The sequence below is a fragment of the Melozone crissalis genome, unplaced genomic scaffold, assembly GCF_028551555.1.
Source record: "Melozone crissalis strain CALT ecotype California unplaced genomic scaffold, PUWL_Pcris_2 ptg000018l_1, whole genome shotgun sequence".
In the NCBI taxonomy this organism is placed as follows: domain Eukaryota; kingdom Metazoa; phylum Chordata; class Aves; order Passeriformes; family Passerellidae; genus Melozone; species Melozone crissalis.
This window is the reverse complement of record NW_026535796.1, coordinates 14,691,300-15,844,732: the sequence shown is the minus strand read 5'-3', so window position 1 is coordinate 15,844,732 and position 1,153,433 is coordinate 14,691,300. Positions and strand designations below refer to the sequence as shown.

Below are 1,153,433 nucleotides of genomic sequence, written 5' to 3'. Positions count from 1 at the left end.
GGCCAGTTTTGGTATGATGCTCTTAGATGTCCTATTTTAACACTTTGGTTTTAGATTAAAATTCCTACAATAAAATTCTGCTTTAGAGCCAGGTAGTGAGTCCTGTAAGCATAGACCAGGGGGTGGTGTTCTGATGACCTAGTTCTAAGACCTGCTGAGAAGTGCTGGGAGGTACACTCTGTCTAGCATTCCATCAGCCATTGACAAGGACTAGAGGTGGTGGGAAAACTTATAGGGGAAAGCTGCAAAGATTGGAGCAGATCATAGGTTGATACTGTTCACCTGTTTTCCATGTTGATTTCCCCTTCTGTCTCATTATCTCTCATTTATCTACCACACAAATTAATTTTAAAAATCTATAAGTGCCATTAAATTTCTGCCACAAAAATATGCAATATTGGAAAAATGAAATGAAATGAAATTTAAATATGCAAAAGTGGAAACTCTCAGTCTGCTGGAACAGAACAGAAATTTATACTGATATTTGCAGCCCTACTGCTCCCAAGGATAATTTCAAGAAGCTGGGGAGATTTGCTGTACCAGTGAGCATTCAGAGGGGCCTGTCTGTGCCTCTGAGACTCTTTCAATGCCCTGGGCTGTTCCCATGCTTTGATATCATAACACCTTCTGTAAGACATGCTGCAGGTACCTGGGAATGCAGGGTTGCTCCTCTGGATGAGAGCGAGAAATGCGCAGGGAGATAAAGAGCAAACTCATTTCCTATGCATAGAAAGATGAAATTTCTCTACATGCACATAGCTTATTGTCCCTGCAGTGGCTCTCTCTCTCTCTTTGCTTCTGTCACCCTGGTGATGGTTATCTCCCAACACTGGTAGTCAAGGTAATCTCTCCAGCTTGACATAGACTTTGATTCAGTAAGCCTATCTGTGTAACAGCTGTTGTGACAGAGCACAGAGTCTCAGGATTTTCTTACTTGAAAGCCAGACATATTGTCTATTTTCTTTATCTTCTTTTCTCTTTCAGCTTTAGAAGGACTACATTAACAAAACAAATTATATAAACAGTCTGGAATGTCTTCTCTCCTTTCTCCCTTCTCCTCTCAGTATTGATTATTTGAAAGTAATGCGAAGACAATTTCCATGCATAATATTGTTATGCATATCTTTCCTTTTCCCCAGTTAAAGAGTATTAAATTAAATGTGTCAAGCTGTAGGACATTGTAATCAAACATTGTGAGCACAACAGGTTTTGTCTTCTTGTTTGAAAAATATTTTTCTCATTGTTTTTCAGCTTGGATCCCTGGAAAACTGTAGAATCAGTTTCATTCTTTGTGTTCTCTTTTTGAAGTTTTATTTAACATCCTTCTAAATAAAAAATCCAGTGACCACAGTTGAGCCATCAACACCAAACTTTTCAACTAGCAAACTATCAGTGTGAAGCTCTGATTTAATAAGCAAAATGAATGCATTAAATCACAAAATGTATCTAATTCTGTATCTGACAAGCAACTATACCTCTTACTGATCTGTAAACCTATGTCTGAATAGCAACAAGCCCAGAGGAAGCTGACCCAGATTTATATCTTTTATTAGTACAGCAGAAATTCTATGGTAATAATGATATTATCAATGCACTCTCTTTCTCAGCAGTTCTGAGTATCCCAGATACACGATTGCATGCAAATGCCTAAAAGCAGCATTCCAATAACAAACTATTTTATGTTCTACACCATTCCTGATTATCTCTACTGCTATTTTTTTCTATGTATGCATCCTATTTGTTAATAACAGTGGGAATGAATTTATGAGCTGTTCACAAACTTCATTATCTTCTGGGAAGTAATCAAGGCATATCATTGCAACCTAAGCTTTTTCTTAACTGTGGTCCATGGTTGTGAGAATCACATGCATCAGATTAAAAACAATGGTTAGTGATGGTTTGATGTCAATATAGGTGTTACACAAAATAACCAATGCCCAATTTTTTGTGACTGTGAGATTTTCTACATGAGATTTGGTGGCAATCACAAATGTGATTCAGTTTAATAAACTGAACTATTTTTAGAAAACGAAAGACTATCTCAGTATGCTCAGCTACAATGGCTGCATAACTTCATCTACGTAGCTAAAGTGGCAATGCTGTTCATTTACTGCTAACAACCCAAGTGATCCAGTAAATACAGAAAATGAAATAGCCCCTATTTGCATGTTAGTATAATCCCATTTTGTCCCGTTCTATAATTCCGTGTCTCTCAGAATCTCTTTTTGTCTCCTCCAATAAAAGGCATGAAACAAGAAGTGCTGAAAATAATAACTGGGAGCTATAAAGCCAGCTGATCTCTCAAAGAATGCTGCCATTACTTCTTTGTTTGGGTCAGTACTGGACAGTCTTGACTGTTAAACACCAGCTCATTTATCCTTCACAGGACTAAAATAATATTTCACACCATTCTTACTAAATTCCATAGAAAACTGCTGCTCCTTTATGATCTAGATGCTTTTTTTTTAAACTATGAAGCTGCAATATTGGTATGAACAATGTGTAATGCTGGTGCGAACAGCACTGTCCTTTCAGACATTAACTAAAAGTGGTTTAGATATCCATCACTCATACAATTCTCACTTTATTGCTGAGCAAAGTGCACCATAACAAATGGTGGTGAGCAGACCAAAACCACAAAAAGGAATAAATGTTCAAACTGAAGCTAGATTGGAAGAGAGAGACCTATCCTTACAATCTTGTGCTTATTTTTAAATATAACATATTGCCTCAGGCCTGGGACATGTATAGGAATGCACAGATCTCTGTGACTAAGGGCTGCAATGTCATGTGCACTACATGCAGAGTAATATCTTCATTTCTGTGTCAAAGGAAAAGGTAAGTTTTCAAATGTTTAGCAAAAAAATTGTCTGGACACAGTAAGAAATATCCCTCTAGCAGTCATTTAACTTTAGTGAAATGCTCCTATTATTTCCAAAATTAATCAGGTATGAAAGGTCTTCTTTGTTCTTTTGAAGATAATGTCTTTATGGCAATTCATCACAACAGCCATGAAATCTTAATGACAAATCCATAAACCCTGAAAAACATTGTAGGGAAAGTAATCTCCTAATTTAAACAGGAGCTAGTCTTGTTCTTATTACAACAAACAAATGAGAAGTAATTTTCTGAGTAACATGCACAGATATTTAGTGTGTGACTTGGAGTGTACACATCTATAAAAACTCCAAACCCTCAGCAGTTTAATTCCTTTGTGTAGCTGGCCCAGCCCTGTCTCTCTGCTACTCCTGTGCCAACTCACCCACTGGTCTGTCGAGTCCTGCACGTGCTACTGAGCTTAGTAGCAGCAACATTTGTCATGTCCTGATCTCATCATGATATAAAACTAAGGGTTCGCCTTGCAAGAGTACAATATGCATCTTCCAGTTTTTTTCTTATAGTCCTACCGCCTGCTGTTCTAGCATATCTGAGCTTTATTATTTTATTTTTTTGCTAGCTAACAGAATCAGTATTTAATCAAATCAATATTTTATTTTCCATCTGAAAATATTTTGCTTTTCAATAGCAATTCCTGTTTCTAGAAATTTCAGTTTTAGATGTCCTGATTTCAAACGGTCACATAACCTTCTGGTATGGTGATTGTTTTATTATAGTTTCTTTTTACATGGCGAAGTTAGGCACAAATGTTTGAAACTAGTTTGTCAGTATAAAAAGTTACACTATTAATAAACCAAGGCTAGAAGTCAGAAGACTTCAGATTTTTTATTGAGTTATTTCAGCCTATGATCTGGTAAAACACATCAATAAAAACATCACAAATAATTTCTGGAATGCCCCTCTACTGCTATCTTACACAGTGTTAGGCTTTAGAAACTCCAGTTACGTAAACCAGACTTTCATGCAGCTCCAATAATGTCTCCCAGATGAGGTCCAGTATTTATAAAATTGAATTAACACTATATTAACAATATATTATTTCTGTGAAATCTAATGAATGTCACCAACATTTAAAAACTAGAATTATTTTTTTCAAGGTTAATTCCATCTATTACTGGATATTTTAACTGCCCCAGGAGCCCAAGAAGAGGCCAGCACTCATAAATTTGTGACTGGTATACAAACCTTTACCTTTTGGTAAGGTCTGATTAAGGTTTTTTAAAAAAAATAAAAACAAAACAAAACAAATCCACAATATATCTAGCATCAAGTTCATCCTCATCTTTTTTACCCTCTCATAATGTCCATTCTTCAGTGCCTGTGCTAATTAGTTAGACTGGCCAGGTAATGTTTGCAGCCATCCTGCACCTCCTGCAGCAGAAAAACTGGGTACCCTCAGCCCCACAGCTCCTCTGCCAGGCAGCTGGGGGGAACAGTTGCATCAGCCAAACAAAAACCTTTCCAGACAAAACAGTCCACAAATGATGACAGATCCGAATTTGTCAGAAGCCTTTCTAATGCCCTAGCCAGCTTGAGCAGAGAGCAGCATTTTTCTTCTAAAATAACCAGTATCACAACTATCTTCTGTCCAGTTCTATGTCCCTGCTGAGTAACACCCTTATGACTTATAGGAAGTTGCATACATATAAATTAGTATTTGTAAAACTCCTTTCCACGGTATCCTTTTGTCAATTCTCTCTTATTTATCATTGTAACCTATATCTGTGCACAAGAGAACAAGCAAGGACATGACTGATACATACTACATTCACAGAAACTTGAAGTAACTGCAAAAATCTAGCAGTTTTCTGAAACTGAAACATTCAAAAGAAGTGATTTGGTATTTACAGAGTTGTGATGTGACCAGGCTACTGTCAGATCTTCAGCCTGGTGCCTTGGGACCTGAACACCTCAGCATCCCATCTGCTGGGCTGATCAGAGTTGGGAGTCCAAGCAGCCTGGCATCCAACCCTCAGCTGCTTGTCAACTTCTGGAACAGCCAAACCCACAGAGCACTTCCACAGGTTGCACACCCCAGGGAATCTGTGCTGTAAAGACCATGGGAGTCAGATCTCTGGGGCATTTACCAGAGAATTAAAACAAGCTGGATTTTTGTCCTGAATCAACCCCAAACCAGATTTCAAAGTACTGTCTGTGAAGTGGAATCCTACATCTCTGCAAATCTCATGAATTGTGTTATTAACAGCAAAGAAACACGGTACATGCAATTTTTAGTAGACCATCATGAAACACCCTCCTCCCCCCCCCCCGCCAATGCCAGCTATTTCAAAGCTTCTATTTCACATTATAGTAAAAGATATATATAAAATACTTTCTCAACATAAATGGATCGAAGAAAATCAATACTTTACAAATACAAAGACCTTCCATCTCACTATTATAGGCACTCTTGAATTTAGCCTACATACCTTAAGGTACTTGACAAATTTAACTTGGCTGTAGCAATGAGCTATATAGAACTAGAATTGATTTATCCAATATGACACAGGAAATCTTGAAAAGAGCCAAGCCAAGAATCCAGATCTTCAGAATTCTCATCCTATGACTTATCCATGCATTTGCTGTCACTCTGTATTTCTTTACATGGGTTGCAAGGCTTGAAATTTATGCAAAGTGAGTGGAGATATGCTAGGTTGTGTTCCCTTTACTGTCAGAGAAGACAGTGTTGGAAATACTTTGGTAGGCCATATAAGGAGTAATGGATTGCTCTTTGCTAATCAAGATGTCAGCTGACAGGGCACCTTTTCATCCACTGCAGTTCCAACATTAATTTACAAAGCAATAGTTTATACTAGGAATTGTCAAAAATCATTTAAAAGAGAGTTTTCATAACCTGACACATGATACAGGCACTTTCAGTAGAAAGTGATGTCTGAAGTCAGTAATGAACACTGGTATATTTTATGTGTTCCCTGTTACTTTAGCTGAGTCAAACAGATATTTGAAGTGCATGCTATGATCTCCTGAGATGAAGGAATTACATAATTTCCAAAGATGAAAAAGGGGTGTATTCTATAAGACCTGAATGTGTTTGCAGCGCTAGCAATTCAACAAGAAAAAAACAGAATATAAGTTTGGTGTTCTGGTACAAGGCTGAAGAAGTTTCTCTTGAGTACATTGCTATTCACCACACAATAAAGACAAGGTCATACTATCAGTGGTTTTTGGCTTTTGAATTCAAAAGGATCTTTATCAGGAAGCAAAAGGAACCAGACTGGCAGTTCTGAACCCTGAGCACCTTTGTAAAAAAGCTTCATCCACACACTCCTGCCAATGTGTGCCTTCAACACCAGGCAGTGAATGGCCAGAGAGCCCAGAGTATCTCTCTGCCTGGAGGTGTTCCCTCTGCATCAGAGATGAGGAAGGTCTACAGAGAGAAATGTGTGTGGTAGTGCCACTGCTCAGACTTCTCTGAACATAAACAATGGACATCAGTCTTCAGGGCTGTCAGCCTACCATTCAAGCTGGCATTAAACTCACTTTTTAAAAGAACATACTGACTGATAGAAGAGTTTAACAAGGACAAAACCAGGACTCTGGATAACCTAAATGTGTGAAAAGAACAGAGGACACGTTCTTTTTCAAGACTTTACTTCAGAGTCTAAAAGACTAATAGCAAATGGATGAAAGCAGGGAATACACCAAAGGATATTTTCAATGTTTTTAGTGCCACGGAGTTTCAGTAATAAGTGAGATGGCTAAGCTTGCATGAAAACAACAAAAGGGAAAACTTTAAAAACTGTAAGGAGAGATGCTCGTGTAAAGTTAGAGTATCCTAAAGTTAATTGTATCCTTTCCCAAAGTCTACAGCTCTTTCCCCTAGGAAAAGTTATGGCTAGTCTAAGTACTTCAGATTTCTGTGGTATAAGAAAGAGGATATCAGGATCAAGTTTTCTATAAAATAATAATCTATAAGGCAATCTGTGACTTGATTCAGTAAAGCATGTTTTTATTGCACAGTCAAAAGAAAATTCTTGCATTGTGGTCATAGACAACTTGCTAAAGCCTTACAAATGGAAAAGATGGATTTCTAAATTTCCAAGATGTTGAAGAGTGATGGAAAAGAAGGAGTGATGGTGAAGTTATCTGAAAAATGGCTGGTAAACTTTAAAGTATCAGGAGCTACAAAAGTAGAAGCCACTGCAGCACAGAGGAGTAATGGGAAGGGTGAAGAATGAGGGTTTTTAAAAAAAACCCAGCAGCTGCCTTTACTTTGTGGTTAATCTGGAGATGAGAAAAATGATCAGGTCTTAGAGATCTATGCTTCTAATAAAGAAGCTATGAGACTGGTTAACATCACTGGTGAAATCTTGTTCTACTTAGATAAAATTTAAAATGAAAAGGCCAAATCAAACTAAAATATCAGTTCCTATTAAACCAGGCTAAACATGACTCCTATGACTCCTAAGGTCTCTCCTTGTTAAGATCATGAAATTCATTACTACATTTCCTCATACTGTCTGAAAGTTCTGGTAATCATAAATGAGAAGACTAAGAACAGGACCAGAGTTGATATCAGATTAAAACTACAAAGCCTCTCCATAAGATTGTCAAGGATAGTCCTTTTTAAGTACATGACGTTTCTCTATTTTTTTTTTCTTCTTATGACTGTTTGTATCATAATAGCACTTACTGGATAGAGTGAAGGGTGAGCTGGATGCTTCTAGCTGTGTTTACAAATAGAAAGAGAGAGCTGGTATCCTAGAGAGCTTATCCATTAAGTAGGTAAAAGTATGAGAAAGAAAATCTCAAAGGATTAAAGCCTGGGATGGTTAATCTTCCCTTTTTGCCCAACATATGACTCCAGAATAGTTCATGCATACTGGGAAGATTCTGAGATCCAGAGTTGTAAATGGCTGGGAGTATGTACCTTGTTTCTAATTAATTGAAAAATTCAGTTCAAATATTGTAATTTCCTTTTGAAATGTATGAAATGTATTAAAACCTCAGTAAGAAAATCACTTCAATAAAACAGATTATGCTATTCATGCACAACTCTAATTTTGTGGTTAAAGCAGTCTCCCTAGCTGCCTCCATGTAATCTCCCCAATCTGTCCCCATGGGACATTTCTAAGTGTTCTGAGCCTGCATTTCAGTAAGCAGATAATATCAAAAGAAGAGACTCAAGAATGGGATCAACAAAGTTTACTTTTGCGCACCGTCAGCTATTGCCTGTAGCAACACTAAGTTAGGTTTAACAGGAGAAGTAATGTTTTTGAGCAAAAGCTAATTTCTGGAGGTCAAAACAGACAGGAGAGCTCCACTTTTTTCCCTGTTAAGAAAATGAAACCCTTTAGTGGTTTGTGAGTCAGTGGAGGACGACAGATACAAATCTTTAAATGGCATCACTTTTTGTTCTGAAGGAGGCAGCAGAGACACAAATATACTGGTATTTCCTTGTTATATGGAGGCAACAACAATACCCTTGCATCAAAGATTCTCTCTCATTGCTGCAAAGGGATTTTTTGCTAAAGTCAAAGCAAGTACATCTGGTTTAAATTTCCATGATACTGAAAAATAACAGATCATTCTAATTCAAATATGTGTAAAATTAAGCTTATTGATACTAATGTAGCAAAAAAATCAGTCCACCCTGTCAAATCTATGTCTTGAGCTTTTAACGTATTTAAATACTCTTTTTAATTTTTGGTTTGTTGCCCTTTCTTTTCACTTGAACTAGTTTGTTGGATGTTTCAAGTTTCATGGGTGATGTGCTCATTCTTTAAGTCCCTAGGTATGCGCAGGCATGCAGAGGTTACTAAACAACTTCAGCACTGTCAAGCTGTTGCAGAGAAAAGACTGCTTGGTTACAGAACTGTGAGTTATAGATTATGGAGACATCTTCATCTGTGGGACAACAGGCTTCAGTGCTTGATGCAAAGCTGGAGATATGAAATAGAGGGATAAAGGAGAAATGGAATGAAAAAAAGAAATAGTGGCAAGATAAAAGACCCTTTCTTCTCTTAGAATACAAATAAATGTTTGCCTTTGGCTTCTAAGGGTTAATGAAATAAAGCAATTTGAAACCATGAATTCTTTGCTGCATTAACGCCTGTCTGACAGGTCCTGGCATTAGTGGAATTTACTGATATCCAGAAATATGTAAAGAAGATTTAACTACAGGAAAAAACTACTGTAAAATAAATTTTTGTCCCAGCTGAAGTAGAGACCTGCTTTGTGATCTGGCGATATTGTGCTAAAGTGGCCAACTAATAATGTTTTGTACAGGTGCCTACTGAATGTAACCTGCAGCTTTAATGCAACCTGAACAGATCAGATCTGGCAGTACATGGATGTACAGAGCTGATAGTACACAAAGAAATTTGTCTCTTTGTTGCACATGAATGTCTGGAAAAGACAAACCTTAACAACCTTTCCAGCAGTTTAAAGCAATAGATATTCACTTTTCAATACCAAGATCCTCAACTGAAGTCTCAGCGTACCCAGGAATTTCAACATGTCCATTATCTCTCCGCCTCCTGTGGGAACCACCTTACATTTTGCAGGACCTCCCTGCAAAGACCTTTAACAGTCTTTTCACTGTGTCCTGGGGCACACCTGGAGGAGTTCAGGGGCTCAAAAAGGGTCTTTAAGGGGTGATAGGGACAGTGCTTGACCTGCAGCACCGAAACACTCCTTATGCTTCTCAAGTGTCAATGTATATTTGCTGACATTTAAAAATGAGCCTTTTTATAATGGAGGATTCTTTTTAAACTACAATGAAATAAAGATTCTTTAGAAACAGGAGATACTGTAAGAAACCTGCATTATCAATGACAGAACTTACTACAGTTATTCTGATGCAAATTAGTCTCCTGTGCCACAAATTCAGAGACAATAAATCTGCATTCTCTACATTAGATTGTTTCACTGCTTTTTACAGAGATATTCTTCTACAGTATAAATCCAGTATAATGCGCTAAGATTAGCAAAGTTACTTAACAGATTGTTCTAGTGGCACACTTATTAGTACTAGATATAATGAAGATTTAACTGTGTAGTAACTGTAGTATCTTTATATTTAGCATAAGGAAAAAGGACTCTCCACCCTAACAAAACACACACGAACAAGTGAAGTTTAGAGTGTAGGCCCATTGCCTTGAAGAATGAATATTATATCCAAATAGTCTTTAAACATATACTAGAAGTTTATAAACCAGTTAACAGTGCTCTAATTCACAGAATGAAAAAACCCACATCTATTATTTGTTTCAGATGCAAGAAAATAATAAAAAGAATCATAAACATCTGCTTGCAACCTAGCAGGGAGGCTGAAGAATTCCTGTACTGATGCTAGGCAACCCTGGAGTAAGAAAGCACTGACTTGGAACACAGTCCTTTCAAAAATGGTGTTACAGCAGAATCCCAACAGTACTTTCAAATCTGTCACAGCTTTCTAAAGCCACGGTGTGACTTGTCTATGACAGCACAAAAATAAGCAGTGAGAGATAGGAACTCTTCATTTAAGAGCACCAGGATATAATGATATTCTGAATGATAGCAAAGATGCAGCCAGTATGCAGAGGTTACCATACCTTTGCTTCTGCGGCTGTTACGTGGGAATGCAATAGAAATTCTTTATTGGATGAATCAGAAGAGTTATTTGGCACATCCTGTCAGGGAGAAATAAGGCTCACCCACAGAGACTTTTTCAGATTTAGGAGATGATAAATTTTAGGGCAGATATGAAAATCTTCAGCTTGCTTTAGCATTTTAAAGGCAAGTTTTCACAGACATCTTAGAAGTGAATAACACCCAGCTTTTGATGGTTTGTTACTGCCATCACTTTGCTAGATGAAAGGAGACCTGAATTCTCCAAACTGAAGTGAGAGATGTTGAAATACTTGGTTATGGAAAACTGTGGGTTGGGCCTTCTCTGGGGCTGAGACAATTGCTTGCCTAAAGGGGAAAATGCTCACAGAGCATCCTTCACAGACTTTACAATCACCCAGGATGTACTATATCCTCTCAGTTCTGGTTTCTGTCCTGTTGGAATAGTCCTTTGTTCTGAGGTGAAGAGTATATTTTCATGCACAGAACTTACTGTTTATACCAACAGTCTACCTCATTAACTGTTAATTTACAGGTTTCCATAAAATATCTGCCACTAACAAACAGATTATACATTCAGAAACATAGTATTATCCAGTTCACTCCAATATTTATGCTAACAATATACTAGTTGGGTAAGAAAGATCAAAGGAAGATTTCCGTCCCTAGCACTAATGAAAATAACTCACAGTTTTCAAATTTTTAGTTGTTCAATGCTTAAATACTCAAGAAGAAAAAGCAAAAAACAAAACAAAAAAAAAACCCAAAAAAACCAAAAAAACAAAACAAACCCCAAACCATGGTTTGTGACTCATCTGGAGTGTTTACAGGTCCAGAAAAGCTATATGGCCACACATGTTGGTTGTTAGATGTAGTATCCTTATGATAGTCATTACTATTAAGGGGCTCTTCAGAGCCTCCATACACTGATGAAGACAATGCAGTAGTTTTAATAAACATTTTCCTTAGAGACTGATTCTACCTAATCTTCTGATAAGCTTCTACTCCCTTTCTCTGTTTTTCACAGTCATTGTCATGGTATCTGACTACTCTGCATTTCACTTAACCTAGTTTTTAACTCTTTTTGTTTCATATAATATAAAAAAATCACTAACCTCTTCTTTAATGTTGTGTGATATTCTAAATGGGTTGTAGAATGCATCACATTTTAACCAAGAGAGGCAGGCAGCTTTCTGTCATCTGACTCTGTCTTGAAAAATTAATTCTAATATCTTTTTTTTAAAAGCTCCTACACTGATAGGTCACAGCTGGGAATGGAAATGCTTCATAAAATCAATGAGTCACTTCTGATCTGTTGCCTACTCCTCTGCTAAGGTCACCCCTGCCCGACTGCTGATCATCTGATGGAGATAACACAATGTCAATGGGTATCTCCAAGGGGAAAACAAAAACCCCATAACAGCTCACCTTTTTACCTGCTTGCTGTCTGTAAAAGATATGATTTTTTCCCTAGAATCTTGTCCTTAGTAAAACAGGTACAATCTTGGAGGTCATTAAACTGAATTTAGGTAAACAGCTTCAGGGACTGTGAGCTCCTTGTCACTGTTCTTTCTGATAAAACTTTCTGCTATGAAAATTCCTACCAACCCTTTAATGACATTGCAGAGGATGTACACATTTGGCTACTAAGAGCTGATCCTAGACTGTTAATCCTGCATGTTCCTGACAATTTTGCCCTTTGACGGTCTCACTGTAAACAACATAGATCAGATCCTTTCTGATCAGAGGAAACAGCAAACTCTTCCCATACTGGCCCTTTCCCAAAGCTGTTTTTCAAAGTGGTCATTCACTCTTTATTGACACATCCAAGCCCACACAGTTTAAACAAGTTCCAAAAAGACAGAAGCTACTTTTAAAACCTTTTGATCTTGAGCTAATTTTAAACCTACTCCAGCTGAAATATTTACTGCATGCCTTCCTCATAAATTATGTCATATTCAAAAAGTGAAAATCCTATTTCAGCATCATCATCTCAAGTGGAAAAACTGCAAAACCTCCAACAGAAAATTAGAGAACATTTGTTCTGTCTGTAACAGCTCAAGTGTGCAGCAATTTTTTTCCCTGGCACAGATGTGTTTAGGCTTGCTAGCTGAGGAAACTATTGTAGCTATTCTGCTGCGTCCCTGAAGCCAGGCATCCTATGGCTACAAATGACTGTATTATTTAATCATGAAAAGACAAGACTTTGAATAAAAGAAAGCATTTCTGAAAGAAAAGTTACCAAGAACTCTGGGATCTGACTGCATAATTCAATCTCATTCCATTTTTTGAATGAAAATGGAATGCTGCTGAAATGATGTATTTGTGCCTTGGGAATACACTCAATGAACATTGAAGTGCAACGATGTACTTTTTTCAGCCTTGGATAAAAATCAGATTTGTCTATTAGAGTACAGGAAAATATGCTCTCTGAGCATTTCACAAACATTAATCACTTCATCCCTCCATTGGAAAGATATGCACATTGTCCTTCATTTGCAAAGTACTTAGCACTGCTTCCAGCCTTAGGGTGCATCTGAAATTCTTTGAAGGGCTTTCAGTTTTAGTAAGCATTTGGTATTTTCTTCTGCAAAATGTGTTTGGTAAAATACCTCCGTGGAAACACTCAGTTTTGAAATGTAAAAGACATCAAATCATCAGGCATGTATGCACTTTTATATTGAGTGCTACCATTTTGCTCATGTAAATGCGACACAGCTTTTGTAATTTACCAAGAAGTGACTCAAAAATAAAAGACCTGGTGAAATTCTGATGAAGCCTAAGCAACAAATGCATATTGCAACTAAATACTAGCTGGCTCTTTGAGTGTACTTCATTTCTTCTTGCCCTTTACATTTCCTTTCATCCATATCTGATTTTTTTTAGCTTCAGTTTTAGCAAGTCATGTTTTTACCTGTTCAGTTGCTGAGACTAAAACCAGCTAAAAGTAAATACACTTTATAGCAGTCTGAAAAAAGCAACAGATTTAGGAAAGGTGGCAAGCCCAGGAAAGTAATTTAAAAGTATAGCAGCAACGCAAATATGGGAACTTTATCAGAAATGAGGTAAAAATAAAGCTTACACCCCTAAAAACTAGAAAATGCTAATTTTTTTGCTGTCCCTGAGAGACAAAAATATTCCTTTAAATTGGAGCAAGTAAAGAAAAGTCACTTTTAGATTAATTTTTGAGATGTGAACAGATGTGGTTCTGCTGCGTTCTTAACCTTGTATGCCTACTTAAGTTCATACAAATGACTGAGTCCTGGCTATGGGAGATTAAAAGAACCTAAGGTTAGTGCTTAATCACACTTCACTACACCTTTCAATTAACATCTCTCCATGGTTTTCCCCTCCTGTTGACAGTGGCTGTCATGGCTCGTTCATAGCTCATCATTGACAAAGAGATTAAATATTGTCCAAGGATATAGAAAATGGCAACATGTACACTAGGGCTGAGACAGATCACATTCAGTTTGACATCTGACTGCAGGAACTGATTGCAGAACAAGCTCTGCTTTGGTCTCTGCAGGTGTCACCAGTGCTGTAGAAGAAAACATGCAGTGCAGCTATGGGAACATTCCCTCCAGGAGCAATACACTCAGTATTGAATGGAGCACTTTACAATGGAGAGTTAAAATATTCTGGCCCTCACCTTTTACAACATTCTATATATTAAATAGCATGAATTTTCACATTAAGTGTTAATTTTGTCTTTGTTTTTTAAGACCAAAGCCTCAACTATATCTGTGAATGGAAAAGATACAACATGCCTATAGTGCTATATTGTCACATTTTAAATGCTATCACATGGATTTATATATGATCACAGAGAATTATAGATCCAGTTAGACCTGTGGCAAACAGGCTGTATAGTGAACAATATCATACAGTTTCATTTACCAATTCTTGAAAAAAATTAGAAGTCAGCTGCTTTGAAGTTGTACTTTGATCTCACTACGACCTATAGCCCGACTTGTAGCCAAAGAAAGGGAGATGCCATGAATGAAAAATTGAGCACCAGAATTTTAGAGTAGTGTCAAGAACACAGACAGAGGGAAGCTGAGACTGCTAGTAAGTCAAATTTCATTTTACAATCACTAAACATTTGGTGGTACCACACAAGACAGATGAAGAAATTTCTGTGGTGCTGAATCCCATGTTATGCTTTGAACCTGCTATTAAGATTACCCAGTAATTCGAAATAGCTTCCTGAGGTCACACCATTCACTGCACATTTAAGGTCTAAAAGAAAAAACATGCAGGTGAACAGACTACTTAGGCATGCACTCAGACAAGCTTCATTGTTAAACTGTGATTGGATGTGAAACAGGAACATTTTCATCCCTGTCTTCAATCACACTCTTCAATGATGTTTGAAAAAATTACCCTGAGTTCACAACTGCAATTATCACTCTGATTTCCTTAATGAGGTCTCAGATTTTTAGCTCCTCATCTGAGGTCATCGAGTGGTCCAAGGGTGGGGGTGATGCACTGCCACACATTCCCTCCCTCTTTGAAGCCTCTAAGATGTTTTGCCCAACTACTTCAAAAGAAGATCAATAGGTCCTCATGCATGTATGCTTGCAGTTTCACAATTTTGCTGACACAAAATCCTTATCTTGTAACAGAAGGAAAATATTATCATTTTTCACGCTGTATACACACTATATGAAAAAACTTTATGTACTTCTACAAAGTTACCTATTCTTTATCCTAAATTGAAGTCCCTATGATAACACACTCCTTTTTGTTTCTTTATAGGCTAGAAGATCTTCAGACAGAGCCTTCTTTTGCCCTTCCTTTGTTCCTCCCTCCTTTCCCTTCATTCCTCCCTCCCTCCCTCTTGGCATAATTTATCGACATGGGCTGTCTGACATTTCATTGTGATGATTACCTCTGGGAAGGAGACTTGATTATTAACAGGTCAGCTGGACTCTTTATGCTTAAAGAACAAAGTTTCCCTCTCTTCCAAATGCACCCTGAGTTTAAGGATACCTAATTTAATACTTTGACTCTTTGCAAAGAGATCACAGAACATTCTGAGCTGAAAGGGATCCATCAGGATCAAGTCCATCTCTTAAGTGAATAGTCTATGCAGGGATCAAATCCATGACCTTGGTGTTCTTAGCAACATGCTCTGACCAACTGAGCTCACTGATGTGCTGAAGAGAGGCTTACTAGCAACTACATCAGGTATTAATGACAGATAAATTGATATCAAATATTAAATGTTCTGGAATCACTTTGTTTCTTGAGTTAAACACCCAAGGCTAATTCAGAATAGCATACCTGTACTTTTGTTTCCATGTGTAAAACAGAACTGTACCTCTCTTCACACAGCTGATATAAATATTAATATCTTTGCTAAGAACTATGACACAGCATCATGAAGACAATAGATTGGCCTTTAATTCCCTATTCAGTGAAAGTATTAGATGGCATTTAGTAAATAAAGCATGAGAGTCTCTGCAATAAAGGCTGAAGATGAAAGGCACTATTGAACAGCTACCATTCAGTAAGTACTACCCAATTGGTGCACTAAATGAGGCAAGGGACCCATGGGAAACATTTGATCTTGTAATTAAAGACTATCAGAAAGGCATATGCAGAGGGGATCTGAATGAAGGTTGCACTGGAAACATTAATTCTGGAATTTCATAACTTCAGAGTGTTCTATTTTTCAAACTTGATTTATTTTAATGTCATTTTAAGGAAATATGTAATATATATGATATTTGCAGTCCTTTATACTAAACTGTGCTTCACTCATAGCTTCTGAGGGGAGGAATTTTATTGTCAAGGGCATCAGTGAATGGTAAAATATCTTTGAAATCACAAAGGAGAGTGACATACCCTAAGCAGACATACTGAACATTGTCAGAATAACAATAAGATGTAAGAGTGCTGAGGCCCATTCTATAAGTGCAGCTGTTAAAAGAAAAGTTTTTTTCTGGTGAAAAGCCCCATTAATCAACAAATTTTAGGAGTAGGCACTGGAAAATATATGAATGACAATGACCTTGTTTTGACAGGGAAGGAGAAAAAGCCTCATGGAATCTGAAAGAGCTCTTCCTAGATTACATCTCAGCACTGTTTCAATCCACTTCTGCCCTGGGGTAGCTCACTGTTACACATGTTGCTGATCTCTCTGCTATGGGGTTGGACTTTATATTAAGTAAATGTGGAAAAGTTTGCAGCCAAGAGCTCTGATTACTAACTAGGGAAGATTTTGCTTAGAATCACTGACATGGCTCCTCTCAGAGGTTCTTTGATGGTGATGGTGTCACAGTCTGAAGGAAATGTGTAGCTGGTTCAATTTTACCCAGAGGTTCAGCTCAGCTGCTGAGCTGACTAAATTTTTCTGCTATGCAGAACCTGGAAGTAGATTCCTAACGTGAATAATCATATCAGTATTATTACTGAACCATGGCATAAAAGCGTCATTTAGGATTGTATCCTACTGGTTTGACAGCTATACTTTTCCATGTCCAGAAGTCAGGCCTTGCCAGCAGGAACTCATCTCAAAAGCTCAGTCAGACTGATGAAGCTATCTGCAGATAAAGCTATACAATGCCATAGATTTTGGACTTGCCTACAAAGGGTGCAGTGCAACATACATCAGGTATCTTCTCCTGGAACATTCAGCTACTGTCAAGGAAAGTCATAGAATCAAATATCACCATCCAAACATTCTAGAGAGAGCCCTGGATTGTGGTAGGCTTGTTTTGCTTCAGTGTTGGTATCACATTATTTATATAAAGAAAAGAGAAGCAGCTTCAATGTAGTACTGTAGCAATCTACTAATAGTACAGCACAGTTAGTATCTTTTCTTAGGAGTGTGTTGCACTATGTGAACACGTCAGTATATTTAGTATAAACGTTCCCATTCAGCAAAATGGTTCCCTGCTTCATGCAAGCAGCTCAGACTGCTTTTGTCTGCAGTCAGAAGCACCTTCAATCACAAAAAGTCACTTAGCCAGTTGAAAATAGGCCTTTAAGTAGTTGTGATTAATTTTAAAAAATTGTTTATGGGGCACAAGTCTCTCAGATGTTACTGCTCAATTCCAGTTCAAATTCTACATATCTGTATATTATGATGTGCAAAATCTAAGTGTTCATCTTCAAGGTACAACTGGCACATATTGCAGAGTTGATCATTATGTAAATGAACAAATTTTTAGGTCAGCAAATCAACAGAAACTACAGTTCTAGTCTCATTGTGAATAATATTATTTATAATATTATTTATTTCTTCAAACTTCTACTGTAAGAAAGGAAAAGAAATACCTTAACACTACAAATTCACAAATATTTTAAAAACTTTTTAAACAGCATTTCTGTTCGATGCACAGCATAGTTTGTTACTTTATCAGTTTGTTTTCCTTAAAGCCAACTAAATGGCAAGAAATCTTGTCTGATCTTTCTAGTAAACACAACTTCAGACACAGAGACAGTTTTATAGTGTAAATAACAGTCAGGTTAAATTGCCACTATAAAAACTTTCTATTCATGATCAGTGGTTTCTACTTTTCTAGAATGTATTTGCATTTTGACTTTGCAAAAGCAGAATATTTTTTTTTTGTTCCTGTTGCTCTTGAATATATAAAGAACCCAGCCCAGCAGCTAAATCAAGATAAAAGACATCAGTATTCTCTTTTCCCTGGGATGTATCAACCATCATTAGGAATGCAGACAGTAAAAAGGCAATTTGGGACTCTGAGAGCAGGTTGCAAAAATAATTTACAGTTGTGTTCACTGTTGGCATAATACTAAATCACATCAAGACTCTTCATTTGTTCAGCCTACATTCAGTATCATATTAAAACAAGTCTTTCCATTGGTATTTTTATTGTTTTTTGCAAATAGGATATTTTCTTCTAGAGGTCTAATGTGCCAATAGAGACATCTCTGCACAGATACCAATTAGTTACTTACGTTGTAATGATAGACATTACAAATCAGGCACAGTGTGGAATGAAAGGAACTTATTATAGCATTTGTCAGGCAAAGTTGTTTCTCCTTCCTTTTCAATTTTATGCAGGAGCAGTTCAATCAATGCTCATATATTAAATTTACTGCCAGTTTTAATTACTGAAAATCTAGGACAAACACACTGAAGTCTTACATATTTACATATTTTACAAATTTTTTCTTTCTGGAACATTTTTCTATTGAGTGCCATCTCAAAGTGCTTCATAAACTGTGAGTGAATCAAGAGAGCCACATGTAGCAGTTAATAATGTTGCCCCTTTCTGTAAGCAGTCTGTACTTAAATAAATAATTTTTCTAGCATCTCAGACTGAACAGTGGAAAAATCAGAAAACCTTCTCTGATTCTCATAATGACTCAGTTTGGTGTGTACCAAGTAAAGCTATCTCTGTCCCCTTCAACTATGATCTGACACAGAAATACTTGTTGGGATATAACTTCAAAATATGATTACCTTTGGTTATGTTGTGATTCTCCTCTGTTTAGAAAAAACACTTTCCCTCTTTGCTGGATTCCCTAGTTTCTTCTTCCATGAGCCAGAGACTGCTGTCACTGAGATGTGTTTTCACTGCTGCTGCACTGCTATGCAAACTCTCCTATCACTCAAAAACCAAAGGTCTGTCTGAGTCCTTGTCCTGTCCTTGGCACAAATCTGATCTTTCTACTGTAAAATATATGTAATAACCTTCTTTTCTACACTGCTTATTTTCAAGCTTTGTAACTCTGAACTGTTATTATCAAGATCTGTAGCTCTGTAACTCTGGGTTCCAGACAGGGAAGAAACACCAAACCAGTGCAGGCATGAGCCATTTCCCCAAGATTTCAAGCTTGTCTTTTAAGACTACTAAGTAGTTTAGATCGGTAAATACCTGTCCCGCTGAAAAGGTTTAAGAAAAGTTTTCTTGATTAGTAAATTTTAATATTCTTCTTCCTTATGCCTTTGGAAGGTTAATATTCTTAAAGAAAAAAAAACCCAAAACCAAAAACATTTAGCAAAAAGAGAAGTGTTTTAATCTGGACTCCAGGGTATCTCTAATCCTCTGAATTTTCAGGTGCTTCTCTGAAGTGCCCGCAGACGCTGTCTGGGTCACAGGCTGCCCTCTTGGCTTTCAGACCCCAGTTCTTTAGCGTTACAGCTCACAGATTATTTCCACATTATTCACTACCTTCGTGACATCCTTTTGTCCTTCAAAGCAAGGTTTTACAGTGTAGTAACAGTGCTAGGAACTCATTTCCTCTGAACGGCAAATCTGAAAAGAGGTTACGATGGCTTGTGGCACCCTGTCAAATACTGTAAAGTGTTCTCACAGCACCGTATTTCAAAGCCGATGGCAGTGTAAACTTATGGGTGGGTACGGTTGGAAGGTAACACCCACAGTGAGATTGTGGGGTATCAAATCTGCTCTCTGTCAAGGAGGTCAGAACAAATTGGCTCACTTCAAGAAACAGAATATTTTTTCTGTCAGGTCTTCAGAACCAGGCTAGATTCCAAATCCTATGTGTGTTAATTCCATCTTGTGTAGTGCTGACTGATGATTTGTGAAAATGGAAGGAACATGAAAGAAGAAACATTTGCTCTCCTATATTTGTATTGCCTTGACAGAGAAAGAAAAAGGCAGTTTTTGTCTCTATTAAATCTTATTGATGACGCTGGCACCAAATCCGTGCCATTCTTTTTGAGAACTATTTCTGAAGTTCTGTGGATTTTATTGCAAAAACCCCCAGTAGTGCTTCAAGACAGATGGAATATAACTATTAAAAAACTCTTTGTTTTAAAAAAAAATTGAAAATATTTTATATTTAACGATGAAGTTATGAAAACCTATATGATGACTTAATTTATCACTGTACTAAAAGCATAATATGAAATACTAGTAGAAAATGTAGTATGCTTGCTATCATAGTGTTAATGTCTGTCAAATTACCAAGAATGGTAGAAGTAAGTTGTCAAATTCCAAACATTCACTACATCGACTTGAAAACTCAATCAAACTGGCTGCAACCTCTTCCTCTGGTACAGAAAAGAAGCCATTATTAAAAAAAATATTTTAATTATAGATTCCATGTAAGGGAAGAAATTTGGACAGACTTGATAAAAAGGTAAAAAATTTTGTTTCCTCTTCTAGCCCAGGAATAAAATCTAGGTATAAAAAGAAGATGAACAAGTTTTAGAAAGATAAAGGATTGCGTGATAAGAAAAAGTCTCTGATGCATTAATAATTAGCATTTTTTCTTTTTCTTAGAGACCTTTCTCAGTGGTTTGGAAAGATTTGCATGAGGTGAGGCCTAAAGTAACTTTGCTTAGATTTAGAAGAAAATGAAAATTAAACCAAAGATTTTAGTTGTTTTCCATTTTTTTTCCGCTTGCCATAATTTTCAAGACAATCATTACATAATTAATAAAAATGTAGAATAATTTTAAAAAATTGATGTCATAATTAAGGACTTTAATGACTATAGAGTCAGCTTTCTAAATTATGTACATTATGCTTACCATGTCCTCCTTCATCAGTAAAGACAAATGCCATATACAAGAAATGTCCTATAGAAAATTATATATATATATATATATATATATATATATATATATATATATATATAAAACTGGAATGCGCCAGTGGAAATAGAATTTAAGAAGTGTGAAGCAAATTATCTACTCACTGATTTGAATAATGATCAAAATCCTGTAATTTCAATCTCTTTGAGTTAATTCAGTCTGCATAAAAAGCACAATAAACCAAAGAAAAGCATTGTTGCACAGATCACCTCAAGGACTTGCAACAGCTTATAGCACGTTAGCTTTGTAAGAAGCTTAGCAAGTGAATTTTGGGGAAGCCTTGAGTATCCAAGGGATTATTGGCCTGAGGCGATGAACCAATTGTAAGAGCACAAGGGATAGCAGCATGTTTTTCTTCTCTGGCTATATGGATCCCAAAAGATGGCTTATGATAATTTTCCATTGTGCCTTTTCCTCTTTCCCTTTCCATAAAATGCAGGCCTAGTAGTAAGTGTGAAAAGTTTTTTTTTGGCAGCAAACATAGCAAAATGAAACATGCCTAGCAGACACAAAAGATTGGGAGCATGAGAAAATTAAAATTGTCAGTGTGTCCCATTGCCCACCAGTCTCACAATATAATTATTAATTTTCTAAGGTAAGTGCAGAGAACATTTCAATGAATTAAGGAGAAAGACCTGAACCTGAACGATGTTTTGAGTCCAACTTAATCAATAGCATCAGGGAATACTGTGCTTAAATTATGAATATATGAATTTTTACTGAAGCTAAGGATTGTGAAAGATAACCTGGATGACAAGCTAAAAAATTAATTTCTATCATTCTATTTGATCTCCAGCCTGTCAGTTATAGAGAGGATATAGGCAATTTCATTTAGCTACGCAGTACAACTCAAGTGTGTCCTATTACACTCTGAATACAGTCAGCATTATTTATAAAACCAGCCTATGCCCTTATTTAATGATTTGGCAGTCGTGCTAAACCATTGAACCTTTTAGTGAATGGTGTTAGCTGAATGTCAATACGCACATATGATTGCCTTTCATCTGCACAGAGAAATGGTAATTAGGATTTCCATTGAATTTCTGACAGAGGCGAAGCTGAATTAAAGCCTATTTATAAATATTTTAATATCATAAAACAGCCTTAGAGCATTCAATTTGAGCAGCACTGTAAATATGCCCTTCATTATGTAAAGGTTGGCTGTTTAATAACAATATGCAAATACCTTTGCAAGAGAACTTGCTTTTGTTTTTTCCCTTTGTTTTTTAGGCACAGTGTTTCTCCCACTGGGGAAAGTGTACAGACAACCCTACTATCAATTTCATTGTTTATTTGTATGTATAGAACTTATTTATAGTTTTCAGCTGAATCAAAAACTTATAATCCTGGCAGCTTTTTTCATTAAAGTTTCTATTAAAACTTGCGTAATGTCATGGGAATATTCATTATTTACAAGTCAAAGTCTAGTTGCAGAAGCAGAAATTCAGACACTTTTTAGCATGTATGAACTGTTGCATTCCACTGACTGCAGATAGGGATCTGTGCCATAAATCCAAATTCTTTCTCGCACTAGAATTTCATTCATTTTGTCTGTTTCTAGATAAAGCTGATCATCTTGCTCCAAGGGTGACTTTTTGCAGCCGTAAGTAAGTGACTTTATTTTAGAATTGGATTTTCTGCCCCAGAAAAGTCTGGAAACACCTAGCTTATTAGTGTATTCCTTTTTTTTAACAGGAATTCCAATTATGTTAGGATGACACAGAGACAGCAAAAATGAAATCAGAATTTGAATGAATTTTGACAGATGCAGGTGAGATTTCTAGTAAACCAAAAAGGTGCAAGATGTAAAACTGCCATGACAAGCAGAGGAGGCAGACCCCAACAAAATAATATTCCTGCTCACCTGTAGAACCCCAGCAAGGTTAAAGCCTATGATCTGAAAGAAATCAAGAACATTCTGACAATTTTACTGCTAGTAAGCTATAGACCTTCAGGGTTTTGTGTGGAACTGTCTTTCTATTCAGAGCAATATTATGTATTCTGTGTCTTTTGTCTCTTTCTTTTACAAGGTAGTTACTTCATCATCAACTTGTGGTAGATTTAAAAAATTAAATTCCTGTTTTAGCCTTTATACATAGAATCCCTTCAACCTATCTTTCTGAATTTATACAACAGTGACACAAATTTGCTATCTTTCTACTTGTTCTGAAGCTTTTTGCATTAGCTGAAATAATGTACAACAATTTATAGATCATTAAGCAATTTGTTTACAATGCCAGGGATCATTTTTGACCTAATTTTTATGCGGGGGGTCAAAATAAAAAAGCACAAAAACTTATATGTATGCTCTGAAAAATAAGCACAGACAAGTGACTTTGCAAAAGTTTTTGTGCAAGAGTCGCCTCAAGGAATCATAGCGGAGAGATGGAAATGACCAAAGTGATGGAGATGTTCCCTTCATCTCAATTGGATTTCCTGGCATGTCCATCGCTGAAGACAATTACAACTACAGAATGGTGGCTCAAAAATATTAGGAACAGTTGAACTAGAAGAACACCACAAGGTACCACTTCAGCATTTAGTGTACCAGCAAAACAATTTTACACCTCAGTTTTTACTTACTGATCATGTAGTACCATTCTGGGTCACAGAGGAAAATCCCAAGTAGTTCAGTTCCTCTGTGGCAAGCATGTAGCTGCTTGCCAAGGAAAAGTGAGACTTTCATTTTTCCAGGGAGACATTGCAAACCTAGCACTTGGTAGAGTATCCTGTAGGATAGCCATCATCTCAAATATCAGTGCTGCATGGATGGAGTGTAATTTCTTGACTAGGTTACTCCTATTTCAACTAGGCAGCTCTCTAGAATAGCTTGCCTGCTTTAGTAAAAACTTGGAGGTCACTAAAAGCTTTGAAAATGGGCCTCAGCTGACATGTTTCAGAAAAGAAAACAAAATATTAAGCACTACTTATATCAGCAGTTTTGTGCTTGTGAACACAAAACATCTTGTTTATATAAGTCATGCTTTGAAGTAGGTCTCTGTATTTTTCTACAAATGCTGATCTTTATTATGAAGTTAATTTTAATAGGCTGTCAAGAGCTGGTCAGATATTCAAGGAAAAATGAAAAATAATATCGGGTGAAACACTTTAAGATTCCACTTACAGCTTCTAAGTGTTTACTTACTGTCACACTTCAATGGTATTTTCCTTGGAATAAGTATCTCCTTTTTATTAAATCTGAAGGAAGGACACTGCTTACTGAATGGAAAAGTTGTCTTCTAAGACTGCTTTGGCCTGTCTGTGCTTACTTTATGAGAATTGACAACATATTTGACTTCCAATAAGGACAGATACTTGGAGAAAATGCCATTTATCCATGTCCAATTCAAAAGCCAAAAAGAGGGAGAACATGATGAATTAAGCAGTTGTCATGCTATTAGAAGGACAAAACTCTATTTTTTTCTAGGAAATTAATATACTTGTAAAAAGTACAAGCTGTGACAGTGTTAACTGAGAAACCAGGGGAGTTTCAAAGCTATTTCTTTAGTTCCAGTCAGGATAAGGCTTTGGTTTATATCTCCTGGGTGTGCCCACTTACTGCATTTTTATTTCTAGCTCATTAAATGGCTTCTTGTCAGACTGAGGTAAACCAGACAATGTGCTCTAGTAGATTATCTACTGGGCTTCAGCTACTAATGGGTCCTCAGGCTACCAGAAAAGAGTAGATACAACTAGTCTGAAATGGAATTGCTGGTTAGGGAATAGAATTCCAATAGTGTTTATTGTCATTGTATTGCTAATGTTTACTCTTTTTTACTGTTCTAGTATCTACTCCTATTGTACCATGCCATTCACTAACAGCTGTATCTAATTCTCTAACTGGCAGCTTCCTCAAGTGCTTGCTTCATGTTGATCAAATATACACAAGACACATTGAAAAAGAGTTTATGGTCTTGTCCACAGGAGCAGTCTTTTTGGGAAGTATATTGAGAAACATGAAGGTCTAGAAAAATCTTTAAAACTATTATCATTATTTTGGTGAGTTATTTTTTTCTTTTAGTTCTCACAAGCAGAGGCAACAAAGAGGAGAAAAAAATTCCAGTCATGTATCACTTTTTTTCCATGACCAGGTAGGAAGAAGATTTCTGAGCACTCTCATAATGGTAAATATTCATTTGATGCTTCTCTGTAATCATTATACCATTTGTCATGAAAGCACATGTATAAAAGCTAGGTTTTAACTATAGGTAGAATTTTCAAAGAACAGTGGCTGTGCTCTGGGAAGACAGAAAGTATCTATCTTCTACTAAAATTATATAAAAAAATTTTCATGTCAAGGCTAACAAGGGTCAAAAGGCAAGATGTTAATCCTCTCTTACCATGATCATAGACAGCAGTGAGAAATGAGCACATTAGATCATTCCTATGTGGATTTTTTGTTTTCTCTGGCTGCAGCTGACAAGTACACACATGATATTATTAGATGTGGGTCATTAAAGAGAGCTAATTAGCAAAGGCTACCTGTGGGAAAGGCTAGGGATGGGATACCACACCTCAGCATCAGGCTAAGTGCAATGTAAAGCTTGTCTACCTGCTCCAGGCTCAGAAGGTACATAATTACTAATGCACCATCACAGATATTAAAGTTTGTTCCAAAAAAGCCTAATTGTCTTTTTGAGCCTACATAAGACAATTTCTGCAACCTTAGCCAAGTACTGTAAAGGTATTGTTAAGCAACCTATGATCTCAGAATTTATGACCAAGTAATAATCCATATACACTATCAGCTTTTAATTCTGAAATCTGAGGTTTTGTTGTGCTCTTTCAAATTAAACCAGGAGTTAGCTTTCTTTAATTGTACTATTATAAGTCCTTTCCCTTCACAAGATAAATTTGTAATTTAAAGTTGGAATCCTCATACCGTTTAATAAGACCCAGAGGAGAGAACACCATATTACAAAAATTATTCTCTATTGATTGCATTAAAATTCTGTCAATGACAGAATTTTTAAAATACCCTAGGTATTGTATAGACCAGGATCCCTGATAATTACCTTCATCTAGTAATAAAGATGTGAGAAACTAGCAAAATATACAAAACAAGCAGGATAGACGAGTGTGTTGACAGAGATTTGAGTAGGTATGGTTAAGAACAAATAGGAAGCATAGAATCCTTAAACATTCAGCTGTAGCAGTAGCAACAGCTTTTCCATGAGTTCCAGAAGACTTGTCAGCAGAGGAGCTTCAATTTCCTGAACTGGCATAAGATGCCAACCCAAATTGTCCCATGAGAAGTGTTTTACACATTGCAATAGCATAGTATAGAGAAAGTAAGGGATTATATGATCTGAGAACTGTTTACTATTTCTGAACTTTAGAAAATATCTGGTCTCCCTGTGAACTCATGGAGAATTTAAATTCCAAAAATAGAAGTTAAAAATTACAAGTAGATGAGAGTCTTAATTGGTGGCTGACTTAAAAAGTATAAAAGGTGTAGATGAAACAGTGATTCAGACAAGAGAAGTCCTTAATATGATTGGTCTGGAGTGACACAATTCCTGAAGTAATAAATAAATAATAATAAAAAAAAATTACCCGGGACCAATCTATCTTGCCTGCCTTTTTAGTGATAAACAGGGTGAAAAAACAGTGCAACCACAAGTTTGGTTATCTCTGAAAAAGATCTGACCACTTCCTGTTTTCTTTTCCTGAGTGCTGGATTTGCATCAGAGAGCTTAAGTATTGTCTGTACAAGCCTGTGAAACCCAGAAGTGCCCTCCAAGATATGTACGACCTGTAATTATTGGTTTGTGCTTGTGACAAAGAAAAAGGGAGAGGGATAGTGGTATATTTATTTTTATTGTAATCAAAATATATAATAGTTTATGACAAGGTCTATTATCCCCTGGAAGGAAAAGGAAACAAGGAAATTCCTTTATGCTGCAACAAAGGCTAAATCACTTCAACTGTCAGCCTTCATTAAGACACACTGAGCAGGGACAGTGATTGCAAAGCCAATTTGTCCATCAGTTTTTGAAAAGTGCTAGCAAATATAAATAAACAAATAGAGATGAATATGTTTCTATAGGCATTATTATGGTTGATTTCCATAGATACAAGCCACCCCTGCTGATAATTTTCATGTCATTTTAGAGATCAGTGCTAGGAGCAAAATGCAGCTCTGCTCCAGGATGCTGAGAAACAAAAAGTAGTATTTGTTTTTATGCTAATAAGATTTGAAGAATGTCCCTTCATCCCTGGGGGTTTATCTTTCAAAGGACATCAGTCACTTTCCTGAACCAGTGTTTAGGTTTAATTTATGCATTGTCTATCATCTCTAAATTAGGCAACGTGCATTAATAGAATTTCAAATCTTGGTTATCATACTGTATCCCAGAAGTTCTCCATGCAATCCAAAGTCTCTTTCCATATGTATTGAAGCAGTCTGCCCTTGGAAGAAGGTGAAGCCTGCTAGAGACAGAATGACTTGGGCTGATGATTTGCCAGCAGGTTCTCAGCAAGCCCATCCCATTGAGAAATGCAGCCAGTAGAATATATCCAATGTCCATGCTTCACAGATTGGGTGCTAGTCAGGCTGAGAATTCATAAGGCTGTAAGGCAGAGTGTGCTGGGTTTGGCTGGGGCAGAGTTAATCTTCGCAGGGACTGATGTGGGGCTGTGTTTTGGACTTGAGCTGAACATAGGGTTGGTAATTCAGAGATGTGTTTATGAATACCTGAGCAGAGCTCACATAGACCCAAGGCCTTTTCTGCTCAGTTGTGGCTGGGGTTGAACCATGACACACAGAAAAAGAATCTGTTCAAAAAAGAGAGAATAATTTTTCTTGTCCAAGATGAAAATGAGTGGTTTTTTAAAGTAGTAGATGGGAATTTGTGGATTTGCATCTTGCATTCACTCCCACATCTAGTCTGAGCTTCAGTTAGGGCAGGTAGCATAGTTTGTTTGCCTGAGGTAGCTACAGATCATAGTATCTACCTAGTCACCTTTTTTTTTATTACCTACTTCATCAATGTGGGTCAAAGTACTTGCTTGAAACTGTCAAGATAATTTACTCTGAATTCTTCTCTTGGAAATGCAGAGATACAAAGAGATGAAGAAAAAGAGAAGAAAATATGAAAAGAATGTTCTTCCAAGGCTTGAAAAGAGTGGTAGATGAGTATAAGGGCTTGGCCATGACAAGAGAAAACTTTAGGCAGGGTCAATGACACATTAACTTTCTGAGTTCTAGGGATGACAGCTAGGCCTGTTTTCTGTACAGGATAGCTCATTATACAAGTATCAGAAAGTCCTAGCACTCCTCAAAGAGCTGCCTGATAAGCATCAGCTAGGCCTCCAAATATCTTTCTTTTACTGTCATCTGTATGATGAGGATAGTAACAAGTATGATAAAGTCATGTTTAAACTCCTTAGGAGTCTAACTTCTTATGTTAGTCACATTTTAATTATTCTTTAATCAGAAATCTTATATTACCTCTTTTTAGATCTGTTTTTGTTTCTGGTTTCACTAAAGGGATTTTTTTTCTTCAAATTTTTAGAAATTGAATGTTAACAAGCAATAATAGCAGGAAAAAGAACTCATAGATATAGGACACATCTTTCAGTAATATCAATTAGCAGCACTAGGTTCACTGAAATCAATGTGAACTGAGTCATTGACTTCAAGAGCTCTAAATGCCACCAAAGATGTTTTAGATGGAGATATGAAAGGAAACCTGGAGAGATTTTCAGGCAAAGGTTTTCTTCTGTTTGTAGCAATCTTACTGGTTTCCATAGGGATTTCTAATGAGAAGAAATAAAAAAGGAACTGCTCAGCTAGAGTCACCTAGAGGAGAAGAGCATATAATCCATTTAAAACAAATTAAACATCAGATATCATCTATAACTGTTCTTTTTCTTTTTGATATGTAAAGAGAATTTGGAGCCCTAAGAAAACTCAAAATACTGTTAAAATTTACAGACATTAGTTCTTAGCATTGTAATAGCATTCATTAACTTCTGGAAGTGCTTCAAAATCTGAAATGTGCTCTGTATTGCTATTCAGTTTGTCTTTCTAGTTTCAGGGACTCATCTTCTGACTTTTGAACAAGTATGTTTTCAGCTGGTTTTAAATCTCTGTACCTCCACAGAGCCACCATGACTGACAGCTATGTAACTCTCAATAGTAAGAAACCAGGCTGATATCTGTATAATCATTTGAGAGAGCAAAAAATTCCTGATAATATCATGTTCTACCAACTCAGACCTGCATGTACATAAGTTTTGCTGCACAGGGAATTTAATGAAAAAAAGATCCTAGCACAAGCTTCCCTTCCTGGAAATTGATGTTTTGAACCTGCTTTATCAAGAGCCTAAATTGTGACTCACTGGCATTGCTAAGGTGAGCTGTTACATATAATGGCAACTGGCCTCTGCAAGAAAGTCTTCAGATGCAGACCTGTACATCTTCCTTCTTCAACCAAACTTAACAAAACAGTGATTATAAACACGGCATGGATTGGCCTATAACTATAGAGGTTTAGCTCTCTGCCTGATATAATTAGGCTCAGGAATGCCTAGGGAGTGTCTTCCAAAGCAGCAAGTGTTATGGTGTTGCATGAGAGCCTTCATTGTGGTTAAGAACACCCTGGGGCTTGGTGTTCTCAATCTCTATAGACTGGTCCATTTCAGCTTTTCACTGCAAGGGTTTTGGACCTAATGTCCTTCATTTTGCTGTTTGTATGTAATCATCCAAGGTGCAATCTCATTAGATCACAGTGTGGATTCCTGTGACACCTGTACTATTTATGACTACTATTTCCCATGAGGGAGTGGCACCACAGAAGGCCCCTGAGGTAATTGGAATTCTCAAAGCCCCAAATTATACTGAGAGGGTTTTTGTCTCTCTATACTTCCATAAACACCCAAAGACTCTGGCATGTATAAGGGAAGTCTTTTTTTCAGTTTTCTGCTCAATAAAAAGTCAGGAAAACACAGATGATGCTTTCAGCTATAGAAATATTTTTGTTATCCCTTTCCCCAACATATTTCTTACTTGAAAGTGTATTCATTTCCATTCTTATATCACATTTCTCCTAGGAATGTTATATTTGGAACTTACTGCCCATAATTTTAAATTGGCCCACATATGCCTTTAGTTTTGACAAAATGATTGAAGAATGCCTAAAAGAAACCTTTAAAATACCTAGTTATTCCAAGTTAACTGCCAAGATTTAACATGAAATAAAAATTTCTGGTGAAGATCAGTCCCAGAGTTTATAAAACGTTAGTAAAAAAAGAATTATGTAGAAAGCTCAGGGGTTTAGGATTTGCAAGAGCCATTCTCAGCCCAAGCTTTGGCAGCAGATTTATCTTCTGCACATCCACAAGGTGTGGAGAACCTCTCTCTTGATTGCTGTGACAGAACAGCATCTTGCAAACAGCATTTGACCCCTGAGAGGCTCAGGAACTAGTCCTCCTCCTGGTATCTTTGGAGAATGAACCATCAGCTTTCACTTTCTTCCAGAGCATGATCTGGACAGCTGAGAGGAGCTCACAGCATTCTGCATGGGTCTGTCAAATTCTGAGTTGTCAGATTCTCTATGGAAAGTGAGAAGAAGGAGGATACCTCTGATATACTGAAGACATTTGTGGAATAGACCTACTAAGAATCCTTGGGTACTGCTGTTACTACAGCCACACGTGGAAAATGGAGAAAAGCTACATTTAAAGTACAAATAATTATACAATAACACCCCATAGAAGAGCCTACAAGCTCCATTAACATAAGGGAGAAGAAAAACCTTTTTCTTGAGAGTTGATAGAGTGCTTGACTTGCATAATCACCTTGTTCACATTTTTTTCTGCAACCAAACTAACAAGAAGATTTTGTAGATATAAAAATTACATGTACAGACATGAAATTCCATGCCTAACTTTATAAGATAAATACACAGGTGGATTTAGAAAATGACTGTAGACAAAAAACCAACAGATATATAGAGATATTCTATAAATGGTTGAATAGAATGGAAGGTAAAAATTATTACATAAATGTTTGGACATCTTAAAACAACAAAGAGCTCAATATGATTTATTTAGTCAGGGTAGACTAAAATTCACTAGTATAAGAACAGAACCATTTGTCTTAGCAAGTATCTTGTTATTGGTGATCAATAATGTAGCTGAGATGACTGATGGCTTTGTTTTCCTGCGGTGCCTCAGCCAGACTAAATTATTTATTTGACATGCTGCCTCTTGGCAAATGCTAGGAAACAGTGATAAGAAATTTGCATACCTCTGTATATACCTCTGAATGACTATGAGATGTTCCTCAAACTTTTGGTGAATGACATATGGCTATAGTTTGAGGGACAGTTTTGCTGACCAGACATGCTTTTGTCTCCTGGCATGAATAGCAATGTAGACATCAGAATGAAAACCAAGAGGCTATTTTGTTTTGGTTGTTGTTGCACATGACAGAGGAGAAAATGATGGCATTTTGAGAAATATACAGAATTTGAATGTCTCTGAATACTCAAGAACTTGCCTCAGTTTGCCAGGATATTTAAGTTTTTAGAGATAATTTTAATTACCTTGAGACAGGTAAAAATGTAAAAATAATAAAAGAGCATAAAAACTTATTAGCAGGACAGAGAAAAAGTCTCCTAAGCTCACTAAGCTCATTATTAGTGCCCCGGACAGTGGCCAGTGGAGGAAGATGAGTTGAAGAATGAATGTAAGAGTATAGCCGGTTCAGAACAGTATTTGCCCTTTTGTATTTTGCCATTTTGTGTCATCTGTTCTCCACACTGAAGTGTTCTTTTTTTAAATATATACAGTCCTTTCAATAACTCCAGGCATTCTTGCTCTTCTCTGTGCTGCTGTGTTACAGTTTATTAAGATATGATGATTGAAACTGCACTCAAGGTATGTGTGGAAAAGGACTTACACATGGTTAAACAATATTAATTTTTCCTATGTTTTCTTAATGAATAAGTCATAATACAATGGTTTTTTTTCCTTTTTATATTTAATCCTATTTTATAGCTAATTTTAAACTCTTGCTGGGCATGAAGCTGATACTTTCAAACATCTATCCACAATAATTCCAGTGTCTTTGGACAAGAAAAACATTTTTGTCTATGAAAAATGATAGTTTAGAGACAGTCATGATGCACTGTTTTCTCCTTACACATTACTTTGGTTTTTTTCCATTTAATTTGACTTGCTGTATTATAAACCAGTTGCTTAGTATCACAAGACCCTTCTACATGACCTAATTGTCTGGCCTAGTGTGCTAGTGCCAGCCTAGAAAACGTGCTCCTGGTACTATGGTGCTTAAGTCCTCCAGCAGCCACAGCTGTGGCAGGGCTTGGCATTCGTTTGGCTGTGCCAGGACACCTATGGCTCAGTGCTGGAGGATGGAAGAGGGGTTTTGTTCTTTTGTAATTCACAACTGGGGATCACTACATTGACTTCCACTGCAATTTTTCCAGTATTAGGAACTAATTTTGGTGCTCATGTCTGCCCAGTTTTGTGACACATGGCTTCCAATATCTTTGATCTTGAGATCTGTAGTGCAGCAAGATGAATCTCCTGAGTGCTGGAAAAAACTGTGCTGTGTCTTGCTGTGAATCCTACATAGCAGCTAACAGCACTCCAAAACTTTTGTTAATTGTCCCTATTCAGAGAAAATTAGTGTCCTTTGAAGAGGTAAGGCACAATGGATGATTACATATGCTATTAGTTCTCATTTGCTTAACATCATTTCCTAATTCACAGCTCTAAAACTTTTCACAGGACCTTTAAAATACAATCAGTTTTCCTTGCCTATTTCCTAATAATTCAAACTGAGTGCAGAACCTGACATGCAATCAGGCTAATACAGGTCGATATCCATTTTCTTTCAGTTAAAGAGGAATTTTAACAGTGATACCAGCTGTGTAATCACAAACAGCTACTGTATATCTATCTGTCTGTTTGCTGAACAGGAAGGGTGGGGACAGACTCAGCTGCCTTTAGTCATGCTGAATGAAGCCCACCACTGTAACTCACTAGGTAACACAAAGCATATCACTGCTGATTGAGACAAAACTTTTTTGAGAATCCTTCAGCCTCATCCATATCTTTTTCATTTACATTTCATTCACAAATATAAAAGACTTAAACACTTTACAATTTGCTGTGATCTCATTTGGGAAAGTGGAGAGGAGAAGATATTCTTCTCTAACTGGAAGAGTTAAAAATACAGCTTGTGAGATCAAAACCAAGCCCTACATAAAATACACACAAAAAATCCTGAAAAAAAATAACCCACTTGCGTGCAGAGGGATCTTCCACTCTGTTTTTAACAATACACAGTAATGGAAGTTGATGGGTAGAATCTGCAAATCAATTCTGCACCCAGCTGAAATTGCCACAAAAGCTCAGGATGCCATGAGGGAAGGAACTGTCACAAGCTTGCCTACAGACCACGGCTGGATATTTGTGAATAGAACTCTGAGATGTCCAGGACTTAATTTTACATGTCATCCAAAAAATGCCACAGTCCCCCCAGATGATATAGCAAATTATTCATGCATAAACTTAATTACCCATATGACATTTATCACAAACATCTATCTGCATTTGCTGGCTATGATAGCCTGAATTCTGAGTTTTTAATGTTGCTATGATGCAGTCATTAAAGCAAATTACGGATAGAAAAAATAAAAATTGCTTCATTTTTTAAAAAACTAATATAGTTTTTGCTTTGGTAACTGTTTTCAAGGCTGAGTGACTGATATTTTGCTGTTGCATCACTCCATAGAGGTGAATAGTCTACCTGAAAGTGACTGACTTAATTCTGCTGGATCATGGTTTACAGAACATGGCTAAAATGAATAAATTCAATTTGTTTCTAGGTTTCAAGGTATCATTTGCTTGTGTTTGGAAAGAAGATGAGTGCTAGAGACCAAAAAGGAGGAAAAGACCCATGGCAGACAAAATGATTGAGATGAATGGTGGACTACATATAAAACTCTTACAAACAGTTGCACAGACAACAAAAAATCCAGAAAAGTGAAACTAGGGGAGGATTTCCATCAGGTCAGGATGTGGTTTATTGTCATACTCACCTGGCTCCTTTTCATTCTATTTCACTGCAGGTGGGTGAAGGAGCTATGACAAACTTGCATATAAAGAAATAATTGACTGTGAACATGTGGACAGCTTTAGGCTCTAGGGATATTAACCAAACACCTATGAAAATCCTGTAAGATTGCTCAACACATAGTTGACTAGAAGAGAGTGATGTCTAATCTAGGAGCTATGAACCGCAGTATAACTAATTCTTGTGACCCCTTAGTTGCCAAGATTTCCAAGGCATGCATGTGAGGGACACATAATTTATTGTGTAAGAATACTAGGACTTGACCTTTAAACATATACACTATATAGTCATACTGTATTATTCTACTAAGCTAGATTCTGCATTTTTGCATAATTTTATTTATGTTCATTTATTATTTGAAAACAAGCAAGGTCTTACTCAGAGGAGTTGTCCCTCCTCCTTTCTCTCTCCCTTCCATGCTGTTGCAATCCAAACCCTTTTTTGTGCCAGTCTCTCTATTAAACTGAACTCTTGTATTAGGTTCAATGCAATTTGCACAGAAAATGACACTAACTGTCTCCTATGGTTTGGGTCATCTGAAGAATAACATCTATTGGAAAAATTGTGTGAATTTTACCTATGGAAATAGTGAGGGGGGAAGTTTAAAAGAGTTTAATTAATTTGCATCCCTAAAGGTGAAGAGTTAGGCACTGTTGAGAATTAGAGAGTTAATGTGACTGTGAAAGCTACATGGGATGATTTGGTGTGTCATATTGAATTATGACAGCCTATATCCATGTCAAACAATGTATCTCAAAGGAGAAGATGTGGAAAGTCAAGGACAGTTTCTAAAGGTACCACCATTATCCCTGAAGTCCCCACTTCAGAACTAAATGTTCCGAGCAGAAATGCAGCCAAGAAGGAACAGTTTGGAACCAAAACATAGAAAGGCCCTGAAACCACAGAAAACTTCTGCAGATTGTTAGGGGAGAGATAGTCGAGACACCTCCACCACATGTTTTTAACGGTTTAAAATCTTTTGCAATGACATCCTTGTTTCATTTGCATTGCACATAAGATGGAAGATCAATGCATCGGCATCAGTGACTGTGACAAATCTTTACACACAGGCACAGCTTCTTGCAAAGAATTTTGAGCTATTGAAAATTCTGAAAATTATATATAGAGCAGGAATACTTGCCCTCCCAGAGATTACTGTGGAGCCACAGGCTGCTTTATGCAGACAATTTTCTGAGGATAGGAACAACTGAAGATCTCATGTCAGTTGAACAATGAATTTTTAAAAACCTATCTACATGAAATTCCGTATGCAGAAAAAAGCAACAGGTTATTCTTAATGCAGTGATGTGCATCTAAAGGATTGCTAAGGATCTAATAACTGTCCTATCTATCCTGATAAATATCTAACCAGAACTCCTCCTCCCTGACCTCTGAAAACAGCCCATTTTTTGTGATAATGCCATCTTCAGAAAGACCCATTATTCACCTGCTTGAATACTGTATAGGCTGGCAAGGTTGAACAGTTCATTAATACTTCCAGTCTTGCATTTACATTGGGCATAGATAACCTGAGAATCCAGTGCAAGAGATCGGTAGACAATCTGGACTGGGCTGCCATGTGCTAAAGGATGTGTTCTAATTGCAACAGGAGAAAAATAATCATCCTGTCCATCAACAACACAGGTAATAGTGCAAATGCAAAGCTGAGGAAAGGAACACTCCTTGATTTTAGCAAGTCCATACTGTAGATACAAATATTTGACAGGACCCATTGGTAGACATGCAAGATGCATCATATTACTTTGGCATGAAAGAGTAACTCAAGCAATGAATTATTTGGTGATAAGGGTGCTAAAAAGGTGCTCACATCTTATCTTAATCTTTTTTTCAACTGTTTAACAGCTAGCTTTTTAATGGCAGCTGTCTTGCAACCTCTGCTATGATCTATTTTGCTCCAGAAGTACAGACAATGGAAGGACTACCATCCCTATGCTGTGCTCTGAGCTCAGCATCTTAAATTCATTGAATCTGCAGTAATATTCAGAAGAGAAAGCTTTAGTATTTGTCATAATACCATATCTAATCAAATGTAAGAGGTAACTGTATAATTTGTTATATAATTTGTTATATATTATATTATTCTTTTTAAATACTACACAGCTGGACTAATATTCATTGCCTGCAACTTCTCCTTGTGTTCTGAGTTAAAAAAACCTTCTTTGCTACCTCTTTAAAAATTGTCTTCTGAATTTTCAAGAGGTTTATCTTTATTTTAATTTTTTTTTGTGAATCTGTAATAAAAATAACTAGAAGCACAGAATTACCTCCCTTTGCACAGCTCATTGCATCAGAATTTTCTCTTAATCTTTGCCTTGCCACTACAATTTTGTTTGTCATCTCATGCATGAAATGGGCACTTTGCATGAAACATATACTTGCAGTATCTGTTATTTTATTTTTGTCCTTTCTGTTTTTTTAGTGCTCGCTGTGTCTTTAGCCTGTTTACACAGATGGAAAAATCCCCAGTGTCTGTATTTTAATAATTTTATTAAAGTATCTGATATGGTTAACCTGTCTAAGTTTGGACTAGGGATATCCTGAAGTCTGTGATGTATGTCTGGAAATAGATTATTCAGACACTTAGTTCAGATACTGGATTGTCTGTATCTGTACAGCTCCATTTGGTTTCAAGGGGTAGCACTGGGGACACCTGAGCTCTTAAAGTAGTCCAAGGCCTGCACACTATGCAGCCTTGGAGGTGGAAAATAAAATAGCAGAACCTGGATGTGAGCAAAGTAAATTTATCAGAATTATAGTTCTTCTTTAGTTTTCATTTTTAATAGAATGTCTGTGACAATTAGACTGTTTACAAAAGTGAAAGTTTGTTAAAATCTGGTTAAGGGAAAGGATTGGGAGAATCACCATCTCCCTGATACTTCAGCAACTGTACTCCAGCCCTGAACTGGGAGAACTAGCAGCTCTACTGCTCCAGTATTGTTGGGTCTGTGACATCAGCCAATGCATTTCATTTTTTGCCAGAGAACTCAGTCTTCGTCATTTCACTCTGATACACTGAGAGCCTACATTTGTGCGATATTGTGCTGCAGTTTTAAAAGAGGAGCTGCTAGGTTAAGTGGTTAAAAGTGATCTCAAAAAGAGGATTCATTTGGGTCATTACACTGGGACAGGCATTGTGGGTCAAACCAGTGTCATCAAAGGTGAAAAACAAATGCATTAGTCTAGTGCCCTTTGCATCCATAACCATCATACCAGATGTCAACAGCTCTACATTTAAGCTGAAGCATCTTGGATACAGTTTCTTCCAGTTCCTGGAATGACATACAGTGTCTCTCTAGCAGATTTTAACAAAACCTCTTGGGACTCAGAGCATATTTTTTTTTCTTTTCAGTCGATTTCCTTATAAAGCAGGGAACATTCCTCTCGCATCTTTCAAATCAATACCAAGGCAGCAGGGTGATCTGCATACAAATCGACTTGCAAATTTACACCCTGTCTGACTCAGCCAACAGGATTAAAAATCGTTCATGAAACAACGGCTCCCTGTAATCACATCCTGAAATCACAGACAGATTTCAATAATAACTCAGGCATATAAAAGCCTCTTGGTTTCATATGTATTAAAAAGAGTTTCTTCTCATTTTCTACTTTTTCCTTGAATAGTAACTTCCTATTTTCTTGAAAGCTTTCTGCTCTGTGCTTTATCATCCATTCTCCAAAACCCCCATCTACTTAATGACTGGAAAGAGTTTTCCTATTAACCAAAAATAAAAGGCAATTGTTTATACCCCAATCTTATAGCAGACAGGATTTGGAAAAAAACCTGAGTCCTCATCACTTCACCACGTATCGCAGCCACTGTCACCAAATTGTCACTACATTTTGATGTACAATGAGCCTAGTAGTTATAATTCTACTCTCCATGGACTGTTGTCTACTTCAGAAACGCCATCGGTATCCTATTTAACATCTTATGAACAATATTCAATCTTTAGTAGGCAAAGCAGTTAGGCTTCCTCACTGGGCTGCTTTGATTTCTGCTTCAGATTATGATGTGACTATGTAATTAAATGTAGTGCCTGCTGTCTATTATTACACTGCATTTTTTTTCTGGTTCACAGATTCATCTTGGTACAGTGTCATTTGCAGTTATTGTGGAAATAGAGCAAACAAAAGGGGCTTCTCTGTAAATTGAAACAATACATAAATGCAAAAACTGTACTACATCCTGTAGTTCCTTTTGTCCAGGAGAGCTGAAACAGAAGTCAGGAGCTGTGAACAATTTTTGTCTTTCAGTGACAGGGCTGTGAAAGACCGATTCCAGTCGGAGTTCTTGATCGCCTCATGGGGACGATCTGTCATCATCTGTCAGGGGTGATTCCTGCGTTCACAGCTTTAGAAAGAGTAGTTACTGACTGCAGGTATAATAGGATGCAGGAGTTTAGAGGGCAAAGCAAGGTTTTTGGCAAACATACTTAATAATCACTGCAGAATGAATTCAGTCTGAAGTTCCTGAAATCTATGAGTATCTTTTTAGTTACTTAACCATTTCAGCACTCAGACCACAGATCTGAAACTCAGCCAAAACTGCCCCCAAAATGAAATTATATAAAAAGCTGCAGTGTATTAATTTTTCTCCCATTACTTTCTTTTACACAAACATAGTTATTAATTAAGCAACCTGGAAAAGCATTACTTGTTATACTTTTTCTTTTACTCTTATTAGGGGGGCAACAAATTGGCAATCCCAGAAGAAAATATGTGAGAAGATACAAATAGACTGAGCTGCTGAGAATGGATGAGACTTTGGCTCAAACCAGTCACCTTCAATGGAGCACTGGGGATCAGCACAATGGTTTGGTTTCCCTTGTGCACGTAGTAAAACTGGCCTCAGCATTCATCATAGATCATGTGCAACAGGCACAATGCCTGTGCTTCTTGAGAGTTTTATGAAGAATATATCTTGCAAACATCCAAATTCGAAGCAGCTTGAAACAGTGAAATGGGTATGAAAGCAACTACCAAGTGGTTTCTTTTCCATTACATATATTGCTGCCTGCTGGCAAAGAGGAAGAGTTTCTCAGCCATGCCAGTACTTCCATTGTCATTACTTAATAATGCCATTATTTGTTTTTGCTGCTTCCACAGTGAGCAGCTGGGATGAGGCAGGCATGGGAAGCGGAGAGTGGGCTGTGTAAGTTGAGAGCCGTGGTGAGTGAATTGCTCTTAGAGCTGCTGGAGCGATGGTCTGTAGAGAGGGGGTACAGTAATTACTGGTGCTGCTGGGAAGGAATATTCCATGCAACATCACTACCTCTAAATGTCATCCAATCCTATTGCTAGCATCAGGAACCAATTCTGAGGCTGAAAAAAGGCATTGCAAAGGAAACAGCTGGAATTTGACTATTTGCTGCTCTCAATAATCTGCTGTCCTCACCCACAGCCTGCTTTGCTCATGTCTTTGGCCTGGGGCTCACAGGACCCCATATGATGAACCCACCCCTTCTCAGTGAATTAGCAGCAGCAAGGAACAACATCTGATTGACTTGATAAGCAGTACATTGCTCCAGTGAATTAAAACCATGAAGAATGCTTTAATGCTAAAATGAATCTGGCTTGAGAAGCTATGTCACAAATAGGACCCTTGGCTTGCAGGTCTTAGAGGCACCAGGATCTGGGGTGCAGAAGTCAAAGAAGAGTTTCAGTGTAGTTTGGCAGCAACATGGAAGGGAAAAATCAGACAGTACTAACTGAAGTGCTTACTAACTTAAGTACTTACAAAAGTGTATTTGATGGAAAAATAAAAATATTTTTATGCTAATATGTTCTGCAACACCCTTAATTCTTTTGCTTTATAAAATTACCTATTAAATAATACCTATGCTGTGAGAATCAAAGAGAAAGCAAGTGAGTCTGCTTAATGCACAGACCTAGAACTTGCCTGTTTAGAAAAGGCCCTCAACAGAGGCAATCAAAAACATCCCAAATGAGGTTGTAGTACCTCATTTTGATTTTCTGACTCTAGCTATCAATTCAAATGGACTCCTTATGTACTGAGGTCACTTAAAATAAAGATTGAAAAGTCTCTCCAAGGAAATTTATTTTTTGCACCTAAGTAACTACTTTTCATGTTTTCAACACATGCTCTTCACATACTTGCATGTTCAAAATACACAAACCAGACTGACTCTCATGACTAAGCTATATTTGCCTGATACAATTTTTTCTCATAGAAAAGGGCTGTGGCTATGAGTTCATTATGGCAAACTGAAACTCAATGCTGTTAGTGCTTTCACATGCGCACTAAGAACACCTATCCATTATCTGGGGTAGGACAAACAACACCCAGCAACTTCCTGTTGCTGCACTGATACTTTTTGGAGATGCTGAAGAAGAGAGGTAATACAGAAATGCAAAGTGCTTTCTGCTGTGCAGATCTGTGGATTTACATGGCTACATCATCCTGGCCTTTAACTGAGATGTCCTTTCACTGGTAGAGCTGGAGGCAGAACTTTTGGGATGGTGAACATGATCTATGAAACCATGAAACTATGAACACTATCATGAAACCACGAAATGTTGTGAGCTCTTTCTGAAAACTGTCTCTGCTAATAAATCTTGGTAAATTCCAAGGGCATTGAAGCTTGATTGCTAGAGTGGCACCTGGCATTTGGCCCATGCCAAATAGCAGCTTCCCAAATTATTCCTGAGCTTTGCTTATTCCAATAAGCAGTTTGCATGCAGCACCCTGTTTCAGAAGCTCACAAAATAAACCAGCATAGGCATGGGACATCCTTTGCCAGTTGGCATCAGTATCTGGGAATGTTCCTGCTCACATTACATTTACTACCATAAGATGTAGCTAGAATGCCTGATGTAGAGGGTGTGTTAATGAGGGACTGCAGCCTTCCTGGTCCCTTGGCTGTTCTGCACCTGTTTAAAGCAGGCACTGTGCATCGTAAAAGAGAAATCGTAAAGAAAAACAAGGCATGGAAATGAAATGATTTCTAAACTATTTGGCTTGCACCGCTTAATAAACTCAGTTTTGGAATATCTGCTTTGGTGCTCATTTTCTGGCCAGGGAGATGTAAACATACAATCCAGCCTCTTTGGGAACACATGTCATAAGACATTAAGGAGGCAACTGGGCAAATGCCAAGAAATATCTATAGGACTTTGACAGATATGCCAAATAGCAACCATCACACTTGCTAGTCATATTCCCTTGAGTCATCCTGTAATTGGGCTGTGAAATTGTGTGCCAGTGCTAAAGGCTGTACCCACCTCCTTAGCTACAGCCAGGCAGTGAAAGGAGGGAAATGTTGCTTACGTCCTCCCCATACTGGACTACTGCTAAGCTCTAAAATATCGTCTGCTGACAAGGTGGGCCAAGCCTGACAGACACAGGGACTGGTGCTTGACATTGGAAACTCAGTCTCAATTCAGAGTGATACAGAAATGGTGGCTATCACAGGAGAAAATATTAATGTCAGACACAAAGCTTTTCTCTCCTTCCTCTGAGGAAAAGACAAGATTCTGGATGGAGTGTGCCAAGGTGAGATTTGGCCTGCAGGCCACCAGCCTGGCTGCACCTGTTTAGAACTTCCTGAGGGCTACTCCAAACTGGATTCCCAAAAAGCCAATACTGTCATATGTTGTTTAGGCCTAAATGCTATCAGCGTTGTGGCACAAAGATCCCAATTCCCCACCAATTTATCAGACCATGGTCAAGACCATTTTATTGAATATGACAATGAGGCATAACTTTGGTCACACTAAAACTTCATCCCATCCCCTATTACATTGGAAACTCTGAGACAGGAACCTGGGAATGAAATGAATTACTGACACAACAAGCAAATGAAGTAAATGGGATAGAATGTCTCTATTTCAGAGTTGCAGTTACTTATGATACCTGCAGTGCATCAATGAACTGTAGAGAATGCTTTACAAAAGTTATTAAGACTTGGTAATATGGGAACACATGATGATAACCACTGGGAGAGATGTGCTTAGACCTGGGGTGAGTCTATAATATCATTCCGAGGGAATAAAAAGCACTGATGCCATAGACTTAAGCATTAGAATCTACATGGTTCTATTAACTCCCAAGAGAGAAAAAATTGATAAAATGTTGTCATTAGGATGCTTTTCCTTAAGTAATTTGCAAGACCATAATTTACATGTGCCAGTAAAATGAAAAAAACATTGATTTATACAGAGGTTTTATCACTTTGAGCTACAACCATAGTGTACAAACCACCACAGTTCTCCTATAAAATATCACAAGCTAATTGTATCCCTCGTGTAAAAGCTTAGTGCCATGTAAGAAACCAGGATTAATTTAGATTTCTGATTAAAACTGCAGTTAGCATTAGGTATACAGGGAAATTTGTAAAGAATTTTTCCGATGGAGTGTTGGAAGTACTAATTTGTATGAAGACTATTATGAACTTATATGACGATCATGCATAGTTCATATTCCTCTTTCTTTTTTGTGAGGCTAACACAAAACTAATTGCTGGAGCTGTGCTTTCAGAAGAGTAAGGCAATGGCCTAGATAAGGAATCCCTCAAACATCACCTGGTCAGGTGTATTCTAGCCTTGACTGTTATGAACAAGCGGTTGAGATCGCTTTAGGAATCACCAGCAAGTTATAGTAAAAACCACATTTAATACCAAGCAACAGTATGACAGAGTTCATTGGCAAGGTTCACTCTACTGCTTACTAGGTGGTTAAGGCACACCAAGGAAAAAAAAGAGCTACAAACAAAATTCAGTCAATGAATCTAAACCGAAATTAACCAAGAACTCTGAGTGTGTGTGTGTGTGTGTGTGTGTGTGTGTTTGTGTGACAAAAGGATAGCAGTAGCAAGAATAAGAAGAAATATGGCCTAAAGACTTAACAGCACTCCAGCTTAACAAAACTTAAGTTATAACTTAAAAATTTAGCAAAGGAACAAGATTTTACCAGTGTTTAACTTAGCTGATAAGTTCTTTTCAGGCCTAACTCACTTAGATATCCAAAGTACTCAAACCTCTAAGAGAGCAGCATTTCTCCCATGTCTGCCATAGCATTTGCATCCTTGTATGCATACAGACATAAAGAGTCAGTGCAAGGTACCTGTGAAAACTCCCTGTAAGGCAGTGAAATGCTCACCTTGGATGCCTTTGTGTCTCCTGAAGGCCTGAAGGGCTGGGCCTCGAGGAATGGGGGTTTCAGCCCGGGATCCATCCTTGTTCAGCAGCCTCTGAGCGCAGCAAACAGGAGCTCCCTGGCTCTAGGAGCTGTCCCTCAGGGGGAGGTGGCTCATCACCCTCACTGCAGTCCAGGAGAGCTCCAAAGGCCTCATTTTGGATCTCTGTGCACAGGCCGCAGGCCGCAAGTGAGGGCCTCAGTCATAACAATGTTTCACCCTGGCCACCGTTTGGGCAACTTTCTTTGAAAGTTTAAGAGCAAAGGTGTTATGCCATTCAGGCAAGAAAAACACTTTCCAAGGTTGTTCATAATAAAAAGGGCAGGAGCTCGTTAGGCAGCAGCAGTTTCTGGGAGCAGACGATGTTCCTGAGGCGCTCAGGAGACGCTGAGCCGGGGTGCTGCTCGTCAAGGCTGAGGCCTAACGAGCGATTCTGGGATCCTGCTGCGGCCTGGAAAGGGTTGGGGGAATGCTCCTCCACATTAACAAATGGGCTCTTTAGCCTCTGATTACTTTTTCATACCACTGAAAATCTGAGATCGGATACTGTGCCATGTCTGTGTTACAGGGTGCTGGAGAAATGTGTCTTCCTCACAGATCAGACTGAGTAGTAGAGGCAGAAGAAAGAGCTGGTCAGGCTGGTACAGGCATGTCACAGCTGAAGTATCACGTTTCAACCCCTTGGATGTGGGTAACACAGCACATATACCTGTCTTCCTGTTAGTTTGAAATATATGCCTTTAAGTCCTGCGTTGCATTTAGGCAACATCAATTTGCCTTGTGACTCTGTCAGTAAATGCTCCTATCTGCAGGATTGTGAGAGAGAAATCCACTGGGTACAGTGCTCATTGACACTTCTGAAAAAGCCCCACTGGTTTTGAACCCTACCCACTGTAGGGTTTAAATCGGTGCAGTCTGGCCAGACATCTGCAGATGACAGACAGGCCAGACTATTTCAGTACTGTCACAGATCCATAACACTATTCTGGATACCCACTGTGCTCTCCTAAGTGCAAAGTCACTCGATCTTATGCAAGACAGCAGTCAGAGTGAGTGGAATAAAGGATACCTGAATTATGACTTTCTCTGATGCTACATTACATAGGGGGAAATGGAGTAGTTATTTAATCTTATAAATGTCAACTTTCCCTTCTGTGACTGTGCAGTATTTTCCTTTGCAAAACACTAGAAATCTTTAAATAAAAAGGTCTACCTAGTGTAATTTCCCCCATATATATGCATATTCATGTCCAAGATAACAAGAGATTAGTAAGTTTCTTGGCCTTTTCTCTGTACATTGAATGAATCAGGTAGGCTTATATGAGTGTTTGGTTATACACAGAAGATATGATAAGATATGTATTTAGTCGTCATGCTATCAGAGTCAGGATGGAAGGCAAATTGAAATGTCCAGCACTTTTGTATATGAGAAACACAGACATTGCCACATGCTGAGCACAGTTATGTTTCTGTTACAGGAATACTGGATCTGGGAAGAAGTGATGTCATAACATCTGCACCTATAAAAGCTGGATTTAAAACTCTAATTTATTCCAAAATTTACTTGTTTAACTTAGTCCATAACACAACTGGTAGTGCCTGTGTTAGGAGAATTGTATCTCCAAGATCTCTCTATAAAGAATAGGGTGATATATAAAGGATGATATATAAAGGTGATATGGGTTGGATAGGGTGAAATATAAAGTAATTTAGGCTACTTTTACTTTTTCACTAATCATAGAAGAAATCTCTGGCTATAAAGGGTTTTACCAGGCTTTAATTCCATGATGATTTAAATAGAGATAAGTTCAAATCCCTGGAAAATTATTTCCTCCTCCTCCCATGTTCCAGCTATGATGCTCATCTGCTCCTCTGGTGAATGTGTTCAATGAGTGAAACCAGGAAAAAACTATTTTTAGAGAAAACAAACAAACAAACAAAAAACCCAAAACCAACCCAAGAAGTGGCTTTCCATAAGTTTCATTTCCTGTATTGGGTAATTTTGCAATATGAACTGAGGACTTGGGCTGGCCCCAGAGATTAGTCAAGTGTGATTGTCTGGAGACAAGAACACAGATCTGGGACTAAGAGCAGGATCATGGCAATGCTAACTTCTGCTTTTCATCAGAAATATGTGGATTTAAATAGAAAACAGAGATTCTGCACTGGAATTGAAAATAAAAGATTCCAGGGAAATTCAGAAGCTGTAGATACCTGCAGAATTTTAGGCCTAATTTTTGGTTTGGCTGTAGTTATGTTTATGAGCAAAGACAAGCTTTACTCTGTATCCAGATTTGTGCAAAACAAGTGCAGAGTGAGTTCAAAACATTGTCATATCAGAATGGAAGCTGTGTCTAATTAATTCCCTTGGTACTATAGGATAATTTTCCATTGCATGCTCAACAGTATTATGCTCAATTGTGAATTTTAAGTAATCTATAATTTTGGGTATGTGGTTTTTGTAAGAAAAGTATTCCAGAGCTCCAAACCACTGCTGATGGAAATCCTTTGAATGATCCTTTATTTTCCTTAATTTACTCTTAATTTTTCTATTTACTACTTTATCAAAAGTGGCAGGCATATTGATGGGAGATAATGAAATTTTAGCAAGCTTTTATCTTATCTAGAGGGAATGATAGCATGCAAATCTAGCTAATTAATAAATCAAAGCAAACTACAGCTCCAGGTTTGCCAGCACAGCATTCCTTGCTAACCAGTTCTCAAGAGCAAACAAGCTCTGCAGCTGGAAAGGTGTTGGAAGTGTAAACTTCTCATAGCACAGCTGCACTCTCTTAGGAATGGGAGCTGTGTCTCAAGTCCAGACTCCCCAGGGCTTCAAAGCCAGCTCATGTCTCGAGGAAGTCATATGGCTGGCAGGCTGTAGATGAGGCAAAGACTGAACTCCAACCTGGAGGCTTGAACTCCAACACAGGCAAGCAAGTTGAGTCACCTGGCACAGTGAACTGAAGACACAATCAGTCAGACATAAAAATGAAGTTCTACAAATGGCTTCTGGGTGAGAGGAAGAGGCTGAAAATGTGTTACTTGCAACCTGTCCTCAAGGTTAAGGAGAGCTAATGGACACTCGTAAGCTGCAGTTGTGTCAATAAAATATTTCCCGAGGTAGCTCATCAACTGACTCAGCAGATAAGAATTTAAAATTTCATTTATTTGCAAGAATAAGAAGCAGTACAGCCATTATCTCACTAAATTATGTTTTTACTCGATCTCTTTCAATTAAGCACATTTCCAACAAGTCCATTCCATTTTGCACAATAATGCTCCTTAGTGTATATGTTATGGAATATGTGAGAAGAAAGACAACCAGCAATTTCAAACCTCACCTCATCAAAGCTTTCAGTAATATCTGGTAATGGCTTACTCTGCTACAGTGCCTCTCATCACAAGGGACATTGAAGCCACTTAAGAAAACAGGGAGAGAAAATGACATCACCTTTCACCAAAATGCTGCCACTTCTGAGGACAAACACTCAAGTGGCAAACAGAAGAATGATGGCAAATGAAGAATGCTTTCTGCCATGAAAAGAAGAAAAAATGGAAACTACATACAGCATCCCATCATGAAGACCATTTAAAACGCCACCCTTCCCTCTATCAATGGGGAAATTTCCATTAGTATTTAATAACCACAGAATATCAGGGGGTTTCTTGATTTTACTTTCAAATTAAAAAATGACTCCTGGCAGCACAATGCCTCCTAAAAAATACCAGAGACCTTTTTATTATTAACTTGGAGTGGAAATTTTTATAATTTAATACTGCAGAACTACATCCTGCAAACCCCTTAAATTTCACTGGAAGTTTCTAACTACTGACCCATGTTGTGACATCTCAAAAAATCGTAGACTGAGGCAACAAAATAATAATGCTACTTGGCACTTTACATCTTTAAATAACTATGGAAATGTTAATTAATTTTCACAACAGCCTAGGGAGTAAATATTTTCATACTGATTTTACAGATTAAGGGGATGAAACATAATGTGTGGACATGACTTCTCTAAGGCAATCTATCAAATAAGTGTCAGATGTGGGACTAGAATTCAAAGATTCATCAGGCTTTTAAACAATGGTGCCTGGGGCAGCCATTTATTTATTTATTTATTAAAAGTAGCTTAAACCATTTACAGATTCTCTTTAATATCCTATTGTACTGCGTAGTGGTTATTTAAAATAAAAGCTGATTATCAGGACTTATTTTGTTCTATTTTTACAAATAATTTTTTTATATTTCAGCCTAAATTTCAATATTTTTTTCCATAAAATTAAGTGCAGAAATCAGGTATGTTAAAATATGTTCAGAAGAGATCAGGATAGTGTATTGGAGTGGAATTCCTGTGTCAGAATAGGTGTGTTAAATTTGTCTTTCTTTCTACTGTTTGGTTGGTTCTTTTCTTAATGATATTTAACTTTTATAAAAGCAGATCATATCTTTTAGGCCTGTTGATTTGTTTTTTATTTTATTTTTGCTTTGTAACAGTAGAGAGAAAAATTTCAGATGCATCTTTTTAAAAATTATTATTATCCTAAATCTCCTGTACCCAAGAGCTCCAGCGTCTTTTGGAAAGCTTTTTAGTACACCAAAACAAAAGGCTCAGAAATATAGCAACTTGTCCAACAGATCAACTCAATGGCCAAAATGCAAAGTATTTGAGCAGATAATAAACCTAATTCACTAAGCCAATACATCTCAAAATTCATATTAAATACAAGGACAAGAAAACAGATAAGACAGATGTACTACCTTACTGCATAATGATGAAAATTTTTTGCTTGAGATAGTCCAAGAGCAAATCCCAAAGCTGAGGGGACCTCTTCTTCCTCTGCTTGATCTTCTCCCTTCATAAGTATCTGAGGTCTAGTCTAACACAACTAACAGATAATGTTTTGCTCATGCTACCCTACAGCACATCTAGGAAAACACACTTTGTAATACAAAAAGCAAATGATCCACTTCCAAAATAAGCACTACTCTTTCCAGTCAGTGTCCCAGTTTTGTCAGTCTTAAGTCCCTGAATAAACTTGAGCGCCAAGACTGCAGAATTCTCCTGACAGCCCATACAAAATCAATCTGTTTCATTTTCTCTTGTTTAGAAAAGAAGCTCTTCAGCTTCATCCTGCAGAGCATTCACTCATCTATGCCTAAACAGTGCATTTCACTTCCAGCTCACAAGAATTCATTTCATTCACTATTTGAAGACAGCCAGCTGAATTGAAAGCTCTGTATTTTCCTATGAAAGAGAAAAAATGAATTCCTATAAAGTCCTTTGGAAGGAATTCTGATAGGAATCTGATTAGGAGTCCCACTCCAGATTTTCTATAACTCTGTGTACATTTTAATTCTGCTACAGCTACCAACATACAGTAGTGTGTTCTTTACACTTGCTTATGGCAAATATCAGTACCATTTCGTTTGGTTTGATGGCATGGTGTTTTCCTTCCCTGGTAGCAAGGACTACCAAGGCACATTAAAATATGGGATTCCTTCTCTCCTCTGACAAGCAGAGTGTCCCAAAGTCCATAACAGAAGCCTTCTGGAAGAAGGCATCCCTTGTCTTATTCAGTTATGGCTCCTCTGTTAATCCACACACAGCTGAGGATGCTCTGACATCCTCTAGAAATACTTTCTTGAAAAGACCTTTTCCTTGCAGTATCTGTTTCCTTGCAATACTCTGTTTCCTATGCTTTTCTATGGTGTGGTTATGTGCTCTTTGCTGTAATAAAAAGCCATAAAATTTTTCAGTTTTTTGGTTGCTACTCTTCATGTCAACATCATGCAATATGATGGGAATCCACAGTATGACAGAATCCACGGAATGTGCAAATGTACATCAGTCTCAGTACAGGGAACTGTCTCAAGAAGCAATGAACTTTGAATGCTTTAGGTTTTATACTTAATTAAATAAATTCTTCAGAGCTGGAAACAGGTCTTTTTTTAAAATCATTGTTTGTTTTGGTTTGTGATTTTCCAAAGGTTTGTTTCAAAGAAAGTTAGGTCAGAGCATTAGTCACTGCTGTCAGCTTCTGTCATCTTTGTTCCCCTGCGACAGGATCTGAAGGCCTGTGTGCAGTCGTACCTATCTCTGTCCTAAACATGCATCAGTGGTTACCTGAAAGGCTGTGGATGAGAAACTGCCATCTCCCCTTGAATAATTGTAACAAGGAAGGAGGACACTGTGTGCACAGGTTTGACAAAAGATTAACCTGTTTCCTCTACTGTAAAGTTGTAATGGGCTCATTCATTACTCACAGACCTTCATGACATGTCACATGTTAGGGAATGATGCCTCTGGTTCATTCCGGGAGGTTAGAACAGAAGGGATGGGAGACAGAAAGGAGTGCTGGAGGAGGAGAGCTAAGTTAGACAATGATAATTAATGCTGATATAAACTGGAATAACAACTGATTTTAAGCAGTCTTTTAGTACTATGAAAACATTAATTAACCTTAACAATTACCATTGTTGGGTAAATATCCACCAGTACACTAAATATCCACACAGATCATGTGCCAAAGAAATCCACATGATCTGAGACAGCAAGAAAGAAAGAAAGAAAGTAAAAATCGCTGGTTATGGTATGCACATATATTTGAAAAATAAAGCTGTGCAAAAGTCATTCAACCCTATGGTTTATGTCTTCACCATGCTGTAAATGGCTGTGGTTTTGGGGGCTGTCAGTTGCACAGAATGGAGCCCTGGAGCAGTGGTGAGGTGATGTTGGCTGGGATAGTCAGCCCCCCCCCAGTGCCTTGTCTCCACTCTAGCACAGGCAGGCAGCACGTGTGATTGCCCACACTCCACTCTGGCAGCCTCCCCACGTCAGGAGCCTGGCCCATTTCCCTACGCTTAAAATTTAATCAGAGATTTTACTGCTCATCAACAGCTTAACTGGAGCAGTTAGAACTCTAAAACTTTGCATATTTTGGCTTAATTACCACTAACAGACAGATGCCACTTTCAAGCACTCTCCTTTCCGAGCCCTTGCTCCCTGCAGCTGCTCAAACCTGGAACATAAATTCATTGGTTAAATAACTGATAAGAGGCAAAATGATTAGGGATTAATGGGAAAGACAGAAATCTCCTTATTTCTCTTTGATGTTTTAATTTTGGTTATCTCTGCTAAATTGCAGTCTGTATCTCCCAATTGGCAAGATAACAACTCCTCTTATCCCTCCTTTAAAGCAACAAGTGAATGGAGACAACACAGAATGGAAAAGATCTTGAAGTGTCGGGGCTTACTGCTATCATGTGTGATTCGTGTGTATAAGCAAGTAGAATTCAAACACAATAGGGGAACAGCTCCTGATGCCCCTTCTCTAGATAGACTGTTTCCATTTGTTCCTTTTTTGGGTGCTGGGTTTCTCCTTTGATAGGGAAGTAGAGCAGCAAATAAGCAAATAAGCAAATTGTTGTTTTAAATACAGGAGAAAATGTCACAGTGAACCAGGAACAAGAATTAAAGTGCTCATGAATGATGATGGCTGTTCCTGGGACAAAGGAGATTTATGTATGTGGGACAGGCATTAATCTCCTACTTCGTGATTTCCCATTACTTCCAGAAAACCACATTTTAATTGCACTTGTGTTGACTGAAGCAATAAGGAAACTGGTGCATTGAAAGAGGAGCCCAATGTTCCACTTTTTAAGTTCTCCTGGAGGAGTGAATTCTGTCTGCACTTTTTGTTTTATGGAACTATCCCTTGAAATGGAGGAAGAAGAAATGCTCTTCCTGCGGATCTGAATATTCTCACTAAGGATTAAAGGTTTTGGAAGGCAGAGCCTAGGATGCTGTTTGTTGTCACTTATTAAAAAAATAACTTATGAGGTTAAACTAGATCTTAGATTGAATGTCTGCACTGATATCTGCTTTTCTCAAAACAACAGTTAGTTTTGGATAGAGAAAATTGTATTGAGCTCATAAGAAAAATACTAAGTGAAAAGCCATTTCTACATTAGCACATGGGTGGATGCATGAGCAAGCACAGATTCAAGATTTGTCAGTGTCAATTGAAAATTTGTCATTTCCTCCTAGAAAATAGGGTTCATACTTTTAATGATTTTTTAAAGAAATAATACCACTCAGACGAACAGATTCTCTTATGTCCATAAACTACCTTGGGGAGAAAGGAAAGAAAAAAGACAAAAATACAAAGAAACACTCAGCCATGAAACCCAGCAGAACTTTCAACAAAATCACAGTCAAAACCTGGTTCCCAATCAATGTGGGCCTACAATCTTGCAAAAAATATTTTCTTGCAACAGTTCTTTTACCTTGGCAGAAACCTGAGAGAATAGAAAATGAAGTTTGCTCTGTCTGTTCTGCCTGACATGTTGCATATGTGGAAGAAAATAGACAACAGAAGTTCAGGATTAACAACCCATGAAGAGCTCATTAGTACATTGTGGGACAGATCCTGGATTCCACCATGCTGCATTTGTTTCACCTCACTAACTCAAGAGAGGAGATACTGCTTGCATCTTGCCAGTGCAGCAAAAGTGGTTTTCTGCACTTGTTCACCTGCCTGATTTGAGGGATACCTTGAGGGAAGGGAAGGGCAAAGTCTCAAACAGAAATAGCCCTGATGCTGTCCTGTGTTGACGTGTAAGCAGCAATTAGTCAGCAAATAGAGGTCCAGTAGATGGTGCTCAAGACTGCAGCAGAATCCTAGGTTTTGTAAGGGTGCACTTCAAATATTTTTTTACTATACAGCTCTTTCAATCCACTTCTTATTCAGTCACCTCCCATTTACACAAGGTTTTCAAAAAGGCTTCTCAGAGCTCCCAGACATTGGAGGCACCCCAAGACTGGTCTTAACTTTGACAGAGTCAGCATAAATCTGACTTAAATTAAAAAACCAAACTGTTTTTCAGATGCTGTAGTTCCAGTAAAGATTGTATGTAAAAGAGGATCTTAGTATTTTTAACTTCTAATAGTTCAAGAATTCAGAGAAGGGTCTAGGGTTTGCACAGTAATATTTAACAGCCATTTTGTCTATTTTTTCTACTTTTCTGGATTTATCCCTATCCATTACAAACATATTTTTAGAAGCAGTAAGACAATCTTTGTTCCTTACTCACCATGGCAACTGGTGGCTACACCAGCTTTACAGCTCTCTTTTCAAAACTTGGTAAGGCTGACTAAAGGTATAGTAGAAGTCTGTATTTCAGAGCATAATGATCTTTGTGTTGCATAATTTTGGCTTTAGACTTGGCAAAGTATGTAATTTGTCTCATTGTACAGAGAAAAGTTTGGTTTTGTTCTTTGAGTGAGCAAGAGATCTGGGTTCATTTGATATGGCCACAGACTTACTGTGTGACCTTGACTAAGCTATTCAATCTATGACTCCTTCATTCCTGTTTGTCATGGGAGACACTTCCCTACCTTTCAAGTTGCTGGAAAACTGGAGTTATTAATGCATGTGAAGATTTCTACAACTACAATGATAGAAGCACTTAAAATGTCACAATACATTTGTATATCTATCCAACTGACATCAGGTAAAGTCATCCTTTGATAGAAAGGACATAGGAAAGTTTAAGCATTTCAACATACCTGTGATATCACAAACAGTTATTAATTTCCATATGATTCCATATATTTAATCTCCAGAATATTCTCCCTTCAATGAACAATAGAGCCTGTGAATTCTGCAGCAATTACTTGTTCTTCTGCAAACCATTCTTGGGAGTTTTATTTTTAGATATGGGAATTAAATGACTCAATTTGCCCTCTTGTTGTCTCCTATCTCAGCAAGCAATAAAATGTCAGCACTGTGGTAGGTAATGGGAGGGAAAAACACTTCTATTGACTGAATAGAGTTATAGCTGAATATTTTCATGAACATTCTACTCGTGCCTTAAGCGCAATAAACACTGCAGGTAAAAGATATCAGAGATAAAAAAAAAATGAACTGAATACAAATGAAATCATTCATCGGGTGGCAAAATACCACAATTCATACAGGAGAGCATTTTAAGCTTCAGCCAGTTACTGCACTTTATTTTTTCAAACTATTTTTGGCAGGTTCAGATAGAAGATTAATACAATATCCAACAAAAAATAAGGTATGTTGCAGTAATCTACCCCAGTCACTGAAGTTAAATAATGAAGGATAGTGATTGAAAGATTGTTGTACGATAGGTTTCTCAATTTAGGTAAGGAATATAATTAGAATTAAAGAGGTGGATTGCAGCTCATGTTTTGAGTGTTGAGCTTGGAATACAGGAGGTATCATCAGAATATTTATCACTGCTTTAAATAAAGCTGGAGTTTCCATAACCCAGGGCTATGGTTTAAACCTAGCCAGCAACTCAGCTGCTCACTCCCTCCTGGTGGGATGCAGGAAAGAACAGGAAGAGTAAAAGTAGGAAAACTCATGGTTTGAGATTAAGATAGTTCAATAGGTAAAGCAAAAGCCACACACACAAGTGAAACAAAACAAGGTATTAATTCACTACTTCCCATGGGCAGACAGATGTTCAGCAATCCCCAGGACAGCATGGCTCCACCACTTCTAATAGTTACTTGGGGAAACAAATGCCATATCCCTGAAAGTCCCCTCCTTTTTGTTCTTCCCTCAGCTTTATATGCTGAGCATGACACAATATTGTCTGTAATATCTGTTTGGTCACTTGGGCTCAGCTGTTTTGGTTGTGTCCCCTCCCAGCTCCTTGTGCAACCCAAGCCTCCTTACTGGTGGGATGAGGTGAGAGCAGAAAAGACCTTGACTGTGTGGAAGAGCTGCTCAGCACTCAGCAGTAACAAAAACAGGCCTGTATTATTAGCTCTGTTTCCAGCACAAGACCAAGACACAGTCTCTTATACCAGCTATACTTGAGGAAAATTAACTCTGTCCCAGCTGAATCAGAACACCAAGCCAGACTGAGACTCCAAGTAGTGTGGCCAGGCTGAAGAAGTAGGTTCACTTAAGGCTTCTGATCATATATCAAGAATGTTGAACTTTTATATACATAAAATTATCTTCATACCCTGCTTTTCTTAAGTCTAGCCTCTCCTTAATACCTTCTCATCTACTTTTTCATGCTCCTTTCCATCTGACTGTGGAGTCAGCAGCAAAGAAAGCAGCAAAATTCCCTCAAGCCTTTTCTCCAAGAGTGATGTAGGACATGTGCTTTCTCTGTCTAGTTCTCGGCTCTCAAACTGCTTCCAAGAATTCAGAGCATCTTGCAGGAAGTCCCAGCCAGTCACCTATATCTTTTATCATATCTCCAAACCTTTTGGTTTGACCATACAGATCCCAGATCTAGCCTCCCTTTAAATGTTACCGAGATGGAAATCAGACCCTGTCCTTAGAGTCTGAGAGTCAATGAGGTATGTCAAGAGCTGTGAAATTTCTTGTCTAAAAGCCTCACCAAACCTCTTCTCTTTCTTTCATGAACTTCAATTTAGAGATCAGAACAGAGCTTTCTGTATGTCTCATGGTGTATATATTACACATATACTTAATGTATTACCTAAGTTACATATATTAGATATTACATATCTATATGTGTATATCTATATCTGTATGTTCATCAGGCCCTCTGATGAAGTTGAGAAACAATTTATCCAGACAATATAAAATGCAAGAATTTCATATGGGGCACATCTAATGGCCCTAGTAACTCTTTTCCCCAAAGGCTGCATGCAGTCAGGCTGCTGGGATGGCTTCATTGAACTCAGCCAGGCTCTATGTTCATGATCAAGAGTAAGAAAAAATAGCTAGGAGGAATCACCAAAGATTGCCTGGTGAGTTAATAAGGATCCTGATCACACAGCAGGGATGATAGGGGGTAGGGGGGCTGTGCAAGTCTGCACAGCTTCTGCCTTCCAACTGAGTTGTACTCATGGAGTGTGTAATTAATTGTTACTGTTCATTTATTTGTACAAATCAATGAATTTTCAAGTGAGTGCCACCCAGTGACAATCTAACAATTGGCATGAGACAGCTAAGGCAAAGTTTCCTTCTGAATAGCAAAAGGAAATCCATCTCATTTTTTATTCTTTCAAGTCTGCCCAGACTTGCTTGCTCCAGTCTTCCTAGGCTACAGAGGAGCCTTCTTGCCCAGAGATGTTGTTAATGTCCCATTACTGGAAATGTTCAAGGCCAGGTTGGATGAGGCTTTGAGTAGTCTGACCAAGTAGAAGGTGTCCCTGTCCAGGTAATTAAATCTGAATCCAAGGACAAAGTTGTGTTTCTGAGATGTGATATCAATGAAAAATACTGTGTAAATAAAAGCACATATTGTGGATTGCCCCAATTTGAGACGAGTTAGGAGGATTTATCAAAGTTGTCTTTTCTGATTTGGACCTCAGGCTCTTTATGCTTTACAAACTTTTCCTTTTCCTTATGTTACTATCCTATCTTAATGAGGCATAGCCTTGACTTTGCATAGACAGAGACTTTTGGTAGATTCTGCTTCTACTTCTATGGGATTTTTTTTTTTCAAATGACTTTGAATGAACTTCAAGATTAAATGAGCCAGAATTCTCTTCTCCATCCCTAACATTTTAGTTATTAATCATCCTATTTACAGCTGTTTTAAACATAGGCTATGATCTAACTTGGAGTTTATTGTATAGATGAGAAGGGGTGTTGTGTGTGTGTGGGTAAGCACACAGGCATACATTTAGGAAGCTGTGAAATCTCCATGACCTTCAGTGCAACTTTCTCATGCTGAAGCAGCAGTTGTCTGCAAAAAACCTGCCAAGTTTAAAGCATTTTAGTCTTCCTTAACTTAGGTTTAGAATATTCATTTGTCCTTCTGTATTAGTTGCTGATGAGGCCTGAGGTATTTCATTTATCTGAGCCTCTGCTCCCTGTCTGTAAAAGGCAAGAAAAAAGAGCCTTGCCTTTCTGCATCTGGCGCTTGAATGTTTGTGTGCTGAATCAATCATCCAGAAGCTGAGAGCTGTAACTGAGATAAAATGGGCAACTGAGTAAGAGGGAGGATTATTTCATGAGGCTGCTGGAAATCAAGATCAAGATTTCTTTCCAAAGATGCACAATTAGACACAGCAATTTCTATGAAGAGAGAAACTGTTAAGGGAAGCACCTTTGACATACGCACACAGAATGTCACTTCCTACAATATTGTATGACTCATGAGTCAATGTTCAAGAAGCTTTTCCCTCCTGCAGAGCCAAGAGTTTGTTATCAGCTTGCACACCTCCTAAAATATATTATACTGTGTAAAATTAATACATGCTGCCTTTTTTATTACAGCTCACTATTGATTCTGGCTTATTTATAGCATATGAAAATAAAATGCTGTGGACTGTGTCCTATATGTAATTACTTCCAAAGCCTTTTATCAGTGCAGAGAACCTAGCTGTTAGAGAAGCTGTGGGTACATTTCCTTCAGGGAAAATATAATCACTTTTTATTCCATTCTAAACCTAATTCTTGCTCTATATCCTCACTGTAAATTGAGATGACAGACAGGAGCTGAAAGACTGTCAAAGCAGCTGCCATAATTTGCTGACTTCCAGCAATAAATGTTCACCTGAAACACAGTCCATAGACTTAAACTGAAAGGGCCACATGAAGGAAAAAAGGGAGGAATTCTGTAGTGATGGTAGAGAGCAGCAATAAATCTCACATGACACAGAAGCAGAAAAATAATGACTTTTTCCATAGCGTTCAGTCTTTACTTTTTGTATTGATTATTAGGTCTCAAACTCTTATGTAAGTTCCTATAGTTTTAATATCCTTAATGTGCTCCCCATGCATTCACTAAATTGCTTTTCTGATTCACTTTCACCTCACACCACCTGTAGGTAAGCAATAGCTAAACATTTGCAGAGCTAACCCTGCTGTCGTGTTACTGGATTGCCGCTAATCTGCATTTCTTTGCTGTATTGCATTGGGTCCTGATTAATGTCCATACTCCAATAAGGTCATATAGAGATTAGACCCATAGGACGTCGGGTTCTCCATGGACATTGTTTGGATTTAATCTTGGGAATGGGACTACTGCTCTGAAGTGACAGGAAGATTGTGGGGGGATACAATTTGGATAAATCAAAGCCTTTTTTCCTTCCCTTTTCTTGGAAGAGATGGAAAAATATTTGTGTTTCTAATTAAAAGATTTAGAGCAAATTTTGCACAACAAGGGAGCTATTTATTTCAATTTGAACATCTGCCGATATTTTGCTGGCCAGTCCTGATAAAGAAAAACCAGCCCTGATCCAGGAGTCAAAATTACTAAAAGCTAATTGAGTTTTGTTGTCAGCATTGTTTATCAGCAGCAGATAAGCACAATCCTTCTCCTGTGGATTTCCCACCGAAGTAAGGACTACCGTCCTAAACATGCTGGAAATATGCGTTTTAGTGTCTTCTCACAGCAGGTCATAGTTTTGATATGATACCTGTTTAAGGTTAAAACTACAAATTCACAACTGAGAATAAGCAGCAATGAATGATCTATGCTGAATCAAGCAGCATTTTCCAGTGAATAATTTCCAAAATATTATGAATTAAGTTTTCCAGACAATCTGGAAAAATGATGTGACATCAGTTTATACTTTTGGTGCTGTCTAGAGAAACACAAGAAAATGTTTGGAAGGCCCTTTAACAAGTGAAGTTAGAGAAAGATATTCCAGTAAACATAGTCACCACTGCTTTCAAAGTTAGATACTACATAAGGAAAGCCAAAATACTCTTCTGTCCCCCATGACTACTGTCTAGAGGCTCTAATAAATTAAACTAGTTTTCTTTCCTTATCTACAGCAAAAAAACTTATGCTCTATATTGTTCCAGATCAGGTTCTCCTAAAGACTGTTTGAAGCATCTTTGCTACTTTCATTTGTCCTCTAATCTTTTTCTTGGCTGAGTAAGTCAGTGAAATAGGCATCTCCCTTTTTTTTCTGGTTTGTTTCTTTGCTTGTATTTCTCTTGTTTTGTTTTATTAAAATGAATTCAAGAAATTTAAAGTGCACAGTGAGGGCACTTTTGCCCTCTCCCCCCCTTACTACAGTTGTATTGCTTTTGTATGTGTAACTCCACTCACGATTTCTATCAGTTGCACCTTTTAGACAATGGCATTAATGACATGTAGGCCAGAAGTCTAGTGAATCGAAGTATATTCTTTTCTGTATTATCAAAGATCTACAGAAATCTGTTTTATAAATAGACATCTTGTGTATCTTGTTTTACAGACAAGAAACCAGTACAGATGTATGTACACGTCAAAGACTACTAACTTTTCTCAAAAAGGCTGTCCCACTAACTCATGCTTTGAACTATACTAAGACTCCCCAACTCAATTCATTTGTCAGCTAATAGTAATCTGTTTCTTCAAAGGTAAGATTTTTTTGATACTACTAAGCAGCTTATAAAGCACTTTGAACGTTTCAAGCTATTTCAAGAAGTTTGTATTTTATATTGCTGGCTTTTTTAGAATTTCTTTTAAAAAGTTTTTGTAGGCAGTATTTTGTTATGTTTCCTGCTCTAGCTTTCTCTGACTTTTTCTTACTAGTGTTGTTAGGAAATGGATTCTTATTTATTACAGACTTATACCAAGAGGGAAAAGAGCCCAGTTAATGCCACAAAATAGATCATCATGTGATGCTACTGTACCCTTCCTTTTCTATAAGGCTCTTTGAAGATGCAAATAAATCCATCTAAATTCTACCTTTAAAAATTGTCAAGTTGTTTCTTTGATGGCTGAAGAATCTCTAGAGTAGTCATTGTTCCATTTTTACAGAGAAAGAACAGCCCCAAATCTAAATCCTTGAGGAGGTATATGATTAGAGTGAAGAAAAAAACCCATTTGTTTTCATTGTGCTGGAAAAATACATCAGATGAGTGCAGCTTTCTTTATAAAGAAAATCCAGAAGAAATGAGGTTTTGCATTTAACAAAGTTTATGCATCTTTCACTGGCATGAATAGAATTTTTTTCTATCACATATCTCAGTTCTAGTTGATGTTAAGGAATCAGAATAATTGCCTCAATTGTCTAATATGAAGGCTGCTTCCTGATTTCCTTACATAACAGCTTTGATATACCATTATCCTACTCCTCTTCAAATGGACAGTAAATCAGACCTGGTAAACAGCAGTCCTTTGAGAAACAAAGGATTGTGCATTCAGATAAAGAAGAGCCAACTAAGATTAAAACAGTAAGAGCTCAAATTCATTTCATACATTGCATACATATATATACATATAAAAAAATACAAAATGAAAAAAAAAGCCAACCCATAAAATATCTCCTTACCTTACCTCTTTCCAGTAAAGGGGTATCTACATTTAGAAAGGGATTATGCTTCAAAAGATCTACATTCTATTGTCAGAACACCCAGCTTTGCCTTCCATAGTCGATCTCCTGTTTGCTGGCATAGTTATGAAATTAGGATATTGAAATCAATGTAGTATTTTGTACATTTCAGCCTGTTTGTCTAAGTCAACTCCATTTCAATATTTATTCACTCATTTAAATACTTATGCCATCATCACAATTTACTGTCAAAATATGCTGGTATAGTGTTTCATTAGTACTCAACAGCTGTAACCTAGAGTGAAGTCAGATCCTGGTGTAAATCATCCTTTTTTTCTCAGAATATAAATAGACTTAAATAGGCGTCTTCCCTATAGGATGTTTTAAATCTAAATTCCATTACATATAGAGAAAAATCTGAAATATTTATACTGAAATCTGGATTAAAAAAAGAAAAAAAATCATTGTTCAAATCAAAGGGACTCTAAAGTTATATGGGAAAAGGTTTGTGATAGATGCCAAGAAATGACCTTGACAGATATTTAAAGTCTCTGTTTCGGGAGACAGAGAAAGAGGAATACAGTTGCTGATAACAGATCATAAAGTAGCAGGAGAAATTATGACTCAAAGATGTCTTCAAAAGGTGTTAAGAACAAAGAAGAATGTATATTCTTAAGATATGATCAATGTTACCACTTCCTTTAGGAAGGGGATATTTGACAGAATAATTGGCAACCTGCAATATTAATGCAAAGATAATGACTGATTAATAAGGATTACATAAAAAAAATGAAGAATTTCACCTTGTGCATCAAGGATGCTTACTTGAGACGATAAAAGTCTTTAGGAGTCAAAAAAAAAAAAAAAAGACTGGCAACAGTGGGGTACCATAGATCAGTAAACCAAGATAGTATTATAGATGAGGCCTTTTGTGGCTACTTAACATATCTATAGCAAACGATTGCACAATAACAAGAGATTTCAAATACACACATATAGCCTGGGAAAGAAAAATGGCAGGATAGAGGATGGGGGTAGGCTATTTACCTAAATGTAATAAAAGATTTCCTTGGGGCTATCCAGAAACCAACCGCAGTTTGGGATATTATTGCTTTGTCCAGCAATCCATGTACAAGTGATTCAACAAGTTCTTAGGCTGTTCCAATAATTTTTTGACTATAAAGGAAGGGATATGTGAAGGTAGGATTAAGCTCAAATGAAAAAGATAAAGTGCTTGTATTTTCCAGCCACAAGGAATGGATGGAAAGCAAAATGCAAACTTAAAGAAAATCTGTGTGGGTCTGTATCACTTCAGGGTGAAAGCTAAATGAAAGATAAAATATAGGCAATAGATTTTTATGTTTGGTGTTTTTCGGCTTTCTCTTCAGAAGTTGACTCATGCTGTTGAATTTTACAATATAACCTGAGGCTGAAACAGTCTCAAATTTTTAACTGTTATCTGTTAACTCATGCAAGACAGATAAGGCATCAGAAGCCTAGAAAGGACACATCTTTAAGCAAGAAAAAGGAAAGATCAGTGACATAGCCAGCAGCTTACTCTCAAGTTCATAAAATACTTGAACGAATAATCAAAAAATAGTATTTATGAACATTGGAAATTTTGTCAGGAAGTGAATGACAGCAAGTAATGAATACACTAAATCACACACACAATGTCTAAAAAGATAGTAGGATTTAAGAGTAAGAAGAAAGTACCAGAATTTACACAATACACTTCAAGATTACGGTGGCAGTGTGTGGCTGTATTCTGTCGTATTCTGTCTGGTCTAGTATGTTGTACCTAAGTGAGTGACTAGAAAAAAACCTTACTTCAATTTATACTTAGTACTGTATCATGACAACAATCAGGTGAGGCTTCAAAACTTTCCTGACAAACAGAATGCAGTTTAACAAAGCGAAATGCAAATTGCCACATTAATCTAAACCAACAATCTTAAACACTTGGTAAGGTCAATGAAGAAATCAAGTGCATCTTCTAGGAAGGTTACCTCCTTCAAATTAGTTCATATAATGGCTATTTAATATACCCATGTCCACAAAATCCTATGCTCAGATTCCTCTCCTGGCTTTTAGAGAAATGTTTTTTTAAAAATTGGATAATTTACAATCAGGGAGTAAATAGAAAAGTCTAGGTTTGTAATCTAGTGGCTGGTGACTTGCAAGTACCAGAAGTACAGAGTCCTTAATTCTAGTCTGCCATAACTTCTTTTTTTCTGTTGGCTGAAATATTCCTCCAAACAAAATCACTGAGGACAACACTGCTCTCTCTTTCCCTCTACTTCCCCATTAGTACTGTGCTTAGAAGGAGTGCAAACATTTAATTCCATTGCACTGGTCTTTTACCTGCCACTGCTCTATATTTTTCATAGTGCAAAATTTTCCATAGTGCTTGCATATCCCAGGCACAGGCATATCTAGGTGGTATTTTTCTGTGCCAGTGTTCTGGCTGTGTGAAATAGCAGGAGCCAGTAGCAGGCATTCTTTATACATGGGACAGCCTTGCATGAATTGCATGCTGAATATTAGCAGTTGCGGACATAAGTTGCTGTGTTAGTTACATGGAAAATGCACATTTTTAGTTTTGATACTACTCCTGTTTTTAGGATATGCCAAGACATGATGATACAAGGACAACACAGGACTGGTTATTATAAACTATTAGTGGAAGAAGGTTTCTTATATCCTGTAAAGAACAGCTAGTACCCTGTATGCTCTCAGTTTAATTTGTGTTATCCAGGCTGGTTTAACTATTTTTAGTATACTGGAAATTTTCTCTCTGTTTTTCTTAAAAAAACCCAAACATACCCTGTAAACAAATCCTGTCTGATCTTACAACGCCTCTATAGTCATGAACCAGCGAGCAGCATTTTGATTTTTTTGCAGAGACAAATCTGAAAATTCCTAAGGTTCAATTTCAGACACCCCTATACATAGGAAATTAATCACAACTGTGTCATTTCATTTGCAATGTTTTGCTCTGAGGATATATAAAAATACATTAAAAAAAAAAAAGCTCAGAGAATGAATTTTAGGGATTCTTATGGTAAAAACAAACCTTTGGTGGCATGAAAAGTGACATATCTTGCATTGCAGCAATTTAATACATGCCCAGACTACTTTTCAGAAAAAGCATGAAACAGATTATGAGCCAAGTAAAGTTCTGGTAAAAAACTGCTACACTATTTAAAACTAAATTACATTTATTTCTATTTTTGCTATTATACTGTGCAATAAATAGTGTTCTTTCTAGATCCATGCCTTCAGTGTCAGTGAGCACAGTTGGAGAACACAGCAAGGCTAAATGTCACACCATCTGGAACTTGAAAGTGATTTTGGCTACAAATTCAGATTTTCATATCCTGTGTTCAAAATCAAAATCTGAGCAATGAATGCTTTGGAATCTTTTTGTCCTCCTATTATTTTGATTTTATCAATTCCCCAAAGGCAATCCAATTTAGGCACTAAAACATGCAAACTAAGTGAAAATTGAAATGTCCACTTTGCATAAATATATCATATATAGATAAATCGTACTATAAGCAGCATTTGATTTGATAGTATGGGGGGCAACCAGTGACTTTTTTCCTGCTGCTGTAAATGAATTCAATTGAATGACTGTCATTATTGTCATTGACAATCAATGCTGATTTATAGCAATTTATTGACCTGGGCATTTTATGCTAACACTGACAGGCTTCCAATACAAATCAAAGAAAGTCAGTTATGCATTTCATTATAAACTTATTAATTACTTCACACTACTCTGAAGTCTACTAATATATTAAAATATTGGGGAAAGATTCTGATGAAAAGATTTTCTAGAAATGGAAAGCTGTTTTATCATGCTCAAGACCTTAGGGTCTTTGGTTTGTAATTTACCCAAAAAGAACAGAGTGCCCAAATGAAGGGCTAGACTTTACCTACAGGTTTTTTCTTTGTTTATTTCTTCCAGGACAAAATAACTGTTGAAATACTATGCTATGACTGGTGCACATTTCACCGTCCTACTGAAAAAAACCCAAAAACCTCATGAAAAATGAGATCATTAGCTCATTTTATTTCTTTCCAAGATGGCTTGGTGCTATATAAAAAGTATATTATAGTAAATAAAGAAGTGCATTCAGTAAGTCTCAAAAATATCATTATAAAGCCAGCACAAGTAAAACTTGCACTTGCAGCTCTCCTTATAACTGTACTTACTTATCTGAATGAGACCTAAGAGAGGTTTCTGTTTCAAACCAAACAGAAAGATTTACACAATTGCTCATAAAACTTGCCTCACTTGTTGTTCACCTCCAACATATTCACTTTTCTGCAGCTATTCCCATGGTCCCTCAGAGACTTCAGGAGGGGTCTTCTATCCAGCATTAGCCAGTGCTAATGTAGCTGGATACCTCCAAGGCCAAATTCCTGTTCTGCCATCAACTCCCTTAAGGCTTCTGGGGGAATCCCTTGGGGTGTGCCTGCAACATGGAGTCAAGTACTGCATGGAGATTGGAAACAGGAGCATTCACACAGCACTGCTCAGTGAGGAGGAGAAACATGAGATCTGAAAGCATTCTGAACACATTTGACATTGCTATGCCAGATTCATAAGTTCAGTCTTTCATCACAGCAGTGTATTTTGTTCAGAGGCTGTGCTGAAACTGTACTGCTTCCGATTTGGAAGCAGCCTTGAGCACTGCTGTCTCAAGGAGGTATGCTTCACACTCCACTGCATTGTGCAGACGTGCCAGCAGCCTGCCTGAACCGTGAAACCTACCTGTAAGAGAGGGACAATGGTTTGACCTATAAAACATATAGATACAGTAAGTAATACATTTTGACAGTAAAGTTTCCCTAGAGCTCAGTGTACTGATGAGGGCCAGATGAATAATGCAGATGTTTGAGCACTCATGCAAAACTGCACAATCCTTTCATTTGTTTCCTCGGAGTTAGCGGATATTTTTAAAAGTATCACTGATTTTTCCCTTGTTCTAAGATAAAGGTTAGTGAAGGTGTCACATCCCTGAGGACACTCAAAAGACTAACATTTATGAACAGTGTCAGCTGGGATCTCTATCCACCCTCCTCCTTTGCTGCTGTCAGGACCAGGGTCTCTGCTTCAAGTCAGGACTTCCCTTCCTTAGGTTGTGCTGTGGAGACGCTTGTTTCCAGTTCTGCCTGTATCCCTAAGCCTCACAGCACAGCTCTCTCCTGCAGATTTGCCAGCACTGCCCAGAGGAAGCAAAGTCTTGCTGCGCCTGGGGCTGTTGCAGGGCCTTATCTATGCATGACTCAACCCCCGCAGGCCAGTACCAGCTGGTGAGCACACAGTCTGTGCAGGGCTCGCCTTGGCTCCTGCCCTGACCCCCTAATCACAGACAGCTAGCCCTTGCTGCCCGCTGGCAAGTACTAGACTGGCGAGAGTGTGGCCCTCCTGCTGTTCTTTTGGGAGCAGGACAGGACATATGCTCCTCTGGTGCCAAGCACAGCTCTGCTGTGTTGTTCACAATTGGCTGCTTCTGCCCAGTTTTGACCAGCAGCCTTGTGCTGCCACTCTGGAACCCTGAATGGCTGAGAAAGGGGTTAACATGAATAACAATGAGAGGTTGGATCCCAGTGATTCTTACTCTCAGACCTTGATGTCACTGAATTAGAAGTTAATGCCCTTATTAATATTTTCAGTTTTCTGAAAAGCCAGGATAATTCCTTTATTTAGTCAGAAATGTAGGACATTTGAGAGACTGATGATGTGGTGAGGAAGACAGCAATAGCCTCTTGACTTTGGAGACAAGTAGAGATTTTACCAAAAGTTGTAGACATTGAATTATGAGGCTACTGGAGGACAGGGTCATTGGCCTGCTCAGACTGTATGGAGATAAGGTACTCGCCATCCTCTTTCAGCAGCTGACTTTCAACGATACTGTTAAATGCTTAACTGGGCTGATTTTGCTGTGTGCTAAATACTTAGCACTTGTACTGAGTTTTACACTTCAAGGTGCTTTTTGGACACAAATTAACTGCTATCATTTTGATAGCAAGAAAGATGAAGAGAGAAGGATTAGAAAGATCAGAATTATATCAGCAGCAGTGTATGACTGTACCACGTATTTTCCTGATTTAGACTCAAAGACCAGGTAAAACATAGCACTGATAAGAAAAGTCTGTCAGTTTTTCAGGTTAGTTCTTGCTGATAGGATCTGAAGAAATAAAGGTGAGAAGGAAATATAATAGAATTTCTACCATGCTCTTATAGAATACTTTTGAAAAAGATGCCAAAAGACTTAGGATATTTATAAAAGTGATGGGAATTTTGTTCTTGGTGACTGAAGACCCCAAATTACCCACAGAAGAATATGGTATAAAATCACATTGTACATTATTAGCAATTAGTTTCCCTTTGTGTATTTTTCTTAGAAGTCACATATATTCCTTATTAATTTTCTGTTTCTATGAAACTACCAATGAGAGAGGCTTGGGATTAGACTGAGACTGTCTAAATACTGTGCATAGTTCATCAAGGAAACATCTGCTTCATCTGCTCTGAATCCCAAATCAATAATCAGGAAGTAAAATTTTGTGTCCATTTATTCCTGCTGTCCTGTATCATTACAGGTGGGAGAAGACAAGTGTTAGTAGGGAAGATTTGCTTGCTAGTTGTGTATGACTTCTTTTAGTGACTATCCCTTCTATTTTAAGACAATTACCTGTATTTTTATGCACCCATAAACTTTTCAATAAGATAAATTTGATGTCAAAAGCAGAGATTTACACCTCTGGATGAAGAAACTCTTTCTTAACAGGCTCTTCTATTATCTTGTAGGTCAATTAAATCCATGCTAATTACACCAGTGATTTTTAGTGGAGCACGTGCTGGTGGGGCAAACACTGTCACAATCTGATGTAGAATTATTGCCAGAAACTCCTAGGGTTCCTACTGTCATATCTTTCTCTGCCTTGACTTTCATCTGCTATATCACTAAAACCATAAAATTAGTGCATACAGCTACTGCAATGTTAACTCTTCCGAGTTAGACAGCAGTTCAGTTTCCCCATCTCATATTTTATGTCAATTAACAAGCTAGAACATGAATTAAAGGCATAGAAATAATAATTATATCTTATTTTCCCTCTCCCTGGAACAGCTCAATTAATTTGTAATGAAAGTACATACACTTTAAAAGTGCTTTGATCATGTTAGGTATGTGATCCTTCTAGCATCTCTACAAGGAACTGATTTCACTTTGTTTACTCATTTTGTACATCAAGAGACCAACAAAATTGGATGCCTTTCCCATGGCCTCACACAAGAAAAGGGCATGTACTGGGGGCCGTGCTAAAATGAATTACTTACATTTCCAGAGCCAGTGACATTACAAAGTAAGTCTGACTCAAAAAGAAGTAATTTTTTCCCTATCAAGAAAGTTTTGCACTGTTTCTCTGTAAAGCTGCTTACGGGCTATATAGTTTCTCCTTTTCTAGTCTTTGGCTATCCTTGCATTTCTTCTGTTAAAACTCCTGGATTTCTTTGAAATGGAAACATTCAAATTGTGGTGAATTCAGCAATATTCTCTCTGATCTTCTCTGTTGTAACACTCACTTTGTTTAAACTGCATCTCATTCAAGGGCAGAAATCTCATCCACTAAATTTGGAGGACACTTTTCTGAAGGTCTGTAGGGTGCATGTACTTTGAATGAAGATAGAAATGAGTTATTTGGAAGATAGTCCAGGAGGACAGGATGTGTACTCACTGTTTCAGAGGAGAACCTCAAACTTTGTTTCTCTTCTTCCTTTAAATGATCCATGCTAGCATTCCAACTCCAGAAACCAAAACAACTTCCCCTCTTTCCTTTAAGAAGCTGTGCTTAGGGAACTGAAACGTGGGCAGTGATTCACCATAAGAAAGAGCTCCTTTCAACCTTCTCTGTAATGATCCAGTCCTTGTCATTGTCTGGCTTCTCTGTCAGAGAGATTTAGTGCAACAAACTTACAGTTCTTTGACAAAAGACTAGGCATAAACCTTCTAGTTTGTTGCATGAAAGAATTACTCTGTTGTAAATGAGCTATGAATAAATGTGCCAAAGGAAAGCATCACTTTTTGTAGGTTCATATAGTATACAATAAAAACACATAGTTCCTCAGTTATAAAATCTATTGAAGTTTTTCAACAGTCCCATATTTTTAACATGCCTTCACAACTGTGAGCAGCTGCCTCTACATATGTTCCTTGATTTTTATGCCCACATTACAATGGCACTGGAGCCCTCCTGGCTGTGCAGGCACATTTTTTATCCACCTCCAGCCTTCTGTTGCTGGGAAGGTAAATGAATTTGATAGAAGAGGAATGGGGGCATGAGGATAATATAGAATATGTGGTACAAAGTCTCTGATGGAGGTAAGGAGGATTAAAACCTGGATGTTTCCTAGATGAATTATGGCATGTATGAAGCATTCACTCAAATGTATTCACTCTGTCAGGCCTGCTATACAAGCAGGCTCCTTTATACTTCATGATAGGGTCACAATTTTATATAGAGGCTTTGATCTGGAATTCTCAAAATAACTAAATAGATTTTCTATAAAATAATGCTGTTTCTGTCATGGCTGAAGCATAGCGAGAAAAGAACTCTGCTCTGTAGTGGAGTATGTAGGGATACAAGGGAATCCTCCTTTCAACAGTGAGGAATCTCGGGGCACCAATGGTGCACTTCAAAGGGAACTCCTCACCATAAATGCCATTAGAGTGAAAATAGTACTTTTCAGGTCTCATACACACATCTTTTTAGTAAATTGACTTGGTATTGACTGGAGTGGTTTTTTCAGATTGTTGTGTAAAGAACAAAAGTTGCAGCAGTTTAGGACTGGAAGTGAAGGCATACAGTCAGCTGCAGGAGCAAATGGGCAAAATGTAATTAGTTAATGAAATTTTGATGTGTGGAGTTTTGTAACAGTCTTTTTCTTTTTAAAGGAGAAGTATTGAGTAGCCTGCATAGTTTCACAGGCAATGTTGACATAATATGAAAATGTGTCTCTAAATATTGTCTTTCAGTCTTCCTAATGTTTTCAAGTTTCCTATTAACTGGTCCTACTTAATTTGTAAACTTTGATCTTTTAAGAGAATGGAATCAGCATGCCATGCTGTTTCTGAGAGTAATACCTGAAAAAAGGCTTCATTTAAGAAAATAATCAGTGTAATTATTTATGGTATTGTACAAAACCTGGCTACAATTCCAATCCAATTTCAGTTACTTCTTAATGTTTTTCTAGGCTCTGCAAAAATAAAAAAAAAAAAGCTGATTAATACTTCTGAACCTCAATAAACACCAAATACACTTGGTCCCTCATCACCTAACAGTGCCAGTAAGAGCTACAGAACTTTTCCTGGTGCTGTCTTCCATGAAGGCAAATTTAGGGCTTTGTCTAGTCTATTCTTAAACAACTGTTTAAGAAAAAGAGGTTTCACACATTTCTTCTTTAAGACAATCAGAACTTAATAAATATCTCTGATAGGGAGTACCTCTTAGTCCAGCCTCAAACTATATAGCTACCATCTGCTTAGACAAAGAGAGAAAAATAGGAGTGGGGTGCTTTTATCTGTCTCTCTGAGAATCAGATAAGTAGATGCTTTCTTGCACTCTTAAAGTTATCACAATGTCTTGCCGTGTGTGAGGAGAAAGCAGCATTTGCTCTACCAGCAGAATAGGCTCTCAACAGTTCTTATGGGTGAGCATACCACCATTCTCTTTCAGTAAACAGACAACTTTGGTAAGCTTATTCAGAGGCAGGGAAAAGTTTATTTGGCCACATCATATCTGTCACTGGATTCCATATGATACAGGGAGTAAGAACTCTTGGTGAATTTATATTCCCAAATCCCAGAACAGCACGTTTTCTGACACTTTTTATTGCTCCATGGGGCTCCCATGTGAATTCTCCATTAACAACATATTGAGCTAAGAGTGAGGAACCTCAGCATTTCTCTCCTGTGCTGCTTTCCTTTGCTTAACCTTGTCTACATGTGAAACTTCAAAAGCTCATCTTAATTTCAGGTTGACGACATCTACTAGACTGAAATTACATCTTGTCATTGAGTATGGATGGATAGAGACACAGCGGGTGGTACAAAGCATATTCAGCAGTAGGAGCTGCTATTAGTCTAAGAAATTTTCTGCTTGAGTTCTGTGGCTGAGTGCCTGCCTCCTTATGCTTGTGAAATAATAGAAAACGGCCGTAGACCAGCACAGACCCATTATGCAGTCTCTTGTGGGAGTAGACATTTTTGTCTAGTAACAGAGTTCATTCCTGCTTAGAGGAGCCTTGTGCAAGGTTTTAATCATGAAAACACATCCAGATGTCTTTCCCAATCTTTGCTGTGTGTTTATCTTAAAAGGAGTTAAGAATAAAATGAATTAAGGGAAGGAAAAAAATTGATAGTACAAGAATTCCATTTAAGTTACTGCTATTGAATCTCATCTAAGCTAAATAGTGCAGTAATTAAAGCAGTATTTACAACGCTATAAAGACAGAGCTAATTACTGGGAAATATGAGATGGATGAGGCTTTTTCTTAGGGAAACTAGTGAAGAATCAGGCCAGAGCAATAAATCCTTCAACAACCTCATCTGTTAATCATGTTCATAATTCTCTTGCTTGTAATGATCATCTGATTTATTACCACGAAACAGGAAAATAATGTAAGGTGAAACAACTGAGGCAGTCAAGTGAGCCAAGTTTGTAAGACTGACTAACTCTTCGTGCTGTGTGCAGGAACCAGGGCTGTGGAACTGTGGTTTTGGATATTGACTTGTGCCAAGACAGTTGAGACTGAAGCAGAAACTGTCAGAAGGCAGAGGTTTCATCTTAGATAAAGCTGTGTGTTGCTGCTACAGAGCAGATATTCATAGGGATCTTCTCAGAAGACCTTCCTATCACAATTTAAAACCATGGGTTTCCTAGCTATTCTAAGTTTAAGACTTTCAGAGAGGACACATAAAACAGATTATTCTATCAAGCAAACTGCAAGAAACTATTTTAAGTACATAACTAGCCCTTAATTAAATATGGTACATTGTTTTTCAAAAAACACACCAAATGAAGTCAGAGCTTACACACTGGTTTCCATTCTCTGAAGGAGTCACTTGGCTGTGGGTGTGAAAGAATAATTTGGGAAACTGATTTTCTGGTATACCTGTTTTTACAAAGTGAACAAGTTCCTTTTTTCATGGGTTCTTAACCAGGTAGGTAGAAGCAAAGGTCACCATGGAGTTAATTAACTAGTTAAAATATAAGAAAAGTGGGAAGGAATGGTCAGTGTTGGTAGTAGAATGAGGTCGCGCAATAGAGTCTTTCTATGTCTTGTACCCTTTGGCAATTAAAACACAAGGGAAAAGGCAGATTTTCCCTCAGAGAGCTTGAAAGTCTGATGTTGAGCCTTTATTGTCCAAGACAGAGTTTCCTGACCTGACTGTTAAGTGAATTGAAGTACAAGTGGAGACTATTACAATCCCATACAGATGTTATCTTAAATCCTAGAAGCAACTTTGCTGCATCAGTGTGGCTTTGCATGTAGACCATTGTCTACACTGTCCTGCTCATTGGCTGAAATTCATTTATGAAAGTGCAATGCCATGATGGCATGGTTATATAGCATTTGATGGTGATCTGTGACAGCACAGGACCCCTGTACCAATTCCCACTATGCTTAAATCAGACAGATCTTGAGAGACAGAAGGCAGAGATGCCCATGTCTGGGAACCAGTGTGACCACCTGAGAACCACTGGTGTATATTTAAATCTCAGTAAAAATCTAAAATGTAAAAGGAAACACAGGGCAAACTAGGAGAAAAGCTATGAAGAAAACAAAAAATGTCTCCAGAAAGATGGAGTCATGCTTTTGAAGCTCTTGAACAAAACACGGATTTGGTTTGTCATCAGTCACTGTCCCTGAGCCCCAAGTTCCCCAGGTACACGTTATAGCTCTCAGACACATTACAGCCAGTGAGAATTGCCTGCAAATGTGAGGCTGAGTAGCACCTGCTGGTCACAGAGAGCATCTGGCACAGTGCTAGGAGAACAGGTAAGGGTTGGAAAAAATAGAATAAGAATTAAAATAATTTTCACAGGTCTGAAAGCTGAATGACTGAATCTTTCCCTGAGCTGTGCAGACACACCAGGGCAATAAAATATATTTTCTAGACATGACATGCCAGCAGTGAATCACTGATGGTGACGGCTGTTTTATTCTTTCTGCTTTCTAAGCCCCACAACATTATTACCCTTTTGCACTGTCAGATATTAAAATAATATTAACGATCAGGAACTGTATTAAAGTGTCTGAAAATGAAATAATATGGTAGCACATTTGAAGGTTAGAGAGAGCCCTTGGGTGTAATTCACTAAACTGTAATCTACCTGCCTGCTACTCTGCAGATGAAGCAGGAAGCATTGTTTGTGGGAAACTAATTACCGCCAAGATATACACTCCCCTACCCCCAGACATGCACACAAACACTACTCTGTGCATCTCAAGCTGCTGTTGAAGCTGGGCACCTGGGAAAGGATAGCCATGTGTGCACAAACCAGTGTAACAGACAACTTCTTCATTGCACCATCACAGTTTTCTGTAACAGGGCCACGAGGAGAAATGTGTTGCTCCAGTTACATGCAAAGGTATGTGGGAGAGGGAAGAAAACCCATTGTCTAATGATCAGAGAAAGAATTAGAGAATTAGAGATACAGTCCATTGCCACAGCAAAATAGACAGTTACCAGGAGTAGTTTAGGAGTTCTTTGAGAGGTTACTGAAATTCCCTAGAAGAAAATAGTTTAGTGAAGATAACAAGACTCTCAGCCAATTCTGACTATTGGTATTTGTAAAAAGAGATGTCTGCGCCTCTGCCCTTACATTAATGAAGCAAATTTAATTACTGTTTAAACTTACTCTTCTCTATAACTCAGGTGACCCATTAATCCAGATTCCAAAGTAAATATAAATCAATCAGTCCCTTATGAAAGGGTTGTACTGCCATAGACCTGCCATAAATCATGCAGAAAGGCGATGCCCAAACCCTTTCTGAATGTCTATAACCTCGTTTTATCCTCTCCAAAATGAAGAATGCTTTATCTGGCAGACAATAAAATGGAGACAACTTTATTAATTATGTTTATGACACAACTGAAATGAAAGTGTTTCTCTAGAATTTGAGTTTGTTCTAAAAGGGTAAAATATTTTTTTTATTTGATTTTGAGGACACAGTAGAGGGAAAATGCAAGGAAAGGAGAAAACCATTGGAATATTTCCCCCATATCTCGAGGGATTTTTTTAGCTCCTGCTTCTTCATGGTTCTGTAAAACTGAGTGACAAAATCTGTAATAATGAAAGATTTTGTAAATAGGAGTGTTTTACAAAAAGCTTGGTGCTATCCACAGACTCTTATTTGGTCTCATTGCTGAACAGGGTCACAAGTCCTACAGATGCTATGCATCAGTGAACTTGCTACTGCCTTACTCATGTGGAAGCAACTACACGGTGCTTTCTCAATGACAGTTAAAATTACAGGAATATTCATTATCATCATATTTTTCTAATGTGGAAATATGAAGGTTGGAAATGCTTTTCTCTGCAATGAAATCAACTACACAGAAAGGGCAGGACATCTGAAGTTTATTGTAGAATTCACAGGTGAAAGAGGCAAACTTGTTGAGGGAGTAGTGAGAGGGACCCTCCCTATACTGCACATATATAAACTTTGACAGGAATGATTTCTATGTGTTATTTGACGTAAATAATATAGACAAAGAACATCATCAACTGTCAGAATTACTTCCAGTTGTAGAGTCAATGTAAGTGAACATTTTTGATCAAAACTCAGAGCACAGTACTTCAGTAAAATGATTTGCTAGTTAATTGTGACAATTCTTTATGTGTCAGAACAGCATTTTAATTTCACTTCACCCTGTCCATCTGAGTGCCAGCCAGACATGATGTTCTTCTACTAATGCACTCAGGTACTCATGGATAAATGCTACACTAGACAATGATGCACAGGTCTCTGCACTTGCATTAGTCTGTTTGATACCTCTTGGTACTACTTACTGGTAGTACCAAGTAAAAGATTGGTATCTCTTTGGTACTACTTATTGAGAAAATATGTATTTTTCTGAGTTAAAGATATTGAGAGAGAGCTTTTTCAGGCTGAGCTGCTACCACCTTGTATTGTTTAATATGCCTGTCAAATCTATCAATTTCTCAATGCTCATATCTTCTTTATTTCTCCACTACAACTGGCTCACAATGGCAAGCAAAAAAATGCAGAAAATTCTAGCAGCACTCTCTGTTAATCACAAAAGTTCTTGATTATTGTTTAGCTGCTATGGTGGATGCCACCACCCACTCATCTAGTCTTCTTTCTTTCCTAGAAAAAAAAAGCATTTATCTACTATTTCCACCTCTTGAACCATGGGCAGCTTCTGCAAGTCTGGAGGTATTAAATGACAGTTACATTTTCCCTGCTAATAGAAGATTGTGGTATTATGGTCATCCTAAACAGAGGTTGAGTGAAATGTCTTAAAAAATTGAAGTGTATCACTTTTTAATGAGGAAGCACAAGTCATTATATTCTGCAAGTGAGAGTCACCTGCAGCTAATAAAATGCATAGTTTATGTGCACTGAGACAAGGATATACATTGTTCTGTTCTCTCTACAGAAAGTTTTATTTTGTGAAATCTTTCTGAGATGGCATACACTGCTTAGTGGATGTCATATACTTTTGTTTTCAGTAATCTCAAAATATATTCAAACACTTAAAAAAAAGTTCTCCTGAGAGGTAAAATTTGTATTTCCTAGTTGAAAATGATAATTTTAAGTCCAGGTTCATGTAAATACAATGAGAAAAGAATTATGGTGCTTTTCTGTTTCATGCAGATCATTGAACTAAATACTGAAGTACTATTTCAGATATTGTTTGGGTGTTAATTAGGCTAAGCTTTGGCTGAAGTCTCTGGGAGATTAAAACCCCAGTTCTCAAAATATAATCTAATTGCAAGTATACAGCAAATGGATCATCTCAAAAGTATTTGTAAGATAGGTGCCAGAGAATCAGTTTATGTGTTTGATTTCTGCTTCATTTCCTGCTGTTCAATGTCATGCTCCAGTTAACTGTGGAAAGATTATTAATATATGAAAACAGTTCCTAGTTAGAGTGATATTGATAAGTCATTCCAATTCATGAAGGATCATTTGTGATACAACAGCATTTGCATATTAGGTTCACTGACCTAAAATGCCTCATATATCTCCAGGACTGAGGCAAATAAACTCACATTTTGGCAAACCCCTGACATTTGGTATATGCTTTCCAGTCAGAATTAGGGTCCTAGGAGAGACTTGGTTACACCATGTGAGAGCATCTCTGGCCAGCGGGGTCCTAGGCAGCAATGAAAAGGTCTCAGGGACATTTAGTTTCCCACTTTGCCACAGAAGACCAACAGTAAGGAGGCTTGTGGAATAAAACTGCGATGCATGTAGAGAAAAACCCCATCATTTATTAGATCAAAGACCCATTCTAACTAATAGCAGCCTGGCATCCTTTTGAATGAGACATATCTCTTCTGCCTTTGAAATCATAATGTGATGCTGTTTTCTGCAATCACCAGAGTAATCACAGTATTTGACATAAACTCTCCCAATATTTCTGCTGTATTCAGGATTCTGTTTTTTCCCCTTTTCAGAATGGTTGATTGGCAGACACAGCTCAATAGCTGCTGCATTGTACCCTGTAGTAGCTGCTTTTCAACAGTGTCTGTTCAGTAGTTACTTCAGACATATATACATCATTTACTTTATTGTGAGCAATTGGTATCTTTTGGAATGATGGTGACATGATAAATCTGAGTTTTACTACAGGGATATTTGAATGGAAGCTGTCCTGGCTTTTGAGCATTTCATTTTATGCTGCTTCTCTTATAATTATCAGCCAGTACTTTTCTAATTGCATTTTGCTTTTAACAAAAATGACTATAAAATAGATAGAAATTATCCATGCCAAATGACTGTTTTTCCTGCATGCTAAACCTCTTCATAATTGCCTCCTCTGTGGGAACATAACTTGGAGGATTTTTATGTTGCTTTGAAATTCTAAGTCTTTCTGTTTTGAAATTAAAAAATGGAGAGCTCCCCTTCCTGTTTAGCTCAATTTCAGGACAGGCTCAAGGCTCTGTTGAGCTATTCAGCATTCAGCCTCAGTATTCAGAAGGTTGAGGCTTTGGTGTAAAAGCTCCTCCAAACATAAATGTCACTCCACCTCCCTGAAATCATACTTGTAATCCATGAGTTATGTCAAATACCTAATACTATGTCTCCCTTGTGAGTCAGTGTTAATAGACCATGGTTCCAAAAAAAAGAAATCATTTTTCTGTCAGATGCTTAGGAAAAAAAGAAAAACTGCATAGAGAGAGGCCTAAATAGAGTCCTGTTTCCCTGCTGTCCTGAATCTGTTGTGTTTACCAGCTGCCAATGAAACTATAATGAAAAATAGTTACTGACTGTTCCTCCGAGTCAGTAAGTTTATAGTTCATCCCAGCAGGAGATTGAACCTCACGGGTTTTGCAGGTAATATCTGCAAATGAAACCAGACATGCTGCAAACTCCCCTTTACCCCTGTGTTTGAAAGAGATTCTGGAAGGCATTCACAGCCCAGTTGGCCATTCTGTACCAGCACTGTCATGCTGGTGCCACGTGACCTGTAACATGTGTTCCTTCACCAATTAGACCACTTCTAAAGGATAAATTAAAAACAATTCTAATTGAACACTATAATGGAACTATAAATCTGTGTTACTGAGTCAGAACAAGGATGTAATTAGTTATTGATACAAAAGGATTTGTTTAAACTGGTTTGATTGGCTGTCAACCACCATAGGCTTTTAGCAAGCTTATACAGAACCTGAAAATAGCCACTAATGTGTCTTTATTTTAATTGAAAGATACACACGGGAGCAGATTTTTGTAAACTGCTCAGTCAGTCATTCCATGTTCCTCACTACTTTAGGCAAGAGATTTGCACATTTACTTAAATACTATCTCTTTTGACTGGCAATGCACTGCTTCCACTATTCAGATGATCTATTTAACATATATTGTATTCAGACTATAAGCAGTCTTTTTTTAAAATATCCAAAAACATGGAGAAGAATTCTTTACCATTGCTACCTCTGTTACCAGACAAAATGGTGTTTTAAATTCAGACAAAATCATGCACAGTCAGATTTAAGAGGAGAATGTGGAGAAAACATGATGACTGTATATGAAATGCAAGAGGATGTGGGAAGTTTTATCTGAATGGGAAATTAATGTGAATGTCTCTTCTTTGTATCACAGAAATTTGGTGTGGCTTTTTTGTTGGGGGGCGAACTGTGATGAATGTACAAAGTGCACAAGATTGCATTGATCAAATTCAGATGTTTTACTAAAAAGAAATATGGAAATAGCTGGAAGTGAGATGGCTTTAGTAAACCAATGTTGCATTTTATTCCATCTTCTTTTAATAGTTTTAATTAATTTTCCTTCACTATTTGCTCTATAGCTGTCCATGATCCTATGGTAAGAGTAGTCCCTATGGTTAACCACATCATGTTGTTTGGACTCTGTCTTAAACAGAATGAATTGTGCCTATTCCTGAGGTATTGTACCAATTCTGTTATCGTAGATATTTATAAAGCTGCCACATATCCACCATTTTAAAATGTGTACCTTCTTCATACATCTACAGCTCTCACAAAGGCTGGACTGTTCATCAAGGAAAGAAGCAGAGAAATTCTTCCAGGAGTCTCCTGGAAATAGTTTGTAATCTCTGCTGCAATTTGCATCTCCTCATCCACTTCTGCTTCCCAGGCAACAGAAGCAAGTTTTAATGGAACAAAGATGTAGATATTACAGTAGAGTAGCAACTTCATCTGAGTTCTCCTAAACTGTGAACACTACATTTTCCCCAAATTTTATTAGAGGATTAATTAAAAGGATAGTGTAATCTGATAGTGGTTTGTTTCTCAGTAAATATAAAAATATAGTAAAAAAATACTTTAAAAAGTATAATAGCTTTGTGTTTTGGTGTAGATTTTATTCAACCTTCAATTTGCCAGGTTGTCCATAAGAAGCCTAATAAAATTTTGAACATTTAGAAAATAAAAATATAAAATTATTTTTGAATAGCTGGGGGAAATTGTTTGTAAAATGGAGGCAGATGGTGTTATTTTGTCCCAATATAAGTACACCTCTACTGAGATGAGCAGTGTACTCAGTCACGTCTTTAACAGAAAGCAAAGCCAGCACCAGGTCTCTGCTGCATAGAATTTTTCAGCTGCTACCAGAAAACAATTAACTCTTTGTACAACAGGGAGGCTTATTAAAAACCACTCTTCCATCAACCTGGTTTTATTCTATTAAATCATGACCAAACTATTTTCCTAAAACTTAGCCCTGTCAATCTGAAGGAGAATTGCAACGAATATAAGAGAGCATTTCATTCCAATCATAATTTAGGCACAGAGTCTTAGTTATAATCCACATATAAGAAGTCAGTGAATGACAGATACATCATACTAAATTTGTGGCATGGTCATATCACCAGCCTGTTTGCTGGTGTTCAGCTACAAAGCTGTCAGATTGCGACCACTCTGGCTACAGACAGCTTAGGCCTGATTTAAAAGACAAAAAAAAAATCTACTGAGTAAAAGCTGTTGTTAATTTTAAAGGTAAATTCAACTGCTCAATATATTGGTTAACCCACAAGTGTTCTATTCTGTGGGAACACTAGCAATTGCTAACACATTAAAAGAGCAGCATGTCTCTGTTGCATGGCTAAAAAAACCCCTACTCTGCTGTATTTTTCATTTTGTTTTGCACTCCTTTCAGTGAGGCCTAACTCAATCTTTGTAGAAAAAATGATGTAAAAACCATCTGTATATGGTTTAGATCAAAACAAAGATTTATGTCCTTATCACTTTTTATAATCTACTTCCCTGAAATTCATTCTTGCTTCTTTTGGCCTCCCTTTTTAGAGAGTAAAAGGAAAATATGGCAATTTTACTCTACCAGACTTAAGGCTATGATGAGAAGTACTAAAGAATAACCAACCAGCTAATGCATCTGAGATCTCATTTGTTTTATTCATACTAATGCATTTGTGCAGTAAAAACAGTGCTTCTCCGTGCCTATTAGAGAACAGTTGGTAGAGCACAATAGTCTCTCAAATTAACTGTGAAAACGGAATTTAAGGCCCATTCTTTTTATTCAGTTTCTGGGTATAATCTGCTAAAATATTACTTTCAAATTTATAATTGCACTTGAAGACAAGAAAATAAGGAATCATGTCACAAATTACTACAGAGGGAGGTGCTTGATGGGAGTAACATTTGTGCCATTTGCATTGCATTTTAAGGCCCAGAATTTCCAACCACCAGTTCTAGTGAGTAGCAAGCTAAGCACTGCTTTACATGAGTGTAGACCAATTTTTAAGCTTTGGGAGAACAGGACACCACATGCATGACACCACATTTGTCACAACATACAAGAAAACCAGGCCAAAACATATCAGTAGAAGCAAGTTAGACATGTAAATCTGGTAGGCATAGCTCTATGGCTAATTAGCAGTGTCTCCATAGTGCCTAGGAAGATAAGATTAATCATTGTCCAAAATAAATGTGAGTTAACTCAGCTGCTCTCTATTGGCATAGACTATATCTTAAACCCATCACTATTCAAATTGCATTTCACTAGCAAAAATTTTCATTCATCCAGAAAGTATTAGGATTCTATAAGCAATTTCTCCGAGGTGTTGTGCCATTGCATACCATTCATCATGACCTTCACCAAAATCTATGTAAAGTGAATATTCAGAAAGTAAATGTTTCTGAGCAGATGTGCAATTCACAGGGGCGAGTATTATAGTGAATGTTTGGTTATTGTGAAAGCAGTAACAGAAATTTTTATTAAATTATAAATAGAATTTCCCTCACCACCAAGAAAAAACATTTTGATTCAATAGCTGATTTGTCACAAAATAAAATTAGACCAATTCAATTATTAGACCAGAAAAACCATTTACAGTGATGTTTCTAACTTCAAATACAAACAAATTAGAGAAGGGCTCATTTTCTATAAAGTAAATATTCCTTTGTGTTGATGGATGGTGGCCTTTGAAAGAAAAAAAAATCCTATCTATTCTGGGTACTGGACCCAAATACAGAGTTTCTATGTTTATAAACATTGAGGATATACAGCTCAAGGTAAACAGTTCTCCTTCGTTAGAATAGAAAATAAGTTTCAAATTCTGTTCCTCTACTAACTTGGAGAACTGTAGATTGTAGCAGATGGAATACACCATGGGACCAACTGGGGACTTCGGTAGTGTTCACAACCAGCTTCCATTATCACATTCCCTTCTAGTTTTGCCACTGCTGCAGACTAAATCAAGAAAGGTTAATATTTCAGAAAAGTGTTATTGCTGGATGTCCCGGGCCTTTTGTAAATGAAAACAGTTTTCCTTGGATAAATAATGGTTTATTGTTGCTTTTTTTTTTTAATTTCGGTGGGGGGGGGGGTGGTACTGGAGCGTCTCCATCAACTTCTATGTGACTGACAGATAATTTCAGAGTATGATCTATGAAATGCCCCAGTGACTTTCACAAGCTGTAGAAAATGGCCATGGGGGCCTGGTAGACTGTACTGTGAATAAGGGTGTATAGCAGTCCCATGAGTTGTGCTTGTGCAACTATTATTTACTGCAAATCAATAACATGGTTGGAACATTAAAGGACATAGATGAAGTGTTACAATAAGGTTAGAGCTGAAAAGCCAACTGATCATGTTGCAGAACCACAGTATAAGGATAACTAGAAGAGAAACTTAGTGCAGATTGATACCATTCATTTTCTTGAGATAGTGTCACATTAGTAATTAGCTGGCTAGATTAGCTAGATAGGTAGAACTTAATTATTTGGCTGTTAAGAGGACTATACATAGTAGAATTTTAAATAGGAGTTCAAATTCTGAATTAAAGGCACATCTTTTAACAATTATTTAACAATTAATAAACTATTAATAGATACCAAAACCAAGTTATAGACAGGAATATCGTGGGTCTAGATTTCCAGTTGAAAACAAACCAAATTACTGTAAGCCATAGTTCCAAGCAGCGAGCTCACCGCCTGCTTCGGATCAACTGAATAAATTGCTAACAAACTGGAGTTTTGTTTTGTTAACTTTCTATATACTTTGTAATGACTTACAAGGGAAAGATAATACAGTTCAGTCAATAAACCTAAGTGAAAAGTGGTGGAAGTGAAGTGGTGATTTGGACTGTTCAGAGACTTTTTTATTAAGGGTCATTTTCCAAGAACTGTGAGTGTAGCCTCTATACTATTCTCTCCCTTGGAAAGAACACCCAAAGATGCAAACACGTGAGCAAAGCTTGGCTGCAAAGCTACCAAGAGTAATGCATGCTGAGTTATGATTCCCCTATGATATTCCTCTGTCATGCTTTCTTGTAGTATAAATGGGAATTTATGTCATAAATCCATGGCAATTTGACATTCAATGTTCATTCATGGTTCAGAAGTCTATTCTGGGAAGGTGATTTGCAGTCGTAAGGCAAAGTGTGCAGTGCAGTTACGTATAACCTACTCCTACCTACTTAAAGCATTTTCTAAGCCTCAGTGAAGTGATTGGATATATTTACACTATATTAAAAAATAAATTGGATGAGGTCCTCCTGTTCCTGTAAATTTCAGTATATGAACAGACTGATAGGAGTGGATTTAATTTCTCCTTAATTGGTGAAGTTCTTTTGTTAACACATCTATCTCTTCCTTGACAGAACAATGAGGAAGGCATGGATTCTGTACTTTGAGCTCTCTGTGAAGGATCAGGCCTCTTAGACTGGAAATGACCAGGAAGATCATGTTTCCAAGTACTTTGGTGTTTCATTAACATTTTGGCTTATAGTCAGGAGATTTTCAAGAGCATCAGCCTGCTTCTATTATGTGGTGCCTTTGGTATATAATGATATGTGACTAAAATGGAATTTATGTAAAATATAGTGTATAATTTCATGAGGAGGAAGTTGCTTTACATTTTTTTTTTATTTTTCTTACAATTCTGAAAGAGAATGTGTCCTGATTTGGGCTGGAGCTGCAATTTTCAGCCTGTAAACTGGACACAGTTGGCTGGGAGGTACCAATCACTGTTTGGGGTTGGGTTGGGCATTGGTCAGTTGTTGGTGAGGAGTTGTCTTGTGCTTCACTCATCTTATTTGGGTTTTATTCCTCTTTCTCTTTTTTCTTTTCATTATTGGTATGATTAGATTTTAATTTATTTCAGTTCTTGGACTGTTCTTATCTCAGCCCACAGATTTAACCTTTTTCTGGTTCTCTTTGCCATCCCACTGGGCATGGGGGAGTGAAAGAAGCTGTGTGGTACTTAGTTGCCAACTGAGGTTAAACCATGGCAGAATGTTATAACTTTACTGCTATTTATTGTCAGAGTGTCTTAAATGCTTCACCTCAGATCTAGACCCCATTGTTTTATGCAGTGTAAAAGGGCCGAGTACTATTTTGCACTCCTTGTCTTGACATCTGGTACTGTGTTCACCATTTAATTTCTTCCATACTTGAAATGGCTGTTTCCTGACACTTTTTAAAGTGACTTCTCAATGTATAATTTGAAAGTGCTTTGGAAACCTGCATGAATATTGTATAAATGCACTCTATAAATGGCAAAGGGTAAAGGCCATATAATTTATTTATTTTTGAGATGCTTTCCAGATTATTTACAAAATAAAGGTGCAAACTGGGTTTAATTGCAACCTTGGGTTCTAGCTGGTGTCCCTACCCATTTGCAGTATGGAAGTAAGTTAATTTTAATTTAGTAGACAGCTTTAAAAACAAAACAAAACAAAACAAAAACAGAAAGCATATCACATTGAAGCACATAACAATTTTTCCAAGAGAGAAAAACAAATCTCTGCTTCTTTCAGTCTGGTTACTTCTGACTGTCTCTGCAGTAATTACAGATCAGATCAGCTAGCTGAAGAAGATACAGCACTACATTTCCTTTAATTCTTATTTTAAAAGGAAATCTTCTGCAAAAAATATTGCTTACCCTCAAAAGCATGGCAAGTAAAAGGCTGAATTTCCTTTTGAAATTGCTTCTCTTTCTTTGCCATCACATTTCTGATATGTAAAATATATCCCTGCAGGGCATAGAACAGAAGAGCCAGCAAAGTACTCTGTAGGAGATTCTGTGCCAAGGGTTTGGGGGTTTTTGTGCAGACTGTGATAAAATCTGGGCAGATAAATCTAAGTTGGAGCTATGGGACATAACTGAGTTAGCAAACATATGGATTTGGCAAATAAAAATGGGTTACTTAATTATATGGGAGAGAGGGTTTATTGCAAAGGGTTAGCATAAAGGTTCTCACAAAAAAAATGGCTTTGGTCAAAGATTTATTGCTTTAATTATTTAACTGGTTTTGATGAACATGTGATAGATCACTGGAAATGAACTGGGTATCTCCTCAAATTTCTGAATGGCCTAATTCTCATCTCAGCTAGATGAGGAACCTTTGTTGCTACCTGGGTGTTCCCAAAACAAAGGCCCTATTATCCCTTATTTATTAAAACTCTTTAACTTAGAAGAAAAGAAGAAATATATCCAATATAAATAGTTCAGTGTAAGCATTTCTGTATCATCTGGAAATTAGAGGAAAAGCTAATTATTTTCTATGTGAAACTTCCAAGCAGAGCACTCTATCTCATTTCTTTTTAATTATATTAATACCTAAATCCCCCACAAACCAAGAATATAAATCTAAGCAATAATATGGTATATTAAAATTGATATTGATTATTGGGAGTAAAAGTGCTTTATGAGAAATAATAACAACCCTTTAAGATCCCTAAGGAAAAAAACATTGTAATAAAACTAAAATAAATTACTACAATCTAATCACCTTTTAAATAACTAAAACTCTTCAGTGGAATTTATGTTGTCAGAAGAGCTGTTGCTTTTAAACACAGAGCAAACAGCTGCTGCTGCTGCTGCATGCAGTTAAAGCATGCAGGAGCTGTGTCGACAATCTGCCCTCCTGATTAACTGTTCATTGACTCATTATTTCTCTCTCTGAACCTGTGGTTTTTTCACACTTTTGCTTTATCTTGTGTCTTCTACCTCTGTCTGTTCAATCCAAGATTGCCTCTAAGGGCCTGAGAAGAGTGGGGAAGTTCACGTGTATCTGGTGCCCTAAAAGTGGCCTTTGATCTCACTTCTGCTAATAAATTAGGATTAGACGATACATTGCCCTTTGCAAAATGTGTCTTGTAGTCTTGCCCTTCTTCTGCAGAAGGAAGCCCAGAATGTCTTATTTTAAATGGTGCATGACTTTTCTTCAATATCTGTTAGAGAAGATAAATACTTTAGAAAAGACAAATCAAAGAATTAAACCTTGCATTTTGGCTCAGAAAAATGAGATTTGTGATGGCCATTTTGTGCCAGGAGAGTTCAATGACAACTTTACACTAATTTCCAAGGCAATTTCACCTGCACACATGAACTTTCATATCACTGAGAAGATTCAAGGTCCAAACTGTCATTCCTGCTCAAACTTCAGATATGCCAGGTCCAGACAATTGCATGGTTCTAGGGGAAGTTGTGACTTTGAACTCAATTCAGTATTTTATAGTAAGAAATTTTAGTGAACAGAGGACAAACTTGATGTGCTTTCAGTTGCCTGTGTTGCTAGGGAGTCGTGTTATAATGTAATGTTAGGAATCCAAGTGCACAAAGGCATTGTGCTTTGGTCATCCCGTCATCAATTAAGACATGAGAAAGGTATGAACACGAAAATCCCATTTCTCACGAGCCCTTTTGTTCCAGAGACCTCTGAGTAGTTGCTAATTAAAAGTTGTACCAAAAGAACTTTTTCAAAATCAAGTATGAGTTATTTTGTTCCTTCTAGTACTTAGATGAGAGATAAGAGCTGGCTACTGTACAATGTTATGGCAGAGGAAGAGGCTGTCCCTGAATAAGTTCATCTGAAATGAAAGCTGGCAGTAAAACACTTGTGTTACTTAATGCCACCTCGCCCATCTTCACTGTAACCACTGAGGCCTAAAGAAAAAGCTGTGGAGAGTGTCAATGTGATGTATGAAATACTGATATTGCAGGGCATTTTGCTTTACATACTTCTGACAGTCTTGCTGAAGTGATGAAATTCTGAAAGAGTAATCTGTATTATTTATAGCAAGAGAGATCTTTGTTATTTTTACTGACATGTTATGGGACAAATTGAATATTCAGTAGAACTGGTGTTTACCTTCAGTTACATTCTCTGCTGACAGGACCAAATACTTATCTGTGGCTGCAAAAATGATGCATTTCTAGTTCATTTCCTGGCTATACTCTTTGAAAATATGCATGCTTAGGTACACCAGTGAAAAGTGGGAGAACTGAAGAGGTCGGCCCTGTTGCACATTAATATTGGGAACTACTGACTGGCTCTGGAAGCCTCATCTGGCCATATCCCAGTCTACTTAAGCGCCATAAGGGAATGTGTCCACAGCATGCAGACAACACTGGGCCATCATCTGGTCAGCAGGCTAAAGACTCATTAGTTAGCACTGGGACTTTGCTCAGCCTGGTGTTGTACATCTACAGTTTATCTTATGACAGTCATAGCTCAACAAAAAAAACATCTTAAGCAATAGCAGAAAATTTCCTGATTTTGAAGAGTCTTGCTTTTTCAGAAATATGATTGCGTCCAATTACATAAGAACAGATTAAAAACCACACCAGCTTGAGGAGAATTTGACAGGAAAAATTCCTGTGTAGGTAATATTTATGCTCTGCATATACTTCCCTCAGGTTTACTTTGTCCCTCAACAAAGTGAATCCAAACAGGCTGCATCACAGCATCCCAATATGCAATTCCCAGGTAATTCCCAGGTAATAATCCAGCCTTGAATGGAACAGGAAACATTCTTTACCACTGGCTTAAATTCATCCATTTACTTGAGCAGGGGGTCACAGACACCTCTCAGATGCTGTAACACAGATTCACTGATGCAGTGAAGTTTGAAGATAGATCCACAAATAAACCCCTGATATTGCTATATGTAGACTGTTTATGTTTCAAGCTGCAGACAAAGTGATACCACTAAATGGCCTTGCCAAAATTGGAGCCATGACCAATGGATACTTTGAGCAAATTAGTGACATCTTGAATTGGTTCAGATGTCATTGTTTTGCATTAAATACATATGATTTCATGCTTACATATTTTTGATATTACTGCTTTAATGAACCAACAATTTCAATCATAGGTATTAATCCACACTGGTTCTGAAAGAGACTTGTGTGCGTGCGTGTATTATTTAGACAAATAATTAAATATGTCATATTAAATATATCAGTCCATTTGAAAATGTGGAGATTAGGTTCATCTCTGTGCCTGATATAATAAGCTTCTTCTCATGGATTTTTCCACCTTCCCTGAGAGTATGGGATACATGGTCATTGTTCCTGAAGGTCTGCATGCATTCATTCATTCATTCATCAAAATGCCATGCATTTCTGAACTATATATTTACTTTGATTTATATGATACACTCAGGCTCTCCTATGTTTTATGAAAAGCAGAGGCTAAAAAGAATTTTTAAAAAAACCCTACAAGATGCGTCAATGCATTGTAATTTTTAAAATTCCAAATTATATTTCCTTTTCTCTAGAGGAAAAAAAAAGATTTTTGAAGAACTCTTACTGGAATATTTTACCCATTACAAGAGTGTCACCACTGTCTGGTTGCATAGAACAAAATTCAAATCAAGGTATTTGACTTGGACAAAGTGTTGTTTGATGTAAACGAGATTACATGAACATCATGTTCCATAGTTCTATAAAAATTCTATTTCTGGGCAATCAATTTGCTCTTTGAAGATCCCAGGTCTATTTTTGAGCAAGAATTGAGTCTCATTTTGCTAACTTTTCTTCTTCTTTTGAGAAAGATAGCAAAAGGGAAAATTAGTACCTTGAAGATACAATGACCTTCACACTAAAGATTACTCAGAATTTAAATTGTTGATGACTTTCATAATTGTCTTTTTGATTTTATATAATTTTGAATTCATCTACTATAAAACATTATTCCCTTCCTCACCTTAGATGCTTCCTTACACATAATATTGCACATTAATTCTCAAATACTACATTATTTCTGTGTGGTTTTGGTCCTCAGTTTGGGTTCACTGAGTTTGTAATTGGGAATCTCCTGTATTTTTTCAACAGTTGAAGACAGCATATCATATACTGGAAGACTACTGAGGCTATTATTTTTCATTTGATTTCTCTGTAACTATGAAGTATTTAACTTAGGTCAGTACTCTTAGCAGCAGAATTACCCCCTTACCACTCTTTTTTTCTATTATTATCTTTGCTAATTGAAAGATAATTTCCATCTGAAAATTGTTCCATATCATGTCTAACAAGAATCGAAAATTCAGTCTGTGAAGTGTGCGCTAGTTTATTACAGCAGTATTTACAGCATCACTTTATGATTTCAACATGACAAATCCATCTCCAAATACTTGGAAGAGCAGAGTGAGAATTTATAATATGTTCTGCTTTTTGTAAAAGAAAATTTCACTGACCAGTCTTTGCTATGACTTCTTTATTATGCCCTTATGCTATCTACCTCTCAGAACTGATGCTTGATTTTGCAGCCTGGATTTTCAAGTTAAATTACATTGATCCTTTCTTTGACTCCTGTGTTAAAAATTATCCTGAGTGGTTTTAGCATAGTGACCCAGGAAGGTTTAAATTTAAAATGAATGGCCAAGGGTTCAGCTTTAGTCCCTGTCATATTAGGAATTATACTGAAAAATCTTCAGTAGTGTCCCTGTGTGCTGGAAAAGTCTTTTGGATGATACCTTGTCAAAATCTTCACTTTATTCTTGCTAGTTTTATGTTAAGTTGCTGTCTGCTGGAAACACGTTTAATCACAGCTGGAGTTCAGGCCAAGGTATATTTCAGAACCCACAAGCAACACTTCAGAGCTGTCACACTTACAGAAATGAGTGTTTTTCTGTCTCTGCCCCTCCTGGGCAGGGGACAAGCTGCAGGTCCTGCTGATGACGGGTGCTACAGTACAGCCTGCGTCAGCCTGCATGGGCTGCTGCTATCAAAGCCATAGCTTGGCTTAGTGACAGTAGCGTGTGACTGACAGTCACACCAGCCAGCCTGCAGAGGTCATGGCTTGCCTGGGTGAGCTCAGAATGCCCTTCTGGAGGGCACACACCAACAGCCTGAGCCAGGAGCAGTGCTGAGGTCAGGGAGACCCAGTCTGTAATTTACCCTGGCCACTCAGAAGACATTGGGGATGCAGGAGATGTAAGGGCTGAAAAATGGATGACTCTTAATCAATTCTTCTTTTAATGTTGGTAGTCAGGGGTTTCCTTCTGTGGTGAAGTCTAACCATGTTCTCTCTTAGTCAAAACTTAATAGATCAGGTTGCTCAGAGCCCCATCCATCCTGACCTTAAATGTTCCCAGGGATGGGGCATCTACCACCTCTCTGAGCCTCTCTGGGCAACCTGTCTCAGTGCTCAATCACCTTCACCATAAAAAATTCCTCCTTTTATCAAGAAAGATCCTTCCTGATATCTAGTTTCTAGGATTACAAACTCATCAGTTCTATGAATGATAAACCAGGTTTCATAATTTCTACTCTCAACGTACCTAATGGAATCTGAAAGTCTCTCCTTTTTTTCTGCTTATTTTATCCCCAGTCCATTGTGCAAAACTTAATTGAAAACTTTCTTTACTGCATGTGCTTCTAAAGGTCTTCCAGTATCAACTTCCCAGAGAAGGAAAAAAAATTATCTAGAATAAGTACCAAGTCTTGTAGTTGACACAAAAATATCTTTCCCTGCTTTGCTTCTGGAGGCATTTTTCTCATGTGAGGTCAATGTATCTTTTCTGCTGCATTTTTGACATTTGTAATACGCCAAGCCTGTGTCTGTAGTATTATTATTCTTCCTTAAGTTTTTACCATTTTGGTTTAGTTTTTTATTCCCTTAACAAGATCCATTTTCATTAGTTTGCTCCAGTAAGTGGTGTAGCATGATAAAAGTAATGTATCATATAAGGATGGAACTTTGATTTCAGAAATGGCCAACCAATCCGAGCTAACAGTTTACATTATCTCCTGAAGGTTTTCAACCTCACCTGTTGTTTTTGAGTCACAGTTCAAACTGGCATCTTTCCAACCAATCTGAGCTAACAGTTTACATTATCTCCTGAAGGTTTTCAACCTCACCTGTTGTTTTTGAGTCACAGTTCAAACTGGCATCTTTCCACGTGGCTATTTTCAGTTAAGTATGAATTTCTCACCTCTGTTTCTTTTTTTTGTTGTTTGTGAAGATAGTATTGATGATGACCTCAGAATTATTAGGATTTGTCTGTGTAGCTCTCTGCATTAACTCCAGGGTATACTGTTCCCTACACTTTTCTCTGGTTTAGAGTTGTTTGGGTTTTTTTAATCTTTAACCCAACACCTCTTCCTCTCCCTTAAGACATGCCAGGATCCTCTAGATGCTGGCTTTCTCCCAGACAAAAATATCACTAAATCTTATTAATCTCAAAACCAAAAATATTTTATATTCTACAGAAAAAGCTCACATTCCAAAGCAAATCAAAATAACACTAAGCTCCTAAAGGAGTATTAACTATCAGAACATGTACGCTGATGGTATAAGGGTAGAGGCTTACGTGTCTTTTTAGGTAGCTGTTTGGCATCAGCCATATGGCCTGAATTTTATTCCTTGGTTAGTTATTGAAATGTATTTTTTTAACATCTTTTCTCAGTAGTTTTGGGTCTCTGTACAATCAAAGCATTCTGTTAGTTTCTTTCTTTGCATTAATAATTTCTTTGCTTGTTTGTGTATTTCAGAGTCAAGAAACCTCTTTAGTTTCTCTCAGCCCTCAACTTTCAGGCAAAGAAAACTCAGGACAGAAATAGTACATTGGGTGTGCTTTTCTGGCTTTACTCTGTTATTTCATTAAGAGCATCCCTGTTCTCTGGAAGCTGACCTTCAGCTCATCTGCAATTGTATGCAGCTAAACACTACACTATGCTTATTGAATAACAGGGGTAAGTTGGCCCCTGGATGGCCTAAATTTTTACTTTTATTTTCCTACTACTGAGTTCTTTCAGCACTGTCTTGTTTCTGGCCACATTCTGCATGTCTTTAGGATCAAAACCTCCTAAAGACTTAATTGTGTGACATTTCTCCCAGTGATAGGATGTGCATAAATGGTTCAAAGATAGACCACAGTTGGTATAGGTATTAGCAAACATTTTTTTTTTTTACTGAGAGGGTGGTCAAAGACTAGAACATGTTTCCCAGAGAGATGAGCAGTGCCCCGAGACTTTTAGTGTTTGAAAAATCTCTTTAAGAATATTCTTTAACATTTGGCCAGGCAGTTGTACTAAATAATCTTTGTAGGTTCCTTCCAACTGAATCTATTCTATTCTATTCTATTCTATTCTATTCTATATAAAGAAGTAAATAAATACTTGCTTTTATAATGAAATAAATACTTCTTAAATACTCATCATCATAAGAAGACCTTCTTCTGTGGGGCAGTAAGAAAAAATTTCACACACTAAGTGAACTTGTTAGTGACAGAAATCACACAATCCATTAAAGGTCTTCTACAAACCCATTGCTTGTTGATTCAGGTTCAAGGCTCTTGTCACTATATTTCAGACAATTTCAGCTCTAAAAGTTCCAATAGCTCTGTGTTTCTACTCAGTATAATTCTCTTTACAATTTATTTTCTTCAGACAGAATGCAGTATTTAGGATAAACTAGCCCCTAAAAAACAAATTTAATTGTTTTTACATAGCAGTACTTGGGTTCTATTCTCCAAATATTGTTATTTGGGGCTATAATTTATGTGCATTATTCACAATATTATACAAATTATGCTATTGTGTTGGGAGGGAGAAGTGCAGACAGGATGGTCTTCTACAGAAAAATAAAGTATTAGAGACTTCGATGATGCAGAGTCATCATGCTCCTCAAAGCTCTCAAAATTAAATTAGAATTTAGAAGAAAAATATGAAAAGCTGTTTCCCAGTGTTCACGTATTTCAAGATGTTCTTTTCCTTTCACCTTTTGCATTCTTCATCTTCTGCTATGGTTGCTAAATGACTTCCTGATCTCTAATTTTGACCCTACTCTGAAATGCCTGCTCCTAATTCTGTACTATTATACCTGGATGATTAACTGGCTTGTCAAATAAATCACTATGAGCGCTCAGCTACCATTATTAATCTATTAATCACTTTAGCAAAGAAGAAGTAAATGCTATTCTGTCACCTTTAGACAATTCTAGAACTGAAACAGGTTGTGGACTTGAGCTTGTATTCCAATGTGACTCTGCACATGCACACCAGCAGCAATATAAAACAAAGATTATTGATAATTCAACATTTTTGTAGAAAGATAGACTGGTATCAGGCCAGCAATAGTACATGGCATGAAGATCTATTTTACAAAAAAGGCACTATCGCATGCTTGTCTGCCTGGAGTTGACCAATGATGTCATCATCAGAATGCATGGTGAGAAGTGGCCACCAGGATGAGCAAAGTCTAAGAGCAATGGCCATTGTATCACTCCCATGATATCATTACATCAGAGGGATGGCTCTGAAAGGGGCCTGTTTTACCTTTCTGAGATAGGTAATTTTGTCTTGTATCTTTCAGCTCTGGGTGCCTCAGGATGCCTACCCAAGGCTTCTTTCTGTTCTTTGTTTTCCTCAAGTTTTTTCCTTGTTCTAATCTGTGTTCAAGTCTTGCTTTTGCCCTGATGCCTTATTTAAGATCTCCATCAACCCGTGGCTTTGTTACTCTTTATATTCCCAATCCATCCCCATTAAAACTTATTCACAATTAGAATGTTACAAATATTTATTTGTATTGAAGTACTTTACCTTAAAACTAACCAAAATGGTCAGAAATAGATTCACCTCCTCTTCCCCAAAAGAATTTAGGCATTATTGTTATATTAAATGTATTCGGAGATAAGAAAGGGAAATTACATGTTACACTATATTCACAGGAAAGCCATTGACTTAAATGGCTCCAAGAGGGATTTACATTACATGGATTTACATCTCCATACAAGAGAGATGGAGAATTTTAAACTACAGACTTTTGTTCATTCAATATCTTCTCTCAATTCCACTATCTGAGTTTGAGGGTTTTGAATGAAAAAATGGCTACTCAGATTTAGATAGGTTTAATTGGCATCAGGTTTTGGATCATTGTTTCTTTTGTGTATCTACCAAATTGCACTTTTATGAGGAAGACTGCACTTTTGGTCTGTTTGCTGTAGGAGCAACAGACATATTGCTTTGATTCATTTTTATTACCCTTCCTAAGAGCAATGCATTCTTCTTTATTTATACTTAGGCTGGCTTTTTACAAACCTCAAGAAAGTGTGAGACGTTCCAGAAGAGAGATGTTGAGAAAGACATTTCTGAATGACTGCATCTTTTCCCATTGAGCAGCATTAACTTTGTTATTGCATAAGAAAAAGTAGTTCTATTGATTCTCAGTAACTTTTTCACCCTCTGTGAATAGAAACATAACTAACTAAAACAAAAGCCATATTTTATTACTAGTGATGAATGGGTCTTTTTACTTTTTACTTGGCTCCACTCTTTAGTGATGAGTACCAGGACTGACAAATTTGAATTGAATTAATAATATGAACACATTATGTTTGGATTCTTCAGTCCCCGGTTTGGGTCTCCTAAGGTAGAAATAAGACAAGTCCAAGGGATTGAATAGAGCATTCCTTTTGTTTAAAAGCTGAGACACTCAACTTATCTAATAATTAAGGCTGGGATAAAATATGTTGCATTTGCAGTTTCAGGCCTTGCCTTTTCTGTGTATTTGTTTCTACCAAAAACTTGTGCCCAACCCAAAGCACCTGCAGCATTATAAATGCATAGGATTTGCTGAGGCAATGTTATTAGCAAGCATTGAAAGAACAGAATTGCTGGGTGTCAGCAGAAGGCCTCAGAAGGTCCTCTCTAGGAGCTCTTCTAACCACTTCTTGGGTCATGGCAGAGAGTTTCCTCTGCCTGCAGAGCACACAATATGTTAGGAGTCCCTCAGCTTTTGAGATTAAGAACTTGGTTCACTGAGCTCCCTCATGTATGGCAGACCAAGTGCAAGTAACTTTCTGACAATTCAGAAACAGTAATCACAAAAATATAAAATGTCTCCTTCAAATCAAATAAACCATAAATAAGCTCCGAGGACAAAGGTCTATTTTGAAGACTGATAGCAGAATCCTATTGGCATACTATTGGGAGGAGGACGCTAAGAGTTGTACATATTTTTTTTTCTAGAGACATCTTCTGAACCATTTGTTTAGGCTAATAATATGAAGCAAAGCAATGCTTGATGGCAAACTAGTACTTCATTTGCTTGGAGACAGGTAACTTCAACTTTCCTTTGTCTTATGCATTTTATCAGAAGCTTTGATATATGTTTTTTTCTATGTAGGAACTTTGGCTCATTCAATATCCAGAATGAGTGCAGAACTTTATAGATTCAGCATTGCACATGCTTCTGAGGTTTTCTTCCATAAAAATTCTTGATTCATTTACTTGAAAAAAATGTTCCTCATATAATTTTTCTGCATTTCTTATAAGGTATACAAGATACCTATCCAGTTACTGGAGTGTCTACTGGAGCATCTCCCACACTCCAAGGCTTTCAGCCATGTGCTCTGGCCTCAGGCTGCGGGGCAGGAAGCAATATCTTGAATCCTCTAGACCCTAATTTTCTCTCTTAAATAGCCAGCAAATTTCTGAGGATTTCTTGTATCAAGGGCACATATTATACATGCTGAGGACTGCATGCATTCTGTGCTAAGAGCTGAGAGTCCAAACAGAACAATCACCTCAAAAGTCATCACCAAAGTATTTAGTGACCGGGGTTTTTTCAGTTGCTAACAAGGTAAGCTTATTTTCATATAAGAAAACTGCCACCTTAAGTGTCAGCTGCACCACGGTCAAACAGAACTTGTAAAAGCCACAACTGAATAACTTTTTTAAAAAATGAAGATTCTAGAAATAAAGTCATAATAGTATAATAACAAAGTAAGAAGATTAGCTGAGAATAGAAACAGTGAAAAGGAAAACAAGCCTGTCCATTAGGAATGATAAAATATCCTGAGTATAGATCCCTTAGAATATATACAGAGGGGAATTTGTGGGAAAACTCCAGCATTTTTTAAGTGAATCTATTCCTTTTTCCTACTGAAGTTGATTTTTAAAAAAGATTTTTATTAGCAATATTGGTAAGAATGCATTACAAACAATGATTGCTGGTAGATTAGATGAAACAATTTTGCACTTATCATTGTTAACCCAACATGTTAAAAATGGTAAATCAGGCTACATAAATCATTACTATGGAAAATGGGGCTAGAGATGAACTCACTACATGACCTCACCACTATTCCACATCTTAAAGCAGAACCAATGAGAGCTTAAACATTCCTGGGTATCAACCTGTCCAGTCTGCTTTTAAAAACCTTCACTGGTGGAAAATCATAAGCTCCCTAGAAAACTTGTCCTACTACTTAACTATCCGTACAGCAGAAGGGTTCCTTAATGTTTAACCTCAATCTCCCCAGCTGCAATTTTAATCTCATAAAACTAGTTTAAAAATCATGAGATTTAAAAAGTAATATCCCTTGGGATCTTTATATTATTTGCCTTCTAGTGTTTGATCCTTTCAGATTAACCTTTCCAAATGTCTCCTAGCAGCCATGAGAACTTGAAGCTTATTTTCTGAAAAGAAAAATGAAAGTTGGATTTCTTGTAAAATAATATAACTGTAAACTGGGATTTTAAGGGGAAATATCCCACCCAAAATTGCAGGACTTGTAATAAATGTACAAGAGCAAAAAATTGTCTGTGAGAAATACACAATGAGTGGTGTGCCATATTCTGTTAGTCTACATCATAACTAGGTATGCATTTATACAAATTAATACAAATTTAAGGCCTGTTTCAGAACTACCTTAGACTGGTAAAAATAAGGAGAAACATTGTTAGAGTCAGTGAAATGTAAACTGATGTAAAGTAAAAGTAGATCTCATCCTTAAGAATGCAAAGTTGTGAGGCTTCTTTTGTCAAAGAATACCTTTTTGAAATTATTTCTATGAACTGTTTTCACTGAAAGAAATGCTGGACAGAAATAAGCATGCTGTGCACATTTAAGTATTATAGACCACATCAGCTGGAACAAGCGAATTTGAAGCTAGATTAATTTTTGAAAGCATTTCTAATGTTAACTAATGTGTGTTCCTGAAACCTATTTATTAGACAGCATTAATGCAAAGAGGTAATATAGCTTTGGCTACATTTCTGGGAAGTCAGATATTTTAGTTCAGTCTCAGTGCAACTAATTGTAACTTTAATTTTCTATAAGTAAGAGAGAAAAAAAAAAACTGGCTTAGCACTTGTAATATGTAATTTTTACCTAATTAGAGGGCAGCATCTCTCAATCCTGCATTCTTAATATTGTTAGGGAAAAAATGTAGTAGTTGTAGTGGTGCATTTCTTTGCTTATAGCAATCCTTCAGATCATCAGTGTAGAGCTCTGTATTTTCTTTGTCTGACGTAGGACTGAAGATGAAAGGCTGTAAGACTTTTAGATGTGCTTATACCTTCCTACGCCAAAATTACTTCCTTTTGTATTTGCAGATGGGAGTACACTGCTGCTACTACCCATGCCTGACTTGGGAATTGGATTACTGCAATATGCTGTGCATGGAAATAAAGTATAAATCTTATTAGAAGGAGAGCTGATGCAGGAGGCAGTGAGCTGAAACATGGGTGCTGTTTGTCAAATGCAATACAAATGATTGGCTCTGACCTATAGAGACTCTTGTGACTTCAAATCTGAAGACCAGCAGGACTTTGCAATAATGTCACGGGTGCCATCAGTTACCATGTCAAAGTACCCTGGTTTTAAAGGATCTTCCATCAATGAGTCCTCAGGGATTCATCCTGACTATCAGCTACCAATCCACCGATCTTCAGGATAAACTGTAAGCCACCTTTTTTGCCATACAATAGATGTCACTAGGGTATAGCAAATGGAGAAGCTAAAATGAAGTAATAGACTAGAAAGTGGAAATGTTTGTCTAGTTCTGCCACTGACATATTTGGAGAAGCCACTTTCCTTCCTTGTGCCTCTATTTTCCTTCTATAATTTATCTGTGCAGCTAAAACAAAACATGTGAACATCTACAGCTATTTATTTTACTTTTAGATTGGCTACAACAAAAAGAGCTAGAGGAAAACATATATACACAATCCTTAGGGTCATCATTCATTGAAGGAAACTTGCTGCTCTTTTGCCCCAGTATCTTTTCCTTAAAATACATCCTCCAAGTATAAAGCTAATACAGCAAGAAGGAAACTGGGTTACAGACTGATTTTATAAACTTTAATATCCATGTTGGACTATTCCAAGGAACAACTGGTCTGACGCAATTTCCGTTATTTATCTTCCCAGCTTTTGACAGTCAATAATCAAAATAATCATAGAATGGCTTGGGTTGGAAGGTGGAAGGGACCTTAAAGATCATGCAGTTCCAAACTCCCTGCCATGGGCAGAGATGACACCCACTAGACCAGGTTGCTCAAAGCTTCATTGAACCTGGCAGTAACACTTTCAGGGATGGAGCACCAAGTTTTCCAGACAATCTGTTCCAGTGCCTTACCACCCTCACAGTGAAGAATTTATTTCAAATATATAATTTAAACTTTTCCTCTTTCAATTTAAAGCCATTCCCCCTTGTTCTATACCATAAAATGCCCCTCTTTGACTTTGACTTTCTTGTAGGATTTTTTCAGATACTAGAAGGCTGCTCTGTGGTCTCCCTAGAGCCTTTTCTTCTCCAGGCTGAACCTGAACTCTCTTAGCCTGTCTTGACAGGGGAGGTGTCCCAGCCCTCTGGTCATTGCTTTGGCTCTCTTCTGGTCTTACTCCACAGGTCTACAACCTTGTGCCAGCAGTCCAAAAGGTAGACTCGGTGTTCAGAGGAGGTGGAGTGGAGGGGGAGAATCTTCTCCCAGAGACTCCAAATGCCAGAGTCTGTACCTAAATGGTTCTGTGTTTGCTGCTCTTTAACTTACCCTCAACAGAGTTCTGTGATCCCTTTCTGGAAGCATTCCAGCTTTTGGCTTCACTTATGCTCTCAGAAAGAAAAGCACAATAGATACTGGTATCCATTGTGCTCCTTGTGGTTGGGGAAGAATTATTTTTTTTTCAGTGCCTGGGAAGGGGCTGTATTTTGGACTTCTTCAGGTCTCACTTTATGTTATAATAATCACTCATTTTTCATGAAGACCCATACCTCTGCCAAAGGTCCAACACAGAGAGTATGTAAAGTGAACATCTGTGTTCTTTATCAGATGCCTACCACAGGAATATGCTGGAAAGCAAATTTGATGGCTACTTTGGTGCTCTGTCTTTCACATCTACTCAGTAGCTTGTTTGAGAGTAATGGCTTAAAGGAATAAAGACAGTACCTGTCTCCCTGTGTGTCTGACCCTTCCTTAGCTGTGAATCAAAGAAAGGAATCAAACCATGAAAACATAACCCAAACAAAAGTACATGCTCAAAGAGGAAGATTTTGATGGATTTAAATGAAAAGTTCTAAATGTTTCTCTTCTGTTGTACCATGCCTCTGACCTATAGCACACAATAAAAAGAAGAAAAAACTTGGGAATCACATGCCACTAAACCAGAAGTTTTGTTATGTTGAATTTCTTAATTGACCAAGCTACATTAATTATCACTTATCTGGAGATATCCATTTAAAATCAGACATTAATATATTGCAGAACTGTATAATATTATTATATTATATTATGTTATATTATAGTATAGTATAGTATAGTATAGTATAGTATAGTATAGTATAGTGTAGTATACTATATTATAATGGTAAAAAGGAACTATCAGGCCAGAATGTCTCCCAGGAATTGTGATCTGATTGTGTATTAAAATAAGTAAACCCAGATATTCTTACAATAATATTTCTTGTTTACCTTGTAAAGCAATGCAAAAATGACCAGGACTTACATTTTGCCTTTCATAAAAATATGGCAGAGCCCAATTTCTGTGACACTAAAAAACCAGAAAAACATTAGTCTGGAAAGACTCCCAACAGAGAAGTGTAACCTATTCTCTGCTGAAGCTATTAAAATAGTGAGGCAAAACCTGATGTAGACCAATTTCCTTCTGTACAGGCAGACTCCATTTGAAATGAGAAATAGCCCAATTATGCCCCATTTCAGCATGCAGAAAAATTATTCTACCAGGTAACCACAGATAATAAATCCAACATGAATGAATGGTCCCAGTGCCATTGGTTGCTAGATCGAAGGAATTCAGCCCAAAAGAAAACTAATGGTTTCAGCACTTAGTGAGGAGAGATCCAAGACATTGGTGTAGCATGATTATGTCCCAGTTCAAACCCAATTACTGAGAGGAACAAAAGAAAAGAATTTCATTTCTTGGTAAATATGTAACACAAACAGAAAAGCTCCTATGTAGCATAGGTAGACAGGAGGCAACGCCTTAATCTATTTGTTGACAAATCCTTCAGAACTCAAAATCAGAGCTGGGCAATGGAGTCAAAGTAAGGCCCCCTGAAAGGGCTTCCAGTTCTCACTTTTCCTAAGTACCTGCATGTGACTAGTAGAAAGATACGCTGGTAATCTGAGGTAATAAAGCACTTCATATCCTAACATGCACACGGCAGTTGCTTTTCTGTAAGTAGAAGCTACACTTTCAGTTCTAGATCTCAAAAATCATCCAGCTCCCTTCCACCAGCTAGGAGCTGAAGTGTGAGCTGGCCTCCCTTCAAGGATAAAAACTTCCTAAAATGAATGGCAAAATGAAGGCTGCCAGAGTTTTTATTATATGATGGAAGAAAGGCTATTCAGTATGTTTCTCGCTTTCTTATACAGTTTGTCAGTCACTGGTGTGAGGGATTCTCTTACTGTTTTGAAGATGGTTCCCTCCTAAAGATTCTTTTCTGAAAAGGAACATAATATGAAGTTTGAATCCGAAAATGCTTCATAGTCATATACCTTGTGATTTAAGAATGCCTCCACTTAATGGAGAAGAAAGGAAAAGCCTGAAGAAATAATAAATGTTGTAGTGTGGAGCAGTATTGAATTAGATCCTGTAATTCCCAGTCCTGCAGCAAACCATGCTCAGCAGAGGCACATTGGAGACAGCAGAACAAATGCAGAAGAGATTAGAGTTTTGTTAAAGGAGCAGAGGCATAACTCTTTATCAAGCTCAAGAATTTACATAAAGAACTGTGACCAAGTGATAGATTCTGGAAAACACAGGACAAGTAAGAAAACTCTCAAGGCTTCTCCTGTCTGATATGGGTCTTGCTGCTGAGTGACAGGAGATGACCTAATGTATTGATGGTTGTGGACCTTTTGCCGTATAGCTGAGAAAGACAAATAGAACGAGACAGAAAAAAAGCCCGTCTGCTGCATGTTGATCGGATAGACAGAGCAGATCTGATGTTTCTCTTTAAGCCTAGTATTTCTGAAGGGACACATTTCAGATCTGCTATGACCCTCTGGAGGCACATTGGCATTTCTGGTTACATGCTCATCATTACGCTTTTTAGTTTCTGGCTCAGCATAGCAAATACTGTAGTACACCAAATGTTATGCAGAACTTTATCAGTTTTTGAAAACGTAGAAACATGTAAAACCATGTATGTCAGTAGTGCCAGCAGTGGACATGCAGATACATGGGGAGCTGGAATGTCATAGAACCAGGTGTGCTGGAGTCATTTATCTGGACATAGTTTTGTCCCTGAGCATTTAGTAAGAAATTCTAGTTCTCTTTTGCTGTAAAGTGAAACAAACTGCAATCCAGGTTATTGTACAGACTTTTGAAATGTGCTATATATAATAGAAAAGCTGCATTGCTGATGGCCTCTCTCTGCAGCATTTCCACTGAAGGCAGGACAAAGTGCAGTTCCCTTTTCTTTCAGTTTTATTTAAAACTGACACTAGAGATTTTATTTTTGTAAACTGCAATGAAAGTGCCTCTTGATTATTCCATTATGATTCTGGTCTCATGGATGCAGTAGAAAATAACAACTTCTAAATGACTAAGTGTCTTAGCTCATAAAATTTCACTGTCTAAATAGACTTTATTCCATGCTACTCCTGTTGGGAGCTATATAGATTATTCTGATAAACTAGGTGGATGCCCTTCTATATACCATTATAACATATTGCATCACTGTCACCATGACTGCTGTTCTTTACCTATTTGGACTTCCAGCTTCCTAAAAAGAATCACAGCTAGGTTTCCCTTCCTTCTCTTCATTCATTAGCCAAAGGAAAGCCAGCAACAGTTAAGAGGGTGCAGGCCATATTTCAGGTGAAGATCCCCGTAAGGACTATTTGTCTGATAAAAAAAAGGAATGTTTTTCAAGCACATGAGTATACTTGCAGAATACCTGATAAACAGCTTTCTTTCACCTTTGACATTTCACATTCAGGGATCCACTCCTTTGTCATTTATTTTTGCTGTGCTGCTGCTTTGGCCCTTATCACACTAGTTATAGCACACATTTGACAATTTATGTGGAGCTATTAAATGAGAAAACCAAACATAACACAGAATGTGATGAATTCTCTAAGATTATCTACATAATGTTGTGCTGTTTTGCTATTCTACATACTGAAAAATTTTGGTAATGAGAAATATACTTAAGGTTTCCAGAAATATTATAATTTCAAACAGATTTTTAAAAATTATATACTAAAAAGAGATATGTTGTTCTGCAGATATTTATCCTCTGGGTTCAGATCTTTTCTCACTACTTGCTTTGGATGAACTTTGAAGTTCTTATCTTTGCAAAATGCACTTTTCTATTTCACAGAAAATGTATTTTTACTGGAATAAAGCTATATTCCGCACATATTTTTAAAATACCCAGACCAAAAAATCTTTTCCATTGGAATCTACCACAAAAAAGACTACAGTTTTTCTATTGACTGACAGCTAGAGTATTTGGAAAGAATCAAAAGCAGGCTGAGTACCTTTAAAATTAAATAGATTGTGTTTTCAAGTCATATGTTGTGATTTTTAGGAGACTTTCCAATACCACCCTGATGCCACTGTGTATGTCTCTCTCAGTGGCACAGTTTGACTCAATTATCTTTACTCTAAAATCTTTTGATATGAGCTGTGATAATTGGAGTTGTTTATGCTGCATTAATCTAGGAGGCTACAGATCAAAACTGCCGGAGTGTGAGATTGAGCTGACTTGGAAGAAATGAATTCTCCAAGACCAGCTGCCAAAATTGCTGCAGAAACATTAGGAATAGAGGCTATGAATATGCCCCGTCTGATTTTTTTCTCATGAGGCAGAAACGCATGTCACAGAGTTAGTCATGTTGATTCATGTCTAAACACTTCAGTATTCTTTTTTCTCATTGTGCTTTGTTTACAAACTGACTGAGATGCTTATGGTGCAGACTAGGACTAGAGGCTCTGAAAGGCTCTGCTGTGGGCTTTGACAGAACCTGGTTCTTGGTGAGGTAAAAAGCCTCTGACATCCCCCCTAGAGTTGAGGTAACAGTTGGAGCTAAGGGACATAATTGTCACCTGGGCTGCAAAGCTCAGTTTTCCCTCTCCATGCAACCAATAGTGTCTGGCATCACAGTACCAGAGGGAAGGAGTATCCATCTTGATCCCAGCACTTATTGCTCCTATTGATAAGAGATTGCCCAACATGTGAGTGGCTTTTGGACAGCTTCTGCACTTGTGATTTTGTGGCTGCAGTTAACTAGATTCCAGGGTTCCTACAGAAGTACATTAAGTGTTGTAAACAGCTGAATCTCTGTAACTAAATTACTCCCTTTGATTTTTAAAAAATAGGAAATTATACCTTTGGTCAACATATTAAGCACATTTACCTGATTTTCATGGAAAACTGAAATATTTGAGTATATTTTGGCTTGAGCTTCCAAAAAATTAGGAAAGAAAACACAGATCTTTTGGATAGTGGAAGAAAAGAGGAAGGGAATTGTCATCTTAGATAACAGAAATCAGCATTTGGATAAGTGTCCCCTTCACAAAATCAACAACCACTAAAAGCCTCTGGAACATCCTTTTTCACCCATATGGATTAACATGTAAGCATTCTACCCCTAAAAATTGCTACAAGAGGTCTTTCTTCATGCTTTGCATTGCCTAAAATTTTTGGTCCTTTTTCATTTTCCTTTCCTCACTTTCAGGTAGTATGAAGTTGTTGAATTGAAAATCTGGAAAAAGCAAGACACATGCAGGCAAAACTGAAAAGACATTTCTGACAAGGCAAGTCAATGAGTAACTTTATGGTTGGAATGTTTACATATGAACATCTATATCTGGGAAAATACTGATGGGCTTAGACTGTCAAGTCATACTTTAATTGAATGCACTCTTATTTTTCACAACAACGTTAGACATGACATAGTACATGAAGGGCAGTTAGTGGAAGCTCTGTTAAAATAATTCCTTTGGGGAAGTCATCTGGGAGAGAAGTGATGTCTGAAAAGAGGCAACTCATTTGTAGTCAGCTGTGTCTTACCAGCTCAACATCAGCTGGGGCTGTAAGAGTTCTGGATGAATACTTAAGATCAAATGTTAATAAATCCAAACCAGGGCATAGTATCTTTGATGAAGTAAATCCCCATATATAATAGCATACAGAAGTTTCACTCATGAATACACATAAAAAGTAGATAAATCCTTAGTGTGCTACTATAGGAATAGAGCCCAGAGAGAATAATTTTGTTAATATCCTGGGCTGGAAAAAGTTTGAACTCACATAAAGTTTTATTGGCCTAGCATACAAAAGAGTCTATGAGTCCTAAGAATTTCAGTTGTTTTAACATTTCATCAATTTATCCTTAATTTTTTAAAAAATATTTAGTATCACTACCAAGTGTCTATGCTTATTTTCACTTTTTCCTTGTTTTTCCCCCTTTCATTGGTCTTCTACGTTCCTCCTCAGTTAAAAAAAATAATAAAATCAAAACAATTGTAGGTAAACAAAAGAAATTCGGGAAAGCCCTCATAGCAGAATTAAAATTAAGGAATTTTTTTTTTTTTTTTGTGAGGAAGATGGATCGTAAAAGAATTTTTATGTAGAAAATATAGAGGAAAAATTAAAGTACAAAACAGAATGACTGAGGGGCAGGTGAGCAGAGGGAGCCTACAGGAGATGTGGAGCTGGCTGCCTCTGTGAAGAGCTCCTTCACCATAAAAATATTTGGATGACAATTTTTGCAAATTATCCTAGTAGAGATCCTTCAGTGTATCTCTAGAATTCCCAGAGAGAATAAATATGATTTCATTTGGCCTAGAATATCCTGTCTATCAGTTATCTCTCACACTAGAGCCTTTTCCCCAAAGTTAATGTGCTTTCTCATAGGACTGAGCTTATGTAGATAACTGGTGCAGGTCAGAAAAGAGATTTAAACAAGCCCCATTTCAAAAGGCAAAACCTTATAAAGTGGTTAAATCTAATGTAGGGCTTTTAATAACATTGATAGGACAGCACTGCCTGAAGTCTGAGAAAGGAAAAAACGGGTACATTTCAGTTGAATTTTTTACATATTTGGGAACTGGCCTTCCTGTGCATAAAAGATTTAGTATTGTTAATAGTACACCTTTTTGTGTTCTGGTCCATTCCCTGACAATACAAAAGTCTAATTCTCTTTTCTCTCTCCTCATATGGGCCTAATTAAATCTGTTTCCCCAGGAGAGTGAAGCACACAATTTATTCTTTTTTTCAAAAGTGAAACTTGAAGGATTCATCAAACTGTATCTGGGTCTGTGTTTCTTGACCAGCCCCAAAATATTTTTTGTCGGTCTGGAAGCAAAACTGTTTTATTTCTGCATATCTATGTTTATCTAGCTGTGTAATGGCGTGCAAGAATGAATTCAGAAATGTGCATTCCAGCCGGAACAAAAAGCAGTGAATGAACTTTGCAAACAGCCTTTTGAAAAGAGGCGAAAGCACTTGCCTGCATTTACACTCAGCTAAAGTATTGCTTTAGTGTGATTTAACATTCTATTAACCAGACAGCAATTTGTACAAGAAGTCCTTTTCATCCTTTGACCTTTGGATTATTTGGTATTGCTCTGACAAGGCAACCATTTGAAGTGGGCTCCTCTGGGTCTTTCATTGTACATCTTCTGGATAAATCTTCAGTTCAGCATGGTAATCAAAAGGTTAATGCAGGATGATTCAGAAGGGTTTAGTTGGAACAGAACACTTAAAGCACCTCTCCTTTTTTTCTATTGCCTTGTCTGCAAATGTTCAGCCTGCTCAGCTCCTCTTCCATTACACAGCCTTGACTTGGCAACATGTCATGACAGTAAACTTGGGCTGAAAGGGCAAAGGATGTGTCTGGGTTGTAACTTCTGCAGTGTTTGGCTAGTGGGGCGCCGCATATGTGTTCAGATCTGAGACCATCTCACAAGACAGACTGCTTTGTAACATCCAGCTTCCTTTAAATCTGGAATTTAAGGCAATAGATGGCAGTGTTGGACTAAAAACTTTGGCTGGAAGGGAAGGTGACTTCAGGGTCCTGCTGATGGCACCCTCTATCTCTGCTGCAAGAAAAGTGAACCTCTCCTGTGTTGTGCGCACACCCTTCTGCAGTTCCCCTCTGCCAGGGCTGGGAGGCTGCTCTGCACCCCTCCTGGGGTTCAGCACCCACCTCAGAGCTGCACCAATGGAGAAATAGGCTCGTCACTTCTCCTCTCTCCTTTTGATCTTTTATTTGTAATCTGATGATTAATAGCTCCAGGTGAGTAATAACAAAAGAGAAAGGTTAGTTGTATGTGCTGCTGTTATTGAATAGCAGACAGATTAAGTGCTGCATGATGCTGAGTTTTTTAAATGAGAGTATTCACTCGAGTTTGCTTCCCTCTCTTGTCTGTGTATTTTTTTTTATGCTGGTAGAGAGACTTCATTAATCAATAGATTTTACAAGGGGCTATGTATTTTAGCAGCAAATTGTCAGTTACAATTCTTTGCTGCTTAGTTTGTCCTCCAGCACTGTTTACTTCATTGTTCCCTATTAATCAAAGCAGCAGAGGTGAGGACAGCTAGGAAAACTTGTGCTGGATGTTTCTGTTCATTCATTTATTCTGTGATTTGTTATTCTGCCCATCTCTCAGAATCTTCCTGTGCTTACTCAAGTGGATCTATGTCATCATCCCCAGGGTTACAAGAAGAAAGCGCTGATTTTTAATTTCTACTGACCTGAAGTCTCAATTTTTTAAGCTACAACAATGAAAGCCTCTATTTTGCAGTTTTGAGTGGTTCTGGACCACGATGTTAAAAATTGAATCCCACAGCCCCCTCAAAGGCAGGTCAGCCTTGCCTAATTTGGCAGCTGAAGCAGTAAGTCATGGATTTTAAATGTGTTGTCCAAGGTCACGATGCTGCTCAGTAGCAGAACAGGGACTAGGACACAGAATCATCACGTCTCAATTTTGTTTCTTCTCCTCTTTACCCAGATTTAACCACCAGACTGCACTAGAAAAACTGATTTTCTAGTACAATTAAATCTTAAAAGCTGCAGGCAGAATTCTGTTTCAAATCCCACTGACAAAAACACTCATTGAGCAATGCTGATCAACTACATTTCCCAGATGGAAAAACTCTATTTCCCTCATCAAAATTTCACCCTGTGCAAGGAAGTCTATGTGTAGACCTCCGTGATTTCTTTGTATTCTTACTGCCTTTCCAGATATTTTGTTTCACTTTCAAATGTTTCTTTCACTTCCTAATAACAATGCTGTAGAGGAAGAAGCTTTGTTAATGTAATATGGAGGCAGTTCAGATTCTTGAAACAGAACAGTCGTACCAAAATTTTCAAGGCTTTAGACTCTTAGTATTTCGGAAACCTGGCAAAATGTAAGAGTTTTTATCAAGAAGAAATTGGTCAAATATCTTTCAGTTTATCAGGAATGCAATAATTGTACAGTCGCGATGTTGCTGCCATTGTTATTTCTTTCTTGACTTTTTGCAATGGTCTCACTCCTGGAGAAAAGAGGAAATATAACAGCATGTTGTAACAGTCCATTTGGAAATTGCTTTGATATGTGGCCTGTGAAAAATGTTGTCTGAGCTCCTGCAATGTTATTGCTCTCCAAATCAACTAGAAATAGATTGAAGAGGGAGAACTGGTAGAAAGATTCTAATGCATGACTGTGGAGACAGACTTATGGTATTGCAAGAAAGTGTTGTGATGAAACCTACCATAGGCTAAAGTTCCAATTGAGGTGAGTGTGGAAGGATTAGAGTGACTTATATATATATATATATTTTTATATATATACACACCTATATATATATATATATATATACATGTGAATTTATCGAGATTTGCAAATTAATATTTTCACTCATACTTTAGTCCACTTTTTCTGCATCTGAGACCTCCATTTTTGCCACATAAAATCATATGAAACAATCACTACTCCATGATGTTTTTCAATTTCTCACAAAACTGGCACCATAAACATTTGTGATCAAGCAGAGATTAAAATTTAAATTAAAATTAAAAAATTTAAATTATATCAGAAAGTTCTACTATTTAACAAATTCAGATTAAGACCTTATGATCTTCTGGCAGGCAATCCCTGTCAAGGGGAAAAAAAATCTCTGTTTGAGTGCATTAGTTATTGAAAATTAAGAACTAGTAAAGGAGCTAGTAATGTTTGGGAAAGGGGAAAAAAAGGTAAAGGAGGGCATAGTGGATTCAGTCAACTTATTGGGAAAAGCAGATCAAAGGATAATTACTAGAATATTCTCTCTCTGTGTAGAAGTTAGTGCTTTTTGGCAAGTGTGTTAGGAAAGAAAAGAAGAAGATGAATAAAAATGAAAAATATTCCCAAAAAATGATCAAATTAGTAAGATGTGTCTAATGTGTCTGATCTACTGAGTTGCCTTTAGAAATTATATTTAATGATGCACCAAAGAAAATGAAAGACAAAAATCACAATCTGAAATTAAATGTTTGAGAATTCTTTAGGAAAACTAGGAAATATTTCTTTTCCCATTTCCCTAAAACAGCTGTCCATCTAAGTCCTGCAGCGAAGTGGGTCTTTCTGAAAAAACTTTTGTGTTTCTTCATGGTCAGAGTGGTCATTTCTATTTGGACAGTAAAACCTACTCAAAATATCCCTTACCATTGAAGCCAGCAGGAGCATAGGAGCTGCAATACTTGTTTCAATGTCACATTCTGTTTTCCTGTCTCCTTTTCAGCAATGGCAAGTAATGGATGCATCAGAAACACAGGATCATAGAAAGGTTTAGATTGGAAGGGACCTTAAAAATCATCTTGTTCCAATTCCACTGCAATGGGCAGGGGCACCTGGTTGCTCATAGCCCCATCCATCCTGGCCTTAAACACTTCCAGGGATGGGACATCCACAATTTCTCTGGACTACCTGTTCTAGTTCCTCAACATCCTCATAGTGAAAGATACTTGTTCAGGCACTGCACACTATAGCATATGTATATAGTGCAAAATTCTGCTTTATTCTGGGTCTAGATAAAAATAGGATTATGTCCCAAAGTGTGCAGCTTGAAATGTATAAAATTAATTGAAGCACTAAATATTAATCCATTTTTACCTCAATTTTTTGAAATGTAATGTTAAATATGCCCTGATTCTCTATACGTGCTGTGGGGCTATTTATTAAAAAATAATCAAATCAGTGTGTTTGTAGGCCAGGCCTGAGTTCTTTGAGGGTTCAGAGCTTTGTAAAGCTTTCTGCCATAACTGAATTAGAGGATAAGAATAGTGAAATGGATATAAAGTTGTGGAGTGGCAGAGGAACCAAGAAGAAAAATGGGGTCTTGCACATTCTAGGTTCTGGCAGGACCAGGCAGCCTGAGCATGACTGTGACAGGATATTAAGTTTCATAGTAACTTCAGGAATATTGTTTTCTGTCTTGTAGCAGGAACTCTCTCAGTTTCCCCAAGACTGAAATGTTGTTCAATTAGTGAATTGCTTTTTGTGAAGAGTTCTGGTAAATGGGAAGTGCTTCATATTGGCAGTCAAGGCGACAGAATAATCATCTAGGCGATTTTGTGAAGGTCACATTGATTTAGTCATTTGCAGCCAAATTGGACAAAGCACAGGAGATTGTTTTGTCAGCAACAGTCCTGCACTAGGATGAAACTCAGAGGATCAGAACAAAACTTAAGTAATCAAATCTTGTTTGGAGATGCTAAAGGGAATCTAAGTGAGGCACAAGGATTGTGTGGAACTTTTAGGATATTCACAAATATTATAGGGGAACATAGCCAACATCTAAACCGGAACTACTGACCATTTTCTTTCTATAGCTGTTTTAATTATGGTAATATTAGAGAGTACAGTTATTGGATAACAGTAACTGCAGGAAGATAAAAGAAACCTGAAATCACTATTGAGCAGGAAAGAAACTTTTGGGCTCAATCTTACAACATAATCTGTTGATGTGTCCACTGAAAAAAAAATCTGGTTTTGTTGTGTGTTCTATATTGTGTTCCAGTGTCTAGTCTTACATTCCTCTGTCTGTCTCTTTATGGACAGGTGTTGTGAGGTGAAAGGTAAGAGCAGATCTACTAGTGGAAAAATTATTCAGGTTTACAAGTGTAATTTCTGGCTTGATCCAAATCTTTGTGGGTAAATTATATGATTTGTGCTTCTACCTTACACCCACTGAATGAGAAGTGCTTTTTCCAAAGTTTATTTCCTTCTAGTCCGTACTTAGATGTACTAGAGCAGACTTTGTCACTGGTCTGTACATATGCTAGTAGCTTGAAGTCCCAGTGTGAGTGCTGAGTGGTTCAGTTCATAAAGCAGTAGAAAAGCCCTAACTTTTCTACTGCTTTATGAAAACTTTTCTACTACTTTTCTGGGAAAGTAGTAACTTTCTGGGGGGAAAAGTAGTAACGTTGTTGAGGGGCAATTTTTGGCCTGACATAAGTCATCATGAGAAGTGCATCAGAAATTATTGCATATTACCCATGATAATGTATTTTCCCAGTAAAGAGAATGAGGACACTGCCTCTTAAAGAGTGAAGCTGATTCTGTGGGAGATTCAGCATTTTCTCCAAGAATAAAGAATAAGACAGAAGTTGAAATGATCAGAAATCTTAGTAAAGAAGAAATAATCTATGAAATGAACAGTTTAAAAATAATGATACTTTTTTTCCTTTTTTGAAAAGAATCGCTTTGAAAACATTAACAGTCAGTGAACTCCTATTTGACTAAGTACGATTATTTCTGCTTTTACAAACAAAGAAAAAAACCTTGAGTTTCACTGAAATCACAGGACAATGCTACTTTTTATGCGAAGAAGAGCCCATCACTCTGCTGCTTGACTGTGAAAAAATTCTCAGGGGCACAGAGATCCCTATGTGAGAAAAGAAAACTGTGGAATTTATATTTCATGAAATTACCCTAACTATAACTTCTGACTTTGGGGTCAATCAGCTGCCAGCAATATTTCATAATTCCACTGCCTCTTTGGTTGTGGAGTTCACCTTTGACAGCATTTTTGCCAACTGAAATCCCAAGAGAGACTAAAACTGGGCCTGAAGCACCTCAGAAGCGTCTGCTTTCTTAGTGAATTTAGAGGATTCTGTGTCATAAGCTGAGCCAGTGAGGTTTTGAAGATTGAGTAATCCTTCTTAGCCTTGTATCCTGCAGGGAAAGGGGCTTGGAACAACATCTAACAGCTCACACAAATGAAAGGACTCACTCAAAGGCAAAGATGTTCACTCAAGTAGTTTTTTTCTTAAGTTCTACACTGGCTCTTAGGACTTTACTGTTAGAAGAACAGAAATGGTTGTATTAGGGTATCTAAATCACATTCCCCATGCTGCTCCTCTTTAAATTGTGTAGAAACTCTTGAAAGGGGAATGCATCCTAATGAAATATATAGTATTATAATGCACTGTAATACAAAAAAATAAAAGTAATAGGTGACAAATGTGACTGGAGAAGAACACAAAATGAAAATTTGAGCTAGTATTTTTTTTTATTTTACAGCTCAGATTCAAAATCTGCAGATTTCTGCAGATGAGGTGAGCAATCCTGATGTGCTCTTGAGATGCATTGGGTTTGCACATGCTTATGTTTCTCTCTTCCTCTCCATGATTTCTTAAATACATACAGGGCTTTCCTTTTTGACGTATGTAAGGATAGAAAAAGTTCTGTCTCAGGAGCTCCTAGTTTTTATTGGTGTAGCACTTCAGATTCGGGGATGGTTCTGAGAAGAAGTAAGAACAGTCATGAAATCCCTGATTGAAGACAATGTTCAGAGTTTCAGAGGTAAGACAAAAATTTAGGTTCTTTCCATTTTCACAAAATTTCCCTTAAAGGTGTGGGGAATTCTTCTTCAGGAGGTATATTATTGGTTGTTAGTGCTGTGGTATAACAATTAGACACAATGAAGGAAATTTGCCTTCAGGCCTTGCATTTTTGAAAGAACATATTCATATTTTGCTCTCAAAAGTACAATTTATCAACAGAGTGCTCATTAAAGTTACACAGGGTTCAAGACTTTCTGGTAAAACTTTTACTTTAAAAACTGTGACTTTGAATTATATGTACCTCAGATTTTCATTTTAAAAAAGTTAAAAAATCCAAACCTAAACATCCAACTCCAGAACATTCTGTTTTAACATCTAAACTGCTTTTATTTTACAACAATTTTGAACTGAATGTTAGTCTGACAATTGTGTTTCGCTGCCAAAAAGCTAGCAAAAAAAATTCAGAATACATGAAAGGAAATAGTTTCCCATTATCTCCTCATAAAGAAGAGGAAATTGCACCATATCAGTGTTCCTTATAAAGAGCTGTTCAGCCATCTAAAAGATTTAAAATTATTATCAATATTAGTAGTCATAAGTCAGACTTTTATTAATTTTAAAATGTGGAGAATTTTAAATTTTTGAGAATTTCTGAAAGCAGCTAAACAAACAACCTACCTTAGCCTAGCAAAACAAACGTGACTGTGGTAAATATAGAGGTATCTGAAAATGTATCTATATGCCAGAATTGCAAGAGAAAACACCAATAATGAGAAAGAAGTAGAAGCCTAACAGTTTGAAAAATATCCAGTGTGTGTTTCTTAATATTAAGAGATTTAAGAGCAATCCTTTTTTTATCTTTGTGTTGTAGTTGTGTGTTTAGGACTTTTCATCATATTAGAAATTTCCCTACTTTGCATCACAAAAATGCTTAACTGTCTAACGGGGTAGCATTCTGATGAGTTTTTGTGATTGTGTAAGGAAACTTTTGAGAAAACTACTCCACTGTGTGTTTCTGAGGTAAATGTCATTGCTTCTGACACAGTTTTCTTAGCACCTTCTTCACAGTTTGATGTCTGTAAGTAATTGCTTGTAGAGACTGACAATCACTGACAATCAGGCAGTGCAATACCATTGGCTGATTTTTTTTCCCACATTGAAAGTCCATCAATATTTTAATTAAATATACTGGGAAAAGAATTGTCAGGTAAATGTTTGCAAATATGTTCTTGTTTTGTACTTTCTGTTCTAGTAAATAAATGGCATGAAACCCTGCCTGCTAATCCTCAATCCTTCTCCTTATAATCACAAGGTCACATTTCTTCCTGAATTTTAGGCCTTCTGAAGCCTCATAAAAGTGCCCATCTCAAACTTGCAGGCTGTACTTGCAAGTGTAAGACCAAGCTTCCACCAAATCTTGTAGAAAATGTTGATAAAAATACTGCACCTGTAATAGTAAAACTGGCAATTGCTAGCAGCTAAGTTTCTTTGCCAAAAATTAACTGCAATATAGCTTTAAAAAGTGGCGTATATTCACAACAATATATTGTAATTTGAAATACATGCTCAGGAAGGAATATCTAGATTATGTTGAAAATCTCCACATTTCTGCACAGCCATTGTAATTGTCATGCTCCTGTTACCCTAAATGTACCTGACTGCTGCATTTCCATTAAATCAGGCATTTAAAAAAATCTCATTTAATAGCAGAAACATGTCTTGAAATTTAAATAGAATATCTTGATGCTCATTTACAAGTAAACTTTGTTAGATAATTTGTTAGCAACTACACATAAGGTCTGTATATAAAAATAACCTAACTCTATTTTCTTGACCATTCTAAAAGGACATGGATATTCATATTTAAATTTAAAAATTAATTAGAAATCAGATATAGTACATGACATCTTCTTCAAGTGTAGAAGTTTGCAACAGTCCATAAGGGCATTTATATGGTATTTATATACATAATTTTATAGAATGAGCAAACAAGGCCAAAAGAATGCTTCTATAAACATAACTTCTGTTGAACTCTGGGTTCTCACATCAATTTCTTCTCTTTTTGTGCTTGACCTCAGTGACAATATTTTGATTGGCAAGATGAGTTTTTTGAATGAAATCTCAAGTTACAACTAGTATGTGTGAAGCAGGGGTTGAAGTTCAGTCCTCCTAATGGTTCATTCCAAGGAAAAAGTTAGGATCCTGTCATTCAGCATAGAAAGTGTAAAATCTCTGTGTTTTCCTATAATAAAGAATTTACAGTGTTAACTAAGCATTAGAAAGTAATTTATGAACATCTGATGAAGAAAAGACATTCTGACCCTTATTAGGATCCCCAGAAACACACTACTGTGCCCAAGGGAAGTACAAAAAATGTATGCCTCGCTTAATAAAGCTCCTGATTAAGTACTGTGAATAAAATTAAGTATGCATACAGTTTCTCTTTCTGCTTTTGAAAATCTATGAGATTTCTATCAATTGCCAGAGGAAGTTTACACTGTGTATGTTTTACATAAAGAAGCTCTGATTTAAGATGCATATATAGCATTGTTTGTGTCTTTGTTTTAAAAAGAAGTGTATTTGGAAAGAAGGCTGAATCATGGCACAAAGATGAATAATGACTCTTGGTTTTACACTGCCTCTTACAAGTGACATCATCCTCTTCCACTGAACCTGCAGAAAGCATAATTCTCCTTCCACTGTGAAAATGAAAGTGGTGTCTCCGACACCAGAGAAACCTGTTCTAAATATGTCTTGTCAGAACAGTGCATATCAGTTTTAGTTGTGGGTGCATGTGTTTCTTTTTCTCTTAACCTTCTTTGTAGTTTCTCTACAAGCATGATGCAGAAACTCCTACTAAGTATTCATGGCACTTTATTATATGGCAATATTTTTTGACTGGGATCTTTCTACACCTAATTAATTAATGATTAAGAAAAGAAACATTCCACAGGCCAACAAGTAAGAAGCAGCTTGGATAGGCTTACAAGTAAAAGCTAAGTAGGTATAGCTGGTATAAGTATATTTGATGTGCATTTGTAGCAGAGCAGTCACTGAGATCCATTTGATCTTGTGAAATTTTGAAACCAATATTTACTAAGATGAACTTAGCAAAGCAAATGTGTCAGTCTCAATGTTCTCTGCAAGAAAAGCTTAATGATTTGACCAAGTTAACCTAAGAGCTCCCTAGCAGCAAACTTTGATTTTTCCACGTCAAGTGTGGCTTCTTGAAGCACAAGAGAGTGCTCCATCTGTAAGTAGCAAAAGTGTAAATTTTACTCAGAAATTAACAATTCAGAATTATCTGTTCTCCTAATAAACACTTGGTGATGGTGGTGGTGGTGGTAAGAAGGAGGAAGAAGAGATGGGGAGTAAGACAGGGAATCAAACAGTTAATTAGATTAACATTTTTGCAGATAGCTAGAAACTGGATGCAAACATCAGCTTTAAGTGTGACTACTTTGAAATAATTTACTTCTCTTTAGTGTATTTGTTAAAGGTTGCAGAAATCTCCAGGGCACAGCTCTTTTTTTTTCTTTTTCTTTTTTTTTAAAGATGAGCTCAGTTTAGGGAATTAGCTAATTTGGGAGGACTCGATCAATTTGTCTTTTTATTAACTGAGTACCATTGCATTCTGTGAGCAATGTCAGTGAAGCATAATGCTTGAATTAAATGTCATTTTGGCTGAGGCCATATGTCTCAGATTAGACATTTAGAGATATAATTCTCCCATTGGCTTTTACAGTAAAAAAAGAAGCTATCTACATAGACGTAAATGACAGATTAATATTAAAATGTGAGTGCTGATTATCCTGGTCATTATTGTCAAATTTGTAACTTGTATGGTGAGAGGAAAGATGTTGGGCTCAATTCCAAACTTTTATACCAGGCAAGTCTATTTGTGAAACTTCAGCTGTCTGAATTTAGTGAAAGAACTATCTCTGTGTACACTTTAGTTATTTAGTATTTACTTCTATCAAGCCTATGTTCTCAAACTCATCACTAATTTCATGTCGATTTCCAATCAGATTAAAGGTTTTCTCTTCACTTGAGTACTCAATGGGAGGAAGAGGTTTTGTTCCTTCCTGAGAAAGAGTGTCCTGCATGTTTGAAGGCACAGACCCCTAGGAGATATACCCCTTGGATTTAGTGGCATATCTTCCTTTTGGCAGGAGAAGGTTCAAACAGCTCATTTAGCTCTGCAGTATTTTCTTACTCAAGTTTCTTTCCCAGCAGTCTGTGAGTCATTGGGGAAAGAAGAGGTGGAAATCTCTGAAGCCTGAGGAGAAAATGCACAAACTTCCCACTCAGCAGGAATGCCATCTATAGTAGACCTGGCTCTGCAGCCCAGGTTTGCATGACCTTTCAGTTGTGACTTCTGTGGCTGAGGATGTGAAAGCAACTTTAAATCATCCTGGAATTCAGGTTATGTTTACAGAGTTGAACAGACCCCAAAGAAGGCCTTTGAAAACTCCTTACACCATACTTTTTTATCCCTTTTTAACTGAGTGAAATGAGAAAATATTAATTTATCCTTGATTTGTAGCCCTTGGATAATCCTCTGGCAAATAATACAATTTTAAAGTTGTATTGATGACTACACCCACAAACACAAGGCACGGTACCAGCATAAGAATTAAAGCTTTTAACACCTTCTCACTGAAAATGAAAGCAACTTTGAATAAAATACTAGGGGTTATTTGCCCCAGTTTTTTCAGTCTACCACTAAACTTACATAAAACACATTCCCTGAAAATCCATTTATTCACTGGACTGCCTACTTTTAGCTTTCTTATCTACTTAATATTTTGGAGAGAGAGAGAATGATTTCCTCATGATACACTGGCACAGCCCGTCTGAGTAAATACAGGGCCTTTACCTGAGCCTGCACAAATGTGTTCAGCTGCGGTTCCTGTCACCCTGCAGCACTGTGGGAAAGTGTATACAAGCATTTAGTGACCACTGTGACCACTAATCATTCCACTGATTTGTGGAGATGTTTAGAGTCAGAAGGTAGTATCTTAGTCTGATGACAAATGATAGCCTAGTGAGAAAAGGTGGAGACATTTCTGCCTAAGCACAAGGCCTGACATACTATCCATAAATCCTGTTGTGTTTTGTTCCCGATGACACCTGCCTACCACCATCAATATTAACCCAGTTCTCATTTTACATTATCTTTAATATATCTCAGGGATTATAGGGGTGCTCAGGTACAGCTGTACAGTTTGAGACATATAATGAAATGCTATCTTTTTTATTTTTGAGTAATTTAAGACAAAGAGAACAGCATAGTTTTGGTGGCTTTGATCAAATGACCACAGGAGAGGTTAGAAAGGAAAGGTGATCCCTGATTATAAAAAGTTTTGGAAAACTTTAAATCATTTTCCTCTGATTGATCTAATCATTATTGTAAAAAGGGACTACAGAGTTACTGTTTGTATAACCATGTTATGTCAGTATGAGTCACAAAGAGTAAGAGTTGGAGGAAGAAAGTTCTGAGTATGCAACAGTTGCAGCCTTGTTTTGAACAGCATGAATGGCATATATAAATCCATCCATACAAATAAGTTAAGACACTATAACACTCACAGCTTTTAATTCCAGAATTAAACAATCCAAAATACATGGGAGGTTCTCACAACAAATGCTTCTTTTCTATTTTTCCTAATTCTTATCTTCCTTCGCTATTCAGGGATGAAGACAACAGGACATGAGAATAGGAAAGAACAGTAGACTCTATTTATGTATTGCAGAAAATTTTCATATATAAAAATAAACAACAAAATTAATAGATCCATCAAAGCTTTGTGAAAAAGCACAAATCAGGAAAAAACAATATGCTCTGGCACTACTCTTTTAAACCTGTGTGAAATTCTCTCTGAAACCATGAGAATTTTCAATTTCTCATCATAATGATACTTCAGCGCTTGGGACTTGCAATGAGGACTTTGTGTCCACTACTGGCTATTGATAACATACAGTCTGTGCCCAAAATCACTGGTGGAAATTAATGGCTAATGTAAAACCCTGTTACTATTCTTTGAAAGAAAAGAATTATGTTTTCTGTCATCAGTCATCCACCTTGCAACAAAAACTGAATGCAAGTCTTAATACTGTGATTCATTTTTCCAGTCAGATCAAGAATGAAATAAACCTGCAAATAAAAGTGTGAAAATACTGAATTGTGTACCTTGGAGTAACAAGACTTCTTCTGTGGGAACTGCTAGAAGAAAAAATTTCAATGTTACATCAAGGTGTGGCTGAATAAAAACGGTTGTTTTCTGTTTAAATATCAGGATCTTTCTGTGAGTGATTGAATATATGTATGGAAATGAAAATACATGGGCAAGTGTTTGAGAAATTTTTGAACTCTACTTTTAAATTTATTTCTTTGGGACAGAATTTAGTGCTCAAAGTTTCTTAACCATTTGGAAGTTGATTCAGAAGCATTTTATTCTTTTCTCATTTGTTTATGTTAGCAGTACCGTTGCTGTCGATTGGTACTAGGTATGTGGTGTAAGGTGCATTTCCAGCTCTGTTCAGCATGCTACAAAGGTTATTGTTAAAAATGCAACATTGATCCACTGTAATTGAATCTCAGATAATATAGCCACTGGATCAGTGGCTGACATTTTAGTGACAGCCATAAAATTCTAGCACGGAGAAATATGTTGCAAAGACCTGTTCTCTAAATGTATCTCATACACTACAGTACTTTAGATAACAAAGAATTTATTTCTTTCAATTATATACAGACCTTTAGAAGTATTAATGCTACATGCAAGAGTGACACATTTTTACCGCTGCTCAGAACATCTATGGTCCACCAAACTATGTTACTCAGAAATATTTTTTGGAAAGAAAATAATGTCATCGTTTTAAGGGTGTTAATGAATGTTGATTGACAACTGGCTAAACATGAGCCAAGGTGGCCAAGAAGGCCAATGGCATCCTGGCATGTACAAGCAATAGTATGGCCAGCAGGAGCAGGGCAGGCACTGTCCCCCTGTACCAGGCACTGGTGGGGCCACACCTGGAGTGCTGTGCCCAGTTTCGGGTCCCTCACAATGAGAAGACACTGACGTGCTGGAGCATGTCCAGAGAAGGGAAATGGAGCTGGTGAAGGGTCTGGAGTGCAAGTGTTGTGAGGAGCAGCTGAGAGACTGAAGTTGGAGAAAAGGAGGCTCAGGGGAGACTTCTTTCTACAACTACCTGCTTGAAATCCTTAAATTCTTCTACTCTGGTTATATTTTGAAGGGTACTCACTGATTTCACAGACATTAATAATTCTGTCGTTTATAACCAGAACACCTAAAACAGTTGATAAAATATCAAGTATCAGTGTATATTTACAGGTGAAGTGTGGCTATTGAAGAAAAATGACCTTTCATTAGACCATAAGATAGAAACTATTGCCAGTGGCAATGAAAGAAACCTAATATTTGATAGTTCAGCGACAGGATAACAGACAAGAACTTTTATATTCCAAGTGTTTATTAAAGAACTTAGTTCTAAGAAAATGTCAGTCTCAGTCAATGTTATGTTCTAGTGACTGGGAAAATGAAGAAGCAAATCAAGAGATTTAGTTATCCATTCAGTTCTACCTGCATAACGTTTCATTTCATTTGTACTATCCCTTTTTCACAATGAGCAAAGAAAAAAATGAGGAAAAAAAAGCCAAAAAGGACCATCAAATAATATATAATGGAGGTAATAACCTGTAAGTATGTGATGTTTATGATTGTGCTACTCCTTCCAGTTAAACCACCTGTCTTAAAGTACTGAAGCACTGCAGAGTAGAGAAATTCTGGTGCTAAAGAGTTCCAGTGACTATTTTCGTATTTCCTGTGTATGAATTTTAAGTTCTGGTAATTGAAATGATAGTGTTGTTATCATCCCCCAGTTAACAGATCTCACAAGACATGGAAGTTTTTATGGTCATCTGTCTTGTTTTGTCAGAATGGATTGCAAAATATTCTTCAAGGCTTGCAGGGTAGAAAGCAGAATGCAAAACATTTGCATCTTCTTAGATATCACTTAGATAACACTTGCACCCACTGAGGGGCAGAACTAAAATAAAACTAAAATAAAGACTTAATCTGAAATTACACCATCTGATGAGATATGACACTAATGTCCGCTAATATTGACTGAGGAGCAATTTCCAGTAACAGTAATAGATTCATCTTGAAAACATGTTGTTCAATGCCAAAAACATGCCCTTGACTCTGTCTGGAGGGATCTTTCTGCTGTTTTGGGGAAACAGCACCAGAGAGAGAGAGATTCAGGGTTAAAGTGAGTGTAAATGTGTTTAGCAGGCTGATCTGGATGTTCTACCTTGTTAATTCTCCCATTGCTTCAACAGACTGGAAAAGTTAGTCTGATGTGGAAAATCCCTGTGTACGCACCCATTAAATATAGAGAAAAACTGAATATAGTAATACAAGTGTGTTCCCACATGTGCTGAATAGAAGGGAATAATCCTTCCCCGCTTGGTATATGGCTGGCCTTCTTTGTCTAAGTCACTCCTAACTCAAACTCAGCCTGTTCCTCATGAGCAACCCTCTGCCACTTCTGCACATCTGTGTTATAGCAACTTGCCTGTTGCTTGTTGCCTGTTGCTTACACCTCATGTACAGGATTCTGCATTTGCTTTTTATGGACTTTATGTGGCTCCTGTCAGCCCATGACTCCAGTCTGTTGAGGTTGTCGAGTAGCTGCTGTACACTCCAGTGCATTAACAGTTGCCCACAATTCATGGACATGCTGATGGTACATCCATCTCATCACCAAGATGGGTAAAAAAGATGATAAACACTCTCAGTTCCAGTACTGACCCATGAGGAATGCCAATAGTAATGAGCTACCAGCTGGTAGGGGAAGTAGCTGGCACAGCAAGCAGAGAATCAATCCATAATTCCTTGTAAAACAGGGATTGTGCCAATAGAAATCTTGAAGTTCAAGAAGGGAAAGTGGAAAATTATGTGTTCAGGGTAACCCTCTGCAGCACTGTGGGCTGAGAACCAGCTGGCTGAATATCAGCCCTGCTGTAAAAGAATGCAGAGCTGTGGTTGGATATAGGGTTAAATATCAATCAACACAGCAGTCTTATCTGAGTAAAAGAAATCACACACTAGACTATGAAGGACTTTATGTGATATGCGGATGTTAGGGGATTGTATAGAACTGCTATGGACTATATGCCTGTAATACAAAGGGACAGCATAATAAGCAGACCGGAGGATAATATCAGCTTTTTCCACTCAGCATTGATGATGCCATACCTGAAATACTGTGGCTACTTTTGGCTCTCCACCTCAGGAGGGATGTGGAGATACAGAGGGGTTAGTTCCAAAGACAATGAAGCCCTACTCTTCTCACTAAAGACAGTATAAAGAGATGCAAAAGCCACTTATCATTTATGTATGATTAGAATAGATGCTGGGGCAAAAGGGGTAATCAGGAAGCTGGATTGCAAGGGGAGAAATTACCCAGAGAGGATGCATAATTTCCATCCTTGAGATTTTCAAGGCCCTGCAGAACAAGGTCACTGTTAACCTGATCTAGAGCTTTACACAAGTATTCAGTATCTAAAACCTCTCGGAGGTCACTTTGAAACAGAATTTCTGCAAGTATTTAATTTTCCTATTTAAGAAATTATGAAAATATACTTTCCCTCTTAGTGTTCATTACCATAAACTCAGCAAATCCTAGGTTTCTAATGGGACTTGCTCGATCTCATACTAGCCTTGCAATTTTGTAGGCCATTGTGGTTTAATTTCAGATGGCAGCTAAGTGGCTAAGACACAGCCACTCTCACTGATAGACCCACATGCCCTGGTGGGAAGGGGAAGATGATCAGAAAAAAGGCAAAACCTGTGGGGTTTGATGAGAACTGTTTCATAATAGAAATAAAATTATAATGAAATCTGCCTGGGTCATAAAACATAATGAATCCACCTGGATGATGGCTGAAATCTTTTTGAGTTGTACTCACTCAGGGATAGAGATCAAGTGGCTACCTCTTGTTCTGCCTCATCCTCCTTTTCTACTGGTGGTTCTGCTTCATCCACATCTACTAAACAGGCTGGCTTTCATTGTTATTTTTTTCTTTTGTATCAGGGCAATTATACTGGCATGGGTTGGTTCTCTCGTTCAGTGCAGTGCCTGTTGCCAGGGCTGGAGTAACCACAGTGTCAGCCACAGGACATGCAGTAGCTGCAGTGTCTGTCACTGTGTTTTCAGATGCAGAGATCTCCTTTTCCCCTTGAGAGTATTGAATGGTATTGAAGAAGGCTTGGTGGGCATAGGTCAGGTCCCAGCACCTTGCAGTGATTTGTGTCTCTCTGGAATTGCCAGAGTGACAGCATATTTTTTCCAAACATTTCACTAGTTTTTGAGATTCTGGACTTGTTCAGGGGTAGAGTTCCAAAATATTGAAGGTATCCAGCCCTAGGCACATGCCTGTTCTATCCCTTGTACACTACCGCTCATAGTTACCCAACCTAGGGCAGATTGCTAGATGATATTCTTAAACATTGTTAAACTTTAGAAAAGCTCTGGAACTCCTTCAGCAAAGCATCTTAGTTCCTAGCAATAGGTTCATGTTGGTTTCAATAACTCAATGATATTAAGAAATTTCCAAGTTCTCAGATGGTGTTTCCCCATTCCCTCTAAACTTGTGGGAATGTCTCCTCCATAGGCTGAGCCTCTGAGGAGAAAAGTTTAAAAGTGCAAGTATTAGTAGTTGCAGCTTGATGTCTCCCAAAGTATGGAGATCCCAGCAATGCTGGGTACAAATACCAGACTGGTTTCATTACAGACAGCTCTGTCATATCATAAGCCAGTGTTACAAAGTACAGCAACATGATAACCTTAGCCCTGTTCCCACAGGTGGTAAATTCCAACAGGGAGCATACACTGCAAATAAGAAATAAGAAAACTAATAAGAAAATTAACTCTATCCCAGCCTAAACTAGGACATGACTGCACCAGCCTTCAGGGAATCCTCAAAATGGTCGAGGCAATATCACTTCTTAGGAACATAAGAAAAAAAAGCAGATTTCTTTGCTCATTTCATCTCATCCTTGTTATCATAGGCAACCATGTAATGACTATATTTGACAGATTTGCTGCCTTTATGAACTGAAGGTACTACACTGACATTCTCATAGGTGCAATATTGAGGTCTTCAGGATCACTGAGACAGGAGCACAGTTCACAGAAAATAATATTCTGTTCTTAAGATTCTGCCTGCCTCTTAAATTGGATGGATTTGCTTTTTGTTCCTACTCAGATAGAGCGCATTCTAATTAAAGACTTATGGGAGAGTTTTATTTGGTTAATTCATTGTGAGTTTGGTTTCAAACAAAGGTTTCCTCAGGAAGACAGATTTCTTTTGCAATTATACAGTGGCTACTTGTTCCTCTGCTTTCCAAAGAGATGCTTCAGTATCTTGCAAAGCCATTAATTCTTTGAACATCTTCAGGCATCTATAAAAGCAAAGTCTCATGAGTGAATGCCTTCTGCTAGAGCTGAATATGAGCAATATACCCAGATTCAAAAAAATCTCAGAATTTAGAATACAAATGTTAGTCAGTCCTGATTTGAACTTCACAACTGACTTTTTCATTTTAGTATTGAACAGCAACAAAGTCCTTGTGCTGAATACCATGTACTTGGAGACCATTTAAGTAGTACCTGAGGTTCAGTGTCTTGATATCTCATTTTACATGACAATCTAATGACTTAGTTAAGTTACTTAGTACTACAGAGTTCATTTAAAAAAGTTCATCTGTACACAAATGTAACAAAGTTTTTACTGCAGGAATCAAATTGTAAATGCTATTGACCACGCAACAAATCAACAATTCCAGTTCCTTATTTATATGAAAACAGAAATATAACATAAAGTTTGAGTTTTGTATGACACGTTTTCCAGCGACAGATAAAATGGGAAAACAGAAAGACAAAAAAGATTCTTCTCCTAATAATTCCACAGCAAGTTTTGCCATAGGAATACCAGGTTTGCATATTTGGTTTAAGCTCAAAACAAAACAGGAATAGAGGGAAACATTTTTGCAAAATAAAATAAAAATCACATGCAGTTTTCTCTCTGATCTCTTGATGTTCACTCACTCCCCCAAACTGTGTGGAAAAAAAAATCTATCAAAATACAGGTAAAGAATCTCAAGAGAGTGACTAGTCACCTCTGCTATGCCCTTCAGATACCTGCTATAGATAGGAGATTAGTAAGTAGAATGGAAGGCTAATAAAACCTGTGCTATTTATTCTGCAGTGCAGTTCTTTCTGGGCATGTTTTCTTAGAAGATTGATTAGTCTATTTATTGTGCAAACTTGAAAAATTCAAAATGATTAGACACAGTAATTTTTTAAATCCTGCTCTTTACATCAACAGTGCCTTGGTCCTTCTGGTATTGCCTATGCTGGTGTGAAAGTTCAAGTTCAGCCACCAGCATGGAAAAATATCTTGAAGGGCAATTTGACTGCATTATAATGAGGGCTGAGAAAAAAAAAAAAATAAAGCTTTCTGCCTTCACAGTGAGCCACTAAGTTTACAAGGAAAGTTTTACATGAGAGGAAAAGACTGCTCTTAATGCACAGAATATTGCTATGCAGATCAACTACAATGTCCTTTGCTACCCAGCCTGCTCAAACTGAAGAGAGCGACAAACCTCTCTGTATTTGTAAACTCTATCTGAGAATGAAATTCCTCTGAAGTAATTACTTAAAATAGTGGGGACTGCCTTAAATTTTGCCCATTTTGATTTTCACAGGTGCAGGAGTACTTATGTTGACGTAATCTGGAGTTCTGTTTTCCTTTCACACCTCAGGGAAGGGAAAACTGTGTTTTGGCTCCCAAAAGCTTTTTTTTTTTTTTAAAGTAGGACTCCTGTATGACCATGCTTGTGGCAGCAGCTAGCAAAGATCTGATTACAGCTATTCTGTGTCCAGACTAATGAATCAAACAAATGCACTCCTATCTGGAAACTACAACATCAATTGCCTTAGAAATCCTACTAATCTTGGCGATTCAGGATCAGCAGTTTGTCAACAGAGACATTAATAAAGTGCTCTTCATCCCTTTTGTTTCTTTTTTTGGCTACTTGGGAAATGAATTCTTAAAAATGCCATAAGGATAATCTGCTTTCCAGATTTGTCACCCTTCTCAAGACAGAAATTTCAGTATTAACAATACCTCCAAAGCAGAGTCGAGAAGAAAACCATAGAGAAAATGTACTACTTGTACTTTCACTGGTATGTTTTCTACCTAAAACCTAAATATGGAGCAAATAAGAAATTAATTCTCTGCTCATTCTTGGAAGACAGAGAAATTGTGATCTGAAATGTGCCTTAAAAATTATTACAATTGTTATGTCTAAGCACCCAAGATTTAGTGAAATGATTTAATGAAAGAAAAATACAGGGCCCACCAACACCCAGCTTTTCAGAGGACTTGTATGTGTCTATATCAGGAATGAAAGGGCAGAGTCTAGAAGACTCCTTGCACAGATTTCTCAAAAAAGGGCTGTTGAAAGGTGTACAAGCTTATTAGATGTATTCTGCTCCATCATCTCCCAGGACAGAGAGGTGAATCACACATATTTGTAGAAATAAGTGTAGCAGAGTCGACTAGATCTTGGAGTATTAATTTTGATCTAAAGGCATAAAGATGTTTTACAGTAAGCAATAGCATAGTCTGGCACTCTTCAGCATCTCTTTCCAGCTCCATTTAGTTTAATGGGCCCTTCTGATCAAATTATTTCCATAATGATAGAGAGAGAGAAAGATGAGGAAATGCCATGACATGACTGAATCTGACCCACATGAAGACAGACCAGTGGGTAAGCACACAAATGGAGCTTTAGTAATTTCTGATGGCTCAAGGCTGGGAGTGGACCTCACTTAACAATGGTGAAGATAACAAGACCAAAGTTCTGTGTGCTGTCCCATTCATTTATACAGCACCAGAATAGAAATCCATTGGTATTACAATGCAACACCTGTTGAGGGGACCCAAGCATTTGACATCTAATTCTGTGAGAATTTTTTAGGGCAGGAGCACGCACTAGTACTTAATGCACAAGTAGGATAACGAGCTCCATGGTGGTTTCAGCTGTGCCAGTCCCTTTTTGCATTCTCTGACCTTAGACAAATCATTTTAGCTTTCTCTGTTGATACTCAGCTTTTCACAGGTGCAGTAAGAACCTTGTGAGAGTACAGCTACAGTCAAGGGTACAGCATTTTACTCATGAAGAAAAGATTCAAATCTTCCTTTCAGAGATGGATAATAAAGTAAATTTCTGACAGTAAATCAAGCAAAATCCCTTGAAAATACAGTTTGATAGGAATTTACATCTTGCTTGATGATTCATTTGAGAGATGAAAGCTTTTTTTATTATAGGAAAAAATGAACTTAAAAACAAAACGACTGAAAAATAAACTCTAAAAGCCTCAGTTCACGCTTTCCTCTTCTTGAGCTCTAGAAAATAAATATTCTGAACACTCGTTTTATCAGGGCCTCTTAAATGGAATAATTTAAGGGAAAAACAAACAGCAATTGTATGATTGTAAAAAGAAATTAGCATTTTGCTCAAAAGGAATAGCAATTAGCAATGATGACATTGTGATTTATACTAATTGAGATTAAGTCAGACAAAATGGCAACATTAGTAATCATTTGAAGTACTGTATTACTCATTATACTGTGCTTTGTAAACATCTCTCTTGAAATTAAAAAGTAATTAGTAGCATTTTAGTAATTTAATTCACTGTAATTAGGATTTAAGGGAATCTACAGCACTGCTTCTAGAAGCCCTTAAGGTTTTGAATTGAAGGAATGGTGGGGTTTCTTCAATCAGCTTTTGTGGTGGCTCATTTTCTGTGGTCCACTGAGGGAAATTTTATTATTTGAAGTAGCATGAAGGTATTCATCAGAGATGGCTCGGAATGAACATATTTACCAATCTTAATCCAGTGCTGTGAACTCGCTGGCTTGGAGAGGTATTAGTAGGGTTACAGGTCCACATCAAGATCTTGATTCAAAGTCAGTCTTGACAATGGTAATGTTACCTTCAAGGGAGCCTAAATATGTCCAGTGCAAAACAAGTTGTCATCTTGTGACATGACACATGACATGAAATTTTCCTCCTTATATAGGATCCAGTAAAAGGAACCACTTGGGCCATATATCTACCTACTGCTTTAAACAACAAGCATTCATCTCTGAAGGTAAGGTGTGTCTGCAGAATTATCCTTCTAAATGATTAAAGGACACTTTTGTAGAAAATGCAGCTTATTTGACACCTTCTAGTGTGGGTAATCAGCTGGCTCAAGGAAGGTGTGAAGTCCTTACCCTTACCTAAGGTATCCTGTGAACCTTTATAAGACTTCCCGTAGGAATTGCTTACAGACAGTATATTAAGGGGCTGAGAAAATAAATTGTGTAATTCTAACACACAAAACCAGCCTCATCTGTACACAAAGAAAGTGGGATAACACAGAAAGACTGGTTACCAACAATGGCTGCAACACTATAGGAATGCTGCTTGAGGAATCCAAAGCAGGAGCTTGAAACTCCAGAGCTGCACATCCAGTTCAGACCTTTTGGTTTAAGGAGACAAATGTTTTGTTTTTCTCACTCTCTCCTGATGGGGCTATTTCAGTGGTGCTAAATAATTTAGCACTTACTGGGATACAAAACTGACTCATTCCTCTGAGTCATACACAAGAGGGAATGCAAGTTCAGGAATTGAAAACAGATTTTAACAGGTCTCATTATTGTGACTGAATACCTGAACAACCAAGAAGTTGTTTAACAGGATTGGCCTTCTTTCTGCCCCACTAAATATTATATAAGAAGCTCTAAATCAGTTTTTCTTAAAATAACCAAATATGTAATCTAAGCCAAAACTGTAACCAAATATACTAAAAGCATACTGTCATCTCAATGCATATTAAATTGTACTATGAAAATTAAAACTGCTTATGGGATTGTGAAAAGACAAAAGTACTGAAAATCTAGTTCTGACTCTCCTCACAGGAGTGTTCAAAATGGCTCAAAAATTAAGATTCGGTTTCTCTGTATTTATTATAAAATAATCACAATAAGGAAACTGCAGTGGTTACTGTTTTCTGGTTTTAAATTAAAAAATGAAAATATTCCCTGAGACACTAGTCTAAAGTATACTTACTATGCTTATAGTTATACCTATATTTACTTAATGAAGCACTGTAATTTCTTATAAATATACCAAAAAAAGCCCATAATAGTAAATGTCTCTGACACATGTAAAAGACAAATTATCCCCCCCAAAAATGGATTTATTTTTCTCACAGATGGGTTGCAGTAAAAGAACAGCAAAACAGCACAGGACAGAGTGGAGGAAGAAGGTGAGTGCCTGTCAAGCTGAACACGTTTATTTTAACGTGACTTCTAAATGTAAAAAGTGGATTTTATCAGAAGACTCTTACATTTGAAGCTGTACAACCAAAGTATAGGCAAACCCAGAAAACAATTTATTCTAAGAACTCATATTCACTTTTTCTTTACCAACTAGGTTGTTTTAATTTTCAAAAAGTCATCTGCAAGAGTTACTACTAGTGATCTACTTTTCACTACCCTCTTATAGGCTTTAGTTCATGTCCTTTCATCAAATCTTTCTGGATTTGTTCCATCTCTCAGACTCCACATCCCCTTTATGCAATCCTTGCCTCATTTCCCTTCTGAGACATTTCTTCAATGTATCTTTAGGCAGGGGACAGAATGGAAGGAAAAGGGTCTAATCTGTGGAGCTCCCACTGCCATTACAACCTTGTGCTGATCTCATTTTAGATGTGAGTCCTTTTGGCATTTATTATCTCTTTACTGTTTATTTGCAGCATTTTATTTTTTTAAATCTACTTAATCCTGTAGTTTGATTCCACAGTTTGAAATCTGCTCTTGGATGTCTTGTCATCCATTTAACACATCATTTTGTCAGAATCAGGTTCTTAAATAATAGTTGGTCCAACATTTTAGTTATACCACAAGGAAAGTGAAGGAAGAATCAGTGACAAGTGAAGGAAGAAACTCTGATATCTATTTTTCTGCCTGAATTGTGTCTGATCCCTGCAGAATCCATATGACCTGGCACATGTTAACAACAATAGGTTTCCCTGCCATCTTCTGAGATTATTTTGCTTATTTTGGCTTTAAGGCATGAGAGAATGTCCCTCCATCAAGGGATGTTCTTCCATTTATTGCAGATGCCTACCTGATCTTCCTGCTGCCACTGGAAGAGGGCTGGGAAGTTGATCTAGAGTGTTTTATACATGCCTGCAGGATTCTGTAGGAAGCAGGAAGACTGCATTGCAGCTCAGGGTACTGTAAATGAGCATATTTAAACAAGTTTCTGAACTAAATTACTGTTAGAGGCTCCTTATATCACTGCATTCTCCTGGAAAAAAGGACTATTAGGAATTTTTTAATCCCCACAGACAAGATAGAGCTTGAGTGGGCTGACTGTATATCAAACTAACAGTTTTGTCCTGATTTTAATAGTGTTGTATTACACCTAAAAATGGAGACTGATTTATGCACACCATCCACTCTATTTATTATTTTGACTTTTCTGTGCTATCAAATTAATTTTTGACCTACCTTGGATGCTTAATTTTTATCTTTTAGTTTTCTCTACTGTGTTCAGTTCCCATCCATCACCTAAACCTACTAAATGGAACACAAACCTTACAATTTGAAATCATGCTACCCCATCCACCATGTTTGTGTACTTTCAGAATCAGATAAAATTAATCAATCTGTTTTCTCAGTGTAAAAGAACTGTTGATATTCCTGATTCTCCTGGAAGATTGTTGTTTCCAAAGAGTTACAAAATCTGTAGACTTTGCTCTTATGAACAGTAAACAACAATCCCGCACCACACAGTTGCAACCAGCTTTGGAAAGGCAATTCACTCAGTGACAGCTGAAATCTCTCTCTTTGTTAGTGTGAGCCTTGCCCGTCTGGGAGAATGTGCGGATCTGTAGCTGGAGGGTTTTGTATAGAAACATAATGCCAGGAAGACAAAAGCTTTATGCTCCATCAGGGTCATTCCACAGGATAAAGAATTTGGTAGTTAGCATATTGATAGTGCATTGGAATTAATGAAGGCTGCCATGCCACTTGAATTGACATCATTTGTTCCTGTAATCACTAGTGATTCTACTGTCCAGATTGCTCTACTACTTCCTTGAGCTCCATTAACAAACTTCCTTTCTTCTGTACAGGTGGTTTCTTTTCTCTTTTTCCTTCCTCTGCTAAAGACAATAATCATTGCCAACTTACCATCTAAATAATGACTATAGAGGAGGATGGGCCCCAGCTTTAACTGTCTTTAAATCAACTATCTGTTTCCTCCACAAGAACAGCACTTTTATAATTGTCACAATGCCAATTAACCGAGGGTTCAACTCTCCTCTGGTGCTTATGCGTAAAAGTGCCAAACCCATTTCACAGCTGCCAAATATGCACAAACACACAGAGAACTAATAAATACTCCAGTCAATGATATTGGAATACTGGGAATTCACTTAAGAAGATGCAGATCAATGGCATAATATGAGGGTCTGGCAGTTTGGGAATCTCTCTTTAACAAGATGATGTTTCTGTTATTTTTAAAAAGAAATTAATAGCTGACAGATGTTGGTGGTTTTGTGAGGGATATTAATGTCCCCATTGCATTCCACTACTTTTATACATATTTCCTCTTCCTTAGGGAAGATCTTTATAGTAAATGTCTCCTTTTAAGTAAGAGGAGCTGGATGCATCTCCTAAGTCAGGAACATTTCTAGGTCAGCTTTGCTTTACTTCTGTCAAGGAAAGAATTTTGCCATCTGTATTTAATTCTGTACTCTTGTCTCGTTTGGTTTGATGTGAACAAGGCTCCCCTGACAACTATTACTAGAAAGAGACTGGGTGGGATTATTCCCATGTCACTTTCCAAGAGACATCCCCAAAAAAGTCGACCCTATCTTGAAAAAGGAGCTTCTCTAAATGAGAAGAATATATGTGTGACAGGTCTTTAAGCAAAAATAAGAGAGTGGGCTGGATTTGAGAAATACTGCATCCCAAGACCTAAACTACTATTCTAAGATTGCAGTTATTTCTTTAGAACAGATAACTTTACTTCCGTTATACTAAACTTTTTTTGTTGTTACTTTAAAATTTATTATTAGTCTACTGAACACAGCATAATTAATCTGCAATTACAGTGATAAAAATTGTAAACCAGGCAATTAACCTTATGACTACAGAAGTGTATTTTCAGTACAAGGAGCAAAACATGTTAGTTCAGAAAAATGACACTGCCATGTACTGAGTATGACACTCATGAGATGATGATGAATTCACTTCTGTAGTCAACCTCCCTGTTACATGAATTAGCTGCAATTACCAATATAAAATCATCCATTATATAATTGCATCGTAGTCCAAGAAAAAGAATATCTCATATCAGGGACACACTCTTGCGAAGTGAGAAGTGAAGCCAAATAATCTCATTCTATAGGCAACAGAAAAATAATCCCCTTTATGGGAAAATTTTTAAGACCTTGCCACAGTTTTGAAGATTACATGTCTATGTTTATGTCTTAAAATTTCCATACAGACAAATAAGTGGACAATGTGGACTATTTCAATAGTAAGACTATCAGCCCATATCTCAGTGTGAAGGACAGGTAGCTTAGTCAAAGCTCTGCCTTGGTTGTTTAGCTGCCTGACATGGAAACATCTCAGAAAAAGGAAAGAATTTTCTCTTCCATTCACAAAAATTCAAAGCAGAAAGAATGCATGTGTTTTGAAATTCCAGATGGATATTAGTACAAAAAGAGTCAGCTACTGAACCCTGGCTAAACTATGTGCTTCAGGAGATAACAATTTTATTATTTATGTATTAATTTCCTCTATTATTTTATGCCAAAAAACAACATGGAAAAGCTGAAAGAATTTCTCCTGTGTCACAGAAATTAGATTTTGAATCTTACTGTTGGATATGAGCCCTCTTGTACAGTGCAAAGTTGAAGAAGTAACAGTACAAAATTGTCAAGATGTTCTGCAAGAAATCTGGCTTACTGTTGTTGAGTAATGTTCTGTTATTGCCTGTAAAATTTATGTGATTTTTAGCTTTAAAAAACCTTTCTCCACTGCTTATATAGAACTACCAATACTAATACACCACAACTGCAGCTGTTGACATTTCTCCCCCTGCTCCCAAATCAAAATCTCATGTATTACAGAGCTAAGTTTGATTTGTTAGTCATAATGAGAAAAACAAACTGAAAACATTTAATTCTATTTTATCTCTCTAAGATCCCTCAGTAGTTTTATTTTCTCAATTCCTAGATTGAAGTATTCATGAAGTTACTACACGCTTTTGCACAGTTTCATCCTTCAAAATTAGCAGCTCTTTTTTAATCATGATTAAACCCTATTTTATTCTTTTAAAATAAACACAACACCAAGTAATCTTAGCTGGTAGAACAAAAACTATTTTCCAAAATAACTGTCCTGTTTTTCTCTTGAGGAAACAGAGACACAGACTTGTGAAACAAATTTCCAAGATTTTCAGGAATGTCAGTTATATCAAGGAAGAGAAGTTCTATCTCTTGAGCTGAAGGGAAATGCTAGTTTTAGTGTTCTTTTTAAATGTATAATATAAAATACACTGTTCAAAAGCAGGAACACGTGTATACAATTTAGTCAAGTTAAAATATTTAAGAAAAATAGAACCTTGCCAAGTTCTGAATCCTCACTCTCTAGCCCATGGTCAATGATTGTAGCAACATGCAAAGACAGTACTCCATGCTTTTGACAGTGAAATTTATTTCAAAGAGGTTCGATCCCTTAATAATCTAAGAACCTGAAGGAAATGAATGATTAATGTAGTTTCTTTTATTCACAGTTAAGATCAGAGCGGGAAGAATCTCTTGTTTCTCACAGACAACTCCTCAATCCTGTAATTAAACTTTTTCTACTAATCTCCACAATCTCAACGCAGGTCACTGAAAGAAACCTTTAACTGAGGTATTTAGTCTCTTCATGTTATAGGTATCCACTAGGTCTTTTAAAAAAATGTAAATAAAAATATATTTTACAATAAATAACTGGTAATGGCAGAAAGCCAATGAGGATTAAGCACAGATAGTGGTACAAGCATAAGAAGAGGTAAATTTGAAAATATAAGTGTTGTCATGAGGAATACGTAGTTCCTGCAGATTCAAGTTAATAGGAAAAAAAGGAGGAATTTTAGATGGGGAATTATGAAACACATGGTAAAAGGGAAAAGTAGGTCACAAACTTTTAAGCTGCATAGGTGATTAAAATAATACTGTGGGAATTATGTCAGAGGGAGCACAGCCCCAGAAACAAACTGCTAAGAAGGAGTAAGAAACTACTGCATTGGAGGACAAAGATTTAAAAGAATAAATGCAAAGAGGAAACCTTGCCAGGAGGGAATCTGTGGATTTCAGTTGAATGCAGTCAGAAAATTACTTTTTTAATCTATTTACCTCTTCTCCTGATTTCCCAGGAATTAAAAAGCACTTCAGACAGTCCTCTGATGGACAACTCCTTAGAAGTCCAGTAGGAGGCAGAGAAAAAGATAAGAAGTCATTTTCATAAAGTGCCATGATAAAAAGATGTAGATTCTGAATAAAAGTTCTTCAAAGAATTAATTGAAACACTATCAAACAAGTAAATCAGAGGGAAAAAATTTCAAACTACTAATAAAGAAACTATTTTCTTGAGAAAATATGATAACTGGAAAGCACAGATCTTTTTTGCAATCTTCTCTTTAACGCTGGATAACTTTCTTAAGTCCAAAATGTAGTTGTTTGCAAGATGTTTTTTTCCAGCCAGCTAGAAGAGAGTCCCTTACCCCTCTCCCTGGAGTCCCACTTGTTCACTTTTACTTTGTCACCTTTGATTTATCACCTGCTGAAATGGAGGAAGAATGGAATGCAACTCTTGAGGCTGGAATCAATACATGCTTCATGCTGAGAGGCAATAGAGGAAAACTTTGGGGAACAAATGTAATTTCTGTTGGAATTGTTTGCATATTGCAAAACATCATTTGCATTGTGAAATGATGTTTTCTACATGCATTTAAAACTGTAGTAAAATTTGTAAAACACAGCAAAACAGTTCTTAAAATCAAGGAGATTTTATGGAATCTACAACATAGAAGGAAGGTACTATGCAGGTATTTTTAGAAAACATTTTCTAGTGCTTTATTTGTATCTGTAGCTAACCTATGAGAACCATTGATGTATTTTTCGATGAAAGCTTTATAGGACTTACTGTGGTAAAAGAACAACAAAAGTACAAAGCTCAAAATCTCTCTTCACTGATTTTCCTCCCATCACTTGCAATGCTATGCCTTTCTTACTCCAATATCTCCATGGACTCTCCATTAGTAACAACATCAAGATACAGTGTCCCTACCTCTACTATGCACTCTGCTCCAATTAAGTCTTCTCCCATATTTATACTTCAAAAAGTAGAAGACAATATATCTTTAATCTTTTTTCTTCAATCACAGTTCCTTCATGTAATTCCATCTACAGAGTTGCCATGTATCCCTAGGCTTTCCCTCACCTTTTACACTTTGAAAATACTTTCTGAAATCTATCACCTTCAATCATGTTGCAATCAGACCAGGGAATGGTTTCTGTTTGTCTGTCAGCTACATGGACTGTTTTTTAGTTAATTTTCTTTTCCAACCGATTCTTTACCTACAAAATGAAATAAAGCCATTCAAGTTGTGTCCTCTTTCTTCTCTTTTTCTGGTGGTTACCTCCTGTGCAATTATTTCCAGATCAAAGAATTTCAGAAGAGTGGTCTCTATATCTTTGCCAGTAGTTCTGGGCATACTAGAAGTGCTTATAAATTAATAAAAAGGAAATAGAACTCCAATCTTCTTATGAAACTGAGAATATATATATGTTTTAATCCCTTCTCCAGAGAGATAGGAAGAAGCTAGGATTGAACTAAGCATCATTAAAGTCTCAGGGGATTTATTTGCCAGAATGTATCCATGTTTGGGTGCATATATACACATATGGATGACTCCCATACTTTCCTACACAGATATGGCTTTTGAAGCAGAATAGAAATCCATGTGGTAGTGGCTAAAGCACAAGAGAGTTCACAGACAAATTGCTATCCAAATTCCTGATGGAGGGGAAGTACTATGATGTACATGCATAGAAGAACTCAAGAGGAGCTACAGTAACAGTTTGTATTAGCTTTTCTGTGTGATATCCTATGGCATTTGACAGGAACAGAAAGATCAAGACATTCCAAGGTTAGAGGACTAATTGAAGCAGGGAACAAAATCAAGTTGCAAAGTACCTTTTTAGCCCTTAAAATTTATTTCTAATTTTGAATAGAAAAGCTTCTTAGTGGGCTGAATATTGTCTCGGTCAGAAAATCTGTGATACTTGCACTCTCATCCATTGCATGGATGAAAAAAATGAAAGAAAAAAGGAAAGTCTTTACATACAAGCAGCATAAAGCATAAGCATTTTAAATTCTAGAATAGAACTTACAAAGAATTTTAACAAAAGAAGCTATAAAAGGTACTATCTCTATTATTCAAGAGCTCTATACTAAGAAAGTTCCTTAGCATTGACTTTTAAAAAGAAAGACTTTTCTTTTGAAGTGCTCAGATGGCCATCCTAAAGCTCAAGATGTTACAGGAGATATTTTCATCTGCTAATATATTTCAAAGGCCATGCCACAAAATTAGTTCTCAATCAACTGAATGTACTGTCTGCTGCTGACCAGAGGACCATTTTAAAGCCTACAATAAACTAACAGCAGAAATCTTATCTTAAATCATAACCTGCTTTGAGTGGTTAATGGGCAACTGATCCTTTAAGATTCTTGAAATTAAAATCATGTTTTTCAGTAGTATTTACTTTTCAATCCAAGCCCCAAGAATGCGTTCAAATTTCAGTTCTATATGTTCAGATATGAAAAAAAACCTGTCACTCCTTTCAAGAAATAATGTTAAAAATGTACTTTACCTAATGAATTTACCTGTTTGAGATTTAACATATATGAAAAACATATATGAAAAGACTCAAAACCATAGAACCATAGAATGGCTTTGGTTAGAAGGGATCTTCAATATCATCCAGTTATAACTGCCCTGGCAGGGACACCTTTCACTGGACCAGGTTTCTCAGAGCTGTGTTCAGCCTGGCCTTGAACACTCACAGTGGTGGGGTGTCCACAACTCTGGCCAGCCTGTCCCAGTGCCTCACCTTACTCACAGTAAGGGATTTCTCACTAATATCTAATTTAAACCTACCCTCTTTCAGTTTGAAACCATTCCCCCTGGTCCTGCACTCCTTGTAGATTGTATCTCTCCATCTTTCTTGTAGGCTCCCTTCAGGTGCTGGAAGGCCACAGTTTTGATAGTTTCAACCAGTTCTCATCTTCCATATACACATAATAGACAAATCTTTATGCATTACTTTTATTCTGTGACTTAATTCATTAAAATCTACCAGGATCTCCAAAACTCCTTATACTGAAATTTTATCATTCTGAGCTTGATTCATTGTGTTGAAAGTACCTAGTCTTCCCAGTCCTGAAGTCAAAATATCTTAAATTAATTGATTTATTCTTGCTTCATTCATATGTTTCTGGCTAAACAAAGTATGTCTCCAGCTAAGGTGAGATATTGCTGACAACACTTAGTAATATGTGACCAGGTTGATTTATATATCCTCTTATCTTTCAAGATATAAGAAAAAAATCTAATTCCTTTGACACTGCTAATAATACATAAATACTGAGCATTTTTTCTAACTTGGACATAAAGTCTGTATTGAGTAATAATCTGATGTGCACTTAGAAATCTTAATTTCCTTACTAATCCAAAGGCCCCAAAGAATACTAGAATAAAAATATTCTTCATTGTCAGATAAATCTATACAGATTATTTATCCAGAATGACAAAACTGGTCTGCTGAACCAATTCTGGGTGACTTTTTCCTCATTTGTTTCTCTTAATTCTGATGCTTTACTTCAGTGACTGGATTTTGAAAAATTATTTATAGAGATTTCATTGTATCTGACACACAGGATTTGAAGTTTAAATTAGGTTAAATATCTTTCCAACAGTGGCTTTCAAATGGCAGTTCCAGTATACACCCATATATTTGTCCTCTTCCTCAAAATGGAAAAAAACATGCTATCTTTTTAATTTTCAGGATAATATCTGTAATTTTAATATTCTACAAAAAGCAGGAAAACTGAAAGAAATAATATCTTTATAATTTTCTGGGGAAAAAATAGAGTTTTGAGTCACACTCTTGAAAATTAAAAATCTTTTTTTGTCCCACAGCCTTTTGAATTTTATGTTTTCATTGTGAATTTTTTTTTTTACAAAAGCAGGTAATTTTCAACCAGTTGAAAAAACAGATTCCACTATTGAAACAAATCCTTTCACAGAAATTTTTCAGTGTAAATAAAATCAGGATATTCTCCAGGTCTTTTACCCCACACTTGACAGGTGCACTGAGTTTATAAAAATAATTTCAGGGAAAATAGAACAATGGCATTAATATTCAATATCTTTCTTTTTTAACTACAGTTATAGACCCAGGAGCTGCTGCATCAATCTCTAAACTCAGGCAATTAAATTTTTTCAGTAAAAAACCTCTTCAGTGATAGTCTGCCTCTCTTGAGGATTTTTCCACAGGACCAAAAAGGCCTGAACACACCTAAACAAACACAAATAATTGCAACCTATATTTTAAAAATGTAAAAAAACCCCTTCAGAGCTCCTTTCATTAAATTTGAGCTTGTCACTTATGACTGCTCTAATGATACATTCTAAAGAGAATAATCTCAAGATATTGTTATTGATCAGGAAAAACCTCCAATTCTGCCTTTCCTTTCCCTTCACTTCTTGGCATTTACGTTCTCTTTAGTGCCTTTACCAAATATTGACAAGAGAATTGAATGTGTTAATTCATCTCAGTGAATAAAATCATTGTTTATACAGGTCATGTTTTTTGCTTCTCCGTGTGGTATTTAGGGACAAGAAATATAGTCCTCAAATAAAATTGATTTATTTCTGAAAATCATAGTATATAATCCAAAATTAATTTTAATTTTAATCTGGATTAAATATATCACTGAAATTCAATGTGAGGTTATTAAAAGTTTTGATCATCATTTTGACAACTACTGGGGAAGAAGACATTCAAGTCAGGCTGATGTTTTTAACATTGACTCTAATATATTTTTAACTTAATTGAAGAAAGGGATGAAAAATGCTTAGATACACTCTGGAATTGAATCATAATATGCTCTTCCAAAAAATCGAAGACACTTTTAGAAAACTGTCTAAAAATATTTTAGAAGATGTAACACAAATGAAGGAATAATAAGTCTCAGCTAGGCCACAGCTAAATGAACCAGGTTTGCATCCTTTAGTCTACATCTATTATTGTTCTTGTGACCTGCTTCAGGGAATAATTGCTGAATTCTTGGTCTTGTTAACCAGGAGCAGTGTGCATCCTCCCCACTCATGTCTAGCCCTTTCTAAAACCAATTTGCTATATCTACACTGCATAGCACTTGGAGCATCGCCTGCTGGGAACATATTCCACAATCTCTGTGCCTACTTAATGCAAGTACCCTTCAGCACGGCACACTGACCATCTGTCTGCCCTCATGTGCCACATTTCTGCACCAGGAAAATTTGGAAACAGCCATAAGAAGCCAAACTCTTTTCAGAGCTCCTGGAGAAAACAGGCTGCATCTGCAGCTGCCACTGCTGCATTCCCAGTGTGATGCATTCTCAGTTACCATCCTGTCAAGTCTGCCACTGCAGACGCTTGTGGACCCACAACCAAGGTCAGTCTTGGGATAAGATATCAATGATCAAAAAAATACCTTTGAGGAAGAAATGAAGAATGGACTTCTTGGTTACGTGTGGAGACTCACAAAGTTGCACTGTGGCTCAAGGGGCCCAAACCTGGAACAGGCCTGGTCTTCTCAATTGTGGAGTAAAGGACCTCTTCTCTGGACTTGGTTTTCTTTTCTGCCAGGGTGCACTGCTGGCTCACATAGAGTTTGCTGCCTGCTTGGACACTTGTGTCCTTCAGAGCTGTCTTGAACAGACAGTTCCCAAATGCTCAGGTGTGCAGGGTTGTTTTTCACTGAGTGTTGCACTGCCCGCCTCCCTCACACACCTGTTGCGCCCAGACACCGCTCCCACACAGTGCCAGTGGCGGGCAGCAGCAGCAGCAGCTCTCCTTCTGGGCCCACCGCCTCCCCACACAGCCCCTTCCTGAGGGGCTGCAGCCCGTGGGCAGCGTGGAGGAGCCTCACGAGGGACCCTCCAGCAGTACTGAGGGGCGCTGACTCCAGTTATGGACATGTGAATCCCTTGGGAGCCAGTCTCATACCAGGTGGAGACTGAGGTGAGAGAGGGCTGGGGAAGTCAGGGGGCTGTGAGGGGCAGCTGGCCGCGGCTTCCGGCCCTCACGGGCCAGCGGATCCGAGCTGCCTGTGGGCTGCCCATCTGGGACTGCTCCCAGCCACCCTGAGAGCCACCCAGGAGCCCCTGACCTGCTGAGGAAACCGTGCAAGAGCAGCAGCACCACTCTTCATGGTGCATTGAGAATCCTGAGACAGAGCAGGGGTGAGTGTTTGTCACTCCTTGCAATGATATTTTGACAAATCATTTATTTGCTTCACTTGTAGCTGCCATTAGAAATTATAATTATTCTGTTGTTGGATCTGACCTGTTTGAATTTTATACATCCAGTCCAGCAAAGAATTTAATTTTTCAATAGAAATGTCTATGCACTCACTGGTCTTTCTTGGGTATGTTTATTGTTAAGTGGCCTACACAGACAGGGACAGCAGCTATTTTAATTTGGTTGGGTTTCTGTAGGTTGGTTTGGGTTTTTTTGGACACTGCATACTTTAATTTTGCTGGCAGAATTCCAATCCCAATTAGGTTCTCACCCCTGGTGATGCTTGCTTGAATGTTCAATCATTACCACCTCAAGAACAAAGTGAAAAGAGTGTTGAAGTGACCTTAATCTGAGGATTTGTCAGCAACTGAAAGGGACACATGTTCTCTCAGGTCTTGGTCACTAACAGTATTGAAGGCTAAAAATCTTTATGAGATAACTATCTGGTTTTAATATACAGATAGTTTTGGATACAGCTTTGTCATTTAACCTTTCAAATTATGTTCTGCATTTTATTCTCTCACAGAATTTTCAAGGTAGTTTCTGTGACACTAATGATCAAACACTATAAGTGACAGCCTATCACAAGCTTTAATATATTCAGGGCATGTGGTATAGACAGTCACTTACTATGACATCATTCCCTTATTTTGAAGAACCTCATGTGGCCTTCATTTCAGAAGTAGATTTCTTCTATATTAGTAAATACAATTGGTTAGTTTATAAAATCTTTCCAGTGAGTAGGCTGGGGGCACAAGAATCTGGGTGGAGATACAGCCAGCATAGTTAACCACAGCTGACCAAAGGTTTATTCCTTATCCTATGATTCATGTCCAGCAATAAATCCAGGGAAAAGGAGGAAGTAAGAGACTTTTGGAGTTACTGCTTTTGTCTTCACCAGTAACCATTGCATTTGGATGTAGCCCTGCTTTCTTTGGAAATGGTTAAACACCTGCTTGCTGATGAGATGCAGTGAATGAATCCCTTATTTTGTTTTGATTTTTTTGGTATCTTTTGCTTTGTCTATTACACTGTCTTACCTCCTGGGCTTAACCCACAACAGAAGTTGTTTTAAAAGGAGTACAGCAGTTTAACATCTCAGTAAACAGTGGAATCAATACAGGATTGGACCTGAGCATATTGAAGCAAGTTCTTCCTAAAAATGATCAGTAGGGAAATACTCAATATTAACATATAAATGGTCATTTTTATGTTTCAAAGTTAACAAGCAATAAAATGAATGTAACAGTTTAGCTGCCTTGCAGAAAATGCAGTAGGTTAGCAGCAGAATTCAAATTTTTTAGAAAATCTGTGTATTAAAATAATACATCTACTATGCATTATGCTCTCCTTGAAAACAGATCAACATACTTGATATGTTCTGAACAATTATTCTTACTGTGAATCATGAATACTGTGATTAGATTTCTCACCAATAACTCAAAAATGTGTGGGTTATTTTAATCTTAAAAATTGAGATCTTCATGTCAGTGCCTCTTCATCAGTTTAGTTAATCAATAAGATTGGACTTCATGGATATGCAGTTTGCCTGTCTTTACAGTATTAACTAAGAATTTTGTTCCATTTTTTACAATGTCTCTGGCTAAAGACCCAGGTTATCTTCATTGGAATTCCTGCCAGGATTTCTTCATAAAATACTCCATAACAAGAAAATTTCAAAATTAAGTGTTCTTTGGAGACCTCATAGTCTCCAAGCCCTCGTTAAATTGCCATTTATACAATATGCTTCCTAACCACCAGGGTCACTTTGCTGTGAAGGTACATCACAAAGGGAAAGTAGTAAATCTCAGTGAATATTTCACAACCCTCTCTGGCAATTAAAGTTTTAAATGGCATCTTCTCTGCATAGCCAATAAAATGAGAATCAGAAGGCAACTGCAGGATAGCCCAGATAAAATGAGCCCACTGCTGTCTCATAATATTTCACATTGAGAGAAAGAACACACACTAAACTGAAAGACAATATACCTTGTTATGGCACCTCACTGTGCTGCAACAAAAACTTCTGTGGAGTTCTACTGACTCATAGGGCAAAATACTTACAGGAGATAATTTCAAATACACTGAATATCTTCATCATCTAAGCATTTAGAGAATGAAAATCCATTTTCTTTCTCTGTTTGAGAAATTCAATCAGTTGCCAAGGATCTGCTCTTTAGCTGTGAAAGGCCTTCATTGAATTCAGTCTGGACAATTTCTTCAGTGCTTCCCTTTTCCATTAAACTGGGAACAGGATTATATGGTATTTCCAGCCAATTTTAGAAGTTTTCAATCCACTGATCATGCTAACACTTTTTGCAGGAATATCATAAGTGAGTGGGGCTAGACTTGCAGAAGCTGGAGGGTTGAATGTATTTTGGAAAAGTACTTTTTCTGCTTGTATTTTAGATACTTAAAAATGCTGCAGAGAGCTGTGTCAATGCACTTCTCTGTTTTAGTGCAAAAACAAGGAAGTCCAAAAATATACCCAAGAATTTTATATCTAGATACTTCTCAAGTACTAGATAATTCTCCTATTGTCTGTGAAACCTAGAGATATTTTAAATTACATTTTGAAAAATGGGAAAACTAGGGAGGAAATTCTGGAAATTATTCAGTGAGGGTTAAAACCAAGACACTGTCATATATATGTGGATGAATATATGAAAGATGCACATATATGAACTTTATTACACAAAAAACTTTACTAGTAAAGTCACAGATGAACTCTAAGCTGTTAGTGATGACCCTCCATTTGTTACTTATTCCAGGTATAATATTTAAAATTTTTGATATAGTGTTATTTATTAACTCCTGTCACTGAATGTTATCTTGCTACAACTGTAGTCCATATGAATTAGTAAAAGCCAGTTATTTGCCAGGAGAGAACTTGAAGAAGTCAAGAAGTTCAAAATTTGCTTTTTATAGTAAAAAGTAAGAAAAAATAAGTAAATAAGTAAGGCTGTCTCAGAATTACCTGCATGTGTCTTGACAGTCTTAATGGAACTTAAAAACAAAGATCACTGAACTATAAACATAAAAGATGTTAAGAATTATTAAATATTCTGATGGGATGTTTTCTTAGGTAGCTCACTTACAAATTTTGCATCTCCCAAAGTAAACTTGTATGCTTAAACAAACCCATTAAATCATCAAAGCATGTTAATTTTAAAATGCTTGATTAAAATTTGGGTTTCATCAATTATTCTTTATAGCAATCTTGTGTTCCAGAGATTCTCAGCCTTCTTTAAAATTTCACTTAATTGTGTAATAAGGGGTCACTTTTTGGCATGGAGAAAAAATCCCCAACACAATCAAGGTTAAGAAATAATGAATAAAGCTCCATAATTTTTAAATACAGATAATATTAAAGAATCTTGAGTCTTCCCATCTGTTACTGTTTGTAGGAAGCTCCATTATGGATGTGAAGAAGAGGAATAAGATGCTGTATTGTGTTGCTGAGCAGACAGAAGTTTCTCAAGACTTGAATGCTGGAACAGTAAGTCCTATAGAAACTTACAGTTGGCAGAAACTTGTTGTGAGGTAGAAATGAAACACAACTTTCTCATATGACTTTAAAATAAATTGCATTCCAGTATTGCATGATTTTTGACATATAGGGGTTGTGGATGCCCCATCCCTAGACGTGTTTAAGGCCAGGCTGGATGAAGCTCTGAGTAACCTGGTCTTGGGAAAGGTGTCCATGGAAGGGGGCTGGACCTAGGTGATCTTTAAAGTCCTTTCCAACCCAGGTCATTCTATGATTCAGTGTTTCTATGATAAGTGCTCCTAGCAGTGATGATTTTGCCATATTTTTGAAAAGCAATCAAGCACTTACATTAAAAATCAAGAAACAATGTAATGAAGTTATGTTTTTCATTCAATCTTTACAATCTTAGGAACCTGTGTTTTTAAATCCTATGAGAAGCCATTTAAGATTCAGCATACTCTAGGCAGAAGGAAAGGAAGAACAAATTCAGATAAAAGATATTCTAGTTTTTACAGTTGTGTCTCAAAGGATTAATGACACTTATTTATAAGTGTAATACAAATCTAGCTATCTTTGAAAACCAGAGATAACACAACAGACCCACTTGAACTTACTGTGTGTTTCAAACTGCAGTGCAAAGACAGGCTGCAGAGAATAGATGTGTGCTGTGTGGACAGGAGTGATAGAGGTGATAGAGTGATAGAGGCTTAAGTGTAATGAAAAATGATATTTCTCTGTAATCTTTTTCTTCATACAGCAAATCTTGCAGAGACTGCCAGAAAACACTGTTGCAAAGATCTTGAAATTAAGAAAAAATAGAAGTGCTCAAACTGGCAGGATATTTCACAGTAGAGATAATGAAGGTTTTCTTTTAAAATTATGCTTAATACAGTGAAGTTTCACTCATCTGCATACCAAGTCCTGCAGACTCTGAACTGTCAACACTTGGTGAACTAACACACACAAGGAACACAGGAGATGAATATCAATGCAGTAGTCAAATCAAAGTAGTTCTTTACTTGCAAAATTATTTCAAATGCTTTGACCCTTCATTATTGAACAACTTATTATGCTTCTAGTTGAAAAAAAAGAATAAAAAGAAGAAAATTGGTAAAAATCAGAAAATTTAATTTTTCTTCATTTTAACCCCAAAAGAGTAGGGTTCAAAGGAATATGCAAACTAAGTGGCAGGCTGACATACATGCAGGGGCTACTCCTCAGCTGTGCTCCTTTGTGCTTTTCCTTTATGCCCTCTCTCTGACTGCATGGATGCTCTGCAACAAAGTAGAAGTTAATTAAAGGCTAATCAAATGTTTCTAGGGCAGCCCTTTCTCTTCCTCTTTCCAGCAGCCTGCTAGTGTGATGTATGAGAGGATAATAAATCTGCTAGAGAACAGCACTACTTGGAAAGAATGCAACTGAGTTTGTTCTGGTGATGTTGCATTGACCTGTTATTGACACTTAGAGATTAACTTTCATATAAATAACCCAGGTTTATTCTTGTGCACTGGACTTTTACAATAACCTCTTCATGTGCTTTAATTCAGCAGGCTAAGTTCTTGGAGCTTAGGGAAAGACGTCAGAAAAGAGTTCCAGGAAATACTTTATTTCTTCTTTAGCTTTGTATAGAATATGGCAAAAACTTTCTGGCAAAACTGACCTTCTCTTCAAAGGTGAAAACTCACAAACATTTATTGTGACACTATAGGGTCTTGTGGCTTTTGCAATATCCCAAGACTTACTAATTGATTTTAACAATTACACCAGGAAATAATTTTCAATTTTTTCTTCTTTTTCCTCTTCTTTTTTCACCTCTTCACCTTTTAAAAGCAAGACTAGAAATTGCTCTACCTCTCCATTCCCCAGTGGCAGCTCCGACAATAAATTCACTTATCTAAATTTCATACCATCACGGTTATGACTGTGTTAAACAGTGTCCAGTCTCACAGCCTGACACTTGGGAATCATAAATGTACCATCTCCAAGGAGAAAGCAAAGGCTATCATTGTCATTTAGCGTGACATTAAGTTGCTCCTGTGTGAAAATGTTATCTTTTGGGAATACCCAGGAACAGTTGGAGAGAGAGGAAAGAATTTCTTTGCAAAATGGTTAATCATTACTGCTTATGCTTGCCTTTGAGAATTTGAACACATAATTTGGTAATTAGCAGATTTAATTGCTTTCTGACACCGAGGATTAAGTAGCCTGCCCTGCTCTCCACTCCCAGAGCCATTAGTGTTCCTGTTGCCAAGGTCAATTGAGTTCACTTTCGAACTATTTCTCATCTATTTCCCTCCTATGAAGTGGGGACTCCAGGATGCCTAAGAACAGAGCATGTATCAAGGCCCCATTTTCTCTCTAGTCTCTACAGCAATTTCAAGATAATCATACCCACTTGCTTTACTCTGTAAGCTATCATTTATATTAAGATATCAACCAACAAAGTTTACAAAATTTTTAGTGCTCAATACCTTTTTTCTGAAAGAGTGGCAATAATAATAATTACAGAAAGCATGAGAGCATCACTTGATTATAGAATCAGGAAGAAGAATTCAGCTGCAGTGTTAAGTCCTATGACTTCATGTGGATTGTTGAACTTTTCTTTAGTTTCGCAAGTCAGGTGCAATTATTTTAGCTTCTATTTACTCTATTATTTATAGCCATTTGCATGTTGCTTTCATCAGTCCTGGAGATGCTAGGAGCTGAAGGGAAAATGGGCCTTTGTATGCTTTTTGTGAATTTCTCTGGTTGACTTATTGAAACTAAATTCTTTATTGCAGTGATTATACTCACATGTATGCCCATGTGCCATTTCACATTACCTGACAGGCATACTGGAGCTTTATACTCACTAAATTCCTTAAAATAAATGAATGTCAATACAATGTCAAATGATACTATTATAAGGACCATTATCCATACCATGAAACATATGGAGATACTATCAAAACACAAAGCATTGAAATAAATGTTTTCCACTGGAACAAGGCAGCACAGATTTTTTAATTTAACTCCCCAGAAACCCAGTTTGAATTTGCACTAAGGAAAACTGGAAATGGTTTGTTATATCAGTGAATCATCTGAAGTGGCATGGCCAAAAGAAAAACCAAGGAAAATATTCTTTGATCACTGACAAAAAGGTAAAATTTGATCAATTAATTTTTTAAAAAAATTCTTTTTTTCAAATATGAAGAAGTGATTGCACTCTAGGATTTTTAAGGAAGTTTGTGGATGATGAAAATTTAGATGGATTTGGAACACAAACAAATTAATAGAAGAAATATTCATCTTGAAGTTCTAAATACAAAATCTTTATCTCCAGCTGCTAAAGTCCTCAAATGATACACCCATGGTTTAAACTGTAGATAAAAACCTAGAGTTATATCCCAAGGAAGCACTTGGTAGTTAATAGTGGAAGCTTTTACCTTTCATTTTAGACACTGTCAGACATATGGTCTGATTCAAGATATTCTTGTCTGTGAAATATGAAGACACATTCCTTCTCTACCCCAACCACCCACATACAATTTTCTCTAACTGGGAAGAATAAGAACACTGGAAGAAAAATCTCATTCAGAGCATTAGGAGACTCAGCTGATGCTAGAAGAAAAAAGTTTGTTTGGTTCCAACACTTATTTAGTACACTAACATGTTTAAGGATGTTGATTTTGTCAAGAAATGGATTATTTGATGCGATGCCTTTGATGTTAACAACCATTTTTGTTTTGATCTCGAAGATCATAGCCCAAGAACTCAAACATCATTTCAATTTCTTACGTGCAATTTGGTTTATAATTCCTTCATTATTATTTGGATTACTGCTCTCATCCTATTGGCTTCTCTACCTTGAGCTAAAGTGACATTGCAGTACTATGGGAAATCAATGTGGAAAAAAATTCTCATGCTACCACAACAAAATTGATTCTATCAGATAATAGAATGGATAAACAGATTAAAAGTAAGAAAACATGTGTGTTTTTGGATGTCTAATAAGTTTGTAAAAATAAGTGTAGTCTGTTGGGTAGAAAAAGGCTTGCTTGTAAAGTGCATGAAACCTGAATAAAGCTTTCTTCAGGCATAATTAGCAGTCACTGTGCATATGAACGTGGCTGCACACTTCAGCCTTGACCAAGATAACCAAAGGGATATTCCAGACCAAACGACATCATGCTCAGTATATAAAATTTGGAGAAAATGGAAAAAAGGAAGGACTGAGTATGGTGATTTTCTTGTCAAACGTACTGTGATTTCAATGAGGATTATTTGGGCAAGCTTTGGTGCATTTCCCTGCACTTCTTGTCATCCCATTTGCTTCTAGGGTTTTCTCTTAGTTTTTAAATTCTCCCTTTTATTTTTGGTAGCATTTAATTTCTTCTAAGTCTTCTCCTCACCCTTTATTTACATTTCTTTCCTGATTCCAGCATTTGAATCGGAGTAATTTTGGAAAGTTTTAGTCCTTTTCACTGTACCACATTTCATCTCAGTCCATTTCCAAATTTCCCAGGTTTTTTCAATATATCCTTGGTTTTGATCATACCTGCTTTTCAGAGTGTTTGACTTTGTTCTCTGATATCAAGATTTCATTCCCTTTCCCGAAAGCAAGAGTTCCATCATTTATTTTAGGGTTTTGAGGGACACAGACTGAAAGAAGACAGATATAAATGGTGGCTTAATAGTATCTTTGAAGAGATGGCCTAAATTCTGGAAGGGTACCTGGTTAGTTGTACATCTAACTGGATCATGCCTTTCATTCTTTTACCCTGTGTTTCTTGTCTTCCTTTATGCTTGTGGCTTTTCTGCAAAGGGTTTACAGCTTCATCTATGTGTGAATATTTGAGAGAGGCAATCTGAGCAAAGATGGAACACCTAGAGAATGTGCCTGAAATTAAGTTGATTTTCTGAAATTGAACAGCTTCCTAAATGAAAAAAATTAATATCCGGTTTCTCTTACCAGCAGCCACAAATGAAATTTTCTCCATTTTGCCATGTAAAATTATTTGTCTTGATCAGAAATTATATTTGTCCAAACCTGATTTGAAGTTTTCATAATTCCTTTTTTATTTTGTTGAATGTAAGTTTATATCAATATTATTTCTGAAATATTATGTTGTAGATGTCTACAGTGAACTGGAAAACTCCCTTTCCTATTGCTCTACACCATTTTGCCAACATTTCTAAGCTTCAACTGATTTTTGCACAGTAATACAAGACATTTTCTTAATAGCATTATATATAAATAATATATATTTATAATGTATTATTATATGTATAGTATCATTACATATATTTCTATAGTGATGTTGGATAAGATAGAATTCCATGCTAATATAAACTATACTAGATGTATAATAAACCTTCACTAATTTAAATTTGAACAGTTAGATTTAACTAGTAGTTAATTTCTATAGGTCTGCAGATAGCACGAGTAGCAGAAGTTTATATTGTTTTGACTGATTAATGTGATATAAGTATATGAGGTAACATATTCCCTTCTCATGCACAAAGCAAAATGAGTGTTTCCTTCCTGAAGTACAACTTTCTGACAAATTCATTTTAAGAATATTATTTAGAAAAGACATCAGACTTTTAAAATATGGCTGCCATATTTGTTATTATTCATTGGTTTGGTGAATTGCCATTCCCTTCTACTCTCATCTCTCACCCTTATTTAGAAGGCTATTTATTTATTTTTCCTGTTGGAATGTAGAGAGAATAAATTTATATGGTTCATCTTTAAGTGAAATAGTAGTCATCCTCATGACTAGAAACAAGCTTTTGTCAGCAGGCTTTGACTTTTAAAATTAACTTGAGATAAAGTTTGAACAGTAATAAAAGTTCTTGGAGAGTTCTGATTTTAAAAAAGTAGAAAAAGGTGCATCCAATATATAGGATGTTTTGGATTTCTCTTTTTGGCAACTAATGACACCCTTAGTCTCACCCTTATGAAAAGTGATTATCACAGCAGGCAGACAAAAGAATTAAAATAATGCAAGGAAGTAGTGGGGGAAAACAAACCACTCCTAATAAATTGTAAGTTTCTTTGAACAAAATAGGCAGGGAAATTCAAGGATGCCATTTGTTCTGCTTTCTTCAAATGAGAGAGAGAGGTAAGAAGAATTACAGTAAGACAAGAATCTCTACCAGCTTTGATTTAGAAAAAATATTTATTCATGTGTTTTGGATTGATCTTTACTGTCTGCAAATAAGTACTGGCTATGTAGTGCAAAATTTTTTTTCAAACGTGATGAGTGTACTCTATTTGGATAGATATCCTCATTAATTTCAATCTCTTGTGCTGAAAAAAAGGAAAAGACATGGATGAAAGGTAAGGAATAAAATCTGGTTGATGGGTTGTTAACTTCCCAGTAAACCTATGGTAATATAATATTGCAATTTTTTTTCTTTTTTTGCTTCCTTTTTAATATCTATTTTTATTATGTGGGTAATTTCCTAATTAGTATAACACTCTTCTCTAAATATTATAAACCATTTGCAAATACACCACAAAAAAAGTGTCTCCCAAGGTGCACTTCATCCCACTTCAGATAAAAGGCTTGATTTTCAGCATTTAGTTTAAATAAATAACCTTAGCATGTTCTCAACAGTTAAGCCATCAAAAATGGTTTTCTTTTATCATCTTAGTAGCATATGGTGCCTTTAGATCACCAGAAAATGAAGAGTCAAACAAAGGTATGAGAGATTGACTTCATGTGGGCAACACATGACAGTAAAAGTAGGCCCATTCATGAAAAAAACCTCCAAACACAAATGGTGCTTCATGTGAGGAAAACCATAAATACTAACTACTGCCAGATTTTACATTCTTTGAATAGATCTTTTACAGCATTAAAATTGCTGTGGTGTACAATAGCAACTCTTAAACAAACAAGAGAGGTGCCTCAAACAAGCAAAAAGAAATACGTATTACAGTAGAGCTATGTAACACAAGGTAGTTAATAAGTGACAAAGTTAAGAGGGTTTCTTTTTAGTTTAGAGAGGGAGAAGTGTAGGAAATAGTAAAGTTAAGAAGATTTCCAGAAAGCTGTAAAAGCAGGCCTTAGAAACACAAAAAACAGAAAACTCAGAACTGGCTGCAGCTGCAAAGTCTAAAAGTAGAAAAGTTACAATAGTACAGCAAGCAAGGACATGAAACAATAGCTTGAGCTTTAGGCTTGGCTAAGATAGACCTTAAGACTGCAGAAAAATATGCTTAGCAAGATAGTAGAAGGTTTTAAGCTTAATAATGAAGTATTGTGTATTGTTAATAGAAAAGCAGACAAGCAAGCATTGTGTGAAGCAGGTGTACATGTACTTTTAGTAACTGGCCAGAATAATTTTCTGTAAGCTTTAGCAATGGGCTATTGGCTAGAAAGTTATTTAAATGATCTGTTACAAAGAAATCTTTGGCTGCTGCTGGTTGTACATGAGCCTTTGCCATCTTTCTACTGTCTCAACCATGTAATGAGGCTCATGCTGCAATAAAAGCTCAAGGAATGTATCCCAGCAGTCCCATCCCGTTCGTGAAAAAACCTCTAATCACACACTACAGGAGAATTCAAGTACCCCAGAGTGAGGCCTGCTTAGAGCCAAGACTGAGACTGGGTTCAGAAATGACAGAGGTGGGGAGGGAACATTTCCATAATATGTGCTCTGTCCAAGTCCTACCTTCTAGATAGCCTCTGAATGACCATACATCTGCAACAAAATTGCAATAAACCTTTGATCTATTCTAATGCACAGAAATGGCTCCTGCAGGTCTAAGCCTGCAAGAATTTGAGCTATACAAATATAATACGATGTAGTCATCATTTTGTTACTGTGAATGTGACAACAGTGAATGTTCCTTACTGACATTGAGCATTTTCTTTTTGCCATGAATATTTGGAGAGGACAAATTCCTTCTTTGGCATTCCTGTATTTTGATACTTGGGCTTGCCACATCTTAAATAATCTCTCAGGTGTTTTGAGAACAGTGTGCATGCCTTTTCACAAATCACAGGGAGCATTAAAACTTTTAAGCTGTCATCTTAGAAACTCACCAATGGGTTTTTAATCAGGCTAATTGCCAGCACACAGAACCCATCAGAAGAACTATGCACCAAAGGGCACTAAAGTAGAGAGTGGAAAACTGTCAGTCAGGAACTTGGTTGCAAAGACCTCTTAACCAATGCACTTGTTTAGATAGGCAGGACTTGATCCACCAAAAGAAAAGTTACACCAAATTTAATCATTAAATATTTCCCCTTGGAAAAAAAACCCCAAAAACCAACCCAAAGAGTATGTGACAGCCACTCTGAGTAGGGTTGCATCTGAGCTACATGCATCTTTAGTCCCATTAAAAGGCTAAAGGATTAGTTGTAATATTTCCCCTCTTATATGATAAACTGGGAAATGGAAAATCAAGAGATAACTGATATTTTTTCTCCTGCTAATCCACTTGTCTGACCTTCCTACCACAGAAGCAGCAGCTTTTTCCCCCAGCAGCCCAGGTTCAAAAGTGGATTAGAGACAAAGCAGCAGAGTTAAGAACTTAAAGCATCAAAACAGAGCATTTATCAACTAAACATCCCTGTGACCTTGCTCCTCACAGAATGCAAATCTGTTTGTTATAGACCTCAGATATGAACACAGAATGTATACTTTACTCAAAATCAACAGTGGGACCTGTGAAAAACATTTTCTGCTATCAGGGACCAAAAGGCAGAAGGTTTTAAAATATTTTCTAGTGAAATTTTAAGCTAAAATTGACATGTCAGGATTAACATGGAGTGTGAACCTCTGTCAGCAGCCGCCAAATCTCTACAAAAGTTTTCTCTGATAAGTAGCTGTCTCAAGAGATGAACAAAGCTGGAACAACAGAGCACCTGCAGATGCATTTCTATCAGATATTTAACACACAACTAGAAATCAGGATAAAGGGATAATATTAATATCATAAACAATTTAATTTCCTCATTGAATACCTACACTGCTGATGGAGCATGAAAAAGATAGCTTTTCTGAAGAAATCAAACCTTTCCAATTATTTAAAGTATTCCTGCTACTTATTTGAGTATATCTTCCTTAGCAGGTAACTACTTGCTTTAAGAACTATGTCTGTTGTACAGAATAACTGCTTTTTTTTGCCTCTGACAGTGCTGATCTCTTAGCTTTCCATTAATTGCCAAATCCAAAGGCAATGGAATGTAAGAACTATGTGTTTCCAATGAATGTTACTTTGTAAAGAGCAGAGAGCATTTAACACCTGGGTTAGGAGAGTTGCCAAATAATTTTACTACATCTCTGAATGTAAGTACTTCTTTCTCTAAGATGGAATCTTAGTTTACTGAGACTAGGGTAATCAGGGAGAGAAATTGATGCATGAAAGTAAAGGAAGGGTCTCCCTGCTCAGGATTCCATGCAGCAGGAGATGACAATTTTGTTATGATACCTAGTATCATACATAAGTTGTAAGCTGTGTAAAGCACATAATTTTTCAGTGTTTGTGCAGCATTAATGAAAATTAATCAATAAAAAATAACAAGTGTGGAAGAGCTAAGAGCTTCAAAATGAATAGAGAATTGCCTGAACTAAAGCTCATGTATAGCCCTTATTTTCAGAAAGTTCCCTTAATAACATTTCATTTGAGAAGATATCAGTGTGTGAACTTGATCTTATTAGCTTCATATAGTATGATCCCGTATGTCAGCACAGAATCCTCTGGCATGGATCAACATTTCTTTATATTCTAAAATGCTTGAGGACACACACAAAGACCTCACACAACTGCCTGATGTAAATGCTACTGCTAATGTCGTGGTACTTGCATAGTGGCGGCAGAGTTTGACAGTAATAGACTGGATGATAAACATTAATGTTTTCACTCTGATTTGTGCTGCTGAAGGTGTTGAGATCATCTGGGATCTGTATTATATCATAAGAGTCTATAATGTCTGTGTAAGAGGCATACACAAAATCTGGTGTCATAAGATGATTCTGGCTTTAGCAACTTGCCAGTAATACCTGTGTGAACAGGAATCCAAAACAGATGAGTGGAGGGTAGCAGAGCAAAAGCACTGGCCTTCACACTCTGCCTGAGGGAGCTGTTCAAATGATGCAATTGAACCCTTGGGTATACCCAGAAGAATTAGAGAAATCCATTCCCTGTCTCCATTATACTCACAAGTTATGCAGTCATTTTCAGGTAACTTTTCTCTGTAATCATTTATGAGATGACATCAATGAACAAGATGGGTCAAAAGCATTTACACCACCAGTAAAATAGAAAAGCCTCCCTGTTCACCTACATTAGGGCACAGGGTACCTATATCAAATTTGCCCAATTTCCAATGCTTGAGCTAAATAGTGCAATGTAAAGGTGAGATTGCTGCAGTGAAATATGGGATTTTTGAACTAGAAATTGCCGTAACCAAAGGGTAATGAAATAAATTCTTCAGAACTATCCAAGCTAAGATAGCACCCTTGTCACAGATATTATCCAAAAATGTAAGCAAATTGATAGAGGCAAGTATTGTTTCCTAACTCTTTGTAGTTAGAACAGGTTCATGGCTTAAGTAAGAGGGGAAGTATCTGTGAAGGTATGAAGTAGCATTTTCAGTATGATTAGCCTTGCTTGATAAGCAGGCAAAAAGCAAGCTTCTTTTCACTATATGCCTCCCATCAAATGCCTTTTAGTATTCTCAGCTTAGAGAAGAATTGCTTTTTTGGCAGTCTTGCTCCATTTTCTTGTCTGTTCCAGCTGGCTCTAGTACCCATGTGGATTGGGCAGTATGAACAGACAGTACTTCCACAACTTCCTTCTCTAGATCTTCTGTCCCTGAAAAGTCACCAGGGTGATTTTATTCTGCTAGAAGTCCAACATATACTGCAGAAGAACCTAGGAGAAAACCAGCTGCATGGTAATTGAGCTGCATAACTCAAGCTCTGAACGCCTGTTCAAGAAATCTATGGATCTGGGTCTGAGTTACACAGTCTAAAGAGTGATGACTCAGCACTCTGTAACTGGCAACTCTTCAGCCACCTCTATAGGAGGCTAATGGCAAAACAATGATCCTGCTCCTACCATAAAGGGATGATCATTGATGATCATTGCAGGCATAAAGAAGTTTCTGTCCCATTGCATGGATCAGTCTGATTATTATAGTTTTTTATTAGCTGTTTTTAATAAGAAGATTGATAGAGAGATACAAAATTGCTTTCCCCATGATTATTTATATCTTAGGCAATAAACATTCAGTAGTTTCCTTGTCTAGGAATGCATTTGCCCTTCCCTTTTTCCTCTCTTTGCAATACAAAATCTCTCCCTATAAAGCATTGGACTATTCCAATGGTAAAAAATTGTGGGAATTTACCAGCCTCCTGGCAATTTAGCAATTAAATTATTGATTCAAGGACACTTAAAGCTTGTTGAACAAAACTTTAAAATTTGCCAATTTATTGTCTTTGTGTGGTTAAAATTTTAAGTCCACATAATCAAAGTCTCCCAACAATCTCAGCACATGCAAGACTCACAATGCATCCTGTAAAAGTCAATATACTCTATAATTTGCCCAGAGCATCTCAAATAAATACACAGTTGTTGCAGCTGGTAGTAGCTGGGCTCTAAAAGTGAAAACTTCCTCCTTCACAGGTGGAAAATCATGGATATCTCAGCATATGCCCAACCTATTCACTGAGCTTTATCACTCAGCACCTTGTGGTTGTGAGGAGGCTGATGCTGTATGATAACATCTGAATAAGAACTATATATACATGTACATAAAAGGAAAGACTATTTGGAGAGCCAAACCCTTTATTTTAGGTATGCTTGGCTGATAGTTCTAACCAAAGTCCTCACAGTATCAGACCCCTTGACTATATTTCACTGAATGTGACAACCACATATCTCCACCTTCTTGCCAAGATTTTCCTGTAGTATGGAATGCAAGAAGATAAACAAGAACCTCTTAAATAAAAATGGCAATGTCTTTAATATGCAGGCTTGGAAAACACCATGTCTCACTTTGTGTCCATGGGGCTCTGTAAATATAGGATATTTCACATAGACTAAAGAAATGGTAGTGTTTAGTACTCCATAGCTAACCTGCTTGATATTAAGGTAAATCTCTTTGTCATTATTGTTCTGCATAGTGTTTAGTTCCTGAAGATTTTCCCAACTAGGAATAGATTGGAAATATAGAGCAGGAACCAGAGCCAAGGAAAGAAACTAAAGAACAATTTCATTTTCTACAGTGTGCTCAAACAGGAAGATCCTTATTGTGGTCTCTTGAAACTATCAGCTTTTCTCTTTCTTTTTTCTACTTCACCTTTCAGTTCTCCTCTCACATTTTTATCCCTCATGAGAGGAAAAACCCACAGTTGTTTCTCCAAAATGATTGCAATCACTGTATCATCTCAGAGAAGTTACTAGCAGCAGGCAGAAAAAAGAAGTGTTATAAAATGACTTGCCCACGTTTTGTAAAATAAAATTTGTCAGGGAAGGATGTACTTAGAGTCTACTCTGGGGATTTTTTCCCACCTGTTCTGTTTCCACTCACTCTGTCACACTTGTAGAAAACAAGTACTTACCAAAGGTGCTTCCAGGACTCCTATTCTTGTCTCCCAAAGTGTTAGAAGGAAGAGAGAATGTTCCTGGGCAAGAACTCTGGTCTTCTCTTTGTGGTCCCCCTCTGTCCCACTAACTGCTGGAGATAAAAATAGATCAAAACAAAAAGTCTGACTAAATGCTCCTCCCTGGCTCAGTTATATGAGGAATTTTCTCAGTATCTCCAGTAATAGCAAAATCAACTCTTTGTTAGAGCATTTTAGAGACTCCACCTTCTTCCTCATCACTTTATGAATTTTGGCTTACTGAGCAAATGAAATTAAATACTTTAAAGATAGCCAGGGTATCTTTGTCTATGCTCTAACAGCTCAAAAACTGTCAATTAAATCTTATAGTCCGATTTCATTCAGAACTTCTAAGTGAAGAAGATAAAATGAGTTGAGTAGACTGAACATTGCCTTCTCCCATTAAAAATAAGTGTTTACAAGCATCAAAGATTGCTATCCTTACTTTAGCAACACACAGACATGACAGATGAGAAGATAGAATAATTTGACTGAGCACTGGTTAAGTAAGACAAAGCCAGGATTAGCTATCAAGAACCTCAGTGTTTCCTCTAGTTTAGATACATAAGAAAGAAAAAGGAAAAAGAAATGTTAACTTTATAAGAAGCTTCCTAGAAACTTTGAGATATTTATTGGGAATCTGGGAAGTTAGTATTTTGTACACCTGCTTTGGTTTTAGTAATCTATTATTTTAGATATTTAATTTTCTTCTTACTTCTCAGCCATCACAACTTTCATGTAGAGTTTCACCCCAGTTGTGGTTTCTTGTTCTTTTCTTTTTTCAGACAAACAGTAGTAAATCTGAAATATAAATTGAGATAATATCAAGTTGAGACAGCCACGATACACAGAGTATCACCATACAATACCAGACACCTATGCAGAGCAACACCACATCAGAAGGCTTCAAGCATCTGCCTTTCTTGTTCTTTAGCCCAGCCTTTTATACCCCTGATGTTCATGCACTGCACCTGTGTGCCCTCTGTTCCCTTTGGTGATGGGTGAGTGTCCCTGGGCACTCCATGGCTCATTTCTGTCAATGCTGCTCACCTGCTTTTCATAGCTGCAGCCCCACTCCCAATTACCAGAAACTGTGTCCCTACAAGAGAATAGCCTCCTTCAGTAGGTCGTATCAATTATTGAGATTTATATTCTATAAGCAAGCATAATTGTATTTTTTTGTACTGCATCTTACATCCCCATGTCTTCTGATTTTAGTAGTTGTACCTTTAAGAGCTTTGTATGCTTGGAAGCATGGCAGTTCTTTCCCAGTGTACACAATAACATTCCTGAGGTATTCAAAGCATCTGTTTGACAGAAATAAGGGAAGAAACATAGAAGAGGAAGATTTCTATTCCTCTTGTTGGAGCGGTTGGCAATTTTTTTGTTTTTTTTTTCAAAAAACCCCACACCATTGTTTTACTGAAAGATTCTTAAGCATAGTTGTATTGTCTTAACATCTTAAAATATTATATAATCATACAGTCTGCATTAGATCTCCTGTACCATTACCTGTGTTCTCTTTTACAAATAGTGATCAGACTGTTGAAATAAAACAATGAGTGAGAATGAGAATAGCTGCTGTTTGATTACAGGCAGAGGGAGGCTCACATGAAAGCTATCCAAGACAGAGGCTTGGGTATGAGCTTTCATAGAAATAGTACTGAAAGTTCTGAAATCTTTTTTCTTGATATCACCTTGGAGACAGTTTGTGCCTAAAGAAAATGTATTGTAGGCCTTAATGTAGTAATCACTGTGAGACAGTTGCATTTTTAGTCCTTTAAAGATGTCATTTAAATATTATCTATCCTCTATGAATATTTGATGCTCATTAAATATTCCCTGGAAAAGTAAAAATAACACTAACATTTGTTAAAAGATTTTGGCAGCAGTAATATAACCAGAATGGTTTTCCCTTCTAGAATTAGTAATACATCCTCTTTCATCTCACTCTTAAATATTAGAAAGATAAATTCCCAAAGATGGAGGACAAACAATCTGGAAAAGGTCAGATGGAGCAGAATCAGAAGTAAAGCTACAAGGGAGGAATCGTGGGATATATTTCTCTCTGATTTCTTCTATGAGAGAAATATGTTGAGCTCTTTGGAAAATATATTCCAAAGAGCTATGATGCCTAGATAAAACAATCCCTCTCTCCAGATTGCAGAATATTGAAAAGAGGAGATAAAAGAACATAACAGAGTGGTCAAAATCAAGAGTATACAAATAATTCTATTCTCTTCCCTTTCCCTCATCCTACTATACATATGCGTGTGTAGGTCTGTACATGCTTGCACATGCACACTTAGGCACTTAGCCTGGCTAGTTTAGTTTAGTTACACAAAGTGGAGCTTTCCTGGCAAAATACTCCGTTTAACAATTGTGGTGTAAATCTGATTAGTACATATTTTTAGGCTTATGAACCTTATGTCTCAGCAATTTTTGTAGTCTGAAACTTCACAGGATAATTTTCATCCGAGAAGGATTTTTATTTTGTCATTAAAAAATATATGTATCCTTGTATTCTGATACAATGTCAAAAGGGTTCCCCTTTTAATTTATCTAAAACTGTTTATTATTTTGTGTAAGGCTGATGTGACCTCTGTTCATCCCTCTCTAAAAATAACAAAAAGCAGTAGTTTTAATGTTGTCTGTTCAATGACTGACATATTTTTTACTGAATTATTCATCTGTCCCCTATTTTAAAATTGCTTTCTCATGATAGATTTTCATTCCAAACAGAGTAGCAGCGTTAAGAATTTCTTAGGTGATCTATCAGTTAAAGATGTTCCCTGTTTACAGTCTTGAAGAAGCTGTAACAAGCTTTAATACTCACAGTCATTACTGTGTGTCCTGAGTATGCAAATGCAGCAAAGATATTATTCCTCTCAACATTTCCTTCAGGGTCTGTACTGTAAGTTAACACTTGGTTATATTTGTGAGGCCAGGGAAATTATATGTTTACCTCTGCAGCTCAGGAAATATATGGTTAACTGTCAGTTATTAGCTTGGCCATAAACCTCCTTTGCAACATCAAAAAATGGCATTTATCATATTAGGAGAAGGCTAATTAAGCTAGAGGACTTTGTTTAAATTCCCAAATAGCTTGCAGTGCATGAAGGTCCCTTGTGCATAATCCATTCTGATTCAAAATGCTACAGGAAAACAAGAGCAAGACAGAGACAGAGCTGGAGGAGCAAAGGGGCCATGGATTGAAGGCACATACATTATTCAAACATTTCTCTGGCTGCAGTGGAGAATTGAATTAAATGCTTTTGAGCTTTCATTATTGGGATATGAAACTAAGTTCTTCCTTCCTCGACAGGCAAGAGTGTCTTATCAGAATGTTTAGCCAGCCATTATGAGCTAGGTATGTAAGTGCTGGAATTGAGTGAATATTGACATGAGCTTGTTCTCCTTATGACTTGATACATAAACAAACTGCGACCACAAAAAGCTTTTTCTTTTTATTCTCCTTTTCTGAAGGAACCTTTTCATTCAGTTTTCTGAAAACCATGTCCCTATTCTATAGGTATGTATCTATATGAGTAGTTATGGTGCATAACTTTCACCAGTGAGTGCAGCCATTCTGATGTGATGCCAGAATTGCAGCTGCAATGAGCTGTACAAAGGCTTACTTGTGGATCTGGAAAAGGAAGTGTAAATCTCAGAGAGAACACAGGAGCCCCATAGCAGTAAGAGGAATCAGAACCCTTTCTGGGCCTGGTACCCAGAAAGGAAAGTGTTACCACAGATTTTACAGCAAGTAATTGCATATAGAGAGATAATTGGACATTATAAATGCTGTTGATAACTCTATACATTATAATAGCTTTATAACTCTATGTGTTATAATAGCTTTACTAAAAAGGCAAGCTAATTTTTACATGAAGCAGACCACCAGATTTTTAAAGGAGTTATGGAAATAACTCAGTTTCTGACAAGACGTGGGAAAAAATTGAGCTAGCACCTGTTTGAAGGGTTTTGTAACAATTATATATACAATCAAGAGTTGAGAAAAAGCAGATTTCTTTATAATAGCAAGAAGCAAATAATTCATGCGATCCTGTTCTGAAAGCCAAATAATTGCTTCAATTGGGAAGGGTATGTGTGCATACAGATGTGTACATATACATGCATGTATATGATATATGTGTTGAATACTTGCCTGCTTCAGATTTTTTTCCAGCTTGTGAGCTATTTTATTCATTAATAGGTTATGCCCTAAAGCCAAAGTGGTTTTCCTGCCTTGCAGCTGAGTTGGTCAGCTCTGTATAAGTGTTATTCTATGGGGTTTTTGACCTTTTATCAGTTTATCTGTTGAAGAGAATCACAACTTTGCATCTGCTCATGTCTTTGTCCCTTATCCATGGAGTTACATGTACTTTCATCCTTGTTTACACAAAATTTAATTAGTTTCTTCTCACACAGTAATGTCTATTGATTTATTTCCTTATGTTTTGATTGTGCTGAGACAAATATCTTCTCAGCTTGACTGTTACTTGCATGTAAACTTAACTACCAATTCCTTCTCATATATTCCCTTCCTTTGTTTTTAACAGTGATTGAGAACAAAATCTGTCTTTAAAATTGTATAACTATTTAGTTTGCTTTAGTTAGGAGTCATGTTGGTGAAAGTGCAATAATTCTTTGTTTAAAAAATAATTGTGTTGTCTTTAAAGGAATTCAAGACATCCTTGCTTGTGTTACAGTCTTATTATGGTAAATGAGCCCATTGAAATAGTGGCTCAGATAATTTTCAGTGCTTACAAGAAAAGAAGCTGAATAAAATTAATGCACATACAGAAGTGTGCAGTCTTTTAGACTAGGTTAGGAGCAGAAGTTGCATTGTTGATGCTTCAAGGCAACATGTAAATATTTCTGTTAACACAGTGATTCAACTGTAACGACTACTCTGTAAGGGCACACTCAGGGCAAGGGGGAAAAGGAAAAACAGGCAGAAATTTCCTTCTCTTTGAGAAAACAAGACATGTTATCTCTTATCTGGAGATAAGAGAAATTAGAGGAAAAAAAGCAAAGGAAAAGGATAGATATTAATCCTAAAGTTCAGTAAGGCAGTGGAATTTCCCATGTGTTGAGATAACTTACAAATGCTTTCAAATACAAGTCTAGGTTGGGAATCCTTTCATTGCTGTTCCCTTCACCCTCCCATTAGAGTTATCCTTCTTCGTTGTGAGAAAGATAAAGTTCCTTAAGAGAAGTTGCAACTGTGGTTGAAAATGAGTGCTTTTCTGTTACCTTTTGAGAGGACAGCAGCACTTCACTTTGTTATGAGTTGTAAAAAAGTAACTTCTGTTAGTGAGAACTACAGTAGCTAGAAATTTAGTGTGGTGGAAATAAGTCAGTAGACAAAAAAAGGTATTGAGGCCCCTTCAACATTACAGGCAGTTTGGGATTCTTTCTTGTGACTAGATCTTTTCTCTGGATCAGTTATCCTCACTATGCAAAATGGTTACAACTATCCAAAACACAAGTCTTTGGTTACACCTCTTCTGTCCTGGAGAAGGGCTGGAAAATACGGTGCACACTCATACCAAAGAATCTTGTTTAGCTCCCTCCCAAAAGAATCTACTTAGCATGTCTTAGAATTTCTCTGCAGAGATCAGCACAAGACAAACTGGGTTAAGTGAGAGTTTATTTCAAAAACACATTACCACTACACTAAGACACTTTCTGTTCTGCCTCTGAATATCAAAGTTATGACTTTTTGTTGGAGGAATGAATGAAAAAAAGGGGCTGATAATGGCGAGTCTTACACAAATGTTTTCTCATTTTGACAGTGTTTTTCCAGTTTTTGCACAGCTGCTGACATAGGAGAAAATTAATTGCAAGGTGCTTAAAGAAATCTTCTACATAACCTTCTGTGAATAACATGTTAAAAAAATCCACTCCAAGTTTTAGTCCTCTGGAGAAAACTAAGATCATTACTAGGTTCTGTTTGGATTCCCATACCACACAGGCAGGATCAATAATGGGGATAATTCTTTTAATACTGCGCCATAAAATATTAACTCAAAGAGCAATTTTGCTGGGATAAATTTCCAAATCCTTTCACTGCTGTCTCCGCTGAAGAATTATATTCTATTTTAGGTCACCTGCAATTTAACACATAAGTGCTATAAGTAAATGAGCTGTAACATGCCTTCTTTCCCATTATGTGTGTCCAGAGATATTACTGTTATCAAAAAGTTTCTCTCTACTGGTTATTACCCCTACCATAATGGAGAAGAAGTGAATTTTGTTTGGTCACAGTAGCTTCTTCCGAGAAAAGTGGTTTTTGTTGTTTGTTTGGGTGGGGTTTTTTTTTTTTTTCATTTGGATTGGAAATAAAGCATGTGTCTTCAATTATTCGCAGGCGTCCATATACATACAGCACCAAAGACACAGTAATGCTCTTCCAAAATGAACAGGTCTTTATCTCAAATTGCTTCTCACAGCTTTTGGGAGAAAATATGTAGCCAGTTGGAGCTGCATATTAAGGCATTTCTATTTGTCCTTCAACTACTTCATGTTGGTAATACTTAAGATTCTCTGAGTGAATAAAAAAAATTCCATTAGCAAATTGAGCTATTGGCTTGTTATGAGCTCATGCTGGTCTATCATGGTTTTAGTGTAGACGAGGGAATCAAATGGGTATTAAGTTTATTAATCAGAATGCTACAGATTTCCTAAAAACCTCTGAAAGGTACTTTTAAAAAGTTCATTTCACTTCTTGCAAAGCTTAAAACTTCTCTACTGAAAAAAAAAGCTTACTTCAAAATGACACATAAGAAAGTGGATGAATACAAAGTGAGATGGTGCAAATGGTGCAGGATGGCACCACTGCACTCCCTGGTGATATCACACTGCTGGTATTCTCTACTCTCACCACAGGACAAAGGAGGGGAAGGCACAACTGTATTATCTTAGCTGTTGTGATATATTAAGCCTGACATGTTGCCAAACCCCTTGTGTATTAATAAGTTTCTCCCACTGATCCCCGATGGCACTCAGATGGGTTCATTGGTAGATTGTGGCAGACATTTAAATGTTTGAGCTGGGCAATTTGAGATGAACTGTCATGATTCATTATCCCTATTGAGGGAACAGTGCCAGGAAGTATCTGGCTGATGACTTGAGAGACACCTAGTAAGCAGAATAAAACCCCAACTCACTCAGTAAATCCTGCAGCACTGCTGAGGGGTCTAAACCCAATGACCAATACAACACACTGCCACTTGTAATAAGCCAAGAATTAAAAGCTGTTGTTATTAGGGACTTAACTCAAAGGTTGGCAAACAATATGCTCCCAAATCACAGTCTACCACCAACTGACAGCTACTGCCTGCCCCTTGCCCGCTGGGTGTATCTGGGCGTGTAAATGCAGATTAGAAGACAATGAATTACTGGTTACAGGAATAAACAGCTCCTGATTTCTTTTAAAATGTAGTTTTTCAAATATCTCTGCCTCCTTTTAAGGAGCTGATTGTTGAGAGCAGTGCAGAACTGCGCCATTTTGCAGCAGTAAGTAAAAAATTTTGACTTAAAGGGTCAAGGTGATGAAGGGAAGACTGATTGCTTTTGAATCCAGCCTATATTCTGTCTTAGGTATTCTAAACAGAGTTCAATTGTTTTGCCTTCTATTCTTTCTCAGGTAATGCATAGAATCTTCAGTGTAGTAATAATAAATCCTTATACAAACCTCTAGAGGTTTTCCTGTCCAGAAGGCTATCATAGAATGTTGCAGCTCAAGATTTAAAAAAACCTGAACAAGCACCAAGAAGTTATTTGACAGAATAAGAATGCTAAAATTCTGGGGGACAGGACTCATATTTGACTTATAATCTAATATAAAGAGAAACAGATATACACATCTGCCCTACTGAAATATGATTTTTCTTTATAAAGGAATGACTTTAAAGAGATACTTTTTGTTCCATCACTGCTGGATAATTAAAGGTCTCAGGTTTGTTCACCTGCCATTGTAATTGCAAATATGTTTACGTATTTTTGTGAAGAAATGGATGAACCATTTTTACTGAAGTTCTTTTAAAAATCTGTAATTAACTATGTTTTGGTACCAGGACAGAATCTACTAGTAAAAGGTTAAGCTCTATAGCTTTACATTTCCAGTCATATTTGCAGCACCACTTTGGTCTCTTTACACTGCTGCTTAGGCTTGCAAGCCATTGAGGATTGCTGTCAGACACTTTTCAAAGACTATAAAATAAATTGTGTTTCTTCAAAAAGTATTTTCCTAAATCTCTTATGTGCCATTTGTCCCCTCACCTGTATGCATTTATTAAAAATGTGTCAGTATGAATGGTTAAGAGATGTGATTATTTAGCCTTTTTGGAGGAAGAAAAAACAGCTAAAAATACCAGAGGAGCAAATCAAATGCAGCACTCTTTCATATTTGGATGAATACCTCCATCATCAGAGAAAATGAATTTTGTGACCTTTCCTAGTACTCTCCTTTGTTGCACAGCATTCAGTATGAGTGGTGGATTTTGCTTTGAAGGCCCATTCAGTAAGTCAGCATTAGGGTACCCAGCAGCCTGGGAGCCATGGTGCAGAAAAACAGAGGCCAATGACAGTCAGGAATGAAATGCCTTTGCAAAGCTACTATGGACAAAGGTACAATTATGTTGTATTATGATTCTTTCATGCATTTCCTAGTCTGTAAGTGCAAATGCACCTATTTGTCTTGTCCAGATAATGCTTTGGTTTGAAAAAGCTCTTCAGGAATCCTCTTGTCTCTCATTTCTTGTTGTGCCACAATGATTTGATGTGTTTATAGACAGTATAATTTGGCTTAATTGAAATCTATAGCCAAAATAAAGGTCATTTGGACTTGAATTTGTATTTAATATCTTTCAGTGCAGCAAAAATAAGAAAGAGGGTTTAATAAGGCTCAATGATGATGTGTGCTGTAAAAAAGTGCAGTATAGAACAATTTCAAATTTTTATATTGTAAAAAATATATGATGTCATGTAATGCAAACTGGGTAAATAAATATCTGAATAAATATTTAAATTTATTTAAATTTTCAAATGTGGCTTTTAAAAAGAAACTGATAGGTTAAAATTTTATCTTTTATCATCATATTCTTTGTTTCTGGTTTTTCTTGCAAGAAATGAGACACGTATTAGGACCCATTTTCTAGGGACTATTTTTTAATATTGATTCTTTGAATATCAGCATGGCCTAAAAAACAGATGATTACTTTTTATCTGGGAAAAAAACCCAAAGAAAAAAATGTGTACCAAAGGTAGCATGTTTCAAGGTAAAACTCCTCAAAGTAGAAAAAGCTTGACTCTGAGATGTGTTGCTTTTTGATGTAATTAATACAACAGCAGATGAGATGAAAAGTGTTGCATAAAAATTTGTGTTTGATAAAACTGGTTGTCTACTTTTTAGTATCCCCTCTGTGGGTACTGAACCTTACATAAGTTATCAGTTAGGGATAGAAATAGTAGGAAAATAAAGAAGACTGAAATGCTTTCCTTTAACTTACTCTATAGAATCATGGGAAATTTTATCTTCAATCTGCAGATGTTTAGGTTCCTCCATACCTGTGATTAGATGCAACATTTCCCACATGTATGAGAAAATTTTACATCCTCCAGAAATAAAAAGATTGGTAAAATAAGATTAATCTTGTTCCTTTTTATCTTCAGTCAGGAATGTGAAGTAGATTTCAGCTCGATCATCAATTTAAATCAGCTCAGATCAGAAAGAATCAGAAAGATGCCCCTGGATGATTGCTTTAGGGCAGGATATGATAGTTTTGAAACCAGTTTCTAAGAAAAATATGTTTGATTTTCAGACCACACAAGGGAAACTAAAATTGGTTGTTACACATTTTAGCATTGTCAGATAAAGGACTGAGGAACGAAATAGCTTATAAAAATCAAATAATCCAATACATAACCTGCAGAGATCTTTCTTTTAGACTGCAGTACTTCCTAAGTAGCTACTTAGGAAAAAGCTTGTAGTGATTCTGATTGTGTACAGAGAATCCATTGTTTAGGGCTGTCAATTCACAAGCACAAGAAATCATGTTAAGAATTTACAATTTTAGTTGTAGGCAGAAGTGGAAATGCTCCCTTTTGGGACAGCTACACTCTTAGTAAAAAATTTAAACAAAAAAATTAGAATCTGCTCCTCATCTGTAAGCAGGGGTTAGTGAATGTGATTGGAGTCTGGTTTTAGATACATTATGACTGGGTCAAATTTTGCCATGTGCATTGTGCCAAAAAAAAAAAGAGTACTGTTCAGGATCAGGCTGGATAGGATTGCTCAAGAAAAACAAATGAATGGTTTTTATTGTTCCCTAAATTAACGTAGTACAAATTGGAAAATAGTTCTGTCAAGATGAAGGATTTCCTGTTTTATTCTCTTCCACCTACGCGTATGAAAGATGAATTCATGCACATCCACAAAGAGACTAGGTGTGGGGGTTTTTGTCAAACGAACTTAGAGCATCCATCCATCCATCCATCCATCCATCCAAAATCTGCAACTTCCTCTATATTTCTGTAATAAGTTTTGAGTATTCATGGCTGTTTCACACACACAGTCATTCAGACTGGGCACCATTCCTCCCCCAGTCAGAGTGTCTTGTTAAGTTAGACAGAAATAGCTGGTCCAGAAAATGCATTGTAGCTTATTAAAGACAGGAATTTAAATCAACAAACACAACAATGTGTTTGTTGCTTTGCAAGCAAGTAAAATATGTCTTGCGTCCTCTTCTCACTTTCTGATCACCATTTTTGTGAGTAGAGAAGAAAGTTATCTCTAAACAGCAAACAAATTCAGTTTTGATTTGCATGTAAACTTTTCTGATTTAATTTAAATCAATAGTTGCTTACCAGAGGGCTGATTAAGCATTAAAAAATTGATTTGCAAAACAAAATTATGTTTGACATAATTTGAAGGCTTCTGACTGTCAGTTACTTTGTGAGGTGTCCTTCCTAGCCACAAAAATGTTTAATCAAGATTCTCTACCATGGTTGATTCCTTCTGTCAGAGGATTTAATATGACTATGTAATAGTAAAGCTTTAGGCTGAAATATGTAAATATGTTTAATAAAATCAATTCAAATCCTTTTTTTAGGCCTCAGGATTACTAAAAGCAAGACAAATCCTCCTCTTAAATGACATCTTAAGATCTCAAGCTCTCTGCTACAATATTATGATTAGTACATAAAATTCCATTTCATTCAATAATAAGTCTAGCTAATGTAGGTTCTAGCCATGATTAGAACTTACATTAGCTAGAATCATCATTGAGCTACTCAGATCTGTCATTGTTTTCTTGCTCCTTTGCTTGTAACATTAGCAGTATTGTTTCTTGATATGCAGTAACAATAATTTGTGTTTTTAGAGCACAAGTATCTGGTTCTTGTTGCTATTAATGAAACTCCAGGTGACCACAAAGTGCTGCAGAGTGACAGCTGTAAAACCCTTGGTGGCCACAGGTTTTTTAGAATGCAAAATAGTCAGAAATAGGACACTTTGAGAAAACAGCCTTTTTTGTCTTAAAAGATACTAGATCTAGACACAACTCTTTCATCTACATTGTCAAGAAATAAAAAGATGGGGCATTTAAAAACAGATTACTGTAATTTTAGACCCACCAACAGCTATTTCAGTTATGTTTCAAAACAAATATTTTTCTTTTAAATCAAGTGTTAAACAGAATTAAAAATATAACTACCTTAGGTGTCATTTGTGTAAAAAGTGCTCAAGTTTTACACTGGTGTGAAATAAATATATCAAATTGATTATCCTTTGGCAACATTTAGTTATCAATGTAATGGTTAAGGTAGTAAATCAAGAGGTGTTGTGTAAGTATGTATTTAGCCCATACAGCAAATTTACATATTAATAAAAATTTAGGAATGTATTAATGATTTTTCTCACTCAAGAGCCATATTCATAAAGAAAGTCCCCTCCAATTTTCTCTGTCATATTGCACAAATTTATAAAAGAATCTCTGTAACCCTGTTTTCCAAGAGGTTATACAGAAAGAGTTACCAAAACACTTACTAAGTTTGAATAGAAACAGCCACGAAGTCTTTGGTAAAGACTGAAGAAGGTGTTTTCAAAGCCAGAAGATACCCTCTCCACTTGCCAGACTGTGCCTTTTGCTCTTTTGTTAACATTATGCCCAATCACTTGTAGCAAAAGAATTGAATGGCCAGTTGGATTATGAAATACAGCTAATGGTGTTTCTATGCTTACAGTATAAACAGTGATACCATTACTCATGCCTAATAGTATCTATGTCAAGAGCTGCACTGTGAAACTGAAGCAGCAATACAAAGTCCTGTCTTGTACCACCTTGCAGCTTCCAGATAATCCTAAACTCTCATTCAATCTTGTTCATTAACCCAATGAAGAATACCAGAGACTTTATGCTCAAAAATTAATCCGCCTCCTTCTCAGGGGCTACCATCTCTGAAAGAAACTCTGTAGTTCTCAAGGTTTGACAATTTCTACAAATGTCAAATCAGAGAGTGCAGCATGGTAATCTTTTTGTTCTTATATTTGTGTTCCTATTTCCAATCACACTGAGTGAAATTCTCTCTCTCTTTTCCAACATCTATATACTGTAAATTATGTTTAAATACCAAAGTGTTATTTACAGTAGCCAGAGGGGGAAAAAAAAAAAAAGATTCTGGCCCTGAGTTCAGGGATATTCTTTGAGCTGTGCCACAAGACTCACACAGACATGACTAGTTTTTATAATCCCCTTAGGCAGTGCTGAAACTACAAACATGATGGGAATGAAATCTCACCATGTGTATCTAATGGCCCCAAAGAGACTAACTAGAATTGGTGCTGACACAGCATTTGGCTTGTGTTAAAGGTTTAGCATACTACACAAATCCCTGTGGCTTTTGGATCATTAGAAGAGGCTGTAGTGAGAGACTGTCCCAAAATACATGCTAGTGAAATGTCTACTGGTGCCATAAAACAGCTTGCAAACTGAGGTGCTTTGCTCTGTTTGGACAGGGTAAATAACCCTAGGAAAACACAGGTGTACACATATGCCTAACTCATGTTCAGGCAGTAAAGGCAGAGCATGGAGCAGTGAAATGTATTTTAAAGCAATATTAAAAAGTGTATAAAAAATAGAACATTAATTGTTAACTGTATTATTCTTTAGTTAAAAGTAAATATTAAAATGATTATTAATTTAATATTAAAGTATTGTAATAATATATAAAAGTATATAAATGCATGCAATGTGAGGTAGTGATTGCTAGATATGTGTGTGTATATATATCTATATGTGTGCAAATATTGCTTAAATTTTAGGAGACCCATTTATATTGACACACAGTGTGAATCCCATACAGAACTATACTTTCCTCCCTGCTAACAGATGTAGGAGTGGAAAAATGCCACTGAAATGAATAGTTACTGAGGGATTCAACCAAATGAAAATCAGATTGTGAACAATAGATGTAGTCATATATCAGAACATCTCTCTCTTATTCTTTATATTTCAACGTTCTAGTGTAAGAAACACTTTGTTACAAGTGAAAGGAATTCTGTGAATGGAATTGTTTTCAGAAAATATAGATTCAAAGTATTAAACTTATGAAAATTCTTTTCAGAGAGATCACTTCTCCTTGGAAATATTTCCAATGAACAACTTCAACTGGATTTTCTTTCTTGTTCAGATGTACCCTGCTGTTATTATAGTGCAAGAGTTCTATCATCATTACATGGCAAGAGTTCCATATTGCCAGAGTTTCATACCTCCTTGAGCACCTCACCAGCAGCTCCTCTAAGCACCAATTCCACCCTATCCTGACAGCAACCAGCCAATCCACTCTTTTATAACACTCTTCTGATTGGCTACAGGTGTGGCTTGTTAACATAGGCCTGCCCCTAATCCTCAATAATTGGCTCAGCTGCAACTCTTTGGAGGGGGAGGTAAGATTACTTTCTATACTACCTTTATTTACTTGTGGTCTATCCCCCTACATACGCTACATGAGGAATTGCATTTTTACTTAGTTAAGTTTTGTCTATCTGCTAGGAAATCCAATTCATTTGTGAAATGCTCAGTAAAATTTGTCACTCGAATATTGTAATTACAAGGAAAGCAATTTATACACTAACAGACATAGACTTCAAAAAGTTTGCTGGATTTAATACTAGCATTTCTTATTTTTCTTCTTTCCTATATGAAGATTTCTTTATTTCAGTCTTTCCTGTGAAAAATGTCTCCTATTTTTGACATTTCTCATTGCTTTCAGTTTCTTTGTTTACTTTCTATTTTATCTTTGCTATGAAATTTTGTTACTTGGCTTGCTTGAGCATTCAAGTAATAAGCCTCCAATTGCTTTTTTTTTTTTAATGACTTCTACAATTCATGGGTTTAGACTCCATCAACCGTGTCTCAGTTAACTATAAAAGTGAGTTCTAACTGGTCCCTGCTCCATTTGTTTAATAATAAAAGTCTAAATTCAATGCAACCCTAAATCATGAGTCCAGGTTTTGTCCCTAAAGTCAATCAGTTTCCTTGCTACCCACACCAGAAAATTCCTGTCAGATTGAATTGTCAGTAGGTTGAGGGTCAGCTTGGGTTATTACTTTATATTTATATAGCATGTGTGCTGCTTAGTGTTACTTAGTCTCCAGCAGTTCCTCAGGCTTCAATTCATCCCACTTGACTCAATTTGTATGTTTCTTGATAGCCATGAAACGTTCTTAAAGATTAATAATTAAAGTTTGTTTCTATATTTCTGATAATACTCCATATAAATGAAATACATGATAATTCAGAGAATGAGTGTACAATTATGCGCCTCGTTTAACTCTTCTAAAATATAGCTAAGAAAAATTCAATAGAAGTGTTTATGAAAATTACCCAACACATATGTAATTTTCTATTGTACATGCAAAATGACCCCATTCACATGTAGAGCTGTACCTACTTTTCAAGGAAGGTATGCAGCATTATTAGTGTTTGTGACCCTACCAAAAATGCCTGAAAACAGTGCTTGTGGAGATCTGAGGCACCTTCCCACTTTCCCTACTGAGATCCTATATGTGATCAGTGTCTGTGGAGGTAACAAGTGTCTAAAAGATAGATGGCTGACTGTGAATTTCCTGAAAATGAAGGAAATGTGAAGTTTCTGCTGCTTCCAGTACAGCACGTACCAGCTCATATTGTAGTTGTCATGAACTGGAATGTAAAGGCTACAATTTGTGTACAGGCAAGGATGACAATTTCAGAGAACAAATTCTTGTGTCACAGTATTGAAAGTATTTAAAGTATCCTAACTTTCAGCTGAGACAGGCCATCTCTCAGAATCAGCCTCCTCTCTAAGAGATGCAGGTATTCATTATGCATCTTGTCCATTCTGAGGATTGAATAGGGCCTGTTTAAAGTCTTATTTCTGTGTAATTGCTGTCAATATATATTAAACCTCACTGCAAAAACAGAGCAGAGCAGGGAAATCAGCTTCACTGCTGACAGCCTGAATTAAATAGAAAGAGGTAGAAGCCAGCTTTATGCTATATTTCTCATTGAAGACTAGGTATTAATTAAATTCTGCTGAGCAATTTGGATGATCTATAAAACAATGGCAACATAGCTGCTGAAAATTGAAATATGTCCCACAATTTCATATTTTTTTATTATATTATCCTAATTTGAACCTCATCACTCAGCTTCTAGCCCTTCCCTCTGAGTGCTTGTGGAATCATACCATACTGATAAAACCACAAAATGGCCATTTAAGAGAAAAATGAGATTTTTTTCTGGAAAACATTTCTGCAGTCATTTTCTACTGCAGCCACAGGCTTATGCTTTTGGGAAGCAGTGCTCTGCCTCTAGAGCTCTTATCTCAGGAGAACCACAAGGACTAAAATTGATCTATGTGACTTCTCTATTTGCATCTGCACACTAGCACTGAGGGCTTCTATCATTTCTTCCTCCTTTCTAAGACTATTCCCTTGAGCAAGAGTTATCTTAGATGATGATTCTTTAAAAATGCTCTGGTGTACCATTAATGAAACAGCTGTTATTTCCTTAAGTTCTCTCAGCTCATGCTGCTTCATACCACCTCAATTGATTCACAATGACATATGACAAAGAAGACTACAGCTGTAGTCTTTTTAAAAATTCCTTCTTTAGAATCCAGTACTGACTATAGTTTCAACTGTTTCAACTGTCACTTTTTTCACAAGAGTTGTTCAAAATTTCACTGTGTTCCTATACTTTCAAATTTCCAGTGGTATTCAAATATTTCCACTTGAATTTTTTCAACAATTTTGGTCATTTTGCTCTAAAATTCTATATGTATCATAGTAGCTCCTCTTTTGGAAAGCCCTTGAGTTCCTTAAACTTTTCAAATGTCATTAATTGATAAACTTTTGCTAGAAATCTAATAACAACAAATTGTCTGTGACAGCAAATATACTGTTGAAAAAGTCCTGTTCTATCTCTCAACAGTATTCTCTATTATGTCTGTGAAATAGTAAATGTCATTTGTGTTTTCCGGGGAAACTGAGCTGAGAAACCTTAAGAGACTTTATCAAGGACACAAAATTAGTCTGTCCTAATTTTAGGACTAGAAATAAACATGCATATCTTAGTTTTCTGAATTAAACCTTAGTTTAAACCTTAAGTTTTCTGAATTAAATCTTAGTTCAAATGTTCTGAGAAGAGGGCCTTAGGAAACCAAGTCAGTGAAAACTTTTGAACTCAAATGGTAAATAGATGATCATCAAGTCACAGCTAAAATCCAAATCCAGAAGTTTTACTGAAAATTTTGATGCATAGGAAAAAAGGAAAATGCATGAATTTTGGAGCATAGGGGAAGTTTATAAATCTGGAAGCTAGAGAAGAACAGGTTTGATTTTCATGTATTTTGGATGCACACTGTAATCACAAAGAGAGGACTGAAGTTGAATTGGATTTGGTGAATGCAGAAAGCTATTTATTTAATTATTTATTTATTAGAGATAAATGGTGCAAAGGTAGGGTTGAAATGAACTTCAGGATGCCATTGAGTTCACCCATCTTGAACAATGTAAAACAGATAAAACTGCCCTCCATAATGAACAGGCAAGTTTATTGTTAAAGGTAGTTAGCAAAGGAGCTTTCACATCCTTTCTAGTCTGTCTTGCAAGGTTTTCACTCTACTGCTTCATTGCAATCAAAAATGAGGAAGTAAATGGATTTTGAGAATAGAGGAGAGGGATTCTTTCCACATCTCTATGCCAGGTAAATTTCATGCATAATCACTAAGGAAAGCTATCCTTCTTGTGCCTTAATTAAATAAGCCTTAAGGATGAAGTACCATGAGGGACAAGGTCATGGTGAAAACTGTAATTATTTCCTAGAGCTAATGATTTTAAATGATGCATTTAACTTGCATCTAATAATCTTACCTTGAGTAGCAGGTGCTATTTTGGGCTGTGTCACTTGGGAGAGGGCTTGTTTGGACACATTTCTTCCCATGTGTCTACGTTGCTTAGTGCAAAGTTTGGTGTGTGGGAAAGGCAGCTCAATATCATGTCAAAGGAAAAGGTTTTACTTTTTTTGTTAGGGCAACTAAGATTGGAGAGGATGGAGAGAAGAGAAACTAAAAGAAGTGAAAAGAGAGAGATAATGTGTAAAACAAGCCAGAGCAGGATATCTCTGCCTATCCACTGAGTATGAATAGATTTTGAAATCAAGATTCCGGAGGATGAAACAATTTCTTCCAGTTAGAAAATTCCCAAGACAAGAGTTCATCCCTGAGTTATAATATATCATGATTCATTTCTTCTTTGTGTATATTTTAAAGGCCAGGCCATGGAAAAATATATTTATCAAAATATTACTGTACATTTTATCTTTATCTTCAGAACTTAAAAACTATCAACTGTGCATACATTCTCAAAAAATTGTGCATTTCACAGACTTTAAGGTTCATGAAGAAGGCAAGAAATCTGTGTGTTGTGAATACCTTGATTTTGTGTCCCTCAGTCTTTCCAGTTGTCCACAATTTAGATGAGCACTGTGCTGATGTTATAAATTATTTTACACTCTTATTGTTTATCAGGAAAAACTATACCTCTGGGCACTCTGCTTTAGAGAAGCAACTTTTTTCCCCAAAAGGGATCCAAGAGATTCTCTGGAAGTGTTCATGTTATTATAGTTTGTGTACATCACAGATCACATCTAAATTTTCATATAATCTAAATTTTCATACTAAACTGCTTTTGTTATGTCATCTTTAAATGTGCCCAGGTAAAATCCACTTATGTGGAATTTTCTATATGGAATAAAAACCCCAACAACAAAAGAAACCCATAAAACAAAGAGATCTTAATTTCATGTTTACCAGCCTTCACCAAAACATTACAGGATGAGCAGTCTACCAATATTCAATCATTTACTGGCTGTCCTGACTAACTGAGGAGGTTCCAGGTGTCGGAAAATCTGACACTCATCTATAAGCAGGGCTGGAAGGAGGATCCAGGGAACTCCAGGCCTGTCAGCCTCACATTGGTGCCCAGGAAGTTTAAGGAACAGATTATCTTTAGAGTCATCACTTGGCACAGGCAGAACAACCAGGAGATCAGGCCTAGCCAGCATGAATTAATGAAAGGGAGGTCCTGCTTAACCAACCTGATCTCCTCCTATGACAAGGATCCAGAAAACAAAGGTTATTACCATGTTTACAGTAGATACTCTGCCTTGCTTAGCAGTGGGTGAAAGAATTAGCTAGACAAGTTGCGTGGAACTTTCTCACTTTCTGAGAGATTTGACTTGGCTGCAACACAGATGGAACAGTCTGGCAAGCAGTAGCAAGGACAAATTTTGTTCAGTTATGGCTCATGTTGTGCCTATTGGAAGGACTAATATAGATTTTGGTCACTGTATCTGTCAATCTCACACTTCCCACTGATTCACAAGCCAAAACAAATGAAGTAAGTAAAAGAAGAAGGTAAAAAGAAAAAAAAAATTGGAAAATAAAGAAAGCACTTGAAATAGTGAGAGTAGTTCCAATACACTGATTACTTACCTGACAAGGTTTTAACAACAAGATGGTCTTCACATACAGATGTTACAGCTCAAAATATTTTTAGTATCATTTGGACTTGACTTGTTTTTTCTTTCCTACACTGCCCACATTTCTGTGTGTCTCTCTTTAATCACATAGCACTTAGTGTCTCCTCTGCCATTCTCACTAATCATCACCTCTGATTACTAATGGCACCAGGTCTCCCTATGGTTTGCCCTTTGTGGCTAGCTACTTTTAATTTGGTCTGCAGCAACAGCAAAAATGTTAGAGGCCAATTACAGAGCAGAATGATGCTTGGCAATGGGCCTAGAGGTGTATATTTTTGGTGATTTTAGAAATAATTTTACTATTATTATTTGCTAAAACTATGGGCCACACTTAGATTTTGAGTTTGGGAAATAACTTAGAGATACTACCACTCCACTCTGATTTAATCTACTATTAGAATGAAAAAAATATCCAAACCCAAATGATTTGATATTAAACTTTTAAAACTGATGATTGGAAATCCAGCTGGCTGAATTGCAATTCTAGACATGTATCAGACACCTTTTATGATAATTTATTTACATGAGTAATACTGCTGCAGTGTTTATGTGAATAAGTGTTAATCAAGGAGCAAAAAGTGTTTTGAAAGAAATTGTTCATAAACAATCATGAGGTTTTCATTACTAGATTAGATTTCTACTAATCTTTGTTGTATATCGTCTGATAAAACCCAAGAAGATAATCTTAGGAAACAGCATGATATGAATAACACATCAGTTCTTATGGAAGTTTAGCAATTTCTAGTATATAACAGTTATTTACTATCTTAAATAGAATGGTAATGATGCATTGTAATTTCAGACAAGGACAGAAACTGCAGAGAAATTTACTTCAGTTCTACTCCTGATTTTTCTGAATGTCCTGCATTAGTAAATACACATGTAGTAAAATTCATGTAGTGAAGGAAAGGGTAGATCACCTTTACTGAGATTGAGTGGATAGGTAGGTCAGTGATTTTTTATTCACTGTAAACTTGCATCCCAAGTAGAACTGCATCAACCACGTAAGGATTAATTTAGCATTGAAAGAAGGAGATAAGGATTAATTTCATATTGAGAGGATATAATTCTAAATGATAGATCTTTCTTCACTCATGCCTCCAACAGCTTTGCTTAGAAGCAAACAGCACTACTTTTCTTTTGCTTTAAAAGTGTTGGACTTCCTTTTTGCTTCACAACTGCAATTCTTAACAGTCTACTCCCTTGTATACACAAACACACATAGTCTTCTTTTTATGCTGAAAGAAGGTACTGAAATGAAAATGCTGCAATATTGTCTGTTCATTGTTTCATAGATATTTCAGTAGAATGGTATTTTCTAAGGCCAAGCCTGGAGGTCTTATAACCACTGCAGCTACAACTACTGAGTGAAATGCTGCCATTTCTTTCCTTTCTTTCACTGAATATTATCTTTGATTCATCCTTTATAATTCTTGTTATCTGGTACCACTTCTAGTCAAGGGAATGACTGGCCTTCTCTCAGAAACATCATTCATATGTAAAGGCATAATAACAACTGATTCTAAAGAGCAATAGTCAGCTGTGGACAGAATGCAGACCCAGCAATGATAGCTAAAGTTGCAGGATGAAGCCAACATGCAGTGAGAGGATTTTGTACTGTGTTTTCTGGGAGCTGGTTTTAATAGCCCCAGTGATAATTCACTGCTAGTGTGCTCAAGAAAAAAATGTGTCATCTTTGCCTACACAACCCATACCTGAAGCTGTAAATATAAGTAAAATTCTAAATAAATTCTTAGTAATTCTAAGTGAAATAAGCAATCTCTTAGAAGACAAGTCAATAATATTGTGTGTCACTTGTGTTAAATTTTTATCAGTATTTGCAAAAAACACTGTAAATGAGATCACATAATGCTCTGATAATCTGATTTCCTCTTACCAAGGAAAAAAAGTGTCTTCCAGATAGGAAATAAGAGTAAATCTATGGCTATTACTATCTAAAGATGACACTTTGAGTAAGAGGATATTAACATTCATCAGCTGATGGTAGCAGATCATGTATGTTCTTGGGCACTCGATGAACCTCAAAAACACTGAGAAGCCATGAAATAGCCTTGTGTACATGATAGAATATATTGGTCTCTTTATCTGAAATATTACAAGAAAAAAATTTAATACATGTTATATAAAGATTTTTAAAGTTTGAAGGGTACTGAGAACATTTTCCATACCTACAGGACATTATAATTGTATCTTCTTATGTATATAGGATGACGTTTTTCAATTCTGTCCTAATGGTGCCAAACTGATGACCTTGAAAACTCTGAGCTCTAAGCACTCCTTTGCTGAACACAACAGAACAGACAGAATTCCTGAAGGCTTCATTTGAACTGCAGCACCATTTGTCTGAACTTTCAGCCTCCAGGGATCTGCTCTAAGTAGCAGTGGTGCACATTCATAAGGATGTCACTTTTGGTAGCAATTTTTATGAGAATGCCTGAGGAACTAGTTCATTTCATGTAAACTACTAAAAAGATCTCTGACAGATCTTTTCAAAAGATCTCTGACTACTTTTATGGATTTGAATATATTAGCAGAGGCAGAGTCATATTACCTAAAAGGACATCACATAGCACAGAATATAGATTATTCCTCTCTAAAAATTACCAATAAATTCTTGTAATATATAAGCCATTGACTAATTTTTGAGTATTCAAGACAGGACACTGATTTAACTGAAGAATTCTCAGTGCACTAAAGTACATGAATCTTTAAAACAATTCTGTCAAGAAATGTAACCACCAAAATTCTGACTCATGTTAAAAAATAAATGAAGATGTGGGCCATTGCTCACAAAATCCATTATAAATTGAAATGCTTCCCACTTTGCTTGGACCATGAATAAAAGTAGGGAGATTTTTAACTTCCTGCTTCACTTTGAATCAAATTTTAGTAGTCTTACAAACTTGTCTGAAAGTGAAACAGAATATACATAGTGTATTTGGCCAGGTTCATCTCACTGAACATCTAATTTATTCATTCTGGAGTGATATAAATAATAAAATATGAATAACCTTTTTTAGGCTATTTTTATGTCAGGACATATTTTTATCAGTGCTTTTTTAACACATCAGATCTTCTATTTTTAAAATAAGTCTAATTTAAATTTAAAAAATGAATTTGAAGCTTCTGCTTTACCTAAAATAATTGGTTTGCATATTTTTCACAGATTTTTCAGTAGAATTGATACAAATATTGAGTTCTCCAGCTGAGATTCAAAAGACCAATTGAGTGTAACAGAGAAGAGATAATTTAAGCTTTTCTTCTAATTAAATTTTGAAGAAGATAAAATGCAGATTTTGTTTTTAAAAGTAAAATCACAATGCACATATTGGGGATACTCCAGCATTAACTTTCTACACTGTCGATAGCACTAGAAAAGGTTTGCTAATATAATTTAGAAACACCACAACTTAAACACACAGATTATGGTTTGATCAAATTGAAGAGATTAAGTGTATTTAGGGAGTAACCTGATGTAGAACACTTCTTTACTCCATTCAGTTAAGTATGATTTCCCCTTCATATACCCATGCTGACTGCATAAAAATGAAATTGACTAAATTTAATTTTTGATCCAGCTGGCCTACTGACCATATTTCCAGTGGGAATTGCCAGGAGAAACATCCAATACTTTCATGACTCACAAAAAAATACGCAGCTGGAGAACTTTTTAAAAAGGTGTTCATTTTTTAATTTCTTCATTTTTTTCCTAATCAGTAGGTCTCTAACATTTACCCACTACCAATGCATCCACATTTTTCTGCCTGCTAATCTTGAGCTGTAAAGTCTCTGCAAAGTAGTAAAATTTTGAGCTATGCAGCTTCGCAGAAAGTCCAGGTTTGATTTATTTCCTTATTTGGGTTTCTTTCTTCATTATTCCAGCAGTTTTGTTTATTAATGTGGTAGCTGACAGAACATTAATATCTCACACTAGTAGATTTGTCGATAATGAAAGGATCAATGGGCTGAGGTGCAGACTGGTTGAGGTGTCAAACCTTTTTAGCACTGCTGATATTTTTCTGAAAATCCAAACTATAAAGTCAAAAGTACAGAGAGTTACATCAAAGAATTTTAATTGCAGTTTGATTGGTAATAGAATTGCCCTCTCCTGGGTATTCTTAGAAGATGAATACATGTTTTTTCAAAGCCAGCAGCTGCACTTCAGTTGTTTCACCAAATCAATTAGGAGGTTCAGCAGAGCATGGCTTAACATCTATCAGAAGAGCACTAGTATACCAGCACTTTTCTGGCATAAGAAGCCACTTTGGCTGAAGAAATGGTAACATATTTAAGCACTGAATCATCTAAACATGAGAATGAAAAATGGAGCATTAGTGCAGATGTGTAGAGACTAAAGAAGTCTAATTCTCATTAAAAGTGGCTTGTTAACATAACACTTATTGATTTTACATGAGGCAGAACTTGAAGCAGAACCAGATCAGCTCTTCTTCAAGAGTTAGTTTGCATGTACATACATGAGAAAGAAAGATATCTAGTGTGCATTGGGAACAAAATAGGCAGTGCTGAGATGACTCAGTATATTTAGAATACAGAGGACACTGATGTAGTAAATAAGTTAATAACTGAATGCATTAATAAATTAAGAGCTCATTCTATGAAAACTAGATAAATCATAGGAAAGAAATTTTAATTGCTTTGGAGAACATTGTGTCTCCTCACATTGGAGAACATTGTGTCAGAAGGCAGGGCCTGTATCACTCCTGAGACACGTTCCTCTATGTGTTATTTGAAGCCTCTTATGATCTGCAAGCAGACTACACTAGTGCTCACTATTCTTACCATTGGAATATCTATCACCAACATAGTCATATTACCTCTTGTTATACAAGCGAGTCATCTCAAACTCATTCCATTTCTCTCATCATAGATTCAGCTATGTTACTCATTATTATTTCAATGACCATTGTTTTCTCCCCATATCTTCTTTCTTAAAATCTGTTATTCATAATTAGTCAAGATTCTTGGAAAGGACAGGTTACAAGGATAGAGAGGGTTCAAATCATTGCTTCATATGTGTAACATATTATCTCTGTTTAAACTTCTTAGTGGGATTATTGGACTTTGCAGTATCATGATATTGTTGGCCCATAGTTCATATCTGAACCACTATAATCCATTCATTGTTACTATAGAATTACTGCCCACCTGTCTCTCTGCAATAGCATTAGTTGAAACACTCTATACTGTGTGTTACACACTTCTGTTTTCAGAACGCATTGTCAGACTGCAAAAAACCTTAATTGCTTGCCCTTTGGTGAGTACCCTGTTTATGGGAGGAGCAAATATCAAATAGGTCTCCTAATGATAACTATTCAAGACTTAATGCTTAAATCCTTGTTGCAGATCCATTTCAAAGGATTAATTTGGCTTTCAAAAATATTTAGCTTTGGGAATCAACTAGTTGCTTCAAATTTTACTTTGATCAGGATTTTTGTACAGAAATGGTGAGGGTATAAAGAAAAACTTCTGCATTGTTTGTACAGAAGCACTGTAAAACTGAGAGAAGCATGGAAATAATAAGGCTGTACTTAAAAAAGTTTGACACAGAGGCATTGAATTTTCAAGTTGCCAGATCAAGAACTGAAATGAGGGGTATTGTATACACAAATCACAGGAGGGACTCCGACTCTTTTGATGAACTATCCTGATCACTTCCTACTTATATTTAGTGTTCTTCTTGGAAGAAAAAGATATAATTGGAGAATGGACTTTTTTCAGTGTTGCATGCCTGGTGTAAGAGGTTGGCTTTCTTACATGCTGTTTCCCAGTTAGGAGTTTGGGACTCTCCCTGTGCTGACTTGATTCCTTGATTGTAAATCACTTATAGGCAATAACCTGTGGTAACACAGTCAATAGACATGGTTGTGGTTGCAGTTACCTGCCAAAGGCTGGGATACTAAATAAATGTGACAGGAAGGAATGTAAGTACTCAGAACAGATTAACTGAAACATAAATTAAGGAGGTAGTACAAATGAAAATACTATATTGAGGAAAGAGCCAGGAGCTCATTTAACAGTAGCTGATTTTAAGGAAGCTTTGTGTAGAACACAGAAATAAAGAAATAAGAAAGAGGAAGGTTTTTCGGTGACCAGATGGGACATGAGGCATAGCAGGGGAAAAACACTATCAAGTTAAATTTGTGCCAAGAAAGCAGCATTCCATTTGTGTTAGAACCTCACAGACAACACTGTTGCTGGACTTTTTTCCTTAAAATATTTGAGCTAGGTGTCATTGACTGCATCCAGCTTACTACTTACTTTTTTCCTATAAACAATGACCTTCAAGTTATATGTCGATTTGAATTTCACTCATTGTCTTGTCACATTAAATAGCTAATTTTTTCACCATTTCCTTATCCCAGATCTAGTCCTGTCTATAACAATATGAAGAAATTACAATACCAATTTGAAAATATATTATTTTGAAAAATAAATCACATTTTCTTTTTCTTTTTTTGAGCTAGATCATTGCTCTAGATAATAAAAAGAAAACTAGGATGCTTCTTTGATCACTTCATTGTGAAGTCTGCCTTAAAAACTTCTGATAGAAATGTGAAATTTGTCAACACTTGTGTTCGTCTTTGCAGCAGCTTATTATTGTTGCTGCTCATCTTAGCATTTTTAATGTTGTCATGTTCCAAACATTCCAGAGCTTAAAAGTAAAGGTGATTTTCTAAATACAGAGGTTTAGTAATTCCTTCCTTGATTTTCTGCAGCCTAATGAGAATGACAAGTCATTGACAGAGATTCTTGCAAGCAGAAACTTTTCCTCCTGTTAAATCTTTCTCATGGCTCAGTCTAGACACAATATTTTAGATCTTTTTCATGAGCAGTGTGGATAAAATGGAGATTGAGTCAAAGGGAACAGCAGTGCAAAGGCCGTGCACTTTTGCAATGACAAGTATTTATTTGGCTGTCAATGTAAAGTGCTGCTTTAATGGTTGTTCTCTGTCTTTGAGGCTGCAGCAGAAGAGGTATGGGATAGATGGAGTCAGTTCATAGTCTATTTATACTAAGTAAATGCAAACTGTGGGAGGCAGATGAGGGATGTATTAGCCTAAATAAAAATTATAGTAGGACTATTTTTTATGACATCAAACTCTACTCTATGCAAAGTTAATTTTTTTTTCTTTGTAGTGGGTTTACCTTGGTTGAATGCCAGACACCCCCCACAAGCTACTCTCTCATTCCCTCTCAACAGGAGGGGGAAGAAAATGAGAAAAAATTCATTGTTCATGAAACAGACTTGACTTGGAGAAAATCAGTTCAATTTATTGGCATTTAAAGATATAGTATAGTAGTATAGTGAGGAAATAAAAAGACAAACTGAACCCAATCTTTTCCCTTCTCCCTCAGCTCAACTTCACTCCTTTATACCTAACTCTTTTATTTCCTGAAGCCCCAAGTGGCACAGTGGTATGGGGAAAAGGGGCTAGAGTTAGTTCATAACACCGTTTTCTATTCTTTCTTCCACATGCTTTTCCTCCCTGCTTCATCGTGGAGTCCCTCCCACAGGATGCAGTCCTTCACAAACTGCTCCAGTGTCGATCTTTCTTCAAGAGCTGTGCTACCATGGGTCCTTTCCATGAAGTACTGCTTATCAGCAATGCCCTGTTCCAGCATGGATGCTCTCTGGGCCAGAGAGCTCTGTGGGCTCCTCTTCATAGGCTGCAGTTGATTTCAGAAACTAGTTTTGATGTGGGCTTCAGCATGATTCAGTCCTGACCATGATCTTCTTCACAGGCTGCAGGGGAATCACTGCTCAAGCACCTGAAGCACATCTTCTTCTTCACTGACTTGGTGTCTGCAGGGCTGCTTCTCATATTTTTCTCACTCTTTTCTCCCACAATTGCTGGGCAGCATTTTTCACCCTTAAATATGTTATTGCTGAGGTGCTACCAGCATCGCTGAGAGGCTCAGCTTTGGGGACCTAAATGGAGGAACTGACCCCAATTGACACACAGAAAGCATTGAAGCCCCATGGCAGCCCCACTGTACCCTTCCTACCAAAGTCTTGACACATAAATAAAAAGTATCTTGAAAAAGTTCTTATATTTTGAAGGTGTTTATGAAACTAGGAAGAACATGTCCACATACTAGTCAAGAAGAAACAAGTTGCTTTTACAAAGACACAGGGACTAAAAGGGAACAGGACTTATTTTCCTGGTGACTGTGGATAAGTTGTTACGGCAATTAAATATTTTTATTTAAAACACCTCTCAAATTGTATTGCTATCTATACTCTGTTTATAAGAAACATTTTGAGTAAAAAAATTGCAAAAATCAGTTGCTGCAGGCAAAATTTCAACTAATTTAAAATTTTTCCCATTGAGATATGGACAACACAAGCAATAAATGCAGGCTTTTCAATTAATTTTATTGCTTAGGGTTTTTTGCTTTTCTAAAAGTATATAATTGAACCTTTTTTGATCCGTTTTTCCTTTAATTTACTTCAAAAGCATAAAAAATTTGCAAATCAAATGCTGCTAAGTTCTTCATTTCTTCTGCCTGAATGATATAATCACTGTGTGCCACCCCAAGGTTTAAGGAAGCAGATGCAGCAGTTTCCATACATGCTAGTACAGCTCTGAACCAGGAGGCAACAAACAGTGTTGACAGGACAGGTCAAGTTTATGAAACATGTAAGACTTACCCTCGAGCTTTGCAGCCAAATATAGAAAGAACTTATGTATTTGACAGTTATTTTTAGATTCCTGTAATGTGAGTCTTGTTACCTTTGAAAGAAGATAAAAAGCACAGGCAGACAGATGCATGAACAAAAAAAACAACAAATCTTTTTCCTCCACTGGACTTCTAAAATTGACACTATGTTTTGCAGAACATCAATGGAACAGCTGTGTGAATAATATTCATACAGAAAATGTCTGCCAAGGTTGTTAAAGAAGGGTATGTCAGAGTTAAGAGATGAATCATTCCAGTTCTCTAAGACAAGTGATTCTAAAGAAATTCACCTTGTTCCACATTGCATGCATTCCATGAATTTTACTCAAGATTACTGTCAGTGGAGCCTGAATGTGCAGGTCAATAACACCATTTGTTTCCTATGCAGATTGAGGACAACACATGCCAGCGGTGCATGCCAAAGTAAGGACTCAGGCAGAGATGGAGTTTTGCAGACTTTACCCAGGGTTCACTGAGCATGACTGTTGGGCTGCCCTGACACAGCAGCTCCCTGTTGTCATTCCATAGGACATGATTTTGTGGTCTTATTTATCATGCTAAGCATGTGTTTTCATTTGCTTAATATCTAAAGCTGTTTGTGCATTAATGTTGTGTGGTTTTCTAACCATACTGGGAAAACTCAGGCTTCTGAAAATTCTGGGCACTGTTTTTTGCACAGGTTTGCAAGCCTCTCCCAGGCACTCACTGCATTTGTGTGCATCTGTTCCTTTCCTAAGTGAATTACTGAAAACCTTCAAGACTGAGAGAATTAAACATTCTTAAAATGCCAGTATAAACACAATGAAGGAAATGCTTGAGAAGAATTGTAAGCTGTAATTTTTTTTTCTGAGGTTCCTCCTGTAGTAAGAATTTTAGAAAATAAACAGAGACACGGCTCTTGCCCCAAGGAACACTGTATGTTTTACAGCCTTTACAAGACATGAGGAAAGAATATAATCAGGACATCCAAATCACATTTTGCCTTCAACCCTACTGTTCATTTAGTTAATTAAGTCAGCTTTATTTGAAGAAAATAAAACCATTATACCAGGGTTTTGGTTTTTTCTATCCTTAGCTTAGCTGTAAACTTGTAAGTATTTTAGGAACATGTATATGACAATAGCCTCCAGATATGAAGGCTGTTAACAAGTTGACAGAGAACACTTCTGCTTCTACATAATACCAGTGGAAGCACTGCACTGGGACTGCAAGAATATGGACACATTTGGGAAAAATATGTTACAGAAGATGTAAGTATGACCAAGAAAAAGGCACTACAATGACAGTTAAGCCAACTGAGACAACCTCTGAATTAATTAAGGATTTTATTGTGGTGAAGCTAGAAACCCTACATAATGCTATCCTACTTGAAGTATCACATGAAAAAGAACGTGTTTAAAAAAGTCAGCATGTACACTAAATTTGTAAGATGATCATGCTGCATTAATCTCAAATACAGACATATTGTAAAAGAGTATTTTTAAATGCCCTTCTGATTAGAGAATTGAGTATGTGAAAATGCCTTTCTCCAGCAAACCATGTCTATTCCCCATATTTAATTTGACCTATTTTCTTTTCCATCAGAAGTATATTTTCAATAATATTTACACAGGTTAACAACTAGAGATTTGTTTATAAATTCTATGTTATTTTCATCTAAGAAAAAAACCAATACAACTGTAGATTGAAATATACCTGGAATCATTAATGTTCTATTTATATGACTATTAGAAGAAAAAATAAATGTATTAACTTACTGTTTGAAAAACATGAAAAGATGATGAAATTGCTTAATTCCCAAGTACTCTGTGTGGAGAAAATCTGAACTACAACAAAGAAACCAGCTTTACATGACAAAATGAGCAATCATCTTACTTCATATGCCATGGAACCAGAGAAGTGCCATATTGATTAGGCTGGCTCTTAATCTATGGGAATACTTTGAAAGGTGCATTAGATCAGGACCTATGCAGAAACTCTGTATATCTGAACAGTTTCCAGGGATTAATTTTTATAGAGTTATTATGAGATGTTTCAGCAGAAGCAGAATCTGCACTATGCTTAAGAACTGATGAGAGAACCATCCTCAGTAAATTTCCCTAATCCCATCTTCAAGTCACATAGGTTTCTGGAACCTAGGAACCTGGGGTGGTGAGTTCCACAGATTATTATCACACCAGAAAGTACTTTTCTGCCTTTTCACTAGAGCAGTTTCCTGACAATTTCCCAGATAGCCCTCTAGTTCCTGTGCTGCTGTTTTATTTTCTGCTTTCCTTTTATGATTTGTAGATGTCTAGGACACAGCCTATTCCAGCTGTCTCTTCTCCAAATTGAAAAGCTTTATTTAGTCATTCCTTGTATGGTAGCTCTTTCCTATCAGAGTTATTATCCTCACCTCTGTCATCTTAGATTTTACGATAGTTTTTAAGATGACATACCATAACTGAATGAATACTCAGCATATGGAAAAATAATGTAAAAACATATCTAGTCCAATGTTCTGATTTGTTAGAGCTTTCTTCCTAAAAATACTATGACTTGAAAAATCAGAGCACGGCATTTTTTCTGAATAAAAGCTACGTATAAAGTGATGTTACATTTGGTCACTTATTTTAAAAGCTATGCTAGCCACATGGGAATTTAAAAAGTAAGGGCTTGCCACTGCAAAAATTTATCTTTTCTTTTATTTAATTGTCCTCCTGAATTTGTGCAAATAGTTTATGGACTTTGTAAATGGCTGCTTATGACTTCGTGGATGGCTTCTCTGTTATAATTGAGATGCTAAGTGTGAAGCCTAATACCAATGTAAATAAAATTGTTATACTATTCAAAATATGTCATTTCAGTAGAAAAACTGACATGCTTTGGAAATATGAAAGAAGATCGTACACGAATCAATACTTTCCATTCCCCAAGTTCCATTGAAAGCATAAGATTTTAAAAGGCTCTTTTCCAGTGTTTTATATTCAATTTAAAATGTCTGTTTAAGAAATTGCGTGATTTATTTTTGATAGGTTACACTGGTGCCCTGCTATAGCTAATCTTTTGATGTTTGTTAGCATTTTGTTTGCTGTTTCTTTGAGTGCACATTTTTAGTATTTGTTTAGAAACCTCTACTTTTCATAAATATTGCAAAGGAAACTATTAATTACTGAAGTCTTTCTGATAAAACAAAATATAAAACCAAGATCAGTGGCATTACTTCGCACATGCCACGGACATTAAGGATACAACAGTAATATGCAAGGTCTTGGATAACAATACCTTCTGTTACCCAGTAGCTAAGTTATTAATGCATGCTATTAAAGTATCTTCACATTGCTCTGATTTTCCTCTTCTTCATTTTGTAATCCCAACATCTAACTTCAAGCATCTGTGGCATAGCAGTTGTTTGTGCCAGGAAGGACTAGAAGAGAAAGCAGCTATCAGTACCACAACACTGAGCATTGAGAATTCTGTCTCTGATGAGAACATACTGAAAGGCCATTTCACAGAGACACTGCCAATGGATTTTTTATGCCACCGTTGCTGCCAAAGTACACTGCAACCCATCAACTTATCTCATATTGAGTTGTCTGTAGGGTATGCCAGTGTGGTATGCCAGATATGATTCAGCTGACTACATTCACATAATATTAAATATATGTGTTTCATCAGAATGAAATAAAATGCCAAGCTAATATTTCAAACAAACTTTTGTCTTTTCAGTGGAAACCATCTTACAAATTAATTTCAGGTATTAGGCTGCTGCAAAATTTCTTTTCAGCTGCAATTTACTCATAATTATTGATCATGAACATTAAGTATTCGATGTGTGTGTTGTAGCAAATAAAATGAACAGCATCTGAGACAATTTTGCAGGACAGCTATGTATGTGTATTGAAATGTAATCAACTGGCCCACAGAAAAAAACCCAATCCTTGATTATATGTGTTACCTTTGATATAAGAAGATCCTACAACTTGTAGTTTCCTTCTATTTGTTAAGATCAAAGGTGAACTGTACAGTTATCTTAGGTTTTATCAATAATGCCACAGTGGTGACTCACTTCAGTAAATGAAGATGGGCACTGACAGAAGACTCAAGCTTGGACAGAAAAGATTTCTTAAGCTGCATTAGATCATCTTCATCTGTCATTCCAGACTTAGGCCATCCTTGTCTCTAATGTCAGTCTAGGCCAACATGTTTGTCTGACATCAGCAGATTGCCTGCTGTCTCACTAGGAAAGGATTCCTAAAACTGAGCCTTTCCTCCTCTTTTATTTCTCATATGTTGTAGGGTCCAGGAGTAATCCTTCACCTCATGTGTTTTTCCTCTATAATTTTCTTATCCTACTCTGCATAACATAATTTCTGTGCATTTTTAATATGCCCTTATAATGAAATCCAGTGAAATTCATTTATGAAGTGGTCTTTAGCTAATCTTAGACCAAGAGAGTTATCATGGGATGCTCTTGACCTTTCCATTTCAGAGAATAATGCACAGCTGGGTGCTTGGATTCAAGTTCTATTTAGCAGAAGAAGAATGAAAAAGTTCAGAGGGCTTACAGCATCAAAATGTCAGTCAGCATTTTGTCCCAAATCCATTTGCAGGGTTTAGGGTTTTTATTATATTTTTGGGTTGTTTATTTATTTGTCATTTTGGAAAATGTTGTTGCTGTTGTTGGTTTTGTTTGCTTGCTTTATTTTAGTTTGGGGTTGTTATTTTTATTGTTTGCTTGGTTGTCTTCATTTGGTTGGTTTTTATGTTGGTTTGAGGGTTATTTTGTGGGGGTTTTTCTGATGATTGGGTTTTCTATCTCCCCTACAAAGTCATATGCATAGTTCAGGCCGCGTTGAAATATTCTTTGTTTCTACGTGCTCCTTTTCTCATCCAGATAAAATGTCTCAGTCACGTTCACCTTTTGTCAAGTGTTTAAGTCAAGTCTTCTGTCTAGATTTTTGTATCCTTAAGTATGTTTGCATAAGGATAGAAGCAGAGTGTTTCTATTTCAGTAAGGAAATATCTAAATTTAACAGTCTCTGCAAAATTTAAGCTCCTTCATTAACTAAGGGGTAATTAGAATCCTGAACAGAACAACTGAAGTAAGGCACCAGGCTAATTCTGAAGAATCTCTCAAACCCACAGGAACTGCATTAACACAAGCTTAAATCACCAGCTATCTGTCTGCTAAGAGAATTCCAGACCCCAATTGTACAGAATTCTTTGCAGAACTACAGAGTGTGTGTTGTACATCTCACAGTTAAGAAAGTGATGATTTAGATCAAATAAACTAATAACCTGCTGTGAACACATAATTTTGTAGAAGCAGAATCAAAATCTTATTTCTTTCAATAAAATTTGAAGAAACCCTAGTTCAAATACTCCAGTTATGCAGTTTCGTGCTGCAACAATGAAATTACAGTTCACAGAGCTCCTCTTTCTCAGTTTCTGTGGGTAGGATTCCTTTTATTTCAAGATTTTCATATTCAGAAACCAAGCTGTGGCATGCATAACTGTTTACGCAGAGCTTTCAGGGAGGTGAGAAGCAAAAACTTTGTTTTCTTGCAACAGTATCCACCCCAAATTAGAAGTAAACTTTTTTTCACAGTTACATATTATGGTGTAATGTTAAAAAAGTAATTGCAAAGTGCATGCAGAGGTAAAAGAAGATCTAAGTGCCCCATGTAGCACCATTTTCTGTATGAGCCAATATTTATACATAGTCCTGTAGAATGGCAAGGTTTGCTACCAATGCAATTGTATGTATGGGATAAATTCAAATTCCAATCCTCAAATTGGTGGAACACAGGTGACAAATAAATTGGCAGGAATTTCTCTTCAACTTAGTTGATGGGGGGCTGATAAACTGTGACTTTCTTTTCATTATCTCAGGGAAATGTCCAAGACATCTCTAATTGTAGTAGATAATTACACGTAGACATTTACTCTCCTTCATGCTATGACCATCAAACCATGTCCTAATTTGACAAATTTTACATACTAACATAATTTTACAAAAGGTTTTAGGCCATAGCAGTCAAAAATGATCCCTCTACAAAAAGAGTCCAGAAAAATTTTCCTTTTTTCTTTGTTGCAGATGCTTGAAGTATATAGCTGTAAAATTATTTGTGAAAAAACCTATAAAAAAGAAGTACTACTCTAACATTAGGAGATACAGGGGTTAAATAATAAGTGAAATGGCTCAGATAAAAGATTAAGTGTTATTTTTTATCCTTAATATTAAATATATAAAATATAATTAGGCATCATGCTATTTGAATTAAGAAACTCTCTTTTAGGAAAGATAAGAAATTATTTTGAATGCTATAAATAGTCTCTATACCATGTCTACTAGGGCCCTAGCAAACATTAGCATCTGAGCAAAATAGAATCTGAAAACCTCATCATCTAGGCGTAATTAAATAACACTTATTCAGCAAATATGGGGGTTTGATCAAATTGATTTTTAGAAAGGATTTGAAGGAAGGTGAAGGTTATTGTCAAACCTGCTAAGGAACAGATTCTGGGGGATTTTTTGTCACACAATTCTATGTCCCTGTGTACATTTTGTGTTGGTCAACCAATTGTGTTGGTTTTCTACTCTCTTGTTCAGCTCTCTTATCTCCCAATCTTCATTTTCTAGACCACTTACCATTTAGTAGTATTTTTTAGTCCAATTAGAGCCTCTAAATATTATCTTTGTCTGAAAGAAAATAATACTACATGTAAAGTGCAAGACCTAAAATAGTCTAGAAGAAAAAAAGAGAGTGGAGATATTGTGGTCAGGCAATGTTGTAGGAGAAAGGACAATCTGCCCTTAAACTGTGGTCCATTTTTCAAGGTAAAACATTTTCTTTTTCTAACTCTGGGGACAGCAACACATGCAAGAAACAGTCTGGGGAGATCATAGAGTCTTCCTTGAGTGATACTATTAGGAACAGATTAGAAAAGCACTGGGGAAGAATAATATAAGCACACTGATTTTTCAACTAGTGAAAGAATTGGAGGACCTGTGAACATTGCTCTCTGCTTTGAATTTTATTATCAGATGTTAAGAGGAGCAATAGGTCTCACTTTTGCTGATACTTGTGCAACCTTCCCTGTTTTGCTTGGTAAAAACTGTAGCATGCTGCAAAGTGCTGGGAAAATGGAGGCAGAGTTCAAACAGTATTGGCCAGAGAATCTGGACAGGTTGGAGGGATGAATATCAACCTTTGCAAACAAATACCTAACCGTAGAATGATGCCAACAAGCATTAATACTGTGCTATGAATCATGTCCTCTCCTAGCAGTGCCATTCACTAATGCTCAGACTTCAGAATGATACCTTACCATGCATTGGCTTTGGCAGCCAGTCTTTGTCACCCAACTAGTGCCCAAAATCTTTACAGTTTTTTTCCTCTTAAATTTGATGTATTTACAAAATACTTTTAAAGCAAAACAGAAAAAGGTTTCTGACTGCTTAGCAATTCATTCCTCTAAGAAAAGAGAGCAGGTTTAATGCTTATTATTTGCACTGATATGGCGCCATGAAATAGGAAACAGAAACAGCTCAATGATTGTTAGAAAGAGAACTGTAAATGGAAAACTTCCTTCTGTTATTGTCACCCCTACCAGAAAATGCCCATGAAATGGGTGTCAGGTAGGCATCACACGGGATCAATATCAGTCATGATATTGATTACATTTTGTTTATAAAGACAACAAAATAGAAAGGTTTCATCTATTGAACCATTCATGCTGAGAATGAGTCAGGTAAGACTTAAAGCACTCTAGACTTGTTAATAGTGAGCCTCCAGCCTTTCTTTTCTACAGTCAAATACTGTTTAATTCTGAACAGATCTGTTTTGAATTTGGACCAAGTTTTATTTATATCTAAAATAAATATTGTAGGAGTTAGTATTATTTTAAGAATTCAGCAGGGACAAAGAAAAGAACAAGAGGATAAATAAAGATCCTGGTAGAGTTTCTATTATCTCCCAAAATAATTCTAACTACATTTGGAGATTTGTGCATTTCAAATTGCACTGGCTGCTGCACTATAAGTGAGCTAATTTTCAAAGAGTGTAAGCTTTGACCAACCATCAGACAGTCTGATTAGCATTTTACATGAGACTATTTGACTATATTCTAATTAGAAAAAGTATAGACCTAATGAATGTAGTGTAGTTAGCAGCTATAGTGTATAGTAGTCAACTATTCTGTAGTCAGCAGAATATCTTGTAGTCAACAAGATAGAAAAATCCAGGGGATTTACCTTATTCTGGTAAATACAGTGATCTGCTTTCCCAGTGAGCATTAAGCAGATCAAGAACATGCAGTCAGTAACAAAACCATCGGATGAACAGCCAGAGGCTTGACCCCTGTGATCATAAAATTACTTTGGCTGCATTTTCATGAAGCGTACAGACCAGTGTCTTGGGAAAATAAAAAATTAATTCTAAGTAGTATTTCTTCTCTTTCATTTCATTTGAAACTACTTTTGACATTATATTTGACTCTAAATTTCAATATATGTTGTGATGCAATAAATAGCTGAATAAAAGATGTGTTGCAATTGACGTATGGAGGAATTTATTTTCTTACCTGATAGAAGAGCTTTACATCCATTAGGCAACCTCATGTTACATCAGCCTCAAGTGAAACTTCATCAAAGTGCCCAGTAGGGTGTTGCTATAAGTTATTTGCAAATCTTGGGTAATCATAAAGGATTTATTTTTCAACGTATTATTCCTGTTAGTCTATAACTAATATTCACTGAAGACTTTTACAAATATTGATTTAATATTATGTAGGAAACATTATCTGAGTTATTGCTGAAGTTCTGGGTACTGTGCTTAGTAAATTACATTTCTGTAAGACTAATTTTAGAGTTTTTTATTTCCTTTTTCTTATTCTGACTTTTAATATATTGTATGCAATTTAAATTATTTAGAATTATAGACACTTGTACATACTCATCTAATGTCTTACATTTTTCCTTCTTCTAGGAGGTGACAACTTTAAAGTACTTGTTATATTTCCTAGGGACTGACTGTAATTTGACTTGAGTGTAATTTATTTGTATATCATTGGCTTGTATTCAATCTAAAGTTACTCTCAGCTACTCTTTCCTTGCCATAAATGTTTCCTAACTAGAGTAACATTACAAAGCAGAGATTTGAATCAAGAAAGAGATCCCAAAGCATTTAATCAGAAATTAATATCTTATATGAAATGGAAGAGGAGCGGGGTAATGAAGGATGGAAAAAGGCCTAAAGAAAAAAATAATGCATTTTTCTTCCCAGGCTCTGAAATTTTAATAATATATGTAACTTCTGAAGTAGATTAAATATGTGAGAGAGTTTTAGGAGAGACTCCATTTCAGTACCTTTGGCCATCTAAGACTTAATAAAGTCTATTAAGAAGCCAATGAAAACTTTAAAATCACAGTGAAATTATTGCTGAATAAAAATAATTTTATGCCTTTTCAAGCATCCCTCATTGAAGGCATCTTATGTCATATTTTTACTTTGAGTTAAGAAATTTTCCTTATTCTCGTAACTTTTCCTTTTTCCTAAACATGCTCTTTAAAAAATGCAATTTCCTTATTGTTCCTTATTGCATATCTCTTCCTATCAATGTTCACTATTCCTCAAAGAGGACAGGACTGACTTGCACACCAAAGGATAGATTCATTGATACTTGCAAAACCTATATTCTGTCTGTTTTATCTGTGACCACTCATAATGAAGGATTTAGGTAATGAAAAAGTTGTAACTACAGAAAAGCAATGTTATCTTTTAGTTAATAACACTGGAAACAAAAAGGAAAAAATAGGAATCTCCAAATGCTAGAAGTATTTATTTTCCCTTGGTCTCTTTCCAACTGTTGAATTTCAACATTTTTTGAGACTTGTGTCAATGGAAGATGCCACATTCTTCTGCAGGGGGGTTTGCCTTCTGAGAATATCTTCTGTATGTGCCAGTATTGTTACAGATCTCTTGGAGTGTGCCTATGCCTGTGTGCTACTCATTGGAGATCAGAGGAAGGATAAATGTTTTAATAGATACTTTGCACCTGATATGAAGGTGAAGATTCATAAGTGATTTGAGCTAGTTCTTTCCTAATTTGGGATCTTTCGTTGCATTGTGGTGGTGATAGTTGCTTACTGTCGGCAAGGAAGAGCATTTCTTATCAGAAAATGTCTTTTCAGTGGCATGGATATGATTAATAATTTTGACCAGTGCTCAGGCTTACCTTTTCTGTTTGGCAGGTTTTTGGTTTTTTAAAGTTTTTAGCTGATTAACAATTTTGAAATTCCATGTAGCATTTCATCTACATGTTACACGTCTTGCTGTGTGACAGTTTCAATTGCACCTTGCCTTGGTGACTGTGCAGAATGATCACATATTGGTCTTGAAGCAGGTGCAATCACACTTACAAAATCATACTGGTTTAGAGGTCAGGGACTCTTCCCATTGGTTTTAAGCAATGATTACTGTGGTGCAAATTCAGAATTACTGTAGTGTGGGTAATACTAGGTTTAGACTATTTCTCTGTTTTGAGATTTTTAGTATAGTTATCTCTGGTCCATAATATCATTTGTGGATTCAACACCATTATTTTCCTTAGTCTTCCTACTGTCTTATCAGGCTTTGTGATAGATATCTCTGGCACAGAGGGAGACATAACAGTCAGTAATTGCCAGTTGGAGATCTATGTGGTTCATAGTTCTGTGTAAATCAATGCTTGTCAAATATGAGTTTTAAGTACCTCAGAGGCTGCCACTTGTGATGGTGCATGATCCTAGGGGCATGTTACACCTGATCCTGTGTAATGCTGGTTAATCTCAGTTTTCTAGGAGGGCTAAGATTCTTCTCTTAGACTCATGAGATAATGGTGTGTCTGTAAATGTGCTTTTCACCTGTATACAGCTGTAGCACCTTAGGTGCACTGCGTGCTGCATCCAATGTTGATACGCTGAATGAGTGATGGAGTGATCTCATAAGAGGTTGGGCATAATTGATGAAAGCTGTATATTTTGTTCTCCCATATAAAGCAGATATAACAGATATTAACAGATATACATCAACATACTTCTACCTTTTCCTCACTAGTGATAAGTGGTCAATGTCATGAGGATGGAACAGTATGTTGTGTATGCTCTCAGCAGAATACTATTCTATCACTTCAGAACCTTAGAATCAGGGTCTGTAAATATTTATATTTAGACCATAAAAAGACCATAAAGGCCAGAGCTAAAACAGATTATTCTTTAATATTTAAAAATTAAATAAATAAGTAAACAAACAAATAAATATTTATTTTGTTTCACTCTCTATGAAACTAAACAGTCCTCACACATCCCAAATATTTAGAGATGAGCCTACACCTGCTCCTACACCTACTCAATTTATTTCTGCTGAGAACTTTCAAAACAGAAAAATATTAAATTTGAGCAGGAAACCAAAAAATTGGTGCCTCACATAGGCAAATCATTGTCTTGAGATGTATTTTGATACTGTTTGAAAGTTCATCAAGCAAATGTTTAAAACAAAGTATAATGCAGTTTTATTCCTAATTTCTTCTAGCTGGAAGGGTGTTATGGTACAATAAATAATAGCAATTTTTTTTTACTGTCTTATTTATCAGAATGTGCTTTGCAAATGCATTGCTTTTAGTTATAGCAACAGAGGCAATGTTATTGCTTCAACCACATGATTTGTGATATAGAATCAATATTGGAAAAAATAATGTCCTAATGGGTTCTGATACAGCAAAATCCTGTTTATGAGAGAATATGAGTTGTCTTAACTTTCAGTTACTTAAAATGTTTTCCTATGATTTTTATAATACTTCCTATTAGTAAACACATTTATTGGATGAAAAAAAAAATTAATCTACTTATTAGCCATTCTCATTAGGAATTTAGCTGTTGCAGAGAAGAACACATATGGATTTAGGAATGGTGGTGAAAATTAGGAACTCTTATTATTTGTACTGAATGGAAATTAGCCCATCAGCTGTGACTTGGCACAAGATTTGTTTGGACACTTTAGGTCTGCTTTTAGCCTATGCTTCATTCTGGTTTTAGTCTATGCTTGAGTCTGTATTTCAGGACTTCAAATGTCAGCTTTATTGTAGATGTTAATTGTATCCTGGCTTTGTCTTTAATTAAGTCACTTTCCATTTTGTAAAACAGGACAATAATTGTGAACGATGATAAGTTTAAACAAGGTCTCTGTCTCTAGTCTAAAATCTTTTTAGACTTTTTTAAACACCCAACTTTATTTTAAGACAAAATGCTTTTTGTTCAGTTAATATAAACTGCTTGTTAGAGAATTAATATATGAAATACTTGCTATCTTGTAATCAGTGCTTGTATAGGTCTATTTAACATGTAAGTCAGGATAGGTGAACCTCTGCTTCAGAACCTCCTGGGTGCTGCAGTAACTAAGCTACTCAAGCCCTATATATATTAATATCTTAAACAACGAGAGTTCTCACTGCCCTTTTAAGTCAAAAAACAGTGTATATAAACTGCTTTTGATGAAATATTGTATTTTAATAAAAATCAGTTTGTTGAAAGGGCTAGTAAAGTAGAATGGAAGACAGAATGGATAGCAAGAGTCTTCTGGCAGCTTTCTCTACTGTCTTAAAAGTGCTGAAGTTCCATGATTCTTGGAAAAACAAAAGGAAACAGAATACATACATAAATTTCATCTAATTAAAAGTTAAATTGTGCTGCTTGGTAGCAAAATCTATTCACCACATTATTTTTGTTTTACAGCCAAATTTTGTAGTAGAAAATAGATTTTTTGAGGGCATAGGCCTTCTTTTGAGCTAATAATATATTGTGAAATAATAATTGAGAACTCATAATGTTAAATCTAAGAAAAAATTCTAAAATTCAACTTCTATGACAAAAAGAGTTGTAACTTCATGTTAATGTGAGCATTTGCATCACAAGTCTGCTAGGCTTGTTTACACAGGTGGTGGATGAATAAAATCTGGCCTTTTTTGAATCGATGTGGATGTAACAAGTGATAAAGAAATTGAATCTATACAATAAATTCTACTTCTGCAATGTATTATACTAAGAAAATTGGTGCTTAACATGTGGTTTTGATTGGCTCTTTACAAATAAGAACATCAACTGCTGCTGTACCTAAATGAAACTCTCATGGTTCTTTTCCAAAAGCAAAAATATATATATTATTTGTTTGTTATGGGAAGCCCAGCACTGGAAATAACATGAGGTAGTACAGAGCAACCTCTGTGTCCTGGCCATTCTCTCTCTGGGCTACTGCAAAAATTAAGACTTGCCTGGCCAGAACCAGGACATGCTAGGAGCACATGGTTAATATAAAGTGGCAAGAGCCACTTTTATTTTTAAGGGATGTGTTGGGATGCATGGGGAGGCTCTAACTGCTGTCTGACTGCAAGATAAGCCAAAAAAAAGAAATCAAATTAAAATCATGGGAGCTCTGGTGGTTACTATAACTGGGGAAAGGAATCATCAGCTTGTCTACTTGCCACAGACCTAAGCCTTCTGATTCCTTTTATATGCACATTAATTTACATCTGAAATGATAAATTGGAGAGTTTGATGTTTTCTGCCTAGACAGTATATAGTTTTACTTCCTGACTACCCTGAAATATCAGTTTCTTGCATGTTGCCCTCACTTTGAGCCTTCCCTGGAACACTTATAACTTTACAGCTTGAACAGTTTGGCCAGCCCCTGGAATCCTAATTCTTGATGATGGAACATGACAACAGTTTGTTCCCTAAATAATCATGTCATACCAAAGGAAAGTTCTTGGCAGTGGCTAATCTCTAAGTAATCCCTTCACAGGGAAATTCTTGGCAGTCACTCCTTGAAAAAAAACAAAAAAAAAAAAACTAGGGAAACTTAGTTTAAAATATTAAACCAAATAAATAACATGATCACATTAAAAAATAAAACAAGACAGGATTAAGTCAAGAGAGGGGGAAAACCAGATCTGATTGGATTTTTTCCATTGCAAATTAAAGTACAGCTGCTTGGGGCAGAGACATGATGCTAGGTTCTTCTTGCAGTAATTAGAAAGCCAGTGATGCCAAAAACTGTTTTCCCATCTGCCACTCAGCTTGCAGGGTGTTCCTAAAGCCCCTCTCAGAAGGCTGGTGTTCACTAATCCCAGTCAGCCATGAAAATGGAACTGCAGCAACACCAACAAAACAACTCCAGAAGAAGAAACTGGGAGAGTCCTTCCCTCTACGGTCATGTTGAAAATCTCAAGAAGGCCAAGCCTTGATCCTGAAAAGGACAAAACCACTGTTGGTGTTAGTGGTTCCTATGCACATGGAGGAATGGTGGGCCTTTCTAACAATGTTTAAAGTGTTATGTTTGTATCAGTTTTGAGTTGCTTTAGAAATAGTCTTAGGATGTTTTGAAATCAGACAGATTTTGTTTTATTTTCAAAATATCAAAATTTGCAACTACGAAGAAAAGTACTTAGTAATTTTCAGTTTTTGTGGTGAGGAAACAATTGTGAATTTACTGAGTTTACTTGAAAAGGACTAATAAGATCTCTCCTATTGGAACATAAGATCTTAGGCCTCTTTTCCACAAGTGCAGTGTCTTATTCTATAATAAGCTATTATTTAAGCTATTCTGATTTTGTACTTGTTTGAAGATGAAGTTTCTATTGGATAACCCAGTTGCCAGGCTGATATCTATATTTCCCACATGGATTAGAACTACTTCACTAATATTCAGTAGATAGAAGTTAAACTGATTACTTTTAACATTAATATGCTATAAAAAGGCAAGGGAATATATGCTCAACATCAGGCCTAAAACATGCTTCCATATGTTTTCTGTTGCATGTGAGATGAAGGTTTCTTAAATATAAGATGTTGGTTTTTTGAGAGACTAATACAGAGGGCTATTACTTTTTAAATCTCTTATAAGCAGAGATATTTCAGGTATTTCACACTCATTAAGAAAAATGTCATGCAGATCCTTAATAAAACTAATACTGAATTTAAATCTATAACACTAAATATTATAAGGCCTTATAACTTGAGAGATAGATTTTTTTTGATAGATTTTAATCCTTATGTAGTTGGTATGAGTTTTATGGCATTACTTAAACACATTTTCACTTTGCCATGATTGCAGATTCTCACATACAAGATTGCAACAAAATGTTTAACTCTGTTTTGTTGCATGGACAAGTGAACCTGTGCTGTATTCATGCCAAGGTGTTCTCTCAGTGTGCATGAGTATTCTGAATTTGCAGTGTGTGACAGTCAGACTCTTCAGAGAATTTAAGGAGAAAGATATTCTCACAGTCAGCTCCAAATGTCTCAGCACTATGCAAGTAAATAGCTAGCAGCATGAAATCCTTCAACTGAATAGCTGATGGGACTCTTTAGCTCTGGCAAGACAGACATTGGTTGCCAATACCTGAAATGGCAGAGAATTGCAGACCAGCCCCCAACAGGAGACAACCATTGATCCTGAACCACCCGCTGGGTGAGCTGGCAGAGCCTCCTGTGACAGACAGAGCTCTTAGCATGGAGGTAGAGGTCATTGCACAGCATGCTCATAGGCATGGCTTGCTAGCAATTTTTTGGAAATATTTCCAACATCTCTACTGCCCAGCAGCATTTTTTTACCTGTCTCTCAGCCGTTTTGGATTAACTGACAGTCCAGAAACTCAAGTGAGGAAGCAGTCCTGTGACCTTTGCTGCATCAAGCAAACACCACTGTACACACAGCTAGTGCTCAGCAGCATTAATACAGGGAGAGAATAAACTTCTTTCAAGCAGTGGCTGAAATCAGCTACAAGTAATGGCACAAGAAAATGTATCTCTTTGGCCTTTCTTGCTTCCTTTTTGTTCATACCAATGCTACAGTACAAATCACATGCCTACACAGAAGTCAGCTGTTTCTGTACTTTCTAGAAAATCACCCTCCACAGGCAAATACTAAGAAATTTTGGTCACTGAGCAAGTGGTTGAAATTATTGCACAAAAGAAATACTTGTAAAATTAAAAACACTTAATCATAATTAATTAGAATATTTTAGTATGACATGCTTAAATGCATTGTATACAGATGAAGTTTCTTGGATGAATGTTAATAGCAAGAGTACCATTGTAACAGGTTAAGCAGCTATGATCAGAAGAAACAGTGTGTATCTGGGAGGATTTCTCAGTTATTTTAACAGATTTACTACTAGCTCACTACAGGATTCTTGGCACGTCACCCAGTGTTTTAGAATCATAGAATGGTAAGGGCTGGAATGGTCCATGAAGTTCATCCAGTCCCAATCATGGGGCAGGAACACCTCCCAGTAGACCAGGTCACTCAAGACCATATCCAGCCTGGTTTTGAGCACTACCAGGACTGGCACCCACGACTTCCCTGGGCCACCTGGTCTCAGCAGCCACGCAGTTCCAGTGTCTCAGCACTCTCACAGTAAGGAATTTCTTCCAAGCATCTAACTTAAATTTTCCATCTTCCAATTTGAACCCATTACTCCTTGTCATATCACTACAGTTCCTGAAAGACTCCCTCCGCGGGTTCCCTGTAGGTGCCCTTCAGATATAGAAGATTGTAATTAGGTCTCCTTGCAATCTTTTCTTCTCCAGGCTGAACTGCCCCAACTTTCTCAGCCTGTCTTCACAGGGGAGGTGCTCCAGTCCTCTTGCCAAGTTCATGGTGTCCTCTGGACTTGCTCAAACGTTTTCATGTCCTTCTTATGTTGGGGACACCAGAGCTGGATGCAGCACTCAACAAGAGCAGAGGACAGGGGGAGAATCCCTCCTTTGCCCTGCGGGTGCCACTCCTTTGGATGTAGTCCAGGATTGGTTTGGCTTTCTGTTCTGTGAATGCACACTGCTGGCTCATGGTGGGTTTTTCATCGATCACCATATCTGAGTACTTCTCTGCAGGGCTGCTTTCAATCACTTTGAGCTTTAGTGTACTCCCATGCTAATGATGGAAATCAGGCATATTTAACTGTTCTGAGAATTACACAGAGCTATGATTTAAACTGAAGGCACATAATTTAATGCAAAAGAAAGCACCTTTGGCTGTCCATGTGGGTGTTAGACTTGCTGTTACCAAACTTACCAGATACTTTAAATTACTAGAGAGTTCCAGAGAATACTGTATGTAATAAAATTGAGTTAAAAATTAGATACACTTCACAGCAAAGTGTTTTTAACATTTGTCATAATGGATATGTCATGAAAGAAGATGTTTACCTTGCAAAAACTATAATTTTGCCAGGCCAGCAGAAAAATCAACCCAAAATGAATCTCCACTCATGATACAGAAGCAATGACATATGAATATATTTTGCAAAAAAGTAGGAATGCAGGACAGCTTGATTTATTACATAAATAAATGTAAGGCGTATTAGTAAGATTAGTGTATAAGGGTGTTAGCACAAATCAAAATATGCAGTAAAAAAATCAATTGCTTGCTGCACAACAGAAGTACAGCACCCTAATGGAGAAGATATAGTATGTAATAAAAAAAGCAGAGTGGTTTCCAAGTATTAAATATATTAATGTTATTGATAATAGGGTAGTGCAAGATCTTGTGCCTGTTCTTATTAAACATCCTCATTAATAACCTGAACCAAAGAGTAACATTTTTAATGAAATTTTCTGCTACTGATGACTTTGTGACTTTTCAAGCCCTCTCAAAATATATTAAGACACCTGAAAAGCCCAGGAATATGACTGAAATTTAATTTAGAATCAGTCTGTGAAATGCATGTGCTACAATTTTGCTGTCTTCACTGCATAATGAACTGAATTTTTACAATTCCTGAGACAAACATAAATATAACATGTATATGAAAGACATGCAGAAATGTGGCTTCAGTTGGAGAGAAAAGCCTGAGAATCATGAAGCTTAAACACTAGACTGTGATAGAAGAGCTATTGAAAATTATTTTACAGTGCAATATGGATGTATTTTGGGCTGTACATACATATGCATCCTACAACATAGCAGGAACATTTTATCTACAAGTTTATGGTACCATAGGACCCCTACCTTCAATATGTGCACACCATCAGACACATGGTGGAGTAAATGATTTGGAAAAATGGATATGATACTTGCATAATAAGTCATAGCTGGAATACAAAGTTTAAAGTTAGCAAATTGTTCTAGGGAATCTGCAGAAGTGTGAAAACAAGCAAGCATGCAAAAAGTTCACAGAGCTAAGGATGTCTTACCGATGTCAGAAGTATAAAAATTATGAGTAAATATCCATTAGTGCTTTTAAATTAGAAATGGCCAGTTTCTCTATCAGTCACAGAAGTTTTGGAAGTGATGGTTTGCTTGGGTCTTCTGTATGGATGTATGGTCTGAGGCCTTGACAAAATAGTTTCTTTACATGGGACAATACCTCTGGCAAGAAAATAGGGCAGTTATATCATCTAGTACTGCAAAAGCTAAATTTGACACATAACAATGGAAAAGCAATAGTCCTTGGAGTTGTAAAGATAGCTCAGTGGATTAGGAGGGATGTAAAGATCTTCCCCCAGCTTCTATAAGTATTATCAATATTTTTATCCATCAATATCAAGTTCATATGATATCTGGTATGTTAAAGATAATAAAGCATGAGTTTTTCAAATTTCACTGAAACAAGCCACAAACACATTTGTACTTTCATCTTTCATAAATTTGAAAAAAATGGTATCTTAAAATGATTTGTCGGAAGTTAAATAGGAAACAGTCACGTATTTCATAGGAAAAATTCACCTGAGATATTCCTTTGCCTTGGATTTGTGCTGTCATTACTGCACAGTGCATACTGTGCCTAATATTGATTCACATGCTAATATTGATTCACATATGTCAAGATGGAAGTGTTCAAGGCCAGGCTGGATGGGGCTCTGAGCACACTGGGCTACAGGAAGACATCCATGTCCATGGCAAAGAGTTTGGAACTAAATGATCTTTGAAGACCCTCCTAACTCAGGCCTTTCTGTGATTCCTTGACAAACAGATGTTTCTTAGAGATCATAAGTGCCTGGTGGGCTGCTGCCAAAATAGTTTAACTGCTTTTAGTGCTATAGGACCAAGAGATGGGAAGGTGTCCACTGGATTTTATCCTTGTAAGTTATCAAAAATAATTGAATGTAAGACCCTGTTAGTGTTTTTCACAGTAAATAATATATTTGCTGAAAGTGTTAAATGTTCTCTACACAGATAACAAAACCTTAAGCTGCCAGTTACAGTAATTTTACTGCAGTTTTTTTTACTGGTTATCTACGTCATACTGAGAATTTTTCAGTGCTTTAGTGAAGAGGAGAAATTTTCCTTCAGCATGGTGAGGATTTCTGGTATTAAAATACATTATATATTGTAGAGTGTAGGCAAATAAGCACAGTAATGCCAAGTTTAATATACAAGTAAAATGGCCATATACACCACTATTTTGAAAAGAATAGAAGATGAAAAAGTAAACTGATTTGTCAAATGATGTTAAATATTTTCAAGCTTCTCAATTATGTGGCAATAATAATGACTAAAAAAATATAAATCAACCCACCTTGGTCAGCACATCAGAACAGTTGTGGATGAGGAGCAGCTTGAACCTGGAAGTTCAAAGGAAAGTAAAAGTTTAAAATTGTACGGTATCATATTTAGTGTCCCATGGCACATAAAGAGCAATATACTGTCATTCATGCTAACATTAACTACTATAATATTTCAGGTAAAAGAGTATATGTCTCTAAGGCATAATACATTCAATTAATTAGGGATCACAGTCAGGAATAGGTTCTCAAATAATTTCTGCTTTTCCCCACAAGATAATTTCAGAACTGTCAGTAATATAAATGAAAAACAGTGGCAACGCTATCTGGCACTAATTATAGCACTTACCCCTACTGTGATAGTAAAGATTGCCTCCTGCAATGGTAATAGCTAACATTTGAATGGTCCCTTTCATCTCCAAAAATCCCCAAATACTCTACAAATTAGAAATTTGATCTTTCTGGGTATATGCAAATCCTTGATGAAGGATGTCTGAGACAGAAAGAGTATTGCTTTTTTTAACATCTATGTGTCTGATGACCCTGTAGACTTTATCCAGAAGCACACATTGATTTTTGGAAGTTAAATTACTCAGATTTAAAAAATCATTTAGACGTCAGGAATAAAACCAAGTGTGCTAACTGTATCTCCAGACTCTCAAACAGTGTTTAATTGGCACTAAAATATTCAAAGAATTGTACTTTTTAATGAAGTTTCTTTTCCTTCCTCCCTCTTTGCATAAATATAATTTCCCTTTACCCAGTTACTCACCTGTAAATATACAAAACTCCTTGTAGCAGAGGCATGGCTCAGTGTACATATTTGTTATATGTTTTTACCAGTATTAATTCTACCATCACCACACAGGAATAACTCCCATCAGTTTATCTGACACATTTAGAAATAGGAATTTATTAAACAGATTTTCTTCATGTTATGAAATATGGGAATTCTGAGCCAGCACAGAGGTTAATAAATGATGTAAATGAGCTATTTTTCTAGATTGAAATGACTGCAGAAATGGGCTATTTTATCAAAGCAAATGTGGCTACTGACAGTGACATCTGGGCTGGATATGTCACTGAGACACAGGCTCTTATGAAAAGGTTGAGGGGCCTTTGCAGATCCCCAGAAGTAGGAATCTGTTTTCTGGCTCAGCTGTGACTCCGTGGTAAGAACACCTCAACTGATCTTCCTCATGAGCACGGTTATTCACCTTGCTAGAGGAATAAAGCTCCTTTTGACTTAGCATTTTTTAATACAGAAGAGATAAAACTTCGCTTCTGATGTATCTTTTTTTAATGTTAAACTGTATTTTCTTCATCAGCCAGTAAGATTTCATATAGAGGAAGGAAAAGTTCTTGTTCATTGCAGATGCATAACACCTAAGCTGGGGCTCTGAAATTCTCAGAGAGCTTTAGAGAAAAGCCAGAAATGTAAGTGTTTGCAAATTTAGGCTTTAATCGAGGTGCTAGCCCAGCTTTAGCAGAGCACTGAAGTACATTTTTGAGACTAGTTTACTTTGATGGAATATAAGCACCTGCTTAAATTGAAACACATATTTAAATAAGCACCTGCTTAAGTGATTTGCTGAAACTGAGTTTCCACTACTTTCTCTGGGAGAGCCTTTATGCCCTTCTCAGCAGTAAGCATCAATAAAGAGACCTGATTACATTATAAAATGTCTAACAAATACTATTTAATGCTGACTTTTTAGGTCATCACTGCTGGGAATAGCAAATAGTTTTTACTTTGCCAGGTGAGATTAATTTCTAAATAAATGAGGCTACAAAATACCCTACACAGCACCTGTGGGCTGTTCTACTCCTGTAACTGGAGAGATAAAACAGATAATGATGTTTTTTAAAAGCTTCCAGTTTGAAATATGTGACAATATCTTTTGTTTATTTTTTCTCATTTAAAAAGAAAATAAAAGAAAAAATCACAGCTAGAACTATTATAGGTAAAATAATGGGCAATGATTTCCTCTTGTAGCTGTGCTTTAAAACAAAATCCTGATTTTTTTTTTTTTTGTCTGTAGTGTTAAAACATGCCAGCATGGATGTAAATGGAATGTACAAATAGAGGAAGACTGACCATCTCTCTTGAGAAGAAGCTGCTAGTTTCTAATAAATGCCCTCACTGTTTGGAGCTTTCTAAAAGTTTTATTTCAAATTGGGAGAAAACAAGTAGTCTTTATTAGAAAAACCTAACTGCTGTCAGTGCAAGTAAAGTAAGGCTCACTTATGCTATTCAAATTTAATGGTGTCCATTATGAATCTGCTCTACTAATCACCTAATATTATTAAATTCCCATTAAACAACAAATCTATATTTTTCTTTGACAATTTTTATGCATTGCTTCATTATTGGTGTCACCTACTGATATGATTTTTTAGAAGATTTTGCTTTGAAAGAGACTTGAAAGAGGCTGACAGGGATCTGTCATAGAGGGCCTGTGCAGATAGGCCTGTTGTGAGATAGTGCTGGTTCCCTTACCACGAAGAGGAAGTTACTGCCTTTCCTTGGGTTATTGGGTTCTTAAAAACCCATAAACATAAAAATGGAAAAAACATGGAAAAGAAACTGGATAAAGAGGATAGGGAGGACTGACTGTCTTTTAATGGCTGAATACACTCTAGAACGGAAGGGGTCTGCTTAGGATAGATTGGTCCCTTTCCTCTTCTAATCCATCCCCAGAAGAATCTGTTCTACTGCTGAAAGCAGTGTGACATAGGTAACTACTGTCAACTCACTCAGACAGTGTTGGATTAGTGTTCAGTCAGGATTTAATCAGGGTTTCTGTGGTAAAGTGCATTTAACTCTGCCATACCAAGTTTTAGCTCCTTGAAAAGGAATATATTGAGCATTTCCCTAAAAACTTCAGTGATGAACACAAATATTAAAATTATAATCTTTGCAGTTTGACATTTCAAGTGTGATCCAAATGCATCCAAATGAGGTAGAAAGAAGAAGATGGCAAAAAATACTTTCAAATATAGATGTCCAAAACCCAATTTGAAATTAACACATCTGGGATAACTCACCTGAAAATTCTGTTTGGAGATCAAATGAATCTTCCATTTAACACATTGCTCAATCTTTTATGAAAATATCCATTCTAAAATAAATCATAATAAAAACCAAGAAAGTAGATGCTTTCAATTGAATGCTTAGAATCCCAAATCACTGTTTTACTGTATAGAAAGTATATATAAAAAATATATATATTTTCACCTTCTTGATTCTTGCTATATTTTAGCATAATTTTAAAATATTTAAGTTTAAAAAAGAAAAATAAATAGAAACTCACCTGTTTCTTTGAATCCTTTATTATGATACATAAATTTATACATTATATATATGAGTATAAAGAAAAAATGGCCTTCTGAACATCTGAGAGCTTCCTCATTGGTATTAGCACTTTCTAATTACACTCCAGAAGAACCACATTCATGGTTTTTCAAACACAACTGTGCATGACTTTGCCTTCTGTAGAATGTGGTAAGAAAATTATCACTTGAAATAGGAGAAATATGGGCACTTCTGCAGTCAGAGATTTCTGCAGCCTTGTTCCTGTGTGGCATACATTTGTCCTGCTCAAGCCATTATTAATTAACATGATGCCATGAATAAATGAAGGTCTAGACAATCCCCCTGCAGAGAAGTTTCCAATATTTTCAAAGGTTTTGCTGAAGCCTTCTATGGTATGCAGTTCAGATTTTACAATCTGTGAAAAATCAAAGAACCTTTCTTTTTTTTCATGTTTGTTTTTTTTTTTAACCTGTGTTCATGAAAATAGGTGGGTGAAAGTCTGGGGAGCTGGTTGATCTTGGAGGCTGTCTTGTGGTGCAGAACTGAGTATTCAGAGTTGCTTTTGGTTGTTTGATTACAATGAAATCTCAAGGTCTCTGACTGCAAAAAAATCCACTTTGTTTGGTATGCCAGTGGTAACTTGCTGCAACAATGTCTTTCTGTGCAAGTACCCACAGAAATGTAAATGCCTCAACAGGGTGTTAACTTCTAAGCCAATAATATAATTGTTAAATTATCCAGTCCCAATACTGTTACCTTCTGGCCAAAAGGGGAAGCTATTTTTTAATTTTTGTATTTTACTTTACTCAGTAGTGGCAGGCAATTACCTCCATGTTAAAACTTTGAAAAATGCAGATTAAAAGTGAGAGGATGAGGTTAAAATGCTGAAGGATCTTATTTCCAGCTGGAGGAATAATTTAATTCTCATAAGTTCAGTGATAACAGAAAACATCAGAATAGTCTTACTTCCTTTTACATTTTCTAAATAGCTGTTGTAGGAAAAATGGACTTTATAATGTAATTTGTTTACGTATTTCTGTAGTTCACCTCTTCTCATTTTCCTTTAAGAAAATACAAGCCCAGCACCTTACTTAACCTCAAATTAACTTCTAACTCAGAATCAGGTTTCTCTACTCTACCAGCTATTTTTCTCTATTGAGAAAAAAGCCCCCATCTACACTATATTTTTGCAGCTGAATATAAAGCTTCATAGGTTCCATTGTACATATGATAGAATTAATCTTTTTAGCCTGAATATGTTATAAATCATTGTGTCACAGACTACAACTCTCAATTTGTCAGGAAATTTAAGGATCTATTTAATTCAGAACACTCACAGTTCATTCAAGTAAGCACCCCACATGTTGGATCAGTTTCCATTGCCATTAGCGTATTATATAGGGTCAGGTGCCTTCCTGCCTGCCTTTCCTCTCCTTCTCTCTTTCTGTCTCTCTTCCTTTCATTTTTTTATGTGTGCTGGTTTTGCATTATAGCAACAGGTAAGCAGCTTATATATTCATAGCATGTAAGAGAGACCCCATGGCACTTGGGGATACAAGAGCAATTCACATTCGTAGATCTTGTCTCACAGCTCTGCCTCAGGCCAGAATCCAAATTTGGCTTCATGTCTTTTGCTCATTAAATGTATCTATTTTTCATTTAAGAATAAAATTAGTAACAGATTTCCTTCCTTGTGGAAGTAAGCATCAAAACTCGACAGTTAGTGAAAGAAATAACAGGAGATTAGGATTACAGACAGCTTCCTCTGTCACAAATGTTCAATTCAAATAGTCTACAAGGCAGAAAAGTTGTTTTGCTACATTATAAAATTTGTCTCTAATCTTTCCTTTATGTATGCATGCAACAAACATTTACTGTGGCCTAGGCAGAATTATTCATTTCCACTTGTTCCAGCTGTTTCTAACTATTTCTGAATGTAGCAGTTACCAAAGGAAATGCAACAGGTTATTTTTTTAAAAAAAACATGTAATGGAGTGATTTTTATACTGCTAACTTTTCCTATGGCTGCTTGGATTCTTGTCAGTTGAATGAAAGTTATTTTGAAAAACATAAAAGTCCTTGACTATCTTTTTAAGCCCTTTTAAGGCAGAAGTACTGCTTGCCTTTTTCCAGCTGTTTGGTATTTCTTTGCTATTTCTTTTTGCAGCCTTTAGACTGGGTCTTCCATGCTTTTGCTGAACCTCCAGCCCTCTTGGGACTAAAGGTGACATGAAATTGTCATTGTGATGCTTTCAGGTAAGAGCATGAATCAGTGCCTGAAACTCTCATGTTCTACTTTGAGGAATTCAATATGAATACTGTGATTCACATTATAGAGAATGCCATATAAAAATGAGATGCCTGTCGCAATGCTGCATTAGCACTTTTTGACTTTGCACTGCTCTGAAAAAAACATATTAGCTCTGTCCCTGCCCAATGTTCACAAGAACATGTGTTCCAATGAGCTTATCACCACAGCACTCCAGAGGGGCTATCAACTTTTGAGGCTTTCAAAAACAATTCCATCTTTCCTAGAGAGAGACAATTTTGTGAAGAGAGAAGATAGGTCTTCTTTTCCCTTCACATAACCAATTCAGCTGTTCACCCCTAAAAATAAGGCACAACTTCATCTGTTTCCCATCAGGCTTCCCTTTCCCTGTTTTTGAAACAGTAACTTAAAATTTTTTTTATATAATTCCATGCCATGTTTTAGCAGACTGTGTTTCCTGTCATTTGTTAATAAAGGCTAAGGCCAGTGTGCCTCTGGGTTGCATGCTAAAGCCTCAGAAAGCACAGCTGACCATGCCTAAATTGTCTCAATCTGACCTGTGCAGTGACATGGGCTTGCTCCCGTCATCTCCTAGAACTGGTAACTCTGATGTTCTGTAGGTGTCCTTTTGAGTGTTTTCATTGTTTATTTTGATTATTTTATCAACTCTACTCTCTTTTGTGCTTGACTTTACAAATGAGGCATAAAATATCAGAAAAAAAAGTCCTTTTAGGGGGAGTATGTTAACACTGGGAGATATCAACACAGTATCATGTAAAGCAGGAAAACAAATTGAAGATTGAAATAGATTGCAAACTCATAAATAACTTTCTTTTAGGCTTTGGTTACATGGAAATTGATTTATTTGTTGAAAAATACTGTATAGTTCTACCAAAGAAGCCATAACATTCCAATGCTCTGCTACTTGTTTTAGCTCCAAATGTCTCATCATGCAATACGTGCAGTAAATTTTTTGAGGTAAATCAAGTCCTCCACTAAACTATGTCCCTAAGTGCCACATCTGCCTGTTTTTTGAACACCTCCAGAGATGGTCCCTCAACCACTGCCCTGGGCAGCTTATTTGAGTGCCTAACTTCCCTTTTAAAGAAGAACTTTTTCATAATGTCTAATTTAAACATCCCTGGTGCAACTTGTGGCCGTTTCCTGTCCTTTGTTACCTAGGAGAGGAGACGAATCTTCATCTTGTTACAACCTCCTTTCAGGTGAGGTTTGAGAACATCCTATGACTAAATGCTGAAACACAAATAGTCATATAACTGTCCTAGGAAAAAGGATACCTGGTGTCTTCCTCCAACAGGGATGGTTTGCACTTCCAGCTGTTCTCTGGCCCAAAGGCCATTTGAAAGTCAGGCAGAAGGATTCATGGATTGATGGTTCTGAGAGTGATAACCAGCCTGTTCTTATCACCATATTTCCCCAGAGACTTATCAGAGCACTTGAAATTGTAGCACATGAGCAATGCAGCTCAGAATGATGAAAAAGTCAGCCAGCAGTAGCCTGTCACCATCAGAATAATTTATCTAGCCTAAAGTCTTTGCCAGAAGGCCATCTCAAGAAAAATGGCATTCAAGAGTAGGTAGAGGGCCAGGTAAGTAGACCTAGTTGACCTCCTGTAGCATCATATAACTCACATAATCTATGATTTGTAGTGTTAGAGTAGGTGCTCATTTTGTGGCCAGCACTAAACTTAATGCTAAATCTAACTTCCAAGTGTTCCCTTCATGTTTAAGTTGGCTAAGGACAGCTAAGAAACAAAATGTAAAATCATCTCTCTCTCTTGCATGGAAAATTTCGATTTTCCAGAATTGTTTTCATCAAAAATCAAGCTGAAATGCCAGAATTTCTTGTGAAACATATAATTATGTTTATATTTTAATTGATAATATTAATATATCCCTTTTCCCATAACATTAAGCTGAATTGCCATGTTAGTCTATCTGGAAGTCCTTCAGGGGCAAATGGAAATAAATGGGGTTGGAAATAGAGAGATTTCCCAAGGGCAGTGTGATTACTTAGATCAATAAACAGACTGAAGGTAGACCATCTACAAAACAAACATTATGGAGGCCTACATTTTGCATTAAATCATTGTTATTGTGAAAAACTGGTCATTCCTTATATTTATAATGAATATCTGTTCCAATCCTAGCAAGTCATCATTGTATATGATCTTCTTACAAGCTTGTTTCTATGCTTACATTTGAATATCCATACAAGGTACTACATGTTGATTTAGGAACCTCCAAACAGGCTGCAGACGTGTTTGAAAATGATGTGCAAAATCAGATTTTAATGAGAGATGATGCATAAGACAAATTAACTAACACCTGCAAGTACAACTCCTCAAAAAGCCCAGTGTATAAGTATGGTAATAAGAAATAAGACAGTCCCTTTATTCATTCACCTCACTACTGCAAATGATAGTTGGATTTTTTTTTTTACAGACAATTTTCCAGGTTTTCTCACATTATCCTTATGGCCTCATATGAGGGGAAACCATGGGAGCCATCTCTACCTCACCACAATCTAATAGCAATATAAAACTAGGTTAGTTCTAGATCATTCCCACTGAATACGTACTTGGTGTTAAACAGCTATGTAAGTGTCTTCCAACTTAGGGCTCATAAATGGATTTATAGTAGTAATTCAACAGTAAAAATAATCTTGAAATCATTATTATGACATCTCATCATGCAGTCTCTGCAATATTTTGTAATTTTCATTTATGCCATTGACTTAAATAACAGTTATATGTATACATAAGCCCATACAGACACAACTAATGGGTTAAACTTAGAGGCTGGGAAAGTATTTGAACTTCCTGCCTGCAAAATGACATTCTTTAGTAGGGTATGTAGAAACTGTCTTTAAACAAATGAGCCCATTGCTGGGTATCAGAATCCAAATGGGAAATGCTATTCAGTGGTTAGAAAAAAATTGTCTGTATGGTAAGGAATAGATTAGGCTGCCTCACAGTGACTGAGCAGAGGTTAAAGAAGATTTTATAAATGTGGAAATAGCAATTTCCAATGGGCCTTGTAACACTTGTAGCATGTATCTGAAAAGTCAGAACATGGTAGAATGGTTCTACCTTTCCTTGCTAAATAAAAGATGTGCTTCAGACATTTGCCTGACTGAACCTTGTGCAATCATAAGTTTGCTGACTTTTCTGCTCTATTTAGGACAGGCTATTTAAACAGTTGCACTAACAGTGATGGTTTTATTTTGAAGAGAGAACATGCCCCTGTAGCCAAATTTCTGAAAATAGCAGTTCTAGCCTCTCAGTTTTGCGGTGTCCTCTGCACTATTTTATTTGACTTTCCAAAATAAAATTATTTGAAATCTTTTACTTTAAAAAAACCTCACCACAGAATCATAGAATCACATAATATCCTGAGTTGGAAGGGACCCACAAGGAATTCCCCAGAATTCTTCCCATACTTCCAGAGTTCTCCTGTTCCAGATGCAGAATCTGGCACTTGCCCTTAAACTTCTATGATTCTTGATTGTCCAGCTCTCTAATTTGTCAGGGTCTCTCTGCCTTTGAAGAAGTCAACATCTCAACCCAATTTATTTTTGTTGGCATGTTTACTTAGTGTACCTTCAAGTCCTCCATCCAAGTCATTTATCATCCATGCTCTGCAGGAATCTCCTGGGCAGTGTGTGCCTGGCTGTCTGTCTTTCCAGCAGAAAGCAGGGTGGCTGAAGCTCCCCATGAACACCAGGGCCTGTGAGAGAGGCTCCTTCCAGCTGACTGTAGAAATCTGACTTTCTCTTCCTGATGGGGTGGCTTGTAGCAAACACCCACAGCACCCTGTTCCTGAATTCTTGCCCATCTCTTTTCTTGTTTTTCATGCAGCCTTAGGCAGAGCTTGATATAACCCAGCTGCTCTCTCACATAAAGAGCAGTTTCACCACCTCACATTGCTGGCCCATCTTTTCTAAAAAGTACGTAGCCATCCATGACAGCATTCCAGTCATGTGAGCTATCCCACCATGTCTCTGTAACTGCAATGAGATCATGGCCCTGCGACCTCACACAGATCTCTCATTTTTCCTGTTTTTCCCAGTGCTGTGTGCAGGCATTTCAGAGAGGTAATAAAGTGTGCAGATTTCCCACAAAGGGTGCAAGAGGCTCCACCACAGCCATACATACCCTCAAGGTGGTTTGCCTTCTGGATCTTGTTTTGGGAGGCAGAAAAGGAACATTTGTCACTGCTCTGGTGGGCCTGGCTTATTCCCCAGCTGGATGTGAACACTGTCTCTTTGGATGCGCTGCCATGAGTCCTTCAGTGTAAAGTCTGCTCCACCAAGCTGGCCAGCCTACTGCCAGAGATTCCCTTCCCTCTTCTAGACCGGTGGATGTATATTTGAAATATATTTGAAGGCACGATTCATAGAGTTGGAAGATAGTGTTCTAAATTAGTTGCCAAAAATAGAAAAAAATGAAAGAGGTTTATCTGTCTTTGTCAATGATGCAAGATTAACAAACTCAACAGCTTCCCTGGGGTACCTCGAGAGTCTGTTTGGTACTGAGAAGGTGTGCAAAGCTTCAAATTTTGCACAGTACTGTTAAGCACAGGACAACAGAGAAAGTTGTCTTGTCAGCCAAGGTCCTGTCTCCAGATATTTTTTTTAACAAATGATGGCCCGAGCAGCCAGCTGGACTTAAAGCTAGAATCAGATTTTCAAAACTCAAGAATCTGAAAATATGGCATGTTATTGAAATAGTTTTATTGATGAGATGATGCTCCACATGCTTCAGAAGTTGCTTCCACCTTGTCTTTTGTCCAAAGAAAAAAAATCGTAGAAAATTGGAACACACGGAATTATGACAATGATTCCATCAGGACTAGAGTGGCACCAGAAGTGCTTTCATCAAAAAAAAAGTAAACAAAAGAAGATAAACATGACAGAGGGCTCTCTGCCAGCTGTGGCAACCTGCATATTTCTCTGCTTCTCTGACCTGCCTTTGAAGAGGGAGACTTCAGTTGTGTTGCTTAATTGTCAATGATTATTTTATGAATCCTGGAGTTTTTATTAAAAAAAAGTTGCCTACAAGCTGTTCTGCTACAGCTTGAGCTTGAAAACAACAGAGAAACAAGGTAAGAGATACCTTTCCTGTTATGGATTCATCCTGTTTTCTTGCTGTTAGGCACTAGAAGGATATCCAGTTCAATGTTACCTCTCTTAAAACTGGTGTTTCTACTCACCATATCTCTCAGAATGTTGTCTTTAATAACCTGGACTGAATATTGTCTAATCCTTTGCTACTTTACAACAATGGAAAAGTTGAGCATAATGCCACCACATCAAAAGCATATTTCCCATACACATTTACACTCTCTTTGTAGAGTAAATGATAACATATTGAGGGTCTTGGCTCAAATTTCTTTCTAATCTTCTTATACTTTCTTTTTAACAAGCTATATTTAAAGCTGCATTAAACTTAATTTTTGTGTGGCATTTTCCTTCTATCATTATTTTTCACCTGGTTTTAGTTATGAAGAATTCTAGTTTTGAAGAATTCTTCGAAGAGCAAGCACCAAGTCTTAGTTTTTCTTTCCTTCTATGTGAGTGGAAAAGCTTGACAGCCCTATACATAAAGATGAATGAATGACTTATAAATAATTTGAGCAGTGACTGCTGCTCCTTTATCATTCAGTTATATCCTTTTCATTGACTAATGTGGAATTGCAGGGAGCCCTGTATATAAAAAGAGCTATGTACTTTCATCTCTTTAAGCAGCAGAGCACCTAACTGCTAAATATATGTGCATTCAAACACAAAGAATTATGTAAAGATGTAGAATATGCCCTAGGTGACTTGTTTAGCCGTAAGGACTTGTCATTTCTTTCAAAGAGGATGAGAGACTGTGATGGGACAACAAACACACTATCATTCAGATAGAGAGCTCACCAATCCCACTGACTGCAGTACTCCTGGCAAGTTATTGTGTCAGTTCTACAGGTGAGCAAACTGAGATATGAGGGTGACATTACTAGAGAAAAATCTTATAGCATCTCTGCATGTTGAACAGTTCATTTGACTTGAGGGTTTTTATGATGGACAAGCAAGAATGAGAGGTTACTTTTGAATACTGGATTAGCACTTGCCCTAGAATTTTCTGTACTATTGTCTCTTCCTCTTTCCTTAACTAGGCAGACCATGTTTGAGACGTATTTTTGGGGGGACCTTAAAAAATACACATATACTAAGTGTCACCAAGCTTTCTCCCATAGGGATAAATATAATTACTGAACATGAATGATGGCTAAGGAATTTTCATTATGATCTATGATGTGATAGTGAGTAATGAAAGAAGCTCTATTAGTTTGCCTCTTATTATCAGATATTGCTGCTTTCTTTGTACAGAATGGCCATTTGTCAGCACTTAACAGTGGAACTTCAGAAAATCTGTTCATATGATAAGTAAGTTGCAGGTATGATGGGCTTTTCTAGGAGATAATTATAACACTTGCTGGGAAGCATGCAGAGGAATAAGGTTTGTCACGAGTCTCTGATGAAGTGATATGTCATATGTTACACCAAAAGCAGATTGTAAGTCAGTCACACCGTATTCATCATCGCTTCTGATTCATGAAAGACTGAAACAGCAGATATCAGACAAGAGTGGATGCTCATGAGCTTCCATGCCTCTACTGCTAACTCTTATTTCCTGAGGACAGGCTCTGCAAGACATTTCAGCTATAGCCTGCCAACTGCATACAGAGAAAGAGGAAGACACACTGTATACTTCAACTTTGAAAAAGGTTAAAAATGTCTTTTCACACTTTTCTGATGTCCATATCCTGATAAAATATTATAATATACTGTCTATATTTTTTTTTCTGTTACAGTCTTTATTTTCATTTTGCATGAGAAAGGGATTTTTTCAAGTTCCATGACTGAAATCAAGTTACTCCTCTCTTCCAAGTGTCCTTGTTCAATGGAATGTTAGGAGACTCTCATCCCAATAAATTTCCCTAGAGTAGCCAAAGAACTGCAAAATGCAGCTGAACTGGATAGCATAAGCTGTTTTAAGAACTCTGTGGTAGAGACAGCATTGCTCAGCATTACCCAGGAAATTTCATGGACTTTTCTCAAGACAGACTATGAACCACAAAGGTCACAAATTACTTTGCAACATCAGCTTATCTTGGAAAATACAGGTGAGGGAGGTTGAAGTTCCCTTAGTTCCCTACAATGTCTGCAAGTCAATTGTTTTTAAGAAAGAGAATGAAGGATGAGAGACTCCCATTCCCTCCCTTGCTCCAGTTTACTTTATCAGGTATAACATATTCACCAGTTAAGGCCTCCTCATCTACAGTGGCCTTTGAGAAGGCACAATCAAGACAACAGGAAATGGAAGTTGCTACCTGGACCAAAACTGTATAAATGAATATAATGAGATCATATTTCTCTTGTTGGTACAGATGCACAGAGACATGGGAAACTCTTGTCTCAGCTAGTGGGTATTAAATATTGGGACAATAACCTATTTTCTGCACTGATACAGTGGTATATTGTCAACGCTTTGTTTTCACTGGGAGGTATTGATTCCCCATAGGAGTTGGTGTTTGATAGAGTTCAGATTTTACTTCATTTAAATAAGTTTTGATTGTATTTATTACAGAAACTACTTTTCTGGTGCTTTTGACTTCAAGGGAAAACTTTTTAGGCATAAAAGTACTTCCCAAATTCTGTATTACCTCCTTTTTTTTCACAAGTAGAATCTTTGTTGCAGACACACTGCTCAGTTCTTCCATGGAGAGCTTCTCAGAATATATAGGAGTATTTCTAAGAAAGATCTTGACAACCATGCCATGCATAGAAGCACACAGGTCATTGGCTCCTTCAGTCTCAGTTAATAATGTTATATCCCTTAGAAATTTGCAACAGCCTGCTTTGATAATTGCATCAAGTCTTTAGGTGCCAGATGAGTCTCTCTTAGGAGGGATGTACTTTCCAATTCTTAACAAAAAGGACTCCACACTTCATTAAGTTGGAAAAGACCACTCTCCCTCTCCCAGAGACATTATTAATTGGCCATGCTCTGGCAGGACAGCACATCCATGGAGAAGAGAGCAGAAGCTGCTGAGAAGCAAGCACACTTCATAGAAATAATTCCAACCTTAGTTCTTCACAGGAAATTAAAAAGTTGTGTTTTGTACACACAAATTATACAGCTTTGGAGTAATTTATTAAGACAATTATAGTCATTCCACCATAATATTTTTTTGCCTTCTGTAAGTTAAAACCCATACAGACTATTTTTCCTCTCTGCTCAAGTATCTTGTGCCAGAAAACAGTTGAAGAGAGCCATGTTATGGGGGCTCTTTTCATACTATCCTATCATTCTGGAGGATAGTATGATAGCATACCAAGGCACACACGATGCTCAGTTTTCCATGCCGGTGGCTTGGAAACAGATTTTTACTATCAGATTGAGAAAAAGAACATCTACTGAGCCCTTTCATGCCTTAGAGTATCTTAGAAACCCCAGAAAGGGAAAACAATTACATAATTATGACCTGGTTTGCTTACCTGGCAGTGATTAAATCCTTGTGAAGGTTTTATGGGAGTGATTCTGTTAATTTCTTTAGTCAGTCTCTAAGTTATGCTTACAGTAGACTAGCTGCATATGTCTGATTATTTTGCTCCTAAAGATCACTGGTTTACTGGAAATAATTTTCCAGGAACCAAGCAGTACAATTTTTATTCCTGTGAGATAAATCACAGTAGTGTGAGTACCAAGGACATCCTTATAGATGTCAGAGCTCTGACAGTACAGATACGGCAACATTTGTCAGAGCAAAATTATATTAATGATGTGCTCCATCATTTATTCCAAATCTAACCACTATATGTCTTTTATTTTTGTAGATCTGCAAAACTGCAACTGATTTAATAAAAATTCCTCTTCTCACCCTAATACAGTGTCATTGTTTCAGACAGCAACTAAGGGCAACACAGGCACTAGCTCAGTCTGCTCCCCACTCTCCTGTGACAAGAAGAAATGTAAGAATGCAAGTCTTGTGCATTGAGATAAGAATAATTTAATAATTGAAACAAAACAAAATATTAACATTACAATAATAGAAATAATTTTAATGGAAATGAGAGAAAGACAAGAAATAACACTTGAGAGAAAAAAGTGGTGCACATTTCAGTTGCTCATCACCAGCTGAGTGTCCCTGAGCACCTTCCAGACAACTCTCCCAGTTTACATACTGGGTGTGGCATCCTATGGGGTGGAAAATCCCTTTGGCCAGTTCAAGTCAGCTGTCTTGGCTATGCTCCCTCCCAGCTTCTTGTGCACCTGCTTCTTGTCAGAGGCTGGGAAACAAAAAATTCTTGACTTAGAAGAAGTGCTACTTGCAACCAAAATCTCAATGTGTTGTCAATACTATTGTCCAAAACACAGCACTGTACTAGCTACTAAAAAGAAAATGAACTCTCTCCCGACCAAAACCAGGACAGGCAATCAAACCACGCGTTCTAAAATTGCACATTCTGGCATACAAATCCTCATCAACCTCTCTGATCTAAAAACATGGCATGACAAATCTTCTCTGATATAAGCTTATGAGAGTTTAGTTCTGAAATACTCCTTTCTCACTCTGTTTACATCCTCCTGTTTGTAGGAACAGACAAGACTAAAAATAAAGTATATGAGAACTTAAATTATTTTTTAAATATGCAAAAGAATATCTGATGGGCTGAAGACAGCCTTAGGAATTAATCAGAGCCTGTATTTATCAAAGTAGTTAGTGACTTTGACAGCCTAGCTGCCAGAGGGGTGACCTTTTGCCTCATTTTCACAGATCCAATTAATCATTTGGAATCTATGTGAAAGGAAGATGATCAGAGTAATGTTAAATCTGTACATACTTTGCTCAGAATGTGTGTTCTTAAATGGATAAAAAGACTGTACCCTAATTTTTGTCTATTAGTAACGACATTTTTTCCGCTAACTGGGGTTAAGAATTTGGCATCTAGATCCTTTATTCTCTTTAGTGAAATATGTGAGATTGCCCATCTTGTTTATAAAATAAGGGCAGATGGGCTGTGTCAAAACTGAGTCTTACAGATTAGCAAAGCATAAAGTGCCATGCTCTGGTAAATAAGAGTGATAAAATAACTTCACTTTTTATTGATATTCCACTGTTCTGGAAAAACAAAAGCTATTAAACAGGAAAATGAGAAAGTTTGTTTATCTCTCCCATAACTTACTCCACTAGGCAGACATCAAACAAGACCAACAGGGAAACTTGGTTAATAAACTGAAGTATATGATGCTTTATTCACTGGGAAAAATTGCATGGTGCCTTGAGACCTCTTGTTGATGTATGTGCAGAAATCTCTGCCTCTTAGAACGAAGATCATGCACATCATGGTGCTGTGAGGAGTAGGTGAGTTCCTCTAGGCTTGTGGTACAGAAGAGCGGGAAGAGGGAGAGTTGGCATATAGAGAACAAAAAGAGAATTAGTTTCCCATCTCCCATTTTCAGTTATCCGGTCTTACAGGTGTGATCTGATAGAAACAAATGTTTAGTTTGCTGTCCTAAATACTCTTTTTCTTTGCTCATCTGTCAGATGGGTACCAAATGAATTCACAGACAATAGATAACGATCCATCCAAGCTTTAAAGAGCTTTTCTCAACTTGTGGATAATAGCTCCTGTGGGAACTGTGAAGTGGAAGCAGGGATGAAAAAAGTGAGTTGCTGAAAATTTTGCTAGAACTCAATATATATCTAGTTCTCCACCTTTCAAGATTCAATTTTCTCTAATCATTTTAAAGCATAAACACACAAATTGTGCATTCTTGTAAATGACATTTCCTTCTTATTTAACTATGCAACAGGGTTACCAGCCAGGGAATGATGGCAAAACCTGTCTTAAGTCACTAGTACCTCTACAGTCTGATGGCAGGAGACAAAATAAGCAGCAGCTAGGACTGGATGGTTCATTTGTTACACAGTTATCTTTGAGTTTTCTCTAGCCTAGCCAAAAGGCTGTCATTCTGTGACTTGTAGTTCTTCTGAAAGCAAGAAAAACCAAAACCCCCAACATTTTTCTTATTCTGAAAGACTCTGCACAACATGTTTGGCCTGTCAGCTAAGACTCTTTGGAACTGAAAATATGGCCTTAAGGACAAGGAAGACACACCTTCCCTTGATTATATTCTGTCTCTGTCATAACAAAACAAGATTTTTACTGTTGAGTTACAAAACAAAGTCAGGTTTGGGGGAGCTGTCTTAGTATATTTTGACAAATCTCTTCTTTCTTGTGCCAACTAAGGCATCACAATATAAATTAGTTGCTCCAAACAGCTTACTACCGTAATTAACTCTGCTACGCTCTAGGGTCAGAAATAGCTGGTTTATAACTGTTGCAAATCAAACTGCTCTGCCATCCAAGTAGTCACTTGCCAAGAGACTGTGACACCTCATCCTTTAGATGGATATTGCTTGAAAACATCCTTTTTTATTTGTCCCTGTGAGGCTGAATGGGCATCCACTATGAAATTGTGCTGAGGGAAATGGGAGTTGAATCATTGACGCATTTAACAATGCATAACCTTTATTATTCTGCTCCCAGGAGCATTGAATTTGCATGGCTTAGCAATCTGGAAGCTGTAATGACAGCACTTAGGACAGCCATCAGTAGCAGCAGTAGAGATCCAGTGAGAAGAGTCGACATAGCCCAGCTTCGGAACTTGCAGAGATATTACAGAGCTGTTCAGCCACTGGGTAATAGCCCCTAATTCCTTGGACATTCTTTGTAAGACGCCATTATCTTTGCTATAGCTATATGCTTTTAATATGGTTATAATGTGTAACACTATCAAGAAATCCGAGGGATCTGGCCATTATGTTTTCAGTACTTTCTATTTTCCCTACTATGCTTTATCTAGTTGAGAGGTAAGAGAAAACCATGCTGTGTAATAATGTAACTATGTCTGGAACAAAAAACCCACTACCTCTGGCCCAGTGGAACAGCATGTCAGTCAGTAGATAAATTTTTTTATATTTTATGAGCAGATGCATATAGAAAGATAAAGTTTAGCTACCATTAAATCAGGCTAAAATATGTAAGTGTTTTTGCTCTAGCTAAAATAGTTAGGTATTCCCAATATTTTTAAAGCAAATTTATTTCATATTGGGGTCCATTAGAAGGTGAAATAGTATTTAACCTGTTGGAAATATACTGCATATGAAATAAAAGTTAAATAATTTTTTTTCTGGCTCCATTTAAAAAATTTTTAGATTTGTTACAGTAATATATTATATGAAAACATTTTGTATTTACTTATGAGCTGAATGATTTTGATTTCTTGGGGTGATTATGGGGGGCAGGCAGATATGTCTGCAAGCAGGGTATTTTCCCTTGGTCACTGGGCAGGATTGGTGACACTAATTTATTGGGGACTAATTTTGCCCAATATTCTTGCCTGTCACTGAAAAGTCATAGGAGGTGATAGGAAAATCCTCATGCTTTGCTTGAGAATAAAAAAATATGAGATGTGCAACAGGTGGTGGTACATTCAAATACATTCTTTCAGAAAAAGATGGTTATGAGCAATGGTTTATCAGTTTCTCATGTCTAAACCTTATCAGAATAAGGCAATGATGTAAGAGATCACTAATTGTATCTGATGACAGAAAGGAGCTGCTGATAATAAAGGAGAGAGGAAGACAGGAAGAGGAAATAGGAGAAAGAAAAGCTGACCAGGGAGTAGATAGATGTCACAGACAGAAAAGCTGTGGGGTGAGCACATGCTGCCAAACAAAATTGTATTCCAAAATTCACAAACAAGCACAAGTTATGAGACAAGTGAAGTAGATTATGTTTAGTATTCTTACAGCTGCCTGGGGTTTGTACTCTTTCAAATGAATAACTGTGTGTTTTAAATCAAAGACTGACCTTTGATTTTTAATCAAAGTTATTTTAATAGAGCATAGAAAGCAAAGGCAGACTGGTGAGTTTACCAGAAAATATTATAAATATTCTAAATAACTAGAAAGCATAAGGAAATGTTCTTATCTTGTAACAGGTAACTTACCTCCTTATACTCTGATAAAACTTCAAGCAATGGATTATGAGAGTCTTCTGCTTGGAACTCTGGAGAAAAAGGGTCAATGATTTAGGAGTTAGATGATATGCACTGTCCAGTAAAAATCCACCAGTATCTAAGTTGTTACAATGGAATGCTGTTTTACTTATATAAATTGCATTCATTCACAGAAGAAAGTAAATAATTTCAGTGTATCAGCCTCTGGGATACACCCAAATGTTGCTCTTTAGCTAAGGCATCTATCACAATGAAAGGGTAATTCAAAGCAAGATCCCTAAATATGTGCAGGTTGGATTTTCTTTGAATGATTGTATTTAGAGTAGGTATGCAGTGAGAAAGTATATATAGATTAAGAATTCAGTTTGTGTTACTGGAAAACACTGTAATAATTAAAAGTTATTAATAAAAAGCATTTTAAAATAAATTACGCCGGGTTGAAATGTAATTGTATAGCTTTGTGGATATTGGGCTGAATTTAAAGTTATGTGTACTGGAAATTTAATGACTCCTGACTCTTGAACAGGGCTGCACTAATTAATCAATTGGTAATTACAGCTGTGATTAACAGCTGTGATCATGACTGGTAACATGTATTGATTAATTCCCCAATAATTCTGGCATAGTTTAGAGTAAGAAGCACTTTGCAGGATGCAGGAAGCATGATTAACAAAAGCAATAATAAAAACACTTCACTCTCATTACAGAGCTGTCTTGGGGGAACAAGATTTGTGAAAGTGGGAAACCTAGATAGATTCAAAAAGGTAAAGCAGCAAAAGATTGCCTTTATGAATGAGAATTATAGGGAAAAGCGGGTGCATTTTTTCATAATGATAAATTTGTTCCAGACTTACAGTTGTTATGTCCCCACTGCTGAAGTCTTTTTTCATAACAACAGTGTGTTCATTTTAAACTGGACTTAGAAACTTTTATTCCCATAAAAGATAACATTTACACACTTTGCAAAGTGTCATGTGAATAGAGGCTCATTTTCTACTCCTACAAAGAGCTACTAATGACAGGCACAAGGCATTGAAATATACATCTGCTAACCAAAGCTGACAATTTCATTTTCTGACAATGTCTTCAATTTTACTTTCTTTGTTCCTTAGCAGAACTGAAAAGAAAGCTTTTGAGAATGTTTGCAAAAAGCAGGGTATTTCAAACATATCTATTCAAAACCAAACTCTCAGTTTCATATCATCAAAAATAGGTAGATATTTATGTTATCTACTGGCCAGATCATTGGCATATACAGCTGGGGGCCAAGGGTCCTATTCCTTTACAGCTGGCACAAAGATTTTTACCTAAGGCATCTGTGGGCCAAGTGCAGAATGAGCTTGAATCTGGATATATGCAATAAAAATACAAAGCCTTCTGGTTAGCTAAACAAATGAAAAAAACAAAGAAAAAAATTCCCACAAACAAACAAAGCGACAAAAAAAATAACGTTGCTGTTAATATTGAAAAGGATGCAGATGAAAAGAAAATTTTTTCTAATGTGTCATTTATTGCATATCAACTTTGGGCACCATTCCTATGTACTATGAAAGAAAAGTGAGTATGAACTGTTATATTTATCCTCTGGAGAACTACCAGCAACAGAGTGTTTTTTGCAGTGCACTTCTATCAGTTGGGTAAGAGAAAAAAATCAGTCAAAATCAAGAACTTCTCTCCCAATTCCATGATCTTCCCACGCAATTTCGAACAGAGACTTCTGAGGCAAAATAATTGTTATACTCTCAACTCTTGCCGTTTTATTATGATCTTTGTTGTTTATTATGATATTAAGTTTTTGCTCAGGAAAGTCCAGTCAGCTGAATATATGAGTAGTAAACCATTTAAAAAGAAAACAATATTTGCTAAAAGCAAAAAGAACTTACTCATTCCCTTGATTTTAAAGATTAGTTTGAGAGGCACAGGTGGATAGCATGTCATAGGTGACTTTTACCTTTGAAATTAGGAGACAAGGCATGAAAATAAGTTGTAGTTCTAACTTCTAAGCTTATCCCATGATTTCTGAACATGACTCACCATTTTTATGAGATATTGATATGCTGTTTTGTTGCAGTGTGTTGTAATATCCTGTCTGAAACTTCTGAGTCCCTTCCCCAGGTGTGCCAATACCTCTCTCCCTTCCCCCTCGCCCCTTGCTGAGTGAGTCCTGTCAATCAGGCTTAACATTCCAGCAAGGCGTGGTGTGGTTGGTCAAGTTCAAAAGATGCCCCTATGCCCAGGGGTCGTTGGCCTGTCTGGGTGTCATTCCCCCCTGAGACCCTGCCCCTCCCACCTGGTTGGTGACTCACCTGCCTCTTCCCTCCCCCTCCCCCGGGAGCTTAAAAGGTCAATCAAGCCATGCGGTCGGGATTCTGTTGGAGCTGTTAGACCTCTGTGACCATGGAATAAAGCTCTGGATATTAACCCTCCGGCAGAATCCGTCTCCTTCCTCCTCACCATAGCCTGAAGCCTTCTCTCCTGAGGTAAACGGAGTTCCTAACAAGCCTGGACTTGTTCACTGCCCAGCTGCAACCTCCAGCAAGCTAAAGGTGTCTCTGGGGTGATTACACCACAGTTGCTGCCTTTGGCCCAGCAGCAAGGGTCAGACTGGCCCAGGCACAATCTACCTGGTAATATTGGGATTAATATTCCAATACTGTTTAAAGCAGCTATCACAAAGAAAGTTTCTGCTTCTAGAGGTCTTTTGTGTCTTTGTAGATCTCTTTGTCTTCATAGAGTTCTCCTTCAGCAAAATGAAGAACTCTTGTACAACCCTGTAAGATGGGCAAGGCCCTGACAATGTTGTCGTCTACCCTCAACTGTTTCTATGATCCCAAAGTAGTGTTGCATGAAGGAAGGAAATGGGGTAGGTGAGGGGACAGAGAGAGGGACTTTTTCATATGTAGTGAAGATTTTCCCACCAAGGCAGTTTAAATGTAGTACAAGTGACTAAATTTAGGCCCTCCTCAATGAAGTCTATATTTAAAAACTACCAAACACTGCGAGTGTTCACATTCAGGACCATGAAAGTAGTGATCCAGTATCTAAAAAACTAGAAATCAAGAGCAGATATAGCTGGTTCCTTTATGACCAAATATATTTTATTTAGAAATTTTTGTTTGTAAAAGTGTAGGAAAGACAGTTGAAAGCACTGTTTGGTTCCTGAATATTTATATGGGTGTCTGGTTCCTGCTGCAGCTGGGATTCTGAGGCCTGTGGCTCACATGTCCATCTGCAAAACTTAAACTGTAGGTATAGGCAAGGGATCCAGGGTCCTTGACAAAAGCATCTAGAAGTGGTCAGAGATCTGCCTGTGGTGAGGCTTTTCAGGTTATGTAGTTTTCCCAGGTTTTCTTCCTTTGTGATCTGAGCTGTATCTTGGGATAGGCAGCTAGGATGGGTCTCATTCTGGATCTGGTAACTCAAGATTTTCAAATATTTGTAAACTCCGCTGCCATCTTAAGACTTGTTGCAGGGCTTTTGTTCCTTTTACCTTCGATTAGGCATGGAGAGTAGCTCAGAAATTAGAAGCACTGGGAGTTTTAGTTGAAATTGGAGGCCTCAGGCTTTGGATTTCTACACTCCTTTGTTTAAGCAAACGACAACATTTCTACAGTTTTGTTTTGAGTTTTATTTGTTTATATTGAGTAATTCTTATATTTTTTTCCTATTTTTTCAAAACAAAGACAGCCTTTTTTTTCCTAGAAGATCAACTTTTTTTTCAGGGCAGACAGCCATTCAACTACCTCTGCTCAGGAAACCTGAATTCTACTTTTACCACCTGGTTAGATGATGACACCTCTGTTTCAGTTTCCTTATTTCTAAAACTATATCTATGATAATACTGATTCTATTTTATTGTATCTTATATATTAGAGCTGAGCTAAATGCTGCTTGTACATCATGAGTGAGTCCAGTAAATTACATGCATGAATATTTGAGGGTGACATCAGGTTCAGATTTAGTCTGAGAACGGGGGGATTTCATTTCCTCCATAGAGAAAATTTTTAGAGATTTAATTGTCAGAAGAGAAATGGACAAAAATCCTACTCCTGATTACTTTAGGCTTAATATTTGCTTAATATGCATCAGAAAGGTTCGGATCAAAAAAAGAGAGGATTCAGAGGTCATACAAATCAAGAGTATATATATTAAAGGTGTATATATATATCAAGGGTATGAAAATATCTGTATATTCTAGTGACCACAACTGATTATGGTTTACTGCATGACAAGGTTTCTTATTATAAAATTAAGTCTCATTGAATCACTTCTAGTACAGTTGTGAGGAGCAAGGAGCAGGCTGAATCATGGTAGGTACAAGTTTAATTTTTCTGTGGTCCCCTGGAATCTTATTGCTTTCATGTGAGGGATTAGCACATCTTTTTCCATATCATTTCCATCCATCTTGCATTGAAGCACAGGAAGGAAAGGGAGGATGAGGGTGATCACCTCTGTATCAGGTATACACAGCAAAGCAACTAAATGTGGCCAAACCCATAAATTGCCTTAATCAAGCAATTTCATTCCCAGGCAACAGGTAGTATCAATCAGGGTGTGCTTTCATATGCTAATATGTACAGACTTCTCTTTCAGAACAGGCACAGTAACAGGACCTTTACAGACTGCAGAAGGGAGAGGACAACAGATTAGGAGGAATTACTTGATCTGAAAGCATTACAATTTAATGAATAGTTGTAGAGTTACCCTTTGCCCACCAATAAACATTCCAGGCTATGATTTACCAAGTTTGAGAGACCTTGTTATCCAGTTAGTGGTACAACTGGAAAATTTGAATCATCCTATTTTCTAGTAGTTCTACTTCTCTTGTCATTAGTCTATTTTATTTTTATTGCACAAATGGGATTTCTTTATCTACATGGTGCATTATGCACCTCACAGAAGGGATATCAGGTCCAAATGCCTTCTGCCTTTGCTCCCAGAGAGATTCAGAGCCCAAAGCTGGCTCTTCCCCAGAAGGTGACTGTAGGAAAACAGATACTATGCATATGCATGTAAGGATGCACTTTCTCTATGGAACCAATCTGATAAAACTGCTAGAACCAGAACAGATAATTCATATAGCATTTTCTTATGTTGTCTTTTTATAGTATCACAAAAGTATGCATTTGCATTTGCTGTCTTAATTGTGGGTAAATAAAACCACAAAATACACTTTGCTATTTAGCAAGTGTGTAACCTTATTTATGAGTTGCATATGAATACAGTTTATTTGGCCCTCAGGTGTCAGGAGGCTGCAGAATTTGTCTGCATTGTAATAATATGTAGGCAAGACATCACAGGACTTTTCTTTCATATGCTGGTTTGACACAAAATGGGCATACAAGCAGCTATGGAAACGGAACATGAAAGGCAAGAGACCTACACACATATTGACAGGATCTACCTATAAGGAACTGCATATTGTGTAGTGAATTTATCTCATGTATATGAGAGAAAGCAAAGTTTGCCTTCCTGGCAGGAGGGCAGGAAGAAACACCAAAAGGGAAATTATGTGAATATTTTCTTCCCAGAAGATAGTCTATCTCAAAGGAAAAAACTATTTACTATTCTTAAAAACAGCTTCTCTTTTGTGTCTCAGCAGGTAAAATTGGAACTTTCTCACACTTGAGGAATATTTCTAAACACTGAAATATCTATAGGTGCTTCATGCATAAAATTTTCTACCTAAAGAAGTGTCAGGAATAAATGCATAACTATAAATGTGGATGGAGTCCACCTTTAATGCTATTAAACTCTATAGGATGAAGGTCATTCAGTTCCTCATTCTCCCTATAGTATGCCTACATCCTGTTCGTGACATTTTACAGTAAAAACCCCCAAAACACTTAGAGTAATTAACCTTGAAAAATGAATAGTATGAGAGAAACCATGACTGATGCCATGGAATTTATGATGCAACAAAACTTTACTATTTTCTAAAGCTTTTCTTGTATTTTTTAAAGCTGGCAAATTATTCATAGGAACGCGCTGACCACAATAACATCCGCTACAAAGCAATGGAAATTTGAAGGCATCTTTTAACTGAGGAAACAGCACTGTGATTTGCTGTCAATTAGAAGCCTGCAGGGAGATTCATAGAAAGATCCCATCAAGAGGTAACAATTTAATAAAAATTCATTTAATTTTTATGTAGCTGTTCAACAAAACCTTCTAATTACCTCACAACCATGCAGTTAAATTACATCAGAAATGATAAAACCTCTCAGAGTAATATATAATTAAAACAGTCAATCAAATTTAGAAGAAATGTGTTGAAGTTTCTTGAAAAAGAAGATGAATCTATGAACCTTCTACATAGTTCTTTAATAGCTATGATAATGACATAGATTCCACTTATGTGATTCCTTTTTGACTTTACAAGCATTGAAGATATTTACTTATTTTCCCTGAAGATGACACCAAGCTTAGTGGTTGTTGTTGACACACCTGAGGGATAGGATGCCATCCAGAGAAACCTGAACAAGATCAAGAAGCGGGACCGTGGGAATCTTATGAGGTTTAATAAGTCCAAGTGCAAGGTGTTGCGCCTGAGTCAGGGCAACCATGGGTATCAACACAGGCTGGGGGATGAACAGATCAAGAGCAGCCTGGCCAAGAAGGACTTGGGGGTGTTGGTGGATGAGAGGCTGGACATGACCTGGCCATATGCCCTTGCAGACCAGAAAGTCAAATGCATGAAAAGCAGTGTGGCAGCAGGTTGAGGGAGGGGATTCTGCCTCTCTGCTCTGGACAGACCCCACCTGGAGTGCTGCACCCAGCTCTGGGATTCTCAATCTAAGAAAAACCTGACCTACTGAAACAGTCCAGAGGATGCCCATGAAGATAGTCAGAAAGCTGGAGCACCTCTCTTAAAAAGATAGACTGAGAAGGTTGGGGTTATTCAGCCTGGAAAAGAGAAAGCTCAGGGGATACTTTATTGCAGTTATGCAGTACTCAAAGGGGCTCTATAAGAAAAATGGGTAAAAAATTTTAGCAGGACCTGTTACAATAGGACAATGAGGAGTAGTTTTAAATTAAGAGAGAAAATATTTAGTTTAGATATAATATTTTTACAACAAGAGTGGTGAAACATTGGCACAGGTTACTCACAGAGGTGGTGGGGTGGATGTCCCATCTCTGGGAACATTCAGCAGCAGGTTGGACAGGGCTCTGAGCAGCCTTATCTAGTTGAAGATGTCCCTATTCATTGCAGAGATGGTGAACCAGAGGAATTTTAAAGATGCCTTCTAACCCTAAATATTCTATGATCTTGTGATAAGTTGTTTTAGATCCTGACTAGAACTTGCAAAAACATAAAACCACCATCTGTTTAGCTAGAAAGAATATGGGTTATAGCATAGAACAGGAATGGAGGAAAAAATCTCCCTATTTTGGAATTGTTGCCCAAAAATTTGGAAATGGAACACCTGACTTTGGACAACATCATTAAGAGCCATGGAAATGCATCTTTTTAACACACAGGTATCTAGATTCTAGATTTCTTTTGTCTCCTCTGTTCTCAGTACAAAACCGCCAAGTGAGCAGCACAGGGGCTGCCCCTCAAGTGAATGTGAGCTGACAGCCAGGCAGCACAGGGACCTCTGACAAGGGCTCCATCCCATGGGGGTCCAGAGTCAAGCCAGGGAGTCAAGTTAAGAAAGCAGGGTCAGGACTGGCAAGGTACCAGGCAGGCATGGCACACCCATGGTGCAGCTCAGTCAAGGATCAGGGGCCAGGGCATGATCTCAGCTGCAGTTCTGGAGCCCAAGAGTGTAGGGAGCACACTTGGAGCCTTAGGGTGGGGCATCTCAGTTTTTTCTCACAGCTTAGCTGTTTGCACAGAAGCCTGGCTCAAGGTGCACTATAGCAGGGCAGATCCCAAGGACAATGATGGAAGAGGGAGAGGTTGCATAAGAAGACTGAAAAAGAAGGTGCATGCAGGCTGGTCAGGGCAATTAGACCCTGTTGCTGCACCCAGAGCTTTCATATCTCAAATATGTGTGAAAACATAGATTGAGTACTTACAAAGATGGACAATAAACCTAAATCAGCAACTTCCTATGCTTCATCCATACATTTACCCCTAGAAATGAGGGAAAATAAAATGAGCTGTGACTTTTATTTCTGTAATAAATGTAGGTATTGCTTAAGATTCACCTAAATTCCAATTTTAATTCTTTGATGGCTATTTATAGTCTTCTTTAATGCATGAGCAGTTAGACAGAGATATATGTCAGTGTTTAATTCTCCCTGTGACTAAATGATTATAATATAACTCACTCTCCATGATACACTGGTGTGTCCTACTGAATCTGCCAAGCGAAATGCATATGTCCACAGAGAAGGATCAAAGCTGCAGAATCACAGAATTGTTTCATTTAAAAGGAACCTCTTTTAAGAACGATCATCTGTTCATGTCCTTTCAAATACCCTAAATTTGCTTCCTGATAGAATAACTTTAATCAATGATGTTTTTCTTTAGGAATACTATTTTATTGGTTATCTTTTATTTGTGCAAGGTTCTTGGTTTTTTCAACTTTTACATCTGTTCTCGATTTTATTATGTTCCCTGATCAATTAACAGAGTTCAAAGTTTTTTTCACCTGTGCTTGGTACTCAAATGATGAGCTATCCATCCACTGGGATAGTCTTTTGTACATTTCCTCACACAGTTATGATTTTCTCAATAGTAATACACAAAATTTTCTCTCAAATTTCATTAATATTTTCAGATGGATTCATACATTGATATGCTTTCTCCTCTTGAGCTTACTTCTGCACACATTTGTGTAATTAAACTGAAGAAATTTTGATTTCCAAGTTGTGAATACAACATATAGAAGGAGAAGATTGCATTGACTGTGGAGCTACTGCTTGTACAAATGCTTGTATAATCTCTGAGTAGATTAAGCTACTACACTGCAAAGAGCAATTAACATATCTTTATTTTACATATATACACTCTTGAATTTTTTGTGTCTGTGTTCTGTAGTTTTCATATCATACGTGTTGAAAAATGAATTTGTATAAGTAAATTTCATAGGGAATGCTTGCTTTGTGGTGGTGTCTTTGGACAGATGTAAAAAGACAAATGAGAAAAAAAAGCAACAGTAGAAAAAGATGGATACTGGCAGCAACTGAGATTTGCTCAGTGGGTGAGAGTATGGTGCAAGTAATGCCACGGGTGCAGGTTTGATCCCTGTACTGGGCCATTCAATTAAGAATTGGTATTAATGATGCTTGTTGGTCCCTTCAAACTCAGAATATTCTGTGATTCTCTAACTGAAGCCAGAGTTTGTATTTAGGAGATGTTAAGCTGGCATAATTGAGCTCCATCCAACCCCGTTGTCTGACAGCTTTGAAGTATCTCTTCTCCATCCTCCATGTGAGGTCCTACAACAACCCATTGCCCTGTTGAAATCCACCAGCTGTTTCCTGGGCAGGGAGAGAAACACTGCCAGAGTAGAGGGATTAGGCAGATGGTAGCTCAGTGCAGAAACACAGGTAAGGGAAAGAAATGCAGTCACCATTCAGACCAATAAAAGAAACGGAATTAGCAAAATCATAAAAGACTCATGCGATGATAGCACAGGAATTGAATTGCAGACACAAGGCTTGAATGTGTGATGGGTGTGATGATAGCAGCAGCTCTTAACTGTGGCCTAATTTCACATGGTATGTACTCAGAATCATGATTCCACAGCAGTATCAGTGGGTCTTGCCCTCTGTACAGTCACTTCATATTAGTTCAGCTAAGGGTTTTCCCAAACTAATGCAAGTTAAACCGAGGAAAAAAACCAAAACAAAAAGAAAAAAAAAAAAAAAGCCCCAAACTAGAAAAAGCAAGAGTTTTATCAAGTTAACTTAAGGTCTTTATTTACTCCCTACTTTATGTTTTTGTAACCTTTTACATATGCAATACAACCCTGAAAATGTCCAAAAGTTTTCCAATGGTATCTTTATTTACACAGAACACCTCTGTATTGGTCATCATTACCATCACAGAAGGATCCCAGTAAACACACCAAGTATCCTCATGCATTTTTCCATTAACAACTTAGTGAATGTCACACTGCAGGGTTAACTAATTACATTTTTAATTATTCTCTGAAATTAAAGTTAGTTATATTGAGAACTTATTTAATTTAAACAGTCAAACCATATTTCATGTGCCTGCTGTAGATATTTTCAGAACTTCCTACTCTTTCCTTCACCACAGACATCATTTACAGGAAAGTTTTTGGTGCAATTTCAAGAAGAAAAGCCAGAATATCTTCTCCTTTTCTGATGATAACCAGCAGCCTCAGCTCTCTGCAATTTTAAAGTGGGTAGGTAAGGAATGTTTGTTATTCAGCACAATATGCCACAGTGACATTTCTTATCATTACAGCACTATAGGACCAGAGGATTCATAAATAGTATTTGCCTCCTGGCAACTTTATTCCATGTTAATATCCTTTTGATGCTGGGGCTGTGCTCAGTTGAAAGAATCCCCAGGCTATCTCTGTACTTCCAAAAGTTGGGATACTGCTTCCTGGAGAAGACTAACTAACTAACTAAGAATTAATAAACAAAACATGCACCAAAACCAAGAGTAACATTAATTACTGCATTTATTTGGCTGTAACAAAAGCAAAAAGATAGCTTAAAGGTTACAAGAGAATCACAAATGGAGAATACTGTCCCACAGATTATCTTCTAGCGGTGTATAATTACACTAAACCCCTGAAGATAACCCAGAAGCACTTCAAAACTCAGGACATATTATTCCTGTTTCCCTGAAATTCTGCATCCATATGGTTCTTTCTGAAGGTTTTGATTTACTTGACATCTTTGAAAATTAGACATATTTAGTATAAAATCCCTTTTATTGTTGCAAAGACAGAGACCTTTTAAAATCTGCCATTTGTTTTGACTTCAAAACTGATACTATTTATTAACATTTTCAGAAATGTTCAGACAATTTCTAAAGGAAAAGATTGATGTCAGATATTCTAAGAAAAAAGGACTGGGGATAAATGGCAGACCAGGAGCAGGTGCAAGAAATGAAGCAGCTGTGGAATGAGGCATGGGGAGCTGAGCCAAGCTGAACACTGCCTCCACAGCTGTCTGGAAAAGTGATGGTACAACACAGACAATCTGGTTCTGGGGTTTTGTCTGCCATTGTTTTCCAATGTCTTGGGCTTGGGGATGGGAAATACTAGCAGTGGGAACAGCCACAATCCTGTCTCTGTCTCGGTCACCATGTAGAGCTAAGTTGAGGTGGTAAACAACATTTTAGGGAAAGAACCTTCTCTTTCTGTATACTTTTGTTGTTAATATTGTTGCTGTAACTGTGTGCTCCTTATTCCATTTGTGTTTGTTTTCAGTGAATCATTATCCCAATCCAGAGTCTCTGCCCTTGTCCTTCTCTTGCTGGCAGGTGGGGAAGGGAGTGGATAATTTGGAATTTAATTTCTGTGGCTGTCTGTGTAACAACATGAGACTTAAATATGTGAGCGTCACCTTGACATAGGTTCTTGGAAGGCCTTGTAAACTGTAAGGTGTGATGACCACCCCAAATGCACTGAAATTAATGCACTCTATACAAGAAAACATTTTTGTTGTACTGCTGCTGGTTTCAGAACCAAGCATTTACACATTTAAAAAATAATTTGCACATGATACTTTTCTTTTGTTTTTTTCCTCACATGAAAGCTAGCAAGCAGCTGCTATTCATGCAAATACACTTGTTCAAAGGCAAGGCAGGCTGCTTCAGCTGATGACTTAAAATAAACCCCTGCATTTCCTGAAAATATTCTTTCTTACTCCATTAAGTATAGAATTGCTGGGGTTTTCTTTCCTTTTTCTTTTCTTTTTTTGGCAGTGCTTTGTCTCTAGTGAATATTAAGGTGCCTTCTCTCATGAAACAGAGGAGCAAATCAATAAAATGTCTTCATTTGTTGTGTGCATTTGTGGCTATAGCAAACCTAAGAGTGTCTTGGGGCAGCCTCAGAGCTTGTTTTCTACTCAAAGAAAAATTGCATGAGACAAGTATATGCCTCTGAGGTTTAATTATCCTTCTTGGTTACCTCTCACAAGAAAAAGAATGTAGTGTAGCTCTCTGATTTTTTCCATGGCCAAGATACCTGTACCTGTTGCCTTTTTTTTTTTGCCAGTGGTAAATAGGTCTTTAAAAATGAATTGTTTCTCCTTCCTTTTTTTCCCTGTGCTCTCAAGAGTTTCTCTCTTCTGCACAGATGTGCAAATGTTGTGATGGAGCCTAGGAGAAAAATTATTCTAACACTCCCCTTGTCTGCTTTTCAGTTGATGTATTTATGTGTGCTGCCTGCTTTTTCACTTACAGGGATGGAAGTCTCAATTATGGAATGGTTTTCTGATCCCCATTGTTCTCCATCAGCTCTTTCATTCATTGGGCATCAAATTCTTCTTTCCTTCTTAGCTGCCTTATTTCTTCTTAACATTCTGCTAAAATAATTTTTTAAAAACACTAAATTTTTCTTGAAATTTAGAGTGGAAGCCTTACATCTGCTGCAACCAGCCATATTAGTAAAAAACTTCCATCATCTCATTTCTGTGGAGTTGCCTGAATCGTCTTAGGAATCAAACCGCTGGTGGGGCAATTTAGAACAAGGTATGTCCTCATATTCTGTGATACTGTTGAGCGACTGGTGCCTTCTGGTTCTTCTCTATCTGGTACTTCTGAAATTTTCACTGAATATACCTTATTTAACTGCACATTTCCCATAGGATAAAACTTGCTTCACCTGCAAAAATGAAAAATGAAATATGAAAATCAACCCTGTCATGTTGTGAGGGTCTGATGCAGCATCTTTCACTCCCACGACATTTGTTGTTTCAACTACTGGAATCTTTCCAATGGCTCTGCATAATTTGAGGCCCTTGAAATTTTTCCAGCAGCACTGTGAAGGCCAGGACAGAGGCCTCATTGATGATCTGGAAAGGAAGCATAGATTTTGGGCCAGTTTTCCAGCTGCTAACATAGGTTGTGCTGTGGAGACGCAGACTGTTGCAGAGGGTGTGTGTTATGAAATTGTGAAAGGACTGGCCTCCCTATCAGGAATCACAAAAACATAATTACCCCACATTTCTGCAAAATAAATTCTGTGTAGTTTTATGAGGCAGAAATAATGAATATATTTTATCCCACAGATTTACTGAGAGAGTAGTTGACTATGTCCTGTGCGGTCATTAGAATAGCCAGCCAACAGAATTCACAAGAAGTAACTTTCTGCCATATTTTACATTCACACAAAGAGTTTTAATGGTAGAAGAGATGTTAATTAACTTTGTTCAGTAATATTTTTGCTCAGACACTTACTTCATTACCTTCACCTGTAATGTTAAATGTAGAGATAAGAAGAGATTTAAGATTCTCAGCCCACCAGAATGATGATAAAAGACTAAAGCAAGTATCATCTCAGGCAGATTATAGCAGGAAAATTAGGGTCTGGATTCTGAAACCTTTTCTTATCCTTTTTTTTTCTTTTTGGCCTAGAGCTACCAGGGTCCTCTCCAACTGCTTTTTACCTAATTGCTTTTTCACTTCTTGTGGAATAATTTTAGTCTTTGCTGGATGTTTTCCAGCCTCTCCTACCAGAAGTGGCTGAATTACATATGCTTGGAGAGAGAAATGAAATGAAAATATCTGGTACTATAATAAAAAGTATCATGAAGAAAAGATTTTTACTCAGGTGTTTTTAGTGTAGAACACAGGATGGATAATTTTGGTTTGCTAATTAATGACAGCAAGTTGCCCATGGCTCTGAGGCCAGCTGAATGTGGTGGCCTGCTGGACAGGAGCGTTGACTGGAGTAGGAACAAAGAGTGGAAGGCATCAACCTTGGGCACTGTCACTACCAACCCTGTGGCAGCACCAGAGCTGTGCCCAGGACACTGTCACCTCACTGGGGTCACAGGCTGTGCTGCTCCCAGCAGGGACCAGAGAGGGTGAGGTCCCAGTGGGGAGCAGGGCCAGAGCTGAGTCACTGCTTTGCAGGGGCTGCATGGGGGCCCGGACAGCGCAGGCACCAAGGGCAGAACCCTGGCTTGGGCAGCCGTGCTCATTGCCAGCTCCTTTGGCTTCCTTGGGTGATGTAGGTTTTACAGTTCTCTTCTTGTAAAAACAACTAGGTACTTCAGTGTTTCAGAAACAATATTTCCATTTTTTTTTCCTGGAGGGAAAGGATAAACTGTAATGATTTCCAAGGTTTAATATGACATTCTGCTACTTAGCAATTGCTTTCTTTATCTATATAGTGCCTGGATACACAAACTCCATTTGCAGCTCAGGTACATATATCTAACTGTATTGTTTTGATCTTACCTCATGAGAATGGTGTTTGCCAGTGAGTGTCAATTTGCAAAATGTGTTGTCTGCACTTCTTGAAGAACAAAGTAAGAACTGATTTTTGAATTATATTTTTAAGCCAACTATAAAGGTCTATTTTTTTACATTAATTTCAATGAAGTATCAGAGCTTAAAGGATTTAATTATCAGTAAAAGTGGAAACATCCCATAGAGAACTTACATTCTGGATGACTTTGCCCACATGTTCTTCAGTAAGAACAATAATTTTGGGACTTGGCTGGAAAATGGATTATACTGACAGAAAAGTGTAATTTTTTGATATTTGCTGAGGAAGATCATGCACCTGAACCACATGCCACTTACATCAATAGAAATACTTTTCAATACTTTTCAATTGTGGCTTGCTCTGTTGGTGTTGTATAGAAAACGTGGAATGGCAGCATGAGATTTGGAAAGAAAGATAAAAGGACACTATAACAAATGGACTGGTTAAAAGAAAAGCTATATACAAACACTTTGTACACCAAAGTAGATGAAGAGTTATCTATTGAGGTTTAATGAGGTTTTTTTAGCAGTAATAAAGACTTAGGATAGAAATTTACCCTGTATATCAAGTAATCACTTCTTAATCACAGAAATTTTTTAGTTGTTAAAAACTTTAAGGTTTTTGTCTCTGTGGCCTTTTAAAATCACATAATAATGATATGTCCTTCAACACATTTTGTGTTTTGTTTTTAGGTTATTTCCAAGCATGTGGTAATTTTCAAGGGTGCTGTTTATGAGTGTCCTAGGCTGGGGCTCCTGGGTTATTGGTAACCCCAGTGTGCTAGAGGGCTGTTCATGAGTGTGCTGGACTGCTGCGGTGAGTCTGCAGCCATTTCACTCAGCTGCACTGTGTTCTAAGATTTCATGTGTTCTGATACACAATTTCACTGGGTTTGCAATAGCTGGAAAGAAAGGAAGGGTTTGTGCTTACACAGCACAGGTTAAGACATAAAAGGTGCAGTGGAAGACTTGTAGGTGCCAGGGATCGCGTGAACAGTCCGGGTTGCTTGTCATATTCTATCAAGTACCAGGGGCAACTTGGATGTGGTCTTTACTGTGGTGGTGGAGAACCTGATCAAGCAGAATGCCTTGTATTGATGCCTTGAGAGGCTATGTAGAGCAGAGGCTAGACAGAGTTAAAGGAACAAAGTAGGTATTTATTAAAAGGCCTTCAAAGGATACACCTTGGACTGTACAAGAGCCCGGCTGAGGCTACACCTGGGATAGACAATGGGTTATGAGTTTTCACCCTTTTATAAGTTTTGGTCCATGTATATATTGGGGTTAATTGTCCAATTACAGATTCACGTTATGCAGTCCCATCCTCCCAGACTGCTCTCCTCAGTGTGCTGTTGTTAATACTTTTTGGGACTGAAACTGTAATGGTGTCCTTGGTTCTCAGGTTGGAAAAGGATTGTTTTGTTTAGACTAAAACTGGAGAGCATCCTGGAAAGATTCCTTATCACACACCCTAAAGATGTATGAATGCAGCAGCAAACACTTCCTAAAACCCTATTTTCTCTGTTATGCAGTCATATTAAAGGAATGTAATTATTCTTTTGATTTGGTCCTAGGAAACTCCATGCAGATTTGCACTGAAAAATACACTTGCTTTATTTTCTTCTGCAGAAACATCAAAGTGCATAGGGGTAACCTGACTCTCATATGGGAGTTTTATGTAGTAAAGTGTCTGAGCAAATATCTTATTTACAATTTTTAAGGACACTGTTAGATTGCAGCAGAGGAAATGTATATTCTGGCCACAGTGGTCTGATGACATGGCTGTATGTGGCTTCTGGACCAGAGCTGACTCACATTAGCCAACTGGAAATGCCAACAAAAGAATTCACACGTGCTCACACCTTACAAGCCCTCTGTCTTTAGATATCCTTGAAAGTCCAATCAGATTATTGAATATAGGTACCAATTAATATACCAAATATTGATATCAAAATCATGGAATCTTAATTCCAGATTACAGACGCAGCTGTTTCACCTCTCGTTATACGAGCTATCAATAAAATAGTGTTCCTTTTTGCTGCTATTTTGACAAAGAGGAAAGAGATGACAGAAGACGAACCAAGTGATTATAGAGAATTTGCAGCAAAGTTAGTTATAGTATCTGTGTATGTGTGCATGTCTATGCAAATCTTCTGACTTCTAAATTCAAATAAACCTTACACAAGCTCATTGGGGAAACAGAGCTTCATGCTATTGTTTTTATGGACTGGGTTTTATAATGGGGCTTTGCACTTCAGAGTGTGAACAGTGCAAATAGTGTTTGCAGGATGCTGAAAAAACTTCCTTACCAATGTTAAGCCTAATTTAAATAGCTTTAGCTTCATAATTTAAAACTGATATAATTAAGTCTTTTTCAAAGGAAAATACATGCTGATGTCTCTGCATACTATTAAATATTTAAGTGAACACCATTTCTGCAAATTTTGTGATGGAAAATAACTATCAAAGCAGATCAGATGAGCACATCATGTCTCCCTAGTACTAAATGAATCCTTCTCTTTGAATTATTCACCACTATATATCTACTTATGTACACAAAAAACATGCAGTAACTGTACAAAGCAGTGCTTGAGTGAGTCTATTGAAAGGATGTTTTCAATAAGGTCTGTCATATTTCAAATTGCAGATCAAGCACAAAACAGGTAAGGATTTTCATGAAAATTACTGAGGTGAGAGTTGTGAGAATTAGAACAGCAAACTGGTGAGAGTTAGAACAACATGGTGTATGGGACTGTCTCTTGGGGAGAGATTAATTGATGAGTATGAATGGAACAAAGGAATATTGTGCACTGTTCACCTTGGCCTCATTATCATGCCAGAACTTAGTTATGTAAAACACTGAAATAAAAAGTTGCTCTTACTTTGACACTGTATGTTCTAGATGAGAACTCTGCACTGCACACAGATATTAGCCAGCTGCTTTGTCTTCAGCAGCTCTATACAGCCACAGCTTAAGCAGAGGGTGCTATCAGGAAACAGCTCTGATGTCAATTTGCTGAAACAAGTCAGAGTCTTTCCTTATTCATAGGATGCATTCATTCTTGGCTTTGCCTACCAAAGCTAATCTCTGAAAGAAAGATGGATAAACTCCCCTGGTTTGTGTAATCTCTTGTAAATATGCTTTAAACTGAGCAGATGTCAAATTGTCATGCTTCTAATGTCGCACGTGTATGAAAGTTTATGACACGCGTGGCAGCATGCTTCAGCAGCAGAGCTAATGCCATTAGTAACACAGCAGTCAGGCATCATAAAGTGGAAATAACAAAATTGGTAAGAAGAATGTGCAAGAGGCCAATCGCTTTAAATCAATCCCATCTCACATGACAGAACAGGGCTACACAGTTTTAGCCCTCTTAATTTCCTGTTTTTCTAAGTCTTAGCAGTGAAAGCATGCATCATCATAAGAAGAAAGAAATGTCTCCAGGTCTTTCCTTTAGCAAGGAAGAAAAATTCTTATTCCCTTCAGACCTACAAGATAACAGGAAGATGCTGACCCTTGAAAAGGAGTTTGAGTAATACCACAGTTACTCAGTCTGAGTGATTCTAAGCTAACACACTGTAAGTCAGGACACCAGAGACCACAAATAGAGCTACGATGTGGACACAGAGGCAAAATTATCTTCTGTGCCATCAGAGACAGTGGCTTGTGACTGGCTTGAGGAAATGGTCAGAACTTACTAATGGTGAAATGTGCTTTTTGTACTTAATTCTTGTTGTTTTTTTCAATTTGCCAAAGTTTTTCAATCAGCTGGGATCGATGGCATCAGACTGCAGGAATACCAAAGGAAATCAGAAAATGTCAAAGCCATCCAAATGCTGACTACCAATTGTGATTCAGTGGGCTGAAAAACACTGGTATTTTTCTTCCAGCTAACTTGCCCAATCTAGCCACAAGTCTTACCATACTGGTAGCTGGATGCCTTCCTGATGTCCCCATTGTGACTACACTACCCTAAGTTACACCTACTCACTCATTGACAACAGGGCCATTGTTAGGAGGCAGTGCTGTGACTTGGCAGCTGTTAGGTCTGCAACTGCGCAGCAAATTAAATATTGTAAGGCTTTATCAGCAACCTTTACAGATTGCTTTATCAAAGACAAGGACGATAAGGTAAATGTTTTGATTTTTTTTTCAGTACAAGCCCTTAGGTTTTTTTGTATGAATCTGCAAAGAATTTGCAGATTCATACAAAAAATCTTTCTCTGAAGACTTCATACAGCTGTGTGGATAATGAGAAGGGAAACTTGTCTCCAAAAAGATGTATTGGCAGTTTTATTCCTTTCAGTCCATGCTTGGATTCTGGCTGTGTGCTGTGAGAGGTGTCAGACAGCTGAGCATCAGAAACATCTCATGCTGGCCATACTCATGATAGGCAGGTACCACATGTCACCTTCACTTTCCCTAATGCAAGGAGACAATGTCATGAGGAGCTTCAGTGAAGATTTACAGTCCATTGAGATACCTTTTTCTCTTCTCAGGAGCTAATGTAAGCAATAAAGTACACAAGCTCATGGAGCTACATAACTCTTTTTGTCAGCTGTGTCATTTGGATTCAATATATCCCATACTAGGTGACAGGAGTGTCTGCTATTGTGTGGTGAATGTTCTGAAAAACCAAGCATAGCACTCACCTCTTCCCTTACCAGAACCCAACAAACAGAATCAAGCCTTTGGACAACAGCAACACAAGCCTTGCAGGTGCAATAATTTATTTGCAAGTGCTTTTTCAGCTAGATCTGCATTTTTGCTTTCATGCATACCTTCTTTTCTTTGCTCCTATCCCTTTTCCACTCCCCAGATACAACAGAGGCAAAGTGCTGTCATGCCATTCTCTGTAATTCTTGGCAGTATAATTTCCCTAAGTCAAAAGTAAAGCAGTATAACTGTAAAGAAAGGGGTATTCTTCTCCTTTTCATAATGGCAAAGTGAAAGTTCCAAAGAGATTTGTCACTATCAGGAAATGAAAACTTGTGATGAATGTTTATATAACTTTTGATTTAACTTATGTCAGTGTTTTTTCAATATTTGTCAGCACTATTGTCAGAATAAACAGCAAGTTGGGACAAACTGGCAAGTCTGTGTATTCTGCTTTTTTTGCTGAAGTGTGGTGCTGCCTATCATAAATCTGTTTCACTGAAAATTAGGACAGTCTCTTCACTTCTGGAGCACAGTGAAGGAGGAGAAATATGATGGCCAAAAAATAGCTGTGATATGACAGGTATTACCATTGCCACAGGTAAATCAGTTTGGGAAAGGTTAATTTTTGTTGCAGTTGTTACTGCAGAGATCTGAGTTGCTACTTAGATGACCAGAGCTTTGTCACAATATTGTGCAGGCTGACAAATGACTTTGTGCAAGAAAGGTGTTCTGCTTCCTAGGTGGTATTTCAGGTGACATTTATTAGTTACTAATAACACAATGCATTATATATATATATATATATATATATATATATCTGTAGGAAATTTTTCATAGAGCTGCGCAGGAGAATCAATGATTTATTCCAACACAATCCATGCTTACTACATTGTCCAGAGGTTAGGTATCCTTGTTTATATCTGAAGGGGAAGAGGCAGAGGGAAATAGTATTTTGTTTGACATAGACAAGGGATGGTGAATAAGGAAGTCTACTATAACATCTGGATAGATGTTAATTTAAGAGACTGATGTAACTGGTCATACCACTCATCTGGAGAAAGTACCTCTATTTGATCTTTGCTAGCAATCTGGGCTTAAGAAATTCAGTAAGAATAAGATGCTTTAAGGTTCTTTTTTTTAGATCTGGAAGACTCATTCAAGCTAAGTCTACTCTCTCCTTTTAAACTGTAGCAAACTGATAAACACTTGTAAAATATTTTAATCCTGTAATATCTCCAATTAATGCAAGAGCTGAAATGGGAGATTTTTTTTAGATAACGAAATGTGTATCCAAAAACAATAAAACTGAACCCTAGGAACTAGAAAATATTTAAATTAGAAAAATGAATGTACTGTATGCTTAGCTAATTATGCCAGGATTTTTGTATGGTTTTTAACCAGGTACCAGTTAAAAAGCTCTTAACTACTGCCTTATTATCCTTCTCTAACACTTGAAGGAAAGAAAATTACGTCCTAATTTTACTTTAATTTTATTGTTTGTGTCCTTGTACTCATAATTAATATGTTTTGTACTGCAGGAGGGTGAAATTATATGCTCATTATAGAATTAATTAAAGTCAGATTAAGACAATTGATTCCCCAACACCCTCCCTGCTGTGATAAGACTTTGGGGGGATTTTTGCCACCTCAGGCATTATTACATTCTCTTATTTCTTCTGGAATGAGTCTTCCTAAAAAAAGGAATGCAATTGCACCTAAAAAAGGAATGCAATTGCACCTATTTGTTATCAGTTTCATTAGATTTACTCAGCATTTAAGTCTTGCTTGAAATTTGGAAAATTGCATTAAACAATCTGGAGCCAACTTTTTCCTTGGTTTTAGGGTTTTTTTGTGTGGTTGACTTGGGGTTTTTTCCAGTTTTTCCTGACACGTTCTTCCCAAGTCTCAGAGGTCTCTGGTCCTACAGCAGAGATACCTATGTGTATAGAAGTAAAAAATGGAATTCAGTAAAGAGTGTCCCCAGTGCCTGCTCCCCACAGCCTCTCTGCTCATCTCTCTCCTTTGTATCTTCTGGATGAAGCTCAAGGGCTTGCATCAAATGGATGACTGTAGACCACTCATTGAAATGTGAACATTTGGACTACACTCTCTAGGCAGATAACAGTCCTGTTTTGTTGTTTTATCCAAGCACAAACAGAATCTACTGCGGGTAACAAGAGAGTAATATGTATTGTAGTACGTGTTTATGGTTTAAAAGATAACCAATCAAGAAAAAAAAGTAAAAGGATGTTTACATTCTCTACAGAACTGTAAATTGAAGCATTGGAGTTTCTTACTTGACTCCAAGACTGAGAAAAGCAAAGACTAAAAACATAATGTGTAAGTGAGAAGTTCAAAAGCAAGTGAGTAAGCACTTTAGATGCGGTGCTGTAGGTGGAAAAAGTAAGAACAAAATCTTAAAATTGGTATGTCTTGCCCTGGCAGGTGACTTCCATACTGCAAGGAAGTCCGTGAGTTGTGGCTACACTGGAATTGGAGCTGTTCAGTACACAGGTTGAGCAGTACTTCCCCCAGCACTATGATGTTTCCCCCTGACAAAATCATAAGGAAAGATACTGAGAATAAGGATAAATTAATAATTTTCAGAGAATTAAATTAAATGTCCAGTACAACTACCTGAAGTTTTTAGCAAGAAAAACACTTTTCCTTTTAATAGAGTTCTTTGCTGTTTAAAATATTAAAAACTATTTAAAAAGTTTTAAGGAAAAGTATGTCACTTGCTGCAACATTAGCAAGTGCTTCCCAGCTGTAATTGTGATGGTGATGTGGAGAAAGTGTTTGTATTCTCAAATTATTGCATTTGTACAGTATTCAACTTGTAGTTTACTTGAATATTTTTGAGAGTGAATTTCTTATCCTTTTTGTCTTTGTCTTTTTTCTGCTGAATTTTACATCCTTTTAATAAGAAAGTTATTTTGCTCTATGTTTGCCAAGGGAGTCGTGAAGGTTCATTATATTTTGTTAAAGTGTCTTTTTTGTTAGAACAGCAGATAGCCACTCTCTAATTAAAGTAAATGGCACACATTAATGTCTCTGTGGTGCTTTCTTTATTTCAGATTGATATTCCTTGTCACCTGTTTTTCCCTTTTGATAAGGAAGAAATCTGTGCCCTTCATTTACTTGTGTAGATTTGTAATGTTTACCCTTTTTTATGGAATATCACTGTAGACTATTGTGAGATCAGTTATCTTTGAGCTATTTTATAATTTCTGACACTGGTTTGGTAAGTGATCTGAGCAAGTCTATGACAAGTAATCGTTACTTGAATTGGCAGTTTTGGACATTGCTAAAAGCCCTACTGAGACTGAGCTTTGAGATGTTTACATTTATTAGTACAAATCATACTAAACCCACTGGAATAGTAGAGCATCTTACTTCAAGCTTGCTTAGCTACCTTATGGAATACTCACTCTTGGAAACACCACCTGTTCAAAGTGATTTCCACAGTCTTACAGGTAATTTGTGGTAAACAAGGACCTCAACATATATTGCATAATGCTATTTTATCTCAGTGTCTCACTTCAGTAAGCTCAGGTGCCCTTAAAAAAGTTGACTCTAGCATTAAGTGTATTACAATTTATTAATCTACCTTTAATTGTGTGTAGTGCAAAAGTGGTTAATCATTTTAATCCTACAGGATGAAATGAAGCTTGGAAATGCTAATGCTAATCTTCTTTTCCTTACTATGTTTTTTTCAGAAAGGGAGAACAATCTGGAGACTCACAACATTAATGAATAACAGACATTCTTAACTGATCTCTGTCAGGTCCTGTGTGCAACTATTTCTCTTCACTGTACCTGCATTTTTTACCCCTTTCTAGAACACTATTATACAAATCCTCTTTTCTATCACTAGACCAGGAGACATATCACTGCAAAAAAACCTGGCTTGATTCCACGACTGAGAGAAATAACTGCATGTCAGCAACTCATTGTGGTGTAGAATGAAATTAAAATAAAACACTTGTCAAGGCATGAAAGTCTAATAAGTCTTCTAAACTTATATATTGAGATTTATATTCTCTTTTGAAGTGGATACAAATGTATCTGACACGCTGTTCCTTGTTCAGGTGATCTTGATGAATGTAGCTAATTGTTCTACTGCTGTTATCTATTGCAGGTTGCCTAATAACTCTTCATAAAACGCCTGCATCGCTACTCCCTCAGTCATTGAAAGGATGCTATAAAGTGGAACTATTAGAGGTGCCACTTTGAGGTGCCACACTAAAGGCTGATAACACCAAAGCCTGATAAGTAACACCACAGTAATAGGTGAAAGAAGCATTAGAGCCTGTAGCAGGAGAGACAGCAAGAATTGGTGAGATTTTATTGTTTATTATTTTAAAATGATCAAATTCTGGTAGAAGGTGTCTCTGCAGGGGAGTTGAAACTAGACAATCTTTAAGTTTCCTTCCAACCCAAATCATTCATTTTAAGTCTTTGGGCCAAGAGGGAGGTAACAAAGCTTTTCTCCTTTCTTCCTTTTCTTCTATCACTATTCTTGTAGGACTTTGCAAGGCATAGAAGTTTTAAGGAAAGGCAAAGGAAAACAGCCTAAATGGGCTGAGATCTTAAGGTAGGATTTGAGTTTTGTTTGTACTTTTTTAATGTCAAGGCACAGCTGAAAGCCTTTTGTTTTGATTTAGCTTTTTGGACATAGGAAGTTCTCTGAATTAAGATGTACTAAGGGGATTGCTATAGATAATCTTAGAAGAGTTAAAAATAGTCCTCTAAATGGGTGCTGTTACAGAGAATAAAGAAGTGTATCTTGCAGGAATTTAACTCTGCTCTTCAGAAAATTGATGATGTCCTGTATTCATTTGAAAAAAGAGGGTTTTTTTCAGGGGTTACAAGGCAGGAGTGAATGAAGTCAACAGAAAACTGCAGAGGCAAATTAATGCTACTATGCTGGTCAATAGATTAGGAAACTAAAATATGCACAACAGTTAAATGGATCCTCCAAGGCCTTTGGTCTGTGAGAAATTCAGGAGACTTGATGCAGGTAAAGAATTACCTGGAAGGGAAACTATTGACTACACAGATTCTATCAGTCTATTTCAATAACACCCAAGTGAATAAACTGACTTTTTTTACAGAACAGTCAAATGTCCTCAATGAGCTCTTTCAGGTTGAGTTTTGAATATATGCCTCATTTTCCTGTTACGTGACTTAGGAGTTTCTACCTGAGTTATGTTTTTTTCCTTTAAGAAAGTAGGAATATCCATATTTACACAATTAGATGGAAAAAGCATATTTGCTACAACCTTAACTGGTCGGCAGCTTGTATGACTGAGGCCCTATTTCTGTGTGTGAACTCCTAGTCAGTAGAGCATTCTGTGCTTCTCTTTGACCCCAGCATTAATCACTAACAAACATGGTTGGGCAAATGAGGTAATTAGCAGTTTTGAAATAAGATCTTTTATTCTTGCACTCCAAAATAAATAGCATCCTATTGAAGAACTGGGAAAGTAGCAGGATTAATTTTCTTTTTCTCCAGGGCTTCCAAGTGAGCCCTTTCATGGAAAAGCACATGTAAGTAAAGAACCTCATTTGATAGGTATGTGAAGACTACTCAAATCTATCAATATTTCTTCAGAAAATTTAATGATAAGAACAGTAATAAGCTCAAAGTTTTTTCCTCAATTTGTGTCCTGTTACAACTAAATTGATCTCAAATGATTAAAAGAATTGTTTTAAAAGCTAATAGTTATGTTGGTCTTTCTCAATTTTCTGTAACTGAAATGAACTTGATTTTTAAATAGACATTTCGTATGCACCCATGATTTCTGGGCATTAGCCTCTGGATGTACATAGCTGAACAGTTAGTCAACATCTCTAAATACAAACATTGACTCTTCAAGGTTATGATGAAGGTACTTTCACTCCAGTGTAAAATTTTCTCAAATAAGAGGCTTAGAGCTTATCTTTTCTGTTAATATAGATTTGTTTTTTCCTCCATCCACAGACTGACCTTGGTGATTTTACTTTCTGGGAAAACTAAAGTGTATTGTCTTTACAGTGCTTGTACCTCACATATGTCAGTTTCAGAGGTTAAAAAAAACCCCAGTAGTTTTTAAAGTAACAAAACCTTGCCTTGGTTCAAGAAAAATCTTCAGAAATAGTTCATTCACTTCTGAAGGGTCTCATGGTTTGTAGAAGTCATATGTGGATGGATTTTGCTTCAGATACAAAAATCTCAGCAACTCTATTTTAGAGAAACAGGAGAGTCTGGAGATATCTATAACTAACAGGATAGCTTTATCTAGATTGCAGCATCCCACACAATATTTGATGTTTCCATAGCACATTCTAGATTTATAAAATCTGAGAACACCTCAGGAAGGTGGAAAATGCTAATCTCCCCATTCTTATACACTCAGAAAGTAGGTCATATTATTAATTCATTTCATGAAAAGATTTTCCTTCTCTTTTGTTCCTCAATGATATACTTTTTTTTTTAACTGTCAGTCAAAATAAAGTGTAAAGACCACATTGCAGGACAAATGGCATATAAATGGATTTTGTAAATCCTTTCATATCTATGCAAACATTACAAAAAAGAAAGCTTCCAAATGTGGATGGTTAAAACACAGCACAGTTCACAAACTGCTAGATCAGCCTCTCAGTTGCAGCCATTTTCAGTATATTGCTTTTGGAAGTCAAAAAACATGAGAACTTTTCTTACACTAAAAGTTAACCCCATTCCACTACAGAATGGGCCAGAATTTGAGAGTGTGATAAATTAAGATGTGCAAATAGGTGCTTTTAGCACCTTTTCACAACTCCATTTCCAGTGCTGCTCTGTGCCAGAGTGCACAATTATTGAAAATGGAGGGCTGCCTTGGTCACAGGAGTGAACATGCATCAGTTGGGTGTGAAATAGGTGGCTGAATAATAAGTTCTTATTTAGCTCTATAAATGCAAAGCTAATGTCTCTGAATGGATTAACATGTGCAATTATTCTAGGCACTTACACATTTATTTTGATTACATCCTATGTTTTATTTACATCAATTAAAGGCTTATGTGGATTTGCAGTCATATCTACTGGCTCTAAAAGAAGCCAACAGAAGTGTAGAAGAGTTGCTTGGGATATTCTGGTCTTATGTCAAGCTGTCCTTAACAAATGCCATTCCACTTTGACAAAAAATAGTATCTTTTTTTCATTAGAAGGACTGCCTTGACAGTACAGATACTGTCACTGTTTTGTCCAGCTTAATTGCTGATTTAACATCAGTGTGGTCAACTGACCATGCTAATAGGATTTATGCATAGCTTGAAGAAATTGTCCTCTATGTTCTCACTAAAGAGTTTCTGAGCACAGGTGCCAATACAACAGCTTGTGGCCTCCCTGCTGCACAGACTCTGATCCAGAATACTGGCATCTTGAAAGAATCCTAATAGGCACAGTAAAATTGAATGGTACAGCAATGTGTACAAATAACTGGCCTTTTTCTTCTTCCCTTTTCCACAGAGCATGAGATCTGGAGTACTGGATCATCTATGTATAAAGGAAGTCCTTGACCAGAAATGTCAAGGACAGAAAAAGCCACATTTTTTTTTTTAATATTTAGCTTTGAAAAATCCTCACATTTCAGAGTAGAAGATTAGCAAGGATATAAGCCAATCGAGTTGATAAGATGCCTGGCGGATACCAGAGATAAACGGCTTTATTGTGTGTTTATCTTGTAGAGGCTAAATTTTGTCCTTACTGTCTTCTCTTTCTACATCTATCTTGCAGTTTCTTTACAGATGAAAAGTTTACTGAAGGCTCTCTGAAAGGAGGCACAATTCCATATCCTGCTGGAAACTTTTTTGGCATATCATTAAAACACAGGATGTACAAAGATTAGAGAGGGGAACTGAACAAAATCAATGACATTCAGTCCAAGAGGCACCAGAACAGTGCAGTTTGTAATATCTGATAAAGGAATGACTCTTAAATGCCACAAGCTTTTCTCAATGGTGCGACAGGAACGGCATTTGAGCCCTGAAACAGTGCTGCTTATGAAATAATGGACTGTAATCTGAACCATCTTGCTACAGAGAGGAATAAAGTCATAAAGGGACAAAAAACCTTGAATTTGTTTGCCCACTCCCAAAGTCTGGACACCGTTGAAAACACATAGAGTTTACATTCTGTCATATGACACAATCATTAAAAGTTGCAGCAGGTTAATTGGACTGCTAAGCCAGCATCTGGGGAAATCTAAAGGCAACAATTAATGTGTCCTAAAGCTGCTGAACATCAAAGAGAAAAAACTCTCTGGTAGCTGTTAGCTTATTGCTTTTTCACTCTCCTTTTTTTATAGCAGGAAGAGCACCTTAGGCATCCCAATGTTATGACTGCCTGTTCTAACATGGCTTTTATCACCATCATTCAGAGCCCCATGAGGGCAGGGAATCATTTCTTATGATGTACATCTGAGTTGTGAAATCCACCTTTAGGTGGTTCTGAGGGCTGAAGCAGAGGTAATGAGACAAGGCAGGCTCATTTTCACCAGAGTTCAGGGAGTAGAAGATTAATTAGTTAAAACAGTCTCCCCTTGGGATTGACTTTAAAAGGCAAAATATGTTGAAATAAAGAATCTCAAATCTAACTTTTAGTCTCAGTGGCCCTACATGTCAAGCAAATGAGTATTGGTTTCCTCATTAATCAAATAGGTAAAACCAAAGTATACAGATTATGCAGAGAACACATTATGTGTTTTGAAGGCATCGGGGTTCAGGCTTACCGTTGTGACTCATGATAACCCATATATCTTCTGTTTATGCTGAAATAAAATGACAGCACAACGGTGACATTGACGCCATGCTGACAATGCTATTCAAGTAGGGATGTGTCTTGCTTGTTTTCCCAGTGGATGCAAAATTTTTTCCAGCTCCTCTCTCATAGAAGACTTGGTCAGCAGCTACACTTCAGATCCAAGTTTAGTAGTGAAATTCTTGCAGGGTATGCAGAAAAAGAGCCAATGTTGTGCTATTAATATTTATACTTTGGGTTTTCTATCTCTCACTATTTCTTTGCTGTCTGTTGAAGACCTGTCTTTTTGCTATGCCAAGTGCAGCTCAGCTTCCCAGTTTGCAGTGCCTTTACACACCCTGGGGCCAGCACAGACAGTACTAACTGACGGTGAGCTGAGCACAGTAACCACTTCAGGAGCTGAGATGCAGAGGTAACCTTTGTTCAATTATTTCCTCCTGCTGGAGTTCTGTTGAATTTCTGAGCACTTATTTGCTTTCTCATTATTTGCTTAATTCAATTGCATGGCCTGAAATTGTGTTTTCTGGGAAGAGAGACTCTTCCTTACACACCCCTTTGAGCTTTGAGGACTCTACCAATTTGTTTGCTGCTGGTACATAGAAGTAGACAGCTTCACTCCTGTTCTTCCCAATTAAAATATGCAATGCTTTCTCATTCGTTTCTCTTCTCTGTAGATATCTCTTCTATTCTATTGCTTCTCATTTTTATTATTAAATTTGCATTGCTCTCAAGTTATTCTTAAAATAAAGAAAAAAATCCAGCAAATAATGGAATTGTTTATGTTGACCTCTTAGATCATAGTAAGTTACTGTTAACTCAGCACTGCCAAGTCCACCAGTAAACCATGTCCCCAAAGTGCCACACCTGCCTGTCTTTTAAATACCTTCAGGAATGAGGACTCAGCCACTTCCATGGGCAGCCTGTTCCAACACTTGATAACCTTTCCAGTGAAGCATATTTTCCTAATATGCAATTTAAACCTTCCCTGGTGCAACCTGAGAGCATTTCCTCTCTCCTGTCACTTGTTACCTGGGAGAAAGTTGTACCCAACTCCCATTTGGGTACAACTTCCTTTCAGGTCTCCACTCTCTTTTTCTTCAGATGAAACAGCCCAAACTCCTCATAAGACTTGTGCTCTAAATCCTTTATCAGCTTATTGCTCCAACACCTCAATATGCTTCTTGACAGGCTGAAAACTGGACACAGTATTTGAGGTGTGGCCTCACCAGTGCTAGGTCAAGGGAGGTGATCACTGCCCTGGTCCTGCTGTCCACACTATTGCTGATACAAGTCAGGGTGTACACTTTCGAGGTCCTGTGAATTCCATTTACTGGATGGCTGATTGGTTTTCCTGGAACAGTAGAGATTTTGGCAGGAGATAAAATGAGAATATTTATCACTTCTATTTATCACTTCTGAAATCCTAAATTATGTGTATATTTAAAGAAGCCCTTAAACTCCTTTTGGGACTGCAATATTATAATTTACCTTTGCAAAATTCTATTCTGAATATAAGGTTTCTATATAACTATCTAAAAAATTAAGTAGTTGTTAACAAAACCACAACTAATTGCTACAGGGTAAAAATGCTTTTGTTCTACCACAACTGCTCTAATGTTGTATTAACTTACTGGTTGGAGGAATACTTAGGATGAGAAGCTTGATCCATATTAGCACTTCTAAAACCAATTCCTGGATAGATTTAACAGCTTTGTGTTTGTGTTATGCCTCTAAGATACTAAAAGCTCAATGCACCAAATGGAGCATTCCAAATTTTCAAAACTAAGTCAAGCCAGAATTTTCCCTTCTAAATCTACTATTCCATGTACTTTATGAAAATCCAGATTCTGTCACAAGGGGCAATTTCCACTGAGGCTGAGGTTCTTTAGTGAGGTGTTTGGCAGTGCATCCTTTCAAGAAAAGCAAGGGGAAAGAACACCAGGTAGTGTTTGGTTTCAAGAATGTCTAGGGGATCCACATTAGCTTCAGTTTTCTGAGCTAAGTGGAGACCACATGGCCTCCAAGTATCCCTTGTAACCAAGCTTCTCCATGTTTCAAAACTACTCTGATGTTCCAACTGTTGGTCTGCTGTAAGTGTTGGTGTAATTACTTGAGAACACTATCAGAATTTCAACAGAAAGTTCTTAGGGTGCCTTTTCTGTTTTTCTGAGCTTAACATTGAACTGTCCAGTGCTAAAGGCTGGTAACCACAACTAAAAGGTATTGGTGTCCACTGCTGTTACTACACTCAAAACAAACAGGAGAGCTACTTGCATCCTGCCTCTTATTATAGCTTTGTCTAAACAGTTCTGATAGCACTGAGGCTTTCAGTACTTGATAGGGACTGATAAATTCATGAGCTTAGAAGTAAGTGCAAGAAGCAATGTGGTAGATCCTTTGGGCTCTTGCTATGAAAAATCAGTGGTTGTGAGCTCTCAGTAAGATCTGCAGTAATTAACCATTTCTAACTTTATTCACCAATCACAGACTCTGTGCTCAGTGGAATTAAGCATCTCAGCCCATTAGCTGATATTCTTGGGCAAGTCAAGATGTTGAAAGACTATTAGGTGTAATCCTAATCCTTGATTTCCTATAATTTTTATCCCAAGATTATTGAATCAGCAGGCAGATGAACTTTAGTTTGTGATCCTCTGGCATGGTTCCAGGTACTGTAATATCTGAGATGATTTGCAGGCATTTATACATTTTCAATAGGAGGGAAAATTCTCCAAACAACTCCAAATTAGCTGAAGAACAGGAGGAAGAAAACCCACGAATTATTTACAAGTGAACATATGCTCCCTCCCATTCTTTTTTGCACATGGCTTGTCAAACATCTTTTTCATACATTTGGAAGCTCTAAGGAAAATACTGTTCAGGAAAATGTATGTACACCTAGATGTCCACAGGCAGGTGTAGTAAAGCAAAACCTCCAATAAAATATGTCACAGACAGAATGTCCACATTATGTTTACATGCTTAGTACTGATGTTTTTCAGAGGCTACTTAGTCATGGACCTGAAATCTGTGAATGTGTACTGAGGGAGCTGTACATAAGTATAGAGGTTTGCATGTAAGGTTTTGGTCAGCAAAGTGCTAATGACCATTATTTCTGAATATTAAAGTTTTTTCCATTTGTCTTTTTATTTTGTGAGGAAGTAACGATATGGGATTCTTTTTTCATCTGGGTAAGAGCTTTTGATGGATGTTAAATAATCTAAAGTTTCTTAATGTTTTAGGTTTAAAATTCAATGCATTCAAATAACATTTAAACATTTAAAGGCATACTGTAAAAAAACACCAAAGTCATAAATTTTCCTACAGAACTGAAAGCCTCACTTCCCCTTGGACAGAGGTTCCTGATTTATTTTTTCCTCTTGTTGATTAAATTAGTCTCAAAAGATGTATCTTAAAATATGTTCACATAACACAATGCAGTACTATGTCTCCTAAGTTATCTGTGGAACAGTCAACATGAAGCAAGCCACAATATGAGACCATACAGAGAAACTGCCCTGCAGCCTTGAAGCAGTATATCCCATGTGAACCAGCTCTGTGTCTTAGGGGGGAGTTTTTGAGGCCTCTGTTACTAGTCAGAGCTCTCAAACCAGTTTATTTGGCACCAATATAGAGCCTCAGCCCAGTCCACACTCTAGGGCATTGCTGCTAGGACCTTTGAGAATTTTATTTTTAACCCCTTGTCCTGCAAGTTGCATATCTGTAAAACAAAAAGGCAAAAAGGCAAGAGTACATCTTATGCATTTGTTAACTGTTTTTTTCATCTATTAATGAAGAATTTACGTAAATAACAAGCAATGTTAGAAAACACACACAGACACACACAAAATGGTGTTGTAACTTTGATCATCTGCAGCAAATTTCTCCACAGATGTGCAAGACCTATCATCATCTTCCAGCATAGCACTTAGATTTTTGTGCCACTTTGCTGAAGACTTTGTTTTGTATGCCAGTAATTGCAATTATTCTAGTAATGACACTCTGTAATTGACATCCCGGCATTCTCAAAGCTTGCTATCAAAGCTGACAGCTATCCTATAACATGTTAGCTTTCCCAAGGGGAATGTCAGTCAGATTCCCTTCTTGCACTTTGCTGTTCCACCTTAGGTATGTGCATGCACGTGTGTGCACAGCTTCTGGGGGCTGAAGCAGCAGAGCCTTTCTGTTAGATGCCCCAGAAGAATTTCACCCCAGAATTCCAGTAGAAGCACCAAAACAAGTTCCATATTTCCCTCTGTCTCTGGTGACCACCTACTCCACCTGTTTATTGTCACTTGCATCTGGTTTAGGGAAATGCAGGGACCTCGTTATCAGTCAGAACCACACATGCAGCAGCTGCCAGCTGGTTTGCTAAAACTTGGAGAGCTGCTTCCAATACATCAGTAAGCATTTGTTATAATAAAAGTGCTGACATAATTGCAACATGAAGCAAGTTTAAAGTGTCAATTTACATCAAGGACACAAGTCAAACACTTTTGAAAAAAAAAAAGAACAAAAATTTCTTTGTGAAGCTTTGTTCTTCCCATCCTCTATTAAACAGAAACAGTGAGTGGTCCTTGGGAAAAGCAGATTTCAGATTCTGTTGCAGAGCAAAAGTATCCTGTAATCTTTGCAATTTTATAGAGTTTTCAAAGTAAATATCAGAATAAAAAGTCATTAATTTTCATGTTTCTGTAGATCACTATAGATAAAAAGTAATTGCTAACCTTGTTCTGGAAAGGATTTGGCAGAAATAATAATGTATTTTTTTGCAAGTAAGTTTGTTTGTATGAGGAATTGTTACATGGCAACCTGCTTCTGCTTGAAAATAATTACCATCTTATTAAAGTGTGAATAATTTCTACATTAAGTTAATAACCCAATGACAGGAAAATTTTCCAGAGCTGTTCCATTTTTGTGTACAGAATTAAGATTTTTCTATTTTTGTTATTCAGTTTATCTGCATCTTAGATGAATGCTAATGTTTATGATTATACCTTTCACTATCCACTGAAGAAAACAGATATGTACTGCTACATTTTTATAGAACACCTCTCATATAAAGATTTTATGGATGTTCATTTGTTGAATCTTAGAGCTGTGTAACAAACCAAGAAACCAATGGTTAAAGAAAATGTCTGTGGAGGTAATGTGGCTGTTCATATTGGAAGCAGGAGAACATTGGCAACTGGAAGGAAACTCATGTGAGTTCCAAAAAATTCAGTTAAAGATATCACAACTAAATACTAAAAAGGTAGAGACTTCCAAGCTCTAAAAATCGTAAAACTCACTTCTAAAAAAAAGTGGCTTCCTAAAAAACAACAATTTATTTAGACTAAGAAAAATTTCTTATTCTTCTGATTGAGTTTTGTATATCTTGAATGAAAGCAGTTAGAATTTTACTTCCCATCATCCTGAATGACTTAGTAAAATAGCAGAAACAAGAGTATGTTCACTGAGAAAAGAAGGAAGACCAAGATTTACCAGTGAAGGCCACCTGCTGTCATGATGCAGTGTGAATTTAATGGGTGTTTTAATGTTCAGTGCTCCAGTGAATAACAGATACTGCTCCTAGCTCCCTCTTATAATGTTTTATCCTAATCTATGGTGGTAGGTTGCTTTGATTTCCACCTGTGTTTTCAAACAGATCGTACTTATTTCAGTTTAAGAACTACAAGTGTGATGATGGTGAAAGTAAAATCTCTGTGAGAAAACACAACACTCCAGTGTTACTCCTGTAGGAGTGTGCAGAATTCCTGAATTTAAAATATCATTCAGCTTTGCAACAGAGCAGGCAGTTTCATAAGATCAAAACTGCATGAGGTTGCATAAGCTATATATGCTCACCTTGGAGATGTGATGAGAATCACCCCAATAATAAAATTAAGCAGAGGTATTGGGCCTACATGAAAGAATCTGTGGAGAAATTTTCCCTGTCTAACCATTCAGGCAATCTGGCAGTCACACTCCCACCACCAGACACATTCCCTTCTGCCCCTGACACTGTCTGATGCCCCTTTGCAGCAGGTGGCTCCAGTGAGCTGACAGGAGCCCTGCTTGATTCCCTCTCTGCACACCCTACACTCACAGTCAGACAAGATTTCCTTACCAGCTCAACTTTTGGGTTCCCATAGCAGAGTCTCAGACATCCCTCTAAGGCATTCCTTAAAGCATTTTATTCGCAGTGCAGTAACACAGAAACAGCTTGAGCTGACGCCTCTGAGGAGGCAGGGAGATCACCCCTCAGCCTCCTTTTCCCCAGTTTAAACACTCCCAGCTTCAGCTGCTTCTCCTAAGTCTTGTGCTCCATACCCTTCCCCAGCTCCACTGTCCTTCTCTGGACATGCTCCAACACCTCAATGTCCTTCTTGTCATGAGGGGCCCAAAACTGGACACAAGACTTGAGGTTTGGTCTCACCAGTGCTGAGTACAGGAGGAAAATCACTGTCCTGGTCGTGCTGGCCACACCATTGCTGATACAGGCCAGGATGCCTTTGGCTTTCTTGGCCACCTGGCCACATGCTGGCTCATGTTCAGCTGACTGTGGACCAGTACCCCAGCTCCTTTTCCACTGGGCAGTCTTCCAGCCAATCTTCCTCAGCCTGGAGCACTGCATGGGGTTGTTGTGACCTAAGTGCAGGACCTGGCTGTTGAACCTGACACAATTGGCCTCAGCCCATCAATCCAGCCTGCCCAAATCGCTCTGCAGAGCATTCCTGCCCTCCAGCAGACCAACACTCCTGCCCCACGTGGTGTCATCTGTGAACTGAGTGAGGGTGCAACAGTCCTCTTGTCCAGGTAATTAATAAAGATATAAAACAGGACTGTCCCCAGCACTGAGCCCCAGGGAACACCATTGTGACTGTCTGCCAGCTGGATTTAATGCCAGCTGCCTTCAGGCTTCTTTTAGCTCTGTGAGGAGACATGGCTGCTATCACTCCTGGTCCTGCCCAGGTCGCATCAGCCACTGTTGCATGAGCTGCCAGCTCCTGGCAGCTCCCTCAGGAGAGTTTTAGCAACTCTGAAATAGCTTACAAATTTATCTTGAGTTTTGCCAAGCTCTTCACGTCACTTTACTGAAACCTACATAAAGAGGTTTTATCCATTTTAATTAAGGAATAGCAGAAACTAACTCAGTGAAGGATAAAATCTATATTGAAACTGTACAAAATAGTTTCTCACATTCCTAGTTTGACATGATTCCCTGGAAAAGGGAGATTTTATGCCATATGAAGAAAAATAATCTGAATTGACAGAAGATTTTATACCTCTGGTTTTGTAGTTCTACATTAAAGTCTAAGTTGTAAGTCATAGAGTTTTGTCTCGAGCTGTAACATACTTGTAAGATTTGGTCACAACTGCAACACTTATCAGAAATAATAATTTAGTTTGTTAAATGTTTCAGAAACCAGCTTAATGTCAATCAGCATATCCAGGTGGAAATGAGTTTGCCTTTCTAAACAAGGAGCTTAAAGTGGTAATCAGCCAGCTACATTCAGATTATATATATCTTTCCAGTATTTATTTATTCAGCAATGATAGGTTGACAGCTGGCATTAGCAAAAGAGTTCTGAACTTAGTCAAAATCTAACCAGTCAGATGGAACAACACATGCTAAAATAATATACCTTAGGTTCATCACTCAGGGGATAAAAGCTGTGGGGAGGTGACATTCCATTCCACAGAAGGATTCATACTTGAATATGTATGAAAGTTAAATAATTTTAAAATTTTCTGTAATAAAAAAACCTAGAATTCTTTGCTCCTGACAAATAATTTCAGACCCATTGGACCATCTTATGATCTAATACATTATCAAAGTATTTGAAGTAAGTGATTTCAAAATACAGCAAGAAATGTTGTGTTTTGATGTTTAATTGAGTGCTACATGAGCTATAAAAGCATTTGAGTTGTAAGAAAGATGCAGGAGACAAACACTTCTCATTTAACACTGTTAGCACAATGTTAGTTGTGCCTTCCCCAAGATAATCTCACAATCTTGTTTAACTGTGATTTTCAAAATACCAAGCATGTACCATGGAATAAGGTTTTATCTTCTATATTTATTTATTAAATTAGCTCCTAGCACCTGTAGTCATCTCCTATGTTTTTATTACAGTCAGCTAAACCTACCAGTTCAGGAAGTTTATCCAGAAATGAATTTTTTACTTGAATGAAGTAGAAATGAGATGGTATGGAAAAGACACGTGTATTGGTGGTATTTTTGTTTGATTGCTTGGTTGGGGTTTTTCTTGATGGAAACAAGCAAACTTTATATTCCAGTTTAATTTAAAACATTTTCTAATCAACGGGCTATAACAGAAAGCTTTTAAATCTTATGATTATATCTGTACTATTGCCTTTAAGCTGCAGGAGTCTTCCACTGTGCATGTCAGCCCCACTGAAGTCTTTCCTAGGTAACTAAAGTTGCCTAAAAAAAGCCTTTGTGGGGATTATGTAACCAACCATTGTCAAAAGTAAGGAAGAAGCATTTATATGGGCATATTTTTATAAGCATGACCATATAAAAACCATTTACCTTACAAACCATTTACATTATATCGTATCCCTAAAAAATTTAATTTATTTTCAAACCTGTCCATTCTTGGGTAAATTTACCCAACCAAGCAATCTTCTTGTGAACTTTGAGGTGGGCCAAAGTTTCTTTAAAATTTTTTTATTCCCCTTCAACAAAAGTACAAATATCACCTGTATGCAAAATCTTAGCTTTGTTTCAGAAGTGACTAGTGCCTGAAAGTGAACATGCAAACTGATACACAACAGTAAATGTATCTCTCTAGGGACAGAAAGGAGGAGTGGGTCACAGTTGTAATCCCACTGCTGTTAGCAGTGGCTCTCTAAGAAGGTCAGAGCAGTTTCTAAGCCTGGTATCAGGTCTTTATGACAGATAGAGATTTGCTTTTCTTCAGACCATTAGAGCAGCCTGACTTATGAAACACTGACCAAATAGTTGATGCTAAGGCATCCTGTTTCTTTTGCTTACAAAATCTAATCCAAAACCAAGTAGAAGGATTTTAGCTCACACAGAAGAAAGTAAATAAAGTAGTATTAAGTGTGCCTGTTCTTTGCTTTATCTTCCTCCAGTAGTTAGGGACTTTTGCTGTTTGTTTGTTTTTTCTTGTCACTTTTGACAAAAATGCAAGAATTCTATTTTTATCTTTTTGGAAATGCATTGTATACTCAGCTTTTTCCCAGCTCATTTCGCATCTACTCACTTGAAATGTTCTGTATGGTAATTAAGTCTGCTGCTTGTGTATTTACCATGACACCCTTCAGTGCGATGTATGTCAACTGGATTTTCTCTCCAGTCTGCAAAAAGTAGCCTTTTGAGATAGTGTTAGAAATTAACCTGTGTGGTTTTTTTAATTTTTTTTTTATTGTTTGATTGACCACTTGTGTGTTTATTTGATTATGATTATTGTCTAACAGGGTAATGGCTTCCTAATAATTAGATATTGTACTTTCCCATTTAAAGTATTATTATTCTTTGATATCATTAACTCTTTCAGGTAATTAGTTTTTAATTACACTGTTTAAAGCAAAAGGTCCTGTTGTTTTTTTCACTATTTTTCCAGCTATATTAATTCAATAAAAAATTTTAAAATGCCCTTTTTTAATACTTAATACACTGTTTTCTGCTTGAAGACATAAAAATATAGGAGGCAAAATATTTCCATGTAGTTTCAAAGAAAGTAAAGCCTGGAGTTAGTTAAAACAAGACTTAAACCATACTCTTTGTGTAAATGGAAATTTCCAGGCAGATGAGCAAGAATTTCACTAAACAGATAAAATAATTTCAGAAAACTGAACAATCCAGACTGGATCAGTTACAAGGTAGACAATTGTTGCTTATGTCTGGCAAGAAACTTGTAGCTGAAAGATACACAATAATTTATGTCCAATGCTGACAAATGGTTACAGGTCAAAACAAGCAAAACTTGTCTTTTTTTTCTGAAACAAATATCCCATTGCAGACCTGTCAGTCATAATAAGATGCACTATGCTGAAGTGATGTAAAACCACAAATAAAACCATTCAATAATAGCTAAAGAAAATGAAAGTGTCTTCTGCCCACACCGAGGCCCTTTCTGTCTGACCCATGTCTTTGCTAATGAAAACAGATTTAAGAGGTGGGGTATTTATTATGGAAGAAAGTTAAAGAAAAGGACTTGTCAGTTTGATGGAAGATGTTATTTGTGAAACAAAAACAGAACATGATATAAATTTCAAGACTAAGTAGAGGCCAGCCCTGCATGGGTATTACGCATATTGCATAGGCATAGGTTTATTTCTTCTAGTTGATGTAAACAGCTTGTTATCATTCTGGACTAAAAGATAGAAGATTGAACAAGAGAAAATGAGTGTATGGAACATGTCTTGTATAACAGTTTCCAAATACAACTTGCAGTGAGTGAAAAATTAAATTGTTCTGTATGGCTTAATGATATAATCTTGGAAGAAAAAGATTGTTTACTATGTGAGAAGTACTGTGGAGATTATCCCAGCTTTACCACAGAAGGGCAGGTTATTCAGTCATTTGTTGGCATCTTTGAACCTTAGTTATCTATTGCCTCTTTGATGTGTGAAAGTTGGGTCAGCCTGATCTTAAGCCTTGACTTTTGTGATCACTAATAGTACTTAGATGGATTTCCAGACTTCTTCCAAAAATGCATGACTATAAAACAAGTGAGAACTAGTTGTTATAGAACCAATTTCCAGTTGGTATGCAAGTCTGATGCACTGATTTTTCATTTGTTTACAAGTTTATAGAGAACCTGCATCCCTATTAAAAGTCTGAAGCCCTGCTGAATAAATCCATGGGTTTTATGACAGGGCTACCGCTGTGTATGCTCTAGATCTAATGGTTTATCAAAATCAGTCTTATAGTCTTTACCATTGTGAAAGAGCTATTTACAGAAACAAAGAAGAGGAACTCTTTGTTAAGAGAAGTCAGTTTAGAATGGATTTGAACCTTGCTGGGGACAGTTTTCATGTATCAATTTTAAGACTTTCAATAGAGCATGCAGTGATACAAACATGCATCTCTGAACTATTTTTCCTGATATCAAGGAGAAATATAAGTACAAGTAAATTTTTTTAATGCAGTCATAAAAAATTAATATGTAATTTTCCAGGTACTTTCAGTCATACACCCCCTGCTGCAAACAATCTAAACTTGCTTTCCTCTAAAGTAAACAGAAAGAGGCAGCTAAATCAATACAAAATTGTTAGTGAAATAGCTAGAAATAAACTTCAGTCAGACATAGTTGCAACTTGCTACTGAAGGTTTAGTTTTGAAGGCCGTGCTTCACAATCTCCTTTCCAGGCCGCAGCAGGATCCCAGAATCGCTCGTTAGGCCTCAGCCTTGACGAGCAGCACCCCGGCTCAGCATCTCCTGAGCGTCTCAGGAACATCGTCTGCTCCCAGAAACTGCTGCTGCCTAACAAGCTCCTGCCCTTTTTATTATGAACAACCTTGGAAACTACTTTTCTTGCCTGAATGGCATAACATATTTGCTCTTAAACTTTCAAAGAAAGTTGCCCAAACGGTGGCCAGGGTGAAACATTGTTATGACTGAGGCCCTCGCTTGTGGCCTGCGGCCTGTGCACAGAGATCCAAAATGAGGCCTTTGGAGCTCTCCTGGACTGCAGTGAGGATGATGAGCCACCTCCCCCTGAGGGACAGCTCCTAGAGCCAGGGAGCTCCTGTTTGCTGTGCTCAGAGACTGCTGAACAAGGATGGATCCCGGGCTGAAACCCCCATTCCTCGAGGCCCAGCCCTTCAGGCCTTCAGGAGACACAAAGGCATCCAAGGTGAGCATTTCGCTGCCTTACAGGGAGTTTGTCACAGGTACCTTGCACTGACTCTTTGTGTGCACACAAGGATGCAAATGCTATGGCAGACATGGGAGAAATGCTGCTCTCTTAGAGGTTTGAGTACTTTGGATATCTAAGTGGGTTAGGCCTGAAAACAAGTTTAATATAAGTTATAAGCTAAGTGAAATACTGCTAAGTCTTGATCCTTTGCTAAATTGTTAAGCTTAAGATATAAGTTTAAGTAGTGTCAAGTTTGAATGCTGTTAAACCTTTAGGCTGCATTCCTTTTCATTCTTGCCATTCCTATCCTTTTGTCACACACACATACACACTCACTGTTCCCGGTTAATTTCGGCACACACACACACACACACACACACACACACACACACACACACAAAAACAAATAGTTCTTGGTATATTTCACTTTGGATTGATTGACTGGATTTTGTTTGTAGCATTTTTTTCCCTTGGTGTGCCTTAACCACCTAGTAAGCAGTAGAGTGAACCTTGCCAATGAAATTTGTCATACCATTGCTTTATATTACATCTGATTTTTACTGATGCCCTCACTGGTGATTTTTTTACAGTGATCTCAAGCACTCATTATTAACAGTTTTATATATCATATCATTGCTATGTTTCAAAAGCCAATAAAATCTTTACTGTAAAGAAAAACAAAATCTGTTTTTAGAATATATGCATTCTGTGTGTATAATTATTTTAATTACAACCACTCTTTCAGTAATTGTGCTAAGAAAACACCACTAAATACAGTTAAACTAAATAAAGGATGGCGAGGCTACATCCCCACTCCTTCTCAAAGTCAGTAGAAACTTCAAGGCAGTTGGCACAAATACTTGAATATAAAAGGAATGCCACTAGATGACAGAAAGTTTTGTTCAGATAAATTCTGTTGTTTATTTCGGGAAAAAACCCCCATATTATTACTTTCCAAAGCCATTATTTATCATATCAAAACTAACACTAATTTGATATTTTTCACTGGGATCTGGAGAACTCACAGGATAATATCTGTACTCTTTAAAAATCAGAGTAGTCAGACATTAGCTTTCAGCTTTAAAATAAGAAGGCAAGTCTTTTGTTCACATTATACTTTGCATGATGTTAATGGAAAATTTTAGAGCCTGCTTCTATTTTCTACTTGTAGATTTAGTATTGATTAACTGTGGCACAGAGCCTTAGCAGGTGTCATTAAAATTCCTTTTTGTACAGGAAATGAAGTGGAGGTCAGTGCAAATCTCATTCCACTATCAATTTACATATTTTTTTTGTATGCATATCTTTAAAAGAAAAAAAATACCTGCTTGTTGTATTTATGATTGACCCAGCAATTTCTACCACAAATAATCGGAGCAGATGGCTATTAGAAAATTAAAAACACCAAGAGTAAAATAGACTTATAGAAAAAAAAAGTGTTTTTTTTTCTTTAAATGCTTACCAGGAACCAGCTCCAGGGTTTGTGAGCTGAGTGTCAGTTACAGCCAAGCAAGTACAAATAGTGTGCTAGGTATGGGGATACAGATCTTGATGGTCAGAAGGGATGGCAGCAAAGATTTACTAAAATATCTACAATATTTTCCTGCTGAGTTAAGTTCTGATCATAACTAAATTAATTGTATTTCTAATTTCTACTTATTTTTAAATGAACAGAGACATCACAAATGTGGTTGACTTAAGCCTTCTCCTGGTGCTAGGGATTCATATGGTCACACACTTTTCCTCTGAGCTGGTGTGTGCTGAAGAGCAAACCCACTTTGAATTTGGACTCTCAGAGGGTGTTTGAGGCAACCCTACCCGAAATTAAAGCAGGGAGAGTACAAGTATGCCATCAGCTGAAGTGAGAGGAGGGGACATCTTGGCATGACATAACCAATCAAAGGTGGGCAGCAGACCCTCTCTGCAATAAATCATTGCTCTGGTACTTCCCCTGTGTGAAACTCCCTGCATCCAGGCAGTTATGAAGGGTGAGTGACTAGATACATAGTAACCAAATAAACACCAAGATAAACCACAGAATTTTTTAAGAAAATAAGTACAAAATTTTTTTAGGATAGGGTTAGGAAGTTTGCTGAAGGAAGAGGAGAAGATAGGTGGATCATGGGTAAATCACGTAGCATAAGGAATGGAAGTTCTGATAAATATTTCTTATCATGAATGACTAGCAGGAAAGGGTTGCTACATATATAGATCCACACTTTATAATATCCCATTGAGTAGGCTTTTGTTCTGAGTTATACTTAAACATACTTGAAAACCTTTGCTGATGGATATCAAAGATTACTAAATAACTTGAGACAATTTTTTAACCTTTTTCTCTTCTGCACTTGATTTTTTTCTGGGGTTGTTATTTTTTTTTAATTAGATGAATACTTACCACAAAAATTAAATACCACCAACAATAAAAAATGCCTGTGATATTCATGAGTTTTAAGTCAATAAACAGTAGAAACTTAGCAGCTAAATACAATTACAGTAGTAGTACAAGGGAAAGCCATGTCCATTCCCCATGGAACAATAAGTTTGACCTGCCAAGAATCCATTATAACTGAGGTCAACTTTGGATGCAGATTTTGTGTAGTAAAAGCAAATGTTATGTGAAGTGACCATGGATCTGTTTTGAATTTTGTTAAATGTATAATTTCCTTAGAATGAAATTAATGTCAGTGAGGGATAAATGCACAAGGTACACTGGGTTGATAAATATGCCAACATTAAATCAAAATGGAAAGTTGAAGTCTGGATTGTGCTGTCACCTTAATGTTTTTCACAAGCTGAGATAAGAGCATAAGCCTCATGTCTCAGGTTAAGACTCTTTTTGGGGAACCTGAATCCTGCTTTTGTAGGTAGGATATGCCTCATAGCTATTCCATTTGCTGAAGTTCAAAATCCTCAGCTCACTTTTCACTATAAATATATGAACTTGCCCATTTGAAAAAAAGAATCTGTAAAGAAAACAGCATCATGACAATGAAAAGTTCAATTTCTATCTTTCAAGCACCAAAAGTTCTCATTTTTATTCTGTCTGACAATTTAACATGAATAGGATGGAGATGCTACATAAGGTGATACAAAAACTGATGAATTGTCTCCTGCCTCTGGGTACAAATCAATCATCATTGTTAAATATTATAGATCAATTCATTTCAGGCACACATACTGCAGGTTATGAATGGGTTCTCCTTTAAAAAGATTTCATGGTCTGTGTTTATATTGCAAAAGAGGATGTTTTACACTGTTTGAGTTCCATCAATGATGGCTTGGTGGATGAAAATTATTGCTCTCATTGATAAATCAACATAAGGTCAGCATTAATTTAAAATAAGGACTACCTTACATAGGATTGACTTTTTCTGGAAGTGCACCTGAGGGGCAGGGCCCTGAGCACATCCACATTCTCCTGGGGGTCTGGCAGCAGGGCCCAGGCCCCCACAGCCCAAAGCTGCTCCCCTCCTGCTGGAGGTGTTCAGGTGAGGCTCCACAGCACCACTGTGGTGAGGCTGGGACAGAGCTGGCCCCCACCCCACGGGAGCTCACCTGGGATGAGGGTCTAGTGCTAAACTCCACTGAGGATCCCATTCCCACTCCCTCACAGCTGGGCCACTGCCTGGTCCTAGGCTCCTGTGCTGGACCCCAAATATACCTGAGATTTTCATAATCTTTAAAGATTAAGGCTCAAAATGCTCTCGAGTATATGAGGATTCTTGGCAGATGAAAGAAATTAAGAATGAGCCCATGTTTTCTGTCTCAGATATGTATTTTGATGATGACTTTAGTGTCTCTAGACTTTTCAAAATGCCTTTGTTTATTGAAGCATACAGGTACATTACATGAAGGGCTTTAAAGCATTCACTTCAGACTCCTGATGTCTGTCTGTATATATGGTGTGCATCGGGTTTCTTCATTTTGTCATGTCAGTTTTAAAGCCAGTACAGGAATGAAAGTGGTGTAGGGCAATACTGTAGGATCTCAGAATTATTCTGAAAAGAAACTCAACAAAAAACACTTGGTTTTTTTGTGCTGGAAATGGGCAGGTCTAGGCTGACCCACCAACTGTCTGGCTGTGGATCCCATGGATGTGTCTGGAAATCTCAGATCAGCTGCTAAGAGAGGACTAGATCTCTGGCAATGAACTGGGGCTGAATATTCCCAAGATCAGAAATGTAAAGAGACTTGTAGTTCAGAAGTTGTGCCTTAATTTTGATCCCAAGCAATAGGAAGGGAGCAGCAGCAATCAGAAACCATTCTACAGTTACAGCTTTATGCAACTCTGTAAGCCACTATAGAAGTACAAATATTAAATTTAGGTGTATCCCAGACAACTCAAAATCAGCTTTGCCATGAGTTGTAACAGGGGAAGCAAGAACTGGGATCTAAACTAGCTGGAATTTAAAAAGCAGATATGTCTCAGGAGGTCTTTCCCATATGAATGCTGGGTTGATTTCTGTTTCCAAAAATGTCCTGTGTATTCTTACTAACAAAGTCTGTCTGTGCTAGCTTAGATATTGCTGTCTTATACAGCAACATATGCACAAAAGCCAAGCACTGCAATATTACAAATTCAGAGATGGTTTACCCACACTGCCATCTACAGAATGTTACACAGATCAGCAAATTATGAGAGATGTTATGTTAACAGATTCTCCCTTTTTTCTTTTTCTCTTTTTTTTTTTTTTTTTTTGGTAAGTGCATATGGCTTACTCACGTATTTGCTTTCTACATGGATTTACAATGGTAAGTACAGTGCTGTACTGTGGACGCCTTTCCAAGTGTTTCTGTCTAGCAATCTTACAGATCATTTCATCTTATTAATTTCTATTTTGTGACTGGTGTGCATTTAACTGCAACCTTCTCAGTGTTCTTGTCGGACACCCTGTGAGAGTGTGCTGCCTTAACAAATAGTCTGTTAGGTCTATTGCCCAGCACTGCAGTTCAGTGCACAGTCCCAGGGTTCACAGGAGCTCACTCACTGCCCACCCCATTAGTTATTCCGTGAGGATCCCAAGGGACCTCACTTTAGCTTAATTGTGGTAATACTGTGCTGACATGTGACCAGTGTGAGCAGATGAGAAGCTCCAGTGCCCAGCTAAGTGCCTTTTAATGTGTGCCCAGTAGTCACAGCTCTGCTGCTGTTCCATTCATGACCTAGGAAGCATTTAGAGTAGAAGAAAAAGTTTAAAGCTGTTTCATTCAAAGTACTGCACTAGGGAGAAATAGCAAAGCATGCAATCTCATCAGCAAGTCTTGGCAGTTATATGGGAGATAAAGGAGGCTGAGAAGTATTGTGTGTGTTCAAGAATCCTCTAAATATACTGTAAAAATACACCACTTGTCATTCTTAATGATTCTCTGCTGCCACTTACAGTGATTGGAGCTCCATTTGCAGAGTTTTTTTCATTTGAAAGCATTTCAGTCTTGGAACAAACTGAGTAGATCACAGAGAGTTCACATTTCAAGGTGCTGAACAGAAAGTTCCCTGGTTTGGATGGTTTTTGTAATTTACTTCTGCCAAGATTTTTTCCCAGGCACATAATACACTGTATTGCTGGTATACAAAACTTTGACTTGTGTAAATAAATGAGCCACAGGAGGAACTGCTATATTCTCCTGTTTGAATGATTCATGCACATAGAGCAGTAGGAAATAACATACTATACAGAATCTTACAGAAGTAGCCTGTGTTGCTGGCACAACAATGGGATGGGATGCTTAGCATTGAAAGATAATGAGATTTCCACTGAGCTGAATATGTATAGTAAGCCCTTGGGATTCAGTCTAAGCATGAAAAATAGACAGCAGATTATGAGAAGAAAGAGAGATGAAAATAAACTTTTAAGATCATTCTTCAAAAAAGTGCTTAATTTTTAAGCATTTACAATAGATCCTCCAGAGAAGAGTTCAGACATTGATTTTCATATTCAGGAAGTATTGCCTCAATCCTGATCCATCACTCTGCCCTGATCTTTTCAAAGGCTGAGGGATTTCTTTCTGTCCCTCAAGAATAAATAAAAGGAATGAAAACAAAATCTTCCCTGACTTTATTCCTGTTTTTAGATGCCTTACCAGCAGTTGTCTCTGGAAGTGTATATTATCAGTCTCTCATTTTAGAAATGAGGGAGGTTGTCCTCATGATGACATCCATATTTTGTCTTGCAAAGAATGGCAACCTTCAAAGATTCAAACAAACCAGCTTCCTACAGGTATAGTTGAGAAAACCCACCACAGTCAACAGAGAGCCTGACACTGACTTCAGAGGAGCCTTGTGTGGACTAAGGTCAGGAGTTGATCTGCTGTGAATGGATGAGAGTGGTTGGGAAACAGGAACTTGTCTGAACAGCCAATCAAAATTAAATCACATTATTTTAAATTAAATGTGAAATAATTAAACTTTTTCCCTGTTCCCTGTTTCTCCTCTCTCTCTAAAAGCAGTGCAGAACACTTGAGAATTCTCCTCATGCTTTGTGCAACTGAAGTGCCTGTATCTCCCTCCTGCTGTTTGCATCACAGGCATGTTTGTACCCACAACCAACAGGACTGTGGAAAGACCTGTTGGCTAAACTGTTTACAGATGAGAGCAGCATCCTCAGCAAGTTTAATCTGACCTTACTCTAATTAGATACTCTTTTGCCAGCTGAAGATCAGGGAAATGAAATGAATACTGTATCTATCTAAATACTAATTAACCATAGAGATATTTTTCAGTTTGAAAAGTGTTAGGAAAAATCTATATTATTTCTATGTATGTTTAAAAATATTTAAAAGCAACCTTTTATGAACTTATGTTTTGGTCAATCCACAGAATAACAGAATATTATGAGTTGGAACAGACCCACAAGGATCCTTGTGTCCAGCAGTCCAGCTCTTAATGTTGGTAGTTTTAAATTGGAATGAAAGTGAAACATTAAGTATTTTATCAACTATACTGAATCAAAATTCATCTTGGGCCTTTCCAGGAGGAATTTCTGTGACTATTATATATATATATATATATATATATATATATATATATATATATATATATGTATATACATTTGGTATTTGGTTGGGGATTTTTTTGGAAAAAAAATCAAAAATATCCATATTTTGCAAGCAGCAGAAGAATGATAATATTAGCATGCTCCTAGAAAGTTATATGACAAAGTTCAGATTCCCTGTAAAGGCAGTGAATCCCTGAAATCAGATGATCAATAAAAATGGGAACAGATCTCTCTCTTCTGTCATCTTTTAATCTTTTTATGTGTTTTTAATCCCTCAGGTTTGGAGGTTCTTTAAAAACCTCTCGTACATGTTGTTTCCCTGTGTTGCTTGACTTAGAGAATGATAATGGCAATCTTGCTGGAAAGTTTTAGTGGTTTTTTTTTAATGATTACTAGTAGTAATGTCTACAAATGGTAATCCTCTTATAAGCAGAAGTAATTAGTCATACAGTGACAAAAGAAGGAGCAGGCAAGTAACTGAAGTGATTTGCCTTTGCATCCATGTATAGCTGAATTATAGACTCATTCATTCTCTACTTTATGTGTTACATTATGTTGGATCACCATGTTTGCAGGACAGTAATTTTTCATGCTGTGTACTGGAGATTGTTTTTGGTTTGGGCAATGAATGTTTTGTATGTTGCTCTCCTAATAAATGCACATTCAGTAACCAATTCTGTTAATTCTGAAGAATATTAACTATTTACTTGAATAAAAGTTCTTCCTGGAAGGTATTTATAACTTCCCAGAGCCCAACCACTCACTTCCCATCTAAAAAACTTAGAAAAAAAAGAAGAAAAATCTCTTGCAAAATGCTGAAACTGCCTTTAGTTCTGAATTCTGCTGCTCCACCTATCATTTGTGTCTTACCTGGTTTTGACAGCTGTTTTCAGGGCATGAGGAAAATCTTGATTACTCGAAATATTTTTTTTAAATACCAGAGTAATTAATGAGCTTTGTGGTAAATTAGCAACAAAAGTATATTTTGAAGTAAAGGTTGCTGCTCAACAGAGTAATATTCATTTTCTGGAAAACTCCTCTTTCTCAAGAAAAAAAGATTCCGAAGAATCTAGCACATGGATTTGCCGGGCTTATGATCCCAGATTTCCAAATTAACTATTTACACCACAGGCAGAATTGGAGAAAAGGCTAAAAGGTGTGCAAAGGCAGAATTAGACCCATGGAGCTCAGTTATTTTTCTAGATTGTAGTTCACCATTGCCTCTGATCTGCATTGCACACTCCAATCCCTCAACAACTACAAAGACACCTTATCAACTCCATTCCCCTAGCATCGCTGCCAAGAGCCTCGTGTCAGGTACTCTCCACAAGTAACAAGCAGAAAACACCTACTGTCACAGGTGGAAGAGCTGAGCCATTTCCAGGAATTGGGAAGGGAAAGCAGGACATTCCTGGTAATGCCTTTTCCATTTCTTCATTCTGAACAGACAAAAGGAGCTGTGCTATATCAGACTGCTGCAGCCAGTTTGCATCACTGCTATTGCTTTGCTTAGTTCCTTGAAAACAAGCAGGTTGCTGGGGGAAACTTTATTATAAACAATGTGAATTTTGCTTCTGACTATTATAACTTAAAAATGCTTCTGAGATAGAAAAACTTTAAAAAGTTGGTTTATTTCCTCTTTTCTTATCACACATATTCCCTGATGGTTCAGATCTATTCTGTGTCTTCAGAACTTGCATTCTTGTGAAGGAAAAGGATGCAGGTCTGGAGCATACCATCAGCATTTTGATAAGGGCACATAGGACAGATGTATAGGCTCGTCCCTGAGACTTATTTGCAGTTCCTATCTTTTCCTCCTCTGTACAGCAGAGGCATTTCACAGATTCTACTCTAAAAAGAGCTAAGTGATTTGGGGATTTGTTTTATCTTGTTTTTTTCCTTGGTTTTTTCTTTTGGAAATAGTAAACTTTCTGGACTCAGCATCCCCAGACTATTTGCAGTGTCAAAATGAGTTTTCCTGTGTCATTTGATCTGATTACTGAGTAATGCTAATGGAGGATATAGTAATGAAATTGGAAGTGTTTGGATTTTGATTGTTTTGCCAACAGTAAATATAAAATATTTTTATTCTAAATAGACTGGAATTCCTAACAGCAGAGAGGGCAGGAGCTGTCTAAGTGAAAATAAGAAAAAGAAAACATGCCACATTTGGTTCAGATCAAAAGTTGTGGAGTTTTTAATATTTAGCTACTGAATTAAAAAATCAATTATTTTCACAGCTCCTCCTGAGAAGTCATACCAAGCTGTACTTTTCTGTCTGAACTTTTCCCACCCTAGAGAATCTATAATAAATCCTTCAGTGCAGGATGCATGAAGATTGTAGAAATCAACAAAACCACTACAGCACTAATTGTGGAAAGCATGATCTAGATTATTGTGGAAAGCATAAACTAGATAGATAGATCATGTAAACATAGCTAGTGCTGCTGGGCACTGGCTGTGTGCAGTGCAGATCTGTTAAGGATCTCAGCAGTGTCAGCCAGAACCATATCAGTGCCCCATCTGGCTAAAGAGCATGCCCCATTAAGGCTGTTTTAAATCACAGAAACTTCTTCCTAGAGAAATAATTCCAGGGCTTTAGAAGGAAGAAGTTCAAAGACAGTTGAATTTTTGTGGGAATACTGAATCAAATACTCAAGACACATCAAAAGTCCTAATCATCCTCCCTTCATGCCAGAGGTTACACCTGAACTGGTTCACCAGGTGCTGAACACTTACTGATTCATTGCCAATCTTCATTTCTATGGATGTCGTTCACTTTCCTGTCTTTTGCTTAAAGAAGTTGCTCAGTCAATGTCCCTTCAGTTTGGGAATCTGCCTATTTAATGCTAAGGTTATACTAAAACTACAAGGTGTATTTGGAGCTGGTCCTTGTTTTTGTGTTAGAAGCTAGCTTTAGGTGGATTATCCATGTAGCAATTAAGGCTGTTCCGCGGTGTGCCCTAAGCAGGATCAGCGTGCGGATGTGGCACAGCAGTCCAGGCACGTGGGTGTTTCCAGGCAACAGCCCTCTCTGAAGTGCTGTCTGCAGCAGCCCGGCTAGCTGCCTGCCTTGCCCAACAACTGGGTGCTGCCAGGCTGGCCAAAGCCGCCTCCTCCATGTGCACCCGGAGCGTGGCTGAATCCAAGGGCCGTCACTGCTGCCCCGGATAACAACTGCCTACAGCCTGTGTATCGACACAGTAACTCACAAGGCATAACAGAGCTGTTATCTTCCTGTTTTAACCATTAGCAAACTGGAGCACAGAAATTTAGTTTAGGTAATCCAGAAATTTTGTAGAGGAAACAAAAATAAAATCCCAGTTGTCTGGAGAACCGTCCTTTCCCTGTGAGATGACACATGCATTTTTTAATCTCTTACAAAAAGAGAAAACCTTTCAAAAATACAGATTTTTTTTATATAGGGATCTCAAAGGATCCCAAAGTTTGGATGTCAGATTTGAACTCTGGGTTGCTTAGGGTTATTGAAATCCTTTAAAAATAGCTTACTGCACATAGCTGCTGGGCACTGCTGTGGCCGTTAATCACAGCACTGTGTAAACATATTTTCCATTTAGAATTCAGCATACATTTAATCCCTCAGTTCAGAGAAATGCTGACAACAAACAATTTTCATCTGGCAGATTAATTTCTCTTTTATTACCTCTTCAGAAAATCCTACACTGGTATCTCATCTTCTCTCTAAATCATCCAGAGTGTACAGGGAATTGGATGTACCTGCGGTCAACAGTTGCCAAAATCTAGTTTATAGCTGACAGACAACCATCCCAAAAAATAACTGAAGATGTTTGTATAAGATGGTGAGGAAAAAGGATACTTGAAAGAACAGAGTTGCAGGAATGTCTTTTTAGGTCTGTATTCCCCTTGTTGATACTACATGAGCTACATGAGGCGTCTAAAGAGAGCCCTAACTTCTCATAGGCATTAAGGAACTGTGATTTATCACAGTTCAGGAGGGCAGCAGCAGCAAGAACATGAAGTTATATTTTACTAGAAATAATGAAGTAGTTCTTAGTGGTTTGCATTTCCATCCCTGGGGAATGATCTACCTCTGAAGTGAGGAAAATGCAACTTTTACAAGTATGCTTTCTGTGGATGCTATTTAGTTTCATGAACGAAAGTAATCTATTGTGTCAGTAGTACAGACATATTACAGTAGCGTAGGGAATTAAAGACATCAATAGAATATACAATCTAGAAATAGTGACTATATAGCATGCAAAATAGCATAGCCAGGCCTCTAGTTTCTCAGACAGAATGTGAAAGATCTGGATTTGCCAGTGCACCAACTGCAGTATGTCCTTCAATTCTCTTGCAGTGCACTGTGGTGCTGTGAACTCTTAACTGTTGCCTTAAGCTTAAAGGAAAAACTACTTAGGTAGCAGATGAGGTAGTACTTTTGCATGACTTTGTCAGCAGTCTTGGAACCACCAGGAAAAAATATGCAATTTATGAGACAAAGTACTTTTAAGAGCTTCTACATCTCTGGCTTCTACTACCACTCAGTGACAAATTAGGTCAAATATCTATGACCATGGCCTTACTCTGCACCAAAGCTTTTCATACAGTGCTGGAGGCATCACTTCACACTGACGATTTCTAATGGACCTGTGGTGCACTGATTCAGTGTCAAGAAGTGCTGAAACAAAGCAAAAGCAATGCCTTGGCAGCATTACTGATCCCCTGTGGCACAGCATGCACTCATACACCAGGATGGTGTTGTAGAGGGGAGAATCAGAGAGAGAGAGGATAACAACTTTATTAAAAATGACTGCTCCTGCTAGAACAGAAGAGAAGGGAGATATTAGTGGACCTGCTGACTGTGCACAGACAGAGCAGATGTTGGAGGTTAATGGAGCATTAGTAAAAGAAAGAAAATCAAAGTCTTCTAATACCTGGAATGGTTATTTTAGTCAGATGATTCTTTACCTGAAATGCACAAGGTTTAATCCTAGTTGAAATATAAAGTAAGACACTGCGTGGCCTTGTTCAGCAGAGCTACACTTTGCTCCAGGATTGGCCTCTCTGAATTTCTCACTTCAGAAGTATTACCTGCAGCCATTGCTATCAACCTAATTTAACTGTAATCTTTGTCTCCAATACACATAAAGATTGGAATCTTCCTTCTGCGGAATTATTTTGTGTAATAAGGAACAACAGATTAAAAAAAGAAAATGGATACTTGCATCAAGGAAAAAAAATTATGTAGTATATAAACATGCCCTGTATTTATGTTGTTGTTACAAGGCATAAATTAACAGCTTGTTTGCTGTTTTACCAGCAGTAAACTGCAGAGATAAGTGATTTCCAACTGGTAATAATTACTTTTTCTAGTAATAATAAAGATTCCACGTGACACTGTAAAAATATAATTTATAACTTCAGGATTCTGTTTTCCTTTAATAGGGAGACAGGCCTGGAAGCTCCCAAATTCCTTATGAGAATTGTTTAAAGATCACTGTGTGAATTTCATTGCCAACTAAAAGAACTGTGTGCTGACAGACTTAAAAACTGAAATCAATTGTTTATTGAAAGAAGCCTCAAGGTAGTGAAAAAAGATAGCAAAGTATTCTCAGGCTGCTCAGCTGAAGTGTCTCAGAGTTCAGTCTAGCTAAGTGGCCATATATCCTGGCTTTTCAGATGACATTCATTTCTCTCAGGAACTGCTTGGGGCACTCTGGAGGTGTTCAGGTTTTGAGTTGATTAGAAAAAGGTTTTTTGTCTTGTAACCACAAACTGTTTCCTTTTTGCTGCACTGAACATTAATGATTCTTCTTCAGTGTCTTATGACAAATTCAATCAGACACCAGGTTAGTAGGAAACTTCTGTATTCTGAGAAACACAAACACACAACTGTTGAGTTACAAGCTGGCAACAGTGATGCTAAATAATTTCTTTTAAAGATGCTTCTGCATGACTATTGCGTTTACTCAGAAATATAATCCAAAGTGAAGTGAGTAGTTTGCTTCTTTGTTTTAATAAAAAGTTTTTCTGAGTGGAAAAAAATGGAAACCAGATCAGTCTTATTTAACACATAGTCTGCTTGTGAGCTATGAGGCTGCAGTTTATAAACAGAAAGAATGAAGCTAGAAGCTGGGTATAGGCAACAGGCTGTTGGCCTTTAGTTTGCTCTAGAATTATTGCTCTTTAGTTTGCTCTAGAATTAATGCTTAGCTCAGGTGGGTACAGTGATGAGCCCAGTGCTGAGCAGAAAGTGTGTTTGTGCTGTCAATGCATTTCTGCTCCCTTAGTCCAGAGCCCTGTTGCCCATATTTGTCTCTTCCACACATACACCAGGTCTGCTGCCAGGTTCCTTCTGGAGGGAGCCAGCTTCAAGTATTTCAATAATATAAAGAACAACAGACAAATGACTTATAAATGTCTGGGTGTCTAAGTGAAGCTATTAGAATGAGAAAAGGAAAATCTAAGCTGAATAATTGCAGAATTTTCATAAAGGGGAAACATTCTTTACTGTGAAGGGAAGAAGCAGAAGCCTCATCCCTTGAGGCTTTAATAGCACACCAGAAATAATTTTTTTTTTTTTTTTGTGAAAAGTAGATGCACTTCATAAGGTTGTTTCAATGAAGAAGCACTTCAGAGAAAACCACTATATTGCTAGAAAAACAGATAGAATTATTTAGTAGTGTTTTCCATATGTAATTTCAGGATGTATTTTATTAACAAACAGTGTTGCAAACTGTATCTTAGAGAGTCCTCTATACAAAACCGGTTTCTTTCGTTTTGCTCTCACATCCTCCACGGTAATAACAAAGGTATTATCAAACAACCTAATGGCTCCTGCTGTTTCATTCTCTGCACCTCCTAATGCCAAATCCTTCAGAAGAGCAGAGACTGTCACACTGGACCTGACCAGGATCCTATCTCAGAGGAAGAACAGCAGAACATTTGTTTCTGAGTATTTAGGAAGCAACACACAGCATAGCTGTATGAGCCATCCATTGAAACAGTTTGCAGCCCCATTTCCTGAGCTGGAAGCTGCCTCTAGACCAGAAGAAGAAGTAAAAATAGTCTTTTAATGTCCCTGATCTGACACTGAGTCTCACAGTTGATAAGTATGAAAATTTACATTCTCTTAATTCTAACTGCAACCATGAATTCTATTAATATTGAAAATGAATGATTTCTGATCAAAACTTTAGGGTAATTTAGCTGTAACTGCGTTTTTCCTATTTTTAGTGCTCATTATCATTCTAAACCTTAATTGCCAGCTATAGCACCAAAACATCTTAAATGTATGGGTTTCTTACTGTCAACAATATCTTTCAAAAGAAGGCATTATACATTCAATAATTTATACAGTGAATGAGTGTGAACACATGAGCAATAAAAGAAGCAGACCTTGCAAAGAGCCAGGTAAATAGGATGTGAAATCATGGTAAATTTAGGACTCTAAGGAGTTTAAAAACTTTTACATATGTCGGACACTGGGTTTTTTGGTTTAGGAGGAGTGTTCAGATAATAGCATCATTAGCAAAGAAACAAGAAGGTAAGTGGGACATTATATAAATGATGGTGACAGTTTAAATTTTGCAACTGTCATTTCAATTCAGAGTTTAGACTCATGTATTTGTCTAGTTACTGGTGCTCTTGGCTCTGTGTCAAAAATGGCCTTGAATCATCAAAAAGACAATCTCAGTTGTGCAAAATTCCCCAAGAAAAGACTCAAACCCTTTCTTATGCCATTCCTCTTAAAGAAAAGTAAAACAGTTCAAAAGAAACTGTGCCACGTAATATTATGCTAACCGTTACAAATGCTAGTAGTTACGAATAGATATATGTCTTATAAATATTGGCCTTGTAAATTAAGCAATGTTCTAGTTATCTCTGTATGCATATATCACAGAAAACCATTAGAGATTTATAGTCTTTTTCCACAAACCTTCATTTGGCCATATACATGAGATTTAGTCACTTCCCATTCTAATCAGCCACTCAGAGTAGTTGCAAGAAATGAAACAGCAGCTGTTTTCTGCCTACCATATTAAATGGCTGCATTGCATTAGTCAATGCAGTCATGTTTCACCCACTCACTCTCTTCAGATCTCTTTTTCATTGTCTGCTACAGGGAAATTTTCTCTGACAGCAAGAGGAAGAGGTGTAAGTTTAATATTCTGAAGTGCCAGGCTCCCACAAGCCCAAAACGTCCCTATATTTTTTTCAGTGTACTTTGGATTCCTAAAAAGATGGAAGATTGTGTATAAATGTGAGAAATTAATTTAGTATCACATTTCTTTCAGCAAGGAAACAAATATTTCTTAGGTGGTCTGGGACATAGTCCTGGCAGCTGAAAGGAGTCAGAGCAAGATACAGGGGAGTTCTTCATTTCTCTTAGTTTAAAATTACTTTTTAGAAAGAAAACTGCAGATTCAATTAAAAAGCTTAAACATAGTGTTCATTTTCCTGTATGAGCTCATCCATCAATTGTGATGAAATGGAGCTGGCTTGGTGGAGTGTATCATTGGAAGAGTATTTCATATATACCTCACTCCTCCAAAATGCTCCTCCAAAATGCTGATTTGCCACTTGGCACTGGAAAACCACCACAAAGGGAGTGATTGCTGAGAAAGAGTGGGAGAAAAAGGAGACATACTGCTGTGCCCCTCTTAAATTTGCCAAGAACTCCTGTTTTTTGACAGTGGTAGGAAATAACAATAGAAGGTAGTTAGGTAGAATGAAAAATCAAGAAATGTGAAGAGTCTGTAAGGAACAGTTTAAATTAAAGAATAGCTGAAAGCTATTATGTGCATTGTCATTTAATCCATTTCATACAAAAGAGCTTCACAGAAGCTATGGCATATAGACACATTTGTTCTATATGTGATTGCCTCTAATGAAGATTATAGCTCCAAGCATATTCCACCATCATTCCTCTAAAGTCAAGAGACTTCAGTGAACTTCCTTACAGACAACTACAGCCAAATGGCTTCTACTGTCCACACACCCCCTCTTGACAATTAAAAGCAAAGAACAAACACAAATGTGGCTCATGCCGAGATGGGTGAATTTGTCCAGTCAGGGTGCCCTCACCAGAGTCATCAGTAATGTGTTGCTCTATGGTCATGCCTAGGACAGATTTCCTCTATATGAAGATGAATTTTCCTCCATGAAGATAATTCTCTTAAATTATACTACAAATGACACAGGCTGGTACAGCTACTGTGGTTCTTCAGGGGAAAAGCAAAGCCATGTTCACAACAACGAAATCCTGCTGGAAGTATCTATTACAAGATGTGACTACACATCACTGCCTGTAAGATGGATGGCATAATAAAGAAGTGAAAGAGGGCACTTCTCAATTCAAATTGACACAGTGAATCCCAGAAAGCCTATTTTAACAAGATTCAATGACTCCAGGACAGAACTCTTATGACTACATTTCTAACTTTCTCTCTTTTTCTACCCAGTCATCAATACTTTCAGGACTTATATGCCTTTGCTGTGGGTAGGAGCTGGTAACTTGGGAACTCAAATAAGACAGGACTGTTGAAAATCTGTGTCTGTGACCTAAAAGCAGTATACAAATAAGGTGGCCTGATTGGGCACACATTGTCTGCAGCAAGCTCTGCTTTTCATATCAGAAATTAAAGGCTCTGCTGAAGTTTGCATGTGTTTTAGACTCAAGAGTTTCAACTGGCTGAGGAGGCACCACTAAGTGAGAAGTTAGAGAAAAGCAAAAAGCTGAGAGCAGTAGAAGGAACTTAGGGGGTAGAGACATGGAGGAGACAAAGCAGCCATCAACACAGTAAAAATTGAATTTTTTTAAGAAAACCCAAAATATTGCAGGAGTGAGGAGTTTACTGCTCTTTCAAATTTTCTTCCCCTCCTTTTATTATCTGCCCTCTATAAATCCCTTCTTGCAGACTCCACTGAACAGAAATTCCAGGAACAGACTCATTTTTGCTCAAGCCACTTAGCAATAAGGCTGGAAAAATGAATTACCAGCCACATCAGGCTATTGTTGTAATCCTTTGTAAGAAGAAATTGGACCTGTTTTATAGGTCACATCACTTTTTAAAAAATGTAACCCAAGCAACACTGATTTAGGCCAGCATGGAAACACACATCTGAAGCCATCAAACCAAAATGACAATTTGGGGGATAGAACAGTCAGACAGGGGCTGGAAACAAAAGATAATTTCTCCTGTGCTGTCTAATTATGAAGCATAAGTATAAAATTCTTTGTAGCAAGTTCAAGAAGAAAATCTAGTGGGATTAGCAATTAGCACCATGAGGGTCCTTTTAAACACTGCATCATCCACACAGTGCCTTTGGGGATTCAGAGAGGGAAATCTGAGTTCTTGCTCATTGTTGGAGTCCCATGTGGGGAAATTAGAAAGTAACATGTACTGGTAGGCAGTGACCAGCCAGCCTAATAGCCCACTGACTGAGGTGACATAATATACCAGCAAGAGTCTGCTCCTGAAATCACACTGCTGTGGCTGCTGCTGGCTGCTACCCAGTTAAAATAATGTGCAAGGACAAGCAAGATCAAGTATTCCAAAATGCAATGAAGTGGGACATGAGCTTATATGTTTTACAAAAGTTTTCTGAAACTTCTTCACTGGTAAAGGCTTTATTCAGCCGGACAAATAAATCTCCTGAGAAGTATCTTAAAATTAGAAAACAGAAGCTTTGGCTTGGCCAATCTAAGCTGGTAAGAACATGAGATTTTTGCTAATCAGATAACAGAGACACCATTTACAACAGGTGAAGATCTAATATATTTCTACTTATCTAAGTGAGACTTATCAAAAGCTGAATTCTACCTAGTATCTTTATTTTTGATTGAATAATTTTTAAAGCAGTAGGGGTATTTCACAATTCTCAATTTCTTGACTGCAAAACTAACAAGTAGCTTTAAGAGGCCAGGTTTGCGGCAGTTTCAAGACTGAATACAGAATAATCAAGGGTATATTCTATTGTAAAGAGCAGGGAATGAAACAGATAATCTTGCTTCCCTCCAGTTCTAGGGCTGTCAAGGACCAGTTTGATGATGTGATGATGGCATCTAAATTGGCAGGAGATTTTTTTAGTGCTGAATTATAGAACTCCCTGCATGAAAACTGTTCTCACTGTAAAAGCTTCTTCCCCTGATTTGCTCCTTTCAGTCCCTTTCTAACCCACCCACTAAAGCAATTTCTGGACCTTCTGTTTGGTCTTGGTAGGAAAGGGAGAAACCACATGCTTCAAATCATTTCAGCCACAAAGCATAAAAAGTCATAGTGTTTGCTATATATCTGTCATCTGTAAATACACTCAATAATCTTAGACATCAATTTCTAGATATAGATTATCCTAAACTGAATCAAACACATTGGAGATAGTAGAAATTGTTCCAGTGCAGGTGTTACTTCTTTGAAATGTCATTTTCAGCTATGACATTTGAGTTTGCTTTTGCTTTTAGATCATGACACATGCTATGAAAACTTTATCTGAAGAAGGAGATATAGAAAGAGAGTGGGAAAATTGACAGTTCTTTTGAGTCTGTCTCCCAGGCATTCATATTAGAAGCATTTGTTCTTTTAGTTTTCATAAGCAATGTCATGGTTTTCATAATTACCTGATTTTTTTTCTCAATTGAAACCACTGTGGCTGTAGCTACAAGGCAGTGGATATGGGGAATTAATTATTGAGGAAAATGGATGGTAGAGAATAAATGCAGTGACTCTGAAATTAAATGAATGCAGGGAAGAGAAAATAAAATGTGAGTTGAAGAGCAGTAAATCTTGCACAGGAAGGGAGCAAGGCAATTGTGAATGGGTCCAAATACTCCCTTACAACTTCTGTGATGACTGCAGATGGTGATGAGGTGACATTTTATGGTTACTCTCCTGACCTAGACATAAACCAAACATTAAGGAGCTATTTGCAGAAATCGTCTTTCTCTTGAGGCTCTCAGCTGTCTCTGTGAATGCTTCGTCCCTTTTCCTTTCCTTCACTTTCTGTTTCTATAGGCAAAGATGATGAGTTTTATACCCTCTGATGTTTCTCAGTAGAATGTCAGCCTCAAAAATTTATCTTGAAAATTTCTCTCCTCCCTCATCTATCTTCTCTCTTCTGTCTCAGGGTGACATCTGGTGTATTGGCTGAGGTCTCCAGGCAGCTTTGTACAGCTCCAGACTCGCCTAGGGCAGCTGGCTGGAGTGATCAAAGGGGACGACTGAGTTGTTTTGTTTTTGCTGAATGTCGGTTTCTTTAAGTCACCTTTGGGTTCTGGGGATTTTCAGAGCAGCTTTTTATTTGCGACTGACTTGCACACAGTCTTAATGTTGGAGGAATGGAAGCAGACTTCAAAGAAACCCACAGTTTTCTTTAGTTCTTGAAACGTGCTCACCTTCCCCATCTCCAGTATACTAACTTAGTGGAAGAAACTTTCACCTTGGAAACAATGGTGCTTCTTTTTAATGACATGTTCTGTTGTGTACTGGGGAGTCAATAATTTTTCTCCACATTCGTTCAGGGGAAGGGCAAAACTGCCTTTGTTGACAGCAAAGATAATTTTCATCAGAAATGAAGCAATTTTAGGATGCTTCTTATGTGGATATCCTCAGAAAGAATGTATACAGGTTAATTTTTTTTTATTATGAAGTTCCCCTGTCTTGCCAGATTCTCTTCATCTTTTATCCTAGCTTACTTTCAGCTTCTCACTTGCTTGTTTCCTTGACATAAATATTAGAGAAAATCTTTCTAATGTACAGCTTCTAAGTTAAATTTTTTAGTCTCTTTGTATTCTTCCCTTATCTCTTTCCCCTTTGTATCAAACTCTTCTTTCTACTTTTTTTCCCCCCCGATTATGAGTGGGTTTTGTTTTGCCTTCACTCACGAGATCTTTTCCTGTTTTTCTACTCTGCCTCTTTGGGCTACCACAGCTACATTGTCCATGATATTCAAAAAGCTGCTTCTCATGTCTGTGACTTAATCCTACACCTCATGCCCCTTGCCTATCCCACCTTAATTGAACTCTGAAGCTAATGCTCCTTGAGCCTTTGCTCTGACTGGACAGGAGGTGGAATGGTGATTGTTGTGAGCTAATCCTAGTGCCAAACACCTTGAGCACTAGACAGACAACATTTGTGTTCTCCTAAATTCCAGAGGAAAAAAGACCTTTTCATGCAGAAAATCAAAGTACAGAAGCATTCTGTTCACCATCTCATCTAATCTGAGAGGTAACTGGCATAAGAGACAGCTTTGTCACGTCTGCCAGTTTTCCTGAAGCAAAGCATTTCAGTGCCCAGAGAAATGCTTTGGAAGGATAAGCATCTCAGACTGTTTCAAGGTGCCTTTGTCTTCAAAAAGATAACTGTTTTGGGATAGATTATAAAGTTTTTATACACTCAGAGAAGGAACTCAGGATTTTGCCATGGGCTTAAAGTAGATTTGCATAGTACAGCGTGCTTCTGCTGAGATGCCCTCAGAGTCTGTAAGAATTTGGTGATTAAGCAGAGCTAAAAGAACTGCAGTTACTTTATTGAACTCCAAAACTTATATGATAAACCTTTTTGGTATTTATGGAGTGCCGTCTTATAACCTACCTTAGGGTTTGTACCATTTTGTGGACTGCTTCACAGCAGAAAATCCACCAGCCATGGTGCTCAGTTCTATCTAAGATATAATTGTTCTTTAAAGAGATCCTGATCTAATGGATTGATTGTTAAAGTTCAGGTTTCTAGCCATTACCTGTGGCTTGAAGAGATATTCACTCACAGTGGTAACAGCATCCTTGTGTAACAACTGGAGTAATTTGCCTTCATCTCAGGAGTGTAAGCCAAACTGCACCCTGAACATATCAGCCAGCTACCTCATCTTCCAACCTGACAGCCTCCAGGGTTCCTCAGGACACTTCAGACATCCAATATACACCAGAAAATAATCAGCTATGAATACATTAGCCTCAAGGTCTACTGAATATCACAGCTTGAAATGCAGGGTATGACTGCTAGCTGAATTTTTGTTTAAGGGCACAGTGCAGCACTGCCGTGTGTTCAGTGTGAGAAATCATTAGATGAGACATGACAAACTGCTCAGTCATTCAGCCAGAGGTATTAAGGGAGCTGAAGATAGTGTACTTCAAAAGGAGCTAAAATCCTAGTGTGGCTAAGGCTATCTCTCTGTTAACAAAGACAACTCTCCAAAGGAGAGGCTGGAGCCTTTGCAGGGTCCAAAGGTAAAGGGAAAGAACATTGGTAAGGGCAGTAAAAATATTACCTGGGAATATAAGGGGAGATTTAAATTGAATAAAAAGAAAATCAAGCAGTCAGGTTTACTGGTAACTTCCTGGTAGTTGAGTTCATCAGTGGAAACTGAAGTCTGCACTCCTATTGTCCTAATTCAGTCTGGTGAAAAGCCAGGCCCCTTGCTTCTACAGAAAATATGTAATGTTGCTGTTTAAGGAATCTTGCTTTATTCACTCTTGTATGCTCTATTTTTTTAGAGTAAACTATATCCTTTCAGTTAACAGAACAGCACCCAAAACACATGTTTGAAAGTGCAGATGGAAGGATGGATTTTTGTCCTAAAGGTTGAATCCAACTGAATCCCAAGGAACTGGTTGTGCTTCCAGGGATAGGTTGAAGCCTGTTTTCACACATTTTACAACAAAAATAATAGAAGTCAATAAAGCAGCCCATTGGAGGAGGAAGAGCAAGGCTTTACAAGCATCAGATAATGTGATTTATCCAATAAGACATGTGAAAAACAGAGTCATCTTTAAAAATTAAAAAAAAAAAACAACAATGGAATAAATGAATGTCTGACACATTGTCTTTAGAAAGAGTATTCCCCAGAAAAAATAAGTGATTTGTTTTGTTTTGTTTTTTACCCACACACAGTTGTCAGTTGTGTCTTGAGAGGCAAGATTCATATTCCCTTTCATTTCAGGTACTTCCCACATTTACATTACCATAGAAATTATGATTATTCGTTTTCCCCTGACAAAGGCTGATTTATGAATGTTTTTAAAGGAACTAAACTTTTTCTTGCCTTGGCAAAAATGCTGTTTTCCCATTTCCCATTGTCATCTTCAAATGATTCACAAATTGAAGTTTTTGTTCCTTTTCTGATTACAAGTAGTTGAATTGAAAAAAGTCCTTCTGCAACTATTTTAAGTTCTTTTTTTGGCTTTTTGCAAGTCTCTAAACATTTTGTCTAAGTGCATTGCTTAAATGTGTTTTGTGGGCACTTCCACCATATTTCAGGTAGATAATTATGGTTAGAAAATGGACTTAAATGGATGTGGTTTTACCTGCCCAGGCAGCATTGAAATAGAAGTGGTTTGGAGAGCATTTTTGAATTACAGGAGTGAATATTTTTCATGTATTGCTTTCACCAAAACTAAGGGAGTCCTACAGCTGTTTGGCAAGGTATGCAGTCTGAGTTTTGAGCTCTGAGAATGTATATGCAGAGCAATTACCTGGACAGGAAAGTTCCTATTTGAAATGTTTGCATTCAAAGCCCTAATTTCATGTTTCCTGGTCAAACTCAAATGAGATGTGGGTTTTTGTTGGGTTGAGATTTTCTTGTTTTGCTTTGGTTGTTTTTTTTCTAGTGTGGAAAACCTTGCCCTTATAGTTTTGCACGTGTTGCTCATATCGTGATTCTGTCTGGATTCTGATTTCACAAGTACTTTTTTCTGAAAATCAGTTGCTCAGCTGTTCATAGTGTTGACAAAAGAAATTGTATTACTCAATGGAAATAATTTGTTCTGTGACACTTGTGAGGTCGTTACTTTTTCATAAATCATGATTTATCACTAGTGGGACAAATTTTACCCAACAGTTCATTAAATACTTACATGACAGGAAACACCATTGGTTTTTGTGCTCCAGGATTTTCACCAAATGGGGAACAGTAGAATTTCATCAGCTCTCTCTAGTAAAATTTTGCATCATCTTTGCAAGACTCAGACTGCTCTAAGAAAGAATCACAAATACCTAAGCAGAGATTTATCCACGCTTAAGGTGGCAGTGTTGGATACAGATGCCACCCAGCTCACTATACACTAGCTCTAGGAGTTTTACTGGAGCTAAAGGTCTTTGATGGAAAGAGCAGTGACGCATATTAGAGAAAAATGTCCTGACCAGCTTTAAAATGCTGCTAAACTGAAGACCTGACATGGGCTACATTCTGGCTGTGCTGAACTGTAACTGCTTCAGGAGAATTAATAAGGTCAAAGCAAACAGCATGAGAAACTAAAGCATAAGCTTCTCCAAAATGCCTTGTCCTGTGGAGGTAGAAACTATTTCACAAGATGTGAGAGGAATCTAATGTGATTTTAATCCTAAATCATGCTGATGAATTGTTAGAAAAACCGAGTAATGCCAGTTAAGACAAAGGTGTCCCTAATCCAAGTGTTTGGATCCACCACACTTTTGTTTAGATTTGGGAGATGAAAAATGAGTGATAAGAGTGACCACAAGGGTCAGTGGGTACCATCACTTTCCTTGTGACAAAAACATGCTCTGTGTCATGCATTCAGTTCAAATATGTGAGATTAAATATAGTTTTACTTCTGACTAGTCTTCTGATAAGGCATCAGAAGATAACTGTATGGTAAAGGTGGAAATCAAGGCACCTTGATTTCTTGATTTCTCTGACAAAAAGAATTTGTCAGAGAAAAAAAATTTCTCAGTTTCCCTGGTGGCACCTTCTATTGCAGTGCACCAGTGTACATGTCTAAGTCATGTATATGTGTAAATAGGAAACTTGGTTATCTGACACCTAAGTTTTCAGTCTGGATTCCCAAGTTTCTTAATATCACACAGGGAGCATAGACATAAATTAATCCCTCTTTTGTTGTATTTCAAAGCACTGGAGTTTTATGATACATTTCATTAAGCCCAGGATAATGCCAGCCACTGAACAGTTGTTAGAATGAACTAATTTGTGGTATATTTGAAAACATGATAAATAAGTGGTAAGAAATACATGTGACAGAATCAGAAAATAGGGGTATTCACCAGACTCTAAACATCTGTTCAAAAATCTACATCTAGAATTATAAAATTAATCTGCACCCAGATTTGCCTATCACAAATATGGAGCCATAACATTTTGCAGAATTTCCAGTCACAGGATACAATTTCATCGTCCTGGTTCTGACCACGGCACAGTTCATTTTTGCAGTAGCTGGGAGGGGGCATGGACAGGACCCAGAGGTTATTTTGCACCACCTGATGTTGCAGCTAAGGGCAGGGAGGAGGGAATTTCCTCCGAAGGAAAGGGGTCTCTTCAGCAGAGCATGAAGGAGGGAGCAGTCAGGTGTTGTTTATTGCTAGGGGGGTTCCCTATGATTGGCCCACCTCTCTCTTGTACCCTGTCATTACCTGCTGTTCATTTTCTTATCTCACTGATGTTCTTATCTCAACTCATGATCTTTACCTTTTTGCCTCCAATTCTCCTCCAAGGCCACTCACAGGGGTTGGAGGGGGCAGGGGAGTGGTTTGGAGCGTCTCAGTGGGAGTGCTAAATTGAGGAGCACCATTCCTACACCATGGCAGTCATATATAACAACATTAACCATTTTACTAGGACATGGTTTTCAATACAGTTACAAAAGATATCTCTAAAACAGAGAAAAATCAAGATGTGATTTTGGAAAGAACTGACAAACTTGACTACTGAAGATCTGAATTTGCCTCAGTCTTGAAGATACATATGTTGCTAAAGTCAAAGAAGAAATCTGCTTTCTTTCCATTTCCACAAAACTTTGTCTTTTCTTCAGGAGTTCTATAAAGTCTTTCATGAGACCTCGCTGTAAAATTTAATTTTCCTGTTTGTGAATGAATACATTTGTATTTAGGACATACAGGGGTTTTTTCCCCTTCATCAGCTGCGTCTCAACATCAGGTACAGTAGTAGTCATTCTCCATCAACAGGAAATATATATAAAGCAGGTTTATCAGTCAGTCTATTTTAGATTAAAGATGTAATAATCACACATTTCAAAATGTCGTGCGTTAATCAAGAGCAAGTAGAGCAGCAAGTAATGAGCCAGAAGCACTTATGGCAAATGAAGACATTTAGAATTCAATACAGTGAAGATCTCGTATAAAAAACCTCTCAAAAAATCAAGATCACCACTGTCTAACCAGATAACTTTGGCAGATAAGAATTGCTATACTCGATACTGTCTTATCTGTTTCAGAAGCAACAGATGCTTTAAAAGTTATTACCTGCTAAGTGGAAAATTACAGACCAGATGGAGCTAATTAATTTGCAATTTAAAAATTGCCACAAACTAGATTATGTAATTAATTTTATGCAAGATATGGTTATGCAAAAGATTGGTCTGCCACTTTTAAGACATCCAAAACATTCATAACTGTTATATAAGCTGATGGATGCTATGGAGTTGGATAAGCATCTACAAATTCCTGTGTGTAGCAAGCTTTGGTGGAAAATTGCAAACCTGGATAATAAACTTTTAGAGAGCTCTGAAAAACTTGATGTTAATCTGGCAGCTCTTTGATCTCAGCTGACACCTCTGCTTGGAAGGAAATAGAGAAAAAAATGCAAGTTTGCCTTTGCCCAGTTACAAACCAAGTTATAGAATTATTTTTCCAAATAGGAATGTGTATTTCTACATCTTAGTTGAAGCTGTGAACCATGGTGGTGTCTGTGCTTCCCTGTTAGACTCCTATAGTTCTTGCTTTAATTCCTTAATATATTAAAAAAAAGCTTTCTTATTGTAGAGTTGACAGCAAATAGTCAAGATTAGAGGACTCAACCTTCTAAAATTAATCAATAAACCTAGAGATATTTTGAGATTTTTTCATGTGTACACACACACACACACACACATATATGTATATATATGCATGAATACATAAATAAATGACTCAAGATCAAGATTTGCTCTATAGTTTTTAAAAATATTTTTTCCCCTTGTCTGTTGCTCAGTTTGGATATTTTTCATGCAGAAAAAAATTCAACCATATTTGTGAAGCCATATAAAAACCTTTTAGTTAAACCCTGTGGGACAGAGGGTTTACTGTTTATCAAAAGATTTGAGCTATTTCTCCTAAGAACAACATGCTCAGAACTCTCATCTTACTCTTTATTCAACAGCATCATCACTTCCTTGACATGAAACAGACAGGGGAACATTTCCAGTCAGATAATGAATTTTCTTCTCAAAGGGAAGCAGGAGGACCAAGTTTTCATCACTTCCCTCACCGCTGTTGTGCACAGCTGTGGCACTCCTTTCACCACAGTGCCCTGTGCAGCTCTCTGGGCACTCTCACACCAGGGGTTTCAGATCCTCTCCTGACTGATCCCAAGGCACCATACACAGTGAGGTATCCAACAGAGCAGGAGAAAATGTATGAAAGACTAACTTGGGAACTCTTCATTTCTTGCATAAATAATAGGTAATTCAATTGCTTTCCACTTTTGTGTTCTGTGTACTAGAGTGAAGAGAGCTTTCTAAGTCCATAAATGCCTATGCAAGAAACCCTTTAAAACTGCAGCATGGTCTTTTATTTTCAATTTCTTTTGTACTTTCTTTTCATGGCATGTGGCACTGCATTGTAACTAAGAATTCTGTATTTGGCTGCTTCAGGGACATTACAGACTGTTTCTAATGAAGGGAAAGATGTATAGGTGACTCCACTGCCCTGCATCCTTTGTTATGTTTTGTTTTTTTTTTAAATAGCATAGTTAACCTTCACCTTGATCTTAATTTTCTTTAGCATCTTTGAGAATAAGTGACTGTGAGATTCTATCTCGTTCAATCCTGACTGACCACAGGCTGTGGTCTAAGGACAATCTAAATCTTCTTGGAAAATACCAAAGGGCATTTTGCAAAGGTGAAAAGAGACCTGACCCAGAGATTCATATGTAAAATCATTATTTGGTATAAGTCTTCCCCCAGAAGAGGTACTTGGGAGATTTTTCTATCACTTCAGTTCACATAACCTTGCTGACAGGAAAATGGCAAGAAAGAGCTAAGAGGAGATTTAAAGTATTAGGGATCATGGGAAATTTAGAATCATGGCAAAACTGGGCACAAGATATCTGAAAAAAAAAATCTAAAATTTGAAATGCTGAAATCCTTGTCCACTGCCTGATCCTTTAATGAAATAATAGAATGCATGTCTCCCTTGCAGTGGCAAACTCACACTCAAACATGAAGTTAGTTACAGTGCAACAAGGAAAACCTCTGCAAATTTGTTGAGTTCTCTTTATGGCTGTTGAAACATTTTTTTCTTCTACCTGATGTTTTCAAGAACACTCAAAATGTATTAATAATTATTTTAGTCTTTTAAATCAGGTAATGTAACTGTTATTTTCTTCATTAAACAAAAAGACAATGCTATGAAGCTTTTTTCCAGGTGTTATTTGGTGAACAAAAGAAGCAATCTCAGCAAGAAACTGAAAATTAAGTATAAAAATAAATAGAAACCTTGATATTAATTTTAGTAATAGGCATGCAATTAATGCTTCCTTTCCAGCTTTAGGTTTTTGTGGTTTTTTTTCCCATTCCCATTCCTCAGTACATTCTGAATTAGTATATTGAAAATGGAATGGGAGATAACACGTTAAATAACCAAACATGAGTAGGAAGTTTCATCTTACTTGGCTTTCTTATGTTCCTTTATATCAGTAAACTACAATAGCAACTTAAAAAGGGTCTACATGCATAGAATGGACTACAGGGTTTACTTTTCCCCACATGTCATTTAAAAGGACAAATGCACTGATACAGGAGCCACTTATTATGATTCCGAGGACAAATATGGACTCTTCTTATGACAGCTAAACTTCATAAATGGGCCTATCATATTTTAAACTCAGAATCATTAAGTCCAAGACATGAAGGATACACTTAAATGAGCAAATAGATAGCTTTGTTTGAGGACTAAAGATGTAAATGTATTTTGGTCCGATATGAAAAGAGCTAAAACAGCAGCTTATGACAAAATCAGACTTATTCTAATGCTCGTCTTTGAGACTTTAGAACTCTATTATGCAAGAAAAAGGGAGTATTCTGATCCCAGTAATTTTCATAGAACAAAACTCTCGTGATGGCACAAACTACAAAGCCAGAAGTTGATTTGCACTATACATCAGTTTCTGGCTGCACCCTTTGCTCTGACTGGTAGGATGGAAGAAAAAATAACTTGGGCACCAGAACTTTTCACTTGAACCCCCAGGACTTGGTTATCTTCCTTGATTCTGCACAGGTTCTGGCTTGCAGTGTCATTCCTGCCCACAGCAAAGAGGAGCAGTGGAGAGCAGTCTATAATCGTGTGATGCCCTCTCAGCATCACCACACAGGCTCAGCTCCCCAAGGATAGCAACTCTCCCAACCACTTCAGGGTGGCACATGGCACTTTGGTGTCCCTTAACAGAGTCACTCACTGCCAGCACTCCTCGTTGTTTCCTGCGATATCCACTGACAGCTGCTGGTACAGTTTGTCTTTGCAGTCCTTGTTTGTGGGTGTCTGTAGCTGTTCAAGCTTCAGATCTGGCTTTGCTTGTGATGCTGGAGTTTACAGTAAAGTCTGAAGAGCAATCCTGATTTTGTGGCTCACCAGGTTCTAAAGTGCCTCATTCTTTGTGGAGTCAGCCACAGGGGCAAAGTTCTGTAACCACTGATCCATTTCCTCAGCTGCTCTAATGCTGTGCTGCATTTAAAGAGACCCTGAAACACATCATGAACCTGTGCACATCTTTTCCACGTACTGATATTTTCTTCAGGAAAAGGGAGCAAAGTTTCATTGCAGCCTACTGTCTGTACTGAAGCATCCCTCTTTACCAGTCCAGTGTGGGTGGAAGCATCAGACATCTCAGGGGCTTTCTCTGTAATAACACTTGTTTTTTAACACTCTGACACAAGTGCCCACCATCCTGGCAGAGAGTAGAGCACTTCCGTGGGCCGTGGATCTACAAGATGCACAGCCCTTCTTACACAACCTTCTATACAAACTGCTGCTCCCTCTATGTGATCCCTCTTAATTCCTATTTTCATGCCCTGCAGCAGATTAGATGATGATTTATCCTCTAAGATATCTTCAGCTAACTGACCCATCAAGAATGGTTTGTGATTGAGCCCATCATCAGGGAGCTCAGTGGTAGAGTAAACTAAACAGACATCTGTAGTCACCCTGCTCTTTCTGGACTCCAGAATAAATACTTCACCCCAACTTTCTAAAGCTTTTAGAAAATATTTGGACTATATGTATTCTTTTAAAAATATTTAGAGAAGTTTTGCTACAACTAAGCTGCGATTGGTATTTCTCATTATTCACTGATGAAATTCTGCATCTCAGATGAAGTTCTATTATTTCCTCTTTTCATATCCTAAGTGGCCACTTGCCAGCACTCTTTCTGCTGGCAGACAGTCATGTGGTAATGATTAACTGACACTGATGATCTATTTCTCTTAGTTCTTTTGCCCAGGACTTCCCATCCAAAACAACTTTAAAAAGAAGAGAACAAAATAAGTGAATTATTTCAAGAAGTGTGAAAAGAAAATACATTCTAAAGTTTTTTGGTTTTGGAACAACTGTAGTTATTTAGTTCTATTAAATGGGACTTATCAAAATTGCAAGTAAGCCTTGCCTGCTTACTTGCAATTTTGATAAGAAAATATATCCTGGAAAGTCAATGATATAATTGCATCACAGGATCAGGGACAAGGAGCCTCTAGAGATCAATTAGTCCACCAACAACCTGGTCAGGAACACTCTCAACATGAAATTATCTTTCCTAAGATCTCAGGATTAGAATTCCCACATTAACAATACATCCAGAATGGAAGAAATGAAGGGGCTAAAGAAATGAGAAATCCTTCAGTGCATCTTATGTTTTTCCATTTTGTGTTCATGAATCTCCTTGCAGACGTAACTAAAATTAGTAGAGAGAAAAACGTAATTTGTTAGTACTCCTAACACAGGTGAAAGAAAAACTGTGATGTGCAATTTTGTGGCTCCCCATCCTTAAAACCATAAATTATAAATCATAGATACCTACTATGAAATTATCAGTCTGAATTGTTTTATATACTACCAGGAGAGTGCATTGTGTTTCTTAATACACATTCAGGTTTCAGTGTGTGATAAGAAATCTTACATCTTAGCCTAATTTTATTTTTTTTATATCATGCTTTTCTTTTATTTGTTGAAGACTGACCACTTAGTTTATAAAATGCATGTGTTCTCTGGCAGACTGCACCTGGTCTATGACTAGAATATTATACTGAGAAGGTGTATAATCAATCATAGGAAAAGTAAGGCTTGCTGTACTATTCTACTTGATGATAAGTACCCCTCTAGATTTGAGACTTAGTTTTACGTGCTCAGGCACGTTCACTTTTTGATATTGTTAGTCTGGAATTGTCTGAAGAAAAAATATTTAACTTAAAGGGTAAAGTACTAGTTTATTTCTCTAACCGGAAAAGCAGTCAAATTGGATTTACATTTCAGAAATTGGCAAGAAGCAACAGAGGAATAGAACTGCAGCTAAGTAAAAATGTGGGGTTTTTTTCCTGGCTGGCACTGATTTCCCTTATGAATTTCCTCACTGTGTCATAATTATGAAATTAATGTGCAGGTTCACTCTGTAAAAGGTCAGTGTGTCCAGAGAAAAAATCCCTAAAGTGTTGCTGCCCTGGATTTATTATCAGGCTTCTTGAGGAGTTCACCCACAGAATTTAAGAATGATCCTGAAGCCAAAGGCATACATGAGATGACTATTTTCTCCTGCACAGCATGGATTGTCACAGACTTGCACTTCTGTGTGTTTTGTTCTAGTCACAAACTATTTAACATCTCCCTGGGTTACCCCACTCACTTTACATAACTCCTAGAACAGAGCTCCTGAATTTGGTGATCCCTCCAAGCTCTGCAAAGAAAACAGAAGCATTCACAGACACTTGGATATCATTTGGATGTTATATATTTTTATGCAAATAAAATACTTTTTATTGGTCATCTGGGTAGAGAAGCAACAGTGCTGAGCAAAAATGCCTTTTTGTCAGATTCCTGGCAGTCACACAGCACATTTACTGCAGTGCTTTCCTAAATGTCTTTTCTCTGGTGCTGACGTCTGCTTTCCTCTCCCTCTCACTCTCCTGCAGTTTCTATGAAAAGCTGTGTTTCATATGACTCGTCTGATCTGCAACACAAAGCAGGTAGGTGTTCAGATATTTCTGGGAAGGTGTTTACCTCAGGTTATTTTCTCACTCACTTTCTGAATGGTCATCTGGCTCTAGGTGAAACCTCAAAGTGAATAACCCATAGCAATATTTTGACTCTCAGAAGTCATCCTCTGCTGAAATTATTTGTGGGAACTGCTCTACATCACATTCAAATACTAGAAGGATTCTTAAAGTCAACAGTGACATTCTCAATGTCAACAATACCTAAACAATGCTTTTATTTTAATGCATATAAACCCAAGTTTTCAAATATTATGATTCCCAGAGAGGTTCAGGTTATTTTTTTAGGGAATATACATACAGGGGAAAAAAATGAAAAAAAAAGGTAAATAAAAAAGTTCATATATCACTTGATGATTAAGGAGAAGTGCTCATTTGATTCTGGGACAGCGTCAGTTGTCCTGGCTTTTGGTAGTTCAAATGGAGATAACGTTTTAAGAGAGCTGTACATGCTGTATAACAATTCCTTCCAAAAATAAACTTTTTTATTACTGGAAATAAATTTTCTTATAAAGCTGAAAAAAGTAGAAACATTTAGAACTTGAGTATTACTCACAATTATGTTTTGCAGTATCCTAAAACTTCTAAAAGAAGCATGCAAAGAGGAAACCTAGTTAGGGAGTGACATATTAAAGCAGAGATTTTCTTCAGCTATAAAAATTATTGTAATAAGGATACTTCTTTACTTGTGGGAGAGTTCAGAGGGGACTCCAATGGCAATTCCAAACTTACTGGACATGTTTTGCGCACATCAACTTGTGGATTTGGCAGAAGAAAAAGAAAGAAGCATTAATGTTGTACAAAGTATGCCTACGACTTTTGTTGTATTTTATTATTTATCACCTGCTGTGTACATAAAGGCTTTTTCCTACTCCACCTGCCTTTGCCCTGTAATAGTCATCACCCTACAAGCCTGATACTGCTCATGCAATATTAACATTTATGATGCTGCCAAAATGTTTAAAACAGAAGCCAGAATATACTTGCACGCATGCACACACCAGGGATGGCATACTTTCACATCACAGAGGCAATATCCCAAGCATACGAATGCACTGTGTAAGCAGAACTGGAGGGATTAGAAAAACTGGAGAACTTGGCTGCAATTGACTGTATGATTAAAAGGTTAAGTAAAGCCTTTCCAGTAATTTTTCTCAGCATAATTATTCAACACACTGCTTCTCACAGGGTGGAATGCTTTAAGCAAGACTGCTTCTGAACTGGACCTGTAGTTGTAGTTCAAGGTGGTTTTTCTTTTAATAGAAGGCCATTATATTTACGGAAGCCACAGAAATGCTATATAAATTTGAGTTTAAAATCTTCTCTTCTGTTTGGAGACAGAAGTGTGAGCCGGGTATTTTAGAGCAGAGAGAGACACATCTAATGTTCGCCTGAGAGCATGGAATGTGAATATTATCATAATTGTAACAAACGTTATTTTTCTCATGGTTTACTAGATAAAATAGAATCATTGTATAAACAGCCTCAGTTCAAGCAGTCTCTGCTAACTGGTTAAAATAGATAACCTTATAGAACCTTATAGAAATGTGAACAACAGAAAAGAAGAGGTGTCCCCATCAAAGTACAATGAGGTTGGATCTAATCCTGCAAGTGCCTGGTGAGGCTGTATCGTTAACACTGAGCATTTCAAATTCATAGTCAAAAGGCTTAGCATGAGGAAAGGTGTTTTATTTTCACTTCAAAAATCACTGGAAGTTCTAATTATACTTTTCACTTTCATAAAGTTATAAATCATATGATCTCAAAAGGCATTGCAATCCCTGATGAACTTAATCTCATAATGCCCAAGAAATAGAAAGCTTCTTTAAATAATATTTGCTAGGGCTTATGGGAAACTGCTAGCTCAGCCAAGCATAAAACCAGATCTCCTTACCCCTTTATCTGTGCTCCTGTCATCAAAAAAACTGTCTAACAAATGGCTCTCACCTTCTAATTTTATTTTCTTAATTTTCTTTCAGTGAGATAACTCTGGTCTTCTTAACAGACATCAAAAAACTTTCACCAAATAAAGTTACCAACTAATTTACTGGAAAATCAGAGTAGTTCTCAGCTAGATATCAATTTTTCAAGTATCTACATAAAAGGTTTACACTTTAATTAAAATGAGTAACAGTAAATTATAGGGAAATGTTGTTAAAGAAGCCAAACATAATGAACACCATCTCTATTTAATGAAAATTTGCCTGCAACTATATGTAGGGTGACTTCAATGAATTTGATTACTGGAGATCTTATATAAATTGTTAGCAGATTTGTGTGTGTGAGATATAGCTACTCTTCATAGTTTAGGAAGGTTTATTAAACCTTATCAAAAATACAACAGAAGACCGAATAAAGAAAAAAGATTACGGTGCTGGGAGCAAAAGATTTTCCCTGCCATGCGCTCAGCTCTCTCAAAACGGAGATTTTCCCTTTTTAACCCTTTAACCCCCTCCCCAAATTCTGTCCATCAACCCCTTCTTCGATGCCCAGTGGTGGAGATCTCTTCCTCAAATCCTGATTGGATGTCAGATGTCACCATAGTGACAAGCAAGCCCTCCCAGATGTCCCTTGATAACCACACAAGGGGGTACAACATAACTATAAATCTGTAAACTTTTCTTAACCTATACACATGATACTTTTCCATTAATTGTAAGAGTCAATCATTGCATTACTCATCTATCACACTGGATTTGTTTTTTTGGGGGTTTTGTTTTGGTTTTTTTTCATTTTCAACTGTCTCTTCAGTCTTTCATGGAAAAGGTTCTTTCTCACTCTTCCTTTCTGCATCACAGAATGAAACAGTAGAAATTACCTTTTTTAATGGTAAGAATAGATCATTAATGCTTCTGAAATTTCTCCTGTGTGTCTCAAATCAACAGAATTTGAGACTTTCAATGAGAAAGTGAAGTCTAAAGAGAAATGCTTTAGACATAGAAACACTGTCAAATGCTTTCTATTCCCTGAAAAGCAGGATGGAACATGAACTCTTCTAAATTCTGAGTCATAGTATAGATCCTTCATGAGAAATGGGAGAGACCCAAGTAAAGAAAACACATAGATCAGCAAGATTTTAAGGAGGCAGGGACCTGAATGTGCCTAAATATAATGATTAGAACTAAAATCATAAAATCAGAAGAAAGAAAATATCTGAAGGAGGTACAAACAATATTTTTTCTTTTATGTAAATTAGTAAAATAATATGAATTAGTTAAGCAGTTTTTTGCCATTTACAAGTGATATGAATATGTATTAATACTAGAAATACAGTCAACCTGCTATCTAAATTACCTAAATAACTGCTGTTTATGGGCTGTGGTATAGGTGGCAGACATGATTGTACTACATCTTAAAGGGTGATAAAATTTGAAAACATATGTAACATTTAACCAATGCCTTTTTAAAATCTCTTTGAATCTCAATTTTTTGTGACTAATGATTGTGATCTAGATTAGATGCCTGAGTTGTGTAACTTTTGCAAAACATTCTTGGAGGGACAAAGAGGTTTGAAAGTTCTAATGTCAAGAAAGTTTGATTTTTTTCCAATGTGTTTACCTTGTGACTTTCTGTAAGCCATCCATATCACATGGATAAGGAATTAAATGCTGTGGTTGCAAAATCTGGGTTTTGTGTGAAAACTGAAGGTAAAATTAAAAACTGATGATATGCTGTTAAACTAGAATAGGTAGCATTTAATAGGCTGGAAAGAATGTGCACACTCAAAGGAGAGCAAATCTTTTTGCTATGGAATCTGAACAATTACTAAAGTCTGTGTTACAAAGGTGCTTGTTTCTGACAGATGATCACTGATAGATTGCAGCTTTTTGTGTCCATATCTTCATAAAACCAGAAACAGTCAGCTGCCTGAACAAATTTCAATGTAAAAAGAACAAAAATGAATATATAAATTGGGTACAGGGAAAGATAAACCCTGACTATCAATAGAGATCAACATAGAAATGTTAGCTTGAACTACTGGTTTGAATATAAAGGGAAGAAAAAATAGGGTGTATTTCATAGAAAAATTACACACTTAGTTTTCTTAGACTCTGAAAGAGTCCACGGGAGCATTGGTGGACCTGGGCTGAACAGTCACATGTAGCCAGGACAAATCAGTAGCTATAAAGCAATACAAAACAATTCTCTATCTATCAGATAATGTAATTGCTATTATTGTTGATTTCTCATTCTAAAAATGCTTTCAAGGTGTCTTGGTGCTTGAGTTTACAAAAAAATCTTGTCCTATCCACTCTGTACTGTGCATATAGCATACTAGTTGACTTCAGTATTTCATATTAATCCCAATCCTAGCAGCGCATTTGCTTCCTATTGTTCCTATGTGGTTGTCGTGTTGTTTTCAACTGCTGCCCTTTTACTACTGCAGTTGCCCTCCTACCTTGCTGACCTTGGCAGTCAGTGAACAATTTTGAGGAGCTAATCAGGCTTTTACAGCTTTCCCCTGAAGAGGTAGTGGAGTAGCACGTTGTCAGACAGTGCAAAGTGGACAGGCCTTAGTTCTTCATGATGCTTTTTCTATATTTGTTTTGACACACAAAGATCTTTGTCCACACATCTGATACAAATACATAAGAGCAAAAGTGATTTATGTTTAATTAAAATGCCTTCCAGAGCTTGACTGAGCATAAAAGTCTTTCAAAAATACATCCCCCAAATAAGGACTCTAGGGAAACATTTACAAAACAAGATAAAAATGAAAAAAGCACAACACAATTACTTAGCAAGCCAAATTCTAATTTAATAATTCATGCCTTTCCTCCATGCCATTAGCTGAGATGAGGAAGTGGGCATAGTGGCTAAGTGTTCAAAAAGGACTTGTAAATGTACACTTTGAACTTTCTGAATATTTCAGCTTTCTGTATGGGTCAACAGAACCAGTTCCTTGAGGAGAAGTGCATCCTCATCCTAGGAATTATCATTTGATTTATTAATCATTCAAGCTAACTCCTAGTTGTAATTGCTGTAGTTCATTAGAACTTCATTTTTCTCATTATTTGCCTCAGTACCTACTTCAAGCTTTTATTCTTTCCTCCTTAATTCATGTTTTTGAAGAAAATTACCTTTTTATTTCCCTTAAGCCTTTATTTATTTTTATGCTCATATAAACAAAGAGAGTCATCTGAGTCTAATTGTCACCAGTATACAAAATATAGACACTAATTTATCCTTTCCCATAATAATACCTTAAATATCTTCTCTCTCTATTTCACAGGTGCAAAAGACATTTTTCAGGTAATAAAGCTTGCTAAATCCAGTCCCAAATCTCCCTATTTTGACTACTGAACCACTCTACTTGTCTTTTAGTATTAAATACCCCGTGTCAGACTGTCTTCAACTAGCATTGCAGATGTGTCATAATTTGTTTTAAACAAGGGAAGCATGGTAGCCAGTTAAAAGGTCTGAGATTACTACTCTACCATGTATTATATTCTGGTGATATAAATAGAGCTCATTGGTGTGTCCTGGCTGCGCCTTAGTTCCTCATTATACAGTGGGTTAATTATGCCATGTTAAGCAAGAGGCAGGAGAAGAAGAAGAGTAGATTCATTTTTGCTCCTCATGGCATATTCTGACACTTCAAGGAGAAAACAACTCAAACATATATTTTTATGGCATTTGAAAAAAATGTGAATTTAGTAGGGATTTACAGGACAGGAAAACAGTGAATACTTGTCATATTTATTGTGGAATTAGGTTTCTTACAGAGGAGCAGTGTGAGAGTTATATGACTCTTAGTGTAGTCCAATGATACTCCAACTCCCTTTTCCCATTAAGGAATACTGAAAAGAAATGTGAACCATTATATGCTACATTCACTATAAAACTACAGAGTGTTTGTGTGGAGTTTTGGGATTTTTTTAAAGTTGAGATTAAATGTGCAAGACATCATTTTTCATTTGGACTCAGATCTTTATTAGTTTTTATTTATACTACAGTCTCAAACTGTGAGTTCTACAGTACTTAAACTAAAAATAGAGCTGTTGTCTTTCTCTCTACAAGGCTTTTTAAGGTTAAACTCTTTAATTAAGAAATGACACAAATTTTTTTTTATTTTACTTTTTACTCAATGACTAACTACTTGTGGTTTGTAATGTGGACTTTTTTATTTAATTACACAATATCACCCAAACCCATGAAGAAGAAGGTGAAGAAGGACTCTGCCTTAAAACATTCATCTTGTTTTATGTATATTACTATATTCCAAAACCTTAAACTCCAAGTTTTCTGCCATGTGATATTACACACTTCTAGTCAAGATACACACTCATAATTTTAGTTCTATCATTTACTTTTGGAAGCCTTCTCCATGGCCTCAGGTCAAAAGTAGTGTTCTCTTAGGAGTCTTTGCCTCTTAGCACAGAAAGTCTAAAATTCTCAGTACCTAGGATTCCAACAGGTTTGTGTCAAAGGGATTATACACTGAAACTGTACAAATGCACTTGTTTTATGAAATTAGCTTTTATACACCATTCCACTGTAGTTAATTATACCCATGACTCTTACCTGTGAGTGGTAAGAATTCAATCAACTTCCATTTTGAGACTTCTGAGAGTTTGCAGTCTGGATATTGCAGGAGGTGGCATTAGGCCTTGTAGCTCTACCACAATACTCCTACACCTCTGATTCACCGAAGTGAAACAGTTGTTCTTCATGAAGATCAGGATGGATTGATGTCCATTAGGAACTTTCCATCAGCCTTAACATGTCTGTGTGTGTTACTGCTGCCCTTCATCACTCCTCTCTGTCAGCCTCCTGGCAGTCGGACATTCCCCAGCCTGTTTTCTGTGGACAACTGTAACAGAAGCATTGGGTAAGTATGAAGGGAGAATGGGAAAAGCTGGCTGTGGAAGGTGCTGAAGAAAACAGTGGCAGAGAGAAGCCAACAAGAATAGCAGGGCTTGATGGTCCCAACATTAGCAGCCATCAGGATGCCAGCACAGGGAGGGGTAGGAGATCAGTGGTGAAAGGCAGGTGGGGAACACTGATGACTGATAGCAGCAGAGAGATAATTGACCTCTTAATTAGGGAGCAATTAACCTCAAAAATGAGCAGAAGAGATTGTTTTACTAGTTGGCATCCACTGTCACCTGTTCAACCACAGGAAATGCTATAAAGATCACTTGGATAAAATCTTGGTTTCATGGTTGCTGGTGCTGCTGCTTGGATGCACATGTGTAGTGCTGGAAATATGTAAGTATAAATATGTCTGTGGTAGTTAGTGAAATCCGTTTTGATACAAAAATGAAATTATCCTCTCCTGCTATGATATTGCTCATTGAACTTTGCTACCTTGTTACTACAACCCTCCATCAGTTTCCCACAAATCAATAGCTGTCAAAATACAGTTATACAGCCAGGCAGTGCTCATCATTAAAATGGAGAGATGGGCAAAAAAATCTATTCCATAGAATTAAATATACAGGTAGCAAAGGTTCAAGCAGGTTCATCACTAAAGCTGCAACAACATCACTAAAACTGTCTTCTTTCTCCCCATGCTGAGCTTTCTTCCATCTTCCATTTTCTGGAAGATGTGTCTCATGCAAGTTATGTGTTGCAGCTGAATGCCAAACATGCTTTTTCTCCTACAAATAGTGTGGAATAGGTTAAGAATCTTAAATCATCATTGTATTAATATAAAAGCCTTTTTTTCCCATTAAGACTTGCTCCTCATTTGCCAAATGTCATTTACAACAATTGATTTGTATCCTGCTAATTTGAAGTAATTCATCTGAGATTGAAAATAAGAATTAAAAATAGTTGCATAAATGACACATTCTTTTACAAGATTACTATTACAAGACATTTGTCTAATGGGCTTCAATGTATTATTGATTTTCTATCATTGCATTTTCTAAAAATAAAATGATTATTTAACTCATTTTTCTCATCATCCTATCTTGTGTTATGGCTCTCTGAAACTGAAAGTGCATTATACTGTGGATCTCTGTATTTTCTTCTACTGCTGTGGTAGCACAGAGCTTTCCTCCACAGCTCAGACTTCTAACGTGGGGTCTTTTATTAGGCTGTATAGAAATGTTACATGAGTATGCAGAGCCAAATAGCAGATTCAAGACAGCTAGATGGAGACTGACAGAAACAAAGATGGAGCAAGGAAAAATAGGCAGCAGGAAAATACACATAAGGACTAAGGAAACATAACATCGCCATGTAGCTGTAGTACCTGGAGATTCAGTCCCGAAATTTCTTATTCTACCATTGATTTGCTGTGTTAATGTCCTAAACACCAACTGGGTGGTGGTGGAAAAGAATCCTAGATTTTAATTTTACACATCTTCCTTACAATTCAGGTTGAAGGAGAGGTGACCAAAATCCATGTCCCAAATGAAAGCTATGTTAGCCAGCTATAGATAGTTTTGTCCAGTATGAAGAAGCATGCCAGCTAAATTTGAACAAAGTCGCAAACATAAATTCTTAAAATGTTGAATATGTTTGTCCTATCCTATTAATTTAAAAACGTGGGTCACTGGATCATCTGTACCTAATATACTGTTTTATCATTAAAACTGTAGAAAACATTTATATCTAATGACATTTAGTAAAGTTTTCATAAGCCAGACTGCACATAATTATTTTTTATTCTTTTCACTGCATGCATGTGAGTTGTCTCTGACCTTTCATCGTCTTCTTGGCTTTTTAGATTTATCTCAAAATGAGATCTTATTGTCATGCAAACTCAGTCAATAAGCTGGGGAGAAACTTAACTGAGATTTGTAATTGTCACAATCACCCTTCTAAATAAACAACTGATAGGGAAAAGGTTGGCTGGAAGAAGACTGAAAAGTGAGGCATGAAAAATCTCCTGTTCAGACAGTGGAAGAGCACATTAATCAGTCTCTTTGTGTACTTTTCCTCAGGTCTAGTGCATACCACCATCTAGTGGCTCTGAATATAGTATGGAAAATGGCACTTAACTTCATTATAATTCTTTTTGATGTTTGAAATTAAAAATCCTCAAATAAACTTTTACAGGAACCATTATTGGTAATGTAACACTTCCTGCAGCATTAAGTCCATCAGAATTACATGTGAGATTGCAAACTGTCTTGGCCTTGACTAGGACTGAAGTGCCATGCCAGAACACAAGGCAATGGAGGCAGGAGATAAATATCCCCTAGTCCTATTCTTCTCTCTTCTTGGCACTGAGAGCCTCTGAAAAAGAAGGCATAATACTAATCTATAGAAGGGGAGAACTCCTGCCTTTAATAAGGAGGGTTGCACACACCTTAACTGCAACAACATATTAGTGTGCAGTCAATTAAAAAAAAAATTACTTTGCATCTACCTAAGAACTCCTTTTCAAAGCTGTTACCATAATAATTTATGGTAGACCTTCCTGCTGTAGTAAACTAGATAAACACAGTGGCATAATATGAGATTTGTAATTATGGACCTTGAGACCTGATGTGAATAGCAAATCCGTGGAATCATGTTAACCAAAACTGAATACCTGAGCATAATTTAGTGCATGAGCTGCACTGATCCTGAAACTCTTTCATGACTGGTAAGGCTTCATATAATAGTGTTTTCCTACATAGAGAAATCTTAATCAGTCTACATACAGTCATCTTAATCTGATCTTGAATTCAACAAGGCAAAAGTAGTCCCATTAGAAAAGATGCTGAGCATAGGGAAGTCATGGGACAGAAGACGGAGACAAGGAAATGCTCACAGACTAGATGCTGCTTTTTAATTCTATCAGTCAAGTTATAAATTCTAATTTCTTCTTGTCAATTCAGGCTATATTAAAACTAGGAATGACTCATTCAAGAGAGCCGGCTAGAAGAGGGACTAGAGGCATTTTTCCACGTGGTTCAGAGGCAGGAGTGGGCTTGGCAGGTGAATTTTCCATACATAGTGACAAAAAAAAAAAAAAAACAAACCCCACATTGCTAAGGTGGGTGGAATGCTGAACTATAACTAGGAAGCAGAAAATAAAGGAAAAGGAAGAGTAGAGGAAAACATGCAAAAATAAATTGAAGGTCAGATGGCATATCTGTGAATTACAGAGTACTGGGTTGTTCAGAATACTTCCAGCAAGACCAGTCCCTCTTTCATAATACAGTCAAGTCCCACAAATTTATTCTGAGACATATCTCTTAATAACTTTGCTCAAACAAATGAACGAAACAGTAACATAAAACCACAACCTACTCTTCTAGCAGTATGCATGTATTTTATTTTAGGGATGCTAATAATTCTTCCACACAACTGTTTTCCCATGAGAATCAGCCTGTGACTGGACACAAAGATTTTCTTTCCGTTAGTAGCCAGTACTCCCTGTGGTGAAAATGAAATCAAAGAAAACAAATCAGCTTTATCAGTTAGCTTTTCAGAAAGCAATTTTGGAGAAAGCATTCCTATCGTGATCACAGGTAAATTTGTGGAACAAGAATAATTTCCAGCAAAAATACTGTTATGCAATACATTTATCTCAATTATTTTTTTCTCAATTTCTACAGTAGAAATCATCAAAGATGCTTTGAGCAGTGCCAGATATCCTGCTGGTTACTCATAAAAAGCACAGTTTAGTGCTATTATGGCATTTTAGCCAATACTCTCTCTCTCTATTTTTGGTTCTTTTCTGCACATTCAAAAGAGTTGAATATGTGATGGAGGTTGTGACAATATGTTTAGTATCTAAAACTGTTCATACTAACAGTGACAGAAATGAGCAATTTAGATTTGTTTTGACACTTAGAATGTGTCTTACTTTAAGGTTATTGCACAAAACGAAATACATAAATTTATGTAAGAAAGAGTAATTAATTGAAGAAAATTAATTCTTTTACTATTTATACTTATAAGTGCTTATAACTCATAAAACATCTTTTTAAAAGAAAGGCAGTTAGAAAGAGTGAAGGAAATACAGAAATTGAACAATGAAAGGAATGGTGAGAGTAAATGTGTTCATTTGTTTAGCTGATTAGAGAAAAAATAAGAGTTGAAAAATAATTATATAGAATCTTCACTAACAAAAAAATATTAGATATTGAAGAAGGTGTACAGTATAGTGAAGACCTATGTAGCAATAAATTATGTCTATAATTTTAAGAATTAAAATTGGAGATATGGCCTGCATCTTTAGCTGTAAGGGTAATTAATCATTGCAAAATATTACTTTGGAAAATTGTTCATTCTTTATCTCTTCAATGAAGGCACATATTATCGTCCTGCAACCAAGAGTGACTGGATGGAATTCTCTGGTTTGTTAGACAGAAGGTAGAATTCAGATGATAAAACTTTATTTTACTTGCCTTAAAAATCAATAAAAGGGTTGTAATTTTAAGCCCTAAGTATCATAAGGAAAACTAATCATGCAAATCTGATTTGTCTGTGTTATAAGGATTCTTAGTGAGAAAGAATGTCAGAATAATGTAGCACAAAAGGAACATTCTCTTCTGCTGCTTCTTCTGCCTGTCTCCATATGGTCACAACTTTGGGACTTGTCATCATATCTATTTCTTCATTATACATAACAGTTCTAGATTGATCCTGGAAATAGTTGTTTGCAGCCAAACCTAACGTACTGGAATTAAGTGCAGTGTTTTCAGTCACTAGACCCACAATTTGTGGGCAGTCCTTATTAGTTCACAGCTTTACTCTGGCAGCATTACGGGGGAAGGAGTTGACAGAAGGGTAAAGTGCTGAGTACTTCACTTCATGTGTGAAACAGTAATATTTGCTTGTAATAACTTTCTTCCAGGCTGCATCTTCCCACAAAACACATGGAATTGTGGTGCATTTTCATGCCAACTGATCTGTTAGATAACTCTATTTGCAATACAAAAGAACTCTGTTTTAATGGGTATACTCTGTCTCCTCACCCTTCTTTTTGCATGGCTACTTTAGAAACAGTATAAATTACGCATGGTAATGCAAATTTGGGATGGGAGATGCTGCATATAGGTGCAAAATGTTGTTTCTGCTTAAGACCCACAGAAATCTATCTATAATGGTCATAAATAGTTATAGAATAAGAAAAAATGCATTCCTAATTTCATTCCTCGGGAGAGGGGGAGAGAGATCACTTATAAAGATAATCAAATAGAGAAAGATCAGCCAATATTAACAGCCTGAATAATAATACAGAGATTGAGCAAAGAGATTTAAACACTGCAACACACCCTGGAAAAGAAAATCCATTTTGCTGATAGCAGTTATTGAAGATGAGCTATGGCAAAATATAGTTTACAGAATGAATGTGCAACTACAGCACAGTAATAAAAAATATCTTGCTATACAACCTGGAATGGTCAGATGTTCTTTTGGGGAAGATCTTGTTTCCCATCAGTTCAATGGGTATCTGTAATACCAGTCTTCATCATGAGAGTCAAGTTTGGTTTCCAGCCTATGTGCCCTGATAGCCAATTACTTATTCTTCCATGATTTCTTTTGTAAACTGTTTTGCTCTGTTCTAGGCATGCAACACTTTTGTTAAGGTCACATTTTTCACATTTTGCTGTGCAGGTTCTTCACACCAATCTGTATCTTGGGTCTATATCTTTTATTCACATAAAGTAAATTCTTGTTTAGGCTTAAATTTATTACACCAAAGTCAATTGGATTAGGTAGTTTCAGTGCTCTTTTTACATATTTAATGATTTAAATTTTTTAGTCTCTGATAATTCCACTAAATTAGTAGCATAGAAAAATGTGTCAAGCATATATCATCTTTAAAAAAATATAAACCAGAGAAATGTTAGACATGAAAGGTCTTGAATCTCCTATTTAAAGCTGCACCCATCTGAAATATGAGTCCACTTTAAAAGCAAGGCAAATGGTTACTTTTGAATTTGAGCAGTACCTTCTTTGCTCTTGTCCCCAGCTACATGCCATGAAATGAGTCAACCAACAAATTTAAATAAAGAGGATTTTGCACTGTCTGCAAAAAATTATTCAAGTAAGTTGTGGCCATAAAAATACTTTATCTTTAGTCAGGGCAGTGGAGCAATTGAGCAGCCACAAAAGATTAAATGTACTTTGAATCTAAAAACTGATTTCCAGTTGCCAACCCTGTAAGAATCTCGCCAATTTATATTTGATTTTTACTCATTACGAATATAATGAGTAAAAAATTCCTAACTTTTAATAAGCCAAAATTCACCTCATCTGTGGATTATTTGTTATAATGAACTGGAATGATATTAATCATCCAGTTACAAAACTGGGTTTTTAATTGCAGAGCCTCCAGCTAATCACATACGATTGGTTTGTTGCATTTATCAGTGGGTTTAGTCAAGCCCCACAATCAAAAGCCATTACAAGGATCCTCATTTAGGGTACGCTTTTGGATTGATGTTTTCTCTGGAGAAAGGAGTAGTCTGAGGTTTCTTTGATTTGTATACCGGGACAATGTTCATAAACACCTTAGGACTAAGGAGTGGTAGGGTAGGTCCATCACCACACTGTTCCTTTGTCTTGAGCCAAACACGGCAGGCAGGCAGGGCAAGTTTTGCAGTGTTTTTCTGCTGCCTGGATCTCTTTTCTCCAACTCATTATCTTTGGTCTTGGCTCTAATTTTACAGTGTCATTTTTAGCTAGTGGCAGTTATGATTTTTTTTCAGCCTTCTAGAGTTTTACTGCCAAATTAATATAGCCTTACGATATCTTAGTACACTTTGGAATTTTACCTCAGGTATTTAAAGAGAACTCAGGTTATTTTTCTGTAAAATGTAATGATTGATACAAACTATGAATCTCTGTATATAAAGCTATGTGTATAAAAATATGTGAAAAACTGATTAACAGAACTTTTGGGACAGTGTTATTTTGTTAGTTTCCGTGAGATCTTTTGTTGTTCTGTTGGTTGTCTGTGTGGTCACACACACAAGTACACGGATAGCCCTACTTTGTCAGGAGTTTAATTATTTTCTCATCTATACTTTGGTTTCAAGCTTTGAAGCTGACTGAGGCAAAGTATGTGGGCAGCACAGCTGTCACCCTTGTTGCTGTAGTTCCGAATACGGTAGTCCTGATTCCCATTGTACTGCAATTAATCTTCTGCTTTGCACTAATGGATGAACAAGCATATTTACTGCAGCATAAAATTCTAATTATTTCCTGAACAGATGCATAAAGGGGATTTAAATTAATGGCAAGTGACAAATGTGATAAATGTAGATAACATCTTTAAATACTAATATTCTGCATTGCAGACATTTTTTCAATACTCAGTTTCTATACCTCCATAGGGTGTCTTCCCGTTTGTAATGAAGCTCTGTCCCAGCCAGATGTTTCAGGCACCATCTAACTCCCTCTGGAGACAACCCTGCCCAGCAGGCATGGCTGAGTTGTATTGGATTCACCATGATTGCCCTCCCTAATTCTCCAGCAAGGTGTTTAGAGGCCTCCTTTCATCCCAACTCCTTTGCTTTATAATCACGCAGTATTTCTGATCACAAGCTTACGAGTGAGGTCTTCATCCTCCTCTCACTAAACTGCCTTTAATGTGTTATGTAGAGACAAAACAGATTTGAGTTTATTTAGAAAATTATCTACAAAGTAAATTTACTAGATGACCACATGTTGTTCCCATGCTAGCAATGAGAACTTTAACAATGTAGCACCCAATATTTGCCATGTCTCTAGGGAACATTAACCTAAATTTTCATCTGCAATGCTTCCAGGAGTGATCACTACATGATATACAATCCTTCTTCTTTCACACAGAACAGATATATTCTAGGATCTGCTTCTCCAGATCCATCAGGGCCTGACTTGAATTGGCAAAGGATCTCTTATTTTTATGTCATGTAAATTCTCACTTTTTGTCTGGGCAAACAATTGTATCAATTTGCTATTTAGCAATAGCAACAGGTCAAAGCATGTTAGTGAATGCATCTTGCAGGCTATATCCCTTGACAACACAAGGGTAGTACTTGGTCTGGGCAGCTTTACTAATGCTTTCATACAAATATGGGGAGGGGAGGGGGAGGATGGGATGACTAAGAGCTAATTTTTTATCTTTTCATTGTTCAGATTTTTGTCTACAGTTATTCTCGTCTTCTTTCATTTAGTCTAAGACCGCTTTTGAGACATCCATGACTTCAGAAATTCACATAGTTTTCCTTTTTTGTCAGTATCCATTCAATGTTGTCCCCACTTTTTTAGTTCTTCTTGTTCAAAAATAGCATTTCTGTGCAATTTTTGTCATTTTCCAGTTCTGTCTTTTGTCTGGCTGTGTCATTGTTCCACCTTGCCCACTGCTGTTATCAGCTCCTTATACCTCCTTTTTCAAGTGTGCATTAGATTTAGATATCACTATAATGATGCAGCAGGGACTCCAAAAGTGCCACAAATTAGATTTGAAAGTGTATATTAAAATGAGCTCTCTCTTTCCCTGCATACCAAAAGAGATATTAGGAAAAACTAGAATATCTGAAGGTTTACCACTCTCTGGAAATCAATGGCACAAGTAGCAGAATACAAATACAGACAAATACAAATGCAGACAAATACAAATGAAAGTTATCATAGTATACCAGTAGAATTAACAAGGTAAACACTTAGGTTTTAATCAGAATGCATTTGTCATAGAATATTTTAAGAAGCATTCATGCTGCTACCTTTTAGCAGTTAACTTCTGCCCGAAGGTACGAAGGTTTACATTCTAGTAAATTTTTATCATGTCTGGGTTCTCATTATCCATGTAAATGTATAATTCTTTATTAATTCCATTTAAGTTCTTAACCTCAATTACATCCTGTCGCAACAAGTTCCTCAGGTTAATGACGTATCATGCTTAAAAAATTTCTCCTTTCATCAGCTTTATATTTATCTTTTAACATCCTTTCTTTGTGGCCCTAATACAATTTATGTAATTCCCTAGAAACTGTCTTTCTTGTACTCCATCTCTGAGTTCTTTTTTTTTCCTTTTCTCAAGCACAGAAAAGTCTGACAGTTTGCCATTTTATATTATTTTAAATAAAGCATATCTGAAATAATTAAAACATATGAGACTTGATGTCAAAAAATTTTTTTGACCTCAAAATCATCTGATGGAACACCTTCCAATATTTTATTTGATAAATAGAAGTAATCCAGAAAGTTATAATGAATAAAATGTAATTTCTGAAGCAGACGCTTTGTGTAGAAAAAATAGTTCTCCACTCAAACTATTGTGCTTGTTAGCAAACTTGATATAGTGTTAATTAAGTTTTTCAAGCTGAAACTGCAAAACATGAATAAAATATAAGTTGAAACACCTTGTTTCTCAAAAGCCTAACCAAACCAAAAGACCATGGATGCTACTAGCAAAGAACTGGACTGCTACAAACAGTTAGTTCTACCATGGAAATGTATTTCTCAGGTTATATTTTTCAAATAGAGAAACACAGTATTAGCAAAGATAAAATCTGTAGAGATAGACTTTATAGAGGTAGTGTCCTTTGTAGTTTTATAAGTGTTACATGTAACTATATATAACCTTGTCTTTTGCAGTCATTGACTGATATACTCATTTTATTGGAAATGTATATATGAGAAATCAATGTTGCCAAAGTATTATTAGATTTCTAGAACTGTTTCCTAATTCTAATTTTCCAAAAGGCTTATCAAATGAAACATTATGACATATTTAATGATTGAACTTAATTTTGCCTAATGAATGCATTCAAATTTTTTCCTCTCAGTTTTCCCATATTAATTCTGGTATGATATTGTTGTAGAAAGATTGTGATAGATTATCAGAAGATTGGCTATCAAAACATTGTTTCCAACAGAATCATTCTTTGTGCTTTTTGAGGCCATATGTAGTTCCAGTGGATACACCAGGAAATATTTTATTATGTATGAGACATGCAGATCTAAAATGGCTGCATAAAAAATGTTGAGCTCTGCTTTAGTTGCCCTGAGCAGATAAAGGAAGTTCCTTTTTCTTTGACTGAGTTCCTTTCTAGCACAGCACTCTGTAAAAGGGCTTGAAGAATTTCACTTTACCAAGGAAAACAACCAGATTTCCTGAATGATTTGAAGTGTGTTGTCAGGATGATACCTCCCCCCAGTCAAGTCCATTCCAATGTCTTTAGGGTACTCTGTAAATTTGGAGAGGTAAAGAGAGACAAGCAAGTACAGGTAGCTCTTGTGGCCTCCATAAAGGAATAGTTCTTGACTTTTGAACTGGTCTCATTGATCTAAAACTGTGGGAAGAATCAGCTTGGAAGCTCACTGGACCACATCTTCTGTGACTGACACTTCAAAGAAGAGTTTAAGTTCAGTTCTTCACCCTTGTCGGTTCTACAGTTACACAAGTATAGAAAAATAAATCCTTAAAAATGAGGATTTAAAATAAGACTCAAGTTTCTTGAATCCATTTTTCTGGCATAAGTTCAATGGACTGAGTTTTATGAAAACTCCAAGAAGAATGAAAATGGAGGTGAAGGTTCATTTTTAATGCATCCTTCTGTGTAGCTTTCCCAGTCTCTGCAGTGTCTACTACCTAAAAATCCCAAACAATTCTTAGGGCTTCTGAGATGTGATGACCTTCTTCCTTTTACCTCTGTTGTGTACAACTACAAGTGAATTCCAGAATGTCATCAGCCCCATAGCTCATAATTATTTCAGCGCAAATCCTCAAAGACTAAGTATCATGCCTCATGGCACACTGCTTAGCTAAATCACACTTGATAAAATAATACAAATTTTAATGCATCTTATTTGATGAAATTCACAGCAGACTTGTTAGAAGTCTGACGTATATATAAAATAAAAATATTCCTTAAAAGTAGAGCAATACCAGTAATTTTGTGCTGGATTTGTGGAAATGTAGAAAGTCGTCTGTCTTCCCAATAGTCAGGCTCAGAAACAATGACAGACATGGGAACAGAACCAGATCTTCCCGTGTGTCATCCCTGTGACAATATTGCCTTTCCTTGCATGCTCCGTAGTATTCTCAGGCTCTTCGTGTTCAAGAAACAGTGGGTGAGACCTTTCAGACTGTAATTTAAGTAGAATAGAGTGTTAGAAGTATGTGATAGAGTTATTTTCCCTTTTGGTAATCTGTCTTCCATTACTAATTGTAAGACACAGGGAAAAAATCAATTTGAAAGACATTTTTCATTATAAAGTTTGCTTTCTTTTTCCCTCTCTTAACACTAAACTTTAAAATGAAAGGTCACTTCAATATTAAAAAAAAGAAAACTCTTGTTCCAAAAATATTAGAACGAAACAATTTCCTTTACGAAGAATATTTTTTCACTTTTCGTTAAGAGAATGCCAATCAAATTGGTATATTCATGTTAAAGGTTGGGGGGTTTTAATAAAGAAAGTACTTTCCAGAAGAAAAAAAACATTCAGCAGGCCTAATGAAGGTTTTATGTTTGAGACATGGATAGAAAACTTAATAATTCATGAGATAAAATAAGACCCAGTTTATTGTAGCTTAGTGGCTGTGCCCTTCAAATCTAACAGAAGGGAACTTGTTTAGTCACAAAGTCAGATGATTTAAACATACTCTAGGAAGTATGTACATGGATAAGGAATAGCTGCTTTGGACAGACTTGTTTTTGACCATAAATCTACTTTCAGACTGCTCTCCAGCTCAGCTACTAGTTACAGCACTCTTATCAGTTCAGCTGTGCAAAAATGTTGCTGTAGGCTGGGGGTGTCAGAACAATCTCATTTCAGATGATGATTTTTGTACAATTGTCAGATTGTGCTACATGACACACTGTAGCATTATATAAATGAAAAGACTGTAAAGCATACATTACTTTCCCTAACTGAGTGCAAGTGGCAGCAAGTTATGAACAGGCACCTGCAAACTATTTCTTTGCAGTAAGCAGAGGTTTGCCATAGCTCACTAGGGACCTGTGTGCATCGAGGGACAGCTGTTTATTATGGCGCAGTTCATAGTGAGGGGCCTTTGTTCATCCACAGCTGAAGGTGTTGGTCCTGGGTAGAACATGCAGAGGCTTTTTTTCCTTGCCTCAATAAAAAACCCCTTCTCTTTGGGAGAAGAGGAGGGGTAGCACTAGTGCCAGTGTGGATTTTGGACTTAGAGGTGCCACAGAATGGCTTTGGGAGAAGAGGATGGCTATTTCAAAAGGGCCATTGGTTTAGATACAAAGACCACAGTGCTCTACTCAAGTAGCTCATGGGTGACTTTATAGGCCTCAGGGTAGCCAGTGGAGGGAAAAATAACCTTATTTAGGGATATTTTTGGTTATAGCCTTGCTTCAGGCAATTTCAGAATTTCTCATGAAATCTTACTGTGAAAAACTCCCTAGGGAACCGTAAGAACTGCAGGCAGTGAAAAAGCCGCAGAGGAAACACAACAGATCAAACTTTCTGTCAGGCTGGCCAGCTGACCATCAGCTTTCATGGCTCCAGTGACTGTCTTTTTCTAACAAATATGAATATGTACTAGAGCAGGATTTCAGAACCAAAGACTGCACTGAAAAAAAAAAGAGTTTGTAAGACCCCTAGTATCTTGTGAAACAACTCTTCTTTCTCAGAGACAGATGGTGTCCAATATGAGCTCCTGTATTCATCTGCCCTATGATGACAGCTGAGAGAAGTCATTCATGCAAAAAGATGATAGCACTTAACAAGCAAAATCTGTAGTTTATTAATAATTAAAAATTATTCCCATGTTCTCTTACTGATTGAATATTTAATCATTTGTTCAGTCAACACCAATGTCTCATTTATTATTCATTAAAGATAAATACTTTGTAGTGCTTCTGGATTGAAATGTGTTACACCAAGATTATTAAGAGCACCCAGAGTTGATTTATTATTTAGAAATCGATTAAACTTTTGTACAGAATTTAATGACTTAAATAACCTTTCAGATTTTTAAAGTCAATAATAAGTTTTATTTAAAAATCGGTTATGTGAACACAAGCAGTGATGGTGAAAAAAGAAATTCTCAGACCTGAGTTTAACATTTAAACTGAGATGGTTTGGGAGAGAAACACATCACTAATATCAGACCTTGCTCACACAGACAGAATGACTTCCTTCTATTTTAACATAAAAGTACAACACTACATGCTGTGCCATAAGCTTGCAACCACTTAGTCCAGTCTTCTGAGGAACCATCAGAACTCTACTCCATCCCCTCATTTTTACCCCCTTCACATTTTGTTACTTGACTTTTTGAAGGGACTGATGTATGATTTATGGAAGTTTTGCTGTAGCACTCCTTCTTTGTCTGTATCGTGAATAAAGCCAAAGATCAGGAAAGGAGAGTTTCATCGCTTCACATCCTCTCAGTGGTAACTTACCACCTGAGGAGTATAAGGAGATGAGACCCTTCTTTCTTCTCTGCAAGTGGACAGTCAGCCTAGCAGTGAAAGGTCTGCTGTCTCTCTCTCTCTAAAAAGGTTTCTGACTTGACTCATAGTGACTAACTGCTCAGTGAAACCAGTCTACAAAATGAAAAGTCTCTGATTTTTATAACTCCTTAATTGCTGGGGCAAAGCTGGACACTGCAGCCAAGGTGAAGAAATGGCATTTACTTGAGGAGACAAAGAAGACAATGAGTCATACCTGAGTGGATCAAATGAAAACTAGCTATTGTTTATACCTTCCTATTAGAGATCTCTGGCTATATATGCTGTGCAAAAATTGTGAAAAAAGGGAATAGATCAGTTTATTAGTTTGTCATATATAAACAAAAAGTCTCTTGAGGTAATGACAGAAAAACAGGTTTTTCTCTACTATTTTCTTTTCAAGCTTTTTATTTAAGGTTTGGAGCCCTTTTTCCTTCTTTCAAATAATGCAGGCCTTCCCAATCTCACTAAAAGTAATTTTCTGGTCATTCTTTTTTCAAATATGGGAAACAGCAAATTCAACTACCTAGAAATATGTATTGTTTAGTCTTGCAGACTGTAAGGGCATGGAAGTGGCTGCCATTTGGTTTCTTTTTTCCTCCAGCAAACCACATTTCCTGAAGTACCTTTGTTTTCTCATGCTTCTCAGGCACCAGAGGAGAGAACCCTGATAGATCATAGCTATCCCCTTCAACTCCCTCAGAGAAGGTTTAAAAGTTTAGTGGAGACAGTATTTACAAAATTCAGTGATATTCTCTCCCATTTTGGTTTATCTGTACTCAAGAAGAATAGAGAGCACTTATGCAACCCCAAGGTAGATTTCCTCCTCTCAAAAGCAGATCTTCCTTTTTTCTGAGTGTTCACATTGCTGAGATTACAGACATGCACGTTTTCCATGTCCTTTTTGGAGATGGACAATATTTCTCTGCACATTTTCTTTGCAGATTCACTCCTATTTCATAAAGAGTGAATGTAAATATCAGGCAGAACAAGCAGAAAAGTTTTAAAACAATTGTTGAAAAAGTGCCAAAGTTTTTTGTGCAGCAAAGCAAGGGTCCCCTGTGTTCAGTGCAGAGGCGGCTGTAGCAGAGCATCAGAGCTGGCAGGAATGAGGGAGGCTGCTTCATTATGGAAAGACTTGGTGGAGAAGAGATGCTTGAGGAAAAGGAAGTTTTGTATGTAGCCTTTGGCTGCATCCTACCAAGCTAGACAATTAACAGTGAGTGCCCTGCCATGGGAAGGAGTAACATCTCATCTGTCATACAAGAGACAAGTTAAAATAACTCCTACTCTGTATTGTGTCCACAAAGGCTCCTGAGAGCATTTCCTCATTAAAAGTGAAGGGTAGAGACAGAGTGTAAATATCACTACTTTTCTGTAGTTCTACCTGATGTTGGTTTTATTGAATCAAAGCCCTCCTTTTCCTTAGATTCAGATGGGTGGAAAGGGAGTGTGTCCAGGCTGAGAAAGGCTGCTCGGTGTTGCTGTGAGACACTGTGGAACTGAATAGAGTAGGGTGAAATTCCAGAAGAAATGTGATTCAGGGGTGAAGAGAGAATGAAAGTGTTGGTCTGGGGAGGTCTTCAATAAAGACAAATTTACTAATAATTATAAATGCAAAATATCTGTCAACATTTCTAAACACATAATTAAGGTTAGCTTACATGTGTCAAATTCTATAATTAATTTCTGCATGTTGTAATTATAGAAACGAGAAGAAAATTGGTTTACAATTTAATTATTGTATTGTAATTATATTGATTACAATATAATTAACATAAAAATCATTAGAAAAGACATAAGAAAGGCAGTTTTGAGTACTTCAGGAAACATTTTGTGGTTAGGTAAAGAATTTTGGCTCTTAATTTTTTGTAAAAACTTAACAGTGTTAACTCCTCACTGAAAAAAATTATTTCTGTGTTCCAAAATGATTTGAAGCGTTCCCAATGTGCTGCTTAATGCAATATATCAGAAAGAAAAAGAGTCACTAAAAAGACAGGACTTTGACACTTTTAAGTATGGCTTTAAAGTAGCTTTTAGTGAAGAAAATGTAACCAGCTAGGAAGAAAGGAAAAAGAATTTAAAATAAATAAATCTTTGGAGATGTGGAGTGGACTCTGTGCTGTAGAAGATTCTGGTAACTTGAAAGCTTTGCACTTACAGAGACCCATCTTAAAAATTAATCACATCAAGAGAAACACTTTCATCTGAAAATGACTTTTCTGGGCCTATTTATAACAGACTTCATGGATCAAATTCATTGAAAATATAGTTAATGAGATTTTCAGTGGGACTCAGAGCCAGTATAGGACCTGAAACTCATTTGAAGTCTTTTATATGTTATAGCTGGAATATTTTTAATGTTGTTTAAAAAAGAGATGTGGTTCTATCAGTTTATAACTAATCAGATCATTGGTGTGAAGATTTAGGGCTTTGTGTTCTTTGGTATTTATTTTGCCTTTACATATATTGAGAGGAGTGTAATTCCATTAAACTGAAAAAAAGGCGCTAAAAATGCATTTTTGACATTCTTAGAAACAAGAAAGTAAAGCAAAAATACATCCTTCTCTTAATATGACGAACTGTTCAAATGCTCTGGTTTCAGTTTGTGGGTCACATCAGAATCTAGCTCATTATGATTTGTATGGATATCTCAAAGATTTTCAGAATACATGATGTGACTAATTTAGTACTGATGTCAAACATCTATTGTGACTTCATGCAGATCAGTAAACTGCTAGTTTTGGGCACAGTACTTACACTTCTCACTGGTCTTACTGCCTCAAGGGAATATTTTTGTGGGTTAGAATCTTTATTTTGTTTGAGTCTGCAAGGTTAAAAGTTTGTTAAAATTATTTTTTAATATTTAGCATTATGTCTTTGAACCTTAGACTTTGTTGTAAATTGCTGAAAAATATTAGAATGATTAAATATATTTTTAAATATTTCAATATAATACAAATAAATTAAAAGGCAGCGTTCAAATACTGCAGTCTTTCCCTGCCCCCTACATATGTGTGATATAAATGGATTTCCTTCCTGCCTTTGTTTTGGTTCTAAAAAGCATCTTCCATTCACTGTGTGAGATTTCAAGTTTGGAGACTGAATGTTTTTTGCCCCTATAACCATATTGATCCCTGTGTAGTCCAAAGCCTTAGGAATTATAGTCATAAATTCCGTGACAAAAGCACTAGAGTTTTCCAGCACTTCCCTCCTATGGAATGAAGAGAAATGGTCAGGAGAATGCAAGGTTTGAGGTCTTGATATTTAGTGAGTTTCTTTTACTTGACTCTTTCCTGGCAAGGAAACTCCCATAGACACAGCAGTACAAAGAAGGGAAGACTAATGGAAATGGAGTTTATTGCTGGCTTAAGCTACTAGAAAGTAGTTTTCAGCTCTGAGGTAGGGATTTTACTCTCCTAAAGGAGACAGTGTTTGGATGTCCAGTCTACTCAAACATACTGAATAATTGATAACTCCCATAATGACCTGTGAAAAATACTTTGCATTCTTCTTTATGACTGATAATGGACAAAATGGATGACAGCTCCGGATCTTCTCCCAGCTTTTGTTGGGAATCTGTAAGAAGCCAAAAGACAACAGAGTATGCTGTTTCACAATTCTGCCTAAGGCAAGCTGCTTATTAATTAAAGTGTCATAATCCATCAGAAATACTTGACCACATTACAAAAGGGTCAGACTGTAATCTCTTGAAGGATGGGAAATTAACACCTTTGACAAATTCATTTTTAAAAATAGTAATTTGTTTGTTTTCTTTTTCTGAATTTGATCCCACACTCTTAGACTATAACCAAATTACCAGGAGACTATTCTTCAGTGGGGAATAACCAGCTGACAGTTTTTCTGTATATATATATGTGTGTGCGTGTGTGCGTGTGTGTGTGTGTATATGTATTTATATACACATAGACACATATATGCATGTGTCTATATGTATATACATAAAGTTAGAGATACATAGATAGATAGATAGACAGACAGACAGACATATGGGATTATGTGATTTCTAGTACTGAATTTGCATTTTAACCTCTAAAGGCTTTATGATTTGTGTTTGTGTCACTTGATTCTCTCATGACACACAGCATTTAAGTAATTTGACTCAGATATGGATAAGTCCCAGTAGAAAACATGCCTAATGGACAAGTTTAAATGAAAACATCTCTAGCAGCTTGCTTCTAGAGCATTCAGGCATAAGGGGCAATGACTTGGGCTCAAATGTCAAAACTTTCAGTTTTCTGATAATACTGAAGGCTTTCCAGAGAATACCATGCCTCATCCAGTTCTAGTCAATGCTGGCAAAGAGAAAATTGATTTTCAATATTACAATTTTGCCTAACTTCATGCATGGAATCTAAGGGATGAAGTCTCCCTTAAAGAGAGAATTCTCTAAAGTTTGTGAATAAAAACTCTCGTGAGACTGAGATTTGATTTCACATTTCTGAATTGCAAGTGTTGGATGGACAAGCAGGAAATATTACAACAGAAGACAGTCGTAACAGAAACTGTGTTTCAGCAACAAGCCTTGATGCCCAGTTACATACCAAGGCCCGCTCTGGGAATGACCACCTCATTGTTTAGGTGATCTTGGGCCAAATGATTCTCTTCTCTACCTGAATGCTTTGCACAGAAGATTTTGTGCTAAGGTCCAGCCTTCCCAAATCCCCATAAGTGCTTCAGACTGCGCTAACCTCTGTGGGGCTGTGAAAAGCCCATCTGTTCGTTGTCTTTTGACAGTTGCACATTAGCTGTGATGAGATTTTGTTTATAGCCTGCCTAATATAATGTGTTGGATGTTATCCTTGTGTTTATGTTGCTATAGCATGGGCTTGCAGTTATAAATTTACATTCCCTTCCTTTGCAGGCAGTTGCTGGCAGTATGATGTCGAGTGGAATCTAATCGCAAAATAAATTCACCTCAAGAGACCTTTTTTTTTAAAATAAAGCAAAATATACATTTAGAAATACATCTTCGTAAAGCCACATTAGTTCACAGAAAATCTGCTTATTAAATGTTAAACATCACTAAAAATACTTATTTAAGAAGTAGTTTGAGAACTACATCTGATTTGACTCTAGATCAGCAATGGACATTCTGATGTTGCTAGACACTTATTTTTGATTGTGTATTAAATTTTCTTTACAGATATCCAATCTGTTCTACGGCAAGTTTGACATCAGCAGAAGTCATGGAGACTCAAGAAGGTTCCTTATCATTTCCCACTGTATGAAGTAAGAATTGTATCTTTACTTTTTGAAACATGTACAAGAGCTTTATCAAAATTATCTCTGAAGGGCTGCTATGAATACTAGAGCAGATAAATACACGTGACTTAGGAGAAATCCCATGCCAATTTAATAAAGCTTCTGATATGTTCGGGCACAGTTTGAGATACTTGTCTAAAGTCTAAATCAAGCTGTTGTGGATTGTCTCATGACTCTGTTCATTGCTGATTCACCCTTAAATTTAAATTGAGCTTTTGTTAAGAGTCATTTGAATCACTGCTATCTTACTGTTCCCATATTTTTCTAATAAATGAATAGTTGTTAATTATTGCAGTTGAAATGTCTCTTTTGGTATCAGGTCCTTTTTTTGCTTCCTTTTTGTGTTATCACCATTGACACCATTTCAGCTGACAGTTCCTCTATAATTTTGCTAATGCTGCCATAGTCCAGTGAATGCACTGGCTAAGTACCAACAGCCTTATTTCTTTCACAAGGGGCTACCTCCTCACAGTGAAATCCCTAACTTGTGCTCCACACAACCCCTCTGCTTCAAGCCCGTTAGGTGTATGAAGTGATGTAAAGTAGTACGATCCAAATCTGTGGGACTTTGAGGGCTTTTACCTTTTTTTCTTTAATATATTTTTATCCTTAGGAAGTGAAGCTCTGGTCTATTGATATGGTGAAAACGAATTTCTCTCCTGCAAGCACTTTCATTCAAGTAATAAACAACCTCCACATGACATTTTTGGGTCTCATCCAGCTCCTGTTTAAAATATATCTAAAAGGGGCTTAGCACATCATGGCCTACATTATGCAGAGGTGATTTCACAACCAACTTGGGAGCTACTTTCTTATTACTGCCCATCTGTACCCAGTCCTGTATTAAAGATCTTATTGAAAGCTTACATTTTGTGGATTGCATATTGCTGAATGAATTTGGAATGCAACAGGCACCTTCTGCATTTGTTTTTAAAAGGCTACAGTCAGTTTATCTGATCTTATGGGTGATGTTCATTTTTCTTCCTATGCTGAAAAAAACGAGTAGTTCCAAAATTACAGAAGCACAGATTTGGAATAAAATGTTGTTGACATGTTCATAGGTTTTTGGTTTTTTTTATACTTTGGGACATAAGTCAACATGAATGAGCAGAAATTTCATATCTACTTCTTCCAAGGTCTCTTGAACATTACTCTGAAACATGGAACTGCTTCACCTTGGTGTCAGAGCTTTTTACTACATGGAAAACTTATTTAATCCACTTATGGTTTCTCTGTTTCAGGTAAATGAGTAGTTCATTGATGCAAAGGAAAAATTACAGAATAACTGCAATGAAAGCACAGGCAAGCCAAATACTAAGATATCACAACAGATCCATTCTTTGAAACAGTTCAGCTGTGCAAGCTTTCAACACAAAAGTACATCCTGGGTAAGTACTGGAGAAAACAATGAATTACACTAATTCTGCTAGGATTCTTAATCGGATCACATATAGTTTGTTTCTCTACTACTTTAGACCTTTATTTGCAATGAGAAAGTGAAAAGTAGATATGAAATACAGCTATTCTACCTCTGGCAAAATCATAGATAGTCTATGTAGAGGGAGATTACAAATGGCAAAACAGCAGATAGTTTAGCCTACACACTTCACAAAATTATGTTTCAAGCTGACTATGAGATGGTGTTTGCAAAATCTAGATAAAATCTCCTAAACAAATGTATCAGATTTACAGACAGGTTTTAGAGAAATGAACGTGAAGTATAGAATAAAATATGTCTGTCTAACAAGGTTTGCCTAGATATTAATTAATATAATATTTTTAATTTATGTATCAACAGTGCAAAGAAACTACAAAGAAGGCCTCAAATAAAAGCTTCCACAATAGAACCACTGAGTAACTGTACAGTTACTTTTATCAGCATGAATGCAGCCTATTAGGCTTGTGCAGTTAAAATATAAATTGATCTGAGTCCAAACAGTTTATAGTACTTCTGAAATGACTGCTTGCTCTGCTGAGAAATTAGTCTTTTTAGTCATTTGCTATAAGTGATTTCAAATCCTGATCATTGTTTTGCTGTTAATTACACATTTTCCTGAGATAGTCTAATGAAAGGCTTAAAAATAGAAATACAAATCAGGTTTACCCATGCCATTAATTCTTCACCCTTTCCAGGCTCTCATTGCAACTGTCTCTGTCTTCCTCAAACTGTCAGTCTGAGTTCTTTTTTTGAGGCCAAGGAACAGCATCATTAACAGGATAGTGGTAAAGGAATATGCAAATGGAAAACATCTCTTCTGAATTTTTTATATCTGCCCTGTAGATTACTAGCAGGGCTATGCAAATGACTGCAAATGTGGAGAATGTGCAGATGTATTAGTGACTGAATGAAAAAGATGGTTAAAAAGATACTTACATTGTGTCACTAATCAAAAGGTGCTTCTACACTCTCAATATCTCCCCAGCTTTGTTTGATAGGATAAACAGATTGAATTTTTATAACACTGTCAATGTAAAACATTTCTGTTATCCTTGTGAATTTCTGAGTGTCTTTTCTCCACCTTTTCAAGTTTTCTAAATGCATGAGAATCTGAATACAGTTTTCTATTATTTTTTTCATCAATCACATGCAAATACACTCTTCTTGTGCCCACTACAACCTGTTCATTTATTCAGGGATCTTAATTTCCAATTTGACAAAACTGCATACTATATGCTTTTCTTGAGTTGCTAGACTGCTCTGACTCTTTTTATGTTTATCTGATTCTTAAGATGAAGTCCTCCTTCTATGTATTTTGGCTGGCTGTGTTGGCTTGGTTGAGATAATACCTAAGTTCACTTTTAACTGCATTATAACAGTTCTCCATATCAGTTATTGGTCCATATGAAATGAGAAAAAAATAACTTATCATGGCTAGATGGTTAGAATGTAGAATGAATGCTGTGTGTTTAGACAATATATCAAGTTAGGTTTAGATTTTTTCTTCCTTCAAATATATCAAAATATCAAATACAAAATGCAAATCCCAAATGGATGCCAATAACCAAGATCAGGTAGCTACTGAGATAACTCAGAAAAAAGAAGAGTCTCTAAATAAAGTCTCAGTGTACTCAGTTTTGTAAACACTTTAAGCTCTTGCTAATTCAATATATTGCAGGCGATTTTTCAAAAATCTACTCAGAATTTCTATTATAACATCTGCATGGATTATTTACTCACAATGAGTAAAACGAAAAATATGCTAGTGAAATATATGAATTTGAAATTAAGTACAACGTTTCATATTTTCTTTTCATTGGGATAAAGTTTTAAAAGCTGGCCTGGCAGCACCATCCTTCTGTGCCTCAGACAGTGGAGCATTTCTGCTTTCTCTTTGCACAGTTTTGCCAGTCTGACTCTATTAAAAAATTCATGATTAGACAGACAAAATTGCTGAAACAAGAGAGGACACATAATCCATAGGCTGGAGAAAGTGGGTATGGTATTTGTTTGATTTAGAATGAGCTTGGACTATCAGGTACCTTGAAGTTAGGAGAAAGGGAAGAAATTTAGGAAAGAGAAGTAAAAAAAAAAATTAAGCTGTGTGTACCGTTAATTTTGTCTGTAACTGTGTTATTTTTATGAGCAAGGAATAAATGTTACTGTTGAGCATTGCAAATCATGTTATTAATTTCTGTTCTAAGAAATGCCTCTAAGTATCACAAAAAGCCTGAACTCCACCAAAAAATGCATATTCTTAATAAGTATGAACTTTGAACATGAATGGAGCCAGGGATCATTGGCACGTTGTCTCTTTAGTGTAACCAGGAGGTGAAAGCATCAGGAAAAGTACAGGGATTCACAGAAAAACCTAGAGATTCTGAGAGACTGCTTTCAGCTGTCAGACACTAATTTTTTCTGGTTTGTGCAATGCTGCCAGAACTTGAGAAACGAGTTAGTCATAGTCCCTTTTTTTTTAATCTGGTGCATTACATGGGATGAAAAATTGAGTAGAAGCAAATAGGGACCAATCATTAGATTAAGATTATAGAATGACAACATGTTATTTTAGAAATCAAGGCCTGTTAGGGAATATTTTCTAATAGAAAAAGCAGCAAATTAATTATTTCACTGAATTTATTGCATTCTTCTATTTTTATATAATGTTCCTCACATTGTAAATAAGACACAGTGCAAATACTTTCAAGGAAAAAAGACTTGACAGCTGATATGTAGTAACTTGGTGGCAGAAATAGGAATGGAATACATTAGAAAAGTGATTACAGGTCTGAGAAGTTCCAGAAAAAAAAAATAACAAAGAGGAAAAAATATGTTTACAAGATTTTGGTGAAGTAAAACAAAGATACTGGGGAAAAAAAATACTAGTGATACAAATTTTTTTTCAAGGAAGTTTTAACCATTTTGACCAGTAAAGAAGATGATATCTAGAAACCTGCCCAGCCTTTGACCATTTCTCCTTATTTGGAGACACTTACTGTCAGCTGAAGTGATTACTGACCAGTTTCTGGTCATGACAGTATGAGAGAATGAGCAGAAATACCCCAATATTAGCATCTTAAACTATTGTGAACACGGGACTTCATAGGTAGCTTTGGCGGGAAACCAGAAATTCTACTTGTCTAGAAGTTCTCACATTTTGTAAATAATTTTTTTCTTCAATCAAATGGAAAAGCTGACATTTCAGAACATTTAATAGACAGGTTTTTGGGTTTTTTCAAAGGAAAAAACCCCCAAAAGTTGAAGTACTTTGTTTCAATTGTGTAGACAAAACACACCAAACAATATAAACAGATGAAACAATACCGAATTCAATCCTGCATTATAACTTTGAATTTTTTAAGAAAATATTTCAGAATGTTTCCAGCATGTGCACATTATTGTGAAATAGTTTTTCCCATGAAACAGCATTGTCCAAACAGGATACTATTTTTTGTAGCCTCTCTCTATCTAATTTCCCTAAAAATACCTGCACAACAAAAATAATATAATAGCTAGATAATGAATGGTTGCCATTTTTTAATGGGTTGTTTTAAGAGATAGCAAAATGCTTGACTATATTTATCTAAAAAAATTTTTATACATTTTCCATGCTAGAAAATAATTTACAAATTTATGTTCTCATAATTGCAAATAATATTCACCAGATCATTTTGAAATATAGGTAAACAATAATTGAAAATATTAATGAAAATTTTAAACTGAACTCAAAATGAATGATGGCCAACCTCCTGTTCAGTTTATCCCATTCAAAAAATCATACAAGACATTATTTCTCTTTCTTGAATGAGTCAGACTGATTAAATGTATGTGAACTGTTGCTTTTAAAATGAGTTTAAGAAAAACTCATTTTCATTTTCTTTTAAACATAAAATAATTATTCAGACTTCAAATGTCTTTTCATAACATTTGTGATAGCAGAGCGTGAGGACCTGAAGCACACTGAATATGTGAAGGAATTTCAAATCAATCAAAATGAAATTTGTACTAAGATAACCATAAACATTATTGCAGAAAAATTCCTAGTTTCAGCTTGAAAAATTTGAAGGTCAATTTCTAATTTGATGGTAACTTGCTGATATATGTTCTAGGAATATCTGAATATCTATTTTATTTTAGAATAGATTGCCAAAAATCAGATAGTTATTTAGTAGTTTCATACTGAATTCCTGTATTCAGTTTTCCAGAAAAAACCCAACCTTATGCCTATGGTGTGCTCTGATAGGAGAAATTAGAAAAAGGTCAATACTTGTCTTTCTTTCCAGCATCATTTTTATGAAGAAATTGCACTCTGAGCTCCCATTTACAATTTGAAGACTAGAAATGCTGTAAAGATGAGTTTTATAATGTTATGTAGCATCTTTGTCTGAAAATTAATTCTATAGCCTTCATAATATGGCTATTTTGCAGATCTTTAAATTGAATCTCGACATAGGGCAATTACTTCCAAATGAGGGATCTAAAGTTCTGGTGACTAAACAGAGTTCTTTGCTTTCCCCATAGCCCTAAAGTCAGTGCTATGGTTGAGAACATATTTCCTTTTCAGCTTGGTAGCTTAGTTCTGGCAATCTTTTGATGTACAGTGAGATTTAGTATTTGTATAGGAACAGCTTGCACTTCTATGGTGATTGCTTATCATAGTCACAGATAAACTGAAGTCTTAACTCTGACATTACTCATAGGAATTCATGGCATTGATTTCAGGAGAGCTGGTCTTGACTCTGCTTTCTTCATCCATTGGAAAGAAAAATTTCAATCCTGAGTTGAAATCAGCTACTGTTATGTATATTTCTCGTACTATTTAAGAGACAAAATTAAGAGAATTCCCTTTTTCCCCCCCTATATTCAAAATTATGAACACCAAACAGGTTCTCAGAATCAGGCACTCCTTTGGGTTGGGAGGGACCTCCTGAGGTCTCAAGTCAAGCCTTCTGTTCAGAGCAGTTTAACACTGGACATAAACCATGCTCCTTAAGGTTTTGTTCATTTATGTGTGGTAGACCTCCATGAAGATTTCCAGAAATTGCATTATATCCTTACAGAAAAAAAAAAAGTGTTGGTTTTTTTTTTTTTCTGAAAGAGTTTTATGAGAGAAATCTCTTATACTTGGCTGGCTGATGTGCTAAAGCTTTCCCTTTTTTCATACCCACAGTGTGATGCAATCGTAAGCCAAAATATTTCAGCATAAAAGTGGTATTGTGAGGAGGAGGATTTAGAGCAGAAATACCACACGCTGGAGGTGGACTAGAATATCTGGTCAAACTTTGATGATTTTATTGAGACTTGAAATTTATTCTTCCACAAATTGACAGGGAAAATGAGATAGGAAAACTGAAAAGTCCTTAGGCTTTGAGACTTTATAAAATTTCCTCCAAAACTTAGGGTTCTAAAACTCTTCCTACTGGAGTTTAGATAGTATTTATTACACAAAGATAATGACTTTTTATTTTCAGTCACTTCATGAAAATGGTAATTTTCTTGTCTGCTTAAAAAATTTACACGATTTATGTGTCAAAAGGAACCCTGAATATTTGGATCATTTGCTTCTGGACCACTTGCTTTCCATGAGTTGTCAATGAATGAAGCTGAAGTTTTCTGTCTAGGTCAGTAGCTCAGCTGTCTTCAGGTAAGACTGCATGGAGGGTTGATTGGTTGTAGCAAGAGAACCCTTCTCTGTTGGAATTTAGAGCAAATATCACCTCGGAATTTCTCTTGCTTTGTGTCAGATGTAGTATGCATTGTAAGTTATATTTCTGAAATAACATAGGAATGCCAGTGTAGGAGGTTCTTTGACATCTTTATCTGGTACCAAAATAATATTGTCTAAATGTGTTGCAATTTATGATAGAGAAAGTGTCATAAATCAACATGTAAGATGCTGGTTAAAATGGAACATTTTTGTTACAAGATGTCAGGTTGTACCATATTGATTTTTTGTGTATGTGCCATGTAAGACAATTTTTGGTCTGTTTTCTGTTTTATGGATTTGAATTAGAGCACATATGAATGCCTATTCAGTGAAGATTATTTCTCTGTGTTTCACCTTCAGAAATATAGATGCTTCATCATTTAAATTGGTCAGAAGAACATTGAAATAATCTTTTTATGATGGCTAAGTTGCATTAATTTTCTTTTCACTTTACTATTCAGCCAATAACCTAAGAGGCTGATTAGGTCCTGTCAGGATATTTCAACTGTCCTGTTAAAGCTGCTAAAATTAATATTTCAATCACTAGAGTTAGTATTGGAGGGATTTGAATAGTCAAAACATGGAGCTAGAAAAAAGGCCTTTCCAAATATAATTTTGGTTGTCACTGCCCTCTTATCTTTCATGTGATATATTTATGTGTAACTCAGTCTGAAATTCTTCAGACTCCCATCTTAGATATGAGCTTGGGATGTTAATAGATGCACCTGTCATTGTCTCAGTGTGAGTGGCCTTTATAAAAATGCTGGTGATATAATGGTAATGGCGTCTCACAGCTGTGTCTGGAGGAAAATCCAGGCATCCTTACAGTGTGGAGTTTAAATCACCTCAGATTTTTGTCTGAGGTCAGGTTCCTATCTCATTCCCTGTAACTCAGGTGAAAAAATGTCTGGGGCTAAATGCAGAAATCAGCATCTTTAATGCTATCCATGCAAAATAAGGGTCAAATTTTTTTGTAGAATGAAGGTTTAGTTAAATAAAAGAGGATTTCAATTTCATCCTTATTTGATATAGGCTTTTTTTCCTTTCTCTTTCTTAAAAGGCAATCAATCTTCAAGTAAAAAATAAAAGGAAAATCTCTGTCTATGCTTGCTTGTATATTCATAAGCAGACTTAAATAATTTAGTAAGACCTTAATCCTTTTCATTTTTAAATACATTACATTAATCCATTTATATGAGATCATTATTTCTGCCTCTTCTGCGAAGCAGATATTTGTTACCTAAAACAGTCTTTTCGGGGGGGGGGGGGGGGGGGGGGAAGAAAAAGAAGAGAAAAATATGACAAACTTCCACAAATAACAGTAAATACAAGGTTTGTTCCCATTACAGTTTGCATGCTGATAGCTTTTTCCCCACCTCACAGATGTTTAATGCTAGTCCACAATTTGAAGCCAAGGTCAGTTTCAGTTTTCTTGTATACCACTGTCTGCTGAGGTCTTGCTTTCCACGCTTTGCCTGCTGCTCAGCCCCAGGCACCCTTTGCTCTTGGTAGCTCTTCCCTTCACCTAGACTGTCCATTAAGGAAGCACCTAAATCCAATGCAGGAGCATATTTATGCTCCACAGCTCTCACTTCAGAAAGTTTGTAGATATCTAGCCCAGATAACATACAAGATGGCATTTCTAATTGTTAAGAGCCCATTACAGTAAATTCATCCTACATCCTTTCCAAAAGCCAGGCTAACTTCGAAGTCTCTCAGGAGCTGTATGTGCCCTTTGCAGATCAGGCTTTTTGTGTTCCCACAATTCATAATTAAGCTGAAGCATTGCTTGCAACAGGGCACTGTGGATGCTTAAACATTTACATAGTGTCAAAAAGCAATTAGACAAATTAGAATGGAAAATAGATCCATGAGGGTGTTATTAACCACAGGGATAACACTTTTGGTTCAGGAAATCACAAAGCCACAAATCCTTGCAGCTGGGAAAGCGTATCAGAGAGTCACCACTGTGTGACCTCTGGGCAGGCACTCACATATGGCCATCTCCCATAGCAGCATGCCAAATGAACTTTTATGCTGATCTGCTGCAGCCACTTACCCAGACAAAAGCCAGTAAAACTTTCCCTAATGGAAGGTTAGGTCTATTTCTTTGTAGTCAATGACAACTTTGCTGGAGTCAACAAGCCGCTGGGGCCATTCCATCTAAGCTGATTCCAGATCTGACAGTGTTAAAGATACTTGTATGAGTGTGGCTAATTGTGAAGAAATGGGTGTGTATAGTTGTGATCATTTCTGTAGTGTGGATGTATAAATTGAAAACACGTGTTGAAATTTAAGTAAATTTTATTAATGATAAAAGGGCCATAGTTGGCAGATACCCATACATATGAATAAAATGGCTGGAGGGCTGCACACTGTTCATAAGAGCTTTATAAATAACAAATGACCCTCTCTTTGTCACTCACATAGAGAAAAGAAAATTTGCTAACTGATAAAGTTTCTGGGATTCATCTTGTCTCTTATAACAATAGCAATAGGTGAAAGGAGGCTGAGTAGGATATAGGAAAATACCTCTTCAAATATCTGTATCATGATAAATGAATTAATTTGTACTTAGATTTACTGCATTAGCTCAATTTCTATAGCTCCTTTCATCCAAATGTGTTCTCCCTAAGTGTCATTCAGATTTATTCAATGGATATATAAACGAGGGACAGAAAACACTGACATTTCTTTAGCACTACAAAGCAACTCGACCTAAATCTGCACGGCAGGAGGAGATTTGTTAATATTCATTGTTCACACATAGATAACATCTCCACTGAATCAAGTGCTGTCTGGGCACATGTGTTTGCAGCGAAATTTGGAGTTACATCAGCAGCTAGCTCTGCCCACAGTCCCAAAAGCAGCACAGAAGTGCGAGCTGATGGAAGAGTACAGGTGTTAGTGATGCAAAATTTAAGGAATGATTAGAAGATTCCCAAATGACTGGGAAAACAATTACTGAGACCATCAGCCTCTGTGCTTAAGGGCATTTAAATTGCCACCGAATAGCTCAGGAAAGATTTACATATGTTATGTTACAAGGCTACTCCAGTTGCATTTTCTTCTGCTTTCCACTGAAGCATTAGATAAAGGACAATCTGTCTGCCAAAACAGTTGAATAATTTATTTCACAGAGGCATTTGCTTACAGACTTCATTCATGATATTTAGATAGGGTATTCTCATGGACTCATAGTGTCTCAGTTAATTGGTCTTCCTATATGTATACAAACCTGATAAACAATTCTAAAGATGCACAGAAAAACAATTTAAAATTCTCTCCAGTAGCTAGTTATGCTGCATATTTTATTAAATCTCTTTGCAGGTTTTTTTCCAGCATTGGTGTACCTACAAGTGTCATAAAACGACACTGTAGGGTTGGTTATCCAGGAAACAAATGTCATGGCACTATCTGTAAAAGGTTTTACTCACTTTAGAGTGCAGCAGGGAAATTGAAGAACAAGACGCAGACTCATGAATTAAAATTATGTGTCTTATTTCATCATTTCCATTGCTATTAGCATGATCACAGTTGGTGGTCCTAAAATTAAGATTTTTTTTGTGCACTTAATTTTAAAGGATGAAAACATTCTACTTAATTTCACCAACAAAAACAAATTTCAAAATTTAATGTTCTGTTATTAAATACTTCCATTTAGAAACCTATTTCTTTAAAGATTATTGTGAAGGATAATGTGTTTTATTGCAATTCTAAGCTAATACTGTTTGGAACTGTTGTATAAACACTGGCATAATAACATTTGTTTCGCTTGCAGGGTTTGGCTAGAGGAAAATGGTACATTTGCTAGATGCTTTATACCAAGAAATAGGTAGTACCAATATTTGCAAACTGTATTTCACTAGTTTCTCTTGGTTCATAGCTGGTCCCATTTACAGTAGAGATTATGTGCTGAAAGACAGGGACCACTGATCCATTGCAAAGATTGCTTACATTCCAGACTGTTCCGGTCTGTTTCATTATGTTTCTGTTAAACTCTTTTACATATTTTTCTGAGGACTGAGATGAAAATCTCTAAAGATGTTAGAGATTATGTGCTTTTGTTGAACATGAGTTGTCCTCCATACTGGTGGACTTGGGACCCCTAGAGAGGCATGTTGGATTATTAAGATCACCTTTGACCTCAATGCAGCAGGGTGTTGCACTGTCTCAAAAGGTGAAAGCCATCCTTGACCTTGACAGCCAGGGGCAGTGGTCCAATGGGAAAAGCATCTTTATTTCTGGAATTCAGTGGAGTATTAGGCAGTTGGTTTTCTGTCTGGGTTTTTTTGTTTTGTTTTGTTTTTGTTTTTAAGGGTTTAAATAATGTAACTTAACTGTAGTAAACAGAAACCATTTCAAAATTGTAATTTTGTTGAAATTAAAAACTGTGAAATAGCCTGTTTCTTTAAAGATTATGTGAAAAGTAGTAACTGTTAGTGCAATTCTATATCCATGGTTTATGTTGGAAGTATGTAGTGAGAAGAAACGCGGTTTTATCCATATTAGTTCATCACCTCTTCCCAACAGGAAACAGACAGGCCAGATGTCAATGAAAATGAAAGCTGTTTCAATTTTTAAACTGTCATTGACCAAGTCTGGTTATTATCTCCCTGAGATCTGTTCAGTGCATCACTGGATCAAGTTCTGCCAGTCTTTCTCCAGTTCTAGTTGCATCAAAGTGCTACAAAAGTATGATAATATTTAGTATGCTCAGGCATGGGAGTTTGAAGTTAAGCAGCTAAATTTGGGCAATACAGCTGTCTGTCTGAAGATTCTTTCCAAATTCAATTTACAGTGTTGTATGTAAGGTGTGTCCACACCATAGCTCTTATTTTGCCTTTAGCATGTCTACGCTGCACCTGATGACAAACAAATTTTGACAAACTGTATGACTTGCCTTTGGGCCCCATTGCAAGGAGATTTCTGGCACAAACACAATGCCCTTCCTCACCAGTCTCACAAGACCTTCATCATTACATGAAGAAATAACTACGAGAACATCCACATAGGTGTTTATACACTGTTTGGTAATGTTCCTGCTACCAGGCTGCACAATCACAGCAACACTATCAGGGAGGCACTTCATGGCTTTCTGTGATGAAACCACAGACAGTAGGAGGTGGAAAGATACAGCCTTAAGGAGGGATGTGTTATACATCCTAAATATAATATTTATTTTAAAACTCTCTGGAAGGTGAACAGAGCTGCTAGTGTGTTGTGTTTCTAGGACAGAGACAAAAGCTGCTGATCGGATCATATTAACTCTGTGTATATAGTATTCCTCATAAGGGATAAATGTTTTAGGAAGGATATATAATGCTTACTATGGTGCTGGAGTTTACCTGTCTCCATTTATCTGTGATAGATTATGAATTCAGACCAAGTAAGGACTTGGATTACTCTTTTCTCAAGTAACCTAGCCTGGAGACAGAGAAGTTTTCCAGGAAATAGTTGGGATGATTTCATATGCCAAACATTCAGTGAGAAGACTGGCATAAGATATCTTAGCACTTAAGGATATGAGAAATTGTAGAGGGATGTGAACCTAGAGAGATTTCCAGTGTGATTCTGTAGGATGATAGACTTACCCCACTATATCTATACCATGAAAGTGAATGGTAAAATGAGTTAGAAAGGACAGTGATAGGATAACTTACCACTTACAAGATTAGAAAACCTAAAAGCTTTTTTGTTTGCTTGCTTTTTTAGATATTACAAAAAAAAAAAAAAATTCCCTTATTATCTCTGCTCTATAGAGTGATTCAAACTACCTGAAGTTAAAGGAGCCACTTGGTGCACACCAAAGGTTCTGCCTAAAGGCAATTTAATATACACATATACTTTCCAGAAGTATATGTAATAACATTAAGAATACTGCAAGGCAGCAATTTTTCTGAGCATTTTTGTCTTTGTGTGACTGCATCAAAGAAGAAAGTTATTGTATACTGTATATTCTGCAATTCTTTATTGCCCTGTCATTTTGAGAGGCTTTGAGAAGTCAGAATGGCCACAATAGTACCTTCCAACCTTCAGTGAAAACGCCATTGCTGATTTGCTTTGCAAGCCTGAGAACAAGCTCTCTGTTGAATGCTAAAGAACCACAAGCCTTAAGAAGTGAAGTGCTATATTTGATGCTGTCTGAAAAACATGCTGACCAAGACAAATTTTGCAGAGAAAAATCTAAAGAATTTCAGACTTCTGTATCCAAAGGATGGCACTCTTCACAGTCTAGACAGTCTATTGTAGAGAGTTTCATCTTTTTATCTCCAGAAATTCTTTTGTTCAAAGCAAAAAATATTTTACCCAGAGTGGGGACAATTTAGCCAGATTACTATTGTGTGGTCCTGAACAGAACATGTTTGCAGAGGACAAATAAAATCAGATCTGCTGAGCTTGATGCAAACTGGTTTCACAGGACTATAACCCAAAGATTCTGCTAAGAAAGGAAGAATCTTGTGATTAAACCCCCAGATACAAGTACCAGTTAAGAAACTGAAGGAAAAGACTCCATCAAAAAAATTAGAAGAGGTTTTGTTAGAGAGACTGGGAGGGAGACAAAGCTGTTGCCTGCTTAAATTATCAGTATTTTGGAGAATAAACAGTTTCTGTCCCATATATTTTCATCTTTCTTTAACTTAGAAGAGGGTATATGTTTTTCTCTCTTTCTGTTTTAGACACTTCACCTTGTTAAAGGTGAGTATACTCATATGGATGTTGGAAAGATAATAGGTGTTACCATATGTGACAATTGCCTTTTGTCAGTATGAGGCTTTGAACTTGCTTGAAGAATAGCAGGAGTTCTGGAAGGGAATGGGCAGCCAATTTACCTTTCAGGGTCCCTGGAGGGAACCCTGCTGAAAACATTAAAAGTGGCTGACTTTTCAGGCTGTGTGGTTTCATGTGCATGCATCCATTTCAGGTTTGCCAGGAGACCAGATACAGAAACTTGAATTTCTTTATGTGCCCAGATGTGTATTACCTGGTTAACAAAAATGAAACCTTTTCCTTAGTTTAGAGGATACTGAATGTCTCTATACCTGAGAAACATTAAAAATCATGGCTCATTTTCTATTTAGTCATCTGACTTTAAGTCTTCAAATTGAATGTGAATATAATATTTTTAATCTTGTTACAGGTCAGGAATTTAATGGATTGACTTTGCCACAGGTCAGGATTTAAGGCATTAACCCAGATGTGTTTAGGAGAACTTGTGTGACCAGACATGGTTCATGGCTCTCTAAAGACAGTCTTACTAGACTCTGGTTACTGAAACATTAATGTTGCACCGTGTATTGTGTTTGCAACAACCTTTTGTGCTTGTTCAGAGAGTGTGAATGGAACAGTGCAAATTTTGCCACAGTATTTCATATTTAGAATTAAATCATGGCACAGAGGAAATACAGAATATAACTGTGATTGAGCAAAAAGAAGCTATGAAAATTTAAGAGCAATTTATTTGTCTTGAACATAAAAGTAATGCAGTTATTACAGACCTGGACTTTTCCTCATCTATTTAAAAATTATATATGGCTCAGGGAACTTACCTGAATAACTATTCTGGAAGCTTTTGCACAGGTTCCCCTATATGCTGAAAATAGCCTTGGGGAATTTAAAACCTAAATAATAATACTTGGTAAAAGGATTAGAAGAATTAGAGTCAGTTGGCAAGGTGAGTGTTGACAAAGGCAACAGCAACAACTCCAACAGCAGCTACAGTAAGTTCTGAGCACTAGAATGAGCTGGGCAGGGAGTTCCTAGAGCCAGAGAAGCTGAGCAACAGCTGAGACACCTGAGTCACCAGACCCTGAGCCACACAGGATCACCTGGAAGAAGCAATGAGCAACGGCAGTCGGTGACTTCTCACTGCAGGTGACAGGGACACCCATCTGCCCACCTAACCTCTGTCCTGAAGAGTTTGTTGCCTGCTAGGAGCTTGAATCAGAGATGTCACAGAAAGACTGCCAAGGCTTCTCAATATGCCTGGCTATTATCCCCTGTAAGTCTTTCATGTAGGTATTGATGAAAACAAGGGCAAATTTGAAACCTTCATCCATGTTTTCAGAGCTCTGGGGACACCGGACAATGGTCTGTCTGTGTGCTGAGGTAGTTTTCTCCTTGATACTTTCAGTTATGGTAAATGTTGAAGGAAAAACTGATTTACCAAGTAAATGACTGGCTACATTGCTGGTGTTTTCAACAGGGGCTTGGTTTCCATAACCATGGGACCCTGTCTGCTGGCACTTGATAGGGAGAGATGAGATCCACCTCACTCCTGTCATTATTCAAGCATAAGCAGGAAATACACAGGAGATGAAAGCAGGGTCAGATCACTTGGAACAAATATTGCTAATAACACAAAGCCAGGAGGAGGGGCCCATATCCCAGAGGACTGTGCAGCCCTTCAGAGGGAACCTGAGGGCTGGAGAGGTGGGCAGGAGGGAACCTTCTGAAATTCAACAAAGACAAATGCAGTGTCCTTCACCTGGGGAGGAATAACCCCAGGCTAGGGGGAACCTCCTGGAAAGCAGCTCTGTGGAAAAAGACCTTGGAGGCCTGGTGACAACAAGTTATCCATAACCAGGAGTGCCCTTGTGGCCAAGAAGGACAATGGGATCCTGAGCTGCATTAGGAAGGGCTTTGCTGGCAGGTCATGGGTGCTGGTCCTGCCCCTCTACTCAGCTCTCTACAGCTCAGCTCATCTATGTCCAGTTCTGGACTCCTCAGTACAAGAAAGACATGGAGCTCCTGGAGTGGGTCTAGTGGAGGGCTATGAAGATGATGTGGGGGTTGAAGCTCAGGAGGACAGACTGACGGAGCTGTGCCTGTTCGGCCTCCAGAAGAGATGATTTGGAGGGGCCTCATCAATGTCTATTTGAAGGGAGGATATCAAGAGGATGGATCAGGCTCTTCTTCATGGTGCTGAGCAATAGGACAAGAGACAAAAAGCATGAACTGTTGCACAGGAAATTCCATCTGAATATGAGGAAAACTTCTTTACCATGTGGGTGACCATGCACTGGAACAAATTCCCCAGAGAGGGTATGGATTGTTCTTCATTGGAAATACTCAGGAACCATCTGGACAACAATCCAGTGCAATGAGTCATAGGATGACCCTGTTTGAGCAGTGAGGTTGGACCAGATGACCTCTATGGTCACTTCCAACCTGGCACATTTTGTGATTAATATCACAACTTATCCTGGACATGGGTGGAAGTAAAGGAGGGCTATTGAAGGACTGCTTGATTTGAAAGGAAGAAAGTATGAAAGCAGTGGATGTTGTGATTCAATTGGGCTACAGAAAGACTTTAGTCTAAGACTAAAGATTTCATATATGCGGCGTAGGAAAATTTTAATTTGAAAAGGAGAAAAGAAAAAATTTGGAACTATATTGTCAGGCAAAAATAAACACATGGATAAAGTACTGGTGCATAGCTCACTAAAACTCGATGACTGTTCAGTATTCATAAGCAATTAATTTCTGCTAGCAGCTTTAAAATGCTTATTTCATGTTCCTAGACATATATGCCATCTCTTCAGTTCTGTGCCCACTTGACCAAAGTTATAATATTTTCCTTTCAGCTAAGGCAAATTTTATATGGAAAAATGCAAATACAAGAATTTCACGCCCCAGGTCTGAATTTTTAATCCAACCAACTCTCTCTTGCCACTTCACAGCACATCACGCTAGATTTTACATGCAAATGTGTTGAAACAGTGCAGCTTCGGTCCCCCCTCTGGTGGGAATGAGCAGAACTGCAAATGCTACAAAAGGGTTTTGTAGCTAATGGTCAGATCAACAGCCCTGGAAACAAACCCTTTAGTTTTTTCTGAGCCCTTGCCTCATGCACTTTGTTTTGTGCTGGTTGTGCTTTTTCTTTATTCCCAGTGTCATAAGACTGCTCTGAAAAAAAGACACCAAAAAAAAAAAAAAAAAGGCTTATGCTATGTAACAATGACAGAACAGCTGTGTTTCTGTATTGTTATTCCAATGACCTGTGGAAAGTAATAAAGAATGCTTGCTCCTCTAATTTGCCACAGGTATAAACTAGACATCTTATGGTTTCATGGCATAAGATGAAACAGGCAGAGCAACAGGCAAGAATGAACACTCTTAGATTGTTTTAATAGGAGTTTCCATTATCATGTATGAGATCATATCCCTTGCCTTTACCTTAAAAAGACTGGTAGAAATTTGTATATTTGGCTGTAGAAAGTGCACATATTGATCCATTTCAAAAATACAGCAAACTCTTTTTCCTTTTATAAATTTTCACAGAGGTAAAATAAGAGAAGTGTGATAAGATTCAATTAAAATTTGAAAAATGATTAAAGATGTTCCAGAAAAGAGCAGAGAACTTTCTGTTCTTACCTCTTGACAATCAAGATTTTAAAGAATAAGGATGTAGACTGAACATCAGAAACATTTGTTCAGCTTGAGATTATACAAAGCAATACTGCAATAATACCTCTTAGTTTTGTACATCTTCCTTTATAGGACCCATATTTCTTAATAGAAAACTATATGTAATACAAGAGAAACATTTACATGCAAAATGAATTTAAAATTTCTTTATTATGTGGAGGCTTTGCTGAAAATACTGTCTACCTCATTCTTGAATTTTCAAAGTACTTTATTTTCCCTGTGTCTAGAAGCAAAGATTTTAATCTTGTGTGAAACTAAAGTTGAAATGTCATCTTCTTTTTTTCTTGGAGCAGAGCTCTAATCCAGAGTCTTGACAGTAAATAATGCTCCATGAATTCCCTGATCATATTTTAGACTTGTGAAACTCAGTGACAAACTTATGAAAAAACAAACCTACCTCCAAATTCAAACTTAATACTTTTTCTACTTCTAAAATTATTTTTCAATATTCTGAAATTACAACATCACTTTGAGAAAAATATCAGACTACTGTTAAATCTCAAAAATGTTTCTGTCTGCCTTTGCCTAGCTCAGTAGCACTGTAGGTATAGTTATTTAAAACTGATCTTAAAAATTTACATTATAGATAAAAAATCCAAAACAATGAAAAACTTAAATGGAATTTGTTCCATGGCTAGAGAAATATGGCAAAAATTATATTAACACCACATTTTCAGGAAAAAGGCAGCAGAACACAATTTTGTCAGAATGGTAAATAAAGGAAATTTCAGAGAAAACAAAACAATAGGTGCTAGGCATAAAAAAGTTAAGTGATGTTAAGAGAAGGTTGAAAAAACCCCAATCAGTATATGGTTAAGGCTTGAATAATATATCAGGAAACATTTTGTAAAAATACTCTAATGTCAGAAGACACTGAATAACTGGAAAAGCTACATCAGGCAAGTAAATCGTAGTGAGTAGAAATTCCAGTTGATAGAATTAAATAACAGTAGAAACTTAATTTTTCCTTTAGCATCTATGTTTTTGAAATAGGCTTAGGTTTCTAAACCCATCAAGGGCCTACATAAAAGGTGGAATATTTTAAGAGCTAGAAAAATGCCTGCCCTCTAGGTAGATTTAATGAACAAGAAATTAAGTTGAACACAAGTTTAGTATTCTTGAAAACTGAAAGCCCAAGAATTTTGTGGCATCTACACATAGACATAAAAAAAGGTTTATATCAAGAATATCTGTTCTTCTTTTCTGAATAATAAACTGCACATAAAAGGAGACTTTTGATGACCTTTGGTGATGCTCTAACAGTCATAGGGTAAAGAAAACAGAAAACACAGCAAAGAACCAGGGGCAGAGTAACAGAAGGATGGCAATCTGGCCCAGAGAAGGTCAAATGGTAAAGTAAAAGAACTTCTGAAAGCTCTTGCTTTGAAAGAAGGAGCAAATATAGTGTCTGTTTCTTTCTATGATCAGGCTCATGGCCTCTGCAAATAAATAGGACTGCATCAATGAAATATACAATGCTAAATCAGTGTTTTCTCCAAAGGTAAAAGACTACAAAATTTGATTTTTTACAGTTTTGTCTATCAAGAGGTAATGATATATTTTTCAGTGTGCAATAGAATTCTTGTAGTTACTTTTTTATTTTAGTGCAGCTGTCATGTCAAAAGCTTCTGCTTTTAGAAGAAATATTCACCAGAGAGAATATATGGGACTTTGGTGTTTATAAAACCTAAAGTAGCAGCTTCTCCAGAAATAAAAAGAAAGATTATTTCTCAACTGCAGTTGAGAAAAGTCTGAAGGCAGTTGGAAAGCTGTATGACAGGAAGGAATCACAGAATCACAGAGTCATAGAATGGTTTGGGTTGGAAGGGACCTTAAAGATCACCTGTTCCAACACAGTTGCCATGGGCAGGGAACCTTCCACTAGACTAGGTTGCTCAAAGTTCCATCCAGCCTGACCTTCAACAGTTCAAGGAATGGAACTGTTCCACCACATCTCTGGGCAACATGTTCCAGTGCCTCACCATCCTCACAGTGAAGAATTTCTTCCTAATACCCAATCTAAGTCTACCCTCCTTCAGCTTAAAGCCATTCCCTGCTGTCCTATCACTATGTGCCCTTGCCAAAAGTCCCTCTCCAACTCTCCTTTAGGTCCAGTGCCTCACCATCCTCACAGTGAAGAATTTCTTCCTAATACCCAATCTAAGTCTACCCTCCTTCAGCTTAAAGCCATTCCCTGCTGTCCTATCACTATGTGCCCTTGCCAAAAGTCCCTCTCCAACTCTCCTTTAGGTCTCTTTTAGGTACTGGAAGACACTCTATGTTCTTTCTGGAGTTTGCTTTTATCCAGGCTGAACAACCCCAACTCTGTCAGCCTGTTCTGTCTTCACAGCAGAGGTGCTACAGCTCTCTGATTACCTTTTTGGACTCCTTTGGGCTCACTTCAGCAGGCCTCCATCCTTCTTATGCTAGGGACCCCAGAGCTGGATGCATCACTCCAGATGGGGTACCAGGAGAGCAGTGGGGAGGAGGATCACCCTTCCCCTTGTCCTCTGGTCGTGCTGCTTTTGATGCAGGCAAGGACACAGATGCTTCTGCGCTGACATTGCTGGGTCATGTTGAGCTTCACATCAACCACTACTCCCCCCCCAAGTCAGTCTTTGTTCTCAGGGCTTCTTTCATATATCCATCTTTGGAATTGCCCTGACCCAGGTGCAAGACCTTGCACGTGGCCTTGTTGAACTTGTTGAAATTTGCACAGGCCCAGCTCTCAAATCTGCTGAGACCCATCTGGATGGCATCCAGAAGGGAGTGCTCTCCTAATCCAAATGCAGATGGGCAAGGCTATGAAGCTGTGCAGCTATCTCTATTTCTTGAAATACCCAAATGCATGGGCAAGTTGTAACCTGGCCTCTTGCCCCTAACCCTAGCTCTGACACTAGGCTGTGTTTGATGATTTTATTTTAAAAATTCAAACATATAAGTTATTCCTAGTAACATTGATCCATGTGTCAGTTTCCCCATTGCAAATGCTGCATCATGAAAATCCCAAGAAGGACGACTGTTTGGGGAGTTATTGATCTCAGACTACTTCTTAGCATATAATATAGAATTGTTTTGCCTATATATTTTCTCAGTGTTTTCTGATTTTGATACAATAAAAGTTAGTCTGAGCTAGCAACCTATTTACTTAATATTTAAGTAAATATTAGAATAGTCCATGGATAGTGCAAAGCTAACTGTCAAACCATCAAAACATCTGTGGTGTAAGAAGCCAGGATCTGTCTTTTGCTAATATAATTGCAATATTGCCTCAGTGATTTAATGCTGTCATGTATAGAGAAAGCAATAGATTCTAGTCTTGTGCCTGCTTTTTATAAAAAAATATTTTCCTTTGTTACCCGAGCTCATTCTTTGATATATAGCATGAAACATCAATAACAGAGTAGGGGAAAATGAATAAACTAAAACATTTTTGTTTAAATATAATTTGTCAACTAAAGGATCACAAAGCAGTATTAAGAAAGCATTGCATGCAGTGAGTGCACAGAAGTTGAATGGAGTCTTTCCACAGAATTTCCTGGGCTTTGGATCAAGGCTTAAAGAATTAACTCTATTAGCACCCCAGTGAAGTAAAATATGCCTGGGAAAAGTCAAAAATAGAAGAGATGCTTAAGTTATAGACTCTGATATAAAATTACTGTGAATAGAACTGAAAAATATTTTCAGTCTTATATCATATACCTCAGATATGTTGCCAGTCATAAATCACATTCATTTTAAGGCCTTGAGGCACTACACAGAAATCAGTAAACACTTCTAGCATTAGAAGAGTACTGCAAGTACTAAATGCAGCAGGATAGAACAAAGTTAACCTGTTGGACTTCTATTTGTAGAAGAATGTAAGAGAAATAGCAAAGACTCCAACTCTTCCACTAAATGTAACTCACCATTTTTATCGACCATCTTGAAGCATAAAAATCACTGTATGTCTTGGGGAAATTATATTTGCTTATTTAAAACAATTTACTTGGAAATAGCTGTGAAACATTAAGGACAGCCTGAAAAACAGAGCTTTCTACTCAACATCCTGGCAGAATTATCTGATTCAGTAGTCAAATGAGTTTAAAATAATAGCCTTCAGAAACACTTTATTTGATTTACAGCAATTTTCTTCTCTTTTCAACTCTTAAAAAAAAACCAGCATATTGACATAGTTTAATATCCTGTGGTTCAAAACAGTTCCAGGCATTCTATGGAACAGCCCTAATCTATAAAATATGGTCTTCTTTCTACAAATCATTACATCCATGAGTAATTTTATGTACAAGAGTTATTCCAGGGATTTGGAGGCACTCTTTACACCTCCTCCCTTAATCATTCACAGAGTGTGTACACTAAAGGCACACAGATAAATGCTTGCCTAAATAATGTATCAAATTAAAAAGCTAGAGTATTTCAAATTCACCTGCAACTTTCAGAAAGGTACTGTGATTTTTTAAAACCATACTGATTACACGATGCAACTGAATTCATGCAGCAAGTAGAAAGCAACACTGAAGAAAATAACGGAGAAACATGTCTTGAAGTCACCAAGATTTGTTAAACTGTGAATGATATTTCATACCAATAGCAAGAGGAATGTAGAAATCAATTCTGTTGTAGCAGGACTATGACGACAGAGGAGGACAGCTGGAAGTGACAAGCAGGAGCTGCTTAGAAAGAGAAGAAAGAGGGTTATTTAGTGATACACTTGACTGTGAGAGGTAGTCCCCATGTCAGTGCGTAAAACTGGAGCGCAGATAGCTGATGCAGTGATGCTGAGCTGTGGCAGCGACTATGGAGCGATACTGTGGAATGATAGATGTGGGAGCTCTTGGCACCACTGACAGATAATTAGGGAAATTGGCAAGACTGGGGGAAGAAAGCTGAAATCTATTGTGCACATAAAGAAGATGAAAACCTGTTGTTGGGAGGAATATAAGGGCTTTTATCTCCCGTAAGTAAGGAGGGAATTGAAAGCTCTCTGATGAAGGTAAGAACTTAGTGTCAGAGAGTGGAGGATAACCTGAAGAATGACAATTTTCCAAGCTTGAGCCTGCTGCCTTGTAGAGAGCTTGCCATTTGTAAATGAGAAGCTTTCGACAGGGGAGAAATATAGAGGCAAAAATACAATTTGGTGTCTGCAAAGGCGGGTGTTACAGAGATTCATGAAAAACATTGGCAAAAAATGCAGTGTAAGGCTGAATGCTGTGATATTTTTAAGATGACTTGGAACTTAATCAAAGTGAGCCACAACAGTTCAGTTTTAGCTGTAATAATAATAATAAACATGGCAATGTACCTTATAGTCATTCAGTCAACTTCCTCTGGAAATCTCATGCCTGTCACTAAATGCCTGTCACTGCTGAAATCTGCATTAAGCAAACTCACTGTTGGACCTTAGGTATAGACTCTAAAGGAGATAGGAATGTCCATGTAGATTGGAGTGTCACATACTGAAAGAAAACACTGAATCCAAGAATAGCTGTGCTTGTTCAGGCCAAAGGATCCTCCTAATACTAGCGAGTGTACCCCTAGCGAGTGGAGATAAGGGCAACGTGGCTGGCAAACAGAAGAGCCTAGACTCTGTTTGCTATTGCTGTGTTAAATCAGGTTGCTTTCAATCACAGGTTACTGAGAAAAGTTTTTATAGCTATGGCCACACTTTACCGCAACATATATGCATTTTCTTCACTCACATAAAGTGTACTTAAAAGAATTCACTTACCCTGTGTTTCTTACCTGGGAATTCATCATTTGACTGGTAATTATAATGAGTGTTCTTTGTACTTGGAGTTTTTAGGGAGTGGGCTGTAGGTAAAGCACCTTGTATTCTTTAGGTGTTTATATTTTATTAATTTCATTGAGAGTTAGACAACTAATTAGAAAGTACATGCCTGAAAACCTTTGATAAGTTAGGCCTTTGTTTCTGCAAACAGATGCTGTGCTGCTGATAGTACTGCAACAGAGTGTAGTTACACTGGATGGTTTTGTACATATGCAAGGAATTGTATAAGGTCTTAGATAGACCAAGACCTCTTCTTTTTAAATGCCCTACAAAGTACTCTGCAACTTAGTGAAGTTACCCAAGCTCGGCAGATCTCAGGTCTTCTCTAGCCACTTTGTTACCAACATCTGTCTCTTTTTCAAGACACAATTCAAGGCGACATTTTCAAGATGTTTGTGGAAATAGAGGACCAGATAACTACAAATGAACAGAAAGGTGAAAAATAGATGCAAATAGCAATGTATTTTATATATTTCAATTTAATTTCTATACAGTGCATGTATACACTTCTTGATTAGGAAGGGAAGCAAAACACTTTCTTGGTTAAAGATCTATTTTCATGGCTATCTAAATGTCTTTGTCTCAGTAACACAAATACCCTCTATACTGCATTCCACAAGTCCAGACTGAAAATGAATCTCTTTGAAGCTCTCAGTTTGTCTCCTATTTCTGGCTCCAGATAGAGAGGTGAAATGTGTTGGAATGGAGATTTTGGTTCTTTTGGGTGTATTAGATGTACAAGTCTGCCAAAACCTGCTTGGTCTTAACAGTGATTCCCCAAGAAGGCTGTGAGACTTACAATTTTCTTGCTGAAGTGATTCTACAACTAAAATGGTTTCCTTGCCTCTTATGTGCAATTTTCTCATGGTTACACTGGGGAGCAGAACCTGATTGTATAATAAAATTTACTTAATATGCAAAATTCTAGATATGGAATCAATGAAGGTGTTCAAATAGAATTTTATGGTGATGATGAGTGACAGATAAACCAGCTCCCTCTTCTAAAACTGGACTAGCTCAATGAAGCCATTGAATTTTAGGTGTTCACTTATTTCAGAAAAGCCAGTGGTTGCTTAATTTTAGTAAATTTAGTAAAAATCCAGTAAATGCAGGTTTAAAAAATGCAAATCTTGCAGAGCTTTCTTAAAAAGAATTGCTTCTTTCTTTTTCAAAGAATATATTGTCTGTATGATTCATGTAGTTGATGCACTGTGTAAGCTGTGATCCCAGTGGCTGACTACCAGCAAGGTGCAGACGGGTTAGTTTAACTGATGTAAAGTGCATACAGTTCTATGGGCTCTCTCATGATCAGAAGAGAATCAGCTAGAAGAATTTTTGCTATATCATGTCTCCAACTAAACCAATTTTCTAGTTGTTGATTTGAGTATTCAGAGAGAAGGAAAATGTGCAGAACAAACCAGACTCTGAGGAAAGACTTGTCCCTTGCTTTCCCCAGGTTCAGCTTAACTCAAACACTGCTCCACCCCACTTCCTATGCCCAACTTTCCTCAGTTTTGTTCATATGTAGCTCCCCAATTCCTTTGGAGTGGAGTTGGAAAGCACAGGGTCCAGGATTAGCACAGAACTATTCCTATCTGCCTTTCCCCTGGTGACCCACAGCTGGGGTCCTGCGAGGCTGTTTCTGCCCCAGGGCAGGTCACCCACTGCTGAAGTTTTGGGGTCAGTAAGTTGCTTATACTAGCACTGCAGCCATCTGCAACTGGTTGTGAGTGGCTTGGGGCAGTTCATGTCCTCCTCTGGGCAGTGCTGCAGCTCCTACTAAAACTGGTTCAGGTGCAATACACTCTTCTAGATTTTAACAAGAACTGACCTATTTTTTAATTTTTTAACAGATATCTGGTGGAATTTCAGAAAATTTAATCTTGAAATGAAATCTCTACTACATAGGGTAGCTAAACAACAGTAAAACATTAAGAAGGGCTGAAACACAAGCTTCAGTCACTTGCTAATAGTGAGATTCTTTCTGCATCAGTGCATGGAAAGATGTTTATGTGTGCAATGGCAGGTGCAACTTCCTGGATGGATATAGGTTGTGACAGGAAGATAATTTTGGGTTTTTTGAGAGTAAGAATGGTAGATGTCGTAGCTGCAGCTCCACTGGCAATGTTTGCTCTGAAGATTTGGTTCCTTCTAGTTCTTCCTCATTTCTTTTTCAGAACTGCCAGTTGGGCTGCATTGTCCATCACAAAAGCAAATTTGGATGTAAACTCTGGAATCCTAATAAAGACAATGGATATGCTAATGGAGACACTGAGATCAGGATCAAGGCCACTACGTATAAGACAACGACTTGCTGAAATGGCCATTTTAAAAGCCTGAGGTGAAACATATAACCAGTATTCTTCTTCTGAGAAATGATAAGCATATTTCTCTTGTTAATGAGAAACAAAATCTTTCTGAACTTGAATTTTTCAGCTGGGTGTATAGCGTCCCCCTTCCTTCCCTTCCCGTCAGTTGCTATCCTACTTTTAGACAACTATACAAAAATTTTCTTTTCATTTTTCAACATGTGGCAATGAATGAATACCCTTACTTGAATTAGAGACCAACAAAAGTTGAACTATTTGAAGAATACTGCCGAATGCTAATGCTTTTGCATTCAGTAGTATTCTTCAAATAAATCTGTTGATGTGTAAAACAACATTTCTTCCTTCACTATCTGTATAAAATCTTCCAACAGTCCTAAGATTTTATATATTACAGTGATTTCTACAGTGACATTTTGAATATGAAACTTTTTCTGAAGAGAATTATTGAACTAAGACTACTTTTTTAAAGACAATTTGCCCTCAGTGCCGTACTGGACTCAGGTATATACAACTGTATTGTGCCTTACCAGAAGGCAGTGGATGCAAAAATTATTTTAGCATAACTATCTGTAAAAGTTATTTGGGCTGAAGTATTCTACCTTTTATTTTCAAGGGGCTAAAATATTTCTGCTCAGCTGCACTGAGTAACTCAATAAAATGTGGCAAGACCTCCACAAGTCTAAGCCCTCTGTAGCTTCCTGCTCTGAGCAGCTCAGTCCAGGTGCTTAAATTTATAGGATAACAATCAAGCCAGTGTAGTCACAGGATTAATCTTATGTGGCTCTAGGTGTGTGGGTATGTGTTTATGTGTAGGTTCACAGAAATAGCTGATAAATACAGTTTTATATCAGTAAGTATTAGAGGCACAAAAAAGCTTATACCAGCTTATCAGTAGACTGTACCTTACAGCAGCACTTGTCTTTTACAGGGAACTGGTGCAGGTTTGTGAGTGCACAAATAGCAGAAACAAAAGTTTCACTGGGAATTTTTCTAAGCTCGTTAGTGAAATCATTCGAACACTGATCTACTAAAAGAACAGAAATACAAGTTCTAAGAATGCCTCATTAGTAGCAAGTAACAAATGCATAACTGAAGCACATGCAAGTTGTGATGACTTCTTAATGCCACATAATGGGGGAAGCAGAGGGCACAAAAATCTTGCCCCCTAAGCCACAAGTGATGCGCTGCTCTAGTGTCCCACCCATTAAAGATTTCCTTGTGGTTTAGCTGGAGCTATAAGAATAACCTTTGAGTGTTTCTATGCTGGTGGCTGCATCACTTGTTTTTATTCTAAATGCTGTTAAACTTGTGGTTTTGCTATGCCTGACCTTGCACCTTATTCACTGTACCTGTTTCAATTGACTTCCTGGGAACAGAATCACAAAGCAGAAGGCTTTTCCATGGGGTTTATCCTTAAGCCATGTGAGAGCTTAATGACTACTAATATTCTACTGTTATTTTTCCCTGTTCTTGTCTTATAATAAGGTAATATGATGTCTATTTTAATATGGAACAGAAGTTCAGAACATTTCAGATTAAAAAAATCAGAGCCATGATACAAGGAGATCAAGATTTTGGATTTCATGCTCTTTGGCACATCCTAACTACCCGCAGCTGTGAGGGATCAGGGCCAAGCTGGTGGAGCATATTTGATGGTACTTGCAGCAATCAGTGCTCAGCTCAGTGGGGGTAGGTGCAGCTTTTCAGGTGTTGTCTGGGAGGAGACTTAGGAGCTTGCAGTGATAAAAGGAGTTTGAGCCAATACAGAATGTTTGTGAGTTTTCTCCTCCTCTATGCATGTGAGAATCTTTGTCTAGATCAGACCTGCTAGTAGAGTTATATTTTTTGGGGAAGGGCTCCTGGCTCTGGGGAAGTTTTTTGTGAAAACTGCTGAGAAGCACCTGAGGAGTCTGCATGTAGGACTGGTGAGTAATGCATATGTGGTGTTGTGTTTAAATTGCCTTTATCTACCTAATGGAAAATACTGATTATGGAATGATGCATGGAAATGAAAAAGATGGTTGTATAAAATTCTTCTTCGTCTTCAGGCATCTAAAGCGACTATGCTCAGGGAACATTAGTATGTTTTGTAGCTTTTTCTGAGGTTAAATAACCTATGTTTAAAGGCTGTGCAAAAGTTTATTATATTTGGTATAGGGGGGTACCCAAAATAACTGTGTGGAAACACCACACGAGAAAGCATGTGCATTTTCTGTAAGAGGACACTGTCTGGGTTAGTCACTTAGGGAGTGGGGAACCTGGTTTCGTTCTAGCTGTAAGCTCTCTAATTTTCAGAGGAGTACTCTAGTCCTTTGGACTTATCTGATGCATGCTGTTTCTTCCCTTTTTATCACTTAAGCAAATTCAGCTTTACGTTTCTGCAATTTTTAGTCCTTCTTGACTCCCTCTGTTTCAGCCACTTTGGCCTGCACCCTTTGGTGGCCTGGCTGCTGGCTCAAATAACACTCTGTTGAATGGGTGTTTACAGGGTGCATTTAGGTTTTGCATGTTTGTCTTACAAGTTTGTAATGCTTTCAAAATATGGATGGAAATTGTCTGATGCCAGGGAGTGTTGCTTGCTAAATAAAAAGTTATTCTAAAGCCCCAGTATGCTAGAAAAACTCACTGGATTAGCTGTTACACTGTGCTTCGCAAATCAAAGTAATTTTACTGCAATTTTTGCTTTCTGAAGTTTTGGAATTAATTTTTCCAAACTGCTTAGCCTGAAGGAGGTACTTGACAGGAGATGTATAATCCAAAAGTGCTACAGTTCTGTAAAATTCTCACTGAGAGAGTATTTCTAAAGTTTTTTGCTTTTGTTTAGAGTGAATATTATAATCAAATAACCTTCATTATGCATGGTAAAATCAATACTTTTTAACAGTTTATTGCATTATCCTTTTGAAAAACAAAATATAAATTAATGCTTTCTTGTTCGAGGCCTTCTAATTCTCCAAGTGGCAACAAAATCCTACTTTTTCTTCTTTACTTATGTCTTTTTGAAAAACCACAGCAGCTGTTTGGGTTTTCTCCATTGGGTCAGGGAAGCTAGCAATGGAAAAGAGTTAATTCATTAGGTCACCTAATGCCCCTCGCTTGCATAAGATTATTCACCATTGAGCTCTTATTTTGTCCGGTTTCATTTCAAGTGAGACTTATTCTAGGACATGTTATTTCTTCTGAATGACATTTCCAAAGCTGAAAATTATCTGATTATCATGCATAGTTTTCTGTTTTACAATTTAAACTTTTATTTACTTTAATTTCATCTAACCTTTCTTACTGAAAGCTTTTTTATTATGTAAAATAACTTTCCTGATTAGAAGTCAGGGTATATTTATTTTGTGTCTATATGCTTACATATGCTTCTAAGACTTATGTTTCCTGCCAGTTTTTTGTTTCCCAACAACCTAAATAAAGTTAATATTTAAGAAGGTTTTCTCTTCTTACTCTTGAATTAATTCAGACAACTTAGCACATGTTTTGTCTCACACAAATTATTTTCAGTTTAGTTTAAATTATGAATCACTTGTTTTTATTTGTTTTTGAGCCAAAGTCCTATAACAAACTGCTGGTGGTAGCAACTGGCAACCACTGGACCCTACTGAGTCTTCAAATGCATGTGAGTTGTTTTTGATGAATGTTATTAATAGAGTAATCTGCTATTGGAGGAAGTGAGTTTTGGTTGGATTCCTTTGAGGTATTCTAAAAAAGGATATTGGTGCAAGTTTGCTAAGATGCTTACTTCCTCTCTTGTTTTGTAGCTTGTGAAGCCTTTAATTGTGCTTTGTCTCTTGCTTAATCCTTCAGCCTTCTATTCATGTGAAAGCAGTATTTGTTTTAGTCTTATAGGGGTCTCACTTTCAGTCACAAATTTTCAGGCTTGTCCCATCTCTCCCTTCACTACTCCCTCAACATTTTCCCCTTTTGTTTTTCTGTCCTACACTACCACTCCAGTCAATGTCTTCTGGGGTTCTTATGGGCATTCAGAGATATCATTACTCTAATTTCACAGAACATGAGGAGTTGTTTTTCTGTAACAGCTTCTTTCTTCCCACCCCTTGCTCTCTTTTTGTTTTCTCTCTCACCCATGGCAGAGAGAACAGGCTCACCAAAATGGCAGGTAGGAGGAAGCTCATACCCATTTCCATAAGTTTTCACTACATGTCCAAAATATATTTGATGGACCATTTCAGGCTCTCTTAATGATGCTTTCAATAATTGCAGCTGACTGCAGGGCAAGCAGGTGTCAGGAAAATCCACAAATGCCTGAGGTTTATGTCCAAAAAGGACACAGAGGAGTCCTGCAACTTCATTCGAATAAAGGGAGAGAGTCCACTGAGACACACAGCCATGGGGTTTTGGGGGGCACAGCCTCCTTTTATCCTAGACTCCTGTGCATGTTGCCCTCTTCCTTTCCTCGCTGGCTGAGGTATCAGGAAGGTACAGCCCTGAATCCCCTGCCCCGTGTCTGCCCTTGAACCTACCATTTTATCTCAAAATTCAGAAACTCAGGCCTGTACAGGCCCTTGTCTCTTTTGGGAACCAAGCTGCCCGAGCTCTGCAACAAACCTGCTGCCCAAACTTAGGAGAGACATTAAGACCCATTTCACTCCTTCATCCATCAAATTGTTTGGAAAGACATTAGCACACATCTTTCCTATCACAGGGGATCAAGGTAGAAATGGGATATGAATCTGAATCTTTGTGTTGTCTGCAGTACAGGGAAACCTTCATCTCTGTATCATCCCGATCAAGTAGGTACAGAACAAAATTTGTCAAGCAGAACAAATCATGGTCCTGCTCTAGACTGCCAAGAATATGGAGGTAGCATTAATAAAAACAGGTGATTAACTTTTTAAAGCACTTTTCTCTAGGGTTAAACTTCAAAGATTTTTTTTCTCCTGGTTGTCACCAACAGGTCTTTGAACCCTTTAGATTTTATTTGGAGCTTCTGTATTTGCATGACAACAGATATGCCAGGGTACTTTCCCTAAGGTGATTGCAGGTTAATAGTAGTTAACAATCTGCTAATGCTAATATCAAACAAAAACACCTGCATGAAATGAATCTGTCTGAACTACTCACTCAAGCACTTCTGGGCCTGGGAGAATTTGGTCTTCTACTCACAAATAGAGGTACCTAAAAGAAAAGAAATTATAGTGCCCTGAGGTACGAACTCTTGCAAACAGTGACAATAAAGGGAGTCTGAGAGAAAAAACTTGGGTGTAAGACTGCAAGTGAAAGGACTGCTGTCTTTAAGGGTACTTAAATGCTCTTTTTTCTGAGACCAATAGAAAGAAAAAAGCAAGATGGCCCTAAGTCCAAAATGATCTCTTGTTTGTAAGCTTAACATTTAGCACAAGTAAAGATATCTTTTGCTGCCTGTTGCCCATGGTGATATGTAGGTGTTAGTATAAAGAGGAAAGGAAAATCATGTGCAAAAAATGTTTCACTGCATGTGAGGGATATGGCTATAATGGCTGATGAAAATTGATTAATGGGAAAGTGAGTCATCTGAGTTTAACATCCTCTATCAGCATATGTTTTTGAAGTAATAGAACTCAGTGCTCATGCAATGGATCTTTACAGCATTAACTCTGAGATCTTTTAGGCGCTTGAACAGTCTCTCTTGGAAAGTGATGGGCACCCCATTGTTCATACTTTAAAATTAGACTGCAAGCCAGTGAATGTACATTACAGTGCAGCAACAAGGAGGTTTACTTGGTTGAGAGAGATGGACCTCATAGATCTTGTTCCTTGATCAGCCTAAAAACTATTTTCTTCTTAAGGCTTTCCACCCTAATGTGTGAACTTCATTTGTCGTGGAGCAGAGGACTCACCCTTAAGGTCTTAAAACTGCAGTTGTGTTTTATTAATGTTTAGTTTAATAGTTTAAGTATCTCTGTTTTGAAGTGAAAGTGGCTTTTATTTTGCAAATTTTGCAGTAGCTGTTGATATCTTGATTGGTCACAAGCCTTTGTCTCCAATGTGAAGTGAAATGTCTTATTTCAGGCCCAGCTTGGGTCAAGCTATAAAGGACTAAAATGCCGTTTTCGAAATTGCATTGATGAGTGAAAGAGTAGGGTTGTTGTCACAAAACTCTTCTGAATATAAAACTCACAAAGGGTGAGATCTTTGTCCTTTCTTTGAATCTTGGTTTGTTTTTTTTTTTTGTTTTAATTCCCTATAATTTGTTTCTGCATGCCAACAAAGTTTAATGACTTAAGTGTCAGCTTGCAACTTTGTAAATATTCTAAAGCAACTTTGCAAAATACTGTGCAGTCAGAAGCATACTAGAAGACATTTTGAACTCTCCCAATCATCTTGGTAATCTACAACAGTGTTGTGATAAACACAGAAAGAACACCTTTGTAACCAAAGTGAACTAATTTTACACTCATCCTTATATTTGCCTTGTTTAGCAATGTTAGTCCCACTACTGCTCAAGCTGGTTTTCTGAATTCCTGTGCAGACAAGTGAGACTTGAAAGGAAACCTGGAGCTGGCACTAGAGGGAAAATGAAAGTCTCTGGAGAGCAGGAATATTGATAAAATCATACCTTAGGCATTCCTAATTGAAGTCAGAATACTTGAGTTAGTAAAAATAAAAAAGTGCTGGTGGGCACAAGCAGTACAGAGAGGTTAGTCAAAGCTCCTGGACAATTAAAGCATTTGAGAATTGAAATACTGGTTCAAGATATATGTTCAATCACAGCTTCCAATTTTTCTCTTTTAGTTTTTTTTTTTACCTGAATGTATGCTAAGTTCAAGGTCATGAAAAGAGTTATGACCAAATCAAAAAATCAAATTAAAGTATTCTTGCTGCTTAGAAAATAATTTCTTCTAGGGAACTTAAATAAGCTAGTGCCATACCCTGGTCTTTTTGATATCAGTATTTCTTTAGCACAGAATAAATAAATCCAAGATGTTTAAGTTTAATTTAGTAACTTTCATCTTGTTTCATAAACAGTGATCAGTATTTAAGGCTACCTGTATATGCCAGCAATCCAGATGTTTTTAGCAAGTGCACAATTATGTGAGAACAAAGTCTAGACTATTACTTTGTCTCTTTTCACTAAAGGATGTACTGCACACTTCTTGAAACCCATTTCTCTAGAGGGAAGGAAGAGAGGCAATGGTCCCAGAGAAATGTAAGCAATTGTACAAAGAATGCTCATGTTAGCTCAGGCTGAGGATCTGTGTATTGGATCTGTGTTGTCTCCTTGCAGCAGGAGCTGCTGAAGGACAGAAAGAAGGAAGAAAAAAAAAGTTTACTTGCTCTGCTGACAAGAGAGGAAAAAATGTAATTTCCTTTGGAAAGGGAGTGGAAGTGTTGTGGGGGAACAGGTATATATCAGAATATAAAGAGTTGTGTACAATTTTAGGCTTTGGAGTCTGTGGGCATAGACTTTTGAGATATATATATTAGTCTCATGAGCTGAACTTCTGAAACAGACTTTGTTTTTCATGCTTTCAAACAAGGCTTTAAATGTCTTTCCTTTGAAGGAAGAAAGATAAAGAAACATGTACTTATTTTTTTACTTCTGATTTTTCATCAAATTGTTTCTTTTTTTTTTTGTCTAAGATATTAGGGTTGGAAAATCTGTCTTTAAATAATAGCATCCAAATAGCACAAAAACAAGCGATTATGATTTGTATTTCAGCATTGCAGAATTAATCTGAAATTACAGGCTTGTGACACTGAATTAAAGTTTTTAGGCAGAAGACTGGAACTTGATGGTAAGTCTATTGGACTAAAAATACCCACAATGTAAGCTACTCAATTTTTCAAAATAGCTGGTTAGAAAAAAGCAAACTGCCACTATATGAAAAGCCTGTCTTTATTTTAGGGCAGTAAATAATGAAATATTGTACTTAGTGTGTTTCTCAAGTTCTGAGGAACTCACTTGAGTTTCTCACTAGATTATGACTGTGTTTTAAGATATAAAGTTTTAAGATATAAAGAACATGAAGAAAGTGTTTGCTGCAGTTTTGCTGTTGTGCCTTTTCCCTGGAGGAAAGGTTTAAGATGATACCATTATTACTATTACTCATGTCTATTGCAACAGTAATGCATAGACCCGGACAGATTGTCCGCAAGATTCTTGTAGCAGCAGAAATCTGTTTACCACTGATCTTGAATATAAGTTTTGCAAATATTTCTTAAGTTAGTTGGCAATTAATTTTTCTCTTCTCCAGGTAATACATTCTCTTGTTTGCATTTCTACTTTCTTTCACTGTTTTCTCCTAAAAATATTTGTGGCTACTAATAGGCTTCACAACTCCCAGGAGAAAGATCACTGTGATCACTTTTCCAAAAGCCTCAGTATCGCGCAGTTCAGGTCTGACGTTGTCTCAAGTCCAGCAGTGGCAGTGGATGCTGGGCTTCCTTAGGAGCAGCTGCCGCTGCCCTCTAGCAGAGGCAGGAGAAGCTGCATGTGCTGCTTCACAGTCCCTGTAGCTTTGAGGCCCGTGCATAAATTTACAGCACCCATTGATCCTGACTCTGTTAGGACTGTGCCAAGCCAAATGGTGGATGAGAAACTGGTCTATATTTTCTTCTGATGATTGTCACTAGGGTGCTCATCGGGGGTAGTGTGCACTCTGGCAGCTGTAACTCTTCAAACTTCATCAGCCAGGGATGCCTGCTTGTACTGGGTGCCAGCCTCAGCCTGTCCCCAGGGACCTCTTGGGTCATCTTTGACTCCTGCTGGGGTCTTGCTAATGCTTTCTCAGTGTGGGAATCAGACTCATAAATATGATTATTACTTCAAAAAGGAACTGGAAATTAAGAGGAAACAAGGGAACTGGTTGCAAATAGCATATGGAATATGGGGCATCACTAAATCAAATGATGCCAATATAATAATAAAATGAAATATAAAAAAATATTTGAGGGGCTTTTGGAGGATTTTTGTGTGGGAGCATGTGTGCTGGGTCAGTATTTTCTCTGTTGAGGGCTTTGCTGAGCTATAAGCTTGTGTTCTTCACTTGTGCTGATTTTCAGAAGTTTTCAGAGGAGTGACATTGATATTAACTGACAGGTCATCAAATTCAGCTGAATGAGGTGAGGGCTAGAGTGAGGGGGAGCTGAAGTCAAGTTTCTTTTTTTTTTTTTTTCCCCCCTTTGGAGATGGGATGGGGGAAGGGAGTAGTATATCCATCTGGTTTATATTGCATTGTAAACTGCCTTTGTTTTAACCAAATTGGGGGAACAAAACCAAAGATGTTTGTAAGACTGTTGTAATCAGGAGCGTGATGAGATGACCTAAGTGCAGCCTGTTTTTGGGGAAAAAAAACTGAAATCAAACAGCAAGAAAAACCTCTTGAAGTGCAAAGAATATTTTTTCCTTTTGATTAATGTGAAAGTAATTAGCAGGTAGTATGGCTTTAAAAATGACATAAGGACAGGCAAAGTAGGACAAAAGTCTTTGCCCGCACCTTTGGGACTATGATGACGAATATTTGGAAGATACCAGTTTATTCTTGGGCAAAATTTAATCTTTCTTTTTCTGCTCTTCTTTAACATGCATTCTGTGTCATGGAAATTAGAATGCAAGTCAGTTTAATTACTTTTGCTGTTGTTCCAGTCCCATGGATTGGATAAATATTAGATTTATGAATAGATTTAATTAGCTCTGGAGCTTTTTTTAATATACTCAAGCAATTCTGGCTGTACCTAGTAAAAGGTCATGAAGAAAGATGTCCACAATGGACTTTGGTCTAGGCATGAGGTCTTCCTTATGAAGCCTTAGCTGATTAGTTAGAACTATAGATGTTATATCCCTGATGAACTTGTTAATCTGAGAGTAGCAAAATTATTCATACCACAGTCTTAGAAAACAGAACCTGGCATTAGCTTCATTAGCATGTGCTCTAGGATGATAGACTCTAAAATTAGGAGGTGTCAGTGTAGTGCTATACTTCTGTGGCGTTTTGGTCACTGCATGAGGTGGAAAAGGTTACTGAGAAGTGTTTGACTGAATAGAGCAAAGTCAATATGAAGGGCAGGTAAATGTATCAGGGCCTCTCAGCATGAGGAAATGAGTCCAGGCTGCTTATGATAGAAGACTATGAATCTGTGAGTGGCATACTAAAGTGTGCAGAGCACTCCTATCTCTGATTTTTTTTTTTTTGTGTCACAGATAATTGAAGGTTGGCACAGTGTACTTGGGAAATGCCAGCATTCGCTTCCCTTGATTAGTGACAATGACCAATGCAGGCAAAACTTTGGCTAGATGGACCTTCAGTCCAAGTTGGTGTGGCTGCTCATGTTCCTTTGTAAATAGGCATGTTTATGTTTGTGGATGAGCAAGAATCCTCTCTAAGATCCACAAGTCAAGAAAACAGCAACATAAGATGTCATGCAGTGATTGGGAATATGATGGAGGGTGAAGAAAGGCTAGGGTGGAGAAGCAAAATAATTGCAGCAAAGAAAAAACCAGTAACAATATACTAATTCTCCTGTTGGTACAGTGGATTTTCATATAAATAAGTAATTTTTGATTTAAATTATACAACAATTTAAGATGAAGAAGTGAACAAAAGCCCAAGTGGTTATGTGTCATTTGTAAAACAGTGCAGGTCTTCCATCTTCTGAAACTGTGTCCTACATTTCTCTTTCCAGGTACCACAGCCTCCTTATCATGCTGTGTGGCTTTGCAAGTTCACTGGCTGTTAAAACTGCAGAGTTTACTTAGCAGTAGAAGATTTTTACTCCACATTAGTACTAAATATTGTGGCCACTGTGCTTATGGATTTTGCCCGGTTACATTGTGGTCCTTTGTGCTACAGTAGCAGTAAAACTGCCACGGTCAGTGCATGCAGGCTGCTTTGCCAGCTACTCCATGGTTGGTGTACCTAAAACTCCCAAAGCACTTCCACCGTGTTCAATTACAGTTTGGTTGCTAAAACCTGTAGTGGTAGCTCTTTCTGTGGCATGAAGCACCAAACTCATTTCATGTAGCTCATTCTTTAGGGAGCTCTGTCAAATGTATTTGGCTGCTCAGACCCATGAACTGGTTCCTTAACAGTCCCTCATAGTTATAATTTACTGTAGTAATCCCAGAGCTGCTTCTGAGGAATGATTTATTTTTGTTTTCATGTTTCTGAAGGGGTCTCAATCTTCAGTCTCCTGAAGGAATCTGAAGTGTCATCTGCTGCAAAAAGCTGAAATTATGGATGACAAGTGAGACAGCAGTGTTTGCATCCTGAACCTGATGCAGAGGGTCTGAATTACCTGTGGGAAAGCAAAGGCGATATGTCTGTTTTCCTATTTCATGAGTGAATTACAGCTAGGACTTGTACTTACCACAGCAGAATACTCAGGTTTGTGAACCAATGCAGGTCAGTAATTTAGGCAATAAAAGCAAAATCTGTTTTGGTTCTTGGACTGAGAACTCTAAACTCATTTCATAAGTGAAAGGTTTTGGCAAAACAATTCTCACTAAAGGAGGGAATTTTAAGCACCTTCATAAATGCAGTGCTGGATGTCTGCCTTCACTGACATTCTAATTTTTTCCTTTTCTGCTAGAAGTCTTTTCTTTCTAAAAATATTTACTTGACTCTGCATATTGCTGCCTAATCTAAAGATGGATAATAAAATGCTGATTTTAAAATCCCAAGTAGTTCAGGATATAAGAATGACTTTTTAAATATTGCTAAAGTGATCTGTTTGGAGCAAATTTTCGAACTGATTATGCTCTTCTGGCTGTAGTGTGGTTTCTACACTACCAACCCCCCACTTCCTCCCCCTATAACCACTGCTGCTGCCCTAATCTTCTAGACCATTTAGTGCCCTCCTCTTATCCTGTAAGTAAAATACAATTGCTGGCTCCAGTATTCATTAGGTGATAATCCAGATTAATTCAGACTTTGATGTAGAAACAAGTCCTATTTCAGCTGCCAAGAAATCCAGATTGCCCCATGGAAAATGCACACACACATGCACATACACACACACACACACACACGCACGCAGTATGTAGAATGCCTTAAAGAAACTGTAGCTAACCACCTTATTAGTATTCCTCCCTCCTCTGTGTTTCACTTGCAGCAACAGAGGGCTGAGCAAAATGCAGTAGAACAGGGACAGAGACAGAGCTGGCAATCATCTCGGTGCAGGCTGCTGAATGTAGGGGGTGGGGGGGATGCAGCAAAGCAAGATTAATAACCTTACCATAATCCTGTGCACCCTGGAAGGAGATACCTCCGGTGACTGAGCTGTTCTTGTCTTGATTAATTGGACTGAGTGAATGAGTGGCTGGCAATCCACCTGGTTTGGAGGCGACCCCCTGGTTTTGCTGCTCTCTGAATCCTCTACCCATCTGGGAAGGTAACAGTGAGACATACCATCTGCAGCACACACAGCAGCTATTGGAGGCTACTACTGACAGTTTGCACTACAGTTTTTTGGTGAGCAAGAAGCCAGGTATATTGTACAGTAGGATATTTCTGTGCTCAAGCTACTGAATTTCACAATCTGGTCCTTCAGCAACCCCCTACGCTCCCTTTCCAATTGCCTTTGAGTTCTGGGCTTACTTTTGGCATAGTCTCCTGGACGCATTTTGCTGGGGATGGAAGAGCAGTAAATGGAACCTCTGAAAACTAATTGTTTTGCTTCTGCGTGACTCGAGAAAGAGAAAAGCTTTAAGAATCATATCCACTTGGAGGAATTTAAATTTCTCTCTGAGAAGTTTATAGAGGAACTGTACTAAAGGTAAGTCCAGGGGATTGTATACCCCTTCTGTTTCCTTGTTTGTTTCCTGCTTGCTCAAAGTAGGGGAAAAAGGCTAAAACGTTAGTACTGGGTGCATACAGAGTATGGTGTTTTTAAAGTCTGTGCTTGTGATTTGCATTCCCTTTTTACTTCCTTTTCTGCTTTTTTTTCCCTCCTTCCCCTGCCATTTGCACAGTAAAAATGCTTGCAAAATAATAATCTATAGGGCTCCTGGAAAATGTTAGTTAAATAGCACTATAAAGCTCCTTTTATTTCAAGGGTATTAGAATTTCTAGGAGGAGAAATCTTTTTATTAAACAAGCTAAAATATTTGGGAACTATCTCGAATGGGCAAGAAATATAGCTCGTACAGTATCTTCAATAGAAGCCTCCATATTTTCATAAATCTTGTCTAGTTTTTTCTCTGCATTTCAGTCAGCTCTGGAATGATGAATATGTAAGTACAAAGCTGTTTCTGGTGCTGTTAGCTGAAGGAGAAGGTAGCAGAATAGAAATTTGTGGATTTGTGCATCCACTTACATGAAGTTCATCTGTTTGCTTCTCATTAACCTTTTGAATGCTGCTTTCCTTTTTTTTTTTTTTTTTGGCATACAGAATTTATGCAATATGCAGGACCAAACAGTAATAACTCTTATGGTGTAAAGTGCCAGTCACAAGTGGGTTTTTGTGGGCCATTAATTTTTGGGATGGGGGTGCTACTAAGCATTCAGGTGATGAACGTAAATGCTTCATCCAGCATGGTTCATTGCACTCCAGAATTTCTGGAGATCTATCAGTTGTATTGCTCTGGTACTACTCAGTATTTCAGCCTGGCACTTTGCCTCCCCCTGCACCCCCTTCCACACTGCAGTTTCTACTGTAACAGTATGACTGCTTTAGCCTTTCCCATCGTTCCATTAAATAATACAAATAAAATACCATTGCACTACAATAGAATCAGAGCACTTGTAGTTGAGCCTTTTTTTATTGCTGCACTGATAGTACTTAGCATTCACAAGGAGGTAAGCAAATCTGTAAATACATTTCCAAGATGCTTCATTCTCCAAGTGCAATTGCTAGGTACTCATGCCTTTTCAATTAAATGACTATGAATGACTAATACTGAACAATACAGTATCTGTTTTTGAAATACTGCATAGCTGGATATGTACTATAAAAAGACAGGGATCAACATAGAGTTCTACTGAGTAACCAGATGTTCAGGTGCTTCTATGTGTGTATGCAAAGAAAAGGGGAATTACATCAGAATTGTAAATACGAAGACACATTAGATAGGATGATCTGTTTGGTACAAAGAAGTATAATGACCCTTGTAATAGATCCTGTGTTGTAAAGCTAAAAACTTAATGAAAAGGCTCTGCTTCAGAGTAATCAAATCACTTTATATTATTGCATCCTGTCAGTCAGTCCCTCTATTTCCCACTGGTTTTGCATAATAACTTTAAAGATGGATTAAGGAAGAAAGGGAGAACTGGTTATAGGTGTGTTTCCCCTCATTTTCTGGAAGTGATGCTTCTGTGTTGCATGTGCATTTACTGTATATGATTATGACAACCAGATCTCTTTCTGGGCAGGATGCACTTTTCCATAGTTTTCCCATGTTGTACTTTGCTCAAGCCCCAAATGCGTGCTGCATCAGAATCTTACTTCACCAGGCAATAAGCTGTGTTTTAACTATGGGAACAGACTCTGTGTAATGAAGGCCAAAAAAAAAGTGTGAGAAGAGATGACAACTCATGATTTTTAGAGCCTTACCCTGGTTTTAGAATTGAAGTATTGAATGAGTCTATCAAAGCAGAGATGTTGACTGGATGAAAGCAGGGGACAAATGTTCTGCCTGGAGATGAAACTTTCATGTTCTGGCAAAAAAGACAGAAATGTGAAATGCATTTTTCTTCACTTCCATTTATGTATATTCTGATACATGGAATAAAATTTAGTAGTGTTGCCTCAAACTGAGTGGAAGAGCAGTAGCCTGTATGCTGGAAAAGAAATATGTCATCACTCTTTATAGTGTCCAGCTGCTATTAATCATCTGTTTTTATGTAGTCATGCTTTTTCATTATCTCCTTATATTGTGGACTAAAGCAAATGCTGGTTATTTGGCATTTTAACAGGCTCACGTTTCCTGAAGAGGAAACGTTGTGCTTCTCTTCCCATGTTCCCCCAGTTGTGTTGGCTTAGATTTTCATTAGAACTTTTCTGGGATTTTGCTTCTGATTTCTTAATTATACTGTCACAATTGTTATTTTGGTATCTCTTATACATGATATTGTATGTAACATAACATGTTATTGCAAGATCAATTTTGTTTTCTAATACTTTTGTTATTCTCATGGTAAGAGTGGAAATTTATAATACTCAGTTTTAGCAGGTTTTATGTGGGAACAGGCTTTAGCACCAGTTGGACCATGTGGGGGTTTTTTGTTTTTAAAAACCCAAATCAGTAGTCAAATCTATAAAATGAATGTTGTTTCATTTTAATGGTCCTTGAATTTAAATTTTATTTCATAGTGTAATGCCCCATATGCCTTCAGTCTCACCTCATACGTAAGATGCTTTGTTCGCTGTACTCTTTGACTGCCTGTGTGAGCTCAATCCACTGTGCTTTGTGCATCTTGCTGGAATTTGACAAGAAGGCCTGCACAGGTCTTGCAGTAAGTGTGTCATAGGTGAAGTGTCTCAGTAGGGGTATGGGTACAATGAGGTTCTCATGAACTGAATTGTCTAAATGTTGTTTTAAGAATAAGTGGAAGATAATAGAAATTTCTTTTTCACTTAGTTCCAGTTAATTGAGCAGCTTCCTTTTCTTGTTGCTGAAGTCAGCCAACCAGGCACTGACCTTCTCCAGCACATGTTTCTGTGTTTATAAGACCCAGGATACTTTACACATGAATTCTTTCTTTCTTGTGGAACAAGCTGGACTGACAACTGGTAAGGCAATCTTGAAGCAGTGCAGTGGCATAGAAGTAAGGGGAGGATGGAAGAGAGATGTACCAGCAATTCCAGGACTTAAACCAAAAGAAAAAGTTCTGTGGGAAGGCAGAAAGCATAATTTTGATTGCTGACTCACTGTGTTGGTCTGTAATAGTATCTTACACTAATGTGATGACACTGGCCTATTTTTGAAATAAGGAGGCAGAAAAGAGTAGTTTTTCAGGAACATATTGCTTATAACTGCATGCTACTTTGACAAATATTCTGATCACTTGAAATTCATGCAGGTGGACTTTGGATTCTTAACTCTTTAAAAGAATTAATAGTAAGTAAAATTTACTTTTTCCACTTGAAGAAAAATGAAGTTAGAAATACATCCCTTGAATTGATAAGTTAGGTGAATGAAGTAAATTACGTTCTACTCCCTCCACCCCCTTCCCACTTTCTCTTTTACTCTCCTTCCCATTTCTTTTCATTCTGTGTCAAAGAATAAGGTTTAGGAGTGAAGGAGACACCAAAATTCCTTTTCCTAAGCTAGCAAGCAAATATGGTAGATAATATGCTGCTTAAGAGTCTTGAATCTAAACCAAATTAATTGTAATTTCTAAAACCAATCTCAGTATTCCTAGTTGGAAGTGTGAAAGTGAAGTTTATTTGGGAGATTTGTTTAATTCTTTATCTTGCTTAGGGAAGACACCCATTTTGATGCTATTTATTATTTGTCTTCTTACAGATTGAGGTAGCTAAAGAGGCATCCTTTAATAGTAAGAGTTCCTTATATTTTTTTCAAATTAGTGTGGAAGTGCATGTACTTTTTAGTTGTATAACAAAAATTTTAAAAATGAGAGAATGTTTTAGACATTGAGGTTTTCAGGAGTGGCCCAAAAGAGTAGTGTTGAGAGCATGGTATGTATGCAGGTGGGAATCTGCTTCCAGAGGTTCTTACATCTCAGACTGCTCAAGCAGCGATGGTGAAATTCTCAAAGTGAAGATCAAATGACCCAGTGGAATGCTGAGTTTCAACAGCCATTTCATATTGCCAAGGAGGAAACTTAGCGTTTTGGTGCTCTCACAATCTGCAAGATGCTGCTGTGTAAGAGCTCTTGCTGCCAAACTTAGAGTGCTTACATAAGGTAGAATCCTATTGATCCTGGGGGAGGATGGTGGGCAGAGATTTCTTCAGAAACTGGAGACTTTCTCAGAACAGATACTGCAGAGGCAGAACTGTACCAAGAAATCTAGGTCTCTTTCCAGTGCATATTGAAGAAACTTTTTGCACAGACAATTGCTTTGTAATTTGCCAAAATTTCTTTACTCAACTGGCCATCAGTGGTAAGTATTATTTGTAATGTGTGCCTTGCAGAGGTGAACAGAAAGGTATAAAACAAAAACATGCCTTAATGAAGCTTATAACTGCAGATGTAAAGGGCTTCTCTTCATGCATTTTTTACATATCCTTGAGCTTGTGACCTGTGGCCAGCAGATTTTTCCATGAGGCCCATTCCAATCTCTTTGGTATTTTTAGATGTTGTTTTGGTAGGTTAAATTTATGTCAAGGACCCATCAAGTCCAGCATGTACTAGTAAACTGCAGAATAATTCTAGTCCTATTGTCTGTCCTGCTTACAAAAGTAAGAACAGACTGATGTCAGTCTCTGTTTAACTTCTCTGAAACAGCTGACTTTGTATGAAGGAAAGATAATAAATGCAGTGGGAGAGCAGTAACACTCTTTTGGAAATGTTTGCTTAATTTCATTTAACTTCCTGTGGGAGCATTAGAGGCCTTCTCCTTACTCTTGTTTAGTTGTAGGAGAAAATGCAACATGGGGCTGTCAAGGAGTGAGCATGTGTTTTTTAGGCTCTTTGCTCTCTTTTTGAAATTTGTCTACCAGTGTATAAACTTTAGTGTCTTTTCTGGCGTCCCAGCAATAAATTGGCAAATGAGAAAGAACAGCAATGCTTCTATTCTGGCTGTGGTGCATCACTAGCTTATTAAATACATTAAAGACATCATTTTGGTATGATTATGTAAATCTAGGGATGGCACCTCTTCCTCTGTGTGATTTCCCCCTCACCACTTACTGCTCATCAGTTAAACATTCTTGAAAGCATTGTTAGTTGAAGGAACAAAGTGAAGGTGAATGTTCTGAGGGTTAAACCTTTCAACAGAAGTTCTCATGTTGGGGCTCCTTTTGTTTCAACCTATTTTTCATTTTCTCTGGAGTCTCTCATGGGGTGCATTTCATGTAAACCTATAAATCTTCACGATACTCTTGGTTATTTCAGGAAGAAAATTATGCATGTTGAAACGAAATTATCTCCTTACTTAAAACCTGCAAGACTAGCTGCCTTCTGAAAAGCAGAAAGTTCAATAGGAAAAAATGGAGAGAAAAGGGTGAAAAAAGATGAACTCAGAGATGACCTCCAAGGCAAAAGTAGTTTCCTGTTTTTGCAAGAATAGAAATAGGGATTGCATTGTTCAGACTGCATGTGGAAGAAAGTTTTAATTTTGCATGCAAAATGTATTTTGGCAGTTTGGCTGGGAGAAAATGGGTTATAGAGTGTTCTTTTAAACTTCTCAAGCATATGCTTCAGAAAGAAATCAGGTCTCAAGTCTCCATTTTTATTTTGAATAAGGTTAATAGCAGCAGTGGCGTTATGAAAACTCCATAAGAGATTTGGAACTTTCTTGAAAAAAAGCCTTGAAAACTTAAGGCTTGCATTTGTCTAGGAAATTTGAGCTGCAGTTCTTTAAATAAAGGAAGAACAAAATTAAGTAAAAAAACCCCTCAAGTCAGAACAGAACTTCATGGAAGTGCTACCCCTTCAAAGACTCTTCAGTTATTGTACTGCAATTGGGTTGTAATATCAAAGTCATGTTCTTTATCTGCTCAGATATGCAATCGTTCCTCTCATTAACTAAAAATAGTTAAGATCAGTTGAATTAAAGAATTGGAAGCAAACTGAGGCACACAGAGGAGGTAATTTACTAAGTAGTTATGCAAGAACCTAAGTATCCAGAAATGGCTTCAAATCAAGTGACCAATACATTGAAAATTTGTATCATGTAATAGAACTGGATGGGTAGGTATTTTCATTACTGGAAAAGAAAATGTTGTGATATCTGGAGATCATGAACAAGACCTCAGAATATTTGACAAAGGCAGTTATTATGTAGTGAATCAGGTCTTCTGTGAAAAATATATGCCCAAAGTGTGAAAACTTTGACCATCTTCAGAAACTAAAAAATTATTCATAGCTTTATATTATCAGCTCTAGAATATGCAGAGGAATGTGACTGAGTTAATGTATGGTTGGATAGATGCAACCTGTCATCAGGAAGTAAACATGTTACTTTCTGCTCTTCCTGTGTCATATAACATCTGTTCCATGTGGTTTTGTGCCTCTGAAATTTGCAGCGGGTGTTTGCAGTGGAGTGGGCTGTGTGTGGTAGCATTTCTCATTGCGTTTCTTGTTTCCCTGTGTCCCGCAGGACGGTGTCCGTGCTCTTTACTGGAGAGCAAAGTAGTCTCGGGGAGCAAGGATTGCCCTGGTTCTCTTTGGCTCTTTCCTGCCCTGTAACTACCATGTGATTTAGATGAATGGTAGGGGAGAGAGAGTCTAGCCTGACTTGTGAGCTTCCCTTTTCCTCCTTTGTCATTGATATTCAAGGCTTGCTGTAGTAACCCGATGCCCTCCTTTTACAGAAGTCGCAACCCTTTCAGACCACAAAAGATCCCTTCAGACCGGGATTCCCTTGACAATCAGCTTTATAGTTTAAGCAGCTTTATGCAATACTGACAACAGTGACAGTTGAGAGAGGTAACTAGGAGACTTCTTGTATTATAAATACTTGGCTTGGGAGTGTGTGCTTAAGGGTCTTAAGCTGCCTAAAAGAGTCTCTTAATCTGCCTTAATTCTTCTTATTATATTATTTTTCTGAAGTAGGCGGAGATGCACAATCTTTCTTTTCATTTAGATGAAAAGAGAAGTTCCACACCTGTCTCATTGCACATTATATTTTTCATATGACATTGTATGATTTATATGTTCTATTAGACATATTTGCAGAATGTGGAAAGGAGAAAAGGAGGAGTCTGTCCAAAACCCTCATTTTTATATAGTGTTTTTTCCCATTTGAAATCCAAGCTTTCCTTTGAATCATGAACATTTCAGTGATTTTTTTTCTTCTGGAACGTAATGGAAGATTCTGAGGTCTCGCAATGGAAAAGACTATCTTCCTTATCTCTTATCTCTCTGTGACATAAACCTGTGTCTGTCTAGGAATGAGCCAACTTGAAATGTTTGTTGGTATCAGCAGGAATCAAGCTTCCCCAAAACCACTGTTTTCTTTATGCTTTTGGATATGGGAAGGGAAACTGTGGGAGAACACAGGACAGCCAATCAAGTCATGGTCTTGAGGATACAACAGAAGTAGAGATGGATCAAGTTACTGCTCTGATATTCATAAATGTTTACTTTGCTGGTAGAAATGTATTTTGTTATTATTGAGGGAGGAGAAAAGCCATGACTTGCCAAAATGTGCTTTCTAAATCTGAATATTTTGAGAAATAACATTCCTTTCTAAATGTAACATGAGTACTTGTTTCCTAAGTTTATTTTGTTCTAGTTAGTGTCTATTATACAATGAGAGTGCGCTCTTTCTTTTAAGCAGAAAACATGCCTGAGCTTTTAACAGTTAAAATCTTTTACTTCTGAACTTCTGGATGTTGCTGGTTGTTGTCTTTCTTTCCATGTTGTTTAACTATAATTGGTGTACTAGAACGCTCCTTGCATGATCTTGTCCAGGCCCTTGGGCTGTGGAAATGAGTAGGTGCTTCCAATAAGGATATTAGTTTATGAGAATAGACATTTGACCTCCAGTTCTTCTACAAATTATTGTCTAAATGGCACTTTTCAAATGTAGGTGAATTTCTGAAGTCACTTCAGGCTGAGACCTGTTTAATTATTTAAGCCTAGTGGTGAGCACTACAAGAAGCAGTGGAGAGAAGGTCACTGGAGCAAGAAGAGCATATCTTCTACAAAAGACCCTGATGTACCACTTGATTTTAGTAGGATAAATACACAGACACTAGGAAACATTAAGAATTTAAGGTTTCATGGGCTTTTTACCATTGCTAGTAATGGCACTGGAAGTTGCCTTTTGTTAGTGTAATACTGTTTGAATTTTTAATATTACAAAGCAAAAGAAGTGCTTTAATTGTTTGCTTTTCTGAAACAAACTGTGAATATGCTCTTACATGAAAAGTGTTTTGAGGGAGACTGCTAGTGGAATACTATGGTGCTTTGGTTTGCTTTTAACATCACATATTAAAGGCAGCTACTTGAGCTGTTGGGTTTTTGTTTTTTTTTTTCAGTTCTCTAGAGTCTCAATTTTATGATTTGATGTTATCATTGAGAAGGAGTTTGTGTGGATGATGTGAGATGAAGCTAATATGTTTTGTCCTTGCTTTGTCCCAGATTGGAAGTCTGTCATATTCTGTTTTTTCGGTAGACAAAAGAAAGCAATACCCCTCAATTGTCTCATTGCCCTATCCATTAGACATGATAATCCATAACAGTACTGGAAATATGTGTGCCTTTAAATCTAGGCTAGTACTCTAGTACTTGTATAGGGAGCAGGCTCTTTTTCTGTGCTTGTTGACATTAACAGTGTTCAGGTAAGTATAAAAAAAAAGTCTAGGAAAAAATAGTCTTATTTGACCTACTGCAGGTGTATATAGCTACTTTGTGATCTGTCTTACTTCCTTTTGCTTTCTCTGTGACCAGTTTTCCTGTAGGGTAAAGAGTGTACAGATTTATGTACTGTATATGCTACTAAAACTGTTATTGAGCGATTGCATTATGCTGGTAAATTGCTCCCTAGTGCATGGTTACTGCCCCTCAGGACAAAAATGAGAATCTTCCCTGCCACCACCCTGTGTCCTTCTGATGCTATTTCTGATTAACTTGCTTTCTCTGCATTACAGTAACAAATATATTTAATGGCATTTCATTATACATATGATGCCCCAAGTTTCATCAAATGAGGAAACACTTTTACTGGCTTTCAATTTCTACTTGCAGACATTCAGCAAGCAGTAATTTTTTTGAATTTATTGATAAATAGATGATGAAATGCAGTCATTTTGCAAGAGATAAAGCAATACCTTCCTTTAGAGATCAAACTATTTAAACTGGCAGAACTGGAACAGAACGGGATGTCCAAGCAATACATTGTTGTAAGGGCCAAGACTGTTCAGATATTTGGTCTTTTGCTACCTGTGACCTTTAGTGCCAAAAATTTTTCTATTAAGCTGCTCATTCCCAGGCAGGAGTGAGGGTCAGTACACCAGTGTTGCCTTGCTGTTGCCTTTTGCATTACCTTTATTGGCTAAGTAGGTTTAAAACTGCACTGCAGTAGTGCAAGACACATGGAGAAATGGATCACATTGGGCATGCCTGAATCTGAACTACCTACAACAAACCCTTGCTGGGACTGGTGTAACTGCTATTCACATTGAATGAGGGCAATAAAAGTGGATCACCATAGCAGGGTAGTGGGCAACTTTTGTGTCATTTGCAATGTCACTTTTGGCTTTGTTTGTAAGTATTGCCATCGTCATTTCAGTCTTGTTCTTTGCTTGCTTTGCATGCCCTTTGCTGGTAAGGATGGAGATGAAATATGCAAGCAACTTCTGACTCATTCTCTTTACATAATTTGAGAAGGATTAAGCAAGAGTTGAGTCACTAAAAGTCACTAAATCAACCATGAAATTGTCACTTGCTGTATTGGAGGCTGTGTCTTGCTTTCCATTGTTTTGCCTGGCCCCTCATTCACAGTAGGTGTGAAATCCAGCCACAGTTTGTACAGCAGCTTATGCTAATACATCATGTTAAAAATCCTGCTCTGGAATTACAGGGTTGATTCTGTTTCCCCCAAGGGCAGAAACAACAAAGTAGGACTGTGAGATCAGTTTGAATAATAGAGATAAATATTACAAAACCCCTACAGGTGCTGATCTGCTTTAATTGTTGTGTAGCTGCATAGGGAAACTTGAGGACAGATAGTGCTCTGAGGACACTGGCTGGGAGAACTCCAAATGAATAGCTGGACCATGCAGCACCTCCAGGGCTTAGGGATCTGACAGCAGTCCAGCCAGCTGTTCCCATCAAAGGGTCTGATTGCAGTCTTTGGTAAAACACCTGTAGCAAGAGTTTTAAAAAAGTTCAGATTATGTTGCCTTGAACCTTACTGTCATGAATTCACAGGAATCTCTGCCCCCTGAAGATGAACTGTATGGTGTTTAATTGATATGAAGATTATAGGCTTCCATCAAAAAGTAATATGACTCTGGTGATTACTCTTAAATTTATGGACTATAATAAAACATTTATATGGCATATTCCTGTTGAATTAGCCCATAGCATCTAATGTTTGGGGTCTTATTTTCTACTGAACTTGATTTGAGGATCCGAAAGTAGAAAATTCTTATTAAAAAATAAATTTTCACTACCTCATCCACCTTAGTATGTATTCCTTTACAGAGAAAATATATTTAGGTTCTTATTTACAGTTGAAGCATAGAAAAACACTCAACATGTTACCCCTTCACATCTGTTGTAGTACATGTGCATTTAAAATGGTTCAAAAAGATTGCGGCATTGAGTTCTGATTGTGGAAATTAATGCATTAAGAACTTGCAAATTCATAAGAGATGATGAAACTATGTGGAGTTTAAATTTTGAGTTCTTGGATATGACAGACAAAATTGAAACAAGATTGTTTGCATTCATTACTATGTATGTGTAGTCTTCCCCAAGAAAGCTTAAAAATAATTGAAAATTCCAAATCTGAATAAAAAAAAGCACTGAGTCCTTCAATACAGTCCCTGCTACCCTCTGCATAAATACAACTATTATTTAAATAGTACAATTAGTAAGACTTTAGTCTTATGATGTTCTGTCACTGTCAGAATAAGGTTGTGTCCATATCAAAATACTTTGGGCTAGTTTCTTTTAATCATCATAAATACAAACACCTCTCTTGTCTCTGCCACCTTCATTGCTCTCTTAACCCTGCAAGACGCAAACATTTTCAGATTTTATTCAGAGAGTAACACAGTATTTATTTAGAAATCCATTCCTGTTCTCATGTATACAGCTAGAAATATTGTGTCTGTGAGCATATACACTCATCTATTATTTCATAAGTTTCAAATGCTTCTGCCATAAGCACTTATAATACAACAGAAGCTGATTTTCTGTCCGAAACATTAAAACTTCTTGTACTTGTGAGGTGAACAACTATCTGAAAATATTTAGATTACTTTTTTGATTTTGTTTTAACCTGTAGAAAGAGCATTAAGTTTCAGCTGGTGTGGGCCCTGCCTTGTCTCCAAACATTGGTTTTGCGTTTCACTGACCACAGGTATTTTTGCCTCCTCTCCTGTAGACACTTCCTCTGCAAATCTTTAGCAAGACTGGAGCTCAGCATTTAAAGAGCCATTTAAGTGAGCCGTATCTCTGCTTCAAATCTTTTCATCTCTTCTCTTTGCTGTTTTTTTTTCCGGACTCCTTACTGAGTTTTATTTTATTTATACTGAGTTTTAACGATTGAAAGCAGTTCAAAATCGGTTTGTTTTGTTCGTGATCTGGAGGCGCTTAAAGCATAGCTCTTCAAGAAACGCCTCTTCTAAATTCAGTGTAGGGTGGTGCAGCACAAGCCTTGGGAGCAGTCACCTGCAGGGCTTGTGGAGCACCGGTCCAGCTGCATTTCCTGCTGAATTGCACCGGGAAGGGGAAGAGCAGAGTGGGGAGGCAGGCGGGCTGACCGCGGTAAAGCATTGCGCCACTAAGTGAGCAAGCGGAGGTGTTGCTAACAACTCATTAGTTCATTATCTGCGGATGTTGTTGTGGCTTAATATGCTTACTGCAAGCATGTAAATCCAATAGAAAATAGGTGAAATGACCTTATTACCTCTCCCAATCTCCCCCCTCCCTTTTGTCATAACTGTACAGTCTCTGCCTCAGGTATATAATTTATTTGTTACCCGCTTTGATCTGAAAAGCTAGCTAAGACTCAGGGCATTAAGTACTGTGTTAAGAAGAGATGATGACAGTGCCTTTGCTGAATCTGTTCATTGATTATGGAAGGAATTGAGCAACAGAACAACAATCTGAGCTTACTTCACTGATCAGTTTAAAAAAGAAGGCTATAATGTTCAGAGAAAGAAATGAAAGAAATTAGCAACTTCTGTTTGTAGTGTATTAGTTTTGATCACTCCCACTGATTCTTTTTTTTTTTTTTTTTTGCATGGAACTGGATTGGTTAATGTGACCATTATTCATTCAGCCCTGTCAGGGATGCAGGGGTTGCTGTATAAGGTTCTTGGTTTGATGAAGGAGACTAATACTGTCTTGTAACTATAATGAATAATGGTTGTTTGCACCTTGGAACAATAAAAATTTTAACCCATTTCTTTCCTAGATAGAAGAACATAAATACTCCACACCCCTCTCTGTTATATTTTTAATTTTTTATTTCTTTGGCACAGGGTTCTTCATCCAGGTTGGATTTGGTTACTGCGGAGTGTCAAAAAGTAAATGACAGTACTTGGGATTTATAAAGTACTTGTTCAGTTCCTAAATGAAAAATGCCTATTTTCTGTTGAAAGAGGGAAACTCAATGGCTGCTTATGCACTGGAATAGCTGGAGTTAGACTTATCTTTAGAAATCAGACAAATGTAAAGTGTTCAGAACTCTGTTTCATGATTCTTGTAGATTTAGGTGTGCATCATCATGTAACTTTTACCTTAGTCAGCTTTTAAGTCACAAGGTCTTAAATTTGGAAGACTTGACATCCTAGGTTCTACCCTAGATGAAAGCTTTTCAGCAAACTGCTATGGCCAAGGGCTAAAACTTGTGTGGAGTCCAAAGCTGCAAAATACTGAAGTTTTCTTTAATTATGGCAATTTGAAACTGGCCCAAATAGAAGTTATGGCTGTAAAAATTAAACCTATGACTCCGTCAGAAAACCAGTCATGTCCAGACTCTAATGACTTGGAAAGAGATTGCACATCCATGGTGAAGCTCACTACCAGTGTAACAGTGTGTGTGACTGAATTCAAGTAACTGTTGTTTCAATTTTTCTGCTAATCCACTTGACTCTTATTTTTGCTTGCTATGCAGAACTAGTCTTGCAGTAGGAAATTCAGTGGCTTGATTTGCAGATGGACTAAGTGATTTCATAAGTCATTAATATTAATGAATCCATCAGTGGGGAAGCAATCTTGCAATTCTACTTGTTCTAAGTGTGTAAGCATGATTAATTTTAGATTGAACCTGGAAATACAAAGTGGCTTTTTTTCCCTCCCCATTAAAAAAAAATCTGCATATGTTAAATAGAAGTGTTCATGAAGTTGTGGAGGGATAGAATGTAAAAAAATAATGCAGAAGGTAGTCTCACACCTGGGGAACTGCAGCTGTGCTAATCACCAAAGATTAGGAACAGGCCTGCCCTTAATAGGCCACAGCTGTGTCCAATAAGAAGAGGAGCACTACAAAAGAGTGGGTTAGCTGGGTGAGGGGAGAGTTGGAGTTTTTTGGTTGTGCTGTGAAGTGAGTTGGAGTTTGTTGGCTGTGCCATGAAGAAGTAGTCAGTGCTGTGAGGAGAAGCCCATGAGAAATCACTGAGAAGGTATGGAAGATTTACAATAAGATGACAACATGAAGTTTTGTAAGCTTGGAGAAAGAACAAAACAATTCTTGAAGTCATTCAGGGCTATTTTGAAAAGCATTGTGGAAGTAGGGCTGTTCTTCTGTGCTTCTTTCAACTATCAAAATTACTTCAGGAGCTGCCAGTCTTTTCTGAAAGTGTTACTCCTTGTGGCAGCTTATTAAATGGCAGCTGGTGCTAGGACTTTTTGTGTATATGTGAAAGGCCATGGCACTAATCAAACACACATAGAGGACTGTAATACATATGTTACTGGTAATAAGATATATTCATATGATGGAAATTATTCTAATATACACATGGGCAAGTGAGGTGCTCATAGTAAGGCATGCTAGAGATCTATACCTTTAAAGCACTTTATAGCCATTAAAAAATCAACATTCTTTTCATTAAAGAATCAACCAACAGAAAATGCTGCTAAAATAGTGGTGATTGTGATGTGTTTGTGTGGGGGCAGCACTTTAAGAGCATCTTGCTGCTTAGCTTATGGGCAACATGGTGGGGTATTCTGTTGGTGAAAGTCCAGCGCAGCATCAGGTATTCCAGTGAACAAGATATAAGTTATCCTTCAGAAAAATCCACCTGTATATTGAAAGTGTGCAAATGCCATAAAATTATAATAAAATGAACTATAGTTTATTCTGTGCCACAAATTAAGGTATTTATCTTTTTGTTTTAGGGTATTATAGAATGAATGAACAGTTTAAGACATGGCAAGCTATTTCTGAATAACTCTTCAAAGGACTAGAACAGAAGTGTGAAGTAAAAAAAATTAAAAATCACTGTTTTCTTGGTTTCTTCTTTACTTTTGAAGAGTAATACCAGTGTCAAAAAACCCCCAGTTTTCTGCACTATAAATGATTCTTTCTCCTGCTTAGAAACAGACCTTTATCAATAGTTTGTGTAGTTGTCAGTAATTTTAGAGCTCTTTTGAAAACAGTTATTTGCTTCCACTTCTGTCTCACTTTCTGTTCTTATCTGTGTAAACTTTGTCCTTTTCTGGGAAGAAAGACACTTTTCTTTCCCTCTGGAAATCTCACTTGACATTTAGCAAGGGATGTTTGTAAGAATGTCAGATTGATGAGAGCTGTTTGCTGAAGTCTCACAATGTTCATTCAGCTGAACAATATCTGTTGTTAACAGCTATAATTATTATGAGCAGGTTTAAAAGGACAAGCTTATTGCGGTACTTTGGCAAAATGCAGTTGAGCTGCTGGTTATTCAATAGTAATACTTGGCACATTATGTTGCTTTTTATCAAAGTGCTTATGGATATTGACTAATTAAATGCATCAGAGGCTATCTGTAGGTTGCTTGGTTGAGGGGAAGTAAATAACTCAATACAGGTATACACAAACTTAGTACAGTTTGTGAGTGTTTGGGTTCATAATGACAAACAAGAAATGGAGATGTGACCTTTGCAGTGGAGATATGACTCTTTTGCTGAAGTTTTGTTTGGGGCTTTCAGACTTGGCTTCACATTTCCATAACCTTATGGGAATTCAGTGACTAAAAATGATTCATTAAAGTTGACTGTCATTGAGTCAAAACATATAAAGCTTTTCTTCTCTGGTGAGACAAGACAGCACAGGTGTGGCTCTGAAATCAAGGTGAGGCAGTGCAAATCACCTTACTGATGGTGTTGGAAGCTGTTTACAAGTAAGAAGTTCCAGGAAACTTGGGATAACTAAATGACTTTTGGAGTTACAAATGTGCGGTATTTGCAATACAAGCAACATGACCCACAAGTTGTATTCCTGAATCTTACTGTCCTTTAGTTTGTATCTGCGACCTCTTTAATTGGACAAGTTGCTAGTGATGGTTGTTCTGCAAAGAAAAATGAAGTACAGCACTGCAGAAAAATGAAACAAACCAGCTTGCTTGGACTTAACACAATTGTCATGTGTCTTCTAATGTTTCTTAGCTAGCCAAGCATGGGATGCGTAATAAGCAAGCGATTCCTGTCTTGCTTTGAATATGTTATACTTTATTATGCAGACAGCTCTGGGCAGATATGTAATCAGATAAGTACCTGAGCCCAGGCTCTAGTGACTATTTGTGCTAATTGATAAAAAGATTGCTGCATAGTAGCCTAAATGGTAATTGGGCCATATGTTAGGAAAGGCAAGCATGAGTTTTGCTAGCTGAATGTACCTGGCAGAACAAGACAATACCTTACCTATGTATTTCATGTATACGAAACAGGAAACTAGAAATCATCATGTAGCTATATAGGTACTGGAAATGGGAAGCTCTTTTCCTAAAGTTTTTGAGATAACATGGTGTTTGTGGAAGTCTTTGTATTGGTCATCCTGCTAGTTTGAAGCATAAAGAAATATCTACATAAATTTCACCTACAGTTTGGAGGAAGGTGATAGCAAGTGAATTTCAATACATTAATTTCCAAGCATAAACTTGGAAATTTTCTGTGTAATTTTCTGTTTGTGCATTTATATAAATTATCACAAAGAATTATGAAATAACATTTAGCTGATTATTATTCCTAGTTAACTGACATATGCTCAGGCCAGCTGTACTGAACTTGAAATCATCTGACATATTTGAGCCTTTTAGACTTGAGAGCAGTTATCAAGAGATCTCAAAAATGGATTTTCTTGTATCTTGTGTGTTCCTTTTGCATAAGCAAGCAGAATTCACTTTGAAAAGTTCTCCACGATTACTAATTCTTAGTGTGGAATTAAAGCCACATTTGTTTCAGAATGCTTGCCTGTGTAGTAGTTGACTCTTCATAATCTGACACTTATCTGGGCACGTAAATCTTTGAAAAATTCAAGCCTTTGTTCTGGTGTTGTTTAGATTCAGTTATCATATTTTAACTTTACACTGTCTCACTCCCCACTTTGTGTCTGCAGCTCTGGACAAAACATGGCTGATGATCCTGAGACTCTGGCTGCTCACTCACATTGCTGGGAAATTGTAGCCCTGCCACCCTGGGTTGACTTTTTGGCTGGCAAGCTGTTTTTCTTTCAAGTCCTGAGGTGCTGATAAATAAGTATAGAGAAGATCATTCACCTTTCTGTAGGTTTGCAAACTTCCTGTGAGCCTTAGTCCCCACTTTACAGCCTCTCTTTTGATGAAGTTGTCCAAACTGACCCTGATTAGCATTGTTAGGGTAATTCATAAACCTTAAATACACAAAGCTTCTGGGTGTGCTTTACAGGGTTTTTTTCTACTGAACTTTTTTGTGATGTCTCATTATTAGGTGCTATGTTCATTTTGGGAATGATTTCTGATGAAATGGAGTTTATGAAGGGAGCGACCAACCCACTGAGAGGCTACTAATTAGGATAGATTAAAGGATAATCTTCTTTAGGTATGAATTTGAAATGATGGTTTCTCGCCACAGAATGATCAGCTGTACTTGTATAACTTTTGGCAGATGTCTAATTTCTTTTTAAAGACCTCCAATGATGAAGACTATGCAGACTCTCTCGGTGCATTTGTCCCTTACATGAAGCTAGTGAACAGTCACTGAGAAGTTGGCTGTAGAGTTTCAATATTTATTAGTGCATTCGGGGCCCTCATCTGTACACCAATCTAGTTGTCCTTATTCCTATCAGCATGTGCCTGATGACTTCGCAGGCTAGAATCCTTTAACTAGACCATGGAAAATTCTGCCAGAGATTAACATTTCCAGGCCCAGTGCACTTTGTATGTTCTGCCAGACTATTGCTGGGAAACCTGCAGGTTTGGTTTTACTTGGAACTGGTTCTAGGGAAATTTCTTCTGGAACTTGCTTGAGTAGAGACAGCTGCTAAGGATAGTCATGTGATGAAGCATGTAGGATTTTCTTTCTTCCTAGTATCTCGTGGCTTGCTATCTGGAGTCACTTTGCTTATAACTGTGTGATCTTCCCTCCAGCAACTGAGTATGTTTTCATAAACAGAGCATAATTGATTTGATAATGCTTTATGTGAGTAAGGATATTTCCATACCCAAAAGGTAGGGATACCAGATAAATGGTAAGAGCAGATGGCACTGTCATTATCAGAGGAAAACAACTAAAGAAGTTGCTTGAGAGGGGGAAGTGAATCAAAGAATTCTGTGCATAAGCATGCTCTCAGCTGTCTTTGTATACTTAGAATTTCAGATTCAGCTCTGCTGCTTTTGCTACTTTGCTCTGCTTTCAGCTAGAGGCAAGTCCTCCCTTTGATTCATAGTCAGAGAACCATGGCAGAGCTGTTGACCTAGGAAGCAGCTGGGTGGGAGGACATAATAAAGAACTGATCTCCCATGGCTGGAGTAAGTCTCAGAGTACTGAGTGACCAAGAGGACGAACAGAGATGGAACAAGGTGGGGATGGTGTCAGTTGTGGAAAATAAACCTTGTTCAAGCATCTGGAGCTAAGCAATTTCTTTGTTTATTTCTCCAAGTGTGCTGTCCAGTTTTATCTCCCATATGTGTGTAGCTGCTTGCAGTGTTGCTTGCTAAGATTTATGTAGTCTGCGTGATGTGACTGCATGCTGATCAGCTTTCCTTTTAGAGTACTGAGTTGGTGTAATTGCCTCTAATATGAACCAAATCAGTGTTGAAACTTTGGCTGTGGGAGAAATGCAGTCCAGTGGTCTTAGTTTGGGGATTGAATGTAAATGTTGGTGTGTTGCCCACTGATTTGTGAGTAGGTTTTTGTCACCAAGTCACCACACAGCAACAGAAAAAAAATGGAAACCCAAAACAACTTCTGTAGAGCTGGCTTTGAAAATGAAACATTCCCCACTCTGCCTGGAGATGGTTTCTTGGTTTTAAAGTGTTTGGAGATACTGGCATACACAGTTGTAGTACAAAACATTTTGTCGTGTACTTTTCATGTCACTATTAAAATTTTAAATTTTATTTCTTATTATCATCTAGTTGTGGTTTTTTCCTGATGTGAATCCTAGTTAATAGAAATGTTTTCCCTAGACTTGTTTGCTTGTATTTTTAAAAACATAATTGAAAATATTCTTTTGTCCTCTCCTGAATTCTTATTTTTGTGGCTGAGTCACCTGCTTCACATATCATGTGTTAACTGATATTTTTACTTGCTGTTTTATTACATTGATTCTTAGGCTCTCCAGAATGTGTTTCTGTTGTGCTATTTGCTGTGCAAATGTAGGAGAGAGCTGATTTCTCCCTGCAAGATTCTGTGCTTTCATGTGTGAGCTGGAGGGGCAAAGATTGTTCGCACTCAGAGAAGAAATTACGGTGTATGAAAGGTTCTTAGTATATTAAACGTGATGTAGGCAAAAAGAAAAAAATATCTGTTTTAGGAGTCAGGTTCTCTATTTACAGTTCTTTGCACGCCTTTCTAAGAGACACATTTAAAGCTGCATCATCTGACATGATCTAGCAATCAGCCCTCTGAGAAGGTGCTCTTTGAACGAAAAGACACGGAGAGGCTACAGGAGATCAGAGAGCGGGTTCCTTAGCGGCCCCCCTTGCGCCGATTCCCTGCGCACAGCCCTTCCCTGCCTCGCCGCTCGCCCGCAGGAGCGGAGCGCTGCCGGCCGCCCCGGGGATGCCGCTCCCCGCTCCCGCCGAGGCGGCTGCCCCGCGGCCACGCTCCCGGGCGCTGCGGCACTCGCTCCTCGGCAGCGGGCCCGCTCCCGGCCCTCGGCTTCCAGGGTGCTGCCGGCAGCCGGAGAGGAGCTCTGGAGTCCCTAGTGGTAACGGCGGGGAAACAAACAGCTCCTTCTTCCCTCTTTATCCTCGGCAAAGAATGGGACCGGCACCGCAGCTGCACCGCGGTGAGCGCTAACCGGCGGCTTTGCTCGGTACCACTTGCTGACCTCCTTTTCTTTTGGCATGATGTATTTACCTCCTTAGCCGTACGGCTGCTGTTTTGTGTCACACATACAATAAGTTGTCACCAGGACTTCTCTGTCCTTCCAATTTTCTTGCGTATTTTCTTGTATTGCAGTGTCTTTATCCTGGGGGAGCTGCTGCAACTGAAGAACAGTAGGAGTAAATAAGTTGCTTTGCATGCCTTGCTTGTTTTCCTTTTACCTTCAGGCCAAGTTCTTGATACTGCAAAACAAAATTTTTCTCTATACTCTGTTAGAACCTGTGAGCACTCTTTTTATACTAATTTTTATTGTTTCAGTGGGACCCAGGGTAAAAATTGACTTGTTACTATCAACCTGTGTACCTTCTATGAAAAATGGTTGTGAAAGCTTGTGTGTGTGCTGTGATATTCACGATGTAGATTAGGATTTGAATCTCTAATGCCAGCAGTACTATTGGATGTTGCCAGGTACCGCTTCTCCTCTGGTTTTCCACCTTTCAGCTGAGGTACCTTGTCTCTTAGCTACTTCTAATTTTATGCTGATGTTTTTATGGAATATTGTGCAGTTCTGTAGATGTTTGATTATTACTTTGGTCTGAAATCTATTCTGCTGTTTCAATACCCACAACCTCTTACCCCTTGCTTGTGACTTTATGCAGAGCAAAGCACAGTTTTGCAATCTGGTGTGTGTGCCAGTGGTAAAAAGCCTGGTCAAAACAAACAGCTCCAGTGACAATTAGTGACTTATGTAGTGTTTTGAGCAGGCAGGGTACAAGTGTTCCTGTTTCACCAAGTGTGAAGTAGGACGTAGCAGACTGGTAGGGTCTGTAGCAAAGGACAAATGTAACCTTAAGTGGAATTTGTATCCAGGTTGCTTTCTGTCATCCTGTAACCAAGGGCTCAGAAGTCACGTGTCGCTTTCTGCAGTGTTGATGCTGTAAGTGGAGTTGCTTAAGGCTGTGTATAAAACCTCGCTACAGGTATAATTTAACTCTTCTCTCTTCAGTTGCAGAAGAGTGAAGAGCACTGTCTCTGTACCTTGTCACCCCGTATGTGCTGCAAAAGATTTTTCTGTCAAATCTATACCCCACATGCATTTCGTTCTTCTTGCATAATTCATTGTTGAAGAATTTGCATTTCCCTGAAGTTGAAAGTTCCAAGAGTGCATTGTAATGATGAGAGTAATGGGGGCAGAAGAAGCTGACTACTTTTTTTTTTTTTTTGACCGAGCACTTCTGCAAATTTATTTATTGTGCAAAAATCTCTTAACTAAGAGGCAGTTGAACTGGTGCCAGTGGAATATGTCAGACTTTAAAAGTGACAAGGCCCATTTATATTCATACTTGAAAAAAGATTTTCTGAGCTTTCTCAGCAAAAGGTGGCCATCTGTCTGTGTCCCCTGCTAACCTGGCAGTGAGGGAGAGCTGAACCTTTGACTGTCTCCTGTATGCAGACACCTGTGAGCCCTTTTTCTCCCTAAAGTCAGCTGTTTACTGCAGGTTTGATATGGGAAGCAGTCATGGGCAAATGGGCTGCTGTTTTGGGCAGCTATACAACGGGGAGGTTTTGATGTGGTATCAGGTAGGGAGCTGTTGTTGCAGATAGTAACATCCAAGTAGCCTATACAAGAACCAGTCTCTTAGTTCACATAGAATATGTGTTGGGATAGCTACAGCTGCTTGAAAGATCTGACTATTCTTGAATAAGAGGTAAGCATGTATGCTAAAGCATACATGTGACTTTCTTTACAGATCATTGTGCAAATATCTTTCATGTGGGAATCCTTTCTTTTAAGGTAGATGAGTAAAGGATATTTCCAAGAAATTCTCTTGGCTATTACATGTTAGTAACTTAGTTTTGTTTTTTTTTTCTTTTTTTTTTTTTTAATGGATGAAACATAGCTTGCATCAACAAGGATTTAAAGCACATAACAAGAGAAACATGGTGAGAGAGAATTGGCCCTCATTGAGGGGTACTCTCTGTTATGCTACATCATTGAGTCATGGGAATACCCACTATTGTCCTAGATCTCCCTAGTACTCTGTCTTCCTTTCCAGGGTGTCACTCTAAAGGCTCCAACCTCTATTAGAGTTTAGCACTGCGAGCATGCAATGGAGGCCATATAAGGTTCATCACAGTATCAGTAATGCTATTGATGCCACACATGCTGCTCTTGATGGAATGATGCAAACCTAAAAGACAAGGTAATCAATTGTAGCTGAGAAGTACTTAGCTGGGGGAGAGGGCCTGCTGAAAGACTGGTGTGACCTTTCCAGATCATCACTCCTTTTAGTATAATTAATGAAAATCCGCTTGCTGAAATGAAATATCTATGTGCTTTTTTGGGGGGAGGGGATGAGTTTAGGGAAAGATAACAGCTTTTGAAGAACTTACATGACCAGATCTTGTTGTGAAAAAAGGAAGATTGTAAAGAATTAGACAGCTCAGGTATGCACTGTTTCACTGTCAAATTATTGAAATTAATGTCTGTGTCACTGTTTGCATCACTGCAACATGTCTTCTGACACTTCTGGTAATTTCCCTCTTGACTGAGAATCATTTTTCATCTTCATGATGCACCAGGAATCTTTTATCAGTGCTGCAGAAGTGCAGTGTATGTATTCATAGCTTGACTGTGAAAGAGAGGTGCTTACAATAGGTTAAGAGATCAGGCAACTATAATTTCCCTTTTGGCAATGCTCTGTTTGATCCTCTTTTGCACATCAAATAAGTACACTGGAGGTCAAGGCAAGTGAGCAGTGCAACAAACCTGAATGCTGACTGACACTGCCTAGAAGCCTATGTTAGTTAAAACTTGTATTCAGACCATGCTGCCACTGGTTCTGTGTTTAAAAACAAAAGTTTTCAGCTTTCTGCCAACAACCAGAACTGTCCAATTTAAATTAATCAGTTATTTGTCACTGTCTGGTATATTTTGTCTGAGTTGTTATGCATTTTTTTGTTGTTGTTGTTTTCCTCCCATGTTTTACTGCAGCAACAATAGTGTGGAGACATTTGTCTTGCAGAAAAAAATCTCTAAGAATCGTTGAAACATGTGTCTTTGGCTTTGTCATAGTAAATTTGTATGTCTAGGAAATGAGACTGGTTGCTTGTTGTTTACTTCTAGTGCTGCTTCTCAATGGTTAGGTACAATCTTAGACTGCTTCCCTTGAGAAATAGAAACAGTAGTATGATACTTAATTCTTTCACAACCAAAACCATCAAGTGAAAATAAAATTGATGTAAAATAGATTTTGTGAAAAATACTGTATTCCTTTTGCATGGTGAATAAAAGACCTAACTGATTTTAAATTTTAGAAATACGTATATGGGGTTTTATGGGGGGATTTGGGTTATTATTTTTGAAACAGCAAAACTGCTAGGACTTACAGGATTTATTTGTGTGTGTGTTTATTTTTAAAAACTCCATCCAGTCACAGGGTACTACTGTAACAGCCAGACACTCCACAGAAGAGAGTGATTATGAAGTGAATTTCTTACCTTAGGAAAGAAAATTGCTTTCTAGTCATCCAGAGCTGTAGTCAACACATCTATTTCTTCTCATTTCAAGAATATGGTTTCCAGAGTTAAATTCTTGGAACAACTGTCAACAGGTTAGCATGTGGCAGAGAGAGTGTTCAGCCAGTAGTTGCTTTTAAATCTAGAGTTACCTTTATTATGGATTGTGCTGTCAGTGCACTGCTTCCTATAACCCTACTGCAGTGTGGCTGAAAATTGGGAAAGTATTCAAGAATGGTTCACTTGGTTGCTTCTAAAATTCACAACCACCTTCACATCTTATGATAGAGACAAATCTGGATTCAAACTGCTGAACAGTTTCCTACAGGCTGTGTCATAGCAGTGTCCTTGTAGAAAGGTCCCATGGCATTTACAGACTTTGAAAGCAAGTTAGAGAGCTCCAAGGGTTTTGTTTTATGAAAATGCTGTTGGAATATCAGCAAGATAAGACATTTGTGAATGGTTGGCTTTTTCTAAGCACTTCCAAAAGCAATAAACAGAGGCAAATACAGTGATAATATTTTATCAGCCCTTTCCTCCCCACCAGCTACAGACATGAAAGCAGATGACACTTCATGCCAGAGGAAAAACTTGTTCTAAATGTTTATTCTTCAGCTAAAAGGGGCAGTACTGATGCCAGTGAAGTCTTAATGATGTTTTGGAGAAAGACATAATGATAAATTTTGGAGGAGGATTAACAATATTAACAATATTGTTAAAATTTGGAAGAGTATTAACAATAGTCATCTTGCACAATCTTTTTAGTCTTAAGCTTCAGTACTGAAGTAATTTCTTACAGTTCAGGAAGGCTGATGTAAACACAATACTTCTGAGATTCATATTAATCCTGTAGCATTTTGCAGACTTTCAGTTGTGTAAAGAACTGGAGCAAAATCATCATTCCCTAATTTGGCAATAGAGACTTGCCTTGTTTTTGAGCAGAATGTGTGGCCTCCTTTAACCTTTCCACCTCTAAGGATATCAACACATGGAAATGAGGATTTTTTGAAGATAGCGTATTGTGGTGTGTTTCCTCCAGTTGCTGTTCACCTGTGTTAGTCTGACCCAGTTCAGAGATGGAAATGGGCCTTTTGTATTCAGCAGTACACACTTAGCTCAGCCTTTATGGCTGGTGATGGAGTAGACATAACTTTTTGGATGCCAATAGAAAGCACATTTGTTTAATTGACTCTGATCCTTCACTCTTACCTGCCCAGTGGGATGCTTTAAAAAGAGCATGTTCCTCTGCATAGATTGTATTGAGCAGTGAAGGTTTGCTTGATGCAAAAATTATTCTCTGCATGTCTGCCATCTGTTCTCCCAGTCTTTCAATGCTCAATCTGATCAGTAGAGCTCCTCAATTATTTGAGTGAAAAAACCTTGAGTGAGAAAATGGCATTAATGTTTTATGCCACTTTTTTTGGCTGAATAAACAATGCTGGAGTGTACAAAGGATTAATAGATACTTCCTGTTGGGCTTCAGCTATATTATTATGAGAAATTTTGTCTGCTAAAATATGAGCCTTGCAGTACCTCTGCAGGCATAAATTATCTGGTTTTTTTTGTTTTGAAGGATACCTTGTTGGCCTGAAGGCAATTGTTTTTCATTTACAATGTACTATAGCTTTCACATTCTTTTTCCAGTGCACACCCCCATATGCAGGGTGTTACCTCCCTACATACGCTAATGTTAGTACCTTAAAGAATCAAATCTAAGTCTTTGTGTATATAACTGAAAGCTGGTGTTGCATAGAGATGACCAACAAAAAAATCTAAGACACAGCAGTTTACAATAAAAGCAAAATCATGAAATGTGTTTGTGCCTTTTTCCCCTGTCCATGTGGGATTAGGGTATTGCTGTGGGAGCTTGGGATGCAGGTTCCAGTTTTGATTTCTGCAAGGTAATTTAGCCGGCAAAATCTGCTGGCCTCAATTAGGCAAAATAAGGATCCAAACCTGAACGTTGTTCCACAAATCTCACCAGTGGCCTCTTGTTGAGATGGCTGTACCTTTGTGTTTTCCTTTTCTCAACAATCAGAATTGCCTACCAAAGTTTATCTAGCACTGCTCAAATGTAATTTTGTCTTGAATTGCAGGAGGTCAGAGTACACATTGAAATTTTCTTTTCCTGCTTCTAGGCATCACAAGAATAATATAAAGAGATTCAATTCTGCAGTTTCCCTTTTGAAGCTGACAGTGAAATTTACTTTTGTATATGGTAAATTTAAACCCACTTGAGTACTATAAATGTGTGTATGTATGAGCATGTGTTTGCAGGGCTATCTTCTGATCAAGACCTAAGTGAGCTTAAAGTAGGTTTTATTCTGGCTCACTCCACAGGATTTTGTTTCATTGCATTGAAAAGTTTAAACACACAGAAGTTTCAATTAAGTTAAAGCTACACAAAACTCAAAATAGCATGAGTTCATGACATTATATACCCTTACTGGATGTAAGAAAGGTGTTGATTTACCAGACTGTTGCCTATTCCTTCAGTATGCTGAAAATTTGTAGGAAGTATGGGCAAAGTTGCTATAGAAAATTTTAGGCTGTTCTGTTTTTATCTTTGTAAAGATTTCAGAGTTCTAACTGGTTTTTTTCTTTCTTAATCTTTCGTTTTGTTGCTATGTTGTCCTATCTCTAAATATTAAAGGTGACTTCTGTGTAGAACTGAATTTGTGTGCTTAAGGTCAGTAAAGTTTTTAAAAGTCTCCTATTGTAGAACAGAAGAACAAAGCAGTTTATTGTTCAGAGAACAGTGATGCATTTGTTGACCAATGCCTTTTCTAAAGTTTTAGGGGATGTAAAGACAATATTGTATTAATTGAACCTGATCCAAATCAACTGGCATGGTTTGTGTTATGAAAATATTTTAGCAAGCCATTATAATGTTTCTATCAGAATCAATACACTAATGAAAACAGAACTGAGTGTTATATTTTGGACTAAATTTTTTACACTGTTTTCTACAAAGGCTTATTAAGGGAAGTAAATTACTTGCATATGGAAGGTATGTTGATCAGAACTAATGGAATGCTTGTGATTTCCATAAACCAAGAAAAAGCAGCTGGCAGAATCTTGTCTCTGAATTATGTAATATAATGAGGCATGTTACTGAAGTTATAGAACAGTTAGGTTTTGAAAAGTTGAAGGTCATTGAAGTCAACCATTAACCCAGCACCACTGTGTTCACCACTTAATGATGTTATCAAATGCCTCAGCCACATGCTCTCTTTGAATGCTTCCAGGGATGGCGACTCAACTGCTTCCTTGGCCAGCCTGTTCTGGTATTTGATAACCCTTTCAGTGAATACATTTTTCTTAATATTCCATTGGAACCTCCCCTGGCACAGCTCAAGGCCATTTCCTCTCTTCTTGTCACTTGTTACCTGGAAGAAAGCAAGCCACACCTGGCTGTACATTCCTTTTAGGCAGTTATAGAAGTGCTAAGCTTTACCTTGAACCTCCTTTTCTCCAGGCTAAACACCCTTAGCTCCCTCATGCATTTCTCACAGGAATTGTTCTCCAGACCCTTCACCACCTCTGGTGCCCTTCTCTAGATATGCTCCAACACCTCAATGTCCTTCTTGTCATGAGGGGCCCAAAACTGGACACAGCACTTGAGAGGCAGCCTCACCAGTGCTGAGTACAGCAGGACAATCCCTGCCCTGGTCCTGCTGGCCATATTATTGTTGGCCAGGATGCCATTTGCCTTCTTGGCCACCTGGCCAAATGCTGGCTCGTGTTCAGCTGGTTCTGGATCAGGACCCCTCAGGTCCTTTTCTTCTGAGCAGTTTCCCAGCCACTCTTCCCCAGCCTGTTGTGCTGCATGGAGTTGTTGTGACCCAACACTCTGCCTTGTTGAACCTCATACCTTTGCTTCAGCCCAACAATCTGGCCTGTCCAGATCGCTCTGGAGATCCTTCCTGCCCTTCAGCAGATCAACACTCCCATCCAGCTTGGTGTTGTCTGTGAACTTGACAGAAAGTGTGCTTCAATCCCTTTGCCCACATCATTGATATTAAGCAGGACTGGTCCCAGTACTGAGCCCAGGGAACAGCACCTGTGACCAGCCACCAGCTGAATTTAAGGTCATTCACCACCATGCTCTGGGCTCAGCCATCCAGCCAGTTTTTACCCAGTGGAAAGTACACACCACTACACCATAAGAAGCCAGCTTCTCCAGGAGAGTTGTGTGGTAAGCTTTCACTTTACTGAAGTGCAGGTAGGCTATCCACAGCCTTTTCCTCATAGGGAAATGCCTTGCGTTGTCATAGGAGATCAAGTCAGTGATGCAAGATCTGTCTTTCCCAATCTCATGCTGTCTGGGCCTTATTCCCTAGCTGTGCTGCACATGAGATGATCTCCTCTGTGACTTTTCCTGGCACTGAAGTCAGGCTGACAGGCCTTAAACTTGGTCTCATCCAAGAGATGAGACCTCTTGTACCCTATGGGAGAATTATAGCCCTAGATCAACAAGCTGACATGGATATATATTTATATGTATGGGTATATAATTATTGCTCTCACTTCTGAATATTGAAAAATAAAAAAAAAAAACTAAACTCAAAAAAACCCCAAGGCTTTAATTTTCACTAACAACTTAGAAAACTTAAGAAAGCAAAGCCAAACTCTTGTTATTTCATTGCAATATTCTGAATGATGAATATGGATGGAAGGACATAGGGTGACAAAAGGCATCCGTATTGGCAAAGATCTGATGGATGGAGAAATTGTTCTATTTGAGTCTTTTTTATAAGTTCAAAGTAGCTTTTAAAGAGCTTGTGAAGTTGTTATAAAGCTAATTCAGTACAGTAAAGTGCAAGGTAACAAACTCTGGAAAGCAGTTTGAAATGCTCAAACCCCACTGATGGGTCCTAAGTTAAATTCTGCTTTTCAATCACACATTTGTCTTTGTTACTGGATTACTGAAAATATCTGCTTAGTGAACAGTTATGGTTAAAATGATTACACTTAACAGTAGCTTTTTAATAAGAAAGGGTTGAGAACATACTAGAAACACATGTTGCGGTTTAGCAGAGCATATGTAAAGTATTTTTTGGTTTGTTGTTTTGTTGGGTTTTTTAAGCTTTTTTCTTCATTTTGGAGAAGAACAGAGGGGGCAGGGCTAGAAAGAAAACAGTAGAAAGAAATAAGAAACGCTTCATTTCTTTGTGGTCTTAGTGGAAAAGTTTCTATTGACTGAAGGTGTATATCACAAGACTTTTGTGGGGGGCTGTGATGAATGTTTTAAATAGGGAAGAATAAAGATAACAAGAACTCTGGGCTTGTAAGAGTTCTTAAGTTATTTCTAAATGAACAGGAGTTAAATAATAAAGATTGTGTCATCTGGATTTATTGATTTTCAAGTAGGGATAACATGTTTATTTAATGAGGAGAGTGGAAAAAATCATCTTTTCAAGCAGCACTTGTGGAAAAATTAGTTTTATTTGCTCTTGATGCATAAATAGTTTGAGAATCTCAAGTTGTCTCTCTGAACCTTTTCCTGAGAACAATAAAAAGAAAATAGAGAAAATGGGGTAGGAAAGAAATATCTTGTATCTCTCTCTCACTGCTCATCTCAAACAGAATAAATGAGACTAAGTAAATTTTTTTTGAAACTGGAGAACTGGAGAAAATTAAGAATTTTTTTTTTTTTTGTTTTGAGTATAGGGCTATAAAAAAGCTGTGCCATATCAATTTCTGTGCTTTTAAGTGTGTGCCAGGTGCTGACCATCGCATGTAGGAAGATACCTCTCCTAAAGGAAGGCACCTTCAGATCTGCAGCCTACCTGTGCTTTAATCTAAAGAGCATTTGTTGCTCTTGGATCAGGTGAGGTCACATCTTAGACATCAGTGGTTATGATGATGATTGCTTACATTACATATACAATTTTTGTCTAGTATTATTTGCCTCATCTAGATCTCTTTAACTATTGTGCCATGACCCTTAAAGGGATGGCCTTGTATGTACAATACTGAAGAAACTACAGAACTACTGAATATAATGGGGTATCTTAGAACTGCAGGGGTTTTTAGAAGATTGTAAAGTGAAAAGAGGGGCTCCTGTGTCTTAAAATATGCATATATGAATAAATTATGACTTCATTTCAGTTTCAGGCATTGGTGACACAGCTCCTATGGTTTATGATATGAGTGGCCTGAGGCAACAGAATTTAAGAAATAATGTGCTCCATTATTCTCTGTAATGAGTTTAGCACACAACAGGAGTGTGTAGTGGCTGTTTGCTAAGGACTGTGATCTTCAGGGTTCAGAGTAACTGAGTTTTACCTGTGTGTATTATAGGTGTTGAAATTACTGAATTGAACTTTGTCAGCAGTTTAAATCTGTTAACATTTTCTTGAATATGAAGTGTGAGAACACTAATTTATTTTCTTTCCAATGTTAGCAGTAAGCCTTTAGCCAGATAGTGAATATAGGGGGGATTTTCATGTGTTGCAGGTTTCGTTGGTTTCTTGTTTTGCCAGTGGCAGGGTTTGTTTTGCTTATGGGCACTGTGGCTGTTACATATTCTTACAAGCTCTTGTATCCTTGGCATTTTTTAGATAAAATATTCTCATTTGTCTTTGGGATTTTTCCCCCTCCTTTCTCTTTGAAAAAAAGTTAAATTGTCCTGCAAATGTTGAAAACTCTGAATCTTGAACACTTCTCTCTTTTTGCAGAACCTGATCTGCAAAAGCAATAGTAGCTGAAGCCTCTGAATTCACCTGGTATATCTACAGGTTGTCCTGGAAAGGCTCTCTGGGACTGATGTAACTAGTTCACTCCTGGGATAGAAAAAATATTATAGACTTCTCTGTTAAGACCATTAAATAGGACAGTAGATCTTTAGGTAGGAACAGGTTTTAATCTTCCTTGGTTTTTCCTTGGCACAAATTACGTAGAGGAAAAGCACTTGACAGTTTTAGAAAAAGTCATTAGAATGGATTACATTTTCCAGAAGACTGTTGCTTTCATTAGAATAACTGATAACTTTGATTCTTCCTACTCCACCAATACCCAATACTTTTTCTCAGCTCATGGGAGAGTATTCCTTTCCCAAAGGAGTATTGCAAAGATGATGTGATAATCTTAGTAGGGATATGCTAATGGTTAGATTAATCTGAAATATTTTGTGAAGTTAAAATTTTCTTTTATTTAGAACGTATTGATATTTGCATGTCAAGCATTATAAGGGAAAATTGCAATTTGTTTTCAGGTGTTGCTTCTTGACACTCATGGGTGTTGTATATTTTTTTTTGGTCAAATAATGCACCCGTGACAAAGAATGGCAGTGTATTTTTGCTGCTTTTATACATGAATTTTACCAGTCTGTACTTCAGTGCTATGGAAATAGTACTCACACATACACTCCAACCAAAGAAAAATCCTAAGCTGTGAAAAAAAAACAACATGTAGTGCAAAACAAAACTGCCATAGAGAGAAAGGGATACTCTGCAAAGTTCCTGTAACATTTTTAATTATTTCCTGTTATATTAATTTTTCTGCAATAATTGTCAAGTTTTTTTATTACCTCTGACTATTTAGAAGATATTTTCAACTTTTTTTATTCACATCTGGGCAGGATGAGGAAATTCAGAAAGAACATAATATATCAGAATACTAAAAGAGGTCTGATAGAATAAGATGGAACCAGAAATTCTGTATAGCTCCCTAATAACATGCTTAGAAAAATGCAGCTTTAAAATGCAAAAAGCACTAGAAAAGCAAGCAAGCTATGCTGTTTATTATTGGTGCACATTTGCATAACTCAATAGTTCATAAGCATACATTAAAATGTTTCTGGTTATGAACACAATATAACATATGACACATACTAATTGTAAAAATATATTTTAGTTGACTGAAGTATTTATTATGGTGTTTAGCACAATTAGAGATGTTCATAATAACACTCAGTGTTAACTGTTGTGCTCTAGCAAATTAGTCTTTCCAATTAATTGTCCTGCTGAATGGTTGATTACAGAATATCCCTTCTCAGACTTGAACATCTTGGGCAATAGCAAGAGAAAAGTAATTGCTTAAACTTTCTAGTGTATATTTGGGTGCTAATAGTTTCACTGTTGTTCCCCTGCCCCAGTTAGCTGACATGAAATTTTATTTATTTTTGTTTTTCCCATGAAGATGATAATTCCTTGTACTTCTACTCTTTAAAAGTCGTGGTGAAGTTATCTAGATAACTTGTCATCCATAAAAGCATTTGTCCGCAGGTGCATGATTATCCCAATTTTTTTTGTTATTGGACCTAAATAGGAGATAAAAACATGCTCTTTCCACTGAATGATTTATAAAGAGAACTGCCTGTAAATCCCATCAACTTTTGACATCATTTTACCTATATCTAGATCTTTTCTCTGGACTCACAATTACATGATTTTCTGAAACCTACTTGCCATGTCGGTCAATAAGCAAAAATGTGTGTTAACCATTGTGAAAATAAAGTGATATGTACAGTCACTTAAGACTTTAGAATATTATTTGCTCATTGTAGTTGCAGATGCATATATTCTGCATATGATTTTATGAATAAAAAATTAGCATAGCGATTAATGCAGGTGAAGGCAAATAGTATTTATGCTTAATACATTATTTTTGTTTGCAGTCCATAAATTACTTACATGCAGGCATTGTTAGAACTTCAGAAGCAATGATCACAGAGGACAGTAGTTATTGGAGCTTCTCAAAAATGTTTCTTTAACCTTCTTCGAAGTGGGACACCAAATTCACTGGCACAATGGCGTGTTCTTTGTAGGTGCTTTTTCTAAATCATAATTGGTTTAACTCTGAACCCAGTGGTGAGATGATCTCTAAAGGCATAATTTTTAACTTACAGGACAACCATTTATCTGGCATGCTTTATTGAAAGCATCAACTTTGATGAAAACCAGTGTGAATCTCTTTAGCTATGTTCATGATCACTTAGTTGGCAGATTCATGTTAGGGAATGGCCATTATCAAGTCAGAACTCTTGTGGGCTTATTCTGCTACCTTGCATTACCCTGGTATCCTACCTGAAAGAAAAGTATAAGTATATCCATGGGAATAGGAAAAATTTTAATTGCTCCTTGACCATAGCCAGAAAAATTCTTAGTGGAATCTCTTTGCAGTATTTGTGTCAGGATGATGATGTACACCCAGCAGGCTCTGAAAAGTAGCTTTCCTGCCCATTCAGAGCTAAGAGACCCCAATTACACTCTTTAATTGGGGATCCTGTGACGTTGCATGTGATGGGAGATGTCTGCACCTACCTGATGTGGGTGACACTTTGCAGAACCTGCAATTTGAAGTGATCTTAGGACATCCTTCTACCAAGCCACCTGACCTTCCTTCCAGAGGTGATGGATTCTTTTTTTTCTCTAATCTCTAGTCTTAAATTCTCTTTTTAACCAAGCTGGTCCTCTTCCCTGACAACTTGTCTTTCCACACCTAGCTACAAACTGCTCCTAAACATTAAATTATTATTTTTTTAAGCACATCCAGCTTTCCAGGGCTCCTTTTCCTTTCAGGACTGACTCCCAAGGGATTCTGTCTACCAGTGTCCTTTAACAGATCTAGCAGGGCACCTCCCCTGAAAGGCTCACTTATCAGTTGTGTCTTCTGCATCCTCTGGGAACCTTCTGGGTTGCTTCCTCTGTGCTGTGTTGTATTTCCAATAGCCATCTGAAGTTGAAATTTCCCATGAGTACAAAGTGCTGTTATAGATGATATCCACAGATATTAGTGCTGGATGCTTAAATGGTACCTCCCTCACAGGCAACTTCTGCTTCAGTTGCTGTTCAGGAAAGATGGATTCAGCCTGAGAAGTGACATTAGTAATTCTTCCAAGTCTTGTTCAATTTGTTTGATTAAAACATTAGGCTTATAAAGCTCAGGTGCTAGAAATTTAAACTTAATGGTGTGAGGTTTGATAGATGTTTTTGTGTGCTGCTAAGACACCTCATCTGCAATACTTTTTCCTAAAGCACCATCCCTGATCTGAAACTGATCAATGTACAAAACAATGGATGAGAATGGATTTGTAGGCTACCAAATTGATTTATAGCCTTGATTCCTAGATGTTTTTTTTAGAGTAATGCTTGAAGTTAGTTTGCAAGAAAGGTTTACAGCTAGTCAGCAGGGAGATGCAATTACTTCCTAAACATATCACGCTTACAGGAGGAGGATGCGTTTACTATTTTGTCTCTTGAAATGCCATCTCTGCATGGAAGCTGAAGGCAATCCTTTCAGAATGCTCAAACCAGTTAAATAATTGTATCAAAGTGAAATAGAAATAAATCCTTACTGTTGCAAGAGGTGCTATAATCTTGAACAAACTGTTAGGTTGGGCAGCATGAAAGGCTGTATACATCCTTCATATTTTGTATTTACTTGCTCGGGATAATGCCTAATATATTGAAGGTCTGTTCCTTAACACTTTCTAGTTTAGGGAAAGTATTCAGCCCCAATATTCTTCTGTCAGAACCAAGTAAAATTGTGGAGTTATGTAATAAGCCATGGATTTATTGACAGCAGATGTAGGGAATGTATACTGAAGCTCATAAAAAATGCATTTAATATCAAATATTTGTATTAATGGAGGAGTTAGCCTCAGAATGAAATTACTGGAACTCAGAAAACATGCAAGTCCAGATAGAGGTGCTCAGTTCAGGACCTCTAATTCCCTCTATTTTTCAAGTTTCCATAGTGTTTTTGTGATTTTTATTTTTGTTTGTTTTTTTTTTTTTTTTTTTTTTTTTTTTTTTTTTTGCGAAGAGGGCAAGTAATACAAACTAATGTATGAATTGGAAAGTGTTGTGTACATTTTTAGAGAGAAGTTGTAATGTGAAAATAAATGAAGCCTACTTATAGAATGGGAGGAGGCCATTTATGCAGTTGTATGTCACCATATGTTGAAGTTAGGAGTTCTCTTTATGGACCTGTAGCCTTCCTTACTGTTCTTATCAAATTGCTTTTTATTTATAATATAGCTAATTGGAGCTCCATAGAGGGTTTTTTGTCAAAGTCATTTCTTGCAGCATCAAGAACATGCTAAGTACAACATGGATTTTTTGAGCCAACAGTATCCATTTCCATTGGAAGTTTTTTTTATCACCTCCCCTGATATTTTTTCTCCTTCCTGTATCCTTCTTGGAGTTCTATTTCTATTTTCATTACAATTGCTCAAACATTTGTTTCTTTTATGTGGATTCTGGGTCCATGTCTCCTCCAACCCTGCCTCATGTTGTCTTGCTTTATGAGGAGAATGGAACATGGAATTTATTGCTTTGTTTTCTCCTCACGGTTACTTGGACCTTTTCTGCCACTTGGAACTTTAAAAATATGCTCCAACTTTGTCTCAATGAACTTGTTAAAAGAGAATTACCTCTGATTTTTTTTTTTAAAGCTTCATTTCCTAGGGTAAGCACACAACCTTCCTTCCTCTGTCTGCATGTCTCTATGTTTTAGTCATTCAGTTGGTCACCATGGGTATTCATTGAATATAGATGGCAAGAGAAATCAAAGGTACTAGTTAATAGAATTTTTAAAATTAAAATGACTGCATAGATGTACAAGTAAATTCAAACTGAAGAAAAACTCAAGTATTGATGGAAGTATAACATATTATGTACAAGAAATCTAACTACAAATTTTATAACCATTTATATGTTTCTGAGAGGGGAAGCTTTGCCCAACACTTAGGAGTGATTAGAGACAGGCATCCTGACATTCTGTAAGGGTTTTTTGTGTTTTGTTTGAATCTGTAAGAGTGCTCTGTCATAGAATATTTTATTAAATCCTTAACATGTCAGTTTGCTTGCCTTGGTGACTTCAGTCTTCTCCAATCACTAGTTAAGCTGTCTTGTTTTCTTGCTGAGCTTTTCCTGTCTGTTGCTGAGTGCTCATTGAGGCATGATGCTATAGGTAATGCATCAAAATAGTTTTTTAGGCTCAGAGAGGAAAAGTATTTGCCTTGTGACTTCTCCCATTGTGCCCAAAGGTACCCTCCTGTTCAGTGACCTAGTGAATGACAAAGAGAAATGAAAGGGGACTTCTGTCTTCATGCTCTGCGCTGCTGGACGGAGGGAAGCCCAGCTGCTTTTAGACAGCAAGACTGAGGACAGAACCAAATTACACACTGTGAATAATTAGAACAACATGGATTTAATATCATTATTGCCAGGCATTTTTGTAGTCATTTCATCGCAACTGCTTTGTTCCTGGTTTCTGTAAATAGCATGAGGTTCTAGGCAATCAAAGCAAAAAAAAATCAGATTCAGTTACCTAAGTTATTGCTCATATACTTCTCCAGCTTTAGTTTTGCCTCTTCAATATATTATTTTTGTTTGACCGAGATAACTTTTCATTTGACTCCTTGAAGACAGTAACAGAAATGTTAAGAATATTCTCCCTTCTTTTTGGATGATTTTGAATAGCCTTTCATTGATCCTCTTCCATTATATTTTGAATTTCAACAGCCTTGTTGGCACATGGATAGATACTGCCTTGTAAATGGTAAAAAATAAGAAGCAGCAGAGGAAGCATGAGGAAGGGGAGAGGAAGAGGCTTTGTGGCTATAAAATCAGAAGTGGTGTTGGTGGCTGTAGTAACCCTGAAGGTCAGCACTGTATAAATGTAAAATTCCATCTTCTGTGAGATGTGACCAATGAAAAACTTGAGTGCAATCTGTGACATCCACTGATGAGCCATAGGACTGTGTGTACTGAGTAGTACAGATGTCTTCTGGAGAATGGAATAATGGAGTTTAAGGTCTGTAATTTAGAAGTCCAGAATAGAAAGTTTGGATGTAGCTTTATGATGAAAAAATATTTACATAATAATTGTTTCCTGGTCATATTGTTGTTGATTTGCACACTGCTAAGTCAGATTTATTTAGTAGTTTATTCCTGAAGCAGGCCATGCCTGTATAATTTGGTATTCCTGTGGATGAGGAATCTGAGATACTGCCAGTAACTTGCATATGGAAGTCGGTTGCTCTGGAAAGCATCCCTTTTGTGATGCTCTGACTTCTAGCCCTACATAAACTGGCCAGATGTCAGTCAGAAGCTGCACTCATATTTTCTGCAAGGGATAGGTTTACACTGGTGAGCTGATTTACATCAGGACTGTGGTTTTGGTATTGATGCCCCAGTGCTTGTGCTTGCCTTGCTTTGGCCTATCTCATAAGTTGGTCATGGAGCACAAAGCCTGACTTTTAGATGAGCCTGTTTGAGGCAAGGTCATCTCCAGTGTTCCTGCACAGAATTAGTGCTCAGCTGCTGGACTCAGCCTGGGGACAGTCAGAAGTGCATTGTTGGCACATGCACCAGTTGAATGCTGAGTCGCTCCTGCTGGGCTATAGCTCCTCAGCTTGGCAGAACTATTTGCCAGCACACCCATAGCTTTTGGCACAAAAGCCACGGGTTACTGACTGCTGTAGCAAAAACCACAATGATCACTAGGGGTGAGTTAGATCCGAACAGAAAATATTAATAATGTCTGTCTGACTCGAGTTCTTGACCTAATGATGACTATATATCTGGTTTTGTAATGTGTTGATGGAAGGTGTTTTTCTCAAAGCTGTGTAATACTTTGGATATACTTTTTTTTAAGCGGCAAAGATCTGATTTTCATTTGTATTTTATTTTTACGGTTAATTCCTCATTGCTGAATTGCCATTCATGGTTCTTTTTGTCCCACAACACTTTCTCTGTTATTTTTCTCTGTCTCTTTTGTGTAATTTTAATTGACTACTTCCTTCTTAATTAGATGTGTGGCTACAACTTTGAGAGAGAAATCCTGGCAATTGATTTCCCACTCCAAATATGTGTTTAGAATTTTTTTAATGTTGATACAGTGCTATTAAACCATAGCAGAGAACCTTAATATCAGCCTAGCTTACTTAGGTCATTTTGAGATGGCATTTTTTTCTGGTATCCTTTCTAATGCTTTGGTCAATGGGAAGAATAATCCCCCAAGACCATCTGCTTCTAATATTTGAGTGAAAATAAGAGCTGGGTTTTGAATGAAAATGGGAGCTGAGTTTAGTTATAATTTTCAGGTGGATAATCTCTGATGGTTGTTGTATTTTGTCAGGGTATCAGCATCCAAAAAAGTCAGGAAACCAGCTGAGCTAGGAAGGTTAAGGAAGCAGCTACTCTGCATCTCTGTGGTAATCCCATAGAAGTGAGACTGCTGGAGAATCAAAAACATTTAGGGTGAGGAAATGAAATGGAATAATTTTTTTTTTAAGAATACTTTGACTCCAGCTGCCACAGTACTGTATTCTATTTTCCAAAATTTTTTTGCAAGCTAAGCTGGAGCTGGTGAAGTTAGTGTAACATACTGTGTAAAGTATTTTTCATACAAGGCATGTTTCCCAAAATTTTTCAGGGTTGAACAATGTGGTGATATTGTGATACCAAAATTTATTATACTGATAGGAGTGAGGGAACACTGAAATTGGATAATGTGAACAGTTTTGTTGTTTTAAAGTATTTACTATTATACACTATTTACTATTATACACATACTATTTACAAAACCAGCCAAACCTTTTCTGTATTAAAAGGGTTGTTCAACAGCAGCACATTATCTTATCATGTTTGCTCTATTTTTTAAACTGGAAAGCAAATATACTTAAGACTGTTGTGAAGATGTTGGTCCAGTGGTCTCAAACATACATGAGTGCTCTTTTTTTATATGAAACAACCGGATGTTTTTAAACCCTTAGAAACACAGGAGGCTCTTAAAATTTTTAAAGGTTTAACTAGGTTTCATCTCATATTGAGAAAAAATTAATTTGATTTGAATCTGTTTGCTTGCTCCTTGCAATTACTAGAAAGGCCTCTTTATCATCTGATATTCCCTTTTAATTTAGATAATATATGGTCAAATTAAAATTTATGAATGACTTGATCCTTTTACCTTAAAGTTTCTCATATAGTACCTGTATGTATAAAATCATCATATAATGTATGATTTTAAAAATATTTACTTGGAATCTTCAATACTTGTGTGCCCTAAATAGATTCAGACTTTATTTTTGGAATTGTTTATATTTAAAGCATGGGTGAAACCTGTTTATGTTCCTGTTTAAATATTTTGCCAAGTCTGAGAAATTTCCAGAGGAAAAACAGAATTCTCACAAGTGTATTCCTTAGCAAGATATTCAGGACACCATAAAATAACAAAAATCTTCTCAAACGCAGTTCTTGTTACCTACAGCTTTTGTGTAACTTTCAACACCAGCTGGTGGATCTTATATAAAGAACGTAAGTATACTTGCAGCACCATTTTCAACTCTACTGAAACAAAATGAAATGCCTTGGGGCCATGTCTCTACTTGCACATATTTTAAACCTTCCAGTAAGGATGTGCATGCTTATGTAATAATATTAACTTTCTCTGATGCTTTTGATGCATCCCAGTGAAATTATACCAGCTCTTGCAGCTTTTTGTTTCTACTGAGTTGAGAAAGACAGCACAACCTATGTTAATGGGTTGTAAATATCATTGTTTAAGCTTGTCTCACAGCTCCACTAGGTTTTGATATGCTTTTCTGCCCTCATAAATATTTATACTCATCCATGCTTGACAGCTGAAGAAAGTCTATCCAAGCAAGTCTTTTGGCCTAATCAATGTAAATTCATAGAAGTTCCTTTCTGGAGTGCTGAAGGCAGAGTAAACAGCTGGAATGCTGCTGTGGTAATCTCCATTCTAGCCACACGTCAGCAGCAAACTCACTGTCTTGTGACATGGGGAGTGAGAGTGGGTCAACATTCCTTGTCATCTGAATAAACTAAATGCTTGCAATACAAAACACTACTCTGTCTCCTGCCGTTCACTGTTAAAACTTTAAGGATTTAAAACTGTAAGCATTTTCAATATCATGAATTGCAATAGCAGCTCTTTACCACACTCACTCCTCCTTATCTGTGGAACAGTATATTCTATTTTTTTCCTGTGTTGTATGGTTGGTGTGAATATGGGAGTGCTTATTGGAACTGTTCTGGGAAACATAGTGAATGGCTAGCAATCCCTGAGCTGTAAGGGTCTCAAACCAGCAGAAGCTGCCTTGTAATAAATTAAGGGAAACTTATAAGAGGACCCCAATTTTGGATCGCTTACAGCATACTGGCAGGTTTGTGTTAGAAGGATATCTAGTTGGTATTAGGGTTTTAAGGATATCCAACTCTTGCAGGTGCTAAAAGTAGTGGTAGAGGTGGTATAAAAGTCCCAAGGATTTTTCCTCCTAGGAGAGGAGGTAGCATGGCAATATGGGTTCTAGATTCCTGCAACTCCTAGCTCTTTTCCTGTTTGATAATGATGATCCAATTACTGTTGGAAATCAATGAGTTTTGAATGTCTTTCTTTTTGTAGCAACTTGAACTGAGTTTGCTCTGATTAAATGAGTTCAGACATAGTTGGTGCCGTCTAGGTGCTCGAGTTCTGGAGAGAGGAGTAAAGGTAGGAGCAGCTGGAGACATTTGGCTAGCTGCAGGTTTTGCAGATGTGGGAGAAGAGATGGCATGTAGCGAGCATGTAGGAGCCCTTCCCTCTGGCAAGATGTCAGGATCCATTTGGCAGACTGATGCTCAGCCTGAACGAGGGCTGAGCCTGCCTTGGAGAGCCCAGCTGAGGCAGGTGCTTGTGCACTTGGCAGCAGTTTGGGCTCTGGGCTTTGCTGTCTTGGGAAGGAGGGGTCTGCTGGAAACTGGTAAATTGCTGTGACAAAGAGTTTCTTGTGCCTGGTGATGATGTTATGGAGTAACTACACTGTAAAGAACTGATTTAAGTGCATGTTCAGCACAGCTGGTACTGCATCATGAGGGTTTTTCTAATGTACTTATAGCAGAGAATGTGTTAATGCCTCTCACTCTTTTCCTTAATGTAGTTAGGGATAAATCTTTGAACTAAGTTTCAGTTAAGCTGTTTAGTTCAGTGAGGTTCATTTACAACTCACTGTACCTTGCTTATGTGACTGATCTGCTTGAATCCTATGGACGATATTACACATCTATGACATGGTGGTTGTGGTGCAGAAGGTCTGAAGACTGAAGCTGGCTATCAGTACTGAGAGCATTACTGTGCAGGGTGGGATTTGTGCTGTTTAATATGTCTAGTACAGCATTTAGCATCTGACCTAAACTGTAGTTCTATCTCTTCTATTCCCATAGAGTTGAGGAAAGGAAAAGATTACTTCTCTCAAATAATTTATACTATTTACATCTTTTTACACATCTAATTTTAGAGTATGGTGTATCATATTTATGGCAGTAGATATTTCCTTAAATGGACTAGCTAAAGTATGTTGGAAAGTTTAGTTGTCTAACCTAATATAGATAAATTACTACAAGTTGATCTTTATATGCAGGCCAACTGGTGTCTTGCAATTGGTTTTGCAAAGATATGAGCATAAATGTATGACACTATCAACTGTTTGGTATTAACCTTCCCCCTTTCCTTTCTAAAATGCAACACAAAATTCATTCTAAACTTAATTTTCTTATTTTCACTGGGTGATTTCAAAAGCCAAAACAAATCTGAAAAGTTGGAATAAAAATTAAAGAATTGCAGGTTCTAAGTCTATTTACTCCTAATTGTGGCTTAGACAAGAGAAGAAAAGCAAGGAAAATGTTTTGATCTTAGTAAATGCTGCTTCTGTAGTGGGCTTAAATATAATTCAAATGGTAATCTTATGGTTAAAAACAAATCAAAAGATAAAAAAATCAGCAAAACAAGTCTGTGAGCTATAGATGTTTTGCATTTGGAAACTGGGTACACTTGATTCAAGCTCTCATTAAGCAATATTGGCTACAGAACATTTTCCATGTATTTTACGTACATTTTGTGTCATGTTTTGGCATATGACCAGACAAAATAATAAAACTTCCATTTGGGAGTTGAGAATAAAATCTCTTTGCTAAAGCCTGTTTGAATTAATTCTCCTTTAGATTTTGCCAATTGAGTGATGTGGCTGTGGTCTGTAATCATTTTGCTTGCTTAAGCATATGTAATATAAAAAGTAGTGTTTATAATGCAGTTGTCACATTGATGCACAAGGATGTGCTAGCTCAGGGCATCCATTGCTGATACGTGCATGGTTTCTCATCTGTAGGTGTTGAGGGATATATTGTTGGCTAAGATTTTTCCAGGAGAATGAATCTTTAGAACCTTTAGCAATGTTCAGTCAAGTCTGAACTTTTGGTGCTCCAAATGGCCAGGAGCCATCATCTTTGGACCTTTAAATGGTATAGGGGAATGGAAAGCTTATGAGTCTACTGATATAATAGCATGGCAATGGGATTAGTGTTGATCACTTTGTTCAGGAGAGAGGCTTGATTGAGGGTGATGTCTGGCAATATTACGTTAGGTTGCTGTGTAATCCACTCTGTAATAGCTGTTGTCAGCTTTGACTTTGGCCATTAATCACAGTTTGTCCTCCACATGTACTCAGCTGGGGGTGAACACCGTGAGCCTTCCCTGTACAGCTATCTGTGATTCAATATCAAATCCTACTCAGTGTATCAACAGTCAGGCTACATCAGACCGTTTTCAATCACAGTGAAATGTGGAGCTAGAAAAGACATCTATTCAGTATCTCTTTCAAATACTTTTCCAGCTTTTAACCTTGACCTAGATTTGTGTAGCTCTCCCAAGAGAATTTGAAGTTCATCCAAGTACCATGCCTTATACACAAACATTCCTTGTGTGTGCTATATCTATCTAAAGAGAACAGCAAATGAGATTGTCACTCTGAAGGGTTATAGTTCTATAAAATATATAAACTTCTCATGTGTTATCTGATAATTTGATGTACTAGTATTTTAATGAGAAACCAGTATATTTCTAGAAGTCATCATAACTTCCTCATAACTTGCTCTAAAACTCAGTTCCAATCAGATCCAGTAACATCTGATATCTCTTGTACTGAGACCAGCTTATCTTCATCACAACTTTGCATTTACACAAAGATCATTCCCCAAGATTTAGTTACTTGCATCTCATTTATGTGAGGCTGTCTGAGGACCTGGGTGTATTTGTTCACTAGTTCTTTCCCCTTCCAAAAAATTATTATTCAGAAGGAAAGATAATTACAAGGTTGAAGACGAATGGTCTAATCCACTGCCTTGAATTTCCTCACTTTCCTGTGTTCATATTTTTTGGCTGGGTGTGGGAAGCACAAGCTGAATGTGGATTCCCATGCTGGCTGCTGTCTGTCCACTGCCACCTGTTTCTTTCCAGGAGAATATCTCAGGTGTGTACCTGTTCTCTAGCTCATGGTTTAGGGGAATTGCAGGTTTGAGTCTCCTGTATCTTTTAATTGGCTCTATACCACGTGCTTTTAAATTCTGTGGAGCAAGGAAGTTTTTTGACTTGGAAAAAAACTTGGAAATATCTCTACTGCCTGTTGTCTACAAACCCCAGGGAACTTCGGGAGTTTAATCTCCTCTGCTTAGGTATGAATTACTTTTGTCTGTCACCTCTTATCTGTTAATGCTAAAGCAATCCTGCTTGGCAAAATTGCTCATTTACCCCCAGCTCTTCTGAAGAAAAACCTCTTTCTTAGTATTGTAAACCAGGTTTTTTCTTGTTGCTGCTTGAGTTAGCAGCTCTTCATACTCTAGTCTCTATTAGTTCCTCTGGCCAGAGAAACAGTCTGACTTTTGGGGCTTGGGTGAAAAAGGACAAGTTCAACTGAGAAATTCCTGTAAAAGTAGCCTCAGTGAAAGGCCCTTATGGCTCCAAAGTTGATAATAAAGGGTAGGATTCAATGCAAGGCCACTGAAATATAGAAATTGAAAGCCAGAATTTTGGGGACCTGGTGAAGTTGACCCTGTTAGTACCTCAGTGATGAAAGTTGAGAGGACTTTCTCTTGACTCCACCTGGTTTTTTTGTAATTCTAAAACCGAATTACTTCAAATGATTTTACGATCTTTACTTTGCTCTTTATATTGTTTTCTTTTAAGAGCAATTATCTTCAAGAATAAAATACACTTCTGTAATGTGACTAAAAACTTCAACAATGTTTTGGGATTTATTCTGTTGTTTTCACCCAACATAGATCAGAATGTAAATACATTTATGAGATTATATTCCTTCTGGAAGAGCACTTCAAGCACAAAATAGCTTAATAATGCTTTGGAACCTTCAATGAAAAGGTTAATGTAACAAATGCCCACACAATTAATGCTCTTCCATACAAGTTACTGTTTTACTGTGTGATCAGAAAAAGGTATGACAAGACAAGGACTGAGATTGCCTAATTGATGTTGACCTCTGTGTCTTTATTTTGTTGCTGTCTTTGTTAGTTCCCCTGGCAGCTGTAGCAGTTGGTACCTAAACCAAATATAGTCTGGAAAACTGCATCCTAGAGAAAATATTGAACATCTAAGAAACATGATGTGAATTCTGATCTGTGCCTAGAAGATATTTTTCACTTAGTTGCTATTCAGAGAGACTCAGTTTAGAATGCTTTGTGCTGTTCCCAGTCTCATTCTTTCCACAGAAAGGTAAAAAGTAGATGGAAAGAGATAAGGAACTGTTGATGAAAACTGGTAATGATATCTCAAAGTAATTTGAATAGAACAATTGGAAGATTGAATTAAGCAGGTATGAAAAAAGTATGCCTTAGTCTGTTTTTCGCAGGGTCAGGCAGTCAGAAGGATCAAGGTTTTTAAAATACCCAGTGCAGGAGTAATGGAATAGTGACCAAACCAAAGAATTTTTCTGTGGAAAGGGAGGTTGTCCAGTAGGTGATGAACAGTAGTCATTGATCAGTGTTCTGAGGCCACATTAGAGCTGTAGTTGGAATCAGAAAGAGAAGCTATATTCACATGACTATTACTTTACCAGGTGTTAGAGGAGCAGTAGTTGGGATTTCCTCATTGACTTTGACGAGCATAAGAGAACAAACAGCTGGATTAAGTGACCTTAGTGTATCTGCTTTCAGTTCTGAAAACGAATCTAGACTAATGTGAGTATCCTTATCAGTCATGCCATCTGCAGTGACTGTACTGCTGCAGCCATCCTGTTTGAATCGCTGGAGAGATGTTACAAGTTTATACCATCTGTGCTAATGCTGTAAAAGTTGTGCTGGCTGCTGGACACTTGTTTTCCCCTGTGTTTTAATTCCATTCTCTTGGACAGGCAGCTTGAAGCTTTTTCTGTGCTAGGAAATGGAAATTTCAGCGTTGTGATGTTTATGACTTGTTTACATTTCCTAGCCACTGATTATTTTGGGTTTTCTCCATACGATGCTTCCTGTCTGTGCATTTCAAATTTTGCTCTGCTCCTGTAATAAGCTTATTTCTCCTTTGCACTGTCTGTTTATCTCTTGGGTCCAATTTTTGCTGTTTATTTCCCCTTAATATTGAGTGGTTGTTCTTTCATTTTTTATGTGGGGGGTTTTAGTTTTTTTTTTTGTTATTGAGGGTGGAGGGAATTTCTCATCTCTTGTTTGTTCGCTTTTGTTTAGAAAGCCGTCTGTTTGAATTCAGTTTGCTTAATGAGAAGAATTTTGTGGAGCAAAGTTCTGAATGATCCTTCCCTCCTCTGCCCTGTGACTTTGTCATGAGGAGCACTGCTGTTAGTAGTCCATTAAATATTAATGGCTCTCTTTGCAATTTCTCTCTAATGTGCTTTATTTTGGTGCCAGTCCAAGCTGTGGAAATGAAAACCCCCTCGGGACCTTATGTAGAATGTAATTTGCTCTGCAGTTTTGGCTGTAAACATGATAATAAATTAGAGGATGTAATGAATATTCATTGAAGCGCACAAGGGTTTTCTTCACCAATGTCTGCTTATTGGTTTCTCTCCAAACTATACCTGATGAGATGAGCATGGATGTTGGCAGCCCCAGTGGCTTGATAAGTTCACTGTGTGATGTTTTTTCCTTGGAAAAATATACTCTAAAAAAGGTCCCCAAAGTGCCTTGTCCTGGCAAAATTCATAGGAGAAAACAAACCCCATGGTGTTTCAGCCTGTTTAATGTATGTCAATAAGTTTAAAGTCATAAGTTAGACTTGTAGATGGATGCAGCTTCACTGCCTTAGTTATCTTTGTGCTGGGATCCAGGTCAATTTCTCTCATTGGAGTGAGAGGTGGTTTGACAATCTGCTTCATGTGTTTTGTCAAGTCCTATTGCTCAGCAGGTTTAGGCCAGGTCATAAAATTTAGTTCATAGCAAAGGAAAAAAGAAAAGCTTTTTTTTCCCACATTTCAGTACAGTTTCATCCTTTATAGGAAAACTTTTTCCACTTTTGGTACTAATTCTCGCTTTAGTCCTTTTCAATACTGATTCTCTTTTGGACTAATTGGAAATTCATTGTATATGTAGAGGAAGAGAAAGGGCTTGTCACAGCTAATTTTTGCTGTTGTCATGAGAGATTGTTAAATTGTAACTACTTCTAAATTTAAAAAAAAATCAGAGTAAATGGTCTGCCTATTATCTCTCAGTATAGCACTATTTATAGAATATCACTAAGTATCAAGCACACTAAATATACTGCACAAGCTTTGGATGAGCAAAGCTTCAGTTTAAGAAAACTCAGATTCTAAGTGGCCTAAATTTTTTTCTCCTATCCTTTTGCACTAAGTAGCCACTATGAATCAGTTACTTTTTTTTGATACTTTCATTTAGCAATTGCATGTGAACTTTTTTGTATAAAACTTTTTGAGTAAAGAGTTTTGATAGAGTTTTTTTTTTTTTTTTGCTTGCTTCTGTTATTTTTTTTAACCTACTTTGTCAACCATTTTGAGAGGGATACAAAATCTGTGTTACCACAGTCTATTGAGTAGTTTATTGGCTTGGGATATTTAGGAGAATCCAGGCAATCTCTGGTCTGATTGAAACAATGCAGCACTTTGAATCTGCACCTGTCACAGCCTGAGCATGGACTTTAGTACCTGTAAGGCAATAGAGTGTGTATTTTTCCTTTATGCTGGATCATTTGGAGGCACAAATAAAGATGAATGTTTTTCAGTCCAGAGTAAGTGATTTCTTAACTTCTTTTCCATTCAGTTTGATGCTTTTTGATGCTATGCTTCTTCATGAAGAAGTTCACATTTTATCAAGCATTTCTGTATTAAAACTGTTCTGGTGTTAAGAATTTGTGTCTCACAGTCTCACAGTGGGAATGGCTAGAAAAATAAATGAATCTTCCTAAAATGAGAAGATTATCTAATTGGCTAGCTTCACTAAACATCTTGCCTATGTGCATAGGAAAACCAAAATAGTTCAGCAGATTCTTTCTTGTCTGATACCTTTTGTTACCTTTCAGATTTTGCTACTTGCATGTCTTACTCTTATTTGTGTAACTCCATAATAAGCCTCTGTTTGCCCCTTTGCAATTAATTATATTTATGTTTAGCTTGGTTAGAAATGCTGGCTGCTGGTTATATAATTAATGGTGTAACAATGTCACATGATACTTATCAGTTCTTGCTGGTTATGCTATTTTTGTTGCCTTATGCTTGTGCTCAAGGCATTTGAATATTAATTATATCTTGCTGAGTTTGATTTTACTTGGAGTGCAACAAGTTTCTCTGCTTCAGAAGCACCAATGGTTCTCTGCTGGTGCTGGCAGAAAGAGTCTTTTCAAGTGTTTACATTTGTGACACAGATGTCAATGTTGCTTATTTATTCTTCTGTCTCACTTGGTGGTGTAAATAGATCAGAGTATTGTGGGATTCCTCATTTGAAATGTTGACTCTAACAGAAATAATATGCCTTAATTAGGGAAATACTATTACCTTCCAAAAAAAATCTTATCCAATGGTTTTTAATGTATGATATCTTAGTCAATAACTCACCCTACCATCCCTTCTCTCACCACTAACCTCATACTAGGTTATCTGGGTGGTCACTGCTGCTGTCAAATGGGTAACTGCCTTGTTACCATCCAAATGATGGGAAATAAAAACTATATCATTCTATAGTTTCTGGAATGCAGAATCCCCAACAGCAGTGCTAATGCAGAATGTCTGGGAAAAGCCTGACTTTGAACACTACAGGACTGCAATTTCTGGGAAGTTGCAGAAGAAGGGAACAGCTGGTCCCTTCTTGAAATATGCTCACTACTGGTAATACTGTATCTATAATAAATTTAGAAGACTTGCTTCAGCCTTACCTTACTTTGTTTGCTTGGTTAATAAACTTTATTTTACTGGACTAAAGACTAAAACTGAGTGCCAGTGTTTTCTGACAATAACAGTTGCATAATGAGATAGTTAAGAACCTGGCCTTGTCCAGCAGTCTGCACGACTGTGCTTTTGATGGACCGTGTTCTGGCAGTGTCTTGTGCAATGCTTCCTCCTTCTCAGCTTACAGGTCTCTTGAAACACATACACACCAGAGCTTTGTGTGTTCTGCTGGTGATAATGTCCGGGTCCCTTCCCAAAAGCAGAATCTTCTGTACTTGTAGCTTCTCGTCTAGCTAAGCCAAATTCCCAAGTTGCAGCTGTTGGCATCTTCAGGCCCTTGGTTCCTGGATGCTTAGAAAGAGCCCATGCATCTCCCCTAGCAGTCTGGGCTCAACACGGCCCTCTCCTGAGAGCCCTGTGTATTGAGAGTATTTCTGGATTATTCTAGGTATCAGAGATTCTATCTTTAATGCAATTTCTCAAAGTTCAAACTGTGTCAGTTCATGGTTAAATTATCTTCAAAGCAGCTCTGCCATTAAATACAGATCTTTGCACTCCCTATCTCTGGTTAGATCATCTTTCCTTTCTGTAGCTAATCTTTCTAACATTTCCCAGTATATGTATTTATCACCCTAATACCTGTACTGTGGTACGCTTTCTGATTTTTGCTGTCATAGTATATGCTTTAAGACAAGGTTTGCTCAACATTGCATTAAAAAAAAAGGTAAGCTGCTAACAGTACTAATAGCTTAAATATACTTTAAAAAAAGGTATTTTCCTGATGTCCTACATTGTAGAGAAGGAAGACTCTGCAATAAAAGAGACCATGAAACAAAAAGAAGAGACTTGTTCAGAGACGTGAGAGAAGCAAGGTAAATTGGTGCTCTTAACAAGCAGCTCAGTTGCAATTGTAAGAACAATTTTAGTGCCTCTGGATATTTCTTATCACTAAAGCATAAGATGTAGCTGCTTTTTTGAAGTACTAAATTGGGTACTTGGTCTAATTAGTCTGCATCAAGCAGTAGGAATTTATGAAGACCAAAGAGGGACATGTGACCTTCAGAGGAAATTATGTGTAATGGCAATAATAATACTATTTAAAATAAAAATACATTGAAGGCAGGTGTACTCCAGATGATTCTGGATTCAGTTCACACTTCTTGCATGAAGACATATCATGCCATGGCTTATCCATAGCGTATCAAAAATTATTAATACATTTGGATATAGTGTTTTCATTTCTCAGTTATAGGATACAGCTTTTATAGTAAACTTCTCCATATATTAGCAAGAGTCTGTGTTACTTGGAACTGACTGTGAAAAGGTGATAAAGAATGTGTGACTATATTGGCTGGTCTTTTGGCTCAGTCAGATATGTGTGTTGTCATTAATCTGTGATTAATTAGTAGATGACTTTAATGTCTATGTATAGCCTGGGATATAAAAGGATTATGCTGATAAAATGTAAAGTATATGGTTTTGAGATTAAGTCCTCTTATTGCCAAAAATTATATTCGATCTTCAGCTAATACTTTGGAAGGAATTAAAAAATAATAATAAAGAAACCTATCCTTGATCAAAATTCCTTCCAATATCTATAGCGTATAGCGTTGGTTTTTTTTAGATTTTTTTTGGTGGGTTTTGTTTTGATTTTTTTTTTTTTTAATTTGGCACATAGTTAGGAAGGGATGGTAAAATAACCTAGCAAGATGTTTCAGGAGGAATCTGGAGCTCTGGGTGTCTGAAGTTCTTTGTCGATTAATTTATCTTTGTAACAGTTGTGCTTTAGCGTACACACTTAACTTTTGAGGATGATGAAATGAAAAGAGGGGAAATATTGGTGAAAAACTTCATCAGCAAGGGCCTTGGAAGGATCAAAATGTAGCAGTTTGTCTTAGCAGTTTTTTAAATACTGTCAAAATTTTTTAAACAAGAACTTTAAGTTGACCTATTTAATGATCTTGCGGACAAAAGATTATAGAACAGGCTTTAAGTTAAAGACATGGTGAACTTGTTTTTCCTGGTTTTATTTTATTTTTTTCTTCTTCTCTCATTTTTTCTCTTTTATCTTCCTTAACTGATAATTCTAGGAATTTGAAAACTTTGCAGTTTTCCATCATTTAATTTTCCCAGTGCAATATTGAAAATGGCAGCACACCAGAGACTATGGATAACTTGATAAAATTTATTTTAAAATGAGATCTCATTGTGTTTTCACCATTCCTTGTAACCTGCCTCTTTTCTTTGAGATATCAGAACTAATTTATTTTTACAAAAAATTGTGTACATTCAGCTATCAATTATTTTTCTGTCTCCTGGCTAAGAAATTCAGAAATGTGAATTAAAAGAGTGTTGTATTATGATTGTGATTATCACTCACTTGAGGAAAAAAGGGGCTTTTTTCATTAGGGATATATTAGTTTACTTGTGATCACAAATGGACAACAAAAGTTTCCAGTCAGAATTTAAAACTGTCTTTCAAGTATTGACTCCAGATATATAAATGAAAGTTGATTTGTCCAGATGATAGTACAAATATATATAAATTTTTATCTTTTTATTTCTGTTGAATTGAGAACTAGGACCTTTTCACAGTATTTCAGAAAATCAATGCACCTTTACCTCGTTCATTAATGGTTTCCATTAACTCTTCAATTATCAGAGTAACAGCAGGTGAATATATAAAGAAAGGGCCAACTGTGGTGAAAAAATAAGTATCTGGAAAAGAGCTACATAGAGCTATATAATTATTAAAGAATAACTCAGATCCCAGAATGTTGAATGACCTAGTATTGCATATTTTGCTTTGAAAAGTGACAGTAAAAGTAGATATTTTTGTTTATCACACATATGCATAAAATTCTTTTGCAAGTTAATGACCCTCTGTCTCCAGTGAGGTTATAACCACTGGAGGACTTTGATTCCATAAATGAAGCTTAATTAGATATGAAGCTGCATGAGTCCAGAATCCAGCTGGCTCACTTGACTATAGAACTAAAGGCAATGAAACCAATAGGAGCTTTTGTCAACAAATTCATTACAGGAGACTGTGCTTGCTAAGAACAACCATTTTTAATAGTTTTTTTGGTTATATAATAAAGCCTTCTCTTGGACTTTGAATGAATGTGAAGAATGGTTCATAATACTTGATGCAGTGCTGTTTAAAGCATGTTATGAACCCTAATGAGTTGCTCATTCACTTCTCATCACATCACTTCTGTTTCTCTAGTGAGGACAGAAAAATGCTCATTTTCCTAATATCTATGCCTTGCATAAATAGCACAGGACAAAATGTAACTATTGACATTGCTTCGTGTTCATCACTTGAGTGTCTTTGCTCAATTATCCCAGCAGCTGGATGAATAGGATTCAAGGTCTGGTTTCCCTATTTTGCATTAAGTATAAAGAGGATAACAAATTGAAGTTTGATAAGAAGGATGGCTCCTGCATATGGCAGTCAAAACAGGAAAGGACTTGGATATTTACTCTTCTGTATGTTTAGGCCAGCCTCTAAAGGTAGATGTTGGTATTTTAGCCCCACTTCATACTACACAGTCATTAATTTTACTGGGTGTTCAATTATATCAGATTTTTTTCTTTTCTATCTTGTTTCCCTTTTTACTGTTTTTTTCCCTTTTGCCACCCTACTTGGGAGTTATTTACTGTGGTAGTTCTAGAGGAAGTAGTGTTAAACAATAGGAAGAGATAATTTTAAATATCTTAGATTTATTTTTTCTCTTTCTTCTAGATGGTTAATGCAAAGTAGAGATCTACTATTGTGTTGGTATCTACTAGAGATTTTAAAAGAGAGGAGGCCAAATAAATGAAATGAGTGTTTAGGAGAGGGGAGCAAGTGACTTCTCTGAGAAAAATTTTGTTGGGGAAGCTTTGCAGAATGGATTTCTTCTGCATTTTAGTGATAGGGGCAACAATGGTGAGGAAAAAAAATAGGTAGTTCAAAGGAAGGCAGAAAATCTCCAGTCCAGAAATAAAACCATCTGCCTTGACAATAAATAGAGCATGTTCCCTGTTCCTGCAATATTAAATTTGCTGGAAATTTATCATCTTTGTGCTTTCTACAAATCAGTGAGAAGTCTGCTTGCTGGTGGTGGTACCAAGATCAATGTACTAACTGTGTTTTAATTCTATAGGCTGTTATTATAGCCATTCCTCCTTCCCAAGTTTTCCTTGGGAAAATGGGGTATAATTTGTGGATATGGGGAGGGGAAATGCTTTGCATCACTTTCCATCTGGATTCATACAGACACTTTCTTGCAACTGCTATTGAGAATGGAGTGCAGATAACAAAGCAGATATATGCTGCATTTTGTATTTACAATATTTGTATACTAGGTGTGAGATAGGCATAACTTGCTGGGCCTACTGTTTGGCAGTACCAAGAATAAGGATAGTGGATGTATGAGGGGAAATTTACATGGACAAACTTGATGCTGGGGGACTATACTCTGGCAAAAAAATGACAAGTCTAGCCAAGGCTGCAATATCAGATTGTGGTTTTTGCATATACTAAAAGAACTGTGAAGAGTTTAAGGTTATATCCTTTGGTCTTTGCCTTTAGTATGGTCCATTTTCATCTGAACCTGTGGAAGGATGGAATGTAAGAAAATAGTGCAGAAGGCAGTCTCACACCTGAGGAGCTGCAGCTGTACTAATCACCAAAGATTAGGAACAGGCCTGCCCTTAATAGGCCACAGCTGTGTCCAATAAGAAGACGAGTGCTACAAAAGAGAGGGTTAGCTGGGTGAGAGGAGAGTTGGTGTGTGTTGGCTGTGCTGTGAGGAAGGAGGAGTCAGTGCTGTGAGGAGATGTCCATGAGAAATCACTGAGAAGGTATGGGAGCCTTTGCAACATGATGACAGCATGAACCTATGTTCCTATCACCATTTTTTGACCACAAAATTTACCTCTAGGAGAAGGGAAAAACTAAAAAACAATAACAAAGTACTGATGTTTCAGTTGTGAAGACAAGAAATTCCCTGAACTTCAATGTGGAAATTGAGATGGATCCTGATTTTGTTGCCATCATGGTCTAGTGAAGAATTAAGAATAGATTATGTTCTGTAATTAATGATATGGCAATGGAGTGCATCTGCCCATGACTTCTGAGTATCTCTGGTACTAGCAAGAGTTGGATGGGACTGTTGGGTGTAGGGTGTAGTTTGGTGGAGTTCTGTTTTGCTTTGAGGCATGCTGGATAGAAGCATCTTCTGTAATGCAATTGCTGAGTTATTGGAAAATTCATAAAGATTAGGCCAATTTGTAAAGAATGCAATAAGATTGGTGCATATATCATGAAATGAACCTACTGAATTGTCCTAGAATATTATTTGATTAAAAGAATAGGTAAGGTGTAGGGAGAGGAAAAGGTGGTTGTGTGTAGCTGTGTGATTGAATGAGGTCTGTTGCTTTTGACCTGATTAAATAGTCCACTTTATCTCCTGCTGTTGTCCTCTTCAGTCATAAATAATCCTTGGGATCTGCACAGTGATGAAGTTGCTGTATGCAATGGATTTCATGCCCTTGCTGTAATCTGAGCATGTTGTCATGCCATACTGTATGTGTGTAGATATATATAGGAAATTTGAGTGAAGCTACTGACTTTTGATATGCAAAATATAAGCAGACTAGTCAGATTTTCAGTTTATGCTTTGCAAGTCTTGAGTGTTATCTCTATGAGAGCTTAAGTGAGATTTAGTAAATAACTTGAATGGCACATAGGGCAAGTTCTTGTTTCTGGTTTTGTTTAAGCAGTATTTAAATCCCATATTTATAAATCTCTGTGCAGTTGCAGTATAGAAGTTGCACTGAAGTCTGGTCTTCTGCTGTTAAGAAACACAATCTTCCACCCTTGGAAGTGAAGAGATGGAATTTGTGTGCTTTTTGCAGATTAGATTTTACAGGGCAAAATTCATATTGGAAAATTGAGTTCCTCTCAAGCATTTAACAATGGCAAATGTTCCAAAGCTAGATTAATATTCTTTTACAAAGTCTTTACTATATTGTACCTCCCACCTTGACAATCTGCTTAATCTCTTCTGCCCAGAGGTCAGTGCTCTTCTGTAGTCCAGTGCCTGTTTTATCCAGCTGCAATAGACAGGTAAATTATATTCTGGTCTAGTGTTGAGAGCTTTTATGGAATTTTTCTGTGTGTCAGGCTGTGTTCTGTGTCCAGGCTGTGTCTCTGTGACATAGTAATTGGAGATATACAGGAAGATTTTTTTGGTAGATACTTTGGGGGAATTCAGAAAGTAAAAGTGCTTTCAGATCAAAGATTGATTTCTAAAAGGCAGTAGTAACTTCAGTCTTCACTAGGTCATTTACCCTAACTCACCTGTCTACCCCACAGTTGTGTGCTTACAGATCTGTGAGTTCTGAATTACTACTTTTTCATTTTAACTCAGCTTTCTTTCTCAGCCATGCTGTTGGATCTGAATTTTTGTCAATGCTAGTGTAACATACAAAAAAAAAAAAAAAACAAACAAACCAAAAAAACCAAAAAACAAAAACCAAAAGAAAAAACACAGTCCTTTAATTGTACTTTGAATATTTAGTGAAAGTGCTATTAACCAACTTAAGAGGACATTATAAATGGTCAGATGAATGTTTTTGGTAAGCTTCTGTTACTGCATTGAGCAAATAATTGCTTTGGCTTAGCTGGTTTTGCTGCAGTTTACATCAACTGGGGATCTCACTGTAGCTGGAAGCAGCAGTTCTTATGATTGCTTTGCTTTTCTGCTTGTTCCAGCACATAAAGGAAGCACAAGCTTGTATCTGTTCTTTTTATGAAATTTATTCTGCTTACATTTTACAAGGTAGGTCTTACTGAATGCTAATGAAAGCCACACCTGTCTGCTAAATTAAGAACAAAGACTGTAGTTCATTTGCTGTTCATCAAAATCAGTGTTTCCCTTGGATGAAAGCTTGTGTCTACTGATGCCAGTGACAGCCACCTGCATATGTCTGACAACATAATATAGACATTGGTAATATGCTGCAGAGTAGGAGAAGAACAGGGATTGCTGTACTCCAGATGGAATAAACCCAGAAAAACTGTAGTGCTAATTAGGCAGATGACCCCATGTGATGAATTTACTTTCTCTTCTACTCAGTGAAAGTGGCGTAATGTAGTCATTTCCAAGTCCTTCTGTACATTGCCTCCTCTGCTTATTCAAGAGTAAATGCTGCAAAGAATCATAGAAAACTGTGAAATTATTCTAATCTACATTTTAGAACAGGGAACTGCTCTTTTAAATATAGTAATTTGAGTAGAAAAGGAGTAGTTGGAGCATAATGCTGATGTTTTTGTATTTCAGAATGTGTGACAAATTGCTCAGCTTAACTTTATGCTTAAATATAAAAAAAAGTTACAAACCTAAGCCGGTCAAAAACCACTGACTGCTTTGCCATCTTTAAGTACATGCAAATGAGTCTCAGCACTCCCATTCTATATAAGTGCTAGTGAAGTGGCCATTTCCATCAGCAAGAAACTTACCACTTGTAGCATAACAGTGTAATGTTGCAGATAACTTCATTCTCCACAAAATTGCTATGACTGAATTTGCAATTGATTGGTCCCAGTGATATCAAGTGGTGTACTTGTGGTGGTGAATTTAAGTTGAAGAACTTAGAGAATCAGCTGCATTGAATCACTAGAAAATAGGAATTCAAAGCAAAGTTCAGAGCAGATACTTTATTTTTTTAAATGTGTTGCTTTTTAAAAATTATTACTTTTCCTGTTAAGCTGTTTTGAATTTTGTCATGTATAAATAAATGTTATATGTTCTTCTGAATGTATTTCTTTGGTTCGGAATAGAAAAAAAATACAAACCAAAGGGCTGGATCAATTTTTTTTCAAGTCTAAGTAGACAGTAATGGTGATAAAAAATGTTTAGAAGAACTTACTTTGTGCTTCTATGTGCATTTACTGTTGTCAGGTTCTGTTTTTATCTACTCAAGTGCCTTGTTACATTAGCTGAAATGATCCTTATCTCATTTTGTAGACTGACAAGGACAAATTCTGAAACCATGTTTGAAACAAATGACATAAATGTGATGGAAAAGTTTTATGTAGAGACATTAGCGTTTTTCAGTTACTAAGGTAGCTTTTATATTAGCCTGAATAGCAACAGGTTGCATTACTAAAAACAATGATCAATCATGTGTAGTGGAAATGAAACCGAGGTTAATTATGGGGTGGGCATCATGGAAACTATAATCAACCATAGTGCTTATAACACAAAAATGTCCCATTCAAAAGACAAATATAATCAAAATGTTCAGGAAGGAAGGTCATAAAAGAAGCACATTTCTTTTTTGTTTTTATTATGGTGGGGTTTTTAATGGTTTTGTTTAGTTTTCTTTTCAAACTGTTATGCTGTATTTATGGCAAACAATGTAATGTCTCCTCACAAGAGCCATCAGGATGGCCTGATGCTGGAGTTCTTCAGTGCTGTCTGAGGTTCTTTTTGTGTTCACATGATAAAAGAAATGGAAGGAGAATAAGTGAGTGGAAAATTAATTTATCCTTGTGGGCCATTCAGCCCACAAGTAAGGGGAGCTGTGTATCCACTTGTTGAACACGATTAGGACACAGATGTGGCACATAAAACATTTTGTTTTGCTTGGTTAACTCTCAGATGGATTTGTTCCAGCATCTGAAAGATGCACAGGAATTGGTAGGGTAGAAGCAATGGGCTGATTGCTACTTGACAGGCTTTATGTCAGCTTAAAGCAGTGAACTACAGTGCTTGCACAGTTGAGCTAAGAGTGACATGCTGCTGAAGGGCAGGGCTGCCTTGTTCCTTTGCTTCTACCTGTTTCTAGTCTTGCTTTTTTTGTGTATGTTTGTGTGTGTAGGGTGGTGATGTTTGATTTTAAGTTTATGTAGCTGCACAAAATAATCAAATATCTGCTAATCAAGTAGTGATTAATTTCTAGGAAACTGAACTTGCATGTCTCTTCATTGTTAATGTTTAGCTTGCAGCTAAGTACTAACCTACTAAATATAAGGTTTGTTGATCTAAGATAATCATGAACCCTTTTTTGAAGACAACTCGCATCTCATTTATTTTAATTTTGAGATGCACACTTTGTAAAAGGGGGTTACACCTAAGAGGAGATATTAACTTTCGGTCCTAGGACTGACAAAGAGCTGTGGATGTTCGACTGCTGCCTTACCACCCTCACCTAATGCCAGGTATTCCTCCCAGTGAGTCACTGGTATCACCAATATGACGTGTGCCTGGTGTATCACTAACATGCAGTCCAATGAAGTTCTGATTTAAATGTCTTATCTTCTTATGTAAATGACATAGGGAGTTAGAAAAACAGATGGCAGACTTGGTAACAAAGTCCTTTCTATTTTTTGTCACGTACTGTCAAGTTTATGGGTTCATGAGTGTTGCTTCTGTATACTTCTTGTTAAATAGTGTAGAAGAAGAGCTCCACACTCTTGTGCTGTTGGGTCTCTTCACAGTTTAGTTTAGCTGCTTGTTAATCTGACAAGAGTGCTTAACATTTCATTTTGTAATTCAATCTCTCTTTTTCTGAGCTGTTCCCTGTGATTCTGGGTTGGGAGGCATACATTGGAGATCTTATGCATGTTAAAGATTTTAAGATTTTTTTAAAAAACAATCTGGTTTGTGCATGGTAATGAAATAACAATTTTAATTTAAGCTGTAGTATCAAACAAATAATTCTTAGTGAATTCCTGGCCACAGAGGTTACAGATAAAGGGGATGTGTGTGCACACCATCTGAAGGAGCATAATAAAATCTGTGAGTCATGTCTGCCTGAAATGCATAATATTTCAATGGTAAGCAAAACAGGGCTTTTATGAGCTTGAAAATTAAAAGCATAGAAATTCTGATGTGTTTTCATGAAAATGAACTTCATTAATTTTTTCCAGCTAATTTTTATCAGATACCATTTTGTTTATTAAAATATTGTGTCTGGTTTACAAAATGTTAAACATTCAGTCTCTGAAGTTGGACCTTGCTGAAGACTTACTGACCTAGAAGAGTACAAACAAAACAGTGCAGTTTACATCTTGTTGCCAACGCTATTGGCTAAAACTAGGTGTACTGAAGTGGCTGGTTTTGAAGCTTCTGGGTGAATGTAATTAGCCAAAAGGATTTGCAGGGAAGCGGGTTGAAGGATGTTTGGGACTGTCACAGGCTTGTTTGGATGCTGGCTTGTGCTCAGTACAGTTGTAGCAAAAATCTAGAGCATGTCTTCTGTTTGCAATTTGTGCAATATTTCTTGTTTTGTGGGGAAAGTGGGAAGTGGTGGCAAGCTTTGGATTTTTATTTTTTATCTTTTCCCCAGAATAGAGGCAACTCTATTAATTGATATACTGTATGGTGGTATTGTATATAGGCTTCCACTTTCAGACCTATCTTGCCAGGCTATATGCCCAGAAAACCCATAATCCTCACTTGCATTTTTATATTTAAGTGAATAAACGAAGTCTTTTCCAAGAGAATGGGGATAGGAGAAATTTTTCTGATGGTTGTGAAGCACAGCTTTCTCAGAGAACAGATTGCCTGTGAGTTGTAGGTAAGTTTTAACGAACAGTTATAGAAAGTTAAATAACCTGCAAAAAACTCAACAACCCCCTGCTCCCAACATTTATCCACAAATGGATTACTCAAGAGACCCTGGAGGAAACATGAAAATTGTCCCAAATATTCTGGATCTCTTTTCTGCTCAATGAATAGAGGATGACACTTGATGTGAATCACTGACAAAGCAGGTGCACACAGGGTGCTAATGTATTTTGGTTTGTCTCTTGTGGAAGAATCGTGCTGTACAATTTTTGATTTCTGCCAAGCATAGAGGGAAATTTGTTCAAAAAAATGAGCCTTCTAGATACATTAGAACCTCTCTAAAATCATGACTACAGTCTTGAGGATGTATGGACTGGACAAGAACACAAACTGAAAAGGAAGAAAGACAATTATCAGCCTGCCAGAATATAAAAAGAAATCATCTAACTGTTAAACTCAGTGTTGGGAGCCCAATTATTCTTCCTATTTTTAAGATTAATTGGGATTGCTCATTTCTAAATTTAATCTTGACTAAGTGGTAACTAAAATATAGCTATTTCAGTCCCTGGATTTGGAATGTGAAAAAAGAAAATAAATTATGACCTCATTAAGAAAGACTAAGTAGGTGAAAAAGAAATGACTTTGCAGTCATGTAAAATGATGTTACTTCTTTCCAAATTCCTGGTAAGTAGGAGCAAGTGATCTAGAATACTTGCATGTTCACAGTATAAAATTTAAGCATAATTACTATTACCTATTGTTGCCGAATCACACAAGAAAATGGATTATTCAACTCTGTATTACCTTAAAACTGATGAGTCGAAAATGCTTTAGCACTGATGGTTTCAACTTCCATGTCGTGTGCTAGAGATGTAATGTTGCCAGTGGTGTGTGGTGTCCCCTGCCCTCCCAGCTCAAACAACTTTAGCACTTGTATGGACTTCAAGTTCCATGTTCAAAACCCTTACATACAATGTAAAGTGTTTCATAGTGCACATAAATCAGATGGAATAAAACAGAACAGAACTAAAAAGTGTATGTTGTAATAGGATTTTGACTTATGTGCAAGAAGAAAGCTCCAAACCAATAGAAATCATGCCAGGTTCTCAATGCAGCTAGGTGCAGCTGCAAACAGATGAGATTCCTGAACTAGGAGAGGGGATTTGGAGAGAAGACACTTTAAAAATGTAAAATTTATCCTAAATCACTTGGACTTTTTTTTTAGTATCTACAAAAGGGAACATAAAATGACACTGAGGTTCCTCAGGGTAGAGACAAAAGGATGATGTACAGAAATTGTGTTGAAAATATTCATATTATATTAATAGAATACATTTCATCTTTTTATAAACAAGTATGTATGTCTTGGAGAAAAAAGGAAATATAAGGAGATGGAAATCTAATAACATAGAACCAGTGGTACTACTACCAATAATTCAGGAAGGATTAAATGCTTTGTTTTTGTTTTGGAAAAGTACTAATTTATACAACTAACTGATAATTCTTTTCCATTTTGCCAGTAGTCTTTGTTGAAGTAGAATATTTATATCTTTGATTTCTATCATTATATTTGGATTGATATTCTGCAAGATATTTTAAAACTTATCTGTGCAAGTCATCTGTAACATTGGTATAGCCTAAATCTTGGAGCATTAGGGAAATTCCAGATGAAGGTTAATAGTGTTGTATCAGTGATTAAAAAGAACAAAGAATGGAAGCATGTTCAACCTAAGACCTGCGTTTTAAGTGTAAAAAGTAATATAATTATTTCTAATCAGTAAGAATAATTTTAAAAAAGCACAATCAGGGTAGCTTTTTAGTTTTTAATTAAATTCCAAGTGTATCTGATAGTACTTGAAGTTAGAACCTTTTCAGCTCAAAATCTCATACTCACTCATTAGTCCCAGATGAGACTTGGATAATCTCTCTGGAATACATGATAATCTTCAGTAAATGAAATTTTTAATTAACACTAAATTTAAGAGTTGTGCAAGGTATGCAGAGCTATGTCTGAATCCTGGCATTTTAGAGACCTTGGGGGAGTGAGGTTGGGATTCACATGTGTGCTCTCTTCTTGATGTCAGTTTTAGGTTAGACCTTTAAGTTCAAGGATCAGGAGGTTCTTCTACTAGAAGTAAAAGTTCAGTGAAGTGCTTCTTTCTCCTTGCAGGATGTGTTGTATACACATGTTGGTGTAATAAAAGTGTTGCTTTTGGTTCTCTGGTGGCAGTTGCTCAGGTGTCTTGGTATTACAGAAGTATTTCTGCTAAAGTCCCTCAGGAATCTGTTCCTAGCCCCACACTCTTTAATGTTAGTAACCTGGAGGAAAACTATACAGTGGTTAAGATCTCTGGTGATACGGAATAAAATTGGCAGTTTTCAAGGTTCATATAAAGGTAATGATATTATTAGGAAGCCAAGATACAATTTGTGAGTTGAAAATTAGTAGAATTAAGCATTTCCCCTGTAAATGCAAACAACTTGCAAAATTAAATGTTTAGAGACTATAATGGTAGATGATCCAGAAATGACTGTAAAAATACTGCTTAAGCATGTTCTACTGTAAAATAAAAGCTGGGAGAAGTCAACAGAATAGCAAAGAAATCTTTTCAAATAGGACTTGAAGTGTGTCTTTTCAGTGAGGAAAACATGGGTGAAAGCTGCCACCAGGCAACAGGAGAGAAAACTAATGAAACAGCTGTGAAAAATATGGCAGAAGACTATTTGAGACTACTTACAGAGAAAAAGGTTGTGACAGGAAGATGATATTTTCTGTGCAATATATTGAAGTATCTGTTTTTCTGTTTTTGCTCTTGTTGGTATCAACATTTGGCATTAGAACATGTGGTTGCATCCTACTTGAGAAAGGCTAAAATGAAAGCTGGTGTTTAATTCCTTAGCTAAAGTATGGGAGTTCAGAAGTGTTGTGTTTTAAGTTGTCATTCTTGCATTCTGTTGGTAACATGCCTCAGTTTCCTCATCTGAATAAAAGGCCATGAGGGTATTACTGTAAGAGATTGAGCTGAGTTTGAAATAATTAAATACTGTGAGATACTTTCAGGAAGATATTTCTAGATCTAAATTAGTAGTGTAATGGCAAAAAAAAGCATAATCTTAGATATTTCACTGTTGTATATTTTTCAGGATAATTAATTTTTAAAGAGAAGGATAAGGGGAGAATCTATCTTTAATTGGGTGAGCTTCATTAAAGACATGCACATAGCCCATCAATAATGAGACTCTTCGTGTCCATGAGCTTCTTTGTCTATTCATTTTTCTTTCCCACCTGCACGCACAATGGTGGCTGTTTGCTCCCACATACATTCAACAATGCATCATTTGTAAGCTGGCCCTCATTCATTTCATCCCTGTTTGAAAGGCCTGACAGAAAACCCTGTGAAAAGCCTTTCAATGCAAATGCCAGTTTAATGACTTGGTTCATTCAGTAGAGGGTAATCTGAGATAACTTGACTTGTCCTCGCTGCAAATACAAGAAAATGTTTTCATAAAGCCTTGGACGTGTTGTGTTTTTTTAACAAGATGCTTTCAGTTTGCAAACAGAATGTAGTGACTTTAGTTTTTGCTTAAGTAAAATCTCAGGGTTTTTCTGCTTTGTCAACCTCCCACACCTCTGGAGGAACACACTGGAACAACCTTCCACACAATGGAACCCACCCATGTGTGGGTTCCTGTTGCCCTTGCTCTGTGTCCTCTAAAATGCACCTGCCTTTTAAAGGTTTGAATTGCTTCATTTCCTTGGCAGACCAGCAGTTCTCCTCAAGGATAAATCATTGTTTGATTGGCTCTATCTGAACATGTTTAAATATCAAATTATTGGGAAATTACAAGCGTAGCTACTCTTGTTAAAGCCAAAGAACAAGCATATTTAGTCTGTTTCAAAAGCCTGTACTGTGGCTTGGTCTTGGGACATGTATTCTTCTTATATTAATTCTCATTTCTAAATCATTTGTTTACTGGATTTTCTCACAGAAAGATGAGACCAAAGTTATGAAAACAAAATAATGTAACTCTCTAGGCAGTTTGTGTCTATTTGGGACAGAATTTGATGACAGTGGTTGGAGCATTGATGTTGTAAAACAAATTATTGACTTCATTTTCTGTTTAAGTTTAAAAACCCCACTTTAGAGTTATTGGAAAGCTTTGAGGAGCTGACCAGGGATAGTATGAATGGGGCTTACAGAGACTATGATAATTTATTAAAATTAATCATGACAGAAATTTAGAGCAACTGCCTTTCATGTAGGTTGTTTTACCAAGATTATGAATATAGCAGTGGGATGTCTTTTCTGTGACATCTTTTTGCTCTATGAAGCAAGAGCAAAAATTTCTCATTTCAAGTTTGACCACTGTTCTTAGTTTTGCAAAAGTGATTCCAATATAATATTAATTTCAATTTCTTCCTCCACTTGCATATTAGCATTCCACAAATGGTAGTAAAATATTTTAAATGGTGTTCTGTTTCAAAATAATTTTTGAAAGAGATGCTTACTAATGTTTTGAATCTGATGGATACTGTCAAATCAGTAATGGGATATGCCACACGAGTGCCAGACTTGACATTTTCTTGTTGAAGTTTATCAATATTAGACACAGGCCACTCATTTTGGTGGTATCTCCTTTAAGTGCGTGGAAATCAGACTGGATCAGTGGAATGTAAGACTGAGTATTCTAGAAAGGAGAAGAGGGAAGAAAACAAAGCACCTTTAGTGTTATCAAGTTTCCTCCAAGTGTTTGATAACGTGTTCCTTCTGGAGTTGTTCATAAAATTAAAGAAAGGCACAATATTTTAGGTGTCATTTGATTAGGCATGTTTCTTAATATGGTAAGAGACTGGTTTCAGCTGGGATGGAGTTAACATCTTTCACAGACTCTGGTATGGGGCTGTGTTTTGGACTTGTGCTGAGCACAGGGTTGATAATACAGAGATGTTTTTGTTATTGCTGAGCAGGGCTCACACAGAGCCGAGGCCTTTTTTGCTTTCCATGCTGCCATGGTGGTGAGGAAGCTGGGGATGCATGGGAGATTGAGAGGAAACACAGCCAGGACAAGTGGCCAAAGTGACCAGAGGGATATTCCAGACCATATAGCATCATGCTTAGCATGTATAGTGGAGGGAAGAAGGAGGAGGAAATAGGGGACGTTTGGAATGATGAGGTGTCGTTACAAGTAACTTTTACGTGTGCTGCAGCCCAGCTCTCCTGGCTAAATGCCTACTTGTCCATGGGAAGCAGTAAATTAATTAATTCTTTGCTCTGCTTTGCTAGTAGGCCTAGCTTTTGCTTTCCCTTTTAAACTGTCATTTTCTCAACCCAAGCTTTCCAGCTTTTATCCTTCCGATTCTCTCCATGATCTCAATGGGAACGAAGGAGTGAGTGAGTGTACTTGACTACTGGCTGGGGTTAAATCATGACAGGTAATTAGGTAATTGCATTCTTTATATTTATAGTGTTTAGCCATATGTTCTGGTTACTAATATTTCATAACCAGGTGATCAGTTTTGTCTCTATTTTACTGAGGTAGACTGAGTCAAGGGCTAAGCCATTAGTTGAAATCTTGAAAGAGCTGGTTTTGGGACAAGTAGCAGTTTGTGCTTCTGTGGCCAGTAATCTAAACCTTTAAAAGACTTTAAAAATTGGTGGGAGACATGCCCCATCTATTCCAAGCTCAACAACTTCAAAAGCAACTTCACTGAAGATCTTCAGCTACGTGTGTCTTGTAGAAGATTCAAAAATGAGCCTCTTGAATGAAGTATTCACCACTACAAATACCCTTTTAAAATTAGTACACAAGTACATATCAGCTCAATTACCTTCAATCTCTTTGCTTCTGTTCTGTGCTACAGGAATTCTATTAGGAAAAATAACAGAGCATGTGCCACAATACCCACGGATAGGCTGTGCCTTCACGTGTTTTGTTTGGTTGACCTTGACACACACACAGACACAAATGAAAAATGAAACACTGTAGCCTCTACTATTATGAAGCGGAAGAGAGGTGTGTTAGGAAATGACATTCATATGATTAACAGCAGAAGCATTTGACAAAACATATTGCATTTAGCAGAAAAAACAAAAGTATTGATATTAAAAGTGACAGAGAATGTTAGTTGATCTTTGAGTCTAAACTTAATTATTCTTATATGAATGTATCTTCTTTATGGGTAGATGGAGGTTTTTGGGGTTTTTTTGTGTTTGTTTGTGTGCTTTCTTTGCACCATGCAGTGTTTCATTGTTTTTCCACTGGACTGAAGGTGGGCTCATGTGACTTACATTAACAAGTAATCTGGTGGGGTATTGATCTAATCTAATTTGTGTTATTAAACTATCTTGTGTAATTTAGAAAAATCCATGTCTTTTTGCAGTGCAAATTTATACTGCCATGTGTGAAAGGAGAAATAGCTGCTTTAAATGGTTCATGGATTGAACAGATAAATTTATCCTGACTTGTCCAAAGTGAGAAAGGCTACAGTGATAGGACCATAAATAGTGACTTTTAGGCTTGTAGCTTCAACTTTGTGTTGGAATTCAATCTCTTTTTCAGTACACACCACTGAGATTGCTCTAGTGTAAGGGTAGGAATGACCCCTGTGACTGTGCTATTGCTGATGTGAAATGTAATGGATCTGAATACCTGAGGTCTGTTTGACCTTCCCTAAAGCCCATCCTGTGTCATCTGGATAGCAGCAGCAGCAGGCTGCTACCAGAGCATATATAACTACTGTCCTCCTGTTGCACCCACCTTGCTGACTCAAAGGCAAGGCAGTTTTCAGTTGGGCAGCTGGCAGTTTATCCAAGGACACGTGCCTGTAGGTATCTGCATTTATAAGAGGGGAGTATGTGGTAAAATGAAAATTAAGCAGGAATGCCGTGGATTTGTTCTTGTTTGCCACAGATGAGAAATCCCTTTGGTAGGTGTCCCTGTCCTCATTTTTTTGTTGTTTTCTGGATAATATCTGGATAAAACCAAAAAAATGCAGCTATGAAACTAAATAAAATGATGACAAGGCTCAAAGATTCGTTAGGCGAGTCTTTTAACTCCCCAGGAACAGGAGGATAACTCAAGGATTTAAAGAACTTGTCATTTAATCTGGCTACTATAAATTAATTTTAATTGAAAAATAGATTGGATTCTAATAATAGTTCTGAGGCACTTTGCATTTTCAGTAATTTTTTTTTTTTAGGGAGAGGATGCTATGACAGGTATTTCAGAAATATCGACTTCCTGAGCACTCCTTACAGGGAGCAAATGCTGGACTCCAACCTGGACCACAAGTAAACTTGTTGCTAGTTCTTACCAGTTTCTCAAATGTTCCATTCTTCTGGGACAACCTGCATTTTCCTGTCTTAAAATTCTAGGATCATAGAATATGTTGTATTGAGAAATACCCATCAGGATGATTGAGTACAACTCCTGGGTATGCCCAGGACATGCCCAAGAGTATCACCACATATCTGAAAGCATTGTCCAAATGCTGTTTGAACTCAGACTTGGTGTTGTGACTTTGCTGGGGAGGCTGTTCCAGTGCCTAACCACCCTCTGGGTGAAGAACATTTTCCTGATATCCAACCTAAACTTCATGGCATATCCTTGAGTCCTGTCACTGGTCACAAGAGTGAATAAGATCTGCCCCTCTGCTTCCCCTTGTGAGGGTGTTGAGGACCACAGTGCCATCTCACCTGAGTCTCCTCTTCTCCAGGCAGAACAGACCAAGTGACTTCAGCAGCTCTCCATACAGCTTCCCCTCCAAACCCTGCTCCATCCTCATGGCCCTCCTTTGGATATTCTCTAATAGCTTTGTTATTTTCATATTGTGGCACCCAAGACTGCCTCCAGCACTCAAGGTGAGGCTGCCCCAGTGCAGAGCAGGGGGGACAATCCCCTCCCTTGCCCAGCTGGTGCTGCTGGACCTGATGCCCCCCAGGACAGGGTTGGCCCTCCTGGCTGCCAGGACCCTGCTGACTCAGATCCAACTTGCCATAAACAGAATCCCCATGTCCCTTTCCTGTGGCTGGCACTGCTCTACAGCCTCTCATTTCCTAATCTATATGCACAACCAGGGTTGCCCTGTCCCAGGTGCAGAATCTGGCACTTGCCCTTGTTAAACTTCATATGGCTGGTGAATGTCCATCTCTCGGGTCTCTCTGCAGGGCTTCTCTGCCTTCAAGGGAGTTGACAGCTTGTATTAGTTTCATGTTGTCAGCAAATTTACTATTTCTTTGAGTCCCCCAATCCCAATCTTAACGAAGATGTTGAGGAGAGCTGGGCCAGGGATGGAGCCCTGTGGAGCCCCACCAGTGACCAAATGTCAGGCTGATGTCACCATCAGTTAGTTCCCTCTAAGTCTTTGTGCCTGACCTGTGGAGCCAGTTGCTCACTCATTATGGCATGTGTCTATCTAGTTGTCTGCTGGACATTTTGTCCAGAAGGATACTGTTAGAGACAGTATCAAAAGCTTTGTTCAAGTCCAAAAAGATGGCATCTACTGGTTTTTCTAGATCAACGCGGTGGGTTATCCTGTCCTAGAAGAAAATCAGGTTCAACAAGTAGGATTTTGCTCTCATAAAGCTGTGCTGGCTCTACCCAATGACTGAGTTGTCCTCAAGGAGTTTTTCAATACCTCCTGGAATAATCTTCTACCAGGCCCTGAAGTGAGACTGGCAGGCCTGTATTTTCTGAAGTTGTCCTTTTTGCCCTTCTCAAGAACCAGGATAATGTTGGACTGCTTCTTGTCAGCTGGGACCCCTGCGGTTTCCCAGGATGGCTCAAAAATTGAGAGGGACTGTGGTGATATTAACCAGCACCTTGAGGATTCTCAGATTGATGTTTTTAGGCCCCATAGATTTGTAGGGATGCAGCTGGAGCAGCAGGTCCTACACAAGTTCAGGATGAACTGGGGGTTGATCAATCTCATGGTCATGGTCCTCCAGCTCAGGGCAGTGACACACCCTTGACCAATCTTGTGTGTCCTTCTCATCTTATGGTACAGGTATATCTCATTCCTTGGGTTGCTTGTAAAGATAGTAACCAACACCATAAGGCACAGAGAAGACTTCTATTTCCTTCCTGGGGGTCTTCAGCAAAATGATTTTGCAGGCCCTGGAAAAGGAATTGAATTACTATTGTACAGTGAAAAAAAAAAGGTTTGCATATATTTTATCTGGGGAGAGTAAATTAAAAGGCTTATAAACATCTGGTATGTAAATCATACAGAAGGGAAGTAATATAACTGAGGAGTAACAGAGCATGCAGGTAGAAATGCTTGAGTCCTAGTAATGTAATCAATTGAACTTATTTGTCTCTGCTGCTAAAAGCAGTGTGTGCTCATAGCTCAAAAACAGGCAGTGAGTCTATGTGCCAGAGCAAACGAAGTCAAAGTCTGCTCACCTCCTAAACAGGCATGTGTTATGTATGTACATATATATTTATATACCTGCAGTCACATATCTATATTAAGCTAGGAAAAGAAAGGCAGGAAATTTTGATACGAGCCATGAGAAAATCAGTTTTGCAGAGGGGACTGTGACTCCAAATGCTGATTGTAGATATATCTATATATATATATATATATATATATCACTGTGTGAAAGGAGTCACACTTGTGGACACTTAGCTCTAAAAAGCCTAATGGAAAGACCCTACAGGATCTCAAATGGGTTTTTGATGCAGAGTGAGATATACTACTATAAGGGACTCTGCCTTTAATAATTTTACAGGCTGTTATGCTTTTGGTTTTAATTCTTAAAATATTTCTTACTACAGAACTATTTCGATTATGAGATAGTTGAGCTCTTTAGCCACCAGGTAAAGGCTTGGAACAGTAATTGCAAAAAGGAAGCAGTCTGAAAATCATGTAAATGGAATGAGTGAGGAAATGAAAAATGATCTGTTGAGCAATGAAACTGAGTGGAGGGGAACAGACATGGTAAATGTCTCAGTAGATGTGAAAGGGAAGGGGGAAATATTTTTGTGTAATGAAGAAACAAAAGTAAAGCATCAGCAAAACCAAATCCTCCTATTTGTTGTATGCATTTTTTAGCAATGTTTTAAACTACAGAATTAAATATTTGAGTGTTAATTTTTGAAAGATTTTCAGGAGGCTTTCACCTGATGTCTTAGTGAGGGGAAGTAACATATGGAAATCAGAAAGTTTCATCTGAGTTTTCACTTCCAAAATCCTTATTCCTTTCAAATACTTCTTAGCTGGGGAGTAGTCTGGTGTGTAATGCATCTTTACACACATTACTTCTTACTGTATAATATTTTTCAGAAATTGTTTGCCTTGCAATAGAGAGATTGGAGTTTTTGTGTTTTTCAGTGAAGGTGATTATTTTTATTAGGTGCCAATAATGTTTTTTTTAGACTATGTGGATAAGCTAGGCACAAGGCTGCTTCTCATGTAATTTATTTACTATATATTTCGTTGAAGACTATACATTGAGTCTGAATGCATTTAATCAGATCTTCATACTCAGAACAGGTTCTTTGGTTTTATACATGTGATGGAATATCTTGGGTCAACCTTGGGTTTGACTGCTTTTCTAACAGGCTCAGAGGTAAATTTGCCACAGCCATGTAGTAACTTCATAGACAATCTAGGAAGTTTTATTTAGATGATTTTTAATATTTTTTCTTGCTATATTAAAAAAAAAAAAAAAACAAAAAACCCCACAACAAAACAGTAGAAAAATCCCAAACCAATCCCACAACTAGCTAACCAAAAAAACACCCAAGTATTTTTAAAAAATTGTCCTTGAAATGAACCATCACTCAAGTAATGAACTTGAGTGCTGGTCATTAGTGTGAGATATCCGAAGAGAATCCTGAAACTCTGAGGTTCTGGAGTTCAGACAAAGAGAATTTCAAGACAAGTTAAGTTCAGGCAAGTCAAACAAATTTTATTTGGAGTGGACCGTAACTATAGCTATGACTCTTCCTCTCTTCCAATTCTTAGGCCAAGCTAGAATTAAGACTTTGTGTTTGAAATTTTGGAGTGGTTTTAAATACTATCATATTCAGATTATCATGTAAACACTGAATTGTGATTGCTACATTTCTGCTATACTTTCACGTCAAGGATATACAGAAGTGACACCTCTGTTGACAAGCTCAAGATGCATTTTTAGCTTTTTGTGATATGTTTCTCCTAGTATTACAGGCCTTTAAATGGAGTTTCCTAAGTCAGATTTTATCAGCTATCTAATTTATCACAGCTTAATGGTAGTTGTTAAGAAGCATAACCGGAGTTCTTGACATTGTTCATTATTCTATAGAAAAAAATTGTGTATATCTCCAACTGCTTTATGACATGAATTTGGAGCTTCTTTGGATCTGATCCTGTGGAGTGCTTAGCTGCTGTTAAGATTAGTAATGTTATTTACCTCTCCCCAATGTGAGAGTTTTCAGAGTATTTATTGAAGTGGTTTTATCTGGTTTTGATCCTGTACAAGTCATGCAGTTAATTTTCAGGATTTAAATGCATCATTTGTTATTTTAGCTTTCACTGACATGTCAAGTGTATCATTTTCAGAACTTGTCTGTAGCACTATTTCACATTTGATACTTTCCTAACTAAGAAGGAAAACTGCATGGCTTGTTTTTGTATATTGTATGAATATTTATACTTTTTCTTCATCTCTATAAATTTGAAAACAGTGAGATGAATTTAAGTAAAGAGTCAGAGAGGACAGTGTGTGTGATACTAACAGAAATTTATTATTCAATTTCTTCTTAAGACCTGATGACTTAAAGGATGCAGTCCACATTCACTTCAGTCACATCTTTAACACTCAGTAAGATTGGAGATTTAGGTTTTACTACTTTGTGGAAGCCCTTGGACTATTCCCAAACCAGTGTATGAAACCTGTGAGAATACTTCTAAATACAACACTTAAATTTGTATCTTTCACTTGTTTTGTTCCTCTCTGGAAATAAACTGCACTATTACCAGAAGTGGTGTTTTTCTTTCAGATACGTCTGAAACTGCTCAGCTTTGTATGGAAATGTCTAGACTTTAGTGTGATAAAGGCTAAGTTACATATCTAGCTTAGAAATTATACTGCTATAATAGACTCTTACTCTTCTCTCTTCCCTGTCTGAGCTTGGATTCCATTTTTTCTCTCCTTTTGCTTTACTTCAGTGACTCATTGTGTTCTGCTTAGTGTACCCTGAAGCTTAAAACTTGGTGCCAAGTTGATTTATCACAGTCATGCATTTCTAAAAACTTGGTTCTGCTGGTTAGTCAAGAGAAGGGAAGCTAAAGAAAAAACACTAACAAATGAGAACAGTTTTGTGTGACCATTGCTCTTTGAGAATCATCTTGTTGTGGTCTCTTTCATCTCTCTCCTTTTCTTTTTTTTCTCTATACACAGCAGAGCATAATTAAGAAATGTCAGATAAAGATGTGTGATTATGTATTTTTGCTTCTATTAGTTTGTTGGAGCATTTTGCCTAAGTATAAAAGTGCTGATGAACAGCTTATTTTAGAAATGTGTGGAGATTGCATAGCTGTAGGAAAGCTACTCTGATAATGTTTGTACTTTAATATAAAACAAAGAAAATGTTTTAAAGGTAATGTTACATGTAAAAATCACCATTCAGCATTTCTACCTTATATGAAATGATAAGATGGAGGTGCACAACTGCATGAGAAAAAATCTTATATGTTTTTATTTATATTGATCTTCTGAATGGAAACCTGAATTTTAGAACCAAAGTCAACCATGACGTAACCACTAGGCTAGGTGAGAAACAAGACCATTGAATAGATTTCTTCCTCTCCATCTCTGTGATTGAATTTTTAACTGCTTAAGTTGCTCAAATATAGTGTGTTATATTTATTATAGGTATCACTTTATTGAGCAAGATATGCTATGTCCAGGTAATATACTGGAGAACAGTGAATTTGCATGTCTTTGGTCTTAATGTAACTCTTTGTTATTTGCACAGACAGCAAAAACACCCATCATTTTCAAATCACTATAATGTTTAAGCTTTTAATTATTGGTTCATTGGGCTATTTTTTTAGAAAACCTATTTGCAGATTTCTTGTACCTTTTTTGAATTCACTTGAAGACAAACTGGATTAATCTGAGAAGGCACAGGCTTTTGGCAGTGCATTATTGCCACTAGCCTCTTCATATCTAGCTAGAATAGTGGATTCTGTAGTTGGTCAGTAGTGGTTCCTTTCACACTTGATCCCTCTTTTGAGGTGCAGTATCCTAAGTTTATCTAATCTGCCAATCTTCTTTATAGAGTGCAGTAGGCTTGGAAAGCTGACGGAAGGACTGCAGAATTGTTGTAAACCAGGAGTATTCTCTACAGTAATAGAATACACTTTTTACTCTCTGTGGAAGATAAGACTTATGTACTGTCTCCTGGGAGAGTCTTTATTTTTGAGAAGGAGGTGTTTAAGATCTGTTTCAAAAAAGGTTTTCAAACAATATCCAAGTGTTATTGAAAGGGGCAACTTTTCTCCTTGTTTTGCACCGGCCTCATTTGTAGCCTTCAATTATTGTGAATTTAGTAGGGTGTGTTCATTAGTATGCAGAAAAAAGTTTTCAAAATATTAATAGCTTATTTGGCAAATAAGCTATGGTGTCTCTTACTACCCAAATCTATGGAGAGTTGAATCAGATTTTTTTTTATCTGTGGACACTTTTTGTGTGTTTTCTACTATCACATAACTTATGATCAGGAAGGGGAAAATGATACTGCAAATATTTTCAGTCTGGAAGACAGATACCCTAAGACTGATTAAAAATCCTCACTTTTATGAAAATAAGCATTGTTAAAATCTGGAAAATGACAAGGATTTGATGAGCTTCTTCATTTCCATTCCAAGCCAAACCCTGGGCATGCTCATTGGTCTCCTTTGGGGCCAGTCTGGTTTGTGATCTTATAATATGATGAAACCCAGTTGCAGATAAAATTAATTCATGGCTGATAGTAAAATAAAGACTGCTTTAATATAGTAGCAGCATATTAACTTCAGTATCTGTCTGAGGTGAAATTAATGCAAAGCTGGGAGGATATTCACTGAAAATATATATGTTCTATACATTCATTGAACTTTGTTTTTTCCCCAGGCAAGTGTGCAGCGATTGCTGGAGGTCACTGCATCCAGTAGAGCAAAACCCTGTTGGCTTAGTATGCTGTGACTGTGGTCTGTTTTCCAGGACATGGGAAAGTTGTTTCTCAAGATAGCCAAGTAAACAAAAAGCTCTGAAATTATGAGTTGTTGGATCTGTGAAATCATGGCTGTTAAGACTGAGTAAATAGATCTAATGAGTCCCTAATTGCTACTGTCATCAAAAACTTTCCCTGTCCATGAAGGTCCATGTTGGGCTTAAGGTATGACTCAGACTGTACAAGCAAAGTAGCATTCAGAGCCAATGTTTTTGGGTGTCTTGCAATTAAGACTCCAGGGCTGACCAGTCTGTTAGTTATTTAAAAATGGCATAATCTGTGAGCTAGCTACATCCCTGCTGAAACTGAGACACATTACTGGAAATACCTGTGATATCAACTGTTTGAGACAATATTTATCATTCTCCTAGAACCATAGAATGGATTGGGTTGGAAGGGATTTTCCCCACCCCAGTCAGGGAATAACTATAGAGGAATCAATTCACTAATGACTGATGTTGCAGAGCCTTTTGTCTTGCTTAAGACTTTTCATCATTTATTTTTATGTTCTTATGTTCATGTCAGTAAGGAAAGGAGAAAAGGAAAACTTAATGACAAAATCAATTCTGATCAAACAAAGCTAGGCAATCCAAACATCATAAATTCAGGAAGACCAAATTTGGTTTTCATGTAGTAGTCAAGACATTTGTGCGTTAGATACACAAAAGTTGAAGATTGAAATCAGAACAGAATTTATGGCTTTAGAGAGAATCTCAAATGGGTTTTTGGCCTAATTTTTTACACTAACTTTATAAATACTTGGTACATATAGATTGTACAAACAAAAACCCGAACAACTCTACTGTTTATTCCAAAGATGATAAATACAAATCAAGCTGTTTATCTCACCAGAGGGGTGTCTTATGAAGATATGCTACTCTGTGTTCTTTGTAATAGGCAGTTCATCATTGCTATTACAGCCTTTTCTGCCTGAAATCCTGTAGTGTTTTTCACCACCACTTAGAGTTTCAATTTGTTGCCTGGCCAAGGATTTGTCAGGATTATGAGTAGTAGGTCCACTTCCCACTTAGATGATTTTTTAATGTAGTGTAGAGATGCACATGAATGTACCTGTTGCTCAAATTTTGCAGTATTATATTTTCCCTTAAAAGATACTGCAGCTTTTAAAAGAATGTTTAAATTACATGTTCATGTGACACAATTTGAGAGGAGCATGACTGTACTCTAGGCTGGCTTTTATGTACAGGCTGGCACAAGGCACGTGCAGGGGATTTTGAGATCAAGTTTAGGCCCATGTTACATTTGGCTGAAAAAAATCTCCAAATGTGTGCTGGCTAAAATGTCAGAGAAAAAAAGACCTCTTTTCCTTGTGACTAGAGAAGAAATTTTTTTTATCTAGAATTAGTATCATTATAACAGTATAAATCATCTAGGGAGGTTCTGTGTGAAGTGCTTTCTTGGGAGCAGTGAAAGGTTCAACACAGTGTTGATACAAGTGTAAGCGGTCCTACTGTAGACAGTTGAATTTTTTTGCCTTTTTTGGCTAGAAGAAGCTTGGTTAATGCTTCTATAGTGAATGCAGCTGCTTGAAGAAAAGCAAACAGAGAAAAAAATGACTTTTCTTGCTGATATAAAATGCAAAGCACCGTGCCAAACGAGGCCTTATAAAAATTCTTTAATACTAGTCTCAATTTTCAGTAACTCTTTTAAAGCAGGAAGAGGCAGCATAGCACTCCCAAGATGTCTGATGGGTACATTGACAGCTGACTCCAGACTTTTTGTACCTTATGATTACATAGTTTGACTTTACTTACATTTGCCTGTGGCTTTACCCACATATCAAATGATTGCCTTGGACTGTATGTCTGTCTTTTCTGAATAGTAGAACAGTGCTCAAGGGTACAGTTTGTGTTGCAGTTGGGCAATACTTAAAATAGGAAGAAGGTAGAGAGTAATGGAGCTCTGCCACCCACAGCGCTAATTAAATTTATTAATGTGAAAGAAAAACATCCTCACAAGTTACTTAGGGATAATGCACTTCTGGGATTTTTTCCTGTTTATTTTGTTTTCAGCAGAGTAATAGGCAATGCAAGTACTTACTGCTTTGAGGGTACTTGGTGAGAAGAAACTGAGGATAAGTTTCATTGAAGTCCCTTTTATAATTGAGGAAAATTTGTCTAAAAAGCTTACATTTGAATTAGATATTGGCGGAACTTGTTTACTATTCCTAATGAAAGAATGAGTTGTCGGATTTCTAGTATATTTAAGTATCAGTCATATCACCTGAGTTCCTCTTCTGAAAAAATTGCTGTGGTCTGTGGGCTCTTCCTGTCCAGGGACTGGGACTGGGGCACAAGATGGGGGCAGTCCTAGCCCCAGGGCATCAGACAGTTTCATGGGACAGACTAAGGCTGGGCCAGGATGCTGGCCCTTGGATGAGGTTTAGGATCACGCTTGGTAACATGAACTGGAGTCAGATACTGCTTCAGGATAGCTGGGCATGGCCATGGGGGTGGAGTGGGACATCAGCATTCTTCTGCCTGTTTTCTCTGTGGAGTTTGAATGCAAGAGTTGGTGTCATTGCACACCCTGGTCCTGCATTAGACAGAAATAACTGTTTTCTGTCTCTTCTGTTTCACAGAAATAAATGCTCATTTTACCCTTTCAAATTCCCATTGTCAGTGATGTTTGCAATTTAATGTTTAGCACTGATTCTTTGCTCTATCTGCCAGGTAATTTAGTACACATCACCACTGCTGCTGACAAAAATGATTGGTTTGAATGAGCAGACTATGAAATTTGTTCTTGGACAATGTATTGCTTGTGTTGTGAGGAAAAAAGGCTCCCCGATGTCAGCCACATGTAAATTCTCATTTTCAATGAGAAAGGAAAATATCCCTGTTTTCAAAAATAGGCAGAATTTTCATAAGTTGATAAAGAACATGAGTATATTCCTGCTGTGATAGGTACCAGCTTTTTTGTACTTTGGGTGTGTTTGAATATGATCTTAATGCTATTTCTGAGTTTTAAAGATAGGCTCTGATTTTGAGTATTAATATTGGTAATAGGATATAATAGCACAAATTATCTCTTAACATAGCATTTTGTAATGTATAGCTACTTTTGCACAGAAGAATAGTATAAGCTGAATTTGTAAAAAAAGGAAAGTGTCTCTAGAAGAGGAACAGGTATGAAAATTCAATTAAGTCTGAAGCTGAGAGCCCTGATAGCAGAGCTGCAAGACTGGAATGACTATTCAGAATGTCCACTTAATCTTGTCCTTTCAAAATGTCCATTCCTCTTTTTCAGCTTTTAATTTTTTGTGTCCCATGGTTGTTTTTACAGTTTCAATAATATGAGATTAGTACATACTTAGATTTGTGGATGATTAATCCCATGAAAGACACTCAATAAAATGTTTGTAAGGGTACGGCAGGTTTCATATTTGGTGGGCAAGAATTCTTGCCTTGTTTCTAACAGCAGAATATGAAAGATTTCTTTCTTTTCTGTCCCTACCTTTATTCAGCCAATGTACTTCTGGAACAGTAAGAAGCACTTTTGGGGAATGTAGCTTTTTCCTTTTCCTAGATATAATGATTACCCCTGAATATAACCATTATCCCTAACCTTTAATTTGCACAGATGAATGGTTCACTACATATAAATTCATGGCTATGGTACCAGAACTCCTGCGTAACGATTGGTTCATCAGTCCAAGACTATCTAAGGTGCAAGTCAGCTTACATGCAAAACTATTCCATTACCAGGAGCCAGACACTTATTTTTCTCCCTCCTTAGTCTTGCTTTACCTGAGACAAGTCAAAGACCAAATCAATATCTGTTAATTGAGAGTGCTGGCATTAAATAAAACCAAGAAAATTTTTGGGTTTGAAACTCTTAGAAAAGCAGTTGCCTGTGATTACTGCAGCTGAGATGTAGCAGTTGTACTGACTTAATGTAGGAATTTAAAGAACTAAACTGCTCTCAGAATGTTCTCAAAAAGTTATAAGCACTCAGTGAATGTTGACTTTGTTGTATGCTTATAAACAGTTTAGTTATTTCTGATAGATCCATATTTCTTTCATCATCAGCTGACCTGTGGAAAGCATGATGACTTGGAGCATTTGCACTTTATTCACATTTTAAGGTCTACTTGATAGTCTGTTACTCTTAAATTTCTGAATTAGGCAGTCTATGGTAAAGAACTTCTACTAAATCAAACTACTGAAGTGCTAGAAGTAACTAAGACTGCCAATGCAATGGTGGCATGTCAATTTAAAACAGATTGTGATTACAGCACTTTCTGCGTGTCAGCTCAACTTCATGAAGACAGCCTGAACTCTGCCTCTGTGGGAGTTTTCAAGAACATCAAACTAATCTTGTATATGTAGGCTTGACAAAAAGGTGATGATAGTTACAAACAGTCATCATTAAAGGCTAGTGTGGGATCCCTGTGAATGGGCATCTAGGCTTAGGTGGGAAGACTGCAAAATGGGCAATGTGACTGTTTTGAGGAACAAGCACTTAAAACATAATTTCATTATCTCTGATCTATTGGAAACTGTCTTTGCATGAGTGACCTAGTTCCCAGAGGGTGGGAAGATGTAGCCCTGAAAGGTGTGCTTGTGACAAGGTACTGGGTGCTTCTGAAACCCTTCCAAAAGAGCTGTTCCTGATTGTTTACTGCAATTGTGCAAAGATCTGGAGCACTGAGGCAGACCTCTGGCCTCCTTACCTGGGCCCATTTGTACCAAATCCTTTCAAATACTGCTGCTTGAAATCGAAAGTAAGTATGAAGCTACTCATACTAACACCTTACTTCTTTTTATGCCTTAATTGTATTTGAATTTTGCTCCAAATGTGATAGCTTTTCTGATTTTGTATATATGCATTCAGGTATTTCAGCCTTTATTCCTTGTATGAATAGAGTGTGGGGACATGTCATCTGTCTTTCAGAGGTGAAATGCTCAAATCTTGTTAATCACACTTTAAATGAGAAAACACACAGTGCAAAATGCCATATTTTGAACTTGAGGACTTTATTGCTTAACTGTTAAATAGTCTAAATCAGTTTAAATAATTTTCCCACCATTCAGTTTTTTTATGTGGTTTTTCATATTATTTCACAAGAGTCTTTTATTTGGATCTCTAATAGAATAATTTTGTAAAGCTACTTTGTGCTGAGACTGGTCCTCATGTATGTCCTGTGGGGGGCAACAAGCAATAGTAAATCATCTGAGCATATCCATGTAGCCTTTGAAACGTCAGAGAATTCTGGTATAACCCTTCCTGCTCATGTCAGTCTTAGTAATATCCTTTTTATCACTGGGAAAAGGACAGGATTTATAAAACATCAGCAAATATGTATTGCTTATCAGGAACAATCCATAGGCAGCATTACTGGATTTTTTGACTCTGATGGGACAGCTGATAAGCCTTCTCTGGTCAGCAGCCCTCAGGGATATGAGGAAGTCAGACTTTATTTTTCCTTGAAACAGGCCTATCTTCTATTATCTTTGCTTTGACATTTTCAAGTATTTTGTAGCCTTGGATCATGCACCTCCTCACACCTTGAATTAACATTTTAAGTAAGAATATGAGCCAAGGTCAAGGTCACACCTTAGTAGTGCATTGGGGTGCCAGTGAGACAATGTGCTCTTGAACAAACCTCCCTGTTCAGTTGGCATATATTCTGGGATTAGGGATGTCTCATTAAAGATACTTATGTATGTAAAGTATGTAAAGCTGAATTTAAAAAATAAACTTCAGAAAGTCAACACCAAGCAGGTTCTGAACACTAAATGATAGATAAAATGCTTCTGTCTATTAGATCTGATTGCACAGAGCAAAGCTCTGGGCTGCTGTGTGTAATGGGTCATTAAACCCAATGAAATCAACTGCCTTAAGTCAATACTGATGTTAGGCCATTCATATTATTTGTAACAGCAAATATTTCACGGTGTCCTTTAAAATTAGAACACTTTCACTGTTATTTTCCCACCTCCATTTCTGTATTAATGAGAAGGAGCATGCTAGTCATATTATTTCTTACCTTTTTTCAGTTCATGCTTTAGATTTTTTTTGGAAGTTCTTTAAATTGGCATTTTAGTGTTAAAGAGGAAAGAAGATAGTTATGGACTTGGGATGGGAGAGTTATTTAGTTTTATATATGTGATAAAGCAGAGAATCCAAAACATGTTACGGTTTCTTTAAACTTTTTTTTCCAGGTGTCATTTCTTATAATTTTAAATTTATACCTTGGCACCATTGCACGTATACACATCAGCTGTATTTGCTTTCGACCATTTGTATTCTTCCTGTGTTTCGTTGATTGTTAAAAACATGGTTTAAAAGGGATCTCTCTCAATCTCTTCTATATCAGTGCTGCTATCGTGTTGAAAATCTGAGGGTGGAGGTTTCATCAGTTGTCCCTTAGCTGCTCCACTCTCCTGATTAACTTTTCTCTAATCAGAACCTTCCCAGATGACAGCAGTGACAATAGGTTCTAGTTGTAGCATTATGCAGTATGGAGAGGCATCTCTGACATAAATTTTAACTCCCATTCAAATAGTTGTAGGCTGGAGTTAAATTTCTGCTCAGCTGCCCTTTAGCCTGGCCAAACAAGTTCAGCTCAGGTTTTATGCCCAAAGCACTTAAGCTATTTTAAGATGCTTGTGCCTTCTGCAAATGAATACTTTTGGTTTTTTTTCTAGGCCTCGTTTTGTTTTCTGTGTTTTTACAGGTTCCTGAGCCTCTTTGTTCTTCCTTTGTCAAACTTTTCAGACACAGTTGAACCATAATTCTGTATTTGTATCGTTATACCTGTAATGTCTTTGAAAAGTGTTTGCAATCTTTAGGTAGAGAGCTCTTACAGTAGTCTTTATGAACTATAAACCAACCTTTGGACAGTATAGGTGTTTTGTCTGTAATGTTACCTTCATGGGTAGATACTAATGCAGAATATTTAGTGGATTGTGGGAAATATTTATAAGTGAGCTATTTTGGATGGTTCAAGTTATGATAGCTTCCTACTAATGAGCACATCTAATAAATTGACAGATAAACAGCAGCTTGCTGTCTTTCAGTGTGTATTTAGAAACCCTCCTTATAAATGTCATAAAGACTTTCACAGTGATATCTCAAGTTCACTGACATATTTGTTATGCAGAGTCAGTGGCTGTCAGATTGTTTTCTTCTAACGCTTACTTTTCACTATTTGGGCATGAGCTTTCTTGGGAGATGAAATTTTCGAAAAGTAGTATCTCTTTTGTCCTTTTGTGTTTGCTATGGGATAATACAGTGAAAAATTGCCACATAGAATTCTCCAGCCTATGCTTCAGTTATTGGTGATGGAACTATTTTTCAGCTGACCTCTAGTTCTGAGGCATAAATATGACTATGAGGATATTATTTATGCAAGATACCACTTAAGAAGTGGTATATCAGCAGTACTCAGAATATACAGCAAATGAGCTCATAAGAGCTCCCTTTTTTACAGGCTCCTACGTCACAAGAGCTCATTTTCTCTGCAATGAATATGTTTACCAACTCAATGACAGTGATTAGGAATTTTCAGTTCCACTCAAATTGTTAAGTACATATTAGGTGATGGCACGGAATGAGCTGTCTGACCTCAGTGTCTCCCACTACTCCTGCTACATGCAGCCAATACAAGTCATTAGCAGAGAGTTTGAAAAGGGGCCCTGAAGAGTCATATCTCTATGCTAGGATAAAGGGATAAAAAGCAGTCAAAACAGAAAGCTGGTGATGGACTATTTGCTGTGGACACATCCCAGAAGGAATGTTTGAGCTTCTTCAGAATCATGGTGTGTTTTTACAGTGCAAATGTCTGATGTTTCTTTCTGTAAGGTCTGAGTGATGATACCTAGAGTAAAATCCTTAAAGAGAGACATGGGAAGTTGTAAAAAGTCATATACTGTCTTGATAAACCTTGCATTTGTGTTACTTTGCTTATTTTTTAGAACTCTGTGTTGAAAAGAATTGCTACCCTTCTACAGAAGTACAGTTCAGTTCAGGCTTCCACATTATCTTCTCCTGCTATAATTCTCTATTTGTTATTTACCAGTGTAAGAAGACTGGCAATTTCAGCTAGCCACAGAAGAAGGAAAACTACTTTAAAAATGCCAGGCTGCTTTCTTTTAGATTTAGCTCAAAAATAGTCTGTGTTTTTTGCTTCATTCCAATGTTCATTGTATTATTCATCCTTATGCTTTTCTAGAAGATATCACTGATGTAACTTTCTGCACTTTGAGGAGATTTTTAGCTATTTGATCTGCATTAGAATAACATTTTTCTATGTACTTTTTCATCTGTTTCTCTCATGATAAGATATTTGAGCTGCTTTATCTGCTTAAAGTGATTTGGAAACATTAAAAACCACAGCTTCAAAATTTCAGGGTTGATGACAATAATATGGGTGATTGCTTGCTGTTTAAATACAGTTGATCAGCTTTGCCATGTTGAAGGTGGGGATGCTTTCCAATGACACTGTTGAGGTGAAGAGTTGCAGCTAGCCTCCACTTTGTTTCCAAAAAAAATCCCATTGTATGCATTAGATAAAGGATCTACTTAAGGAACAGTAAAATTATAATTTTCTCCATAAGTGAAAAATACAATGTGCAAAAACCTATGCAGTGTTTCACGTAATGTAAATGTCTACATGTTATTCAGTTTACCTTCTTGCTTCTGTATGTCTAATCACAAATATTTTTACCAAAATACATGTTTTGATGAAAATATGTATATTTCAGGAAGGATGCAGCTTTGATTACAGCATACTTGAGTATCAGATGCTGCACAAGATTTCTATTATAATGTCTGCAATTCCACAAGTATTGAATGAAAATACTAAGTTGTTGAATTGCTGCTTTTCTAGCTGAAAGATTTAGTAGGTGATTTGATGTGTTGATTCCATATGTGCTAGAAATAACTTGGTAAAGTTCCTGTCCTCCTCCCCTCCACTGCGAAACAGTGAAAGCAATTATGGGTATAGTAGACCTGAATCGCAGCACTTTAATTGAATTTGAATCAACTGGGTTGGTTTGCTGACTTATTTGTTGATTTGTTTCCCCTAAACCATGATTCCTTAAAGGAGCACCTGCAAGGACTAGATTTTCTGACTGACATCCAGAATTGTGTGCCAGTTAAACCCTCGGATGAACCATTTTTGGACAAATAACTCAAAGGTAGAATGACCAGCAAAGGGGAGCAAATCACGGAGCCCTACAGAAACTGGGGTAGACCCCATACAGTCCAAAATCAGGGTGACACAGGTGGTGCTGCTAGGGGATAGGAAAATCTTTACTTTGATTTGGTAGTATTTGTCCTGGCATTCTTAAACCTTATGACTGTATGTAAATGGTAATCCCAATGGAAAATGAAAATGTTATTTGAAATGCTGGATTTTCTCAAAGAACAGAAAGTATTACTATTAAGTTGCTTAGAATTTGTTGGGGTTTGTTGTTTTGGAGGTTTTTCTTTTCAGTTGTTAGACTTTCTGGATAATTTGGGGCATTGCTATCCCTAGAAAGTCAGAACTGAGAACGAGTATATCCTAGCACCATGTTAATTATACATAACGTGTGCATGGTTTTTGCCTTCAAAAGTGATAAACATGTATTATAGTTATTTGAAAATCTTAGCTGATATTTTGAGATGAGAAACTTTCAGATTAAATGTAGCACTTTAGATTAATTTCTTTCAATGACAGGATGGCTGTAAATTAAAAAAGGAAAGAACGGGATTGGAGAATTGTTAAGGAAATGTGGCCACATCATGTGAAACGTAAGGACTTGATAAGCCTAGGATTAGTTTTGTCCAGGAGAAGAACTTTGCTGTATGGGAGGCAAGCATAACTTGCCTCCCATACAGCTGCAGTGGCAGCTGCAATGCAGCGTTGCTGCCTGGGACCCCTGTGCGAGGGCTGTGCCACAGGTGCAGCGCATGCCCAGCTCGCACTGGTGCCTCCTCCTCTGCCATTGCTGCAGGGCTCTGCCTGCTGCTCAGCTCCATACTGCCCGCACTCAGTGCAGGAGGGAAATAAAACAAAGGTTGAAGGCGTAGAAGTCATGATGGAAGGATATGGGAATAAATCACATGGACTCCATTTTCTTCATGGTGGAAAAAGCCCGTTCTTTATTCTTGTAGCTCGTTTACATACAGTTTTACAGTCCTCTTTGACTCCAATTGGTTAGTAGTTTTCTTGCCAATTGCTTTATTGGTTAGTAAAGAATTGTTTTTCTGTATTGATTAGTAACTCATACCCCCAGTGTGCATGTGCAGGAAAAGTTGTGTGTAAGAGATAGTTTTCATTTTTCTATCCAACGGTGTAAAAACAGTTTATACAGGTGCTAGTTGTTTTTTACCCAGGAATAGATTGTTATGTTAACCACTGCTCATGCCAGGATTGCTTTCACATGGGAACTTGCAAAGTGCTAGCTTGACAAGGCCAGTCACTGATTCCAGGAGAGCAGTCTTGATTTTATGAAGCCTTTCTTTATGATTTTTCTACCTTACTGCAACAGAAGGAGACCTGTCCCTCTGGTAACAAGCATTCCTGGTTAGTAATGGTTTTGCAGTGGTTGGCCTCATGACTAGTGTTTATGGTAACTGTGCTCTCTGCATTCAAGAGAAGGCCACTCAAATAGGAAGAAGTAATGGAAATTTGTGCTTTCTTGGAAGTCATATGATTTTTATTTTTTCTCTGTGCTCAGGTTTAACATATGTATAAGATTATTTAATGATGTGATGATGGAATTTACTTAATATTTATTCCCCATCGTAATAAAGTTATTGCCCATCTGTACTCCATCTTCTGTTGTGTGTAGTGATAGATAGCTCCACTCCATAGAGTATTGATGGAGGTGATTGTTAAGGACTTTTTTTCATAACTGAAAACTCATAATCAATAAATAGGCCAGGAAAGAGCTGCAATTCGCAAGTTGGATTTTCAAACTACTCTGAATTCTAGCAAAACAATTCCTTACATGGTTTTCTTCAGTTTCTGGTGAAAAAGCTATGCTCATGTGGCATTTGTGTACATCTTAGTTTAATGTGTAGTGTATCCTAATTATGTTTGTACTATTGTTAAAACTCCATCACTTAGACAACATTTCTGAGGGAACTTGAGCAAGAGAAAGTAGACTTATGACCACCTAGTGTGGAAGAGAAAAAAGGGAATCCTTCCCCAGGAATGCAACCCAAGGAGCTTCTTTCCTCTCTTGTTCTTTATGCATGTCTTGTATTTCCATTTCACAACTGTACATATCAGTACTGGCCATATATCTTACACTTCCGTGCATAGCTTGAACACAGGATGCTACTTTTTCATTTATGTGACCAGTAATTAATTGTTCTTCTTGACTGTTATGCAAGATGGACCTAGGACCTACCTAGTCTTCATAAACTGCCTTTTTAAATGAGTTGTTTATTTGCATGGTGTGACTTAAAATAATCTGTTTACTGGTTGCTTATGCTGGACTGTGGCATTGCTAAGGCATTGAGTCTTGCTTCATGTTGACATTATTCCGTGTCCTCTTTTATTACCTGTGTTATAGCAAAGTTAAATCCCTCTGTTTTCTTGCAGCCAAAGAAAAATTAATTGAATTCCTGTGTTACTGAATCAGATGTCTCTATGTGAAAGGGTTAAACTACTCTGGTGTGGCTGAAAGTGGAGGAATTCTCTTAATTAGGAGCTACTTTAAATACATTCTCACAGGGATTATCAGCATTTCAATGGGGCAGTTTTTTGGTTCCTTTCCCAATACCTGGATTAGTGTATCTGCCTCAAGTTTTTATGACTCTTAGTTCCTGTCACAATGTCTCTAAAGTACAGTATTTGGTTCATATGATTCACTACCTTTGGATAATAAATTTCTTAACATTTTACATATATTCTTCCAGTAATTTAAAAAGATTTTTTTTCTGACTTTGATTAATTCCTTATCTTGCTTTATTTGAGCCAGTGAAAAACCAGGCAAGTTGTTCTATGTATGAAGGGTTTTTTTTAACTTCAGCTAGCAAAGAGAAAGAAGAGGTGATGTAATTCATGTTGCCTTAGTTCCCAAACAGGAAATAAACACATGGAGCTGTTGACATATAATGACTGAGAATGTAGGTACTTGGCTGTACCTGTTAAGTGTGTATGTATCTGGAATAAAGTGTACCTCCCCATGAGGGCTGGGCAGGATTTCTCCTGTGAGCTGCTCTGAACATGAAGGTTACCATGTGTCATCCTGCAGAGCAGGAGCTGCTTGTGAAACAACAGTGCATAACTTCAGATAACGTTTGGATCAGCATGGCTGTGGGTGGTAGAATCAGGGACCCTGATACCTACTGAAAAAAGGAGCTATAAAAAAAACTTGTCAGCTGAGGTAATGTAGACAAGTCATATAACATGTAAAAGAACTTACTGAACTGTGAAGACTGACATTTGCATCATAAAATCAGGCTTTGTTTAACTAAGTTAATGCATTTTAAGTTTGTTCTGTCTCTTGGTGTAATAAAATAGGAGCGATGAATGATTAAAATTGAAAACAGAATGGATTCCATTTTTTAAACCACATCAGGTTTAATTCAGTAGATATATTAATTTTTCATTTTGTCATTGTTGAAAGCAATGAAAGGTTTCCATGAGCACTGTGCTTATGATTGGCACAAAGTTTGACCTTCACAGGCAAGTAATTTCAATTGTGCATTTAGTACAAAGCCATTCTGAGATCCTGAATGAAGTGTCCCTTTATTCCTGCCTCCTTTCCTTCTACAAAACTAAGGGACTTTTCCTCCCACCATTTCAAACAAGTGGTTTTTGTTGTTGCTATGAAATTACTGGATAGCTTGGTGATGAGAATAATACCAAACTTTCCTTGTGCTTTCTTCTCTCCCACCAGTTTTTCTATCTCAGCAGCACCATTTCACCAGTCTTTTCATATTCCATAAACTTTTGCTGTGATATACCCCCTTTTTTGCATAAAAAAAGTGTATGGATATTTTTTCACTTGGGCAAAAGATTTTCCTAAGTCAATTAAACTTATGATTAATTTGGTAATTTTTCCAAGTGTCCTTGTTTCATTGTCGTAACATTTCTCATGTGAAGTGAAAATGAGGTTAAATTCTCCAAGTAACCCGTATTTAGTTGATTAATTTCTGTTTACTCGGACAACACTTACCTGCAGCTTACTTGATACCAATGTCTGCATCAATGGCCCCTTTGAGAAATACTAGTCTCTCCTTTTCCTTATTCTTTAATGTCATTTTATGCAAGCGAAATTGCTTGTTTTGGCTGCACAGTAATGCTATTTTTGAATAAGTCCGCAGAGGAATTTTCTATTATTCTAGGTTCGTACTTTTTTACATTAATCTTTATGAGCAATTTTGTTCATAGTGGTAACAAGCAGATACAAACCTCCAAGCAGGGAGAATATTTAGGAAACTCCAGAAAATAATTGAACTGGCATCTTTTGGGGCAGAATAAAATGACCAAAAGGAACATGCCTTACTTTCTTCTTAAAATCAGAATTTTGTGGCTGTATCCATCAAAGATCAGAAATTTTCTCTTCTTCAAGGCTGGTTAAAAAAACCTGCAAATTAAATTAGCAAAATGTCCAAATGATCATGCTGGTTAAATGATGGTGATTGTGGACTTAGAATACAGCCTGAAATGTTCTTAACTTGCTCTGTTAGGGGTTGCTAAAGTTTAGAGGCATAGCTTGACACTAGAGTTTTTCTGCTGACCCCATTAGTGTAACCTCTTCTCCTACAGTGGGTTTGTTCCTGGTAAGTGGTAAGTTTTGATAATTGTGGTGTGTGTCTTATATTATTTTAAAAGCAGGTAGTATTTGCTTACTTAAGGCATTTGCTTTGTGTGTGGTGGCATATGGGTTTTTAATTTTAATGATTATAAATACAAAACTTTTGGGTACCAGAATAAAAACCATTGTGATAGATTTCTTGTAGTGTGAGTTACCGTGAGACTGCAGGAGCAGAAGTACTCTACACTCGTAATCACTGGTGAATTTTTGGTAGGCAAATTGCAGTTGAAGTGCCTAAATTGGTTTAGTGCACTAGGGAAGACATTTTAAACATTTTAATAAATAGGAAGAGTTTTAATTCTGTTTTATACCTATACCAAAAGATAAATTTCCCAGTGAAATTGCTCTCTTTTATGAAGTGGAGAACACCATGTTCATCTTTGCATGGCTTCCTGAAATTTAATTTAACCTTCCATCTGCCTTGCATAGCAGACCACCAAATTGTGCTTTGCCCAGCTTGCTTAGTTTAGTAAGACAAATACCTGAGACGTTATTGTTTGTATTTTTCTCAGTTTTTTTATTTAACCCAGGATTTCCTACCAAACTGTAGTTTTAAGGGAAAAGCAGCACCTAATATCCATTTTCCATACTTGTTTTAAATATTTCACATCTTCCTAGTGACTCCTCTCTCTTTTATCTTTCTAGTTATTTTCCCCCAGCAGCTTCCTTTCCTCCCCAGCAGGTGCCAACTTGGCACGGCGCAGGCTTCCTCTAACTTGGTGCTGTGGCTGTTTCCAAGGCTGTTTAACAGGGAGCTCTTATGTGAGGAAGTGCAGCTGGAATTTTGCTCTTCCTCCTGCTCTCCTCGGTGCTCCCCCCGCGTTCCCCCGGCTGGCTCGGCAGCAGCAGTGCCCTTGCAGCCTGGTGAGCCGGGGAGCGGGAGCACTCTGTCACCTGCCAGGAGCCAGCCTCGCGCCCGCCTGGGCAGCCTGCCACGGGAGCTTGGAGAGATGCTCCCTTCAGCTAGGAGAACATGCAGCGCACAGGGCTGGAGCTGCACGGAGCTGCCGTGCATCTTTTCTAGGAGAAATGGCACACGGAACAGCCACCAGGCTACCCTCTCTATGCATTTCCTTCTGCATGAGCTTCAAAATGAAATTCAGTGTGTCTCATGAAATGCAGAGGGACATTATTTCTGTTTTTCTTGCTTTAAAAGCAATAAACTTGTGCCTTTGCTAATGGGACAACTGAGATAATGAATCTATTCATGAAGAAATAACAACAATGATCTTGGAACAGATTACTACTTTGGTGTTAAAATGGCACTACTGCTTGTTGTTAATTTTATTGTTCTCTATTGTATCTGAACTATTAAAAAAAATGGCTTTGTGAAGTTTATCTTATTAAGGAAATAAGATGTTCAAGCACAAGAAAGATACAAAAGAGGGATATATTGTCACTTGTTGCCAATTTTGTCTATTTTAGAGCAAAGTTTTGTTGTATCTTATTCATTATTAACTAAAATATCTTCACAGCAGATAAGTAAATTTTTATTAGAAAAGTGTAAGTCTTAGCTTTAATATACGCACTAATATTAGTATGAATTAATGATTAGTATTATTATAAGCTTTAGTATCGCATTTTGGAGACAGTAGAAGTCACAGAGATGTAAATTACTTAACAAGGCTTTATGATAAATCAGTGGTAGAGACAGAACAGGCGAGCATCCAGGCACTGCTAGTACTTTTGTATAGAGGCTGGAGAATGTCTGGAAAGTGACTCTTTTAAACGACCTGTTTCTTGTAATCTCAGTCTTTCTTTTCTTTCTTGCACAGTAATTAGAGGAGGGAGGCTGGGGAGAAAACGAGAGGATTAGTAACTTCAGAACTTACTCAGACTGTACAGATACCAGTGCTGTTTGCATAGATGTGACATGGCGGGGGGACCAGTGCATCTTGGAGAAAATCTGCACTGTCGCAATAGGCACCAATATCAACAAAACTGTAGGTTAAAGTGCAGCTCATGTTTATTGTGTCTGTCTGTGTAATCATGCATATGTGCTGCTGCCAGTGATGGAGAGGGAATAGGATATGCAGAACCTCAGCACAGCATCTACTGCTCTCTGAAAGTGGTTGTGCTGGGGATGTCTAACCTAGACTTTGCCTTCTGAAATGGCACTGAGTGTCAGAAACCCATAGCTGCATCCTGTTGACACAAAACATGACTGTGCCCTCAAAGCACGTAACACACTGGTGCAGTCAGTCTGCCAGCTGAAGCATTTTGCTTTGGACATGCTCACACCTTCCTAAGGAACAGCATCACTGTAATGCTCGTTTATTGTTGCTTTCTTGGCTGTACATGCAAATTTGATCCTCCGAATTTCTAAATGGCCACAGTGTGCAGGGAATCACATAGAGATGTTCTAGGCTTGCCAGTTCACTCCCTCAGATTGCATCTCCCTCACTGCCACTCTTTATCACTGCTCTCTTTAAATTTGTTCTCTGCACCTGTTTAAGTAGAGAATTTACAATATTTTACCCTTAGTGCTATCTAGGCTGCCTGCTTGGGAAGTTAGTTAAAGGTTTGCTTCATGTGCTGTTCTGCTTTAACTGTGGTATTCCAAAGTTTTTTACTTTAAAGTAGGAGGGGATTAGGGTTGGTACGTTTGATTAAGAAGGTCAATGGTATCTTGGGGTGCATTAGAAGGACATTGCCAACAGGTCAGGGCAGGTGCTCCGGCCCCTCTACTCAGCTCTGGTGAGGCACATCTGCAGTGCTGTGTCCAGTTCTGGGCTCCTCAGGACTGGGGAGCTTCTGGAACAGGTTCAGTTTGGGGCTAGAAGGATGGATATGGGACTGTAGCAACAAGTAAAAGTTGAGGGAGTTGGGCCTGTTCAGTCTCCAGAACAAAAGACTGAGAGGGGACATCATCAGTGTCCATTAGTATCTGAAGGGAGGATGTCAAGAAGCTGAATCCAGGCTTCTCTCAGTGGTGCCAAGGAACAGGACAAGAGGCAACAGGCAGAAACTGATGCACAGGAAGTTCCACCTGAACATGAGGAGGAACTTCTTCACTGTGCATGTGACCAAACACCAGAACAGGTTGTCCAGAGAGGTAGTGGAGTCTCCCTCACTGGACATGTTAAAGAACTGGTTCGCTGATCGAAAGCATGGAAGAGACTTCTCTGCATATGCATTTTTCTCTCTCAAAAACAAACTGCAAACTCTTTCCAGAAAGCATATGCGCAGCATGATGACTAAGTTCCTGGATTCTGGGGACAGGAAATGGTGGGAGTCTTTTCCTTCACCTTTCAGACCTTATTTATAGGAAATGGAATTTTTTTTCAAGGCTTAATTTTTTCAGTTATGCTTTGCTACTAAGAACAGATAACCTCCAAATGAGGTTTTCCTTGTTTCCATATGTGTGCATGCTGTGTATAAGTCTGTCTGCAGAGATCTGAAACTACTTCTTAGCCTGCTTTTGGATCAAAAGGATTGGACATCAGCCGTGCTGACCAAACCAGCCCCAAACTAATATCGCTTCCACTCTTATTAGGCTTCTTTTACACACTCAAGATGGTGGTGACCACAAATGTCTGAATCTACACTTCCAGTCAAACTACTCTGCTTATCAGAAATTTGAACCCATTCTCTTTTGCTAGGTTGTATTAAAAAATGTGGGGGGTGTGTGTGGAGGGTGTTTTTTGAATTTTAATATTTAGATATCTGTGTAAGTGTACCTATTCTCATTATTGCTATTCTGTTGGTCTACATGTTGTCCTGAGAACACATTGTCATAGGTTCAACAATCAAAATACCAAATTTTGGAATAATTCAAGAATATCTGCACAATAGGTAAATTATAAGACATGTATATCTATTTAATTTATCTACTGTGAAAGAATAATTACATAGGTTTTCAGCAATTTTACAGTCATCATAAGGCATATATGAGTCATGCACAACCCATGAGGGAATAGAGAGAATATATAAGGTGCTATTATGGTATCATACACTGGGATTTCTGCTAGGCTTGATACCAGATGCGCTATTTGGTTAAATTGTCAACCTATGTTGGAGTAGTTGTAGCAAAAAATCTGTTTTTGCTGCTGTCCTGGAATTTTCTGAGAGCCAGAAAATACTACACTCCTTTATCACTGCTGCCAAAGAAAGAATAGATGTCACTGATCTTGATAGTGGGCATCACTTACTTGTAAGTTTACAGGTTTCCCCAGTTCTTTCAAGACCTGTCAGGAGTTCTGCCTAAATCAATTAATAATGGACAGAATCTGACAAGTTAAAATTATAGCTTATTAGATTGTTCTTGCTATGTTTCCTTTTTTTTCTTTTTATATATTTCTCTGCTTTCCTTCCTGAAATTAATTACCACCAGCAACAAATGGTTTGAAAAGGACAGTTCACTCTGATTCTAGACAGTTGTGTATTTGTTTTCCATTTCAAAAAGCAAGATAAATAAAAAATACATTATAATGTGGTTGCAATAGATTGAATCTCCACTGTAAGAGTCAACCTTGTTTCTTAGAAGAAATTTAACCTATTCTCCCATAGATATTGTGGAAGTAGATAATATTGTTGTTGTTATTGTTGCTAAAATTATTATTTTATTAGATGTTTTGTGCCTTAGGGGAAGGAGTTTGGGGTGGCAGTTGCTACGGAAACTGGTTTGAAAGAATGTTATTGGGAATCTGTGAATCCGTTTCTAAGACAGCTGTCAATGTGGACATAAACTAGACCTAGCCTCATTAGTTAGGGGCTTTCTTTCAGGAGGTGGTGGTTGTTAATCTGACGTTTTCCATATCTGAGAGATTTTGTTGTGCAATTCTGCTTATTTACAAGAACAGGCTGGCTGTTAATGGAGCCCATGTTTTCATTAATTTATTTTTGTTATATATTCTAATGCTAAGTCAAGTTGTTTCTGTTCTGTTTTTTTTTATTTTCTTCCCCCAGACACTACTAAGGAAAAGCTGGTTTTCTGTTTTTAGTTCCACAAATGCTGGTGGCATGCTTTCAAGAAATACAAGGTGGTAAACTCATATGACAGAATACAGACTTTTTAGTATGCTCAAAGTCTTTATCCTTATGGGTTGGTCCTTGGGGTGATAATTCAGCCATACAGTTTTTTTCATAGCTTTAGCTGTTTTGCCCCATTAGTCTTTTACCCTAATCTCCTCTTTCCATAGCTCTTCTATGCATAAAGTAGAGAATCCATTTTAATCAGCCAGTGTCATCTGAGCCAATTGCTGCCTTTGGGGAACTGAATGCAGACTCTTAACTCTGCTTTTTTTAGCAGTTCCTTGCAAGGCATTTCAACAAATATATAGTTTTCTTAGTAGGGAAGCAGTGGTTATTCTGTCTTTGTGTCCTCATGCACTCTGAAACTTATTCATATATGGCTTATTTTTTTATTTTTCAAACATTCTCTTAAGGGACATTTATAGAGCAGAGGCTATATCATGTCACCTCTAGATGTGAAGTTTCCCCTACATCTGCTTATCCCAGGAAATGTTTATTTGGCTAGCAGTTAATCATATTGGCCAACTAGATGAGTAATTATTTTCGATGTGATATTTGGGTGTATTTTGAGTCCATTATCATTCTTTACTCTATTTGTCATTTCAATATATTTCAGTGTTTTATATCTCTCCTTTGTGCAACTTTCATTAAATTGCATTAAATTGCATTAAATGCAGTTTAAGGGCAAAGTATTGATAGGCAGAGCAGAAGTTGTATCATGCAGAATGGTCACTTCATCCTCAGATTTAATAAATCAGTAATAGTATAGTTTTCTCTCTTTTCCTTTTTATTATGTAATTCACCCAATGAAAGTAACCATATATAGTATTTTTGTATATAAGTTTTCATTGCCAGCGTGTGTAAAAATTAATGACAACTGAGAGAAAAGTGCTGGAACTGAATGTAGGCCTCTATCTCCACATTCCTATAGCAGCTCCTTAATGCAAACCTGTAGCCTGTGAAGAAAAGGCACTGTAGCTTTACTGCCATGCTGTCACTTCATTAGGCCCCTGTATGTCCTCCTTCTACTGAATCCTGTAATTCAGCTCCAGATCTCATTCCTGTAAGCAGGATCTGGTGTTGCTTATCATCTTTTTCAGGATGCAAATAGCTGCTTTCTTGAAGTCACCAGATATGGCAAAGTAGTTTCATTATGTGTGAGTTAATAGTAGTAACATTCCTAAAGTATTTTGTGACTTCATAAAGTACTGGACCAAATTAAGTGAACCTGAGCTGCTCTGCTCTGTCTCTATTTATGATAGTTCCTACTAATGCAGTCATCTTGTTTTGAATTGACTTGCTTGCACAAGTAAATGTACAAGCCCTCCTACCCAGATAAATTTTTCCTGTGTTGATAAGGTTGCAGGAGGAAAACATTCTACTTTGTAAGGGGTGGAAATTGTATAATGGGATTAAGCAGTCTGTGGCATTTGCATTTTAAACCACTATGCTTAATGAGTATATGAGTAGGTTCAATTTAACTTTCCTTCAGGATGAAACTTAGTCATTCTGTTCAAATGTCATTTCCCTACACCTGTGTGTATGCAGTGTTAGCTGATAATAGTTGTTGAATAAAATTTGATCATCAAACACCCATTCCATCTATGGCAGTTTTTCATTTTTTAAATTGATTTCAATGATTCTAACTTGGTGGGGGATGGGTTTGTTTGTTAAGCATAGTTTTGGTCATTCAGTTCTTGGACTACATTATGCCAAGCATTCCTAGAGCTGCATTTCACAGTTAGAGATCTGTGTCCGATTGCAGCACACTCCTGTTACCTGCTCCAGCACTTCAGTGCACTGTAAGTTATTAGGAACTTAGCAAGAACGTGAAACAAGCGCTCTTTTCATGATACTGGACATTCTGCAATAATTTTACGGGATGTCCTCGTCTGTTCATTTTAAGAGCAATAGAATCAAAATAACGAATGCTGCTTGCAGATAAATAGAAATGCTAAATAAAAGTTTTCTGTGGTAACATTGAGAGAAACTTAGACAATTGCTTTTATCTGTTATTTGCAAAGGGGCCTGAGATCTTAATGCATCTTATTACAAATCTATTTATAGATGCACATCCAGATATACACATAAAAATATGATCTTTCAGTTAACATCTTTTCTTGAATACTGTTTTCAGTGTCTTAACTTATGCAATATTTGAGGAGCATTTCATTTAGAAATATTGCTGTGGAAAAAGGAGCTCTTGTTTTGCTTAAAATGCTTTCTCAAAATTATTGTAAAGGACAGGCAATATTTTTCCCAGGATTTTATTCAAATTGTTTGGCTCAGACTTTTTATCATCTGTTTAACCAGTGATCAATGGTCCTTGATATGCTTTGTGACTTATCTCAAAATCGTCCAAATTTTCATCTGGAAGATGAGGCTAGAAATTTCACTAGTGCAGCCTTTCATCCACCCTCTGCTCCCTATTAATAAAATTATTAGGAACAAGATTTAGTCCTATTGTAGTCATGGGATTAAAGCACTGCAGAAGATTCCTACATAGTTCTATTTATGCAGGGATTTCTGTTGGATTCCAGAGGGCTTATAAACCCAAATGTCATTGGAATTCTGTGGAAGATCCTGAGAATCTGAACCATTTTACTGTGTCCCATTTTACTGTGACTTCACTGTTAGTTTAAAAGGTAAAAAAAAACAAAAACAGAAAAAAAAGGGAAACCGAAAACCCCTCACACTTGGTGATTTGTTCTTGGTTACTATAGTGATGAATCCTGTATGAAAACCCACACAGTTCTGACTGAAATCCAGACATGCAGATACTTGTCAGAAAAGAAAACAAAGGAAGAACAAATTCAACAGCATAGCATTGAATGGTGGTGTGAACAAAATCTATTTGGATGAAATTATTTACCTGAAATTTCATCTGGATCTTATTGTTTTGGACACAGATATTAAATAGTTCTTTCAGACTGTAAGCACAGAAAGCTTAAGTACTTGGTGGAGCATGGTGCAGGTAGTCTAAAATTAAACTCAGTGTACAGTCCTGGCTAATAGTCTCATGGAAGGTGGAACCTTCAGTATTCAACCTTTCATATGTCCTTTATCCAAATGTAGGTACCATGGCAATTGTTTTTACAGTAGACTCTTTCTGTGTCTTCAGAATTTCTAGACATTTATCTACTTGGAGCTTTGGCTTCCTTTTCTTTATAGTAAAATTCCGTCACTCTCAATGTAGCTTCTGTAGGCTCTGAGCTTGGCTTTTACTTCTGGGCTTGACCCTGTAGCTTATAGGTCCCCAATCTGTAAGTACTTCCAGACCCTCTTCAAGCTGTGAGGTTTCCTGTACCTTGCCCCCAGAGCATTTCCTCCCTGAGGGAGTGACAGGATGTTCCTTAGCTTCTCCTCCAAAGGTATCCTGTTGACATTATTTTTTGTTCCTACTCAGCTGAACTGGGAATTTCACTCCAATTTTCATTGTCGTTATAATGGCGTTTTCTGAATGCTGTTTTTTAATAGGGCTGTTATGGAGTTTAAGTACTTCCATTTTAAGGCTTTTAGAAAGAAGACCTAAATTATGTCATGAGATATGTTTGGTTTGCTTCCCACCTGGTAAAGCAGGATCAGAAAGTGCAGACAGCTCTGCTGCCTGGACTGATTCGAACTCTGAAACTTGCCAGACTGCAGTATTTCTGGGGTGGGGAAACCACTAAAACAAATAAACTCTTTAGTCTGTTGAGACATCAGCAGTCTTTAGCCTGGAAATCCATGAATGGTCTTTCAAAGATTTTAAGTCCCAGCTGGACACTAGGATATCTAAGACATTGTTGGTGAGAAAAGCAGAAAGTAGGTCCCTTAATGTGGTATTGTCTTTTCACATTTCTCACTATCAAACCTCTTCTGATCTGGCTTGTGTTGCACTGGCACGTTCACCCGGTGGTCTAAGAATTCAGCTGTGGGCAGGAGACCTGACTCCTGCTTGTGCAACAGGTCCTCTGGCAGTCCTGAGTCTGAGTCCTCATGGTCCTGTCATCTAGCAGCACTAGAAGCATGGAGAGATGCCCCATAGCCCAGGGTCTCAGGTCTGGGCCCCTCAGCTCATTAGTAAGCAGTGGTAAGGATGTGATACCCCAAAGATCTCAGCATCTTGTTCACGAGCTCATGAGTTTTTATTCTCTTTACAGCTCTGAGGTTATCCCAGTTATGGATTGAAGATAGAAAATATTCTTTAGTTTCAGTAGATATTAAACCCAAAGAGGAGGAAAATCTTAAAGTCTCAGATTAAATGTCACAACTGGCCAAAATTGCTCATATTCACACTCACTCTAATTCTCCACTTTGTCGTTGTTGTATCTGAACTTTTCAACAGAGGTTGTACGCTAGTCTATCTTTGCAGCATATACTATTCAAACTTAATAAACCTACCACTCTGAGCAAATGATCTTAGTGAAACAATTCACCTTTGAAGTGTTTTAATGTTTATCTGCTATCTCAAGTCAGAAAAATAATCTCATTAAAGATGCTAATAAATTAAGCTAATTATTTCAATCCTATCTATTAATGACTACTATATTACATGGATCAAAAGACTGACTTTAAAATGTTTATATCTCATTATTAATAATTACTTCTATTAAGCTTTCATCTTTAATGTTGCCTCAGTGCCTTACCTGAGCAATGAGAATCCTTTAAAAAAAATGGTAATTTCATTGTTGCTGTTTAGAAATATAGAAGATACCAGTCTGGCTTTTAAGAGTGTTTGCAAAGCTTGGCTCTTACTGGCAACAGCTATGTGTAGTAGACCATGCAGAATTTTATGGATGACTTATACAATGTCACTTCCAAATGATCTAGACCTGCATGTGCTGTGTATAACATGTACTAGTACAAAGTCAACTCAGTGGGATTTGGTGATGATCCTTTTATCTTGAAGCCAGTTTTAATGGGGCTATAACAATTCAATCTTCATTTGCCAATGTGCTGACAGTGTCCTCCTCCATGTTCCGAAAAGTCACTTGTAAATTAGGTCAGCAATTTTTGTCTACTGGAGCTCTATGAGGTAACAGCAGAGGTTACAGTGAAATGTGCTTGGAACAAGCTTACCTCAAAAAACCTCATTAATAACTCCTTCCCCTGTTCCATGCTGCCCTAGGTAAGTGGGAGAAAGAAACAATGGCAAGTCCTCTCCTCTTTGTGGTTACTCAACCAGAATTCAGTTAGGACCATATCAAGGAATTGCCCTAATTTTCAAACTAGTGACATATCTACCTGTTTTTTCTTGAGGCTAAACAATATTTGTTGTTTTTCAAAATGTTCAGGCCCCTCCAAGATAGGAAGTTTTTGATCTTAGAAAGTTTTTTCTGAAGCCTGTGTTTAGTTCCTGCTGTGAAGCCTGAAAATTGAACTGCTTTGTGCCTGTATTAAGTATAGTGAAATTGTTGATTGTCTCTATTTTTACGCTTTCCCTAGATGGTGTCTGTAAATTATATGTAAGTAAATAAAATTTAATTTTCTTTTTGCTCAGTTCTAAGGTTTGAAGTCAAATATTATATTCTTTGGCATCTAAAATACATTTTGATATGTGACTTAATTGAGTTTTGTCAGTGGGCTTTTAAGGTAGGTTCACTCTGCCATAGTTGGAGCAGGTGCTATTAGAACTCTGTTCTGAGATTTTGGGACGTGCTACACCCCAAAATCACACTCACATCAGTTAGGGGGGAGGGTTCATTATCTACTGAACTGAAAGTCGGCCATTTTAGATTAAATAATCAAGTAGTATAGATTAGTGTGTTAAGTGTGGGAAGCAGTTAGAATGTTGTCCTGTGACGCTGCTAATTTCTGGCTAATGGCTGGCTGATGGTGCGGGACATTAATGGGATCTGCAAGTCCATTATGAGTCCAGATAGGCTGGAGAGAAGTCTCTTGGTTTGTTTTAAGAACATGAGTTTTGTTGGTTACTGTGACACAGCTCAAGCATGGTAGTTCATTAGGCTTATCACACTTAAGCTATGTGCCTATGATTTTAAGCTTCAATTGAATGAGATGAACAGTGCCTTCTGAGAATGGGACTTACTGCTCATGCCTTGCTTAAAGACTTGTGAAAAACGGACATATATTTTGTTCTTCAAGTAATTCTTCATGTGACACCAATTAAGTATTTTGTTGGTGGTGACTCATTTGTTAGGGGTAAATGTCCAAATGGTGAAATGACTCGGCATTAACTTGTAGTAGAAGTAATTGATCTGAATAGGTATCTCTTCGCCAGCTTAGTAGTTTGCTAAAATTATAATTTAAAAATAGACAATTAAAGAAATTAAGTGATTTTATTAGAGTTAACCAGCTCACATATTGAATGAAAAATAGTGTTAAATGGTGGTAATTGCCAATTTCTTGAAAATGATATTTGCATTGTTCATCCCATTTTTTTTTTAATTTTTCTCTTACCAGAATTAAAGTATTCTATGTATGACTTTTCCTATAGATACTTGATTATTTCTAGAAAAACCCCAAAACGCATTGTGCACCATGTAGATCTTGTTCTTTATAGTGTTGGATCAAAAATGGAGATTTTTGTTTTGCTGCTTCTTTCCTTGATTGCTGTTGGAGGCAATGAACATACAGGGGAAAAATCATTCAGGTTTTGGGGTTTTTTTCTTTAGACATGGGCTGTTGGTCACTGTTAAGCGATAGGACAAAGTACAAATAGTTGTTCCCAAATTCTAAATATGTGTGACCTATCCCAAGAGATTTTTATTGCTGTTTTGTACTCCTGGTTTATCTGTTTCTTCTTTCAGTTGCCAAAAAAAATTTTTAGATGTTATATATACCTTCAAAACAGATGCTGCTTGTGAAGAGTATTTCACGCTGGGGGTTTTGATACTTGTTTGAGCCTCAAGGAATTTTTTCAATATTTGTAACACCAAAATTAGTACTTTTTAATAATACTGCTCTTTGTAATTTCTCTAGAAAAGGGAAATGAGAAATTTAAAATAATTGGTGTATGACAAAAAGAGCATCTTTTGAGTCAGGAAGATTTGGTCTAGGTCTTGGATAATAAGCTTGCTTGAAAATAATTTTTGTATCTCTATCCAGAAATGAAAAAAAAGAGGTGAGGCACCACTCTTATTGCTGAAAGTCTGTTCTAGAATATAATTTCTCTCATGATTACACCCCCTTTTTAATATCCCATCCTCTTTGCAAACTTTAGAATTGTTTATTGTTTGTGTCTGGTATGCCTAACATTGTAGCAACTTGTTTAGAAAGAAAGATAACCAGTCTTCCCTTAAAGACTCATTGGGAAGGACTTTTTATTTCCCTGGTCATCTGTCTCAATGTAGTTTCACTTTCTGCTCCCACCAATTTGCATAATTGGTTTTTTTTTTTTTATGGTTAGAATTTTACTGACTGCTACTTGCAGCTGTTGGCAAGGGTTTTCATTCCTTGCCTTGTTTTCCTTGAAAAGTGTTTATAATTACAAGTGTTTTGTGATTTTGTGTGTCACTTGACCATTAGCAAGCTATGTTCCTGCTTTTCTTAAACTTTTCTCAAAGACTGTAGAAAGGTGTGTAAATGAGATGCCCTGGAGGGCAGCACTCTGCTTTACCACCTGGGCATGGAAGGCACATGAACTGCAGAATCTAACCAGTCTGTTGAGGCACAGGGCTCTTCTGAACCTGTTACTCCTATGTGACACAAATCAGGGTAAATAAGGCTATTACATGCAATTGTGTGCAGGTATTTTTAAGAGATATTGGTAATTGCAGTGTTCTAAGAAAAAAAATACCACCACCTCCACATACATGCATTCAGCCCTCCCCTTCACCCTCTCAATAAAAACAAAACAAAAAGCAAAAAAAGATCCCTTGGTTTATTTTGTGGATTTAGTAATTTAGTGTTTGGGGGGTTGGTAAAGAATAGCAATGAAAATAACAAAGTGCTGTTCTTTTAGGAAATATTGTTGTTTTTTTTTTCTTTCTACTCTGTAAGCATATTTGAATATATTAACAAGGAACACTAAGCCTCAAGGATAAAACTGCAGTCTGAAAATGCATTTCCCCAAATTCAAAAATGTGTTGTTTCAAATTGTTTTTCTTTATTAAGTCCTGGTCTACTGTAGAGACAGTGATATTATGAGATCCTCTTCTCACCTGGAAATTTAATGAAATTAATGAGTCTTGCTTAAGTGCTGCTGTGGTTTGTGCTGTGTTTTTTTTTTTTTTTTTTTTTTGTATTGTTATTTTTTCTGAAATTTTTTAAATTTAATTTTTATTTGAAGTACAAGGAAATTCTCTGCAATAGACTTTTGTTTATCCATATAACTGAGGGGAGCAACATTTCTTCAATCATAGATGTGAGACATTGACTGACTGGACATTGGGTGCTCTCAAAGCCACTCTGTCACATCTCTCTTTGGTGTCACTTTCCTCTTCAGCTGCATGGGGGAGAGAAAACATAATTAAAGGCTCATGGGTTAAGGATCAAATGACAAATTACTGTCATGAACAGAACAGACTTGACTTGGGGACTTTATTTGAATTTATTGCCTATCAAATTCAGAGTGGAGAAATGAGAAATTAAATTAAGTCTTAAAATACCTTGCCCCCACCTATCCCTTTCTGCTGGGCTTAATATTATTCTCAAATGCTGTGCCTCCTCACCTCAAGCAGTGCAGGGATGCAGGGAATATGGGGGCTGTGCTGTGGTCAGTTCATCACATGTCCCTATATCTCCTTTCTCCTCAAAGGGAGGACTCCTCACAGTTCCCTGCTCCAGCCTGGGTTCCCTCCCACAGGAGGCAGTCCTCCATTAACTTCTCCAGCAAGAGTCCTTCCAACAGGCTGCAGCTCTTCATGAGCTGCTCCAGTGTGGATCCTTTCCAAGGGGTGCAGTCCATCCAAGGGGTGCTCCAGCATGGGTTTCCTCTAGATTGCAAGTCCTGCCAGGGGAGTCTCTGCTCCTCTGCCTGGAGCACCTCCTGTCCATCCTTATTTACTGCCCTGGGTGTCTGCAGAGCTCTTTGTCTCACATATGCTCACTTCTCTCTCTGCTCTGATTTTTTTCTCATTTTTTTAAATGTGTTATCACAAAGGTGTTTCCATGGTCACTGATGGGCTCAGCCTTGGCCAGCAGCAAGTCCAGCTTGGATCTGGCTGGAGTCAGCTCTATCAGGCATGGGGAAAGCTGCGGGCAGCTTCTCACAGACACCCCTGTAGTCCCCTCACTACCATTGCCATGTAAATCCAATACAATAGGCAATACAATTAGGTGGCACAGCTCTTACGTTGATAAATAATACAGCCTGCTATTTTTGGGTAAAAATTTATTTCCTTTCTTATAATTTGTGACTATTCCAAATTTATACTAATCATAGAGATGAGCACCATGATATTAGTTCTATAAATTATTTTTCAATTAGAGGATTAAAAATTAATATCAAAATACCAGTTGGGGAACAGAGCAGATACTGGACCATATGAGGCAATATTATTGTTGTTTAAAAGGTTACAGCCTTGAGAGTGTGTGCATGAACTGACCATTATCATTAATCTCTCTGATACATATTGTGCTGCACATAACACCTATAAAACCAGTCTTTATAAATTAGAGTTTGTATACATACAATAGTGTGATATACTTCAGAATGCATGTCAGGGTCTCCTGATTTAGTGAGGCGGGGAATTAGTTGCTTAAATATTTTCATAGATCTCATGTTTAGTTATGGGAATAAAGCAGTTATTTTGTACTATTAAACCTCAACATGAAAAGTGTATTACAGCCTCATTAAGACCATTTTTTTGAGCAATTCCTGTTCCTGAGAGTTTTAACAGAAGCAGAATTTTAAAAAGTTATCAATAAATAAATAGTGACTGGATATTTGCTTGCCTCAATTGTTTACAAAGGGTCCTGATATGTCTTAGTAAATTCTGGCTTGGATGTGAGGAAACAAAGCAGTTTAATGATTTTGAGAATATTCTGGTTTTTACTTGTTTTTTGAATTCAAGATGTTTTAGGTGCATTAGAACAAACTTAAAAATAGGTGTGAATCTCTGTGGGATGCAGTAAGGAACCTTCTGAAAAGACACTGATGGGTTAAAAATGCTGCTGCCACTAGGTGTCACGCTGGGATCATCTCTCAGAGCATGGGATTATTAGAGGTACTGGATGAAGGAGCGGGATCTCCTGCATGTATTTCAGTATCGAAAATGGCTGGTTTTGCAGGCCATAATAGCCCTGTGCCTACCCCTTGTATCTGGAACGTTCACACATCTCATTGTGTGAAAAGGGTCGGTGCTACACAACCCAAACCAAACACAGGTGCTGGACATTTCCTTTTTCGTCTGATGTCTTTCAGACAGCCTCAAGTCACACACACCTGCTTAGGAAAATGTGTTAAAATTGCTTCATGTGGGCGAACATGGTAATTATGGAGAAAAAAACATATGATTTTTTTTTTAATCCTCCTCCAGTGTTTCTATCATATAAAGCTCAAATGAGCCAAAAAAAAAGAAGAACACCCAAACAACCAGCAACCTGAACATAATGCAGCTTTTTATAAAGAAGGGCCCTTGAAGGAAAACTGGTTTCATAAGCAGGGAACACAATGTCAAACACTGAACTTTCTATTTATTGAAATTAGTTTTATAATATGTAATTGAGAATACAAAATCATTGTGGGGGCAATGTTTGGTTTTGTTGTTTTTTAATAAGTCTGCTGTGTTGTGGTTTTTTTTCTGTACTTCACTCCTGCCCTCAATCAAAATTGTCACATTTCTTAACAGTTCCCTAACACAAACATTGTACAAATTTGTGTAAATACTTGATGGAAGGGAAAACAGATGAATCAGATGCCTGATGAAAGAAGAGGATATGGGCACAAATTTGAAAAACTGGAATTTCTAGGTTTGTGAAAGGAAAAGCTTCTAACTGTGTAGCGATTGATTCCCCAGCATGTCTCTCAGAGAGGTTTTACAATATTGTTGGGGATACTGGAAAACCACCTGGATATGATTCTCCTTGAGCAGGGCAGTTGAATTTAGGTGATCTCCAGAGATGACTTCCAGCTTCAACCATTCTGTGCTTCTGGGTGTTTCCAGTCTGCCTATTGAGTCATCACTGGGAACACTTAAAAAATAAGCAAAAAACCCCAAACCCACAAGACAAGAGAAAAAACCTCACCAACCAAACAATGCAAACACCTGCAAAAAACCCCTACCAAATAAAATTGTAATACATTATTTTAAACATTGTGGTCATAGGCTTTAATCATCAGATACCAAAGAATTTGGAATAGGTTCTTCTTGTTTGCATTTATTTCTCCCAAAAAGGAAAAAAAATATCCCTCCTTCTTTGCATCATATGCTATAAGTCTAATAGGTTATAAAGACTCTTATGTTTTGAATTTGCTAACCTAACTGGTTTTTTCCTAGCTTGTACATGGCTGAAATATGTACACTCAGGTACTAGGAATAATTTCTCACTGTTCTGAAGCTGATTTATGGTACTTCTCTCTCCAGCAGCCATTTCTGTGCTGGAAATTGAAGTATAACTTGGGTGTATATATAAACATCACCGTGCACACAAACTTTCTTCTGACATTTCTGGTGTCATGAACGACAGCCTTACTAGGAAAAGCTTGAGCTGACCAGAGGCAAAAGGGCGTGTAGCCACTTAGAGGATAACATATTATCCAGTATCTGTCCATCAGTGTTATGTTTGTGCCTTACAGACTCAGGTCTATGTACACCAGGAGAGGCGTGCCCTCCATCACACAAAATATGTTTTCACTTCTGTTATATAACTGCTGGATCTCAGTCTCCCACCTGAATTCTCCATTTATGAATATGAAGCAGATTTCCTTAAAAGGTTTTCCACAAAAAAAAGGATAGTATATATAGGCCAATGCAGTGTGGTAACACATATGCTGCAAGCTCACACAATGGGTTCTCCTGAGTTTCTGTTCTGTATGTGTGAATTCTGTTATCTCAGATGTGCTAAGATACAAAAAAAATTAGTTATACTTGCAAATATCTTTTTTGCCTGTTGATATGTATCCATTCATTGTCTTGGTGTATATCTATCAACAAATACTTTATTCCAAGGGCTGCTGGTTTGTTGCATAGTGTTTAGCACAGTGAGGCATTGATTTGTGTTCTTTGTGCCTAGTCAACATGGTGGTGAAAAGTTTATTACTGGCAATTAAAGAAGCAGAAGGTTTTCTTATTCCTTTGATTTGCTATTTTCATTAAGAATGTGTGTGAAGTAATAATTAATATAATTGTACATGACAGCATCTTGGGAGGACTGTTGGATGCTTGGGAAGACAGTGTTGGAATGTAACATTTCTGTGGCTCCTGGGAAAAAATGACCTAAGAAGAAAATATACAAAACTGTGAAGATAAATTCAAAGTGCTATGAATAAAGGAAAGCACACACACAGGTAAAAACATAGATTAGACAGTGCACCATTGAGAAGCACATAGGGAGTTTCAGGAAATAAGATTCTATAGAAAAACAAGAAATATTTTGCTCTTGCAGGATAGTCAAATCTGTTGGTGCCTATGGAAGAATTATGGGGTGGTTGGGCTTTGTCTGGCAGTGATGGGAATGAGGGCAAATGACCAACAGGTTATTTGCCTATGAAATCCCCTTGTTTGGCAGGATGGTGAAGAGATGTAGGCAACTTGGAGAGGATTGTGTTTGGAATATAAAGAACTCATAGCAAAGCATATTTATAGTGTCTTGGAGATAAGGAAGGAAGAATTATACCTGGATGGAAAGTAGAGGTGAGGTTAAGGCTTTAAGATATTTTTGTTCCAATAAAGTTAATGATTTAAAACTCAGATCTGCACAGTACTTTCTTGATATAGGACAAAAATGTAGCTGCAGAAACAGTGTCATACAGTACATTTTAGTTCTGGCTATATGAAAATACTGAGATAAAATGAAAACAAAATTCTCAAAAAATTTGTCATTACCAGCACTTAAGACTATTTTTAATTCCCACAATATGCCAATATACTGAGCTAAAAGAACAGCTCCTTGAGCAGTTTGGTGACTGGATGCTTTTCTGGATCACCAGGTGTCCACCAGCCTGGGCTTCTGTTTCTGTCAAGTTTGCCTGCTAGAGAGTTCTCATTAAAAAAAAAAAAATCTATTAGATATTAATAAATTTGAAATTTAATCTGGTGATGTGAATAATGTTTGTTTCATCTAGACTATTTTTATACTGCCTGATTAATATTGATAAGGACTGCTCCATCTTTGAAATTTCCCCTTAGGGAAAAAAGCATTTCCCTCTCCCCAGGAGTGTATATATGAGATTGTATGATTGATAATGCCTTAAACTGTTACTTGTTTGTTCCTTCTCATCTTGTTAGTGAGGAGATGAGCATTGACAGTTAGCCATACATCCATTCAGTTTGTATTCTTCAGCAAGATGGTAACATGGGATTTGTAATCATCTTCTTTTGGACAGATGATTAATGATGGGCAAATGCAGTGAATGCATTTTCTAGTTTAATGAAGAATATTTATGCAAATGAGTGGTAATTAATGGTATTGCAATGTGATAGATTTTAGAAATAGGTGCCTGACATTCACTTTTGGACACATGAGTATTTGGTCTAGCATCTGAAACTTAGTAGCTGATGCTTTAGGAGTAGAAATGTTCCTCTCAAGTATGAAGCTCGTGGTTTTTAGTTGCCTTTACTGTGGATTTTAGAGCTCAGTTTAAGAAGTTTTTTTTCTGCTTTAAAAGAACCTGTGTAGAATTTTTTTCACCATAGAATTTAAGTTGCTTAAGAAAAAAACAAACAAACAACCCAAAACCAAACCATAAACATGTAGCATGGCAAATCTGATTTATGTTGTTGATACTATTACACAAATGCAGTATTTGGCTAATGAAAATTTAAATATTGTACCAATATCAATAATAATAAGAGAGAAGAAAAGATGCTTATCATCTTGTTCTGCCTTAGCTTAAGGAATGAAGAGGCAAACTGAACCATGATTCACTTAACTAATTTTCTATTAACTGACTTTTTAGCTGTTGGTTGTTTAAAAGGTCTTATTTCATATTTTGGCTGTTTGTGATTTATCCTAACAAACTGGAAGCAAGTTTTATAAGGGGTAAAGGATGTATATAAATCCTGCTTCAGCCTTTTGAAAGAGATAAAAAGCTCAGGAAATGGAAAACCATAATGAATAATTTATGTTTTCATGGTTTTGTTTTTCATAATATTGATTAAAGGCATGGTGTTGACCATAGTCTTCTCTCTTTAAACAGCGACAGTACCAAACATTCCTTTCTCTTGGGCTTCCAGAGTAATGGACTAGGAGATCATTGAAGTTTCTTTCCAACACAAATTGTTCTATGCTTTTATCAAAATTTCTAAAACATGCAAAAAACCAACATTGAATTTCTAGTAAAAAAATTCTAGAATATTCAGTTGAGTTCTAGTTTGTGTGTGTCTTGTAGTTTTTTATTCAGCCACATTGGATGATGATCATGTGGGCCTCATCAATCATTCAATCCTTTATTTGTTGCTGCTTTCTCTACCTGCTTGTTCCTAGCTACTAACCTCTGTCAAAAATTTACCCTTGACTATCAGTCCTGGTTGAACCCCAGCTAGTGTCTGCACACCATACAACTCCTTGCTCACACCCCAGCCCTGTAGTGGGATAGGGAAGATAATTGGAAAAAGGTAAAACCTGTGGGATAAGAAACATTTTAGTAATCAAACTATGTTAAAATATAATTGTATCAATACTAGTAATGAAAAGAGAAACAAAAAGAGGCAAAGAGAAAAATAAAACTCAAGAAAGATAAGTGATGCGCAAGTTGCTCACCACCTACTGACTGATGCTCAGCTTGTTCCCAAGCACCAACCAGCACCTTCCAGCCAACTCCTCCAAGCTGATGTACCAGGCATGCTGTTCTATGTTATGGCTTAGCCCTTTGAGTAGTTTGAGTCAGCTGCCCCACTATTCTCCCTCCCAGTTTTTTTTGCATTAAGAGACTGAAAAGACCTTGATGTAAGGTGAGCACTTTTTAAGCAACAAATAAAACATCTGTGTTTGCAGCAATATTCTCATACTAAGTGCAAAATGCCTAGCACTCTCCCTGCCACTAGGAGGAAAATTGATTCTATCTCACCTGCAACTAGAACAGGTATGATCTTTTATTAAAAACAAAAACCCTGACAACATAGATTATTTCACAGTTCTGATTTGGGTGGCTCTCCAGGTACAGGAAAAAATGAGCTGGAAAGACAATTGAATTTATTGCTATCAGAGTCAGTGTTAGTTAGAAGAGTTATTTTTAGCTATTTCTAGTCACAGATACTAATGTATCATACTGACATGCCTCAAGGTCTTAATTCTCTTTACCAAAAACAACAGGTTGTTTTACTCTACTGAGCAATGCAACTGCTTTTAGACATGTACCGTAAACTAGGTTTCCAGTTGGAAAAAATCTAGCTCATAAATATGTAAAGAGAGAATATTTTTTCTTTTATATCTTTTTTTTTAGGATTCAATGATTAGTGAAAGTCCCCAGAAATTTGGAAGTGCTCACTGCGATTTATTTGCTACTAAAATCTAATTAATTGTAGGCAAAAAAATGGAAGGTCTTGTTTGCCAGACACCTTGTCTGTGGTGAAGTTCGCTTTGGAACAAACTGTTTAAATAGAAGGGGTTTGCATAGTCTGAATGAACTTTGAGAAGACATTCAAATGTCACATTTCTCTGAATCTTGTCACAGTGCTCATCTCTTCAGAGGCTTATCTTCTGCTAGCTGTTTACTCAGAAAAGAGTGTTAGAACCTATATTTTAACAGTCTTTTTCTTGGGGGTATTTTGACATTGGTGTGTCCTTGCTTCACAGAGCATGTCTTCACTGAATGGAATTAATGAGTTTTATCATAGGCTGTGTGCTGCAAACATCTGAGGACGATTACCTGTAAAGCCAGTTATTAGGAGTTTGCTTCTCTGTCCATTTTGTTGATCTGGAAGAGGTTGAATGATCATAATATTCTTTGTACTATAAGGTACAAAACACTGGTGTCACATAGATGTCACACTGCATGCACACTGTAGGACATACATTCATGTATCTTATTACGTGTTAGGAACCAGAGGTCTTGTGTTTTCCTTGCTAAACCTTTTGCATCCATGGGACTAGCCTGTAATCCCACTGAGCCCATTGAGATTTCAGTTACAGACTGAATTTTTTCACTAAATCTGAGGAAACAGTAATAACTTATTCCTTCTTAAGGTGTTAATATCTACTAGAAAATTTGTTGCCTTTCCTCAGTTTTGGTTTAGAAGTCAACCCTTTGAACACAATTAGTATATTTGATAGCTGATTGGTTTCCATGACTTGGCTCAATGTTTTGGAGTGTACAGTGGACCTGAGTCTCACTTTAGTTATAAAAGTGATAGACAGGGTAATGACCTATTACAAAATAGATCTTGATTGCATAATTTTAACCATAAGCACAATAAAATTTTCTCCTGTGTGTTTGGCTGACAGGCTATTGGTCCTTGTGCAGTTACAATTACCAAGATAGCCATAATACAAAAAATATTCCATTTGTGGGAAATTGTGCAAGTTGAAATTACTGAAAAGATGCAATTTAAGACAAAATTAAAACGGTATATTTACCATAAAATGATTGAGATTCATGAAGTAGATAAGAAATATTTTTTGTGTGACGGTTGGCAAGACTGAGAGATGAGAAGACAGATTTAGAGGAGGAGGTAGATAATCCTTGGAAGATGAATGAAAAGAGGTTTGATGACACATGCTGTTTTAGGGCTCTCATGTCTAAGTGATGGGGGTGGGAATAATGTTTATCAAGCACAAGGTGAGTGGGTTGGTTGTCTCCTTTTGCCCAGAAAAACACTGGTTTTGTTGGCATTGTTCATAGCCTGTGTAGCTCCATGTGTTCTTTGTATGGACTTTGACTTCTGGGCTTCACAAATTTTCTGTCTAGGTGCTTTTCTAGCATAATTTTGAATTCTCTACCATGACAGATTGTAATCTGTACAGTGTGAGTTACAGTTGGAACTGGGCAACTTTCTCTGCTTAGCTGAATGCTGTTGGTTGTTAGATGTCTTATTCAGTACTTTTTCAACTGTTTCTTTTTGAATTTTTATTCTCAGATCAGTTACAATTTAGTATGTTAAATTAATCTCAGTTTTTGAAAGTAGTAAGATTGGTCCTTACCCTTATATGATTTATAAACGGCTATATTTTTCACGCTCTCATATAAACCCCCCATTCTCTTTCCTGTTTTTTACATTAAATGCACAACTTAATGTTGAGTTGGTTTCACAGTCCTTCTTGTCTGGCTTTAATGCTGTTAAATGTTCTTCAGCTGCTCCGGCCATATAGAAGCTTTATTGTCTGTCAGGACTACCAGCCCTTCCAACCCTTCTTTCAGGCAGTCTTTTTGCTCTTGGTATTATGGTTCAGTAATGAGAACAACCAAGGATACGACCTTGGTTCTAATGGACTGTGCTGTAGAAAGTGTCTACCAAAAACATTCTGGGTGGCTTTTAACAAATCCCACTAAAAGTGTGATTCCTCATAAGCAACAATATCAAGTCCACAGGTTTCATGTTGTCTGCTACTTTTTCTGAAAATAATTTTGGAATTGTGTATGTATGCAAATCAACTTTACCATGAGTGTATAGTGATTGCAGTACACTGACAATATGTCAAACCTGTTGAAACTCATCTGGACAAGAAATGTAATGAGAAATATGGTGGAACCCCTCACTTTCTGGTCAGGAAATCTAATGTATCAAGTAAAGGACATCTGCTACCATGCTTCGATACAACAGAAGCAGATTTTAAAATTTATTTAGATGTAGCATTCCCATCGTTATCGGAGAGAGATAATTACTACATTTAAGTATTGATATGAAATTTAAAAATCCCTGGGCAGGAATTGCAACATAATTTTGTTGTCTGGTGTTATTTCAGCTTTTTACCGTTTTCTTCTTTTTGCATAATAGCTTGCTTAAATAAATATTGTCTGGATAGATCCCCTGCTGCAGTTTGGAAAATCAGATAAGCACAATATTGTGGAAGAGAAAGAAAAAAATACATTCAGTTTGAAGGCAGAACTGCAAACTAATGGAAAGGAAAAGATTGTTTCAGGGTCATCCAAAACAATTGAATTGAGACAACTCACACCTGAATTGAGACATAAGGTGTCAATTCCTTCTTTAAAGTATTTTAAACTACTCAATTTATTTTTTTCTTTTAAATTGGGTAATTTTCAAAAAAGCTGTTCTGAATGAAATACCTTATTTATAAACTCCAAAAACTTCTTATTGCAAAATAATATGGTGGCTGAAAGTTTCTTTTATAAAGAAGACATTAGTTGGTATTTGAAGTGTTCCTTTTTGTCTCAAAATATTGAGTTTTGAATTGAATACATATTAATTGAATTCAGACTAATTTTTTTTTTTTTTCCAAGACTTTTTTAAAATAGTTATGCTGCTTATCAGCAAATCTCTATCATACAGGATAATGAGAACCAAAAAAAGGTAGGAAGGGAATCTCTGCTGTGGAGAGAATTAAAAAGAATCAATTTGTCATGTCAGAATTTCTTTACAAATCAAGTGGAAGACAGAGGAATTACAGCTATGAAAATTGTTTTTAACAGCAGTGAATGTGATACTTCACAGGGGTTTAAATTGTTGGAATATGTGGCACATGGTTTCCTGACATTTCAGATTGTCCTGCCATTACCCGGGCTGTCATTACCACGTTATCCAATTTCTTCATGCTGCTAACCTAGTACCTGTAATTGTCACTAAATGAGTAGGAAAACTTACTTATTTACAACTGGTGTTTAAAAGTGGTGCAGCTTGTGCTGTACAGGCTGAGTGTTTTCATTTACACATTGATACCCTTCCCACTCCACTAAAAGGAATTCAGTTTTCTGTAAGCACCTTTTGTGTAGTAATTATAGAAGTTGTAGAAGTTGAATAGATTAACTATCTTCCAAAAGTCATCTTCTTTCTCCTTTTTTTTTTTCTCTTTCTCTTTTTTACTTCATTTTTGCTCAAGACTAAATTTCTTCCCATAGTTTGAATTTCTATTTCAGAGAATTCTCTTCTAAAAGTCCAAAAACTGACTTTCCTCTTCACCTCTTCTAGATACAGACTTTCCTATGGCATTTCTCAGTAGACTGTGTCAGATCTTATTAGGAACAGAAAGGCATCTGGGATACACAATTCTTGAACATCATAACCTTTGTTGTGTACAAATGGAGCTGCTGTGTACCTTCATGCCAAAGATTTAAAAATTTGTTTATACATGTTTCTAAGGGTTGTGCACACAATCCACAGCACAGACAGAAGTGTAATCAAAAGTATTTGTTATGTCCTTTCAATGCTTTCTAAAAAGCTTTCTTTCCTTACGTAAATTTACAAGAAATGTAAAAAGGTTTTTACACTTTTCTTTAAAAGTGATTGAGTTCAGTAAACCGATTAGAAATCCACCTATGCTGGCCACACAGAGGCAGACAAGTTTTCAATTACCATTAAATATTTTATTACCTTTTAAAGTGCTGAATTTTCAAAAGTTCTGCTGAATTAGATTGAACCATGAAATGCTCTGGCACCTTGGATGAAAGCTATTAATAATTTTCATGCTGTTTTTTCTTTGTTTCCTCTTCTCTGTGTTTTCTGAGGTTTGCATTATTACCTGATAACTCCAAAATTTGAATTCATCTATGAAAAATGAGATAATACCACCTGTCTCTACTGATTGGAAGGGTACTAAGCTGTGAAAGCCTTTCCCTTGCCTCTCGGGGACCTCAAATGAGTTTTCTTTTTATGGAGCTGAAGGTAGAAGCAAAAGAATTCAAAACATGCAAGAAAGAGATGAGATATTGAAATGATGGTGCTGAGCCAGAATCATTAAGTTCTTCCCAACAACTCCACAAAATAGTAATTTCTGTGCACTTTGTGATCCACTGTTGATGATAAAGTAACACATGGCTTTGAGAATTATTTACTTGACTCTTTCATCATTGTTTTACTCACAGGATGGACTTCACAGGACAGCTTTAGGGTCTGCCTTGAGAGCTGGGAAGGCAATGTGAAACAAGCACTGGAGGCTGCAGTCAAGCAAACTGGTCTTGTTGCAGGAGTGGCTGCTTGCACTGAGGGCAAAGTGAGGTGAATACTGAGCAGGTGAATGACAACCTGCAAAAGAAATTAATTGAAAACTATAAAAGGAGGGCAAGAATTCTGAATCAATAGGGCTAAAAAAAAGGATGCAAAAGTTTGGACAAAATGTCTTTATGAAGCTGACAGACTAAGCAGGGTGAGGATGAAAACTTTGTTCTAAATTTGCAGGAGAAGATTGTCTAGAAAAACAGCTGGAAAAAATGCTTTATTACACCAGAAAGAGATATTTTCTGCTGATCTGGAAAAGAACTAGTACCCATATCATTGGAAAATGGAGTCCTTGGGGTCACTACTGAAATCACCAGTGGGAAATATATTTGCATTTTATGAAATGGTCTAAAGCCCATCATTCACCTCTTAGATAGTTTTTAGTAATTGCAATGTCTTTAATAAGTAATATAAATCTTGAATTGTTCCTGCTAGGAGGCAGGCTTGACTTCAAATCTATTTAAAAAATATATATTAGAGGGAAAAAATTTGGAAGCTGTCCAAAAGCCTGAAGCAAGATAGGTTTATCTTTTTGTGTCTGACATATCTAAATATCTCCTCTGGATCTTTGGCACTGAAAATACCCCAGCGATTTAGATAAAAGGTTTGTGATTTTTTTCCCTTCAGATGCTTTTAAGAAAATTAGATACTTGTTGGGATAGTTGAACCTTTTTTGAGGCTTTCAAAACATATCAGTAAAAAAAAAAAAAACAACAACAAAACAAGAGATTTTTTTGATAGCTATTGTAGAGCATTTAAAGATGTATGGTTCTCTTCCTGCACATACGACTAGAAATTTCTCAACATTCATCAGGGAAGAACATTTGAGTATCAGTTTGAATATTTCTGCACAATTTGACTCCAAGGGATAGAGCTTCGATGAAAATTTTAAGGTACATTGGCAGAGCTCAAGGGGAAGAGTTTGACCCTGTCATAGCCTAAGCAGTGTTTTCTCATGAAAAATTCATTCTTCATTCCTAATGCTTTGTCACTGAGAGAGAATGTATTTAATAGAAAAAAGTATAAACTTTTCTACACATCCAGAAAGTAAAATAAATGTAGTATAAAGTGCAGTAGAAGTATATTATCCTATAAAAACTTTGCACTTGAAATAGCTTTGTTTTTCTGATGCTACCAGTCCTCTAAAGTAATTTTTTATTATTAAATATAAAACTAATGCAAAACTATCTCCAAGAATAATAGGACACTTTGGTCTGCAATACTCACAGCAAAGGTTTTCTTCTATTGAGGTATAAGGGGTTTATCAACCATATCTGCTAGTCTGGCTTTTGAAGAATTTATTTTGATTGAAACACTCTCTGGTCATTTTCAAAGCTATTTTCTTCTTCTCACAGGAAAGCCTCAAGTTGATTTTTCAACTTGATGAGGAATTTCTATGGTCTTTTTGGATGGAGAGGAAATACAGTTCAAACAATTGTATTGGACCTGCCGGAAGCTTACAGACATTGTGACATGCTCATAAGCATGACCTTTTAAACTCTGCTGGGCAAATTCATTACCCTTAGATTTTTCTGGTTTTAATCCAGCAAGGCTGGTACTTTAGTTTGGCAAGTATTTTAGTCATTTGTTTAAACTGTCACCTGTACTTGTTGAGAAGAATTTGCTTTCTGTTTGTGAGCATTGCCATAGAGATATGTGGCTACATAAGACCTCAGTATAGAACAACTCATAGACTTCAGTGCAAAATTGGATCAAATGTACCCATGGGAATAAGGAGGCTTAGAAATTCTAGCAGAAATCTGTTCAGATGCTTTCTAAAATTAGGTGTAAATAGGATGAGGGAACCTAGAGCTGAAAAGAGAAGAGAATGGGAAAAAGCAATATTTTTTTACCTGCTGGAAAAATTGTAAAATATTACTTATGCCAAGTCCACTGTTAGTACTGACAGCCATTGATAGATCAGAATTTGTAGATGCCTGCAGGGTCAATTGTTGTTATATTAACATTTGGATGTCAGACTATAATTCTGTGTGACATTTGGTATTAAAGCTACAAATCCTGATCTAAGGAGCTTATAAACTAGCTTGAATCATTGGGAAGAAATAACATAGAGTGACAACAGTCCTATATTTTGTGTCTCTGCCATAAAAGTTGAATGATGTTTTGCCAGCAAGTCAAGTGCCTGCTTCTACTTCTAATGACTCACAGAACTTGAGTATCAGGATAGCAGTTTTGGGTGGATTCTTTCCTCTGAAATGAGGAGCACCAGTATCATATACAGAAGATAAAATTAAAAAGTTGACCTTTTTATTTTCCAGTTGCCTCAATTAATGGAGTTTGAAAATTATTTTGGAATTCTTTAAGTCCAGCAAATAACATTCCCATTGTGTGTTCATTTGTACGTTATCATGGCATGTTACACTAAAAACTAGAAGACTCAGAAGTATTTGCTGGTTCAGAAAGATCCTTTGCCAATACTTTCATTCACCCAGTTGAACTGCTCCAGCACCAGCCAGTGCTACAACTGAGTAATGGGTCACTTGCCTGTGGGGAGGTTTCCTGAGCTGGGAAGCCCTCAGGGAGTGGTGAGACTGGCTGGGAGCTGCAGCTGCCAGAGAACAGGCTGCCCAGGGAAGTGGTTGACCACTGATGGTAACACCATCAGTGTCTCAGTGACTCTATGATGATCTGTCCTGAAGAGCACCCATGACTTGACCAAAAAAAATAAAAATGGATGAGGTATTCTGGAAACTCCTTATCTAGGAGCATAGTTATTAAAATGTGGGGTATTTTTTTGAGGAGGTAGAAGGTGAAATATGAAAACCGTCACTAGCTTAGAAGTAAATACATAAACAAGTAAGGAAACGCACATGCAGAATGCAGTCTCCACATCTTGATCTTTGAGTAGGTGGAATAAGATCTTTGAATAAGCTTTTTGGAAAAAACATTTTCTATAGTAATTTTTGTAGATCTTGCAATTTGATGTCTTATATACTGTTTTCCCAAGTTAAGACTAGTCTAAATGTATTATATAATGCCCTTGCCATTAGAAAAGAGAAATGTATCTGAAGAAAAAAGCTATTTTTATCAGTTCCTTCAATCTGTTTTATTTCAGGAATATTTCCTTTAGAGTATGCCCCTTGTGGTCTCCTGTCAGTGACCAAGGAATTATATAATGATTTCTTTTACCAACTGTCTATACTGACCAAGTCGTAGTCTCTAGTCAAGATAGGCAATCCTGTTCGGATTGCTTGGTAGTGCTAGAAGTCTCATCCTGGGAAGAATTTCCCATTCCCAGCCTGAAAATGCTGTCAGCTGATCTGGAACATAATGTTTAAGATTTGTGAAGAGAAAAGAAGAGTTGTGGTGTGTCCTTGACAAAATAACTCCATCCTTCCCTGGCATATTTTATAATGCTAAGAAGCACAAAAGCACGTACATTCTTCTCCCTCTATGAACTGCAGACGCTACATTTCTCATTTAACTAGCAAAATTGTTAGTGGCTGCCTTCCTGCAGGATGACACCCTGTAAAAGGCACACTAGATGGATTCCAGTGTAAGGAACATGCTTTGGAAGTTTCTTTGTTTACTCTTGACGATGTTACTTGGATTTCGCTAGAGATTTATGCTTTGAGGTAATATGTCAGAGGTGATGATGACTGTAGCATGGTCTTGAAAGAAAAATGTAGACAAAAAACCTCTAGTATACTGATAAAGGCTAAAAGATGCAGAAACTTTTTGGATACTGAGAAAATCTTGTCCTGTTGAGTTGCTAGAAATGCTGCTCTCTTGGCAGTAGCTTTACATTCATTGAAAATTAATGTAGATGCTAATGCTCCATAGCTTTAAATAAAATGCTGATAAAACATGCAAAAACCAGAAATATGATATTCTATGCCTTTATGTAGCTTTATACATTTATAATCCAGTACTGCTTGTGTCAAAAACCAGTAAAAATTGAAACAACTGAGACACATGGGTGTCACTTGAATTAAGTGTTCTACTTAGAAAGCTTGGAAATGAAATGAATGATTAGGAATTAGGGATTTTGAGAGGACTTAATTAGAATTAGAATGAATGTGGGGAAAATAACCTACTCTTGTACACGCATAAGAAGAATGGAGAGTGAATGCTTATTTCAGTTTGTTCTCATTTTCTATTAAAATATATGTGATTTAAAAAGCCCATCTAGTTAAAATAGTTACATAACTTTTTTTTTATGAATCTAGTTACTGATATGGGAGGGTAGAAGAAGAAAGAAGAGATGGGTGAGGATGAGGGGAAGCTTATGTTAAAAAGCAATACAGTACATAGCAAAGTTCATGTTAAAAAGCAGTATAGGGAATGCACAGTTTCTCCACAGTACTTTCAATGCTAGGAGGTGTGTCAGAATTTGAATTTTGTATCTTTGAACACATTTCTTTCTCTGAAGATGGAAACTTCCTTTGCTTTTCTCCAGTTGGATGTATGAACTCTGACACAGGCATTTCAATTTTATAAATAGGCTTAAGTATCAAAGCACTGAAAAACCTGTACTTTTGCTTTTGTCCTGTTTCTCAAAGAAAAGCAGGGAGGTAACAGAATGTGTGATGAAGAGTAGGACTAAGTAGCAACTTAATGTTTTGGCTGCTTTACATTTTATAAGCGAATCCAGTGCACTGTTGAGCGCTCATCCCTAACTAGCCAAAGAGAATAATGGAAAGCCCAGTTAGAGGGAATAACATTCTTCTTTGAGCATGAAAGACTCAGGCATTTGAACAGCAGTCTGATTGTCATTACTTCTTCCAGCTGTTCTGGTTATCAAGTTGGAGATGGATCATTGCTTCATTTTGCATCATTTCACAATTCATAATGATAAATGTTTTTTAATGATCAAAGATGTCAGGCTATAATAATAAAGTGAAAGTATAATGAGTTATTCAGTCAGCTTCTAGGTTAAGACTCCTAAGGTAAAAGAAAAACAGACACAATATTGAACAAGATGACTCTTCATTCTCTCAATGAAATGGAACGGCCTGCACGCCCTTTCCATTTTACCTTGATTGCCAATTGATTTCCAGAATTTATTTCTATATAATCTCTGACTTTTTGAGCAGGGTTAGCTCTGAATTTAACCATATCTAGTCATATCTGAATTTCAGCTTCTGGGCAGCATGATTGAACTGTGAATAGCCTAGGTTATTTCCAAAGCCTGTGTGAAAGACTGGTCATGAGGCATGCTTCAGCCTTAGCTACTAATATGCCAACTAAGGAAGCAATTTCCATTGTGATTTTTAGGTGGCTGCCTTCTCCAGAATAGCAAGCTTAGCTCAGTGTCCAGAGTCACTAAGCCAAGTCCTGGCACACAGATACAAAAGCACACTTCCACAGAGGTGAGCTAATTGTCAAACTGGTTAGAATTACAAATTCCCACTATTTTACACCAGTCCCGGAAGTCACAATGAATTCCTTGATCAACTGGACTTTCAAACTTTTTACTTAATGTCTTCCTCTTTTCCCAACACAGTAATTCGATTTCTCTGCCTCTACTAAATTCTTTACTGCCACTTAATTTCTAACTAAACTTAGAAACAGAACAAAGTGAGGCATCCTAACTGCTGCTGTGCTGGTAAGTTCAAGATTGAATCATTGGTTTATGACTCCTGTATTTTAATTTCCTATAGGCTGATCAAAATATTAGTGCTGGAATTACTTCTTCAGGCCCTTTTATCTAAAGAATACTTGGTTCTAGAGAGCTAGGACTGAAAGCTAAAGGATTTTTCTTCCCAAGTCTAAATTTCCCTTTGGTCAGTAACTTTATTTCAAGTTATAGTGGTTACTGAATAAGTGTTACTTCTACATGTCTTATTCCTAGTGGGTTGATGAACCAAAAGGTATAAATTAATGTGTAATATTTTATACTGCTCTAACCTTTTCCTGTTACAATCATGACCCACAAATGGTGGCAGCTTCCAGGAGAATAATACGATCCTACTGTTCTCTAACTATTGGTTTCGGAGCTCCCATTAATCACAAAGTCTGAATCTCAATATGTGCTGGACTATCTATACTATTTGAATACTCACAAGCATATTTCATTTCTTACCTTCAAAAAAGTTACTTTGTAACTCATGAAGCAGGAGTGAAAGAATATAATATCAAAGAGTAGAGAAAATAGAGTATATTTATCACTTATTTTCTTTTTCCTACATCTCTCTGAATAATGCCTATAGAAAAAATATAATGTCCTGGAATCAGGTGATAAATGAAGTAAATAAGAGGGCATAGTAGTGCCCTCACAAATTCCTGAGCAGATAGTCAGCTTACCAGACTGTTACTTGATTTGTTGCTGTTACTTTAATCTTTCTAAAAAGTCACAAGATTTTGGCCACTCACAGCTCCTGTGAAATCAGTCGGGAGCTGCAGATATTCAGTGAAAATATCTTCTGTGGTGCTTAGTACTTGAAACTTTGTACTGAAAACAAATTTTCTTATATCATGCATTTGATAATAAAAATGTGGTAGTTAGTATAGCCAAAGTACCTTAAATCTTCAGCGATAAATGACCTACAGAGCTCAAATCACAAAATTGGTCATTTAGGTAATTTTTGGCTTTCTCTTTGAAATAATGCATAAATGAACAGGTGGCAAACAATCCAAACCCTGTGAAATTCTTCTATTTCAGCATAAAATCTGATGAATACTTTTAAAGTACTGTTAGTTTCTTAGGCACAAACCTCTTGCCCATTGATCTGTTATGTACTTATCTAGCAATCTGTGACAGAGCAGGAGCCCTATAAGCAAAATTCAACAAAAGGCAAAGACAGACAATGGTATCTAACAACTCTAAATCTTTCAACACATATTTTTCTCTATATGTTCAGATATAAAAAGTGCAATGACCCTGCATGGATAGAAGCATGATATTAACTACTTATTCCAAATCTACTTACATATTTATGATCTAATTGTGCAGTCCTAATTCTGTGAAAGACAAAATGATACAAAGGAAATAGTAGACAGCAAAAACCAGATCTCTTAAGTGGACCACTTCTCACTACTACAACTCAGTTTTCATAGATCTAAAAATAATCACAGGATAGCTATGAATCATGTAGAATAACTGCATTATGAGATGGAGAAAATGGTAGAGGCAGGATGGCAGAGGAAGAGGGATATTTTTTAGTTTATAGAATCTAGAAAAGATTTTCGTAATGAAGAGGTTATTGTTATTGGAAATTGAAGGAAGGTAAAGAAAAGATTTTTATTAGTTTCTTTGCAATGCCTTTTATTTTTTTCCTTCAGTGTGCTGTGTGGAGGCTTCATGAAAACTCTAGTAGTTTGGAGGATGGATTTTTTTCAGCAAACTTACTTCCATGGCAAACTTGAACACAGGTCAAATTGAGAGGATGCTTTGGCAAAGATTTTCTGTCCTTTAACTTTGATTATTCATATTCCCAGGAAGAGAACTATGTATTAATTTTTCATTGGTGCCAAGAAGCACAAGAAAAAGATCCTCAGTCTTTCATGTTTCAAATCAACTTTTTTGCAACCCCTGCAGTACTCATTTCCAAAGCTGCTGTCCTTTAGCAAGTTAAGTATTACTTCAGAGATGAAGCCTAGTGTTATTAGGAGTTTTTAGGTGAAACAGAGGACAAAGTGAAAGATGAATGTTATGCAGGACATAATGGTGGATACAACTGGATCTGGAGCACAGAAAAATAATAGGTTTACAAAATGGATTTTAAGAGCCTCATTGGCTAACCGACGTAAATTGGCAGGAAAAAAGAAATCAATCTTTTATGGTGTGCTGTTTCATGATTTGATGTGATTTTGGGGTGGCTACAACTTCCTCTCAGCACCTGTTGAAAGTCTCACTGTTTTAAAGGGACACTTTCAGTGGGTTACTGATACTTTTTGAAATGGATTCTACCTTGTGTCTTAGTTGACCTGCTGGAGTTACACTTTTAAGGTCTGCTTCACCAAAGTTTTCTGATTGACCCCTTCTATTGGCAAATAATGGGCTTTGACAATTTGTGCTTGATCCTGGACTTGACAATGTATTGTTTCTATTAATGATACCTTGTGTTTGTGGATGCTTGTGTAATTCTCTTGCATATCCCAGTGTCTCACACAGAAGTTGTTTGGGGATGTCCAGAAATATATACTTTTAAAATCTCTCTTTACGTTTGTGATTTGAGAGTTGATAGACCTATTAGCAGTATGGAGATTTTCATCTTTTTCTCACTAGCATACTGAAAAGCTGTTAGAATCAGCTTTGAAGTTCCATTGATTTGAAACAAATAATTAAAGTTAATTTCCCAACAAATTGATTTGGGTTGAACAGCCCCATAACTGCTACAAATTCATTGAACAAAGTGAAGACACAATGAGTTCAGTTATCAAGCTTTTGTCATTCATCAACAAGCTAATCTGAGTCATCATTTTTTGCTTAGTAATAATTGCTCTCATTCATCATTTGTTCTGCCTTTATTGTTTTTCTATTTCATTTACCGTAAACCAGGCTCATGGAGAGAAATAGTTGGGATTTTGAGTGTTGAAAATGTGCCTTGGAGCAACCCACAAGCGATGGTGTAGCACATTTTATAGCGCCGTCCATGCTTGGGAGTGTGCTCTCCAGAGGCGTCGATCAGAGCTGCTCAGCCTGAGCTTGCAGCAGGCGATTAACATGCTACCTGTGGAGCACAAAGGACTGGTTTGTTCATTCTGCAGAGAAGCTTTAGCAAAGCTTTTCTTACAATGTGGTTCTCTTTCTCTGAGGTGCAAAAGAACCGCTAGGCTGCTCTACTTCTCCAACATAAATAGTAACTTTTTTTTCCCTAAAGAAAGGTGGGTGCATACTCATATTACATTTTTTCACTCTGTTAAGAAAAATGCTTTCGCTGCTATTACTTGTTCCATGCACATAATTTGAAAACACTTACCACTGCAAAATGCTAATGAGTGCTGTGATTTTGTGTGACTTGGATCATCTGTCTGCTCTAAGAAAGAAAATTATACCAGCAGATAAACCTATGGTGTGCGTCTGTTTGTATGCTTATAGCTATTGTCATACAATAAGTAGGAGTAATAGTGATTTACATATTTTCTAGGACATTTTCTATGTTGATTTATTTACCAAAATTGCTGATATTGATACAACTCTACTTGGAATGGTAGAACTTTGCAGCATAGTATCTACCTTGTTTAAATGGTCTAATCAACCTTGATTAGATCTATTGCTAGTGCAAGAGTAATTTGGAGGGAGGAAGGCTGCTAGTGTTATTGCTCATTATTAATCTTTGACCTGGAAGAAGATTAATAATCTCTTTCATCCATACTTTTAGATTATATTTTCATTTAAGAGTTTTGCCATAGCTTTAATAGTATTTTGTATCTTTCTCTTGACTTCTATTGATTTTGTATGAATTTTCTTTGGAAATGTTAAGCTACTGAACATTATGATAATATAAGTAGTCTTTGTTAATGCATTTTACAAAAAAAGTTCTTTCCTGTTTATTCTTTCATCTTTTGTTTAATATGCGTGCATCAAAGGCGTTTACTTCCTGATAGGTCTCTCAGAAGTGACAGAAGGTTTATGTCAAAAGCTGTTGGCATTTTAGGCAAAAGTTATAACAACCTCTGAGTGGCTGTAATATGATTGGAGTTAGCACAGCCAAAATTAGCCTGTTAGGGAATCTGGAGAAATGTGGGTAAACTTTCATGGTCCCAGCTGATGTAGGCTTTATTATGGGCGTTCACTAGCCCTTATTGTGGGAATTGCTGTGCAATTAAGTGTGAAATATTAGGTAGGTTTTAATGCTATGTTTTCTTGTGAAAAGAACTGAAGGAATGTTTTGTATGATACTAAGCTACATTATGTTAAAAGGAATATCATTTCTCTGATGCATTGAGCCACTAGAGAAGGTTATGGCTGTACTCAAAAATTCTCTTCTATTTTTGATCACTTTTTTCCAAGATAGTCTTGTGAGTTAGGGACAGCTAATGGGAGAAGTATTATTCCTTGTCCTTGGTTTGGAACAAACACAGAACAACTGTTGAAGACAGAGGACAGGGAGTAGGTAATAAGTCCTGTGGCATACGTGTGAAGGAAGTTGAGACTCAGTCCAGCATAATTTTCATTTTTGTGGTAATGTTTATTTTTGCCCTGTTCCTGCAACTTTCCATGTCAAATCATAGTAATTTTGCTGTGTTAGCATTATGAGTAACTGCTCTTTGGGAAAGAGGTACAGTTTATTGTTAAGATTTGATAAGAAAGCTGCAGCAGTGCTCTATATTCTTGCATCAGCAAATCATGAATTTGACATCAACTTCAGGTTTAGAACTGTAAATTTTAAGTAATTTTTGTAACTATTTAATTGATTGAAACCATTCAATTATTTGTATTTTGACTTTCTCTGAAAGAAAAATGCTTTGTTTAGGGAGGGGGGAAGACCCTGCCTGTAGCTGTGTGGACTTTGTCCAGTTTAGAAATAAGTGGACTTGTTCTTAGTATCTTCTCATTTAGCACAGAAAAATAATTCTGGCACTTAGCCTTAGGATTTCCCAAGCCCCCAAGGTAATTGAAATTATATCAATGAAGAATACAGCACTACTGTTCTTAAAATGTCTTGAATTATAACTCTTCAGTGAAACGATCTTCCTCTCTACCTGCTTCAATCCAGTGAAGCCAAAGTGATTGCCAAAGCACCATTTTGTGGACATCCCCTCTAATAACTATATTTTAGTATGCTCTCTTTCTGCTGTTTCTTCTGGTTTGGTGTATCTCAAGCAAGAATGAGTACACAACTGGATCATCTACCCCATGCCTCAATGCATATAGCTTGTGGATTTTTTTGTTACTTGTCAGAATACAGGCACCATGTGCATATGTTCAGTACATGTACTCTCCTGCTTATATTTGACAGATGTGTGTATGTTCTCACTTTAGGAAGATTTTGAGTTCATTTCATAAAGAGAGGGTTCATTCAGATCATTAAATCCTACAAAGTTCTAGTTAATAAAACAAAATCTGCCTGCGCTGTGTTGAATCTTTTCTGTGACTCAGACAACATCACCTTCCCCCAGCTTGTTGAGTCACTAAGCAGATTGGTTTTTAATACCAAATTTATTTGGGTAACCTTGATTGTAGACTGTATCAGTTGGATATGGGATATAGATGGTACATTGTCGTAGAATGTTTTATTTTGGAGGTGATGTCAAAATACTGTATTTCTAGAATGCAGGTGAAGTTACTTAATAATGAGATAATTATTTGTGCGAATAATAGAGAGAAACCTTACTGTTGCTCAGTTTTGGGGACTTTCACTCAGATATGTGAGGAAATACTGATCGTAGGGGAAAGTCTCAATCTTTTCTGTACTCAATTTTGCAGTATGCAAAAGTTTTTTGTCTGTATCAGACCATGTTTGATATCAATTATATATCAACGTATGATGTAAAAGAAGCTTCTGTGTATACTTTCTTTCAGTTTTTCTTCCACCTTGCCTGGTGTTATCATGTTGTTATGCAAAATCATGAATCGTGAGACATTCTACTAAAATCATTTAACTTACTGGTCATTTAATTTGAGGTTTTCTTTTTACAGACCCTTTTAGAGGTCTGTGTCACTGATTGCAGAAGTTCCCCTTTCAGCTGTTTAGTCATTAATAATGTTACAAGCTTTCTCTGGTGTTCTGTCTCTAATTGTAAGCAACATTGAGAAAAAGGTACGTCTTCCTTTGAATATTAAATCCTAAAATAATGATAATCATTGTGCTCTTTTTCTGACCCTTGTTTGCTTTTCTACTGGTGCTTCAGCACAGTTTGAATTGGTTTAACTTGTTGCTATGGCCTGCAATAATGCTTATAGAAATAGTATTTGAAGCTACAAAATATGAACTAAGTTTAGTTTTCCTCCAATTTCCATGGATTTTCTCTTAATGAGAAGGAAATTTTAAAAAATAGAGATGTTTTCTGGTATGTTTGCTCCTTTTTCTACTATTACAATTTCTTTACATGTGGCCTCTTTTTTTACGTTTTTTTCATGTTATATAGAGCAATAAGCATAGAAGAAGGATGAAGGAATATTAAAATAGGCAAAAATGTTATGTTTTTCTAATGAGAAGCAGTCAGTGGAGTTTTGAGATAAATGTTTATTTTTAATGCTACAAGGTATTGGCCTAAAATGCTCAGTATCATAGATTTTGGCTTTCTAACAGCACTGCTAAATTCTTGGGTTCCCGCAAACCCTGATCCTTTGAAGATACTAGAAGAAGCAAAGAAGTAAGAAATCCTTTAACCTCACAAGTTGTAGAAATAAAAAATGGGCATGTTTGGTTTATTACATTTTATTGAGAGATCTCCTGGTAAATAACACTTGCAAGCAAACCCCTGTCTCTGTACACCCCTGTCTTGCTCTTTGAACAGCTTTTCCTTGTTCTGCCTTTTCACCTGTTATAAGTATAGAAGCACAAACTTGTCAGCCTGTAAGCATTTTTTCGCTTTGACACAAAATGTGCTACAGAATCACTATCTGGCATCATAGCTGGCTTGTATTGAGCTGTTGCTGAAATATGGCTAATTTGACAGGTGAGACCCAGTAAAGGGCTAGGTCTGTTCTGTGGATAGTATTATAAACATAGAAAATTATATATAAATCCCTGCTTTCTTTTCTAAATGAATCAGAATAATTCAGAGTTTCATGAATTACAAGCAAATTCAAATAAATAGAAGTATATTAAAAGGTGGGTTGAGGCCAGTATAAGATTTAGTGTTTCTTTACTAGATTCTTGCCTCTTGTGTGATCTGGACCTGCCTGTGTTCATCTTGTATCACTTCCTTCTAATTGTTTTCCCTTGGGAAATTACTCTTGCCAAAGTAGTCACAGAAAATGCTTCGTTGTTAAAGTGTCCCAATTTGTTTTCTAATATGGTTAATGAATATACAATTTTTCCTTCATCTTCCACTGAAAACATACGAAAAAATGCCCCTTTTCAGAAAGTTAGGCAATTGGTTCCTAGGTTTTTGGTGGAAATTCCCTTGGTTGTTATACAGATGTCTAGAGAAGACTGCAGGTCCCTGTGCTGGGTCTTTAAGGCAATGGCCCACGGCTTTGCCATCTGTTACACAGGTGCATGACATAACCTAAGGCTACAGGGACAACAAAAAAAAAGCTTAGAAGTCACAGTAGCACAAATTAATGTATTGGACTGTTGTGGGATTGTACATATCTGCATTTTAATAATTTTTGTTTTGATGCTTGCTGAGTTTAATTCTTCTTTTTGCATTTCTTCCCAAATATATGTAAAATATATTCTTTTAAAATGTTCTTTTCCCCCCATTCCTATGTAAGAATGCTGTTCTGAAGAACAGAACTATATGTTTGAATTCATGCATGTGAGCATTTCCGAATCTGCACATTTGCATAGATGTATGTTGGTACAGTTGTTTTAAAAAAAGATTCATTGAGTCATTCTTGCATTCCGGCTAGTGGTCTTTGTATACCACTGTAAGAAAATGATGCTGTAAAAAACAGACATGAGCAGTGGAACACAGATGCCTGTACCACTTTTCTTATCAAGATATGATAAGAAAAGTGGTACAGGTGTCTGTGTTCCACTGCTCATGTCTGTGACTAGTGCAAGATTAGCTTTTCTCTTGCTCTTTTGTAATTAATAGCAGTTGAATCAGTATTAAATGGCATTAACATATATGAAGCTAAATAATGAAAATAAAATTGGACATGTTAAAGCCAATTCAGATTTTTTTTAAATTCCAAAGAGGAATAAATCCTGATGTCTGACATTTACTTCAAGCTTTTATCATATATGTCTGCATCAGTCAGATTTGTTTAAAATTTGAAGACATTTTTGGCATTCATGAGGCTTAGAATTATGTTAAGAAAAACCAGGTGAGCTCAAAAGGGATATGTGTATATGGGCACTGTTTCAGCCAAAGGTCTGATGTGCTTTGCAGTAAATTGAAGGGACCCTGTCACAGGGCTTGCAAGGATTGCAGGGTGAAGAGAGAGACGAGAATGTTGACCTCATGTTGAGAAGGCTTGATTTATTATTTTATGCTATATATTACATTATTACTATGCTAATAGGAATAGAGAGAAAAAGTCTCAGAAGCTTGCTATGCTAAGAATAGAAAAGGAATGAACAAACAAAGGAGCTCTCTCTGATTCTGCCCCAGAGAGAGCTCAGCCTTTGATTGGCCCTTAATTGTAAACATCCAACATGGGCCAATCACAGGTGCACCTGTTGCATTTCACAGCAGCAGATAACCATTGTTTACATTCTTTTTCTGGGGCCTCAGCTTCCCAGAAGGAAAAATCCTAAAGAAAGGATTTTTCACAAAAGATGTCTGTGACAGGACCCATTTAAAATGCTAATTCTGGGACTTTTGGCTGGGGGGAAAAAAGTACAAATTTTAGGAAATTTTTATAACTGAATTTTGGTTTTGAAGTTTGAGAAGGATGTATTTTTGTCTATAGTCCTCTCTCAGAACAAAAGTTTGCATTTGTTTTCAGAGAAGTTTCTTCCCTTTTGCCCCACATTTTTGCAGCTAGAGAAGCAGTAAAGAAGATTCCCTGAAACTGCCAATTTTTGAGTGTTTCTGCAGTCTGTGAGACAAAATTTTGTTTTGCTTAAGTTTCTTCTGCTGAAATGGTTAGTTCTTTTTGTGTGTGGTTGGAAGGAGAGAGTATAAAACAAAAAGAAAGGTCCCAGTACATCTTTAAAATCTTTATTCTTCCATCATTTTCTATTCTTTATTGTTTCTTCAGATTCAGAAAAAAATTGTCTCCTAACAGGCTTTTTAAATTTATTTCAGCTACAAGCAATGTCAAGTTAAATCCCAAAGTCCTCACTAGTTTCTCTTTCATTTGCACACTGTCTCTTTTTACAGTGCAGTTCACTTTCCAAAATATTATTCTTATGTGAGGTGATTTTTCTTGAGAAATTCTTACACCTACTTTAAATTGCACTGGAAACTGATAATAGATTGTTCTTGCTTACAGCAATCATGTTGCCCATGTGGGAGTAAATGGTTACTTAGAAGTTTTCCTCTTCAACTTTAGGATCTTAGAGTTTTTAAAGGATGTATATTAGGTCTTGGCTCCTGTAGAATCTCTTCTAGATTCTGTAGGTTAGTATTTGTCTCATGAAAGGAAATTGCTTTAATTCTACATATAAATTTTAAATTCAGTGAATATTTTTTTGTTATTTTTTACCTTGAAAGTTTTGTTTTCACTTGTTGTAGTAGGGATAGTAGAAATAACCTTTGTCTATTACTGTTTGCCTGCTGTATTTCACTTGAGTTGCTAAATTTCCAATTTTCAATTGAGTAAATAACATAGGTATTTGGTTATTTGTGTGGTTCTTGAAGAGTATTGTTTGGGATGGCAGCTGGGTATATCTAGCCCATGATTTCTCATGTGTGTACCTGTGGGATACTTCCATGCATGTACTTATTGCTAAAGTCAAATTAATGAAGTGTCACTTAGCAGGGAAGGGAGATTTAGAGTGAAATTTTCCAAAATGACAGATGAATCCAGATGATTTTTTTCTTTCCATTTCATGACCAAATTGAATCTAATCCTTATTACCTATCCAGGTAGTTCTCAATATTACAATTCATATACTATCTTGAAATATCATTTCACAATTGACATTTTTGTTCCAAGTTTTGTGCTGATGCTGACTCAGTTTGAACACAAAATAGTTGGTTTTAAGCATTTTCTTTTTTTCTCCTTGAGAATTTTATTATATAAATATTTGTCTTGCTTTGTAATGTTATTATTTTAAATTTCATTTTCATCTGCTAATGAGAAATTATTTAGTCTCTCACTGCTTTTCCTTTGTTTCTTTGGTAATTTTTTTTTTTTTGCTGACTTCACAGTGTCAATAAAAAGAAGTTTGTTCAATTTGGCTACACCTTAGCAGGAAATTAGGACAGAAGTCCTTGGTATCACAATTTTCATATTTCTTTTTAACTAGACCATGATACAAGAAGAGGCATCCACAAATCTTTCTCCTTTCAATCATTGCTCATTTAAAGCACTTCTGATTCCCTGCTGAGGTCTTCAGAAGTGAAATGGTAACTATAGCAAGTGCTTTCTTTTTTGTTATGTTTTGGCATAGCAAAATGCCAAGGTTTTACTTTCTCTCACCTCTGACCGAAGTTCAAGTACTGAGACTGAGATTCTGCTTGCTTTCTCCCCTTTAGATTAATCTGTTTTACTTTTTAACATTTTATCCGTAAGTTTGAAAAAGATCTTCTCTACATTTGTCTCGCTGGGTTGGAGCTTTCTTTTCATCTGTTTCAGTTGATTGTTTCTCTGTCAGTTTTCCCTTGAGCAGCAAGTTCGTTCATCCATAAAAAGAATTATTAAGTCTTGATTTCAAACAAATTTTCAAATATTTGTGGGTTGAAAATGATGGAGAAGAAAATCAGAAATTCCAGAAATACTTTTCACCCCTCCAAAACAAGTTCAGAAGAAGATTGTGATAAATTTAGGAAAAAGAATTTGCAAATTTAGAACTGTTTGAGAATTTTATGAATTTGCATGCTGCACACAAACAATTGTGAGTTTATAGGAAGAGTATTCTTAGAAATAATATCTTTTTGAGAACACATTCATAAAAACCTCTGTGTAGAACAAAGATAAATTTGATGTATTGTATCGCTGTTTTTTCCTGTCAGCCTCATCGATACTACACAAAGAATTTTTACCTTTTCTTTAAAAAATTCTTTGTGGGCAGCTGAATGGAAAAAAGATGATAATATGGCAGCTTGTGTGAGTGAGAGCAAAAGCCCAAACAATTTCTAACATGGAAATTGTTTTTGCTTTTGTTTGTCTTATTACACAGATTTTATTTATTTATTTATTTATTTAATTTTTGGGGGGTCTGGAAATGAAAAACAAAAAAGTGCTCTGCTTTTGATCAAAGTCAGATATTATAAATGTTTTCTAAATCTTGCATCACTGTTAGGAATGAAAACTGTTTTGAAAGGTTTGCAAGTGTCTCTTTTAGGAAGTCTTCTCTTTCAGTTTCAAATAAAGTTTAATTACAAAGGAAAGCTTGTCTTCTCCCATGAGTATTTTCTTGTAATAATCTTTCTAATGTAGTGGTCCTCTTACAAATAACAAATGTTCTTAGTTTTGGAACATGTGGATATTTATTGAAATGTGTGCACCCCTGCTGGGCTGTTAAAAATATCTGTTCAGGGATGAAAATTGATATATTCATCAGGTCTGACATCTGTTACAATTGAATATTTACATTTTATGTTCCCTTGATAGCCCTCAAGAGATAAGAGAGGAGTGCTTTTCCCTTTCTGTGTACATCTGTAGTTGATTAGCATGTTTCAAATGTATTGTTAGTAATTATTGTTTTGCTGTCTTCAGAGTTCTTGCATCTATTAAAAATGTAACAAATTGGAGTTTAGTAGTTACATTATATTTTTGGTTCAATATTTCTTGCACTTGGTAGCAACAACTGTTATGTATTCCATACTGTGTAGTGTCTGTACTCCTCTGGAAAAGCAGACCTTCCATGTAATTACTATAAACTTTAGGAAACTGGAAATAGTATTATTTTCAGATCCACTTGGAGACATCAATTATCCTCATGGTGAAATCCTGCATTATTTCACCACGAGAAGCAGTTTAGGCAGTAGCTGTTCATTTTGTGCTCAGTAGCCTGTAGTCCCTATTTTTGGCCAGGTTGCCAAGGTCTATGTACTTTTCTCAGCCTTGGATCAATAATGCTAAAAAAGAATGAATCTGAAAGATTTAACAAAGCAGTCAATACTTGGGGCATCTCTAATCACCTGTGCTCTGGAAAACAAAGTACAGATCAAAAAATTGAATGGTAAATCTGTCGATCATCACTTGATACTTAGCTTCAACCTTCAGGGGAATCTGATCTCTGAAAACCAGGTAAATGCTAAGGTAGTTCTGAGTGGACACTGTGGCACTTCTATTTGGATAAAAGTAGTAACCCCAATTCCTGTCAGATAGTGGGCAAGAATGCAATATAGTTCTGTGATGATATTGTGTATTTTGCTTTTTTTTGTCTTACCTGGAAGATAGGTGAGAGCATAATCTTAACAGACATTCAAGTTTTTAGGAGAAACTGATTATGATTTTGAGAAGGTCCTTACTTTTAAAATTTTTAAAGATTAATAGAAATTAACTTTATTTTTCTCAATTTTCTTACTCTTATTCTGTAAGGTAAGGTCATGCTCTTCCCCTGAAGACATGTAAAAAGTTGTAATTATGAAAAAATGAAAATGTTTTTATTTTTTGAGCTGAGACAGAAATTCATTTTTTTAATGACTATTCTGTAGTTCTGTAAAGTTATAATTTTATTACTTTTATTTAAGCTTACAAATGGAGTCTATATTTTTATGCCACATGCGAGAGGTGCTTCAAAAATGCATAAAACTTTATCAGCTTCTTGACAATGAAGTGTTTGTTCAAAGGAGTCTGCTAAACTATGTTCTCAACGTAATTTACCTATTAAAAAGAATTTGTTAATTTTCAAATTCTTATGTAAGTATCAGTGGCTACTTAAAGGCACACAAATGACCTTTTGCATCCCAGGTTCAGCATTATCTGAAGAGCTTTGTATCTTTTGGTCTGCCTGGTAGGTTATACTTGAGGATTTTCTGTGGATGTTGGTTTTATGGGCATTACACCTGCCTAGTGAAAAATCATTGTGGATCATTAAGTGGATAAGTGAATACACAATTAGAGTTTTCTTTAGGGGGAAAATACTTTGCAAGCTACTAACCAAAAAAAACTTGAAGCCTTTGTACTTTTCTTTTGACTGGTTAAGATAAATGGTCTTTGGCGTTTATAATAAATCATGGAATTGTTGAAGGGTGTACAGAAGGATTAGAAATCTTGATTGGACTTTCAGTGGAAGATTAGAAATTGTATACAGAGGTGGAGAAATGAAAGTTTGTTATAATTCCTTTTTTCTGAAATGTATGGAGTTTACCTTGCTTTTTTGGAACAAGGTCTCACTTTAGTAACTTGGTCATCATACCATTACTTGCTGATCCAGGTGTATAAATGTGATCTCAGTTCCCAAAGAGTAGGATTTTCATTTTAAGGTAAAATTCTTCATTGAGTCTTATAATAAAATGTCCAATTATGAGAAAGTAAGTCCTTTTGAAAAACCACTTTGCCCACTGAGAACTAAACCTCAGGTATTTCCAAATCTCCCTAGTGACTGCTTAAGAGCATAAAACAAATTATTTAAGTTCCAATGTGGTTGTGTGTGTAGACTGGGGAATGAGATGCTGGAGAGCAGCCCTGTGGAAAGGGCCCAGAGGGTCCTGGTCTATGGCAAGTTGGATCTGAGCCAGCAGTGCCCTGGCAGCCAGGAGAGCCAACCCTGTCCTCAGGGCATCAGGGACAGCATCACCAGCCAGAAAAGGGAGGGGATTGTCCCATTCTGCTCTGCACTGAGGCAGCCTCACCTTGAATATTGTCTGCAGGGTGCCAGAATATAAGAAAGACATCAAGAGATTAGAGAAGGGCCATGAGGATGGTGAAAGGCCCAGAAGGGAAGCCATGTGAGGAATTGCTGACATCACTTGGTTTGTTCAGCCTGGAGGAGAGGAGTCTGGGGGAGACCTCATTGCAGTTACAACTTCCTCCTGAGGGGAAGAGGAGGGGCGGATGCTGATCTCTTCTCTCTGGTGACCCATGACAGGACCCAAGGGAATGTTGTGAAGCTGTATCAGGGGAGGTTTAGGCTGGGTATCAGGAAAAGGCGTTTTATCCAGAGGGTGGCCAGGCACTGAACAGGCTCCTCAGGGAAGAGGTTATGGCACCAAGCCTGACAGATTTGAAGTGTTTGGAAAATGCTGCCAGGTACATATGGTGACTCTTGGAGTGCCCTGTCCAGGACCAGAGGTTGGGCTCCATGACCCTGATAAGTCACTTCCAGCTTAGGATATTCTACGATTCCATAAAACATTATGTATGTGGTGGAGATTTAAATCGTTTGGTATGAAGGCAAATAGCACCTATTTTTAATATTGCTTGCCGTGTAAAATATGGCCCTTAAAAAACTTTTAAATAATAGCATTTCACAGAATCATAGAATAGTTGAAGTTGGAGAAGGGAAAATCTGTAACTGTATGTATATTTTACATAGATTCAAGACTCAAAGAGAGAACAAAATTTTAGTGCATATAGAGGACAGGTAGTAATGTGTTTATAAAACATTAGGTACCTTTCATACTTGTCAAAATTTCATGTTGAATTAGTGCAAATAGCTTAAAAATATCCAAACATTCTTAGATTTTTAAAGCTAGCTGTATTGTGGCTCTGTTTTTAAAGCTAGCTGTAGTCAGTCCCTCTCTTCCTTCTTTAAAGTATTTGCCATTTTTTATTTTTTGCCTCATTGTTAAGAAACGATTTCAAAGGATGGTTTATGAAGCCATGAAGATAGTTTAATTTACATTTAGTCCTATATTAAATGTGAAGGTAAGTAAATGAGGGGGTATTAAATACAGTACAGAGGTAGACTTCGAAAAATTTTAAATTGGAGGAGAAATTACTAGCAAGAATATGAGAAGAAAATGAAAATTGTGTGTGCAGTCACAGAGATTGGTGGAAGGGGCAAGGGATAATGGTAATGAGGGCTGAGCAACCCTGATGTTAGGTTTGAAATAGGAGGTTAAGGAAGCCCTGTATGAGGCAGAAATTCAGGGTAAAAGGACAGATTTATTTGTGGGTTGTAAACACAGCTCTTTGAAAGGCTCCTAAGAAGTAAGGAAAGAAAAAAACCACCCTCCTTATTCCATGAGCGGGCTAGGCTCTATTCCATAACAGGCTATGCTCCTCAAATACCATGAGGCTCAAATCCAAATGGACAGAGGGATGAACAGTCCCAGCACGTGGCTTCCCTAGTATTTACCAATCTAGTAGCAGTTGAGATCTGTAATCCCAGAGAACTGAGTTTACCCATCTTCAGAGTGTAATTGCATGCTCCTTTTTAGTCTAGTAGCTCTTTCTATTAGCCTTTGATGCTGTCAATTTAGGCCATGTCACATTTTCTGTATGCATTTAGCAAGGCCCACTGAACTCTAAATTATAACACTGTGTTTCAGAAAAATTAGCCATCTTTCCAATTATTTTTCAATATTTCTGACTTTGGCAGGGGCATTGCTTGGGAATTTATCATACTGAATTCTTTATGTGAAAGGAAGTAAGAAAATCAATTAACTAAGATAACAGAGAGTCTTAAGCTTGGATGAAGTCTTAATACTTTGAAGGTGAACTTTGACTTGCGTATGAAAACAACAGAGATCTTTAAATCCACATACAAATGCAGAGATTCCTCAACTAGTATTGTGATTAAGTTAGTGGTAGATATAGGGTGGAATAGAGTTTACTTATGCAGTTTTTAAGCAAAATACAATACTTGTGGCAAATTAGATCATATTCAAAGCAGTTAATGAGAGAAACCTAATTCAGTTGATGAATGGGTAAGTTCATATTTTGGTAGGTCTGACATAATACTTTACTGCTGTAGCATGACTCTGCTGATAGATCACTGAGCACTTTACAAACTTTAATGAAATGAGTTCAAACATAATCTTGGCAAATGTTTTCAGGAATAAAACCATTCAGCAGAATACCTAGCTGGAAAGAAATGTACAGAATATTGTACAGACCTCATGTCTGATATTTTTGAATTAGAGTGAGGCCTTGTTAGTAATTATTTGCTCATATCTGCTGGCACTTGGAATTTCTACTGCAGTTGGATTTTTCCTGATTTATTTTTATTAGAATAATAGTAATACACTGGACTCATAGAACTTGTTTCTGTATTGGCAAATTCAGTTGAATTCTGCTGTGGTGCAGTCTCTCATTTCCATTCCCCCAAAATTTTGCATATTTTTATGTTCATATTTTTACTGTAATTTCAGAAATGAATACTTGTTTAAGGGTTTATGTTGCAGTTGAGTTAAAAACTCCTAAAACTGCATTTGTCTACTGTGAGGTGGCAGAAGTCTTAACCCAACTCTGCCATGTGCTACTTGAGCAGGGCAGAACTGCTTTCTGCTCTAGGTTGTGTCTAATCTAAAGAGCAGATCAATAGCACTGAATGTGAGAACATGATAATATTTTGAAGTAAAACTGGTTGATTTGATGGCAGTACCAGTTTCAGTACAATGACAGCAGACTGACTAGTAACAGGAATTAGTGATTCAGGAAGTCCTGAAGCTAGCATGATCTAAGGAAGGTAAGATGATAACACAGTGTGCATTATCTCTTTCCAGAATCTAGTGCTGTGCTGTCCCTGCACTATCCAACCTTTTCTTAGACAAGAGAAGTTGTGTGTGTTTGATAAGCTATGAGAAACTGTTCAGTTGTTTACTGTTCTGAATCCAAAAGCTTTGAATTGCATACAGCAAGTTCTCAGATTAGTAATTAATTGCCATGCATCAGTGTATCCATATTGATTTCTTATTGGAGGTTTGGCTGAAGTTGTAGGGGATTTTTCTGTATTAGACAATTTTTAGTTCCTTGTAAGCTTTACCCTTCATTCTTACCCAACAAATGAACTGAGATCTAAATAGCTAATTTTTAACATGCTTTTTCTAATGAAAATGCTCAAACTTCCTTTTTGCTTTGCTACCAAAGGAAAGGAAAAGGCCGCTCACACAAACAGGCAAAACATGAGTTAGGAAGGGTTACAGCAGTGTTGCATTTTGCATTCTGTGATACATCCCTGATATAATTAGCTCTTACCTTGAAAATTACCACATTAATTCACAGTAGTTCATCACACCTTGCACACACCACTTCTATGGCATATTTAAATGCATTGCAGTCTTCCACATGCTTGCTTGTTTTGAAAGGATCCAAATTCCAGAGCCAAGAGTTGCTAAATATTTCCATCTTCAGAACAACATTTATGACTGTTGCTTCCTTTTCAGAAGTTTTGCATGTATTTTCTCCTGAATGATTAGTTCTTTTTATTATTCTGATATTAGAGGGATGAAAATGCAATGCCAAGTCTGGTGAAGAACAATGATGACATCTTTGGTTTTATCAAAACATTTAACTTGATTACAGTCAGCCATAATCAATTACGTGTAATTTCCAGTATGTGCCCTTTAAACAATATAATGTCTGGGATTGAGCCGGATATTACAAATTAAATGAGAGCTGCTGTCTAAGGTTTTCTAACAGTGATTATTTCGGAAGAGGAAATAGCAAAGAACGTTCTTACTGGCAGAGCCCGATGTAAAACCAAATAGTGTAATTTTGCTAGTAAAGTTTTATTTTATGTTTTTTGAAGGTAAGCTATTCAAAGTGGATTTGTTTAATGACATCAAGCTAAGAAATTTATGAAGAGCAATATCAAATGCAGTACTGAAAACTCACACTGTGGATGAACATTAGGATCCACGTAACCTTATTTTTGGACACTTGACTAGAATTTGATATGAATCTTACACTAGATTTTATGATGATGAGAGGTCAGTGTTGTCATCTTCCTCAGTGGCTGAGTAGCTTCCAGCTGCATTAGATTTTCAAGCAGATTGAATGGGTAGGCTGTTGAAATTAAATTTACAGCACACCTGAGGAAGGTTAGAGGAATTATTTCTCCCTTTCCTCTTCTGTAAGCATCAATGTTTTTGATGTGGAAATGCACAAGGGAAATACAGGACATACAGAAGTCACCTTGTTAGCTTGAAGCCAACAGTCAGGCAAGACAAGATGCACTGTATAACAGAAACCAGGCTGGTTTTTAATACGTTACATTTTCTGTTATTCTTGTGGCTGGGAGGCTTTTCTGCAATTGCCTAGAAAGAAGGTAAAAGCAAGTTGGGGAAGAATCACAACAAATGCTCTCTGGGCCAGAAGACCAATGGTCAATCTGGCCTAATATTCTGCACTGAAAGGGTTCATGAGAGCCTTGGGGAGTGGGAGAGCACCCCCAAACCTGGATGCTTTCAGTAGCTCCTACTCCTGTACTTGTGTCCTCATTTAGAGTTGGGGGTGCTAGAGTAAAGAGAGCTGGACGTCTCCTGTTCCTAGGCATATCAATGCCTAGTAATTGTTGGTCTTCTCTAAAACTGGAAGCATATCACTACTATGGCATCAATATACTTGCTGAATGAACACATGCATTCTTTTCTTTTAGGTGACCAATACTTAAAATAGGTGTACTATGTTTAATCATTTGATTTTGTGGTGCCGAGTATGACTTTTGGTTAACGAATCAAAGATAAATAGTTTTGTAGAAATACCCTCCAAAGTCCTTCCCTTTTCAATGCTACTGTTTTCATTTAGCAGAAATCAGATATTTAACATAATTAAATTTTTTGTTAGTCTCATGTATTCTAAAAGTTTGGCCCTGTTAGAACAAATTCCCTTCTTAAAAGCAAGCAAATCTTTTTTTTTTCCTCCTTATTTCAGGTACTTTTTTGGTTTATCCTTTTTAAGTCCTGGTTTCATTCATTCTGTTCTAGTTTTTGTGCTGGAATTTATTTCACACAGTTTTCTCATCGTAAGTGAAAATGGCTTGACTTTGAGGCCTGAGGAGTATTATGTCACCACCTCTAGATAATGGATATGAGCTTTGACTGGTTTTTTTCCATTAAATTTAATGCCTTCTTAAGGGACTGTTATGCTGTGTTTTTGAAGCAGCAGCTTGTTGCACTGACTCATTTCCAGATGTTCCTGGATCAGGATGCTGCTGGTTATAGCTTCTCTCATTATACAATAATAATTTTGAATCTGTATTTTCGTAAGTAGTAATGGTAAAAAAAAAAATCAGAAGCCTCTTCTGCCTCTGGCACTGTATATTAAGACCATTATCCTACCATATAGTGTAATAATGACAGAACACATGCTATGTAATGTAAACTTACAATCCATTTCCTAGGCAGATCTTATTAGACTGTCAATCTCTCTGAATAACAGCAATGACATAACCAATGACATAAATACCCCCCCTCCTCCCCAAATAGAACCCAAAAACTCAAATCCAAATACCCTTCTCTCCTTCCCACCCCATCCATCCTGATAGCAGTAAAAATTGTATTCATATTTGTCAAGTGATTTTGCATTGACAAAAGTTTTTCTTCCTTTAATAGGTTCTTTTTAATTTAATCTTGCTTTCCTTGCATCACCAAGGAAAGCCAATTCAATCTAGACTACATGTAATCTAGTGAATAATGTGGTAGCATGTTATTTTTCCTTTGAAGAAGGAATTTGTTTTCTCTCAAAACAGGCCATCTTCAGGAGCTTAGGAGAATCTCAGGAATACAGATGTTAGAAATTAGACATGTACTATAATAATTCTGTGCATCTGTGTCTGATTTTATATAAAGCATTGAACCTGCCTTTCATGTTGTCTGTTTTGTTTATAAACTAGGAGTACAATCTAAGACTCACTGACTAAATATTTCTCAGAGTCTAATAATGTCTTCTTCTATGGATGCTTGTGTGTTAGGGAAGCATTTCCACAGCAGCCATGCAGATAATTAAGTTCCTTGTAGAAAGCTATGCCAGGCTGTGAGGAAGTAGAGGCAGCATTTTTGAGCCGTAACTTAAGCATCATCCATAGTTTCAAAGCTTCCACAGCTTTCACTGACACAACCTTCTGGTGAGAGAAAAGGGTGCCCTGGGAGGGAGAGGGGTGGGAAGGGCTTCTTGCAACATCACAATGAATTTCTCTTTCCTCTGAGGTTCAGGTTCCCTTTACTTTGAAACTCACTTATATAGACATGTTGACAGAAAATTTTCTATTTCTTGGTGGTTTTGTGTTATATTGTGCTTCAAGTTATGCAAACAGTTATAGAAACAATATCTGTTTCTGAGCTCATCTGTATCCTCTGAGCATCACAACATTGAGATTTCTCAGTTTTCTCTCAGCTTTGCCCTGCAGGCAAAAGAAGTCTGGGACATCAGAAAGGGACATTCTGCCTGCTTTCATGTCTGTTCAGGTGACAGACAGGCTCTACCTAGGGTGCTCCTTGGTATGACTGCCCCTTGAGATTCCCATTAGTCATCTGTCTGATGAAGCAGTAGAGGAAGACAAGCATTTCAGTCTCTTGTTGCTACAAAACAGTGATGTGACCCTCTGGTAACTGCAGCAACATGCTTTATTCCTTTATTTTTCACATAACCTTATGGATTTTTTAATCTTGCCTAAAATATCCAGTTCATGAAGAAAGAGAGAAAAAAACCTCTTTCTTCAAATTTCTTTTTATGCAGCTTGTTTGTGATTGTAATTTGTTACATATTTGCATCTGGTACTTTCTTTGGACATGAAGAAAGAGAAAATAAACAAGAAATAAGGAATAAAACATCACTCATAATGATGAGCTTTTTCTTATACCCCAGTGGGGTTTTTTCTCCCGCTTAGAGAATGACTCGTGATCTTGTCATCTTGAATGTTTGATAGGCACCCTGCACTACAGAAATAAGTAAATCCATCATCTTGGTGTGATGTGTACCCATCAGCTGAGACACAAGGGAATGTGTTGGATGTGTAAATAGTTGCATAGGAATTTTTTACTGTTCCTTAAATAGGCATTATGTATACATCAATGTCTTGGAAGAAAATTTGCCGCTGCAATTTATATATGAATAATAATATGAATAATCTGAAGGTCACATAATCATTTATAAGAAATCCTCCATCTGCTGTATGAATTGCATCTTAAATGTTTCCAATGAGTGCTCTGAGTGGTTTTCCTGCTCTCATAAAAGCAAATTCTCACACCCACAAGGATCACTGGCTAAAAATCATACTCCAAATCTCTTGAGAATACATACAACTGAAGTGTTTGTCTTGCTCTTTCTGTGACTAATTGCTAGAGGAGAGGGTTTGGATTTGTGCTCTTCCCTTCCACACTCTGGTTTACAGTATCTTTTCCCTGTGTTGTTCTGTCATGGCAAGGTTACCTGCAGCTTCCCTGGCTGGCACATAAAAGGGAATGATGTGCTGCAAGTGCACTGCTCTAGGCTGAATTCTCTAGTGGGACACGTGGCCAAATGAACAACCTGATGGACCAGCGGTTGTACGTGCTTTGCGCTGAATATTTGTCAGGAAATGAATCTTTGAAATCCAAGATAAACATACTGAGAATGGAAAAAGGAAATGAATGCTGCTAAGAGAATATTTGGTAGCCAGTGGAATTTGTCAATAACTTTCAGTTGCTTGCTTAGTAGCAGGGAGGAAACAGACCTTTTAAAATTAGGAAATCCTCCATTTGGCCCAGACACAAGAAGAAGATCCAATATTCTGTCCTGAAACAGCCAACAGTGCTTGAGTGAGGGGGAAAAACGTTTATTATAAGTTGTTTACTGCCAAATGATTATTTAATATTCTAAATATCCTGAAGAAATAGGCCAGCTCTGTGATAAAATATTTACAGTTCTTGGGCCAGCAGAGGTGTATGGGGGGATGGACAGAGTGTTGTATGTGACCTAGATATATCTGAAATCTTGCTAGATGGCAGAATATGATCTGAGAGGGATGATCCCTGAAGATTTCTATCACATGTCAAAACCAGGGTGGTTGTGAAATGTTTCTCTTGCTGAGATTCTCATATCTGAAAAAGCACTTATCAAGCCCTTCCCAAATTATTTCTTACATCTAAATTACTCTGAGTGCTCTTACACTTGTGTTGCTATTTACCTTATGTTTTATAAACTGCAATAGTTTGTCACTTAGAGAATTGAGTTTTCTGTGTGTTTTACAAGGAAAAAGAGCAAAAGGAAGTGGAGAGCCTATGAGAAAATTGAGACTTTAAAAAAATTACCAATTTTTCTCTCTTGGAAGATTTAATTCTTTAGATTTTCTAAAGATGAAAAGAATGCTTCATGGGCAAGATGATTGCCTAGTGGCTACTTTTTAATGGGATGTTAAAAAGTAGAGGGCTAGGGATGTGCCATTTTTACCAAATAGAGCTGGTTAATAATTTAAAAGAGTCCTACGCTCCCTTGATTTTTTTTTCAGCAATTCACTCATATACCCTGCTGCAGATGAGGTTTCTACCACATGGTTTTCTATATTCTAATAGGTTGCAATCTTGTAAACTGATTGCTTTGCACACCTTAAGATACAGAAAGATTTGCAAGGACATAATTAGGGATATGCAACTGGGTAGTAGGAGAAGGAGCTTCCCATTGTTACCCTCTTGTTGATTAGACTAGAAAGTTGTGTTTAAAAAGTTGTATTAATATTTTGGTTTGGCCTTTTCTTCTTCCTGTCTTATTTTTCTGTGATGCTGAGAAGTTTATGACTCCACTGAGACCCTTCATTGCTGCAAAACTAACTGCTGTGCATTATAGCAGTAAATGAACATTTTCTAATATTGCAAACAATATTTTCAGAAGACATAGGACTATAATTAGCACTTAGGAGTTTTTCAATCAATATTTATTTTGCTGGAGAAATTAATAATGAAATGGTTTCTTATGCAAGTATCCTCTTATATACTTTTTAAAAGGCATGATTTTATATTCTGTAGCTTAAATAAATTTACAATAAAAAACCTTGATATATGGGGGAAAGTAAATAAAAATAAAATGTTGACGTTAGACCAATTTGCTTCTATTTTCCATGTGGCTTTTCGGTTCATTATTAATAACTAATCTTTTGTTTGTGGTGTTTTTTTTCCCTCAAAAAGATAAGGTGGACTTCTTTTGTCCCGAAGAAATTCAGTATGTACAGGAACTTTTATCCTTTCCTTATGGATGAAAGTGATCTAGTTCATCTTATTCGGAATGTACAACCTCAGATTAATCTTCCTAAAGGGGAAAAAAGCACTAATTTTTTCTTTGATTAATTTGGGCTAAAATGGAAGGTACAATTACAGATTCCACATTTTTCTAAAAGACAACTGTGTTGCTTTGGTCAAGTTTGATAGACAGTAGGACAGTTGATTATACAATGATTTCTGTTCCTTTAAGATTGAGTACCAACTCCCTTTGTGTCCTAACTCACAGAAGAGTGCAAAATTAACCTGGAATCTAGTGTAAATGTGCACTTTTCAACAATTTCACATTTCAGTAGAACATCAAGTTGACTGAAAAATTATGGCTGTTCCTAGGCTGTTTTACATTAACCAGGGATGCTTAAGTTGGTGTCTATTTTAATCCTAGTTTTTTGTGTGTATTTCAGTCATTTGTTGTGCTTGAGTACTTCTGTCACAGGAGCAGCTTAAATTTATACTGGCATTTGGATTTGCAATTTGTTTAAAACACTAAAAGGAGTTCTACATTCATCCAGAAAGAGTTGATAATGTATTTTTTTCTTGAGTAAGAATATTAGGCAGATGTAATAATATAGTTTTGTTTCTCACTTGGTGTTTCTTTATCTCTAAAATAAGCAAATGGGAATCAGAAACATCCCAGAAATACAGCTGCAGTGTAACCATAGACTGAATGCTGTATACAGGTCTTTTCAGCTGCTATTAACTGTAACATGTCAAATGATCCTTGTGGGTTGATTCCAACTCAGAATATTCTGAGATTCTGCAAAATGCTGGTAATATATATACTTCCAAATTGTTGATCAGTTTTGGTCTGTTTGTAATCAATAAATGGAGTTTAAATCAATTGAACTGTGCTGAATTTGTCTTCTAGACAGTAATTCAACCTATAATTAAAAACTAACAGTCAAGCAAGTTAAATGAAAATTTTAGTCTCTTGGTTTGTAAAAACTCTGCTTGTGTTTGTGGTTCTGATTATTTTGCTAAAGATGTATATGTTATGTCAGCTGTTTCACTTTTGCATAATTTAGAAAAAATATTAAAGGGTATTTGTGACATAAAAACTGTCAGGAAAAAAAAGAGGAAACCAAATGCTCCTTAGTTGTTTCAGGCTCCAGTAAAAAGTAAATCTCCAGATTATCTTTTTCCATTTTTTTATCTCTACCTAGCACTAAGTAAAGAGTGATAAGATTTTCAAAGTTGGGGCAAAAATGATCCATATTATGGAAATCTATATGTCTGTCACATATCCCCGGTCTTCTGGGACTGGGTGAATTTAAGCCAGAAGATTGCATGAAGGATGTGACAAAGGCTCAGGAGACAATAGGATTGTTTGGGATAATGTGAATAATGGGATTATGTGTCTCAGTACTCAGAAATTCATGCTAGTATATCCAAAGTATGCTGTGTATCCTGGGCCTAGAACAAAGTCTGGATTTCAGCCAGATGCTGGATGTTCAAGGGGCTGCAAGTTGGAACTCAGCCTGAAGGCTTGCCCCAAAAGGGGGCACATAACCAGATCTGTGAAAGTAGCATTGTTTGTCTTAGAGCATTTCTGCCATTTTTCTTTCTGCTTCACTGGAAGAAGCTAGGCATAATATCCTTTACTCTCCCTCTGGTCTAACAGGAAAAGCTAAAGATAAACAAGGTTGAGAAATGGCTCAATTGTCTGTAATGAAAAAAATGTGCTTGGTGGACACTTTCATTTTACAGCTATTACCCTTAGGGCCCTCCTTATTCTCTCAACTCGCTTTTGCCGATGATTAAAGTCTTGACTGATCATTATTCTCTGAGGTACTTTTGTAGGATTTATGGCTTTGAAGTGGTTGTCATATGTGCCACTAAAGTACTTCACTCTTTTTTTTATCCCATCCTGGCACCTCCTACAACCATATAGGGTTTGGCTTTAATGGAACTGGAATCACAGCAGCTTTGCCATAGAGAAAGGGTTTGAGAGAAATTTAGTACAAAGACAAACTTTTAAAACCAGAATCAGAGTGTTTTAGATGAGTATTTGTGGGCAAATCTTAATTTGGTGGAAGTGTTTTCTGGCTTTTTTTCCATTACTCTTCAAGTGATTAAATCTTGATCAAGTATGGAAGGTATATTTTTGTTTTGTGTGCACAGCACAAGAAGGTAAAGAATTTTTTGTTTGCTTTAAAGAAAAAAGTATACCTGATTATTAAACTGTGCATTTATAGAGTTATTGTAGGAACAACAAAGAATATTAGAGGTGCTACACCAGGTCAGTGGAAGATACTCCATATGGGATCCTGACCAGGATGGCTAAACCAGAGCAACCCAGATGTGAAGCCAATATACCGAGTCACAGAGTGCATAGTGCTGAGGCAAATCCTGAGTTACAATTTTGCAGGGCCTTATCAGCCATGATCAAAACCATTACTTCAGAAAGTTAGAACAATTAAGTATAAAATATGAAACCAGCATTGTGTCAATATTCACTGCATGAACTGAGATGGGTGAAATACTACAAGTACTGCAGAACTTCTGGTCTCTTGAAGAGAATGAGAAAAGCTCAGGCAATATGAAATAAGTGCTCTGGGAAAGGAGTTATAATGAAGAGAAATTTTAATGTACTCTAGATTCAAGCTTTTCATATGAAAAGCCATTGGAACAGAGGTTGTGTCTCCTCAGCAGGTGGAAAAGATATCCAGGCTGCAGGACAAATAAAAGTCTGCTGAGGTCAGGGCAAGTGGCATTTTCAAACTCACTATTGTCAGGGTACTCTGTATATATCTGTGTGAGAGTTTAGCTAGATTTGAACTCCAAACTGCCTCACATGACCATTTGAGGGAAGAAAGAAAGCACTATGTTCTTGATCTTACTTTGCTCTATATTCTTGTGATAGTCACTCAAGGAAGCAAATGCCACTGTTATTCCTCAGTGTAGTTGTGTTTTCTCTAGTAGTTGCTCAGTAGTTCCTCAGTTGAGCTGACAGAATTGGTTTTTGATAGGCTCTGGTGTATGGCATTAAGTCATCTAAGTTAAACCAGAAGACTTCTTTCAGAGGCAGTAGGGCTGGTGTCCTTACAGAATATAATCTACCACTGATGAGTGTTATCACCTCAAGTGGTGATGGTGAGGTTATTTCTGTTGGCTTACCCTCATGGGACCCCAGCAAGCAGTGCTACCGGTTTGCTTTTACCGTGTATTGGGAAATGGGGTGGCTTCTTAAAAGCAAGAACTAATACTTAATGTCACTAATCCAAAAAAATGAAAACAAAAATTATTTTAAGGATTTAATCATCATTGTGTTTAAAACAAGAACGCCATGGCCATAGTTGCTTGTGGTCTTGGAAAGGTGAAGTAGCAGACAGGATAAGGGTTTTCCTTCCCATATCTATTTATAACACTTGTTTTGCAAGCTACCAGAGAACATTTTGTACCAATCACAGGTCCTTCAGTTAGTCTCCAAGACTATCTGGTAATTTGATTACCCACTGAGAACTGGAAAAAAACTCCAACTGTGAACTGGAAAAGGAAAAAGAATTGTGTCCTAATCTGATATTAGAAAACCTTTTAAAAAGTCTTGTTTTTATTGACTGTTTAGGAATGACAGCTTTAGTTCTGGCAGTTTCAGGGATAGGACAGGAGAAAGAATTGTGTTTCCTTGTTGAGTGTCATGCTCTAAATGCACTTGGTAGAGCCTTTTAGAGCTGTAATGTCAATATAGCCTCTTTTGTTGAAGTTTCCATCTCAAATGCAGAGGTGAGCTGCTAAATACTCCAGCTGATCTAGGTGACAGGCTTTACCTTTCTCCTGTAGCATATCCTCCTCTCCATTCTTCTTACCTTGTTCTCTGTGTCAGATATTGTCTCCCAAGGCTTCCAGTTTTTCCTCTTCTCTCGACATGCTGTCTGCCATTGACTCCCCTCTAAATGAAGCAAGGCTCCAAGACAGAATTTTGCAACTAACCTGCAGGCCAGAGTATCTGCTGCAGGGATAGAAGCGCCATGAGGTGGCCAGCCAAGAGGCAGCCAGCCACTTGGACTAGGTGGATGCCATCTGGCTTCCCTGTCAGCACCTATCTATTTGCTGGCCAAAGTACACCAGCTCTGAGTGCTTAGCTGGGCTCCCAGAAGGTACGTGCTGCTTTTTGAACTTGCATGGAAAGCTCAGTGTCTCGCACAGACTATCTGATTTGGATTGTATTTTGTCTGTAGTATGGGGCCTGTTGTTTTCATTTTGTTTATTTGGGTTACATTTAGGGATTGCTCTTCAGAATAAACCCTGTTTTGTCATCATTTTCTGAAGAGTTTTCAGCACTTCACTTTTCTTTGTTGTTGCAAGTCAGACCTTCATGCAAGACTCTATAAGCTGACTTTTTTTTCTCTCTCTTTCTCAATACGTTTTTTTATAAAACAACCAATGACAAAATACTCGTTAGATCTTTAGAGGGTGTGGGAAGAGACAGCATAGAAAATTCCCCTTTATAGCTTCTCCTGAACATCCAAGACTATTGGATTCTTTGACCCAGGCAGTTTAATGAAAGCTGTGGCACTGTACCCTGTTCTGTCACAAAGAACCTGTAAGTACTTTTGATTGCTCTTGCAATGTGTCTTTCTCTAGAAAAGGTGCCTGTGCTTGACATTTTTCCTGTTAAATAGCAAAGTTCAAGGACAGAAAAACTGCAGTGAAGGTGGTATGTGAATTTCAATCTCTGTGATTTATTTTGTGCTTTTGGAAAAATAATTTTTCTATTATTTGAATCAAATTGAGCCCTGAAACATTTTAAAACATTTTTGTTCTTTCTTTGTAAACAACCAATTTAAAAATGAATTTGGGTTTTTTGATCCCACCTTGCTAAGTTCATCAGTTTGCTGGAATGTAGAAGATGTAATTGAGCAAAACAAACCCTCATACATATACCCCCTTTGTCATAATTCACAAAGTTTCAAGGCCAGTACTGGAATCTGGGAGTTTTCTCCCTGAATCTGGGAAATTCAATGGAAATGGTATCTGTCACCACCAGGATCTAGGGCTTAGGAGATCTGGGATAGGGCCTGGAGAGCTTCTGCTCATTGAAATCAGCATTTTGCAAGTTAAAGTTTGAGTTTTATAGAGAAGCAATACAATGCAATGAGGAATAGAATCCCAACATGAATGAGAAGGCTTCTCTGTTAAAAAAGGATTGAAGACATTAGTGCATTAGATGAAAAATAATTGTATTTCCGTACTGCTTTTAATTTAATAATTTTGAACAGGTTTAATACGATAACAAGTGAAGACAGCTGATGGTGAGAAGTTGGGAGGGAACATTTATCTAGCCAGCTCTATCAAGCTTGTCTATTTGACATTAAAATATTGCTGGTTAATATGTTTCTGAATTCCAACAGGAAAAACAGCTGGGATAAGTCCTGTGCTGTAAACTGTGTTCTTCTGCTGTGACGTTACCTTCTAGTCCCCTTGTCGCTGCTCTCTTGATTAGCTTTACATGAGAATGTGCTTGGTAGCAGTTGGGTTTTCTTTTGTGAAGGAAGAGGAAATACATATTTTGTCAGTGGACTGTAGTTTTTCCCTTTTTTCTGAGTAACTTGTTTGTATTGGAAATGTTGTTTGTGGTTAGGGCTAGGGTTGAGAGAGTCCAAGAGCCTACAGCTCCTTAAACTCTGGGGCTGGAAAAGGCATGCCAAGGCCATCCCAGCAAGACCCCAGTACTGCTGCTCCTACGTTTTATCTGGTCTGGACCACCCCTAATTATGAGGTTAGGCTTAGGGTAGTGTAGCGGGTAGGTAAATGGAGTTTCAATCAGCCTATGCCCCACTGCAATGACTTCTTGTTAACCCTTGAGAACTTTTCCAGGTTAATTCATCATCTTGATGTTCATTTTTATCATGCCTTTGGAGATAATTGTAAAATAAACCTTTGTTTCTTTCATAGAAAGTTGCTCTACCTACTCTTCCTCTGTTTAGTTCCATGAGTGTTAATATCTAAATTGATTTGTAGAGCATTTTCAGATCCTTTTTATTCTTTTAACCATGTCAGAAAAATAAAAATTTCATGTTTCCTCATATTCAAAACATAAAATAACTACAAACCCAGAAAAATAAGTCAGAGAAAATAGGAGAGAAATTGCTGTCATCATAGCAGTTGTCTGCTAAATCACCTTAGCATTTGCTTGCGATTGTAGATAAACAGTTGTCAGTGACTGTTATGGCATTCTCATTAATTGTTTCTGCTTATTCTCTAAAAGTAGTTTTGGAAACGGAATGTTTTACTTTCCTGACAGCTAATAATAGGAATTAGGAAAGAGAGGACTGGCATCTGCTCAGAAATCCTTGCAGAAGTGATGAATCTGCCATGGGGAATACAGACTCTGTTCTGATGCTTAAGAGACCATAATGGCACTGAAGGAAAAAGGAACCCACAGGGACCCTATTAGGGACTGGAAGTCAGATAATGGGAGAACAAAGATGAAGACTGTGATGATTCAGAAATGAACAGTATGAAGATTGTGTGGTGGGAAATGAAAAAGGGAAGTTAGAAGTGCAGCAGAGGGCAAACTGAGAAACTGACACATCTGCTTGCATTTTTGGGGATAAAGGTTATTTCTGTTTTGGGGAAAAGGGACATTAGTGACATCAGCCATACTGTGATGGCTAAGGATAAATATAAATAGACTGGAGAGCAAGATATCTGCAAAGAAATACAGAGCTTACAGCAATGGGGGCTTCTTCCATCATGAACAAAAGGCTAGAGCATTATGATGGGTATTAGCTACACAGGTGTTATAAGGACACACACAGAACATAGGAAAAGGAAACCAGTGACTGTATGGACAGGGTTAGGCCCTTCCATTTGTTCTTATGGGCCCATATTGCTTATCCTGTATCACTCAGAAAGGGAGCTTCTGTGGCTTTTGGCTTGGAAAAGACAGAGAGAAGGAGTGCTGGAATAGCAGGGAGCATGTCAAGGAACCACTGTGTGTTAAATGAACTTGGCTGTCAGAAATGCTGAATGTTTAATTCCTCTGAAAATGTCTGTCAAGTATATAATTTTTGAGCAATAATGGGATTATTCTAAGTGATGCACAATTGGTGTGTTTCACCACTGCTTTGATGTGAAGATGCTATTTGTCCTATGCTTGTGTATATTTGCTGTCTTATTTGTTGGATTTTTAGTGATGTCCAACCTTGGAAAAAATCAAGAAGTCTGATCAGGAGAATTAGCCATGGGACCAAATGAAATTCACCTATGTTTGTGAATTAGAATTTTAATGTCTGGTAAAGCACAGTTGTAAATTACACAAATCTGTGGTCATATTAATGTAGTTATTTATATATTATTGCTACCATAAAAGTTTTATAGAGTTAATGGTGGGCTAAGGTTTTGTGCCTTTTGACAACATTTCCAATCTGAAAGAGTGTGCACAAGTATTTTAGTCTTAATGATTTTCATGCTTTACATCTTGCAAAGTGGAACAATAATTCAGTTCCCCATGGCAGATGCTTTGTGTTTGGAAACCGACTTTAAAAAGAGTACGCTTGGAAGGCTTTTTGAATGACTTTTTGTTTATACATTACCTGATGTCAGTGATGTGTGTGGTACTGTCATTTACCCATCTCTGTTAGGAACAGGAACTTATTGAACTTGGATAGCACATTTCTATTGACCTTTTAGTGACTCTTCTTTTAAACATCTGTGAGTTTGGCTTATGATGCTGACCATTCAGAGTTCCAGCTGTACCCAATGCATATTGCATTTGCAGCCCCTATTCAAAGCCAGGTTCTCAACTGGGAATGCAAGTTGCGTTTATCATACCATCCAGACTCACATTTTTTGCATCCTTATTTTCTGGAAGTTGACAATATCGCATTTGGAGGTGGTATCACTCCTTTTTTGTAGTATGCAAATGACACTGAGATCTTTGCTGTTAATCTGTGCATGGAGTAAAAGAGTATTTCATATAAACATGAAAAAGAGGGTAGACATGCAGTAAATGCAGGCTGTGGTGTGATAGAGGAGAGCCTGTGATTCTTCAGGGAGGTTTACATAATTATTAGCAAAAACCTGCTAATCTTCATAAGAGGAAAGTTATAATAGGGAGAGGTTTTGGAGACTGCAAGGATGGCAGCTTCATCTGAACTGCCTCTAAAATCCTGTGGGAAATGAAATAGCTAGCAAGGATTTCAAGTTGGCTTGTTTTCCTGCATTCCTAATCTGCTTACTTCATGATAGAGTTTGATGCAATAATATACTTTCTTTCCGTAGTGCAAGCCACTCAGTTTGAGTCCTTACAATTTATATTTTGGCATGAGAAAATAAAAGAATGCTGTCTTAGCTCTCCTATCACAGCCACTTTGTGGCTGAAATTGGGCAGAATTGTGGCAGAAATTGGGGTTGGAGAGGCTTAGAAGGTTTCACAATAAGATAAGGGGCAAGGGCTATATTAATCATGAAAACCACAATATGAGGAGGAAAAATAAAAAGATAGAGTCTAAACCTGTCCGTATCCTTTCAGGATAACCTTAGCAAACCCAAATCTGGATATTTTCAGTAATGTCTGGAGCACTATAGCAATGGAGTGCATTGCCATTTGACAGTCATTAACCCATTCTGACAGTGGAAGATAACCATAGGTAGAGGCATTAATTAATATGAGAATAGATTTTTAGAATGCTAAAGTGCAGAGTTCTGTTTTGAAGAAACAGAACTCTTTGTCCTTTTCTCTACTGATTTTGCATTAGGAACTACACAAATAACAGTAGTTCTGCCTGCAAGTGTATGTGCTCTGTAGGAGTAGACAAAGATAAGCATGGTTAATAATGGAGAAATGACCAGGAACACTTGTAACTGAGAACTGGTTGAAAATCAAGAGTCTTTCTCTCAATTCTGTGTTGGGTGGGTTTATGGTGAAACAAAAAGAAACAGGAGTTTGTTGTTATCTTTTGAAAGTCTATTTGATTTCTTAAGCTCAGAAGTAGTGGCCTGAATAAATCTGGAACTATTTGAATTTTGATTTAAATATCTTCATTTCCTGTGCAGAAAAAAAATCTAAATATCTATTTTTAGTTAATTTGCATTTATTCTAAATTATTTATAAGCTATCTGGTGTTGAAAGGATGTATAGAAATTCAGTAGTGAGCACAGTTTGGCAAACTTACAACTGTATTTTATATAATTCTAGATTTTATACTTCCTGCCCAAAGTTTTTTGCGTCTGGATTACAGCACAGTGATAATTTTGTTGTAGTGCCCTTGAACATATTTGCTCTCAGATGTTCATATCTGTTAGTCTTTGCCATCTTTAGGTTCTCTCCTTCTCTGCTCTCTCCCCCAAAGAGCACCCTGGAATGCCATTGTGTTAAATCTAATTTTAAAAGTAGCCAATAGACTTTGCAACATGTTAAACGATTACGCTTCTTCCTGACCATAGTTCATAAGAGCAAGCATTATATAGAATTTCTGTTGCTTAATTGGTATTGCTGTCTCTTACGCTGTTAGTATGGGCTGGAAAGTAGTTCCTAGCAGGTTTTCATTGTAGCAAAATCTATGTGGTGTACATTCAAGGGAGTTTCCAAAATCCAGGAAAAAGAAATGTAGCTATGGCTCATGGTGATCTAGAATAATTCTTGGTTAAGGAAAAACAATCAAACTTGTTTTGGCTTGTTAAAGCCTTGTCTCTTGTGAAATCACTTTGTGAGAAGATGTTTGATTGCTACATTGAATTCATTGCAGAGTATCATGTGACTTTCTGTGTAACTCAGTGAGGGGGAAGGTGTTTGAGACATTTCATACATATTCTTTTCCTAGTTAGAAGTGTTTAAAGTTGATTTCAATTGCATAGCAGATTTACATGTTTACTTGCTCTTTTAATTAGTTGTTGATTATATTTTTCAAATCCAGAAATGAGTTTGGGTGTCTGCTTATATTTACCATACAGGAAGAGATGAGTGCCACATAGATAAAATGGAATCTGTGACCCTCTTTCCTGCTCTTAAATCATGGAGAACATGTAAGACAGCCTTCTGTCAAAAATCCTGAGTACACATTATAAATAAATATTACCCTGGACAGTCATAAATAACATTCTTAGCTTTTAATGCATAATTAATATCGACTACTAGCTAGTAACACAGCTGAATAATTATGCCACCTTTTAAGACTATTTCTGTCTGCTTCAGCCACAGTCAAGCAGTTAAAATATGGCCAGTTCTTTGGGGTTTGGCACAGTAATACTTAGCTACAAATTCCCAGTGAGCTCTTTAAAAGTCTAATTAGTAACAACCATTAGTGTTGGATTATTACTCTGGTTTAGGCACTAAATAAACTGCCTGCTTTTGTGGGGTAAAGTCCTACAATGTGCTCAGAGTACCAGCTACAAGGGTTCATTTTGCTCTTCCTCCTCAATCAGAGTCCCTTCAGTTACCCAGGGGCCTAAGTGGCTGAGCCCAGCAATGCGTAACTCTGCTGGGTACCACACTGCCTATCCATGTCCTGACTCCCTGTGGCCAGGACACCCCATCATGCAGTAGGAGCTGAAAGCCCCCCATAGATCACATATTTGGTGGAGACCTGTGCTGAGGTGTCTGCTTACAGTAAATACACCCAAGAGATTGATTAGCTGAGCCTGCCTGTATGAAATCTTGTGAGAAGACTGATCTGGGAGGGTACAGTCCAGTTACTTCCATGAGTTTGTCCTCAGCCCTGTCTTTGAGCAATTAATTGGGTCTACAATATGCAACCCAGCCAGGTTCAAAGGAGCAGACTACCAGTTGCACTGTGATGTAAAATGTGCGAGTATACAATTGGAAAGCTGATTTTGGAATAAAACCCTACAGCTGCATTTCTGTGCTTTAGCCTGTAGCCTTAAGGGTAGTGAAGTGTTGTCTAAATTTAAAGGGCCCTTGTTTTCTCATATACAAGTGTTACCTTGACTGAATGTAGTGGGGTTGACCCAATTTAGCATTAGATTTCTAAGAGATTTTTGAGAGATTTTGGTGAAAGAAGAACTGAGAGTAGTAGCAAGATACATGGATTTTCAAGTATTTGTTACAAGCTTCATGGTACAAAAAAACCTGGCATGCACTGGAGAATGATAGTTGTCCACTGAATTGTATGTAATGCCACTTTATGCTCAATAGCTGCATTTTGTCAATACAGTCATTAGCTGTTATGATTTATATTTTATATGTATCTTGGTAGTATATTTCATATTGGGTTTAAAAATTGTGCACACATTATGCAGTATAAGGCCATGGATATCAGTGAAGGTCTAAGAAACAGAAATTATTTAAAATGCTAATTGTCTTGTTTTCAAAGTATTTCTATGTAGTACAGTCAAAAAGTACATATAGCTTTGAATACTAAATGTTTCCATGTAGTACAGTCAAAAAGTACATATAGCTTTGAATACTAAATGAAAGTATAATACTTTCAATGCTACTTAGGACTTCTGCCTGCCTGCTGCTAGCTAATAATAAGTGTTATTAGAAATAGTTATCTTCTGTCTTTAAGGGCTTTATCTTTTAGTGACAAAAAGTCCCTTCAATTTGCAAGTTTTTAAATTTTTGTAAAAGAGTAGTTATCTATTTTGATCACTGGTTATTAATTGAAGAGCTGATTTCCAAAATAATTAGATCTTACTCTAATCTGACTTTATGTAGGATTTGGTGGCTATTGAGTTACTCTTCCTGTATGTAAATATTTCTTTGAGATTTTATTCCACTCAAATCACTGTCTAATGTCTACATGCTTTGAAGGTTGTCAGTTTAGAATATCTATTCATCTTAGTTCTACGCAACAAGTGTTTTCAGATCCTTAAAAATGGTAATGATAAATCATACTTTTCAATATAGTTTTACTGGGGGATTTATTTGAGATATATTTCTACTCTGTAGTTGAACTTCATATATTCATAGAGGGGATACAATTACTGTTGGACTTACTGGGATACTGCAGTGAGAAGTTACATAATACATGCTGAATTTTTGTGATTTTTTTAAAACACTTTCTTCATTCTTATTTAAATGTGGCAACTTGTCTGTTTCTCACCGCATTCTGGTGTAAGTGGGGAGAAAGGCAATGTGTTTACCTGAGTTTTTAATTAATCTTCCATATCTTAGATTGTCTAGCTAGGAGTTCTCAATTTTTTCCCCACACCTCTCTTAATTCCATTACCTAATTTCTTCATAGCACACTTTGTTCTTTCCTTTGCTTTATTTACCCAGACAGGTGATAGGACTGACTCTAGCAGGAACACTGTAGGCATAATATCCCAAGTTCATTTCAGAAGGCTGATGCAGTGGTCTTGGACATTTACTTCATTTCTTTTCACTGCTCTGGATCCAAGGAATTTTCACTGCTGCAAAACTCTGTTTGCTAATGAAATCCAATAACTGATATTTCTGGCATGAATTCATCCTTGCTGGAAATAGCCCCATTGCTTTCAGCAGAGCTATTTTAGGGATGGATTTAGTCATCTAGCTTGTTAAATTATGTCCTTTTCTTTTCCTTGATTTCCTCCTTTCCCACAATGTGAAATCTGTAGTCTTCTCTCTGGGGTCAGCATTTTATTTTCAATGTGAAATATATGCCCTGGCTCCAAGGCCATAAACCATGCAAACAGCTTCTATTATATTAAATATAATGTGAAGTATTTATTCAGCCACTGAGTAAGAGGAGTAAAATACTGGAAGGTCTACTAATATTTGCCAAAATGTGTTCTTTTGCATGAAAGAGACAAGGTAATAATGTGTAAGATTACATTTATTCTGTGCTGTAGTTTGAATTTCAAGAGATAAGAAAAAATCAGGAGGGGAAGGAGTTGAGATAAAACATGTGGATTAAGCAGCTGACATCCAAAAGACCTGAGAGCATCAGAGTAGTCACAGAAACTGCCTTACTGTGAGTGATTTTGTCCATATAAATTCTTGGCTTTTCATATCTGCAAGGCTATTTTGCTAGTTCTGCTAATCTGCTAATGATTCAGTTTAGCTTTTTCCTTTTTTTCTTTTGTTTTTTTGGTAATGTCTATTTCTATGTCATCTGTGAAGGAATGGGTATAATTGTGAATTTGATCTTTTGTCAGTCCTTCAAAGCAGGCTGTTCAGTGCATCTCAGAACACCCTTATGCATCCACCACAAAGGAAATAGAATTTCAGAAAATTGGTTTTACATTCTGTGCCTGAATTTCCCGTAGATCAAAACAGAGTGGCAACGGCTACCCAGACCAGTGAAATATCATCTTAGGTGTCTGAGGCCTCTCTTTTATTAGGTTAGGTTTTTCTTCCAGTTCTGAAGAATGCATGTCTAAGACTGAGTCACGCATTTGCAAATATATGTAATGTTAAAACTAATGGCTACGAAAACTAACTTATTATGCTGAATATTAAAATTAGTAGTCAAAAATATAATGAAAGAAGTACAGATTAATAAGATTGATTTTATTGGTGGTGGTTTTTTGTTTTATTTCTTTTGTTTTTGTCCTCTTCATGCAAATTTGCTGTGTGTCAAATTTGCTACAAATTTGATGATTGTCCTTCTGGATCTTTCTGGATTCATTAGCAAATGTATAGTCTGTACAGAACATAATTGAAGAACTTTGGCATGTGAATTTGAAAAGACAAGCACCAATTACTGATACTCTGTTCCTGTGGAGAAGCTTTTGTTCATGTTTCAGGGCATGATGTGATTAGTTTAAAACACTTATGATAAAACAATCTAAAAATGGGGTTACAGAGACTGGCAATGTTTAGTTGCTTGATTTGCCCATGTTAATTGTGTAGGGATAGAATGTAAGAAAATAAAGATAGTGCAGAAGGCAGTCTTACACCTGAGGAGTTGCAGCGGTACTAATCACCAAAGATTAGGAACAGGCCTGCCCTTAATAGGCCACAGCTGTGTCCAATAAGAAGATGAATGCTACAAAAGAGTGGGTTAGCTGGGTGAGGAGAGAGATGGAGATTGTTGGTTGTGCTGTGAAGAGAGTTGGAGTTTGTTGGCAGTGCTGTGAGGAGATGCCCATGAGAAGGTATGAGAACCTTTGCACTAAGATGACAACAGTTAATGACAGCTTTTGGGGTCTTACACTGGATTAAAGTTATTTCAGAGACTTAAGCATTGTCAGCAGTAGAGGCTGTACAACCAAGAGATGAGATAAATAGGCCAGGATCAGAAAAGAATTCAGAAGGAATTAATAAAACTACACTACACATAACCAATAAGTGTAGTTTGTCTTCTTGCTTCCTGCTGCCCAGATACTTCAAGGCTTCAAGGTGAAAAATATATGTTCTAAACAGGGATTCTGGAAGATTTGGACAACTGTGTGTGGCAAATTGCTAAAATCTTTACAAAAGGCAAAAGGCCTTGTGAATAAGTACATGGAGGAAAGGGCAGCATAGCTTTGTAAAGTGAATTCCTCTGTTTGAATACTAAATGTTAGTATTCAAAGCAAAGCAATGAGCAGGGGAATAAGAAAGGAACTCCTTGAATAGGTGAATCAGCAATTTAAACATGGGAAACACAGGGAAGGAACAAATGGTCAGCTCCTAAAGTCACCAGAAGAACTGAAAGATATTTGTGTTGGGACAAGGGCTACCTATCATATGGAACAATGTACAACTGGTAGTAAGAAATCCTCTTGGTGGGTGTAAATAGAAATACTAAAGTTAAATTAAAGAGCTGAAGGAGGATCTTAGACAACTCAATTGCTGCATAATAAAGTGGAAAATAAAATTTTGTGTAGTAAGGGCTAAATTTTCCACAAGAAAAAAGTAAATTTTGATGCTGTATATGAAAGGTTGAAAGCTGAAATGACTTTTAGTTGTCAGAAGGAACATTTGTGAGGTTATACAGCAAAAAGTCCATAAAGGAATCAATTTAGTACCTGGTAGCAAATCAAAAGAAATAGAAAAACAAACTAACTGAAAGAAATTGTTAGAAAGCAGATAACTTGGATCACTGTGTAAATCCAAGGTTTACCCTAATCTCTAGTTATTTTATCCCCTAATCATTGAAATCTTTAGTATCGTTACATATAGATATTAATACCTAGAGGTTGGGAGATATGAATGATTGCTCATGACTTGCATTCTGATGAAACCAACTTTTGGCTGCTGCCTGAACTCAGATGGAAAATTTAGAATAAAACAGTATGACAAATCTTACTGTTTTCTCTTATGGTACAGTAGAGTAAATAAAATATCATCTGACTTATTTTTCTGCAGTCCATGAGAAAATTAGTTTCTCTTTAGCATATCTGCTTTGTGTGTTCTTTAATACTTGACATTCACAAACAATAGCATTTAATATCTTGGATTTGGGAACTTTTCTCAAAAATGGCCATGTCTAAAAATTTGCTGTGTTTTACTAATCAAATTTTAGCTCAAATCTAGAAGTATTTTATTCTAGTTTGTGGTCATGCAAAAAGTTAATAGCCCCTATTTTTATTCTCCATTTTCTTGGTTTTTTCATTGTTTTTAGTATCATGCTCTTGGTGTCTCTATCACACTAAGAGAAAATGTCCTTTGAAGTGCTCAGCACTTTAAAAGCAGGATGGAGAGGGAAGGTCAGAAGTTTCATCAGGTATCTGCTGAGATCTGCCTGTTTAGAAATTGAAAAGTGCTGGCCAAAAATCTGATGCTTTTCCAGAAGGAGTTTTTTGATCCAGTGTACAGCTGGTTTGCTGATAGGCATTATGAAAACAACACCTAGCAATAACATCAGGTTCAGAGCAACAACACCTTTACTTAGCTGCACTTCATGTCTGTGAACAAAAGAATGAAGCAGTCAGGTGTAACGTGGGTACCAACAGGACTGAGACCCATCTGTCACCTCAGCATACGTTTCCTATTAGATGATTGTGAACGCTAGAACCTTCTGCATGCCCTGTAAAAGCTGCTGTTTCCTGATGTGTTTTCATTTTATACTGTAAAGCATGAAATCATAATTTCAGACTCAACAAGTCTGGTCACTTGGAATAAAATGCGTGACTGATCAGACTAGTTAAAGCATTAATTATCAGCTATTAATTACAAATGTGGTCTCTTCTTCTCCTTACCTTTTAATGCATCCCTGTTTCTGTGATTGTAGTAGTCATTCATAAATATCAGCTATTTTTAGCAAATTATTTTCAACAACTAACGGCACGAAATGAACCATTAAAAATGAGTGATTTGTTTGCTTTGGTTATTTATTATTCACTCCTTGGGGCATAGCTGGTCTGTACATAATGTTTTATTATTTTATCATAGATGACTGACAATTTTTAATATTTAGAATAATGAATTTTTAATCTAGAGAATGGTGATATAGAGTTAACTCTTATTCTGATTTCTAACATTTTTCACTTATTTTTATTAACATAGAATTCTTTAAGTTATCCAGTATAAACGCAAATGTAAAAGACCTGGAGGCACACAGCTCTACAGCAGCAGGAACTATGATTGGGAGAAGTGTGTGTAGGGGAGCCTTTCCACCAAGACAGTCCTACACAATGACAGTAACTCATGTTTTGGACTATGGAGATTTACTTTAATATCTGAGTTTCTATTTTATGTCTAGTGGATGTGCACTAGTCCCTGCAATGCTGCTAAATCATGCCAAGAATCTCTATAAAATTCTGTGCTTGATCTTTTCTTCTGCCTTCCCTGTCTTATGTTTTCTTTTCCATGATGCTATCATTTACCATAAGTGTGTTAAGAAAATGAAGGTTAGACTTATCCTTTCCTTGTTTGCTAAATCTGCTAATTTACTTTGCCTGGAATATGATAAATGAAAAATTTGGTAGAATATCTCTTGGATTTAGAAATGGGAAGAGATTTTTTCTTTTGTTCTGCTGGCACTATGATGTATAAGAGAGAGCACCACTTCTACAGGCCTCCTGGAAAACAAACTTACAGCATAAGAGATTTTTGGTGATTTGAGAGACATTATGTTAAAGGTAAAATGATAAATGATTCCTTGTCTGCTGTGGAGGAAAGATAGGAAATAGAGATCAGGATAGCATCATCAGATGCCTTGTGAGAAAAAATCAGTAAGTGAACAAAAAATTAAAGGAACAAAACTACATTACATTCAGAGGCAAACTAAGGAAATGAGGTCTAAATAAAATTACCACTATGCAAGTAGTAAGTATACATCATTTATAGACAGCCCAAAGAAGCATAAAAATTGATGTCCAGCAATAGCCATGTTAATCGACAATTTTCAAAGGTTGCTTTGATCTGCATCTTTCATCCATATTCCTATTATTTTGTTAGATAGTAATGTTAAAGGTGAATGTCTTCGTGAGATTTCATTTGCATTTGAAGCAGTCTTGTACTTTTGTCTCCTTTTCAAGCATCTCAGCAATCTAATTTTTTTATTTTAATGTTAAATTTATGTGTGCAAAAGCTAATGGGATATTAAGCCATTTTAAAGCTCTGGAATGTGAATAGAGAAGATTTTCAGATGATAATTGAAACTGGCAAATGCAATAGAATAGCAGAAGGCTATTGTTAAAATTAAAATAGGTCTAATTTAGAGAGAATATTTCTGATAACAAGAGGAGTTTGTGCATAGTGACATTTGCTGGAGACTTTTACAGATCTTTGGCTTGTGGAGAGGAAGCTGTATGCAGAGATGTGACAAACTCTTCTGCTACTGCTCTTGAGATGTTCCATGTTATAACTATGAATCTGGAATTAGCTGGGACATGAGCTTCTACTTTTCTACCAAAATGTGGAGTAAGGGGTCTCGTTCCCCCCATTAGACCTGAAGCCATGCGCTAACTCACAAAAATAACTGCAAATCTTCTCACATCTTTGGCTGGGTGTTGGCATATTGCTTAGGCCTGGGAAGGGTGAGGGAAGAACACTACTGGATCAAACAGAAAACTCGGTACTAATACTTTGCTTCATTTTTCAGGATGGTTTTTTTGGGTGTGTTTTTGTTTCATTTTGTTTTTTTTACTTGTGTGTGTGTTTTTTCATTGGAACTGTTATTTCCAATGTCTCTGTAGTGAGGACTCTGAGACAGGTGGCAGAAATTCAATGCAATGCAAAAGGTTCAAACCCCACTAATGCAGTTTATAAGTAATTGTGTCAAGCTCACTGAAAATTACCAATCCAAATTAGCACAAGATGGATTTTTTTTTTAATTGTTTCTTTTTAAAGCTTGGGAAACTCCAAAAGAGGCAGTGGCAGCAGCAAAGTTTAACTATTTGTTATGTGCAGATTCACATTAAATTATGGGTTAACATGCAATTTCTGGTACAATTGTATTCTTCATTTGCAGACTGGAGGTTTCATTTATGTGCTGAAAAACACAGCAAATCAGGGGGGTGACTGCACAGAAATATTAGAATGAAAAGATGGGTGAATCTGGGAGGTGCAGTGGTGTAATGCATAGTATAGAATAAATGTGTCAATTTTAATATTTCCACCTACTCTCATTATGGCGATACCATGTGGTTCTTATCCTATTTTTTTTGGCCTTCATACTGTCTTGAGAGAAGGAGTATCTGGGAGGATGAAACTGTAAAAAAAAAACAATTTGTCAGGCTGTACTCTGCAAGCTGTATGTCCTGCAAGCACTTTGGGTAGAAGGTTACCTTTCAATTCTTTTTGCCCTCGAGCATTGCACCATTTTTATTTATGTCCTACAAAACACAGCTAAATTTCATTCCCCTTCTTTATCTACTTAATCAGAAATGGTAGTGAAGTGGTAAAAACATGCAGGAACGGCCTCCAAGAGGTAAACAAAGAGCAACTTTTTAGTAGGACCTTCTCTTGTAGTAGTAGAGAAAGTAGAAAAGTAGTAGAGGATTCTGGAGCTGCTGCCAATGGCTGTAATGGAGTCAGGTTTTACCCCTTTGCCTACAGGAGACCTATAGTCTTCCTCTCATGAATGTGCAATATTGAGTACTCTATCTGCATCTTTGAGTTTTTCAACAAGGAAGTTTCCAAAACTTTGCCAGGATTTCCCAGTGTTTCCACTTATTTCCTAAAGTTTGTAGGAAAAAGTTTAAGCAACCTTTTGTTTTCTCTTTTTAGTGACTGTTAGTAAAAGACCATCACTACTAAAACTTTGCAAATTCTGCCATCTGTCTTTTATACTGTTAACTGAAATATTTTGGCTGTTAAACTATAGTCTGGCTCACAGAATCCAATATAAAAATATCAGCAGATGAAACAGAATGATATTGAGGAGAAAGGTAGGAAGGAAAGAAAAAGAAATTTCTTGGGGAGGGGAGAAGAGAAAACCCAAGGAACACGAATTAAATGGCACATGAAGGAAAGGAGTCACAAGTTATGTATTCCCAGAATGAAGCAATTTTGAATGAGAACAGCAATCAGCTGAAGTAAATAGAGCAGGAAAGTAAATTTGCCCCAGCAAATAGAAATGCCTGTATTTTATTTGCTAGAATTATTTTTCTACAGTAAAAAGGAAGCCAGAAAGGTGAATTACTGAAACCATACTGTCATACTTCCTTCTTTTGGCTTTTTTCCACCTCCAACTACTTTTTCCTCTTCTCATCTTTTCTCTGGAGGTAAATGGGTCATGATTTCTCTGCTGTGACACCTTTCCTTCTGCTTTTTTATTCAAACAACTCCAACCAAACTGTCATTTTGTGTTCAGGGTATCTCAGCAGAACCTTTGGGAAGGTAGGGGGAAGTAGTAGGAGGAAGAAGAAACAAAAGGGGAAAAATACATTACGTATCATTAATGTACATAATGATCATAATGTAACATTAATCCACATGGCAACTGTAGGCTTCAAACCTCAGCATCAGGACTCGGAATTTCGGCCATATAGACTATATTGATATGGTTTGCAGGATAACTTGTGGTCTATATCTGAAATCAAAATTAAATAGCTACTATATCAGGAATGTTTTCTTTACTGTAGAACAGAGCAACTAAAAAAATATTAGTTTCAGACTGCAGAAAAGTCAATTTGAACCCATCTTTAAAGTGAGCAGTTACTCAGTTTAACACTTTTAAAGGGGAAGAAACCCCTGTGTTCCTCTTCTCTGATAAAGCTTTCAGAAGCTATTCAGAATGGAAATTTCATAAAACAAAACAGAAAAGAATTTCATAAAACAAATTTATGTGTTTCATAACTATGCTTTCTATTTGTGTTGTGATTGTTCCTCTCCCCTTCAGTGGTTCTTGTCCTGCTTCAGATGAAGTACATGTGCTTGAAACTGTGGGCCTGGTTTGAGAGATGCATTTTGTTAGAATCTATATATTAACAGTTTTATGTGGTATTGGGATGAAAATTGAAAGGGACAACTAATTCCATTTAAGTACAAAGAAAAGGTAGAGAAAACTAGAGAAAAGGTAAACACGTTTGCACAGCCTTAAACCAACTGTGGATCTTAAGAGAAACAGCAAAGTGTTTTTGTATTTAATGGAAACCTAAATAAACTGTAGTTAATGACATAGGTGTATTTAGGCAGAAACTTCCCTTGACTTTCTAGAAACATAAACTGTCATTGCTGCCATTTAGGTATTAAACTATGGAAAGCTATTGGTACTGTTCTTTGTTTAGCTTAAGTAATATGGAACAGTGAAATTGGTTCAATTCTTAGTACTGTTGAACAATTTTTATTCAGTGTTCTTTCCCTGTGCCACAAATCATTGCTGTCTTGAATAATGTAATAGAAGAAGAGTGGTTTGGGTTGGAAGGGCCCTTGAACATCACCAAGTTCTGACCCCCCTGCCACGGGCAGAAACCTTCCACTAGAGCAGGTTTCTCAGGGCCCCATCCAACCTGGCCTTGAACCTGGCCAGCGATGAGGCATCCACACTGTCTCTGGGAAATCTGTTCCTGTGCCTCACCATCCATACAGTAAAGAAATCCTTCCTAATATTTAAACGAAACATATTTCAGTTTGAAATCATTCCTCCTTGTCCTATCGCTACATGCCCTCAGAAAGTGACCCTCTCCAGCCTTCTCGTGGGCCCTTTTTAAGTGCTGGATGATGCTGTAGGTTCTCTGAGTCTTCCCCAGTCTTAAGAACCCCCTTTCTCTACGATTTTCCTTGTAGGAAAAAGGGGGAGATGCTTCACTCACCTGTTTATCTTCAGGGCTCTCATTGCTTAATATATGTAATGAAAACATAATTAAAAATGTGAGTATTGGTCAGCTCCTTCAGTGACTTTGTTCTATGCTCTTTATTGGCACTAGTATCAGGAAGTCACTCTCAAAGTTGCTGAAACCACCAACTTTCCTTATATAAGCTAATAATAAAATATTTTATATTTGATTCTCTTGCATTAGTGTAAGACTATGTCCACTTTGTCAGATAAGAAATGTGATCTTTCTAACATGTACCACAGTATTATTTAGGTGGCATTGCAAGGATTTTGTGGCATAGAGAAAATGTGAGAATCCGCTGACACTCTGCTAAGTAAAATACCTGGAACTGCCAGAACCTGCATGAAAATTCACATGCAATATGTAAATGATGATGGAGAAATGAAGTTGGATTAGCAGACTTAAGGGGATTTATAATGAAATAAAGGGAAACCTAACACCTTAGGGACTTTCCCCTCCAAAAATCATTGCAACAATGCTCTTTTTTTGCTGATACCAGTCATTTGAACATTTCAGTGTTTATTAAAATACTTTTAATTATGTTGAAAGGTAAACATTTTTTCCAGCAGATATATTCAAGTAAAATTAATGATATGCTTAGAGTAACGCTTCTTTGAAATCTTAATTTGATCTATATCATAATGTGAAGTGTTAATTTTTACAAGGTCTTGGCCAAAATCCACTCATGTTAATTACAGCTCGCAGATCAAGTTTCACCTGGCAGTTTCCAATGAAGACAGTTGTTTTATTTCTATCCTTCAGCATTACTAGAGTCCCTTTACAGCTGTCAAGTACAGCCCTGGAGATTTATTAATCAGAAAAAATATTAGTGATATACTGAAGTGGAAGGTATAATTCAAGGATTTAAATTTTAATTTTCAGATTATTTTGTAGATAAATGTTATTAATAGGAAAAAAGAAAAGCTTTAAATAATAACTCATTATGGATTTCAGTCTGTAAGGCAAAGAATTTCTGGTCTTTTTTTACTAGCATGCTCTAGGCAGTGGAGTTAAATTAAACTGGTTTTACAATTTAGTATATGGCTTACTTCAGTGAGACTACTTATGAAATTATATTTCTGGCCTTGTGGCTGGGTCTATGTAACCATGCAGTCCAACGCAGTTTCAGATGCTATATCCCTAGAACAAGAATTTAACTTCTGAGATAAAGTCTGAGTTATATTTTGTGGTATAAATCTTCTTCTTGTTCCTTCTGTTGTTTGACTCCCTCATAGTATTTTTTTCTACTTTATTTGCTTTAATACTGATGGATAAACTGATATGTAAGACATGGGCAATTTATTTTGTGTGTTTCCATAAGTATGATTTTAGAGGATAGAAAAATGAATTAATACTGTTTCATAGGAGAACCACTACAGTTTTTTCCAAGAATGCAAAAGATTTCCATCTTTAACCTCAAATATTAGTTAACAATCACATGACATGACAGCTATTGAATGGATGGCAAGAACCCATGCTTTCCTAAGAAGAATTTTTTTTTGCTTTTAGTGAATCACAGTGGCTTTTTGAAAATGCTAGAAGGCTGAGGTTATCTTACTGCTTTGTTTAAATTTTAATGATAATGCACTTTGTGTCATGGAGGCAATTTAAGGGAAAATCGCTTTGTTGCAGCATCCATAATAGAGTCAATGCATAGTGAGAAGGAGATTGGTTTCCTACCTTGCATTAAATGCAGCTTGGCAGTGTGGGGGAAAAAAAAGCAACCACAAATCAACAAAACTTTGAGGTTTGTTTGTTGGTTCAGGTTTTTTTTGGTTTGGGTTTTTTTTTTGGTTTTTTTTTTTGTTTTTTTTTTAGTTGGTTGGTTAGTTGTTTTTCTTTTTGTGTATGTGGGGGGGGGTTCATGTGTTTTTGTTTGTTTGGCGTTTTTTGCTAGCAAATATTTATAGGTATGATGGAAAACAAGACTTGGTAAATGTTCAAGATCTCAGTTGATAACTTTGGAGGGACGGGTGAGCCACTTCACCCTCCTGAAGAGATCTTAACTGCTCCATAGTGAAGGTGTAAAAGAGACAACTTTCAAAATCTTTTTTTGGTTACTCACAGTAATCAGGGGTTTGCTTCAGATGCAAAGTCCTAAATTTCTACAGTTGCATGAGAATCACAGCAGGAAGTTGAAGTAGAAGCCAGTTTCTCATTCTGTTGATGGCAGATGTGAGATTTATAGCTGAAAGCAAGTAAGCCCAAATTTTGGCCATTAAAAAAAATCTCCTTATTATTTAAATAATTAATGGTTATTTTAGAATTTGACTGATGTACTCTGAACTTCTTGAGGTGACAGCAGAGTGCAGGTACTTCTTTTCCTGTCCTAGGTGAGTGATGGTTTCTGCCTGAAGCTGCTATCTTTCAAGTCACTGTTTATATAAATCTTTGATCTAACTAAGAAAACACATTGCCAGCTGTACTTAAGGTATCTTTTTTCTCTTTAAATAAACAAACAGCACCAAGTATAATACAGTCCCTCTCTTTTACACCTCTCTGCATTGTGACCTTAGTGCTTCTAATGCAGCAAGTGTACAGGAGCTTATTATTTCATAACCTACTGAGTACTAAGTTTTGGATTGTTTTTTAATTAACATTTTAATTGCTCATCAAAGTAATTGAAAACTGTGTTGGAAAAATTGTTCATTTACTAATCCCTCTGGTACCAGTTAACACCAAGCTTTTCTCAAGGTCAAACGCGCTCTTGTGGTGGTGGTAACTTTCTTTGCTGCATGATGCCAAAGGCTTGGTGGCTAGAGATGTTTTTACCATGCCTTGCAATCTGTCTCTGCCTGTGGTGAGGGAACAAAGGTATTATTCTGTGCATAGCTGCTTAGGCAACATTGGGTCTGAGATGTATTGCCTTATTGCTTCTCAAAGCCAGCCTTCACTGGCTGGAAATGCACAAGATGAGCCTTGAGAGATTAATGCTGATAGAAAAAGTTCCATTTATGACAGTACTCTTGGACTATGCATGCTCTCAGGGATGCTCATCCCATTGCTGAAATATGATCACTGGAATCTAAGCTAAGGCTCAATTCCTGGAACTGTCTAGGGAAGACATTGAACACGCAAGGATTCAAGCAGGCTGGGTCATATTAAGCTGGAAGCTGTACTAAAAGGCTCTCAAATGATTGTTTAGATATAGTTTAAACAAACTCTATTAATCTTCACTAATTCTTACAGGAAACAATGAAATGACTTCCCTAATCAGTTTGCCTTGCCTTACTTCGAATCTGCTGCAGAAAATCTTGCTTGTTGTCTTCTGGCCTCAAGTTTTATGTTTTATCTTACAATAAACTTACCCTTCTTCAGCTAGAGATCTCTACTGAAAGGACTCAGCAGACTGTTGACAGGGAGCTCAGAAAGAATATTGAAATGTGAGATTTATCTTTTTTCACTTTAAATCTACAGTTTCAAATAATTGATGTGATGTACTGGGAATTATTTTGCCTTCCCACTTGTGTAAAGACAGCAGTGATTATTGTTGTATGGTCTAAAATTTGGTGTGTGAAAAATAAAAATTCTGTTAATTTCTTCTTTTTACATAATTTCCCCAAATTTCCTTTTTGTTCATTCTTTCTGAAGGGGATTTGGGCATCAGAATCTTCATAAACTGCTTATGTGTCTTTATGCAATACCCAGCAATGCAATTTACAAGTTTTCTCCCTGATATTTAGTTTTTTTACTCAAAAGGCTTTATTTTGAAATGTCACTACCCTCCTTCTCTGAGGAATTAAAATGTAATGAATTGGAGCAAAAGTTTTTAATTTCTGAAATAGGTTTCTGTCCCAATTTATGGGTTTTTTTACAATATTTGTGGTTTTTTTCATAGAAGAGTTACATAAATATATCAGATGTCACATGTGAATTCCAGATCTTGACAAACTTGAGTGTCTTTTCTCCAATCCAGACCCTCTGCATGACTTGAGGATACATTATTTGTTCTTTTACCTGCTTTTACTGTATGAAAAATTGCTTAGATATATTCTGTACTTTAAAGTATTGTCCATTCAGTGGCAATTTATTTGGATTTTAAAGAGCAAGTAACTGATCACAGTACTTGATAAAGTTAGCATATGTTCTTTTAAGTCCATATAGTCCATGTTAAAGATTAATTTTTGCATCCATGTTAACAGATACACCTTAATCTTTTCAATCAACCAGTTTGTGAAGCAAAAGTACATTGAAAATTGAGCAAGAAAAAAAAAATCATTGAAATAACTTTGATGAACCTTCAAAGTGCCTCTGGTCACAGCACATCTGAAGCCTTAGAAAAAGCCCATTTTACTTTGTGCTCATTGGCAAATTAGGATAAATTGCTAGCTGAGCTTGCAGTTGATGTGTAATTGGCTCATAGTCACTGGAAAGGCTTAAGATGGGAAAGTACTCTGGTTATTGCCTTGGAAATTATAAATAGGAAGTGTCTGCTATGTTTGAAATGAAAATAAAACAGCTAGAGACTGACCCATTGAAACACTTCATACTTTTCATTGCTAGCAGGAGATCCTCAGTGAGGCAGATCAAATGTAATTATTGAGAGAACATAAAGAAAACATCTTTGTTTGCCCTGTTGTAATGAGGACAGCTCAGCAGGATTGGTCCTGAGTGTGCTGGCTTCTGACTGGGGTACAGGCTTGTACACTGCAGAGTTGGCAGGGGTCTTGGTTGTTTAATTACATGGAGTCGTTTTTGCTTTTGCAAGCACTAGTAACTTTCTTTTATAAAAAGGCAGGGGCTTGCAATACTTAATACACACTTCATGTCCTGAAGGTGCTTTTCAGTTATTAGGCAATTAGTGTGAATGCCACTTGGGTGTAGTTGTATCCCTTCGTATGTATGTTGTAATGACAGATATAACCTAAACCTGAAGATGTTAATTTAGAGATGGAGAAACAAAGCAAAAGGAGTTATTTTGGTATGTCTGAAGCCATGTTCAAATAATTCAAAGGAGTTGTTATCCATGTGATAACTAATCAATGACCAATTTAGGAATTCGACTTTGTAGTGAACTCCTGATACTTTTATACGAGATGAGGGTTTCTTTTCTTGAATTCTGATGTTTGAGTCTTGGCTTCCAATTCTTGTACCAATCTTTCTTTTACAAGTACTAATTTGAGCATTGTTTAAACTGTTAGGAAGGAAAGAGTATTTTTACTTTGTTTTAGGTGAGAATGTTCTTTTCTTAAAGGTACATTAGTTTAATCTCTAAGAAGTCTTCTATATCTAAAGAGGACAAAGAGGTTTTTTTATCAGATGAACATGAGCAGAAATCTAATAGAGAGGTCTGAGTTCTTTGAAGATTCTCTTGCTCACTGTGGATTGCATAAGGCCCCAAGGGAGACAAGTCTCCCAACTTCATTATTTAATATTAGGCAATGTTGATATGCTCTTCTGTCCTCCTGAAAGTCTAGGATTTGAGTTTCTTACAAGAAGGAGCTTTGACAGTGAACATCTATATGTGTGAAAGACTAGGACTTGGAAATATGAAAACAGCAAGCTGTGTATGTCAATAATATAAAAACAACACATCTAAAACGTAACTCATCTTGCTCTACAGATTATAATATTTCTTAGTGATCATATCATGATCTTAAATTCTTTGGATACTGGGCAGCATTGGAACTGAAAAGGTTTTATTAGTGACACAAAAATAGTGAGGCACCCACATTTTAAATTAATATATGCTTAAAATCAGAATTTTCTTAAGTTTGTCAGTGTGGAATATGTTTAGCCACAAACAAGACTTTGAAGTTACAAACAATCTTGAATTATTTTTCCAATGGGAAATCCCAACAAATCGGCATTGTTCTCTTTCATTTCCAATTCAAAGTGAAAAAGTGAGTATCTTATTTCTTAAATAATTTTTTTGTAGTTTCAAAAGGTGTTAGTGCATGCAGTCCAAATCGTATTGATTACATTGTAGTTCAAAATAAAGGATATATTAAGGATTAATATTTGCCTCATCAAAGCAACATTATTTAAAATAAATGGGGATGTATAGTGATTAATTTTGACATTGCTCTCTATGAAATTCTGTCCACAACGTTCCTGCAAAATGCCGCTTTTACTGGTGGAAAACTGTTTTCCTAGTTTTTGCCAGTTATTATAGGAAAGTATTGGTCTCATACGCCTCCATAATTTGGACTACATGGACTACAATAACTTTTGCCTGAACACATGGAGCATTGCATTTTAAATTTCTAATTGGTTGCAATTTTCATTTTTTTCTCCTTGCATAAAAAACATACTTGGTCAAATGTGGCTGAGGTTAGGAAAAAGCGTAGGGAAAACTGGATGGCTTCTCATTTCTCAGATTAATCTGAAATATTAAAATAGTGATCCCCTCATTAAGTAAAATTACTTTTCACTGTGGTAAGATTGATTGCAAGTGGGTCATTTATTGAACTGCAACATAGTTTTAAGCGCTGTGCCTTGTGTCTGAGCCTGGCCTGAGTGTGCCACAGGTTCTGTGTGTGCTCTTCCTTTTATATTCTAGGTTGTCTCTTTGTGACTACAAGTACCAGTCAGAATCCTTAATCCCTGCAGAATGGTTGTGGTCGTACTTTCAGTTTTACTCAGCTTGGGATCAAGTCCTTGTGATAGGAAAATACCGTTGCAGAGCTGACCTTCTGCATGTAAATCATGCTGTTTCTTCCTTTGGTTTACATTCTTCAGAGATGTACTTTTCTCACATGATTGATTCTGTGTGTGCAAAACAACCAAACATACAGGAGATATTTGCTTTATGGTTGTGTTACTATTGTCTTCCTCTGTCTGCTCACCTGGAATAGGAAGGAAAATCTTACAAGAGCTTGGCAGTGGCAAACAGTGTATTAAGAAATGAAAATATCACTGTTAAGATAAAATACTAAAGCTTTTTTTTTCTGTAAGGAAAGGATGAAGAAGTTTAATAGTTCTGTTACGATATACAATATGGTTGTATGTTGATTCACCATGGGTACAAGCTTCTGCTTGTGAGAAATTATTGTTTTCAAAAAAAAACCTTAATGTAAAATTCCAAATAATGCAGAAACGTTCTTGTTTCTTTGTTTATTTCCAAAGGCTTCTTTTTGGGTCTGAGTTCAGTTTGAGAGTTTAGGGATTTGTTGACCAATCCAGAAACTTGACTTTCCTAGTCTCATAGAATATTCTCTCCTCATTTGCCTTAAGCAGTAGTGACTAACATCTGACACATGCCTGGCATACACTTCCTCAAGCAGAGAAAGATGAAAAACATTTTTTGTGGATTTTTTTCTTCACTGTCTGGTTTTCTACATAAACAGAATACAGGACACACCCATGAGCTGGGATGTTTCATTGCTTGTGAACTTTGGACTAATACTTTGTGGATGTAGGGTGCTAGAGACTTTATGGTTTACTTTGAGGATTTTTTAAAATTATTTTTAACGTATATACAGTAGTTAATAGAGATTTCCACAGAGAGGAATTTTCAATAGAAGCCTACCAATATTATACTCATATTTTTACTAGTACTCTAGTCATTGGATTGTTGTCTCTTCTCCTTTCCTTTATCTGTGGGAGGGTTAGGGAAGAGCTGGGTGTGGGTATCCTCCTGACAGGTAGTAGAAATGAGCATTTGACTGTTAGAGTAGTTGTTGCTTAATGCATTGGATCAAAAATGTTTGTATTGATGAGATCTTCAAATTATTTGATGTACTTTAAAACCAAGGATGGACCCCTTAAAAAAAGGACGTAGGACGCTGTGCATGGTATGCATAAGTACAGCAATAGGGTGAAATACACAACAAAACTGTTGAGTGGGAAATATTTTTTTAAATTAAATTTCATAGAATCACTCAAGTTGAAAAATACTTCTAAGATCATCTATCAACCATTAACCATATCATCCAACCATTAACCTGACACTGTGAGCTCTTCTACTAAACCATGCCCCTAAGCACCACACCTAGACATTTTTTCCACTCTTCCAAGCACAGTGGTTCCACCACTTCCCTGGAAAGCCTTTCCTAATGCTTAATAATCCTTTCAGTGAAGGCTTTTTTTCCTAATATGCCATCTAAGTCATTCTTAGCAAAATTTGAGGCCATTTGCCCTCGTCCTGCCACTTTTTACCTGGAGAGAAGAGCAAACCTCACCTTGCAACAACCTCCTTAAAGGTACTTGTAGAGAGTGATAAAGTCTCTGTTAAGGAAACTTCTCTTCCTGATTATCCAGGAGCCACTCTGGCAGTCGCCCTTGCCCCCCACCTGAGCTGGAGTAGTCACAGCTGCACAACCCCCACTCACAGAGTCACACCATGTTTCCTTAGGACTCGAGCACTGCCCTGGTTCTGCAGGTTCTGGCCACACTATTCCTGTTACAGGCCAGGATGCCATTGGCCTGTTTGGCCACTTGGGCACACTGCTGACTCATGTTCAGTCTGCTGGCAATTTCTCCTTCCTCCCGCAATCCCTTATCCTTCCCTCATCCCTCCTTCCTTCCTTCTTCTTTATAATTTCCTCATCATTATAATTTCATTATTATTTACTACCTATTTTTATATATTTTTTATGTACCTTTTAACACTGGATCAGTTATGTGATCGTTTGATCTGGCCTGTTGATCCCTGCAGCAGTGGGTGTATTTGTGAATAATTAGAGTTGGTGCCTGTGAGACCTCATCTACTCTGAGCAGCAATATAAGAGAAACTATAAAATGCTGGTGTACATTATATAGTTGTATTGCACAGAAAGTTTTATTTTTCAATTTGTTATTCTCTCATTACCCTCAAAATGGTAATTTCTTGTTCCTGTGTGTTTTTTCTGGCTTTTGATTTATGCTATATATTAAATGCTTCATAGTTATTAACTACTGAGTGCTTTGCTTTACCCTTATAACATTGTTTGAATGTCCTTTTATTGAGACAAAAGAAGTGATAAAATAATGAAAAAATAAATACATCAGGATTTTTAGGTTCATTTTATCATCTGGTAACTACAGAACCTGGGGGAGGTGGCTGAATTTACCTCTGACTGGATTGTGAAAGGAGATGTGTGTTAGTTTTCCATCAGAAGGAGGTAGTAGTGTGTAGACAGAAAAAGAGCAGCAGGATTCTTCACTAGTGTTCCCAACAGCTAGGGGAGCAGAATTTCAGGATATTAGGGCACATTTAGCAGATAGTGTAGGCAAAGCCTCTACATGCTTCAGCCCCTAGACATAGTAGAGTATGACTAAACTGAGTAAGCATATTGAACAGAATTTTTAAAATACTGTCTTAGTTTTAATGTCTTTGGTATAAGTAAACTATTATTATTCTGGAGAAAAATATATGAAATGAAAAAGGAGAGGATATATTCTAGAAAATAGTTATTTTGTCTTATGTCTATTCTCCTCTCAAACAGCTAATAGGGAGGAATGGAAGATTAAAAAAAATTAATACTTTTAAACAATAATCAGGAAAGAAAAAATTTTGTAAGTTTTTATTGAGTTGGTTTTCTGCAAAATGAAGCAGTTTCCTTTTCCAGAGACTCAGAGAAACAAACACTTCAGTTTTAAACAATTTTGCATTTCCTCCTGGATGATCTTTTATGGTTTTTCTTCTCTGACTCATGCCAAGAGCTATTTCAGCTTGACATGCTGCAAGTGCATTTTCTGTCTGTAATGAAATGGAGAAATGTGAATGATGGATGTGTGGTAGGCTTGCTCACTCCTCTATGCCTTGCTATTGATAAGTAAGCTGGGGTAGCCAGAAATGAACTTGTATTTACTTCAAAGCCATCTGGGCTCCCTTCATTCAAGTTGTCTGTAACACTGTGGGTGTCCTCTTGTCCTTGCAGTGATTCATACCTCTTGCTGCAGAAGATTTCTACTTTTCTCTTTACCTCAGACCTTGTAAATAAGTCAAATGAAACAGGTCAGGTTTTACGTGGCATCCTTGAAATGTATGATCTTTCCTCATCTGCAGACAGCTGGAACTCCTCAGGGTAGCTCTATTAACTTTAGGAACATGTATTAATTTTTTACTGTATTTCTATAGTGCATACATATTGATATTGCTGTAGCCAGACTCTAATCTGTGGTTAAGTGTAAAGTGAGAGTGATGTTTCCTTACACTGTACAGACTCTTTGTAGCCTTGCTAGTTAACATCAGTAACATGTCGCATAGCGAGGGTCAGTTGCTGACAGTAGGAGTTACATCTCAAGACTGTCAGCTTCTTCATGAATAATATATTTCTGATTTTACTTTGTGTATTTCACATGTCCACACTGATTGACTGGATATTGCATCCGTGGTTAAGTGTCCTCTGCCACTATTATACAGCAATTTAACTTTGAGCTCATTATCTGCTTCCTGTTAGAGGAGGCTGATAAGAAGGTTATGAGCACTATCATGCCCCTTCTGACTAATGTCAGTTCAGTTTGGGTGCTAGGTTTGTCATTTCCTACCAATTTAGCTTTCAGATATGTATGGATTTTTTTTTCACAAAATCAAGGTTAAGCTGACCAAAAAGTTCCTGTATCTTACCCCTCCCTTTGTTTTAGCAAATTAATTTCAAGTAATTTTAAGGTCTCACTTAACTTCTAAATGCTTGAAATAGACAAATATGTAATATTTTTCCCTCTGTTTGAGATAAATTACACATTTGTGAACGCAGTCAGGACGAGTAAAACTCCGTCACATCAAGGAAATAGAAATAGTCTAATGGATAGGGAAAACAGGTTTAAATTCTGACCTAGTCTTTATCCCTGTAGGAAGATAAAAGGCATGCTACTTGTGAAACCCATGGATTCTGTAGCATGCAATTGGACAATCCCCACTTATGTCTCCGTGCATTTAGGAGAAATCTTAAAACCAAAAATCTCCCTCCTCCCCCTTACAATTACTGTTTTGCCCACCTAACGATGTTGCTACTTGAGCTTTGGGTCATGCATTAGTGTTAGTTTTAGCAAACATTAGATCTGAAAAAATATCTTGAGCAAGCTAACCAGAAGTTCTCCATGTCTCCAGTCACAAAGAGTCTTCAAAATGAGAATGTTATATGCTGGTTATTTTATATAGTTGCTGGATTTTAAAGAGACATTAACCATCTACAGTTTCCAGTAGGGGTACATTTGTTTCACATTTTTTTCTTCTATTCCTGTACTAATTCTGCAGTCTTCCATAATATGAGATATTTTGCTGTGTGCTTTCACTTTCCATTACAGATCATTAAAAAAAAAAAGGTGGCTATTCAGAAGCTGAATAGTGTGAGTTAAATAGGCCCATAGTTATGGGCTAGCTGATATCCAGTAAATTCTCAGTTTATCATTTTGACCCTTGACAGTGTTTTCAGCCAGCAGCTGTAGTAAGAGCATATTAATCTAAAGCTGTATAATCCATTCCTTTTGTTACAGTATTTATTATTTTTTAAAACTACAAGCAGCTTGAATCTTGAGCATTGAGATTATCTTTTCTCTCTACTGTAATTAACAGTATCTTCTCAATTCAGCTGTGAGTTGATAACTGCTTAGGATGTTCTTATCCCACTGAAAACTTGATATATTTAAAATTATATGTGAGAGTATCCATAATGTGGTTCTAGGAAGGGAAACAATTTTGAAGTAAGTCCTACTTTAAATAAGAGGTGCTGGTTATTCCTAGGTGTAAGGGACTAAAGTTATTAATGTAAAACTTCAGGCCATTAGATACATATTTCCCCATAATCTTCTCTGATCTTTAAAGTGGTTCTTGTGGCTTTTCTTTCTTGCAGAGAATGTTAGTATTCAACACATAATATGCCATTAAGACTCCCTAAGTATTAGAAATCTGACCATCCTTATGTTAGGTTGTTGTGGGGGATTCTCTGATACAATTTATACATAATTGTTACTGAGGGGAGACCTCATTGGGGTCTAGAGCATCCTCATGAAGGGAAGTGGAGGGGCAGATCTCTTCTCCCTGCTAACCAGTGACAGGACATGAGGCAGTGGCATAAAGCTCTGTCAGGAAGGTTTATTAGGTTGGATATCAGGAAAAGATTCTTCCCCCAGAGGTGTCTGGGCACTGGAACAGGCTCCCCAGGGAATGGTCACAGTGCCAGCCTGAATTCAAGAAGTGCTTGGACAATTTTTTCAGGCATAGGGTGTGATTTTTGGGACTGCCCTGTTCAGGGCCAGGAGGTGGACTTGATGATCCTTATTGGGTGCCTTCCAACTCAGGATATTCTGTGATTACATGCTATTAGATGATAGGGATGTTTTTATTGACAGGAAGCTTGAAGATCTCCTTGTTGTTCTATCAAGTGAACTTTAGGGTTATAAAACTGCAATAGCTTTAAAAAATGCTGCAGTAAATATCTGAACTTGAAAATTAGGCTACCACATCTTGATGGAGAAGTGCTGAGATGAGTGACTAATTTAGTGTTTTCCAAAGGCCTGTAGTTCAGTCCTAAAACTCTTTTCTACACTGCTGATAATTAATAAAAAAATACTACTTTGGGTTTGAAACCACCTTATTTTCTGATTACTGATTTGATTTTGGATTACAGTAGAGAAGCCTAGGGTAGATTTTACTGGAAATTTGTCTGGGAAAAAGGGAAGTTGTTGGAGAATTTTGTTCAGACATGGCTTATAGAAAGGCCATGATAACATACAGCTGGTTAAAAAGTAAAAGGCAGCTGTAAGCAGCAAGTTCTCAGGCTTTTTCCTTAAAAACAATAAACACCATGTCCTTGAGTAAAGTGATGAGAAAAACATGGTGGAAAACATGGAGGCCTTGAGAATGGTCAATAACAAGTCAACAGCAGGATGAGAAAAACAAGTATTAGCCTCAAAAAGAAACCACAGGTATTGACAACAAAGGAGGGGTTGGCATGTAATCTGTAACCAATGATGAGCTCAGGTTTTGCAATATGTATGAGCTTAATTAACACTACTATAAAAGTGTATAAGCTGGATCAATAAATCGGAGATCGATGCTCATCAATCAGGATGTGGTCGTCTCCCTTCACTTTCCTCAGGAAGTGAAGCCACATTTATTTTGACATACTGTTTTCATATCCTGGCTGCGGTCATTGAAAATTAGCATAGTTGTTCCACCACTTTAATGAGAATTTATCATTTCATGTTGGAGCATGTAACTTAGAAAAAGTATATAGGTTAGAATCACAAAAAAAATATCTTACTATTATGAGAGCATGTATGTGTCATCTAGACTTTTCAGTGAAATCCTAATTTTGAGCTACTTCTTGTTGTATGCATTGTGTCTGCAAGTTCTTTCAGTGGGAGAACAATGGATGGCCTAATGAATAGACAGTTTGCTTGGGTCTTGCTTCCTTGTCTTTAAGAATGGGTCAGTACTTGGCTGCCCCACTTGCAGAAAATGTCCAGCTGGAATTTTGTTTGTGGTTTTTGTGTTGGTTTTTTTTTTGTGGTGGTTTGGGTGGTTTTTTTTTGTTTTTTTCTTTCTTTTTTTTTTATATTAAATTGCCATTTACAGCAGCTTACACAGCAGCCCTAAAAGAGGTTGTTCTTGATGGCTGAATGTAATGACATACCTTATAAAAGAAATGGGAACAGGTCTTTTTGCTGCTTGATTAAATACGTATTATTTAATGTCTTTTGAGCTAAAATTTTCTGAAGAGCAATTAAATGGTGTAGATGAATGATGAATTTTCAAAGCACAAGCTTCTCTTCAGCTTAATCATAGGATCTCTCATATTTTAATTATGTTTTAAGGCCTCTTGAAATGACAAGGTTGATATGAAAAAATAACATGCAATCACAAAATAACTGCATGTTATGTTTTTCAAAACACTGAGGTAGCTACATAATAATTAGTTTTGGTGCTATTAAATGAAAACGCACAGCAGTATTCAGGAATATGTGATTACCCGGAGGATTTCTTTATTAAATCTCTACCTTGTATTAAACAATAGGTGTCCCACTTCCTCCCTTTATGCAATATCTTGTGTTAGATGATGCTAAAGTATTTTTCAAATTTGGTTAAATTAATTGCTGGGGCGAACTGGCTCAAAGCAAAGGCGTGATATCGGTGACTAAGTGTGGACATGAGTTAAGACTGAGTGATGCTGTGTTATAGGGGGGTGGACAAAAGAGGAATACTGCTTTTTGAGAAAGAGGTTTTCAGTGCAAAGAGAGATACACTTCAACAATGGCATTGTCAGGTCTGAATTCCATATTTGAATCTTATGGTCCAAACTCAATCAAGAAGTTTTTATCTCTTTTACAAATATTAGGTAATTTGTATAGGTTATTAATGAGTTGGAAAAAATGTACTATGTTTTCCTGAATAGACATTGAACACTTTAACATTTTCTTCTAATTTATAATCCCAATTATGTTTCTTATTTACTTTTTTGTAGTACACCAGTATTTTAAGAGTTACTATAAAGTTCTATCATTCTCTACTCCCCTTCCCATAAGGAGTAATCAGAGCTCAAAGCAGGACACTTAGCTGCTGAAGGACAAATACACTGGGGGAAGTTTCAGCTGCCAAGCAGCAAGTCTGCAAGAAAGGTGTTTGATTCCAGACGGGTTCAGCATTTGAGTAGCAAAAGGTTTGTAGTAAAGCCTGTAACACACCAAGGAAGAGATATGTTTGCATCTAAGTCAGCTTATACATCAAAGCCTCCTTCCCTTTATTATTATAATGATAGAAACAGCAATAATAACAATAGTAAGAGTTAGGATTATGTGAATCTGGCATCTGTTTTACAAAACATTGAATCACCTGTGGGAACTGCAAGGACAATAATGGATTGAACAGATCTGGATGTGAATAGTAATAGGGAGTGCATGCAAAATAGGCACACGAAGACACAGAAAGCTTAGGTAATTGTGCTTTACCATGTGTAGTGAGTCAGAAGAGATGTTCAATAATGAATAATATCATAAAGAGGAACATTCATAGCACAGTAAATTTTAAAAAGGCTAACTCTGAAACAGTTTGTGTGGCTAAGACCATTTGTACCTAGGGCACCTAAAGTTTAGGAAGGGAATTAAATCAAGGTAGCAGATGTACCAGGTGGAAATAATAGTTGATGGCAACCATGACTAGATTGCATTTGCTCTGGCTGATGCTTTGGGGACTTCAAAGTATCCCGGCAAGCATAGTTAAATGGCCATACTCAATATTGAAAGAAATGCACTGAAATTTGTTTTATAACCATCTTTTGAACACAGAGCTCTGAGAAATTCTTTCTGTGGCTGAATTGTCCATTGTCATTAAATCTTCCAAGTGTAGAAAGCCTTGAATTTTTCTTCAAGACTGTGTGTAAGAAAAATTACAGGATTTGAAAATGATGATTTGGTTGCTTGTCTTCACCAAAACACAGACCAAGTTATTTATCTTGAAGGAACTAAAGGGCTAGAAAATGTTTAAGAAATCAGATATTGTAGAAATCCTTGCTAACAAAGAATATATAATGTTTCACCATTGTTGCTGACAGCCTGAAAGTGAAAGATAATTAAAAGTGCTTCTTGAATTACAGGTTTTGTTATAAATGATGGAGTTAGCAGTAAGATTAATTGCACTTGGCAGCAGCTGAATTTTTATCCATTTTTGAAGGAAGCAGAGAAGTGTTTCTACTCTTATATATTACTATGACTGTTGAGAATGTTTTTGCCATTCTCTGAGCCTGAGAAAATGGACACGTAGTGTATACATAATTTTCAAATGCAATAGTGAGTCATAGATGCACCTTTCTAAGCTGTATGTTTACTATGAACATTCAAAATTTTATTCTGATTTTGGAAAAAATACTCAGTAATTGAAGTCTTAAAAAAAGCATCCTTTTGTATTAGTTCAGGAATTGAGACATATACTGCGACACATACTGAGATGTATTTTTTTATTTTAGCTTGAAATATTTTCTTTTTCAAACTTTGCCTGGGTTAGAATAAGTTAAAAAATAAATTCCCTCTGCACTCCATCCCTTATTCATTTAACCCCCACTCACTGCTGTGTCTATTAGGTCAACAGAATTCCGACAAGGTGTTTTTCTTGTATTTTTCAAGGATGATAGAGAGTGGAGTGTGGTCTCAGTATTTTGATTTGGGAAAAGCTCAGCCCCTGAGTGATATGTTAATGGAAGTGAATGCCTGAGAATTTGGGTTTTTTGGCCCCTCCCCCTTCAGTGGTCTTTTAGTTGTCTACCCTCTGCATCCCAAATGTTAGATAAGACTATTTGGTCATTTCACTCCAGACAGAGGTCTCAAATATTTTCCAAGAACATTTATTTCCTCATTCATTGTCACAGAGAAGTAGTAACGAAACTGCTCTCACTGGAGGCACACTGATAGTTTTTAAAATATATTTCAGGACCATGAGTTTTCATCATACTGCTTTTGCTGTTCTGCAGTGTGGCAAATTGCTGCTTTGTGGCAGCAGAAGTGGACTAAAACTTCTGTAAAACTGAGTGGCATTAACTGATCTGACAGTATAATTAGTCTATAACAGAGAAGTGTCAGAGTATGCAATTGTTCGTTCTAGATTCAGGATAATATCCAAGCATCTCGAACTTTCAAAAAAGCTTCTTAATGATCAGCACCTCTATTGCTACATTCTATACTGCATACAAAATAAAACAGGTAAGTAAGACATCAACAACCTTGTCCTTAGTATGCAGAGATAGATGCAATTTTTGCAGCTCACTGTGAGGTGACAGGTGCTTGATAGAGCAAGCAGCACAAAGGAGCTGGAGCTGTTCCTGCATATGGAGCTGTCTGCTAACTGTCTAGAATTAGAGTCCTCTGTTTATGAGACTGCCCTCCCTTGAGGTTTTGTCTAATTTTAACAGGAGCTGCTCAGTTGAGGCTGACAGAATTCAGCTAGAGATACAGCAGCAAGATAGATAACATGTAATCAGAGAGTAACACTTGGGGGAGAACCTGTGGTGTCCTCATGCCAGCATAACGACCTTGTGTTTATTAAAATAAATATCCTCGAGCAAGACGGTGCCAAGGAGTTCAATAACAGAAACATTTTCCTGTCCTCCTGCTGCTGAGTGAACAGTCTGAAGGTGCTGCCTCTAATTGAAAGCATTCTGCTTGCTCATAACAGTTAAGGCTAATTTATTTGTTTATGACAAATAACTGCATGCAGAGTAGATGGGAAAGGGGTGGTGTAAGGCAAAATTGAGTTAAATTTTCCAGCTGTGCTGAGGAATGATAGCAGATTCCCTGCACTGTTCTTGTAAGTGATGCTGATGATGGTAAAAATAAGGAAATAAAAATGTATCAGGGCTGTTGCAAGCATTTTTCTGATTTACAGGTAGGTCTGTTTTTTCAGAGACACTTTTATATGGCATCTTCAAATGTCTGTGGGTCCGATAGGAATATGTACCATGCAAACTTGACTTACTATGTGAGACGCAAACAGGTAAAACAGGAACCTAAATTGGTCACCAGCAGTCTTGTGTTGTTGATAACTCTTCTATCCAGTTATGCATGGTCCTGAGCCACCTGCTGTAATTGACTTGAGTTTAGAGATAAAGACTGGACTTGAGGGATCTTCAGAGGTCCCCCCAACTTTACTATTGTGTCATTCTGTGAAATTGTCTGCTGATAGATCCTTGGTTGTCAAGTGACGTTCCCTCCAAATACCCCCACAAGACAGAAAATTCTTGACTTATTGAACTGACAGAATAGCTCATGGTGATGCAGTCATCTTTATGACGTAAAATACAATCAAGTATGTTTGTCATTCCTGATACTTCTTTTTCAGGAGGATTTGATTTCATGGACAGCAACTGTGGAGATTGCTTGGTGCAGCTGCTACTTAGTGTATGGCCAGATGGGATCAGGTAGTTGAGGATTTTACTCACCCGGGGATTTTAGTACTTCCAAAGATGGACATACACATCTTTCTGAGAAGGCAGCTGAATATTTGACAGCTATCATGGTGATTTTTTTACTTTAAACTTAAATGCAATTTTAAGCAGATGACTCTTGTTGCATTGCTGATCTCCTTTCATGTGTCACTGGAACTGTTGAGGTAGGTCTCTCTATTCTTGACAACTTCCCACTAGGCATTAAGGTAAGATGGCCCATGAACTTTTTCTTCTGAAGACTAACCAGCCTCTTTTTTCAGTCTTCTTTATCCATCATGTACATCAGGCTCTAACTCATACTGGCTGCAGTTCAGTACCTCAACATGTCTTGTAATCTGTGTTTTATACACGAAGCACCCATGGACAGCAGCTGAGTCTCACAAATGCTGTAGAGGGAAATAATCACTTTGCTCAATCTGCTGGCTGTCACTTTGCTGATGTAGCCCTGTGTGCAGCTGGCATGGCTTACTCCATCCCAGCGGCAGGACTTTGAATTTGCCCTTGTCAGACCTTATTAGGTCTCTGTCAGCCCATGTCTGTGGAAGGCCAAAGTGCCTCTGAAGAGACTGATTGCGGGGACAGAGGCATCACAATTTCCAAATTATATTTTATTGCATTATCTTCCACATGGATAGGTGGTTTGTGTGTTTTTTTTTTTTCCTTAAGACTAACTTGGTTCTTCCTTTTGATGCAGTTTAAATCTGTTACTCTTGGTCATGTAATCCCTAGGCATGGAAAATTAATTCATGCTATCCTCTATTTCGCAGCTCTCTAGGTATTTGGAACTTATCATAATGTCCTTTTACTCCTTTATTGTTTTCTCTCCTCCTTCTTTTTCACAGCTCTTAATCTCTTTGTAATTTTTCTTGTTTCCTCTGGACTATCTGCAGTTGACCCTAATCTTCACTGAAATGCCTGAAATTTGATCTGAGTCTTTATCCTTGACAAGTGCAGTAGAGGATAATTTCCCGCGTTTTCAAGGCTGTGTATTAGCAGGTATATCCCAAATAAAATTTACTGCTTTTACAACAGCATAAAATTAGGTTTAGCTCCTGGACCATAAAAACCTCCAAATCCTTTTGTGCGAAACCATTTTTCCACACTACCACTCTGTTTGTGTGGTGATGACCCTAGATTCAAAATATTGTCCACCTTTAAGGATAGTTTTGCTTGGTTCTTTAAATCATAGTTACATGTTGTCAAGATGACAACCACTTGGAAGCTTAGAACTGAAAGTTATGTTTTATGTTTCATTATCCTCATAATTAATGAAAACACTGAGTGAGCCTGAATCATGAGGAAAGTTCAACAGATGTGTTTGTTTTGTTTGCTGAAATGGCATTGATAAAGCCTGTTGAAAATTTTCTCTGAGCAACTTTGCCTCTGTGATAATCTGTTTTCCTCAGTGTTGTCCTTTTCCTCCTGTTTATATCAGATGGGGTAGAATCAAAACCCTGGATTCATGTGCTGGTATAGGAAGCCATCATAAAACCTTTTTTATGCAGAAAGAAATTTCTAGTTGTTACACATTTGATTGTTTTGATGGCATTTTTTTTCTCCCAGTGTTTTTCTGAGAACTTAAACTTACTTAAAATCCTCAAAACTGCTCAGCTGTGTTTTGTTCCCAAGTGCAGAAAGTTTTTGCCCTCTTCTGGTTTCACCACTGCGCTGTATAGAAATATTGCTATCAAACAACATGTCAAGTATCAGAAAATTGTCATAGGACACTCTATATGCCACTAAGAGGTCTTCACACAATATTCTTTTCCCAATAGACAGCTATTTAGTTAAACGTCTTAATTGTCATGAGGCTGAATTCTTTCTGCTTACTTAATATTCATATTTATATGATAGGAATAGGTGACTAGGTCCTGTTGTAGATCTGCACACCTTTGTAACACCTAGATTAGCATGTAGTGTAGCTACTTGGCATGCAGAGGAAGACCACTCCTTTGTTCCTTGCTCTGATTCTTCTGCTTCTTAAATTTTTAGGGTTACTCATAATTTTTCTGTCTTTCTGTGGGTTTCTGTTACTGTCTCCCAGAAATATGAACAAGTCTGTAATTTGTTAAGCAAAATATTTTTTAATTCATCTGGGCTGTATTATGTTGCCATGGAATATATCCTGTGGCCAAAAGATGAACCTTTCTGGACCTTCCTCTGCCCAAGCACACGTTGTCTTTGCATCTGCTTTCTCCCTGAACCCCTGTACATTTACCTGAAAGTACTGAAAAGCAAAAATCTGATTATGCCAACCCTTAAACCACTACTTTCCTTCATAGACACCTTTTGTTTTCTTAGAGAAGTCCTTAGGAATAGCAGTATCTGCATGATTTGTTCATATTCAATAAAACAGGTCAGTAGCTTTACAGGAAATTTTTCAGATACAGCTTCTAAATGGCACAATATCTCCCAGAACTTCATGTAGGTGTATTAGGAATGCTTTAAGAATTGAAAAACCCTAATTTCAAAAGGAAGAGGAAAGCAAATTTCAATCTGATTGCTTTCTCACCCCAGATTCTATATGGCTCCGTATTGACTATGGATACCTGCCAAGATAACTTTGATTAGGTCATCTCATCAATAAGCAATGTCCTTCCAGGAAACCACTTTAATTCAATTAATGTGGCAAGTCAAGCTAGGTCAGAATTGAAATTCAGTAGATATTTGTATTGCAGAGACATTTGTTAATTACATTCAGTTTTACATAAGGGACCTCATCAGATAAAGGGGAAAACAGAAGCATTCAATTGTAATCAAGACATCAATGTACATTCTGTGAAGGTAGAGGAAATTAACACTACATGTGTCAGATACTCCATAGAAAACTTTAAAAGCTTACCAGAGAGATGCAGGGGGGAGCTGGGGCAGCAGTCAAGTGAAAGGCATTTAAGTGGAAGCTCATAGATGAATATAAAGCCCAAACAGCAAAGATAATTGCGGAGAAGAAACACACATACCTTCAAAAAATAGGGACAAGATAAAACTCTGATAAGATAAAGCATACACTTTATGTATGATTACATGCAGTAATTGCTGAAGAAATACTAGAAATTAATGCAAGTCACCTTATAATAGTGTTTGTGAGACCATCTCAACATGTCTTCATATTTAAAATATTGTTCATATGTAAAATATTGAAAACAGGCAGGCAGCAACATTTTACTTGATCACAATTTTACTCTAATAGCAAACTTTTGACATGACATTTTAAAGTCTGCCAAATTTAAACAAGAATATAATAGAGAAGATGATAATGTACATCATGTACTTTTGTTAATTGACAGTACAAGCAAAGTTAGATGATTTCTGGTAGAAATAGTCACAAAGTGCTGTACTGGATAGTTAAATGAGTTTTGTATGCTCCAGCATTAGATGAAAGAGAAAATATAAAACATGTTAATGTCTGAATTCTTAATTTTTGCTAGATATATTTAAGTAGTTAAAAGTTGTTTGCCTCATGTTTTACTTAATGTGATCTTGTGCTGATTTCTCAGGAGCATTTAAATATCCTCTATACCAAAAACATTTTTGAATTAGAAGGCAAAAATCAAGCAAGATGGTGAAAAGTAACACTCTTCTTCTGTACATCCGTGTAACTGTTCTATATATTGATGTCCAAATTGGCTGTCCTTTACACGAATGCAAATTGCTGAGATGAATTAAGAGAAGTTTCAAGAAAGGCTGGTGATCTGGGAAATACTTACCAGTGAAAGGCTTGAGAAATTCAGTCTGCTAAATTTATCAAGGTGTTGATTGAGAGATGATCTTGGAATAGCTTTCAAGTATGTTCTTAAGGAAGAGATTGTTCCTTACCAAAGTTCCAGTCTTTACTCATGCTGTTCACTCCAAGGTCTCAAGGCTTTGCGTGTGAGAAAGACCCACTTATTCCAGTCTCCCAGTTATGACAATTATTATGTTTTGTGGATATCAGTAACATGACTGAATGTAAAGTAGCACTTCAAGACAGCTCACTCTAATCCTTTTCAGGACCTGATTTGTTAGCCTTACTGTTTCCATACATCTTCAACTGATGATGCAACTCTTTGAAGCATAGAACATTAAATCAGTAAAAGACATTTGCTAAAATGAAATTGGAGTGGTTGGTAATACTGTGGGATTTATAGTCAATAACAACAGGCAGGTGCTCAGACAGATTTATTGTTGTTTTATAATGATATGAAGAAACCTCAGCAGGAGAGCAAGAACCTGCTTTTACTGTTTAGTTGATGCAGTCTTCTAAGGAAAACACCACATTTCGGAATTTGGGTGATTTTATTGACTCTGTTGCTACCTGAATGAGGTCTGAATTGCAGCCACCAAACAAATTTGTTTTGTCAGATTTGAAGCTCCAGCCTCCTTTAACAAATAAAAACCCCCAAAATTGGATGGGGAGATGCTGGCAATCTTAGTGTTCTGTTCAGCCATTACTGCTGTGAGGAGGTGAAAAAAGCAAATATCCAGGGATGTTTGGTTTGGTTTGATGACATTTAGAAGCATGGCCCATACAGCCAATACAAGATATGATCATGTTGTATTTTGTGAATCCTACATGGTAGTGGAAAAAATAGCTGTTTGTCATCATTACTTGTTCACCCTACCAATGGCAGAGCTGTCATCCAGACTGATTACCCCAGTGCAACAGAAACTCCAGTGGAAGTGCCAAACTAATTTCAGTAGCTAGAACAGAACAATAACTTTTTAGGCAGTTTAGTGACTAAATTAGTCAAGCAAGCACTAAGTGTAGGACAATAAAGATTTTTTCCTATTTTTTTTTGAGTTTGTTTTATGGTAATTATGTGTGTTCAGGCCAATTTTTATCTAAATAGATCATTGATTTTTCTTTTGTTGAGAACAGTGTTTAACAAAATCCGTTATAGTCAGTTTTAAGCATATTTTTAAAAATGTATTCCTAATTCAAAAATAGATGTTTGAATCTGATTCAAACAAGCTATTACAGTTGGGGTTTTTTTTGTCTGGAAAAAGAAACAATTGACCTTATCTGTCATGCAAACAAGGTGGTTTCTAAACTTGGTCCCATATTTCTGCTCTTGAATTCTAATAGCTCTGGATACATAGATCTATTTTATCACTGAAATGTTATTTAATTTGCAGTTATAAAGCACCATGGACAAAGTTTCAAAGATAAAATGGGACTTGGGCCCTGAAATATATTCTTCTAATGTGATATAATATTTAGTAAGCCTATGAAAGTAATGAGAATATTATTGTAGAATGAAGCTATGCTTATGTCTCAGGTTCATGGATTTTATGGAAGAATAACCTCATCCTAGACCTTGTGAGATTTCCATACCTATGCTGCATAATTTCCAAGTAGACATGTTCTTAGCTGCTAATTTCCAATGCAGATGAAAGAGTCCTTCAGTAGCAAGATTTCAGTCTTTTGCCAGCAGCTTAAATTTTCATTTAAGACAATGTTAAAGAAGCGTTCAGAAGATAATGTAGCAGAACTCATTAAGAGAAAGCAACAGTGTAATACACAGGCTATTCCAACTATTACCACACACTACAAAGTTAAAAAAAAAAAAAAAAAGAAGTGTTTTCAGAAATGTCTTAAATCAACTGAAGTAGGACTACTACTTAGTGGGAACTTCTCAGAAAAAAAATAGACTTGAAAAAGTTAGGAGAATTTGCTACAAAGGATTATTCATATTATGCTATTGCCAAAGTAAAACTGTTTTTTCAGGAAAGCAAATCATGTTGGCTTGCAGGTGTGGGTTGAAGAAGGAGTGCTTGCACCTAGACAGAACTACCAGGTCTTGAAGTCCAAAATAGAATGGCATCTCACACACACACTAAGCATGTGCAATGCAATTGTAACTGGAGCAAGTTTTAGAGCAGAACTCTTTAAGAGATAAGAGAAAAAATCTGTAAGTAATGAATCTGTGTCCAAAATCTAAACAATGTTTCTCCAAAAAGAATCCTTCATCATAGCTTAAGATCTGACCACAGAAAGGGGACATTGAAAGCTCTCAGACTGCTTCAGCTAAACTATTAATGGAATGGATTTGTACAACTTCTAATACGCACATATTAATATAAAATATTTAATATAAAATTTTCCATATGTATAAGGCATTACTGGGTAGTTGAGTTTGGTGCTCAAGCCTGCTGCTCACAGCCAGGACAGCCTGGGGACAGACTGCTCCTGGCTTTACCCAAATGAGTCTTGGAAATCTGCAGGGACACCAAGACTGTAGTTTCTGTGAGGAGCCTCATTTAAAGCTTGATTATTCACATGACAGAGAAGTCAGAACCTCTCTTGTTTCAAGTTGTGTGTTCTTTAATGTCTTCCTCCCTTACACCACTGTGAAGATATCCTCCTGTAGAAACTGCCCCTGCCACCTCCCAGCCCCCTGTGTTACTGGCTCTGAAAACTCCCAGCCCTCTCACTTTCTCCTCACAGACTAAGTGAATTTAACCCTGACCATCACAATGGCCCTTCACTGGACTTGTTCTGTTTATTCTAATCTTTTTCTGTGTTGAGAGAGAAAGTGTTGTTTTCAGTAATTAAAAGCTAAAAAATTGGCTTTTGTGTAAAAGTTCTCTTATAACTGTATTTTGAGTTGTTTTGTCCCACAATTTGGGGACACACTGCTTCTCAGTAGAGTCGTAAGGCTTCATGCCAGACTTGGCAGTTTCCCTCAGATTTCATGGGAGATCTCAGAATGGAAGATAAACAAGGACAACATAGAAAATACTTCACCCTCCTCTCCACTGGAAATCCCACGAAATCCCACCATGTGCTACTTTTTTTTCCTTTAAGTCAAGGAAAATTTTCTTTAGAGACTATTTGGATCACAATTTTTATTTACTCAAGACTGCAGAAAAACATCCTTCTGTGATCCAGTCAGCTACTGAGGTTTGACCTGTGAAAGCTTAACATCTACATAGTTTCAAGCAAATTTATTTTGATGTGATTGCAGCCCTTTTTTTCCACCTTTATGGCAAGTTGTTGATGCAGAGGAGAGGAAACTTGGTTGTCTAGTCCAAATGTGTAAAGCCTACCAATTGTATGGTATGACAAAAGAAAGTAAAAAAGTATATATTTGTTACCATAGCAACAACAAAACTCTTCCTGTGACTGGATTGAAAAAGAATATTTATCCTCTCCTCCTGAACTGTTAAGAAACTGTATCTGAAGCGCTATCTCTGAGATATTCTACAATGAACTGAAATGCATATTGGTTTATTAAACTGAGACCTTCACCCCCAAGAAATCATTGTATTCATGCAAGGATATCGCAAAACTTTTTTTAGTTTTCACTGGAACTTTATAAAAATTAAGTTTAATCAAAAATATTTTATACAGAAAACATGATGCAAATCTGAATTGTGCATTGTATTCTGCTGTATTTTTGTTCCTGTTCTGTTCCAGAAATCATAGCATGGGGATGGAAAAGTTTTTGGAGAATTGAACTAAAGTAACAATTGGTACGGTATTATTTAGTTTCCCACTGAGGAATGTCAGTTGTCAAGATGATCAAGACATCATTACAGACAGAACTGCTTTTGAATTTGGTCTTTTATGCTTTTGTTCTTACAGCTGATTTTTTTTTTTGCCAGTTTGTACTATGTGTTTCCAGTTTGCTCCAGTAAATTGTGGAATATGCTGTGGTGTGGGTAAGGATAAAGTGATGCATCCTTTTTAGATAAAATTATTTTAGTTGCTGTGATTTCAGTTTGATTGTCTGCTCCTGCTTCAATACTTCCAGCACATCTGATGACACTCTTAGCAAAAAATATTCTGAGTTTAGCAGGCTACTTCATTGCTTCATAGACTCTTCAGGAGAAGTATTTAATTTTATTGCTGTCTTGCATGTAATTCATGTAATACAAAGAGTTTTATAGTCATACTGAGTCATACATTCAGTCAAACTGAGGTAATATGAGTTGAATAACTTGCAGAGGAAGGTGTTTGTTTGAGTTTTTGTTTTTGTCCTTCCCAAATCAAACCTTTCTCTTTATTTGTGCATTCCCTTGGCAGAGCAATTTTCCCTTGAAATACAAAGTGACATTCGAATGAAATTGAATCAATTTTGTTAAATTTTTCTAGGAAGATCGTTTTAGAAGCATCTAAGTTTATTTTTCTTTATCCCCATTTTGAATTTCATATTGTGCTGATATGACTTTACAATATTTTGCACTCAAAGCCATCGAAGTTCCTAATTCCCTTAGGTGCTAAAAATAATGTTTTTCTAGTGTTCTGTAACTTTTGAGAATGGAGAATTACTGTGCATGGTGAATACATGCTAGAGCCAAGAATACAGCATTTTAAAGTATCAGACTAGCATTTTAATCATTGTGCACTGTGATTTGCCACACTATTTCACCTTTAAAGAGTGTCTGTAATTAAAGATCCAGTCTTTGAACAGAATTTACTCACTATTTTCCTGCATTGATATTTAATTGCTAATGGTATATTTTTGGGTTCCGTTTGTGTTCCATTTTCAGTAGGCTGACATGGTGATATCTGCCTCAAATCTACACATTAGTTGTCTACCCTCATTTAAGGCAATTGGCTGTGCTTGAGTGACTGTCTCTGCTAGAGTTTATTTTCCTCCTCCATACCTGTGGTATGACTTGGGGTAATATAACCATGGTCATGTTAGTGAAACAACTCAGCCTGTCTTAGAGCTGCACTAAAAATGGCTAATAAAGGAATTTTTTCTTCAACTGCACTGTTGTAGTTACCTAGAATGCAGGAAAGAGACAGAGTAGATCTGCTGAGCTGCTTATATGAAGTGAGTGAGAATGCAGTTCAGTGACACAACTGTAGTTTTTAAATAAATGTACCTCTTTGCTGAAAAATAAGTGTTACTGTGTTCCACAGACACAGGATATACAGGGTGCTGTTTGATTCTTTCTCCAACTACTTTTTCACCCCTACTCAGAAACTGTCATGCATTTTGAGCAGCTTCTGCTCTCTAATTTCATGAGCAATTTTTGCTTAACCTCTAAGGTTAAAATAAAAAAAAAAATCCATGTTAATTATAGGATAAGAAGAAACTTTTCCTCTGGATATTTATTGTATTATATAGTGTGGACCTGTGCTGTGGAATGGAAGAGTTTAGGTGGTAGAGATTAAGCATTTTGTGTAAAATGTGGAGGTGACATAATCACTCTTCAGTACATAAGAAATAAAACAACTTTCAGCAGCTACCATTCTCTTTCTTAGATTAGGCTTCTTTTGCATTCTATGACAAACTCCATAGCTACTCAGTTTTTCTCTGTTTTTGTATTAAGATTTTGTTGTCAACAGTGATTGTCTGCTCTTCTTTGCTGACCTGAGAGCAAACTGACCCTCAGCGAGATATTCACCTCTCTGACTCTGTATGCTACATACTATCTTCGTCATTCAAGACACCTTCAAAGCATCAAAATTTACCAACATCCTGGAAACACTTCCTTTCCTGCTTCTTACTGAAGAAGAAAAGGCATTTCTTACTGTGCCTTTTTCCCCCTTTTTACTTTCAGAGAAACCCTCAATTTTTTTTTTTTTTTTTTTTTTTTTTTTTGTGTTTTAAAATCCCTTTTATGAATTCCCTTAGAGTTGTGGCATGTTCAGAAATGTTCTTTATAATATATACTGTTCCCATACCACTATGTTAAGTCTGAATTATATGCATTTTGGGGGGGAATTCTTTCAAATTCTCTGGCAAAATAGTTTTGACATGAGATAAAATGGTATAATCAGATCTATTTGTGCTCTAATTAATCTCTACATTAAAAGGTGTTTCACGTTTAGCTGCAGAAGTGAAAATTCATCTTCCTGAAAATTGCCAGTTTCCATCAGCATTGTAGTTGGCTAAGAAACTGTTTCTAGGACATAAAATTAAACTGAAGGAATCTTTTCACTGACCTTCAAACAGGCTAGTGTTACTAGCTTCCAGTAAAACAGCAGATGATGTATTTTGTGGAAATAAATTAAAAAATGATTAATTTAGGCAGACTCAAGAACAATCTTAACAATGTTGAGAGTTATCAGGTTATAGGACTTTGAAAGTTCTCATAACTTTCATATTTATCCTAACACTGCACTGGTCAACAGACAAGAAAATATATTCTTAGAGACAATATTGACCAAAATAAACTAGAAGCACAGAAGTTGAATTAGTCTGTTGACCTTGTGTATCTATGTCCTAATCTTCTGTAATGAATTACCTGTTGCTGCACTGCTCAGGCCAGCAGCGTAAGTCATCTTATGTGTGGGGTCTCTGAATAATGAAAAAGTTCAGTAAATTTGCAGGAGTAATAACCTCTTCACTGTGCCATCCAGTCCATCTATTTTTTCACATGCTACTGCATCATCTAGGTAATCCCTCATAAAACAAGGTGACTCCATTTGCTGCTTCTGTGCCCAGTTGAGTTGATTAAAAAGAAGGTGGAATATTTTTGCTCTTTGGTGTTTTTGTTTTGATTCTGTTTAAGGAATTTATTATGATGATTTAAATTGAAATCCTAGTAAATTAGATACTCTGATATAAAGTTGCAGTTATTTTTAATATTTATCTAGCAAATCACAGAAACATTTTGTTTTCACTAAAAGATATTTATGCTGCCCTGAATTGATTCTTTAGAGTATTGCCTGGTCATTTATTCAGTACAGCATCCATCAGGGCTTTGAAAAGTGTCAGGTAAAGGTTCTTGAAACTAAAGTTCAGGAACAGCTGTTAATGATGTGCCCTTTCACAGAGATCTTAGCTGTCTGCCTTGCCCTTAAAAATTAAATATTAGATCAGACTCGAAACATGAAATTTTTGGTCTCTTGTTAAATTCTTTGATACCTGCCAGAAACTTCTATTATAACTTTACAAAGACCTATTTTTAGAAATTTATGGTCTCTCTTCATATCATGATTGTTAGTGTGAGAAAATAAACACATTCTGCAGAAAGCATGGGCATATTATTTGGCTCTTACTTGCTTCCAAAGCACCTAGTGGCCGTCTTCCACTGGCTGTTGTGGAGATGGTTTTCTTCTCAGTGTTTTATGCTTTCTATTGCTGGAATAAGTTACGTGCCAGGCAGGAGAAAAGGAAGTTATACTCCTCTGATGACTGCTATATTTAAATGACTGCTCAATGTAGTCTTGGCTAGTTTGAGTAAGCATTCATCAGTTTTCTGTATGCTTGCCTGAAGATGCAAACTCTGTCTTTAGGAAGGAGATTTTTTCATGCTTTACTCTTTTCAGGTCTGAGTATATAGCTATAAAATTTATATTTTGTGTTTGAAGGAATAAATGAGATCCTGAACTTTTGTGCTTTCCTTCAACAGAAATACATTCTGTGACAAAGTATTCTTAGCAATAATCTGACCGTTAAGGTGCCCTGTGATGTACTCGGGTCAGATGATTACAGTATTGTAAGAATTTAGATTAACACGAGAATTTAGAAATTAAAAATGTTGAAAACTTGAGGTAGCTGTTATGTAATGTATTTTCTGTGTGAGTCATATATTCTATCTATAATCTACAAAAAGAAGTAAATATAAACACGTAAACATGGGTATAGGAAACCAACAGAATAAGGTGTCAGTAAAATATAAAAAAAGCTGGAATCAAACATAAATGGGGAGAATTAAGCAAAAGACTGGCCTTTCCAAACAGAGACACAGGAGCTGATGATTTGATCTCATTTGGGTTTGCAGCTCTGCCCCAGCAAAGTTTGTAAGAACAGGACTGACAGCATCCTGATGGGGTAAGAGTGCAGCTGTCCTGCTTGGGACCCTGCAGCAGCTGTCAGCCATGCACATCTTTCTGGCTCTTCTCAGTACTTAAAGCAGGCACCAGTACCAGTCAGGTTTCATACTGGAAGAGAAAGTGCTTTTGTAATGACCAGGTAGAGACAAGAGTAGAGCGTTGGCCTTCTGGGTAAGATCTTTAAAAAGACTAGCTCCAAGTATGAGTTAGGGCATCAAAGTGTTGGGATTGACATGTTGAGTACAGGTTGTACCTAGAAACTGGTTACTGCAGATTTGCAGCTCTAGTGTGCATGCTGTGATTAGAGCCTTGGAGCTGTGCCATGGTACCTGGCTTTGAATCAGGGTGATCCTGATAAAGGTCCTCTTACTGATTACTTCCACTCAATGATTTTGACTGAGCAAGGCTTAGGAAATCAGTTTCCTTTTGTGAGTTGCAACTGTCAGGAATACAGGTTAGTCACTGTAAAACTGTTCTTAAGAAAAGACATTTCATATCCTTGCAGGGCTGGCACTGGGAATTACCAGCATACTATAACCTTAAAGCTGTGCAGAGTTTAGAACATTTGTTTGAGTCCTTGGGCAACAATTATTGCCTTGTAAGTAGATTCATGACCTGACATTTGCTACTGTCATCATAACAACCATTGTTGTAAGAAAACAATATTCAAACCTGAACTGGTTCGATGCCTGACTCCTGGGAAAACACAACTGACACTAATTTGCGGTCTTGAAATATGCTGGGAATTCCTATTATTTTTCCTTGTGTTACTCAAGTCTGTCCCCTTGAGGCAGTAAGAAGGAAAAGAAATAGGGTAGAGAAACTGATACATGTTGAGGAAATACGATTACTTCCCATAGGTATTCTTAAGGCCTCACTCATCTTTCAGATATTTGGGATAGAATGCAGTGGGTGTGGGGAAATCAGAGCTCTGTTTCACTGATTTATTTTTTCCTGTAATTTTCAGTATGCCAAACTTACTTAATTTTCAGGGTTCCCTTCTTCAGCCACCATAAGAAATTATTCAACACTAATAAGCATTAAAACTTCTGATTTAAGTGTTTCTTTAATTCTAAACTAGTTATTAAAAATACCAGTTCATTTCTATTTTCCTGCTTTAGTGATCAGCATTATTTGAATCTTTCATTTGAGTAGTTCTTTCATTTAATCATCATCATCATCACTATAGCCCTGGAATCTATTTCTCATTTTCTCCTTTTAAAGTATGCTTATTATAAGTATTTTAAAAGTATCTTATTTGTCTGAAAGTTTTTCTAAGCTCCTTCAAAGGACAGAGGAAAATTATAGTGAGTGAGTCTTGAGTATTTATGTGAAATAGTTTTCTGGGTCTGTGTTTCTATCACTTCAAGGTTTCATCCTGAGATGAATGTTGCCTGGGAACTGAGAACCAGGAGAAAGATTCTCCCTTACTAATAACACAGTCTTTTTATCTCTCATCCTTACCTTAAGGTGTTTTCTGTTTGGGGAAGCAAGCTGGCCTGAAAATTTGAAATCCTAGTAGTGAGACCAGAGTTGATAAGTATTTTCAGAGGAATGTTTAAGCAGAAAAGAGACAGGTGGCCAGGATTTGTTGATATTAGCCATGGACAACAAATACATGAAGTAATGGTTATTAAATTACTTTGACATGATATGTTACTGCTTGGAAACTTTAAATTCAGAAAAGAGTTGTGTATATCTGTGAGTACATCTTGCACTAAAGGCTTACACTTCTGCACCAAGAGCAACCTGCTTCAAAAGGAATAGGATTTCAAACCTGGGAAAATGTCATTTTATATAGAATTCTCTATAATTTGACGTAAGTATATTCCTAAACCTACTTTAACATCTTAAGTGGATGGGGGAATGGACTATGCTATTCAGCATGAGATCATGACTCAGAAAAATAATACAAAAAGAGAATGGCCATTATGCCTTAGTAGGAGCAGGAGGGAAGGGTGGGAGCAGTTCTAAGTGAATCTGAAAAGATTGCAAAAAGGCAGATGTGCAAGAATTATGGACAGAAATCAAAGCAAAAAGCAAGGCATCTTCCTGAAACTGTCTGCATTCTATAAAAATAATTATATTAATTGATATTCTCCTAGTGTATTGCCTGCAAATTCCCTTCATAACCAGTAGATCTCTCCAGGGTACATACTGAAATCACTCCTCTTATTATTTTACTAAATTCACCTCACATATCTGTCTCAAATCCCTTCTGATCTCTAGCCTTGTACAACCTGAAGTTCACCTTCAGAGTCCTTTGCAATTCTTAACTTTTTGTTTCAGTGCTGAGGTCTTGTAGGTCTTAACCTCTGAAGCTTTTGCACCCATTTTGGATGGAATTGCATTAATTTTCTTTGGAGTAGTCTGTGCTGAAAACAGTGTTGATAACACAAGAATGTTTTTTGTCATTGCTGAGCAGAGCTTACACAAAATGAGGACTTGCTTTTCGTCCCCCAGTGCCCAGCAGTGAGCAGGCTGGGGCTGCACAAGGAGCTGGGAGGGGACACAGCCAGGACAGCTGAGCTCAACCATGCAAAGGGATATTACAGACCATAATGTGTCATGCTCAGCAATGAAACAGTGAGGGGGAGAAAGGAGCAGGTACTGCTCTTGTTTAGAGACTGGTTGAACCAAGTCAGCTGGTGGTGAGCAATGAGTTAGATTTTTTTAAAAAAAAATTATTAATATTTCTTGGGTTTATTCTTTTTAGGGGGTGGAAAAGGCATCTACCATTTTTTTGTCATATTAAACTATTCCAACATATGACTTTTCACAGTTTTAGCATTGCAATTCTTCTTACACAGCAGGTCAAAAAGTAAACGGGCAATTGGGTGTGTTCAGCTGCTTACTGGGTTTAAAAAGTGATATTTATTCAATCCTATGCATAATTTCCTTCATTTATTTCTTTCACTTTCAGCTCTATGCCTTCTCTCCTGCTTCTTTTAGCACTTGGAAGGACTTCTAGCTTGCTTTAATTTTCCTTTCTTCTGATCATCTTTCAAACTTTCCTTACAGATTCTTTTTCAGAGATTTTCAGTGTAGCATGCTCTCCAGCTGTTGTGACTTCAGTTAGCAATAAACTGATTCTTGTTCAAACTCTAAATTAAAAGATGAGGACAAAAGTATGGTGATAAGTGTTATATTATGGGCTTTATTTGTTTGGCTGTTGGATTGGATTAGTCAGGATTCTGCTTACATGGTGCTACACGGTTTTATGCAGTGCTTTGTAGTGAATCTGCTGGTAATACAGCAGTGTAATTTTCTGAAACTACAGATGAATAATTAGCTGTTTTTTAATATGTAGGTCAAAACTGTGAACTGATTTTTGATTAAAAAGTTGATAATTTCTTAATAATAACATTGTTAATTTGATTTTTTTTCATGTTCTTAAAATTTATCTATAGATGATTCACAAATACTTTCAAGCTCATAGCTAACACCTGTTAAATTTTGATTAGTTTCAATCAGCAGCATAGTTTTATTTTTCTATTGAAAGGTTATACAACTAGTCAGTGACACTGAAAATTTTGAATTATGCATTGAAGGAGGTGGGTTGGTGTCACTTAAATTCTTCTTATGTTTTCCATGTGATTTTCAATTTACTTCAGTATATTTTCTAATATTTGCTTTTGGATTTATTCATAGTGACTAGCTTCTTTCCCGATCTAAAACAGCCTCAAAAATGAGGTGTAATTTGACCAATAGCAATTTAAATAAAAAGATTAAAGGAATATTTAAATTTTAACTTTAGCATATGTCTGTGTTCTGTTATGACAAAAATTTTCATATGTACAGGTGAGGGCATGAGTATAAATAAGGCAAATAGTTACAAATATTGTATAATAGAACTTAACTACCATTTGTTAATTGCTTTCATGAATGTTATAGCCTTTTAGTATGATGTTGACAAGAATCTGTCTTGGCAACTGGCAGGAACTTTTGAAAATATTCTGTGTTTTTCTTATCCATGTGATTAACAGTAGTCAGATGGGAGCCACCACTCCATGAGGTCTGGTAAAAAATCAGTGTTATTGCCTGCTATCGACTTATGAGTTCTAATTTTATTATGACTGACAGTTTATTATTAGTTTATTGCAGTTCTTGCATTATGTTTTTTGTTTTTTAAATACTCCATCAAATTTATGCAAATGATATTGGGTTTGCATGGCATTGTCTGGACTGCTTTTATATTGCCTACTGTTTAGATGATGTTTGTAGTTTCATGCAAGCATTTGGATTTTAAGCAGGCAATTAATGTTTGAACGCTTGTTGAAAAAGCACTTTGCTATATTCACAAAATGTAAAGAAATTGCCAAGAACTGGGTTACATGTTTATAAACACAATACAGAAGCTTAAGTAACATCTTCCATTTTAATTATGAGAGAGTCTCAGAATTGAAATGTAACATGAATTGTTTTCTCAGGTCTGTTTTAACTGATGTGATTCCCTTTCTGCTTGCTTTTGAGAGTGTAGAAATACAGCAACCAGACTGAAACTAGTTTCTTTACATGCAGAGCTTCCATTTCAGGCCTTAAAGCTCATAAAGCCTACTTAAACTTATGCACTGACCTTGTTTTTTCTGAGTTATGTACCTGTGCTCCATCAGTAATCTCAACAATCTTTCACTTCCCCTTGGCTAAATTTGAAGATTAAGAAACATGGCAAAGTTCACGAGGGAGGTGCAGGAAATCAAGTGAATCTTGGATACGTTAACCTGTAAATTTTGAGTGTCCCTTGTCAGGACACCTTAAAATCCATTGATTTCAAACATCTCAGTTCTGTGAGTGACCAGGATTCACAACTACCTCTGTGGTTTTTTCGCCCTAGTAATACATGGACTGCCTGAAATTAAATAGAATTTGCTTTCTGTGTCTTCCTTTCTCCTCCAGAAATTTGGCCCTGAACTATATGGCAAATACAGGAATAATGTTCAAAATAGAATTGTAATGCATTTGGCTAAAAAGAGGAAAGAATAGGTATGCCTAATAATGCCTACAACATATTTATTTCTTCTCTCTTCGTGGGAGGCAGCAACCCCGTTCGTGGTTCTGAAAAGATTCTGCATTTTTTCGTAATGTTAATAAATTGTGAAAATAGGTTGATTACAATAATGTTTTGTCTGGGCAGGTCTTGACATTGTTTACTGTAATTATTAGGTTTAAGGAAAGAGGGCAGGAAGATGCATTAGGAAAGAGTAAGTCTCTCTAGTGGTTTTGCAAAAGAAAAATTCCAGTCTTTGTAATTTATTTGTGAGATGTAGTGTCACTGTTAAACCCCAAAGCAACACCACCTGATGTCATGAAAGTTCCTGCAGCGACAGACAGCACTTCTTGCAATGAACTGACTAATTTCTGAGAAGCTCTGTATGATTCCTGGAAGCTCATAGTGCTGCTCAATTCACTTCCTATGTGCAGCTTTCACTGATTGTTCCTTGTGCAGCAGCTGTAAAACAAACAAAGCTGAAAGCAGAGAAGCTTGTGAATTGCAGGCACTACTGTACCTTAATGGCTCTGTGTGGAACCAGTGCCTTAGAAAGAGTTTGAAGCTATCACCTTTCCTTTTGGATAAAGCATAAAACTACCCAAGCTCTCCTGTAGTAATTACATTATCTACTTCTTAGCTTTTGAGCTGTAGAAATAATGACCAAAACCTGAGCTCTTCCAGTTAATTCAGTGTAGCTGTATAACTTCTGAAATTTCTGTTTTAGTAACACCAGCACTAGCTTGAATTATTTTGTACTTTGTGTTGGCTCTTAGACAGTTGCATTCTGAATGCTCAGAGGGATTTTGATTGAAAAGTTGCCCATGGCACTGCTGTGTTTGTGTTCTAATGCCTTTAAGAGAAAGCAATAATTTGAAATGTACGAGCAATGTTTCATAAGCTTCAGGTATGCTCACTCATTTTCGCTATGAAAATTCAGCCTGACACAAAGTCCTTAACTAGCCCTTCTGTTTATCCAATGCTACTGAAATTTGGCAGACTTCGGTCTCTTTTTTTCCTTTTCAGCAAAAAAAGTTCTGTTGTTACATTTTCTCCCTATTTTGCTCATTATAAGCATTGTTTTAGTCTCCTCTACACTATTACCTTATGCTCCTCTAAGTTAATATAAAAGGACTGACTAGGACTGAACACATTTTGTTGTGGGCTAATTGGCTGGCCTTGTGTCAACTCTGCTGCTCTTTCTGTCATCTAGAAAACTTCATTAACCTTGCATGGTAGTGCTATGGGTTGCCTTTGTTGCAAACTGCTGCCCCCCAAAAAAGCCAAACCAAAACCAAACCAAAAAAGCATGGTAGAAAAGCAACATAGAGATGTGGTCATGTGGAGAGGAAATGTCTATTTAAGGATAAATTTGGAAAGACTGGGTCAAAATGTGTCTTATAGCTACAAAAAGGGTTGTAAGACTTTATAAAGGGAAGATGATGAAAAAAAGATGAGTTATTCAGTGAATCATCATGAAAAAGGGTTAATTAAAAGCCTACTTTTAATAATGAACTAAAATACAGGCAATAATAATTGAAACTGGAAGTAGTTGAGTAACTAGAAACTGTTAGTGTTGGAGAACTTGCAGGACAGACAAGTTGAAAAGAGTCAGTATTGCACCTAGCTGGGCCTTTTAGGGGACTATCAAGAACATTTAACATATTACTCCGCTGCTGAAGTGGCAAGTTAAAATAAAACGAAGTACAAATGCAATAGAAATGTATGTATGACATAGGGATATTTCCATTTAACTGTGAGTGGGGCATTTTGTTTACATCTGGCCACTGGAGAAGTTTTGATAAATACAGATGATGTGATAGTAGGAAACAAAAGCCAGTGAAATTACCCAAGGTTTGTAGAGTGGGTTTTTACACTGAAGAGTGAGTTGTTTTCATTCTCACTGCAGCTGACACAGGAACTTGTTTTTTTTATTTTCTAGTTTTAGATATTGGCCATACAATATTAAGGATAACAGAACAATGGAGAAATACTGTCATGGATGTTCTCTGCTAATAGTTTCTTGAAGTAACTAGAGGGCAAGTAGGCAGAAGGTTGTCTGAATATCCTTGATTCTATTTCAGTAGATGAGTGTATGTGCTAGGTGATTAGTTGAATTCTTCTGAAGACCTGCATTTGGAGACTATTAATAAATAAAAGTAAGTTACACTGCTCTGGGGGCGTGGATGTTGAAAACATCATACACATTTTTCTGTCTTTCAGCTTGCTATGCTTAATCATTATCATTCTCTTAGCTACAATGTTTCAAGCTCAAGACCCTCTGCAGTGTACACAGCACTAATTATAACACCCTTGACTAATGTTTGTGTAAAATTTTATAATTATGTCAATATTGCATCATGCTGATTAAATGTGGTTTCATATATAGAGTATCTCACCTTAATTCATTCTTTTGCTGCTTTTCCCCTTAAAGTCCCAGTGTTAAACTTTCAGCAGTGATTATTAAAATATAAAATGTTTTTGCATGAGAAGAAAATTGGTTTCAGCTCTTCACGTTGAATAGCGATAATTTTGGTCACTACTTGAGCATGGACTGTGAGATGAACTATTTTAGAGGACTTAATATTTTTATTTCTTCATAAAACTATTATAATCTTCCTCTTCCTTGAATTATCTTCTGTAATGGGCCATACCAATGACTTCTTAAATGTCACTAAATTGATTTTTTCCCCCAATTTTTACATTTCTCTGGTTTAATTTCATTTTTTTCTCACTCAAATTTCTAATATTTTTACTCTAGTGATCTTTTCTTCCATACTCTGTATATTCACAATAAGCAGATGCTACCAGGCGCTAGATATTTCTATGTGGTCACTGTAGGCCCTAACCACACTTATACTCTTAAGTGGCAGTCCTAATATTCTGTGGCCACACATATGGATGTGAAACAAAACTTCACTACATTATCCAAGGCAGAAAGGCTGCATTAAACTGCTGCAGGAATAAGTTATATTTTAGTTGGTCCTGTGGAGACATTTCTATGAGAGTCAAAGGAGGTGAGCTGAGCATGAATGAATCTTTTGAAATTTTTTCTTATAAGAGATAGTTTGATGAGGGAAAGGCTACAGATACCTAAGTTTTACATGGAAAGATAGTTATACTGTGTTTCATGCACTTGTTTACTTTCTGTGAACCCATACATGACTTTTGAACAACTGGAAGTTGTCAAACTAGGCAAGGGGCTATTGGGAATAAAAGAATCATAGAATAGCCTGAGTTGGAAGGGCCCTTCTAAAGGTCATCTGGTTCAACCCCTTTGTTGTGGGCAGGGACAACTTCCACTAAATCAAGTTGCTTGTAGCCAGTCTTGTTTCTTTATGGTTAGATAAATGCAGGATGTCAGAACTACTGTTCGATAAAATGCTGACAAAACTGGAAAGCTGTGTCATGCTACCAGCACTCATTCCATGAGAACCTGCATGCCACCCCTTATTTCTTTGTAAGAATTTGATGAAGTTTTAGAGGGTGTATGGACTTAGTAGACATAACCTAACATATTCTCTCACTGAAAATATTACCCTCAGTAATATCTTCTCTCAGTCTTGAAAGGTTAAAAATTACCAAAATCTTCTAAGTAATTTTTCCCTTATTTTGTTTGGTGTCCTCATCTGTGGGATGGCTGAGTACTGGTTCACAGGGGTCACAAACAGTAAGGAAAGAAACCTAATTAGTTATTCAGTTAAAAATATTCAGGAATCTGAAAGAATACATTCACTTGTCAAAAATGCTTGAAATTCCCTGTTGACAGCAAGTCACAACACTGATGGAAATCTTATAATGTTTTGTTATTTTAGGATAAGAAACAAGACTTGCTAACTAGGGTTTGTTTACAGGTACTGATTTTTTAAAATCAGTATAATTTCCTACTAGAAGGAAAGTTATGCCCTCTAAGCTTCTTTCAGAGCAGTATAAATGAACTGTATATAGAGCATATATTCACATGTATATATGTATAGAGTAGTCTTCATTTTCTTGCCAGCCTATTCCACTCTTAAAATGATTTTACTGCAAGAGTCTATTATTCAGCCTACCTGTTTCTTTTTTTTTCATGTGTTCTCATTAATACATATTGAAAAGGGATAAAAGAAGGTATGCTGGGATATAATATGCAGGATTTTCTTCAGATCCTTTTCCCATTAATATTCAAGGAAAACCTGATTTTCTTTTTTTACATAAGAAAAATGTTAGGGTTTTTTTGGACATGATCCCATTTTTTCTTAGACTATTTGTGAAAGGCATTTTTGGTAGAAATTGAGAATACTTGCTTCTTGAAAATAAAACCTTTGCTCCTGGTGGTACAGAATAAAACAGAAATATTAAACTCCCTGCAGTGCAAGTAACACTAACCTATACATTAAACATACCTTGAGTATTAAAAAATATTAATAGTTTGCTTCCCTTACAAATGAAGATTTAATTATGCAGGATTTTTAATGAAGTTGTGACATGTTCCTGTAAATTTCCCAGCTGTAGTAATGTATTTTCATATTATTGTCACAGTGTGGCTACAAAAAAAAACCCCAAAAAAACTTTGAATAATTTAACCTCACTTTTATTTTTTTATTACTTGTTTTTGTCTTTCAGAAATGAATTCCTTTATTGCAAGAAATTGTGATTATTTATTGAGTCAGAAAGAAAACAGACTGATGTTCTCTTGGGTCTTCTGAACAACATGTAAGTTAAAGTTTTCTGTAACCCTGATTATGTCTTCAATTTAGGTAGTGATTATTATTTGATTTTACCAAAGAAACCATTGGTTGGAGATGTTTCTTAATGTATTTTTTTTTAGTACTGCAGCAGCTAAGTGATAGCTGTGACAGTGGCAGATTGTCTGAGGCAATACCTTTTGGAAGATATTTTTATCCCCTTGTTTTACTTTGCACATTAATATTCATCAGTTCTACTAATCATTTGTAAGCTTCACATAGGCAGGTTCATAGCAGCACAAGTTAAAATCCATCATAATTGTTAAGCAAAGCTCTGAAAAAAAAAATTTATGCAGGGCCTACCTGCTCAGCAAAATGATCTGGCACTAAGTAAGTGCCTTTATGTGTTAACTTCCCCCCAAAATAGCAGTATTGTGACCTTTTCTGGTAGGAACTGCAAAAACACAACTACACAGTGCCTGACAGAAGTGTAAAATCTGATTAAAATTTTCAGTTTGAAGGAGATGCTAAGTAGTATTAATGACCTTCTCTGACTTAATGCACTAGCACAGAAAGGGAGGCTAAAAAGTTTGTTTGCTCTTTCCCAGGGCGATGTGTGTGGAACAATGTCGCTGCTCAGTAGCAGCATGGTTTCTGGTATTGCTAGTGGAACAGCAGACTTAACTTTTCTCCTGTTGATGTTTGATTTCATTGCCATAAGCATTTCCTGACTGATAAAGGCACAGTTCTTGAGGTTCATGTTGGATCTCTATTATTTGTTTGACTTTTGAAAGGCTAATTGAATTCAGCTTTGTTCAAGGCATGGTCTTGGTCTTTTATGGACATAGACCTTTGTGAGGACAATTCATGGGATCTAGTGTTAGGAGACTGAATATCTGTCATCCAAATAGTCATGCACTCACACAGAAAGAGGACTTTGACATCCTGGTTTTCAGTGTTTTCAGTATGATTTCTGTCACTGTTTTTAGAAATACTCCAGTCCATGAGTAGAAGAGATGTCACTGGCTGAGGTGATGTGCCACATCTAGTGACTAGTCAGAACTTAAATGTGAGGTTTGACACAGAGCCAGCCAACTTGTCTTTGTTCAGGCGAACTTTCCAACTACTCTAAAAGTAAATTACCTAATATAAGATGGTATTTTCACAAATAAATTATCAGTTGAAGGAACGAGTGGTTTGAATGTGTTCAACTATAGGTGGGCATTCGCAAACTGGGATGCAAAAGCTATGCAATGGAAACTGCAGTGTGTCTGTGCTCTCTACTGAAAAAATGACAAGAAGCTGCAAAATGGGTCCCTGGACAAAAAAGTTCAAGATGTGCTGTCAAAATTCTTGTTTTAGCTGAGCAGTGGACACCAATGTTTGTAGCTTCCTAGAGGACTAGACAGGCAGAAAAATAAAAACTGGGCATCCCTTTATCAACATCTAGATAGTTTTTTTTCTGATTCATAAATACTTTCAGTGTCTTGATCAGAGGATTTAAGATCAAGGTTTTCATTTTTAGGGAATAAAATAGATTTTTCTTCATTGTGTTGGGAAGATGAATTCTTTCATTTGATATGTTCATTAGGTTTTGTGATAGAAGCCATCAATTTGAAATAAAAAATTAAATGTCTTAGTACCATTTTATTGTGCAGACTAAGAGTTAGGTTGCAGCTGACCTAAAATGACTGCATAGCTACTGGCTATAGCTGATCAGGAAGCCTCAACTTTCCATATGTGGCATCCCATCATTTACATTTTCTGCTATTACAATTTTATGATGCCTAGTCGTTCTCTCTGGTTTTTGGAAGACTCTTAGTCCCTGTTGTTGTAAAAGGTTAGCAAAAGCTGTGCTGCATGCAGTACTAATTTATTTACACCCTCCATCAGTCTAGGAGCTAACAAGACAACTAAACACACGTGCTGCAAGTGTTTGGTTTTCAGCACATGCAGCAATCAAAGGAATTCTGGCAGCCACAGGGTGGTGTCAGTACTAGTGAGAACTGATCTACATTTTCCAAGAGGTTTTTTTTTTCACATCAAAAAATGCAGATTAGTGGAAACTAAAATCTGTGTCCTCAGCCTTTCATCCCAACTGGCTTCCTGATAAACTTTAGGAATAACAGTGCTTTTCCACTGGTAGCTAATTAAACACAGTTCTCTCATGGAAGCTGTGTGACACAAAACCTGCAAGGTAGAAATTGGACTGTGCCCCTAGCTGGGGTGTTTCGGTGCTAGAAGTAGCTCCTAGGAACTCTGAAGGCCTGGAAGATGGGGTTGGGGCTGGAGCCCTCTGAGCTTTTAAAAGGCTTGTCTTGCTCAGGGTGCTTCACTTCGGGGGTTAACTCCCAGCTTCCAGACCAGCTTACAGGATTTTTAAGTACTTGACAGTACATTGAGGATCTGTGAACCTGTGGCAGCTCATGATAAGTTTTGTTTTTGTACTGCCTTAATATCTTTCATTTCCTAGAGTTCTGCCTGATTCAGTTTGTTCTGTTTGTTTTTTGTTATTTTTTAATCATTATTTGATAGAATAGAAATTCTGTTAGGAGTTTTATTGTTGTGTGATTTGGGGGGTGAAAATATAATCATCTGAGTAGTGCTGATAATAATCCAGGTACATAATGTTTTAAAGAGATTTCGTGTGGATATTGTTCTTCAGCTGAAAACATTGTTTGGGAATGATTGATTTAATTATTTTCTCCAGTTAGAGTCTTGGCTTCTAACTGGAAGCATTTTATTCTGTGTGGTTACTTGAGGCACTGTTATTTTCAATTCAACAGGAAATGGCTCTAAGTAAGAGCACAGAAATGAGTGACATTGTGTTAGGGGACTGCATATCTCAAAATACACAGCTTCAGCCTGCATGCAAAAACATCATTTAGCTGTGATAATAGAAATTAGATTTCAATCAGCATGTTCTTTGTTATTAATCCATTTTTCTCCTTTCATCTGAAGAGGTCCTAATAACATGTTAGACAAATCACACTCTTTAAAAGCTGATTTGAAATAAAAATGCTTTTGAAGCCTTGTGATTTTGGGCATGCATTTTGTAATAATAATATGTTTCCTTGCTGCTAATGTATTGACGCATACTTTTAAATGTGCACAATGTTGTTCTTTTATTTTGGTCCAAGTTTATTGTTAGGAATTAAATAATTCTTCCTATTTAAGCAAATTTGTGAGGAAACCATAGGAGGTACAGTAAGAACATTAGATTTGAACATCTAATAAAGACCTTAAGTTCTAAGGACTGGTTATTAATTTGGAAGGTTGAAGGCCTGAGGTTAGCTTTTCCCTTTGGGGGCAGAAGTGATGGTGTTTCAAGTAGTTATAAATCTTTGATGTTTCATCAGTTTCAATTACTGTCTGAAGGTGAGGAATTTGTAGCGTGTGCACCCAAGCAAACACTTCTGTGTGCGTTCTGCATAGGAGCACTCTCATATAGGTTAGGTTTTTATTGGAGTCTCAACTGCACAACTTTATACAGCTTCATTCTATCATTTTTTGTGATACAGAGAAAGACACTTATATGAAGGCTTTTGATAGGCTTCTGTGCTTATCATTTTGATTTCTAGGGCCAGCTTGAAGAACAAAAGAATTACTGCCAAAGATGTTGTGAATTTACTGCTAATTTAGTAACATTTCTCAGTTTCTTCTGCTGCTTTTAGTCTAGCAAATCTTAGCTACCTAATATCTCCTTTTAAAAACACCCTTTTGAGGTGGGAGGGGTTGGGGAGAGAAAACAATTCCCCTCTGTGAATGTGGCTATAATGCTCTATCTGAGCATACACTTCCTGACAGCCTCCCACCCAAAAGAGGGTGGTGTGCCCAAAATCCTTGTCTTAAAGACCTTAAAGGGGCCTCTCAGTATTATTGTCTGCTCTCCTACAATTTCGCTGCTTCTTGTAGGGTTGATTTCACCACACACCCTTTTTCTTTTACAGTCTTGCTTTTCAGCATCCTTCAAGCTGTGTGAGTGAAATTGGATTGGATGAGTAGGATCCTCTGGTCCATGCTGCCACAAATGAATTGACAGCCCATGGACAACAAAACCCCACTCAACCTGCAAAGGGTCCTCTGGATGAATGGGGCCAAGAGCTTGATATATTCCCTTCTCAAAATCCAGTAGCTTTAGGACCTCCTCATGTACCAGTGTCCAGTCACAAGAAGCTCTTTTTCTGGTTAAATCATAAAAAGCTCTTTTTCTGGTTAAATCATAAATCATTTCCATACGATGGAAAATAATTAGGAGAATGCTTCCTCCAAAGCCCCGGTAATAAGGGACATAACCAGGTGCATCTTTGGGCAATCTTTGTGTTTTTTCTGCTCTGGCCTCCTGTGGCCATCCTTCCTCAGGAGGTGCTTCTGCTCTGATAGCCACGCTTGGGCTATACTGGGCCTGCAGGGCAGGGGTGGGACCTTGCTTCCAGTGTGCTAGTGACTGACAGCTGCACTAGAGGCTCCAAAGGGGATGGGGTGTGGGGCAGAGCACTATTCCACCTTTGCTGAACTTGATCTGCCCCCTCCCACACATCCCGTAGTTGTTTTGAGCCAGACACAATTTTTTTTCAGTCTTTCTCAGACTGCTGAGGTACTGGGCTTATTAAAAATTAATTTGAAATGTATCAGGCATTAATGCCTGTGAGAAAGTATGGCTAATATTATTAGGTGTCTGAGCTGCTTCCACACACCCAAGGCAGAAAGTGAAAGAATAAAAAAAGGCTTTGCTTAGAATACATCAAAACCACATGCAGTTAATCTAGTTGTCATAAACCATCACGTATATTAAATGCAGTTTTTTATGTGCTTAAATTAAATTAACTTCATTTCTATTATTTCTATTCTTTATTTCTATTAAGTGTTTGCATTCCTTAGATACTTTCATCCTCATCAGCTTAGTACAATATTATTTATGCCATGAATCACATGTTAAATACGACTTTATTCACAAAACTGAAAAGCTCTACTGACTCATTTATAGGTTTTCAGTTTTCAGACTGCACATCTGGCTGACAGTAAAATTACTACAAAATTATTTTGTCATCCTAGTCTCTTTGGAACAGGAATAAGATATGTCCTGTACATCACCAGTTTATGGTCTTGGCATTTAAAATATTTCTGGTAGGTACAGCGTGGTTGATACCAAGCTGAAGCTTCTTAAGTTATATCCTAAGTGTTGGCAAATGCCTTCCCCCCCCCCCCCCCCCCCCCCGATCCCTCACTTGCCTCCTTAGAGCTTTGATATATTTACATACAAACAGCTTCTGAAGATGAAGAAATTAAACATGTTATCCACTGTAATTCTCCATGACTGTCTTTTAAAATGTCAGAACAGCAATTCCAAATTTGGATTTGCCACGATTGGAGTGCTCTTGGTTTTGCAGACAGGCTTGAAGCACTGTTTAGCTCTTAAGCCCTTATTGTTATATGGTCCTGTGATCTTTTAGGCCAAGGAAATAAAAGCTCTCATAGGTGACTGAAAAATAGGAAAATAGTTTGGTTTTGTATATACTTGTTATGGACTATTTTTCTGCTAAACAGAGGGAAGTTTTCTTGGGGCAGACTCAGGGATGCTGCTTTGCTAGAGAGTTTTCTCTTGTTTCCAGTTGTCACTTGTCTTGGCTGCTGCAGAGGTGCAGGGCTGCTGTCACACAGCTGGCAGCTTGGCCCTAACACAGGGAGCAGCTGTCCATGCACTGGGTGTCAGCTGAAAGGTTGCAGCTGGGTTTGGAGGTGAGGTGTGTGCCAAGACCAGATAGGTGATGAAGCGATCTTGTTTTGATGGAAAATTTTGATAGATGTCTTACAGTACTTTGAACCTGATATACCAAAGTGTAAGAGAGTTGCACTTCTCCGCAGTTCTAAAAAGTGATGTTTGAAATTCCCTATTTTTGAGGTATTGATATCAAAACTGCTGTTGGGTGCTTCTTTGTTGCTGCTGTTTTACTGGCATCCTGACAATCCTTCTCTTTGTTGAAGTTTCATTCTGTTACAATTCTGTTTGATAAATGTTCCAAACTGCTTTATTAAAAGAAGCCGGATACTCTAGTGATTCTTACCAAGTGTATCTCTCATTTGTTGTTTGTTGAGCAAAGGGATGGAATTCATATGGTAAAGTTGTATCTGTGGTGTGAAAAATGGATACAAAGAATTTTAGCTCTTTTCTATCTCTGCAAACTGCATTGTACCTGAAAATAAATTCCAGCTCTCCATATGCATTTCTGTTGTGGCCATAGTATATGTTATTATTATTTTTCTCATAAAAAATTAAGGTAAATATTTGGTAGTATAGTTTTACATTTGCTGTGCACAGTTGTTTTTCTAGCATATCTGCTTCCCTCAAAGATAAGATGCCAGGCTGTGATTTATATATATACATGTCTGTCTAAATAATCTAAATATCGATGTCATAAAGAAGATGCATCACTTCAGTTCTGGCATTCATTGCCAATTTTATTAGAGAATTGTCACTTCTGCAAATGGAAATACTTCAAGCATTGGGAAAGAGTAATTAAGTTTGGATAATGCTATTTGACTAAAATAAAACTAATTTCTTCACTAAATTCAATTCCAAATCTATTCAGAGTTCTGGAATATTAATTTACCTATAACCTATCCACCACACACATAGTCACTCACTCATGTTTGCTACCTAATTCTATTTTGTTCCTTTGGAAGATAGATACTGTCCGCAATCAAAAATGTCTGTGCTAATTCATTCTCAGTCATTCTGGTTGTCTGTGTATGTCTATATTATATTTTTTTAAGGTACGATGTCTTAGTATTTAAGAAATCAATGCTGTTACATATGGTATGGCTATGGCCACATACTTCCACCTGAAGCAGCCATATGTTTTCTCACATTGACTTCCACTGTAATGAGAATAGTAGGAGAGGAAAAGAAGGGCAAGTGAAAATGCAGGTTTATGAGAAATATCAGCTACTTAACATCATTTGAAATAGTAAAATAAATTCTGGTGAAGAAGTTTTCCTTACTAGGTGATATAGCTAAAAATACATGGTAAATCACCAACAGTTGGCTAATATGAGTACAAATAAAGAACACGATTGATAAATAAAGCACATATTTCTCTAGCTCATCTTGCACAGAGAAAGGCAAAGGTACAATAAAATAGGAAACACCTGAAATTTCACAAGGTGATTAACACAAAATAATTAAATGCTATGAATTGTTTTATTAAGCAGACATTTTATTGAACACTTACCCCATTTCTGTTGCTGTCACCTACATAAGCTTAGATCACATTAAATTCTGCATTTTTTTCTACCAGATATGCAAAGACCTTAATTCATGGGGGGGACCTGTTGCTGGAGTCATCAGTGAATCTTATCAGGCAATGTGAAAAATACAGCTACTGTCACCCTAAACACATCTGAGATGAATCAGAGCAGCAGTGTAGCTTTAAATGTCCCTGCTGCTGCACACCATGAACCTGAAAATGGATCACTCCTGTTCTCCAGAACACAGCCAAAATGTCTCAGTAACAGAATGAGAGAGCTTCCACAAGCTGTCTCAAGGCTCTGAGGGTATAATTTTTGGAAAGCTCCTTGGCTGAGCCCAGAGTAGTAAAGATTGGTAGCACTTTCTGTAATGGTCTGCAGCAGCTCTTTTCAATCAGCCTGTGAGCTTTGAATGAGTCCATAACAATGCAAAGATGGAGTACAACATTTTTACATCTTAGGACACAGCTGGTAGGAATACTCTTTTGAATGTGAAGAGCAGCATTAAATGAAAGAGCTGACCAAAACTATTACTGTAACAGTTCTGGAGATAAAGAGTAGTCTGTTCTAATGTCCTGGTCTGAATTTAGGAGACAGACATCTCAATGCAGGTATAATCCTAGCTATTAGATACTCTTCTGTCCCTCTCTTGTTTTTTCTCAACTTGAGACAACTGTGTTTCTGTGAGTTTAAGATGGTTTGATTTGAAAGGGGAAAAAAAAGAAAAGGGTCAAAAATTTAAAGTAACTTCAAAAAAGTGGGTGTCAAAGAAATCCATTTGAGGATGCTGTGATTTTTCCTAGAGGAGTAGTTCTGTTTGAGATTACTATGAGACAAAGCTATCACGTAACAAAATATGGGATTTTACACAAACTTCATACTCCTGGCATCTTTTTTAGTCAGTACTTAAATGATTTTCTGTTTCAAACGTTGTTAACTTGGATAAATGCCCACATTTCATGCTCCAATTTGTGTACATATTTTAATGCTAATACCTTAGTAAAACAATTGGTAAAAATAGTGATGTAAAAATGGTGAACACCTAATTTATATTTCATGTATGAAAAATAGAGAATATAAAATAAAGCAACTTTTGTCTCTCTTTCACTGTATTAGTCCATTTTGAGACACTTCTCAAGCTTCCATGGAAACATTTAGCCAGAGACCTGGAAAAGATCAGAAATATGAGCAGCAAGTTCTGTCTTTGTGCCCTCTTTGTGCCCTTTCTGCCAAGCCAGAGCAAATGTATATTTGTTACTTCTCAGTGCATGTTATGAATCAGCAGCAAATCAGACATATAGAGAAGATTTCATTCAGGGTGAGAGTGGTATTTTTTGTAATTCTTCCTTATGCCTTCTATTTTCCTGGTTTTATTGTCCTCCTAGGCCCTAAAGAACACTTTAAAGAACAATTCAAAACAGCTTTGGTACCATACTGACTCAGTTTCAATGTCATTAACTACTCCTCCATCTCATAGACATTCTCTCATGGTATTCTGAACATTTCTTTTTTCAATTCTCTTTTATTTTCATAAGCAGCTGTCTGAATGGCCAACAAAGTGCAAAAGTCTCTCTTTGCAGTACATGTAGCCAGAGGGCACATCAGATGTATAAAATGGACTGAAAGAGTATCCAGTGACACTAAGTGGTGGTGGATCAGAACAGAAAGATAAAATTCTGTTGATGCAATGGTGATGGAGATATATTATACTACAAATACAGAATGAAATCTGTTTATCTTCACCTCTGCACAGAGTAGGTGTTGTGTTTTCACTAAGGGAAAGTAACCTTTGTAACCTTTTGTTCTGTTTGGACAGAGTAATTGATGTTTGCATCTGTGCTATATTTGCTCTCTTTAGAAACCAAAACCCAACAAGGCTTTCCTGAAAAATATTTAAGCTTTACAGAACAAATCAGACATGCTTTATGGAGTGTTAGCTCCATGTCTTTACTGACAGTTATTTCTGTTTTGTGTAATACTTTCCAGATGATAATTATTAAATGCTATCAGATGCTTGATATTTTCCAAAGAAGGCAGCATACTTGTCATCATGGCTTATAGGATTTACCTTTTGCTGTGTTTCGTTTTGTTTTTGCTGCTAAAACACATAAAGTGATTACTTCACATAGAATAAAACCCCTCAAAACACCTTTAAAAGCATTTCCATATTCTTTTTGAACATGTAATAGGATATGTGTGCTTATCCATAAATTATTCAGCATTGTTGAGTGTAAATGTGGTGCATTGGGCTTGCTACAGTTGGACTTTCCCAATCTAAATGATTGTACAGCTTACAGTTGGCAATTCTGTTAGACTTAGTTGCTAGTTTAAGGTAAGGAAGGACTGCAGATGGAACACCCTGGTTTTGTTATGGGGATCCCATCCCCCAAATGTTTTGACTTCTGCTCCCAGAAAACTGCCCCACACATTTGCTTGTATACAGAGTAGGAAGAGAGATGCATTATCCCTGTGTATAATAGTGCTTTATTAAAGGAAGTCTTCATACCAGCCTAAATATACTTCATCAAAAAAAGAAAGAATAAAACAGTGTATATATATATATAGAAAGTCAAAGTTGAAGTAATAGGCTACAAACCCAGAGAAGTCTGCCACATGTGCAGGAAGGTTCAAAGAAGCCTGATGAATGGGATGGTAGAAGCAAGTAAGTTCATGTAAGGGGAAGAATTGCTATCTGTCAATGTATTGACAAATTGGCAAATTCATGGATAAATTCTACAGGAATAATAGGATCATTATATGTACTAATAGATTAGACTGTCCTATATCTTGAATTTTTGGATTGTGGTGTGTGCAGAGGACCTTCACCAAAAAATAAACTTGTGGAAATCATGTTTACAGAAGATTGCAGAAATAGAACTTCAAATGAAATCTTGAAGAATAAAGCAAGAAAGGACATGGTAGCAAGGATTTTTTTGTAAAACATGCTGTCTGACTCTGAAGAACTACTGTATGATAAATGTTCTGCAGTATTTCCTTGTTTTTTGTTTTTACCAAGAGGGATAATACTGCTTTTGAAATGAAAAATTGAAGGAAGAGTTGACAGTGGAATTAATTCCCTGATAAGACTTGCTGAGCTCCAGAGCCCTACCCTTAGGAGAACTTTTGTTACTCAGACAGAGGCTATTGAAGAGGAGACTGAATTTTTACAAGACAGGTGTAAGTCTTGTTTGCTACTGTAGGAAAACATTCATGAAATTCATTTTTAACTCTTGAGAAATTTTCTCCTGTGCTACATAGTGTGTAGCTACTGAGCTCATAAGAAAACTATTTTACTAAATACAAAAATTCTAGCAAACGTCACTTATGCTACTTTTTAGGTCAAGAAGGGTAAAACGACAAGGGGCAATGTCAATAAAAGCCTCAGCGAAAGACCAGAGAGATTAAGGTAACACAAGAAAAGTAAAAGCCAGATACTATTTACAAATCAGAGTTGTTCCATTGTCAAATTAAGCAGACTAAATAAACAAAGAAGACAGAAGTTTCAGTATTGTATAGTTTTTTGAGTGGCTGGCAGATTTGGGGCAGAAAGATTTTTTTTTTTTTTTCCCAGTCCCCCTGGTGAACTGTGTACATGCAATGCTTTGCACTCAAAGGTTTTAAGAAAAAAAAAACCAACTTCTCATTTGTTATTGCTTTGTCTTTCTGAAAACTTACAGTGATAGGCATGATTTCTTTTAATATGGAGCCTGAAACATACAGGAAGTGTAATATCAGCAATTATACCTAAATTTAGGATGTTTTCTAATATATTTTAATCCCTGGGAAGAGTCAGTTAGATTTTCTGAGATAATTTTTCACTTCTGATCCATTCCAAGTGAGTTATCCTGATGCATTTGGCAGACGAATTATCTGCTTAAATGTTGATGATGCTACCAAGACTAATCTGCTAGATATAACAGCATTTAATGGTTAGAACAATACTGAGAGTGGCTGTTTGTTGGTTGCATCATGGATAAACTGTCTGGACATTAAATATTTATTTTCCTTGTTTGGTGCATAAGAGTAAGTGTTCATCTGTTGCGGGTCAATTGTAAGAGAACCTTAAAAATTGCACCAAAACCTGTCGTAGAAACTAAGTGAAAACAATAGTACTGCTTTTCTACTGGTAGGATAAACTGTATGATGCTTATATATACACCTTGTGATTTCCAAAATAATTCCTGAAGGAAGAAAAACTGGTGGCTACTGGCTTACTGCAGTGGAACTGTGCAAGCTCAGAATAGTTCTGGCAATAACAAGCTGGTTCTGGTAATAACAAGTTATACTTACATTGTAGGAATCTAAACCAGCCCCATATTATCAGAACATGCTGCTGGGAAATAAACACCACCCCAGCCAAACCCAGCACAACTTACTACACATAACAACACTTTGTTAACAAATTTTGTGAATAATCGACCTAATATCTTTGCACATACTCAATAATGTTTGCAGTGTATCAATAAAGGTGTACCCTCCTTACATCACTTTTACAAGGTGAAAAATTGTCTGACATTCTGGTAATGTAGCCTGTATATGCTCTTGTGAAGCAAGAAAAAGAAAAGGATGTATGTTTTTTGGAGAGAGAGAGAGAAACCTAGATGCAGAAAAAAGAAGCAAATAGAATTGGTGGTAAGACACAGGAACAGGTAAATCATGATGTTTATTATTATGATATTTTTATTTCTTAATTTAGGTTTTTATTTAAAGCTTTGAGATATTTACACTTAATTTCAGAAGAAATTTTCATTTTGTCTTTGAAATCTTCATGTTTTACTAATCTAATGAAAAAAGAAATTATGATGTTTGCAAATGAATAATTCTACTTCACTTAAATTTCTTCAGTGGTGCAGAAAGTTGTCAAATACAAACCCGTCAAAAATATTATGCCGAAGAAACAGCATTCAACAGTTATATCATGGCTCTAAAGATTTTTTTCAAAAATTCTGGATGTATTTTGTGTATGTGCAAAAAACAAATTTCTGATATGCCAGATTTATTTCAGGAATACAAAATTCGTTACCTGTGCACTATTTGAATTAGCCATCAGTTTAAAATCCCAGATAACAGGAGCCTGATCAATTTTATATGGCACAAATCAACTAAGTTGATAAACTGAAGTCAGCTCCACTCTGAAAGAAGTGATAAATCATTAAGTGATAGCTGAGACAAAACCAATCTGAATAAAGGGTGTAGTCCACTCTTAGACTGAGCTAGGAAAGCTTAACACTTTGTTCGCTCAACACTGGATTTTGTCAGTGGGTTTGTGAAGTTTCTTACAAGAGTCCCTTACTTCTCTCAGCTTTAAAAATGAATGTTATACTTACTGATTATTTATTCGATACTTTGAGCTGAATTGTAGAGAAAAATGAAAATTTGATAAGCATGTTTCAAGTAGTTCTCGAGCTTTGTTCCTCTTTGGCAAAAGGTGCAGAAAACCAAACCAGTTACGAATATAAATAAGGGTTTTTTTATTGTTTATTATATACTTCAAGAGAACTGAAGTTCAGCAAATCATTATTTTTCAGTGAGACTTCATTTCTGTAGGATATTTCCAAGCAACTGTAAATTAAACTATTAGCCTATACTACCGCTAATATTTTAACTGAGTGAGCAAAACTCCTTCTTTTTTGTTTTGCCTCATTATACTTATCTTTTTGCATAGTACAGGTTATGATCAATCATGATTCAAATATAAGTTTAGGTTGTTTTCCCAATTCTGTTGCCTTCAGTCTGACAGCTGCTCCCTTGACACCTCCCCAGACTAGGCAGACCTTAGAAGTAAATAATGACAGGCAAACTAAGAACTGTCTCTCATGCTGACAGTCATTTTTCATTCCTGAAAGATACTGTCAGTTTCTTGGATGACTGCTTGAGCTTTTTGGACTGCAGCCACATTTGTTTTATTTTTGAGAAGTTCAAGAGATAGCAGTGTGAAATGAGTGACCCTTTTCATCCTTCATCTTGAAAAAAAGCAGTGAAAACCAGTTTGCTCAATTTTGACATAAACTTAGAATTTTCTCCTACTTTCTTCAGTCAAAGTGAAAGTAAATGGAATTTTATTCCCTTAAAGGTGTTCTCCCCACCTTCATCCACTGATTTTTTTTCTGGGAGTCAAAATGGACAAACATGTCACCAACAGTATTTATTTTTGCACATGCAGTTTGCTAATGTGTTTCAGTAGTATTTCTGATCCCTTCAAATAAGTGCTGTTATGAAGAATTAGAAACAAAGGAAAAACAAGTTTGCTTTAACAAAGTAGCCACAGGATGTTAATGAATAATTCCTGCACTGAAATTAGATTTTTTTCTGCTGTTATTATTTCAATGAGTATGCAGTGCCATAAAGACGTATGGAGTCACTATTGTGTACAAGAGGGTAAACCTACAAATAGCAGGAACAGAAAATGCTGACTGACCCATTAGATAAAAGTTGTTCAACAAATCTGTAAGGAAAATAAATAAATCACTAAAAAGTATATTTTTTTTCTTTTCCAGTCATAGAGGAGAAAAGCAGGCAGTGTGCACTTTTCCAGTGAAAATGGAATGAATGAAATGTTCAGTATCATTCTCCACGGAAGGCCTGGAAATGTAAATATAAATGAAGCACTTTCATGATGACAGTGCATCCATAAAATCCTTTGAATTTAGGCCAAACAGCCCTAGAGAAAATGAGAAATTCCTAATGCTTCCTGCCAAAGAAAGATAAATATGATTCCAAATGGAAACTCATGAAAACAGTTGCATATCTGTTGTTATGTTATACAGTGGAAATGTTGTTTAATTACATGAAAACCAGTTGTAGGTCATGGATTTTAATCCTCAATACAAACAGAAGATAGGGTAACTGTTGATCTTCTAGCCTCACTTCATGATGTTCTTTTCAACCAAATATACAGCTAAATTTAAATTTACAAAAAAAATAAAAAAGGCAAAATGCATTAAATTTCATTCAACAAAAATACATAGAAATTTGGGTGGCAATACAGTTTGTGTGCTTGTGTCTTTTGTTGCTTTCTGAAGTCTTCCCTTTGGGACCTTGGGCTTTATATTTCATCTCTTTGCAGATGTAAAGTATTTATAATGCAGATATTAAACATAGAGCAGGAGTTCAGAGTTCCAAATTATTCCTTGTTAAGTAGTAAGCTCATTTGTACGTGTTCTTGTCACTAGAGGGAAAACCTTGATATTAAGTCTGGGATTTTTTTCCTCAAATATATCCAAAATGTCTCTTGAAAAACTCACATCAGAGGAAATAAGCGTGCCATGCTAGTAATGGATGTTAAAGTGAATGGAGAAATAGCATTAAGAAGGAAATACTATTATATTTGGTGCATAGCTAGCCTGAATAATCTATACAATTATAGAAATTACAGAAATCAGGTATTCAGAAAGGGATTAGGCATGTAGAATTAATAATGAGTATCTGCAATGGCATTAGTGAAGAGCGTATCTGTAAGGATTATAGTATTTATTATTACTGGATGTACATTTAACACATTCTTAGTATTAGAGATAACTGTGCTTCTTTGGCTAAAGTATAGTTGTAAAATCTCATTTCACTATTCTATTAAGGTTAAAATATGGAGCAACTCAGATTGAACATGGCACTTTGAAAATCAGGGGGTTTTTTTTGAGTTGCAGAAATACTGTAAGGTTGAAGGCAACAGAAATAGAATGGAGGGAAATTCCAAATACAAGAGGGAGAAATTTCAGTGATAGATGTCTTTGTCTTGGCAGCACAGAGCATCATCTTGTTTTTGGTTAATCGCTGTACAAATTTTATAGTCTATAATTATCTTTAATTATAGAGATACACAACCATTATTATGCTGAAAGGAAGATGATAGTTGTGCACAGTTAAACATCCTTCTTCTATGTCTCTTTATTTCTGGAAAAGAGTATGGGATTATAATACTCGTAGGTGTTTCTTCTGTCAGTTTTGGAGCAGTATACATAACAATCATTTCTATTACCAACTTTCATCACTCATTAAACAACTTTGAAGAACTGGGAGAAATATCTTGCTTTGTGTCAGTAGCTGGCAAAGCAAAGAGCAGCAGCAGGAAGATGAAGCTATAACTGTATTGGTGTTTCACTCTCCAAATGATCTGAGGCACTGGCCTAGCACTTCTGGGGACGGGTGGGCCTTTGTCACCGAAAATTTATCCTGGCTGCTTCTCAGTCAGGAGTGACTGAGTAGTTTCAAGGTCAGGAAGGAAATCCTCTTGGCACCTGAGAGATCCAAACCAGGGTTTGGACGGCAAGCAGTCTGGAAATGTGCCTGAAAAATGCTCCAGTGTGGATTTGCTGCTCCCTGAGGGAAAGAAACTTCTCTGTGCCGGCTGGACCATATTGAAACTGTTCGATGCTGTGACAGTACTTGATTACACAGCTGGGAAGGAGTTAGAAAAAGAAAAGCAGTATATCTTATTTTCAAAGTTTAAATGAGATATGGTTTTGCTTCTGAACAAGCAGGAGTATATCATGGAGTATATTACTCTCAGTCAAAGCTGGTAATGCAGCTCTAGATCATTCTTCTGAATATTATTTCTCAGAAAAGACTTCTTTCTGGAGTCAGCACCCCTTAATTTATCAAACATTAGGCAAAGAAGCACATCAGTGATATAAATAATCTAATAACAAGTTGCAGTTTTAATAAATACATGTTTTGCTGATACTTCTTTTTACTGAAGAAAGAGAAAAAGTACAGGAAAAATCAGAATTTATATGATATTATAATAATATATTCTTTGTAATATCTTTGTGTTTCAGATTTTTTTTGCTTGGTCTGAAAGCAAGTATTACAGTTGTAAGACCATGTGGTACATAAAATGGCAAAAATGGAGTGACTGACTGCTCAGTTCCTTTGGTTTTAACCAGAAAACAAAAAAACAAATATTTTTATGCCATTTACAGGTCAAGGAAGTACCTTCCCCTTACTTTCATTTTCAGATCACTAGCAGCTTTCTTTGCCCATCCCACTTTGTCTTGCATTTGAAAGATTTGACCAGAAAAATACTCCTACCATCTTTCCTTTTCCAAGCAAGACTTGAGCGTACTAAACACTCTGTGTTGACTCAAAGGAGAACTGTTGATACAATGGCGGAGATCTTTCAGCTTCCCAGTGGCTTCCTGCACCTTGTTTCTTGCTGTGTCTCGTGCAGACTAGGGAGGAGGGACTGCCCTTGTCCATGTGTAATACATGTGAGATGTGCAAAGAATGCACATCTCACATGCACAGTCATGCATTTGAATGATAGCAGGCCCCTACATGATCAGATTTAAGTTTTATTTAAAGGCTTGTCTTGTTGGGTTTGAATCTGTCTTCAGTGTCATCTGTTGGTACTACTCACTTGGTTCTGTGTAACGCTTGGCTTCATTTCGTTAACAAAACTTTGAACTTAGGAAGTACAGGGATCAAAAAATCTGATGCAATTAATAAATTTGAGGAAGGAGTTTGTGAGATAACTCATAAATATTCTCTTTTTTATTATGATTGCATTATTTACTCTAGATTTTATCTGCTTTCCCCTTCAAGGGTCTCCTTTGTTTCTAAAATTCTTTTATTAGGAGTCTTGGATACATGCAAAGCATGGCTTCAAGCTTTCCCAACCACTTTATGTCAGAGCTGCTTACCTGAGGTGAAGGTTTTGTAATTGGAGGAACTTTTACATAAATGCATTTCTAGTTTTCGCTTTTTGTTATGTCTGCACAGAAAAGAAAATGAACCTTGTGTTATTTGTGATATGCTGCTTTGATGGCCATCTTATTCAAATATCTGTCCATTAGGGATGTACATGCTACCCTAAAAGACATTTCACAGAAACAGCTCAAAATGCATAAAATTACCTTCTTTTTGCCAAAATGATCCTAAAGAGCACCAGCCTAGTGATTCACATCTCTCTTACGCAGTGAATCATGTGCTTTTTCTCTTGCAAAAAATATTGGCTGTAGGTTACAGTAGCTGATCAACTTTCCTCTCTTTGCTGAAGAGAACTTTTATTTAATAGTACAATACTATTTTTATATCACAATTTAAAAGAATAATAATTTAGGGATATTTTTAATATGCTTAGAGTCATCTTTTGAATATTAGCTGAGCCAGGTAATTGTTATCCAATATTTCTTTTCCATTTACCAGATTACTCTTCAGTTATTGTAGAGGTATACAAAGATTACATTGCCATCTGAAGTATGAATACATTGCTTGACATACAGAGAAGTCCAGACATAATTTTCCAGAGTCAGCATGAAAGTTATATACTTAAGTATGACTATTTATGTGTTTTAAGGGTATAAATGTTTTGAAATTCTACTGGCTTTTTATAGTCTGATTTCTTACCTTTTTTCTGTTTGGTTTTGTTTTTTTTTTTTTTTTTTTTTTTTTTTGTTGTTCCTCTTTCTTTTCACATCTAATATCAGCATGTATGATAGAGCAGCAGCTTTGAAAATTGTCACTTCTTTAAGTGGGGCTCAGTCATTACAGGATCACCCAAGGCAAATTGAATCTTAAACTCTTCCAGGCAGTGAAGGAGGAATTTCTAGCAGAGGTAGAGAAAATAAAAAATTCGGTCATAAATTTATACTGGGAAGGTCTCTTTTATTTGTTCCATATTCAGGTGATGATTTCAAATTACAGTGAACAATAGCATCTACAATACTCAGAGGACTAATGGCTTCCTTTCTGAGGAAGGTCTGGAAGAGGATGACATAGTTAACATAGAAAAATGACAAGTGAGAGGAGACTGTGTTTATTTTCTTTAAATGCATGAAAACACAAGTAAGTGCCAGAGCAGGAAGAATGCATTAAAATCTGGGGCTGGCAGAGAGGCAAATGGAGAAATTAGGCATGAATACATTTTGATGGAGTATTGTAATTATTGTATAGCCTAGCTAGAAAAGAGCTAACTTTCTGGGAAAAGGGAGAATTATTAGCACAATGCTTGACAGCCTCTGATAGTTATGACTATATTTGCTTGCAGCAAGAATTTTGATCCACTGACCTCTGAATTCTCAGATATATTTTTGTTGCTAATTTTTCTCCCTTTGTCAATATGCAATATTTTCTTTTCTGTCTTCAGATGCCTATGTACTTTCCTGAGAGAAAAGGATTTTTTTTCTTTTTTTCTGCTTTAGTCAGTAGGTCTTGCCTAGGAGAACTGCAAAAGGAAGACTAAAGACATGAGTAAAAACAGCTGTTCTGCTGAGTGCTTTCACTGAAAATAGCAGAGCAGTTGGGACCAATTCAAAATGTGTCTCTTGATTCCAGGAGGGTCTTGGTAGTCAGGTTGTAGGCAAACGTAAAAGGTCTTTATAGTCCTCTGAGGACTTGAACAACAGAGAATGGTTTGAAAAGGGAATATGGTGAAACCTGTAAATGAGTGAATCTCTATTCCATATGGGCACTAGCGAGTATCACATTTTAATAGCTTTCTTTCATTCTTCATGTTCAAGTTACATTAAGTAAAACTTTGAAGCAATTAATAGTAGAAATGGATGTAACAAGCTGATACCATCTAAAAGTCTTGAATTTCAGAAGGGGTCAGTGTTTAAGGGCTATGCTGATAAGGTAAATCGCTGTAAAAAACTATTACGGTACAGCAAATCCATTATCCAGAACTGAAACACAACTCTTCCTCTGGGGTGATGTATGGCAGCAATTCAATAGCACACACAAACACTGGAGAGTAAAAAGAGATTAAAATGACAGGACTGTAACCGTATGGTCACCACTGCAGTAAGTATATAAAAGGGAAAAAAATCTTTCAGATGATGCAAGAATTTTTTCTTTACTTCTACTGGGAGAGGTTAAGAAGAAAAACTGAAGAAATCCTCAGAGAACCCTTTGTTCACAGGGCTGAGTTATTTTACAAATTCTGAAATTCAAATCCTATCTGCTAATAATTCAGTTCAGAATACACTTGAAAAGGCCTCTGATGGGATGAACTTTTACAGCTAATTTGAGGCTTCATCAATAACTCTTTTGAGAGCTGTTGAATTGTTGGAATTTGAAGCGGAAAAGGACATTTTTGAGTGTCAGCAGTGCGCATTATGGCTATGCTTGTTGGTATTTCCCTTGGAATGCTGGAATTTTGGAAGCTGTGTGTAAGACCAGATCCTATATGGAGAAGATTTCATGTTTGGCCTTGCTCATGTTTATTAAACTTCAGCTAATTTGAAATCTGCTAAAAAAAAAAGGGTCTTTAAATTCAGCGGTACCTAAGAATGACGTTTTTTCATGGTTTTATCCAATTTGGGAAGGCAGAAACAAAGACCAAACAGATGTCACAAATCAAACAAAGGTCTTTCCATAGTAGTTTCTCTGTGATGGAAAAGGAAGAAAATCCTCTGTTTAGAATCTTGAAATGCTGGAGCGTGCAGAACAGGCTTGGTGCAGAGGAAGGAGATGCCCTCTGTTCATGCTCACAACATGAACTTCCTTTACTCACTTCCAGTTTTCTCTCTTTCATTAGATTCAGTAGATCTGTAATTGTCCTTCTTTTATGATGACTTTTGTGCTGGTGAAAGGGTATCAATTGACAACCCTGAAGATTAAAATCCTTTCTTGGAGATTATTATGGAGTATACAAATGCAACGGGGTTTTTGAAATTGTCAGTGCACCTCAAGCCTCAACCATTGAAACCTTCTTTAAAAATTGGGTAAGCTCTGTCTCCACAACCTATTCACAGAAGAGTTATTCTGTTAAAGCAGCATGCCATGATTATTTTATTTTTTAATTCTTCTAATACTACTTCACTCTGCTTGATAATTTGCACTGTTCTTTTGAGGGTTGAACGAAGTTTAGCTTTTGGGCTTTCCCCAAGTCATACTTTGTTGTGGGCTCTATTGGTTTAAACAATACAGACATGCACACATCCTTGACCCTAGTAAATTTGTGTACAATCATTCAAGGTGTTGAAACTAATTCAAATTAAAAACATGCCTCTTGTTTTTATGTAATATTTATATAGCTCTTGTACTGGTTTGCATTGTAGTCAAATTTGCATCTTATGCTGAGCTCAAACAAGAAAACTCAGATACCAAATATCACTGGTAAAGCAGTGTTATGATGGAACTAATAGTGACTGACTGCTTAATTTCAAGTAATATTTTAGTTATTTTGAATGCAAACAGTTATAAAAAGTAATGGTTACAAGGCCAGACATGGCCCAGTATTGAAAGAATTGTGCTTAAAGATAATTTAGCCAGCTTTTAAGTGAAAAAATAAGACTTTTTTCTCTTATTCTGAAATGTATTTTAGACTTTGAAAACAGTTTATACATAAAGTAGTACTTTCTTTTCTGCATTAATACTGTAGCCAGAGGGAAAGGCCTTGAAAATTAGTACTAATAAAACCACAGTATTCAATTCCTTTACAAAAAAGAAAACCAGCACAGTATAAACAGTTTGTAGTTTGTAGGCCAAATAATCTAATAGTCCATACTCCATTTCTGGAGAAGAAGACGTTTCTAAATAGAAAATATTTGCAGTGACATTGTTTACCTGAACACAAACAATTAAAGCAATTTAAAAAAGCAACACTAAGCTTTATTTAGAAACTATTTCACCCTTTTAGAACTGGAACAGATTATAGTAAGACTCACTCTGTGTCTGTGTTTGTGCAGAAGGATAAAATCTGATTTCACAGATGCAATTCTCGGGAAACAGAGGTTTTGTGGCCCCACTAAACACTGCACATTGCATTGAGGCGTACCAGTGAATGGATGAACCAGCTCTCCTGATGCTCTACAACAGCAGGTCTTTACTGGTCAAAATTGCAGTTTATTTGGAACTTTTAATAGTACTCTGTATTTTGCTGGTGTCCAGCTCCAGCACTGAGATCTCTCTGAAATCTGTCCTAATTTAGCCAAACCAGAAAATTTGTCTTTGATGGTTGTTGTTTTGGTTTACTTGCTTAACCATTGTTTCATTCTCTTCACCACATCAAATTTAGCCCAAGTTTCTGTGCTCAGTTTTAAGGAGCATGATACAATACTCATGTCAGAAAGGGAAAATATATGCCCTGAGTTTTTGAGTTTGTGCTGTGTGGCATGCTAAAAATGTGATCTGTTTGTGATGTGTTGCCTTCTACAAAAAGCAGCCCAGGTTACTTGTTTGTACATGTTTTTACTAGAAAGCAGAATAGGAGATACTGAACAACAAGAGAGGTAACATTCATATTTGCTGCAGTACATTTGTGATCAATTTGAAACATTTTGCACTTCATATAATATCTAAAGTTGTTAAAGTATCTTAATATCATAATTCATTTCATTTTCAAATAGCACAGTTGAGGTGCTGTGATTCTGAGATGCTTGATAAGAGTTTGCATATGGAATGGATATCATCTTTGGTTGCTAATACTCTAGCATAAAATGAACAAATATGAATGAAAATATACTTTATTTGTTTGTTTTTATGTCTATCTAAGATTAAAGTAAAAATCAGGCCCAAAATCAAACACAGGTTTCTCAGATGGAACTGCCTCAAAAATTGCTTACTGGACAATATTTTTATTCAGCGCATATATAACTTTTAAAGAGAGCCTTTTAAAAAAATTCTAATACATCTACAGTCAATTAAGATGACCTATGGAAGGAAAATCTGTTGTTTTATGACCTTTTGACAAATGAAAAAAAAAACACAAAACCCCACAGCTTTAAAGTAGTTTAATTGCTTAAAGATTGGTGGTTATGTAAATATTTGGCAATAATTTTTGAATTAAGGCAATTTCATGTTTTTCATCTTTTATCCAGTTCATGAATCCATTTCAAAGTTAAGACAGATTACTTTAAAAACTGTTTTCATCTCTCTAATTTTAAATTATAAGCAGATTAAAGAAGTATGAAATTTTTTCACACCCACATTACAAAAGTCACATCTAATGTTTGACATACCAATAAAAGTTTTTACAGATAGAGTTTATATGATGCACTGTGTAATGAGTCCATGGCAAGAAGTTTTTATTGTGCCACTTGGACTTTCTGTAACATTATTTTCTTTGACATATTTACGCAGGAGCTGGAAGCAGATCTCTTAACCTTTTTATCAATATGTCAGTTCATTAGATATGTGCTGAAATTAGGGAAAAGATGGGGACAAAGAAAGGAAAAAATCAGAGAGAAATAGGTGCTGAATGACTCAGACTCAAATTAACACTTCTAATATGTTGAAAAGGAAGTAAAGACTTCTTTTGTAGCAAGCTAAATTAAACGTAAACTACTTTTTCTTTTATTCTTCATACCCTATTGAACTTAAAGACATAGGCTATATGGCTGAAGAATTGACTTCTAATACTTCTCCAGTACAGTGATTTCAGATTAGAAACATTTAACTCTTAAACCTCTTAAGCTGTCCCAAATAAGAAAATATTAATTGTATTTCTCCTATTTGTTACAATTAGTCCTCAATTATATTTGGAGAATGAAAACACGGAAAAATATGTCTTCAGTCTGGTTGCACTCAAGTGACACAGTGACACATGCCAGATTAGCTCACCAACTAAAGTTTATAACCTCGGTTCCACAACAAATGTAGGTATAATATTAAACTATTCCTACTAATTATAGAGCTCTGTCTTGCTAATGATAATTCAACCTAAGATTCTGGTGATTTAATTTGTTAAGGACACACTTCCTAATCAGAACTAGATGCACTTTCTTTGCCAGTGAAATCTGTAATTTTAACTGATTCACTTGTAGGAAGCCCTTAGAGTTTCTAAAAAAAGAAAATTTTTTATTTCAACACTTCCGTAATAGCTGTTATCATCAAATAAAATAGGCAGAAACATTAGGGAGAGTGGTGTGTGTAGCACCATCTTGATGCTTTTTAAATTTGCAGTGGAGGCTTGATTTAGTTGCCTAAATCTAGCCTCCAGCTGCCTTTCCAGATGGGCATGAGTCTCCCATAGATCCTGTTATATCTGCCAGACTCCTGACAATGTCTCACATAATCCTGGAGCATGACAAATAGCATTAGACGTTTATACTTAAGCAACAGATTGAGCCCTGTATGTTTAAATACCAAGAGTATATGTCATTAAGCTTTACTGAGGAACTTCAAGAAGCATTGTGGAAAAGTAAAGCATTTCTGAGCTGGGATCAGAACAGATTCAGTAGTTTAGTTCATTGTGAGTCAGGATTTAACTGTGGGCCATCAAAGGAGGCATTAGTATGTGTTCCATATGAAACTAATCTTTTCTAGACTCAGGTCAAATTCAGTGTTCATTTGGAATAAGGATTTTAGCTATCCCAAATAATGTGTTCTAATGAGTCTATATTAAAAAAAAAAAAAAAAAAAAAAAAACCAAAAAAACAAAAACCCAAACAGAATGAAAATACAAAAAGCAAAAGAGCAATATATCTCCACAAACTAGTGAGATTACTTCTTGTTTCTTTGCTATTTTAAAGTTTGGCTAATTCTACTCTGTTTCAAAGCACCCTGTGGTTTTTAAATGGATAGGATATTTACATCTACCTACTAATCTAAAGGGCTGACAGTGTTCATCTGTGCTGTTAAACCACTGCTGTGTTCTGTCTCATAGTTGGCTGCACTTCAGTAGTAAATGGAATTAGTCTATTATTATAGAGTTGTGAAGTGCTTTAAGGTCTGTCAGGATGTACAATATCTTGTGACTGCATGCCAAATAGGTAAATACCTCAACCATTTTAAACTCTTAAAAAAAGAGGAAAAAATACTAAACTATACATTGTTATTGTCATTATTATTATTTCCACTTTTTAACTTTACAGGAAACAAAACACATAAGTGTTACACTGAGAATTTTCCAGTCACCTATTTTTAGAAATACACAATAGCTATTCCTAGAACAATGAAATATCTTCACCTGAATTTTTTCTAGGTTTCAGCTCCAGATTTTGTTACTTCTTTTAACGTTTAGGGAGATGAGGAATTAATGCAGCATTGTATGTCTTTGCATTGGAACTTCAGGAAATTTGTGTGTTTTTTTCACTCTTTGTTAGGAAGGAAATTAAACGCTTTTCACAAAAGTAAAGAGAAGGAAAAGATAGTCTCTCTATCTGATGTGTTTTAGTGACCTCAATAGTGATATCATCCAAGAATAATTTAGGTTGAAGGGGCCTCTGGAGGTTGTTTTGTCTGCCTGCATACTTGAAGCAGAACCAGCTTATTTTGGATGAAGATGCTCTTGAAGCTTGTTCAGTTAAATTCTGAACATGTCCAAAAATGTAAATTCCCCAGCTTCTCTGGGCACCTGTTTCAGTATTTGATCACTGTCAGTGTGGAAGGATTTTTCCTCACATCTAATTAGAATTTTCCTTCAAGCATCTTGTGTCTGTTGTCTCTCACCCTGGCACTGTGTACCTCCAGATTATTCTGGAGCGTCTGTCTTTACCTTCTTGCTAAGCAGTTAACTGTGCCAATAAGACCCTACATTAGATTGCCTTTTTATAGGAATAGAATTAAGCCAGTTACCTCAGCATCTTCTGGCACATTGGATTCTCCAGTACCCTAGGTATATTGCTGATGCTTTGCTGAATTTATAGGAATGGTTTTCCATTCTGGTGTGACAGTATCTTATACTTGGAATCTCAAAATTGAAGCACAGTATTGAAGATGTAGTCCCAAAGATAAAGAATGGAGGGCAATAATCACTTGTCTTACCTTACTGACCACAAGCTCTATTGCTTAGTAGGATTTAGGTCATCTTTATAACAAGGAGATATTGCTGTTATGCATCTTTCTCTCCAGAGAGTCCTGCTGCACAGGTTATTCTATTCTAAAAGCAAGAAGTTTGCGTTTTCCTTTATTAAGCTTCACTTATGCAGTGCATGAATGCCTGCAGCATGGGAATCTCACAGGAGGAATGAGAAGTCGATGTGCAGTCACAGAGCTATTATCTCAATGGAATCACAAAGTGGTAACGGATAGGTTACATAATTAGAGGGCTGCTTTGGATGCGTACATGCTGCTGAGAGGATCAGGATGGGAAGGAAGAGGAGATGTGCTCTGTCCAGTTGGGAACCTGTAGCTGTGTCTCAGGAAAGACAAGGAGCTGTTTGGGAACTTAAGAGCAAGGACGAGATCAGCAAGTGTGGAATTTTGATGGACATCTATTATAGTCAATCTGATCAAGAAGAAAAAGTAGACCAAGCCTTTTTCTGGAGAACTAGAGAAAGTGTCAGTATCACACGCATTAATCTTTAGTGTGCACTTGAACATCTTCTGCAAAGACATCTTTAGAGTCCAAGGTCTCTTGCTGACCACAGAGGATGATCCAGTAGACCTGCTAGGGCCAAATAAGGCAGACATGGTCAGAGTTGTGGAGTCTTGGGGGAGCAGTAACCATGGAATTCTGGGTGTTTTAAGTTCTGGTAACTCACCATGCTTTAACTGTGTGACAGTCAGACACTGAGAAAACATGCTAACATGCTGCATGTTGGTACTAAGAGTTTACATTGGGAGCTTGATGACACTGTAGGTGAGTGCTGAAGATTGGTGTAGTGTGTGGTCTGCTAGAGTATGGATTGTCACTATTTTTTTTAAGGAACTTTTTTGTGGGCTTTTATATGGTGGTTTTGCTTGTTTGTTTGTTTTGCATTTTTGGTTTTTTTTAGGTTTGTTTTTTAACTAAGAGGTATGAAAACGTCAGATAAATGGGGACAGAGGTATTTTGGGAAGGCTATCCCCAAATAATTCATATTGAATTGTTCTCACAGATTGCTTTGGAACTCTATTATTTATGCAGAGGGGAGAAGGAATCCTTCCCTCACCCAAACCTTTAAGGGACTATCCCTGTATTCGCTTCAAGGCGGATGATTGAGAAACACCTATTACATTTTGGTAATTCTTCATGAACAAAAAAAAGGCACAGAAATGTGAGGATTTAAAATTTCTTTTCAAGACAAACCAATATCAGAGAGATGGAATAACAAATAGAAGCAAATTACAGACAGAATTATTTAAAAATAGTGTGTAAAAGCTTAAATTTATGACAGAAGCAGTGAGGGCCTTTTTTTTCCTTGGGCTCTTATTTTATACTAAATATCTTCCAGTTTTGAAATAAACTTGCTTCTTTACCAAGTGATCTGAAAAAACAATTGGCTTGGCAAAAGCAGGCTGATAAAATATTGTAGTGTCATCTTTATAATGCCAGAATATTGGAAAATAATCACAGATTTTTTTCCATTGTAAACTGAAGGATAAAGATGAAGTGGATTAATGTTGCTTCTAATGATGTACAATATAGTAATTGCAATATATAGTAATTGCAATTTTTATGGTATTTAGTTTTTGAACAATAATTTAATTCATTTGAAGAATCTACTATGAACTCGCATAAAGTATTTCTTTTATGTTCAGGCTCTAGCAGAGGGAATTCCTATGAACTGCCAAAGTAAGACTTGCTTTAAGGTTCACAGAGTTTTAAGTACCTTCTGTCATGTAAAAAAATCCCTCATTTCAGGGCTTGTGGTTTCTTCTGGGAATGCATTGATGAGGAATTGTTTGAAGAACAGTGAAATTAAACAGAAAACAAAACAATAAATATGCTCAGGGGTAACAGAAGTTTGGCTTCTGATACTAAGAGTGCTTAGTCCTTTTTACCTTGCTGGGATTTATGAAACAAACATAAAAAATTACAAAATAAAAACAAAAGTACTATTCAAACTGGTAGACAAACTCAGTAGAATGGCATTGGGAATTATTAAATTTTCAGTCATATTCCAAAATGTATGTAACTTACTGGGAAATAAGTAAACAGGCTTCTCTACAGCCCAAAGAATTATGATTCATGGTAGTGGCAAGACTAAGTTGTAATACAGTCTAAAAAGGGAGGACAGCACCAGGTGTGTTTGAATAAATAGATTCCAGGTGGTATAATCTCCAAATATTGGATGCCACATGGAAGATAAATTTTTCATGAACTGCATCCCAGTATACAAGATAAGAGATGAAACATTTGCGCCAAGGTTAAAAATACTCAAAAATAAGTGAAATGTCAAGTATATTTCTAGCTGCTATTTCAGTTAGCAAAAGCCATTTCAAAATCTCTTGACAAACATAAAGGAAAACGTGTGTGTGAATTTTGAATAGGTCCCTTTTTTCCCAATTTCAATTTAAAATCCTGGTTGGGAAAAGGTCTCAATAGCGCATGCACTACAGGTCACAGTTTAACTGGAAACCTGAGATTAATGCAAAAACCCTAAAGACGCTGCTAGCTACAAAGCCCGCAAGTGTCATCACTGGTTTGACATAACATATGTACATTTTTGATTACAAAATGCACATACAGAATTCAACAAGCATGTTTATCGGTTTTGTTCCCCCCGATTTGGAAATGACTAGGTACGCAGTGTCTTTTCAGAGGGACAATTTGCATCAAGTAAATAGTTTTGAATGTCGGCAAATTATTTTTTTTCTGTAAATTTGGACTGAGGTTATGTTCGAAGCTGGCAATAACCCTACTGAGTGAAAGCTAGAGTGGGATCATATTCCTTTCTCTCAATCTTCTTGCTAAACCATATGGACTTTGGCTTCCCTATAGCTCTGAAAAGTGTCTTTCTGTCACCACTCTGGTTTCACTTGTAGAAGACTATTTCGTACTTATTACAGTAAATCCCACAATGATATGTTGAGATGCTTTTATTTTTTTTTTAAATTCTTCAGTGAAAAGCATCTTGAGAAATGTAAACTGGTCATTCCAGCAGTGTCTCATAATTCCTGGTGGTAGCAACAGTTTCAATGCACCAGAGAGAAAACAAAACACAGGATTTCTCCTGCTCCTTCAAGTAAATAACAACATGTAAATTTTGCTTTGGTGGCCCAAAAGTAACCACAGTGTTATCTGCTGTGCTGGCATCATTACAGGAAAATGTTTAGGAAAGAAAGAGGCAGCTGAGGGTGTGGGAGCATCTTACTGGAGACACGCTCATGGAACCAGGCACCACGTTGGGTAGCAACAGCCTTGAAGGGCTGTGGCTGCAGCAAGGATGCTAAGAAAGAGCTGTAGGAAAACCTGAAGGAGCAGAGAACATCTGAGAAAAGGGACAAAAAGCAAAGTGTGGGACAGTAAAGCAGGAGGAACAACAAAGCATTTGAGGCGAACTTCTGTGTACATGACTCTGACATCCAAGTGTTTGCTTGACTGTATTTTTTTCTGCCCCATGCCTCACTTGCTTCACTGTGTTAATTAACAGTAAATTAAACCAAGTAGAAATTCCCCAATTTGAGATTGTTTGTTACATGTACACATAAGGAAAAAGGAGATTGCATACATAGCACTAAAATAAACCCACAGTGACTGAGAACCTGAAGAGATTAATTTCTAAAGCTAAGCCTGATGTTAGGTACCAGTTGTTTTCTTAGAACACCTGTATTTTAGCTTTTCAGCCTGAGAAAGCAAATATTTGCAGCCAACCATATTTTTGATAAAGTATGAGATTGTTTCTACTACCTCCCTCATATTCTTAAATAATCTCTCACATAATTGGCTTTTCATGTGAAGGATAAGCAGGAGGTAGTGCTGACATTATTCTCTTGGGATTTAATGAAGTCCTAAGCATTTGCTTTGTTTGAAAATAATTAGAAATTAAGGAAAAACATTTCCAAAAGCAAATGTAAATGTTTTTGTTGCATTTTCGCTGTCAGTATGCATTTAAATAAGACACTTCCCCCATATACACCCACATACAGAAACTATAGGAACACCCATTTGAATTCTCACTCTCTGCACTGCAAATGTCTCTTCATCCTTAAATTTTATATTTAGTTATATAGTTAAAACCAGTTAGGACTGCTGGTTTTGATAGTTTAATAGTTATTAAAGCCGCTAATTTTAATGTGCCACTCAGATGGATAATTAGGTTCCCATGTATTTTGGGGCATGTTGCCCTAGGGTTTTCTTTCTTTGTGGAGTTTAGTGGTCATAGATCGTTTGAGCAAATCAATTTTTTGTAGAGTTTTGAGGGAAGCAGTCTGTTGCAGTCTTTCACAGTCAAAGGAAATACATGCCCCACCCCCACCACACCCTCAGCTTCTGGAAAAAAGTTTGAAGATTTGCATCCTTCCTTCAATGTGATTTATGATCTATGAGATCAGCCACCTGGATTGATGAAACTTGGTGATGACGTTTTCTTTATCCCAGTAAACATATTCTGTGGGAGTACCCTATGAATGCATTTATGGAATCCTGACATCATTGTATTCATCTCAAATAAAACCAAAACCAAAAAACCAAAAACCAACCAACAAAAAAAAAAAAACAACCAAAAATAAAACCCAAAAAACCCAAAGAAAATCAAACCCAGATCTTAAAAAACCCCACGAACATGGAATGGTTTGGGTTTGGAGGGACCTTAAAGATTATTTAGTAAGGATGATGTTTAGAAGGTAAAGAGGAGCACATATGTAGAATCAAACAATTTGGAGTCACCAAGATAAAATACTATTGTGCCTTCCCTTGGTGTATTCTAGGGTAGTGTTAATTTTCCTAACAGATTGTTGGTTAGATTAAAAATGCAAAAATTAATACAATTATTTCCTCTCCCATAAGCCATGTTCTTTGATTTTAAATAAAATTTTATAAGAAATAACCCTTATTTCAAACTGATACCCTGTGCTTTCTATGAAAAATGCATGCCTATTGCCTCTAAATTTAATTTCCTCTATGTAATTGCACACAAACTATCACTTTACCTCAAGTTTACTTTGTGCTTTTACTATAGGACATAAAATATGAGTTTGAAGCAGGGAAAATCTTACTGCCTCCCATGCTGTCACTACTGCTTTCACTACCATCTTCTCTGACATTTCAGTACCAATCTTACGTGTGATGCTAGGACTACAGAAACTCTAGTGAGCAAAAGTCAACAGAAGTCCTTGGGTTATGTGGGGTAAGTGGGAAGTTAAAATATTCCAGCAGTGAAAAACCTGTGATTCTCGTATTTCTTCCACTGAACATCATCTCTACTGTTTTTTGCAGCCTCCTCTAATCAGTGCTGTCCTTCTGTTGTTCAGCCTGGAAATCTAAGCACTATGGAAGATGGTATGTTGTGTATGAACTCAAAGTGTGAGGTGTGTATTGGAATGGTGTAAAAGATGGGTCACAAGATTTCAAGCTGAAATAAAGGAGATGCTGTCCAAGGAGAAGTCTTGCCAGCCTGCCAAGAGGCATGCTAAATGGGAATGTGTTATAGAATATGACTTAGAGATGCAAGGTGCATTTTAAACTTAGCAAATAGTGCAAAGCATATCGAGAAATAGACTCTCTGTTGTTGATAAAATCTTTTCTCTCTTTTATGTTTTATACAATTGTTTTAAAAAATTATTTCTATTATAGATCCTGAAATATATATAAAAGCACATCATAAAAATATTACTTGATTTTTTCGCTGACTAAACGTACAGGTGTACCATAATTTGTGGTTTGCCTTCTTTTCACCCATTAATATCATTCCCACTGGATCTCTTCTACTCCATTATCTGAAAGTTACTTTGGTAATCAACTCTATAAATACAGCTTTGCAGAGAGTTACATTGTTATTTTAGCCACAGGTTAGCCACTGTGGAGAACACAGCAATAATAGGAGTGTTCTCTTACTGCTTCCTTTTCAGTTCAATGTTATATATATCATAAATTTATCAAGCTGAATGAGCACTGATTAGCTGCACCTTATAGGCCTTGTACTGCTAGTAGATAGAGAGGATTTTCCCTGGAGATAATTTTGTAGAGAAAAGGGATCTGAGATCTGTTTGGACATTGACCATAAAATTCCTGCATGAGTGATTCTTTATTTTGCTAAAGGTTTTGTTTTCCTTTAGGGAAAACAAGTCCCAACAACATAGCAGAATATCAGGTAAAACTAAAATTCTAATCAGAGATTCATTGCATATATTGTAGATGTGTGATTCGGGAGGGGTTTAGCAATCCAGCTGAAATGGGCAGCAAGTGTTCGGAATTTGGCAGCTCTGTCATTTCCTACTCCTTAATCTGTCCATTTTAGTGTCAAAAGGAATTACAAGATAGACCAATCACCAGAGTGACATTAAGAAAATCTCTTCTTTTCATTGCTCTGCCTGATGTTTTAGCAGGTGAATTGTGCCGAATATTATTACACTGATTAGAGTAAGCATTAGGGTCATTGGAGGGTCAAGTTTTCCTTCTTTGACTGAATGTGTAGCACTGCTTTTAGAACCCTCCAAATGGCCTAAGATCTCCCTCACTTATCTCTTACAAAAAAAGCATATTTGACAGAAAATGCAATCTCTCCTTCTTTCTCAAAGGACGCACTGAAGGTGCAATGGAATAGAGGCCTATCATCCTGCTGAATTACTCTGTTTGGGAAGGTGGTGATAATGTCTCTAAGTGGCTTCAATAATCTACTTCTTTCTCCTCACTCTCCCTGGGAAAACCATTTGAGATTATTCTGCACTAGAGGAGAGCAGAAGTAGCTAGGACTTGAAATAGCTCTAAAGGATTTGAGTCTATTTGCATAAATCCTGTAGAATCTTCTGATCTCTTAAACTTTACAGAATCTGCAAAACTAGACTGTGGCACAAGTATATCTTGCCTTTAGGACTTTGTTTACGTTTGAAATAATTGTAGAAGATGGGTCTGTGAGAGAAAGATATTGATGAGAAAATTCAAGATAAAGGTCTAGTTGCTTCATTTTAGATGATTTTTGGTGGTATAATAGCAAGTGGCATACGGTTATATAGAATTAAAAAAAAAAAATTGTAGTTTACCCAAAAAGTGAAAGATTTGTGAAAAGATAAATGAAGACCTTAAACATCCAGCTTAAATATATAACAAAGCTAACTATCTTTTGCTGCTTTACCATACCTGGCCTTGGTCAAATCGCTGAACCTTCTCCCTCCATTTTTCTATATATCTTACTGCTTAAGGATGTCAATTTTCATACATTACATCAGACAATCATGTCAGTGATAACTTCTGAGATTACCTATTTTTTCACTTAGACAAGCATGTAAGAAATGATGTATTTGTAGTTTGTGTAGAGTCACATACAGTTCAACAGAAAATCAAAAACTGGCTAGGCAGCACAGGTTTAATATATTTATGAAGATATAACATCATGTACTTGATATTCTCAGCTGCCAAACTGTGTTCAGAAGCCCAAATTGGACATATCCTGCCTCAGAATTTGGATATGGGAGAGGCTTGTGAAGAAATTTATACAGTTCCACTTCTTGGAGGAAGAAGTGATTTTTAGAGAAATAACATGTTTTAAGCCTGAATTTCAAACCAAAATACAGAAATTTTGATAAATACGTCAGCAGAAAAATTTAATTTTTGGTCTCCAAGAGTATTTGAAAGAGATAATTTGCACTAAAAAGTCCCTTCTGTCTGAGATAGATGAAATGTTGTAGCATAAATACCATGGATCTGTTTTTAGACTCTTGAGAGTCATCTAGTTATGAGCTATTATCTCGAACCTATTTATTTATTAAATCATATCTTGAAATGAAACATAGATTTCTATATTTCCTAATTCTCACTTTCCTTTTGAAAAAAAAAAAAAAAAAACAACTAATGTTCAATAAGTGTTCAGTCCCCGTATATATATTTTAATAATGCTGGGATTGCTACTTTTAGTTACATTACAAGTATTTGCGTCTACTATAAAACCTAATCTAAGAAACTTTTTTAATATTGTTAATAAAACCCTTTTAGATATTTCTTATATTTTTGTGTCTTTGTAATAATTTCTGGTCTCCCTTTCATCAGTGTGTGCCATCTTTACCACTACAATTTTGACTCTGTCTGCTGTAGTATGTCATCTTTCTTGTATTTATCAAAATTGACAATTGTCAAGAAATGCTGATAGTTCTCACTGTCTCTTTCAAAGTGGTGTTATGCTCTCTATGTGGAGTCTAGCTCAGAGATGGAAAATAAATCTTCAATTTTTCTGCTATTCTTAGAAAGTTTTCTTCTTAAGAAGTATGGCAGCAGGAACTTCTTCCACTAATGTTTTGAAATAATATATATTAAGATGTTATCAGTTAGGATGCCATGGTATACATACATGTTATCCATCAGAAATTAGTAAATAATGCTATCCAGAGTTAAAGACGAAAGTTAAAAATAGGTGAAATATGCATGGTAAAAAAAATCCATACATGGAAATGTAGTACAATGTGCTTAACTTGTTCTATGAAACTTGCCTCTTTTCAAGTGTTGTGAGCTAAAAATATGTCTTATTGTATCTTCATTCAAATACAGTGAAAAATTAGCAATTTTTACTTTCCAGAGGGTACCTTGATAGGACAGCCCATCATCAAGAACCTGGCTGTACCTGACAGGGACACGGGACATGTTCATTGTGGCTAAGGAGGCCCTCTTTTCCATAGCTGGAATTCAGTTATGAGTGGTAGTGTGTCTGATGCTGGAAAACATGGCCTGACATGTTACATGTGTCACTCTTGTTCTAATTTTTCTCTGTGCTAATATGACTGTTAAGGAAAGGAGGGTTTTCTAAGTATAATGAAAATACTCTCTGGTTAGTTGTTTTCATGGATAGAAGATATTTTCTGAGATAGAAGCTGATAGATTCCTATTGAATGTATCCCATACATGAAAGCAACCCATTACTTTAAATAGCACATGAATCTATGCATTAGAAAATACATATAAGAGAATGATATCAACAGAGTACCTTTTGTGCCTTCTACCTGAAACTGTTTGCTTTGTAGCAATGTTTAAAAGTTGCTCAATACTGAACACTGTTAACAATGATACAGTACCAGGGGCTCATGGCCTGTTATCAGAACTAATCACAGTACAGAGAGAGCTCATGCTTTGCCTGAAGGTCTTGCAAGCTGAACTACTTGATATTCTTCTATGTTTCAGTGAATGTGCTAAACAAGAGTGTACACTAGGGAAAACAAATGCTATCTTCCTGGTCTCAAGGACTAATCTGATAGAAATTAAAGATGAGGATCATTATATTGGGTTTTAGTGGCAACTTTTGAGGTTGGAGAGTACAGGGGCAGCTTCAGCAAAAAGCTGCTGGAACCTTTAGAGCCACTGACTAAAGCTGAGCCCATCAGCAATAGTCATAGCACCCCTGTGATACCTTATTCAAAAATAGGGAGAGAAATCCCTGTTGCAGAACAGCAGCCAGAGTGAGACTAATGTGAAAAAACCAGCCCTGCAGACACCAAGGTCAGTGCAGAAAGAGAGGCAGGAGGTGTTCCAGATTCCAGAGCAGATATTCCCCTGCAGCCTGTGGAGCAGCCTGTGTTGAGCCAGGATGTGCCCCTGCAGCCCATGAGGGTCCATGGTGAGGCAAATATTTACTTTCAGTCCATGGAGGACCCATGCTAGAAGAGGTGGATGTCCAAAGGAGGCTGTTACCCTGTGGGAAGCCCGCACTTCAGTGCAGTCTCCTGGCAGGACCTGAGGATTTGTGGGAGACCCACACTGGCTCCTGCAGGCTCCTGCAGGATTTGTGACTCCACAGGGAACTCAGGCTGGAGCAGCCTGGTCCTGAAGGACTGCTCCCATTCCTGGGGAGAAAAGCCTTGTTAGAGCAGTTCATGAGCTACAGCCTGTGGGAAGGAGTCATATTGGAGAAGTTCATGGAGAATTGTATCCAATGGGATATACCCCATGCTGAAGCAGGGGAAGAGTGCGAGTCCTTCCTCTGAGGAGGAAGGATGAGGGGAGATGCCATGAACTGACTGTAATCCCCCTTCTCTGTGCCATTGTCATGGGAAGATGGAGAGAAAATTGTGGGAGTGAGACTGAGCCTAGGAAAAAGCAGGGAGTGAAAGGAAGTTGTTTGAAGGTCTAGTTTTTATTTCTCATTATCCTGCAGGGACTTCATTGACAATAAATTAATAATTTAAATTTATTCTCTGAGGTGAGTCTTTCTTTCCCGTGATGGTAATTGTGAATGATCTCCCTTGCCCTTAGCTTGACTCATGAGTCTTTTGTTATATTTACTGTCCCCTGTCTAGGTGAGGAAGGGGAGTGATAGAAAAGCTTGCTGGGCACCTGTCATGCAGTCAGGGTCACCCCACCACTGCCATCTAGAGTTTAAAAATAGGTAAAGAAGATGAGACCACCTTGACGCCAATGTTTTCCTATTATTGTATATAGGTGTGAAACCTCAAGGTTACTTTAAAGAATTAGTGGGTTGTAGTTATTTCACTCATGCACCCTAACTCATCACACTAGAGGAAACCTTGGTGATAAAGGATGACCCCTCACAACAAATCGTATCTAGGAGGCTAGATCAAACACCAAAATGTGAGTTTCCACAAGTTGCTGCTCTAAACAGCGATTGAAATACTTCAGGGACTCATAGCTGACAACCCAATGTTCAAGAAAGATGATGAATGAAAAGGTGGACAACCCAATGTTCAAGAAAGATGATGAATGAAAAGGTGGATAATTGCAAGGAAAACATCTGACAGTTTCATTTAGTTAAAATTCTAGCTACAGTTATTTGGAAGGATTGATTTTATTTTGCTTTGCAAGGGACCAAGTAGGAGGCAAGGAGCAAGTGCAGGAGGCAGCTCAGTAAAAGAACACCTATTTTGACCTGTGATACTGACTGGACCATGCATTTTACCAAGAAAATGTACTATACTAGCTGTGTAACACAGCAATTGTTACCTCTGCTGAAGGTTGATTTTGGATTCAGATTTGATTTAGATTTTTACAGCCAATATGATTTGTGTCTTCTGGATATACTTGGAGGTCTGTACTTCCTTAAAATAACACTATATACAAATATGAATTCACTTAACTCTTTACTTGCCCATTCTAAAATGGATTGAATCATTCAGAATCTGATTTAGTATCTTTGTCTAGCATAGTAAATTGTGTTATCCCAGGAGGGATTGAGTATGAACATTCCTATTGTGTATTTTGCTATTTAGAGGCCAGTGTTGTTGCTCCTGGAGTGGGAGAACTCTTTGAAATGTTGCTGGTTTTGCTCTATATTTTGCCCTTTGCATTATTCTGAGGTAAACTCATGTGAACATCCAGCTGTTTCATGGGGCAGAAACTTTTGCAGGGATGGTTCAGTGCTTTGGATAGGTTTCCACTGAATACTTTTGTAAGGTAATGTTACTGCTCTTCAATACTGGGGATGTCTCACGGTTTTCATTACTTGTAGAAGAAGCTCTGTTTCTTTCCTCTTGTAATGCTGTCAAATGGTTAGCAGGGATATTACTGAAAATAAATCAATAGCAATAGTGCACTAATGCACGTGCTTCTCTTTCATGAGAAATGGAGAAGAGCAAGGTTAGCAGGGAAGGTTAAAGGCAGCATACCTCATACACATCTCAATGGATTTTGTACACAAACTCTGCATTTAATGTTTCGGCCCATTTGCTGTTATTATTGGAGTAAGTGAATCTAAAATAAAATAAAGCTGAAATCCTGAATTTCTTACACCATTTTCAGAGAGTAATGAAGTGAAACCATTACTTAAAAGCCGTATTTTTTTTTTTTAGGGGACAAAGTTGTTGAAAGAAACGTATACTTTTCAGAATTAATAGTATAATTTCATTAGAAATGAGGAGCCTTTTGTAAGAGAGCAGAGTAACAGAGAGGAAGAGAGAGGAAAAAACTTGCACTGTTGAGGATTCCAAATTTCACTTTTTGTCTGAGACTGCTGAAAATGATGTACAGTCAAATAAAAATTACCATTTAAATAAGATTTTAAACACCAGAAAATGATGTACAAAATGTACAGAAGGATACGAGAAGGTCCTCCAGCTCATCTTTGGACATTTCTATGTCCTTGTCCTGCAGAAGACAACATCTGCAGTGTACACTTCCTGAAACGCAATCTAACTGAATTTTACAACAATGCTGCTCCATTGGTGATGTGTTCTAATGCCTGCTTGTAGAAATTAGCCTAAAATGTGTTGTCTTTGTGATAATTGCATAATATTTCTTTTTGAGCTACCCAGAATGCTTAATGGAGAGTAGTTTAATCTCTTTACAGTGGTCTTTTACATCCCTCAGTTTTGTCTTCTCTAAACTGAATAACAGCTATTTGTTTCATTTGCTGTCACATTAGTTTTATTTGCTGTCACAAAGTACAGATTCAAGATCACTGTTTGCTGTCTAGAAGTGTGACTTCCCATTACAGAGATAATTTTGAATTGAAACTTTTCCAGGGCAGAGTAGTCTAAAAATACAATTTCCTTTGTATCACAGACAATTTCTAGTCTACGCTTTAAGGTTTCATAATTACTTTTTTCATTAAACCTGCTTATTCTGACTTGAGGTCACTTTCTGACCAGCAATATTCCATTTTCCACTGATCTTTACAGGTCAGTAAGTTCAGTTACAATTATTTAACCATAAGAAATCCGTTTTCTCGTCTGTTGGTACATCTGGATAAGATTAGGTTTTATGCTCAGAAATGTGATGAAAGTCGCAATAGTTCTTCTACATGTGAGATTTTAAGCTTACTATCCATGAAGTATTTCAGTTAGCAGGAACTGTTTGCTTAAAGGGCCACATTGCTGCAGTGAATGCTGGCTCTGTGCTTAGCCTTTTGGCGCAGTCTGTGAGGCGGATTGTCTTACAGAACTTCATTTGAAACACCTTCACTCACTGACTTACAGATGTTTTTCCTTGAACGTGCTGAGAGTATCAACCTGCCTGTGGCTTTTCATAACGTGTTTTTTTTGCTTGTCTTGATCTCGTCATTGTCTTTCATGTAGCATGTCAGTAAATGGGATGAAGTTCAAGTTCTTTCTTTGAAACCCATTGACTCAGTCTCCTCAAATAACACTAAGAATAAAACTAAGGCCTGTCTGTAATTAAACTTATTAGCCTCCTGTACTAGAGACATTAGATTTTGCTTTACTCTTTATGCTTGTGGACTCTCATATACATAATTTAGATCCCCTGCATATCAACTATAAACAACAGCATAGATTCTCAGTTTTAGGATAAGGTTGCTCATTCATTTTGCTTTGTCTGTGTTTGTGAATGGATTATTCTCCCAATGTGGCATTTTAAGGAATTATCAAACGTGTGGAATTTGGTAAATGAAATAAATTTTGAGAATTTATTTCTTTTATAATTTTCAAAGTTGGAACATGACTTTTGCAGCATTTTATATTTTCTTAATGTTATTCACTGGTAGTTATTTCCTGGAATAAAAACACTACAAAATGAGGATTTTGCCCCCATTTAGATAAAATTCATATTCATTTCCAGGTTTGGTTTGTTGTTTTTTATTTTTTTTACATGTTTTTTGTTAGTTCAAACAGATCCATACACATAGATTAATACCTAAAACCATCGCTGAATCATGTTTATGATTTTTATATTTTTTTACACATGCATTGATGTAAATAAGAGTCATTATGTGTTTACTACTTGTGAAAGTCCAGATGGTTTTGATGCTAAGGAACCTGAGTCCCCATATGTGACTAAATAAACAAATGTGTGTTGATTTTCAATGGTTCCACACAACAAACATTCCTACTGACTAGAAGAAAAGGTCAAGATGCCAACCAGAACTTCTAGAATACCTGCTACCTTTGTTTGTTTACTGTTTTAAGTGTTTAAAAACTGTGCATCCACAAAAAAAAATAGAGATCTATCATAGTACTAGCATTGACATATTTTCCTTTTTCACTTCTCAAGTTCTTGCAGAATTCTGTTCAATTTTTTTAAATGGCAAGAGAACTAATATAGCTTGCTTTTCTGCTAGAGAAACTTTAATAATAGTGCTTGCAGGTGAGAAGAGAGGCAGTAGGTCATGTCTTTATTAAAACATATCTAATTAAGTAATGTGGATAAAGCTTTCCCTTCTTACAATATGTCACATTTTTGATAAAATTCTGACAGCTGATTGGGCTGGAGTTAAAGAGTAAGTTTCGGGTCAACCAGTGCACTCAGATGTGGCTTTCCCATTGAAGCCACACTCAGCCAAGGCAACAGGAGTCAGTTTTAATGAGGCTGGAACTGCCTCTGAAGGAGACAGATCATGAATTAGTCATACAAGAAGAAGGAGACATAAAGGTACATACAGAGGATCTAAAGCAGTTTAGCCAAACAAAGAAAGGTGATTTCCTACTGATGGCCCTCACAAGTCCTTCAAAATGAAAGTAAAAAATGGCAGAGGCATTGTCACTAGGTTGTGATGACATTTCTTTAGAAGCTGATTGTTGTCAAGGATATACCTCTAAAGAAGAATCAGAGAAGGGCTTTTCTGAATTTTGGTTGACATCTCCTATTTATCCTTGTGCATGGCAGACTGCTTCAAATTGTGGCAAGGTTTGTCTCATCCCATAACTGTGTTATCCATTTTGTCTTTATGGCTACGTGAGGAAATGATGATGTCAAAGTAGGGAATTTTGATGGAAAATCTGAAGTCTGATTTATTGGTAATTAAATTTAAACCTTGAAAGAAAACATATTCATAAAAACTGGCTTATCAGTGAAGGGGCTGACATTTCTGTTATTTCTTTCCTACTTCATATTCTGGAGTGTGTCGCCCAAGGTTAGTAAATTTATCCTCATAATGAAGTTATGATTTTATAAAATACTATTGCATCTGTTTACTTAGAAGTAACTGAGGCAAAACTTGAGTGGATGAGCTTTAACAGTATATTTCTTTTATTTTATTATTTATGATTAATTTTTTATTGCACTATAACTGCTAGTCTCTTAGACCTTTTGAAAACCCAGTATTTAGAGTAGATATATTGAGCAGCTGAATTATATTGATGTTGCTCCATAATGTTCAACCTCCAAACCCAGCAAAATTCTTGCAGAAGCCAATTACAGTTTTAGTATGGAGAGGATTTGAGGAAACTGAGACCCCCTGTCATGAAGTTGCTTGCTTAAAGTTGCATGAGTAGTCCAAAATAGAGGAGATTTAGGAGTGGACCACAAGAACAAGACAATTCTTCCTCCTTGTAAATAATGGATCTGAGTAGAAATATATCTGTCTTGTTGGTGGTTTTAGATAAGAAAATGGAATTGTCACAAATACACTTACTGATTTTTTTCAGAAAGCTGAGAAAATATAAATCTTGATATTCTTTGTCTGCCTATGCTGTCATTATAAAAGCTATGCCAGTTAGAGTTGTTTTAGCTAATTTATTGGTTTGATGCATCATAAATAACTCAGTAGTTTTATTCACTATAGGCAGAAATACTTGTGTTATTCTCAACTTTTCCAGTACAGCTACTACTTGCAATTCTGCAAACCTTAACTAATGTGAGTGGTTCCAGCTAAGTCAATTAGTTTAATGAAGCTAACTTAGAGTAATAGGAATTAAGTCACTGCTGAAAAATAAGCTACAGTAAACTATGTTCTTTGTGATAATTTATGCAAAAAACCACTTTTGATTCTAGGATACAGTGGCAAAATATTCCAGTAATTAAACATGTCAGAACATATATTAAACTGTTTCAAGAACTGCTTCCTGGCATAAGATAGCATTTTATTCTTTAGGTGTTATTTGAGTATGCAGAACATAACAGTCTGTGCTCAACTGAATTAGCACAATTGAACATTCTCACCATTTAAAGCCTTTAAAACCCTGAATCAGATCCTAAAATCCTCCATTCTCTTATTTTCTGAATTTTGTGATTGTTTTGGTTGTTTGGCTGTTTGGTTTTTTAGGGGGAATTCTTTGTAAGTGTTTGGTGCTTTTTATTTTCTTTCATCTTTTTATACATGCAGCATTAAAATCTGGTTACTGAGAAAAGCATGAAAATTATAATTTTGCAAAAGACATTCATTCTTGGAGTAGTGTTTTAAAGATAAACCCAGCATAACAAAATATGCTAAGACAATAAGACTTGTCAGCATTACTAATGATGTAAAGCTCTTTTCAAATAGTCTTCCTTCTCCAAAATGATTGGTGAATTTGGTCATTATATCTAATTAATTTTCATTCTAATGAAAGGCAAATAATATATTAGCATTTTTGAGCATTTCTGTGTCAGTGTTAATTTTAAGAAAGCAATCTCAAAGCAGTTTTCTAATAAAATTTGTGTAGACTGAAAGCACAATCAAGGGTGGCATGAACCAGTTTCTTAGGGGCTCAGGGCTCCAAGGCTACAGACCTCCCTAAGACAAGGAATATTTCCAGTCCATACTGCTGCTCTGCTTTACTTAAAATATATTAGAATGTCTTGACTTTTCTTCTGGCTACCAACATGTGTCCACAGAGATAAATCCCTTCCTTTTCTAAGACAAATATATACCCATCAAGAAACCCCAGGATACATGATCGTATTTATTTATCCAGATTGTGATGTCTTTTTCTGTTGATCATATTTTAGTGTTGGGATCAGTGAGCTATGAAGCTGTATATTTCTGAGTTTTCCTCTGACTAGCAAAGAGTGTAGAGGATGATCATTTCCTCTCTACTTGGACCAATTTTCTTTACAACTGAACAGAGACTTTTAATTGTTTGGCAGGAAACCAACATGTTTACTGAAAGAAAGTAAACTTCCACAGACTTTTCAGAGCTTCTCCCTAATGGTTTTTTTTCAATGCCTGATTATTTCATAGTTTTGTGAATATACTAATTTAACGTGAAAATCCAAATAACAAGGGAAGAGCCTAGAAACAGGAGTACCTGCTAGTTCTTACTACTTCTGTTATAGTCAGGACAATATTCTGAATATTCCTCGACTGCTTCTTCAGAGTCTTATTCACAAAAAAAACCCACTAATTAACTCAATTGAGAATCTTCTATATACTTTTGAAGTTTACTATTGATTTAATCTTTATTTTTACTTGATTATCAAATGTATAAATCTATAATTATTCCAAATAGAAAAATAAAACATTTTAATTTGACATATTGAACATCTACTAATAAAGAAGATTTATATGCTCAAATGACAAGAAGTAAAATACATGCGTTGGCCTGGTTTGACAGCAAGCTTATAAGCTATAATGATGCTTATATTTCATTTTCTGGTGATGGAATTCAATGGTTTAGGGGCTCTGAGTATCTAAAAGTAATCAAGAAAAAATCACATTGGAAAGATTGACATTTCAATAACAATCAATACCCTTATGACATCAGAAAAATACAGATGTTCAGACAGTATGCCAGATTCTGAGTGGATGTAGCTGTTTTCCAAAGTAGGCAAGTTTCTGAAGATAGTTAATCTGCTCTCTGAAGCAGTTACTGAAATAGAGCTGCAATGAGTTATGTTCCCCCAGGACTTTCCTATACAGAATTTATTCTACTCAAGTAAAACTGCCTTTACAACCCTCACCATTTGAAGTTGCAGGTAATGCAGTACTTTAAGTGCAAACGAGTTTCTGTGTATTCTGCTAGGTTCTTCTTCTTAGCACCAGTGAAGTGTGAAGATAGGCTTGTGACTTTTGTATAATATTTCTCAAGTAACTTATTAAAACTGACTCTTATGTTTTAGAGATGATTGTTAAAGTGAACAACTTCATTGAGATGAATGGAGAAAATATCTTTTCCCTGAAGCATCTTTACCATCTTTTCAGGCCATTATTTGCAGCAGGACCTTATATCAAATTTGCATATGAAAAGTTGTTTTCAAAATTATGAGGTCTAGCAATGTTTTCTTGACTTCTTCCTACGTTTAAGTTACAGATTCAGTACTTCGAAAACTCATAAAATTTGGTTGAAATCAACCAAAAATGTCTTTCTACTTTTTTACTTCTTTTCTCATGGAATTACTTTCAAAAGGTAACAAGTACAACAAATATGTAACTTGATAGTCTGTTAGTTTATTAGTCAAAATTAGAAATGGATTTACTTTTCTTCCAAATACTTACCACACTTGTAAGCTTGTGACATCCTAAAGGGAAAATCTTAACAGAATATAAACCTGCTTTGTTTGCTATCAAGCAGCAAAGTACATGTTTGTTAATTTTGATCAGTTACTATCAAATTTGATGATATTTTATCAAGTAGCTATCTCCTGCTCTTGAAAAATAAACTACTGGTTTATTCAGCTCAATTGAAATGACCCTCACCCCCAAAATCTCTTTTATGCAGTAACATTTTATAGTGGCACATTGACAGCACCCAATCAAGGATTGCTTTATATTTGCTCACATTTTGACTCAATAACCTGTTGAGCTATTCAGATAATTTATTCACATAATTTCAGTTTGGCTACAAAACAAAGAATTAAATTAAGCATAAGTTAAATGGGTTTGGCTTTCTCTAACAAGAAAATTTTTCTTTGTCATGTCAGGTTTAATGGATGCATGAGAAATGCTTAATTTCAGAGGGTTTTGGTTTTTCTTGGTTTTGGTTGTAGTTTTTGTTGTTTTGGTGTTTTTTGTTCAAAGCAGGGGAGTTTTTCAAATGAATTCCTAAATTGCATGAAAAAACTTGAAACAGAGCAAGAAATAATGGTTGTGCTGATGACACATCTATTATGCTCCCAGAAAATGGTAGTTAGAGAGATCAGCTGACAGGTAAAATGATATGATTTACCCATATATCTCTTGGAGTATTTTTATATGGGTGTGTAAGCCAAGACTAGCCATTCCTCTTCTGCAAGCAGTACCCTTTGCCTTGCATAACAAGGTACTACCCAAGTTGATGGAGAGTTTAGTTACTCTGAAACTTAATCAGTGTGAATATGTTTTATACAACACTAATAATTTTGAGTAATAAACATTAACTGTTACTAAATATGCTTTAAAATAATTTCAGTTCAAAGATAAAAAAATAGGTTTTTTTGTAATATGTTGCATGTGACTAGCTATTTTTGTATTATTTGTAACAATAATTGAAACATTAAATACTTCTAAGCATGATTATCCATTAAATTAAACTTGTGACTATCACTAATCAAAGATTTATATGAATATCTTTGCCTAAAGCCAATTCCTAGTCGTATATGTTCATGTTTCCATTATATTAATTTGAAAGGAGCTGCTGCAGAGGGTGAAGTAGAAGCATGACTCTTGGTTAAATATTAAGGTCTCAGGATTTTGCTCGTACTTTAATGGTACACTGTGTAATGCGAGAAACACGTACACATGCACATTTTGTTTGCATTTTATATTAGAAAAATTAAGGAGACTTCTAAAGAGCTTTCTGAAACTGAAAAAAATTAATTTTTAGGATATATGCATTAGAAAAGTAGACCAAGTCAAATATCTTGGTTTAGTTAATAGCATTTTTAATATAATAATAGGAAATACCCATTTAAGGACAATCTAGACTGAGGTAGGAACAGGAATTATATATACAGCAGAGTTTTCTGATCTTAAAATACATTCCAGCCTCTTTTATGTGCAAACCACATAAGAGTAAGTGGTAATAGCTGCTAAGAGTCCATCTTATTAGCATTGCTGCTTTTAAAAATAATTCATTCCCAGATCAGTACCTAAGGAATAGGATTGTATAGAACTGAGGTAATTGAGAAGAACTTTGAGAAAGTAAGATGAACATGTGAAACTAGTCCCCTTCTTTTAGCTGACATGCACTGTCCTTCCCAGACCTAACCATATCTTTGTAAAGCAGTGAGCTTTGGGAGCTGCGACTTTGAGCCAGTGCTTGCCTTCTCTGTGTTTGTCAGCGCAAGAGTTAGAGCGTCATGAACAGAAATTTCTTTTCCAGTGCTGGAATGCAGAAAGGGAAGGCAAAGAAAGTGTAAACGTCTTGGTTTATTGCTGATGCAGAAATTCTGCATTTAATAAGAAACAAAAAACATAAGCAATTGCCAAAATGGTTATTTTGGACGTCTGTATTAGTTCTGTTATTCCTCTATGCAGCAAAAAATGTCATCGTAGTGCACATTTTTTGAATGATGAAAAGAATATATGTCAGTTTTGTGTCATTTCTTGTTTTAGGAGCATTTCCTCCACCAACAAAGTTTTATAAAATATTTGTAATGAGCTGTGAATTCCTGTGAATTCAGCAAAGATTGCATGGATGAATTTTAGTGTTAGTTGGAATGACAAATAATTGCAGCTGTAGAAATCAGATTCGTGATGGTCAAACACACTCCACAAAGGCATGTGTATGCACATTGAACAGATTATCTGCCAAGAGGGAACGTAGCGCAGTTGACTATAGCTCTGCTATAAAATCTCTTTATGTGCCAGTGGCATTCAGAAATTTCTAAAATCTTTGTAGAAAGCAGACTTGCCAACTGTTGACATGTTTTCTAAAAGAACCTTTTCTGTACATGTAAGCACTTGGTATCAGCTGCTTCACAAAGTCAAGTTTAAATGAAATGAAATGTTCAGTAATCCTGGCCATTAACAGTAATTTAAAGTTAAATGCAAGTCAAAAACAATTAGTCTAAGTTTAATTTCATTTGAGGTCATCTTCTAGGAAAATTTGGTTATCTGTGTTTTAGAAAAGCTTAAGGCACAAAAAGGGTTTCCTTAGTGGGCAGAAACTATAATGCTTCATAAAATTAAGCTTCTCTAAAATGTCTGTATACATTTTAGTTTCTGGTCTATGTCTTTGAAGGTGGTTCATAGGTTTGCCCTGACTGTAGAAGCAAAAGTTCTAGTACATGAGTCTCTGATATTGTGGGGGAAGGATCCATGTCTCCAAACCATGATGATCTTTTAGTTGTGTAAGCCAAGATTAGCCAAATATCTGATGGTTTTGGAAAAATATTTTTAATTTACTAGAGTATGTTGGAATTTCCTGAATACTGTTTCATAACTGGCAGAGGATGTATTTCTGGAAAATCTGTTTATGGTATTAAGGGCAAAAAGTGTGAAGAAATTCAGAAGAAAATTTGGGCACTAGAAAACATTAGAGAGAATCATCAGGGGTATATTTACTAATCAGTGAATGCATATGGCTCTCTGAACTGTATCATTTTACATAGGCAGGTAATGCCTTAAAGCTAAGTCTTATATCCTGGAATGTGCATAAAAATGTCATTGGCATACAAAGGAAAAGATACTTGAACATCCTTAGGATACAGAGGCATTAATTACCCAGTTAACTTATATTTTTTGTTTGTGTTTGGATTTTTTGGGTTTTTTTTTTTAATCTCTGTTGGATTAGAACTGAAGTATCAAGGCCTGAGATTTTTGCCAGCTTTGTCATTTGATTCATCTTCAGTTTTCTGTTTAGGAGAGATCCCAGGCATTTCCTGTGTCTGGAATTTTGAGCTAATACTTGAGAGAGGAAAAAATTTAATTTGGGAAAATTTGAGGCATCTTGCTTGCTTTATTTTACCTTTGTAATTTTTCACAGAAGTGAATTCAATTTTCAGCTTTGAAAAAAACACAAAAGCTTTGAGACAGGACCTTTTATTTAATTCTTTGTAAGCTTTCTGCTAAATCAGAGGGTAATATGCATATTTTTGTAAAAGAATTCTTTGTATAATGCATTTCACCTCATTGGCTCAGTTATTTATAAAATGTGCATTCCTAATGATTGTTTTTAATCTAGAATTCCTTTTGTTTGTGGTTTAGATATGTTAAAAGAAAGTGCTGAAAATGAAAGACAGAAAAAATAATTTGTCAAATGAATCATATGAGAAAACTCTGTGCAAAAATTCAGCAGTCTTCATTTAACTCCTAATTGGAATATTTTCATGAAAGATTGTCTACCTTAATTATTCTAGTTTACCAGAGAACAAATAATAAGAAAATTTATGTAGCTGATTGTATTTGATCTGCTGCCATTAAAATATCTATGTTCAAATGTAGTTCCTCATCTAAAATACAGATTACAATGAAGTGAGAGAGAGCATGAAGAAAGTAAGCATAATGAGAGGATAGTTTGATATGGCCTAAATGTCTAAAACTGTCTAAAATTTTCATGCTAGAGAAACTGAAAAATGAAGTCATCCTGAATCCTAAATATCATTGAAAATTGATTGCAAACAGAAAATGAAAGTATACTGTTGAATAAGGGTTATATTACAACAGAGAAATGTTACTTATTTTACAAAACCAGATACTTTTATAATACTTTCTTGTGTTTGTTTTTTTGTTCTTCTACAGAATCACAGTCTTTAGACTGACTTTACCTTTTTTGAGGGAAAGATCTAATGGCTTCTCTTTTGGGAGAATTCATTTTATAAAATCATTTTATGACATCTGCTTAAGTATCTCTCTTTTGTGAACCTGACTATTCATGTTTCAGTTAAGTTTCTAAATAAGGTAAAGACAGGAACACAGTGAAATATTTAAAGTCTGAAGCTCTATGTCAGTGAGTTTCATAGAATCCTAGAATGGTTTGGGTTTGAAGTAACTTTTAGAGGTCATCTGGCCCAACCTTGCTGCAATGAGAAGGAATATCTTTAGCTAGATCATGTAGCTCAGAGCCCTGTCCAACCTGACCTTTAACAATTCCAGGGATGGGAACTTTAACGGTTGTTCAGGATTAGGAATCCAGAAATTCTAAGCTAGAACTTTTATTTGTGGTCAGCACCAGGTGATTTTTCAGGTGTCAAGTTGAATCTATCTTATCAGCATCAAAGCTGTATATTGGAAGAACATGGACTACAGAATTCGCAGATCAACTAAGTTATCTGCAGATGAAGTATTTTTCATTTGTTGACAGGAATTTCTGTATCCAAGTACTTGCAGCTACAGAAACCCAGTACAAGAGAACTTTGGAAGCAAATCCAAACTGTTCTGCTTAACTATTTGGATTTTTGGCTGCGACAAAATAAAAGATGGTGCTGCAGGCATATTATGAAAGAGATACAAAATTGCAAAACGCTTTTGGGTTTGGCTTGTTAGTTGAGATTTAAAGGAAAAAGATTCATGCATCACTATGTCATAAAATATATTTACAAAAAACAGAATTTACTATTATAAAGGCTGGGAGGAGCCTCAGCTGTAGTTACCATGGGATTGTGGACTTCACTATACGGCAAGGAGAAAGCAGGGAAACAAGTAAGAGTGCAACCATGGACTTCAGAAGAGCTAACTTTAGCTTCTTCAGGGATTTTCTTGGAAGAATCACATGGGAACATGTGGGAAGAGGAGTCCAAGATATATTCAAGGTTGGTTGATATTCAAGGATCCCTTCCTCCAGGCTTAAGAACAATGCATTCTAATAAGCAAGAAATTGGGCAAAGGGGAGAAAAGACCTCCATGGCTGAATAAAGAACTTCTGTCATTCCTCAAGTAGGAGGAGGAAATACACAGGAGTTGGAAACACGGTGGGGCCACTAGGATGAAATTAGAATGTTTTCAGAGAAAGTAGAAATGGGGATAAGCCCAAGGCCCATCTGGAATTAAATCAGGTCAAGGGTGTCATGGACAGCAAGAAGGGCTGCTTTAAAAACACCAAGAACAAAAGGAAAACTAAGGTTAATGTGGACCCATTGCTAAATGGAGGCAGGGCCCTGGCGATGAAGGATGCAGAGGAGGCACAATTACTGAAATACTTCTTTGCATTGGTCTTCACTGACAAGGACAGCCCCTGGGAATCTCTGACCTAGAAGGGTAAAGGAATGTTAGAAGACTTTCCCTTGGTCAAAGAGGATTGAGTTAGAGGACACCTAGGGAATTTGTCATCCACAAGTCCATGGGCCCCAAGGGAATGTATCCATTACTGCTGGGAAAACTGGTGGATGCAGTGATGAGGTCATCTTTTAAAGGTCATGGTGATGGAGAGACATGTTTGAGACATGTTTTACAAGAAAGCAAAAGTTTCCCCAGTCTTCAAAAAAGGCGAGAAGGAGGATCCAGGGAACCACTGGCCAATCAGTCTAAACTCAGTCCCTAATGACCAGCTCATTCTGGAGGCCATCTCTAACCACAGGGATTACAAGAAGATGATCAAGAGTAGTCAGCATGGATTCATTAAAGGTGAATCATGCTTGACCAATCTGAATTCCTTCTACAATGAAACAACTACCTGGACGGATGATGGGGGAGAACAGTGGATATACAAAGCCAGGAGCAGTGGCCCATACCCCAGAGTGCTGTGCAACCCTTCAGAAGGGTCTGGACAGGCTGGAGAGAGAAGGGCAGAGAGGGACCTTCTGAAATTGAACAAGGGCAGGTGCAGGTCCTGCTCCTGGGGAGGAACAACCCCCTGCAGCAGCACAGGCTGGGAGCTGAGCTCTTGGAAAGCAGCTCTGTGGAGAAGGACCTGGGGGTCCTGGTGGAACACAAGCTGTCCATGAGCAGCAGTGGCCAAGAAGGCCAATGGGATCCTGGGGTGCATTTGGAGCAGCATTGCCAGCAGGTCAAGGGAAATGATCCTGCCCCTCTGCTCAGCCCTGGTGAGGCACATCTGGAATTCTGTGTCCAGTTCTGGGCTCCTCAGAACAAGAGAGACTTGGAGCTCCTAGACCAAGTACAGTGAAGGGCAACAAAAGTGATTTAGGGACAGGAGCATCTCTCTTACAAGGAAAGGTTAAGGGAGCTGAGCCTGTTCAGTCTCAAGAAAAGACTGAGAGGGGGCCTCATCAATTTCAGTATCTGGAGGGAGGGTATCAGAGGATGGAGCCAGGCCATTCTTGGTGATGCCAAGGAATAGGATAAGAGACGGTGGGCAGAAAGTGATGCACAGGAAGTTCCAAGTGCACATGAGGAAGAATTTTACTGTGCAGGTGACTGAGGAGCGCTGGAACAGATTGCCCAGAGGGGCTGTGGAATCCCCCTCACTCAAGGTATTCTAGAACTGTCTGGACAGAGTCCTGTGACATGCGCTCTAGGATGAGCCTAGCTGAGCATGGAGGTTGGACCAGGTGACCTACTGTGGTCACTCCCACACATTTTGTGATTCTGTGATTATATTAATATCATTCTAGTATTATTAATGCTAGCAAATTGTCCATATCCTTATCTCAAGCTATGCTAAGTTTATTTCTCAGATTAAGGTTTAGCAACATTGGCTTCAGTCTTTCAGGGGACTATGATCCTGATCCAACGAAGTCTGTAAGGATCTATTTATTTTATATGAATGTATTTAAGTTAATACAAATAACCTCCTTATATTAGTTTTTCATTGAAATTTAGGTGTACATGTGAGGACTTCAATGGATTGAGATAAAAATATGTATTGTTTTGCTCAGCTGAGTTTACCAGGGCAAAGGTGTCAATCAAATATCAGAGTTATTGCTGTCTGGTAGGGTTCTGTGTAAACATAATTCATGGTTCTGTGTAAATATAATTCACTATGACATTTGTCTCACATTATTGTCATAGTTTTTATATTTGGGACTTGCAATTCTGGAATTCCTCTTCCACTTTCAGTTGTGTTTTTTTGAATAGTTTCTCCTTACCAAGGGGCGCAGTAGCTGATTTCCTTGCAATTTATTTAAGTTAGATGGGAGGTTGTTTGGCTTTTTTGATCAGGTATGAATAAAAGTGTCCATGCACTTTAGCCCCCTGCTTGCACATACAGTTTAGTACGAGTAGTAATTGTTCAGGGCCACTCTGGCTTAACCGGAGGATGTGACAAAACACTACTCTGGTAAGGTGAGACGTGGCTAAAAGCAAATCTGCCAAAATATAATTAAGGTAAATGGAAACCCATATTAATGAAATTCATTAAGGAGCTAATGCAGGAAGAAAACGTGGTTTGAGAATAATTATTTGAAAGCAAAATCATCAAGGCTTATTCCGTGAAGTAAAAAACAGTTGTGCGTTCAATGACAGTTTGAAATTAAAAGAAAGTAAAAAATTGCAAATCAATAACAATAAAAAGTGCACTAAGCTAATGGATCCCTTGTTTCAAATTGAAAGTGACAGTTTTGAATTCTAGAGTAAATCTTTAGTGATGGCTCTTTTCATTACCACACAGCAGCCCTTGCCATTTTAGCTTCCATAGCTGTACTCACTCGGCTATGTGCTGCTTTGATCTATGACTCTATTTGCCATGCCTTTCAGGGATAGGGAAGTGGGAACTCATTACTGAAAAACACCCGAGTGATTTGGAAGATAGATTTTCATGTCACCAGCTGATCCCTGAGGCTCAACATCCATCCTTTGAACAGAAAGTTAAGTAAAACCTGAGAAGATGTTTTCCATGTTGCTCTTTTGAAAGGGACCTTGCTGACTAACTGATTTAATGGGCATATCTGTTTACAAGCACTTCTGTGTTTTCCAGTACAGTAAATGCTTTCCCTTGTAGAGAACAAATAGCTTGGTGGTTTTTTTTGTTCTGTCTCTTGAGTTTAGCTGTGTGATATTCCCATTATACTTTGCACTGCTGATGCTTGACATGTAGGAGTTGAAATAATGGCAACTGATTGGAATAATCGGGATGCAATAGCTCAATATTATACCATCGGAAAAGATTCAGTAGGCAGAGGTTCTTTAGTCTCCCCCGTTTCTCTAATTTCCTTTATACTAAAATGATCATTTTCTTTAAGACATTTATGATAATTTTTCCTCTTTAGTACTTCTAAAATATTTATTTAGAAAAGAAAAATCTGATGCACCCTATGTTTACTAGTATATTAAAGCATGCGCTTCAAGACAGCAGCTGGGTTGTATGAATAATTAGTTTTGTTTCTCAGGATAAATAAAGGATGACTCCACCAAAAATTACACAAGGCTTGTGTTTTAACTTTATTAAAAATATTCCTTTTTTAAAATTTTTTGAACAATACTGTCTATCATTTTTGAAGTGAATGCATGAAAAAAATATGGTTGTGAGAAGACAAAACCAACTTCGTGTTAGTAAAACATTAGAAGACTTTGAAATAAATATTTCTATTCACAGCTTTTCGAAGTAGCTAAAAAATAATAATAATTTGTTCCATTCTACAAACAGAATAAATCTTCTGCTTAATATGTGGTAGACAGCTACTCTGCTATCATGTAAAATACTGGAGGGCATTAGATTGGATAATCTAAAGATTGGTGGGAACAGCGGGGTTCACTTTGATATTGTCTAAATTGTTTGCATTCAGATAATTGGAATTGTTTGAGAACTTAATTATTTCTAAATATATTATATGCCTAATTCCTTTATCCTTGAATTTGGGGTCTAGTCCTCTGCCTCTAGAGTTATGAGTTTTAGATTATTCATGCACCCATTCCCCCAGGGAAAAAAAAAAGGTTAAATGAACTGAGGCTGAGAGAGTTGGGACCCTTTAGCCTGGAGAACACAAACTTCAGGAGGGAAATGTATGAATGACTGTGAATACCTTAGAGGACTCTGTAAAGAAGACAGAGACATGCTCTTTTCAGCATTGCCCAGTAAGAGGGCCAGAGGCTAGAGGCAAAGAGTCATACCCGAACACAGGAAGTTTCCTAAGAACAGCAGAAACAGCACTAGGATAGGTTGCAGTACTGGAATAGATTGAAGTACTGGGAAAGGATGCCATGGAGTCTCCCTCTTAGATTTTCAGGAGCCATCTGGAGACTGTCCAGCGTATGTGTTAAGGTGTTAGTAGAGCTTTGTCATTGTTTGGTGTTGCAGTTGAGATTCCAGCAATGAAAGCAACAGGACTGCTATTGATTTCAATGACAGTAGGTGCTTAGTTAAGAGTTTTATTTTTTTATTACTCTTGTGCATACCGTATTAAAGAAGAATTAGAACTGGGAACTTCAATTTGAAAGTTGTATTTCTGGTTCAGCTGATGACTTGCCCTGTGACCTGGGGTAAACTGTTTTAATAATTTGTGCCTACATTTTCCAATTTGTAGAACCCAGAAAATAAAATGTATCCACCTTGCAGGGATGTTGTTTCAATTAGTGCTTGTGAAGTGCTCCAGAGATAAAAGACCGTGCAGCAATAGGAACTGCTGTTATTTTTATATCATTATAATATGTGTTAGCTCTGTGAAATTAATCTGTATCTATCAAGAGACTTGTAACTCACTCCTGGCTGCCTCTCTATGCATTATAATTTCCTCTATATACTGATGATATATATCACATTGGTATAGTACTGTATGGAATTTTATATCTCTGTTCACTCTCTTTCATGAGATAACAGATATTTTTAAAGCTGGTGGAAATAATTCTTTCTTATTGACTGTAGTGACTTTACTATTTGAAAAATGTATTATAATTAATAATTAATTGTTTTTAAGTTGGACTAAAATAAAGCATTGTGTCATATGGCTTTATAGGACTTTTTTGAAGTGTACCTGTATGAAAATCATAATATGCACTTCCTTTGATAACTGCATTGTTACATATCAAACCTTAGAATAGGTACAATGTGTCACCTTGAAGAATGAAACTTATTTATTGCACACAATGTCTAATTTATTATTTTTATTGTATCTGAATTAAGGCAGGGTTTGTTGCATGATATTTGCTTGCAGGGCTGAATCCCTCAAGTATTTATCAAACATATTGCATAATGGAAAAACTGTTTTGAAGAGATAAAGTTATGTGAAGTAGTATTAACAATAGGTGATGTGGTGTCTACTAATTGATGTTCTTGCCTTATTTATCAGATCACTTTTAGTGGCAGGTAACTTGGTGAATGATGGTGAAGGGCCTGGAGGGAAAAACATATGAGGAGGTTGAGATTTCTTGGTCTGCTCACCCTGGAGAAAAGGAGACTGAGGGGAGACCTGATTGTGGCCTGAGACTTCCTCACAAGGGAAATCAGAGGGGCAGACACTAATCTGTTTTCTCTGATCACAATAAACTGTGTCAGGAGATGTTTAGTTTGGATATTAGGAAAAGGTTTTTCACCTAGAGGGTGTTTGGGTGAACAGGCTCCCTAGGAAGTGGCCACAGCACCAAATCTGGCAGAGTTCCAGAAGTGCTTGGACAATGCTCTCAGGTGTATGGTGTGACTCTTGGGGTATCCTGTGCAGGGCCAGGGGGCGGACCTGCTGATCCTTGTGGATCCCTTTTTACTCAGGTTAGTCTATGGATCTCTCCATCATGTGCAAATATTTTTCTATAAATGTTATCAACTAATATTAATTATTTAAATTGCATAATATTAGTTTATCATTGTTTAATTTTTTTAATGCAATTTTTTTTTGTTTTTTGCACACTGTTATTTAGATAGCATAAATAATGAGCAGATATGTAAAGAATATATTTGATTGTGAAATCTAATACATTTTTAATTGTTTTGCTGTATGTAGTTATCATATAATGGTCAGCCAAAGTTATTACTAGCTCATAAAGACAAGTGGATGATGGCCGAGTGATTGCCGCAGAAACTAACAGGGATTTCAGTTAAGGTGTTGCTGCTTTGAGCTGAATTTTTGACCAGTCTCTGTCCTCTCATCCCTTGGACCACAGGACTGATTTTTCAGTGAATCTCAGAAGCAGTTTAATGTGGTTTGTGTGGTTTTGAGTTAAAACATTCAATATCCTTCCATGCAGCAGTTCACAGTGGCAGCGGAGGAATGTTGCCTGCATGTTGCTTCTGTTGTTGGGTGGAAAGCTGTAGCAAGGAGGTTCTTAGGGTGAAAAACAGAAAGTTACACAGTCATAGGGGCTTTTTGCAATTGTTTGACCAAAGCCAGATTTCAACCTCTTTTGATTTAATTTAAAAAGTAGATTCATAGTTAAGTACTGTGACATGTTTATGTATCTGTGTGTACAGGTATCTATGAAACTATTTGCACTGTGAAGATTGAATCCTGAGCTGAATATTTGCAGACTGAAGTGACTTTTTCTGATCTAGATTAATTATTATGCTATTTCATTTCTAAGGGTGTGTTTTTTCATCAAAATCCATGTCATTTTACAAGTATGTTATACTGCTAATAGTGAGTAATAGGAGAGTAATTAGGCATCGCTTCTGCCACAAACAAATATCGTACCATATGTTTTTCATTAGTACTTCAGTTTCTTCTTTTGCATTGGTTTTACACATTGAAATAAAAGAAGCACTAAATAAAAGGAATCTCTAATGGCATTAATGTTGCCACTTTTACTTAGAATGGATGTTTTGCAACCATTTTAACCTCAAGCAAAGAAGCTGTTGCCCCCCTCAGCTTCCTAAGTTAATTGATGTCACAGCTGAGCAGAAGTGATTCATCCACAGCAACTCTAATGTTTTCATGAAGTTAGATACATAATGACATAAAGAGTACATTCAAGTCATGCAGAGTAATCTGGAAGTTAAAGTGTCTACTCACAAAATAAGACTTTTAACAACTGATAGTTTTAATCTTGAGCGTGCTTTTCTACTTGCATAAGCATTAAAATATTTCAATGGTCTGTACTTTTGTTTTGCAAGGCAGATTGCAGAAGACAGTTCTTAGTCTCCTTGTAAAAAACAAACAAACAAACAAACAAACAAACAAAAACCCCCAGAATCCTCTGAAGTAGAAGAAAGCTTGATTAAGGTCTTTCAGAATATTTGAACTTGACAGAAATATTGTTCTCAGTAGAAGGTTTGCCTTGGATTGAAATGGAGTCGGGGTGCAATCTCTTAAGTCTAAATACTTCTCACTTTATCCAAACTGGGAAACTGAAGTAAGCTAAGAAAAAAAAACCAAACCTGTAATTCAGACATTGAATTTGTGGTTTGGTGTTTTCTTCAAGCATGGAAAACATTCTTTAGCAACCATATTAATCCATTAGCTTTCTTGGTAATGTTTCAAAATCCCTCTCTAGTCATCAATTTGTGTCTTATTAAAATTATTGAACTTCTTAAAAATGTTTTAGTTGTTCCTTTCCTTCTTTCCTTCTTTCCTTTTTTTCCCCTTCTTATTGCCAATCATACATCAAACTGGTGACTTTCATGTCAAATACAATGTATTAATAGTTTGGCACAGTTTTTGTCCTGCAGTCTTTTATCAGTGTTTGCTTCCACGTGAGTATTTTTAATTGGGACACCAATAGGAATATTATTCATTACTGAGTTGTATGTATCGTGCATGAGACTTACTTTTTTTTTCCTTTCACCTGCCTGCCTCTATTTAAAAAAAAAATATGAAAAAAAGATTTTTTTTTTAACAAGGTATTTGATTGATTTTAGAGTGAATTATATGAAAGAAAACTTGTCAGAATTGGCAGGTTTCTGAAAATACTTTGAAGCAAGTTGCATTTGCTAAAACAGTATTAATGAAAATCACAAAGATCCTTTCATTCGATAATAAAGGAATTATGCATTTCACTTACGCATTGTCCATTAAGAAAAAATCACTTCACTTCTGCTAAACGTTTTTTTTTTGATGCACAATGTTTTTTTATGTCTTCCCAGGAATAATTTTTGTTGACAAGTAAGTAAGAATTCAGTATTGCATTAAGTATTAAGTAAGAATAACTTTGCAGTTCTCATAAGAGACAATAACCTTTGTGCAGAGTTGGACTGTCAGCTTCCCAAAGTTGTAAGATATTGAACTCATGCTCAAGTGGGACTGTATTTGAGCTCTACTTAAAAAGGCTGGAAAAGTCACTCCATTCAAACTGAAAAAGAGATTTGAGAAGTATGTAGGGCAGAAAGAAAGGAGAGCATAAATGGAAGAGAGGATGCAATGTATGCAAGCCTATTTCATAGAAAGGACAGGGGAGGGTCTAAATGAAAAATGAAGCTTGTACAATCTTTATGTCTGGTAATGTTAGTGAATTACTCTCTGATGGTATAAACAGATGAGTCAGAAACAGGATGATGGAACAGATTTCAGAATAATGAGTAAAATTTTTAGTATAGCTAACTGCTGGTTTATCCTGCTGTTGGCACGGTAATTTATACAGAGCGCTGGTGATTATTAAAATGGTAATCAAAATTATGAATCATATATGCTTAATGAGACATTTGATGTGAGATGCAAGTTTGCATTGAAATGAAACTCCACATTGCAGAGTGAAGGGAGTAGCCCACCATCACAACATTTCTGAGAGTATGAGTTAATGAAAGAAATGGTACAATTTTAACCTGATGTGGTATGGATTTTCTTATTGCAATTGAATTCATTGTTATCTTGGAAGAAAGACAAGAAAAGCTGTGTAGGCTCTTGCTGTCTTAAAGAGTATATGTGGCCTGCAGAAAGTACTGCAACTCTCAAGTTAAAAGACTTAAAATTAATCTAATTAAATTATTAAGTTACTGGGAAAATATCATGTTGCTTTTGCTCACAAAAACATGTTAATGTTGTTATTCCATAAATGCGTATGTTCACATTCATGAATAATTTTCTAGTCTTTTTTTAGCAGAATATTTTACCCTGAAAAGGTGCCAATCTGCCAGAAAGTCCAAATTATTTTATTGAATTTTCATAATCTAAATTAATGTCAAGAGTAAGATTTTTTTGATGATGCAATGTCCTTTCTATACAGTATTTACCTCTAAATCACTTGAGGAAAAAAACCAAATAAATCTTGTGGAGCATAGGGTTTTTCTTATGTAGCATTTTTTGTCCAGTATTACATGAGAGGGGCAAGTTAGAGGCTACCTCTTTATTTGACTGATGCAATATTTTTTTTTTCCTCATTAAAGAAAGGCTGTCCATTAGAGTACAGTCTGGGATATGCATTATCTATAGATAGAGTAATATAATTATTGTTCCTAGAGCAGAATTTGAGGAAATTTATCCTAGCAGAAAGGAAGTAGATTTGTGGTTTCCGAATTATTAATAACAAATTATTTCTATAGGCTGAAAAAAAGAAACACTGATTTCATTAAAGATTTCTGTAGGGAATTTTTAAATCATCCCAAAGTGTGTTGGTCTGTGAAGGTACTAAGTAGCTTATAATTCATATTTTACTTGGGATTTCTGAGACATTACATCATTTAATCAGGGATGCTGCAATTTTTCTGTTGTTATATTAATAAAACCTGAAAGCTCCAGCACAAAAAACATGCATTCCATAAATAGCAGATTCATTTAGAAGTGAGTAGTTGTGCTCAGTGGTCATTAACATCAAGCAATGACAATTCATTTGTGCTTGTTTGCTTTTTCTTGGTTGGGTTTTCTTTTGTTGTTGTTTGTGGTTTTCTGCTTGTTTGGGTTGTGGTTTAGCTCCAGCTGGCAACTAAGCCCTACACAAGGAGATGTGGGAGAGATTTAGAAGAGCAAATAGAATAAACTTGTGGGTTGAGATAAAGACAATTTAATAGGTAAAGCAGAAGCTGTCCTCCAAGCAAAGCAAAACAAGGAATTAATTCACTGTTCCTGTGGGCAGGTGTTCAGCCATACCCATAAAAGGCAGTGCCCCATCACATGCGATGGTTACTCAGGAAAACAAACACTATCACTACAAAGGTCCTCAGGCTACTTTCTTTTTCCCCCAGATTTATATGCTGAGCATGACACCAAATGATCTGAAATATCCCTGTGGTCATTTGGAGTCAGCTGTCCCAGCTGTGTTCCCTCCCAACTTTTTAAGCATCTCCAGCCTCCTTGCTGGGGAGAAGCAGAAAAGGCCTTGAAACTGTGCAAGTGGCACTCAGCAATAACAAAAACATCTCAGCATTACCAACCCTCTGCTCAGCACAAATCCAAAACACGTCCCCATACCAACCAATTGGAAGAAAATTAACTCTGCCCCAGTCAAAACCAGCACAGTTTTTCTGTGTATTGGCCTTAAATGGTAACCAAGAGCTACACAGATTATTTGTGTGTATTTCTGTCATTTGTAAAATTGGTCAAACTCCTGTGAAGATTCCTACGTATTGTTAATTTAGGTTACAATTAGAGGTTGGGGAAAGAAACAAAAAGACATTTTTTATACTTAGCTAGAATCTCTGTAAAATACTGCTAGACATTTCCATAAACTTTGAAGGAAATTTTAAATGAGTGTTCAAATTCAGGAATCATTGTGTAGTTCTTATATCTGTTCTATGTGTTGTGGAAGTACTAATGTTTCATCACTTGGAGTTATCAGACCATGCTTTCTTAATTTTCACTACTCCCTGCCAGCCCCCTTCCCACTATTCTGCTCACAGAACTATTTTCACAACTTAGTTCACAATAGTGTGGATGATTTCAGGAGAGGAAGCATAGTACAACAAACTTTACTCTCCAGTACTGATATTTGCTATGCGAAGTTCAGAGAATCAGAAAGTTAGTGTTAAAAGTGGTTAAAATATTTCTCTGTAGATAGGAATGGAGCAATTGTATTAAGTGTCATATTTTCTGTATCGCTTTTCTGAATATGACAGCACTATAAAACGCTGCCAACATTTGCATGGTACCGTAAATGTATCAAACAACTGGCCTTCATCTTCTCTTATACCAAGACATGAATTAAGCACGTTTACAGTTGGCAGCAATCCATTTCAGTTCTGGGATATAGCACTGGAATTATGTGCTTCTCCCCAGCCCTTTCTCTGCTGCCCTTTAAAGTGCATGATGACATTCGCACAGTTTAAAAGGTATTATATGAAAGAAAACTGTAAGCCTTTGTCTTTTGACAGTAGAAGAGAATTACTGATCATTTAAATATGTGCTTTGTCCAAATAAGTGATTCATATTTGAGTATTCCTAATGTCTTTTGTTAGTTTCAGTGAAAAAGAACAACATGAAAAATACAGAGACTCACACTTTAAAAATATTGTTAAGATTTATGTTTCAGAGTAAAAGCAAATATCTATCATTGTTCCTTTTCCAAGTTTTCCTGTAGTAATTCAAGCCAAAAAGAAACTAAACAACATAGTAGTAGAAAAATGCCTTAGATTTTTACATTGTTTTTCTTGTATGTTTAGTGTTGCACCATTGATCTTGTCTTGCCTCAAATAATGAAAATCAGTTTCATGAGGTATTTATTCTACAACAACTTAATTACTCTTCAAAAATTATGCTATAATTTTCATCAAATATAGTGTAGTTACTGTAAAAAAATTGGGATGGAATTATGGTTGATTAAAATGTTTGCCATGTGAGGCATGACATGGAGAGATGGGTATAATTTGTGGCAAGAGAGCAGGTAAAGGTCCATTGAAGATAGTGCCTCACTCTCTAGACCAGTCTGGATGGCTTTTGCTCTACAGAAAGAGAGGGCGTAAAGGATATGCTTCATTTAAAGGTAAAAAGCAGTAATTTGTTGACTGAGACATGAAGGATTAACTAGAATTAGCAATAAGCTTAGGCTGATCACTAACATGCTTCATCACCCTCGATGAGGCAATTAGGGGTGGGTCAGGGTCAGCTGCTGCTGCTCTGTGGAATAGGATGGTCTGTGATGTTCCTGTATTGCCATGTTCTAGCTCTATAATCCCCCTTTAGGTATTTATACATTTTATTGCATCAGTGTTCTTTTCTCTTGAATCCTGAGCTGCCTCATAGCTCTTTTCCTCTCTATTTTACCTCTGCAGCTTTACCTTTCACATCTCACTTGACTATGGGCTAAGTAGGTTGTCACAGCTCCTTCCTGTAAACAAATGGGTTTCTTAAAAGTCCTAGCCAATGTTATGCCCAAGTCAAAACAAGTATGGAGTAAAAGAAAAATGAACCCCTCCAGAGAGAAATAGAGATCTATTTTTTGATTTCAGAGTTGATCTGCAGCTCAAACCTGAAGTGGTCTTGATTCCATTAAGACGATAGGAGTGTTACTGTTGAACTAATGAGGCCTAAAATTTCCTCTTAAGTCCCTAGGTGCTCATTCCTGAGACTTTTCAGCAATTACTCTGCTTAACTGCATTTTAAATTAATAATAGTTGTTTTATTTGGATACATATGTAATGCTGCTTGTTGAAAGATTATGTGCATTTTTTTTTTTGTAGATGTACATTTTGTAACTCATTTAACCAATGGAAAGGTGACTATTTTTCCCCAAGAGCTAATCTAATTTTTAGAGGCAGGATTCCACAAACATTTTAGATTCTTGAACAGTCAGAGAAAAGTAACATGGACACAAATTTAGGTTATAGTAGAAAAGAGTTGATATACTTATAAACAGAAATTTGCATTTGAGCTGCCCAGGATGAAACTTCTGTTCTGAATGTTTCCCTTCTTGATTTCCAGAGTACCATAGCAGATGCAGTGACAAGGTTGCCAAATGGATTGATCTTTTCCTTGTCTTTCATTTTCAAATCTACACATCTCATCCATTGAGTGTTTCTACAATATCTGTTAGCATACTCTTCCCTTTCAACTTTGAACCAGTGCCAGGAACTGAAAGCAGTGGCTGAAGAAGAGACATGATTGGGAAATGAACCACTGAGTTTGTAGGAGTATACAAAACTCTTAAGTCTCTCATCTAGCCATGACCTGCTTGTCACAGAATGTCAGTGTAATACTCTTCCTTCTAATGTGTTGGATCTAATGTGACTGCAAGGGGAAAAAAAAATATTAAAAATGCTTTAAGATCTGCTTTTGGAATCTATCCAGAAACGTTTTTCCTTAAGTTTGTAAGAAACAGCTGCCTGGACTCCATGAGTCCCTAAATGTCCTCCTCATAAACATTGCATTAATAATGTGCTTGGTCGGCAGTTTCACAGGGAACTGATCCAAGGATACAGAGAGTACCTGCCAAAAAAAAAAAGGAAAGGAAGGAAAAATAAATCTTTGTTTCATGCGTCATTTTCAGAGCTGTTTCAACTGATTGATTGTGAAAGTGGAGTATGGTTTGAAAGTGGAGTATATGCTATAGGTATCTGAGTATCACCTGTCTTTCCTCTTAATCTATTGAGAAGCTTGTTTGCAAGTCTAGAGCTTTTCCGCTCTGTCATAAACACGTGGCTGGGCAAGCCTACCCCCTAAACTTCCACCTCAGATGCATATTTCTGAGACGTTTATAAAGTCATATCAACTTGTAAAATGAAATAAAAGTTATACCAGCATCCATTGTATCTGAATTTTCATTCATATAAAATGTTTAACTGAACGCAGGAAGAAGAGAAACACAAACAGGAAGTGGAAAAACTATAAAGAAAATGCTGTGGACTGACCTGAACTAGATCAAATTTCACGTGCATTTTGCAACAAAATAAATTCTGTATTAGTAGCTTTTGCAAAAAATTGAGAACCATTGGATGACAAAACTTTAAAGAGAGCTAAAATCTATTTACTAGTGGCATATGTGATTCAGTAGATGGTGCTCTTCCATCTGCAGATCATTTATGAATCAAACATTGAGGCTGTGATAGACTGATGCCTCATACACTTTGACCCCAGACATCTGTGGTTTTTAGTTATTCAATAGACCATGTTACAACAATATTGACAGTAAGGATTAAGAGCATGTTTCAGATGAAGTTTGTTTTTTTCTATGTGTGCCTATCTTTCCTTTCGTCTTGCTCCTTCCCCTCAAGTGTAAACATGGACTGGGGCCTGGATATTCTCTTAGTCCTGTGCCCTAAAGCATCTCTGACTCAAGTGACCATGTTGACTTGTTTCTGTGTCATTTGCCTAGCAGGTTTTGTAATCATAATTAGTCATATCTCTAATATTTTTTTTTCCACTGGAGAATCAGCCCTTCTCTTGCTAACAAATATTCTTTCCTTGTCCCATTACCCTTAAAGCCCCCCTCCCACCACAAGAACCAAAAAAAAAGGCAACAAAGCCAAAAACTCTCATAATTCTCTCAGGTATGGATAACAAAGTAACAGAGTCTCATGGGTTTTCAAGTACTCATTTTCATTTATACCTTTCTTTGCAATGTTTTGCTAATAATAGTCTCTCCAGCATATTCTTCAGAACCCAAGAAAGCAGGACACTGATGGGTGTCCTGATAGTTTCTCAGGGCTTTTATACCATTAATGCATTGAAAGGAATCCCAGATTCAATTCTGAATACTTGTCAATTCTAACAAATATTCATTCCACCATTCCTTTCTCAGGCACCTCAACTACTTTCTTATGCCTTTGTTTGATGTAGTTGGGGAAGAGACCTCAGAAGATGATTGTGGAAAGCTGCTCATTGGAAATCTGTACATTCCTATTGACACTCCTTTGAGTGCTATCACAAAACAGCAGTCACCTGTTTTCAGCATCTGGAATCTAAAAGGAATGATCTTGTACTTCCAATTTATAATGTAGAGGTGCCAAACAGACACTGTTGAATTGTTGCATCTTTGACCTCACTAAGCTATGTATGAACACATAATATTTACTCAAGTTTTTCTGAGTCAACTTTAAATACAAACACATGGCACTATTTGGTGTGTTAATAATGTTCCATTCTCTTGTCTTTTTTACTTGTGCTTCAGGGACTCAGTCACCAGGGTGACCAAGGTCTCACAAGCTTCTCTGTCAGTGTAACATAAACTTGTACATGTGAAACCATATTTCTGTAGGTGTGTGAACATAAGCTTATACGGACATAATTTTTACAGGAACACTTAATGTTTTTTTCTGTGAGGCATAGAGTCTAGCTGAAAGTCTTATATAAATGATGCACAATGAATTTAGGCTGCTAAAGTGCTTTGATGTTAAATGATTCCTGTATATGTACAGCAGTCATCATAAAATTGTCAACTCCTGCCAGAAAATCATTATAGATTTAATTTTTGTTTTGAAGCAACATTCTTCTGGATCGTTGGCATTCATATATCTGTTGAAAGTTTTTGATTTTTAATAATTATTGCATGTTTCTTTTTTTATCATAAGTTCTTTTGTTTTGACTATAACTATGGCATTATCATGTTTCCATTCATTTTTCTTTTGAGTGGATGTCTAAAAACATGTTAAAAGGTAAGTAGATCTTTAAGACTGTTCTAAGCTTTTCTTTTGTATGATGTGTTATATTAATAATGCCCTATAGTAAAATAATCTATGAACTTCATTAGGATAGATTCATGTTTCAGAAGGAAAGCATGACAGCTGTATTTTTTTTCTAATTGAAATTACCAAGCTTCTTAGCACTATGCAAGTGAGTCTTTGAAACAGAAACTATTCAATTTAGGTTATATGGATTATAATTAAATCATTTTACATTTGCAGGAGCAATTGCCATCTTAGTAAGACCTTTTCACAGAACAGTAATGCCATATGTCTTTGCATCTATATAGGTGTATACTTTTGAAATACTTAAATCAACAAAAGTTTAATCTTAAAATAGATAAATACAACAGCACTTTCTCTATCGAAATTTTAGTAGTAATGCAATTCCTGTTCTTGAGATAAAGGAAAGATATTTTTCTTCAAATTATTTTTGTCCACAATTTTAAGAGAGTGATACCAGATCATTTGTTTAACTGAATGGTGTGTTGACTTTAGCACAGTTGCAGCAATTACTTGACTGAATTTGTTTTGTGATTTTATCTAAGAAACATAGGATTTATTTTTATTTGCAAGATGACTGCTGATTTAGGAACCTAGAATCTGAGGTACATCACTTCAGCACATTTTTTCTTTCCACATTCCACAGATTCAAAGTGCCCTTAATTTCTTTGAAAGTCAGTTTGAAATGCAGGTGCTTATCAACCCTTCAAAAGAGGCCATATATGACTCAAAGCTGCAGGCATTGTCATGTAAAGTTAAGAAATCTTTTGCCTTTAACAATAGTCTCTTCCAAGTGGGTGGTGATGAGAACGAGATAGTAGTATATCTACTGACACTGTTTCTGCACTGCCGATGAGGAGAAAATTTAATTCTCCAAGGCTGTCAATCCAGCATGAAATTCAGATATTTTTAAAATTATTATTTTAGCTCTGTGAGTCATTCTGTGATACATAAGGATATGTGCAATAAATAGATAATAGGTTAGATCTAGGCAAAATGTTTCAGTGTGACACTGAAGATGCACTTGTTATGCCTTTTTGTCTTTGTGTCATTTTGTAGCAGTATTTCTAGATATGTGAAATCAATGATTCCAGTTTAGGTAATTAGACTTTAAATTCTGCTCATTATCTTCATATTAAGAAAAAAAAAATCCCACAAAGAAAATATAGCAAGAGTGTGTGGTTGTCATTTCAGACACAGATTCATGTCTCAGTCTGAGTCAGTTCCACTTATCATATCTGATCTCTCAAAACAAGTCCTGCAACAGAATTGATAGCGCATAATGCTGTATGAAAACAGAAGTACTCGTGAAGATCTAAAATTCCCCATAATTCTAGCAGCAGTTTGTTTTCTGCACAAACAAGAACTTTGATTATCATTGATTTAGCCTTAATGAATACAGATTTATTTAGTCATGCAGTTATTTTGCATTTCGATATCTAGCCATAATATTTGACTCAGTGATATTGTCAGCATTGATGCTGAGAATTTAAAATGCTGAACACTGATGAGTGTTCTCAGTAGTATGTGGAAAAGTTTATCTGTTGTTTGTTTTTTTCCTCAGTGGAATATGTTAAAGAGCAATAATGGAGAATAAACTACATTAAGTACTTTTCTCTTACTGTTTAGTACATTCTGATGACATTTTTCTTGTCATCAGAAAATTGTACTTCACAAACCTTCTTCATGTTGCAAATCTTGTAGAAGTTCTCCACCTGTTTTTTAAGTTTCAAAGTTGTTTGTCCATTACATATCAGCATATAGCAATGTATGATACCTATACATGAGTTGAAATCTCAGCATATACAATCTGACATAGTTAGATTTTAGAGCTGGATTCATCTACAAATTTAGGAGAATATTTTAGAGTAAGAATTATGAAATCCGTTGACTCTACTAATCAGTTTAATATTTATCTTCCTTTACTATGTTGATCATAATTCAAGCTTCCTCTTGATATAGTATTTCTATCATTTTTTTAACTTTTAACAATATTCCTATGACAACTTGCTATTAATTAGATATTTAAATCCATATAGAGTTGCCATGCTCTGTCCCACTGTAGGTGTCAGGCATCAATATCAAAAAACTAATTCCAAATTGTTCCTATTATATCTCTGAGCTGATTCAGTAGGAGAGTGAATTTAAAATACAATATTCATTTGAATTTTGCTTCACTCTGTAGAGAATTCTTTTTAAGGGCAGGCACACAGTCATTTCAGAAATTCTGAGAGCAAGAGGAGAGGACTTCTGATTTAGAATTAACACAGTAAAAGCTCATCAAAAGAGTGAGCATATTTCTGCTAGTGAAGAGGTCTGTGAGTTTTCAGAGAAAGGTATCTGATGTTGATATTGTGTCATGAATATGTCCTCCAGAAACTAAGTAGAAGCATCTACTGGGAATGAATATTTTAACCAGTCCTAAGGAAATGGAACTAATTCATGGTTTAGCTCTTACACATGTGATTACAAAATATCAGTTTGAAATGCAGGTGCTTATCAACCCTTCAAAAGAGGCCATATATGACTCAAAGCTGCAGGCATTGTCATGTTACACATGTGTTTACAAAATATTCTTTCTTTATGATGATCTCTATACTCTCTAATTTCCTGCAACCTGTGAGTCATACTGAGAGAAAAATGGATGAAAAAATCACATGGCAAAAAAGCTGACACCCTTTATTTTCCCTCGTTCTGCCATCTTTAGGAGGAAAAACAAATATGCAATTATATTTTGTTATTGGAATTTCAAGAATTATATCTATAAATTGTGTTAGTTTTCCCCAAACAGTACTATAAATTATAAACAACAGATCTGATCCTGGTTATTTTGATCTTTAACTTCTGTACTGGCAAAAGGAGATTCTTCTTATTACTGTTGACTTTTTATTGTCAAATAACTGGAGATGGTGGTCTTATAATGCGAGTTTCCAGTGACTGTTGTTGCAGTATTTGTTGAGGCAGTGAGAAAACTTTAATTCAGCTCTCCTTGACGCAGCAGGACTTTTAGACACCTCAGCCTCAGCCTGTTTCATGCCTTGGAGGTCTACAGACTCTGCCATCCTATCATTCTAGCTCACATCCTTATTTTCCTTTGGTCTTCCATGACATGAAAAGTCTTAAGATACTTCATCACCTCTTTTTTTGCCCATGGCTATCAATATATTCAGAAAGTGAATATACTGTATTTTTGAGTAATCTACTTCAGATCACTCTTTTCAATGTGGTATTTAACCAAGATAGAGGCCTTATATAGGTGAAGAAATCAAGGCATAAGAAATAGAGGGGTTTGACAGTGTTGGTATGCTTTGGTGTTAAATCTCATTAATGTTTAAAAGTGAGTTATTTCTCATTCAGATTAGTATATGTGTTTTCATTTAACCTGGAGTATTTTTTTCTCCAAACAAAGTTTTTATATTCTCTTCCCAATTATATAAATCAAAAATTTTTTCCTTTAGGTGTTGGATTCAGGCAGGAGTAGGTATTTAGTTTTGCAAAATCAATAAGATGAATTCCTGACATGGAATATAAAATAATTCCATGGGAGGAAGGGAAATAGGGCCTTTATTTGTATCTGTATGTTGTCTCTGAGAAGTTGTTAATATGGCCTTCACAATTTCATCTGAGCGGAAATATTTAGTGAGATAAATCAGTAAGTCTTTGAATGTTGATACCATGGCTTGTCTATATCTAGTGCTCACCAAGTTTTGACTGCAGATCTAAAAAGGTTTCTAACTCCAGTCTGATTTCCCCCCCTCAACCCATTTGTTGTTCTGGAGAATGCTAATCTTGGTGTCTTTTTTACTTTGTATTAGAGTTTCTCATATAGTTCAGCTGCTTTACCACTATTTGGAAACATTTTTAGGAAAAAAGAGAAGGAAAAAAAATCCTCAATAAACAAATTCTAGCAAGAATTTGTTTCGGTGTTCAACTTTCACTGTTTGTGGCGTAATTAGTAAAAGAAAATGTCTGGAATATTGCAACACCTACTCAATGTGCATGCATATCATTGTATCCACCCATAACAAATCCGTCAGAAATGCCAGGGTGATGAGGAATGATTAATGGTAGGAGCTACTGAAGTAAACAGCCATACAAGTAGGAATAATTGTAGGACTCAATTTTACATGGATTTCTGGCTGGTTTTGAGACCTTTTATATATGCCTAAAGTACCACCATTGTTTTTCTTCTGAAAGGTAAGTGTCATAAAGATTTTTGATTTCCAAAGCAAATACAGTACTTTAAGGGTAATCGTGGGCATCATAATAGAATATGCTAAGTGTCTCACTGACTAATTTTCAAACTGAAGAAATGCACAGTTTTGGAAATTACTTATGGAGAATAAGTATGTGAATATGGTCAAGATGATTTCTGTGTGAGAATACAGCTGACCAGAGCCTAAATCAATTAAAACTGATTTTGTTGTTGTAATACACCTTACTGAGACTGATTCTCTGTTCTACAAGACCACCAGATCATGTACTTCCTTTCTTAAAATCAATTCAGCCTGTCTTAAAAAACAAAATTCCCTGAATTTTGTTGACTGTAAATTTGAAAGGACAGTTGTCCCCACGTCTCAGAGTGTAAGTCTATTACAGAAAATGCACCATCTTAATGTTCAGAAGTCCTCTTCTGGTTTTATTAAGAAATGCATTAGGGTATGCACATTTGATTTTATGGCATTGCCCTTTACACTAAAAGTTCTCTGCATCTTTCTAATTTTAACAAGCCAATGCATTTATAGACTGCATTGTATCTTCTCTTAACCTTCATTTTTCTAGAGTGAATGAGCTAAGCATTTTCAAGTTCCTCTTATAAGATTGGATTCTGTCTTTTTGATGATGATCCTGTTATTTTCTAGAGCTTCAATTAATATTTCTTGCACATGCATTGTGATCTACTGAAGTCCAGATTAGGTTTTGTACAGTTGCATTAAAAGTGGTACAAGACCAACTGTTTCATTATGGTCATGTTTTCTTCATTGTCCAGTAGTTTCTAGTAGCATTAAACTATTCACCTTAGTTCTTCCATATACAGTTTATAAAATTGTACTATTTACTGTAAATCCTTTTACCTCATTAAGTGGAGGACCTTGGATATACCAATAACTGTCATCCAATTTATTTTCTCCATTTTCAGATGCTTGAATAAACACAGATAAAAAAATCAGACCTTATAAGCATGAATAAACCCCAGGTATTTTTTGCTTAAAATGTTTTTCAAATATTGATGGATAATGTACTTTCAGTCAAACTACATTGATTTGTATCACATTTCACATTCATCTGTGTCTTGGATTACTTTTATCTCATGATTTTTTTTCTGAAAATTCCCAGATCTGCAGTTCTTGGGATCATTTCTCCCTCTGCTTTCAAGTAACTTTAATATTTATTCCTCTATAATCAATTAGAACCATATATTTGTATGTATGTATGTGTATATATATATATATTTATACACACATATACATATGTGTATATGTCTATATGTATGTATATATAAATGTATATATGTGCACATATATGTGTGTGCATATAGATATGTCTGTGCTAGTAAATTGTATAATAATCTTTGACCTTCCCTCTTTTACTCTTTATTTTCCTGATACTTTGGCTTGTGCTCATTCAAATCAGAAATTAAAGCAATTATCACAAAATAAAGGTTTGGTTTTCCATGTGGATCTACTTAAATTCCTAAAAAGTGTGAATGAAGAGGATAGAATAATCTTATTTCTTGGCATCCTATGATAATGCTGGATATCTAGACTGCAGAGCCTAGCCACTTCAATGCAAAATATCTCTGATACCTCTGCCTGATTAATGGACTCTATTCAAAGAAACAATGTATAGTTAAGTTTTTTATCCCTCCAAGTGACTATTTTGTTTTCCACTGTTGTGAACACATCTCCACACTTGTTTTTTCAGTAGTGCAGTGATTTAAAGATCATGCCACTGCATTATTGATTGTTATGGATTTGAAAAAAACCAATCGGCTACTTTTATTATCTTTCAAAATTGTTATGGTTTAATAAAGTTCATAAAATTTCTAATGTCCTAACAAGGTTGACTTTCAGGTTTATTCAAGTTTACTTCAGCTGGAAAAAAGTAATCTTTGTCTCTTTTGCCATCTAGTCTCTGAATGAGTATGTAATTTCTTGATTAGCATCTTTGCATCCACCTCAGATAGTGATTTTTTTTTTATTTTGTTTTCCTTCTTATGCAATATATGCATTTAGAAAAGTCATGTGCAACTGGTGTGTCAGCGGTAATGCAATACTCATGGGACCTTACAATATTTGCAAGTATAAATTGGGACTACAAGTCCACTGTAGATTTGCTGACTTCTCCTGAATTTAATTAAGAGGTAAAGAGGGGTCAACAATATTAATTATTACAATAAGGTGTTTTAACATTTTAAAAAGTAGAAATATGTTTCTGATGAGTGGAATATTTTCATATTATCTGTGGACAGGAGGGCAAAGAAACTGCTGTGATCAGAAGTGTCATATGATCCTTGATCTGTGGCCATCTGGACATGTATGTGACTAATGGGAGACGATCATATAAAGCAGCAAACAGAGATGATAGATTATTTTTATCATGTCTTTCTTTTTATCTCTCTATCTACTTAGTTGCAGAGGTTGAACTTCGCTGAGATTGTCAACAAAGCAATTATTCCACTCATTGGTCAATGTGTTCATTTTCTGCTGATTGCTGCAGGGATCGATGCAGTGTGTGCTGATCTTTTCTCAGGTTCATTTTTCCAAGGGCAGTTAGGTGTAATCCTCATGGTGTGGTTTAACCCCAGCCAGCAGCCAAGTACTGCTCACAGCCTCCCTCACCCTGCGTGCTGCACTGGGGTGGGCAGAGAATCCCAACAGCTACAGTGCTTGTGGGTTGACATAAAGGCAGTTTGATAGATAAAGCAAAAATCATGCATGCAAGTAAACCAAGACAAGGAATTCATTCACCCCTTCCCAGGGTTCTATATGCATAAAGCTTACTGGGGAAGACAAATGGCATCACTCTGATCATGTTCCCCAGCCAGCCCTTCCTTCCACCCTAATATACTGAGCATGATGTCATATGGTGTGGAATGTCCCTTTGGTCAGCTGGGGACAGCTGTCCTGAGTCCCCTCCCAGCTTCTAGTGTACAGCTCCTCGCTGGTGGTGTGGGGTAAGGAGCAGAAAAGCCCTTGACTATATTGCCACCGCTGCTCAGCAGTAAAAAAAAGTCCCTGTATTGTCAAAACCTTCCAGCACAAAACCAAATCCAACCTCATAGGGGTACTATGGAAAGAAATAACTCTATCCCAGCCAAAATCAGCTCACCTCAGTTCATCTGTTCCATAATAATAGGTCATAACTTATGATTAATAATTTGGAAGCCGTTGAAATAATAATTCACACACAGGGAAAATCATGCACAAGGAGTAATAGAAACTTTCCTCTCTCCCTTATGAAATTATTGTAGTAGATGCTATGGTTTGTGTGATTTTTTTTTTTTTTAATATTGTTCTGATAACTTTTATTTTATCTTTTTAATTTATTAAATATGGGCATAGATGTGTTTTCACACACTTAGAGGGGAGGTTCTATTCATAGATGGATCTGGGCAGAGATGGAAGGAGCTGCAAATCAGTGGGTTCTCTGGAAAAAAGCCAAACTTGTGTCTTCCATTTACTTTAGTATGTACCTACAGGCATGCCTTATTGCTGAAAGAAATAAATACTATTAAAAAGACTCCAAATTTGGTCTTTCACCAAAAGTGCTTGCTGTTATTTTATGATGTGAAAAATGTCTTTTAATTGAAATTAATCTCTGGAGGGTAAAATGACCTAGGGCAGTATTTGCAAGAAGTGACTTTATATAGCATTCTGAACAGCATATAATGAAATAAATCAAATTATACTGAACATAAACAGAACCCCATGGCAACTCTCAGTATAATGCTGCCTTTGAAAGGATTCTAAAGAAGATAAGATATATTGGCTTTATCCATTTACAACCCTCTGTTTGGATCAAAGGCTTTTGAGAAAATTGAGATATAGACTGATATTTGCTTGAGCTATGCTCTTTCTAGTACACATGGATTAATTTTCCTAGAAAATATCAAGAATTAATCTGTAAACCTACAAGGGACAATAAGAAATATATATTTCTGTAGCAGTTTAAGTTATAGGTTTTCAGGTGTTTTTCTGTTTGCTTGCTGTTTAATTTTTCATTTCAGTCATATTTAAGTAATGATGGCATAGTTTATTTTGACTTTCTCAGGGATAAGAACCTGTCTTACATTAGTAAATTTCAGTTTGTGTATCAGCTTGTCTTTTGGTAAATTTCAGTTTGTGTATCATCTTGTCTTTAATTCTGAGCACACTGTAAGGAAGGGATAATAACATACTTTTTACAATATCATCCTTTTATGAGGCTCAAATTCTGTTTCCAAGGTATTTGTAAAATACAATACTAAATCCATAAACTCAGGCTAATCTAATTGTAAGATGTTGCTTATTTATATAGCAATTATGTATATCCGTATATTTATGAGACTCAGTCCTTTTTTGACCTTAATTAGGTATGAAATAAGGTTTTTAGATGTATGTGAATTCTAAAAGTTTACAAATAAATTCTGTGATAAATATTTTTCAATTGCTGATGAGTAAACATGAAGATTTCTTTTCAATGTAAATATAAATATTTTCTTGTTTTGCAACCTTTAGTTTTCTGATTAAAGCTAAATACTGTTCTGTCTTGATAAATTGAATCATTGAAATTTGCCAATCATGGTGTGAAAAATAGTTGCAGGATCCGCATATGTAAATACTAATTATGACATGGTTATTCCCTGTGTCCAGAAGTTTGTTCTCCTCTTTGTGGGAAGGAAATTCTAAATTGACTTTCTCACTGAATAGCATCTTTCACAGAGTATATGAAGATGACTTAAGTCCAGATATAATTTGTTCTGAAACCCTGTAATGACTCATAGCTTCAGTTCTTTCTGTGTAAGCCCCAGTGTAGACATTCATGTTCCAGAATGTGTCATATCTTGATTTAGTTTAAACCAGCTAAAAATTACTTAAATCAATATAATGCAGTGTTAAATTTAGGAATGTTTACACAGAGGCTTAAAATATCAGTAGTATTTACACTGAAATTTCATGCAAACTGTATACATAAGACGACATTTGAAATCTGTACAACCAGTAAAAACTTCCACTGCACTGTCCCATTTCCCAGTCTGTCTCAAACCTAGCTTGCACCTCAAGCTGTTCTTGTTACATTTAGGAGTTGAAGGGACACATTTGAACATGACGTGAGAAGACTTTCCTCTCAGGAAACCTTTTGTGCCTGGGAGAGGGCACTCTGAATCAGCTGGTGGTGCTCCTTCACGGTTTTTTTGAACTGTGCAGCTTCCTTTGCAAGGATGAGGGGGAGGCTCTCCTCCTGTTTTCTTTTGGACACAAATGCATCCTGGGCTGTGATTGAATATCCCCTTAATTAAGTATAGCTATTTTCACTCTGTTTTAGAGCGTATCTAATCTTCCATACCTGTGTGAGATGGGTATTTGCTTGCCATGTGCTTTGTGTGGTATTAATTCTGCATGGGTGTTACTGACTCCATTCAAAGCCAGACACTAGGGAATGGGTTGAAAAAGGTGGTTCATGGCAGTGAATACTATTTTCTTTTTTTGTTGCTCACACTTTTTGTTTGTTAGGAATGGAGAAATACAGAAGTTTTTATAGAGGAAGGAAATGAAATTATCATTGGGAATGGAGAAATACCCTATGAAAAGAAATCAGGCAGTTTAAAGCAATGACAGAATAAGAAAATATCTTCATAAAAAGTGCCTAAAGTGTGGCTTATCCCCTATGCAGTGGTAAAGAAATGGTTTATCAACATGTCTTTAATTCATTTTACATGGCTGGAAACTATATCTCCAAAAGCTCTATGGTGATTCATGCATGCAAGGAATTTTTGTGTGTGATACATGAATGTTGTTCAAGAAAGAAAACAGTAACCTTTTTTTAAATCATTATGGTTGAGTTCTGAATCAACTTACTTTGCTGTGTCCCAGAAGTCTTTCTTAGAATTAGAGTATCAAACACATTTTAATTTATTTTCCCTAGGTGATAAGTAAGAGAAATAGATGTGCACGTTTTATGTCACATTCAGACCATGCCAAAAAATTGTATGATCTATTGTCTTAGTAGGAACAATTGTGTCATTTCCATAAAATCCCAAGTATAAACCTACCCAGACTTCTACAATGTGGTATGTTGACTTAATCTGTTTGGGAGTGAGATTCTTTACAGCCCGGAACCATCATGAAACAAGAAAATAGCCCTGAATGAGGTACTGAAAATTTACATCCTTTAGGAAATTCTGGATATCTAGATGAGCCTGAGGAATTCTTTTTTTTTTTTTTTTTTTTTTTCATAGCATTATGCAATGGGAAGGAGAATCCAAATAATTTAGTCTTAGCCATCACTCATCAGGGAACAGTAATAACATGAATTTTTCAAATTTTCACATTTGCAATATGAAATAAATTGACCTTGCTGTTTCTGTGAGGGACAAGAAGAATGATGAAAGTAAGGCTTTATTTAAATACAATATGATGAGAGATGAGAGAATTTGTCCTTTTATGAGCGTGTAATCTTTGCTGTGGAAACAGAGAAATCACATCAGACCGAGAAAGAGTATTTTTAAAAGAGAAAATTGAATGTAGTAATATGTACATGGGCAAGCTACAAGAAAGCAAAACAAATTCAGAATTTGAAATTAAAGAGTCAAAAATTAATTTCAAGTTTTGAGGCAGTAGCAGGTTGCTGAACTATAGTAGAATGTTTTAACAACAAAACACTGTGCTACTAGTAGATAAAAGGTCAGTCTTTCCTTCAGTGGCCATTGCACGGTAGGAACATGATTAGGAAGTAGTATTGTGTGATGTTAGAGGCAGGATGAGAAACAAACTGATGCTTATTTCAGCACATCCTCAAAACATTGCATTCCTTTGAAACCTGGGATTAGATCCCCTTCACAGATCCCTTCCAACCTCAAAGATTTTCAGCGATTCCCAAACACAGAATGAAAGTTGTTCAGTATTCAATCATAATAGGCAATTGTATTTAAACTCCAGGCAGTTCCTCAGTGGCAATTACAACAGTTGTTTAATTAGGATTATTGATTAGTGCTGTTATTACTTTTGTTATGAAAACATCTGTAGAGGTTGTTATCATTGTTATATACTTTTTATAAATAGTTCTGTCAATTGTTTACACATACAAATATAAAGTATACAATGCATTACAATAGTCATTTTTTAGGCGGAAAACATGGGACAAAAGATAAAATCCTTCTGCTCAGTGCTTTTCTAAGCATAATGCCCATTTCCACCCTGGGTCATCCATTTGAAACATTTGGATGAGTTAGAAACAGAACCTCTGCAGTCAGAGTCACTGTCACCAGTTCCTGTTCCGACATCCCTTTCCCTGAACTCTGAGTTCAGAGAGGAACTGACTGATGGTAGTTACCAGCATACATGGGGCATATGTGAGCTCTCTGTGCTTGTTTTAACACCTCAGATAACTGCTGGTAAAGCTGGATTAATATTTGGTGCTAATTGATTCTGAGATGTACTAAAAAACACAAAACAGATTAAGAAATTTTTTTGTGAAGAATTACTTAACAGTTTACTATGAGGTGGTTGTAACATGTGCAATTACAGAATAATCTTCACTGCCACAATTAAGAAAAGTATGTGATCTAATTTGCAGACTGGAATGTCATCTGACCCCTTCATCTACTGTTGCCAAAGGTAGTTTGTGTCATCCTTGGCAAGGATAAACTACTAATGGCAGGCAAAATATTTGAGGTTAATTTAAAATCTAGTAATTTGTAATAATAATTTTTAAGATGATATGTACCTTCTGTTTTTTGACAGAGTGGTTCTCATAATTTTAATGGTACAATTAGGCCAAATTCTCACCTTCATGCAGCACAGGACAAAAATCTCTTTCTACAATGAAATTTTCAAATGATCCTGCCGATTAAGTTTCAGAACAGCTGTGATTTTTTTAGTTTTCCGTTATATAATAGTAAATTAAGCTGTGGTATAATCTGTGACTGTGAATGTGTCTGATCGGTTTTTCTCTCTTGTCTATTTTTGTCCCCTGATTATTCTCATTTATTATGGAAGATGAATAATATATCAGTGGTGTAGGTGTATATATAAAGCATTTTTTTTTCTGCTTTAAGGAATGACTTTTTTTTTACTTTCGTATTTTATTTCCTATATGTTGTATTATAATATTTTTTGTATAGGATTCAGTGTTTCGATTTATATTTTTATGTTCCATAAGTATGAAAAAGAATGTATTTTTAACATCTGTGTCCAAATAGAAATTCTTTCTGATGATAAGAAACTACTAGACCCCTCCAGCTACATTCTAAATGATGATTTTGCTTTTCTAGGTACCAAAACTAATTTATCTTATATACATAGAAAGCAGTCAGCAGAGACAATTTACAGTTAATTAATAAACCCACTCGATCACAATAAGCTAATAAAGGCAAGTGATAATGTGTCTTTGGGATAGAAAAATTACTCTTAGGAGAAAACAAGATAGAAATGTTCGAAACATTTATTTTAAATCCACACTGCATATTAACTAGATACATCCATTTTAGTAATTCAGAAGTATTATCTATGTAGCTGATATGGTACATAGGAGAAACTGCAAATATTACAATATCTAAAGGAATGTTACTGCGTTTTTGTCTCTGAGTTTTCCCTCACACATTGCCTCTGAACACAGAAGAAATGAGCCTTCTGGTATTCAAGTGATTTCATATTTTCTGTGGAAGTATTTGATGTTTGTCATGAACTTGTCAAATATGATCTGTTAATTAATTAGAGACCACTCTGTTTACTATCAGATGTTTTTTTGCTTAAAAGGCGAAATTACATTTCCAGGTATTTGAATAGCTACACTGTGCAAAATTAACAGAATATACACCTGCCTTAGAATTTTGTTTTCCTTGTTAGAGTAAGTGCTACTATAAAGTAGCACTTCCTATAACTACTATAAAGTAGCTCCAGATTAAAAAAATATCTAAGTAACCAGTAATGACTGTCACACATATATAAAACTGCAGTGGAATCAGTATGGTGAAAAGCTTGTTCTAGGGGTTAAAAAGAAAAATACTGTTCACATCTGCTGCTTGTAGGGAAGATTTATGTGCGTCATGGTGATGATACCCGACATTTAATTCCTGTCAGGAAGTAGCTCTACTGTCAGAGAGAGTTTGTGCACAAAGAATTTCCAAGTTCTCAGGTGCTCCCTAGCATTGTGTATTTGGTCTTGAATGTAGAGCTCCTGCCAAGTGCTATAAAATGCTGTAAACATTGGAAAACCCAACCCACAATGAAAAACTAGCAGTATCTCAATGTATGCAGCTCAGAAAAGGATGATTTTTCTTTGTCTTTGAGTTCTGGTGTGAATTGGCAAATATTTGTCTGGTAAATGGGATAATGCCTGCAGCATAGTCTAACCACTTTGTGGTGTCCCAAGGACAGGTTCCACATTATTACTAAAATTATTGTTGATTAAGAGAAGCAGAACAGAATATAACTCCAAGTCAAAACCAGATGAATTCTCTTTAATTTTCTTTGTTTATAGATTGCAAGTTTAAGGTGGTCTGCCTAAAAAATTTCAGCTGTTTGCACTTTATTAGTGTTTTTATTTCATAATTATTAATAAGATTTTTATGTTCATTCTAAAGCAAATGATAATCTCATTCTCTGTCAGTATGGGACACACCGCCACATGAAATGCTTTTTTTTCCCCCTCAACATGCATAGGTTGCCAGAAAAAAAAGGAATGTGCAATGGAGATTGTTAACATGATCATATCCTAAGACAACTGTTGGGAAAATAAATACACATCACTTTGACATGAAGGACAATTAACAGTGCCATGTATTACTGAGGACAGGTAAACTGAAAATTACTTTCCTTCCATTCTTTATTCATTAATCCTGTGTGTCTTTTTAGGCCTGCTATTACTTTCTTCCCAAACTTTGTTCTTGCCTGTTCATTTATAACTTTTCATATATTCACAAAAGGTTTTACAAGAAAGAAAGTGTATAAATGGCTGATTGGTTATCAGTGTTTACAACAGATCTCAAAATGACTTTTAAGTTTGAAACTGTAGGTTCTCCACTGATAGCAGATGCAAATTATAGGGAATGAATTTATTGTGACTCATCTGTGTCAGTCTTGTAGTCGTTTGTTTGTGCTTAATGTATAAAGTAGAGCTAAGCATTAATCATTAACAGTCAGAGAAGTCTGCATGCATTCCCCGGGATTTGGAGTGCAATAAGCATGGAACTTTTTATTAGAACATTAGTGTGTGCTGACGTGAGCACAGTCCTGTATTTTGTATTTGTACAGAGGAATACCAAATCATGAGAGAAATTTAGAGTACAGAACATTTTTCAACCTGATTTTTTGTTTTGTTGCCTTTTTTTGTGCAGTCATGATTGTGAAAAGGGAATTCTGATGGCTACCAGAACTGGAATGGAAATTTTACATTTTCCTTTTTCATATAGCTAAATAGATTTTGAAATTTTTCTAGGTTAATAATCAGTTTTGATTTTTCTTTTTTCCTTGTAAAAGCACTTTTTGACACTTTATCCTACATGCAAGTATGCTATAAAGAATTATTTTGTGTTTTGAGTTCCATAACCATCCAGATATTAAAAAAAGCTTTCAACTTAAAAAAGCCAATCCTAAAAAAAAGTTAGAAATAATGATACTAAAAGAATATCAGGATTTTTTTCAATTATCTTTCTTTCCCCTCAAAGAAGGATAACCACTATAAATCAAAGAAGAATATGGTTTTCTTCTAAATTTGTTTTCTTTTTAGTATTTTCAAATAGAAAATATATATGTTTAGAAAACCATTTTACTGAAGGGCAGTTTTTAATATGCCTTATGGTAGAATGTTACTCTTTTTTTCTAATAATGCTACTAGAAATTATTGGGCAGTGATGACCGTCATGTTTTGGAGACTGCTGAGAGGTGTTTTAAGAAACTTTTTGGTGTGTTGGTGCAATACAATTGGAGTACTTGTAATGAGGGTGGCGAGCTAAATTAGAATTAATTTTCATTGGTTGGTATTTATTTAAAGGCAAAAAAAAAAAAAAGAAACTAAATTTTCAAAATAAATGTGAAAGCATCTTCGAAGTGGACTTGTCTGAATTGATATTTAGTCCTTTGTTCTCTTCCCTTTAGGAAAAAAAGAGTAAAAGAGTTAAAACTAATGTGTTACTGTAGATATTTGTTCTATTATGGCCACTTGTCTGTGAGAATTCCTGTCTCAAATCAGTACACCACCTGCAGGGTGAAATTCTGCTCATTTATTTTTGTATGTCTTAGAGTTCAGATTTTTGGTTTTTGGTGGGTATTGTTCATTGGTTTTGGTTTTCCTGTTTTGGTGTTTTGTTTTTTGGTCACTCTATTAAATTACTCAAATCATATGTTCGGGTATCGATAGTATCACTTTCAGGCTTATATTTACAGAAACATTTTTTTAAATACATTCTGGGATTGCTTTTTTGCACTTCAGAAGAGAACTTGTCTGTGGATTAAAATTAACATTCTACAAATCTCTGCTTGAAATGTATAGGTTTTTATAATGGTGAGGAAACACAAATGGCATATATGGTGTTCGTTTTATCTAATTACCCATACTGTTATCTTCTGAGTAAAATTAGCACTTGTATTGGGGTTGCACTGCGAGGTTTTGGTAGCTGGAGGGTTATAGGGGTGGTTTCTGTGGGCAGCTGCCAGAGCCTCCCACTGTCTGATTGAGCTGATGCCATTGGGATCCAGGATGGACTCACCACTGGGCCCTCAGCCATGGTGGTAACTCCTCTGAGATAACAGTTTTAAAAAAAGGATTGAAAAATCCACCTGCGCAACAGGCAGCAGCAGTGACAAGAGAGAATATATGAAGGAAAGAGCTCATCAGACACTGAGGTCAGTGAAGAATGAGAAGGAGGAGGTGCTCCAGGGACCAGAGCAGAGATTTCCCTGCAGCCTGCAGTGGAGCAGATCCGCCTGTCCAGCTGAGGAGGGGAGTCCCTCCTGTCCCTTCAGGGACAGCTGATATCCAGCCAGAGTCAACCCACTGCAGCTTGCCATGATAATGCAGGGATTTATTACAGCAGTAATCTATTTATTTTCCCTTTCCATCTCATATGGTAGGTGTGCAGGTGCTCCAGGATCAGCAAAACTTGCTTTCTAATTGAACATAAATTGTACAAGCCTATAGCATTTAAAATACAGTGCACTTGTTACGATACGGCAATTTTTTGATGGGTGGCTTGGCTTTAAATACTGTCTCTGTTTAAACATATTTTATTGTGATGGAAGCAGAAATTTGAATTTATGACAGATTTTAATGCAAAAAAAAAGCAGGTAGATTATATGTGCTTTAGCAACAATTCCTTTATAAAAGTCTTAGCAGAAAGCAACTTTATCTTCTTCAGCTGGTGTAACTTGAGGAATTGCAAGGTGATAAACTTGAAAATTTTCCTATCTTTTGAACAGCAGTGAGCTTATGTAAAACTAATCTGCTTTCTGAATAACTTGGCCCATCTGCAATTTATTTACAACAGAACAAATCTTTTAAAATATGTCTCAGAAAGCCCTTAGGTTGTGCTATACCTTCTATCACTTAGGAGATAAATAGAAGTGCCTTAGTAATTGTGTTATTATGGGTCAAATTCCAGAATTCATCTCAAAGTCTTAGACAACTAACCTTTTTTGAGGGAAGGTAAAGCAAACATTCCAAATAATGGCCATTATAAACCATCAAAGGATGGCATATAAATAGCATTTATTTTCAAAATTTGATACTTATGTTGGGTAATGAATTGGATCCACTGAATCTTTGTCCTCTCACAGTTTATCTGCATCTGCAAAATTTCCTTGGACCTTTTCCCCAGGAAAAGAATGAGAACCAATGCACTGTCAGAAAAGCAGACACAATGCTTGAAGGTTCTGCAGGCTTCATGTACAAAACAGCAATTGAAAATAATGGGTCAGTACTTTGCAGTTTTGTGACTTTGTGACTTTGCAGCTTTGTGACTTTGTAATCCAGATTGTACATTCCTCAAAATCCTCTGATAAGAAGTATGAAAAATGTTGTCAATATTTAGGCTTTAATGCGCTCCAAAGGTTCAGCTTGGCCATGAATGTACCTATGCTTAAAGATTGATGCTTGAAAAATCTGAAACGGTAGCCTTGCAACCATAAATTCATATATCCTTATTCTTCCATATATTCTTGGAAAATAGTCCTTCCTGTATAAGATTTTCTAACTGACTAAATTTCAAAGCAACAGCTATTTTAGTAACAGCTTCTATTCTTAGGTGAGAAATGTTAAAAACTTCAGTATTAGTGGTTACTGCTACACTTGAGCTTCTCATACTTAGAAGCAAGAAGAAACTAATTACTGTGGGACCAAAGGGGGAGGGCAAAAATAGCAGAAGTACAGAAGTCCAAACGTCAAACACAAAAAGCTAAAGTAAATATATTTTAAAATGTTTGAAACACTTTTGTGTCACCTTATGTGACATTCAAGAGGAGTGTTATTCCAGTTGTTATTCCAGAATGTGAAGAACTGGCTGAAAGTGCTCAATTAGTCCTCAAGGCACTGACCTGCCATAGCAGGTGAAGGTATTTTGGAAGATAGTATAAATTCATGCAGCCACTGGATGATGATGCCCACTTCTTACTGTTCATCTGCAGAAAGGTGAATCTGCTTTCTTCTCAGGGGCTGGCTCACTGCTTCTGCTGGCACATTTCACTGATATGATTGTGGGATTATGTTCTCTTGAACTTTCACCTAATAACATTCGAGAGCAGTAAAGCTTTATCCTGGTCCTCAAAACATCCTATATTTGTGGTTAAAACTTTTCCCATGAGTTTTCTTCCTTTTCAGAGACATCATTTGCCCCTGAATCCATGTCCCTCCATATGGTTTAAAAATCTCTAGAAAACTTGGACTGTATTTGAATTATAATGAAATGTGAAAGCAGGGAATTCTGAAATGTTCCAGGGCATTTGAATTTTTAACTTCCTATAATTTTAATTTAAAAATCGAACTATAATAGTTGTATTTAAAAGACAACAGAAATGCCTCTCAATTTGTAAACGTATGTTGGATTATAGGATGTCCTGTAAATACTAAAATTAATTATTTGGGAAGAAAATAATTACAGCAATGGAAATATTATAAGCATTTGTATTTTACATCCATCTTATTTTCTTTATATTGTATTTTTAATGTAGTCCAAGAGGACATTTTCACAAGTGAAAATTGGAGCAGAATTCCACTTAAAATACACGAGATTCACGTTTTGCATTTCCCACAGTGTCTAAAATATTCAGGGTAGATCTGTAGGTATTGTGTGTTCCCTAAGGCATATGATGTTTGCGGCCAGCTCTACTTCTGGTTGAAGGTGTGGACTGCATTGCCTGGACTATACTGTGCACTACCCTGCCCGCATTGTGACAATATCTTTGGGACTCAAATGACCATTCCTCTTCACTCTTCCTGTTGCCATCCCAGGTAGTTTTCACGTGAAGCTACGTCATTTTGTTGCTGGTCAAACATTGTACTTAGAATCTCCTACAGTCTAAATTCCCTGTGGAAGGACATGACGCTGTTATTATGGAAGACTCCTTTCAGGTTTCCATTTGCCAGGAAATAAATAGCACTGTTTAGGGAAATGATCAGTACTGCTAAAGCTACTGAATGTACTAGGTTTAGAACTTTGACAGTTCTTAATAATACCTCATTTCTTTAATTCACAGCTCCCTCATCACAAGTCAAGAAAAACAAACCAAACCAGTGAAAATATAGCCATGTGTTTCAACATAGATATGATAACAGGCACCATCTTGGAATGTAGCAAAATTGATTAGAAAAATAATGTTATGACTTGTGTTTCTCTTACTGGCCTGCACATAGATGTCTTAAAAATTTGAGATCTAAACCACTTGAATGAGTAACTTCTTTCTCTTTCATAAATACATCTCTTTTATTTCTTCTTTCTATTTTTTTTGACACGCAGCACTTCATATTTCCAGTGTTGCAAAATCATGGGATACCAAAACTTAGAGATTCAGGAGTGAAAATTTTCCACATGATGGGAGTGAAGATTACTGAAATAAATATAAAGAATATGAGTCTCTGTCATGGCTTATGAGACAGTATTATAGACTGAGAAGTTGAATTAATGAGCAAAGTGGAGGGTATAAGGAAGGATCAAAGCTTCGTGGTTAAGTGTGTTATCATGGGAGCATCACACAAAATGGTATATGACCAAATAATTAGTTGCAAGACTAGAAAGGTCTTTAAAAATATTATCTTCTACTGTCTTGATTCACAAATCTGGCTTCATGTGTGCAATGTAATGAAAATAAAGGGCTCTCAAATTACTGATACCAGCAGCTCTCTGTATATTATATAAGTTATTGTGTCTTTGACTGCATGTTAGTAGTCCACATTCACTTGAAACTGAAGGAATTAATACAGAAAGAAATGGGTATAATTTTCAGTGAACACTAGAAATAGGTGCAAAATTGTTTGAGTTGTGTATGAGAACCCCCTGAGCAAGGCTGACATATGGCTGGTGATATCCTGTAGGGAACTGTAGAATGCAAGGCGGTAATGATAATCCTTCTTAGAAAATAAAGGTCACAAGTGATAGCGAGTGCCAAGAAAGCATCAGGGATTTTTTTAGAGCCTACTGGGTCAATAAAACCTCAGTAGGGTCATGTATTTTTTAACTGTAAAAAAACCTATTCAGTTTGGATTTGGGAGTATAAGGACTTGTGAGACAAGTAGAGAAAACACTTCATCCTACCCTGAGCCAATGCCTGTTTGTTCTAGGGGGATATATTAGTTTTAGGAGGTTATGCATTGGAGCCATTGACCTGATTTCCAGCTGTGTTGATTTCCCAAAAATCCAAAGTCAGTATAAGCTAAGGCAGGAAACATTTTGGGGAATCAGTTCCTATATTTTTATATATGGATACTGTTATGGATAAAAAAAATAATTTCTGAATATTTCATATACTATATAAAAGTATATTTCAAATCAACATATATTTAAGGAAATTTTGTATTAGTAGATGATTGAATGAAGTAACTGGAAGCTCGCTTTTTTCCTTCTAGATTATTCATGTTATATAGAGAATTATGAAAAATAATTATCTTTTTGCATTTTTTAATGGTAGTGGTGATCATTCCAGCTTCTGAATGATGGATAATCATATGGCAAAAGTTCTTTTTGTCAGCAAGTTAGCTCCAAGTGCAACTGGCATGTACTTGACTTTCAGGGAATAGAAATTAAGTCATGTTATTGATGCAACTGGATAAGTGTTAAGGTATGTAAACAGCAGAAACTAAAGCAAAAGGCAGTATAATAGGATGACTATTAACACTTTTGCACATGGAGGATTTCAGGTTTTCAATTATGTCTTTACACTCTAACACTTTCTGATCCATTTATTTCTTTGTCATAATTGACTTCAGAAATAAATATTGATTTATGTGTAACCCATGCAAATACATGTAGAAAAATGAAAACGTTTGTGATATACTGAGATTTATGGAAAAAAAATTGAAGACTGCATTTAATAATAATGCTGGAAAATTATTTAATTAGCTATACTAACTTTTAGCTATACTAACCTTTATTTGGAATTCAGTTACTTTATTGTGTCTCTCTATCAAACATCTGCTTGTTTGTGATTGGAAAAAATTTGCCCGAACTTTACCAAATATAATAGACTGAATTTGAAAATACAGGGGTTTTTTTTGTTAAGGGGAAGTTGCCTCCTGGGTTTTTTTGTTTTGTCCCATACAGGTTTTCTTCCCAGACCAACCTTTATGTTTTCAAGAAATTTGTCACAAAGGTCTTTATAGCTGACTTGTTCACAAGATCTCTTTACAGCTTTTCTTTTCATGGTACATGGAATGGTTTTCTTTGATGTGCAAACTGCTGGTGTACAGAGATCCATTGTTCTCTAGATTGGTATCTTCCTGTCTGCTGTGTTGTTGTGTTCTTGTTGCTCAGCCTTTACTGTCCAGTTCATCTGTGTTTATAAAAAGTCAGCATGATGCAGCTTGTGTCTCCACCTGCACTACCGGAACAACTTCTTACCATGGCTGCCACCGTAATTAGTATCATTGCTCATAATTCACTGCTGATAGAGATTTTTGTGTTTCTAATTTTTATATAAACTACATTGATTTGGGAAATTTCGTGACTTATGATAGATAAGCTTGTGAGTGCCTTCATTTAAAGACTCAGTCTGTCTATATGATTTAACTTTAACTAACTTGAATTCACCAAACTACTATTTAACTATCCACCTATCCATCAGGCTTTATGATGAATTTTTGCACTATGGGACTCATGTATGAAAGTTACTGGGTTAGGGGTTCTTTTAGACATATGGATAACAGCAACAAATTTAATTTAAAAATAGCAAATTATTGATTTGAATTCTGAGAAATTTATATGCCTGGAAAAAAACTGGACTCTAACTTTATAGAAATATTTTAGTACCCACTAATCTATTTGTTCTGTTTCCAAATGTAAGGTTTTAATCCACTAGACTTCTTAGGTCTAAATAATCTGTACCAGATTACTTGAGAAATCCTCAGAATATAGTCTTGCGTTTCATGTTAATATCAAAATACAGTGTTCTGTTATAATTTAGTATTATTATTAATCTGGTTCCTCTGTTCCTCTTATTTCTTGACAAATGAGAGCTTGCTCAGTACGGTTAGGATTCCTTGTTAACAATAGTTGATGGCATTAGATAAATTTATGTTTCTTTAGCAATTTCATTAATAGGAAATTCTCAGATTCTTGTAGCTTTATAGATTTGGGCCATAAAAACTTTGGTTTTGTAAAAACCTTTGTAAAAATAACTAAGGAATTTTAAACCATAATGTTTGCTGTAGTACTTTTTCTGGGTTACTGCCAGTATGACTGGGAAAATCGCTCATGAGATTATTCCTGCAATTATACAGAGCTATAGATCTAGCAAAGTGCATACCTTATATAACAAAACAAGAAAAAAACTAAAATAGCAGAGTGGAGAGAAAAGTGAAGGAAAGTAATTTTACAGTAGTTTTGTGAAATGTAGCACTGTATTCACTCACATTTGATAATATGGCAGGCATACAGTTCCTCACTCTGTCATCTGTCCTTCACAACAGATGCATGAGGTGTATGTGGACAGTGTGTGGACCTAGTTCAAGCCAGAATTTTGTAATTATTATCTTTTTAATGCTCTGAGGAATTCCCCTCTCATTGGATTAGGCTACCTTCAATCCTTTAGCCTCTGGTGATAAAAGAAAATAAAGACTGACTGTGAAACTGAGTCTAATTACTGACTGGAAGACTGTGTGCAGCTTTTTAACATTAGAATTCCTTTCAGAGTAACAAGCAGGTAGGAACATGGGGAAGAAATGAATGCTTTTGTTCAGCTTTTGCATTTGCATGCTCTTTTTTATTAGATATGTAAAAATTTAATAGATGTAAATTAAGGATTGTCTTTATGGAACTTAGCTTAATAAACAACCTGTGCTTTCTAAATGATTTTACAAAGTAAGATTTAGGTTCATTACACTTTTCTAAAACTGCAGACTTTGCCTCTTTTTTTTTGTTCTTTTTAATCACAAACTCAGGTTAGGTCTCCTATCAAGGGTGAGTTTAGTCCAGTGTCGCTAGATTTTTATGCAATTCACTGGCAGTTGAAAGGTCCTTATATTTAGAATAATAGGGAATCAGAATGTTCTGAGGAAAAGAAAAAGCATGAGAGGAAGATAACAAAACTGAAAGTTATGTCATGCTGTGGACTGTGGAAATGGCTTTTAGATGTCAGGCTATCAAAGTGGATCCAAATGCAAGGAAGAGGGACATGAGGGTAGTAGCATCTTGTCTGGCACTGATCAGTGTGTCTGTTTCATTTGCCTAAGGTGTCTTCAGAACTATCCCCATTCCTGTCATTCCAGAAAGAGCTTAGAAGGTTTCTTCCTCCAAAGGAAATTTGCTTTAATACTTAATAATTTATGTAATGTTTGCATCACTTTAAAATTTTCATGCTGTTACTGGGTTTTTTGAAGAGTGTGGAGAGTAAAACTGTAATGCTCTGTTCTAACTTTAGTCTTCTTTCCATTCAGATATGAGAAGGAGTTTTCATACAGCCACTGTGCTGCTCACTTATTTTGTGGTGGATGACAGTGGTTGCATAAAAGACGGTTTTTAATTTTATTCTAAAAAAAGGGTCACAAATTTTCTGATCCTGGTATGACCAGCGCCAAAAGCTTCCTGTGTCTGGGAGCTGCAAGTTGTATACAGCGTACCTCAAAAAACTGGCATTAGCAGAGTAGTTCATGGGTAGAGGACCATAGCAGCTTCTTAGGGGTTTTCCTCTGAGACAAAACCACCATTAAATCAGCACAGTCATACAAGAAGAAATAAAATGTTTAGGTGGTAGGTAACTATTAGTATTTTTTGGAAACTTTCTGTAAAAGCACAGCTTTCCTAAAGCCAGTAGAGCAGGGCAGATTTAGGCCATCTGAAAATTTATTACTTATATTTTAGAAATTAAAATGATTTGTCATTAAGGATGCTGACTTGACCATGGTTTCATTGTGCAGATGGGATTGACATCAAACTTCCAAAGACACTTTCCTTTCAGCAAATGCATGGCAAGTGTGTTTTGATCCTAATGTGCCCATTTAATCATTACTTTTTGCTGCTGCTGCTAAGAATGGTGCCCATTTTAGTTTGACTGGTGATTTTTCTGAACATCAGTCTGCTATGCACTGTGCTGAGATCCACCAAATTTATTTCAAATTACAAGTGAGAACATCCCACCCTTTACTCCTCCACACACTGCTCTTAATATAGGGATTGTATTCACATCAAAGCTGTCAGAATGTTTCTGTGATCTCATTAGCTATACTTATTTCTACCTACAGAATATGTGAATCATCAACTGAAACAGCACTAAAGACCAACTGCTAAAACTCACATGGCTATAAGTATATCCATGCTGAGAAGAGAGATCTTCTCAAATCTGGAGATGCAAGTTGTTAAAATGGCTAGCTCTGCAGACCTAAAAAGGGGTTAAGTCATTTTTTGAGATGAATTTGTGTCTTAAGTCTTTAACATGGAAGTAAAATTTTTAAATCCATAATAAGTAGTTTTATAATTTCACATAGCCTATAAGTAAAAACCCTGTCTGTTTATATAACACTGAAGGAATTGAACCCACATTATGTTTTAATCTTTGTGGATTTTTTTCTCTGTTTTTATTTTCATAGTTAAAATAGAGGGTTTCATTTTACAACTGTGTGAGGTAAATTAAATAGGTGGTACCAAACAGAAATTAGCTCAGTTAATTCAGCCAATTTAAATCCTTATGTATACAAACATTCACTGTAGGGGAGTGAAATCCTTTTAAATGAGAAAATGGAGAGAAATGGGACATAGAAGCTAGGTGTTAAATAAGTGAGGTAGATACATTGGTGGTGGATGACAGCAGGCATAAGATCTGCACAGCAAAAAATCAAAGCTATTCTGATCTCCAGCTGCTGGTTATTAATACTGTTTGAAGGTCATTTTAGCACCTCAAGTGGGATGTGTGGTGACTGGAAACTAAAATCTGTAACAATCAGCAGCCATTTCTAGAGGGGTTGGGCAACATGAGTGTGGCAGCAAGTTGAGGCTGGAAGCTCTCTGAAAATTGAGGATGCTCCCTCTTCATGGATGTGAGAAATAAGTCTAACAGAAAAGATAGAGAATTCAGACTTGGTTTGTTGGTCATTAAATTCTTCTAATTCTGTATCTTCTTTTTTTGTGGTTAAGGGGGAAAGAATTTATAGACTTGACAAAGTGAGACTTTTTTCTCTTTTGACAAGTAATGTAAAGTAGGGGAAAACACAAAACATTGCATTTTCTCTCTCTCCTTCATTGTAACATAGATATGCCATTGAAAAGCTTTCTTTTCACAGAGGAGCTCCATGTGTCACTGCCACACAGTTCCTCTGGGCCCCTGCAGAACCAATCTAGTGGAATAAGTGAATGTCTGTCCAATCAAAATAAATCTCACACCAGTGCACAAGCACATTTGTATTCTGAATTGCAGGAGAAATAGCTTTTCAGGTGTTTGTGTCTGCATCTGTCTCACTTCAATACAATACCTTACAACTAGGATTAAGGATTCCTACTTGCACAAGAGACAGTTCGTCTTTCCAGAATTAAATGCCCTTTTTTTTTTTTTTTCCCCTTTTTGAAGTATAAAGTGCATGCAAATAGAGAAATGAGTTTTGCAAGAGGTCATGTGTACAGCATAATTTCCCCTTTGGTACTGTGGGGAATTTCCTAAACTCTCAGTCTGAGATCCAAGTATGTCACATCAAAATTGCAAGTTCTTAATAGTCTCTTGCAATCATGTCAGCTTAATATCAGATGCTGGAAAACCTCTGGTAGATATTGAGTGGACAATCTTAATTGTTTCCACATCATGCTATATCATTCTGAGGCAAATTTTCACAGGCCAAAAGATAAAACTATTGAGTACCAATTGGGTGTGTAACTCCAAAAGGAAAAGTTAGTGTGTACATGCAAACCATGGAAGCATTCTTCTCACGTCAATTGGCTGAATATTATGAAGATTTACGTGAACAGTGACCTTTGAAAATCTGGTATTTCAGTATCATGAAGTCAAGTAATAAATTTTGTGATACAGTATAGCTGATTTAGCTGATTCTCTTTACTGCCAGTCTGCATATGTGTGTCTAGATACATGAACTGAGAATTTCAGTGCAAAGGCTTTGAATGTCTTGCAGTCAGCTTGTGTCCAGTCAGGCTGACTGCATTTGGAAACCGGGCAGTAAGAAGGAGTTGACAGTGGCAGCTTGCCAAAGGCAAATGAAGAAGATAGCAGCATGAGCTTTGGGAGAGGATGGAGAGGAGTCTGTGGGAGGGAGCAGTCCTGTGATAGTCTAATATGTCTATTTTCATCTATTGTTTAATTTATCTCATTTATCTATCTTATCTCTGTATTTTTATTTATCTTATTTCTATTTTACTGTAAGTAGAGAGGCTTCAGTATCAAGAAAAACAGCATGAGAAACAGCCTCAGCCAATATAAGTCAGTGTACTTTATTTGAAGGCAGAGAATCTGGCCATTAATATAATGTAAAGTTACTGGATTTTGATTTCTAGGAGCATTGACTGAGCACACATACCTCAGGGTAAAGTAAATGGAAGAGACAGGCTCAGTATCTCTGAAAATCAGGCCCGTGAATTCTAATAGGTCATAGGCATTTATAAAAGAAGATTTAAATTCTGCTGTGTTTTAAAGCCTGTGAGCCCACCACCTTAGCCACAGTTACAGAGCTGTGTGTGTAAACAGATATAATTCAGCTTATGGAGAGTCCTGCTTTTGGTTTTTGTGGAGTTTTTTTGTGGGGTTTTTGGGGTTTTCTTTTCCTTTTTCTCATTCTAGTTTAATTATTAAAACTTGCTTTCTTTCAGATATATTTTCTATGTTATGATCAACTGTGTATAGATCCCAGTGTTTCAATTAATGCATTTCATCAAGAGATAGTGCATTAGGAAAGATGGGACAGGCTGGATAATGCCTATGAAATGTTTGGGGAAACTGAGTACAAGCTGTTCTGTGGGCATCTGCTGAAGCTTTAAATACAAATTCTTTTCCAGTAGGGAGTAGGCAAAGGCCAGAAAAATTACTTTGGAATTTACCCCCTTTCTAGTTCAGGCAAGGAGCATTAACAATATCAGGTCCAACTGAATTTTGCCTGTGCTGTGATCTGTCCATCCTCGAGGCACGTACTGCCCATGAAGGCGAGAGAATAAGAGTTATTTTGTTCAAGAAATTTTCATACACATAGGGAGTCCTGATTATTCACTCTGCAGATAATGATTAAAACCTAAGTGCTATGCTTAACCAGATTTTGAGTTGTGTTATTGAGTGTGTTTGTATGGATAGAAAAAAGGAAGCATGGGCCATATGTCAAAAACCTGAAGTAATGTAAACTTCTGTTACACTTGACATTTGAGCTTTTCCAGTGAGCTCTTTGTGTAAAAGTCCATTCCTGGGCATTGCTGTCACTTCTGCTTTCTCTATGGAACATTAACTCTGTTTTCATTGCTCACATCTAGCAATGATCAGATGAAGCGTGGCATATCCAAGCTGATAACCTATGATTTGCTTTTTTTATGTACAGACATAGACACATATTTCAGTACTAGCTTCTTTTGTTAAAATGCTGGTTGTTCCATGCAGAAAAAAAAAAAAAAAGAAGAAGAAGAAACCAACCCAAACAAAAAAAAAATTTCAATCAATTTTTAGTTTTTTCTTCCTTTGCTGATGAAATTTTTAAAGATGTGCTTGTGAAATGATACAACTCTCCCATCAGGCTGGATCTTAACAGGTCATAAGGCAGCCCAAGCATCATACCTTGCATCTTCTATGCAAGTTGAGTCATCTCAGGATTGAATTTTTTAGGATGAAAAGAATTACAGGAGGGATGTACCTCTGCTGTTTTGAAGAGTTGCTACTGAAAACCTTGCCTTGGGAACTAAGACTGATAACTTAGTCCTTTGACCTTCCATTTCTGGAGACCTAACTGCAATCTGAGACACCCACTGAGCCTCCAGCCAAGAGAGGGCTCCTAAGCGCTGCAGTCCACTGCAAACTGAGGAGACTTTGCAAAACCGTTCATGTGGCATCTTGAGAGGAATATGCAGCTATGTGGTGTGGGCAGAGGGGCTGTGGTGGCAGGGCAGCTGGAGACTGAAACACTGGTGAAGTTCTTGATCTGGAGTGAAGTTAAACCATTTATTTGCAGAAGACTTAGTTTTATCTGGTTTTCTATTTATTTGCTATTGCACCAAATTACCTGTTAATAACTCTTATTAAACTTAGGATGATGTGAGCTAGGGTGCTAGGATAGAAATTTTGAACCTCTATGCATTTTAAGTGTTATTTAAAGTATTAAATATTTTCTATTAGTAGGGCTATCATGTACCTTGTAACATAGATGATAACTATGATTATGATACACAGGAGTGAGACAGTCTAGCAGAGGATATCAGAAAGGATGTGATGGGAGCAGAGGGATAGAAAGAAAATTATGGAGATGGTAAAATGAGAGTGATTACAACCAAGTATTATCTATTACCACTTTTGAAGTGCTAATTTTTTCCTTACCCTCACAGGCTCTTCTAGTCTACATAAGAAGAGAGGGCAAGGCTGAAACTGTGTCATACAGAGGAAAGTGAGAGTTAAGCCAATGGCCTCAAGACTTAATGTTCCATTGGTCATTTTGTAGAAAAACAATGGATTAAGTAAGGGAAAGTGGAATAATCTTGCATTTGTAGCTGTGCCATGTTTCTTCTCTTGAGCACTGGGTGTTAGGTAACTTTGAAAGGAAAAAGTGCAGGTTTGCTGCAGAGTTAAGCATCTTCCATAGCTGAAATCACTAACCTGAAGTCACTAATTCACTAGGAATATCTTATGACCATATGTGACAGTCATTAATTTTCAGAATTGCTCAACTCTTCGTGCAGATCTGTGACATTTTCAGATTTAGAGGCTGCCAAGTGTGTGAACTTCACTAATTTTCATATAGTGTGTGGAAAATTATCCAGAATGTTTTACATTAAAATTCAAGGTTCGTACAGCACACCTTCCATATAGCACTGCTGCAGATTAAACTCATTTATACATTAGGAAAGGTGCCAATGCAATCATAATAGAAGGCTGAAGTGCTGAAATGATGAAGTAGTTCTTTTGCTGCCTTCCTTGGCACATGTTCAGCACCCCACTTTGATTCAAACATCATACTCTATTTGGTAAGACTCTTGAGAGTAATAATAAATTATCTATTATGGGACTGATTTCTTAGGAGAGGATGTGAAACGCACAGGAAAGCTGCTACAAAATAACCACAGATTTTTCAGATAATGCATAAAACATTCTGGAACTTTAGTTTTCATGCCTGTGTACTTCTGAATAAAGAACTTACAGTGGCTCTTCAGTAAATGTCACAGGAATATAGTCCTACTTTGGACATGTGTGACAGATAGAAAAGCAACCAGTCCCCAATCTCATCAGCTGGACTAAGCCCACTGAATGTTTTTGCTCACAAAGAGATGTCATCTGTGTCAAATTCATGTAGCATGTCATTTTTCTGTGCACCCAGACTGATTGATTAGTTCCCAGTCATTCCAAATGTATTTCTGTTAAATAGTCTGTAGAGCTGATTACTTTTGAAAGGATTTTTTTTCATAGAAGAAAGGTCATTAATCCCAATAGCACTTTAGAGAAGAACTGCTGCCTATGGCATTTTATTTTTGTTTTAGCATTTTCCGTAGATATGCTGTGTGCATTAATTTCTATTGAAAATGTTATGAAAATGTTTATTGAGTCTTCTAGCTTGAGGCTAATCTGATATGTGGTGAATGATACAGAACATTTTGATGACTTCCTAATAATTCCCCAGGTACTTAAATGAAACAAAAAAGACATTGATTACAGACAGAGTAAGGTGAAAACAATATTTTATACTGTTTTAAAAAAATTTTATGTATTTTTTCATTGTTAAAATTTCTAACACATTTTAGTGCTGGAAAGCATTCTTTACTCTCCAGTAATTTCAATTTCAAAATATCATTTGGATACACTTTTAAAAAGTTTTATAGGAAGGTGTTAAACAGATACTGTGTTCCACCTTCAGATTTTAAGGTCTGTATGTGTTGATGTGCCGGGTATTTCAAAATATATATAAGTAAGTATAGGCAAATACATGAATATGGATGTACAAGTAGTTCTAGTAAAAAAGAATACTGATTTGTTAGTAAAGGGCAGATAGATAATGGCAATAAACATAAAAGCTGTACCTTTTTTTCTGATTCAGAAGTACAGGTAAAAATATGACTGCATATCTTTTTAATATAATAAATTATTTCTTATACAAGGCTACACTCAAAAGTGTGAGAGCTGTAATTAGGCACAGATTGATGGTATCATTCAACAGTGAAAACCATGTTGGAATCCATGAGGTTAGAGGATTTTTAAGAAATGGTTAAAAAAAGGTATGTAGGCCTTAGACTGGAGTTTTGTTGGCATTGCAGAAAAGTTTCCCATGCGAGCATAAAAGTTTCCCATGCAAGCAGAAAAGTTTCCCAAGCAGTAGACGTGACAAATAACAATAGGTCTCTGTAGAATTGGCTTTAGGATGGCAACAAGGTTATTTAATGTATATCTTTAGAAGATTAGCATGAATAGAACTCTGTTCTTTGTCTCTTATGAACCAGTCTTTGTTTTAGCTACCATTACGTGTGCTTTATAAGATTGGATAGAATGCTTGTCAATATGTGTTTTCTGTGTGTGATTGGCTGAAAAAGTAGACTTAGATGATTTTATGTATTGCTGTATGAGCCCACTTGAGGGAGACATTTTTTGGTGTGGATCAGTGAGCTGTCATGTCTCCATTTTGTATTTTGAGACTGATGTGCTGGAAATAAAATCAAAAATCTCTTCACTGGTCTGGTTACAATGTTGTCCATACTGGACATTTTGCCGCGGCCTAGTGGGTTCCTTTTTTAAGACGTGGGTTCCTGACATAATTGGACTTATATCTACCCATCCCCCGGCAAACCAGGGAGAGATCTTGTTCTCAATAGTTGCTCTAGATTGAAATCTAATAATAAAGTCTGGCATCAGGACACCTCTACTAGGAATTTAGGTAAAATCTGGGGTTTTACCAGTTGGAGGTGATGGGAGAAGGAGGGAATCTGAACTTATTGGTCAGAGAATGACTATCTGCTGACACTGTTAAGTAGCATGGAAATGACAAAGCAGGTTCTAGAAGGCAGTCACAGGGAATTATTAGCTGCCTTAGAGGAATACTGGTGTCACTTTTTTAATAGGCAATGTGTAGTGTGACGTATCAGATACTTATATTAAGAAAAAAATCTTTGATTTCAAGTATGTTCAGGGTAAGGAGAACAGTACAGCAGTTCAGACAGCACGACACAACACAGTCTGTGTAGTGCAGTCCAGCTGAAGCTGAGAGATGGTTTTCTTTAAACATATCAGAGAGGGAGAATAAATATGTTAAAAGACAATATTAAAACCATATAAGTTGCTATTAAACAATCATAAACTGAAGAAGGTCTGCAATAAGTCATGAAGTGTGGTTCTAAAATGATTTCTAAGTAGAGTCAGAGAAACTAAATGGTTTTAAGGTGAGGTTTGAAATAGGGGTTATGTAAATATGTCCAAAAGTTTCTGCCATAAGTAGGGACATATTGATATCTGATGTTCTGTTTTATCTAAAGGATGTTGAAAGTAGTCTTGGAAGCCTCTAATTTGCACTTTTATTTGTGTAAATTTTAAACTTCAAAGCTTTCCTGGTCATTTATTGAGGTCAAGAAGGTGGTTTTGGGGTTTTTTTTCCTCCTTTCTCTGCTGAAATTGCAAAATTCAGTTTTTCAATTACCAGAAATAAAACTCAAGGGAAGGTAACATGGTAGCAAGTTACACTGGAGTTAAATTCTGCTATTTTGTTGGTGCATCCTTAGGTTTTGTTTGTGTAAATGTATGTTTAAGTTATTCTCCATATTTAGAATCAGAATGAAATTTAATCTCATCTGTTCAAGTTAATATGGCTATCAAGTTAGTATGTTAGTACAGCTGTCTTTTTTTTTTATTCTATCCTTTTTCTAAATTATGATGGTATTTTGAGGACTTCTTTTTCTCTCTTCATTCCCGGGGATGTATAGTTCTATTTTATAGGGTGATCTGGAAACTATATGAAAGAAATTCCTTGCTATCATTCATCATAGGATATGATATTACAATTGTCTTTGATGTCTTCTGTTCTTTTTCTGTGGCTCATTATACTAGTGGAATTCAATCTCTTGCTGTGTTACACATGGATGGCCAAACAACCCTAGCAAAGAACTACAGAAATCACTGAGAAATAATTCTGACAAAAATGCCTCTTTTTTTTCCCCAGTGTAGGATTGATATTTTAGTATATGTGGACTTACAAGCTGCTGGAAGATCTTTCTACAGTATTAATGCTTCACTGGGAAAAAAGTAATTGGATGAAGACAAAATAGGTTTTCTCCCTTTTGTCTGTACAAAGAAAAATGGCAGTTGTAAGAACCCACGTGTAGGGCCAGCTTCAAAGGCAGAATTCTGATATGTGAGAAATTTTCTTTCAAGAACCACAGAGAAAGATGAAAAGCTGTTAAACCCAGAGAAGCTATTTCACTTTCAGAACACCTGTGGTTCTTCATGGGTGTTCTCAAGACCAACTCATACCAGTAGACAGAGCATATAACAATTGTGCTTGGAATCATAAATTAATATCCTGAGCTGGAAGGGACCTACAAGGATCATCAGGTCCAACACCTGACCCTATACGGGACAATACCAAGAACTGCATCATGTGCCTGAGTGCGTTGTACAAATCTTTCTTAAATTCTGATAGATTTGATGCAGAAATTACTTCCTTGGAGAGCCTGCTCCAGTGTCTAACCACTCTCTGGGTGAAAAACCTTTTCCTAATATCCAATTTAAACCTCCTGTGACTCAGTTTCATGCTGTTCCCTTGGTTCCTGTCAGAACCAGTCAACAGGTAGAGATGAGTCTCTCCTTCCTTTCCCTTTTGCAAAGAAGTCATAGACTGTGATGAGGTCTTCTGTCAGTCTCCTCCAGGCTAAGCAGACCAAGTGAACTCAGCCATTCCTCATATGACTTCCCTTATACACCCTCATCTCACACATGGGCCTCTTTTGGAGTCTACACTAAGTGGAGCCCTTATTTATAATTTACAAATACAAATAGTAACAGGTGCTGTGTGCGCAAAGACTTCTGCTTCGATAATTACATAGTTTTGATAGTCTTGGTTTTCAATGTTATTGGTGTATAAGAGCTGAATTTTTCTTCTCCCTGAGAATTCTTCCTGCTTAAAAGAAATGTGAGTACTTAGGATTTTGTAATCCTGTAGGCAGCCATTATGCTGACCTAGAAATGGCTTCAAGAAACTCTTGTAGGGTCATGTAAGGAGTGAGAATGGTCTAGCGTAAAAGCTGTCTATGAGATCCTTGCACTGTACCACAACTGGAAGATGTGCTGGAGTTTTTATAGAGTTGCTGTAACCTGAAGGGGTCATGAACCTGACATTTAAGTAGCATGCTCACACAAATGAGTAGTCTTAAAACCAAAAATGGTAAGCTTTTAATCAGGAGGGGATGGGGAGATGAATAAAGGACTTGAATGTTAACTGAATGTTCCAACCAAAATTAAATCTTTGGGTGACTTAGATAGAGAAAGCAATTTGTCAAGCTGAGTAGATGTGAAAGTGGGAGGCTTTGGGCATGGACATTGATCATTTTGGCTGCAGTGATTTTGCATTTTGCCATTAATTTATAATTTCATTGCTCACTTAAAAGGCAAAGAGCATTAATCTCCATCCCATTTAATGTAAAAGTTGGGTTTATTCTAGGTTTGTAAAGGGTATCACGAGTAGAGAATGTTTAGGTACTGAAGTATGAATGGGTAAAATCAGTGTAGGGGGAAGGGGCTGGATTGGGAACAGTGTGGTAGCATCTGCTTTATAGTGGTTTTTTGGCCTTGTATGTTCTTTTGCTTGCTTTTCACTACTTCAGGAATATAAGGCTGCAGAAAATCTGGCCTGGTCTGGATAAGAATTTGCTTTGTGGCAGTCATTCTTGTGAAATCTCTCATATTGAAAATCTTAACGTGTTTATTGATTTTTCTTAGTGTCACAGTCATGGGAGTGAATGCAAGTCTCCCATATGTTAAAAATACCTGATAATTAGGAGAGTAAAATAGAATACACAGAGTACTCCAAGTGACACCTAAAATTCAAAGAATAAATTACTAAAATAACCACTATCATTACACAACAAATCAAATATATTGAGAGTTTCTACATTTTCTCGTTTTTATTATTGACATTGCTATATAGAAATTGTCTAGAAACTTTTATAGGTGAAATAATTTTGGCTTTAGTGTGACCTCTTTGTTGAATCCTCTTCAAAATTTAGAAGCAATCAAATAATGTATTCCACCTTTAGATTCTATCTTCAAAGTATAGCAAGAGAACATTTTAAAATATAGCAAAGATATCTCTGTATTAAAATAGTGTTTGATTGACTTGCTATAATCTCTAACTTCAAATATCAGATTATTTTTATTTTCTAGGGATGCAAAACTTTTATACTGATGGCAAGAGTTCTGCTCTAAGTATTTAACATATAGCACACGTGTGAATGAATAGAAGTGTAAAATTTTATATGCAATCATGAGTGTAGGAACCTGTGCTCTGATTCTGATCTACTGTAGTTGTGAATTGTTAATGCTGTGTAACAAATATGATTTCCCAGGTGTTTGTATTTTTGTGGTATCAGCTATTAAACAGGATAAGGGTTGTAGTAGCTGGAAAAATAAATACTGAGTTCAGTTGTTATTGCTGGTCATTATTTTCATTCATGATTTTGAAATAACAATTTTCTGTGTTGGATTTAGAATGCAAGGACATTAACTTCTGTCAATTCTTTGAAAAATTCACAAATTTAATAACAATTTTGTGTGTGAACAGAGGCTTTAAAAGCCTTTCCTTTTAACAATTTTACGTAAATAAGAGCTTTCTCAGGACCAGCCCTCTCAATCAGGTTTAATACGTTGAAACAGCTGATTTTGGAATGGATCAATGATTAAATTTGCTATCACAAAAATAGACTGGGCCAAGAGATTTTCCCAATGTTTCTTTGCCTCACTGTCATTCAAATGAACAACCACTAAATTTTGCATTATTCTAGATAGTGTTGTGTTAGGTATTATACTTTCTGTGTCATAATTAATAATAATGATGATGACTTTTGAAAGTTAAAAGTTTTGATTTAGCTCACCATGTCTCCTGCTTCATTAGTGACTTCAACAGTGTCATTTAAGAGCAAATGCTCCATCAAGCAGTAGTGATTCAATCATAAAAGACTGTAATAGCAGAAGTATTAGACCTCTCATGTTCCACAGCCTCTTGGCTTTTTGCATCCTGTGCTCTAAATTGGACCAGTTATAGTCTATCTTAGCTCATTTCAAACAAGAAAAACAATTCTTTACTTTTACATACAACCTTTTATTCCTTGAGGGTACCTAAGGGCTGCTGTGTACAACATTTATTATTTCACCTTTAAATATGCACTCAGCTCTGGACTGGAACAAAGTGGAATGCTTACAGGCTCAAATTGCCTGCTCTCTCAGGATGACAAGTCTTTGTAAGGAGAAAGAAAATGGTGCAACCTGTTCTAAAATCCACATGCAAATTTTGCCAACACTGGAATCTGAAGACTAAGCATTTATTGGGGAATATTATGGGAAATAACCTTTTGTTTTCCTGTTGTGGCTTTCAGCTCTGGACCTTCTCACATTTTCTATATGTTAATAAGCTTGTCTTCAAAACCCTGATAGCAGTGCACATTCTTTTTTTTCCAAAATTACTCATGTTTGTTTAACAGATGCATCTGAGAAATATCAAACCACTAATCTATGCATGGCTATAGTATAATTCTGAACACTCTCAAATTCTGAGTTGAGTTCACATTTAAAAATTTACATATGTGATTGTTCAGGACTTGTGATAAATGTTGAAACGTGATCCAGCAGTTCTCATTTCAAGCTATTTTGTCAACTGATGAGCTCAAGCTCTCCAGCATCTCTGTTAATCACATAGGGAGCAATCTGAATGAAGGCTTAAAATAGGCACCCACATTCAATTGTTATGAAGGGTATAGCAGTACTGTTAAACAAGATCTTCTTCTAAGTTTATTATCAAGGAATACAGAGGAAAAAGCAGCTCCTCTCTGTGTGGTTTGGAAAAATCTTTTTATTCCCCCTCCCTCTTCATCCCTCATGCTACCCATGCAGATTAAAACAGCTCAGAGCTGACTAGACTGTTCTTTTCTGAACTGTTCCAGCTTAATTTAAAATCGTAATATTACTGGGCATCTCATGATTTATACTTACAGGTACTGCAGCTTCTAGGGGATCTATTTGACTGCAGTGTCTTCCGAGGCAAATCAAAACATTATTTCACAGGTTATTTTTAGTATTTGAAACAGATAAATGCCTGATAATCTTCCTGATATTAGGTGAGCTGGATTTGTGCTCCAGTGACTACAAAACTATTTTGAATTTATTCCTATCACTAATGCTTTTGCTTTTCCACCTCCACTCCTCTCTCTAGTTTTCCTACCCACTATGGAACATCTCTATATTTTCTTTATTATTAGAAACAGTTCTCCTAAAACCTGACTGCTAGTACTTCTGGGGTGATCGGTACTTGATTCCATTTTACCGCTAACCAGCTACACTAGGGAGCTATACAGCTTAGCTGTTATCTTCTGAGAGTCTTAAAATTGGATAGAGTCTAAATAAGTCTTGGCATGTACAATAAGAACAACAGATTTCAACAGTCTGAAATTGTTTTGTTGGTTTTTTGGGTTTTTTTTTTCCCCTTCCTCCATATAAAGCAAAACTTCAGAAATATACTAATGTTTTTGTCTGCATCATCCTTTTTCTATATTGAGATATAGATTTGGGAGTCAATCTGTGAACAGTCTGTGAATTATTGCTGTGATTATATGTCAATCCTCTTTTATTGTCATATTTTTGCTCCTTATGTCTTGTCTTCAGAAGACATTTAACAGGTTACATGATCTGGAGTTTGGAAGCCAGTTGTCTAAATGGAAAAAAACCCCATGGCTATATGTCAACTATTTTTATTCAGATTAGGTTCAAAGAATTACTGTTTTAAGGGACTAGGAACATCTTGCAAAAAATGGTGATAAGTTGTTGATGTAAGGCTCTAAAAGTCCAGTAGAGAAAGTTTTCTGAGGTGGCCTAAAGAAAAAAAAAAAACAAAAAATGGGAGGGAAGGAGGTGTGTTTAAGCAAGGATTTAAAAAAATTTAAAATGACTTCTCAGCCTGAGAATGTGTGAATGAAGTAAGAATGACTACCATAATACTGTAGATAGCAAAATGGCACTAGAGAATCCAAAACAAGAAATTATACATAAGTGTTGCAGAATGATCTGTTTGTCGGGGATGAGCTATTTGTCAGGTAAGGGGAAAACTCGGGGCTCAATTTGAGTCATCAGCAAGTTCTGTTTATTGAAGAGAGCATCAGACACTCATACAGCAAGTAATAAGCTCATGAATATTCTGTAATTTACACTGTCTATTGGCTACACTACATCAGCTCTTCCTCATTCCTTAGAAGTTACATCTCTTTTTCTCATGTCTCTCTGTCTACTTGTTATCATACCCAGCTAGGCCCAAGGACACGCTATCCTGCAAGTGCAAGACAGAATTAGCCACAGCCTTGTACTTTTCCAATCTCTAGTCAGCTAAACTCCCAACACATAAGTTAGTATTTGATTCAGTCAAATAAAAGTTTTATGTGTTTCAAAGCTTAAAAATGCTTAGTGTTAGGAAATCACAAAAAAAAAATGTTTGTCTTTGCTTAAACTAAGATTTCCATCTGAACTTTCATACTGTGAACCAGCACCCATGGACTTATTACCCAGGAAAATCTGGGTGTTTAAACTAGTGGCATTTGTTGTTTCACCATCCAGTCTTGTATCACCATTTTCTGTTGGGAACCTCTGTACGTTGAAATTGAAAGTGCATCATGAAATCACCTTCAGGTCAATGAACTTTGAAGAGATCACAGGCAAATGTGCTGTTTCTCAGGGACCATGTTTTCTTGGTGCACAGTCCTGGGTAACCCGCACTTGGTGTTTTCAAGGAGTGTAGGGGACAGACTGTTGTGTAGAATGGGAAGCTGTGCAGGTGTCTAAGTGTCTCATCTGCATCTTGACTAAAGTGGGGGATGAATCTTGATAATGCTTTCCACTTCAAAAAAGACTTTAATGAGATTTCAGGTAATCTATTTTGCTTCATGTCTAAATATTTTTCTTGATTTATTTGTAATTGAACCTTGAATATAAGCCTATAGGCTATTTGCTTAAAGCAAGCATGAATTCATGCACACGTGTATGTATAGCATTTTTATAGCTCAATATATTCTTGCCAGAAAAAAGTCTTTATTCTTTTCAAGGGGAATTACAGTTTTAGCATAATGAAAATCTGATGATCATAGTTGAAAAGAAAGAAAAAAATGTATTTCCAAAAAATTTTGTGTGTCGTTTTTTCATCGAGTAGTAAACATGGCATACAGATAGAATTCCAATTTTTAAAATGGTTGCTGCCTATTCAATAGAAATCTCTCCATTTCCCTGAGGTTAATGATCTACCTAACTGAAATACTATGGAAACTTTTATTGTCCTTCTTCTTCCACTCTGTCTTAGTCTTTTTTTTCTCCTTTTCTGCTTTTAGATTTTTTTCCTTATTTTTCCCTCTTATCATATTTTCCTTTTTTTTTTTTTTAAGGCTTGATTTTTTTTTTTAAAGGCTTGATTTTACCTTTTTAGTAGCAATGGCAGATGCGCAGTGGACATTATGGGGACTCTTAATCATAGAATTGCACAATTTGCTGGGTTGGAAGGGACAATTCCAAGTTATCAACTTTTCAGAGTCATTGCAGGCACGTTGTGAATTAATTCACAGCAAAGTTTATAGGACTTGAGACTTTACTCATCTACATGTGAACAGGTCCACTGAGTTGCTATTGGGTGTGAATAAAATAACATCCTATTGTATATCAGTGATATAGCTTTTTTATACAGTTATGCAATTTTAGATCCTGTTCTTCCTGCCTAAAAAAGAAATGAAGCCTGAAAATTGTGAGAAATTTATTCTCATTTCAAGGCTGTTCTTTCATCTAACTTATTATACTGCCATCAACTTCAAATCATGCAAAAGCTGCCCTTTTCATACTGAAGTATGATGAATAGGTATTTAATGAAGGCTTATCAAAAAAATTGTACAAGAATGCAGTAATATCAGCAGAACATTAGTGTTCCAATATCTAGTGCATACGCTAGCACAGTAGCTGCCCTTTATGGACATAATTAGTGTAGTTTTTCAGCATATGGACTGACTTTGCTGGGGAAGTGCAGCCACGTTCTTTACACGATATACTCAATAACATGCTGGTTATGTGCAAGGAGCACACTCTCCAGTTTTCAGAGCTGGAGTAGATGTGATGTTTGGTTGTACCTGATCAGCTCTGTTCTGAGATAACATATGGCACATGTTAAGCACAGCTGCTGTGCTGTGCTTAATTTGACAGTGAGAAAGAGCTTCACAGTAATGGTAACTGTTTGCCAGAATTATAGAATACATGGAAACCATGGACAATAAGTCTTTATATAGACATCTTAACCTTTAATATTCATAGCTCTGTCTATGGTGTCTCATCAGCAACCAGATCAAATTTTCAGTAGTAGAATTACAGTGCTATTATTTGGTGAGTTTTGGTTGGGATGTCCACCTGAAGGCAAGTTTAAATAACATAGTTTTCTGGTTATAAGATACTTCTAACATGTGAGAAATTACTTTTCCCTCTTCTAGTGTCTGGAAGAGCTGAGCTGGAAGAGTCTTAGCTGTGCGTGTTCCCGTTCTTATCTTTCACGAAATACTTAACATAAAGCTTTTAGCTCCTTATGCATTTAGTACATTTTGTCTTCTAGTATTATATTATAATGTAAATAAGACAAGGTTGTTTGGGAAGAGGGTATTACAAATTTCAAATTGCTTATTTTCCTCAGTCTTATAAGCGTTAATTAATATTCACCCATCTGTCTCCATGTGCTTCCTGCCTCTCTTCTCATGCAAATAAGACTATCACTTTAGTGTGCAGGCTGTCAGTCCATTAAGGGGCGCTTTGTGCTAATGCATTGCAAAAAATGAATATTCTTGTTTCTTATAGTTAAGAGGCTGGCTTTGAGAAAGCATACCTCCAAGTATGAAAACATAAATAAAATCTAATGTCAGACAAAATCTAATCATCAGAACTATGAGTTTTAACAGCTTATGAGAAGTGTGCAATGGAAGAGTGAGGTGTATTCCTGCAGGAGTCTTCATCATGAAATAAGTCAAGGAACTGCCTAAAAGGCTGTCTATGTAGAATGTTGGTGAAATCAACACAGGATGAAGACCAATGTCTTAAGTCATTTGGCAGCCTAATCTCATACAAAATCAATCACATGAATCTTTTAGTTTGGAGAAGACCTCTAAAATCAACAAGTCCAACCACTGATGTTCTCCACATTGTTAACTAGACGATAGCACTAAGTGCCATGTACATTCATTTCTTGAATGCCTCCAAGGATGGTGATTCCACAATCTCTCTGGGCAACCCACTCCAGTGCTTAACAACCCCTTCTGTGAAGAAATTCTTCCTGATGTCCAACATAAGCCTCCCTTGGTGCAACTTCAGGCTATGACCGAGTTATTGGTTGTCTGACAAAAGAGACCAATCCCTACCTGGTTATAGCCTCCTTTCAGGGACTTATAGAGAGTGTTAAGGTCTCCCCTCAGCCTCCTTTACTCCAGGCTAAACAACCCAGCTCCCTCAGCTGTTCCTTGTGAGACTTGTGCTCCAGACTCTTCCCAGTTCAGTTGCCCTTCTCTGGACATGCTCTAGCACCTCAGTATGAGGGGCCTCCAGCACCAGAGTCTGAGGCACCTAGTGAGGGGCCCCAAACTGAACACAGGATTTGAGGTAGATCATCACCAGTGCCAAGTACATCCTGGTCCTGCTGGTCACAATATTCTTGCTACAACTCAGGATGCCACTGGACTTCTTGTCCACCTGGGTGCACACAGGCTCACATTCAGCACCCCCAGGTCCTTTTGTGCTGGGCATCTGTTCAGCCACTCTTCTACAAGCCTGTAGCAGTACCTGGGGTTGTTGTGACTAAAATGCAGGACCCAGCACTATCTTGTTGAACCTTATACCATTGGTCTGGGTCCTTGGTCATCTATCCAGCCTTTCCACATCCCTCTACAAAATCTTCCTACCTCCAGCAGATGAATGCTCCCACTCAATTTACTGTCATTCCCAGACACTTGTGTCTTCCTAAGGTTGAATATTTCATGATTCTGCAATCTTAAATCCTTGCTGAAAATTATGAGATTTTCTGTTTTGAAGGTGGACAGGGAAGAGTAAAGTGATGGTTGAAACTTGATCGTTGGTGGTCTGCATGTGTTTCAGTGAATCTTAATCCAACCCTTATTTGTCATCTGCCCTAAATTTTTTAGTATTTTCATCTATTGCAATTGTTAAAATATTAGACACAGGCTGAATGCTAGATCCATCAAGAGACGTTCTTGACTCTTGGACAATCTATGAAATTAGGCATCTGAACAGAAGAGTTTATATATTTGCACTATCTGAAAAGCATCCATAGTTATAACAGTAAGTAGGAGAGGGGAACTTTAAAAGCCTTCCAGTATGAGAACAGCTTGTACTGCATATAAGTTGCTCCTTTTAAAAACTGAAGAGGGCTGTCTTCTTTGTTTTTCAAGTGCTCATTTCTGATCATGACTATTCTGAAAAGTGAATCATAATGGAATGAACTTTTTAGCTTCTCTCATTTCCTGGTAGAAATATGCCTTGGAGCTTGAGGATTTATCTCTCTCTAAAATTATTCTATTTCACATGTTCTCATTAAGCCTATTAAGTCTAATGCTTATCTGAATTCTATTAATCTCGTTTTGAGTGCTATCTTAGCACAGCTAAAACTATATATTGAGGGTGCTTCATTTTAAACTTAAAAAAAAATCCCACTTTTGGGTTAATTGAATATAGCCTTCTTCTTTGAATGGTAAAGATAAGAATCTCTAGGGAAGTTGTCCCAGTCAGGGTTGCCAAATTTGGAGTATCTTTTTTGCATAGTCCACATAACTGTCTAATCACCACAGATTGTTGGGTAATCTTCAAATCATGAGCAAGTGGCCAAGATCACCCATGTTAGGGCCTTGAGTGTACTAATATCTCTAATGACCCAGAGCAGCCTCAACTGTGCCCTCCATCCATATCTCTGTCTGTAAACCAGAGAGTTCTGTGTTGGCTCAGCCTGGAGTCTTCAGCCTCTCTCTGAGCTGTGCTGGCAGTGTTGGTTGCTGGCTGGCTCGGCCATTTGTGTGCACAGACACAGATCCTGTTGTTCTGGGTCCTAGCCCATGTACTGGCATCCTATCTTGAGCTGTTCTGTGCCTCTGAACCTGCTCACTGACCTCTGGATAATATATCACCCTGATTACCTATAATTGCTTCTGACCCACAGACTGTTTTCCTGGTTTGATCTGGGAGCTGCCCTATGGCTATGCATATCCCTGCTGATTTGCACTCTTGGTGTAACTTGACCATTATCTCTGCTACCTCTCCAATAGTGCTCTGCCTTGCTAACCTTTTTATCTCATTTGGCTTCTGTCTCCTCATCACTTAGGGAGCAGCTAACCCTTGTTGGATGATCATTCTGCATTCAGATCTGTGATGAGGAATGATAGGAGAATTGCAGACTATGAAAGCTGCCTCATCATGATTTGTGACATGATGGTCAAATACAGACTGAGAAAACACAGAGTTTAAAATACAGGCATATTTTGGAACCCTTTTTAGAATATTGTGAAACTATTTATAGTTGTGTGGTGTCATCTCTGCCACATCAGACATAGTACATCAGCAGAAAGGAAAAGTTCAGTTCTGAAAGTAGCCACAGAAATAAGCGGGGCTGTATTAAGACTCTTAGAATTTGATTAAAAACAAATCTGGTCTTGGAAGACATTCTAATTTTAGGAACTGGGCTGCAATTTGGCAGCTGACTTGTAAGTAGTCTTTGAAAATACCCATAAAGAGTGGCATGTCTTGTGGAACCAAATTTTCATGTAGTACTTTTTGTGACCACTGGGTCACAATCAGTAGGCAAATTGCAGTTACTGGAAAAAGGGACAAGTATGGACTAAAGTCAGATCACTGATTGCTGTCATGCTCCCTGCTGCTGTGTTCAATCTGATCACTTTGTGTTGAGTCTGACTGCCTTAAGAAATGCTTTACTATAGAGATAATTTTGGCTTACCACACCAGACATGAGACCAGCCAGTACCAAATACTATTTCCACAAATTGTTGGTCTTGCACAAGTGTATCCAAGTCAGCTAGGCAATTGTTTTATTCATGTTTGGAGAATGTCACCAGGAGTAAGTTCCTGGATCTAGTATTGGAAAGAATCCTGTCATCCTCGTTACCATTTATAAGACCTGTGTGCCAAATCCTGCTCTGGATTTGGATAGAGAAATGGAAGTCTGGTGGTAATAGAAATGCTAAAACTTTATGTACCTGTCCTTCTTGTAGAATGGTTATGAATTTGGGGGAAAGAGTTCTTGAAAGTGTAGTCACTTGGTGGAAGCACTTGCTGGGATTTTCTTGCCCTTGTTGGAGTGGGTCTCATGGCAAGGCCCTGGGATATTCTGCAGCCAGGACTTGTCTTGCTCTTGCTTTCTAATCAAAGTTCATTACACAGGTATGGACCGAGATCTCTTTGCACTTGGTACAAGTTTTCTAACACACAGGCTAGGATAGCCTTTACAAATCAAGGGTACTGCTCTTGCTCATGACTATTGTAGTTGTTGACCTTCAAAATGACTGTCAACAACACACTATCTTGTTCTAAAAAAACAGACTTGTTTGATAATATATGTGTCATATGTATCCATGACATATATGTGTGGTAAGATGTATGTTAAAGACACACACCTTCCTAAATCAGACAAGATCTTAAAATTTTTCGGTTGTCCAGTGGTTGTCCTGGCTGGCACACAGCTACTGTATCCATTTGGTCAGACAAGTATACCTCAAAGCCATTTATAGTGTTTTAATATTCTAAGTTTTTGCTGTTTGTTTTTTTTTCTTTGCAAAAGAGATAAAACTTACTGCTGAAATTGTCACTGAGTATCCTTTCTAACTTGCTACAATTAAGATAGTTGTATTTTCTGTAATGTTCAATGTTAAGTTTGGAAGGATAGATTGAAGGTTTTCCATCACCAAAAGCTAGGGTATGATGTGTCCTGAAGTGGAAATACTGTAAAAGATGCAGTAATGGTATTTTTCAGACTGCATGTTGTGTCAGTTTAGTATGGGTTGGATTTTAAAATGCCTTTAGAAGGAGAATGTTTCTGATTCCTTCCTTTCTTCTTTCAAATAATTAGTCCTAAAATGCTTCTCAAGTTCCTCTGATACAGCCAATACCTAAATAAGACAGTGTTAAAATGATCAATGATGAAATCAGCAAAATACTTTGTTAGAAATTGAAGACTAAGTAGTGTAGATACGGATTTTCATTGGATAGTTAAATGTTTCAATAACTAAATACATCTGAAAGTAGCTTGTGAATGCATGTGTGTTCATCACACAATTATTGCTTTGCTCATCAGAATAGTAGCATGCCTATGCTGTATTTGAGAGATCAGGTACTATAAGTATCAAATTGCATATCATATTACCTGGAAGTTGACTGCATGGTTTTGGGAAAAAATTTCTAAAGCTGAAGGGCAACATTTTCTCAGTTCATTACACTCTGTTTATTACATGTTTTTAGTAGCTGAAGTGCTTCCTTAGAAAATATCATAAGAAGACAAATGCAAATATTGAGATTAGTACATGAGTTGTAAAATGATACAGCATATTTTCAGTCTTTCATCTCTAGTTTCTGAGCTGTAAAGTCACTTATAGTTCATGCATCTATGCCTGTTTCTCACAGATTGGAAAAAAAAAAAAGAGAGAAAAAGTGAATTTCAACTTTTCATAATTTATTAGGTTGAAAACAAAACCTCTACAAGTGTCAGATGAAAAAAGTAATGGATTTTCCATTAGTTCAAGAAGCTACTTCAAGTATGCAGATTAAAAAAAGGGTCCTAAACAAAATGATTTTGGTAACATTGAAATTTCTTTTAAATTGAGTTGCCAGAACAAAGGACAAATCTAAACTAGGCTTTTGAAATCTATTTGAAACAGAAAAAAATTTTAAGTTGAGTTTATTCACTGCTTAGCTGAAAAGCTTATTGTATTCAGAAATGCCTTTAAAACAAGTTTCTACTTACAAACAAGCAATTTTACTCCTGAAGCACTTATACTTAAAGACGGGTTATGTATTTTAACATAGGATTTAGACCTGTCTGACAGCTGCAGCAAAGGACACTTTTCTTTTCTCCGCAGATGAAGTTTTGTGTTGCTTAAAGAGAGCTAAGAGGCACTTCTTGTTTCCCTTCATTTTTTTCTTGTTTCCCTTCATTTTTTTTCATTTTCCCTTTATCAGCCTTTGTGTAAGAATGCTCTGGGAGTATGTACAAGAAAAAGAAACCGTAGATCATCCTTTCCCATATGAGGTAAACACCTTCATGCTTTTTAGCCTTCCTTCTCAAGCTGTTTTATTTACTCCATTTCTTCTTTGATGTTATTTTTAGTGAGTCTAGGAATCATATGTCAGATCTGGATAGCATCCATGTTCATCTGTTTGTTCAAAAAGCAATTAGATAACTTGATGATTAAATCATGTGTCTCTTCCAGAAAGCTCTTTGAATACATATTGAAGTGTGAGATACTTGGATCGACCAAGGTAGGAGAAAGCACTGAATGAACTATTTCACATGTGTGTTATAGGCATGTAATACCTTGTGATACATTATAGATGTGGAAGAAGGTATTGGTGGTAATCTAGTGCTTTTTGTTAACATTTAGGACTTTTCATTGAAGGACAAAAATTATTATTAATATTGTGTGTGTATATTAATTTTAGAATTCACAAACAAGACTTTTGTGGTTGTACTTGGGAAGTCCAGAGCTGAATGAGATTTTCTTCCAGTGAAGTAACTGAAAACCTTTTCAAGATGATATAGTTTGCCCATACCATATTTACCCTCTAAACATGAATTTGAAAGGCTATGAAGACTGATTTTATCAGTGACACTTAACCTCAGAATCCAAAGGACCTTTTACTTAGCACTTGAGGAAATACTGAAAGCACTTTTATATTTACAGCTTTTGACAATGCAGTAAGCCTCAAAGGCCTTTCTTCCTAAATTAAATAAAATCTGTAGTGCAAACTATGCAAATGTGTTTTGTCATTCCCCCCCAGAGCTGCCTCTTAGCATTTTATCTCAGTGAGCATGATTAAGTTAGAGTAGTGGTTTTCCTACAAGCACCTGTTGTACATCTAAAGTGAAAAGTAAAAAAAAAAAAAAAAAGAAAGGTACTGGGGGAAAAAAATCTCACATCCCATGGCTCTTTGCCATGTCTCTCTTTCTCATCAGGGAATGACATTAGCACTGCCAGCTCTAAATGTGAAATCGCTGCACGATATCCACCATTAAGAGTGTTTCTGATTATTTCATGTGTGAGGTTTCTGTGCCATAGCCTAAGCTTTCTTATTCCAATTAGATAAAAAAGGTTGTCAGCACTTGAATTGACTGTGCTAGTAATCCGTGTAGCTCAGACAGAACTTATTGCAGATGAAACCTAGGGCTGTGGGGTAGGAAGTTCAGAAAATATCTTTCTTTGACTTCATCATGCAGTAGCATAGAAATTAATTGTGCAGAGGGTAATGTCAGCTCCCATCAGCAGGGCCTGAGTCTAATTAGCAAAAAGGTGGATGTTACAGTCTGTGAATTTTTGATTACTAGATGATGTATAATAAGCAGGAGGAATGGTTTACATCCTTTATTGACAGAAAATGTGTACAGGGTGATTAGTGCCCTTGTCAAGTAACTGGGTAATGTTGTATCTCACTGCCACAGGTCTGTGGTTTTCCTCATGAAATGATCATCTGATTGATGTGCTTTCCATTCTCCATGCTTCAAAAAAAAAAGTTTTGTTTTAACAATAATCTGTCATTGGTGGTGTTAAGTCATTCTATATCTGGACTTCTGCATTTTAAGTTTATACATAGTTTAAAATGTTTTAATTTCAAGGCTATCTAAATCTAACTCGGAGCAAATGAAGGTAATAATGTAGTGACTGACACTACTGAAGCCTTTCTTCAAGTATCATTTTTACTTAATTAGGCCTCAACCATCTGACATCTCCTCAACCAAGAACACTCAGGACTCCATCATAATCAGAATAATTAAGACAAAATATTGATCCATTGTCATAGTAGGAGCAATGATCTGTCTTTTAGAGACTGTATTATACCACAGTCAAGTAAGTATTGCAGAAATAGAAGATATACTAGGATATAGACATATATTAGATACAGCTCTGAAAATAAGAAATTGCACCTTAGATGATGCACAGACCTTCTGAAAAGTGCATGATTATCAGGGGAGTTTGCTTAGTATATAATGATGTATTATTGAGAATGGAACTGTGTAAGTTGAAGTGTAGGTAAAAGAAGAGGGCAAACCTCCAAGCTGTTGAGGTGTAATAACTGGCTGGAGACACAGTAGGTGTTTTGTCTATTCATCTCCTACAAAGCCCGTTTTTTTCTCCTACATTTTCTTTTAATTTCCATGGGTAGTTGTCCAAAGAAATCAACCATGAAAGGTATATGAGTTCAGTGAGCAACCAAAAAGCTTGAGCTAGTAAATGCACAGCCTCCAGCCATGCTCCTGGTGCCTTTTTCTTTAGTTGTCTTAGTAGCTTTATGTATCTATGATGGATGATGTGATACAGGAATCTGACAAAACTGTAAGATGCTCAGACATCTCCAAGGCTGCAAAAGAAGCTCTATGTGTTTGTGAGTATTCTGGCATTAAAGTTAATATTGCCAGAGGAACATTTTAATGGTTTTATACAGTAGACTTACTACAGCATATGAGTTTACCTTTACTTATGACAAAGACATTATCTGTAGCTGTATGGGTAAGACATGGGTCTCTGGTGGTTTTAATGACAACAATTCCTCTCTTGCATAGTGTTTTCTAAAAATCTTGGGGAAAATTTTCATATATAAGAAAAAATGTCTGTCAAGATTCTGAGAAACCTAAACTAAGGTAGAAGAAGGAAAGATAGTCAGAATGAAGATTTTTAGTCAAGTGTAGCTAGGCCTGCTTATCCTAGAGCAGTTTATATACCTTTTTTAAAAACCAAAACACAGCAGAGTATCTCCTTATCAGGAGATGCCAATCAAAGAAATAGTGAAATCAGGATATCAATCAAAGAAATAGTGAAACTATTTGTGAAGTTTAATAGTATAGTGAAACTATTTGTGAAGTTTAATAGTTTGTCCCCTTTCCATTCAAATATTCCATGAGTAAATAAACTGAATAACTGTTATTCAGTTATGATATTTCCACTGTAGAAGTATTGAAACGAAAATAACTTTGTTGGCTGCAGAGCTGTTTTGAATCATGGTGGAGAAATAGGGATTTCAAGTACAATGCCTTTTAAAAGAGAATGAGAAGCTGAGAAAAGATTTCAGAAGTATATGGTCAGCAGCTAATGGACAATTGCACAGCTTTGCTCAGATTTTCCTGAAAAAAGGTGACATCGTTGTTTCCTGAAACTTCCCTGTGTTGTCTGAAGAGCAAAAGACAGTTGGAACTTTCTCTCTACAACAAAATAATGACTGGTATTTTCTGTGAGATGCATGAATAGAAAATGTAGAAACTTAGATATATATGTTTATATAGATGTGTGTGTAAACCTTCATGTATTTGTGTATGTGTGTTTTGATATCTGCATATATAGATAGAGTCAAACACAGGGGTGTTTGGAGGTCTCCAGAGTCCTCCCCACTTGCAATACTTTTTTGACAGATAACAATTTGAAAATGAGAGAGCATTTGCTACAGGTGGGTAGCTAGCTCACTGCAGTGTTGTATTTTAAAAGATGGTGTAATATTTAGGCAATTCTGGCTTTTTTTTCCCCTTTGGTAAGCCCAGTTCTTTACTTGGAATCCAACAGTCTCTCCATATAAAAATAGCCTGCATTTCCATGCAAAGTATTACTTGGTTTTCCTTAAGCATTGGTTTCTCCTTCTGCTCTCATGACAAATAGTGAGTTCCTCTATTTTACACAGACTGGAGGACCTCAGTACGACAGGCTGTTTCTAGAAATCTTACTTTTTATTGCTGAGTACAACAATCTCCTTTACAGAGATTGAGCAACCCTGAACATGATGTCAGTACTATTTCATCTGCAAATAAAGTCCTAAAAGGGCTGTCTAGTTATCTTCTTACTCTATGCTCTATTGAATTTTCCTGTGTTCTCTAATTTTTAGTACACAGTAGAAATTTTATCATATTATAAGGCATAAAAGGTGGTCAGTATCCAATTTTTTATGGGTCTGTGGGGTTTTTTTTGTCACCTTCATTGGTAAGAAAAAATAGCATGTAAGAGCAAATTTTATTTTTGTTTTAAGCAAGGGCAAAGCAAGCAAGCTAAAACTTTGTTTTGTCATAGCAATTGAATCTTAGAAGAGAGGACTGTGCACTGCAGAATTTGGGTAAAACTGAAGTATCACATGGAAATTCAAGGCAGCCTCATTTTTGATATTTAAAGGAGTAATATAATAGCTTAAAAGTATTTTCATGACTGTGATGGACTCCATAAAAATTATCAGCAGATTGATCCGAAATACTGCCTATCTTGGTAGATTTGTATGCAGTATTCGGTGGTTTTGTTTAAGCTTCCATATTATTGAACACCAGATTTCACAGGATATCCTTAGTATCCTAACCAGATGTTACTTTGTAGCTGTTACTTTTCTTTACTTATCCAAAGAAGAACTAATATTTAAATTTATTGTTCACTGTTTTTTTTTAAAGCAATTGTCCTATATTTTTCCTCTTCCTTGTGTTTTGACTTAGTTGAAATTAATATAGCTAATCCTGTATGGTACCTTTCAATACAAGCTTTACACGCGCCAAATCATCTTTCATATCCCAATGATTTAGCTGTTATTGATTTAATCAGTAGTGAAGAAAATTACTGTATTCTGATGCAGTTGGAGTTTTTCACAATTGCTATCAAAAAGATTTTTATTGATCGGCTTTATTTACCAAATATTCACTTAAGCCTAACACAAAGATGAATGCAGCACTGGGATTACAACAATTTATAGATAAAACATGTGTCACCTAAAGAAAGTAAAAAGCTCTTGTCACCACGCACTTCTGTGACATTGGATTTCTCTAAACAATATATTTGTGGTTCATGCTTGCATTGGAGCTTTGACTCATTTGAGCACTGGCTTCAAGGTCTATGTGTTTCTGATCTATATGAATATTAGTATAAGTAGAAAATTCTTGCCATGGTTTTAGAATTCAAATGCTATTTGGTATTCAGGTTGTATATGTCACACTTGAAGGCATGCTTGTGAAATGGATAAATGATTTCTGAAGAAGTTTACAAGGAAATTATAAGTAAATCAGTGATTAAGGCTGATTGCAGAGACACATGGGATGGCAAAGCTGCTGTTTTTCCTTGCATCTGTCTTGCCCCTCCAGTGTACAGAAACTGAAATGTACACAGTAAACACTCTCCACATCGGCCTAGATCACTTCTGGTACTCTTGGAATCTAGTCTCAGTATTTGGAAAGTTTTAGCATAAGTCAGAATTTCAGATGGCTGAAGTTTATGTAAGGGCAACTCTCTGTACAGGACTGTCCTTTTCACTAATGAAATCTGAGTGCTCTACTGAGACAGTGGCCTTTTGTATCTTATTCATCTCCCTGAAAAAATAGGGTAAACTGTCAGAGACTATTTCTGTGTTGCCTTATAAATATACTGCATTGAGGGGGAAAAAAAAACAAGAGAAATTAAATGGCTTTCATTTAGTTCAGGCAAATAAATACAGTAGTGCTTGGTTCCTTTTATTATCTTACATAAGCTCTCCTATTGGCTTCTTAAAGCCACCAGAATAATCTAAACCCAAAACAACGTGCAGTTTATGCAACAGAAAACTGAAAAAGAGAGTGTAAGAGAATGAGTTATAGTTTTGAGACTTTTGCTTTTTTTTTGCCTTCATTTCATTCATGAGTTCAGCAACCATGTAATGAATTAGTAGAATAATTCAGAATTATTTCACTTAGTTTTCCTGGGGTAGCTAAGTTCATAAACTGCATTCAGTCTTGAAACAGATATTTTCATTATATCTATAAAGTCTCCAGTAGAGCACTCTGATAATATCTGGTGTGTGTGGTGTAAATAGTTCACAGAATGCAGTTGTGTTCTTCAGCTTAGGTCATTCAGCAGGTCTGATTTGAGTTCTCACTTTGCAATTCTCCCCATCTAATTATGACTGTGATACTCTATAATAAAATAATTTCATCATGGCAAAGCGGTGTTTGTTTAACATGAAAAAGGAATATTTTAAAGAAATATAGAAAAAGGTATATTTTAAACTCTTCTACCTTTTCTATAGGTATCTGACCACTTATTTGAGGATCTTAGACTAATCTTCCAAAAGGAACTTCCAGGCTTCCCTTTTTCTTTGTCTTCCTGTCAGAGCTCGATGAGTCCTCATGGATCCTGGCAATTCTTACTGGACATGATGCAATGTTTCAAGTATTTTCACGCTTTGTTCTCTTCTGGTAAAAGTCAGCTTTTTTATTCTAAGTGTTAATGATTTTAAAAGCTTATAGTTTTCTTATTTTTAAACAACTTCAAAGGTTGTGTGTTATTGTATAGGAAGTCAAACTGTTCCTCTTTTTCCTAGTAAAGCTAACGTGCAAAGACAAAAGAAACAGATGTATATAATTTTACAGTATCTTCTGCTCCATGTTCCAACCATACATAGTATGTTTGTAAATTTATTGTCACTTTATTTAGTATTACACATAAACTATTTATTTGAGATTCTACACTACTACACATAGCATCTTTACTGCTCTTCTTCTTCATCACAACCTACCATACTTTGTAAATGTATGGAATGTAGGAAGTCATTAATGTGCAAAAGGACACAGCATTTTTGAAGAGTAAAACATGGTTAATGTTCCCATTGGCCTTGTTGTGTCACTGACTGCTGAAGCAGACAGTTTAGACTCAAGCAACTTAGCTATATTTGTATTCATTACTGAGTGGTTCAGCAGTCACTGGGAATTTGCATGAAGTGGGCTAATTTAGTTACATAAATCTTAAAGAAATTCATTAGCCCACCTCCTGTCCTCTTATGTTTTAAGGCAAAACTCAGATGAAAGGCAAACATACAAAAAACCTTCGTGCTTCCAGCAGTTTGATTCCTCATGGAATCTGGTGGGGAATCCTATGCTATTTAGTTAGAATCTTACTGTGAGACAACATCCAGAATAGCATAATAATAGGGATTGGTGTCTCAAAGAATTACAGAAGTGTCTATTTTTTTAGTCACTAAAATAAATCTTTTCTAGATGTGTGACTTACAGAATACATTCTCTCAGGCTGTCTCAGTCCATTTGCCCAGTAGACAGAGACATCCTGGATATTGTCTGTCTTCAGTTATACTAGGTGGGCGCATCATCTGGAAGACACAGAACATGCTAAATAAACACTTTAACAAATGCTTTAATTTCTAAACCCAGGGTCTGGTCTTTTCAATATGTAATTAGTATGGAGCAATCTTACAGATGCAGTCCTACTTCCGTTATTAAGTGTAGTGTCTGCATTCTCAAATGTTAAAAACTCCCTCATAATCTTGTGCCTATCCATTCTAAGTTTCAAAATAACTTTCAAAGAACAGTATTAGTTGTGGCTATCTGCAATATGAATGAGTCTTAGAGGTTCATCTTGGTACATCATATGGTGCATGGAAATTTCCTTAGGAAAGGCCTCTGGTAGTGCTGGTTTCATATGGACAAGCGGATTGTACCATTTATTTTCCTAGGGATGAGAAGATTGTTCTGAAAAGCAGAAAATCACTCTCATTTTGCATCTTTGCCAAAACTTTGTTTTTTTTATTTGCTGAAACTAAATTCTTTACACCAGAAATAGTTTTGGTTAGTCAATCAACTTGAAATAACATAGAATGGAAAGGAGAAGATTTCTAAAAGTATTGAAATGTTTTGTTTCAAAATTATTTTCTTACTAAATAGTAAACTTTTAATTTGAAGTACTGGCAAATTTTTTTTCTCAAGAAAAAAAAATAAAAAAAATAAGATCAAGATTGCAAATGAAATATTTTAGCTGTTCCCAGCTGAGCCTGTTGAGAAATTCCTGACTGTCTGTTTAAAATTCTTTTGAAGTAAGAAAAGTAATATATAAGTAGAGGAAGAAAACATCCCATCCCGTTCTTGCAGTTCCTCTGTAAGAGGAGGTACTTTTGAGATCCATGGGAAGGAAATAGCCTCCTAAACCTGGAAAGGGAAGCAGCTGCCTGTTACAGGTGTGGCACACATCAATGCACTCATTTACATATAGACATGTGACATAATTTAGGCACAGCAGTATCCTGAAGTAAACATTTGAAACAACTTCAGGGGTTGGTGTAAACACAGATTTGGTATTTCAAGTGCATGACACAGTGTTCTTGTAGGAGATTCTGACAGTGAAAGGGTCTGCACTGTCTACCATATAGAATCTAAATAGAACTGCAAATCAGAATTACTCAGTACTCCTGATTCTGGCCCTTTTAACAAACTGAAATAAAAATAAAACCAGCCTTTACTTTTTTCACTTTGCTTTCCAGATGCTTCTTGTCATTTCAGAACTTGAATGCAGGCAAATTCCTATAGAAAATGCTTTCAAATTAAGATCTATTTGTAATCTGAATCTGAAAAACATCTATGTTTTTCAAACATTCCTTGTATATTTTGAAATAAAAATGAATAGCTGACTTTCACGTGAATATCTCCTCTCCTCCTAAATTAACATAGTGTCCAAATGTAAAAAAAATTACCAGATCTCGCACTATTATATTTCCTTCTCTTAACAAGAATGTACTGTAATATTTAAAGTCACACATTGTAGAGGAATTGCTTAACGTAACCCACCTTGCTTCCTATATTAAATACAATGGAGAAATTTGTGTGTTGATTGACCCCAGAGAAATTTGTTTCCTGGCTAAAAAAGTTGGTACCATTGTACAAGGTAAGCAGAAATAATTCTGCAATAATTTGGACATCTAGTTATGGTGTTTAAGTGCAGACTTTGAAGTAAGTAGAAATATTTTCCTTGTCAGTTCATCTTTTGATGTTGGCTTAAAATATCTTTCATGAAAACAATCTTCTTTTGAGGAGGCTAGAAATATACTGTTTAATGCTCAGTGAAGCAGAATGGGATCAAAACCTCCTTAGATGCCTCATGATCAGCTGTTAGGAAATTTTAGTAGAACATCATATGTCCAACTGGCTCAAAAAAGTTGCAGCAAACTAATCTATACACTGACTTGAGTTTGGATCATAGATTCCTTAAACGTTGAATTCACTGGTAAACAAGAAAGCTTAATTGTATGTTCAAATTTTTGTCAGGAGATTCTCATCTGAGGATGAGACAACCATAGTGAGATGTCCCTGTTGCATGTGGAGCTTTGACAGGATATTTCTTCGGACCGTGGGACAAGACAGTGCTATTAACATAAATGCTGTCACATGCTGCATTGGATCTGTTGACTGTGTTGATTGCTGACATCTCATTTTCTCTGTCTCTCAGGGGGTGGAGGGGAAGTGGTGCTGTATTGAGTGTTGAGCCTTCTTAAAAATAGCTTCTGAAATGATCATTTGCAGCCCAAGTTTTCTGATAGGTGTCATAGTTTGCTGTTGCTAAATTCCAGTGTGGCCACTTATTCTAATACTGGATGCTTCATATGCTAACATTCAGAAAACATATATACCACATTTATGTTTTGCTGTTTGATTTAGAATCTTAGAGTTGTAGAATCATAGACTGGTGTAGGTTGGAATGGACCTTTAAAGATCATCTAGTTCCACCTTCTCTGCCATGGGCAGGGACACCTTCTACTCTGCTTAGTTGTGCAAAGCCTCATCCAAATTGTCCTTGAGCATTTCTGGGGATGGAGCATCCACTGCTTCTCTGGGCAACCTGTTCTTGTGCTTCACCACCCTCAGAGTGAAAAATTTCTTCCTCATATCTCATCCAAACCCTCCCTCTTTTATTTCAAAGCCATTCCTTCTTGCTTTAAAACTACATACCCTTGAGAACTGGCCCTGTCCATCTTTCTTGTAGGCTGCTCCCACCATAACTTGTAAATTAAATAATATTGTAGAGTACCTTGATGCTGATTTTTTAAAAAAATCCAACCTTAGAATTCATGCAATTACTGGTGGTATATTTAGCAATGATGTTAGAATGATTACAGAGAAGGGACTTAGGAAAAGGTGAAGTTCTTTTAAAAACAGAACAGACTGACTTGAAGAAAAGTTTGTGAGACACAAAATAAATAAGGAATTAAGAAAAGTGAGAAAATAATTGCTTCAAAGCAGTGGCCTTCAGGAATATGCTGTAGTTCACGGAACTGAACCAAATTATCTAACAAATATATTCAATAACTTGTTGTGACTGAGGGTAAGACAGAATGTTTATGAGAAATTATTTTCTTGAAAAATAGCATTTGGCTTAAATTGAGGAAACACATAAGATGCTGGTAAAAACAGGAAACACAAACAAGCACCTTGTCCCTAGCTTTCACAGAAATCAGAGTCCTGCTTAATTGAAGGCATTGAAACTCAGGCTCCCCATTTAATTCCTTGCTAAGCTTAGATGCAAGCTTTGGTACACCATCAATTATGGTAGCTTTTATGCTTTGTTTCAGGTTTTTAAAAAGTTTTGACTCTCACTCCAGGTTAAGACAGACTTCAGTATGTCATATCCATCATATCCTTTATTTCTAAAAGTGGTAAATATCCATTCCATTGAAAACCAAATTTGGTACTCTAGGTTTCTCTGTGATGCCCCTGTGAACCACTGTGCAAGAGATATTTGTAGTCAGAGGTTTGGCTTCCACTGGAGTCCAGATGAATTTGTTCTACCATTACTATTTGGAAAAAAAAATTTTTGTCCTTTCTATTCTAGGATATCCATCTAATACTACTGATAATGACAAGGGAAAGAAAAATAAATGAGCCACCACTTTTGTGTCAGCCTCATTGCATTATCCCTTCAAGCTGAGTTTTTAAATACAGCAAGACAAAGAATATTTATCTGTGCTGGAATTTTGCTGTAGCTATTGATTTTCTGTTTAAAGCTCTTGGTGGTTAATTGTGGCAATATAAAACACCAAAATAGTTTCATAAGAGTACAGTTTTGTCCTTGGTGGAGGTAATACATTATCTTGATTAATCAAATTTCTTTGTTTTTTTTATGGAACATCAGAGCACAAGAGAATAGTGTGAAATCTGTTTAATTCCACAGGCAAGCAAAGTGCAAAGACAGAGGTAGGTCCCCAAATGGTATTTAAATAGAGTGAAAAAATAATCCCCCTCTAAAGGTCTATTAGAAAGTGCTGGCTACTTGTTTGTTACCATCTGTAAGTGAGAATTGTTTCATCAGGTTTTCTGTATATGTTTTGCTATTGGCCAAGGCATGTGTATATTTTTAGCAATTTGTTTTGTGTCTATAAACTATGTTTACCAAGACACTCATCCATAAAGAAACAGAAAATCATACAAACAACTTTTTGCAATGACTGCCCACATTTCTTGAGGTCTTTATACTGATTTCAAGAGACACATCTGAAATGTCCCCTGCTTGAAGGAATGACAATCAGATACCCCAGCTGTTAGGCTAATGTCCCCATGGTGAGAATTGTACTTGTCAACAAGTCAACCTGTTATCCGAAGAGATTTCCACCTTTTTTTAAGCTATGAAGCAACATTATTGACCAGGTTCTTACCTGCTTGGACTCTATTTTGTCCTTCTGTGCAAAGTTTGTAAAAAGTTTCAAGCTGTGTTTTCTGTTTTCCGTCTTGGTTTGTGTCTTGGAAATGGGAATAGAATTCTATTTATTCTCCCCAAAGTCAGTGCTATTTTTAATGAACTCTAATGGGTTTCTTTGAACTTCATCATTACTGCAGATCTATAAATAGTAAACAATAATTCCAGGACACTGATATTTAAGGATTGTGAACTATGAGTAAACCAGGTAACCCAAACAGCTTTTCTGTGGCAGTCTTTCAACAGAGTGCTTTGCAGTTTCCCCTTGTTCACATGTGCAGTGCTGTAGATTATAAGCTTATAATTTGATACAAATACATCCTGTGCCAATAAACTTTTCAAAAAGGCTTTTTTTTTTTGTTTTGCCTTGGTGAAACAGAAATTGTAAAGCTATTGCCATTCAGTGTCTTCTACTTGCTTTTCCCTGCCTTGATGTAATTCATGTACTGTAAGAACCCTCTTGCTATTGCCAGACAAAAGTGTGTTCATAATTTTTTTTAAGCATTCATGGGTAAGGGCATAAAATTTCTTTAATTCCCCTCATAAATTAAAAAACTCAAACAACACCACTCATTGGCCACATGAAAAACCTGTGACTGCTACATCCTCACATGGGATTGCAGGTGTGGGTGTGTTAGGTACTGGAGAAAGATGTAGTTGTGTTGAGGAGATGGCACTAACTTGCTTTGAAGATTAAATGGAGCAAAAAAAGATACTCAGTATCAGTGGTGTAGAATGTCTGGGCAAGGCATATGGACTAGGACACCAAGAGGGAGACACAGCTCACATATGTCAGAGGGGTCATGCTGCTGGTTGTTCTTGAGACAATTGTGATCGCATTAGCAGTGCTGAGTTTGACATTAAATGTCATGTTCAATTCCAGCTTATTGAAGGTGATACCTCTGGCTGTAAAAGTGATGAAAAGACAGATGAATGTTTTATCTAATAACTACTGGGAGATCTGTGGGAGTTTGGCCAAACACTGATGAAAAGAATAGAGAAAAATGCACCTATAATATTGTGTATTGAGCAGTGATTTTCTATGTGAATATTTAATTTAGTTTTTCTCTCTCTGCCTATATCTTATTATAACAGAAAGGTGTACGTTTACAACTGTTGTTTCCAATCAAAAGATTTTTTTCTATGTCTGTTTCAGTACAGTACATGTGTGGTCTGTATCACTGGGCACTACAGAACTGCTGTGCAAACATATAATTTTACACTTTATATTTTTTCATTGGCTTATGGGGTTTAGCCACTCCAGATGGCTTAAAAAACATTGCTTTCTTGGATAGATGCAAGACAGAAATAAGGCTAATTGTCAGATTTTCCAATTAAGATTGAAATCCTTATGAATGATTAGTAGATTAGACAGCTACATGTACAGCAGACGTCTCCAGCATGTCCAGAAGTCTCTTAGGAGTTTCTGCTATGAAATTGAACATGTAAAACTCCTGGGCAAACACAATAAATTCTTTGAATTATATTTAAAAAAAATTTGCAATAGAAATAGAAATACATTTCTGCAAACAAGTGTTATAGGCTAGGCCCAAAGGAGGGTCTTCAGTATGGTCCCATGTTTGATGCTCAACTACTTTTATGACAAGCTAAAACAAGATCATTCACTGTTTATCTCCAGTTCTTCACTGTTTATCTCCAGTTCCTACTGAAACAGGCAATAAATGGTAGCGTGAACTATAAATATATTCTAAAACTTCTTCAAAGAACATTTTGAATAGTAATTTTTCGAGTCTCTGGTGCTTGTAGTCAGGCAGAATTGTTGCATGCTATGTCATCCCACCTGAGACCCTATTTTGGGCCTGGGTGATCAGGCACCTTCATGAATGCCAGGGTATGATTTGGAATTAGACAGTCCTCCATCAGCAACTGAAAATTAGGTGCATCATTATTACTATTTGCACTGGTGGAAAAGTCAAATTCAAAAAAAGGCTGAGGGTGAGAGAGTGGATAAACTAACACCCACTAAGACCCTGTCTTCGTCTACTTCTAAGTCCTGTACAGACAGGTATAAAACAGAAGCATGAGATGCATACCTAAATATTGTCATGGTATATTTGTAAGTGACCTCCTGATCAGTGGGGTTTATGAAATTCTTTCAGAGTAGACCCCTTGCAGGCACTTATGGAATATTGTAAGTTATCCAGCTCTTCACTATGAGATACAGGAATTAAGAGTATCAAAAATACTTGAGTAGAGCTCACTTTAACAATGAGGAATCTTGATAGTAAAGATGACCTTGAAATAATTATCGGAATAGCATGATATGGTAAAGAGTGACAAAGAGCAAAGATGGAGAGAGCATGGAGTGACAGAGCAAGGAGGAATGATTTTAAGGTGGAAGAGAGTAGGTTTAGATTAGATATTAGGAAGAAATTATTTTTTGAGGGTGGTGAGGCACCGAAACCAAATGCCTTGAGAAGCTGTGAATGCTCCACTCCTGGGAGTGTTCAAGGCCTGATTGGATGGGACTCTGAGCAACCTGGTCCAGTGAAAGGTGTCCCTGCTTATGGGAGGGAAAGAGTTGGAACAAAATGGCCTTTAAGGTCCCTTACAATCCAAGTCATTCTATGACTATGATTCTTGTTTTATTTGCATTAATCTCATCCTAGTGGTATTCTTCCAATAGCAGATGAATTAATTGTGAATTTCATTTGGATTTATATTTACTCATAAGAATTTTTGTCTGGTATTGTGTTTGTGTTGAGAATCAGAATGCTTTGCTGAAGAGTAGTATGAGTGACTTTTGGAGGTTTTTTGCCTCAATAAGGTAGAGAAGCAGCACTATTAACTTGAATGGAAGTTGAATAATGGGAGCCAGGTAGGCCTGTTTTGTGTCACTACATGCCGAATACCTTTACCTGGAGAATTACTCAAATTTGTAGTCTAGAGAGTTAGTTCTAAGCTTAGTTAAGTACGTTATTGCTTCATTTCATTAGTGTAATGTCCTCATTTCATGAACATGCATATTTGCTTAATGTCTATGTAACACATTGCAGATAGTCCTTAATGCGTGATAATATTTTTCAGATTCTAAAGTCTGAGCTTTTTTCTTTCTTTTATTCAGCAAAGTTTAAAAAAAGTTATTTTCATATCTTCATATTGAGAGGAATTGATATTCTGAGGTATATCCTTGTCATCAATATTTGGTTACTCAGGCATCTAATTAATAGACTCTAATGTGACTCAAAGTATTAAAATTTGAGTCCTAATGTAGTCCCTGGAATCAGTTAAGTGTGTCCAAAAGTTGATTTAGAGCATTTAAATTATGTCAGAAGAAAAAAAATCTAATATCTGACTTGCATAGGATGAAATAAATTTGTGTGAAGGAACTCACACTTTAAAAGTGAGTAGTACTTCACTTCTATTCTTAAGCCAATCCTTAATTTCAATCTTAAGCAAATAAATATATTGTATTTTGAAGAAGTGATTCTGTTCTTTAAGTTTGAGAATAAAAAATAAACAAGCAATTTCCACAGCAGTTGAAACTATTTGCTTTAAAATAGAGAGGAGTTTTTTTGTATTTTGAAAGCTGTACGTGATGTAAATTTTTACATTCCTGCATTTCATCTACTGTAAGAGTTTGCTAATATATGATTCACTAGAAAAGTTTTTAAAAGGCAAAAAAACCTGCATTAATCCAAGTACATTACCTTCAAGAACAACATCTAGTAAATACAACTACATTTAAAAAAAACCCAAAAAAGCAAAACAAAAACCCAAAATATTTTAATCATGATTGAGAGTTATGGTATTAGGAGGAAAAAGGATTTAGGTAGTCTCGAATATCTTTTGCATGACATTTAATAACCATCAGTGTTTTATTTAAGTATAAAGACCTGAAGGAACCTAAAGTATTTTCCTGTTGAAAATATTTTGCACTTCTGACTGTGCTAAGATTAGAGAGAGATACAAAAATAAAAACTTTGCTTATAATATTCTTTATATTCCATAGAAATGGTTTGAAAATCCATACTAGAAAACTATATGGGGACAACTTAAAGCATGATAACAATGATAAAAATAAATTATTTAAGATTTCTGCATGACAAAAAGATATGCATAATCTAGCCAACAGTCATTTTTTGACATGCTGTACTTCCCAGTAGGTGACAGAAAACAAAAACATCTTGTGACAGAAGGAAATAGAGGATCTAAATAACACAAATTGATAAAGAAAATCCCTCCAAGAAAACACTTCACAATTGCATAATCAATTATATGCTAACCAAGCACTGTGAAAATGATTTGCAGTGAGCTAATATAACAGGAGTAAAGCCATAATTATTTGCATAACAAATACGTTTATGAAATCTGGAGTTTTCTTGGAAATAGTTTTTGGAAATAGCGTATTTTTGTGAATAGTCTTATTTTGGATGTGTTTTTCAATTTCATCTCATCTCTACTTGGAAATTTTAATAGATAGATCTATTGCAGGGGAACATCAGTGTTACTGTCATCACAATTTTACCCTCTGACATGAAATATTGAATTAGTTCTGAGATGAAAAAAATTACCATTATTCTTGCTTTGAACCTAAGGTAAAATAGTCTAAAATACCTTGGAAACTTTGACAGAAATTGGTGGTGAAAAACTTTTGATTTCTGAATCCGTTGAAACACTTGAAAATCAAATAGATATGTGTGACATTGCCGGCTGACAAAAGTAAGCTCGTTGCATTTGTATTAATTGGAGACCAAGTGAACTCAGCGTGATGTTGAGCCCAAAATGCTGTCAGTGTACATTGACTCTCAGCAAGGCCTGCTGTCTTAGAATGAGTATCACATTAATTCCATTTTCATAGCTCCTATGTGGGAAGAATGAGACACCTTCTATAATTGTTGGTGTTTCTAGAAAGAGTTTTATAATACTTCTGACATTCATGTGTGAAAAACAATGCCTAGAACAGGGCTGTAAGTGGGAGGAAGGGGGTTGAAGTGAAAGAAGTGTGAACAGTGTTATGCTCTTAGGTCTGATGTCTCACAGATGATGCAGCCTCTGTGAGAAGGCAGGATACGCCAGGTCAGACAGCACACCTGTTCTAACCTACCCCAGAGTTCCCTCAGGGAGAAATGTCTTGCCATTTAGTGGGTTTACATGCTCATACTCAAAACAATTGTTTTATTGTTGTTGTTTTTTAGTTTTTTAAGATTGAGGAGTTATGATTTCTGCTCATTAATCCAATTCATATTCTCAATATATAGAGGCAAAAACCTTTTTTGCCTACAGCTATGTCTGGGAATCATTCATATTTGGTGGTTAACCTTTGTCTCTAGTTGTACTTCTTCCTAAAATGGTGATTGTGAGACTTAGCAATATTTTTTGACTGTAGCACACTGGAAAATTATAATGCTCCTGACTCTTCTAACATGTTTTAATGTAGTCTGAGATGCTTGCCTACCATCATGTCAGCCTCCAGCTGAGTCACTGAACAGAATGATCCAAGATTCCATGATTTCTTCACAAGCTTCCAGTCATTTTCAAGACGGTTTGTAGTGAAATCAAGAATCCCTGGATGTCTTGATTTAGATTTGAAGTGCTTGGTACTTAACTGTCATCATTTCCTTAAATAACAAGTCTTGACAGCTCTGGAAATCAGGTTACATACATGTAGGTACCTGAGTGTTTAGATAGCGTGAATTCTAGGTAGAGGTAGGATTAAGATTAACTTTTTAATCTAAATTGGTAAACAACACTGAGAGGTACCTACAGATGTGGTGACTACCCATCTCTTCTAAAATAAAAATATTTTGTTAAAATGAAAACTGGAACTGAAATAGAACTGTAGTGCAAAAACACTGGGTGAGACACATCAGGATATATTGTCCCAGATGCCATGGTACATAATGATAGCAGTAACACCTCCTCATATAGTCTTTGCTCATGTGGCCAGCACTTTCATATCTGTATGTTAAACCTTTGTCAGTAGATCTTGTCAGGGAAGGGCTCATGAGATCTCAAGGAAGAATTACCACCTCCCTTGTTGATGGCTAAATCAATTAATGAAGTACTTGTGTGAGGATTGAGAAGTATTCTCAATTATTATTTAAAGATTTTTTTTCTTTTTTTCTTTGCTCTGGTTTGAGCAGCGTCTTATTCTGCAAAATGTATGTGTTTGGAAGGAGGTGATATGAAAGTAAACAGTCTCTCCAGGAAACATTCAGGTGAAATTTCATTTTTTAAGCAAAATAGTTGTGCAAAAATTTTGAAGACCATATGAGGCTGAGGCAGAAATCGTGTCATTTAGTGAGAAATTACTATAAAGATTATAGAAAAAAGGCAGAAGAATTTTACCTCCTGATGAAATATGATGAATTATTTAGGATAAGCTGAATGCTTTATCAATGTACAAATTTGTCAAAGATATGAATAGATTCAGTGGAAGTATGTGTGAATCTTTGAGGGTTTTGAAGAACTGTCTATCTTTGGTAATATTTTGTTAACCTTTCTGCAGTGTTGATGTCATTCCCACAATATGTTTGCTCCCAGTGCACACATGAAACTGTTACATGACTAAGAACCAGGACGCTGATTCCACTTGGTTCAGTGTGTTCGGGGAGGGGGTGGGGGAGACAGGTTCTGTATTTCCTACAGAACCCCAGCAGCGTGACTTTTAAAACATTATACAATACAACTTGTGAACATATACAGGAAATAGGAATGTATATTTCCATGTATATAAGAATAATGCTACTAAAATCAACACTGCTGCATAATCTGAGCTCCAGACTTTTCTTAGAACTAAAAATCTGTCCTTTCAGACAGACAATGCTTAAGATTGAAATTAGATTACTTCAAAACTGATCATTAATTGTATTTGGGGACCTAAGAATTCTTTTAGAAATCAGTGTAAGAAAGATCTTTGAATAGGAGCAGTATTTTTTCTTATCCTGAATTTACTGCTGCAAAAGCAGAAGTATTTGCTATAGGATGCACAACATTTGATTTGTGTGCTTTGGGGTGAGCATTTGGAATAGCCACTGTTACTTATTTTAAATACGAACATGTATATGCCAGATCAGCCTTGTAGGCTTTTCTTGAGTGACCAATGCTGGCAGGTGACTGCTTTGCTCTTCAGGCTGCACTCTGGGCCTCCCTTTGCAACCCATTCATGCATTCCGTGATGTCTCTGCTATTTAAGATTAAGAACATGTTTAAGCATGATGCTGGATCAGAGCTTCAGTGCAGTGCCAGCACTCTGTTCAGCAGAGCATGGTGAAATGCTCTGCTGTAGAGCATGCTGATAGGAAGAGAGGTGTGGTGAACACAGTAACAAGAATATTATTCTTTGATTCTGTTTACCAGGTGAAGCCTCACCTGTGCTGAATGACTTGGCAGCAGTACATCTGTGTGTCCTCCTGGGATGCAGCCATGAGCATTTTACCAAAGTTCAAATCATAACTAAACTATATTTAGATGTATTGTAACATTGTGGAAACATTGTTTGGGAGTTCAGGAATTTTAATAGGCTATTCAAAATTTTGATATTGTGTTTGTTTTGTGCCTTTTATGACTGTATCCTACTCCTTTCTCATTCATATTCTAGATTCCATCAAAAGTGTGTATATGAGGCAGGGAGGTGTACAAATTTCTTTTAAAAAAAGTTAAAATGGGAAGGTAGATGGGGAGAAGTAGTATGCTCTCAGGGTTTGTTGTTAAGAGGGTTTGCTGTTGTTTTGTGCTGGTTTTGTTTTCCCACTAGCAGAATGATTCTTCTCTGTGTACAGCATCCAGGTAATTCAGCTGGCTGTAATACCTCTTGGTGCCTTCAGACTGTAAGGCATATCATGATTCAGATGAAGACTCCATACCTTTGGTTGTGGTATTTGTTTGGTACAACCTAAGCATCAGTAGGGGAGTTCTAAAGATTGCTTTACACCTAGGATGAAATTCAAGTTTAAGACAAGTGATGCAGAAAGGCTCATGTTCATGTAACAGCCAGATAAAAACTGAAAGGAATATGAAGGTGATTTAAAAAGAGCTTTCCTAGATAAAAGCACCTTTGTGGCAGCTTCCATGCTCCAGAGGATGCAGTGAGATGTATGGCATGGGGAGAATGTCTGAGAAAGTAAAGTTCCTCTAAGACTTTGAGAATGCATGGGCTGACTGCTTCTCCATGTATTTGGTTTTTGCCTATTAAAAGTCCTTTAAGCAGTACAGTGTTGGAAGTAAGGTGCATCATATCTTGATATCCAAATTCAGAAATAATATATTTAGTGTTTTTTAATGAATAGTTATCATTTTCTTAAGGAAAAAAAAATAAAGAAAAAACAAAAGGCATATCTGAATAGTTATGTAAAAACAGGGATGAAAGCTGTGATGTTGTGGGCATAGAACATAAAGGCTGTGTGAAAGTACTTAAAGGTAAGGGAGGTACTAAGTCAAGTTTTAAACACCTTCTCCAGCTCTGGACTAAATTTGTGGTTTGCAACGCATGTGTCTCTTCTGCAGTGATGGATTTGTATTTTGGTTAAGCTCCATAAGTCAAGGACTATGGATAATAAAAAGAAAAAATTAAAAAGGAAAATGTTTCCTTTCATTATTGTAAATCTGGTAATCTAGTTTCCCTTTACTGTGTGAATGTTACAGGACAGATGTGTGCAAAGAGATGTGAGTATCAGTGAGGCGTCCCTGCAAATATATCCATAGACTGAAATTCCACTCAGATCAGGTGCAGCTCCTAATCCTTTAGGTAAAACGAATGAGATAGTATATTTTTTGTGTGACCAATATAGCTATTTTTTGTGCACAGAAAACATTTGAGAGTAGGGTCCTTTTTTCATAGTGGAAAGCCTTCTTTAATACTTTTGAATAGTATTTTGCCAGTGTATCTTGTACTGTGTATTGGAGATTGCTTTCAAAGTTATGTCTAGAGAAACATATAAAAGGCTATTTAAAGCCAGAATTAATAAATCCTGCACATATACATTGTGGGACATCACTAGATCAATTAGAAAATAGCTACTTCTTTTCCAAGAACTGCATGGGGGCAGAATTCACAGCCTATGTTGTGATGTGCATAATATTTCCTGCTTTCATTTACTGCTGTGTGTGACTAAAAAGTGGAAGATCATCATAAACAACAAATAATGTGTATGCTACACGTGCTATTCTGTAGTTTAAAAGTATTTTTTTCTCTTTTGGTTATCCTAAAGGTCATTTGGTCAATTTTAGTAAATGTGGTTGATAAATAATGATGGCCCAAATGCCACGGGATTTAAGGATTACTTGTTTCTCAAGGAATATAATAACCTATTAAACAGAAGTGTTTTGTTTGGAAAGACAAGTTATTGACAGGAAAATGCATGTACAAAACAAGAAGTAATGTTTATTTGGAAAATTTTGTTTTTATAATTAAGCCATCTGGTGTATCTAGTGAGACTAGTGAGACTATAGAAATAGCAGTGTATAGTTGTCCTAGAAACACATGTTTACAGAATACCTGTGGTGCTTATTACCAGAAAGTTCTCAAGGTATGAAGATCTAGAAGAAATTACTTCCAGAGTAGATGTAGTGCTCTGAAATGAATAGTTAACAAAAAGTATCTGTTCAGTGGGTTAGCTACAGGTGATTTGACTATAAACCAAGGAAGGCTGAGTGACACCACCTCCTCTGTGAATGACCCATAAATCATTCCATTACACATAGATGACTAAAACACCAAACTTGTCCCCCTTAGGTATTTGAGTCTGTGCTGGTTGTTTTGATAAAAAAGAATTGTTTCAGTGTAGTATTGAGCTCTAATACAAGGTTGAAGCTAGCAAACAGCAAACCACAGGTCATACTGAGAAGCCTAGCATGCCAGTTAAATGATATTAAGAGAACTGAACAGAAATAATTTATATGTGCTTAGTAATTTTGATATTTAAAAATATTACTTGTAATATTCAGGTAAAGTTGACGTTGCTACTAATTTCATTTTTTTCTATAAGAAAAGTTTCTGAACCTGGAAGTTCTGGTATCTTTGGGAACTGGATTTAGATCATAATCCAAATTTGCTTTCCCCTAAATATTTTGTTACAATGTATACCAAGGAAAATTAATGAAAATAGAGCATTTAATACTGAAAAACGAAAATTCTTTACTACCTTGCAATTGTAGCTGAACTTGCACATACATTTTATTTTATCTAGCTGTGATGATTATAACAGTTTGAAAAAAAAGTCTGAAATTTCTATGCTGAAGAATCAGACCTTATTTGTTTATTGATATAAATAACTCGTTTGAAGCTTCAAAACTCAAAGGCTGTCATAAGGTCAAACAAAGCTCTTTGCATCTGCGATATTTAATTAAGTGTGATCATTCTTCTTACATTCCATATAATAACACACAATCTGGGGTAATTTCTTTGGTGTTCTCAGATTGCTGACATTCTACAGAGACTCATTATTTAAATGAGCTTTCTGAATAGAAGATTCGAACTATGACCACTGTACTTTCACAAGATATTTTGTACCTGATATTGAACTTAGTGTTGTTCCAATGAGAAATAATATGGAAACATTGAAGATAAATTATTTTTATTTTTATCTAACATTTAAGAATTATAATTTTTCACTTTTCATCTTGGAAATGATAGAACCCTATAATCATAAAATGGTTTAGGTTGACAAGGATCTTAAAGCTCATCTAGTTCCAATGCCCCTGCTATTGACAGGGACACCTTCCACTACACCTGGTTGTTCACCCAACCTGTCCTCAGACACTTTCAGGAATGGGACATCTTTTCTGGGCAACATGTTCCAGTACCCCACCACCCCCACAGTAAAGAATTTTTTTCCTTCTGTCTCATCTAATCCTACTTTCTTTCGCGTTAAAGATATCCCTCCTTGTCTTATCGCTATGTGTCTTTATGAAAATCCCCCTCCATCTTTCTTGTAGGCTCTCTTTGGGCACAGGAAGGCCATGATGAGGTCTTCCAAGAGCTTTCTCTTCTTCAGGCTAAATGACTACAACTCTCTTTGCCTGTCTTCATAGGAGAGGTGCTCCATCTCTCTGGTCAATATCAGTGTGTCTGCCAGACACACTCCAATAGATCCATGTCCTTCTTACATAGAGAATACCAGAACTGGATGCCTTACTCCAGGTGAGGTCTCACATGAGCTGAGTAGAAGGGGAGATTCACCTCCTTTAATCTGTTGGCCACGCTGCTTTGGATGCAGCCCAGAATACATTTGACATTTTGAGCTGTGAGTGCACATTGCTGGGTGATGGCCAGCCTCTCATTCACCAGCACCCCAACTCCTCAGGACTGCTCTCAATCCATTCTTGGACCAGCCTGTATTGGGATTATCCTGACCTGGGTGTAGGACTTCCCACTTGGCCTTGTTGAATTCGTGAGGGTCAGATGGCCCCACCCCTCAAGCCTGTTAATGTCCTTATGGATGGCATCCCTTCCTTCCAGTGTGTCATCTGCACCACACAGCTTGGTGTCATTGGCAAATTTGCTGGGGATGTGCTCAGTGCCACTGTCCACATCACCAACAAAAATGCTAAACAGAGCTGGTGCCAAGCCTAGAGGGACACTTCAGGAGTACATGGGGACCATCACTGATCTCCACTTGGACATCAGTCACTGACTGTAACTATGAGATATTTGATATGATCAGACACAAGCAGAAAAGAGTTCACTTGAATACAATAATTTAGATGTTCAGTTGTTAGTACTTAAAAAAAGCAATCCTTAACAAAAGAAATCCTTATTGTAAGCATGGTATTATAACTGTCATATGAGAGGGACAGTTATTTTTTATCATTAAGGATACTTCAAAAGGAAGATTGATTTCAGATACTTTAAGAAATTGAGACTCAATAGCTGTTGCTCATCTTTTTGAAGATTTAGCAGTTGGAAAATAGTGACTGTTTATGATTCTTATAGAATTTATTTGACCAGCAGATTTTTCAAGGAATATAATATTAACCTGAATTTTCCTTCTAAATCCTGATGATTTTGTTTTTTATTCTTAAATTTGTCTGACACCTCTCTATTGTGGTACTGAAATGGAAAAAAACACAACAAACCACCCAACCCTCCCACCACCCTCTGCCAAAAAACCTCAGACAACTCCCAAAACATCAATCCTCTTTATTGTTCTCTTTTTTAGATAGTTACACTTTGGCTTTCCATAAATATATTTTTCTATACTAGAGTGTACTTTTCTAAGCTGGGGTATCTTTACTATAAAATTCCATGTGAATCTTAAAGGGAGAAACAATTGCATAAATATAGGTTTAAGCCTTTACCACCTTTACATTCAAATAATATTCAAGTCTTTTTTCTGTACTTCATTTGTCAGCCTTTAAATTCCAGTTTTCCCACTTGAGTAATCTGTTCATTATTGCCCATCTGTCATAACTTCAGGACGAGAGCATGTCTTGAACCAGAAGAATCACTTGCGCATCATGTTTGTGGTCTTTGTGTCTAGCATGCCCATTTATTGTGAGACCTACCTGGGGCTTCCTGACTTACTTGTCTTTTTGGGGATATGCATTGGAAAAGCTATGAGCTTTTCCATATGCTAATGCAGTAAGTTCTGATTTACTTTCCTCTGAGTAGAGATCTTAAAGGACTTACACAGAAGATTATATCTTATGCAGTTCTGTGTCATTTGCTATACATTTGGAGCCAACAAAACGAGTCCAGATAAAAAATTAAAATCTTCCCCAGAGCACTTCATGTTGATTTTTAATTATGAAGTGTGGCTTGTAAAATTGGGATTAGAACCAGTTTTCTCCAGTATCAGCAGGACAGCTCTTTGCATAGGAATTCCCAAACTGGTTTGTTTGCCACTTAACAGCCAATGGAGTATGTTGTGTATGCCACAAAGGAGTGTTTGCATAGCAGCCATCCTCGGCAGAGCATGCTGATTGCCAGGGCTGTAACAGCTGCGATATTTCTTCCAGCTGCTCAGAGAGCAGAACTTTTTGCAAATGAGCTGCCAGAAAACCATTCAGCTGTGCACTCTTGATGCTGACTTCTTCCCAGACCAAGCCACAGTATTAGTAGTAGCTACATGTCCATTTCTCTGACTGGTCTGTTAGTATCATTTTTGCGTCCAAGATGAATTCACACCACCTTTGTGGAAATTTTTTTACCAGTAAGATGAGTTTTGTGCTCCTCTGTGTGATGTCTCATCTTTCAGTGACTTTCTGCTTTCGGAAGTCTACCAGCTTGGATGTTGCTAGAATATAACTTTATGAGATATTGTGAAAAGCTTGTTTGAACTCTTTAGTTAAAGGTAGAGACTGAGAGAAAAGATGTAGGATGTTTGGCACCAAAGAGACAGAAAGACTTGTTCCAAATACTAAGGTTCCAAATGACAGCAAGGCTTGCCTTAAAACAAATAAATGAAAAGTTAACATCATAGAAAAGAAAAAATTATTTATTTATTTTACACACTTTGAGCTCCAGAGCAAGCTCTGGATGATGTCCATGATTGATTTCCCTTTTCTATAAATTTAAAATTTAAAATTTATTTGTAGAATTTCTTAGGAAAATTAAGAAAATCAGTCTTGAGTTAAAATTGAGTTTTATTTTGTTTTTTTTATATCACTGTCCAGCAAAATACTACAAAAAAAACTACTTTTCAAAAATACTAAAATGCTACTAACAATTTAGTAGCTAGAATAGAGAATATTTTCTTTTTATGAAGCTATTTGTTCCAGTAATCCTGAGAATTTGGTCACAAAGCAGACGATGTGTTTCTCCACCCTCTCAACAATCTTTGTTCTTCAAAGTGTTGTCATTTATATCTACCTGTGCGAGTCTAGGATATCTTTTCTGTGAAAGCAAATTGAAGGTGAAGAATCTAGCTGAACATTTATGCACCATAAGGCAGCAGAACACACATAAATTATCATATATTCATTAAGTAAATTAAACATGACACCTTCAGGGCTATATGTAACTTAAAAGCCCCACATGGAAATGAGATAGTTGCAATACCAGTTAGTGGTAGAAAAGCAAAAAATGCTCTATAAAATTTCATTTTCATATGACATAGAAGACAGGTGACTTCCCAAATCTATTAGAACCTCTGCCTCTTATAAAAAAAAAATTGTTTTAAATAATGTCCAGCTAACAGGAGATTACGCATAAAGACTATCCAAAACTTATTTTAAAAACTTAGGTTATGGTTTCAGATCTATAGTTTGTTTTCTGAACTGTAATACAAAGAGTATAGCCATGGAAGTGCGAGCCAAAACACTTGTAGCAAAAATGTAAATGCAATAGCAATTTCACAAACTCAAGAGGAATTTGCCTCTGGGAGGTAATGAAAAACAAAACCAGAAAAACAAAACTGTCCTTACCTAAAAAAAAAATTAAAAAGCTTGGAAGTATGGCAAATCGACTTCTCTTCTTTAAAATAACCATTATAAAGGGTTTTGCTGGCTGCTCGAGTTATATTTCCAGTCTGGTATTTTCTCTTAATATACTACCTGAAATCATTTTAAAATATTAATTTGATTAATATGTAAACAAGCAAGCAAACAAAAACAAAAACCTAGTTTAAAAGGTAGGTTTCTGGATTGTGCAGACACATCAGATTGTCATCTGATTGCCAAAAGGATGCTGTATTTATTGCTTTCTACTTTTTTGTCCCTATACTTCTCAGACGAGATCAATGCCATATGCTTGTTTGCTTCTTAATGTATAGGGAAATATATACAAAAAGGCCAACAAAATGGAAAGGAAGTTATTTTTGCTAAAGCCTCAACGAGAATGAAAGAGCCTCAGAAACATCTAGGTTAACGCTTAGTTAAAGAATCTAAGTAGATGTGTCTTTGTGGCGGAGGATCTGCATCTTAATTTACCTTTCCAGATGAGATTTTACTTACTTGATTAGCATGATGGTAGTTTCTATGCTTTTGAGAAGATCGGGAGGGTCCTTAGGATTCTCCAGTAAATCCTGTTTTACCAGCTGTCTAAAGTTTGCTCAAAAGTTTGTACTTAGATAATGCACTTAAATGCACAACTCCCTATTGGAGTGCATGACTTATAAAAGCAGTACCTGCAGTTTAATTGGAGTTTAATTCCCAGCTGTTTTTTTAAATCTTCACAGGCAGTGTATTTTGTAATGGGAATCTAGATATGCTTTTGAGATTTTTCCTATTAATTTCTTCTCCTTTTCTTAAGTTGTGTCTTGGTGTACTATAAGCTGCTTGAAAGCCTTGCTCACTTAAGGCATGACTATAGAACAAACACTCAAGTCAAACAATGTTGTATCTGACAGGAGTATGACTAGTTTTAACTAAGATACACATAAACAGAGATTTTGTGCTATCTGGAGTCTCTTACACACCAACAGCCTTTTAGACCATACTCCTGTGTCTGAGAATTCAGAAATTTAGTGACTCTGTCCCTGGGTGCCGGTAAAAATGATGAACTTTAGATTCTGTAGAACAGACAGGATTTTGAAAAACCACAGGAGGTTATTAGCCAGTGCTATTTTAAAATTTATTTCCCTTTCAGTTTGGGATGAAAGTTCTACTTGTAACATAATTTAACACAGCATAATGCTTTCTTCCTGATACATGTTGACAGAATGTGGGAAATTGAACAAGACTGGCAGAAGTGGCAATAGGGATTTGTGTAAATTTCACTGCAAACTTGTGTCAATGAAATCAAGATATATTTAAATAAATTTCCAAGGGACATAACTAGCTCTTTTAGCTGAAGATGATTTTTATTTTAGCTGGAAATTTAATTTGCCATAAAAATAGATGTTAAATTACAGGCTAAAAAACTTGGTCAAATTATTGGTTGCTTTTTCTTTTAAAGATAAATATAGATTAGCTATTTCTGGGTTCACATGGAATTTCTAATATTCCGATCCTGGATATAACTTTGAACTTACTGGGGACATAAGAGAAGTTTTGCATTCCTTAATAGGTGTGCATTGGAAGACGGTCATTCGAAACGATGGGCATCTTTCAAGATTGGTATGGATTTGAATGCCAACTCGTAATTTTTGACATTGATGACCCCAAAAGTTCACTATTACCTTTGTGTCTTTTTATATTTATTTTATATATGTTTCAAGAAAGTTACACTTGCTTTGCCTGTGCCTCAGTAAAAATAAATTTGTAACTAGTTTGGTCAAGCTAAAGCCAGGCTAATGAGACTTCTGAATCTATAGGGTGGGGTTGCAGCCTGGATCAGATACAGCTTCCTTCTTTCCAAAACGTGTCTGCCTGAGAAGGTAATGAAGCCATGGCCTTTCAAAGTACTGATGGATATTCAGTTCTAAGATATTCAGTTCAGATAAAAGACACCAGCATCTGTGCCTGTTAGATTTTAGATATATTTGCACATTTCCCTGGAGAGAAGTTACGTGGCAGCTGAAAGAATCATATTGATATGTCATAGCTATGACAGTTTAGGATGATGTCTGTCTGTGCTTGCTATTAATTTCTCACATTCATTTTCATCATTTACCCTATGACTAATAATAAACCTGATTCAGTTAGTGATTCTTTGCAGACATTGAAATATGAAGCTATCATCTGCATCTGCTTGAAATTATTCCAAGGTTCCTAATTATTCCAATTATTCCAATCCTTAAGGTTTATATGGATTAGGAAGATCCTGGAATGTCTGGAACCATAAGAACTTGACTTGTTTATCTTTTTCTCTTCTTCTAAAGGAAAAACTTGTGATGCAGAGTACTACATAAGAAATCATGGTACAGTTTCCCAGATAGATAGAGAATGACAGGTGATCATGCATTTTTATTTAAACTACTCATTCACAGGAATTCTTGTGATTATATAAAATGACAGTCTCCAGAATAGATATAGATCATGGCTTCTTTTAAAGTTAAAGTGGTTTTTACCAAAATGCATTTAATCTTTTATGTTAGGAAGTTCCTTAAATGATACAGTGTAATATATTTATAATCATTACTTCATAATAGATTCTTACATAAATGCCATGAATGATTGGTTTAGGTCACTTAAAGAAGCACTGGCAAAAGTCAGTTTAATACAAATTTCCAATAACAGGAAAAAGTTTAATGGCAATGTTCACTCTATTACTTATTAGATATCCCAAGTTATCCCCTGAGTTTCTTATAAGGTCAAGGGAAGAGGTAGTGCCTAACTCATTACTCAGAGCTGAGGACTAAAGAGAATTCCTGAGATTTTAGAGCAGCCTGAGGAGGTGGGGAAACACACCACACCAGTGATTCGTGACATCTGCTACAGGATACAACACATGATCCTAATTGCTCATCTTCCTACTTAAGTTCTACCCACCCTGTGAAAGAGGACAAAAAATGGGCTCAAACATTGGGTCTACTACTGGAAAATTATATAAAGACTAAATAAGTACCTACTTCTGCAGAAATTTATAAAAATAGTCACGCATTATGAGAGGCAGTGTGGGACAAGGGGAGCAGGGAGTGGGGAAATGGGATCAGCTGAAGAGAGGGAATATCTCTTCTTGTTACTTGGTGCTTTTATCCATCCATCAATATCAGTGCTGCCTTTACTAATATTCCTCTCTGCATTGCTTTTAATTTGGAGATAAAATGAATTGGCCAGCAGAGATCAAAAATACCCTGCAAGTATGGATGTGCACTTATTTAAATTACAGATTTTGAAGAAAGCGCTGGTATTGTGCAAAGAGGAACTTTTAAAAGCAAGTTCTACATACAGATAATAGAAATTTTTGATGGATTTTTGAACATGGTGTTTACTGTCTGAGGAGTGAATGGTAGGGAGCAGCAATTAGACAACAGTTTCCTCTCCTATTTACTGGTGACATCAGACTGGAACCAAAAGAATTCCTGTGAAACTATTGAAGACTTAAGACATCTATTACATGAGTTAATGAGTTTATGGGTGCACAAGAGAGACACAACTTTTGAGCAATTTCAGCTAAAGGGAAAAAAACTGAGATACCTGCTAGAGGATGCTAACGATGAACATTACCTTGTTGCCATCCCAATGCATTCTCAGCCCAATAACATCTTGTAAAAATATAGGTGGACAATTGATATTTCCTGCTTATAAACTGTTCCCAAAGCTTCCCAGCTACTTGGTAAATCTTTGCAACCATCCTCAGACTGTGAACACCATATGAGAAGAGAAATCCTTCTGAAGTGTAGTTATCCTGAACTCAGGGCCTCCAGATTTTTTGTCTCTTTTTAGGAAAGTACTCCATTCTTCCTCTTCCATTCCTTCACCTGAAAATGGGTTTTATTTAGAATTGAATTAAATTGATTTTTTTCCAGGATGGGAATTTTTTTTTTTTTTTGTGGGACATTGTTTTTGTAGGCAATGCTTCAGTTTTACTTTATCTATCCCACGGCTTGAGGGACACAGTTTGTTACCATCTCATTCTTCCAGTACTGCACTTTTAAGGAAGTATTTTTAGCCTGTGAAGGAATTTCTTGCTGGAGGGGCATTGGAAAATGCAGTTGAGACAGCTACCATGTGAGTGAAAATTTCAACTGCCTGTTTGACATCAAGCTGAATATTCTTGTTCTATACCTAAAGACTTCCTGTAAATGAAAGATTGGATTAACCCACTCTAATGAATGTGGAGTGCAGAGATAACATGAAGGAGCTGCTCAGCAACAATGTGACTCTCCCACATTTTTTTCCTTTTGCATGGGTGATTGCCCAGGAGGTTTCTGTTCACCAATATTCACTGAAGATCTATACTTTAAAATCTGAAAATGCGGATTTCTTGTATATTTTCATCTCAGTACGGTGACATGTATGATATTGCTGTTGCTGAAGTTGTTATTGATTCTCTGTTGTCTCTGAATCAGGTACTTTCACAGTGCCAAAAAACCAGAAAATAGATTATTTGGCCAGGAAAATACATTTCTATAAAAATAACAATGTTCATAAAATTAGAGGTTACTTAATAATGATCTAAGTTGACTCTAAAACCATATTCCAAAGTACTGTTTTCTCATATCACAAGACTGAGTCTATTCAAGGAGTAGATATTTCTTTTAATGAAAATCCATCTTCTGTAATTCTTTATATATTGAAAGTTAAAGAATAAATTAAGAGTTGGGTTTCCTCTTTTTCTCATAGAAGCTAGCAAAAAGTAGCCAAAAATATTTGGATCCAGTTTCCATGAAACTGATGGGCTTGTTCTTTGGGATATCCTGTGGCTTTTAATCAGAGGATCACTTGATGCCCACATTGATCCCTGGATCAGGCACAGCTTGCATGTGTGTGCACATGCTGCTTCCTATAATGACATGAAGGTGGTAGCAGTTGGGCAGCATATGCTGCTAGTCTGCTGCATGGCTACACTGAATTTGCCCATTAAAGCCGTGTGTAAATAGAGCTCAGTGGTGATTGATGGGTCTGGATGTTTTCTTACAACACATGGCTACGGATTTCCAGGTATTTTTATGTTTTGCTTTCTGGTTGGGTATTGTTTTGGGTGGTTGAGACACTTAATCTATTTCTGATTGAATTCATCCTGTTACTGTAGGAGATGCTGTGAAAAAATCGTATTCCTCTTTAGGGTTCAACTATTTTGATACTTGATATACCATATTACTGAAAAAATACCTAGCTGGTATTTTTCTGAAATTGCTTTTAAAACTAATAGAAAATATTATATTAATTCCAAATGAAATTTAAAAGCAAACATTTGTAAGAAGTAGGAGTTGCTTGTATTTGCTACAATTTTTGTAGTGTTTTTGTTTTTATAAATTATGGTAAATGCTGTTGAAATTCAAAGGTACGTAAAAACTGTATTCTAGTTTCTTAAGTACTTTTCTCTATATTTTTTTCAAATTAGAGAGTTTCTTCTTTATTTTTGACTTGTAATTGCCTTGCTTTAGTACTGTGATTACTAAAATTTTGCATTTATTTCATTAACCAACATGACAATCTTTGATGTCTTGCTCTGTGAAAAAGTCATTGAAGCAAGTTGAAATGAAAACATTAAAAAGACAGCACGGTAACATAATACAGCTTGATAGTATTTAATATCTACTCTGATTCATTGAGCTTGTATTCCATCATGAATAACTGTTGAATGATAGCACTGACTCATTTTGAAGTATTCACTTTTCTAGCTTACCGTGAGGGCAGACTTAAATTGAGGGGGTCCCAGAGAAGTGAGGATGATATATGCCTCATGACCCTGACAAGTTCTGTCGTTGACAGTGTTAACGAGTTTTCATCTTTTCTTCGCCACCTTACAGAACTGTAAAAATCATGAGAGGTCAGTGTACAACAATCAGGAAAAAAGTGGGACAAGAGGAGCATCAGGGTCAAGTATGCAGTCAACCATGACAAAAGCCATTTACTTAAATTATAAAATGTTATCTGAATGGCTGGGAATTTATATATTGACTATAACTAAAATTCATCTTACTGCCTGGAGTTTATGCTGATTAGAAACTCTTAATGATCATTTCTTTTAAATTAATGATCATCTGGAAGACCAATGGTTCAGTCTCTGACAGGGACAAAACTAGGCTGCCCAGCAATGCTTAGCCCTCTTAATAGAATATGGATTATTTTTATGGATGCTACAGTTTCAAGCTGGTATCCATAAGGCATAGCTAGAAGCCAGATTCCATTTTTTTAACTCTTTTAATTGCCTGTGAGATCTGTCTGCATTCTCTTGTTCTGGTTGCGGGGACTATGTTGGATCAGCCCCTTCTAAAATCTAAATTTGTTCCGAAGTACTGCAGAGCTCTATATTTTAGTACTCATGCTCATGCTGGGGGGGGAAAAAAAAAGTCTGCTAGAAAATTACTGTGGTAAACGGGCAACTAAATTAATCAACTTTCTCATCACGACCACAAACAGAGCTTCCTGCTTCAAGTATATACCTTTACTTTTTATAAAAATGGGAAAAGAACCAGACTCTCATAATGCTGCAGTGAGCTCTCAGGCTCATCTCACTGTAAATTTTAAAAAGGTCTTAGAAGGCCACAGTGATGCTAAAATTCAGTGGCCCTTGCTTGAGCAGTGATAACGTGAACTAATACTCCAGTGCCAGCCGATCGTGAGAATGGACTCTCCTGCTAGCTTCAAGCCTCAAGGGATGCAAAGTGTTTATTGTCAGTGTGTAGGGTTTTCTTTTGCAAAACAGAAATATGCAATTACTGCACAATAATAGAAGGATGAGTATTCATTGGAAATACTAAAACAATGAAGAAATCAGCCATGTGGCTCAATTCTGTTTATTCTCTACCCAGCCATCCCCCTGCATTTAATTACTCTGTTCCTCTGCTTTGCCATTTACACCATCAGTATTTGTGTAATGAGAGCACAACATCCCTTGCTACCTTATCACACAGCTGTATATTTTGGGATAGAGCTTTGGAAATGTAGGTTCTGCTGTTCAGATGGAGAGAGGTTTGCTCCCAATCCAAGAGGAAAGGGAAGAGGTTTTTTTGTGATTCCAGTTCACAACCTGTTTTCCTGTGGGACTGCGTATCCAGACTCCAGGCTTGAGGGACGTCAATAGTTAAGCCTTCATTTAAAGGATTATACTTGGCATTTAGACAGATATTACTGTATATGAATTTCAAGGTCATTAACACTTAGAAAAGTACATCTCATAGTTGTCCTGAGGACAATTACTATACCTGCTTTGTTGATAAAATGAGGTACACAAATGGACAGTCATTCTTAAGCATTCGTACAAAATCAGTGCACCAACTAGAGAAATCAGGATTTAAGAGTGTAGTATTTCTATAGCTACTCTCAAATAGGGATTAATTTCTCCCTAAAGAGACTAAATTTTAAAGTTTTAAAAGTATTTCCTGTGTCTGTGCTTTTTAAAATGTATTTACCTGTGTGTCTGTGCTGAGATAATTGTGGCTTTAGTTCAGACTTCTTGAATACCTACATATTTCTTTGTAGATAGTAAAAACAGAATGTATTTTGTAGTGAATAAAATATATGTCAAACTTAGTTGTTATGCCACCAAATTGCTATTTTGAACTGGCTTTTAAAGATAACCTTAGAAACATCCTTTTCCTGCCTCCTTTCAAGTAATGTTCAAATCAGAATATAGAGTGGTTTTTGCTTCCAATGGAAAGGCAGTACTACCTCTTCCACTACCCACAGGACAGTAGATGTTCATTTGATAATGAGAAAGCTTTATAGTCAGTATGGTGATTAAAAGGGAGATGTTTGCATTATGGAGTTGATTCTTTGAATTTACTTTGGGGAAACTGTGGGGAGATACTGCTACTGAGACAGCCAGTGTCATGTCAGTGGCTCTAAATAACAATTTGACTTTAACAGAAGGGAAGAGAATGCAATATAAAGCATTACAATACAGTAATACAGTTGCCTGTTGTTTTCATTGCACCTTGGAAAACAAGAGAAGTGAAATGGCATGTCGAGCATGCCGTGAGAGGCAAGAACAATGAGCTAGCTTTGCCTCTGAGTGAATATGGAGCTGAAGACAAATAGCAACAACACCAGGTGTACTCATTACACAGCAGAGTGCTTTCTGGGCTGTATATTCATGGTAATTTGCATTCATGGAGCACTATTGATCCAAGGTGACCCATGCAAATGTCCATATTGTGGCTAAGGGTGTTACCTGAGGTCAGGAACCATAGGAGAGGACCAGCAATGTTGTGAGGCTTGGATGGCTTCAGTTCAGTTCCAATCTATGCAACAGAGTTGAGTTCGGTTCCAGTCTCTGGTTTGAGAGGTAATTTCATCTTGTTTAACTCTTCTTTTATTTTTTTTTTTCCTGGAACTATATCAACAAGTATTAGTCTTATTGTTGTGTTCCTTCTGTAATGGCTACTTCCCATATCAGAAGGGATATCACCAGACTGTCAGAAAAACAAAAAGCAGAAAGAGGCGTTCGGGTATCTAGGAAATTTTTCATTCCTTACATGGCATACATCTAAACCTGGAACTAATAGAAACTTAATTTGATGTTAACTCTGCAGGTTCCTTTAACATTTTACAACTCTTAGTTGGATCAGTAGTATTTCACTATCTTTATACATTCTACTGTACTATCACTAATAATGCCTAACAGCTGCATCTGAATGGTTTCCAAACCTTTAATTATCTGGCAAGAAAAACTGAGTTGTTCAGCATTAGACTAGTTGCCTAAAAGAAATATATAAACATTATGTCCTACTCACAGGATTTTTTTTGTACTCATAATTATCTGACTTATGTTTTTGAAAGCTCTATATTCAGTTTAAAAACAGACATGTTAAAAGAAAAACTTCTAATGCTGGAGGTAGTGATTATCATAGTGAATTCAATATTGCTTGAAGCATTTCTATAAAATAAACATACTGTCAACATGATTTAAAAGTCTCTAGTCTGTTGTCTAAAAGTGAGTTTATCCCAGCTGCCCTCATCTAACTTTGAAAAAGTCCCAACATAAACTTTCAGTGACTGTATAAAAACAGATTTCTACTGTATCTCTATTTAGGAAGAAAATCAAATATTTACTGTTTGTTACCAGGGTGAATATCTGATCCAACAGTCAAGAAACTTGAAGGTGAAAAGAATGGATGTTCCCAAGGTTTGCATAATTTAGTACAGCTAGTATTCCTCTGCTCTGAGTTTGAAATTAAGGGTGCACACACCTTACTGCATAATTCAAGCAGACTCTCCTCTTGAATAGCAGCTGATTCTTTGGAGGTGACAAATGAAATAATATTACAATTTTCAGAGATTTCCAATTTTTAAAAACAACACGGCAGATATACAAATGTGTTTTGGCATCCAGGAAAGGAGTATTAGTCAAGAATCAATCTTATTTCATCGAGGTCTTAGATGAAAGTTGTTAGTTGTTTTGGATCGTCCTTAAACCCCTCTGTCTTTCTGTCTGGTTTTATCTGACTATATAAATTTGAAAATATGATCCTTTTGTACTAAAAATCTGGAATGTTTACTCAATCCCTGCCATGAACTTGAACTAGTTTGAGCTTAAAGAAATGGCTTTAAGGAAACAAGAAACTTATAAGATACATTCAGTTTGCAAAAAATATATTGAACATATAATTTATATTGGATTAGCAGTTCAATAAGATCTAATATATGAATCTGTTGCTCATTATTCTCTCTTTTATAGTTATTTTTCAGGTGCTAGAACCTATGGTTTATATTTTTATTGAGGCTACTGCCTTTTAAACGCAATTTCTTAACGACAGTATTATATTAGACATTTTCTTAATATAAGAAATAATTTTTTCTTCTGTTAAATGATAGTAAGAGACTCCAAAAGACAAGAAATAGGAAGCAGAACAAAAGAAGCCGATCAAAAGTGATATAGCAGAAAGAAATAGAGGTAGCATTTTTATTTAAGACTGATTATATTAGTGCTTGGAAAATAATAGATTTTTCCAGATGTGATAAAAGAAAAAAGGTAATTTTGTTAAAATTGATTGGAAAACTTCCAAAATAGAAGAGAATAAAAGTTAATCAAATGCCATTATTTGCAGAATATTTTACATTACAATGTTTAATTCTGCGCTATGGCCCTTGGTTCCGGTATATTTAACATATTTTTATTCCTCAATACACACCTTGTCAGTTTTATTTTAGAAGCGCTAAATAAAAATGAAAATATATTTGCCTGGATAACCTACATATATACACCCTTTGTGCTCTCTAGAATGTCTTCCCTTTCCGACCAAATTAAGGTTCCTGGTCAAAGGTGAGGAGTAATGGTGAGTGCAGCAACAATTAACTTATTTGCACCAATTGACATCTGGGCAGCTCTGGGGGAGTCCTCTGTTCCTTTCTTCCTTCTGACATTCTCATCTTATAGTTTGACACTTTAGGAAAATTATGATTTTCTGCCTTTTTTATTTTTTTCTTTCCTGTTAAAGTGCTTTTGATACAGATCAATGCATCTGAATGTCCCTTAATTTTTAATGGTGTGGCAATGTTAGACACTGGCAGCTGGAAACCTAAATTGAGCAGATGACAGGAAAGTAATGGGCATTTGCAACCACTTATTCTGTCTGACCTTGTGTTTAATATCAAAGGGTAAATGTTCATTTTTCTTGGAACCCTTGAAAATTGAGGGAGTGCAAAGGCAAGTGAGAATCTGATCTTGCTTAGACATACCATAATATTTTTATGGGAAATAGGCACACCTCACATTTCACCCTGTCTTTTAGATAAATGAGGATGGATACATCCTGCTTCGTTTGAGGTGATTATAGATGGTGTGGTATGGATGCCTATCAGTAATTCCTTTAGCCCTATGAAATACTGTAACAAAAATTAAGAAAAAATGAAAGAAAACAATGACATTGGCCTGGATGGAAATTGATGATATAACCTGGTATAGGCCATCCTTATACTTCTGACCTGTCCAATGGCCAACTCCACATCTTAAAAATCCGAAGTGTTTTGGCATTTTCTTAGGATTTGTCCTTTGGTTTTTAGGTAGGGTTTTGGGATTTGGGGTTTTTGGGGTTGTTTTTTTTTTTTTTTCAGAAGAAGATAAGATTCAAGCAATCCAGTATCTATCACTGTGAGTTGTGTACTTCTAATACCCACTGCTGCTCTGGAGTCTTCTTTATGACAAGCAGAGATAAGCAGTCTGTATTCCTGAAGCATGAGGGATTAGTACTTCAACACTCATAGGCTGACTTCACATTGCATATTTAAGTATTTCCAGCTGTCTTAGGGTATCTGTAGTGCAGTTTGTCAGCAAAATTATTAAAACCAAACCTGCATTTTCCAATCATAAACTGATTTAAAATTTTGATGCTACTATGATGATAGTTTAATAATTTTTTTATATTTTTGTAGATTAAATCTAGATTTAGTTTAATGATGCATAGAGGCAGTTCTCATGATGATGTATCTGATGTCTGTCCATAGATATATGCATTTTTAATTGAGAAAAAGCTTTAATTTTCCTTTATTTAGGTAAAACCACTTGTCTTTCCATCCTGTATTCACATCTTGATTGTACCTGTAAATGTTATTTCCTTTATTTCCATGAGAGTAGAGTTAGGAGCTTGTTTCATGAGGGATTTTTCCAAATTACTTATTTGCCAAAACAAAGCACTGGAACTGATAAACAATTTCATGGTTTGCCATTTGGTATGATCACAAAAATGTTATCATTGGGAGTTCAGGAGATCTCATGCTTGAAATCAGAGGTATTGCCAAAAATTTGTTATATGTTGTTTAAAAAAAACCAAAACACACAAATTTTTGTAAGGTGGTATAGAGGCTGGTCTATACAATAGCAAAAGCTGATGTTCTTTGTTGATGTGACTTTTACACAGGCAGCTGCAATAATTTTTCTGCAGTGTGAATGGCCTAATGAGAACATGTAGGTGAGTAGGCAGAACCTGGAAAATAGGTGAAAATAACATGTGTCAACAGGGAGGTGGGGTGGGAAAGTTGTAAGGATATTTCTCAGAATATTTCTAAGGATATTTCTGGAATATTTTCAGGATGTTTTATTTAGTGTTTCTAGAAATAGAGACAGAGAAGGTCTTGACCATCCTCAATGTTAAAATTAGGAAATAAGACTGACACTATAAATGTCAAGTTGATAGTCTTCATGTCATAATCAAATACAATTTGGTTAATTATATTTCACCTTTGAAATTTTATTCTTCTTTCTCCACTGGCTACAATGAATGACCTCTTTCTTCCTTTACATTTTTTCCTTCCAAGCAGTCTGCTTGGTCAATGCAAAATCAGCCTAAAAGATTGCCAATTACACCAGTAGAGATTTCCCCCCTCCTTTTCCCCTATCTGATAGAAATGTCTTTGTAGTTTGAAAGCTAACGAAGAATGGCTGTAGTCAGGAATAGCTGAAGTGGTTTGAAAATTAAAGGCATTTGCCTGCTTTTGCCATGCCTAGAGCCTTAGCTGAAAAAAAAAGGGTACATTTTGATAACTTGTTCTTATTAGTGTCTATTAGACAATTTAGGCACATGTGTTGGCTTTTGCCACCTCTAGGATAGAGGCTATACTGTATAGAAAGAGGGTTTGATAACTTCCTGAATCATTAGCATGGGACAAAACACCCTGTCAGTGGCATTTTTACCTGTTCTTGTAGAAACTGAAAAAAGTGTGGTTCTGTGAGCTCTACAAATCCTTTGCTCAGCTCAACAGCTGCACAGCTCTTCAGCCTCACGGCCAGACCCCACTTCCCTGGGACAACTGAGCCCTTAGAAAATTAACTCCCATGCCACCATAAACTTTTCTTATACAGGGAGTATATCTTAAGCAGGTACTTCCTATGATGTCTCCATTCTTATTGTTTCCTGCTCCTCTGGGTAAATGTGGGCAATGGTCTAAATAGTTTTGGGAAATTTGTGAGAGCCAGGTTAATTATATAATAGTTATTATTAACAATTATCAACAAATATTGTTATAATTATAATATTACTACTATTACTAATGTTATTATTACAATAGGTCCTCCTGTGCAAATGTGTGTTTGTTTTACACTTGTGCCTCCAAAGTTTGAACAGAACATGTGTGTTAAAATCTATAAAAGTGGCTTCTGGAGAAGCAAAAAGAAGAACCTTTCATTGCACTTCTTTTCTGAAATACATCATTGACATGCAGTGGAGGGAATAAGCATTAAATTTAATTAATAATGGATTTTTTCTACGTTTCAGCTTTGAAAAGAGAATGTTTCTCACATTCTGTAGAGTTTTATTTTATTAACCACACAAAGAGAAATAATGCTTCATTTAACTATGTCAAAACCAATCTAAACTCTCTGCTATTTACTTTCCTTTCTACAAATTTTAATGCATTTTTAATTCCACACCACTGGTTGGCAAACCAACCATTGAAGTTATTGCTGCCCTGTAATGTATTTCAGTCATTTCTAATAAACCTGGACCTTAAGATGATTTATTATTATCTCTCTACTATGAAAATGGATTTGCTGCCTGTGTTGGGTTTCAGCCTTCATTACTATGGGAAGATACATATAAGATTGAAGAAACAAACAAAAATAACTTATCAGACTACAGACAACTTCTAATTTTGTGTTCTTTTACAAGGAAAAAAAACATGTTTGAGGAAGAAAATACAGAAAATGGATGAGTTTTTTATGCATTTAAGGGAATTTTTCCTGAAATTACAACAATTGGAAGATCAAAAGTTATTTTAACAGGAGTTTTTATTATAAAATCTGTGGGTTTTTTTTCTCTTTGAAATTAACCCTGACATATTTTGTAGCTACTTTCTTAAGCTATTATGGAAATACATATATTTATTTTTAAAAAGTCTGTACATTAAAAATTTATTTAAGATTTCAAAAAGAAGGTTGAAAAATAATACAAAAATAAAATAACTGATGTATGATTAAAATATCGTATCAAAATGTAACATAAAACATCCTTGTCCTTTGAATTTTTTCATTCAAATATAACAAGAAGTCACAGCACTCATTTTCTGAAAGTCATATCAAAAATGCCTTGTTCATCACATCTATTACAGGAAAATAATTACATTCTAAGCAAACTCTTTTAGGTTAAGTTCTGTACAAGTCAGAGTGGTAGACAATTGAGTTCATGTTATTCTCATCCTTGATTTCTGGAGAATTTCGTTGTGTCCTTAACAGTTTTTCTGTGTTTTAGAATTGTTCTGCTCCTATTGTTCTGACTTCCTTGTAACCCGACTTTTACATACTGAGTGTTTTTCATGGGCAAGAAAAAATATTTTCAGCTGCTGTTATGACTGGCAGCTGAGCAGTTTCTTCAATCTCAATCGTTCAAGCTGAGCTTATTTTATTCAGAAATTGCCCAAGGAATATCAGATAAAAGTGAACAAATCTTCATTTATTCCTGCTGGTGGCTATAGGCTCTCAGTTTCTGGAGCTGATACTTTGCAAACTCCTGTAGTCTTTTATAATGATTAACCTTTCTTAAAAGAGCTAACAAAACCTGTAAGTTACTTTCAGCCTATTTTGAAGGGAGGAGCTATTTCAAAAATTGATATCCTGCAAAATTTCCTTGAAATATTTACTTTCTGTCTATAGTAGTTTAAATTAACCATGTTTATCTTTAATAAATACACTGTATGGCCTCTGAGCTGTAATTTGGCTACTGAAAGATGCCATTAGGCAACCTTGATTGCCTCCTAATACTGCATATATTCTGAAAAATCAGCTATTTTAGCTTTACAATGTTTACCTTCTAGGAAGTTGCAGCCTACACCCAGCCAGCTGACACTGGGGACAGTTTTGTAGTTTTGTCATATCTTCATGCATCTTCATCTCTGTGGTAAATCTTGTTTCTGTAGAATCTGAGTGTAAAGTACCCACACGGTACATAGAACAAATCTGTTCTTACAAATTACTTTGGTAATGTAAAAATACACTTGGCACTTTGTGATTCAGCTTATCTATTTTTAAAAAGTAGATAATGGCAAGGTATGCTAATCATTTTTTGCTCCTAGTGCATTACTAACAATAATTCTACTAGATACGTATTTAAATATATCAGCTCTTCTGAGAAGTTCAAGATCTAATAGATGTAAATGTGCTGAGGTTTTTAAAGCATCTTGGAAGGTCAAATTAGTCCCCTCTCATGATACTCTGCAGTAATCTACACTCTAGTCAGTAGAAGATAGAAATGCAAGCTAGATTGCAAATGGAATGCAGTTATAAACTGTATTACAGAGGAAAGAGATCTCATGTAGATGTTATTGATATGTATTAGCTAGCTTTTTCACAGCAACTATAAAAAATAAATGCCAATCCATATTTTCTACAGAAAATTAAAGAATTCATACAGGGCTAATTTGGGTTTTTTTAGTTGGTTTTAGTTTTGAGTTTGGGGCTTTTTTTTTTTCTTTTGATTTGGTTTTGTTTGGCTTTTTAAATTTTTATTCTACCTTCTTGTTGCTCTGTTGGATTGTCTGTCTTTATGATTAGGTGTTATTCTCAAAGCAGATGGCAGCAGTGGTGAAAGGCAATCTCCACTTCCATTTATGCATTCTTTTTGGTGTTCTTCTTCACACTGGTGGTATACTTCCCCATATGTTGAACTTTTTCTGTATCTGATCTTAAAATCTCAGAGGTGGTAGGATCAAAGAATATTTTTTTAAGGTGTGGATAAGAACAAATAGAATTATTAGAGGTCAGAGGATTTACAAGTTAAAATTAATTGAGCCTGATAGGCAGTATATAGCTCAGCAGAATGAATTGAATTTTGGACAAAGGATCAAAGGGAGAGCTGTATAATCACCTCTAAAGGATATAAACTGCAAGGGCTGAATTGTGCTAGTCAGTCTCTGACTCGGTGTGGGCAGTGCAGAGAACCATGTTCAGAGCCCGGGGTATAGAAAGAAAGAAGTTATCCTGTCTTTCAGGAAAAGAGGGCAGGTCATTTGATACCTTGGTATCAAATGATGATAAGGAGAACAAGTAATTTTATGATTTAGAACACACCTTTTGAACTGCCTAAAACAGACAACTCTTCTGCCATTCTCTTTTATGAGGCAGGAACAATCAACCCCAAATACCAAAACAATTTAACACTGAAAACTGTAAGTAAGTACCACCACCAAATAACCTGACAGTGGAACATAATTGTGATGAACTGATTTATTGGATTCTTTGGAATTGGATGTAACTGAGCCAAGGTGCAAATCTCAATTCAATATTCTAGATTTTTAGTGCAGAAGTTTTATGTCAATTTCAGGTTGAGAGCCTTTTTCATACCTACCATAAAACTATACGAACACCATTCTCTAAATATCCCCCCAAAATGTGAATTTTTTTATCTTGAATTTCATTACTATTTGAGCTGAACATTTCATGTTTTCTGAAGCCCTTGAAAGCCATCAAGAGCAATTTCCTTCCACTTTCTGCCCTACAGCATGTTTTTATCTCTGCAAAATATCATTTATACATTGGAAAGAAGAAAAAAGAAAACCACTGTCAGGATGGTGACACAGTGAAACACATTGCTCAGGGAGGTTGTGGAGTATTATCCTGGGGAACCTGCTCTGGTTGACCTTACTTTGAGAGGAGAGCTTAGATGAGATGATCTCCAGAGTCCTCTCCCACCTTCAAGTATTTTGTGATTATTTGAACTTTGGCTCCCCTAGCTGAATAATGATTAGAAACTTATGTCATTTTTTACAATATGTATTTCTTTTTTCTAAAGAACACTGCTTGCAACAAATCCTTTGGAACCTTTGCTTGAAAATGATTTTTAAAAAAATTTCTTTTCAATTCCAAGAGCAGAATAAGCTTCAGCATATCTACTTTAAACTTTAATTCAACAGACCCATCTTTTAAAACCTTGTTGAGTTGTAAGAAAATATTTTTTTCCCTGGCAAATTAGTAGGCCTATTTCATTACTGGATTCTGTGTAATAATTAGGTTTACACAATGGAATTGTTCTTGTGTTTTAAAGTTATAAAAATAGTGCTTGCTAATAGTTTTTAGTTTTATTCTTGAAATAAAAAATAATCTTATGTGATTTTAGTTGCTAACAAGTGCATAAATGCTTTTTGCAATCTCTAGTACTGGTATTTATTTTTTTTTTAGAAAGAGAAGGAGTCTAATAAAAATGAAAGACCAGTTTACACTAAATTTATGAGTTGCAGTGGCTTCCTTCAATCTAGCACACTAAAATGTTTAATTCCTGAAGAATTATTTTAGCTGTTAAGAAATCAAGAAATAAATGCTGCACGCCTCAACCAATCAAAGGAATTTAAATACCTCAAGGGAAAGTTGAAATGAAAATAGATAGGCTGTTTTCAAATGCTGAAAAACAGGAAAATCAATATGATAGGCTTGGGCTTTGCCTCCACTAAAATCCCCAAGTTTATCTTGGCTTGCAGCAATTTCAGCAATCACTCCAATTATCTAATTGTGTGGATTGTGGATTATGAGGTGATGACTGTGGTTTGGTTTTGTTGATTTTTTACTCTTGATTGGAATACATGGTTGGTCTCAGCATCTTCACAGCATCAGAAAACTCTGTGGCAATGTCTGCTGTTCTATCTAGAGCAGATGCTGCTGTTTTGAAAGTAGCTGTGTCAAAGGGGCACAAAAATCAAGCTGTAATCTAAGATGTCTGGTGGGATAAATGACGTTTTGCAAAGAAATCACAAAAGTATAAATCTATCCAAAATCTATTATCTGAAGTGTATTTCTAATTCCATGTGCATACCTTTCCAGGAGTAAAGAGGAAACAACTGATATTGATTCCTTTATCTGCCTAGAGGCAAGAGTCTGAAATTTGTAATTTGCAATACCTTATGTCTCAGGGTTGCCAGCATTAGGATAATATCTGGATTAACTAATAAAACATAGATTTCTTCTAGGAACTAATGATGGCTGCTACCCAGATGAGAAGAAAAATTAGATTTTATTAAGTATTTTAAACTACTGTTCAGACACTTTTATCTTTTGTGTAATTTTTTTATTTTCCATGTCCTTTTTGAAATATTTTTGTTTAAAAAATGTTACAGAACTTCAATAGTATCTGATAAACCATGTGAGCCTGCATGCTATAATCCTATTTCGGCCTTGTCTTGTATGCATGTAAAATCTTTTTCAGCATTGTAGGCGTTAAAGGAAGCTGTATTAAAACATTATTTGGAAGACCATGTCTCATCTTGTCTCATAATCTTCTTTCCTGCTGTCACTGGAAAAGGGGAGACATCCTTCCCAAATGTCTGAAGTCTGGGGATGCTGATGATAAAACTTGCATCATTCTCTATTCACCATGTGTATTCATTTCCCACAAGAGCATGTACTCTAAGAACATAAGTAATTCCTGTTTATTTACAAAGTAGTTGTATTAGACTGCAAAACCTCTATGGAAAAAAAAAAAAAACCCAAAAACTCTCTTTCCCATATTCTTCTTTATTTTGGATTTTACAAAAGAATTATTAGTCAACTTAATGTTTCTGTGATATTTGTTTAGATGAATAGACTGAACTAATTTTTTTTTTTAGTTATTGAATATTGTAACTGGGCTTGAAAGAACCGGTTGTGAATTCCAGGTAATTGCTTGTATATATGACTTTAAAAACGTCTTTAGTCTCTGACCTTTCTAGTCTCAAGTATTAATGAGAATATTTGTGATATTATCTTTAAAAATCATACTTACGTGTTGACTCACAAGCCTTAGAAAAAAAATTTCTATCTGTGTATTTTTGCTCTTTGAAAGGTAGTGACAGGGTATGATACCCACATAGGTAAATAAAAGATAGAAAAAGTTAATGGATTCATCTAATTAAAATATTATTTCTTCTAGTGCTGTATAAAAGTAGGTGAAGTTTCATCTTAAATTTTTAACAAAGTTTTGGAAGAAAAAGGTTGAATTTTGAATTTATGGAAATTAAGAATTAGCCAGGTTATATTTCACTGTGTAACTCAGATTCTCCTCCAAATTAATTCATGATTGGAAGACCCAGGTTCACCTGCAGAGATAAACACTGATTTTTTTTTTTTTCACAAGGTGCAGTAATAAACCTCTTCATACTGGTTTTATTTATGTTTTGCTTCTGTGATTTTCTCTGCACAATTCTAATAGATGGATAAAATGTGATTATACTGAGTGGGTAAGTTATGCTTTATTTTCAACACATTTTCACCTGTCTGAAATCAGATTGATAAATTCTTCAATCTATTGATTATTTGCAAATATTTGGTGTTTAAATTACAGTAATAATTTTTCTGTAGTTCAGTAAGCATTGACTTCATGTGGGTTTTTGAATTTTTAAATATGAAAGAAATTATTTTATAATGACTTCAGCTTCTTCTCTGAATAAATACATAGGATGAATTGAAAATACTCTGCTGCAGATATTTACAGTCTGACAGTAATTTTTGAGAAAGTTCCCTTCTAGTAAGCCTACTAGGCTATGTTCAGATGGAAGAAAAAACAAATTAACAAAAAACCCCAGATAAATAACAACAAAAAACAAAACAAACAAAAATTAGCTGAGTTAACCCCAAACAAACCAACTGGGGGGTGAACACTAAAAATTCTTAAGTCACTAATATTTGCCTAACATTAGTAATGATATTACATTGCATTAACTGTCAGGTGAGTATACAGACATAATTTCTTTCCCCTGAAATACCTTGGTCTGCACTAAAGAAAAGTATAAATCTAGTTTATCTTCCTCACTGCAGCGAAAAAATGTTCAGAGTCTCCTATGCAGTGGATAAAATTATTTCAAAGACCACGGTTCAAGTCCTCCCTTGTGTTTGGAGAGGTACCTTCATCTGTTGCTGTCTTAGGCAGAAGAAATGAGGAGGAAAGTCTTTCTCTGAAAGCCTTCCCTTCTTTAAGGGAGGGAGCCCTCTCTCAAAGAGCTGACACTGCTGAGTGTAGTTTCCATGAATGCTGTCCTACTGAGCAACAGACTTGCATCTGAGAATGATAATGACTGAGAGAGTGGCCTTTGCCCTTCTTTAAACCTGCTTTTTCTGACACCAGGGTCTCTGAGGATTTAGGTGCTCTTAGTGTTTTAATGTAACACCAGTTCAACGTGCTGAAAGGCTGCATTCAGTTCAGATGGGCTTAAGCAAATGGAAAAGTACACAAAACACTGGTCTTGCTCTTTTTGTTGGAAGAATAATATTTTATAGAAATAATTGGATCCATTTATTGTCCTGCCTTTATTATTCAGTTTTTGAGAAAGCAAAGTAATAAAGCCGAACATTTTAAATTCCTGAAGTGGAAGGAAAAGTAGCATACTCTGGGAATATTTAGCTTTTCTTTTGACTCAGTTTGCACTTTTCAACATTCAGTCAATTATGTTTTATGATACTGTTAATTTTATTCTGCATTCCTTTCTAAGATAATTTATAGATACCTTTCTTTATATTGACTGTGTTTACAGGAAATGAAAAAATTATCTTAAGGAATTTTGGAGAAGCAGTTTTAGAGGTCTTTCTGATGAGTGTAGAATAGAATTAAGCAAAGGGCTAGCAACAAAGAAAATAAAAACTAACAGAATTAAGGCGTTCATTTGGTCTGGGTTAAAGTGTTTTAATATTAATTGTCTTTTTCAAGAATATGAACAGATTAACCTCTGGGGTCTCAAGCACTTAATTCCATCAGGACATGCTTTGCTAGGTATGGTACACAAATGCGCAATGGATATAATTTAAGAATATTCTTCTTACAAGAGTCTCTTTTGTGTGTGAGCATTACATGTATAGACTCTATACACACACATATTTAATAACTTTTTAAACATATATAATTTTTTATATATAACAAATTTCATATATATATAACAAACTATTAGTGTATATATATATATATATATATATATACTAACTATACTATATATAACTAACACTAACTATTTAGGGTTATGAGCTTTGAACGAAAAAAAGGTAAAAGCTCTCACCTAATGGCCCTGACATTTATTTTTATTCTATAGATATGTAGTTCATCAAGATACACTGTCCCTGGTAAAAATATTTCTTCTCTAGATGTAAGATTGCACATCTATTGTTATCTTCCCAAGGAGACAAAAAGCCATGAGTTTTCTGTTGCTAAGGAAGGCTGGAATACATATATCTAGTATCTTATGTGATCTTCATTATTGTAGTATTGTAGAATTCTCAAAACAGATGGGGAAGCGTACAATGAAACTAGATGCAAAATCACACAGGAAGTCAATAGCAGATATAGAAACATAAATGAGTCTCTCAGTTTGTTTAATATAAAATTTTCCCTCCATTGTAAGAAAGATGCATTATCTGAAGTAAGAAACTTGTGCATAAACATTCCAGGAATCATAACAAGCTGTTAATATATGGCAAAATGAAGATCTCATAATTATCAAGGGTTCCCTGCTTGAGGATTAGGTCATTTTTTTCTCTTTAAGGTGCCTTTTCAAATTCTTTTAATAATTATTAACTACGAAAAAACCCTCTTAGCTGATGTCTTCTATTTGCAGGTATGATTTTTTTTCAATCAGAAAATGAGAAATGACCCTGAAATTTGCCATCCCCTAACTCTTCTATTTCCTAAAACTGGTTCTGAACACTGTGTTTGGTATTTAACTGCATGATGTAGACTGCATCTGGTATTTCACTGTATACTGGAAGGTACTCATGCTTTTCAGCATTGTTATTTTTTTCCCCTATGGTCAGGGTTAATGAGGTCTTGCTTTGTAATAACAGATGTAAAAACAAAATTTTAATTACCCATCTGTATTCTCATTTTCATCTCAATTTCTTCTTTATTTTTGGGCTATACTGTTTTGTAGACTGTGATTATGATATCTTTTATGGAATCTATTACCTTCAGAGTCCCATAAAAAGCTTTGCATACACTTGGACTGGAAATGTACTGGAGCTGCAATGGGGGTGCTGTTGGATCCTGCAGAAATAGGGAGACGTATCCCAGGAATTGGATTTTACTGAGCAAATCTAGTACAAAAAGTTAGTTATATTCTGTAGCCAAAATGCTATTAGGGCAACTACTTATGACTTTAAGGAACCAAATCTTTAATCAGCATAAAACACTGCTCCTTTGGACCGCAAATAATTGAAGCTATTTATCATGTGCTTAGCGGTTAAATGAACTATTTCTGTGCTGGAATGCTACAGCTGTTTGTTAATACTGCACAGTTTCAGAACAGTTGAAGTAAAGAAAGAGAAAGCAACCTACTTAAAATGTAGGTAATTTCCTCAGACTATGATTAGTTCTGAAGACTCTAAAACAAATGATAGTCAGATTTTCTCCAAAAGCATGCCATTTCAATAGGATTTTGTGGCTAGTGATGAACCTGAGATGAAAGGGTTGTGTTCATTAGAGGTTTTACATGCCAAGCTTACATGCTGGCTTAGATTGTTTCTCTGAAAAAATGATTCCAACCTGGCTAATATGATGCTGATACTGCATTCAGAAACACGCCATGTTTTTTGTGATATTTCTCTCCAATTACAGCTAATCCTGCTCTGGCGTTGTTTTGCAATCAGAACCTGAAACTGTATTGCAATAATATTTCAGCAGTCTGCAGTAAAGGTAGCGTGTTGTTTTTACAAAATTATTTAGATTTTATGCTGTAGTGTAAGCAAAGGATAGTGTTGTAGTATATTTAATTACCTTTTTATTTTCTCCTCCTGTTTATGGCATGGACTTAATTTGGTTAATTTCCTTGTCAGTTAAACTTCCACTGGCATATTTCTTTGGTTTTATAGATCTTTATCTTGGTAGATATGCTTGAATGGTAGTGTTTCCTGGATTAATTTTTGGCACAAAGGCTTTATCCTATCTCCAGTTCTGATGTTTAATCCAACATGATAATGTGTTTTTGCAAAGCATGGAGACTCGTGTGTTAGTGGGCAGCAACCAGCAGTTCAGAATTTGGAAGCTGTTTCTAGAATCTCCACCTTACGTTGTCTAAAATGGAAATTACTTTATTAAAAATAACTTGATTCGCCTCAGTGCACCTGTTTCTATGCAACAGCAAAGGCACCTGTGTCCTATTAATACTTACATTATGCAGCACATTTGGAAATGTTATAACTCAGGTGGATTATCCTCCTGGGAACCACACACATCGCTCCTGCCTCGGCTCGTTCTCTATCTATATGTCAAGTTGTTAAATGATTTTTGGGTTACTTGAATGTGTTTGCAGCTTGAATTCTTAAAACATGCTACTCAGGCAAGTAAAAAGAAACTTATTCCAGATGGCTGGTAGCAGATCTCCATGTTTTTCTATATTCAAATTGTCCAACATCTTTTTTGAATCCATCCGTTCTTTTGTACTGCCATTTAAAATGAGAGGTACATAGCTGGTAGGTCATCTACAGTTGCTTGTGACTAACTCAGACTTTTGTTCAGCTAGAAATTATAATGTCTGTCACGCTGCTTCTTGTCTAGGTCAATTATTTTTGTTATAGTATCAAAGGTTTTGGAAATCCATTTAAGATGATTTGCTATTTTGTTATTGTACAAATATTAATTTAATTTTTACATTAAAATATGACAACTGCAACTCAGGCATCAGGTGACTCCTACACAAAAGATGAGCAAGAAATTCACTTATTTTGCCCTGAATCTTACTCATTTAGCTTTAATGCTAATAATGTAAATTGATATCAAGGCTATGGAAATAGGTTCCATATTCCTTGTTAGTTAAATATGATGTGAGACTTTTTATTTTCTAGTGTGGCATCACTGTGTATGGCTAGAAGTAGTATACCAGGAAATGGCTAATACATTTACTTTTCATATTTAGTAGGCAAAACTGACTGTGTGGAGTATTAATCCCACCTAAGTTATCAAACTCAATGGTGATCATATTTCTGCTGATTTAGAATAATGATTTACCTACTTCATAGTTTTTTCTAATTCAGTATTTTGAAAGATAATCTTACTAAATCGGTTTTTGCTGTGTTATACAGCAAGGAAGCCTACTCTGAGTAGCATATCAGTCATTCACGATGATTTGGACTCTGCTGAAATGGACCTGAACAGGATAAGTAGGCTACTTCCACCTTCAAAAATAAAATTAATATAGTAAATAGTTCCTGACATATATTTATCTAGCCTGTACTCAAAACCATCACCTAGACTTCAACGGATCCCTTGCCTGACAGATAGGCCATATGAAATCTCACAGAACCTGATTTTCCTTCTCAAAATTGTTTGGGCCTTTTTTCTGGTTGTAGTTGTTATTTTCTTCCTGTCTTCTAATGACATATTAAATTGATGAAAGTTTGAACTGCTGATGTCCTTGAGAAGATATGATTGTTTATTCACAATGCCTTCATTGTATTTATTTGGTTGTAAACATGAATAATAATTATATCCTGACAGACATGTTTTTTAACCAGATGTCTTACATGGGAAGAACACAGTAACAAGTCTTTTCCTTTCTTCGAATTAAAAAAAATGGCTGGCATAAAATGTATGGAGAAAAAATAGCTTGTGTTAGAAGTCTGCTATCAGTTGTGTCAGGACTATAGCAATCATCAGTAAGTGAGTGAGGTTAGTAAGGAATATTTACCTGCTATGAGAGTAGTAAGGACCTTGTTGTTTGGTTGTTGTTTGAGCCCCATTCCAGAGCCTGGAACAGTCTGGTGTTATGCAGTGAAATGCTTACAAGTGGTTGTAAGTGGATGTTGGGAGAACTGTGTAAAATAGAGGAACTAATGTGAAAGATTGTTATATATCTGTCGTAACTCCAATAAAAATTCTGTTCATATAGTGCTCTTCTTAGCAGGCTTTTCAGGAGCTTTTTAACTAATTAATATCCTGTCATTTCTTTAAATGGTTCTTACATGTTTTAGTTCATTGGAAAGCTTGTGAGACATTCTGTTTACATTTTGGCTAAAGAAAAGAAAATTATATCAGTCTCCAGGGCAGCCATTTTAGATAGCATTACACACTAACCTCCACTTTTTTTTTTATTTTTTTCTGTAGAAATCAAGCTTATTAATTATTCTCTTTTTTATTGAATTTCTTTGAAAAATACATTTTCACCTACTTGCTCTTTGCTCTATGTAAAATGGAAGCTGATGCTGTCTGTAGAGCAGATGCCTTCATTTCTCAGAGTATTTCAATTGAGATCCAATCTCCAAGTGCTCACATTGAATAAATAATTTTTATTTTCTTTTTCTGATGCTTTCCTAGATGAGCTCCTTGTCAAATCCTGACAATTTGTGAAGACTGTACATTTTAGTAGAAGGTATACTCTGTTCTCATGAGAGTGAAAACGTGTATGACAACTGCAGCATATGATGTATAAAATGGTTGTGTTAATGTGCTAACCATACGCCCTGTCTGCTTTTACCATGTTTCTGATTATTCTTATTCTTCTTCTAGAAGCAGAGAATTCATGCCCATAGTTTAAAAAGTATGAAGTTAATTTTGATTAAATATCTCTTTTGAGATAAAAAATATTTAAGAAAGGATCATGGTTTTTTTGTAAAATAAATCTCTTTAAAGGACTAAAGGACTGTTGTAATTGCTAACATACAAACCCCAAAGTGGGTTAGCAATAGGATTTGTAAATAGACTAAGTCAATACTATGGATACAGGATTTTAAAAATCCCAGTAATGTGCTCTTTTTCTTGTACAGTTTCCAAAGCAGAAAACTTCTTTTACTGTTTATGTACACATTCATTTATGAGATTCCTTCAGGACTGGTCTTTCTGAGTGAATCAGTGTCGATGATTGTAACTGTAAAATTAACAGTTTTAATGTTGGTTACTAGTCTGCCTCTGAAATTTGTCACAAGCCCTATTCCTAGCAACAGTTTGAGTATTTAAATATAAAGTCTTTTTCTTGAGGTAAAAATTAACTGAAAATATAATAATCACATTTACTAGCTTTTGGGTCTGGTTTTGATATGTCGTGGGCTTGGCTTTTTTTTTTTTCTCTAGTCTTAAATTTCGCTAAACAAGAACTGAAAACTTGAAGTTTTCACTACTAGAGACAACTCTTCCAATTCTTTTATTTTGTATTTTAGGATTCTTCTCATATCACCATGCTGATTCAAGTCTATAGCAGATTACAGCATTTTAAATTGACATTTGGTTCTGCCATATGTCATTCTGTGTTGTGGCACACCAGAGTAATACCATGCTTTATCAAGTTTATCAATACTTAATTTATCCTTAACATAGCTTTGTCTAATCAATCTATTCATTTGACTTATGCTCTTACTCACTAAATGCCAGAGCACAGACACATGGTTTCTCCTGGAAGATGCTATTTTGATGCTATAGTTTAGGAGAAGTTTAGTAGTGGTTTAGCTAAAAGGTAATTAGGTAATTCTATTGCATTTTAGCATTTCTCAGATAAAATTTCAAATTGATTGATTTGGAGATTTTACCAACAGCTATGGGGATTTATTCCAAATGGCTGTTTCCATCCATTTGGATTCTAAAAAAGTCAGGGCAGGGAATCAGAACAAAATTCATCAAGAAAAATGAAGAGGCACACCTGGTTGACAGTGTTTGTACCCCTGTTATATCTCACAACTCAGCAAAACAGTTTTCAGAAAATGCATTGCTAAATAAAGTTAAGAAGAGCAGGTAGACAACAACTATAAGACATAAAACAATGTTCTAGGAAGGTTATATTTTTAATAATATCAAAATCTTTTCATTCTTTTAAAAAAATGCATTTCAAAGTGGCTAATTAGGATCTGAGTATGGGAAAAAACATTTCTGGTCTGCAATGATTTGCCCATTCAATCATGCTGCAAGAAACACTAAGCATAACAGATCAAATAAGGTGGAAAATTTCTAAGAAAATAAGACATGACTCTATGGAAAAGAGGTTGATTTTGCACATATCTATCTGGAGGTTGGTTGTTCACTTTGTTTTACTGCTGCCTTGGCCACAATAAGTCAACACAACAAAAATGAAAACTTGTCAGTACTGGAAGTATTTTACTAGAAACCAAATTATCTTGAAAATGAGCTGTAAATGCATAGAAGGGGAATATGTAAAAGGACAGGAATTTTAACTTTTGTAGTTATTATTGTCACCTCTAGGAGTGCCATGAATAATTTGCCTCTGTTCCTTTCATTTGGTCTTGCATAGAATGCTAATTCTGACTGCATGTTATGGAATGTGGAGGAAGATCAGTCTGTCCTTAGAAAAACAAAGTTAGGAAATTTTGCTGTCTGGTCTGCGTTTTCCATTTAATGTAACCTTTTAAAACATACATATTCACATGTCCTTTCAAATGACCTATGGAAAAGGAAGTTTTGAAAATACCATGTGAAAATATTTTCACAATGGATAATTGTTGCAGGAACCTCAGTTTTTACCATGATGCATTCTATTCTTTCTTTTATCTGTTGGTCACTAAAAACTTAATCTAAAGCCCAGTAAAATGCATGAAAGTATTTTTTCCATTGTCTTTCCTCTAAGATTACAGTCACTTGTGTAATGGAAATCAATGAGATTTTTAAAATATGTGATAAAAATCTAGTTACTAAAATACTTTACTGACTGATAGGGGTTCTTTCTCTGAATATTTTTATCCATATTTTGATCTATATGGATCTTAGTAGATGTTAAATCTCTCGTTTCCTGCACTGAAACTGCCTTACCTGTATCTTCTTTCTCCACTCCAAAGAAAAAGCCATAACAATCAGGTCAGTAGTAGACAGTCTTAAATTTTGTTGATATGATAAATTCATATTTATTCCTAGAAAGGTTAATAGTTGGGAACATTTTGTAGGAAAATGATGATTCAGAGACCAGAATGGAAGAGTATCAGCAGACAATCAATCCTTTCTAATAATTTTTCATCCCTCAGTGTATCTATCATGTAAGTGTTCATTTAGTACTTGTGAATTTAATTTTTCATTATATAGGAACTTGTTAATGGTTGTTAAATGGCTTAGGAGCCTAATTCTCATAATCACAAATTAATTAAATAAGTAGAAACCAGAAACCCATTGAAAACCAATTAGTCTTAGGTCTGTGAGTGCCATTTACACTACAGAAAATGAAATTTATGCTTCTAAATAGTTTAGGCACTTGAATATTTTTATGCTATTTCACTGCTAAAAAAGAGACACAAAATTTTCTTGTATCACTTATTGAATATGTGATAAAGATTTATGTGTAATGTTTAGTTGTTTTTAAACACTTCATATGAATGAAACAGGCGCTCTACTCAGTAAATTTTGGATCCAACAGGCATAAAGAGTTGGGTAAAGTCCTGTGTTCTGATTGAAGATACTTCATTATGAGAAGACACTTGATTATACTGAGACCTCCAAGCCTCAAAAGCCTTACACATTTCCTAAAATTTCCTAATGGTGAGTTCTGTGTTCTGTTTATGAGTATATTACGAAGGGAATGTAGCAAAGAGGAGTAAACGGCTAAAGAAGCTCCTGGAATTGCCTGCACATAAATTCATTCCAGTTTTAATACTGATTTGATTAGTAATGTGTTTGCAGGAAGCTTGCATGTTGCTCTTGTGACTCCTATTCTTGGATTTCTTAGTGGTAAAGTTCCAGATCTCACCAACATCAAACAGCATGAACGAACATCTGCTGCCCTCATAAACTTCTGTTTGCTATCTTCCCTGGTGCCTCTGAGTGCGAGCCTGAGCATAGCCTTGGAGATGTATTACATGGGGCAGATAGCCAAATTAAAATTATTTACTTATATAGCACAGATACAGTATTGCATCTACATAAATCAATCCAAAAAACTACATAATACAGAGGAGGGGGAAGAGAACTGTGGCTTGATGTATAAAAATGTTATATTGAATTATCTTAAAGAAAAAAAAATTCCTTAAGTGGGAAAATCTAAGAGTGGTAAACTTTAATACAAGTGTCTTAAAATAAGTAGTTCTTACCTGCTATTTTTTGCATAAATGGAAGACATGTATTATGCTGGCAACTCTATATGCATCACAATATGTAGTGAATATATATAGGTCGTATACAATGAGGGAGGAATTAAAAAAATAAGCAACTGCGTATGTTTAAATGTTTTGTTCCTGAGGGCTTCTGCTTTCAGAAGTAAGTCTGCTTTCCTTAGTCATAAATATAACAAGTATTGTTACACAATTTTAAATTTTAGTTGGAGTATTCTGATAACATAGAGCCCATTATGAAAAATGGAAATTATAACACCTTATAAGAAATATTTTAAACTAATTATTTATGCAAGAACTATATGGATATAGATGAAATGCGCAGTATTTCTTTAATAATTTGCATATTATCTTCATCCAGTAATAGGAATTATTATAACTTTAACCAAAACAATATTTTCCAAAAAGGTCCTTCACAAGTAATGTGAAAGGGGGCTTTTTCCTAAGACCAAAAAAGATGAAATTTTGATCTTCTTTTTGGTCTTCATATTTGAGATATATATAACAGATGGGCAGGGAGGATTGCCATTAATTGTTAAATCCATTTAATTCCATTAAATGGAATAAATATCAATGCATCCAATGTAGTATTTTCTATCTTTACTATGTAGTTTTTCATCGTATTTTCTGGAAATGTTAGAATTGCAATATATTTAACCAAAAGATTATTGGCAGTATATAGCTTCATGTATCTCCTTTCTAAGCTTCTGGTCTAGTGAGGACAGGTGAGGGCAGGATGGCCCTCAACGACAGGCTGCTGAAGGATTCTATTTGATCTGTATTGGGTAGGGCAGCATCTCAAATGAATAAATGTAGGTAGTCCAGGAATATGGACCTATTTGAACTTAATCCAGTTGTGATCCACAAGTGTCACAGATTTCAGTGTTTGTCCAGCTTGCTATTAACAAAAGTGTGCTTGGAACAAGACAAAGCATAGCATACAGATATTCCAGGACTTAGTCCATGCTTCTCTAGCTAATTAATCAAATACTGTCTTTTGGAAAGCAAATAAATCAGCCCCTCAGAGAAATGTCGTCTTTTGTGTTTCACAAAGTACTTGCCCTAAAACTCCACATGAAACTGTTTAATGCTAGTAGACAACAGTCACTCTGCTTAGAGAGGAAGTCTGTAATTCTTATGCAAAAAATCCTCCCACTCCAGAGTGGTTTACTGTGTCATTTCAGAAATCTGTCTCTAGTCTATGTATTTTAATGTCAATAGAATATGCTTCTGTTTTTTATCCTTAAACGTTTTGGCAAACATGAGAGTGATCAGTTGACCATCTGATAGACTCAGTCAAGTTGCCTGTCAGACTTCTCAAGTTGCTGACTCCATCTGGTATGAAGTGAGGAAAACTGAACTGAAAAGAAGTTCTGATTTTATTTTTTGACTCTATAACCTTTTCAGCGAGTTCAAGCCATGAATTCAAACCAGCCGTAAGAAAGGCCAGGTAATTACTTTGTGATAAGAAGAGCAGCACTGAAGGATTTGCCTGGGGCTCAGAACACTGATTGTTGGATAAAACTCAGCAAAGTCCATGGCCCTGAAGGACTGCTGAGGCTGGACTGCTGTAGGCTAATATGCTTAGAGGAAAGGTCAGGCAGTTGTGGAAGTCTGAACAGCAGACTGTCTCTGAGCTCTGTGGCTGGCAGTGTTCAGGAGCTGAGTGGGAAGCACAAAGGGATTGATTTAAATGAGTTAACTGATTCCTCTTTTCTTTAGGCCCACATTCCCCAGACATGTGAGCGGGTGTTTGTACAGTCACTGCAAAGCACTGGAGCTCTAGTGTGAGCCTCCTGCATAATTGGAGTGGGACATGAATATTGGATGTCTCAGGCCCTGGATCTAAAAGTTTGCCCCCATCCTTATTTCATGCAGTTACATTATAAGGAGTGCTTGGAGGAGGAAGAAATTATTTTTTCTCATCTACACATCAGGTTATTTCTAGGAAAATAGTATTCTTGGTTACATCCTATTACATATTGGCCTCCCACCTGATATAAGTGGCTAATAGTTTCTATTGGCAACCACTGAAAAATCAGAGAAGCTTTTTTAGCTTTGATTTATGAGAGAAGCCAGAATAATACTCAGGAAGAACATAGTAGAGGTTTCACTTTCAGTAATTCGCATCTCTGCCTCATTTCATCTGAGTGCACTTAGGAACACAACCAGGTGCCTTCAGCATAGCCACAGCCTTCAATAGTTGCTTCCACAAGCAGTGATTACACATGAAAGGATGGAGGACTGCTGGGATTCCTCTTAAATTTGTAAATACAGTAGCTTTCATTTACTTGAACATCCTGCTTTTAATATTGTGTAAGAAGCACAGACTAATTAGTAACACTGCCAAAAGTAGGTGGTCATTTAAAACTTGTCTCTGCCTAATGAATTTCCTTTGTTACCAGTGTTTGGTTTGGTTTTTTTAATACTTCACTTTTTTTTTTTTTAATCACTTACAACTACTGCAAGATATAAACATTTTTCATCTGGGAACAAATTTGTCTTCTAAATAAAATTAATCTATTGACCAGATTGCTCTCCTAGTCTGAAATTGCATTTATCTTCTTAATCCTCTCAATCATACATTTAAATATGAATAGTACAGCTAGCCATTGCAGAAAAATAGTTGGAGGATATTTGTCTGATTGTCTGGGTAATTTTGCAAGATTGTCAGTATGCTATTTGAAAATGGCAGTTGGTCAGGGTATGAAATTCTGCTCCAATCATAAAAGTATTCTTCTTGAAAGAAAAAAATTAAAAGAAAAAGGGGTTTATGTACCACTATTTTCCCTTTCAACAATCTTCTTGTTTTCAACCATTTCTGCATCTTGCATTATTGTTCTTTTCTATGTCCTCTTCCTTTATCTGAATCATAGGAGATATTTTAAAACCTGCTGGAGTGGAAAACTACAAACTAAAGAAAACTTCCTTCTCTACTGAAACAGCTGAGTCAGAAGGAATCCCTGTCACTGGCTTCTTTCCTGAATTGTCTAAATAGCAGACACATCTCAAAACAATTTGGAAATCATGAAGTTGAGATCTCCACCTATTTTGATGTAAATCACTAAACAGTCACCTGCAGGTAGTAATTTAACTTCCAACCTGACTGGTGGTTGTGAATGTACCCAGGAAAACACCTTCAAATGGGTTAACTAAATGAATGTTTATATTTTACGTCTACTGTTCAGTCTCACTCTGGCATTACTTCTTGATTAGGTTTTGAGAGATGAAATGTTCCCAGTAGTTTTATGTATTTCTTTGCCTTTAATTAAAGACTAAATTGTACCTTCTGTTGCCAACTCAACTAGTAACTTCAGTGTGAAAAATATGAAGACTCTTTAGTCCCTATGAAGTTTTTTGAGTGGAAATAAAGGTAGAATATGCATAAATCTTGAAAAGCTTCCACATATACATTAAAATTGCAGTTTTACTACTATCATCTCAACATGGATTTCTGACAGATAACTACTTAATGGACCTACTGGAAGGAAGGATAATTTTTGTATTTAATTTAGGAAAGAAATTGAAGTAATTTTTTTCACATAAAAATAATATGGGCTAATGACAATTATATTCAGCAAAAGATAATTTGTATCTCATTGGAATCTTATTGTTTGTGTTTTAAATACGTACATGAATATGTATACTTATACATACTTATATATACATGCATATATATACATATACATACATGCATACATACAAATATATTTATTTTCTCAGTATAAGATTGGAGCTTCACATAAATTTCAAACCTTTAGTCTCCTTGTTTTGCCCTGACTCAGAAAACTTGCAATTCACTTGTTTGGGGAAATCTGTAGGTGACCTAAAATGCTTTTTTCCTTCTGGGTAAATAATGGAGGTATGGGGCAAGCAGAATGATACTGATATGCTCCAGTGATTGGAGGTTTTTACTGTGTCAAAAAAATCCATTGATTTTTGTTTGCTTTGGTATGACCATGGATTTGCTTATATATCAGTAGATAAAGTGACAAGACGAGTCTTTGAAATGAAATAACATGTCAGCTAGGTTGCAATTGTATGTTCATGGGAGATGTTAATGCCAGAGTAGAACATATGACTGCTGTCTTTTGTGAGGTACCATAGTGTATATAGGAAAAAAACCCCAAAACTAAAAACCCCAAAATTAGGAGGAAAAGGGTCTTGCATAAAATGTGAACATGGCAGGAAATGCTCTCTCAAAATAACAGAACTGTAACCAAAATAACTGAGGGCATGGTTGTCACCTATAGGTTTTTCACGTGTGGAGGTCGTTAGTAGTTTTTTCTGATGTGTGTGTGCAGGTACTTGCAGGCTCTGGTGCTCATGCATACACAGCAGAGGTTTTAAAAAGCACTCTGGTGCCTTGAAATGACTTCTCGGAATGAGTGTCTGTGGCAGTGCTAAATGTTTCCTAGCAGGGGAGTGCCATAGGCACTTTTAATAGAATTTAGAAGCTGATAGAAAGAGGCAAACTGTATGCTGAAATCCTGCTGTCTGTCTGCAGCTCAAGTCTAGCAGACGGGAACAGCAAAACCTTCTGACATTCAGTAAATCCCGTAAGAGGTCTCCAGAGGGATTGCTTCTAGGAGTTGAACCATAACCTTTTCCTCTATGAGCTTCACAGCCCTTGTCTCACTGCAAAAAATGCTGGCCAGTGCTCTAAACTTGATGCTACCTATGACATTGGCATCTTTTCCTTGAGAGGTAAGAGAAACATGCTAATCTATTTTATATAGACAGTAAAGCCTGCTATCTGGGACATATGGAGTGCTTCCTCCCGTTGGCTTCATAGTAGAGGGTTTTCTGTAGTGTTGTCACTACAGCAGTGCGTATAACATACCCTCAAGTATGAAACCATAATTGCTGGCCTGCCAGTCCCTAATGTAACTTTCTTGAGAAAAAAGTATTTGTGGTGTTGTGATTCTGAGGGGAAAAGTGAGTGCTGGCCTATTTGGTGCAGGTGGCTTCTAAGAAAATAATAGAATAAATTATCCGTCTATTGTCTGCAACTAGCTTTCCACTCCCTGAAATTTTGTTAAATATATTGGAAGTGTTCCAGGAATAATCTGGATATGTTTTTAATTAAATTCTGTACTGCTGAACTGAGAATAATCAGCAGTATTTATCAAATACTATAGGTGAGGTATTTCCAATACAGACTTTTGAAATTTTGAAAATATGGCTGGCCTTGTTTTGCTGAAATTTTCTGCTCATGAAAATGAAGAAGGATGTGTTTTTCCAGGCTGTGGTGTTGAGTACAAAATGAATTATTTTCATGAAGAAAATCAGGACATTATTCATGTCACTTATCCATAGCAGAGATGCATCCAGAAAGTTGCTTTGCAGTGAAAGCCAAAAGAGTTTTATGTATCTGCAAAGTTAATATGACAAATAATTTCTCTGTTCATGATATACAGCCACTGACCCTGGAAATCTGGAAGGATCCTTCTCTCTAAGGCATTATTATTCATTAGAATAGAATATTAATTAGAATTAATAAAAATAGAATATTTTGCATTAAATGTTATAATTAAAAATAAAAAAAAAAATGACACCAGTAATGATTTGGGCCATCCCTATAGTGCTGTTTGAATCAAGGCACTCTATGAGACTAGATGATTCAACTTCCTATATGCTTAGAATACTTTTCAGTAAAATTGGAAAGCTTTGCTATTGGCCCATCTAGAGAGTTCTCAGGACTTTAGAAATAAGAAGTAACAACTCTTCCTAAATGCAGAAGTCTACTTTCCTGTCTACTCTGGTGTAATTCGGAATAATTGAAAGTGGAATGGCTGGATATCAGCTCATATATTCTAAATGTCCATGTACCAGTTGGTATTTACTTCTGCTTTAAGCCACACTCTACTCAGCTCAAAGTTTCTACCTATACATTCTGCTGTTTTGATTGTAAGCATTGGGAACATTTGCAGTCTCTTCTGTTCACTTCATAGTCGGTAACTTTATCAGTTCTGCGTGTGCCAAATACTGTTCTGCAGCATCTGGCTGTTAAGCTGTTTTATCTCCCTGGGAGAATTTTTGTTTAAATCCATGACTAAGAATCATATAAAGGTATGTCCAAGACAGATGCCTTTCAACTTGCCTAACATTTGATATTGCTGTGTATAATAAAGTCAGTCTACTTCTCAGAACTCTCCAGGTCATTTAGGCTCTCCTGAGCCCAAGGAGAGTTTGAAGAAATCACTTATTTCTGTGTTTCATCTTGAGATCTTCAAAACACAAGATTTATGGCATAATTTTTTTCCACATTTGAATCTTGCTGCTTCAATGCTTGTAGTTGTGAAGACCAAAACTATGCATGTGTCTTGAAAGGATATATGAAGCAGTAATGAAAAGCTGGTATATATACATATACTTGGCTAAATACACTGAAAAGGTTTCCAATAAGAAACAATATGAACATTGGAAGAAATAAGCAGGCAATATGTACTCTTACTGTTACCTTTCTAATGATAGTTCTCAGATAAAGCAGAAACATTTTCCCTGTTTCTAAACTGGAATTTTTCCCTATGCCTTTTTAGAATAATTTTTGTTTTCTTAGCCATGTTACAAAGGGGCTTCTCCCTCTTGGAAAATGGCATAGCTGTTTGAGAATGACAGGAAAATTTACCTATTCTATGTTTAAAACAACTATAGAACTTAATTGGTGAGTAAATGAATACTTTTTCATATATTTAAAATGTGAGTTTGCTTAAAACATATTTGAAATATGCGTGGCTTTAGATCAAATTACACAATGCTGTATGATTGCAAAATATTCTTTTGCCTATATAATAAAAATGTGAGTTCTGTGGTACTTCTATACCTACCTAATATAGATAAGGTACGCAGACTTTTGTTTCTAGAAGATATAAAAATCATGGACAAATACTAAAAAATGTGAGTATTACCAATATTATATTGGAATGAACCAATACACACTATTTTATATTTCTTATAAAGAATGTTGGAGTGAGGGGGGGAAAAAAAAAGGTGGGGTAGCCTAGTACAGGTTTTTGGTGGAATTTAACGATCTAAAATGGCAACATGACCATACAATGAAGCGTGATACCTTTTCTTGTAGAGGGCACTACAGTTTGAGAAGCATCTTCTTGTTAGTAAGTAATTCTACTACTGGAACACAGATCAAGCAGCTGCTAAAAAGATAACCTGCTAAATACTGCAAAAATATCCACTCATTACAACACATTACGAAATATCCATGACTTTGGAAATCATTTGGTAGTTGTATCATTCCATTTCATGGTAGGGGATGTGCACAAAACAGAAAAAGTCTCTGTGGTAAAAAAAATTTTGAAGAGAAGCTTCACCTGGGAACTGGTCACACCATGTATTATATAAGTGTTGAACAATAATCAACAGTTGTTATTTTTGTGTAAACATTATTCTTCCTTTTATTTAAACAGAGAACATTTTTCCTATCTCAGTTTATCATGTTAGGAATTCAGTTGTTTGTCTTCATCACATCATTGCTGCTTCACATGTCCACCCCACATTACCATTCTATCCTCTTAAAAAGAGCAAAGAATAAAGATGAAGGGAAAGAATGAATGAGGAACTCTTACTGTTCTATGCAACAGGTTTTTTTGTGGGCTATCTGAGGCTTTTTTCTTTTTTAAAATTGTGTGTTCTGCCAAGAGGTTTAGAGAAAACAAGCCTTTTCAATACTCTTGTAAAATAATAGGGAGATGTATTTTTTTTTACAGTCACCGGCTTTTGAAGGGAAATTACCTCAAAATAATTATTATATTGGTTGGTTTCTATCCTATTTATTGAGTATGCTGTAAACATTTTTAATCCACTGAATGCCAGCTAAAGCCAAAGTAGTTTTTCTTTTTTCCCATTTAATGTATATCTGTGATCTTTCTGTTAGTTGTTTTATTCTTATATTCATCATCAGCCATAGTAGATGTTGCAGATTTGTGCTGAGGGTTTCAGTACAAGTCTTTCGAGGCTCATGTTAATGCTGTCTAGACTGTTTCTATTTAAATTGTGAGAATGTGACCTACTTTCATCTCTGTCACTGCATCTGTGGATTCTCCTCTTCATGTCATATTAATTCATTCAGGTTTAATGATTGTCCTGCCTCATTAGCTGGGCTTACAGGACACATATGGGAGACCTCAGCCAGGACAAAACTCATTTTTCAGTCATGTCACGAACATGTCACTATGTTTATCATGCCCTTTGTGACCCGGTGATCCCAAGTAAATATGCCTAGTAGTTATTATTAATGATTGCTGAGATAGATTTCACAAAGTTTAAAAAAATCACTTATGATAGCCTGTCCATCTGTACTTTAATGATGATTGAGTCATGTTCACTCCTATGCATGCAGATTCAGCAACAAGAATTGAGTTTTAATGCTCGCTGATTTTTCCTTGGAGTACTGAATAGAAAAAATACCTTTGGCTTTTAATCTGTAACTTGATGCTACATTTCATTACAGCTTTTGCCAGAATTTGATGGAGTTTTTTTGCCTCTGTAAATGTAGAAGTTTCTTGAATCTCTTCCACTGCTATTTTCTTTTTGTCCTGCTATCCATCGGTTAATTATTACAATAGAAAGCATGTCAACATAATTCACTAAAGAAACTTTACTGTACCTAAGATGTTTCAGGTAGCTGATCATGAAGGCAACTGGATTTGTCAATTAAATATATAGATCCTCAGGAATATTTCAGCAATTTCATAGTGAAATTGCCTCAGACTTTTCTTAATACAATGGAGTTTCAGATCTAGTATTTTCATAAGCATTACTAATTTAAATATTAATCTCTTCAAGGTGTAGAACATAATATTTCTTAATTAAAGAAGAAAATAAAAATATCCCAAATTATCGAGTGAATAGATTAAGTTAAAATACTAAAATTTTATTAACAACTTACTTGATTTTTTCTGTGCCCCAAGTTTATCACTGCTTATTTTGTCTAATTAGGGATGGTTTTCAAGGGGTTGAACAGTGAAATTATTGCATGTTAAGGTGGTAAATTTGGCTTTCTGACTTAGTTGTTGAAATGTTGCAGGCTGTGGGGAGATTTAGTTGGTGTTTATTAATTTATTCTTCTTGTCATACTACAGTGAAATTGAAGCACAATACTTCTGACAAACAGCAACGCACATGCAAGATCAGAAAAATGTCCTGAAAGTTAGGTGATTAGGATCTGACTGTTGTGGATCTTCAGAGAGATGATTCTGAAAGACATAAACATCTCTTACCTAATGAGATGTTATAGGTGTGGTCAGTAAGTACTAGACTATAATTAGTTGATTTACTTATCAATCAGATATAGGAATAATTCTACATATAGCTTGCTACAGGAGGTCTGCTGTATCTTAGCAGATGAAGTAGTCACTGTGCAAAGCTTCACACAGGAGCCCTAGACTATTTTAAATCCTCAAGTAAAATTGAGTGGTTTATAAGTGGTTGCTAGGCCTTTTGGTAGATTTCTACACCACTGTATTTTGTACTGTATAAATTCCTATGAATTAAGATCTTTGACAGCAGGAGTATGGTGTGGTTACTGAAATACAAACTGAGTTCAGCATACAGCTGTCTTCACTACATGGCAGACAGTTGTCTTCATTACTCTACTGTTTAAGTTAAAGAAAAAAAAGATCATCCTAAAACTAGAGAATTAACAAATTCTCATGGAAATTTTTTTTAGAACTTCAGAATCTAAGTGCCTTTCACTGAGATAAGTAACAATCCTTTTTAAGGATTGCAGGGGTTTTGGTTTTTTTTTTTTTTTTTTTGGTTGTTTTGGCTTTTTTGTTTGGAGTTTTTTGGTTTGGCATATTTTTGGAGAGGGTTGAGTGGGTTTATTGGTGTTCGGTGGGGATTTTTTGATGTGGAAATTCAATTAATGTGAATATTTTCCATATAAATCCCTCTCAATATGAAACAGAGCTGCTATGAACATAAGTGTCTCATTGTGTTTGGACTAGATCATCCAAAAGTGAGTGTACATTTGCAATTAGGTGTGACTCAGTATTAAAAGTGCAGTGTATTAGTTTAATTGTATATAAAATGCGAGAAAATGTAAAACTTAGAATAAGGTTTCTAATAGCAGAAGAAAAGCTTTTCTTCTTAGTTAAAAAGCCCCTGTCTTGTTAACATAACTGCATTAACTGAAGAAACAGGAATCCTGAAAGAATTTATTTACAGTTGCAAGTCCATCAAAAGGAGAAGGGACTGAACCCGAACAAGGCTAAATGATTCTTGCAAGGAGTTCAAGAAATCTGGAATTTAGTGGAACACTGAGGGGTTTCCAAGTGCGAGCCTTGGATGCAAAGCTATGGGGTATTTTTGAATACCAGAGCTCTCAAGACTGTGTTCGACCTTTGATTTATAGGCTGACATTTACAAAGTTTTAACTACTGGTTGGAAATATTATTTAAAAAGTCGCTGAGATGAACTCAGTTATTTTGCAATTAATTTATTGATTAGAATTGTAGGTACCAAAAGTTTCTGTTTAAACTTAATGGATTTGAGAATGGCATAGAACATATGGTATTTAGAATTCTTTTCCTCTGTGCTTTTTTTTGGGATGTGCTCCTTGCTTCCTTATGTCAAGCACCCAGCAAGTGCACACGTCAGAATCTCTTTGTAACTTCCCAGAACAGCCTAAAATGGTTAAGTTTACAGGAATACACTTGTTTTGATTAATTCATTCTTAAAAGAAATCTGCAAAATGGAAAACAGATTAGATCTCAGTCATGTATAAGTAGAGATGTGGCCTCCCTTACCAAAAATATCAAAGTGTCAGTGTAACATAAAATTTTTCCATATATGCGTATTCAGATAGTATGGCCTAAATGTTACACACAGGTTTTTGAGTTGTTTTATGATCAGTGATATGGGATGAGTTGAGTAACAGAATTTTTATTTTTCACTTTCTCTCCAGAGACATTTTACTCATTAAAATTCAGTTACAGGGAGTATGTGGTCTTCATACTATGTAAGATTAAAAAAGTTATATACTGTAAGTGCTGAAAAAGCACTGTAGGGTGGTACTCAGCACTAATGCTCTTAATAAACCCAGCAATACACTTAAAGATATTTTCAGAGGGTAGTTTTTTTCTCTCCTAATAAAACCCACACAGGCATTTTCATGGGAATGACAGAGACATCACTGCATGCAATGGTTGTTTGTACCTTGTCATACATCAACTTTGTCTCATTTCAAATGTAGAAGGAACAGTTGAAAATCATCACTCTGAGTCACACACCGTGACATTTTTCCATCTTCATTTTTTGCTGTACTATTTATTGGGTTTTTTCTCTGTATCCTAAATTGCTGATCTAAATTACAAATATCTAGAAATATGGGTATCTGGAATGGATTGTTCAGATGATGTGAATTTAAGCAAGTGCTATTAAAGTGGCATGTGGTCTTTCATCCTTCTAAGACACCATAATGTGTTTAATACAGAAGCTTCAAATTGGAAAAATTAATGAAAACCAAACAATGAAAAACTGAATGAAAAATCATAATGTTAAGTACAGACAGAACCATCTGAATAGCAAATAATAGCTGTGTTATAGAATGATTTGGGAGTCACTTAACATTAAATCTCACAAAGCAATGCAGAATATGATGCAGAAAACAACCCAGAAGTACTTGACGATATGGACAAAACACTTATAAACTGATTGACACTTTCACAAGTAGTTTTTAAATGTGTACATGGCAATCTTGGCAAAATAATGTTATAGGAACAAGTTATTTCCTAAGGGCAGATTGTGTATCGGTTAGTAATTAGGATTTTGAAGTTATTTAAGGAGTTTGCATTTTAACCTTTGAGTTTGAAAGACAAAAAAATTTTGAATGCATGCATGTGCATGATCTTCCAGCTAATCCTTTAAAATTCAAAATCAAAAAGAAAAAGTACACTGGTGTCAAAATAAATTAAAATTTTCTCTCATTTTCTTTCTATTAAAACCAATTTTGAAAAAATAATTTCAGAACAAAAGGCACATTGTTTGATCTTGTATGCAGTGTTTCTGCTTTGGATTTCTGAGGATTTTAATGGAATTTGAAATTCAGCTTCAAAAAGGAGCTATTACATATCTTGGCAATGAGGAGAAAGAAGGTCTAGAGAAACTGGCATTTCAGAAAGAACTGAAACAAGTGGCATTGAAAAGAAGAGAAGAATGAGGTATGGAAGTGGGGGATAGTGAAATTTTTCAGCACATGAAAAGTTGTTGTAAACAAGGGCAATCCATGCTGAATGTGGGCAGGATATGTTGGTGAATATCGGATATGGTTTCTGTAGGATATGGGTTTATACTGTGACACTTTTTTCCATGTTGTCATTGGAAATCTCATTCTAATATAGACACTGAAATATTGGACCATAAGGCAGTAGAATATCTATTACTAAATTCTTCCTGAAAAATCTAGAGTGCTTATCAAAAAGGGTGACAGTCTACCTTGTGAGAGAAGGTAGAGCAGTAAAAATATTACCTGCCTAAAGGAACTACTTTTCTAAATATAAAATGGGATAGATGACTTCTAGATTCAAGGTGAAGATTATTTTTACATTCAAACCTCATAAAATTATTTCCAAATTTTAGTGTTTCTTTTGTATTGGCATTCAAAGTACAAAGCTGTTCTTAGTTTTGAAATGGCAAGTAGACTGGTTTGTACTACTGCTCTCACTTGAAAATATTCATAATATATTTCTGCTATTTATAGCCTCTCTTCAGACCTTCAGAATACAAAACAGCAGTGATTTTCCCATTGATTACAGAAATGAGTTGTTTTCCTCAAATAGAAACAATATAAAATAAATTAATTTAACTGGTGGCTCAAAATTATGACAGTGACTTTCAAGATGCAAACAAACTGTTTATGGTTATGTGGGAGCCAGTCCATGAAAAATAAGTGCAAGAATATCACAAAATCACTCTGGGCTAAATATACTGAAATTTTTGCTAAGGGAAATTAATTGACTTTTCCCCCTGGTACTTACTTCTCACAGACATCTAAAGCATGGCAAGTCCAGCAAGTAGATGTGTGAAAATCAGAGGTTTTACTCCAATTCTAGTGGCAAGATGGCTATTTGTGGCAAATTCAAGTGACATTAGAATTTCTTTGTTTTGTCTTGTACTTTACTAATAGCTTGAGAATTATTCAAGGTTGAATTGATTTGCATGTATCAGTATTTAAAATAAGTCTGGAAAATGCAGGCATAAAATATGTGCTTTTTAATTTAAGGTCATACAAATACAAATGTTTGGAAAAAAGTCTGTGTGCAACCACTTTTTCCTGTGAAGTGAAATTACATAGCAACAGATTTGAGTATTATTAGTGTGGTTATTGAAAGCAAGGAGAAAATCAAGAGTTGACTCATGTATTGCTGAATTTACCTGAAATGAGGAACATACAATTTTATTTATTTCTGTTTGATGATTTGAACATTTTGGAAGTAGAATCACAATCAAGTTTACTGTGCATTTTGAAGAAAGTTGTTCTTAAAGTTAGCAATTTTATTCCTGCCACTCCTCCAGTTTTCTTCTGTTGCTGTAAATTAAACTAGATTTTTGCTTTAACTCATACAGGTGCCAAGAATGATTTATAATAATAAGTGTGCTAGTTAGTCTTGCTTATTTTCTTCTATCAGCTGTGTTCTGGAGGAGATACAGGACTGTCTTTTACACTTATAATTTTTATTTTTGGGGAATAAAAACTAGAAATCACTCTTGCCTTTTTTTTTAAGACTTCATTTTTTTAAAAATTATTACTAACAGATATTTTAAGAGTTGTTGCCAACGCGTCCTAACTCCTTAAATGACCTATTTAGTATAATTCATATGCAACACAGTAGGCATAGGTCAAAACATCTCTCTGCAATCTCCCAGACAATCTTTCAGAAGTCTGGTGTCACGTCCTATATACATGGAAGAAAGGTATCCACAGACAGAAGTGCATTCTGCTGCATCAGTCTCACCCTTATCAAAATCTGTACACAGGAAGTTCCTTGATGAAACTGTGTCACATAAACCTCCTTAACAATACACAGTTCTTGTGAACAAATTTGGTCTCCTTTTGGTCTAGTAATTTTTATCAGTTGGTTTTGTTTCAGAGGCCTTGATGCTTTGATAGTGCTGGCAGGCAGCAGAGGAAGACTGTCAGAGTGAGGCATCTCCATTGCTTGATGAAGTCTGAAGTCTGAACTTTGGCAAAAGAATGACAGTTGTCAGGAAAAACTCAACATATATGCTGATCCCCAGTTGATTTTTCATGTCTTCTGATAATTTAGACTTCACTATCCTCATATGATACCTGTTAAATTTTATCAGTATGTCCAAGTCATTTTCTCTAGGTTACTATTTACAGCTATATTTGCACACAAAATTATTTTTACTCTTCTTGCATGGGGCAGACGAATTAAGTGCATGTATACACACATACTTATGTGTTATAAAACAAGACTAGCTGACAGTCATTTTATAAAGGTAAAAAAATATTTAAAATCATAGAATATTCTGAGTTGGAAAGGACCCACAGGGGTCACCAAAGTCCAACCTCTGGCCCTGCAATTCAGCTTTTCTTATGAAGGTAATTCTGACAAAGTATTTGTGTATACATTTCTTGAGCAGGTCCTGTAGGAACTGGCTAGTAATCATTAGAAATATCTGAGAATGAATCCTTGATGCACATTTGGCCTCCCATTTCAATGGACATCCGCTATGTTTGACCACAAACTGTCTTATGCATTCACAATTTTTTCAGGTATCATTCAAAAGCAGGATCTTTTTATAATCTCAGTAATTCTCTTTTTCTTAGTATATTCATATCCTAAAATTACATATTACTAAAGATTGTATTTTATATAATTTTATTTTGATTAAATATTTTGCGTAGACTTACATATCAGTGTATTAGAAAAAACTTTATATACTTTTTATCAAGATTTTCAAACTTACCACATTTTCATGAAATGTCTTTTTAGTCTGGCTTCTAAAAATTCAAAAAGATATGCCATATCTAATAACAATATAAATTTATGTAGGCTAAAATAGGCCAGTTTCATCTGGAATGATCCAGTGTAATTTGAAATGGAAAATACAGCTACTTCTGACACATTTGGGTAAAAGTTATCTATATTAGTTATACTTCATTTATTTGAAAGACTGGGACTTGAGATGAACATTTTTGTGTTGGATAATCCATTCTAACTTTATTTTCAATAGTGAATAAATCCAGGACACCAGAGTACCACAAGGAAAAGCAGGATATCAATAAAACTCAGAGAATAAAACCAGATGACCCACAATGCCCTGTGGACAATTTTGCATAAAGATCATCACTTCTTTAGCTAATAAACTTGTTGAGGTACTGGAGATACAGGTGTTGTCTCATCATTCTTAATATCTTAATCCCACTGTTCTGGTTTTAAGGTTGCCTTTTCAATATTTTCATTCTAAATTTAAATGTATAAGACTTTGTGTGAAATATTTCTAGTGCCTAGATTAGCAGAGTGGGTGCTATTTATTCCTCTGAGACCCTGCAGTAGGTTCCTATTCAATAGACAATGATTACCAGCATTGCAATGGTGAATTCAGCTCCCAGGACAGCACAGACAACATTCCTAAGCAATTCCTTCTCACTGTAGCTCCCAGGTTTCATATTAATAATAGGGGGAAACCCCCTAAAACTCTGGGGTGGTTAAAAAACAGGTAAGATATGCCAGAGACATTGTGGGCTCTTGTAGGTCTTGTATGTCTCTGCTGGATGTGCCTTGAGATACTTGTTCTAATCAGATATATTTTAAGCAGAACACTGGACTGGATGACCCCCTCCTTTCCAAAGTAATGACTCTGTAATTTAATTTGTCCCTTGTAAATATTAATGGGGGGGGGGGGGGGGGGGGGGGGAAACAACAAAAAACAACAAAACAAACCAAAGGAGAACACCAACAAAACCCAAACCAAGAATGTTCTAGGAAGAGTATCACGTTCTGCAACAGTATATTTCCTCTCTTCTTTGTCTTTAACTTCCCTGGTTGTTCAATAAAAAGTGTAAAGATGAGGTAGTTTTTATAAAAAGTTTGGCAAAAATCGGCAGATAACAATTCTGAATCTTATGAAAAATTAATTATACATGGTGCAATGCTTATTGAAAGAAATATTGACTTTTTAATGAAGATATGAACACACAAATCCTTTCCAGTTTTCCTTTTTATATTCATCCTGACCTTCCCATATCACCTTTGTCCTCAGCCATGTTGTTCTAAATTGCTTGTTTACTGTTCTAAAATTGTTCAGTGAGTTAGGAAATGGTCACACAATGAGGAACATGCTTTGTACTGCTTAGACCATTAAACTCCTGAGCAAGTTAGAAAGTTTTGTTCAGGTCCTTTGTCATCAATGTCTTTTGAACAATGATAAAAAATGATGGTGACATGATGGTGACAGTATTGTTTTTTACCTACTGAAATTTTGAATGAAATTGAACACAAATCCCAATTCTTGCTGTTGATGTGCAAGTTCTGTGTGTTAACTATTGCAAAACACTTACCAGAAATTTTGAGGATGGTATGCTTTGTGGGTCTGTGAGATGATTCCTATACGTGGATTATAGGCACACTGCCATGAAAAAACCTGCATCAGTACAACTTAATGTGTGAGTGTTTTGTTTATTGAAAGGTAACAAGTTCACAGGGTTTCATAGATAGACAAATTTATATCCTTGATAGAGGAGCATGATAATTAGTTCCTCATAGTTTCCTTGGAAATGTGCTTCACCTCAGTCACTACTGCTCAAACTCATCGTCTAACAAAGAAAATTACCATATGATTTTTATCATATTATCAAGTGCATTCTGAAATAAATATAATGAGTGAAGTATAGATAACATTTGGAAGTGCTGATACCAGTGCCTGAAAGTCTCACGCAGGGTTGGTTACGATACACTGCAGTAATGTTTTCTGACCTGGTAAGTCTGTTTGAGGATTCTCTGAATTTCTGCTAAAGCCTGACTTTAAAGTCAACCAAAACCAAAATTCCTAAACAGAGGCTTCTACTGTGTATGGGAAAAGATAACAGAAAGAAGCAGAAAAATTGAAGAAGTTTGCAATCATTTTAATATTGTAATCATTTTAAAGATGGGCCTGAAAAATGAACTTGCACATTGTGATTTCATTGTTTGAAAATACTTAAGAAAGCAAATTTTTTGTCAGAAAAAACCATAGATTTTTGTTCATAAAAGCTAATTTTCAAATACATAAAAACTAAGTTTGATTTTTTTATATCTATAAATTGATAATTTCATATTCAAGAAATTCAGACTGCCTTCTTTGTCTAATTGACTCATTTGTTTTGTTTGTGTGTGTTTGAACCTGATGCCTATATCTGATTTCCTTTGCTGATTTATTTATTTTCATTCTTCCTGGCTGATTTTAGGTTTTGTATTTGTGCTTTCTCGGACCCTGCAGATTCTGCCTTCTCTTCTTAACCTTTTTTCCACAGCACAAAGCACTGTACTGACTTTGGTACCCATACAACTTCTCGAGCATTTGACCTGTTCTTTGTTCAGATCACTTTCTCCAAGACTGATATATCTTGTTGGAAAATATTTATTGGCTATTTATTTATAAATATTTATTTGCATAGAGAATTCTGACCACGTCAGGAAGCCCTTTTAGATATGTCTCCATTTGTAATGGATGAATTTTGTTGATAGTAACCAGCTGATGATCCCCTTGCTTGTGTTGCCAGATCCATTTCACAAAGGGCAGCAAACTTGTGCCTGGATTGTTACAGAGGTATTTTCCCCAAATGACCGGTGCTTCTGCAGCCCCTCAGTGCTGTTCTGCACTGATAACGTGCATGCTCTCTGCTGTGCATTATGACAGTCGGAGTGACATGCCATGCAATGAATAATAATGTGTCATAGCTGCAAGTAGTTAGAGCTTCCCTCACTTCTAGCACCTCGCCTAATGTGCCTCTCCCACACACTTTTGTGACAAAGGGCTGAGGTATATTTATATACTTGCTCTCATTTAACCAAAGCAGAAATTCTTGTCATTCTAGAGCTTAGCATATAAGGTCTTCATCAGCATGGTTTCCCTATAAATATCCCACTTAAATATCTTAGAGAATAAAATCCCAAGGATGGGCATTGGTATAATACAGAACTAGCCCAGAGAAAAAACATCAATCAGTTTGCTAAAGTGGGAATATATAAAATGCAGATATTTGAAGTTTTTTGCAGCAAAGTACAGAAGAGGTATCTCAAATGTATCCCCTGTTTTAGTATTAGCATATTCTGGAAATAAATTCCCATCCATGAATAAATTGCCTAATGCATATTCTCTCTGCACAGAATTGCCCCAGTAATTGTGACAAGCTGCAGTTTGTTTTGAGTTTTAGGGTTTTTTTCACTGACCAGCAGGCTTAATGACTGACTCATATCTTGCCATGCACTGCCTCCCACCTAATACCATAGTGACAAGCTGCTAGTTTTCTTCTGCTGAAAAGAAATAAGGAATAGAAATTAAGTCTTTCAAAAAATGAGATAGTTATCAATATCAGTATGATTAAACTGACCTGGATGGTGCTGACTACCTGCAAGGTTACACATGGACCTTAAACATTTAGCATGTATTAATTTCTGTTATATTAGGAAACAAATAATTAGTATTCTTTTCTGGAAGGCTTCTAAAGTTGAAAATATATGGGAGTTAGCTGATTAATGCACTTAGAAAAAATCTGTAAATCACAGAATTTTCCAAATTCACACATTTGAGCGCCTTTTAGAATATGTTTTAGAGATTTTGTTTGCAGAATAAAGTCAGGTTTTGTGATGCTCTGATGTTCCTCAGAAAATTTTAAATTGAAGAATTTCAGCAAGTTCAAATTCTTGTGTGAGTAATAATAATTTAAGAATTTCTGATCTTAAATACATTAATTTAATAGGAACAATGCCAATGCTGCTCTGCCTGCAAACAAGCAAAAAATCCTAAACTATCGAGTTTAAGGACCAATCTGCATCGATCTTTCTAAAAATATATACTTTCTAGTATCTATAATATAGTTTATTTTCAAATATATATCTAAATTTTATCAATTATTTGTCACACATTTTGGAATATTCTTTTAAATAAATAGCTATTCCTTAAGTCTTTCTAACTATAAAACCTCCATGGCAATTACATTCAAACATGACAGCATTTAGACATTTCCATTTTTCATGATAAACATCTATGTACATAGGTAATGTATCTCAAAAAAAGGCAGACACAAACCAATTTTTGATTCTTCTATCTGCACTAGTCATGCAGGAAAAGAAACAGCAATTTACATACAATTCTGTGATTTTCAATAGCTATGTGAATTCTTAAAAAAATGCTAAAGGACCACAATTCTGTACAATGATCACTTTGAAACCACATATTTATTGTTTGTTTTCATATCAATAAATAACAAGGGATAGATTTCTTTTTTGTTTGTATTTATTTTCCTAAAAAACCTTAGGGCAGGAGCATTAAATAAAAAAAACCAAACTGATTTGTCTTTAATTATCATATTTCTTGGAGCAGATTTGAATATAAAATTGAAACCGCTTTTGAACCTTAATTTTTTGAGAGACTGTATTACAATTCTATTTTGAACCTAATATTTTCTTCTAAATTTCTCTTCCAGAAAAGAAATGCTAGTAAAATGTACTTTTTGTGCTTTAGTATCATAGATGGTTAATTCCTGCTTCCAATTCTATGCCTTCATGGATGGAGTTACTAAATGTGTTTTCCAAAAGTGATGACTCATTGTAGTTGGCTCATCTTTGGAGAACACATTTTAACTGGAGCTGGATTTAGCAAATATTGCTGTGCTGCTTCTGAAAATAAGGCCCACATGAAACATTTTAAGTGAAAGGTCATTTCCTTTGACCTCCTGATTTTTACAAAATGTGTTTTCCATTAAGCTTTGAATAACTTCTGAGAATATTTCTTTAGCCTCTTATTCTAATTTTCTTAATATTAGCCCTTCTTATTGTTCAAAGACTATCAGTACTGTGATTTTTGGAGCCAGTAGTGCTCCTTATCTCTTACAGAATTTTTTAATATTTTATACTTCCATTGACATGCACAAAGGATTGTAAAGCAAATACAATTTAAAGGAAATGTAGCCTCAATCTAAGCTAGGAGAAAAGTGCAAGGAGAGAGAAATAGAAGGTCTGAAAAACAAAAAAGCATTTAGTATAACTCTGGATCAAATCCAGACTTCTGTGCATCACATCTTGTGGTTCCTTTGCTTTTTTCCCCACACTCAAACAATTTATAATAATCATGATGTACAGCTTCTTAAAACAATGTTACATCCCTTACAGGTGTTTTATCCTGTTCATCACCAGAAGTAATCCTTTTAACAAGAAACTCTTCCCGAGACCTTGAAGATCAGATGTGATTCAGTAAGGTGAGTATTGATTTAATACTTACTATTGATTTCATATTTAGTACCATTTCCCCTGGAAATGAAGTTCAGAGAATTTGTAGGAAAACTTAGCCTAAATTATCACTGAATAAAAAATAAATAAGAAGAAAATATTGATTATTAATACAATAAAAATAAAATAATAATTTGAATGTTTAAAATATTTTCTAAGAAAATAAATATCCTTTAAGTCATCCTTATTCTTGCCATCACATTTGCCACTTGTGACTGACAGCATTTCTTCTTATTAGGGTGTCTATGTCTAATGTGGGGTAAATAAAGAATGAGAAAAGTTCTCAACCACAGATTTTTTAAGACCTTTTCAAAGGATCCTTCCCTGATGGGGACAACGAAGTTTATTTGTATTAAACCTGTTTCCTCTCATTGTCTCCAAAATTTAGAATTATCTTTTCCACTTGCAACATTTCCAGGGCTTAAGTGCAAATCCAATGAATATTTGTCTTGGCTATTCTTCTGCTTATAGTGCTTTATGAAGTGAACTTATGGAACAATTTTGTCTTCTTTTTAGAAATGACAATACAGCAGACTAGGCAGGCTATTGGTCTGCTCTAGAGTGGCAGTAACCCAGTAAATTCCAAAAGAGTTTCAAGAGGCTCAGCATTGTCTTGTAGTGTTTCATCCATCTCTCTAAGATCATACTGAAGATGATTAGGTATTTCATATGCTCTTCAAATGATGTAGAGTTTTAATGTGTTTGTGGAGATAGAAGGGAGAGCTGAGCGCCTGATGAAAAAATCCAGAGAAATTAAAGTTGAAGAGTAATTTTTTAAGTAACCTATACCATAGTTCAGAACATTGGTGAGTATAAATACAGTGCTTCTTGCCTTTGTTCATTTCTAGGTCCTAAATTGTTCTCTGACTTCTCATCCTTCTAGTTTATGTCAACATCTGTTGATGTACATTTACGCTATAACACGCTCAGGGATCTTAAATTATTTGATATCAGGTGTTGACTGCTAGGGTACAGAAAAGAATGATAATTATTTAGAGGGATGGCTTTTTTACCCCAATTGCTACCTTATATTTTCCAATCTGCCTTGCCTGCTGTAGTGCACATCATGTGGTGATTATGGGTCAGGTCATACACGGACACTAGTGGAAGACTTTACACTCCCTAAATAAAGGTGAGTCCCTCCTGTTTAACACATGCAGTAAGTATATTTCCATTTTACAGGTAGAGAGGCAGGTGTGGAGAGAATCAAACAGCCCATCTTGATATCATGCAAAGACTCTGGAAATACAATCCCAGTGAGTCCTGGCTATAACACTTTTGATGCCCACATCACTCGCAGCAGTCCTACAAGCACCAACGGTAAGAAATCAGGTCCTTATATAATATGCATTATAGTATTTCAATGCATTTGAATTTAGAAAAATCTGGAAAAAAAAGCTTATGTTGTTTACTGGTGGCCAAGGATGTGCCATTACTATTTTAAGGGAAAAAAAAAATAAAAGGAAAAGGGAGTAGAAAAAAAAATTGCTATGAAAGTACTGAGTTTTTTCATATTGACAAATGAGGATGAAGTGAAAATATTTTCTCATGTACAGATGATTCCCCAATGTTGGGCATAGGAATAGAAGATGCTGAAGATACTTAGCTGAAGTAATTTATTTTATATGTACCTGAAAAGAGATCTTGAATATTGAAGTTATCTGCTTTGGAAATGTTATTTGTGGCACAAAATTTTCATATTTTCTCCATTTTGACAATTTGCCCTTTCTATGCAACACTTATTTTCCTCCCCAGTTTATTGAAAGCTGTAACTTTCTTTGCATGGTTAAAGCAAACTATCCTGCTTGTTGTGATGAAAATTTAGAGATCTTGGATGTTACCTTTTCTTTGGCTCAGAAGTTAAATTATAAATCTTTTCCCTGTATCAGAATTTCACTTTAAATAAATGCTAAATATAAGGACAAGATAGGAAAATATGGCTGCTAGGTTGTCTCTCAATATGTGGAAATTGTATTTTCCAGTCACAATAACTCCACAGGAGAAGAAATTAGGATGTCTGATACATTCGTCTGTGTGTCAAAGTATCATATTTTTGCTATTTAATATTCACTTCGGGAAAAAAAGGCTGTCACACGATAAAGACATTATTTTCAAACAGATGGATTATTCCTGCCCAAATCTAGTTGTCTATATTCTTAAATTTTAATTCTCAAAAATTTAATTTTAAAGAAACTGTCCCTCTTTTTTGCTCTACTAACATTTTCCAATCTCAATGATTATATAATTGTGTGATTTAGAAAACCAAGTACATATTAAATGGGGCATGGATATAAAATAAAGAATGCTCTATTCTCATTTACACCTGCATTAATCTGGAGATGGTCCATTGAAATCAAAGAAGTAATTCCTCCCTATGGAATGAATTCATGACAGCTTAATGTCAATGGTGCTCAGTCCTAGAAAGGAGAGAATTCTTCTCAATCCAAATTCTAAGCCTGAAATTAATAGCATAAGAAAATCACAGGATTTGGGTACTATTCTCAGAACAGCTATGTGGTGAAAACACTTGAAATTTATATGTCCCATTCAGAATTGCAACATGATTGCAAGAGCTGAATTAGGAAACTTTTACCTTTTTTCTTTCTCCTATTTTTTTCCTCCATGCATAATTCATTTTAGAAAACAAAGGAAACCCTTTGCTAGTGCAGAGTTGAATGCTAAGCACATAACTCTGACAAGCCCACAGTAAATGAGAAACTAAGAGCACTTGAGAAAAAATATTTTTACCAGTTAAATATGAGGTTTCTTATTTTTCTTTTAAGTAAATACTTCTATGGACTGTTAAATTGCAGAATCATAGAATACTGGAGGGTGGAATGGACCTTCTAAGGTCACATAGCCCATCCCCACTGCTCAAGCAGATTCATCTGGAGCAAATTGCCTGGTGCCATGTCCAGATGGCTTCTGAATATTACCAAGGGGGGAAGACTCCACAACCTCCCTGGGCAACCTGTGCCAGTGCTCTTACTGTCATAGTAAAAAATGTTTCATGATATTCAAAGGGAACCGCTGATGTTTCAGTGTGTGCCCACTGCCTCTGGTTCTGTCACTGGGCATCACTGGCTCCATCCCCTTTGCGCCCTTCCTCCATGCACATGGAGACATTAATAAGATTCCACCAAGCCTCCTCTTCTCCAGTCTAAACAGTCTCAGTTCTTCCAACCTTTGCCCATAGGAAAAATGCTCTAATATGTTGTCCTTATACTGCCTTGTTGGACTCTCTCCATTCTGTCCATGTCTCTCTTGCAGTGAGCAGCTCAGATCTGGGCACAGCACTCCAGGTGTGACCTGTCTGGGGCTGAGCAGAGGGGAAGAATCACCCCTCTCCACCTGTTGGCAATGCCTGGTGCAGCCCAGGATACCATTAGGACTCTTGATCAGCTTGGGGAACTGGTTTTGCCTCTGCATAACAGAAAACTTGACAATAAGTGACTCAGTTCCATAAGAAGAAATTCTAGAAAGTCTCTTCAAACAGCAGGCTGTTTTCAGTCATGGATGGTTAGCATGGAAGATGAAAATTTGTACAAATGTACAACAATTCTAAATTTGCCCTATTTACCCAACTGCACAAGGAACACACAATAGGCATACAGAAGTTTTGAGAATGTGGTTCCCTTCAAATGTAAACAAGAAACCCCACCATTCAATTCCATCATTATCAGAAACAGTTGTTATTATGATATTATGAAGAGGTTAGTTATAGAACAGTCAGGTACACATCCCTGTGCCAAAATCATGTGCTGTGGTTTTATCCAGATTTTCCTGGAAGGAAGATAGCTTTTCTTTTACTTCTTCCAAGCTGCTCTGACCCAGTAGAAATTACTTGCAAAAAAAAAAAAAATCTCACTAGAACTGTAAACATCAGGAAAAAAAAGCCCATGAAAATCAATAAATGAGGTAGTATCATTCAATTGATAATTTTGATGGCATGCACCTGATTTTATTGCTTTTTGTATTAAAAAAAAAATTGAACAATAATCAGTGAAATCACAGAAACAGGAAATTATATACTGTGGGCTCCAATTACAGGAGAATATTTATGTTATTTCTTTTAGATCATATATAATGTATTTTATATAGTCTGAGAATTTTAGGAGATCCATTGAATTAATGAATTAATTAATAAGCTTGATCCTAGATCTGTGCAGTCAAAAGTATGTTTGTCAGCGAATTTTATTCCCTTTTGAAAGTAGAAAGCTCTAACAGAATTCAAGTACTCTCTACATATGCAAACATGTTCTTGTCAGAAATACTAAATAAAAAAGAAAAAATAATATTTTATTTTCTTTATGATTTCCTAGTTTTTATTTGAAAGGATGGTGGGACTGTCAACTGACTTAAGAAAGTGCTGCAATTGTTTTTCACTTTGTCTAAGTAAAGCAATCTGTTTTACTGGTTTTTTCCTCAAAATTTGGTTCTGTTTATTCAATTACAATGTTTCTCTTCTCCTTTGTTTAGGGTCAGAATCCTTTTCTCTTAGTCTTTAGCCACATTTCTCTTCCACCAAATGACTGAATATTGTGAATGTTTGGTCGTTTCCACTAGTATCTTACAGTATTAGTCATACACAGAGTTCTGTAACTGGCCTTGTCTGCTGGAAAGGAAAACAATCTATATAGCAATCTTTATAACAATGTGTTCTTCGTGTTTATGTTGTGAATATTTGCCAGTACATACATTTGAATTTTGTTATCCTTTCATACTCAGCACTGGGCAAGATTGAAGGCAATATACAAACAACAGTGTTTCAAGGCAACAGTATATTATGTGCTGGAGGAAAAACGTAACAGTTCTCTCCAGAGTTAATGATAGTCTTTTAACATTTGATTAAGAAATGAGTTATTGTGATAGTACCAAAATATTTAGTTTAAATAGGTTTCATATGTGTGTGAAATATATGCTTCTAAACAGATAAATGCAATTATATTTTTTTTTTTGTATAAAGATATTTACTTTTTCATGTAGCATGGAATGTTATCCTGTAAATATTGCAAACTAGATTGCTTTAAAGTTATGTTCTAAGAAACTAATCACACTACCTTCTATGTTTATTGGGTGATAAAGCCTAATCGATGTATTAAAGATAACAAAACTTTGAGATCATATCATGGCCTAGAGCATGTTGCAGTTTTGATACATTTTTTTGTTTAGCCACACATATGCCAGCAAATATATTATCTTTGTATATATCTTTGTATATAGAAAGATATGTAATATATTTAAGCAGTTATCTGTTGGAAATGTGTATTTTGATGTCATTTGAAAATACACATATTTCTATCATAAGTATCCCTTTGAATCAACAGAGATACTGTAGCTACAGCAGAGTTTGTGTCTTAGATTCTGATTGGATGCCCAAAATCTTCTGCACCTGACACCTGTATATTTGTTTAATTCAGTTATAGAAACCTTTGCTTTCACTCACAGATTCTTTAATAGTAGCAAGAATTTTTTCAGGAACTTCTTGGAAAAACAGTGCAGGAAACATATTAGACGGTGATGTTTTTATCCTCCTGGGAAAAGGAGCAACCTTATGGTTTTTTGGATTTTGAGTAGTTAAAAGAAAAAGACTCTTATAAGATGCTTGTAGGCCCAAAATACACCACCAGCATCAGTGAATCAGAGAGGAACAAAATAAGCTCACCAACTGAGAAAAAGATTGATACTTGTCAGCAAGTAACTTGTTACTTCATGTCCTACCACACTTGCAACCTTACTCAAAAAAAACCCAGAGACTTTTTCAGCATATTGGAAAGACTGCTAGGTTTGGGTTATTTATTATTGCTACACGCTCAGCCTTTCACCCATTGCAGGTAATTTGTGTTTGCCACTGATTTCAGGGATAGTAAGATCAGATGATAAATGTACCCAGTTCCAGTTGCTTAACTTATATCTAGTAGGACCTTCTCACCAGAAAGCTTGTTGAGTCAGTAGAATAAATCTGAAAGTCAATGTTAATGATTCAGTAAGTGTTACTTGACTGAATTCAGCTAGCTTATGGATTTTATAATTCTGGAAAAACTTCTAATATGACATAGAACTTACACTTTATTTTATATTCACATTTGTCAATTTCACACAAAAGCTGAAGCCTGAGTAAGGCTACCAAACATAAATTTACTATTTGACGGAGGACTGAGCAAAGAGCTAGTTATATTACAATGTGCATGAAATAACTCAGTTACTGCTTGTAATTTGAAGTTTGCTATAATTACCATTAAAGCACCTGACTTTTTTTTTTTTTTGGGTTGTATGGAGGAGTTGGATCTATAAATAATATCTTTCTGATTTTAAGAGAGACAAGTGCCAGCACATACATCGCCCACTTTCTGTTTCCATGAAGTGAGTATTGTATCTGACCTTACACATACAAAATTTTCTGTAAAATTTCCATTGAACTTAGATCCCTTGGAGAAACGAGACATAAGCACAACTCTGAGCACTTTAGGTGATATAGATAAGTACATCTAACATACCTGGGCAAGCAGGTAAGAGCACAAAAAATATGTCAATATTTCAGTAACTCAAATTAGAGAGCCAGTTCAGAAAACTCCAAAATGCATGTCTGAAGCCATTGTAATCAAACTGTGGCAGATTTGATAGGCGAGCCCAGATGTTGCATTGCTGCCTTGCTGTCACAGCTTACTGAAGGTAGGACTTAAACTCATTGAAACCTTGAAGCTGTTAAAAGGGCTTTTGCCCTTGAACAGCTGCCAAAATGGAATTTTAGGTAATTTTTATGTGCATACAAGTTTTAAACAAACATTGATTTCTGTAATTGGAAATCAGATTGTCTTTCAATGCAAATTATTTTCATTGTTACAGTTTTTGCAAAGATAACTTTATACCTTGTTTCATATTACCATTGTGCCTCTACATCGGTGGCCAGAGCCAGTACCTGTGAATTCTGGTTGCCCTGTACTTCTTTTGCAAAGACAACTTCATACCTCATTTCATCTTGCTGTCATTTACTCTGCCTCATCGGCTAGGCTGGAACCTGAGAATATTGGTTGAGCTGTCAGAATCAGGCAGGCTTTTAAGAAAATTAGTTTTGACATTCCTTTCCTTAAGATGATCCCTTGTTTTTCAATTACTGCTTTCTGACTCGGAGATTTCTTAAGGTAACCCTGAGTTTGTTCCCAGTCTGTCAAGCAGGTGGCAGCAGTGTCACGTCGGAGCAGCTCCCGGCCCCTTTCCCTGACATCAAGTGTTAATGCAATTGACCAATCAGTGCTAAGATGATGGGAGGTAATTGGGTAATTGTATTTTACTGATCACAAGCAAAGAAAAAGGGAAGGGGGGGGGGGGAGAGAAGAAGGGGACAGAGGGGGGAAAGAAATTTAAAAAAAAAAAAAAAAAAAAAGAGAGAGAGAAGAAACAAACCGCAACAGAGGAAGAGGGGAGAAGGAGGAGTGTAGCCAGAGCGACCAGCCCTGGGACATTTGCAAATCTTAGGGTGCCACTGAAAGGTGGGGAGTAGGAGAAAGCCAGAGCGACTGAAAAGCGGAGCTACTCCCAGCAACAGCCGCAGCTGTCAGGAGCTGGATATACACATACATGCGTCCCTACATGCTCACACGGGGAGAATTCAAGCTGCAGCTCATAGGAGGAGGGAAGCGTTTCGGCTGTGCAAAGGGCTATGCATGCCAGGGATGAAACTAAAAGCTGAAAGAACCGGCTGCGCTCCTGGGACTGTGTCATCTTGGAAGGGAGGGAGGCAGGAAGGAAGGAAGGAAGAAAAGGGGGAAGATAACTGGCGTGTGGAAGAAGATGGGAGACTAACTCACTGCTGTGCAGAAGGGAAATCCAACTTGTACATCTGAAATACACCAGGCTCAGCTTGGAAATGAGATCAGACCTGCATTGAAACACAGAAAGGGAGGAAAAGGGAGGCAGAGACGGGAGAGCTTTTATCCTTTTTCCTCTCTCTCTTTCCCTCTCTCTCCTCAAAGAAATAGAAGTTTATCCGTCTCACTGCTTCTGGATTCATAGAGCTGCTGGACAAAAGATGGAGAGGAAGCTAAAATGAAAAGCAAAGTACGCTTCTGAAATTTACAGCTAAAAGGACAAATCACATCTTTTCGGGTTTCTTTGTGCCCCATCGGGGGAGTTCTAACATCTGAAGGATTTTGAAAAGTGGGGGGGGGGGGGGGGGGGGGGGGGGAAGGCGAGAGTGGGCGTTAAAAATACCCATCCCAAGTGTTTAAAAAATAACGAGGTGATGGATTTATCCTTGACAGCTGGTGGGAACCTTGAATTTTTCTCTACTCCCTCCCTCCTTCATTTCATTTAATGTGAAATTATGAAAATGCAGAGGAGTTGGAGGGAAGGCAAAAGGATATAACGTGGAGTTTGAAACAAGGAGAGGGTGCTGATGCTGTGGATTGCTGGCTTCTTGCCGAAATCAAAAATCCAATTGCGCACTGGGTTGTGATTGGAAATCTAATCAGATCTTTGGAGAGGGGGGAGAGAGACTAAAAGTTTATTGTTTTGACAGACAGGAATAAAAATTTAAATGCAAGAGGAGATTCTTTTCTAAAGGAGTGTGGGGGTATAGAGGAAAATAAGAATGGGAATCCCCATTCTAATGTGGAGACACATGGATTGGATAATTGATAGTGCAGCAAAGAAGGAGCAAAAAGAAAATTGTCTGGCAAGACCTGGATCCTAAGTGTCACAACAAAATTACATTAAAAGAATGCAGATGGAAGATTGCTTAAAAGGAAATACAGTTATTTCTGCTCTCCAGAGAAAAAACAAATAGAGAGCAATGGGGAGCAGTGGAGCCAAAGAGGCAGAAAACCTCAGAAAAAGGAAATTAAGCAAATGATCCACAGTGGAATGAAAAGTTTCAGAAAGGAAAAGGACTATTCATCCTTCTCAAGGATTTTTGGTTTTTTCCTGTTATTTTAAACCACTACTCTTCAGTGGAGGCAACCATCAACATTACTACTACAGAAATTTTAAGCAGAAAAGTTGAAAGCCACCGAGAAAATAAGGACAGAGAAGAAGAAAGCAAATTGCCAGAAGGGGAGAGTTCAGCAGTGTTGGGTTGGATTGGCACCTGTATGGACTGAAATTGCTGGGAAATTGCAATTGGATATCCTTTTTTTTTTTTTTTTTTTTAAATTTCCTTTCTTGTTTTTAATTTTGTTTTGGTTGCTGAAATGAAAGAGTTTTCTAACCCCTCCCCCACCCTGGTTTTTCATAATCACTCGGATTTCCAGCTGGATAGTCTTTGAGGATACAGTGAGTACACTTTTAATTTTATTATTTTTTGGAAAAGGAACTATGCCCCATTGCCTTTCTTCTTTCATCCTTATTCCTCTTTTCTCAGTCTTTCCCCCCCACCTGAATAAAGAACCTGACTGTATTTTGATAATGGCTGGAGGGGGGCAGTTGGGAAGAGAGAAGGGAAGGAATGAGGGTAGAACTGAATTCTCACAGTAGCTCAAATTCCTAAAACTCGAGCCTTGGTAGGGTGTTATAGACACCTGCCTGTGTGTCTCTATAGCATTTATAAATGTTTGCTAGCAAAGAAATCTTTTGAGAAAGCCCTTGCAGTGAGGGGGGGGTGCTGCCTGATTTCCCAGTCTCTACAAACGGATGCAAGTTGCATGGAATTAGATGCACAGAGGAGGTTTATTTATTTACTAAGTGTTTAAAATAGTTCAAGGCTCTGATTTGAATGCTGGTATCCAGACTGACATTGCAGATCAATATGGTGTATTTAAAGGAACATTTTATAATCAAGCAGGGAGGTGAAGGATGGCTTTTGGCGGGAGTGGGGGGGTGTGAGGCAGGGGCTTTTAATGGATTTTGAGGATGCAGCTCCAAGCGAAATGACATGTTTTACACCCCATTGCTAAGAAAGGACAGTAATACGCAGAGAGAGGATATTCTCCTATTGAAGGGGAGTTTAGGGAACTGCTATACTGGCCACCCATGCCCTCTGGATCTCCTAGGAAATTCTTTGTGATTTTGTGGTGAATCCTTCAGGGTTCCATTGGACTTTCATGGCAGTTAAAAGAGATTTACTTTGATTGACAAGAAGTGAGAGGATTCGGAGGTGTCAGGAGACTTTCTTTATTATGCTGGTAATGAAAATAATTAAAAAGTGGCTTGTAAATGGTGAGCTTCAGAAAATAGCAATGTTGTGTAGCAGACCAGCAAATATCTCTCCCTTCCTGGAGAAATGTCGTGTGGGAGGGTAGAATAAAGGGAGGATAACACGATGTTTAAAATAGAGGTCCATGTTTTCCTGTGGGGAAAAGTGTTACTTCCGTCCCCTCTCCTGGCATGACTGCATAGCTCGTGAGTAGGGAGTTTTCTTTCTTTTACTTCTCTTTCTGTCCTCCCTCACCTCTGCCCTCTTCAACCTTGGCCTTCACATGTTAAGGTTCCAGCTGAAGGTATTAGGCCAAAACTGGTGCAGAATGAGAGGGAGAAACAATTAATTAAATGAACCATTGAATAGGAATGGGTTTTTGTTGGGTTCTTTTTGCAGGCAAGGTGCAGAACTAGCTTTGCCACTCATTTTACTTTTCTCTAGCAGCAATATTCTGGAGAAGGGGAGAGCGGTCAGGGAGGAAAGAAGTGTTGATAGATCCAGATTTTAGCCCTTTTAATTTCTGGCAGCATTTCTCACTTCACAAGCTGCCTGCATGAAACAACACAAAAAAGGGCTGTAACTTCCCTGGATAAATACATAAACCATTATTAGCCTCTTTGTTTTTTCCCCCTTTCTTCATTCATCGACATCACTACTGTTACTTCATGTAAATGTCCTGAATCTTTTGGCGTAATGGAAATGAGAACTTCTGCCCCTCAAATATGTCCCATGTGCTTCTGTTTGGAGGTCATGCCTCTTAAACATTGGCTATTTGAGAAGGATTAATCAATTCTGCACCTAAGGAAATCACTGGGAGATCTTGTTTGGCCACGTGAACAAATCCGACCCTTTGTGCAGTTATGTTCAGGAAAAGAAGGAAGCAGGCACAGCAAAAAATGTTCCTTCCAGGTCCAATTGCTCTCATCCTTCTCAATATAGCTAAATTGTTTTAGTGTGAAGTGCTTTAGCCTCCTTTTTTTTTCTCTGGGCCCATGTTTCCTGGTGGGACACTAAATGGGTAATAAGTTTGTCAGCATCTGAAAACAAGTGCAAAACTCTCTCTTGTTTATTCCTTCATGTATCATGATAAGTCTGTGCCCTGTTGTGGGCTGCACTTACATCAGCAGTTGCAGCAATAGAAAAGCTAAATTTATGTTAAGTTGCTGCTCAGTAATTACTGAAGGAAAAAGAAGCTGGCTAAGAAAAAGGCATCTCCAAGCTTTTCCCTGGATTGCTCTCAAGTGAACACATAAACAGAAAATTTGATAGAGCAACTCCAGTTTTGGCCAATAGAAAGCTGCCATAGCTGCCCTATTCATTTTGTACAATAACTAGCAGGAGTATTTTCTTGACATGATAAAGAAGCACTGGGAAAATTTAGTCACCAGTTTGGGCTGAAATAGGCAAACCTTATCAACATTAAAAAGCTAGGGATGTGTGTCTGCTTCCAAAGAGGCAACAGTTTCACACTTGAGTGAATCATTCACTTAATACAGTAGCCAAAAGACTCATGGAACAGCCCAGAGTTTAACTCCTTCAATGTCAAAGTGGGAATGAGTATAGCATTTCTCAGTATTTGTGCTGAGGCTTATCCAGAGCCCAAAGGGCTGATCATAAAATAAATAGCCTAAATATTAATCCAAACATCCAGCCACGTGGAAGCAACATATCTCCTCATCCAGTGGCAGGAGCTGGCTGTCTCTGCTACTTCCCTCACAGGTGTCTGAGCACAGGTGTGTCATTCAGTGGCATATGCTGGTCCTGAGGGCTGTCTCCTCTTCAAACCATGGATGATATTTTTGGTAGTGACCCCAGGAAGCTGGGATTTTAGCACTGTATAGGGAACAATTATGTGTATATGTAGGCACTAAATGCAGGAAGAAAGATAAAGCTGTATTGGAAGGTCCTGCTCTGCTTGGTCTAATTGTTTTCCAGAAGGTCGGAGATCAAAACTCGAACTTGAGGCAAAATGTAAGTTCTTAATGCAAGGGGATGGCTGCTCTATGTCTTTTCTCATGTCAGGAATGATTTGTACTGATCTAGAATTGAAGCAGGTTCAGTTTGCTGGAGCGGCAAATTGTGTCACAGTATCTCCCAGCCTGATACCACTGACAAGTGAAAAATGAGCTTTTAAATTAGGTGAGACCCAAGAAAAAAATGCTGTAGATGTGAGCCAATACAAGCAATTATGCGGGACTGGAGAAAAACAAAGGGATTCCAGAAGTGTTGCTATGGATTCCTATATGTAGGCTTTAAAATTATTTGCCTGTGACCTAAAAAGCTGTCTCCTATTTGATGTGAAGATTCTTGCTGTTGCAATATTAGGCAGGAAGATTTTGGATGGGACTCAAGACAGGATTTTAGCACATTTTGAGAGAGCTTGTTGCTGGTGAAAAATCCCAAGCCAAGTTGCAGCATATTCACTGAAGGAGTGCACTGTGCACTCAGCAGCAGCGTGAGAGAGAGGGAGCCTCCATCTCTGTCTTGCCAGAGTGTCTTTGTGTTGGCTTGGAGATATGCTTTTGTTTCTGATGGCTAGTGAGGGAACAAGGGGAGAAGGAAGGGTGATGGAATTAGTGCCATTTCCAGTCTTGGATGAAAATTACTCTGAAGATATTCATGTTGGAACCTGCTAAGTATTTTCTAGAGTAGTGCAGCTGACTGCATTTCAGGTTAGTATTCTCAGGGGCCTTTCATCCCATTACCAGCTGCTCTGTGAAAGTCATAAACAAAAACAAGCCTCCTTCAGCCCCCACAGGATAACCCAGATGAGAAGGATTTAGAAATAGCAGCAGCCATGCTGATCTGGAAGGTGGCCTTGCAGCATGCTTGACTCTAGCAGCTTAGAGAAGGAGCAGCCTTGGGAAAGAATCCTGCCTCTACTTCCTGTCATGGCAGAAGGCATTGGGGATTGGTTTATGACACTTTAGAGTGGTTGATTTAATGACTTCATTCACCAAAAAAAAAAAGGGGGTACCTGTTATTTAACTGTACTCTCATGGTCATTTTTTTGATCCTAAGGGGTAGAAATGGGGGCACAAGAAGGGAGATGATTATGCCAGTAGTGTGTTTTGCTTGCATATTCACAAGCTGCAATACATGGAAGTGAATTAATGTGTAGTTCCTGGTAGGGAGCCTGGATATTTTGCTATCTGTTAGTGAAAAAGGCAAAAATCAGAAGCTTGTGCATGCACACAATAAAAGAGAATCAGGATTTACATTTGGTATCCAAGGAAGCGAGAGCAGAATCCTGCAGGGCTTTCTGTTCATTGTTTAAATGTTGCCATAGTGATATCTCAGGGCACAAGTTACATGTTTTCCTCTTCTAGAGTTGAGCTTTGCTTCTCTCTCTCTCTCTCTCTCTCTCAATCTCCTCTCTCTCTGTCTCTCTCGCTATTCTAAACTAGCAGGAATATCTCCACAGCAGAACTTTGCACAGCAATAGGAAAAGATGCTTGCATTATCAAATGGCGTATATGCCTGTATACTCTTCACTGATACTTGCTAATATGTTGGAAACCCAGTTAGGAGGAAATTGTTGGATAGAAGTGGAGTGTGAGACTTGTTGTTAGGACATGGAGCATATTACAATATTTTCTGTAGTGGTGATATGTTAATTGGATAGCTGCAGGCAAGCAAAGTGTAGCAGTCGCTGACAATTAGAAACAACAATGGACTTTCCAGGACTGGATCTATTCCTTGGGCATATTAAAAAGCATTTCAGGTATATACCATGGCCTGTGTAAATTTAAATACTAACATATATCTTGAAATTCTGTTTTCACAGTGCCAGGACAAGATTTACCTTTGCTGCTTGTGAAAGGGAGAGAGGCGGCATCAGACCACTGAATAAAATCTGCCATAGTTTTGCTGCCAAGCTTGTACTTGTTATGTCAGGACTGTGGGGGAGCAATATAACCAGGAACCAGCAGAATTAAAAAGGAAACCAAGCACCCTCAAAACAAGGCAAAATATTCCATCAACAATTATTTCATTTGCAACTAGATAAAGCTTACTCAGAAGTTTCACAGCAAGATAAGTTAAATAAATGATGTTTTCTCTGCAAATGAGCAGCAATTCAGAGCATTCATTAATGCTCTTTGTGTTTGAGGGATCAGTTAGTTAACAGCTATGGGATTACGGGATTCATATCATCCTGTGCATTAAAATAATCCTTGGAAATATGGATGTGATTTCCTTTCATATTTGTACAGACACTGCAGTATGACCTGACTTCTAGAAGGCCCAGGAGTTAGTGCTTTTATTTCACCATACATATAAGAGTCATTGCCCAAAGGATCTGACCTGATGCTGAAAAACAGTGGTAGTAAGTTTCAGAAAGTATTAGAGTCCTTCAGATCTGCAGCACATTTTGATTTTGCCTACAAATCTCTCTTCACTTTCATGGCAATAATCTCTTCCCTCCCGTACCATGTTACATGGGAAATAAAGCCAAGTGCACAAAGAGCCTGGTTATCCTTGTGGGGGTGCAGCAAGAGTCAGAACAGGGCAGGTTTCCTCACACTGCTTATCATCACACCTTAGACATGATCTTAAGCTAAAGACTATCTTAAGATCTTAAACAGGCAATAATTCTGTTCATGTGTTTTGAACTTACCAAAATCCTTGCAATGGCAAAAAGGTGGCCACCTGTGGCTGAGATGGGGGCTACTCACCTCACTTCTCGTGCACTGTGCCCACTCATCAAGTTACTGAAGATCACCAGGTTCCATTGTCTTAATTGGAAACCATGATAGTAGGGAATAGAGAAGGAAATTTTCATCATACTGAATCCTCATCAACTATAAAGCAACATTTAACTTTGTTGTAAATCTCCAAAAACAGCTATTAGTGGACTGTTCATGTAAGAGAAGAGGGTGACAGTCTCTCCATGAACAGGTATAAGTGAGATTTTTCTTGCAGGAATTAATTAAAAAAATTAGGGTTTTTTTAATCCACTATTGCTCATTTTTTAGTCATCATTTAGCACTGTAAAGTGTAGGAACTAGTTGCTCTGTAATAACCCTTCCATGCAACTGGTTTGATTCCTTTACCATTTATTTTCTTCTGTCATTGTGTGAACATAAACCCAGATTTGCTCCAATTGATCTCAATAAGATATTTAGTAATTACTTCAGCAGGACAGATCTTGCTCTGTAGGTTTTTGTTTTCTTTGTTCTTTATTTCCACAGCTAAATAATCAAATAAGTATTTATATTTACGGGTGTAAAAAGATGATCTGAATGCCATGTTGAGTTAATGTGCTGCAAGTTTCAGAATTTCCAAAGGCTCTGTGCTCCTTTGCCATCCCTGCTGACATTCCAGGTGTTAGTGCATCTTTTTCATCAGTGTGTAATAGAATAATTGATGAATTAATCTCACTGCAACAGCAAAACCTGATCTTATATTAACAAAAGAAGCTGTTTTTAAAGTTAGATATTTTAGGTCTGAATTCTCAGCCTTAGGATCGTGTAATCTCTGTGTATTGATTACACATGTCAATAACTGAATATTGTAACATGTTAGAATAATTTTAACAAAAATGCTATTGTTTTTATTTTAAAAGAGGCTAGAAGAGGTTTTACAGGGACAGAAAGAAGTGGATTAAGGAGTCATAGTTTTCTCTCTCTCCATACATGCAAGTTTCAAATGAAACGTGCACAAATATATTCAATTCCATGAGCTTCTTTGCCAAAGGGCATATATGCTGTGTTAATGGTTCTTTGCTTAGCTGTTTGGTTTTACAAGGATTTTCTTTGCTCCTACTCAGTTTGTGAGCCCTTATTGGACAGGCAGCTTCTTCTACAAGTGATTATATATTATTTTTCCGGAGGAAAGCTTTTATATTTGCTATATCCGTTGGAGAACTGAGTTTCATTTTTGTTAAGGTTGTTGATGACACAGCTACCAGAGGGTAAGGATGGTGACCCCATTAGCCTTTCATGTTGCTCATATGCAGTGCACAGTCTAATACTTCAATAGGAGTTTTATTGCATTTAACGCCCGTGTGAATTTTGACTGTATATGGTGCAGGGAATTAAAACCATAATGGATTTCTCCTTTGAACCAGAAAGAGGTCAGAAAACTTCACCTTCAGTGAATGTTCATGTTGATATCCCTCTTTCTGTAATGTGCATTTTCCTGAGTGGTCTGGCCCTGAAGATTGAGTTACATACATTAAGTGAAGGCCTGGAGGTATCTGCTAAAGACTACATAGTGGAGGATGGCTCAGTCCTTAGGTAACTTTCCATAACATGTGGAAAAAATAATTGCATTTTTTAATGGGAAATTTCAGGTTTGTGGATATGATGAAAATGTCATGCAGCCGTAGTAGAATGTCATTAAGAGTTGCAAAGAAGTATGATAATAAATACATTCCCAAAGGTATTGCATCTAATTTAAAATATCACCCAGATAAGACTTTTTTTGTGTCTTGGCAAAGAAAGGTAAAGTTGATGATTACCTATGGCCAAATCAAAGGTAAAAAGCAGTCAATGATGCTGCTTCAGAAATGCCTGTCTTCTAAACCTGAGAAAAATTGATTGGAAGGGACATATAAACACAAGGCTATGAATATAAACTGGTCAGTTTCTAGAATTATATTTTTTGCCCTGAAAAACCCAATTTATAAAAGAGTTTGTATTTGACTTTGAGTCTGTCTTTGATACAAGGGAAAAGGGCAAAAAAAAATTAACAATTACACCAATAATTATATCAAAACAAACTAGTACCTAGTAGGGAAAAAAAAGGAAATCATATAACAATGTCTATTAAAAAATTAGGTGTAAAAGGAGTACAATTGATGGCATAGGAGACCAGTGTTGTGATTGTGTGGTAGTCTTAGAGTACACCAGGAATAAGGGAGTATTGCTGTTCTATTGTTGTTTTTATTGGCCACATCCTGTGGAGAGATATTGGCAGTAGTGATGCATCACTGTCAGAATATTTCAATTAATATTTCCATTCTGTATCTGGAAAAATTATTATTTAATTTTTTTATTATGGAAAGAGAAAGCAAGTGAAAGGATTTTGGAGAATATTTATTAGGGGACAAATATTCTTAGTAGTGTTTTACTTTTTCAAAAAGTTATCAAGAGTATATGTCTAGAAAACATTCTAATGCTACAACTGAAACTTATATGGATGGGGTAACCATTGTCCATTTCCCCTGGCATAAATTTTAGGCAAAAGTACTGAAAATACAATATAGGATTCAACTGGTAGAAACTTTAAACAGAGAAAAGTTTAATATCAATTTTATGGTATTATGGGAATTATTTTCTGTCAAGCAAACAATTTGACCCTTTTATACTGCCTGGCTGTAGATAGAAGTTACCATGGAAATAAAGTACACTCAAACTTTGAAAAACATGGGATATTCAAGTAGCTTAGAAGCACTTGTAAGATGTTTAAGAGTAAGTATTGTGAGGAAATATTTTTTAATGGATTATATGGATATTGCAACTCTTTTTACAATAATAATACCAATGTTCTAGCAAAATCATTGACAGAAAATTACACTTCATATAAGAGTAGAGCCCACAGTTAGCAAAATTACCTTGATAGGACTGTCTGTTAGAATGGGTATGTGAGGGCAAACTGGGTGAATAAGATTAACTGAGCTGAGAGGACATTTCCCAAAACTGACTGCTAAAGAGGAGAATTGGAAAAAAAAACAAAACAAACAGATACAAACCCCTAAACTAGGAAAAAAGGAAAAACATCCCTCCAGTAATCAAAAATAATAAAAGACCGATGAAACAATGCTTGAATAAGAGTCTGAAAGAAGCATGATGTTTTTAAAGCATAAAGCCTGTGCTCCAATGAGTGTGGGTGTGCTCATAACCAGCATGGCCTGTGAGGATATCTGAGTGAAGTTGCTTTAGAGGATTAATTATATAAAGTTTTTAAAAAGTTTTTAGGTATTTATTGCCATTTTTAAAATGTCTAGTATGGTGGGGTTTTTGTTATATTGATGATTCTGAGCTGGCAGAGAGTGCCAGTTAATTAAATGTCTTTGGCCATAGTGATGTGATTTCAATCACATGGATTGAGAAGTTTTCCCTTGAGACCAAGTGAGGCAGCATGATAAATAAGACAGGCATACTGAGTAATGTTGGATGCTAAATGTGACATGTAAGAAGGACAAATTCTGAGCGAGGGACACTCTGTAAAGCCAACTCTAAAGAGAATTTGTTATTGCAACAGGCAAGAATTTCCACATGAGCTCCCACTGTGCTACTGTTAAAAAATATTATGACGTTCCAGAGAAACAGAATAGTGATTTTATCAATGTCAGTGGGAAAACTGGAATGCTCTTTGCATATGAATTTGTCCACACTTAAAAATTTTGTTGAAAAGAATATTCAGTGCTAAATAAAAAGGAAAAGTTCAGTACTTTAACATCAATCTATTCATTAAGAAGCTCAAGAACTGATGTGATTAGTTTAGGATGAAAAAAAGTACATGTTTAAATGTTTTGTAATATACCAAATAAAATTCTAAGAAGAAGCAATAGATTCTGCTGAGGTCTCATAAATTCATGCTGGAAATTAAGGGTATAATTTTAATGTTGAAAATAATTTACCATTTTAAAAATTTGCAGAGAAGTATTTTTTCTATCTCTTGGAGTCCTTGTCTTTGTGGAAGACTCTTGTAGTTAAGTGTGCCTTATTGTGTTTTGTATATTTTGACAATTCAGAAAGGCAGAGTAGATGATTCTGAGGTTCCTGTACCTGCAGGCAGAAGGAATGTAGCCTGAGCACCTATAACCAGGCTTCCAATCCTGTCATCAACATATATGTGTAGCTATGAGCAAAATACCCCAAAGGATGTCACTATGCAGTCCATCATTCCCTCTCTGCTGAGATTGCCATCAGAACACCAAAGAAGTTTTTGGGTCATCTGCTGCTTTATGACAGTACTGTGACTCAGTGCCTCAGACTTCTACTTGGTTGGAAAACTGTCCTTTGAAATCTGTGAATTTGTCAAATCTGAAATGTTCTATAAAGGTGAATTTTGAAAGCTATGCTGTGGGTGAACAAATACCTGAACAAATCCCATGTGTATTTAGATGGTCCCTCGGTACCCGATCCACAAACTTATTCATGTGCCCAAGCTTCTACCTCCAGAGTTCTCTCTCCAGTGCAGATGTTTGCAAGCTTTAGGTGTTGTACTTCTGAAACACTGTCTTTCCAGCAACCTGCGCCTCCAGCTGCAGAAGTCTGTTTCTTTAAGGTGACCCAGGGGTTCAACATCTAAATCAAAACCAACCAAAATTATTGTCTTTGAGCTTGTGTCCAGTTTAGGCTTTCAATATGAATCCGGATATGAATTTCTGCAATAGTTGGTCAGGTGGTACCTATTTTGCAATAGATGACAGTCTTCTTTCCAGGTCTGAAATAGACTAAATATAGAGGTGTCAAAGATGATACATCCAACATGTTCTTTGCTTACAGAACACTAAAGATTGCTTTGAACACATCCTTTGCTTGCTGTGAATGGCTCCTAAGAATTTCAGATTAGAAATGTACATTTCTATCCTCATAAAATAACTCCATTTGTGGACTTGATTTTACTTATTTATTTCTTTTGTTAATTCCTGTCTTAGGTTTGGGAAGACAGAGAGGAAGAAAAAAAAATAAGTGAACTTTCCTCTGCATCTCTGCAGGTAGTAGATTTTGGTAGTATAGGTTGAAATTAAATGCAGTCTCAATGGACTATCTTTTCATATGTCTAGTTACTCTTCACCTTACTTGGACACTGATTGCGCTAAATATTTCCGGCACTAAATATTTCTGAAAAAAATTTGTTATGGAAATCTAAAATAAATATACATCTTTCATACTTACTGGTGAGGTAGATGTTCACTCTGTTTAGAATTATGTAGTCCAAGTCATTTTTTTTCATATAAATTGTGTTTCTTCCATTCATGAGCCTTCCTGGAGGAGTGTGCTATTTCACTGTTACAGCTGAGTGGTTAGTCCAAAAGTTTCTGGAATGCTGCTCTGAGGTAGCAAAGGGCATTCCTAATGTTAGAAAGCTCTGGGTGAGGTTAGAGACAGTTATACTTCTTACCTCAGTGCTCTTTTCTGTGTTCTCCTTTTTTTTTGCACCCTCCACTTTGCCTTTGGATAAATAGCACTACTTTTGCAGGAATTATAAAAATTAATTGGGTGATCTCATGTGCTTGTTTATAGGAGAAAACAGGATGCCTCACATGAGTATAAAACACTAAGCTGCATTGAGCTTGCACTAATATTGCTGGCATAGCTAGTGCATGTTAAGTGTATATTATCCAAAAGGCCTCTTAATCTCTTAATAATGACTGAGAATATCTCTCTAGGTAGTCAGTGTAGTAATCAGCATTTAGAAAATCCATATCCCATCTTAATCCTTATGCATTATTCCACATTTGTGTTCCATATAGTGTAGTCCTGGATTTTCAAGGAAGGAGACTGAATATCCCTCACTGCTCCCTTACAACAGAAACCAGTAAATTTCCCTACTACTGAAATCCTGTTTGGGATAGTCCTTTTCTCTCACTTCCCTCCCAGTCCCTTCTGCAAATTCTCTTGTCAGAAGCTGGTGTGATTACATTTCAAACCATTGACCTAGCTTGGGATAAGGCACATGTTTACAGAGACCAACAACCTACTTACTAGGAAATCTAACTGTGATAGGGCTGTTCCTTAATCTTTGACTAGGGGCCCTTATGAATTTTGTCTGTCAATAGCTCTTCTCTCTCCTCAGTGGCAGCAGAATTCCAAAGCTCTTTCTGTCACACTGTATTTCCAAAGAGTACTGTGCTGCCAGAGGTCTCTGGAAGACTAGAAATATCAGTGAATGATCATGGAACTGGGGAGAGGTAAGTGAGGAGATTGGAAGAAAGTGAACTGTTGCCTGATTCTGAGCGTTTCTGTAGCTTTTTTTAATGAAAAGTTAAAAACTTCTAGGATACAACACTGTTCTTGTCAACTTTTTCATGCAGATGGATTTACGGACCAAAATGAAGCCTCAGTGAAACTAAAACAGATTCTATATTGAGGCAGAAATGTACTAGAGGAGCTGTCAGTTTAATTTCACTGGCATGAGCTGAGCTACTTTCACTGCTAAAGCTATATATTTCCGTAAGTGCATGCATGTGTGTTTAAGTGGATAGATTGCTCTTGAAAGTTTTGGAGTGTATTTGGCCTTATGACATATTAAAGTGATGGTTCTTTGCAGCTGTGGTTGCACTGTAGAAAAGTAGCAGGGAAATAGTATTTTTCATGTATATTTAGCAAAACACCCGATTCCTTTTTTTTTTTTTTTTTTGTAGGAGTGGGATATAAATCTCTACACATTAGTCATCTAGATTTCTGATGATTTATAACACTAACTACATGGCAGTTGGGTAAAAAAGGAACTACTTTCAGAAAGGTTTAAGAATAAGTTTTTTGCCAAACAAGTAATGAAACTATCACCCATCTCCCAAAAGCAAGAAAACATATCAGATCTTGTTTGACATCTTTCTTCCATCTAAAATTTCAAATTATAGGTTTTGAAAGAAAAATGCAATTAGTATATAGATTTAAATATAGTGGAATGGTCAGTTTTGTGCACTGTAGTGGGCAGCTCTAGAGATTTCTTAACTCTGTGAAGAAGTCACCCTTCCTGTGGCTTCTTACCCATTGCTTGAAACAAACCACACAGACTCTATGTGCTCCTTTTTACTTCTTTGTAACTTAGCAGAAATTGCGTTCTCATGTTGTAGGACAGATCCTGTGCATACCCAATGTATGCAGCCAACACTCCCTGTTTTAAAGAGTTCAGATATCAAAACAAATTTAGTGTAATTTAAGAAGTGGGAGTGGGATTTAAGGAGAGATTTTGTGAACATAAGATTTAAGTTGCATTAAAGGTACTTGAATAAAAGGCATTTTGTAAGCACAGTTCTTATTGCAATCTGTGTCACCATATGCAAAACAGTGTCTCAGTGCAGAGTAAGAGATGGAAAGAAAAAAATACATGCATCTTTTTAATATTCCTTTTAATAAGTAATTCTAGATGCATAGGTCATTTTTTTTCTTGTCTTTGCATGGCTAAGAAGGGTTTTTCCTGATCTGCCAGCAGTTTCATACCCCTATTTTATATTCAGGCTCATAGTGGTTTTTCCTACTAACTTAGTTTACTCTGGGCATATATTGAATTGCACAAAAAAAAACCAAACTAAAATTTCCTTCCTTAAAATTAAGCAAGATTATAAGCCTACAAAAATTCTTACTTTTAAGAGTAAGAATTGCAAACACATGCTTATTTAAATATTGTTTTAATATTCTAGCTCTAAACAAGTAGATAAGGAGCATTCAAGCAAAACCTTATCTGGCTTTCAACATATTTTGCACCAAAATTCTTATTCATTTATTTTCTGTTCATATAATATAATGGTTGAAAAGCACAAATTTTCTTTTCCCTGGACTGTTACTTTTTATATACTCTGACTATTGTCAGTGTTCAGAAACATTAGGGATATAAAGATCTTTTTGTCATAATTCATAACATTGAGTGCTTCCATTTGAAATGATGTGCCGCCTTGTTATGCATTTAGTAGATGAACCACTTCCTACAGATGGAGGACCGGTTTCTATAGCACCCCACTAATATAGAGATGTTCCTTTTTTACCTCAGACCCAGGACATATCTCCTTTCAATCTCCTCTCTAGTTCTGCAGACACTCATCCTCTCCCTTCTGTGCAAACAAGCAGATGGAGAGTATGTGGACTTGAAATGTGACTCAGAGGTCAAGAGATTTAGAGTCTCAGGAGGAAAGTGAAATTCACAGCTAAGGACAATTTACTGTGACCAACCTACCCCCAGGAAACTCCCAGCACAGCCAAAGGGCTTGGTGATGTCTCGATTTCTCACATTGTCAGTTGCCATGAGTTTGCACGGGAAGGCATGTCTGCGACTGAATCAGAAATACTGTGATGAATAAAAACTGTTTATTTGAGAAGGGGCTTTTGAGATCAGAAGTTTGTCTGAATGTAATGTTTCCAGTGTACTGTGCTTATACATAAATCACTGTTTACAAATTCGAAATTCAGTACAATAACATTTTGTCAGACTTAGGGAAAGGGAATAAATGTAGTGTTAGGTTTCTTCTTTTTTTTCACTTTCAACTTTATTTTTTTCTAATTTATGACTGTCTGTAGAGGTAAAAATACAATTAGCATTGAAATGGATATCACCTGCTTACTTGCCTCTGCTTGGCGTGTTAAGGATCTTTTATGAATTGAGGTTAATGTGGAGTCTGCATCTTTTGGTGTTGTGGTACTTTGAGTAGCTTTGTTGAATTGCTTAATTGTTTATTGATTTCATAATTATTCTGGATTTTATTTTTCCCCCCTTCCCCCCCCCCCCCCCAACCTCTTAATTTCATCCTTTTTTAAAAGTTCTTGGAAAATTTACATGAATTCAGAGAATCTTGTCAAAGTTTTGTGCATTGCATAAATTCCACATTGCCAGAATGATCAGGCTAGAAATTACACAGAGGTACCTCAATAGTTAACTAACCAGATAAAGGAGAAATTGTCCACATGGTCAGAATTCAGTTCTCACATTGGAGGCAGAAGATAGTTATGATAAATTTTGCAACAGGCTACTCCCACAGGGTCATATTTTATTAAACTGAGAAAATTGGATGAGTCAGAGCCATGACTGTCTAGGAATTTAAAGAAAATAATTGACACTTTTGTCTCCCAAACATACTGTATTTTTCTTTATTTTTGTGGTGGGTGTTAGGTTAAGAGATGTCTGCATAAACTTCTGTTGATGAAGAGAACATGATAGTACTTTTTTTCGCATTTTGCTTTGGTTTGCATTCCACAAAGGAGATCTGCTTCATACATGACTTTTCTACAATTAGACTCCTCTCCTTTACTGTTCATCAAAAAATCCTGACAGTGTTCCTCTATTTTTTAAATCCATCTGATTTGCCTGTTCTGTAATAGCAGAGTTGTTCTGCTATTATGGGAATGGCGTATGTGCAACAGTGGACTCAGAGTAGAAAGCTAAAGGACCGCTTCAAATTTTAGCATGGCAAATTTCCCTCCACCCTCTGAGTTCATAAATGAAAATAATTGGGCTACAATGCCAAGAAATTAGTATCCTAACACAACTCCACAATGCTGTGAAAACATAGCATTGCATAACTGTGATTCCACTGAATGGTATCATTATGACTAAAATTATCTAACGTTGTGTTGCCTTTTTGTTCAAATCTGGCAAGAATCAGACTATCTCACCATGATACACAATACATTTTCTAAATATGGGTGAAAAACTAGAACATTCTTCAGAACAAGTATTGCCTAAATCCAACAGAAGCGAATGGAAAATTCTGGCCTTATTTGGTGATACTTTCTTGCATTGAAATGTGATCAGCACATCAGTCATCTTTAGGAGGAAGTAAATGCCTGTTACCAGATGGAAAATAAATTAAACTGAACATTTATCATTCTTCAGGCAGTAGGCGCAAAAGCAGAAATATTTTTAAAATACTAATCTGCAATATTTTAAAAGAGCTGAAAGTTTTTAAAAATCCTGTTTTTTAAAGTGTAAATTAATTTTAAAGATCATTGTATTTTGGCTCAAGCTACCAGTAGACTTACCCAATCAGTGTGCATAGGTATTCCTAGCTAGCTTCATTCTTCTTGAATAAATGTGAATGAGATTCGAGTAAATGAGAGACAGTTGTTATGCACCATGACTAAAAAGCAAGAAGTGATGGTCTGGGGCGAATTCTCTTCGAACAACAAGCATACACAACATTAATGCCTTGGGACAAAGAATCCTCAATTTAAATTTTACGGATTTTGTATTTCTAGTTCCTTTATCACCACTATTCCAGAAGGCATGAGAATTAGCTACCACCATTATCTGTGGTAGCAGAGGGTATAAACTGAAGCCCTGAATCTTAATTTCATTAGGTAAGACAACTAAACCTATATCTGAACACTTTACATGCATAGTTTGTGTCAAAGAATCTCAAAAGCTGCAGTTCTCATGGATTTCAGCTCCTATAATACCATTAAAAATTGTTGACTTCTAACGTAAAATAAATAATGTATTTAATCAGACCTGTCTTTCAAATAAAAAAGAGTTAATGTAGATTGGTTTTACGTTTATCTTTTCAAAGCTTATGTTGTTAGATTATGTCAATGTGCTTGAATAGACTGGAAGATGAATGGTCAAAGTCTGATGGTACAGGCTATAGAAACACTTATTAAATAGACTGATAAAAGTAATTTAGCTTAACTCTGCAATTGCATTTATTGCTAGATCCAATCTCTACAACACATGTGCCCTAAGTCCAGTCCTTCAGAGTGGCATGTACAGCATTTCCTTGGTGTGCTTTATCTTTCTTCCTTACCTGATTCTTTTAAAAAATCTCTTTTCAGTTTGTTAAGATTGCAGTATTCCAGAGAACATACATAGTAACCAACTTGCTGTAGTAGTAACTCTCTGTGTTGCATTGAGGAAAACATAACACCATTTAATATCAAATGCGCAATCAAGGAACAGCTGGGTTCCTTTTGCAGTGTCCCAGAGCTGGCCAAGAAAATGAAATCAAAAGTCATTGAGTAATTATTCTCATTGTTGGTATTGATGCATTAGATCCTATCTAAGTCCGAATAGAGTGCCCCAATCATTAAAATAACCCATTCCCTCTTTCATCCCTCCTTCATCCAAAGGCATTTCATACAGTGTTAATTCTTAAAAGAAATTGTCATTTCCTATATTTTTTCCCATGCTTCTACCACTGTTCTGTGTTGTTGTACAGGTAAAATGGACTTAATGAATACCAGAGTGATCAAGATACGGTAATCCAGATATATTAACATTAAATTGAGTCCTTTTCCTAAAAGACAATAATTTTATACTTGCTGTTGTGTAGGGCAGAGTAAGTGCAGCAAAATTTAGCAGCTGTTATATGTAAATATTATAGAGCATTATTTGGTTAGAAACATATTAATTAATAACAAATGAAGGAAGAAAAAAACCCAACACTTGAAATATTGGTAACAAATATGAAAGCAAAGAAGTGTATTAAAAAGTATAATTAGTTCATGACCATAGGACTCACCCTATCTGAAAAACACAGCTTGAAAATTCAAGTTATTTTATTTTGCATGAGATGACAATACAGGTGAGAGTAAATGAAAAGCTAGACTGAAAAGTTCTTCAACTCTTTCAGTAGGAAAAGGAATATCCAAGAAGAATCTCAGGAAGGGAATTGTGGTTTAGTCACAGTTCAAAATCAGACAATGCCTTGATCCATAAAGAAAACAGTTTATTACAATCTCTTCATTTTATTGCCTTCTTTACATCAGCCTTTTTCAGCTTTCTCCTGTGTCGGCAAAGCAGTGCTAAGGCTCTCCCTTCCACTTCTATCATTTTTGCTGAAAATGAAGGTTTTGTAGACTGTGATCTGGGTACAACCTGCAGGAATCAGGACGCTTTGCTGGATCAGGACTAGATCTCTCTGCCATGCAGGATTGAGTCATTGAAGAGAAATGCAAGTTGCTATAATAAGCCAAGTGCAAAATAGGATTACAAAGTCATTAGAGGCTGGAGTTGTTCAGCACCTTTTAGACCCTTGGGAAACTAATGAAAGTGGGCTTAGAACTAAGCATTCTGTTTTTTCATGATAGTGGTTATTAACTGTAAAAATTTAATTATTGTGCACAATATTGGATTATGCCACATATAAAATAGAATATATGATACCTATAAAAGTATATCCATTATGTAAAAAATATTAAACCATGGATGGTGTTTTTCCCCTATGTCTGTTTCTGTAAGTTGGACATTTAGATAACAAAAAAGGTTTTTTTCTACTTTTTTCTAAGGTTTATGGACTTTTTTCCAACATGAGTGCCTAAACCCCTCAAACTACATAAAATTATTAAACTTCTACTTAATTCTTGCATATTTTAAGTTTTAAATTAATTTTATTGTTTATTTAAGAGAAAACATTTGTGAATATGTCTATGCAAGTGTTGCTACTTTTATAATTGAACAAAACCAGGAAATTTTTGTATGGAAAGGACTATTAGAAATCACCATGACCACCTGCCCTCCCAAAGTAGTCAGTGGAAATGCTTGTGCTCAGCCTGGAATGCAGTGGGACCTCCCAGTTCTCTCCCTCAGAGTTTCCCTTGAACAGTCAGTGTGCCTATGCTGAGCTCTGCTGGCTGCAGACATTTGCACTGCTGGAACTTTCAGATATTTCTGTTGACTCAGGCCTTAAGTATTTTCAAAATCCCCTTTTATTCAGGAAATCAACTACGTAATGTCATTTGCAAATATGGTTCTGGGCTTAGATTGCTTTTTTCTAGATTCAAGAAATTGGAGCTGGCTTCCCTTTTTCATTAAAGAAAAAGAACAACTGTCTTTTATAACACATTATTTTCTCTGCTTTCCTTGGTAGACTCACATAGTTTCTTTGGTTTGCATGTGTATGATAAATATACAGTAGTTTGTTATGACTGATCATTCTATAAGCATACCATCAAAGGTAAATATTGTAGATACCCTTCAATTTTCAGCCAGAACTGAGTGCCTAGGCCCAGGACGTGGCAGCTAAATGATCCAAGTGCTGCTGTAGTTATTTAGTTCCATCTCTCCATTAGAGCAAGGCTAGTTTTCAATCATAACTCAGTTTTGCCACTCATACTTTGCTCAGAGGACTGACTCCTGGTTTCCAAAGCATGTTGAGAATAACCTGATCAAATAAAAAAAACTCCAAAATCTGTCAAGTTGGGACTTACTATAAAGCAGCTTTTTTTTAGCTGTTCTCAGTGTTCTGTAAAGATAACAAAAAAAAACCTTTTTCTATAAGAAAATATTGAATGTTCAGAAAACCTCCTCCTTATTTATACATAAGAGACATAACATATCACTGGGTATTATGCTCATTATAATTGCCCTAAAATGAGCTTGGTTGGAGGTAATAATTTCTTATTTAACTGTCCTTTAAAAATGCTGGAGCCTTTAAGTAAAGTTAGGCTAAACCATTTGTTCTTCCAAGGTAATTGTCCCCTTACCTCACAATCCCTATCCCAAGAGGTGGTAAGGGTTACCAAGGCAAGAAACCTACCAACTTCTACTTGACTTCAATTGACTGCCTTAATACTTCTTCCTGTTCATCAGAAATGAATACAAATATTGTGATTGGGTTAGGGTTGTTTGGCTTTTTGCTTTAGTGTTTTTTTTTTTTTTTTTTTTTTTTGTTTTTTTGTTTTTTTTTTTTTGTTTGTTGGCTGGTTTGGTTTGGCTTTTTTGGGGATTTTTTTGGGTAGGGGGAGGTTTTCTATGGTGTGATTTTTAATTTCAAAGTTTTCTTTGAGGGTATTATAAATAAGAGAATAAAAACTCTAAGATCTCCTTGGAATTCAAACCAGATTGGTGTCTAATGGGAACCAGCAATACTTCCATAGTGTTCTTTGGGATTTTTTTCCCAACTTAGCTCACTACATATAGTTTTTCAGGGATACAAAGCTAAAATTTATTCCAAGTACTTTTTGTACATTCTTCTGCCTAGAGTTCCTGCATTCTGCAGGTTCTTATGATATGCAAGGTATCAGTGGGGCATGAGACTGTAGTACCACAAATTATTTATGTTTTACTTTATAATTACTTATTATTGTTTTTAGTCTTACTTTATTCATATGTATTTATTTATTTGTTACTTATTTGTTTACTTTTTATATGTTTTATTTAGTGAACTTTTCTATCACATCTTCTTACCCACACAGTCCCAGATATGCAGAGCCCTTCTTATTCCATTCTTTTGTGTCTTCAGTCCATTCTGCAAATTGTTCAATTTCACCAGCGTTTAGGACTAATTTATTAAAGGATGTGAAATATATGAGTTTAAATCATATTTTCAGATTATCAACCAAAATTTTTTTTTTTTTCCTGGAGCTGAAGTGAGAAGGATGATAAGAGCTGCTGAGAATTAAAAAAAAAAAAAAAAAAATTCAAATTATGTCCTACATGAAGAGACAAATGGGCAAAGATTTACTTCCTTTTAAAGAACCTGCTCTTGCACACCAAATACCATCAAGTCTGTTAAGCAACTCTCTATATAAAGATTCTTCTATTGCCACATAAGGCAGTAGATTTTTCATAATTCCCCGACTGCAGACTACAAGTCAACTTAATCAAACTAAATAAAATGTTTTTGATTTTTTATTTTTTAATTTCTTTTATTTGGACCAAAAACTTAGGCATTTTATTGAATGACATGAAATTTCTATTTCTTAGCAGAGTGTAATAGTGACAATATTGAGAGGATTGAGATACAAAAATCTTTTATTTCAGACACTTGTTACAAGAGACTGAAAATAGATAAATTTGGTATTGAAAAAGTAATGAGCATTTCATAAGAGGCATAACTTCTTTAAAATAATTTAAATATTAGCAACTATTGGCAGAAAATATGCTATTAGGATACTAGTAACTATCTTTGTATTTTTCCTCCTTTTCTCTTTGACATTTAAAAATGTCTGGAAAAAATTATTGGAAAAATTGAATATTGCTAAAAACTTGATAAAGATTCATGACACATCCCCTTTAGAATATATAGAGTATTTCAACAGGCATGTACAGATACTCTTGTATTTGAAATAGTTTCCCAGCAAAGCCAAAACTGATTTGAGGTTTTTGTTTTTTTTTTTTAACAAGGAGAGAGAAGCATTTATTTTCTTCTGTCATCAAGAGCTTTTGAATACTATTTTCTAGACTTCTATTAACATTAAATCTTTTCTCTAAAATGCTTGCAGGCTTCTAGGCTTTTTGCTCTTTTTGGAAGAGCCTTAGTCTATTCTTTGTGAATGAACTTTGGATATGGATGTATGCTTGTGGTAAACAGTCATGATACTTAACATTTTCTCCAGCCCAAATCTTTCCTCACTCATTCATTTACTTTTTTATAAGGTCATTGACTTTTGTGATAGGTGACCTTATAAAAAACATGTGACTACAGAAAACTACATTTTAAGAGAGAGGAATGTTGAACACTATGTCCAGATGTTCCTCAAAATAGGTTTTCAGATATAAAGAACTAAATGTGAAAACATTTGGGTAAACATAGTGATTATACAGATTGTTCCTTTAAAGCCAGAGGAAAAAGAAGGGAAATGAGGTCACATCTATTTTGATAGTGCTTGCAAAGGGAAGAGGAAGGGAGAAAGAAAATGAAAGAAAGAGGTGTTAAAATGTAGTGGTGCTCCAGAATGATTGACTAGAAGAAGTAATCTCAAAGACAAAAAGGCAAATATAGATGATTTAGCCTTCTGTGTCATCAGTACACAATTGTTTCATGCTGTCTCATGCTTTGTCTACTCTGTTTCCAAATGTTCCTGCCTTACAGAAATATGTCTCTATTGGATAGATTTTAGTCTCATGAAGTGTTTTGCTGCTCTTCAGCTTATTACCTTCATTTCATACTATTGTTGTCTTATTGGCATTTCATTCTTGCTGTATCATGCTAAATTCTCTTTCTCAAGATCTGTAACCTTCAGATATTCAGAAAATAATGTGGGGTTTTTAATTAGCTTGTGATTATTTTTTTTTAAATTTAGTCGTGTTTGACTGGTCTGTCCTTCTAAAATGAGCTTTTCTGGTTACTCTTTCATCTCTGAATATCCTGCTCATCATTATAATTTTGGCTGCAAGATTGCTTAGGCTTAGGGAGACTTGGCACCCATGATTGCATCAGACTCGTGTAAGGTGTATGAAGGAGACAATGGACTAAGATAGTGCGAGATATACTGGACAAAATTTCTTTGTCATCCAATAATGCTTTGGATCCAAAATTCCTTGTGGTACCAGCCATATACATGATCAAGGCTGTGGTGATTGGCAGTATCTCCTCCTCAGAGGCCATCACTCCTTATCAGTGGAAAAGAGCTGGAGCAAAGGACAAGTTTTTGGTTTCCCTCTGCCCTGAAGGCAAATTTGAGAGAAAATTTGTAGTTTTGTCTATTAGCTTTCAATCATTCTTCTAGGGATTTTCTTTACACTTAGGCTGCCGCTAATCCAGCATAGATGAGATTCAGTATATCTGTATTAACAATGCATATGTAGTTTAAAATTTTAAAGTCATTCAAAAATTCATGCCCACTTCAATTTTTATTCATTTAAATACAAAATAATTTGAATAATAGTGTAATGAAACTTAAAAAATCTGTAGAAAAACCATTTGTGAGATGAGATATTTTATTGATTTTTCACTGATTACAATCATTCCACTTCTTAGAAAGTGGTTAAAATTACATAGTCCTCTTTCAGGAGAGTGGATTGCCATACATTATTTAATGTTCTGTGTTGGATGTGTTGCTATGCAAGTACCCAAGTTTAAATACCTGCAAAGTCTGAATTTACAGACCAGTGATGATGCCTAACTTTGAATTCACTGCGACTTTAGTAATCCTGAAGTTCGGGCCATATGGCTTCCATCACTGGGTACTCAAAATCAGAACTTTAGTGCCTTAGTTTGTTTCTTTTATTTTTCAAAAAAAATCCCAAACAGCTAAAACAACAACAAAAAATCCCTTTGGCTATAATTCAGCCCTTTAGACCTCCTAGACTTTCAGTAGAGCACCAAGAGATGTTAGAGCTGTTTCATTTATTATATCACATTTTTATATGATTTAATGCATTCAGATGAAGAGTATTACTTGTGAGGTTAATAGACCCAAGCTACAGTGTTTTGTTTTGTTTTTTTTTCTCATAGCAGCATTTGTAATGATACTTCCCAGAAATCAAGAAAAAAATTCAGTCTCTGCTGAAAAGACACATTATGCATATATTATTGATTGAGTAAATGGCAAAAGAAGGGGAAAGCATTAATGTTTTTGCATTTCACAGGAAGAAATAAAGAAAAAATAGGTGAAGTCACAACATTAGCAGGGTATTTAACAAGTGACCCAAGAATATGTTATGTATTCAGAATGTTGCGCTGCTATCCAGAGGGTTCTTGAAAGGTTGGAGAAATGGGTTGACAGGAACGTCATGAAATTCAGCACAGAGAGATGCAAAGTTTTATATCTGAGGAGGAACAACCCCTTGCACTAGTGCAGGGCCAGAGGCAACTGCATCTAGCGGCATGAGAATGGGTTTTGTATCAGATGATTTACAGAGGTCCCTTTCAACCTCAGCCATTCTGTTGTTCTATGGTATTCCAATACACTGCTCTGTGTAAGAACTATACTAATGAAATTACTGTTTCACTGTTTATGGAACTCTCAGTGACTTCTGGCATCAGGTCAGGCCTTTTGTAACAGCTGATGACCTTCTGGAACAGCTGAAGCCAGTTGTACTGAAGAATTGCCAATCTAAAACTCTTTATTGGTGTTAGAACTAATATAATTAACTGAAATTTGTAAATTGCTTCTTTTTTTATTATTTTAAATATTCTCTGTTTCAGAATAAGTTGCTGTTGGTATTATAAGGTTTAGTTTATGGCGGTATATGACATGTACAAAAAAAACCCCAGAAAAGTGTATTCTTTTATACTGAAAAATTGGCAATAGGTATTCTGTGAAGCACCATCACCAAATGAAGTAGCAGGTGATAGGTTATATATGCATATATTAAAAAAATCTAAGGGTGATAATGATTCCATTAGTATTAAAGTTCATATTAATGCCTTTCCAGCCGACCAGTTACCAGTAGATGAGAACAGCTGTCACAGGTGCAATTGTACACAAAACAAAGTTTTGTGTGAAAGAGTTTCTTATTATAGAAAAATTAAATGCTTGCTGGGTTTGGCTAGCAGATGACTTCTGTTCTGGAAAAATTAGTTTTTTCAAGTGTGATCAGGAGGCTTATCCCATCACCATATAACTTCTCTGGCTTTATTTCCCTTTGTCCTTATCTTGCTTTATATCAAAGGATCAAGAAGTCCAAGACAATATTTTTTACACAAATTTATTCTTAGTCTTTAATGTTCTTAAGATGATTACTGAGATCACTTACTGGATTTCTAGGCAGACTGTTGCCTTTATTATTATCTCATTATTGTCCAACAAGGACAAGATATTTGTGAATTCTCAAAAGCTACCTTTGGTCTGTGAGAGGGATTTTCTATTCCTGTTCTGCCATTTATCAAACTACTAGTTGTCCTCACACATAGCTTAGTTCTTATTGATAGCTTGGTAGTATTGGAGTGACATTTGAGTTTTTGTTTCTTTTTTTTTTTTTTTATTGAATGGTATGTTTCTTTATCATGCAGACTTAGTTTTAGCTGATACATGGATCCCAGTGTGTCCTAGTGTGAGTCACTGGAAATGTCTGTGTTTAATTTCTGCATCTGACTTCCTGTGATTGGATATACAGGTGGGAATACCACAGATGTCATTAATTTACTGAAACTTGGTTTTCAATTTTTGTATCATTTCAAACTCCATTGATTAGGTTGCCTGTTATACTAATTGTTGATTATATGGTGTGTGTGGTGAAAATGTATCTGAATTGTATGCAAATGTAAAGCATCAGTATAGCTATTTGTATATAGATATTATATAGAATAAATATCAGAAAGATATGAAATTCAGAGCTCTGATTTTCTGATTCCCAGTTGGTTGACCAGTCCACTGGAAGTTCTATAAGCCTGACATTATTTTTAAATACAGAGATTTCCTTTTTAAATGAAATTGGTTTTGATGTTGCAATTGCAGTAACTAATGTCTTGGTCTTGTGGTAAATATGGTTCCCTCTGCCTGATTTTAAAGATCATTGAGGGCTGCTAGGATTCTGAGTAAACAGTTTTATTAGGAATTTAATTCTGTTGAGTGCTGAGAATCTTTTCTTCCTCCTGAATGCTGCTGAGGGTTGCTAGGCACCTCAAAGGGTTAGTGACTATCACAGCTTGCTTAGCACATGGTACTACATATGTCATTTGCAATCTCCGAGTAGAACAAACTTCTACTGCTGTCACTGTAGATTATTCTCTGTGCTTTTGGGGTTGTTTTGCTGTGCTTAAAATGTGAGTGTGTCCCTCATAAAATGGTAACATTCTGTGGATGGGGACTGCTGGATCCAGCAAAAATAAATTACTGAAGACATGGGAACTGAAGAGATTTCAGATTTTTTGTATAAAAGCAATAATAATTCTTCTGAAAAATTCATAGAAAACCTGTCCAAAACATCAAACCAGCCAATGACAAACACAGTGTGACAGTAATAATAAATCTTAATTTTCTTACAGTCGTTTTTGGGCCTTGTTCTTTTAGCATTGTTTGTTGTGACATGTGGGTTCCCACATACTCTATGTAATGCCAGCAGTATACAGGATGCACACAGCACAACACAAGCAGATCCCCAAAGCCTCAGGGTATTGAACTGCCTTTTTGTTTCATGTATCCTCTTGCAGAACGACTCACAGAATGACATGCTTTACCGCATGTCACCTTCGTGCTTTATTATTAGCCTTTGTAAAGGTCAGATGGGCCTGACTCAAATTCAAGAGGAAACAATGCTGTACAAAGTCTTCCCCTCATTGAAGGACCTGCATATTTTTCTGAGCTCTGCAACAGTATTTTTAATATCATGTCGAAAGCAGAGAACCATTTTCAATTCCCATTGTGGTAATCAATGAGATGTAAAATTGCAGCAGTTCCATGCTGCCTAGAGCCTCTCCTGACAAACCTCGTTTGGTTTGTCAGAATGCATAAAGCACTCATAGGAGCGTAGCATTAGCTCTGTTTCTCTGTGATGTGAACAAGCACAGAAAGAAACCTGCTCTTAAGGAGACATTTTCATTTGCTTAAATAGCTCTGCCATGGCTGCAGTGCAGCAAAATCTTCCTTTGCTATGCATATTTCTTAGGATGGTAATCAGAACCATTAGCTAGCTGTATATGTGATTCAGAAAAGCAATAAACCCATGGGCTAGCTCAACAATTATTTAACTTCTGAGAAGTAATTCACAGATAGAAAGTCAGTCAAGGTAACAGTCCAGGTATGCTGTATATGCTGTACTTTATTAGCATATTTGTGATTACTCAGGAAGGTTATGTTTGTAACTGTGCTGCTGTCTGTGACCATCTGGAACTTAATAAGAAACAATGTAGCATTTGCATCCTTCCTTTGCACAGACCAGAGAACTCTTTCACCTGAAGTAAAATAAATTTTCAAGGTACTAGCAACTCTAAGCCACTGAAAGAAGTAAGCAGTCAGGAATCCACTGAATTATGAGCATATAAATTCATTTGATAGTTCCTTAGAAACTCTTTTACAACATATATTTAGGAGGAAGAAATGCTCCATGCTGGATGTTTTGAAAACATGCAGAGTATGGTCCCAGATTTTTTCCTGTGGGTGTCATTATGGATGGAGTGATTGGGTAGCTTGTGGCATTAGCAACGGGTGAGAAGCTCCTTGTCTGTGCCTCTGATGCCGATAACCGCAGTCATCCCTTATCAATTCCTTGGAGGTGTTTATAAAGTGCTCTGTTCTCATTCCCTCTGCTGCTGAAGCAAACATCAGTTTTGTATAATGACATTTCTCTTGACTACCTTAGCTGATAAGCAAAGGAATGAATGAATGTTTGTAAATTAGGTATTCTTTCTCTGCACTGATTGTTCTTTAAGCATAGAAATTAAGGGGATTGCAAGTTTCCATCTCAATCTAGAACTGGTTTTCAGAACTATATGACAATTTTCTTTGCTTAATTTTGGTTTTTCTAATAATAAATATGAGTAAAAATGCAACAGCTAGCATTTCCAAGCTTTCACAAATTGTGTTAAACTGCTTGACAGGACTAAAAACAACAAAAAATGTTTAGTAATGCATGCTTCAAGTATTCCATCTACTTTCTTAATTAGCAAGTCAACAAAATATCAGTTTTCACCTCATGACTGTATTGCATGATTCAAATTGAAGAAAACACAGACTTTAGAGATAATTACGTGTAAGCCCTGACAAGAGAATAGATGGAGAACTGGTTATGTTGGAATAAATGTCTCCATGTGGCTGTGTCAGGAGCTTGGGTGCTGTGCTCATCTGCAACGAGATTTTTGCCACAGGCTAGGGGAAATCAGGGAAAGTGTGGAGAATTATCTGGAAAGAGGAGGTCTGAAATTCTTCATGAGAGAATTTAATATTTCTCTAAACCACTAAGCCCACCATTTTAAAGATGTGCCAAAAGTATGATGGTCTCTGAAGTCTAATAGCAGCATAATTTGCTGGGATTTTGAGTTTTCTTAGGGATTTTTAGTCGCTTGGGTACAATATCTCCTTCTTGATTTGAAAGTTAGACTGATTATACTGGATCTCAGCCAAAGACTAAATTTTATTTCTGAAGAGTATTTGAAGAAAGGGGGGAAATCATGGGAATTTGCTATCAAATTTCATATTTATACGGTTTTTTTGGTTTTTTGTTTTGTTTTGTTTTTCTTTTAGCAAAACTGAGATTCCTTCTTTAATACATTGATACCTGTTGAATTTTTTACAATGTAGATTGTCATTTGAAGTTGTGGTTTGACATGTTTGCGAAGTTCCATAATTATTTGTTTCTGGATGTGTTATTTTACTTTTTTCCTCTCCCCTCCACTCAGGAGTTCAGTATAATTGTTGTCCATTTCCTTAACATTACTGAATACAAGCATAAAAAATGGTCCAGGTTTTATTTTATACCTTGTATTCCAGACTTGGTCCCCTGGTCAATCTGTGCTGCTGCTTGTCAAGTTAAGCAGTAGTGCAGCACAATTCCCTTTCCTGTTGAGAAATTGCCTCACAAGTTCCTGCATAGTCCAGCCCTGGACAACTGCAGTCACACAAGGTGTGATATTTTTTTTCTTCCTTTTTTACTTTTCCTTATGTTGGATAAAAATGGCCTTTCATACAAAATGTTATGAATGTTCAAGACAGAAATTCAAAAAGTGATAAAGTTTGTAGTCTAAAATCATTTAGATAAAACTTGTAACAGTTTTTTTTAGGGAGGAGGCTAAACATTTGGTAAGTCTCAGTGAGGTGTTCTCTTCATCCTTCTTGAAATATGACTAGGCAAGAATACATGCAGGGGTTTTGTCTACTGTAGATTTAATTGAGCTGAAATCTCTTCAACTCTGTTTAAAAGGTTTTCATGAGTGTGCTGTTAAGGAGAACAAACTTGTTTTCTAGGGTGTATTTCAATATACTAATCAATATATTGTATCTAATATCCATAGATAAGGGTCTTTGCAATACTCTGGTGAGCAGTGTCTAAGGTAGACTGCAAAGGCCACAATTGATTTCTAGACCAGCTTTGGATTACTGATCTTGAAGGTACATTTTATATGATCTTGTTACTATGGTAATAATCCCAAATAAACAAAAAAGAACCCAGTTCTGAACCAGAACTATCTTTCCATGTCCAGATTCACCACCATGTGTGCTCCCTCTTTTTCTTTTGTCCCCAGAAATTTTACATGGTTAGCAAGTATGGTTCTGCTTCAGGGGCACGAAGTCTGCCTTATCACTTCTGCAACCACCTGAAAAGAGGTTGTAGTGAGGTGGGAGTTTCTCCTCTCTCAGGTAACAAGTGGCAGGAAGAGAAGAAGCGGCCTCAAGCTGTGTCAGGGGAGGTTTAGACTGGATATTAGGAAAAAATTCTTCACAGAAGGAGTTGTTAAGCATTGGATCAGACTGCCCAGGGAAGTGGTTCCATCCCAGTCACCATCCCTGGAAGTGTTCAAAAGACGTGTTTTTGGCAGCTGAGGCCATGGTTTTATGATGAACATTGTGGTGGCGCTTGTTGATGGTTAGGCTTGGTGACCACAGAGGTCTTTTCCTACCTTAGTGCTATGAAATAAACTTTTTTTCTGGAAGAGCTTCAATTCAAACTGAAGCAGGAATTGAACTGAGTATCCCTCATTCCTTGCAAGTAGTTTATCTACTAGATTATATGCAAAAGATGAAAGTTTGCACTGCTGCTCTTTCAAATAACCAATCTTTTTTTCCCTAGGAAGTGTGGGCACTTTTAATTATGTTTAAAAAAATATTATGGATTATTACACATTCATTGCACTGTATCTAAAAAATTAGACTAAATTTAAGTGTAGAATTAAAAAAAAAAGGTGAAAGGGATATTTCTGCAAATTTCACCATTCTTTATTTGCAATAAAAAGGCGATATTAATGCAGGTACAACTGTAATTCCCAGACCATAGAAATTAATACTTGAGATGATAAAATTCTGCTTGCAAATATTTCTAAAATGCTTAACCAGATAACCTGCTTGCAAAGTCTAAGTCTGCTCTGAGACTTTATAAGGCCTACAGGTTACTACTTTTATTTGATTCCAAATTTGCCATGTGAAAATGGACACTGCATATTTTGGAGAGAAAAATGTACAAGCTGAGTTCATGTATCTTAATGAGGGTTCATAAGCTGGGCACCACTGCCTGTGGTTGTCTGTGCCATTTTCTATCAGATCGTTTCATTATGCTTGCGTGGATACTTCTTTTGCATGAATACGGTTTTGACAGTTTTGGAAAACTGGAGTACTGAGCTGGAACTGATGGTATTTTTCACATCTTGGTAATCAGTGTAACAGGAAGCAAATGTTCCTGGTAGAGATCTAGAGATCTAACTATTCCCATTTTACTCTTCAGAGGGAAGAGAACTTGCTTTAAACTGAGCATAATTTCCAAAACACCTTCTCTTTAAAGGGAAAAAAATATATTTTTATGTCCTTTACATGTTTAAAGCCTCCATTTCTTTTCCTGAAATGTTCAAATACTTTCTTGCCTGTTTCTAGCTGTTAAGGTTGGGTCATCCCATCTGAACCATCAGCATTGCACTAGATGACCAATGACACATAATTAATCTGTAATTTATAGGTTTTAATTGCTTTTAGCTGTATTTATTTCTGGAAATTTTTTAAAAATGTCATTATTAGAAGAGAAATGCATCACTAATTTGTGAACAATTTCCAGATAAGATAGCAACAGACATTTTTAACTGCTTTGCTTTGTACTAGTAGACTACATTGTTGCAATAGCACTAAAAATATTTTGATCTTTAATGGCTCTACATCAATTGTTTGGTGGGGTTTTTTTCAGTTTCCAATAACAATTTGGGGATTTTTCCCTGTTCTTTTGCAGGTAACAGTGCATATCCCCTTCCAGCAATGCAAGATTCAGCTATTTCTACTCAGTATGTTGCAGGGAATAATATTAGCTCTGCTTCAGTCCCTGTTTGTCAGCCTCCACCTTATGTTCACCTCAAGAGTAGCAATGATATGTGACTATGCACCTATACTGTAAATAAATCACCTTCTTCATTAGTATAAGATAAATCGTATTCTTCAAATCTTCTGAAAGAAGTTCTTCAGCTACAAAGCAGGCACCTTTCAAAATCTTTCTTTTTCATAACTCAGGGAATAAGTTTTTTTCCCATGTGCAACATCAGCAAATGATGTCACTTTCTTTCACAATACTTTGAGGGTACAAAGGGCGGAAAATAAATTAAATAAGGGGATAGGTCTTTTGCATTATTAATATTATTGAAATTTTCTTTATTTGGAAACTCTGTGTTGTGGGAAATGAATTGTGATTAGGAAGTATCCACATGAACTAGTGAAGAGGAGCGTCCTGTAATTCCTTTCATATAACAGAATTTAAAAATTGCTTGGATCACAACAGATCTTAAATGTTATTTAGCCCCAGCCCTTTGTCTTCCATGCTTTGTTTCTGAAACTGATTTACATAAATTCACTTCTAATACTACAAAATGGCATTAAGTTGGTAAAAGATTTGTAAAATTTTGATATAAGCAACATATACACCAGCAGGGGAATAGAAAATAGGAATAATTCACATAAATAATAACAATAACAATACTACTAACAATAGAGAATTTCTGTTTTCATTTTGAAAAGAAAAAAAAAGGGTTTAGCTGCTCTTCAAAAATAGTGACTTGAGTCTTACTGTGATTAAAATAGGACTGTGGAACTCAAAATTTCTTTCTGAATTTTTCTGCGGCTCTAGATCTGTTAAGATGATCACCTTCCTTTTTTTGTAGAGATAAAGATTCTCACAGAATGCTTTGATGATATTACCTTCTGGTATAGCAAAATTCCTTATAATCATTGCTAAGCTGGAGCTACATCAGATATGCTGTTAGGGGAGGTGAATATAAGTTTAAAATTACCAGTTCAGTAGAACTCAGTAGCACTCATCCTGTTGCTTTGGGTTGTTTTTCCACCTAACATGAAGATTTTTTTTCTCTCTGGCGCAGTCTCTGTTTCATTTCAGCCATAGTGAGTTTAGCACTTGATGAAGTAGTCACTAATTTTTTTTTTCTGCATTTAAAATGCTAGCAAACACTATCAAATGTACTTCGATCTCTATTCTTTCTGTTTGTGAATATCCTACTGTGTTATACAAACACAGCAGGGATGAAAGCTAAAACAAATGCATATTTCTGTCTACAGTACAAAAATGTGTATTTATAGATGAACAAACCAGGTCAAATCTTTCACAGTAAAAAATAAATTAAACAGCCATTTGTCAGATGAGTATCTGGAGACCATTATTAAGAGTCAATAGAACTGATCTTAAAATGGGGGAAATATTGTCAGGGGAAAATATTTTTAATGACATTTTGTGTTTGTAAGCACACACAGACACTCACATTAAAAAGACACCAGTCTGGTTTTCACACTGTACTGCTGCTCTGAAATGAATCACTCACAGCTTGGTATTAGTTAGGCTGAGCAAGACAAATAGTCGAGAAGATTGGTTTAACACATATTAACTCGTTTATTGATTAGATGTACAAAAACATTTCCAATCAATAGTGTATGAGTGAATATCTTTGCTGCGGCAGATCAGAGAGAAAATTATTTTAGAATTTAGAATGTGCACCTTATTTGAATTGGTTTTGGAGAGATAACCATGCAGAATTACCTCACCCTCATCTGCTAAACTCAAATGCAGAAATATTAAAATAATTAGCATACCAGGCATACAACTATTCTTTGGTTTGCTTCCATCTGGCATTCTTGAAAGAAGAAAAAGGAGAAGTGCAGTATATATAGAAAGTACAGGTTTTATGCAAGAGAATAATTCTTACTCAGGGTTTAACTAAGATAAAATATCAGGAAAAAATGTAGTTATGACCTTGGCCATAAATAATCACAGTTTTGGAGGTTTGGCAGATTCTGAAGTCTAAAGAAGTTCTGCTCTTTTAAACATGTTAAATAAAATAGAGCTCTGAAATGGCAGAATATGTCAAAAACTGAAGGGAATAAAAGCTAGCAAGAACAACTTTTTGAACCATCAAGGAAGCACCATTAGCTTGTGTTACTGCACAGTGAGTCAGCAGTCAGAGGTGAGATTTAGCTCTAAATTCTTCATATTTACTGCTAGTATAGAATTTGTGTACACACACCATTCTTTAAGGAGCTTTCTAGTATTTTCTCTTTGTATCCTGAGGTTAAAGTCCTATGTGGGCATAGCACACTATGATTTTCTGTTTTATTGATTTTACTCTTGTTATTTAACATGTATGTAACCAGCGCTCACACACATTTCTACTAACAGCTTGCAAGTGACTCAGATTCATAAATAACAGAATTTAATGCTATTTCACACATCCTAGCCTACCCAAGACTTCAGGAGCAGGCAGACAAGGCCTTGAATCTACAAGAAACTTGTGCTCTTCTGGAATGGCAGCTCAGGGCCAGACGTAGTAACAGAGTATAACAACCTCCTTTCTTTTGGCAGTTGAATGTTACCCTGTTAGTGGTATTTATTAAAAATAGCAGGAACTGGGTAACTGTTTTTTCTCTTCTGCTTATTTATGTTCTTTACTATCATCATGGTAGCATATGTCACTATGTTTAGTCTTTCATTATAAATATTCTTTTTACTGCAGATTTTTTCATCCATTTGCAATCTGTAAAAATATAGCTGCTTTGAGAACAATGACTAAAGCCCAGTTATAACTTCAATGAGTTTTTCTTACTTATTGCATAATGAATTGTCAGAAAATATTTAAATATTTTAGACCAAATTTTGATCAGTTACTGGCCTAAGTCTGAAGTAAATACAGTGCACTTGAAATTAGATGAGTGTTGGAATAATAATATTGATTGTTTTGAAAAGGTTTCTTGCAATTCTCTTTGGTGAGTTAGTTATTCAAGCAAAGATTACACTTTCATGTTGATGATAATTTTCTTGTTCTCTTTTTCCCACTAAAGCTTCATTTACTTTGTAATTACTTTTCCCCACACCCTCCCTAGCATTTTATTTTTCTGTAGTCCATATCCAGAAACTGAAGGCATTTTGAATCTCTTTCTTGAGGAAGGGAGGGAGGGAGGATTCCATCTCTTTTTAGTATTCTCTTCTTTTGGGAGCATAAATGCATGGCAGGTGAGGGTTTCCAGTCTAAATGTAGTAGATTTAGTACCTAATTATAGTCTCTGAAATTTTGAATGGGGCTGCATGGAAATTTTTTTTTTCCATATGCCCTGGGAAAGTTCATTTTCTCTCATTGAATTTCCTTTTCTAGCTGCTTTAGCATGGTTCAACTTTATTCATTCTGTAGAAAACCCTATTATACATTTTCTTAAATAAAAATGCATGAAGAAGTTTTTCTCTATTGTCTATCTACATGCCCTTGAACTTATTAAAAGCAGACTTCTCACAAAAGTAAGTGAGAAAACAGACATGTGAGTCTGTGGTTCTGGTACCCTTCAGTAGGTTTATTTTCAGAGAGTTTGACTTAACATTTAAAAACATATGTAATTGTGATCATACTTCGTAAGGGGAGGAAACACCACATGCTCAAGTTTTGCTATAATAATCATGCTCTGTGAAAAATGAACATACGTATGGAAACTCATTTTGAATAAGCAACTACTTAGTTTTGGATTATATTTGGAATTTATTTGTATTACAATAACTCAGAGGAGTACAGATTGAGAAATTTGCTGCTAACTACAAATTTACATTACTGTGTGGAATGACAGAGGGAAAGGAACTTGAAAAATTGTTTATTGTTAGTCCATGAATAGAAAAAAGAAATCCTAGGCCTCTGTTTACTTCTAGTAACTTTCTTCCTCCTGTTTATTGAATAATTTTGCTTATTTTAGTTTCTAGGAGTGTTTTCACTGTTTGTAAGTTGCTCTACAAAATGTCTTTATTTTAACCAGCAGGTAATTTTTGAATAATCCCTATCATTTGTGTTGTTACTTTTATTTTATTTAATTGGATACCGATACACCACCCAGGCAATATACCAATATTTTTGTTGCCTTTTACAATATTGAGGAGATTTTTAAAAATGTATTCTTTCCCTACTATTGAATTGGGAGTAATTTTTTACTGATTCATAAGTATATGTAAACACCAAGATTTAAAAATGCTTCCATAATCCTACAACTTACAACAACATAATCTTTATGTATGTAGCCCTGTTGGTAAGAAATTGAGTGGAAGTTAGAAGATCTGGTTTCAGATTTATGTTCTGTCACAGAACGTAAATCCCTGCATTTCCATTAAGGACAGAACATAGCTAAAGGTCAACTTAATCAGAAAAAAAATGGAATCAAGTGATTAAGGTATATTGAGATATCTTAAGACATATTGATTTGTTGTGTTTCAGGCTTCAGTGTGATCCAGAAGTAAATGCAACCTCATCTGTCGGAGCTCAGGGTTGGAAGTAGTGAGACACAAACCCTGCATCCACACCATGTGACTGCAAACTACGAATACCTGGCATTTTTTTGCCACATCATTTGAGAGAGCCTGTTAAGCTTTTCAGGGCACATATTTGATGATCCCTTCCTCTCTTGTTTTTTTTCCCCTTCTTTTCAATTGGAGGAGATTGCTGTGTTGATAAGGGCATAAAGTATTTGCAAAGCGCTGGTTGAATAGAACTGGCAAGAGAATATGTATTTTCTTAATGTAGCATAGAGATATTTTCTGTGAAATCCCCAATTTTGCACTTATAATGAAGGAAAAAAAAACTCCAAACAACAGAAAAACCCCTGAGGAAATAGTCTTTTCCATGCAAAGCTGATGACTGGCTCAGGGAAAGACAGTCCATATCCTGTTCCAAACTACTTATTATAACAAGCAGTCCCATCCAAACCTTCCAGATTGTCCTGCTTTGAGTCACAGACACAGCAGATCAGCTTTAGTCTCCATTTCCCTCTAGATACTGGAACTGTTGGTGACCCAGAGCAGTAGCACAAACTGTCTTCATGTTAAGTAAGAGCTGCAGGCTGCATGAGCACTGTAACCTTACATAAGGACCTAGGAATCCAGGGTGAAAAAACTTATCAATGAATCAAACCAACAGGGAGGGCAAGAAATACCAGTGCCTGTTACATCAGTAGTTTTGTACAGAGACTAAGCTTTTGTCTAACAGAAACAGCTTTTTCCCAAGCAAAATCAAGGGGGCAGGTACCTCTGCAAAACTGAGAACTGTGTCCTTCACTGAGACACTGAGATGACATGTTTGGAATCCACTGTTAGAAGGAAGGAACAAACAGCTCTTTGTTTCTGCATCCTCCTTATAGACATTCTCATAAATAAATATATAAATGAAAACTCTCCAGAATTAGTATAGACTAAGAAAGCTCTGTGGAGGTTGCTAGGCAGCCAAGGCCAAAGGAATAGAAAGCAGGCAGGTCTTTGAAAAACAGAATCAGTGACTTATGAGTTATCTGAAGTCATGATTTGCTCAATTGTCTTTTGTCATAAACAAGAGATAGTAGAATTTATTTTTCTTTTGCAAATTAATTTTTTTTAAATAGTAAAAGAAAAAAAAACCCCTCTTTTAAATCTCATACCGATCTGTGTTTTGAAGCTATGAAATTTTATGCATGATTATTTATAATCTTTACTTATTACTGATACAGAAATTTGATGCATTATATAGAGGCTATAAATTGAAAACTATTTATCAAATTAATTAATTTTTAAACAAAGAAGATAGTCTCCATGCTGGAAGGAATACCTTGCCCTCAAGAGGTGTACACAGACAAGTTTCACTGTCACTAATGACAGAAAAAGACCTGAATTCTACCACCTTGCCCTCTATGGTGTATGATGAAGCTACTTATTACAGAAATACAGAAGTAACCACCCCCTTCCTATTACTGCTAAGTATGCAAAAATACAGGCATTTCCAACAGGCAAGGCAAGGTTGTCGTCTGTAAGATTAAGTGATCACATTATTGACTAATTGCTGCCTTTGAAATCTCTGTTTGTATTTGTTCCTTAAAAGTCTTCTCAAAATAACTGTGCCTTCAGCAGGTCTGCCACACCTACATATATTGAGGGGGCACTGTAATCCTACAACTCCCCTCCCTTCCCAGATTGTGTGTGACAGCTCTAGATCATGGTTTATTCTACCTGAGTTATTCTCTCTCCATGTCATCAATTCATGTCTAGAGAAAATTTAACTGCTGCATCACAGTTTCTCAATCTGTGTTTCTTCCACAGGGTGGATGCTGTGGGGGGGTCCAGGCAGCTCTGTGGAACAGTCTCCAATGGGCTAGTAGGATGAGAAGGTCCAGGGGTAGTTTGGGAAACGAGGAGAAACATCACCTCCCGAGACGGTAATCCTACTGAAAAGGTAATTCACGTTAGGATATTGTTATGCAAGTCAGCTTTTCAGGCTCCACGGGTGTGTTGGAATGCATGGCAGCAAACTGGTAGGGAAGGGGAGCACAAACCTTTGTTGTTGTCTGACTCTTCATACAGCATCCCTTGAATATCTTTTCTGAGCTTTTTAAACTGTGCTGAGTTTCAATTCCCATCCTTGTGTGAGAGAGAATTTGGATGCTGTATCTTACAGGGGTTTTCTTGTTTTCCTGTGGACCTGTAAGAGAATACAAATAATGAATTTACAGTAACTTTCCAAGAAATTTATAGGAATTAAAATTCTTTATAGGAATTAAATCCTGAAAATGCCAGTTTATAAGCCCTATAACAATTTAGCAGAGTAAAATGTTCTTTCACAAGGAGAGCTAATAGTTGAATTTTTAAAAGTACATAATCATGTTTTTTGGGGTTCTTTCAATCTCACCTTAGCTACTGCACTTGTGGAGACTCTCTTCCTACCCTGAAGCTTTAACTATGGATGCTTTTGTTCCCAGCATTTCAGAAGTCCAAGAGAATGTGCAAACTAAAAACGTGTCATCTCTCAGAATAACTGTAATGCTTTCTCCTTCGTGTTGAAAGTTGAGCCATGAAGCATCAAAACATTTTCTGCAGTCCCAAAAGCCCAGCTATATGGTGTATTTTTGAGCCCAGTTAACTTATCATATATCCATGCTATACACACATTTCTTGGTTCTCAGCTAAAATTAAGTTTGCTGAACAAACAGATTTTATTCACTCATCCTAAACCAATCATTTCCCATGGTATGTTTTGAAATATCTGACAGACTGCCTTGCTTCTTCCCTTTATTAATGTGCCTTAATGTATGCAGAGTGCAAAAAAAGTAACAATGGAAAATCACACTGGTAGAAAATAAAATGGGATTTTTGATGCAAAAGTTTTCATAAGGATCTATTTCCACATCTCATGAGACACCGAAAAACCATAAAATATCATTTAATGGGGAAATATTTTTCTTTGCTCAGTATAGATATTTTGGCTGGTTGAATACTAGGTTAGGCTTTCAAATGTGCCTGGGAGATACCTTCCTTTTGTTGCTGATGAGTTCCCTCCGGCACCCTGGCATTCATTCATTAAAACAGTTCAGAGAATCTACTGCTACAATTCACAAAGTTGTCACAGAAGAAAGGTTTGATACAAGAAAGGGAGGCCTTGCCTCCTACATTTATAGATGGGATAGTTTTCAGCTTATAATCTACTTTTCAACAACCTAGCTTTTCCAGACCTAATTTGGTTTTCTATTATCTTGTAGAAATGAGTTTATGGGGCTTTTTTTAGTAAGGGCCCAGTAGTCTTCACAAAAAATTACACCAATTTGTCTTAGATACTTTACTGTAAACAAAAGACAGGAAGAGCTTGCTCATGGTTGGATCTGGTCTGAGATCCAGAGGACCCGGTGTCAGTCCTTTACTGTGTTTAAGGCATCTTGGTTGCATTTTTGTACCTGCAATGTGGGCAGGCTCTCATGGAACTTCTGTAATGTTGCTTTGCTGATGCTTTAGTGATAATCCTTTCTTGAAGGGGAAAAAGGATCTTTGCCCAATAGTTGATAGATGTCATTAAAAGAGCTTTAAACTAGATTTGAAGTGAGAAAGGGATAAAACCAGGTTCACTAGTGAAAAGCCTGAGGGTAGCATGCCAATGTTTGTGGGATGATGTGCTAGCAGGTCCATCAGTCTGCTCAATGATGTTCTGAGCACATTTAAAATGCCTTTATGCTAACATACACAGCATGATCAGTGTAGTGGGCTTGATCCTGGCCAGATGTCCAGTACCCACCAAAGTTTCTCTGTCAATCCCCCCCACACCTGGACAGGAGAGAGAAAATATAAAGAGCATTTAATGGGTTGAGATCAGGACTGGAAGAGATCATTCCCCAAATACCATCATGGGCAAAACAGACTCAAACTGTGGGTATTAACTGAACTTATTACTAAAAAAATCAGGGCAGGATAATGAGAGGTAAAATAAATCTTAAAAACACACTCCTCCATCCCTCTCTCATTTCCAGCTCCACCTCCCCACATCCAGCAGCGCATGGAGACAGGGAATGAGGGTTATGACCAGGCTATCCTGGGTTGTTTCTGCCACTGCTCAGGGAGAGGAATCCTTCCCCCGATCCAGTGTGCGGTCCCTCCCAAGGGAGATGGTTCTCTATGAACTTCTCCTTTGTGAGTCCATCCCACAGGCAACAGTCCTCCACAAACTTCTGCAACTTGAACCACAAGAGCAAGTGCAGGATTCTCCACTGGGGACAGGTCGGTGTGGTAGTATGTACAAATCAGAGGAAGAGTCTGGAGAGCAGCCCTGCAGAATGAGATCTGGCAACTGGGTCAGTGGCAAATTCAATATGCAGTGCCCTGGTAACCAAAAGAGCCAGCTGTGTCCTGGGGTGCATCAGGCACAGCATCATTGGTTGGTTGAGGGAGATTATTGTCCCACTCTACACTGCAGCCCCACCTCGAGTGCTGAGTGCAGTTTTGGGGACCTCAAAAGAAGCACATTGACCTATTAGACTCTGTCCACAGGCAACCAACATGGTGAAAGGTCCTAAGAGCAAGACTTATTAGAAGCATCTATGGTCACTTGGTTTGCTCAACTTGGAGAAGGAAAGGCTGGGGCCACCCCATTGCAGTCTAGGACTTCCTTCTGGGGACCGCAAAGGGGAAGGTGCTGATTTCTTCTCTCTAGTGGCCAGCAACAAGACACAGGGAAATGGAATAAAGCTGCACCAGGGGAACTTCAGATTGGAGGTTGCTCACCCAGTGGGTGGTTGGTCACTGCCATGGGCTTCTCCAGGGAAATGGCCATGGCCCTAAGCCTGAGAGAGTTCAAGGAGCATCTGGATGATGCTGTTAGTCACATGATATAGTTTTAGGTAGTCCTGTGAGAAACAGGGAGTTGGACTTGATGATCCTTTCAACTTCAGATATTCTATAGTTCTATGAATCCAACAATGCCATAGAGAATCATTTGTATTTCAGGCTTTACACTGGAAAAAGACTTTACAACCCCTCAAGACAAATAGGGAAAGAAATTGAAATTAGAGGGGATGTCATTGTGATATCTTCATCTGCAAGAGATTGAGTGAAATTTGAACTTCTTCCCTCCTAAAACTTCCTGAGAAATAGGAAACCTAATGGATTGATGTTTCAGTCTCCGATTCCCTGCTTAAATTGTGTTTCATGTGAACTATTCTTGAAATGCCATTTGGACTGAAGGTAGAAGATAAGAGTGCTGTTTTAATATAACTTGAGATCTTGATGTTAAGGGGTAATTTATGTTTTCAGTAAGAGGCTTTCATCTTCATTGGACTCTAGTGATATTGATCTGATATCAGTACTAAGTATATAGCCTTGAATTCTGACCAGATTCTGCTTCTGGTATGAATGACAAATGTTTCAGATTGTCCTAGCAAATAGAACTCTTTCTGTGCATATCTTTGGCTGGTCAGTTTACAAGTGGCTGCATTTTGCTGGTCTGTTTGATCAATATTTTCTTTTGGTACACTTTAAAATTAATGGGTCTGAAATTTCAGTCACTGTGCCCCTTTGAGGGTATTTAGAGTAAAGTCATAGTAGTCAGTGCAGGGTTTGATTTTGTTTCCTGTTTTGTAACAGCTGAGGAACCATTTGTCTTCCATGATTTATGGAAAAGTCCAAACCTTTCAAATTAAGTGAAGTGTATACAGCTTCAGAATTAATTATGTTCTTAGACATAATGAAAATCTCCATTTGAAAATGAGGCACGCCCCAGAGTTTGAAACAGAACAGAAGAAATGAGATATTTAAATCAAAACAGAAGTTCTTTTCACCTAGCAAATCCCATAGCCGTGTTTAGAACAAAGCTTGTCTCTTGAATGTCTGTGTGGGCAAAACAAGCTCTACACAGCTGGAGATTAATTAGACTACAGTCACAAAGCATGAGCATGCAAAACTGGCAGTACCCCTTGCTAGCAGGCAAGAAAGCACCAAGAGATCTTGAGGTTTTGTCTTAGAAGAAAGAACCCTTAGGCAGAACCAAAGTCAATAACCCTTAAGAGTCAAATAGAGACAGGACAGCAGCAATTCCTTCAATATTTCAGGAAAGGACTAAAGCCTGTGACATGACAAGGATAGACCATTGGATCTTTGAAATTATCTGAGAAATGAAATATGAAAGGGATGAGCTACCAGACAGCCTTCACCTGCATCACTGAATGCTATTTAAATTACTCTGTCCACAGCTGATAACAATGTTTATAATAGTTTTCTTATGTTTCATATTCTTTTTATTTAAACTTACTGTGTAAAATTCTTCTCTGATTAAAAATAGTTGAAAAGCTGGTCCCCTTAGTGTGCGAGAATGCCAATAATTCAGTCTCTCAAATTACTTCTTTATTTTCTTCATGTCTGTAGGATTGGGCTTTGGTCATCTGCCTTTTTTTTTCTCTTGTTTTTTCTCTGTTATTATGTAACTTCTTACCAATTATGCTCCTCTTAGTTTGATAAATTATGATTTCCCTTTTCAGTTCTCAAGTTCAATTGTGATAGGCAGCAGAAAACTGGTCATCTGATACTGAAGGAGAGCAGTTTGTGGTATTTACTCTTTGTAAGACTGGATGTTCAGGTACCTTCCTCTGAATATTGTGGTTCCTGTACTGTTCCAGAATTATGTCCTGCAATTTTTAACATTTCCTTTAACAGAAATTTTGCTTTGACTACAGTAGAATAAAACTGGATGTGGAAGAGTTGATCTGAATACCTAATAAGAATTTTTTTCCCCTTATGCCCTTGACATATTGGGAATTTGGAAAACACAAGTTGTTGATTTGGCAATATAAAATTGATAGATAACAAAAGATCAGCTTCAAATTGCTTTAAAGATTTACTTGCAAAAGAGAACATATTTAAGCAGGGTGAAGGGGAGGGAAAGATTTTACTCTCAAATGCATCAAGTAGATCATTTTTTATTGAGGTGACTTTTGCATCTGCTGAAGAAGGTGAGATCTCGGTGAGAAATTGTTAGCATACCAGCAATCAGATGCATAACATCTTTTGTTTGTATCCAGTGTCCAATGTAATATTTATCATGAAGCTATTGAAATCTGGAAGATTGAAGAAGTGAATATTGAACAGTCTGGATTAGGCAGTGTGACTGTTAAAAAAGCAGATTAATACACCTTACTTACACAAATTACCTGACTGCAGCTAGAACTTCTCAGGACATTTAAATCTACCCAAAGTAGCAGGGATGGAAGTTATTCTTGTGGAACCTCATAAAGTGAGGGGAAGGGAGAGAATTCATGTCTATATGGCCTTTGAGCAAGTGCACATTGAAAGAAAGGTGCATGATAGATGTGAATGAAGCGTACTTGTAAGGTTAGAATAGAATGGTGATTTATGGTCAGTTTGGGGGTTTATTTTTATCTTGCAATGTTCTGTTTGCTTGCTTTACATAAAGCAAATCTCAGATTAATCTCAAATTTTGCTAGGTATAACTTTTTTCTGTGTAAGCCTGTCTTACGTTCAGGATCAAGATGCACCACAGTGAGACAGTAGGGCTGTCTGCAGAGCTAGAGGTGAAAGGGCAGAAGAATGTGAGAGCAGTGGAAAAGGAGCTGCACCTCGAGACACCAGTGCTGAGAGTGCTTCCTGCTGCTCTGTTAAGCATTCTTATGGGAACTGTGAATGCCAAGTATCAGCCTTTGGGAAGGAATTCCCTCTGGCAGAACAGTTCTCTGTTCCTCCTGCTTAGAAGCAGATGGCAAAGAGGAAACCCACATCACCAAGCAGACCTGGGTATTCCGTGCCTCTGTAGGCTGAAGATTGCTTTAATCCAGTAAGTCATTGTTCATTTCAGTCACATGGATATTTGAACTGATTTAGAAAAACCTGAAAATTATGTTGAGGGCAATCCCTGCACTTTTTATATAAAGCAAATGAGCAGTACAAACAAGGCTGATTTTATGCCACGTGGAACATAGCAGTTAACAGGACTAAACTGTCCTGTTTAAACTGTGAATATATTTCTTAAATATTACAGCATTGCTTTATATTGGCCAAGTTGATTATTGCACTTTGTCATAATATTATTTCTAATAGTTTTCTAACATTGTTATATTATGGCAGTGCCTTTGATATTTTATGAAAAGAGCTTTTTGAGCTGAATAAAAGAGAGGTCTATATCATTCAGATGCTGCAATGAGAGAAGCAATTATTTAATCCTCTTGATTTACAGCTATTGACTTCTATTTCTTTTAAAACTTTTTTCTGGGATGAATAGAAAAGTATTTGACTTCAGAGTCATTTACTCCTTTAGATACATGAAGTAACACTGTAAACAATGAGCCTCTGATGAATAGAGAAAAATATGCTGCATCAGAACAAAAGGGACAGTGCACGGGTTAATTTATTTAATAACTGAGCAACACAGAAGTGCTCAACTTCTCTGAATATTGCATTCGAAAATGTGATTCTATAGCAAAATTTCATGTTTAGAAGCAGCATAAGTGAAAATTAGTAGGTAATTTATCTTTGCAACTTCTGTTTGATCATTACTTCAGTTTTACAAAGACACAGAGATGCAGCATTAAGAAAGTTGCAGGGGGTAGAACCTCTTCCCTAGTGACTTTGATCTGAAAATCTGGGCCATTTTCTCCACAGAAAGCTCCACTTTGAATTTATTATTTCATATATTTATAGTTCTTTGAGGATTTGAGACACTACAATTGAAAATTACCTTAAAATGTCTAAACAAAGAAAAGCTGTCTTAGTTATGGATGTTGCATAGAGAGAGGCAAGGATGGTCCTGTCTCCAGTCCCATACACTGCCTTGAAAATAAAGTAGCCCTTTTTATAACAAAGGATTAATAGCTAAACCAGAAAATATTGTTCAGTGGCATGAGTATCCCTATTTAGTTTTGCCAGGAATAGTAAAGTTTTGGCAAGACGCAGTCCGCTATGCTTTTAGTTATAAGCAAGAGATCTCCCCATTTCTCCTGTCCTGATCTCTTCTAAGAATATATTAAGCATTGCAGCTAGCTGCTGAGTTCCACAATAATGATAAATGTTGTCAAATATCCACTAGCGACAAATCTGGGAGCCACCATAATCCATTCCTTTGCTGCAGCTAAAAGTTAAATTTAAAATTACCAGTATGAGGAAGAAGGGCTCTATAAGTAGAAATTGTCATTTGATACAGAATTGCTGGTAATTTAAAAATGTAATTAAAAAAAAAAAAAAAAGGTGTCGTGGTCCAAAAAGAAAAAAGTGAAAAATAAGGCTTGCACACTGAATTGGATTGATCTGTGTTAGCAATAACAAATTCAAACTGCATATAAACTTTGTGCATCCTGGATGGTTGAAGAGTGAAATCAATGATCATTCTTGATTGCATCAAATTTCTTATTTACCTGATTAGCAGCAAAAGAGTGGAAAATATGGGTTTAGGTATTTGTGCAAAGCAATGACACCATTGCTATGCCTCTGCTATGTCAGAGTCAGGTGATCAGAGAGTGATAGCTGATGAGTCTCTTGAGCATTGGATCAAAGTCAGATCATGCTTTGCATCCTTTCTTAACTCCATGTTTGTGAAGTATGGTTTCATTGCTATTTTCTTCTGTACCACTCCCAGGCTTTTTTCCTTCTAATGGTTCTGTTCAGACAAAATGCCACCAGAAATCTTTTCCTGATGAGCTTTCCCCTGTCCCAGTATAACAGGCTGATGAGTTTCAAATGACAGCTGAAGCTTAATTAGAAAATCTGCATAAACAAAATGTACAGCCATTCACAATAGATGTATTTTTTTTATATTTTTATTTTCTACTTTTGCTTGATTAAAAAACTCGATAAGAATAAGGTTTTATAAGGTGAAAAGAGAAATCAGGTTTTCATGGGGCTTAATCTGATGTGTGAGAAATGTAAAGCTAATCTTCTATTTAGGAGTGCTTTGCTTGAACTTATTGGCATGCATCCTCCTTTCCACTTTGCTAAATATGTTCTTCAGCTTCCTTCTTTTATGAATATGGAATATTAGACTTTACTTGTCTTACTTGCCGAAGTTTCATATATTCCTGAGCCAAGTGTGAACAGAGAATTTTCTATAGTAGAGACTAATGTGGAATTTGGTGAGAATTTTGGAGTTAATACTGTAAGCTATGCTGTCTACAGAATGAAATAACAAGAAGAATTTGTTCCATCAAACTTAAAACTGACTTCCAAACAAAAAGTATTCTAGGTTCTCATAGGATATCACATTATTCATTCCTCTATTTTAAAATTATTAATATAATCAAGGAACATGTAAAAACTAACTTAGGGGTCATTCAGATAGGAAAGTTTTGTTATTATAATGAAGGATATAGCTTCCACTTTTAGTCTCAGATTTCAGCAGGTTTTCCAGGAATTTGTTACTTTTGATCTCTGAAGTAATCACAGAACAAACAAAAGAATAGGAAAAAATGAACATTTTCAGAACACACTGGACTATGGTAAACATAGCCTGATTTGAAACCTCTTCATTCTGATGGAAAAATACTCTCTGACTTTCAAGAGGAATGTTGCAGCTTTGCCTTTAGAATATATTGCCTGTCCATTCAGGTATATGAAGATATATACACACTTAATTTTTTTTTATTTTGCTGTCATGCTAGCTTGTACAGAAAATTATTGAGTGTTGATTAAATTGTATGTATGGATTTTGATGATTTCCACATAACTACAGGTAAAGGAGATTAACTTCATAAGGTTGTAAACAAGTGAAATGAATACAGGATGGGCTAATTTAGAATGCAGAAAAGCTGGGGTTTTGCTACAATACTTAGGGTTTTTTTGGAAAAAATATTATTAAATTATGTCAGTTCAGAGGGAAGCTTCTGAGCCGTTGACATATGGTGCTTAGAACCATACCTGCCATGCTGTCATTTCAAAGACATCACAGTTATTATCTCCAGTACCCTCAGAGGAAAAGGACAAATTCAGTCTCATTATTATACATTATGTTCTTCACTTGAAAAGGCTCCATATTCCCTAGTCATGCCTATGAATTTAGTGCATGTAAGGAATTACATTGAACTGGATATGTAGACAATTATGTTGATCCTTACCTTTATATATATATATCTTCATTAATTATTCTGAGCATTAAATGAAACTAAATTTATGAGGTTTGTGAAACTTATTAATGGTAAATTAAATTGGATTTCTTAGCTTTATTATTTTACTCAAATTTTAATGATTTTTTATGATTTTTGCTGTGTTACCTCTATAACAATTGCAATAGAAGTGTGCATGCATAGTCCATTAACAGCTCTACTTTTGACTTTCTTCATTTTCTGAACCATAAATTTGCCATTCACCTTCTTTGGTTCCCCACTTCAGAAGGAATGTAGTACATATGTAAGGATTGCTATGGTAGAAAATCCTTTGCATTTCCAGTAAAATGTGGGAGGCATAGAATGGTTATACTGCATACATCAATATAAATATTATTATATTATTCTCAAGTGCGTGATCATGTTTTAGTCATTCCTTCCCTTACATTCACCATTCATTCAGACCTTGCCTCATGTTTTGCAGAGGATGACTTGAAAAAGGAGCTGCAAAGACATTTTGGGATTTTTTTTTTGAATGCTTGTCTTTGCAATTGAAATAAACTTTTTGGGGTTTTTTTTTTGGTTTTTTTAGTTAAAGCACATTGCTTCTGTTTTAGATATGATACAATTTTTCCTGCTATTATTAGGAATTTAAAACCCTTTCACTGCATACTCAGAACTCCCAGTATAAGCAGCTGGAGATCTGCACATGGAGGGGAAGCAGACTATTGAGTTGAGATCAGCAGTGCATTTGAGAAAGGAGAGCTCTTCCCTAGACCTGATTTTTTTCCTCTGACAGTAGGTAGTACAAAAAGAAGGTATGTCAAGGACTAAATACTCCAGATGCCCTTACTTGTGCTGCTATTTGCATATTTTACACTCCATCAGTTTCTCTCCAAAAGAAAGATGTATGCATTTAAAATATGACATTTGGTTTAACTTGGTATTATTTATATAAGCTAAAGGGAAAATTGATTAGCTTTCCATTTCTTTCCTCCTGCAACTCTGAAGAGATGCTTTTGGTCTCCTTTGATGTACTCTTACTCTGCATTTAATCAATGCTTCTGTATTTGCTTTGTCTTGTAGTTCTACCCTTGCAGTCTTCAAGAGCCTCATCATGTTTAGTTCTTTTAAAAACTTCATGGAAAACTCTGAAAGCTATTCTTCTTGGAAACAATTCTGCCATCATCTTATTGATTTTGTCTGCATTAAAAAGATTTAAAAAAAAAAAAAATTATATTGCTGACTCACCCTGTCCTTCTCTACTCCAGATATGAACAGTAGTTTCCGTACACCCTCTGTCATTCTGTTTTCCATATTGGTGTTCTAGTTAGTAATTAGTCCTTGTCCTTGTGTCCTCTAGCTCTATTTCCACTCCATCCTGATAGAGTAGTACATTTTGCTTAAGTTTATTCGGTCCCTGCTGTTTGCCCCTACTACTGTTAATGGGGCTGCACGATGAAATAGAAAGATGTATTTTAAACTTATTCTGCCTTTACAGGAAGGCTTGTTATTAACCTGAGAGTTGTAACCCTCTTTTCCAGAAATCTCTGCAGTGAGTGGAATTGTACCAGCACAACCAAATGTGTGTTCAGGGGATGGAAATCTGGCTGGGGACACAGGAGGCAGGATCTTCCAGAGAAAGACAGAGTTGCCAAGAGAAATGTCTGTGGAACAATAGTCTATTCCCTTGTCATCTCTCCTCAGATCTTTTACTTTATTGATTACATTTAGGTAACTTTCTGAAAGTTAAAGACCCTCTCATCTCATCTGTTTTGGCGTGATCTCACCTAATCAGTATTAACAAATCCCCTCAGGACAGGGGAGTAAAAAACAACTGCAATTATTGACCTCTTCATTTTAGAGGAGCTGAACTGTTTCCAACAATTAAAGGCAATTTGAGTTTTCTGGGAAGTGTAAAAATTGGAGTAAGTAATAATAGTGTCTCTTATTTCACGGCCCTGCAGGGACCGAGCTGTTGCTCACTGATAGCTCTCTTTTTAACCTTTGTGTGACCTTCAGGGGATTTATGACTCACAGTCAGAGAAAACTGTACTAATCTGGTGCCCTACTTGCCCTACTTGGTCTCAGATATCACCTTTCTGTGAATAAAATGTGTCATCTGCTCTTCTCTTATGCCTTTGCTCCTTTGGAACAAAATCAGGAGAAATACAACATGGAATATTGGTACTACTAGGAGATTTATGGCAGGAATGTGAAGCCATGCATGCACAGAACTTGTTAAGCAGTTCAAGTTAACTAGGCACAAGTAGGTAGGAGCCAAGCATGTGAGACCCAATGCGACAGAACCTCAGGACAAGGAATGACAAGTGATGACATAAAAATGGCGCCTTCTTACCTAGTTTTTGCTCTTAGCTATTTTACACTCTGTTTTAGTGACAGAGATATATGTTTCATAAAATTGTGCCAAACCTGTGTTGCTACAGGAGGAGCTGGCTCCTGTTCCACTGTAAGGATTGTGACTTGTCAAGAATTTCATATTTGGGGAGGATGATGTAAGGTGCTGAAAACTGTTGGGCTTGGTTTCCAATCTAGAGTTTGAGATCGTATCACTTACAAAGAATGGGTATTCTTCCCCATCAGTGGACAAAAAAGACTGCAGTTTCTCCCTGTTTTTCATTTTTATTTTTTTTTTAATTTTATTTTAATTTTTGCTGTTTGGTTGGTTTGTTGTGCTTTGCTTCATTTTTACTTATATCACCCACTGAGAGATATAGATGTAAAAGCTTGTTTAATTTTTTTCTCATCATCTTTTGGGATCATTTTGAGCTAATTCCAATCTGGCTTAATCTCAAATGTTCTTGCTGTTATTGCTTATCAAAGTAAATTATTAGTAAATTTAAAGTTTTTTCAGGTGCTGCAAGGCATTCCTCAATATCAGAGTGTATGGTTGGTAAGATGAAATAAAACAATTTTCTGATTTTTTAAAATCATTTACTGCTTTTTTTTTTTTTCAAGTTTATAGCAGGGTAAAATTTGATACTTACGTGGTATGGCTATAATTTGAAATTAGTTCAACCATGCAGTATTTGCCTTCTCCATTCTAAAGAATACAAGGAATTCTTCTTTTCTTATTTTTAATTTCTTTCTGATTTCTTTTTTTAAAAATCTTTCTGATTTCTTTTCTGTCATTGTGTTCATTCATATAATATGTTCACATAATGAATGAATTTTACAATTTTGGCTACTATAAAATCCATATGATGTGGAAAGTGTTCCAATATAGCATAGAGGGAAGAGGAGTGAAGCCCAAGAAAATCAGACAGAAATGTTAAACCTTCGACCAAAGTGAGCTCCTGCAGGACATTGTACCACTCCAACACATCCCTCATCTTTTGACTACAGTTTACATGCTTTTCTGTTAAATACCTGTTTTTTATGAGCCCCAGAGCATTCCCAGAAGTTTTATTGTACCACTTCAAGTAATAACTGAAACTGTGAGGATCTAAGTACTTTAATGTTCTGTTCCAAGTTGTGAGGCTTTTGGGGTGACCAGTACTTTCCAATATTTGGACCTCGAGCATAGTGCTGCAATCATAACCTTTAAGTCTGAAGGCTTAGATATTTGGCATATTATAAGTGTAAGAGGAAAAACTAGCTTCATTTTGAAACCAAGGTTATAGAAAATTATTTTCAAATAATCTTGCAAATGCATTTCATTCTCTTTGGTTATAGTGCCTGTTACACTCTGAACTCAGAAAATACCTGGACAGATACATAATTGAGAAGTTAATCAGTAGTGCTGCTTTACTCATGACACTCATATGAAAAAAGCTGGCTATTGGGGAGCTAGAGCCTCTAAGATGAATGATGAAAAAATAACAGGTAGTATTTAAAAATACTGCAATTTGCCTTTTTTTTTTTTTTTCTTTTGGATGAAACAAGAAAACCTAATGTGGAAACTTTGATTTGATATTATTGTCTTAGTGGTGGCTTGCTTTAATGCATGTCTTTAAACAGTGTGGTGTTTTGAATAGGAACTATGACCAGACTTCTGTGGACAATAAGCAACAAGTGGTCAATGGTGAATATCTAGAATGGAAAAGAGTGAGAAAAGATCACAAGCAGAAGAAAGCAAGATAGGCATCTATATGGTTTGTTAAAGAGCTCTGTGGTAATCAAGTTTTAGAGATTCTTAATTTTAAAATTTTAGCTTCTTTCTTAAGTGATATATCTAGTGTGGGAGATGCAGTTACATTGCTGCAAGCTAAGCTGCAGCAGAAATATATGCTGTAGATAAGTATTTAAAATGACAGTGTTGCGTGCATAGAAGAAACCTGACAAGTTGTGAAAATTGGAACTATATCTCTGTATCACTTCTTCCATGATATTCTGGGAGCTATGTTAAAAGGAAACAGGAATAATCCTAATGAAACATGATCTCTTCTCTATTCCAAACTACTATAAACTGAGTCTGCTTACTGCACTGGTGACATTTTTTAATCCAATGTAATGGATTCCAGCACTTGTCTGGGCAGCTGTTGAAATCCCCCACTGATTGCAACCTATGCCATCTTTTTATCTGCCTGTTTTGCATTTCAGTTATCATCACCTCATTTTACCTGTTGTGATCAGGTGGATATCTAGCAAATTTCTACTATGAAAATCACAGTTCATGTTAGGCTGTTGTCTCAGTTGATAATGAAGTCACACTTCAGAGGAAAAACTTATTATTTATTTTCCATGTTTTCCAGGCTCAGTATGCTCATTGCTCCTCACTTAGTTTTGATCCTTTGTTGCACTTTTAAATCTGTAATGGTCAAAACCCTCTTTCATGGATAGAACGTATATGTCTCCTTACTGTCTTGTTTATATAAGAAATTTGAAGTCTCAGCCCATAGTCTTCAAGGGAATTGAGGGGCCCAATTTGTTTATTTACCACTGTTTTGTATATACACTCTTGGGTATGTCACTTAAGCTGCCTAAATTTAATGGTGTTTAAAATGAATACCATAAACTTAATTCACTGGATTATTGTGATCTAATTAATGAACCCTTTGAAAAACCCTTTGAAGTTCCCATTTATAAGGTGCTTTATAAATATGCAATAGTCATAGCAATAAGTTTATTTTATTTCCTATGTTTCAGCCCAATATCATGTGGATTTGGGAATGCTACTTTGTTTTACTCTCCCCACACACAGAGCTTCCCTTTGTGGGTCATAACTAAATTCTCTCACTTCTCAGATGCACCTCTAAGTAATGACTGTTTCTTGTGCATAGATGTATCAAAGAGAATTTTAAAGATTTATTATTCATACTCCATATGAATCACCAGAGTTCTTCATTCTAAGATAAGCCTTTTGAAAAATGTAGATTATTTTCCTTTCAACCTTGTCTGCAGTTTAGAAGCATGCAGTGAAAATGTGCTGTTTACAGGTGAGGGATAGATCCTGCACTGAGAGTCTTAAAGAGGCCTGAACATGTGGACTATTATTAATACTGTTTGGTACCATAAAATATTACCCAACAGCACTGCAGGTGGGGTCTCTCCAGAGCAGAGCAGAGGGGCAGAATCTCCTCCCTTGCCCTTGCTTTGGATGCAGCCCAAGATATATTTGGCTTTCTGGGATGCAGGCACACATTGCTGGGTCTTGTTCAGCTTTTCATCCACCAGTAGCCTCAGCCCTTCTCAGCAGGGCTGCTCTCAATCCTTTCATCCCCCAGCATGTATTGACACCAGGGGTTGCCCTGATCCAGGTGCAGGAGCTTCCACTTGGCCTTGTTAAACTTCACGAGATACATATGGGAGCATTTCTGCAGCAAATTGTCCATTTCAATTTCCTTTCTATATTAAAATCTACTTCAGTTTTGTATGTGACAGGAATCTCATGTCATGATGTAAGTACATCTCATACATAAGTAAGAATGTGGCTGTATTAAGTACTTTTATGATCAGGATCCAAGAATCCAAGGCATCCTCATCCTCTGTTAGAGCAAAAAAATGTATTTTATTTATATCTTATTTAGACTTCTAGATCACCTTATTTTCAAATTATTCCTCTAGCAAGTTGATGAGAATGAAGAACTCAGGCAATTTAACGGCTGAAGTGGCTTTTCAGAAAATTGCCAAGTTATTGGCATCACTGACAATTTGCCTGGCACTGTTATATCTAATGCAAGATGACTAACTTCATTAAGGCTGGAATATTAGCTGTAGGAGGGACAGACAACTGAGGTGATGGTTCTTTACCCAACTATTGCTTAATCACTTCTATTTATTGGTCAAAAAAGGATTAATTTATATTTATCTATACAAATATAGTTGACACCAATTTATGTGAGTTTATAAATCTAAACAAACAGAATAGGCAGAACCTTTGTAATATGCCTGAGAACAATATTAGCATTACTTGAGTTTAAGGAATAAAATGGGGAAAATATTAATAGACTGTCAGATAATACACTTGTAATGCTATAGTAAGAATTATTCCTCATGTCTTTTACACTCTTTTACAAATATTGGAAACACAGCATCTGCAAACTTTAATTATATCCTCACTGCTCCACTGAAAGTTAATATTTTTAGCCCTGATGAAAAGTCATGTAGCAGGTTTGGGGTTTTTTAATAAATTTTGAACTGTCTCTTAATCTTGGAAAAAAACTCGAACAAGCAGAACAAAGTCTTTCTTCTCCTGTACTTATATTTAATTGAAATAATACCTCAGTCAATATAAACATTTACTTATGTAACTATATAAAACACTGAGATAAGTTTATAACATGATCAAAATAAGTATGAATTCATGAAATCTAAAATTTAGGAAGCATTTTATACATGATGAGAATAAATTCTAAAGTCTAGATTTTTATCCTTTATCTATTTAGTCTCAACTAAGAAATTGCTACTTGCAGGAGTTTTATAGTAGGAATATAATAGAAATTGTGTTTGACAGGGGGTTCATGTAATAGTTTCACGTGTGGTTGCCTTTGTTGCTGAAGGGATATATGTGGTATTAAAGTTCTGAATATTTTTCTCAGTTTCCTGTAATTTAGGAAGCAATCACTCAAAGAATAAACAAAAGATTGATTTTATTGTATCAAGGCTCTGATTTCTGAAAGTGCTTATATAACAGCATCTCTAAAAGGTGCTGATGTCTGGGCTTAGGCAAAAGCATCTGTTTTCAAAATTCTGACCCTGGTAACTTCTGTGAAAGCCCATAGGGATTGAGAGACATAAGAAATACTGTAGCTTGAACCTTGATCTTTTGCATTTCTTTCTTCTAATAGCTCTACATTAAATACAAAGGAATATTTAAAATGGAAAAGTACTGTTGAAGAAATGATGGATATTAAAGAAACAGAGAACATGAAGAAGAACCATGCAATTGGTAGTTTAATTTCTAAGTCTTTCTGCTCTGGTTTTATTATTCTCTGTATTTAAATATTAATAGAGTCAGTGCTACTTAACCAAAGTCATTCGTATCATCTCACTAGCCTACATGGAATCAAGGCAGAATGAACTTCAGCTCTCTAAGTGAGCAGGAGATAACAATGCAGCATGACACAGAAATGATTGAATTTGCCAGCAGTGTTTGTGCAATGCTTGCTAATTTACAAGGGCGTTTTGAAGTGATTCAGTGCCTGGGATTCCTTGGGGGCAGTTCTCTTGGGCACGGAAACTGAGTCAACATTTAAATGGTTTTACTTTTGGAGTAGCTTAGAAAAATCATAAGTAAATAGACTTTTTTAAAATATAATTAATACAGCAACTGCAAATCATGCAAGGATCATTTGCGTTTTGAAAGGAAAGAAAACTGTTCTCATTTGGCTGAGCATTTTGCACTGTATTTGTTAAAACTGTGAAGAAATGTAAAATGCAGGTTGCTGGAATAAGACAAGTCCAAGTACTCACTGATATGGATGAATCAACTCCCCATTTAGTAAATAATGAATCTGCTGTAGAAGAAATAAATCAAGCTGTAATCAAGCTGAATTCAGAGATCTAAATTCTTCCTGGTTTGCCACTGATGTGCCTGTGCCAAGGCATCCCACCTTTCCCTGCTTGAGGTCCACTTTGGCTAGAAACAGGGGAGGCAATGACCCCTTCCAAAAGAAGCTGTAAAGTAAATAATTTTGAAATCACAATGTGTTATTTCCATCCCTTAGGTGTTCCTTCCAGCCTCCAGGAACTCCTATTGTTATTTTCCTTTGTAACATCCCCCAGATGTTTTAAAATATGACTATTAGTGTTCTGCTGCAGTGCCTACATTTCAGTAGCAGAGAATAAGGAGGATTGCGTTGCTCCTGTAAATGTACTTTTCCTGTGTACTTGAAGCTGCTAGACATTTGCCATGTTGGTGCAATAAATACCTGTGCCCACTTGAATGCTGTAACATCTAATAAATACAGAATTTCAGGGCTAGATATCTCTTTTCATAACAAGAAGGAAGGTGATGTTTTAGCAAAGACACAGAGTGTGAGCAAGAAACAAATCTCCTGCTCTTGCCTTCTTGATTTCCTGTATATTATTGGAAATCTAGAAAAAGTCAAATCAAATGTCATTTTAATTAGACGATGACATTAGTAAGTTTTTGGCTTCAGTGAAACTGCTCAGACTTCATTTTTGCTAGTTGCCACCCATGGGTCTATATTAACTCTTTTTTTAAAAAAACTTTCTCACTCTATATAAGATAATATTATGAATCGAATATTTATGGAGTACTTGATGATTAAATGTTTTTTTTTCTCTTACAAAATCTCTGGAAGGGCAGTTATAAAATTCAGTTCTAGAAGCCTCTAGGGAGGTAGAAATTCCAAAATGGCAATCCTTTGTAATCAAAATGAGAAAAATGTATTTTTCTCTTTGGTTTTTTTCTAATGAACTCTTGAGATTTTAAACATTGCAAAAGAGTTTCTTGGAACAAGCAAAGTTGCTGATTCCCTACAGTAGCATACTAGAGAATTCAGAAAAACAGATATGTTTGCTCTGATTCGTATATAGCAAAACATCTGAAAGTTAAGCCATTGCTCTTGCTAAAGAAGTAATTCAGATTCTAGGGTGTGAAGACTGTTGCTTGACTCTTCGTGTTGGTGTTACTGTCTATTTTACATGCCCTTCCAATTCCTTGAAATTTCCTTGACTGCCCTAACTGTGAAGTAAAGATAAATTCTCATAGTGTCCTTTGGCTGAATCTGCATCAGGCCCCTCAGCTTCTGCCAGTCTAAAGATGCTAAAACTTTGCAGGTTTACCCAATGAAGCTCCTTCCCCAAATCTGTGTCCTAGACACAATCTAGTAGTGAAATTTCTAGTTGTACTAAACTTTTGAAACAGCAGGCAACTTCTGTCTCGGAACTAATGCTTCTTTTTGCTAGGCTGTTACCTAGAGAAGAGCTGCAAGATTTTAATTTGTTTTAAGCTTTTTTGCACATACTTATTAAGATATGGGTTTTGGGGTTGGGTGATTGGTTTGGGATTTTTTGATTGCTTTTTTGGTTGCTAAACCACTTGGTTTATCTCTTTGTACAAATAACTCAAAAGTAAAGCTAAAGAACTAAGGAACTGTAAGGACTGCTGGGAATTGAGTAGCATTGATGATTAATAGCCTCCTGCCTCTGAAAAATGCAAGTCAGATATGAAATTTCTTTGATAACAAAACTGGAATTTCATATTTTAGTTCATATACACATTCAAACTTATATTACTATGTGTGCATGCTTTCTTCCTGACATGTACATGAACTTTCTGTCAAATTTTTTGTTGGTTACTAAAATGCTTTCAATTAAAAGGGTTATGTTGTAATTTCTGTTGCTGGAAAAGCCTTGGAGGCTATGAAATTACATTGGATTTGACAGGAAACTCAGATACAGTGGCTACATATGCCCACAATGGTTAAGATTCAAATCAGAATATGTCAGTTAAGTTTGGGGAGCTAGTAGTAAACATATTGAACTAATCTCAGAAGGAAAGTGGTTAAAACCAGCTGATGCTTCCCAGGAACAATAACAATGTTTGTGAATATAATTACGGGTAGAGCTCCTGAAGTCTGGCTTGGCTGCAAAATCTGTTTAAAAACATAGGCTTTTAATTTTTCTTTTTTTCTTCTATCCTTACTCCTATTCTCTTGACACTGAAGTGAATTTCATTAGTTCTTTACTTTGGAATCTGCTTTTATTTATTTCAGGCTTATGAAATCATATTATCTCTTTCTGGGTTTGGCTTCAGAGGCACAGTGTGAGAACCATTATACTTGGGCTACTGGAAACACTTTTATATGAAATAACTGGAGATTTCTACCCTACCTAGGCAAATGTTTGCAAATGTCCTCTTTGGCAGAAGATATTTCTCTCTGTTGGAGGTTATTGCTGTGTCTTTCACAGTAGTGAGAAATTTGAAAATACTCAAAAAAATGGGGGATGTTTGGCAGCAGTATATGATCATAATTAGCAGCTAATTTCTTCCATTTTGAAGATGCCACTCTATAAAATAATGGGGAAACTGTGCTGGCTCCAGGGCAATGTATACTGCAGCAGTGTACAATGGTAGCTAACCAGGACTGACACCAGGCAGAACCATGCTTTAGAGTTTTTATTCACATCATTAAACAACTGGAGTTTTGCCCACAAGTTCGAGCAGAAGACTGATGCTGGAGAGCCTGGGTCATAAATGTGCTCTTGATTTTTTTTAATGGGATTAGACAATTACTTTTGCCTCTCTCCTGACTTTTAAGGTCAATTTTGGGGTAAGATTCTCTCAGCATTACCACCATGATTTGCATTTCCAGATGTTACTACAATAAATGCAATACCTATCATGAAAAATATAGTTCACCTTTTCATAAACATTGTGTGCAAAGTATACATTAGCCTTGATTGAACAGCTCAGCCTTCAGTCAGTAAGACCTACCTATTATTCAGATAGATCTAAGAATATATTTAATGTGTCTCCAACTCATGTTATCAATCTAGACTGTTAAATCTTTCCTCAAAGGACACAGTTGCTGTTTTTTCTTATAGTAGGAAAAAGTGTGGAGTTTTCCCCGATCTCCTTTTCTTTTTAGGTGAGTCATTGCCATCAGCAGATTTATAGAGATTAGTCAGCTATTTGTTTTTATTTCAGAATGGGGATAGGCCTTAACGAAAAAGAAAACACTACTGACTTAGAGTTAAGGGAGAGCACAAGGCAGTTTGTGTAAATCTCATTGCAGCTCATTGCTTTTAAACACTAGAAATGATGGTGTTTATTGAACATTAGAGATCTAGCAGATCTATGTGTCCAGCCTTGACTGTGGAACCATGAAGAAGCCCATTCACTCAGGTCATTCAGCCCAGATTTTACACTAGCCTCAAATGTGCTGAGTCAAGACTGTAGGAGCTGAGCAAGCTTGGCAAGAGCAGTCATGTGAAGCAGAGCTTATTGCTAAGACTCAGGCACTTCCAAACCACAGTCTTACATATCCAGGGCAATGTAAGACACACAGCCAATTCTCTCAGCCAGGCTCCCTGGAAAATCTTAGCTTTAATGTAATTAAGCAGCAGAGTGAGCTCCATTCGCCTTGATGGTGCGAGCCTCACACACCTTGCTGACAGTTTCACTGTGTTGCTGCATTATGACTCTACTTTGATTAGGCCCAGATGCATTTAATTAGCAGGTTGTTTGATCAATTAGATAATGAACCCTAAAGTCACCTTCTTGCTTAGATGTGCTTTGAAAAACAATTTTAGTCTTAGTGACAGATTCTCGAGAAAGAAAAGAGGAGAAACCAATGTAATTAAAATGTGAGTGCACAAAAATGCCTATTTGACTCTGGAGCATGAAAATGAAATTACTTTGAACTCTAAAACATAGAAGACATTGAGTTCAATGAATGTAAATGCCAAGGTTTTCCATTGAGTTATCACTTGATTACGTCTATAATGAATCCAAGAAAGATATTTGAAAGTGTCCTTGCTCCCACATCATTGATTTCTCTAACACCACAGCTGGGCTAATACTGAGTCAAAATTTAATGAAGTTTAGTGCTTATGCAGCACTCGCATAAAATGCTCCTGATTTTGTAATGAATAGTAGTAGGTAAAAAACCAAAAATGAGAAAAAAAGCCAACCCAAATGAAACCAAAAATCTCATGACTCTTTAGTAGAAAATATTTACTAGCAAAATTCTGACACAGTGGGATGGAAAGAGATGGAAGTTTGCCTTCAGACAATCAGAAACTGACTCAACTGTGTTGAATATGTGGAATTTGGAATAAGGATGTATCAAGGTTCATCTTGGCTTGTGAGATTATGAGCAGGCCACATTATGCCATACAATAAAAATAAATTATAGGGGAAAAAAGTGAATTATTTTGGGAGATTGGCTTCTCTCCATATCTTTAGGTTTTTCTTTGCTTCTGTATTTGTGCTTTGCAATTTCAGCTTCTTCATTTTAAAGATGTTCCTACCATACTGAATCCTGGGGTATAAGTAAAGAATTAATATTTCATGCAAAATAAGTTGCAGTGGCAATTAACATGTCAATTCTTTAATAGCTACAGTGACTATATAAGGATTTAAAAACTGATCAAATTCTACTGCTGGCACCAAAATTTTGGCCAAATACATAATCAAGGTACAAAGAGTGATTTTTTTTTTTTTTCCCCAAAGTGATTTAGGAGGTAGAAACAATCTAGAAGGAGTGGGAATGACAAACAAGAATTTGTGTGTGTACATACACATGTGTGCACATGTTGGAATTTATGTGTCTATAACATTCTTGTGTCAAATATTTCTGTTTGTTGTGCTTTCTTTTCATGAGTGTTAACTTTGAAGCCCACTTAATAGGGAAAGGAATTCACTGTTTTCTATTAATCTAATTTAACTGTGTAGCATTGGCAGTATGTAAGCTGTTCAAAACCAGGAAAACTAAGTATTTCTGTCTTCGTTCCTGGTAAATAGTGAGGAATCCTGTCATTATTTAGGTATTTTGTTTGTGGTAGAGCATGGTGTATTGTCTAGTAGAGTTCCATTGGAAATACTTGATAGAATTTTTCTTTCAGACTTTTAGCCCATCTGTAGAATTGTTTATTATTTTGCTCTGTTATTGGAAAACACTTCTACTGACTCAACAAATTTATACTCTGCTTGAATTAGGACAGATGTCTTGAAGATTGTCATTCTTATTTTTTTAAATATTGGACTTAAGGAAATCATAAATGTAACTAGTTTGTACTGACAGCATTAAAGCATCCCACTCCAAATGCAGATATCAATCCAATAAGGACAGGGTTAATTAACTTCTCTTGGCTCCAACTGCCATCAATGCTAAGTATTTAAGAGATTGTTTTCTTGAACATCATTCACACTTTGTGGGATGTGTTCTGCATTTTCTTTTTCGGGCTTTAGCCATACACTTGTTTTCATATTTAAGTCCCAAATTCATGCAGAAAAGCAAAATTGTAAACGTCCTCATGTCTAACAAAGTCAGTATTGTGTTTATTCTTTCCATTTTCTTCTCATATCAATGTCGTACCCCCTTTTTCATTCCTGTAGGTCTCTCACTCAGGACAATTAGTTGTTTGAAACATCTGATCAACATATTTCTTATAAAGCATGTTATTGTTAATATTTCTAGTCTCCAGCTACCTAGCAGGAACACAAGAAAGGTCTTTCCAAGTCAGACCAAAGGTCCATGTATTTCAGTATATTTTTCCTGTAGTGGCACACAGTAGATATACAAGAAGCATTATGGGAAAAGAACAAAACAAAATTAACAATAGTAACAATGTATTAATTTACTCTCTAGTATTTTCAGCTTAAAACTTTTTTGGGATGTTATTTTTTTGATACTCTTGATAGTTTGTCATTCTGCTAGCTTGTCTCCTTGCATCAGTTTTTGATGCAAGGTGACCTGGCTAACTGCTTTTAACATGATGAATGCCTCAATATAAGGGTGGTAATAGTGGCCTAGGGATTCTTTTTCTATAAGGAATTATATGAACATGCCAAAGACCTAGAGCTTGTCAACTGCTTTTACTTCTTTCCTAGCTAGATTTTCTCAGTCTCTCTTCTCTCTCTGAACTCTTTCCAGCTCAGATTAATTTCTGAGCCTGGAGTAGATTTATGTTTATTAATTCCTATTGGTTTACTCTTCCAAAAACTCACCTAGCATCCTTTCTGGATTACTATCTGCTTTCTGAAAAAATATTTATTTTTGTGTCATGATGCATATACTTTTTTATTTTCTAATGCTTGCATAGAGAGATGCAGCAAAAGCTGGACACAGTGCTCTGGGTGAGGCCTCACCAGGATAGAGCAGATGAGGAGGATCACCTCTCCCACCTGCTGGCAATGCTCTTCTTGGTGTGCCCCAGGATCCCATTGGCCTTCTTGGCCACTGCTGCGCATGGACAGCTTGTGTTCCACCAGGACCCCCGGGTCCTTCTCCACAGAGCTGCTTTCCAAGAGCTCAGCTCCCAGCCTGTGCTGCTGCAGGGGGTTGTTCCTCCCCAGGAGCAGGACCTGCACCTGCCCTTGTTCAATTTCAGAAGGTCCCTCTCTGCCCTTCTCTCCAGCCTGTCCAGGCCATTCTGTAGGGTTGCACAGCACTCTGGGGTATGGGCCTGTGCTGCTGATCATGACCCTCAGGGATTTGCCACTCAGCCAGTTTTCAACCCCCCTCACTTTCCATTAATCCAGCTCACAATTCCTGAGCTTACCTATGACAATATTACAGGAGCCAGTGTCAAAAACCCTGTGGAAGTATTACATTTAAAGAGGGAATGGCAAGGCTTTTGTTTTCTGGTTTTTCCCTAATAATTCCTGATGTTAATATGTTTTTTTGACTGCTATAAAATTGTTTCTGTAGAGTTAACCATCGTCACATCACAATTCTCCTCTGCACAGCTGTTTCTCTGCATTACAGAATGCATTTATGTGAATTGTCCTTACCATCCTCTGACCATCCTGTTCTTCCTACACGTGCCTTCCTCTTTCTGCAGAGGATGATGAAAGTTTTTACCTCAAAACTGTAGGGATGATGAAAGTCTTTACCTCAAAAATAAATTATATAAAAAAAAAAGGAATTGCAGAATAAACTTCAAAATTCCATGTGTACTAGGAAGTCTAAGATACTGTTTCAAGCAAACTAAAGTGAGAAACATAACTAAAACATTAAGGTTCCTGAGCTGCTCAGGAAACCTGTGTTCTTTCTTACATAAGCTTAGGTGCAAAGATGGGCAACAAAAATTTTGGAGATTTAGGTTAAGCCAGAGCTCCAAAGGAAGAAGCCCCAGGACCCCCAGGTCCCTCATTCCACAGTGGGCAGAGAGATGGTCTTAGATAATATCTCTGAATAGGGCTGACAGGCTTTCTGGACTTCCCACTCCTCTGGAAGATCTGAAAAATTTGTTTTATTTCCAAGGATTCAGTTAAAAAAAAAAAAAAAAAAACAACTTGTAAAACTCCTGACCAGTCTTATTATTCAGCCCACTAAGCATAAAATCAAATCTAGGAGGTGACCATTAACTCTCAGGGAAATCTGACTTTATTTTAATAAAAAAAGAAAAAAAAAACAGTGGATATTTACACATGGACTGTAGCAATTTCTGCAGCAAATTCCAATATATACCTGTGACCAGTAGTCATTTTAAAGAGCAGAAAGTATCATGAGTGTAGGATGGTAAAATAATTTGACATTTTAAAATAATACCTCATTATATATTGCAAGAATTGTCAATAGCAGCACAATGACTCACCAAAGCAGGTAACTCATTATCATGACCTAAATAGAAAGAAGTAGGAATGACTCTGTTAAAAAGAAAAGATTAAGGCACCCTGAGGAAGGACAAACACCAGCAGCTGAGTTGAGGAGGTCTATATAGAACATTCATATTTTTAAATGTTAAGCTTATTTATTATTTTTCATGCAATAGTAAAGCCTAACCACAGGACATACATGAATTTTGAACTCTGCCTTGCATGTAGAGAATACTGGGAAGCATGCCTGCTCACACAGTGTTACTAATAATAGCATAAATTATTAAAGCAGACAGAATTTTTATAGCTAATGCATGTGCACTTTGCACTCTGCAGCACAGACAATGAATAAACACCAATAAGGTTTTGTTTCTGCAGTTCATGTGCCAACATAATGCTATTATTTGCGATCAGAGCTTTGCAGGAAAATGTTAAAATAAAAAAAAAAAAATGGAAAAAGAGGCAAATAATCCCTAGTGCTTAAATTAAATTTTCTGTTGACAGTACATTCCTGTAATAGTTGTTTCATTAATGGAAAATATAAATAAATAAAGAGCACATATTTAAATATGTGCCAAATGGCTTTGATAATCTCATTCTTGATTTTGACATTGCTCTTCAAAATCTTTCTAATAAACAAAAATTAATTTTTGTATGTAGGAAAAAAATACATTTTAGACAGATCTTAAGCTTTAGAGAGATCTATGAGAACAGTAATTTAAAAAATGCTTTGTCTTCAAGCTGAAAAGACAGGGAACTAGGAAATATAAAAAATAGTTTTTTCAATAATTTCTGTACCTTGCTATCTTTTTGAATGCTAAATTCTTATTTGTAGCCACCAGCAATAAAACAACTTTAAAATATATTTTGACCATGTTATGTTCAGGCATTTGAGTCTTTCAAAGAGTCAGCCTTAGAACAATTAATGGCATAATATCTGGGACCTGGGCATTGGTTTTAATGAAGTCAAACTAGCTGAGGTTAGTGTAAATTTGTAGAAATGCTAGGTAAGTTGGAAAATATAGAGACAGACTTTGACAGCTGGGGTCTTAAGAATTTTATGACAGTTTTCTGCATTTCTTGTATAACATATTTTGCTGAATATTTCTAATTCTTTTTAAAGGATGTTGATGATGCAAATGAAGTTGCAATGCATTCACTTATGTTTAATCCTTATGCATATACATACTTAGTTTTAAATGTGGTACAGAAGGAAATGCCATTGGTTTATTTTTGAACTGTGGTCACGGGGGTTTTAATTGCTTCTTTATGTGAAAAGCTTTTCGTCAACAACTTTGGAACATGCCTTGTCCTCTAATTACTCTTTCTGCAAAAATTGTCCATGCTCAGAGTTTCTCTGACTGCCTTTTTCCTCATTACTCTCTGCCCACTTTTAGAGTATGAATAGCTATCAGTACGTGATTTTTCTTTCATATCCTGCCAAGGGAGGTCTCTACTGTGCACAGCAATGTGTTGGTGATTTAAAAGAATCCTTCTCTGCAGGAAGCAATAACACTAGAAATGATTTAAACAAAACCTAAAATGTCACCTTAGACTAATGAAATTCCTTCATCAAGCAACACAGAGTTGACACTTCTGTGAGACCCTTTAAAACTCAGATTAAGAAGAGAGCATTAAACTTGAAATGACAGAAAACAAAACCAGCTCTGTTTCCCCTGGAAATAGTTGAGAACAGTATGTTGATTATTCTCAGACAAGCTGATTTCACAGGCAGTGACCCTAACTCAGCATAAAGAACAGCTAACAACATGGCTTTAGATGGCTGGCAATGTTATCTGTTGTTCATCATTTAAAAAATGAAATAGCCGTCTGTCTTGGAGTTGGCCCATCTGTAGCTTCACTCATATGTCCCCTCATATGCAGGGAGACAGTTGAGGAACTGCCTTACTGGCTTAACCTAGAGATTATTTTCTTCCATTTTTCCCATCCCGGAGAGTGGGCAGTACAAGTGCTCTAGAGGAAAAATATAGAATTCCTTGACAGATGGCAGTTATAAAATAACCTGTGTGTAACAGAGTTTTCTTTTAAATTCATCTCAATAAATATGTCAATGTGTGCTGTGAATTGCAGGGCTTTGTCACTCTTTTATTCAGTTCAGTAAAGTTGTGTGTTTAAACATCTTGAGATATTCCCAATACCAGCAAACAGCCATTGATCCCCACATTTAAATCTAGACAAACCTCTACCCTTGTGATACCTTTTGGTGAATATCAGAGACCAGATGCTTTTTTGGGGAGGGCATCAGTGTTTATAAAGGTTCCTTGGTTTTAGTGGAGCGCAGATGTGAGAGCACAGCAGTGGGGAACTGTTTCTGAGAGCTGTAGCTTTCCTGAATAAGGACTTTTACATGTCCTATAGGGACACTTTGGTATCACTTCACAACACCACATTTGGCTGCACAAGACTGCAAAGAAAAAGACATTCATAACATTTAGGCTGAATCCTGAGGTTGGAATCTTCAGCTTGTTTTAGGATCAATTAGAAATGGGAACTTAACTCACATAGTCCCTGCACACACCACCATTTCCCTCTCAGCTGCTCAGCTGCATGTGAGAGCTTAGATGTAATTTTGTCTTGGGCACAGAGCCAGTCCCTGCAACACTGAAAGAAGTGATAGTTCAGGGCTGCTCTTTTACGTCTTTTCATCACTGCTGAGTGTTGTTTTACTTTCCTCATTTCAGAAAGAAACCCATCATCCAGTGTGTGGGCTGTCAGCAGCTCCCTCGCGCTCTCATTTTCTGCTGCGGTACAGCCCGATGGGGACTGCTGGCCATCCACGATGCTTCCACAGCCCGCCTGCTCTGCCCCCAGCTTTCCAGCCTCCCTTGCCTGCAGGGTGTGCCCATAAATTCTCCCTGCAGACACGGCCCTGCACGCAGTGTGATCGGCACGGCAGCAGCCGCAGTTATCTAGAGAGATGTCTGCTTCCTGCAGGGAGAGGTTTTACCACATTGGATCCGATCACACAGCCATGACATCCAGCATCTTGCTTTAAGCAATGACCAGTACCTGATGTTTCAAATGAAGCTGAAAGCACCTAACAATTTAACTGGAGAACTGTGTGTGGCAGAAGGGGAGCGTTTATTTGACTGGCTCTGGGTGCCTATGGAATTGAAAACCCAGCTATTTCCATAATAAACCATAAAGCCATGACTCCCTTCTGTGTCTGGAGCTGGACTTAGAAATACTTTAGCAATAATGACAAGCTGTCTTTAATTGATCTGAGGAAAAAACATAGTAAAAGCCAGAGATGACATCTGCAGCACAGACTTGGAGAAAAAGGTATTTTCTACCTACTTGAATTTACAGGCAAGTTGGAATTTTCCTGGCCAAACTAACAAAACCATTGACTGACATACTGCTAAAACTAGCACACTGTGCTCTTAACACTGGTTCATTATATTTTATTGCTGATTGCAGGGCTGCTGGTATGGAACACTGTGTTCAGATAAAGCTCCTGTGAAGCACCAATGTGACATAGGGGGACTCTGATAACTGTACAAATTAAGATACCTTTAATGGGTTATAAAAGCACAGCACATCCACAGCTGTTTTTAGAAACTGATAGTGATTTCCCTGTTCTAGTGATCAAGTAATTTTTAAAACCTGTGATCTTTGCTGATTTTTATTATCTGTGATAATTTTGATTGAATTGTTTATGCTGGCAATGATAATAAGACTAAAATGTTCTGTTTAACTTAATTTGATTTTCAAGGTTTCAGAAGGACTAAAACTATGGATGACAAATTCTTAGATGAAATCTTTGATCATGCAGAGTTTTAGGAGGTCATCTTGGTGCATGCTGAATCCCAGCTGCAGTGAGCTGCACATTTCTGTTATGCTGCTGGATGTGTTTTCAAATGAAACATTTAATCCAGCACCTATAGTATTTTTAATGATATAAGGGTACCAATTTCACTGCAAGAAGAGGTTTTTTTAAAAAGAAACAGGACTTCAACAAGGGAAGATTTCCCATGTGAATCCATCTCAGAAAAGCTGGGGTGAATTTTAGACAGACTCCACAGATCTGTCCCTCGGTTGATAGACTTGTTTCCCTATGCTGTTAAGTCCAAAGGATAAATTAGAACTAAAAATTTAATGTGATTAAAACACTGAGATATCAACTTTTTTTTTTTTTTGAAGTGGGGTTTTTAGTCGCATGAGAACATATATTTGCCAATTCAACAAGACACATAAGAAGGAGATTTTGAATAATTCTCAGGACTGGAATGTAATTCTCTCATGTTTGTGTCTGGCCCAACACAGACACCACTAATTAAGGGAATGCTCTTTTGGTTCACTGTGCAGAGATTAGCTTCATTTCAGTGAAGGCAAAATCTTGGGTCCTGATTTAAAATTAGGTATTGCAGACATTCCACAGAGGAAAGCTCATTGAAACGTCTCCTTGGGTACATGCAGTTCCCTGCATTTGTGCTTGGTAGTAGAGCATAATTAGATTTCAAATTAGTGGATCATGTGACTATCCTCAAACAAGGCTAGGCTAGGGTGAGTCAGTGGGCAAGTGAGTTAATTTCCTCTTTTGAGACCTTAATTCCAGTCCCTATCTCTTTTTAAGTATGTGTCCCTATGAAATATATATGTTTTGGTATATTTATATATTCACCTCTCAGCTAACAACAGAATAGACAGTCAGCTGTGCTAACATCTTTGGAAGGATGAAACAGCACTTGTAAATGTCATGATTTGTCTGGAAGCCCAAGCCACAAACAAGTATCTGAGGAACTGGTCTCAGCAGCTTTAAGGCATGATTATTCTTTGAAATAGAAAATGGTAACAAAGACACTCATCTTCCCATTTCATTACCTCTCCCCAGAAGCAATTCAGTCTCATTTGCATGGCACAATATTCAGGTTGTTGAATCCTAGTCTCTCAGGACTGTCTCAAAGGACTGGTAATGGTTTCAGATCCTCTGCATAAACATCCACTGCATATTATAATTCTGCACTTTCTCCACTCCATAATTTTTTCTTATTTCTATCTGCAGTACACACACTAATGAAAGGGGTGGATGACCCTAAATTAGAGGACATCACAACATGGCTCTCTTTCTAGCTTAGAAACAGATGATCTGTGTATTACTCAACTGAACCGAATAGAAGGCTTTTAAAACTCCAGGAGAATGACTATGAACAATGCAAAAACAAGTTGCAAAGAGTAGCTCTGGCTCAGATCCTCAAAATTAGGTAGACACCTTACTCCTACTTTAGGAATGAAATATTTGATTATCATGAAGCATGCTGGCTTCAGTCCTTTAAATCTCTGTGTATTTGTGCTTATCTCTAAATGACTCACAAGAAAATATGTATGAGGGAGAGAGAACACGATGTAGGATTTAACAGGCATGAAAAGAGTAGAGATCTACAAATTGAACAGGACTGCATTTCTTTTCTTATTAAAACATGTGGAGTGTAATGAACCTCTTGTGAGAATAAAGTATTTTTCTAATTATTTTGCTGGGGCCAGTAGTTCCTCCCCAGAACCTAACTAAAATTATTTCTTTAGATTGTGGTTGGGGGTTATCTTGTAGGATGGATAAAACTCTCTTGTAAAGTCTGTAGAAATTAAATTCTTTAGATTTTTATCCCCAGGCTCTGCAAAAAGAATTTCCAGGCTTTTGAATAGTTTATTATCATGAAAACCACTGTGTACATTTCATGGTATTGCATAACAGGCTATTTTTCAGTAAGTTCTGTTGGCAGTAGTTTTGGATGAGTGGAAGAGATTAAGTAAATTTTTTTAAAAATTAAAAGAAAGTAGCTTATTAAGAAGATACATTTTCTAAGGGGTTTTTTTTTCACAACTCCTATGTTTTTTGCATTATTTACCTATTTACCACTTAAGATATAACAGATGGTCAGAGGACTAATTGACCATAAATCAAGTATTCTATTTCATTTATAACTACAAAAGAGTATTTTTCATGTTTAGTTTGCTGGTGTGCAACCTTTTCAGTTGGTTTTTCACACCACATGAGTCAGTGGCACTAATGAGCCAGATATGGTGGTAGTAATTAGCTGAAATGAGCTTCTTGATTTTCCCCCCCCCTGTGATTTCTTTTTATTATTTTTTTTAATCTGACCCTTTATTGAGAAAGACTCTATAACTCTATGATCTTGAGTCAGGAAGCTACTCTGCTGAGTTTCAAGATCAAATCAGCTTTAGCTCAGACTGAGTAATGACCTCAACAGCATATTTTAGCAGCAGGGTATAAATTTATAATCCTCAGTATTGCAGAACAAAAGTTCTGCTACAAGAGCTACAGGAATTGCCCCATTAGCTGTGGCACAGGACATAGTTTTCTTCAACTAAGAGTTGCAAATAATGGCAAATGTCGCATGCGCCGCCCAGCTCTACTGTGAATGAACAAGGGGCAGGGTAAAAAATCTCTACACTGCTTGCAAAAGCCAAGTTTGAATTCTGTTTTTCTATAACAGGTTTAAGATTAACTTGTGAGGACTCATCTTTCAGATACATCATTGCATGTAGGCAAGGAAGTATAGGGGGGGAAAGTTCCTGAAAGACGGACTTGTTTGGACAAATGCTACTTTCATTTCCAGCAAACCTACAGTTTTACCCTATGAAGTGAGTATGAATATTTTTTTTTCCTATAACAACATTTTGATTGATACTGAAAAATATTTCAATATTACATTTTAAATGCATTTTGGACAATGAACTACAGGTGTTAAAATACAGAAAAATTTTTGAAGTTCATTCTCTTGGCAAAGACTTTTTGCATTTTCAAGATTTTGCAGCCAGCTGCTTTAAGCAAAAGAAAAATAGTAGCTCATACTTGTGAGAAAGGAATAAGCATCAAAGATTATGGGTACTTTTTTCTAATACAGTCCAGATAGTTTTACACTTTTTTTTCCTAACTTAACTGAAGTGCTGTGAGGCCTCACTAAGATCAAACATTCAAAATAATGAAAGGCTTTTGCCGTCTCCAATTGTTACTTTTTATGTTTAAGATAAATCTGTAACTTTAAACAGAAACGTGGTATTTCTGCATATTGCACAAGAGAATATGATACTGTTAAGGGCTATGACATTTGCCTGAAGAGACAAATGGGAAACAGCAGTGTCATAGAAACATTCCAACTTTTCTTCTGAAGTCCTCTTAATTGCCATTGGTCAGTGGCACATGAGTTATCCTTGAGTGAGGTGACTGGGAAAATAGTGGAGATGAAATGATTAGTTTAATTTCTGCAGTTCAAAACAGCTGATTTTTTAGTACCAGTTGATGAAAGTATATCTAAGGTAGATTTAATATTATTGTGAAAACAACATTGTTTATACTATAAAAGAAAGTTTGAACCTGGGACTTTTGATTCTGATTTTGTTTGTTAATTTTGGCATGGCTTTGGTAAGTCATAATTCATCAGAAGAGGAGTGAAAATGGAATTTAAATTTAAGTACTTGTAATCTAAACCTTTTAATGTCTTCGTTCCAGAGGAAAGACTCCCATGCATATCAAACACTGAATTCCTCATAGCCATCATCCGCTTCTACTAGGAACCTCCTCTTGTTTATTCCTTGTGACAGAAATCCAATTGTCATTGCAAAGGACAGAGACAGAAATTGTTCTAGAGGATCTTTGTGACCCTGGTGTTGATTAAGTGGAAACATTTTTGAGAAATACTGCATTAAATATAATTTCCACAAGAATATAATGAACTAATTACCAGACAAATATTTTAAAAATTAATCTTCATTCTTGCTTATTAACAGTGAACAACTTTGTTGTTATTGTTGTTTTTCTTAAATGTGTGTACTTTGGCCTGCAGTTACCTAAACCAGCGCTTGGACAAAAATGTTGGATCAGGAGTTTGAGAAACTATTTAAATGGATGCAGTGAGACAGAGCTGGTGCCAGTGAAGCTGCACTGATTTATACAAGCTGTGGATCTGGCTTATGAATTTTATTTTTGACAGTATCCACTATTACAGCACAGTCAGGACTTTCTACAGGCATTCTTCATGACACACAGCACTGGCTCAGCATCCATAACTAATTTGGTGTTGAATGAAGCGATCGCTATGCACTGAATTGATATTGAAACTTCCCATTGAGAGAACATTCCAAAAATAGCAAAATTCAGCATGTGTTCAGAAAAAAAGGACCTTTTACTCAGGAGCATAAAAAGTCAGGTCATTACAGTTGTAGTATGAAGTGTGGATCTTTGAATTTTACTCATGCTTTTGATGATTGTGCCACTTGTATAATGGGCAGAGTGGCATGGCCAAGGATTGTTGGATTGAAAATGGAATTGGTCATTATCCCTTGCAGTCTGCAAGGCAGGTGAAGCATAGCCTAGTTCAAAATCCTTGAATCAACAGTCTGAAAATCAGAATTTCACGAGGACAGCAGTAGTTCTGTAGCAACTTCCAAGTATACTGTCTGCTGTTTTTGCATTGTATGTTCGTATTGTTCAGCAATGACTGATAAAATTCCTCTCATTTCCTAGTATGTTCTTACTTTGCCTTTTGGGGGATGAAGAATAACATCGAAGAGCAATTGAATATGATCTAGTAAGTCCATTTCTCACTCCTAAGTACGGCTTGTTAAATTTCATTTTGAGAAATGAAGCTGTATTTAGTATAAATGTGAGGGATCCTGGTGGGAAGAAAAGCACCCCAAACCATTAAAAGAAAAAAATCTTTTCTTTTTGCTGCTATATAATTTTAAAATGAGCAATTTGTGCTACACTTAAGGAAAAAAAGAAATTGCTGACAACTTGGACACCAGACTGCAGGTAAATTAAATTTTAAAATAAGGATTTAGTATTCTTTAAGAAGGAAGGAGAAATGAATTTTGTCAGTTCTTAGAAGACCCTTAATTAAATTGAAAGGTGCCTTACTATGCTACTTTTATACATTAAGGAGGAACTATTAAACTGTTTTGCTGACTTCAGTATACTGAAGTCTTGCTGGGCTGCTTTGTAGAGCTGCAGAAAATGATCCATCTTTAAACAGCTGTAAAGTATTATGAAAAGATTTTAATATAGCTTTGCTCTCTTCTTGTGCTTGTCACTCTTACCTATAGAGTGCGCTCTAAATCCCAGTATCTGCCCCTGAACATTAATTTGTTACTTGTTTTAGTAAGAAATGTTGCTCAGGGCAGTCTGGACAGCAGATACTGAATGCTAATAGATCCCACCAAATGATGGTTACTCTCTGAGGAAGAGGTAAGATAATTCATGGCTGTTTCCCAAGTTATCTCTCACACCCTGTCTCACTCAGGACAAATGTCAGGGAAAAGACACTGTCTGGAACACGCTTCTGCAAATACTGCTATAAAGATTATCAGTGTGCTTAGCTTACTCTTAGCGAAAGGATGCAGGGTGCCAGTCTCTTCCCACTGGGCACCTAGCTTTCTGTCTCTCCTAAACAGGATTCATTGCATCTGCAGAAAGAAATGGAAAGTTGCAAGAAGCTATTTTGTCAAATTTGTAAAAGCAGATTGTTCTGCCAGTCTAATTCTACAGCAGTGTTTTAGTGTTGTTCTGACAGAAATAACTGTTCTTTAACGTCATAGAGGTGAATGAGAAATCCACCCCACTTGGAGTCAAATCCTCTTCCAAATATGTATTTTCCAAAACACAAGGGAAGCTTACCGTAATTACTTTATGTCAAATTTGAGCATAGATATGTAGTCCACTTTTCTAAACTTTCTGAAGTTTTCCTTTGATTTCAATTGAAGACAGCAGCATTCAGTATTTCTTGTTATAACATGGTAAACTATAAAAAACTTGCTGTGAGTCTCTCCAGAAATACTCAGGTTTCAGTGGGAAATAAAGTAACTGGGATAGATAGAGAGAGGTAGATGGATGGATGGATATTGTTTTTCAGTGAAGGATTTAAAACACAGGGAAAAACCTAAATAAAAGTTAATATATAACTCTAATCTATTGCCATCTAATAATATAAAACTTAAATTTCATGTACACCAGACAACATTGTAAAAGAGGAGATAAGAATCTCTCTTTCCTTGACGTGGATTATGTCTGCTGTTTTTATTTCATAATTTTGATTGAAACCCTATAATTTATTGCAATAAGGAAGGAAAAAGAGAAAAAGAAAGGAAATACCTCATTATTCAGGAAAAGGAAAGTTTATTTCTTGAGAACTAAATAGAAGGTCCACTCTTAAGGTATGATTACTAGTCCTTCAGCATTCAGCAATCAGAATTCTTTATTTCATGTTTAAAACAATTAGTTTTGTCTTTACCATTCTAAGCCTAATTTATAAAAGCTCCATTTTCATGGCAATTGGCTGTCTGAAGCTCTTGATATTCATAAACACATGAGATTGTAGAATAGTTTGGGTTGGATGGGACCTTAAAGATCATCCAGTCCAACCCACCCCCAACATCTTCTAGACCAGGTTACTCAAAGCCCCATCCAGCTTGGCCTTGCACAATTCCAGGAATGGGGCATTCACAACTTCTCTGGGCAACCTGTTCAAGTGCCTCACAGTAAAGAATGTCTTCCTAATGTCTGATCTATGTCTGCCTTCTTTCATTTTAAAGCCACTTTCTCATGTTCTATTATTGCATGCCCTTGTAAAAAGACCCTCTCCAGCTTTCTTGTATGCCCCATTTAAGTGTTGGAAGGCTGCTCTAAGGTGTCCCAAGAAAGCTTATTTTTCAAGAAGGGATAAGTTTAGTTTAGAGGGTACCAAGGATCACAGCCTTCAACTGAAAAAAAATCATCTGGTTTCATTCACTTGAATGAAACAACTCTAGTTTATCCCATCTGGGAAATTGGTCTCAGTTCAGACAATTTCCTAGAATTACAGAGAAAAATGTTGCCTTCACTCTACTGAAAAGGAAAGAAAGCTATAAAGAGCAGCCACAGGAAAGAGTTATGTATATCACTTTCTTTTCCCTATATATTTTTTTTTCCATCATTCCCTCCCAGCTAGTCATAGCTTAGATTTAGATCTATGGCTGCAGTGTTAGAGGAAATTCTTAAATCTGTGCATGTTCCTTATCTCTGATACACAGCAGCTGTCCTGTCTTCCATGAAATCCTTCTGCGATTTAGATCCCAGCTCAGAAATCAGGTCTAGTAAAGGAAATCTCTGTGCTTCTATGTGAAGAATGTGAGACAGAACTCCCTGAAGTCTTTGCTGGTTCTAGTTGCTGTGATTACATTTTGTCACTTTCTGAGCATTCTTAAGCACTGAATATATGAACAGCAGTATGAATAAAGAAATTAAGGTGCTTTTCTGAAGATGCTTAAACCCAAGTTTTAAAACCATTCTTGCAGATCAAAGGCAGACAATGACAGACAATTACTTGGTAATAGCTGCCATTAGGCATTCTTGCACAAGTGGATACATCTAGAAATAGGCAAAGAACTGCATTTGCCTATAGGCAGATAGCAAAATCCGCTCTACAGTTAATTGTGTAATCTTCCAGTCTAAAAAGTGCACTACGTGATGCAGGTCTGCAAGTCATCACAGTGTTGGGGATATACATGCTGTGTATCATTGATATTTAATGCCAATTAGCACTTATACTCATCGTTGCTTTTAGTAGCTCACAAGTACATGGAACTGGTGTGAAATACTCTGGTGGGAGAGTGTCTGATGATGCCAAAAGTCTTTGGATACTTCACAGGAGGAAGTATCATGCATCATCCATATTTATTATAAGTGCTTACATGGATGCCTGCTAATGACACCTTGGAAATATTTCATGTCCTTGTCCTCATGCTTCTTTCTGGAGTAGGAAGAAGAATACACAAGAATCCAGAAAATAATTTTGAGCCATAGAGAACTAGATACATTAGCACTTTTGTCCTTCAACTGTATTTTTGATGTGCTCTGGCTAGAGCAACTGTTAGAATTCAAAAACTCAGAAAGTTCTTTCTTGATAGAAAACAAACAAGTAGCTTTTTGAAAATAGCATTGAGGTATTTTTAGGTGTATTAGGTATAGCTATGCATGTAAAAATGCATGAGTTTCAATGAAAACTTTACTGTCTATGTTGTGTTTTATTATTATCTTTAACTATTGACCAGATCATGTGTTGTCTATAGTAACTCTGTATCTTTCAATCAACAGAATGAAAAAAATAACCTAAATTCACTACTTGGGTCTTTATCAGTAACATTCTCCTTTGCTGGAAGCTATTTGTTACCATAAGGTATGACAGCTGCTTTAAATCAGCTGCATTAATATAATGACATTTTAAAATATTGTACTACTGGGTTTTTTTTTATAGCTGCCTTTTATATATAGGAACTCTTTTTTAGCTGTCTCAGTTACTATTTTTTTTCTTTTATGTTCTCTGACAGTTTTAATTAAATGAAAATTATATTTTCATATCCTTGAAAACTATCCTAAAAGAATGTCATCAAAGCCCTAGTGCTTACATCAGCAATAATTTTCAGTTGGCACGATATAGCAAATTCTTATTGATATATGGCATGGAATTCTGACTCCACTGAAACCAAATGCAAAACTCCCTAGGGTTTCTGTAGGAGTAAATTTTTACCTATGTCTCTCATAGAACTAGTTAAAAATGCAAGTGTGTGGTGAGCTCATGCATCTAGAATACTGTATCAACTTTTAAGAGTCTGAACAGCTGAACAACCAGGCAGCACTGATGATACTGAGCATTAGAGCCTTTTTGGTAACGTGAAGCAGAAACAGCACAGTAGTGAAAATTGTCATCTGCTAAAGTATTATAAGCTAGCTTTCCTGGATCTGATATGACTTTCACATTAATGTAATAATATTTTGAATTTGGCCAGTGACTTTGACAAGCAGGCTATAAGGAGCCTGTGTAGAGAAGATATTCCATTAAATAAAGGTGTATTCATCAAATTTAAAACCATGTCTATGTGAAAAGTAATCTATTTCTTTTTCTCTATAAGACTTCCTGTAGTATGAAGTTCCAGAGAGATAACATCTATTCTATCTTTATAATTTATGATTCTTGGATTTATAGGTTGTCTGGACAAAAATAGAATAACTCATATATGTTGCCACATTTTCTCACAAATTCCGTTAAAGCCTTGAATTTTCACCAAGCTCCATTCAAAGATCTCTTTGTTAATCATCACTTGCTAGGCAGATCTATATTGCCAATTCTTGAATCAGATGACATTCTGAAAAGATATGCACTGTCTTGAATACCTCAAGAAAACACATTTGGATGGATGATACAGGATTTTGCTAGTATCATATTTCAGCACATATTGAAACACAATATTAAGTTAGTCCAGGATTAATTTAACGTTTGAATGAAATTAATTTGAATAAAAATAAAGCTGGTAAAAAAATTTATTTTGCCATGTTAAAGTGGTTGACACAGTTAAAAAAATGGACCTAGTTCTGTCTCAATATTTTTGTTTCCAGTGCCTGACGGAGCTAGCTTGTTAAAGGATGTTTATTCCCTCTTAAGGTAAAATCCAAATGTCTTCTTATATGTGCACGTTTGACCCTATGATTATGCTTTGTACAAAGATATTTGGGGGTTAATGAACTAAATATTGGAATCTAGAAATGAAAACTTTAGTAATTAGCCACTTTAGAGTGAAACTGGTTTTGAAACATTATTCTTCAACAGTACTGTAAACAACATGAGTCTTTTACCAGGTCAGAAACATGTGTTTGTGAGAGAAAGATTGACACTTGAAAGAATATAGCTAATGAAAATGAGATTTGTAGAGCTTGTATCAGTCTGACCTCATGGCAGAGAAGGTCATGGAGTAGATTGCCTTGAGGGCCATTGCACAGCATGTATAGGACAACCAGGGGATCAGGGCCAGTCAGGGTGGGTTTAGGAAAAGCAGGTCTTGCTTCACTAACCTGATCTCCATCTGTGACAAGGCGACCCACCTAGTGGATCTGGGAAGGGCTGCGGATGTTGTCCTCTTGGAATTTAGTAAAGGCTTTGTCTTCTGCAGCATTTTCCTAGAGAAACTAACTTCCCATGGTGTAGACAGGTGAACAATTCATTGGGTAAAAATTCGGCTAGATAGCTGGGCACGAGGAGCGGTGCTGAATGGAGCTAAATCCAGTTGGTCTTCCCTTTCCTCCTTCAGCTACTGAAGCTAGTTCTCTGAAGGTGAACTGTTGTTCTTTTTCAAGGGCTTTACATTTCCTTAGTTGGATAGCAGCAAATTATAATGAATGTCACATTTTTCCAGTTATACAATCTTATGGAAGGAATTTTCTTTCAGCTTTTATCACTTTAGTAATTTTATCATTATCATTGTTGGAAGGATTGGACTGTGCCTCAAGTGATCCAGACTGATGTCTGTGCCTTGTTGTTTGGGTAGAAGAGTCCCATGAGTTTCAAGTAAGAGTAGCATTATAAATTGCAGTTTCAAACTCCCAAAGTATTTCTTCAGATTTGACATTTATAGTGGCAACAACTTGCAGTAAATACTTGATAATACATGTATTGCATCTGGCCAGTGTGGAGTGTGAAGCTTATGTTTGCAAAGTATCTTATATACACATCCTAAATTTTGGTAAATAATTTAATCCATTATTGCCTCAGTTTCTTCAGCTGTAAAAAAGAATAAATTTGCCTGTCTTTTTCCCAGAGGCCTTGTGAAGGTGTGTTTACGTTTGACATCTAATACAGCAGTCCAGGGAATGATGAATTGACGCCAAAAACTCCCATCGTGTGCAAAGGGCCCTGGAGTCACTATATTCACGCAATTCCCAATAACACAACTCTCAGGTCAAAGTTTGTTGTTCAGATCCAGGAAAATACTTGTAAGTAGTTGTTATAGTCCCCCTGAGTCACCACATAGTTTCACTCTTAATTTTATTTCACTAGCTGCCTCCTAAATTGAATTGAAACATTCTCCCACTTGTGATATTTAAAGGTGTACAAATGCTGTGCACAAGAGAACCTGTGACCTGCTCATTGCCCAGCAGTGATAGAGCTGGTAATAATGTGCTTGCTATTCTGGCTGTACTGCACTTTGGTAACACCTAGGGTTTAATTGAAATACACCCTGACACTGGTTTTGTTCATGAAGCATAGAATGGACATAATTACTATGAATCTACTGAGGGATATTATGGCAAAATGTCGTATTACTAATTTTGGCTCCTCACTCTCTTTGGGGAAAAAAAAAATCACAGATTTCAGTAGAAAACAATGTGCTGCAGTTTCATAGAAGTCCTAAAACAAGTAATTTTCCAAAAAATTAACTTCTTATATTTCTCTGTACCTATTTTTTCTTTCAAAACACTATCACAGTAGGATAATTGCATTGCCCCTAACAGTTTCATATTCCTTCATAATTAAATAAACAGCTTGTAAATTGCAGACCACAAAGTGCCTGTGTTCTACTCTTACCTTAAGGGGTTTCCATAGTTACAAGGACAAGAAGTTTAACCATCATTTGCCAGACTCAAGGCTATTTGCAGCCTTAACTTTTTAACTCATGTCTCTTTTTCTCTTTGTTGCTTTGTTTATTAACAGAATGAGGGAGTAATTTGGACTCAGTTAGCCACTACAAATGCAATGATGCAAAATGGACTCTGGTGCTTTAATGTGTTGTTAGCTGGGTATGTTTTTCCCAGAAGGTATTTTGAAATAATACATATTAACAATACAGCCTGTCGTTATCAAGGTTATGAAACATCTACCAGGCACTTCTTCAATTTAGCATCAAATAATTTAGCAGTTTAAAAAGGAAAACATTCTTCTTGGCATGTCATCATGGCATAGAAGTATTTAGGCAGATACCTATTTTAAATCATACTGCAAAGAAATATCAATGCAGATTTTCCATGGCTGCTTTCATCCCTCAGTCCCCTCTGTTTTACATAATACAAAGTTCATTTGGAAAAACTGCAGTTATTATTGTACAAACTCAATCTTCTCATGCCACTCAAATGGACAATTCTCTGATTTGCTAATATCAAAGTAATCTTCAAATTTTTTAAAATTACTTCAGCTTTTACCAGGGTATCTCTGTTGCCAAATTGTAGAGAGGTATAGAAAACTGCTACTGCATTACATGTTCATCAAACTAAAATAATTTTGTCTTCTTGTGTATGTTATCTGCTGAGGTCCAGAGCTCAGCAAGGCTCAGAGGATGATGTGTATGGGTGACAAGATTATTCAGCATTAGCACATTCAGTAGACAAGTGTAAATATTGTAATTTAGGAAATAATGTTTTGGACTTTAAAAACTAGATTCAAATTTTCTTGGGTTAGTATGAAACTTTCTTAATTGCAGGTATATACTCTAATTTTTTTTTGTTTATTTGTTTGTTTGTTTCTCTTCATTATACTGGCTATATTCATATATGCATTCTTAGGTTTTTCTGACCTGACATTTCCCACATCTCTTTTTATCATTTGTGAGTAGTGAGAAAATTCTGAAAGTAATCAGGGCTAATACCTTGGATTCCATGAGCCTTACACATTTTCACCTTTTCATTTTTTGAAAAGATACAAACTTTAATATTACATAAAGTAACAGATTTTTTGCCTACCAGTTTTGAAATGTTCTAGTACATTTTTTAAAAGGATGTTAATTTACAATTTAATTTTTCCATGTATAAAAATGGATAATATTATACTGGAGCAAAACTAGTTTGTTTGTAATAAAGCATCACTTTACTATGTCTAAATAGATTTTCAATTGCTCCTAAAACCAGAAAATACTATGGTACTTCAAAAAAATGACAAAAAATGAAGTATGACAGAACTAAAACCTGTGCTGTTTTGGACCAGTGCTTTTGAACAGCATATAGTTTTTATTAAGGGTTATTTTGTACTAATTTTGTTATGGTTCTCAGATGCCTTCCTAATATGGATCTGTGATTTTAGTTTGATAATGAATGAAAAAAGAATTAAGAAAACATAGTTTTAGAAATTGTGCAGTTTAATTATTGCTCACTGAGATATTTCTGACATAAGATAGGCAAGTCTTGAATGTCTTGTTGGACTTCCTCTTATATCATGGTTGGCTCATGAGGTGCCATGAAAGACTTCTGTAATTAAGAGAATTTTATTATCCGGGTATTGTAAAATTTCTATTGTTCAGTTGCCCATTTTCCCCTACATAAATATCTGTCCAGAAGGAGCTATAAGATGAAACAAACAACAAAATGACAGGGAAAATATATTTAATGAACTGAATTAGTGAAGCAAAATGGAACTTCACTAACCCAGGGGGATCAGTGATGAGGTAGAAAACCTTTTTACCTTTATGTAATTGGTTTGAATCAAGCCCAAGTCAATACAGAACAAAAGTTCCTAATGTCTATACGGGGTCTCAAGAAAATGAATCCAAATTAACTTTGAAAAGGGACTAGCTAAACTACATTACATCCTTTTATGGACACTCTTAATTGAAGTTACAGTGGCCTTGATTCAATTTAGCTTAAATTAAATTCTAAATAAGAATGTCCACACTAAGATTTAATGCAATAGAATTAACCCACTTAAAAGTTAATTCCAATTAAAATTCTAGAATGTTTCTGGGCGCACTAAAACCAAGCTGCATTGTGGTGGCTTTTATTGAAAGAATTTTAGCTCATTGTGAATAGTTCATAGATTGCTCCTATTCATACAACTGTGAACAGTCTGAACAGAGAAGTTAGGATTGTTCTGTCCTCATCACCCTTGGAGTGACTCCCTGGAGTGGCATCCAGGGAGAGGACAACAAAGAAGTAGTATAATTCCTCTTAAGATATCTAAGTTTGTCGTAAAGGAATATTCATTACTTATTATCTGATGTTTTCTATGAATTTTACAGTGAAATTAGTTTTACTGAGGATACAAACTGCAAATGACGCTTAAAATTATATTTATAAAGAGAAATACCAAACTGATTAAGATTCAAACACTGTAAAATATCTTAATTTCTAGCTAAAATGCAAATATTTTTGCTTGGACCAATGTGCACTCAAATTCTCATTTTTAAAAGGTTTATTTCATGTTCTTTTCTTTTACCTGATGTTAAAGAGAAAATTTTAAACCTTAGGAAGAAATGAGAGAGGAAACATGAAATCATGCTGGAAAATGAGGTGGGTGAGATAAAGCTGTTTTCTGTATAGCAGAACGAAAGACAAGAAGAAAAAGGCAGACTGGGTCAAACTCACCCTTGATTGAACTCCACTGAAATCAGTGTTGATTCAGGAGGATTGAATGTGTCCAATCACATTTAGGTCTTTCAGATCAGTGTCTTAGTGATTCAGTTGAGTCTTGAAAGGCTTGCAGGAGAGAACTAGGAAGTGTCTGTGGTACAGCAACATCCGCTCTGCCTCCTACACTTGAATGCTTCAAGGGGCCACAGAACTATGTCCCAGAGCAAAACAGTGAAACACGCAAAGAGGAGAATAATTTGCATTGTGAGTGTTTTGATTGTCTGGTCTCATGAGTAATCAGTTTGCATTGCAGGGCTGTCTATCTAGCCTGCTTTGGCCTCCACTGTATTTAACTAAAAATAAAATAAAAAACAAATAGATAAAAACTGCTGGGCTTTGAAACCTCACAGGATTTTAGACATTATTGCAATGGCTCCCTTAACTGCTGCTGAGGCTTTTAAAGTCCTATAGCAGTGAAAAGGGAAAGCTAGTTTTTAACAATGTACATAAAGTTACCCAGTTCTATAGTCATAGACATGGGGTTTCATTGTAGATCAATCTACTAGAAGAAAGCCAAACACCTCTGACCAGAGTCAACCCATGAAGAAATAAAAAATAAGATTAGGAAAAGGAAACCATTTTAAAATGGTAAACTTACTGTAAACCGTTTCACTGATTTTTCGTGATGCATTGTAGTTGTCTGTTAAGAGCATAGCATGTGTTCTTTGTTAGTGACAAAAGCATCCTATGGAAAAAGAGAATGCTGTCATTGTACTGTGTAGGGGCAGGGAACAGCATGCAAACTGCTTGCACTGCTCTTGAACTGAGAGCTCAAGTCCTTGAGGGTTCAGCCAGGTGGAAAGGTATTTCCAGAGAGGAAGGGGGGGGAGGTGAGGTGGGCAGGAGATTAGGGTGAGTGAATCCCTGGCAATGTGGTTCCATTGGCCCAACCCTGCACAGCCATATGGGGACACACATGTGAGGCTGCTGGAGCATTTGCAGAGCAGATGTTGGTAGAGCATTTCTGACCCCGGTGGAACTCCCTGCCCACAGCTCAGTCTCTATTCTGGGATGAAGGCTAACCCTCCTGTGTTTCAGTACTTTGTGGAGCTAAAGCATATTGTGTGCGTGTCTACCCTGAAATTCCCTTGGCTGCCATTGCTGCCATTGCTGCCAAAAGGGGATCAGTCTCACGCCCTTGGAGCATTCAGAGTTCCTGAAAAGAGAGTCAAAAGAGTTACTTCTGCATAAGGTCATCCTGGGATTTGGACCTATTTTTACTGCTGTACTCCAAGCTCTGTTCCATACAGAAACTATTTTCAATTCTCTGGTGCTGATGCTACCGGAAGAGACTTCCCAGCATAATTAGCTTCTTGACGCACCTAGCTCCTCTTCACATGTTTGGAATCTGCTGTTTAATTTGCAACTGTAGAGTGGCTTGTTCTCTGAAAAAATGCAGATATCATTGCGAAGGGTTTTTCTCTCAGAAAACCTCTTTAAAAGGGTGTGAGGTACAGCATACATAACTGTGCTATATAGAGTGAAGCAAAGATGAATTTTCTGAATGCGTCCACATATTTGTCAATTTGAAAAAAATTGAAAAAAGTTATTTGAATGCTTCTCATCCTGAAATTTTCTGGGACTCAGCTGAGGGAGAGCTTTTGTGATTTAACAGTTCTTCAGCTGAGACTTAACTGATGAATTTGTGATGATGTAATTTTACTGTGATAGTTTAAACACCTGATACTTGATAAATTCTGTCTGTATTTTCAATGCAGTACGTATAACATCACATCTCAATTTTTTTCATGGCAGGGATACAGCATGAACCAAAGTATGCTAGATCATACTGTATCTTAAACCATATATTGGGATAAAGTCATGGCCTTTGCAGTGCACAGCTCTGCTGCTGAGACAGTTTTTCATAGACCCACAGACAAGACAGAAAGCAAAGCACAAGTTGCCAACAGCAACAGAACTGCCAGCTAAGGGTCACTGGAGCTTGGGGTCACTGGAGCTTGGGGAAATATCTTTGCCACCTGCCATACCTCATTAGGCAGATCTTTGCAAATGGCATGGAAGTTCTCTTCTGTTATCAAAGATCCCCATTACAGGAAAATCCTTCAGCAACCAGAGGGAGCACAGTCACCTTCTCCTGGTAGTATAGCAAAAGGAGAACAAAGCACATCAGACCCAAGATCTCATTAAAAAAAAAAAAAAAAAAAAAAAAAAGTGGGTAATATTACAAGGCCCATAAAGAAGGCACCTCTGCATACACATTTGGCAAAGTTACATTTCAATAGGGTAACCACTGCATTCTCCAAGCTGTCCCCGAGGAAAGCTGCACTGAGCATAGTTGCAGAGGTAGATTAGCTCTGTCATTCCTTGCTTCATCTTCTATACTAGATCTTAAGAGGGCAGAGCTTTTAGCTCAGAGGAAAATGTGTAGTACATTAAGAGTAACAGAGAGTCAGATAAGCTATAGAGAGGACAACATGCACATCAAGTGTCAATTTCAAAAAAAGATTTTTTATTTCTGCAAAAATGGAAAACAAAACGAACAGCTCTCCATATATGTCTGGGAATGTCTATGGCCATAAAGAGAATATACATTACTGTGCTAAAAAAACAGATGACTGTGGTTAATTAGAGCAGTGCCACAGACAGACTAAAGGCCATGTTTGGAAACACATTTGATAATTGTACTGTGTGTAGGGAACCAACTGTACAGTAAGGAAATTCTGAACATTTTAAACTAAATTTTTAGTCTATACAGCAGAGGGCACTAGTGATATTGAATTGACTGTAGAGTTGCTATTTTGATACTAGAGAAATCAAAAAAAATAATACTTAGAAGACAAAGAGGTGTCAACAAGGACTAAAGAAGCTGGTTGATGGTCTGTGTTCCATGTGTGGGCTTGTAAAGCTAAACCTTCAGTGTTTCTAGCATAAATAGGAATTGAATAGCAAATTACTCTAGTACAGAGCTCCAGATGGATCTTCATATAAAGCCCATTAAAATGTTTCCATAACACCCTTCAAGGCTTTAAATTAATTTTCCACTGTTATTTTATGCTGGCTAATTTTTTTTCCAGGGTGTTTCCAAGATATTTATGATTTAAAATTGCCCTGATATGAAATATCTGCATCAAGATTTCCTGATTATTTAAGCTCTGAGCCCTGAAAAACAGCCAACATAAAAGAAAGGATCTTTTTACTACATTCTTCCAGCCACCAGGAATCTTACTGCCATATTTCAGCCTCAGGCAAACCTCAGTGGATGGAAGTGAGGATTAGCAGGGTATTGCCTGGTATATTTTCTGCTGGTCATGGTCACTTTTTTGGATCATCATCTCCCCTGTACTTTAGCAGCACCAAGTCCACTTAGTGTGGTCTTCTCCTAAAAACAGGAGGCATTTTGCTTCCTGTACTATCAAAGAACAGGTCAAAAAGACAAGTAATATAAATAAGACCAAACTTAAATCAAATGGTGGCTGCAAAAGCTAAGATTTGCTCTCACTGCCTCCTGGAAAATGTTACAGAGGGATGGCAATATAGATATTCTTTACTTATATATTAAGCAAGATACAGCTTAGACACAGAAAGATCAAACATACCAATACATGTGAAAACATATCTAGAACTAAGTATTCACATATCACAAAATGTCACAAATCCTGTCTTCAGAATTATAGACTCAGAGAAGCTATCAATTAGTCAGTAACCAAACTTGTATTTGAAGTATGCACAGATTTGAATTTTACAGAAACCTGTCGGTGTCAGATTTCCCTGGAGGTCTTTGATAGATGGTTGTACTGAGGCATATGTTTGATTGAGACATCCCTAGCACAGGACTAGGGAGAACAGTAAATGTAAAAGCCACAGGCGATTTTGGCTCAAGGAAAAAGCTGTTCCTTGTGAATGATTCATTGTTTCAGTCAATAACCAAAAACAGGAAGGATATAGGGAATTTATCATAAGAAGATTAAAGCATTTCTTTCAAAAATCTTTTTGCAACTGAGACATGTAAACACTTTGGTTTTGGTTAGACAACATTTACTGATCAGTCTCATAACTAGGTAATTTATTTGTTGTAATAATGTACTCAAGTAAAATTTATTTTTTTTCCCCCCCATGGAGCATATGCATAGTGATGAAAAGGGAAGATTTTCTGGATGAAGAACTAGGTAAAGGAAATGTTGGGAGATACCCTCAGGTTCAAGTAATTAGAACAGGAGAAAAGTGCCTTGGAGTACTTGCAGCATGGCTTGGGATCATCAGCTTCACAGAGGCTAGAAAAGAGCAGCTGAAGGGACTTGGTGCATTCAGAGCCGGATGTTGAGGGTGCTTGCTCTCCCATGGCCTTTCTTATTTCTCTGTACTGTTTTGTTCTATGAATGTTGTAGTGTTCCTGGTCCTTCAGGGAATCCAGGATACAGGATTGAGACCAGACAATGACAAAAAGAAAGATAGAGAAACTATATGGCATCCTACAAAGCTGGCCTTTAGTAGTGAATTGGTCTAAGATCCCCGTGCCTCTGCAAGCCCAATGTGCTGCCTGTGCCTCACCAGCCTTGTGCACAAGGATAACTGGCAGCTCTGAAGGCAGACATAGCACCCTGTGTTCTCATGCCAGTCTCAGTGAAGACAAAAATATTGCACCAGTGCAATGGTAAAATAATTAGTTTGTTGTGTTTCTGTGTCTGTTTTATTACTTGTTAGTGGAATTCATTATTCAGTCCAAATCCTTAGGGTATAAGTTTTAGAAGAATTTTGAAAATGAGAAAGGAGAAACAAATTACTGCACAAAAAAAAAAATTAAAGGGTGACAAAAATGCTAATACAATCACTTAACTATCACAGATGATGGTTAATTACTAGTCAGCAGCAAAATTCATGGATCACAGGTCTTAACTAAGAACCCTAAAATTGATATAAGGCTCTAATAGAATTCTTTTGACCACAACAGTAGGCTTTTCTTCATAACTCTGTAGGAAAGATGGGAACTGTGGCCTTTTCACCTGCTTTTTGAATATAGTTTCACTGCAGATGGACTTTTACAAGCAAACTTGAATTTTAGTGGTTGGAGTGTTTCTCCATACATCCTGTTCAGCGCCTCTGAAGAGATAAGTGACCTTGTGAGCCTGCAGTGAAAAGGAAGGTGTGTAGAGCAGCGACCCCTCATCCAGTCCAGTGCATCATCCTGAAGCTGATGTTCAGGAGTGCAGGTGTTGGCAGAGGGAAGGGATGGAGGAGTGGGAGCTGTAACATCTAACACTACAGCCACAGGGCTCTCCCGAGCCATGGGACAGAAGTGTAAGCTGCAGAGACAGAAGTGACTTGCTCAAGGTTGCAAAACACATCAGTTTCATGAATCTTTCATAACAAGAATGATGTTTTATAAACAGCACATATAGAGAGATCAAACATAAGATACAACCCAGAATTTCTAGTTCTCTTCACAGTTTTTTAGCCATTCTATTGGTTTTTTCTGCAGTAAATTATTAAAACTGAGATGAGAACACTTGCTAGCTCTGAACCCTTATAACAGGTTTTTTTTTTTTTAAAAAAAGGCAGAAATGAATTCTCAAAAACACATTGTCTGAATATACAATTAGAAAAAAAAAGTTTTTCATTAAATGAATTGCTGTGAGATGAAAGTTAATATATTTTCCTGCTTTGGTGATTTTTTTTGTGGGGTTTTTTTTTTGGCTTTTTTTTTTTTTTTTAATGAAAGGTCTCTATTTTTTACAAAAAATGAATCAATTTGGAGCCTGGAGTGGAAAACTGTTGCCTTATGGTATTTTGTTTTAATGAATATATATGTACTATCCATCTGGGTGCTCTGGGTTATAAATATGTTTTAAGCTTGCTGTAATTTCTAAGACTTCACTTTTGGCTGATTTATAAGAAATTTCATTAATCTCAGCAACAGAGGAATCTTAAACTGAGCAGCAGATTTAAAATGAACTGAAGGTTGGGGACTATAAAAACTGCCACACATGAATCAGTACTGAAGTTCTTAAAATGGTAATGATCATTTGTACTGTGAAGCTCTTTTTTCCCTTTGCAGTAAGAATTTTTTGGGAGTTTTTTCAAGGTGCCAATGAAACTGCCAACCCTGCACCTACAGGGATATTTTTCAGCATTTAAATAAATGGCTATTCTCATTTCTGTGTTCAGTACACATTTGCTAATGAGTGTTTCTCTGCTGCTGGTGCCAAACAAAAGAATTGAAGAGGCCATATTATTAAATTGGATGATGCTCTGTATGCTTCTTTATTTTCATTTTTAATTTTTTTTTAATTCTTATAGGCAAGATCTTGCCCTGTCATTTGCATGACATTCAGTTTTAGAGATTTACTTCGAGCTAAACTCTGATTCAGGAATCATGTTTGTATAGACAGAGATTTTTACTCATTCCAGAAACTTGCTTTTCGTATTATCTGTTCTCTTTCAATGTGTAAAAAAGGTTAACATCTTGAATACTCTGATAATTCCTATCTTAGTAGATTCCTGTGTTGCTAACTTTTGCCTTTGGAGATGTTTGTCCTTTCTTTCAACTCTCCCCTGAGTTACATTTCTTTTCGGTATTCATTGTGTCATTGTGATTGAACTTCTTATCTGCCATCCACCTGTATACACTGTACATTGGAATGTGCAGGATAACTAATGTATGGCTATTTCTTATCTCATTGCCAGTTGCAGCTGACATACATATCTGTACGGAAAAGTAATATTAGAAATTCTACACCTGCTCTCACTATCGAATTTCAAGAAATTGGTAGAGTTGACTGAAAGGACTTGAAAAGCCTTTGTTGAGAGAATACAATTGTTTGAGATTAATTCAATGTTCTCCTTCTCATTTCTTCCTTTCTTTCAGACGATTCAAACTCCAGAAGGACCAACACCAAATAAATTATGAATGTTGAACAAGATGACCTTACATCCACAGCAGATAATGATAGGTCCTAGGTTTAACAGGGCCCTATTTGACCCCCTGCTTGTGGTGCTGTTGGCTCTTCAACTTCTTGTGGTGGCTGGTCTAGTGAGGGCTCAAACTTGCCCTTCGGTCTGCTCCTGCAGCAACCAGTTCAGTAAAGTGATTTGTGTACGGAAAAATCTTAGAGACGTGCCAGACGGCATCTCCACCAACACCCGGCTACTCAATCTCCATGAGAACCAGATTCAAATCATTAAAGTTAATAGCTTCAAGCATCTGAGGCACCTAGAAATCCTGCAGCTCAGCAGGAATCACATCAGAACAATTGAAATAGGGGCTTTCAATGGTCTGGCCAATCTCAACACTTTGGAACTCTTTGACAATCGTCTGACCACTATCCCAAATGGGGCTTTTGTATACCTATCAAAACTGAAGGAACTGTGGTTGAGAAACAACCCCATTGAGAGCATCCCTTCTTATGCTTTTAACAGAATTCCTTCTCTCCGGAGGTTGGATTTGGGGGAATTGAAAAGGCTTTCATACATCTCAGAAGGTGCCTTTGAAGGTCTGTCCAACTTGAGGTATTTGAACCTTGCCATGTGCAATCTTCGAGAGATTCCTAACCTTACTCCGCTTGTAAAACTGGATGAGTTAGATCTTTCTGGGAATCATCTGACTGCCATCCGGCCAGGTTCTTTCCAAGGGTTGATGCATCTTCAGAAATTGTGGATGATACAGTCCCAGATTCAAGTGATAGAAAGGAATGCTTTTGATAACCTTCAGTCACTTGTGGAGATCAACCTGGCACACAACAATCTAACACTACTGCCTCATGACCTGTTCACACCGCTCCGCCTAGAAAGGATCCACTTGCATCACAATCCTTGGAACTGCAACTGTGATATCCTTTGGCTCAGCTGGTGGATTAAAGATAAGGCACCCTCCAACACTGCATGCTGTGCCCGTTGCCACACGCCCCCCAGTTTAAAAGGAAGGTACATTGGTGAGCTGGACCTGAATTACTTCACATGTTATGCTCCAGTCATAGTGGAGCCACCAGCAGACCTCAACGTCACAGAAGGCATGGCTGCAGAGATGAAATGCCGGGCATCGACCTCCCTGACCTCCGTATCTTGGATTACTCCAAATGGATCTGTAATGACACATGGGGCGTACAGAGTTCGGATTGCTGTGCTCAGTGATGGCACATTAAATTTTACCAAGGTAACTGTGCAAGACACGGGTTTGTACACATGCATGGTGAGTAACTCTGTTGGGAATACCACGGCTTCTGCCACGCTGAATGTGACCGCCCTGGATAACCCTGGTTACACCTACTTTTCAACCGTCACGGTAGAGACTGTGGAACCTTCTCAGGATGAGGCACAGACCACAGAGCAGGTTGGGCCCACACCAGTTACCAACTGGGAAACCATTAACATGACAACCTCACTCACTCCACAGAGCACAAGATCGACAGAAAAAACGTTCACCATTCCTGTGACGGACGCAAACAACGGGATCCCAGGAATAGATGAGGTTATGAAGACTACCAAAATCATAATTGGTTGTTTTGTGGCTATCACTCTCATGGCTGCTGTGATGCTGGTGATTTTCTACAAAATGAGGAAACAGCATCACCGGCAGAGCCATCATGCTCCAACACGGACTGTAGAGATCATTAATGTGGATGATGAGCTTACAGGTGACACACCCATAGAGAGTCATTTGCCCATGCCAGCAATAGAGCATGAGCACTTAAATCACTATAACTCTTATAAATCTCCTTTCAACCACACAACAACAGTTAACACAATAAATTCAATACACAGTTCAGTGCATGAACCGTTATTGATCCGAATGAACTCGAAAGACAATGTTCAAGAGACTCAAATCTAAAACATTTATGACATTAAGGGGTGGGGTGGGGGGACAAAAAAAGATGGTTTATAAAACAAATGACACAAATGACTGGGCTAAATCTACTGTTTCAAAAGTGTCTTTACAAAGAAAAAGAAATTTATTTATTAAAAATTCTATTGTGATCTAAAGCAGACAAAATTATGTGTATTCCTCAGAACCTGTTTTTGCTGCAGTTATTTACCCTCCTCGTTCCCGTTTTCCTGCCCAACCTACCCTGACTCCCATTTGCCATATTTTTCATAGGAGATCTTGATTCCCTAAAAGAACTGATCTAGGAAATTTTGTAAGAATTCTGTTACACTTTGGGAATTTTTATGGTGAATTCTAGTGGTGAGATTCGGTCTATTTTGTCACTTTCTCTTTTTTCTTTTGTTTTCTCATGCCCTTTTTGAAATTATTCAACAGAGAATGGAGTAATAACAGTAACTTTGCAAGTGAGAAAAACAAGTAAACCTTTTTTTTCTCCATGTAATGATTTGCTCTGTACTTACCAAAAGCACCATTCTGTGAAAAAAAAGGAAAAAAAGTAAAAAAAAATCAACCCAAAAATTAATTTACTTGTGAAAGCCTATAAAACCCATGATCTTTTAAGCAATTCTAGAACCAGAATTTGTAGTTCAAACACTAAACTAAGATTATAAATAAAATATTGGTTTTTTTCTGTACTTGGACATAGCTCATTCTTAGTGTGGCTTTAAACATCAAAAGTTTGTTAAAATTCTTATGATAATCTGCTCTGATGGTCCAAAACACAATCACTTTAAAGAGAATAATTAAATCATTTTGGATCATTAATGAAGGATATCACAGTTTTCATTTTACTTTGTGAAAACAACATACTGGCAAACAAGGGTGTTTGATTTCTAATGCAAGACTGAGATTGTTCCTTCTAATGGTGTGTGCAATTTTCTCTATCATATCACAAGATGCTTTTCACAATGCCAGAAAAAGTTTTGCAAGGAACTTCAGTTGCCTCCGAATTTATTAGACAAAACTAAAAACTTTTTTCTGTTTTTTACTATTTATAACTGTCAATAAGAAAATTCATCTTTATATCAAAGGTAGTGGTTTCCAGTTCAGTTGTTCTGGGACTTCTAGGCACAAATATGAAAGAAGCTTAGCCATAATAATACCTGTCATAAGAGCTGTATCCCTATGTGCAAAATCAAATCAACATTCTCTTCATGGAGTAAATCACAGGAAAAAATCTGAGGATTTTGGTTTAAAGAATAGAAAGAACAAAGTCAGATAAATCAGAGGATATTTTAAGTTACTGTAATTTGCATGACAATTAGGCTCTTCTGTAGAGTACCCAGTTTCCATTAATTTAAACTCAGACTCATGTACCATAGGGAAATGCACACCCTCCGTCTTTCTGTTTATATATGTTTAAATCTCTGGATTTAGCTCATTGGTATAGGACTGGTGTATACTGTGCTTGCTGAAAGCTAAAAGGAAAGCTTTCCATAAGAAAACCCACTTCAGGACATTGTGTTCTTCCAAGCAGAAATTATGCCAAATTAAACTTTATGCATTGGCAGCTGAACAGAAGCATTTTAAGATTATTCAAATTAGGACCAAAAAAAAGAATCTTATGTATGATTTCTGAATGCCTTTTCACCTGTTCTCTTTCTTAACCACCCAAACTGGGGGTTTCTGGGGCCTTGTGCCACATAAATAAAATTCTTAGCAAAATCTGTTTGCATCTTTCTAGTATGGAACAGCATGCAGGATGAAGATCCCACTGAAAAATATACTTCTATTCTGTAAGTTTAAGATGGAATTCTGATAGGTTGAGGAGGTAAACATCTCCTGTTGGATGCACAGTTCTCAAGGTTGCAAGTGAATGTTATAATATGAAGGCCTGATTTAAAGAGGACACAGTGGAGATAGGTGACAATGAATCACACCCTGCAAGGAGTCTGATAACTATAATACCGAATGAAACCCAAAGTTCTATAACAATCTCTAAGAAACATTGGGCAAGGCATTATCCTTTGATGTGCTACATGAAAAATAATATCTACTCAAAGGGAATTTTAATAGAGGGCAAAGATGGACCTGAATGTAAAATATTGCAGCTGTGATTCTTAGGTTTCCCTGTTTCTTCAAAGTGCAATCAAGAATTTCATTGGTGATTTCCTTTAAGCATTGTGATAGATTCTGTACAAAACTACTACAGTTGCACATTCCTATGTATTCTTTGCCCACCTGGCTAGGAACAGTCTGTTCATGGCAAATGCTAATCTGAAAATTGAAAAACAATTCAATTCAGGAAACCTAAAGCTGGACAATTTAAATCTGTAATTAATGGGTTTATGTTAACAAATTATGGCTATACTAACCAATATTTGTGAAAGCAGTTATGGTCAACATGGTTTTATAAGCACATAGTATTTTACTAAGCCCTAAAGTAGGTTAGTAGGAGGCCTATAAGAAAACAGGTATAGTTATTGTCAAGTACAACACTGGGCTAGTGACAATCTTTGATCCTTTTTGCAGTAATACAAAATATTATCAGTGACTGTTTTAAACCATATATTAATTCTTCCTGAGTGTTAATCCAGTTTTATGGGCTAATCAAAAAATCAGATATTTCTGCTTGCTCATAATAATCATAAAGGAGCATCATTGGGGTGTGTTTGGTTGGGTAAGTATATATCTGTTACATGTCTGTGATATTAGGTATGATTTTCCCATCATGTTCCCTATCCTTCTTGGAACCACAGATATTATTTCTGATTCCTTCCTACTTCTACAAAACACTCAGTACTTTTGCAGGTGAATTAAATACCAGGGTTAGCAAAGATCACAGTTTAAATTATGAACTGAGTTCTGTAATAAAGTGAAAGGAATGCTGTGCTCTCTAGTTTTGATGATCAAATCACATGCCAATGTCTCCTGTTACTGCTCCAGAGACAACAATGTTAAGAAAGAAGCCTCTATCTCCTGTATGACAAAGCATAACTGACAAGAATTCTAATGAAATTTCCCTTGCAGGTGACCACGTTGTGTGTTATGTAAAGGGATTGTGCAAAAAAATTTGTGTTCTTGATTATGATCTATTGCTTTCTAGTGGGCTCATGAGAAATGATGGTTTGTTCTTCAGTTCATTTGATGGAGTTTGAAGATGTTTATCTGCTGTCCTATGCAAACAGAAATTGCAATGCATTTTCTTTCTGGAATTTTCATCAAGTCTTGCTAATCCTCCCATATGCAGAAATAACAGGTGTAAAAGCAAACCAAGTCAGTTCCATTCAATTCATCATAGAAGATGGACATTTTATTTTCCTTCCAAAAGGGCTAAATGTATGAAAAGTAATAGATTAATTGTATTTTTTTGCTAAAGTATTCTAACACATTAAAAGTTATATTTAATTGTTTCAAGATTCCCTGTCCCACTGACCCAGGTTAATTACAGAATTAGAGAAAAGACAAGTAAATTAATATTGTACTTTATTATACCAGCTTTGTAGTCTTAGGAAAATGTTTCATAACAGCTGTTACAAGCTTTTATATGTCAGGTAGACCATTAATATAGTCTTTTCAACGAGGGGCAGGGAAAATCTCTTCAACTTTTTCACCGCACTCTAAAGGTTATATACCATTTTTACATGACCTAAATAGATTATTTTTTAAATTCTCACTGTTTTTCTTTAAGACCAGAAGGTGAAGGTCTAAGAAATATTAGGAGCTACCTTGCAATTTCATACCAAAAGAAGTAAATGAAGAAATAATTTATCCTTATCTTCTAGATTTAACAAAAGCAGTTAGTCTTTAGTGCCTGGGTTTCTGTTTTTCATTGTAGAACAATTTAATTTATCTTTTTCTCATTTGTGCAGGTGTTTTCAAGAAAAATCTCATTTCTAAAATTTAATCTGCAGTTAGTCCAAAGGTAGTAGTGGACATTTTATTACAGAGGTGATATTATATATTAGTATTATAAAAAACTAACACATGGAGCCACCACTATTGACATAGCAGCGTTTCATCAGCAGAAGATGAGCTTGGGTAAATTCTGTGAAGCCTACCAGGTAAATCTGAAATTCCTGTTAGTCCTGCAACCTCTCTTATGGGTTGGGTGCCTTGTGAGAACACTGTGGTTGTATCTAGTTTGTGGATGGAAGAGCACAGCAGGGCAGAAGAGAATAGGGTTGGGAATAACTTCATTGACAGCTCCCCACTTAAGAGCATAGATACAGCAGTAATCAGCATAACAGCTAATAGCTCAGGTCCAGACATGCAGTGTATTATTAGAAATGAGGAAATTTTTTTTATTTGTTTACCACATTTAATCACAAATTGGTAGTAAGGCTTAATGCATACTAAACAATGGAAAACTTGAAGAATAAAAAAAGTAATGGATTTACAGTGTAAGTTTTACACAAATGGCAAAATCATGCTTTGAAAAAATATGAATATTGATTTGATTGACTCTAGAATAGGTTTTTCAGCATTAACTTGATTCAGACAGTCTCAAGCTGTGTCAAGGGAAATATAGGCTGGATATTAGGAAGAAGTTTTTTACAGAAAGAGTGATAAAGTTCTGGAATGGCCTGCCTGGGGAGATGGTGGAGTCACCACCCCGGATGTGTTTAAAAAAAGATTGGATATGGCACTTGGTGCGATGGTTTAGTTGAGGTGTTAGGGCATGGGTTGGACTCGATGATCTTTAAAGTCTCTGCCAAATTAGTCATTCTGTGAATTCTGTGAAGACAAATGATATCTGTACTTTAATAGTTACATGCTATTTATTTTAATAAGAATAAAATATGATTTTGTTAGGTGAGAAATGTGTAAGGAAATATTTAGTTTCATTTGTCTCGGTTTTACTCCTTCCTCTCATGTTTATAACATACACCCAGATTGTCTGGTAATCAGCTCTCCAAGGGGCCAAATCAGTGAATTCTGACTGACTTTCGTTAGAGATTTCTTTCAGGTAGTGTAACTCCAGTGAGGTAGGAAATTTAGGAGTGAGGAGGAGATACTGAATTGATAACATCATCAGATGATATTATGATCATCTTTTGTAAAATATGAAAGAGAAAAAATAGCTTGTAATTTTTGAGAACTTGGAAAAAAATATTTTTTTAAGATAGAAATTCTTAGCATAAAAAAACCCCGACAAGCCAGAATAAATTAGATTATTATTGGACTTGAAAGGAACAGTAAAATGTAATATTCAAAGCAAGAAGTAGGAGTTGTATATCCCAGATAATCTTTACATAATTTCTACCAGTACAATTTGCAAACTCAAAAATTAGTTATTTTTTTGTGTATCATGAAGCTTCTACAAGGATTCTAACTGCTTTATCCATACTTTCCTGTTTTCTTCTTGCATTTTGTAGTACATGTATGGTAAAATCTGGTCTTTCAACTCTGCAACAAGTTCTTACACAGAGTGTGAAATGAAATTCTCTTAAATCATCCAAACTCCACTTATTGGGGTGTATGTCTGGTACTCTCTGGGGCTTTTTTCAGTCTACTTGAAATGGCTTGTGCGGCAAGAGATTCCTTAGTTTCTTTGATTCTCTGCTAATATAGCAATATATGATTAATATCTTAGTTTGGAGAAGTTGTTGCAGGGATTATATTTTCATCAAATTTAAAATATGAACTACAATTTTATTTTATTTTAGTAAAACATTTTGAACTCTATTGACTTGAAAAAATATTTGTTGATTTCATAGCAGCTCAGTTAAATGCAACTAAATTTCAAAAATGAAAAAAAAATTTAAAAAGAGAAACTATTTTGGACTGCTCTGCATGCAGATGGAGTCTGCATATGTGTATTATTTAAAAATTGATTCTACAGGGTGAGTTTAAAAGAATAAAGGAAGATATTTATGAAAAAGAAAATAAAGGAAAACAAATGAGCTAAGAGAAAATCTAGTAAAACAGAACTGGAGTTAGTGGACCACAGAATTAATCCAAACCCTATAACTAATTTGATCCCATAAATGTAATTAAATTTGATTCAGTTTGCTCATTTAATTCCTCAAAAGGACAGTTAGTTGTCCAAAAAAGGAGGTGGAAAGATGAGTTCTGGTTTTGCCAGTACCCACATGAAATCAAGCAGGTTTTCCCTTTCCTTGCCCTCCTGGGCTTGCCATTGCTGTTGAGCTGTTAAGTTCCCATTTTCCGCTACTGCCTTCCCGAGGCACCCACCTGTCCAGCCTGTGTTGGGAGTGAGTTCCAATGGTCAGTGAGACAAGCAGAGGTCAGTGTTGTGCTCCTAAAGCAGGGCCCCTGCAGGACTTGGTGTTTCAGCCCTATCACTAATTCCTAAACAACTCATTCCTATCTGATAACATAAAGTAGTTTCATAAATAATGCATAAGTTTTGAATATTGTATATAAGATTAAGGCTGTTGATCACATGCCATGTGGTTATCTATCTTCCATGTTGAAAGAGTATTTTTTCCCTGTAAGAATATATGTTTCTTTGTGGTGAAGAAAGATCAAAATCAAGAATTTGATAAAATTATAAAGACTTGAAAGAATTATCAATGCTGTTGAATATTAGGACTATAAAAGGATTATGAATTGTATAAAACTACAATTAAGAAACAAAAAAAAGGCAGTAAATAGAAATGCTCTAAGATTAGTAGAAAACAAATGCCTAAATAACATTATCATGACCTTAACAGACTGAATAAAACCAAGGAACTGACAAATTTGATGGCTTTTACTAAAACTTCCTGGGCAGAGATTGTTTTGTTCTCCTATTTTTATTTTCTAAATAAATTCTATTTCTTGTGTCAGTAGTGTTTCCATCAGGATGGACCTGAGTAATTATTGTTGGAAATATTGTCCCCTCCTGTTTCTATCTGGAGAAACACTGGCTCTGGATGTTTATTTTTTCAACTTCCCGCTGATTTCTGACACTCCTGTGGGGAAGCAATCAATTCTGTACTGCAAAAAAAGCTTTTGTCCACATAACACAACAATAACATAATAAAGGGCTGAACCTAGCAATGAAGAATAAAATAAAATGGAGTAGTAATGGTGAGGGAAGTGTTCTGAGAAAACAAACATTACAGGAGGAGAAAAAATATATTGAAAAGATGAAGGAAGTTGAGGGAGAATGTGAAGCTATGCTTTCCTTCTCATTTTGTGCACTGTGTTCCTTGGTATAGCTGGTTCATATTTGAACCCATTGATGAATTAATTTTAAATACATCACACTGGAAACTCTTTTAGGGATTATTTTAAAAATAATAAAAACAACATTCCTTAGACTTGTGTGGGTCAAAAAAGTCACAGGGAACTATTTAAGTTATTATAATGTTGTAGTAGCTAGGACACTTAAAGATTACTGTAGAAAGAGATTTAAGTTGGAATTCTGAAAAATAAACTGTTCATACTTTACAGGTAGAAAATAATTTCCCAACAGAAAAAGTAGACATTTGGGAGACCCCAATTGGCAATTTCTGCATGTACGTATAATTTTAGCATTAACTTCTGCTGATTTTAAAATTGGATTTATAAAAATCAACCTGAAAGAAACACTGGAATGCATAAACTGGACAAAGATGGAAGTAGTGAAATAATTCATTTAGTAGAACTTCCCATTTTTATCCTTTGAAGTTGTTTTCAGTAATACCATATTTTTTATTAGGAACTAAGAAGGAGCTTACATTTTTTCCGCTTTATCTCCTCAAGTGGAGATAACATTTTAGGGTATTAGAATTTTGGGGAAAAAAAAGGAAAGATGCCTTGTGAAACACAAGGTAATTTTGTAACATGCTTTTGTTTTGTTTTAAGTTGTTTTTTCTTGCCTTTACAAAATAATAGAAGGAAATTGTAAAACAGAAAAACTGCCTCTATGATGAAATTTCGGAAGGTGCAAGATATCCTTATTATTTTCATACAAAATTTATATGTCCCTACTGTTTTCTTAATTTCATTCTAATTTGCTGGCACAAAAAGGGTAGAAAGCACAAATAAGTCTTCCTTATAATTTTTTCATCATCCTTTAGGTTATGAATATGCTGTTTTCTTTCACTAATCAAATTAATATTAAATGGATTTTATTATGTTTCAGATTAGAAGCCTTTTCCTTTGTCTCTAGTTACAGCTTCAATTTTTTCCCTATACCTTCAGTTTTCACTCACCATATTTTTTAATTAAAAAGCTGAATCTTTTTAATTATGTATTCTCTTCATGATGGAGGGTTGTAGGGTGTTGTGTTTCATCCCAAACTTTCTAGTAGGATCTGGCCTCATTCAGTATCCTCATGGCATTTTTTGGTTGCACCACTCTCTGTCTCTAATTGAGAGTCAGTCTCTGTGGTCATCAGGAATTTTTTCCTCCACACAAACTCAAAGTAAATGCAAGTGCAGAACAGTATGACTGCCCAGCACTTGTTTTGAGGCTCAGCAGCACAACAGGGTAAATTCAAACTTTCCAGCTTTCTGTGGCAGTTGTGGTTTGGCTGCAGCATGTCAGCAGAACAGCCTGCCCAGAGTGAGGTAATTAATCTCTTGTGCATATCTTAACACAGGAAAATGTTACCTCTGAAGAGGAGAAGAATTATACTCTGTCTCCTCTAAAGTGTGTTTTACAACCCAAGTGAAAAAAAAAGCTGTTTGGTTTTTTGTTTGTTTTGAGGTGTTTTTTTGAATGAAAAAATTCAGGAATCTATTTAAAGTTTAGATTACTGCAACCATATTTCATGCATGGTTGATGGAGGTGCCACAAGACTGTCATTTATCTGATATCACTGAAGAGTTGGATCAGCCTACTTCTAAATGGATTTTTCTTGTGCTGATCACAGATAATTACAGGTCTTTTTAAATGCCTTTTAAGCACTGATAGCACAGCTATGGAAGCACATTGCCAGGAATGATGCCAAAATTTTACAGTTGTGCAAATTCATCACATCTAATCCACTGGTAGTGGTCTGTTGCTTTAGTTTAATTTTAAAGTTGTGATCTGACATGTGTTGCTATATTGGTTCAGTAGGGGAAAATATTTTGTTCTTTTAAAATGTTAATTAAGTCCTAGGAGAATTGATGGGCTGAGAACCAAGTCTTTCACATTGCTTTGCTGTGACAGCATTGCAGCTTTGATTTTAAGGGTATACCAGAAGCACATGAAAAGTGTTCATCCCTTCCAAGTCTTCTGGGACAGATGCAGTTTTCTGTCTGGGCATTTACTCTGAGATATAAACTCTATCAGACACATACCAGACACATTGCAAATAGGCCACAGGATATTCACCATGGGGTAATAAGTATTGATACCTCTTGCTTCTGAGTTTGGCCTTGGGTTAAATTTCTGTATCTTCATTTAAGTTTCCATCAAGTGCTCTACCTTAGTGCAGCTGCAAAGTCTTTGATAGCTGCTAGCCTTTCTTTGCAGGGTAAGTTATGCAGAATTAAAAGTGTCATCACTCTATTTCTGTTGTTCAGATACAAACTGCTCTCTCTCCATCCCCTATGGAATCTTCCAATAATCTTGTTCCTCTGCAATCCTAATTGGCATGATTAATTCTTTTTATTCCATTTCATTTCTCAGGGTCTTTCCAAGTAATGGCGCAAGTAATGGCAAGAAGAAAGGAGTTGGTGGTTTAACTTCCAGAACATATGTGCATCCAGATAATCAGAGAATCACAGAATGGCTTGGATTGGAAGGGAACTGATAGATCATCTAGGCCTATAGATCATGTAGTTCCATAGGCAGGGACAATGTTTGGGAAAAGCACCAGTGAAAAATAGTACTACAAGAAACAGACCAGTCAAGACAGGTAAGATTAGAAACAAATATAAGTCCATTCTTTCCTCTATTGTAGACAGACAGACAGACAGACACACACACACACACACACAAATATGCACACACAAACCCATTCATTTTATGCTTTTCATCAGGTCTGCTTTGGAAAGCAATGCAGATGCAGAGGAAATGCAGAGCACTTCTCTTTGGGTGGTTAGGTTGCCCACTGGCATCTATGACAGAGGAGGAAAATGAGACAAAGAGGCTTTCACCAAAGGTGAAAGTTCTGGTGTGGACAGAGTCCCCCTATCCCTGAGGGAAGGGCTGACCCCATGTATAAAGTGCAGTGAGTCTGGAGGATCTACTCTATTGCAGGACAAAATGGTTCCTCATGTATAAACAGCGGGAAAGAGCACTCAAGTATATGTATCTGAAAGTGGGAGAAAGTGAATATCTCTTTCTGTAGTAATTCGAGTTTGCCACTGGTCTTTGTAATCAATATGAAAAAACTCTTCATTTCACTTTTTGTACCAATTTCCCCTTTCATGAAATGTGTTGGGAAACACAGACATGAAAAGCAGCTTGAATGCTGGTTCATTACTGCTGTTGCTCTCTTTGCTGGGGTTGGAGTATTTTTCTTTTCTTTTGTGTTTCTCAAGCATTAAATGGTCCTCTCTGAGAATTTCAAGTGGAAGGGTCAATGAGTCACTGTCTCCAAGAAAAACTAATGCAGGATTTTATGGTATTTAAAGGATATGGCATTTTTACCTGTTGTGCACCTGTGACATTGCTGCCAAAGACATTGGCAGAACAGTCATATGGAGTGAGATGTGAGCAAACAGCAGAACACCCTTGTTTCTCTTGTAGCTTTCTCAAACATTAGCTTTGACAGAAAAGGCAAAACAATCAGCAATTCCACCCTCTAGGAAGAAAGTGAAGGGATGCAGGAAAGGTACAGGCACACATGGATGAAACATCAGAACAGACTCAGAGATCGGGGGGTGTATTTCATTTGGGAAAAGTTGTAGGAAATATCTTCTCTATTCCTCAGAAAAAGGCTTCTCTCAAATAAGTAAGCTTTTGCAGATTGTTGTGGGCATTTTTTGCCCTTTAAGAGCACGTTCAAGCTTATCTGTTTCAATCTTATCTTAAATATGGACTGTGAAGTGTTCCCTCTTCAAGAAAATTGATTCAACTAAAGGGCAGAAAGCCTTTATGGAAAGGAAACAACACATTAAACTAGAATTTAACTCTGTCTTGTAAACTGAGTGGAAATTCATGCTGATAGTGGTAAGGAGGAATTGCTGTCATTTACTGCTTCGCTAAATCTTTCCACGGGAGCCTTTCAGGTAGTTTACAAATACTTGTTCACAATTTCCCTCCTCCTCAGCTGTTAAGGGAAGCTGTGGTAAAGTCTGGGTTGTTTCCTCCCATGTGAAGTGAGTGAGGCAAACGCCTGGGTCGTGGGGGTTCCTCTGCTGGGGCTTTTCCCCAGGACATATTGGGGCACATTTTGGGAGGGGGAGCTTTGGCAGCTCGTGGATGGGAGGAGAAACAAGCCTGCTGAGACCTTGCAGGGATGTTGAGCTGAGCTGTGCCCTTCTGCCATGGAAAAACAGGTTTGCCAGGAACTCACAGGTGTTGCAGAGTTTGCAGCTAGCAGTGAATTGAGTGAGGAGCACAGTGAGCAAGGGGAAGGAAATAGATTTGTAAATAACTCTAGCATCAGTTCTGTTTCCTTTTATCTGATAGACAACAAATTATTTTAGTATATATGAAAACGCTTTAAAGTCTCTTATTTTTGTATTTTAAATAATTTTTCAAGATCTTTGGGCTCAGTGTGGACTCAGAGCAAAGCTAAAAATAAACTGTTTTCTTTTTTTCCAAGGCAGAATGGCTAAGTGTATAAAAGCAGTATAAATGCTGAAGAGAATGAGTGATTATGAAAGTTATTTGTATTTTAAAAATTTTTAAATCTTAGTTGAATAATAAATTATTATCAGCAGAAGAGTTACCGAGTAAATCTTTCATAACCAGCACAGCTTAAGCATTTAAATTTTATTTCTTTACCTGATGATTAACCTTGTCTCCTTGCTACTACCAGCAAATTGTTCTGGTATACCAAGAAGATATAATGAGGCAAAATTATGCATGACAACAGGAAAATTATTTATTTTCTCAGACTAGCATATGATAAAAATCTGACGTAGACATAAGGGGGAAATTACTGTCTTCTAATATTGTCCATTTCTGGGAGCAGGGTAAGTTATATTCTGTAGCTCTTTATTTCTCTAATAAACAACCTCAAAAAACCTAACCCAGAGAAAAATCTGGGGGATAGTGACCTTTTCCAAAATGCTACAAGTTTTCCTGGCTCTAAAATCATTTTCCCAAGGCAAAGTAGAAAAGTTTCTGGATTATGGAATTTGAGAAAAATAATTTTGAAACAGATGAAAAGTCACTAACAAAACATTTGCATCAGTGTTTCAGTTCTTAATTTAGGAGAAATGAGTTGTATGGTTAAAAAATTCTCTTTTTTTGCTATTATGAATGATTGTCTAGAAGAACAACATATAAGCAAATATGGCTTTCCTGTTGTCATTGTCTAAGTGAGTTAAGATAGAAATGTCAATGAAAAATGTGGGTAAGAATAGAACTTACTTTTGCAGTGTTTCTATTTTTGAGATTAATGAAAAATTTTATGTGATTTCACAAAATATCTGAGAGGACTTATTTTCATTATAGTTATGGTTTCTGGGGATTTTGCTGACTTAAGAGCATTCAGATGTAATTTTTTTTTTAATTAAAAAAACCTTTTAGTGAAAAACTGTCCATGAAGGAGACTAAGCAGTTGTCAGTTGTCTGTGGTTACTGAACTGTGAGAAAAGGGGACTTCATAACAACAGTATAATATGAGGAGAAAGCCTTATCTTGGATGAAGATGGAGAGAATAGTTTGTACAAGGGTTTGAGGGCAAGTTGTGCAGCTGCTCTGATGCAGAGGAGAAAGCTGTCAGGGCTGCAGGCTGTAGGCTACTGGGATAGGTGATCTCATTAGGCACCAGTCTGATGTAATCACTGTTCATGCTGCTTTGCTGCTTGGTGCTGGACAGTGAATTTGTACTTTAATAGAGTCACAGTTTGAGATTCATGATATGTAACAATACCAAAGCTGTTCAGTGAATGCTTTTTTTCCTTTTTGTTGGTGGTTGCCCAGTCCTGTGATGCTGGGTCACATTGGTTTCACCTTCAAATGGGCTCTGCATATCCTGAGGTGTAAATGATGCTGGGGGGAATGCTGAGAGGGCAGATCTAGTGGCTAAGGGAAAGAGCAAGTCCTGGAATGGAGTGGGATGCACATCTTAGAAAGCTAGAAAATATATCTCTCCACAGAGAAAAGGCCTGCAGGAAATCAGATTTGATGGTCAAAAGGAAACTAGTAAACAAGAAGGATGAGATCTGCCCCTTCCTCCTTTGTCTCATGGGTCTTGTTTTCTAAAACAGTAGAATTGTAATATCTGATATGATATTGATACTTCATTTAAAAGAGTCCAAATCAAAATGTTATCATCTGTTAACTGCTACAACTGGCTTAAACTCTTCAAGAAGACTAAGTCAAGTCTTAAACAAAGAGCCTGAAATACTTGGTAGATGAATCTGTGCATTCTAATTTGGTAACTAGTAAGTGCGACATCAGTCAATTTCATTCTAATTCAGTGCCTCAGGACTGGCTGTGAAGACTGCATAAATAAATTTTATGCTATCAAGAACATGCTCCTCTTACTGTAACTGGCATCTGTCTTCCAGCTTTCTCCAACAACTTCCTCATCTGTAGGATTTATTAACTGCTTCGCATAGCTTTCACAGTATCATAATAAATTAACAAAATGTCCACAGATTGAAGTCTTAGATTAAAAACAAAACAAACCTACCCAAAAGTACCCCAAACCTTGGTGTGTGTATGTGAAAACCAGACAGAAAACTCTGTGTGTGTGTGTGTGTGTGTGTGTGTGAGAGAGAGAGAGAGAGAGAGAAGCAAAACTGGAGTTTAAGGGATTTCTGATGCTGTTATATCCAGAGAGCAGACAAGATGCTTGCAAAAACAATAAATGCTCTATACCTTCCCCCCATGCCCCAGGTAATAGTTATTTTGTGAAAGGATTTTCCCTTAAAAAGCACAACGCACTCAGGGTTATGTAGCCAGGCCTTTTGAAATCAGAATCTGGCTGCTCAGGCAACCATGACCACATTTTAAATTGCTTGATTATTTGTCTATGGGGGATGACCGTTTTATTGCCTGAAATAACACAATTATGTTGCATCCCTCAATGCAATGACTGTCAAAAAGAGTAGATAAAGAAATAGACTGAGCTAGTTTTGAGTATATTTTGGACAGTAATTATTTGAGGGTACAAACAGGAATTGTGAGGCAATACCCAAGAGATGGGAAATCTCACTTCTGAATAAACTGTATTTAAAATGTTTTTGAGCTTCTAAGATTATTAACCCTCTTTTGTGCTGTAAGCCATGTAGACTAGAAGTGATTAAATTGCACCTGTTTGTCAATGAATCAATTCCACTGCAATGTGGAGGAAAGAGCATAACTCACCCATCAGAGAGTGTTTGTAACCAAAAATAATTGAATTGTGCTGCTCCTGAATTGTGCTGCAAAGAGCCACTTTCACCTCTCATTGAAATTCTGTAATTTAACTCTGTACCTTTATTTGAATACATAAGAGTGTTACACCTTCCCTTTTATAATGGCTGTATAAAAATTTCCAGCAATAAAACCAGGGTGACTTTCAAGTCCAGGTAGCAAGATGAATGCCTTGTGTTTTGGAACTGTCTCTCCTTCATCTTTCTGAGTTTTCAATTTACTTTTCCTCCCTGTGTTGCAAGTAGTTTGCAATTGAAATTTGAAGGAAGGTAGTGCCAGACCAGGTCTGTGGTGAGGGCTGTTCTGAAATTCCACAGGTGCTGTGTAGTCTGCAGGAAGGCTATCAGTGGTCAATTTGGCATGGGACTGTTGCCTACAAAGAGTTTAGAAAAAATTATTCTTTAGGTTCCAGTTTGTTCTCAAACAGTTTGGTCTGTTAATTATAAAATTAGCCAAAAATGAATTACAGAAGAGAAAGTGGTTCCACAGAGCATACACCTTTGATCTGTAACACAGATTCTGGTTCCTTAAGTCATTGCTGTTTGGGTGTTCATTGTTTTGTTTTTTTTCAATGCATTCCAATTCCCACTCTCAAATCCCAATTTTGCCATATATATGTACCAGAATATATATATAAATATATATATATATATATATACATATACAAGAATATGTGTATATATGAGAGTAGATATATATATATGCATGTATTCTTGTATATTTATATATGACTTTGTGCATCTTTAGTTTCCTGCAGCTAAAATAGCTTGAAGTGTTTTTTGATTAGAGCTGCCCAAATTAGAAAGTTGACTGCAGAGCACAACTTCCATATGTACGTGAGAACGAATATGAATATGATATATTACATAGAAAAACAGCATAATTTTGGGAAGGAACAAGGAAATAGAACAGGAAACAGCAGACAAATTGAAAAAAAGCCCTGCTAGGACTGCTGCATTCAAGTGGTTAATATGGACAGATTGTTAACCTGGGCTTGAAGAGGAACTAGGGTAAAAACGAACTCAAGCATAGATTTTTAAAAGTATGCAATTTGTTAACTCCATTTTCTGTAGAATGAAGTTGCAATATGGGAGAAGGTAGATAGAATTCTGCAGAAGGTGATGAGATCCAGCAGCATGATATCATGTCAGGTGTCCCATTTCTTCCAGGAAGAAAATAACTAAAACTTGGAGATGCATAAAAGGCACATGGAAGGCAACAATCTCCAGAACAGTGAGGTATCTTTTACATAACTGATTAAAACTGGAAGAGTGGGTCTGAGAACATAACTTTTTTGTTTAACAGAAGATTAATAACTTATTAGGAAGTTTGGCTTTATAATGAAGATAAATTATGAGTTTATACTGGACTTTACAGACTTTTTTCAAAGTGATTTTATTGAATTGTCAGTTTGTGAACAAAATTATTGATATTAGAGATTTTAATGAAGAGTACTGCTATGAAGAGCACTCACACAGATTTCATTTCTTGTAATATATTTTTATTTGGTTTGAGATTGATGATTGAGCCTCTTTGGAAGGAGGCTGAATGTGAATATGTATATGTGTGTGAGGAACTCCATTCATAAATGTCTTCAATGAAACCAAAAACAGTCTTATCAACATTCTTTTCTCTCATGTGCAGCATGTGAACTGAATAACAATTTTCTTTTAATAAGCCTATAAAGCTTTTGGGGCAAATCTGTAGTCCTTTGTCATAAAGTGAGCTCAAACTTTTAAGTGTAAATGAAAAAAAAATTTAAAAAATACCAACTTGGCCTTATTTATTTGTTCTTTTTGTAAGCATACTCTTGGGAGAAAACAAGCACTTTCAAATATCATTATAGAAGCAATGAAATAGATGCAATATTTATATATCTTAATGGCCTGATGAGAGCTGGATCATGCTGAAGGATGTGCCAACCCTTTCATATATCATAAAGGAAAACATTAAGCCCCATGCAAAATTCATCTCATGTTGACTGTTTAAAAGCTTATCAGGAAATTTTAGTGGTATGATTATTTGTTTTTAATTTGTTTTGGTTCAATTTCTTTGTTGTCAACGGAGAGCAGCTCTTACAGTTTTTCAGTGGAGCCAACACCAGAAAAAAGGTAACAAAGGCATATGAAATTGTCTTCCAGGACATTTGCTGTCAAAGACAAATTCTGCTACTATTTAAAGTCACTTTCACTGAGCTACAAATAAGTATTCATCTTTGAACAATCCACTGAAGAGTTTTCAAGCTTTTTCTATCAAGAGTTCTTAAATCAAATCCTATTATTTTTTCTGCACAATTCTACTAGTGAATTACTTCAGTTAAAAGGAATATATTATTTGGGTTTAACCCTTAATGTGAAATGCAGAAACTTTTATCTCACATAAATTCATTTTCAGAAAATGTACCTGAGGATGCAGTATTTTGTAAACTTGACTCCTGGATATGACAGCTAATATCTGTGTGTTACTGGAAATTGCTGGAAGTTTTTTGTTGACTATAGTAGGGTTTGACCATTTTATAACTTTTCCAGTTCTTTACCCTACAAAAAATGCTTCTCTCTTTTGATTTAATTAACTTATTCTTCAAGGTTAATTCTGTTCTCTAAGATCTGTGTAGTCATTTAAAAGCAGTTCCTTTTTTTGGGAGTACCCTGGGTTGAAGTGTACAATCATATGCATTCATGGGTTTTCTGAAAACAATAATCAGTGACATATTGTTTAGGTCAGGTTTTCTTTGTTTGAAAGAAAATTTTAAATAGCAACTCAAGTTATGATGAAGTTACCATGTTGACACAGTGCTTCTCATATCCTCTTGGCAGATTTCTGTGCTTTCTGCACTAGAGTTAGAAACACCTGTGAGTCCCAAACAGGAGAGCAGTTTGTTACATACATGAGTAATCCTTTACATATTTGCAATGCTCTTCACATTGTCATTGGAGCAAAGCCTTCCCCTGGGGATCACTAGAGCTGTGTTTGGTGCTTGGTGGTTTGCCTGTGCTGAGACAGGAAATACCTGTCTCAGATGAACAAGTCTGCTCACAATGAAGCAATGGGTGCTACATCTTGGCACAAGGAATTTCTAAATTTTATGCTGTTGTTCTCTGATATTTTGATGGTGATACAGGTTTCTGTGTACAGATTCTCAGAAAATCAGGTCTGAGTATGTCTACTGACCTTGCAGGAGTTGTACTTCAGGATCTAAACCAAATATCTCATGTGTGATTCCAGATAAATTACTAGTTATTCTTCCTACTGTACATTTTTATTTTAAATTTTGCTCTGTTCTTCTATTTCTATGAAATAATAAAGCAGATCATGGAGCATCAGAAAAAGCTGGATAGGCATTTTTATCTATTATGAGTACCTGCAATTATACACCTCCAGGGTAAGAGAACTTTGCATCACAATCCCCTTGGCAATTACAACCATCTAGACAGTGTATAGTTTACATTATTCGCAGATGAATATTTACTACTCAGGGTCATATCTGAAACACAGAGAAGCAATTCAAATGATATTCAAGGCTGGGAGAAAATATAGTGCGTGTGGGTGAGTTGTATTTGGTTGGTTGGTTGTTTTCTTAGGTAAACAGAGAATTCTGTTCCTGCTGTTAATTCAAAGACACTGAGGACTTAAAGATGGTAGAGTCAATAAAATTATACATTCTATGGCATATTTAAAATGCAGTATGTTGAAAAGTAAGTTTTTATGCTAAATTATGTGTGATCAGATTTCTAGGGGTTGAAAATATTTGCTGTTGTCAGTTGTGCAGGAAGATTATTCTAGCTCCAGATAGCAATTTCAACAGCTAGGAAGCAAGCATGTCATCCTGAGCACAGGACCTGCAGAGCGCTTGCTTATTGTTTGGGATCATTACAATTTACATGACACAAACCATGCAGAGGACTCAGGTGGAGCATCATTATTTTTTCCCAGGTCCTGATCATTGTATTATTGTTCTGAGTGCTAGTTTGTGGCTTGGAAGAATTCTGTCACTACTGCTCTTCTCAGGGAACAGAGAAAAGAGGTCTAATGGAGTCAAAGGGAATTTACCATAAAGAGGTGTGATGTTAAAGTGATGGGACGTAGCAAAAGCCAGGTGACTGAGTGAGCAGTGTTATGTTATCACCTCTTAGAACATCTGTGATGTGCAGGAAGCTGTCTAATTTACACTGTCATATTATTTTCTAATGTTTCTCTATGAAAGAGCAAGGGGGTAACCTTGGACTACTAGTCTATTAGAAAATTTATCTTTTAAAGGAAATGACTGAAGTAGATCATTGAAGACTGGGGCAGACAGAAGAGTCTCCAGGCTTTCAAATGCTGTCAATTAGAAAGTTCAATGGCAAGTGCTGTAGAAGGAAAGTCAGAAATTAGTTTTGAAGGGAGAGCTTCTGTGGTGAAGAAGATAATGAACATGAGACAAATCTACCTTGACCAATTGAGTAACTGAATTGCTGTAAAATATATCTTTTGTTAATAATAGAGAGATTAACAAACTCCAACATTGCCATTATAACTCTTTGTGGCTGTACCATGAGGGCAAAAATATGGTGTAACCAGGTTTGTTGTGGAAGGTTGATGTACACATGTGCATCTTTTTTTTTGTTTCCTGAAAGGAGCTTCTGAATCCTGCTGGAAGTGAAAAACTACATACACATGCATAATTTCAATATTTCCACAATAATCTGAGGTACGCTTACATGAAATTATGAAGAAGGTATATACACAAACATATGTACTTATTTATGTTCTGTGGCTTCATCTGAAGTCTTAAAGCATGTTTGACATATCAGTTATGGAATAGCACACTGTTCATAATGGCCTCTTGAAATTCTGAGAGGGTACATCATGTTCATGTTCAGATAGGAGATAATGCAATTTTTCAGCAGATGGTTACAGTTGATATCCCTGTGGAATATGTGGAAAAGGCACCATGGCTCTGTTCTGACAAAAAGACTGCCTTGGTGGCCAGCAATGGTCACATACACACACAACTTCAAGATGTAATTTTACCAGCTGGGTCTGACGGCAAATTCTGATTTCTGTGTTTGTTAGTTAACAAATTACTGAAGTTCATGCCCAAACCCAAAAGCCTGCTTTGGGCTGGCTTATGAAATCCTTCTGGTTACCTAGCAACAAGCAGGATGTGGGAGAGCAGGAGGGCTCTGAGGCAATACATGGCAGCAATAGTGCCAGCTCAGCAAAGCAGACTTTATATAGGTCGCTGTTTTTATATAGGTATCTCTGCTAAATTATTATAGTTACTGAAATGCAATAGCTGTGAGTGTGACATGGCCTGACAGGAGCATCTCCTCATGTGAACCTGTCAGAGTGGCAGCTTCCATGCCCAATATATTTTCAGATCTTTGGAAGAAGAATAAAATATCAGTAGAAGAGGAGGATGGCAAAGCAGAACAGAACAGAACATTAGACTGGAGATTAATTGGCTTTTTTCAAGTATGCAAGGTTCTATTGTTCTCATGGCCTGTAAAAGTACTGTCTTGTATAGAGATAAAAAAAGTTCATTTTTCAGTTTCTGTCTGCACTAAAAATATCAAATATATTTCCCAAGGATTTCAGTATGCACTCATCCATTGACATATTTTTAACTTCTTTGCCTAAAAGAGAAAAAAGACTAAAAAACCACAAACTACTGATTTGGTTGTTGTTTGTGAAATAAATTCTGGTGTTAGTATGTCCAATACTCTTATATTCCAATAAATTGAGTTTGAGCATATTGATGGGAAAGTGGAGAAAAAAAATCATAGTAGAGTTTGAGGAAACAATATATTAAATGTTCCTGTTTATAAATCCATTCAGTAAACAGGATAATAAGGTTTCATTTTAGTATCTGCTTTTTGTATAGAAGAATCCTATTCCTAAATAAAAATTTATAAGAATTCAATGTTAGGAAGAACGTAATTGTCTTTATTTAAAAATATACACTTAATATTAAAAAAAAAAAAAATAAAATGCTTGAAGTTCTAATTCTGAAAATATGTACTAATTCATGGACATTGGTCAGAGATTTTCTTAAGATAAAATGTAAAGAAGAAACTGAACCATGGTAATCATTATCTATAATGAGGAAAAAGCTAATTTCTCCATTGAATTTGGAGTGCTTTAAAGTGGGTACAGAGTTTTTTCTTTCGAGGGTTTTTTTTGTTGTAGGTTGTTGAGTTTTTTTCTATAAACCAGGAAACAAACCTAGATTTCATTCTGAAAACCTGTGATGCTGCTGATACCATCTTTGAATCTTTGCTTTCTGTAGGACCTGTCTTTTTTCTCTTTTCCCTTGTATTAAACTGTATGAAATAAATTCCTCTTCTTCACTGCAGTAATGGATCCCACTGCTTAAACATTTACAACTTCATCACTATAAAATGTTTGATGGTTATTATAAACTATTTAATGAGATGTCATAAACTACAGATACAAGTGATCCCCTCTAATCCTCCTCAGAACCATCCTCCTTAGCCTGCTGCTGTAAAACATTAAAAGCCTTCTTTGTTATGTGTTAATTGGTATTAATGGGGTTAATCTTTGCAAAGTAGAGATTATCTTGCTATAGTCAGACATTCTAGGGAGAACTTAATTAACCAAAGGCAAAAAAAAAGGAAATATAGAAAGACTTGCATACTGATGCAGTTCCATAGTCACACATGCAGATGTTGGGCTGCATTGTTCATTTTCAGAATGAACGGGTCTCAAAAGCAGAGCTGTACAGTCATCATAGAATCAGTTTGGGTTGGAAGGGACCTTAAAGGTCACCTAGTTCCAGCCCCCCTGCCACTGGCAGGGACACTTTCCACCACACCAGCTTGCTCAAAGCCCCATCCAGCCTGGCCTTGGATACTTCTAAGCTAAATCTAGTGTCTAATCTTTCAGTGTAAAGCCATTCTCCCTTGTTCTATCACTATATGTCCCTCTCCATTGACAGTCCCTGTAGCCCAGCAAGAGGGATCTATTGAGTGGAACACTGATTTTTTTCTATTTATTTATTTATTTATTTCATTTCATTTCATTTCTTTTCATTTTGCTATCTTCATGATTTCTTCAAATTTATGAGGTGAGATTTCCTGTCTTACAAAAGGAAAAGGAAAATACAGAAAATAAGCTGCACTTTTTGTATAACTATCCAGTCTTCTAGATAAATATGATAATAGAAGACCCAGAAAAGTTTGTCCAAGTGAAAATACAATTTAATTGAACACAAGTAAATACAGAATGGGATTTGTTTTCAAATATAGGTATATTTTCTGGAGATAGCATGGTCACAAAAGGATAGGCAGTGACTGTAGAATACTGCCTACTAAAAAGCTGTTCCACACAGACTTGTGCTTTATGGGGGTCTTTTCTTTTACAACCTTCATAGTTTCAGTATTCATTGTCTGTTGGTTAAGATTATCTGTCATCTTGACATTACTACTATCTGCGTTCTCTTTTTTAAGATCTACAACCTCTGTTGACTGGAGTTTTAAAGGGCATTTCTGTAGAAGTTGACTTTCACACAGTTGTCAACCTGATTGGATCTTGTTCCTTGAAGATTGCAAAAAAATTTTAAGTATATCTTATAATTTTCTAAAACAATTTGATCGTGGTAGTTGTTTGGGAAGATAAGTGAAGCAATCTCCATATTGTAGAAGGAATAATGCTGTTTGACTATTCTTTATCATGTTGCTGTTTGTTCATTAAGCTATTTAACATCAGTGTAAAGTTTCTACTCTTTCCTTTGAGCTAGGACTTCACTCCCCAGTGTGGAAGTTTTAAACTGGTTTTTTCAGTTATCAGTGGCTTCTCATTTTTTGGTACTGATCTGCTCTTTTTTTGTGAGCTTTCATAAATATTATTAAGCTCCCTTGTTTCTTGGCATTTAGAAGATATAAAATCTCCATTTTAGCTTCAAATTTAACCAGATATGTAGTTTAAAAAATTATTTTAATAGCCTGGATAAGCAGCTTCCAGTGACTGATGCATTCAGATTTCACGTTCAACCATCCTTTTTCATGATGCATAACGGTGCTACAAATCAAATAGAAAGAAATAACACTTTAAAAAAATTTCCATCCATTATGTGTGATAATGATCCAGACATTCAAATTTGATTACTACAATAATGGCAGATTCTACTGATGCACTCTTCTACTAGTGCCAACATGTGAAACTGCTGTATTTTTCCTTCTTTTCCTTTTGAAATTTTGGCTATAGAAGGTTAAACGAGAAGGTTAAACGTTCCTGAGTTAAACATATAGACAATTTAATATTCCTCTGGATATGGGAGTTCAACATGAGCTATTATCTATATTTTTTTAAGATTTTGAGAAAAATTGTAATATATATATATATGAATGTTTGTAGCCCTCATGCAGAATGGTGTCGGAGAATTGATTGACTTACAAAACTGATCCTGTTCCTCCAGCCAATTTCTTGACCCATATGCGACTGTTTTTGCAATATTCTTGCTGTTGAAACAAAATGCAGATATTTTTATGACAGGTGCTCAAAAATTTTTTGAAAACACAACCTATTGATTTAAAAGAAGAAAATGGTACATGGTTACATTTTATATATGATAGACTTCCTTACGTATGAGAGCACACAAGGAAATAAAAATAATTGTTAGGGTTTTTAATACTAAGGAACTAGAAAGCCCAAGGAAAGTAAGTACAGAAGGAATATATACGATGTCTGTATGTAGCTGGTTCCACAGAGACAGAAAATGGCAACTTCCTCTATAACAAGTACAGGCAGCAATTCTCCTTTGAAAACACAGGGTAAAAAGATATTGTGATACACAATTCCATTTTTAATAAAGAACAGGATAATTTCAGTGTGAATGGAACTTCATTTCCATCTCTAAATTACAATATAGTGGATACTACAGAAGATAATCTGAAATGAGTGCGTTCATTCTTTGGGAGCTTAAAAAATATCAGCATTTGTAGAGTTAAATTTGAAACAAATGTTTTTCCGTGAAGTACAAGATGCTGAAGGCAATTTTTGTCTTTTCCTGAAGTATTAAACAGATTTTCCCTTGAATTTAATGAATTGTTCTAGTAAGTTCACCATATATTTTTCAGTTTACATATTAAGAGATTCAACTGTCATAGCACCTTTGAATTAATGATGAAAAAAGCTGCATTTAGTATCCCCACACTACAACCAACAACAACAAAAAAACCCTCTAAGAGGTATTTTGCCCTTGAGGAATAATTTGCTTCCTATGTTCATTGATATCAGATGCTGGATACTTTTTAAGCACGTTTGCCACAATAAAAAATTGGTTCTTTGCTTTGAATATATTTACAAAAATAATAGGCAAGTAGTATTTTTTATACTGTTGCAGAAACAGCCACACCATTCAACCTAGAAACCTCTCTTTCCAGAGCTAATGGTAGATGCCTGGGAGAAATATCTTGTCGAAAACCATAAAAATGAAATGGTAGCATAGAAATACACTTCTCCGAGCTTATATTCTAAGCTACTTGCAATCAGCAGCTTGGGCATTCCAGTACAAGGGGTTGCAACTGCATTGTGTTAATTATCCTTGATGGCCCTTACCTCCATGGACCTCTCTAGCCACTTAATAACTGCGTTTGGGTTTGTAACATCCTGTGGCAATGTTTTCCATAATTTAATTACATATAGCATGGAAAAGTGCATCTGTTTATTTTATACCTGCTCCCTAGTGATTTCATTTAATGCCTCCTAGTTTTTCTCTTATGTGGAAAAAATGAATAAACACTACCATTCTCTTTCTTCATGCCATCCATGATATCACTTTTTTTTTCATATGTCCTGTTCATTTATCCTCCTGCAGACTGAGGGTTTGTCTAGCTAATTTTTCTCTACTTTCAATCAGTGCAAAGCTTCAGATTATGATTACTCTCTTGTATTTTCTAGGAATATTTTTAAGAACTCTTCTAGATCTCCAGTATTTTTAAGATGAGGCAATGAAAAAAAGAAAATAATATTCCAGGTGTAGAACTAACATCATTGGAACGATAGTGCTTCCTGTTCTCTCTGAATATGTCCTAGTAACTTTCAACATCTGTTTGTCTTTCTGATTTCTTTTGAGCTTCATGATTTGAGTGGATGATTTCAAAGAAATACCAGCGCTGATATCAAGATTTTTCTCCTGAATTGCTGCAGGTCCTTTGGAGTCTACTGCTGTGTATGTTTAGTTAGAGTCGTCCCTTTCCCATGTGGTTTATTTGCATACTACTGCTAGTTTGTCTGTGCATATTCATAATTCAGACTGACTGCTGATTAATGTTGGTTTCTGAAAAGCAGCTGTGTGACCCCAAGGAGATGCATGCATTAAACCCCAACAACTCATTTTGTGCAGGCTGCTGAACAGATAGGAGATGAAAATGATTCCTGCTCTCTGTTCACCTGGGCTAATTTCAAACCACTGTCATAGGAGTGAAATGCTCTGTATCTTGTTAGAAGTCTCTGGAGTTTACCCAGTCAGATCCATTTGTGATTCAAAATTTATTTATCTTGAAATATGTGCTCTGCTCCTTATAGACCTGAAAATAAATAAGAGATTTATACATTTTCTCCTTGTGAGTTCTAAGGGAAGATAAATATAAAAAAAAAGTCACCAATCCTGCTACTAAGAAACAAATTCATAAGTTATTTACAGATACCAAAGTGTCAAATGAAACTGTACTCTTCTCTCACCACAACTTCACGTATACATGCAAGTTAGCATAAAAATAAAGCTTCATTTCATGATCTGTTGATGAAACCTGATGGCCATCGTCTGAGTGCCCTGGGTATTATTCAAGCTTCTGAATACAGCTGATTAAGTCTTTGAAATATTTTTTTCTCTAAATGAAAGAGAGCAGCACTATCTGACCCAAATTTATGAGTGTTGCTTATCAATGTTAGCATTAATTTTCTGAGACTAAACAAAGCTGCAAGAAGTAGCACACAATCATGTTCCCAAAGGTGTGTTGGTATGTTCTGCCACTTTCTATTATGTGCATTTAAGCCACATTGCTTTAATTATAAAAAGTAGTATCAGAAAGCTTCAAAAATATATAAATCCAAAGAATTTATAAATTCAAAACTACGTCTCAGAATAATATACTGCCACTATTTAACATGTAAGTACCTATTAGAATGCATTATGCATTTGCTCCTTTATCTGCTTTTAAAGCACTCATGTCAGAGTTCTGAAGTCCTTTTTGCACTAGATGCCATTCTCCAGAGTACTGAGTTCACCCTGTAACAAAAATAACTGTTGCCTGCTTTTTGGTGTCAAATTATCTGTCCTCATGGTGGTAATAATTACAGAATCAGACATATCACAGTATCTAAATAATGGCTGTGGTAGGGAAGTATTATCTTTTTCCAATTCACAAACGTCATTGTGAAGAAGTTCAAAAACGCCAAGAAACATAAACTGTGGCCTCAGACTACTGCTGTGACAGCCCAAAGCTCCTGAAATCACCACTGTGGGATGACTGTCCTCCAGCCCTGGCTGAAAGCTGGGAAGGACCAAGAACACCTCAGTAAAAAGTGCAAGATGGATCAACAAGGGGCATGGCCAGATATTCTTCAGACAGTGGCTGCAACCTTGAGCAGTGGTTGGCGTTCTCATCGAAGCTGAGGTGAGTAAATGGTTGTTAGAGCTGACAATGACATCAGAATTGGTAACTTTATGCTTAAACTGTCAGTAAATGAAGATTAGATCAAGCAAGTAATTCAGTATTGCAGCCTCCTCTGTAAGTGGCAGGCTGTCTTTTAATTATGAATGGTTTCTGTAAAGCCCAAAGGCTTCTTTGGGTGAATTCAGAGATCCTACTGTGAAGGGAATGGACTTTTAATCTTCACCATCTTTGATTGCTAAAAATCCTCTGCCCCTTTGTTTTCTCTCACAACTTCATTATTTCAAAAGATTTGATATTATCTGCACTTAGATTATTAGGGTTTATTAGGGCAAAAAGACTTGTAAATTGCGTAAGAAATTCATACACAAGGAGGAGGAAAATTATTATGGGATAGGTACCTAGAGACATGAAAAAGTAAAATGTATTTTAAAATAAAGCCACAATAGTTTCTTTTATCATTTCAGAATTATCTATTTGTAATCAACCATTTCCAAAGTAAATGCATCACACTGAGATAAATGGGAAGTAGGGTGAATTAGTTCATTCCAAACCTTTATATAATGACTGCTCCATAATTGATGGGAAAAAGCAGAATAAAATAGGCACAGCCTAATACTTTTGAGAAGTGGCATCAGAACTTTTCTTTCTTGCTAATGTTTTAGTAAGATTTGTGATTAATTAGCCAGCTCATTTTTACATGTACAGGCTTCACTGTGATGATAGAGGCAGTGGCACGGTGTAGCACAGAAGGACCCACGTGGCCGTGGCAACCGCTGGTGATATCCTATGGAGAGCTGTGTTCTGAACAAACCCTTATTCTGCTTCCTGTGCTCCAAGTAAGAGTCTGTTAACTTAATTGGACTCTAAGGCTTTGCCATAATTTCCCTGTCTGTCTGTGAGGGAATGAAGCCTCAGGAAAAGTGCTAGAATTCCTTTTACAGCTGGCATCTTGCAGTCAGTTATCAGGGATACCAACAGTGATAATTTGCCTACAAGTGGTGTCTGCAAACTCATTCTGTGTGAACACAGTTGCTTAAAGTGCTTTGGTTTTGCCAACACTATCAAAAACCCTTTGCCTTTAGCTGCTTGAGCCCACTAATAAATAGCGTCCATGTACTCAAGCTTCACGTGGCAGGAGACTGCCTCGTATTTTGCACTGTATTTTCTGGCATTCATCAGAGATTGTTCTTAATAGGTGTTAAAATTAGGAATCTGTGACAATGTGCCATTTCACTACTCAGCTATATTCCATTATGGTTGGCGCATCAGTCCAATTTTGTAAATCTTTTCTCCCCCAAAAGGATGTGCTCAAATGTATGCTCTATGTTTTATAGGTAGTAATACGTAGATGTTAAAATAGGTCCCAAGTGCTCGATAAGTTATTGTGAAAATACCACGTCTACCTGGAATGCAGTTTTAGAGACAGACAAACTGAGATTTGGAAAGTGAAAAGAACTGTAAATACAGATGTGTGTTTACCAAAAATATATATTACACCTAAATACTAAAAGTATCTACACACATATGTCTATATGAATATGGATATGACAGTCTTTCTTGAGATAAGAACCATTCTCTGAAAAAAACCAAAACTTTCCATGTTCCTCTATTATATAAGCTTTTAATAAATTAGGTACAGTGCAATTAAACACCACAATCTGTTTGTGTAGGTACACATAAACAAAATGCTGGCATAATGATAATTAACCTTACTTTCACCCCAGATTTAAATTAAGTAAGTGCTTTGTAAGGGAAAGCCTGTCTCCTGGCTTGCCTGCTTTGTGGCTCCCTAGGAAGGTCTGATTTCTTCTGCAACTGTTAGGGAAAAGGATATGGACCCTGATCTGTTTGAGTCAGTGGCATATTTAATCAACTAAGAGAAGGTCATACAAGTGTTTCTGCAGCACACACAGTAGATGCTTTAACTAACAGTTATTGAAGTCAATCTCTATTGATCATCAAAGTTTCACTGGGGCTTGTGCTGTGAAGAAAATGCAGTTTTTCCTGTACAGCAGGTTGAGGTCACAGAATGATAGAATCATTAATTTTGGAAAAGACCTCTAAGATCATCGAGTCCAACCATTAACCCAGCACTGCCATGGTGACTACTAAACGGTGTCCCTGAGTGCCACATCCATGTGTCTTTTAAACACCTTTCCAGGAATTCCACCAGCTCCCTGGGCAGCCTGTTCCACTGCTTTGACACCCTTCAGTGAAGAAATTTTTTAATAATAGTCAATCTAGCCTTCCCTGGCACAACTTGAGGCTATTGCCCCCAGGAAATGGTGTCCAAAGCTTTACTAAAGTCCAGGTAGAACATCCATAGCCTTTCCCTCATCCACTAAAGGGATCACCCGCTCATAAGAAGGAGATCAGGCTGCTCAAGCAGGACCTGTAATTCACAAACCTGCACTGGCTAGGCCTGGTCCTCTGGCTGTCCTGCATATGCCATGTGATGGCACTCGGGATGATCTGCTCCATGGTCTTCCCTGGCACCAAAGCCAGACTGACAGGTTTGTAGTTCCCGGACTCCTCCTTCCAATATCTCCTGTACATGGGCATCACATTTGCTGACTTCCAGTCAGCTGGGATCCCTCTGGTGGGCCAGGACTCCTGCTAAATGACTGAAAGTGGCTTGCTGAGCTGTAACTCCAGCTCCCTCACTACATTTGGGTGAATTCCATCTGGCTCCACAGAGTTGTGTGTGTCTAAGTGGAGCAGCACGTTGCTGACCATTTTCTCCTGGGTTATGGGGGTTTCATTCTGTTCCCTGTTTCTACCTTCTGTCCCCATTGTCAACTCAGGGGGCAGGAAACCTGAAGATATTTCATTTTGCCATTAACAACTGAGGCAAAGAAGGCATTATGTACCTCAACTTTTTCCTCAACCTTCGTCACTAGGCTTTTTCCTTCATCCTGCTCCTGTACCTTTAAAATATCCTCCTTGAAGCATGTCCAGCCTTCCTGGACTCCTTTACCCTTCAAGATTGCCTCCCAAAGGACTTTCTCAGCCAGTCTCATAAACAGGACAAGGTCTGCTGTCTGGAAAAAGTCAATCATTTGATAATCACTGTGTCTAAGACGGCCTCCAGCTGTCACATCACCCAGCAGTCTTTCCCTGTTCACAAACAACAGGTCCAGCGGGACAGCTTCCCGAAGTGGCTCACTCCACAGCTGTCAGGAAGTTATCTGCCACACACTCCAGGAACCTCTCAGACTGATTTCTTGTACTCTGCCCTCTTGTATTTTCAGCAGATATTTGGTAAGTCGAAGTCCCCCATGGGAACAAGGACTAGTGCTTGGTGAGATTTTTTCCCAGTTGCCCTATAGAGTGTTTCATCTGTCTTTTCATCCTGGTTGGGCAGTCTATAACAGACACCCAGTGGGATATCTGCCTTGCTGGCCTTTCCCCTGATTGCTATCCATAAATGCTCAACCCTATTTATAGCCACCCATTGGAACACTCCTGTTGTGCAAGTCATCTTGCCGTGTTTCCATCCCAAAGTTAGCCCCATTTGTAGTGTCATTGTGGATTCTGAGTCCTCAGCACCAAGTGTTTTGCTCTACCAACTTAGCCAGAGAGCCCTAAGATCACACAGAGCAGAGCATTAACACAGTTTTAAATAGATTTAAATAGAGTGACAGAAATGTTCTACACATGAAAAATATTTGAGACAATCGAAATCACCATGATTGCTCAAGCTTCCTTTAAGGTTAAGAGTTCATTATTAAAAAAATGTTGCAGTACTTTGATCCAAAGTACTGTAGCTAACAGAAGTGCTGAAATCATATGAAAAAAAGCAATATCATACAATTTTTGTTCAAAAATTATTAAACAAGTCCATTCAAAATTTTGCCTGAGGCTGGACACTACATGCAGTGCCAGGTTTGTTGAGCAAATTTTGTCTCAGTGATTATAAACACTTTAATTTAGGTATATTATTGTTCTGCTAAAAAGAATCTGTTTAACAACTTCATATACTACATGAGTTTAAAGACATGTTAATACAGTTTCAGACCTATTACTTTTTAATCAAGTCATATCAGATTGTTCCACAATGTGTGTCCCAACATGGGGGAATGCAGTTAGAAAAGACTAATGTCTGTCAAGAGGAAGCTGTTTTCAAAAGTCAAATATAGTTTCAGACTGTAACAGGCAAACTGGTTTCAGAAGGAGCAGAGAAATGTTGATACCACTGTACAGATCACTAATAATAATGCATCCAGAGCAAATGTCCATGGCTGCTAAATTCAAAGAGCAGGTAAAGACAAGCACAAATAAAATTATCAAGAGAAGAGAGAACCTGTTTTATGGACTAGAATAATGTGATGTTCAACCAAGTAAAGCTAAGACTGAGAGCAGAGAGGATTGTTCACCAGGAATGTCTCACGAGATAAACATCAGAGATGAAGAAAACTGCTTAAGCTGAAGGACAATTTAAGCACAGAATAAATGGAGATAAACTGACTAGGAGTGAATTCAGCCCATAAGGAGACTGGAATGAAGCTTTCTCTTGTTAAATAACCATATTATATCAACTTAAATCATTTATGAATGAGAACCCACAAGGTAGTCACCACTCAAAGGAGGAGTCAAAGTTAATTGACCACTCAGAGACCTTCGATTTTCCATCCTTATACTTTAGAGGATAAGGACAGCATTAATCTTCACAGAATTTTGAAGAATTTTCCCTGTAAATATGCTTTTATTTTTTATAAACATTTGTACCAGATTGCTTGCAGCCTTATAGAGCAGTAAAGGGTTTATTCAGGATTCACAAAGAACATGACTGTATATGTATAACCTGGAAAACAAAATGATTGAACTTATATATGTCATGTATTTTGATAGTAAATTACAGATTACACTAAACTTTTTGGGGACTTAAACATCCATCTCATTATAAATAAATTTAATTCAGCCTTGCTATCCATTTAGAACTCTAAGCAAATGTAATAAAATATATAATAATAAAAAGAGGGTGATGAATATCTTTGTAGCATCTCAGCTTTGCATGTAAATAGCACCCAAACATTGAATGGTGAGGGATGGTAACAAATGAAAAGGAATTTTCTCTTATTAACAGCTTCATAAATTTGATGCTGACTTCTCTAAAGTTGATTGTGGTGTTGAATTCTCTGAAGTTAATCTTAATTTATAACAGTATATTTAGGAACAAAATGTGTTTTAGAGTCACTTACGTAAATTCAATGCATTTTAGATCAGTGAAAAAATTATGTAAAGTTCACTGAATTAAATGCCATTAGGTAATCAGACTTAGTGGGTTTTTTTACTGATCTTTAAAAGATCTAGTTTTCATAAATTTTTACTGTCACTGGTGGTCAAACGCTTTTTTTTTTTTTTTTTGCATATGCAGTTGCTTGGGTTGTTTTTGTTGCTGTTGTTTGGAGGGTTTTTATTGGTTTTGTTTAGTTTTTTCCTTTTTTTTTTTTCTTTCTGGAATGTGCATTATGACATTAAACTTCTGAAATATGAGATATCAAATAGCTATGGTTGGAAAGATTCTTTCTCACCTTCATCTCACTTTTTTTGCCATAGGTAATTAAAGTACATTCCAGGTTTCTTTCTCCTTTCATTTTTACTACTCTATTAAGATCACTTTTGAAAAATTCTTTATTTTGATTGAAGTGGGGCAGAATATATGTTGAAATGACCAATTAGCTAAAAATGAGAAAAATATCAGTTAGCCAGAGGTTTAGGTGTGATTTGCCCTGAAACGGTTAGAGAGTCTTGTATGGATTAAATTATTTCCCATTAGAAAGGTGTGGGATTATGGTAATTTAGAAATATCAAATAATTGCTTTCAAGTGTAGTGAATATTAAAAATATTTTAGTCTTGCAAACAGATATATTTCTTCAAAGTTGAGCAATTTCCAATAGTTTCTTGTTGATTGTCAAGGACTTTATGCCTGCCAAATAAAAAGTAGGCTCTGAACCTGTGTTCTCATGCTCAGTGATAAACAACAAAAACAAATCCAGCTTTATAGTTCATTGATTTTATACTAGTTCTGCCCTTCTGAAGGATATTTTTTTCCATGCACATAAAGTGGGGGTAGAATAAAAAAGAGTTATTATTTTCACGGAACTACAGACGCTGTTCCTTGCAAGTATTAATTTTTGCCTTGAGGGAAAGGTATCTGTTTTGAAGGTATCATGGACAATGCAGAATTAAGGAAATACATTTCTGTATTTCAACTACAACTGCTAGAGTATACTCATAATTTCCATTTGTATTAATCTTTGCAGTTCCCAGCACTTTTTCAGGCCAAGCACTAAACTCATTGAATTTCTTGACAGGTGAGATGAACTGCTGAATGAGAGGAAATAAAGTTCTTGAAGCACATGAAAGAAATAATAGCAATGGTGCAGCCACAGTACACTTTAAAGTATCAGCTGTTTCAGAGTAAGAAATACCTACTGACTGTGTTCCTCTAATCTTTATTTACTTTGCTTATAATTAGTGTCTTGGAGGCAAAAAAAAATATACATATATATACATAAAAATCTTTAACTTTGCCACTATGCGGAACAGCTTTTTTTTATCTGAATATTATCCTAGAGCAACAATCTTTTGATGATTGCACAGTAGATGGTTTCAAAAATGATTTTCTGTTCATTGCTATCTAGTTTTTTCCTCAGAAATATAACAATAAAGAATATCGAGTCATTAGTGAACTATTTGATGTCTTTAACACCTTAGTATCAGTCAAGAGTTTAAATCTGTTCTTAAAAACTCACAGAATGTACAAGGAAGCTGAAAAAAAAATCAAAAGTTTTGTTTCAATTTTGCACCTGTGCTTCCGTATCTAGTAATCATATTTTTTCATTTTACATAAGTTGTGGTTTATGAATTTATTTTATTATTACTTGATGTTAAACAACATTTTCAATGTAATGAATTTGATTAGAAATCTTTGTCCTTTGCTGAGGAGCACTGATGTGGCAGTCATTATTCAGGGCAGACAGTTTTCTAAAGTAAATAGTTTTCTTCAGTTTCTGCCTTCAGAAGTCAGAGCAGAGCTAAACAGACATTTCAGAACTCTGAAATCCAAGTGTTTTTGAACTAGATGGGCATCCAGAGATCATCCTATCAATGATCATTATTCATTATACACAGTTAAGCTGGAAGTTTAATAACAAGGTGTACTGCCCATCAGAAGGTAGTGTAGGTTCTTATTTGTGAGCAGTGCTGTAATGATGCATCTTAAGTCACAAGCCTGAAGAGAATACAAGTAGATTGCACCCAATTGGAAAGAAATTAATTAAGAAGAGTCAAACCTGAATCCATTAATTTGTCTTTAGCAATCTGGCCAATTTTTTGTCAGCTTTTTCCCTTTCAAAAGCTATTTTAAGTACATATTATTTTGAACATATCTAATTACAATTCCTATGTTTGAAGCAAGCATATGTATCTCACAAAGTATAGGAAAAATAGAACTACAGAAAATTTTAAAAAACATATTTTATGCAATAATTCTAGTCATTCTATTCCTATTTTGCTTGTATAAATTCTCCCAAATTCACTTCAACTACTATATAAACTGAATGTAAAAAATGAAAATTAAATAAAAAGAAATCAAGGATTTTTATCTTGCGTTGAACCAGATCCAATTCTATTTTTGAGTGTGTATGCATATGTAATTTCAAAAAAATACACTAACGTCCAATAACTAGTGTTTTAGACAAAGCTGTAAGAGTTCCACATCCATTTTTGTCTTTGTCTTTTGCATTTTAGATGTATCCTGAATAAGAGGTTATTTTGAATTTAATTTTCTTTCTAAATTTTGAAACTTGATTCCTATAGTTCAGAATATCATTGATTTTAAAAAAAACGTTCAGCCCATTTTATACTCTTGACAGAATATAACCTTTCCATTGTCATAAGCAAGACAGTTTAATCCTCTGGTATTGAAATAACAAAAAAAGCTGGTTTTTTTATAGTGTTTTTCAACTTTGATTTTCCATTTTCTGGAGAGATAAGATCATGTGACCATTCTCCAAACTGTACTATAGTTAAGGTTAGTGGTAGAAAAAGCATCTTTCCATTTGCTGAGGTAAATATTCATACTGCACGTAATTATTCTGTTTAATTCTATAATAAAGTAAAAGCATGTATGATCTTAGACCACTTAAGCATTCTTTCATTGTGCAAGTTTTGCCAATGCATACTGATTTCAGTAAGTGTCAAAGGGACCCTTCAGATTACTGCATTTAGTAGAAATGCATTGCAGAAATGAGTTGCTTGCTAGTTCCCATATTTGGACGAATTATTCACACTGTATAGAATTTCTGAACTTTTTTAACACATCCTAATTGTCAAATGGCTTCTTTTTTTTATTTTTTAATTCATCATTTTTGGTGTGAAGAAAATGTATTTATGATATTAACAATTATAGTAAAAGATGAAAACATAAACCATGCCAAAAAACCAAGCAAAATAATCTCATTTTTTATATATTGTGATCAATTTTGTGACATGAGCCTATAGATTTGGATCACCAGAAAGAAATAGTCCTCTGCCTTTGTCTTCCCCAGGAAGTGTTATGTGTGATCCTCTTTCCTGGGAATGGCTAAAAACCTGCCTGCCTGTGGGAAGTGGGGAGTGAATTCCTTCTTTGGCTCTGCTTGCCTTTACCTATTAAACTGTTTTTATTTAAATCCATGAGTTTTCTCACTTTTGCTCTTGCAATTCTTTCCTTCATTGCACTGGAGGGGAGGGCGGGAATGGGCAAGGGCCTGGATGGAGCTCAGCTGCCAGATGGGGCTAAGCCATGGCAGCATGACCCTGGTGAATCTGTGTTTCTGTACTGCTCTTTCCCCCTGGACTACTGGCTTATTGGTCTGAGCAGCAGACAAATTCCAGCCATTTCTCACATAGCTATCAAGCTATTTCATAAGAAATATTGATTACAATAAAAAGTTCAGAGCTTCTCAGTCTCTTGAGGGTTCCTTGTTCCTCAGATGTAGGCCCACACATTCATCATCTCTCATTTGCTGAGTCTCAGTTGGACATTGAAATTGTGATTACCCCATTCATCTTTGTAACACCTTCAGGAAGAGGGACAGTGATGATGGTGTGTCTCCCTGCCTTCCACTGCCCTGCTTTAGCCACAGCCACCAGTGTTGATGGTGACTGCTGCACCCAGCTTACTCTGGACTTTGGGGAATGGATGGCAGCACGATAGCCAAGGGCTGTCTGGATCAGTGACCCAGATGTCTTGCTGGTATGCAAATACAAATGAATCATCTGACTCTGTAAACTGTGGCCAGCCCAGGGCCCACTGAGCTCTCCTGCACAGCAGCAGGCTGTATGCCAGGATCTCCCTTGGGTGAGGCACCTGCCAAGGTCATTCCTTGAGGCTGACTCCTTGCTGCCTCTCATCATCAGTAAGTGATTGGTGGCATGCTTAACTCTGACATCACCTCTAGTGTCTGGGGACCTCAGTGAGGGGAAGTTAAAAGGCTGGCGGAGTGCTTCTAGACAACAAATGACCACAGGCCTTCAGGATCAAGGCAGTGGTGGAAAAGGCACCTGCTTGTGTATTGCACTGTATATAAAACCAGGAACTATGCTCCTGTAATTGTCTTTGACTTAAAAAGCATGGTACATGGCTAAGGTGGAATAAACACTGTTACAAATAAATGAATGCTAATGATAAATAATAAAACTACTAAATGTCACAAAATTATGTAAAGCCTGGCACAAAGTTTGCTGCAAGCGCTAGTGACTTATTAGAACAGCAGTTCAGCAGCTGCTGATAATGTCATTTATGAACTAGAACAGACTAAGAACAGTAAATTAGAGAATTTACAGTAGGCTGGCGATAGATCAGAGTGTTTTAAGGTCTTCCTCCAGGGGTGCTTTGTTCACCACAATTTATCAGGTGTTGAAATTCACAGAAATGGCCTTTGAAAGAACAGACTTGACTAGCTGTTGATTTTAAGCCATACTGTAGAATATTTTATAAAAGTTCTCTGCTAGGACTTTTTGTCAGTGATGCATATAAGTAAAGCTTTGATATAATGTATATGCTATTAATTCTGGTTCTTATAATAAGTTTTATCTCTGGGCTTGAACGCCTCAAGCAGATAACCACTCTTACTTTAGATTTTGGGGCTAGACTGACGTTTACATGACAACCAGGTTTGTGTTTACATTTTGTGTTATGCAGCCTCATAACTTTCATGTCATCAGGTGCAAACCAGAAGTAAATGTAAGTTTCTGTAAAACACTCTATAAAAGTGGTGGTATTTGTATCATGCAAAGGCCTCAGGAGATTCAATACCACCTCTGATGAGTGCAAAGCAATGGGACAAATTTAAAAAATCAGTGCCTTGTTCTAATTTGCAATTTAAAAACCATTGCCTGGGGTAAATTAAACTTTTAATGGCCCTGTAAATGAAGCTGTGGAAATTTTCATGACTTAGGTTCTTCTTTGGCCTCTTCCAGCTGAGTATAATAAATTCCAAATGCAACTTGCTTTCTGATATCCCCAAGTCTGTTTTTTTTCTACACCCTCTAGCAGTTTTCATTTTCTACTGCTACCCTTGAGTCCTTGAATTGTTCCAGCAGTGTAACAATTCTCTTATGGGTTGGTACCAATATACCATGACTACTACAGCTGCTTGCTTTGACAAAGACTGCTATTTATTTCTGGTTTTTGATCATAAGTCACTCATCTTTTCCAGTTTGTATAGGTGGCCATTGAATCTTAGTATGTATTGTATAGGTGGCCTTTGAGCCATAGTAAAATCTATGTATTGTATAAGTGGCCTATGAGTCTCGGTAAAATCTATGTATTGTAAAAGTGGCCTTGCCCCGATCCTAGTTGTTCTAAATGGGCTGCAGCTGTGATGTCCTTAATTGGGTGGCAGCTGTGGCTAATGAAGGTAACTAAGATAAAAGGGGTGGGTTGGCTGGGCTGGGGGAGTCTTGTGGGAGCCCTGATGAAGGAGCAGGATCAACATTGCTGTGAAGCGGTGCTTGTGAGAAAACCACCCTGAAGGTATGGGACTCTGGAAATATAAAAACAACAATATGATAACAACAAGTTTGTATGAGCAATTTTGGTGATAAAAATCTAAAAAATGAGGAAAGCACAATTTAAGTATCTTTGTTAAGGTGCTTAGTGAAAACCAAAAGTTATATGGATGAAAATGAAAATGTCTTTCACATGCAACCCAGGGCTCGAAGACCTACCATGATAAAACAATTACTTTGGTAATTCTTTGAAATCTTTCAATTGAGCACAGTAGTATATCATTTTATGAAACTATGCAGCCAGAAAAAAAAAATGAAAAAAAATAATTTGAGGAAAATACTTTCCAAAAACAATGGAACAATTTTGGGACAATAAATGATTTTTCTCTTAATTCTACAGTCTACAGAGAAGATGACAGACTGATATTTTAATGTTAACTGCTGTAAGAATTTTCCCCTTGAAAATCTTTTAAATGAGAAATAAAGAGGGCTCTATGCTTCTGTGACATCCAGCTAAATATTAAGTTGTCCCAGATTCTGCTCACTTTCCTTTTCTCCATTCTACTTCTTTTTCTTTTTTTCTTTTTTTCTTCCTATCAAAGATGGTGTTACATCTCCTGAGTCATCCTTTCCTGTGTTCTGAAAGCCTGGTCACAAGCCTGGAGCAGCTTTCACCACCTTATCAGACAAAGTAGAGCAATGGGAAGGTGTCAGAGCCATTTCTAAGTGCTCACTGTCATGGAAAGGGTAAGGAGGCACTGCAGGCTGAAAGCAGGGCTGACAGGAGTGAGACTGTGTGGTGCTGAGGATGTCAATATAACAGGAAGACATGAAGTTGACGATACCCAAGTACCACAGATAGTAAAATTATTTTCTTTCTCATATAAGAAATGACATTGTACAACATTTTATTTCCCTGACTGCACAGCTCTCTAGAGTTATTCAGAGAATTATGAAGACTGCAATTTACATCTTTTTCTCATGTAAAATGAACAAACCTTCTAGTAAATTATAACTATTCAAGCAATAGAAGGCCTAAATATATACATATATTTAATTGACATTGAAGACAACACAGTGTGCTTACATAAAAACAAACTATTATTTGATCTGTAGGCATGATTCAAATCTCTACATTAGTCCTGCATGAGAATGTGGCACAGCAACAGCTTCACGTTTTGGGTATGGCAATATGGCACAGTTATTTCATAGCTAGGAAGGAAGATGTAGGGGCTTTTTTGATGTTCACTCATGTTCTTGACTTCAGTCTGTGTTCATATTAGAGCATATATGAAGTGACCTACTTAGCTTCAATCTTGTAGTAAGCTTTTCTTTTTCATAGTCATTAAACCCTTTTTATTTTCTTTTATAGTAAATTCTGGAACTTTGAAAGTATCTGGCATGCTGGTAATCACTAGGAAGTTTACATGGTAAATGCATCGTACTTTCTTCCTCCTCTTTGACTTGCAGAGTTAGATTTCTATTGAGATCTTCAAAATTCAGTAACTTTCAGATTTTTTCTAGATTCAGACTAAGCCAATCCTTAGTCTCCTCTATTTTTGAAGTTTCCAGCTGCAGCTTATGATAGCTTTGGGGTTCCCATACTAATAATAATTTGATGCATTGGCATCTGTATATCTCCTTTAAATCCAGGCTTACAAGTAATTTATTAAAATAATTCATAATTACTTGAGTTTCTAATTTGCCTTTTGGTGAAGCACCCCTGGATGCACAGCATTAACAGTTCTATTGAAGTGTGACCTGATCAACTGATAAATAGATTTTGTTTTTTACAAGAGCTTCTTACATATGTGAGCATAATTATATTCTATCACTTTAAGGGAAAAATGGAGTAATTGAGGCAGAGAAATGCTTTGGTCTTGTTATTTAATTAATTTCATGTTCTGTGAAAAAGTCAGATTGGCAACTCTGAAGAATTAAGTTCTCTTTATTCATCGCACTATTGAGCACTGAGCTGACCCCCCCACCTGGTACCATATCCTTGTGCTTACCAGTGTGCTCCAACCCCAAGCAGAATCAACGTAGAAGGATCAGTTTATTGCAGAAAGCTGATTTGTCTTGAATTTAATAAATAAAGTTCTTATTTTCTAATTATTTTCTCTATCTCCCAAAGTCCTTTCCTGTGGTATTTGGATAGGATTTGCCTCTCCTCAATATCTCTGGAAAGTTCAAAGGTCAGCTCTTTTATTAGAATAATGATGGGTTTGGAGTGCTGGAGGGTACCATTCAACCCTTGCAATTTAACATAGAAAAGACCATGGTGGCTCTACCTTCTTTGCAGGAAAGGAAAAGAAAATCTCTCCTAAGAGGCACTTGCTAAGAAGGTAGACATATTTTAAGAAAATATTTGAAAGTGCATCCACTTGTATATCTGGTGTGTTGTTCCTTGGAATTTTCCAAAATCTATAGAGAAATAATCTGAGGATTTATAGTGATATTTTGTATATTGCTAGTGATAACTATTTGTAGAAGTGACAGATGCGTGTCCATATTCCTACAATCTTGAACCCATAAAAAGAATGTTATTTGTAAAGCACCTGCAAGAAAAAATTAAGACTAGTTTCATCTACTTCAGATGAACAAGAAAAAGTACATCAAACTGGCATGAAAATTACAGGTGCTTTAAAGAAAGAAGTATATCACCTCCTATACAGTAGCATTTGAAATTAAGAAGAGACAAATGATAAAACTGTTGTTCATGACCATAAGTAATGAAGGCTGACTGGGTTTGACAGGAAAAGCTCCATTGCCCATAGAGAAACAAGCTGCTATATAGCAAGCAACTAGTGCCACAAAGCCTGTGAGGGAAATACAATTTATTTTAATGAAAATTGTTCATGTCTACTTGTTCCTTATTTCCTGACATGAGCTGCAGTGTTGTACACATTGCTTTATCTCTGGCCTTTGAAAGTATTTAAGAGACATTTTTACATTTTGTAGCATACCTTAGTTGTTTGGGGTTTTTTATTTTTCTTTTTTGTTATACTGCTCTTTAAACACTGCATTTTGTTGTTGACTTGAAACATTTTCCGAAACTTTATTTCTATGCCTTTGAGACATGTTGCTGATGCATGTGATGCCTTCACATTCTTTCTTTCTTTGCTAGGACTTTTTGGCAGAGATGCATCTAAGTAAAGCTGGTACTGATATTAAGGTTTCACAGTTTCACTGCTGATAGAGATCAGCATATCATCCCATCCCAGTCTAAATTTTTTCAGTTCTTCAGGGGTTATTTTTACACAGGTTAGATCCTGAAGGCTGTGTTTGTTTATGCTGATTGCCATTCAAAGTGGATACAGAGTCAAGTGTCCTTATAGTAACATTTCCTTGCTCTGTGCTCCTTTCCTGTGACTTACCTGAAACACTGTAGGCAGTTAAGATGTGTTTCATTACAATAACAGGGCATCTCCCAAGCCAGGGAGTATTCACAGCCTAAAACATTCACCTTGGAAAATAACCTTTCTTTCTTCTCTACTGATTGAAGTTTTTGCTGACTAACTGCTATAGTGAATAAATCTCCACTACATGGTGCAAAATAATTCTTACCCAAGAAACAAACCTGAGTCCTCTGTTTCCTTGAGGGAAAGATCTGAATGAGCAAGCAGCAAAGTTTTAACCCTGAATTGTGTTTACTTCCAAAATCATATCTTTCAACCATGACACTAAAGTCCTGGAAATGCCTTTGTAGCAGAAAATTGTGGGGGGATCCTTCAGCTGTTACTGTGATTCACTGCTGCCCGAAGCCCTTCATGTCTTCCCAATGTCAGGACTCGTGCTCCTTCACCTCTCCTGTGTATCACAAACAGTAGTAATTCTAATCTGTAGCTCTCTACTATTTCAATGAATCATTTTGATCTCAGCCTGAGCAGTTTTCTAAGGTAACTCTCCTGTACTCCTGAGGCAGCTTTGTCAGGACACCCCAGTCCCAATCTTCGACATTGACAGCATCTGGATCTCTCTTGCACAGAAATGAAGAGACATTGAAAAAATTCTGTGGTGCTTTTGAATATGCAAAAGTGTGAAAGAAAATATGAGCATTCCAAGGAATTTTAATGAATTTTATTTCTGTTTTTATGTTCTTTTTGTTGTTGCTTTTGATTATGAACTTTATGTCAAATCAACTCTCTCTGGTATATCTGCTTCCCTTTGTAGGGTTCTGGATGGAGAGCTGACACTTTTTTGGAGTCAGCATAGTCAACCTGGCATGCTAGCCTCATCCTTTAAAGCAATTTTGAAATATGAAGTGAGATTGTAAGTAATGTTACAAAAAGAAAAGCCCAAGTACTTTGAATCTAAAATGTTCTCTCACACTCTTTTTTTCACCCCCAAGAAGATTAAATTAGTTCAGTACAGCTCTGGTTATAATGATCTGGTTCCTGATGCTAGTGTGATTAAGCTGGGTGCATTAAAGTAAGCAATGATAAATTAAAAGCACAGTAGAAATCTTAGTGGGTGTGAACAGATGAGTAATCTTAATTGGAAATAAAATATGCCTATTATTCTGTGCTATAAATGGACTTTTATATTATAAATTGAAGAGATAACTACTTGATGTGTGATACAGTGACACATCAGAGAGAAGTTCAGCACAAGTCTGTAGTAAAGGCTTTTCTTAGTTCATTAAGGACAAACACAATCTTCCAAGGTGCCTCAGTAGCATTTCTTTGCATGTGCAAAACTAGTTGCAAGCAATGACGTTTCTGGTAAACATTCAAAATTTTCATAATACTTTTAGAAAATACCTTGTAAATACTTTTCTTAGAAGTGGTTTCATAGTATGTTGACATTCATTCTTCTTCCCAGCACTTTTCAGACTAAATAACACAGTCAATTTCACTCTTTTGAAATCCATGTAAAATGACAGGAATCTGAAAGTAAAAAGTGATTACCTAAGGCCCAAAGCATCTAAGAAAAATCTGTCTTTCAGTTTAATAGTTCCACATGACAAATATGTATGATGGGATTCTCCATACAGAGTATATGGAATACACTTCTCATGATCAGTGTTTGAGATTGCTTTTCTCATGTTATGAGAACTTGTTTTTTTATTCTAAAGTGATATTCACTATTATCTTCCCTCATTAGTAGAGTCTCATGAAATTTCCATTACTTCTCAGTAGGAAGAGAAAAATGGTCTGTGTGGGTTGGGTTGGCTTTTGATAACACAAAACCTTATTTAATCCTATTAACTCAAAACTTTCCAATCCCTATCAAATTTCAAGAGCCTGCTACATACAATTCTAGTTGTGAACAAACTCTAAGAAATGTTCATTCAAAGGAGCAATTACAAAATATCTCCATTCCTGGGACTAAGTATTTCAGAGCATTTGGTTCTCTAGAAGGAAGTCTAAGGTGTAATTGTCACTTCTACCACATATAACTTTGTTGACCTTAAATGAAGTGGTAGTCTTAAAGAGTGTAAAACCCAAAAAATTATGTCACTACAACTATGAACAAGAATGAGAAAATTAGTCCCAGTTCTTTTCTCTGGAAACTAAAGCTCAAAATTTATACAAATGAGAGACTTTTTGTTTCTGAAACAAAGATTTGACCCATAGAGGCAGAGGACCGGTGAAAGAAATGATCATATAACTTCTACTCTAATTAGGCTGCAATACAGCAATGAACCAACCTAGATAATTAACTGAACAAAGAATAACCATGTCAGCTCTGGGTGCTGACAGCTGGTGCTCTGTGTTTGCCAACACGCCCTGTTGTGTTAAATTTAGTTACACTGAAATATCCTGCATATATTGTATTGGAATTAAAAGATTTTATTTTGCTGTAAGGAGCGCTGTTCTTCACGCAGCTCAGCAATCTGAGGACTGAAGGTTACAAGGACAGAGAACTCACTAAGTTGGAAACCATGATCTAATAACTTTTTTTTCTACTTTACACCTCTGACCCTCATTTTAAAAATTATTCACATGCGAGTGACTGCCAAATTCTTGCTGTCTGCTTTATACAACATTTACACTGATCCTAAACTGCACAGGATCTGAAGCAGCCACCTTATGAGCTCATATATCACATTTATAAGTATCTCTAGAGACAGGTAGTGCAAAAATACAGATAAAGCAGAAAGATATTCTATAGACTGCGAAGTTTGAGGGCTTGTAGTCTTGAATTACAAGTGGAAAATAAGGTATGTTCTGGCTTTGTGCATGTTTTCCTTATGCTAGTCCAATTTCACTAAAGCATAATTCATTTGCTTCTATCCTGAATTATAACAAAATTAATCTATGAGTTAATCCCAAGAAAGTATGCAAAACTGGTAAGTGTCCTGCTTTAGAGTCACTAACCCTGGAATCAGTTTTTCTAGTTGGTCTAAGGAAGACTGTGTTAATCCTTACATTCAATGTATGTTGTAAATCTTATGTATCGTTTCCATTTTATTCTAGCACCAGAGGCAGCAAGTCTTAGAGTGACCTTTATTCTATTTCTTTCTCAGTTAAGTAAATTACATCATTGTGTCCAGTTTGTGCCTTTTATAAATCTAAAATTAATACATTTCTGCCACTCTCCACAAGATTAGACAAATATTAATGAAAACCCCAAAGTATGTTATTCATTTTTTTCCCTGTTAAATCTATATATTTATTCTTTTTTAATAGAAGAATTATGCTGGCTGCAAGGTGAGTGGATTTGAATAATTGAATTCGTACACAAACTCAATGCCAACCTAGTATTTAGTAGAGATTCAATGCATTTGCAATACCTTGGAGTAGACTCTCAGTAAAAAAATAGTAAGGCTTCCTCTCTCTTAGGAATTTTCTGGAATCAGAAGGTGGCACAGTGCATGGAGAATTTAAGTGCCTCTGGATCAACTAACACTAAATTCCAGGTTTAAGCAAGATGATTATAACCACATGATCCTATTCAACCACCCCTTTTCCTTGTGCCCCAGAGCTCAGGAAATTGCAAGAAAATGCTTCTTGTGTGCAGTTAGGAAATATTTATATCTACATACAGGATAATCTTTCCAGTTGTAGTTGGAGATGATGTTGTTTTACCTTTCTTATTATAACAGTAATTGTTACAATTGTTAAACAAAAAGGTGAAAATTCAGTTAGCCTGATGTAGCTAAAATCTGTCTCCTAGAAGACAATCTTAATCACTAGGCTCCAGAGTTGAGGATGCTTCTTGAACTTAGCCCAGAAAGTGTTTGCTGGCTCCGAGTGGAATGGCACAGCTTTTCTTGTTGACATTCTAAAACTGTATTCTTGCTCCCAAGCTGATGTTTCTGCTATGCAAAGTGACAACTGGGAACAGCTCTTAGCACATTCTGTGAGTGGGGTTTGATCTATGCCAGCAAGGTCAAACACTCCTTGGGAATAATCAGGGGAGAGCATTTCCTAACAGATAAGTAGATGTGGCCATTCTAGAGTCAGGTGTGAGCTATGGAACTCTTGAGCCTGGAGCCTTTCGTTGTGTGCTCAAATGTGTAACTTGAAGGACAGTGGACCTTTGAAATGGAGCACTGCCAGAGGCTGCTGATAAGGTTAAGGACATGCATGTGAATTATTTTCACTGATAAGGACCTAGCAGTTTAAGACACGCCCAGACAATACCATTTCCCCACAAGTTAAGAAGTAATAATTTAATAGTAGAGTCCTTAAATCTCTTGTAATATTTACTGGTAGATGTGTGCATGCCTTTGGTGCTGTTCTGTTAACAATCAATTAATAAGGATAATTATATGCTCTGGCAGGGATATAACAGTGAACATTCAACTTTTTATTAATTCCAGGAGATTATTTTTAACATATAGTTGAGACATTCTTCATTTTTTTTTGGTTTTTTACTTTGTCTTTTCACTTATGCTGTCTTTGGTGGACAGCTTCAGTCCAGTTACTTGGCATGAGGCTGTCAGGCTTCCTCACTGGATTTATCAAAGGCAACCGCACAAATGACTAAAGTTCAGACTGACATTCTCTGAGGTTATACAGTTTAAACAAATTCACATTGGCCCTTTTTTTGACAATAACTCTCCTTACACACCTTGCATTGCCCTCCTTTTTAATGTTCCCCTCAGACTAATTACCGCCCTTTAACCTGCAGTGACTTTAACATCAAATCTCTGCTCTGCAGCTATCAGTTGTGCAAGTTGAAGTAAATGGCTTAAAGAATTTGGGACAGTGGTAGAATTGGAAGACGATTAATAAGGTTTTCTTCCTACGTTTTATTGGCTGACACTGCCACCCTGTGAATTCATGTCCTTCCTCCTAAATAGATATACACATGTCCATTTGGAAATGACATGGTCTGTGTTTCTGCCTCTTGGCACTGAAAATAATGAGCTGAAACTTTAGTGTGTCTTTTAATTCACAACAACTGCTTTATTTCATTTTGTGTTCCTTAGCATGACTTAGAAAAAAAATTAAGTGTAAGAAATATAAACTATTTAGCATCAGATTTTTCATATGACAACCAAACTAATGATTCAGTAATTATAGACTTCCAAGAAGGCTGACTAATATATCTCAAAATAGATTTGATTTGATCAGCTATTGGAAATTACATCCTTTTCAAGGAGCTAAGTTTAGAGACTTGTTCTCATATCAATATAATGTATTTGCTTCAGTAAACATTTTTCATCTTGGTATTAGCAGTTCCTCGATCTTAAAGAAGTATTTCTTACGTCTAAATACCTTAATTTTTGAAGTAAGCTGTCTAATTCCATGAAAGTACTCTGTATGGCTCACATCAACAACTCATAGCTGCCTGTTATGCAACCAAAGCTGTAAGACATCCTTGGCATGTTGCAGGTTTTTCATAAACACTGGAATAGGATCCATTATCATATCTGTCAAACCATAGTGTAAGTGAAAAATATGAGCTCTGCCTCCTAACTTACTGTAACAAGAGTCCTGGAAAGGCGTCTTTGTGGCTGTCAGTGTGAATGTTTCTCTGGTGCACTTAAATTATTTTTTAACTCTCCAGCTTTTTATGTGACAGTATTGCAGGAAAGACCAAGTCCATATTGGGTTGGATGTTTTCGCAAGTTCTTGTGGAAATCAGCATCAGAGATAATCAGTAGCTTTACAGGCAAAGGGACAGTAATTATTCTAAAATATCAAAACAGCTATGGGAGTCTTGTGAGGTTTTTTGTTATGTTGCAAAGCTTTCAGATCAAATGTCTCCAATTTGTAGGCAGAAGACTATCTAGGGAAGAAGGTATCTGCTGTTCTTTTAGCTTATTTACTAATTATAATTTTATTTCATTTTTATGAGTCTTAAATCTACAAATGCAATTTGTGGTCTGCTACTCATACTGGGAGTTTTGTTTCACACTCGTTGATTTTAAAGATTGAGTGGCCAGATTCTGTTTCCATGATGTCTGCAAAAATCTTCTTATTCTCCTGGAAGTGGGGGAAGTCAAAAATGTCCTCTTATAGACTACAGTAACTTTGATGAGGAGGGTTAAGGAAGATATACTTCAACAGCTGTTACTTATTCTTTTTGCATATTGGAGGAAAAAAAGCTTTAACCTCTAGACAAACACTCAAATACTTTTCTCAACAGTTGCATTCACATGAGAATAGAGGCAAAATAATATTTCTCTAGCAGAATGAATATTTAAGAAATATAAGGTACCAATTCTAAAGCCTTCAATATTACTCTTGGAAAAATCAGGCAATGAAGTACCGAATGCATAGCTGGAAACTTTATAAAATGTCTTTTTGTTAATGAAATTAAAATTCCCACAGAAATATTTATCTTCTGAGATCCTGAAATGAAGAAAAAACTTTGGTGAGCTTTCCCATTTTTTAACCTCTTAAAAACAATACTGCAATCTATTAAAACAAGGATTGTGAACAGGGCTATAAGTGAAAGTTGACACTGAAATACACAGAGGGCATTGCAGAGCCACTTACCTGGTGTCAGTTAAGATAAAGCAGACAAACTGGTAAAAAAGAGATATTTCCCTTTTCTGCAGCACATTTCCAAAAGCCAAACTTTTCTTAGCCATTTTGGCTTCATTTAACCTGTAACACACTGTGATAGGTGTAAGATGCAGAGTGCGGCAATTCAGCTTTCTTTAACTCATTTTACCCATTTTAGGTTGTATTTGAAATAGCTAAAAAAATATCCAGGTGTCTTTGGAATAACAGGGCCAGTGCTTTTAAAAGCCGGGATGTAAGAGAATTATAGTACCAAAGAAGCCTGTTTTGCCTATATTATGGTTTTCTAAGTCATTAGAACATAACAGTATCACTATAGCTGTTAGTATCAAAGTGCAGAGTAGGTTATATTGCCTATACAATTCCAGACATGTATATGATAGAGTGAATGAAGAGGTTAATTATTAAATGTGGAGGTATTTTCATGATTGAGGAGTCCTTTATGAATAAAGTATTTTTTGCCTTTAGTGAGGACATAAGATACTTCAGGGATTTTACTGAGCCTGCCTTCTTAAAAGTAGGGTGTCTTTCCAACACACAGATGAAGAAGACAGCACCTACCTTTCCAAGCAACTTCAATCCCCACAGTCAGAAAAATTCTGCAATAAGAACAAATGGATTTCAGATGTCTTTTTGTACTGGGATAAATTTGATTATAACATTTTACTTCTCAGAAAACCATGGGTGATGATGGGTTCTTTTCAGTCTTTAGTTCTTTTCATTTCTTTTAAGATCAACAGTTTTGAGTTACTATGCAACCATGGGTGACTTGTTTTCACACGTAATTCAGAGTACTTAAAATCTACAGCCACCTTGAAGGATATGTTGCTTCAGAAACACAGGGAAAGGATTAATGCATGCTTTGATAATAAAATGATATGTAATATACACATAAATCATATAGAATATTCTGAGTTGGAAGGACCCAGTGTGATCATCAAAGTTCAGCTCCTGGCCCTGCACAGGACACCCCAAGAACCCCACCCTGTGCCTGAGAGCATTGTCCAAACCCTTCTTGAGGTCTGTCAGGTTTGGGGCTGGGACCACTTCCCTGGGGAAGTAATTGGATTGTTGTTGAATTTGTTCCAGTGCCCAAACACCCTCTGGGTGAAAACCTTGTTCTAATATCCAACCTAAGCCTGCTCTACCACAACTTTGGGCCATTCCCTTTGGTCCTGGCACTGGTCATTTCACTAGGGAGGAACACTGGGCTGCTGTGAGGTCTCTCTCAGTGCCTTCACAGCCAGGCTGAACAAGCAGAGCAGGACAATCCCCTCCCTTGCCCAGCTGGTGAAGCTGTGCCTATGCCCTCTGGGACACAGCTGGCGCTCCTGGCTTCCAGGGCACTGGTAACTCATATTCAGCTTCCTATTGTACTTTGACTTGCTATTTTACTTAATAAATACCCTGATTTTCCTCATTTCTGATGACTGCTCAACTATTAAAGTAATGAAGGTCATTTGTTTTCACTTCTCTCATTAAAGTCAAAATGATAAGATTTGTTTCAGTTCCTGTGAATCCCAAGTAAACATAGCATCTACTTCTAGTTTCAGTTTTACTTTCTCTGTGTTTTTGACAGGATATATCTGGGCATCTCCCAAACCTTAATATTTCCCAAAAAGCTGCTCAGTTTGCTGTTTTATGGGAATAGATGTGTTTTGGTTTTTTTTTTATTTTATGCCTCATTTTTGTCGCTCCTAATTGTTGTGTTGCAGTAAAGATCCTACTGCTCCTCTGGACATTCAATGGCTAAATTTTACATTGTGTTTAGATTCTAATGGTGATTGTAGTCTTTCGATTGCAGTTTTTATATGGAGTGTCAGTTAGAACCCCTCCACTCAAATCTGAATCTTTACTTAGTTACATGGATATACCTTCTCAAATATAATCTTATGTGAAAACTTTAATGTTGTGGATATGTACTGAACCATACTGAGGGGCCAAGGTAATGAAATCAAAAAGGTCTGATTGGATGTGGATATTAGAATTGGAGCTTTTTCAGGTATTTAGTTAGACAGGGATCAAACTGTGTCTAATCTCCAGATGACATTAGAAATCATAAAAATGCATGAAGAATCTTTAAAGTTTTGAAAAAGTAGTAAAACCCTGTTGGATCAGTTATTGTGTTCCAACTTATTTGACTGCAATAGGAAAAACATAAATATTTCCAAGGACAAAACCCTACCTTTGCGGTTTGAAATCTTGATGATGCTGTACCTTTTTTTTTGGATACAAAAGGTGTTAAATAGTTTCAGAGACCTGAATAGTCCTGTAATGAATCTCAGTAATGAAGAAGTTACTCAGAATGAATGGAGATAATTAACAGATTGAAGTTGTGCAAGCAACAAGTAATTGGATTGTTGGTGGATAATTTGTTTCCAGAGACATTTTTACTGTCTGGTCATATGCTATATTTTGTTCTTATCTTTATATTCAAAAGAAAGTTGTCTTCAAATCTTGGTTTATCCCCAGTGTGATCTTGAATATTAAGTTACTAGAAGAGCAGTAGTTACCATTTAAAAATATTCCTTTTAGCAGTTGTCCACAAGTCTCATTTTAATTTTAAATAGCAGTTGTTTCTATTTTGTTATGATGGTTGTGCTGTCATGATACCATAGGTGTCGATATAATGATTGTTTCTCTATTTTTGGACACTGCACACACTATTAGTAATGATGGTTTAAATAAGGGACTATGGTAATCTCATCAGAAAGGCCAATGGCGAAACTGTAGAGAAGTTCATGGGATCAAAAAAACTGATGGGAAAACGATAGATATGAAACCTGAAGTGAGTTATTGAACATGAATTTGCAAACTCTGTTATATCCAACATGAATTGCTGGACTCTGGTATAAAGATAACCCTGGATCATGCACAGTCTGACTTAAACCTGTCCTGTATTTCTTTCCTTTATACATGGTAGATCTGGGGTTTCTTTTCAGTTCTATAATCTTGTCCTATAAAATATCTTTTGTTTCTCTCTGTGGAAGAGCTGAAATGGTTGCTCTTTCCCTTCCCTTTATGTTTGGCTCTCATACGGATAACATTACTATTTCATACTAGATTTACCTTCTGCCAAATACAGTTTTTGTTCTTCTCCATTCCATCATTTGCACATATATTTTTGTTTCTTGCCTTTTTTCCTATCTGGGTGATTTTTAAATAATCCAAGAACTATGCATAACAATTTTTAAAAATATGTGTAGTCAGTGCCTCTGGCCAACTTAATTTGATGGAGTTTTTTTCAAGACTAATGTTAGTGTCAATTTTATTTTTTTCTCCTTAGGAATTTTTTTTATGACTCCGTCACTTGGTAATCCATAGTCCTTGAAAGCAACTCAAAGTACATTGCTTTTCTCTGCTCTAACTCAAGAATCCAGTCAGCTAGAACAGGCAAAATGGAACACACTAACATTCACATCGATTGGATGTGAACTTCAGTTACTGCAGTCTAGCTGTGCCTGGAAGGATTGGGAATTTGTTGGATTTTCATTTGTGGTTTTGTTTAAGAGAAAGATGGTGTGAAGACAGTGCGGTTCTGTATTGATGATGGGTACTTAGAATCTTCTCTGACTTATTCTCTGACTTCTTCTCCAGGGTGCTTAAAATTCCCTTGTCTTGGCAGAAGTACATTTCCATTAGGAATGGGACAGTACGAATTTCCTTTTAGTCTGATGAAGACAGACAATTCTCTGTTTTTATATTATGAAGAACTGTATAATCTCTGACAACATGTCACATAACCTGACTGCCACTTACTGATTGAAAGAGCTTGTTCCAGTTAACCTTTTATCATCTCCAAATATGAGCATTTGACAGAATGATATGAGAAGTAAATATTTTTCACCATTATATGAATTTTCCTTTTAACCACAGAAATCCAATTAAGTTTACACAGTCATGTCCTCCAACATTAAAAAATGCAGTCAGAGATAATACCAGTTAAACATTGGGTGTCTTTAATCAAAATTTGAAAGGATCTTGTCGGATCAAGGCCTGACTTGTTAAAGTTTGGTGCATCTGCTTGTCACTAAGAAGAGCAGTGAGTTATATTCTGTGTTTTATAGTTCATTTGCTCTGGGTTATTTCAGATCCAAGTTCTTTTCTGCAGGCATCAGGAGATGTACATATCTTCTCTGATAATGATGGCTAGAAGCATGCCATGATCCTGAGGACCCTTTTCTCTACTGATCTATACTATTGCAATGTCAGGCTCCAATGATCTTGTTGTCTACACCACATAGACAATTTTTCTATGGAACATTGTTGGTTATAAGTTTAATAAGGGTGGCAATTTTTTATCTGATTTAATTGTTATAGAAGTTATTAATAATTATTACACCAAATATAAATCTATGGATAGATAAAAAGAAATGGACATCCTTTGTCATTATTTGAGGCTTTATTGTTTGTAGGACAGCTTGGCAAGGTACATAAAAATGATCATTGCTCCACCTTACTGCCACAGTGAACAGTTTATTAAATGAATATGTTCAGGATTATATAATTGGTTGATTGAATCCTCTTCTGCTTTGGTTGAAAGCTGCCACTCTGCACAGACTTTAAAGGATAGAGTGCAACTGCTAAGCAAGTTTGTTTTTGGATCAATTCAGAAAGGTAAAAATAGGCTGCAAATAGGCTGATTTGGGCAGTGAAAATGAATGTATAGGCCATGGTGTGAAAAGGTTAAACTTTCAGCTACAGAACAAATATGAAAGCAAAGAAAGCTACTTTTGGAGAAAGTTAACTGAAGAAAAAATGGTTTTAAGAGTCTTAGATTCCATTAGCATGGTTTCTGATGCTTTTTGAGCTTTTAATATTGCACTGTGTAGGCATCCTAGCAAAAAAAAAGAAAAAGCCAACAGGAACCAAGCACAGTTAATACAACTGGCAATCATGAAATGACACATGAGTTGAGAGAAAGGGGAGTATGGGCTTAGTGTACTGGGCAAATGCAGTGAGAAGTCCATTATCACATGGGAAGACTGCAAAACATTGCTTAAACTACATTAAAAAGGAGTGGCACTGTTTTATTGCCCAAGGCCTTCTTTTTGCCAGCTGTTGCTTCATATTGAAGCGCTTTGTGGAGATAGAAGACATTGAAACACAACGCAAAAGTGAGAGATGAAAGATCTGGTTCAAAACTTTGACACAGGGATTAATTCATAACTCAAATAATTGATTGGTGGAGTTCTTGGGGTGACTGTAATCCAAAGCCTGAGAAATTACTCATCTGTGAGCATGTATATGAGAAATCAGACATTTATGAAGATGGGCTGTGTCAGTAGATGAAAAGAATCAGGAGACATTTTATGCAAGAAGTCTCTTTCTGTATGAGGCTGAAAGATGATGACTGATTTCCTAAGGACATATTTGTTATTTTAGGGAAAAAAACAAGCGGCACACCTTCATTATCATAGGGGACTTTAATCAGAGAGGCTTGCTAAAATGTTTACCAATATTTAAATATTGCTAGAATTTCTAAAAATTATAGATTACATATTCATCAACCAAAAGAGGCTGTCCAAGGTGTAAGAAAAACTTTTCGTTAGGAATTATTTCACTATGGAAAAAACTCTGTGATCTAAATAGTATAGAGAAAAAAATAACAGATGGGAAAATGCAAAAGGTTTCTGGGAGTCACATTAAAACCATTTTATTATATAAAAGAAAAAAGTTGAAAACATTGATATTTTTTAAGCTATATATTGTTTAAGAGTAGAAGAGGAAGGAAATTGATAACTAACCAAGAAAAAAAGGAAAATTACAGCTTTTAATGTAGTACAACTACTTAAGAGAAAATGGATAAAAGGAAGAAAAAAAAACCCCTCAATGACAGATCTTTGAGAAAGTTTTCAAGAGTAAAGAATTATCACAGTAGTACTAGTATAGTATAATATTACTTTTTAATTTAGAGAGAAAAATAACACAAAATCCATGTAGCAGACTTTAAAGAGCAAGGTAGTAGGTCTGAAAAATACACCACAAACTGAGAGAGAACAAAGTAATTGTTGATTGTCTATGTGCTATTAGTATCCATGGCTTGGAAGGGGAACATCAAATCATAGGTGACAAACTTTGAAAGTGATACAGCAGTTTGTGAATTAGTAATAAGAAAGACATGTCCCTGGCACAAAACCATCTGGATTCTTTTATTAGTTGGCATAACTAAATAGAATATTTTATTGTCATCAAATAGAAAGGAGGTTGTAAAGAGCAGGAATGTGATCAGTTTTTTCTAGGCAGGGGACCTGAAACTGAGACCGCAGGCCTTCCTTCCATACTATACTCGAGAGGACAAATGTCTATTTTATATTTGTGTGTTTTGCCACCTAATTACTATTGGTATACTTTATCCAATTCTTGTGCACTAGCTGGGAATAATAATGAAAATTGGAGGAGGTTCAAATAAAACCTACAGTGTTCGCTTGGGGACTGATATCCTGAATTTTGCTAATTCCGGTTTAGGATTTGTTATTGATTTTCCTCTGATTTTACTTAGTCTGTTTTCTCAGTCATTATAGTCCTGAGTTGGAGATCAGAGATAACTACAGACAGTCATGGGAATATAGATCATGTGGTTAAAATCTGGTAGTGGCAATAGGTTGGTATTTGAGTAAATCATTGGCTTTGATTGATAATTTAACTTTTGATTGATAATTTAACTTTTGTTAGTTGTGGTTCGCTCTCTGTCTTTGAGCATGACACTTGTCTAAGCAAAACGTGTGTTTAAGTGTATGCATTGCTCAGTGTTTTACTGTGCTTACCAGAAAATATTTTTTTTTTAATTTCTAGTGAGAAAAAGTGACAACCTGATAAATACTCTATTATGTGGGACTGAAGGTCTGTCTAGCCCACTGTTCTTCCCCCAGCAGTGACAACAGCAGGTTTTACTTTTGTCAGGAACTGTGGTGATAGGAGGAAACAAGAAATGTTAAAGGAGAGAAAAGCCCTTCCCATATGCTTTCCCCATGTCCTCCCCCTCTTCCCTCACACTTTACTCACCTCTCTCAGCTCTCCTCCTACTCTGTCTTCACCACAGAATTTTGCAACTCAAAACTTTCAGCTTTTAGGAAAATGAAATTTTGCTCTTGGCACTGCTAGTGTTTTAGAACTGTCTTTATTTTATAATGCATATATAAGAAACTGACTGATGCTTAAAATACTAAACTGTATATTAAAATAACAAATACTTTGATAAATAGAAATTAATCTCCAAAGTGAGGCTGATATAGATGTAAATGTTTTGTTGTAAACCCCAAAAGTGAGCTGTTAGTTTTGATGGCACGTAGTGCTGCAATGGCATGTATAAAAAGGAGAGAAGTGTTTTCCAAATGAAACATTGTTGCCTAAAGGGTAGAAGGGGGGAGCAAATCAAAAGACAATGTGTGTCCACCTAGGACATCTGCAATTGTGTAATTGAAGAGGTTATTTATTCTCCAATATTTAACATATAACAAATTTCTCCATTTCATGTGACATAATAAAAAACTTTGCAATAAAACAGAAAAGCAAAACTGCTTAGATAAGACTTGAACAGGATAACATCACATCAAGATGCAATCTACTGCTGAATTAAAATTGGGCAGTAATGAGTAATGCTGCACAAATATAACAGAAGTATTTGGGAACACTCATATTCAGTTAAAGAATGAATTTACTTTTCAAACCTCTCCTTAACTTCGTGGTCATTTCTGTAAAGTAAGTTTAGCATTCTACAAGTATGCATATCAATTTATATTTGTATTTGAATGAAGTGCAGATTCCTTTTTCATAGAACTTGCCGGATCACATTGCAATTTCTTGTGGTCAGAGAAAACACAGCTTGAAACATTATGGCCCTCATTAATTGATTCAATGCTTCTAAAAAAAACCTTTCAGGCACTTGTTAAAATGTTAAATTCTACAGGCTTCTGATATTCTGTCATGACCTATCTGTGATGAAAACAGCACCAGTTTTAGTGTGCACATGAGCAGTAACAGAAAGTTCTGAATTCTAGAAAGAGTTAAAAAGCTCTTTTCTATCCATCTCAAATAAGGTCAAAGTGATAAAAAGAATTGTCTAATAATTCATGGCTTTCTAACATACCAAGAAATGGAACCTCTGGAGAGTGAAGCATAAACACTGTAAGTTTAGATCGGAAGCGAGGTCTGTATTTTCTAACTGTTGCAGTAAGAGGATGTTAACTTGCATTGTTCACCCAAGGCTTGGCATTTCACGCCTCATGCAGGAATTATTGGGTGAGACTCACTGACACTGTGGTATGCATTATTAGTAGATCTAAGCCTTCTGATTGTAGAAGCAATAAAAGCCACCCAATCCACCAAAACCTCTCAAGTCACTTAGACTACTCAGATGCATAAAGCCAAGGCTTCAGTGTTCTGCTTCTTTCCTCCTCAGGCTCAGCTGTTCTATAATTTCAAGGCAATGCTCTCAGTCTTTGCTCAAGAGCAGTGAGCACGCTTTCCCCAGCTGGCACAGGGTTTGTTCCTTTTTCTGTTTGAATGATAGCACAAGCCACACGTAACACAGGAGGGGTGGGCCAAATGAACATGATGTTGTTTTTGACTGGGGGAGTCATGCTTACACGGTAGGGCAAAAAACATGAGACACACAGAAGTTGCAGTAAACACTTATCAAATAGTTAGTAAAAAGGAAAATTTCCTTTGTTTGTCAATGCTTGCTTGCTCTTCTAGTCTGCCTCGTTTCTGACGCTCAAGAGAATCTGTCTTCAAAGGTACTTAAGACAAGAATAAAATTTCCGACATCTCAGGAATAGAAAGAACAGTGAATAATGAGGAAATATTTGTGTTGCTCCTCAAATCAAAGCAAAACTTGAAAGCATTAATAAAAGACACCCTGAGTAGCTAAACCTGCATTAATACCAGAGGGATGACAGGATGATTTAAAACATAGTTACAATTCATTTTGAAGTGTTCAAAGGTGTAATCTCTAACTAGAGGTGATCCTTCCTGAACTTCTACATCCTTTTTATTTGTCTTTTTCAGGGTCATAAGTACATGATTATCTCTTGCAAACTGAAATGAGAATATGCAAATTAAATACTTCTTATACTGAAGGCAGACCTAGAAGGCTTGCTTTAGAGAGCACAATTTCCATGAAAATACATAGTATTTTTGACTGTCATGAAGCAATTGAGAGACTGGTGCTAGTAGATCAGTGTATGATATTGAATCTGATAATTTTTCAGTTGAAGTTTATGGTCACAAGAATGGAACACCTCTTCTTCAGACCTCTTGAAAATGTCATGGACGATCTCACATAGATTCTAACCATCTAACTGGGTCAATGGATGGGTTTTTGTGTATTCACAGTGTCTAAAAATGCAAGATGGAGGTCACAAGTCCTGATAAACACATATAAACACAACCCAATCCACACACATATATTGAGAAACATTAGTATTTATATAGGATTTACCTTCTTTTTGTGATCTCAGAAAACAGCTAAAAAATTCTAATCACTCCACTTGTTTCCTTGAAACAGAGTAATTTTGGGAAGGGGAGTAGGACAATATTTCTTTTTTTGTACTAATTTGTCAGCCATGGTGGAGAGCTTCAACCCATCGGATTCCAATCATGGATGGAAGCTAACTTCACTGCAAGGAAACCACAAAGCAGGTAATGTACCTCTTCTGCAAAAATGGTGTTGGAATGACTTGTTAACTAAATGTCCTAGGAGACAAAAGTTTGCTGCACATTAGTATTCACCTTCCCCGCTGACAAAAGCAGTCATCCAGCTACAATTCCCAGACGTTCCAGCCTCTCTCCTCGCTCTTTAAATGGGTTTCATGTTTCAGATCTGAATGTAAATGAATTATTAAAAGTGTAATTTTGAGTACATATTTACACCTCACAGTTTAAGTGTGAGCTGTTTGCTGTTCACAAATATGATTGGTTTAGCAGAAAACTTAGGTCCATTTTTTCTGCCTCTTCATAGGAATGTTTTCTTGTGAATCTTTGTAAATCTTGCATACAGATGTAAAAATAGATGAAGCTATCCTCTAGATAATCTCAAATCAGTAATTGTGAATAGAGATAAGAAGTAGGAGAAAAAATAGTTGAAATAATTTCACCCTACTTGGTTTTCTTGGTGTTTGAGAGGTGGTAACTCTGATTCTTTTTCAGAATTCAAAAAGGTCATTCTTGATATGGTCTTTATGCTGTAGATTATCTATGCATAGTACACCATGTCAAAATGCCATTTAATTTCCAGAGTGTTTAATTTCCAATTTTGTAAGGGTTTTCATAGTATTAATGTCTGTCTGTATAAAATATATATAAACCTGGAGCTCAGATTTAAGGGAGAATTAAACACTTAACTTCTATATATTCCCTTGAAAATTGATCTCTCACATTTTCACCCCTCTACCCCCACCCTTTTAAAATTTGTATTACCAGCTATATAAACCTTCAATTTTTAATCTATTTTTAAAGTCTGAATTTTGGTCTTAATGATATCTTTTGGGATTGACTGCTGCAAGTGGACTAGATATTATACACTGTCTTTTTATATGTTTTTATCTCTTTTTTTAAAAGCATTCAAAACAATTAAAGATCTTTAAAGCTGACTAATATTATCTTATAGAATATTTATTCTTCAAAAACAGAGAAGCAGGTTTTTTTTAAAATTTATTTATCTTATTTTTTAATGTTTATATATTCCACCAGGAATTTGTGTTTCAGAAACTGTGCAAACGTTAAGAAATAACATAATGCATCTTCCTGTCAGGGCTATTTTTTACTTCCTCAGTAGGAATAATATTTTATATTCCTGTTACCAGATATTTTTTCTGCAAAATCAATACCCTTGAGTGACTCAGATGTCACAAAAACCTGTCAATAACACAAACAATTAAAATTTCTTGCTTCAGTAATAATTCTTTTCAATATTTTTAGACTATTAGCATCTGAAACCTCAAGACATTTGTCAAGTCATGTTGGCACAGTCTTTTGTAGAGAGCATCTCCAGGTTTATCTTAGCCAACATTGATCCCTTTTGGAATATTTTGCAGAGAAAGTCTCATTTTAGCCAACAATAATCCTCTTGGGTCTGAAGCCCAGAGTGTAGCAGTCTATATTGCTGGTGCTTCAGCCCCCATAAGCATCTCAGGAAGTCAATAAAACAGGAATTTCTTCTGAGAGGAAAAGCATTAAATTTTGAGACCACTGAATTGTCAGGACAGCTCCTCTTCTCCCCATTTATGATACATGTCTACACAAGATGAGCAAGAGTTTCTGCTTCTTTCAGGCATTTATGGATGTGTGAAATGACAAACACAAGTATTTGTTTTTATAGACATGTGAAAAGTTTTGAGAAAGAAAAAGATAATAGAGACAAGGAATATCACTCCCCAAATTAAAATATATGATAGGAGGTTAACAGGTACAAACTACAATTTTGAATACTTATTGTAATTAGGCAAAACATCCAGTGAGATCAAAACATTGTAACATCAAATCACTTGCACACATGGCTCATTCCATTTACTTTTTTTGTTTTCTAGAAAAAAATGTCCCTCTGCCTCAAGCTTTAGTGAAGTGTTTTGATTCTACATTTGTACAAGACAATGCATTCCTATATGAATTTAGGAGATTGATTCATTACATTTCAGAAAGTATGGGTTACTTCCTTGTCTCAGGCACCAAAACAGTGTAAGATTACAGAGAGGTAACTTTGTTCGATACATTATTTGTTACTATTTCTGGGTTTCCTACAGTAGGTGAAAACACGTGGCCAGATTCCTGTCTTCTCTTATTTTTGCTCACACAAAACTATTTATTTGGTAAATAGGGTGTTCATAATAAGGAAGAATTGTGTAAAAGTTTTCCAAAAATTTCTTTCTAGCTTCTGGCTTAACTGAGTTTCTGAAATGAAAATGTGGACTTGGTTCTATATTTACTCCTCCTTCAAGTCCATGGTAGCTGCATGTGACACAATTTAGAAAACAGATGTACTTTAAAGATAAATATCTGATTTAGGACTTAGAATGGACCTTTGAATGTTCTGCAGTAGATGATTAGTATAGGATTGTGGTCTTCTTAACATTTGGAAAATTATTCTGTGAAAAAAACAAAACAAAAAAAATTGTTTTGTCTTAGAAACATCTTGTTCTGTGTTTATTGTCCTGGAAAGCTGCTGAGTAGCACAAGCAATCCTGTTGAGATTTGTGCTTACCAGAAATAAATGGAAAAGGCCTGGGATGGTCCATTTGGTTTGTAAATGAGAAAAAGAAAGTTGCTTAATTCTAATAAAAGTTCAGCTGTGAAAAAAACAATTTGCAAAGAGCACAGGGATTATGTTATACTTAGATACTGATGCAGGGAGCAGACTGAAGGTCTTCCAAGTATGCTGCTTCATTGGCTGCAGAGCTATTTCCCCATTCTCCATGGTTCAACGATTATTTAAATATTTTCTAGAATGTAGAAGAGTTTCAATGGAAGTGACACTTCTCAGGAAGTGTAAAAGCTTATATCTGCTAATGTTCTGACCTAGTTGAGCATTTAGGAAGCAGCAGTATTGCTGTCTTTTTATAGGCTAAGTATAGCTCAGGTGTCTAACTCCAGTAAAGACATGGCCATGAGTAATAACTGGCTGAAAGTATCACAGTGGTTGAGAAAATGAGGCAAAGAACTATTATTTTTCTTGGTATTTTGTCCTGGGGAGCTGTGACTTCCTGGCTTGTAGAAATCCTTTTTTTTTTTTTTAAGTGCGGGTGAGAGTTTGTTGGTTTGCTTTGGTTTGGTTTGGTTTTTTTTAGTTAAACATGCATTATATGAGTATCCTGGGCATCCACCTTGGAAGTTTAACACCCTAACAGGGAGGCAGGCAAGGAATAGAAAGTCAAAGTTGTTGATATTCTAGTTTAATGTGACAGGAGATAAAGAGATTATGTCCTTCTGAACCTGAAACGTCCTTCCACAAGTGCATGACGCACACATAAACACATCACAAATTGCACAAGTTGAAGAAAATGTAAACACTACAAGAAAGGGTGAGACAGACACTCATCTGAATCTAATGCAATTATAGTTGTGCCCACAGTTGTGCACAGGGTTAACGAATCAATTATAAAGAGTAAGAGCCTATTCTTCTCTTAAGGCACAAATGCAATTTCTGCTGACTCTAAATGACTTTTTCAAATCATTAGTCATTTACATATCTAAAGTAAAGAAACATATATGTATATACAACAAAGACAATGTTAAAATTAAGCAGAGATAATGTAAAAAATTAACTAGGACTCCTACAGGATGTCCATTCCACTCCATTAATTTTTCTATTCCTTTAATTCATAAAAGTGCTAAGATTTTCCATCATACTGTGCATCAATGGTGCTTAACAGCAATGGAAATTCATTACTGTTAGGAAAGATACCGAGTGTTGACTATGTGTGTCATAGTATGGATGAGCTTTCTTTTTTCATTAATGTTTGGGTTGTGTCTTCCTTAAGGACTCGCAATAGACAAGAGCAAGTGGATGATACTGAAAAGGGGTCAGAGTATTGCACTAAAGACAGGAGATGAATAAACAATCATAGTGAATATTCCACATGAATTGAGCATTTTTTTTTGTCTTCTTTGAGAACATACTTCATTAATTTTTGTTGATGTAGTAATTTATACTTGTACAAAAGGGATGACAAATTTAAGGTATAAGTTATTTCCACAGTAAGCTGTTTTCTGGCACTTCTATATGTCTAGAAGTATCTTCAGACTATAAGTAGGTGGACATTCAGATCATCTGTTATCTGGAACCTAGACGCGTGACATATGTTATTCTCTAGAAATGCTATTTAAAGATTGTGGGCTCTTTCCTACATCTTCTAAATCATTGGTTCATTATGGTTGCTGACTGTACAGACAACATTTTTTTCAATAAAGAGAAGATTTTTTGTGCCACGGATGCTTTTGGTCACCTGTGAATATAAGACCTTATGTACTAGACAACCTTTCTGCAAAATTTATGGGAATTAAAACTGCCCTCCACAAATGCACGCAAATAAGTCTTAATAAGAAAGCATATTGTTGAAGCCTTTAGTTCAGCATTAAATAAATATACGTACACTGTTTTACAATGTTCAGTCAGCTCTAGTGATCAGTTTCCCTGCCAGAGTTATCTGCTGCACTCTCAGGTTCTCTTCATGCTGAACATGCTGTTTAATCTATCTTACTGCACATAACACATAACTTACTGGGTCTAGATTTGTACTTAGAGCTTCTTGTTCAAAATGAACCATGAAAAAGACGCAAGACTTTTGTTTCAATATTGCAATCTCTTCAGAAAATCAGATAATAGTTGTCTGGTTCATTATTTATGAAAGTGTGCATTCAGGACAGTTGAAGAAATAACAGGAAAAATATTCTCTCGTGCTGTGTATGGTTCAGTAGTTCATTTATTGCTGTCTTGCTGTCTGTCTGAACATATGCTTAAATACCCTTCTGACTGCATGTACTTTGCTTAATGAAGACTTAAATGTATGTCTGCTATAGCTGTGATAATCTACCAGATTATGTATTTTGTGTGGATTGGACTGTGTGTTTTTAAAGAGTGCACACTAAATTTTCTTGGAAAATGGTCCTTTCATGAGCATAGATAAAACTGGGCCAAGACAGAATTTTGCTGGGGAAAGAATATGATGGTAGCTAATAATAATAACACGGATGGACGCTATAATGGACAAAAAGGGGTTTATCTTATTCCTCTTTAAAAAAGGATGAGAATTTTGACATAGCTTGCTCATGAAGCACTGCAGTCCAAGTCAATGTTCTTTTTATGAAGATATTGTGGGTGTTCAGATTTTTCAAGGAAGATAGTAACAAGTTTTATGGAAGGGAAGAGTCAGAGAATTACGTTAGCTGTGTTCAAATAGACATCCATGAGGAAAACGCATGACTAAAGTCTTGAGATTTTTTTCTACACAGGAAGAAAAAATGACTGGAACTCTTGGGAATAGCTTATGCAGGAACAGAAGATAAATTTGTGTCAATAAGTGACACAAATCCAGACTGGATAAAAAAGACCATGTAGTCAGTTTCCCTTTGCCAACAGCTAAACTCCCACTCTTTGGGTCAGTCCTCTGTCCCAGGAGATGGGAGGGGAAAAAAAGTAAGGAAGGCAAAAAGGAATTGGGTTGAGACAATTAAACCAATGAAAAAAGTAAAAACTGTGTGTGCAAGTGAAGCAAAATAAGGAATTGATTCAGTACTTGCCATCAGCAGGCAGATTTCCACCTGCTTTCTGGGAATAAGGGCCTCAGCATATATAATGGCTGATTGGGATGACAAATGAATGTCTCCTCTCTCCTCTTCTCTCTCTCCTTCCCCCAGTTATTACTGCTGAGCACAATATCAAATGGTGTGGAATATCCCTTTGGTCAGTAGAGGGGTCAGCTGTCCTGACTGTTCCCCCCAACTCCTTGCCCGCCCCCTCCTCACTTTGGTGAGGCAGAGGTGGTCAGATAACACTGAGGTGTGTTATCAAACGTGTGTGCTATCAACTCTGTTTGAGTCATTAACACAGGCACAGAACCACGCAGGCTACTATGAAGAAAGTGAATTTCATAACTTCATCCCAGCATGATGCTCTCCTCTGCGCAGGTGGGAAGGAGATGATGAACGTTTACGCCTTGCAGCAGAATTAGAGAGAAGGTAAGAGTACACAGTAGCCAGGGCAGAATATCCAGCAGCTGTCAAGAGAAGGGAACAGGCAGAAATAGGAAAGGAAAAATAATGGGAACTAAATGGAGGTCAAGACTTCTACACTGAGTATGCAGCGGCTTCACTAGATAGCTTTATGCAGGCAGTTTTAGCAATTAAAGAAGCCAGTAAATAAAGGACAAAAATTACACAGGTGGAAATTGTAAAGGATGTATTCAACCATTTCAGTGCTAATAGGAATGACCACACTGTTTTTTTTATTGTTTCTAAACATAAGGAAAACAAGGAGAGACACAAAGATGGAGATGCACACACGGAGGCAAAAACTAAAACATGCTGTCATTTTAACTACATTTGTATGCAATTGGTTCTTGCTAGCCTGAGAGGAGGGTATAGACCCTAAATGTCCAGTTCAGAGGCTTATATTGGAACAAACTTTAAAAATCCCTTTTTTTCTTACAATGAAAGCAGCCCTCAAATTTTTAATTTTTAATTTTCCAGTTCTGAACATACATGATTCTCTTTTTATCTGATATACATTGTTACTGACTTCAGATAAAACCAGTTTATTTTATTTAATTTCTAAAAGATCCAAAGTTTGATAAATCATGTTAATTATGTTCTCTTTCCAAATAATTTCCATTAACTACTGTCTACTTATTGTAGCAAATATAAACCAATTTAGAAGAGTTTCCTTCAGTATTTAACACTCGAATAGCCACCACAATGCATTATGAATGTAAATACTGTATTGGTTTTGTGAGATGCTGGATAAAAACTTTAATTTCTCTACAGTGATATGTAATTTCTGTTAAAAGTTTATATGCATACTAGATTTTAGAGCATTTTTAAATAAAATATGACTGCTTGTTAAGAGATTACTGCCAATAAGAATATAAGATACTAGGGTTCAAGTCTTTGCATATTATGCCAATAAATTTTTTGAAATATAATGTTCCTATTCATTTTTAAAGGATATGCCTAAAAACAAGTTTATAGTTTTTGTGCTGAATTCAAAGGAGAAACCCTCATTTATCTTGAATTGAACCCTTACATCTAAGATGCAGGTATAAATACATACAACAAAAGCAGGAAACACTAAATATTACAGAATTGAGTACAAGCAATGAGAGATTGTTTTTTCTTCTGAAGTTCTCAGAGGAACTGTTTAGGCTATAATGTAAACATATTCATAATGTTTACATTGCAGCCTAAACTAATTGGATTTTCCTCCTTTTCAATCATTTTTAAAAAGCCATGTCAAACTCACATTTCAGGCTACTGTAATTTACTAACTTTATAATCTAGTGGGGTAAACGAGAAAGGGCGTGTGATTCCTGTGATTTATGGTTGTTTAGACTGTTCAGGAGAAAATGAGGTCTCTGGAATCATTAAATTAAAAGTTATTTGAGCTGCTAGTAAAATCATTTTATATGCCCTTATGAGGTACAGCAGAATTGGGAACTTTCCTAATGAGGAGATGCAAATTTGTGGGTATTTGCAACATATAGAAACTGTAACTTTCCAACTGATAGATGACTCTCAGGTTTTATTACCTGTTTGAAATACTCATTAATTATCCTTGAAGTTAGCTAAGGAGGACTGTGGGGATAATATGAAGATAATATAATTTCAAAAATGCTGGTTAGTAGGTCTTCTGAACAGATGAGGACAGCTAAAATATCAGTATTTCCCAAGACAGAGGAATGAGTTTTATTGGTGGAAAATATAAGTAGCAAATCAAAGTCAAACATTTTCATTATTGAGGACTAGAATAGTGGGGACGTATGCCATAAACGATCTCAATTGGCAGAGCCAGCTTGAACAGTCTCACTATCAAGTGATATACTTGCATGCATAATTACAAATGTGGAACTAAAATACATTTAACACATTGCTCAGACTGAGCCAATTTTTATAATTGATCAGAATACAAAATCATGGCATGCTGATAAGAAACAATTCTATCTGGACTATATTTATCTGTAGATGAAATAGTCCCTGGATGTATCTCCATCTCTCTCTTAGCACCCTGCCTGATGGTATTCTACTTCATATAGTCTTTTACTTTATATAGTCTGAGATTTTTAGATATTGTGATGTATATATATGTCTATGTGCTTATGAATATGGGCATATCAAGATGCATGAAGTCTTTTTGGCACATGAATGGAAAATTACTGACTTTTTTTTTTCTGAAAATTGTTCTTACAGAGTATCTATGTCTGATGGGTCTACTTTGGTGAAGAAGAATTTATTTTTAAGGAAAATGAATGCTGCACTTTCACTACATTGCTTTGAAAATCCTTTTCAATGTCTTCCAGACATGAAGAATAAAATTCCTAACAAGATTTTTGAAGATGGTATACGCATAGAGATAGAGATTTCAGTTTATTGAGATCCTGGTGAAAATTTCAAAAAGGACATATCCAAGATATCTGCCTTAATCTGGTGTATTGTGTGCTTTAAATCTTACAGCACACATCATACAGTGCAGAGAATTCCAAGGGGTACAAGAAGGGATAAGCCATTAAAACCCAGAGAACTTCCAATGTAAAACAATTGTTGATGTTGTACTATGTATTTGCTTCATGTTTCTACTCTTCTACGTGTGGTGTAGCTCAAGGGAGTCTAAAACTCCATCAGATACAGTAATACTCCAACACTTTTAAAAACTAATTAGGACTTCTGTGTAGGTCTAAAAGAGGACACATAGTCATAAGCTGTCTTGCATTTTCTGTCACTGGCCTGATTAGTCTAATGTCCCTATAGGAAAGTGTATTAACTAAAGCAGGAGGAGAGCATCTTGCATAGTTTTGTGGTTAGAATGACTTCAAGCAAACTAATATGTGAGCTGGATGCTGTTTGGCCTAAGGAAAGAATGAAACCCATTCTTCTGATTGTTGGATGAGAACACCACACATAATGTAGTATATTTTCCAGCACACTCCATCAGCAGTATAATGAGCAATGTCCTGACAGCTACTGTGCATCCTGTGAATGTGTGTTAGTGTTCATAGAGCAGCAGGCTTGCACGCTCCCAGGGTGTCCTGATTTTCACAGCTGTTCAATAGCTCTGAAATGCAAGCCTCTACTTTTGTATTTAGAAAAAATTGAGAATTTCGACTTTGAGCAACTATTTGTTTTCAGATTATAATTGGGGGCTGACATGTATACAATTTTATAGAAATCCACATGCTTTGCAAATTTAAATAGATGTTTGATCTTTACTAGGCTTCCAGAATGTAGCTTGTCAACAAGTTCATCCTCCCAAACATCTTGTGTGGTAGGTTTGTTAGCTGGTAGATATAATTTTTATCCTCTCTTATAAGTAGAAAAACTGACAGGAGAAAATGAAGTCATTGTTGTCTTTATTTTTGGGGATGCCCTGACAACAGAAAGCATACTAGGTTTATGTAAGAATATTGGATGCACAGCTTATGAAAGAATAAGCCTACCTGAAAATTGTCAAGAGCAACCCACTTTCAATCATTCCTTCTTTGTTAAGTATGTAAAAATGACAGATTAAAAATCCTTCCTACGCAGTATTAAAGGGCAATATGGTACTAAAAATAAGACAAAATTTATTCAGTTCTGTCATTTTTGCTTTAACCAGTATAGTTCCTGAAGGACAGAATAATTATACCCATAAGGCTTGCAGAGAATAGAAGTGCTGGAAATGTGCTGTAGTGGAATCAAATCAATAACTCTGAGACTACTTTGAGCTCATTTTAAATATTACTCTCTGCTCTCCCTAGATTTGAGCTATTGATTAGAAAATTCTGTCAAGCCTTCTTTTCTGCATAATTATGTCCTATACTTGTTTCTGTTGTTTGCTTCTTTGTTTTTTGTAATGAAACTAGAAAATTTGATTCTTGGATGAATGCATAATTGAATATGAAAAGGCTTAAGTTTGATGCTCAGCTTTTCCACTTTCTCCAGGTAATTCTTGTTTTCATAAACATGAATGTAATTTGGAAAGCTATATGAGGTATCATTAATTAACTCTAGTCTTTTCAAATAGGAGCAGGTGAGGTACAGATATCTTTGGATAAACTAAGAACTTAATATAAATTAAGTATTTGCAGTAGATTATGTTTTCTTAAAGATTTTCTTTCTATTTTATCTAAAGAATTGCATTGAAATGTTAGCAGAAATGGGTGATCAACTGCATTAGCTTAAAGCTCATTCTCTGAGGTGCTGAGTAGCCTTCATTTTCCTGGAAGGGAGCTGAGACAGCTTAGCATTTCAGAGATATTTGCACTGAGTGGTTAGATAAGTACCTTTCTTAAGAAACAGATGTATTTGCAGAATTTTATCTCTATCAGAGATTCGCTCAACCATAGAGAAATAGTTTAGAATCTGGAAAAATTTAGTTAAATCTGCTGGAAGCATTAAAACGTTCATAGAAGTTTGCATTCCCCACTCCATTCCCTCCACCTTGCCCCTGAGTTCCCTTGGAATATGGAACAGAACAATTTTCTGCTATGGTTGAACGTTGCTATTAAGTGCCAAAAATGCATTGAGTGATAGAAAATTAGCTGTTTTCCATTTATTCAGAATAAACTCCAATCTGCCAAATGTTACTTCTGAAAAAAATAAGAGAAACATAAACATTACATAAATACTCCTTTGAACACATTTAGATGGTATGTGCTTCTATTATTAATTATGATTGGACTAAAACATGGGTAGTGCATGACCTGTTAATTCAAAGAATAGTTTTGTGAGGGGATTGTATTTTTCTTGGGTTGTTTGAGGGGGTTTGAAACCCAATATTGTCATTTGCTGTGGCTTTCATTGTTACAATATTTCACTGTTACAGTCCAAAAACCTAGTAAAAGTTATGATAAAAAAACACGAGCTTTTCAAGGTGCTTCTCCCTCTGTAAATACAACATTAGTTTCTGGGTCTTGAAGTCATACACAGTCATAGCATGGATTCTCTGAATAAAGGAGCAAAGCATGGAATCATCTAGGCTGGAGAATAACCTTAAGATCATCAAGTCCAATGTAAACATACTACTATCAAGTCAAACAAGTATAAACCATGTAGACATGGTGTTCTTAAGCACCATGTCTACATGCCTTTTAGGTTCCTCTGGGAATGGCAATTCAACCACTTCCCTCAGAAACCCATTCCAGGGCTTAACAATCCTTTTGGTGAAGAATTTTTTTTCCTAATATGGAATCTAAGCTTTCTCTGGGTCAAATTGAGGCTGTTTCCTTTTGTACTATCACTTGCTGCTAGGGAAAGGAGATCCACCTCTCTACAACCTTCAAAACATCCACAGCGTTTTCCTCGTCCACTAGGCAGGTCATCTTCTCCTACAAGGAGAGCATGTTGGCCGAGCAGGACTTGCCTTTCCTACACCTGTGCTGGCTGGGACAGATCTCCTGGCTGTTCTGCACGTGCCAGGTGATGGCACTCAGGATGATGTGCTTCATGACCTTTCTCAGCACCAAAGTCAGACTGACAGACCTATAGTTCCCCAGATCCTCCTTCTGGCCCTTTTTGTAGGTGAACATGTATAATGATGATCATCATCCATGATCTAAAGCCTCTTTTTAAGTCTTTGAATCACAAAATGTTCTGCATACTTCACTGACTTATGAACTGTGTACCTGTTCTTTGTGTCCTTGAGAAAGACAGAGCTTTTGGTTTCCTTTGCAATAGATCTTCTGTTTTAATTCTTGGTAAGTCATAATCTACTGAATTTGAATGCTTTAGATAGTGTGTAACAATGTATATATATATATATGTATATGTATAAATAATTAAATACGTTACCAGTATCACTGGTTATTTAATCTTTGTGAGGAACTACAATCTTTTGGAACCTAATCCATGAAAGCAGAGATAAGAGTTTTCAAAATGCTTTTAAAAAGTGGCAGACATATCCAAAGTCATACGAAATAGGCACAAAAGGCTGTAGATGTGAAAAGGTGTTTCATCACATAATTGTGGAATTTGCTGTTAGTATTACCAACATGCAGGCAGTAGACATATGTTTATATCATAAAAGATGGTAAAGTGTGTTGTTAAATTTAAATGGACAACCGAAATCTAAACAAGAATGTTTTGGCACTATGTAAATTTAATTGGATGGAATTGGACCAAAGGGTCATAGATGTTTATGCAATCCTGTTACTGTTCAATGCAGAGAACAAGGTCAAGGTTCAAGCAAAACAAGGAGGAAAACAGAATTCTTGATCTTAGGGAATGCTAATAAACCCTAGACAGAAGCTCTGATCGGCCAAACAGACTAAATTTAGGCTCTCTGCTTTTTTTTCTAGAAATGACTGCTGCATGGTCTGTTAAGGCCCTTTTTATTCTTTGGTTGTTCTTCCCTCAGGAAAAGAACTGATTTACAGAGAAAAGGAAACAGACGAGGAGGCAGAGTGGAAAGGACAAGAAGAGGACTATCCCATGTGTGTCAAATTGCATTCATCATAGGTCGTGATTGAACACCAGCTATCCTCTCTCTGGTCCAAACAGGCTGATAATCTCCCATTTATATAGGATGCATTACTCATTTAATTCATTTACTGTGTGAATAAACTGAAGACTGAATCCGCTGAGTACATCTTTGCAGAGCAATAACAGAAGTGTCAAGGATATAGCCTTACTCTGTGAGCGGTAAGTTTTGCTTTGTTTTCAAGTTAAACTTAAAGAAACACGCTACTGAAACAATGTCAATCTCAGAGCTTTGAAAGAGTTTAATCTACACTCAGTTTTTAAAAATATTTTACTCAAATTAAGAATTTTATATATATATATATATATATCAAGGAACAAAAGTGTGAAAGAAAGCTTTTAATGATATTCATTATAAAACAAAATAACTGTCAATTCCTTCAAAATGGAGATAATGCTTTTAGTCAGGGAAAAAAACCCATGAATAAACCAGAGAGTTCTTTACAAACAATAATGTAAATCAGTTCATTCTGATATGACCTCAGTGGCTGACCAGAAGCACCTGAAAATCTTTATTGATAGTGAGCAGTTTTTGCTGGAGACTTGGCTTTATTGCAGTGCTGATCTGTTCTCAGCTGTCAGTGAGATTTCAGAGTGCAGCCTTGGAGCTTCTGGTGTAGTTGGAAAAAGCTGTGAGTTTCTCATTGCCTAGCTGAGGAATTTTGGAGGAAAGAAACAAACTATAAAAGTGTTCTTATGGTATCTGAAAGTATCTCAATCAGATCTTGCCACTGACACAATCCTGGAGAACCACAATCAGTCAAAGAACTGTGAAGAGATTAAAGATGTTTTATAAGTTATCATTTGCCTAAAGATTGAAAATGTGATTATCTTAAAAATATTCAGGTGTAGATTGCAGGAATAGGGTTCTTCAAAAATATTAGCTATTAAAAATGAAACAATTTAGAAATAAAGAAGATGTGGAGGCCAATACAAAGCAACAAAAGTTATTCCAATTTTATCAGACATTATCCATTTAGATCTCTTGGTTTTCATTTTTCTAGCATCTTGGTACTAGTTGGTAATCCAGCACTTCTGTGAATTTCCAGTATAGTATAAATGTATCCTTTAGAGAAGAAAAGCGTTAATGGTTTGCTTGGGGGAGGGGTTGTGTAGTTTTGGGGAATTTTGTTCTTAAAAGTGTTTCTTATTTTAAAAGGAAATGCATTTTGTCTGCGAACACTCCTCCCTCAAATCATGGAAATAGCAAAATGCTTTCAATAGTTGCTTGTTACCAGTTATGAAAAAGAAATAACCCTGTTTTCAATTCATGTAGTAGTCAGAAAGGAAACTGCATTAAAAGGATGAGTTGTCAAATGTTTGAAAATTGACAGTGAATCACCATGTGAAGCTGTTAATGATATTTTTGACTTTAGCTATGACATTTTTTTACTGAAAGGAGGAAGGAAAATGAATATTTTCACCCACCTAAATGTCCAGTTCACATAATACAACAGAACAAAGAACAGTACATATAATTATGACTTGATTCTCATGACTGCTTAGCTAACAATCTCTAACACTTTTCATCTGTCTAAAAGTTATTTCATTATTTCCTAAAAATGTCTTTTAATATAGCTTTATATGCATAACTAAACCATATAATATAATGAAGCCATCCTGGCTGTATATGAGTTACACTTGATGACATGCTTGAGCATAAAATGTATTAATAGAAGGCTATTTTCTAAAAGCTGGATATGGCAAATTCTTTCTTATTAAATTAATGTTTAAGATAGTAATACTAAAAAAAGTAAATTTGTCCTTTTCAGTGTTAAATGCATGAATGGAATGATGGGCTTCGTTTTAGAGAATAAAGAAAAAAGAAAAAGTATTTTTTCAGGAACATTTTGTTTTATTCAGAGATTAAATTTTGATGAAGATTGGATGATGTGAGTTATTTGCATAAAGAACTGTTTAATATAATATGTAAATCCCTGGAAATGTTCAGGGCCAGATTGGATGGAACTCTGAGCAACCTGGTCTAGTGAAAGATGTCCCCGCCCATGGCAAGAGAGTTGGAACTGAATAACCTTTAAAGTCCCTTCCAACCCAAACCAATCTTCAATTCTGTAATGCTTTGGAAGTTCTGTGCTGTGTTATGGTCCAATGTTTTATAATCCATTACAGGTTTCCTCCATTTTTCAGAGTTCATGAAATATATTGCATTACTTTCTACATTAAAACCATGGAAATACTACAAATATGTATATTGTCTGTATGTAATCAGATATGGGTAAATTATGGATTTAGTTCTTAACTTACTTTAATTTCATATTAATTTTATTTAAGTTATAAACATTTAAAAATATAAAATAAATAAAAATGAAATGCTTGAATTGATATAAATATATTTAAAATAAATAGTCATATAAAACTAAATTGAATTCTGATTGGATGTTTGAGGACGTGTCAGAAAAATCGTTATATGGTTTTAGAGGTGTTTCTCTACAACAAATCCTAAAGTATACCATATCTTGTTTTTCATAGGTCACACCTCTCTGCATCAAAGCAAGGGAGTCTTAATTCTAATGACAAGCAGTGAACTAGAACTGAATCTGGAGTAAATTAGCAGTTGTCTGCCTTTCTTGCGGCATCTTTGCAAGTTATCATCTTCTCTTTTCTGTACAGCTGCTGTAACAAATACATCTCTGATCCTGAAAGGTATTTTTGCCTATTACAGTACCATATGCAATAAACAGCTAAGGATTGCATTTGCCAGCATTAAGTGATGATCACAGAATGCAGTTCTGTCCTGCCCTCTTCTACCTCTGTTAGTACAACATCCGGGAAAAACAATGAGTATATGAGTCAATTTATAAAACCTATATTTTTCTGCAATGATATACAGAAAAGATAATGAAAAATAATTATTTTTTTACCTCATCCACATATGCTAATAAGTTTATTAAGCTGTTGGTTTCGAGTCTTTTTAGATGCAGGATATAATCTGTGAGCTTGAGGGTTCCTTAACAATTCGTACTGCTTCTACCTTAGTGTGAGTGTTTCACTTTCTGAACAACCGAGCAGTATTTTACACAGGTAAAAATGCAGATACAAGTTCCAAGCAACAAAAAAGTCAGACCTTAAATATGCAATTTGAGCCTTCATTTTTGTTGTGCTCCTTAAACATGAGTCACTCTTGGCAGGAACAGCCAGGCTTTCACGTGCACACAAATGGTATTCTGTTTTGACTGGCTATGCTTCAGTAAATGATTTATATATTAACAAAGAGTCAATGACAGACTGATTTTGGATCTGGAGTCCTGGACTGAATCCATTGCAGACTCTGGCACTGATGATTCCTGATTGTTAGTGTTCACAGTGGCAGCATTGGCAGGGTATTAAACAAAAACTTATTTCTGTCTTCTGAATTGCTGTCTTCAACAGCTCATGACTTCTTCTTCAGTTGATCCCTAAATGTAGCAGATAATAAGACAGAAACTGGGAACAAGTCTAAGTCAAATTATCTGAAAAATCATCCTTCTCATTATTATTTATACCTTTTCCTCATAGAGGTGGTAGAATATTCAGGAAATGTAGGTGTTTGTAACTACTGTAAATATCTGCGGGGTTTTGTCTGCAGTGAGAACAGCTGTGAAGTTTAGCTAAATAATCTGGCTTTGCTGATTGGCATAGGTTGTTTTTTAGGGTCATGTGAACGATGTTACTTAAAACCAGATTCAGTATTTGAAAACAGAATATTTTACTTACTTTTTTTTAATATGCTATTTCCTCATTGGGAAAAAAAAAAAGCTTTTTTTTCACTGTTAGCTTTTTCACTTCATCCTGTCAGTGTTTCCAGATTCACATATTGTTTTATCACTGGCTCAGAAGACTTAAAACTGAAGCAAGCTTTGAATTATTCTAGTAAATCTTGGTGAAAAGAAAGGGGAAGTGATGACATTGCCTGCAACAGAAGTATTTTGTAGGAAATAATTTTTATAACTTTTTATTCGAGTCAGCTCAATATTATAACTGAGCCACCACTGAAATGACAAAAGCTCAATCACAAATTTGCAAAAAGAGTTCAATGTTTAAGGGTGAAAACTACTGCATTGTACCAAGGCAAACAGATGTTTGTTGTGATCTGAGGCTGAAGAAAGTAACAAAACTCTCAGAATAAAGAGCAAGAAATTTTAGGGTTTTAAATTTTTGTTCTCTAACAAAGATCACAAAAAGAACTAATAAAGTTCTTCAATTGTCATCCTTAGGAAAAAATTGAAAATTTCAGCTGTAGAAAGCAGAACTCTTCTGGTGGAATCATCAGTCAATTTACATAAGGCTATTCAGTCAGAACCCTAAAGCCTGGACTTTGTTGGCATTTGACTGCAACACCCACAAGAAAAATCAAGGAAATGCAGGAAGTAATGACAATTATTAAGTCCATGGTTTGTTGAATAAATAACCTGAGATAAAGCAAAAGTCTTCAGAACTTGTTTTACTCTAAATGCTACCAACTGGATTCTTTAAAAAAAATAAAGGAGTTGAGCCACTTGTGCTGCTGTTTATTGTGCTGTAGGAACAAAGAGCAACCCCTACATCGTGTATCTCCTCTTAATGTTAAAGACTTCAAAAACAAGCAGCAGAGGGAACAATAATAAAAGGTTACAATATTTGTGTCAAAGGGATGTGAGAAGCAGAGGAAAAAGACCGTGTAAGTATGTTTTGGAAGCAGAAGTAGCAATCTTGGGGTTTTTTATCTTGACTGTTGTATTTATTTTTCTTTGCTTTTCAACTTGGTAGTGAAATGATGGTCTGAAAGCAAAGAAAGCTTTTTAAAGACTTAGTAATTTTTGGAGGATTTTTCTGATGCTTTAAAGGTTACTAGTGAAGGAATTTTTATGGTGCAAGCATCCAGATTGTCCCCAAAGTTATTTGTCTCTTTATAAAAGGTAACAGGTTTAGCCCTAATGTTATACACGGATAAACTTTATAGCTGTGGTTGGTTATCATGAGTTTCTCCTTGGTGTTGTTTTGTTTTGTTTTTTGTTTGCCTTGTGGGGTTTTTTTTGGGGGGGTGGGGGGGGTGGTGAAACTTGTTGGTTTGGTTTAGTTTTTTCCTAAAATATGCTTTAATCCAAATAAAGGAATTACTATTTTTCACCTTACATCAGTCTTTATTTCACTTAAGGTAAAATTTAAACTTGAGTGCTTAGGAATACTTCAGGATGGCATGTATCTATGTATTGTCTCAATGAGATTCTAAAACTGCCCCATAAGGTCCAACCCCAACTATTTGTGAATTCAATGGCAACAGAAGTCTTTGGGAATTTTTACTGAACTATAGAGATTCATGTGATGAACAGGAGAACAGTTCCTAAAATCCGATACAGTATTAGTATTTACTTTGCTTCTGTTCTCAAAATTTACCAGTTCATTGTAGGTATCTTATACAGTTAATTGAAATTAAATTCAATAATGAATGCATTATTGATGCATTGAGATAACGCTAAATCCACTCTTCTTTTGTTTCTTTTTTTCTCTTTTTTTTAATAACAATATATAATTTTTGTTTTCTTTCTTTAATTTCAAAAACTAGCAGGAGAGGAGCTGAAATGGGTATCACTGAGGTGTTTTAATGTCATGGGAAAAGAGGCAGATATTGTGTTTTATGTTTCAGGCTCGGAGGTTATTCTTTCCTGATAACACAAAGGCAGAGCTAATATGTTAATCAAAACAAAATGCACGGCATCCCTTGAAAAATAAGGTCTAGTCCTTAGTTGAGTTATGAATGGTGCAATAATTTCCTTATACAAACTCTCATTCACGCAATTTTTCAACAGGAACATTTCAAGTGTTTGCAACCGGAAAACTTACTTGTGCAAAGAATCTGTGCAGATATGGGAGAACTTGCAAGGACTTCTATTACTTAAAGCTGTGCAAACCTGAAGAAAATGGCTTAATTTACATGCTGATATTGCTTACCTTACCTTCTTACCTTATTTGCATGTAACTGGTGTCAGAATCGGACCCATTTTTTGTTGCTGAATGTAAGGAACCTGAAAAGGATCAACTTTTTGGAAAGCAAAAGCCATCTTTCAAATCAAACAGGAAAAAATAAATTTTTTAACATTTGGTAATGCAGCTCATGTGCCACACAGGAAAGTCTGACGGCTTTTTTGATGACTGGGTGGTGAACTATGCAGCTCTGCTCAGTTTTACATTCCTCTGCTTGGATTGGATTTGTCTGGCAGAGAGTATTCCTGTGGTTTGAGTATAAAAGGGAGAGAAATATGATTATTTTGTTCTTTTTAAGCATAAATGCATCCCCATAAGGTGTTGATTTTGTAATTTCCAAATATGAAAGGACAGAGAAAATGCCTCCAGGCAGCCACAGGTATTTGCAGCTTGGGTTGAAATAGGTCCAATCAGTCGCTAATTTTTTGCAGTTTTGCAAAAAAACCAATTTTTTACATGAATACCTTTGAAAAACACCCAAAGGATTTAGTAATTCATCTCTTAATTAGAAGAAACTTCCCAAGAAACCTGTTTCTCTTAAATATGGGAACTTCCATCTTGAATTGAAGTATGAAGTCTATTTAAAAGTCCTTGGGGATCTCTTCTTAACTTGACTACTGGTTGTTGGGATTTTTTAAATGACTGAAAAAATTCTCCTCAAAGAGAAGGATCACAAGCACCATATTTATAAGCTAAATCTTCAATTATTCTCTTTTTATTGAGGATAGATTCTACTGTCTTGAAAAGGAATAACATTTTTCTATGCATAAGGCCTGGTTCAATCCTAGCCATTAACCCACTGGATAGTGTGAGTAGAGGAAAAAAGGATTAACTGTAGATATTGGAACCTGATCATTCTTAAGCTTTAATTTTTCTTCAAACTTCAGGTATAAAAGAACAGCAAAATCAAGATATGGATGTATCCAGTTCTAGAAAGAAACATAATGCATCATGGGAGTTCTGAGACAAAATGTACAAGACTATATAAGGCTATCACACATTTTCTTATTTTCTTCAAGTATGAATGGAATTTATTTATGCTCCTTAATTTTTAATTAACGTACTGGACCTTAGAGGTCCTTGGAGCCCTGAACCCCTTTGAGTTCCAGAGAACTCAGGTAGGTTTGATTCAGTAAGGCACTGTACTCCAATTCAGTAAAAACATTACAGCTGAACATTTTAGAATGTTTTCAGGATAGAATTTAACATCTATCTAATTGACTGTCTTAGTGGAATCTCACAAAACATTTTTGTTATTCCTTCTTACCAAATACCTCATGAATTAACAAAAATGCATTATTTTACCTCAGTTGTTTCTGAAAAAAAGTAATGTTTTATATTCAGGTTTTAAATAATTTAGTTTTACCCATTTTTAAATAGATATACAAAGGTTGTGCTGGTATACCTGCATTTTTCCAATTCCTATTTCTGTCCAATCAAAATTGATGGTGCATTGCTAGCATAAAACTGAAGGCAGTGGGAAACAACTGAGAAATTCGTATTGCGTGGAGACCTTGTCGAGAGAGCTGCAGCATAGTTCTCTGGATAAATATGTGCTGAAACACTGAGGTCAGCAACAATCACTGCCTCTTACACTGTAGAAACTGAAGTTAAGGAATCATATAAGGTGTTCAGCAGAAGTCAGATTTTTAATTTTTTTTGGTTTGGTCAGGAAATTACCTTCTTGCAATTTTGACCTTCGTATTATTTGAACAAAATGAGGCAATATTGGTGCGTGGGGATAACAATAAATTTATTTTGTTCATTCTTGTGGACATATATCTTCACTTTTTCTTCAATAGTCAAAGTATCAGGTGTTTGATCAGGAGATTTCTATTTTTCACCCCAAATAAAAGAGTGTTAGAGGGTGGCTTTATATGGTTTCAGTCATGTCAAAAAGATAAAGCAGCCTGTTAATCTAGCATTGTCTGATAGAAGACAGAAAAGCTTTTAAGGCATTTTTTTCTTTATTTATTTCTTAAATAACATGTATTTATTTGGAAGAATTTTTAAAAACTCAGGGGAAGGAGGCTGTACTTTTAGCTAGAATATTTCTTCGCCTGAGTGAGCAGAAACAAGTGTCTGCCTTTGATAACTGTGCAGACATTAGACTGAATATTAAAGAGGGTTGGCAGCTACAGTATAAACTGGGGCACTTGCCATTTCTGGACAAAATGTGTCATTCTTACTGGAAAGTCAGCAAGTAAATGCTCCAGCATTTTGTCTGCTGTGGTTCTTTTTTGGCAAACTTGAAAATGAAGAAAAAATGAGCTGAACTGGGAATTCTTTAATCTAGTTATTTTCAGGAGATGAGTTTCCAATTTACCTTTAAATGTTGTGTTGTTATTTATTGGCACACCAGAGCTCAGGGAGGTTGGCTGTATGTATAAAAAAAGTGCTGGATAAAAACACAGCTAGTAAATAAATTAAAAAAAAAGACTGCTCTGGTCATTACAAAGCTTACAAATATTTGGACAGGCAGAAGGGTAAATCAGTCTGCAGTATCTCCCTGACAATCCATGCACACTCAGCCAGTATTCTGTAATGTGCTATACTGTAAAACACTGCTTGCATGACAACTGCTACAGCAGTCATAGACTACTACATGGCACTGTGTTCCTGAAAAAGCTGCATGCCTGATATTGCTGAGATTGCTGCCTGCTCTCAGCTGAGGTGCTGCACATTTTAATCCTTGGAGGAGCTGGTGTTATTTAAAAGCAGTGTCTCTCTGCTGTGGGTTAAAGTTGGCATGGAGATGGCAAATACTTGCAGCGAGGACCAAAACTTGAACCTTTTCTCACTGGTATCAAATATGAAAGATCAATAGCTTTTGGTACTTGGAGAGCTGGACTGCTGCTCTGGAAATGCTGGTAGCTTTGATCCTCAGCTCACATCCATGAACAAAAGAGACTTGTGCTTGATTTCTCATGCTGACGGTGTTTTGCACGCCTGCAAAGCAGCAGTATCAGCCCAGCCCTTGTAGTCTTTAAGTGCAACATCTCTGTGACCTGATTATGTGAGTGAGATCTTCATAGTTTTTGTATCCTACTTTCTGCCTCTACTGCTTTAGTTTGATGCCTGTGACATGAGGAAACCTTTATTCAGCTCAAGTACCTAGCACAACAAATTTCTGTGGAGTAAGAAATGACTGGTCTGTATGAAATTTCTAGACATGTTCTAGTTAGGTGAGAAGTAACATTTCAAAAATGTGAAATACACATTTGCCATTTATGGTTCTTTGAGACATCTGTTTATTTGATATCGGGAGCAAAGTATTTAATAATACTTAGTTGATATTTTTAAATTACATTGCAGATGTTCACCAGAGTTACTTGTAGAAGTACAATTAAAATGTATTTTTTATATTTTTAGTAATTGTGACCATGTTTTATTTCTCTCCCTCTGATCCTATAAGGCCAAAATTCTACCATGTGAACAAACCTTCTTCAAGACTCTTGAAGTTATTCTGAGTTCCTCATCTTTGCTGTCATCTTCCTGCTTTTTTTCAGCTTTTCCTGTCTCCTTGTTTTGCTATGAGATTGTATCATCATTTTCAGAGCAATTTGCACTTCTATAGCTAAGCTCTCAAAGTGCTGATCAAACATTAATAAAGCTTCACAGTGGAGCTGCTTAATATTTTGATCACCTTTTTCATGGAACACACATATTCATCACAACCAGGAACTTGTTTTGATAAATTTTCCATTTAGAAAACATTCTGACAGAGTTCTGAAGCAGGCAAAGCCTGCATATTTCAACAAGAGTTTCACATATCTTGCAAATAGTTTTTCATTTAAATTATAATCAATAATTGAAAAAAAAGTGAAGCCAAATGAAGCATCTTAAAAGCATAAAAATAATTTTAAAAATAGAAGGATAAAATATGAATTGATCAAATGTTTAGTTTTGAAATATTTGCAAAATTTCAGCTCAGTGTCCTATTTGAGATCAAGGAAAAAAATGCAAAAGGAAGTTGAAGTGCGTGAATAAATCACTGACCTGTGTTGCATTAGATACCAAATTTTGTCCTGAAAAAAATGCCAAGAAAAAAGATAATTTGCATAATATAATGTATACCTAATATATAGTTAGTAAAATCTCAGATCACTTACGGATATAATTTTTTTTCTGACTATTCACAGGAACACTTTCTGCAGTAAGCAATAGCAGGCAATCCCAACAGCAGCATTCACTTTTCTGTTTTCTTATTGTTCTAAACTACAGCTGACATTGTCTCAAACCAATTAATGCCTTTAATGATTTTTAGGCTAAGAATGTTGGAATCCCTAATATTCATTGACAAAATCCAAGTTCAGGTACATTTAACCATAATGATTTAACTTACTGGCCCTGTAGATATAATCCTTGTGTTTTACACAAATTCATATATATATTAACATAGTTAAGTGCTATTGTGCAGTGCGTTGTACCATTTGAGAAGCAGGAGATATGAGCAAGTGAACAAGGGCTGATTTAACCCCTATGTGCATTGGCATCACACTGCATATAAGAGACATGACATGCAGGCCTCATATAAATGAGAAATTTCAGACAGCAGTCAAAAGAAATCACTTAGAGCTTGTTTTTGTGAGAGCCTTGCTTTGAAACTGATCTGATCTGTTTATAGACAGATGACATCAATGCTAAATACTGAGGAAGGAGACAATACACAATAATTATTCCCAAAGTTATTTTCTAGGACCTGGATAGGAAGCTTCATTCTGTAGAGTCCTGGGGGGCTATGGAAAGATGCTCAGCACTCTGCTGGAAAATGCACAAAATTCATGCTGCACAGCAGCACTCAGTATCTTCCAGGATGGAGCCCATCAAGATCATCAAGCACACTGATCCGAGTGCAGTCTGATCCAAGATTTTAATTTAATTTCTGCTCTCCAGAATCAGGAAGTTCATCAGTAAGATCCGCTGTCATTTGGCACAATGGGATTATGGGGTCAGCAATTAGATGCTGTCATGAAGACAATATGCTTAGCACTGGCATTTCTTATTCCTTTCCCATTTAGAAATTATCTTCTGCATTTAGTTGATTTTTCTCAGCGATTAAATGTATAGGCTTTAAATAATTATTTCTTGGCTACATCAGTGTTAAACTTCATTCAGCTGATAACCCTGAGTGGGTCCAAACTACAATGAGGAACTAAAGGAAATATACTCTTGTAGTAAGTAGTCTCTTATCCAATTTTTTAGTCTCTTATCTTAATCCAGCTCTCTTTGTTGTATTTTTTGTTTGTTTGATTTCTAAATATTCTATTCAAATATGACAGGAGGCATATTAATAGGACTTGTCTTGCAGCCAGTTCTCTTAATCCCACAGATCTTCCCTAAATTAGTCAGTGTAACCTTGCTGCTATTCTTCCTTTGTAGAAGTGGACTCTAGACTCTGTGTTGGGCTAATCAAACCAAAGGAACATTCAATCAAGTCCTGGTCAGCGATGGCAGGGTGTTATTAAAAGCAGGCAAATGTCTCCTCTTCTGCTGAAGTGGTGGGAAAACAATACTCAAAATAAAGTTCTTGTACTCCTGTGGTTGAGAAATTTATCTAGAAATGGGGAAGATTTTGCTCTTAATACCTATTCAGCAAAGTTTTGCATAAAAAAATTTTACATGGATGTGAAATACAGAATCAAGTCTAGGAATGAGGACTAGAAATCAGGACTTCATTTTCTTTTTTCTCTTTTACTCTCAGCCTATGCTGCATGCTTAAAATATCAAGAACTGTTTTCATATATCTTTGAAAGATTTTAGCTTTAGAAGGCAATTGTCTAGGGAGGAATGTCAGATGGTTTTTTTTTTCCAAAGTGGCCATTGCTCAGTTTTTACTCAGCTAGCTCTAAATGTGTCTCTTTTCAGTATCCAATTGCCTTTTGATTTTGTTTTGGGAGGTCTTGCATAATGCAGGGAGAAGTACATGCCTAACATAGCTTTCTGCGCTCCACTTCAGAGAAATTGGAGAGTAATGTGGGAGGGAGTGAGAAGTTCTCAAAAAGCTACCAGAATCTACCTTTACCTTTCAAAATTCTTCATGTCTTGCCTAAGGACAAAGAAAAAAAAAATCTGTGTCGTGCTGAGAACTGAATTTTTTCACGTGTTTTTTTTCTCAAGCACATGCCTATTCTTTCTAAGGGCTGACCCAGTGTAGCTTAACTTATGAAATCTGATCAGAATGCAATTCTTTTTGAAATTATGGCTAATTTACTTTTTATGTTATTGTAAAAGTTTTGAGCAATATTTAAGATGTGATTCTGAAATTTCAGATTTTGCACAGAAGGCCTAGCTCTACCTTGCAATTAGCCCAGTTGGTCATGGTGATAATGACATCAATGTTATGGCTTCAATCCCAATGCAGGCCATTTACTTAAGAGTTGGACTCAATGATCCTTGCAAATCCCTTCCAACTCAGAATATTCTGTGGATCTGTGCCTGGGATGTGTGGGCTTCTCTGGGCTATCTTAGCAACATCAGAACTCTGGCAGGGCTAACCTGTGCCCATTATATCTGTGAAACATTAGGAATACCTTTGACTTCCTATCTTCTGAATATATTCCATTTCGTAATGAACTACACCCCTGCTATATTTTAACTTTGTAAAACTGGCACCAGTAATGCAGCACTCAATCTGCTCCATAAGAATTGAAAGATGAAAACAATGATCAGCCAAAGTCTATTTATTTATTTATTTATTTATTTATTTTTCCTTTGCTGAACATGCAAATAGTTCAGTACCATGAAAAGTATTTTTTACTTTTAAAGTTATTATTGCTGCAGTAGAGATGTCCCAGCATCTGGTTATTGGTGTTTAGAAAGGAGAGCTATACTTTTGAGAGTGGAGTTTTCTTATAAAGCATTGCAACTACTGGGTTTATGAGCATCTAAAGATTCTCCAGTGTTCAATGTTTTATATTTACAGTGCTCGAGATTCAGGAGAATTTCAGACCAGTGATGAACAGCAAAATGCTTGATTAAAAATAAACCTCTTAAAATCAAAACAGTTTCTGGCTTTTCTTCCTCTGCAGTTTCCAAGGAATTCTTACAGCAGTATGATAGAAAATATGATTTGATTTTATGACTTTTTTAAAGTCATAGTTTAAAGTTAAAATAACTCCAGTTTTACGCTGGAAGTAGTTTTATACTAGGAAAAGAAGAAATGGTTGGGAGATTTTATGGTCTGTAGATGAAATGAAAACCTTGCCCCCAAGTTCTGTTTGCAAGGAAGCAGAGAAATTGCAATCTTTAATGGCTGCAGTCTTCTGAACATTGAAAGTTTAAAAAGAGAAAGAATTATAGAAAGACCTTCTGTATCTCATAGCTGTGCAGTTCCAACAGATTTATTTTATTTTTTTTAAATTCAACTAAACATAGCCTGAATTACTAGCTGTGCTCCCCCTCAGTTTTCCTGAGGTACACTCAAACTTTTAAAATACTCCATTTATGTTACTTTTACATAAATCTCCACAGAAGCAAAAAATTGAACTAGCTCATCGCTTATCAGGTTTTGAGAAGAGAACAATATCAATTTTATGAATCTGGCTTTTGCCTGTGCTGCAAGCAGGAATCTGGTAAGTAAGAAAACCTATATCTATTGGCCTGTGCTTTAGCAATAAGCTGTCACAGCTGTGGCAGCAAACTTTGGCTGTAAGAATGGATTCCAGTCAATAAGACTCTTGAGACAGTTTCAGCCTGGATCTGAGAAGATATTGGTTCATGACTTACAATATAACCTGACAGTAAGCTGTTTTCTGTTTTCATTGGCAGGTCCTGAAAAGTCCAGTTCTACTTGTTGTTTTGGGCACTCAGGTGCCTTCTTCCTGATGTCATTTTGTCTATATGGAAAACAGTTTCATTAAGAAGCCAAAGCCACAGGATTATATATAGGAAATACGGACAAAAATTGGAGAGTTTCAAGTCAGACACAAAGAAAGCTTCCGAAATTAAGTGTATCAATCTCTAATAAGATTTAATTGCTAAAAAAATCCCCACAGATATTAACAGAATAATAGTTCATGAAAGTACTTGAAAGTACTTTCAGTGACCATCTGAAAAAAAATGAACTATGTCATTCTGCTTTTTTAATGTTTGTGTGCTCAACACTTGTATTTTTAATGGCCTAGGAGAAAGACCCAGCCAGTTATCAAAATGATAAAGAAGTTTAGAAAATACTGCACTGCCAGAAAGATTTTCCTTTTTATGATTTCAGCTTCATATAGGTAATAAGGAGGAAGAAGGCTTGTAGAAATCTTTTCCATCATTTTGAAACCATTAATCTGGAGGATTACTAATTTAAATCTAGATTATGACTGAAAGTCTACAACCACCATAAGGATTTATGGAACTTACTGTCTTGAACTTAAAATAGCAATTGAATTTTTCAAGCTGATGGAACATTTTCGATTGAGAGTTGAACAATATTACAGGGTATTCACTTCACAAATTAATGCTTGTTCCTGTTTATGAAGACATTCCCTTGTCAATTTTGAAAAGTTACAAAAGATGAGAAAAGTAGAACAGTCATATAGCCTGGAGGGAGGTCAGTCACACCAAGTTTTGATGTCTTCCTGATGATTGTGCAAATTGTTTTTTAGATTATACTGAATATATTAGGTGGGTGTTGACTCCAGTGAGAGCCTGGACAGCTGTTTTGTAGAGATGGATTTACACTGTAAATATTAAAATGGGGTGAAATCATCCTATGAAATTCAACACAGAAAGAAAAGGAGTACTCAGTTATATAGGTTGTACTTCCTAGAAGAGTGGGGAGCAATGGAAGATGCTGAAACAAGATTTTTGTCTCTCCATTAAGCCAATAATGTCCTGCCATTGTAAAAAGATGTTGTGCTTCTTAGAAGGAAAATCATTTTACAACATATAAAGGAAAGGGAAATAAACAACAGAATTGTACATGAGAGAGCAAGAAGAATTATCTTCAGGGATGTGTAACTACCGGAAATTATTCAAGAGGCAGTTTGTGGGTGGAATCAGACCTCACTGAATAGGATATATGAGAAGGACATGAGGCATGAACCAGTATGCTAAATATCTGAGTTAAAATAATGAGGAAAAAATAGAAATAGAATGTATACAAAGAGAACTGAATATGTACTGGGCAAATAATTTTTTACTATATTACCCAAACTGTGTGTTTAAGTAAAATATGATTTTAAAATTTTGTTATTGTTTTAGAAAGAAGAGGATGTCAGCTAAAGTTGACATATCAGATAATGTATTTATTTTGAGAAAAAAAATGAAGAATTTAAGCCTAAGGAACTGTAAGTTTTAAAATAACTAGAGTACCTAGTGAAACAAAACCAAGACACCAGACAGAAACAGCATTATTAAAAAATTAAGTCACAGAACATGTCTCAGATATATGAACTGTGGAAAACCAGCTATAGCAATGGTGGACATTCAATCATAATTCAATTTTGTACATTTATTTTTTTTTTAGATAGGTATAAATCTAAGCACAAAAGTCTAAAGCCAGTGTAACCACATTCTAATAGTCTCAAAAAAAAAAGTCATTTGAATAATTGGCACGCACATACAAAAAAAAGGTAGCAATTTATTGACTTTGGGATTATCACTAGTTAGCAAAATTTTGACATGACTTTTAAAAGAAGACTACCAGATTATGTAACCACCAAATTATAAAAACAAAGAGATTAAGTTCTAATGGATAGTAGAAAAAGGTCAAAGAGGAAATATGGCACTGAACATCATTCTCTAATTAGCCCAGCTGATTAGAGAATGATGCTAATAATGGCAAGGTTGTGGGTTTCATCCCTGTATGGGGCACTCACTTAGGAGTACTTGATGATTATTGTGGGTCTCTTCCAACTCAGAATATTCTGTGATAATGTGGTAGAACACCATGTGTGACCCTTTGCAGGATGCAAGGTAATGTTGTGTGCAGGATGACTTCCAGTGAAAGAGATTTTGTATGAAAATATTCTTTGCTTCTCAAAGATGACTGTTAAATGAGAACAAATTTAGGAGCTGAAACCTTCTTCTACAGTAGAAAGATGGGGAGAAATAAGCACAAATATCTAAAATGCTTACACTACACAGGAGAAGAGAGTAGGTTAAACAGCACAATCTGCAAACAAGCTAGCAATCCCATGCAAAAATTTAGTAGAACTAAATGCTGAGTACTAAGTTGAATCAGAGAATGATTGTGTTTTATATACAAATACATATTACAAGTTTTTTCCTTCAGAGAATAAATTATGCCAGCTACTCACAACTACAAAGCTCTGGACACTGAAACAAGCTCCTGAGGGAAGTGATCACAGCACCAAGCCTGCCAGAGTTCAAGAAGTACTGGGACAATACTCTCAGGTACACGGGGTGACTCTTGGGGTTATCTGGGGCAGGACCAGAATATGGCCTTGGTGATCCTTGTGCACCCCTTCAAACTCAAGATATTCTGTGATTCTGTGAATGGTTCTGAGTGAGACTAATGGTATGAACACCTTGAGTTCATGTGTCCCTAACACAAATTCTTGAAAACATTTATTAGTTATACCAACCTTGAAAATATAAGAGTACATTGAGCGCACATTAATCACACTACCTGTGAATACTGCCTGCTGTCTGCTGCTTGTCCTCTGCCCACTCTCTCTCTCCTCACTGCTTATTCCCCTTTGTCTGGAATGTATTTCGCGATTTCTCAAATGCAGTTTCTATCGTTGTCATTGAAATTCTTTCAAAGATTCGCTTTTTCTTCAATTCCAGCAAATATAGTCCCAGTAACTTCTCTCCCATGGTGTTTTGACAGAAGAGAAAAAGAGGTATGTCAAAGAAGCATAAAACAATTTCAAATATTCACTTTCCTGTTGCTACCATCTTTTTATGTCTATTCTTTCTTGTAGTATTTTATATTCAGAAGACTATCTTTGCATTTGTACTTCCTTAGCCACAGCTAGTATCATTGTTGTTACCTAAAAAAGAGACAACACTTTAGTCAATGACTTGGAGGCACATTTTATAATTTGTTGCTGCAAAAGGCCTTGTTCTCCATTCAGCTACCACACAGAGCAGCAGCATAATGGTTCCACTGTCAATTGAATTGCAGGTTTAAATGGTGTAGATGAAGGAAGAACCTAATAGGGAGAAATTACAAGAATTAGGAGACTGGTGAGCTATTGGTGAGGATCCTATCTGGCTGTTATCTTCTTAGTTGCTTTCAGGCATCATTAGTGCTGTGTGCTGGCTTATGCTCAAGGAGCATAGAAGGAAACACAACCCACCAACAGGGAGGATCACAGACTATTTAGCATTTCACTTTCCAAGTGAGATCTAGTTTTCATTTGCCTGTTTGGATACAATACAAGCCCTGGTTCTTTTGCTGATCATTGAAATGATGCGACTCTGATATAAATGTCACCCCTGGACAGCTACACTGAAATTCTAGGGGATGCTCGGGATATTCAGCAAATTACTGAGCTTGATTTTGCAACAGTAAAAACTATAGGGCCTGTACAGTATTTCTTCCTGGGAACTGGAAGTAGAGGTGGACAAAAAATAGAAGAGGTACCCAGAAGCATATATACATAATATTTAGGTCTATTCTTCCTATTCTTCCCTCTTTTTCTGTGTGGCTTTCATAAATTAAGCTGTCAATCCCAGAAATCTCAGTTCTTGAGATATGTTGTCACCTAGGGAAAAAGAGAAATAACTGGCCTTCTCTCAGAGGCCATCATAGAGTGCCTACATATCACCATACCATCTTTAAAGAAAAAAAATAAACCAACAAAAAAAACCAAAAAAACCCCAAACCACCCAAACAAAAACAAAGGAACAAACCCCTCTCTTCTGCAGAATGTGCTATGAGTTTGAGCATCAATTAATAGTATATGTATATGAGAATGTAAACCTATGCTACTTCCTAACTTCATACTGTTTGGGCAAGAAGAAGGTGGGTCAAAAGAACAGGGAATTCACAGTGGAGATGTGAATTTTGGGTTAAGGTTTTGTAACTAAGCTTTTGCAGGATGAAATAATGCTCTCGTATGGTCTTACTCCTTGTGCAGTCCCCTGATGCCACATTCCCTTCTGTAAATCTCTGAAGTTTTAAAGTAAAAGACCCACTTTCCACTAAAGTGAAAAGCAGTTTTCTACAGGTTTGGGACTTAGTCTTTTCCAAGTGTTTTATTTAATCGGGTTTGAATGCTATTGAAATCTCAAGATTCATTCCTTTCAAATGAAATAATGAAATTTTATTGACTCAAGTTTTGGGTGACCAGCTAGAAACACAGAAAAGAAGCATCATTTGAAAAAAAACCTGTTCATCAACCCTCCAGAAAAAAAACATTTTCCCAAATATTGAGGAAGGCAAGCCAAAAATAGGGGTTTTTTGTTGTTGAGGTTGTTGTTATCTGCTCTTCTCAGTACCTTGTTCACATGCAGATTATACATTGATGTGCTTTATGTAATTACAAGCAAATAAATAGTGACATATATATGTAAAAAGATGTGAATCAAACAATTTTTTGGTAGTGATTGGCTTGCCAAAGTAACTAAAAATAGAAAAAATTTATACTAAAAATAGGAAAATATTAATTGCTTTCATTCTAAATAGTTGTAAGTAACACCAAGAAAGTAAAAGGACCTTCTATATGTAGGACATGCTAAACTAAACTAGGCAGTGTACCAAAGTGTGTGTTGTAAATAAAAAGTGATCTGAAAAAAATCATGCTGAAAGCATGTGCAAAAGTATGCTCAAAATAAACTCCTAATCTTTTCTAACAGAAAAAACTTTGGATCTGAAATGCAGGGGTTTTGCCTCCAAAAGCTGAGATTCAGTTTTTTTTCTGATCTCCTATATAAATAATCATCTCAAAAATAGTAATAGGACAAAATCCAAAAGTGCAAACAATTGAGGGAAAATAAGCTTCAGAAGGGAAATTTTGGAAATTTCTGGAAAGAAGTTATAGATACAATTTTTGGACTAATCTCTCCTCTGCTAAGTCAAAAGCAGAAGAAAAAATAATTGAAAGATCACTATTTATTCCTTCTTTGTTCTGAAAGTGCTCAAGTTCTCTTAAGAGGAAGATGTGCTGATTCATGTGGCATAGAGAGCAGAAATGTCCTCAATTTCTGCAGAGTGAAAACATCAGCAATTTTTCAGCATGAAGAGACAGAAAGCTTGACTAAAAATACATAAAAGCACATTTGGAATAAGAGGAAAAACAAGCTAAAAATATTACTTGGATGAGCATAACCTATTTAGGTGCTGCACAACCACTGCTAGATTATGTAGTCTCCTATTTCCAGTGCTTTTACAAGGTCATCCATTAACCCTGATTTCTTTTCAAAATGTCTCAATCCAACTGTATTCAGCAGAGCTGTTGTTTAGATGCACACATTTACCTTTAGCTCTTCAGTTCACTTCATCCTTTGATTGCAACCCTCCTCTCAAATGAGTGACTCATCTATGGTGATTGAAATTACCAGTCTGAGAATAGAGTAAAACTCAGCATAAACATTTGAGTTAACTTGTGAGAAGTCATGCTGATTTTTAATTTTTTTTCCATTCCTTACATGGTAAGGAGAGTGTGGATTTAAACCTGTGTGAGCTCTGAGACTGCAATCAGTTTTTGGTACTGGATATCCATATTTTGTGAATAGTTATTTGGATTTTTCTCATATTTCTTCTCTCCATCATCTCTAATACCAATAGGCAGCTATTTTACAAACGCAGCTGATAAAGTGTTGCTGGGGAAAGTAACTATATTTATAAGTTAAAAGAAATAAGAAATTTCCTATAATAAGAAATAAGAATAAGAAATAAGAAATAAGCCCCATCACAGCTGGTATCACTTCTAATCTTCTGCTGCATTATAGTGAGCTACACAAACCTCCTGGGGTGCACAAGCCTTCAGAATACTTTTAGGATATTCAGAAAAATGAAGAACAAAATCAGGTAACAATTCTGGAAATCCAGATCAGGAGGTCCTAGAAAGCTGAGTGAATTTCTATGAGGGGAAAGAGTTCTTGAAGCTCTGAGACTGTTTTTCTGAGTTGAAGGAGCAGGAGCATCTGCTCCTGCACTTAAAAAGCACCTGGTCAGACACTCAGATGCAGAAAAATGTATGTTCCTCGTCTGTCTCCAAGTAAAAATGCTCCTATTTTGAACTAGCTTATGCTCAAGCAGCTTTTAAAAATCATCTAGTCCCTGGTATCCCTCTTGATGTTACTGTGTCCCGAAAGATGGTAGAATCCCATGCTTCCTAGAAGTCCAGGCCTGAAAGCATGAAGATTTAAAGTAGTTTTCAGAAGCAGATCATCATACAGGAAATATTTGTTATCAAAAAGTGTTTGTGTATTAAAATAATTTCTGATATTAAAAAATATTATTTCCTTGGAAAATTACAGCAGCTACCCTTTGGTCAGCTGATGCTTTCGCTGGGTGAAGTGTTACAAGCAGTCTAGGAAGCAGGAGTGTTAATGAAGCATGAAACACAGAGGTAAAACTCAATCATTGGGGGTAAATCTACCAGTTTTCTCCTCATCAATTTATCTCTGTTTATATAAATGATACAGATTTTTTTTAAAGGAACAAAAGAGGAGCAAAGCAGGCTGACTCTGTCCAAGACAAGGAGTGGATTCTAGAATGTGGAAGATAAGTGATCATTATCATTAAGAATAGTGAAGTTTTATAGTTGATTGACCCCACATTGTTATAGTCTGGCTCTAAAGTGAAATAAGATGAAAGGAGGCTTGAAAGAGTGAAAAGTGCTTCTTTCTCCCAGGGCTTTGGTTTTTTGGGTTTGTGTTTTGGTTCTGGTTTTTTTTTTTTTTTTTTGGTCTTTTATTTTTTGTCTTTTGTTCAGTTTGTTTGGGGTTTTTTGTTTATGTTTTTGCTGTTGTTGTCTTGATTTTTTTTTTTTTGTGGGTATGAAAATGCAGAATTTTCTTATGTAGGAAGGGCAAATTATGAAAGATGTCAAAATCACGATAGATAAATGCATTTCATCCCTTCTAGCACTTAATAATTCCTGTCTTACTGTGATAGGGCCAATCATAGAGACACGCTTTCAATCTTCACACAGTGCCAAGAAACACACAGCTTGAGATTTTTGCTGGGAGATTGCCAGCTCCTCAGGGAAAGGGTTATTTTGCAAAATAGATGGAACAAGCCACCTTCATGGTGGTGACGTAACCTATTCAGAAAGCAAGAGAAGCTTTGAGAACTTATAAAGGCTTGAAACAAGCCTATTGTGGAGTTTGTTGGCTTGTTTGTTTTTCCAAAATGTTCAGCCAAAGCTACTGTTCAAGTTCCACCAAGCCTCTTTCACAGAGCATCCCAAACCCAAGCTCTCCAGCCTTCAAGTTGAGAGTGCAGCAAATAGCCTCTTTGCAAAGGTAAGGTCTTTGTTCCATCTCAAGGGAATGAGTTTTCCCACTACAAAGTCAGAATGGGTTTGGTTTTGCATGGAATATGGTCTGGAGATAAAGATCCTTCATGGAGTCTAAACTATATCAATAGACAGCACTTGTGCTTCTTTCTGATGAATTGAGGGAGTAACAGTATCTTGGAAAGCACAGAGACAAGCCTCCTTCATTTATCCCTCTCAGGAAATAGAAGAGGAGGGATGGCATTAAAAGAACCCAGAAACAAGTCAAAACAAAAACAATCAAGCAAACAAAACAAAATAAAAAAAGAACAAAACTGATGAAACAAACTGCTTTAGGCATTTCCCTCTAGCAAACCAGAACTAGATGCAATAGTGGCAATAATGATTAGCCATGGTGAATTTCAGAAAGTTAAATGAAACTCTTACTCAGAAAACCTGAGCTATTCTCCAAGCAGGTCAGTACCAAGGGAATATCTATTAGACAACATACTGTGACATCTAAATCTCTACACATTCAGGAGTAAAGAAGGGGAAAGAAGCTGAATTAAGATACAAAGTAATAGAACTGGTGCACACTGACCCCTGAAAGGGGTTTGTTACAAACACAGCAATGCCCAGTACGTGCACTCCCAGAGGCTTTTGAGACCGTGGTACCAAATAAAGTACCCCTGAGAGGTTTCTGGGTTGCCAGGGGTTTTTTTGCTAAAAATACATGCTTCACGTTTTATGCTTGAATCTCCTGACACAAACAGAAAAAATTAAAGGAGGCAAATACAACAGAAGTAAGAGACTGTTGAGAAATTTTCAGTGGAGATGTTATCTTCATGATGAAATCCTGGCTTACAGCAGTTGGACAGTAATGTTAAGTGGTGAACCATGATGGCTGAATCCACTTCTGATTGTCAGTTGCCAACAGATTTTTGGGTGACAAGAGGAATTCAATCTGACACTTTCAGAAGCGTGACTGCCAATTTTGTGAGAAATATGTTTTGCCTCCTAATCCTCAACTTTATCCACCGCCCTTCCCAGACAGGCCTGTTTTCATAAAAAGCTGTGAAGATCTCCTTCAGTGTCCCAGTGATATTCACCTGTAATCCCCAGCAGGTTTTTCTGGCTCGCTGGGTATATATATCTATAAACATCAAACAGATTGCACTTATTTTTTTCTCTCAGTAGCATTAGAAGTTTGGAATGATTTGTAGAATATTCTCTTGCAACTATTAGATCCAATTGGTAAGGAGGTAAAGGGATTAGTCTCTGTATTTTTAATCCCTAAAATGAAGGGATGTATTCCAAAGCACACGTACAAAAATACAGTAACAAACAGCAATATATAAACACCCATATTTTGGATTTTGAATGTTAATACTACACCTCCTCCTGGCATACAATTTTCCCCAAATCAGATGTTGTCTTCAGGTCACTTATACTCTGTGAAAATCCTGAAAGTGGAAGATGGATTGGTCAAAATACATCCACAGATTTCCTGAGCCTGCTTAGCTGATGCTCAGCTGCCACTGACAAAAGAAATTTTATAATATTTTGAGCCAAACCATTGACATAACAGATTCTTACCACTGGCAAATTTCCAGATATCTCATTTTAACTGTGGCATCCGTTAAGGTTTTTCTTTTTAAAAACATCAGAGCATCTCTGCATGTTATTGGGTAGACATTTTCAAAATTCAGATGGTATGAATATTTACTGGAAATGCCAATAACCACCATGGAGGACTAATGAAAACATAGGAACACATCTTTCCTAATTTTTAACTCAAAATATTATTTAGTTACACATTCACAGATTGAAAATTATCAAATGGTCAATAAAAAAGCACATTTTGTTTATCATTACTCTAAAACCAAATTAAAATTCTTTCCCTTCTTCAGACTGTTTCATATGTAAATTTCATCTATATATTTTAGATGCTTAAATGTGTAGAATGACTAGCAGAAAGAAAAAAGCATATGAGAATGCCAAAAGCTATGATGCCTTGATATTTTAAAACAATTATGTCTGCAAAAAATAACACATAGGACCATGTGTAGGTCTATTTGTGGGCAAAAGCTGAAAACTATCGTGAGCCAAATTTTTTTGTGAGGTTTGATGGGGATAGAGGGCTTGGAGGAAGATAAGAAAGAGAGTGTTGTGGATAAAGTCTGTTATTTGAAAAGATGAAAGTATACCTAGAAAGTTTTGAAATATGACATCACTTTTCCCAACTTGAACTTCAAGCAGCATATTGACATTAAATCAATTTGGTGATATGAAAGGGCTTCACTTAAGAAAGGAACAGAGAAATCTAAACTGAGATTGAAGTCTCCCTCGGCCCCATCTTCCTTTATTCTCAACAGCAACAAAGTCAAACAAGGCTATCAAGATAAAAACCCCAGAAGGGAGTAATTTTGTTTTCCTTTGAAAATTTCTACGTTTATGAGGACATTGTCTGGGTTTCTGCCTTTAGAATATTAACTAAGCTTTGTTTAGGAGGAAGGCACAGAGTGTGCCAGGAAACAGGAATTAGTATCTAGTCATGGAATTTATTCTCAGTTTTGTAGTGATGTGAGAACTTGAAGCAACTTCTCAGCTATGGTCAGCTGAGAGAGAGGTGAAGTACTGCATTCTCAGCCTCATAGCAAACATCTGACAAGTAGAAATAGTTTATGAATAATAGCTAATGCAGTATGCTCAGCTTTCTTATTTCATCTCTCTCCTTGTGTTATAAATCCACACTGGCATGAATATAATTTTTACTTGCTAAGCCTCCCGGGGAAGGGAAATAAATAAAAATTAGCATTTGACCAATTGAATCGATTTGAGACCTGCATTGAATGCTTTGTATTCACTGTGTGATGGATGTACTGCCTCTTTCTTGCTGCTTAGGAGTTATTTAAAGGTCCAGCTGAAATGAGTTTCATAATGAAGGAATACATGAAAACAAATACTGCAAAGAGCCATTGTGCTGTCCCTCTATCTGACTTACAGGAGTAAATGTAGTGAAGGAAATATGAGCAGGAGGATGCTAATGAAACATTGACAGGAGGAGTGATAAGTAAAGCAAGACTGTCAATAGAATCTTAAAAAAACAATGACAGCAGGATAAGCAGCAGCACAAGTCCTTCACACTGTTGTTTGGGGTTTTTTCTGTTTTTTTTCACAGCTGGAGCTTTACATACTTGAAGGGTTTTGAGCATCTTGAAATGCTGATCATTCATGCCTTATAAAAGCCAGTCCAAATAGGAGCTATGTTCATTGCATTAAAACCAAGGAAATATCTGTTAGAATATTTTTATTTTTTCCTAAAGTAACTGCAGGTTTATTTTTTCCAGGGCACTTTCTAACTTTGCAGCTAAGGGCCAGTTCTATATGATTTTCATCTATGTTATTGGAATTATTGCCTGAGAGATCTCAAAAAGGAGAAAGAAATTAAAATCACAAAACATCTAGAGGGAAAAACAATCTAATTGCAAATAAGACAAATTAATTCTTCAGTCATGTTTCCTATAGGAAAATTGTGAAATTCCCTAGAAAGTATCCAGGAAAATGCAAGTAGCCTTAAAAGTATTTTTCAAACCAATTACTCAGTCTCCTAATCAAAAATCATGGCAAAATACAGAGAGAAGAATTAAAATGTATAAAACAATTAAAGAAATAATTTTAATCTTTCTTCCTCTTCATTAAGAGAAGCTTGTGCGTGGAAATAATGATGAAATGGTGACTAACTACCCTGAACTTCAGTGGCAAAGTTTATTCAGAATAAAATTGTGTAAATTGACAGTGGCAGGTTAATGTATGGATAAATTCCCACTAAAAAGCATTAAACCTACCTGTGCAAAAGATAGTATATGGATTAGCACTAGAGAAAGGTATCATTTCCATCAGTAATGGCAGGAAAATAAGGAAGACTAACTAAACATTCAAGTAGAGAAGGCAAGGAGTTACTGTTAGGAAGGATGGAGGCAGGGCAGGTGGGGACTCGCATTCCAGGAGTACATCCCCATCCCGTGCACTAATGTTGCTGAATGTCCCTGTCATGTCACACACTGAGGAAGGAGGCTTAGTCCTGACCTGTGTTCTAGTCCATGCTGAAAGGCAGAAGAATAGAAATAAAACCAAATACAGATTATTGAAATAAGTATGGATTTCTGAGAGCTGAAAGTGATCATGGAACAGGGAGGGGAAGAGGAAAACCAGATATTGTCTTTCACACTTATTTATTTCGTTTGGAAACAGCTGGACTGAGAAGGCTCTTTAAAGATTTTGTAATATGCCTTTTAAAAGGTGTTTCCAGTCTGTTTCCTTTTGGATGCTGGTAATGTAATCAGTTCATTGTCTTTCAGCAGGCACTCAAGACAGAGGGCAAAAATCAAGATCCTATTATTCTGAGAGGGTCATTGTAATTCTTCCCAGCCCGTTAGGCACAAATGTATTTGTAGACAATTCCATAACTGCAGAATATCACTGAGGATTTCACTAATTAATGTAAAACCAAACCTGTGCTTTATTAATACCATGCAAGCTGTAAATTTTCTCTTTAATTGAACATGGGGAAAGGCTTGTATGTTTTGATTTACATCCATGATGAAATTTTTCAGTGTAAGGTTTTACTGGCCTACATATGATCTATATTAATGTAAAAAAAAAATTGAAACAGAACTAAATCAGAGAATGAAGTGCCTTTGTCATTCCTGTTGGAGAATTTGCTGCTAGAGGCAAATATTGACATTGTGATATCTAGGGGCCAAATATGATAAAACTGTTGTCATGATGAGTTTTCCGTCACACACTTTCCCCTCCTGCAATTCCATGAGAATTTTCGTCTCCCATTTTAACTTCAGTGTCCAAGACGATGTTTAGACCCTGCCATGGTTTATTTGGTACAACCTGCCTTAGAAAATCTGTGTTAGGCATAAATTATGAATCAATTTTTTCCTAACACAGAACTTCAAAAGGCTGCACTAGGAATAATATATTAGAATCACTATTGTTTAGGCATAAAAATAATCTTTTATCTTGATACAAATACTTGCACGTTGTTTTCAAAATAAGGTACATAAAATTATAATTAGTTTATGGGTACCAATTTACAATTTCTATTACAAGTCATTAATTTTAAAAATCACATTAAAGTGCACCCTACCAGTGTAGAAGCCCTAGAAAAGAAAAATGCATATTAAATGGGGAAAATTAAAGCTTTATTTTAAAAATTACACAGTGCTTACTTGCTCATAGAGCATCAGAGTAGTGATGTTGGTAAGTGAGCTATGGTCTTCAGCTCATCTGCCCAGGCCCCACACCCTATGGGATATGGTGCTTGTGGAATTACCACAGTCTATAGCTCCAAAAAATACTTGTTTCTCCTTCACATGATTCCATTAGAGGAATTAATAATGATTTATCACTTATTGTAAGGATTTATTCCTTCAGTAAAACTGAAGAGACAACTTGAATATAAATCATACATATTCCTCATCTGTGACTTTGACACTATTTCCTTTGGTTTTCATTCTGCTGAGTTTGACTTCTTTTTTTCTCTAATTCTTTCCCTCCTGCTGGTTTCATTTGGCTGATGTTAATATACCTTTTGTCTGAGTACTGCATACCTGCACTGAAATTATAACTTTGGTTATTTTTCTTTTCTTCATTATTTCACGGATGTGAAAAACTGGAGGTTGGTAAATACTTCAGTGAAGCTGATCAGACATTGCAAGGTCCTGTCTTTTCCTCCTGCACACTCACTGGGGGTATGGCTGTTGTGTTTCTTTGACACCTAAATTTTTTTCTTTCCAAGTTTCCATACTCTAAATTCATCCCAGTATAGAATATATTCAAATCAGTTATTAGATATTACATTAGTTTTTCAGCTAAAAGAAAAGCTGCAACCCAATATTTTGCAGGAAAGTATGAAATTGAAAGCAATATTTAGCAATTGTTAACCCTTTTGGTGTTCGAATAAAGATAAAATCTTAAACACAAAACTTCAGGTAGGTTAAAATATGTGGTTTTCTTTAGTGGAAAGCTTTCAACTGCCAGCAAACCTGTCTTTGCGCATTGGAGGTATTCTGATTTATGGTAAGAGCTATGAAACCACAGGCTCTACAGACAGAGCACATATTTAAAGGTTAAGTCCTCACTATGTTGCACTACTATTACGAGTGTAGCACGGTTTTTGAGTGATTCTTATCCTTGCAGCACTTGCTGAACTGTGCTAAAAAATCTTTACAGACTTATCCTGGAAATGGAGTTGTAGCTAAACTACATTACAGCCGTATCTTCAGCTGTACTTCTATAATGTTCCTCATCAGTTCTCATCTAGGTCTTGGTATTCATCTTCTGTCTTTGAATTCATGCTGTAATTTTAAGGCCAATGGAGCAGGAACAGCATTTATTACATGTTTATAATCAAGAAAAAAAAAATCAGATCTTATGATTTGTATCCAAAATTTATTTTAGAAAGATGAAAAAAAAAGAAAATAATAGTAAGCACAATAAATAACCAGACTAATTAAAATGCAATTCTACTCTATGACTGCATGTTGAACATTTTGTAAGTTAATTTTTTGTGTCATTTCCTGAAGAAATAACAGATGCCTCCTGTATACCATGATATGTACATTTGAATGCTACAGACTGAAGTGAGAAAAATTGTTACCAAAAGTTTAACCAAAGAAATATCATGCACACAAACACTCACAGACAGTAAAGACAGGGACAATAGACAAAGATCTTCCAGAACATAAATTTGTGATCCTTAAATTTTTATATAGCTTCATTATTTCTGTATGATATTTGATAATCTGTCTTATACCTGTCACATGGCGCTTGAACATCAAGAAGGATAGTGTGCACTTACATAGTACTTTTTCCTCAGATATCTTTAAATGCTTTACAGGCAACTGAATCTCTAAAATGCTGTCTGAGACTCAGAATCATTGTTTTTCCAATGATTCTACTTATTTTGTAATGGTGCAGTTTTCACAGAAAATCTGTAACATATTAACACTGGAATCTAATGATGTAAACTGTTTGTCCTAAACTTCTCTTCAATAAAATGTGAGTTCTATATTATTAGTATCAATAATATTGCATCGGTCTTTACTATAAATTTAAACATAATTTATGTAACAAAGAATGTGAAGCAAACTAATATATGAATACCAACTCTGTTTTGGAAAGAGAGATGTCCTAATCACTGCCTTGCATTAATTTTTAACTGTTCCTATAGTTGCATGTTTCTGTAGAGCTTCAATTTTATGTAATTTCCTTTTTTGTTTGCTGGTAATGAATATCAAGAAGGCTTTTTAGATACAGATTCTTTTATGACATTTTCATTTAAAGACAATGGTAGAAAGCTTAGAGAGTAGTATTGAGAAAAAAAGCCCTTGAATTTTATTATTGTACTAGAAAATCAATATGGTATTTAGTATTTTATGTCTAAGATGGAGAACATAGAATCACTTTCAATCATTAAAATAGCTTCAGTGAAAAAATATGAAATAACATCTGTTTTTCATAGGACTTTTCTTCTGATTCTTCATTTCTTTTTGTTTTTTATACATTTAAAATATTTTGTTTTTCTTATTTAGTTTAATCCTACCTGCATGGCTTCCAGTATGCAATGCATTTCCTAAAGGCAGTTATGTGTCAGAAAATTTTTTCAGGACTGGGACCTGTTTTGAAAACAGAGATCTGCCACAAAATGTGGTTCAGCCCCCTGACCCCAACCAATGCCATAAGCTTTCATGGAGAAAAATCGAAGGAAATGGAGAAAAATAGGCCCTTCAATTTCCTAAAATTGCATGTCTTATGCTAATTGTTTGTTGCCTTGTCTGAGAATAATGAGTCTATTCCCCATTCTGCTGAAGGAAACAGAAGTGTAAAAGACTCCAAGTGGCCTCAATGAGTACTGTGAGAGCAAGAAGTCCTGAAACTGGTGAGTGCAATGTGTGCCTGCTAATGACAGCTAAATTTAAATACTCCCTCTCTGTTTGAATACCAGCCCTAACTCCCTTGCTCAGCTTGAAATCAATTAAATTAATTAACTTCAGAACATTAATTCCTAATTTACTGCAGCCTTCCTGTGATATGAGTGAAGCCTGGATTCCTCCTCAGTAGATAATATCTTTGTGCTAACAGTCTTGGGCTTCTGGGACACCTTGACTGATCTACTCCGCTTTTAGGTGTGTTGATGTTTCATTCATTTTCACTTTCAAGCTCAAATGCTTGAAGGTCCCGATCCTGCAATACCAACACCCTTGGCTTTTAAGGAGTTTAAAGGACTGGTAGCTTAAGTAATATTTGACAGTCTTTGGAACACGCAGATGAAGCAGAGTGATGCTGCAGCAGGGAATGCACCTGGGCATGGCAGCTGTTGCCTGGGCTTTTCTGTCCCTCTACACAGGTGGGTAACAAGTGCAAAGTCTTGTCAGGGCAGCATGACCTATCCTGGCAATTAAGCCCAAGCAGCAATGGATGCAGTAGCTGGTAAAAGTATGGACTCTGAGAACCTTTGTAATAAAAAAGTCATGTTGCGTTACCACAAATGAGCATCTCAGGATGGTTTACTACAAGATTTTACTCTTTCCAGAGCTGTAGGGTTTCCTTCCTGGTATTGGCCACCAAGTAGATTTTTTTTCTTTGTTTGACTCCTGAGGCAGGTATTGACAGTGGAATACATATCACATTAAAGAAAATGAGTCATTGAGAGAACTGATGAATCCGTTTCTTTGTCTCTAATTTTTGTATTATCCTAGAACATCATTTATGCACATGTAAAAAATAGAGGAACACAAATTTGGGCATCACTGTAATAAAATTTCAGATCATTCTGTAAAGTCTGCATATTGCTTTCCCTGCTATAGTCAGATAGACATGCACAGGCCATCAGGATATCTGTCAAAGTGCTTAAAGTGTTAATGTTTTTGTAGCCTTTGGAAGCAGAGTTATGTTTTATAACAATCTTATGAGGAAAGTGAGTGTTATCATTGGTTTTGGTGCTTTAGTCTCAGAGAGATAAAACAGCAACTTCCAAACTAGAGATTTTTTTTAAAATAACATCTTGCATTTGTTCTGTAACTATTATATTTAACAGCCTAAGGACTAGAGGCTGGAATTGCCTCTGTGTCTCTTCCTTTGGTAGCTGTTGCAGAGGTTTAGTCAGCATTGTCTGTGCCAGTTGCTATCACTGCTTAGTGATGGCTGTTGAAGCATCATCAGAGGGTGCCAGATATGCTTCTCAAAAGACACATGGAAAATTTTTAATTTGGTAGGTCAACATGCAACAGCAGCTGTTGTGTTTCGTATGTAGGGCATCAGACGGGTATGAAAACACTGATTCCTGTTTTTACTGGTGGAAAGTTTCAACAGGTTCAGGCTCCTGGCTTTAGCCAAAATGTTCTTTGATATGAAACTTGCATTGATTGGCTCTAAGCTTCTTGAAGCAGTCCCATTCTGGAGCTTTACTGGTTCCCACCTGGCCTGCGTTCAGTTTCTGACTCCCAGGTTGCCAACAATTTTGCGAAGTACATCCAAACTTTTTATCATTCCAAGAGACTTTAGGATCATCAGCATGCAGACCTTCCTGTTTGTACCTTCTTTTATCTGACAGCTGTCTATAAGGCCATCTTGAAGGAGACGCCATCACACCCACTATTGTGAGCTTGTGACATGTATTGATTCCCTGTTGCCAGTTAAGAGAGCCTTGAATTGTCTTTGAGTGCTACAGCTCTGCAACCCTGCATTCTGCAGCAAAGTATCTCACCTTCAGGTTACAAAGCAGATGATGATTACAGACATTGAATAAAAATGTAAGTAAATTGCTAATAAAGTGGGCAAGACTTGTCTGCAAAAACATTTGTGAATCCAGAGAAGAAATTCCAGTATTATTCATGTCCTTGTACTTATAAACAGTATAATTAAGACAAGAAGCATAATTTTTGACTAATTTCAATAAAATATTTTCATGGTTTGAGTTTTGTCTCTATTTTATATTCAAACATTGTTCTATGATGTACTTGAAGGCACATTATTTTTTAGAAATGTGGTAATTATAATCCAAATCCAGTGACTGTTATTCACTTGAGCAACTGTTTACATGAAAATTATCTGTTAAAGACAGCAAAAGCTATTGTCTTGTGTGGCAGACATTTTTTCACAGAAATCCTTTCTTTCAGATTTCTGTAGCTTCTGGGAAGCAAGGGCCCCCAGAAGAAGAATGTAAACAACTGCTGTGGAATGCAATGTGATTAGTTCAAGTTCCCATGTTTATAATTGGGGGCCAATCACAGGAGCAAGCTGGGGACAGAGTCCCTGGACACAACTTTGTTATAGATTCTTTCTTGCTATTCTTAGCTTAGCTGTAGCAGCATCTGCAACTTCTCTCTCTTTATTTCTATTTAGTATAGTTATAATGTATTATATATCATATATCAATAAATCCAGCCTTCTGATCAAGAAACAAGATTCTCGTCTTTCTCTCACCCCCAGCGATCCACGCAGGACGCTGTAATAATCTTGAATTTATTTTAAGGAGATGTTTGATGAAGAAAATCTTGTAGCCATAAGTCCAAATGTACAACTAGCTGAGCAATATTTTCATTAAGATATTTGGTAGTTTGAATGCAGATGTTTAGAAAAGCTGTATGACACTTTATGCAACATCACCTGTGTTGTTCTGGGAAATCTTCAGAATAGCAACATTTTAAAGAGTCTTTATGGGGAAAGTTCATTTCAAATAATTGCTGCAATTTTTGTACGTGTCTAGGCTAGCATGAGATCAGGATATTGCCATATTTTCTATTTTCTATGTAAAATATAAGCCAGACTAGGGCACTGTACTAGCAAGCTCTTTAGTATTTATTCGTGTCTATTTGCTATTTATTAGTGCCTTCTCTATTTAGCTTTGCTGTGCGTGAAATGGAGCTCTTCAAGGCAGTATCTTTGTACAGCTGAGAGGACAAAGCATTCTGAACGGGCAGTATGAACAGGACTACTGCAAGTTTTACTCACTTTGCTATTAATTTACTCATATTTTATTCAATATTATTGGAAATTTCCCCCCCAGCTAACATTATAAACCTTCATACTACAACCAGTAGCAAGCAGCACTTTCTCTTAGGCTCATGCTATTAAAAACGTGTTAATGCACAGTGACAGTGCCCTTAGATCACTACACCTACAGGACTAAGAGAGTAAAATAGGACTAACAATAACTTAAAGCCACAGAAGACCCAGGGATAACATCTGTCATGAACAGATACAGCCTGTGCCACTTAGAGTTTGGGAAATAGTGCTTGGCCCTGTTTTATTTGTCACTGCAGATATATTCTCACCTGTACACTCTTAGTCCCATACTTATAGGCTTGTGGTTACTTGGGGATTAAAGTTTTGTTGCATTAGGAAGTGAAGAAATAGGAAACAGACTTTTGAAATGAGTACACAGCTACTACCTCAGGGACAAGGTATGCATGCTCCCTCTGTTTTTTAATACAGTTGTTAAAGAAATCACTTGCTCGTTTATCAAAAGCACAGAAAAATAATCTGTTTGAGGAAATAAATATATAGTCAATTTTACTTCTGAGCCAAAGAAGGTACTTCCAGGTAACTTGAGGTCCATGTTCCATGGAGTTGTTATAAAAGAAAATTAACTGATTTTTTTAAGTCTTATTCTCTATGGATTTATTTTTATTACATAATTTATGACCAAATATTCTACTGAAGGTAAGTGCCATTTTCCAAGCAGACATGTAGGCTGAAGAAATAATTCAGACTCTTTTTCATTTGGGGTTTCATTACACCTAGGGAGTGACCTAGTTCAACCCTACTTAATTTTTAATATCTCATGAAAACACTGCCCATGGTGTATAGCTGAATGCACAGTGAAGAGCTGAGTTGGCCTATTATTGTGATTAAAATTATATTTAATGCAAACAAACAAGTACAGATGAACTTGATCAGAAAAAACAGAATAATTAGATCAGTCTTTAGCCAGTTGGTGAAGTGAGAGAATGCTTTCAGCTGCTTATCATGCTCTCTGGGCTTAATTGAGTTTCTGACCAATTTACTTCTGCTTTTAATTGCAGCACAAGGTAATATTCTTTCTTATTCCCTCACTCTCAAAATAGTGCCACTGATTTCCATGAGAGTGTACCTATGGCAGGGAATCGTCTCACAGCTGTTAGAGCTGTTATGGTACAAATATCAAAAACTATTATCTTGCATAATTTTTGAGATAGCCTTCCTGTTATTCACTTGTCAGAAATTTTGCTTGTACTATCTTGTCTTTCCTTTTCATAGAAATATTTTTAATGTAATGTCTTAAAGTAACCATCACTGTCAGAGGTGGACTTTGATCCTTATGTGTTCCTTCCAACTCAGGACATTCTATAATTCTATGTATATAGAGCGTCCTATAGAACATCATGTGTTCCTATCCATTCATGGTCCATAATGACATTATGGTGCAGGTAGTGGTTTTGTTGGAAGGGGATTAAGAGGGGCTTTGGGGAGAGGGCAGCATGGAAATCCAGATTTGTTTTGTACAGGTATTTCAATGGTCCAGTGTATGTCACTGCTATGATCTAAGTGCAGGCAATGACCTCTTACTGCACAGCCCCACCATCCACCCTCCCCCCCCAGAAAAACCCCTCATCTCATTTTTCAAAAATAAATTGGAAAGATGGATAAATTATTATCAGCACTCTTAAACCATCCTGGCTTTATATGGCTTATCAAGGTCTTCCCTATCAACAACTTCCTTTCACTGTATTGGGAGAAAGAGGGTGAAAGAAAAGCAAACAAGCAAAAAAGCTGCACACTAGCCTGAGGCTGAAGTAAATGTATTTTAAAACTATGCCCAGACACTGTGACAAGAGCAATGTGCTGTAAAGGGGTTGGCAGCACCCAGCTGGAGGAATTAAATCTTGCTTGTCTAGCAAACACTTAATAACTTTTTGCAGTGATGATGGAAATGAATTATCCAGATCTGCCTGTAGGATGTCTGTTACCAAGAAAGACATATTTAGGAAGTGTTTTTTTGTCTCCAAACCAGTTGGCTATGTCCTGAGTGTAAAGAAATAGAACTTCAAAGTACGGTGAAATAAAAGTTCTCCAGTTTTTGCATAGAATTGATGTTTGCCAACTCTGGGATACTACACAGAGCTAGTACTGAGAATCTTTCACTGAACACAGTGCTCATGGATCAGAGTTTACATCATTGTAACTTAAACACTATCTTAAATATATTAAAAAGTGAAATTATTTCTATGCCTCTACTATTATGTGATTTCTCTTCCTGTATGAATCCTAGGTCATTCTAACAAAAATTCTCACTCACATGTTATGAACTTAGAAGGTGAAAAACAGTTCCTCCACCTTGTGTGGATCAGATCTTTCATTTCAGAGGAGGTGACCTTCTTATTACTCCATCATTGCTAAAGTCATATTCTAAACATTGAGGGGACAAAAAAGTGTTAAAAGCTCCCAAAATATCTGTAAAATATTTCTGGTACTTTTATTACAATGCTACTGTGCTGCAGGTACTTAATTTTAAAATAGGTGTCTTTAATTTTCTTTCTATTAGAGCTGTGGGCATTTGGGAAAGCAAGCCTGGTGGGTTGGTTATCTTTTGTTATATAAATAAATTCCTTAATTATTTTAATTAAATGAAGCTCTTAAGACATAGCAGCAGCTTAATTAGAAGCAATGGAGGAAAAAATATTTAAAATCAGGTCAATGTGAAAATTAATCAGAAGAAAGACACTACAGAAAATAGAAACAAACATCCCTACAATAATCCAGATTTTAGGCTGAGTGTAGCTAGTGCCAATCAGAACATGCAAATGATGAGATCACATTTACACTTCCTGTGAGCTTGAAATTTGGAGCTCACAATGGTAATGTGAGTCAGCTACAAAACTGAGAGCAATATTTGTGCTGGGCTTTGGGATACATATTTCAACAAATCTAAATATGGATTTTTCTTTCAATTTTTGTGCCAAGGACTTATTATAGACTTTATTTAGTGCAGAGAGTATAACTGTAAGGTGTACTTAAATTCAGATTTAGATCATCACAGTAGACAAGAGAACTCAGTTTTCCATACTGATGCAAAACCATTTAGCAAATATTTTGTGGCACTTTTTTTCAGAGGTATTATTTAGTTACGTAAGAAAATGGAACTTTGGACTCCAGAATTTCATTGATAGATCTGCCAGTGGGAGGCCAACTTATTTTCTGTGAGTCTTAGCACGTGAAATTTAATTGCCTGTTCTTAAAAAGTGCTTTGGGAACTGAAGTTCTCATGCTTGGTTGATTATTTCTGGCTCTCCAGCACAATTTGCAGCCTGTACACTTGTGTCAGCATAACTGTGTATGGGATTGTGTTGAAAAGCAGATTCACAAAATGATCCAGGTTTAAAAGAAGCCTCCTGAAGTGTTTGTTTATTTAATTCTGATCATGATTTGAATCTTCCAGTTTACATTAAGGCTCTTAAAACTGTTATAAGATGAAGAGGCAATAAAGTGATATTGGGATAGGATTGAACAGTTGGGGGTGAGAGTTTTGGGAATTGGTAAAGCTGAATTTTATGCCAGAAATGTTTTGAATAAATCTACAGAAGCGTTTTTCATAGTTGCTGGAAGGGATTTCCCTATCTTCCATCCATGCTCCATCAGGTGACAGACTGCCAGCTGAAATATTAAATTTTGTTTATTAGTACTGAGTGCATCACTTTCAGGGAAAGGAAAAAAACCCAACAAAACAAAACAAATAAATACAAACCTATAATATTTTATTTTCCCCACCTACAGATACCTTTTGAGATGATTGATGCCATTTTTTAAAATCAAAGACTTGATTTGATTAAAATTTTTAGTGTCTCTGAAACACAGACATTTCTAAAATTTTTTGCTCTTAAAAATGAATAAATGAACTGATAAGTAAATTGTTACTCTTGAATGCATATTTTTGTAGCGGTGTTTTTCTCCCAGACAGACCCATGGGAAAGTAAAATTGCCAAATTATTGCATTGCATCAGAACATCATCAGTCAAAACTAAAATTACAGAAAAATGCTATTTTTCAGAAGTAATGGAAGCACCTTAAATTTTGCTATGAGATTTGTGCTTTTCTTCTTTTTTCTCTCTTCTCTTCTCTTCTCTTCTCTTCTCTTCTCTTCTCTTCTCTTCTCTTCTCTTCTCTTCTCTTCTCTTCTCTTCTCTTCTCTTCTCTTCTCTTCTCTTCTCTCTCCTCTCCTCTCCTCTCCTCTCCTCTCCTCTCCTCTCCTCTCCTCTCCTCTCCTCTCCTCTCCATTTTTCTGTCTTCTTTCTTGAAAGTATTAAGGCATAGACAAAAGAGGGATCGTCAAAGAACATTGTTGGATAAAGCTTTGTGTCCCCTAGGACAAGGGAGTGGAAAAGGAGAATAAAGATAGGAAACACAACCTAGATGTGAAATGAAGGAACATCAGGCACAGTGCTGAAGCTGGCAGAGGACAGAAAATAAAAATGTCATCCTTTGGCACCAGTGCCCCAAAGGTTTTTTTGTAATTGCTCCAGGGGACCAAATTGCTGAGCCACGATACAGTATTTGCTCAATTAAAACTAATAATAAGATGCAACTGTGGTGATATAAATGCACATTGGGGTCTGATGACATCGGTGCCAAAAGAGACATATGGATACTAAAGGTAGAGGTTTTCTTTCCCCAAGTTATTGTTAACATAGACACCAAGAGATTCTTAAGATGTTTCCCACTAGGCAGCATGAAAGACACTCCTGATAATACTCATGGCAGAAATTAGTTCAGCAGGCAAAATAATTCAAGCAAGTAAGGTTAGAGTTTTATTTCTGTCTCTGGTAGTTCTTTTCTTGTACTGCTAACTTGAATTTCAGGTTTTAATTAGAGCAAGTGCTCAGTCAGAATTCATCTGAAACTGCTGTGCTGCAAAGCAGAAACCAAAAAATTGTGTAGCTTTAATCTGAACAGATAAATCCCTTTTATGTTGTCCAAAATTTGAATGATTTGGCATACAATATTTGTATGTTTCTGGTGTGTTTTTTCAGACCAGGCTTGAGACTGAGTTTGTGCCTGAATTTACACTCCCAATTGAGTTTGTGCCATTTGCACAGCCAACATACTAATCTTGTCTCACTGTCCTTCTAAATTCTGTAGTGCTTGGGTCAGGAAAAGGCTGGGATGTGGGTGCAAGCACAATAATTCTGGTCTCTGCAGGGGTGAAGTGGTGCTGTGGTGATGCCTGCTTATCAACACTGTGTGCAGGCATTTGCTCTTTTCCATTCTGCTCCAGAAGAAAGACAAACAGGTCAGGTTAAACTATGGGTAAAGAGATTGGGAAACAATTCACTCACAAATATGTTGCCCTGGCTGGCCAATTTTGATATCTAAGCAATATTTTTTTCTGTTTTCCCTTGGAATCAAGAATTTCAAACTAATCATCTGTGATTTACACTGGCTTGGCTGATTGTTCTGGAAAAAAAAGGAGGACAAGGCTTTCCACAAGGAAATTAGCTTAATGCCCTTCACCTCTCCTCCAAGCCACTATTTGTGCCCTAATCTCAACAAAGTAAGGCTAGGTCCACAGGATTAGAGTGCAAATATCAGACCCAATTCAGGCTTTGTCAGCAAGAGTTCTGTTTCAGATGCTGTGTTTTACACAGAAATACGTGGCTATGTGTTCTTCACACTCCAGCTTTGTCACATTTATCTGTCATTTCACCTGATAGAACCTCAGATGTTGAACACCAGCTTTCTAATGCAAAAAAATCAAAAGGAGGTTCTGGTTATGTTTAAGGATCCATATGCATGGAAGAGTTTTTAATCTAACACTTAACAGCTCTAATATATAACTAATGCAGTATTACTGTAGTTAAAAATGCAAATGAATTAAATTTAAAGATAACCCTAACAGAGAATTACACTGGTATGATGATACCAATCTAATTATGATGGTATATTTTCCCATATAAGCCCTAACTATTACTTTTTGTTTTTTTTTTAATTTACATAAGAAACAAGTTCTGGAATAGATTTAAAAGCAACACTTGCACAATAGGCCTTTCCAGGAGTTCCATACCACATACACAAATGCTCTTTCCCCAGATTATTTCATTTTATGTTGAAATTGCCTCTAAACAAGAAAAATGAAAGCCAAATTTCACTTCTGTATCTAGCATGGCTTCTTTGTCAGAACTGTCACTAGTAAAACCTGACAATAATTTGCTTTTTTCATCAAAGGTTTGGAGCACAATCATGTCACGTTAAAATCAATAAAAATTTTATCATTGAATTGTAGTGAGGAAAACTCTCTCAAACCTCTAAATTCTAAGCTCTTTCATCTGCTTCTAATAGTGCTCATGGTATTATCTACCTAACAAATTCTTTCTTGAGAAGGGTGAATCCATGTGGTCTAAAGTGTGTCTTGAGAGCTGTAACAGTTCAAAAAAATTCATATTAACTACTTGTGTTGTGAAGTAAAAAGTTCTGTAATTTTAAGTTTCTGTATATTCCTATATTTTTTCATGTCAAATCACAAAAAAGAATACCAGAAATGGGGATGGGGGGATGGATGTGGACTGACAGATCAAACAGATCATGAATTATTCACATTTAAAAAAATGGAGAGATAATTTTAGTCACATACTGATTGCAGTTCAGTCTAATCAGAACAAAGCGTTTTTGGTTTTGTTTTTGGTGGGTTTTTTTGGGTTTTGGGTTTTTGTTGTTGTTGTTTTTGTTTGTTTGTTTTGGCTTTTGGCAGACTTGGAAAATAAGGAAAGGTTCATAACAGATCCCACATTTCTTTATACTTGTTTAAAATCAGAAAAGTGATTCTATCAACATAATATCTTTGGATTTTATATCTATTCAGCCACTATATAAATGGATTTGACATAGTGCATTGTCTGCTGCTAAGATTTATGGTGAGCATTTATTAAAGTATAAAGGAGCAATGAAGCTGTTCAGGGTTGTGCTGCATATTTACCATAAAGGAATGCATAAACATAGTAAAGATTTCAGCAACTAAAATTAAAAATACTTTTTTTCCCCCTAATGCTTGCATTGCTTTGAAAATTCTTACATGACCAGATTGGGGGTAGGTGGCAGAGGAGGAAGGGGGAAGAAGCACGTTCTACTATGCTGGAATTTAAACTGAATTTAAGTGGATTAAAATATTTGCTTTGATATGGATACCTTCAGTATTCATAGCATTTAATGTCTTAAAATAATATGTGACTTAAATATTCTGAGCTATGCCCATAAAAAGATTCATGTTCCTAAGCCTGAGATATTGGTCAGTTCTCAGTTTAGCTGCTGCTATGTGGCCCTGGCAAATGCTCATATTCCAGTATTCCAGCAGCATGTCCTTTTCCTCTTAGTAAAGTTCCTTGAGAACCTAAAAATCTGATTCTGAATGCTCCCTAGAGTAACTCAGTCTGCACCAAGCTAACCATCTAAGGGTGAATTCATGCTTGCACATCTCCTTGGGCAGGAAAATTATTCTCCTGCCTTGTGTAGGGATCACCCACTCTGCCCTCAGCTGTGACTGCCCGTGGGTGCCTAGGACAGCCTCCAAGCATTAGAGAAGTGGGCATTGCCGCCTCCTTTCCTGCAGCACTCACTGGTCCTTCAGCAATCTGAGGCTCAGAGACTTCCTGAATTGAATTTTGTCTTGTGTTAAATAGCTTTAGATGGGCATGTTTTTCTTCCAGAATTTTTCTTCCAAACTCTGAAGAGTTTCAGCACTCAAAATATTACAATTAAACTATTGCACAGATTAAAAAGCTGTTGTATCAAGGAGTGTTTCTGTTCATTCAATTTAAACCTTCTATGATGATCTTTTTTTCTTTTTTTTTTTTTTTTTTCCTTTAGGAGATAAGTCCTATTTATTTTTTCCATAGCACCTCCAATTTTACAGACCTTCATCATGTTCCCTGCTCATCCTTCTCATCCAGATGGAAAACTATAAATTATATATTTTTTCATCATACAAAATCCATTCCATATCTTTGAACATCAATTCCAGACTTCCTTGTATCTTCTCCATTTTAGCATATTCTTTTGAAATACTGAACTGAGCAGGCATTCCAGATTCAGATGTACCATGGATTTAGCTATGGCATACCAAGGCTCCCTCTTTTGATTTCTGTTCCTTTTGAAATAGTTCCTGGCCTTTTATTTTCTTTCTCAATAATTATTCATAGCTCTATACTTTCTGGAATTTATGATTATAAATCCATATAAAAATCATAAATAATGATAATTTGTTTAGATCCCACTTATATATAAGTAGACTAATAATATATTTTTCTCTATATGCATTGCTTAATATTTATTAATATTTAATTTCTTCTACTCTTTTGTTATGAAGTTACTCAGTACTATGAAGTTGTACTTTGCTGCAGACCATCATATTTCTTTCCTTTAGAAATTTATTTGTTACTGTAATTTGGCCACCTCCCTCATTTCATCTCCTTTTCTGATTAATTTATGATTATGTGAAACAACACAGATACCAATGCAGTCACATGTGAGATGATCCTCTGCTGTAAAAACTGACTGCTCTCACCATATTTCCTATATGTTACAGAATGTTTATCCACATGAAAATGTTTCTTTTCATTTAGACAGCCTAATTTCTTTAAGAGGCTTTGATGAAAGACTTTGCAAAATGCTATTTGAAAATCAAAGCAGGCTACACCAGCTAAGTGTCTTTTGCCAATATGCTTATCAACTTGTTCAATGAATTTCACTGAATTTGTGTGATGTGAGTCATGCTGATTCTTCACCAATATATAACTTTTAATCCATGTGGTCCTTTAATTTCATTTTTAGAAAGCATTCTATCAATTTACATGATGAAGATATCAGATTTACCCATCTGCAGACAAGTTTAGGAGCCTAGGAGGGAAGGACAGACCTTAAAAGCATGGCATCATGATGCTAAAGCCCTTTATGAAATTAAGCTATATTTGCAGGAAATAAAATTCATGAGGGATATACAGATATTTTTTTGCTGCAACAAAGTTTTGATGCTGATCTCTCAAGATAATTCATGATTCAGACTTTTCATTCTAGGGCCTTAACTGGTTATTAATATTCTAACTGCCTAAATTTGCTTTCTCTATCATTCCCTGTATGAAAGTTATGTATTATCTTGTCTCCTTGGCTGCTAAGCAACCGTAATAATGCCTCTCGCAGTCAGCCTAACAGATAGCCCTGACTGCTGTTTGCTCAGTCTACTGGTGGTAATAGTACATGAATGTAAATAGGAGATGGTACAATGGCAATAACAGAACAAATGTCACTGGAACTGATGAGAAATCTGAAGTTAAAGCTTAGGCTGTATAGGCAGTCGGGAGAATTTCATGACAGAGTCTGAAATTGAAGGAAGAGAAGCAATCACTGCTGTGGGAGTGAGCTGGCAACTCATTAATTGTGAATTAATTTCTGTATTTAACAGCTTATGAGCAGTGTTAATCATATTAGTGTCTGAGTTCTTATAATCAGCAGTGGATTTATTCTCAGATCATCTGAGTTACATTAGAAGCATTATTTCCTTTGATTTACTGAGACACAAAAAGACATGTAGACTTTTCTTAATTTAGCACCTATGTAAACCTTAGTGAGTGAAGAATTAAGATCTTAAAATCCATCCCTACCAAAAAGATAATACTTAAAATATTAAATATTAGTATTTTGCATAGATGTGGGATTTTTGGGTGGGACTAAATGGTAAGGATTTTGTTTTTTCATTGCCTTCAGATTAATAAACTTCAATCTCATGACACAGATTTTGAAGTATCTATCTACAACACTAATTACATTCTTTTCTTATTAATAATTTTCTTATTTTGATGGCCAAGGTTTTCTTCAACATGAGGCAAAGTTGACAAAACTTCCGCATTACCTTTTGCTTTTTTAAACCACAAAACTCCATCCATACATAAAAATTCCAGCAAATTTCATTCAAATAGAATTTATTAAGACTTCAAAGCTGTAAATTACGTTCTTTACAGTGTCCCTTCAAAAGGGAAATTTTGTGTGACCACACTGCACCAAAGAGCAAGAGTTTTTCTCAAGTGTCAAATGATTGCCGTAATAGTTCTTGTTACCTATTTCTTACCACTGAAATTAATCCACTTGTTCATAAACAACTGAAGCCCTATTAGATGGTAACAAATTTTGTCTAATAATCTGTTAATTAGCATGTTATAATAACAGTTTCCATCTTCTGAGTGTTTTGCTAACTTTACCAGAAGAAGCTAAAATTAGAAAGAATGACCTCAAGGCCAAATGCTCTTTTCACTGAAAACGAATTCTCAAAAAAAAAGTCAAAGAGCTTTAAAATCAATTAAGAAAGTACAAGGTGATAATGGAACAAAGGCAAGACTTCTTCCTACAGAACATAAACTAAACCTGGCAAGGGAGATCAAAAGCATGAAGTACTTAAAGGTGGGAACATGCTATTGAAATATTCTACGTGTTACTTGTGGTTCATTTGCTACCTTAGTGTCTGATTTTAAACAATAGTTTTATCCAATTTCTGTCTCATAGTTCTACCTGTCTTTTGACAAAAAGACCTTGCAATCTTCCCCTTTGCAGTAGGAGCACAGTATGTCTCTCTATATAGTTACAGTAGTACAAGCATTTGTTTTTTAAATAGGTCATGTTAAAATTTGGTATTTGTGCTCCAAACAAGAAGAAAAGAGTAGGAAAAATCTTCATGTTTCAAAAGGTTATTTCTGACTAATACTGCCAATATTGATCTTAAAAATTTTACATTCTTCTTATATACAGTAATTTCATTACAATAAGTACACCAGAACATTTTAAAAATTACAGTGGAGGTGCATACTTTTAAAATTTGTGACTTTGAACTACAGATGCAATATCATCCTCAGTAAAGCTGCTTGGCAGATCAGTTTGTTATATTCTTCACGTCATATCATATGACATGCTGTCTTACATGTTTTAGAAAGTTAAAATTTCTAGACATAGATTATTGAAGAAGTTGAAAGCAATCAATCATTGAAAGTAATTAGGAAGTCCATGCAACATGACAATTTCCCAGGTACAAAACTTGATAGAAGCATATCAAATCTTTCTAACAGGTACTGCTAATATTCAACAGAGTTGTTAAGGAAGCCCACTAGACAGAATAAAGAGGAATTATTTGCCATATGTAAGGAGGAAAATTTGGAGCCTTTTTCATATTAAGTGTTTTTTTCAGCAATGAAGGCTGGGATAGTCAAAAACTTCATTGATACTTACAGGAAATTGAATATATGTATGTGCACAATCTTTAATAAGACAGATTATTGTAATTCTTACAAAAATTAGACACTCTTTACGTAAATGACGTTGGAAAAACTAGAAGTCATTCCAGCAAAACTGACTAGAATAACTCAATAAATGAAAACATCACCTTATGGAGAAAGTGCTAGGTAGCCAAAAAAAGAAAAATCCCATAAAGCTTTTTGTCTGCAAGGTGCTGGACTGGTATGGAGCAAAATTAAATATAGTTAAGTCAACAGAATCTGAGGTGCTGAGAAGCTGGAGAGGTAAAATCTATCTGGCTCCTTCTGACAGCAATTAATAGTATGTAGTATATTCTAGATGCTGTATAGCATTACTGTGCAGACCAAGCCTTCTTATTCCAGGTACATATTTAAAATATGAGATACCAGATGCCTCAACATTGGTCCTGAATACTGCTATAAAATTCAAATTTTTTTGTATATGTGAAAAGGATGAAAGGTAGTTTGGTTTTTTTCCCCTTAACTATTCGGGTTTCTGTCTAAGACTCAATGACTAATACAAAAATATATTAGACAGACCTTACTGGAAATTTGTCTTCAGAATATTTTTTCTAGGAAAAGAATAGGTTCAGCAAAGTAACCAAAGTCTTCATGGGAATGTTTTCTAGAACTGAGCTGGAAATAATTTCTACTTCAGAATGCACTGGTGATCATAGCACTCCATTGAATTTAAAGCTATCCTTTGCCTCACTCCACTGCTTCCTGACTCAGCTAATAGTCACAGACTGTGTTTCAAATCTCCCTGGCAGATGCCCTAAACCCTCCCTTCTTCCAGCCCAGGTTATCAACCATTCTAATGTGCTTATTCTTTTTGTAAGAGAAACAGTTTCTCAAACCTAAGGTTTGCACAAATTAAACTTCTTCCTTAACTTTTTGCAGGCTAGTCACTGTGTCAAGTGGAGAAAAGTGCATCTGGGTTTACTCAGCGTCCAGTTCCAGTGTTCCACTCGGTGCTCACCTGCAACATTTTCTTCTGCTGCTCTATTTGTCTATAGCAGTGAGAGAAAACTTCAGAACTCATTTAGGGGTATTTATTTTTAGACAGCTATTGATAGACAGAAATGATCACATGAAATAGCAGACTTCATACAAAATGGTGAAAAATAACAATTGGAACAACTAAATTACAAAACAAAAAAACAACAAAATGTTCACACACTCAAGGAAAGAAATGAAAACAAGAAATGTTTTTTCTATTTTTAAAAAAAACAAAGCTGATGCAACAGATCAAGCTCTAGTGCACTTTCCTCAGTGCCCGAGCTATGAAAAGTAAAAATGGATTCATGTAAATTTTCAGCCTCCAGGTTCTCACTCCTGGGCTACTACACTCACCAATGATTAGCTCAGAAGCTTGGCAGACAGTAGCACTTTGCCTGCAACTCTGCCAATGGGAATTACTCAAGCATAGAGAATAATCTCAGTTAAAGAAGCTGTGAGGAAAAGTCACAGACAGAAAGCCTTTTAGGGACATACAGATGAATTCTTAGTTCTTGTCATTTAGCTAGCACATCACAACATGAGTAAAGAACATATATATATATATATATATATATATGTGTGTGTGTGTCTGTGTGTACAGACAATGATATTTGTGCTGGGTTTTTCTATCCATGAAAAAAAATGTGTAAGTTGTATTTCTAAGCAATGATTCTAAGGCATCACAGAAGACTATTTTTAGGTTATACCCTCAGTAGTGGAAGTCTGTATTTTCTATGGAGCTATGATGAAAATTTTTGTTTATAATCTGGCCTCTTTTTTTTAAAGGTTATACTCAAATAGCCAAAATAATATAAGGATTACACATGAGGTGTTTCCTGACAGAGAGTAAACAGAGTTCAAGATGATTTTGGTGCATTCACTCCATCTAGAAAATATTTCCTCTGGCATTTCCTACAAGAAAGAGATTGACAGAGTCAGAACTCAGCATGAGAGGGAAATTTTTGAATTCTCTTGCATTCTGGAGATCTTGTAGGTTAACACTATCTTAAGATGTTGTGCATGTAGCACAGCCAGACTATGAAGCACAGAGATCAGAGGTGACTTCACCCCATGTGAGCTGAATGTAAAGGAAAGCAATAACGTCTGAAAATTTAGGTTCAAGTGCCCGGTTATAGTGTGCATTGCTACAACTTTAAGGAGGAAGGGAAGGTAGAGAAATTGATAGAGCTATTAACTTTTGTCTCTTCATGTGTTTTCAAAGACCATATGCTCTCATGCAGTTAAAAAACAGCTTCCTAACAACGTTAGTATCAAGGTGACTTTGATTCTAGCTGCCCCAGTCCTCTGTGGTTGCTCTCTGCAGTGCTTTAAACCAATAGGGATCTGTGACATTATTTATTAGAGAAACCACTGTTCTTTGGATTCTTCAGATCTTTGGGAAGATAGTTCAAAGCTGTCAATCCCTTTAAGGGAGAAATTTAGAAAGATAAAAAGAAAAAAACAACATACCCAGGGAGTGATAGGAAGAAAGTAGATGTCAGGGCTCTTCCTTGAATCTTGCAAGGCATGGATAATTTAGCACACCTGCTATTTCCCACAGAATAAGACAAGTAATTGGGTACATATCTGTGTGCAAATTTGAGATGTAGGAATCCACTCACTGATTCTTTGTGGCTTCTATAAACATCATGAAAGCTTCTTATGCTCGTTGACAGTACTTCTTCCCCCAGTCCAGGGACCATTGCACTGTCTGTGCCTATAGATTATGTCATTCAATCAATAAGGAAGCCTTTGCAGAGTTCCTTTAACTCTGGCACCTGTTAAGTGGGGCTGGTGTGCTTACTGGAATATCTATTCCCATAATTATCTATGCTTACTTAACCTGTATTACGTGATTCCATTAACTCTAAGCAAATATCTTCACCAAGGCACAATGAAACACTGCATTTTCACAAAGTTCAGAAGAGCAATGTGAGATGTCGGGATAAAGTAATCAGTAAATATGTCTTTTCTCCTCAGTAATATTTAGCACTTGAGGAGATGGATGGAATACTTTAATGTAAAAATAGAAACTCTTCTTTTTCAAAGCATGACATTTTTGCTTTTGCTTGCCGTCCAAATACTGGCACTGAAAAGTGCCAGTGGTCTAAGCACTCTATATATCATAACTTTTTAATACTTTCCTTGGTACCATACAATATCTAATGATTGGGAGTAATTTTTAAAGAATGCCTTTATAAACAGTTTCATTTGATGAAAGGAAAGAGGGATAGTGTTCCTTGTTTCTACCTAAAATGATTAGGATCAAAACTAATTTTCAGCATTCATAATGCTCATAATTCAATACATACAGACTATTTTTGGATTAATAAAATTTAAAAATGCTAATAGGATATAATTGTGGCTTTGCCAGAATATTATTATGCCTAAGATGCTCCAGTTCTGTTTCTCCATAGCACGCTGAGAACCTACTGGCTTGCCTTGCTCTTTTGCATAAGCATAAAACTTAGCCTACAGCATTTTATTTCCTTTTACCATTATCAACAAGAGCATAGCTATAAATATTAACTTTCCTGAAATACATTTGTTGCAGGAACATAACCGAGAAACTTCCCTCTCATCTTATGTTATGTTATTACTTGCTTTCTATACCAGATGTTCTTCTGCCTGTGAGACTGTTCTTATTTGGGGAGACATTTAGGACCTCACAGAGTCTGATAGAAGGGTGATCAGAGATAGGAGGGGGGTTCATATCAAATAGTTTCAAGATTGTTAGAGGCCAAGACTTAAATATTTTCTCTCTTTTTAGAAAAAGGCTTATTTTATTCTACATATACAATGAAGCTACTGTGGGAAGTGCAGGGATGATGAATGTTAAATTACAGATAGCAGCTTCAAGCTATCTATTAAATATCACTCCGTTTGTATAAGCCTCTTCAAAGGTTTCAAAAGAACATAGCTATAGGATCCTCAATTATCTTGCTCAGGAAGACTTTCTTTTCTGTACAAAGTGCCTGGTTAAGAATATTTAAGGCAACAGTGACAAGCTAAATATCATACAATGTGTCAGAGCTGCGTTGTCTTAGCCAAGCCCGTCAAGGAGGGAATCACTCCAGTGTCTCTGGCAGACCAAGGTGTGCTGTCAGAGCATTGTGAGCACAGAGGCTCAATGCAGCAGAGCAAAGGCAGAGGTGTTTTGGCAGCACTTGCTGTGCCAAACCAGTCGGGTGCTCACCAGCTTGTGCCCTTGCAGGCAAACAGAGTCTCCCTGTAGCATTTTCGGGGTAGCACGGTGTGGCAGAGCAGAGCACAGCACAGCCCCAGCTCAGAACCTCCAAAGCAGCCAAAAGCCAGAACCTGAAGGCTTCAGCAAGAGATGCCAGGGACCACAATCCTCTTGAAGGCAGAAGTTTGACAGAAAGGTAGTCTTTTGGCACAAGGTTTTTAACCTAAAGCTTGGCTCAAAAAAGCCCTTCAGCCCCACCCACCCTGGCCAAAGTAACTCCCAAGGAAATGGATGAGTGCACTGCAGTCAGGTATTGACAGGTTTTTGGCAGAAAAGATTTGTTCAGAGCCTTCCTGACTTTCTGTCAGGACCTTGACAATGTTGAAATGTGGTTAGTTAAATATTTGATTTTCAGGAATCTACATTCTCCAACTGATGATTTTTCAGCTGAAGAATTTCTGTTGGGTTCTGACAAACTTTTCTGTACTTGGCATATTTGACCTTTCAGCAGCTTTCCTGCTAGTTCTGACACATATGGCTCAACTCAGCGCCATGGGGTGCTTCATTTTTACTAGCAAAAATTTGTCCCTTTATAGTGAGAGATGTTAACATAGCATTTAAAATCACAGTCTGCTCCTACTCACAGCGTACCTCTGTTCAGTTTAAATGTACATCATTTAATTTTCAGCATTACACACCAGGAGTGGATTGGGACATCAATCCCAATTCATGAATTTTCTCAGATGATAAAAACCAGGCAGAATTTTTTTTTTTTGCAAAATATAAATATTATCTGCAAATATTCATCTTGGTTTTTAATGTGGTTTGAAAGAAGAGCAGCGACAACTTGGCATTGAAATAAATTTAATTTTGTTTCTAATTAAGCAAAAATGAGTACAGAAATTTAATAAAAGCAAGCATTAACTGGAGGATTGAGTCAGTTACCTTTTTCTATTATACTATAATAATGTTATATAGAGAGGCTTTCATGACCTTTAGAGCCACTTGAGAATCTAAAAAACAGCATCAGGTCCCACTCTGTCAGCAGCCAAGATTTTTATCAATGTAGTACTGTTACTGCCAGTAAGATTTTGTGCTTTTGTATGTCATTTTTTTTAATCTAGAATTTTAAAATGTTCCACCTTTTATTTTTATACCATACACTAAGCTGTTGCTTAGCAAAGTAACTGCAACATTCAATATATATATAGTGCATGGACTTATGCCACTAACCTCATCTTGTTTCCATGGTTTTCTCTGGTTCTCCACACATCTAGTCTGTTTTTAAATCGGGTGTTATGCATATCTTTGGGAGGAGGAACTATCAGGCAGTGGCAAACAGAACCTGAGAGAGCTGGGGCCTTCAGATGATATTGCTACTTGTTTACCCTGGGATAACCAGCTAAAAGACTGGGAGTCTGGATGCTAGGGGTCTATTTATGCTTCTGTCACCAAGCTATTCTATGAACTGAGGCAAATCGCTCTACCTCATTAAAAAATGGCATAAGGCTTTTCAGAGCCACCAGCAAAACCCTTCTTCTTCATGCATATTTCTGGTGAATTATTTTCTTTTCTAGTAGAAATTGTTTTTTGAAAATAGTTGGTTTTCATTTGTTTGGTAAAAGCAAAATTGAAATGCCTTTTCCTGCCAAAAAAGTTGACTTGAAACCAAAAAAAAACCCACTTTATTTCCCAGTAAAAAGGAACTTAGAGGGAAAAAAGGATGAGGTATTGAATAAATCATTTTCTGTTAGGGAAAAGGTGCTTTGCAGGAAATATTTATTAGTTCTGGTACTGTATGCCTGAGATATTTTACCAAAACAGGCAGCCTAAAATGAAATGTGGGCAGGTGGGAGATGGCATAAATTATGTTAGAAGTAAATTAGACTTCAATTGTGTTATTGTTCAATGCTTAGGGAAAGATTTAATGGTCCAACTGATCTCTAAGATTCTATCTACTCACTTCCAAATTTGTTATAATATTTACTTCTGGCTTACAGAAGCATGAAAACCACTAATGAACATTTGTAGACATGGTATAATAAAATTCACCCAGTCAATTTACATTTGGGCAAACAGTTTTCAAAGATCAGAAATACAGAAAACATGACCAAAAAATCTGCTAAAATAAAGAATCGGTTGATAAGGAGTTGTCAAGTTTTTCATATTCTGAATTACAACAAAAAATTGAAAAGGCTTAAGGGGAAGAATTTTCCTACATTTCTGCCTGTGCCTGTAATCCTGGCCTACACTGTGGGGACAGATATCAGTGCATGACATCTAGTGGTAGATGAAAGAGTTCCATCGATCTGTGCTATCAAGGAAAGATTCTTAAATTACTGCAGCCACCTGTACCCAGCAAAACCAAAAATTACTCCTATTTTAAAGCAGGTGATCATATAAGAGAAATCCATTATTTAAGCATCCCCAGACAATACATCCAGACTGCACTGGAGAATTCATTTCAAAATGTTGGTCAGCGTTCTCAGCTGAGGGAAATATTTTAGCTTTCTGAATTCCCTTCACTGCTTTTTTTTTTGTTTCTTAGTCCCCTTCACTTTCCTTTTCCCTCCTGGCTAACAAACACAGTTCCCAAAAATAGTTTGATGTGTCTTTTCAGAACTACTTTTCTGAAAAATTTATACTTTACTAGGAAATATTTTTCCAGAGGTTTTAGTAATTTTTCTAAAAATAAGACTTCCCTAAATGAGAAAAAAACCCCAAAACAACAACAAAATCCCAGCCATAACTACAACAACAAAAGCTAAAAAACTCCAGTTCCAAAGTGAAACTTTTTTCTCAATCCTGCAGCAAGGCACTGCAAGTTCAAAATGGGGAATGTGGAAGAGTTTTTAATCTGGAAAAAATAATGCTCATAAAGTATCAGATTTTCTTATTTCAAATGAAGTTCCAGATGAGTTGGCCTGATAACAGAATGTTAAAGTGAAATTGTCAGCTCAAAATATTAAAATCAGCAAAAGTGTTGACAATGGCAACCTGGATTTTTTGTTAAATAAATCCTTGAGAAATTATAACTGGATAGTGCCAGTTGTGCCACACTAAGTCAGCAAGTATACCTGTCTCCCATGTGTTTCTCTAATATAAAATTCATCTAAGCTATTTCAAAGTTAGAATATTTGGAAAACAATATGTCGACCACTGGGTGGGAATGACGTGGGTGTTTTTTTTTTTCCTTTGGACACTTTCATGCTAGCCCTGATTTATTCTGACGTATTAAACAACCATAAAATGGAAAATATTAGTTGATAGAATGTCCAGCCTTGGAGGTGCATTGGCTGCTTTCCACCGAGAGCAATGAAGACCAGAGCATGGAAGGTTTAGCAGGTACAAGAACCTTGTGGTGCTGCAGCCCTGTGTGTGAAGGGGGAGAAAGCAGGGCTGGGCTGGGCTGATGGAGGGAGGCAGTTGAGGCTCAGCTGTTATTCAGACAAACGCCTATATAAATAGACATGGGCATGAATCTGAATTATCATTCTGAACTCTACCTCCTGGACCATGTAGCAGTAATAACCATTAACCTTTTCTAAGGTCTGAATACAGAGATCATCCATTTAACATAATGGCAAAGACATCACAGGGACAGAATGCAGCACATAAAGAACAGAAATGAACTGTGAAAGGACAGTGCAGAGAGGAATTTCTACTCAGCCTCCTTCAGGAACAATGACCTTTGCAGAGTCCTTAGTTTTGCTGAGAGTTCATATGGCTGCTGAAGAAACATTCAGAAATATTTGTTATATAATGTGAAACCATAATACAGCATGAGATACTTTTGGTAAGCAGTAATGTCTAATTACGCTGCAATCAGTGTGTCTTTTGAATCACACTTTTTCTAGTACCTCTGCAAGACAGCACTAAAAACTCCTTATGATGATCTGTTTAGAAAGGGGCAGATATGATAAAAATAGTAAAAAGATGACCTTTTGTACAGAGCTACTGTTGGATTTGTTGCCATTACCCATTTGAAGGATGGGGAATTACAGCAAGACTGGGTAAAGAAGAACAAACTGGTAACTCTAGATGTAAAATAGGCGAGAAAATTCTTGTTCCTGTAGTTCCTCCCGATTTTCCTTCCTTGATACAACCCCCGTCACCCCTTCCCTCCCATCTGCATGCTCGCCCTCTCTCTCCCTCCCTCTCTCTCTGTCTCTCTCTCAGTCTCCACGGTAACAGCAGCGCTGGGATTTTGCTGCTGTTACTGCATGCCGTGGATGCTTCCTTTGCACAGGGAACCCCTCACCCAGCCCTGCTGGGGCTTGGGTGTCACAGCATCACCCACAGCAGCTCTCCCTGAATCCAAAGGGCCAGCAGCTGTCAAGCACCCTGGGCTGCAGTATCACGGGTACTGTATTTCTTTTGGCTGTGGTGGTTTATGCTGACAGGTGCTGAGGACAAAGGCAAGAGCTTTCTAACACTTGTGAGTTGGGCAGTGGGATTAAATGCATGGAGGTTCATTTTTGCAGGGAGCTACCAAGTCAAGAAAAATGTGCACCATATAATGAGTCCCTAGAAACGGGAGTGCCCTCTTTTTGAATCTGGAGAAGAGGTACACTGATGATGAAGATGTGGCTTGCAGTGTCTCCAGGCAGTAGTCATACTACTTACTGCAACAATCTACAAATCCCCAAAGATACACAAGTCAGCTCTGATGACCACAAAAGTCAAGTGTACAGAGACACAATCTTGCCCTTTTTAGGCTTTTGATGGAAGAAGGAGCAAAAGATGTAGAGGAAATAAAAGTTTTCTGTTCCCCCAGATCTCATGGAAACTGATGAGAACACCAAATCTCAAACACTGGATCTAAAAACTTAAGTAATGTTAGCTGGAATTCCAAATTCTGTGTTTATGACATAATAATAGCAATAATAATAACAACAGAATTTTTCATTCATGACTTCTGTATAACATTTTGTCCTACAGCTGTATATCCACAGTCATCACTGAAATAAATTTAGCTCAGGGATAAATGTTGGCAAACAAACAGATCAGGGAAAATCAGCATGCAGCCCAGCAAGAGAAACAAAGACAAATTTTGGTCAAGGACTCAGGGACAAATCCTGCTGGCAGTGAAACTGCTATAGGCTACTTAATGTCCGGGTAGCATAGAAAAGCCAATGTGCAGTAAATGCCATGGCATTCCATTTATTTGCTCCATATATGCTGTTTAAATGTTTACCATAAAGCACAATCTTTCCAACAGTGCTCTTCTTCATTCACCATTCTAGTGCAGAAATTTTTTTTTGTTCATTTGCATGTCAATTGTCCACATCATTCTTTTAGCTACTTCTCTCACATAAAGCTTTAGATCTTTTTAGCTGTTTTCTTACAAAAGATGTCCAGTCAGTCAGCAAAGGTCACTAAGTAGCCTATCTATGCCCCTGTTTCTACTGTGACACTTATTAATAAAAACAAGTTAGGAATGTCTTGTGCCTAAAGAGCTAGGTTAATATTTAATGCACATGTTCAAAATAAGATTTGTCTCAAAATCTTCAGATGAGAACTGTTCATGCAATCAGGTTTCTGTTAGTGTTAAATCTCTCTTGCATGTTTCATCCACTTATTTTCATTACACTCTTGAGTTGCATGTTATAATTAGTGTTAAATAATCTTCCTGCGTCAAGTGATGTCCTTTGATAAGTTTATAATTCTATTAAGCTTCAATCCTAATGAAAGCATTGGTGTGTAAATACATCTTTTAATTCATCCTCAGAGTTAATTCAATGTATGGATAGTGATGAGGGGTTTTTTCCACTTTTTTTCTTTAGTTATTTTTTTAAACTTAGAGCTTTTTTTTTTTTTTTGTGAATTAGATCATTGGAGAAGTATATCACTCAAGCTTAAATGCCATCTAAAAAAAGCAGCTGAGATTTGAATAAGTAAATTCAAACAAAAAACAGAGAACGGGAGAGACAGACTGCACTGATATATGTGTGCCCACTGGAGAGTAGTTTGACTGTGAACAGGAATGTAGTCAGCCTGGGTTGTGGCATGAAATAAAGAAATAAAATCTAAAAGGGAAAAAAAAAGGAAAAATGAAAAAGCAGGAACCCCTGCAGCCATTGCATTTGACTTTCTAATAATGTCAGTTTCAGAGGAGAGGAGAGATGGAAATGAGAAAGGGTGCACTTGCAATGCAGTCATTCTTGCTGTCATTGCCTTTATGGCTTTTCAGCAGGCCACAAAAGGCCAATCCACTAGAATATGAATGAGACACAGTCATGGCCCCACCAAATAAGTAGGAGGCAGGAAACCTCCCTGTTTGGATCCTAATAGCTTTTTCTGGCTCAGTAATCTCTCACTATAAAGGGAAAACAAGACAAGACAAACAAAAAATGATCCTCACTCCCCATATCCTGTGTGTGCTTGCTTTTCTTTGATAATTGTTCTGAAGGGCTTCAGAGAACTGGAAGATTAATAGTCTACAGGGATTTGGTGAATTAAACCACTCTGAGAGGGAGTTTTATTCCCATCAACTCATCCTCTGTATTGAATATGCAATATTGGTAGTCTCATTATGTGTGGAAAGGTCTGACAGAGAGGCATAGGGAATAAAAACATTAAAGGAACCAACAATTTAACAATTGATGTTTTCCACTATTATATATCTGAAAATCCTTAGAAGAAAAGACAGGTGAATGGGAGGAGATATTTTAGTTGATACCACCCTCATATCGAAGCCATATCTACTCTCCCTTTCTTATCAATTAAACTGAAGACAGTTTGCACTGAATTCAGTAGTGATCTTTGAGTGAACATGACACATTACCAAACCCATATTTATGATTCTGATACAGTGTTCTGTTGCTCTCAGGATTTGCACAGATTTCAGAAATCATAAATCACAGCAGAAATTTCAGCTGGCAGAGGAGAGCTTTGTGTTCCTTGGCAGACCACTGTTCAGAGTACCTCAAGCAAACCCACTCTGGAATCAATAATGTAGCCACTTGCTGGAATTGTTTTACTTATGAAGACATGAAGACTTTTTTGATGGAGTTAGAGAAAGCTCATTGGAGCTGTTTAAATGTGTATTGTTATTAATTGTTATTCAATGTATATTGTTATTAATGTGTATTGCAGCTGTTTGAATGTGTATTGTCCCATGCAGATGTGCCAGCTCAGTAGAGGGTACCTGAGGGATACGTATGGGATCCATGCTCTGAGATGGTGTGGAGGTCCATGGGTACTCTGCAGGCGACCAGGGATCCTCTGCAGGCAGTGCTAACTCAGGAAACATGAAGACAAGCATTCCTCCAGCCCACCTGCTCCTGTTGACAAGAAGACAATTGTATACTAATTGCAACTTCAGCTAATTAATTCTGTCATGAAAGTATCCAAATGTTACTAATCTCATTAAGGTCAAGGGAAAATGCGGACAATATGTTCAGGTAATTTGGACCAAGGCCATTTCAGAATGTTAGAGCAATGTTTATGACACAAAATACTTTGCTAGATCACGTTAGCCTTTAGTCTCTGCTGCTGCCAGCCTTATGAGCTAACAGTAAGCAGAAGTGACAGATCTATAAACTAGACTGAATTAAGTGTGCATGCAAAAAACAACCACTGTTCGAGATACATGTGATTTAAACCTGCATATACTTCAATGATATTTATTTCATAACACAAAAATCTTTTTGCCTGTGAAAGGCAGAAATATTGCTTGACATAGAACTTCAGCTAATATTACTGTCAGAAAATCAGTTAGGATTTTTTCTTGCCATAGTTTCTTTTGTATCTCTAAATTATTTGAGAGAAGATAGTTGAATAAAATATTTCAGGGGATTTTTACCTTGATTAATCAAGAAGATAGCAATATTAGAAAAAATGAATTTTTGGCATTGCACACTACCCTTGGATATTTGGATTATACATTTGGACAAGGAGGATTAAGTTGTTTGACAAAAGTTTTTCTTGGACAATGTGAACTCAAGGTGATTTCTGAAGGATGAGAGTCAAAATAATTTAACTTAATTCTAGAGAAATTAAACTGGGAAGACTGATTTATATTTTTTAAAAAGTATTTTGCACTGCTATTATGTTCACTGTCTGAAACTAAGAGAACTTACTACTGTCTACATGGCACAACTACAGGCTAAAATATGACTTTTGAATTTAATATATGGGTCTTTAGTTTAGCCTAAACTTCGCACAGTATATATTCATTGTTTTAAATATGAAATAAAATCTTCAGCATCTAATTCTGACTATTTGGTTTTCAGAAGGAAAAGAAGCAGCATAGTATTCTTTCCTGATGCACTCAGTGCAAGGCAGAGGTGAAAGCTGCTTATTCACTCTTTCAGCAATAATTGTCTCACCAACAGCATTGAAAACCATAATCTGATTCTCAAGTCATCTTTAATGAGGTTGTATACATGTGTTACTGTGTTCTAGAAAAACATGCTTTGAACCACTGGTCAGTAGTGTCTTTACCACCATCTGTTTATACCTGATTTTTTTGTGTTGTTCTTGTTTTATCTCCCTATTTCTGATATAAGTTAGATAGATCCTTCCTTCCTTCCTTCCTTCCTTCCTTCCTATATAGTAGCAGGAAGAAAGAATTGAAATAGTATTTTTTTGTCCAGAGTTTAGATTCTCCAATGCATCACTTTAATCTCTTATCACCTTTACTCATATTTCAAGGAACTAAACATGTAAAGGCTGAAAAAGAAGCAATAAATTTGTAAATTATTCTTATTCTAGGTTCATATCTCCCACCCACACCTGTTCTACTTCAACATCTGCCCTCCAGCACCATCAAGGCAAGACTGAGTCACAAAAATCTGTAGTAATAATATGACAACTACAGATAGGAACTCTTAAGTTACTTGATTTAGCCCCTAGCAATCTTTCAAAGATTAAAAAAGTGACTTCCTCTGTTGCATGATGCCATCAAAAAGTTCCACATACAACTTTGATCAACAGGATGCCCATTTTGCAGCACTAATCTCTCATACATGAACCTTTTTAATTTTCTGTTCTTGAGTTGCTATAGAGAACTTTTTGTCTTGCTGAACTGTGCAGTTTAAAAGATAGTTGTAATGTCCCTTTTTTCTTCTCCAATATACAGAACTCAGGGCAACTTAAGGTACATACATAGATGTCCTAGTTTTAGCCAGGACAGGGTTAATTTTACAGTAGCTGGAAAGGTCCTGGCCTAACCTTATTGGAAACATTTCCTGAACCGGAAAAGAGAAAACAATTACTTTGAAGCAAAGTAATCTGGATTTATAGCATCTCCACATAGCTCAAATACAGAAGTGAAAATATATGAGCACACACTTTGTGTGCATGTACATGTATTAACACACTATGAAAAATGTATGAACATAGTTCACTTTATGATGAGGTGGAGAAAAATACTCGAAATGCTATGTTCATAAAAGAAGATGAGTTCCAACATAGTATTTCTATCACATTGAAGAATTGAACTTTTCTAGTCATGGACAAGTTTGAGATAAACCTACACTTTATACTAATCAGTTTGAATTTGACATTTGAGGTACAAATCCTGAGTTGTAATGAAGGGAAAGAACTGCTGAGTGAATGTTTCTGAGTAAAGCTACTAAATTGAGTATTATGTGGTTTAATTTTAAAATAATTTGTTACTGAGAAGTGTTTGGATAAGGTCTAGAAAAATACATACAATGAAAATGTAAGCTTTGAGGTTTTGATGACGCTTTTCACCTGAGAATTTATCTCTGAAATGTAGCACTTGATATTCACCGGTCAGAATTCACTTGTTCCAAGAATCCAAAATGAAGATGCATAAACCAAGTAACCAAGCACATCTGAAGTGTTGAATGCTACATTGCTTAATGTGCATTCAGCAAAGTATTTCACAGCTTTTGATTAGCAATTCTCAATCAACTTATTCATTATATACAGATATATAACATATAGGGGCTAAAAAAGCGCTGCTTTTCAGACAATTTACTTATCAAAACAGGGGTGTTACAGTCATAATATTATTCATTAAGAGTAGCTTGAATAATTGACCTGAAATGCATTATTTAACAGGAATAAATATTTAAAACCAATATATCTCATCAAAGGTGATTTAACCACTGCTTGTCACCAAAGAATCCATTGACAATTGTCCTTTCCTGTTGAATGAATCAACATAATGAGCAACTGCTATAGCAAAAGAAACCATCATTTATCATTAGAACACTATACTGTATGTGTGAGAATGCTAAATTCATCCTAGAGACATCTCAGTTTTATTAAACCAGTGCATTAAATACAATGGAGAAATAATTGTAGCAATAGAAAGACCAATCACTTAAATGTTATTAAAACAATGATTACTCACAGGAAAGTTACTAGATTGAAAAGTCTCTACTCACACCAGGCACTTTTTATCTGTTGTTTCTTCTAGGTTATGAAGAAAATGGAGAAATTAGAGAAATGAAACAGAGAAGATGAAAAAATGTTCAAAAAACCAAAAGTAGCAAAAGGATAGAAATCCAAGATTTAAGTCTGTCTGTCAGTGCATTTTAATTGATCTCCGGCCAGTTTTATATGCTATAAGGAAGACAAATATTTGAATCCGACAAATTCAAAGCTTTTGGCTCAAAAATTAAGCTTCAAGTTTGGAGTACTGGAAAAAGAGAATTAAATTTATTTTAGCCAGTTCCATTTTATAACCTATAACATGTAATGCAATACATGCAATACAGGTCACAATGGATCTATATATAGTCACTACAGACATGTTTTTATATGTTTCTGGTGTATGTTAAGGGCATAATGTCATGTTTATCAACCCAGTCTAACAGAAGCAAAGGCATGCAATGGCATTTCTGTGGAATTTTAGGTTAGAGTACCAAAAAAGGTGTTATTTTCTGGGACTTTTGAAGGGTTGTGGTTTTTTTTTCTTAACAGGTTATGTTTTGGTTTACTGTAAAGTTAGAATGGAAATAAAGATGATAAACCACCAAAAAGTTTTGTTGTTCAAAGTTATCTTTTTTTTTTTTTTTTTTTTTTTTTAACTAAATCTGAATGAGCAGGGCAAATACATATTATATTAGTGAATTTCTCAGAGAGCCATGAGTGATGGCTATGAGATATGGGATAGAACTAGGATGAAATAAATGAAGTCATATTGATGATATTTTTGTATCATGGTGTGAAACATTGGCTGTTTTTTTTAGTCAGCAAGTCAGAGAAGGAAATACAATGTTATGGCAGATGAGCTTTTAGATATCATATGAAAGTCTCTCTAGAGTGTCTGATTCATTTGTCTTGCTTATATGCTCAGGATTATATTTTTCACTTAATTTTGAGTCAGACAGGAACTTCCTTCTTGATTAGACTGATAAATTTCCAATGCTGATTTTACTTTCATTTTCCAGCCTTTCTGTAAAATACACAGCACACTTCATTTGGATAGCATTTTTTTGAGAACATCTCAGGCTTTTTTCTGCTAATTTTCCCTGAAAATCTGCTAAGAATACAAAAACACAAGCCTCTGAGTATAAGAAATATAATCAACACTGTAGTAGATGAAATAAATAACTTGTTAATGTGTGTTTCTAGGTGATAAGTATGCTTGATTCTTAACATAACACCAACCAAATATAAGGAATTATGTCACAGGTGTTCCAGAGGTTTACTTCAAATTTTGTCTGGTGCAAATCTAGCTTGATTAAAAATATTTGACTTAATAAATTGGACTACACACACTAAACGATAATTTATGGTGAAACTAAGTGATCTGATGGCTCCTCTTGGACCTAAACATGACTGAATGCAGAAGTGGATATGGCGCCAGAATGAGAGAAGAAGAGCTCATTTCTTTTTCACACAGCAGCAGGGTCTGGCTCAGAAATAAATATCAGACATGAGATATATTTTTTTAAGCATCCAAGGTCTTTGTTTCTTTGCTATCTAACTTTGGAATAACTTGTCTACTTCTATCATCAAGAAGTTCATATCTTTATTTGTTTATCAAAACGTTCAGCTCCATTTCCTTCCCTCCTCCAATGCTTATTCTGCTAAAAGTGTGTCTCATTTCATGCAGGCAAACTTAGAAATCAGTTCTCAAGAGAAAGCTTTTTCTGTATGAACCAAGACAGTTACCTTCTTCTGGTAATTTTATTACACTGAACTCCCTTGAAGGATTATCAGGGAGAAATACTCAGCCAATCCAGCTTTACACACTTAAATGAGTGGATTACCGTGATTGACTAAAGTCAGCACAAATGAATATTTGCTTCCATCGCTCCTAGCTGAGGATGCACAATGCAGCACCTGACACTGGATGAGTTCTCAGCAGCAGACATTCCACTGCTGCAAAAAGTATGCATGTGCTATAGATGTACAGAATTGCATGGATATGTAAAAGAAGAAAAGAATCTTTTTGGTTTTAATAATCTAGCTACTAAAACCTTCTCTTGTGAATTTCCTGGCAGAAATGAGCTAATTCTCCAACAAAATCTCTAGTCCCACTCTAAATTTTAAGAATAAAAAAAGGACATTAAAAAAAATTCATGTACTTCAATGATTATTTCCTACATTTCACAAGTCAAATAAATAGGCTACAAAACCGCTGTGATCCTTTTTTCCTTGGCAATTATCAGAGAATTTGTCTTCAAATTTTGAGTATTTTCAGTATTTCTGCACAAATTTGGCTATATGACTGAATTCTGTGTGGGTGAGACTTCTTTACAGGACACATGAAAGACTCTGATTTACAGTAGACCCCCTCAGTACTGTGCCAGTATAGCATTTGCAGTAAATACATGTAAAAAAGGTGTATAAACTATCCTAGAGAATCAGTAGATCTCTGTTTTCACTCCTTTCTATTTTGTAATTTTGTTCATTCAGGTAGGGATTGAGAAGGAGTAAAACTGATCATTACAGAGGCTAAAGAAGGAGGGTTCCCTTAACAAAATGATGGCCATGTCATTTTCTTTCTCTGATCTTTAAGCTCTGTATGCTGAAGTCCCTTTCTACAAATCACTCTATGCAAAAGAAAGCCCTCTTATTAATTTCATCTATTTGATAAGGGCGTCTGTTTTATAAAGATGTTTTAATGCTGTCATACCTGACTGAAATAACGTTTTTTCAAAGGTGATTCTTCATATGAAAATAGCACTACTGTAATAATATAAGTATTAGATAATTTACACTGAAGAGCATTGCAATGTAAGTTGTATCAATGATAAATTTAATTACAGAATGACTGAGCTCAGTCTAATTCTTTCTGACTCCTGATCTTTACTTTAAATAATCTGAAGTATAATTTCAATATAAATTTGACTCTGTTTTTGATCTGGATGTTAGTCAGAACCCCTCCATCCCCCAATCTACATTTCTATATTTGTAGTTGCACTTCTAACAGATACCACTATCATCAACTAAAATGAAAAAACAATTGATCTGTTGAAAATCACATTCACAGTTCCACATGTTTCTAGCATTTAAGAGTATCTGAAAAAAAGTCATTAAAAAAAAATTAGGTTTCCTTGATATCTAGTCTGTAGAACCTCCCAGGTTTTTCATTTTGGGTCAGCTCATAATGCAAATATAGTTCCGAGCTAAGTCTATAAACAGCAAATAAAATTCTTCATTTCTGGTGTTCCTAGTCCATTGTGAGGTTTCTGTTCTGGTGGGTAGTTGGTTTTGGTGCAGACTTAGAATAACTTCATCAATAGGATTTTTTTTAAAACAGAAATGATCACAAATTAATTTGCTGACCAAATAAAATAGATAATTAAGGGTTTCAGGTGCTTTCTCTTATTTGTATGGACATATAATTGTAATGAGCATTGCCACTTATTCAGCTGAATAATTAGAGATTCCCCAGAGAAACTTAATAGTCTCAATGGCTTTGTTCTTCAAAGATAAACCACAAAGTAAGGGAATAAAGTGTTTTCATGCCCTTTGTGTGAGGAACTCAGGGAGTTGTAAAAAGCCAAGAGAACGTGTATATGTTTTTGAAGTCATTAGGTGGAATTTTCTGTCTCTGGTCAAAAGAAAAATGTCTTTCTTCATATAGCCTTCAGAAACAAAATTTCAGCCAGAATATTCCTGGTCATAAGTTTTTATAATCAATATCTTCTAAATCAACATGCTATATTTCCTTTCTTGGAAACACTGAAACAACCAAATTCTTTTGATGTGAAAATCAAAACTTTACCTGGGATAAAAAAGGTGTAAACAGAAAAGATGTAAATAGTATGGTTACAGTTCTTGCAAACTGAAAAAACCATTTATAAACTAAAACTTATACATTGTTTTTAAACTTTTAAATTAATTGGCCATACATGAGAGAGAAATATTAAGACTGTACTTATTTTCAAAAACAGTAACAAATGCAGGTGCTGCTTTTTTATTAATTGGAAGAGACATTTTAAGATCTCTTTTTGGGAAGCTGAAGTCTATATTTTTTGTCTCGTTCATTATTAATTATTCTCTATCTGTTTGGTGTATTGAGAGGTACTTCAAGGGAAGAAAATTTCCATGTTGCAGAGGAATTTTACAAGTCCTAGCAATAGATTGATGGGCCAATAAAATTAGACAGCAAAACCATAAGAAAAGATTCACCTATCTTATAGGTAGATAATGACATGCAATTAGGGTTAATAAAGACAGAATTAATTCCTATAGTGGATTTTTTTTGTCTTAAATTTAAAAGGTTTTAGTTAAACAATCTCACTTGTGCTGAAGAGGAAAAACACATTGGTTCTTGTGGAGGTGACAGATATTCTGTGATGGAAATGTCTCTCCACTGACGCTCTGGATTGCAGTAAATCTTAAGATGAAAGATTTTTGTGTGAAATGGAGTGCTGATGCATGCCTGATGCATGCCTGCTTTAAAAATGTATACACAAACATGCAGGTTTTAAATTATGATATTTTTTCCTTTAGTATTGAAAGATTTAAGTCATTACCATGGAAACTGTTTGCATCAGATTACTACTTTTCTCTCCAGCTATTTCAGTATCATTAAATCCTTGCTAATACTTTGTTATCCACTATCTTTTAAACCCACATGAATTTCAGTATCTAATTTACTTAACAAATTGTGTCTGACAAAAGAGAAAAACTTATAGTACAATAAACAACACTATTAATTACTCTGTGGAGCAGTGAGCCACTATGTTTGTCACCAATGTTACGCCTTCAAAATAATGGCACCCAGTAATTAGGTATGAACATATTCTATTATTAGAGCATATATCCTTTTTCTTTCATTTATGTGTAATAGAGAATAATGAAGTTGAATTTATTATAGCTGTAGCCTTTATCCTGCTAAAACAAAGCACAAGGAAAAGAAAAAGGCATTCAGCCTAGGAACATATAAGAAAAATTATGTTGCCATGGCAACCAAAAAGTCATTTGTTATACTTTACTCATTAAAGCTTTGGAGATTATTAAAAGATAAAAAAAGTCCTCTAAATTTAGAAGGTCATCAGTTACTAAGTATTTCCTTCTGAGAGACCAGGTGGTTACAGTTTGAGGACAGTATTTTAAACCTTTTATTTACATTATCAACTCCTTTGTGTAGAAATTTTCATTCATATTACGAAATCTCTCTGCTTAAGCAATTCCTACAGAGAAGATGTTTGGATCAAATTCCTATCTTGGAAATACCAATTTAAGTAAACTTTAGCCTAACTCTAATTGTCTTCAGCATCACACTAAAGTAACCTAGATAAGATGTTGACCTCTCTTCAGAGAAAGCTGAAATCTGCTGTAAATTTGCTACTTAGTGAAAATTGCATATAATAAGAAGAGTGAACAGTTCCTTAACTAGTTTCTAAAGACAATGGAATACACCTCTTTAAAAATATAACATTTACTTTGGAACCAAGTTGCATTGTGCATTCTGGAATCTGGCTGTGCAGCTAAAGAGATTGAAAGGAGAAATCCTTGGCGAGAAAAGGAGAAAACTCACCAAAATGTTAAAATTCTCTTTTGAGAGTAACGAGTTTTTTTTTGTTTTCTGAGACCTGGTGAGAATATTGTGATTCTATCCTGCTCTAGCAGCAATGACAGTGTTGAAATGCAATGGTGTTGGACTGGCTCACACAATTCAGAACCATGTAATTCAGGATTGTGATCGGTAGCATTCTCTTAATGCCTTTGCTATACTTCATATACATTTATGCAATTATTGCTATGATATTGCTTTTCCGGCTTCTTTATTCCTTATCATTATGATAATTTCTCTATTGTAAACTAGATGCTTCATGTGTTGTGATGCTTTTTGTTCCCTTTAGAAAAAGATAATTTTAGCCTTTTTCAAGAATAAATGTTAACGTTTGCATCATGACCCCTGGTATTGCTGAGAGCAATTGTTCTGGCAGAATTATTCAGGCCTTTTGAGAGATCCCCCTATCTTTAGTGAGCTGCCTTTAAGAAGCCATTTAAGTTGGCTCCAACGCTAATGACTTTCCCTGAATCCTATTGATAATGCTACTGTTAAGTGTATATCCTAAACCCTTCAAGAAAATATAAAATACTACAACTGTGCTGATTTTGTTGTGATCTTGTATGTAATACAACTGTCCAGGAGATATGAATAATTTAATGCTGAATTTTCTCAAGACCCTTGTTTGATCTTTCTTTATGCCTGTTTGGTAAAGGCCTCAGGTTCATTGCCACCTGGCCAACAGCAACCTCAAGGAGCAGGGATTGTGATTAAATGTACTCATGCAGTTTGCCTTGTGCTCTGATAACACAGAATAAAAAAGGTAATGAGGAGGAAGCTGTCACAAGTTAATTTTCTTAAGATCTTATGTTCTTTTTAGTGCTTAGTCACCTCTCATGATAGTCCTAACCACCTAAATACTAAAATAGACATAATTTTCTAGAGACATGGGCCAAAGCTCAAAAACTATGCTGATTCCTCCATAAGAGAACAGTCTAAAATACCGTAATCTAATTGTTGCTTTTTTCCTCCTTCAAAAATGTGAGATGTGAAAGCACATTCTCAAGGGAAAATGCCTTTTTCCACGTCCTTAAAGTTTGTCTTAAGTACTGTCAATATTTCTATCTCTATCACATAGGTATTTTCTGACAGAACAGGAATCTTTGAAGTGCTCAGGCAATTTGTTGAACACTTTTACAGAAAACCATCTGATTCCTCTGCTGTATTTCTATGCCAAAAGAACTAAGTTGGCCTCAAAATTGTTGTGTCTGGCCTGGATGATTGTCCAAGCTGAACACCAAATTTTGGAGCTGCTGTTAGTTACAACAACTAAGTACAGAGAAAATTTCATAGAATACCGCATGATCACCTGTGCACCATCATTTGTATTGCTGCTGATCCCTTTGTGTATTGCTTCCAGACTATGCAGTGCTGTTTTGGAGGCAGAGGTAGATGCCACTGAAAAACTAATTATGTCAACCCTTTTCATCATTTTTGTGGATGCAGACAATAGGGATTTATAACTGAATGTTGATTTCACTTGCTTCCTTTTTCCCTGAGCATCCGTGTCTCAGCAGCCATGCAGGAGACTAGGAATCTAGGGCAAACTGTATCTGGTCTGTTGAGTATTGCTCTTGGAGAGCCCTTATCTTGAAAGTATTGTCTCCTTAGAAATTTGTGCATAAATCCCCCTGGTCCAATTACTGTTATAGGTAGAGATGGACTTTTAATAAGAGTTTAGTTTTTGATAGCTCAAAATAGCTATAGATGGACTGCTGCCACCAGCAGTACTTTTCTCCAAATGTTTTTGAAGATGTGTGTAAGAGCACAGATTTTCATAAACACATAGTTCACACACTTGTGAGCAGTGCTGGTTAAAATTGTCTTGAAAATTCAGCACTATACCAGACATACACATTGTTAGTTTCAAATACCATCTTTGTTTCTTCAGTAGTCTGCAAAACATATATAAATACTTGGACTCTATTACATAAATGTCATGAAGATAAGGATATATGAGCAAATAGAATCCTGTTTTGAAAGACTCAATCAATCAGCTATAACAAAATGAACACCTGCAATAAGACAGAAATTATAATAAGCACTAAAGCTGGATAAAATTTTCCTCTGATCCACATAAAATGTGAATTTAGGGTTTGGTTTTGGTCTTGGATTTTTTTTGTCAAATCAGTTTGGCCAAAAAATGAAGATGTTTCCCAGATTAAACAGTATTTTATTTAGAAATAGAACTTATGTTCACATCCTTTAAGACAGGTATTTAAAATGGGATTTACTGCATTTAACTTTGGCCAAATTAATAATAATGTTCAGGTATCCAATCTATCTGCATATCTAGGAGCACTTCTTTTTATTTCTAGCCCTGAAGCTACTGAAAAGTGAGAGACTTATTTCTAAATATTTTTCATCTTTATATAGCTGTTCACAGAAGTAGGATGAATCATCTTTTGAATAAACCTGTTTCCAGTGATTGTGCATGGAGCACATGTTGTTCAGTCTAAGCATTTGAATCAGGTTGCATTGTTTTACCTAAAACTCCCCTCTTTTCCCCTCCACCCCTTCTCTTTTTTTTTTTGTTTGGCTTGTTCAGTCAGCAATCCTGAATCAAACAAACAAACAAACAAAAACAACAAAACCAAACAAAAAATCCCTCCAAACCAACCTTTTCTATAGCTCTACAAATGTTAAATATGCTAAGTATTCCCATCCTAGGAATACAAATTGTCACAATCAATTCTAGGCCTGTTGTGTAGGGCTATGCACAAACAATAGCTCATTCCCAAACTGCTCATTGTCTGCTAGCTAGGGCATAACTCATGGATAAAGTAAAAGGAATAGGGAGGATTCAATGTCAATCATAACAATTGAGTCTTTTAGGATAAACAGTAACAGTAATCACAAAAGAAATAAAAGCAAATTGGCCGATCTGATCTTTGTTCAATGGAATGCAGAGGGGAAAGAGAGGAAAATAAGAAAAGCAAATAATGTAATACATATGTAAGACGAATGAAAATGCCATTCATAATACCATTCATAATTAAGAAATATGAGATGCTCACGCTGCAGGCATGTACAATTTTTGCAACATATACCTAATCTGAATTCAGTGAACCTGTCTTTCCATCTAGCCTAGTCTAATATCTCTTCAACACTCATGATTATAGCAGGCTAGCAATCTTGAAATACATAGTTCTGACTTTAAAAATTGCCAGATTCTTAGCATTGGAGTATTAGAACTATAGAGATAATTCAGGTTAATCTGAATATTAATTTTTGATATCATGGAGGCTGAGAAACTAGAATCAAATGTCCTGTAAAAAGACCTTTAAATCAGAACTCGTTAATTGGTTTCAGCTTTGGGCACAGGAGGACAATGCAGAAAATATCATGGCTTGGTCCCAGCGATGGCTGCATTGTAGAAATCAAATAAACCAAATTTCAACAGCACAAAGAATAAGAAAGTTCTCACCCACTTACTATAAATGTGTTGAATTTTGTCCTTCTGACAGTTTGAAAGGATGATGCTGTCATCCATTTTCACCTCAGGGAATTTTTAAAAACACCACAGCAATAGATGCCATCTGTGAGAAAAACATGAAAGATACCACGTGTAATTGCCCTTGGGATATTAAGGATATACTACAATCCTCTGGTGGCACGTTTTTCCTTGGCAACCCTGAAACAGTGCAACATATAATGAAGGAAGAAGTCAAAATATGATTTCAACAAGAACATTTCTGTGGATAGGGTTTAGTGGTTTTTCCCACCTTACAGTGCTTTCCCAAACAGAGGTGTATGCCTGGGCTGCCTGTGGTCATGGGCACCCAACATGGTAATGGGATAGAGGGTGCTACCATGGGGCACTTGGATTGGGCACATGGCACCCAGTGTGGCCATGGGGCACCCAAATTTGTCATTAGGGTTCAGGGTTAGGGCTGAGGGATTTTTTTAAAGGGAATAATTTCAGGGACTTACCAGGAAGACTATGTATAAGAAACTATCCGTTTTGCTGAGGGTTTGTACCTAGTAGTCCAGCTGTTTTCATGTTTGATTGCCAGAAAGAGATACCATCATCATGCAGACATGATCCTCACAATTTCCTTCGGTGCCCTCCACTTCCTACTGGTTTTCTAGAAGCAGGAACCAGCAGGCTGCACTGTCCTCTCTCTTCTGAGTCTGCTCTGATAGTCCAGGCTTTGTAGTCTGATGCTAACCTGGTCAGGTACAAACTGAATCTAATAAAGAAATAATAACTGAAATCAACAAAATTATTATGCCATGAAGACTGGCTGCAGAATACACACAAAACTTCAGTTTATTCTTGGTTTTATAATTACTAATAAGGTAATTTGTGTTTGCAGCTGAATAGCATAAGTACTGCTCCAGCTCATTGAACCATTTCAACTTATTGAGTTAGTGCTACAAAGGAAAAAACCACCTGGTGATTCAGATAATGGATAGGTACTTGAGACCTTCTGGAAAGGATGAAGAATAAGTAACTAATCTGATTTGTTTTACTATATATTGGTGTTTTTTATTATGATGCACATTTTCCAATATCAAGTATGGAGAAGCTGAGGTTACTGTCTCTATAGAAGAGAAGGTTGGTTCTTGCTCTTCCATTTCTGACTTCTGACCAGCTGACCAGCACACAAATAAACAAAACTGAACTTCTTAACTTTATTCAGCTTATAAAAAGGCACTGATGACATACATAATTGATACTTCCTGTAGAATCCTAACCCAGTTTCATCCTGACTTTTCCACTCCCCTATAATCTTCGAGTGTTTATGAGTGACAGTTGCACTAATTTTATACAGCCTACCACCCCCAATCTAGAGATACCAATGCAAAGCCTTTTTGACACACTGTTACCAGAATGGAATTTCTGTATATTCAGCGGGATCTGGTTTAAAAGAAATAAGAAAATATGTTAGCTGTTAACTGTACTAATTAAAATGGCAATTCTGGTAGAAAATCAGAAAGTTTTAATATTAAACTCCTTACTTAGTGAGTCTATTTTAGCCTGGTAATGCTTTAAGTTCCCTCTGCAGCAAAGAGAAAGTTATAGCACTCCAGAAACTCATTTACTTACTCTGAATTTTAGCTCAGAATAATTTCTCACTTTTATTCACAACAGAAATTACATATGTAGATTAATGTCTCAATCTGGATTTAACATAAGAATACTCCACAGCATATGATTTTTACCAATAGCCACACTACTAAACCAAGATCAGTTATAAAATCAGGGCCAACCAGTAGAACCAGAGGCAAAGGTAATGCTCCACTGTATCACATACATGTGTAAGGGGGACTGGAGTCCCAAACTGTGTTTCAGTCCTCAGTGAAGAACTGTATTGCTAAAGAAAAAACTGTAATGGGCTTCTCTTTTCAACTATGGAAGTTTAACTTCCAGTTGGTACATGTGTCTCCTCTCAAGTATATATTACCAGGATTTACACAAAAAGATTTCAGCCTAAAAGATAAAAGTAAAAAAAAGTGAGCATGCTGAGACATTTGTCAACTTGGAGTTGAAATTTAATAATACTCATATTTTTCTTATAAAATCTCTACATGTAGAAACATTGTCTTTGACATAGAGTTTGATTATCTGTTGAAAGTCTGAATTTTATGAATTGTTTTCTATACATGGAAATGCATGGTAGAAACCCTGAAAATATGAATAGGAATATTGGCATCAGCAACTACAGCAGCACAAACAAAATGAAGAGGGATATACTGAGATATAAGGTCACATAATATTCTGCAGAGCTTTGAAGGTGAGAATGAGAGCTTTAATATGATGGCAAAGAAGGAAATGAAGAAAGGAATTACAAGGATGAATTTATAGATAATGACTGATAGGAGAAGAAGATTATTACAAATCCCAAGAAATTTTATTTTCAAATATTTGCCTCCTATTTTGAGCATACAGGTTTTTTATTGCAAATATGTGTACTAACTTTTCATTATTTTTCATGTGCATGTTAGAATAATTCCCATTATGGAAAAAGTTCATATGAAATATGTTCAGGCTCATGCATTCAAAGTGTTTCTTAACTTTGCCTGCAGATGTGACAGGAAACAATAGTTTTCCAACACTTACAAAGGAAGTGTTGGAAGCTTAAAAAAAAGGCTTGAAAAAAAAAAAGACATTAATGTCTACACTCTTTATGAATGGGAGACTGTCTGGTTTGTACTGTAATAGTTTGTTTTGAGCCTTTCTAATGATGTGTATTTTGTTTAGCACAAATTACCTGTCATGTCGATTGGCAGGAGCTGAGCTTGGTGGTCTGACATTGTGTTTCTGCTCCTGTCCATTTTACCCCACTCCAAGAACAGCTAAGTCCTGGACTATGGGTCCTGGTTGGACTCAAGTTAAATTCTGTTACAGGTGTTCTGCATGATTTTAGCCATGAAAAAAACCAACAGATTTCTTTAATTGCACCAGATCTCTTCCAGTTTAACTGGGCAAGAAAAAAACAGCCACCGAGTCCAAGTGTGTCTAATTTCTGTGAATCTGAAAAATTGCAGTTTTATTTCAATTACATCTTTAAATATTGTGTCTGTGCAGTGGAACACAAGCAGCTAAAATTCACTGAAAGGCTTAGTCATATTGGTGTGATTTCCATACACACACAGACACAGAGCAATCAGAAGTTGTTACATATACTCCTTAAAGCAGCAGTAGCATTTTTCTGTCTGAGTCTAGCACATTATATGCAACAGTGAGTTCTCCAAATACCATGATTTAACCACATGGTTTTCATTTTTATCCCACCCAAGCCTACACAATCATTCTGATTCAAACACCTACATCAATTGTAATGAATATGGTTTAAAAATGAGAACAACACTAAATACTGATGTGAAAGGGTTAGCATAAAAATGTCATCAGCACCAGGCCCCAGTGGCTAAGTGCTGGTGTCCTGGTTCCAGCTAGAGGTTAGCAAAAATCTTCTGCTTTGAAACAGAGAAAAAAATGTAATTTGAAAACTTTGATGAAGCTGTCAGGCTCTGAAAGTCAGAGACTACCCTGGGGACAAAGATAATATTACTAGGTAGAACAAGGCCTTTTGGTAAAGAAAGGTTCATTCTCTAAGAGGTGTGGGTTGAGGATAAAAATTCTTTTAAGGTATTTTCTGATGGAATTATGTTGTCAGAGGTTTTGTCTTTCTAGCTTTTAAAATATACACAGAACAAGGACATCATTAATATGACAATTTCATAATGAACTTTTTAGCTGTTCTCAGCTGAAGAAGGGCAAAACATGCTCCCTAACTTACATTCAAATACACTTTTAATTGAATGGGTGGTAACTTCTTGTTTGAATAGACTGTATTTTTTTCCTTTGGAACATCCAAGGGAATAAGAAACAAGGTATGCAGAACAGTTGCAGAGAGATGTTAGAGGAACAGATCAGAAAGAAAATTTTAAAGTAGATCAATCACAGAAAAAAAGTTTAGAAGAAACTTTAGTAGATCATCTAGTTCACTTCATGTTTTTACCTCTAAATTTGACAGATGGGCAGTCTAAATAGGAAGGACATTGTTACCTCTGCTTTGATGTTGCATGGCAGTATTTCCTTCTTTCTTTACAGTTTACTCAAATGCACAAGCTGTCATGTAAGCAAATCCTCATCTGTGATACCTATAATTTTATGAATGTTCTTAATCTTAACATTTAGTGAACATATCTGGAATTAATTTGTATCGTGAATATTTGTAAGAATATTGGTTGTAAGAACTAAACCAAAATCAGAATTTTCTTCTCTGTGTCCTAAATTGCAGTAGCTGAGATAAGCTGTAGAAACATCAAATTTTCCTAGACTGAAAATACCTGTGTGATGTTAGAGCTGCTCAGTCTGATAGGAAAGATACTTGTTTTGAGAGAAATACTGAAGAACAGGATTTGACAAAGTCTTGGGAAAAGTTTTGGTAAAATAGAATGAAACGTCAGGCTTACTAAAATATACCTTTTAAATGCTATGCCATGGCACTGTGTGGAATTTAGAAAGAATGATTCAGAAATGTTTGGGGACTGAATGAGGCCTAGATTTCTAACATCTGTCTAGTACCATGCCAATTCTTATTTTTATAGAAGGTTGCTGAGATATTTTAGAACTATTTACTAAGTAAGAAGACCAACACTTTATGTGAGGTTGTGAAAAGACAACTTGTTTTCTTCATTTTTTCCCTTTAAACTTACGTAATATGCTCAGTTTTTCACTATACACTAGTGGTAAATCTCAATTTATTACTCTTATAGTACTGGAGAGAGAATAATCTCTTTATATTAAAATTGATATACAAAGAGCCTTGGCCAGAAATAAAAATTATATATTTTAAAGGTTCTAGCAGAGGCTCCTGTGATTTGAGCTACTTTTGTTGCCATGGTAACTGTATGTAATATTTTCGAAAAGTTTTTTACTCTTTATTTTGTTTTTGTTTTTACATGTGGAAGTGAAATAAGTAAGAACATTTACTTAGTAACTAAATAGAGAATTTCTTATTTTATGTTTTTAACTGTCCAGATATGAACACTTTAAAATAATATGAAAGTCCTTGATCATCTAAAACATTGGCAGAAAAGACAAAGAAGAAGCTATCATATGGATCATGCTCTGGTCAGAAAAAAAATAGCTTTTTATAATTTTTGGTTCTCATATGTCTTTCATGAGACCTGAGTGTAAAAATCAGCTTAAAAACTTGTCACATACCTAATTATCTTCTTTTGTAATGTGAATTTGTCCATCTCTTCACTCTTTTGCCTGTAGGTCATCCTCTTCTCAATCCCTCCACGGCCATCCTTTTTCATGGAATATCTTCCTACTTGAATAGGAGCCCAGAAACTCTGCATTAAATGTCTGAGCTTTAAGGAAGGCATTCTCAGCATCTACAAGGTAAGCAAGTTTCAGGGAGAGATAGCTGATCTCTCCGGTTTAATCCAGACCCATCTAGCTGCATACTGACCCTGTTATACTGATGCCTTAAGTTTTAGCTTTCACATATTTCAGCTTCTGTGCTGCCTAGGTGTGTAACTCAGCTTCATGCCGAGTGTTAGCAAGTTCTCTTCACAGTTTAGTTAGACAAAGCAATCCTTTTCCAGCTTGAGACCAAGGACTACATTGAAGCTTCAGGCCAAAATGTACAAACAACAGGGAACTGAAGAGAGCAGACAGGGAGGATGGGACTTCATAACCTGAAGCTGTAATTGGGCCATTAACCCCAGTGTGCAAATGGAACAAAAACTTATAAAAACGTGAAACCTCATGACCAGTCGTCCATTTTGTGACCGTTTTGGGTCCATCTTGGCTGTAGCCATGGCTAGGCTCTTGTACTCCAAAGGTGTGTCCTTTAAGGCCTTTTAATAAATGCCTACTTTATTATTTTAACTCTGTCTAGACTCTGTTGTAGGTCAGCCTCTCAAGGCATCAATACTCTTCCTGTGCCTTCTAAGTATTTGCCATATAGTGTTCCAAATTTTCTGCATCCTCAATAAAGCAGGAATCTGGACTGAAATCAACAGTACAGTAAATGAACAACCTAATATGAAACTAAACTACTTGACTTGCCCACTTCTGCTACATAATACAATTATTTATCAACAATGGATAATACCCTTGTAGTCTCTAAATTGAATGAATATTCATGTAACTGCCTTCAGGGCTTTCAACTTGGTCATATATTTAAACAAAAGAATTTGAGACAGATTGGGTACTTATACAGACCCAAGATATACAATTTTGCCATTATTAATTCCCAAAAGGTCATAGGCAATATAGCTAATAATACTGATATAAAAAACAGAAGACTTTTTTTATTTCATATTTAAATGTGATTTTTAATTTGCGTGTCCAGGACTGGTGTAAGCCTTATCTGACAATAAACAGTTCATACAATGGGGAGAAAAAAATGTCACCTTAAAAAAAATTAATAAAGATAATCCCAAAATGTTTATAAGATTTTCAGAGAGAGAGCTCTAGGTGAAAGAAATAAAATGCACAGTAGAGGTTGCCCCTTGTTTTGAGTTTCCCTCCTGTTCTTTAGGTCTGTGTCCTGAGAAGCTGCCTGTACATATCCTGTGCCCCTACTGTCCCCTTGGTCTGGGTGGCAGCAAAGCCTTCTGCCTTTTGGCCTTGTGATTTTATGCCCTCCTATTGAAATTTGTTCTCTCTTCATTCTGTCCCCAGTGGTTATACTACAAATCTCCATGCCAATAAGAACTAAAAGGATAAAATTCATATCAAAGTCAAGAACACCTCCTAAAGAGGATTTTTTCACCAAGTAGGGAAGTCACCACATTTGATCATTGACTGCCTGCTAAGTTCTTTACAATTCACAAAACAGATTCAATGGAGACTCTCATGCACAAAGGATTTGTCATCAGAAAAACAGAATCGAAACTCAAAAATGTCAAACTGTTGTGAAGAACTGAAAAATTCTCTCCTGTTTGAAAGCACAGTGTGGTAATGGCAAATTGTAATACTTATACAGAGAAGCACCTAAAAATCTTTGCTTGCTCTCACCTGGAAAAGCATTCATGTTGCAATGTGAAAGGACTGAAGTGAGGCAATGCAAAGAGAAACTGAATAACTGAAGTTTTACCATCATCCTCAAAGAGAAAAATTAGAAGATACTTGCTTTTCTTTCTGATAAATTATGCTGATAGCTGAATGCAATATGAAATGTGTAGAATTCAGGTTTTGTAATGCAGTAGCTGAACTACAGAACTGCATGATAGGATAATAGAACTTACAAATTTTTCTTATTCAAGATTTAAAAGACAATAATAGCATAAATATTTTCATCCTGATAGAACATGAATCATCTGTCCAAGACTACATTGGATACTAATTAATATATTCCTCTTCTGTCATCCCTATGCAATATTAGCAAGATTTCATGATAATCATTAAGGGAAAAAGATGCCCTGTGAAATCTTTTCTAAGGATTTCAGATTATCAAAGATACCAGTAGCTGTAGCAATAGTGGTACTGGCAAGACAGCAAATGAATCAAACTTTTTCACTCTCTGCATTACTGTGAAATTTTAATTGGTTTAATAGTAATTCGCTTTTTACCTAGCACACTCTCTGTACCTTGTGTAAGGGTTAATTGTGGATCAAATTTTGTAGGCCCTAAAAAGCAGCATCATTCATCTGCTTCCTGCAATAACATAGCAGTTAATTTATATTCAGTGCAAAAATGAAAACTGAGCATTAGCATACATTGAATGATAGAGAATGATATAACCAAAGTCTAATTTTATAGTTTTTATGGTTTGCATGGGAAGGGGTTGAAACCTTACAAATTCCCTTTTATGGATAGCTATGTCTTTTTTTTAAATCAAATCTAGATTGAATTTTTTACAGCTGAACTGCTAGTTGCTTGTGATGAAGCCCACCTACTTGAAACATCTATTTTAGGAAGAGATTAATCACTTCTTGTTGTGCCTCTCTTTCTCTTGATTATAGATGAAGCATAAGGGAATATTCATCTAAAAATAAGACATCTAATCTGAGCTAAAGTTAGGCCAGAGGAATCCTAGGATAACTACCTAAATATGTAGTATCATTTAGTGCTTAAAAAAAAGTCATATTGGAAAAATGGAGCACAAGAGACAGGCTTTTAAAATACATCTCTCAGCAGATATTAGGCATCCTAACACCTTTGGAAGTGAAAAGGCTTCAGGAATGCATTCAAAGCTGACTTGTGACACCTATAAATAAGATGTGCATTAGGTAGGGTGATATTGGGATTACTGAGCCTTGAAAATGAAGATAAATAGAGATTGCAAATACATCTATAAAGGTATTTTACAACACTATGATGGCACAGCCACCCAGAATCTATTAACTTTTTGCATAACTGTGAGCATGTGACCAACAAATAGGAAAAGAAAGACTGTTGTATTTTTCCACAGGAGACACACAAGTGACAAGAGTTGTCAAGCAAAGAAGATAAATGGATTGCATATTGGTGGGACAACTACCTGATGAAAGAAAAATGGGGATAAGTGGTGTGGGGAGAAAGAGAACCCATGTTTTGGGAGCAGAGAGCAAATAGCATAAAAATGTCTGGTCTTTCCATATAAGGAAAATCAGAGAAAGAATAAATGAATAAATGGCTGTCACTCTTCCTCTTTTTTTTTTTTTTTTTTTAACCATTGGGTGGAAAGCAACATTTCTGAAACATCGATTACTGGATTGCTGCATATTGCAGAATAAAAAATTTAAACCACAGGGTGCAGGCTTAAAGTGTCAATAAACTGGCCGCAGGGAAGCATGTGGTAAAATAACACCATTGATAGAATGGCCATGCTGTTCAGTAACAGGTAATGAGATACACGTAGGCATACACATATTTTAAGAAAGACAAAGAGGCACAAAAAATAGTATGTTCTTGTTTAATACAGAGTTCCAACAGCTTTTCTAAGCAACTGATGTCTAAGTTAAGAAACTGAACATAAAGCTCAGTGATCTGGACCTTGCTGTTGTGTTGGCCTTAAAATACTAGTCAGTTTAAAAATCAGTGAGGCTTTATTAAACACATTTTTCAAACAGTTGCAGCTCTAGAGAGTGCACACATCCCCTTTGTTTACATATTTCCACTTTCCTATTTATTTGCCTTCATGTGTTGTGATCATTTATAGCTGCTAACATAAAGATGCCGGAAACAGTCACCTCCCTTATCATGTACAGGAATAAAAGTTTTCTTTACTCAAAGGTAATCTTTCTTTAAGAAATCTGACAGCAGAACTATCCTGACCGAGATGACCTGTGATTGAATCACTACTAATTAACACTTTTTTCTATCTTATTATCATCACACTGCAGGATAGAAAAGAGACTGCAATTTTTGCTGCACTTCTCTGCCTTTGGTAAAACCTATTATCTTAGTCAATTGTGTTACTGAAAGGGAAGGAAACATCCATTTTCCATAAAGAAATGGGAAGACCAGGCCAAAAGGCCACAACTCTAAGTTATGTTCACATTAATGACCCAGTGTGAAAATAATGATAACTGATTCAACAGGAAGCAAGGAAAAAATGTCTCGTGATGTTCTTGTTGCAAGCAAACATGTTAGGCAATGAATGCATCAGGGGTTTAGACATCACTGTGGTAGAAGTGTAGAGGACTTATGCATCATTAACATAATATTTTAAAACAAAATGTACCAAATTGACTCATCACAAAACATTTATATACTAAAATAGTTGTGAGTATAGAATGTTATATGACCAGATGTTGGTCATTGGTGATTCACACTTTCTGGTGTTTACACTGCTCATGCTTACTTAAAACATGCTTACCAATTGTGTATGGTTATCCTGTGACAGTTTAATGAAGTATTTGTATATGGTTGTTAGTTAAAACTACTTTAGAATGCTTATATTTAGCTTCAAGGCACATTATTAGCAATTTTTTTCCTGCTTAGTGGAAATGGTACAACAGATAAATGTCACAAGTCTCCTTGGCTGCCCTGCAATTTAAACAGTGCAAATGAAAACTCCAAGAGTTTGAGGTAAACATCAAGACTTAGTTTTCTGGTCGCTATGATAAATTATGAAGATTATACAATAATAATTTTGCCCTGAAAAACTTGTTGTCACTAGGTGCTGCCTCACTAGATGCTGCCTGGATATGGTAAATGCAAAACTTCATTTTCATTGCCTTGATGTCACAATCCTACATTTTTGATCAGCGCCGTAAGTCCCTCCCTCCACCAAAAATAAGAAACTAATCATAAAGCACCAGAAACATTCTTATGTTTATTTTTTATTACTTTAAGTATGTAGGAATTATAGTCTACAGGGAAAGCAAGGGTGCTCTGTAATTATTTTTTATAGATACTGCTTCACTGGTCTTAGCTCAGCTCCCCGAGTGCTATGGAAAAGCAGTGTCCATGAACCACAGTTTGGACTGCACTGCAAAGTCTGAGGTTTTTGGGTCCTTTTCAGCAGATGGTAAGAACAGAAATTTGCTCATGTGTTAAATCTTTCTATTTAGTGGCATAACTCAGTCATTCCTCTTAAGGTTTTCCTTATGTTGTGCTTTAACCCCAGACAGCAACCAAGTACCAGGCAACTGCTCACTCACTCCATTCCACCTTGCCCTCATGGGCAGGAGGGTTGGAGAGAAAGGATAAAGCTTATGGTTTGAGGGAAGATTAATTTCATAATTGAAACAAAATATAATAACAATAGTAATAATAATACCAACAATAACAACAACAATGACAATAATAATTGTAGGACTGAGGAGAGAGACAGTAGTAGAACTTGAGAGAATCTAATGATGAACAATACAATTTTTTACCTCCCTCTGACTGACTGCCCACTACCTAGCAGCAATCATCCCCTTTTTTGGTAACTCCCCCCAGTCTATATACTGAGCCTGACATTCTGTGTTATGGAATATCCCTTTGGCCTGTTTGTGTCACCTGTTCTGGCTGTGCTCCTTCCCATCTTTTTGTGCAGCTTCTCCCTGACAGAGCACAAGATGCTGAAAAGTCCTTGACTTAGGATAAGCACTACTTATCTGCAAGCAAAATTCCAGTGTGTAATCAGCATTATTTTCATACTAAGTCTAAAAAACACAACACTACACCATCTACTCAGACAAAAATAAACTCTCTGCCATCCAAAACCGAGACATCCTGGGATTTACGTGAAGCAGATTGGCTACAGAATACTGCTTGGAAGTGTTTGTCTCTAGGCCCAAGATAAACATATTTTTTCATATCTGATAGCTTTTTTATTAGACAATATATCTAGATATGAATAGAGCACAGATCTTTCTAATTATCAATTGCCCTTGTGCAAAGAATCAAGCAAGTCCTTGTCAATAAACCAATATACCTGCCTGAAAAAGAAGCTGTATGGTGACCTGTCCTGTCACATATTGTTTCCCATCTTTTACTGAGTACAAGAGATGTGCATTAGACGTACACTAGTAAACCAGTAAACGTTCAGGAAGCCAAAAAAAAAAAAAAAAAGCGAATCCAAAAAAACCAACCACACTGAGAAAAAGCTGTAAAACAATTCTGTTCAGATCTCTATAAATCCATTAATGCTGATTTTGACCTTCTGGTGCTGGAGCTGTCTTTACACTTTGATTTCATTTTCAAGCTTTGTTGCCCTTGGGGTTTTCTTATAGGAGTAGCATTTTATGACATAATTTATAAAGGTATCTGCATTCCTTGACAAGGTATTTGTGGCAGTCCACCTGGGAGGAAAATGTGCCTGGAGCAATTCTGCAGTTTGACAACAGACACATATGGGACGTCCCAGACCAAGGGTTTCAACACCTTGCTGAATGCTTCCACTCTGTCTGAAGTACACTCTGAGCTTTTCTCATTAAGGGCTTGGCACTTAGACAGCTTTCCTCTTACTCTTATCACCCCTCGCTCTACGTCAAAAATACCCATACTATACCCACTTGTTACTGGTATGGGTATGCATTGTTATAAAAGCCAACTTTGATTCTGAAAACTTACACTGGTATTATAATAGGCAATAATTATTAAAGTCAATCTTACCTTAGAAATGGGTTGAGTGCCTTGGAATTTGCTCAAGCTTCTTTTGGCTCTGTCAACATCCAAAAAATATTCTAATGCAGAAACAGGACTAAAATCAGAGTTTTTTTGCAATATTCAGGAGTAATGCTTACAGGACTCAATGCCTGAAATACTAAATTTGTTGGAGAACACATCCCTACCATAATACAGAAAACAAAAAACTCTCCCAAACTAAAATTTCATTCTAAACACATTCTAAAATTAAATTTATTTGCATTCATGACACCGGAAAATATTATATTTTTCTTCCTACAGTCAATAATTCTACTTGTCCCAATAAATCCAGCTAACTTGAAATGGGACGCTTGTTTACCCCAGCACAACATGGCATCTTGAAAGAATGAGTATGCCAAGCAATTATTCATAAAACCTTTTTTTATGCTGTCCAGATAGGAAACATCTCTTCATCAGAGAAGAGAGAATGCCAGAAGCTCATAAGGTCAGTGTTGCCTTTCTATTTTTTTTTTCTTTTTTAAAGTAATTCTCTTGTATATAAAGCTTGTTGGTTTGGCATTGATACAACATGTGCTCTTATGATATAGAGAGAAAATCTGTCTGCTTGTCTCAGTGTTTATATTTATATAGTCACTACTCAGCCCTAAAGCTGTTCTTCAGATCTCTAGCTAAAATAAATGTCACACACTGCTGAATTATGATAAAAATAATTCTGTTTATTTACAAATATGACAACAAGCTGGTAACTTACTGAGATTCTTGAAAGGATTTTCAGTCTTTACAGAGATATGTTCCAGCTAGCCTATTTCCACTCTCCCTGAATACCATATTCTAAATCCAGCTATTAGCCACTTGCCAATAGATGTGTCCAGTCTTAGTAGCTATGTATTATGATGGATATAAAAGACATTATTAGGTATCGGAAAAAAACTCTTAATGAAAAATAAAAATGCTCTATCCTTTCTCACTTTTTATGACTGCACTTGGCAGCAACTTTTATTTTGTCTTCCAGTAGAATTAAAACATGATGAGAAAATAAGAATAAAAATTGAGAATGAGATTTAAAATTAAATAGTATATATTGAGAATATATTATGATAACAATTAAATGCAGCATATTTTTGCTTAGTGCCAGTGTTTTACCATGCAGCAGCAATTTTTTACACACTTAACAAAAAGGATCCATTTCCCAACACAAACATTTTCTTTCAAAATCTGCAAAACCAGCAAAATGTTTATCAATGCACAAATAAATACAAAAGCAATCTCTTCTGTTTAAAACAAAGGTATTTGTTCTGTGTTTCTCTTGGGTAATTAAAATGAGAAAGAAGAAATTGCCATGAGAGAGAGTAAGAGATAGAGCATATGAGATTGGGAAAAAAATATTTAATGACTGAATTATTGTTTACTTAAATGCTTTAGAATATTCAGTATAACTTTGTCTACAGGTCTACATCTGACTTGTTCCAAAATATTTCAGACAGTGAAATAATTTCATTAACTATTTCCTCATGGTGATCCTGACCAATGATCCTGATCAAGGTAGACTAAATAGTTTCAAAGTATATCAGCCACTATCAATAAATCTCTTCTGCAGTACTTGTCATGTAATATTCCCATTTTTAAATAGGTGAATAAGACCTCTCAGACAGTAGGGTAAGTAAAAAAGAAGGAACATACTTCTGACAGCTTTCTTTCCCCTTTTTTTCTAACCAACTTGTATAAATTATCAGCACATATACATTGTCTGAAAAAATATGTGAAGTGTCATTAACAGTTATGAACATAAATGAAGGACAGTAATAAATCTACATACAAAATTTCTATATTGAGTAAAGGCATATTTACAAAAGCTTTGTCCAATGTTCTTCAAAATATAGAACTTTCCAAAGGATTAAAAAAAATCTATTCAGTATAAAAGCCCTTCAGGAGTTCAAAACATTTGGCCTTAAAGAAAGTGCAGGCAGCTCATTATGGAGTATATGTACTTGAAAAGACATACAGAAATGCATGAAAGTTTATTTTCTATATATAGCAAGATGGCAAAAGGTACGTTCTCAATTTATAATGAAGGCATTTCAGAGGGTATAAAGGAGGGCCTTTTCCTCCAAAAATTATTATTAGCATGCAGAAATCACATAGGAGCAGTGACTACATTGCATTTGGTATTCTTATTTAGAACAAGTAACCAGGATCAATTTGAAAAGGTGAGGTGTACACACGTAACATCAATCACACATTGAGCTCTTTCTGGTGTTATAAATAAGGATTTTATATTGCACTGTCCGATAATATTAGTAAAGCAGTTTGATGAAAAGTAGAGATTTCCATCTAATGTCATGGGATTTTAGTAGATGGAATAATAATTCATCCTCTCCTTCTCTCTCTAATGAACTCATCACCATGATACCTGACAGCCATATTAAAACCACAGAAGCCAGAAAAAGCAAAAATCCTCAACTGAGTGGTTCCTCAGCTTTTGCCTCCAACACGGATTTATGCCTTGAATGTAAGTATGTAGTAAATTGATTTAGATTTTCTTCCCTTATTTTCCCACCCAGCTCCCCTCTTTGCACAAATTGGAATTAAGAGTAGAAACATCTTGCCTTGGCGTGTGCCTTTGTGCTGCACACCGGGAGCCCACACTCGGGACAATATCAACAGCTGCAGAAGTTTTGGTAGCTTCTGCAGAGAGATTTGCTTCCTTCCCTCTTCCAAATTTAGGGCATTTCTACAGATCTCAACTCTGTAAATTAACAAGCAGCTCTTTTCATTATTCAACTCTACCAGTGCAAATATGAAATTGTTGAGACATTGTGTTAATCTAATGCTGAAACACAATCCAAGAAATAATTGCCCACAGGATTCAGGAAAGATGAATTACTGTGAGATGAAGTTAGGAAAAAAAAACAAAGAATAATGCTAGTTACTAAACTGAATCCTGGAATAGAGGTGGTGGAGAAACAGATATCCCATGTATTTTTAAATTAGTTTCCATATGATCAAATAATTAAAGAGTCTAACAATAAAATTGTACTCATCTAACAAAAGAAAGCATTTTTTTCCTTTTAGGTGGAGTTCAACACCCTAATTGGATCTCTTTGGCCTATTTAGATCAACACTCTAACTGTCCTTCTAAGGAACTTTGGATGCTTTGTCCAGATTAGAGTCTTCTAGCAAATGTGTATCTAAAATATGCGATAACCACAGATACCCAGCAGTCCAATAGAAATGAAAAAATATTATGTGTAATAAATATATTTTTCTCTCCAGAGAAAGGAATCTGAGGGCAGTAGTAATTTAGGTTTGCTTTTTCTTGTATAAAACAACTCTAGTTTTCCATAGCATGGCAAATAATAACATCTGAAATAAAATATGAGAAGGGACATACATTTAAGTTGCTGCAACATTTTTCAGAGAATTTCAGAGATAACAACAGTTCTTGTGTGGAGAAATGGGAAAGAAAAAAGCCTTTTGACCACACTAGAGTACAGAAAATACATATACAGTTTAAAAAGAAGAAAACATTATTTCCTGGTTGCCAGAGATAGTAGGGGAAAACAGATGCCCTGGGATCTGCCTGCACATCAGCAAAAACATCAGGCTTTCAGCCACAATAAATTACTGGTGTTAGATTAGCTTCAGAAAAAAACACAACCAAAATCAAAATAATATTACTTATCTGTACTTGTAAGATTCAAACCAGATTTTCCAAAGTGGTAGAAAAAGTCATCAGCACAATGAGTCAGCATTAGAAAGTTCAAGGAAAAGTGCTTGTCCCAAGGTCCCATTAAAAGAAGATTACATATATCTCCTAATTAGGCCAGCTTTTCAGTTCTGAGGTTGAAATTATTGATGGTGTAAAAGAGATCTTGCTACCTAACAGTTTATTTGGCTAAAAACATGAAGTATAACCTCTAGAAGTGTTTAGACCTATACTAAAAAGGAAGACAAAAAACATAAAATATGGTCAAGGTGTTATTTTTATGGTAACTTGAATCAATTTACACCTTGGTTGTTTAAATGAAAAAAACATATTCAACTAGTATGACACTTTAATTTTTTCTTTTGATGGGATTATAAAAATGTAAAACCATTTAAAACAATTCTCTGACATAATTCTGATGTGAAAGAGGGACATGGGGAAAGTTACTAGTTTGTGTGTTTTCTATATCTGGACCTGCCATTCCTCAGCTAAATTTAGAACACAAAAGTAGAAAATCATTATGGACAAGTTTTAGTCTGGGATTTAAATAAAGAAATATTAATTAATGTCAAAGCTGCAAAATGTTGAGGGATTTTTTATTTGAGCTTCTAAAACATCAAACTTTTTACTTTTACAACTGAGGACTTCCTTTATGTCTTTACTGATGAATGCAATTGGAATTTGGAAAAACATATGAGAATTTCAAAGCCAAATTAAAAATTCTATTTGAGAGTTCATAGATACAGAAGTCTGTAGGCTTGTATGAAATCTCTGTAATTTTCTTATATAACAGTAACCATTCTTATATAATGTTTAAGAACCCGGTTCAGCAGATTTTGATATTAAAAACCACAGAACAGGCTTGGGTCTTGCAGTTAAGGAGACATACTGATATTCCTACAAATTACTACAATAGTAACTTTTAATTGAATGAGAGCCTGCTGAAAAGAGACAAAACAGGTTGGAGATGTGCGAAGTAAACAGAAGCTTGCAGAAATACAGGCTTTTTGAAAAGATTCACTGTTATTGCCTCACCTAATTTAAAAATAGACAAATGTACAAAGAACTAACATATGTAAAATCTTACATTAAAGTGAGATTACCTCGTTTAGAAGCACTAATACAGCAGGAAAGCAGCCTGCAGCCAGCAAAAGTGCTGCACAGTGGGAGGCTTATCCCAGCAAACAACAATTCACACCTGTTAATTACTCTGAATTAGCTTGCACACAATGCTATGCGCTGCATTTATCCATTGTTTGGAAGCAATGCCAATGTAATCTCTTACACTGTTGTTATAAGTGAAATTAAAACTTAACATGAGCCATTTCCTTGCAAATCATCAGTTAACTCATCAAAGCATTTGCCAGAGGACCCTTAAAGATCCAGAATGATAAAGCTATGTAAATAATATATACTTCAGGCTTGCTGACAATTATGGTAAAGTTGTTGATGGTGAGTTTGCATAAACACTCTATTTCAGGTAAATTACTATTTAAACCCTCATTAGTTACCTAAAGTCTAAAATACATGTTTGCACCAATAATAATTTAAAAAAACAACTCATTGAAGTTTTACTTACAATTCAAACATTTTCTAATTAGAAAATGTCAATTAAATTTTAAAGTTTTAAAACAATGTTTAAGTAACTTAAACACTAGTCCAAATCTAACCATTTAACTTGACACACTTGAACAACTTAAGGCTTTTACAATTTCCTTCTAGTTTGTCATACTAATGCTTGGATAAACTCAAAACAGAAGGCATGAAATATTTTGGGAATTCTTGCTTTATCAAAATTATTTATTAAAATACTTTTTCTACCTGTATCTACTTGTCTACCTAAAACATTTTTTGAGCAGCATTAGCAGTCCTGTCCTTGCTACTAAACACTAACACACTCACTCTCCCAGTAACTCTGCAGGTGGTTTTTCAGGACAGAAGAATTATAAAAATATTGTCTCTGCTTTTTGTGCATTCAAGGACTTCAGGCTGAATAAACTCCCAGACATTCTGCACATTAAAAATAGTAGACTATATAATCATATTGAGAAACTCTTTAAGACAAATAGAAGTCTTAAAGGAGAAAACACACTAATGGGGATTTTATAAAAATTTTGTATTTATACAGACTCTGAATATGAAGAAGACTGTTCTGGCTTTTTTAAGAGTTAAAAAGCTCTGAAAATACAAACCAAATGACAAAAAACCACAGCAACATCCAGGGGTTTTGGAGGGGGTCAGTAGGGAGAAAATTTAGATGTACCATCTGTCCTCTAAAAGCATTAATATTTCAAGATGATATATTTTATGCTGGTCTTTTCTCTTTATACTGAAAGCAGAGATTTGTACATTTGGAGACTTATTTATCTTTATTTCTGATTCCATCTATATTGACATTCATTTTGCTTTAAAAGCAATTTTCCCACTGATTTTAGATAATCTCAATTACCTAAATTACGTAAGATCCTTAGCTTTTAGTGCTCACGGAACATGAATCCTTTCTGAAATCTTTGTACTTATTAATGTATTTCAGGTGTCCACAAAAAATGAAGGGATCCTGGGCAATATATTTTCTATTGGTTTGGTTTTGCCCTTCATGTGAACAAGGTTTTGCCCTTCATGTGAACAAGGAGTTCAAAGGAGTAAGCCTGGTAGTCAAAGTTCACAGTCACTATGATTTCTTTTGTCAAATAGCTGCCCTTATAATAAAAATGTTTTATCTCACATTCAGGTGTATTGTCCTGCGGCTTTATTTGTGCTAAAGTTGGTCAGCAACAGGTGATCAAGTTTGTTCAAGGATGAAATATATTCAGAAAACTTTTAAGTGATTATAATTCCAAGTGTTCTTCTGCAATGATGATGAATTGGGCTTGTACTTGGCCATATTTATAAAATGTTCAATTATACTCGTTGAAATTCCCAATGCTAATAACTTTTCATGGTGCAACCCACATGTAATAAGTAGACTCTTCTGTACTAATGCCTTATTGATAACCAATGCATAAATAGATAAATTGATCAGTGGTATGACTAAAGGTGAGGTTTGCCTGTGGCATTGATGTCAGAAAAACTTAAAAAGCCTCACAGTAATTATGAGTAGGTCTTGATGTCATGACAATATGGTGCGAGAGCAATGGAGCTGTGAAGAGTTTCTAGGAGAAAAAAAAAAAAATTTTTAATTTGTTGACAATTAATTCCTCAGAAATATTCAAACAAAAACTATAATAAATTATAAGATTGGATAATAACTTGGTGGTGGCTGATAGGATGAAAATACCACCTTGGATTACCTTAGAATATTATAATGTTTAAAAATATACTCCTGAGAGTAATTTATGTATGCAAATTATATTATTATGTGCTGAACCAAGATCACCAGAGACTCAGGGTGCTGACTGGCTCGCACACCATATGAAAGAGCCCTGCTTTAAGGTCAAAAGTTTTGGTGACCCAGATTGTACAGCTATAAAGCCTTGAACAGATCATCCTACTGTCCCAAGCAATGGAGAATGGCAAAAGGAAGGATTCCAGTGCACACCAACCAGTTTATCAGGAGCTCCACCTCCTTCTCTCCAGTGTCCAGGTGGTAAGTGACTCAAAGGTGCAATGCTCTGGAGACATGAGCAAGGACAAAATAGCTGTGGATTCCTTAACTGGCAAATATATTTCATTCCTTCTGTGAGAAATAATTAATGGTGTGCACAAAGAAAAGTGGTAAAAGAAATTTTATTCTACCTGGTAGGTGCTCAATATCCGAGAAAAAGGTATCTTTGTCGGTGCATCAGAGCAGAGAGTGAATATGTGGTACAAAGTGGTGGAAGCCCTTTTTCCCACGTAGATGCTCAGTCCTGAGGGAACATGAACCTTTGCTGATGAATTTGGAGCTGAGTGCAAGTGATATAGAGTATATACATATATATTTTTTATACATATATACACAAAAAAAAATACAGGTGCCTTTTAAGTCAGGCAGTGAGGTCAGAGGGTTGACCACTTTTTGCACGTTAAATTTACTACTTCAGACTTGTTAAGTTGGAAATTATGTGTTGGTTCACATCGGGAGCATCCTGGAGGAAATTATCAGCTTTTGGAAACTATCATGCTGCCTCATAGACCTGGTTGAGGGGAAATGCAGGTTATATTGAATGTCTTTATAGTGCAGAAGACAAAAGAATAGTACTAGATAAGTTGAAAGGATATACAGAGGTTATGGGGTTGGAAAGGCATCTCCTTTTGACCTGAATCAATGTGCTCTGTGTAAGCAGCGAGGACATTGGAAAAATTAATCCTCCAACAGGGAAGGATCAATCAGAGGAAATTAATGTTATAGTGCTGGAGGATTCTGACAATGACTGAGGAAGACCTGGGGAAAATATAATGGCATCCCCAGTCAATCCTCTAATTCCAATAAAGCTGGGAAATGAAATAATAGATTTTATTTTTTTAATATAGATAGCAGAGCCAGTAATAACTAGTTGTAAGAGCCCACTAAGTAAATACCAATTGTTGCAGTGATGGGAATAAGAACTTTGTGGCCATTCTTACAACCTGTAAAATATACCACTGGACATATTAAACTGATTTATGAGTTTTTACATTCTATGTATGCCAGAATGTCCTCTTCCATTGTTCAGATAAAATTTGTAATGCAAGTGATATTCTCAAATAACTTGTGAGAACTCTGTATAGCTACACATCCCAAAAGAAATGCAATGGAAGGCTCAGATCTACTGACTAATGGGCCAGACCTTGGGAGAACCTGAGGATGATATCTCTGATGTGGCATTGAATGTGGTAATTCCCTGCGTGTCAAAGAACCAGGTAAAGGAAAGAATATGATTTCACTTAAAACTCAAACTACTAGCAAAGCCAGTGAGGGTAAATCAATATCCTATTAGACTGGAAGCACATAAAGGATTGGAGTCCATGATAAATACTTGAAGTATGGATTGCTTAGATAGTGTCAATCTGGATTTAATACTCCTACTTTACCAGTAAAGTAGCCTCATTTTCAGGAATACAGACTGGTACAGGACTTAAGAGCAACACAACAACTAACATGGATGTACACTCTATCATACCAAACTCCAGGTCTCACAAGCATGGAGCTGGCAAGGAGAATCTCATTCCTCAACCTGCTGGTCATGCTTTTTTTGATGCAGCTCAGGGTACGGTTGGCTTTTTGGATTGCAAACACAGATTGCCAGGTCATGTTAAGGCTCTTCTCCACCAAAACTTCAAATCCTTGTCCTCAGGTCTCCTATTAATCTGTTTTTGACACAGCCTTTATTTGTGCTTGGAACTGTGCCAATCCATTGTTAAAAACATTTTGTTAAATAATTCTGAGTTCAAATTTGATACATCCAAACTCATTATTATTACTGATTTTTCTTTCAGTTATCCTTTGGTTCTCCGTCTCTTCTGACAAGATGCCTAGGACAACAGCCTGATAACTTTCAGGGTTTGGCTCCAGATATGGCCTGAGAAAGTAGCAGTACTGTGGCATCTTAAAACATGGTGTTTGGAGGATGCCCATGAATGGGTGCATTCTCAAACTGTGCATGGTGCTCAGCATCACTTGCATGGCACTGACCTTGCTGGTTTTTCACAGCAGCTTGCTGTCTTTCTGCTTGGGCCATAATGGGTTCCATTTGTGTGATGAACTCTGAGACCTTTGTCAAAGAACTCTGCATCAAAAAGCACAAAATCTGCCAACACATCTCCAAAGAAACCTAAGAGACTCTTGTGTTTCCTGAGGTTAAACCAGTTTGCATTAGTTCTGAGTGTTTTGCAGATTGTCACTTACTCATCTCAATAGGGCGCAGATAGTATTGGATGGCCATCTGTCCCTTGTTTCAGCTGCCAGCAATCAGCCACTTGGCAGGGCTAAACAAAGACTATCTCCATGATATTTAAAGACATACTGGACATTTTACCCTGAGATTCTTGCCAGCAGTTCTATATTTAGAAAGCATTTTAGTTAAAAGAAGACTGAAAGTAAGTGGAGTACTTCAGAGTCAAATGAGTCTGAAGAATAAGTGGAAATAAACATTGAAGCTTTTCAAGGATCTTAAAAGTTTAGTAACTTCATTTAAAATGCATTTTTGTTCTTGCATTTTAAAAATCAAGACAAATACATAATTAATTATTAAATGAGTGTATTCCCCTACCTAATTTTCAAAATAGTATGAACTGGAGTGACATATATCTTCAAGAATCTTCTGACTCAGCAAATCTTCTTTCCAGAATGAAATGGGGGTAAATCTGAACTAGATCAAACACTAACCAAACAGTAAAATTGATACTAATTTTTGTTTCTAAACATGCAAATGGGATAAACAACCAACTTTCTTCACACTCACTGAAACAAAAGTTTTCAAAGCACCACTGAACACTGTTGAAATTTCAATAACTACTTGACCATCATCACATAATCCCAAAGAGCAATGTTTTCTTTTTGGAATTAAAGAGAAATGTATTCCTCATTGCCTCTCTGAGTTCCAAACCCAAACAAATTTGGATAACCATGCATTAATGAAAGATACAAAACTTTCTGGTAGCTGGCAAAAACCACAAAGCAAATACATAGAGGACTCACCATCCAGTGAACGTTCACCAGCAGAGGTTTTAAGGGACCACTATGTTGGATTTAGCCATTTAAGTCACTTTGGTCTTGAATAGACTTCATCAACATTTTCCATGGCTTATCCAAAACATTTCTTCAATAAAAGCTGCCTATGACTCACTTAAAAAAAAAGAAAATAAAAACAAGCCCATCCAAGAGTTGCTCTTCGTACAATATTACAAGTATTTAAACACATTTTCCATTAAGTTCTGATATAGTTTAAATTTCTTTCCCCAGGCACATGTGGCAGCTGAGAAGCATAACATACTGTGCTATGTTAATACAAAAATTATTTCTTTAGTAAAGGAAACACATAAATAACTACCTGTAGCTTAAATTTCCTTGCTATCCTAGACATGTCTGAGAATTTTTTGTTAAATTCTGATGTAAATCTTTTTTGGTCCTGAAAGTTGCTATTTCTATCACTTACTCTGATCAAGCCTACAAGGGAAAAATAGTAATTCTTACTTTCTTTTCTTTTCTTTTTCCTTTTATTTTTCTTTCTTTATTTTCTTCCTAGTCTTAAAAGGATTATGTAAAATTATCCTTGTTTTTTGTCTTTTCAAGTTGCAGCAAACCATGTTAGAGCTTTTACAGGCATATGATAATATGATCAAAGTTATCAAGGAAATGTAACACTGCTTAGTCACTAAAAGAATTAATGCAAAGGAACCAAAATTCCTGTTCATCAGTTCAACTCATGTACAAAAATCCCTTAATGAGAAAGAAAAATCAAATAATTTAAACTCTAAAACTGTCCAACAGATTGCATTTATACTCTAACAGCATCAGGATGATTATGGTGGTTGATGGCCCAGAGAACATAGGTTGAAGTTTTAAGTGCAAGACTGATGAGCAGTAAGTTTCAAGCCAGTTTTGATAAAGTGATGCATCATTAATGTATATTTGCTGAATATAATCCTTTGAGAAGATTTAAATTTTGATGACAAAATTTGAAATCCTCAGCCAATTTAAAACTCATGAGACATGAAATTAGCATTAGAATGAGGCTGATTTCAGACTCTTTTGAGTGATGACAGTATCAATTAAAGCTAACACAATCATATAATCTTATTAAAAAACCCAACAAATTTTTAGGTATGGAAAAAATGCTTGTACCTAAGTTCAGAGAACGCATTGGAATTTTAGTTTGCTGTGACCCATGATTTTAGCTAAATTAAAAGACTTCTATCTCTCATCTGTATTATTTTTTTTCCTGCATCATTGTAGATTAGCTTAAAATAACAAATTATAAGGTATGCTTTGCTACCAGCATAAAATGGGCTTTATTAGAATTAAATGCCATTTAAAATAGGGTGGTACAGACATTAAGTTTTTCAAAACACCTTTAACAGTGAATACAAACAATAAATCTTATATTGTGAAATCTAATAGAACAGTGCAACTAGCCTTTAGCTCTTAAGATTCACTATCAATGCTTAAACCTCCATGAACCAGACAGCCTTGGTATGTGTACTGCAAGCATCAAGAACAGGTTTTAATTAAGGTTTTAAAAGCATGATGTCAATAGCTTCAGCAGGTGGCATATAAAGTTATAGTGACATTCTTCCACATGCTGCTGAAACAAAATGCATTAGAGACTTCATTTCTTGAAATTTTTGCATAGAAAAAAAACTACAGGAGAGCTGAATGGATTTTTCATGTGGATTTTTAAAATTAGTCGGCAGAAGAAAGCAGAAAATTGAGAGCTTTGAAATAAGACAGAAAATGAGAAATTCTTATTATATTATCATAGCTGCAATTTTAGCAATTTAGCAGTCCACAACATAAAGGGGAAGAAAGGCCCTCCTTGCTATATATATACATACAATCCTCATTTGCATTATATGAGATCTATTTTATTTATTTAAAAATAATGTCTAGAGATTTAAAGATGTCAGGATCTCCTCTGTAATGATACCCATTCTTGTGGCATTTTCAGTAGCGGATTATTGCTTTCTAGGATTTTCCACCTAATCTATACAAGTCACGGGAGACTGCATATAAACCGTGCCATATCAGAGGTTCTTGGCCTCCAGTCACCCCTCTTGCACCAGCTGCTCAGCAATCTTTGCACTGGGGATGGAGGATATGTGAACCCTGGGTTTGATGTGATGGGTGAACAGCCACAGCATTTACTGCATGAATAAATAACGCAGGCCAAATTCATGCTTTGTCTCATTCCATTAGAATGAATGTGCTTACTCCAGGGATCAAAGTAGTTGGTGGGTAAGTGTGCACAAGGGCAGTATATTATGGTGGTATCTGCCTTCCTGGAAGATCTAAAATGTGAAACACAAAGAAACTTCATGGCAGAGGAGGAAAACAGTTTGATTTATAAAGAATGAACTAGACATTCAGTAATTGAATGGCGCTCTCTTTGACTCTGTTTAGGACAAATGTAGGTATTTATGTTTATTTTTTGGCCATTTTATTCTTCAAAAATACAAGAATTTCATTCTTGAAACAACAGAGGAACCATAAACCCGTAATCACAGGGACTATCACCATCCAAAAAGTGTTTTCCTTGAATGCACTTCATTTGGCTTACCTGTTATCAGCCAATTTTGGCATTAAACTCACACAACCTAGCCAAAATACAACAAATAAACTTGAATGTTAAAAAGCAAACTTTCCCTGAAACTTCAGTCTCACCAACTCAGTTAATAATTTATAAATTCACATAGCTTTTGATGCAGTTCCCATTCCAGAAACTTTCTGTCTTACATACATGTGTGTATATATATATATATATACACACACACACACACACATATATATGTAGGAAATACTGTTGGCTCATTTTACCAAAGTATAGTGAATATCAAGGCAAGACCTAAAAGGAGATGACCTCTCCTTGTTTCTGTGTTAGCTTGATCCAAAATGTGCTGGACTCGCAGGAGAACTCATATAGTGAAAGACTGGAACAGACCCAAACTTACTTATGAAAAACCACTCATCCCAACTGGGATTAATTAGACAACTGATTAGTGTCATAGAGTAAAAACATTCAATAACCTTTTAAAAATGTTTCTAAGAGTTGTTATTTTTAAGCCCTGTTTAGGCTTTGACACTTGCAAAATCACCTTAATTTAACCAAAACCAAAGAAAAATCCCCTTGGTTTCTTTCTTACCTGAGCTGCTGATATACTATGGCTTAAGGAGTTCTGTCCTTCTGTCCTTTTACCTTCATCAGGCATTGCCAGCTTGGAATCACCACCTTTTTTCCACTGTTTGACTAATCTGAGAATTATGCACCAGAAGGCAGAGAGAAGGATACTGGCTGATTTTCATAAGATAAAACATCAAAAGTTGGAAAGAAATAGCTTTGTTGCTGTATTAAAGTTATGGTAAATTGACATGGCAGAAACAAACTAAATGAAACTTCAGAGCTTACTCTTCAGAGTTCCTTTTTGAAGAGGAGAAGGGAAAGGAGAGGAAGAACAGAGATTTAGCCTGATGTTAAAAGCATGGAAGGGCCAAATATTTCATCGGTGTAACTCAACTAAGTTTCAGTAGAGGTCTTTGTATCCATTAGTAGCAGCTATATTTCAGACTCACTAAACACTTTGTTTATCCTGCTTTAGTTCCATAAGACTAGATATAGTAAATAGCCCACACCAGACACAGTTTATAGTTGAAGAGCTTTAAGTTTGAAGAGATACAGAAGTTACGTAGTGGCAAAGGACCATAAACCCTCTTTATATTAGAGGCTGGGAAGGAGAACAGAGCTGCTACCGTGCCAGTGCTGCATGAAAAATGGATTATCAGTGGGAACGAAAAAAGGCTACAATCTCCACTAACTCAGAGTTCTTTTCCAGCTTTTTTCCTCTGTCTAATCTGCCACTTCAAAATTTTATATTACTTTCAGTCCTCTGGACTTTGTTTAGCTAGTTTTTAGAACAACATGGATTTGGATCATAAAATTTTAATTTTTATTGAAACTATATTGGATTGGAAATTATTTTTTGACAGAAATATAAGTATACACTCAGATACATACATATATATATATTTACATGAATATAGATGTATTATAATGATTGAATTTTACTCAAATTATATTAAAGCATAATATTCCCTTGCTCTACTCTTTTATCATACTTCTAGTTTTAACAACTTTAATTCTGAGATTGGGAAAAACACAAAGAGAAACATCCTTATAATTTTTTATCTCATCTTATCTCCCTTTTTAGGTTTGTTTTCTCCAGTTTAATTTATTATCTTTAATAAATTACAAATTTATCAAATATAAACCACCTGCTTTTAGACTGAAAAACGCTGACATCCTAATTGATTAGTGATCGCCTGTGTCCATACTGCTTTTCTGTTCACCTTTTGAGATTGTAATTGACAGTTTTAGCAGGTAACCTAACAAAACAATAATTTTTCATCTTTTGGGGACAACCGATCTTAATGCACTGACCCAGCCTTAGAAAGCACAAGGAGTGTGAAAGACAGCTTTCAGATTAGGTGTGGTCAGCACCTGGCTGGCAATTAGATTTTTTAGTTGGTGAGTTCAGGCAGCTGTGTCTGGAGAACATGCTTTTGTATCCAGAGGAAATTCTTGTTTAATATGCATTTCAGATGTTGCTGCTTTTCAAAATTTTACGGAGAGGCATCCAGCATTAGTGTGTCTTTTAGTTCAGTCTCATTCTTCCTCTTCAATTTATTACAGTTTTATGGAAATTAAAAATGAGCTGTGCGAAGAAAGGGAGAAGAGATATTTTTGGAATGCTTTAATATCCTGTCAGCAAGCTCTCCAGACAGAGTTAAGAAATTTTGATAGGATGGATATTTTTTTTTCTTTCTTTCCATCTTTCTTACTAAAAATAAATCATATGAAAATGTACAGTTTCACAGAAAATCACTCTGCAATAAAAAATACCTATTATAGAGCGTCAATGGGTGTGATAACATGCATAATTTACCTAGGGGGAGTGTGCAATTAGAAAATTAACCTTTTACGTTTCTCTCCTTAATCAGGTGCAACAAATGACTACAGAATAACACATTAGCAGCTGTATTTAGTGTATTTGCAAGCTATTAACAAGAAATTGATTATGCTCCAAAAGAGAAGAATTGAGTCTGTGTCTATGAAAAGCACCGTTTGAGATGGCATGGTGGATCTTCATATTCTTTTTATTCTTCCTTTCATTCTGGTAAAGGTGCATTACCAATACCAGCCATCCTAAGAACATGTTCAAATTCTTCCTTAATTCTTCCTGCTTTCAGGAACAAATATTTTTGTCATGTCTTTCTAACATGGTGACTCCAGCTTTGAAAAGGGCTATTTAATGCCAATTGTAATGACTTTTTTTCAAACGAGATTAATATTTTTCTATTAAGAAATGGATAGACACCAATTTCATTATGAAAGAGTAGTCTACAAGTAATAATGTATTTTAATCGCTATGAACTTTATCTCAAATTATTAAAGTAGCAAAATTAAAGTCTCCATATCTGGCTGCCATTATCCAGAATATTTCTGTTCCTGTATTGTCAGCCATACAAAACATCTCAGAGGAATTTGGGATGACAGCAGGAGATACAAAGGCCAATAGTGCAATCCTCTCTTTCAGCATGTTACACTTCGTGCTATCATCTATCAGAAATGACAAGGGCTATGAGAGGATTGTCCCCTTTTCCCACATATTGAAACAATGTGATTTCTGTCATTCTGAAGATTGTTGCTCTTCAACAATATACATATAAACTTCTGAGGGAATTTGATAGAGTTTCACTAGCAAGTGGAAAAGAGTCAGTTTTACAAGGAGCAGTCAGGCTCTGAAAGAAATAAAGATCTGTTTTGGAAGATGTAGGGATACCAGCATTAGTATAACTGAGACTGACCCATTCCCCTCACAGCAGGGGAAAATTAATCATTAGGAAAATTGCTTTGCCAGTGACTCTTCAGAATGTCTAACATTTCACCAATGATTTTTTCCTTTATCAGGAAAATTTAGAAGACGGTAAAAAACCAAACTCAAGATCTGAGCCTCTTTGACAGGGCTGTGTGAGTTTCAATTTCCTTGTCTATCAACTTAGGATAGCAAGAGTCCCTTACCTCACTCCTGACTGACTGAATGCAGGAATCTTTAAAGTTTCTGCAATTATAATGGGGCTCAGCATCATAGGCATCTTTAAAAACTTAGAGAAATTTCAGTTCTATAGCCAGTAGTTTTATTCAGACTTTTTTCCTCTGTTGTTATTCCTGGATAATGCACCACAGAAATGTCTCTTTATACAGTTATCTGGGACACCTTATTCTGATTTTGTACTTCACTCATGCTTATTCAGAGTTTCATTCTTGGGGAAAAAAAAAGCCAAATCTGATTAGCTGGGCTTGTTCAAGAGAAGGACTGAAATGTACGTGTTGAAACAAGCTTTAGATTGTGCTCTTGAAGGTGTTCCACTGTGACTAGAAAGAGAGGGTTCAGGTGGCCCCTTTTCAGGGCTAAGTTCCCTTGAAGGGAGAACCTCAAGCCCAAAATTTTAGGATTTTACCAACTTGTTAATCAGTGAGGTTTGACATATATACAGTAAAAGAGCTGGGGTGACAGACTAGACCAATTGTTAGAATCCCTAAAAACACAGTGGCACGATCACCTTTTCCTTCTCCCGTGACTCAATTTTAAATATCAAGCAGCTACATTTGTGTTTTTCAAGGCTGCACATACAGACGTTGCGCTTCCTGATGGAAACTAGATAAAGACTCCTTGGGCAGCTTCATGCAGAGGAAGTGAAATTTTGTCCACTTTCCACCACAATGGAGAGGATCTCTCCTGAGTGCAGCTGTACAGAAAGGCAGAGGTGGATCTTAAGCAGAGCATTTGCTGGTTCACTGCCTTTTATTACAATTCTGCAATAATGTTGGAATATATTCACCTCAGCACTGTGCAAATAGACTTTTAAAGACTCTACAAGTGTGCATAAGAACCTCCACCATCGCAGAGTGTCTTAAGTATATGTTGTGTGGCATCATACACATAAGTGTGGGATATTATGTACACGTATGCATGTATATGTGTGCTGTTATTTCCCTGTGCTCAGTGCTTAATGCCAGCAATTTTCCTGTGCAAACATGAGATATATTCTACCTGATGACTGCAGATAAACATTGATCAGGATGTTGGTTTCACCTACTTGACAGGCCACACCCCAAATATAGTATGACAGGCCTAAAATAAATCTATTTGGTTCTGTTGCAGAATGTTTTTTTCCCCTGGGACACCGAAAGTGAGATGTCAGAATTGTGTTCAATAATGCTCAAGTTATTTCACTGCAGAGGATAGAAATAGAAAAATAGTGCTTAAAAGGTGATCTTCTGGACTGTATTTTATAATCTTTGTGGGTTATGACGAACTTTCACATTTTTCATCAGCAGGACTGCAGATGAGTCACCTTATTGCTTTGGGTGAAAACAGAACTTGTAAAACTTGACTTAGTATGTCGTATGATGTATATTTTTAAACTTAAACAAGTGCTTCAAATGTAATTATTAAAGCAGTTGAGCAGATCCTGACCTGGTTTTGGTTTTAAAGTTACATAACAGAGAATATTACCTGCTCATATTGCTTTTGAAATGACAATGGGTGCAATCTATTTCATTGTATAGTTTAAAGGTTAGCCCTGATGAACGGCTGTTTGCAAGGTTCTGAGGAAAATATAATAGCAACCTCTATCCTTCTGCACCTAAAAAAATAGGAATATCTCCAGGGACTTGGATTACAAAATTAATTTTTGATAATTAACTGTATCAAAGTAACAATATGCTTTAATGAGACATTACACTGAATGGTCATCAGAGTTTATAACTTATTTAGAAGCTTCGTAACTAAAGAGCCATTCTGAGTGCTATTACTACCCTTCATTAATTGAAGTATGCAATAAGAGTACAGTTCACATACAAGAACATCATTTTTAAGCTTCTAATACTGCATACATCAAGTTTCCCATCATTATATCAAAGTGCTATGCCTTTTTACTAGCAATAAAATCAATAACCTTGATAATAATTGGTGACTATTAAACATTTTGGAAGTTCATGTAAGGCCTTCAGCTCATAATACCTTAATTTAGGAAATTTTGGCTTATTTTCTTTTCAGAGAAAGGTGATGAGTTGATAAAAACAAAGCATATCATAGGTTATTCATTTCAGTCCTATCAAATCAGAGAACAGAAACACCAACACGTTTTACACCAATGTGTAAAAATGACACAAGAGTATTACCTAGAGTTGAAAAGGCATGGAAAATTCTAATTACTTCAAGAGGGGCTCACATGGTCCAAACTCTCAAGCCTATCTTGGTCTCTCTGGATGCCATTTCTTCCTTCCATCATGTCAACAGCTCCACACAGCTTGGTTCAGTGAGTGCACTGGGGATGCAGTCAGTGCCAATGTCCATGTCAATGACAATGTCAAACAGCATCAGTCCCAGGGCCGATCCCTAAGGAATGCCACTTGTCACTCATCTCCACTTGGACACTGAGACATTGACCCTACTCTTCAAGTGTAACCTTCCAGGCAATTCTTTTCCTATTGAGTGTTCATCTATCAGATCCACATCTTTCCAGGTTAGAGGCAAGGATATTGTGTGGGACAGTGTCAAATGCTCTGCATGAATCCAGGTAGATGGTGTCAATCCTTCTTGCTTCATTCAATATTACTGTCACCTTGTCATAAATGACCACCAAATTTGTCAGGCATGATTTGCCCTTAGTGAAGCCTTGCTGACTGCTGCCAATCACTTTGTTTGCCATGAGCCTTAGCATAGTTTCCATGATTTTGACAAGCACTGAGGTCTGGCTGACTGGTCTATATCCTTCCTCAGGTGTTCCTTATTTCACTTTTAAAAAATGGGGGTAAGAGTTCCCCTACTGCAGTCAGTAAGAAATTCTGGACTCCACGACTTCTCAAACAGGAAGGATAGTGGGCTAGCCACCTCCTCTAACAGTTGCCTCAGGTGCCCACCCTTCTGCCTTGAGCCCAGTTTGCGCCTCTCCAGTCAGACAAAGCAACATCTCACCTTGAGAGAGGCATCCTCCCCATCCTCCTTCCAAGAAAGCTGCCACACCTGGCTCCCCAGAGCCATCTCTTATGGGAGTGGGGTGGGTGCTGTCCTGTCAGGTCCTGACTGTGCCTCTGCAGCAGCTCCCCATTTCAGGAAACTTCCCTGGAGACCACAATCCCCAGCTCTGCTCTGGGGGCACTTACTTTTCTTAGCTCATTCTTCGGTATTTCTGCAAAGGGAACAAAATTAACATTGTTATGAGTCAAATAACAAACATTGATGAGAACTAGTCTTCTACATTCTAAGATAAATTTAAGGTCATGATTTTACTTTCATTAATATCTAAAATTACTAATGCCGTATCAGTCTGTTACTGGACCTCCAGATAAAGCTGATTTGACCTGGAATCTGGAATAATGAAATAATTCTGTCAAATGAGCCAGTGTGCATGGTTTAGTTTATTCTTAATAGAAGGTAGTGGTTGATACCTGGAAAGTTACAGTAATGTAAACATAGACTAATATGAATCCATTAATATAAAAACAACCAGTCAAGAGGTTGGGGTTTTTTTGTTTGCATTTAGCCTTTGCTGTAGTATTTAAATTTTTTTGCTTGGTTTTCTTTTGATTTTTTTTTTTTAACAATGCTTGAAATTCAAGTTCAGCAGCCCTTTGCAAGAGCTCTGTGATTTCTGTCAGTCTTCATCAATTCCTGCATATATTCTGAAGTGTGTGTTTTGCCAGAGACCCTTGCAAAACTTCCTGAAATTACCTCATGCCAGAACTGGATATCGTCCATGAGGATATTATATCAATTATAGGAACTTAGAGGAGAAATATTTAAACCTTGTAACACTGACAAAAAATTATGAATTTTTTGTTAATGTTTACTTCCATGGATGAATATTATATCCCATCACTTTTAGAAGAAAGACAAGGTGTGAACTTTAAAAGCTGCATATAAAAAGGTGATTTGTAGGTGACTGAGAGCTAAGATTAAGTGCGAGTTGGTGGCAAATAATAAATCAGTAAGGCAGTTTTGATCTATTCATTATTATCATATCCTTGACCCAAAAGGGGAATCTCATCAATAAATACCACAGTATTCTTAAAATATATAGCAGTAATCTTATCATATTTGAAATTTTTTCTATTTACATAACTTATTTCTTTACAATATGGCTTAAGAATACTGAATTCAAACTCTTGGGCAAAATTCTACTTCTGCACCGAGCCATTAATAAGTAATTTGGGTTTCTTTGATCTTTTTTTTGGTTGGTTGTTTAAAATTCTAAAAATCAAGTTTATGGAATGCAGGAAGTATTGGTCCATCTCAGGAAATGTTTACTATTTTTGTTGGAAATCTGGTATTCTAATTAGTAATACTCCAGTGCGTCATAAACCAGAATGCTTTGGGGCACTCTGTGTAGGATCTGCCTCAGTCAACATCAGACAAGTAAAAGTTGTCACCTAAAAAAGCCTTCCAGTCTTCCTTTTTAGTCAATGGTGAGAAATAAACACCTTTTGGGAGTGATTCATCTCACTGAAGATGAGCATCTGGGACAGCTTAGACAAATTGTCTGCCTACAACGTCTACTTCTCTCAATAACGACAGCTTATACTGCTCTAGCTTAGATTGAGACAATCTTCAAGACTTTTGGAATTAGACAAGACAAATCCCATGTTTCATGCCGGTTTGGAATCAAAGAACACAGAAAAAGAGAAAAGTAACAGTTGTTAAACATTAAACTGTTCCAGGAATAAATTAACCAAATAATTAACAAATATTTTCAAACTATTATTTTCATCTGTTTACTTTTAAGTACCTGGCTAGTGAAAGGAAATGGTGTTCAGAAATACACTATTCAGCTGGTTTTAACCAACATTTGTTGAAAGATCTTGTGATGTTTACATTTCAAAGTGTAAATTCAATCTTGTTTACAGGAATTAAAATGATGGTTTTGCATTTTTAAAGAGGGAAAGTGTAGATTATAGCTTGCATTCTGAAAAGCAAAAGCATTTAGAGGAAAGGAATAAGGGAATTCTAGCAGGGTTTTTGAAACACAAATCATCAAATTATAAAACCAAAAGAAAAATTAAAAAAATTCTATCTCTTTATGAAACCATATGCTTATAGTGTAGCAAAAGATAACAACAATGCCATAAGATTTGCAGTCTTAATAACCACAGAATAAATCTTAGAAGATACACTAAAAGAGTAAGATTTCAATACAATGCAAATTACTTTGGCAGGAGAGCTGAATTATTTAAGAAAATAATTTAGACTTGCTAAAACTTATGCCGTTCAATGGTGGAGATTGATTTGTAAAGCATTATCATCTGTGGAAAATTCAGGAGGTATTTCCTGATTTTATTTGAGTTTTCTCACAGTAGTCTTTCACTATACAGATGATAGAGTGAAAGAGATAAGTTATTTTTCTCAGTTTAATATTTTTTGATATCTAATATAATGAGATTATATGATCTGTTCTACAATTATGTCTAAATATGACTTGAACATTGAAGGTATAACCATGGTTTTTTACTTCATGTGGCCTTGGTTTTGGCAATTGAATCTCTGTAGTTTGTTAATTCAAAAAATGAATAGTACCTAGATGTGAGTCAGCGAATGCATGGAAATATTAAAGGACATTTGAAAAAAAATGCAAAAAACCAAAATGCCGTATCAACAATAAGACAATTGTTTGCTGGGAATGGAGAGCAAAACTACAGCTTAAGTTACAGGAATATTCAGGACTTAATAAACAGGTTCTGCCTGTGCCATAGGATGTTCATGTAAATACTGTCATTCAGAGGTACCCAAGAATCTATACCCTTCAACTCCTATCCCATAACCTCCCTATACCATTCAGTTCTGAATCTTGGTAAGTGCCCTACACAATATTTAGAGTATTGCTTCTGTAGGATATGTGGAAAGTCATAGCAGGTCTGCAAGAACAGTGTGCCCTCTGGGATGCTCACATTTGTCAAAGATGCAAGGTTGAATATGCAGGGGAAGAACATAAACACACTCCATCACCACCTACCACCACTATCAAATGGAAAAAGGTTGGGTCTGTTTTGCAACGTTCTCACTTGTAAAATATGACTATTAAGTACACCAGAAAGCAACAGCTCTGAAATTTAGTATTCATACTATTTAAAAATGTAGGAATGATAAGGACAGAATACACTTTTTTCTCTCTTTTTTTCTTCCTGTTTGTGTGTTTGATGAATAATTTTTTTGAATCCAATACTCTGATTAAATCTCAGGGTGAATTAATTAAAAAAATCCCACGTTTACTTACATTCTTCTGTAGATTCGAACTAAGCAATTCTTTCATTTATTGTATCAATTGCAGAACTAATGGTGGGGAAGGTTGCATTTTGGATATGTTTAAAATTTTCTCTTTAAGACTGACTTATTCTGCCAAAGAATGTAAGGAGCAGCTATCACAATCCCTCTAGCCTAGTATCATGTTTCTGAAAATAGACAGTTGTGAATGCTTAGGAAAAAAATGTATCAGAACTGAGAAATTTATACTGTAAGACTTCCAACAATTTGGAATTTAGTATCTTATGTCAAACTTTGTCTTCAACTTTGTGTTTAATACATCTTGACATACATTTCTTTCATTTGTTGATTTTTTAACTGCAAAACAATAGAAAAAAACCCCTAAATTTTGGTTTTTATCTTTGATGGTATATATATTCTCAATAATTATTTATTTAATAATTATTTGTTTAATAATTTGGACATTACTGAAGTGTCCAGTATCTACATTCAATAAATATTAATGTTGTAGAGTATGTTTTGTCAGTCCAGTAATGCCATCAACCAGTTAGGATTCATTCATCACTTCAGTAAAATGAACAGGAACACAAATTTTCTATACTTGAACCATAAATAGTTATTACCTCATCAGAATAAACTCTAAAATAGAGCAGAAGGAGGTATTGAAGCTTAGGAAATGTAATCCATAATTTGGATTCAGATCTGTCATCACAGGACACTCGGGTTTTGTTTTGACTCTAAGTCTGTAAAATGCAGCCATACAAAGCGTCCCACTTAGCGGGTTCCTTGGAAATATGAAATGCTCTTAAATCCCAATATCGCAAATCACTGTGTAAATACAAGGTAATAAGAAGTCTTCTACTGCACACCTGCAAAAGATCTCAAAAATTCTAGAGGAATGTCGGGAGGACTGTGCCCTCTGCCTGTGAGCTCTGTGGTGCCTGGCCCCAGGGCCTTCCACTGCCACCCGGAGCTGCCTTGGCAGCAGCCTGAGCGTGCCTTGCTGGCAGGCTGCAGCGAACAGCTGCAGGGAATGAGGTGATAAATTAAAGAATTATGGTCCAATGATTAGGTCATTAGGTCTTCCTGACAAATGGTTAGCATATTAATTGGTGGTTAAAATTAATATCTCTATTTTGGCTTCTGATAAAGAAGCTAAAGAAAATCATCTGATTATCATTAGAGAAGATTGTCTTTTGATTTAGGTACACACATATAATTTTGGAAGGTAATCTAAAAAGCACATAAAAACCTTAATTTCTTGGGGTGACTTTTAACAGGCTGTAGTATTGTCTTTTAGGGAATCAGTGGAAACCTCACTGGTTGAAATTTGTGACAGTTATCTGAAAAAGATTCTGGAATAGTACTTTATGTAGACTAGCTTCTGTCTCTAGCATTCTCATTCTGACATATAACTCTGCTGAAAGAAAAGCAAACTAAGATTTCAATTCTGCTGTGTCAGTACAGAGGAGGTCTGTGTGCAAGAAGATATCTCTGTATGGTTAAATGCAGAATGGGATGCTTTCCATTGAAATTAAAGAAAACCAAAATGGCAAAAACGGCAACACTGTAAATGATACTGTTCCTTGAAAAATCAGAATCAGTATAAATAACAGGGTAAGATACAGTGGGGAACTCAATCACATCAAATTGAATTGAAGCAAATAATACAGATGGAATATTTCAGTTGTAAGGGACTTAACAACTACCATCCAATTCAATTGCCTGACCACGTCATGGTTGACTAAAAATTATCATATTAGTAAGAGCATTTTTCAAGTGCCTTAAAAATCATATCAGGTGACTCCTTTTCATTTATAGATAACATGTAATTTAATTAGAAATTCTAGTGCCTCATAAGTGTGGTCCAAAGTCTGACTCTAGATTAGAGGAATAAAATAACGATTTATCTAAATATTTTCTTCACATTTTCTTTCTATTGTTTCTTTTTATGTGTTTTTTCACTTTTACAATGTTATACAATGTGAATAAAAAAGTATGTAGAACCAAAGCTGAATAAAAACCTTTTATATGTCCTTTGCACCTTTATAAATGCTGACAGCAGGTGAATGCAACAGCGGCAATTTAAACATTTGATTCTGTGAATTAGATTTTGTCTCAAAGTAAACTTAAAAATACATATCCAAGGGAGCTCTGAGATCTATTGCATTTCTACCATCTTATGCTCAAAAAACGTGTAATATGCATAAAAATGCAAAATTGATACTTTTGTCTTCTGTTTCAGTAGAGGAAAGGGGAAAAAAATCCAGTTCACAGTTCTTTCACCATCAAAACATGAGCTGCTTCTTCAAAAAAGTACTTTAAAGAACAGATAAGAATTTTGCTGTGCTGTAAAGGTCAAAAGATAGTGTCTGCCAATCCATAGAGGAAATAATAATTTCATTATGTCTGGTTAGGGAGTCCTCACTATATTTGCACAGTTTCTCTGTACTTAATTTTCATTATTTGTGTTAACATGTTACATGATCTGCAGAAAAGTCACATTAAATAAAAAACCTGTCTTTTTTTTCCCCCTACTTCCACATCTTGCAAGAATTTAGTCTTAGGCAGAACTTTTATCCCAACAGATTTTTACTTTTTAGGGACTGAAAATACAGTCAATAAAAATCTATCCATCTTTGTCAATATCTCCACAACCTCTTGCTTACTTTGCCAAAAGGGTTTGATATTAACTTAACCCAAGACTCACAGAGTCTTATATGAAGTATCTTAGACTGAACAATTTGCATGAATCACATATTTAAACATGGAAAGCATAGAAAATGCAGAGAAAACAATTGTGAGCTCCAGAAATCACAAGACTAAAAATTTGCAAGCTCAGATAAATTTTATGGTAAATTTTTCTCATGAGAAGACAAAGGAAGTGGTGACAGCTTAACTTTCAAGTCTTGAAGTGCTGGTTGAAAATACAAGCACTAAACACAAATAGAGATCTCATCCATCTCTAGATAATTTTTACATAAATACATAGTATAAAAAGTGATGAACAGCCTTTATCTTGACCTGTCAGTTCATTTTAATCTCATTTTCTTCTCCTCTACCCTGCTGAGGGAGAAGTCATGGAGTGGCTTGGTGGGCATGTGGCAGCCACTGAAGGTCAACCCACCAAAAAAACATATTACATGTTTTGTCAGAAATATCAATTCAACAAAGAGCTTTCTATTAAAACTTCATCCAGTTTAACAGTTTTTGAAACTGCAAGAAAAAGTTAATCTCTAATGTAAGTAATGAAATTTGAATTTTACCAGTGGTGGATTTATTTCATTGAATATAATACTTGTCTGATGGAGGTAACGAGCTTTCTTCACTGAAGTTTATGGAGTTTACGTTTCCTATTTATCACTGACAAATGTGTAGTTATAGCCAAGTGAAGAAAATCTAATACTCACAATTTGGAAAAACTGGTTGTAGAAAGGCTTAGATATTAGTTCAAAAAAACGAAAGTGTTCTCCTTTCTCTCTCCAGTCCCACTTTTGGATCTTTTTCATTAAATTAGTTGCCTGTATCTAATACAAAAAAATACAAAATAATATTATTTAATATCCTGTGTACCACACTGATTTCCTGTGCAAAACTAACTTAAATTCCGTTATGTTTTCCTATTCACTCAAGTTGTACTGATCATAAGTTACATACATCTGATACTTCTGTCAGATACTTTAATTGCATTTTTATGTTTACGAGTTCCTGTTTTATCTCTTATTTCTAAAAATAAGTAAAATTTAGCAAGAAATGCTTCAAATGAAATGTGTGTAGCAATTAAATTCAACTTGTTTTCCACAATATTTAAACTTAGACTTGGTAGTTTTTTAATGACCTTTTGACATTCATTATTTCAAGCTGTTGTAGAACTGTGATTATGAGAATCCAAACATAACCTGAGCAGGTGGGTGTGAGTTGCACTCCTGTTTCTCCATTTCAGAAACAAATGGTTTAGTCATGACTAACAGAGGTGTATTGAATATGTGTATATATATATATGCTTCTGAGCAAACACGTGTGTGCAATATACATCTGCACAAACAAATATAAAACATCTATTTCAATGTGAACATGTAATTCTGAGGAATAAAGCCAATCTGAATGTGATACTTTTCAGTTTTATCACCAGAAAACTAGAAAGGTTTGGTGACCTCAATCTTTATCAAAGTTCTGTATGGAGGAGGTGTTTCATATGTGTTAATTAGCTTAAGATTAAAAGGTGATTTCTGTTTTTTTAAGCTCCCAAAAAAAGCTCATTGCCACATATTATCAAGCATCAGTAAGCTAAAGATGTTTCTACAACTAAGATAATTATTTGAAATTTAAAAATGCTTTTTGAGAAATGATAGGGACATAGCAAGCTTAGGGTCAGGATCTGAGTTCTGTAGCTCTAGGTTGATTCTATAAATTTAAAATTTTAATGCACCTTCTTTTTAAGATTTATTTAGAAACAAACTAAAAAGCCCTTGCAACAAACAAGCAAATGAATAAGTAAAATCAGAATTCAAAACAGGTGCAAAACAGATAGTTTTAGACAGAGATATATTTTTATCTCCAAAAAACTTTTGTCAAAAATGTTTTAAAAGCAACTTTTCTGAGCTTTGCAAGAGATATTCAAGTCTTTGATAAACTTATGTTCACTGAGCTTTGATAACAATAATGGTGGTATTTTTGTGGTGTACATGATGAATTGTATTTCAGAATATTTCCTTTCATTCACAGAGATACTACTCTTTTGCAGTTCTTTTGACACAGACAGCTATAATGATTTTTGAGTTATTTTATTTTTGCCAGAAGATTACGTGAATCCACTTTGAAGGTAATTATACACAAAGCCCTGAATTATACACAAAGCCCATGAAAAAATGTCATATGATGATGGGTCTGTTATTAAAGGCTTTGGAAAGCTTTAAAATTTGACCTTAAGTGGAGGTTTAGCTCATTACTGGTCTTCCGAGCTGGATATTTTTTCAAAAATCAAGGCTAAGCATGGCTTCCTTCAGTCTCCTAAAATAAATAATCAATGGCCTTTTCATTGAAAGCTAATAAAAGTGCACAGATTAGATCTTAAACCACCAGGTGGTGTCAGCCATTAAAGGTTACTTCAAACAGTAGCCAGTTCAAGCACTCATATCAGCTCAAGGTGTGACCCACCATGTCTAGCTACTCTAATCAAAATCAGAAAATCCATAAGAATACTACACAGAAGTAAAGAAAACCTGTGGTTTGTGCTGTCAAGTGAATTGTCGACTGAGACTGTTCTGAGTGCTTGTTATCCCTGCCACTTCAAATGTGTGCAATATGCATTCAAAGTTAGCATTGCGTTTACTCTTCTTACAATGACCTTGAAACAGTGTCACTCTCATTTCAGTAGTTCTCCATTACATTGCAAAAACAGAAATAAGGAAAAAAACCTACAGTCAGTGACTCAGAAGTAGCCTCTGGTAACAGTAAATCCCATTCTACTTATTTTGCCACTGGATTTAGACAGCTCCTCCTATCAGCATGTGAAAAAAAAATTGCCCTTTCATTACCACTAGATAAGTAAAGAATAACCATTACCCAATTGCAGCATAACATTTATGTGCAGTGATGCATACTATTATTTTTATTAGTGTGAACACCAAATAGCTCTATTTCAGAGCCTCATACAGCTTCTGTAGGGAAAATAAATAAATAATTAAACAAATAAAATAACCAAAACCAAGCCTCCTAATCATATTCAAAACCTCAGGCCAGAGGTCCTGCCATCAAGAACAAAGACATAGATGTTTCACAACTAATGCCTGAGGACTTTGCCTGCCAAAGGGAATTCTACACATCGAGCATCTCTGTTGCCATTTGTTTGCCATCATTTCTGGCCTCAGCCTTGGGCGTTGCTGCCGAGAACAGCCAAACAGAAATGCATTTCTGGAGCAGAGTGCTGAGGCCAGAGGCAGGCAGATACCCTTGGGTTTGGCTCAGCCTGATGGTCCCAGGGTCAGTTGACAGAGGAGGAGAAGGAGGGGAACCTCGATGCACCCCTCTCCTACTAATTTGGTGCCAGGGCCAGCAAGTGATGACCAGAGCCTGGAGAGGAATTGCAGATCAGCAGGACATATCTGAAGAGAAGAAACAAGGAATTCCAGTCACTCCACCCAGTAAGTCAGCTTCACTGGGACCCAGCTTAAATGCCTCTATGCAAATGCACACAGCAAGAAGAATTCGAGGAGTTAGAATTGCCTGTGTCTACAGGGCTGTGATCTTATTGACATCAGAGACGTGGTGAAATGGCTTCTATGTCTGGACAATACAGAATTAAATCAGGCCAAGAATGTCAAAGGCAACACAAAAAACTTCTATAGGTACATTGGTGGTAAAAGAAAGGGTAGGGAAAATGTGGGCCTTCTACAGAGGGAAATAGGGCACCCGATTATCCAAGTCATGGAAAAGGCTTTCACAGATTCACAGAACTAATAAGGTTGGAAAAGACCTCTGAGAACTTCAGGCACCACCTTGTCAACTAGATCATGGCTCTGAGTTCCCAGTCTGCTTTTAAGCTCCTCTAAGGGTGGTAATTCCAGTGATTCCACCACTTTGTTCAGTCCATTGCAATGTCCAATCACACTTCCTGTAAATAAATTCTTCCTAATATCCAGCCTAAATCTCTCTTGATACAGCTTGAGACTATATTCTCTCATCCTGTTCCTGGTTGCTTGGAAGAAGAGGCTGGCTACAACCTCCTGCCAGAGTTGAAGAGAGTGTTGAGGTCATGCCTGAGCATTCTCTGGTCCAGGCTTTGAGCAACCTGGTCTGGGGGACGGTGTACCTGCCTATGGCAATGGGGTGGCAACCAGATGATCCCTAATGCTTCTTCCAACAAAGCCATTCTATAATTTTGTGATTCAGTGTAACGTGCAAGAGACAAAGCCAGGCACAAAAATTCCACCATGATGCTCAGGATGTTGCTCTAGATGTTGCTCTGCGGGAGAGGGGCTGGGCAGCAGCCCCAGGAAGGCTCCTCACAGCTCTCCCTCAGCCAGCTCGTCTCATCTCAGAGGTGTGCTGTTCACTGGGCTGTGGCGGCTCAGAGCTGGGGTAGCGCATGCAGCTCTGTCCCTAGAGGGGGCAGGGATAGATGTTGCAGGGACTGATAATGTTCCTGGGGTCCTGACGAATGCATTCAGCCACCTGGAAAGTCCACCTTAATCCGCACCCAGCTCTGTAGCTTAAGCTTTCTGTGAGCAGGGTGATGTCAATGTCTCTCTGTTCCTTTCCTTTTCATTAAAGTTTGAAGGGGAGAAAAATCCAAGAGGGATTGCTAAGGACTTATTTAAAATTAATAAAGATGACTTTCTTACACTGAAAACTGGTCAAATATCTCTGATGTTACAAATAATAGGCAGAAACAGCTACAGTAAGTGGAATAAATTTGATAACACTTTAAGTAGATTAGCCACAGAAGAACATATTGTGTGCTTGCAAGAATAAGAATAAGAAGGCAGACAGAGAGAGTGGAGAGTTTCAAAGGCAGTTTTATGCTCAGAGCACCAGAGGCTGAATACCAGCACTTGGAAAAATCACATTTGTCCTTTTCAACACATTTCTCTTAAGTTTTCAATAATATTACTCTTCATGAAATTAAGCTGGAATTTGTAACATCCAGTTAATATCTGATGTTATAAGAGAAAAGGAAAACATTATGAAAGAAAAATGCCTTGTCCCATTGTCCCTGGACAAGGAGGCAGCAACATCCTGTTACTGATGCCTAACATCTAATGTATGAAAACTACTGCAAAGTCATTGCAGGTGATCTCTTTGTCTATATACTAACTGCAGTGCCAGGAGATGGAAAAACTCTTGTTTATCTTCTTTTTTTTGATCACTGGAATAAAACACTCTCTATGGGAAATGATAATTCTGTACTTTTCTGCATATTTCTGACATATGGATAAATAATTAAGAAAGTGTTTCCTTTTATCAATGTCAAAAAGTTAGGAATGTCTCAGGACTGCAACTTTGAAAGATTTTTACATGAGAGTATGTAAAAGTGCCAGATTGAAAAGTTTCTCTCCACAGGGAAGAGGTAGAAAATGACAAGTGTGTTTCTACAATTTCTCTCCAAACTTTAAGTCTACCTTGAAAATAAACTCAGTACGTTAAAGGACAGTTCATCTGTCATTAATCATTCAGGTTTTTCACCTTTTTACAGACTGCCAGCCTAGTTGCTAGTCATTTAATATTGTATTTTCCACTACTAGCTGAATTTAGAATACCAACTAATTTTATCCTGCACCTATGACAGGGAAGCAACATTTGGTACTTCTAGAATTTATTCATTATATGAATCATCATCCCTGTGCTCTTGCATTCCATGATCTGAAGTAAAGGCCATTTAAATCGCAGGTATACGTCAACTTGTATAACCACGTTATCATGCAGGTTCTCCTGCTCAGAAAATACCATCACTGGTAGTCAAAATAGCTTTCTGTTTCTGCTGGTTGCTTTCTGACCTGTGCCCCTTAACTTTGCATGCTGAAAATATCATCTTAGCAAGCCTCTCAAAATTGTTAATACTGATACAGCTGTCTTGCCAACAGCAACAGTATTCTTACCTTGAAAAGTCACCGCAGGTGAAATTGGAGGAGTCTCTTCCAAAAAATTTGCTCTTGAAAGCTGTGTTTGTAATATGTAGTCAAAACTCTTCAGCATGCCTAAAATGAAATAGAAACCCCTTCAGACTCACTGTGCAGTTTTATCCTTTTCCCCAGTGTTGGCAAAGCCCTTCCACCTGTCAGACAGAAACTGTGAGCCTCTAGCTCTGCAGTGGACAATGTTTACATGACCAGGGTAGCCGAGCCAGTGATGATACTAGAAATATTTTGTATCTCATGAAGGCCAGAACACTGGACATTCCCCTTAATGTCTGAGAAAGGGAAAGGAAGGATAACTCTCATACTGGACAAAGCAATAGGCCCCTTCGTCAGAATTCCTGGCAGGTTTGCAACACTATGGCCCTGAAAGATTTTAGCAGTTGCCTATATCAGTTGAAATTTATCAAGATTTTTTTTGTTTCTACCTTCTTTGTGTCAGAGCAATTTGAATGCTTGCAACTGTTCACTTCAGAAAAGACAACACATAAACTCCCCAAACACTTTAACACATTATTCGAACACTTTAGCACATTAAAATTAAACACACAGCTGCTTCCTGGTCTCTCTGCCTAGCACTAAGTACTTTCTCAGCTACTTCAGCAAGATAGGTCATCCTTTTTAGATAAAATAGCACTTCAAATTAATGAAATTAAACACAATGAAGAACATGCATCTGTGTGGTTTTTACTCCAAAATGTTGTCCATCTTTGAAACTTAATCAGCCACTTCTTCAGCAACAGTAGCTTGTTTATGCTCATCAATTTCCACAACTCCATTGGCCTTCAAGTTAACTAGAAAAGGAGATGATTTTTACTGGTTTTAATTTCTAAGAGTTGGTTTTGTCTCCTTTTTAGTTAGATTGCTTGTTCTCCTGATGAAGAGCTGATTTAATGAGCACAGTAAATGGCAGATAATATTGGAGAACTGATCCACAGCAGTGAATATCTTCTCAGATGTACCTGGAAAGAGTTGCTTGCCCCAAAGGTTGCAAAGCTAGAAAACTATTTCCTTTACCTTAATGCTAAAGGCTCTGAGTGCCAAATCAAGGTGATAGCCCTGCCGCAATTTCTGAAAGAGTGGCATACACTGGGAAACGAGTCACCATTCAGCAAAGATGTTTGGCTAAATAAACTCTGGGATCCTCTAAATCCCAGGAACTTCTTTAGGTAGAAGAAGAGGATTAAGTCACAAAAAAGCTGGGACTATTATATCCAGACTATTTTTTTTTTTTATAATAGCCAGACTATTTTGTTTTCTTTTAAAAGTTTGTTATGTCTTGAAACTTTTATATGCACAACTGATTAAAAAAAATATTATTTTTCACTATACTACATGCCCATTGGTGTGACACTTTAAAATCTCATTTCATGTGAGAGTGAAGATGAAATGGGCACAAGGAAACACACACACCCCTCACTCAAACAAATGTCATATGGTAATTGGTGATATTTTTCTGTCCTTTTCTAATAAATTAGATGTTTGTATTTGAAGAGCTTTGTCTTTTCTAGATGAGCCATTTCCTGTTTGTTTACTCTGCAGTAATAGTATCTATTATTAATACAAAGAGGATTATCAATAATGTCAGATCTAGCCTTTTTTAAGATAGCTAAGGTTTAGCTATCTTAAGAGTTATCTAGCCTGTTGTTGTCAAATCCAGAATTGACACAGAATATTTTTTTCTAAATGTCAACAGATGATAGTGGCAGCTTTACCACATTTCCCAAAGTTCATACTGAGAATTCAAAGTCTTAAAGGAACTCTCCACAAAATTTTAAGGGAAGCAGACTGTTGGGGCTTGGCTTTTAACATCCATAAGTGGTGTCCCATTTGATTTTGTTTTTTATGAATTTCCATAAATAATAAAATCTCATGGATTGCAGGGCTCATAGGAAAATACTAGTGACACTTTTTCTGAGTATTATCTACCTATCTCCATTCTGAAATAACTCTAATTTATCTTTGTTATTTTCTTCATCCTTTCTTACTCTGCCCAAAACCAATTTATCTCTCCTTACAATCTTTATTTCCCTATGTTTGTGTCTTTGACCTCTTACAATACTGAGTGGAATGTCTCTGTTCTCTCTGGACATACCTCTTGCTTTCAATGCTTCCCTCTCCTAGATCTGTGATTTCATCTGGCCATACAATGGTCTATATCTAGTTTGAAAAACCTGACTGGTTGAACAAAAAAAAAACCCACTTGACATTGGTTTATAGCTGACAATAACTTACAAGTGTTTGTTTTAGATAGTTTTTTAGACTTTATCATTAAACAATGCTCTTTTGTGAGTTGACAGGCTATTCATTCTTTACTGAAGATGATTTCATAGTTTACTTTCCAACTGCCACAGAAATCCAACCAAACATCAGAATTCCCTGGGAGGTTTGCAACAGTATGACCTTGAAAGAATTTACTATTTGTAGGTCTTCCAAATTTTTATTTCTGCAGCAGAATATGTGAAAGTTCTTTAAGGTCTGGACTGCCTAATTCCAAGCCACACCATATGAGTAGTTCAAATCGCAGTGCTTAGGCACAGCATAAAGCATGAGCTCAGCACTCTGGACATTCACCTTGCTGGGGCTGCAGATTAGGAGAGAGCTGGGCATTATGTTCACCAGTTTTGTCAGGCTAACATACGTGGCAAAGAATCCAGGGGAATTTTGAAACATAACTTTTCATCACTGTTGAAAAACTAAACCAAACCAACCAAACAAAAACAAATCCAAAGCCCAAACCAACGAAAAAAAACCCCAAAACCAAAACAAAACCCAACAAATTCTAGAAACTAAACAAAACCGCAACAAACCCTAGAAACTAAAGAAAATAAAACCTCAAAAACATCAGCACACTCTGGAAATTATTTTGATTTGTGGGGATTTTTTTGCAATCAGTATTTTTCAGTACAAACTCTCTTCCATACGAAAACACTACTAAGTCAACTAAACAACAAACAAGGGCTATAGACTCCGTTCCATCATCAAAACAGATTTCTTTTGACAAATGTAATACAGTAGTTTTTCAGCTTCACTAGTACTCCATTCTGTTGAGCATTCAATGTAATAAAATGCTCAACCTTGTGATGAAAACATAGATTACAACACTCAGAAAACACATGGATCAAACAAACACTGGTGCTCCAGAACAGCTTTATAAATGAAATGAGGTGTGCTGAAACTTTGGGTTGTTGACAGATATTGATAGATGTTAGAGATCTGAGAGCTCATCTGAAATTTATCTAGACTATGCAAACAACCACATCTAAACCAGTAGAAATGATGTGTTGAAGCTTCCATTAATTTTCAAAATGTCAGAGGAGCTGAAGCTTAAATACTTTGCCACTCAGCTGGCACCATTAAGGCAAGAGGTGTTTTTCTGTTTAGGAAAAATCCAAACATACAAACAAACAAGCTAAAACTCAGCAGATATTTTCAAAGCCCAACAAAATTTGTCTATATCTTAACAATTGTTTCACCATTTCACACTCTCAGGTTATTTACTTTCTGTAAAACTCAAAGTTTACCTTGAGTTTTGTAAAATTGCAGTATTTTAAGTCAATAAGTTCCTGAACTTCAGAATTGTTTTCAAAAGGTAAAAAAATCATTGAAAACAACAAGAAAAATGGATACAAACTAGTCATTGTATAGCTCTTCTGAAATGAGTATTTCATTATACCCTTTCCAATCAAACTGAAAAAAAAATATTTTCATACAGCACAATTTAAACATTGGTTACATTATATGAAAATTATTTAAGTGTAAATCAGTTTTCTGTTACATAAAAATTAAACTTAAAATTTTCTTTTAATTTGCCCTGCAGCACTTCAATACTTCCTTGAAAATAAAACTGACCTGGTGAACTCTGAGATTCCTTACCAGGAGAGAAAGACTTACTGTGGTACTGGAGACCTATAGCTCCTTTTCCAAATCAAAATCAGAGAGGGAGAGTTACTTATTATGTGTCTTCTTCCTAGAGACTAAAAGAAATTAGGAAATGCAGAAAGGTAACCTTAAGGAATATAAGAGAACATTTTGAATTTATCAAGCCTAAGGCTCAGTAACAGTGTCTGTGTATATCACATCTGCTAAACTGAAACATTTGCCATGCACTTTTTAAATTTTTGTCAAGGAGAGGTCAAATAAGTATACTAAAACAGGCAGAGATATCACATAATTTTTGGTTTGTTTATTATAAACGGTTGTACTACCATTTTCCACTCTATTCTCATTTCAGGCAAAATGAAGATCTATTAATATTGGAAATTAGTATGAACAATATTAGATTTAGGAGTTGGAATATTTTTTCTTAACAGCATCAACACAAGTAAAGTAAAGCATATTGCAAAAATACAGTGTGGCAGCTGCCTTTCTTTCACTTGCCTTACTTCCCAGTGAGCTTGCACAAAGGGCATCAGTGACAGAGCTTAGGAATTATGAATTATTATAAGAATAGGAATATAATAGGAATTATTAAGAATTATGAAGCACATGAGGTGGGCAAGCATAAATATGTAACACTAACTTTCCATCAAAAATGACCATGAAAATAGATAGTAGATTATACACATATGGAAAGGACTATTTATTTTTTCCTATTTTTTATTTTTACTTCTCAAGTATTTGATAAAAATTGAAACTAGAAAATAGGTGAGATGGTGCTTTTCTTACCAGACACTGTCTTCCAGAAAACTGAATACTCTCAATTTTTAAAAGAGATAAGGCTGAAGAGGGAGCCTAGGAATTTATTTTTAAATTTATGCTCACCTGCTTAACAGTCTCTGTTCATTCTGTGATAATTCCTAGGGAAAGATCCTGCTGAATTTGAAGCTGTAATTTGTTAGAACTTTAGTTTAGTTAGATTTCAGTTTTACTAGTAATGAATCCTTGGTTATAATTGTATATCAATCTTACTCCCCAGTGATTGAGAAAATGGAACTCAATGCCTTCTTGAAATAGCTGGAGAAAAATGTTCTTTTGTTTTGTTTTGTTTTTTTTTTTTAATCAATTTTGTTGTCTTGATTGCTACCAAGTTTTTAATAGAGTCAATGGATTTTATTTCATTATTTCTGCAGTCAATTACTGATATCTTACTGCCTTGGTTTAAATGGGAAATTCATTTGGCTGAGCTGAGCCAAGACCACAGCAAAACATTATTTTCTGATTTCACAGAGAGCAGAAGAGGGGAATTCTGCGATTCACAGAGCAGCACTGACACTTATGAACCTTTTGCTTTTGAGGGCCAGGGTCTCTTAAGAAGGTGGCAGTCTGAAGGTGTCTGCGAGGCTTGTTCCTTCTGTGTGCAATGCTGTGACCGCTCCTGTCCCTTGAATGTCACTGTTGGAGTGTTTGGGCAGCCCCTGTCCCCGCTGTCCCCCGGGAGGAGGTGGCTGCACAGCCACGGGAGCAATCACAGCTTGGGCGGGCTGCGCAGCGTCAGAGCCAAATTTGCTGTCACCAAAACAGAGGAGTTATTACAAGTGCAATCTCTACAGCTTCTCCAGAGCCTCCCAATGGTTTATGACAGACAACTGCTTCTGAGCTCCTGTCAGGAGATGTGCTATAAATAACTTGACAGCTAAATGATGCCTGAAGAGGAGAAATGGGTTAGGTGATTTTAAAGACTAGGAATTACCTTAGAGATCCAAGAGAGATCCTGAGAATTCTATGTAGATTATTTTAAGAATCCAGGGAATAAAAATAATGGAGAGAAGAACCTTCTCTGCTTAGCTGACTAGAGCTGAGCAATTCCAAAAAATAAGGTATCATTCTAATGATAATCTTGAAAAGGGAAAGAAGTACATATTGAACATCTTGAATTTAGATTATGCTGCAAGAAACTTTACCAAAAGAAATTAGAAAACAAGCAAGCAAAAAAGTCTAGGAAATATTCTTATTAGAATACTACTAAAAACTACTTTTACTTAACAAATATATTAATACAGTTATATGTATAATATTATAATGGTCTTGTTTTCATTCTGTTTCAGCCAAAATTACTAGATCCTCAGATGTCAATGCATATTGAAATTTCCAGACATAACTAAGAGGCATATGGGCATTGCTGTTCAATAAGGGTCAGAACTTATTAGTCTGTGTCCTGTTTCACATCAAATATTGATGCTTCAAATGTTTTGTCTCTTACAATCTTTGGGCTCAACTTATTTAGAAATAAATAATATATATAACAATCCTGGGAGGAAATTAAATTCTGGTCAAGCTATTTATTAAAATTTTACTGACTACAAGGTCAGAAAGTTTGTAGAGTTATCTTCCTTGAGAATTTCTGCTTCCTCCTGAGCTGGTGATATAGGGAACAAAAGTGAATTTGAAATAGCAGTAGGATTTTAAGTAGCAATATAAAAAAAATCTTTAAGACTTGTGATTCCAGGAATATGGTGACTTCAGCTTCAGGAACACTCGAGTGCTGCCAGAATTTCACCAATGATTCCTCTTAGGCTATGAAATGGGTCAATGAAAACTTCATGTGACATAGCACAAAACACCGTTTCTGTCAAAAAAAGCTGGAAGAAATTCCCTAACCACCTTCTGCCAACTCTTCTACTATGCAAACCAATATGTTTTCACTTAACTCTCTCGGAGACTGAAACTTTTAGAAAAGTATCCAGGCTTGAAAAGACCTGAAAAGGTGCTGAATCCACTACCTCTCTTTGTAGATATTACAATATTCAATTGTCAATATTGTGAAAAGTTCATGCACTAATTTCTGTGCATTTCTGGAATGTATGAGTTCCAACAATTAAAAGTGCTGGTTCCTGTAGTGTCTTTCTTTTCTAAACAAACACTGATTCATGTCAGCATAAAGATAGCCTGAAGAAATGAATGAGCATCTCCTAAGGGAAAGATGATTATTATTCATCAGTACTCAGAGCTGCTGATTAATATTTCATGGCTATCATTCAGACTACAGAAGTGAAGAAAGATATAACCCATATCAGATAAATTTGTCAAAATCTCCAGGATTACTACTGCTATTATTATTATTATTATTATTATTATTATTATTATTATTATTATTATATTTTTGCCATGCTACTTAGGACTGCTAAGAGAAGTGTACAATTTCTTTTATTTTATAGCCTCAATCAGATAAAAAACATGCCTGTCAGATGTTTAAAGGAAGAAGAGAGCGAGTCCATGAAGAAAAATAATATTTTAACAAAATAACAGAAAGATTTTGCAGCAGATTTCCACATCTAATTGTGACCCAAAAAAATTAAAATGAAAAATAATCTCTGTAAAAAATTAGATAACTTTTGTACAATGAATTTAGTATCATTCCATTTCTTAGTGTGAAAATTTTTGCACATTTTCTCAAAGTAAGTCATGTAAAATTTCCAGTGCAAATTGATTTGAAAAATAAACTCATGAGTATTTTTTCAACATATCATAGATTTTTTGCTCTGTTTCTCAAGTAGTTGATAAAAATTGAAACTAGAAAATAGGTGCTTTTCTTACCAGACATTGTCTTCCAGAAAACTGAATACTCTCAATTTTTAAAAGAGATAAGGCTGAAGAGAGAGCCTAGGAATTTATTTTTTAATTTATGCTCACCTGCTTAATAAGCACTTCTTTCTCAAGATGCTGCATTTCAAAAAAAAAAAAAGAAAGAAATCAGTTATATTAAGATTAGACGGTTGGATTTGTTATTTTCAAAAGACTGCGTCCATTTATCTGGACAATATATTGAGAGCAGAGCAAAATTCACACAACAAAATGTTCACCTGTTTTGAACAAATTCTTTCTTGCCTTTCTCTAAACAACAGTATTCAGGAGTTAACTGGATGGGTTCTGTCCTTTGAAAGCATCTGGGCATTGATCAAAGAGCTAAAAGAGTTAAAAAATTGGTTCCTTCAATTTTGACATGTCACAGCAAGCCTTGACAGAGTTCCACTTGTTGTATCTCAGTCTTATGTTTCTCTCTGTAGTCCTGGCACCTTTGTTTATCTTCTCCAAAAAGTTTGTATGTGTATATACATACACACACAAACACACATAAATATATATATGTATATGTATCTATGTACCTAAGACTCTGTTTTTGGAAATCTCATGGTCAACTGCTCAGTCGCACCATGGCAACTGAGATCTAGAAAGGGGTCTGATTCCTCCAGACTGGAAAGTCTGAATATGAAAGGGTAAAAATAAATGGATTTGCTAGTATAGATTCCCAGACAATACATTTTTTCACCCTCCAAAGAGAAAAGTTTGAATCCCAGACATTTGTGGGAGTTTCTCAATTTTTAGAAAAAAAAATGCACAAAAAGTGACCTTTCAAAAACACAAATGCATATAAATGCATATAACTCATTTCAAAGTCAGCAGTTTAGATCTTGGGTTTGGTTTTTGTTTTGTTTGTTTTCCAAAAAATGTTAAAAAATATTTTCAGTTTAAATTTTTCTTTTATTGACTAAGCTACAACTATTTAAATTGCAATGAAGAGCAAACATCTGGGACTAAAGAATTTCTAGGTTTCATACTTGAAAGTTGAACTAGGACTGGCAGGAAATGTATTTGACTATTAGCCTAATTCTATCAAAGGCATATTGCAGACAAATCTCAGCAGGAACACTTGGACACAGCCATCCAAGTGCTGCGAGAAATAGCATCCCAAAGCATCTAAATTTTGGGGCCACACGTCAGCCACCTATTTCCAAAGAAGGTTCTAATTCAAAACTTGTCTTATTTCTCTTTTGGTTCTTTGTTTGTTTTATTTGAATTGTGTTACTAAAGCTTTAATTTCAGGATCACATTCCAAGCATGAACGACCATGGTATACAATCTGTTTTAGAAGCAAATCACATATCTTTAGAGACTTGCCTGCAAGAAATTTTGTTCTTGATTAATTGAAGAAGTCTACAAATTAACCTTTTAGTCCAGGCCTTGAGCAAATCAGCAAATCTTCAAAGCCTTGAGGCCACTGTGGCTTAATTACTATTAAAAATAATTTTTTAAAGAGTGCACAAATTCTGCAAAAAATGTGTAGAGATTTTTTTTTTTCCCACAAAGGCACTCTGAGGAACTGGAGTCAAACTCCTAAGGAATATGCACAGAGCGAGCAGAACAAAAGACTATCCAGTTCTGCTCAATTCTTTACTACATGGTCAAAGTAAGTCCTGAATAAAAGCTAACACTAAAAGAGACAAAGCTAGATAAACATAAAAATTAATCAATATTACAGATGAAGGCTTTCATACTTACAGAAAGTATTTATGGCAACAAGTGAAGTTTTTAGAGAAGCTATTGCAATGGAGAAACTTGCCATATTTTCTGGAAGAACTAGGCTCACATCCAAAGAACATGTAAAATATTACCATATTTCAAAGTAGCAGATTGTCATTGATAAAAAAAAAAATCAAAATTCTAGCAAAACAAAATATCACGGGTAAATTTTCCTTTGCCTTCCTCTACTCTTGTTTTTGTTTGAAAAAAAAATATTTTAGACAATCATATAATAATTTAGGGTTGAAGGTTGGAAAGACCATCTTGTTCCAGCCCCACTGCCATGGACAGGGACACCTTTCACTAGACCAGGTTGCTCACAGCCCCATCCAACCTGACCTTCAACACTTTCGAGGATGGGACATCCACAGCTTGTCCAGGCATCCTGTCCTAGTGCCTCAACACCTAAGTAATATTATAAAGAGAAATTATTTCCAAGTGAAATAATGTTTTGAGATTTGGAGTTTTTTTTTTTTTTTTTTTTTTATTTTGGTTTATTTTGGTTTAGGGGTTTGTTTGGTTTTTTGTTTGTGGGATTTTTTTCTTTATTTTTCTAAGGTAGAATCATGTAATTTATTAGATTAGAAGTTGAGAAGCAACTATTAACTTAATGAAAAATGTAGAAAGAGCAAAATTTCTAGACAACCAAAAAGCAACATCAAAAGAACTACTTTCTGGTTTATACATGAAAGACAGAATAGGAATAACAGAAAAAAATTAGACAACTCACTTTCTTGCTCCTTCTGTGAAGAACAGCAAAATATATTATATTTTATGTAAAGAAAAGCCTAGAAAAAATTAGCTCTAGGATAAGCTTTCATGAGTACTTAAATGTATTAGTTCATTCTAGACAATTTATAAATTCACAGGCTCCCTTCTTCCCAGAAGTGCTTTTTCTTTCTTGATTCTCAAGATCATGCTATTCTGCTAAATTTACAGCTGAAGCTCCAGAAAATGTGGAAGCCTGCAAGGCAGCTGTAGTTGTTTCCATAATTCACAACACAAGAACCACCTGAGGTCAGAAGTTGCTTTGATCTTTTCGATTCCAAGGAAACACAATGTCACCTGAGCAGAGGGAAGAAGTGACAGACAAAGCACAGAAAACTATCAGGAGACTGTTCAGTTCAAACTATAAGGGGTTTTAATGGACTACTTGTGGTATTTTTGTATGTGAATTTAAACAAAATTTCATTTTATGAACATTTAAAATGTTCCTGAAATGATATGTGTGTTTCTTTGATATTATAAATGTGTTTTAGGGAAAAGACTCAAATGCTCTTTGTGAGGTAGGAGGTAAAGAGCGAGAAACAACCCACAAACTGTAATTTTGGGAGAATTTTGCATCTCTGAAAATGTGAAATGGACAAAAATTCTTAGTATTATCACTTCAGTATTCTCCCATCACATAGGCATCTATGGAAACCAGAATAATCTTGAGAATTTGACAGCAGCAAGGGGGAATCAGTCCTCTGTAGGGATGGGGAAGGCAATCTTCCTACACTTTCTTATCCATTTGGACAGCAAAAGCAGCATGGGCTTAGAAAAGAGTTAATGATCCTAGGATCCCTATCCCTAAGTTTACTTTCAACTTCCAGGTAGCCTGAAAGTCTCACTCAGAGGGATGCCAAACTCTTCCCCTGTCATGTGGGATACCTTATGTTCATACCCTGACACTATCAGTATTCTCTCCTTTCTGGGTAGGCCTATAGAGGAAAACAGTTCCTTGCTGCATCATGGGTTAATAAAATAATCTTCAATTTTTCTACAGCAAGCCTTTGCAAAGCTCACTGCCCCTAATTGATTCATTGATTTATTCATAATGAGAAAACAGTGTGCATAAAGCAGATGCTAAACATAACGAGCCATAACTTTAAATCCAAATGGGATCAGTAGCATGGCTAACAGAAAATTATTGCTGTAATTTATTAAGGTTTTAAAGGTGCCATGGTGGTAGGAATTGGTTCTTTTTTTAATAAACTCTGCAGTGCATGAAAATAACAGGGGCATCTTCTTCCCCTAAAGTATTCTGTAATGGCAGAAGGGAGGAGGGGTTTGTTTGTTTGTTCTTGTTATTTTGGGGTTTTTTGGTGGGGGGGGGGGGGTGGGGGGAGGGAGGTGGCGTTGGGTTTTTTGTAAAGGAATGAGAGTGATGAAGCCCCTGCAGGGCTTACTATACTTTCAAAAGAAACCACTAAGACTTTTGACAATGCACACTGTGACACAACAGAAATTCAGTGCAGTGGGACTGCCCTATTGGGCATATCCTATTTCAGGATCTCTCCTGTCTGTACTTACAGCACATGAAACGGGATTTCTCTAGTAGTCACAACAGCCTAATCTGTGCCATAAAAAAAAGGTCTGTCAAGCATGATATTTTCTATTCAAGGAGATTATATTTTTTTCCTTCTGTGTATTTAAAAAGCAAACAAACAAAAAATAAAAAAGCTGGTATTATTAAAGAGAGGGGTCTAACCTCCCAAGAGTGAAGTTCAGAAGGACTTGGATGCAGACATTTCTTTGACCTTAATAAAGGGACTAGATAGAGGCCAGGACACAACTGATTTCCACTTAATAATAGGAGGGAAATCTTTGGGGTTTCTTTTGGCTCATTTTTAATTCTAACGCCTTTTAATCTAAATAAATAAATAAATTAAACCAACTCCTTCTCCTCCTCAGTCAATGCACAAAAGAGAATAAAAGCAGGTTACACTGTAGCAAAACTCAGCTGAAAAGCACCATATATAGAGATGTGGAAAACCCACGGACTTCGAGCAGATGGAAGCATTGAACTGAGCTGGGGCTGGCAGCCTGGTCACAGGCTGTAAAAGCTGAAATGCTCCTACAGTGCTGAACTGAGGTTAGAGAGGCCAAAAAAGAATAGTTTCAGCTTCACTCTTGAGTAAGCTGCTCACTTCTCTTCCTTCTTTCTGGCCATCTTATTTTGTCTGTATTTATTTATTTTATTGCAGCACAAACAAGTAAAGTCAGTGCTCTACTTCTCCCCCATCTTCTGAGGAAATTCTAATGACAGACCCAGAGATCCTGTTTTTTTTCTCCTCACTTCATACATCCATTGACTGCTGTACAAATACAGCAGTGCCTTTGTAACTCAGAGCTAGTGTAATTTTAAGACAAAATTTAAACAGATATGGGTTTTACTGGCTGTGGTGAATCTCTTGGTATTTTCAGAACAGCACAAAGCATTCTTCCAAAACTGGGAATTCAGCATCAACTTCATTAATTTTAACAGTATGAACATTATGATTTGGAATATCTGTAGCACTTGCCTTGTAGTAAGTCCTTGGTAAGTGTTTAAACTTTTGGCAGCATTTGACCTATTTTTTAAAACCATATGTTTTATGTTAACATTGCATTATTTTAATAGCTTCACTATTATGAAGAGTAGGCATATTCAGGTAAGAAAGGAAGGAGAAAATGAAAGGAGAACAAATAACAAAAGGGAGAGAAAGTGAGGAGAAAAAAAAAAAGCATTCTAAATAAAGGGAGTTACAATGATTATAGTTTATATATTATGTAATGTAGACCTGTATGGAATAAAGGTGTTCTAAAATTTATCTGTAGAGATTTTTGCACCAATAAGAGCAATAATTATTGAAAAATAAAACAAGAGAAAAAGAGTTTCATCTGCCTGTTATAAAATAGTTCCCGTTTTCTTACCCTAGAATTCTTTTTTTGCCTCTAGAGGCAGGAGGCATATCTGTCCATGGTTGTGAAATGAACTGTGAAGAGTATTTTCAAAATAAATGTTTCTAACTGGCATTTAGCCATTAACTTGCTGTGGCTACCATATCTCTTGCAATGCTGTTTTAGCAGAGACACTGAGATCCTGAGCAATTTTGGTAGAGCCTTTATATATCACTGTGTATTTAAGGAAAACTTGTTGAAGCATTGATAAAAGAAAAGTACTTTCAAACTGAATATTTACACAGCACTGTTTTGTGAACTTTTTACCGCATGTATCATGTATTTCCATGGTAATAAAAAAATAATATTCATTTTCTTCACCCCTCCATGAATAAACTCAGTGTAGCTACAGTGATGTTTGAACTCTAAGAGTGTCATATGACAAAGAGGAAAAAAAGCTATAATTCACTATGATTTTTGGAAAGTTTGTAGCTGTGCTTAGATATATTGGCTATTAAATGGAAGAGGTAAAACAAGGTAACAAATGCTTTATTCTAAAGACAGCTCAACATGCCCAGAAATGTGGAAGGTTAGGATTACAAGCAACAGGCAATACTGGTTTCAGTTTAGGCACCACCCTCCCACCACCCAAGGCTGTTTAAACTTTTCTACAACATATAAATTATGTTTTTAACAGATATGAAGTTCTGTAGCTCCAACCAGTGTTGTCAGAATAGCATGAGTACATGAAAGTTTGAATCATCTGAGATTGAGGAATAGCAATCATTCTCTACCATATCAAAGTAGAAAATTAGACATGATCTGAAGACAAGGTTAGACAGAGTGCTTTGAAAAGCTAGAAATGAACTCAAATTTCCTCAATGTAAGTCCAGCACATTAATTGCAACAGCATAAGAAGTCTCAGAGCTCTGCCTCCTAATTAGAGCAGTAAGACCTACAGAAACTGGAGCTTTCTAATATTTTTTGGTTTTCAGTAGAAGAGTTTTACAGTACTATGAAAAAAGATCTAAAGATACTTTAGGATACTCTGACCATTCAGGATTTATCTTGTCAAAGGAGGATGCTACTGAAAGATATCAGGGAATATTTTATAGGAAGAAATGTAATTATAAGAATGGGAACACATCATATGCTCTTGGAGTAATGAGACAGACTGACTTTAATGTTATTATCTGTTATTTGCAACTGACTCAAGGCTTTATACTACCTCAGCTGACTGACATAATTGGGATCCTGTGTTCTCTATATGAAAATACATTTCTTCACATCACTGAAGCTGTAAGAAGCGGGGGAGTAACATTTAACACCTTTGGGCTCAAAGGAAGAAACAACAGGCTGGGATTTGAGTTGGTACTTTTAAAGTTGGTTACTTCCTCCAACACTGCATTAATTTGAACAGAAAACACAGATGAATTGAGATCATTAAATTCTCTTTTGCTGATAACATTCCACCGACTACTGCTAGAATATGATAATCTGAGGAGAAGGCAGATTTCCTACCATTATTGCAAAAGACAGACACTAATTTTTCCTGCACATAAGAAAAGATAATATAGTTGTAAGGCTCTATGACTTTTAAGTAGTCAAAGTATTTAAAATAGAATCAAATGTCAGAAACTATGCTTTTATGGTTTTTTGTACTGTGTTAAGCTTTTGCCTAATCAAACTTGTCATTTTATTTACACCTTCCCTTTTTATTTTCCAGTGCTAACACAATATATGCCACAACATCTTGACAACTAATTTAGTACCTGAAATCATTCCACCACAATATGAGGTCAACAACTAAAACAGAAAAAGGGAAATACCATCTGTCCATTTCCTCCTCACCCCCAATTTTATCAAAATAAAATGGGACATCAGTAGTGTGATAGACACTAATATATCTATCATGAGAAGAGAGAAAGATTTGTATATTTTTCAGCTCCTACACTGGTCTGCCTATGCCCAGAAACACAAAATTTGACTGTCTTCATCTGATCATGCATAAAGCACATTTTGTATAAGACCTGAAATTACCCAATGCAATTAAAATTATTTTGTGAGAAATATATGAATGTCAATTACTGAATCCTTGTAGCAAAGAATTTCACATCTTATGATTAAATGCTGCAAACATTTCCTTGCTTCCTAGTTATAAAAAAATATGTCTAGCATTATTTAGTGGTCTACTTGCATTGATAGAAAATTTCCTTCTTAGCTCAGAAAACACAACCACAAATGAAAAAGGGCACACCCACTTACAAACTGGATACTAACTGACTCTAAATGGTATGTTTGCTAAGGTAGGTGACCCTGAACTTTCTCAGTGCTACCAATTACAAAAAATTCTGTTAGCATTTAAGGTAAAATAAACATATCTATTTCAAAATTAATAACATGTAAAAAAAAAGAGCATATATTTTGCTTTTGTTCATAGAGACATTTTTTGTTAATTTAGGTTTCAGTTCTGACTTCTTTCAGAGTGTTCAATTATATTGAAGTGCAACACCATCCAATATGAGAAAAGTCATGACTTATCAAACTATGAAAATTTTAAAATTCCACCCAGGACTCAAATGGGCTGCAGACAGCAGAACACAAGTATTATGCTAATAATACTAGAATTTAATCTGGCTTCTGCCTTGAAAAACAACAAAAATGTTTCTATAAATACGTTAGCAACAAAAGGAGGGGTAAGGAGACTCTCCATCCTTTATTAGAAGGGGCAGGCAGGAAATAGTGACAAAGAATGAGGAAAAGGATCAGATTCTTAATGCCTTCTTTTCCAACCTCTGTTCATTTCCTTCTGCAAAATGGTTTTTGTTACCCTGTCTTTTAGAGCAAGTTCTGCTTGTGGTTTGAGACAGGGAATCTGTTTTCTGAAATTTTTCTGTGGAGGAGAGGCTGTGCCTGAGATATACCAGGTCTCGTTTAGAGCTAACTTAGAATCATGGCACCATAGAATGGTTTGGGTTGAAGGGGACCTTAAAGACCATGTAGTTCCAACACCCCTCCCATGGGCAAGGATGCCTTCCACTAGAGCAGGTTGCTCAAAGCCTTGAGTACTGGCCTTGCACACCCCAAGGAGTGAACTCATCAACTTCTCTGGGCAACCTGCAAAGTAAAAAAATTCTTCCTAACATTTAATATACACCTACTTTCAATCAGAAACCATTCCCCTTGTCCTATCTCTTCATATGCTTGTAAAAAGTCCCTCTCCAGATTCCTTTTGGGCCCCCTTTAGATTCTGGAAAGCTGCTCTAAGGTCTGATGGAGCCTTCTCTTTTCCAGGTAGAACCACCTCAGCTCCCTCAACCTGTCTGTATAGGAGATAAACTCTAGCCCTTGGATCATATTTGTCACCCTCCCCTGGACTCTGTTTAGCAGGTCCATGTTTTTCTTAAACTGGGGGCCTCAGAGGTGGACACAGCACTCCAGGTGCTGAGTTGAGTGGCAGAGTCACCTTCCTTGGCCTGCTGCCCACACTGCTTTTGATGCAGCCTGGGATGTGGATGGCTTTTGGCAGACATTGCCAGATCATGTCGGGCTCATCAATGAAGAACCACAGTCTGTCTCCACAGAGTTTGTCTTAATCCACTTAAACAGACTCTAATTTTACTTTTTTAACTGTGATAACCTTTCCTTATTACATAATTTCTTCCAAGATGGAGGTCACAATACCAGTTTCTTAGCAAATTCCCGGCTGAGCACTTGTTTAGCCAATGATGTCAATTAGTTTATGCTTTTCAGCAGATGCAGTTACTAATTGCAGGTTTGCAACACAGAATATCAATAAACCATCTAAGGGTAATTGAGGGCCAGTACAGTCAACCTCCACAAAATAAAATATTAAATAATTCTTAGGTTAGCATGGAAGTAGTTTCTTCTTTGCCTAAGCAATAATTATGTTGACAATATTGCCCACTTGGAAGATGCAGCAAAATGTATCAGCAAACAGATGTCATCAGAAAGGGCACTTCAGTGCACTCTATAATTATGCCCTTGGTCAAACCATGCCTCTCTTAAAAACCTACCTTATTTATCTCAGAGGTCATGCTAATGGATATCTAATATTGCTGCAGATTTTCTACTTGACATGGTGGACATTATCATGAGAAAAACACCTCTGGACAGGGGACTTCATGCTATATCTGCCCTTCCACCTGTGATGTTTTCCAGGACTTCTGACTACGGTTGGCTGACTGAAGTGCTGCTCCAAACACCTGGAGAAGCACTGCCATAGTCTTTAGACCCTATTGCCTGGATCTTGGGAACAAGGGATAAACTACAAAGAACAAATTAAAACGTTTACTTAAGTGATAAAAATAATTAAAAATAAATAAAAAAGGTCTTGAAACTGCTGCCTTGTCATATAGACATATTTGTGAATAAAGAAATTCAGGACTGGTGGTTGAATAATACTGATAGAATCTTTACAATTCATGAGGAAATGCCACTAAAAGGTACTAACAAATGCAACCAAGGGTTCAAGAAAACATTTCCTTCAGTAACACAGTCTCAAAGTACAAAGCCTCAGTTATTTTGCTCAATATTTGAAAATTATGACTTAAAAATTTTTGCAAGAGAAAACATTATTAAGTTTCATCTTTCACAACCAAGTCTGCTCCAGACCAATCAAAGTCTATCCCAAGTTATTCTTGTTGCTTGCATCATCCCATGAAATGCTTTGCTTTATAGGAATTTCAGCCTTTAATTGCATTCTCCTTTGGGTTCATGAATAATGTCGTGGAGATTTTACCAAGATTGTCTAAGAAGCTGTCGGATTTCAGGCACTGTATGTTCCCCAAAGGAACATACCTTCTCCAAAGATGAATTGTATTACTGGCTTTTTTGTGGCAGCGTGAGCTAATTGATCCCAGCTAAAAACATAAATTCCAGTATTTGGTGACTATAGACAATTTCTAAGGAACATGGAAACTATCCCTGCAATGGTTATAAATTCTAACCTTGTTCCAAATGGCATCTGATGCCATAAAGAATCTGTAGAGTCAGTGAAAGCAGCCGTAGAAAGCTGACCTCAGCACAGCATATCAGTGGTTTAAGAAACTCTCAGTTAATTGTTTTTTCTTGCATATATTTTCCTAAATGCCTATGAGACCACACCTCAGAAACAGTCAGAAATAACACCTTAGTGACACTCCTCCCTCCTCCTCAGATATTTAAATTATTTTTTTAAATGTAGTTGTAGAAAACAAATTATTATAAATCAAAGGAGGCCTTTTTAAAGGTGCTCTCACAGAGTTTGAAGTAAGTTTTTTTTGGTTACAAACAACGTTATGAATATATTAGAACCACAACATTTAAATATAGCATGGCTTTTCTTTTTAACTGAATCACTGAGAATAAAGGGAAGATTCCCATTCACGTATGAAACTGGATTGACCTTACACCCTTTGTCTGCCAGCTGAGATTTCTATGTCAGACAGAAGGACTGCTAAGTTGAAGTAATTTGGTGAATAACTTCACAGCTGAATAGTGAAAGTACAAATAAGTATAAAGTTGCTAAACAATTAATTTTCTGTTATGAGATACAGGACAGTTTAGTGGTATTACAAGATACTCAGTCACTCTGTGGCAAGAAAGGAAAATTACATAAGCTACTTTTTAAAAATTACATGTCTACTATGTCTAAAATTAATTTTATGCTACTCAACTTCATAAAATATAGCCAGGTTATTTCCAAAGACTGGAAAAGGTGCTAAGAAAGAACTTTTTGGTTGTATTTCAACAATATTGCCACAAAGCATAGATTATTCATAAATAAATAAACGCAGTTTCATAGAAATGCACAAAATATGCATAAGCAAAAATTACTTTTAGCTATTGAAAGTCTCCATTATGCTCATCATGAGAGTAAATTTTCAGAAGTAAAGTTAGGCACAATATTTTCTCTCAGTTTATTGCATAGTCTAACTGGAGGGTGTTTTGAACAACATCATTTCCTCCCAAAAAATGTACTTCCATTAAATGTTCAGAAAATGAATGCAATTTTTTTTTTTAGTTTTTAGCTGTATCCTTCCCATTTCTTTTAATCATATTAGAAGTCATAGTAAAAAGGTTACATCTTTGCTGAACTAACCATTTTCCTGCTAATGATTTTTGAACTGTTCTTCAGTGACTTGTGGAAACTACTGTAGATTAATGAAACACTATAAGGAAACTGAGATAATACTGCATTTTAACAACAAATAGTAAATGAGCAATATATTTTGTAGTACTAAAAGCAGAGTCTTGCAAACACCACGTACGAAGAATAACTATTGTGGAGAGCATTGGTGTAATACTAAAGTCACATGACACAATCTAAACATTTTCTTACAAGACAAATAACTTACACACATGCCCAAGCACAGTCTCACCTCATGAAGTACTCCATTATCCATGGATCCAATAATGGATCATTTTCCCCATATCAAAGGCTGATAAGATGTTCAGGACTTTTTCTGCCTATGAATAATTCACCAAGGTACATTTTTCACATCTGTGTACAAGTTACTTCTTGTAACATTTTTCATCTCTGCATGATTCTTCCTACCTTTGTGTCATAAAATCTTCTGGTTATTCTCCATGGTTCAGCCCTGCTGACTTCTTTCTTCATCCTAAGATTTTTTTACTCCCCATCTACTCCATAGCTAATCAGCTTTAAGTGACCCAGGCTTTGAGAAAGCTGTCCTTCCTTTACCAGTCCCTGCCTGGAAATTTTTGGCCCTCCTGACACTGTTCCAGCAAATGTCTTCCCAGCTTCTGATCTATCTGAATAATTCTTATAACTCTCAAAATTTTTTCAACCCTCATGGTGAGGAATATTTCAGGATGGTTCTGGTCTCCTGAACCTTTAGTGATTCTATGCCCAGCTTTTAAAAAACCATTCAGAAATACAATCACAGAATCACAAAATTATACAATATTCTGAGTTGTAATCCAGGGTAAAAACCTCCAATGATGTTCTTATCTCTGGGTCAAAATCTAGTTCTTGACTAAATCTGAACTGTATTGAATTACAAATAAGAGAAAGAATATTTTCTTTGAAATGAGAAATCTGCGATTAATCCAAGCTAAACATGCAGTTAGCAATGTGGTAAGAAAATGTTAAGGGGGATATTTGTCTTTCTGTACATGAATAAAAGTTAGACCACTACGTTAGTCATATCCTTGTTTTTACTGCCGCACTTGTAGCAGTAAAAACAAGGATATGAAGTTTCACTTTTTGTATGAAGAATCCCAGATTTCCACAGTTTTAGATAAAATGTAGGCTTGTAAATGCACATTCTATGTTTCTATAAAGGGTCTGTGGTACCCATACAAAAATGAGAGCTCTGAATGATGATTTTAGTGCCCAGATTCATTCAACCTGAGATCATAATTAAATTTTGAGTGTGTCTCACTCCAGAGATTTAAATTCTCAGCAATTCTTAATAGAAGTAAACAACTAAAATTTGGTGCCATTGTGAATGTATTTGTAGCTTTTAGATACAGTTCCTACTGTTACGTGATCTTCCTAATTCTTCCTTTTGAACTTGGGCATTTTTCTGTTTGTATCCAATCACACCACATTTGCATACATCCTAATCTGCATTGTTATGCTTTTATAAGAGTGGCAGGGACTTTGCAAAAAGTAGTCTTTATGCAGTGAAAGAGAATGTCTCTGACAAACACAGGGAGCCAAATGCAATCAAATCCAGGATTTGATTATAAAGATAAAGCACCACCTCTTCATCACTTTATCATAGCATACATTTTACAGATTTCTTTTAATTTAGCCTGTTGTTAGGACTAGAAAGGATCAGACCTGTAGAGTCAGTTCTCTATTTCTCTTTCATGTGACAGAAAGATCTTAGCTTATGGCTGTGAAGAGTCACATACTGTAAGCTGTTCAAGCTCATAAGATCTGAATGTTATGTATTAGCTCCTTTCACCACACTTTGTTTTATACTTCTCTTCTGCAAATTTCTAGCTTCAAGTAATGAAAAAGATCTGTAATTTGTTATAATTTCAGTTCTTGTATTTAATTGATATTCCCAAACCATAATAACATATGATTGATGCATGGGAATGAGGCACCACAATAGCAGGTTTTCTTCTGGAAACACTCATTGCCAGCAAATATCAATGTCTTGCTAACTACAGGAATAATGTAAATAGAGTCTGCCTGGCACAACTGTTATGTATAAAATTAGCATAGTTTAAAATTCACGTACAAATACAGAAACAGACTTCTGTGTGTTTATTCTGCTGCGCTTCTGGGGGGAGCATGTTTCCCTCAAACCTGAGCAACAATTAACAGTTGATGGCCTGGCCACATTTTACTCATCTTTTTGCTTTACAAACAACTGTTTGGTGTGCAGAAGAAATCAGAACCTTCAGTACTTATAACCAACAGAAGCATATGCAAGTCTCTCTGCTGTCAGTCATAACTGCAGTTTTAGTAGATAAGCTTTTCAGATGGAAAAATTCAAAAATTAGGAAGAAAACCTACATGTAAAATCCATCTACAAAAGGGATATATTAAAATCCCCTTTCTCTCAAAACGTGAAAAAAGCAGAAGATATAAGTTACAGCTTTTTCCAGCTGATAGATGCAAAGAACAGCCTAACTGTTTACAAAGAAATGTTGAAACATCAGGAAGCCCTACTAGCAAAGTTCTCTCAATTTTTTCTTACTCATTACTGGACATCCTCAGTGCTGCAGAATTTACAGACAAGGATTGTTCTTCACAGAAAAAGACAATTTTTTTTTTGTTCAGAAAATGGTCTGGCAAACTTTTTTTTCATTAGGAAAGACTCTTGGTTGTCTTTGCTTTCAATATGGGTTTACTTTATACCCCACTGATCTCTTAGAATCTCTGCAAAATACTATCAGCATCTGCTCTAAGAAACAAGTGTTTGTAAGAAATCTTTCTCTCTGATGTCATGGCTTCAAGAGATCTTCTGAATACACTGAATCCCAGCTTGGGGTCTGAGAAGGGAATGAGAAGAAACACTCCCTCCATGCTTAGGTGCTGTATGTATAGTGCCCAGGAATTTCAGTTGTCATTTAATAAATTAATCCTTAGGTGTTTGAAGCACACACTATTCGTTTAAAGAAAGTATTTGAATGAATCATGGACAGAGATGACCATTACTCTCATAAGCAGTGGATTTATCTTCAGGGAATTTCCCACATACTCATGAGGCATGATCATGTCTCAAGTAAACATAGTAGAAGTTACATGAAATTTAGAATTAATTCTCCTTGTCAGATAAAATCTCATTACAGACTAGTCTCCTATTCTGAGAGTTCCTATAGAACTCTATACTAATGGAGGCAAAATGATTGAATAGATGAAAAAACTCAAAACATATAAAATATTATATTTACTAGGGTGCACTCTTCCATTAATCCATGATTAGAAATTCCTTGTCTGAGATTACATCCATATTGTTCTGCTTTGTACTGATCAATATTTATGTCTTTTATAGCCTTGCCCAAGCCTTCTTTGCATCTGTTTGTACTTTGGGCCTCTAAAGAGTCCACAGCAATGAGTTTCTAAGGCAGCAGCAAAGAAAAGGGTTGATTTTTAATTTTTTTTAAAACCATATGGCATTACTAAGTAAGTTCCATTTCCTTCAATATAAAAGTAAAACCTGATTTTATCTTCATCATATAATTAACTGTAAGGATATCTATCATATCTCCCCTATTTTATGTCTACATTTTGGAAAAGGAAAACTAATCTGCTTTCTTCTCATCCCTTTCATTCTTTTTTATACTTCTTAGTTCTGCTGTTCTTTCCTAGGAAAATACCCAGGATTTTATTCTATAGGTGTTTATGTGCCGGGGGAGTCTTGTCAAGCTGTTCTAGGAATTCCTACAATTTCAAATCTTCTTCAGTGTTCACTAGTGACCAGGGCAAAAAAAAAATATCCCCATTCCTTTTCTTTTACCATTCCCTTTATAGTTTTTGAGGTTTTTTGTTTTGGTTTTGGTTTTTGTTTGGTTTTTTTCAATACAAAGGTCTTCATAAAGAGCAGAGGTCTCTAAAATAGCAACCAGAGATTCATTGATTCTGAAACTGCCTAGTAGTTTACTTTCTTGCTGAAACAGAGAAAATTCCAAGTTCACCTCTCTAAAATAAATAGAGTTTCAAGATATTTGTGCTTATTATTGAGTAAACAATTAAGGACATACTTTATAAAATATATTCTAAAAAGTGGTGTCTTCAATCCATGACAAACCTAGTTAGATTTTTTCACTTGGCATACTTATCATTGTTTTTTAAATCAGTTATGAAGAAAACAAAATTCTACTTTGAAACTCATTTTTCTGAGATTAACAGCAAAATACTCCTCTCAAATTGTAAAAAAATAAAATGTGCTAAATTTAGTATTTCTGTTCACTTAATCTGACAGAGTAATACTATTATTAATTTTTGTTGTTAGTCTACAATACATTAAAAATGAAAATAAGAACAGAGGAGGTTTACATGATAGCTTTCTGGAGGGCAGACTGGTTATAATTCATTTTAACATGGAACTTGTATAGATTTTTCAAGAAATGAGTTAATGGTGTGGAAGTGCACTGAACATACACGGTAGACAGGGTAGATAATAAATCACTAAGTTTATCTTTAAAAATTAGTTATGTTGCTCAGAAACCATTGTAAATATGGTTACCCTCTTCTTCCAGACAGTTTGTAATATATCAGTACAGAATAGCTTATGTACTACTCAGATGGCAAGAGTGGGACAAGAAAATTATGCCATTCTACTTTTTACATATATGGGGCTATGAAAACTTGTAAAATAGCACATGATTTTATAGGGGTTCTTGATTTGTTCTTATTGAAGCTTTACAAGGCACAAGAGATCTAAAAAAGCTACATCCCCATCACCAGCAGCTCATCCTTAAGTACACAGCACTACCTTATATTTCTTTTCCTCAGAAAAGTAAACCACTCCATAAACCATGTTGCAACTGCTTATTCTTTCATACCCAGAAGGAGTTCCCATGCCTTTTCATGATACAAAATTATAAACCGTGGGAACAGTGATGCAATTCTCCAAGCAGTCTGACCATGTAATTTCCTACTTTGTTTACTTGCAGGTTCAATGTTTACTCCTCTGCAGAACTAGTCGACCTCTGCCCACTTAAAAAGTGTAATAGCAAGTCAGGTTTAGGATCCCACACAGGGTTATATCTTCAGCTGGGACTTCTATAAGGAATGCAATGCAAAAGTAGCCCTAAAAATCAAGCTGGTTTCATATAGACAGCAACAGGCAAAGTGCAAGAAAGTATAGCTAGATACGTATGGAATCAATAAGAAAAATCAGTTTCTAGTTGCCTTGTAAATCATTCCCAATATGCTTTATAGGAGACTGCTTTTTCATCAGAATTGGTTTTATGTTTTATTTTATTGGTGGGTTTTTCTTCCGCCTTAAGAACCAGCTTACTGTCTCCTCTATTGTCTCCGAGTCCCCAGACTCTGTTGACATGAACCTCCAAAGGAGAACTGTCCCAAAATAACTTTTATAGAGATAATCTGGCTTGTCCTGTAATATTCATCACTTCTGAAGGGTAGATAGCACAAGCCATATGAAATCTTCCTACTCCCTACAAATGTATGTGGGAACCTCAATATCAGCTGGAACCTAAGCCCCCTGTAAATCCATTTCCTCCAATGGGCTGGGCAGAAAAGCTGCTACTGTTTGTTAAAATGAAAAAGAGTTTCTTAAATATGAGGACTTGTGCCTGAAAGTGATCTCATCACTCATTGAAAGTCTGCTTTGATTGAAACTGCCTCCTACTATTTCTCTCCTATTTCAGGTCTTGCTTTGTCTTTAATATTTGTGATTTTCCTCTACAAGAGATCCTACAAATACTTTGCTAGTATTTGTAGGACATCTTGTCAGCACCAGTGACAGCTCTTTCTGCAAGTTAATGACTACTTTTAAAAGTGAAAACAAGGATTCTTTGGAGGGAAAAGTGTTGTCTTTTCCAGCTTATGAATAAAGCACCAGGAGATATCAATCAGTCAGTCCCCAGATGAAGAATATTGTGCTTCCCTAAGGTGAAAAATTTACTTTTGGGAACATTAACAAATTTTACCATAAGTTTCCACAGTACTTTAGCTATGAAAAGTTAAGTATGAAAACTAAAATAGAAGAGGCTCCTCTGCAATTTTACTTCAAATAGAAAGCATCAGCATTTGAAATTAATTGAAAAAAGGCAGTCTATGGATGTATTCTGTTTCTATTCACTGTGGCACAGGAGGAATTAGTAATAGAGTAAAAATTGAGATTAAGAGAAAATTGGTAAAGTTAGAACCTCTTAATACACTACTTTATCAAGAGCTTTACTCTAAAACAAATTATTATTATTATTATTATTATTATTATTATTATTATTATTAGCTGAATTCAAGAAAATGCCTTTCCTACCAAGTAGTTTTTCTGTGGATGCATTTGCACATGCATTTACAGTTTACATTCATTTTTTACATATACACAAAAAATATAAAGTGGTTTTTCAAGACCTAAACTCTTCTGACAAAGCAAAGGTCTTTACAGTACCCAGGTCTTACTCATTTAGTTTGCTGGGCAGCTAGAATGTGTAGGTTGGAATATTTTTCTCTGTAACCTCTGATGAGTCCATATGCTACCAAGTCATATGTTCTCCATTGCTCTCCAGGAGGGGCAGAATCAAAAATTTTACAGAAGAGCTAGGGGAACTCATTTTCAAAAAACCCAATTAACTAAAATAAAATATTTTAATAAAAAAATAATAAGAATGAGATATTTCTTCCTACAGTAGATTGTAGATCTTTTATATGTATAATTGCATAATCACTACCCAAAAAATACAGATGAACTCCTGTTCCTATTTTATATTCTACCACTTCCCATCCTTCAGAACTCCAAAATTCATCCTAAGTTTCCCATAGGCCACAGCACTTCTCACAGAAGTAGTGCTGTGATTTTTCAAACCACCACCACAGGCTTAGAGAAGTGCAAAATAAATGTGTGTTGGAAGCATATGTTTATTCTTATATGACCCTTAATTATAATTCATTTTTCATAATCATAACTGCTAAGTATGTACTTTTATGTACTTTAAAAGGTCCATTTTATTTTCTCTAAGTGAAAAAGTCATTGCTGCTGTTATCATCTCTAATTACTTTATTATGTTACACTAATAAAATTAAATTGCTCGAGGAATATTTTTGCTTAAATCCTTTTTTAATGCAATAATTACATAGGTCAAAATAATTACCTAAATAATTGGTTGGATAACTGTAGATTTTAATAGGATTTCAAATTTTGAAGCAAGATCTCTAAACAGTTAATTGTTTTTGTAAGTGTATTTATATTTCACCATTAAGTGAATTTATTATAGGCAAATAAATAAATTGGGATTTTTTTTTTAAGAATTTGTACTCTTGGCTTGGAAGTGAATAAGAACTGTTACTGTCTGATAGTTTTTGAAGGTTTTTTTGGGGAAAAAGGGTCTCTGAAGGTCTGATTCATTCTGACAGATTTGAAATTTTGTCCTATCACAGCAGCCTGTTGAGGTCAGCACAACTATTGGATAATTCGTTGGTACATAAATTCTGGACCTGGAGCTCTGCTCAGTCCTACATTGCTACCAACTACATTGTTCCACTGCAAATCACTGGTTTTACAAGTAAAGAGTAAAGTGTTCTTAGCTGTTATATAAATTAACATATTGTGTGCTGTGGTTTATACTGAAAAATAAACCAACAATTGGTTAGTTTGAAACTCAGCAGAACACATGTAGAGCTAGGACCATGCTGTTTCCAAAGCCAAAATACCCAGATCCTGGATTTCTGAAAGACATATTGATATAGATAACCTGAGAAGCAAGTAAACAATATGGATGGAATACTATCTATATCAGTAATTAAAAATATTTAGGGGAAAGAATAATGTTCCACTGAAATAAAAAAAATAAATTAAGATTGTTTAAATTATTTTATGCTGTGTCTTTCATTAAGCTATTTTGTTAACTTGTGTAAATCCATAAACCTACAAAATTCATCATGAACAATTGTGAAATCTAATAATTAAGAAAGTATTGTCAGTTATCATTCCTTCTTCCCCTCCATCTCTGCTTTCTCTTTTCATGAAGCTTTAAGTTGCACAATCTTTCTTCCTGTATAATTTTCTAATTAAAGACCAGTAAGGGAGCAGAGCAAATAGTTCAGCTGCCTTATTTTTAGAGAATTATGATGGAAGCTTATACTTCAGTTAGTGATGTGGCCTATGTAGAGAAAGACACAAATCAATTTCTAAGGCTGTCAACACTTTTCTTGAGTGTTAAATTCATTTTTAGAGTACTGCTAAAATATTAAATACTCATTTAAAAAGTAAATATGCTTCCTGTGTTTCAGATAATGATTGTAACTGTCTATTTCACATAGACTAGTGTGAATAAATGTGACTATAAACAACTGGTAAGGAGTGAAGTTCTTGGAGAGACCTTTATTTTTCATGACTAATTAAGCAGTTTATCTAGTACTATTATTTGCAATGTGAGGACACAATGTCAGTATCAATGTCAAATTGAAAACCAAATTTTGTGACTGTTGCTCTTTCTTTCATCATAGAAGGAATAATTGTGCAACTTGGAAGAAAATAAAGGCACAGTTTTTCAAAAAGTTACTTTAGAAAAGCAAGAAAGTAAATATCATATGCACTTAATCAAAGCCTAGGTAGAGTTCAGAGCAGCACTTTAGGCATGGAACTCATAATTCTGAGCCACAAAGCAACACAGCTACCTGTCTTCCTTCAATGTCTCTCTTTTCTTGAGCTCACTCTAGCATTAATTAGTGATCAACATGGAAAGAGGTAAATGATTATGTGGAATTTCTGGTAAAGGAAAAAGAAGATGGAATATTTGTGGGTGTTCCTAAAATCTCTGGATAAGGTAAAGGAGAGAAAGAATGGAATATCCAAGGATTTTCTCATAAAAAAACAACTAAACAAGACCAGATCAAGGAAAAAAAAAAAAAAGAAAAAGAAAAAAAGGAAAAGCTTATTGCTTACATCAAGTCTAAGTCCACACTATTTCTGTTTAACCTGAATTAATTTATATTAATATAAAATACCTGTCAGATCTGTTGCAGCCATCTTAGAAAGAACACTTACAGCTTGGAATGCAGTGTCAAGTACCATGACACTGAAAATTACTGAAAAAAAATTGTTGTTAACTTCTCTGTAGAAAGAAAGAAGCAAACCTTACAGAACATTTATTAGGAAATAAAAAAATAGCTATTAGAATTTCAATATAAGTCCCAAAAAGCAGCATGATCTCTCTCAGCAGTCTTCTGAAGCTATGCTTTTGCAGTTCCTTAAGGTTTTATGCTATTTGATATAGGTGTTTATTTATTCCTTTGGAATCTTCAGTCAGCCCAACTCTAGTTTAAAAATGCAGTTTGAAAAACTTTGGTATTTATTCCTCGTTTTCCTAAATACAAATAGGCAAATTCTTTAACCATTATTTTTCCATTGTTATACAAATGTTAATATGCCAGTGAAAACAGATTTGAAAAATTCATGCAAGTCTCCATCAGTATTTAGAACCTATATTGCTGTAGAGCTTCTTCCTTTTCTATTCCTCTATTATGTCACATATTTATAATAATAGAGGGACTCAAGACTTCCTTAAAATGAAAACTTAAAATTCAGTATATTAAAATGTCATTTTATCAAATAGAGTTTTTTTATTGGAGAAAAAGTTTTATCTACAGCAATGCAACCTCACTATTGATTGCTGACCATTCTATATGTCTATTCTATGTAAAGTAATTAATCAATATCACAGCCACATTTAGGAATTCCTTTTGTACTGTTAAATTCATCAGTACTTTTTGCCTTTGGCTGTTTTTGGTACTGACTAAACCTGATAGGCTAAGCTAACTTGATAGGCTCTTTTACTGGATATTTTTCTTCCCCTCATTGACTTTAGAGGATAGAAACTTTCCCAGAAATGACAGAAGAGACAAACAACTTCTGAAAATACTGGATTCAGACACTGCTTATGCAGAGCTTGCTTATGAAGAAGTCCATCGAGCAGATGCTTAGGGAACGAGGTTTAAACATAACAAAGAATTAAAAAAATAAAAAATGAGCTCTAATTGCATTATTGTTAAGATGTAGAAGTGCCAGAGTATGACAGATAGATTTGCTGGGATAATTTGCTGAAAGCAATAGAAAGAAGACCCAGAAAATAGTTTGTTCTTAAAAAATTGAATAATTAAACAGTTTCACAGCCGTAATGAAAGTGATTTATAAAGCTCCTAAGCTATTGTTATATAACAACAGAGAAGGTTAAAATCAAGTAGCATGATTCATGTAATTGCTAATATTACAGCTGAGCAATTTAAGAACACGTAAGAGAGAAAGGAAAAATAACCATACATTATGCATTGTTCTCCTTCTTGTACACATTTCCTTTGCCTCAGTTCCTACACAGCTCCTGTTTGTAAAAACCATACATGGAGAGCGTACACTTATTCATAAAATGATCATTTTGTGATTCACTTAACCATTCAATATCTTGGCCACGTTGTTGCCATGAGGGGTAATTTTAATGAAAGATGAGTTAGGCATTTTGCACTGAACCAGGTTTCACCCGTGCAAAGGTCAGTTCCTTGGGGCAGCAGTGCAGGGACATTAATCATCCTTCATCCTCAATAGTGGCCTTATTCTCATACAACAGCCTGCAGTTCTGTGGACTCTAGGACTTTTAAAGGCTGGCAGAAAGTCAAAAGACAGAATGCAGCTGCCTTAATCCCAGTGCTTCATGTACTAATATATTTCCCAGAAGGCAGCAAGATGAAAAACAAAGGGAAAAAGTCCACACAATAAGGTTTCTTATCAAAATTGAAGTGATACAAACATGCCAGCTTTTCTCTATGAAAAGGCAAAATTAGAGCCATACAAATTTCTAATTAAAAAAAAAAGTGTTGCTATTGTCATGAGGATATAAGAATCATAAGAGAGGAGATATTTGCAAAAGCCAGTACATTTTTATTAATTTTTTCTCTAATTTTTCCTCAAATTCTCTTCTTCATAGTAGAATTCTCTTAATTCCTTTCCTAAGCTTTTCTCAGGATCATTTATATGCACATGATAATGTATTTTCAAATGAAGTCTGACATATGTGAATAATCAGAAAGACAAAGTGCCTTTGTCAGAAGAAGGTGAATATCCTCTTTGCTATGCCAAATAGTGCATGATCATTGAAATAATGGACAGTAGCAAAATCAGGTTTTGCACTCTCTTAAATGCAATTAAAATTACAACAATAACCAGAGTCTGTTCAAAGGAACTATAGGAAAAAAGTCTCCTTTTTCACTCCTTACAATTTCTGTAGCATTACAGTGTGCATCTTCAGCTTGCCTTCCATAGAAGAATTTTTTAATGTGATCAAAAGCCTGGATGATCACCAACAATTTCCTCCCACTGGAAAATCCAGAAGAGGATTTTAACTGGTAACTAGCGCAGAAAGAGCCTCTAATGTATACTTACAGGTTCTTTTACTCCCCAGTCCCGAATTCCCTAGAAGGTTTTTATAGCACTTAAATGTGTCCTTCTTTGTAACTAGTCTTTAAAAATGTTATTAAAAATAATAAGTAGCTCTTATCTATGAAAATAATTAATTAGGTCTGAACTAATTTAATTTTAAATTATAGGGCCAAGATTCTTTTCTTTGGCAGAGAGAAAAATGTAGAAATGTAGTTGCCCATGACAAAGTTATTGCAAGTTATTGTGAAAGATCCTCATGAAAAATTAATTGGTAAGAGCACAGATGAAACCAAACTTATGTGACTAGAACACTCATTGTAAACCTCAAACCAATATTAAATTATAAATCATTACTCACGTTGCTCACTCTGGTTTGTTTTCCTCCTGCATGAATAAAAATCTTATACATTATGTTTTGGACTGAATATAACATTTGACTTGGAAAAAAAAAACAAAACACCTAGGAATATTTAGGTAGTAGTGCATAGAAAGGACTTAGTATTCATCTCTAAGTAAAGGCAAAGAATGAGCTAACCTCTAACACAACCTTTTGCTAAATCATCCTACAGGTTGTTTTCCATCCTTTTCTCTCTCCAGTCCAGGTGAGGAGGGTGACTGATGGAGCAGCTGGGTGGCCTCCAGCCAAGGCCAGCCCCCTCACCAGACACACCCATGGCTCAGCTGTGCCAGTGGAGCCTTTAGTTCTGTTTCAGGAAGCTGCACCCTTACAGGTGTTGGAAAGAAAAAGTGCATTACTGCTGGTGAAAGGCAATATTGTCTAGGGGCAACAAAATTTTACTCTGTTTAGAATTGTGTAACAACATGTAGAAACTTTCCAAAAATAATACCATAGGCCAGATTGTCTTTAGACATATAGAAATATGGATGAAGTCTAATAGTTGAGCAATCACGTTCATTCAAAACTGGACACACACTGTTATCACATACACATGTAATATTGAGCTTGTAATTTAAAAAGGGAAATATTCCTGCATTGTATGGATCTGGCCTCGCCATCTATTGCTTGAGATTGTTGTGGTGCCCTGCAGATGGTGTGTGGTCGCAGTTTTGACACAAGAAGGCAAATAGAGCAGCTGTGCAAGTGTGACAAGCCAAATTCCCCTGATGCTGAGCTATAGGAGAGTTGAATTGAAAGCACATTTATTCAGTGTGAGAATCTTATCACTGCATATTAGAGTGATTACATCTCCTGGCTTACTTCTGAAACCTGAAGAATATTTCAGGCACTATATACATTTTTATACTGAACTATAGCAACTCTGTAGAAGGATTATTTGCAAACTCCTCCAGGGATATCCAGTGAATATTCTTTGAGTCTTCAGACATTTTTATTGAGCATTCAGAGTCTACTGAATAAAGATCATTACATTCTATTCATCTGTATAATTTGTGATATAATTGCTCATTTATTTGTCTTTTGAGAGAAATTACCTGAAACAAAAGGGTATCAAATAACTAATTTTGCAAAACGATAATTTTTTCTATGTTGTTTTTACAGTTATCATGTCATTTTTGTTTAGACTCAAATTGGAAAACTTTACTTAACTCTATGAATAGTTTCACCTGTGTTTCAAATTTTATTTTTATGGTGAATACAGTGCTTCAAAGTGCTTTAAAGCTGAGGTTTTACACAAATTCAGATTTTGGATCACATCACTGGTAATCTGGTCCAGAACAAAAACTGTACAAAAAGATTATGGTACTCTACATCTAGGCTACAAATCTCTTTTCACTTCTTCTTTAGGTCTTTATTTTCCTCAATATTTTTATTTTAATATGCTAAATATTATTGAGTAAACAAAATTCCAGGATTTCAGTAACATTTCATTTTATGTGGAGTTCTTGCTTGGGATGCACATCTGAATAATTAATAACTCCAGAAGGAGAGGCAAAACCAGTGATTTTAATGTGTCTAAACTGAAGACACTAATCTCTGAGTTAAATAAGTAAAAGAAGTATTAGTATCCACACACCCAATAAACAGATTACTGATGTTACAGTTGCCAAAGACACAGCCAAAGCAAATTTAACTTCCCCATATCATAGTTACTTAATTCAGCTTATAGAAACAGCTTCATACAAAACTGTTAATTGTTGTGTACAACATTAGACAAAAGAATGAAGTCTTTTCCCGCATATTGCAAGAAAACAAAATAATCTAAATTTACCAAATCACTTGTCTGCATATTTATGCTTTGACTGTTTCTTATTCAAAGCAGGAATCCTGTGTCTCAGATTTCCCTGACCAAATAATAATCTGTAATATTTCCATTAACTGTAATGAAAATAATATTATCTCTATGCTTCACCCAGGAAAGTTCATTGCAATATTATCCATATGACTTAAGTACCTGTATTGCCCAGGGATGTACTATAATGTAATATGGATATCAATAAAAGCAAAATTATACATAATTATCTCATTTGTCTTTTCATTTCCAAGAAGAAAGTATACTAGATTAAAAAAAGAAAAAAACCACAAACTCTAAACCTGCATGAAACAGGTTGGAAGTAATGAAGACTTCCAACCTGTGACAAGAGAAAACTCCTGGCATGAGGAAGGCTCTAGAAGGGTTATACTGTGCCTCTAGTGAATTGTCCATGACCAGAACACAGGAAAAAAATTAATTTTCCCTATTGCTCAGTTTCCTGTCACAGCTAGGAGTCATTTAAAATACAAAAAGAAGAGCTGTGTTACAGCTAATTATATGGTTATTCATAAGCAGGAAAACAAGAAACCTTAAGAAAGCTTAGAAAAGTAACTTTCAAATAAAATCTTGAATAGAATCTTTATATTAGTTCAGGCTTTAATAACAATAATTTATGAAGAAATGAATCTTGCAAAACTTTACTATTTCAAATTGACTTCCTTTGGAGAACCTCATTTTAAGATCCTACTGCATGCCAAGTTTCACAATGTGTTAAAAAGGAAAAAATAACCGTGAGCTCCTTTAGAACTGGACTAATCTTTAAAAGTGTAATACTAATTATTTTTATTTATTCTGCTACTCATGATTATTTCTGATTCTATGAAACAAACTATTTATTTTTCTATCTTGCCAGATAATTTCTGTCAGCAATTTTCACCGTAGGCTGCTTGCAGAAAATAATCAGTAATCACATTTTGAAAATTATTCTGTTTCAGTCGAAGTAGCAGATAATAGTTCCACAATGCAGAGAAGAGTTCTTTTCATACCATGACCAGAATAACACAATGCAAATTCCATCTGTGAAAACTACTTTAAGAATTTGAAAACAGTATTTTGTGAACTGTTATCAAGTTGACATATACATTATAATTTCAATTTTTTCCCCACTAATGAAATAAAATAAGGAGATAGATGAACTTCAAAAGATACATTTTAAACATCAGAACAAGCACTTTACTAAATTCCTCTTTGGGAATATATAAAGGATTATGTGGTACTCAACCCTGGCAGCTGAACTATAACTAAAGAATGTGAAATTTGCAAAAAATATTCAAAACATCATTTTGTGCACCTTACTGAATATAAATATAGAAAACTCGACAAAATCTCAAGCATATTAAGCCAAGTGGGCTTCTCTTTTTATCTAAATACGAATGTAAATTTTTAAATCTTTTATCTATATTATTAGCATCAACAGTAACCATAAGTAATTTCAATGTTATGCAAGAATCCTTCTTTCATAATTCTTAAGTTATTGGGTCCAATGTTACCATCTCCACTGCAGCTGAGAACAGAGCTAAATCCAGATGCTATTAAGATAATGAAGAACAATCCTTTCAATAGTCTGGAGAAATATAAATGGCAGATGAACTGTGGATTAGTCACTTAATAGATTACCCAAGATATTGAATCTTTTACTCATATTTGAGAAGAAGTGGCAAAAAAGAAACATCAACAGCAATAAAAATTAAAAATAAATCCAAAGGAAACTCCACACCGTACTTAAACGTTTGTTTTTGACTTTGGGGAGACTTTGTACAGAAGACAAAGACATGTCTAAAGTTAAATTGAAATGGAAAGATGCATGAATCTGATGCAGTCACGGAAAATAGAGATATGAAATGCAAAATGGCTCTCCAAATTTACATTTCATGACTCACAGTACTCTACTTGCAATAAGTTTTACATATTGTTTGTTGAGGTGTGACAAGTGAGCAAAGGAAGAGGCATTCAAAGGAAATTAAACAACAGTTCTTTGAAATAGCACAATTTCTTTGCCTTAGGTCTGGACAACTAGAGAAGGACAAGAAACCTGTGTCAAAATAAGGAGTGGGTGGAATGTTTGGGAGGATCTGGTGTACAAAGTAGCTCTTGTTCCTCCTTCTCTTTCTCCCTGTGTCCAAAGGTGCTGCTAGCTCATCAAACCCTGCCTTGCCCTTAGTCATCCAGCAGAACTTCCAGCCCCTGGCACCTCTTTGATGAATGGGAAGCAGGTGGTGTCTCAAGGATGCCTATTAATCTCTTCACAAGATGAAAGCAAATGGAGGAGCTGAGCAATGGTCTGTAATTACTGATTCATGCACACACTTCCAGAGGATAAAAGAAGTATCAGCTCTCCCTACTTTCATGATGGATTAGTTTGAATTGATACAATATCACTCAGAAATTAATAAATCTGTTGTAGGAAATTTTCATCAAGTCTGCTTGTTCAAACCTGCTTGTTTAGAAACACTTGAAAATATGAATCCAACTACTTTCTGCTAGCCCTTACTTGTAGATTGATAGACTGGATAGCAAAACACCAGTATGGGGATCAATGGCTGCATTAACTTCAGTGTCATTTATCTATTTATTTGTTTCTGCTCTTTTTTTCTTCTGTTTGATTTTCATTTCAGGAAGTTACAGCATTTTAAAGACAAGAACTACTTTAAGATGCCTACATTCTTAAAAGAGTCTTATTATGGTTTTGTACTTTTAAACACATGCTAAAAGCATTATAAAAAAAATTCTAAAATCCTACCTGTAGTTGCCACAGCTCACCATTCATGGATTCTGGAAGAATGAGAAGAATAATGAGATTCAATGATGTACAAGCTAACAGAAAAGAAATTAATTTTTACTAACTGCATAATATTGTACCCTATATTCTACCACACATGAAATATTCCAATCTCTTTCTAAGACATTCAAGTGGACCCTAAGAAGATAGATTGACAGATCAAATTGAGGATAAGATGTCTCATGGAAGGTTTTGCCACTTTCACAACTTTTTGTTTGCCATGATGGGTATAAACTCAAATATAAACTTCCATATTTGGAAGAAAATAAAAACATCACCACTGCAATCACTTTTAACAAGTGGATAATAAACCAGTGATTCAAGCACTAGGAACTTGAACTTCTGCTTCCTATATCCCATATATAAAACCTAGAGTGAAAAATCATGCAACTGAAGGAGGTTGTAGAAGCACATATTAAATTATGGCGGTCTCCAAAGTCTAGGTATATTCCTGTTTGCAGTGATCACTTTGCCCTCAGCTCTACACATGACATGAAAGCAGAAGGGAGGAACGGTGTAAGTCCTTAAGCTCAATTGCTCTAGTGTAGCAAAAATTGTTTCAGGCTCCAAAAAATATAGGGATGCTCAATTTTAAAATCCATATAGATACCAAAATGAAAGGTTTTGTTCCTATATTCCTAATGACATTAGAAGCAACAGGTTACCTTAATTGCTAAGATTTAGAGTAGAGGAATACTTTGATAAAGGTATTTTTCACAGTTTATCTGCACTCTTCTGCAAGTTATAAAGGGCTTAGTGCACAAACTTGTTCCAGGTTTAGTACCTGGTGTGTCTCATATGCAGACAGTACTACAGAGGTGATTGTATATCTGTCTGGCAGATATTTCATGGGCAACAATCTTATTCTTACTGTATCAATACAAACAAGCAGTAGTATTAGTATCAATAAGGGAAGCCTACAACTGTGATCTCTAAAAACTCTGATTTAATGAACGCACAACTACTACAAGACCCTTTAAAATCCTTTATATTTTTCATCTCTTGTCCATTGCTTATTGAAGGAGATTTTCTGCATTCTTAACATACTCTTCCTTAAACCTGTGCTCCTAAATTTATCTCCCAAGAAATCTTTCTAAAGGCTTGTTCAGTCAGCATTATGTGAGACTCTATAACATGCTATGAGGTAAGTTATTTTTCTTTAGAAACATGCTAATTTACTCTTTATTCCTTTATGACACTTTCTTTCATTTTGTTATACTCAAAGCAAACTATAGACATTAAATATTTTAAGCATTGCTAAATCAAGGCAAGCACCCACATTCAAGATCAATAATGTTACAAGGTGACAGTAAATGTAAAACACTCAAAGCCTTGTAAATATTTTAAATCTGTTTCTGAAGATTTGCAAATGTTTGATGCAAATTCCAGAAGCAGTGAAAGGCCATCAGAAGGAGAACTGAGGCTGTCATCATTAAGTAACAAGACTGTATGCAGTCTTTGTGAAAGTGCTGAAATAGTTTTGAGTGACTCAGATCTGATTTTCTCTGTGTTCTCCTTCCTTTGGAACTTGATAAAGGCTCTTGATAAAGCAAAAAGTAACTGAACATCTTGTGTTTAGAGAAAACAAAGGAATGAGGGAAAGCAGAGACAGCACTGAAGGAAATCTTGAGAGATGGTAATATAGAATGAAGAATTCTGTTCCTATTAAAGGCTGACTAAAGATATCTTAAAACAGATGAAATGACCCCTATGCTAAAGAAAATCATGCTGAAATTAGATAAGAAAAGGGGAAAAAACCCTTTCTAAGCAGGAGAAATTCAGCAAGAGTATTTCCAGGAAGAGACATCAGTACTGGGGATGCTCAGAAAGATAAAATGTTGAAGGGAAAAGCAGAGAAAACTCTGTGAAATCCTGGTGCTCACAGACAGTAAAGCAATTGCAAAGAAATCTTCAAGAAGTAGGGCAAGACAATTTCTTTCCCAGGGATCAGCCTGAAAGAACAGACCAGACTACTACCAGCTCTGTAAAAATGGAGAGGCTTTCCTGATTGACCCATATCATCTTAGATCCAGTATCCTGAAGGATCTAAGCATTCTTACAGAAAGAAATACAGGGCAAGAGTCAAGCAGCAGGTGTAGAGTCACTGATTTTATTCCCCCTTGTATATATTTGCTTTGCTTACTGTACCTGGATGTTTCAGGTTAGTTTTGTCAACCACGATAAATTGTTCTCCTAAAATTGTAGCTCAAGATATGCCCTAGGCCTGTTCCTGTGCTATCTCTTTTCAGTCAAGTACTTTATTTTTGAGACTTTCACAGCTGATATCGGTTTGGTACAGAAGGTACTGAAGAATTTTGTAACCATAGGAACTGAGCTAAAGACAAAACATCTGTCTTGACAAAAAACCTGAAGTTTTTTCATTCCAGAAATGCAGAAAGAAAAATTTTCATATCTACTCATCTCTGTTTGGTTTTTTTTTTTCCTAATGAACTGAAAACAGGGGGAGGGGGAGGGCAGAAGCATGGAGAAAAATGCAAACACTCTTTATTTTCCACCTACCTCAAAAAAAAAAAAAAAACCAACAAAAAAGAAGTACCAGAAGTCAGTTCTGCTTTACTATTATTCAAAAACTCAATATTAAAAGACGCACTTAATACTTACATGTGATCTGATTCTTTATTGGTTTTGTCTTTGCAAATTCGCCCTCTGAAAACTGTTGATTTTTAATTCTTTTTTTCCTGTAGAATATATGCTAAAGAATTCTTTTGGTTTGACTTGATTTTTTTTTTAACTTATATTTGAAGGAATAGTAATGGCAAGATTTCACTCAAGACTCAATACTCTACTGTCTGTGTGCAGGTACAACAAAGGCAGAGGAACGCCTCTCTCTTGAAATCTTATTTCCATTACTAAGCTGACTTTTAAATTTACCATTCTGTTAGGCAAATATCATTATAAAAATTAGCCACTGCTTTCTTGTTTTGTGCAAGCAAATCCTCGTCATTTGCCTCTCCATAAAGCTGCAATGCAGTTTAATAATGGATGCTTCTCTGCCTATCAGCTGTAGAAACCAAAACGGTGTGTTCTGCTCTAAGTCATGCTCACTGCTGCATTTCATTTTATTGCATGGCAGCAGAATACCAACATCATTGCTGCGAGCTGTCATTTACAGATATGTTGCAAGACACACTACTTTTTGTGTTGTAAGAGAAAAAGAGAACTCCCTCACACCCTAACACACCTTCAGTAATGTTCTAGAAATGCTGGTGTTCTAGAAATTCAAGATAGAAATTCTGTCTTGATGCTGGGATACAATTAATTTATTCTCACTTACCTTTGATTCTGTTATGATAACTTATATAACTTTTCTTCTTATAAATTCTCAGGTGGGACCTTGCTCAACATATTTTAGTGCTGGATTGAAGGAATGTTACAACACGTCTGTAAGAGAAATGACTTTGTAAAAAGTACGTAATTACATATTTTTTTCCTTTGATGGCATGTTACATAGCCAGTTTGTTCTGCTTAGAAAAGAAATTATAAGTAATGTCTTTTTTATTAATAGTAGAAACACTGTAAAATAATACATTCACATGCAGGAAAACAATGGAAGGTTTTTATTTCTGGTTTTATTAACAGTGAAACCCAATCAATATTACAATTCATACTATACCACTCAATTCCATCTGTTTGAATTGTGTGGTGACCAGCAACATTTGCCATAGATCTGTGATTAATTATAGGTCGGAGTGATTTCAGACTGAACTAGGAGACTGAAGGCATTTTAGCTATTTCTCACTTGGCTTCAAACAGTCTAACTCATACGAATGTGAACTTATTATACGGAAGTAGAAATATTGGAAATTATTTTGAAGAATACTGAAGGTAAAAATATCTAGGTCTGGTGAAAGACCAGAGACATCACTGTATGAGTAATTCACAACCATAACATTCGAAAATTTATTTGATTTTTCTAAAAATACTGACTGCTTTATACAAATCAATGGACTGATGTCATCATCAGCCTTCATTATTTTTCTGACTCATATAAATTTATTACAGTAGCATTTGATTCCACCTCGTACTCCATCAGAATTTTCCTGTAATGAAATAATTTTTCTAAAAAGAATGAGGCAAGGGCTTTAAATTTTTAAATGGTTCACTCCACATAGGAGCATTATTAGCTGGTAAAAGCACTGCTTATGTTAAAATTGAGGGTGAAAATATAAAGTGAATATCAAATACACATTTCCTGAGATCTGTTAAATAACAGAACAATCTCACTAGGGAAATGCAATGAGTTGTTTCACTTGGCAAATTTTAAGTGGCTTGGAAAAACCACTGTAATATTTTCTTTCATTAGAAGAAAGCACTAAGTATTTTACACTGTTATTTTCATCTCCAGTTTCTGTTTTTGTACTGTTCTACTTTATTAATTTCATTTACCGTGGTTGATCTATTTAAAGAAGCGTGTGGGTTCCATTTACAAAGTACTTCTGCGACAGAAGCCTGCATAGCAGGACTCAAATACATTTCTTAAAAGGCATTAAAAAATAGCTTTCATCCTCTTTTCCTCCTTTAAATAAGAATTTCCATGGAGAGAAATTGAAACAGAATTAATCAAACCAGGAGTACCTCCTTCGCGCACGAAAGCCGAGAGCGCGTTGGCTTTGTGACGCAGCGAGAGCACAAAAAGCGTTCCCTGCTCCTGCTGGGGCTCCTGATGCTGCCTCTCCTGGTGCCAGCCCGGCTGCTGCCACCTCGGCGCCTGCTGCTGGCGCTGCTCTGGCTCTGTGCGCGGGGCCAAGGGTACACACCGTCCTGTGCCAAGAGAGGCATCAAGCAGTTTGGGAAAGCAAACCCTGAAACTGCTACTGCACAAGGCCAGTAAATCCTGCCAATTACTCATTGGCACCAAGGGCTGAGAAGAGGAACAACGACAAAAAAAAAAAAAAAAGTAAAGCATAAGGGCGTAAGTTTGGAACAAGTTTTGAACTTGATGAGAGCCATGGGAAAATGTCAAATGTATCACACCAGAGGTTTTGAGCAGGATTACAGATAGAACTTTGGTATTAAGAGTGAATAAGTGTTTAGTTGCAATTGCAAATTGTTTAAATGATTTATGAAGGTTAAAGAAAGAAAGATTACGAAGCCAAATCTACTCAGCAGAGAATTTTTTTTCAATCCTTTATATATTTAGAGCCAGTGCAAGGTCTGATGTGTGTTTTGCTCAGGCAAATAGTTTATTCACTAATTCAACATCTATAAAAAATGACATTTTTATAGAAATTTTTTTAAATCCTTTATGCATTTAGAGCCAGTGCAAGGTCTGATGTGTGTTTTGCTCAGGCATTCAATAGTTTATTCACTAACTCAACACCTATAAAATGACATCACTGAAAATTGCAGTTTCAAATAAAACCTTCTTGGTCCTGGAGGAATTTATTATAGATGTCCAGAAAATGGGCCAGTTATTTACAAGCAAAGCCAAAATATCATCTGGGCCTGCCAAAAGTAGAGCTCAGTTAGTGAATTCTGGTATTCTGCCGGGATGGAGGCACCAAACTATGACAGCACGACCTTCATTTCTTGCAGGTCACAAAACAACAGCCTGCTAATAAAGCAGCTAAATAATTGAATTAAATTTATTACCTTCTTATGTAGTATTTGTTATATCTCCTTGTTTAATTTCTCAACTGTCTTGTTCCTTAAGCTTTTCATTGGCATTTCATTGCAAATATGAATGAATATAAGTACAATGCATGTCCAGTATTTATTAATATATGAAATTGAATCATAACCAGCTATGATATTTTCCCAAAACACTTTGTGTATAGATCTATATTAGGTATAACTCAAACCATTAGTGTTAAACTAAACAGCCATTTAAAGTTGGAATGAAGCTTTTATTATAGCAGGAAGTCAGGAATTAGTCAAGAGTTTGGAACCACAAATGACGCAGCACCTTTACTAAACTATGAACTACTGACAATTCTAAAGGAAGAAAAGAGATGTTAGTCAGCACTTAGACAGAAGAATAGGTTTTAAATGTCTATGCTGTAAAGAAAAGCAGAGTGAAATTTTCTAAAAAGCTCTTTATGTCTCATCAAAAAATCTGCAATTCCAGGTATATTTTGGCCTTCAGCCAAACATTCACTGACAAGCCAAGGAAAAGAATGTCATATTCTCAGTCAGTGGTATTCAGATGCTGCAGTGGGAAGGTAGCAGGTCAATGTCCCCTATCCAGGTACAGATATGGCTCCATCTATTTCAGTTTATAGGATGTGGCAGGTTTTCAACTGATCGTGATCAGTGGTAGTGGTGGTAAAAATTGCAGCTTCATTAAAATACTTTTTGAAGTATTTGTATTTCTAAGTATTTGTAGCAAATACTTAAGCTTTGCCCAAAGCTTGTTTACAGAAATTCACCTGGTTAACTATAACCCTATGGGAAATGTACTGATTTGTGACAGAGGAAACGAAGACATCACTTTTGCAAGTTCCATGGAAACAATACATTGATTATTTCCTCAGTCTCTTTTAGAAAAGACAATATTTCCCCTATAGCAAATTCAGTCAAGTTAATTTTCCAGAGATACAAATACCAGACTTGCTTAGGTACTAAAATTGACACTACAATTTCTAGAGGATTTCCTAAGTGTGCTGTCAGTATTGGCATTTCACATTTACTTTTTTTTACCATTTGCTTTAGATTTTTGATCCCTTTAGGTATCTGTCAGATATATATTCTATCATGGAAACACTGTATAGTGGTGAAAATTGCTCTCACGTCTTAGTTCAGACAATTCTGAATGTGCTCTGACATCACTGGGACAGGTTTGGGCTGGTAAAGAAGAGGCAGAGAAGAAAATACAGTAACAGTTGCAATTTTTTATGAAAAACCCTCTATCTCCTATAATGCACTTTTATGGCAATCTCAATTATTAAAATTTTACTGATGAAAATCAATCCATAAATAACATTACTAGCAAATTCAGATAGCATTCATATTCTTCTGCTCTACATCAACTCTGCTCTACATTAACCTTACCAAAAATGACAGGTGTTTTTTTAGATTCAGGTCAGTCAGGTTCTTCTCTTTGCTGCCACCAAGGTAATTGAAAATAAAGATTAGCCAATTTAATAAACACAATGGTGAAAAACGTTATGGAAGTTAATGATTCCATGCTGGTTTTTGGGGGTTTTTTTGTGGGGATTTTTTTTTATGCTACCACTTGAAGTAGTTTAATTAGGAATTTTCTTCTTAAATTTTCACTGTGCAGGGCAATCTTAATATGTTCATTGAAAAAAATAGAGAATAAGGTAAGGGAGGTGTACTGTGTTGCTTACAAGTCACTTGTTTTTCTGAAGCTTAATATTAATGTGTAAAATAGCAACCTGTGATCTTGTAAAATCTGTTTTCTCAATAGAACTGTGTTCTGCTTTCCGAAGTGAGAAGAAACAATTTTTATAGAGAGCAGCAAAACTACTTGTGCTAGTAACTTCCAAAGAGTGTGGAAAATACCCCAAACCGAAAAATAGAGCAAAGAACACTTCCCAAAAATTAATTATCTTTTTACCATTTTATCACTTCATGAAGGAAAAAAAAAAATCAAAGACAGTACAGGAATATTTTTCAAATTAAGATTTGACTCATTATTATTAGCATTATTGAATATTTATTCAAGTAGAAATTTTGCATGAGTAACTTGTCAAATTTTCAAATTTCTCCTTCATGCTACTATTAAACAGTTCCAGAGGCAAAATTTTTTTGTTACAAAATTTCTGTAGTTTAAAGTCTCAACAGTTTTTGATATTTTTAATTTTACAATACCGTTTTAAATAAGTTTAAAATTTACTTTGGCCAGTGACAATAAGCATTTGGGACAGTGGTCATTAAGAATGTTTCAAAATTAGATATTCATTCATTGCAATATAGCCAGATTTTGAAAATAGTTTTAAATTCATTTCCATGAAAGAACTCTAATGCTTTTATGTCTATATTATTATTCCATAGTGGTACCAACCAAAACCTAAGTCAGTGGTCTCCCTTACAGCATTTACTGCAGCCAATCTACAGTTTACTATAAAGCCAGAGCAAAGGATGAATGTGGACTTGGATAGAAATATACAAAGAAAACTTATTTCCACAGGAGTATATCAAAAGTTTATCAAACTTCAGCTCTGGTTTACAGTTTTACCCAGATTAAACTTGTCATACCTTTAGAGCATTTGGACCTAATGACAGAAACTCTATCTTTCTGATCCTGCACTATGGTTATTGTATGTTCATACTTTAAATACTGCCTACATGCTTAGTGTATTTCTCTTCTCTTTGTGCTTTTGGCAACTTTATTAAAGAGACTTAGTGATAGATGGAGCCCTATCAATATCACTACCCTATGAAAAATCCAAGATATATTTCTTTGTTTGTTGTTTATGATGATGATTATGATGCCAGACTCAGTGAAATATAATATCCTGTGTTTTTATCTCCTTGTTTGGTCTTTCACAAAATCAGGTGGAAGCTATCACATTTCTTTAACTCATCAAAGGAAAACAAGGGGAGGCCAAAGACCCAGTTCATGACAGCAAACATGTTACATAGTGAAGCATCACTGCTGAGCTGGACATAACCTGGATTATTCAGATGTCAGGTTCAGCCCTCTCGTGTATAAATGCAGTACACAATCAGTATTGACTTGCCATCTCAATGTTTTGTTTGAACACAAGCAGTATGTTAGTAGAATTGAAGGACAGATTTCAAACTCAGAAATAATGTCTATGAAAGTCAAAATACAGTCTCCATCTGCTGCAACCTTTTTCTCTCCTTTTCAGCTTTTTCTTTTTCCTGATAACTTGCCATGCTGCAAATTGAGTAAATTAATTGGCTTAGCTTGTTTTTTACTATATATATATGTATATATGTTTAAATTTGTTTGAATTTCAATACAAGTAAAATCCTTTAGATGAAGTAAACATTGATAGTCAAATCTTAAAGCTATTTTACAGGTAAAGCAAAACCTAATCTTACATCACACTTCTGCTCTATTGTCTTCATTGTTAAGGATGCTTATTTTTAATGTAACAAAAACATAAAAAACATTTTATAACATATAACTTAATAACATATATTGGATGATACTGTGGACAGTGTTAGAAACCTATGAATTCCTTGAACTGTGTCTTTGAATTATGCATAACCCTCATGATCTCCAGCCCAAATCACATTGGCTGGGATCTATTTAAACCCAAGTGTGTCATTTTGTTTTCTATAATCCACCAAATCATTATATCACCAGCAACCTGAATAGTGCCAGCCAGCTTCTGTAGATTTTATATTCTAACACTATATATATGGTGGTTACTCTAGATCTGAAAAGGGAATATCTGCAGAGAGCTTTAGCAGCTGTTTTAGCTGTGATGCCACTTTTCTCATGAAAGCATGATTGTAACCTCATCACTCAGCCAGAGTCTCTGAAAGCACAAAGTGTGCACTCTGAAGACCTGAGAATCCAGTTCAGATTTTTCAGAGTGTCTGTTTAAAACTGTTTTGTCTTTCAAAAGCAAAATATATTTTCTCCTGTTTTCTAGGCGTTTATCAATTGTAGACATCACAGAGAAGAGAAAAGCTTTGGCTGTTGCAATGGAATTACTTTTGAAGTACTTCTGAATGGGAAATAGTTTCCATTCAAAAATCAGCTTTTGACATTTTATTTAGAGTCATATTATTAGGAATAAGAGAAATAATATTCCTACATACAGAGGAGTAGCACTTCTACAGCGTTTATCGAATGGATGATAATATTATTAACATTATTGTGATTTCCCTATAACACTCCTCCTGTTTTGATTTCTAGAACATATATTTTCTGTCTCCTGTGCAGCTAAAGAAGAAAAGGACAGAGTGGCTTTTGTGGGAACCTGGCATCCAGCCAACATGAAACCACCAGAAGACCACACTCTAAATATCTAAAATTCCCATTCCTGCACAGGAAACACAGGGGTGTTTTTGCCTATAGACTGGAAACTCAAAACTAAGCTATGCTGGTCATGGACACAATCAGAAATGCTTCATGGGGATCTTTAAGCCTTTCAAGGAGGCACTGAGCTGGCTTGAGCACTTTGATGTCTGACTAAAGAGATATCTTTTTACTAAAGATTACATAACTTTTAATCTAATGTCCTCCTAGTTCCAAGTATCCAATGCATCTAATTTCTTGTTTAAAGCAAGAACCTATATTATAACTAAGAACTTAGTTAACAGTCATGATTTACCAAAGAGGACAGTAAAAAGCAGTTCTTCTAATGAAAAATAATGTCCATTATGTTTTACTTGCCACAAAGTCACCATGCTATTTTGGACCTAAAGAACCAACCATGAAGAAACACAATGGCAAGAATTTCGTCTTACTCACATCCCAAAGTATTTTGATTGGTTTCATTTGAACACCAGACCTTATTCTAAGCCATATTTGCGCATTACCTATGAACAAAGGACTACTGAAATACATAAAGATTGAATGTCTAAATCCAAATGCCTAAGATAAAGAGTCAAAAGCTCTTTGTCTATTCAAACTAGTACTGTGCTACATAAAATATAATTAAAACACACTAAAATGAAATGACTAATCAATGAACTTTGAACTGATTATTAAATCAAGTAAGAAATTATTTATTCCATTTTTCTTATTCCATGGTCTGAAATATCTGACTCATAAAACCCCCCTTTTCTTAAAGGTCCTACTCCTAAATCATATATCTCTTTCTCTTCAGAGTGACAACATTATCTTTCTGTGTAGTAATTTTGAGATTTAATTCTGAGAAAAATATTTGTTTTCTCAAACACTTCAGGTTCCAACCAAAATGTGCAGATAGCACACATTTCAGAATAAGCAAGATACAGAGTTGAAGTTTGTGTGGAAGAAAATCCATACTGAGATAAACAAGAGCCATGAGATAATTGAGGTTCTGTGACCTGATTGTCCCATTTAAAGTCCTTGCTGCAGCCATCATGGGCTGTGAAAGAGGCTTGCATTCTGAGGTGTTTATCACCAGTAACCTTATTCTGTATTCCTAAATTACCCTGTGCAGCAAATGCATTTCTCCTTTGTCTCACATCAGTACCATAAAGATGGTACTGATGAGATGAATCTAACACTTAAATTCATTCCATTCATTGGACTGACCTAGATTTCATTGCACCCTCAACCCTTCCATTTTGGGTGATATTCCTTTTCCATGAGGTAAAATTACTTATCCATGAGTATGGAGCAAGCATTAACCTTTGTGGCAGGTTAAAGCCCACCCAGGACAAGATCTGCTGATAACATTTTGAGCTGAATTATGTGTATGTAGCATACTATAATTATTAACTGTGATTTGCCAGGTGTTTAAAACTGTTATGGATGGCCCACACAATAAATATTGCAGTTAGAAAGTGAAGCAGTGAAGAGAATTGCATTTATGTCTTCCCAAGGTTACGGAATCATCTCTCATTTGTGGTTTTCAAAATGTTTTAAATGTATTTACTAGATAACTGACTGCACACCTTCTCTCTGTGCAAATAGCTGAGATTCAGCAACTTGGGGCATGATCCTCAAATCCTAAGCTGCGATCTAACTTCCTCGGGAACCCTCTGCCTCACACAAAAATTAACAATAATTTTCAAAACACAACTAATTTCAATGATTTCACTGTTAGAAGTAGTAGATCCATCTCTCCTCACTCTTCTTACATCTTCAGTCCCTGAGGGGCAAATAAGATACAGAAGTCCTACAATCTCCTCTGTTACAGAAAGATCCAGCAAGTTCAACTCATGCAATGGACCCTGTTTGTTTCCCAAGAGTCCTTGGATCAGTTGCCATCCAGTTCATAAAAGGGGTAATTCTAACATGGCAAGCTTTGAGTAAAAAATACTCAAGTGATGAAAAGTTTCCTGGAACACGCTGTAAATGCCGCTCAAAATCAGTCAGCGAGTTGATAATGTCAAATCTAACAGACCTGCACACCATTTCCTCTTTCTTAGTTATTAATGAAGAAATAATTTAGAAGGTTCATGCTGCTCAAAATGTTGTCACCTGAAATAATTTACAGTCACATCCTTATTCAGAGAAATTAATAGCCATGTCCCAATTTATTTTAATCAACAAGAAAAACTCCTTGAATATTATTTGTTGAAAATTCACTATATAAGCAAGCAGAAAAGAAACACATAGTGACACTGAAGAAAAATTTCAGTCCTGTAAAGAGGTTACTGCTGTAGGAATTCATTAACTTAAAAAATCACTGAGATTCAATAATAAAAACTGCCTGTACTTTTTATAGTTGTAAGGCTCCATAAAATACAAATTACATTAAACAAAATGAAAAGGTGCTTTAAAAATTTTGTCAGGAGGACTGACATTTATGAGTGTGTAGTTTGGGTAGTGAAATTATTTGAGTGACATGAAGATTTTACTTCTCTTTTCATACAAATTGAATAAAAATAGAGTGCCCCTAATAAAAAGGCACAGCTGTGGTTTATCTCCCAACCTCTTTTTCAGGTACAAAAAGTATATGGAAAAGGAATGCAGGAGAGGGAAGTTAAAAATTGAAGATAGCATTTACTATACTGTTCAGTCTGTAACTCTTATACTGACATTGAGATGTCTGAGAAGCAATAGATGTAGATTTATCTGGTTTATTTTTATTCTTATTGTTTTGCTTTTTGGGGTTTTTTTTTTAAATTCCATGATAGTAGGGATCTATAGGGAGGTAAAGAAAGGGAGTTTTTTTGTTTCTCCTTGAAAATGAGAAAGCAGAATTAAAAAAGGTATGCTTTTTGTTTGTTTGTTTTTGTTTTCTGAGGGTTTTGGGCTCTGGATTTTTTTTAATAAAAGAGAAAATTAGAGCTGAACTTGCCATTTGCATGCTTAAATCATCTGATGTGTAATTTGAGTCTTTAGTGATGGTGTACTACTGACTTAGTTCAACCTCACTGGAATTAAGACCATACCAATTTATTTTCTTTATTGATATTTGACATGCTAAAAGGATATTTCAGAAAAGTTTGCCATAGTTTAAAATTATTATTTCTTGTGAGAAAATCTAAATTTGAAAAATGGAACTAGTTGAAAAAATACAGAAACACTTCTAATCTACAAAATAGCAGTAAAAAGATTGCTACCTGAATGAAATTTTTTTGCATACCTTCCCAAGGGGAGTCAATATGATCTATAGTATTCTAAGCACCCAAAGCTTGTATGTCGGCCTTGAAATCTTATAATTCAATGTAGCTGGAGAAGATCTTTACACAATATACTTTAGTGGGGACATCAAAATAGCACATATCTATTTCCGCCTATGACATGTGAGTGTCTGCATTTTATACATTGTTTAGCCAATGCAATAAGAAACATTCTTGCACTCAGTCTTAGGTCTGTGCCCCAGCTGTTTGGCACTGTTTAGAGATAAAAGAAACAAATCTACCCTGAGAGGATATCTGAAAGATTTCATTTCAGAAGAACCTAGGGGTGAGGAAAAGCTTATATAATTACTTCCAACACATGTTATTTGGTGTTTATTGATAGAAGATCTGAGTTAGAACTGTAAGGAGTCTTAAACAGTAAAACTACAGAAATACAAATACTAGAGGTAATAGATTTTAACAGAAGAAATTTTTCTCTCTGCACCAAAATGTTCCAGGTAGTGAAACACTACATTTTAAAATGAAAATACTTAAATTCCAATTTTTTTTTAGACAAAGCATGTCAAGTATGTGAAGAGAATGAGGTGTCACAAAAAAGGTTACTGTCTCCATCCCCCCCCAGACCCCCAATACCACAGAAAACACTCTCAGTTATAGTATTGACCCAAACCAAGAGGCATCTCCTCAGTGTGCAGCTCAGCAGCACAGAAAGACTCCTTTGTGCTCTTCTTACCTTGAAATAAGCTACTTACCAGGATTTTATTTTTTTCGGTGCCAATTGCTGTGCTGCTATGACTACAGTGCTTTTGATGTGATACCTGGTTTCTTTGAAGCTAAATTGGCACTCCATGCACAGTGCTGCAATTTACAGTATTGGGGGACTAATAAAGTGGCTTAAAAATAAGCCACTTTTCCTCTTCAGGTGTTCCAACTGTAAACTTGCCTCAGCTAATAACTGAGTCTCCTGTTGGGTCAAGCAAGGTCTGAGTAGATGTAGAATTTCTTTTTTTTTTTTTTTTTTGCCTGCAAAGGCTTTATCCTCTGAAATATGCCTTGTGTTTCCTTCAGACAGAGAAAAGTTCCATAATGCTACCTACCTTAATTTGTTTCTGTTGTTATGGTGATACATGGATAATACACTCAAGGCTGCTAGAAGTTCTGTAAAAGAGAACTAGGACTCTTCTCCTGTATCTGTAAGATGGCCAGTATTATTATTATTCTAGTTTGGTAAACTGTGACACAAACAGAAAAATTGCTATTCTGTGGTGATGATGAGAGATCTGTCCCATTTCTGTTGAAATCTTTGGGATGACAACTCCAGCCAGTGTAAGTCAGAGTAGTTCCCTTATGGTCAATGCAATTGATAGATAATATCCAACGATTTGGTTCCCAACTGAAAACTTTTACTTTAGCAACAGTGAATACAATAAAAATTTTTTTTTCTGTTATATCAATGTTCGAATTTTGTAAAGACACTAAACTAATATATATTTTTTAATTTCTCCCTTAATATGGATTTGTTTTTGTTTTTTTTTTTTTTTTTTGTTTGCATGGGAATTCTTCTGTCACAATTGGAATTCTGGAAAAATTTCAAAGCAAAAGCATGTAGTTTTGTGGTAGCAGAAGGCTTATGTTCAGTAAGACAGACAAGATGCTTAAATGAAAATAGAGACCTTATAAAACCAAAATGTCATTTTGAAGGTAGTTAGGTTAAAGTCCAATTCTTGGAAACAGCAGCCTGATAAATTGACTGTGATTCTCTTTAAGACACTGCTGAGGAAATAGAGGATAATGAGAACCATCTCATCTCCTCTGCACCACTATCTTAGGCATGTCCTCTGTTAGGGAAGAGTATGATGAACTCTCTCTTAGGAAAAGCTAAAAAAGAATCAAACAGCCTATAAAGATCAGAAGAAACAAGAAGTGTGGGAGCAATTTTTGTGGGTTTTTGTTTGGTTTTTTTGATACTTTGTCCCACATTAGTGTATTTGCAGGCCTAGCAAATAATAATGAGGTGATTCAAGGGAAGAAAAAAGATATAATAATTCTATTTTGCAGTATAGAAAAGCTCTGATTTGGAATTGCAATATCATGCCTACTGTGGCAGAACATAATCACCATGCTCCTGAAGATTCATTCTAGGCTAAAATTCCATGTCTTATCTGAAGAACTAATTATCCTCTGAAAAAATGCCAGGTTTCCTAAATAAATGGATTGATGTACTCTGTAGTGTTTCCATCAGGGAGAAGGAGCAAACATTATTTGCTTCTAGTATTTGAAATAATGAATCAATTAAATATCATGAATTTGATAAAAATAGAGGAAAGTGCATCAAATATTTTCAATTCCTTTTTCTTCGACATGCTCAGAGAATCAATAAATAGGATACAGAGCTGATAAATTATTTAAACTAGAATAAAGGAAGCAATAAGCACTGCTTTTATCCACCTGTGATTTCAATATGATGATTTTCATTTCTGACTAAGCTGCACTTTTACCCACATTAAATTATTCTTCTTCCTCTTTTATTGCTGCCATTTTTAAAATGTAGTTACATGTGCTAAAAATGAAAACAAGTTAATAGAAAATATGTTCTATTAACAGAATTACTGCTACATAGTATTGCTCCCAGATGCACAAAGGGCATCTAGTCATGTCTTTTGTAGCCTTCATGTTGAAATGGCAACAAACTGACAGCACACAGACAGGGGAGATGAGCTCCCACACTGGGGAACATGTGCTGCTAGAATAGATGCCAATTCTTGGACAGCCATGAGTCAAAATTCCCCTGTGTAATGACAGCAGCGTCACCACTAAACAGAATTCAGTTATTAACGCACTACAACTTTCCAATTGCAGAACTGTGGGTTGAGGAGCTTCTAGTATTTGTCATACTTCAGCAGAAAAATCCTGCAGGAATAGTGACACAAATAGACAGATTTACAATGGTGAGATTGGGATCATGGTGTGGGTTGGAAGAGACCTGTAAGAGCTCCCTGCAACCCCCTGAGCCCCAGGGCAGGGACTCCACCCTCTGTGTGCTGCTGCAGAGGCACTCCAGCTGGGAAATCCACCTCTTCACCTCATGGGAGGAGCCCTCTCTAAACTCCTCTGGGACAATTTACAGGTACTGTTGATTCCCTGTTGATTCCTGCTTCGTCTCTGACACTCAGAACAGCATCCTCTCCCCTGACCAAATCTAGTTTAAAGTCCTGCTAATAAATCCAGCCAGGCTGCAACCCAGAAAAACCTTATTCCACTTGGTCAGGCATGGCCCATCCAAGGTCAACATGTCTGGGCTGTCTAATGTGTATCCCAGACATCCCAGACTATCTAATGTGTTTCCCAGATCACAGAATCCAAAGCCCTGAGTGTGGCACCGTGCACACAGCCAGTCGTTTGCTCCTTCTGTTCCTCTCCTCCTTCCTGGAAGAAGTTTCCAGCTGGGAGGATGTAAGAGAACACTGCCTGTGCCCTGACAGAAGAGAACTCTAGCTGTGACTACACAGATTTCTGCGTAGCATAACTCCAGAGCTAATCATGAATGCCACCTTTAATCTCAGTGAAGGCATATTTGCCCTAGATTTTATGCTTCTACAAGTTACACTATTGCTCTGCTGTTATCTATGTGGTTTTTGAAATTTTGCAAAATTGGACTGTCTGAAGCAGAAGTGGTTCTGTGTTAGTCTTGTTCTCCTAATGGCAGGGGATTTCAGCTCATTCTTGTAAAAATGCCATGTACTACATAGATTTATTCCCATTTGAGAAATTCTCTTTTCACATGAGACAAGAATTCAATTTAGCACACCTTTTCTAGGTGTACTCTAAAAAACTGTCTTAAAGGTTCACAAGGGGTTTCTTTAACAATTCTGTCATGACAGGGAAGAAACATTTTTTTCCATGAAATGTTTAACAAAACCTAATTTTGCCCTATCAAGCTTTCATTTTAAGAATTTTCAAATTCTAATAAGAATAACATAAAACTCATACTAAGAAAAATCTCCACTAATATAATGTGTTTTCCTCTTGGAATCAGCTTTGTCAAGCTTTCATTTCAAAACAATTTTTGTTTTTTGTTTCTAAATTAAGACTTATCACCATATAACTCTAAAAGTAAGGTCCAGACACATCAAACCAGTGCATAAATGAAATCATGAAAAAAAAATTTAAAATTACTTTACCAGAAAATATGGATCCTATGAATTTGTGGTTTTCCCTTTCAAGGGTATAGAAAGTTTAATTATAATTCTAAGTGTCCTTCAGTTTTGACTTTAATAATATCCTACATATGAACATATTCCTACATGGAATATTTTATTTATGTGTTCGTATGTTTGCTCTTATGTAATGTATTCTGATTTCTTCCTTCTGCAAGGCTACTGTGTTCTAAAGCATAAAGAAAGGAATTTCTAAAGATGCTTCTTACTAGATATTCACAGCATAATACTGATTCTGGGACATCAGAGGACAAGTGGTTGTTCACGACCATGACAAGGTATCTAAGGTAACTATTATCTATAATTTCTTTTTTCTTCTAAATTGTATAGATACAAATATTCAAAGAACAACACAGGTATTAACCATGCCAGTTAAAATTTAGGCTCCTAAATGCTTCAGAGGCTTGTTAATACTTTGCCACAGAATTAAGAAATATGAATTTGTTTTGTTCACTTTCAATCAGAAGTATATAATTGGACTCAGTGCATTTAAGACAGTAGTTCACTAATTACCCAGGTATCACCAGCATGACAGTCCCTCTGCACAGTCTGCAAGTTACAGTAATTTCAAAAGCACTCAGGATGCTTTCCTACTGTCTCAACACAAGGAACAGTAAAGTGATGTAATTTGAAAAAACAGAATTCAGTAAAGTTGAAGAAATTTGTTTCAGCTGCTACTATACCATTTTAAACACTGATGATTTGTTGGCCCTAGGAAGAATCCTACCACCTGTAGCTGTAAGTGAGCAGAATCTGAATTTCTCTGTTGAATTCTCTTGCAGATTTACACAGAATCTTCTCCATAATTTTGCAAGGAAACCCTACAGTACAATATTTATGGCATTAGACAAGGACCAACAGAGTAGATTCAGAATGAAAGACACAAGCTAATTTTTTCTTGCTTTTGGTGGAATTAGCCATAAAAAAACTGTAAAAAAAAAAAAAAAAAAAAAAAAAACAAAACCTGGAATTAGCTGTAAAAAAACTCTGTTTAATATTTTCCCACATTTTACTTATATTCAATCTTTCTCTGACCTGAGTTGCTTTCATTCTACTGCTTTTCCTCTACTGTGTGCTTCTGATTGTGTATGGGAAAGATACACTGGCTTTTTTAATCTTAGATTCTCTAGCTAATGTGTGCACAGAGGGTGGCAGTGTTCCTTTCCAAACAGCAGAATTATTATTCAGATTTTAAAGACAAATTCCATGATGGTTGCTTTATTGCAGTAGAGTCCTATTGTACTGGCTGCTCGTACTGATAGAAATTATTGTTTGCAATACTACTTCTCTGAATTTAAGAAAAGGGTGTATTTCATAGCACAAAAGCATTCTGGTTTAAAATAATTTTAAGTTGGGAAAAACACATCTGCTACAGGTACAGTGATAATATGGAAAAAGGGATTGGCCAACAAGCTGTTTATCAAGAAAAATTAAAGCATTTTTTTACTTTCCTTAGTAAAGTGGAGTGTCCTGTGATGTCCTAGAAAAATATAGAAAAGAAAGTTTACCCTTCTCCCTTTATAAGTGCTGACTCTTGATGTTGTAGAATATTTTCCAGGTTCATTAAAGAAGATTCAGGTCTGTAAGTCTTTTTGGAAACTCTACAGTGAGTTGCTTACCCTTGAATTTAGGAATATAGATGAAGTTTCTAAACATTTTGTTCAAAAGAGTGAGCGCAAGCCAGGAAGCAAGTCTGCAGAAAAACAAAAATAGACACAAGATACCAGAATCCCAGGGTTAGGACTTAAAAATCAAAATAATGTTTCACTGAAATTGATGTTGACATTTAGATAAAGACATTTATAAATATGCTGTTAGAAGGGTGTTCAGCATGCACAAATCAGCATTCTCTGATGTTCAGATGCTGTAAAAACAATGAGCAGAGCTGAGCAGGTTTGAATACTCCCCCCCTTTTTTTTTTTCCTGGAATATTTTCATGTCCAACTACTTTTGGAGAGGCAGAGAGAAACCCACCCACCCTCACACCCCAATATTACAGCTGTTTTATTCATTACTACTTGATTTAATATATGTGCAGTGAGTTGAAATGTAACCTTCCACAGATGGTGGCTCAGCCCACAGTACACAAATGCTGAAGGGCAAGCTCTGTCTTTAATAAAATTTGCCTAACATTAGCTGTATAGTTTTCAGTTCCCAAACAATAACTGTTCAGTCTGAAATTTTCTCCTGACACTTGGCATTTCAGAAATTCTCCTTCAGGACAGTGGGATTTCTTTTGGGCAGAAAGAGAAGGAGGAGAAAGAAAATGAGAGGCATCCACATTTATGGCACACATCTGTGCATCAAATAAAGCAGACACGTCATGAGCCATTAGGTAGACACAGAGCAGGTTGTGGGTATGAAAGATACATTAACAGCAGAATATTATTAATACAAACACCTGCTAATAAAATTACATGCAGAATAAGAAACCTCTTTAATCAGCATTTAATTCTTGGTCTTTTATTATTGATGGGTCTTCATCTTGGAAAGGGCATTAGTTCAAGGCTTTATATAGAAGTAATACAGATCAATGCATTAGCCCTTCAGGAGAGGGACTAATTATTTTAATTAGAATATTCTAATTAGAAAGGTTTGAGCTGATGATTAAAGAATCTTGCATGCCTGGAATTTTAACACAGTTATTGTTGAACAAACATGGTAATATATGCAGAATGTATGGTACCTCAGTTAAAGAGCTAAGATGCACTTTTTTGGAATGCCTGAAAAAGTCACATGAAAGATTTTGGAAAAGATGGTCTGAATTCTGCATGCCAAGTGTTGAAATTGTACTTTCACATAGGAGATCCTGGAATTGTTTCCACTGTTCTGTTTGTGTGCTAAAATTTATTAATAATATGATTTTAATAGAAAACAAAATATTCTATATTAAAACTAACAATCTAAAATCAAATTATCTCAATCAAATACTCAGTGCAGCCATGTGGGTGATCTAATTTCACTCTGTATTGAGGGAAATTATATTTGCAGAGCACTCTCAGAAGTGAGATGCCAATAAACTTAACTTTATCTACTCTTAGAGACAAGATTAAATTGGAAGAGGGGGAAGTGAAGATGTAATATAATTGAATATTTATCATTAAACATCTAAATTAATCTGATAACAACATAATAGTGCTCCAGTTTCTCATGTTTTACTCATTGACACCAGCAATCTAAACTAAATAATTGGAAATGAGATTGTGTGAAAATTCAAATAAATAAAATACCACTTCTTGACACCAGGGTAAACATTGATATAATCACTTATGTTCTTTTCCCCTCCAGATGCTATGTATTTTGTGGTTAGAGACAGTAAAAAGAAGGTGGCAATTCAGTAAATATACTGAACTTTATAAGTGTGAATATTTGGCCTCACATTGCTTCCTTTGCTCCCTGCACTGCAGTCTGGCCTTTTGCCCATCTGTGACAGTACCTTGGCAATCACAGAGGCATGCTAGGAGTGCACAGAGAATTTGAATTGCATCTTCTAAGGCAACATTCTTCTAAGGCATCTCTTAGGGCAAAAATAAGAAGAATGATAAGAAAACACGTAGTTTTCTGATCACTAAGTATTTGCAGGATATTAAGGGTTGCTTTATATTTCTTGGGCTGCAACACATTATTTTATATCCTGAACACAATTATTGCTGACGAATGTTTGATAGGATGTACTTAAATACAAATATCTAATGATGTTTAGGGTACTCACCTAAAATATAAGAAACCATGGTTCATGTATTGGGATTTGCAGATCGTCTTCCTGGAGTGGATATTTCAAGCCCTGAGCATCTCTCTTCACATACTGCCATGTTTTGAAATAAAGCATGCAAATTTCTTAATGTAGACATCTACTGAGATACATGGCATACTTTCTTTGTCAGTATTTGCACCAGTGAGATTTTCAAACCACAAGAACTGGATGCACCATCCCCCTGGCACCTGACTTTGAGATATTTATATGCAATAATTAGACTGACCTCCCCCTCAGAATTCTCTGGGCTAAACAGGCCCAGCTCCTGCAGTGTCTCTTCATAAAGAGATATTTTAGTCTCTTAGTTACCTCTGTGGCCCTCCATTGGACTTTGTTTTTATTTAGCTAAAGCAAGGTACTAAACAGCTGGCAGAATCAGGGCCTTCACTCAGTAAATCTGTCAAAACTCCTGTGCACCCCAGAGGGTAGTTTAAATATATAGACTTGTGTCAATACAGACCAGGAGATTTCAGTCAGCAGAAGAAACTTCATTTTTTACAAAATAATTTAGGGTGAGATCAAGGGCATTCTATTAGAAAGAAAAAGAAAATAGTATATTATTTTACACAACAACAACAACCAAAAAAACCCACAAATGAGCAGGTGGAAAAACATACACAGAAGGTCCCTAAACAAAACCAGAATTATCATCATAGGCTTACATTTGCTCCTAAATTGGCATTTGGTATCACAAGGAGAATTTATCTAGAGACAGAAGAATTCTATAGGCATAAAAATACTGGAAAATGAAGTCCCATAGGAGACAAGTATCTCCTCAGAAAATAAGAATACACACAAAATTTTGCATGCCATTATCCTGTACTACTAAGGACAGCTACCAATTTAACAAGACAATACTAATACAACTACAGCACAAATATGCATTTTGTATGATGTTTTCAGAGCTTAAAACAGAAGAGAATTCTATACCTACATCTTAAGTGTACCTTAAAATATATTCCCATAAGAAAGACTGTTATCTTTGCATAGACCTTAGTCAAAAATTGTGTAGCAGTTAAGACCACTGGAATTTCAAGCTTCATTTCAAGTAAAATATGCCAGATTCTCCTCAATTTTAGGGAGAAAATCATATTCATGAACTGGAATCTGAAGCATTTATTTGGTTTATTCTCACCTTTCACTCAGCCAGTATCTTAACTGCAGCTAAAGGATATGAAAACTTCCTAAATGTGTTCATGTACTGCAGGAAGAATTAGTGGAATTCTGCAGAAAATGAAAAGTGATTAGGCCCTATTTTGGAGGTAGGACTGATTGAAAATGAGGAGGGACACAATGGAAAAGGGAAAAAAGGAATAAACTCAACATGTTGGTTGAGTGGTTTGTTTAATGTTCTGTGTTTTTCCTTGTGATAACAGTAATTTCATCTTGAATTTCTTTTCACAGATAATTGGTAATTACATCAAAACTTTATGGATTTTGATCTGTGATTTCTCCCCCTACACTTAATAATTTTCATGGAATGGTAGTTTTATGCAAGTGAAACATCCATTGAGAATTGACCTAATAAGTAGATATTTTGACTTCTGCTTTTTTTTTTTTTTATTTCTGTCCAAATGAATGTGGCAAATAAAATCTAAATTCAGTGGGGGAAAAAAAATTCAACAAGAAATAGTAAGCAATTTGATAAAGGAAAGTCATAAACTGGAAGAACTTGCATCATTTTCATGTGCTTACAGCATCAGTCTGTCAGGAAATATCTATCAGATAGCTCAGAATTGCTTGCATTTTTAAAAATAATTCAAACATCACTTTTTAAAAAAGTATTTGTATAGCAAGCAGCAGAGGAATGAATCCAAGAATACAACAAATTATAGCACTTTGTATTAATAAAGCAATTATTTATTGCTCATTAAAAAGCTATTAGTAAAATATTGTTATTTATGATAAGCAATAAACAGCATGCTGCTAAACAGTTGGCAATAGAAATTAGAAAGCAATGATATCTATTAGTTGGAAAGTTAATTTACCTAAAAATTGTTTTCTTCAAATGTTTAGCAGTACTTTTGCTTGCTTTTAGAGCAATGGCAGTTAAAATATTTGTATTAATCTGCTCTTAATGAAAATTACAGCATTTGCATGTACTCTGCTTCTGCTCATAACTCATGTTTTAGCTCTCCTGTATCTGTCACTTATATATGCATGTTGTTTTAAACTCCTAAACAATTGAGCACTAATGATTATTATCCCACATCCATCTAATTTCAGATGTGGCCCTCCAGTTAGTAATGTTGTAAAAGTGTTTTCCCTACTAGCAAATAAATCTTAATAAGTGAATTGTGCTAATGAATCATTTAGACTTATGCACCATTTGAGAAGGGCAAAAGTTTCCAAATTTTGATTTACATATGAATATTCAACATTGAGCTTTTCAGTATTTTCCATTGGGACTGAGGAAGTGACCTTTTCTTTTCTTTTTTTCTTCTTTTTACTTTTCTTTTTTTTTTTTTTTTTTTTTCTTGTAGGATAAAAATTTCACTGCATAGTTTTCTTAGAGCCTCCACATCCATATACATTATAGTGTACAGGACCACATTATCACAGAAATGTTTTCTCAAGATTTAAATATGTTAAAGTGCATTGATTTAAAATGAGTGCAGCTGGTTAAATTATAACTTCATTTCACCATTTCTTTTTATTAACAGTACATTTAAACATATGTATTAGCCAAGAATAGGACCTGCATGGAATTTTTAAAATAAAATAAAAATGCTGAAATACCTAGTTAAGTATTAAGATTTACCACCCAGAATTATGCTTCCATCTTGCTTCTAACTGCAGTAGCTTAGACTTGGCTAATTATCTTAGCTCTAAACTCATATGTAATCATTAGCAAGATCATGAAGCCAGGCAATTTCTGCATAGGTTCTTTAAGAAGGAAATTGTTAGTGGTGGTTTCGACCTTTTTATAGCTGTTTGGCAGTTCAAGTGTGTGTAGGATGTAGCAGAATTTTAGGTTGTTTTCTTTCCCGCCCAGGAGAGTTGAACCTGCATCTCCCACCTCCCCTGAGAGGACCATTACAAACAACCTGTGTGCAGCTCTCTTGTTGGAGTTGTTCACTTGCTAAAAAGGAAACCAAGATTAATTGGGCCCAGGGGAAGCACTAGACTGTAGCTTGGTTTTTCATGGAGAGCTATAAAACTTAACTGTACAAGTCTCATCTGATCACCTTAAAATCTAGAGTCTCAATTATGTGTTTGCATTAAATTGTTATTAGGTAAAACACATAAAACTGGGAAGAGGACAAGAACTCTCAAAGGAGACTGTCAGACTGACTATGAGCCCCAGCTCCCATGAGGACACTCTGAGTCCCAGCAAACCTGCAGTCCTGACTGTCCAGAAGCATGGCTTAAACAGGAGACACGGAAAACAGCATCCTCTCATATCACTTCATTCTCTGGGATGAGGATTGGCCTAAACCATCTCAGATTAAAAAAAAAAAAGGAAGATAAACCCATATTTCATACTTTCTAGGTAATACTTAGGACCATCTGCTTCAAAATCAAAAGATTAGCCATTTTCTACTGCTACTTCATATTTTCTTCAAGTTCTTTTAGAATCTAATGGATATACTGTGAACAATATGACAACATAATTAATTTAAGGGGGTTTGACCAAACCTGCTTGGTGTTTTCTTGAAAGTCAAAAAACCCAACTTTCCAGAATAAAGAGAAAAAATTACAACTTTCTTGTCATCCTTATTAAATAACACATATTTATTCTTCATCTCATATTTAGAAGACAGCTTTCCTAAGAAGAAACATCTATAACAGGTGTTATGACACAAAATGGCTCCTTGAGGACACCAGATACAGAAGTCCTGATTCACAGAAATGTCTGCAAATGTTCCTGTGGATTTAGATATATCTCTTTTCATATGTGTGTATTTTCAAACTGTTTCATTCAAATTCAGAACTTCATCTTACATTTTTACATTTAGGTAGGACATACCTCAATCTACTCTGTGATAATTAGATGAGAATATTTTCTGACTTTGCAAAGCTGATATTTCAAAGCTTTAAATCTAATATCAATGGTTTATTGGGAGGCAAAGAAAAACATACAGTTCAGTGTGTTCAAATTGTACGAACATGCTTGCCATCATGTTCGTAACAATGAAGTTTGCCTTCCGCTTATAAATATTAGGATAATCAGAAATTAAAATAAATAAATCTTGGTGTCTTTTAAAAATGGAGATACATCATCTGCCTCCCCTCCAGGTTCTAACTGTGCAACATGATACAATTTGGAAAGAAAGATCTGATCACTGATTCTTGGCTTCTGTTCTTGCTGTTGCTGGCTGCTGCAGAAAGGAGTGTTTTCAGCAGACAAAAATTGACAGAAATACATAAGCTCTGTTGGCAAGCAGGTTTGCACTTGGCCTTCACCAGTTGGTGCATCAAGCTGATAGCTGGCCAAAAATACATTAAAACAAAATAAAAGCCTAGTGATCTTAAAAAGATTTTAAAAGCGCATCACAAATGCCCCCCATAACAGACATGTATATACAAAGAGAAAGAGATGCAAACTCAGGTTTGGAACTCAGACAGAAAGGGAATAAAAGTAGCATAAAAATCAGTAGTATTCTTTCTCTCATCTTTGTACACTCCATTGTTGCTTCTTCCACTCCAGTCAGAAACAGTTTCCCTCAGTTATTATAAAGCTCATTTGATCCCCTCAAAGGGCCTTGTTTTCAGCAGTACCTCAGGCATTAAGATTTTTTTTGCTTTTCCCTGGAATTTTATATGCAGCTACTGGGAGCTGCAGAAGATATATTAATCACAGCTGTTTCTTATAGCCTATGGAATGAATAACTTTTTTGTTTGTTTGTTTGAGACAAACCATTCATTCTGAAACTTCAGGAAAAAAAGAAAGGTTTGGCAGATCATTTTCAGCAGCAGCAGTATTATGACAATTATTTCAGAAGTACTAATTATTTCATTATGTAGGAAAATGTTTCTTGACTTCTATTTTTAGCTCTTATCAGAGATGTCCAAAATCTGGAATTCAGCAAAAAGCCTAATTAATTTGTCTGAATGGTACCTAAAATGTTATTAAAATAAATTTATCTCCATTTTGGTCTGTTTTAAAATTAAAATAATTGATTAGCTTTGTTGAAAAAATATTTGAGGTACTTAGATATATTTCTTAAAACTTTAAAGAAATCAGTATATATATAACAGATGGGAAGACCAAACCTCCAAAATCATCCAAATGCTGATCTTGAGCTATTCTAAATGTGCTTCAACTCACCTATTTTATTATCAGTTAATATAATATTATGCATTATCTATTAATATACTATTATGTAGGTCTGCCAAGCTGTGCTAATGGACCCCAAAGTCAATTAGCAAGTAAAGCAGGCAATAGAAAGTCCATAACAAGTGCACTGGTTGTTCAGCACTTGGGTTAACTTAGGAGGATGAATTTTCATTTATTGTCAAAACAGCTCTCCCAAACCTCCTGAAATGTTCAAAGATCTCAAGGCTATGCTCTTGGGATTTGGCTAGAAGAAGAGGATATTAAAGAACTGAGAAGGGTTCAAATCTAGTGAATCAGGCTTTGCTCAGATTAGGCTGCAATTCTGGAAAAGGTGAAGAGAATTAATCTGACTTTAGAAGTTTATGCCTTGGCATATTCACTGTTTGTTATACAAACATGGACTTCAATTATTGTTAACTGATGTTGGTCATGTGTAATAATTGAACTTATTGAGCTTCACACCTTTAAAAGACTGAGTTAAACACCAAGAAAAATAGTAAAAATTTTTTAGATGTAAGAGACATGTCTAAAACATTTTAAAGAAAGAGGAAATTTTTTTTTCTCATCTCACACCATACTCTAACCAAGATTCAGTGAAGTTGCTGAAATTAAATGATAAACAGCATCCAGCATGAAACAATAGCCTGTTTTATCACAAACAGCAAAGCAAAAAGCTTTTGACTTTGTGTTTGGAGAGAAAATAGTCACTAGTGAAATTATGCCTCAACATTTAATTGTTTTCAAAATAATTAATAATCATTGCCCTGAAAACACAGCAGGACTTGCCATGATAAACCAGTTCATTTTTATATGCAATGTCAAATATTTGGCTAAGTAAATTATTTGTTATCTCATACTATCTGAATGGATTAAGAGGGCGTCACCAGCAATTTATTTTTGCACATTGTGCCTTTGTGAATTCTGCACTGCTAATAAGAGGTGTTGACTACACTATGACTATTGGAGATAAGCATGCTTAAATGACCAACCATACCAGAGGAAGATAAGGTGTCTTCTAGAGAACCACTAGAAAGATTTGAGGGTTTTTAAAACACTGTTTTCTTCAAGTGAAAAACAAAAAAATGTATTAGAAAAATAATTAAGGAAATGAAAATCACTTACAAACTCAATAGGAAAATCAGCATCTCTAACACTGACAAACTACAATCCTCTGACTTATCCACTTATCCAAAACAGCTAATATAGGTCATGATAGATTTAGCTTTCCAGAAGAAAAAAAGGCCCAAAACCTTTCACAGAAAGAAAGGATATTAGCTCTGTGAAGGTGAGTTGGATAAATGACAGCTTTGTGCTTTGGCTCCCTTTCTAATTGGTGATGTGAAATGGGTAGTTCCAGAGTATTTGAGGAATATTGAATATTCCAGCTCATTCCAATTATTTAAGATCTGTAGAGATCTCAACACTGACCACACAAGAGATATAAAATATTATTTTTGAACAATACACTTTTAAACCTGCAAATATCCAAGAGACTAATTATGCTTTGTAGCACACATGAACAGGAAAGGTGAATTCCTACTCTGATATTTCAAAATTGGCTATTGTGATTTCTTTTACAGGAAGTAACGAAATATAATCATATTATTGAATTCCATTAATTTGCTCCAAAGCCGATGATGGTTTAATAGCATAATTAAAAATAGAAATGATCATCTAAGGAAGAAAACCACCAAAAAGGCACACAATAAAATTTTAATCCAGTCTATATAATTCAGTAAATAAGAACACTGTACTAGCAGGTTTTTGAGTCTTAAATTGGCACAATTCTGCCCTCTTCCTCTGTCCACCTGCCCTGTTTCATGTTGTTATTGACTTATGCCATTTACATCCCTTAAAACTGCAAGGAATAGAAGAAATGAGGCACGAAACCACAACATCAAACACCAGAGCTGTAAGAAGGTGATGTACCTTTGCCATATATGGATGTAGCTAGAGAAATGTTTTGTTTTAGGTAATCTAATTATTAGTGTGTACAAAGAAAAAATGTACAAAGATAGGGTTTAGAGAAGAAATAGCCATATATCATATAAGACTGTAGAAGAACACATGCAAGGTGAGGTAGGTGTTGCTTTAAATACTTGAAAGGTAAGATAAAAGCACCTTGGATCTCTTGGAAAAATTTCACCCTCAGAGAACATTAAAAAACCTGCAAATGAAACGCTGCCTTGGGCACCATCATATCTAATTTTATGAGGAATGAATGTATTTCCATATTCCTATTTTTGAGTCACACTGTGATTTCTTGGAATTTCTATTGCATAGATGTTTGCAGAATTAGACTGAAAAACTGTTGTGCATGCAAACACCAGTGTCTGTCAGATGCCTTCAGCGCTTCCCTTCATAACAACAGCAAAACTCTGGCGAGACCCAAACTCTCCTGCTTCAGTGCTGAAAGATTTTTCCTAGCTCAAATACATGCTCAGGATGGAAGGTTGCCCCAGGTGTAGCTCTGCCAGTCAGTGGGAAGGAGAGTGGGAGACCTAAACTTTACCAGAGGGAGATGAATTTGATAACACACACAGGGATTGTAACAATAACTCTATTGATCAACTCCAGCCCTGGAAACCTCTGAGTAGCTTGAGGAATATTAGTACTTATGATTCAAGGAAAAAGGAAAATACCCAAAAGGTCACATGGAAATGGACATTGCCTGTCAGTCAGTAATTTCCAGCAGTATGAGAGATGTGAAGGTGACACTAGGAAGAGGAGACTCTAATGCTCCGAAACTATCCAGCCATTAGCATCTTTCATTACAGAGACTGCAGACATTTTTACCATTCCAGTTGTATAAATGGAATAAAGCAGTGAAAATATTCACCTAGAAAATCAATTAGTCAGTCCACAGCATATGAGAATCAAGCACATTAAGTAAATAGCTCCAAGTATTCAGACAAAATCTTTAAACTTAATGTACGTTATGTAAGAACCAGAAGAAAGAAATGTGAGGGAAATGATGTTACACTTATTCACCTAAAGTGGATATAAAGATATAATTTGGATAGAATTTGGAATGCCCTATTTATAAGAATATATTCTAGTCTATATTATCAATAGCTCTTGGAAAGATTTACATTATTATAATGTTAAATCTTTATAGTTATGATTATCCGCAGGTTACTGAAAAAGTAGGAAAATGTAGAACTATTTTTCATCTTAAATAGCATGTCTTTATCAGAGTCACATGGTATCATCAAAAATTTCAGCTTCATTTATTGCTAATAATTAAAGCAAACCTGAAATAGATTGCATCCAAGCACTTGCCTTGTGGATGCCAGGACCTTATCACCACCCATTTTATTCTTGCAAATCTAATCCTTATTGGCCATGCCACCTGCTGAACAGATTTTTAAGTATATAGGGTGGATTATTGCCAGAAGTAGGTTAGTAGATTCTCTGGCTTCTATCAATGTTGCACTGAAGCTCCAGGTATCATATTTGGCTGAAGTCAAAAGAGGTTTCTGGGATGACACTGGAGAAATATGGGAGAAAACTTCTCGTTGATTGAGAATATTAGCATTAGTATTCATACTAGTAAAAGTATTAGAGGATGTTGGCTCTCAGGACCTTTCTTCAGATTCCCTTGGAAAGTTAAACATAGCAGACTAATAAATGAAAGTCATAACACATTCATATTTAAGGTCACGTAACAGAAATAATTATAAAAAATGTTCTTATTCACAAAACCTACCCTGGTAAAACTTGCTACGAGAAACAATGATTCTGAAAAGGACTCAGATAATGAAAAATAAACTCTCAGTGCTATGCTGTGCCAAAACCAACAAATGGTATCCTTGAATAGGCAAAAAGGAGAACACTGAGTAAGATTAAAGGGAGCATATAATCTTTCATTTGACATTTATTGACTAGTGCTGTAACAATGTTGTTAATAAATCAAAGCAAATGTTGATAATTAGAAGAGAACCTTACAATAAAAGAAGCTCAAGGAGCTGCTGCAGCATCCTAAAAATAACATAAAATTGGAAATGAAAAGTAAGAGAGGGCTTCATGATCTGGTAGCCAACAGGCAGGTTATCGTTTGTTCAGTGGTTATCACTTAGTATAGATTGATTAATACAGACTAGATCAAAATCCCCTTTGTTTAAAGTGCAAATTAGCTATTAGAAAAACTGGCTGTTGTTATGGTGAATTTCTTGTAATTGTGTATTTTTATTCGATAGTGTTTTCAAAAGAAGCTCCAGTTCAAAACAGGAATACATTCAGATTCATCAAAAGATGAATCAGAAGTAAACTAAAAAACTAAAGAGCATTACTTTGTATAGGGCACATTTCCATTGATTAAAGAATTTTAAAATTAAACAAGTTCTAAAGTAGTGCCTATCTTTATGTATGTCTCAGCAAAAGCTCTTTATAATTGCCCATTTTCCTGAGATGCCCATATTCTCACAGTAAAAAATTGTATCATAGAGTGAAAGAATATTCTGAGTTGGAAGGGATCCACAAGGATTATTGAAGTCTAACTGCTGGCCCTGCAGAGGACATCCCTAATGATCACACCTTGTGCCTGTGCATCCATCTCTACCTCCAGCAGTAAAGAGAGAAAAGGACACCAACCTGAACTATGCAAACAAAAGCAAACTCTGCATCTGCTATATCTACCTCACAAAGCACCTTCTGGTTTACAGTTTTTTATGATGAAGAATTTGCCAAAAAGCATGTTAGACAAAGATTTAATAGGAGAAGCTGTCAATGAGAGGTTGCAAAGTCCAGTAGTACAAATATAATATGAACTAAACAGCTTTCTTTCCTACTACCTTTTACAGCTCCTTTTTCAAAGGCAGAAAAAATTGCTTGCAGAAAAGTAAACTTTTATTTTATTTTTCTGTGCCTCCAGGCACCTTAGAACACATTCAGTTATCACAATTGTTCTCCAGCCTTGTCTGCCTATGCCTCTACAGGACTTGTGGCATATTCAGAATGAGATCAGGTCCTGTGAGCACTACAGATTTTCCCAGCACATGTGCCAACTTCAGGGTTACCCAAAAAAATTTTCACCTTTCTGTTTTTACAATATTGACAAAGATTTACTCCCTTAACAGTGGATACAGTATAGATCCCAACTGGAAGACTGTTGCAGGTTTAAGAGCTGGTGATCCACATAAAATCCAAGCAAACCCTGAGCAAGGGCAGGTCTGTGCTGGGCTGCACATGCAGGGTGGCTTCAGGCCTGTGACGAGCTGCACAAATAATTTGGCTGCAGAGTAACCTCAGTCAGCTCATTGTAAGAGAGGAGCCAGCAGGCATCTCCCATCTGGTACCAGCCATGGCCTTACCTTTATTTTAAAGGGCAACAAGAAGTTCTCATAAGAACATAATTGAGGGATAGATTTCTTGTAAGGCAATTGTATAAATTGCTCACAATAGTAACTCCAAGGGACAGCTTTTCTCCATGGGCAGCATCTACTTTGTGCAGCACACCATAGGAAAATCCATCTAGGATTTGCCTGATTCTGCACAAATTGGAGATGCTTACGCTTTGAAGTAATGCAGCATGTGCTCACTATCTTTATTACTCTTCTAATTCTTTTTTTATTAAAGGAGTCATTTTAGGAAAGCATTTGTTGCCAGGCCACTCTTATTGAAATCTGGAGACAACCCTGTACCATCTCTTCCATGTCCTCACAGTGTCTCCCCTTCCCTGCTATATCAGTGAAATGGGAAGTGTGGGCTATAGACCTCTCCTCAAAATGAGAATTACCAAAAGGCAATCTAACGGGTGAAAGAAATGAATGAAAAGAACCTTCATGTTCCTTATTTATTTTTCACTTAAAGTTTTTGTTGTTGAAAATGTACACAGTGCATATGGCACAGCTGATCCTGAGGTGGGTCAGGGAATCTTTCACTTCACATTAGCAAAATGTCCCATTATTGTGTCCCACCCCTTACCCCTCCCCTCCTCACCATAAAAAAATGAAAATCTACTGCTAAGTTAATAAAAAAATCTTCCCCTAAGACAGTGAGGCTACAGGAGGAGGAACTACAGGAACATTAATGCTTTGAGACACCTCTGAGACATGGATTACTTTCATGCTTCTTTCAGTAGCATAGTAATGTCACAACAGAAAGAAATTTCAGTGTCTTCTGTGGTTTCTCAATGCAGGGTTGGGGGGTTTGTGGGAGTAGTGTGAAGGGATTATTCACCCAATACCGCAAGGATGCACCCAAGGACACTAATGAGCTCTACAGTCTTTCACGAATTTGTTTTCCCTGAATAATTTAGACTGCAGATTTAAAACATCAGGCCCTAGCAGATTAAATCCTTAAAACTGCACGAGTAAATATAAAAATTCCTCCCACTGTAAAGCAATGTAATTGTTTAATAGAACACACATTATCTCTAACATGCTATTATTTTGTGCTTGAGTTAAAGCTGAAGAAAATAAGTAATCCTTTTTATTAACATTTCCCAAATACAGCATCCTGCATTAAGAAACAAATAAACAAACAACCCTCCCTGACCTTAAACTTTCACAGTTGTCTAGAGCACATTTCTACTTATTTCTCTGCTTTATGGCACTACTTCTTCACCTCCCAAACACATTTTATTATAGAAATGGTAAACCAAAATATGTGTCATGTTCTTCCTGATGTCCAACAAAAACAATTTCATTGTGATAATTAGAGTTCATCTTTGTGATCAGACATTTTTTAGCTTTTTTCTGAATTATTCTTTTATTCATAAATAAGGTTTGCTTGTTTCTATGTCAACTTCCTATAAGCCTTTCTTTCCAAAAGAACTGAGAGAAAAATAATTTGTTCTTCACATCTACTTCTTTTAGTAAAATCATGTTTCCTGGACTAATTTCTATTAGAAATGTGTTAATGGATGCAAGTCCTTAATATTTGTATGATCTCCCAGAAAAGGAAAAAAGTCAGTTGTTACTAGGTATTATTACAATTGAAAAACCACTTTTTTCTCCACCAACTAGAGCTTTTGAGAAATAACTTCAATTTTGACATCATATAAAATAGTACCTTAGGGTTTCAAACTTGTAGAGTTGTATGTATATCTAACTTTTTCTGTATCTAGTCATTCTACTGAGTTGGTTAGATAACTTCAAAGAGGGTAAAGTGTCTTTTGAAGTCCAATGGTGAGCAATGGGAATAAAAGTGGTTAGCATATACCTTTTTTTTTTTTTCTTTTAATATATGACCCTTGGAAAAGACATTTAAAGCATGTAAGTTAAACTCATCACTTTTGAGCAGTCAGGAATAAGAATATATTGACACACAACACCACATGCTTACAAAACAAAGAAACAGAAACACATCTGGTATTCACTGAGCCTGTTGGCACGTGCCAGTGAATTTGCAATCAGGCATGGAAACAGCTAAGCTCATGAATCCGACATTTTTAGAACTATAGCAGTTGTCCTATAAATTATTCTGCATCTAGGTCTACATAAATAGCAAAGACAGATGCACAACGCTCGTGCCAGTTCTATAAAACATTATTCCAGGTTGCAAGATGCTGCAATAAATAGGTTAATCATTTTTAATGTCTTTGATATTCATCATAGCAACATTAATCAGGATGAATTAATTTGGAGTTAATGCGACTTCAGAATGAATTGCCAAGGGTGTTTACGTGTAAATTCAGTTTTTGAGGACAGATGCAAACTCTTTCACTCTCAAAACCAACCTTGCTTTCTACACTCTTCCACATGAACTATGGACTTCCATGCTAGTGTTGACACTGATGTATGGTGAGGTTTTTCTCCTTTATAAATTTTCATTTTTATTGCTATCTGCCAAAATAACAGTCCATCCAGTGCTTCTCCTTGGAAGTTTTTTCCCAACTAAACACTCAGGTAAAATTTTTCTGACCTAATTGACTAGTCCACTGTTGAAAAGTCGCATGACTATTGTCGCTTCGAGAAAAATATTACTTTTTTCAAAAAATTATCTCAAATACTACCAGATAAATAAAGCTCCTCATACACAATTTGGAAGTAAGAAGAAAAACTCTTTCATTTGAACTGATAGTTGTCTACAAATATGAAATACACATTCCTGAGTTTCATTAGTCATATTTCTAATGAAATTACATCATTAGAACACGAGAATTAGGCACAATAAAAATGTAAGTTCCTTCAGAGCTAGAATATAAAGTAAAAAATGGCTCAGTGCCTTATGTTTATATTGATGAATGCAACTACTGGTTCTAGTGCAGAAAAAATAACAAAAATTACATTAAGAAACCAAAAATCAAAGCCTAAAACTCTTCAATTCCAGTTCAATACCCCCATAAATTAAACATTCTTTGTGGCTCTGGACCAATGTTCACTATATTTCCTTAACAAAATACTAGATTTAAGAAACACATCTAATATATTATTTTAATAGTAATTTATGGTTAGAACATCCTGCTACAGTGAGTTCTTTACAGAGATTTCCAAATCTCACTCACAACGATCCATCTTTAGCAGCAGACATCAGATATTACTGTATACACACATATATATGTGTGTGGATGTGTGGGTAGCTGTGTGCACGTTTTAAATTGTTTTCTTAGCACATTTACCAGTTCATGAAAAAGAGTTCTGTCCTCTAATTACAGTATTGTAGCATAGAGAAGTACCTGAAAAGGAAGCCTCAGGTTTTGTCCCAGGTTTTGCAATTTAGTTCACTGAAGCCAAAAATTCCATTTCAAATTGCCCTTAAAGAAGAAAAAATAATTATGGCAAAATATTAAATACATCTTATCTAATAAAAATCCTGAAAATGAACCTAAAGGATTGCTCACAACTGTGTATGCTGTATACATGTAAAACAAATATTGATTTCTAGTGTTCTCATTGCCTTCCTCTAAAGCCAGTTAAACATTAAGTAATTAAAATAAAAATTCGTATTAAATTCTAAATGAACAAACATGGAATTAAAGAAAAAGTTGTGCTAATCAATCATCTCTCTTGGAGTGATTAAAATTCTTTTGATTTATGTCAAGTTGTTGCTTAGAGGGAATATCAAACCTCATTAATAGTAGAATAGAAAATAAAGAACAAAAAAGCTACAATAACACCTTGTAAAATTCACACTATTTTCTTGTCTCCTGAATATATTATTCCCTTTCTTCATTTATTTTCATTAACTCACAAGTATCACAGAAGCAATAACTGAAATGGAAGCAGGGTAGAGACATCTTAGGAGGCACCTCAAATCTGGAAATGCAAATAACCATCACCCTTGGGCTGCAGCATTTTGTTCCATCCCACAATCAGAGCTTTGCAGTTCTGACCAAAGACAGAGGCCAAGACTGCAGTCACCAGCAGGCAAGAATTTATTGGAGAAGAACAAAGAGGCCCAGTGAGATTAGAAGAGTGGGAAGAAAAAGCAGAGCAGAATGCATTTTCCAAGGGTTATCTGCAATTGCATGCAGGATATATCAATATGAATACTTTGTATGAGCAAGTAGAAAGCACTCATTGAGTTCACAGGGATCTCTGCTCAGTGTTCAAGCATTTTCTAACTCATAGACGGGCATAACCAGAGATATCTCATTTGGCACAGCCCACTCAGGTGATCTGTCAAGCAGCACATTCTGACGGCTACATCAAAGTTCTGCATGCCTGTGGAGGTGCTGCTGAAAGCAGAACAATGTTAAATATCCCAAGGAATACAAGCTGATGCTTTTCTAGGTATTTTAATAAGTAATGAAATGAATTCATAAGCTAAAGGGAATCCTGCTATGGTGGTTTTGGGTTTTTTTAAAGTCTAAAGGGAGTGGAAAAAAATAAAAACAAAAAATCCCCAAACAACAACCAACTTTCCAGTAATCCAACAGCATTTCTTTTTTTATTTGTACAGTACATGTAAAAACCATTGATTACTTATCAAAAGAACAGGCTAATTTGTTGAGGACTGTGAAGAAAATCATTACAGGGCTTGAAGTATTAGGAGAGTCCCCTTGAAAAGCACCATTTAAAACCAGAGCAATTCAAGTGAGGGTTTATAGATTTTCAGTTTATCTGGTACCTTGAGCAATTGACTTTGAAAAGCCACTGCTAACACATGGAATATAATTTATTTTTATAAAACTACAACGAATATGCGCTGCTCATTTCATGTTGCCCTTATATCTGCTTTCCAGATTTTTAACTGCTCTTTGTTATTTCTCAAACTGTGGTTTATGGTGACATATAAAGCTTTCATTATTATTCCACAGGGAATTATAGGACATAACTACCATTAGGAGATGCCTAGAGAATAAACACTTCAAAATTCTGTGATTAAAAATACAATTTGAATTACCACTCATTACACAGATCAAAAACTAAGAAGAAATTTCATAGTCTTGTCATTTAACTTCTATTAAAACTGCTTTCAGCAAAGATTTATCATACACTCTGTACTCCACATACAAGTACAACCATGTGCTTCTATTAAATTCAAATTTTATTTCTCATTCAAGTTTTAAGACTGTTTCTTTAAAGAACCTCAAACAAACAAAAGAACAAAACCAAAAATCCCTAAATCCACCAACACCCCCACCACTAAAAAAAGAAACCAAAGGAAAACAAAAGCTAAAATTAACATAAAACCCCACTGCTGATATTTTTCAATTGAAATTTATGTATTTACATGTATTTCTTAAGAAAGAAATACATAGCTCTGGCTTAGTAGAAGAACATGTGGTAAGTAATCAGAAGACTTTACACTGTGAAATGAGCATAAAAGACAGGCATTTGCAATGTCCCCTATTCAAAGCAGAGGCTTAATTTTGATCCCTTTGGCAGCCAAGACTGACTACGTTCTTTGCTTAATGGTACCCAACATCACTTTCTTCCTGCCTTGAGAGAGAGGAAAAAAAAAAATGAATGGAGAAGAAGAAATGAGGAAAATATATTAATTTTTACTTGTTTAAATTTTATTATGCTCCAGTTATTGGCACAGCTACTTTCTGCTTCAGAATCTCAGTAACAAGAGGGAATTTTTTTCAAAAAGAGGGTTGCAGTCAGAAAACAACTGCTCTATCTATTGATATATTTGAGTGAGTGGCCTGGGTTGTGGTGTTCGTGTTTAACTAAAGCATACTTCAGTAATAATGCATGACAACGTGCTTGTTTCATAAACCTGTCATAGAACAGGAATATTTTCTTTCTCAGAGCCCAGGCTTCCCAAACCTCAGACCTCTGCTCTGATAAATGAATATGCACTGTATCTGAGACACAGATTTGCTCTTACACCAGAAAAACAAAACAAAACACAAAAACCTTAACAGTTTTAGGTCCCCCAGCTTGGGAATTTCTCACAGTGAGCTTCAGTTCCTCGTATATCAATGAACTAGCGGAACAATCTCAAACTATCAGCACCTGAATCTCTCAAAAATACCTAAGGCTGCAGCAGGTATTTTGTAACCATGACTGAGCACTTCACTGCTGGACAACTCCACAGTGAATTGGCTCATACTGTGTAAGCTGGAGTAAATCATAGAACTGGTTTGATTTACAGTATGAGGACAACCACATAGCCTGCTCATAGAGGCACCTCTGTTTCTTTTCCTGACTTCATCTGAACTTCTTGGCTTCTCAAAGGCACAGTTTAAGGAATTGACCTCAATTTTCATCAAGACAATTAATACATAAATAAGTTATAAATCTCCTAGAAAAACAACAAAATTACAAACGAACAAAAAATTCACTCCTCACAATCAAGAAACCCACCAAGCTATGCAAAATGTATCAAGCAGAAAACTGTTCTTAGGAAAGGTATCCAATTTTCATGCTGTAATTATTTTTGAGGGTGGCATGAGTTTGAAAGAGAATGCAATGCTCTTTCTTTATTTGAGATTCATGATGTGAAGCAAAAAGAAAACCTCATAGATCTAAACATGATATTCCTTTTGATAGACTGTCATTGCTAAATTCTTTCTTGCTAAAGATCTTTAGAGAATTTTATGCCCATAGAGAAAGTAAGATTTCCCAACAGAAATAATTAGAGTCTGATGCAGTCATTGTTTTGGTCTGCTAGTTTGTAGACTACATTTCTGTACCTCAAAGTAAATAGCAGGTACAATTGGTTTTCAGTGGAAAAAGAAAGGCCATCCCCTCAGGTACTGCATTTCTGATGATCCATGAAAAAGCTTTGTAATGAGCTGGCAATTGACATCGATTATCATTTAAAGGCAGTGAAAACATACAAAGTGCAGCTGAAAAGTTTTCACTGTTAAGTGACACTCACAACAGTGAGGAGCAGAATTTGTGCTGCCCTGGAAGCGAGGTAGGAATTTTAGACACGCTGTCCCTGTCACTTTCTCTCCAGAGGCAGTGGCGCTACATGAAAATTTGGGAAAGGATAAGTTTTACTTTTTCTTCCTTCTTGTTTCAGCAGTGTGGTGAAAATCACTACCTTGTATTCAGTGGCTGAGACGGCAGTTTACAAATTCCCCGGTAGACAGCAGTGTTTCTGTGCTGCTTGTTGGCAGGATGCTGACAGCTGGTTGCATCCCTCGCTCTCAGTCATTCACTCGTGTCCCTCTTACAGCAGCCCACTCCTCACTGTCACACCTTTCCTTGACTCTGCACATTGCTGCCATTCTAAACACAGACTGACACCTGTTGTTTTCTGGACAGTTGATGGTAAAAAAGGATGAAAAGCAGTTTTGGGGAGATCAGACTTACTTTTTGTAATTTGAAGTTGAGCAGTTTCATCAGCCTGCCAGTACAGAATGTGCCATCACTTCCTGTGCCCTGTTATCTGCTCTGCAGTTCCTGTGCCAGTAACACAGAGGAGAGATGTGATCCTTTCTCCTTCATCCAGCTTTTACTCAGTATCAACTTCCAGCCCTGGAATGGAGAATAAATAATAAATAAATTCCAGCCCTGGAATAAAGAAGAGAGCAGTTCAGCTGCCAGAGCTGGCATTTTAAAAAGTGGCATGACTTAAAAGACATGGAATTCTCCATGCTCTGTTTTTGAGATTCAGAACAAGAATTACAAATAATAGGCAATATGGTGGGGTACCACATCTGAATCTCATGAGGTAAGAAAGTACAGTTAGACCCTAAAAAGTGATAAAACTAGCTCATTTTGGAAAACAACACTCCTTCTGCAAGCTGTTACTATATTAAAATTGCATGTTAAACAACAGAATGTTTTTCTACCTAGTTGAGTATTCTTCTTCTGTCATCCAAAAAAAGTTACCCTTAAAACACCTCTATGAAAGGCAATTTCACTGGTAGGGGAAGTTACTTTGCATACACAATAGTGTCTCACAGCTGTGTAATGAATTACTGTTTCCCACTTGAAGGGCAGAGAGGGTGAGAGGTAACAAGTTTGAGCAGAGGAAGCAATAACTTCAAATGCAGTGCATTTTAAATAAAATAGGATGCCACAGAGAAACTGTGCCTTCTATCAACAGAAGCATAAACAGGCCGAAAAGTTAACAATGTATACGAAGCAGGACCAGAAAAATACTGTATTTTTAAGTCTTCCATTTTCCCCTGTGCTGATCTTTTTCACTCTTGCACTGAATCACAAAGGGAACTATAAAACCTCCAGGAGAAGAGTTCTATTCATTGACCCCTGAAGTATTTTGTTTGACATTGGTCTTCTCTTTGTATTTATTGGGTTTTAGAAGTGTAGAAGTTGTTTGAGCTCAGTCATCAATTGCCTCTCTACAAGAGGTTACAAAAATAACCAGGTGTATTCGAGGTTCAACACCTACTATTTTTTGTTGTCAAGTTTGTGCTTCAGAATGGGACATTAATGATGTTGGTTACAATTAGAATGTCAGGGCAAAATACTTGTGCACACAGAACAAAAACTGTGTATGAAATAGTGTAACATTTTTGTCCCTTTTTATTTAATCAGTGAAATATCAGAGCTTCTATGCAGTATCCACAGTACCTCTATGAGTGTAGAGAGAAATGTTTTGCATTTTAATGATTAGGCCCTTAACCATGTGTAAGGCACTTAACTAAATCAAAGAGGTTTCATTAAGAAATTATTTCTAGAAAGAAAAGGTATATCTGATACTTTCATTTCATTATTACCAGAAGCCATTACAATCTCAGTTTTTGCACGTTTCAACAGTGCTTTTCAGCTAAAACGTCAATTCCAAGCCTTTTTCTGCTTACTCCAATGGACAGTTTCTGACTCCAACAGGGTAAAGTTTCAGGCTTTTGCACAGGCTGGGAGATTATGACAGTTTTAGGTACTCATGAGAGTGGATTTGTAGGTGCCTCAATGAGCTCTTCTAACAGCTATGAACACAGAGGTTTGTGGTGCACCATTCTAGAGGGCTGCATTTATGTAATACTTCAGTTGTAAGATGAATGAAAGAAAAACTTTTCATTTTCCAAAGGAAGATTATTCAGAATTAGGAGTCTGAAATATTAGTCATGAAATACAATAAAGTACTGTTACTGAGTAAAGATCCAACAATTTCAAAATGTAGAAGGAAACCTAAACCAACATAAATTCTGTCTCTACATTGAGTAGGTTTGAATTTAATTTTTTAAATAAAAGGAACAAAATAATTTCCTATATTAGCAGATACTTTTCAATTATAAAATTTTCTTCTACTGGGCTTTCAGTATCAATTTTTTTATCAAACCTCCCTTCAAGATGTACTACTAATTGTTTGGCTGTAGTGGCTTCTCAGTCCTTCTGTATTTGCAATATTCAATAGAAATGTAATAATAGTAATAAAAACAACTCCAAGCCATAAGTTCAAGCTAATAGAAAGTTTTTCATTTTTGATTTTGATGACGTAGCAATAAAATCTAAATGTGACTGAACTCCCCAAAGTGAGTTTCTTAGATACATGCAAGTATCTTAGCCCTTCACACAAGTCAAGACAATTGATTCTTTTCTCATACCATCTGAAGTGGGGCTCAGCATTAATGAAATTCTAGAATCTCAATATTGTAAACTACACTCACTAATATTAGATCAAATTCTGCAGGTACATTTATTAATTGCCAGACTATTCCATTCTTTTCTCAATTAAAATGTGATATCAAATCCTTTATACCCATTGTTCCCTTTACATTAAAAAGTTTAAAGTTCATTTTTAATGATAGCTTAATGATATAGAATGGTACATGAATAAATATATGAAAGTCCAGCAATTTGTGGAGATGTGAAATATTTCCTTAGTTCATAGAAAAACTCTGGAGTAGAAGGAAAATAATTTCACAGGTACATAGTGCACAAAAGAGATGATCTTATACTGCAAGAGTGACTTTATGCTGCAATAAAATCTCTATCACACATATGGAAGAGTTCCATAAATTACCTTGCTAGAATATGCATTCTGCTGAGAAAATTAGGAAAACAGTGCGTAGAGGTCAAAAGCACCTAAACCTGCACACAATTATTTGCAGATGGAAGACTAGGACTGGTTATTTCAAACCTTTTTAAACTTTCCCAGTGCAAAAACAACAACAAAAAAATCTACTGTTTTTAATGGCACAATGTTTGAAGTATACGCATCTGAATTTGTGGAGACTTTCTGCACAACATAACAGTGTGGCTATATACAAGTTCATATAACTCTTCTACGTGGTGTGTCTAAGGATCTACAGTGACACAACACCCCAACTACACAAGATCTTTATATCTGGAGATTTTTTTTAGCGCATTTTCATTAATGGTGCTTGCATAAAGTCAAGCTGTATTTATGAAATAGGTTAGGATTAAAAATGGGAGCAGCACTGTTGCTAAAAAACAAAAAAAACTAGCAAAAAAAGTCCAAAAAAACCCCAAAAATTTTTAACTTTGAGGTGACTTGATAATATAGGGACAAAGGTTAAAAAAGTAGGGATATTGCCTTCAAAGTTCAGCACTTGAAGACATTACAGCTGAAGTATTTTTTTGAGATGATGATTTGGAAGTGGAAGAACCAGAAAAAACCTGAGGATATCAGTTAATCAGTGGCTGAATGTCAAGCTTTGTGGAGAAGGTAAATGAAGTCCCAGGACATACTGTGAATTTTCTAGTAAGATATTTTCTCTGAAGGAAGTAAGTTGATAAATACATTGTACCCAGAATTGATAGGAATTTTAATGTAGTATTGTATTCAACTAATATATATAGGATATATATACACACATACATATATATTCATTTATACCAACATATAGTATACGCATATATTTAAGAAAAATAAATTAATCAAGAGAATGCTAAGGAAATACTCCTAAATATGGTCTTTGGAGAGTTGCTCATTTTATTTTAATCATCATTCATTTTATTTTAACCTTCCAAAACAGGGACAGAAGAGGACTACACTTTTCTGTATAAATGTCCAGGAGAAAAAAAAAAATCTTTCCTAATTAGATAACAAATGTAGAAAACCGCTTTACTATACTCTTTTAAAATTCAGTTTTCTAGTAAGTAGTCATTGGAGTCAGAAAGTAGTGTCATGGTGGCATTTTATAAACAGATTTATGAGCCAGATCCTCTTTACACTTGAAAAAAATCAGCCTCTCTTTATATAAGAAAAGACAAAACCTTTTGCAATAAAATGATTTTTAAGTATTTTGCAGAAATTGAAGATACTTTCCTTCTAGAGAGAAGAAATTCTACTACAGCTATTTTCATATGTGCAAACATAAGTTTTTCTCCCGCTATTTTCTGACATTATAAAAAGAAATAGTAAATTATAGCTGGAAGAATATGGGATAATGGTGTAGTAGCTGCATAAGTTTTCCAACACTCTTCCCTCCATATTGCTCTCTGGCCATTCAGGAAAATTAGCAGGTAGAAGAAAGCCTTGTATCACTCTTCCTGAATGCTTACCTGCTGCTTGCTAATGAAGGATAAATCTCAAATGTAAAAATAAAGCCTAAAAGCTTTTCTCTTAGTACTTTTTTTCCATTTTGTGATTTCACTATGAACATTTTAACCACTTTATATCTCAGAATTTATCAGACCACCTGTAGTAAAAGGTGCTACAATGATGGAAGTATTTAATTTGTGCAGATGTATTATTTAAGTGTTACAGATGACAAAAATAATGCTTTGTTACTGGTTGCAGATAGCTCCCTAAGATTTTCTAGCATACTTTAATTTAGAATATCATGATCTTGAAAGCTTGAGTCAGCCTCTGGCAGTTATATTAAAAGCTGTTAGCCATTACTATCTACTTCTAGGAAACATGTTAACAAACCCAAAGCAGATGAGAAAAATGCTCAAGCTCTTACAGGCACATATAGGAATGTGGCCACAAATAAATCCACCCATGTTTAACTTTAATTAACTAAAACAGCAAATCAGAATGCAGAGCACACAACCTACAGAACCTTTTCCTATTTTACAGTGTCACCTATTGTAATCAAAGTTACTTTAGGACATTCTCATGTGCCGCAATGTTACTTTACTACACATATTCCAAACTTTTCAACTCAGGTTTGTCTTCACACAACCTAAGAAATATAACATTTGATCTCCTTTAGCTCAACCAGAACAAGGAAAAATCAAATTTCCTTCTATACAGACACAAGATGCTTAGATATGTTCATATTTAAACATGCACTGCCACCTGTGGTCCAGGCAAGAGTTTTGAACTTACTGTGCATTTGAAGACATAGTACTGTTACTGCATTCCAGTGAATTAAAAAAAAAAAAAAAAGAATAAAAATCCAGTATGAAACCAAATGCATTTCACATTTTATTTGATACTGCAAGGTTTTGTTTAGAAAGGAGTTCTTTGATTCTTGTAAACAAAAAGCAACTAACCTCCAAGTCCACTGAACTTACAAACTGTGAAGTTAGACTTTATATGTAAGCAAGCAAGGACTAGGTATTGCACACAGAGCCTTGTCAGAATAACATCTTCATGAAGAATTTTTTTTTTTCATAGCACCTCCTTCATGAATTCTTCATGTGTTTACAACTGAAAGTAATCTTTGAGTAGAAATGGCTTTGCTAAATGATGCAACACAACCAGGTGCTGCTCATTTTCAATGCACAAAATCTTCAATTGTTCACAGTAGCATATTTAAATCCAGGGTGAAAGCAAATAGCTGAGATGAAGCAATGTATTAGAGCAGCTGAAGAGAATGCAAGAAGCAAAGAACCTCTTACTGCTACATTCTGTGATCTACATTACCTTACCTTAAAGTTTCACTCATCCATCTTCTGCCACCCAAAACTACTCTAACACTGCAGCGATCCTGAAATTTGCCTAAAGAGATGAGAAGCCTTCACCACCTCTACACTGTCTAAATAAGGCACACTGTACATCACAGCTGTAAGGGTTCTACCTGCATCAGCAGAGCCTGCAATCTCTTCACCTCAGGGCCTTAGTCTGATAAGGTGCAGCTGTGAAACCTTGGGAGATGCTGTCATCGGAAGAACTATTAGAAGCCTTATCCATGTTCTCCCATAGTGTCCTGTTTGGGAGCAGCATCAAACCCAGCCCTTTGCACTTATGAAGGCTCATCCATACCAGTGGCAGCTGCGTTTGTGCTGAGCTTTGTGCCTGAGCTCAGATTTGCTCCAGCAGTGCAAATTTGTGCACTGAGCATTGAGGTGTTGGCTGATCTCCAGATCCACCCTGCCCTTCTTGTCAGGTGCGCTGGGTTTGCACTCCCCACCTGGGAGGGCACTGGCCCTTTCTCTCCTCCTTGGCTCCCACCCCAATTTTCTGCTCAGAGCAGTCACTTCTGCTGGTCCCTGGCAGGAGCCTCTTGCATCATTATTTTGAGAGACACAAAGGAGACCTACAGACAGTTGTTAGGGTAAAGCTATAAAAACAATAGCTGTTGTTGCCCAAGATTTTGGGCAGTAAACATAAAATAACAGTTTTGTATCTTAAAGTCCACTGTATACAGACAGCTACATTTTTATGACTTAAAGTTAATAAATGACATTTTGAAAAGAAAATTGTAACACTCATGAATTTTAGGCCAAGAAAATTCTAATGTGTCCAACTGTTTTAGGAAATTAATTAAAACCAATTTCATTAGAACATTAAAGCCTTAGAACATAAAAACTTAAATGCCTTAGGTAGACGTCTGTCGAGGCATTCAGGTATATGGGTTTTTTGCTGTCTTTTGGAAAATGACCAATGAAAAGGCAACATGTTTAAACTCTCAGGCTAAGTTAGATGTTAGTAATCTAGAACTCTAAACACCCCCAAGAACGGTTATTTAAATTTATCATCTCTGTAAATGTGTTCAGGTTCTTATGTCAAGTGGCTAAACTAACAAGGTGAACTAGTCCTAGATGGCAAAAGTTAATCTCCTTCATCTACAACCCTCCCTGCACTTACAAAGGACCCAAAATACAGTATTTTGCATGACAGTAACCAATACAACAAAAACTGATCCCTTCTGTATATTCTGAGTTACTGTGTTGCAAAGTATTCTCAAGCATCTATGTGAAAACAAATTCCAAAAAGAAAACTTTTAACAATGAATAATAAACTCATTAGAGCATTCTATTTCTTAGTGACAAACATTCAGTTTAGGGTCAGTTCACACTGGGTAAAATAAATATTGAGAACAGCTGCTGACATTATCTGAATAGCTCAAACCTCATGATCTGTAAAATTGAATAAGAAATTTATAAGGTCAGATTTTATTTTATTATTATAATTCCTTTGGAGAAGGATTAGAGGGGCAGAGGAAAATAATAAAAAAAAAACACTAAAACCCCCAAAAAACAAGGAAGGTGCCAGAGCTTTTAGTGATAATCTCTATTTTTCATATTCAGGGCAGAAAAATAGGGGCTAATCTTTTTAAAGTCACCATTTCATTGAGGGAGGCTGGACATTGACCTACTTGTGGAAGGTGATGAATGATGCCTTGAGTTTTGTTGCTTTATTTACTGAAATATCTTTATCTTGAACCATAATTTTTTTCTCACATTTGCTCTCCCCCATCCTGCTGGGGTGAAGCAAGGCAGAGGGGTGGGAAGGCAATGAGCAAGGGACAGTTTGCTGCTCCATTGCTGGCTGTGGCCAGCTGGCAGCCAAGGCAACACCACAAACGACACTCCCGATTCCTTTCCAGTTCTCCCCCCTGCTATAGTGAAGTGCAACACCATGAGGAGTCTGCTCTGCCTTTCTGGGATACAAAGGAAAACGTGTGCACCTTTTAGTACAGATACAAAAATCCTCCTGCTCTTCTGTAATGTGAAACCACACCAGCTGCCCCCAGCCTTAACAGGAGAATAAGGCTTTGGTTCCAGTAAATAAAATCCTTCTAGTGTAGTGTAGAATAAAATGAAGGTTATCCTTGAGGTTTAAATGTCAAAAGAAAACCTGGAGAGTACTGGTTGCACATCCCAGTTCTGGCACAGATTTTAGCTTACAGCATAAAGTGTCATTCTGAGAAAGGTTCTAACTAAACCCCTTTCCCTCAGTTCAGCACATGTAAGAAATGGTAACTGTTATTTCACCTGTGCTTTCTCAAATAAATCTTTTTAGAGCCTGAGCTTTCTTGCCTGTCTCCTGTCATAATATTTTAGCCACTACTATAACACCTTTAAGCTACAAGATGCTATTTCAGATGACTGCAGGGACCTTGTTTATATATGAGGAAGAAAATTTTGGTCATTAAAGCTCATTTTTAGTACTGAATTCAGCCAGAGCAGCAAACATTCATGGTGACAAACTTATGAAATTTTACAAAGAAGGTTTTTTTTCTGACTGGGACTTCAGTACAAGGTGGGAACCAGTTGATTCTGATTTCTCAATGCTGCAAGATCTGGAAGCCAGGATTAGCTCATTGTTATTTTTCAAGAGAAACAGATTTAAAAACAATGGTTTTCTCAAAAAAAAGTAAACATGTATTGAAACTATTTCCACTGCAATTATTTCTTCAATGTTTAGACCCAAAACAGAATTTGCAGTTATGGTCGCTCCCTGGCAATAGTGCAACATTATATTCATTTCAGAAACTGGGATAAAAAAATGGAGTAAGAGGAGGAAAAGTTTACCAGCACTATATTAAATGGCAAGAGTCTAAGAAGAATGCCTTGATGGATAAATTGTGTCTAACACTGCACCCAGAACCTGAAAGGTGTATTTGCCTGAATAAATTGTGGAAACATAGTCTACAATTTTAAGACCAAGGTTAATACTGTTTAGTGAATGAATGATGAAGGAAAGACATGTTTGAATAATAGATGCTTTTTTCAGTATAAACTTAAGCTTACTGTACTTTTATATATTCAAAACTTAATGATTCAGAATAATACTGCTTAAAAAAAGATGTAATCCTCCAGGAGAACATAAAAATAAAGTATTCCTTTATAACTTATTTGGGCATTCTTAGAAAAAGCTTTCCATGCTCTGTGGGTAGTCTATAAGTTTAGGTGGCCTCTGACAATGTTTGCATTGACTTCTGTATATTACAGGGCAGCTCATGGCATTAGCAAAGGAAGCGTAGACCTTTTTTGTGCCATATAATATAACAATTGTTTTACTTCCTTTAAAATATTCAAATTCACAACAGAATAATGGAAGTTTAGAATTTTGTTGAACAGGCAAGAGAGCATAAATGAACATATTCTTGCCTTGACAGTTATGAATTTGAATCTTATTAGATGAATTTTATTAAAAAACCTTCAAGCCATCCCTTCTCCTGAAGTTTTTGTATGAGGTTTTTTTGGCTGCACAGAGACATGATACGCTGATATAGCTGATATAAAATAAAGGGTACAAACGTCTTCAAACAGTAGAAAAGTTTCTTGCCAAAGCAGCCTTTAGTTCCTGCTGTAACAGGATGTGCAGAAAATGCAACACGGTGGTTTGTAATTTATATGAACCAGCAATTGGCTATTGAGAGTAAAATCAACAAAACTGTACTTCTATTTTAAGTTGTAACAATATGGGTGGTCTATGTTTTTTTGGTTTGTGGATTCCTTTTGGTTTTTTGTTTGTGTGCTTGCTATTTGTTGGGTTTGTTGTTCTTTTTTTTTTTTTTTTAATTGAAAAAAAAAAGGAAAGAGAAAAGGCCTGTTTGGCTGTATTTTGTCTGTGGGGTTTTTTCTCCCCCTTCAAAATTCCTGTTATTACAGAAGAAATTTTAGAGAAATGTTTTCAAATTACTTGTATGGTTACTACTGAGTGATATTTGTCTTAAAGTTGGCTTTTAACTCCCTCACAGACTTTACTGTTTTGGTTCAAAAAGAGCTAAGAGATAGATTTTCAGTTTCAAAATATGTATAACTATACTGGGTTGTGAAGCATTTAAACTATTCTAGTTTGCTTTTAAGTATTTAAATTGTTCTAGCTTGCACAATCTCTAAACTCATGATTTTAGCATTTTAAATTAATGTAGTCTCATCCAAATATCCTTTAACTATTGCAAACCATAAAAAATGAACTGTAGAACTTTTTTTTTTTTTTAACCAGGACAAAAATGTGATGCTTTTTCTGACATCTAATTTCAATTAGAAATAGGTTCTCTGGTTTATCTGTGTGCTGTATTCATCAGTCTAGAATTTTGTGTTATTTGCTTATACTGAAAAGCACCTCTGAAGATTCACAGAATTCTAAGGTGTGATTGCATTGACTGAGACCCTGAAATCCAAAGCTCCTTGTTTGAGGGGAATGTTGGTTGAAGCCATTCTCATATCATGCCCTTGAGGACAGGCAGGAATGTAAGCAAGACTCGCAAAAAGCCACAAAGAGGCATTCAAAACAATACTTAAGAATTCATAATAACAATTTACTACTTAGGTTTTAGATTTTTCTACTGCAGACTCATTTTTTTTTGCTGCAAGTCTCTGTATTTGCATGCATGTGTTGCAGCCAAAAGCTATGAGCAAATTAGTTTAAAATTTATCCTTAGGAGCAACTTCTCACCTGTTTGAAGTGTTTCTTATCCATTATAACTGGAATGCTCCTCGCCATTATTACAGCAGTAATAAAACTTGTAATGCATGTCATATCTCATGTCTGTGGTTCAACTTGTATTTAACCTTCAGTGTTCTTTGGCTGTGTATGGAGCAAGAACAGTGAAAACATGCTTCTATTTATCACTGTATGCTAACCTTAACACACAACATTTAGCAGTGTTCCAATAAGCTGCAATTGCAAATGCTGATACTACCATAACAGATTTTCAGTGTACTTTTCCCAGCTCTGTGTAATAGAGATGGGAATGTCTATATGCCAGACCAAACTCTGAGGCCAGAAGGGAGTATTAGGTTGTGTTTTTATAATAGACTTTGTGTCTATCTGGTTTAGAACATATGTTCTGAGTCCTGAATCCATCCAGGCATGCACAGAAAGTGATTGAAAGGTATCTTTATCACTTCTCCTAGTCTCTGTAACCCTAGCAGTTCTGGTTAAATTTACAGTAGAAAATAGCAACTAAATCAATAAAACAGAATTAAATGCATTATAAGTGTTTTTCTGTCACAGTGGATGTGATTCTGCTTGGCACTGGAATATTGATCTTTTAAATAAAGTTAATTATTGTTACAGAATTAATTCAGGAGAATAAAGGAGAAATAATTTCAACCTGCAATGTGAGTTTAACACATGCTGCAATTAAAATTCAAGCCCTTTACTTGACCACAATCTATGTCACTTCCAAAGTTTGGGACCTCTGCTGTTTTATTTGAATAACCACGTATCCTACTAGTTGCTCTCAAATTAATAGGAATGGTAAGGTCATGTTTTGATTTTAATGATAGCCAGCAGCCCATCATAACTTTTTGGACGCCTTTCCTTAATTTTTTTTATCATAATGCAGTGTGCATTACCCAATACTATTTCTCCTGGTCTTTCATAATACACATAACTGTCTTATTTATTATAGGTGTAGAAAGATCATATTATGGAATTATGCCAAAAAAGGATTAATTAAATAAATATGCAATATGACCCTCAACAATTCCAAGAAAAATCTGCAAAAATGGATAAGAGAACGGACTTCCAGTTAAAACTGACTCTCATGCCTGCAGAAAGTACATAGACCATGAAGAGGAGAACACACAGTGTTGCACTTAGTGTGAGTTTTGTGGAAATGGCATCACAGGTAGCACAGGCAAAAGTGTAGAAAGAATGATACTGAACATAATAGTCACTGTAGTCTTTTCAGAGATGAAACACACAAATAAATGAGGGTTATTCCAGAAAGCTCAGCAAACAGACAATGCATACAGCATATATTCTTGTATATGCATCACTGATATTGAATTCACTTTACAGCACTGTCTTGTTTACCTTTTCCCGATAAAATTTAGGAAAGCTGCAGCTCAGTATTTGGCTGAGCTGTAAATAAACAATCTTCTATCTACATTATTACTCTTTTTAAATGACAGCAAGCAGCTCTTTCTTCCAGCATGGGATTATTCTAATTCTAACATCAAAATTAATCAAACTCTCTTGGTTAATCAAAATTATATATTATCATCCTGATTGCAATCATCTATCAAAGATCATTTCCTCCTGCAGTTCACACAGTACATAATCAGTGCAGAAGAATAACAAGCCAAGCCTAAAGTGAAAACACTAGTTGTGAGGTAAATAAAACCATAAAGCGGACAGCAAGAATCTGGCACTTCCTAGACCTCCCACACATATAAATCATCCCTTTCACAAGCTCATGTGAGATCATTCCATAGTCTCATTTACACATGCAAAAATTACTTTGGTTTTCTTTTTATTTTTCACTTATTTTCCTTTTTTTGGTTTTTATCAGTATTCTCATATAAAGATGTGAAATTCCTGGTTATGGAAGTTTAAGTCAGAAATAACGGACATTAATTTTCTGAAGATTTTCAGACAAAATTCATGTTTCTTTGTTGCTGCTTACCTACTGACTTCCATCTTGTCCTTATTTGACACCATGGTGTATCAGTCAGAATGTGTCCTTCAGGTTTATTATCAATTAGGAAATAAACCTGATGGTTTCAACCAGCCAGAGATAGCAGTATTGAGAAATGGTGCTTTTACTTCACATTCACTCAAAATATGAACACACTAGGGATATAGGACAATAGGTCATTAAATAGTGATGCCGTGAGTTTTTTATGGTTTTCCGTAGAGCCCTGGGCTTTAACTCACAAAGTTAGAAGGCAACACATATTCTTTACACAATATTTTGACTGAAATTGCCTCAGTTTCAACAGTGTATTACAGAAATACAGCAAGTCAATGTAGAATTGTCTAAACATTTAGAATTGGCTGATAAATGTTGTCAGCATACTACTATAAAATACCTTGTGCTACTCCTTAAAGATTGCTGACTAACTTTAGGTGGACTGTAGCTAAGGACAAAAAATCCTCCCAAATCTTTATCTAAGCTTCTTAGAAGAAAAAGAGTTATTGTTCTAATTTTACCAACCAAGAGGCAGAAACAGATAACTGTGTTGCATGCAGATGTTTGGGCCACACATCTCTCAAGCACTTCACTGGCTAACTTGTAAGTCGCCAGCTGAGTACAGATAAGACTAAAGATGAGTCAAGGGTAAATCAGAAGAAATTACCTAGCTTATGAATCAGAAGCAGGGGATAAAAAGGTCACAAGAAGTCTCCCTTTGTTATGAAACACAGAAGGTACTTGAAGGAAACAGGTTGTGAAGGATCATTTCAAAAGTATGAAGAGCCAATAAGGCTTACTTTGGCTGTACATGTTTGATCTTGCAAAGGCGTTATGGAAATAATGAAATCCAGAATGGGGATGGTGTGTGCTCAGCTGTAAGACTTCTCCAGTTTACATGTATATAACTTCAGGACATAAATCCCTTTTATCTGACATAACATAATTGGGACATATCATAAGTGCATAATCATGACTGTTTATTTTTTTTTCAGAAGTTTCCTTTCCATGCTTTTCAGACTGCATAATGAGGCAGACTAATAGACTCATTCGCCAATTCAAAGAGAAATGATTTGTGTAACAAGTACATAAAGTGCTATCTCAGTCTACACTGAAATTAACAAAAACCACAAAGATGCCTACACATAATTAAGTATTCAAAGGTTGAACACGCTAATTTGATCTTTCTAAAAATTTCTGGGTGGTAATTGGTCAATTGTGGTTTTCAAAGAAATTATTAGACTTGAATAAGTAAGCTTTACAGTTCCTGGAATTTTTGGAGATTTTTTTTTTGGAAATAGGAAACAATGAATGAAGATTTAAACAATACCATTAGGTTAAGAAGGATTTGAAAATATTTCAAGCACTATAAACCAGAAGGATTAATAAATTCAGACTAAAGAGACTTTAGGTAAGGAAACCCAAAAAGTAGAAAAATATTGACTTTAGAAAAAATTGACAGAAATACTTTGATCTGATTACTTAAAATACATGTTCTTGGAAAAAAAGGACAAGAATTATTCTTGAAGGGATTCCTGATAAAATAATATTATGGGCAGTGGACAAGAAGGAGCTTGTGGTTTTGGGACACCTATTCTAAAGTCCACAGGAAGAATAAGATTAAGTTTTCTCTCCTCATTATAACGAATCAAACATGTAGTGACAGATACCATAGAAATAGATATAAAATAAAATGAAAATTCCCTAGTTAGGATTTTGGACTAGGTTTGATTAAAAAGAAAATATATTATCTATTACATATTATATATATTTTATTTTGTGGAACAGATTCTCATAGTCATTTCACTGGAGCTATATCTGCCATATCTGCATTGGTCTTGGACAATATAATCTTGTAAATTGTATGAACTAGGAGGCTTGATAAACTAGTTTAAGTGGTAAAAAACACCCTAGAAAAAATACAAAAACAAAATAAAAGTGACACATTTTTTACAGTTTTAGTTTTTTTAGACTATTTTAAATTGCCATCTGGAGATATAACAATAAAAAAAGGCTTACATAATATAGAGAAATGTGCTTTATAATTCTTGCATGTAGAAACACTTTTCTTTCTTTGCAACACTTGTTGCTATGCCAGAAAACTATTTCAAGACACAGCATACAGCGAAGAGACTTGCAGACGAGTGGGTCAAACCCAAAAGGTCATGTCACTTTAATTTCATGGTAGGAGATGAGAAATTGCTGATGGGTCAGGGAAAACGGGATCTGAGTACTCATATCCATCTGCTCCTTGGGGTTTAGGTAGAGGCTTTTTAATCCCATCTGTTTGTGGTAGTCAGAGCACAGGTTGTATGATCAGCACTTAGTAACTGGCTTCTCTTGACACAAGTGTAATTCAAGTTTGGTGTTTTTATTTCATATTTTTGTAACATCAGCAGAATGAATCCAAGCTTTAAAGATATTCTTGACTTTCACTATCCTCATTTAAAATATAGCTGAGCTTAGAAAATATTTTCAAATGCATGCAGACTTTAAGGATGCAAGCAGAATCCGAATGCATTACCCAATGTCTCAGCCCAGTCCAAAGCCTAGTCTCTGATCCAAAAATGTTTTAGAAATTTTTAGACTTCATTTAAAAAAACTTGTAACTTGTGTTTTGTAAGCTTATGGGATTGTTCAAATGCAAATAACTGAATTGACTGAAATTGATCCAGATCATGGTGCTCTGGTGCAATGCTCAACATTGCTGAGCAGAAAATCATCAGTGAGCTTGATCACTAATGAGAATCATAGGGATTAGGAAACAGGATATGACCTCCTGGTTTTGTAGAAGGGAGGTAGATGGAACAGGGAAGAAGATAACTCCATGGCTAATTCCTACTAATTCCCAACATTTTGCTAAACGCTAAATTCTTTTCCCTCTCTATGAATATTACTGAATTTTATTTCTAGATAATATTTTTATCTGAAGTTTTTATATCCCCCTCAGAAAGCCAAGCATTTAATAAAGCAGCCTCTATATATCCATGAAATATATTTGAAATCAAGGGAAAAATCACTGTCATTCCAAACTTCTCAAATTTATGGATAGTTAAGAATTTAAATTCACATGAAAGCTCCTATTGGTGAAGTGTAATTTTTTTTATATATACTAAAAAAATTGTAAAATCACTCTGCTTATTTAGGTATATTTAACAGAGTGAGTTTAAACAGCTTGGTTTAAGTGAACTGCTTAAGACACAGAGAATTAATGACAGATGAGAAAATAGAACACAGGTGCCTCAGGCATCCAATTGTTTTCCTGTGTTAAATAAAAGCATCTTTCTGCTTGACACAGCGATGAATTTCAAATTAAAAAAGTCCTGGTGTTAGCTTACCATGAGGCATCTAGTGGATGCAAAATGAGCAGCTTACTTCTATTCTTCTAAACTGATTTAGGAGGAAGAAATCAAGCCAGATTTAACAAGTTGTGTGTTCTCATTTACAGAACTGTAAAACTTCAGAAATCTGTGCCACAGTAAACAAGACATCTTAAGATAGCTAAGATCTGATTATATATATATATATATATATATATATGTGGAATGGAAAATAAAAAAAATATTATAGAAATCCATGATTTTGTTGCAGATACTACTCATGGGAATAAAGCAGAAAAATATCACATCAAAGAAATGGAAAAATATGATGGGGAAAGCAGACTTTATGAGACTAATTTCCCAGGATATGCTAATAGGTATGAGGGTGAGGGTGGCAAAATTCTATCCAATCCTCAGGAAAAGATGATATGAAAATTTGCTAAAAGGGATTTCCTTCCTTGCAATTTCTAAACTTGGACCATGTCTATTGCAATGATAAAATTAAATACACTCCCAAGTGCAATTGTTGCAATTAAGCCTGCAAGTAAAATATTTTCTGGAAGTTTTTAATCTCAATTTATGAGATTCTAGAACAAGACAGCAGCAACCTCAGTGGGCTTGGTTACATGTCCACAGTAAGAGTTTCACAGTCACAGGACGAACAGCAATGCCCACTGCCATGGGCATCTGGGCTCACAGCAGCACCCACTTGCCATTTCACACCATGTGGCCCTCACAAAACAGCAACCCACATTATTTTCTCCTTTGCAGTTTCCTTGCCAAAACTTTTCCCCTTATCTGTCTGTGAGCTTTCCAGACCACCACTCTCATATCCTGCACTCTTCTCCCACAGGTAATTTCCACTGGAATCTCCATGTATAAGCAGGCATGATGAGCTCATCCATTATCTCTAAAGTGTTCCTCATTGCTGAGCAAGTGCTTAGCCACCAAAATCATAACAGAAAAAGATGCAGACATTCTCCACCATAACACTTTCTTTTCACTTTCACTCAGGCTGTGCTTATATCACCCCACAGCCTTTCTTTCTCTTGCTATGTTGCCTCCCCTGAGGAGAGAGGGAGCTGCAGAAGTTCTCCTGATAAGGCTGGGCTTAGCAAAGCAGGCAGGCCCAGTTTACACTGAGCTTTGTTGCTGCCTGCCTTGCTTTCCCTCCCACTGTCTTGGTGTCCTTTGGCATTTACCACAACAATGGACAACTGTGTGGTAACATGGGCACTGAGGCTTCATTCAGGCAACAAAAAAAGCATTTTGCAATAGCTCAGGATGTATGAACAATGGTTCAGGAGCATTATTCCATTGGCTTTTTGTGATCACACAAATAAGAGATGAAGAACATGCTTTGGGGTATCTTCCCATCTTTCAATAGCAGAGAGATGTTCCTGGGTCACATTTCCAATCTTTTACCTATTCCAGTAGCACATATTTCATATTCTCTCAGGAAATTACCAGAATCATCATAGGAATTTTTTTGTAGTGTTCAAATTCCTTAGCTTAAGATCATTCTGCATCTTTACATGACGAGTTTAGTAAGCTATAGAGAGACAGAGAAAGAGAGAAAGCACTTGCTGGCCAAACAGGTTTCTGCAAAACTCCCTCAGTTCCATCAGAGAAGTTATGCCATTGTTCTTGGCCCTGGTGACATATGCAGTAATTGGGGAATATTTCACTTGCTCTGACAGAATGAATCCAGTACAATGTGTGCAATGTGAAGGTGATTAGAGCAGAGAGAAAGTTAGCTGTCGACAGGACAAAGCAATTTTTTTTTCTGTGCATGAACAGATCTTCTGCAATTGGTATAAGATTTATTTGTTATTAATAGGCTAAGGAATTCCTATAGGCATTAAACTGTCCCTCTTAAAATGCATTTGGTTGAATTTTATTATCAGTAGTATGACTAGCAATGTACCAGAAGCAGAGATCTCAAAAATCTAAAATATATTTGAATTCCCATCATATTGCTTCCCTCACATAATTGTGAACCATGTTTTCCCTCTGATTCTCCTGCAGTTTTCTACTTAACAAAACCTGTATATAATCTGGCCATAAATTCTTTTTACAGGGTACCTGATTCAGGTTTAGACCATCTTTTGGGAGAAAGAACCTAGAGAAAGAGTTCTCTCTTTATCTGTCTTGTGCCATTATTCACTACAAAGGTTTCCTATTCCCATAAAAATAGGCAACATACACCCATCAGGCTTTCTTTTCCTGTGTACATATTAAACTCTTTTCTGACAAATAAGATTAATTAGACAAATATTCTGGAGAACTTGAGATCATATCCCGATCAATGCATCTTACACATAGTAATTAATCCCTACTCCCTTTCCTTCAAGAAAATTGTCTATTTTGGGTTTTAACCCACTCACATAATCATGAAAAACATGTTTCTGACAGTGATTTGCAGTAAACCCTGTTGCATATTGCTGGAAAAAAAAAATCTCCTTTAAACTTCTAAAAGAAACACTAAACTTCTATGCTTGCACCCTTCTCCCTGAAGCTTCTGTTTTGGGAAAATGTTTTCTTTTTACAAGTTTTTCATTACTAGTCTCCCTATCCTCTCATTTGTTAAACAGCTCTTAATTCATACACCAGAACTTCCACAAGTTCAGCATTTTACTGGCTTTTCCCCTATCTTTCTAGCTCTATTTTATCTATTTTGAAAGACCTGCATGAAATACCCTGGATTTTGCTTCAGTCAGAAGTGCATTTCTGCTGTTCATTTCTCAATTCCTTTGTTAATAATTGCTGATATTCAGTCTGGGAGCTCTTTTTTTTCCTTTTTAACATTGCAGAATTTTCAGCTGAGTGACACATCAAATCACTGTCTTAAGAAAGTAACCCCCCCCCCCAAAAAAACCCAAACAAAACAAATAAACCCCCCCTTATTTTAGTGTTTCACAGGATTCTTTTCACCCCCATGCCGTATTCTGCACTTATGACACCGGATTTCATTTGCCATTTTATTGCCAAGTCAGTCAGTACAAGACTAACTCATGACAGTTTTAGTTTTGGTTGTCCTGAATCAATTTTTATCATCAAACTCTGTCAGTTCACTAGTATTCCTTTTTACTGAGCAATATAGCACAGATCCAACAGCATCCCCACTGATAACTAAACAAATTTCAGTTCGAGTCAATCACAAATTGCCCCCTCTCTTGGTGTTCTGCAGTGCAGATATTCAGAACTGCCTGCATATTCACCAGAAATGGTGAGCAGCACAATTAATGCCAGACACAAAGAAATTGAATTTTAGTAAGAGAAGGCTTGAAGCTATTGAAGGACCTTGTGCCTTCATCACACGTGCAGCATCTATGAGATGAAATTTACACTATGCAAGCCTTTAATAGGAGGTTTGATTGTTGTTTGCTTTGTTTAAATAATGAAGAAAATTCCCAAAAAAACCCCACAAACATAGTAGCTGAAGAATTTTACGAGTTGTTAGATGAATATCTAACAAATACCAAAAAATTAATGTGCCTTTGGTAAAAAAAAAAATTAGAAAAATTAGCTAGGCTTCTAAACTCTGCTCCAGCTTAGTGTTGTGACTTTGTAATACTGAAGGAGGAGAGGGATTTCTTTTCTCTCCCAAAACCCATATTTAAGCCAACAATTTTCTTAGAGGCACTTGCAGAGAAAAATTAATACAAATGTTCAAAAATATCAAGTGCTTAGTATTCTTAAGCTTTTTAATGGCTATGGGTGTGATCATGTTCGACAAGAATATCATCTATATTATTTATACCATTTGCACTTGTGTTTATGTTATTTCTCATGTAAAGTAAATAGCAATTTTAAATTGTTTTCCTTGGTGTGAACTGGTACTCCCACATTTTAAACAAGTATTTCTTAGTTCTTTTCAGCACTAGTTTACAGTTTTATCCTCTGAAGTATTCTTTTACTATGTCATAGAATTTAAGTAAAAACAAATACCCTGAAACAGGCTTGAACTTGTATTCTGGAATATAAAAAACATTGAGTGCATATGGCAATTTGTGCCTGTTATAAATGAAAGGAGCCAGAGCTATACAGTCTAGAGTCATTTACCTTAACAGAATTTGAATTACTTAAGAAGCAAAGAACAAACAAAAAAGGGAGAGAAAGCTGTTAAAAGTATGTGTTTTAAAATGAACTGAGTCACAAAACTAGGCATTAAATCAAATAATGATTTTACTATTGTTTTAATAAAGAAAAATGTAAAACCTTTTGAGGAGATGTGTTTAAATTAAGAAGATCACCAAAACCAAGACAACAACAAAACAAACTCCCATACTCAGAAAGTGCTGATTCAGTATGTTTGTTTTGTCCCAGAATTAGTTTCGCAAATATTTTTACTTTCTTCTCCCTCTGTTCCTTAAAGACCCGATTCCGGGAAGAATATTGTGAAATTTTGTTATTGATCATTAAAACATACTTTAATATTTATAAGGAAGGTACTATAACTGGTAAAACATTGCTGTTTTTTCCTAATATGTCATGCAGTTCCTCTTTTTTTACAATAGGACATTATACCAATTTTGTGTGCTCCAAGACATACAAGGTTGCAATGCTTTCCTATTCAGTAAAAGAAGTATTTGAAACCAATTAAAGCCACTTCTTGCTGCAGATCCTCTGCTGACCAGATTTTGGCAGCCCCCCTTGAAATACCTGGCAATCCGTCAGACTGTTACCACTTCAGAGGTACTAACTTCCCTTTAGATGAGGTGCAGCATTAGTCACGTACTTTGTTACAGCAGATGTAGAACCCAGCAGCCAAGTGATCAACACGCACCCAGGCTTTGCCCTGCTGCAAATGCTTCAGTTATCAAACATATGGTCTGATGTTGCGAGTCTCGCCTAAATGTTGTAACTGAAATCAGCTGTGCGGGAACGCTGAAACCAGGGAGGACTCGGCTCCCTTTTGGACAGCAGGATTTCACACAGCCACCTGCAAAATGCTGTCTGTGCAGCTGACACAGACATTGCCATCAAGCTGCAGATGCTGACAGATAGTTATTTTACATACCGCTCATAATCTCCCTCAAATATTTTAAATAACAGAGTCATGAACAAAAAAAAAAAAAAAAAAGGTAATGAAGGCTTTAATAGGACAATGGAAATGCTGTAGTCCCAAGGAAATTGTATGTAAAGAGTATCAAAATATTTTGAAACATTTTAAACTTTCAGACACCCTGTGAGAAAGTTCCATGGTAAATTGCAGACACCTTTTCTGCTATTCAGGAAAAGACTCCTTCACTCCAAAGCCCTTGTCTCAGTGTGTAGAGCAGTCCTGAATACACAGCAATATAGAGAGGAACTGGAAGAAATTACAACTGATTTCCAATCCCTTTCAGTTTTGCAAAAACTATTGCAAAACTGAAAGGGATTTTGAAGTAGTAAAGGGGACATTTGATTATATTTCTCCAGTAGCAATCTGGGAGCTGAACAGAAACATTTTATTCTTTATTAAGAACAGTTTCCAGGAACACAATCTAGTTTAATGATTGTTTTCTCTATACAATTGCTAGCGCTACCTGTCACTGGCCAATTTCTCTTAGAAAGTACAGAAGACAAGTTATATCTCAGTTTAATTTGTCAGGAAGGTACCTTATTTTTCTATTCTACTCTCTGGAATCATTAATGCATTAGCCACTTTAGATCACTATTTCCAGATGTTTTTTCAAGCACAGCCAGGTTACATATGCCTGAACACATCTTTTTTAAAGAAACTGCATGTGTAACCTTAAGGCAATGTAATCCTGAGAGGAAGATTAACCTTTAGTTGCATTTACATTATTTTTGGAGCGTGACTAACCTTTTATTTGGAAGTATTAAACAGAAGGAATTGGGCTATTTACAGATGGACCAAACCTGCTGATTGAAAGCTAAATTCTGGTCTTGCTGGAATTAGTAGGACTTTTGTTAAAGACCTAAGTAAAAGATCAGTTATCCCTCTTGTGCTTAACTTTGATTTTCAGAGACTCTCAAGGAATCACAATTTCAATCATTGCCAAAAGGAGTAAAGAGACTCACAATCTGTGAAAAGAGGGGCGCTTCACTGAGGTAAATCTTTTTCCCACCTGCACATTATATTATAACCAGGACATATACATATTTATATAAGTATATAAAATTATGTCACACATTATTATAATTATAATTATTGAATATGGTTATACTCTTATATAGCAATAAAATTACATAATGTATGTTATGCTAAGATATACCAATGAAAATACTTTAGATACTTTAGCTGCAGCTGGATGTACTTGCAACAGCAACACAATGACACCTGACACCTTTTTTTGTCTCCTATTCCCATTTTTGAAATTCAAATTTATCAATTCAAGCAAGTGGTAAAACAAAAAAAAACTTAAGGATTTGGTTTTTTGGCTCCAACATTTAAAGTACTGTCAGTTAAAAAAGCCAAATGCTGCAATAAGTACAATTGTATTTGTTACACTTAAGAAACTATAACGTTCCTCATTACATCAAATGATATGCTCTTTACCTTGCTGGAGCTAATGGGGATTTATGGCAGAGGACAGAAACAAGGCAGTCAGTAAATATTCCATGGCTTTATACCCATGCTACTGTTTCCCCATGCAAGATTTGGTGTTTTCTCAGAGATTTTTCTGGTGTGTGAGTTGGGGGCTGAGAGCCTCTTTTTAAAAGAAAATGTAAAATGAACCCATTTCATTTATTTCTGTGAAAAAGCCAACAGTGGCTATAAAAGATCAGCTCGTGTCAGGTCTTTACCTGGTGAAGTCTTGTGTAATTAAGACAAAGGTTTCCACTTTGGACATGAAGAAGTAATTTAATTTGCCTTATATAGATAAAAATCTGCAAATATTCTTTATGTTGGTGGTTCCAATAAGCAATAAACTTCATTTTTAATTTCCTAATATTAGCTAGAAAGGAATATGCCTCCTCTAGTAATTTAGTAGAAAGCAGAAATTGGCAATAAGGAAAGGAAAGGGATATTCTGTAATCAATTTACGTTACAGGCCTATATGGTATAATACAAAAATATAAGCTATTAAGACAAGGACAGGAAAGAGGCCCTGGAAGATCGTACATGCAAATCTTTCAGAGGCACCCAAAGGAGTCCAACATAACTTTATATACATAAGTAATGCAAGATTCATACACAAGTAATGCAAGATTCTAGACACTTCATGTTTCTAATCGTTTTGATTATAACTAGCCGTTTCTCAGGATCATCATAGCTGGTGTCTTAGCTAAAAGATCAGTTACAGTTGGTACAGTTAATTAATTGACTTGAGCACAGATTAGCCCTGAAACTGTTCTGGTCTAAGGGCTTTTTCACCATAAATATAGGATATACAGAGAGACAAACACTGTCAGAGTGTAATTTGCAACATAATTTAGAATACTCTATTTAAATAATATGTCGTTATTTTGTATGGCTTATCCTTACCTTATGTCTCTGAAGCACCATGAAATACTTCAGCTGTATCCTCTCCAGGGAACAGAGAAATCTGCTGTGCACAGGTGCATTACAGCATATACCACAGTCAAGATGGCCACAACACACAGAGTATCATCATACACTATCAGAAAGCTTAACCCATGCAGAGCAACACCACATCACTTCAGAAGGCTACAAGCACCAGCTCTTCTTGTTCTTTAGCCCAACCTTTATACCCCTCATGTTCATGCACTGCACCTGTGTGCCCTCTGTTCCCTTTGGTGGTTGGTCAGTGCCCCTGGGCACTCCATGGCTCACTGCTGTCAATGCTGCTCACCTGCTGCTCACAGCTGCACCCACTGGGGATGAGGCTCAGTCACAGCCCCACTAACAATTACCACAAAGTGTGTCCCTACACAAGTGTGCAAGAGATATCAAGAATGATCTGTGCTTATTGTTGCAATTGATGTGTTTGTGGGCTCTAAACACTGAATGCAAAGTATATCACCTTTGAGAAGTGTTGGTGAACACATCCTGTGTATATTTTTTAGTGCCAGATTATGTGTCATGTCTATCTGACCTTGCTGCTAGAAAAATTGTGACTGGACTAGAGGAGGAAAAATTCTTATTTTCTACCCAGTATTACACTTATTTAAGATGAGCATGTCTGGGGTAACTCAGAATAAAAAGACAGGTTTAAGTTCTTCTGAAGTATTCAGCTGTGAACTAACACACAACAACTTGCCGTGGCAATGTGATGGATACGAAATTTCTCTTCTGTAGAGGACATCAATGTCTTTTCAACAGAAAATAGGCAAAGGGTTTTGTTTAAACACTACAGAGTTCTTTCACAGTACGTAAAAGAAACACACCAGATAAATTTTAATATAACTTCCACTGGTGGAACAGACATCTATTGATTTGTAAACCTTATTGAAATGTAAGGAAGGACCATGCTGCTATTAAGGGACAGTTTATATGGTTATTAAGACATCAATGTTCCATCAGGGATTTAATTTTAATGTCTGTTCCAAGGTCTGGAAGTAGAACTGATGGCAGATATAGGGATATATGTCTAGATCCTTTTTCTTTAGCTCCCTTCCTTTTACAGAAGATTTGAAGACAGCAGAGAGAATATGTCTGTGTTGTAATGAACATCATGTTTGCATGCTTTCCTGCCTTGTTGATTTAGAAGAATCTGTTATCTCAGAGAGAGGATTTGGGGATTGCAGATTTAGTCTAGCTAAAGTCTTTATCTTTTCATTGCTATATTTTACTAACTTATTGCTATCTTTTGTCTCATCATAAATTCTGTTAACAGCTATCTTTGAAATACTCACCTTGTTGACATGTGTGTTGAATCAACAGAAACATAAATGTATGGAATATGTTCAGAACACGTGTCAATGCATTCACACCTTCTGTAGGCTGACTCTGTGTACTAAAACATTAATATTATGTTTCTTTTCATGGTAAAAACAAGACATTTTTTCATGTTTGTTTTCATGATTCTTTACTGTGAGGGTGGTGAGGCACAGGAACAGGTTGCCCAGAGAAGCTGTGGATGTTCCATCCCTGGCAGTGTCCAAGACCAGGCTAGATGGGGCTTTTGCAACCTGGTCTAGTGAAAGTGTCCCTCCCAAGGAACTGAATGGTGTTTAAGGTCCCCTCCAACACAAACAGTTATATGATGGCAGAATGTCCTTTTTGAGTAAGAGCTGGAAGTTTTCAGCCCTTGAGGAAGACAGTCATTGCTTTAAGGGGTTGGGTCTTTATATAACCTTGTGAACCTGAAAGTTGTAAATGTAAGTTAGGATCCCGTGAATGTTCCTCAGTCCAACGTGCTTACATTTTAACTGATCATCCCTTTTAATATTAGGAAGGAAAGTTAGATGTGGTTATATGGGAAGCACTGCATATATGCTTAACAAGGAGAGTTTAGAACTGGTGTCTGGTAGTTCCTAGAAAAATGCTCCCAAACCAGAATTACACAAGCTTATATAGGAAGACCAGGGAAATTTTCAGGAGGAAGAAAAAAATGGGTCTCATTTCAAATATAGAAAAACTTTTGTTTTGTTTGAATCTGCCTTTTAGCAGTTTATCCTGAATGAAAACAAACTGGATTGTTATCCTCCCACTGGTATTAATTGATACCTACTGTAGGAATATCAACAACCTCTGTTAGGAGGATCAGAGTCTGATTTATGACTTGACAAACATTCTGCTGTGTTATGAAAAGAAGATAACAGTAATCTAAATTCTAATATTGGCTTCCTTTTACAATAACTCAGATACTGCACACCACAATTTTCTCAAATCTTCTACTTCTCTGCTTTCATTTAGATATAAGGATAACAGCTGTCTTAGAGGCCTCCTTGTCTGTTTTGTTTCTTTTGAGACTTTTTATCAAATGGTTACTAGCCTGAACAGGTAACTGTAAGGTGACTGAAATAGTTTGTGCCTGTTAACACTGCTCTAATTAGAAACTAATGTTTTTCCTCTCCTGTTATTTGGTCTAACATCAAAACATCACACCAAATATTTTGTGGTTTTCATCAGACCTTGTGAACTCCTTGAATGACTGAAGAAAATAAAACATGTAATTATCAGATATTTTAATGCAATGTAACTCCAAATGGAAGGCCTGCAGAGCCCTACTCTGTGCAATATCAAGTCTATGTGCGTGTAAATAAGTAAATAAAAATAAGTGGCAGACATGTGGGGGAAAAGAGAAAGGCTACTGGCTTTTAATTTTAAAACATATTGTCTAGAGATAAAATGTATTTATTTTCTGTTTTCAATAATATGCCAAAAAAGCTTATCAACTCAGATTGTGCTGAGAAAAGATGATCTAAGCCACAGACCTTAGTTAACGTCACATTTCACTGCAGATGATAATAAAATAAACAGTGAAGAATGGGATTTTCCAAGGGCTCTGCCAAAAGGTTCCATACTATGTGTCCTCTATTCCTATTTCTGGATATCAGTGTGAAATTCAGCCTAAATGACTAATTTAGATATGTGTATGATGTTGTATTTTACTGTTCTGACATAAAACCAACACCAGAACACAACTGGGCCTACTTAGGTCAGGTGTTTGGTTAAATCCCAACTAGAAAGCAGGTTTGGTATAATGCTTAAAACCCTACTTTTCACAAGGGAGCTGGTCCTAGTGGGATCTTAGAGATACGAGCTTGCATCCTGATTTTAGAATGGAAGAGGAACTGATAGCTGGCATGCTGCAATTGAGTGTTATTTTCAATGTTCGGGGCTAAACAAATGCTCATTGGAAAGCTGCATGGATTTGGAACAGAAGAGCAACAGGAAAAGTGGAAGGACAGGATTTTAGGAGAAAAAGAATGTTCTTATCATTGGTATGTTCTCTTTAGCATCCTTTATTAAAAAAAAGCATTTAGTTCTCAAACTGTGTTTTCTCTTTGTATTTTTCTGCTTGAGACTCTGCATCCTTAACTTTGCACTCTAGAAGAGACTTCATGAATTATAACTGATAAACCTTGGCTTTATACAACTATAACAACCTCAAAAAATACTGTAGGTTTGGTGTTTGCAGCTTGGGGAGAAAGCACTTGTGTGTATGTGGCCAACCAGGGACTACAATCGATGATCAGTACAGTTTTTTAATGAATAAATTACACATTCCTAAGGCAGCTTCCATTTAGTAAGTGGAAAATAATAGATAAAAAAGAAAAATTTGGGGCTTTTGAATAATTGCTTATTTATCATACAGCCGTATGAATGATTTTTACCTCGTTTAAATGGAAGTACAAAAATTTGCCATATTCATGGCAACTTGTGATAAACTCTGCCTCAGTATTTCAGATGTACTCTGTTCCAACTGTCCCATTAATATTGCTTGGGTTATAGATGGCTGCATAGATATCTTTGTGCCTCCATAAGAGTACATCATCAGGAAAAATAGATCTTCATGTGAATGCATCTGTATTACTCATTGGAGTAAATCTTGAAAAACAAAAACGAAAAGAGAGAAATGTGGATGAATGTTGTCAACATTGAGTTTGTGACTTTAACCTAATTTTTACTTTCTATGGGTTTAAGAGTTGTGCTCAAGTTTAATATGAGAAATTCAGCTTTCACTGAGTGAAAATGATACAAAAAAAAAATCAATCTCTGTGATTTCCCAAGACATTTTTCAGGTTACAAGAAATTTCAAGAAGCTAAATATAGTCAGTCCTTTAAACATTCAGAAGCTCCTTTAATGGCTGAACTTCTAGAACTCTCTTTTTTAAAGTTTTCACTGTAAAACAGATTATTTACTTTTTCCTTTCTGTAGGGAAAATTAAGATTCTTATGCACAATATGGAGAAGTTTCATAATGTTTTCCTGAATAAGATCTTCAACAGAATATACTCACCTGCCTGTAAAATTACCCACCTGAGCTGGAGAGCATTCCTTTTTTTAGAGGCCTGAGAAAATCTGAGTAATAGCATGTTATTTCTTCTGTTGCTCTGAATGGAAATGAAGAAGTACCCACCCATTTTGGGGAACAATGAGTGGACATCATCATTTTAACAACCGAACAACTGGAACCCTAGGATCCCAGTGTGAACAGTTCAGCTATTAATTTTTACAGTAATGAGAACAGAGAAAGGAAGATTATTTGGGCAAGAAAAGCAAAATCACTTTGCTAAGTGAGTCCAAATTAGGGTAGGGCTTGATTCTGCAAACGGGAGGACTTTTATTGTGTATTTCAGTTAATTAATAAACATTGCTTTTTTCTGGTAAGGTTTTATGGATGAGGGAAAATTTTTTGGTCACATTATTTCTTCGGGAACTCCAGGAGTTTTAGCACAGTTTCTATGGATTCTTTGGAGAATTGAGACAGGATCACAGTCACTGAAGGTGTAGTGTTAGACAGGAAGAAACCAAGGGGGCTTTTTGTGACACTGCAGTTATGCTGAGGACTATTTCAAAGAGTTGGAAATGTGTCTTCAACCTGACCACACAGCAGAGAGAGCCTGTGCTCTGAGTGCAGCAGAGGAGCAAATGGCTCCCAGCTGAAGGGTTTTTACTGAACTGAGGACTGAGTCTCCAAGCTCTGCATTTCAGTAGAAGTTTTTATTGTGTCATTTTGGATTGTTATAAGAATGTGATCTTGGTCGTGATAAAGAGAGCAAGTCAATCCTATTTTATTAAACTTAGCAGCAGTAATATCTTCTAGCAGGGTATCAGCCCATCTCTGTTTAGGATTATGGGTTTTTGCCATGGACTCTGAGTGATCAGGAAGGCATTAGGCATTTGTGACAACTTTAGAAACTCAGTATTTTTCCATATTAGAAAGTAAATCTGAAAAAAGAATAAATTTCTTTGAACAGCAGCAGTGGCAAAACAACAAAATCGTGGTATAATATCTATGAAGTTATAAAGCAGTAGACAAAGCAAGCGCAGACCAAAACATCTGTGGTTGCTATTTTCACGAGTTCATTGGGAACAGTCTCAGACTATTTGGACATGCACTTTTTTCAGAGCATACATTCTTTTTTATTTTTAATCATAGATACTTCGTGCAAACTTAAATACTTTAAAATAATCCAAAATAGTCTGAAGGGACAGTGTTAACTTGAAAAGCTACCTATGTATACTTTGTCCTTATATTCTTCATCTGAAAAAAAGGCGGCATTTCTTTTTTCCTTCACTCTTCATTTTTTAACAGTAACTTTTATATTTATATGAATTTATTCATGTGAGTGCAATGAACTTGCCAAATGAATAAAAGTAAAAAAAATTTCAGAAAATGGACTGTGGTTAGATACTTCTTGTTTAGAAAGGTAAAATGGAGACCCTTATGATTTTCCACCCACACAAATACTGAATAAGAACAAAACAATCAAGTAATAATAGCCATTTTATCTGACATGTAAAAAAATGGTAAGTAATTCAGTTTATGATGGTGTGCAATACAACTGGATAGCCTCAAATAAGACATAAACATCAGTCTGTTACAAACAAAATTAAAAATGGAGGATTTTTAGAAGTAAAATGTACCTTAAAACTGCAAAATGGAAGAGCCTTTCTTGCTGTAATCGGGCTGGTACATTTTTTTGTAGTACTGGTTAATAAAAGTTTCCAACATTGTAAAAAAAACAATGAGCATTTTCATCCTGTATTATTCTGCTAAAATTAATTCCATTATTTTGTGTTTATATTTAACATTTTTTACAGGAATTAAGTTAAGCAACAGTTGAATGTTTTAAGCTGTCTCTTAATCAGTATTATATCCTCCCACCTAGGAGCAAACATATTTTCTTTATTTTCTACACATCTTATTGTTGTATTTTAAATTTATTTTTGCATGCAAATTCATGTGTTAGGCCTGCATTTTTTTTGTATAATTTTCTTCCTTTAAGACTGAGTTACTTCTTTGAATCCTGTTTCCCCTTTTTTCATGTCTCTTCCCAATCTGTAACTTTAGAAAGGTCAAGATTTCCTAAAGGAGCCCTATGGACTAGGATCCTTGTATTTCTCCTGGTGTGGGACAGTTTGCCACTGCTGAATTGATAAGGTTCCTTTCAATATCTGTCAGGTCTGCTACAACACTTTATCCCTTACAATAGCGTCCCATGCCCTAACAATGAGTCTCCTCAGGTCTTTGGGATCCACTTTTTCTCCACTGTCTTCATTTCACTATCACTTCTTTCTAGCCATAATATCAGACATAGTATTGAATATAATTTCTGCTGTTATTCTAGCACTTTTGATCAAAATTTAATATAAAACAGTTCCTCTTTTGATAATTTTTTACAGCTTACGATAATGCTGAATCCAAGATTTTCCAAGATCATCTCAAGTTATCTGAGCATTACTTTGCTAACAGATATTCAATAATTAAATGTTCCTGTTATTTCCAGGTCCTACTTTGTGAATGATGCTTGTAGTTGTTTAGAAGAAAACACCCAGACATATTATTAATCTCTTTCCTGAAAAAATATTTCTTTAATAGAACTTACCATGATATCCTCCTCCTTCTTGATTACCATTAGCAGAGAACTGAGCATGACTTTTTTGTTTATCTTCCACATCTAAATTTTTTGAGATATTTTTCATTCAAGGTCAGATTGCTCCTGTTAAAAACATTCCTTGATCTTTCTCATTCTCCAATGATGATTAACAAAACAGAATCTGCTGGCAGAAATGAAGGGGATTGATTTAATGATCTTCCTGAAATCAAAATAAAAATATCCCCTGCTCTCTTGGAATATTGTAAACTGGCTTCAGCTCCTGCCAATCAATCTTATGTATTTGATAAATCAACTATAATTCTGCATATAACCAGTAAAGCTCTATGACCTCACAATCTGAAAAATGTGCAACATTACAGAACCCAGAAACCTAGCTGTCTCCACAGACATGAAAGATGCTGTTCCAATTTCCCCATGTCATGCACTCACAAATGAGTATTGTTCTGTCCATTAGCTTTGAATGCATTCATGGATAAATAAGGACTTTGAACTAATCTGTACACAGAGCTGGCTTGGCAGGGTTTGGAGGTTTAATTGAACTTCATATTAATTTACAATTAGTTTGTTTTGTTTACTTTCTGATGGCATTAGCAAACACATTATAAAGGAGGTACAAATAAAATTTGTGCCAATTACATATGAGAATAATTGGATTTTGTTAATCCAAGAATTCATGCAATCAATTCACTTATTGGTACTCTTAGTTCAGATACCTCATTATTCCTCACATTAATTAATCTCTACCACTAATGAGTAGTTTTGAAATGGGACTGTTTACTCATTTGCCCTAAATGGAAGTTTTCTTAAACAAACACTGATATTTACTTTAGGGAAACAAGCAAGTTTTATTAATTAATTTATTTATGTTTTTTTAATTACTCTTCAAGATAACAGCAGCTTTCTGGGTTCAAAATAAGAAATTTAAAAGGTTATTATTCCAGTCCTGTCTGAGTTTGAACAAATGACTTATATATGTGAAATGTTATTATTTGGCAAGGATAAATGCACATCAAAATGGAAGATTAACAAATCCTGTAAATAAACATAGGGTTATGCAGTGGCATTTACTGATTAACCATAACAGCTTTGGAGGCTGTCTTCCTCCTCTGTCTCCATACATCCAGTCTGGAAGCACATTCCATTTTTTATGGTGTCATGTAGAAACAGTACACTAAACATGAGAGTTAGCAAGTAAGACATTTCAGAGAAAATCCTCCCTTGCAGAGGTGTAAGAAAAAATGTACTTGAAAGGAAGGCATTATTTCTGATGGAATAAAATGAATAGATGATCTTGGAGATAGGTAAATTCAAAAGGCGAATACTTTGGATTTTAACTGACGAGGCCAAAAAAAAGAGGATAACGTCAGAACTGATTGGGAAAAATAATTTCTGATGGACAGAATGGAGGAATATTGTGGAGCTTGAAGAATAAGAAGGAAATGATGTTAAAAAAGACCCAAAACAACATCAGGAAATAACAAAGACAAGGAAAATAATTGTAGTTGTAAGCCTGAAAAATAAAAAAGCTACTCCCAGAGGAGCTGAGGAAAAAACCTCTCTGTATGAATATATTTAAGCAAATGAAAAAATGTCAGAAAGCCAAGTGGAGAGGCAAAAAATAACAACCGAAAGAGTGTGAACACCAAGGTCAGCAAATGAGTGGGAGGGGGAGGAGGTGCTCCAGGCAGAGCAGAGATTCTCCTGCAGCCTGTGGAAGAGAGCACAGAGGAGATGGTATTTCCCTGTAGGCCCCACACAAGAGACACCTAACACTACAAGCTATTATTTTTTAATTTCAATTTAATACCATTATAGCAGAACTGAAGTCCAAGTTGCACAGCCAAATCTGTGAACTAAAACTTGCCACCCCACTTCACTTTCTCAGCTGGAAAACACATTGCTAACACAATCATATTGCAGTAGTTCCCCCAGCAATTCAAACTTAAAATGTAATTCAAATGATACCTCACCGGAGGAAAAACCTGCAAAAACTAAAAAACAACAAACCCAAAGCTTACAATGACAAAGAGAAAAAGACACTCTATTCTATGACTTTTAGAAATCAAAAATAATGCTTTGTACTCCAGAAGGTGGAACTTGCCTCTGGGAAAGTCGTTGCAGAACTTTTTAGATAAAAATCAACGTTAGGAAAAAAATATCAAATTTTGGAATAGTCAGGCACTAGGAGAATGATAATGAACTTTGGCACTCAATTAGGTAGGGAATATCTAAGCTCTTCAAAGCTCCATTTATGTATAAACTAGATCAAAGTTCTCTGTCAACTGTCTTTGAAGAAAAGCATTTACAATTCCTCTTTTCCTCCCTGCCTTGCCATTTGATTTTCCCCTCCTACTTTCAGGGCACTGACAACCTCTGCTGGCACCTTTCAGCAAATCATTGAGTGCAACATGGAGAGAAGGCTGGAGGAAACATTTAACTTTTGCATGAAAGTTGAACCACAGAGCTTAGTGTGAACTTTTTATTCCTGATAAAATTTTAACATGCAGAAGAGCATATGAAATCAGAGCACTATAGAATGACCTGGGCTGGAAGGGATCTTAAGGATCATCAAGCTCCACCCGCTCTGTCATGGACAGAGATTCCTTTCACTAGACAAGGAGGCTGAGAGCCCCATCCAGCCTGGTCTTGAGCAGATCAAGGGGTAGGGAGTCCACAAAAAAATAAAATTCTGTTTTAGTGTTGGTGAAGGACGCTTAGACAGACTACATTTATGCAATAACTAAATAAACACAATCATAATTAAGTTACTAATAAGCACAGTAAATTATTCAGCTCCCCAACCTGTAGAGTCATGAATAAAATATTGGCAGTACCTGAGTGCATATGTGGTATGTTGGCATGTCTCGTAAATCATCCAAAAAGAATAAGAACTTCTGTTAAACTTTACTTATTCTACCTGAGAAATTGAATTTTAAGACAAAAGCCTAGGTTATAATTTTTTCTTATCACAAGGTAATGCTTCAAAAAACAGCTAACTGCATTCTTGCAACATGTGGTGTTCAACTTATATTTCACATGAAATCAAGATTTGATATATGATTTTGGAAAAATGAAGGAAAAGAGTGATCTCAAAAAAATACATTAGAAGGACTTAAGCAGGCCCTAAGCAGACAAGTGTACAATCAACTGTAGACAGAATTAAAAACTAAAAAAATTCACCGATCATTAGTGTGCATAATTTTTGATGTCAGAGAATTTTCTTGCTGTTTGCACAATATCTAGCACCCTCAGTTTTATCAGTATTCCAAAACTTCATTATAAACGACCTTAATGACATATTATATCTAAGAATTAAATAAATATGATGAATTATGTAGAAATAACTTTTGTGCATATTTTGACCTATTTAAATTATGCTTTCATGCACTTATTTCTCCAGTAAGAAAGTTAAAACCTTGGCAATTAATTTTTCCAGTGAAATTTGAAGAATCATGTTTACGAACACCAATCAAATGACAATCACTAGATAATCTATTGTGGGTCCAGAGGTATGTTAAAATTAAAGCAGACAAATCAGTGCATTTCCTGTTTCTGTGTTCTGGTGGTTTTTTTATAATAACCTAGAAACCATAATAAAGAAAATTATGGTCATGCTAAGGAAAGAAGCAGGTATGGAATAGCAAAATGAGTGCCAGGGTTACACAGCACACCAGTCTAAGTGAACAGCAAAGCCTTTATTTCCTATATCCTGTGCACTTGCCTTCTTCCTGGAACTTTGTTACCTCTTGTATTCAGTTAATCAACATATCAACACTCAGTAGTGCTACATTTAAAACATTTTCCCAAAGAAGAATACATGGATATGAATTAATGGAGACTCATAAATCAAGGATAAGCAGATAAGAAAAATCAGGGTCTCAATTATTTCATGTTACATTGATTTTTGAGGGTTTTGACTGAGTGCAACTTAGGACAGAAGTTTGGCCTTCAAATTTATTTTTTTAACAGTTGATTGTTAAAATGGAAAATTACTATTGATAATAAAAAATCTTCTTTCTACATTTTATTCATTATTGGTACTTGACATTGGTTAAAAGTTTTATTTGAAATACACTATAACGTCTCAACTCTGGAAAATATTTTAATAACTGTATTAAATCATTCTTAGATTACATGTTTAAGGTTATAAATATTTTAATCCCTTCTGGTTAAAGAAGATTAAACAACACTATATATACCCTTTCTATATAGCAATGATTTTTGAGTATAGCTATTTTAATAGCTATATTTTAAGCAACAAGAAAAAATTTTCATCATAATATTGGAAAAATATGTTCAAAATAATCACATTTCTATTTGACCTATGAATCTCTTTATATCTTCTGAATTGTTTGAACCTTTACCTTTTTAAGTGATTTTTTTCAGGCATAAGAATAAAAACTACTCAAAGGAGAGAATGAATAAATGCACAAACTTAACAAGAAACTGTTATTGTAGTTAGGCTTCCTAAGAGTAGTTGTGGAACAATTTAAGTTTTTAGAAATAAACTAAAAAGTTTGTTTTCATAGAAGGGACTATAGTTTATTCTGAAATGGATTCAGATATGGATTTTTCCTTGCTGTTTGAAAGTCTCTTTGTTTATTTTGGAGAGGAAAAATGGCATATGAAAGGGCAGGATGACATCGAACAGAATCCTTAAAAACAATTTGTATCCATTATCTAACTCACCTGGCCCATTGAGAATTCAAGAGATGGAGGACTTGAATTTACCTTTGCACAGTAGGGGCAATTTGCTATAAATTAAAGCTGTATTTTAGGGATGTGGGTTTGCTTCACAAATTTCAATTCAGAAGACATGAAGTCTCAGAAGTCGTTCACTGCACTTGTTAAAAATGGGCTTTGGATTCCTGGAAGCAGCATCCACAACATCAGCTTGTCTTCAGGGGCAGAGACATGTTGACAGTAAGACAAGTGCTCATTAAGACAGCTGGATGTGCTTCATGAATATGTCACACATACGTACACTCAGAGCATGTTGTACAAAAGCCTGCAAATTTACGTAACATACTCTAAAAATAGTCTAATTTTGGCCTCTAGGAATTAAACATTACCAGGAATAAATTATATTAGAAATTTAACAATTATCTTCTTAAAGACCCAATTTTTAAATGGTGTGACTGACTTCCCTTTGGCCAAAGGATAAGGCAAAATGCATAATTTTATATCTCCTTCCTACTACATCAGATGTCTTAGGCCTCAGGACTCATTTTCAGAACACATTTCCATTTTATCCAAAACTACTGTCACACTAGCTGTAATGTTAGGATAAAGATGGCCTGTGGAACTCTGGGTTTACTTACATTCTTTTTCTACATTGCTATTGTCAGACAGTAGGAGACATGATAATCTCAAGCAGCAGCCAAATGGGGAAAGAGAGGGGGAAGGTAAAACAGGCACAGAACCAAAGTTTGTCATGTCAGTCTCTCCATGTTCTCCTATTTCATTTCAAACAAAACCCAGAACTGTTCTGGACATCTTGATTTGGTATAGCACACTACCAAAGAAAAAGCCTGTATTTGGGATGAGTGTTTTATGCAAATGGAAATGAATAGAATCATTCCTATCCCAAACAAACCTAACTCACTACTTCAGCCTACCATCTGTATAATGAATCACGTAACCCTTCCTATTGAAGAAAAAGACCAGAAAAATGTCATTAATAGGAATGAAAATGACAACAAAAAACAACCAAATATTTTGTTTCAAAATCATTGCATCATTGAGAAAATTGCGTCTTTGACAAATGCTTCCCCTGCAAGACAGACATCAGGAGTTATATTTTCAGTAACAATGACCAATTTTTGCTTGAATACAGACTTGCATGCGCAGGGAGCAGCCTTTAGAAATGCTTCCTTTATTTTTCCCCACAACATCCTTTCGCTGAGATAATGGATATCATAACTCTCTTCCTTGGCTTTCTTTAAAGAGACTGAAAAAATTATTTCTTCTGAAAAGTATCCACCAACTGAGTGCAAGGGTAGATGATTCAGGAAAAAGAGGAATATAGAGTCTGGTTGTGGCAGGTAAGTGAAAAGAGGAAGGTGATTTTCTGACATTCTCTTTATTATTTCTAACTCTACCTACATAATCTGCTGTCACTTTGGGGTGCCCCAGAGTTCAGGGAGAAATTTTCTCAGTACAACTTTGAACATTTATCAGCGCAATATTGGAGGCTCAGAGATAGCAGTACAAATATTACCAGTAATTTTAAGAGCACCATGCACCATGAATAAGCACCAAATCATTATTTTCGAAAGGTCATTTGGTGCAATTGAGCTCTGCTATCTGACATCAAAACATATACAGGATGTTATTGCTAGGAATGTTAGATGACATTCAAAGCAAAGGCTTGCTATAAAGGGAGTACAATGATGGCTATTTTCAGTAACTTGCCATTTAGTCATCAGTGATGAGCTGCACAATATCACAGGACACCCATTGCTCCTTGTTTTGAGCTGGAAACCCAATTCTGAAACGTGCCTGAAAATAAAATGCAATAAAGTGTCATTAGATTAACTGCCGAAATATATTTAATCTCAACAAAGTTTGCAGCAAGCTCCATGAGGTTTGCACAAGCCCACCTCTCAAGCCTGCTGAGGTCCCCATGGATGGCCTCCCCTCCCTCCATCGTGTCAAGCACATCACACAGCTTTTGTGTGTCAGCAGCCTTGCTGAGGGTGCCACTGTCCATGCTGCCAACTCTAAAATATTAACAATTAATAAACAACTGTTAAATGTATAAACTATTAGCTACACAAGCTATAAATGATAAGTAATTAAAATTCCATTCTGCTCGTAGTTTTCTTAATATTAATTTTAAAAATAATTCCTCTAACTACAGCTAATAAAAGGAGTACTCGTGGTAATAACAGCAAAGAATTCTGCCATAAACTGCAAATAACATCAAGCACAATTTATTAGATTAATAAATTCACTGTTATGACTCTAAAATATTAACAACAAGTTTGCTATTCTGAATTCTTATTACAGGCATATATACTCCACATTGGAATTCTTGTGCTGAGAGAGTCCTGTTCTGTGTAGTACGACAGTGGGACAAGTCCTGGCAGGTGAGGGCCTGTGCAGCTGCCCTGGGGAGCTCCCACTGCTCCCAGCTCCCAGGGATTCTGCAGTCTAGCTGTAACCTGACCCTGTCTTAGTCACTGCACAGTGGTGAGGAACAGTGTATCTCATGGTTGTTAAAGAAATGAAGATAGATTTAAAAAAAACCCTCAATATACTATGGATAATTGCCAAAATATAGGGATTTTTTTTCCTTCTGGATGCTTAGCAAAATATAACATGAATTGGAATTTTAATTATAAGGCTATGGTTCTTTAATTTATTTTTGTTTAACTTAAAAGTTTCCTTTAAACTTACCATTAAGGTCAACCTCTTTTAGTCTTTCATAAACAATGCAATTTAGAGGCTACTAAACTAATATGAATGCACACCACTGCATTGTGACATCTGTACTTTCAGGATCCATTTTCTGAATATTAAATGCCAAAAGACATCAATCTGAATGGGGAGCATATGAAAAAAACTGAAGTTATTCAGCTGAAAGTATGGCATAACACTCATATCATAGTACAGAATAAAGATTATACCTCAGAGTATAGGGAGAAAAAAAATTATAAATTAACTTAGAATTTATTCTTTCTGAAAAGTTTGGTTTAGAGTCACTTCTGGGAAGATTTAACATTTTTTTCTGAGAATGAAGTACTTCAGTTGATGGGCACCACTAACTTAATTTTTCTGGGTCATTTAGCCTATTCCTCCTTATGACTTATTGCTAGCCTCTTAGAGTCGTTCTGAACAATATACTGTGCTATATAGACTGCACTGTATCTCACCACTTTATGACTTTTTATTGCTGCTATATTTTTCTATGACCTTAAAATGCATTAAATATGACAAATAATGTGGCTGTTTCATAGAACTCTGTGAAGCACATTTACATTTCTGATGTGCATTATAGGTAACTCCCAGCTCAGCTGCTTTGATGGCTTTACAATCGAAATCCAGTTCAAACCTTGCCTGAAACCACACTGAAGTTAATTGTTGTTATCCATGTGTTTTAATAAGCTTTTGGCTACACTTTAATGAAGCTTGGGAAAGCTTGTCAGCATAAAGCCAAGACCAACAAATGTTTGGTCAGAATAATCATGTCTTGCCCTGAAACAGAATGAGCAGTCATCCACAAAGGAGTGGGGAAAATGTGCAATCAGTGGGTTTTCTCTTCCAGCTACTACTTTTTATGAGTTATTTATCATAATGTTGAATAGGACTTAAGCTTCTCTTTGCAGGAACAGCAGCTTACACTCACAAGTTATTGGGCTGTTGGAGACATTAATCTCCACAAAATGCATCAATTTAAATTAAATTTGCTATTAGGTATGCATATTAAGGTACATAAGGAGATTAACACCTAGAAATTTTAACCTGGAGGAGGATAAAAGTAGCCTTAGTCAAGACGAATGAAAATTTCCATGGTGAAGGGAGAGACCTGCATTTAGCTTTTATTTTAGCAGCTCAAATATGTTTTAATATTACATGTTTCCTAATAGTGTCAGATATGTGCATGTGTTTGAATATACTATATCATCTTGTAGCATGTCAAGAACTATGTAGATAAAATGCTGATACTAAAATAGTAGCTGTATTAGATACAGATGGAACTGTCACGGAAAACCACATGGTAGCCCATTCATATTTCAAAGCCAATATCCATTTCATTTCTCATTATTTTTAGCTGATATCCAATGGAGTTCACAACATTTGTTCAATAACAAAACTATGTATGTTATCATTAAGACACACACAGATATGTAGGATGGGCTTTTAGAATTATTCATGCTGTACTTAAGTTATTACTGAATTGGTCATTGAATTCTAGGCAGTGTGTTTAAAGAAACAGCCCTTCATGGTGAAATTTCTTGTGCAATGCAAATTATGACAGTTTATATCTATTGAAACTGAGGCATGAGCAGCAAATCACTGTGGATTCATTATGAGGTTTAAGAAAATCAGTGCTTCAAGTCTCTTCAGAAAAAAAAACACCAAACATACTGGATTTTGTCATCTCAAAAGAACTGAGCAGGTATGTTCTGCAAAACGGAGAGATACCATCAAGGAGACTGCAGACATATTTTGGTCCTTTTGTTTTTTCTGTTCAAAATATGGCCTTCATTGGCATTTTGACTGTTTGAAGCACTTTTGCAGGTAACCTCATTGCTTTTTGAGCTCTCTTATCTTCCATATTCAGATATGCTTTATTTTCCATTGGCAAAGGGAAAACAGAGCAGCTGGCTAGACTTTAGTTTTAGTTTAGTCTTAGCTTTAGTTTCAGAAATTTGGAAGTACAAACAATCAAGTTCATGCAAAAAGGAAGTCACATGTAGAACTAAGGAGCTACATTTCCTAGGCATATGTACACTCATAAATTAATAATAAATTTTTAATAAGAGCTTACCTCCTGCAGAGTCTAGATAGTAAACCATATGAGGGATGGCTGAGGAAGATGGGTGTTTATCCTGGAAAGAAGCCAGCTCAGGGATCCTTAATCCCCCTCTAAAACTATCTGAAAGGAGATTGTAGCAAGGTGGGTGTTGGCCTCTTCTCCCTGGCAACTAGGAGAAATTCAGATTGGACATCAGGAAAAATTCCTTCATGGAAAGTGTCATTAAGCATTGGAATTGGCTTTCTAGGCAGGTGGGAGTATCATCATCCCTGGAGGTGTTCAAGAAGAGACTGGATGTGCTAAACTTTTAATATGTTAAATAAGAGTAATTTCTGTAATATGGAATATCACAGACCATATCAGTGAAGTGGATTACACAGACAAAGATGAGTAGAACTATGAAGAAATGATAAAATTATCAGCAGGGGAACAGAATGTTGATGGTGGTGGAGAAATATGGCCAGTGACCACCAATGTTGATACAAAAGGAGCACTGTCACAAAGAAGATATTTTCATTAGTCCAATATATCCCTTTCCTACTATTTAGAATGTAGCAACCCAATTTATTTTCCGACACTAAGTACATATGTAGGTGTGTATAAACAGAAGATGGGAACACAGGAAATGTTAATCCAGTGCCCTAACATGTTGAAAACATATTAGAAATTTAATATTGTGAATAGTAAGGTGGTTATAATTCACTCAGTTGTACTATTATATGTCTCAGTTAAGGCATATTTGCAGATAATACTGCAGAAAACTATCTGCATGAGGGATAGACCTGAAATGATTATAGTTTACTGTTAAAATAAATGTAACAGCTTGGTAAAAAAAAAAAATGTTGGGTAGTTAAGATTCTTTTTTGTGTAAGGTTTTCTCTGTGTGTCCAGCATAGTATAGGGGTTGAAAACATTTCATAGAGAGCTTGCCAGACTGACTTTCATCTTTTCCAGATTACAGGATTTCTGTATGACAACAGAAACACAGTTAGAATTAAGAAATGCTGCCTTTCAAACAGACAAGTTTCTCCTGGTAATATTCTGTGGTAATTTGTCTCTCTGGGAAACAATATCCCTTGGTGTCCAGCCCTTGCAAAGCCTGGTCCTTCATGAGAGGGATGGGAGGTACTCACTGGCACCAAGTACTCTTTCAGGATGACCATTGTCCCAGTATCCTATACAGCCCTGCAGAGTGCCATTTAATGGCTAACTGTGTGTGCTGCCTTTGCCAGGCTGTATTTTAGGAGGACTTTAAGTGCCTGCAATTCTTGTATGAAAATTGACCATGATAATTTTAGGTGTCATTCTCTAAAATATAAGTCCATATTTATTTTGTTTACTTTTTTTTTTTGCAGTTAAGGACCCATTACTAATGAATATTTACTTTGTTTGGGAGCACTTGACATGTGAATTTAGACTGTAATTACTTGTGTTTTACAATAATAGGTCTTGTAGTATAAGGAAAGGAAGAAAATATGTACTGAAAGAATTTAGTAGAGACAAGGTTCCTGTAGTGAGTTATTACTCAGCCATAGTGCTGCTCCAATGTGTGCTGCTGGTGATATTAAATGTGAATAGATATAGAACTGAGCTCTTGTGGTTGGAAAATATCTGCTTGCATTAAAAAAAATAATAATTTTATAGCCTGCTCAGACTTCATATAAGATGAGAACTTTCACACTATTTATATTTTCTCAAAAGTGATAAGAAGATCCTGAAACAATATGGGAGAAGAGTGAAAATAATATCTGGAATGGAAATACAGAAACAGAGCCTGAGACTTGTGAACTACATAAAAGTGCATTGAAAAAGACAACAGGAGTTAATGAGAGGAAAAAAATATCTAAGGAAGATTTTCCAAATGAAGTATTCCTGACCAGTTAAGAAGAACTTCCGTTGCCTCTAGAAGATGTTCCAGTTGTTTCCAAAAGGGATATTTGGAGTGACTGCTGATTCTACTTACCAGTATGATAAGAAAGAACGTTCTGCAGCAAGTATCTGAGTCCCTCCAGTGGCCCAGAGATATTTTGACAGACATGAAAAATTCAGAACTTGATAAACAAAGGAATGAAAATAATCCTGTATGATGCCTTTTGAACAGTATTCACTGAGACAAAGTCTTTTTCATTTGCCCAGAGTGGAGAGCATTTTTAAAGACCAGAATTCTTTAACCACCTGGGCTTTAAACTCCTGGAATTATTTGTGATAAATTTCAGCTGTTCTTTATGCAAAAGAGGGGAATACTGGAACAAAGTTGCCCTTTAGCAGCAGCTGTGTTCTATATTTTTATTCCTTTTTTTTTTTGAGGAGTCTAATATCCTAGTTTCCAACTGCTTCCCTTATGCCATTTGCATTATTATCATGGACCTGATGCTGTAGATAAGTTCCTAGCAGCTGCTTCCAAAAACTTCAGCTGAACACCTGGACGACAGGGCTTGCGTGTGTTTTGCATCCATGTGAGTAATTATCTGTATATATCTTATGTTCATACGCTTTTAGGGAAAGTGAATAATCTAAAAAAATTCCAAATTATGTTAGCATATAAAATTCCTGGTGGAATTATATAAAGTCCATCACAAAGTACTGGTGGGGCTCTGATGATTAATATCCATTTTTAGATATACTTTCTTTGAATTAAAACAAAACAAACCAAGCAAACAAACAAAAACCTCAAACTAACAAAGCCGTTTAAGCTAATGAATTTCATAATAATGGTATTCAATTCTACTTTCATTCCTCAGGCACATTTAACCATCTGTCTTAAATGAGTTTTTCTTTTATTGGCCAATGACTTCAAAAATTTGGAACAAGTGTCTTGAGACAGTCTTGCATTGATTAAGGTAAGCCATTTGGAGAGACTGATATTAACTATTTAAGATCAGCAGTAGTAAGTGAATACATGTAAATTCCAGACTATGTCATAAAAGTTTATCCCTCTCTTGTATTTAATTCAATTTGAGCTCAGTACTACTCCCATTATGAAGTAAAAAACCTCCCACTGTAGCCATCATCCTGATTATTGCTGAGAGTGTAATGTTACTCTTCTCCTGATCTGTAACTGAATATAAATGCACTGTGCAAAGGTTACATCTCTTGATGTCTATCTTTTTATTTTTCATTTTGTTCTATTAGTCTATTTTGAATTTTGTTTCAAATGAAATACTAAGGAAAGGTACCTATTTTCTTGTATATCATTTCAAGCCCAGCAAAATCTGATCATGTTATTTCTGGCAAATAGGTATGATCAGAGTGCAGTACTGAGTTAAATGGTTGAAAAATCAAAGAAAGGGAAAAGTTCTCAGTAAAATAAATGGATTCTAAAGGCAAGACTGAAATGTACCACTCTCACTGCATGGTTGCCTTTAGGATCAAAATCCATAAGATTAACAAAGGGTTTTCATGCACAGAACTTCCAGGAGAAAGCAACGTTACTTGCCTATTACATTCCAGAAAAGTGATTTTCACAGGTAATATATTAATTTATTTTTTCTAAATAAAAGAGGTGATAATATAAGAAGGGAGAGGGCAGATATGAAATGTGGTTGCCCTTGTAAGAGGCAGTGAGTAGAGATGGATGCTTGAATTCACTCAAGTATGCCACAGTATTATGTGTTATAATTTGTATTGACAGCAGCTGGTAATTGTCATGGCCCAGAGGGTGTCAAAATAGACATAAATTTGAAAATGCAAATATTATATCTTGGATTCAAAGTTAAATTTTCACTTTATACCTGAAACAATGAATAAATCTAAGGTTTAGTATTTCCTGTCTACCCCCAGAGCACATACATTAAAACAAAGTGCATTAATGGGTGTCATTACAGAGTTAAAGGAAACATCATGCATGCGTTTAACAAATGGCTGAACTGCAGAGAAAGCTGATAATCTTATTCACTGAACAGCAATCTTGATATGTAGGAGTTTACCATGACCATCTTCTGTTAGTACAACGCTTTCAAGAATGCTGAATCTTCCCCAAACAAAAAAAATACTAGCAATCAAAAAACAAACCCACAAAAAATCCTCACCAAAACATACAATTTAGAAACAGCCTGGATTTCCTCTCTTAATCAAATGAGACTGAAAAACATAACGTTTTCTTCAATGTCCATATGAATTAGGAAATTTAATTAACAGAAAATATGAACAAAGATCTGAGATTTATAAATTATCTATTTTACATTTGAATTTTTGTTTGCTGTCTTTTCAATTAAAATCAGGCTTACTTCTTTTCACTTTTGATTCTACAGACAATTATTATTTCCTCTACATAGCTGTAATCTTTCAGAAAACAGCTGATTCTTAAAATCTCTATTTACCTTCTGAGACACCAACTTGTTTATTAGGCTATTGATTTAGTTAAAATGAGAGTAGTTTTCTTGTTTCTGACAAACCAATATAATCTCTTATTGCCAAAATAGTGTCAGATTTCCTTGTTTTTACATGTAGATATTCTTTTGCTTTTGATAGAAGATATAAAATAATAGTTATGAAGAAAGTGATCCATAGAGAACTTTTCAGCTAAGTGGCGTATGTTGGACCTCAGTGCTACCACATCGCATTTTCTTACCACCCTGGATACAGCAGGTGTTCAAGGAGAGAACCTCACTCAGGTCATAATTCTTGGATAAAAGTTTTGGGTTAGACCTTTACTTTTTCATTCTCTGATCTCACAGTGCTTCTGCCCATAGCAGAGTGAGCACTTTGAAGTAAATGGAAACTTTTAGCCATGGTGGTTAATGGATTTGTGTCATTAAGGTTCTGCAACTTCAGGTTTTCTATTCATCCTTCTTTCTGAGGGAACAATATTGGCTTTAGGCACATGATTGGGCCTGTTGCTCTAACCTCCTTTTAGTTTGTCTTGTTGAATTTGTGTCTTTCATGAAATCAGAATTGAAAAGCAGAAGAATTTCTGCTTCTTTTTTTATTTAGAAATTTCACACATTGTTTTTTACAGTTTTGATCCTGCATCTTTTTCCAGTGCAGTATTGGTGACATATGGTGTTTACTATATTTCTAACCATACTCCAACATAAGTCATGTAACTAATTTAGTTAATAGGTACAAACTATCTTGTTATCTTATATTTTGAGAGTGTTTTTTTAGAATCTCTCTCATACTTAAAATCAAACTTGTTAAGAGAGACATAACCTCATAAAAACATAGATAAAGATTCATCATAATAAAATACTTATTTAAGAAGAATAACACAACTCAAAAAGAGTTTGCTTCTTGTGTGTGCTTGTGAGAATTTGGATCTCCTTAAAATCAAACCTTTCTTTTAAGAGAATTGCTAATAGGCATCCAGATTTAAAATTAGAAGAAAATTATGGCTGTATACCAGAGAGTATTAAAGTGGAAAAAAGAATCACAATGTCTAATCAGTGGAAATCCATTAATTTCTATCTGATTCCCAAGCAAAACTGAATGCCCCCTGCTTGGCTTTCTTGGCTTCATCAGCTCAAGGCATCAGCCCAAGAGTGCGAACTCAGGCTCTCCATGAGAAATGGAAGTCCACCCTTTCAAGGGATAAACACTGGAGTGCAGTTTGTGATTTTGGTCTAGAGTTCCAGTATGCCCTTCTTTTCTAAAACTGCTAAAAAACAAAATCACTACAATTTACAGGAAGGAATTAATTTTGTTGCATCTGTTCTACATGCATAGAACTTATGTCAGCCTAATCATGAGTTTCTTGAACTTCTTTGACTTAAATGGCTGATACATAAATCTTGTTTAAACTTAGATTCATGAAAGGGAATACAGCCCTACAATGTTAGACATAACATTTCTACCTTTTTCCAGATCTCTGCGTGCATTTTTCTATTTTCAAACTAACGTATAGAGAATACAGTGGGATTTATGCTTGTATGTTGCCTTACACATTTAAAACACGAAGCTCTTTTCCAAAGGACTGAAAATATTTGAATATTGCTGATCACCACCATGCTGTTCAGAAAATCCCATCTCAGTGATATTTTATTGCCACAGTAAGCACACACCTTACATAAATTGCAGTCCACCCTAATGTCATTTGCCTTGTGACATACAAAGAGCAGCATCAGCTCTCAGCTAACCACCATTTCATGAGGAAGAGTCGGTCTGCAGAGGAGTAAGTTAATAGCAGCTTATTCTCTAAACCCCAGTATGAAATATAACCTTCCTTAGTCATTACGTGGTACACCTTCATTCCTGGTTTCCAGCCTTCCTGACAGCTATTGAATACCATGCCATTTGTTTGGATTTTCCTACAGTAACAAAGCAAATACAGCCAATCAGCATGGCACTCACATTACTCTGCTTTACAGCACCAAGAACTCTCACCATGACTTTTCATTTATGCCCTTTTAGGTTCTGTTTGCAATAAGACTTTGCCTTTTTGAATATGTAATATTGTTTTTCAGTGACCTTACGCTTATTCTGTAATTGGTCTTAATTTAGGACTGACTTAACGAACACATAAATAAACAAAAAAATCAGTGCATTTACCTCATCCTTTTATAAGCACATTATTTTTTCCCCATCTATGGAAACCAAATAGTTGAATCTTCTCCAGGCTTTAGCATTTCTTGGTATCATCCCCTTTCACTCTTGGTCTTAATCCAAGCTGGGGCATATGAGACAGAAAGCAAGCATGAAGGTAATAAGAACATCTTGATTATAAATCAAAGTAAACAGACTGTCATAAACCTGTGGAATAGCTTAGTCTACAGACAACATTTGTTTTGTGAAAGCAATTATTTTTGTTCTTTCGATCAAATCATCTGTAATTTTAAGAGCCAAAGGAGGTAGCTGTTTGTCTTTCAGTTGGCTCAGTCAACTGAAAGCAGGAATCTACAGGCTAGTGAGGAAAGTGGTGAAAAATAGATGTCCCCATGCACCACAGAAAATACTGCTTATCTATACTAATCCTTGTTGGATCAGAATTTATTATGACAGTAGCATATTTTAGTTGATTACCATGGCTGCATTTCCTCTTGAATTCCTATTCTTTCTCATTGAAAGAACAATAAGAAAAAGCCTGTCTGATGATATTTAAAGACTATCAGCCACATTAATATGGAGATGCTGAACATAACATTACCTGTAATAAAATTCTGTGTGTGTGTGTGTTTGTGTGTATACTCAGCAAATATGCTGATTTGGAACAGAGTCTTTCCCAGCTCAATGAAGCACTGAGAAAGGACAGTGCGTTCCAAAAACTTTGGGTTTTTTGGGCACAGCAGCAAAGCAGTGCCATATATATATATATATATATATATATATATATATAAAGTATATAATACATATATATATATAAAATATATATTATATATATCTTCTTATATACATTTTGTAATGTTCTTTTATTTAAAAAACATACTTAAATAAAGTGATGAATTATATGAAATAGAGCACTTTTTTTTTCCTTAAACCTATTTTTTTTTTCCTTAAACCTATTTCTGTTCACAGGACTAAAAAATTAAATTCTTGGGATTAAATCATAGGGAAGTAGGTTACTTCTAAATATAATTCTAATTTTTTTCACAAATGTATGTTCCAATATTTTAAATACACATAACTGTCATATCCAAAATTTTTTCCTCATACTTACTTGTGGTGAATAAACAGGATTTTTTGTTTCTCCTTTGAATAATCCCTGTTGGAGATAGTGCTGGAATGTAAGGCTTCTGCCACTCTTCACATAGGAATTGTAGCCATTGCCCATCCATTGTGTTGGCCTCTGGACAGATGCTCCTGGAGAATGTAGAGGAAGTCAAAAATAGGAAAATATCTGTTAATTGAAAATGCCTGTTAATTCCCAATAGTACCAAATATTCTTTCAAACTGTTAAATGGTTATTTTAATCTTGCTAAATTTAATTTTCCTTAATCAGGATGTACTTCACATGAGTTGGGACCAGAGTATATCTTACTAGGTTGCCACTGGAATTTTTTTGTGTCCTTCTGGCATTTTATGCTATTTTTTTTTTAATTTACATTCTTTATACTTTTTATAATTGCATTGACCCCACTCATCCTTATTCATACGGTTTTTGAAATAATCTTCAAACTTCTGCATCACCTCTACAAAATTAGTCAGACTTCGGATAATTTTGCCCATATGATTTTACACCTTTTAGGTCATTGGTATATGATTCATAAAATACAGGGCAGCTGTCCTATATTGCATTAATTAATCACTATTTAAAATTACTTTTGGAAAAAAGGTCTTCAAAATGGTCTATGAAAGTCCTGAGTTCAGAGCCCATTCGGATATATTTGTCTGACGAAAATCTAGCTCCTCTTTAGTTCATTTTGACCTAAGCAAGGGCTACAATGGATCCAAAATGCTGAACTGTGATTCTTTGATTGCATGTGGTATGCACTGTTCATTTAAGGTCATTACTTAGTGTTTATATTGAAAGCTTAATTATGGCCTCAAATTAATAAACAGAAAGGAAAAGAAATAAAATCATCACAATTTTTTTATATAAAAAGTGCAACAGTGCAATGACCTTTTAGAATTTCTCCACCAAGATTACACCAGATGAGCATGGAATTTCAGAGCATTCAGGTTTATGGAACGCAGAAGAATACAATAAAAAATCAATTCTAGTATTCTCCTGCATGTTTATTTAGATTGAGGTAAAAATAAGAGATAAAGATTGTTATTAGTTTGCAATGATTCTTATATTATTTCTACACAAAGGAAAGGGCACAGAATAGAAAAATAGAGATTGTGCACTTCAAGGTTTTAACTTTTTTTAAAATCCAAATTTCTTTGTTCCCTTTTTGGAAATTTTTAAAGAATTTTGAATTAATCTGATTAAGCTGTTACACTTTTAGCTCACTTTTTTACTTGAGGTAGATCCAAAATATAGTTCAAGAACAAAGATTTCACAGCTGATATCAAGAGAATATTATTCTTATATGGCTAACAGAATTAGGCCCCTCACACATGTTGAACTGTAGTCTGTAAGATTTATTTGATTTTTTCATACACAAAAAGTGTGTATGTGCTTATTAGATCTGCAACATTTAAAGTGTCTTCCTTTGACCTGGTTTTAATTTTTCCATTCTCCCAAAGAATATTAGATGTATCTGTATGTAATGAAAATGAAGGGAAAACAAAAAAGAAAAAAAAAGCAAAATCACAAAACTGTCCTTTTTAAGCTTGGGAAAAAATATCATTTGTCATTCATTAAAAAGTAAATTTCAGCCCTTTGTAAGGAACAGCTTCCCCTTCTATTTAAGCAGTATTTTAATCAGTTCTTTATGATTTAGAGCAATTGCTGTGGTCTAGTCTTAAAACCCACTCCAGTGACTGACAGGTATTTATTCTATTTACAGTTCAGAGTGTGTCAAAACACACAATTTTCTAGTTCCATGGATATGATAAAAATAAATTGATGATTTTTGTACCACAATAAGGAAATGGTCCTTCAAATATAAAGTGAAAGCAGTAGGATCATATGTTTGGGCTGTTTTCTGTGTTCAGTACATGTTTAGAATGTTTTATCAGGCCTGCTTCTTTTTCACTACAATATAAGAAAGGAAATAGTAAATGTTTTAATTTGATGTGAAATTCATTAAATAATTTGAGGATAAAGAAATTGTCAGATACTAGCAAAGAGATGAAGGGAAAAATCAGGTGATAAAAACCTTGAACATGAAATCTGTTACTTTTAATATTAACTTAGTAGAACATATTAATGGCTAATTTTTGTTCAAAAATTGGTAAGGTAGGTATATGTTCCAAGTCTCTCACTAATTGGACATAATTGCTTATTTAAATATGTGCACTTTTATATTCCTCATAGCTCTGAAACAACTCCCTTTTAGATGATTATCTAGGAAATGAGGATTGCATGTCACTGTTAGCAGCTGGTTCTTTCCCCTGCTAAGTGACTTTAATGGTATCCAAAACTCCCTTAAGAGAACAAACTCAGAATCACCAGACCCTTAATAAGGGATTTCTGAAGAAGCCAAGAATGGAGCATTTTAGGAGCTGCAGAAAAAACCCCAAATGAACACCAAAGCCAGCATGCTGTGCATCTCTGTAATTTCCTTTGAATGAAAGTTACAAATTAGAACAATTTTCACTCCTTTCTATTGCCCCATGATGTGATAGAACCAAAGCAAAAAAAAAACAAAACAAAAACAAACAAACCCCAAAGAAAAAAAACCCACCAAACCAGCTCTCTTAAGGGGTTTAGTCTAGATGTACATCACAGCATTTCTGATATATCTCCCACTGTTTCATGGGATATTCACGAGGTTTAAATGTATTAATGACAATGAAGCATTAGGTACTCCATGTTGGCAGAAGCATTAACAAGTCCATTAATAAATCTGTATGGATATTTATCAAAAAGTTGGTGGCTATGTATCACAAACATGCTTCTGTGGCAAAATGGACCTCAGTATTAAAAATCCCATCAGAGGTGCATTCAAAGGATTCCAGAAAAAGAGTGGAAACTTCCTATAATATTACTGAAATATTTATATTCATCTCCTTTTCTGGTCTGTAATGATCTGCTAATGCCTCAGGTGCGTGGTCAAACTTGCGGACTTTTTTGTTTCCTTAGCAATCACCAAATCTCTATTTTCATAAATTAAAGAGCCTGTACAGAGCTTTTTGTTATTTACCATAACGTAATTTCTTCTTTGGACACAGATGATAGCATTTAGACTGAGGACAAAAATTAAAGACAATGCTAAAATTGCAGAATGAAAAGACATTCTTTTGCAACCCTCAAATGTAATAGATTAAACTCTCAAAGGAATTGAAAAAATGTATGGTAAGTGTGTGTGCATATATATACATATGTGCGTATATATATATATATATACACCTATTTACCATACCATTATATATATATATATGAGAGATTATATTATTATAACACTTTATATATATTATATTTCTTTTAAAATAATATTTATGTCTTTATTATATCTCTACAATACTAGGAAAATACATTTCTTGTGGTGGATCACTCAGAAGGGATATTATTGCCCTTCATGATGCCAGCAAGGACAGAAATGTGGTACAAATTTAATGAGTAAATAAATGCAAATCATTTCTGGAATGAGATGTGTTAATTGGATTCACCAATATTCACTCTAGTTTTGGGATCTTCCTTCAGTTTTGGGGGATTCCACACCTGGAGAATACAGAAACTGTCACATCAGACAGAAGACAATTCGAGTGAATAGAACTGCATCAAAGAGATTTTTTTTTTTTTTGGAAGTTCAAGTTGCAACATGATGAGAAAGTTGAACTAGCAGCTTATCTGGGAATTTAAGAGCACGATGACATCTGAAAGCTTTCAACCCTATATTTGAATCTCTTTGGTAATATAGAAGAAGCACAGTTCAGTACTCCAGCCATAAGGCAGAGATGTGTTTGCTGTGTTTGCTGTGTCAACAGCTGACCTGAAACAAACTCAAAAATATTAGGCTCCAAATTGCTGTGAACTTTGTTAACAGGAGATGCAGACTCCCAGAGTGAACTGGGTTCTATCTTGCATCAAGCATCACCAGCTGCCTCGTGGTGATATGTTCTGAAGTCATTGTTTATGTAAGGAGAAAAAAGGTAAAAATCTTATTTTCTGTTTTCATAAGAATTTTCAGTGCTGGATATTAGAAAAGTCATGGATTGGCTTGCAAGTTTACAAATTTATATGCCAAAGAAATTCCTGAATGTAAATAGACTATGCTAAATCATAGCTACAGCATTCTGCTATTATGGTAGAAGTGCTCAGATTCCACAGGCATTATAAATGCTTAAGCATTATAAAAGTATAAATTGAACAAGAAGTATAATTTTTTCTCAGTTTTGTTCTGTAATTGGATTTTGACAAAATGTTCCCTATAAAATTGATTTAAATCCTAACTCTCCGGTTTGGAAAATTTATTAAGTTTATTCTAGGAAAAAATCCTTTTTTGCATCTTTGGGAATAAAAAAAAAAAAGAAAAGAAAAGAGAAAGGTGTTGACAGCTTTGCTAACTTGAAAAGCAATTTTGTTTATAATTAAAAAAATTTCTACTCGATCAGAAACTACTAAAAATAAAATCAATTAAATCATTCTTATGAAAATCCAACAGTAATGCTTATGTAACACTAATGCCCTATGACAGCATTCTATTCCCTGTCATATTTCCAATTTCTTGAATCTTTCCCACCTTGCTTTTTCAGCTTTACATAAAAAGCTTAACACCCGCCTTCTGAGGTGAATTTCTTTTTTCCTAAAATTTCATACCACTTTAGCTACAATTCATTTTATAAATTTAGTTTTAGGCTAACTTATTCATAACTTCAAAAATATGAGCTCAAAATAGAGAAAAATTGTGACCCAAAATTTCTGGGATTTTTGCAGAAACAGATCTGTGGGGAGTGTAAAATAAATTATACATATTTTAAAGAGGTTTCTAAGAGTAAGAAAGTTTTAAAAATTTCCTGCTGCGGGTCACACGAGCTGTTTGTCACAGCAAATACCTGTGTAATAATACAGATATTTGTGCAAGTTCTGCATTGCCAAGTGGTGGTTGGAATGATACCTGGAAGCTGTGATTTCAGACACTTTGCACACTTTTGGAACTCAAGAGATAAAAGAATTACTCTCATTTACTGGGATATTTTCCTCTAATGCCATTTTTACAGTCTAGCTTTAAGGTTAATTTGAAACTAGAAATGCTTAAAGGTTGAAAGGAAGAGAAATGAGTGGTAGGCTGCTTTTATATATACTCCACATTAGAACTTGCAAACACACCTCTCCAGCTCTTCCTTTCTCAAGATACTGACATTCCAAGTAAAAATGGTTTGGTTTGGTGAGATTCACTTTGCTGCACATTTAGAGAAAGAGGCAATGAAGTGTTGGGCAGAGTGAAAATTGCCAAAGACAGTCAGTGTCTCTGAGGGTTACTGCTGCAGTCACAGTCTTCGCTTCTGGAAAGCTCTTGGAAGCACCAGAAAAGAGGAAAGGAAGGAAAAACATCAGCAAGACCTTGAGAAGAAGAGCTTTTAAGGAAATAGAATAAGAATGAACATTGTGTTTCTGGCATGGAAAGAGTAATATAATAATGAAATGCTGTATCAGTGGAGAATTTGTAATGCTGCATTAGACTTCTAAACTTGCTCAATATCAAGAATATTTTATTCAGAAACTCTAAGCACTTTGGCTCAAATCTGCTGCACTGAACACACTACTGAAATTATCTGCTGGTTTCAGAAGAGGAATGAGGTTAATGCTGAGTATTTTTGAAAAATCCAGCTTAGGTATTCGCAGAAGCCTGAGCATAGTCAAACGGAGTGGAAAGCTAGCACAGCTAGTGTAAGTAACCTGATTAACCTGTCAGCAGGGAGGTACAAAGGGAAGGCAAAAAACACTGCTGTGAAAATGGACCAAGTTTTGTGCTGAGAAAATAAAATGCAATAAAATCTGAGAAAAAGTTGCTGAAGGAAAATGCAAGTATAAGCTAACCTCATATTAGTGATGGAAATCCAAAGATAGTTGCTTTTATTTCCTGAATTTACAATGATTATCCTTTTGATCTCCCTGCTCCCTACTCAACAATACAGATCTGGGCAACTTCTGCTACAGATATCTTCAGGATTTGCATAGGCCCTGGTAAAATAATGTACTGAGATCTATAGAGGATTCAAGGGTACAACATAGGGAAGGCTGGTTAATTTGCTATTTGGTGGCTCAAAGGAGGAGACTACCAAGGAAGCCCTTTTAATATTTTAAAGGTTTGGGAGTTTTTTTCCTTCATTTTTGGGCATTTTTCTATCTCTTTAACGGGGTTACAAACAAATCCAGTTCAACTAAAACATCCATTTGTAATACCAAGTGCATCAATAAACAATGTAGGAAAATTTCAGATCTTCTTTCATAGGGTTTCTTTGGAAAACTACATAATGAATGTCATTTTGCTCACCTAAAACTGCATTTTCCTGCTAAGAAAAATATTTTATAGAAGAAAAATATGTGTCCTTCTAAGAAAGCTAGATTTTGTGTGATAGAATCTGCAAGTTTTTCAGATAAGTGGTTTAAGGAATCATTTCTCAATTTCTTGACTATTTTTTAGGGCCAATGACAGCTCTGACAGGAAAAAGATCAGTATCATATTGCATTGCTGGAGAGTTTTGGGAGCATATTCTGCACTGCAAACAATATTGGTCAGAATTACACAATCAAAATGTATTAGAACTCTATTTCACACCAAAAAAAAAGCAAAAAACTTTTAATGACACAAAAGTGTGCTTTTTTCACTTTAAGTTTTAAAATAAATTAGCTAGAACAACTAAATTAAAGTCCCAAACTCTTGATTTTCTGACAAACTCTGTACTTTAAAATGGAAAACAATCTTTACCATGAGAGCAGGGTTCATCCAGTTTGCTGGATTTTGTTTTGCTGGATTTCATTTTACATGTTAATTTAAATCTTTGACAATTAAATTGAGCATTAAGCAGCACTGCAATAATTAAATCACTAAAAAAGAAAAAGTACAGCAGAGTTATTATTTATCATCTTCTTCTTTTCTGCTTTGTAATCTGAAATGCAATGTCTGTGTTAATTTCTCTCAGTAATTTGTCCAAGTATATATATTAAGCTAATTTATTTGTAGCCAAGGATTTAGTATTATTTGAAATAGAATCTGCCTGTTTTTCAAAATGCTGCAATAAAAGTGCTAGCTAAAACATTCATGTAAATTTTCTTTTTTTCTTTTATTTGTTTCTTTTTTTTCCCCACTATGTGACCTCAAGTTTTGAGAACTACAAAATAGCATAAAACTTTATGACAGCATGTAGGATCATAGAAAGTTTTGTAACTTCCAGGATGATTATAAATAATTTTATGCATCAAGTTTTAATTATCTCCTTCCACACAAACAAATTACTGACACAGAGGCATGCTCTTCACATATGAGCTTTCAGTTGGTTCTCATGAGAATGCTGTCAGAAATGCAGCAGGATAGAGAATGCAACAAAAGTTTTTACAAAAGTACTGCTTGTACTGAAATCTCACTTTTCAGAATAAAAAACTAATTTAGTTTTGGGGTTTTTAAAACAGAGTTCAGTAACTCCTGGGTATTATAGATTTTTTTTCTTGGACTATTGAGGGTTGACAATTTCACTTATTTCACAAGAAATAATAATGGAATACAAAATATTTCATTTATCTAATGAAAAAGCCTAATTCAAACAAATAAAGAATCTACAGTAAGACAGAAACAATCCTGCAAAATTTCAAAGTTCAATGACCTTTGGACATTTTTTAGCAATTCACTCTTTTCTCTTAAACTCAGAGATATGGGTCCTTGTTTTATATTTTCACAGTGTTTCTCAAGATTTGCCCACTAAGATGGGGAATTTTTCAATGTTTTCAGCTTTTCTAGAAATGAGAATACACAAATGACAAGTACTTCATTCAACAACCCTTCATTCTGTGTGCTCTCCTTATCCCATCAAGATGAGGCTGGAATTTCCAAAAGCAAACAACATTGGACTAAACATAATTGCTGCTTTGAGACACAATAGTATTTCAGTAGCTTTTTAAATGACTAAAATAAAGAAAAATACTCTAGAATCTTGGTATTGCCTGACAACTATCTCTTGCCAACAATGGCATGAAGTTCCTGTATTGTGATGTGGTTTCTCAATAAGGAAATTATTTTTGGCTTCATTCTCCTTTGTATCTATGTTTTTCTCAAGCATTTTGCTTGCAAAAATACCAATTGCAAGAAATGTTGCAAAGGTTTGGGGAAGAGTAGTCAGAAATTACAAATCAATTTGTTCAGGGACATTCAGCTCTCTCCCTTCTCTAAAGTTTCTAAATGGAGAAAACTTTGTTTTTCAGACTACTCTGTGCTTTGTTGTAGAATGTGCCCTTTTTTTTGGTTCAGCCTATTGGGTCTGGCTGAGATGGCATTCATTTTACCCCCATATTGTTGTGATGTGTGTGGGTAGCTGGAAAGGTGTTGGTAACACCCCGGTGTGTTGGCTACTGCTGAGCAGCACTGCCCCCCCAACATTCATCTCACACACACCAGCAGGCCGGGAGTGGGCAAAATCGTGGGAGGGGACACAGCCAGGACATCTGACCCAAAACTGACCAAAGGCGTATCCCATACCATTCCATAAAGCTAAGTGAAAGAAAGAGGATATTTATTTTTATGATATCTGTCTTCCAGAGCAACCACTATGTGTGCTGAAAACCAGCTTCCCAGAAAGCGGCTGGGCATTGACTGCTGATCAGAAGTAGGGAATAAAATATTTTGTTTTTCTTTCCTTTCACGCATGCAACCATTGCTTTTGCTTTATTAAACTGCCTTTATCTTGACCCATGTGTGTTTTTCTTCCCCTTATTTCCTGCTCCTGCTCTCTGTGAAGAAGGAGTGGTAGAGTGGTTTGGTAGGCCAAGGTCAATCCATCAAATTCAAGAACTTTGTAGGTGTGATAATGTATTTTGGTATAATAACATCTACTTATTTATTGGATTTTTAAAGCTATGAATTAAATAAAAACCAAAATCAACCAAAAACCTAAGATCTTCAAGAATACTATTTCTTAGATTTTTTTGAACTTCACAAAAAATTAAAATCTGCTTCAAAACGATCTGAAGAACTGCACTTTCCAAATGTAACACCATCAAACTGTAATTCATCTCATTTTTTTATTAAATATTAAATCTTTGAATATACAATAACTTACTGATTGAATTTTGATTTAAAAGAGATTTCTTGTTGGTTATCTTCCACTCCAATAAAATTGTTCATATCTTTCTAAACTTTCATTGCTTTCTCATTGTTTAATCTAAGTAACTAATATAGACATAAATAATAATACAAATAGATATTTTTTTAAATTAAGCTTAGCTTTAAAAATTAGTTAAGGCAAACTTATAGCCTTACATTCTCTTAGTTAAAAACCTTTGAGGGATTGCATAACCGTATTTGTATACTTTTCACATAAATGTACTTTTACTTTATCCCTGGATGAGAAACCACAGAAATGTTCCAGATTATATTTATTTCAGCCTGACCACTCGAATAAAACAAGTAAGAAAAAACAAATATCTGTCACTTTCAAAATCCCAAGGTAATAATCATCTTAACATTCTGTACAGATGAAGATAGCTCTGTCATGACCTCATGCTGTATGAATAAAGAGATGTGAAATTACATCAGAAATAACTTCTAACATAAATCATCTGTTCTTGGAATTTCAAAGTCAGTGGTAGATGTTTGTCAAAGTTGAACACAGTAATATAGAGGTAACTGGTTAGGGCCATGCAAAATCCATAAAGATTTGTGATTTAACAGTCATTTTAACCTGAACATATTTGTACTCCAGAAAGTGATAGTGTGTCTGAGCTATGAGACAATTCACCTTTTCATAGCACATGAGGAATGGAGGCAAAAGCTGATATTTTTAAAGCTTTTCTTATGACTAAAGTTATAGTACTGTTTGGTTTTAGTCCTCGTGACATGAAATCATATCTCAAACAAATTTATCTTCAGCAGCCAATAGATCTCTATGCATATTTAAAAGGTCTCTTGTGCTTGCCTAAACACTAAGAAACCAAAATATACTTGACTAAGTTTCATAACTATTTTCTCAGTCTCTATGTCTACATTCCCAAAAAGAAAGATCCATTTTAACAATCAAAATTAATACTGGTAAAAAACCATAATTCTTTAAAAATTTTAAACGTAAATACATATTGTTTCAAATGATTTCTTAAATCTCTGACTGGATGTCCAACTAAGAACTCACATATGGATTAAGCCGTGGATTAGCCCCCTAAATCTATTGAGCATATTTCTATTTGTATTAGAACAACTGGGTTAATAATAGGAAAAAAAACCAATGAAGGTCTTCCTGTTTCAGCAGAGTTCTCCATTTTCAAAAGGTTTTCCTTTCTCCTTAACTGAACTTGGAAAAACCAGAAGAATAAAACTAAAACATGGAGGAACAATGTAGCTGCTTTCATGTAGCTCATTGTCTCTTAATAACATAAAATTAAATGGAAACAAAAGACATTTGAGTTTAAACTGTAGTCTTTCAAGTTCCAGTCTTCCATTTTCCTACTCCTTTTTGTCCTAAATTTTCCTTAATCACTGATGACAGGAGAACAATCGTCTTTGCTCACACTTCTTGTTTTAAATAGCCATTGGCTAAATTCTCATGTCCCATAGTAAATTAGACTTCTTCAAAGATTATCCTGGTTCCCAGTGAACCAGTGGATTGTGTCATAGACACAAGGACAGCTAGCCATGAACCACACTTTTGCATGAGAGGCACTCTCTGGAAGGAAGGCAGTCTGAAACATGATTTATTGTTGAAACAAAGGCCAATATGAAACTTCTGCCAATAGCAGGAAAATTCTGCACAAGCAACAAAGATCCTCAGTACATTTAAAGGTATTTAACCTATTTTTTTCCAAATAATGCCTGTAGCAGACTTTGCCAAAATGCATGGTTTATGCAAAGTCATACTGCTTAAAGGGCAATCCAAAAGTAATCTGTAGCAATCTCTTTGTCCAATATTATTGTAGCTCTACCAAGATAAATGCAAGTAGGAAGCAAACACTCTATTATTTATACTCTACTATATTCACTTGCCTGAGATGCACTTGCCTTGCACAGAGGGAAAAACAGAAAGGTGAAAATTTGCACAGGTGAAAGCAGACTAATTTGGAAGGTGCCTTACTATGGTGCTAAATTAACTTTGTGCTTATAACCAACAAAATCAGACTTTCTTGCATTTTTATAAAGATGGAGGAATGCAGTAAAGCTGGTACATCACTAAAAAGAATCAAAAACACCAACCAGCATAAAATAATAACACACTTGCATCCCACAGGAAAAATCCACAAAAGCTAGAATTTTCAATTAAATTTGGATATGTTAACTCTTCCTTTTAGTATAAGTTATCTTCTGGAACAAGGGGAGGGGTTTAAAAATCTTTCTGAATGCACAAGATTGACTTCAGTCAGTAAAAAGAAGAAATGCCATGAGACAAGTTTTTTTTTTCCTTTAAGTGATGGACTGATATACATAAGACACGCTCTAAAAATGGTCTTACAATATCTGTATATTAAGAAAAGTGCTCAACTTTGATCCTTATATGGAAGTAAAATATTTTCTACATAGTAGCACTTCATTTAAAGAAGCTGGGATGAAAATAAAATAAATCTTGGCCATAATACCTTCTTCTAGAAAGAGCATTTTGCATACACTACTCACCTCTGGTATTTCTGAAGACGTAATTTGGATAGTTATTAATAGTCTTGTTTGTTAAAATAAAAAAAATTAAAAAGACCCATAAGTCATTTTGCTGCAAAAGCAGAGTGAGCAAAACTTAGTTTTCCTGTAGGTTTGTGTTGTGTCCATGTGTTCTTCCAAGCATTTTCTGCCCAGTTCACTCCTAGATACACTTCACAATTTTTACTTGCCTCTTCTTGTTCCATACACATTCAGGTATGCAAGTATGAAGTATATGCTTTAGCTATGAACTTAGGAACTAGACATCTTCTAACCAGGTATCAACTTCTTCATACTTCAAGGAAAACAAATTTTAACTCCACTGTCTTTGGCAAACATGGTCAATTCCAACAGATTCTAGTTTTTGAGGCTATAAGTATGGTGTAGGGGCAGAAGAGAGGACCCTGGTATTGGTTGGTCCCTTTCACTTAGTTGTAAAATCTCATGTACTTTAAAAAAATTATTCTGAAATGCACCAAACTTCCACATATTCCAAAACTAAAGAAGATGAACCAGAAAAACCCCAAACCCTCTAACTGTCTTTAAATTACTGAGCAATCAAAAAGGATACTCTAAATTTTCTTTTTTTTTTCCCCAGTAATGTCCTGATGATGTCTACATGCTTATTGCCAAAAGTTCACTCAAAATGCTATCTTGTATACTGCTCATTACATATGTCTCTCTTGTGACAAACTCCTTAATGTCATTTGGGACTCAGAACAGGTTTTATAACAGACTGATTATGGGTATAGCAGAATCAAGATTTGAAAAGTATGTAAATGAATTGAGGTGTCTTTAACTAATGGAAAAGCATCATAACTATTAAGTTGATACATTTGCTAGTAAATGAGTATGCAAATAACTCTAGTTTCACAATTCCCAGCTTAATGGAGCTATTGAACTAATAAAAGGCAATTTTTCAATGTTTGTAAAAACATATTCTCAGTTACAAACATTTTCTTGAGGCATTATAATAAAGTATTCAGGTAATTCATAATTTATGGCAGAAGGGTTTGAAAGCTGACTACCCACCTGGACATAAAACCTCACTGCTAAACTGCTTACTTTCCCTGACAACTGGAGGGCTTTATTAATTTCCTCTAATCTGTTTCGAATAAATTTATCAGGTTTTCCAAAAGAACATTGATTTAAATTGTTCTTCCTCCAACTGATGACTAGAGCCAACAGTTTTTTTTCAAGGCAATTTTTCTGGGAGATGACTTAGAATACATGGCAGTATCTCACATGTGAACAGAGACAGAACTTCGAGGGCTTCTTATTTTTTGTCTCAAAAAGCCACATGCAAAGATTGATAACCTATGCAGATGTTGTACAGTGGGATGGGCTGTGTTCATTGCACTTGCCACTCTCTCATGGTATGGCCTGGCTTCTGAGTGGACAGAACCAGGTGTGGAATCCATTTAGAAAACCTGGATCCATCAGAATTTAATTCAGACACAGAGGCCAGGTGAACAATACATAAATTCCTACCTTTAAAGAGTTGCTTTTCTCCTTTCTAAATACACAGATCAGTCTACAGCACTAGTAACAACAGTATTTGTCTGTCTGTGCCTCTATTACACACACTAATAGGAGTGCCACTCTTGAATTACATCATATTCACAAACTTTGATGAATAAAATCATATGACTAAATATAGTTGTCAAAGGACATGTACTGGACAGAATGCAGACAGGAGAGAAATAAAAATCTGTTTACAGGTACACAAACTATCCCTAATCTTAACAGGAAAAAAAATAAAATCAATTTCACTGCTGAAAGTATAATCCAAAAATGAAACCATAAATGGCAATACAATGACCATCCTCTTCTCTTAAATAATATTGAGAAAAGTTTCTTATTTTAATTTCTTTTCTCATTCATTCCATTCTATTCTCTGTCCCACTGGAACTTTCAAGCTGTGACAGTTTTTCTGTCGCAGGACAGAATAATACAAGGCCTAAAAGTGAAGAGTGTGGGAGATAATTTACACTTAGTAAAACCTAGTAACAATTTAAGATCTAGATATAATAGCTTTCCTTTCCTATTAAACACTTAGAGCTTCTTTAATATTAGTCTGGCTTTACTGAGAGGAGGAAAGAGATACTGGCTTTTAGTGTGCTCCCATTATGAGCACAGGGAATATAGATTTTTCTTGCCAAGATGCTGCTGGGGATTCAGAATTTTTCATAATGCAGCAATATCCATCATGAGTCCATAAACCAATAAAACTCAGAAATTCAAAAAGCACTTAAATAAAATTCATCGTGCTTTTGCATGCAGCAATTTGTTTGCACAAGTTTTGTAAATTCAGGTAACCAAAATTAAAGTCTGAATGCCATCAATGCAATATTTCACTCACTTACTAGAGCACTTAATAAGTACAGCAATAAATTTCAATAACACACACATAACATTCATTAGGGATTTTATGGAGTTTTCTTTCTCTATTCAGAGCACTTCTAGTTTTGCACACACAAGAAAAAATTCTTAACAGAATAGTTACATAAAAACAATCAATCTTAATGGCGAAAGTTTGAATCTGAAAGAAAGGATGGCTCCTCATTTATCAATGAAACAGAATTTTGTAATTCAGAGGCAAGATATGGCCATCATACTTATCAGGGTGTTCATTAATTTAGATTATTGCATCTTTTATAAAAAGATATTTAAATGCTTACAAAACAAAAGCGCAAAAGCATAATTTTCTAACGTATAGCTGCTATATATCTCTGATGACATTTAATTTGAGTAAGAGCTAGTTTAGCATTTTGAATGGAATGGAACAGATTACTTGAATTGTTCCCTTGTAGAAATGAAGAGCAGATGAAATAATATCCTCTGCTCAATTTTTTTAAGAGTTGTAAAACTTGGGGCAGCTGTATAAATATTGTGATTATAAAAGATTTGAGCCTGAAAAACAGATAAACTATATTAGAAAGAAAAAAAGGGGTTGAGAAAGTGAGATGCTAAATATAATATTTGGGGAAGAAAACAAAAGTAGAAGATAGGAGAGAAAAAGAAGAGCTTCAAAAGTACTGTTTGATCCACAACCTCAGAATATGTAGCAATGGCCAATTCAAGGGCTTTCAGATTTTTTATAACCTTGCCTGCTCCCAAGGGCTTTGTTGTTTTCTATAACCTTGCCTTTTCCTATCTGTCACACACATCCCTTTATGGCTTATGCTTTGGTTAAGGTTTTCCTTCTTTCACCTCAGTACTTCCTGTAACTTATTCTATCCCTAGTAAGTACAGAGAAATATGCAACTATTCAATGGCATAGCCCCTCTACTGGCCCTCTTACATACTCTTATGGGAATAAATAGGTAAATAAATGCCTAGATGAGAGTAACCCTTTTTAGGATCATAAGAGAAATGGGCATATAATAGATAACTGTTTCTAAAATATGAGATGTTTACAAAACCTAAAGTCTTTTCACTAATTATCTTTACCTGTTATAGAAAACTGACTAAATGCTGGAACAGGAGTTGAGATATTCAAAATTCAACCTCACTTGTAAATGTTGAACTTTGAAATTCTCTTCCTGAGGCTTTTAAACTTGCCAGTTCTTTGAGGTTCACTTAATGTAATTACCATATGTTAGACTACTCCTCCAAATCCCTGATGGCATATTATCTCTAGAATTTAGCTACAAATCTTGTTTATATATATATATTAATACTTATTTTGTGTTGTATTTTGTATGTTTTATAAATGCTGGGTATTTAAAAATAAATGCAGAAAGCCCTTGAGGGCTTCAGGAGGTGGGACACATACATAAACAACAGAATTAATCCAGTCGGTTCAGCAGCACCAGCATTAACAAAGCACTGACTGTTTTTACCCAAAACGAATTCAAAGTGCATCTACATTTCTCTCAAAGTGAGAAATAAAATTTTGTCTGACTTAAGGTCTCTGTAGAAGAAATTTACATTGAAACACTTGAATATAACTCTTCAATGTGAAACTTCGTGTAGCCTTGGTTAATTAACATAATGTAAGGGAGTTTTTAAAACCTATTTATTTACTATTAAGCATTACAATGCATAACATTCAGAAAACAAATTTAGTTAACACTTAAATTGGACTCATGCTCAG

General features: G+C 36.2%; 1 protein-coding gene across 10 annotated transcripts; it reads left to right on the top strand.

The window, feature by feature from the left end:
- The first annotated feature begins 354,246 nt into the window (after window positions 1-354,246).
- On the top strand, window positions 354,247-837,258 carry LRRC4C (leucine rich repeat containing 4C). Of its 10 annotated transcripts, XM_054275199.1 has the most exons (8): window positions 354,247-354,855; window positions 554,567-554,656; window positions 632,178-632,310; window positions 738,920-739,009; window positions 740,219-740,356; window positions 784,659-784,791; window positions 818,116-818,179; window positions 834,611-837,258. In XM_054275199.1, exon 8 carries the CDS (start codon window positions 834,653-834,655, stop codon window positions 836,567-836,569), a length of 1,917 nt encoding a protein of 638 aa, XP_054131174.1. In that variant the 5' UTR covers window positions 354,247-354,855; window positions 554,567-554,656; window positions 632,178-632,310; window positions 738,920-739,009; window positions 740,219-740,356; window positions 784,659-784,791; window positions 818,116-818,179; window positions 834,611-834,652; the 3' UTR covers window positions 836,570-837,258. The 10 variants fall into 10 exon arrangements, with proteins under 10 accessions (XP_054131174.1, XP_054131169.1, XP_054131170.1 ...); XM_054275194.1 differs by lacking the exon at window positions 818,116-818,179; XM_054275195.1 differs by lacking the exons at window positions 632,178-632,310; window positions 818,116-818,179.
- Window positions 837,259-1,153,433: the final 316,175 nt, after the last annotated feature.

Excerpts from the sequence above, each read along its gene's own strand:
- LRRC4C (XM_054275195.1), top strand. The coding sequence starts at position 834,653 with ATGTTGAACAAGATGACCTTACATCCACAGCAGATAATGATAGGTCCT.